Raw genomic sequence first — 960887 nt, forward strand, 5'->3', positions numbered from 1 at the left:
TGTATCCCCCATAGAACGGTCCCTCCCGATTTTCCGTAGTTTGAAGGCGGTGGCCTCAATATCAAACCGAAATGGCTGACATTTAGCATTGAGTCTTCGTAAGGGGTATAAAACTTTTCACCTGAAATATCCACGTTTTCATATTTTCGGTATTTTGCTACATTATCTTACCAAAATATCTGAAAATTTGGCATTTATTCTTCTTTGAGGCTACAAAACTTTCCCCCAAAAATTTGTCAGTTTAGATCCACGTTTTCATATAGACCTATAAAGCGATACCTCACGATTTCGGGTATTTTGATAGTTCGGTAAGATAATGTGGTTATCTTACCGAAATATCTGATATTTGGTATTTCGGATTCTCAGATTCGAAGGTACTAGGATACCTTTCGATGGGAAGTCTTTTAAAAGATTAGTCTACTGTAGTGACTGTAACTTGGTATTTCGGATTTTCAATGGATAGAAAATAATCAATATAGGTTCATACTTTCGTATATTTCCAGTATGAATGTACCTCCAGATTTTACGTATCTTGGAGGTTGTGCACGCATCGTCCAAATGGAATAACTGAACCTTGGTATTTCGGATTATGAATGTATAGAAACATCGATATCTCATTGGTATTAAACCTTGTTTAAAAGAATGTGATATTCTTCAGTTAGCGTGGCGGTACTTTCATACCAAAAAAGAAAACTTATTGTTTTATTTTACTTCAATAGAACTCGAGGTGGCGGGTATAAAAATGTCGGTCGCCCATTGTAGCACATTTGCCCTCAAGTACAGTACACATTGTCAGTTTTGAATGACGATTTTTTGCAATTATCGATAACTGTCCAACCGTCCAGCAACCACAAAATATTTTGTGATTGCATGATGAATGACAACAATGAACGGCCACACTAGCAAGCACCAACAAAGCTGTCATTCAAAACTGACAATGTGTACCCAGCTTCAGTCAAATTGAATGAGGAATCTTTTTGTATACCATTTGTAACTCTTTGATACCTTTCCTTGGTACAGCATTTATTACATTTTAGTAGTTATACCCTACACCACAACGTGGGGAGGGTATTTTAACTTGGCTTTGGCCAAAAAGTTTGTAAAATATCGAAATAATGGTCGTAGACTCACACTTATGTATACCAAAATGAACGTCGCGGCGAGTTGATCTGGCTATGTATGTCGGAATGGTCAAAAACTTATGTAAAGTATGTTGTCGACTTTAATTATAACACAGCTTTGGTTAGTAACCTTCAACAAGCCCAAATAACAGAGATATCGCAATAGACGGTATTACATCCCACTTTCCATTTTTATACCATCCACCATAATATGGAGGGTATAATTAAATTTGTCATTCCGTTTGTAACACATCGAAATATTCATCGGAGATCCTATAAAGTATATATATTCTTGATCATGGTAAAATTCTAAGTCGACATAACCATGTCCGTCTGTTGAAATCAAGATACAGCTCGCAGTTTTTAAGATAGAGCTTTGTAATTTGGTATAGAAGTTTCGGTTACTGCTAGGATGTTTGGCATTGCAAATGGGCTATATCGGTCCACGTTTTGATATAGCCCCCATAGAACGGTACAACCCGATTTTCGGTATTTTGGAGGTTTTAGCTTCATTATCACACCGAAATGACTGAAATTTGGCACTTACTCTTCGTTCTGGGTGTAAAACTTTCCCTCAGAATTTTGTTGGTATAAGTCCACGCCTTTTAGATAGCCCCATAGAATGGCACCTTCCGATTTTCGATATTTTGAAGGTTGTGGCCTCAATATTCCACCGAAATATCTGAAAGTAGGTACTTAGTCTTTGTTTGGGGTATTAAACTTTCCATATGAAATTTGTCGTTATACGTCCATGCCTTCATATAGCCCCCATAGAACGGTACCACCTGATTTTCGGTATTTTGAAGGTTGTGGCATCAATATTCAGCTGAAATTGTTGAAATTTGTTATCTAGTCTTCATTTTGGGTATAAAACTTTCCTCCAGAATTTTGTTGGTATAGCTCCATAGAACGATACCTCCCGATTTAAGCTATTTTGAAGGTTGTGGCCTCAATATTCCACCGAAATGGTTGAAATTTGGTACTTAGCCTTCATTTGGGGTATAAAACTTTCCATATAAAATTTGTCGGTATGGGTCCACGACTTTATATTTCCCCCATAGAACGATTTTCGGTATTTTGAAGGTTGTGGCCTTAATATTCCACCCAAATTGCTGCAATTTTATATTTAGTCTTCGTTGGGGGTATACAACTTTCCCCCAGAAAAATTTCGGTACAGCTCTACGCCTTAATATTGCCCCCATAGAACGGTACCTCCCGATTTTCGGGATTTTGAAGGTAATGGTCACAATAATCCATCGAAGTTGCTGAAATTTGGTATTTAGTGTTCGGTGGGGGTATTTAACTTTCCCCTCTAATTTTGTCGATCTTGAGTTTTGGTATTTTTTAGGTTTTTCCAACATTATCTTACCGAAATATCGAGAATTTGGTATTTAGTCTTCTTTGAGTCTAAAAACTTTCCGCAGGAATTTGTCGGTATAGATCGAAGAAATTGCTGAAATTTGGTATTTAGTATTTTTTCATAAACGAAAGGAAACTAACTGTTCAGTTTTACTTCAATACAACTTGTGGCGGCGAACTTAACACCGTTCTGACTTGTTTTTTTTTATTCACGCTACAGGGTCCAATTTTGATCGAAGAGGAAGAAACCTATTAAGTTTGGTAATGGTGGGATAATATTCATGGTCGAAATGGGCAAAAAACGTATGTTGAGAAAATACAACGATTTTTTCTTATGCGAATATCTCCGCTTCTAGTAGGATTATTCCAAAAGGAAACCGCGTTAATGGAAGAAGAAAAGATCTACTTTACATTTAAGCTTTAAATTGGCCCAAATTGCGTTACCAAAATTGGCCAAATACTTGCGATGTAGACAGAGAAGCTCGGATATTTATGCTTCTGTTGGACATATTCCAAGGGTAGAGCTTGATAATGAAGCTAGACCATCTAAGCCGTAAATTAATTCAAAATGTGGCATTGATGGTAATATATCAGAATTATTTATTGAAAAAGGCTCTAAGCTATCCAAATTTTAATATTTTGAACTTTTTATTTTACTGACAAATACCTCTGCTTTCATTTGGTGTATTAAAAACATATATAATGCTAATCAAGAAGACCAGCAAAGCTTTCAATCAGTACCAAGTAGATTGTCGGCAATAGTCAAAATAAAATTAATTATTAATTATTTTGCTTCAGTTCGTCCTTAGTCATTATATAAAAGCCAGATAGGTGACAACTTTGGTTTCTTCCTAAAAGAAATGTTTATCAAGAAACAGATTATACACAGTGGTGTAGGGTACCAAGTAGTCGGCCCCATCTATTGTACCAAGTAGTCGGCCCCGTCTATTGTCTTTGCTCACTTGTTTAATAATATTTTGGTACGAATTTTAAAACTACATAACTCCTAACGGACATAACTCCTTATAAAACAATGTCATGCACGGTGCGCCTTAACTAACTTTAAATGAAAACCGCTTAGATCTGGTAAGTTTTTGCGCATTCTGAAACAACAATGTTCATAGATGAGAGAGTTCACATTTTTAGGTTTTCAGGTTTTTGTTTGGCAACGGCAAGTCCTATCGAAATAGGAATAACGAAAATGTTGTAGAAAACTTTTACTGCTACAACATTTTCTTTAGTGCCATTTCGGTAGGGCTCGCCGCTTCCAAGAGGCGCTTTTACCGCGATTTATTTAAAAATTTCTCCAGCGATTTTTTTCTTGTTTTTGGATTTTTGTCATTCATGAACATTGCTGTTTCAGATTGCGCAAAAACGTTTCAGGTGTAAGCACATTTCATTTGAAGTTAGTTCAGACGCACCGTGTACGAAATGTCTTCGTCGAATACTATATTCTGGTAAAACTTCTCCAAACTAATACTGACATAATTTAATAAATTAAGGAAGTAAATAATTTTGAAATTAAAAAAATCGTTGAAAGTGACTTCTCTAAGTATGACAAACCTTTACTTACTATTTGTATGTAAGTCAAGCTTAATCTCATATTTGTTGTTTTCAAATTTAAAAACAACAAGTTTAAAGTGGGATGTAGTTAAAATTGATTACTTTAGGGGATGGCAGAGAAGACTAGTTTCGTCCAACGCCACTTGTACTCATCACTTCTCTTAGTTCTTTGTATTGAAACAGAGATCCCTTCCCCAATTTTATGACGACTCGAGCTCAAGAATAGGTGTGACTGATGAATTCGTTTAAATGCGAATTCAACCGAAACACATATGTAAACCAAATTAACCTTTCTGTTCATTTTTCTAAAAATTCAACAGTTTTTTCCTAGTTTCAGCGGTTTCGTCTGGGGATTGATAGGTCAGTCATTTTAAAATTAGGAAGCTAATAAAAATGTTCACTGATAACACTGTGCAACAACCAAAAAAGTGGAAAGGAAAACTGAGTAGATGATGAAAGTAGAGCTAAAAATATGAGACACGTGTATCGGCGTTCTTATTGTTTACGTAGGACAGTATCCAAAGTAGACGGGACAAGTTCCGCCCATTTCGAATTTTTTTGAAATGCTCGAGTTCAGATATCTTGGAATCCTCGCATTTTAGGTATATATTGTCTTTGGCAAAATTATTGAGGAGGATATGGGGAATATTTCCGTAAATGTCACCAAAGCAGCAGTTGCTCCCATCGTTGTATTATTTTGGACCACGCCAAATCGTGTATGTGAGAGCCCACATGACACGTATATTTTCACTTCACCATAGCCATAGACCTCTCACGTATTTTCACATACAATATAATCAACCAATGGCTTATCCTAACTAACGCACTTTTAAGTTAAAAGTACTAAAAATACGAAATTTTGCAAAGTCCGATCCTAGTTTTCTATATTTTTCAAATATATATTCACCACATATATTTAAAAAAATTTTTATATGGAGCCCACAACATCTTCTGTATGAGTTCACAGCGAAAAGCCATCAATAACATATTTATAGTGTCCAATCACAAGGACAATCTGGATAAAAATTTTAAAATATGGCCATAAACCCTATGTCAAAAATAAGGGCTAATAAGAATGTTATATGTTATGGTTACAGATTTCTTTTACTCAAAGATTCATAGTGAAATTTGATTTGGAACATTTTTATCCCCAAAAAGTGAAGGATTTTGTGAGATTTTGATCCAGCATGGAATTTTGTAAAATTAACAGTACAAAATTAAAACGAATAATTTCATCCTAAAATATACAAATTTATAATCTAATTTTCATATGGAAATAGTATACTCTGATATCATTGTGCAACAAGGTTTCTGTGCGGTGGAAAATTCCTTTTGGAGATGAAAGCCCTTAGTGAGTATATTAAGAACCTAAAAGGAAATTTTCCCCATAGGTCAGTTATGCCATAGGTCAAACTTCTGAGTTATGGCGTGATGCATACATTCTTGATGAACTTTAAGTGCACGAAAATAAACCCGTAACATAAATTCCATTTCGCTATAACTCAGAAGTTTGACCTATGGCATAACTGTCCTTACGGGTTAATAATATTAACTTCATCGACATTCATCGGCAAAAAGAATATTTCACCCACCAATCTTTGATCTTCATATTTACGCGCAGTGATATTTTTCCTTAAAAACGGTTCAAGAATACAGGTTTTTTTGTTTTAGCACCGAACTCAGGTAAGATGCTGTCAAAAAATTTATTTTCCCTGATTGGCAATCTTATTAGCTTTCTAATGGTATACATATAAGCTTAATCGGTTACTTAAAATCGGTACAAAATCCGGGTTTTATATCGCTATATCCGGTTCAAAATATTAGATAACCGGATCTATTCTCCAAGAAAATTTGTCATTAACGTGTTCAGCATATCGGGAGCTATATATTTCAGATACATCCCAAATGTCAATATAAGCGATAACCAATGGGTATGTCTACCTACCAATACATAACAAATAACGAATATACAGAAAAACAAAACATAGTTTTTTTTCTGAACAAAAACCGGGTAAATGTCAAAAAGGACAATGAAAACGTGACAATATCGATTAGTTGTCAATAAGAACCGTACCTAAAATTCTCTGAGCAATATTTTTGTGGAATATTTGGATGCTGTAAAATCTCATTTTGTGGTACTTTTACTACGGTTCAAGAAAGAAAGGACGAAAAGGACATGAAAGGAATTGAGTTAGAAGAATGAAATGTTCTACAAAAAGATTCGCCATTCGATTTGACTGAAGACATGTAATCTCAAAACGAAGCTACAATAACGGCAAACAGAGATATAAAGCTTTTTTCTCGAGCATCAAAGGCGAAAATTCTAAAAATTCATCGCGCGATATCTCAGAAACTTGACCTATGGGGAAAATTTCCTTTTAGGTTCTTAATATACTCACTAAAGGCTTTCATCTCCAGAAGGAATTTTCCACCGCACAGACCTTGAGTTCCAATTTGTGTCACAGTGTATATGGTTTATTCCAAAACTCATATTGGAATTTTGTGTTGAATTTTTCTTCTTTTGATACTTTTCATCTAGAACCAACTTTCATATTAGTTGCATGCATCAACTCGAAAAAAGACGGAAAAAAATTTTATAAAAAACGGAAATATTTTCATGTTTTTTTCTGTAAAATTTATACTGATATTTTCATGTTATATAATGTAAACTAGCTGAACCCGGCGCGCTTTGCTGCCCCGACTACGATAAAATATAATGGAATGCCATAATTATATTAACGTTTTTAATATCTTAACGAATAAATATAGGAGATATGAAGGAGTTATATACCTATTCACGGTTGTTATGGAGCTACTGTGGTATTTTTTTAAGTTTCAGGAGGTAACACTCCTTCGAAAGCCTTTCCGCCTATAAGTATTCCTAATGATTTAGATATATCATAATAAAACATAAATCTTAAGAAGTCTTTCAAAGGCTGTTGGTCAATTCCAACTATAAGTACTTCTGTAAATAATGATGACTTTTACTGACTGCTAAGTCTTCAAAATTTCATTGAAATTGAACATTCGTAACAAAAACATTAAATCGACCGAAAATATATATGGGTAGCTATATTCCTATATGAACCGCTCTCGATATAATTTGTCATATTTATTTTTAGACCAAATCCCGTCTTACATTCACATTTTGTGCATAAAATACGGAAAATCAGCCGAAAATATATATGGGAGCTATATTCTAATCTGAACCGATTTCAGTATAATTTGTCCCATTTATTTCTAGAACGAATTGCGTCACGCTTTCAGTGTGTCCAAATCTGAACCGGTCTCGATAGAATTTGGCACATTTATATTTAGAACAAATTCCGTCAGACATCCCAAATTTCAGCGACATTGGACACATATAGCGTGTTTAGAGCATCAAATACAGAAAATCGGCCTAAAATATAGATAGGAGCAATATCCAAATCTGAACCGATTGGCACATTTATGTCTAGACCAAATCCCGTTACGCATTCCAAATTTCGCAGAAATTGGACATAAATAGCGAGTTTGGTTCATAAAATACAGGAAATCGGCCGAAAATATATACAGGAGCTATATCCAAATCTGAACCGATTTCGATATAATTTGGCACATTTTTTTCTAGACCAAGTTCTGTAACACATTCCAAATTTCAGCGAAATTGGACATATATAGCGTGCTTGGTGCATAAACTACAGGAAATCGGCCGAAAATATATATGGGAGCTATATTCAAATCTGAACCGATCTCTATATAAGTTAGCACATTTATTTCTGGAACAAATTCCGTCAGACCCTCCAAATTTCAGCGAAATTCAACATATACAGCGTGTTTGGTGCATAAAATGTGGAAAATCGGCCGAAAATATATATTGGAGCTATATCCAAATCTGAACCGTTTTCGATATAATTCGGCACATTTATGCCTAGACCAAATTCCATTACACATTCCAAATTTCAGCGAATTTGGACGTATATAGCGTGTTTTGTGCATCAAATGCGGAAAATCGGCCGAAAATATATATGGGAGCTATATCCAAATCTGAACCGATTTCGATAAAATTCGGCACATTTATGTCTAGACCAAATTCCGTTACACATTTCAAATTTCAGCGAAATGGGACATATATAGCGTGCTTGGTGCATAAAATACAGGAAATCGGCGAAAATATATATGAACCGATATCTATATAATATAACACGTTTATTTCTAGAACAAATTCCGTCAGACCCTCCAAATTTCAGCGAAATTGGACATATATAGCGTGTTTGGTGCATAAAATAAGGAAATCGGCCGAAAATATATGTGTATGGGAGCTATATCCAAATCTGAATCAATCTCAATATAATTTGGCACATTTATTTCTAGAACAAATTCCGTGAGAAATTCAAAATTTCAGCGTAATTGGGCATTTATAGCGTGTTTGGTGCATAAAATAAGGAAGTCGGCCGAAAATATATGTGTATGGGAGCTATATCCACATCTGAACCGATTTTGATATAAATTGGCACGTTTATTTCCAGACCAAGTTCCGTCATACATTCCAAATTTCATCGAAATTGGACATAAATAGCATGTTTGGTACATAAAATAAAGAAATCGGCCGAAAATATATGTATGTGGGAGCTATATCCAAATCTGAACCGATTTGAATATAATTTGGTAAATTCATTTCTACATCAAATTCCGTCACACATACAACATTTGGAGATTGTATCTGTAATAGTTCTAAAGATATTTGCATACAAAATCTAATTTTTTTGGAGGTACATCCGGTTTTGATGCTATATCTGCAGATCAACGCGAAATTTCAAAAAATGATATAGCCTATTTTCATTTCAGGCCATGTAGCAATGTACCCTAAACATTTCAGTAAGATCTGTTCAGCGGTTTTCGAGTCTATAAGGCACAAACAAACAGACCAACAAATTTCAATTTTATATATATAGATGCCGTTAGTGTTGATTGCCAACAAATATTGTGCAAAAATTTGTATTAGGGTCTTGAAATTTGATGAAAATCGAGGCTTAGAGCTCCAAAAAATATTTTTATGAAGAAATCGGTAGAAACAATTTATAAAGACAATATTTTATACTGAATTATGTTCAAATTTCATTTTCTATACTACAATAAAATTACAAAAACAATCATATTTGATAGGTTTATGAGTCCGAAACAGAGGAAATATGGTGAAGATAATTCAAAATTCTACCTTTCCAATCCAAAATTTGATATTTTGTCTCAGGAAAGTGAATGCAAATCGATGGGTTCCACCCAGTTTCGTTGGCTGTGGACATCTACAGGCCCAAGCAATAAAGAAAATTCCACCAATTCAAAAAATGCTAATATTTTGGCATTTTTTCATAAAGCGAGTAAAAAGTACCGTTATAACGCATATGTGATACATGTTAGGTATTTAAACTTTACATGTCCACAAAATTATAATTTAAAATTCCTCTCCTTTCGTCAGATATAACGGTGTTTGTAGACAAATATTGGCTGGTTCTATTCAGATGAACCGCATGGTATGTTCTGAGGCCTATAGTAAATTTTTATGACGAATAATTTTGTAGAATATTTGAATTTCATATGATCACATTTTAAAGGAGTTTTTGAAAGATTTTCGAAAAAAGGACCAAAAAGACCCTTTTGATGATCCGCATGAGGGTTAAAACTTTTAACAAAAATACATATGCATTTAAACGAATTCATCAGTCACAGTTATTCTTGAGCTCGAGTGGTCATAAATTTAGGGAAGGGTTCTTTGTTTCAATACAAAGAACTAAGAGAACTGATGAGTCCAAGTGGCGTTGGGCGAAACTAGTCTTCTCTGCCATCCCCAAAAGTAATCAATTTTCAGTAAATCCCACTTTAAACTTGTTGTTTTTAAATTTGAAAACAACAAATATGAGATTAAGCTTAACTTACATACAAATAGTAAGTAAAACACACATCTCAACAAAACTGCCAAAGTGTATTCAAAAATATTCTCCATATCCTCTTCAGTAAAGTTGCCAAAGACACTATATACCTAAAATGTGAGGATTCCAAGATATCTTAACTCGAATATTTCGAAAAAAAAAAAACTAGAAATGGGCGAAGCTTGCTCCGCCTACTTTGGTTACTTTCCGATGTAAACTTTAAAAACGCCGATACACGTGTCTCATATTTTTAGCTCTACTTTCATAATGTACACGGCTTTTCCCATCATTTTGAAAATAATTTAATTTTGTTGCACAGTGAAAATAAAATTTAACCTGTTATCGATTTCTTGACCTATTATTAACAATAATTATCACTTTCCACGAAAGTATAGGGATCAGAGCCTGGAGGGTGGAAAACTTGTTTGTGGATTAAAGATCTCATTGATTTTGTAATGAATCCTAAAGGACATATTCATCTTTAGTTCGCTTCTGAATTATGGCGAACAACTTAAGATGGAAAAATCGATATTCATATGAGCTTACCTTTTAATACTTACCTTTTTTAACAATTCAGATTGTATTTCGCACAAAATGAGCTAAATAAGCTAAAGATATTATCAATTCTATATGACGGACTAGCAAAGCAATCATTTGTGGCTGTTATATCAAATAAGTTATTAAGCAGCTAGCCTACTTTATGATCCCATAATATAAATGTTTTATTCGGTATATTGTTAATTTTTATTAATAATTTCTTTATTTGTTATTTCTTTTAATTTAAAAAATAATAAAAAAACATGTTAATTTGTTATACCCATTGTTTTATACAAAATACAATTAACTACACTATGTCACAACATGTTAGAGACTACATTACAAATATTACATATGTATTTGTTGTCAATAAGGTATATGGATATTTGTAGATATTTACATTACTTTTACATACAAAAGGTCATACCTTCATTTTTTCATTTGTTGGATACGCATCATCACATTCAACCAAAATTAATTCAAGCCTAGCAATATTTTTTTTTAGATTTTATTATTTTTTTCTTTTCATTTTATATCAACAAAATATCATCCATGTGATTAACTACTTTTATTTCTTAAAAAATACAATTTGTTGTAATAGCAATTATTATTAAAAATATATAAACAAATTTGTTATATGTATATGATTAGATAGTGCTGGAAGTAAGTGTGTGGTATTTAGGGGCTAGGGAGAAGGGGAAATAGCTAAGAAGTGATCACAATTTTTGGAGCTTGGCTGTTTTTCTCATTTTTTTGTTTTCAATTAATTCAAAGGGAAGTTTGACTCAGGGGCAGCTTGGATAGGTAAATTTAAAGGTGTCCTCTAAGAGTTACAACAACAGTTTTCTTTGTTTTACTTGTTAAGGGGTTCTATGGCACAAGCTTTTTAAATCCCGCACCTTCTTGACCAAGTTTGAGCTCTTCATAGATTGTTGGATTCACTTCATTGCATTGGGTGTGCGAATCTACACCATCCACATTTGAGGTTTTATTGGCTGCTCCACTACCATTACTATGCCCAAGACCATTACCACCAACCACTCCACCGTTTGTCCCCACTCTGGTGGTCATAGTGGCAGGTGTTGTCGTATTTGTTGTTGTCAAATTCGTTGAGGCGGCTGGTGTCCGACTGAAGTTACCATTGCCATTAGTATGCGTCAGGGCGGATGTTACAGTTGGTAACTAAGCGTGAGTGTTTTTATTAAGTTGCAAGAAAAAGGAGGATTTGATTATTTTCTCAGTTTGCCATACACAGGGAAACATTTTACACACACACACCCACACAAACACAGTATTACACACACACACACACACACACCACACAATATGTGCCAGTTAGTAAGTTTATTGAGTTAGACGTTTAAAGTAAAGAATATAAAATAAGAAATAAAAAACGAAACAAAATAAGTGAATTGTAGAGCACATAAATTGATGACAAAAACACATATAACAACAACAGCAAATGTAAGCAACCATAAATTTTTATTTGAAGCATCTTCTAAGTATCAGTAGTGGGTTGAAACAACAACACTGAATGAGGCGATGGCAGCCCTGCCTTTGTCAAAAAATAATGCCAAGACACAATCAATTACTAAAATAGTAAGAACATCCCTAAACACAGTGGATCACAAAGTCTTTCAATTTAATAAATACATATGTATCTCATTGAATTTGTATAAATGTCTAGACACATGTCTGCGAATAAGCATGACGATAATGAAGTGCTTTCATATGATGACCTTGATAAGACGACCTACATCAAGTTCAAGTTCTTTGAATACACAAAATTGTGTTTTTTTTTTGCTTCATTCATATTCAAGAATAAATTTCTTCGGTTATTGATATTTCGAATGATAGTTGTTTTTGTTGCGTTTGTGAATAAATAAATATCTTTAGATATACAAATTGAATTTGTAACAGATAAACTTTGATAAATATTCCACTAAAGAAGTAGTTACACATATTTGCTTGAATATTTTGCGTTGAATAAAACAAAACAACTGTAAAACTTCACAGGGTAATGGTTAAAAACTCTTTTCGAGTTTAGTTTCAATCAACAATCTATGAAACCGGTATTTATGTTGTTGAAGTTCATAAAGAACAATAGTGTGCAAAATAAAAGCATGATTTTAGGCGCAAAGATAAATTGTTGAAATAATCAGAGGCTCAATTGTCGCGTTAACCCTTTTCAGGCCGAAACACAAACTTTCTTTTATATTTTGCTGTGGTGGCGCTTCTCATCAGCAAAACATTCTAGTAGGTTTTCAGATATTTTTGACTAAAGGTTCCAGAGGTATCGTGCCTTGAAAAAATCGAATTCTGTAAAAACTATATGCAAAGAAATACTCATAACTTCTTTAATATTCTTCCAAATAAAAAATTGTTTTCTTTTGTATTTTTTCTGCTTTATCAGCTTTCTAATTAAAAAAATTGCGCAGAGGGCTTGAATGCAAATTTTGCAATTTAATATTTAAAATCAATTTTATCAATGTCGTAAAGAGTTTTAATGACAACTTTTTATCGACTTTATGCTTGACAATTCAAAAACAGTTTTTTCTACCTCACTTCTTCGGTCCATTGTCAAACCGGGAAGGATTTTAAATTAATCAACAGATTTGATCTGTACCCTTTCTTTTCTACTACGGACTTTGTTGGATTTTTTCGCCAATTTATGCTTTTTAGGATTTATTATCGTCCATGTCCCTGTCTTTATCCTAAAGCGATAATTATAAAAGTTAAAAAAATATGTTTTAGCTTTTCATGGCTGATGGACCTCACAATTTAAAGAAATTTGTAAATATATAGTTTTTCTTGATCGGGGGCGTAACCACCGTTATCTCGAAAATTAATTGCAACCCGATGCAAATATAGCGATTATAAAATAATACGCCCCGAAATTCGTCTACAAATATATAACATTTTGGACCTGAACATTTTGTGAACATTAGGTTCAGTAGTTTTGGACAAATAATGTTTTGAAAAGAGTGGAGCGTGGTCATCAGTTTTCAAGATATAACATATTAAAAAATGTGGGCGTGGTCCGGTATTTTGGCTCCAAATGTGTACCTAGGGTGCACACAACTTCATTGCCTACCAAAATGTATGCTGAAACCGATATAATCATACGTTTGGCTTATACATAAAGCGTTTAAACGAAAGGCATGCGGAAGGTGCCCACCTCTTCCGAAATTCATAAAATACACATAACAACGGCAAACATTGTGCTTTTCCTGACAATTTTATGGAAATCCCTTCAGTTGTATTGGATCTATGACATATTTATAAAAACAGACGTGACCCTAAAGAAGTACCTAGATTGTATATAATCCGTAAATTTTTAAACCGATACATGCATAATTTTTGCAAATATAACGTTTTTTGCAGAAAAGATTTAAATTGAAAATTGGAAAAAGTGGGTGCGGTAAACTTTTCTTTCCATAAAAACCTAAGTTGGGTTATGACAGCTTTTGATTTTTATTTATAAAGATAAGGCGTTTTTTAAATATGCCTCCTTAAAAATTCAAGAAAATATGCATACTATTTTCACCTGGGGCCAACCCTGAAATTCCCTGAAACTTTCAGGAAAATCGGTTCAGTAGTTTTGTAGGTGTAAGATATTTTAAAAAGTGGGTGTGGTCAAGTCTTTGGGTCCTAAAAAGGTGGGTAAGATTGGAGACACAACCACAATTGTCTCGCAAATTAACATCCAAATAGACACATTCGTAATTATTGTAAATATAAGGTATTTAAAGAAATAGGGTATAGGGTAAGTACCCCGCCCCTTCACAAATTCAACCGAATTTGTAGCCTATTTTAACCGGGGGCCATCCCTGTACCTTGCAATTTCAGGTTCAGTAGTTTTTGTAGAAATTATAAAAATTGAAAAAAGTGGGCGTGGTCAAATTTGCATAAAAATCCAAGTCGGGTTATGGAGCACATTTTACAGAAAGAATTATCCAAATCGGTCCAGCCGTTTGACACTTAATGTTCCCAGAGGTCACATTAAAAATGTTCAACTTAGGTCCATCTATGGTTTGGTATAGTTCCCAAATAACGTTAGCACTCGATTTTAGGTATTTTGAGTTTTTTTTGGCTAAATTTTTTGAAAGAACTACCTGCTACATATTTGACTTTTGAGGTTCCCAGTGGTCGGAAAACATCTCCAAAGAGAATTTTCAACATAACGGTATTTTCGAAAATTTTAGGGTTTTAACTGAATTTTTACTTAACTATCCGCAATTAGACCCTTGAGATTCCCAGTGGTCACAAAACTTCTCCATTAAAAATTGTCAAACCAGGTCCGTGGTTTGGTATAGCTCCCAAATAACGATACCTCCCGATTTTAGGTATTTTGAGGGTTTGAACTAAATTTTTTACTAAACTACCCGTAACCAGGCATTTGAGGTTCCCTGCAGTCACGTAACTTCTCCACCTCCTGATTTTAGGTATATTGAGAATATTAGCTACTTATTTTGTCCGAACTATCTGTTATTCGACATTTGAGGTCCCAAACTTCTCCGTAAAATTTTTTCAACATCGGTACCTTCCGATTTTCGAATTTTGAGAATTTTAGCTATATTTTTAAACCGAACTGCCTGTTAATTGACATTAGTGTGCTGCGCCGAATAAGATCCTATCCGCTACGGAGGTGCCACCAAAATTTACGATGAACGATGTAGCAGATGCCATCCGAAACGTTAAATTGTCCAAAGCGTTCGGCCCACGCCGAATCTCTATGGTAACGCTTTAGCAACTGTATGGACTTGTTATTGAAATCCTCAATTTATCGTTAGTCGCTCATATTGCAGCAGAGGCCTGGAAAGATAGTAGAGAGATGCCGTTACTGAAACGAGGCAAGGATACCTGAAGAGGGAATCGGTAAATTTCCCTGCTGTCGCCAGTAGTGATGGTTTCCTGGATTCCGGAAAACACACATTCATTCAGCATTGCACATCATATCCACATATATTAGTCGAGGCTATTGGCCTTTCGAAGGCCTTCCATCAAACATGGCAAGTTGTTCGAGGATAATCAACTATATATGTAAGTCAATCGTTTGTGGAATTTAGAATTAAGAAGTCTAAGGGTCATAGAGTGAGACAGGGAATTCCGCAAGGCGAGATGATATCTCCGGAACTGTTCAATTTCCATATTTCTGAAATTCCGCACCCTCCCAACGACATAGAGATCGTCAGGGACGTACGCAGTGGGGGGGGGGGGGGGGGCACAGGGGGCCCGGGCCCCCCGAAATGGTTTGGTCGAACAAAATTTGTGAAGCTACTGTAACTACTTATTATATTTTTTCTCATAAAAATGTTTGTATGTTTGAAGATTTCAAATTAAAACTTATACTTTTCTTAAGTTTCTAAACAGAAAATGTTCATCATTAACAAGTTTTGTAAGAAAATATTTGAAAATTTTTTGTTTGTATACTGTTTTTGAGAGAAACTTCCAATGAAATCTGAATTACTTCTTCATGTCATATCATTCCACTATCAAATGCGAATTCCATAATGAATATACTCCAACTTTATGTCATATTCGAACTATATATAGCTCTCGAAGCTTAAAACTCATTCTGTAACAACAAAAATAACGAGTTCAGTATTGTGGGAATGGAAGTATATGAAAAAATGTCTATTGGATAAAATTTATGAAGAGTCGGTCCTTCGTGGACTACATCATGAAAGCCATTTACAAATTTGTTTTACTGGCATCGCTAAAACTTTGTTATCCTAGTTTAGACAAATTAGCTGCTAAACAGTATGAGAAAATAATGAAGACAAATGCATTTTTTGCGTCACTTTAGTTTTTTTCCCTATCATCACCGAAGTATAATTGTAGCCTCAGACTTTAAGGTTACGAGATTATATACACTAGGATACGAAACAAATAGGTCTCATCAAAATAATGATTTTAGACTCCACATATGTTTGGACGATATTCGTTTCAGACAAGATGGAAGTACTTACCACCGTCCGTCCGTCTGTATCTCTGTTTGTCGGGCAGGTTGGATAACTCTCGAACGGATCAACCGATTTGTTCCAAGATATGGATCTCGTAATGTTTTGTCCAAATTAAATGTAAGTTATATCGGTACCTCTGCCATAAAAGTTAAAAAAATGTTAACTAAAATGGTGGAAGGGACTAACCGATTCAGTCTAAAATCGAACATAGTATGGACTACTTGGTCCACTCGCAAATTTACCTCCAAAAGTACATCAAGTTCCAAGAGAATTTTTTTGGACAACATCTTCAGGTCCCTCATACAAGTCTAACATAACTGCAGTTTAAAGTCTGTTCGAGGATCCTTTGGACATTTTGTAGTCTTGTTTACAGCGATATCCTATTTTTCGTGGACAAGTTCATGCTTCCTGACAAAAATTTAAATACTACGGTGACCAACTAAAATAGCTTATGGGCGCGGTAACTATTGAGAGGAGTGTCTCTCAAAATAAGATCCGTTTCCAAAATTAATTATCTTATTATTAGTGAATAATTATGTGGGGTTCAATAAGGATCGATCGTTATTTGTCAAAACTATATAGAACTAAGTCCATCAAAGTATTTGTCATCGAGTCCAAAAACTTCTAATCGTACAATTAAGAAGAACACAAATTATAACGCTTATTTTGTAACATTATATAAAAAGTAAAAATAATCCTGGAATCAGACTCTATCTCCTCCGGTAAATAAGATTGTGCAACATTTTTAAGGTAATCTTGTGCAAACAATTTGAAGTGAGGATTTTGTGAAAGTACAGATCCAAAATACAGAAGCCCTAGTTGCGTTGTGTTGAGTCAGATCCAGCTCGGATTATCCAAACATTGTTAAATATTGACTTTTTAAAGCAACTCGGGGCTATATCTCTGAAACCAATGAAAATCTTCTTCTGACCTCTGAAGCCAATTTGTAGATAAGGGCCAGACCAAGGCAAATTTATATAAGGTATATGCATGAATTACAACAACTAACAAATTTACAAAAACAACATTGTTGTTATTGAAAATTAATTGTCAAAAATAAATATTGAATAATAGGGTCGTTCCAACATTTTTTTCAGGAAAGAAAATAGAACAAATTTGAATAAAAATGTAAATATAAAGCATACCGAACTGTCGTAATTCATTGTTATTACACGTTTGTGGTTGAAAAGAATAATTTTATGGTAGCGAATTTCGAAATTTCAAATTTCATGAGTAGACCTTATTACATTTTGAAAACTAAATTTAGAAAAAAAGTAAGAATACAGCAGGTTGTCACTTCTACCTTGTATAAATATGCCTTGGGCCAGACTAAAATATTTGGAGAAATAATGAACTGGAAAAAGTACATTTATTGCCTCAAATGTTATAATATATCTAAAAATTCCATAATTTGTATACATTTTGCACCATATCTCCAAAACTGTTAAATTTTTCTTAATGTTTTCATTTGGAAACATATCAACGACAGACGATATTCTTAAAAATTAAGCTAAGATCATCGAAATAGTGAAAATCTTGCTATAGCAGAGATAGCGGCAATTCTTTGTGTTTGTAAAATTCTGCGATAAACCATACGTGGACCTATAGATTATATTCTATTTTCAATTCTAACAGCCTGGTCATGTATGTCGACCGAAAGGTTTTTTTGCGCTTCGGAAGTGGAAAAAAATCATTTTCTGTTCATGTAAACGCCTTCGAAACGAAAATCTATGCTACCGACAAGCCATACGAAATAACACGTAAACGTACACTTTTCCATTAAATTTGTATTTAAATAAATAAATATGTATTTCGAAAGGACTGTCTCTTATATAAAGAGAATGTCAAAATCACTCACATGCTTTGTAGTTGCCGAGTAGAACGTAAACTCGCGAACAACACCGAAAATCTTAATACAAATTTATGTAACCCATTCTTGAAACAAAATAAAAATTGTATAGACTCGTTTTAATGGCGGTTTCATTCATTATTTTGAAGAAATCAATAAAATAAAATAATTCAAAATACTGACACATTTTATTTTTCAAACAAAACAGTCGCACGATAGTTTGCGAAATACATGAACGCATTTTTAGACGGAAGTGAGTGACTGCTTTCCCTTCGTACAGGTTTCCGTACGACATACATGAACAGGCGGTAAATATCCTACTCTGTAAATATTTAAAATTGTATCCTTAATATTATGAATTCTTTCTATTGAATTTATATGCTATGTATCAATATTTCATATAATATTCGAAAAATCTAATTTTTTTGGCTCATTTTAAAGTACATTTAGAATAGAATATGTGTCAAAATCTCCAGTCCATCGGACAAAAATTTACCGAGATATGAGCTTTCGAAGGGAAACATTTATTGTGTTTTATATGTAGCATAGAAAATAAAAACGTCTTTTCCTCGAAGAGACACTTTTGAAAGCGGTGCCCAATGTAGCTCGAAAACGGATGCTCCGGTCTTTATATGTAGTTTGATAGTTTGAACTATTATACACATAAAGCATGTGATTAACCGAGAGAGTCTTTAAAAAACTGCTGACGGAGTCCAACAAAAATATCAATTTTGTACAGTTTTTTATTTTTGTTAAAATCGAAATTTCGATTTTAACTTTTCAAAAATTTTAAAAATTATTTTCTTTTTTTAATTCCGTTTCGATAATGGACAAGATTATTAGGTTCGTAATGATCCCATAAAAATATATGCTGATCGGTTTATTCTTTTTCAAACTGCAGTGGGTACCGTAAACTGCTTTAGTAAAAACAGTGCAGAAAGTCAGAAAGATTTTCTCAAAAAAAAAAAAAAAAAAAAAAAAAAAAAAAAAAAAACATAGAAAGTAACTCAAGGTTTAATAGATTTCTTAAACAAATGCATGAAAATGGATTCTTATAAGTGGCCATAACCCATTAAAATAGCTTTACGTAACGCTATACAACATTTTTTAATTTCATGATTTTTAGTCAAGTTGGGCCCCCCTGAAATGAAATCCTGCGTACGTCCCTGAGATCGTATTGTATGCGGATGATTGTAGGATCTTGGCATTGGGTCCTACCGTCGATTTTCTTACTGAGGAAGGTGAAAATATGCCGCTAAATCACTGTTCACCACCTGGACGCCTGTAATGTGACACCCCCTGAGTATATTGGTCGATGGTGTCCTCATTCTAACCACTAACTCCCCAAGATATTGGGTATAACGTTTGATAGCATGTTTAACTCATCCGCGGGAGCCACAGCTATTTGCGAGAAGATTAGAAGTAGGAACAAGCTTCTCAAGCCGATGGCTGGCCACAAAGAAACCTTGTTGACTTCTTTTAAAGCAATAGGTCACCTGTGGTAAGCTATGCTGCGCAAGAGTGGTATGCAATTGCAAGCGCTACACAGTGGACGAATATTCAAACCTGCCAGGATGTCGCACTGACGACTGCAAAGGGGTACCTCCTCATGGCACCAGTGCACCATGCTGATTTTACCATTGCGTCAGTACAACTTATTCTTTTAAAGCAATTGGTCCGCCTGTGGTAAGCTATGCGGCGCAAGAGTGGTATGCAAATGTTAGCGCTACACAGTTGACGAATATTCAAACCTGCCAGGATGTCGAACTGATGGCTGCAACGGGATACCTCCTCATGGCACAAGTGCATCATGCAGATTTTACCAGTGCATCAGTACAACAGGATTTTGTCGATATAGTAACTAGTTCGGTGTTATCGCTGTGAGCATCCCTGTCACAATCTTGTTGGCAGGATTCTCCCACCCAGGTGCACCAGAAAAGATCTTCATTTTCGAGAGAGAGGTCCAGAGGTGCAAACGCGAACCTCTAGATCAACGAGCCTATCAGGCAAGCTGGTCTAGTGTTTCCACTGATGCAATTGCACATGCAGTTTAAAGGTATGCCGCCGCCTTAATTGGTATTGGTCCCGAATTGACAACACGATACTCAGCACATGCCCTGCATACTTTTTGGAACCAAAATACGCGACATCCGTTTTATTGCCCAGAATCAGGATCTTCATTTACGCAGCCATTCCAGGTTTCTGAATTTTTGGAATCTGAACACTGATTAACCAGAACCACATAACTGAAAATATATACGAAGCAACACATAAAGCTTCTTCCTAACATACATTAAGTTCCAAAAGATTTATACCGGACAAAACCTCCTTCACGAGAAATCAAAGGTGCAGTTTTGATATTTTCATCGAAAGTAGTCCTTGTGATTCCAAATTCAACGATATATAGTTTTTCGTGGCCAAGTCCATACTTTCTTCCCTAAAGCTATAACTAAAATGGATGGTCGGCAAGGTAACTATCGAAAGAATTGAATGATATAATTCAATTTTGATATTTTTTAGAGACATTTAAGAAATTATGATCTGAAGGAAGGTGAAAGAAGAACAGACCAATTAAATCTTGACAGACAATGACAAAAATTCAAAACCCCGGTACGGGCAGGTCAACTTAGAACTGGACGTAGTGCCCTGTATAAGTTGGGCTTGATCGCCATAATTATAACAACAAAACATTTTTGAGAATTATAACCTTTGGAAGCTACAAAAGATTGTCATATATTCTACAACTTGAGGTGCATTTTAGAGAATGAATCCTTCCGAGGCATCTCATGTTATATTTCTTTTTTAGATGTACGAAATGGTTTTCAATGCATACCGGGCTATCAGAAGGGATGGCATATTTTAAAATGCCATCCCTTTTGATAGTCCGGTATGCATTCGAAAGTAGAATTGGAACCAATTTATCCAACTTTCCTGGACATAAACTTATTGCAATATCATCATCTAATACGCCTATAACATTATGAAACCGCCTTCGCTCTAGCGTATAATAAATCCTTTACCTTTTTTCTACTCCTTAACATTCACATATGTCTTCTGACAATTAACTTCAGTATCTCTCACATTAACTCCAATTCTTTGCATTTAACCTCCAATTTAACACAAACATTTACCCTTTAGTGATCCACTGTTGAGCTGTTACGTTTCAAATTTCCCTGGGAGATTTTGCCACGGATTTCACTTTTTAAAAAACACAACACGTAGTGTGTGTACAACACAACAACAATCTACTTCGATACAATAAATTTAATTTTGTTGCTTTACTTAGCTTTGCTGATTTTCATGCACTTGGTGTGCGTGTGTGGCGCGCCCATGTTTCTGTGTGTGTGGGTGTAGTGGAAGCTACATTGAAGAAACATTTTCATAACTCTTACCTGTACTTGTTCTAAACCTCGAGTATATGTGGGATTCTCAAAAGCCACTCCCGTGGCTGCCTTACCATTTGCTCGATGTCGTCTATAGAAAATAATGGCGGCAGCAGCTAAAAGAACCGCCAAAATGCTGGCAACAATACCGCTTATCGTGCCCACAGCATTCGAGTATGATGTTGTCGCTGAGGTAACATGATGCTCGCCAAGTGTGAATTTTATCGGTTCCGTTAAAACACTAGCACCTGAAACAACCAAAAGAAACACAAACATAACAAGGTGAAAACAAAAATACACACACACACAAAATTAACGAGTATGTGCTGAGGTTGGATGGATGAAAGGTGGATGAAAGGAGAAAAACAAACAAACCTGGGCAAGTAAAGGATGTATGCTGGTGTGAGGTATGTGGGTTTTTTCATGTTTAGTTATAGTCTTATGAAATGGTAGGAATAAATTTGTGAGACAAATATTTTTTAAAGGGGTTGCATTTTATGGTGTCACGGTGGCTGACACAAGGGTTAATAATTTGTTCTGCCCAAAAATATGCTGTGGAAAATTCAATATATACATATCCAACTTTCCTGGACATAGACTTATTGCAATATCATCATCTAATACTCCTATAACATCAAGTAGTTTGACGACAGCTTGGCATAGCATCAGTCTGGTAGACCTCAATTAGTTTAACAGCAGTCCTACCCAGCCCGATAAACGTGTATTATGTACCCTACCAAGATAAGTAGCACCCCAATTAATATAACAGACAACAAAGGACTTCGCGATTAGAGCTAGAAGATCGTAACGTCTTCAACAGATGAGTTTACTGAGCATCGGCAAATGCGCCAATTTTATATGGAAGATTGGCTATAGGTTCGTTCTTAAGCATTTGGGTTTGTATCTCCTTGGAGTAATCGTCGTAGACCAGATAAATTATAATCATTTGTTCTAAATCGGCGCAATACTACGATATTCCAATCTCACGACGGCGGGTTCTTCTATAGCGGATTGACCCGGAACCACACAACAAGACGGAGGAAAACCTAGGACCAATATGGAAGCCCTTAGTTTGGCACCTCCGCATCCACCACAGTCAAACTTCGGTGAGATGCATTAGATACCGGGAGTAGGTGCATCTGAAGTGTCGCTCTGGTCTCATACATGTGAGAGATTACCACAGAAAATATGTTGCTGCATGCTGTGCGAATATTGACCACCAGTGAGGCGTCATCATCAGAATGCGAGACACCCCGCAGTGCCCCCACGGAACAGTCGTACACGCAGCACTTAACACCAGCCGTTGCTGTTGCAACCCCTGAAAATGCATTTTTTGCAATTTAATTGTAATGGACACCGAGGTATAATCGAAAAAATATTGGATTTTAATCTCGGTCCCGGCAGTGCAGGAAACCAAGATCAACAACTGCAGCTTACAGCGTTGTGATGATTACAACGTACTGAGGAAGGATAGCACCAGAAGTTGATGTGGGGATTAGCTTTCCTATTGCACATGTCTGTTCAATAAAGACCTATCTCGCTTGAGCATGGCTTTAATTTAATTGTGGAACTGCTGAGGTAAAGTTTCTTAATGTATACATCCAGTTAATAAATAGCTGTACTCCACGTTATAGGTCCACTATTTGCCCGCTTTTGGAAGGTCATAACCATCTGGTTTTGGGAGACTTCAATAATCATCATGAGTTGTGACATTCCGTCCTCGGCAACGACCAGAGGGGTATGATGCTGTCTGAGCATATTGATAGATCTACGTTATTCCATGAGGAAACATCTACAGTTCGCCAGATATAACTATAGTGCCAATGATCTGACAAATGACGTCACCTGGCAACCCTTCCTTTCTCATGGGTCAGAACATTTCCCCATCAGCATACCGCCCGATTACTGAAAGCCCCACATTCATCAACCATGGGCTTAGTTTCAGAGAGTTCATTAATCACTACTTCAGACATCTGCCCAGGATGCCAGCAAAGGTGAGCCGTATAGACCTGATTTCGCTTTTGACGCCGGAAGCAAACACTCTTGAGGCTTTACTTCTAAGCTTTACTCGCAGCGTCAGAAATAGCTATCCAGTTGCCGATTATCGGAAGAAGTTTCGTAAGCAGCACAGCACGACAACGGAGCTGCACCCAATCTCCACACATATTGGTCGAGTACTCAACCAGTCGTGCGAATTGATACTGCCAGGAACTCCACGATGTTTGAGGACATTGAGCAGACTACCCTCCGGTGAAGTTTGAAACTTTGGATAGTCAATTATGCATGTGGATGCCAGTCGTACGTGGAATTCTGGAACAAGAAGTTCACGCCGCGTTGCGTGAAGCAGAGAGTTCCCCAGGTAGGGGTTATATCTCTGGAACTGTTTAGCTTCTAACTCTCCTGTATACCGCCCCCATCCACAGGCGGCATTGAGATCGTGACGTATGCAGATTATTGCACGATCTTGGCGTCAGGTATCTTTCCTGATTCAATTTCTGAAAGGCTCAACTCCTATTTGACTGATCTTACAACCTTTTTCCACGCGAGAAATATGAAAATATCTTCCACCACATATACTGCAGAGGTGAGCACTGATGGTAGCAGAATTTCGACATCATGTTTACATCGTCCGAGGATGCCACAGTTATATACGACAGCCTGAGATGTAGGAACGAGGTCCTCAATTTCCTAGCCGGTAACACTTGGGGTGCAAATAAAGAAACCTTGTTGACGAAATATGACGCGATAAGTGGACCTGTGGTCGTCAGTATGGTCCGCGAATATAAGTCCAACGCTATGAAAAAATACTTAAACCTGTCAGAATGTTGCCCTGAGAACTGCAACAGGGTGCCTCTTCAGAGGACTATATATCTGAGGAGACAACGATTATTTCAGTACATCAACACAATGGGATGCTCTCGTTGCAACACTTGCCCGGGTGTTACTGTAAGAGTCATCCTCATCACCCGGCATGTCAGGAGGTATCTTCATGATGTAGAAAGATAGGTCCAACGTTACAAGAAGGAATACCTAGATCAACAAGCCTATCATGCTGGTTTAAATAACATTCACACAGATGCTTTCACTTAAGCCATACAGAACTATTGTGTGAAAGCGGTCCTAGGAGAACATTCCCCTTCTATTACAGCTGAGGAGCAGCAGCAGCAACGACAAACCGGAGTAGTTTTGGCTCAACTACTTGGAATGCTGCAGTCGGCGAAATTCCTAGAGGGCAAGGCAAACCTGCTTAACTACACAAACCTACTTAACTAACACATGTAGCTTTGTGGTTGCGACCTATCTATGCAGCCACATTCCTAGAACTGGAGATATCCAGATTAACCATAAAACCGAACTTACAAGCATGTTATATATTGTTACAACAACAAAAGCTTAGCGCTGTGGTTAAAGTTTGTTTTTGTCAATTCAAGGGTAGATTGTGGTTCATTGTTGTCGCGTCCAAATATAAACCAGTTTGGCAAGCTGTTGATGCTGTGGTTAAAGTCTTCGCTAAATTAGGGGTAGATGGCATTCCATCTTTGTGATGATAATAAAGCAGTTGATCTTGTGCTAGCAAACTGTTGATGCCGTGGTTAAAGTCTTCGCTAAATCAGCAATTAATGGTGATTCATCTTTATCACGACAAAATATAAAGCAGTTGGCAAGCTGTTGATGCTGTGGTGTAAATCTTCGTTAAATCAGCAGTAGATAGCCTCTCATCTTTGCAACGACAAAATATAAAATAGTTTTGGAAGCAGTTGATGCTGGGTCTAAAATCTTCGCCAAACAAGCGGTAAATGTTGTCCCATTTTTGTCACTCCAAAATGTAAAGCAGTTTGGCAAGAATTTGATTCTGTAGTTAAAGTCTTCGATAAATCAACGGTAGATGGCATTCCATCCATTTAATTTGTCACGACAAAATATAAAACAGTTTAGCAAGCAGTTGATGATGTGATTAAAGTATTCGGTAAATGCGCGATAGATGGCGTTCTATCTTTTCACTACAAAATGTGAAACAGTTTGTCAAGCAATTGATAGACTTCGGTAAATCAGCGGTAGATGGCGTTCCATCTTTGTCATCACAAAATATAAAATAGTTTAGCAAGTTAGAGTTTGGCAATCTGGTTCCTGGAGCGGATCGATCTTTCTAGTTCCTTTTCCCAAAAGGAACTAGTTCCTTAATATAGTTCCATAGTTCCAAATAGTTCCGAGGGCGATATAGTTCCATGAATCTTTCTCTTTCTCTTTCATCGTTCTTTCTGTTTCCTTCGTTCCAAATAGTTCCTAGACCTACATATTTCATGAATATTTCTCTTCCGTCGTTCTTTTTATTTCCTTCGTTCCAAATAGTTCCGAGAGTGAAGTAGTTTAACGAATCTTTCTCTTTCTTTTTGTTTCATCTTATGGTGGATGAATTGACATAGAAATAAATAAATTGCAGTGATGTATCGAGGATGTTATTTACGTTTATTTACAATGTGACCGCATCTTAATGTTGAACAAACCGAACGAGAAAGATCGAAGTGGGTGTGGAATTAAAGCAAGAAAAGGAACTATACGAACTAAAGGAACTATATAAATGCAAGAGCCGGATAGTGTTCCTTGTCCAGAATAGTTCCTTGGAACTAGTTCGTTCCGGAACTACACAACTCTATAGCAAATGGTTAAAATCTTCGCTAAATCTGCGGTAGATGTCATTCCATCATTTCCATTCGAGAATAACTGTCTCAAAACTTTGTGTTTGTAGATTTCCTTCAACATAGGAATTCGAAGCTGTCCGGTTCCTGACGAAAATCAACAAAAGATTCTTAGATGGGAATTTCTAAAATAAGTATGTAGATACAGGTATGCATAGCGCAATCAATATCTTGCTAATACGAGTATATATGTATGTACATAAAAAAAAAACATTGTTCCACAACATCCCATACGGGACAAGGGAGACTTCTCTCATATCAATGAGTGCACCCCGATTCATATTTAGCTCAATGATATGGGACCTACTGTTTATTGCCGAGTCCGAACGGCGTGTCCTAAGACACCACTTGTAGAGAAGTTTTTCAAGGCTTTAATACTCAGGAAATGTCGCCAACATTACTGAGGGGTATTTTGCCACCGTTGAAAAATGTTTGGTGTTGCCTGGCCGGGGAATCGAACCACCGACCTTCTGCGTGCAAGGCGGGCGTGCATACCATTGCACCACGGTGAGTTTGTTAATATCAATTTAAAATATCCATCCCGTTCGCATACACCTTCCCCATTATAAAACTCCTTCCAATCATAATTCATTTTATGAAATCTCCATGGCATTAAAGTGCCAACACCTCAGTTTACTCACGGTTTTGGTCATGGTTAGCCAAAATTTTCATTATTTTCTTCACACAAACACCCGAAAATTTTCCAATTTCTTAGACACATGCATATCTAACTCTTCACTTTATATCTCATCACATCGTCATCATCTACTTACCGTAGGTATTGCCAGCTTTCACAACCAATTCGTATAAGACATCCTTTTTGAGACCATCTATATTCACACTGGTTTCCTTGACGTCAATTCGTCTCACCTCGCTGCCAATTAGTAGTGGTGCTGTGATATTACCACCACCAATACCCATTTGCATGCTTGTTGCATTATTAAGCATTGTTGGTTCCAAAACTGCAGCAGCACCGCCAACACCATTCATTGTCTCACTCGCTGTCACATCGTTACCAATTATGGCCGCTTCATGGTAGAAAATGCGATAGCCATCAACAGCATTGGGATTTTTGCTTGGTGGATCCCATCTGAGTGTGTGTGCCGAAAAGAAAGAAGGAAAGGAAAATAAGTAACATAAAATATGTGCGGGGGTTTTGTTATAAAATTTTACACAAAAAGGTAGTAAAACTAGAATTTGTTGTACAAGATATACACATACACGACAGGTTTACACATACAAAACCATTTAACTTTGAAGTATGGAGGGTTATATGCGGCACCTTTGGAGCATAAGAATATATAAAGGGCCTTAGTTTGCAAAATTGAGTGCAGTCCAGAAATAAACTAGGCAATTTTCGTTGGAGCAATTGCAAGATTGAGGATGAGAGAGGTGAGGCATATGGGATTCCTTCCCCTCTTAACAACATCTGTCTGTCACCATCGAAGTGACAATTGTCCCAAGAAAAATTACCTAATCACAGAAATGACAAACTTCCGGATCGGAGGACCCTGTAATTGAACACGGCCTTACATATTGCCGCCCATTGGCAGAATGATTCCATTTTGTTATGCTGGGAGAGTGGTCGACTAGATATACGCAACATCGACTGCTGCCGAAGCAGTTCGGGAACGTCAAAGCGTAGGAGAAACAAGATCGAAGAAAGTATTCAACGCATTCCCGCCAGTACGAGCGTAATTCTGGCAAGTGGCTCGTAGAGATGGGTACAACAGGACGTCGAAACAATGATTGACTTCGGTGGTTGGTCATGTTAGACGCTACTGAAGACGTCATCCTAGGATTGGATTTCCTGGCAAAAATTGGTGCTTGAACTACGATGACGGGGCTACACTGTATCTTTCCCAGCACGATGCCTCAACGAGGGAGAAGCTACATTACGTTCTACCACACTTGCACATGCGTAAACTCGGAACGGCGATGTCGCCGTAAGACGCATGTGATCTAGGCCTCTGAAGGCTAGTACATGCACATGCGAAAACTAATCGACAGAGAATACAGACTTTTTTAGACATCGAGCTGCAGAAGTTCAAAGATATTCATGGACTGTCCAGCGCTGATGACCGAAATATGCCTTTCAAACTACGCTATGCAGCAAGAAATCTAGCCAAATCAGTGAGCTCCTGGCCAATGGGTTGGTTCATCTCACAGTCAAAATAGTTTGCCTATCACCTTGGCATGGACTTCTGTAATTTCAACAGCAAGTCGGATCTAGATGCCGACCCACTTCACCGTATCCAATCGAAGCGAAGTATGTTAGCAGCCTAGACTACAGCTATTGGCAGATAGCCTTGGAGGATGGGTGTAACAAGTTCACGGCCCTCAGAGTTGCTGGCAGAGGGACATTCCAGTGGCATGTTGTGCTGTTTGGTCTATATTCCGCCACCATCGACGATCCAGCGAGCACTGGACTGAAGACCAGCAAACCGTTTTCAAGATACTCAACACCAGGTTGACCCAAGCACCTGTATTGGCCAATACGGACATTTCTGCTTCAGACTGATGTCAGTGATTGTGCGCTCTGTGCTGTGCTTACTCAAGAGTTTTAGAAATGTGTCATCGCCGGTCGCTACATACCTGCTGGCCGAATACTCCAAATTAGACCAATTTCCTAGCAGAGGCGACGAGAACTTATTCGTCGTACGAATCCTGAAAACCCGAAAGTTAGGAAATTACTCTTGAAACCGCCGTGGCTTCTTCAATAGACAGTTTATCGAGCTCCCTAGAAGGGACAGGGTGAAGAGAAGAGTACTACGTCGCATTAGATATCTTCCTGCCTAGGAGAAACCATCACAATTCACAAGGGATAATGTTGCGAATATCATCAGGAATGCTAAATCGTCCAAAGCGTTGGGCCCTGATGGAATCTTTATTGTAATGCTGAAACAGCCGGATGATGAGCCCTCAATTAAGTATCTCACCAACGTTCTCAACCTGTCGCTAGCTACCAACATAATACCCGAAGTGTGAAAATTGGTCCCCCCGCTACTGAAGCCAGATCAGGGATGGCAGAAAAGTTAAATGGTACAGATCGATTTCCTTTTTCTGATAATCAGTTAATGCGTTCCGTAAGCAGAACAACACAACAACAGCGCTGCACACCATTCTCACACGTCAAACCTTGAAACAGTATTATTGGCTCTCGATTTATCAAAAGCCTTTGTCAACCAATCCACGCTGGTTGAAGAAATTCAGTAGACCTTGGTCTGTGTGGACCAAGAAGAAGAAAGAAACCCAATCCCCGTAGAATGAAACAGGGAGTTATCCATGGTGGGAATTATTTAACCTCCACCTCAACTGTATTGCACCCCTCCAGGTGTAGCATTGAGATCGTTACGTATGCAGATGATTGTACGACCTTGGCGTCGGTTATCTTCCCTGATGTCATGTGTGAAGGGCTGATCTTCTATTTGACTGATCTTATCACCTTTTCCAAGTGGGGAATATGGAAATATCCGCCACTAAATCTACGGCCACTCTGTTCAACACATGGACTGCGGAGCACTGGGCTGAATACCATGGACGATGGTAGCAGAATTCCAATCAGTAACTACCCGCTTCCACAGCCATTTATGGCAGGCTGAGATGTAGGAAAAAGGTCCAGTTAAAGGTGCAGTTAAAGAAACCTTGTTGACCATGTGTAACGCGGAGGCTTACCACAGAACGACCATGCAGAGCCAGTGTATGGTAAGTTATACGGCGTAAGTGCGATCTGCGAATGTAAGTGCATGGAAAAATATTTAAACCTAAACATCTGAATGTCGTCCTGGTGGTTCCTCTTCATGTTTTCAGTGGACCACCAACATGAAGAGAGAAAGATTCATTCAGTACAGCAACACAATGGCATGCTCGCGTTGCTGTACTTGCTCGGCGTTACCGTAAGAACCATCCAAATCACCCAGGAATGTAAGCAGGGATCTTCATGATCTTGATAGAGATCCAGCGTTACAAGAGACAACCCCTAGATAAACAAGCCTATCACGCAGGTTTGAATAGCATTCACACAGATGCAGTCGCAGTTACCATAAATAACTAGCATGTGAATGCGGTCCTCGGAGTACACCCCCACATATCGCAGCTGAGATGATTCGACTCCACGACAAACCGTAATAGTTTTTGGCTTAACTACGCTCGGGATGGTATAAACGTCTAAATTCCTATAGGACAAAACAACTGTCCAGCATGCGGCACAGGCCCACACGACACCGTGCATCTGTTCAACTGTCCTGCCAAACCTACTCAACTTACACCAGTAACTTTGTGGTTACAACCCATCAAAGCAGCCGAATTCCTAGAACTGAAAATAGATCCAGAGCCAGATAAGACAGCAGTAATGCTTAAGCAACTGGATGAACCCGGAGATGTGTATTTGACCAGTGCCCACTATTTTTCACTAGCCACTCTTATTGCACCAGAAGACTGGAAAGTTGGCAGCGTGATCCCGCTATGAACCTAGGTAAAGATGCCGAAGATTCTAGAGACACAACTCCTCCACATGATGAACGGCTGTTTCCCAGTTGCGCAACATCAGCATAGATTCCGGACTAAAGCAGAAGAAGCCGTGCGACCGAACAATCTTGGTGGCCTTGACCTATCGAAGGCCTTCGATACCGTCAACCATATAAAGCTGTTCCAGAACATATAGAAGACTTTCCAGAGGGGTTTTATCATCGCCAAAAAAATTTTCGCCTTGTCCGGGAATGGAATTGTGTGTGTATTCTATGTGTAAGGCAAGCGCGCAAACCACGTCATCGCTATGAATAAAAATTATGGAAGTCTTTTTTATCCATTCGTCGAACAAATTAAATTTTCTTCTTGTGTTTAGAAAATTACAATTCCTTTGAGGCCTTCTCCTAAGGGTTCGCTATTCTTCAAGAAATTTCCCACAAAAATGCAAAACCATAAAATGTCTATCATCCGCTAATGAAGCCTCGCATTCAGGCTTTTACTTGTGTTTCTAAATTCTCACCAGCAACGTGGTGGAAACTTGGTTGCATACTAACAAGATTTCGAAAAAGGATTTTCGCTTTTACAATGTGTTCATGCATGCATGAGCGCTTGTGGTTTCTGCTGTCTTGTCTAGGGGATGCTGTTGCTGCTGCCGCTGATGGAGACGATGATGATTTGGCCATTTCTTTATCTTTCACGGTTGTTGCCATTTCCATAGAAGTGTTTTTCGTTTTATGCACAACTCGTTGCTCGCTTTGGCCATTTAACAAGTTTCTCAAGGGATATACGTTGATGTTGGAGATATATTTTAATTTCTTTACCAAATTTCGACCATAGATTTTGGGATCATTTCAATTTGGTCGGTTAGTTTTTTTATGTACTTTATTTCCATGTTTGAGGATTTGAAGTAATTCTGGACTGGAAAATAAGTCTAAAATAGGAGGGATTTTTGTAAATCATGGGTTCTGAATTATTTGAACAGGTCATAGTTTACGACTTGTATATTCATCTCAATGAACTATGATAAAACTGAGGATGTATTTAAAACATCCGTTACTCAGTTTAAAAATAAGCTTTACGGATATAAGTTCTACAGTTAAAATTTAAAGGAATCTCCACCAAATGTTTAGCCTTGATTGTAATCCAATCAATATCCGGAAGGATGAAATAAAATCGACATCAATTATATCCAAAAAATGGCAACTCTAATCTCATAACCACTCTTTTCTTCTTTTCACTCTCTCTTCAACTTAGCTGTCATTGTTATTTTCAACATTTCGTTCCGCTACCCGTGGCAAAAGACCACTAAACTGTATAAGTGTTAACAGCTACATAGCTATACCATCTTGGAACAAAGGAAGGATACAGAAAGCCAACTTTAGTAAAATGGCAATTTCAAAGCCAACTAGCTAGGCAAATGGTGAGGAAAGGTAAACGAGAATGAAAACTAATATAAAGTAGATGAAGAGGAAGAAGAAAAATATAATGGAAACTTTTAACTTTTTTCCCAATAACATAGAATCCTGAGGAGAAGTGGTTTAGTTTAGTCAGTTCATGTGGTAAATGAGAGGGTATTGAAGTGGCCGGTCGGTTGGTTGGTCTATTAGAATCTTCATTGGCATAAAACACACATTGCCGTTAACATCCCATTGCACTGCTGCTCCAATTGGATTTTCATGAATATTCATAGCTATTTAATTATTTCTTATGTTCACACACACGCACACATATTCAACACAAAACTTCAATTGGATCTCTTTCTCGAGGAAATCTTTAAAAGCAAAATAGAAGAAGAAACATTAACAATTGCTAACCTCAATGCAAGGGCAATTTCCGTTATGTTATCATATCCGGCTTAATGCACTTTGCTCTTGTCATCTTCTCCCTTTTTTGGAAGGGGTTTGAAATCGACATGTGTATATGTGTGTGTTATTGGTGAAGTGCTATAATAAAACCATGAAATCGAAAAATAGAAAGTTTCCGTTTTTTTGTTTTTGTATGGGCATAGTTTTCTTGGCATCCTTGGTGTATCTTAAACGGATAAATGTTACATGCATATTAAGTAATGTCAGGCTAAATGCTATACGTATTTTTTTCGAGACATGACACAGTTCTAAGGGAAGTTATAGGATTGATGCGAGGCTGTAGTACAAGTAGATAATATCCTTAAATTTTTTCTAAAGAAGTCGGAGGACATCCTTTGTTGATGACGAACTTGATGATGTCTTATATCGTTCTGTACCATTTTCTATCATGTAAGCAGGATTTTTTGAAAGTAAATTAATGTATGACTGAACTCTGCCATTGCTGGTCCAAGTCCGCATGAGCAAGAAGGAGGATTTAGGCTATGGTTTGTTACACCGCCTTGTAAATAGCCTAATACCATGAAACAACAATGGAAAAGAAAAACAAGTAAGAAAGTATCAGCCAGCTGTACCGACAGAAGTGTACCCTTAGCCTCGGACCTAAAGAAAAGAAGCTAACACAATAGGTGTTTTTGGGCCAATTTCTCTGCAAGTATAGATTTTTCCCAAAAATAAAAAAAAACAAGTAAGAACGGCGTTATGTTCGGCCGCGCCGAACTTGTTATACCCTCCACCACAAGTTCTATTGCAGTAAAATGGAACAGTTAGTTTACTTTCATTTATGAAGAAGACTAAATACCAAATTTCCGATATTTCGGTAAGATAATGCGCCTAAAACCTTCAAAATACCGATAATTAAGAGGGGGAGAGAGGAAGGCTTACTGATCTTCTGGAATATTTTATAACCCCATGGAAAACTTAGTAAAAAATGTCAGCCATTTCGGTGGGGTATTGACGTCACAACCTAAAGAAATACAAAAATCGGCAGGTACCGTTCTATGGGGGCTATATCGAAACGAAGACCTATACCGACAAATTTCAGTCGGAAAGGTTTTTACCTCAAACGTAGACTTAACACCAAATTTCAGCCATTTCGAAAGGTTGTTGTGGTCACAACCTTCAAAATAGCGAAAATCGTGAGGTACCCTTCGATGGGGGCTATATGAACGCGTGGACCTGTGCCGACAAATTTTTGGGGGAAAGTTTTATGCCATCAACGAACACTAAATACCAAATTTCAGCCATTTCGGTAGGTTGTTGTGGCCACAACCTTAAAAATACCGAAAATAAGGAGGTACTGTTCTAGAGGGGCTATATGAAGTCGAGGGTTCCGCAAGCAGCAAACCACGCCATTTCCCTACATATTAGAGAGGGCTCAACCAAAGCAGGCCGTTCGATAAAACAGTGACAGTGCCGCTCGAGTTATCAAAAGACTTTGATACTGTCAAGAACCCTACCTACCCTACGACTACCCTCCGGCCAAGTTTGAAACGTTGCATAATGAATTATATGTATGAACCGCAGTCGCACGTGGAACTTAGAAACAAGAAGTGCAAGCCCCTTTGAATAAAACAGGAAGTTCCCCAAGGTAAGCTGATATCTCCGGAACTGTTTAACCTCTACCGTTCCTGTATTCCATACACTCCAGACGGCATTGAGATGGTAACATATGCGGTTGATTGTATGATCTTAGCGTCGGGTACCTTCCCTGATGTCATTTGTGACAGGCTCAACTCCTATTTCGCCGATCTTACCATCTTTTTCCACGCGAGGAAATCGGCCACTTTTTTAACCACAAGGACTGCAGAGGTGAGCACTGAGATGAATGTCATAGTAGATGGTACCAGAATTTCGACCACCAACTACGCCAGGATTTAGGGGTTAAATTCGATAGATGGTCAGGTCATCCGCGCATGCTAAAACTATCTGCGATAAGCTGAGGTGTAGGAACAAGGTCCTCAAGCGCTCTAGCCCATAGCACTTGGAGTCCAGATAGGGAAACCTTGTTGACCACATAAAACGCGATAGGTCGGTCTGTGGCAAGATATGTGACACCAGTGTGATCTGCGAATTTATGTCCACGGCGATGGAAAATATTCAACTCTGTCAGAATTCCGCACTCAGAACTACAAATGTGTGCCTTCTCATGTTTTCAGTGAACCATCTACACGAGGAGACACAGATTCCTCCAGTACACCAACACAATGACATGCTTTCGTTGCAGTGTTTGCTCGGGTGTTACCATGATAGCCATCCTAATCGCCATATGGTGAATGAAACCCCTCACCCAGGCATTTCAGGAGGGATTTTCATGATCCAAAAAGAGAGGTTCAAATGTCATTCACAATGCTGCAATTACACATGCCATAAACAACTATCTTTTGAATGCAGTCCTCGCGTAACATTCTCCATCTATCGTAGCTGAAGAGCGTCAGATGCCACGATAAACCAGAGTATTTTTAGCTCGAATACGTTCGTAATGGTGCAGCCGTCTAAATCCCTGTAGGGAAAATATAGGTGACACGATGATGGGTGCCACCCTGGTGCGATATTATGCACACCCGCCTTGCACTCAGAAGGTCTGCGGTTCGATTCCCAGGCAGGCAACATCAAATTTTTAACTGTGCTAATATACCCCTCAGTGTAATGTTGTCGACATTTGCTGAGCATTTCAGCCATGCAAAACTTCTCTACAAGTAGTGTCGTAAGATACGTCGACTCGGACTCGGATAAACACTAGGTCCCATATCATGCACTCATTGATATGAGTTGATATGAGTGAAGTCTACCTTGTCCCTTCTGGGATATTTGTGGAACAATTATATAAAGATCGATGACACCGTGCACGACATACTGCACCTTTTCAACTGCCTTGACAAACCTATTCATCTAACTCCAGAAACTTTGTTGTTACAATCCATTCCTAGAACTGGAGACAGACCCAGAGCCCGATTAAGCGGTTACAACAACATACAATGCCTACGTTATTCTATCATCCTTATTGAAAGTTTCACAAACATTTGCATACATGTTTGGTATAAAAATGAACTGTTTAAGGGTTATGTCCAGCATAACGTTTTTGTTTAGGTTGTCGCAGAGGGCATCTTTGGTTTCATTCGGGGCATGTGCGGATGCAAATGTATATTTTCTGATTAACATTTAATGGGTTTGTTCTACGACCTTCCAAAACATATATGACTTTGCAAAGGATACCGCGGTATATTGATAAGAAGTTAAATGAACTGTACTCTAGCCGTAAAAATCGCGATTCATCTACCCCCGCGATTAAAATCATTTTTGGCATAAAATATGTTTTTGTTTCAGTTTTCAATTTCCTACTCACCTTATTACCACCTCACTATCCGAAATCACACTGACAGCAATATTTTCCGGTGGTCCCGGCAAACGTTCGCGATTCGATTCAAAACATCCGACAATAGTTCTGGCATATTGGAGACTACAAATCTCCTTGGAACGTACCGGTTCACCGCGACACCAATTTAAACATTTACGTGGTACATTAGCATCGGCACAACAGCTACGATGATCAGAACCATCGGCGGCACAACGCATCATTTTATCAAATTCTGTAATGCATTCCGGTTTATCGGCTATAGCATCAATATCAACATAATAGCTGCAGGCACTGCGACACGCCATTGAGACATTCATTTGGGCACAACATTCGGTGACATTATGATTGAGTGCTGGTGTTGTGCGCATCCGTACCGAAACTGGTATTGTTTTTGAACCATAGGGGTTTTCAGCATGACAGAAATAATCACCAACATCAGTGGCTTGCAACTTATTAATGCGCAACACCATGGTATATAAATTCGGATGTGATTCATTGATGCGTTCCATAATGTGATAGTTACCACCCTCAATGACTGGTATGCGGCCATCATGATCACGCCAAAATATGGTTTTTGGTTTGGGCTTAGAATCGACCATACAACGCAGCTCGACCTCATTGCCAACTGAGGCCACGGTTATTCCGGCCGCCTGGATTTTGGGAGGATCTGAGGAATTAAACAAATGATAATGAGTTATATTATAAAGTATTTTTTTTCTTTTTCTCAATTAAACTTACAGCATATATTAACTTTTCTGGTGGCCTGCATCGGCACCCCATAACCATTGTCGGCATAACACGAAACATGTTCCATATCCGCCGTGACATTGTGTATAACCGTAACCATATGTCTTGAGGCATCTTGACGCACTAAATGCCCACCAACATAGAGGGAAATAGTGGGAGCAGGATTTCCCAGGGCTAAACAAAGAATGGTCATTGAACCACCTTCCGGTATATTGTCAGCAGGATGAACCGTTGGAGGCTGGAAAGGGTTGTTTGATTATTTTTTCCTCGTTATAGTTTTTTTGTTGCTTTATTATGTTTTCCTCGTTATATATTTTTTTGTTTGTTTGCTTTGCTTTTATACTTACATCCACAAAAGCTGGTAAAGCTGGATCCGTCCATGCCACGAGAGTTTCCGAGGGCATTGATGTGGCTTTCTCTCCCACAGCTTCAACATACAAAATATGCTGTGAACTTGGTTTCAAATTACCCATCCGCAGCCATGCAACTCTGGTTTCGATTTTGTTGAATTTTTCGGCCTTGGTTGGCTTGTGGTACACTCTGGAAGTAAAAGGGAGAATAATAGGGTGTCAAATATAACTTGTTATAGAAGAGAAAAAATAGAAAATAACACAAACTTAATATTTTTAAATAAAAAACAAATAAAACATCGTTAAGGGCCGAACTTTTTTACCGACCACCATAAAATATTCTGAGCCAATATGGAAAAATTAGTTTTACTTCCATTCCATAATCGGAAGGTACCATTATATGGGGGCTATGACAAAACGTGGATCTACATATGTCGACGTTTCTTACTGAAGAAGTTTAGTGACAACTAAGAACCTAAAATTTCAAATTACAGATAGTTCGGTTTAAAATTGTAGTTAAAATCTTTAAGGTAACGAAAATCGGGATGTACCGTTATATGGGGGCTATATCAAAACATGGAACTATGTTGACAATTCTTGGTGGAGAAGTTTTGTGACCACAGATCACCTCAAATGACAAATTACATCTAGTTCGGCTAAACATTGTAGCTGAACCCCTCAAAATACCGAATATCAGGAGGTACCGTTATATGGGGGCTACACCAAACCGTGAACCTATGTTGACGATTTTTATTAGATAGCTTTCGTAACCACTAAAAACCTCAAATGTCAAATTACAGCTAATTCGGTTAAAAATTTTTACTACAATCGTCAAAATACCGAAAATCGTGAGGTGCCGTTATATGGCGCGTATACCAAAACGTGGATCAATGTCGAAGTATTTTAGTGAAGTTGTTTCGTCACAACTGATAACCTCAAATTACAGATAGTTTGGTTAAAATTGTGGCTAAAATCCTCAAAATACCGAAAATCGGGAGGTACCGTTATATAGGGGCTATATCAAAACATGGACCTATATTGACGATAACTGGTGGAGAACTTTTGGGACCAATGAGAAACTTGAATGTCAAATTACAGCTAGTTTGATTGTGGTTAAAAATTTTAGCTAAAATACTCCAAATACCGGAAATCGGGAGCTACCGTTATATGGGGACTATACCAAAACATGAACCTATGTCATTAATTTTTGGAATATAAATTTTTTTGCCACTAGGAACTTAAAATGTCAGATTTTAGCTAATTCGGTCTGAATAAAAACATCAAAATACCTGAAATCGGGCGGTACCGTTATATGGGGGCTATAGTAAAACGTAGACCGATATAGCCAATAATCGAACTCGACCTGCAAGCAAATAAAAGACGCATAGTCCTAAAGTTTCAGCCTCCTAACTCCACTTTTGTGGGAGAAACTCGAATGTCAAATTACCGCTAGTTTGGTTTCGGTTAAAATTTGTTGCTAAAATACTCCAAATACCGAAAATCGGGAGGTTCTATTTATATGGGGGCTTCACCAAAACATGAACCTATGTCCATAACTTTTGGAATATATATTTTTTTTGCCACTAGGAACTATAAATGTCAGCTTTTGGCTAATTTGGTCTGATTAAAAGCATCCATATAGCTGAAATCGGGCGGTACCATTATATGGGGGCTATACCAAAACCTGGACCGATATAGCCAGTAATCGAACTCGACCTGCCAACAAATAAAAGACGCATCTTCCTAAAATTTCAGCGTCCTATCTCCATTTTTGTGGATGTTATAGTGATTACAACAGGCATTAAAAATTTACCCTGATCAAGAATATATATTCTATATATCAGGTCTAACCCCAAGGACTGGTTATATGCGGGCAATCAGCGTCCCTTGCACCGTAGTGCGGCACCAATTGTGTTCAAGTGTTTGACCCTGTTCACCACCTTGGTTTGGTGCGGAACTCATCTAAAATTCCTGTCTTTCTATGGCTCATGCAGCCGGTTGCAATGCAACTCCACATTCAAGCCAGAGACTCTATCTGCGATTTGGGTGGAACCACAACCACCACCATACTCCGACACCAACTACCAGAATAGCCAAACAGACCAAGGTACCCGTGGTCCCATAATAAAAACTCTGGTACGACCTCGAAAACAAAACGACTACAAACAGTTGGTCCCAAGACGGAGCAGGGACTGGTGGCCCACGTCCAGGGGTTTCAGCGCTGGCCGAGCAAATTGATAGCTCCACGTTTTGCATGGTGAATCAAGACGCTTCTACGAGGATAAGAGGAGATTGCCACAACTCGTCAGATATCGCCATAACCTCTGAACCATGGGAACGCTAATTGGCAAGGGTTCAGAGAATTTAACAATCAATCCTTCAAAGAGCAGCCCTTTCGATCAGAACCTCTGGTAGCTGAGAAAACTTTCCGGAACATCATCCGCTCGCTACATACCTGTTGGTCGTATACCCGAAATCAGACCAAATTTCCCAGCAGAGGCGATGGGACTAGCAAATAAGCGTAATGAGCTTTGTCGTACGAACCCTGAATACCCAAGAGCTACAGAACTTACTCTTGAAGTCAAAAGATTAGTAGGCGAACATAAGCGGAAAAAGTGGCTTGGGCACCTCCAGCAATGCAGCGTTGCTAAAGGATTAAATGCATTGTGGGCAAAGGTTAAAACACTCTCAAATACGGGAAAAAGGATGTTAGAACGGCTGTTGCTTTCAATGCACTATAGGTCATTTGCCCAGTTTTTGAGGCAAAAATCGATTTTGCAACTTGAAAAACACAGGAAAAAAGTGTTGTCACGGCGTGTTAGCGTTCAGAGCCAAACTCATAACTTTCAAAGGCAGCGCTAAGCGTTAGTCATGAAAGCACAACTAAATGGGAAAATCCTCATTGTTGTTGTAAAAAACAAAACAAAAATGCATTTGAAAGAAGAAAAGTTCGAGGACATCGAAGCCGCTCCACATCCGATATGTCTGAAGAGCCTTTACCGAAAGCGAAACATGCATGTCACATAATGGTGGGTGTGTGGGTTCGAATCGTCGGCTTTCCTTGTTCACTTGCATAATTGATCATAAAGCTCGAATAAAAAAAAAAAAATTAAAAAAAACAACACTAAAAATGATCTTCGCCTAAAACGTGGAGCTATATAATCCAACTTTGGTAGGAATGTTTTGTGGCCTCTGGAGACACAAAATACAAAGTTACAACCAATTCGGTGGTAAAATGGGACAAATATCTTAAACATTCCTTAAAACGACGACGCGTCACGCGTCATTTTGTATGGGGTCTATACAAAAGCGCCCGCTTTCAATACCAAAAGTCCTACGTACAAATAATAGATTTTCCCAAAATTTCATCCACCTACGTCAATCCGTTCGGACGCTAGAGTGATAATATACCCTTATCCTATAGTGGAGGGTACAAAATATCCAAAATTGTAATATAAATTCGTTTGAAAATCTATCCGCGGATGCAAAATGTTTGTTGCTTACTACCGTGATCGTTTTCAACACTTTGTTGTGTATAAGAAAGCGAATGAAAATGGCATTGAAGAAGTAGCTTTGTTCGTTATATACGTAGTTGCTTATAACCGTTGTTCGTTATATCCGAATGTATCTGTAGAAATCATTGTTTTATCTTACTTTAAAACATAAATAATTAAGTTAAAAAATCCTTTAATTCCGCCGTTATTAATTTTTGTCTCAAAAACAGGGCAAATTACCTATAGTGCAATGGCGTGACGGCAACTGACCCAAAGAAGCGCGCGTGTTATTTTAGTGTCCTACGCCGTATAAGTCGAGGAGCCACAATTTACGATGGGCCATGTTGCAGACCTCATCCGAAATGTGAAATCATCCAAAGCGTTGGGCCCACACGGAATACCAATAGTAAAGGTTAATAAAGTGGATTAATCAGAATTTGTATATTTAATAAGTGTCCTTAACCTATTGCAAGCTACCCACATCGTCCCATAAGTCTGCAATATGGACAGGATGGTCCCGCTACTGAAACCTGGCAAGGATGTCAGCAGAGGTGAATCGTTTAGGCAGACTTTCCTCCTGTCGCCTAAAGCAAAAATTCTAGAGACACTACTGCTCCCCGCAATGAAAAGCTGTTTTCGAAATGCCCAACATCAACATGGATTCCGGAAAAATGGCTAGTAGAGGATTGAATCAGAACAGGCCGTGCAACTGAAAAGTCATGGTGGCACTTGGCCAATCGAAGGTCATACGAACGTGTTCGAGGATATAGAAAAGATTTGCTATCAGCCGTGTTTGAAACGTTGGATAATCAAATATATGTACATATGTGCGGATACCAGTCGTTTGTGGAATTCAGAAACAAGTAGTCCAAAACCCGTTTAGTGAAACAGGGAGTTCCCCAAGGCGGGTGATATCTTCGGAACTGTTTAACCTCTACCCATCTGAAATTCCCCACCCTCGTAATGTATGAGGATGATTGTCGAATCTTGGGTCAGGTTCTATCGTATATGACATATATGATAGGGGAACTGTCTACATAGCTGACGTATTGCAGTTCTTCCATCTGAGGAATATGGAAATATCCTCCGCTAAATCCACTGCCAAACTCTTCACCACTTGGAAGACTGAATGAGGCTCCCACTGAACATATTGGTCTATGGTGTACTGATTCCGACCAATAACTGCCCGATAATATTGGTTGTAACGTCTGATAGCCTGTTTAAGTCGTCCGCACATGTCACAGTTATTTGCGATAAGATCAGAAGTAGGAATAAAGTCCTCAAGTCGCGTGCTGGCAGCAATTGGGGCTCTGGCAAAGAAACCTTGTTGATCTCTTACAAAGCAATACGCCGGTCTATGGTAAACTATGCGGCGTCAGCGTGTTATGCAAATGTTAGCGCTACGCAGTGGAAAAATATTCAAACCTGCCAGAATGCCGGCTTGAGAACTGCAACAGGGTTTTACCGGTACATCAACATAACAGTATGTTGTCGATGCAGTACATACTTGGGTGTTACCGCGGTGAGCATCCGCGTCACGATTTAATGCACAGGCTTCCTACACCCAGGCCAGTCAGGAGAGATCTTCATGACCTAGGGAGAGGGAGAGAGAGAGGTCCAAAGGTATAAATGGGAGCCTTTATACCAGAGAGCCTATCAGGCAGGCTTGAATAGCATTCTGATGCAGTGGCACAGGCTGTATATAACATGTTAATGCCGCAATTGGCAAAGGAAATACGAGTGGTTTTAGCCCGGACGATGCAGCCGCCTCAATTCATATTGGCCCGAATTGATATCACGATACCCAACTCATGCCCGGTGTGTGGATTGGGACACACGACACGCTGCATTTGTTTAGCTGCCCAGGCAACCCCGCCCATGGACGCAACCGGTCTAAGTTGCAGAATTTTTGGGTCTGAATACAGAGGAAGCAGAACCTGATAACAGACATAATATACGAAAGAACATATTTGCGGTGGCACCGTGGTGCAATGGTATGGCGGGTGTGCATATCTGCACGCTGAAGTTTGTGGGTTCGATTCCCCGGCCAGTTAACATCAAATTTTCAACGGTGACAAAATACCCCTCGGTAATTTTTTTCTGAGTATTTTAGCCATGTAAAACTTCTCTACAATTGGTGCCTTAGGACACGCCGTTCGAACTCGGAGATAAACTGTAGGTCCCATATTATTGAGCTAAATATGAATCGGGGTGCACTCATTGATGTGAGAGAAGTCTCCCTTGTCCATTCTGGGATGTTTGTGGAACAATCACAACAACAACAATTAATTTTTTAATACACCTTTTTCAGATGTAATTCAAAAAATTCCAGTTGTAATTCATTACATTTTATTTGTAATTCAATTTTTCCATTTGTAGTTCGAAACAATTCAATTGTTATTGGAGAATTACATTTGTAATTCGAATTATTGCATTTGTAATTCCAATTATTCCATTTGTAAATTGAATTATTCCATTTAAAACTTTTCCATTTGTAAGTCGAATTATTTCATTTGTAATTCGAATTATTTTATTGGTAATTCGAATTATTTCACATGTTAGTCGAATTACTCCATTTGAAATTCGAAACAAAAAATTAAAACATTTTTGGTTGCATTGTCTTTATATTTAGTTTTTCGAATTACAAATGAAATGTTTCGACTTACAAATGGAATAATGTGAATTACAAATGGAATAATTCGTATTACAAATAAAACAATTCGAACCACAAATAAAACAATTCGAATTATAAATGAAATAATTCGAATTACAAATGGATAAATACAAAAATAAAAATGGAATAATTCGAATTACAATTGAAAAGTTTCGAATTACAAATGGATTTCTCGAATTACAAATAAAGTGTAACGAATTATAAATGGAATTCTCAAATTACAATTTGCAATGATTCGAATTACATCTTCAAAAGGTGTAGTTTGAAATCCCCTACGAAAACCCTAAAGAAATCGGAACGAAATCTGAACGATTTTTCTTCCTAAATGTTCAGAAATGTCAGACATCTGATGTTTGGTTTGTTGGGATACGACTTAAAGTTGCATGGCAAAACATAAGATTACCGGCATCAAATGGTCATTGGGTGAAGCATTTAAAACGATAAGGCCACATACAGTTGTTACTGATGCCGTTGTTACGAAATGTTGTTGCTGCTCTATTTGCCTTTATTGCTACGAACCAATTGAACTTTGTGTAATTAACAACTTGACTTTTGCTTTGTACCAATATATCTGTGCATCGAGTCTACAGCACCCAGAACACTTACATAAATGGCAAAGGATCAAAGATATAGAGCAGAGCAATAATTTGTAATGTTGGTTTAAGTGTTATTAAAATCCCAGATTTATTACTGCAAAATGGTCAGTTACAAGGAAAGACAAAGCAATGACAACAGAAAAAAAAACAAACATAAAAATCAAAGTCTTCAGCAAATAAGCTATGACAGGATCTGCCATGTTAATAATCCATTACTATGGCAACAAAGCTTCTTTATCATGACAAGCAGTTTGAAGGACATTGTGGTGATTTCATGCCAAAAAGATTTATTACAAAAAAAAATCGTCACAGATTTCATTACACAGAAAAAAAACCACAATCACATTTATAATGAATAAAGATAATCTCTGTGACTTATCATAATTAAATAAAAGAAAAAGCAAAAACATTTTCATTTTTACCTTAAGGCATTTTATTTTTCCCTACTTTGGTCCGTTTTATTTGTTGTTGTTGTTGACTTTATCATATGATAATAATACTCAACATAGATACATACCTGTAAGTGATTTTCTCATGAGGATGTGAATACTCTGGTGGTTGCCATGTCAACTGCATCCATGTGGCACTGTGAGCAATTATGGCCAATGAGTGCGGTGGTGAGGGAGCAGCATAAATATGTTGTTGACCGTCTGTAAGAAAAAAGAGAGAATTGTTATTATATCATAAACGTATGGTAAGGTGACTGATGACGTAAGAATAATTGAAAGAAAATATAACAAGTAAAAAGTCGTTAAGTTCGGGCAAGGCAGATAATTAAAATTAAAATGATAGTTCGGTTAAAAATTGTAGCTAAAATCCTCAAAACATCGAAAATCGGGAGGTACCGAGTGGACCTATATTGACCTCGTTCGGTGGAGAAGCGTCGTGGTCACTGAGAACCTCAAATGTGAAATTACAGCTAGTTCGGTTAAACATTTTAGCTTAAATTCTCAATATACCGAAAATCGGGAAGTACCGTTATATAGGGGCTATACCAAAACATGAACCTACATATGTCCATAATTTTTGGAATATAAGTTTTTTGATCACTAGGAACCCTAAATGTCAAATTATAGCTAATTCATTTTGAAAATGTGACTAAAAAAGTAAAAATACCTGAAATCGACCGGTACCGTTATATGGGGGCTATACCAAAACGTGGACCGATATAGCCGATCATCCACCTGACCTGCCGGCAAACAAAAGGCGCAATTTTCCAAAATGGCAGCGTCCTATCTCCATTTTTGCGGATGCTAGATGCTAGAGTGATTACCACAGACGGATGGACGGACTTACATAGATCGACTCAGAATTTAACCCTGATCAAGAATACTTTATAGGGTCGCAAATGATTATTTCAATGCGTTACAAACGGAAAAACAAACGTAATATACACTACATACTATGGTAGAGGGTATAAAAACTTATATTTTAAACCAGTGCTGAAAGAAAGAATTCATTTTGCATTGGAACTACCGTTGACCACTCTGGGTAAACGATACCGAACATTGGGGGCTTCGAAGTGGTATTTTTGCAACACATTTCCCGTGGGGAATTGATGTTAAAAAGGAACCTCAACGTTGACCTTAAAACATAGTCAAATTTGCCATTGCCTTTGGGGAAGCTCCGTCGAAAATATATTGTTTAGATATTCAAAGGGCTATAATTGTAGATTTTTATATGGCGTTTTAATGCGGGGAGGTGAGTGATATGAATGGGGTTGTGTAGCGACTAAATAACAACTCCTGTCCTAACCTGTTTCTAATAGAGAAGACAATGTCGGTCGATAGACCCCAACAAAAGTACAAATTTCTTTCGCTGACATTTTTTCGCTAAAATATACCAGGTTTATATGGGTCCACTCCTTTGGGTACTTCCCACACAAAATATCAAACTTTTTCTCTAACGTGCGGTGAAGGGACATGTACCGGATCGTTTTGACTTTTTTTGTCATCACAGCAACGGTGCTTGTTCGGATCGTTTTGACTTTTTTTGTCTTCACAGCAACGGTGTTTGTTTTTTTTTTGTGACAAGCCAATTCTTCTTGAGATAATGGCTCAAAAGCTATAAAAGAAACCCTGCAGACACTAACTAATGCCTTGTTCAGACTGACGGTAATTCGTTCTCTATTCGTTGTTCGACCCCAAATTACGATGTAATTACTTCATTTCCCATACAAAATTTTGAGAACGAACAACGATTTCTGTACATTGTTCAATTTAAATTACTCTCAGAACGACGATAAAATATGTCCCATCTCTAACAAATGAGAGAATTTATCGAAATAAATTAATTATGACAGGAAAAATAAAAATTGATTAAATTCCCAAACATTTTTAGAAAAACTGCAAAACATGAATGAAAAGGAAACGGTTTAACGACTAGTATACATTCAAGCCATAGCAAAGTTTGTCTTCTCTTTCATTGCAGTTGCATTTCTTGTCCATCGTTTCAAATTCGCGTACAAATCTAGAAACAAAAATCAAATGCCTGCCGAAAGTCTGTATACCAAAAAGTTATTTTGGCAGGGTCTCTCTCGTTAATTTTGAAAATAGAAAAATTAAAAAATGTTCTGAAAACACCAAAATTGTGAGAAAAAATAGAAAAAATGAATGAAAATAATATAATTTAGTATTAAATAGATATCTGAAAGAAGGACAAATATTTTTTCAGTTCATATCAATTAATTTTACTCGTCTTTGGGCTGAAACTTTCTTTAAAATCAGTAAATAAAAATAAAGAAAATATGAATCATGTTGCTGTGAATTGTGTACCATGTCGTATGAACGGGTTAATTCGTGTACGTAATTGTGAGAACGAACAACGTAATTAAAGTGCTGGTCTGAACATGGCATAAAATGACTGATGAGCACGAAACTTTGCACGTAATAAATTTCTTTAAAACGAATTTCTTGTGGGTTTCGACCAGCAAACTAAGGTGGGGGCTTTTGCTGATTATAACCCTCCTCCGGACGGTCTGGCAATGTACGTATTTAACAAGTAGAAAAGTCAGTCGGCTTGGCCGACAGTTTGTATAAATTTGTACAAACTTTCGGGTTATCGAACAGACCCATTGTGAACTGTCAAATTCAAATGTTCGATTTAAACTAAAAAATGGATAGCGTTTTCGCCAAAAATCCGTCAACATTTTATTTAAAGTCTTATATCATATCATAATCCCACAAAAACATGTCGCTAATTTACTCAAAGAGTGAAACATCCAAAAAAACCGAGTTTCGAGAAAAACGCGTTTTAAGTTGGCGATTGAAATTTGACTTTCCAACTTAAAACGATTATTACACAACAAATAAAATAACCACTTGAATAACTCCGCCAAAGACGGTCCCAAGCCCGGTTGCAAAAGGAGGAGGGAATTGTCACGAGCCCAGGGGGTGGACTGAATACTCCAAAGTTCACCTTGGTACGAGCGACATATATAAACACTTTTAAGATCAAGGTAGTGGGAGTTGTGCTGAGGATCTGAATGGCCGACAAGTGTCTAAAGAAGTCTGGTCGCTAGCAATTCCCCCTCGACGCTAGGGCACGGGTCGAGTTGTACTTATTAATAGCCTAGTCTGCGCACGCCGTCACTGCGTACGATGGTCCATCCCCTTACGGCACACTCGTGGGAACAATATATGGAGAAAAATACAATAAAAACACACAAACCCAAAAACAAAACTCCTCGGTTGCAGTCTGGCAACTCTTCCGAGGATGAACTCTTAGCCTCCAGCCAGGAGCTGGTAGCCAGCCAACTAAGTGTTTTCAGCTCTGCAAACAGCTCTGACTCACTTCAGCAACAAAATACACAAAAATTAACGCCTCTTTCCGTCACGAAAGATGGACAATCCACTGACTCCAACCAAAGAAAGAAAAGTCCGTCCGACGTTCGGAAGGCCCTGTACCAAAAGGCAAAGTTTATTCTCGGCAAGATAGCCAAGAATGCTGCTAACGGTACAGTGCATGAATGGGATGAGGCGGACAAGCTCAAATACACAAAAATTGTTGAGGATTATGAGAAAGCCAAAATCTCACAAATCAGCGATCGCCCATCTTCTTCGAAGCGAGAGCGTTCTCGGACGGAGGGCACAAAGCCCGCAAAGCGAAAGAAGTTAAAACACAACACCACAGCCTCATCTACAACAAAACGACCCTTCAATGAAGTTGTTAAGGACAGCATGTTGGTTGACGTAGCCAACGAAAAGGAGGGTAAGCTGTCCCCTATCACCACTACGGAATGGGGTACTGTAGAAACCAAATTGTCGGAACTTGTTATGGAACACGTTCTAGCAAACGAGGATTCTCCTGTACCCCATTTCGACTCTAGCGAGGTACATCGTGGTTACAGGGTGATCAAATGTATGGATGAGTACTCGAAGGAATTTCTAGAAAAAAGCATAGCTAAGCTTAGCGATGCTTGGGACGGCATCGGCCTGAGGCTGTCCCGGCCCAAGAAATCCCGATGAGACCTCGTGCCAGAGTTTGGTTGCCCAAGATAGAGTGCGACGGAACCAAGCTGCTGAAATGTCTGGCGAAGATGAACAAAGATGTTCCGATGGACGAGTGGTCCGTAATCGCCACAGAGCCACCTAACAATAACAGCATGAGCTTAGTTCTCTCAATTACTGAGGCCGGAGTAGAGGCTCTCGAAAGATTGGGGAACAAGTTGTTCTTTGGCATAAGGGAAGCCAAAGTTAAAATACTACGCCCACATGGCCCGAATGGCGAAGACGATGAGGTTGACATTGACGATGCCGGTAAGCAGCTTGACAACATGCAGCTAGAGGGGCCATCCACATCTTCACCCAATAAAAATGATGTTTAAGGTCGTGCAGATCAATCTGAAGCACTCGAGAATCGCTTCAGATAACCTGCGGAGCCTTCTGGTTGAGAAGGATCTAGACATAGGCATCATCCAGGAGCCCTACGTTTACGATAACGTAGTAAAAGGCTTGGATAACAGAGGTTACAAGACCATATACATGAAGGATAATGGTAAGCCTAGATCATGTTTAATTGTTAAAAACACCATAAACGCTTTCTTATGTCCCCAGTTTAGCACAGCGGACTTCACCGTTGCAAGAGTGGAACTGGAAAACGGTAAGCAGTTCCTTATTGCCTCTTGCTACATGGCCCACTCAAGGGAAGCTCCACCAAGCGAGGTCTCGAGCTTCATGGGGGCCATTCTACCACACGACACTATAATCATTGGCTGCGACGCTAACGCAAGACATACCCTGTGGGGCAGCACTGAAACAAACGACAGAGGTGAGTCAGTTTTAGATTTCATAAATACTAACAACCTCACAATATGCAACAGAGGTACTAACCCAACTTTTGTATTTCCAAGCTCGGAGAACTTTAGGGGGTGGCAGGAGGTCATCGATCTCACGCCAGTATCAGACAGACGACAAATTGAAATAGATAACTGGATAGTATCCGATAAGAGGTCCTTCTCAGATCACAATTGGATACTATTCAACATATCAGAAAAGGCAACACCCACTAAATGTTTTCGCAATCCTAAAAGAACGAACTGGGAAAAGTTCAAAAGGGTTCTGAAAGACAAACTTCCAAATATTCCACATGCAGATGAAACCACAGCAGATATAGAAAAAGCTGTATCCATTCTAGAAAAATCGTTAGATACAGCTTTTAAAGTCTCATGCCCACTGACGCGCTCAAAGAAACATTATCCACCATGGTGGACGTCCGAGCTATCAAGGCTAAGAAAACAATCACGAAAAGCATTCAACGTCAGCTACCAAAGCGGATCCTGGCAGCCATATAAGGATAAGCTTAAGGAATACAAAAAAGCAATAGCCAAGGCAAAAAAGCAATCCTGGATTGAATTCTGTGGATCTCTAGATAGCACCAAAGATACAGCCAGACTAAGCAAAGTTATGGCAAAGGGTCACTCGAATCCCACATACATAAAGAGAAATAACGGTACCTGGTCAGAAAACTCGGCCGAATCTCTTGAAATCCTTCTTACGACGCACTTCCCCGGTTGCACGGATAGAACCATCGAAGAGCAACCCAATACAGCTATAAATAAAGACAACATTGAAGCCGAAAAGATAATAAGTCCGAGTAAAGTCACATGGGCTATTAATAGCTTCTCTCCCTACAAATCTCCGGGGCCAGATGGTATTATACCAAAAATGCTTCAAAGCGCGGAGAGCATAATTAACCCTTGGTTAGTACACATCTACAGTAGATGTCTATCCCTAAACTACGTCGCTACGAGTTGGAGACAGGTAAAGGTTGTTTTCATACCCAAAGCTGGAAAACGTAGTCACGAAAATGCTAAAGACTTTAGACCCATAAGTCTCTCATCATTTCTGCTTAAAACACTCGAAAGGCTCATCGACGTGTATATTCGAGAAAAGATGGAGAACTCAAATAACATATCTTCAAGTCAACACGCTTACCTTAAAGGACGCTCGACAGACACAGCCCTACATGAAGTCGTTAGGACTATTGAGATGTCCTTGGAGCACAAACAATACACCTTAGCCGCTTTCTTGGATATAGAAGGCGCTTTCAACAACGTTAGCACCTCAGCAATAGAACAAGCTCTATATAAATTCGGCGTGGAACCATTCATCAGTGGTTGGATTACCACCATGCTGCAGAGTAGAGTCATTAATGCCACACTGGGAAATAGCATGCTGTCGAAGCACGTAAATCGAGGAACCCCACAGGGAGGGGTGATCTCGCCACTGCTTTGGCTCCTTGTGATTAATGAAATTCTAAGCAAACTTGACAATATGGGGATTAAGGTGGTTGCTTATGCGGACGATGTGGTAATGCTCGTCTCTGGTTTATTTCCGTCCGTGCTGAGTGACATCATGAGCGGAGCCCTGAAATCACTGGATACTTGGGCTACAAGTAGTGGTTTGGGGGTGAATCCAGGGAAGACTGAGATGGTGCTATTTACTACAAAAACCAAATATGCAATCACCAATCTTCCTCGACTACGAGGTCAAGAAATACCACTATCAGATCACGCCAAATACCTAGGCGTTATCCTAGATTCAAAACTGTCATGGAAACGTAACATGGAACATCGTGCTCATAAAGCAACCGTTGCATACTACACATGTCGCAAAATGTTTGGGAGCCGCTGGGGTCTCAAACCCAAAATGGTGTTATGGATGTACACCAGCATAATAAGACCAATACTCACATATGGAGCACTAGTTTGGTGGCCAACAGTGGGAAAGAAAACAATTCAGAGAAAACTATACAGCATACAAAGATCGGCATGCATCGGGGTGACAGGGGCAATGAGAACTTGTCCGGCTGAAGCCCTCAATACAATGATGCATATACTGCCAATAGATCTACACATCAAAGCAACTGCGGCCTGCAATGCTGCAATGCTGCAAGGCTACGTGCTCTAGGAACGTGGAGAGACAGAGCTTACGGACATGCCTGTGTGCTTCTCAAACTACCAAGAAAAATAGCAACTAATGCTGATTACTGCACACCTGCAATAACTTTTGATCAGCCTTTTAAAGTTAAATTTCCAAGCAGGAAAGAATGGAAAAATAGAACTCCACTGACGGGGTACGACTTCAGTGTATACACGGACGGCTCTAAGATGAATTGTGGAGTCGGCTCTGGTGTCTACTCGAAAGAAGCAAACATATCTAAATCCACAAAGCTACCTGAAGATTGCAGTGTTTTTCAGGCGGAGATACTGGCTATAAAGGAAGCTTTTAATATACTTCTACAGCACCCCTCACCAAACTCAATAGGAATTTTTGTCGACAGTCAAGCGGCGCTCCTAGCATTGAAGTCAAACATTGTCTCATCAAAGCTGGTGAATGAATGTAAAGAAGAACTTGCTAAGCTAGGGCTTCTGACCAGAGTAGTTCTTACTTGGATCCCAGGTCATAAGGGTCTTGTTGGAAACGAAAAAGCAGACGAACTAGCTAGAGCGGGATCTGCCTCTAACGAACTTCCAAGGGCGTCAGTCGCAACACCAATGGGAGTAGTTAAAGGGGATGTCTTCAAATACTATCTTTCACAAGCAGAGATCAGATGGGACAAGACTGAAACCTGCAAAATATCAAAATCTACATGGCCACACTACAACATCAAACGTACAAAGTTCCTGATTAGCCAAAATCGACGGAACCTGGCAAGACTCGGTGCTAACCGGTCATTGGGCCATTGGTAACCATGCAAAGCGCTTACATATTCCACACAATGACTACAGTCGCAGCTGCGGAAACGAAGAAGAGGAAGAAACGGTTGAACACCTCCTCTGTTCCTGCCCTGCACAATTGCAAAGAAGATTAAAAACTCTTGGACGACCGTTCCTACACGATCTTGCTGAGACAACCGAACTAGGTCTGGGGGACCTTCTGAGGTTTCTCAATTTATCAGGCTGGATATAATTTACCAACATATAACGGAATAACAATCTCTACCCGAGTGGTGTGGTTTTCAAAACGGTATATTTTAACATACTAATTGAGGCTATGAAGATTATAGCCACCACGTAAACCAACCAACCACCAACCACTTGAACCATATTTTGCAAATAGCCAGCCAGATATCAATGCTAAATTTCTGTTCATTATCAATCATGATTTGAAGTGTTTTAGTGCTTCATAAACTCAAAAAATTGTTTTGTTGAATTATGCCAAACTCGTAGTAAATGAGCTGTAACTCTATGAGTTTTAGAGATATCAGCATGAAAATTTTATACAAGATAAAGTAGAAGTCTTAGAAAAAAATAGAAATGTGTTTTTTGAGTTATGCCACTCTTTGATATGAAGGTCGGATCATCCGTTTTCGAGCTCGAGTGAAATGACTTCAAGGTTGCGCTATCTATCGAAAAAATGACTCCAAAAATAAGATCCACTTCCAAAATGGACCATGTTGATGCATTCTTTCAGGTACCTACTCCGCAACACTTTGAGCTTTAATCCAAATATATACTTTTGTCGGCAAGTTGTACGTCCAATACGGGTCACAAAATCGAAAACCATCCTAAATACACAATTAATGGGGCAAATGATTTTGATTTAACCAGTAGTTGATCTGCCTTGTCGGGAAAGCCGACTGATACTTTTGTACTTGTCTTTAGGTCCATGACCTCCCTCGGCACAGTTGACTGATACTTTCTTACTTGTTTTTTACTACTTTCGGTTATTTTCGATATATAGCTGCCTTAACGGATTCAGGCCTTTTCTAGTCGAATGCCTGTATTTTCAAGTTTTTGCAAACTATAAAAGAAAGAACCAAACGTATCATTTACTAAAAACCTAACAAAAGATGTCTCGTGTTATTTAATTTTCGGCATTTAATTTCGTTGGGTATAACCCATTCGTTGTTCACAATACCGTTTTTAGACTAGTCATCACGTCAACTTGTCTGCTGTCTGCCCCTACAACCAATTTGATATCACTTATCATTGATTTGTAATTAACAATTTTTGTCATTTTGTCACAACAGCAATGTTTTGTTGCGTTTTGTCAACCATTTTGTTATTTGTCTTGTATTCGTTTCAGTATTTTGTTTTTGTTATTATTTGGTGAACTATTCATGTCCGCCGATTGTAATTAAAACTAAATTTACCTTTTTCATCACTGGTGGTGTTCTTCGGGGCAGTGGTGTTGATTAAGAGCATCGATGATGGCAACGATGTGCCATATTTACCGCGTGTCAATACCATGATGCGATACATGGCATGTGGTTCCAAATTTAACAAATCGATGGATGTTTCATTTGTTACAAGTTCCTGCAATAGACAAAAAGACGAAAAAGAGAGAGGGTGGTCAATTGAGGGTTGAATATTTCAAAGAAAAAAAAAAAACAAAATCACTCATACACACAAATGCATATATAAAAAGTCAACAAAAATCCAACAAAATCTCTATATTTATTCAATGTATTTAGCACTGTTTGAGTAATTGCCATGTAACAACAACGTTCAGTAATTTGTGGTATTTTCTATGGAGTCTTTTTTTTGCTTTTTTTTCGGCGACCCACCATCATTGTTGAGTTGTGGTGGCCAGCTTCGATGGACGTTTGGTTGCATCCAACATGTCCATTTGAAAAGTTTTTCCTCGTTTATTTGGTTATTTAAATAAATACCATTTAAAATATGTTTTTGGTTGGTGGTGGTCGTGACGTTGGTAACTCTTTAAGCCCTTTTTAAGAGCATTACATGCTGTTGGAACATACATTGTCAATATTTTATGGCGAACTAATGTGTCGAGAATGCGTAAAAGTTTTAGCGTGTGTTTCTGTTTAATGTTGGCGGTTTTAACTTTAGTGTAATATTGTAAAATATTATTGCGCTTAAAAGATTGGAGTTTTATTTTAATCAGGATAAATCAGGGTATTATTGGTATTGACTGAAATAATTAAAAGGACTTTTTTGTAGCCTCAATCATGAGGTGGGATAAGGGAGATTCAATTTCTCACTTGGCTTGTAACATTTCGAAATGTTCATTTGCGTTTTTAAAGCTGAAGTAGTGAGTGAAAGATGTCAAGCAACGGTTTTGACCGGCTTTAACATGGGTAAGTATGCGATATATCTTGGTTCTACTTTCATCTAAAGGCGGAAAATTAACTTTCCGTGGTGAATCTTGAGGAAATAATTTAGAAACATATGAACGATATCTTGTTTAAGAAGTTACATTTTTTCTTTAGCTCAAACATTCGACAACGTAATGAGGCTGACAGACATCGTGCCGACAAAAATCATCAGTGTTATGTGGAGCATAAGATGGATTTGAGAAACAGGTTTGCGAAAAAATCATATCAGAAAGACATTGCCAATCAACTTGTCCATATCAACACAATGATAAAGTATTGCCCACTTTATGCAAACAACCGGACAATCCATAGTTGGGTACCGGATGCCTTCACAAGACACCATAGTATAACCTGTACAGATAGGCCAATCTGCAATCGATGGCGACACGTTCCACACGGGTTAGATTTTAGGAAAAAAGGAGAGGTTAAGTGCATCAATCGGCATTACCGGCAGAGATACACCTTCTGCCTATGTATGGGCAGATCGAATACCAGGTTTCCATTTCCGAAAAAAAATATGTACCTAGGACGTTTTCAGAATTCGGTGACCGTTTTTATAACCTCCACCATAATATGAAGGGAATAATAAAATGTATCATTCCGTTTGTAACACCCTGAAATATTCATCGGAGGCCCTATAAAGTATATATATTCTTGATCAGGGTAAAAATCTAAGACGATATAACCATGCCCGTCTGTTGATATCAAGATACAGCTCGCAACTTTTAAGATAAGGCTTTGTAATTTGGTACAGAAGTTTCTATTACTCCTAGGATGTTTGGTATTGCAAATGGGCTATATCGGTCCACGTTTTTGATATATCCCCCTTAGAACGGTAACACCCGATTTTTGGTATTTTTAAGGATTTAGCTTCATTATCACCATTATTTGGTACTTCGTCTTCGTTAGGGATATACAACTTTTCCCCAGAATTTTGCCGGTATAGGCCCACGCCTTCATATAGCCCCAATAGAACCGTACCTCCCGATTTTCGGTATTTTGAAGGTTGTGGCATCAATATTCCACCGAAATGGCTGAAATGTTTTATTAAGTCTTCGTTGGTGGTACGAAACCTTTCCCCAGAAATGTGTCGGTACAGGCCCACGCCTTCATATAGCCCCCATAGAACGGTACCTCCCAATTTAGGGTATTTTGAAGGTTGTGGCCTTAGTATTCCACCGAAATGGCTGAAATTTGGTACTTCGTCTTCGTTGGGGGTTGCAGAACATTCCACCTGAAATTTGTATGTATAGATTTGGGCCTTCATATTGCCCCCATAGAACTGTATCTCCCGATTTTCGGTATTTTAAAGGTTGTGACTTCAATATTCTACCGAAAAGGCTGAAATGTGGTATGCAGTCTTCGTTGGTCGTATAAAAATTTCCCTTCAAAATTTGTCCGTACAGGTCCTTCATATAGCGCCTATGGAATAGCACATCGAATTTCGGTATTTTGAAAGTTAGCCACATTGTTGAAGTTTTGCGGAGTAAGTACCTGAAGGAATGGACCGACGTAGTCCGTTTTGGAAATGGATCTTAGTTTTGGAGGTGGTGGTATTTTCTCACCATAGTATTGAGAGCTTTTTTGTCCATTATCTCAGGAATTACAGACTTGCGTCCGAAAAAATTGTACCGTCGTTATAGAGGCAGCGAGGATAACATACTGGGACAAATTTCAAAACGATTCGAGACATTTCATTTGAAAAGGACTTTTAAATATTATTTAAGTCTGTTTGACAGTCCTGTTGATCTAGAGATTCACGTCTGCACCGTTAGACCCCTATATCTAGAGCTTCCATACCTGTAGCAGTACTAATGCAAGTTTACATAGCGTAGCTTTAACCTTTGCGTGTCACAGTGGTTACCACAGGCATGTCCATTGCATCTCTGACGTTGCTTTGGACTCGCCTATATGAAAAACTACGACAAGGACTATGTTTCTGCATGCTGCGAGCACACAGCCCCCAGTAAATCATTGTCATCATCAGAATACGAGACTCCCACTAACAGCAACCGCACTATTCCAATCCCTGTCGCTGCTATTCCAATCCCTGAAAATGCGTCCTTTTTGCAATATAACTTCAGTAGACTCCGAGGTAAGATCGATGAAATAGGGGATTTTATGGGTCGGAAGAATATCACGATCTCGGCGGTGCAGGAAACCAAGCTCAACAACAAATGCAGTTTACAGCGTTATGATGGTACTGAGAAAGTTTCGTACCAAAAATGGAGGTGGTGGATTAGCTTTCCTATTGTACCAGTCTCGCTTCAGTCTGACTCTAATCACTCGTTCATGGAATATATGGGTGTAGCAGCCAGGTGTGGAACTGTCGAGGAAGAATTGCTTAATAGCTGTACTACAGGTTATAGGACCAACATTAGCCCTCTTTTAGAAGGTCAGGGGACTTTAATATTCTCCATGAGTTGCGTGATTCTGTCCTAGGTAATGATCAGAAGGGTGTAGCGCTTGCTGAGCAAATTGATAGCTCTACGTTTTGCATGACCAATGAGGATGCCTCTACCAGAAGGCAGAGTGTCATAGTTCGGCATACATACTAGTCCTGCAACTTGGTCTGACAAAGTACGTCACTTTTCAACCCATCGTTTCCTTTGCGTCAAGCCATTTCCCAACCGACTTTATCACCTCTGAATGCCACACTTTTATCAACAATCAGAGAACCGTCCAATCCTTCTGATGTTCAGGTAGCAGAAAGGTTGTTCCGTATATCATCACAGCTGCAGACGGTCACTACATCCTTTCTGGTTGAATATCCGGTTGTACTATGAAATTAGCGTTATGAGCTTCGTCGACCCAACCCTAGGGAAAATGCTCTGGAAGTTAATATGTCGTTCGGTGTGCACGGGCGGACAAGTGGCTAGATCATCTGAAGAGTTGCAACCTTGGAGCCGGAATTAATGAATTGTGGGCAACGATTAATTCACTCTCGAACCCTGGAAAGAAGTAAGATAGGACCTCAGTCACGTTTGGCGATGTTACGCTGACTGATCCGAAGAGTTGAGCCGGTTATTTTACTCGACAGTTTCTCAAGCACCCCGGGAGTGACAGGACTAACAGAAAAGGCATTATATCTCTTTCTGTCAAGGAGGAACCACGACAATTTACATGGATTGTGTTGCGAATAACATTAGGAACGCAAAATCATCCAAAGCGTTGGGACCTGATGGAATCTCCATGGTAATGCCGAAACGGCTGTATAAACCCGGGGTCGTGTACTTTTGACAGCATGTTCGCATAGTTCGCGCATGCCACAGCTTTCGGCCCTAGCCGGCAGCAGCCCAAGTGACAATGAAGCCTTTTAGAATACATAGGTCGGTCTGAGGTCTGTGAGAACTGCAACAGTGTGCCTCCTCTTGTCATCAGTGGCCCATCACCATGAGGAGACGAAGAATCTTCCATTACGGCTACACAATGGCATGTTCTCGTTGCTCTAATAATTTGAGTGTTGCCGTAAGAGTCATCCTAATTAACATAGGATAATGGATAGGACTCCCCCTCCAAATGTATTCAGGGTCCGTACAACGAAGGTCATCACGCTCATTTGCTAGATCTGCCGTCTATGCTAGGAAATTTGGTCTAATTTCGGTAATTCGACCAGCAGGTATGTAGCGAACGACTGCAGTAGCTATGATGTCCCAGAAAATTCTCTCAGCTACCGTAGGATCTGAGAGAATGTGTAGCTTCCTGAAGCGGTTATTGGATAATTCTCCGAACCTTTGCCAATCCACTTTTCCGTGGTTCAGAAAAATTACGGGCGTCATTGGTTATGAAGTCGGGTAGTTTGTTTACGGAAGCGATGATCGGAAGATGGTCTGAGCCAAAGGAAGTAACGGGTTGTCAAGACATGTCATTTATCAGATCAATCTCCGCTTACACACAGAGAAGAGATATTGAAACAGCAATTATATTCTAAGAACAAACAGCTTTATTTTAAAAATCTGAAAATAAATATTGTTGCTCCAACTATATATTTTGTGTCTGGCACCATAAGAACACAAAATGTATTGTTGAATAAACAATATATATTTTCAGATTTTTAAAAGACATTATTTTGTTCTTAGAGTATGATTGCCTTTACAATATCTCTTCTCTGCGTGTATCCTTGTAAGAGCGTCTTCGTTCGCGTGCAAAATGTGGTCATTGCCTAGGTGGAATGACAAAGCCCAAAGAACTAATATCAGGCAATATTGACCGACGCTGTGTACACATTAATCACCTCTATCTAGGCATTTAAACACTAGAATCATGCTCAAGAGAGATAGGTCTGTTTTGTGCAGACTGGCGTATATCGAAGGCAAGTCCTACTCCTCTTAGTAGTTGACGATGAGCTTTGCTCGCGGCGACAATGATGTTCTTCCAAATCATAAAGCCTACAACACCCTAACTTTGTTGCGGAGACCATTGCAATTGAATTTCAGGAATGAGGTATTTCCGGGGAGCTGAATAAAAAATATACAAAAGCATTAGGGAAACTGCGGGGATGCCTCGAATTCTGTCGACTACGATGAATCCGATGACGACACACTGGGAGATGTTCTGGTGCAGCGACATTACTCCCATGATTAATAAAAATATACGAACACAAAAACACGGCAGCGGGTTCTTTCGTACCGGATTGACCCGAAACCATTGTGTTCTGGGCAGCGGCTGCCAACCCTGTATCAAACATATGATTCTGCGTAGGTTTCATGCTGCTACAAAAACAACACAAACACACAATTGATGAGGTGACGGCCCCTAATCGAAGATTCCTCCGAGTCAATCAGATGGATAAAACCGACCACGGTGGGATTGACGTTTAATTAGGTGATGACGAAGTTGGGAATATGCTGACCCGCATGGATGTTGTGTATGGAAGCAAACGTTTTGTAAATGGCAAACTAATTAAGTAAGCTGTTGACGAAGTACACAATAGATAAATTTTGAACTTTTGCGAACAAAACTCTACGTCTTTTCCTAGGGCCGATATACGAACTATTCTACAGATTGAATACAAATTAGGTCAGAAAATGCACATAAAAATATCTTCAATCGGGCGGTATCTTTATATGGGGCCCGTATCAAAGTGTGGACCTATGCTGGCAATTTTTTACGGAGAAGTGTTATTGCGAATCTAAAATGTCAAATTACAGATAATTCAGTTAACAAATGTAGCTAAACTCCTCAAAACAACTAAAATCCGATTGTATGGGGGCTTTACCAAAACATGGCTGTTTACAATTTTTAGTGGAGAAGTTTCGTGAACATCAAACGACAAACTACAGCTAGTTCGGCTAAAAATTGTAGCTAAAATCCTCAAAATACCGGAAATCGGGAGGTACCGTTATATGGGATCTATACCAAAACGTGGGCTGATGTAGACCATCTTAGAACTTGACATGCCTATGGAAAGAGACATTCGGGTGCAAAAATAAGAGTTCTAGCTCAATTATTGTGGGCCCTAGATTGATTACAACATACCGTCATGCCTAGATGGACTCAGAATTTTATCCTGATCAAGAATATATATACTCTATAAGCCCGCGAATGATTAGTTTATGCTTCCATACTATGGTGTAGGCTATAAATATAAACAGCCTCACATTTCTTTGTTTTGCCTAACCACACAACAAATGAGATGAATAAACATAAATTAGATATTTTTTCTGACAAATAATAACAACATACATCTCCTGCTAGTGAAAGCAATTTACGGGTAATTGCTCTTCACAAATGACATCAATTAATCCCATTTAGAGTAAAGTGAATTACTTCCCTACCCCCAACAATATCATTCATTCATCCATGTATGTACGTTGGTTACTACGCTATTTTACCATCCACAACTTCAGCTAAGCCAAATTGTTTTATGACCCACGACATGGTAATGTATCCGGTCATATGTTAATGGTGGACCATATTTATTCATTAGAAATGGCTTTGATTTTTGTACGCTAGCTAGCCATGACGATGGCGTTGTCCTGTGGCTGTTATTGGTTGGTTAGTTTATTTACGAAAATCCTGGCAATTTGTTGTTGTTGCATTAAACGTTGATATTAATATAAATCATGATCAGACCTTTAAACCATTTATTTAAGGTTTATGTAATATGTTGTTTTCCGATACTATATTGTATTGGCGGAATATAAGAGGATCTGGGAATGGTGTGGGATGTGTAGAAAACTCAAAACAACATGCATTGGTTTATATTTCTCGCTCTTTAGCCAGCACTCCCGCCCATCAGAGCATATGAAATCTTTTGTTGCAAACAAAAAAAAAAAAAAAAAAAACTATGCACGTTCATCCTGCTGGAACCATATGTCCTCTTAGTTTGTGTGTGCGCGTTCATGGCAACGGATTCATGGTTATAAAGTACATTAGTATGACAATTCACACACAATGTAAATCCAATAAAAATCCAGTGATTTACAAACTCAGCTAACCGTTGGGAATAGATTTAAGCGTTGTTGTGGTGTGTGTGAAAGAGAGGAGACAAATGCGAAACCTCGTACATCGATTATATCTTGTGTAAGAATAATAGGATTGGTAAGGAAAAAAATAATAGTAGCATCACAAATATTTACAAATTGTAGTGGGGAGGTTTTGGCAAGGATGGTTATAGTGGGAATTGTTACAAAGACAAGTAAAAAAGTAGCTGTTGGCTTTGCCGACAAAGGTATATCCTCAGCCGGTGTGAATTGAAACACCTTTTTCCCAAAAAAAAAACGTATATATTTAGGGGGTCTTCAGATTGCCGACAAAGATATGGATTAGGATAAAATCTCAAAAGTTTTGCGGGGTAGGTACCTAAATGAATGGACCGACATAGTCCATTTTGGAAGTGTGTCTCAAAATTTCCATAGGATTCCCGCACAGACCCTTAGCCGCTCTTAAACAAAAAATGTTAATCATTTTTGTGGGTGATACCCTAAGGAATGGGCCAATAGGACCCACTTTTGAACATAAATTAAGTTTGGACCAAATATGTCGATAACAAAAGTGTGGACCAAATCGGTTGATCCGTTTATGAGATATTGCGCTTATCATTTCAGCGAATATTTTCGAACTTTTGTGGGGGAGGTACCGGAAGGAGTGGAACTGTAAGCATCTTTGAATTTTATTTTAGCGAATATTTTCTAACTTTTGTGTGGGAGGTACCGGAAGGAGTGGACCAAATGGGTTTTAGCGAATATTTTCTAACTTTTGTGCGGGAGGTACCAGCAGCAGTGGACCTATAAGCACCATCTTCGAATTTCATCTAATATTCTAAGAAATATTACGATATGCAAAGTGTGGACCAACGAGATAGTCAATTTTGGAAGTGTGACTTAAAATTTCCATAGTATTCTCGCACAGACCCTTCACCGCTCTTAAACAAAAAATGTTGATCATTTTTGTGGGTGCTACCCTAAGGAATGGGCCAATAGGACCCACTTTTGAACATAAACTAAGTTTGGACCAAATATTTCGATAACAAAAGTGTGGACCAAATCGGTTGATCCGTTTATGAGATATTGCGCTTATCATTTCAGCGAATATTTTCGAACTTTTGTGGGGGAGGTACCGGAAGGAGTGGAACTGTAAGCATCTTTGAATTTTATTTTAGCGAATATTTTCTAACTTTTGTGTGGGAGGTACCGGAAGGAGTGGACCAAATGGGTTTTAGCGAATATTTTCTAACTTTTGTGCGGGAGGTACCAGCAGCAGTGGACCTATAAGCACCATCTTCGAATTTCATCTAATATTCTAAGAAATATTACGATATGCAAAGTGTCGGCCAACGCAGTATTCGGTTCGCGAGTTGTCTTGCGCACCAGCTACTACACATGCTGGCCGTAGGGTTTTCACAGTTTTCGTGTCATTATACCCTCCACCATATGGAGGGTATAATTAAATTTGTCATTCCGTTTGTAATCCATCGAAATATTCATCGGAGACCCTATAAAGTATATATATTATTGATCAGCATAAAATTCTATGTCGATTTAACCATGTCCGTCCGTCTGTCCGTTCGTCCGTCCGCCTGTCTGTTGAAATCAAGATACACCTCGCAATTTTAAAGATAGAGAGTCAATATTTGGTACAGAAGTTTTTATCACTTGCAGGATGGTTGGTATTGAACGGAACTTCCCGATTTTCGGTATTTTTAATGTTTTAGCTCATTATCCTACCAAAATGGCTGAAATTTGGTAGGTAGTGTTCTTTAGGGGCATAAAACTTTCCTCCAGAATTTTTTCGATATCGGTCCACGCCTTCATATAGCCCACATAGAACGGTACCTCCCGATTTTCGGTATTTTGAAGGTTTTAGCTTCATTATCACACTGAAATGGCTGAAATTTGGTACTTAGTCTACGTTGGTGGTAAAAAACTTTCCCCTAGAACTGTCGGTATCGGTCCATGCCTTCATATAGCCCCCATAGAACGGTACCTCCCGATTTTCGGTATTTTGAACGTTGTGGCCTCAATATTCCACCGAAATGGCTGTAATTTGGTATTTAGTCTTCAATATGATATAAAACTGTTGGCCAGAAATTTGTCTGTGCAGATCCACGCTTTCATATTGCCCCATTTCCGACTAAAATTCGACGGTATTCGACATGGAAAGGTACCTCCCGATTTTCGTAATACTGAAGATTGTGACGTCAATATCCCACCGAAATGGCTGAAATTCGTTATTTAGTCTTCCAAGAGTTATAAAATATTCCAGAAGAGTGTAATCAGTATAGGTCCACGTCTTCCTATATCCCCATAGAAGCGTACTTCATGATTTTCGGTATTTTTAAGTTTTAGCCACATTGTCTTACCGAAATATAGGAATTTTGGTATTTAGTCTTCTTTGAGTCTAAAAACTTTCCGTCAGAAATTTGTCGGTATAGATCGACGTTTTGAAATAGCCCCCATAGAACGGAGCCTCACATTGTTTTACCGAAATTGCTGACAACTTGTGGTGGAGGGTATAACAAGTTCGGCCTGGCCGAACTTAACTCCGTTCTTAGTTGTTTTATCAATAAGTATGCCAATAGTTTGTGCCATCGGAATAGGTGCCTCGAGTGGAACCTGGTGCAAGAAAAATCAAAACGATTCGATAGGAGGTTCTAACCTGCACTTTGGTGGGAGGTATCCGAAGGAGTTGATATATACAGTCCATATACTAACCTGATATTTGTCTCGTAGAAATATTACGATGTCTAAAGTACGGACCAAATCGGATACTGCATTCGGGAGTTATCGTGCGCATCATTTTAGCGAAAAGTTTTAAACTGTTGTGGGGCAGGTGCCCAATGGAGTGGACCGATAAAGCCCATATTATAACTTGACGTCTAAAACTATTTTTTTTGCCCGTATGAAAGTGTATATGAAGAAAAGACAAAATTTTTTAGTTTTCCATAAAAAAAAAATTAAAAATTTTTTTTTAAGCTACATGAAAGATTTTTGGTACATAGATTGGGAAAATAATGCCATTCTTAAATCTGTTCGTGATACTAATTTTGGTTGTTGCGCGCAAAAGTTATGGCGGTTTCAATTCTGATAAAAAGAAAAAAATCTTTAAAAGACTCTAATCATTATATTGAGAAAATCTCTTAATTAGGGGCTCCCTACATACTATATGTTTACTGAGGTCCAATAACTTTAGTGAAAAAGTTGTGCATTTTCGCGGAAATTAGGAAAGAATTCCAAACAATTGGTAGTTTGCAACTTGTTTTAATAAAATTCAACCTGCTTATGCCTCTGAAAAATATATAAAAAATATGTACGTAATCTATACATCGCGATAATTCAAATGAAACCAAAACTATACAAATCCGTTTAGTGGTTTTCATATTATAGCGAAAACAAAAAAATATATTGAGGAAATTTATAGAATTTTTGTAAGAGAAAATATTTATTAAAATTTATTTTGTGAGTTAGTTGAACAAAATGTAAGAAAAATAGGTCGGAGTTTTTCTTCTATTTTAGTTAAATTTCACGCAATAAATCACATTTTTTATTCTAATCACTTCTCGAAAACACGCTAACATCTAGCAGAAGATATGGATATCTTTCAAATAAATGTTGGGTTCCTTTAAATGGGGTATAATCTTGAAATAAAATTGTATCGGGTAATGTTCATTTTGAAATGCGTGTAAATCGCGAAATCCTCAAAATCACTTGATGCGCATGCGGTTTACCAATACAGCGAATTCTTCTCTTTTAATTTGTACACATTTGCCAGGATTTACTTTGGCCGCTAAGATGTAGCATCATCTGCAGTTTAGTGTGCAACAAACTATATAACGCTTATATTTTGCACAAAGTGCATACACTTTTTATGCGCATCCGATTTCACTATCAACCGTGAAAAAATACATCGATCTAAACATATTTCAATAAAATCCATCAAGAACCGTGGATGTAGCATCACACAGTATTTTTTGGATAAATCGGATACAGCTCCCACGCCACTAAATTTTTCAAACCGCTGTTTTCGCACAAACGCGAGTGATGATTCACTTTCTTCATTGAAATGGAAACGATCCACATAAAACGCGAATTAGTCAGCGATATTTTGAAAAACATTTTTCGCAAATTTTTCAATTTTTGCAGTAGCCATTTCCGCCGTTCTAGTAGATGGATTTTTATGATCTGTGATTCATATGATCCGGATCGTCGAAAAACTAAAATATCGTGGGGTACCAGCACACTCAAAACGATATTGTAAATACTGTACCCAAAAAATAGGTTTTTTAGAAAAAATATCACACTAAATTTTGGCCTTTGGCAGTAGATTACTCGGCTGCTGTGTGGGCTACATACTCAATATACATATCAGATTATGCGAAATCGCGAGTTATTTAATCCTATAATTGGTTTTTCGAAATATCCGAATGCGCGTCCCAGTTACATAAAAAATACAAAAAACACCTGAAATCCGGCTTCAAAATGTCAGCATCCATAAAAGGTGGATGCAGTGGAAATTTTGGAAAGTGATACATTAGAAGTGTTATCTTCATTTTGTATTCTCCTACTTTTACTTTGGACAGATGTCCGTCATTTGAATGGTTTAATCAGAAATCGAATAGCAATGTAAAAAACCTGTTTAGCTTCAACGTGTTTTTCCCTATGTTTTTTCCTTTACGCGGTCGTAACTACCACGTAAATTACATTTTTTTGCTAAATTTTTGAGCTTTGTACAAAAACATCTAAAATAATCCAGCAATAGTAATAGTTACTGGTAAACTACAATAGTTCGCGTATTATAACAGTGCAAACCTTGGCTTCATGGAAACTAAAAAATTTTGACTTTTCCTCATATACCCTCATTAGCATAAATGCTGAAGGTATAAAAACGTTGATCAATATTTATGTAGTTATGCATTAAGAATGGTCGAACTGTTTTAACTTACAGTCATCGAAGCATAGGTGACGGTACTATCAAACGAAGGCTAGGAACAACGTCATATTAACCTTGAAAATTCAAGGGTTAGGGAACTTATTCTTAAAGTTAACATAATAGTAGACGTGTCGAAGCGGCAGAGTAGCTAGAACATCTGAAGCCTATGGAACATTGGTCCAAGATTGAGTAAATCGTGGAAAACTCTCGAATCCGACAAAGAAGCAATATTGGACTGCTGTTATGGTCAACGGTGTGACAATGACAGATTTGAAGAGTTGCGCGCTTTTTTTAGCACCCGGAAAGTGGGAGAACAAAGAAGAGTATGCTTTGCCGATGACCCAAGTAGTACATTTAATAGAAAACGCGAATTAATCCAAAATTTTGGTTCCTCACGGACTGACTTGGATACAGTTGTTAACCATTATGATCGAGGATCTATAGGTTAGGTAGACTGAGGACACTTTTGAAGGATATTTCATAGATATTGTCCGACATCCTCTGAAAAAAATATTTCATAAAATATCTTTTGACTCTTCCATCCTCAATTTACTTCCAATTAGCTTAGTCAAAAAAAATCAATAAATAATACCCTATAGCGACACTTCACTACCGAGATGAGCGCCTACCTCAACACAGTTTGATGCTGTCCCAGAAACTACTTCGACCAAAAAAATTGTAAAACGTAGTAGCCACCATTTACGTCCATAAACCCACTGACCAAATGCCATTGACTTAGATACATTGGAATTTATTTTATGTGATTTTGTGTGTGTGCGTTTTTTATTCACATTTGGTTTGGCGTTTATTCGATTTGTTACGCGACATGGTTAACATAGTTGTTGTGGACACATCTCACGGCGTAAAACTAAAATCCATAACGAAGTTTGTATGGCGTTTTGTGTGTGTGCGGTTTGAATGTGTGTGTGTGTTTTTTTTTTAAATTTGGAAAATTGTTGTTCGTCTTTTTCTATTGACCATACATAGTCGGAAATACAAACAACCATCTAAAAAAGTAAACAAACTGAAGTGTAATAAATAAAGTTGCACTAGACGCAAGGGTACCTGAATATGGCAAAGACTGCATTTTTAAAAGAATTGTTCAAAAATCATCATAGAACTGCTATGAAATTTGCGTTTTCCTGCTTTATTTTCTTTTCTTTCTTCTGAAAATATAATAAAATTTCATTGTGGGCTGTAGCTAAACTTCTACTAACCCTCGTCTTCGAACATGGATGAACTTTATTCGTCTGAAAATAAGGATACGATCTAAGGGAAAGAAATTTTAATTTTTCTCCCCCTGAAATGGGATGAAAAAATCTAAATGAAAAAATCTAATTTCAGTAAAAGAGACTTCGTAATCATGAGGCTGGGCGTAGGACTAAATAAACCTTCGTCAGTCCGCGGTATATACGCTTTATAAAGTAGACTTCGACATTCTAAAATTCGACCAGATTACACATCATTTCCATTTCCGACACCAATGTAAGAGTTTAGTCCATATTCAATTTTGTTTAAAAAAATGTCTGATAAGTAATGGGGCATCATATTAACTTTTAAAAATATAATTAGGAAGGAAGTCGTTGATATAACCCTTACCAACAAGGAATACTCTAATGTTATAAACTAGAGTGTATTTTAAAGGTGTCCTTTCTTGCATTACAAAGCGATACTTTCCATAATGCTATATTTCCTATAGGAATTTCAAGGACTTTGGAAATTCAAAACACTGGCAACAATGGAACTGAGCTACCACCAAGATTTAGATACAGACGAAAAATTCGAAAGTGCTGTAGACCAAATTTCAAAAGGTACTTATTTTACCCTCCACCATGTAAATTTCTGAACTTATGTGGATTAATTAGTTTTATTCCTGTTACAATTTTAAGTGACGTTTTTCGACTACAAATAGTACCTAATTTTAGCTAATTCGGCTAGCTAAAGATATCTGAAATTTCTGAAATCGTGCTGTAGGGTCCTTAACCACTGGAAAACATAAATGCCAAACGTCATCCCATTTGCCCGAAAATGTAAATAAAAACTACAAAAAGAAACGGTGATAACTTTACCAAAACGTGGACATATACCTGCGATTTTTGGGGAGAGGTTTTTAACCACCTTGAATCCTAATTGCCAAATGGTATCCAAAACGTTGACCCATGTATATCAATAACTTTTGGCGGAGACGTTTAATGAGCAATGGGGAACCTAAATGTAACAAGTACAAAAGTATCAGCCGGCTTTGCCGACAGAGATATACCCTCAGCCTACGTGAATTGAAACTTTCATCTACGGACAGATCGAATGGATTCAGGGTCTTTTCAGAATTTTGTGGACCTTTTTTGACATTTGAACTTGCCGACAAGAATGTGGATTTATATTAAAGTTCACAAGTGTTGCAGAGGAGGTACTTGTAGTGGATCTTATTTTGGGAGTCATATCTTTTCGATAGATATCGCGCCCACTAGTCTTTTCTGTGGGTCATCGTATAACTTTCGTATCAGTATGCCAGGAAGCATGGACTTGTCTACGAAACCACAACGAAAAGCATAGGTATATATTTCCAAGGGATCTTCAAACCCCAAACTGCGCTTAAACACAAATGTGGAACTTTTGTGGGGGAGGTACCCTAAAGGGAGGACCGATATGTGTTATTTTATTGGGGGTAAGTACCGGAGGTTGTGGCCCGGTATTGCCCATCTTCGAACTGAAACTAAGTTTGGACAAATTATGACGAAGGCCAAATTTTGGACCAAATCGCCCAAATTTTGGACCAAATCAACCACTATAAATGGTGCCATAGGGGTTTTTTACGAAAGGGCTGTTATCTCATGAAGTATGGACTTGCTCCTGAAAAAACTTCTACCATCTTAATTGAGGCAGCGAATGCAAGTTGCTTCAACAAAAATCAAAATGATTCGATAGCAGGTCTTAAAGTGAACTTATCCGAATTTTGTGTGGGAGGTACTCGAAGGAGTGGATCGATATAGTCCATATTGGAACTTGAACTATGTCTGTTAGAAATCTCACGATGTGCAAAGTATGGACGAAATCGATTACGTATACATCTCGCCAGTAAATAGCTGTATCTCAGGGTAGGATCCTGACATAAGCCTAATTTTGGAAGGTCATAACTGTCTGGTTTTGGGGGACTTTAATACGCATCATGAGATGTGGCATGCGGAAACTGTCAGAGGGGTACAGCGCTGGCTGAGCAGATTGATAACTCTACGTTTTGCTCGGTCAATAGGAGAATTAGAGGAGAGTTTTACAGTTCACCAGACATAGCCATCGTGTCACCTTGTCTGGCAAATGACCTCACCTGGTAGCCCGTCATTTTTTGCGGAAAGGACGTTCCTAGACATCACCAATGCTGCAGCCGCTCGCCGTATATCTGCTGAGCGAATACCCGAAGTGAGACCAAACTTCCCAGAAGCGACAGGATTAGCAAATGAGCGTGATGAGCTTCGTCGAGTCAAGCCCAATGACCCCAGAGTCAGGGAGCCGACTCTGGAAGTTAACAGGCTGGTTGGCGAGTATAAGCTGAACAAATGGTTAAGTCATCTGAAGAGTTGCAACATTGGAGCCGATATATGTGAATTGGGGGCAACGGTTAAGTCCCTCTCGAACGGAAGGAGGGAAGATAGGATCTCAGTCACGTTTGACGACGTTACGTTGACTGAACCGAAGAGATGCGCAAATTATTTCTATCGACAGTTTGTCGAGCACTCCGGGAGTAACAGGGCGAAGAGAAGAGTACTACGTCGCATCAGATCTCTTCCTGACGAGAATGAACCACCACAGTTCACAATAGATGATGTTGCGAATGCCACCAAGAACGCAAAATCATCCAAAGCGTTGGGTCCTGATGGAATCTCCACGGTAATGCTGAAACAGCTGGATGAGCCAGGAGCGGAGTATCTCACTAAAGTTCTCAATTTTTCACTAACCACACTCATTGTTCCTGAGGTCTGGGAAATGGGCAGGGTGGTCCCGCTACTGAAGCCAGACGAAGATGCTAGCAAAGGTGAAGGTTAATCGTACAGGCCGATTTCGCTTTTGTCGCCCATATCAAAGTCCCTTGAGGCCTTTGTCCTCCCCAGCGTCAGAAATAGCTATCCAGTTGCGGATCATCAGAATAGATTCCATAATCAGCACAGCACGACAACAGCGCTGCACGCCATCTCCGCATACATTTGTAGAGGACTCTACCAGAGACCGCCGTGTGATAGAACGGTGATGGTGGCGCTTGACTTATCAAAAGCCTTTGATACTGTGAGGCACTCCACCCTGTTTGAGGACATTGAGCAGACAACCCTCCTAAAACGTTGGATAGTCAACTATATGTGTGGATGCCAGTCGTACGTGGAATTCAGGAACAAGAAGTCCAAACCGCGTAGAGTGGAACAGGGAGTTCCCCAAGATAGGGTGATATCTCCGGAACTGTTTAACCTCTACCTCTCCTGTATTACGCTCCCTCCAGACAGCATTGAGATCGTAACGTATGCGAATGATTGCAACATCCTTGCGTCAGGTACCCTCCCAGGTGACATCTGTGAGGGACTGAACTCCTATTTAAGCGATCTTACCAACTTTTTCCACGCGAAGAATATTCAGATATCCGCCACTAAATCTACGGTCACTCTGTTAACCACATGGACGGTGCAGCTTGGAAGAGAGTTGAATGTCGTGGCCGATGGTAGTATAATTCCGACCACAAACTGCCCTAAAATTCCAGGGGTCACATTTGAAAAGCAGGAACAAGGTCCTCAAGTCCCTAGCCGGCAGCACTGGGGGTGCGGATAAAGTAACCTTGTTGACCACATATAACGCGATAGGTCGGTTTGTGGTAAGCTATGCGGCGCTAGTTTGGTCCCCGAATTTATGTGATACGCATTAAAAAAAGATTCAAGCTTCTCTGAATGCCTCCCTGAGAACAGCAACAGGGTGCCTCCTCAAGTCTTCAGTGGACCATCGAGATGAGGAGCCTGACATAAGCCTAATTTTGGAAGGTCATAACTGTCTGGTTTTGGGGGACTTTAATACGCATCATGAGATGTGGCATGCGGAAACTGCCAGAGGGATACAGCGCTGGCTGAGCAGATTGATAGCTCTACGTTTTGCTCGGTCAATAGGAGAATTAGAAGAGAGTTTCACAGTTCGCCAGACATAGCCATCGTGTCACCTTGTCTGGCAAATGACCTCACCTGGTAACCCGTCATTTTTTGCGGAAAGGACGTTCCGAGACATCACGACTGCTGCAGCCGCTCGCCGTATACCTGCTGAACGAATACCCGAAGTGAGACCAAACCTCCCAAGAGCTACAGGATTAGCAAATGAGCGTGATGAGCTTCGCCGAACCCCGGAAGGAGGGAAGATAGGATCTCAGTCACGTTTGGCGACGTTACGTTGACTGAACCGAAGAGATGCGCAAATTATTTCTATCGACAGTTTGTCGAGCACTCCGGGAGTAGCAGGGCGGACGGTCACTCTGTTCACCACATGGACGGTGCAGCTTGGAAGAGAGTTGAATGTCGTGGCCGATGGTAGTATAATTCCGACCACAAACTGCCCTAAAATTCTAGGGGTCACATTTGACACTACGTTCAAGTGGTGCACGCATGCTACAACTAAATGCGACAAACTGAAAAGCAGGAACAAGGTCCTCAAGTCCCTAGTCGGCAGCACGGGGGGTGCGGATAAAGTAACCTTGTTGACCACATACATATAACGCAATAGGTCGGTTTGTGGTAAGCTATGCGGCGCTAGTTTGGTCCCCGAATTTATGTGATACGCATTAAAAAAAGATTCAAGCTTCCCTGAATGCCTCCCTGAGAACAGCAACAGGGTGCCTCCTCAAGTCTTCAGTGGACCATCTACATGAGGAGGCAAAGATTCTTCCAGTAAAGCAACACAATAAGATGGTGAGAGCCATCCCAATCACCATCTGGTGGGTAGAACCGACACACCCAGGCACATCAGGAAGGATATCCACGCTCTAGAGGAAGAGGTCCAACAATACAGGAGAGAACCCCTGGATCAGCAGGCATATCAAACATGCTTAAATAGCATTCACACGGACGTAGTTGCTAAGGCCATAAGCAGAGATGTGATGAGCATCAGCTGCCACGACAAACCAGAGTAGTTTTGGCTTAACTACGCTCGGGATGGTGCAAACGTCTGAATTCTTATAGGGCAAAGATCTATCGCACTGTACAAAACATCTGCCCATCATGCGGCACTTTTTCAACTGCCCTGCCAAACCTACTCATCTGACTCCAGTGGATCTGTTGTTACGTCTCAACGAAGCAGCCACTTTCCTGGAACTGGAGATAGACCCAGAGCCAAATTGAGCAGAAGAACGAACACACAAACATACAATAACAACATTGCTACAACAACAACAACGCCAGTAATGGATGGACGCATGATAAATTTTCGCTTTTAAATTCCGTCATCTGCTTTAAGCCTTATTTATTCCACTGCATAACTAATAGAACTACATGATGCTACGTTTCCGCAAAACCTCTGATAGGTAATACACAAATGTTTTATTGTGCAGAATTCCATCAAAAACGATTGCTGTTGTTTTTGTTTCAATTAAATTCGTGTACCGTTTCAATTTCAATCAAAAATGTTAAACATTTGAAATGTTCTTGAAACGGAGGCAAGGGTATTGTTATGCCGATATTATTGTTAGCACATGGTGGAGAAGCAGAGATGCCACCAGTCATGTTGTTGACACCGCTATGCGTATTATTGTATGTTGGTATGTATGCACGTAGACTTACATGTGTGTTAATGTGTTTGCTGTTCCCAAATAGTTTAACAATAATAGTACCCATTGGTGTCATACACAGTTGGCATTTTTATAGATGTCCTCATACAACGCGTCCTTGTTGGCCAAAATGTAGAGAATGTTTTGGTGTGCCGTTGAAGTGTAGTGAGGTTTTGTTGTTTTTGTTTTTCACTTCTCATCTGCTGCAACCGTGATATCAAAGCTTATGGGATTTTATATAAGAGTAAGCGTGCGTGTATGTATGTTGTAAACTGTGAAAAGGGGCATACACGCGTACTCGTGTCCACATTTAACATTTATTATAGTCACATCCATAGAAAATCCAGCTGCAACCATTGCACTGGTTGTTGGTTTCTCCTGCAGATGTGTATATACACATGTATGTATATCACACACATTTGGAGGATAGCTAGAATGCAATCTAAGCTATACAACATGACACCACGATCAGAATACAAACACATTGTCATGGCTATAACTCATATACATAAACAAGTTCTAGTACAATAGGCTGTATATAAACTTTTAAGAAGTGGGAAGGTTCTTGAGGCCACCCCAAACCCAATAATTTTGGAAACTTTTGTAAAAAAAAATATATTTAGTAATAAAAATATTGAAAAATCGCAAAGTATCTCTAGACAGGTCCTATATCTAAGGATGTATCTATTTGGGGGTGTTTGTGTCCACTACAACAGAAAATGCTAAAGTATACCAGAAACTGATATAACCGGCAACCACTTTGTGTCAGTCTACGTAACATAGTTACGTGCGTCGACTAAGCCGAAGTTTGTTCTAACTTCATGTGTTCGATCAGCAGGTGTATGGAGAGAGGCTATACGATGATGTTTAGGAAATTAGACAGTTTGTTAAAGCTGCTATTGGATATCGTGTTAGTCTAAATTACGGCATTACGTACACGGACTAACCCTTTGAATTATTTACTTAGTTCTCCGAGTTTCAGATTGCAATGGTCATTAACCTTATTTGATAGTTTCACTGCAGCTGCTAGGAGTTTTTTCCTAACATCGTTGTTGTTGTAGCAACGCAAATATGTTCGTTCGTGTATTGCTTCCTCCGTTGTAGACTCAAAAATTCTGCAACATGGACTGGTGCGTCCATAAACAATCAGGAGACAGGTGCGTGGGGTTAGCTGGGCAGCTAAACAAATGCAGCGTGTCGTATGGTCCTATCCTCAAATTAAGCCGGCTGCATCGTTCGAATCTTATGTTTGTCTTGGCAGCTGGCGTTCTCATGCTGCGATGGATGGAGTGGGTGGTAGGGTGGTTTGTGTTCCCCATTCACATCTGTAGTGCCTGCGCGACTGCATCAGTGTGAGTGCTATCCAAGCCAGTCTGATAGGCTAATTGGTCTAAATCTTCTCGTTTATACCTTTGGACCTTGTTGGTGGAAGCCTGTCTATTAAATCGTGACAGGGATGATCACTGCGATAACACCCAAGCAGGTACTGCATCGACATCGTCCTGTTGCATCCTGTACACCATCGACTAATATGTTCAGTGGAAATCTCATTTCAGCCTTACAAGTGGTGAACAGTGTGACAGTGGGTTTAGCGGCGAATATTTTCATATTCTTCAGATGGAAGAACTACACTGGGTCAGCCATGTAGACATTTAACATATCACATATGTCACCGACGACAGGACCCGACGCCAAGATCGTACAATCACACGCACACATTACTATCTCTATGCCGTCTGTAGGGTGTGGAATTTCAGAAGAGTAGAGCTTAAACAGTTCAGGAGATATCGACCCGCCTTGGGGAACTTCCTTCTTCACTCTACGGGTTTTGGACTTCTCCCCCTTTAGACGCCTTCTATTCTATAGAAGCTTCCCATGGAGCGTTTATATTCTTTAAAAGCTCCTTATGGAGGAAGCTTTCTAAGCAGGCCTTCTATATATGTCTCCTACGGAGGCCTTCTATTCTATAGAAGTCTTCTACGGAGGCCTTCTATTCTATAGAAGTCTTCTACGGAGGCCTTCTTCTATTCTATTGAAGTCTCCTACGGAGGCCTTCTTCTATTCTATAGAAGTCTCCTACGGAGGCCTTCTTCTATTCTATAGAAGTCTCCTACGGAGGCCTTCTTCTATTCTATAGAAGTCTCCTACGGAGGCCTTCTTCTATTCTATAGAAGTCTCCTACGGAGGCCTTCTTCTATTCTATAGAAGTCTCCTACGGAGGCCTTCTTCTATTCTATAGAAGTCTCCTACGGAGGCCTTCTTCTATTCTATAGAAGTCTCCTACGGAGGCCTTCTTCTATTCTATAGAAGTCTCCTACGGAGGCCTTCTTCTATTCTATAGAAGTCTCCTACGGAGGCCTTCTTCTATTCTATAGAAGTCTCCTACGGAGGCCTTCTTCTATTCTATAGAAGTCTCCTACGGAGGCCTTCTTCTATTCTATAGAAGTCTCCTACGGAGGCCTTTTATTCTATAGAAGTCTTCTACGGAGGCCTTTTATTCTATAGAAGTCTCCTACGGAGTCCTTCTATTCTACAGAAGGCCTTCTATTCTAAAGAAGTCTCCTACGGAGGTCTTCTATTCTATAAAAGTCTCCTGCGGAGGTCTTCTATTCTATAGAAGTCTCCTACGGAGGCCTTCTATTCTATAGAAGTCTCCTACGGAGGCCTTCTATTCTATAGAAGTCTCCTACGGAGGCCTTCTATTCTATAGAAGTCTGCTACGGAGGCCTTCTATTCTATAGAAGTCTCCTACGGAGGCCTTCTATTCTATAGAAGTCTCCTACGGAGGCCTTCTATTCTATAGAAGTCTCCTACGGAGGCCTTCTTCTATTCTATAGAAGTCTCCTACGGAGGCCTTCTTCTATTCTATAGAAGTCTCCTACGGAGGCCTTCTTCTATTCTATAGAAGTCTCCTACGGAGGCCTTCTTCTATTCTATAGAAGTCTCCTACGGAGGCCTTCTTCTATTCTATAGAAGTCTCCTACGGAGGCCTTCTTCTATTCTATAGAAGTCTCCTACGGAGGCCTTCTTCTATTCTATAGAAGTCTCCTACGGAGGCCTTCTTCTATTCTATAGAAGTCTCCTACGGAGGCCTTCTTCTATTCTATAGAAGTCTCCTACGGAGGCCTTCTTCTATTCTATAGAAGTCTCCTACGGAGGCCTTCTTCTATTCTATAGAAGTCTCCTACGGAGGCCTTCTATTCTATAGAAGTCTCCTACGGAGGCCTTCTATTCTATAGAAGTCTCCTACGGAGGCCTTCTATTCTATAGAAGTCTGCTACGGAGGCCTTCTATTCTATAGAAGTCTCCTAGGGAGAAGTTCCCTCTTATACGGCGTAGCATACTCTTCTTTGCCCTATTACTCTCGGAGTGCGGTTAAAATAACACGCGTACCTCTTCGGATCAGTTACTCTCACGCCGTTAAGAGTAACAGCAATTCTATCATCCTTCCTTCCCGGACTCGAGAGTGATTTAGCCGTTGCTCACAATGTTAAATTGTGTTCACCTACTACCCTGTTGACTTCAATAGTAGGTTCTCTACGAACCCGGCTATGTCGAATATCATCACGCTCATTTGCTAGTACTCGCCTCTGCTGGAAAATTTAGTCTGATTTCGGGTATTTAACCAGCAGCAATGAGGTGAGCGGCTGCTCCGTTGATGATGTCGAGGAAAATTCTCTCAGCTTTCCGGGGGTTTGAGGATTATGTGTTTGTGTCCGCATTACGTCGTTACGTTCGTTGATTAACCCGTTGAATTCGTTATTTAGCTCTTTATCTGTTACTACCTTCCTTATTTTTCTAAGTCCATCGCCTATCGCAGAAGTTTGGTCTAAATTCGTGTAAACGGTCATCAGTATATAACGAAAGGCTGGCTATATGGAGACAGTTCGCCAAAGCGTTTATTGGTTATCGGGTCAGTTTAAGTTAAGTCGTTATGTGCATCGTCTGACCGGTTGAATTCTATAATTAGCCCTTTGACCCTTATAACGCAACGGTGGTCACCCTTTTTTGCTAGCTTTACCGATTTTGTTAGAATTTTGACCTAACTTCGAGTATTTGATCAAATGTATACAGCGATCGGCAGGAGCAATGGTGATATACCAGGAATCAGACAGTTCATTGAAGCGATTATTGGTTGAAGTTTGTTCTATCTCATACCAACATGGGGGCTACAGATATATGGTCTGATATAGCTCATTTTTCCAACCTGAGCAAACAAAAGTCACATTCTATCCTAATGTCCTTTCCTGGAAAGCAGATTTCAAATAGCCGTTCCATGGTCTCATAACACAACGAAAAAAAAAACATCAAAATGCCACCAACTTGTACAGCACACATACAAACACATACATACACACATATGTATGTGAATGTGCGTTTATTCACCAAATCTGTTAGAATGCATTCTTATTGCTAACATGCCACATCTAGTGCAACACGACATCACGAAATGGTTTTAAATTCACTTGACATGTCGCATCTGTACGTGCAACAGAAGTTGATTGCAATTGTCATCTGTACAGCGTGCATGTCGTCTCATCATCAGCATCATCATGCAAACACCCGAATTCTTTCTGTGTGCGTTTTTTTGCGTATATTTTGGTACATGCTTCACCCTAAAATGCTTTAGGATTAGTTAGGATTGTCACTTTGTTGAAACGCAAAAAAAGTCGAGAAAACAAGCTAAGCATTCTTATGATAAGAATCAAAGATTACAGGTCACAAATAGAGATAAAGTATGGATAATGCGATCATAATGGTATTTATGGGTTCGAGGACAAAGGAGGACGATGATAAGAAGTAGGCGTTGTATGTGATTTCGAAAACAATAAATTGAAAATAAAATTTGAAAGGACGGTCAAACCGATCCTCTGTTGGTTGTAGTATAAATCAGCGTACACAGTTGATGGAAGAGGGTGAACTAAAATCTTGAATTTCCTCTATCCTAGTGGAATGGATTGCTGATAATGAATTTGTGTATAAAATAGAATTCCGTTAGGAAGACTGTTACACTCATACTCTGGCTTCAAGTAATAAACAAAACTCTTGTGAGCTTCGACCACTGATAAGTGGTAAATTTTTACCAACCCTGTCGGACCTGATGCAGGGTACTTCAGTTTTTTATTATGCTCAGTTCCAGAACATAATAAAATAAGGGAAACAAACTGACAAATGAACAAGCTTGGGATGGCTCTAAGTCAATCAATTTCCCAATTGATGATTCTGTTAAGGCAATCACAGGGATATGTCAGACCGAATGGCATAGCGGTTATGCCCGGTAAAAGGCTGGACAAAAACTAAAACTCGCCAAGTGACTGCATATAATTTCCAAATCGAAATATTGTCAGACTACGTGTCTCGATATTCACGCAATATTTTAGGTAGAGCTTTATTATATGGTATGGAAGTTTATATTTAGGTTTAAGGACTATAATTATGTGTGTGTTCATTGTGTTTCACAAGGCGGAATAATGTCTCCGAAACTGTTTGACTTCAACCTTTTTGAAATTCAACACCCTCCAGATGACATTGGGGTCGTAATAAATGCTAATGGTTGTACGATATCGGCGTCGAGTCCTACCGTCGATAACATTGACTAAATACGTTCCTTGTTTAAGTCATATACGCAAGCCATAGTTATTTGCGATAAGATCAGCAGTAGGAGCAAGATCCACAAGTCGCTGGATGGCAGCACTTGGGGCGTAGACAAAGTAACAGTCTGGTTTGTGGTTAACTATGCGGGACCAGTGTGGTATGCAAATGTTAGAGCTACGCAGTGGAGGAATATTCAAACCTACCACAATGTCGCCCTGAGAACTACAATAGGGTGCCTGCTCATGACACCAGTGGGCCATATTCATGAGGAGTTGGAGATTTTACCGGTACATCAGCACAATAAAATGTTGCTGATGCAGTGCCTGCATGGGTGTTACATCAAGTGGATAGACTCCCCGTGTGTCAGGCACCAGAGGAGAGATCTTCATGATCTGGTGAGAGAGATGGAGGGGTTCAAAGGTAGAAGCAATAACCTCTAGATCAACGAGCCTACAAGGCAGGCGATTCACACTGATACAGTTCCGTAGGCAGTACAACTGTACAATGTGAATGACCGACTCGGAGACACGCCTGATACGGTCATTCCGAGGAGCAAACAGGAGCACCTTGTTGCAGCAAAAGTACGTACCCGGTTAAACGTAGCGAAAGTACGAAGACTTTAGCTACAGCATATTAAACTCAACTTGCCCAGTTGCTTAATCAAAGCACTCCTCGTCCCTCATACTTGGATACCAGAGACCTCCACCGACGAACCCATGACAAGGAGTGTTGTGCTGCAACTGAAAGAAAATGCGACATATATGGCTACCCTACCATCAGTAGCACACGAGTGAGGTATCTGGGGAAAAGGAGGGAGGAGAAACGTCTCCGTAGAAAATAACGAAAGAAATGGAAGAAATTGAGATTAGAGGAGCCAGAATGACGTCCGAAAGTATTACCGAAGAGTGAAAGATCAAACTGAAGAGGCGATGGCCTACAAGTCGAGTTGTTCAAAACCGTAGGCCTCATCGCTAATTATACCCTACACCACTATGTGGGGAGGGTATTATAAGTTGGTTTTGGCCAAAAAGTTTGTAACGCATCGAAATAATGGTCGTAGACCCATACTTATATATACCAAAATGAATGTCTCGACGAGCTGAGTCGATCTGGCTATGTGTGTCCGTCCGTCCGTCCGTCTGTCCGTCTGTCCGTCTGTCCATCTAAACCTTGTAATCACGCTACAGGTCGCAATTTTGATCGGATCGTCACGAAATTTTGCATGTTGATGGGGGTCCCGGAGGGGAAGAAGCCTATTGATTTTGGTGATGGTCGGATAATATTTAGGGGTCGGAAAGGGCAAAAAACTTAGGTGGATAAAAAGACAACGTTTTTTTCCAAAGCGAATATCTCAGCTTCTATATGGGGTATACCAAAAGCAAAACCTGACAATTAAAGTAGAAAATATCACCTTTCTAATGATGTAAAGTAGGTGCTCGTAGGTGATCAAACAACGAAGATATCACAATAGTAACAAACAAAACCCCAATTTTCATTTTTGCGATTTTAATTATATTGACGAATATCACAGCTATAGTTGTAAAACTTCAAAAAGCAAAGCCTGACTATGAAAGTAGAAGATCCCGTCATTACAATGATGCAACCTAGGTCGGCGTAGGTAACCGAATGACGGAGATATCGCAATAGTCGGTAATACATCCCATCTTTCTATTTTTTTGGAAATCACGCTACAGTTCGCAATTTTGATCGGATCGTCACGAAAATTTGAGGGTTATTGGGGGTCTCACAGATGAAGAAGCCTATAGATTTTGATGATGGTCGGATAATATTCAGGGGTCGGAATGGGCAAAACACTTATTTGGAGAAAGGTCAACGTTTTATTTCAAAGCCAATATCTCTGTTTCTTTTCGAGGTATATCTAAAGCAAAACCTAGCAAGGAAAGTAGAAAATATCACCTTTACAACGATGTAAAGTAGGTTGTCGTAGGTGGTCAAATAGCAGAGATATCGCAATAGTCGGTAATGCATCCCATTTTCTGATTTGCTTGTAGTCACGCTACAGGTCGCAATTTTGATCGGATCGTCACGAATTGTTTGGGAGTGGATGCGGGTCCCACAGAGGAAGAAGCCTATTTAGTTTGGTGATGGTCGGATAATATTCAGGAGTCGGAATAAGCGAAAAGCTTATGTGGAGGAAAGTCAACGTTTTTTTTTCTTATGCGAATATCTCCGCTTCTGGTTGGAGTATTCCAACAGGAATACCCGTCAATGGAAGAAGAAAAGATCTCGTTTATATTGATGCAACGTATGTTGGCGTAAGTGAGCAAACCGAGATATTGCAAAATTCAGTAATAAACCCAATTTTTCCATTTTTTGTAATCACGCTACAAGTTGGAATTTTGATCGGATGGTGACGAAATTTTGGGGGTAGATGGGGGCCCCACAGAGAAAGAAGCTATTGATTTTGGTGATAGTCGGATAATATTTAGGGGTCGGAATGGGGAAAACTCATTTGGAGACAAATTCAAAGTTTTATTCTTTGTGAATATATCGGCTTCTAGTAGAGGTATTCCAAAGGCAAAGCCTGTAAATCGAAGAAGAAGAAAATATTACCTTTACATTGGTGTAAAGCAGGTTGGCGAAGGTGGTCAAACAAGGGAGATACCACAATAGTCGATAATGCATCGAATTCTTCCATTTTTTGCAATCAAGCTACAGGTCGTAATTTTGATCGGATTGTCACGAAGTTTTGGTTGCTTATGGGGGTCCCAGAGAGAAAGAGGCATATTATTTTTGGTGGTAGTCGGATTATATTCCCTAAAAGAAATGTTTAGCAGTGAAAAGCTTATACAAAGGGGTAGTGGTGTAGGGTATCACATGGTCGGCCCCATCCCGACTATAGCCTTTGCTCACTTGTTAGATGTATGTATCACCTAGTTACCACCATATGGCAGGAAGAACACGTACCCGACAGTTGGAACCTGAGTCCACAACAAGGAGATATATCTATGTACTGTGACTACAGGGCCATATCTTATATATAAACAAGTGAGAAAAGGCTATAGTCGGTACGGGGCTGACTATGTGATACCTTACACCACTACCCCTGTGCATAATCTTTTCACTTGAAAACATTTCTTTTACGGAGATACGAAAGTTTTCACCTATCTGGCTTTTTTACCAAATGACTTAAGGCGAACTGAACCAAAATAATTAATATTTAGTTTTATATTTGACTACACTCGACATCACCAACATCAATAGGCTTCTATCTCTGTGAGAAAATTTCGTGAAAAAGGAAGTGGAAAAAGCGATGCATTACCGACTATTGCGATATCTCTATTATTTGACCACCTACGCCAATCTAATTTGCATAATTTTAAAGATGGAATTTTCTACTTTGTTAGTCAGGCTTTGCTTTTAGAAGGTCCCCAACAAAAGGTGTGATATCCGTCATTATTAATAAAACCGAAAATATGAAAAGTTGGGTTCTATTAGCGACTATTGCGATATTTTCGTTGTGTGACCACCTACGACAACCTACGTTACATCTTTTCAAAGGTGATATTTTCTACTTTCATTGCCAAGTTTTGCTTTTTATATACCCTTATAGGCGCTGAGATATTAGTTTTGGAATAAAAAGTAGACTTTTTCTCAAAATAACTTTTTTGCTCATTCCGACCCTAATTATTATCCGACCATCACCAAAATCAGGCTTCTTCCCCTCCGGGACCCCCACCAACACCCAAAATTTCGTGACGATCCGATCAAAATTGCGATCTGTAGCGTGATGTCCAAAAAAAATGGAAAAATGGGAAGTATTACCGACTATTGCGATATCTCCGTTAGTTGGTCACCTACGCTGACTTGGTTGCATCATTGTGAAGATGGTATCTTCTACTTTCATAGTCAGGCTTTGCTTTTGGAAAGTCCCCAACCAAAGCTGTGATATTCGTCATTATAATTAAAATAATAATCGTAATATTCAGATGATGCACAGGGATGTCCCCTGGTGAAAATAAACTATATATTTTGTTGAATTTCGGCGGGTTTGAAAATTAATTTTAAAGATAATGGTGGTTGTGCCTCCGGCCCTAGGCACTTATTTGTGGCCTTAAAACCCAGCCACGCCCACTTTTTTAAATATGTTATATCTCCAAAGCTTCTGGGCCGATTTCAATGCCATTTTCAGATGATGTACAGGTATGACCCCTGGTGGAAATTAGCTATATATTTTGTTGAATTTCGGAGGAGAGGGTTACCCCTGTTCCCAATTTTTAAATAAGCTATATATGTACAACTTACGAAAGTGTCCGTTTCCCCGACCCTGGGTACATATTTTAGCCATTAGTCAGGAGTGGTCTCAATTATGTTACAAATCATCTGAAACGAATGTACGATGCCACATAAAAGTTCTCCAGAATTTGATCGATTCTTGAAGAATTTAAGAAGCAATTCACGTTTAGATTTCAGTAGTGGTATTCTGTAACACATTTTTGCTGTTATCGATAATTGTCGGTAAAATTAAAATGCTTATTTATATGTTTAAGACTTTGTCTTTTTGGGCTTATAGCCCATATAAATTAAAATGCTTATAATTTCGATAATTAACGACATTTTTCGGTGAGTTAACGATGAAACAGTGATGCCAACTTTTCTTTATGTTTTAGTTATAATTTTGCGATTTAATTTTACCGATTTTTGTCGGTAACAGCAAAAATGAGTTACAGAATCCCACTACAGACAAGCTCATCCGTTTATACTATTCCAGCAGACTGGGTCGGCTAGTTGAATATATAATAGTGTCAGGGATATTGTGCGAATGGGATATCAATGCGGCTTTAGTCCTGCCACATCCACCAGTAACCAGATATTTACCTTTGCGACAAGTCCTGGAGAAGACCCAAGAGATGCAGATCGACCCTAACCATCCCTTTTTCGATTATAAAGCAGCATCGACAGCCCCTACGTTCAAAGGTATTTCAAGCAATGTATGAATTTGGTATCCCCGCAATGCATGGTAGAACAAGAAAAGGTAGCAGCAATACCCAGCTGACTGAACTGGGTTGTAGTGTTAGTGTCAAATTTCATTCGACATTTTATGTATTTATTTCTATGTTCGATGTATATTAGGGATATATATTTTTGAAGAACAAATTTATTCATCAGAAAAAAAAAACTATTTCCCATAAAGACGGCTTCATATCATTGACATGTAACCTCCTCCAGGTCCGAACGACATGCCGCACACTAAAACATCGCTTATAGAGGCGGTACAATATTTGTTAATATGTGTGGTATTTTGTTAAACTTGAAAAGAATAAAGCCCTAATAAACATGTGCTTTTTTGTTTTCAAAAGCAAATGATTGAAACATCTTCTCTTTTTTCAATGAATTACCAGCGACCCGAAACATTTTTGCAAGTATTCTACTTTCTGCGAGAAATTATGCATTTAGTGGAATGATATGGAAACATTCAAATTGAAAATCTAACGAGTTTTCATTTATGTTTTCCAAAATATTCAATCAAATGTGAAAAAATATTAGTTTTTTAAATTCCAATAATTTATAGACATTTCCTTGTTTTGTTTACATTTACGTTGACACTAAGGTTTACAAACAAAAACAAATTCCTTTGTGGATGTTGTTCGAGTTGTATTTGTTGTAGTATTAACTTTACCTTGTATTTGTTCTACCATGCCCGCAATGCTGATTCGGCTTTGTGAGATGACATTAATTGATCCAAGGTCCTCAGTTAACATAGGAAAGAACCACTCCGAAGAGTTTAGTGCCAAAATAGGCTTCATACAAGGATATATTCGTATGAGATATTCAACAATCTGCTGGAAAATATTATATGAGATGCAGATGTTAAATGAAATGGCGTAATATACCCAAATAGCCACATGTTACTTGCTTATTGACATCATGAGACGACCAGTTATAGTTAGTAGCAGATACCTTTAAGAAAGTTGAAAGAGAATCTACTAAAGTGGGTCTGGCTGTAAACCGCGACAAGACCAAGGTGATGGTGTCGACGAAAACTCGGACCAACTGTGGAAGTTGGCACTTATAATTTTGAGGGTATTAAAGACTTCGTATACCTCGGCACCGCCGACATATAACATCAGTTGTGAAATAAGGAGAAGAATAGTACTGGTACGTGATAATAATGTATGGTTCCTAAGAATGGGTACTTGCGCAAGCAGATAAGGCAGTGCTTGGTGTGTGTTGAGAGAAACATTTTTCAAAAAATCTACAGGCCAATATGCATTGACGTGTCGGCTATACAACGACATAAGTCGAGATACATAATGAGCGATAATGATCGTATAAATACGAGCCGCATGGCTGTACACGCTGAACTGGAAGGTCAAGGCTTCGCTGGAGTAAACAAGTGAAAGACGAGATCGAAAAGCGCGGTATTCCAAATTGGAGAAATAGAGATGAATCTTTTCGTACTTCGTCTTATAGGCAAAATGTTCTGAAGGGGGCCAAATAAGTTGCTTACTTACTTAACAGATTAAGGTCTGATCGAGGTTTTTGTTTTTTTAATTTTCACCAAATGCAATCCTTCTGATTCTGATTAAAACGATATAATTCTGCTCGTTGGCAAGACATAATGACCCAAAACCTCTAAAAAAATCTACGCTGACCAAATAAAATGGCCGGTTGACACGAATAATTTCGAAAGTATTAGATTCAGTTCTAAGATGGACTGTGTTAGTTGATCCATTTCTTATATTACCTTCTCTGCAAAGGTTTAACACTTTTGAACCCACAAAACCAGGGATCCCCACAGCATGATGCATTATAGTCCCTACTGTTGCAGTACAGCGATTTTTATAGGATACGGCTTTTAATATCTTTTATAAAAAAATGAATACTTTTTAACCACTGTAAAATATTAATGTGTGACAGCTCGTTTTTTTCTTACAAGCATTACATATTAACCAAGTTAAGAACTGATTCCAACAGATTTGGTATAACCGTTTCAATTGTAAAGTGTTTCCGGTAAATATGTTATGATGGCAGTGGCGGAAATGCGTGCATTTGGATGTAACGTGAATAAAAGAGTGTGTGCGTGCTAATGCAAACAAGCACATACACATATATATGTATGTATGTAGGTATGAATGTGTGTATATATGTATGTGTTGTGGCATCATATGAATCAAGCTACAATTGTGCTGAGAGTTGTAAAAGTAGATGGTTCTCATGATGTGCTTTCATGCACATACAAATGTGAATATATTTGGGTGTTTATGCGTGTGTACGCGCTCAACAAAAATATAAGGTTTCATTGTTAAAATCACCAAGGATAATATTCGTTGGTATAAAATGTTGGTGTATTTGACATATGAACTATTATGCTCAAACATGCAGTTTTAATGTTTGTGTTTTTTCTTCAGTTCGGTTGAATTTGAAGAACGCACTCAACACACATACGCAGTCGAAGCCACCATTACCACTAGAATTCATTCACATTGGCGTCATTGAGAATGACGACAACAACGACGTTGGGTAAATTCAAACATTTTTCTTTCTTTTCCTGGAAGAAATGCAAGTTAAAATTCTTGACACACAGTTTTATTGCAGCAATCCTGCAAGGATATGATTTTTTTTCTTGGTATTTGGTGTGTAACAAATCACAGCTATCGCATGGTGCTAGTAAGAAAAGAAACTAACACCATGAAAACAAATAAAGGGAACGCCAAAAGGATACCATTGGCGTCATTTCACATTGAAGGAAGGTAGACTGGTATAACTCTTACGTTTACCCTCAAACGCCAGGGCATTTCATTGTTTTCGGCTTCATGTTGGTTATGCTACTTTCCTCTATTCTACTTCACATGATGGAGGATGACGATACCATCATATATTTCACCATTGTTCATACCTTGTAAGGAAAACAAATGTGAAAACATTCGTGGAACACACAGAAACTCAATGCCTTTGTGATGGAAGATGTGGTGAGTCTGTAAAGTACTACCTTGATATCGTGATGAACATGAGAGCACCACTTTTATGGCCAACATTATACAATAGCAAACATACAGTTATCAAATGATAAGTATATCATTGTGCTATTGAAATGTAGGAATACGTTGTTCACGACAGGGAAGAAATATAAGTATTTATAGAATCTCAAAACTTCTATGAACCATCGAAAATGCAATGGAATGTGAGCTTTAGTTTGCGAATTATCCCCATGTCTCTTCTGAGATGTTCGTGGAAAATAGTTGTCTTACAAATTCCTCTATTACTACAAAATTTGAGTATGGGATAAAACAATAATTTCCAGCGGAGATGCAATTTTTTAATGGTTGGGCGGGAGGCGTCTCTCCATTCTCTCAAAAGTTTCAAAGTTGGTAAACTTGGATATTTTATCATTCTGGAAAATATCAATTCCAATTTCCGGATTCCCATCTTTATACGCACGTAGTCTCTTGTCTCCCCGATTCACATTAGCTCAATGATATGGGACCTACTGCTTATCGCTAGTCCGAACGGCATGTAAATGAAATATTCAGGAAATGTCGCCAACATTACTGAGGGGTAGTTTGCCACCGTTGAAAAAAGTGTGATGTTGCCTGGCCAAGAAATCGAAGCCTTCAGCAGGCAAGGAGGGTGTGCATAGCATTGCACCACTGTGGTGACCGTCCTACTTAATAAGAACATAAAACGCCGAATTGCAACCAAATACATTGGAAAACAAATAAGAACGACGTCTTTTGATACCTTCTACTACGGGTTGTATTGAACAACAGTTTCCTTTTGTTTATGAGAGTACTAAGCTCTTCCGCCATGTTTACTGAAGAATATCTCTTTCTTTTAAACAAAGTTTTCTACCCATTCAGAATCCGGAATAACATGTTAGAGTCATTCAGGGAGGTTTTCTGACAATCGAGAATCCGATTAATAGTCACAACAATAGACTACCCATTACTAAATAGCAAATCTCAGTCATTTCAGTAGGATAATTTAGCTGAAACTGTAAAAATACCGAAAATCGGGAGGTATGTTCTTCGGGGCTATATCAAAACGTGGATCTGTATCTACATTCTTCCATACGAAGACTATATACCGAATTTTACCTATTTCTTTAGGATATTTATGGGGACTATAACAAAATGTGGACCTTTACTTACGAATTTCCATGGTAAAGTTTTGTAGCCCCAAATAATGTTGTACATCAAATTTCAGTCCTTTTGTAAGATAAAGTGGAGGTACCAGGAGGTACCTTTCTATGAGGGCAACAGGATATAAAAAGCAAATTAACAGTATTTGATATGGAAATTGTGATCACTGAAAATTTTGTTGTACTAATACCAATTTTAATTAATATTTATTTTTATGTTAGTAGTGTTCGTACCACTTTAGTACGATTTTCAAAAAACATTAGCCGTATCTCACCCTTACACATGAACAGTGAGCCATATTTTTTGGGACATTTTAATTAACAGCGTTCTGTTCCCAGAAGCTAAGACAATCTACTAAAAAAATATACCATTCCTTTTCAGCCCTCAGCGTCCCGCGACAGAACATTTGTTCCATAGACCGAACTAAGAAAAGATCTCCAATTCCTCCTGTTTTTCGCTTCGCTTTCTGGAATACCGCGCCTTTTCATTTCTTCATCCTTTTGTATGCTCCATCGAAGCTTAGGCCTGCCGATTCTGCGTGCACCGCCATGTGGCATGTACTCACACGCTTTTTTAGCGGGTTCATCATCGCTCATTCTTATGATATGGCCTAGCCAACGCAATCGTTGCACCTTGATACGTTTAACTATATTCATGTCTTTGTATAGCTGATATAGCTCGTGGTTCATACGACGTCGATATTCACCGTCAACGCAAATCGGCCCTTAGATCTTTCGAAGAATTTTCCTCTCAAACAGACCAAGCACTGTCTTATCTGCTTGCGCAAGTACCCATGTTTCGGAGCCATACATTAGCACGGGTAGTATAAGTAGTATACGAGATGTGGCGTTGTTTTTAATTTGCTTACTTAAACCATAGTAGCATCTGGTGGCCAATACAATTCTTCTTCTTATTTCACAACTAATGTTGTTTGTTGTGTTTATGGCAGTGCCGAGGTAGACGAAGTCTTTAACTACCTCAAAATTATAGGTACCAACTTCCACAGTTGGTCCGAACTCTATGGACGCTTTGCGCGTCGACACCATGAATTTGGTCTCTTTGCCGTTTACCGCCTGACCCACTTTCGCAGATTCTGCTTCGACCTTCCTAAAGGTATCAGTTACTTCCTTTACTGATCGTCCCATGATGTCTATGTCACCAGCATAAGCAAGTAACATCTGGCTATTGGTGTAAATTGTGCCATTTCTTTTGACGTTTGCATCTCGTATTACCTTTTCCAGCAAAATGTTGGATAGATCACACGAAAGGCTGTCTCCTTGTCTGAAACCTCTTTTGGTACTGAACTGCTCGGATAGGTTCTTTCCAATTTTAACTGAGGACCTAGTATCAGTTATGAAAGTCATCTTACAAGGCCGGATGAGCTTTGTGGGGATACCAAATTCAGACATTGCATGGAATACCTTTGATCGGAGGGAACTGTCGAATGCTGCTTTATAATCGACAAAAAGGTGATATGTGTCGATCTGCATCTCTTGGGTCTTCTCCAGGATTTGTCGCAGGGTAAATATCTGGTCAGTGGTGGACTTGCCAGGTCTAAAGCCACATTCGTTGACCATTGGCTTTAGTCGTTCGCACAATATCCCTGACACTATCTTATAGGCAATAGGGAGAAGACTTATGTCCCTATAGTTGGAGCATACAGTCTTATCTCCTTTCTTGTGGACGGGACACAGGATGCTCAGGTTCCAATCGTCGGGTACTCGTTCTTCCTGTCAGATGGTGCCAACTAGCTGATGCATACACCTTATCAGCGCGTCGCCTCCGGTTTTAAACAGCTCGGCTGGTAAGCCATCGGCTCCTGCTGCTTTATTATTCTTCAGCCGGTTGATTGCTGTTTTTATCTCATCTTGGCCGGGCGGTATACATTCTATACCATCTTCTGGGATTGGATCTGTGGTATCATCGTCTTCGCTACTATTGGATACCAGCAGAGTGGAAAAATGTTCCTTTCATATCATGAGCACGCTATCTGTATCTGTTACCAGATTACCTTGCTGGAGGAGGATGTGCCTGTACCAAATGTACCTGTACCAAAGCCATCTGTTTGATGTTTCACTCTTTGGTAGAATTTTCGGACTTCATTCTGGCTCGATTTTTTCACACTCCCGCTTTTTCATTTCTCTCTTTTTCTTGCGGAAAAGACGTTTTTCTTCTCTCCTTTTCTCCAGATATCTCTATCGTGCCCTACGCTTTGCTACTGATTGTAAAGTAGCTCTATATGCCGCATTTTTCTCTTCGGTAGCAGCACGACACTCCTGATCATACCATGAATTCCTTTGTGGAGGTCTCTGGTATCCAAGTATGGATTTTGCGGCTGTTTGCATGGAGTGGGCACTGTGCAACATATTCAAAGTAATTTTGTGCAAACAACTTCTACTGTGGATTTTATGACAGTACAGACCCAATCGACAAAAATGTTGGTTTGTTTTTGTGTTGTAAGACCGGGTTTAGATTTTATGACCATAATTCCAGAAATTATGTAAACTTCGATATATGTTATCGATTTTGATGCGCTAGATCCAGTTTTTCCTTGTTCATTCGTTTGACACGTAAGTTCTTCTACTTTCGGGCTATAATCTTGCTGAAGACCGCGAAGTAAAATTATTTGTAATTTCTGAGATAAAGCCACGATAAATGGAAAAAGTGTCGTTTTAGCCAGGTTTAGTTGAGGCTATAAAATCCAAACAACACGAAACCTAATTAGGGTTTTTGTAGCCTCAGTATGTACTTTCAGAAAATGCCCATGAGAAGTTGTTTGCATTTTCAGTGTTGCACAGTGATATTGTTCGTGTTTAGTACTTTCGTACACCTGGGTATAATCTTAAAAAAAATACCTTCATATATCAATCATATATACCAACCGGAATTCTCATTTCCAGCTCTATCTATTGTTATGGTTGTTCCTGGCCAATACCAATTATAGAACTTTACATATAAATACATAAGTACGAATTTCCGAATATTCGTCCTAATAATTCAAAATTTCTGCTAACATCTTTACACAATAACAAATTTTACCAAATTCGGTACCATTTAGTACTTTTAATATTATGCATTTCCAAAGCCAACTCCATATCTTAATCCCACATACCAAAAGTGACGCTAAGAACAAATTTTAGAATTCCACCTCTGTCCATACACCCGATACCAAATTTAGACCTATTTAGTATTTTTATACCCTCAGCCTTTAGGCTAAAGAGGGTATTTACACTTTGATACGACCAAAAATGTGCCTCATCGAAATAATGGTTTTAGACCCCAAGTATGTTTGTACGATATCCGTTTCAGACAATTTTGAGTAGATCTAGCAATGTCCGTCCGTCTGTCTGTCTGTCCGTCTGTCTGTCTGTCTGGCTGGCTGGTGCGCACGATAACTCTCGAACGGATCAATCGATTCGGTTCAAATTTTGGGTATCGAAATATTTTGTCCAGATTCGATTTAAGTTCGAAGATGGGCCATATAGGTCTACTCCTTCAGGTACCTCCCCCACAAATGTTCAAAAATTGTCGTAAAACTTGTGCGCACGATAACTCTTTTAGGGAATAACCGATTTGGTCCATACTTTGCACATCATGTAATTTCTACCAAACTTAGATGAGGTTTCAATATGGACACAATCGGTCCACTCCTTCGGGTACCTCCCACACAAAATTTCGGATAAGTTCAGATTAGGACCTGCTCTCGAATCGCTTTGATTTTTGTTTACGCAAGTTGTATTCGCTGTCCTCTATACGACGCTGTAATTTTCATTAGGGGCAAGTCCATACTTCCTGAAGAAATAGCCTGAAAGTTACAAAAAACCCTATTACACCGTGTGTAGTGGTTGGAGTGCATGATAACTCTCGAACGGATCTGCCGATTCGGTCCAAAATTTGGCTTTCGTAATATTTTGTCCAAACTTAGTTCAAGTTCAAAGATGGATTATATCGGTCCACTCCTTGCGGTACCTCCCACACAAAAGTTCGAAAATGTTCGGAAAATTTGTGCGTGCGATAACTCTTGAAGGAAGTAACCGATTTGGTCCATACATTGCACATTATGAAATTTCTACCAGACTTAGATGAGGTTCCAATATGGACTCAATCGGTAAACTCCTTCGAGTACCTCCCACACAAAATTTCGGAAAAGTTCAGTTTAGGATCTGCTCTCGAATCGCCTTGGTTTTTGTTGTAACATTTTGTATTCACTGTCCCCTATAGGAAGGTACAAGTTTCCTTAGGGGCAAGTCCATACTTCCTGAGTGGACAAAATATCCACTCCATCCCGTACCTCCCACACAAAATTTTTTGAGAAGTTCACTTTAAGACCTGCTATTAAATCACTTTGATTTTTGTTGAAGCAACTTACATTCGCTGCCTCAATTACGATGGTAAAAGTTGTTTCAGGGGCAAGTCCATATTTCTTGAGAAAACAGTCCGAAGGGTGTAAAAATCCCCTATGGCACCCCCATGGTCTATGTCGGTCCATTCCTTTAAGTACCTTTTCCGCAAAATTTTTGAACTTTAATCCTAACCAACATTTTTGTCGGTTCATACGACCAAAATTTTGAAATCCCCTAAATACATAAGTTTTTTTTGTGAAAAAAGTGTTTCAATTTGCACAGGCTGAGGGTATATCTCTGTCGGCAAAGCCGACTGATACTTTTTAACTTGTTTTTATACCCTCCACCATAGTATGGAGGGTATATTAAGTTTGTTTTTCCGTTTGTAACGCATTGAAATACTCATTTGCGACTCTATAAAGTATATATATTCTTGATCAGGGTAAAATTCTAAGTCGATCTGAGCACGTCCGTCCGTCCGTCCGTCCGTCCGTCCGTCTGTGGTAATCACTCTAGCATCCACAAAAATGGAGATAGGACGCTGAAATTTTGGGAAAATGCGTCTTTTGTTTGCAGGCAGGTCAAGTTCGATGATGGGCTATATCGGTCCACGTTTTGGTATAGCCCCCATATAACGGTACCCCCCGATTTACGGTATTTTGACGTTTTTAGCTACATTTTCAGACCGATTTGGCTATAATTTGACATTTAGGGTTCTTAAGTATCAATAAATATATATAACAAAACTTGTGGACATAGGTCCACATTTTGGTATAGCCCCCATATAACGGTACCCCCCGATTTACGGTATTTTGACGTTTTTAGCTACATTTTCAGACCGATTTGGCCATAATTTGACATTTAGGGTTCTTAAGTATCAATAAACATATATAACAAAACTTGTGGACATAGGTCCACGTTTTGGTATAGCCCCCATATAACGGTACCCCCGATTTGCGGTATTTTGACGTTTTTAGCTAAATTTTTAGACCGATTTAGCTATAATTTAACATTTAGGGTTCTTAAGTATCAATAAACTTATATAACAAAAGTTGTGGACATAGGTCCACGTTTTGGTATAGCCCCCATATAACGGTACCCCCCGATTTGCGGTATTTTGACGTTTGTAGCTACATTTTCAGACCGATTTAGCTATAATTTGACATTTAGGGTTCTTAAGTGTAACTAAATTTATATAACAAGAGTTGTTGACCTAGGTCCACGTGTTGGTATAGCCCCCATATTACGGTACCCCCGATTTACGACATTTTGACGTTTTTATCTACATTTTCAGACCGATTTATCTATCAATTGACATTTAGGGTTCTTAAATGTCAATAAACTTATATAACTAGTGGACATAGGTCCATGTTTTGGAATAGCCCCCATATAATGTTACCGCCCATTTTCAGGTATTTTGAGAATTTTACCAACAAGTTTTAACCGAATTATCTGTAATTTGAACATTTGGCATTTGAAATTCTTAGTGGTCACCACACCTCTCCACCAAAAATTGTCAAGAAAGCCCCCATATAACGGTACCTCCCGATTTTCAGTAATTTCATGATTTTAGCTACAATATTAAACCGAACTACACCATTTTCAACTGTAATTCAGAAAACACCAGTTGTAATTCAGACATTTTATTTGAAATTCAGATGTTTTATTTGTAATTCAGACATTATATTTGTAATTCAGATATTCCGCTTCAAATTCAGAATACTTCATTTGAATTTCAGATTTTCCATTTGAAATTCAGAAATTCCATTTGAAATTCAGAATATTGCAATTGATATTCAGATATTCCATTTGAAATTCGAAATTTCAATTTGATATTCAGAATTTTTCTATTGATATTCGGAATTTCCATTTGAAATTCAGGAATTCCATTTAAAAGTCAGATATTCCATTTTAAATTCAGAACACGTCAATTGAAATTCAGAAATTCCATTTGAAATTCAGAGTACATCAATTGAAATTCAGAAATATTCAATTGAAATTCAGCAAATAATCTATTAAACATATTTTTAATAATATATTGAGTTTTATTTAACAAGAAAAACAGCGAACGACTAAAGTGATGATAGGATTGTAAATAAAATGGTGGAAAATTAAGAATGCATAACAATGACAATACAACGCATATAATCAATATACTATGTAAATACATAGTATTAACAGTTAAAAACAAATGTAAAATAATCTATCGTCCCACCGGTATATCTTCCAGAGATAGGGCTTCTTCGCGGAATGTGGAGGAGTGTTGAGTGTTGGCTCGACTGCAGTCGCCGACACTAATAGTTAACAAAGCTTCGTCTATTACAGATTCCAAATATTGCAACCTCTGCTGACCGATGTTTGGTGGTGTCACGGTTGGAATGGCCAAATTCACTTTAACATAAGTTTATATTTACGCCATGTAATTTCGATTAGGTTTAATTGAGGAGAATAAGGCGCTAATCGTAAAAGAGACGCGGGGGATTGCAAAAATATTTCCTCCAATCTATTGTGACATGGAGCGTTAGCCATAACAAGAACGAGTTCCGACAATTGGTTCCCCATTTCCACCCACCTGGACAAAACCGACTGGACCCACTCTTTTGCATCGTTTCCTCTGAATGCTCCACGGCGTCGATCGATTTTTATTATGCCGCACGCGCCTATTGCTCCAATGAGATGAACATTTGGTCCTCTGGATGTTGGGAGAATTTGCACTGCCCTAGTACCAGTGCGAGACCATCCGTGGCTCCTTTTGCAAAAAAGGTTAAAATTGGTTTTGTCCATTGTACAAATCGGTTTCGAAATTGTAGAAATCGCGACTATCTTTTGAAAGGTATTGAATATTTTTTTCCTTTATTGATTTTAGGGTTATACACGGGTTATCTTCAACCCATTCCATTATTTCATCGACTTCTGCTCCTGATAGTATATGTGGTTTTTTACCACCACGTGGTTTTGGCTCTTCATACATTCGAAGGCTGAAAATCCTATGGACACTATGTTTTTAGGAATTATGTGAAGTTAATTTTAATTTGTTATTAATATTCTGAATTGTAAATGAAATTTTCTGAATTTCAATTGAAATATTCTGAATTTCAAATGGAATATCTGAATTTCAATTGACGTGTTCGGAATTTAAAATGGATATTCTGAATTTCAACTGATATTTTCTGAATTTAAACTGGATACTCCGAATATCAATTGATATTCTCTGAATTTAAAGTGGAAAATCTGAATTTCAAATGGAATTTATGAATTTCAATTGAAATTTTCTGAAATTTAAATGAATTATCTGAATTTAAAATGGAACTTCTGAATTTAAATTGACGAGTTCCGAATTTCAAATACAATTTCTGAATTTCAAATGGAATATCTGAATTCCAAATATAATGTCTGAATTACAAATAAAACATCTGAATTTCAAATAAAATGTCTGAATTACAACTGGTATTTTCTGAATAACAGTTGAAAATGGTGTAGAAGTAATTTGACATTTGAAGTTCTTAGTGGTCACAACACCTCTCTATCAAAAATTGTCAACATAGGTCCATGTTCGGATATAGCTCCTATGTAACGGTACCTCCCAATTTTCAGTAATTTGGCCATTTTAGCTACAATTTTTAACAGAACTAACTGTAATTTGACATTTGAAGGTTGTAGTGGTCACTACGCATCTGCATCAACAATTTTCAACATAGCCCCAATATAACGTTACTTCCCGATTTTCGGTACTTTGAGGATTCTACTTAAAATGTTTAACCGAACGTAGGTCCATGTTTTTGTATAGCCCCAAAACAAACCTCCCGATTTTCCGTACCTTAGCTTTATTTTTGGACGAACTTTCTGTAATTTGAAATTTAAAAGTCAACAAAAATTCTGCAACAAAAATTGTTCATTTAAGTTCATATTTTCGTATAGCCCAGATACCTCCGAACTAGCTGTTAATGACATTTGAAGTTCCCACGTTATGTACCGATTATCGATATTTTGAGGATTCTAGCTAAATGTTTTAACCGAATTAGGAGTTATTTGACATTAAAGGCTCCCATCAAAATCTCCCAACATAGACCCATATTTTATTATAACCCCTATATAACAGTACCTCCCAATTTCTAGCCAACCAAAAATTGTCAACAGCATTTTATGTATGAAGCATTTTATGTACATTATCTGACATTTTAACGTACTCACTTAAAGTTGGGGACAGGAATGAATATTTTATGGTGGAGGGTATGAAAAGTTCGGCCCGGCCGAACTTAATGCTTTTTTACTTGTTTAATTTATGGTACGTACATATATCTTAAAACACGTCCATATACCAACGCTACACACCAATAATAACTCTAACTCCAAAATTACAGATTCCAGCTCTGTCTCTACACCCAATAACAAATTGAGTACCATCGACAAACATATATTTTAACCCTATACTGACATTAACACAAACTAATAACAGTAATCTTATTTCCATATCTCCTAATTCCTGCTTTATCTGTTCACCCAAATCCAAATTTAACCAAACTTAGTACCATTTAGTACTTTTCGTACTAAATTTCCTCAATCCTACACTCCAACAGTAATCTTATTTCCAAATTTCGGGACTTTGATGCCCCGGATGGAGTATTTCTTATGTGGTCTATTCAAAAGATAAGTTCTACTAGTTTAGGGCTACAATATTGCCAAAGATAGCAAAGCCAAATTCCTAATCATTTCTGCGATAAGGGACCGATAAATGCAGAAAACTGTAGTTTTAGCCCGGTTTAGATGAGGTCACAAAATCTGAACTGGATCTGACAGGACAAAACCCTACTAGCGATTTTGTAGTCTCAATATGTAATTTCAAAAAATGTTTACTAGAAGTTGTTTGCATTTTCAGTGTAGCATAGTGTTTTTCGTACTCTTGAGTACACCAAGACCTCGTCTTGCGTCGTTAACACGTTCCAAAAAAACGAGACTCATAGTTTGCAGAAGGTTGTTTTCTCGAACTTTTTCGCATATTTCTTCCAAAATTAGTTTAAGGTAATCTAATAGAAGTTTCCTTATTTAAAATTTTTGTTACATATCAATGATTTGGTATAACCCCACATTACGGTAGTTACAGACTCCAAGTATCTTGAAGCAAGCTCGTGACACAAAATACCTTTATTTGTATAGGTACTTCTGTCCTTTTTTTAAATCGATTTGTGCGTGATCGTTTTTTTATATTTCTATAAAATAAACGTTACTTTAGTGATTAATAGGCAAATGTTCATTCATCTGTGCTACAGGAAATCATTTTTGAGAAAAAAGGTAGAAAAGTGATAACCCTAGTGGACGTAACATAAAGAAAACTGATTTTTGCATGTTCATATTTTTTCATTGTGAAGGGTATAAAAATTTATATGAATTTATATTTTTTGTTGAAAAATATTATGTGGTTTTGTGGAAAATGGCCGTCCACGAAACCCCATTTTTGTAAAAGCGTTTGCGGTGCCAACTCTAGCTCGAAAACAAATTAATCGATCGGCATTTATTTTTGTGAGTTTAGTTAGAACCTAAGGAACAAGTCATTCACCGATCGATTTTTTTTTTTTAAATATTAGATTTTACTGAAGTGGTAAACCAAAAAAGACAAAATTTCAATTTTTGGCTTAAAAACACTGAGTTTTTTTTTTTAAATAAAATCGATCGATGGGGGATTAGTTTTTGACGTCCTTGATAAGCCACATGTCATTTCAAGAAAAACACGTTTTTATACCCTCATTATTTATGCTAACTAGGGTAATGTGCCTCGTCGAAATAATGGTTTTAGACCCCAAGTATGTTTGGACGAAATGTGTTTCAGACAATTTGGAGTTGATTTAGCCATGTCCGTCCGTCTGTTTGGCTGGAGCGCACGATAACTCTCGAACGGATCAACCGATTCGGAAAAGTCCAGTTTAGGACCTGATCTCGAATCGCTTTGATTTTTGTTGTAGCAACTTGTATTCGCTGCCTCCATACGACGCTATAAGTTACATCAGGGGCAAGACCATACTTCATGAGAAAATAGAAGGAAAATAAAAGGTACAAAAAACCCCTATGACACCGTCTGTAGTGGTTGGCCTTCGTAATATCTTGTGCAAACTTAGTTTAAGTTCGAAGATAAGCCATATCGGTCCACTCCTTCAGGTATCTGCCCCAAAAAATCTCATTTGTGCGCACGATAACTATTGAGGGGAGTGACCGATTTGGTCCATACTTTACACATCCAAATATATCTACCAGATATAGATCAGGTTCGAATGTGGACTATATCTGTCCACTCTTTCGGGTACCTCCCTCACAAAATTTTGGATAAATTCATTTTAAGACGTGCTCTCGAATCACTTTGTTTTTTTGCTGAAGCAACTTGCATTCACTGCCTCAATTACTACAGTAAAAGTTTGTTCAGGGGTAAGTCCATACTCCTTGAGAAAACAGCCCGAAAGTTGTAAAAACCCCCATGGCACCATATGTAGTGACTGGAGTGCTCGAACCGAATACTGCGTTCGTCCACCCTTTGGATATTATAATATTTCTTCGAATATTAGATGAAATTCGAAGGTGGTGCTTATAGGTCCACTCCTTTCGATACCTCCCCCACAAAAGTTCGAAAATATTCGCTAAAATGGTACGCGCGATTTCTCATAGACGTAACAACTGATTTGGCCAAACTTTGAATCCCTAAATATTGTCGAAACTTAGTTTATGTTGAAATTTAGGCCATATCTGTCCAATTCTTGTGGTACCACCCACACAAATGTTCAACATTTTTGTTTGGTTAAGGGTCTGTTCGAGGATCCTTTGGACATTTTTACCGAAGGTTTTCCTAGTGGCCCTGTTTATAGCGATATTATATTTTTCGTAGGCTATCTATACCTATGAGGGTATATCTCTGTCGGCAGAGCCGACAGATACTTTTTTGCTTCTTTTGGTTTCTAAATTGCATACAAAACACAATAAATGTTTCTCTTCCAAAACTCATATCTCAGGCAATATTGCTCCGATTAACAACATGTTCTATGCTACTTTTATTTTAAAATAAGTCAATAACAAATATTAAGATTTTCTGAAATTTACAATTGGGGGTCACCTTTTAATGAATATTGTTTTAAATCGCAATATTTTTTTTTACTAAATAAGTCTCAATTTTAGACGCAAACTTGATTTACGATATCGTTGAGAAAAATTCTGGTTGATGTATAGGATCACTGTCCCACACTTTCATTATTCCTTTACTGCTTTACATAACAGTTTGTTTGTTCTAAATACAAATTTTAGTGCAATTTTATTGCAGTATTATAAAATCTGAACTCTTATAGGGGGTGTTAATAAAGGTTACACATCATTCCATCATTTGAACCCATTCAAACTGAAATGTCTATCTCTCAGTGGGTATGTTATTCTTCCTGACCATTATGTATTTCTTATTCGACGCCTTACACTTTATCACATATTGAGTTTTTATTCGACGACTTGTCATGTTTCAATATATCTTCATGTTGAGCGTTCGTGATGGCTGGCCACTGATGCCATTGCTTGAGTTAATGTTTTCAATGCAATGGTTCTCTGCCATTTCTTCTTTCTCTCTTCCATATATGTATATACATATGTACATTAGGGTTATAACATTTTTACAATGTTTGCAAATATAAAAAATATCAAAGTGTTGAATCACTCTTTCTCTATTTGGGAAACAAGTTTGTTCAAAAATTTATTATATCCCAGAAGGGAGAGTTTTCGGATATCAATGAGTGCACCTCGATTCATATTAGCCCAAAGATATGAGACCTACTTTTCTTATCTAAACCGTACTATAAAACATCAAAAGGTGCTCCAACTTTTTTACCGAATCTTCCAAAGAAGCGGGGTTTCATTATAAACACAATATTCCACACATGGTATTGTCGTGTTTTTTTCGGTTATAAACCTAATGTACGTACATATGACTGTGGTAGTTTGTTTTATTGTCAAAGTGCACTAGCCCAGGCTCATATCTCTAAAAGAAGGACATCCATTACAATTCTTCTTCTCCTCTTGTTTTTATTCCATGTGGCAGTGTGTTATTTATTTCCTTTCGTCTCGTTTGGCTTATTTTGGGTGAGTTTTTGTATTCGGGCATCTATAGAATTTGTTGTTGTTTGTTTATTCAACAGTTATTGTAATATTATTTTACTTTTTGTATCTGTCTTGCACTTCTTCTTCTTCAACTCCACCATCATCTGTTACTTTGTATTGTCTTCATGGTGTTGTTTATTTATTTGATTCTATTGTCCTGCTGACATGCTGTGTCACTTAAAAGCTTTTTAGCTTGTCTCGTGTTTTTGTTATTTGCGAAAGAAGTATAACATAAACATGAGTGAGTGTGTGTGGGTTTTGGGCAATAAACATACATATGTATGTATGTTTATCTTAAATACATTAGGTATTTAAATAATTTAATAATAATGTGAAACAAAAATGAAGGAAATGTTGTTATTTTGTTATGAGAGGCTTTGATGTTGAGTGTAAGGGTATGAGAGAAAATAAATAATGCAAATTCTTTCAGAAGAATAATTGAAAAATATTTTCAAATGACAGACACACAGGACATGGAAAATTGCCTTCACGCATAATTGGTTGGTGGTTAATTTTAACTTTATTCAAAGGGCAGACATATATTCGTATTTGAAGGAAAGACAAACTTCATGTGTCTTCGAGTTTAATTGTATTGCGTTTAATTTTTGACATTGAATTGTCCTTGAAGATGTGTATATAACTTCGCTTATATATCGACACCTCTAAATAATAGTATGCTAAGTCTAAAAATTGAGTTTTGCAGGAGAAGCTCTCAAAGTTTGGACATTTTTTGAACTTCAGTACTATGCTAAAACAATATTTGTTTATAACTTCTGTTCGGATTAACCGATCATTACCAAAATTAGACAGAATTTAAGTTAAAGGACGTTCGACACCTCCAAATAATAGTTTGCTAATTCTGAAAAGCGAGTTTTGCAGGACAAGCTCTAAAAGTTTGGAAATTTCGTTGACCTTCAGTACTATGCTAAGTAAATATTTGTTTATAACTTCTGTTCGGATTGTCCGATCATTACCAAAATTTGACAGAATTTAAGTTAAAGGACGTTAAATATAAAAATGTAAAGAACTTGAAAACATGTTAAGTCGACTTAGCATACTATTGTTTGGAGGCGTCGATATGTGCGTTTGTAAGTACTTGGCGTGAAAACGTTTGGTTATAAATGAAAAATAAATAAATAAACTGATGTCGTCGTAAGACGTCGATATTCACCGTCAACGCATATTGGTCCGTAGATCTTTCGAAGCAGATTTCTATCAAACACACCAAACACTGCTCAATCCGCTTGCGCAAGTAGCCATGCTTCGGAATCATATATTAGCAGGGGTATTATCGTTCGCACAACATACCTAACGCTATTTTATACGCAATAGGAAGCAGACTAATGTCCCTGTAATTGGAGCAGACAGTCTTATATTCTTTCTTGTGGACGGGACACAGGATGCTCAGATTTCAATCGTCGGGTACACGTTTTTCGTTTCAGATGGTGCTAACTACCTAATGCATACACCTTATCAACATATCGGTAGGCTGCTCTGTTAGTATTGGATACCAACAGTTTGGAAAAATGCTTATACGCAATAGGCTGCAGATTCATGCCGCTGTAGTTAAAGCACACAGTCTTATCTCCTTTTTAGTGGACGGGATACAGAATGCTCTGATTCCAATCGTCGGCTACGGGTTATTCGTGCCAGATGGTGCTAACTAGCTAATGCATACACCTTATCAACATATCGCTAGGCTGCTAATTCATCGGCACCTGATGCCTTATTATTCTTCAGCCTCTTTATTGCTGTCTTTACCTCATCTTGGTCGGGCGGTATACCTTTAATACCACCTTCTGGGATTGAATATGCGGTATCTTCGTCGTCTTCGCTAATATGGGATACCAACAGTTTGAAAACATTCTCTTTCCACATCCTGAACACACTATCTGTATCTGTTACCTAATTATCTTTTTGGACTCTATAGGAGGATGTGCCTGTACTAAAGCCATCAGTTTGATGTTTGACTCTTTGATAGAATTTTCGGACCTCATTCTGGCTCCTGTACATCTCATTTTTTTACACTCCCGCCTCTCCATTTCTCTCTTTTTCCTGTGGAAAAAAACATTTTTTATCTCTCCTTCTCTCCCGATAACTCTTTCGTGCGCTACTCGTTGCTACTGATTGTAGAGTAGCCCTATTTGCAGCTTTTTTTCTTTTCGGTAGCAGAACGACACTCTTGATCATACCTTGACTTCCTTGGTGGAGGTCTTTGGTATCCAAGTATATATATTGCGGCTGTTTGCATGTAGAGAAATATACTGCCGTTGTGCTTATATGTTAAGAGTGTTTTGATTAAGCAATCGTACCAGTTGAGTGGAATATGTTGGGGCTATCTGTTATGATTGCAGTTTACCGATGTCCAACTTCCGTGTTGTGTCTGTTCGTAATTTATTTGCTACGCGTAATCGGGTACGTAACTTCAACAAGGCGATGGTCCGAGTCTATGTTTGCTCCTCGAAACAATCGTACATCTAACACTTTCGATGGATGTCTTCCATCTATCACAACTTGATCAATTTGATTTCTTTTTATAAAGTTCACCATAATATGGAGGGTGTAATTAATTTTGTCATTCCGTTTGTAACACATCGAAATATTCATCGGAGACCTTATAGAGTATATATTCTTCATCAGGGTATAATACTAAGTCGATATAACCATGTCCGTCTGTTGAAATCAAGATACAGCTCGCAATTTTTAAGATAGAGCTTTGTAATTTGTTATAGAAGTTTCCATTACTCCTAGGATGATTGGTGTTGCAAATGGGCTATATCGGTCCACGTTTTGATATAGACCCCATATAACGGCACCACCCGATTTTCGGAAATTTTAAGGTGTTGGCTTCATTACCACACCAAAATGACTGAAAATTGGTACTTAGTCTTCGTAGGGGGTATACAAGTTTCCCTCAGAGCTTTGTCGGTATAGGTCAACGCCTTCACATAACCCCCATAGAACGGTACCTCCCGATTTTCGGTATTTTGAAGGTTGTGGCCTTAATATTCCTCCAAAATGGCTAAAGTTTGGTACTTAGTCTTCCCCCGAAATTTTTTCGGTAGTCCAAGCCCTCATATAGCTCCCATAGAACGGTACCTCCCGATTTTCGGTATTTTAAAGGTTGTGGCCTCAATATTCCTCTGACATGGCTGAAATTTGGTATTTAGTCTTCGTTTGGGTTATAAAACTTTTCATATCAAATTTGTCGGTATAGGTCCACGCCTTCTATAGCCCTCATAGAACGGTACCTCCCGATTTTCGGTATTTTGTAGGCGGTGGCCTCAATATTTCTCCGAAATGGCTAAAATTTGGTACTTTGTCTTCGTTAGTGGTATAAAACATTTTCCCAGAAACTTGTCGGTACAGGTCCACGCCTTAGTATAGCCCCCGTAGAACGGTACCTCCCTATTTCCGGTAGTTTGTAGGCTATAGTCTCAATATTCCACCGAAATGGCTGAAAATTGGTATTTGGTCTTCATTTGGGGTATTAAACGTTCCATATAAAATTTGTCGGTATAGGTCCACGCCCCCATGGAACCGATTTTCGGTATTTTGACGGTTTTAGCCTTCGTTATCACACTGAATTGGCTAAAATTTGGCACTCAATCTTCGTTAGAGGTGCAAAACTTCGCATATGAAATTTGGCATTTAGTCTTTGTTGGAGGTAAGAGCCTTTCCGACTGAAATTCGTCGGTATAGGTCCACGTTTAGATAAAGCCCCCATAGAACGGTACCTCACGATTTTCGTAATTCTGAAGGTTATGAAGTCAATATCCCACCGAAAGACTGAAATTTGTTACATAGTCTTCCATATTCCAGGAGAGAATTATCAGTGTAGGTCCGGGGGTTTCTACATTCCCCATAGAAGCGTACCCCTTGATTTTCGGTATTTAGAAGGTTTTACCCACAGTTTATACAGTTGGCCATTCAGAGTTCTGTTAACAACATTTGACAACAAACATAATAGATTGTTCATTATTGTGATTTGATTTCCTTTGTATTTTATGTATTTGACAGCAAACTAAATAGTCAGGGCTAACTAGTTTGGGCTGAATGGCCAACTGTATAAACTGTGGTTTTACCGAAATATCGGAAATTTGGTATTTAGTTTTCTTTGAGTCTAAAAACTTTCCGCCAGAAATTTGTAGGTATAGGTCGACGTTTTGATACAGCCCCAAGGAACGGTACCTCCCGAATTTCGGTATTTTGTTTCACCGAACTTGGTATTTAGTCGTCTTCATGAATTCAACACAACTCGTGGTGAAGAGTATAACAAGTTCCGCCACGCTTTTCTTACTTGTTTTTTTTAATCTGATGACAGTCAGGTGCACTTATGAATGTCGAGATGCTTAAATCTCTTACTCCTAACTACTACTTTTTGCCGCTACCGTTGAAGCTAATGTTGAACATTTTTGTTTTTATTCGCAAGTCTTTCATTCACTGGGGTGAAGCTGGAGACGAGATTTACTAATCTCCGACCAACTACAAATCCGCAACCAAACTCATGATATGTGTCATGGTAGCTTTAATGTAGTGCCTCACCCTTAGATGTTGTTGTGACGCCTTTCCCAATCCATCGTATTTTCTGTATGGCAATAATATCGGTCTTGTATTTTTTTAAGTACATCTGCCAGTGCGTAATCTGCACCTTCTCTAAAAAGAGTGCACATTTTCTAGGTGCAGATTCGAAGATCATGGTCTTTAAAACGTTTGCGGGGGTCATCAACTTTGTTTTTTCATAGTATGTTGCTTTTTGGAGGAATCGGTTACAAGCCCAACGCCCAACCCAAGGTTTTAACGTTCTTATGGGTGAACACGCGGCACACGTCAGCGCACTACCTTTAACGGGTGTTAAAGGCAGCTCCACTGGTGACACCACGGGGCGTTCAGTGTCTATTTGAGATGAAAGAGGGACCTAGATGAATGTTCGGTTTTCCATGATAAAGTCGGTCAGGACCGTTGCTTGGTATCATTCATACTTCACCCGGATATCAATCTTAATTCCTTAATTTACAACACACAATTTAAAATTATGTATTTAGTTTACCTTCACATTGTCAATTATACTGAATACCCCTTATTGTAACCTCCCATTTAAAAAAAAATTCCATACTGAACATTTAAAAACATCCAACATCCCATTAAACCAAGTTTAATTGTTTCAAAATGTTTTGCATATTTCTGGAGGGGTGGAAATTCCAAACAACTCGTCAAGAATGTGGTTTATTACTTCATACCACCGAACGAGCCAACTAACTATCTTTCGTAATATTGAAAGCAATGCAATATGGACGGCAAGAAATTAACCCTCACCCTCATTGAAGTGGAACAAGAAAATTCCTTGCTTTATTTTGTTTTACACAGCAACTCAAAGTCTCTCAAAGGAGTATAAGGATTCACAGCAGTACTGCATTTAATGAAATAACTCTGGACAAACGCCACACAAGGAAGAGGAAAAATTCCAACGTTACAAAATTTCCAGCAGCTGCTGCTGTTGCGTATTACTTATTGACATTACGTGCTGTGAAATGTAATCTTGTCTTGTCCTTTTTCTAATTTCGTTGTCCTTCTTATATCAATGGCCGGTAGAAGTAGAATTTTTTGTGCAATCATGACGCCCAGACATTTTGATGTTACTTACTTTGTCGCTGTGAAGCGAAGTGTTGATTGTAAGTACCATCAAAGGCATTATACTGCAGTACGGTTTAAGTTGCAAACAATATGGCAAAACATACTATTCTCTTTAAATTTGTCACAGAACTTCTTTTCCCTAAAACGGTGTGAAAGAGTTTGTCTGACATGCCGTTGAAGACTTCAACAATTAATACGGAAATTGAAAATTTGTGCTAACACAAAACCCAAGTTAGTGATAGAAAGTCAAACAACAATATCTTGTAGTTGAGAATGCTTACTAGCCATTTTGGTACTCTACAGCAAATGTGTTCTTCTTTGGCACGGCGGTGTCGATTATTTTCGGCAATTTGCACACACACGACCCGAATGCACAGAAAGAGCGTACAAAAGAGAACAAATGTTTTGATTTGTTATTGTTTTATAGCTTGCGTGAATACAAACTTACTAACACACTGTTATAAGTTGCCAATATTTTGAATTTTCTCCGTTCTCTTTTTGGTCATGTCTGCTCTACAGTCAGTGACACTTCAAAGAATTTGGCAATGCAACATAATGCCACTTTAGAAGGTGGGTGTATGTACTTTCAAAGCTATTACTCCCAAGTGTTTTCTTACCAGCCATCATTGATATAGGACTGAAACGGGAAATAAGTCAGTTACGATATTCAACCATTTGACATTTGGCACAGAGAATTGGGGAATCTCAATGCTCCATACTATCACAGATCTTTCCAATCTTGTCGGTGCCACTTTCATATACAAATAGGTGGCCGTTCGCCAGCTCCAGAGCGAAAGAGGTGAATAGGCCTCACTTTCAGCAATGAGAAATCTACGTCCATGAAAAGCAGAATATGTAAATAGACTTCGCTTCCAGCAGTGAGAAAGCTACGCCTATGTTCATTATTATAACTTTTATTTTGCAGTACTACCTGGTACTAGTGTCGACAATAAAATAAACCGCATACCTTCTTTAGCCCATACAATGTATCATTAAATTGGTATCTTCCAGATAGACCTGTAAACTTTGTGGAGGGCAAACACTCTCTTGGAGCTCTCTAAGTAATCACAAAGGAACGTTGGTCGACGCATGGTGTCACATACATAGATACATATGTTCCCACAACATCCCCGAAGGGACAAGGGACACTCCTCTCATATCAATGAGTGCACGCCGTTTCATATTGGCTCAATGATATGGGACCTACTTTTTATTGCCGAGTCCGAACGGCGTGTCTTACGACACCACTTGTAGAGAAGTTGTTCATGGCTTAAATACTCAGGAAATGTCGCCAGCATTACTGAGGGGGAATTTTGCCACCGTTGAAAATTTTGATGTTGCTTGACCGCAGACCTTATGAGTGCAAGGCGGACGTGCTAACCATTGCACCACAGTGGCCCGGTAGCATGGTATCACTACCCTCGAGCAGTACTGTATCCTGGTTATAGCCGTCAAGGCGAAAAGCATGTAAAACCTCTTGATGTCATTTCACGTCTGTCGCCGCAAACACCCTCGTCATAGTAACCGCCCTTTTCTTCGGAAGGGTATGATATAAATAAATCTAGAAGTGTCTGACCAACAATGGGCGGATTGCTTGTCTGCGACAGACTACAGGAGGCGCGGTAGCAACATACCTTACCCACCCTTATGGTCGCTGATATTAGACTCATTAGAATCTTACAAATATTTTTGTATTTATTCATTTCCTGGTCCGACGGTGGAAGAATTCTGAAACTTGAATAAATTTAGCGAAATCTTACGGAAATGGCTTCTAAGTTAATACTGCATACTAAAAAAAGAAGTGGATGTGAAAGTCCAGGCTTGTCCTGGCATTAACGGGACTAGCTCTTAGGAGAGTCGATGAAGTAGAATAATAAGTCTTCTATAGACAGAAAACCTTCAAAAGGTCTTCTATGGACAAAAGACCTTAAAAAGGTCTTCAGAGGAAAGAATTATTTCTAAAGGTCGTCATTGAAAGGAATTCTTCTAAAGGTGTTTTATGGACGAAAGCTCTTCTATGAACAGAAGACCTTAAAATGCCTTCATAGACTTAGATTCACAGGAGCAGTATAATTTTTTATGGACGGGAGACCTTCGAAATTTCTTCTATGGACAAAAAACTTTGAGAAAGTCTTTTGTGGACGAAAGTCCTTCTTCTATGGGCAGCAGATCTTCAAAAGTCATCTCTGAACAGAAGATTTTCTGAGACCAGAATACGTTATAACGGTCTTCTACGGAAGGCATAAATTGTAAAGGTATCCTCTTGAAACAAGGCCTTCAAAAGGTCTTCTGTGGAAAGAAGGAATTCGAAAAGCCGTCTGTGGTGAGAAGACCTTCAAAATATCTTCTGCGGAAAGAAGGCCTCCAAGAGTATTCTGTGAAGGCTTGAAAAGGACTTACTTAGAGAGATGACCGCAAGCAGTACTTTACGGACAGAACACCACCACTGAGTCTTCTGTGGCCGAAGACCTTTCAAGGTATTTTTTTCCGAGAAGACAGAAGACCTTCAAGAGTCTTCTATGGATAGAAGATCTTTTAAAGTCCTTTTGTGAACATAAGGTCTTCAATAGATCTTCTATTGACAGAAGACCTTTAAAAGGTCTTCCATAGACAGAAAATCTTTCGCAGGTCTTATATGGACAGAGCGCCTTTGAAAGGTCTTCTATTTATAAAAGACATTTCAGAAGCTTCGCTAGAACGAGAGAAGGCCTACTAAAGATTATCTAAGAGCAGAAGACCTTCAGAGGTCTTCTATGGACAGACGACTTTCAAAGGTCTTCTATGGACAGAATACTTTCAAATGTCGTCTAGGGACAAAAGATCTTCAAGAGTTCTTCTAGGGACAAAAGTCCTTCAAAAGGTTTTCTATGGACAAAAGGCGTTCAAATGGTCTTCTATGGACAGAAGACCTCCAAAAGGACTCTGGACAGAAGACCTTCCAAAGGCCTTCTATTGACAGAAATATCACTAAAAGTCGTCTATAGAGGTCTTCCATGGATAGAAGACCTTCAAATGATCTTGTACGGACAGGAAACCGTTAAAAGGTTTTCTATGGAGCGAACTATGGGCTGTGGACAGAAGACCTTCAACAGGTTCTTTAAATGGTATTATATGGACAGAAGACTTTCAAAAGGACTTTGTATGGACAAAAGACCTATGGACGGGAGACCTTCGAAATTTCTTCTATGGACAGAAAATTTTCAGATGGAGAAGACCTTCAAAGGTCTTCTATGAACAGAAAACCTTCCAGCGTCTTCTATGGACAGACTATTTTTAAGTGTTTTCTATGGATAAATGATCTTCAAATGGTCTTCTATGTACAGAAGACCTCCAAAGGGTCTCTGGACAGAAGACCTTCCAAAGACCTTCTGTTGACAGAAATATCACTAAAGGTCATCTATAGACGGAAGACCCTCAAAAGTTCTTCCATGGACAGAACACCTTCAAATGGTCATGTACGGACAGATACCCGTTAAAGGGTTTTCTATGGAGCGACTTATGGGCTGTGGACAGAAGACCTTCAACAGGTTCTTTAAATGGTATTATATAGACAGAAGACCTTCAAAAGATCTTCAATGGTCAGGAACCTTCTACAGGTCTTCTATGGAGAGAATATCTTCTTCATGGACATAAGTCCTTCAAAAGGTCTTCTATGGACAGAAAACCTTCAATGAGTCTTTTATGAGCAGAAGACCTCCTAAAGGTCTTTTATTGATAGAAATATCACTAAAGCTCCTGTATAGACAGAAGACCACCAAAAGGTTTTCTATGGACAGAAGACCTACAAATGGTCATCTATGGACAGAATAACTTTAAAAGGTCTTCTATGGACCGACTTGTGGTTTGTGGGCAGAGAACCTTTAAAAGGTCTTTCAGATAGTCTTCTATGGACAGAAGACCTTCAAAAGGTCTTCTATGAACAAAAGTCCTTCAAACCGTCTTCTATGGGCATAAGATCTTCTATGGAGCTTCTATAGGGGTTCTATTGACAGAAAATCTTCTGCAAAGGACTTTTATATACAGACGATTTTCAAACGGTCTTTGATTGGCAGAGAACCTTCTGGACAGAAGACCCTCTATAGGTCTTCTATTAACAGATACATCTCTAAAGCTCCTCTATAGACAGAAGACCCTCAAACGATTTTCTATGGACAGTAGACCTTAAAATGGTCTTCTATAGACAGATGACCTTCAAAAGAAGAAAGAAAATCTTTATAGCTCTTCTATGGACCGAAGCCTTTCGTTTGAAGATTTTTTGTTTGTAGAAGACCTCTAGAATGTCTTCTCTGTAAAAATAATGTTTAAGAGGTCTTCTGCGGGCAAAATACTTTCAAACGATCTTCGTTGGACAGATGACCTTTAAAAGTTCTTCTAGAAGATGTTCAGAAGGTCTTCTTATAAAGGATATTTTAAATTTCTTCTAATGACAGCAGACCGTACAAAGCTCTTCTGTGGACAGAAGAACTTCCAAAGAGAATTAAGACCTTTTTTCAGCATAAAGGGCTAAGGGTTTTTGTGGACTTAAGGCTTTCAAAAGATCTTCTATGGACAGAAGAACATCGGAAAATCTTCTATGGTCAGAAGTCGTTGAAACTGGATAAATTTCGTTCCTTGCGTTTCTCTTGTTAACAGAAAAGGACACATATTCCTTTAATTCTTGGTGCTATGTTGATTCCCGTTTTATCCCACCCACTCATGGAAAATGAATAACAAGAACCCTTCATATCACTTATGCTGTTGGACAATATACAACATATACTACTACTTCTACTAACACTTACACTACAACTACTTCAAAAAGTTCATGTTGAGTGGCGCCCCAAGAAAACAATTGACTCTTCCAACATTGCTACATGTCATCACTAAACTACTACCACTACTTGTCTCGAAATTTTCCATTTTACATTTCCACCAGAAAGGACATCGTGTTGTCCAGTGTTGGATGTTGGTAGCAAACAATCATGACATTGTTCGATTTCATTGCAATTGCTTGGTTTATGTTTGCGAGTGTGGATATGGGTGTGCGTTTGGGTGTATATATATTTTGTGGCATTGTGAACTTTTGCCATCCATGTTAAGGATCCTAATGCCGTTGCTGTTCTGTAGTCTGTTTCTTCTTTCTTACTTGCTTGTAAGCATGAGTATCATTAAAAGTGACTCTAGAAAACGCATACTCTTGTACACAATACATACATTTATACGTACCATATTGCAACTCATTAAATTGCTTGTTCAATGCCCCCTCCAATTCGAGAGTGCAATTGAACTAACTCTCGCTCTTTTGCAACATTTCTCAACAAGAATGACATTGCACAAAATTCCGGGTTAATTGGAAGAAATATTGAACAGCAAATGTTGTTTCATGGTCATGTAACAAGTGTGCAAAACGAAATTTATTGACTTTTCCACGGAGGTAGTAGTGAACTAGTTATTGAGGTATGAAGCATGAACTAAGCGAATTTTTAGCAACAAGAACAACAACAACAAGACGATTTGTTTATATTGTAAGAAAGCATAATGAAGGTGAAAATAATTATTTTTAAATAAGAGGACTTAGGACTTAGGGATGATATTCTATCAAAATAATAATTCTGGACAATTCGGTCGAACTAGAGTGGAATAGAGCAGGCGTTTAAATGCTTACAATTTTATTATATCAAATTTTTTATTTTAACTAAGCCAGTTGTTGTAGGGATAAGTCTGAGCGGTTTTGCAGTTGAATCATTCTGGAGATCAGGGTACTTGGGGTTAAAGTGAGAGCTCTCTATCGTTATATCCTTATATAGCGAGTTCTGTTCTACAGTCTTTTAGAGCCTTTCATGTGTCAGCTTTTGATTTTTTTTTTTTTTGTCAGTAGAGGTATGCTGCGTGAAGACGACCCCCAATGAATTGCCGTAATGAGAATACAAGGCTACCCCGCAGTCGCCTACAGCAACCGCACACGCAGCACATAACACCTGTCGTTGCTGCTCCAATCCACCTAACAATACAATATTTTTGCACCAGTCTGCTCAATACATGGAATGTGTGTGTTATACATCTTCTAAAGATCTTCTAGAGATCAAATACCTTCTAAAAATACTGTTTATACCCTACACCACTATGTGGGGAGGGTATTATAAGTTGGTTTTGGGCAAAAAGTTTGTAACGCATCGAAATAATGGTCGTAGACCCATACTTATATATATCAAAATGAATGTCTCGACGAGCTGAGTCGATCTGGCTATGTGTGTCCGTCCGTCTGTCCGTCCGTCCGTCCGTCTGTCCGTCTGTCCATCTTAACCTTGTAATCACGCTACAGGTCGCAATTTTGATCGGGTCGTCACGAAATTTTGGATGTTGATGGGGGTCCCAGAGGGGAAGAAGCCTATTGATTTTGGTGATGGTCGGATAATATTTAGGGGTCGGAAAGGGCAAAAAACTTAGGTGGATAAAAAGACAACGTTTTTTTCCAAAGCGAATATCTCAGCTTCTGTATGGGGAATACCAAAAGCAAAACATGACAATGAAAGAAGAAAATATCACCTTTCTAATTATGTAAAGTAGGTGCCCGTAGGTGATCAAACAACAAAGATATCACAATAGTCGCAAATAAAACACAACTTTTCATTTTTGCGATTTTAATTATAATGACAAATATCACAGCTTTAGTTAGTGACTTTCCAAAAGCAAAGCCTGACTATGAAAGTAGAAGATCCCATCTTTACAATGATGCAAACTAGGTCGGCGTAGGTAACCAACTAACGGAGATATCGCAATAGTCGGTAATACATCCCATTTTTCCATTTTTTTGGAAATCACGCTACAGGTCGCAATTTTGATCGGATCGTCACGAAATTTCGAGGGTTAATGGAGGTCACACAGAGGAAGAAGCCTATTGATTTTGGTGATGGTCGGATAATATTTAGGGGTCGGAATGAGCAAAAAAATTTTTTGGAGAAAAAGTCAACATTTTGTTCCAAAACAAATATCTCAGCGCCTATAAGGGCTATACAAAAAGCAAAACATGGCAATGAAAGAAGAAAATATCACCTTTACAACGTTGTAACGATGGTTGTCGTGTGTGGTCAAACAACGAAGATATCGCAATAGTCGCTAATAGAACCCAAAATTTCATTTTTGCGATTTTAATAATAATGACGGATATCACACCTTTGGTTGGGGACCTTCTAAAAGCGAAGCCTTGCTTAGAAAGTAGAAAATCCCATCTTTAAAATTATGCACAGTAGGTTGGCGTAGGTGGTCAAATAATAGATATATCGCAATAGTCGGTAATTCATCCATTTTTTCCACTTTTTCTGCAATCACACTACAGGTCAGAATTTTCATCGGGTCATCACGAAATTTTCTTACAGAGATAGAAGCATATTGATGTAGGTGTTGTCAATAGTAGTCAAATATAAAATTAAATATTAATTATTTTGATTCAGTTCGCCTTAAGTCATTTGGTATAAAAGCCAGATAGGTGAAAACTTTCGTATCTCCCTAAAATAAATTTTTTCAAGTGAAAAGATTATGCACAGATACAGTGGTGTAGGGTATCACATAGTCGGCTCCGTACCGACTATAGCCTTTTCTCACTTGTTTTCAAAATGGTTTGGATTAATCCCATTATTGTTGGTTTAATATTTTAAACACGAAACCACGAATTTATTTGTGGAGAAAATTTAGCACTGTTGAGGAAGGCGTAAGGCAGGGAAGATAATAGTTTCGATCCTCGCCACAGGATCTCATTAGTTGCCTACGTTTTGTTTGTAGATATTCTCCACCGAAGTTATTTTTCAATGATTTATTCAACAAAGAACTTTTTATACCCAAACATCAATCGTCGGCTCGAAATATGTATAAGAGTGACTAACGAAACAAACTCCATGAGAAGTTAAAATTTTCCATGGACACAAAGCCTTACAATGTTTTATGGTCTGCTATGGACAGAAGAACTTCTAAGCGACAACTATGAACAGAAGAACTTCAAAAGGTCCTAAGTGAACAGAATACCTTCTTCAGGTCTTCTATGGAGAGAAAACCTATAACGTACCAAAGAAAGATCGTTTAAGCAGTTGATGTGAGGACCAGTTTTCTTGTTGCATCAACACAGAACTACATCTCTGAGCCTGTCTCTAATGACCCGCACATGGTCCCTTGGCCACATAGGTCCACGTCTTCATATAGCCCCCATAGAACCGTACCTCAGGATTTCCGATAATTTGAAGGTTGTGGCCTCAACATCACACTGAAATTGCTGACATTGTCTTTGTTGGGAGTATACAACTTTCCACTTGAAATTTGTCCACGTCTTCATTTAGTCCCATAGAACGGTACCACCCGATTTTCGGTATTTTGAATGTTGTGGCCTCTGAAATTTGGCATTTAGTCTTCGTTGGGGGTATAAAACATTCCACCTAAAATTTGTCGGTATAGGTCCACATTTCCTATAGCCCCCATAGAACGGTACCTCCGACCCCAGAGCTGACACAAAGTGCTAAATCATAAATCATACTGTCGCAGTATCCGCTGTAATGCTGAAACATGGCTAACTTTCCGTCTAACCCCATGCTGTTCACACAACACTGGGCTGGTTACAGGTGACCAACGTCACTTACACCGTTCTGAATTATCAATTGTGTTCTTTCTGGTTTGATGCGGAGCACCATCTTGAACTTATGTCTTTCTGTGGCTCAGACAGCTGGTTGAGAATGCAACGCCACATTCGAGCAGAAGACTCTCCGATCGATGTAGGTACAACCGCAGTCCTCAAAAGGGATCGACGCCAATCACCAGTCTAGGTCCATGGACCAAGGTGCAACTGATGATTTTGTCACCTGTAGCAAAGGCTCTTGAGGATTTACTGTTTTCCAGCGTCAGAAAGAGTTAGATTCGATCAGCAGCGTGAGTTCTGTAAGCAGCATAGCACTGCATACTATATCCACACATCAGTACAAAACTGAACCTAGGAGGTTACTCTGTATTGCCATGCCTTTACGTTTGATATTTTGTTAGCGCAAGATATTTGCACGCTTTTGACATACGCTTTTGTATTACATACTGCAGTGATTCCAGATTTACGAAAGGTGATACGAAAATGCATTAGTTTCCGAGAGCCACTCCCGAGAACAAGCCGTGCGATAGAACAGTGATGATGGCGCTCAACTTATCCAAAGGTTTTGACACTGTCAAGCTCTTCACATTGTTTGAGGCCATTGAGCCTCGAACCTCTCATTCAACCTCTCATTCCTGAACTCTACGTGGAGTGATATATGCCGAACTGTTTAACCTCTACCTTTCCTTTCTTATCAGCTCGCAATAGTTCAGATAGAGTCTTAATTTCGCCCAATTTTCAGTATTTTCATGGTTTGAGACTATCACACCAAAATGGCTTAAATTTGGTATTTTGTCTTATTTGCGGCTACAAAACTTTCTCTCAGAAATTTGTCAGTACATGTCTATGTTTTAATATAGCGTCCACTAAACGGTTCCGCCGATTTTCGGTATTTTGAAGTTTTTAGCCTTATTATCACACCGAAATAGCTGAAATTTTGTACTCAATTTTTTATATCGCGTTCTCAGATTGGAACGTAATTAGTACCTTTCGATGTAAGGACTTTTAAAGGATATTGAATTGGCCGTAACTTGTTATTTCGGATTTTCAAGGGGAAGAAAACATCGATGTCCTTGTTTAAAGAAATTTATATTCTTTAGTTAGCATATTCTACTTATGTTGGGAATAACCCTTAACGTGGCGGAAGAGCTTAGTACTTTTTTAAACGATAAGAAACTAACTTTTAATTTAATACAAATCGTGGTGGAAGGTATAAAAAGTTCGGCCCGGGCGAACTTAATGCCGTTCTGATTTGCTTTAAATTTGCTTTCCCGTTTGCAATGCATTGAAATAATCATTTGCGACCCTATAAAGTATATATATTCTTGATCAGGGTAAAACTCTAAGTCGATCTATGCATGCCCGACTGTCCGTCCGTTCGTCCGTCTGTTGTAATCACTCTAGCATCCTCAAAAATGGAGATAGAACGCTGACATTTTTGGGAAGATGCGTCTTTTGTTTGCAGGTAGGTCAAGTTCGATGATGGGATCTATCGGTCCACGTTTTGGTGTGGCCCACATTTAACGGTACCGCCCGATTTCAGGCATTTTGACTTTTTAAGTCATATATTCCCACCGAATTAAAATATTCCGATTTTTTGGCTTTGCTAAAATTTTAACCGAGCTAGCAGTAATTTGACATTCTATGTTGTTACGAAACTTCTCTACCAAGGTAAATGTTTTAATATAGCCCCCATAAAACGGTACCTCCAGATTTTCGGTATTTTGAGGATTTTAGCTACAATTTTTAACCGAACTAGCTGCAATTTGACAAATTGAGGGTGTCTGTGGTCTCGAAACTTCTCTACCAAAAATCTTCGTCATAGGTACATGTTTTAATATAGCCCCCATATTACGGTACCTCCCGATTTTCGGTATTTTGAGGATTTTAGCTACAATTTTTAACCGAACTAGCTGCAATTTGACAAATTGAGGGTGTCTGTGGTCTCGAAACTTCTCTACCAAAAATCTTCGTCATAGGTACATGTTTTGATGTAGCCCCCATATCACGGTACCTCCCGATTTTCGGTATTTTGAGGATTTTAGCTACAATTTTTAACCGAACTAGCTGCAATTTGACAAATTGAGGGTGTCTGTGGTCTCGAAACTTCTCTACCAAAAATCTTCGTCATAGGTACATGTTTTGATGTAGGCCCCATATCCCGGTACCTCCCGATTTTCGGTATTTTGAGGATTTTAGCTACAATTTTTAACCGAACTAGCTGCAATTTGACAAATTGAGGGTGTCTGTGGTCTCGAAACTTCTCTACCAAAAATCTTCGTCATAGGTACATGTTTTGATGTAGCCCCCATATCACGGTACCTCCCGATTTTCGGTATTTTGAGGTTTTTAGCTACAATTTTTAACCGAACTAGCTGCAATTTGACAAATTGAGGGTGTCTGTGGCCTTGAAACTTCTCTACCAAAAATCTTCGTCATAGGTACATGTTTTGATGTAGCCCCCATATCACGGTACCTCCCGATTTTCGGTATTTTGAGGATTTTAGCTACAATTTTTAACCGAACTAGCTGCAATTTGACAAATTGAGGGTGTCTGTGGTCTCGAAACTTCTCTACCAAAAATCTTCGTCATAGGTACATGTTTTGATGTAGGCCCCATATCCCGGTACCTCCCGATTTTCGGTATTTTGAGGATTTTAGCTACAATTTTTAACCGAACTAGCTGCAATTTGACAAATTGAGGGTGTCTGTGGTCTCGAAACTTCTCTACCAAAAATCTTCGTCATAGGTACATGTTTTGATGTAGCCCCCATATCACGGTACCTCCCGATTTTCGGTATTTTGAGGATTTTAGCTACAATTTTTAACCGAACTAGCTGCAATTTGACAAATTGAGGGTGTCTGTGGTCTCCAAACTTCTCTACCAAAAATCTTCGTCATAGGTACATGTTTTGATGTAGGCCCCATATCCCGGTACCTCCCGATTTTCGGTATTTTGAGGATTTTAGCTACAATTTTTAACCGAACTAGCTGCAATTTGACAAATTGAGGGTGTCTGTGGTCTCGAAACTTCTCTACCAAAAATCTTCGTCATAGGTAAATGTTTTGATGTAGCCCCCATATCACGGTACCTCCCGATTTTCTGTATTTTGAGAGGTTTAGCCACAATTGTTAACCGAACTAGCTGTAATTTAACATTTGATGTTTTCAGTGGTCACGAGACTTCTTCACTAAAAATCGTCAACATAGGACCATGTTTTGGTATAGCCCCCATATAACCGTACCTCCAGATGTTCGGTATTTTGAGGATTTTAGCTTCAATTTCGAACCGAACTAGCTGTAGTCTGAGATTTGAGGTTCTCAGTGGTCACGAAACTTCTTCACTAAAAATCGTCAATATAGGTCCATGTTTTGGTATAGCCCCCATATAATGGTGCTTCCCGATTTTTGGTATTTTGAGGATTTTATCTAAACTTTTTAACCGAACTAGTCCATGTTTTGGTATAGCCCCTATATAACGGTTCCTCCCGATTTTTTGTATTTTGTGGACTTTAGCTATAATTTTTAACCGACCTAGCTGTTATTTGACATTTTATGGGTTTTGTGGTCACGAAAATTCTTCACTAAAAATCGTCAAAATAGGTCCATGTTTTGGTGTAGCCCCCGATATAACTGTACCTCCAAATGTGCGGTATTTTGTCGATTTTAGCTATAATTTTAACCAGACTTAGCTTTAATTTGACACTGGATGTTCTCAACATAGGTCCATGTTTTGGTATAGCCTCCATATAACAGTACCTCCCGATTTTCGGTATTTTAGGGGTTTTAGTTACAATTTTTAACCGACCTAGCTGTAATTTACATTTAAGGTGCTCAGTGGTCACGAAACTGCTTCACTTAAAATCGTCAGCATAGATCCATGTTTTGGTATAGTTCCCATATAACGGTTCCTTCCGATTTTCGGTATTTTAAGGGGTTTAGTTACAATTTTTTAACGAACTGGCTGTAATTTGACATATGTGGTTCTCTGTGGTCACGAAACCAGCCCACTATAAATCGTCGATATAAGTCCATGTCGTGATATCACATTACCTCCCAATTTTCGGTATTTTGAGGATTTTTGCCACTATTGTTAACCGAACTAGCTGTAATTTGACATTATAGTTCTCAGTAGTCACGAAACTGCTTCATTTAAAATCGTCAGCATAGATCCATGTTTTGATATATCCCCCATACAACTTTACCTTCCGATTTTCGGTATATTGAGGATTTTTTACACATTTTTAACTGAACTAGCTGTCATTTGACATTTCAAGGTCTCTGTGGTCACAAAATTTCTTCACTCAAAATCGTCAACATAGATCCATGTTTTGATATAGCCCCCATATAGCGGTACCTCCCGATTTTCGGTATTTTGAGGATTTTAGCTCAAATTTTTAACCGCACTAGCTGTCATTTGACGTTTGAGGTTCTTAGTGGTCACGAAACTTCTTCACTCAAAATCGTCAACATAGATCCATGTTTTGATATAGCCCCCATACGACTTTACCTCCGATTTTCGGTAGTTGAGGATTTTAGCTACAACTTTTACAATAACTAGCTGTAATTAAACATTTGAGGTTCTCTGTGGTCACGAAAATTCTCCACTAAAACTCGTCAAAATAGGTCCATGTTTTGATATAGCCCCCATATAACGATACTTCCCGATTTTCGGTATTTTGAAGATTTTAGTTACAATTTGTTATCGACCGTTGTAATTTAACATCGTTGTAATTTAACATATAAGGTTCTCAGCGGTCACGAAACTTCTTCACTAAAAATCGTCAATATAGGTTTGTGTTTTGGTATAGCATCCATATAACGGTACCTCCCGATTTTCGGTAGTTTGTGAATTTTAGCTACATTGTTTGGCGCAACTATCCGTAATTTGACCAGTGGCCATAAAACGATTTCACTAAAAATTGTCTATATAGTTCCACTTTTTGGTATAGCGTACCTCACGATTTTCGGTATATTGAGAATTTTAGCTGTATTTCGTGAACGAACTTCTATAATTTGATATTTGAAGCCCCTATATAGGTCCATGTTTTGGTATATAGGTAGTTCCATATTTTGGTATAGGCCCTATATAGCGATACCTCCCGATTTTTGGTATTTTGAGGATTTTTAACACATTTTTTTGGAGGACCTACCCGTAATGTGACATTTGAGTTTCCTGCAGTAAAAAACTTTTACACAAAAAATTGTCGACATTTGGGGTATCCGTGGCTTTGCACCTAAACCTTTGGTTAAAAAAGGAAACTAATTATTCCATTTTAGTTAAGAATATTATATGTTCCGACTTGTTTGTTTATAAATTTCCAACACAAAAGTTTAAGTTTTAAATATTATCAAAACATTAGGTAAATTACTATTTAAAACAGTTTCCAATTATACGTATCTTTTGTTTTCAACAGAATTTAGCTTCGTTTACAAATGGGAAAACAAAATTCGAGAACGAGAAAAAATTAATTCAACCAAATGATTAACAATCATTACCTGTAAAAAGAAGCAGTAACCTTGACAACTGGATGTAAACGTGGAGCAACATCATCATCATCTGCAATGTAAATTGGCAATTGGCTCGATAACATAAATGATTTACTTGTCTGACGTTCGAGCACAATGATGATGACTGCCAATAAGCGACTAACATATAAATACACATGTATGTACGTGTGATATGATAGAGAGATATACTGACTGACTGACTGACTACCTTAGTAAGTTGATGGCTTAAATGTAATGCGATACATTGAATTACAAGCACTTCCACGACCAGAATTATATACATACTATGTATGTATATATAGATGTTAACTGATGCGCACTGAATGATGTAATTGATAACTTCAACATGGGCATGTGAGCAAAGAACTCGAAATTGCAAAAACATCAGCAACAAGAAGAAAAAAGAACGAAGCTTAAAATACACCAGCCACACGCAACCAACGACTAGCAACATTTCCAATATTTACAAAGCAATTATCATTTATGATTTAACCCTCGCACCCCACTATCGCAACCATCGCTATCATCACTACCGCCATTAGCACCACAAATAATGCTGATGGCCAAAATCATAGATGGCTACGAACCATATGTTCGCAGAGAGTAACCACAATTAAACCAACAGTTAACTGTGGTTGCACTGCAGATAATTATGGTTGGAAAACCAGTCAGTCAGACCAAAAGTAACGACCAGCTAGCTACACAGAGTGTTAAGAAGTTAAATGTTTGAATGTCAAAAATATGCATAATGCCATCATGCATAAGCCGAACTCAAGTACATTCATTCAGACATGCGGATGATGCTGATGATGTAAATTATCAACTATGAGACATTTCGCGCATTAATCAACGATATAGGAACTTCTTGTCAATAAAAGATGAATTTTGTAATTTTGTATGGATTTTAGGGTCTACTTTTCTAAAATTTATGGAACTCTGAATCATTTGCTCCGTACACTCTTCAGGTTGGGAATATTATTTTTTTTAATTTAACACATTTTTTAAAGCGTTATGCAAAAAAAAAAATAAAATATGTGTACCAACCCCAATAAAGTTTGACATTCATGTGTTCCAACGTCAATGCCTTCCACTCCTACAAGATACCCTCTTCAGTAATTTGCCAAAGTGTGTCATGTTCCATGAAAACAAAAATCATCTTTACACCTTAGATTATTTCCTTTGACTTTTGCTGATGTGACTCTGGAGGCAATGTGATGCTCAGTATCATTTACGAAATGTTCTAACTCTCTACTCCACTCTATGCACCAACATAAGTTTACTGTGTAATAGGAGGATTCTTATATGTCGTAACGTAAATATGTTTGCAAAGTTATGTACATTTGATTTAAAGGTAACATCGAAAGGTACATAACCAGCTAAAATGTAAATGAACGATGCGTTTATGACGTTTGAATGATTTTGAGTTTTTTTCTTTCTTTCTTTCTGTCTGGATTGACATGGGTTTACAGGCCTCAAAGCTTCACGTGTTCATTATCTAATGTTTTTTGGGAAATGAAAAATATGAAATGAGAGAATGAGAAGGAAACTATACTACAACAATTGCCAACCAGCTCGACCGACCCGCGTGGATTTTTTAAAGCTTTTTAGCACCACCCATAGAAGCAGATTTTTTGTAGAAAATTTAATTTTAGCCAACTTTTTCTATAGAAAACCCAAGCCAAGTCAATTCCGACAACTTTTTCTATAGAAAAAGTAAATTCCGACAACTTTTTCTATAGAAAAAGTCAATTCAGACAACTTTTTCTATAGAAAGAGTCAATTCAGTCTATAGAAAAAGTCAATTCAGACAACTTTTTCTATAGAAAAACTCAATTCAGATAACTTTTTCTATAGCAAAAAAAAAAATAATTCAGACAACTTTTTCTATAGTAAAAGTCAATTCAGCCAACTTTTTCTATAGAAAAGTCAATTCAGACAACTTTTTCTATAGAAAAAGCCAATTCAGCCAACTTTTTCTATAGAAAAAGTCAATTCATCAATTCATACAAGTCAATTCATACAACTTGTTCTATAGAAAAAGTCAATTCATACAACTTTTTCTATAGAAAAAAAAAATAATTCAGACAACTTTTTCTATAGTAAAAGTCAATTCAACCAACTTTTTCTATAGTAAAAGTCAATTCAGCCAACTTTTTCTATAGAAAAAACTTTTTCTATAGAAAAAGTCAATTCATACAACTTTTTCTATAGAAAAAGTCAATTCATACAACTTTTTCTATAGAAAAAGTCAATTCATACAACTTTTTCTATAGAAAAAGTCAATTCATACAAATTTTCTATAGAAAAAGTCAATTCAGACAACTTTTTCTAGAGAAAAAGTGAATTCAGACAACTTTTTCTATAGAAAAAATCAATTCAGACAACTTTTTCTATAGAAAAAGTCAATTCAGACAACTTTTTCTATAGAAAAAGTCAATTCAGACAACTTTTTCTATAGAAAAAGTCAATTCAGACAACTTTTTCTATAAAGAAAGTCAATTCAGACAACTTTTTCTATAGAAAAAGTCAATTCAGATCACTTTTTCTATAGAAAAAGTCAATTCCGACAACTTTTTCTATAGAAAAAGTCAATTCCGACAACTTTTTCTATAGAAAAAGTCAATTCCGACAACTTTTTCTATAGAAAAAGTCAATTCAGACAATTTTTTCTATAGAAAATCAATTCAGCTATCTTTTTCTATAGAAGCACCCTTTCTTTCAAAAAGGGTCAAGAGGAGAACCCTTTCATTTAGAAAGGGCAGCAGAAGCACCCTTTCATTTAAAAAGGGTTAATAGAAACACTCTTTCTTTCAGAAAGAGTTTATAGAAGTACCGTTTCTTTCAGAAAGGGTTTACAGTAGTATCCTTTCATTCAGAAAGGGTTTATAGAATTACCCTTTCTTTTAGAAAGGGTTTATAGAAACACACTTTCTTTTAGAAAGGGACTATAGAAGTACCCTTTCTTTCAGAAATGGTACATAGTCAATAAATCACAATGGAAACACATTTTCTTTCAGAAGAGGTCTACACAGGAACCGTTTCTTTCAGAAAGGGTCTATAAAAGCGCCCGTTTTTCAGAAAGGGGACCAACCATTATTTTAGAAAGATTCTATAGAAACACCCTTTCTTTTAAAAAGGGAATATAGAAGCACATTTTCTTTCAGAAAGGGACTATAGAAGCACCCGTTATTTCAGAAAGCGGCCCACCCATTATTTTAGAAAGGGTACCACCCCTTCTTTTAGAAAGAGAAACATCCCTTCGTTTAGAAAGAGGAACACTCTTTCTTTTAGAAAGGGAAGCTCCCTTCTAACAGAAATGGTCTACGGAAGCAACCTTACTCTCAGAAAGGGTCTATAGAAGACTTCCATCTGGTCATCTATAAAGAGTGCTTGTCTTAAAAACTTTCTTCCGTTCGTCCATAATGACCTCCTTCCGCTTGTCTATGTATATGGGCTCCCTTCCCTCGTACAAAAAAAAAAACAGAATTCATTTCGTCAATAAAAAAATCCCTTCTGCTCGTTTACAAATTCTCCTATGCACATTTCTATAAAGTCTCCCCCCGCTCGCATTCAAAAACACCCTTCAGCCCATTCACAAGTAGTCCTCCTGCTGGTCTAAAAAGGCTCCCTTCCGCACGTCTATACATGTCGCTCTCCTATAAAGGACTGTCTTCCGCGGTCACGAAAGGTTCTTTCCTCTCTGAAAACCTCACTCCTCTCTTAAGACTATCTTTCGCTTGTTTATAAATTCTGCCGTCCATTCTTATATAAAGACTCCCTTCCGGTCGTCTATTAAAAGTTCCTTTAGACCATCCACAAGAACTCTCTTCCGGTAGTCTATAAAGACTCACTTCGCTGGACTATACAAACGCTCTCCCTCTCATTTTAAGCACTTCCTTCCATTCGTCTCTAAAGATTTAAAAACTCCCTTCGGCTTGTGGTTTACTTCGTATAGGGTACCCCATTCATAATTGCCAACAATGTTTGCAGCCTTATCAGTTTTTTGTCGGCGTTTCAGTATACCTCTACCTAACAAACCGAACCCATAACTAACGAACAAAATCAGTTCTGTGATTATGACTCTATCTCTGAACAGGCAGACATACATATGCACGATGATTCTCTTCTAGATTACAAACTGTCCATGTTCATTTATACTAAGCCCAGGCAACAGCACATAAGTACATCTCCTTGTATATGTGCGTCTAATTGTAAGTCAGTGTCGTAATGAAAAATGGGGTTGAGGTTGGGGTGTTACTACACAGCAGTCAGCATAACATAACAAACAAATATCAACACTGACATTATCGTCAGGTTTCTAAATCGTGAGCCAAAATGTGAACAGAGCTGCACAGCACATCTTCATCTTCATTGCCATCAATGTCAAATGATATTATTGTCGTCATCATCATCATCATCGTCATCACCAACACCATCCATCCATGGCAATGATGAAGATGAACAGCAGTATGGCACGCGGTTTCTAAGCGCGAAATAGACAAATGAATGAATGAATGGCAGACAGTCCCCAAAAACAAGGTGGGTTGCCATCTCATATTATGCCTCCGAGAGTCCCCAATCAGTAGTAAACGAATATTAACAGCAGTAGCAAGCAGTTTAAGGACAGACACATTGGCACTCAACCAAACAAACAATCCATGCAACAACCCCCCATCCCACCTACTAACCGATCAGTAGCCACCTCCCAGCCAGCCAACCAAACCAAGTCATCCATCTATCTAACCATCGTACATCGACTGGCATTGCATTCAGTCACACATTTACTGCTGTTGCAAATATTGCTAATGCAACCCGACATTGCAACAAACACCAAAAAACAGACAGACATTGCCAGCATTAACTGACAGCTACAACAAAAATTGCCAACTGCAGCCGAAGCACATTTTGTGGCGTTTATATTATTGCTGGAGTTGCTTGCTACTAATGTTGTTGTTGCGTGCCATAAAACTTGCATCCACATGCCACATAGTCTAAACCAAACCATAACATATATCTGAAAACGCGAACATCCATCGACTATTTGTCCATTGTCTGTTTGTTTGAATGACTGGCTGGTTGTCTCGTGGATTGTCGCTACCGGCTATCAGACTGCCAGTCTGTCTCTGTTTTTATGTCTATTCTTGATACTCATGTCCATATTAAATACACGCCATCAAGTGATGTGATGTACGAGTACACGCTCATATCTACAACAACGCATTCAACGTCAATTGTTATCTATTGTTATGGGGTATGACAATTGCACAGTGGGCATATTCTTCTGTCCAATCGCGAATAACAAATTATTACACATACTTAGGTCTCAATGACCACAGAAACCCAAATGCCTATATAAGGTTAGAAGAAACATACATATATCAATAAATTTCCTCAATCGGGCGCAACCTTTATATGGAGGCTATATCAAAGTGTGGAACTAAATTTCAGAGTGACCGCTAGGAACCTCAAATGCTAATTACGGCAGGTATGGTTAACAATTGTAGCTCGAAATAACTAAAATCGGCAGGTACCGATATTCCAAAAAGTAGACCTATGTTGATAATTTTTGGTGCAGAAGATTTGTAAGCACTGGGATCCTCAAATAAATATTTTATAGAGTAGTTTTGCGAGAACTGGAAGCCTCAAACGTCAAACTGCAGGTACCTTTGTCAATAAAGGCAACTAATATCCTCAAAATACCGTGTCAGAGATGTTTTGTGACCTCTGGGAACCTCAAACATAAATTTACTGGTAGTTCTAGCAAAAAAAAATGTTTCAAAATCCTTCAAAATACCGCAAATCGGGAAGTACCGTTATATGGGGGCTATATCAAAACATGGACCTATATTGAAAAATTTTCGTGGAGATATTTTGTGACCTTTGGGAACCTGAACGTCAAATTACATGTAGTTCGATCAAAAAATGTTGCTAAACCTCTCAGAATACCGAAAATCGGGAGGTATTTTTAATATGGGGGCTATACCGAAACATGGACCTACGTTAACAATTTTTCGTGGAGATATTTTGTGACCTTTGGGAACCTCAAACGTCAAATTATAGGTAGTTCGTTCCAAAAATTTAGCTAAAACTCTCAAAATACCGAAAATCGTGAGGTACCGTTATAACGATATAGCCCATCTACAAACTTGACTTGGCCTATGAAAAAAGACCCTCGGGTGCAAAAATATAGTATTCTAGCTCAATTATTGCTGACGCTAGAGTGATTACAACAGACGGACATGGTTATATCGACTCAGAATTTTACCCTAATCAAGAATATATATGTACAGTAGAACTTCGATAATTCGTAATCCGAGGGAATTATTAGCGGGGTTAAAATGCAAAGGAAATGATTTCAAGGGACCGGCAGTTTGTTACGAATTATCGAAGATTACGAATTATTGATGTACGAATTATCACGGTTCTACTGTATATACTTTTTATGGTCGCAAATGATTATTTCCGTACTATGGTTGAGGGTATAAAAAGGAAAGTTATAACCGAATCAAAGATTATCCAGGCACTGATCTATGCAAGAGCTCGTAGAAATCGGCGCCAAACCTCCATTTCTGCATCCACAACTATTTCGAATCTGGTCAGTTCATCCCCATGAGAGTATTTAGCACAGGGAGTGGCTACCACGGTTACTCAGTAATAAACGATAATCTGACTCGAAGAACGGGGCGCCCCTTAATATGATTGAGGGAAACGTCAGCGATAGATGTATAAAGGACGACGTCTGAGAAGAAGCTACGGATATCACGGTCATTAGTAGACGCTCCTATGTTACACAAAATACAGGTAAGTATCTCGGACGATATCTGGGAAGAAGCTACAAATTCCACAAACCTTAAATTTATGAGATTGTTCGAAACTATTCCACCTTAGCTACTGGGGAAATCCCCACTAATGAAATTCCCACACATGAGCAATTCTCGCCTAGACCCTACGGATGTGACGGCAAGAAGTCGTCCAATTGGAAAAGTGAAGCCGAAGGCGACGACACACTCACGGCTAGTCGACTTTCGATTAAGCGATAAATCGACTTTTCGCAGTCAACAGTCTAAAAATCGTAATCGATTTTGGGTGGAGGGAAAATCGCATAACCGATTATCTTGTGATCGATTTTCGAGTTTGCTCATAGATTGTTGACTTGGCGGTTTTATAGTTTCAAATGAAAACTCGAAAACCGATGAATAGTCGATTATAATCGATTTTCTGCGGTTGTGAAAAAGTCTAAAGTCGAGTTTTAAGACATTTGAAATAATCGGCAGACCGAAAAATCACATTTTTAATTTTAGACCAAAATCGAAAAATCGATTATTGCTTTCCATTACCTATCCCTACTCACGGCCTATTAAAGTTGAGATGGTGTCGAGAAACTTTGGTGAAAAAAGGGCAAAGGATAGAAGGAAAGTGACTCTATCATCAAAGCTAAATAAGCATACAAATCGTATCAAAGGGCAATAATGTATTGCAGTCGATACGAATGGTAATGATTGAAAAACAATTTCAGTTGATTAGGATAGAGTTTGTTTATGCGTTAGTTCGAACCTCTCACCATCCCTATCAATGAAATTCGAATATCGCACACATGAGCAACCCCTATCGAGACCGCCACAGAGATGACGACTGTGGGTAGTCCCCGCCCAACTGGAAAAGTCAACCTGACTGCGATGGCACATCAAGGTTTTAAAGGATGATAGAGAAGGTGTCGAAGCCCTCAGATGAAACTTCCATTTCAGAAAGCCAGCCTTTGGTTTATGTTTGTCATAAGCTGTGAGGACGGCAAAAAGTCAGGACCTTTGCCAAAAAATTTCAAATGCAGTTTGTCTGAGAACTTCTGCTGTTCCATCTCCCAAATCCTTCAGAATACACATGGTAAAATAACTAGTGGAAAGAGGGAAAATGATGATTGCAAACGCAAGCAAGAGGAATTACGATGCGCTTCTTACATCGTTCAATTTTTCTAAGACTATCCGACCAATACCTACAATGTCTTAATTACAACCTGCTGTGATGAAGACAATGAATTGTTCTAGGAAAGAATAGTCTGTTGCAAAGAAGCGGTCATTTAAACAGCCGGTACATCTAAGAGGAGTGGAGGGATTAGAATATCCCAAATTGGTTAAACTTCATTGAAACCGTATAGACAGAGAAGAACCTACTAGTGGGGCAGTGGAAAAACTAAAGTTTCGAAGCTGCTGGAACTTTGCAGATACCTTATGAGCCCGAAACAATGGGGAAGGATAGTGGCCCAAAGGCCAGCAGAGGGAAATCTACAGGTACAAAATCCAGCGGAAGGAAGGGCTGAACTGAACTGAATTAAGCGGTAGGAATTGCAACAAGGCTGAAGGAACCGGAAATTTCCCGGAAATTTCTTCGTTTTCATCCTCAATTCAACAAGCAATAACCAACTCATTGTTATCTTCAAAACATCAGGATAAACACCAGACTCTTCAGTGAAGCGGTCATTGCATTATTAGGTGGCTGTGTATCCCACATACCTAACATAAGACGGTAGAATTTTTTCGGGGCAAGCCCATACTTCCTGTGATAAAGTCCAAATTGCTAAAAACCCTGTCAGGATCAAATATAATAGCACGATAACTTAAGAACTGAGTATGCAATTTCGCCAAAACTTTGCACAACGTCAAATTTCTTCCAAAAGAATATCAACTTTTAGTAAGCTCTATATCGGATTTGATATAGCCCCCATAGAACGGTACCTCCCGATTTTCGGTATTTTGAAGATTTTAGATTCATTATCACACCGAAAATATTGAAATGTGGTATTCAGTTTTTGTAGGGGACATAAAACATTCCATGTGAAATTGTCGGTATAGGTCCACGCCTTTATTAAGCCCTCATAGAACGGTACCTCCCGATTCTCGGTATTTTGGAGGTTGTGACCTCAATATCCCACCAAAATGTCGGAAATTTGGTATTTATTCTTCGTTGGGGGGTTAAAACTTTTCACATGAAATTGGTCGGCATAGGTCCATATATAGCCCCCATAGACCGGTACCTCCCGATTTTCGGTATGTATTTTGAAGATTGTGGCCGAAATGGCAGAAATTTGGTATTTGATCTTCGTTGGATTCTTATACACCCAACGAACCAGAAATTTGTCGGTATAGGCCCACCTCTTTATATAGCCCTCACAGAACGGTACCTCCGAGTTTAGGTATTTTGAAAGTTGTAGCCACATTATTCAAACGGAATTACTAAAATTTGGTATTTGGCTAAAGGTACAAAACATTTGTACAGGTAAAAAACTTTCCGTGTCAAAAAATTAGACAGCATACATAGGTCAACCATTTAATTTTTTGAAAATTATAGTCACATATGGCCTACGTCTTGGAATTCGTCCCATATAACATTAGCGCCCGATGCCTTATGTTTTTAGCTACATTTTCTGACAAAATTAGTTATAATTAGGCATTTATGGTTCCTAGTGGTTAAAAATCTTCTATAGCAGATTTAAGGACTTAGACCCACATTTTGGATTTCAGGGATATTGAAGTCTTTAACGACATTTTCGTCGCAATTTAGATCCCAGTTTGCTTTTAGGATTCAAAGTGGTCAAAAAAACTTCTCCAGCAAAAATTGTTGACACTGTACCAACAGATTTCAGATATTTTAATGTTGCTGTCCAAATTTTCGGGTTCCCAGTAGCCAGAAAACTTTCCCACCACAAATTATAGACATATGTAGATATTTTCGTAACAGAAAGAAAACTTATTTTTATATTTTAGTTCAGAAAATAATTCATGGTGGAAGCTATAATAAAAAGTTCGGCCCGATCGATTTTAACGTTATTTATTTTTTAATTATATCCCACTGTCAGTGGTACATGAGGCGCACTAAACTTCCACACCAAATCATTGTCACATTTTCACCCCAGCTGAAGTAGTGTTTTTTCATTGAAAACGTGTTTTGGTTTCTGAAAAACATTTTTGGCGCGGAAATTTGCAATTTTAGTTTTTATTTTTTACTTCTTCATATTTTTGCAATTCCAAAGCTATGAACGAATTCATAGTTATTTTTAAGCGATTTTTCTTAAACCGGCGGAGTTTGTTTTATAACAAAAATTGTGGCTGTGAGAGATATTAAAATGAAAATAGAAATGAAACATAAAATGGGATTTTCTTGGAGTGTTTTTTGAACTTGTGTAGATTATTGTTCCGCCCTTGATACAACAACATACAAACATGTGCAAAAGTTAAAAAAAATGTAAAAGAGAGAGCTTATGAACCTTATTGCACTGGGTATTTTAAATTGTAGATTTTATAGCTCCACGGACGAGCATGGACAGTAACCACCATGCCGATTATGTTATGATTGGAATAACTGTGGCTTTTAATTACTTTTCAGCCGCATGCCAGACACATAAACATATGACATTGATGGTCACAATGTTATCACGACTTTTATTGCTAATAGAACTCAACGAATTAAGAGTTAGAAACATAACCTTTCTGGTATTGATAGAACAGATTATGGTAGCAATATCAATGCACATTCACTTAGTCATAACCAGGGTTTCGGAGTCGGAGCCGAAGCCTACGAGTCGGAGTCGAGCAATTTTGCTGGAGTCGGAGTCTGAGTCGAAAAAAATAGCTCGACCTTGACTCAGCGCAAATTTGTTTCTTACATTCTTTAATACACGGTTTATTTTACTCTTATATGAGAAATATTCGAACCAAAAATTTGTTCGTCCGTTTATTGATATTATAAGAAAACTATGCAAACGTGTGGGCAAGAACTCAATTAGAGCATGAGACAGAGGATATTTACTGTCATTTGAGGTCCACCATAATTATTTTCTATGTCTATTTTGCCATTTAAAACTCGTCACATATTTCTTATCAAGCCGAATTGTTTTAATTTCACATATTGTTTTTTATATAGGTCACTGTTTGACAATGTTCAAAGCTTAAAAATTTTCGCACGCGGAAGGGTGCCAGTAGAACTTAACTTCGGTTTTATTGAGTTTTTTAGTTGAGTATTATATTTGAACGAATGTTTTCTCAAGGAATATCTTATGAAAAAGCCAGCATATAAGACATTTTGAGTGGTATTGAAAATTACCCTCGGAGTCGACTCCGGAGTCTGGAGTCGTGAAAAAAGTAGACTCCAGAGTCGGAGTTGGAGTCGAACTAAAAATGTCTCGACTCCGACTAAAAATGTCTCGACCCTCAGTCTATGTGAATTGATATTTTCATTATTTTGTGGCCTTTCTTGAACATTTGGATTCGGATTAAAGTTCGAAAGTGTTACAGAAGAGGTACTTAAAGGAATGGACCGACATAGTCCATTATGGAAGTAGATCTTATTTTGGGATATATTACCCACTAGTCATTTCATTGGGAAGCATGGACTTGTGCACAGAAAACATAATACCATTGTAACCAGGGCAACGAGAGTTATCGTGCTCTCCAGCCACTACATACATATGGTGCCATAGGGGTTTTTACATCTTTCGGGCTGTTTTCTCAAGAAATATGGACTTGCCCCTGAAAAACTTTTACCGTCGTAATTGAGACAGCGCGTGAAAGTTGCTTCAAAAAAATCAAAGTGATTCGAGGGCAGGTCTTAAAGTGAACTTATTCGTAATTTTGTGTGATAGGTACCCACCCGAAGGAGTGGACAAGCATAGTCCATATTCGAACCTGAACCTATATCTGGTAGACATATTAGGATGTGTAAAGTATGGACTAAATCGGCCACTCCCTTCAGGAGTTATCGTGCGAACAATTTTTCCGAACATTTTTGAACTTTTGTGGGGGAGGTACCTGAAGGAGTGGACCGATATGGCTTATGATATAACTTAAACTATGTTTGGACAAAATATTACGAAGGCCAAATTTTGGACCAAATCGGTTGATCCGTTCGAGAGTTGTCTTGCACTCCAACCACAACACACGGTGTCATAGGGGTTTTGCATATTTCAGGCTATTTTCTCAGAAAGTATGGACTTGCCCTTAATGAGACATGTACCGTCGTAAGCGGGGCAGCGAATATAAGTTGCTACAAAAAATCAAAGAGATTCGAGAACAGGTCCTAAACTGAACTTTTCCGAAATTTTGTGTGGGAGGTACCCGAAAGAGTGGACCGACTGAGTCCATACTAGAAACTCATATAAGTCTGGTAGAAATTCCACGATGTGCAAAGTATGAACCTAATCAGTTACTCTCTTCAAGAGTTGTAGTGCGCACAAATTTTCCGAACATTTCCGAACTTTTGTGGGTGAGGTACCGGAAGGCGTGGGCCGATATAACCCATCTTCGAACTTAAACTAAGTTTGGACAAAATATTACGAAAGCCAAATTTTGGACCAAATCGGTTTACCCGTTCGAGAGTTATCGTGCGCACCAGCCAGACAGACAGACTGACGGACGGACATTGCTAAATCGACTCCAAATTGTATGAAACACATTTCGTCCAAACATACTTGGGGTCTAAAACCATTATTTCGATGAGACACATTTTACCCGTATGAAAGTGGATATCTCCTCGTTAGCATAAATGCTGAGGGTATAAAAAACGAAAAAATTGTCGGAGCGCTTTTTCAAAAAATTCATGTTGACATTTTTAGGGGTTTTTTAGGTTTTCACGATTTTGCTTGGAAGCTGTAAGTTCTATCGAAATGGGACAAAAAAATTTTGTAGCTCTGAAAATTCTGTAAAAGATTGAACTTAATTATATTTTCGTAGGTGTTACCGTTATTGAGATATAGAAACAATGTCAAACATGGAAAGTTTTTTGGGGATTTTGAAACAGCAATGTTTATAGTTGAAAAAAATCCAAAAACAAGAAGAAATCAATGGAGGGATTTTTAAATAAATCCCGGCCAAAGTTCATATTTGTAGGATTTTTTTATTTTCACGATTTTTCTTGAAAACCGCAAATCCTATTGAAATGACCAAAGAAAATGTTGTAGCTGTGAAAATTCAAGATTGACCTGCATAATATTTTTGTAGGTGTTACCGTTTTTGAGATATAGAAGTTCAGATCAATCATTCAGATTTTTTTTTTCTCAGGTCTTCAGGATTTTGCTTGAAAACCGCAAGTCCCATCGGAATGGGACTAAAGAAAATGTTGTAGCTGAGAAAATTCTGGCTTGCGAATTTTTTCCTAGGTTGTACCATTTTTGAGATATTTAAGTTTAAGTTGGGAAGTTGTAGTCATGACACTGTTTTATGAGGAGACGATACAATCAGTGCCTTGTCCTAATTTGAACTTCTATATCTCAACAATTGTAAAACCTACCAAAATACCATAAAGGTCTGTCTTGTAGAGAATTTTCATAGCTTCAGCATTTTCTTTAGTCTTATTGTTTTTTGTGTTTTGATTTTTTTCATCTACGAACATTATAGTTTCAGAATCCCCAAAAACTTCCCAGGTGTAAGCACTTTCCATTTAAAGTTGCTTCAAGAGCACCGTGGCCGACAAAAAATATACTCGTATTTGAATTGAAACTCAAAAGTGTTGCGGAGAATGCACCTTAAGTTATGTATCGACATAGTCCATTTTGGAAGTGGGTTTTATTTTGGGAGTAATTTCTTTTCGATAGATAGCGCGCCCTCCAGTCATTTCGTTTGGTCACCATATGACTTAAAGCATTTGGATTTTCCAGGAAGCATGGACTTTCCCACGAAAAGGATAATAGTACCATCGGTATGAATTTCCAAAGGAATTTCGAACAAAATGTTGAATTTTTGTGGAGGAAGTACCCTAAGGAGAATACCGACATGAACCATTTCGAAGTTAAGGACAAAATATTAGGGGATCGAAAGCTTGGACCAAATCGGCATGTCCGTTCAAGAGATGTAGCGCGTACCATTTCAGTGAAATTTTTTTAGCTTTTGTGGGGAAGGTACCCGAAGGAGTGGACCGATATGGCTCACCTTCGAACTTAAACTAAATTTGGACAAATTGTTACAAAGGCCAAACTTTGGACCGAATCGACTGATCCATTTCGAAAGTTACAATGCGCTCCAGACACTTTCGGGTCATTTTCTCAGGAACTAATGACTTTCCCCTGAAAAAAAATCTTTTCGGAAATTTTGTGTGGGATGTACCCGAAGGAGCTGACATATATGGTTCATATTCGAACCTAATCCATGTCTCGTAGAAATATTACTATTACAGTATGGACCAACTCGGTTACTGGCTTTGAGAGTTATCAGGCACACCATTTTAGCGAAAAGTTTGGAACTTTTGTGAGGGAGGTACCAGAAGGAGTAGACCGATATTGTTCATCTTCGAACTTAAACTAAGTATGAACAAAATATTACGAAGGCCAAATTTTGGACGAAATCGGTTGATCCGTTCGTGCGCTCCTGCCACTACACATTGTGCCGCGGGAATTTTTTACATCTTTCGGGACATTTTTGGAGGAAGTATGGGCCCTAAAAAAACTTGTACCACTCTAATAATGGCAGCGAATACAAGTTGTTGCAAAAAAATCAATCAATCAATTCGCGAGGAGACCTTAAACTGCACTTTAACCAAATTTTGTGTGAGATGTACCCAAAGGAATGGACCGATATAGTTCATATTCGAACCTGATCTATGTCTGGTAGAAATATTACGATCTACAAAGTATAGACAAAATGGGATACTGCCTTCGAGAAATACCGTTCACACCATTTTACAGAAAACAAATTTGAACTTCTGTGGGGGAGGTACCCGATTTGATTCATCGTCGAACTTAAACTAAGTTTGGGCAAAACATTAGGAAGTGCAAAATTTAGTTCGAATCGGTCTATCGGTTAGAGAGGTACCGTGCGCACCAGCCAGACAGACAGACGGAAATGGCTTAATCGACTCCAAATTATCTGAAAAGAATTTCGTCCAAACATACTTGGGGTCTAAAACCATTATTTCGATGAGGCACATTTTTGGTCGTACCAATGTGTATATACCCTCGTTAGCATAAATGCTGAGGTAAAAATGCCCTTTCTGACATTGGAAGAACAGATAATGACAGCAATATCAATGCATATTCACTTAGGCATAATACACAGAATAGACCTCAGAATACTCATAACTCTAGCATAAAATACATAGATTATCATTTTTTCTTCAGATGAACTATCTAATCCTTTCAACTTTGGATTTCTCTCACCTTTAGCTTTAGAAACAAAATCTCATTTATTTTCCACAAAATTTTTATTACACTCTTGTTCTAGCTTGAGAATATATTTCATGTAAATTTTATTACCTTAAGCATTAGGTATATGGTACAACGAAAAATATGACATTATTAAAGTTTTCCCCCTCTATCTCTACTCATCACATGAAAACAAAAATGTTTTCTATTTTCTTTTCATTTTTCTTTATCAAACATAATAAATTTAAAGTTGCTCCTTTCAACAGTCTCGTAATTTTCGGCCTGCAGAACGTTTAGAACAAGACTACATAAATTTGTTGTTGCTGTTGGAAAATGCAACATTATTAAGGGCAGCCGTCATAGAACAGTTCACTCTCTCTATAAACTTAAGGGCTGTGGGAGTTATGGTGATGTTACATGTGAATACCATGGCCTTAGCGCGCTGGTTCACTTTTTTGCCATTAGAAGTTTTAGTGGTTTTATTCTGACGTCAAATGATGCCATTATTAAAGTTTGTTTCTTTGCGTTTTGTGTTTTTTTGTTCTTTCTTTATTGCGGCGGCATAAAACGTAGAACTTTTAACTTTTCAAACATTAATGAGATGTCATTTTTTCCCAAAAGATATGTGGCCAAGTTTAAGTGGTTAGCAGGAACAGCAGTAGTAGTAGAATTGTCATTTTAGGCTTAAATTAATGTTTATAATGATGATAAGTTTCATTAAATAATTCGTTGTGGGAGACCACTTATACGTAGCTCCACATAAAAACAGGGACTCCCCGTGTATCCTTGTGGAGAGGAAATATCGTCAGAAAAACATCATATTAATGGCTAATCTACATTTTTCATGATGAGCCAAATTATTGTAACTAAACAATGTTGCGGCTGAAAGATGCTTGCCGTCTCAGTACAGAGTGAAATAGAGTATGAACAGAATATAAAGCAGGACCAAAGAGAGACTTCCGTCACATGAAAACAAGTGAGCAAGGGCTATAGTCGGACGGAGTCGATTATGCGACCACGTAGAAGCAGAGGTATTTGTCATTAAAGTAAAAACTTCAAAATATTTAAATTGTGATAGCTTAGCGCCTTTTGCAATAACTCAGATTTTTTACCATTAATGCCACCTTTTGTATTCATTTAAAGCTCAGATGGTTTAGTTTCATTACCAAGCTTTGTCCTTGGAATATGTCCAACAGAAGCAGAAATATCTGACATGAAAATAAAATTTCATAAATTGGAAATTGGGATAACCCAGCATTTCACCAAGTTTGCTACCGAAATTGCGAACATTTTAAAGATCAGAATGTCTTCATTGTTGAAACGCATCTAACAAAAGCTGAGATACTGGTCAGTACAATTCAAATAAAAAATGGGAAAGTGGGATGTGCGCCAACCTATTTTGCTTAATAATAAAGGTGATATTTTCCTCATTCATTTACGTGCTTTCTTTTTGGAATACGGTGATATTAGCAAAAGCCTAAAATTTTGAATTTTTGTCCACATAAGTCTTGTGCTCATTCCGACTCTTGAATATTATCCAACCATCACCAAACTCAATATGCTTTTTCTTCTCTGGGAGCCCTATTAACAACAAATTTCGTGACGATCCTATCAAAATTGCGACCTGTAGCGTAATTACAAAAAATGGAAAAATGGGATGCATTACCGACTCTTGCGATACCTCCATTGTTTGACCACTAACGCTAACCTACTTTGCAGCAATGTAAAAGAAATCATATCTTCTTCCATTGGCGGGAATTCGCCTACTAGAAGCAGAGATATTCGCATATGAATAAAACGTTTAATGTTCTCCACATAAGTTATTTGCCCATTCCGACCCCTAAATATTTTCCGACCATCGACAAAATTAATAGGCTTCTTCCTCTATGGCACCTCCATTAACCCTTAAAATTTCGACCACCAGCGTGATTAAATAAATGGAAAAATGAAAATTTGGCCAAATACGCCAATCAAGCCAGTCTTGTAGAGAATTTTGACAGCTATAATATTTTCTCAGGTCCCATGCCGATAAGACTTCCCGTATTCAAGCAAAATCGCGAAACCCTAACAAAAAACCTAAAAATGTAAACTGAGCTTCTTTATCTCAAAATGGTACAGCCTGAGAACAAATCATAAACGTAAATCCTGTAGAGAATTTTCACAGCTACTACATTTTTTTAACTCCATTTCGATTGGACTTGCGGTTTCCAAGCAAAATCGCCAAAACCTAAAAAACACATAAAAATGTGAATTTGACCGCGATTTATTTAAAAATCCCTACAGCGATTTTTTTCTTGTTTTTGGATTTTTCTCCACATAAGTTATTTGCCCATTCCGACCCCTAAATATTTTCCGACCATCGACAAAATTAATAGGCTTCTTCCTCTATGGCACCTCCATTAACCCTTAAAATTTCGACCACCAGCGTGATTAAATAAATGGAAAAATGAAAATTTGGCCAAATACGCCAATCAATTTGCATCATTTTAAAGATGGTATTTTCTACTTTCATATTCGGGCTCGGCTTGTGGAAAGTCTCCAACCAAAGCTGTGATATTCGTCATTGTAATTAAAATCGCAAAAATTAAAAGTTGGGTTTTATTTGCGACTAGTGTGATACCTTCTTTGTTTGACCACCTACGACAACCTTTACAGCGTTAGAAAGGTGATATTTTCTACTTTCATTGCCATGTTTTGCATTGGAAAAGAACGTTGACCTTTTCTCCTAATAAGTTTTTTTCCATTCTAATCCCTAAATGTTACACTGTACAAAAAAATTGAACTGTTTTTAAAATTACAAGAAACCCCGCACAGATTATGAAAGAGGACCGAAAAAAAGAAGACACGTGTATCGGCGTTTTGAAAGTTTACGTCGGGAAGTAACCTAAGTAGGCATGGCAAGTTCCCACATTTCTACAGCTTTTGAAATGTTCGACATCAGATTCCTTGGAATCGTTGCATTTTAGGTATAAAGTGTCTTTGGCAATATTACTGACAACAACGCGGGGTATCTTTTTATGAAAAAAATGTACGCTCATGCGAGTCACTAAACGGGTCTTTTTGGTCCCTTTTTCAAAAATCTTTAAAAATATTCTACAAAATTATTTGTCATAAAATTTTACTATAGGTCCGAATACACTAAAACTCTACATCGTACCTAAAAGCCAGGAATCTGGCAAACGTAAAATCACGTTTTAGGGTTAATGTTGTACTTTATCTGAGTTTATTAAGTTTTGTGACACAAATCTTCATTTTAGATAGAAGACGTCAAAGACAAAAATATTCTCCATCAAATTTCAATATAAGTAACCAAATAGATGAAATATGAAAATATATACATCAAGTTTGCTAACAAAACCCCCAAATATTTTTTGAATAAATGTGTTATGTTCTTTTTTCGAGTCGATGCATGAAAGTAACATAAAATTTTGTTTTAGACGAAAGGTGTTAAAAAAAGGAATATTCTACACAAAATTTCACTGTAAACTTTTAGACTCTTAATTAAAATTTATTCAATACTGAGTCAAAATCTCCTAAATACTTCACTTTTTGGGTATTGTGTCAAAAGAAGAAATATTTCATATCAAATTTCATTATGAGCCTCTGAACAAAAGAAATTTGTAACTATAGTATTTGACATCTCCAGAAGCTTTCGCATTTCACGGTGCTCTTGAATCAAATTTAAATGGAAGGTGCTTACACCTGGGAAGTTTTTGCGGATTCTAAAACTACAATGTTCATAGATGAGGAAAATCAAAAAACAAAAGAAAAATCGCCGGAGCGCTTTTTAAATAAATCGCGATTCAAGTTGACATTTCTAGGGGTTGTTTAGGATTTTGCAATTTTGCTTGGAAACCGCAAGTCCTATCAAAATGAGAATAAAGAAAATGTTGTAGCTATCAAAATTCTCTACAAGATTGACCTTAATGATATTTTCGTAGGTTTTAAAACTTTTGAGATATAGAAGTTGAAATTGGGACAATTCAAATTCAATTCAATTCTGTACCGTCCCCTTATAAAGCAATGTCATGACTGCAATTTCCCAACTTAAACTTATAGATCTAAAAACATGGCACAACCTAGGAAAAATTACATAAGCCAGTCTTGTAGAGAATTTTGACAGCTATAAGATTTTCTCAGGTCCCATGCCGATAAGACTTCCCGTATTCAAGCAAAATCGCGAAACCCTAACAAAAAACCTAAAAATGTAAACTGAGCTTCTTTATCTCAAAATGGTACAGCCTGAGAACAAATCATAAACGTAAATCCTGTAGAGAATTTTCACAGCTACTACATTTTTTTTAACTCCATTTCGATTGGACTTGCGGTTTCCAAGCAAAATCGCCAAAACCTAAAAAACACATAAAAATGTGAATTTGACCGCGATTTATTTAAAAATCCCTACAGCGATTTTTTTCTTGTTTTTGGATTTTTCTCATCTATGAACATTGCTGTTTCAGAATTCACAAAAACTTCCCCTGTGTAAGCGGTTTTCATTCAAAGTTAGTTAAGGGGCACCCTTCATGACATTGTTTTATAAGGGGGCGATACAGTCAGTGCATTGTCCCAATTTGAACTTCAATATCTCAAAAATGGTAAAACCTACGAAAATACCGTAAAGGTCAATCTTGTAGAGAATTTTCATAGCTACAACATTTGCTTCAGCCTTATTTTGATAGGACTTGCGGTTTCTAAGCAAAATCGTGAAAACCTAAACAACCCCTAAAAATGTCAACTTGAATCGCGATTTATTTAAAAAGCGCTCCGGCGATTTTTTTTGTTTTTTGATTTTTCTCATCTATGAACATTGTAGTTTCAGAAGCCGCAAAAACTTCCCAGGTGTAAGCACCTTCCATTTAAATTTGATTCAAGAGCACCGTGTAGCCATATCCTAACTAAATTTTTATAATCCTTCATGATACACACATGTATGTCGGTTTCTAGGGTTAATTCAGTCAATTTTATCAGAGCAGGAGTAGCTGCCATCATTATAGCATTTAGGACCATGCCAAGATCATGGATGTTAGGACTCGAATGTCAGATATGTATTAACTGGACAATAGCCGTAGACTATCCTCGCATTTTCACATACAATATTAGGAACCTATGAGTACTAAAATACGTAATTTTACAAAGTCCGATCTGGACACTATAATCATGTTGCCCATGGAGTATTCTGTCATTCTTTCTTTGGGCATAGGCCTATAAAATGTATGGTTAACCCAGATAAAGCCACTGGTCGCTTAAACGCCACAAAAAATGGTTGCAAAAATTGACGTAAAACTCTGAGTTTTTCAAATATTTTTGTGGGGTTTTTTGCATTTTGTTATAGTATTGTCTGTTATCTGTAATTTCACGCTGATAACGCTTCATTTGACCTAAGCATTTCCACGCAATTGGCCAAAAACCCAAGCTATTAAAAAAAACGACTTTTTTGTAATTTTCTACTTTTGATGAAAAATTTAAACATGCGATAAAAATTTAATCAAAAATATTAGAATCATATAAAGTCAGGGATTTGTTAGGAATATAGTAAGAGTATTTTCTCAATCAAAAACCAAGGGATTGGCATGCAAGGTTACACCTATATTACCCTCCAAAGTTTTTGGAACTTTTGAAAGAAGGCCCGATTGCAGGAAAACTATACGTTTTAGAGAAAAAAGTTATTTTTTAAAAAATGCTTAAAAAATCTCAAAATTATAATTTTCATAAAAAATTTTAAGTTTTCTCGCAAAAAAAATTCTCGGCGCTAAGTGGGTTAAGCCAGAAATCATAAGGGAACATAAAAAAAACGTGTTGGCATCAACCCATTTTTACCAATTTTTCTACATTGATGCCAACACAGCTTCCACGAAAATTAAAACGCTTAATTTTAAAAAATATCAGTCATACTATATAGAATAGGTTAACAGTTCGCGAATTCGGAATGAGTGAAACTCGGATTCATCGATTGTAAAACATTTTTGGTATTTACCATATAAACTTGATTTTAGTGCTTCTATTTTTATACCCTTCACCATAATATGGAAGGTATAATTAAATTTGTCACTCCGTTTGTAACACATCGAAATATTCATCGGAGACCTTATAAAGTCCCAGCAAAATCTGAAGGAAGGGGTTCTATGCGATGACGTGATTTCATGGCAAATTTTGCATTGGTTCAAAGCAAGTCGTGACAGATCCGATCTTTTTATTAGCATTTAAACCCATGCAAAGGAAGTCGTGAAAGATCCGATCTTTTCATCAGCATTTGAATCATTTTTACAGATCACTAGAAACAAACAAGACGAGATGTACATCCCTACATGTAGACATCAAAACAAAAGAGTATACATTTCCAAAATTTTGGTTATAAAATTACAAATTAAATGTAGGTTCACGAACTAGACATTCTTAAAAGAGGGCTGTTGGAGTCCATGTCGAAATCTGAACTGGCGATGAGAAGATAATAGAAAAGCTTTTGTAAGATGAAACAAAATCAGTGGCTGAGAGTGGACGAAGTAAACTCTGTTGCGGTGCAACGACATCAAAACAAAAGAGTATACATTTCCTGTTGGAGTCCATGTCGAAATCTGAACTGGTGATGAGAAGATAATAGAAAAGCTTTTGTAAGATGAAACAAAATCAGTGGCTGAGAGTGGACGAAGTAAACTCTGTTGCGGTGCAGCGGCGTCGATAAAATTTAAATTTTGGGTGTTTGCTGATAAACTAGTTCTAGTTATTTCATGAATTAGTTTGAATTAATAAAGAGTTTGGTTTGTCATGAAAATCATATTTCAATACAGAATTTTCCATTTTTCAACGAGACATGAAAATGTCATGCCAAAGGGTAGGTGAAAATGACATGTCACAGCATTGGTCAAAATGACATGCTTAGGATCCGACAATGAATGTCATCTTAAGATCCGAAAATGAATGTCATCTTATGGTGGTCACGCTCATATAAAATTCATGAGTGAAAATGCTAAAAAGATGACATGCCAGATCACTTGCACCCATGATTCACTAGCATCCTTGGCATCGAAGATTTTGCTGGGGTATATACATATTCTTGATCAGGGTAAAATTCTTAGTCGATATAATCATGTCTGTCGGTCCGTCCGTCCGTCTGTTGAATTCAAGATACAGGTCGCAATTTTTAAGATAGAGCTTTGTAATTTGGTATAGACGTTTTTATTACTACTAGGATGTTTGGTATTGCGCATGGGCTATATCGGTTCACGTTTTGATATAGCCCCAGCGTTGCCGACAGTTTTTGATCAGAAATCGTCAAAAAAATCGTCAAATCGTCAACAATATTTGAAAAATCCTCAACATGGTCCAAAACTCGGTTTGGTTACCGTTTAATGCGATTTTTCGCTGCTATTTTTGTGAATGAGACAGACAACATAAGATATACAATCCACAGCAATAAATCTAACCCAATATCACTTAAATACTGCTATAAAAACAGCTTTCAGAAGATGATAGTTTCCCTAGGGTTATCGAGTTTGAAGCAATGTAGTATAGTAAAGCTGGGTACACATTGTCATTTTAAATGGTAGCTTAGCTCAAATATCGCTTGCTTGACAGTGTGACTGTCCATATTTGCCCGCACACGTACATTTTGGTTGTTGGTCAGTCGAAAATCGATAAAAATTTTCTTTCAAAACTGGCTGACAGCTTAAAGAGGGCATTTGTAGGAAGTTAATAAAGCTGGACTCATATTTTTTATAACAAAATATATATAAGTAATATTTTAAGGAAGATTTTCATCCATTACCAAAACTAAACGAAAATTTTCAGCTCATGTAATTTGAATGTGGGGCAAAAACTATGAAATACCTGTGCCTAGATATGCCAGATATGTGCCTAAATATAGCCAATCCGTCTGGAAATTGCTATAAATCATTAAAAAGCTCAAAAATCGAGTTTGGAACATAGCTTTCCTTAAAATCTTTCGTGAAACTTTGGTCAAAATGTAGTTATCGTCTTTTATTTCATGTATTTCTGGCTTAGGTGAAAAATCGTCATTTTGGACCATAAAATCGTCAAATCGTCATTTTTCAATTTTGGGCCAAAAAATCGTCAAAATGACGATAAATCAGCAAATTCGGCAACACTGTATAGCCCCCATAGCCCGATTTTCGGTATTTTGAAGGTTTTTGCCTCATTACTACACTGTGCTGAAATTTGGTACTTAGTCGTTTTTGAGGATAAAAAACTTTCCCCCAGAAATGTTTTGGTATAGGTCCTTCATATAGCCCCCATAGAACGGTACCTCCCGATTTTCGCTATTTTGAAGGTTGTGGTCACAATAATCCGCCGAAATGGCTGAAATTTGGTATTTGGTGTATAAAACATTCCCCTAGAAATTTGTCGGTATAGGTCCACGCTTCATATAGCCCCCATAGAACGTTAGCTTCCTATTTTCGGTATTTTAAAGGTTATGGCCTCAATATTCCTCAGAAATGGCTGAAATTTGGTCATTTGTAGATACAGATCCACGCTTTAGTATAGCCCCCATAGAAAAGTACCTCCCTATTTCCGGTATTTTGAAGGTTGTGGCCTCAATATCGCACCGAAATTACTGACATTCGGTATTTGGTCTCCATTTGGGGTTTTAAACGTTCCATGTGAATTTTGTCGATATAAGTCCATGCCTTCATATAACCACATTAAACGAAACCACCCGATTTTTGGTATTTTAAAGGTTGTGGCCACAGCAACCCACCGAAATGGCAGAAATTCGCTATTTAGCCTTTGTTGGAAGAAATAAGTCCACGTTTCGATATTGCCCCCATAGAACGGTGCCTCCCGATTTTCATAATTCTGAAGTTTGTGATGTTAATATCCCACCGAAAGGCTGAATTTTGTTATTTAGTCTTCCATGGGTTATAAAATATTCCAGAAGAGTATAGGTCCGCGGGTTTCTATCTCCCCATAGAAGTGTACCTCTAGGTTGTCGGTATTTTGAAGGTTTTACCAAAATATCGAAAATTTGGTATTTAGTCTTCTTTGAGTCTAAAAACTTTCCGCCAGAAATTTTTAGGTATAGATCGACGTTTTGATATAGCCTCCATGAAACGGTACCTCCCGAATTTCGGTATTTAGAAGGTTAGCCACATTGTTTTACCAAACTTGCTAAAATTTAGTATTTAGTCTTCTTCATAAACGAAAGGAAAGTACTTGTTCCATTTTACTTCAATACAACACGAGGTGGAGGATATAACAAGTGCGGCCTGGCCGAATTCAACGCCGTTCTTATTTGTTTAACCAAAATTTTTCTACAACTGAACATACATACAAATGCATACTTTATAAATATTTCATTAAGTGTGATGCTACTTAATGAAACATTTATAAAGTAACCATTTCCTATTGCCAAAACCATTTGCTTGCCTTACACTTTAAAATGGTTTGAAATGTCCCTTATTCCCTATGTTAAACCATGTCACATTTTGATTGACAACATAGAATATTTGCTGACGTTTCATAAGCTCCCACATACTCACACATATATGTATGTAGTTCAGTGATAGTGTTCATTCCCTGTAGGAAAATAAATTGAAACAAGTAAAAGAGTACTAACCAGTAGGTTCCCCATACCGCCAGAGATATATCCTCAGCCTGTGATAAAAAGAAAATAAGCAAACCCAAATAGGCTGTTACCCCATACACAAATTTTTCTCTTTACGTCTATAAAATAAAATGTATTGATTTTAAATCAAGGATTTTCTGCTATTTATAATTCAGCCTAAATGTTTCTCAGCATACTTTGTCAAGATTTCAAGAAACGAGAACGGAGATTCATAAGTTATTTATTTCTACATTTCGTTGAAATTTGACCCTACAAACACAGTTTCCGTACGAGACAGACCTTCGCCAGAAATTGAGACTTTCATCTATGGGCAGATTGAATCTGGTATTCACACAACCGAAATCGTTTTTGGTAAAAAAAAATTTTGAAAAATATTAGAAATAGCTGAAAAATATGGGGCTGGTTCATAGAAATCTCGAAATGTCAAATTGCTTCGAAATGCCTTCAAGATGGTTAATTGTTCGACAAAAATATTCTTTAGAAGTTTGGTTAATCTGTAGATGATGCTTCTACTAATTTATACTTGCAAATCAACTGGATGATAAAATTACCACAGGGTATATTAACTCTTAGAAACTAGTGACGGACAAGTCCTATTCACTCACTTGGTTAGTTGTTATAAAATTCTGACGAATGGGAAATTGAAAAATTTTTAATGGATATTTTGTGTATAGTTTTTTTTTTATTTTTTTAGTTGTCATATATAGTCTAGAATTTGTATAAGTGGAAAATCTTCGTTTTATATGATTTTTTGTTTATTTGTTTTTGTATGAATGGGTGAATAGATGTTTTATATATTACCACAATGCAATAAAAACTTTATGAATATATAATAGTATCATATAATATATCCATATGAAAATAACATGTTAACTATAGAGTTGACAGGGACGTGTTGCGAAGGGGATAGACTAGAGTTATTTGGCTATTAGTTCCTAGAGAATGAGGAGCATATCGACGGCTCCAAACAATAGTATGCTAAGTCAACTTGGCATGTTTTCAAGTTCTTTACATTTTTATATTTAACGTCCTTTAACATAAATTCTGTCAAATTTTGGTAATAATCGGACAATCCAAACAGAAGTTATAAACAAATATTTACTTAGCATAGTACTGAAGGTCAAAGAAATTTCCAGACTTTTAGAGCTTGTCCTGCAAAACTTACTGTTCAGAATTAGCAAACTATTATTTGGAGGTGTCGATCGTCCTTTAACTTAAATTCTGTAAAATTTTGGTAATGATCGGTCAATCCGAACAGAAGTTATAAACAAATATTGACTTAGCATAGTACTGATGTTCAAAAAAATTTCCACACTTTATAATGAAATTCCAAAAATCTGATGCAAATGGAGATAGTTTTTAAGTCTTCTTTAAACGTCCAGTAGAATCGAAACAAATAACACTGTGACACAAAATGAGGTAAAAACCTGGGGTAGAGATAATTCCATTTGGGGCTGAAAGCCCTTGGTGAGTATATTAAGAATCCCGAAGGACAGATCCGCCGTTATGGAGTGATTGAGTTTCTGCTGAAGACCCTGTAAGGCGTCTGAAATTAGCGTTATATCTTTGTTAACTGTTGTTTTAGCTTATTTATGAGATGACATGTTTTCAGTCAAATCGAATAAGGATTGTTTTCTTAGAGCATTTCGACATTCAAACTCGCTTCCTTCAATGTCCTTTTCGTCCGTTATTTTAAGAACCCCTATAAAAGTACCACAAGATAACGTTTTTCAGCTTCGAAATGTTCTGCAAAAATGTCGCTCAGAAAATTTCCAAACTAAGTCATGGACCTATGACCATAATTTTTGGAATATAAGTTTTTTAGTCGGTTTTTAAAATGTGATTAACAACGGGGGCTACACCAAAAGGTGCACCGTTGAATTTGACCTGCCTGCAAACAAAAGCCGCACCATCCCAAAACTTCAACGACCTATCTCCATTTTCGTGTATGCTAGAATGATTACCACAGACGGACGTACGGACATGTATAGCTCGACTCAGAATTTTACCCTGATCAATAGACATCCCGGTGCCCTTGAAGCAATTTTAAATGAAAAGTGCTTACACCTGGAAAGTTTTTGCGGATTTTGAAACAGCAATGTTCATAGGTGAGAAATATCCAAAAACAAGAAAAAAATCGCCGGAGGGATTTTTAAATAAATCGCGGCCAAAATTCACAGATGATTGGCCATTATGATTAATTTTTCTTTTGTTTTACCATTTTTGAGAGATATAGATGCTCAGGTCACATTTTCAGTTTTTTTGTGAGGCTTTCACGATTTGCTTTAAAGCGGTAAGTCTTATCGAAATGGGACTAGAGAGAATCTTTTAGCTTGGCAAATTCTCTACGTAGGGGATGAATGATACCAAGCAACGGTATTGACCGGCTTTAACATGGCAAAGCCCAGGATTTATGGGTTTGGGCGTCGGGTTAGTAACCCTCCCCCAGAAAAAGCATCCTACTATGAAAAAACGAAAGAAAAGAAAAACAAACCCCTCTAAAGCTGACGAACCCCGCAAACGTTTTAAGGACCATGATCTGCGAATCTGCACCTGGAATGTTCGCACTCTTTATAGAGAAGGTGCAGTCTTCGCATTGGCAGACGTACTTGAAAAGTACAAGGCCTATATTACTGCCATACAGGAAATACGATGGATTGGGAAAGGCGTCACAACAACACCTAAAGGTGACGCACTGTATTATAGCTGCCATGACGTAAAGCATGAGTTTGGTTGCGGATTCGTAGTTAGTCGGAGACTAAAACATCTGGTATCCAGCTTCACCCCAGTGAATGAAAGACTTGCTGCAATTTGAATAAAAGTTAAATTCTTCAACATCAGCTTTATTTGTGCTCATGCTCCCACTGAAGAAAAGGACGAACAGACCAAAGATATATTTTACGAGCGCTTAGAAGAAACATATGACCGTTTCCCCGCCCATGACATTAAAATCATTCTAGGCGATTTTAATGCCAAAATTGGAAAGGAGAATATCTTTGGCCCAACAGTCGGGAAATTCAGTCTCCACAGTGAAACATCTGACAATGGTATGAGGCTGATAGACTTTGCAGCTGCAAAAACATGGTAGTTAGCAGTACCAGATTTAATCATCTCGATATTCATAAGGGCACCTGGCTGTCTCCAGATCAAAGAACAAGTAATCAAATTGATCATGTTGTAATAGATGGAAGACATTCATCCAGCGTGTTGGATGTACGATCGTTCCGAGGCGCAAACATTGATTCGGACCACTACCTTGTTGCAGCAAAGGTACGTACCCGTCTAAACGTTGCAAGTAAAGCACGAACAGACTCAACGCGGAAGTTGGACATCGATAGGCTTCAAACACAACAGATAGCCACGTATATTCCACTCAACTAGCCCAATTGCTTAACGCGAGCACTCCTTGTCCCGATAACATAACAACACAATGGGAACATATTGCCCACTCCATGCAAACAGCCGCAAAATCCATACTTGGATTCCAGAGACCTCCACAAAGGAATTCATGGTATGACCAGGAGTGTCGTGCTGCTACCGAAGAGAAAAATGCGGCATATAGAGCTACTTTACAATCAGTAGAAACGCGTAGCGCGCGAGAGAGATATCGGGAGAAAAGGAGAGAAGAGAAACGTCTTTTCCGCAAGAAAAAGAGAGAAATGGAAAAGCGAGAGTGTGAAAACATCGAGATGTACAGGAGCCAGAATGAGTGAAACAAAGAGTGAAACATCAAACAGATGGCTTTGGTACAGGCACATCCTCCTGTAGAGACCAGCAAGGTAATCTGGTAACAGATACAGATAGCGTGCTCAGGATATGGAAGGAACATTTCTCCAATCTGTTGGTATCCAATAGTAGCGAAGACGATGATACCACAGATCCAATCCCAGAAGATGGTATAGAATGTATACCGCCCGGCCAAGATGAGGTAAAAACAGCAATCAACCGGCTGAAGAATAATAAAGCAGCAGGAGCCGATGGCTTACCAGCCGAGCTGTTTAAAACCGGAGGCGACGCGCTGATAAGGTGTATGCATCAGCTAGTTAGCACCATCTGGCAGGAAGAACACGTACCCGACGATTGGAACCTGAGCATCCTATGTCCCGTCCACAAGAAAGGAGATAAGACTGTATGCTCAAACTATAGGGGCATAAGTCTCCTCCCTATTGCCTATAAGATAGTGTCAGGGATATTGTGCGAACGACTAAAGCCAATGGTCAACGAAATAATTGGACCATACCAATGTGGCTTTAGACCGGGCAAGTCCACCATTGACCAGATATTTACCCTGCGGCAAATCCTAGAGAAGACCCAAGAGATGCAGATCGACATATTTCACCTTTTTGTCGATTATAAAGCAGCATTCGACAGTCCCCTCCGCAAAAGGTATTCCACGCAATGTCTGAATTTGGTATCCCCGCAAAGCTCATCCGGCTTTGTAAGATGACTTTAACTGATACTAGGTCCTCAGTTAAAATTGGAAAGAACCTCTCCGAAGAATTTTGTACCAAAAGAGGTTTCAGACAAGGAGACAGCCTTTCGTGTGACTTACCCAACATTTTGCTGGAAAAGGTAATACGAGATGCAAACGTCAAAAGAAATGGCACAATTTACACCAATAGCCACATGTTACTTGCCTATGCTGATGACATAGACATCATGGGACGATCAGTAAAGGAAGTAACTGATACCTTTAGGAAGGTCGAAGCAGAATCTGCGAAAGTGGGTCTGGCGGTAAACGGCGAAAAGACCAAATTGATGGTGTCGACGCGCAAAGCGTCCATAGAGCTCGGACCAACTGTGGAAGTTGGTACCTACAATTTTGAGGTAGTTAAAGACTTCGTCTACCTCGGCACTGCCATAAACACAACAAACAACATCAGTTGTGAAATAAGAATAAGAGTTGTATTGGCCAACAGATGCTACTATGGTCTAAGTAAGCAATTTAAAAACAAAGCCACATCTCGTCAAACAAAAATAACACTATACAAAACGCTGATACTACCCGTGCTAATGTATGGCTCCGAAGCATGGGTACTTGCCCAAGCAGATAAGGCAGTGCTTGGTGTGTTTGGGAGGAAAATTCTTCGAAAGATCTACGGGCCGATTTGCGTTGACGGTGAATATCGACGTCGTATGAACCACGAGCTATATAAGCTATACAAAGACATGAATATAGTTAAACGTATCGAGATGCAGCGATTGCGATGGCTAGGCCATGTCATGAGAATGAACGATGATGAACCCGCTAAAAAGGCGTATGAATACATGACACATGGCGGTGCACGCAGAATCGGCAGGCCTAAGCTTCGATGGAGCAAACAAGTGGATGAAGAAATGGAAAGGCGCGGTATTCCAAAAAGTCAAGCGAAAAACAGAGAGGAATGGAGATCTTTTCTTAGTTCGGTCTATGGAACAAATGTTCTGTAATGGGCCAACTAAGTAAGTAAGTAACTAAATTCTCTACAAGATTGGCTTTCGTAATTTTTTCCTAGGGTGTACCATTTTCGAGATATATAGGTTTAAGTTGAGAAATTGCAGTCATGACATTGTTTTATAAGAAGGGGACACAGTCAATGCATTGTCCCAATTTGAACTTCTATATCTCAATAATGGTAGAAACTGCGAAAATATCACAAAGATCAATCTTGTAGAAAAATTTCATAGCTACAACATTTTGTTTGTCCCATTTCGATAGGGCATGCGGTTTCCAAGCAAAATCGTGAAAACCTAAAAACCCCAAAAATGTCGACTTGAATCGCGATTTATTTAAAAAGCGCTCCGGCTTTTTTTTATTTTTCTCATCTATGAACAACGTAGTTTCAGAATCCACAAAAATTTCCCAGGTGTAAGCACCTTCCATTTAAAGTTGCTTCAAGAGTACCGTGCATCAGATTTTGCATATTTTTCAAAATTTCAAGTAAAAAATTGTAATATTTTTCGGTGATTTTATATATAATTATGTCATACTTGCGTAAAATATAATAAAGTAGTTTAATAGGTGGCGAAATATAGTCAAAAACACATAAGAATATGAGAATTTTCTCATTATAATTTTTAAAAAATATGCTAAATCCTATGTCTACTGATCAAGAATATATATTATATATATATACTTTATAAGGTCGCAAATGATTATTTCAATGCGTTATAAACGGAAAACCAAACTTAATATACCTCTATACTATGGTGGAGGGTACAAAAACACAAAAACACTCATATTTTGATGCAACATATTACAAGTTTAAAATTGACTCCGAATTCCTCTGCAACTACTATACCAAATTTTATTGTCCTTGATTCACTAAGATGCTGATTGTGTTATTTGAAAATATATCCATCCGCAAAAACGTCTGCTTGGTAAAATAGTCTAACACGTGTCTTTACATTTTTTGTCTTCTGTCAAGCTGCGGTGTCAGAATATTGTTAATTTTCTATGATTTCGAAAATAAGTGCCACTTCATTCCGAAGAAGAGCTAAAAACCTCTAGCTATTGAAGTCATGTTAAATTTCGATGGAAGGTTTTGAAGCTGTGTTCATTTCATACCCCCAAATACAAATACGCCCTTTAATGCCACAACTCTGCTTGTTGTCCAATGTTAAAACTCTTCGCATAAAGTGAACATCACAACAAAGTACTTAGACAACGACAACAACAACAACAACAAATTGACTGGTCAAAAAAGTGATTCGATAATAAAGACTAGTCATTTCAACATTTGATGACATTGTGCCAGACTAGACAATATAAAATGTATACAAAATATCCATGACAAAAGTCATAGAGAGAATCATAAAAAAAGTACAACAACAAAAATAATCCATAGAAAAGTTATCACATTACCAAGGATAATATTGTATAAACTATTGAAGTTTTATAATAGCATAGCACAGTAAGCAGTTCACAAAATCCAAACATATCCTTTTTCTAACAATATAGAGTTATTGTTGCATGACAATCACATACCACATTGACTGACATGTGTAAATATATTTCAAAATTTAAACCATCTATGTATGTAGCAAGTATGTTGTCACAATGTTAAGTAGTACTTACATTTTCTAGTTTGGCCACAATTTCATACATGGTCATATCATTGACTTTACCATATTGAACAATAAAATCAATATCATCATCATCAGCATCGGCAGCATCATTTGTGGCGTTGGCTAAATCCGTTGTCTGGCGGTTGACTGCTTTAGCGGTTGCATCATCTGTTGCTTTGCCATTGGATTTGGAGGCATCTGCTGTTGTTGCATCACTTGTACTGTTGTTACCCTCGACATCTGGCTGTGACCATGCTAACGATATTGTTGTATTTGTTACTTTCGTTGCATGCAAATCAATTACGGGAGCCGGTATACTATCAGTACCTGTTCGTTAAATGGATAAGAAGATTAAAAGAGATGTGGGTCATTATTGTCATGTTATATCGGAATTATGGTGGAAATTCTGCAAATTGAATTCAATTCAATTTTTTAAAGTTCAATAGGTTTGTAAAATATGGATCATTAGGACTCTAATTGTCGAACAATTGTCTCGAGTCCAATCCATGACTACGTCAAAGTCAGAGGGTAGAAAACATCCCGCTAAAACACTGTTAATATAGGTCCAGATATATGAGGCTTCATACAGACGGTACCGTGTAACATATGTTGAAGTTGTATTCCTAATGTTAAAGGGTATTTAAAATTCGGCCCAACCTACTTATTTTAATACCTTCAGCATTTATGCTAACGAAGGCATTTACATATGTATGTAGTAGCTGGAGCGCACAATAACTCTCGTGCATATCAACTGATTCGGTCCATAATTGGACTTCGTACTACATATATTGTTCAAACTTAGTTTAAGTTCGAAGATGGGACATATGGGTCCACTTCTTCGGGTACAACCCACAAACTTTTCGCTAACATTGTGCGCCGTTAACTCTCGAGGCAGTAACGGAGCTGGTTCATACTTTGCATATCGTAAAATTTCTACCAGACAATTTGACTTTATCGGTCCACAAGTACCTCTCACACAAAATTTTGGAAAAGTGGCCTGTTCTCGAATCACTTTGATTCTTTTTCCAATAACTTCTATTCGCTGCCCCCTTAACGAAGATACAAGTTTTTTCAGGGGCAAGTCCATACTTCCTGAGAAGATGGGCCAAAAAATGGACACGATAACTGTCGAACGGATATAACGATTGGGTCCAAAATTTGTCATTCGTAATATTTTGTCCACACTTACATATTTATGTTTGAAGATGAGCCATATCGGTACACTCCTTCGGGTACCTCCCTCACAAAAGTTTAAAACTTTCGCTACAATTGTTGGCACTATAACTTTCCAAGGTAGTAAAAGACTTCGTATACTTCGGCACCGTCGTAAACACAACAAACGACATCAGTTGTGAAATAAAAAGAAGAATTGTATTGGCAAACAAATGCTACTTTTGCTTAAGTAAGCACTTTAAAAACAAAGCCACAACTCGTCAAACAAAAATAACGCATTACAAAACACTACTACCCGTGCTAATGTATGGTTCCGAAGCCTGGGTACTTGCGCAAACAGATACGGCAGTGATTGGCGTGTTTGAGAGAAACATTCTTTGAAAGATCTACGGACCAATCTGCGTTGACGGTGAATATTGACGTCGTATGAACCACGAGCTGTATCTGCTATACAACGACATCAATATGGTTAAAAGTATCGAGATGCAGCGATTGCGTTCGCTAGGCCCTATAATAAGAATGAGCGATGATGAATCCGCTAAAAAGGCGTATAAATTCGAGCCACATGGCGGTGCACGCAGAATTGGCAGGCCAAAAAATAGATGGCGCAAACAAGTGGGCGAAGAGATGACAAGGCGCTGTATTCCAGAGAAGCACTAAACAGAGAGAATTGGAGATCTTTTTTTAGTTCGGTCTATGGAACAAATGTTCTGTAATGGGCTAGCTAAGTAAGTAATAACTTTCCAAGGCAGAAACCGAGTTGGTCCATACTTTGCGTATCGTAAAATGCTTACCAGACATATATTAGACTCCAATATGGACTCCATCGTTCCAACCCCTCGATTACTTCCCACTCAAAATTTCGGAAAAGTGCAGTTTAAGAACTGCTCTCGAATCGCTTTATTCTTTTTGCAACCCCGCTGTAACGAAGGTACAATTTTTATTCAGGGGCAAGTCCACACTTCCTGAGAAAATGTCCTGAAATGTCCTTTACTTGTGGTTTATTGATTCAGCAGTGTTTCTAGCTCCAAATTCAGAAATGATGCCACCTGAATATTATTTTTCCATAATGAAACGGGACTTAGGTGAGTTGTTCTGGACAGTTGAGTAGATGCAGCGTATTCTGCTGTAGATGCAGCGTAAAATGCTGGTCAGATGTTCTGCATTACGGCATTCTTTCCCGAATTGATGACAGCACAAGATCTCCTACGATCGCGTATAGACAACAAAAACTTCTTGAGATCTTCAGCAGGCTGTATTAGACCTGTTTAGGCCTTCTTTAGACAACAAAAGACCTCTCGCGGTCTTCCATAGACAACATAAGGTCTCTTCAAGACTTCAGTAGACAGTAAAAAGACGACCTCCTGGGCTCTTCTATGGACAAGACAAGCGGTCTTCTATAGAGATCAGAAAATCTCCTCCGATCCAAAGACCTCTTAAAGCCTTTTGTACATAACAGGAAAACTCTTGAGAAAACTTTTGAGATATTTTAATACAGTCGAATACCTCCTGATGTCTTCTATAGACAACATAAGATCTCTTGCAGTCTTCTATAGACATCCGAAAACCTCTTCAGGACAGCCGAGGGTCTCTTGAGGTATTGTGTATACAACACCTCCTGAGGTCTTCTGTGGACAACATAAGACCTCTTGAAATCCTCTAGAAATAACAAAAGACCTCATGAGGTATTTTATAGAAAAATAGGAGACTTTTAGGGCCTTCTGTTGAGAACAGAAAAAGTCTTAAAATGTTCTTCAGGCGACAGAAACCCTCTTGAGGTCTTCTAAAGTCAACAGAATACGTCTTGAGATCTTCTACAGACAAATGAAGATCTTGTAAAGGTCTATATACAATTGGATACCTCTTGAGGATAGGAGATTTCTCGAGGTATTCTATAGCCCTTGAGGATCTTTATTGATAAAAGGAACCCACTTCATGACAGCCGTTAGATCAGACTCCGCGATTAAATGGAGGTCCCATCTCATTCAGCTAATACGAATCGGCAATTGATATGAGAGAAGTCCATCGATGGTTGACCTCGACCATTGACCCTACAGTATAAAGGTTTCTACTTAGTTTTGGATATTTGTTTCGTCCCCCCCAAACAATTGACCCTACAGTATAAAGGTTTCTTCTTAGTTTTGGATATTTGTTTCGTCTCCCTCAGAAGTGTGCTTTGAAGTTATGACGACTTCGCTCTTGACTTTCTCGTCCTTTTCGATTATTGTCTTGCCACTTCTAAGGAAAGAGAATTCGTTTTAAAGAACATTATGTTCGTTGTCTTTGCCAGACTGAGATCGTCAATGCCAAGTACGCCCTTAGTTTCTCGTAACGTCTTATATTTGAAAAGACTTTAAGCAAGAGTCCTATCTAAAGCTTGCAGCTTCATCCGGTAACACGGCGGCTTAGTCAGGAAAGATGATATCATCCTTCCTCAGCAGTTTAAGTTTTACCCTTTACCTGCGATGTTGTTGAAAACCTCTTTAGATGCAACAATGTTCACTCGTCAGATGAATTGGACCGTTAGCATTGTAGTTAATCATCTCTTTAATGACTTCTTAATTGCCCTTATTAAGTCACTAGAAATCCCCACTGGTGTCGACCATCCGTACCTTGACAGTTTTACAGAAGACAGCATTCGAAATAAAAAAAGTCATGCCCTTAGTTTTTGCAGGCTAACCATGGAGAGATCGTTTGTGGCATACGGACCTTAGTTCCGCCAAAAAAACTTTCGTTTGTCTATATTTTAATTCCGCTGCCACAGACGGTGGGTTACCTCCGAGAACGGTATTCAATGAATACTATTCACATAGTAGGCTCTTATAATCTTGGCGACTGCATCGATATGACTCAAACCACTCAAATCTGCTCGACATACTTATTGTCTAGATGTTCGTTGTTGTATCTTTGGACGTTCCTCCCTATATGATGTCCTTTTTTGACATTACTGATGAAGGGTACTGCAGCTGGCTACTGTATTGAGGACCTTACTCTTACTTCTCACGACTTCAGGGTTAATAGTGGTCGGAATTATTGACCTTATTCAACTTCAATTCCACAGTCCATGTGCTTAACAATGCGGCTGTTGACTAAGTGGCTGATATTTTCTCAATGCCGTCGGTATGAGGTGGTATTGCACAATGGTATAGGTTAAAAAGTTCCACATGTATCATCACTCCTTGGGGAACTCCCTGTTTAACACTACGGGGTTTGCACCTCCTGTTTCTGAATTGGACGTATGACTGGCGACCACAAAATTGTTGCTGGATCAACGTCTCAGACAAGACCGGAGGTTAGTATTCTCGACATCCTCGAACAGTTTAGCATGGCTGACCGTATCCAAAACTTTAGTCAGGTCCAATGTAATCATCACTGTGGCACGGTCTTTTCTGGTTGAGACTTCGACTAATATGTGTGGAAATGGCGTGAAGTGTTGTTGTGGTACTATGCCGGATCCTATGTTTATGATCCGCAACTAGATATTACGTTCTGATATAGGGAAAGAGTAAATCTTCAAGATTCACCTTTGCTTATTCTTTGAAAGATTCACGTTTGTTGGCATCATTGGGCTTTAGTGGCGGGTCAGACATCAGAAACTATTAGGTTGGCTAACGATAAATTGAGGTATGTATATGAGGTATCAGAACGATTTCGCCCTTGAATAACATCCACATTAAGATTCATAACGATTCATCTTTGCTGCTTCCTTCAATGAATCACATTTGAACCGTCCTTGCCTGGCTTCTGTAGCGGGATAACCCACGCCCCTTTTCAGGCTTCGAAATATTTAGGTTTGCTAACGATAAATTAAGAATATTTCTCAGTTACTCAACTTCTGGTTCATCCAGCTGCTTTGGCATCACCATTGAAATTCTATCAGGTCCATGCACATAGAATGATATCGGGCCTTAGATAACATCTACATCAAGATTCCTTACGATTCATCTTTTCTGATTCCTTCCTTTGTTGACACCTTTACCTGACTTCAGTAGCAGGACCACCCACCCACTTTTCAGGCTACGTGAACTATTAGGGTGTGTAACGCTAAGTTGAGAATTTTTATCAGCTACTCAAACCTTGGTCAATCCACGTGCTTTAACATTACCATTGAAATGTCATCAAGTCCAAACGCATTGGATGATTTCGCGATTCGTATAATATCATCATTCACCTTTGCTGGCACCCTGTACATTTTCTAGGCAACGGGAACTATTAGGGTGGATGGAGGACTTTGTTCAAATACTTGAATCCTGCTTCGTCCAGTTGATTTAGCATGACCATTGAAATTGCGTCAGGTCCAAGCGGTTTGCATGAATTTGCGCCTCGGATAACTTCCGCAACATAACCCACCCCATTTCAGCCATGTATAAGTTCTCTACAAGTGGTGTCTTAAGAAACGCCGTTCGGACTCGGCTATATGGATCGGGGTGCACTCATTAATATAAAAGAAGTCTCCCTTTTCAGCTTACTGACTCGCTAGATCGCTAGGATTCGTGCGATACAGCTCATGGTTTTATCATTTCAGGTATTCGACCAGCAGCAATATGGCAAGCGTCTGCAACAGTGATAATGATTCAGAAATTCCTCTTAGTTACACGTACATCACAGGGATTGGACAGTTCTCTGAATCGTTGGTAGGTGAAATTGGTTAAGCAAAGTACGGAGGTCAGAGGATATGAAGGCGGGTTTTAGGTAAACTGTGGCAGTTTCCTCTAATTCGGGTGGGTACTTGCAACAGCTCTGTTGCAGCACTTCAGATTCCCTAGCCACTTGTGTTTTCACCGACTAACCTTTTGACTTCCACTCTTAGCTCGCTATAGTTCGACGGCCCATTTCATCACGCTCATTCGCTAATTCCGTAACCTCTGTTGTAACATTAGGTCTTATATCAGTTATAGGGCCAGCGACTGAAATTCCTCTCTGATACCTGAAGATCAGAGTAATTGGACAATTCTTTTATGCTTTGGTTGATGAATTCTCTGATTCCTTGCCAATTAGCTTTCCCATGGTTAAGGGTAGTAAAGTCAGGTGGCCTATTGTTGAAGATGAGGATATGGAGATGGTTCCACCCAAGGGAAGTGATGGGTTGTCACGTCACGTCATTCATCACACCAGGTGTCAAGGAGGTTTTAACAGGCGAACTATTGCTGTGCGTCTTTAATCCTGATGAGGAAAAGGTACTTAAAGGAATGGACCGACATAGACCATCGGGGTGCCATAGGGGGTTTTTACACCCTTCGGGCTGTTTTCTCAAGAAGTATGAACTTGCCCCTGAAACAACTTTTACCATCGTAATTGAGGCAGCGAATGTAAGTTGCTTCAACAAAAATCAAAGTGATTCAATAGCAGGTCTTAAAGTGAACTTATCCAAAATTTTGGTTGGGAGGTACGAGATGGGGTGGACAAATATAGTCCATATTCGAACCTGATCTATATCTGGTAGATATTATGAGAATGTGTAAAGTATGGACCAAATCGGTCACTCCCATCAAGAGTTATCGTGCGAACAATTTTTCCGAATATTTTTGAACTTTTGTGGGGTAGGTACCTGAAAGAGTGGACCGATATTGCTTATCTACGAACTTAAACTAAGTTTGCAAACAATATTACGAAGACCAAATTTTGGCCGGAATCGGCATTTCCGTTCGAGAATTATCTTGCGCTTCCACCCATAAACATAGTGTCATAGGGTTTGTTTTTCAACTTTTACGCTTTTAATTCAGGAGGTATGGACTTGCCCCTGAGGAAACTTGTACCTTCTTATAGGGACAGTGAATACAAGATGTTACAACAAAAACCAAGGCGATTCGAGAGCAGGTCCTAAACTGAACTTTTCCCGAATTTTGTGTGGGAGGTACTCGAAGGAGTTTACCGATTGAGTCCATATTGGAACCTCATCTAAGTCTGGTAGAAATTTCATAATGTGCAAAGTATGGACCAAATCGGTTACTTCCTTCAAGAGTTATCGTACGCACAAATTTTCCGAACATTTTCGAACTTTTGAGGGGGAGGTACCGGAAGGAGTGGACCGATATAATCCATCTTTGAACCTGAACTTAGTTTGAAAATAATATTACAAAAGTTAAATTTTGGACCGAATCGGCACATCCGTTCGAGAGTTATCTTGCGCTGCAACCACTACACACGGTGTCATAGGGTTTTCTGTATCTTTCAGACTATTTTCTCAGGAAGTATGGACTTGCCCCTAATGAAACTTACAGCGTCGTATAGAGGACAGCCAATACAACTTGCGTAAACAAAAATCAAAGCGATTCGAGACCAGGTCCTAACCTGAACTTTTCCGAAATTTTGTGTGGGAGGTACCCGAAGGAGTGGACCGATTGAGTCCATATTGGAACCTCATCTAAGTTTGGTAGAAATTACACGATGTGCAAAGTATGGACCAAATCGGTTATTCCCTACAAGAGTTATCGTGCGCACAAGTTTTGCGACAATTTTTGAACATTTGTGGGGGAGGTACCTGAAGGAGTGGACCTTTATGGCCCATCTTCGAACTTAAATCGAATCTGGACAAAATATTTCGATACCCAAAATTTGAACCGAATCGATTGATCCGTTCGTGAGTTATCGTGCGCACCAGCCAGCCAGACAGACGGACGGACATTGCTAGATCTACTCCAAATTTTCTGAAACGGATATCGTACAAACATACTTGGGGTCTAAAACCATTATTTCGATGAGGCACATTTTTGGTCGTATCAAAGTGTAAATACCCTCTTTAGCCTAAAGGCTGAGGGTATAAAAAATTTGCATTATAGGCTCAAGTTTTGGTATAGCTCACCGAAGTAGCCAGAAATGCATCTCGACACCATGTCTAAGTTTCCGAGTTAGATATTATGAAAAATGTAGACCCATTTTTAACGGAATTGACCCTAATTTGTCCATCATCCGAGTGGTATCATGCGACATATGCTACAGTGGTATATATGCCTTGAAGGTGATGGGTATTAAAAGTAAGGCCAGACTGATTCTACTACCTGTTTTATTGTTTTTTTGTTATCACAGACTCTATGTCACTAAAACTGACGTTAATTTTTTTTACTTATTTTTTTTTGTAAAATAAATTCTTATTCTTGTATTTTCTTCTAACAACCAATATCTGAAATACTATTCCACATCCTTGGCATATTCCTCAATATTTCTTCTCCTCCTCGTCGTCAGACGAGGAAAAAGAAATGCTACAATTGTTATTTTGAATGCAAATTAATTAAATTTTTTCTTTGCTAAATGGAAAATTCAATTTGCACATTGTTTCCCCCTACCCCAAACAGCTTGATGGCTGTTAATATCTACCCAATACTTACCTTCCTCTAGACATTGCAGGATATTGCCTGCATAGGATAGACAATCTGTGGTGGCATTAGAATTGACACTCCCCGTTGCCAGTGAAGAGGTGTGAGCCACAGGTAAAACACCACGGCACAGTGACATACATGTTGAGGGTACACCACGGCGCACACAGCATGGTGTATGATCACGACCTCCAGCGGCACATTTGGCAATAATAGCTGGAAAGAAAGAAGGCAAAAAAAAAAAACAAACCATTAATTCAGCAAACAGCAGTGGCTGTGGACATTGAGAAAGTGGCAACTGATGGTGGTAAATCGAACAATGTCGTTGTGGTTGCAAAAGATTGGAGCAACGCCTAACCGCCGGATTCCATTGGATCCAAGTAGCAAAAAATAGGGAAGAAAGCGACACAAACAAAGCGACAAGCAATTGTAGGGACATAAGTAACAGAAAGAAAAGTAATTATTTTCAGTTTTTATGTTATCCTTTAGCCAACATAGCCAAGGACACACACCAACACACAAGCGTACAGTTTGGTTGGATGGCTATTGAATTTAAAGGTTCCACTTATAAGGCAAAACTATAATGCCAGCTGCAAACCAAAGAAGACAACAGCAGTAGTAGAGGAAACTGAAGAAAAAGTGGCAAAGTCCGAGGCAACAAAACGACGACAGGGTATAACTTAATTCGTATGCATATCATGTTGTATATAAATCTTATTTAATGTCTTTTATTTCTTTGCTAGCCCATTTCGAAGACGTAGCAAGGCTGAACCATTCATTTATGTTGTTGATATTGCCACAACTGCTGCTGCTGCTGTTCTTGTTGTTGGTCTTGTTATTTATTCTGTTGCTGTTGTCGCTCGCCTTCTCTCTTCCTCTCTATGGGTGTTTGCAACAACTGCAACTGGTACTACATTTTAACCCAAACAACACACCCCAGAACATCTGTTACGGGGGCATGTTCTAGGAGGATTGCAGGCTGGCTCATACTTACACATTTGTGCCCGACACGCTGGTCCCAGCTTCTCAATGTCGGACAATTTGATATTGTAACTGCATAATGGTACACATTGTGGCAATAGACCAGATCCCTGACAGCATTTAGACATATCATAGTTGGGCTCCTCAGTATCCTCAGTTTCTGGGGGTTTGGTGCGTGTGATTAGACGTGGTGAGGGTTCACTTTTGCCATATGAATTTACGGATACCACATAGAATTCATAGTAGACTTCTGGTTCTAAACCCTCCAATATAAGTGGTGGATTTTTCTGCAAAAGAAAAAGAGGAAAAAGGAAAATTATAACAAACAACAAAATATGCAACAAGATTAGATGTTAGCAGTTAGGTTCCCTTCACTGAGCACGGGCTTAAGTCAAGATGAAATAAGTGCTGCCCTGGGTAAGTTTATAAAGAAACATGTTGCGGTTATAAATTTTTTCTTTGCCATGCTTGACTAACTGAATTGCAAGTATGACAGCATACCAACGAAGCAACCAGTCAGCCAACCAGCCAGTCAACCCAGCTAGTAAGGCCAGCATAAGTAGTACGTGTTTAAATTGATGTTATAAATAATGTCAAAGGAAATGTGAAGAATATAATATATTTTAGAGAGATGGAGAGCGTTAGGAAAAATCTAATTTCGTTGATATCAATAAATTTGAATGCATTTTGAAATGTTGCCATTTTGGGGGAAATACATTTTTTGAATGCAAAGGAAATTTAACTTATGTATGTAAATTTTCGGAGAGGATGTACAAAATAACACAGAAGTTTGTAACTATTTTAACTGTTTGGTGTTACTAACGGGAACGATATGTATTTTACATTGAAAAAAGTAATTATTTACATTAGGGATGGCAACCAACAACAACTTTCCTATGCCCGCGGGCATACGAAGCACACGTACACTATAAACGCATTTGCTAGGTTCATGCATTGTTTACGTTTCCACTTACACAAGCGCAAGTTATAATCTGCAAATGTGTGTTTTTGGCCATCCCTGATTTACATACATAAGTATATGAATTGAATTATGTGTATAAAATGAATTATATTAGTGGATGAAAGCAAAGAAGACGTTTTGAACCATCTCAGCGGATGTGATTTGTTTTGTTAATTGGGGCAAAAAGGCTTCAGCAAGTTCAGCCAAACGTATCCACAGTTCAGCCAGCTATAGGAAAAATTGCAGTAAATATACTGGGCTTCTGGGATTTAAATAGTTACACCCATGTTGAAGTTTCAAGAAATCAAAAAAATATATGTATATAATGACACTAGCTATATAATATGGTATGTCCATTTATTAGTTTTTTGAGCTAGATTCAGCACTGCAAACTTAAACCAGTACGGAAAGGATCTAAGTCGGGCAGAGCCGACTATATGATACCCTACACCACTGTGAATATATAAATTATATATGGGAGGCATATACATATAAATCTGAAGTGATATCGATATAATATGGTACACTTATTACTAGACCAAATCCCGTCACATATTCCAAATTTCATCAAAATTGGACAGATATAGGGTGTTTGCTGCAGCAAATACGTGAAATCGGTGGAAAATATATATGGAGGCTATATCCAAGACTGAACTGATTTCAATAAAGTTTGCCACATTTAGAGAAAATGTACGAGTTCCTATAATCCCATTAAGAGTTATGTTCGCCTTATAATATCGGACATAAGGTGTCTTACATCGATGCACAATTTAATTTCCCTGGTCAAAACCCGAATTGAAATACGATAAAAACAAGTAAGAAAGTATCAGTCAGTTGTGCTGACGGAGATATACCCTCCCTCAGCCACTGACAAAAAAACAAGTAACAGCCTGTGTACATTGAAACAAATTTTTCCCCAAAAAACGTATGTATTTAGGGGGTTTTAAAAATGTTGGGCGTTTGAACCGATAAAAATGGTGATTAGGATTAAAGATCAAAAGTTTTGCGGAGGAGATATTAAAAGTAATGGATCCACATTGACCATTATGGAAGTGGATCTCCAGCCACTACATATGGCGCCTATGGGGTTTTTACACACTTCGGGCTGTTTTCTCAAGAAGTATGGACTTGTCCCTGAAAAAAACTTTTACCATCGTAATTGAGGCAGCGAATGCAAGTTGCTTCAACAAAAATCAAAGGGATCCGAGAGCAGGTCTTAATGTGAACTTATCCGAAATTTTGTGTGGGAGGTACCGGATGGAGTATACAAATATAGTCCATATTTGAACCTGATCTATATCAGGAAGATGGATGGATGTGTAAAGTATGGACCAATTCGGCCACTCCCTTCAAGAGTTATAGTACGAACAATTTTTCCGAACATTTTTGAACTTTTATGGGGGAGGTACCTGAAAGGGTGGACCTATATGGCTTATCTTCGAACTTAAACTATGTTTGGAAAAAATAATACTAATGCTAAATGTTGGACCGAATCGGCAGATCCGTTCTAGAGTTATCTTGCGCTCCAACCACCTCACACGGTGTCTTAGGGTTTTTTTTCAACTTTCATGCTATTTTCTCAGGAAGTATGGACTTGCCCCTAATGAAACTTGTACCGTCGTATTGGGGGCAGTGAATACAAGTTGCTAAAACAAAAATCAAAGCGATTCGAGAGATGACCCTAAACTGAACTTTTCCGAAATTTTGTGTGGGAGGTCCCCGAAGTAGTGGACCGATTGAGTCCATATTGAAACCTTTTCTAAGTCTAGTACACATTTCAGGATGTGCAAAGTATGGACCAAATCGGTTACTCCCTTCAAGAGTTATCGTGCTCACAAATTTTCCGAACATTTTCAAACTTTTGTGTGGGAGGCACCGGAAGGAGTGGACCGATATAGCCCATCTTCGAACTTAAAATAAGTTTGGGCAAAATATTACGAAAGCCAAAATTTGAACCGAATCGGTTCATCCATTCGAGAGTTATCGTGCGCCCCAGCCAGCCAGACAGACAGACGGACGGACATTGCTCAATCGACTCCAAATTGTCTGAAACACATTTCGTCCAAACATACTTGGGGTCTAAAACCATTATTTCGATGAGGCACATTTTGCCCGTATGAAAGTGTGTATACCCTCGTTAGCATAAATGCTGCGGGTATAAAAATACAAACACATCAATTATGCCGTATATAAATTTTGTATCAAGAGTTTGCTTTAAAATCTGTAGGTACCGTAATGTGGTGCTATACCACATTATTAAATTACGTTAAATAAATTTTGGAAGAACTTTTTGAAAAAGTTTTTGAGTTATCTTGCACAATAGCCATTTTAGTATTTGCTTGCAGGGCTTTGGAGCTTTTGGGCCAATATCTCAGGAAGTATAGAAACACTCCAGAAAAAAATTGTACCGGTGTAAATGAGACCGCTAGAACAGTCTACTGAAACAAAAAAAATCAAAACTATACGAGAGGAGCTCTCAAACTTCACTTTTTCCGAATTTTCTGTGGGTGATACCCGAAGGAGTGGACCGATATAGTCCATATTCCAGGCTGATACATAACTATATGAAATAATTATCTTGCGGAATTGTCATTTTGTTGGTGCCGTCGGGGTTTCTTGGAGCGCAAGAAAAAAATTGAACCCTCGTAAAGGGAGCCGCAAGGACAATTTACTGAAACAATTTCAAACGATCCGAGAGGAGCTCTTAAACTTCACTTATTCCGAATTTTGGGTGGCAGGTACCCGAAGGAGTGGACCGATATATTCCATATTCGAACCCGATCAATATATGCAAGAAATAATAATAAAATTAATTGTTCATTAGGGAGTTATTGTTCACACAGAAAAATTTTGAACTTTTGTGGGGAGGTACTCGAAGCAGTGGAACGATACCCAAAATTTGGTTCGAATCCCTTCGAGAGTTATCGTACGCACCAGCCAGCCAGATGGACACACAGAATGGCATACGGACGGACATGGCTAAATCGACTCCAAATTGTCTGAAACGAATTTCGTTCAAACATACATGGGGTTTAAAACCGTTTTTTCGATGAGGCAAATTTTTTGGTGGTATTATAGTGTAGGTTATATACAGCCTAAAGGCTGAGGGTATAAAAACATAAAAAAATAAACTTTGTTTTCAAATTTCGTGGATACGTATGTTCGATTTTCAACTTTTTATCCCCTTTACCATAACACAGTGAATGCGCTTAACGGCAAAAATAAAAATAATCATGTCATCATATTAACAATTTAAAGATGCAAATGGCTTCTGAACGTTCCAATGTTTTCGAAACTCAACTTTTATTGCCAATTTTTCACGGCTCTTAACGAGAAAAAGCCTAACAAATAAGACTAATTTTGAAGAAAAAATTTCTTAAAAATGAAAAAAAAAATATTATATTATAAGCGAGTTTCTTATACAATGGATTGTTATTTACGCCTTAGCTTAAGTTGAAAGATTTTGCTAATTAATTCAGCTTTAATTTGACCTTTACAGCAATTCCTCTTATTTGCAAGGGTTACCAAATATTTTAGTTATAATATTGGCCAAAATCAAAATATTTTTTTATACACGAGGGCTGCACGAAAACCACCTGGCCTAGGCAACACCGCGTATTGCCAGGTGCCATTTGAATTTTTTTGGAAAGTTTTGAGCCTAGACTCACTCAGGACAGTTTGTGGTACGACCAAGTTATGTGTTGTTTACAGTGACTTGAAAAAATCATTTTGCAAAAAAAAAATGGAATTTACTTCTGAAGATTTTCGTCCATGAATTTTTCACAACTTTCGACGTGGATAATCACTGCAAGGGTGTACTGATTAAATTAAATCTTTGTATGTCGATAAAGGACCATCCTATAGGACTATGAAAAACTGGTTTAATAAATTCAACCGTGGTTTATTAAATTCAAAGGTCGTTAGGGTCGACCAAAATCGGTCGTTGTGCCAGAAAAAAATATGCCGTGCATGAACGAATAATGCGAGATCGCCATGTTAAATAGCGTGAGATAGTGGCATCCTTGGGCATTTCTTCCACCAACTAACATTTGATATTGCCATGATAATGAAAGCAATAATGGCCCAACAGGCAATATGCAATCTTATGGAATTTTTGAGTTTAGATGTGTATCGCTGGATGAGGTCTTACAAAGTTTCATGTCCGTAAAGTCAAATGCTGTTGGTCTTGATAATATTGACCCAAAATTTATTAAATTAACTCTTCCTTACCTCCTTCCATATTTTACACATTTATTCAATGCAATCCTAACCTCCAGTACGTATCCAACTATTTGGAAACATTCTAAAATAATTCCAATTCCTAAATCTGCTCATGAATATCGTCCGATTTCAATTTTATGCTATCTGTCCAAAGTCTTCGAGAAAATTATACATAAACAAATATCCGAATACATTCACAATAATTCCTTGCTATCTGATAGGCAATCCGGTTTCCGAGCAGATCATAGTTGTGTGAGTGCTTTAGTTGAAGTTGCAGAATCAATTAGAACTGAAATCGATGTCAATAATGTTGGTCTGCTAGTTCTTCTTGATCATTCTAAGGCATTTGACTCCGTTGATCACACTAACCTATGTATGAAGCTCAAAACTTTTTTTAATTTCACAAACACAGCTATAGATCTAATAGCTTCCTATTTAAGAAATCGTTTACAGTCGGTGTATGTTGGAAATACAATATCAAATCCACTAATATTATCCAAAGGAGTTCCACAGGGATCTATTATTGGCCCACTCCTTTTTTCATTATACTCGAACGATCTTCCCAATCAAATATCTAACAGTCAAATTGCTATGTATGCGGATGATGTTCAATTATTTGTTAGCGGTCCGGTGGATAATATCAGTGAATGTGTTACCAAACTGAATCATGACCTCTCGTGTGTTTATAAGTGGGCAACTGCGAATGGTTTATTTCTAAATCCGAAAAAATCTAAATGTCTCGTTATTCACAAAAATAAAAAATTTAGTATTCGCGGTCTGGATGTCGTTATAAATGAACAAAAAATTGATATAGTTTCTCAAGCCAAAAATTTGGGCGTCATTTTTAATAGGTCATTGACATGGTCCGATCATGTAAACACAGCAGTCGGACAAACATATGCAAAGCTACGCGCATTATGGATAACACATTCCTATACTCCATTCTATATACGAATTATCTTAGCAAAAACATTTCTGATTCCCGGGCTTATGTATGGTTGTGAAATTTTTTCAAATTGCGACTCGATAACCCAACATAAATTAAACGTAGCATTTAATGACATCATTCGGTATGTTTACGGTATTAAACGAAATCAACATATTTCTCACTATGCAATTTCTCTATACGGTTGTAATTTTAATACCCTACTTAGAATTCGATCGTTGATATTGTTGCATAAAATCATTGTGAGGCGCACACCCAAATATCTCTATAATAGACTTAGTTTTTCCCGATCTAGAAGGGGTAGAAAGCTTGTTCCCCTCAGACGACGGAGTTTAGTTTCTGAATGGCAGTTTTTCACTAGTACAATACGCCTTTGGAATACTCTTCCGAACGCAATTCAAAACATCAGCAATCCGTTAGTTTTTAAAAATAGGCTTTTCACGCATTTTTCTTAACTAATTATTTTTGCAATACTTAATTGTTTAATTGTTTATTTTTTACATTTTTGTTCACTTAATCTTTTTATTATTTTTTTAACATATATATCTTGTTACTTTATTTTTTTTTCTTTTCTTTTTTAATCAAACAAATTGTTTTAAAACGGATATTTTTTATATTTATAAACCTGCACTGTAATTATAAGATGTATATCTTGTTGTGTAGGCATTCACTAAATAAATAAATAAATAAAAAATAAATAAATAAATGATTAAAAACATGACCGTAAAAATTGATTTTTCTCGTTAGATCCAGGGAAATTGGACAATCGCTCAAAAAAGGCTTTTGCGGATTGGTTCAAAGAAATTGTGCATAAAGTCGATCGCAGTGCTTCAAACGACGTTTATAAGATCGTCACAGACGACGAATCTAGCATCTATTCTTTGGAGGCTGAAACAAAGCAGGAATCGCCCGTTTGAGTCTTCGCAAGCGAGCCAAATCTAATGAAAGTTGTTCATGTAAGAAGCACTTCGAAGCAAAAGGTTGCCTGTTTCTTCAGAAAAACCGACTGTGTGGCGACTATACGGCTTGAGAAATATAGGACGGTTAATTCTGAGTGGTACACTATAATTTGTTTGCCTAAAGTCTCCTGAGAAATTCCAAAAACGAACAAGCGAAGACAAATCGTTCTGCATCACGACAATGTGGGCTCTCACACATCGATTCAAATCAGCGCCTGTTTGACCGGACAAAACGTGGAATTGATGGGTCATCCGCCGTACTGCTTTGACTGGGGATCCAATGACTTCATTTGATTCCAGAATATCAAGAAAAAAAGGCGTGGTCAACGATTTTCGATGCTCTAAAAGCGTTCAAAAACCATGTTTTGGAGCTGTCTCAATCGGGGTGGAAAAAGTGATTCAGCAATTGGTTTGAGCGCATGAAAAAGAGTATGCTGGAGACTACATAAGAAAACAATAAAACTATTTTTGATGGTAAATATTCGCGTTTTCATTGCTAGGCCATATAGTTATCGTTCGGCCCTCGTATATGTGAATTTTCTTAATGTTTTAGTTACTTTCCAAGCATTTGCAGGAATCGCTAATAGAACCAAATTTACGCCTGGAAGGTCTGCAGTTATGACCAAAAGTTTAACTAACGGTTATTAAGTGCTGAATTTATATTTTTGGAATATCTTTAAGTAATTACACCCTCAGCATTTATGCTAACGAGGGTATATAGACTTTCATACGGGCAAAATGTGCCTCATCGAAATAACAGTTTTAGACCCCAAGTATGTTTGGACGAAATGTGTTTCAGACAATTTGGAGTCGATTTAGCAATGTCCGTTCGTCTGTCTGTCTGTCTCGCTGGCTGGTGCGCACGATAACTCTCAAACGGATGAGCCGATTTGGTCCAAAATTTGGCTTTCGTAATATTTTGTCCAAACTTAGTTTAAGTTCGAAGATGGGTTATATCGGTCCACTCCTTCCGGTACCTCCGCCACAAAAGTTCGAAAATGTTCTGAAAATTTGTGCGTACGATAACTTTTGAGGGGAGAAACCGATTTGGTCCTTACTTTGCAAATCGTTAAACGTCTACGTCTACCAATATGGACTCAATCGTTCCACTCTTTCGGGTACCTCTAACACAAAATTTCGGATAAGTTCAGTTTAGGGCCTGATCTCGAATCGCTTTGATTTTTGTTGCAACAACTTGTATTCACTGCCCCCATACGACGGTACAAGTTTAATCAGGGGCAAGTCCATACTTCCTGAGAAAATAACCTGAAAGTTGCAAAAAATCCCTTTGACACCGTGCGTAATGGGTGGAGCGCAAGATAACTCTCGAACGGATATGTCGATTCGGTCCAAAATTTGGCCTTCGTAATATTTTGTCCAAACTTAGTTTAGGTTCGAAGATAAGTTATAGCGGTCCACTCTTTCCGGTACATCCCCCACAAAATTTCAAAAATGTTCGGAAAACTTGTGCGCACTATAACTCTGGAGGAGAGTATCCGATTTGGTCCGTACTTTGAACATCGTAATATTTCTACAAGACATAGATCAGGTTCGAACAAAATTTCAAAAAATGCAGCTTACGGCCTTCTCTCGAATCCCTTTGATCTTTGTTGTAATAAATTGCATTCGCTGCCGCCATTACGACGGTACAAGTTTTTTAGGGCGCAAATCCATTCGTCCTGAGAAAATAAAATAGCACTAAAGTTATAAACTCCCCTATGGAACCATGTAAAGTGGCTGAATTAAGCGCACGATAACTCTCGATCGGATCAGCCGATTTGGTCCAAAATTTGGCTTCCGTAATATTTGTCCAAGCTTTGTTTAATTTCGAAGATGGGCACTATCGATGCGCAACTTCCGGTTGGACCATGCCAAGACTTTGAGATTTTCCCCGCACTGAGAACCAAAAAACATTATTTCAGGTAATTCTGCAGAAAAAGATTATTAAATCTTATATAGTACCGAAAAATAGTCGGTAACCTTATACGGAGGCTGCGGTCAAAAGTGGATCGACATCACATTTCATTATAAGATGGTGTTAAGTTACTTAACTTTCTTCTAATTGACTTAAGTTTTTAATTTGTTGTCCCTTATGGGACATGTCGTAAATTGTTAACATTTTCCTTAAAATTACGTTGTTTCTATTTATTTATTTACTCGCATTAATTTTTACATGATTTCATTCATTATGCTTTCATATTCATGTTAAATATTTTGTCTAAGCTATTTGTTTATTTTAAACTATTTAATTTTTTGTAAGACAACAAGGGCCACCCTAATGCTATTTTCTTATTCTTCTTTCTATTGTGTACTTAATTTCGCCCAACAGAGAAAATCAAAATTAATATTTGAATTCGTCCAAAAAGAGATTAATAACAACACACTGCATTGTTGTAGAATTGGTTCAGCAGAGTGATCAAGCAGTAGGGCATGTACGTACATATGTATGTACAAACGTACAAACATAAATTTGAGTGTAAATTAGGTATTTTTTATGCGTTTGTTCTCTACCTCTGCTCATCGCTCTGCTGATGGCTGTTGCGAAAAGTACATACAAACATTTGTACCGCTAGCCCTTGGTTGGCAAACGAGAAATATTAGAACTAATAAACATTATAATTTGATACCTTTGGAAAGAACAGATGTGTTTGATTTTGGTGACGGGCAAAGTGGCAGAATATTAACATAAAATACCTACCCAGCGAACAAGTGGGGTAAAATTGTGGCAACAAGTGCTAAAAAATACTTGGAAGATAAAGTAGTTAAATTGTCTCACCCATTGGGACAATATTAGAAGAAATTAACAACTGTGGAGCAAATTTACTGATAAAACCTTATCCGTTGTGGCGTTTGAAAGGCATACTAGCTGGACATTAATTATTTGGAGGCAGCGAGAGGAGACTGTTCTAATCAAATCGCTTGGTCTGCGTGGAGATTATCAAGAAAGAAGAATATTTCCCTTGCTCTGAGGAAGGTTATTTGTTCCTGGGACAGACGCTGATAAACAAACATCAGTGGCCTTGAGTAAGTTTTATGCGATTTATTTCCTATGAGACATACGTGTGATTTCCCCTTGAGACAATATCAACATTTGCCTGCAGAGTAAGGCAGATTACATACTCAAGACGAACCCTTGAGTTGGGGATTGGTGTGGTTGCATATTACACGAATTCCGGGGTTGTCAAAATGGGCAATCCTTAAACAGATGGTTTTCTGAAGTCTGAGTTTATTATTAAAACCTATTCGGTTTGAATATTTGGTTAACATCTGCCTAAATAAATTAAGATATATGGTATACACCAAATCATGGACCAATACTGACAATTTTCCGCGGGGTAGTTTATTATGCAATAAGAACTGCTGGTACCGAATTACAGCAAATTCGGTTGAACAATAAGTTGGTAACATGGAAACCACACGAAATTTGGACCTAGGACTACAATTTATTTGTTAGAGTGTTTTTAGATCACTAGGACCCATTGATACAAATTTCAGTTCGATATATTATCTAGAAGTATTTTTGTCACACATTACCATGTAAGTGCCATCACTGTGCTATGTGGGGAGGGTATTATAAGTTGGTTTTTGCCAATAAGGTTGTAACGCATCGAAATAATGGTCGTGGAACCATATTTATATATACAAAATTGAATATTTCGACAAACTGAGTAGATCTATGTGCGCCCGTCCGTCCGCCTGTCCATCTAAACCTTGTAATCACTCTACAGATCGCAATTTTGATCGGATCGTTACCAAATTTTGGGTGTTGACGGGGGAACCAGATGAGAAAAAGCCTTTTGATTTTGGTGATGGTCGGATTATGTTTATTCGGAATTGACAAAAACCTTATTTGGAGAAAAAATCTAAGTTTTTTCCAAAGCAAATATCTCTGCTTCTATAAGGGGTATACCATAAGCAAAACCTGACAATGAAAGAAGAATATATCGCGTTGTGAAGTAGGTTGTCGTAGGTGTTCAAACAACGAAGATATCACAATAGTCGCAAATAAAATCCAACTTTTAACTTTTGCGAGTTTAATTACGATGTCGAATATCACAGCTTTGGTTGAGTCGATATAGCTGTGTCCGTCTGTTGTAATCACTCTAGCGTCCGCAATAATTGAGCTAGAACGCTATATTTTTGCACCCGGATGTAGTTTTTCCATAGGCAGGCCAAGTTCAAAGATGTACTATATCGGCCCATATTTTGGTATAGCTCCCATATAACGGTACCTATCGATAATCGGTATTTGGAGAATTTTAGCTATACTTTTGGACCGAACTACCTGTATTTTAACATTTGAGGTTTCTAGAGGTCACAAAACATCTCCACCAAAAATTGTCAACATAGGTCCATGTTTCGGTATAGTCCCCATATAACAGTATCCCCGATTTTCGGTAGTATGAGGATTTTAGCTACCTTTTTTGACAGAAGTACATGCAATATGACGTTTGAGGCTCGCTGTTGTCACAAAACTACTTTACCAAAAATTTTCAACATAGGTCTATGTCTCGATATAGCCCACATGTATTCACCAAATATTGTCAACATAGGTCCATGTTTCGGTATAGTCACCATATAACAGTACCTCCTAATTTTAAAGATTTTAGCCACTTTCTTTTGACAGAAGTACTTACAATAGTACATTTGTTGTTACAAAACTACTCTACCAAAAATGTACAACATATGTCTGTCTATGTTTTGGTATAGGCCCATTATAACGCTACTTCCCGATTTTCGGGTTTATTATTTTGAGGGTTTTGCTACATTTTTCACCAAACTACCTGTTATTTGACAATTGAGGTTAACACAGTCCATGATTTGGTATAGTCCCCATGTAACGGTACCACCCAATTATAGATATTTTGATAATTCGAACAACTCTTTGGCCGAACTACTTGTTATATGACATTATATGAGATTACCAGTGGTCACAAAACTTTTCCATCTAACATTGTCAGCATATCACTCATTTACTCAAAGAGTGGCATAACTCAAAAAAATGCGTTTTCTGAGTTGGCAATTTATATTTTTTCTACGACTTCTACGTTATCTTGTGTCAAATTTTCATGCTGATATCTATAATGGATGGCATCGTGGTGCAGTGGTATGCACACCCGCCTTGCACGCTGAAAGTCGTGGGTTCGATTTCCCGTTCAGGCAACATCAACAATTTTCAACGGTGGCAAAATACCACTCATGTCGGCGACATTTCCTATGTATTTCAGCCATGTAAAACTTCTCTACAAGTGGTGTTTTAAGACACGCCTTTCGGACTCGCCGTTAAACAGTAGGTCCCATATCATTGAGCTAATGTGAATCCGGGTGCACTCATTGATATAAGAGAAGTCTTCATTGTCCCATCTGGGATGTTTGTGAAACAATTATTATTAATATTATTATCTCTAAACCTAGTAGAGTTACAGCTTATTTACTACGAGTTTCGAATAACGAAACACAAAAATTTGTTGTGTTTATGAATCACTAACACACTTCAAATCATGCTTGATCTTGCACAGAAATTTAGCACTGATATATGGATAGGTGTTTGCAAAATATGGTCCAAGTAGTTATTTTATTTTTATGTAATAATCTTTTTAAGTTTATTAGTCCAATTTCAATCGGCAATTTAAAACGCGTTTTTCTCGAAACGAGATTTTTTGAGATGTGTCACTATTTGAGTAAATGAGCGATATGTCCATGTTTAGGTATAACGGTACCACCCAATTTGAAGATTTTAGCTACAATCTTTAACCAAACTTGCTGTAATCTGCAATTTGAGGTTCCTACCGTTCACAACATCTCATCACAATATTCATGTTTTGGTATAATCCCATATAACGATAACTCCCGTTTTTAGGTATTTTGAGAATTTTAACTACTTTTTGACCGAAAAAATGGCGAATATCTGTAATTTGACATTTGAGGTTCCCAATGGTTACAAAACTTCTCCACCCCAAAATTGTCAACAGCCTCCATTTAATGGTGTCGCCCGATTGAAGAAATTTTTTTGATACATTTTCTGACCTTAAATAGGCAGTTGGGTATCCGCCGTGGTCACAAAATATCTCCACTTACAATTGTGGACAGGAAGAAAACTAACTCATATGTATTTCATGGTGGAGAGTATAAAAAGTTCGGAAATTAACACTTGTTATACCCTCCACCATAGTATGGAGGGTATATTAAGTTTGTTTTTCCGTTTGTAACGTATTGAAATACTCATTTGCGACCCTATAAAGTATATATATTCTTGATCAGGGTAAAATTCTGAGTCGATATGTGCACGTCCGTCCGTCCGTACGTCCGTATGTGGTAATCACTCTAGCATCCACAAAAATGGAGATAGGACGCTGAAATTTTGGGAAAATGCGTCTTTTGTGTGCAGGCAGGTCAAGTTCGATGATGGGCTATATCCGTCCACGTTTTGGTATAGCCCCCATATAACGGTACCCCCCGATTTATTTTTATTTTGACGTTTTTAGCTACATTTTCAGGCCGATTTAGCTATAATTTGACATTTGGGGTTCTTAAGTGTCAACAAACTTATATAACAAAAGTTGTGGACATAGGTCTACGTTTTGGTATAACCCCCATATAACGGTACCCCCCGATTTACGGTATTTTGACGCTTTTAGCTACATTTTCAGACCGATGTAGCTATAATTTGACATCTAGGGTTCTTAAGTGTCAATAAACTTATATAACGAAAGTTGTGGACATAGGTCCACGTTTTGGTATAGCCCCCATATAACGGTACCCCCCGATTTACGGTATTTTGACGTTTTTAGCTACATTTTCAGACCGATGAAGCTATAATTTGACATTTGAAGTTCGTAAATGTCAATGAACTTATGTGACAAAACTTGTGGACATAGGTCCACGTTTTGGTATAGCCCCCATATAACGGTACCCCCCGATTTACGGTATTTTGACGTTTTTAGCTACATTTTCAGACCGATATAGCTATAATTTGACATTTAGGGTTCTTAAGTGTAACTAAACTTATATAACAAAAGTTGTGGACCTAGGTCCACGTTTTGGTATAGCCCCCATATAACGGTACCCCCGATTTACGGCATTTTGACATTTTTATCTACATTTTCAGACCGATTTAGCTATCAATTGACATTTAGGGTTCTTAAATGTCAATAAACTTATATAACTAGTGGACATAGGTCCATGTTTTGAAATAGCCCCCATATAAAGTTACAGCCCGATTTCAGGTATTTTGAGAATTTTACCAACAAGTTTTAACCGAATTATCTGTAATTTGAACATTTGACATTTGAAATTCTTAGTGGTCACCACACCTCTCCACCAAAAATTGTCAATAAAGCCCCCATATAACGGTACCTCCCAATTTTAAGTAATTTGATGATTTTAGCTACAATATTAAACCGAAGTAGCAGTAATTTGACATTTGAAGTTCTTAGTGGTCACAACACCTCTCCATCAAAAATTGTCAACATAGGTCCATGCTCGGATATAGCTCCCATGTAACGGTAACTCCCAATTTTCAGTAATTTGTCAATTTTAGCTACAATTTTCAACAGAACTAACTGTAATTTGACATTTGAAGGTTGTAGTGGGCACCACACATCTGCATCAACAATTTTCAACATAGCCCCAATATAACGATACTTCCCGATTTTCGGTACTTTGAGGATTTTACTTAAAATGTTTAACCGAACGTAGGTCCATGTTTTTGTATAGCCCCAAAACAAACCTCCCGATTTTCCGTACCTTAGCTTTATTTTTTGGACGAACTTTCTGTAATTTGAAATTTAAAAGTAAAAAAAAAAATTCTGCAACAAAAATTGTTCATTTAAGTTCATATTTTCGTATAGCCCAGATACCTCCGAACTAGCTGTTAATGACATTTGAAGTTCCCACGTTATGTACCGATTTTCGATATTTTGAGGATTTTTAACCGAATTAGGAGTTATTTGACATTAAAGGCTCCAAAAACTGTCAACATAGGCCCATGTTTTATTATAACCCCTATATAACAGTACCTCCCAATTTCTAGCCCACCAAAAATTGTCAACAGTTAGATATAGGCACCATAAAAAAGGGCCTCCCGAATGAAGCATTTTATGTACATTATCTGACATTTTAACGTACTCACTTAAAGTTGGGAACAGGAATGAACATTTTATGGTGGAGGGTATGAAAAGTTCGGCCCGGCCGAACTTAATGCTTTTTTACTTGTTAGATTGTCAGTTTGTTTTTTACAGATAAAAATGTTAGTAGTGTTTTGATCTACTCTTCCATTTCTTGGTCCAAACTTGTAAAATTTTGAGCAAAAACAACTTCGCATCGTCAATGCCGATCTACATTACTTCAAAAAGGTCAAAAGTGATGACGATGCCGGTGTATGGCTATAACATTGAAAACAAAGCCCAATAATCCCTGATGTGGTTGCGTCCATTAAGAATCAGGTGACAGGTGAGTGGGGTTAACTGAGAAGCTCTCGTGCTATCAATTTGGGCCCAATACAAATTGAGACGACTACATCTTCCGGATCTTAACTGGGCTAAAACCTCTAGTGATTGTCTTGGTAGCTGCCGTTTTTTCTGCTGCGATGGAGGGGATGGTCTCCAAGTACGCCGCTCACTCTGTACAATTGTGCAGCCTGGGCAAATGGATCTGTGTGAATGCTATTCAGGCCTGCCTGATAGGCTCGCTGATCTAGCGATTCTCGCTAGACCCACTAGACCACATACCTTTGACTTTTTGAAACCAAAATATTCGAAACGTGTATTAAAAATTGGGTTTAGGCTGCGGATATTTTAATATTCCCCATCTAAGTCAGCCCCGTATACTTTTAACATATCACATACATATGTTATCGAATGATTTTGATGATTTCGCGTTTCGGGTGACGTATGACTTCTTCTGCTGGGAGAAGAAAATATCATCAAACTTACCTTTTCAACAGTACTGTAATCATCACCAACTCCCAGACGTCGGAATTTAACATGATATGTGGTAATGGTATCCGCTAATCTTTTAGGTTTATTCCAGTCCAAAATAAGGAAGGTATCTTTTTTGGCAAGAGTGCGAAGTTTAGTGGGTGGATCAGCCAAGACACCGTAACCTTGGAACAGGCAACTGCTGAATTCTGACATGAAACGCAGGCATCTAAAGGAATAAACAAAAATAAAATAACAGATATATGAGTGTCATACGTACATTATAGCTTTCAAATACTCACTTAAACAAATTGAAATCCAATGTGGAAACCTTGCCCGAACATAGCGGAAAACAAGCACTTGGTATACCCCGTGATCTACAACAAGGTGTGTGATCAATTTTATTTGCCAAACAACTGAATGTGATATTCGACCATGGTGCACAGACCATAAAATCTGGCAATGTGGCCAAATCCGTTTTCTGTGGATCACACATTTTATCCAAACACATACGATGTGTCATACCCTTCGCCTCGCAACAGCTGCGAATATCAGGCAAATCAGGCATCTTTGCTTTATTTGTCGGTTCTATATCTTCATCGGTGGTCAGTGAACTTTTGTGTGTGAAAATACGCAGTCTTTCACTGGGTAAACTAGAACCAAATTCATTCTCTGCTGTCACCACAATGCTGTACATTCTTTGCGGCTTTAAATCTGTTACACGAATAGATGTTGTGTTGCCATTTACGGTGCGCATAATGACAGTTTCATCCTTCTTATTTTGGCGCGATTTAGGCCCATCATCATCATCGTCGACACCACCACCAGTAGCAGCATCATCATCTTCATCAAAGGAATGCAATTCCGTTATATTGACTTTGTATTCTTTCACCGTATCGGGTAGTTTTTCAGGTGGTGACCAACTAACCGTTACCGTTGTTTCACTAACCTCACTCAGTGTCACTTCCAGCGGAGTGCTGGGTATTTGTTGCACGCCCTGCAGAATACATTGCAAACCACTGAGCGTATGGTGGACACAGGACACTCGTGTTCGTAGCATATCGGTGAACGGTGTATACTCGCCACGACACATGTCTTGACACAAATCAGGTATTTGTTTCTCAACACAACAGGGCACATGATTACGACCATCCGCCATGCAGCGCACGATTCGTGGGAAATCCTTTTCACATGCCTCCGGCTCAATGCCGGTGGTGCCATCCAAAATATTGTGGACATTACAAAAGCCCATACAGCTTTGGCTTACGTTGTCACGTTCACAGCATTCGGTAAAGTCATGCGTCACCTGGGCTGGTATGGAGGTGGTGCGCCAAAATGAGCGATTGTCCGTTGAATCCAGGGGTGGTGGTACAAGAAAAACATCACTGTTTTCATCACCTAAATCCCGATTGTTGTTGTTGCTGTTGGTATTGTTTCTGTCTAAGGTTTTGTATGTTGTCTTAACTGTTGTAGCGTGACAACAAAACAAGACAGGCAGGTAGGTAGGTAGGTAGGTGTACATGGCATGGAAGAGAACATGAAAAGCAAATGAAATAATTAAAATTAATTGTTTGACATTAACAATGGGTTGGGGGTCATTTAAAGCGAAGGATTTTCGCGTTTTAGAATTCAAATGAGGGAGCAACTAAAATAAGAGAGATTTTAAATTTAAGACATATTTAAGTGAAAATAATTTATGGGATAAAATGGATTATGATTCTTTGTTTTGTAGAGTAAGGGCATTCATATTTTTAGGATCATTGGATGTTGATTAGTATTCTGAACTTATTTGGAGAATTCAGAATCTTTAAATTAAAATGAGTTATTGGATAAGGTGGGTAATAATGATGATGTTCAGTTTGTACCATCAGGTTTAGGTAGATAATATTTGTAGGGACATTGAATTAGTTAAATAGTATTTTGAACATGTTTGGAAAGTGGAGGTCAAAAATTGCTGTTATGTTTTGCTCTTAACAATACCTGTCATAAAGAACCTTGGCAGTTGGGTCAGTTTTAATAAAAAGGTATAGAGACTTTGAAATGCATAACCGTCATTAAGTCTAGACAAGGCTGAAAGTCTTAAATCCCGCCCGAAATTTAATTAAAGTCATTTGGATAAAGTGGATAGTGATTGAATATCAATGATTGGATGTTATTTGGATAATGTGAATAATATTGTATATAATAGTGTATAATTTGGATAATGTGATAATGAATGTATGTCATTTGTACAAAGTGGATAATGATTGAATGTAATTTGGAAAACATGCATAATGATTGTAAGTCTTTTGGATAACGTGGATAACTTTTCCATGCCTTTAAAAACCTGGATAAAATTGTATTTCATTTGAATATCGTGGACAATATTTCCATGTCAATCAATTAATGTGGAAAATGATTTTATGTCATTTGGATAGCTTGGATAATGATTACATGTCTTTCGATAATATGAATAATGATTGTATGTCATTGAGATAACTTCGATAATGTTTCCATGACATTTGGATAAATCGGATAATGATTTTATGTCATTTGCATGCCATGGATAATTTTTTCATGTCATTTAGATAACGGGGATAATGATTATATACGATTTGGAGAACGGATATAATGGTTGTATATCATTTGGATAACGTGGATAATGATTTTATGCCATTTGGATAACTTGGATAATGATTGAATGTCATTTGGATAATATGAATACTGATTGTATGTCATTGGGATAACTTGGCTAATGATTGTATGCCATTGGGATAACATGGATAATTATTTTATGTCATTTGAATAACGTGGATAATGATTGTATGTCATTGGGATAACTTGGATGATGATTGTATGTCATTTGGATAATGTGGATAATGATTTTATGCCATTTATATAATGGCATGGATAATGATTGCATGTAATATGGATAATGTGGATAATGATTGTATGTCATTTGGATAACGTGGATAATTCTTGAATGTCATTCTGACAACGTGGCTACTGGTTGTTTGTCGTTGGATAACGTGGATAATGATTGTACGTCATTTGGATAACTTGGATGATAATTGAATGCATTTTGGATAACGTAGATAGTAATAATATGTCATTTGAATAACTTGCATAACGATTGAATGTCGTTTGGATAACATGGATAATGATTGTATGTCATTTGGATAACGTGGATAACGTTTCCACGTTTTTTGCATAACAAGGATAATTTGTTTATATCGTTTTAATAACTTGGATAAAATTGTATTTCATTTGGATATCGTGGACAAAATTTCCATGTCATTCAGATAACGCGGATAATAACTTTATGTTATTTGGATAATGATTATATATCATTTGGATAAAATGGATACGGATTTTATGTTATTTGCATAACACGGATATTTTTTTCAAGTCATTTAGATGACATGGATAATGATTATATATGATTTGGAGAACGGATATGATGATTGTACATCATTTGGATAACGTGGATAATGATTTTATGCCATTTGGATAACTTGGATAATAATTAAATGTCATTTGGATAATACGCATAATGATTGTATGTCATTGGGATAACTTGGATAATGATTGTATGTCATTTGGATAACGTGGATAATGATTTTATGCCATTTGGATAACTTGGATAATAATTGAATGTCATTTGGATAATACGGATAGTGATTGTATGTCATTGGGATAACTTGGACAATGATTGTATGTCATTTGTATAACATGATAATGATTTTATGTCATATAGATATCGTGGATAATTTTACCATGTTATTCAGATAACGTGGAGAATGATTTTGTGTCATTTGAATGACTTGGATAATTATTGAGTGTTATTTGGATAACATGGATAATGACTTTATGTAATTTGGACAACGTGGATAACATTTCCATGTTGTTTGCCTAACATGAATAACATTTCGATGTCATTTGCATATCATGAATACCTTTTTCATGTCATTTGGATAACGTGGATAATGATTCTTGGCCCATGGGATAACGTAGATAACGTGAATAATAATTTTATGTCATTTGGATAATGTGGATAACGATTGCATGCCATTTGGGTAACGTGGATAATGATTGTATGCCATTGGGATAACTTCGCTAATTTTTCCATGATATTTGGATACCGTGGATAATAATTGTATATCATTTGTATAATGTGGATAATGATTGCATGTCAATTTGCATAAGGTGAATATTGATTGTGTCACTTGGATAATGTTATGTAGATAACATGGATAATGATTATATGTCATTGGGATAACTCGGATAATGATTTAATGTTATTTGGATAACATGGATAATGATTGTATGACATTTGGATAGCGTGGATAAATTTTCCATGTCATATGAATAACGTGGATAATGATTGTATACTATTTGAATAATGTGGATAATGTTCTACGTAATTTGGATAACTTGGATAATGATTTCATATTATTTTGAAAACGTGGATAATGAATTTAGGCGTTTTGGATAATGTGAATAATGAACATGCAACATTCTGAAAACGTGGATAGTAATTTTATATCATTTGGATAACGTGGATAATGATTGTATGTCATTTGGATAACGTGGATAATGAGAATATGTCATTTGGATAACTAATATAATGGTTTCATGTCATTTATAAAAAGTGGATAATGATTTTATGTCATTTGGATAACTCGGATAAAGATGGCATGCCGTTTGGATGGAGAGAGATGATATGTCATTTGGATAACGCGGATAATGATTTTATGTCATTTGGGTAACGTAGATAATGCTTTTATGCAATTTGGATAACTTGGATAACGATTGCATATAATTTGGATAACATGGATAATGATTGTATGTCATTTGAATAATGTGGATAACGATTGTATGCCATTTGTATAACGTGGATAATGATTGTATGCCATTGAGATAACTTGGATAATTTTTCCATAACATTTGGATAACGTGGATAACAATTGTATATCATTTGGATACCGTGGATAATAATTGTATATCATTTGGATAATGATTGCATGCCAATTGGGTAACGTGGATAATGATTGTATGCCATTGGGATAACTTGGATAATTTTTCCATAACATTTGGATAACGTGGATAACAATTGTATATCATTTGGATACCGTGGATAATAATTGTATATCATTTGGATAATGTGGATAATGATTGCATGCCAATTGGGAAACGTGGATAATGATTGGATGCTATTTGCATAAGGTAGGTATTGATTGTGTCACTTGGATAATGTTATGTGGATAACATGAATAATGATTATATTTCATTGGGATAACTCAGATAATGATTTAATGTTATTTGGATAACATGGATAATGATCGTATGTCATTTGAACAGCGTGGATAACTTTTCCATGTCATATGAATAACTTGTATTTGAATAATGCGGATAATGTTGTATGTCATTTGGATAATGATTTTATATCATTTGGAAAACGCGGATAATGATTCTAGGCCTTTTGGATAATGTGAATAATGAGCATGCAACATTCTGAAAACGTGGATAGTAACTTAATATCATTTGGATAAAATGGATAATGATTGTATGTCATTGGGATAACTTGGATAATTTTTTCATGACATTTAGGTAACGTGGATAATGATTGTATGTCGTGGATAACATTTCTATGTTATTTAAATAACATGGATAATTTTTTTATATCATTTAGAAAATCTTTCAAAATTCTTGGAATAATAGAAGTTAGAAAGATAATTTCTCCATGTCATTCGAAAAAAGTGGATAATGATTGTATATCATTTGAATAATGTGGATTAGAATTGTGTTTAATATTTGTTGGACGTGGCCTTTTCAATATCGGTGTAAGTTTCTACCTTATCGTGGATGGAAGTTGTCTTAATTAAATTTTTAGTTGCATGAGTTTAGATAATGCGGATAAATTGTCCCACTTACCATCTAATATATGTATACTACGTAATACTGGATCTGAGTTTAATTCACAGATGTAACTTCCCCTATCGGAAGGTTTGAGGCGTTTTATCAGCAGGACCCACACTTCGCCACCGGACTCCACTTTGCCACTGGGTTCTGAAAGATAAATTAAATACAAAATGTTCCAAAATGTCCAGCCTTCTACGGAAGGCTAACTAACTTACCTTCATCGTGTAATATACTAACGCGCGGATCACTTGTCACCCGGACCTTACCCGCGGTTAAAATTTCATCACCTTTCTTCCATATCACAGTATTATTACGACTATTCTGTGAGACGACACAGGTTAGCAGGGCGTCTTTCCCCGCGACAATATAGGCAGGACCGCCAGTTGCTGTGGTTGTAAAAAGAAAAACAACAATAAAAACAAACATAAGTAAATCATTACCAAGCAAATCCTGTGAGAATCACAAAAACCATCCCAGCAGAGAACTTTCTGTGGCATAATCTACTTATTCACTTACCAATGGGTTCGACGGATTTAACGGTTGACAGCAAACATGTTGATGTTGTCAATACCAACAACAATTTTAACATTATGACATCCGTCAAAGGCTACTGTATGGGCAGCACAGGAAAGTGATATTCACACAGATGGTGAGAGAGAGGGAGAAAGAAAGAGAAAACAAGAAAAAATATGGTTATTATTTTATTAATAAGGCCATAAATGTAATTATATAATAAATGAGAATACAACAGAAGCAGATGCACAATGTCCACATCCACTCATTCACTACAACGGTTACAAGGACAACAGCACACAAATGAATACATATGTACATATGTAGGTATGTACAAACCTACATACCCATGTATGTATGTATGATGGCCATTAATAGATTAATTCATTTTCATGCCACTACTGATGATGATGACAACAACAAAGCCCAGAGAGAAAAAAAACCCCAAACGGATACCAAGGGAATTGAGGCAAATTCAGCAACATTTTTGCAAATCCCTTTTGCCCGGATAAACACAGATGGCTTATTATGACACCACGACCGGAAAGGAAATGAATGGATGCTGAGATCTGCCAATTAATTGATGGTGTGTGTTTCCAAAAGCGCACACACATACTCCCCAACAGAAAAACAAAAACACCAGATGCATTAATTAATTCAAAAGTAAATATAAATCCAACAAAAATAATTTACGAATGTCACAGAAACAGCAGCAGTAGCGGCAACAGCAATATCACTATTGTTAAAATGAAATAATATTTATTAACATATTTAATGATGGTTGCTGTTTGTGTAATCTTGACCAAAAACGTTTTAAGGACAATGGTCTGCAAATATGTAACCGTAATCTTTTCGGAGAAGTTACAGTTTACGCACCAAAACTATTTGCAACTGCAGGGAGTGTGATGGAACCGGAAGGGCTTCATACATATACCAAAAGTGATGTACACCAATTATGAGTTTGGAGTTAATTTATGGTATGGATCGACATAACTCATCTTCGAAATTGATCATTAGAACTGTGGGGCCATTATCTGAGGAAGTATGTAGTTCCGGCTGTAGTGGGCCACGGACTACAGTAGTACACAAATTAAAATTATCAGAGAACAGCCCTTAAAATATATTTATTGGAAAACAAGAAAAAAGTATCAGTCGGCTTTGCCGACAGATATAAACCCTAAGCATATGAGGATAGATCGAATGTATTTAGGGTCTTTTTGGACATTTGAACTTGCCGACAAAAATGTGGATTAGAATTGGACAGATATAGTCAGTCCATTATTGAAGTGGATCTTATTTTCGTTGTCATATCTTTGCGATAGATATCGCGCCCACTTTTCATTTCAGTGGGTCATCGTATACATTTGGGACCAGTATGCCAGGAATAATGGACATGTCCACGGAAAATATAATATCGCTGTAAACACGACCACAACGAACAACATCGGTATACATTTCCAAAGGATCTTCGAACAGACCCTAAACTGCATTTAGACACAAATGGTGAACTTTTGTGGCGGAGGTACCTGAAAGAGCGGACAGATATGGCTTAGCTTCGAACTTAAACTAAGTTTTGACAAAATTTTCCAAAGGTCAAATTTTGGACCGATATAACCGTTCGAGAGTAATCCTGCGCTCCAACCACTACACACGGTGTCATAGGGGTTTTTTGTACCTTTAAGGCTATTTTCTTAGGACGTATGGACTTGTTCCTGATGAAATTTGTACCGTCGTTTGAGGGGTAGTGAATACAAGTTGTTATAACAAACATCAAAGGGATTCGAAAGCAGGTCCTAAACTGAACTTTTCGGAAATTTGGTGTTGGAGGTACCCGAAGGAGTGGAGTCCATATTGGGACCTCATCAAAGTCTGATAGAAATTTCACGATGTACATGTGATGAACCAAATCGGTTTATCCCTTCAAGACTTATCGTGCTGCCAAATTTTCCGAATATTTTCAAACTTTTCCGGGGGAGGTACCTAAAGGAGTGGACCGATATAACCCAACTTCGAACTTAAACTAAGTTTGGACAAAATATTACGAAAGACCGAATCGGTTGATCAGATATGGTTTAGCTTCGAACTTAAACTAAGTTTTAACAAAATATTCCGTTGGCCAAATTTTGGACCGAATCGGCAGATCCGTTCGAGAGTTATCCTGCTCTCCAACCACTACACACTGTGTCATAGGGGTTTTTTGCAACTTTCAGGATATTTTCTCTGGACGTATGGATGATGAAATTTGTACCGTCGTTTGGGGGGCAGGGAATACAAGTTGTTGTAACAAACATCAAAGGGATTCGAAAGCAGGTCCTAAACTGAACTTTTCCGAAATTTGGTGTTGGAGGTACCCGAAGGAGTGACCGATAGAGTCCATATTGGGACCTCATCTAAGTCTGATAGATAGAACCAAATCGGTTTATCCCTTCAAGAGTTTTCGTGCTCCCAAATTTTCCGAATATTCTCGATCTTTTGTGGGAGAGATACCTAAAGGAGTGGACCGATATAACCCATCTTCGAACTTAAACTACGTTTGGACAAAATATTACGAAAGCTAAATTTTGGACCCAATCGGTTGATCCGTTCAAGAATTATCGTTATCCAGCCAGCTAGACAGATGGACGAACGGAGGGACATGGTTAAATCAACTCCAAATTGTCTGAAACGGATTTCGTCCAAACATACTTGGGGTTTAAGACCATTATTTCGATGAGGCACATATTGCCCGAATGAAAGTGTATATACCCACGTTAGCATAAATGCTGAGGGTATAATTAGTGGATGTTTATGGGGGAAGTACCTGAAAAAGAGCGCCGATATAGACTTAAGATCTGTATACTCCTTCTGGATAACCTTTAAAAATTATCCTTGGTTTGCAGTTAAGGTACCTACTGTATTGTCACAATCTCACTGCGGCGGGATCTTTGATACCGGTTTGCCCGGAACTACACAACACCACCACCACCTCAGTGTACACATGCCTGCATTTGTATCGTATTTTCTGTGTTGGGAGCAGCATATCCCGGAACGTCTGCTCCGGATTCTTTTGGTCTGTTCCGAGGAAAACCCAGGACTAATACGGATATGCTCAATTTGTGACATCCCCATTCACCACACTCAAGCTTCGATGAGATGTAATAAATGCCGAGAGAGGGTGCATCTCAGGGGTTGTTCTGGGCTCGTTCATATGAGGAACTACGCCAGGGACTATGTTGCTGCACGCTACGTGAACACAGCCCAGAGAGTCGTCGTCATCAGAATACACGACTCCCCCGCAGTCCTCCTTATAGCAGTCATACACACAGTACTTAACACCATAACCATCTTTTCACCTGGTCTAACAAATGATGTTAGCTGGTAACCCGTCATTTCTCTTGGGCCAGATCATCTCCCCCATAATTGTGTCCACCAGCAGACCTCCCGCTATTATCAACTCTAAACGCCGCACTTTCACCAATAATGGGAAAGTTAATTGGCGTAGCTTCAAAGAATGCATACTAGAAGTTGTTTGCATTTTCAGTGTTGTATAGTGTAATATAGTATGAGAAGTACCGTGGTTGTAGCTACCGTGGTGCAGGTGTAAGTACGTCTGCTTTGCACTCAGAAATTCAAAATTCTCGGTGGTGGCAAATCCCATCAGAGTAGTTTGGCGACATTTCCTGAGCAATTCGGCTATGAAAAACTTCTCTAAAAGTGGTGTCGTAAGACACGCCATTCGGACTCGGCGATAAGAAGTAGGTTCCATATCATTGAGCCAAGATAAATCAGCGTGCACTCGATGATATGAGAGAAGTATTCCTTGTCCCTTCGGGAATGTATATGATCGGCAAAGTTTGGACCAAATCGGTTGACTCGTTCGAGAGTTATCGTGCGCGGGTATATAAATTATTTATTTAAGATCTTTATTTCATCACATTGGCCTTTTGGTCAATGCATAATAATAACACAACATTGTTATTGATTTCTGAATTACTTTATTATTAGTACGAGCTAACCGCTCCCATTAAAGGTATAAACGTAATTGAACTAAAACTAAAAGTATAGCTAGCCACCACCAAATTGTATAATAAGCATATTGTGGCAATTTGGGCATTGACACAAAGTCAGCACCTTATTGCCCTACTTAATATTCTTATTGTCGCAATCAGGGCGTTAACAGCTATGTCAGCACCTTATTGCAACTATTCAAATTTATTAATAATATTAATTTATATTTTTAACTACATATTTAATAGCATATTTGTTTCCTGATAACTGCTCTCCCTTTAAGAAGTGGGTGTCCCAGCCACGACATAGCTTTCAACAACTCGTTGAATTTTCTTAGAAGCACGTCTTGTCTTAAGATATTGGCAAAGGATGATAGCGCCACTAAAAGATAGACTTGCTGTCATTGCAACGGCAAACAACATTTTTGGGGAGCCATCTGATGCAACGTCATCCCTAAGTTCCTTTATGATTTTCAGGTTTTGCTCATTCATTCGGTGCAACATCGGCAGGCTTAAAACATCATTATGGCCAATGATGTCCAGTAACGGTGAAGAGGCTATTCCTGGTGCTTTCATTAGGTTTCCATTGTGGTTTATGTAATTGGTATCATTTATTGTAGCTGTGTTCTCAAAGGTGATGAGATAAGTACCGCTTATGGTCATTTCAGGGCTGTTATCTGTTCTAACCCTTGCGGATTGGTCGTTGATTACTATTACACCCTCGTCCACGATGGTTATAGGTCTTAAGTGACTTGGTTGTGTGTGGCAATGGGCAGAACCTCCTGAATGAATTGCACGCGCACAGGTATCGCTTTTCATTACTCTGCAGAATGTTGCTTGGTTGACCTTTGCACAATTGTTGACAGCTATGACCCTATCGTCGCATTCTGCAACTGTATTTTCTTCCAACTGCAATATGTTGGCAGCTGGACTCTACTCTAGGATATTCGGATTTCGTGAAAGCGAGTGGATCCAGGAGTGTGGGTGAAAACATGTCTTATGGTGACACTATCGGTACTTAGTAGTGCGCATGATGGAATAATAAGGTGGCGTAAAATAGCTTGGTGGTTGGTTTCAATCTGTCAAAACTGTCTGTCTGAAAACTTAAACAAACATTTTGATATTTTGAAGAATTTTCGGCCAAAGTTGGGTTGTTGTTGTGCTCTTTATGTAACCTGGTAAATATATCTTGACCATTATTTAGTCGCGCGTTTAGATCGTCGTCGCTCGATCATCGTGGTGTAGTATGCAAGGGGTTAAATTTGTAGAAATTTAGGTGGAAATGTTTGAAGATGAACCCTTTGGCCTGGCATGCATAATTCACCAGCCTTATTGCTCGTCGTAGGGGTGGGATCTTGCCGAGAATTCATACTTACGATATGCCAACTTACAGTTTATTTTCTTATGCATGTATAAAAAGTGATATGGAGGATAGAAAAGAAAGGGAAAAGCTAGAAAAAGAACCAAAGAGTAAGATACCTATAGACCAGAAGGAAAAAGAAGAAGGAAAGAATAGAGTCTATATCCATCATAGTTAGTTAACGCCATGCTAAGTTGACATGCATGGCTCGCCCTCCCATCCTGTTTACCGAAAACATCCAGATATCAATCGAAATCGACCAATATTTATGGTAAACCCACAGTTGCTTACCCTGCTTCACAATTCCGACCCCTGTCCAAATCAAACTTTAAGCTCTAAATTCAGCACATAGTTGAAAAACCTTTATTTATATTCAAAAACATCATTCTGGTATGAAAATATCTAAATTCAAAAAGGAAACCTAAATATTCAGAGAATAGATAAGATTTTACTAAGATTTAAGAAAATTATCTTAAACGCTAAAAATTTCATTATCAATATTCCTACAGTATGAAGATAACTCCTGACGGTAACAAAACCATAACTTTAACAAAGAGGCAGAAGGAAATGAAAAAAATATATATATTAAATATTATCCACAATACCCTATTTCAGCAAATCATATATAATGTATCTTTAAACAGGGCAATTTTGAGACGCAGTATAATTCAATGAAGTAAAAAAATCAGTATTATGACAAAAATAATTTCATGTGTAAATGCATAATAAGTTTAATTATAAGTAGGAAAAACATTAATCACAACATCCGGTTTGAAACAATAGATGATTATTAGCAAAATTCAACAATCGAGGTATCGCATTTAATCTGTATGTTATATGTGTTTGTGTGTTTAAAAGAAATTTGTTTCGACTCCTTATCGTTCGCGATCAGCTGTTCAGTACATTGACCCCTTTAAAATAAGTGGGGTTTCATCAGCCACACACACACACACACATTTGTGAATGGTGGCAGATTTTTTTTTCCGACAGTTCGCCGCAATTTAAATTGGAATTCTGACCCGATATCGACTTAATATATCATATCAAACATAAAATATAATGTTCCTTGTCATAAACGGTGTTGGATTTGTTGGTAAAATGAATAATATATTATATATATTTGAAAAGAAAAATTAACTTGATTGATCAACAGAAATAAGAAGCTAGCAGAACATTACATACATTGTTCTCCCATTATTGCAGTTTTAGTGCGTAACAGTGTGTGGTCTGTTAACTTAACACTTAGCATAACATATCCAACACTCGTATAGTTTAACATAGGAAATGAAAATAACAAACGAACACCAACATAGATATCCTTTAAATGAATTTAAAATGCAAAATAAGCCATTTTAAATGCATTTAAAATTATTTAGAAAGGGTTTTGAATAAAAAAATAAATAATTTTGAAAAATTTTAATTATTCAATGTTGGCGATCAGCAAATCCGGAGAGCAATAACGGTTAACCCGCTCACTCTCTGAACTTTTGATCTGTTTTTTTGGTGGTTGTTTGTTATTGGAGACTAGTATAAGAGTTCATGACTTACTTTGATATGGTTGGAGCTCCCACGATGAAAGGCCTTCCACTGGGGGTAATCGTTGTAAATAAATAGCAAACTCCAAACAACTATATTGCTTTTTTTCCAGCAACTTTTGCAAATCACTATGCAATTTTTTTTAGGAAACACAATTTCTATGTCCGATATGATTTTTTTCCGTGTCAGAAATTATTGTAACAGCCGATATTGATTTGATTTTTTTTATATTTTCTTAATGTTGATCAGCAAACACACAATCACACATACACTAGATATTTACTCTCAAATTTATGTTTAATAATGTTTCATTACCGAATGTTTCTGATTTTACAACATTTTTTTTTTTTTTGAAACAAAAACTATTTGGAAAATATCTCCTCAAAATTATTACTTGCAATTAAATAAATTAATTTATGTTTTATATTTTCCGAAACTGACTTCAATTACAGCACAAATTCCGTGTAAGTAAGGATTATTTAATGCTTTCACATAACGATCACTTGGTATTCCCGTTTCTGAGATGCAAAACACGACAAAATATACCACTTTCGGATGTTGTCATGACCGGCCAACACAAAACGCACAACACAACTGGGAATGGCAAAATGTAGGCTATACTTTGCAGACACAGCAACAGATGGGCATCAAGGGTATCGGTAGAAAAAGCCAGGGAAAAGGGAATTCTAGAAACACAATGGGAGAAGACCAAGGGAAATTGTAGTTTTGAGGCGGATAATAGTTTTCTGTAGAGTATGAACTCACCAAGTAAAAAAAAATCAGCAGATACGTAGTATCGGCAGGAAACAAAAACAGCAATACAAAAAGCTAGCAGACAGATCCAATTGAACCAAAATTTATGTTGGACAACAGCCACACAAGCATATTTTGAGGACGGTCGAATTAATCGATCAGGTAAATTCGTACAGCTCTTAAAAATCAAATCAGGAAGGATGCAAATTTTTTTTTTCAGCAATTTCACACTTTTTCAAAACAGTTGCGAAGGGATGAAACTATATCACTTTTGGAAAACTTTTATTCTAAAACTTTCTGATTTGAACTAAAGATCAAATTGGAGGATACGAACAGTTTCACGTCGGGAATAAAATGAAGGCCATGTGTCTTAATTTTCTGCCTTTTGTAGCCACGGCTAAAACACTGGCAAAACGGCTGAATAACCAATACAAAAATAAAATTTCCAAAATTAATATGGCTACCAAAAAAACTTTACGACATAAAATCACTCAAATCCGAAGGTTTCTAGGCAAATATAATAAGAAAAGGATAGAAATAAAGAAAGCTTCACCACATCCACAAAAGAAATTTATAGCAACTCTCTTCATAGAAAACCCGCGTTGAGAATGAGCAACCAAAGCTATCTCGTTTCTTTATCTCGCAACTCTAGAAAGTTAAAATGCATCAATTTAGCATAAACAAATAGGAAAATAAAAAAAATATAAAAAAGCAAACAAAAAAAAATTTTGCTCGTACTGGGGATTGAACCCAGGTCTCCAGATTCAGAATCTAAGACACTTCCTCTATGCTACCGACAGACTTGGTTCCGGACCAGCTAATCGCGAACCACCTCGGCTAATGGCCAACAACGTAAGACCGTTAGGATTTTGAGGTGCTCGTTACAACATTACAGAATTGTAACAACAGAGAGAGGTCGACTGCGGTTGCTATGCCAGAAATCATAATCTATAAATAGAATATAAGATGCGCCAAAAAAAATCTCACGAATTCAAGCTAAATCAAAGAGAGGCTTTGAACGTAGGTACTGGCATGTAACAACATAGCAATGTTATTCAAGCAATGAAATGATAAAATAATGTTAAGTGACATAACATTGTAAAACCTTGCAGAGGTGTCCAGTAATGTGGTATGAGGGTGCCAAAGTAAATTCAGAAATCAATCAGGCTAAATCTACATGCGCCACTACAGTGGTTGCTGTTTGTTTGGTGATTTATTATTCAATCCGATCGCAGGTGAGCTACATATATTATAAATAATACATGCACTACATAACTTATTCTAAATGGTTATTATAAATTCACATTAATTAATAATTTTACATTAACTAATAATTTTAATTAAATTGCAAAATTATAAACCTTTCAATAAATAGACTTCAATTTATTATTCCCTAAATTTGGGGAGTTTTTAACGTTATATTTAGCTATTGTGACAATAATTTTAAAATTCAGAATTTGAGCGAAACTGTGCAATTTTGGTCACTATTATTACTTATATCCAAGATTTGCCTATGAGTTGGTTTCATTTGCCTTTCCGTCCCATTTCGCTATTGATTTTTTAACTGGCATATAAAAAAGAAATTGATCTCTTGAATTATCTTTGTGGACCTAACGGCAATGCTATTGTAATATTGATTTATTAAACAGAAACAAAAATACAGCTTGGACAATGCAATAAAAGGAAAGAAAGCAAATAAATCTATCGCAAATTGACCTTTCGGGCCACTCCCCTTCTAAAAAATCGTCGAAAAATTGTTCGAATTATTATTAAGATACTAGTCATGGAGTATTTATATAAGTAAAAACTCAGATTGCTGACCTGTGCTGTAATATAAGTGTCCATTTCAAAACGAAATTTTGTGCTTTTATTTCTATTTTCGATGAGGTTAAAATACCATTAAAATCATTTCCCACGGAGGATGAATTCACTCATTTCCATGATAGAGTTTTCAGAGAATGCGGCAATCAGTTCTAAGGGTTTTAGCTACCCTGTAGGAAATGTCAATAGTGAATCTATACTGACTTACTACTGACATTGTCAACAGTGCTACTGACAAACTGTAGACAACTAATGTAATTTCCTATAGACATTTTATATGAACGTGTCATTCGAAAGTCAGTACTGACAATGGAACTAGTATGTCAATAGTAAGTCAGTAGTTCCTGAGGAACCATGTGTTGACATTGGAGGTAGTGAGTCAGTATAGACATTGGAAGTAGTAAGTCAGTATAGACAATGGAGGTAGTGAGTCAGTATAGACATTGGAGTCAATAGTACCAGATTTTCAATACTAAATTTTTTAGCTTATTTGGAACTTTTCATAGATAAAACAGCTATATAGTACGTTTAATAAGAAGATGAAGCTACACATTTATTTAAATACTATATTTCATTAAAGAATAAAACAAATAATATTGAAAATGCAAAAAATTTACAAATTGCGTATTAGAGTATTTTTATCTTTTTAAATGGCTAAGCCAAAGATTCCACATAAGTAAAAATTAGTAAATGAAGACAATGTTTTCAAGGCTTCTTAAACATTTAAACATATAAATAATAAAAAAACGTTTTCGATTTATTTTCTTGGCCAAGTCGCACCAATGACTTGTCTGCTTAATATAGTTCTTCTTCTGTTGCACTTAAAGTTTTATCAGGCGATTCGCTGAATGTTGATATAACATCTAGGAATTGAAAAGAATAAACATGTATAAATAAACATAAATAAAAAATATGTCCTTAAATTTGCTTGCCTATTACAGCTGTATAACATTGGAAAAATCTCACAATCGATTTTTGCCAAATAATTCTTCAACATTGTAATTCATTATTATGTTTAGTTGCATTCAGCATTTCCAACGAGACGGGACAATATATACATCAGGCTCCACAATCTTCTCTAAAGGTTCCACATAATGTCTAATTGTCAAAATTTCACCACAAATGTTGTTAATCACCTACTTTGCTACGTACGTACTTTGCTATAGAATTGTTTATTTTTTACATGTCTTTTATATTTTCTTTTGCTCATACTTGTTTTTGAAATTATATGCTTTAAGTTTTCACGATATTTTATTGATTTTTACAAAAACACTTTTTCACCAACCGCAAAAATTATTTTACGCCAAACAATTAAGAAAATTAAAAAAGGATGCTTCGTTGGGCTATCATCTGTCAATATACACAATGCTTCTTCTTATTAAGGTAAATGTATCAATAGTTGACAACCTGGTGACAAAGTGTTGACTTTGTCACCATATTAGTAGACAAAGTGGCGACATGTCAACACATGACCCCACACTTCCTACAGGGTATGGCTAAAGTAATGTCCAAGATTGTCTAAACATTATTATGCCCTTTTTCCTCACATGCAAAATTTAAGAGCTTTTGTGTATTCATTACAATAACAAACATGTCGATCTACTGAACATCTTTAGTGACCAATTTTTCACTAAAATTCATGTACATCCGATTTAGGAAATACCTAGTCTGTCAAGTTAAGGTAGCGGTGAGCGAAATTGCGATATGTAAATCATATTTTAAACATAAATGTAATCCAAATTAATAAATTTAATTAATAAAAAGTTGACACCAACTTTAAAGTTGCCTAATGCTCATGAAATAAGGTAAAGTTTGCAATAGACTCAACTCAGAACAAACAATACCTAAGTGGATACAATGCGAAAACCTTGTTAATATGTGCGGTATTTTGTTGAATTTGAAAAAATAAAGCCCTAATATGCATATGTACGTGTGAATTTTGATTTGCAAAACAAGGGTTTGAAAAGCGTCAATTAATTCTTAGCGATTTCGAGTATTTTGAAAGAGTTATATTTTCTGCGAGTTATTAGTGAAATGACATAGAAACGTTAAAAATGAAAATTATATTTAATCAAATGTTACATTTTTTAATTAAAATATTTTATTGACACTTCCTTTGTTTTGTTTACAAATGCCTATAGTTTAAACTCTACCTTCTACCTTCGCAGCTCTGAGAGGTTTCTTGTAGAAGATATCTGATGGTAATATGTGTTTTGTTTTAATGATACTAGAAATTGCTCTATTAATAGACCAACATTTGCCTTGGATCGTTTGTTTGCATTTGATTTACTATTATTCTGCCAATCTTAATGATGGACTAAGCAATTGGACAAATTGCGTATATTTATTGTAGTAAAGAAATTAGGGTAAATTTTGAATTTTGGTGGAGGTTCGTTTGTTAATTCAACTTGAATTTAATCCAGAGAAGGATTTAAGAAATTTCTAATTAATGGTAAAGTGAGATCTTTGCTAATAAATTCATTTAATAAAATTCAATTATGTTAAAAACAAATTTTTAACAGATCAAGAGTGTCCTTTAATCAAACTTCTAAGATCGTTAAACATTTTTTCTTCCATAAAACAATGTCCGAAGAAAGGAAAATTAAAAAGAACAAACATTTAGAGAAAAAATCTGAGTGCACCAATGATTTTTTTACTTTGGCTAAGAAAGAACAATCCCTTTCTTAAAGTGCGGAAAATCATGTAATCATTTGAATAAAAAATTGGAAAATAAATAAGTTATTCTCAACTAAGAGGTAGTATTGAGTTTCTAAAGATTAATATGCCAATGTTAGGTAGAAGCTAGAGTTAGGACAGATAGTAATATAATTGCTAGGACGAATCATGGAATCATGGCTTAAATAGAACGGTTTGCTAAAGCTGTCGTCAGTTTGCAATTTTTTCTTCGGTTGTCTTATAAAACTTCAACCTGTCTGCTTAATAATATGCTAAAAATGGGATTGTATGATATTTTAAATCGTTTTTAGAAAATTTGTATGAACAAATGTATCATTTGGTGTTGAAATAAACACTTAATCATATCTATAAACCAATTTTGTGGAAAAACCTTGGAACTTTTTAATTTTTCGCATTTTTCTAAAATACTCATAAAAAATCTTATAAAGGAGCTCACTTGATGCTTTGCTTGTATTTACTACTTTCGAAATTTTAAGAAACGAGGACTCTAATAGATTACAAAGGGAAAATATGAGATTAATGAATATTACTAATAATGCGAAATATTAAATGGATAAATTAATATTTTTTAAGAAAACAAACTTAAAAATCAACTAAATTGGATTAAATACAAATAAGATTAAATAAGATAAAAGATTGCAAAAAAAAAAATTAATAAAATGAGCAATAAGTATGAAATATGGATAGTAGGCTTTTTTGCCTTTGTCAAACACCCTATTTTGCCTGTGTGTATTACATCTGCTTAACGGGTTTTTATTGTTTATTAGCAAACGATGTAGTACTTTATATCGACTCTTCTTTTCTAAGAGCAAACCATGTGTCATAATTTTGTGTGAATTCTTTCTTACAAAATTTTTATTAATATATTTAACCCTCTTGTCATTTTTATCAGACTGTGTTACTTCTTTTGGCTGAAGTATTTCATTTTTTTTATTTTAAATTCACTTTTAAATTGACTTAATCTGATTTTGATATAGTCATGAAGATACATTTTATTATAATTTCTAAAATTTTTCTTGTAATCCATAATGGAAACTTCATTTATTTCATTTAAATTTTCAATTAACTTGTCGCTACTGTTATTTTCTTTTTGTTTGTCCTCCAAAAATAGGGGATATCTAAGTCCTTTATTTTTAAATTGAGATTTAACTTTAATAGGTATAATTTTATTATCAGACTTTAAGCAGACCAAAGACTTTTCGATTATTGCCTCGTTTGAGGTCAAAAATTCTTTCGGTTTATTTATATCCAATTGTTTATAAGTGCTCGACACTTTTTGTAACGTGTGATTAATTATCGGAGCAAAAGTGTTTAAGGTTATAGCCTCGTTAGAGGTCGAATATACCTTAGATTTCTTCAGGTCCGATTTCTTAAAGTTATTCCGTATTTTATTACGGCTTTTTGATTGTTCAATTATCTGAACTGAATTTGAATTATTTGTATTTATTGGAACTAAACTGTTTAAGGTTACTGCCTCGTTAGGGGTCAGTAATTCCTTGGGTTTATTTAGTTCAAAATTTTTTAATTGTTTCCTTTAATTTATTAGGGAATTCTATTTGTTCATCGGGTGTCCCGTAACCAATTTTAACTGAAGAGTTGACCATTTTCGCTTCGTTAGAATTCGAACATTTTCCGAAAAAACATTCATGTTTTTACATGAAGAACTATCGTCAATTTTCCGTCTATCCTCTTCCGTACCTAAGGCGTATCTATTGGCATAAATGTGGTCAAATCTTGATGTTATATCGTCAAATTGAAGTTGGAATTGTTTCTCTAATCGCTCCGTTCGTTCGCGGACGGCATTTTTCACCGCCGCTTCTATCACCTTCTGTAGCTCGATTATATCCATGTCTATTATGGACGAGCACTTCAGGCTGAAAATTTCACGAAAGAAAAATTTAGCCGAAAAAACTATTTTTAGTTACATGTTACGATATCACTTACATAGAATTATTAAATTCTTGTCACATTTTCTAAAACACATTTCCACATTATTTTTTTCATTCTTTTTTTTTTCTCAAAAAGTGCATAAAATTTTGAAGTCTATGTTTTATCAAAAAGTCTACTTACATGTCTTTATTTTTGATTAATTTAATATTTACAAATATAAACTAAATCTCCAGTTGCTTGTTGATCCAAATGTAGATGATGGTGTTGTTATAGTTGGGCGTGGATGATCTTACTTTGTTGGGCGCCAATTATTTATTTAAGATCTTTATTTCATCACATTGGCCTTTTGGTCAATGCATAATAATAACACAACATTGTTATTGATTTCTGAATTACTTTATTATTAGTACGAGCTAACCGCTCCCATTAAAGGTATAAACGTAATTGAACTAAAACTAAAAGTATAGCTAGCCACCACCAAATTGTATAATAAGCATATTGTGGCAATTTGGGGATTGACACAAAGTCAGCACCTTATTGCCCTACTTAATATTCTTATTGTCGCAATCAGGGCGTTAACAGCTATGTCAGCACCTTATTGCAACTATTCAAATTTATTAATAATATTAATTTATATTTTTAACTACATATTTAATAGCATATTTGTTTCCTGATAACTTATACAGTTTCTATTGAATACACTAATGTTGAATATTATTTTACCTATGTGAGTTCGTTGAGTTAAAAGTTACCAAGGGAGGGGCTTTTAAATATCATATGTCTTTATTAAAGGGTGCCATGTTGCGCATCACAAAGTTGCTTACTGGATTTAGCGGTTTTAAGATCGGCTCCCCATGTCATGGAGAACAAATGTCAATCATACCATCTCAAGTGGATTCTGTCGTTTACGTACTATAAGGAGCCAATTATAGCATCTGTGCAACACGCCACCTTCAATAAAATACCTTATTATGAAACCGTGAAGAAACGCCACTTTAAGAATAATAGCCCGCAAATTTGTACCCGAACTTATTACATAGAAATTTTGCGTGTGTTGGTGGGGATCTCAGAGAGGAAGAAGCCTATTAATTTGGGGATGTTTAGGTAATATTCAGTTGTCAGATTGGGCAAAAAACTTATGTGTGTATGTGTATTTTAATGACAAACACCTTTACTTCTATTTTGTGTAATAAATATAACCTGCTATTAAAGAAAACCATATAACCATAGTGGTTTATGGTATCATATTTTCAGCCTCGTTCCGACAATAGCATTTGCTTACTTGACTTATACTCCAAATTTGTGAAAAACACAAGAACTGAATTTTTGACCAAATTTTTTCAAAATAGTCCATAGCCATCCTTGGCGAAAATACAGATGTATTTAACCGTTTTTAATCAATTTCCCAATTTACTCATTGGGAATTTATACACTGTCTGTCTCGAATCGCTATCATCTATTAAATGCTAATTGAGCAGCAAACTGTATAAAGGCCTGGGTACATAAGCTGCCTTGCCTTGCTTTCCTGCTTCATTTCTGACATAACATAAAATAAAAGAATAAAGAAGGCCGAGCCAGTATCGTACTAGGTTGCCCTTTACTTCTTTATTCTTTTATGTTTGTTATGTCAGAAATGATAATTGTAGATAATAATGATTGTAGATAATCTGAAACATATGAGAGACTTATCTTCACAAGAGAATATTACGCCACATTTTCAATTTTACGCATCTAAACTTTATTAAATTTCTGATTTTCATGTTGTGGCTTCCAAAATACTTTAAAGGGTCTAAAGTTTACACATTGTGGGGAAATCAACGAATAATCATATCATGCACTTAATATCCAAACTAATAATATCAACACACTTTTCCACTACATCCCTCTACTACCACCCTCTAATGCTTAATACTCACATTTTATATTTCCGACTAATTCGACTGTTGGCTTCACACAAATATCAGTTTATCTCTAAACGTTCTCTAATTATGATAATAATGTCCACGTAATGAGTGGAAAATGTTTGGGGATAAAAGCTTTCAAGAAAATGAAATAAACTAAAAATTGCAATTTTCTGTTTTCAATTATGTTCATTTTTAACTTGAAACGAATACTGACATGCACACACACTTACACATATATTTACGCAAAATGCATTTGGTAATTGAGTGTGTGTGTGTGTGCTTGCATTTCAGTGCATTTCTGATCAAATATGCAAACACATAATAGGGATAACGGCGCAAACGATCTACTTATAGACACACATACATTCGTATCAAATGGAATATGTATGCCTGCGTAAAGCTTGTGTATGTTGTGTGAGTAATTTTGTCCATTTTTATTCATTTCAACACATTTACAATACAAATATAATTTATGTTGTTTAAGTACGCAAAATCGTTTAAAGTGTAGCCAGTCAAAACCTCAAATGGCATCGCTTTCATTGACACTTATATTCTGAAAGTTTTCAAAAGGATAAAGTATAATGTACGCACACACTGGGATATCCAACAGCAAATACTAGGTGTTGGTGATCAAACCGAGAAAACAAAAAATACAATAATAAAAGCCTCATCCATAAATCAAAAAACCATTAAATTTTTTGTTGTGTGTGTGTTTTTTTTAACACATTTGGACCATGGACGACACGGACTCGCAAGCATGAATTTATAAACAGGGTATGAATTTATAAATACCCAGGACGAAGAATATATATGGGCTTATAAAACACTTGGGTACCAACACACTCAGCTATAAATACACACATACATATCTACATCCATACATACATGTGTGGCATTTGCGGCTGCTTAAATTAAATGAGAAATAAAATACGAGGTACATTTAAAAGGTGGAACAAGAAAAAGAAGACCTTGAAAAAAATCAGAAAGTACTTACATTGCCAGAAGATCTTTATGGCTAGAAGAAAACTACTCTATGGGCAAAAAACCTTCAAGAGAAATTCTATATACAGAGGATCATTAAAAGGTCTTCTACGATCAGAAGACCCCAATTAGGTCACCAATGGCCCAAAAAAACATACAAAATGTCTTCTATGGTCAGAATACCCCCCAAGGATCAGAAGATCTTTGTAGGGTCTTTTATGTTCCGAAGACATGCATAACGTCTTCTATAATCTGAAGACCTTCATAAGGTCTTAAATGTTCTGAAGGCCTTCATAAGGCCTGCAATGTTCTGAAGACATTATAACGTCTTCAACGATCTGAAGACCTTCGTAAGGTCCTTTAAAGAACCGACGAAATACTAAAAAATCGAAAAGTACCGTTACATGGGGCTATAATAAATCGTTGATCTATACCGACAATATTTAGCAGGATTGCTTTATAACACTAACACTGATACTCGTAGTTTGGCTAAAACCTTGAAAATACCCAAACTCGGAAGGTACGGTTCAATGGGGGCTATATCAAAAATAAGACTCATAGTAACAATTTTCTGGTGGAAGTTTAATGCTCCCAACGAAGATTAAGTATGAAATTTCAGCCACTTCGGTGTGGCTAAAACCTTTAAAATACCAAAAACCGGGAGATACCGTACTGTGGAGGTTATATCAAAAAACGTTGAACAATAGCAACAAATGGAAATGGAAAGATCGTCTCTTCCTTCGCAGATTAAGTACGAAATTTCTGTCATTTCTGTGTGATAATGAGGCTAAAATCTTGAAAATACCCAAAAAAGGAAAGTCTAAATACGAAATTTAGAGTGACAATTGGGCAGTAAAAACAACAACAAATTTCTAGGGGAAAATTTAGTGCTCACAGCGAAGAATAAATACAAAATTTAAGCTATTTCGGTGTGATAATTTGGCTACACTCTGGAAAATTCAGAAACCGGAAGGTACTGCTTAATGGGGGCTATATCAGAGCGTGGACCTAGAGACGACCTAAAGCTCCTCTATATAGAGACGACCTAAAGCTAGTCTATATAGAGACGACCTAAAGCTCGTCTATATAGAGACGACCTAAAGCTCGTCTATATAGAGACGACCTAAAGCTCGTCTATATAGAGACGACCTAAAGCTCGTCTATACAGAGACGACCTAAAGCTCGTCTATATAGAGACGACCTAAAACTAGAGACGACCTAAAGCTCGTCTATATAGAGACGACCTAAAGCTCGTCTATATAGAGACGACCTAAAGCTCGTCTATATAGAGACGACCTAAAGCTCGTCTATATAGAGACGACCTATAGCTCGTCTATATAGAGACGACCTAAAGCTCGTCTATATAGAGACGACCTAAAGCTCGTCTATATAGAGACGACCTAAAGCTCGTCTATATAGAGACGACCTAAAGCTCGTCTATATAGAGACGACCTAAAGCTCGTCTATATAGAGACGACCTAAAGCTCGTCTATGTAGAGACGACCTAAAGCTCGTCTATATAGAGACGACCTAAAGCTCGTCTATATAGAGACGACCTAAAGCTCGTCTATATAGAGACGACCTAAAGCTCGTCTATATAGAGACGACCTAAAGCTCGTCTATATAGAGACGACCTAAAGCTCGTCTATATAGAGACGACCTAAAGCTCGTCTATATAGAGACGACCTAAAGCTCGTCTATATAGAGACGACCTAAAACTAGAGACGACCTAAAGCTCGTCTATATAGAGACGACCTAAAGCTCGTCTATATAGAGACGACCTAAAGCTCGTCTATATAGAGACGACCTAAAGCTCGTCTATATAGAGACGACCTAAAGCTCGTCTATATAGAGACGAACTAAAGCTCGTCTATATAGAGACGACCTAAAGCTCGTCTATATAGATGATAATTAACTCAAAACCTTGAAAATACCGAAAATCAGGAAGTTTCGTTTTATAAACTCGTCTATAAAGTCGACCTAAAGCTCGTCTATAAAGGCGACCTAAAGCTCGTCCATAAAGACGACCTAAAGCTCGTCCATTAAGACGACCTAAAGCTCGTCTATAAAGACGACCTAAAGCTCGTCCATAAAGACGACCTAAAGCTCGTCCATAAATACGACCTAAAGCTCGTCTATAGAGACGACCTAAAGCTCGTCCATAAAGACGACCTAAAGCTCGCCTTTAGAGACGACCTAAAGCTCGCCTTTAGAGACGACCTAAAGCTCCTCTATGTAGAGACGACCTAAAGCTCGTCTATATAGAGACGACCTAAAGCTCGTCTATATAGAAACGACCTAAAGCTCGTCAATATAGAAACGACCTAAAGCTCGTCTATATAGAGACGACCTAAAGCTCGTCTATAAAGACGACCTAAATCTCGTCTATAAAGACGACCGAAAGCTCGTCTATAAAGACGACCGAAAGCTCAGCTATAAGGACGACCTGAAGCTCGTCTATAAGGACGACCGAAAGCTCGTCTATAAGGACGACCGAAAGCTCGTCTATAAAGACGACCTAAATCTCGTCTATAAAGACGACCGAAAGCTCGTCTATAAAGACGACCTAAATCTCGTCTATATAGAGACGACCTAAAGCTCGTCAATATAGAGACGACCTAAAGCTCGTCAATATAGAGACGACCTAAAGCTCGTCTATATAGAGACGAACTAAAGTTCGTCTATATAGAGACGACCTAAAGCTCGTATATATAGAGACCTCCTAAAGCTCGTCTATTGGGACGACCTAAAGCTCGTCTATATAGGGACTACCTAAAGCTAGTCTATAGAGACGATCTAAAGCTCTTCTATAAAGCTCGTCTATAAAGACGACCTAAAGCTCGTCTATACAGACGACATAAAGCTCGTCTATAAAGACGACCTAAAGCTCGTCTGTAAAGACGACCTAAAGCTCGTCTGTAAAGACGACCTAAAGCTCGTCTGTAAAGACGACCTAAAGCTCGTCTGTAAAGACGACCTAAAGCTCGTCTATAGAGACGACCTAAAGCTCGTCTATAGAGACGACCTAAAGCTCGTCTATAGAGACGACCTAAAGCTCGTCTATAGAGACGACCTAAAGCTCGTCTATAGAGACGACCTAAAGCTCGTCTATAGAGACGACCTAAAGCTCGTCTATAGAGACGACCTAAAGCTCGTCTATAGAGACGACCTAAAGCTCGTCTATAGAGACGACCTAAAGCTCGTCTATAGAGACGACCTAAAGCTCGTCTATAGAGACGACCTAAAGCTCGTCTATAGAGACGACCTAAAGCTCGTCTATAGAGACGACCTAAAGCTCGTCTATAGAGACGACCTAAAGCTCGTCTATAGAGACGACTTAAAGCTCGTCTATAGAGACGACCTAAAGCTCGTCTATAGAGACGACTTAAAGCTCGTCTATAGAGACGACCTAAAGCTCGCCTATAGAGACGACCTAAAGCTCGCCTATAGAGACGACCTAAAGCTCGCCTATAGAGACGACCTTAAGCTCGCCTATAGAGACGACCTTAAGCTCGCCTATAGAGACGACCTTAAGCTCGCCTATAGAGACGACCTGAAGCTCGCCTATAGCGACGACCTGAAGCTCGCCTATAGCGACGACTTTAAGCTCGCCTATAGCGACGACTTTAAACTCGCCTGTAAGGAAGACCTTAAGGTCTACTATAAGGACGATTTTAAGCTCTATGTAAGGAAGACCTTAAGCTTGCCTATAAAAGCGACCTTAAGCTAGCCGTTTATACCTTTTATTCTTCTTTTATTCTTCTTCCGTCATTTCACCTCCCCACATATTTTCATACAAAGCCTATAGACAGATAGTTTTCAAGTGCATTTTGCAAATATGTGTAATTGTATATTTTATACGAACATCCTTGTTTATTTGCCTATCTCTATCTGTGTGCCGAACATATGAGGAGTATATTTGTCCTTTTTATGCAGCGCCCAGTTGCATACAAATAAAACACAGATTAAGTGCAATTAATTTTCTGTCAGCAACAATTGTATAAAAATTTCGCTAACAGATAAAACCCAGCCAGAGAATATTTTTCGTAGCAATTCATATCCACACCAAAACCAACAGACACAAATTGTGGCTGAGGATATTGTGTACAATACGAGTATCATGGATGTGTATATGTATGTGTGTGCGTATAAAACAGAGTTTAATTATTGCTACAACTGATTGTTGTTGTATTTGTTAGTTTATAACTAAAAGGATCCAATGACAGAATATTTTTGTGTGTCCTTAACTGGAATCGCTTGCTGCTCATGGTCTGCCTGGTTGACCGTCACAAATAAACCAAACTTTTCGCAAAAATAAACTTGCGAACTGTTGCTATATTATTTATTTACTAAAACTTTCGTTCAGGCGTTTGCTAGCCTAAAGCTGAAAACACACACACACACACTCATATACAATTAAGTTTTTGTTGACCTCCCTCGGAGGGACAGTCTGTGTTTATGAGAGCTCATATTTGTGTGCCTGGTGGGGGTCATTTGGAAAATACGTGTAGTTTATTTGGAGCCAAACTATATTAGCAACAACATTAAAAAGTTTTCATGTTGTTGTTGTTAGTTTATTAGTTGTGTTGCTATTTGTGTTATGGAATTATACTTTTTAATTGTAATTAAAAATGGAGATTTTAAGGCTTAACTAAATTGCATATTTTGGAATTGTGAATATTGATTTAGAGAGAACTTTCTGTTCAAATACGAAATTCTGTAATTTAGGATTTATATGAAACATTTTTGATTAGGAAACCATTAGGGATGCAGGAGGAGTTAAACTTTTTGCTTTAGATGGACAGAAGAACCAACCGAGTAGACATAGAGTTGTCTATTAAGGCGACCTAGAGTTTGTCTGTGAGGACATATAAAGAAGACTATAAGTGCGACTGTAAAAACGATCTTAAACTCATCTGTTATGACGAGCTTAACCTCGCCTAAAAGACGACAAAAAGCTCGTTTATGAAGACAATGTATAGCTCGTCTATATAGATGATATCAAGCACCTCTATACGACCTAAAGCACGTCTACAAATACCACCTAAACACGTCTATAAAAACTACCGTATGTTCTTGTATAAAGACGACCTTCTTCTGTAAATACGACGAAAAGCTTGCCTGTGAAGACGATCTAGAAGATCGAGTTCCTCCTTCATTATAGTTAAACATTTTTCAATAAGACTTATCCATATCCGTCTATTAATAGGAGGCGGTATCCGGCTATTAGTAGGAGATTGTAATGCGCATCATTCGCTATGAAATTCAAACCTAGGAAATGACTAGAGTGGCATAGCGCTGGCTGAGCAAATTGATTGCACCACATTTTTTCCCGGTGCACGAAGACGACCCCACAAGGAGTAGAAGAGTCTGCCATAGCTCGCCTGACATTTCCATTGCATCTTCTGGTCAAAGGAATGGCGTGACTTGGCAAGCCAGAAGTCCCGATCCGTATCTCCATCAGTAGGCCACCCGACTTCATAACCTCTGAATGTCGTACTTTCCTTTATCACAAAAAAGCCGATTGACACAAATTCAGAGAATTCACCAATTAATGCTTTGAAGAGCTTCCCAATCCCTCTGATGTTTGGGTAGCAGAGAGGGAATTACGAGTCATCATCACTGCTGCAGTCACTGGCCATTTTCTGCTGCGCGAAAGCTTAAAGTATGGCTTAATTTCTCAACAGAGGTGACAGAATTAGCAAATGGGAGGGCTTAGCCAGCCTAATAGTTCCCGAAGCCTGCAAAATGGGCAGGTTTGACCCGCTAATGACCCGCTACTGAAGGTTTGACCCGCTACTGAAGCCAGGCAAGGATGTTAGGTGAGCCATATAAGCCGATCTCACTTTTGTCACGCTCCTACCAGGATTAGAGGAGACTGTAATATTTCCCTGACATGCCCTGAATGCCGTTCGACATATAAAACAGCAGAGAGGGAATTACGAGTCATAATCACTGCTGCAGTCACTGGCCATTTTCTGCTGCGCGAAAGCTTGAAGTATGGCTTAATTTCTCAACAGAGGTGACAGAATTAGCAAATGGGAGGGCTAAGCCAGCCTAATAGTTCCCTGCAAAATGGGCAGGTTTGACCCGCTACTGAAGCCTAGCAAGGATGTTAGGTGAGCCATATAAGCCGGATTAGAGGAGACTGTAATATTATATAACACCTAATTTCCCAGCAGAGGCGACGGGATTATCGAATTAGCGTAATGGGGAGCTTCGCCGTAGGAACCCTACCGATCTCAGAGACAGAGACCAGACATCGAAAATCAATTTCTTAGTCTCTGAGCACAAACAGAAAAAGTGGCATCTGCAACATTGGAACCGCTAGTACAGACAACGTATAACGATAAAGCCGTCATCGAACGCTAGGAAAAATTATGATCGGACTTCTGTCACGTTTAAGATTGTAGTTGTGATAGATGGGTAGAGCAGCGCAGGTTTTTTAGCACTCTGACAGCTTCCAGCAGAGATGGGACCGCCACAGTCTATAATGGGTAATGCTACAGATGTTATCCGAGGAGCAAAATCACCCAAAACTCTTGGACCTAACAAAATCTCCGTGATGGTACTAAAACAGTAGAATGAAACATGTGTCGATTATCTCAGCAAAGTCCTAAATTTCCATTAGTAATACTTCCCGAAGCCTGGAAAGGGCTGACTGACCCCTCAAGATTTCACCAGTAGCAAAGCCTTTGGCATCTGTGGTCGAAAGTAGTGCTGCAAGCACAGAACCCAAAGGAAAAAAGGAAGGGGCGATTTAACTTGGGAGCAAGCCTGACACTCAACCCGACAGCAACAGCAAAATAAACACCACCGTTGTGAAACCCCCCAATAAAGTGGATGTCCACAAGATGGTAGAAGAAATAAGCGAGAGTACCGCAAAAATCACAACGAAAAGGAAGCAGTGGTCTCGGGCTCAACGACGGAGATTTAAGAAGAACCAAGCGCGAAAGAATAGAGCAGGGGGATGCTCCACAATATGTCAACAATACTCCCTCCAATTCATAAGGACATTAAAAAAATGATGATGATTTGCTGTTAAATCACATCAAATTAAAATTATTATCATGAGCTCAGAGGGGACCACTAATGTACCGCATGGGTCCACACGCAAACTATGCAGCTCTCGGGGAGATAGCCTGCTGTATAGTACATTTTTTAAGAAAGTGGTAAATTGAAGCTGGTGAGAAAGTATAAAATCCCTCAGCAGATCTAACTCGAGAAGGAACGCATGCTCAAAGCAAAATGAGACTTTGCTGGGATTTGATGACCTCTGACTGGCAAGCTCCACACAAACAAAAAAATTGCCTAATTCATCCCAAACGCAGTCCACTTCAACATTGGAGGAACACGGAACGGTGAGGAGTAATGCGAAGAAAAGCAGCCAGGAGGTCAAACCTTATAACGATACAAAGAAGAAGACCACTTACCGGAGGATCTACTATTGATTTCATCCAGATAAACCTCTAATTTAGCCCGCTTACGGGAGGAAACATTGAAACATTGGGTCACCAACAATATATATGGTCGCCGCTGGTACGTGGAATTCAGAAACCTGAAGAGTAAAACGGGGAGTTTCAATGGAAGGTTATATCTCTGGAACTGTTAAACATCTACGTTTCTGCAATTATTCGCTCTCCCGATGGCATTGAAATAATTAAGTACGCAGATGATTGTAAGCTCATGGGTGTCGGGTTAAATGCCTACCTCACTGTTCCAGCTGGGTCGCCGCGATTAATATGAAAATAATTACGATCAATAATTCCGACCTCTAAATAGCAAAAAGTGTTGGACGTCATATTCGAAAGATTGTATAAGCCGTTCACGCATGCCACAGCTACATATATGAGATAAGATGGGAAGTAGGAATAAGGTCCTTATATCCCTAGACGGCAGAACTTACGGAACACACAAAGAACCGCTGTTAATCTCATTCAGAGCAATAGGTCGGTCTGTGGTAAGTTATGCGTCGCCAGTGTTGTATGCGATTAGATGAGAAGTAGAAAAAAGGTCCTCAACTCCCTAGAAGGCAAAACTTTGGGAACACATAAACAAACCTGTTAGTCACATACAGAGCGATAGGTCGTGGTAAGCTATACGGCGCCAGTGTGGTTTGCCAACATAAATGATACCCTATGGAATGGACCTTCTGATCCTGCCAGTATGTAGCCCTGGCTTCGGGGGACCACTTACGTGAAGAGACCAAGATTTTGCCGATGTGCCGGCACAACAAGATGTTGTCGACGAAGTATCTACTCGGGATTTATGTGGAAAATCATAGAAATCATGTCTAGTGGGTAGGTACTCCTTGCCCAGGAAAGTCAGGAAAAACGTTCGTGATCTAACCTACAGAATCTATAGGGCAACAGGTATATCAAGCAGGTTTGAGGAGTATCCATACTGATGCAATCACGGATGCTGTAAGATCCTATCGTATGAATATCTTCCTCGGAGATCACCCACCATTCGTGACAGCGGAAGAACAACATCTACCTAAAAAACGAGAGTTTTTTGACGCTCCTATGATCCGGGTGGTACAGCCGTCTCAATTCCTACTATTTCAGAATTGAATTCGTAACGCAGAACATCTGAAAAGCATTCAATAAGGGTAAGCATGATAAGCTAACCCCTAACCCAGGTGTCGTCATCTCTGCGTTAGAAGCAAAGCCGAATCAATAAAATAAGAATGTGTAGATGTAAATAATCTGCTACAACAACGACTTATCTTGTTGTTGCAACCGTGTTTATTATTGTGTTTGCGTGTTCGTTCTTCTGCTCAACCTGGCTCTAGGTCTATCTCCAGTTCCAGGAAAGTGGCTGCTTCGGTGGGATGTAACCACAGGTCCACTGGAGTTAGATGAGTAGGTTTGGCAGGACAGTTGAAAAGGTGCAGTGTGTCATGCGGACCCATGCCGCATACTGAGCAGATGTTTTGCATGGTACTGTCAATACTTGCTCAATGGGAATTTATGCGACTGCAATATCCTGAGCTTAGGTGAGCCAAAACTACTCTGGTTTTTCGTGGCAGCTGACGCTCCTCAGCTGCGATAGATGTGTTATGTACTCCGAGGACTTTATTCACACTGTATTTGCTTATGGTCTTAGCAACTGCGTCCGTGTGAATGCTAGTTAGACCTGCCTGATATGCATGTTGATCTAGGGGTTCTCTCCTATATTGTTGGACCTCCCTCTCTAGATCATGAATATTCTTCCTGATATGCCTGGGTGTGTCGGGCCTAGCCAGCAGATGGTGATTGGGATGGATCTCACGGTAACACCCGAGCAAGTACTGCAACGAAAGCATCTCATTGTGTTGCTGTACTGGAAGAATCTTTGCCTCCTCATGTAGAAGGTCCACCATCGACCACGACATTCAACTCTATTCTATACTGCGCCGTCCAGGTGGTGAACAGAGTGGCCGTAGATTGAGTGGCGCATATCTGCATATTCCTCGCGTGGAAAAAGGTGGTAAGATCAGCTAAATAGGAGTTCAGTATCTCACAGATATCATCAGGGTAGGTACCTGACGCCAGGATCGTACAATCATCCCCATACGTTACGACCTCAATGCCGTCTGGAGAGGGCGGAATACAGGAAAGGGAACCTTGGGGAAGTCCCTGTTTCACTCTACGGGGTTTGGACTTCTTGTTCCTGAATTCCAAGTATGACTAGCGTCCAAATATATAATTGATTATCCAAAGTTTCAGACTTGGCTGAGGGTTGTCTGCCCAATGTCCTCAAACAGTGTAGAGTGCCTGACAGTATAAAAGGCTTTTGATAAGTGAAGCGCCACCATCACCGTTCTATCACACGGTCTTTCCTGGTTGAGTCCTCGACAAATATATGTGTAGATGGCGTACACGGCTATTGTCGTAGTGTGCTGCTTATGGAATCCATGCTGATGATCGGCAACTAGATAGCAATTTCTGACGCTGGGGATAACTAAGACCTCAAGAGTCTTTGCTACAGGCGACAAAAGCGAAATCGGCCTGTACGATCCACTCTTGCTGCCATCCTTGCCTGGCTTCAGTGAGATACTCCACTCCCGGCTCATCCAGCTGTTTCAGCATTACCATGGAGATTCCATCAGGGCCCAACGCTTTGGATGATTTACCGTTCCTGATGGCATTCGCAACATCATCCATTGTAAACTGTGGTGGTTCATCTTCGGCAGGAAGAGATCTGATGTGATGTAGTACTCTTCTCTTCGCCCTGTCCCTCCCGAGGTGCTCGATCAACTGTCGATTGAAATAACTTCTCTTCATCATAACATTCAATATTCAATATAACTTCACCAAACGTGACTGAGGTCCTATCTTCCCTCCTTCCGGGGTTCGAGAGTGACTTAACCGTTGCCCACAATTTACTTAAACCGGCACCAATGTTGCCACTCTTCAGATGATTTAACCATTTGGTCCGCCCTTATTCGCCGTCCAGGCTGTTAACTTCCAGTGTAAGCTCCCTGATTCTGGGGTCACTGGGATTGGCTCGACGAAGCTCATCACGCACATTCGCTAATCACGTCGCCTCAGCTGGAAAGTTTAGTCTTACTTCGGGTATTCGACCAGCAGATATATGGCGAGCGGCTGCAGCACTGATGATGTCTCGGAACGTACTTTCCGCTACCTGATGCGGGATTGGTGAACTCTCTGAAACCTGGCCAATTAGCTTTATTATGATTGACGAATGTGCGGCGTTCAGAGGTGATAAAATCGGGTGGTCTGCTTATGAAGACAATGACGGACTGCCAGGTAACGTCATTTGTCAGACCCGGTGAGACGATGGTTATGTCTGCCGAACTCTGATACTCTCCTCTAATTCTGGTAGGAGCGTCCTCATTGACCGTGCAAAAGGTAGAGCTAACAATCTGCTCAGCCAGCGCTGTACCCCTCTGGTGGTTTCCGAGGGCCGAATAGCACATCTCACGATGCGCATTAAAGTCCCCCAAGACCAGATGATTATGACCTTCCAAAAGCTTGATAATGATAGGCTTGTAATCTGAGATACAGCCATATCTGAAACCTGGCCAATTATCTTTCTTATGATTGACGAATGTGCGGCGTTCAGAGGTGATGAAATCGAGTGGTCTGCTTATGAAGACAAGTACGGGTAGATGGTCTGATTCAAGAGAAATGACGGGCTGCCAAGTAACGTCATTTGTTAGACCCGGTAACACGATGGTGTCCTCATTGACCGTGCAAAACGTAGAGCTAACAATCTGCTCAGCCAGCGCTCTGGTCGTTTCCGAGGGCCGAATGCCACATTTCACGATGCGCATTAAAGTCCCCCAGGACCAGACGATTATGATCTTGCTATTGTTAGGACTGTTATCTGTGATACAGCAATACAGCTCGGCGGAATGCGTACGTTCAGCAACTCTATCTCGGCAGTTTCACACCTGACTGCTACTCCCATACATTCCATGTACGGGTCATTAGAGTCAGGCTCAAGCGAGATATGTATGTATTGAACAGACTGGTGCAAAAGGAAAGCTAGTCCCCCACCTCCACTTCTTGTGCAATCCTTCCTTAATACGCTGTAAGCTGCAGTTCTTGCTGGGCTTGGTTTCCTGCACCGGCGCGACCTTGAGCTTCTTCCGATTCATAAATTCCACTATTTCTTCGATCTTACCTCGGAGTCCATTGTAATTAAATTGCAAAAAGGATGCATTTTCTGGGGTTCTAACAACAACAGCTGGTGTTAAATACATGCGCGTGCGGTTGCCAATGAGGGGGCTGCGGAGTTTCATAATATGGCTACGAAGAAGTTTCGTAATCTGACGACGACTCACCGATGGCTGTGTTCGCGCAGCATGCAGCAACATAGTCCCTGTCGTAGTCGCTCGCGTGGTCAAGTCTAGAGCAACCCCTTAGATGCACCCACTCCTGACATCTATTGCATCTCATCGAATTTTTGATATGGTTGAAGATCCGGATGTGGCAAACCGAGCACAAATATATTGGTTATGGGTTTTCCTCGGTCCCTGTACGGAATTCGAAGCAGGCATTCCAGGATATGCTGCTCCCAACACAGAAAACGAAAAATATACAAAGGTATGTACACTGAGGTGTCAGTCGCTGGCCGGAACACTGATGTTGTGAGGTTCCGGGTCAATCCGGTACGAAAGAACGACTTATTATAATGGTTAGCAAGAGTGGAAAAAATATTCAATTTAATAATTTGTATATCCATATATAAATTATTCAGAAAATATAAATGTATGTATTTCATTTCCACATGACTACATAAATATTCTATGAATTAATAAACAATATCAAAGTATTCAATTTTTACGGACAACAAGTCAATATTGATTGCCTGGCAAATCAACCTTGAAATTCGTTATTAAATACAAACAAAAATATTTACCATTCAAACAGAGCCCAAGTAAGAACAAAAGGTGGTGGTCATAATTTAATTAAAATTGTTTTCTTTTAATTTTTTGTTAAAGTTCTTGTTGTTGCTGTTTTTGTTTGTGGCTTGTATTTCAAAACTTTTGTTGCTATCACTTTAAGGTATTATGTTTGGCACTTTGGAAACAGGATGGTGATGATGATGAGGGGCTGTGGGTATTTCATAGAAGATAAATAAAAGTACAAACTCATAGTGGCGATGGTGGCGGCTTTCCAGCATTATAAAATCAATTAAGGTTGCTCGGTGGGAATAATGATTAGTTATCTTTCTACTAGGCTGGGTGGTTGTTTGTCTTTCCCCCCAACCCAACAAAAAGCCTAACCACATTATGCTTTTAATCATTTCATCGTCAAGTGTTTGGCAGCCTCTTGAGTATCTTTTCTTAATAGCTTGGATATTTATCCATAGACGAAATCAAAAGTTGCTGGCTTAGGCATTGATCTCACCATTACATGTAAAAGTTTTAAAATTTTAAAAGAAACCTTAACACCATAGCCAAAAAACAGACTAACATACATACACATTCACTTAATGAATCCATTTTAAGTGAAATAGGCCTAAGGCCCCTCTCATAAAAACAAAAACAAAAAAGTGAAAATCACTTTAAAATCAAAACGCTTTTGTATCAGTCATTTATTTCATTGAAATTTACGCCAAAAGTTGTTTTTCGTTGTTGTTGTAGCAGGCCTACTGCTGTTTTAAAAGTTGTTGTTGTTGTAGTTATTGGTATAACGGTAGATATTATGACGTAGACAAATTAAAACAACAACTGATGTCTTTAAGAGAATATTGCCTAATGACATGAATGATGATTATGATGACGATGCTGTTAATAAAAATGATTTTAATGTTGTTTATCTTTTGGTTATTGCTTTTGTTGTTTTAAATTATAAACACAACACACAAACAGCAACAACAAGAGTTGTTTGTGTCGACTTTTATATGGGCTATGAATAAATCATTTGAAATTATTTAAATAGCACGCGGAGCTTACTAATTAAATGATTGTTTTTTTTTTTTTTTTTTTTTTTTTTTTTTTTGTAACAAAATTTCACATAAAACCATAAAATAGATTTCTGTCTAACCAAAATTTATAACCGTGTGAAAGTTTGCTTATTATATGAATACACTTTCATAGACAATATTTGATACGAAAAATAACTAGATTAGATGGTCTTTCAACTTTTATGTTCTCTATCTATATATATATATATATATATATATATATATATATATATATATATATATATATATATTTGTAAATACATATTTGCAATTTTATTAATTATAACATTTCACATTTATATTGCTTAAATCAAACTCATTTACTACGGTCAAGCATGTAACCATCTTTTATGTAAACATTTTCAATACAAGTCCTACAAGATTTCGATATAGGCATATGGTAAAAACCAAATTTCCTTTACAATTCCATTTGAAAAAAATTAAAAAAATTGAGAGTACATCTACAATTTTTAGTATAGAGTTTAAGGAAAAAATTCTGGTTTCAAATCTGCATTTACAAAATTGGCCGATGCTCGCAAAAGTTATAGCGGTTTTTATTCTCTTATAAAGAAACAAATGTTTTAAAATGTCTTATTTGTTGTATTGAGAAAATGTACTCATATATCAGTAACAGCATTTGACTTCCATCCATAGATGCACCATAGTTTCTAAAATTTGTTTTTATTTTCGCGGAAAATAAAAAAAACGAAAAAAATCTAAATTATAGTACCTCAGAGTCCGTATAAACATCTGGGAAAAAATTCAAAATACGTACAGAATCTAGACAACGCGTAAAAAATGTGAAACAAAAATTATAAACATTGGCTTTATAAATTGCATATTATGGCAACAACAAAAGAGAAAAAAGCTTATTGCTAAAATATTATTCCAAACATATATGTTGGTTCGATTAGAAAATATAGAAGAACAATATTTGGGAATTCTTCAAGTATTTCGCTAAAATCCGATACAATAAATAATGTATACTGCTAAAACTTCATCAAAAAATATGGTTTACCATCGAGAGATTAACTGCTTACTGTGATAACTTATAAGGACAGAAAATTAAGAGTAATATTGTAATTTCAATAAATCATTCAAAAAATATTAAAATTAAAAAGCATATTATTCGCGAAATAGTTAAAGTCGGTTGATGCGCATACGATTTTGGATACAGCGAATCAATCTTTTTCAATATCTATGCATATTTCGATGTTTCACTCAGCGGCCATTGTGTGCCGTCCGTTGCATCTCACAATGCCAAAAACCTTAAATTGGGTAAAAGTCGGGCAATGTGCATACGATTTTGATACGCATCCGATTTCATTATCACCCATCAATAATACGTCAATATACACATATTTCAAATAGATTCTTCAAGAACCGCGGATGTGCCTCCACATTCTATTTTGCGCAAAAAACCCATATTACTCGCGTACCTCTGTAATTTATGAAACGCGTTTTCGCAAATATTATAATCGCGTATAAAGGATTTCATTTATGTACAAATTTTGAAAGAAAATCGCGGTTTAGTACGCGGATTTGTCAAAATATATTTTTGCTGATTTTCCAATTTCCAAGCTTTAAATGGATGGATTCGATCGCGGAAGGGCTTATTAGATCCGTAGCTTAAAAAACTAAATTCACGCGGGGTTCAAAGGAAACTGAATGACAGTTGTAAATTTTAAACGCAAAAAATTGGTTTTTTTAATAAAATTCACGCATCAAATGTTGGCCTTTAGACTACAATTACTAGGATGCTGTACGGAGCACACGAGATATGAGATATCCTTTAAACGACGTAAAATAACGAGTTCTATAATGCTATTATGAGTTTGGAATATTATCTTGTTGCGCGTCCGGATTATTAGAAAAATTCAAAAAACACCGAAATTCCGGCTTCAATTTTCAGTATCAATTTTAGGTGGATGCAGTGGATATATCGAAAAATCATACACCAGTATCATGTTGCCCATGGAGTATTCTGTCATTCTTTTCTTGGGCATAGGTCTATAAAATTTAAGGTTAAGCCAGAAATCGGAAGGGAGCATAAAAAATTTTGTTGGCTTCAATCCATTTTTACCCATTTTTCAACATTGATGCCAACACAGCTTCCACATAAATTAATTTGTTTGGTCGACATTATGGGATCCCACCTAAAACACTCCATTTTAAATAATTTCAGTCACACTATATAGAATATGTTAACAGTTCGAGAATTCTGAATGGGCAAAACTAGGATTCATCGATTGTAAAACATTTTTGGTTTTTTAGGTGCTCCTTGGTACATAAGAAACTGGAATATTCACAAGGATCTAAACATGCCAACCTTTGAAGATGAAATTAAGAGATACAGCCAAACTTACATAAACAAGCTAACCGCTCATCCTAATAACCTGGCTCGCCAACTACAAAGATTCGAAGGTCATATTCCCTTAAGCAGACGAGAAACTCTTAGCTTAAGTTAGCTATTGTAAAAAACCATATACAACCTGATAACAAACAACGTCACTTGAGAAATGATATGGGATGTTTGCATCGGCAAAATCTCATTAGTTACATTAGGTTAAGATTTGATCACATATTGTTATTTTCAATACATTGAATGATTCAATAATAAAACTAAAAGTAACAAGTAAAAAAGTATCAGTCGGCTTTGCCGACAGAGATATACCCTCAGCCTGTGTATATTGAAACAATTTTTTTTCCAAAATACGTATGTATTTAGGGAGTTTTAAAAATGTTGGGCTTTTGAACCGACAATAATGTTGATTAGGATTAAAGATCAAAAGTTTTGAGGAGGAGATACTAAAAGGAATGGATCGACATTGACCGTTATGGAAGTGGATCTCCAGCCACAACATATGGTGCCATAGGGGGTTTTTACACTCTTCGGGCTGTTTGCTCAAGAAGTATGGACTTGCCCCTAAAAAACTTTTGCCATCGTTATTGAAACAGCGAATGCAAGTTGCTTCAACAAAAATCAAAGTGATTCGATATTAGGTTTTAAAGTGAACTAATCTGAAATTTTGTGTGGGAGGTACTGGATGGAGTGGACAAATATAGTCCATATTTGAACCTGATCTTTATCTGGTAGACATATTAGGATGTGTAAAGTATAGACCAATTTGGCCACTCCCTTCAAGAGTTACCGTACGAACAATTTTTCCGAACTTTTTTGAACTTTTGTGTGGGAGGTACCTGAAGGAGTGGACCGATATGGCTTATCTTCAAACTTAAACTATGTTTCGACAAAATATTACTAAGGCCATATTTTGAACCGAATCGGCAGATCTATTCGAGAGTTATCTTGCGCTCCAACCACCTCACACGGTGTCATAGGATTTTTTTTGCAACTTTCATGCTATTTTCTCAGGAAGTATGGACTTGCCTCTGATGAAACTTGTACCGTCGTATGGAGGGCAGTGAATACAAGTTGCTGAAATAAAAATCAAAGCGATTCGAGAGATGGCCCTAAACTGAACATTTCCGAAATTTTGTGTGGAAGGTACCCAAAGGAGTGGACCTGTTGAGACCATATTGGAACCTCATATTACTCTGGTAGAAAGTTTACGCTGTACAAAGTATGGACCAAATCGGTCACTCCCTTCAAGAGTTATCGTGCGCACAAACTTTCCGAACATTTTCGAAATTTTGTGGGGGAGGTACAGGAAGGAGTGGACCGATCTTCGAACTTAAACTAAGTTTGGGCAAAATATTACGAAAGCCAAAATTTCAACCGAATCGGTTAATCCGTTTGAGAGTTATCGTGCGCTCCAGCCAGCAGGGCAGACAGACAGACGGAAGGACATGGCTAGATCGACTCCAAATTGTCTGAAACACATTTCGTCCAAACATACTTGGGGTCTAAAACCATTATTTCGATAAGGCACATTTTCATCGTATCAAAGTGTATATACACTCCTTAGCCTAAAGGCTGAGGGTATAAAAAAATTGGTTTTTACCATATACTCGCATGTCATTCGGCTCGATTAGAAACATTCAAAACGTAATCGTGGTGCGGTTTATATAAAATTCTGCATTCAAACTTTTCACCCATATCGTTTGACTTCTTCTTACACATTTTACCTTACTTGAATGCACATTTTCCCAAATCTGATTTTTCGACCATATTTACAGGTTTTCTTTGAACACTGAAATCTCCTAATCAACCGAATAATTACATCGGTATTTTTATACCTTATTATACAAATATTATAGCAGACATTTTGAGCTTTAAATTAATCCCGCTTGCGTTACCAAAAGTTGTCCAAAGACGCCAAAAGTGGACAAAGACGCTCGGGTATCCCAATTTCGAAATTCCGCCTCTTTTGGACGTATTCCAAGCGGTGAAACTCATAATGAGAGTAAACCATCTTAGTTTTGAATCAAAACAAAAAATAAATAAATTCGTTGTTTTAAAAAGTGGCCACCATTTGTAATTTTCAGAAAATTGAAAAATCTTTTCTCGAAATGAAATTTTGAAACCGGTGCCAACTCTAGCTCGAAAACTAATACATTGTCATGCAATTTTGTGGGATTATCAAGATCTTCAAAATCATGTCCTTCATCGATAAATTTTATTTTTAATATTTTTTCTTTGCCCGTCTTATTAGCAGAAAACGTCAATTTTTATACCCTGAGCTTTAGGCTAATGAGGGTATTTACACTTTGATACGACCAAAAATGTGCCTCATCGAAATAATGGTTTTAGACCCCAAGTATGTTTGTACGATATCCGTTTCAGACAATTTTGAGTAGATCTAGCAATGTCCGTCCGTCTGTCTGGCTGGCTGGTGCGCACGATAACTCTCGAGCGGATCAATCGATTCGGTTCAAATTTTGGGTATCGAAATATTTTGTCCAGATTCGATTTAAGTTCGAAGATGGGCCATATAGGTCTACTCCTTCAGGTACCTCCCCCACAAATGTTCAAAAATTGTCGCAAAACTTGTGCGAACGATAACTCTTGTAGGGAATAACCGATTTGGTCCATACTTTGTACATCGTGTAATTTCTACCAAACTTAGATTAGGTTCCAATATGAACTCAATCGGTCCACTTCTTCGGGTACCTCCCACACAAAATTTCGGAAAAGTTCAGTTTAGGACCTGGTCTCGAATCGCTTTGATTTTTATTTACGCAAGTTGTATTCGCTGTCCTCTATACGACGCTGTAAGTTTCATTAGGGGCAAGTCCATACTTCCTGAGAAAATAGCCTGAAAGTTACAAAAACTCCTATGACACCGTATGTAGTAGTTGGAGCGCAAGATAACTCTCGAACGGATCTGCCGATTCGGTCCAAAATTTGGCTTTCGTAATATTTTGTCCAAACTTAGTTCAAGTTCAAAGATGGATTATATCGGTCCACTCCTTCCGGTACCTCCCCCACAGAAGTTCGAAAATGTTCGGAAAATTTGTGCGTACGATAACTCTTGAAGGGAGTAACCGATTTGGTCCATACTTTTCACATTATGAAATTTCTACCAGACTTAGATGAGGTTGCAATATGGACTCAATCGGTAAACTCCTTCGAGTACCTCCCACACAAAATTTCGGAAAAGTTCAGTTTAGGACCTGCTCTCGAATCGCCTTGGTTTTTGTTGTACCATCTTGTATTCACTGTCCCCTATACGAAGGTACAAGTTTCCTCAGGGGCAAGTCCATACTTCCTGAAAAAATAGCCTGAAAGTTGAAAAACAAACCCTATGACACCATGTTTATGGGTGGAAGCACAAGATAATTCTCGAACGGAAATGCAGATTCCGACCAAAATTTGGCCTTCGTAATATTGTTTCCAAACTTACTTTAAGTTCGTAGATAAGCCATATCGATCCACTCCTTCAGGTACCTACCCCACAAAAGTTCAAAAATATTCGGAAAAATTGTGGGCACTATAACTCTTGATGGGAGTGACCGATTTGGTCCATACTTTACACATTCTCATAATATCTACCTGATATAGATCAGGTTCGAATATGGACTATATTTTTCCACTCCATCCCGTACCTCCCACACAAATAAGGATAAGTTCACTTTAAGACCTGCTATTGAATCACTTTGATTTTTGTTGAAGCAACTTACATTCGCTGCCTCAATTAGGATGGTAAAAGTTTTTTCAGGGGCAAGTCCCCTATGGCACCCCATGGTCTATGTCAGTCCATTCCTTTAAGTACCTTTTCAGCAAAATTTTTGAACTTTAATCCTAATCAACATTTTTGTCGGTTCATACGAGACCAACATTTTGAAACCCCCTAAATACATAAATTTTTTGTGAAAAAAAGTGTTTCAATTTGCACAGGCTGAGGGTATATCTCTGTCGGCAAAGCCGACTGAAACTTTTTTACTTGTTTTAAGCCAAAAATTGAAATTTTGTTTTCTTTGGTCCATCAGTTCAGTAAAATCTAATATATTTTTTTAAAAATCTATGGGGGATATAGAAAGACGTGGACCTGTACTGATAATTGTCTTCTGGAAGATTTTATAACCCCATGGAAGACTAAATAACAAATTTCAGTCATTTCGGTGGGATCATGAAGTCACAATCCTCAGAATTAAGAAAATCGGAAGGTACCGTTCTATGGGGGCTATAACGAAACATGGACCTATACCGACGAATTTCAGGCGGAAAGGTTTTTACTTCCAACGTAGACTAAATACCAAATTTCAGCCATTTCGGTCTATGATTTTCGGTGTTTTGAAGGTTTGTGGCCACAATCAGGATGTAACGTTATACTAAATTTCAGTCATTTCATTGGAATACTGAGGCCACTACCTTCAAAATATCGGAAATTGGGTTGTAGTTCTATGGGGCTATATGAAGGCGTGTACCTATACCGACAAATTTCATATGGAAATTTTTATACCCTCAACAAAGACATAATACCAAATTTTAACCATTTCGGTGGATTATTCCGGGCACAACTATCAAAATACCGAAAATCGGAAGGTAGCGTTCTATGGGGGCTATATGAAGGCGTGGACCTATACCGACAAATTTCATATGGAAACTTTTATACCCTCAACGAAGACTAAATACTAAACTTTAGCCATTTCTGTGTGATGAGGAAGCTAAAACCTTAAAAATACCGAAAATCGAGTGGTACCGTTCTATGGGGGTTATATGCAGGGGTGGACTTATACTGACAAATTTCAGGTGCAAATTTGCATACCCCTAACGAAGATTAAATACCAAATTTCAACAATTTCGGTGGAATATTGATACCACAAACTTCAAAATACCGAAAATCGGTTGGTACCGTTTTATGGGGGCTATATGAAGGCGTGCACTTATACGGAGACAATTCTGGGGGAAAGACTAAGTACCAAATTTTAGCCATTTCGGTGTGATAAGGAAGCCAAAACCTTAAAAATACCGAAAATCGGGTGGTACCGTTCTATAGGGGTTATATGCAGGCGTGGACCTATACTGACAAATTGCAGGTGCATAGTTGCATACCCATAACGAAGATTAAATACCAAATTTCAACAATTTCGGTGGAATATAGATGCCAAAAAACTTCAAAATACCGAAAATCGGGAGGTATTGTTCTATTAGGGCTATATGAAGGCGTGGTCCTATACCGACAATATTCTGGGGGAAGTTTTATACCCACAGCGAAAACTTAGTACCAAATTTCAGCCATTTCGGGGCATATGGGGGCTATATCAAAGGTGGACCGATATAGCCCATTGCACAGTGCAAAATTTGGGAAGTTTAGTGGAACTTTAAGGGATTTTGAAAGTACATAAAATTAATTAAGTTTTTATTGAATTCGTTAGCTAAGTACTCCACTGCAAACGGTCCATACTCAGTTTGCCGATTTACTCTGCGAAACGATTTCAAAATGCACTTAAAGTTGCACATTTCTTTCATAATTTTTTTCTCAAAAATATATTATCGATTCATTAAATATAAATGGAGTGGCGCGGACAAAGGGTAAGTCAGTATGCCATGATTTATTTTTCTTAATACTTTACAAAACAATTATGAAATTTTACTCTTTAATAAAATGCAAAAACTCCTTATTATTTTCGTGCAATTTTAATCGGAAATAAGTGCTTTTTTGAAGTTTTCAAATTAATTTTTTTATTTTCCGTGGACATTTCAAAAGTGACTCCCGTACATTCACGTGTTAAGATATAAAGATTAGGGTCTCCTCTGTTCGCAAAGCCATAAAACAGCGGTCTTCGGAGAAATTCAAGTTTTTTTTTAAATGACTTCGGAAATTTCATTTAATTGCATTTTTCAAAGTGGAAGGTAAAAGCGGCAATGAACGCCATTGTTGACTGTGTTTTAAAGAAATGGACTCACTAATTCTTACAAATGATGATTCCTGTTAAAATAAAAATCATATCGCAATTTTTCATAGTTTTGACTAAGTGTTGGTGATTTATATAGTGCAAAATTTTTGGATGTTGCGGAGCAAATACCAATATACGCTAAAAATTGAGATGCGGTTCCAGCCTGAACATGATCTGAGAGACATTATTAATAAAATTAATGGTACAGACCTGCTAAATAGACCAATAAACATTATAGCTACAAATGAAAACAAAAAATTATTGACATTTTATTCCTTAATGGATGTGTACGGTTGTGGTAATAAGCAGACCAACAAAATTTTGTTATGCTGTCTTCGTTGTAATTCAACGAGACATATGTAACAGTGGAGAAGGTTTTTGTTGTTTTGCAAACACTTTTGTTGGGGTTATATGGGGTGGCAAAGGAAAAACTTCTTATTGAGATTTGTTCTTTGGTCCCTCTTATATTTCGAGGCGACGATTTATGTTTGGGAATAAAAAGTGCTTTTGTTGAAGAAGTTATTGAAAAATAACTTCGGTAGAAAATATCCACAAAAAAAATGGAACTAGTCTTCTCCGCCTTACACCTTGGCGAACAATTCCAAATTTTCTCCACTAATAAATTGGTTGTTTTAAAGTATTAAAACAACAACAATGGGATTAAGCCAGACTATTAAAAAACAAAGAATTTTACGGTTGTATTCGATTATAAGAAACTACCTTTATAACGAACAAAGTTGTTTGTTCCCATAGAAATTTTCTCATTTCAAATTCAACTTTTTAAAAGGACCACGATTATAACGAACAAAAAATTACACCTCGCGAATAGAATTGCTTCAAATTGGTTAGAATTAACAGGCCTGCAGATAGCGGCAAATCTAAACACTGTTTAAAATATTTTAATAAATAATAATGCCCCGGTTAAAGTTTGAACCTGGATCCTCTCCAACAAACAGACAATGTTGTCGAGATCTTAGCGTTCTAAGCCATTGCCAACCTACATCCAAATGGAAGGCATTACAATTCATGAAGAAAACCAATTTTCGATTGTAAATGTGTATGTATTGAGAAAGGTTTGTAGACTAACCAGACACTAGGTTGACTTGATAAGTAAAAGACTGCGAAAATACTTCATATCTGCAAATTTGTAATAATGGTTGTATAAATAGAAGTTATCAAAATCAGCCTTTGTCTTCTAAATTCACATTCAAAATGTCTAATAAGCTGAATTAAACCAATAGCGAAACGATAGTAGCATATCGGTTGAGTGTGTGGTGACTTCGCTAGAATTCACTTTTTCAATACAAAAACTCCTTAGGTCATGTTAATCAATAAATTATTGACCTATTTATCGATACAGAGTCGGCGAAAAAGGGAACTGATGATTTTTTTTTGGTGACAACTATTCCCTACCCTTCGCCCGCAACTAATCAATTTCATATTCACTTTAAAATATTTTGTTGTTATACAAACAATAGAATTACAACAAAATATGGACTCAAGCTGAAACAAACATAAAGATGTTAATAAATAAAATTTAAAAGTATGCTGAAATATGATATAAGTCAACAATCGCAACTTGGTATTCTATGCAGTTAATTCTTCAGAAAAGGGTTCTAATTTCTGAAGAATCTGGTAGAATCTCAGACAAACTCAGTAAGATTTTTTAAAGCCTAAAAGATAAAATTTTGTTAAAATATATTTTGTTTAAATTCTTCTCTGAGTTTTAATCTTTTTGTACTATTTTGTTTGTCTTCTAAATGTACTTTCTAAAATTAAGTTAAAAAACTCGATTTTTGCCTCAAAACCTGTCAAAATTTACTGTTCATAGCTCAATTAATTCAATTGTAAAAATCGCAAAGGTAAATATTAAAAATGCATTTTAAAGATATTTATTTCCCATTAATCATTCAACAAACTAATGAAAAACTAATTTTAATCTTTGCTGCATAACTAATTTTCAATTTACTTCACCCCTAGTTGTCTGAGGTGTTTTCGCCCCTTTCTACCACTCGTTGACCGCAAGGAAAAAGTTTAAAAAATTGTATTTACCAAACTGACCAACATCATTTGATGGCGACTGCGGTCCACTAGGATCAGGTTAAGATGAGAAAAGTTTTGTGACACACAATGTTTTGCTGGGCCAACACGACGACACGACAACAACATCACATTGTGTTGTGGTGGAAAGTTTTTAATTGACTAGACACTGGTAACAATGGAGCCAGAATTCAAACTTTCAGTTGGTTATTGACTTACAACAATAGCGTATTGGTTAGTGGTTACACGGATAGGGTCAATATTTATTGAAGTTTTGTCCAAATGGCAAATTTAAAACTATGTTGGGAATTTATACAAGAACAAGAATATTTTTATACGACAATTTATTCGTTGTTAAAATAAAATACAAAATCAGATTTTGTTTCAACGAAAAACATTTTTAGTTTTCTTTGTTAAATATTTTCCATCAAATTGTCTGATGGAAGAAAATCCCATAGCAGAAAAAATAAGTATGCATCTTATTTATTTTACATCTTAATATTTCGTCTTTGGATTCTAATAAAAAACCCAATCAATTCAAATCCCTCTTGTATTTATTAAATGTTCTCCAAAGACTTTTAACGAACATCTTATGAGAAGCTTTTCGACTTTATAACATTTGAATGCTATTAAAAATATGTTTGTATGCCGATGGTACACTGAGAAAAACAATAAATTTAAATTATGTGAAAAACTGCGCCATGTATCTGTATCTTTTGAACGGTTATAAATATTTTCGTAATTTTTTGTTCGACAGATAATGCAATCTTTCAGCTTTCCGATACATCTAGGCGATCAAATTCGCGGTTTTCATATTTTGCATATGTTTTCATATGTTCCAATCATATAAAAGGGCCAAACACCAAAAACAAACCAAAAAATTCAAAAATTTCAAAAATATATAAAAAGTTCTGAAGGTTATAATCCACTAAAGTTTGAATTTCATTAAAATTCAGTACCTGAGGAACTATAAAATATCTCTTTTATGTTGTTTTTCTTATTTAGCTTACTGACCTATGTTGATGTTTTGCAAATAACGCTACGGTAATTTATTAAAACGGCTCTTAATGGCAACAGTCCTACCCACATAACGAAATAATAATGAACACAATATTTGGCGTCCGACAGCTCTGCGTATTGCCTAGACGAGAAATTTTTTACCCTCAGCCTCTAAACAAAAATATACAAAAAATTTTCTGTAGGCCTATTCTGTAACAGTTAACAACTGTCGATATTGTTTCAAATTTCTTTTGTTAATAACAAAAACAAAACAAACAAATAAAAATTGTGAAAAATAAACAATGAGTAAAGTTTTTATAAAGTTACAGAATAGAGGCCCCCTGATTCATAGGAAACTCGAAATATGAAATTACGTTTAACTAAAGCTGTAAACACATCCAACGTTTGAGTAAAGTTTTGAGTCATTTCTGGTAGATGAATAAAAGACAAAGTGATGCCAAATTTCAATTTTTCTTTATTCTTCTACCTGAAATGACACAAAAATGAAATGTTTGAGAATTATCTTGCACATTGTCATTTAAGTATGTGCCGGCAGGGTTTTTGGAGCTTTTGTGTCAATATCTTAGGAAGTATGAACTTCCTCCGGAAAAATTGTACCATTGTAATGGGAACCGTGAAAACAACCTTCTGCAACAAATTTCAAATTCCAATCTGATGTGCAAAGATTGGACCAATCAGAAAATCTCTGCGAGAGTTATATTCCGGATTTGCCATTTTAGTGGGTGCCTTTAGGGCTTTTGGTGCTTTTAGGCTATTATCTCAGGAATTAAAAAAATTGTTTCGTCGTAATAGGGGCTACAAGGACAACATGCTGAAATTTTTCAAAACGATCCGAGATGAGCTCTAAAACTTTATTTGCTCCGAATTTGCTGTGAGAGGTATCCCAGAAAAATGTTGAACTTTTGTGGGGGAGGTATCCGAAGGCTTTATGTTTAATTTATTGAGCCTTCTTTTTACAAACTTTATAATTTTTAAGAGTGGTAGTGGTAGGTAGTATACTTAAGATTATAAAGTATTATCTAAATTTACATTGGGTGTGGAGTGTGTACAGCACCATGCTTTTATATGAACTAGAAAATAGCAATAATTAATTGAAGATAATTTTATGAATTCCTTGCTCCCGAGAATACAATGTTCTCCAGTGTTAAAATCTCAATTGGGTATCAGAGGAAATGGTTCTAATCAGGGATGCCAACTGTTCCGAGACAAAAATCGCTACAGCCACATACGCACCATAGGTCTGTAGCGATTTTTACCTGAAAACAGTTGACATTCCTGCTTAAACAGTGGTTTTTGTACGTCAAAAAACACCACAAGTAGCGGAAAAACCACCAAGTTGGCACCCCTGGTTCGAATCATTCGTGCGCACTAGCCAGACAGAGAGACAGACGGGCATGACTAAATCGACTCCAAATTGTCTGAAACTAAGCACGGTGCTCTTGAAACAAATTTAAATGGAAGGTGCTTACACCTGGGAAGTTTCTGCAGATTCTGAAACTTAAATGTTCATAGATGAGAAAAATCGGAAAACAAAAAAATCGCCGGAGCGCTTTTTAAATAAATCGCGGTTCAAGTTGAAATTTTTAAGGGTTTTTTTAGGTTTTCACGATTTTGCTTGGAAACCGCAAGTCTTATCGAAATTGGACAAAGCATCTTGTAGCTATGAAAATTCTTTACAAGAGTGACATTTACGTTATTCTCGTAGGTTTTACCGTTTTTGAGATATAGAAGTTCATATTGGGACAATGCACTGACTGTATCGCCCTTTATAAAACAATATCATGAAGGGTGTGTCTTAACTAACTTTTAATCAGCGTACGTAGAAATACTTTAAATAACATTTCCAATCGTTTCGTGAGTGCAAACAAAACGAAAAGCGAAAAGTACTCAACTCCACAAGAGCAGATAGAAAACGGAATAGTACTAAACACATGTGAATAAATCAAAAACGTTTGGTGGTTGATAAAATTCACTGTGGTATGCTGATTGGTGGTTGATAAAATTCACTGTGGTATGCTGATGCTAACTTATAGGGTTGTTAAGCAATCACATGTGCGTGTGTCTGAGTGTGTCATTGACGATACGCACGGGAAACGTTTCCCAAAAATACTTTTTGTTTCGGTGGTAAATGAAACAACTCGACAAAGCATAGCCGAAGTTACAATTCAGCAATCGTACGGTTTATATCTTTTTACATTGAAAAGTTTGTGTTTTTGTTTTGGTTGTAAGAATGAAACGATTCAGAGAAGCTGAAAAGTTTGTGGCTTTGTGTGATTGGTACGGGAATCGTTTTGTTTGTTTCCGTTCATTGCTTTTAATTAAAAACGCTTATACAGGGGACGAATTCTGAAACAGCAATGTTCATAGATAAGAAAAATTCCAAAACAAGACAAAAATGCTGTAGGGATTTTTCAATAAATCGCGGTCAAAATTCACATTTTTATTTGTTTTTAAGGTTTTCACGATTTTGCTTGGAAACCGCAAGTCCTATCGGAATGGGACTAAAGAAAATGTTGTAGCCGTGAATATTCTCTAGAGGATTGATGTTTATGATTTGTTCAGGTTACATTTCAAGGTTTTTTTGTTAGGGTTTCGCGATTTTGTTTGAATGCGGCAAGTCTTATCAATAAGTTCTTCCAAACAAACTTGGGGTCTCAACATTTTTGGTATTGATAATTTTCTTCGCGGAGCTATTCTACTCATTGAGAATCCGAAACACCAAGTTACATTTAATACAATTAACTAATCCTTTAAAAGACTTTACATGGAGCGGTATCGTACTACCTTCTAAATTGAGAACCAATATACCGCAATACATCTCCTACGGCTGCAATATTAAAACGTGTATCCATACCCACAATTATCTGTAGACATCTTTTATACCCATATCGAAGACTTGATACCAAATTTCATTTATTTCGGTCGAGATAGTTGATGGTTTATATTTTGTAGGCACAAAGAAAACTAAGTACAAAATTAAAAACATTTTGGTAGGAGAGTGAGGCCACAACCTTTAAAATACTGAAAATCGGGAGGTACCGTTCTATGGGGCCTGTATGGAGGCGTGGATCTATACCGACATATATCAGGTGAAAATTTTAATTCTTGCAATTAGGACTAAATTCCAAATTTCAGCCATTTCGGTGGGATATTGAGGCCACAACCTTCAAAATATCGAAAATCTGGAGGAACCGTTTTATGGAGGCTATATGAAGACGTGGATCCATACCAATAAATTTCAGGTGAAAATTTGTATACCCCTAACCAAGACTAACAAGCAAATTTCAGTGGTTTCGGTGGGATATTGAGTCCACAACCTTCAAAATACTGAATGTTGGGAGGTCCCGTTCTATGGGGGCTATATGAAGACGTGGACCTATACCGACAAATTTCAGGTGAAAATTGTTATACCCACAACACTGACTAAGTACCAAATTTCAGCCATATCGGTGGTATATTGAGGCCACAACCTTCAAAATACCAAAAATCGGTCCACAACCTTCAAAATGCCGAAAATCAGGAGGTACCGTTCTGCTGGAAAGTTTAATACCTCAAAGAAAACTAAATACCAAATTTCATCCTTTTCAGTGGCATACAGAGGTCACAACTTTCAAAATACCAAAAATCGGGAGGTACCGTATTATGGGGGCTACATGAGGACGTGAACCTATACCTACAATTTTCAGGTGGAAAGTTTTTACCCCCAACGAAGACTAGCAGCCTGTTTTTGTAAAAGTTTTGCCCATTCGCTCGTCGATTTCATGAACGAAGACACAATTTGGTTTTCATAGCCCTTGACGTTTGTACTCGTGCGACAAATAAATGAAGGTTTTTCGTTTTCGTAATTTTTTTGGTTTTCGTAACAAAATAAGACGAACGAATACGTCAGAAATAAACGAATGGAAAAGACCCATCGTTTTGAATGAAAACTGAATTATTTGAGTAATAAATGACACAAAACGAATGAAAACTGGTGGGGAATGTCATTTTATTTATTTTGACTGAAGCACAGAAGAAGAAATACCACCGATTCTTCATATTATGTGAATTATTTTTTGACAAATTTGTTTACATTTTTGTTTGTCATCTGTTTATCGGGGTTACCATAAAGTAGCACATATTACGTACAGATGCAGATGCAAAATTCACAAAATCAGCATTATGGAAATCATGAAATATAAAAACTTTTCCGAAATAGACGAAAGCTTTTAGATAAAGACGAATGGTTCTTAAAATTTTACAAGAACCAAATTTTGAACGTATGCGTTTTAGTACGAACGGTTCGTGTGACAGGAAATCATGTTACATAAACAGGCTGTAAATAACAATTTTGGTGGGATATTAAGGCTAAATCCTTCAAAATACCGAAAATCGGGAGGTATCGTTCTATGTGGGCTGTATGAAGACATAAACCTATACCGACAAATTTCAGGTGGAATGTTTTATAACCTCAACGAAGACTAAATATTAAATTTCAGTCATTTCATATTGAGGCTAAAACCTTCAAAAAACGAAAATCGGGAGGTAACGTTCTGTGGGGGATATCGTATAGGGTCTTTCATAGACGTGAACCTATGTATACCGAAAATTTCGGCTGGAAAGTATTATACCCACAACGAAGTCTAAGTAGTATTTTAACTATTTCGGTGGGATAATGATACTAAAACCTTCAAAATAACGAAAATCTGGACCGGCTAAAACGTGGACCGATACAGGCCATCGACAGACGGACTTGGTTATACCGACATAGAATTTTTTGTTGATCAAGAATATATACTTTATAGGGTCTAAAAGGAATATTTCGAAATGGATGGTATAAAAAAGAGTTACAGAATTCCATTACTGATCGCTTTTAACTAGGCAAAGCTTAGGATTACTCATGATTCGTCTTTTATCTCAATTGGACATGGATCTCCCCATGGTGTCGCCAGGAGAGCAAACTTAGTATCTTCTAGAGGTAGTGAGCTAAAATATGCCAAGCATTGGATTCACACAAAACGAAAAAAAATTGTTTAGAAGCTAATGGTTCAAAAACATTGCATTGGAAAACATATCTTACAATTTATAATGTAGAACCATGATGTTTGAAGCTCTACCCGAAGTCTCCGCACTTTTTACACAGAAGTTAGTTAACAGACTAAAATAACCGCCTTACCAGAAGTTCGATGAAAAGTTTATTACTTTCTCGCCACTATTTCTCACTGTGCACTAAGCTGGATGTACAATAATGTCTTATTGGCAAAATATCCTTCAATCGTTGCATCACTTTTGTAAATGTTGTTACAGTTAGATATTGATTTGTGATTGTTGTTGTTATTGTTCCTTATAAAAACTTCTCGATGATTACTTTTTGAAGTTCGTTAGGATTTAACAAAAGCTTGTTCGCAATCAAGCGAATGAAATAAACTGCTACGAAATTTTACATGCTACCATCATTCGATAATGTTGTTACGTTATAAGAAGCAGATTTAAAGATGGAGGTTAACTAGAGTTACACTTTAGTGGGAATATACACTTTTTTAGGATAAACGAACTTTGTACCCCCATACTATGGTGGAGGGTATAAAAATGGGCTTAATTGAAATTATCATACTCCACCTTCTGACCACCTTACCTTACTTAAAAACTCTAAAGTGTTCGAGTTTACACAATACTCACTTAATACACACATTTAAGAGTAACTAACAGTTATCACGTTCTGCTTTTTAACTGTCTAAAGTGTTAAAACATGTGTTTCTTTGTGGTGGGTTGTCTACTATTCTTCTACGCACATGAATTGTTCTTTCAATCATTCTTTTGTTCCGTGACGAAATACCACCTTTGGCTTATTTCCAGTTTGTGATTTGTTATTGTTCGTTTATTTTATGGGTTCTTGTTCTTGTTGCTTTCTGGCGCTAATACCGGCGCTTGATTCTTGTTTTCTTTGTTTTCGCTTTTTTTATTCACATCAGCATAGCTATGCTGTCTGTGTTTCTTTCACCTTATTTATTCTACACAGTGTGAATGTTTACTTTTTCCTAACCTACCTCAACATAAACTTGTAACAGACAAATGCTATTGAAACATGTTGTTGATGACTTTTACTTTTTGTGCGTGTGTTAGGTCAGGCTTACTTTTAGTCTCTTCTTTTTATACCCTCCACCATATGGAGGGTATAATTAAATTTGTCATTCCGTTTGTAACACATCGAAATATTCGTCGGAGACCCTATAAAGTATATATATTATTGATCAGCATAAAATTCTATGTCGATTTGACCATGTCCGTCTGTCCGTCCGTCCGTCCGTCCGTCAGTCCGTCCATCTGTCTGTCTGTTGAAATCAAGATACAGCTCGCAATTTTAAAGATAGAGAGTCAAAATTTGGTACAAAAGCTTTTATTACTTGCAGGATGCTTGGTATTGAAAATGGGATATATCGGTCCACGTTTTGATATAGCCCCCATAGAACGTTACCTCCCGATTTTCGGTATTTTTAAGATTTTAGCTTCATTATTCTACAAAAATGGCTGAAATTTGGTACGTAGTCTTCTTTAGGGGTATAAAACTTTCCCCCAGAATGTTGTCGGTATCGGTCTACACCTTCATATAGCCCCCATAGAACGGTACCTCCCGATTTTCTGTATTTTTAAGGTTTTAGCTTCATTATCCCACCAAAACGGCTGAAATTTGTTACGTAGTCTTCTTTAGGGGTATAAAACTTTCCTCCAGAATGTTGTCGGTATCGGTCCACACCTTCATATAGCCCCCATAGAACGGTACCTCCTGATTTTCGGTATTTTGAAGGTTTTAGATTCATTATCACACCGAAATGGCTGAAATTTGGTACTTAGTCTACGTTGGTGGTATAAAACTTTCCCCCAGAACTTTGTCGGTATAGGTCCATGCCTTCATATAGCCCCCATAGAACGGTACCTCCCGATTTTCGGTATTTTGAACGTTGTGGCCTCAATATTCCACCGAAATTGCTGAAATTTGGTATTTAGACTTCGTTGGGGGTACTCAAACTTCCCCTATCAATTTGCCGGTATAGGTCCATGCCTTTATATAGCCCCCATAGAACGGTACCTCCCGATTTTCGGTATTTTGAACGTTGTGGCCTCAATATTCCACCGAAATGGCTGAAATTTGGTATTTAGACTTCGTTGGGGGTACTCAAACTTCCCCTTTAAATTTGTCGGTATAGGTCCACGCCTTCATATAGCCCACATTTTTCGTATTTTGAAGGTTGTGTCTTCAATATTCTACGAAAATGGCTGAAATTTGGTATTTAGTCTTCAATGTGATATAAAACTGTTCGCCAGAAATATGTCTGTACAGGACACGCTTTCTTGATTCTCGGTATTTTTTAAGTTTTAGCCACATTCAATTGCTGAAATATAGGAAATTTGGTATTTAGTCTTCTTTGAGCTTAAAAACTTTCCGTCAGAAATTTGTCGGTATAGATCGACCCATAGAATGGTGCCTCACATTGTTTTACGAAACTGCTGAAATTAAGTATTAAGTCTTTTTCATACACGAAAGGAAACTAATTATTCCATTTTACTTCAAAACAACTTGTGGTGGAGGGTATAACAAGTTCGGCCCGGCCGAACTTAACGCCGATCTTACTTGTTGATATTTTTTGTGGTTCTTTGAAAAAATAATAAAGTGTTTTCATTGAAATTTATTGAATGAATTTGTAAATTTTTTAGCGATTTCACTTAATTATTTAATTAAATAATCTTAAGAAGAATTAATCTTAGAATCTAATTATCCCTAGCAAAGAATTTTAGGCGAATTATGGCACTGTTTAGTTTCATGGCAAATTAAACACTACACAAAAAATGACTGGCAACATTTCTTCATTTTTGGAAATAGTCGAGTTAAAATAGTACGAACGAATTTGTTTGTATTCGAATCGTCTTAGTAAAACAGACCATAAATACCATATTTCATCCAGGTAATTCTTAATGACGCCACAACCTTCAAAATACCTAAAATCGGCAGACGTGGGCTTATAGCAAAGGCTAAATGCCAAATTTTAGTAATTTCGATGGAAGTCCCAACATTGAAAATCGGAAGGTACCCTTCTATGGGGCTATATAAAAACGTGACCTATACTGATAATTCTCTTTTTAATTTTTATACTCTCAGCATTTATGCTAACGTGGGTATACACACTTTCATACGGGCAAAATATGCCTCATCAAAATAACAATTTGGATTCGATTTAGAATGTCCGTCCGTCTGTCTGTCTGTTTGGCTGGTTGGTGCGCACGATAACTCTCGAACGGATGAACCGATTTGGTCCAAAATTGGCTATCGCAATATTTTGTCCAAACTTAGTTTAAGTTCGAAGATGGGTTATATCGGTCCACTACTTCTGGTACCTTCCCCACAAAGTTCGAAAATGTTCCGCAAATTTGTGCGCACGATAACTCTTGAAGGGAATAACCGACTTGGTCAATACTTTGCACATCGTGGTATTTCTACCAAACTTAGATGAGGTTCCAATATGGACTCAATCGGTCCACGCCTTCAGGTACCTCCCACACAAAATTTCGGAAAAGTTCAGTATAGGACCTGCTCTCGAATCGCTTTGATTTTTCTTGCAACAACTTGTATTCGCTGCCCCCCATACGACGGTCAGCAAGGGCAAGTTCATACTTTCTGAGAAAATAGCCTAAAAGTTGCAAAGAGTCCCTAAGACAACGTGTGTAGTGGTTGGAGCGCAAGATAACTCTCGAACGAATCTGCAGATACGGTCCAAAATTTGGCCTTCGTAATATTTTGTCAAAACATAGTTTAAATTCGAAGATAAGCTATATCGGTCCACTCCTTCAGGTACCTCCCCCACAAGAGTTGAAAAATTTGCGGAAAAATTGTGCGAGCGATAACTTTTGAACGGAGTGACCGATTTAATCCATACTTTGCACATCCTAATATATCTACCAGACACCGACGTAGCCAGGGGGGGGGGCCCGGGGGGCCCGGGCCCCCCCCCGAAATGATTTTCGATCCCATAGGATATTAGCTTATGCTACACATTTTTTTAATTTTTGAATAAAATTTTAATATGTTTTAAATGTTTTAAGAAATATGTAAAGTATTTGGAGGGTGTATTACAGAGAATTATTTAAATACATTGGTATACTTATTGTCCAACATATTTGAAAGTATAAAGACTAATGAACACGTTAGGCTTTTTGAGCAATTTTCCGCATAGTTTTTGTTAAATTTTAAGGTGTTTTTAAGCGTTTATTCGTAATTTTAGGCTGACTGCAAGTGTTACTGAGTTCAGAACAAGATGTTTATTTGTATTTGTTGAACGTTTGTTTCATATTATGTCCAATACTTTGGCTTATATACAACATCTAGAAAAAACATGCTTGCGATCTTTTGTTTTTGAAATTTTTGATAAGAGCAATTCAACAATAAACGATAAAATCGTTGCTTAATTTTGTGGTTTTAAATTTTTATATATAGTTTCTAACACGTTTTTGTAATGAACTATTTTGAACATCATTACAAATTCTTTATTATGTTTGAAATTTGCAAAAAAAAAAAAAACTACATATATCAACCATTTTTTATGATATAATTCTGTTCCACCGCAGTGTCGCCCGTTGAGATTATATGAAACTGGTCTCTTGCTACAAATTAGTAAATACCTATTGTACAAAAAAAGGATTTTTCTGTCGTATTTTTCAGGGTGATTATGAATGTAAACTCCCCGTGAGAAAACTCAGTTGATATTCATAATTCTGCTATTTATGTTCGGTTCGACCTTTCGAATGATAATAAAATCAAGATTATTGAGGCAAAAGTTTATATTTTATTTATTGCATATTATTTCCAATATTTCGAAATTACATTGAATTGAATTGTATTTTGGGACGTACTTTCAATGGATACACATTTCTAGAAATGTTCCTTTTTCCTTCTTCGGCAAAAGACTTTGTGGCGACAAACGAAATCAAACAAGTGAGCAAAGGCTATAGCCGGGACGGAGCCGACCATGTGATACACTACACCACTACCCCTGTGCATAAGCTTTTCACTGGTAAACATTTCTTTTAGGGAATATAATCCGACTACCATCAAACATAATACGCCTCTTTCTCTCTGGGACCCCCATCAGCAACCAAAATTTCGTGACTATCCGATCAAAATTACGACCTGTGGCGTGATTAAAAGGTTTAGATGGACAGACAGACAGACGGACGGATGGACACACATAGCCAGATCGACTCAGCTCTTCGAGACATTCATTTTGGTATATATAAGTATGGGTCTACAACCATTATTTCGATGCGTTACAAACTTTTTGGCCAAAACCAACTTATAATACCCTACACATATAGTGGTGTAGGGTATAAAAAAACTGGTCGGAAACAGATTCTTCTTCGTCAAAATCTCAACAAGTATCAGTAGGCTTTGCGGACAGGAATATACCCTGAGTCTGTGTGAACTGAAACTTTCATCTATGGAGAGATTGAATAGCGGCTTCATAACCAAAATCCTTAACCCGAAGCTATGTATTAGGAGATTTTCAGAATTGTGTAGCCATTTGCGGACGTATGAACTTGCCAACAAAATATAGATTTTATCATTGATCACAAGTGTTGCGAAGAAAGTACCTGAAGAAATGGACCGGACCAACATAATTTATATTGGAAGTAGATATTATTTTGGGGGTCATTCCTTTTAAAAGATGTTCCAAAGTTTGGTCCAAATCTGTTGCTCCATTCAAGAAAAATCGCACATACCGCTTTAGCTAAAATTCGTAAAATTTGAGGGGAAATACCAGAAGGAGTAGACCGAACTTTATATAAGGCTCGCATCTTCGAACTTTATATAAGGCTCGCAGAAATATGGCGATAAACAAAGTTTGGACCGACGTAGTATCCGGATCGAAAGCTGTTGTGCGCACATGGTTATAGCGAAATGGAATTTATGTTACGGGTTTATTGTCGTTCTCTTAAAGTTCATCAAGAATGTATGCATCACGCCATAACTCAGAAGTTTGACCTATGGCATAACTGTCCTTCCGGGTTCATAATATTAACTTCATCGACTTTCATCGGCAAAAAGAATATTTCACCCACCACGCTTTTATCTCCATATTTACGCGCAGTGATATTTTTCCCTAAAAACGGTTCAAGAATACGGGTTTTTTGTTTTAGCACCGAACTCAGGTAAGATGCTGTCAAAAAATTTATTTTCCCTGATTGGCAATTTTATTAGCTTTCTAATGGTATACATATAAGCTTAATCGGTTACTTAAAATCGGTACAAAATCCGGGTTTTATATCGCTATATCCGGTTCAAAATACTAGATAACCGGATCTATTTTCCAAGAAAATTTGTCATTAACGTGTTCAGCATATCGAGAGCTATATATGGTAAATATTTCAGATACATCCCAGATGTCAATGTAAGCGATAACCAATGGTTATGTCCACCTACCAATACATAACAAATAACGAATACACAGAAAAACAAAACATAGGTTTTTTTCTGAACAAAAACCGGGTAAATGTCAAAAAAGACAATGAAAACGTGACAATATCGATTAGTTGTCAATGAGAACCGTACCTAAAATTCTCTGAGCAACATTTTTGTGGAATATTTGGATGCTGTAAAATCTCATCTTGTGGTACTTTTACTACGGTTCAAGAAAGAAAGGACGAAAAGGACATGAAAGGAATTGAGTTAGAAGAATGAAATGTTCCACAAAAAGATTCGCCATTCGATTTGACTGAAGAAATGTAATCTCAAAACGAAGCTACAATAACGGCAAACAGAGATATAAAGCTATTTTCTCAAGCATCATAGGCGAAAATTCAAAAAATTCATCGCGCGATATCTCAGTAACTTGACCTATGGGGAAAATTTCCTTTTGGGTTCTTAATATACTCATCAAGGGCTTTCATCTCCAAAAGGAATTTTCCACCGCACAGAAACCTTGTTGCACAGTGTATTCGAAGTTGATCGCAATTTGGTCAAAATATGATGAAGGCCAAATTTTGGACAGAATCGGTTGTTCTGTTCGAGAATTATCGTGTTCTCCAGGCAGCCACCCAGATGGACTAACATATATATGTAAGTGGACTCCAAATTTTCTGAAACACATTTTTTCCAAACACTCTTTGCTCTTAAAACCATTATTTCGATGAGGCACATTTTGACTAAATGCTAAGAGTATAAAAAATGTAGATTGGGGAAAATTGTGTTTATGGATTTGTATACATGTATAGACCTTGGATTGGCGCCAGAATTTCATTTTAAAAGAATTCAAGACTAGTTGCCAGTTCATAGTTCCTGATCAACTTATGAGAAGATCCACGATAGGAAACCAGAATTTCTATAAGAGAAGCCCGACGACTGTCCCGCGATTGGGTGTTAAAATTTCATCAAAATATACTTAGGGAAATAACTACAATTGGTTTCTTTATGACAATAGCAAAGATTGAATTAACGAAATGGACCATATTCTGACACGGCAGCGTGATAAAAGATAAAAAAGAAGACCCGAGTGTCGGCGTTTTTCCTTTATTTATATAACTGCTAAATATAGATGTGAATATAAAAAATACTACTGGATAACGTCACGATATCCGAACGTTCCCTCTGCATAAATCGATTCTCTACTAATCTCATTTTCCTTCCATAAATTACTCAATAAAATTGGAGTGGAAAATTAAAGCCATGATTTTGAACTTTTGTGAAGTAGGAAACAAAGGAAAGGTCCTCAATATTCCATGTAAACAAAAAAGTTAAATTTTAAGATATTTCTAAGGGACATTGGCCAAGAAGTCTTACGTCATTTTATTTAAAATATAGTAATGAACATTATTTCATCAGTAATATAAGTCTAAAATAAGGTTTACGTCTTTGCTAAATAAGAAATTTTCGCTAACATGAACTTTCAAAATTTTGCTCAGGTGGGCCCCCCCCGAAATGAAATCCTGGCTACGTCCCTGCTACCAGATATAGAACAGGTTCGAATATGGACTATATTTGTCTACTCCTTCTGGTACCTATCACACAAAATTTCGGATAAGTTCACTTTAAGACCTGCTCTCGAATCACTTTGATTTTTGTTGAAGCGATTTGCATTCGCGACCTCCATTACGACGGTAAAAGTTTTTTCAGGGGCAAGCCCATATTTCTTAGGAAAACAGCCCGAAAGGTGTAAAAAATCCATATGTCACCATATGTAGCTGTCGGAGAGCACGATAACTCTCGAACTGTTCAACCGATTTGGTCCAACATTTGGTCTTCGTCATATTATATCCAATTTGGTCCAAACTTTGGATCTCCAAATATTTTTTCAAAATTTAGTTTAACTTTTAAAATGGCCCATATGGGTCCTCCCTAAGGGTACCTCCAACACAAAGGTTCAACATTTGTGCCTTAGTGCAGTTAATTCCTAATCCACATTTTTGTCGACAAGTTCAAATGTCCAAAACGGGCCACAAAATTCTGAAGAGACCTTAAATACATTCGATCTGTCCGTAGGTGGAAGTTTCACATCACATTGGCTGAGGGTATATATCTGTCCGCAAGGCAGACTGACACTTTTTTACTTGTTTAATACCAAAACACTTGTTTTAGTAAAAGAATTAATACCATATTTCATCCTTTTCGGTCGATAATGTTGTTGAAACCTTTAAATTTCCGAATATCGGGAGGGGCGTTCTATGGGGGCTATATGAAAACGTGGACCTATACCGGAACGTTTTATACTCCCGACGTGGAACGTTTTATACTCCCGACGAAGACTTAATACCAAATTTCAGTTATTTCGGTCTGAAAACGACGTTGAAACCTTCAAAATAGAGCAAATCGAGAGGGGCCGATCTATGGGACTATATGAATATGATTAAGCAAAAGCATGCTATGGCGACAAAAATTGGGGCCAAGTCAGGGCTTTTTGTCAGATGACCCATAAATTCACCTTGTCATGGTGCAAATACCTCTCAGTGATGTTGGCGACATTTCCTGAGTATTTCAGCTTTGTAAAACCTCTCTACAAGTGGTGTCTTAGGACACGCCGTTCGGACTCGACAATAAACAGTAGGTCCCATATCATTGAGCTAATATGAATCGGGGTGCACTCATTGATATGAGAGAAGTCTCCCTTGTCCCATGTGGGATGTTTGTGGAACAATTATATATATTACATGGTGCACCATGAATAAATAGTCTTTTCTTGTTCGTTTTTCGAAATTCACCGAAGACTTCATGTAAACAAATTGTCGTGTACCACTCAGAGTTGACCGATCAACGTTGATGAAGAGAAATATTCGTCACATGGCCAGTTTTGTCGAAGAAACACACGACCAAACGACACCAAACGACAAAAGCTTTTTTGAGCTATTATCAAATTGTGCTGGATCCAACAGGATCAAACCTTTTTTACGGTTCAGGCTTGTGAAAGAAATGTCCAAGGATACCTCTATCTCACGGTACGTCACATGACGATCTTACTAATTCAAGCATCAATAAATATTCTTAGATACAACGGCCGTCCTTCTCCTACTTCTTCCTTGAGCTAGGGTAGGCCACGACTGAATTCATTAAACCAGTTTTTTTACAGTGATTTAGGATGGTGTTTAATCGCCATACATAGATTTAATTTTATTGTTGCACTATTACCGTGATAATCTACGTCGAAAGTGGCTAAAAATAATCGGACGATAGTGGATAGTAACAAAACAGAAAACCTACTTACCAACAAATTTGTATTGTTAACTTTTATTGTTTCATCTTTTTCCTGACCGCGACGAACTTTTTATACCCTCCATCATAAAATATTACACTATGTTACACTGAAAATGCAAACAACTTCTAGTATGCATTTTTTGAAAGTACATATTTAGACTACAAAAACCCTAGTAGGGTTTTGTCCTGTCAGATCCAGTTTGGATTTTATGACCTCATCTAAACCGGGCTAAATCTACACCTTTTTGCATTAATCAGGCCTTTATCTCAGAAACGACTTGCTGTCTTCCGCAATATTGTAGCCCTAAACTAGTAGAACTTATCTTTTGAACAGACCATATAAGAAAAACTCCACCTAGGTCATCAAAATCTATAAAAATCTTCTAAATAAAGTTCTCAACAATTCTTTAGAACAATCTGAAACTCTAAAATGCTTACTTCATGCTGTTTCAGCGGTATTTTGCATCATATCTTTTACAACACGTATTTCAAACACAGTTCACACCAACAGTTTATCACCGCATTTCGAATTTCACTACATTATTGACATTTTTATTAAATCGTCGTTGAAAAATGTGCTGAAAACAACGGCACAGAGGCATTTTACAACAATGACATGTTCCGAAGAGATGTGTATTATATTCCAGGGAATATTTTTTCAAAAGAAAATATTCAGAAAAAATTAAAGGCTTTGGAGATACGGTGCCAAATGTATAAAAATTTGTGAAATTTTTGCATATATTTTGAAATTTGAGGCAATAAATGTAGTTTTTTGAGTTCATTATTTCTCCAAATATTTTATTCTTGTCCTTATCTAGAAATTTGCTTCAGAGGTCAGAAGAAGATTCGCATTGGTTTCAGAGATATAGTCCCGAATTTCTTTAAAAACTCAATATTTAACCATGTTTAGATGGGGCCATAAAATCCGAGCTGGATCTGACACAACAAAACCCAACTAGGGTTTCTTGTCGGTTGGGTCAGTACTTTCAAAAAATCCCCAGTTCGAATTGTTTGCACAAGATCACCTTAAAAATGTCGCACAGTGTTATTAACTAAAATGGAATAATGAGTTTCCTTTCCTGTCCACAATTCTGCATGCAAACATTCTTCGACCACAGATACCCAAAACGCCTTAACTATCTAATCTAATCTAAACAAGCAAAAAAGTATCAGTCGGCTTTGCCGACAGATATATTCCCTCAGCATGTGTGGTTTGAAATACTTTTTCCAAAAAAAACAAATATGTATTTAGGGGGGTTTTCAAAATTTTGGGCGTATGAACCGACAAAAGTATGGATAGGATTAAAGCAAAAAATTTGTGGGGATATCGAAAAACATAATATCGCTGTAAACAGGGCCACTAGGAAAACCTTCGGTAAAAATGTCCAAAGGATCCTCGAACATACCCTTAACCACACAAAAATGTTGAACATTTGTGTGGGTGGTACCACAAGGATTAGACAGATAGGGCCCAAATTTGATCAAAAACTAAGTTTCGACAATATTTTGAGATCCAAACTTTGGACCAAATCGGTTGCTACGTCTATGAGAAATCGAGCGAAACATGTTAGCGAATATTTTCGAACTTTTGTGGGGGAGGTACCGGAAGGAGCGGACCTATAAACACCACCTTCGAATATCATCTAATATTCGAAGAAATATTACAATATCCAAAGTGTTGGCGAACGCAGTATTCAGTTCGAGCTCTCCAGCCACAGCTGTTTTCTCAAGAAGTATGGAATTGCCCCTGGAAAAACTTTTACTGTCGTAGTTGAGGCAGTGAATGCAAGTTGATTCAACAAACATCAAATTGATTCGAGAGCAGGTCTTAAAGTGAATTTATCTAAAATTTTGTGTGGGAGGTACCCGAAGTAGTGGACAAATATAGTCCATATTCGAACCTGATCTATATCTGGTACATATATTAGGATGTGTAAAGTATGGACCAAATCGGTCACTCCCAACAAGAGTTATCGTGTGCACAATTTTTCCGAAAATGTTTGAAATTTTGTGGGGGTGGGGTACCTGAAGGGTGTACCTGAAGTTGTGGACTGATATCTTCGAACTTAAACTAAGTTTGCACAAAAAATACGAAGGCCATATTTTGGACCGAATTGGCAGATCCGTTCGAGAGTTATCTGGCGCTCCAACCCTACACACGGTGTCATAGGGATTTTTTGTATCTTTCAGGCTATTTCCTCAGGAAGTATGGACTTGCCCCTGATGAAACTTACAGCGTCGTATAGAGAACAGCGAATACAACTTGCGTAAACAAAAATCAAAGCGATTCGAGACCAGGTCCTAAACTGAACTTTTCCGAAATTTTGTGTGGGAGATACCCGAAGGAGTGGACCGATTAAGCCCATATTGGAACCTCATCTAAGTTTAGTAGAAATTACACAATGTGCAAAGTATGGACCAAATGGGTTATTCCGTACAAGAGTTATCGTGCGCACAAGTTTTGCGACAATTTTTGAACATTTGTGGGGTAGGTACCTGAAGGAGTGGACCTATATGGCCCATCTTCGAACTTAAATCGAATCTGGACAAAATATTTCTATACCCAACATTTGAACCGAATCGATTGATCCGTTCGAGAGTTATCGTGCGCACCAGCCTGCCAGACTGACAGACAGACAGGCAGACAGACGGACGGACATTGCTAGATCTACTCAAAATTGTCTGAAACGGATATCGTACAAACATACTTGGGGTCTAAAACCATTATTTTGATGAGGCACATTTTTGGTCGTATCAAAGTGTAAATACCCTCTTTAGCCTAAAGGCTGAGGGTATAAAAATAATATGAAAACAAGTAAAAAAGTATCAGTCGGCTTTGCCGACAGAGATATACCCTCAGCCTGTGTATATTAAAACAATTTTTTCCCAAAATACGTATGTGTACCGACAAAACTGTTGATTAGGATTAAAGATCAAAAGTTTTGCGGAGGAGATACTAAAAGGAATGGATCGACATTGACCGTTATGGAAGTGGATCTCCAGCCACAACATATGGTGCCATGAGGAGTTTTTACATTCTTCGGGCTGTTGGCTCAAGAAGTATGGACTTGCCCCTAAAAAACTTTTACCATCGTAATTGAGGCAGCGAATGCAAGTTGCTTCAACAAAAATTAAAGTGATTCGAGAGCATGTCTTAAAGTGAACTTATCCGAAATTTTGTGTGGGAAGTACCGGATGGAGTGGACAAATATAGTCCATATTTGAACCTGATCTATATCTGGTAGATATATTAGGATGTGTAAAGTATAGACCAATTCGGCCACTCCCATCCAGAGTTATCGTGCGCACAATTTTCGAACATTTTTGAACTTATATGGGGGAGGTACCTGAAGGAGTGGACCGATATGGCTTATCTTCAGACTTAAACTATGTTTGGACAAAATATTACTAAGGCCAAATTTTGGACCGAATCGGCAGATCCGTTCGAGAGTTATCTTGCGCTCCAACCACCGCACACGGTGTCATAGGGGTTTTTTTTTTGCAACTTCCAGGCTATTTTCTCAGGAAGTATGGACTTGCCCCTGATGAAACTTGTACCGTCGTATGGAGGGCAGTGAATACAAGTTGCTAAAACAAAAATCAAACCGATTCGAGAGATGGCTCTAAACTGAACTTTTCCGAAATTTTGTTTGGGAGGTACCCGAAAGAGTGGACCGATATAATCCATATTCGAACTTGATGTATGCCTAGAGGTAGTATTACCATATGCAAAGTTTGGTTCAATTCGGTTACTCCCTTCGAGAGTTATCGTGCGCACAAGTTTTGCGACAATTTTTGAACATTTGTGGGGGAGGTACCTGAAGGAGTGGACCTATATGGCCCATCTTCGAACTTAAATCAAATCTGGACAAAATATTTGGATACCCGAAATTTGAATCGATTGATCCGTTCGAGAGTTATCGTGCGCACCAGCCAGCCAGACAGACAGACAGACGGACGGACATTGCTAGATCTACTCAAAATTGTCTGAAATGGATATCGTACAAAAATACTTTGGGTCTAAAACCATTACTTCGATGAGGCACATTTTTGGTCGTATCAAAGTGTAAATACCATCTTTAGCCTAAAGGCTGAGGGTATAATCAATAAAAAAATATATTTTTTTAAAAAATCCAAAAGTTATGAATTGCGAATTATGCGAATTTCTCTAAAACCTTAAAATCCCATAACTTTCTTCTTCAAAAAATTGCATAATAGAAAATAAATTTATTTTGTGTTTGCGATCCCCAAGTGTCCATTATTTGGTTGGTAATATATTACCCTTTAAATGAAAAACAATCCCTAAAAATCCATTATGTCTCCATTAAGGTCATTTAAATAACAATTTCAATTTCTAATCTATGATTTGTATACTTTTTTGCTTTATTTATATAAAATCCTTTTTGTTGTTGTTGTCCTAGCTTTCAATTTGTTTCGTTGACAAACCCACAAAAATATGCAAACTTATATCCTTTAAATTTTGTTTCCTTTCTTAGTTGATATTTTTATTTGGTATTTTCTTTCCTGACCTGTCAAGAACAGATTTAATTTGTCAAAGTTTTTTTTTTTTTGTTTTGGGTTTGTCTAAATTCTGCTTGTCTTATCTTTAAATGGTCAAGAGAAAAACATTTGATGGGGTTTTTCTACGGAAGCAACAACAGCTGTTTACCCTTCAATAAAAATCCAAACAAGAAACATAACCGGACCATGTGATGAGTACAAAGAAACAGAAAAAAAAGAATTGGAATAACAAGAAAAAAGTTTGTTTCTCTTTTATTACAATTTTGCGCATCACAATAAAAATGGGCTATATTGTTAAAAACAACAATACGAACATCCAAGAACAGCAGCAATAATAGTAATAACAATAAGAACTGATATTTGGTTGTTTTGTTTTTATGTTTTTAAACTTTTTTTGTTTTGTTCAAACATGGCATTGAGGCTTTGTGCAATAATGAAATATTTTGCATGATTATGGCCACAAGGACGAATTGAGAATCTCATCATAGTAATTTGAATACAAAATTTTCATTATGTATGTAAATGAAAATATGAATCTTAATTTAAAATAGCACAAAAGTGCAGAAAATCTTTTAATATTTAAAGGCTGTAACACATAGAACACAAAACTAGGCATCGTATAAAGCATCGGTTGAATGGGTATGTAATATAATAAATGGGCAATGACATATAATTTGAATCAATAAATCTGGGAGTTAAGGTGGGCGCTCATAAGATGTACATATAGTAATTTCTCTCATGTCGGTGTTCACAAGAGATAAAAGTAATTCCAGCACCACTTTGACGGTTTTTTTGATTTGATCTTTATGTATTTATTAGAAACATTTTTCTAAAATAACTAACAACAAGTAAGAAAGTATCAGTCAGCTGAGCCGGCAGAGATATACCCTCAGCCACGTACCCGAAGAAAAAAAAGTTAACACAATACTTCTGTATGTTTTTTAGCTGTTTGGAAAATTTTCCAGGATGTAAAGGGCCGAAAAAAACTAGATGTTGCAACAAAATTCAGAATGATCCAAGAGGAGTGCATTTTTTCCAAACTTTGGGTAGGGTGTACCCGTAGGAGTGATCCGATGTAGTAGATATTCGGAGCTAATACAAATCTGTAGGAAATATTTTTTTCTTTAATAGTCTATGGATATTTTCCTTACAGACTATATAATTAAAAATGTTGTACTTAATTTTCTGAATTTAAATATATTACAATTTTACTTTTCAATTTACAAAGTTTGAGCTAAATCGATTTCTCTCTTAAAGGGTTATTTTACACATTAGCGAGTTTAGGTGGTGCCGGTAGGATTTTCTGGACCTTTTTGGGTCATTATCTCAGGAAGTATGGAATTGCCCACGAAAAAAAATTACAATGTCGTAACAGGGGCCGCAAGTGCAACCTGCTGCATCACAAATTAATAAGATCAGAGAGGAGTTGTTAAACTTTTTCCAAATTTTGTGTGGGAGGTACCCAAATGAGTGGACCGATATAGTCCATATTAGAACCCGATTTATGCTTGAAAGTAATATTACCAATAGCAAAGTTTGGCTCAATTCGGTTACTCCCTCCTAGAGTTATCATGCCCACAATCTTGGCGAAAAATTTTGAATCTTTGTGGGGGAGGTACCGGAAGGAGTGGACCGATATGGTTTATCTTCGAACTTAAACTAAGTTTGGACAAAATATTGAAAGACCCAAAATTTTAACCAAATATGTTGATCCGTTCGAGAGTTATCGTGCGCTCCAACTACGACATGGTATTATATGGATTGTTTGCAGTTTTTGTGCTGATTTCTGAGGAAGTATGGACTTGCTCCTGAAAAAAATTATATGGTCGTAATGGGGGTAGTGAATACAAGTGGCTGCAACAAAAATCAAAGCGATTCGAGAGCAGGCCTTAAACTGCACTTAAGAAAAATTTTGTGTGGGAGGTACCCGAAAGAGTGGACCAATAGGGTCCATATTGGAACCTGATCTATGTCTGGTAGAAATGTCACGATGTGCGTCACGATGTGCACGGTTACTCCCTTCAAGAGTTATCGTGCGGACAATTTTTCCGAACATTTTTGAAATTTTGTGGGGGAGATACCTGATGGAGTGAACCGATATGGCCCATTTTCTAACTTAAATCAAATCTGGACAAAATATTTCGATACCCAAAATTTGAACCTTATCGATTAATCCGTTTGATAGTTATCGTGCGCACCAGCCAGACAGGCAGACAGACAGACGGACGGACATTGCTAGATCGACTCAAAATTGTCTGAAACGGATATCGTACAAACATACTTGGGGTCTAAAACCATTATTTCGATGAGGCACATTTTTGGTCGTATCAAAGTGTAAATACCCTCTTTAGCCTAAAGGCTGAGGGTATAATAATACAGACCCTAAAATACAATTTGCCAATAAAATTGATAGGAATATTGCCTTTCCATAGGGACATTCTCTAAGAAAAAAATATTATACAACAAACCGCGAGATCTATCCAAAATTAATATTAACAAGTAAAAAAGTACCAGTCGGCTTTGCCGACAGACATATAACCTCAGCCTATATGATTTGAAACTTTCGAATGTATTTAGGTTCTTTCCTGAATTTTGTGGCCCTTTTTGGACATTTGAACTTGCCGCCAAAATATCTGGATTGGGGTTAAAGTTCAAAAGTGTTGCGAATGGAAGTGGATCATATCTTTTTGATAGATATCGGGCACACTATTCATTTCAGTGGGTCATCGTATAACCTTTGGACCAATATGGCATGAAAGATTGAATTTGACGAAAGCCACATTTTGGACTAAGTCCGTTGATCAAATTTTCCGAACATTTTTGAACTTTTGTGGAGGAGATACCTGAAAGAGTGGACCAATATGGCTTATCTTCAAACTTAAACTAAGTTTTGACAAAATATTACGAAGGCCAAATTTTGGACCGAATAGGCAGATCCGTTCGAGAGTTATCTTGCGCTCCAACCACAACACACGGCGTCATAGGGTTTTTTTACCTTTCAGGCTATTTTCTCAGGGGTATGCACCTGAACGAATGGACCGATTGAGTCCATATTGGAACATTATCTTAGCCTGGTAGAAATTTAACGATGTGCAAAGTATGGACCACATCGGTTACTCCCTCCAAGAGTTATCGTGCGCACAAATTTTGCGATCATTTCGAGTGTGCCGTTATCTTCGAACTTCAACTAAGTTTGGACAAAATATTACGAAAGCCAAATTTAGGACCGAATCGGTTGATCCGTTCGAGAGTTATAGTGCGCTCCAGACAGCCAGACGGACATGGTCAAATCAACTCCAATTTGTCTGAAACGGATTTCGTCCAAACATACTTACGTACCATTATTTCGATGAGGCACATTTTGCCCGTATTTAAGTGTATGTACCCTCGTTAGCACAAATGCTGAGGGTATACAAATGTTTCGTGAACAGGTCACAATATGTACATAAACCAAGATATTTGAGTTATTGTGTGGGAGGGACCGAAAAGAATGGACCGATATACTTCATTATCGAATTTAAGTTTAGGTTGGAAGAACTATTGCGACATGAAAAATTTGGACCAAATCGGGTTCTCGCTTCCAGAATAATCTTGCGCAGTAGCCATTTTAGTTGGTAGCAGGAAATATGGACTTGTCCAAATAAATTATACCATCGTAATAGGGGATGCTGTAACGATCCGAGATGTGCGCATTGTTATGGTGCAAAATGATTAGAGATGGACAGTGGGTAAATACCCAATGGGTAAGTACACATTTGTGTGTATTTATTTGGGTATTTGCTATATTGAATTAGGTTGTGAAATTGTTTCAAAATAGAGAGTTTAACAATACTTTAAACATGTGGGTAAATATTTGGGTAAATACGCGAGTAATTACCCAAATGCACAGTGGATCCACTTGTATGGAGAAAGTGGCCAAAAATATTTAGAGTGTAAAAATCAAGCCAATGCGCCGGTTATAGCTTTGTGCCGTTGCGAAGAGTGTTTAAAAAAACCACGAGCGTGACATTATCCCCCTTTCCCCTCTGTAGGGGGTATACGGTAAGAATTGTTTTATGCTGTTAATACAAAATGACATGAACAAAGGTCCGATTATCTTATTATGCAAAAAATAGGCTTGAGGAAACAAAACAATCTCCAAAACAACATAAAATCCAACCAATTAAAAAAATCAAAATTTTTGTCTGAAAATTGTTAAAATTTTAATATAGATCTTATAGCGTTCTTCCTGGAAGACACGTACCGCCAACGTAAGACTAATATGGAAGAAGATTTCTTTATCTTGCCACTGATGCCAATTATGTTAATGTACGTGGTCAGATAACAGAGTTATAAGCTAATATATCCATAGAAACCCTATTCTAAGGCAGCTTTAGTCAGCGACCCACCACTTATAGTCTGGCACTAGATGGCAGCTGACTTTAATACTGAGTAATCTTAAACCCATGACCAACTTTGGAAAATTATTCCCGATGTGGGCACATGACTAAAACCTTAGGTCAAATTTAAGTATATGATCGAATTGGCATTACAAAATACACTAAGAAAATATGCAGCTAACTAGAATTCCACAACACGCTAAAACATTATTTTTTAATGAAAATTAAGCTATTACTTCCTCCTTCAAAATCCACTATAATATTTTGCTATACGTATTAGTTTCGCGATATTTTGAATATATTTACTTGCACTTAAAATATATGTCGTACTCACAACAAACAAGTAAAAAAGTGTCAGTCGGCTTTGCCGACAGATATATACCCTCAGCCAAAGTGAAGCGAAACTTTTACCTCCGGACAGATTGAATGTATTTCAGGTCTCTTCAGAATTTGGCCCTTTTTGGACATTTGAACTTGCCGACAATAATGTGGAATAGGAATTAACTACGCTAAGACACAAATGTTGAACTTTTGTAGGGCAGGTACTCTTAGGGAGGACCTATATTGGCCATTTTAGAAGTTTAACTAAATTTTGATAAAATATTAGGAGATCCAAAGTGATATATTTTGTATATTGGGGAGAAATACCGAAAGTTGTGGACCGGTATTGCCCATGTGACTAAGTTTGGATATAATATGACGAAGACCAAATGTTGGACCAAATCGGTTGAACAGTTCGAGAGTTATCGTGTTCTTCGACCGCCACATATGGTGACATAGGGGTTTTTTACACCTTTCGGGCTGTTTTCGCAAGAAATATGGACTTACCCCTGAAAAAACTTTTACCGTCGTAATGGTGGTAGCGTATGCAAATAGCTTCAACAAAAATCCAAGTGATTCGATAGCAGGTCTTAAAGTGAACTTATCCGAAATTTTGTGTGAGAGGTACCAGAAGGTGTAGACAAATTTAGTCCATATTCGAACCTGATCTATATCCGGTAGATATATTAGGATGTGCAAGTATGGATTACATCGGTCACTCCCTTCAAGAGTTATCGTGCGCAAAATTTTTCCGAACATTTCTGACGTTCTGTGGGGGAGGTACCTGAAGGAGTGGACCGATATAGCCCATCTTCGAATTTAAACTATGTTTTGGTAAAATATTACGAAGGCCAAATTTTGGACCGAATCGACAGATCCGTTCGAGAGTTATCTTGCGCTCCTACCACTACACAAGGTGTCATAGGGGCTTTTTGCAACTTTCCGGCCATTTTCTCGGGAAGTATGGACTTGCCCCTGATGAAACTTGTACCATCGTATAGGGAACAGTGAATACAAGATGTTACAACAAAAAGCAAGGCGATTCGAGAGCAGGTCCTAAACTGAACTTTTCCGAAATTTTGTGTGGGAGGTACTCGAAGGAGTTTACCGATTGAGTCCATATTGGAACCTCATCTAAGTCTGGTAGAAATTTCATAATGTGCAAAGGATGGACCAAATCGGTAACTCCCTTCAAGAGTTTTCGTACGCACAAATTTTCCGAACATTTTCGAACTTTTGTGGGGGAGGTACCGGAAGGAGTGGACCGATATAATCCATCTTTGAACTTGAACTAAGTTTGGACAAAATATTACGAAAGCCAAATTTTGGACCGAATCGGCAGATCCGTTCGAAAGTTATTTTGCGCTCCAAACACTACACACGGTGTCAGAGGGTTTTTTGTAACTTTCAGGCTATTTTCTCAGGAAGTATGGACTTGCCCCTAATAAAACTTACAGCGTCGTATAGAGGACAGCGAATACAACTTGCGAATACAAAGCGATTCGAGACCAGGTCCTAAACTGAACTTTTCCGAAATTTTGTGTGGGAGGTACCCGAAGGAATGGACCGATTGAGTCCATATTGGAACCTCATCTAAGTTTGGTAGAAAGTACACGATGTGCAAAGTATGGACCAAATCGGTTATTCCCTACAAGAGTTATCGCGCGCACAAGTTTTGCGACAATTTGTGAACATTTGTGGGGGAGGTACCTGAAGGAGTGGACCTATATGGCCCATCTTCGAACTTAAATCGAATCTGGACAAAATATTTCGATACCCAAAATTTGAACCGAATCGATTGATCCGTTCGAGAGTTATCGTGCGCACCAGCCAGCCAGACAGACAGACGGACAGACAGACAGACGGACGGACATTGCTAGATCTACTCAAAATTGTCTGAAACGGATATCGTACAAACATACTTGGGGTCTAAAACCATTATTTCGGTGAGGCACATTTTTGGTCGTATCAAAGTGTAAATACCCTCTTTAGCCTAAAGGCTGAGGGTATAAAAATATTAGTCAAATGTTCCGACTCTTGAAGCTATTCTTAAGAAGTTCGCGTTCGAATGAAACAAAATTTAATATATTTTTAAAAAGGTCCATGTGATAGCTGTCAGAGTTGCCACATGTTGTACCAAAATTTTGACATCCTTTTTTATTTTTGGCCAATGGGAATGTTGGATCCACTGTGGAATGTTGGGTAAACACTCTTCAACTGCCGAACCAATTAACGTAGTGTGCCAAAATTTGGCTGAAATCATTTTTATATTAACTGAACTCCTGGCATTGAAAATGAGGTCTCTGGGTCCATGTTTTGACATAGCACCCATATAACCGTACCTCCCGATTTAAGGTGTTTTTTATCTATTAGCCCCATTTTACAATCTTATTGGCTGTAATTTGGCACTGTGAGTTCTCAATATGTATAAAATATCCATGCAAAAATATGTCAACGTAGGTCCGCGTTTTCTTGTAGCCCCCATATAAGGTACCCCGATTTCGAGTATTTACCCAAGTATTGGGTAAAAACTATGAATCTGCCAAACCAATTGACGTAAGGTGCCAAAATTTGGCTCAAATCTTTCTTATAAATTTTCTAAATTTCTGGTAACGAAAATTAGGTCTCTGGGTCCATGTTTTGATATAACCCCATATAACCGTACCTCCCGATTTAAGGTGTTTTTTTTATTTATTAGACTCATTTCACAATTTTTTTGTCGTAAGGTGCAAAAATTTGGCTCAAATCTTTCTTATAAATTTTCTAAATTTCTGGTAACGAAAGTGGAGTCTCTGGGTCCATGTTTTGATATAACCCCATATAACCGTACCTCCCGATTTAAGGTGTTTTTTTGTTTTATTTATTAGACTCATTTCACAATTTTTTTGTCTGTAATTTGGTACAGTGAGTTCTCAATATGTAAAAAAATATCCATGCAAAAATATGTCAACGTAGGTCCACGTTTTCTTGTAGCCCCCATATAAGGGTACCCAGATTTCGAGAATTTACTCAAGTATTAAGTAAAAACTATTTATCCGCCGAAATAATTGACATATTTTGTCAAAATTTTGCTTAAATTCTTTCTATATTAACATAACTTCTGGTACTGAAGATGGGGTCTCTGGGTCCATGTTTTGATATAATCCCCATATAACCGTACCTCCAGAAATGTTGAGGGTTTTAGCTACATTTTTTAATGAATTACCCTTAATTTGACATTTGTGGTTCGCCCACATAGTCCATATATACATTAGGCGATTTTCCTTGCGGCAATTGTCAGTTTGTAGGTGAGAGAGGGTGTTGAGAGGCAAAGGGTTACCATTAGGGTTATGACTTTTTGACATTTTTCCTCAAAAATGATTTCCTGAAGCAGGGATGAATGAACTTTTGCCTATTAATCACTATGCTATCGTTTATTCCATTGAAATATAAAAAAGTTCACGCACAAATCGATTTTAAAAAAATAATTTTTTGAAAAAATATATGAAATGAAAAAAAATTTTTTTTTTTAAAAAATTATTTTTGGTTGCACAAATTAATAAATATAAGCCTACTAATAACTATAATAACGTTTATTTCATTCAAATATGACAAAAGTCTCGAAAAAGTCACTTAGAAAAAATTTTAAATTTTTTGTTTTTGTTAAAAAATTATATTTTTGAATAAAAGCGTTTACGACATTTTTACGATTCTCAGAATTGAAGAAAAATAGTGAGAAATAAATTTTATGTCATTTTAATTATCTCATGTGGCTCTAAAGTTTATTTACAATTATATATCTGTTTTCAGTGACTTCAAAAAATTGTCCATAATTTTGATAAATTCAAATTTTAAAATCATTTTGTGCGTGAGGTTTTTTCACCTAATCACCTTATAATTAAGATTTTATGTAATCTTATGGCAAAACTCATCACGCTATGATACAGGGATATGAGGTTGTAAAAAAGTCATAACCCTAGTTACCATATGCCTCACCTCTCTCTCCATCAAACTGAAAATTGCCGCAAGGAAAATTGCCTACTGTAAATATGGGCTTATTGATATAGCCCCCATATAAAGGTACCTCCCGATTGAACCCATTATTGGGTACATTTAATTAAACCAATGCACAAAGTAAGTGTGATCAAGAAAGGAAACTAATTATTCCATTTTAGTTCAGAATATTTTATGGTTGAGGGTATAAAAAGCCGAACTTGGCATTTTTTTACAAGTGACAATTAGGGACGTGTTGTAGCGTTTTTCTATACCCTCAGTCTTTAGACTAACGAGGGTATATACACTTTCATATGGGCAGAATGTGCCTCATCGTAGTTATGCTTTTAGGCCCCAAGTATGTTTGGACGAAATCCGGACAAATAGCCATGTTCGTCCGTCTGGCTGGAATGCAGAATAAATCTCAAACGGAGCAACCGAATGTGTCCAAAAGTTGGCCTTCGTAATATTTCGTTCAAACTTATTTTTAGTTCGAAGATGGCTCATATCGATCTACTTATTCGGCTTCCTCCCCCACAAATGTTATTTTTTTAGAATTGTGCACATGATAACTTTCGAAGGCAGTAACCGAACTTTGGATCAAACTTTGCACATCATAAAATGTCTACCAGACATAGTTGAGGTTCCAGTATGGTCTCTATCGGTCCACTCCTTTGTATCCCTCCCACGCACAATTTCGGAAAAATGAAGTTTATGACCTGTTATCGAAACCCTTTGTTTTTGTAGCATCACCTTGTCGTCACTCCCCCAATTACGGCGGTACAAGTTTTTTCAGGGGCAAGTCCACACTTCCTGAGAAACTGGCGAAAAAGTTGTAAAAAACCCTTTTGCACAATGTGTAGAGGCTGGAGAGCACGATAACACTAGAACGGAACAGCCGATTCGGTCTAAAATTTGGCGTTCGTAATATTTTGTCCAAACTTAACTTAAGTTTGAAGATGGTCAAAATCGGTACCTTGCTCACAAAAGCTTAAAAATATTCGCTAAAATGGTGCGCGAAGGCCGTAACAGGATTGATCCATACTTTGCTCATCGAAATATTTCTTCAAGACATAGATCAGATTCGCTTATGGCTTATATCGGCCCACAACTTCGGGTACCTTCCACACAAAATTTCGGCCTGCTCTCAAATCGCATGGATTTGTATTGCAACAACTTGTATTAGCGGCGCCCATTAGATTACTACATAGTAGTCACAACAATTCTCCATCAAAAATGTTCAATATAGCTACATGTTTTGGTATAGCCCCATATAACGGTACCTCCAGACTTTCGGTATTTTAATGATTTTAGTCAGATTTTTAAAGGAAACCAGCTGTAATTTGACATTTGAGGTTCCTAGTGGTCAGAAAACTTCTCCATCAAAGCTGTTCAACATAGGTCCATGTCTTGGTATCGCCCCCACATGGCGGTAGTCCTGATTTTAAATATTTTGAGGATTTTAGCTACTTTTTTGAGTGAACTACCCGTTATTTGGCGTTTAATATACCCTCCAGTCACGAAACTTTTCCACCAAAAATTGCCAACGTAGATCACGATTTGGTATAGCCCACATACAACAATATCTCCCGATTTTGGGTATTTTGTGGATTTTGACGAAGAGCTTACCTACCTAAAATTGTGCACATAAAAGCAAGCTAAATATTCCAATCAGTTCAGAATATTTTATGAGGGAAGGCCGAACTTAGGGATTGTTTTTTTTTTTTCTACACTCATAGGCTGGCGTATTTAGCTATCGACAAAGTCTGTCGACTGACTCTTATTTGCTTGTGTTCCATTACATTTTACAATCTCCTCAGGTTTTTGAATTCTTCTTAATTTCTAAATTTACAAAAACTATTCTTCTCTCATAGATAAGCATCTTTAAATATCACTATGACATAACATGGAGTTGAAAATCTGGGGCATAGATAATTCCATTTGGGTATGAAAGCCCTTGGGGAGTATATTAAGAACCCCGAACAGATCCGTCGTGAGTCGAACTTCCATGTTATTGCGTGATGAAGTTTCTGCTGAAGACCCTGTAAGGCATCTGAAATTAACGCTATATCTTTGTTAACTGTTGTTTTAGTTTATTTATGAGATGACACGTCTTCAGTCAAATCGAATGAGGATTATTTTCGTAGAGCATTTCGACCTTCTAACTAGCTTCCGTCAATGTCCTTTCGTCCCTTGTTTTAAGAACCGATATAAAAGTACCACAAGAGGATGTTTTTTAGCTTCAAAATGTTCTGCAAAAATGTCGCTCAGAAAATTTTAGTTACGACTCATTTCTCAACTATCCAATAAATAACGAATATACAAAGTTCTACTAATGGCGGATCTGTCCTTCGGGGTTCTTAATATACTCACCGAGGGCTTTCATCCCCAAAAGGAATTATGTATATCTGCCCCAAAATTTCGGTCCACAGTGTATTTTTCCACAAAATTTCAAACTTTACAATAAATATTAAAACATTTTCTGTTCATGCATTTAGTAGATATTCTTTGTATATTTTCTTTATTTATTATAGTTTGTTTTTGTTACTTCCATTTTAATTAGAATTATTGTGTTTTTTGTTTTTACAAAATACAAAAGAACATTCCATCAATCGGGTATTGAAAAAAACTTAAATTCCCTACAATCCTGTTAAGCCATTTTATACATTTTTTATTTCTGGGATTTTGGGGCTGACAGTAACTAAAAAATACTTAAATAGATTTTCGATATAACAATAGAGCGACCTGGGGGTTTTTACTGAAAATTTTCAAAAGATTAACTAGTGATACGTAATGAGGGTAGGTAGTGACAGTTATGGATTTCAAATTACATGAATGTAAAATGTAGACAGTAGGACTTGGGCAATCTAGTTGGAGCGGATCGATCTTTCAGTTCCTTTACACAAAAGGAACTGGTTCCTTCAAATAGTTCCATAGTTCCAAATAGTTCCGAGATCGATATAGTTCAACGAATCTTTCTCTTTCATCGTTCATTTATTTCCAAATAGTTCCGCGACTGAAATAATTCAACGAATCTTTCTCTTTCATCGTTCTATTCGTCTGTTGAAATCAAGATACAGCTCGCAATTTGTAAGATAGAGCTTTGTAATTTGGTATAGAAGTTTCTATTACTCCTAGGATTTTTGGTATTACATATGGGATAAATCGGTCCACGTTTTGATATAGCCCCCAAAGAACGAAACCACCCGACATACACATAAATGACTGTCTTCTTTTGAACATTTTAGGTACGACTCATCTCTCAACTATCCAATAAATAACGAATATACAAAGTTCTACTAATGGCGGATCTGTCCTTCGGGGTTCTTAATATACTCACCGAGGGCTTTTATCCCCAAAAGAAATTATATCTGCCCCAAAATTTCGGTCCACAGTGTATTTTTCCACCCAATTTCAAACTTTACAATAAATATTAAAACATTTTCTGTTCATGCATTTAGTAGATATTCTTTGTATATTTTCTTTATTTATTATAGTTTGTTTTTGTTACTTCCATTTTAATTAGAATTATTGTGTTTTTTGTTTTTACTAAAGACAAAGGAACATTCCATCAATCGAGTATTGGAAAAAACTTAAATTCCCTACAATCCTGTTAAGCCATTTTATACATTTTTTATTTCTGGGATTTTGGGGCTGACAGTAACTAAAAAATACTTAAATGGATTTTTGATATAACAATAGAGCGGCTAGGGGGTTTTTACTGAAAAATTTCAAAAGGTTAACTAGTGATACGTAATGGGGGTAGGTAGTGACAGTTATGGATTTAAAATTACATGAATGAAAAATGAAATATTCTACTGTCTAGACTTGGGCAATATAGTTGGAGCGGATCGATCTTTTAGTTCCTTTACACAAAAGGAACTAGTTCCTTAAAATAGTTCCATAGCTCCAAATAGTTCCGAGATCGATATAGTTCAAAGAATCTTTCTCTTTCATCGTTCATTTATTTCCAAATAGTTCCGAGACCGAAATATTTCAACGAATCTTTCTCTTTCATCGTTCTATTCGTCTGTTGAAATCAAGATACAGCTCGCAATTTGTAAGATAGAGCTTTGTAATTTGGTATAGAAGTTTCTATTACTCCTAGGATTTTTGGTATTGCAAATGGGATATATCGGTCCACGTTTTGATATAGCCCCCAAAGAACGAAACCACACGACATACACATAAATGACTGTCTTCTTTTGGGGTAACAAAGCTTTCCATAAGAAATTTGTCGGTATAGGTCCGCGCCTTCATATATCCCCCATAGAAAGGTACCTCCCGATTTTCGGTATTTTGAAGGTTGTGGCTTCAATATTCCACCGAAATGGCTAAAATTTGGTATTTAGTCTTCATTGGGGGTGTAAAACTTTCCACTCTAAATTTGAGGGTATAGACCCACGCCTTCATATTGGCCCCATAGAACTGTACTTCCCGATTCTGTTTGGTATTGCAAATGGGATATATCGGTCCACGTTTTGATATAGCCCACAAAGAACGCCTTCAATATTCCACCGAAATGGCTAAAATCTGGTATTTAGTCTTCATTGGGGGTATAAAACTTCCCCCAGAAATATGTCGGTGCAGGTCCACGCCTTAACATAGCCCCCATAGAAAGGTACCTCCCGATTTTCGGTATTTTGAAGGTTGTGGCTTCAATATTACACCGAAATGGTTAAAATTTGGTATTTGGTCTTCTTTGGGGGTATAAAGCTTTCCCCTCTAAATTTGTTGGTAAAGTCCACGCCTTCATATAGCCCCCATAGAACGGAACATTCGAATTTTGGGTATTTTGAAGGTTTGGTCTCAATATGCCGCCGAAATGGCTGAAATTTTGTACAGGTCTTCGTTGGTCGTATAAAACTTTCCCCCCGAAATTTGTCCGTACAAGTCCACGCCTTCATATAGCGTCCATAGAACGGTACCTCCCGAATTACGGTATTTGGAAAGTTTGCCGCATCGTTTTTCCGAAATTGCTGGAATTTGGTATTTAGTCTTCTTCATAAACGAAAGAAAACTAAATGTTCAATTCTACTTCAATACAACTCGTGGTGGAGGGTATAACAAATTCGGCCAGTCCGAACTTATTACTTGTTGGTTATATAAGAAGGTGGTTGCACGATTTTTATTAGAGCTGAAGATTGTGGTGCTAGAAAACTTATCCTGAGTTCGGAATTTGGTTACAGTCGTCTATATGTGAAGAGGTTTCAGGGAATATTTTTTCAGTGATTATTTCAGTGATTATTTCACTGAAACAACATACATACATCTGCCTTTCCAAGCTAACCTCTTTGCATAATCCACAAAACAAAAATACATTTATCGGTGTTATTTTTAGCGCATATTCTCAGCTGTTGTTGATTTCAATGTTTTTGTTTTTTTTTTTTTTTATTTTAACTAAAACCGATTTTCGTTTTTGTTTCATCACTCTTCCCACCGATCTCCAATCTCTATTGTGTTATGCTTTTGTTGTATTTTGGCACTTGTTCGACATGGATTTAAAAGTTAAGCCTTAACCAAATCATTTGTTATTACTCGTTGTCCCCCAGCTGTGGCAACAAATGGCTCCCCTCCATGAATACATATTTCCGCACAGTAGTCAACCCTCCTTCTATATTACCGGTGAAATTGTAAAATGTTGCAAATGAATAAATATTGTTGGCTAAATGCATTTTTTCCCTGCTGCTCTGTGCGACCGAGTGGGCGGGTGTGTGTGTGAGTGAGGGAGTTGAAGCTGGGAATTTACATAAAAGCCTAATAAAAATAAAACAAGGATTTACCAATGCATTTAACAAAAACAAAAAAAAAATTGAAATTGTAGAGGCCAGCAGAATCCAGCGATTGTCATGTTGCTGCTGCAGAAATCGTATAAAACAATAAGGCTGATGGAGATTTTTTTCACTTCGCTTTTGGGGACATATTGAAATATCGGCACAACGCATTTAAATAGTGACGTAAAACGAATTTTTGTTTTGTTGTCAGCCAACAACTTAGTGACACAGATTCCGGGCATTTTTCAAATTATTTAAAGACCAGGGAAGTGTGGAGAGCACAACCCCTTGGGTTATTGCTTGATATTAATCAGTGTTCATTTCAAATTGTCCATATTGATTTAGTTCAAACTAAAAACGACAAAGCAACGAACTGAAAGGATATCACAAAATTGAACACAAATCCAAATAAAATGGAATTTATCCACAATGACTAAAAGCTTTTTGTTGATGTTTTTGGTTTTTCTCGGCAGTGTCAGCAACAATGAAATGACATGAACAGATTTTTGCGAGTATTAATTTAAATGTTTAATTTAACATTTGGTTAACATTATTTATTTATTTTTTTAAAACTCACGACTGTCAGATTTTCACCAGGACAAGCAACTAATGGACATGACAATTGAATATATAGATTTTTCTTGCAAGACCTTTGGCCTATATAAATTATCATGAACAATTTCCCTACAGACGTATTCACCTGCCGACCATTTCCAAACGTATTATTATATCACTCACCACTTCTGTGGATGCTATTATAATTCAGTTTTGTATCGAAACGAAGGTTGAAGATACCAACATAAGTTCCTCGATGAGCTGAGTAGAGCTGACGGTGTCTGTCCGTATGCCCAACTAAACCCTGCATTACGTTAACGGTCGTAATGGTGATAAAATCAACACAAATTCTTTGAGAAAATAGTGGTCAAACAAATCAAGATGGTGATCGAAAAACATTTACGAGTCGGAATTGCAAAAAAAAACTGATGTGTATGGAATAATAAAAACAAGTAAAAAGTCGTTGAGTTTGGTCGGGACGAACTTTTTATACCGTCCACCATAAAATATTCTTGAATGGAATAATTAGTTTCCTTTCTCAATTTTAGGTGGATACACCAAATGACTACATTATTTAATCTAATCTAAACAACTAAAAAAGTATCAGTCGGCTTTGCCGACAGAGATATACCCTCAGCCTGTGTAAATTGAAACACTTTTTTCACAAAAAACTTATGTATTTGGTCGCATTTTGGTCGTATGAACCGACAAAAATGTTGATTAGGATTAAAGTTCAAAAATTTTGCGGAAAAGGCACTTAAAGGAATGGACCGACATAGACCATGGGGTGCCATAGGGGGTTTTTTACACCCTTCGGGCTGTTCCCTCAAGAAGTATGGACTTGCCCATGAAACAACTTTTACCATCGTAATTTAGGCAGCGAATGTAAGTTGCTTCAACAAAAATCAAAGTGATTCAATAGCAGGTCTTAAAGTGAACTTATCCAAAATTTTGTGTGGGAGGTACAGGATGGTGGACAAATATAGTCCATATTCGAACCTGATCTATATCTGGTAGATATTATGAGAATGTGTAAAGTATGGACCAAATCGGTCATTCCCATCAAGAGTTATCGTTCGCAAAATTTTTCCGAATATTTTTGAACTTTTGTGGGATAGGTACCTGAAGGAGTGGACCGATATGTCTTATCTACGAACTTAAGGTAAGTATGGAAACAACATTACGAAGGCCAAATTTTGGCCGGAATCGGCATTTCCGTTCGAGAATTATATTGCGCTTCCACCCATAAACATGGTGTCATAGGGTTTGTTTTTCAACTTTCAGGCTATTTTTTCAGGAAGTATGGACTTGCCCCTGAGGAAAGTTGTACCTTCGTATAGGAGACAGCGAATACAAGAAACTTACAGCGTCGTATAGAGGACAGCGAATACAACTTGCGTAAACAAAAATTAAAGCGATTCGAGACCAGGCCCTAAACTGAACTTTTCCGAAATTTTGTGTGGGAGGTACCCGAAGGAGTAGACCGATTGAGTCCATATTGGAACCTCATCTAAGTTTGGTAGAAATTACACGATGTGTAAAGTATGGACCAAATCGGTTATTCCCTACAAGAGTTATCGTGCGCACAAGTTTTGCGACAATTTTTGAACATTTGTGGGGGAGATACCTGAAGGAGTGGACCTATATGGCCCATCTTCGAACTTAAATCGAATCTGAACAAAATATTTCGATACCCAAAATTTAAACCGAATCGATTGATCCGTTCGAGAGTTATCGTGCGCACCAGCCAGACAGACAGACGGACAGACAGACAGACAGACAGACAGACGGACGGACATTGCTAGATCTACTCAAAATTGTCTGAAACGGATATCGTACAAACATACTTGGGGTCTAAAACCATTATTTCGATGAGGCACATTTGTGGTCGTATCAAAGTGTAAATACCCTCTTTAGCCTAAAGGCTGAGGGTATAAAAATGTGTTCTACACGGTGAAAGTTACCACATATGGGGCTATCTTCAAAGTGTGGACCTATCTTGACAATTTTTGGTGGACTACCGACGAATTAGTCGTTCATCTTTTCTACTAATATATTTAGAACGGTTGCTTGACTTGGAGATTAGATGTACAGTAGATCGCGATCTTATAAGCAAGTCGCATGTAATAGGAAAATCTACAGAAGCAGCGTTACACGAGGTGTTGGGTTTTATAAAAAAGAACATGGGCGATTCGAATCACACCATGGCGGCCTTTGTAGATATAGAATGAGCATTCAATAATGTGAAGCTTAAAATCATCCATTCGGCTCTAGAGCTACTGAGCGTATCCTCTATTCTAACTAGATGGATACATAGAATGATGGAAAGCAGGCTAATTAATATAAGCATTGCAGTGAGTTCCGTTAAGAAGCCTGTCAGTAGAGGCTCTCCACAGGTAGGAGTATTATCCCCTTTGCTATGGCTCCTGGGTGAATGGAATACTCAAGAAATTTGATAAAATAGGGATTACCGAAAGGCCAATGTAGATGACGTAGTCATTCTAATCAGCGGAAGTTGTTGTATACGCTGTCTAAATTGATTGCAGGTGCACTTGTTAAACTCTCTCGCTGTGCTCATCACAATGGCCTTGGTGTGAATCCAGCAAATACAGGGTTAGTACTATTCACCAGGAAATGAAATATTGCTGACTTTGTGCCACCAACACTGGAGGGCGTACAATTGAACCTCTCTACAAAGGCGAAATACCCAGAGGTTGTCCTTAGCCATTGGCTAAGATCGAAGAGGAGCACGAGAAGCGCACTTTGTTCCTGTAGGACCCCATTGGCAAAAAATAAGGTCTCAGACCGCATGTAATACACTAGCTGTACAGGACAATAATGTGCCCTATCTTGACCAATGGCTGTATCGTCTGGGGTCAGGTCCTAAGTAATAATTATATCCTGTCCTCTTTAGCTACTGTATAACGAGTTTTGTCACTTGTCATTAGTAAAAAACACCCGTCAGGCAGCACTGAATTCTGAAACCCTTAGATATTCTAGTACGGTATCAAGCATCCCGATGTGCCTTGAGGGTCAAGGACCTCAATCTGTGACGTTGTTCACGGCTGGGACATGTAAGTTTTGTACAGCTTATAGGGGCTGAAACTGACTACATTTCGCCAATCCTGGAATTTGATCAATCCTGAATTCCGAATAGGAGTGAGTGGGAGCAGGCAGACTTCTTACCGATAGCCTATCCATTTGCAATTATGGCTAAGTGACTTGGGGGTTAAACTGACTACATTACGCCAATCCTGGAATTTGTCCTTGCGGAGGTAATAATCCTTGATAGGAGTGGGAGCAAGCCGACAACTTTGAAGAAGGCACGGGTCGGGACGCTCGTAAAACCTTAACGACAACTGCAATGTTTTTCATGCACAAGTCTTTGAAGTGCTGAATTACTTAGAATTTCTAGTAGGAATGGCAGACCTTGCTGTTCTAAAGGCGTAGGCTCCTTAATTATTAAATCTAAGCGGTTCAAAGTTGTAAGTCTATGTTAAACATTTTTAATATATCCATTAAATTGCTGAACTGACAAGACGAGACTCCAACTCCCCTGACTTGGGGTGGAAAACTATGTCAAGCCACCGCTTTACTTCTCCCTCAACAAACTCAGTAAGCTTTACACATAGAAAACCGTAAGGATTGGTTGGGAGGCATTAAAGTCAATCAGGCCGGCAAATTCTGAACGTAGAACTGCGTCCCATCTCTCACTAAGCAGAATCGTTGTAGGGATCACTACTGCTCACTGAGTCATTAGCTGTGTCTTTTTACGTGATAATTTGTAATAATTATTACCAATGTTGCAGATTTTGACAGTTGTATAAAGGAAAAGTTGCTGAAAAAAATATTTCAGCAACATTTAGTAAGTAAAAAGACACCTCTATTATATCAACAAGTAAAAAAGAATCAGTCGGCTTTGCCGACAGAGATATACCCTCAGCCTATGTGAATTGAAATATTAATCTACCGACAGATCGAATGTATTTCGGATCTTTTTAGAATTTGTTGGTCATTTTGTACCTTTGAACTTGCCGACGATAATGTGAATTAGGATTAAAGTTTTGCGGAGGGGCTACTTAAATGAATAGACGACATAGGAAGTGGATCTGAAGTTGAGAGTCACATCTTTTTGATACATATTGGTCACACATCCTATAACTTTTGGACCAGTATGCCTGCTTCCTGGCTTGTCCACGGAAAACGTAATATGACTGTAAACAGCAGGACCACAATGAACAGCATCGGCATTCATTTCCAAAGCATCTTCCAAGAGACCATAAACTGCATTTCGACACGAATGTTGAACTTTTGTGGGGGAGGTACCCTAAGGGAAAGAAGAAGTTTTCGTGCTCTCCAGCGACTACATACTCGTATAGAGGTTTTTACACCTTTCGGGCTGTATCCTCAAGAAGTACGGACTTGCCCCTGAAAAACATTTATCGTCGTAATTGAGGTAGCGAATGCAAGATGCTTCAACAGAAATCAAAGTGTCTCGAGAGCAGGTCTTAAAGTGAACCTATCCGAAATTTTGTGTGGGAGGTACCCGAGGGAGTGGACAAATATAGTCCATATTTAAACCTGATCTATATCTGGTAGATATAAAGATGTGTAAAGTATGGACCAAATCGTTCACTCACTTCAAGAGTTATCGTGAGCACAATTTTTCCGAACATTTTTGAACTTTTGTGGGGGAGGCACCTGAAGGAATGGACCGATTTGGATTATCTTCGAACATAAACTTTGGTTAAATAAAATATTAAGAACGCCAAATTTTGGACTGAATCGGCAGATCCGTTCGAGAGTTATTTGCGCTCAAACCATTACATACGGGGTCATAGAGGTTTTTTGCACCTTTCAGGCTATTTTCTCAGGAAATATGGACTTCCTCCAGATGAAATTTACACAGTCGTATAAAGGGCACTGAATATAAGTTGCTACAACCAAAATCAAAGCGATTCGAGACCAGGGCCTAAACCGAACTTTTCCAAAATTTTGTGTGGGAGGTACCCGAAGGAGTGGTGCTATTAAGACCATATTGGAACCTCATATTACTCTGGTAGAAAGTTTACGCTATACAAAGTATGGACCAAATCGGTCTCTCCATTCAAGAGTTATCGTGCGCACAAACTTTCCGAACATTTTCGAACTTTTGTGGGGGAGGTACCGGAAGGAGTGGACCGATATAGCTCATCTTCGAACTTAAACTAAGTTTGGGCAAAATGTTGCGAAAGCCAAAATATGAACCGAATCGGTGCATCCGTTCGAGAGTTATCGTGCGCTCCAGCCAGCAGGACAGACAGACAGACGGACGGACATGGCTAGATCGACTCCAAATTGTCTGAAACACATTTCGTCCAAACATACTTGGGGTCTAAAACCATTATTTCGATGAGGCACATTTTCATCGTATCAAAGTGTATATACCCTCCTTAGCCTAAAGGCTGAGGGTATAATGAAAAATAAGTGGGAGGACAACAGCATTGAGTATTGCACGCTATGTGAGGATGTGCATGACACTAAAACAATCGAGCGCCTTCTTTGCCAGTACCCTAGACTGTTAGTCGAACGAACAAGACTAAGCAGGTTCTTCTCTTAGCAACCTCTCTGTTACATCTACTCCCCTTCGAAATCTTTTCTGTCATTCCCTCTTCCTTTATTCCTCCTACCACTTTTGTATACCCTCCACCATAATATAGTGGGTATAATAAGGTTTGTCATTCCGTCTGTAACACATCGAAATATTGGTCGGATACCCTATAAAGTATATATGAAGAAAAGACAAAAATTTTTAGTTTTCCATAAAAAAAAATTAAAAAATTTTTTTTAAGCTACATGAAAGATTTTTGGTACATGATTGGGAAAAAAATCACATTCTTAAATCTGTTCGAGATACTAATTTTGGTTGTTGCGCGCAAAAGTTATGGCGGTTTCAATTCTGATAAAAAGAAAAAAATCTTCAAAAGACCCTAATCATTATATTGAGAAACTCTCTTAATTAGGGGCTCCCTACGTAATATATGATTACTGAGGCCCCATAACATTAGTGAAAAAGTTTTAAGTTTTCGCGGAAATTGAGAAAGAGTTAAAAAAATGGGTACTTTGCAACTTGTTTTAATAAAATTCAAGCTGTTTACGCATCCTAAAAATATTTAAAAAATATGTGCGTAATCTAAACATCGCGATGATTCAAATGAAACTATACAAATCCGTTTAATGGTTTGCATATTATAGCAAAAACAAAAAGATATATTGAGGAAATTTATAAAATTTTTGTAAAAGAAAATATTTATTAAAATTTATTTTGTGAGTTAGTTGAAAAAATGTAGGAAAAATTTGTCGGAGTTATTCTTCTATTTTAGAGAAATTTCACGCAAAAAATCAATTTTTTATTTTTCTAATCACTTCTCGAATACACCCTAACATCTAGCGGAAAATATGGGTATCGTTCAAATAAATGTTGGGTTCCTTTTAATGGGGTATACTCTTGAAATAAAACTGTATCGAGAAATGTTCTTTTTGAAATGCGTGTAAATCGCGAAATCCTCAAAATCACTTGATGCGCATGCGGTTTAACAACACAGCGAATTATTCTCTTTTAATTTGTACACATTTGCTAGGATATACTTTGGCCGCTAAGATGTAGCATCATCTGCAGTTTAGTGTGCAACAAACTGTATAACGCTTATAATTTGCACAAAGTGCATACACTTTTCATGCGCATCCGATTTCACTATCATCCATGAAAAAATACATCGATCTAAACCTATTTCGATAAAATCCATCAAGAACCGTGGATGTAGCATCACACACTATTTTTGGGATAAATCGGATAAAGCTCCCATGGCACTAAATTTTTTAAACCACTGTTTTCGCAAAAACTCGAGTGATGTGTCAGTTTCTTCATTGAAAAGGAAACGATCCACTGAAAACGCGATTTAATCCGCGATATTTTCAAAAACATTTTTCGCAAATTTTTCAATTTTTGCAGTAGCCATTTCCGCCGTTCTAGTAGATGGATTTTTACGATCTGTGATTCATATGATCCTGATCGTCGAAAAACTAAAATATCGCGGGGTAGCAACACACTCAAAACGATATTGTAAATACTGTACCCAAAAAAATAGGTTTTTTAGAAACAAGTAAAAACGGTGTTAAGTTCGGCCGGACCGAACTTGTTATACCCTCCACCACAAGTTGTATTGAAGTAAAATGGAATAATTAGTTTCCTTTCGTGTATGAAGAAGACTTAATACTAAATTTCAGCAATTTCGGTAAACCAATGTGTGGCACCATTCTATATGGGCTATTTCAAAACGTCAATCTATACCGACAAATTTCTGACGGAAAGTTTTTAGGCTCAAAGAAGACTTAATACCAAATTTCCTATATTTCGGTAAGAGAATGTGACTAAAACTTAAAAAATACCGAAAATCAAGAAGTACGTTTCTAATACTCTTCTGGAATATTTTATAACTCTTGGAACACGAAATAACGAATTTCAGCCATTTCGGTTGTATATTGACGTCACAATCTTCAGTATTACGAAAATCGGGAGGTACCGTTCTATGGGGGCTATATCGAAACGTGGACCTATATCGACGAATTTTAGTCAGAAATGGGGCAATATGAATGCGTGGACCTGTACAGACATATTTCTGACGCACAGTTTTATATCACATTGAAGACTAAATACCAAATTTCAGCCATTTTGGTGGAATATTGAAGACACAACCTTCAAAATATGAAAAATCGGGAGGTACCTTTCCATGGGGGCTATATGAAGGCGTGGACCTATACCGACAAATTTAAAGGGGAGTTTGAGTACCCCCAACGAAGTCTAAATACCAAATTTCAGCCATTTCGGTGTGATAATGAAGCTAAAACCTTCAAAATACCGAAAATCGGGAGGTACCGTTCTATGAGGACTATATGAAGGTGTAGACCGATACCGACAAATTTCTGGGGGAAATTGTTATACCCCTAAAGAAGACTACGTACCAAATTTCAGCCATTTTGGTAGGATAATTAAGCTAAAACCTTCAAAATACCGAAAATCGGGAGGTACCGTTCTATGGGGGCTATATGAAGGTGTGGACCGATACCAACAAATTTCTGGGGGAAAGTTGTATACCCCTAAAGAAGACTACGTACCAAATTTCAGCCATTTTGGTAGGATAATGAAGCAAAAACCTTCAAAATACCGAAAATCGGGAGGTACCGTTCTATGGGGGCTATATGAAGGTGTGGACCGATACCGACAAAATTCTGGGGGAAAGTTGTATACCCCTAAAAAATACTACGTACCAAATTTTAGCCAATTTGGTAGGATAATGAAGCTAAAACCTTAAAAATACCGAAAATCGGGAGGTACCGTTCTATGGGGGCTATATGAAGGTGTGGACCGATACCAACAAAATTCTGGGGGAAAGTTTAATACCCTTAAAGAAGACTACGTACCAAATTTCAGCCATTTTGGTAGGATAATGAAGCTAAAACCTTAAAAATACCGAAAATCGGGAGGTACCGTTCTATGGGGGCTATATCAAAACGTGGACCGATATATCCCATTTTCAATACCAACCATCCTGCAAGTAATAAAAACTTCTGTACCAAATTTTGACTCTCTATCTTTAAAATTGCGAGCTGTATCTTGATTTCAACAGACAGACGGACGGACTGACGGACGGACGGACAGACGGACATGGTCAAATCGACATAGAATTTTATGCTGATCAATAATATATATACTTTATAGGGTCTCCGACGAATATTTCGATGTGTTACAAACGGAATGACAAATTTAATTATACCCTCCATATGGTGGAGGGTATAAAAATATCGCACTAAATTTTGGCCTTTGGCAGTAGATTACTCTGCTGCTGTGTGGGCTACAAACTCAATATACATATCAGATTGTGAGAAATCGCGAGTTCTTTAATCCTATAATTGGTTTTTCGAAATATCCGATTGCGCGTCCCAGTTACATAAAAAATACAAACAACACCTGAAATCCGGCTTCAAAATGTCAGCATCCATAAATGGTGGATGCAGTGGAAATTTTGGAAAGTGATACATTAGAAGTGTAATCTTCATTTTGTATTCTCCTACTTTTACTTTGGACATATGTCCGTCATTTGAATCGTTTAATCAGAAATCGAATTGCAATGTAAAAAACCTGTTTGAGCTTTGTACAAAAACATTTAAATTAATCCAGCAATAGTCATAGTTACTGGCAAACTGCAATAGTTCGCGTATTATAATAGTGCAAACCTTGGCTTCATGGAAAGTAAAAAATTTTGACTTTTCCTCATATATATATATATATATATATATATATATATATATATATATATATTCTTGACCACCATAAAATTCTAAGTCGATATATATATATATGTCCGTCTGAGGTCCGCACGTCCGTCTGTTGAAATCAGCTCGCAATTTCTAAGACAGAGCTCTGTAATTTGGTACAGAAGTTTCTATCACTCCTATGATGTTTGGTATTAAAATGGGATATAACGGTCCACGTTTTGATATATCCCCCATAGAACGGTATCTCCCGATTTTCGGTATTTTGAAGGCTTTGGGCCCATTACAACACCTAAATGGCTGAAATTTGGTATTTAGTCTTCGTTGGGGGTACAAAACTTTCCACCTTAAAGTCCACATCTTCATATGGCACCCATAGAACAACGGTACCTCCCGATTTTCGGTATTTTGAAGGTTCAGTCCTCAATATCCTATCGAAATGGATGAAATTTGGTATTTGGTCCTAGTTAAGGGTGCGAAATTTTCCACCTGAAATTTATCGGTATTGGTCCACGTCATCATATAGCCCCCTTAGAACGGTACCTCCCGATTTTCCGTATTTTGAAGGTTCAGTGCTCAATATCCCACCAAAATGAATGAAATTTGGTAGTTAGTCTTCGTTAGGAGTAAAATTGCTAAATATTGCTTCTGAAATTTGTGGGTATAGATCCACACCTTAATATAGCCCCCATAAATCGGTACATCCTGATTTTCTGTATTTTGAAGGTTGTGGCATCAATATCCCACCGTAAGTGCTGAAATTTGGTATTTAGTCTTCGTTGAGGATATAAAACATTCCACCTACAATTTGTCGATCTAAGTCTACGTTTTCATATAGCCCCCCATAGAATGGTACCTTTCGATTTTAGGGATTTTGAAGGTTGAGGCCTCAATATCCAATATCGTTGGGAGTATAAATTTTTCCTCTTGATGTGTATCGATATAGTTAGGTCCTCATCTTCATATATCCCCCACAGAATGGTACCTCTCGACTTTCGGTATATATTTTGAAGATTATGGCCTCAACATCCCATCGAAAGGGCTAAAAGTCGGCCCTCATATAAGCCTAGCCTCCATTTAAGGTTTTTTGAAGATGTTAGTCACATTTTTTTTCTACCAAATTGGTCGTTAATTGGATTTTTGTGTTCCCAGAAGATAGAAATCTTACTCGCAAACAAACTGTCCATATATGTACATATATCCAGGTTTAAGTCGAGCCGATTTTGTGTATTTCAAGGGTTCTTTGTCAAATTTTCGAACCGTGATTGCTGTAATTTAATATTGTGTGTTCAAAATCTCAAATTCGGAAAATTGTAAATATTGATCTTTGTTTTGGTAGAACTACGATGATCCCACATATGAGCTCTTTTGAAGGGTGTATTATCAGTTGGCATATACTACTCCTGCAAGTAGGATAAAGGCTTAGTACTTTCATAAACGAAAGAAAACTGGTTGTTCTTATTCAGTACAATGCAGTTCGTGGTCGAGGGTATAAAAAGTTCGTCCCGGCCGTACTTAACGCCATTCTTAATTGTTTTTTTTTAAGGGTGAGCACAATGGACTGCTGGTCTCCGAATGGAGTGGCTGTCAACAATAAACGGCATCCTATAACCTAACCTCAATCCCACGGCAGCGGGTTCTTTCGTAAGGGATTGAGCCGAAACCATGGTGTTTCGGCCAGCGGCAGCCAAAACAGCATCAAACCTATGCTTCCACGTACGTTTGTATTCTGCTTCAACTACAACAACATAACCCAACCTAAGGGAACATTACAAAATTTTGTTTTTTTTTTTACTTCATATCCGTTTTCAAGTAATTTTACGTTGTTCAAAGTTTCGGCGAAATACTCAATAAATATATTTCGTCCTCATCAGTCATTTCAATTCGTGCCGATAGGGTTTGTCCCGTCTTGCCTCCTATGATGGGCCCTATTAGACTCCTATGAAAGTCTTTATGGTGTTCTATTAGTAATCGTACTGATCATCACTACAAAGACCAACATGTCTTCTATAAAGAAGCCAGCTAAATTTCTATGAAAAAACTACTGGTCTTCTAAACCCGTCAGTCTGTGCGCTGGTTGGAGTGCATGATAAATCTCGAATATTTTTTAATGTAATCTTTCACTTTACTCATTCTAGTAGATATCCACCAAAGTTCGCCTAAAAGAAATTGATTCTTTTCATCAAAGCCCACGCAATTATTTTATTATAATTATTATTATTTTATTATTATTAATAAGTTAACAATGCCTCAAAAGTGTATACTTGTTTATCTTTACATATGAATTCTATGGTCGGCCTCACCCCGACTATAGTTTTCGCTTACTTGTTAAAGGTAATTCCCTTGTTTGGCATTCTTTAGAGGTGTAAATCCATGGTGTTTGTAATTAAAATCCTCACCAAGCTCAGACGAATCGCATACATATGTTATCCTCTTTACAAAAAAAAAAAAAAAAAAAAATATTTACAAACCCAACCCAACCGTCTTAAATAAATATTTAAAACATTTACCTTTAGCGGCGTCATACGCACACAAAAAAACCAGCTGAATAAATATCACAAAAACATTTTGTGAAAACTTATGTTTTCTCATTTCTGTTCAACAAAAATTATTTACACAATGAACGGGAGAAAAAAGAACCAAAAATCAGGAGTAGGAAAACGCACTGCATATTTTTGCAGCATGCAAAAGAATTGTTCCCGTTTTTTGTTTATTTTCCACAGCTCTTAACTTTAAGCAGTTACCATTCATTCGCTGTAAGGTTGGTTGACTGTGCACCAGAAAAAAATGAGAACAAAAAAGGCCTTAACACTACCAAAACAACATAGTTTTCCGGTGAGCAACAACAAGAGGAAAAAAATGCAGGGAAATGAAAATAAAAATGCCATTACAATGAAAGAATTCATGGCGAAACCCCCCACCCCTTCATTTGATGACAAAAAAGGAGTACCATACCCCTGCATAACAGTTATAAATATATTAAATTTCTCGCTCTTGTTAAACGTGGCTGTAAAATATTGTAGTTGTGCAAGAAAGCACCAGCCAAAGGAAATAAAATAAAAATTTGCGTCCAGGAAAAAACAGGAAGGAACACCGAACCAAGCCAGGAAACCGCCACTGACACTAACTGGTGAAAAAATGCCTTTAACACTATTCTGTGCTGTGGGTCACAAAGCATCATAACGGCACTTTACGCACAATAATCCTGGCCAACAACGACCGACCACCCCTTCTCTTAATACAATTACCGTGGAAACTGAGTCAGGTGATTGCTAAAGCAAAACGGAAGCCATTATAGAAGTGGTCTATAAAATTATGATACTTTACTTTGGTACTAAAAATTTAATGAAAATCTTGTAAAAGATTTTAAAGCGCCATTCAGAAGTAGACAATTTATAGGATTGCATTGCGGTGAGAGTTTTATGGCACCTTTAAAGGGAAGTTCTGTTCAGCTATAAGGCATCATGTCTTGACTTACCTATATTTGTTTTAATTCAAATTTAAACAAATGGAACTTACCTGAAAAGAAAAACAGAATATTAGTTAATTCGGGTCGAGTCATTGATATAGCATTTATATGTATGTATTAGGGCTATTACTTTTTTATACCCTCCACCATAGTATGGAGGGTATATTAAGTTTGTCATTCAGTTTGTAACACATCGAACTAATCATTTGCGACCCTACAAAGTATTAATATTTTTGATCAGGATAAAATTCTAAGACGATCTAGCCATGTCCGTCTGTCCGTCTGTTGTAATCACTCTAGCGTCCGCAATAATTGAGATAGAGTGCTGAAATTTTGCACCCGAGGGTATTTTTTTCCATAGGCAGATCAAGTTCGAAGATGGGCTATATCGGTCCACTCTTTGGTATAGCTCCCATATAACGGTACCTCCGGATTTGAGGTATTTTGACGTTCTTCGCCACATTTACAGACCGAATTAGCTATAATTTGGCACTTAGGGTTCCTAGTGATCAATAAGTTTATATCCCAAAGGATATGGGCATAGGTCCATGTTTTGGTATAGTCCCCATATAACGGTACCTCCCGATTTTCGGTATTTTGAGAATTTTAGCCACAATTTGTAACCGAACTAGCTGTAATTTGCCATTTGAGGTTCTCAGTGGCCATGAAACGTCTCCACGAAACATCATCAACATAGGTCCATGTTTTGGTATAGCCCCCATATATCGGTACCTCTCGATTTTCGGTATTTTGAGAAGTTTAGCTACAATTTTTAACCGAACTAGCAGTAATTTGCCATTTGAGGTTCTCAGTGGCCATGAAACATCTCCACGAAACATCGTCAACATAGGTCCATGTTTTGGTATAGCCCCCATATAACGGTACCTCCCGATGTTCGGTATTTTGAGAATTTTAGCTACAGTTTTTAATCGAAATAGCTGTAATTTGACATTTGAAGTTCTCAGTGGTCATAAAACATCTCCAACGAAACATCGTCAACATAGGTCCATGTTTTGGTATAGCCCCCATATAACGGTATCTCCCGATTTTCGGTATTTTGAGAATTTAGCTGCAATTTTTAACCGAACTAGCTGTAATTATCGGTATTTTGAGAATTTTAGCTACAATTTTGTCTATTCAAAAATAACCGTCAATATACATAGGTCCATGTTTTGGTATATCCCCCCATATAACTGTACCTCCCAATTTTTGGTAATTTTCAGTGGTCACTAAATTTCTTCTCTAAAATTCGTCAACATGGGTCCATTTTTGAGGGTCTACATTGTTTTGATGAAACTACCCTCAATTTGACTCTTGAAGTTCCCTGCAGCTATAAAACTTTTCCACCAAAAAAATTAAAGATAGGTTGACTCTTTGATATAGACCCGTAGGTGGTACCTTTCACCTAGCTGAACACATATTTTTAGATTAGATTAGATAACACTGTGCAACAAAATGGAGGTGAAAGTCTGGGGCACGGAAAATTCCTCTTGGGGAAGAAAGGCCTTGGTGAGTATATTATGAACCCCGAAGAACAGATCCGCCGTGAGTCGAACTTCCGCGTTATGGTGTGATGACATTTTTGTTAGAGACCCTGTGGGCCATCAGGAATTAGCGTTATATCTTTGTTCACTGTTGCTTAAGTGCTCTACAAAAACAACAAACAAAGATATAATGCTAATTGATGATGGCTTACAGGGTCTCTTGCAAAAACTTAATCACGCCATAACGCGGAGGTTCGACTCACGACGCATCTGTCCTTCGGGGTTTTTAATATACACACACCAAGGGCTTTCATCTCCAAAAGGAATTATCTCTGCCCCAACATTTGTGTTCACAGTGTAATTTAGGCAATAGTGGGAGGCAGTAGGAGTCTATCCATTGTCGAAAAGTTGTTCCACCTAAAATTGTGAAAGGACCCTAATTATTCCATTTTAATTAAGACTATTTTATGGTGGAGGTTATAAAAAGAACTTAATGACTTTTTACTTGTTTAATATGGCAAAGGGAAGTAAACCGCCCCCTTCAAATTCAAGAAACTATGCATCCTATTTCCACCGGAGGCCATCCCTGAAAATTTCAGGAAAATCGGTTCAGTAGTTTTGTAGATGTAACATATTTTAAAAAGTGGGCGTGGTCAATTATGTGGGTTCTAAAAAAGTAAGTAATGTCGGAGACACAACCACAATTGTGCCGCAAATTAATTTCCAAGCCTATACATTTGTAATTATTTTAAACATAGCATTTTTAAAAAATAGCGTATATGTGAAGAGTCCCGCCTACTCCGAAACTAAATTGGTAGCCTATTTTCATGACAATTTCAGGAAAATCAGTTCAGTAGTTTTTGTAGAAAAGATTAAAATTGAAAATTGAAAGTGGGCGTAAAAGTGGGGGTGGTTAAATTTTGCATAAAACCCTAGGAACATATCAAAAAAAAAAAAAAGAATTATACAAATAAGTCCAGCATTTCTCTACGGATGCCAGTACCAACGAACGATATTTTATTTTTATTTATAAAGATTCGAAAGTTTGATATTAAGGCCACTGTTGGAGTAAGTTTAGGGGGGAAGTACAAAAGTGTTTTTTTTTTTAGAAATTTGGAAATTTGTACTAAAAATGTACCAAAAATAAAAATTTTGAATAAATTTAGTACTATAAGTATTTGTCGAACGAATATCCCTAGAATATGGAAATGTTGTATGGGAATCATTGGAGCCAAGGATCTGTTCGTTAGACTCCGACTCCAGCCAAATTTTTTTCACGACCCCGACTCTAACTCCGGATTCGATTCCGAAAAAATGCCATTCTATACGAATAAAATATATACTAATCAGTTGGATAATGCTTTCGTTAGAAATCATATTCATATAATGTCCAATGTACCTTTCAAATAGTTTCTGCTGTAACTTACATCGTAAATTAGGAGAAAAAAAACATGTCATAAATTGTCCTTTTCAAGGACGTTATTAGCCCATTAAGAAAACTTTCGGTTGGGAAAAAAATTCTGTGACAAATTTAAGAGTACTATGTTAAAGTTCTATATTGATTTCAACAGACAATTGGAAATGACTGAATCGACATAAAATTTATATATCCTCAACCTTATGGAGATTTGTTAAACAATTTTCTTATCAGTCATATCAGTTAAAACTCTTTAATAACTCATAAATTCTGCATCTTAAAACAAGTAAAAATCGTTAAGCTCGACGGGGCCGAAATTTTTATTCCTTCCATCGTAAAATATTCGGAACTAAAATAATATACAGTCGAAATCGCTTATAACGTCGGGCATAGGGCCGAAGTAATTGGTCGCTATAACCGATATGTCGTTATAAGCGATATTTGTTTTGTGTGGACTATAAAGGGAGCCAGAGATTTGGGACTTTTAGACGCAGTCGTTATAACCGATATGACGTTATAAACGACGACGTTATAAGCGATTTCGACTGTAATTGATTTCCTTTCCCTAATGCCTAAATAAGGTCAGAATATGTTTCAAAATATATATCTTCAATCTGGTGGTACATTTACATGGAAGCTACGTCAAATCGTGGTCCTATGTTGAAAAATGTCAAGAAATTTTGCGAACCTCAAATGTAAAATTACAGATAGTTCGCTCAAAACATGTAGCTAAATTGCTCAAAACTCTTAAAATCTGGAGGTATCCTAATATGGGGACTATACCAAAACATGGACCTATGTTGACAATTTTTGGTGAAGTAACCTTGTGACCACTGTGAACCTCAAACAACAAATTATAGGTTGTTCGGTCAGAAAATGTAGCTAACATTATAAAAATACCGAAAGTCGGGAGGTATCGCTGAATGTGGCCTTGCCAAAACATGGACCAATGTCGAAAATTGTTTGTGGATATGTTTTGTGACCACTGGGAACCTCAAAAGTCGAACTATAGGTAATTCGGTCAAAAAATTCAGCTATACCAAAAGATGGACCAATGTTAATAATTTTTGGTGGAAATGTTTTGTGACCGCTGGAGTTCGGTCAAAAATTTAGATAACATCTTCAAAATACCGAAAATCGGGACGTACCGTTATATGGGGTCCTATTTTAACAATTTTAGATGTAGAAAATCCGAAATTTGGAAATCATAAAGTCTTTCCATTTTTACGATGCGAGTACAACTTTAAAACAGTTAAAATCGGGAGGTACAATCTGTGGTATGGGATATATACCAAAATAGGAATCTACTTTGATGATATTCTGCGAGGAGGTTTTCTATCAATGAGAATCCGAAATAACAACAGAAATTCCTTCAAAAGTCCGATGTGAAGGACGGTATCTTTGTACCTTCCGCAAAATGAACAATTGTGGGAATTGAATTTTCAGTTATTTCAGTTGAATAGTAAGTAGCATTATTCAACCGAAATGGCTGAACATTTCCCGAACCGAACCGAAAATCAGGCTTTCACCGAAATAACACTGCGGTCAGCATATGGATTAGTTTTGACATATGTATGTCCACCATCAAAATTTTCAGGGGTGTTGACTTACATTTTGATTTCGATTATATAATATGGCTAACATTTTCAAACTACCAAAAATCGGGAGATACGTCAATGAAAATGTGGACCTGTACCGATTGTTCTCAGCGGGAATGTATCGTACCTCTAAGGAAGGCAATATTCTAAATTGCAGGTATTTCAGTTCAAAATTTTCAAAATAACTAAAATCGGGCGATGCCGTACTATGGGGCTATAAACAAAGTGGACCTATAACGAATGTTTTGCGCCCTCGAATAATCCTAAATTTCCTCCCTCCGATTTTCGATATTTTGAGGATTTTGACCGAGGTTCCCAGCTTTGAGATTCCCAGTGGCCACAAAACATCTCCACCAAAAACTGTCAACATAGGTCCATGATTTGGTATAGCCCCCACATAACGGTACCTCCCGATTTTCGGTATTTTGAGGATTTTAGCTACAATTTTTAACCGAACTACCTGTGATTTGACATTTGAGGTTTCCAGTGGTCACAAAACACCTCCACCAAAAACTGTCAACATAGGTCCACGTTTTGGTACAGTCCCCACATAACGGTACCCCCGATTTTCGGTATTTTGAGGATTTTAGTTAAATTTTTTAACCGAATTACCTGTGATTTGACATTTGAGGTTCCCAGTGGTCACAAAACACCTCCACAAAAAACTGTCAACATAGGTCCACGTTTTGGTACAGCCCCCACATAACGGTACCCCCGATTTTCGGTATTTTGAGGATTTTAGTTACAATTTTTAACCGAACTACCTGTAATTTAACATTTGAAATTCCCAGTAGTATCAAAATACCTCCACAAAAACTGTGAACATAGGTCTATTTTTGGCACATCCCCCATATAACGGTACCCCCGATTTTCGGTATTTTAGCTACATTATTTGACCGAACTACTTGTAATTTGAGCTTAGAGGTTTCCAGTGGTCACAAAATATCTCCACCAAAAACTGTGAGCATTGCTCCTGGTTTTGGTACAGTCCCCCATATAACGGCACACCCGATTTCCGGTATTTTGCGGATTTTAGCTATATTAATTTAACATTTGAGGTTCCCAGTGGTCACAAAATATCCCCACCAAAAACTGTCAACATAGGTCCATGGTTTGGTATAGCCCCCCATATAACGGTACTTCCCGATTTTCGGTATTTTGTTACATAATTTTTCTCTAAAATTGTATGCATGATAACTTTCTAGGGGAATATTTCTTCCAGATCGAATATGGACCATATCGGTCCACTCCTTCGGAAACTTCCCACATAAAATTTCAAAATTTTTTATAAAAGTGATGTTAAAGATTATGTCTCGAATTGTATTAAAATTGTTTGCAGGGGCTATGTTCACACACACTGTGATATTGACCCAAAAGCTAAGAGTCACTACTGACACCAATGAAAATGACAGACGAGCACGAAAACTTACGAATTCTTTATTCCATTTGGCTGAAACTTTGCACATTGTTAAATTTCTTCTAAACCTACATCAAGTTCCAAGTAGTTCTATATCGGAAACGGAAGTGAAAACTTTGAAAATATGTGTAGGAGGTACCCGAATCCTTCACAAAATTTTCGAAGTTTTCGTTTAAATGCAGTTTACAAGCCGTTTGAGGATCGTTTAGAAAAAAATTAACGAAAAAAGTCTTTGTGGTTCTAATTACAGCATGGGTAAGTCCACAATCCAATAGCTCTAAAAACCTACCGTGACGTAATAAAATGACTGGTGAACACCATAGCAATCGAAGGGAGTTACTGACATTGACCCAACTTTTTCTCGTCATAATATTTCTCTAAACATAAATCAAGTTCAAAGATTGACTATATCGAAAAACTCCTTCCGATATCTTCAACACAAAAGTTCAAAATCTTCGTTAAAGTGCAATTGGCTGTTCGAGGATTGTTTAAACATTTTCATAGAAGGTAAATATGATAACAACTTCCGAAAATAATAACTATCAACATTAGATCATATTCCATGATAAACAATGTCGGATCATTCCTATCACAGCTTCAAAGGGCTGCATCTGTATCAAGTCGCCTGCAAAAAAACCGTTTCCTGTGTAGATTTTTTGCTGCGTATAGCCAGCGTCAAACTATTTACACCATTCTTTCTTCTTATCCGCTTAACTCCTTGAGAATCTAAGGGCCTCACATCACACCATTCCTTACAATGCGCAAAATTGCCCAAAAATGTAATTTGCCAAATTTTACATGTATCGGAAATATCCAATCTAACATAACCACACTTTTCATGCACATTCATTTTGAGATTTTCCTCGAAAAAATTTGTCACGTATTAACCGTCATCACTTTTGAACTTTTTCCATTCCATTCGTTATCACATTTCCAATTGAATGCCATACAATCAATGATGATCTTGAATTCAGATTTCCTCCTTAGGGGTATAAGCAGTGCACAGGCAGTGAGCCAAATAACTGAAAGACCAAAAGAACCATGCAATCGGTCGGTTGAATACGCAACAAACCCAGCTTTTTCATTGATTGTGATCTCCTATAAAAGATTTGAATAAAAAGCCGTGCAGATAATTTAAAAGTGGTGATTGTGAATGTCAAAGGCAAACGGCAGGATATGTGAGAAAAAGAATGGCCAAACAAAAATGCTCCAAGTGAAAAATTAAAAAAAAAGAAAGCCTCATATTCGAGTGTTTATGAAAAAGGAAGGTTGCTGAAAAACAAAACGTTCTGTGCAAGAACTGGAAAATCAATCGTTGTAAAGAAATTGCCAATATTTTTCGCTTTCGATTTTTTTTACTTTGTTGCCCTTGGCCACTCAAGGCAATTTGAAACATAAGGTTGGATATGGGTTATGTTACTGGATTTTTTTGTTGGCTTTTCTGCTTTTGTTTTTGAATACCTCTGGGTTTGTTTATTTATTTTTTTGTCTGACCTACCCTACCAAAAAGCAATGAGACCCTTGGTAAAAACGCAATTTGGAAAACGTGGTTTCTTTTGCTCTGGCAAAAAAAAAAAAAACAGATGAGAAGCAAAAGTGTCCTTAAACCAAAAACAAAAAAGTGTTTTTAATAAAAAAAGTAAGCATGAGGGGCTCAAGAGGCATGACATGGCGTATACATTTCATTCGTTATCTCTTCCATATCTCTGAATGTGTCCATGGCAATGGGGGTCTGGTTGGTGGTGATGGCAATGACTATGGCTGTGATGACATTTGTTGTTACAAACAAACCTTGATGAAGGCACTTATAGGGTATCAAAAGAAATGTTGTTGCTACTGTTCAATGGTAGCAACAAATATCAGCACTTATGCAGTATAACGTGCACAACGACAACAACAACAAAATGCAATTTAAACATGCAAAAGTAACTGTCATTCAAAAATGCAGACATTGTACAATAAAATTACAACAACATGCAAAAATTCAAATTTCAATGCTGCGGCAAAACAATGGGGTTATGAAAAAAGTTTTTTCATAACGGGACAAGATCTCGAAATCAAAAAAAAAAAAAAAGGAAAATAAATGAATGAATGATGACGATTTTTCATGGAGAAATTTCGTGACCCCTAAGAACCTTAAATTTAAAACTACAGATCGTTTGGATAATAATTGTAGCTAAAAGCCTTAAAATACCGTAAATAGGGGGTGCCGTTGTATGGGGGCTATACCGAACCATGGATCAATGTTCACATTTTTTGGTGGAGTAGTATTGTGATCTCAAAGAACCTTAAATGTCGAATAACAACTTGTTCAGTTAAAAGTTGTAGCTAAACCCTTCAAAATACCGAAAATCGGGAGGTGCTGTTTTATGGAGGCTATATCTAAACATGAACCAATGTTGACAGTTTTTGGTGGAGGTGTGTTATGACCCCTAAGCATTTTAAATGTCAAATTACAGCTCGTGCGGCTAAAATCGCATCTAAAACTCTCAAAATACCGAAAATCGGAAGGTAGTGTTATATGGAGGCTATACCTAAACAGCTAGTTCGGTTAAAACTTGCAGCTAAAACCCTCATAATACCGAAAATCGGGAGGTACCCTTATATGGATCTGTACCAAAACATGGGCCTAAGTTGACAGTTTTTGGTGGAGTAGTGTTGTGATCCCTAAGAGCCTTAAATGTCAAGTTACAGCTAGTTCGGTTAGAAATTGTAGCAAAAACCTTAAAATTCTGAAAATCGGGAGGTACCGTTATATGGGAGCTATACCTGAACATGGGCCGATATAGCCCATCTTTGAATTTGACACGCTTATGGAAAAATGATACGCGGGTGCCAGGTCGACTCAGAATTTTATCCTGATCAAGAATATATGAGTAAAGGGCAAACAATTTAGTTTCCATGAAGCCAAGGTTTGTACTATTATAATACGCGAACTATTGTAGTTTACCAGTAACTATGACTATTACTGGATCAAATCAAGTGTTTTTGAACAAAGCTAAAAATTAAAAAAAAAACAATCATTTGCGTGGAAGTTAATGAGTAAACATAGGCAAAAACACGTTGAAGTTATCGAGGTTTTTTACATTGCTATTCGATTGCTGGTTAAATCATTTAAATGACGGACATCTGTCCTTGTCAAAATTTCCACTGCATCCACCTTTTATGGATGCTGACATTTTGAAGCCAGATTTTAGGTGTTTTTTGTATTTTTTATTTAACTGGGACGCGCACTCAGGTATTTCAATAAACCCATCATAGGATTACGCATAATTTGATATGTATATTGACTATGTAATCTAATAATCTACTGCCAAAGGCCAACATTTAGTGCGCTATTTTTTCTAAAAAAACCTATTTTTTGGGTACAGTATTTACAATATCCTTTTGAGTGTGCTGGTAACCCGCGATATTTTAGATTTTCGGGGGCCCAGATCATATAAATCATAGATCGTGAAAATCCATTCACTAGATCGGCGAAAAGGGCTACTGCAAAAATTGAAAAATTTGCGAAAAATGTTTTTGAAAATATCGCGGATTAATTCGCATTTTCTATGGATCGTTTCTTTTTCAATTAAGTAACCGACACATCACTCGTGGTTTTGCGGAAACAGAGGTTTAAAAAATTAAGCGGTATGGGAACTGCTACATCCATGATAATTGATGGATTTTATTGAAATAGGTTTAGATCCATGTATTTTTTTACGGTTGATAGTGAAATCGGATGCGCATAAGAAGCATGTGCACTTTGTGCAAATTATTAGCATTATACAATTTTTTGCTACATCGCCGCCGCCAAAGTAAATCTTGGTAAATGTGTGCAAATGAAAAGAAAACAATTTGTTGTATCGGGAAACCGCATCAAGTGATTTTGAGGATTTCGCGATTTACACGCATTTCAAAATATATATTACCCGATACAGTTTTCCTTCAAAATTATTCCGCATTGAAAGGTACCAAAAATGTATATGAATATCTTCCCTATCTTCCTCAAGATGTTAGCGTGTATTCGCGGAAGTGATTACAATGACAAATGTGCGTTTTCGCGTGAATTTTATCTAAAATAGATGAATAACTCCGACCTAGTTTTCCTACACTTTCTTTAACTAACTCACAAATTAAATTTGAAAAAATGTCCCAATTTACATTGGGCGAGTTTACTTGCGGCAATAGTCATTTTGTAGGAGAGAGAGGTGAGGCATATGGTAACCCTTTGCCTCTCAGCACGTTTTTTAAAATTGCTCAATATATTGTTTTGTTTTTGCTATAATATGCGAACCGCTAAACAGATTTGTAAAGTTTTGGTTTCATTTGAATCGCGATGTTTAGATTACGTACATATTTTCTGAATATATTAGGATGCATAAACAGCTTGAATTTTATTAAAACATGTTGCAAACTATCAATTTTTTTAATTCTTTCCCTATTTCCGCGAAAATGTACAACTTTTGCACTAAAGTTATGGGACCTCAGTAATCATATAGTATTTAGGAAGCCATTAATTTATAATATTTCTCAATATGATAAGTAGCACTTTTTTAAGATTTTTTCTTTTTATCAGAATCGAAACCGCTATAACTTTTACGCGCAATAACCGAAATTAGTATCTCGAACAGATTTGAGAATGGACATTTTTTCTTAATCCATGTACCAAAAATCTTTCGTGTAGCTTAAAAAACTTTCAATTTTTATACCCTACACCACTATGTGGTAAGGGGTATTATGTGTTAGTGCATTTGTATGTAACATACAAAAGGAAGCGAGATAGATTCATAGTTCCTTCTAGGGATATACATAGAATCACTTTCTGAGTCGATTTATGCATGTCCGTCCGTCCGTTCGCAACATACAGGTCGCATTTGTTGACCGATTTCGCTGAAAATTGGGGAATACCATTTTTTAGCCGTCGGAAGATCAAGTTCGAAGATGGGATATATCGGTCCACGTTTTGGTATAGCCCCATATAACGGTACCCGCCGATTTGCGGTATTTTGACGTTTTTAGCTACATTTTCAGACCGATTTAGCTATAACTTGACATTTAGGGTTCTTAAGTATCAATAAACTTATATAATAAAAGTTGTGGACATAGGTCCACGTTTTGGTATATCCGCCATATAACGGTACCCCCCAATTTACGGTATTTTGACGTTTTTAGCTACATTTTCAGACCGATGTAGCTATAATTTAACATTTAGGGTTCTTAAGTGTCAATAAACTTATATAACAAAAGTTGTGGACATAGGTCCCCTTTTTGGTATAGCCCCCATATAACGGTACCCCCAGATTTACGGTATTTTGACAGTTTTAGCTACATTTTCAGACCGATTTAGCTATATTTTGACACTTAGGGTTCTTAAGTGTCAATAAACTTATATAACAAAAGTTGTGGACATAGGTCCACGTTTTGGTATAGCCCCCATATAACGGTACCCTCCGATTTGAGGTATTTTGACGTTTTTAGCTACATTTTCAGACCGATGTAGCTATAATTTGACATTTAGGGTTCTTAAATGTCAATAAACTTATATAACAAAAGTTGTGGACATAGGTCCACGTTTCGGTATAGCCCCCATATAACGGTACCCCCCGATTTACGGTATTTTGACAGTTTTAGCTACATTTTCAGACCGATTTAGCTATATTTTGACACTTAGGGTTCTTAAGTGTCAATAAACTTATATAACAAAACTTGTGGACATAGGTCCACGTTTTGGTATAGCCCCCATATGACGGTACCCCCGATTTGCGGTGTTTTGACGTTTGTAGCTACATTTTCAGACCGATGTAGCTATAATTTGACATTTAAAGTTCTTAAATGTCAATAAACTTATATGACAAAACTTGTGGACATAGGTCCACGTTTTGGTATAGCCCCCATATAACGGTTCATTTAGGTTCATATTTTCGTATAGCCCAGATACCTCCGAACTAGCTGTTAATGACATTTGAAGTTCCCACGTTATGTACCGATTTTCGATATTTTGAAGATTCTAGCTAAATTTTTTAACCGAATTAGGAGTTATTTGACATTAAACGCTCCCATCAAAAACTGTCAACATAGGCCCATGTTTTATTATAACCCCTATATAACTGTACCTCCCAATTTCTAGCCCACCAAAAATTGTCAACATACATAGTTAGATATAGGCACCATAAAAAAGGGCCTCCCGAATGAAGCATAAATGTACATAAACATTATCTGACATTTTAACGTACGCACTTAAAGTTGGGGACAGGAATGAAAAGTAATTATTCCATTTTAGTTCAGAATATTTTATGGTGGAGGGTATGAAAAGTTCGGCCCGGCCGAACTTAATGCTTTTTTACTTGTTTTTAGTAGCAAAAATGTGTAGATTCCTGCAGGTTCTGGAACAGGCATTTAGAAAAAAGAGAAAACATTTTTATCAGGAGTCGGGCGATACCAACTACGACTCAAGGACTCCGAATTTTACTCGCAGTACTGTTTGAGACTACGAAATCCACATTCTGTCTCGGCAAAATTTTAGCTAAGTCCTGACAAAATAGTTTAAGTCGAAAAACTCCATCAGTAGTGCGATTGTCCAACACATTTTTTGAGTTACCGACAAAAATCGGTAAAATTTATACCCAAAATTATATATGAAAAGATTAATAAAAATTGACAACAGTCTTACTATCGGTATAACTTTACACTGCTCTTTATTCGTCGCTAACTTACCGAAAAATCGGTAATTAACGAAATTATAAGTATTTTAATTTTACCGACATTGTCGATTGCCCAATGGTTGTTGTTCCGCCTTATTTCTATCTTAATTGTACGATTAGATGTTTATGAACTCGATGACATTTAAAACCTTTCAAGGACTATGACTTCTGTCGGCACAGCGGAGGTAAACTTATGAAAATTCATAACTTTTGTTTTCTCGAAAACAAGTAAAAAATATCAGTCGGGTTTGCCGACAGCCTGTGTAAGTTGAGACTTTTATCTATAGACAGATCGAATACAGGCTTCATAACCAAAATCTTTGTCCTATAAATTGTGTAGTCAGGAAGTTTCAAAATTTCGTGGCCTTTTTTGGACGTATAAACTTTCCGACAAAAATATCGAAACATTTGTGTATAAAGCTTCAAGATTGTGGGTGTTGCGACAAAATGCTTATGCTGAGCTCATAAGTTTGACTTCGATAAGAGCGCAAAAGTTTCGCACTTTTGTGGAGAAGATACCTGAAAGAATGGTCCATTTTGGAAGTGGACCTAATTTTGGAAGTCATTTCTTTTGATAGTTATGGTGTCAAGCCGTTATTTTAGTAGATCATGGTAAGATTTAGAGCTTTTGAACCGTTATGTCAGGAAGCATGGGCTTACCACGAAAAATAGAATATCGCTGTAACCAAGACCGCATTGGTCAAAATGTCCAAAGGATTCTCGAACTTATGTTGAAATTTTGTGAGGGAGGTATCCGAAGATGTTGTCGCATATAGACCCTCTTGGTACTTGATATACATATCGCTCATTTACTCAAAGAGTGGCATAATTCAAAAAATGGATTTTCTGAGTTAACAATTTCTATTTTTTCTACGACATCTACTTTATCTTGCGTCAAATTTTCATGCTGATATCTCTAAGACTCGACGAGTTACAGCTTATTTACTACGAGTTTCGCATAGTTCAACACAAAAGTTTTTGGAGTTTATGGAGCAATAAAACACTTCAAATCATGCTTGATCTTGCACAGAAATTTAACACTGATATTTGGCTAGGTGTTAAAACGCATTTTTCGAAACTCGATTTTTTGAAATGTGTCACTCTTTGAGTAAATGAGCGATATGTACGTCCGGAAGTAATTTTAGGATGTTCAAAGTTTCGGTGAAATCGGATATTGAAATTTTGTGTGCGAGGTATCTGAAGGAGTGAACCGATATAATCCATATTCGAACCTAATCTATGTCTCGAAGAAATCGATTCGAGTTATTGTGCGCACCATTTTCGCGAAATATTTTGTAGACTTGTGGGAAAAAGGAATGGGCCAATATGATTTAAAGTTCGATTGATCCGTTCGAGAGTTCTCATGCGCTCGAGCCAGACAGAAGAACGAACTGGGCTAAATCGACGCCAAATTATTTGAAGCGGCTTTTGTCGAAAGATATGAGAAGTCAATGGTCATTATTTCGATGAGGTACATTTTTATCGTTAGCCAAAAGGCCAAAATTACAGCAGATTTTAATACCATTTAACCAATGTTTGAGCATTAATTTCGTTTACGGTTGTTTTCAGCTACAACTTTGTTAATGGTAGGAAAAAAATCTGGTGGGTATGCTACTAATAGCAGATATTAGCACTTTATGACGCACAACAATAAATCTTTCTCCATTAAATAAATAATAAAAACAATTAAGGTAGTAAAACAATTTTCTAATTGGTTTTAAAGATATACTCCACGGAAAACACTTGATAAACAATAATAAACTCGTCATTTTTTGAATACAGAATGAGTTTAAAGCCTCAAGACCTTTATATTCATTATGGAATTCCTCGACCCTTTATTATTTGATAATGAATGAGACAAAGAAGTAATTCTGATTTTACTGGAAGTTCTTCTCAAAAAGAGTATTCAAACAACTTGTTCATACAGTACATTTTTAGTACATAACCTTCAGAATAAACTAACTTTTCTTTTCAAAATTCCAAAAATAAAAATTATTTCAGAGGAAAAACGTAATAATTTGTTAAAGTAGCTCAGTGCCCCAGTGCCCCCCACCCCTGCGTACGTCCCTGCGCCTAGCAGTCAGAAGGTCTGCGGTTCAATTCGCAGGCCAGGGAACGTCAAATTTTGAACGGTGGCAAAATACCCTACAATGTAATGTTGGCGACATTTCCTGTGTATTACAGGCATGTAAAACTTCTCTAAAAAGCGATAAACAGTAGGTCTCACATCCTTGAGCTAGTATAAATCACGGTTCACTCATTCATATGAGAGAACCCTCCCTGGTTTCTTCTGGGATGTTTGTGGAACATTATTCGCCTAAAACCTTAAAAAACAGAAAAAGAGGAGGTACCGTACTATGTCGGTAATAACAAAAGTTCTACGGGCCTACAATAAATTCAAATATATTTTTATCCACCTACTTCAATCCGTTTGGAAGCTAGAGTGGTTTTCACAGGTGGATACAATTATACCCTCAGTCTTTAGACTAAAGAGGGCATATACACTTTCATAATTGGGGGGGAAAAATGTGCACCATCGAAATAATGGTTTCAGACCCCAAGTATGTTTGGACGAGCAATGTCCGTTCGAGAGTTATCGTGCCCTCCAGCCGTCTGTCTGGCTGGAGGGCACGATAACTCTCGAACGGATGTACCGATTTGGTCCAAAATTTGGCCTTCGTAATATTTTGTCCAAACATATTTTAATTCGAAAGATGGTCCCCCTCCCTCGGTTACCTCCCCCACAAAAGTTCAAAACTTTTCGCTAAAATTGTACTCACTATAACTCTCAAAGGCAATAACCAAGTTGGTCCATACTTTGCACATCGTAATATGGGTGCCACCGTGGTGCAATGGTATGCACGCAGAAGGTCGGGGGTTCGATTCCCCTGCCAGGCAACATCAAACATTTTTCAACGGTGGCAAAATACCACTCAGTAATGTTGGCGACATTCCCTGAGTGTTTCAGCCTTGAAAAACTTCTCCACAAGTGGTGTCTTAAGACACGCCGTTCGGACTCGGCGATAAACAGTAGGTCCCATATCATTGAGCTAAATATGAATCGGGGTGCACTAATTGATATGAGAGAAGTCTCCCTTGTCCCGTAAGGGATGTTGTGGAACAATGTTTTGTTTGTTTGTAATATCTGTTCAAGGCACAAATCAAGTTCGAATATGGAATAGATATGTGAACTCCTTCTGAACTCCTTTTTGCAACAACTTGTTTTCGCTGGCCCCATTACGACGGTACAAGTTTTTCAGGGGCAAGTCCATACTTCCTGAGAAAAGCACCATGTGTAGTGGCTGGAGCGCACGATAACTATCAAACTGGATACTACGCTGTTTAAAATTTTGCATATCATAATACTTCTGTGCACCCTATATAAAGTTCGAAGATGGTGGTTATCGACTCCTTACGGTATACCAAAAATGCAAAATTCGTATTGATTTCAGAAGTATAGCCCCGATTTGCTTTAAAAAGTCAATATATAACCATGTTTAGATGAGGTCATAATATTCTAAAACGATCTAAGAAAACAAAACCCAAATACGGATTTTGTTCATTGGATCTCTACATTCATAAAATGGCCGTTTTCAGTTGTTTGCACGCGATTAGCTCAAAAATGTTGCACAGTGTTTTAAAAACTTCTAAATCCCTTCAAAGCATGAAATGTTTTACATATTTCAAAACCCTTTTTCCTTGTTGCTATCATCAAATTTTCTTGTCATGGCACAAACTTGGCTCAGCAAAACAAAGAAGACAAAAACACAGAACACATAAGGGGCGATAAAAAGATGAATAAAAGCCCGCGAGAGACAAGCTGGAAATTCAATTTGCAAAAATACCACAACGCGTTAAAATCCAATGTTCCACTGATACCATGAATATGGCGATAAAAGCCAAATAAGAATAAATAACTAAAGTTCGGCCGGGACGAACAGGTTATACCCTTTGCTGTGTTGGAAACTGAAAAAAGTTTTGTTAGGGGAGAATCTTAAGACCCAAATAAAATCGGTGATATTTTGTGTGGGGCTACATGGAAATTTAAAAACATTTTATCAGTAGTTTTGAAGAATGTCGAATTGAAAATTGAAAAAAGAATGGCTAGATTGACATTGTTGCAAGCGGAAAGGGATTCTTAATATCTTAAGGTCCTGTATATAAAAAAGTAACGTTGAAATCACAATGCATAAAATAAAAGAATTACAAGAAATAACACGTAGTATGCCTGAAACGAAGATGGCGTGAAACGTATGCCCGAAATTCCTTCGTGACAATACATTTATTTGTTGTTCTTTGCAGAAGGAAAAGCAGAAATTTCAGCAGTGGTTGGCAATGTTATTTAAAGAAAATTTACATACATCCTCAGAAACTGTGAGTATATGTAGCCAAATGCCAAAGGAATATTTAATGTGAATCTAATAGGTATTCAGATCCAGATATCCAACTCTTCTGTTAAAACCCCAATATAATAAATTAGTTCATACTTGAAAAACTATTAATAAATACATATCTCGCCAATTTACTCAAAGAGTGACATAATTCAAAAGATGAGTTTTCTGAAAGATTTGAAATTCCACGAACCCACCAGCTGCTTTATTGAGAAGTTAGGCATTAGTTATATGTAATGTGTCGCCTAATACATCAGATTTATAGCATACGATTACAGCATAGTTTATCACCTGTGTGTATTACAATGTCTGTCCGAATTAAGTTACACATAAATAAAAGCTACTTTGTTAATTTTGCACACATTCTCTTGCCGCCTACCTTATTACCTATTTTACAGTTTACAATTGCTTCCAGGTCAGAGGAAGCTTGGAAAAGCAGCAGTCATTTCACATCATTCTATTTGTTTGCTACTTTTTGTAGCCTTTCCATTTTCGTTGTATTTGTTTTACTATTTTTTCTGTTTCGTACCTCAGAGCACTACGCAACCATTCATAAACAGTTAACAAATTCACTGACAACAAAATGACTTTGTAGTCGTTCTTGACTGTGTACTTTTGGGGGCATTCGTTTGGATGGATTTCCCGTCCCTCTTTTCACATCAACATCGTCAAGGGATTAACAACTTACACAGTTTTTGACCTTGTCTTACTTAGAAACAATGACAACAACAAAAAACAAAACAGACAACAGCCAGTACTAGAGCCAGAACACAGAAAATTGCATTTCCACGAAAGCGGAAACAAGCTGGGCTGAGTGCAAAAGATTGTTTACAAACCGAAAAATATAACAAGGAAAAAATGAAACAATTACCAATAAGCACTTTGTTTTACAGTGCCGTTGGCATTAAGAAAGGGTCATAGCAAGGCTGGCAATTGTCTAAAATTTTAAAGAGACTTCCAGGAAGGTCCACTGGTGCACCAACAAATGGTGTAGGAAGACCTTGTGGTTTTCTATAAGAAGAAATTAAAGTATTCTATAAGAAGACCATTTTGATCATCTATAACAAGTAAGAAAGTATCTGTCAGCTGTTCTGACGGAGATATCGGCCTTTTTGTAGAAAATTTACTTATGTTGAAACTGAGGTATGGGGTATTGTAACTCGCGAATTGTTGTAATATACCATAACTTTTGAACGCATTTAGGTAAAATAAACTGTTTTAGTCCGATTCACCGATGGGTTTCCGAAAATAGAAATTTGAGCGGAAGCTGTGGTCGTTTTAATGTAAAAAAATAGGAAAAAATCGTTGAGGGAAACGATTTTTTTTAAGTCAATTTTCAATTAGTGGCTTTACAATACAATGTAGAGTATAATGTTCAAAGAAAAAGTTAAAGAATACACTTCAGAGATGAAGTTTCTAATGTATGATTTTTTAATATAACCACCGCATCAATCTCAAACGGATGCTGACATTTTGAAGACTGAAAAATTGGGTTTTTTGAATTTTTGCTCTAATCGGAACGCGCAACTGTACTCGTTTAAAAACTGATTATGAGATTGTAGTACTCGCGATTACGCATTTTTTGATGTATAACTCGGGCGTGTAGCCTTCAAAGGTTCACAACAAGCTCAGCTTAAAGTCGAAATTTTTGTGCGTATTTTTTTTTTAAAACATGTTTTTTTGATTCAAAATTTGCAACTGCCATCAAATTGTCGGTGAGACCCGCGTGAACTTAGTTTTTTTACGTTCTGAATCTAATAAGCCATGATGCGTCCAAATCCGTCCACTAAATCGGCGGATATGATACCCCTCAAATTTCGAAAATATGCAAAAAATATTTTTGAAAATATCGCGTATTTAGACTCGTTTTAGATGTGTTATTCCTACTTAGATAAATAGAGCGAAACGCATATTTAAAATGTGCGAAAACAGATATTGAAAAACGTTCGCGAATCCGGAGATATAATAGATTTTTTCTAAAAACTGAGTGCGATGCTACATCCACGGTTCTTGATGGATCGCATTGAAATGACATAGGGTGATGTATTTTTTAATGGTGTTCATTGAAGTCGGATGCGCATAAAATGCAAATGTACTTCGTGGAAATTATGGGCATTTTACTGTTTTTTGCACCCTAACATGCAACTGATGCTACATCGTGGTCACCAGATAGAATTTCACAAAGTGTATATCAAATAAAAGGGATTGATTCGCTGTTTTCGAAAATCGGATGCGCATCTTGTGATTTCCACTATTACGCGGTTTCTATGCGTTTCAAATGTTGTAATATTCAATATAACATTATTTTAAGGTTATGCCACAATTGGAATTCCTTGTGATTTAATATAATGTTCTAAAAATATTCGCCAATAGGAAAACTATAAGTGAAAAAGTTGTTGCAACGGAATATCTTCATTATTGCGTGAAATTTGGACGAAAATGACGAAGAACTCAATCAGTTTTTCTTCAACATTTCCTATAAAACCATAAAAAAATAAAATTAGAATAACATAATTTTTATTTTTTTCGTCACATTTTCATTGTATTTTTGCAAATAACACGAAACTATAGCTCCAAACTTCACGACTTAGGTTTCATTTTATTCCTCACAATGTCCGGATGCTGCTATAATTTTTTTATATATTTTTTTGTAAGTATAAGCGCTATTGTTTCAATAATATGTTTGTAAATACGTGAAATTATTTAACAAATTTAATTTTTCGCGAATCCATTGAAACTTTTTGAATTTATTTTTGCATATTCTCAAAGGGTGTGAATTCAGTTAACGACAATTGGATATAACAGCTTACTATATTAAGCCGCGATTTTTTAAAATTTTTTTCTAATTAGCATAATTAAAACGGTCATATCTTTTGCGCGCAACAATCAAAGTTGGTAATGAAAACAGATTTGGAATGACGATTTTTTTCTTAATCTATGTACCAAAAATCATAGATGTAGTATCAAAATTTTTTTTTAATTTTTTTGAAATGGAAAAGACGATTTTAGAAATTTTTGTCGATATACCCTCAGTCTCACACAACACAATGTGGGGCTATACCAAATCATTGATAACATTTTTTACTTTATGATATCGAAGAACAAATAGTAAAAATTAGTAGATTCTCGCACTTCTGAAACAGACATATACTTATCTTATCTTGCACACTATCCACTTTAGTATTTCAGAAAGTTTGGACTTGGCCCTGAAATCGCTCCAGAATCCTGGTCAAAACTCTGTAACTTTTGAACGGATAGAGATATTTTCAAAACTGTTTTTCGAAATTGTTTTAGTAGTTGCAGAGGAATTCAAGGTCAAATAAAAAATTTGATTTTTTTTCATATTTTGCATCAAAATATGAGTCTTTTTAAGTTCTTCGTATGTTCTTGCTATTTAAGAGAAGGTCAAACGCTTATAAACAACCAAGCAAAAATAATCCTCCCAAAATAATGGGTTTTGTAAGGGATTTTTGGCAGCCGTAACTACTTACAAATCCCCCTACTAACCCATTATTTTAACAAGGGCATGTCGCAATGAATTTCTAGTTATTATATGACCACTAGAATAACTAGTTATTCTATGGTTACTGGAAGTTGAAAAATAAGCTATAAGCTAAAAATTTTTTTCTCTATTTTTAGAACAGTTTTTATTTTATGTTTTTATTTTACCACCTGCTGGATTTGATCTTGAGAACTTCTGATTTGTAGCCGAACACACTACACACTAGGCCACGCACACGAACATTAAGGGTTGCTTAAGCGCTTGTATGTGCACCACAAACTGGTCTTTGTTTTTTTTAACAAAAAGTATTCGGCCGGCGGTTAGCGTTAAACACACAATCCTCTGATTTGTAGTCGGACACATGCGCTGTGCCACCGCACAGTGTTACGACCGTGGCCATAAACGGTAAAAACTAAATACTTCGTTGAACAAATTTATTGATGGGGAGTGATAGAAAACATATTAATTAAGAAGAATCTGAATTTTGGTACTGATACGTGAAGTAGTTTTTACTATATGAGGATTTAAATCCGACAATTTTAGTTAATACGTATTTTTGTGTTTTTTTTTTTCTAAAATTAATAAATTATATAATGCGTTAATATTTTAAATTTAAAAGTAACGGTCGCTGCAAAAATGTTTCCTAAGTTCTCTTGGGATGTAATAAACTTGGCTATACTTTTGTTTGCATGTAAATATTAATCATGTGGTGTTTACATTTACCCAAACATGTATTACTAAGTTTATTAATTTTCTGAAGCAAATTTTAAATTGAGTGGAGTGGGAAAAAAATTGTATAAAAGTGTATATCGATATTTTTTGCTGTATGAGTAGTAAAAAGTGAGTACTTCAAATATATAAAGGTCCCAGCTGCAGAAGTTTGCAGACGAATGGCGCGAAAATGAATAAACCGATCATCATATATTTTTGTGTGCTTATTACGTACCTAATAATCTTGCTTTAAAACGAGAGAATTTTAAAAATATTAATTTAAAAAAATTGTGTTTTTACAAAAAATTAACCGTTTTTTTACCAGTAATCGCTCAAAAAAAATTTAAAGGAAATTTCTCATATATAAAGACAAGGGTTTATATATTCAATATGCTCACAAACAATATGAAGACTAAACACCAAATTTCAGTCATATCGGGTGGATATTGAGGCCACAACACTCAAAATACCGAAAATGAGGGGGCACGGTTCTAGGGGGGCTATAGGAAGAAGGTTATAAGTCCCCCAAAGGAGACTTAATACCAATTTTCAGCCATTTCGGTGTGTTAATCAGTCTAAAACCTCCGAAATACCGAAAATCGGGAGGTACCGTCCTATATGAAGGCGTGGACCTATGTAGACAAATTTCAAGGTGAAGGTATAATGCCACCTACGAAGACTAAATATTAAATTTCAGCAATTTCGGTGTAATAATGAGGCTAAAATCTTCAAAATACCGATAATCGGGAGGTACGGTTATATGGGGGCTATATCAAAACGTGGACCTAAGCCCACAATTCTCTGTTGGAATATTTAATACCTCTGCCGAAGACTAACCACAAAATTTAAATATTTTCGGTTGGTCATTGTGTCTAAAACATTCAAAATACCGAAAATGGGGAACTACGGTTCTATAAGGGCTATATCAAAACGTGGACCGACCAACCCAATTTATTGTCCTGAAGATTGTAAGTCAATATTAGGTACGTGTACCAAAATTGATGCACCTACGACTACTCCTTCTATTTTTGGCCACAGTTAATATGAACTCGCGACTTGTGCACCGTACTCATAACTTAGTAAAGGGTAATATAAGTAGTTATTTTTGTTTACATCACATTGTTATGGGTTACATTATGACTAACGGATCCGACTTTTTGCTGGGAAGCCATAAAAATATAAAAAAATTGGATTTTTTTTTAAATTTCAAAATTTTTTTCAAAAAATTAAATTTTGTTCTAGAATAAAAAATACCCCTTGGTTTTCATATAACTCTTATAAAAACTATTATATTAAACAACTAAAAAGTCGTTAAGTTCGGCCGGGCCGAACTTTTTATACCCTCCACCATAAAATAGTCTTAATTAAAATGTAATAATTGGGGTCCTTTCACAATTTTAGGTGGAACAACTTTTCGACAATGGATAGAATCTTACTGCCTTCCACTATTGCATAAATTACACTGTGAACACAAATGTTGGGGCAGAGATAATTCCTTTTGGAGATAAAAGCCCTTGGTGTGTGTATATTGAAAACCCAGAAGGACAGATGCGCCGTGAGTCGAACTTCCGCGTTATGGCGTGATGAAATTTTTGCAAGAGACCCTGTAAGCCATCATGAATTAGCATTATATCTTTGTTTGTTTTTGTAGAGGACTTAAGCAACAGTGTAGCTAAAAACGTCAAAATACCGTAAATCGGGGGGTACCGTTATATGGGGGCTATACCAAAGAGTGGACCGATATAGCCCATCTTCGAACTTGACCTGCCTATGGAAAAAATTTCAGCACTCTATCTCAATTATTGCGGGCGCTAGAGTGATTACAACAGACGGACGGACAGACGGACATGGCTAGATCGTCTTAGAATTTTATCCTGATCAAGAATATATATACTATATAGGGTCGCAAATGATTAGTTCGATGTGTTACAAACGGAATGACAAACTTAATATACCCTCCATACTATGGTGGAGGGTATAAAAATGACAATTTTTCTAAAAAAAAACAAGTAAGCAAAGGCTATAGTCGGACGGGGCCGACCATGTGATACCCTACACCACACCTGTATGAATTAGCTATGTGCAACCGGCTTGCACGCTGAATGTCCGGGTGCGATTCCCATCAAATTGTCAACGGTGGCAAAATACCCCTTAGTAATGTTAGCGATATTTCCTGAGTGTTTCAGTCATGAAAAACGTTTCTACAAGTGGCAACTTAGGACACGCCGTTCGGATAAAAACTAGTTCACATATAAATAACTTAATATGAATCCATTGATATAAGAGAAGCCTCCCTTGTTTTTACTGTGATGTTTGTAGAAAAATAATATATAAATTATACCTTTCTAAAAAATATTCGAAAATTGGAAAATTCACATTGATTTGAATATCAGGTTCCTTTTTGGAATACACCTTAAATAAATAAATATGTATACCATGCAATTTGGTATATTTGATAATTAGGAAAATTGCGAATTTATTGAAGATCTATCGTCCAAAAATTCTGCACTTGTACATCACATATGCTTCGAAAATAGTTCATTGTGGGCATATATTATGATATCAAAAATATATTTTATACCGGTAGAGATAACTAACAATGAATGCAAACAAATTTATAAATCAAAAAAATTATTCATATTCAATTACACGCCAAAGAAGACAGTATAAGTCAGCTGCGCTAACGGTGATATACCATCAGTCTCTGCTGTATAAAAATATATTTATTTTGTAACGCGAGTTTGCTTCAAAATATATGGAATCTGTAGGAATCGTAATATGGGGCTATACCAAATGAATTTTAGTAAGCTAACTTCTGCGTTTTGGAAAAGTTTGCGAATTATTTTTTTCAGATTTGTAGTTTTCGTTGGATCCAGCAGGGGTTTTTGGAACTTCTGGACTATTATCTCAGGAAGTATGTCTTACCCCGGAAAAGGGACCAGAATAGGGAACGTGAAAAGAACCTTCTTCAAAAAAAATCAAATAGATCTGATACGGGTCCCCAAACTGCACTTTTCCCAAAATTTGTGTGGGAAGTACTCGAAGGACGGACCAATATAGTCCATATTTCAATCTGATACATGACTGGATGAAATAAAACGATGTATTTGAAAATCCCCTTGAGAGTTATCTTGCGGATTTGCGGCGCAAGTACAATCTGTTGGAAAAAAAACGATATCCGATCTATATCTGGAAGGAATGATAATATATGGAAAGTGTAGAGCAATTCGATTGCTCACTTCGCCAGTTATCGTTCGCATAATGTTTCGAAAACAATTTTGAACTTTTTTGGGAGAGGTGAGATTCGAACTTACACAAAGTTTGGGCAAAATATTACGAAGTATAACATTGGGTTCTAATCGGTAGATCCGTTTGAGGGTTGTCGTGCGCACCAGCCAGCTAGACATTGAGAGTGACATATGAACGGACAGAGCTAAATAGACTCCAAATTGTCTGAAACGAATTTCGTCCAAACATATTTGGGGTCTAAAACCAATAGTTCGATGAGACACATCTTTGGTCGTATTTTACTTGTATTCATTTTACCCTAAATCCTGAGGAATAAAATAGGTGGCGAGGCGACCCCATGTTGCAATATTTGTATAAAAACTCCAATTTGATAACTGAACTGAAAATTTCTCTGTCATAGTAGAGACAATTTGTAGCATGGGAGGAAATTGTGGTTCTCTACACAAAACCCATTATATATAAGGCAGTACGCCCGTTATCTAGCAGACACATTATTGCAATTTGCATCAGGGGAAAGGTCAGTAGCTATTACTTCATTTGTAGGCTACTTTGCCGGTATATGCCCTCCAGGAATTAAAATATCGACCAAAAATAAAATTTCTATACTTTTCATCCAAAAGTAATGGTCTATGTCACCAGCTAAATAACATCAGATCATCATGCAAAATCATAGGCATTTTCTTCTACCTAAACTCTTAGCTCGGGCAAAACTTCGTGACTATTGAGATATAATTGCGACCTCTAGCGGGTTTATGATTACACTTCAAACAAAAAACAGGATATGTTAGGCAGTAACTCCGTTATCTGATCACGTACATCAACATAATTGACATCAATTGAATGGTCAAGAGATCGTCTTCCAAATATAACTCACGAGTGGGGAATGTGTCTTTCAGGAACAAAGATATAAGCTGTTTATTAAAAATATTCACAATTTTCACACAAAAGTTGTGGTCCATTTAACCCTCTAAATATTATCTGATCGTCATCTCAAATTGCAAGCTTCTTCTTTGTCATATAATCTTACCTTATTTAAAATTTCGAGGCGATCGGACTATTATTGCGACCTACAGAGCAGCTACAAAATCGGATAAAAATTATGTTTTTGGTCCATTTCACCCGCTAAATATTTCACGATCATTACCAATTAAAATAGCGATCTATTCTGATGCGAACCCGACTTCCATACCAAATTTCGTGACGATCGGTCCATAACTGCGGCCTGGAGTTTGATTACAATTTATAATGGACAGACGGACACACGGACGGACGGACGGACACACATCTCAAATTCGCTTTATCTCGCCGAGATATGAAGATTGGTGTATCACATTGGGGGTCTCCGACGAATATTTCGCGGTGTTACATGAATTTTTCCCAAAACAAACTTATAATACCCTTTCCACATAGTGGTGTAGGGTATAAATATAATTTATATGGGAAACGGTATGGAAAAAACACACAGTTTTACCCATGTAGTTTTAAAACATTTAAAAAAGTTTTAATCGGTCGGAATGGAATGGAAATTTGCTAAAATTACGTATTTTCCAAAATTGCGAAAAAAATGGTCGTCTTTAGGAGCACGCCCACACCGTCCAATATTTTGAACAAATCTTGTTGGTTTCCTTAGTTTCAATATGTCTACTTTCTAATCCCATATAGAAATTAACAATCGGCGATGACAAAAAATTGTGGTTTCGGCCAGGAAAATCGTTTCCTGAACCACTGTGCGCCGGAACGCATGTACAACCTGCTGAAAAAATTTCAAAACGATCCGAGAGGAGCTCTTAAACTTCACTTTTCCGAATTTTGTGAAGGATGTACCGAAGGTATTAGACCGCTATAGTCCATTCTTGCACCCGATCTATATCCAGAAGGACTAATGCGATGTGCAAAGGTTAGCCTAAAGGCTGAGGGTTTAAAAAAACTTTGTGGTCATCTAAACGAAGACCTTGGGGTCGTCCATAAGAAAACTTTGGATGGTCTATAAGGAGACCTTGGAGTCTTCCAAAAGAACACTATGTAGACTTCTATGGGGTGGTCATATAGTCTTTTATAAGAAGACCTTGTGGCATTCAACAAGAAGACTTTGGACAAAAAGACCGTGGAGTCGCCTACAAAACGACCTTTTACAATAAGACCTTGTGGTGTTCTACAGGAAGACCTTGTCGTGTTCTACAAGAAGTCCTTGTGGCCTCAAGGTCTTCACAATGAAGACCATATGTTCTTCTACGAGAAGACCATGTGGTCTTCTCTAAAAAGACTATAGGGTCTTCTGTAAGTTCTATAAGAAAACCTTATGGACTTTGATAAGAACACTTTGTGGTCTTCTATACGAATACCTTAGGGTCGTCCGTAAGACGGACTTGTTGCGGTCCATAAGAAGGACTTGTAAGACGAAGTGGTAAGTTTCTATAAGAAGACTGGTAGTCTTCTTAAGAAGACCTAGTGGACTTCTATAAGAAGACCAGGTGATCTGCTATAAGAATGCCTTGTGGTATTCTATGAAAAGACTGTGAGGTCTTCTATGTAAGAAGACCTTGTGGTCTTATATATATGAAGATCTTGTGGTCCTCTATAAGAAGTCCTGGCGGTCATTTATAAGAACACCTTATGGTCTTCTCCATGGATATTTTATGGTCTTCTAAAAGAAGTCTTCTATGTTAGAAGGCCTTGTGGTTTTCTGTGTAAGAAGGCCTTGGGGCTATTATACAAGAACAAAGCTTTGTGTCTTCTTTGTGGTCTTCTGTATGGAAATATGATCTTCTCTAAGGAGACCTTGTTGAAAATGTTGAAAATCGTTCGGTCTTCCATAATAAAACCTTATGGTCCTCTATAAGAAGACCATGTGGTACTCTATAAGAAAATCTTCTATAAGAAGGCCTTGTAGACTTCTATAAGAAGACTTTGTGGTCTTCTATAAGAAGACCCTGTGGTTTTCTATTAAAAGATTTTTTGATGTTCTGTAAGAAGAACTTGGGGTCTTACATAAGAAGACCTAGGTGTCCTATATAAGAAGACATGGTGGTCTTCTATAATAAAACCCTGTGGTATTCTATTAAACGTCCTTTTGATCTTCTATAGGATAAAGTTTTGGTCTTCTTCAAGAAGACCTTGAATTCTTCTATAAGAAAACTTTGTGGTCTTTTCAACGAGGACCTTGTGGTCTTCTCTAGGAAGATCTTGTTGTTTTATATGAGATGACTTTTGGTCTTCCATAAGAAGACCTAGTGGTGTTCTCTTAGAAGACCTTATGGTCTTCTATAACATGTCCTAGTGGTATTCTATAAGAATAACTTGTGTTGTTCTATAAGAAAACTTGTAGTCTTCTATATGAAACCCTCGTGGTCCTCTATAAAAATACCTTGTGTGTCTTCTCTAAAAACAGATTGTGTATTCTATAACAAATGCTAACAGTCTTCTGTATGAAGATCTTATAGTCTTCTAAAATAGACCTTGTGTTCTTCTAAAAAAGGGCTTGTGGTCTTCAAGAAGAAGACCTTGTGGTCTTCTATAAGTAGAAATTATGATATAGCCTTGTGGTCTTCTGTAAAAAGGACAAGTGGCCTTCTCTAAGAAAACTGTTGGTCTTCTTTAAGATGTCCTTTTGGCCTTGTGTTGTTCGAAGGACATATAAGAAGACCTTGTGGGTTTTTATTAGAAGACCCGAACTTGTGGTGTTTTTAGAAGACCTTGTGGTCTCGGCGAAATCTATCAGTCTCATTTCAGTGATAGATGTTTCATGGTGAAGGTTGAATTTCCCGACCTTTGGTTTAAAAATATTTTCCTTTCCAAATTTTGTTTATAATTACCCAGATTAATAGACACCGGCCAAACGTTTTTCTAAACGCTCATTAAATATGTCTTTGGTCTGCTCGTAGGAGCATGGGCGCAGATAAGACTAATATTGAAGAATGTAGATTTTCTTAGAATTGTAACAAATCTTTCATCCACCAAGGTGAAACTGGAGTCCAAACGTTTTAAATTCCGACTAAAGGCCTCGACACATAAGAAACATGGCATTCTTGCTTAAGTCATATCTGGTAAATGACTAAAGACCAAGTTCGACCTAATTCAAATTTGATTCTGAAATCTTTTTATTAGGTCGAACTTGGTCTTTAGTCTTTTAACAGATAGGACTTCAGCAAGAATGCCATGCTTCTTATGTGTCGAGGCCTTAACTACAAATCTGCAGGCATTTACTGCCTTCGACTCCACAACCTTCTGTGTACAGTGGGGCTATAACCAAAAAAAAATACCACGTCAGTACCATGTGCGTAATGTTTTCCTGATAGCAAAAACTCGTGTTTTACTTCGATTTGGTGGAAAAATGCTCCCGCACCGACAAGAATTTTTAAAGGCCTTTGGATATTTTTTTTTTTCATTTTTTGAACAAACATTTATATGCGTAGACATGATTTATTTAAATTAAATTAAATGCTTAATTATTGCGATTTCGCCAAAATTCTGTATTATACTTATGGTCGGATATTGAAGATTATATTAAATTTTAGTAAGGAATGGCTTATTTAAGAACGATTTTCTGTCTCAATGAAATAAATAAAAGAAATAACTGCAATTGAAAACTTGTATGCAATCAGTGTGGGAACTTTTTCAATGGTAGGAGAAAAGTGATAACGCATTTATTAATATTTTTCCATGATCTACACGGGTATGTGCAAAAAAGTTATAACCCCTTTCCTCATCCTTTAATCATAAGGGACGAATGGCGAATATAAAACCAAAATTTATAAAAATTCTTCTTAACTTAAAAAAAATTATAATTAACTTTTCTTTGTTTATTTTCCTTTCGAACAGGCTGCCTGTCCATTCAAATACCAACATGGAAAAAAAATAAATTCTTTGTAATTTAATAACTTTAGACCCGGAACATTCCAGTGAACATAAAAAAATTGTTGGCAACTGTTTGTTGTTTTTATTTTGTTCTACTTACAAGTAATTACAGCAACAGAGCAGCTATGGCTTGCAGCTTTAAAATACTCTGAGCAGTACTGACTGATGTTAACAGGAAGAAGGACAAAGAAAACAGCAACAACAATAAACAGCAGAACAAAATAAAAAAACAAACAACGACAACAACGCAAATAGTAATCAGTTGTAAAAGTTTCATTTATGTTTTTGTTATTTCCACTTGGCATTGTAATAATACTTTTATTTATTTATGCCACTGCAATGTTGTTGTTATTGTTGTCGATTGTGTGTTTTTCAGCAGGAGTCTACTGGTGTTGATTATTTCAATGGGTAGAAGAGGGGAATATTCGACAGGATAATATCGACAATATTATTGAGATAAAAGATTCCTCAAAAAGGTTTTGGTTAAGAAGGTGAGAACGATTATAAAGTCCACGCTTTACCCTTTTCCCATAACCTACCTTCTTTTATAATAACAATTGATGTCCTCGGATTCCCCCGAGAAAGTATGTTGGTAAAACGCCTGAGTAAGCTAAGTGCATTCATATGTATGTTTCCCACTGCCCACTCATTATGATTCTTTTCCTCCATCAACACAAATAAATAAACAACCAGAAATCATTATGTTCGAAAAACAAAAGATGAACAAAGAACCAGATGCAAGCTGAGAACGAATACAACCGACAAAAAAACGTTACAGAAAACTTTATAATTATGTTCTCTCTGGGATATGTGTGTAATATAGTTTTATTGTTGTGTATTTAACCACACACACACAGAAAATCACACAAAAAATATAAAAATTTTCAACCACAAGCGTGACTTTATTTGTTGGTAGCAATGCTCAGAAAAAAAACGAACCACACAACAATCGACCAAGGCAGGAGCAAAAGTTAAGCAACTATTACAACACAGCTTCTGCAGCTACTGTGGCTTGCAATCAAGATTTAATATCAGTCAAACTTTATATTTTACAGACACAAACGCTCACACACATACTCACTCACACAAAAAGCGAACCAATGGAACAATTGCTTTGGGTTGTTTTTGTTCAATATTCTGACTTAAATTGACATCGAAATCACTGCAAAGCAAAAAAAAAAACATGAAACAAAAAGCGTTTTTCAATTCACCCAACCACACCACTAGACCAGCCATAAGTTGTTAAGTGAAATTGTGTTTTCACAGTTTTTTTTGAGGGTTTTTGCTTTTTGCTGTTGTTTCTCTAGATTTCAAAGCATTATCATGCTTTTGGCCATTGGTGGAAGTTGGTGTGGTTTGCCACATTTTGAACTTGACTTGTTTTTGTGCGAATTTTAATCAAATTTGTCTGCATTAAGAATTTTTTGTCAACTAAGTTAGAAGTGTCCATTATTTTGGCAAACAACTGGCACTGCGGGGAAAAAAGTTTAATATTTTTGGACAATTATTTAATTATTTTATAGATTACCAAAGGAGACTGCTAGATCTATATATAAAGTACACCAAGATTTTCCTATGGAAAACGAAAAGGAGAATTATTTTGGAGAGTTATTCTTTTTATAGCTCTTTTAAAAAATTTCACGAGGTGTTCTTATTAAAAATGGTCTTCTTATAGAAGGCCCCAAAGGTCTTCTTATGAAAGTCTACTACACGCAGAAAAATATATGTTAGAAATATGTTTGGATCCAAACAAATATTTGTTTGGGACTGGTTGCAAACAAATATATGTTTGGATCCAAATATAATTTGTTTGTGTCCAAACAAATATATGTTTGCAACATTTTACATATCATATCTCAATTTTATTTGTTTGGGTACCAACATATTTGTTATGTTAGAACATATTTTTTATGGGTGGAGAGAGGATGTTTGTCAAAGAGAGTAACAACAGTGCTCTCGCGGCTGAGGAATGCTGTTTTATAATAAATGGCTGTGTGCATGTTATAGTAGAACACGTAAAAGCGAAGAAGGGGGCTTTGGTGGCGTGTATGCGTCAGTTTTTTATATACCATCGTAGAGTAAAGACGTAAAGTGAGTGAATAAATCAGTGTTTTGTGTTTTATTATAGAAATGGGGCTTTTTAGTAAATTAAATGCCCGATACATTTTATAATTGAATCGAAAAGGTAAATGGAATTATTTTATTGGACAAAGAACAAAACGCATTTAATATTGGTAATAACATACATACATATGTATATTTGAAATATTGTACATCCATATTTATTACATTACATAATCATTTGATTCCAGATGCCGATTCCCCGCTTATGATTTCAACTTTGAGGAAAATGTGTTTTATTTTACAACTAAGGAGAAGCGTTCAACGATGTTTCTATACATTTTTTTTCTTTTTAAAAGTGTGACTATTTACAACTTATTTCATTAAGTTTTTCTTTTATTAAAGTGTGTTATGTATTTCTTTGGAATTTTGTATGTACCTATGTGTCTGTTGTTGCTTTGCCTTTCAATAAACAACCACCATTTATAAATGTGTGTATATAATGGAAATAGCCAGTGAGCACATACTGAGAGGAAGTGAGAATACATTTCAATTGTTTTACATTGAAATTTACGCTCCCTTGCTCTCAGTAACCCAAACATATAATTTGTTTGCAACCAAACATATATTTGTTTGCAAAACCACTTCCGCGACTACAAGTTTTATACGGTCTTCTCGTCTCTTATCGTTTCAGGAGGAATTAATCAAAGAGATCCAACGAGGCGTTTGCAATAGATGAGTAACATAAACCCGATTACTACAAACAGAGTAGCATAAACCCGACTGATATAGCCGATTAACATAAAGCTGACTACTACAAACCGGGTACCTTCAACTCAACTACGCCATGCCGAGTGTTATTAACACGACTGCTACAGTCGAGTAACACCAAGCCGACAACAAGCCAAGCTCTTCAACCTGACTACACGAAGCCGAGTGTCATCAACTCGATTAGCATCCCCGACTACTAAAATCTAAGCTCTTCAACCCCTAGTGTGATCATCCTGACTTCACCGCCGAGTATCGTCATGGTCAATAGTCGCTCGTAGCAAAGACCCTTGAGGTCTTAGTCCTCCCCAGCGTCAGAAATAGCTATCCAGTTGCGGATCATCAGAATGGATTCCATAAGCAGCTAGCACGACAAACGCGCTACACGCCATCTCCACCCATATTTATCGAGGACTCAACCAGAGACCGCCGCACAGTGTTGCCGCTTCCTTGTAAACGTGGACAAAAATAGAAGGAGTTGACCTAGGTCGATGAATTTTTATACAAGTACTTATGCAGGCATAGGAATGAAAAATTCCCATTTTGGTCAATATCGGTTCAGATTTGGATATATCCCCCATATATATATTTCTCCGATTCTGCTATAACTCAGCCAATTTTAATTGAACCGCCTTCAAATTTAATATACGATATTTGCTTGGGCCTCTGATCAGTTTTACCGATTTTGTTAAAAATCGGATCAGATTTCGATATAGCCCCCACATATATATATTTCCCCGATTTTGCTATAACTCAGCCAATTTTAATTGAACCGCCTTCAAATTTAAAATGCGATATTTCCTGGGGCCTCTGATCATTTTTACCGATTTTGTTAAAAATTGGTTCAGATTTAGATATATATCCCCCATATATATTTCTCCGATTCTGCTATAACTCAGCCAATTTTAATTGAACCGCCTTCAAATTTCATATGCGAATTGTTTATGATGATATGGTTGTGGCTCCGAGAATCGGATTTTATAGGATGTAAACTTTGCATTTTTTAATTCGAAAAGGATGTCTGTTTCATGTACCAAATGGTCGAAACTGCAATTTGCTGCAATTTTTAGATACACTCCATGAAAGAAGCGAAATTCGTGAGTTTTGTATAACACATTACTGTTTCAATCAACATAACTGTACTTTATGTATTCACACTATATGTAAACTTTTTTTTCATAAATTGCAAGACTATCGACCACTCCTTAATTCCCTATTCACGAGATGTGGAATATGTCAATAACTTCTTTAAAAAATTTGCATGAACATGGGTTTCTTTTTTAAATACATTTTAGTAAATTTCACATACGAAAAATGTTCTATGTTTAACGAGCTATAACTTTATAGTAACACCAAATATCGACAACATCTTTGAGGTTTGTCCTATTTGAAGTGTTCTCAATAAAATAAAACCATAAAATTATAAAAAAGTCAAGAACACATTTTTCGATTTTTGTCCACTGAGGCAACACTGTGCGCCGTGTGATAGAACAATGATGGTGGCGCCTGACTTATCAAAAGTCTTTGATACTGTGAGGCACTCCACGCTGTTTGAGGATATTGAGTAGACAATCCTCGGGTCAGGCTTGAAATGTTGGATAATCAATTATATGTGTGGACACCAATCGTACGAGGAAATCAGGAACAAGAAGTCCAATACCCGTAGAGTGAAACAGAAAGTTTCCCAAAGTGGGGTGATATCTCCGGAACTGTTTCACCTCTACCTCTCCTGTATTTCGCCCCCTTCAGACGGCATCGAGATGGTAACGTATGCGAATGATTGTACGATCCTTGCGTCAGGTACCTTCTCCGCTGACATCTGTTAGAGACTGAACTCCTATTTAACCGATCTTACCACCTTTTTCCACGCGAAGAATATACAGATTTCCGCCACAAAATCTACAGCCACTCTGTTCACCACCAGTTGTTTTTCGTGGTCGACGGTCCGACCACAAACTGTCCCAAAATAGGGCTCACATTCGACACTACGTTCAAGCCGTGCGCGCATCCTACAGCTATCTGCGATAAGCTGAGATGTAGAATCAAGGTCCTCAATTCCCTAACAGCACTAGGGGTGCAGATAAAGAAACCTTTGCTGACCACATATAACGCGATAGGTCGGTCTGTGGCCAGTTTGGTCCCCGAATTTATGTGATACGCAATTACAAAAGATTCAAACTTGTCAGAATGTCGCGCTGAGAATAGTATCTTCTTCTAGTACAGCAACACAATGAGATGGTTGCGTTGCAGTACTTGCTCGGGTGTTACCGTGAGAACCATCCCAATCACACCCGACACACCCAGGCACATCAACATCCATGATATCCAGGTTCTAGAGGAAGAGGTCCAACGATACAGGAGAGAACCCCTAGATCAACAGGCATATCAAGCTGGTTTAAATAGCATTTACATGGACGTAGCTGCTAAGGCCATAAACAACTATCGTGTGAATGCTGTCCTCAGAGAACATCCCCCATCTACCGCAGCTGAGGAGCGTCAGCTGCCACGACAAGTCAGAGAGTAGTTTTGGTTGAACTACGTTCGGGATGGTGCAGCCGCTTGAATTCGTATAGGACAAGGATCGATGATACCGTGCAAAACATCTGCCCAGCATGCGGCACAGGTCCGCACGACACCCTGCAACTTTTCAACTGCCCTGCCAAGCCTATTGAACTAACTACAGAAGATCTGAGGCTACATCCCATCGAAAGAGTCACATTAATAGTACTGGAGATAGACCCAGAACCAGATTAAGCAGGAAAATGAGCATACAAATATATCGGATACTGTAACAACATCAAAACCCCTATACGATTTGAATAGCCGACGTTTTTCAGATTATATTGTATAATTTCCAAAAAGTCTTCATCGCACCTCACAAAAGTTTCAGGACTCTACGTGTGTAGTGATGCCGTGACATATCTCCCAACTGATATAACTCTCAGATGATGCCTCGATTGTTTCAGTCTCTTTCCCATCTTCACATAGCCTGCAGTACTCAATCTTGCTGTCATCCAACATGCTTGACATAGATCTTATGCAGCAATGGACAGTGATGATCCCTAAAGCAATTCTGATCTCTCATTTGCGAAGTGGGTTCTACGTCTTGAAATTGCTGGTCAGATTGATTTCGATACCGTGCAACCAAGTCCGTTCTGTCAGATCTCGAGGTAGTAGCAAAGTGGTTACTTTACACAGTCCTCCTCATCTTGCTAGTTCATCAACTGTCTAATGCCTTTAGATCAGCCTGGCAATCCACGTATACTGTGACTATCCTACCTACAAACCCTGTCAGTAGAAACACTAAGGCTTACAACACTGCAAAGACTTCTGCCTTAAAGACACTACAGTTGCCCTTAAGTTGATACCAGAGTCAGATGTTCAGTTCTTTACAATACACACCGGCTTACGTGTCTTCTTCCATCTTCGACCCATGTCTGAGATTATCGCGTATGCTGTGTCAATGTCCAAAATTTTGAAATAAAGTCCGTTTACCCACCAATATCAATGAGTGCATGCCGATTCATATTGGCACAATGATATGGAATCTACTTTTTACAGCCGTGTCCGAACGGCGTGTCTTACGACACCACTTGTAGACAAGTTTATCATGGCTGAAATTTTCAGGAAATGTAAACCAACATTACACTGTGGGGATTTTGCCACTGCCGAAAATGTTGATGTTCTGATTAGGGATTGAACCGCACAACTTGTGAGTGCAAGGCGAGCGTGCTTACAACTACAGAACCGTGACATGAGAGAGAGAAAATCACTTTTAATCAGTTCAAACAGCGTAATTAGGGATGAATTAATGAATGAATAATTAGGATAAATGTGTCATCTGAGTAGACAACTACCGCCAGTTTCTAGTCTATCAAATTCTGTTACCCGTTCCCTACCAAAAGCCACAGTAAAGGTGATAAGTCTCCATCCTCCAACTATTAGGATTGGTAGAATGGTTGACCACAGACTAATCAATTCAAATATTGGAAAGTGTTCTGTAAGGAACTCAGCCTCTTGAAGCACAGACTGACTTCCTTACAGAACTCTTTCCAATATTTGAATTGATTAGTCTGTGGTCCACCTTCTACCAATCCTAATAGATATAGTTTCACATTATTGAATGCTCCTGCTACGTCTTGAAAGGCAGCCCAGGTGTGACTCGCTCACAATTTATATAAGATATAATCCCCAATTCGAGAAACCGTCCCAAAATTTCTAGTATAAAGGAGGAAAGACTAATAGGTCTGTAGTCTAATATAAGTTATTGTTAATTCTTTTTACTGTACCGGTATGTGCGTCACCTTCAATGTGGTCATGAAGACAGGCGGTGCGTTCTGTAGCATCGCCGGAATGATACCATCCGGTCCAGGAGATGTATAGAGTTTAAAATATTGATCGCTCATGAAATACTTAGATTACTTATTAACCCATAAAAACCCACTCGTCAGTGGTGCAGATAAGATGTGTGGCATAGACCGCAGTCACTTGAACCGAATCTAACAACAATCGTCGGTCCTGCGAATCGTTCGCTCCTTGCGATTCATTCGTTCCTTGCGATCCGTTCGCTGCTTGCGATTCCTTCACTCCTTGCGACTCGTACGCTCCTTGAGATTCGTTCGCTCTTCGCCTAACCATTCCCGATTCTTCTCTTTACAGAGTGGTACAGCCGATCACCGAGAGCCGAGCGACACTCCCGACGATGGGTGATTGGCATCCGATTACCCAGAACCTAGCAACACACCCGACGATTGCCAACGAGCAACCAACAACCGAATGCCACGGAGCCAAACAACACAACCGACGATTGCCAACGAGCCGACAGCATCCGACTACATTGGATTCGAGCAACAAGACGGTTGCCATTGAGCCGACAGCAACGCGAATACCACAGAGCCAAGCCACACATCCGACAACTGTCGAGCCGTCAGCCACCGAGACTGATTACCACCAAACCGACAACAACAATACGATTGTCATCAATCCGATCCTAATAATCCGACCACCATCGAGCCGACAGCAACCACCAGATTATTATCGAGCCGACAGCATCCAACCCGAGACTGATCTTAACGTCAGCCAACCAACACACAATCCACACAACTCCAACTAAATCCTAACCGATTGAATACTCATATTTACGTAATTGTATCAATAAAGAATTGAAGCACAATTAACTGTTATTTCGTTGGTCCTTAAGTCGGCCCTTGATAAAACCACTCGTAATAGATTCTTTAAGATCGCCCTGCAAAATCTTGAAGCTGCATTAACTCTCTCATTGCCCAGCAAAAGTTTATCCAACAATTCCTCTTAGCTTTCTTGACTTCACCTATTGAAACTATCCTTAAATAGGTCCTAATCTGAATTATGTTTAGTCCTTCTAGCCTTGTTCTCTGCCCTCCTGCTGATATTCCTGAGTTTTGCCAGTTGTTTGCTCCACCAAACTGGTGTCCTACCAGGAGATGTTAAGAGGCAGCACTTCTCATAGGAATCACGGAGAACACTTGTGAGAATTTCAACATCACTTCCGTTGCTGTGTGAAGTTCTGGAATTTCTCTTAGTATTGAAGAAGTCAGACAGCTGAATTTCTCCCAGTGGCTCCTTCTGGGTTTCCTGTTAGGCGGTTGCCTTTTTCTTTATACGAGGCTTTAAAGTGTATCGCCCTGTGATACGAAAAGAAACACTCCTTCGATAACAGCCAGTTCGTTATAGAAGTATCCTCCATTTCTTATCTTACTCACGAAGGCTGTCGTATTTCACAGGTTATTCATTTAGATGAAATGGAAAGTGGACGCATATTGGAATCACCTCTTCCCTAGTGGAAGTGATGAGCATTTACATTACAGCAGTTGCACTACTGCAGTTGCCCGGGGTATCGTCCACTAGTTTGCTTAACAATTGACTTGGTGAGGTACTTCAGGTACTTCATACGGCTGACTGAGCCTAATATCAAGGCCCTTCTCGAGCTTACTTTCAGCCACATAGTTTAGTCCAGAAACTTTTATTTTATGTAAATAGACTTCCTGAGCCAATGCTATGTCTAATTTGGTCCCTGTAAGGGAGAGAAGGAGTTCGACAACCGCCGTTTTACAATGGCACAGGTTTAGTTATACTAAACATATACCATGCTGTATATAGTCCTTACTGCGACCGTGAGACGCCGAACCGTAGCCACCCTAACCCGCCTTGCCTTGATATAGTTCGTCGCACTCTTACTGTTCATTGTGAACTTCATTATAGTACTACCGCCATCCTGGAAGTAGTTGTTGTTGTTGTTGACCGTATTGATCCATTACTTAAATTCTGCACCGGTTTCAGTGTTTTCACTTACTTTAATAAGAATTAAAAAAAAGAATTAAATTTAAATGAAAATATCTTTAAATCCTTCAACTTATTCCATATTTTTAATGCAGACTCACTTGGAGGATTTATTTTCGAATGTATTAACCAATTCCTTCCGTCATGATTGAATATTTTAATATACATATGTATTCCACTTTCATAGCGCTGTAATTTATTACGTGCATGTCACGCCATTTTCAAGTGTCAATAATTTATAAAAACAAAAAAAATTTCTCCGCACACGGTCAATTAGTGGCAGCGTAGTTGATAAATTAATAACACAGCATGCCTGTCAACCACTCAAGTGTGGGATATTCTAGCAATGCACTCTGATAGAAAAATATATCATTAAGACCTTATATAAGCTGGAAAAACAATGAATATGCCATCAGTGAAAGTGTCCTTTGGGTAAACATGAAATGAATACAAAAGTACATTCATATATCTTTGGGATTTTTTTTATGATTATTAATTAATACCTTTAAAATATATATGTATTGATTTTTTTATAAACAAAAACACTGTAAAAAATGGATATGTTATTTTTAAAAGTTGTGGCACAATTAAAATTCCTTGGTAATTGAGATTCTTCCTAATGGGGAGAACCGACACAAATTTGGACACCGTGCACTTTGTTCCTGTCAGTAGTCAAAAATAGAACAATTTGTGGCAACAAATTTTATTTTGAATAAAAAAGAAGACACTCATTATAGAAACACATCAAACTTTCAATTTACAGAAATATTTGGATATAAGGGCATGGCCACTACGTTTCAAACGCTGTCCGCTTCAAAACGGGAAAAGCGAGCATCGGCGTAAACGAGGAAGTCAAAAATAACAGCGAGGAGGCTTCACCTCCAAGCAACAACATACAGGGAGCCAACATTGAAATCAGCGCTTCCCAAGAATCCCGTTTACTGGAGGACCAATGATCGGAGTCATCCAGATAAAACTCCATCGGAGCGAGACGGCAACCATGGCACTGATGGAGCAAATTAGCACAGGTAAAGTACACATCTGTTTGATCTAGGAACCATGGACTATTCAGAACAAGGTTTCTGGACTAAACCATATAAATTACCAATTTTTTTATGCTAATACAGGGTCTCGCCCTAGAACCTGTACAATATGCCACAAAAACTTAAGTGTTCTTTTTTCACCAGAGTTGTCAACATCGGACGCAACTGTACTGAAGCAGAGGAATGGCAACATATACCTGGCGTGAGTATATCTGCTGTATGATTCACCGACACTACCACCTACGTCGGAGCTGCAGCGGCTGGTGAGGGAAGCCAAACAAACAGGTAACGAAGTACTAGTAGGTAGCGTCGCTAACGCAAACCACGTCACGTGGGGACGTACTAATACTAACAAAAAGGGCCAAGCCCTTTAAGATTACTTGAATACTAACGACCTTATAACACTTAACACAGGGAATACACCCACCTTTGTTAACAAGATTAGGGAAGAGGTATTAGATATAACAATATGTTCTGAAAATCTTAAAAACGATGTTCAAAATTGGAGGGTCTCGGAAGAACACTTCTTCTCAGATCATCGGTATAAAAGATTTGAATTAACTCGGCCACCGCCGAAACCTATAAGTTTCCGAAACAAATCCAAAACCTACTGGATAAAATTTGGAAAACTAATAAAAGAAAGGCTAGGGCACGATAGCTGTGAATGCTTAAGCACGGAAGATATAGACAGAAATGTCAACATTATAACGGAGGTCTTAGTAAAGTCATTCGAAAAAAGTTGTGCCCTTTGAGAGATGAAATCTGCCTACGAAAAACCCTGTATGACAGGAGAAATTCGTAACAAAGGCAAAGAGGTCCGAAGACTTTACAACAGAGCTCGGCGTAAAAAATTAGCTGTATTCTGGGATAACTATCACACAAAACTTAAAGAATACAACAAAATGACTTGAACAGCAAAGCGCAATTCCTGGAAACTCTTTTGTAAACAGGTAGACAGCGTAAACGATGTATCAAAAATAAAAAAGCTTCTATCGAAAACCCAAACACAAACCGAGATTATGGTGAATGATATGGGAAATAAGATGGAAACAATCGACGACACTTTAGGGCTTTTGATGAAGACGCATTTTCCGCCGAGCACTACGACAAATGTAGGGATATCGGCAGATGGGGAAAATGCTACGGACGAAGCACCAAACATTGATGAAACAATGGTTAAAAATGCCATCAACAGTTTCAAACCTTTTAAAGCAGCGGGACCAGACAAGGTCTTTCCGACCTTACTCCAAAAGGAGGTGGACAATATTTCGTTTAAATTAGCTGGTATCTTCAACGCATGCTTGCGTATACCCCTAAAGCTTGGCAGGAGGCGAGGGTAGTGTTTATCCCCAAACCTGGAAAGGCTAGCTGCGCAATTCCTAAGTCTTATCGCCCGATAAGTCTATCTTCTTTCTTACTCAAAACAATGGAACATATAGTCGATACCATGATTAAGAGCAAGATCCCAAACGATATGCTTAAATATAAACAACATAAAGGCAACATAAACAACATAAAAGCATATCAGTGGAAACCGCTTTACATTAGTAGTACACAACATCGAAAACACCGTCGACAAGAAGATGTATACACTGGCAGTATGCATTGACATCGAGGTTGCTTTCAATAAAGTCAGTAATGAAACCCTTATCCAATCCTTAGATAATTTTTATGTGGACCGGTCCCTTAGGAACTGGATAAGCAATATGCTAAGGAATAGGTGGATAAGTTGCGGGCTACACGACGTAACAAAACGGGATAAAGTTGGTCACGGAACGCCACAAGGGGGGATTTTGTCACCTCTCCTGTGGGTTACAACCATAAATAGCCTACTGAGGACTTTAACCAAAGAGGGATTTGAACCAGTCTGTTATGCAGACGACGTTATAATACTTCTGAGGGAAAAGAACCCTAATTTGTTATGCAGAAGGGACGAATCGGCCCTAAAACTTGCGTATAAATGGGCTAGACCAAGAGGTTCTAAACGTAAACACGAAAAAACAGAAATATGTCTTTTCACTAGGAAAACAAAACTGAGTCACATCGAGGAACCTGTCTTCCTTAACAAGACTATTAAGGTTTCCAATAAGGTCAAATATCTGGGAGTAATCCTGGATAGGAAACTTAAATGGAAGGACCAAGAACGAGCCAACAAAGCATACATAGGCTCTAAATGGGGTCTCAATCCAAAGATGACACACTGGCTATACAAAATCGTAGTTACACCCATCCTAACATACGCATCAGTAGTCTGGTGGACAGCGATGAATAAAAAATGTAATATAAAAATTTTACAAAAAGTCTAAAGAATGTGCTGCTTAGACGTAAGTGGTGCTATGAGGACAACACCAACGAGGGCACTAGAAACTATTCTATACATACACCCAATGGAAATTCAAATAAGGCTGTCGTTGCAGCCATAAGGCTGAAGGCGACAGACGAGTGGATCAAAGAGGATCACGTAACATACCATCAAAAAATTCTTCAAGTAACAACGGGGAAGTCAATGGATAACGTTAATTCGGACCGTATACCTGAAACAATTGTAGTTGCCTCGTGTGAAACATTAATACCTGACCGAGACTCGTGGATCGGCGGGACTCTAGCTGAAAAGCCTCCTGAAAACTGCTGTTATGCAGACGGCTCGGTGTTAGGGGGAGGACGGGACTGGGACTTTCTATTGAAGAACCAGAGTCCGAAATCTCTCTTCTGTTGCCGGATAACAATACGGCCCTTCATGCGGAGATCAGGGCGATCACAGAGTGTCTGAACTGGTTTAATGCTAACTCGACACCAACTACCGTTAACGTCCTTACGTTACGGGCAAAACAGGCCCATACATCCCTATAGAATAGAGAGGAGATAGGGAAAACCACTAAGATTCTCTAGGGGGGCCCAAACGAGGATAAACCTAAAAACTTACTATTATTAGGTAAGGCAGACATTACTAGGCTAACTGGTATCCTTACTGGTCACTTGGGCCTACAGCTAAGATAACAGCTTAGGCAGGGAATGCGGAGAGGACGACGAAACGTTGGAGCACTTTCTTTGCCAATGCCCAGCTTTCGCAAATATTAGGTCCCAGTCTTTAGGGACCGACACTATACGGGGACTTAATCAGATAACGGTAAATGATGTTAAAAAGGTAAGGGATTTTGTTAAGGACACAGAATTCCTAAAATAATAAAGATACCAAATATGACCCTTTCTTCAATTAGTCTAGAGTGCACAACAGCCCTATTCTGGCTTAAGTGTATGTCCATTTGAACTGTGGCGTCGTGCGCCCCTCTTTTCAACCTAACCTAACCTAAACTAAAAAATTATGGCCATAGGTTTAGTTTTTGGTATAGCCCCCATATAACGGTACCTCCCCATTTTCGGTATTTTGAGGATTTTAGCTACAATTTTTAACCGAGCTCGCTGTAATTTTATACTTTAGATTCACAGTGGCCACGAAACATCTCCACCAAATATCGTCAACATAGGTTTTTGTTTTGGTATAGTCCCCATATAACGCTACCTATTCGGTATTGGGTTTTTTGAGGATATTAGCTAAAACTATCTGTAATTTGACATTTGAGTTTCTCTGTGATCACGAAAGTTCTCAACCAAAAATCGTCAACATTGATCCAGGTTTAGGTATAGCCACCAAATAACGGTACCTCCAGATTCTTGGGAGGTTGAAGGACTTTTGAGGCTCCCTGCAGTTAACAACTTTTCTACCAAAAATTGTAAAGATAAATCAATACTTTTTTATAGCCCCACAGGTGGGGGTACCTTTTACCTGGCTGAACACATTTTTTAGATTAGATTAGATAATTTAGGCATTTGGGAAAACATTTGCCACCTAAAATTGTGAAAGGAATTATCCATTCCATTTTAATTAAGACTATTTGATGGTGGAGGGTATTAAAAGTTCGGCTCGGCCAAACTTAACGATTTTTTTACTTGTTAATATTTATATTTTTTACTAATTTAATGTTATTGTAGTCCTATGTAAATTTTATTTAAAATTCCATTAAATAAATTACAAAATTTTGTTTCTATAGTTTTTTTTTATTATCCAAACACCTAAAGTTTTAGACATTAAGCCATCCGAAAAAAGAGCAGACAAAGAGTGTGAAATATTTTTATAATGTATTAGTTGTAAAAAGTTTACAATATATTTAAATTTACAAACTAACTAGGGAAAATAACAACAATACATGTACATACATACCGGTAGTATATATCAAAATGTTTTGTGTGTGTAGTCTATGTTAGAGTGGTCCGAGTTGAAAACATGTAAACATTTTTAAGTTAGGCCGTACTTTTTATAAATAAATATAAAATGTTTATAAATAAATATAAAAAATGGAACAATTAGTTTCTTTTCCACTCAATAATTTTAGGTGAAGAAGTTTTTCGACCATGGTTATCCTAATTGTCTAAATTAGGTTAGGAAATATATCTAATAATATCTTCTATCGGGCGTGCCTGAACTTGGGAGCTACATAAAAGTGTGGATTTATGATGACAATTTTGGTGGAGAAGATGGCCACTGGCAACCTCAAAATACATTCAGTCAACAAACGTACTATGTTACTTAAAACTCCTAAAATCCTGAGGTATCGTTCTATGCGGGCTATACCAAAGCATGGATTTATTGTATCAATTTATCGTGGAATTGCTCGACAATTTTTGGTGTAGAAGTTTCGCTAAAAATATAGCTAAAATTCTCAAGAAAAACACGAGTAAAGGTTATATGGGGACTATTCCGAAACATGGACCTATATTGACAACAATTCCTGGTAGAGAAGTTTCATGGCTGCAGGGCAGTTCAGTCAAAAAATGTGGCTAAATCCCTCAAACTACCGAAAATTGGGAGGTACCAATATGTAGGGTCTATCCCACAACATGGACCTCTGTCGACATTTTTTTATCGCCAAGTTTTTAGAACACTGGGAGACTCAAATGCCAAAAATCAGGTAGTTACGTCAACAAATTTGATAAAAATTCCGAAAATCGGGAGATATCGTTATATGGGGGCTATACCAAAACGTCGGCCGATATAGCCCATCATCAAACCTGCCTGCAAACAAAAGCCAAAATTTCAGCGCCTTATCTCCACTTTTGTGGATGCTGTAGAGATTACCATAGACGGAAGGACGGACTTGCGTAGATCGACTCTGAAATTTACCCTGATCTAGAATATACATACTTTATGGGATCGTAAATTATTATTTCAATGAGTTATAAACAGAAAAACAAATTTAATATACCTTCCATACTATGGTGGAGGGTATAAAAAAGCCAAATTAATAAGGGAAAACAAGTAAGAACGGCTTCAATTTCGACCGGGCTGAAATTTGTATACCCTCCACACGAGTTGTATTGAAGTAAAATGAAACAATTAGTTTCCCTTCGTTTATGAAGAAGACTACATACCGAATTCCAGCAAGTTCAGTAAGACAATGTGGCTAACTTTAAAAATACCGAAATTCGGGAAGTACGGTTCCATTGGGGGTATATAAGAACGTCGACCTATATCTACAACTTCTTAGCGGAAACTTTTTAAATTCAAATGAAGACTAAATACCAAATTTCGGCCATTTCGGTGGAAAATTGAGGCAACAACATTCAAAATGCCGGAAAAAGGGAGGTACCGTTCTATGGGGGTTATAATAAGGCATGGACCAGTACCGACAAGTTTCTGGAGGAATGTTTTATACTCCCAACGAAGAAAGGGTCTATCGAGCACCGTTTCTTTCAGAAAGGACCTTTCTAAAGCATCCTTTCTTTGATAAGTGATCTATAGAAGTATGCTTTCTTTGATAAGAGATCTACGAGTATAGAAGCACCATTTCTTTGAGAGTCTATAGAAGCACCATTTCAAATTGAAATGGTCTATAGAAGCACCATTTTAATTTAAAAGGGTCTATAGAAGCACAATTTCAATTTAAAAGGGTCTATAAAAGCACCCTTTTTTGAGAAAGGGTCTATAGAAGCACCCTTTAATTGAGAAAGGGTCTATAAAGGCACCCTTTAATTGAGAAAGGGTCTATAGAAGCACCCTTTATTTAAGAAAGGGTCTATAGAAGCATCCTTTCTTTGAGAAAGGGTCTATAGAAGCACCCTTTCTTTGAGAAAGGGTCTATAGAAGCACACTTTCTTTGAGAAAGGGTCTATAGAAGCACCCTTTCTTTGAGAAATGGTCTATAGAAGCACCCTTTCTTTGAGAAAGAGTCTATAGAAGCACCCTTTCTTTGAGAAAGGGTCTATAGAAGCACCCTTTCTTTGAGAAAGGGTCTATAGAAGCACCCTTTCTTTGAGAAAGGGTCTATAGAAGCACCCTTTCTTTGAGAAAGGGTCTATAGAAGCACCCTTTCTTTGAGAAACGGTCTATAGAAGCACCATTTCTTTTAGAAAGGGTCTTTATAAGGACCTTTTCTTTGATGAAATAGCACCATTTCTTTGAGAAAGGGTCTATGGAAGCACCCTTTCTTTGAGAAAGGGTCTATGGAAGCACCCTTTCTTTGAGAATGGGTCTATGGAAGCACCCTTTCATTGAGAAAGGGTCTATGGAAGCACCTTTTCTTTGAGAAAGGGTCTATGGAAACACCCTTTCCTTGAGAAAGGGTCTATAGAAGCACCCTTTCTTTGAGAAAGGGTCTATGGAAGCACCCTTTCTTTGAGAAAGGGTCTATAGAAGCACCCTTTCTTCAAGGAAGGGTCTATATAAGCACCCTTTCTTTGAGAAAGGGTCTATAGAAGCACCCTTTCTGAGGAATATTGTGGCCACAACATTCAAAATACCGAAAATCGGGAGGTACCGTTCTATGGGGGCTATATCTAAACGTGGACCGATATAAAACATTTGCAGTACTAAACATCCTTGGAGTAATAGAAACTTCCTTGCAAAATTACAAAATAAATAAAAATTGTGAGATGTATCTTGATTTCAAAAGACGGACGGACTAATGGACAGAAGGACAGTTATATTGACTTTGAATTTTACACTGATCAAAAAATATAATTCTTAATAGAGTCTCCGATGAATATTTCGATGTGTTATAAACGGAATGACAAATTTAATTATACCATCCATATTATGGTGGAGGGTATAAATAAAAACACACCTAAAGGGCCGACATGAGATATAGGAGCCATCTATATAAGTCTGACGTTGCTACATTAATTCAAATTAAAACTGTTGCTTCATATCGACTATCCCCTAATTCAACCATACATTTCTAATTCCCTTTAACGAAATAGCTTTCCGCCAAAGAATAAAAGTGAACTTCTATGTCCCAAAAAAAAGATGTGAGTAAATTCCCACTGCTGTTTTAAGATGTATGATAAATACATATTTACATCACCTTTAACCATTCAAACCTATAAAATTTCAAGAACATGCAAAAAATACTAATCCATTATATCCTAATATTCTCGTAACCCTTTTGACATAGTACCAAATTTCATTGTCCGTTTGTCATGTTGTAAATTTTTAAAAATACATTATGTATGCATGTGGATGAATATACATACCTTCATTACATTCATGAGTATATGTGTGTATATTTAGGTGTGTGTATATAAGTAACTTTATTAATATATCAAAATTTGGCTACCCAAAAGTGCTTACACACACACAAACTCATCTGATACATACATATGTAGCACCCGCAAAAACATCAACTCAATCCGCAACAGTTGTGTTAACCTCGAAACTTAGGTATTCGTTGGGCTTTATGTTTGATCCATAAACTAAAACCGTTTGAAAGGGTTTGAAATGTGTGTTTTTTTACCAAAGTGTTTTTTTTTATTATTTTATGTTTTTAGATTCTGCCTTTGGGATATTTTGATGTATTTTTTCCACACCATGTTGTGACACAAACATTGTGAATATTGATGGTTTTTGTTGGTTTGTGTGCGTTTTTTATTTATTTTTTGTGGGAAAATGATGAAAATGTAAAATCCTAAACAAAAACTAAACCTAAGGGATTATTTTTACTTCTTTACCTTCCTCTGGTTGAGTTTTGAAATCATGTGAAAAGCTTAGGTCAGGTGGACTCATCAGAATTGATGGCCTAAACAGTTTGAAGAGTCACATAAGAATAACCAATGCATATTAAACAGCGACAAAAGCGGAACAGAGATATAAATATTATTGCCTTATTAGAATGATAAAAACACTGATATTGGTCAAAAATAAGCAACTATTTTATACCTTAACATTTGGTCATACCTTCTACATTTCAACAGATATACATATAGCAATAATTGTTCTGATATATTCTTTGAAATAAGTTAGCTGTCATTATGCACTGATTCTGAGAAGATCCCCTTGTTATTTCTCCTTCCTGTCAATAGTAAAATATTTTACCCATTTAAAACCAATCCGAATGTCTGGTAATGTTGAATGATATTTTTACACAATTTTACTGATTTCTTTGAATAATAATATTAATATAAATTAAAAGCCAACATCAACATCCAGTAAATGAGATAACGTATACGTTCCTGGAAACCATTACAGGACGTAAACGTTGTACTATTATTTTCGCATACGATTTATATTATAATTAATTAAATTCTTAATAATTGAACACTGAGCATTGTAAATGGAAATGGATGAGAGAAACTATTTTCTGTCACAGAATGTAATGAATTTCTGTTGAAGACAGACCTTATAGCTATTCAATAAGTATACAGCTATGGACGCATAAATGGCACGTTATAAAACTCAAAAATACAATTAATTATTTTCGAATTAAAATCTAATAAAATATAATAAAATTGATAAGATTTAATCGAATCCTAAAGGTCTTGATCAAGAAAATTACAAAATGTTATAACGGTAAATAATAAGCGAAATATAACGGAACTTTTGAACGGGATTGGAACAAGTACCCTTGCTGCAATAACCTCAAATTATAAAACATTCAATTTTATTAGATTTTAGTTCGAAAATAATTAATTGTATTTTTATACCCTCAACCATAGTATGGAGGGTATATTAAGTTTGTTTTTCCGTTTGTAACGCATTGAAATACTCATTTGCGACCCTATAAAGTATATGAGGAAAAGTCAAAATATTTTAGTTTCCATGAAGCCAAGGTTTGCACTATTATAATACGCGAACTATTGTAGTTTACCAGTAACTATGACTATTGCTGGATTAATTTAGATGTTTTTGTACAAAGCTCAAAAATTTAGCAAAAAATGTTAATTTACGTGGCAGTTACGACCGCGTAAAGGAAAAAACATAGGTAAAAACACGTTGAAGCTAAACAGGTTTTTTACATTGCTATTCGATTTCTGATTAAACCATTCAAATGACGGACATCTGTCCAAAGTAAAAGTAGGAGAATACAAAATGAAGATTACACTTCTAATGTATCACTTTCCAAAATTTACACTGCATCCACCTTTTATGGATGCTGACATTTTGAAGCCGGATTTCAGGTGTTTTTTGTATTTTTTATGTAACAGGGACGCGCATTCGGATATTTCGAAAAACCAATTATAGGATTAAAGAACTCGCGATTTCGCATAATCTGATATGTATATTGAGTATGTAGCCCAAACAGCAGCAGAGTAATCTACTGCCAAAGCCCAAAATTTAGTGCGATATTTTTTCTAAAAAACCTATTTTTTGGGTACAGTATTTACAATATCGTTTTGAGTGTGCTGGTACCCCGCGATATTTTAGTTTTTCGACGATCCGGATCATATGAATTACAGATCGTAAAAATCCATCTACTAGAACGGCGGAAATGGCTACTGCAAAAATTGAAAAATTTGCGAAAAATGTTTTCAAAATATCGCTGACTAATTCGCGTTTTATGTGGATCGTTTCCATTTCAATGAAGAAAGTGAATCATCACTCACGTTTGTGCGAAAACAGCGGTTTGAAAAATTTAGTGGCATGGGAGCTGTATCCGATTTAACCAAAAAAATACTGTGTGATGCTACATCCACGGTTCTTGATGGATTTTATTGAAATATGTTTAGATCGATGTATTTTTTCACGTTTGATAGTGAAATCGGATGCACATAAAAAGTGTATGCACTTTGTGCAAAATATAAGTGTTATACAGTTTGTTGCACACTAAACTGCAGACGATGCTACATCTTTGCGGCCAAAGTAAATCCTGGCAAATGTGTACAAATTAAAAGAGAAGAATTCGCTGTATTGGTAAACCGCATGCGCATCAAGTGATTTTGAGAATTTCGCGATTCACACGCATTTCAAAATGAACATTACCCGATACAATTTTATTTCAAGATTATACCCCACTTAAAGGAACCCAACATTTATTTGAAAGATATCCATATCTTCTGCTAGATGTTAGCGTGTTTTCGAGAAGTGATTAGAATAAAAAATGTGACTTATTGCGTGAAATTTAACTAAAATAGAAGAAAAACTCCGATCTATTTTTCTTAAATTTTGTTCAACTAACTCACAAAATAAATTTTAATAAATGTTTTCTCTTACAAAAATTTTATAAATTTCCTCAATATATTTTTTGTTTTTTGCTATAATATGCAAACCGCTAAACGGATTTGTATAGCTTTGGTTTCATTTGAATCTTCGCGATGTTTAGATTACGTACACATTTTTTTTATATATTTTTCAGATGCATAAACAGCTTGAATTTTATTATAACAAGTTGTAAACTACCAATTGTTTTGAATGCTTTCCTAATTTCCGCGAAAATTTAAAACTTTTTCACTAAAGTTATGGGACCTCAGTAAACATATAGTATGTAGGGAGCCCCTAATTAAGAGAGTTTCTCAATGTAATGATTAGAGTCTTTTAAAGATTTTTTTCTTTTTATCAGAATTGAAACCGCCATAACTTTTGCGCGCAACAACCAAAATTAGTATCTCGAACAGATTTAAGAATGGGATTTTTTTCCCAATCTGTGTACCAAAAATCTTTCATGTAGCTTAAAAAAAAAAATTTAATTTTTTTTATGGAAAACTAAAAAATTTTGTCTTTTCTTCATATATATTCTTGATCAGGGTAAAATTCTAAGTCGATCTGAGCACGTCCGTCCGTCCGTCTGTGGTAATCACTCTAGCATCCACAAAAATGGAGATAGGACGCTGAAATTTTGGGAAAATGCGTCTTTTGTTTGCAGGCAGGTCAAGTTCGATGATGGGCTATATCGGTCCACGTTTTGGTATAGCCCCCATATAACGGTACCCCCCGATTTACGGTATTTTGACGTTTTTAGCTACATTTTAAGACCGAATTGGCTATAATTTGACAATTAGGGTTCTTAAGTGTCAACAAACATATATAACAAAACTTGTGGACATAGGTCCACGTTTTTGTATAGCCCCCATATAACGGTACCCCCCGATTTGCGGTATTTTGACGTTTTTAGCTACATTTTTAGACCGATTTAGCTATAATTTGACATTTAGGGTTTCTAAGTATCAATAAACTTATATAACAAAAGTTGTGGACATAGGTCCACGTTTTGGTATAGCCGCCATATAACGGTACCCCCCGATATACGGTATTTTGACGTTTTTAGCTACATTATCAAAACGATGTAGCTATAATTTGACATTTAGGGTTCTTAAGTGTTAATAAACTTAAATATTAGAAGTTGTGGACATAGGTCCACGTTTTGGTATAGCCTCCATATAACGGTACCCCCCGATTTGCGGTATTTTGACGTTTTTAGCTACATTTTCAGACCGATGTACCGATGGCTGCCTCATACCTTACCTGAATATCTATTGGGTGTACAAACAAAATTGTTTCTAGAGCCCTAGTAGGTGTGGTCCTCATTGCTCCGCTAATGCTTAGGCAGCATGTTCTTTGGAACTTTTGCAATATTTCCACATTGCATTTTTTGTCCATGGCTGTCCACCATACCACAGACGCGTACGTTAGAATTGGTCTAATTACGCTTCTGTATAGCCAGTGTATCATCCTAGGATTGAACCCCCATTTTGAGCCTATAGCCCCCATATAACAGTACCCCCCGATTTACGGTATTTTGACGTTTTTAGCTACATTTTCAGACCGATGAAGCTATAATTTGACATTTGAAGTTCTTAAATGTCAATAAACTTATGTGACAAAACTTGTGGACATAGGTCCACGTTTTCAGACCGATATAGATATAATTTGACATTTAGGGTTCTTAAGTGTAACTAAACTTATATAACAAAAGTTGTGGACTTAGGTCCACGTTTTGGTATAGCCCCATATAACGGTACCCCCGATTTACGGCATTTTGACGTTTTTATCTACATTTTCAGACCGATTTAGCTATCAATTGACATTTAGGGTTCTTAAATGTCAATAAACTTAAATAACTAGTGGACATAGGTCCATGTTTTGGAATAGCCCCCATATAACGTTAGCGCCCCATTTCAGGTATTTTGAAAAATTTACCAACAAGTTTTAACCGAATTATCTGTAATTTTAACATTTGACATTTGAAATTCTTAGTGGTCACCACACCTCACCACCAAAAATTGTCAAGAAAGCCCCCATATAACGGTACCTCCCGATTTTCAGTAATTTGATGATTTTAGCTACAATATTAAACCGAACAAGCAGTAATTTGACATTTGAAGTTCTTAGTGGTCACAACACCTCTCCATCAAAAATTGTCAACATAGGTCCATGTTCGGATATAGCTCCCATGTAACGGTACCTCCCAATTTTCAGTAATTTGGCAATTTTAACTAAAATTTTTAACAGAACTAACTGTAATTTGACATTTGAAGGTTGTAGTGGTCACCACACATCTGCATCAACAATTTTCAACATAGCCCCAATATAACGATACTTCCCGATTTTCGGTACTTTGAGGATTTTACTTAAAATGTTTAACCGAACGTAGGTCCATGTTTTTGTATAGCCCCAAAACAAACCTCCCGATTTTCCGTACCTTAGCTTTATTTTTTGGACGAACTTTCTGTAATTTGAAATTTAAAAGTCAACAAAAATTCTGCAACAAAAATTGTTCATGTAAGTTCATATTTTCGTATAGCCCAGATACCTCCGAACTAGCTGTTAATGACATTTGAAGTTCCCACGTTATGTACCGATTTTCGATATTTTGAGGATTCTAGCTACATTTTTTAACCGAATTAGGAGTTATTTGACATTAAAGGCTCATATCAAAAACTGTCAACATAGGCCCATGTTTTATTATAACCCCTATATAACAGTACCACCCAATTTCTAGCCCACCAAAAATTGTCAACAGTTAGATATAGGCACCATAAAAAAGGGCCTCCCGAATAAAGCATTTTATGTACATTATCTGACATTTTAACGTACTCAATTAAAGTTGGGGACAGGAATGAATATTTTATGGTGGAGGGTATGAAAAGTTCGGCCCGGCCGAACTTAATGTTTTTTTTACTTGTTTAATTTTATAATGTGCCATTTACGCGTCCATAGCTGTATATTTATACGTGTGAATTACAATTATTTATATTGTCATGCATAATTTCATAAGAACAATTTGGGTAGATGCATAAATGAATTTACATCAAAAGCATTCCATTTATTAAAATTATTTTCCTACGAATTCTTTTCCGCAGTTCTTAAATTCAATTATGCGAAAAGTGGTTTCGACTGAAAGCAAGATTTTATTCATAATATCAAGCAATGCGAAGTGGTCGTAGTTGTATGGAAACAACTTCGATCACTACATTGTAATGGGATAACAATAACCATATGTACATATGTGGTCGATCCATGTATTGGTAGCGCGGCATACAACATAAATAACTTGTACCCGATAAATTATACGTTTTCTTAAGATTTTAGGCTCGATGATTCTTAAATAATTGCCAATTCTTCGCATTACCTATTATCGCGATTCTAGTGTACCTCCATAATATCATTACAGAACATTTGTTCTATAGGCCGAACTAAGAAAAGGTCTCCATTTCTCTCTGTCTATTGCTTCTCTTTCTGGAATACCGCGCCTTGTCATCTCGTCGTCCACTTGTTTGCGCCATCTATTCTTTGGGCTGCCAATTCTGCGTGCACCGCCAAGCGGCTGATATTTATACGCCTTTTTAGCGGGTTCATCATCACTCATTCTTATGATATGGCCTAGCCAACGCAATCGTTGCATCTCAATACGTTTAACCATATTAATGTCGTTGTATAGCAGATACAGCTCGTGGTTCATGCGACGTCGATATACACCGTCAACGCAGATTGGTCCGTAGATCTTTCGAATAATTTTTCTCTCAAACGGGCTTCGGAGCCATACATCAGCACGGGTGGTATCAGTGTTTTGTAGAGCGCTATTTTTGTTTGACGAGATGTGGCTTTGTTTTTAAACTGCTTACTTAAACCAAAGTAGCATCTGTTGGCCAATACATTTCTTCTTGTTATTTCACAACTGATGTCGTTTGTTGTGTTTACGGAGGTGCTGAGATAGACGAAGTCTTTTACTACCTCAATATTATTGGAACCAACTTCCACAGTCGGTCCGAGCTCAATGGACGCATTGGGCGTCGACACCATCATCTTGGTCTTCTCGCCATTTACCGCCAGACCCACTTTAGCAGATTCTCTTTCGACCTTCATAAAGGTATTAGTTACTTCTTTTACTGATCGGACCATGATGTCTATATCGTCAGCATAAGCAAGTAACATGTGACTATTGGTGTAGATTGTGCCACTTCTTTTGACGTTTGCCTCTCGTATAACCTTTTCCAGCTGGATGTTGAAGAGATCACACGAAAGGCTGTCTCCTTGTCTGAAACCACTTTCGGTACCAAACTCTACGGAGAGGTTCTTTCCTATTTTAACTGAGGACCTCGTGTCAGTTAAAGTCATTTTACACAGCCAGATAAGCTTTGCGGGGATACCAAATTCAGACATAGCTTGGAATACCTTTGAACGCAGCGGGCTGCCGAAGGCTGCTTTATAATCGACAAAAAGGTGGTAGGTGTCGATCTGCATCTCTTGGGTCTTCTCCTGGATTTGCCGCAGGGTAAATATCTGGTCAATGGTGGCCTTGCCAGTTCTAAAGCCGCATTGGTATGGTCCAATTATCTCGTTGACCATAGGCTTTAGTCGTTTGCACAATATCCCTGGCACGATCTTGTAGGCAATCGGGAGTAGACTTATGCCCCTATAGTTAGAGCATACAGTCTTATGTCCCTTCTTGTGGACGGGGCACAGGATACTCAGGTTCCAATCGTCGGGTACTCGTTCTTCCTGCCAGATGGTGCTAACTAGCTGATAAATACACCTTATCAGAGTGTCGCCTCCGGTTTTGAACAGCTCTGCTGGTAAGCCATCGGCTCCTGCTGCTTTATTATTCTTCAGCCGATTTATTGCTGTCTTTACCTCATCTGAGCTGGGCGGTATACATTCAATACCATCTTCTGGGATTGGATCTGTGGTATCTTTGTCGTCTTCGCTGGATACGAACAGGTTTGAAAAATGCTCTTTTCATATCCTGAGCACACTATCTGTATCAGTTACCAAATTACCTTGCTGGTCTCTACAGGAGGAGGTTCCTGTACCAAAGCCATCAGTTTGATGCTTCACTCTTTGGTAGAATTTTCGGACTTCATTCTGGCTCATGTAAATCTCGATTTTTTCACACTCCCGCTTTTCCATCTCTCTCTTTTTCCTGCGGAAAAAACGTTTCTCCTCTCTCCTTTTCTACCCATATCTCTCTCGAGCGCTACGCGTTACTACGGATTGTAAAGTAGCCCTATATGCCGCATTTTTCTCTTCGGTAGCAGCACGACACTCCTGATCATACCATGGATTCCTTGGTGGAGGTCTCTGGTATCCAAGTACTGATTTTGCGGCTGTTTGCATGGAGTAGGCAATGTTTTGCCATTGTCCTGATATGTTATCGGGACGAGGAGTGCTTTGATTAAGCAATTGGGCTAGTTAAGTGGAGTATGCTGTGGCTATCTGTTGTGATTGCAGCTTACCGATGTCTAACTTTCGTGTTGTGTCTGTTCGTACTTTGTTTGCTACGTTTAAGCGGGTGCGTACCTTTGCTGCATCAAGGTAGTGGTCCGAATCTATGTTTGCGCCTCGGAACGATCGTACATCCAACACGCTCGATGAATGTCTTGCATCTATCACAACATGATCAATTTGATTTCTTGTTTTCTGATCTGGAGACAGCCAGGTGCCCTTATGAATATCGAGATGATTAAATCTGGTACCGCTAACTACCATGTTTTTTGCAGCTGCAAAGTCTATCAGCCTTATAGCATTGTCAGATGTTTCACTGTGGAGGCTGAATTTCCCGACTGTTGGACCAAAGATATTCTCCTTTCCAATTTTGGCATTAAAATCGCCTAGAATGATTTCAATGTCATGGGCAGGACAACGGTCATATGTTTCTTCTAAGCGCTCATAAAATATACCTTTGGTCTGTTCGTCCTTGTCTTCAGGGGAGCATGAGCGCAAATAAAGCTGATGTTGAAGAATTTTGCTTTTATTCGAATTGTAGCAAGTCTTTCATTCACGGTTGTGAAGCTGGAGACCAGTTGTTTTAGCCTCCGAACAACTACAAATCCGCAACCGAACTCATGCTTTATGTCATGACAGCTATAATACAGTGCGTCACCTTTAGGTGTTGTTGGGTGTTAAAGGCAGCTCCCCAGGTGACACCACGGGGAGGTCAGTGTCCACGTGGTGAAATGGCTATCGCCCGGTTTTCTGTACTTTTAAAGGTTTTAGCCTCATTATACAATTAAAATGGCTGTAATTTCTTATTTGATCTTCGTAAGGGTACAAAATGTTTCGGCAAAAGTCATAAGTTTGCTAGTATAGTCCCCGTAGTCCGGTACCGCCCACTCTCGGTGTATTGAAGGTTTTAGACCACCGAAATGGCTGAAATTTGTCTGTTAGTCTTCGCTGGGTCTATAAAATATTCTTCCAGATATTTGCCGCTGCAGGCCCACGTTTTGATATAGTCCCTTATAGAACGCTACTGCCCGATTCAAGCATTTTCAAGGTTTTAAACTCATTACACTACCGAAATAGCTTAACTATGGTATATACTCATCATTGGGAGTATAAAATATTCCCGCAGAGAATTGGATAAAATTCGGTACGCGGGCACGTAACAACTTCATTCTGTAATACCCGCTAATGCTGGTACAGCAATTTCTAAACCATTCTTAAAATCGCTAAATAAAGAAGTTTATAAGATTTTAAGATAAGTTCCTAAATAAATCAACAAAATAAATGTTAATAAATGCAACGTCTTATGTTTTTGGTAAAATAGCATATATTGCACAAACTTTATTAATAAATTTAAAAAAAAATAGCAAAAATAGTAATCATTCGAATCCCACTACTAAATAGGATTTAAAATCTTTCTATTTCATAGTAGTTTAATACGAGTACAAAAAATTTCAAGGAAATCGAAGGGGTCAATCATTGTTAAAAATTGACTTTATATAATAAATAGCGAAAATTGCATACAAGAGTGAAAATTGCATAAATAGCTGATAACACAACAAAATATCAAAAAAAAAGATTTTTTCAAATTTGACAAATTTTAATGAAGTTATGAGTATTTCTTTGCATATAGTTCTTATAGAATTTGACTTTTTCAAGGCGCTATATCTATAAAATTCTAAGAAGATCTAGCCCTGTCAGTCTCTCCGTCTGTTGCAATAACTCTACCGTTCGCAACAATTGAGCTAGAGTGATATATTGTGGAGTGTCTTTTTTCAATAGACAGGTCAAGTTCGAACGGTACCTCCCGATTTTCGGTATTTTGGACATTTTAGCTAAATTTGTTGACGAAACTACTTGTAATTTCACGTTTCTGGTTCCTAGTGATCACGAAACATCTCCACCAAAAATCGTCAACATAGATCTATTTTTTGCTATAGCCCCCATATAACGGTATCTCCCGATTTTCGGTATTTAGTGTATTTTAACTACAATTTTTAACCGAACTACCCGTAATTTGACGTTTGATATTCCCAGTGGTCACATAACATCTCCACCGAAAACAACATAGGTCCACGTTTTGGTATAGCCTTCGGTATTTTGAGGATTGCAGCTACATGTTGTGACCGAACTACCTTTAATTTGACACTTGAGGTTCCTAGTGATAACAAAACATCTCCGCCAAAAACTGTTAACATAGATCCATGTTTTTGTATAGCCGCCATATAACGGCACCTCCTGATTTTCGGTATTTTAAGGATTTTAGCAACAATTTTTAACCGAACTACAGCCCTAGAAATAATTATATGGTACAGCCATGATTATCTTTAAACTCATAGTTAAGGACTATTAACCAGATGTTATTTATTTACGATAGTAGTGGTTAGTGTGCTAGTTCATACCTATGACTGCCGACCTTGTGTGTCTTATATACATATCCGTAATATTATTCAAATTAATTTTTCTTTGGAAATAATTATATGGTACAGGGAAAAACTTTAAAGCTATAATTTCACTACAAAGGACCTGAACAAAATTATTGACATAAAATGTATTTAGGATTACGTACAATAAAGAAACATCCAATTTAGGAATAATTGGAATGGTTCCCATTGGGTTCTGTCCCTGGCTGCAGCCCTGGGAAACAATAAAATCGTGGAAACTGATTTATGGACAGAAATAATGCAATCTAAAAAATCTATATCATGATTTTTTTTACTTTTCTTACAATTTCAAATCAGATCTGTCCAATAGAACCAACTACTTTCAATATAAATGATGAAACTCATCCCCCACAAGGTGTCTGTAAACTGCCTGACGACTGCAATTTGGGTCTGGATCATATTTGTGACCAACAAAAACTTATGTAATCAAACGGTGCACTCTTTTTACAACTTTTTATTGTAGAAAATAAACAAATTATAAAATAAAAATTAAAAATGGCAAGTTATAGTAATGTTAAATACTAAAATAATAGAAGAATTCCCTGAAAACATCAATGAGCAAAACATTACAGTTGCCTACTCAGTTGTTCGAAATAGTACCCTATTGTACGTTCTCGAAATGATATTACACCGTTATATTGTGCATATGTACACATAGCCCAGAAAGTCTGCGTTCACCTTATTACTTTTCAAAAACGATGCTAAAACTTTAATAAATAGGTAAATGAGATCAGTTTTTCTTTCATAAATATGTTATTGGCACTCTTTACTACCAGAATAAAAAGAAAAATTCCTGAAAATATATTATTATTACGAAGATAACGGTAAAAAAGTGTTACAACTGCTAAATTAGAGCCCCAAAAAGTCTGCGTTCACTTTGTATGTTGCAATAATACCGTTAATTTTTTTGAATTTTTTTGCAGTTTTCTCCCATTTTTAATCAATATTGTCACAACTGGCCATTCTATGAGGTCGTTTACACACTTAACTTAAAAAAGTAAAATATTCCAAGAATGGAAAACAAGGACAAAGAAATTGGCATCGATAAAAGGAAAATTCTAGGCAAATAATGGAAAAAGCTATCGAAATATTGGCGAAACTGTAGGTAGAACATATTAGTCTATACATAGAGTGATAATTTACTATAAAAAAATCGGAATTTTGAAGTCAATGCCCAGATCTGGATGGTCAAAGCTCAGTTTTGGACGGTCAAAAATATTATCAAAACGGGAGGAGCGTAACATAACTAATATAGTTAAAACAAACAGTCCGATAATTACTTCAGAAATTGTTGAAAATGTGAAAATGGCATCCAAAAAAAGTATTTGTGCACAAACCGCCAGAAAAATACTGCATAAAGCTGGATATCATGGTATAGTCGCACGGCGAAAGCCGTACATATCACTAGTGAACAGGCAGAAGCATATTGAATCTGCTAATGAATACATAAACAAGCCTCCAAGTATTCCGGAATCAAGTCATATTTTCGGCGGAAAACATGTTCTATATGTTTGCAATGAAAGGACTTCAAACTGTTTGGAGAAAGCTCGAACAGCGCTTGAAAAAACAAAATCTTGTTTTACACTGTAAAAACTGGCGAGGGTGCTGTTTGGATTTGGGGTGCGTAGCAGCTTCTGGAGTGGGCCAACTTGTATTTATTGAATCGACAATGGCCAAGTATGGTTACCTAAACATCATGAAGCGCAATTTGAACCAAAATGCAGAAGAACTACGAAATTTTGGTTGCAACAACATAAAGTTTCAAAGCATACTGCTGAGACTGTAAGGTTTTGGCTCCTATATAATGCCAGATCTGGATTTTGACGTACAAATTCTGGTTTGTTTATAGTTAATTATCACTCTATGTATGGACTAATATGTTCTACCTACAGTTTCGCCAATATTTCGATAGCGTTTTCCATAATTTATCTAGAATTTTCCTTTTATCGATACCAATTTCTTTGCCCTTGTTTTCCATTCTTGAAATAACTTACTTTTTTAAGTTATGTATGCAAGCGACCTCACAGAATGACCAGTTGTGACAATATTGATTAAAAATGGGAGAAAACTTCAAAAAAATTCAAAAAAACTAACGGTATTATTGCAACATACAAAGTGAACGCAGACTTTTTGGGGCTTTAATTTAGCAGCTATAACACTTTTCTACCGTTATCTTCGCAATAATAATATATTTTCTGGAATTTGTCTTTTTATTCTGGTACTAAAGAGTGCCAATAACATAGTTATGAAAGAAAAACTGATCTCATTTACCTATTTATTAAAGTTTTAGCATCATTTTTGAAAAGTAGTAAGGTGAACGCAGACTTTCTGGGCTATGTGTATCTGTCTAACAGGAACATGTGTTTTATTATGCTTCGGCACAATAAAGGACAAGTTTGGTGTTAAATTTGGCCTTTCGAACAGTACGAAAACTTCCAATTTTTACATTTTTTTAAATCGTCTGTTAGTTATCTATCATTTAAAGTTGAAAAATCTGCATATTGTTTAATTACGTAACGTTTTGTAGGTCACTTATTTGGTCCTGACCCAAATTATAGCCGCCAGGCAGGTTATGAACTACTAATTTGGATGTATTACACAATTGATATTAAACATATTTATTTCTGTTATTTAGTTTCAATTTAAATGTTTGTAAAAATGTACAAAAATCTTGGTTAAACCTTCCAGTATAACAAAATTTCGGCCTATATGCCAATATGCAATTGTCATCTTGTTTCCAGGGTCATATTAAGAGACGGAATGATATACAAGCCATTCTGATTGTACTTAACGTTCATGCAACTGCGTTGCACATAATCCAAAATTAATTTTATGTCAATATCTGTACTTAATCTTATTGTATTAAAATAAGAACGTAAATATTTTACATTGTACCATATAAATATTTCTCACGAAAAGTCTTTAAAAAAATATTGTTATTAAAATAACGGTATATGTATAAATGCCACAAGGTGAACAGTTATAGGTTATAATAAGCACCTAATACACTAACAACATAAATTATAAAAATCCCGGTTATGTACATTTTTAAGAAAAATTTGGACATATTTATATTTGTACCATATAATTATTTCTAGGGCTGTATTTGGTTATAAAAATGTTTCGATTTTCTGAAATTTATAAGTGGTGGTCACCCCTTAAGTAGAAACGGCAGAAAGACAAACCATAGTTTTGATAATCCTCTATATAATGTTGTAAAAGGAACTGCTTGGACTCGGTAACATTCTTTTATCGAAAACATTTGTATAATGGTTCCAGAAGGAGTGAACTGATAGAGATCATTTTGGAATTTCATATAAGATTTTAAGAAATATTATTTGCAAAGTTTGGACAAATTTGGCAACCCAATACGAGGGTTATCGTGCTAATAAGTCATTTTAGTTGATGATGGGGGCTTAAGAGCTCTACTACAATTATCTTTTCTAAGACAAGTCTATAAATACTTGCCTCAGAAAATACTTAAATCATTGTAATTATTGCCACAGGGACTAGCTTCGGTAACACTGTGCAGCAGCATTTTTGGGGGGTGGAAAATTTCTTTTGGAGATGAAAGCCCTTGATGAGTATACTAAGAACCCAAAAGGAAATTTTCGCCATAGGTCAAGTTTCTGAGATATCGCGTGATGAAGTTTTTGATTTTTACCCTATAATACTTTGGAAAATAGCTCCATATCTCCGTTTGGCGTTGTTGTAGCTTCATTTTGAGGTGACATGTCTTCAGTCAAATCGATTGGCGAATCTTTTTGTAGAACATTTCATTCTTCTAACTCAATGCCTTTCATGTCCTTTTTGTCCTTTATTTCTTGAACCGTAGTGAAAGTACCACAAGATGAGATTTTTCAGCATCCAAATATTCTACAAAAATGTTGCTCAGAAGATTTTAGGTACGGTTCTCTTTGACAACTAATCGATTTTGTCCCGTTTTCATTGTTCTTTTTGACATTTAATCGGTTTTGGTTCAGAAATAAACTAAGTTTTGTTTTTCTGTATATTCGTCATTGGGTATTTATTGGTATGTACACATAACCATTGGTTATTGCTTATGTAGACATCTGGGGTGCTTCTGAAATATTTACCACAAATAGCTATTGTAATGATGAACACGTTAATAACAAATTTTCTTGGAGGATAAATCCGGTTATCTCAATTTTTGAACCGGATATTCCGACATTAAAACCGATTTTTGAACCGGTTTTAAGTAACCGATTAAACTTATATGTATACCGTTAAAAAGCTTATAGAGTTGTCAATCAAATTAAATTATTTCGCTTTTGAAAACGTTGTTAGTTGCAGTTCTAGAACAAAAAAAACCGTTTTCTTGAACCGTTTTTAAGGAAAAATATCAATACGCGCAAATATGGAGATCAAAGGCTGGGGGGCGAAAAATTTTTTTTGGCGATGAAAGTCGATGAAGGTAATATTACGAACCCGGAAGGACAGTTATGCCGTAGGTCAAACTTCTGAGTTATGACGCGATCAAATTTCGTTAGGTTTTTTTGTCATGTGGGTATGTATAGTTTGTCAATAAATTAATTTCGCTATAACTCAGAAGTTTGACCTACGTCATAACTGTCCTTCCGGGTTCGTAATATTACCTTCATCGACTTTCATCGCCAAAAAGAATTTTTCGCCCCCCAGCCTTTGATCTCCATATTTGCGCGTATTGATATTTTTCCTTAAAAACGGTTCAAGAAAACGGTTTTTTTGTTCTAGAACTGCAACTAACAACGTTTTCAGAAGCGAAATAATTTAATTTGATTGACAACTCTATAAGCTTTTTAACGGTATACATATAAGTTTAATCGGTTACTTAAAACCGGTTCAAAAATCGGTTTTAATGTCGGAATATCCGGTTCAAAAATTGAGATAACCGGATTTATCCTCAAAGAAAATTTGTTATTAACGTGTTCATCATTACAATAGCTATTTGTGGTAAATATTTCAGAAGCACCCCAGATGTCTACATAAGCAATAACCAATGGTTATGTGTACATACCAATAAATACCCAATGACGAATATACAGAAAAACAAAACTTAGTTTATTTCTGAACCAAAACCGATTAAATGTCAAAAAGAACAATGAAAACGGGACAAAATCGATTAGTTGTCAAAGAGAACCGTACCTAAAATCTTCTGAGCAACATTTTTGTAGAATATTTGGATGCTGAAAAATCTCATCTTGTGGTACTTTCACTACGGTTCAAGAAATAAAGGACAAAAAGGACATGAAAGGCATTGAGTTAGAAGAATGAAATGTTCTACAAAAAGATTCGCCAATCGATTTGACTGAAGACATGTCACCTCAAAATAAAGCTACAACAACGCCAAACGGAGATATGGAGCTATTTTCCAAAGTATTATAGGGAAAAAATCAAAAACTTCATCGCGCGATATCTCAGAAACTTGACCTATGGCGAAAATTTCCTTTTGGGTTCTTAATATACTCATCAAGGGCTTTCACATTCAAAAGAAATTTTCCACCCCCCAGACTTTGAGTTCCATTTTGTGTCACAGTGTAATAAGTTCAAAAAGTATCCTGGAACACATAATCAAAAATTGTTGAAGTTTCGTGAAAGAGGTATAGGGATACAAATATATATTTCATCCATGGACCAATATAATCCTTCTACTCAGTTTAAAAGATGTTGTGCAATGTACAAAGAATGGTCTAAACCGGTTACTCTCTCCCAAAACAAGTTAATTTGTCCTAGTGGAAATGTCTGCGTACGAAATTGTGTGAAGCTAATATGGCTACATATGAAGCACAGTTTATACCACAGTTTACAAGGAGGTTTTGGCTCGAATGTTTGAAACACATCGTAATAATCGTCGGATCGACACGACATTTTTGTTCGTAATTTCATAATAAATTCTTGTAATCTTGCTAAAGATCGCAATTTTAATCGGATAATCACGAAATTTGTGGTTCAGATATGGGTAGCAGAGAGGAAGATGTCTATTTATTTCGGAATGGACAAAAAACTTATCTGAGAAAATGGTAAACTTTTTATTTTTATGCGAATATCTCGGCTTCTATGAAGACAGGTAAGAAAGTATCAGTCAGCTGTGCCGACTGAGATATACCCTCAGCCTCGGCATACAGAACAGTTACTAAATACTTAAAAACGACCAGACGTGTCCTTAAATTTGACTCTTTTCAAACTTTGTTTGGGACGTACCCGAAAGAGCTGTCCTATGTAGTCAATAGTCGGACATAATTTGAGGTTGAAGGAAATTATACGATGTTCAACGTTTGGACAATATCGGTTTCTCCCTTCGAGGGTTATCTTACGTACTACCTAAACGTTTTGCAAAAAAATCAAAACGATCAGAGACGAGCTATTAAAGTGCACTTTTCCCAAAGTTTTTCTGGGAGGTACTCGAAGGACGGGACCAATATAGTCAATATTCCAACCTGTTACTGTTAGATGAAATAATAGGATGAAATAATACGATGTGCAAAATTTTGACCAATCAGAATCTCCCTGCGAGACTAATCTTGCGGATTTGCGATTTTAGTTGGTGCAGTCAAGGTTTCTTGCAGCTTTTAAACTTCACTTTATCCGAATTTTGTGTGGGAGGTACCCAAAGAAGTGGATCGTTATAGTACATATTCGAACCCGATCTATATGTTGAAGGTATAATAGGATGTGAAAAGTTTGGACCAAATTGATTGCTCTCTTCGAGAGTTATCGTTCACACCATCTTAGAGAAAAATTTTGAACTTTTGTTAGGGAGGAACCCGAAAGAGTGGACCGAACTTAAACAAAGTTTGGACAAAATATTACGATACCCAAAATTTGGTTCGAATCGTTTGATCCGTTAGAGAGTTATCGTGCGCACCAGCCAGACAGACGGAAGGACATGGCTAAATCGAATCCAAATTGTCTGAAACGAATTTCGTCCAAACATACTGGGGGTCTAAAACCGTTATTTCGATGAGGCACATTTTTGGTCGTATCAAAGTTTATATCGGCCTTTTTGTAGAAAATTTACTTCTGTTGAAACTGAGGTATGGGGTATTGTATCTCGCGAATTGTTGTAATATACCATAACTTTTGAACGCATTTAGGTAAAATAAACTGTTTTAGCACGATTCACCGATGGATTTCTTAAAATTATAATTTGAGCGGAAGCTGTGGTCATATTAATGTAAAAAAATAGAAAAAAATCGTTGAAGGAAACGAGTTTTTTAAGTCAATTTTCAATTAGTGGCTTTACAATACAATGTAGAGTATAATGTTCAAAGAAGAAGTTAAAGGATACACTTCACAGATGAAGTTTCTAATGTATGATTTTTTAATATAACCACCGCATCAATCTCAAACGGATGCTGACATTTTGAAGACTGAAAAATTGGGTTTTTTGAATTTTTGCTCTAATCGGAACGCGCAACTATACTCGTTTAAAAACTGATTATGAGATAGCACTACTCGCGATTACGCATTTTTTGATGTATAACTCGGGCGTGTAGCCTTCAAAGGTTCACAACAATCTCAGCTTGAAGTCGAAATTTTTGTGCGTATTTTTTTTTAAAAAACCAGTTTTTTGGTTTCAAAACTTACAAATGCCTTTCGATTTCAGTGGAAACCCGCGTGAATTTAGTTTTTTTACGGTATGAATCTAACAAGCCTTTGCGCGTCTAAATCCATCCACTAGATCGGCGGATATGATACCCCTCAAATTTCGAAAATATGCAAAAAATATTTTTGAAAATATCGCGTATTTAGACGCGTTTTAGATGTGTTATTCCTACTTAGATAAATAGAGCTGAACGCATATTTAAAATGTGCGAAAACAGATATTGAAAAACGTTCGCGAATCCGGAGATATAATAGATTTTTTCTAAAAACTGAGTGCGATGCTACATCCACGGTTCTTGATGGATCGCATTGAAATGACATAGGATGATGTATTTTTTAATGGTGATCATTGAAATCGGATGCGCATAAAATGCAAATGTACTTCGTGGAAATTATGGGCATTTTACTGTTTTTGCACCCTAACATGCAACTGATGCTACATCGTGGTCGTCAAATGGAATTTCACAAAGTGTATATCAAATAAGAGGGATTGATTCGCTGTTTTGGAAAATCGGATGCGCATCTTGTGATTTCCTCTATTACGCGGTTTCTATGCGTTTCAAATGTTGTAATATTCAATATAACATTATTTTAATGTAATGCCACAATTGGAATTCCTTGTGATTTAATATAATGTTCTAAAAATATTCGCCAATAGGAAAACTATAAGTGAACAAGTTGTTGCAACGGAATATCTTCATTATTGCGTGAAATTTTCACGAAAATGCCGAAGAACTCAAAAATTTTTTTCTCCAACTTTTCCTATTAAACCATAAAAAAATAAAATTAGAATAATATGATTTTAATTTTTTCCTAATATTTTCTTCGTATTTTTGCAAATAACATGAATACTATAGCTCCAAACTTCACGACTTAGGTTTCATTTCATTCCTGACAATGTCTGGATGCTGCTATAATTTTTTTATATATTTTTTGTAAGTATAAGCGCTATTGTTTCAAAAATATGTTTGTAAATACGTGAAATTATTTAACAAATTTAATTTTTCGCGAATCCATTGAAACTTTTTGAATTTTTTTTCCATATTCTCAAAGGGTGCGAATTGAGTTAACGACAATTGGATATAACAGCTTACTATATTAAGCCGCGATTTTTTTAGAATTTTTTCTAATTAGCATAATTAAAACGGTCATATCTTTTGCGCGCAACAATCAAAGTTGGTAACGAAAACAGATTTGGAATGACGATTTATTTCTTAATCTATGTACCAAAAATCATAGATGTAGTATCAAAAATTTTTTTTGATTTTTTTGAAATGGAAAAGACGATTTTAGACATTTTTGCTGATATACCCTTTCTAGCCTAAAGGCTGAGGGTATAAAAATGACAATGAAAGAGGAAAATCTCTTATCTACAACGATTCGACAACAACAATGCGAGATTCATCAATGACAACTAATGTCAATAATATCTTTTAATTTGTTACAAACAAAATGTTAACACGTAGTATAGACTTACCCAAAAATTAAAGGAATTGCCTGCAAAAAGAACAAATGAAGAAATTGAATTAAAAATAATTAAAACAATATAATAGTTGTTATAGACGATACAAGCACCACCATTCAATAAATAAAAATATTTATTTTTTATAAAAAATATAATTTCAATATCCCGCAAGTTTTAAAATATGTGATTCTAAATTCGCTAAAATACTTGACATACCCTTCTGAGGGCAAATAAGAAAAAAAAAAAACACCTATAAAAACATTGGCAATGCCAAAATCTATAAACATACGCTTTTTATTTGAAAAAATTTTGTTTTTCTTTGACAGTTTTATGGGAAAAGTTTTTAGCTTTTCTCGCATTCTCACGCTAAGTTGTGGCTGTTGCTGAACAAATCCGCAAAAATAGGAATTTGATTGAAGAGATGTTGATGACAACGATACGGTTGCAGTATGGTATCGTTTTGGTTTGTTGCCAAAACAGCCATTGAACCGACCAGCCAATATGAAATGTTTTTAATAAGTGGTATGGGATGGAAGTCGCACACAAATATATACACAAAAATTTCGAAATCGATAGCTATGATAACTATAGAATTTTTTCGATTAACAAATTTTAAATAGCCACGGGGAATATGTGAAAAAAATTGTTTAAATGCTTAATATTGGAAATTTTGCTTGAAGATTTAAGGACACGGGCATACAGGAAAATAAGCAACTTTTGGAATATAATAATATAATTTATAAAAAAGGATATTTATAGTTTCTTGTTATTAACATAGGTGGATATAATAGCACGTTAGTTCTCAAAGCGGAGCTAAAGATAAACCTAACATCGCCTTGTAATTTGGTCGATGTTTTAACCTTCCGTTAATTCTCGAAAGATTCCTACCTGTCACACGAACCACTACGCGAACAAAAACTCCACTTGAAAACTTTAAATTAAAAATAATTTTCCTCAAAGTTCCTTCTTAAATAAAATAAAAATTCGTAATATGTTCAGAGGTTCTTTAATTTGCAGGTAATGCAAAGTAAATAAAAATGAAAATTGTCATAGGCAAAAGAAGAAGAAGAATACCAGAAAGCACTCGAAACGTAAAAGGTTGAATGAAGTAAGCCAACATGGAAAAGTGTTGAAGTATTTACCAACTTGGCTGTGCACATTTTAATTTTAAATGAAATTCGTACTAAAATGTCAACACAGTCACAAAGAGGCTTATGAAGTAGCAAGAAGAAATGCATGCTAACAAACAAATAAACACATACACATGCTTATATTAACAACAACAAACAAAAGTAATAATGCACACAAGCAATGACAACAAATGACTTTTGTACCTTCCCAGCAAACTAATTGTACCGACATCCCATTCGGTTGCTACGTTCGATGTCGGATCCGAAATCGTAACGACTTCTTAACGAATGTTGTATGATGTGGTTGACAAAATTTCGGAACGAAATGTCGGAGAGAAATCTGATCGATTTCGGTCTGATTCCGCAACGAAATCGGAAGAAAATCCTTGGCAAATTCGGCAGGGAAATTAATTTCCGACATTCGCTCCGAAATTGAAACGAAATCAGTGCGATATCTAAACAATTACCCATCCGAAAAATCGTGTGGAAATCGAAACGAAATGTGAACGATTTTGCTTCCGAAATTATTCAGACGTGTCGGATATCCGAAAATTGGTTTGCTGGGTTACCATTGCAACTTGTGCATATGTATGTATGAATGTCTGTAAGACATATTAACATTCACGCTTACTTGTTATCAGACGAATACGTAAAAGTACGAATGTCCTTTCTCACTGCCACACTACAGTCATCCTCATCATCACCATCGTTGTTGTCGTCTTTTCAGACAACACAATGACAATGCCACTGTAGCCGTGGCATCAGAGTGTAAGCAATCAACAAACACTTTTAAACTTTTACACGTACACATTTATATGTTATGAGCCGCACAAAAGAGCTACGTGCACTCAACACATATCTGGCCACGAAGTAGTATGGAAGCATTGTGAACGGTGCAAATTGGTTAGACAGTGGAATTGAAATGTCTAATTAGTACGAAAATAAAGAACTATTGGAAAGGTCTCTAGTGGAAAAGCAATTCGTCTGCACACAGGGACCTCGAGATCTTCCTATGATGTACTAAGTGATCTTCTCACAGAAGTTCAAATAGCTTTCTGAAAGAAGTCTTTCGACAGCAGATCAAGTGAACATCCCAGAGAAGACCCAGTGGTCTTCTAACAAAACGCCAAGGGTTTTCTTACAGAATACGAAGTGATATTTTCCAGAAGATAAGGTGGTCTTCTCCCAGAAGACCAAGTGGTCTTCTTCTAAAAGACAAAGTGGTCTTCTCCTAGAAGACAAAGTGGTCTTCTCACCGAAGACAACGTAGTGTTCTGAAAAAGATGGTCTTCTCACAGAAGACCAAGTGGCCTTCTCACAGAAGAACAAGTGGTATTCTCATAGAAGACCAAGTTGTCTTTTCATAGAAGACCAAGTGGTCTTCTTACAAAAGACCAAGTGTCCTTCTTACAGAAGACCAAGTGGTGTTCTCAAAGACGACCAAGAGGTCTTCTCACTGAAGACCCAGTGGTATTCTCACAGAAGATCAAGTGGCGTTCTCACAGAAGACCAAGTGGACTTCTCACAAAAGACCAAGGGTTCTTCTCACAGCAGACCAAGTGGCGTTCTCCCAGAAGACCAAGTGGTCTTCTCACAGAAGACCAAGTGGCCTTCTCACAGAAGAACAAGTGGTATTCTCATAGAAGACCAAGTTGTCTTTTCATAGAAGACCAAGTGGTCTTCTTACAAAAGACCAAGTTGTCTTTTCATAGAAGACCAAGTGGTCTTCTTACAAAAGACCAAGTGTCCTTCTTACAGAAGACCAAGTGGTGTTCTCAAAGACGACCAAGAGGTCTTCTCACTGAAGACCCAGTGGTATTCTCACAGAAGATCAAGTGGCGTTCTCACAGAAGACCAAGTGGACTTCTCACAAAAGACCAAGGGTTCTTCTCACAGCAGACCAAGTGGCGTTCTCACAGAAGACCAAGTGGTTTTCTCACAGAAGACCAAAAGATCTTCTCACAGAAGAACAAGTGGTCTTCTCGTAGAAGACCAAGTGTTATTCTCACAGAAGCACAAGTGGTCATCTCATAGAAGACCATGTTGTCTTCTTATAGAAGACCAAATGGTAATCTCCCAGTAGATCAAGTGGTCTTTTCACAGAAGACCAAGTGGTCTTCTCACAGAAAACCAAGTGGTGTTCTCACAGAAAACCAAGTGGTGTTCTCACAGAAAACCAAGTGGTGTTCTCACAGAAGACCAAGTGGTCTTCTCACAGAAGATCAAGTGGTGTTCTCACAGAAAACCAAGTGGTGTTCTCACAGAAAACCAAGTGGTGTTCTCACAGAAGACCAAGTGGCCTTCTCACAGAAGAACAAGTGGTATTCTCATAGAAGACCAAGTTGTCTTTTCACAGAAAACCAAGTGGTCTTCTTACAACAGACCAAGTGTCCTTCTCACAGAAGACCAAGTGGTGTTCTCAAAGACGACCAAGAGGTCTTCTCACTGAAGACCCAGTGGTATTCTCACAGAAGATCAAGTGGCGTTCTCACAGAAGACCAAGTGGACTTCTCACAAAAGACCAAGGGTTCTTCTCACAGCAGACCAAGTGGCGTTCTCCCAGAAGACCAAGTGGTCTTCTCACAGAAGACCAAAAGGTCTTCTCACAGAAGAACAAGTGGTCTTCTCGCAGAAGACCAAGTGTTCTTCTCACAGAAGACCAAGTGGTCTACTCGCAGAAGACCTTCTCGTAGAAGACCAAGTGGTCTTCTTATAGAAGACCAAATGGTAATCTCCCAGAAGACCAAGTGGTCTTCTCACAGAAGATCAACTGGTGTTCTCACAGAAAACCAAGTGGTGTTCTCACAGAAAACCAAGTGGTGTTCTCACAGAAGACCAAGTGGTGTTCTCACAGAAGACCAAGTGGTCTTCTCACAGAAGATCAAGTGGTGTTCTCACAGAAAACCAAGTGGTGTTCTCACAGAAAACCAAGTGGTGTTCTCACAGAAAACCAAGTAGTGTTCTCACAGAAGACCAAGTGGTCTTCTCACAGAAGAACAAGTGGTCTTCCCATAGAAGACCATGTTGTCTTCTCAGAGAAGACCAAGTGCTCATCTCACAGAAGACCAAGTGGTCTTCTCACAGAAGACCAAGTGGTGTTCTCAAAGAAGAGCAAAAGGTCTTCTCACAGAAGACCAAGTGGTCTTCTCATAGAAGACCAAGTGGTCTTCTCATAGAAGACCAAGTGTTCTTCTCACAGAAGACCAAGTGGTCTACTCGCAGAAGACCAAGTGTTTTTCTCACTGTAGACCCAGTGGACTTCTCACAGAAGACCAAGTGGCCTTCTCACAGAAGAACAAGTGGTCTTCTCATAGAAGACCATGTTGTCTTCTCACAGAAGACCAAGTGGTCTTCTCACAGAAGGCCAAGTGTTCTTCTCACAGAAGACTAAGTGGTCTTCTCGTAGAAGACCAAGTGGTCTTCTTATAGACGACCAAATGGTAATCTCCCAGAAGATCTAGTGGTCTTCTCACAGAAGACCAAGTGGTCTTTTCACAGAAGACCAAGTGGTCTTCTCACAGAAGATCAAGTGGTGTTCTCACTGAAGATCAAGTGGTGTTCTCACAGAAGACCAAATGGTGTTCTCACAGAAGACCAAGTGGTCTTCTCACAGAAGATCAAGTGGTCTCCTCGCAAAGACCAAGAGGTCTTCCCATAGAAGACCAAGTTGTCTTCTCCCAGCAGACCAGGTGGTTTTCTCCCAGAAGACCAAGTTGTCTTCTCACCGAAGACCAAGTGGTGTTCTCAAAGAAGACTAAGTGGTGTTCTCACAAAAGACAAAGTGGTCTTCTCACAGATGACCAAGTGCACTTCTCAAAGAAGAGTAAGTGCTCTTCTCACAAAAGACCAAGTGGTATTCTCACAGATGACCAAGTGGTTTTCTCAAAGAAGGCCAAGTAGTCTTCTCACAGAAGGCCAAGTAGTCTTCTCACAGAAGACTAAGTAGTCTTCTCACAGAAGACTAAGTAGTCTTCTCACAGAAGACTAAGTAGTCTTCTCACAGAAGACTAAGTAGTCTTCTCACAGAAGACTAAGTAGTCTTCTCACAGAAGACTAAGTAGTCTTCTCACAGAAGACTAAGTGGTCTTCTAACAGAACAACAAGTTGTCTTCTCATAGAAGATCAAGTGATCTTCTCACCGAAGACCAAGTGGGCTTCTCACAGAAGCCAATTAGTGTCTTCAAAGAAGGCCAAGTGCAGTTCTCATAGAAGACCAAGTGGACTTCCCACGGAAGACAAAGTTGTGTTCTCGGAGAAGACCCACCAATCATTCTTCTCTTAGAAGATCATGTGGCCTTCTCACAGAAGGCTAAGTGGCCTTCTCACAGAAGAGCAAGTGGTCTTCTCATGAAAGACCATGTTGTCTTCTCACAGAAGACCAAGTGGTCTTCTCACAGAAGACCAAGTGGTCTTCTCACAGAAGACCAAGTGGTCTTCTCACAGAAGACCAAGTGGTCTTCCCATAGAAGACCAAGTGGTCTTCCCATAGAAGACCAAGTGGTCTTCCCATAGAAGACCAAGTGGTCTTCCCATAGAAGACCAAGTGGTCTTCCCATAGAAGACCAAGTGGTCTTCCCATAGAAGACCAAGTGGTCTTCCCATAGAAGACCAAGTGGTCTTCCCATAGAAGACCAAGCGATCTTCCCAATGAAGGTCGAGTGGTCTTCTTACAGAAGATCAAGTGGTCTTCCCATAGAATAACAAGTGGTCTTCCATTGAAAGACGAAATGGTTTTTCCATAGAAGACGAAACGGTCTTTCCAATGAACACCAAGTTGTCTTCGCGTAGAAGAACAAGAGGTCTTCCCATAGAAGACCAAGAGGTCTTCCCACAGAAGACCCAGTGTTCACCAAGTGGTCTTCGCGTAGAGGACCTAGTGCTCTTCCCATAGATGAGCAAGTGGTCTTAGCGTAGTTTAGAGTAGTAGACAAAGTGGTTTTCCAATATAAGACCAAATGGTCTTCTCATAGAAAACCACGGAGAACTACCATGGAAATGTACTTGGTATTCCTATAGAAAACCGAGTGGTCTTCTCGTAGAGTACCTAATAGTCCCCCCCCCCCCCCCCCTTTATGAATAAGTGACATTCTTATAGAAGACCAAATGATCTTCCAATAGGAGAACATGTGGTGTTCTCGTAGTAGACCAATTGATCTTCCTATAGCAGACCAAATGACCTTCCTTTAGAAGTCCAAATACTCTTCCGTTTTTGTAGAAGAAAGAATTCTTAGAAGAATTTGAAGAAAGAATTCTTAGAAAGAACCTCTGAAAAAAAAACTATTTCGAGGTTTTAAGTCATCAAATCTTGTTGATATATTGTTGTTATGGTATATTCAACAAAAAATTGTCTTGCTCTTTCTACTTCATTTTTTTCCCACCTTTTAACAGCTTGAAATTTCAATGAAAACTTAAAAACGTTTTAAAGACTTTTGTCTCTAAGCTGAAGAGACTAAAGAGAAGTGAGCAGCTAGCATTTGAAGAACATACACATTTGCATATACGCATGCAAGGGAGTGAGTCTATGTGTGTGTTTGAATGTGTCAACGCTTATGCTAAATTGAAAAACGTGTGTTGCAGAGAGAAAGAGAACTTCAACAACATGACGATAAATTTTTCCGCTTAAGGCCATTTTGCTTCTTTATATTCTTTGCCTTAAATAATGACAAGTATTTCTTTTAAAATGTCCTTCGCGCTTTTATGTTACAAGTCGAAGGCTTGTATTGTCATTTAGCGAAGGTGTGGTGGGGTGACAGGGGCGGTGGGCGTTGTGAAATGTATGGCACATAAAAGGGTCGTTTTTGAGAGCTTTGTTCTTGGCGGTTGTTGAGAAAATACAATAGATGTGTGCATTTAAAGCCAAAATGCAGCTGCAACATGATGTTTTAATTAAAACTTGTTTATAATGCAGTGGCAGGGGGGACAGGCACACACACATACCCACTCATTTATAGCCGCGTTGACAATGCCAACAACCGAGAAAGCACATCAACATTGAAAAGTTTTAATGGTAAACGAAGAAGAAGAACAAGAAGACAAACACAAAAACTGAACAAAATATAAAAGCCAGCATTTAGACGTAGAGCTTGGCCCTGATGATGGTGACGGTAATGGTGGCTGTCGTTCGGTTTAGCTGTGACGTTGACATACATACATACAGAATGAGAAGAGATGTGTTTATGATGCACCGCTTTTCATTCTGAAAAACCAGCAGGAAATCTTTTGTGTTTTAGAAGGCATTCTGTGGCAAGCATTTCACTCGATGTTTTTTTTAGGATTCGTCTATATCAACGAGAAAATGTCAGCCAACGAGGGTCTATGGCTAAAAGCATGCCTGCCTGATTGCATGCCTTGGCTTGGCTGAGATGGTTGGTTAGCATCAGCTAAAGCTTAGTCATTTGATAAACGTTAATGATTTTGTGACAAATTTTCTAAAAAGTTGCATATTTTCCATTGAAATTTTTTCAACTGTTCTCCAGCTGAAACCAAAGAATGTCAGATAAACTGACATTGTTTTGGGTTTTCAATGTGACAGCGGGCCATCGGGTAGCGTGATGGCGATGATCTGGCACATTGCTCTGAAGTGCAATACAATGTTATATACAGACAATGTTGGTTGTTGTTATTTTGGGGTTATGGTGTAGAAATTTGTGTAGTTGTAGCTTGGATGTTTTAAGAAGTGAAGTAAAAAGAGTATCAGAAGTGCTTATAGTAGACTTTTAATGAATGAATGCATGAATTCTAATGAATTAAGGATTTTGATTTAATGACAAAATTCTAGTTTCGAGATATGTACATATATTTGTAACTGAAACAAATTTGACATATGGGCAAAAAGATGTAAAATTGAATTTTCCTTTTTAAAAAAATAAAAAAAAAAATTTTTGATGCTACATCAATGATTTTTGGTACATAGATAAAGAAAAAAATCGTCATTCCAAATATATTTTTGTTAATAACCTTGACCGTTGCGCCCAAAAGATATAGCCGTTTTAATTTTAATATTTAGAAAAAATCCTAAAATAATCGTGGTTTGATATAATAAGCTGTTATATCTTATTACTGTTAACTGAATTTGTGCCCTTTACGATGATGTCAAATACTCCTAAGATGTTTCAATGGATTCGCGAAAAATCAAATTTATTACAAAATTGTACTTATTTGCAAATACATTTTTGAAATAAAAGCGCTTATGCTTACAAAAAATATGTAAAAAATACAACAGCATCAAGATCTATTTAACAGGTCACGTAAGTAGCACAACAACAACTCTATTTTGGCCGAAAATTCTTCAATATGTCAAAATGTTTGTTTACGTTTTCATACAATTTATTCACAATAACAAAATATTTGACAGATTGAAACCAATCAGCTGGCCGTTTTACGCCACCTTATAATTTCATCATGAACAGCATCCAGACATTGTGAGAAATAAAACCAGTAAGGAAAGGATCATAGTCGGGCGGGGCCGACTATACGATACCCTACACCATTGTGAATATGTAAAATATAGGAGATATGTATCAATTTGAAGTGATTTATATACATATATATACACATCCCAAATTTCATCAAAATTGGACAGAGCGGGCGAAAATATACATAGGAGCTATATCCAAATCTGAACCGATTTCGATATAAGTTGTTACACTTATTTCTAGACTAAATTCAGTCACACATTCCAAATTTCATCAAAATTGCACGTAAATAGCGTGTTTTCAGCAAATACGTCAAATCGGCCGAAAATATATTTGGGAGCTATATCCAAATATGAACCGATTTCGATGTAGTTTGGGACATTTATTTTGAGACCGAATTCAGTAACACAATCAAAATTTCATCAAAATCGGACGTATATAGCGTGTTTGGTGCAGCAAATACGCCAAATCGGCGGAAAAATATATGGGAGCTATATCCAAATCTGAACCGATTTGATATAATTTGGTACATTTATTTATAGACCTAATAAATTTAAATGTCAAATTATAGCTACATCGGTCTGAAAATGTAGCTACAAACGTCAAAACACCGCAAATCGGGGGTACCGTTATATGGGGGCTATACCAAAACGTGGACCTATGTCCACAAATTTGGTTATATAAGTTTATTGACACTTAAGAACCCTAAGTGTCAAAATATAGCTAAATTGGTCTGAAAATGTAGGCAAAACTGTCAAAGTACCGTAAATCGGGGGGTACCGTTATATGGGGGCTATACCGAAACGTGGACCTATGTCCACAACTTTTGTTATATAAGTTTATTGACATTTAAGAACCCTAAGTGTCAAATTATAGCTACATCGGTCTGAAAATGTAGCTAAAAACGTCAAAATACCGCAAATCGGAGGGTACCGTTATATGGGGGCTATACCAAAACGTGGACCTATGTCCACAACTTTTGTTATATAAGTTTATTGGCACTTAAGAACCCTAAATGTCAAATTATAGCTATATCGGTCTGAAAATGTAGCTAAAAACATCAAAACACCGTAAATCGGGGGGCACCGTTATATGGGGGCTATACCAAAACGGGGACCTATGTCCACAACTTTTGTTATATAAGTTTATTGAAACTTAAGAACCCTAAATGTTAAATTATAGCTACATCGGTCTGAAAATGTAGCTAAAAACGTCAAAATACCGTAAATTGGGGGGTACCGTTATATGGGGGCTATACCAAAACGTGGACCTATGTCCACAACTTTTGTTATATAAGTTTATTGATACTTAAAAACCCTAAATATCAAGTTATAGCTAAATCGGTCTGAAAATGTAGCCAAAAACGTCAAAATACCGCAAATCGGGGGGTACCGTTATATGGGGGCTATACCAAAACGTGGACCTATGTCCACAAGTTTTGTTGTATATGTTTATTGACACTTAAGAACCCTAAATGACAAATTATAGCCAAATCGGTCTGAAAATGTAGCTGAAAACGTCAAAATACCGTAAATCGGGGGGTACCGTTATATGGGGGCTATACCAAAACGTGGACCGATATATCCCATCTTCGAACTTGATCTTCCGACGGCTAAAAAAATGGTATTCCCCAATTTTCAGCGAAATCGGTCAACAAATGCGACCTGTATGTTGCGAACGGACGGACGGACGGACGGACGGACGGACATGCATAAATCGACTCAGAAAGTGATTCTATGTATATCCCTAGAAGGAACTATGGGTCTATCTCGCTTCCTTTTGTATGTTACATACAAATGCACTAACACATAATACCCCTTACCACATAGTGGTGTAGGGTATAATGAAGCCAATGCACAGTGGATCCACTTGTATGGAGCATGTGGCCAAAAATATTTAGAGTGTAAAAATCACGCCAATGCTCCGGTTACAGCTTTGTCCTGCTGCAAAGAGTGTTTTAAGAAACCACGAGCGTAACATTTTCCCTCTTTCCCCTCTGGAGGGGGCATACAGTTAGAATTATTTATGCTGTTAATACCAAATGACATGAACAAAGCTTCCGATTAATCTTATCATGCAAAAATAGGCTTGGGGTAACAAAACAATCTCCAAAACCACATAAAATCCAACCAATTTAGCGGATTAAAAAAATCAACATTTTTATCTGAAAATTTGTAAAATTTTTAATATAGATAAAAACAATATATAGTCTAGCACTAGATGGCAGCTGATTTTAATACTGAATAATCTAAAACCCATAACCTACTTTGGAAAATTATTCCCGAGGTGGGCACTAGTGGGCATCATGACTAAAACCTTAGGTCAAATATAAGTGTATGATCGAATTGGCATTACAAAATACACTAAGAAAATATGCAGCTAACTAGAATTCCAAACACGATAAAACACTATTTTTTAATGAAAATTAAGCTACTACCTCTTCCTTCAAAATCCACTATAACATTTTGCTATAGGTATTAGTTTCGCGATATTTTGAATATATTTACTTGCACTTAAAATATGGGTTGTACTCACAACAAAAAATATTAGTCAAATATTCCGACTTTTGACGCTATTCTTAAGAAGATCGCGTTCGAATGAAACAAAAACTAATATATTTTTTAAAAGGTCTATGTCATAGCTGTCAGAGTTGCCAGATGTTGTACTAAAATTTTGACATTCATTTTTTTATTTTTGGCCAATGGGTGGATCCACTTTGCAATGGCGTGAAGGTCGGAGCTATAATATGAGGAAAACAAGTAAGCAAAGGCTATAGTCGGACGGGGTCGACCATGTGCTACCCTACACCACAACCTCTAGGAATCAGCTATTTGCAACCGCCTTGCACTCTGAATCAAATTTCCAACGGTGGCAAAATACCCCTTAATAATGTTGGCGATATTTCCTGAGTATTTCAGCCATGAAAAACGTCGCTACAAGTGGCAACTTAGGACACGCCGTTCGGAGTCGGCGATAAAAACTTGGTCATACAGTGTAGTCTCGATAATCCGGACACTCGTTAATCCGGACAACGCGGTAATCCGGACACTAAGATTTTTTACATTGTAGACTCGGTAATCCGGACATCCCATATTTTTCTGACCTCCTTAATCCGGACATCAATATATTTTCTCTATTATGAACATTATATTTTTATTTATTTCATAGAATTTTTCATTCTTATCAATAGCAATTGGTGTATAAATAAGAAAAATTAAGTTTTTCAGAGTTTTAGGTCCAAATCTCGACTTTGTTGAATCGACATAGTTGAATCAGTTATACAACCAGGAATATGTCGATATGGAACTATCTGAATTTGTCAAATGAAATAACAGTATCTAAAACCTGTGTTGGGTAGCATAGTTCCCTGAAAAATCGGTCTTGCATGTCTTTCTTGGCTAAAATACATTCACCATAATGAGAGGAGTGCACATGGATTCTGAAGATCTATCGTGAGTCTTAATAGGCTCATGTCCCATGAACAAGGGAAATGGTTATATCGCAACTTTTCAAAAAAAGGGCATTAACACAAAATTTCTTTTTTTTTTAGAAAAGACAAAAATTCTTGATACATTTCTAGTAACTCTGAAGACATGAAGAGTGATATAATGGAATTTTTGACGAATGAGTAGACAAAATAATGGGAGGTTTTGATAGTGGGTGGAGTGGAGCATTTTGTATAGTTTTTTAAAAAAAAAGTTATAATTTCAAAAATGTTTGTAAATCGGCTACGAATTTAATTTATCGATAAAAAACTATGAATAAGTACTCGTAAACATCACTTGTAGAGAAGTTTTAAACGACAAACATACTCAGGATATGTCACCTATATTACTCCGGAGGAATAGAGGAAATAATTCCGTAGCCAGGAAAGCTGCTCCCAGTTTTAAAATGGTCACAACCCGTCACATTTGCTTAATATGAATTCGTTCACCTTATATGTCTAATTATTATCTATTAAATGTCCCTTATTAATGATTTAAGCTTACAAAATTATATGTTTTTGTTACTACTCGGTACTCCGGACAATTTGATAATCCGGACACCGCCGAAACATGTGGGGTCCGGATTATCGAGATTATACTGTATATCAATATTTTAATATGAATCCATTGATATAAGTGAAGTCTCCCTTGTCCCTACTAGGATGTTTGTGGAAAAAGTATTCAAAAATTGGAAAATTCACATTGATTAGCCCCTTCTGCTAAATCATCAAATTGTCTTTGAATATCAGGTTCTTTTTGGAATAACTTAAAATAAATAAATATACATATATACAATGCAATTTGCTACATTTCTGATATTTGATATTTCGGAAAATTGTGAGTTTATTGAAGATCTATCGTCCTCACGTAGTTTTGTGCTTTTCAGGGTATTTCGAAAATAGTTCATTGTGGGTATATATTGTGATATCAAAAATATCGTCTGCTCCGTCGGAAAAGGTCGTAAGTCCCTCTCAATAAATTTTTCAGGAGGAAGAAAAAACATTCCAGCGCTTTCTGTATTAAAGATTTTATTATGGTGGTAAAGGCAGTATTTTTCGTTTATTTATTCCGCTTCAATACCTCTACTTTGTTTGATAAAATTCCATCGCGTTTGGGAGACAATTGGATGTCTTTGGACTTACGACCTTTTCTTTGTACAGTTTTGTATTTTTGTAGGAACTTACGACCTTTTCCTACAATTTACGGACGTTTTTAAAATACAATATTTATACTTTACAAAACAATGTGGAAAGGGTATTATAAGTTTGTTTTGTCCAATATTCGTGTAACATCGCGAAGTATTCGTCGTAGACCCCCTCCCCTTGCCATTTTTTCATATCTTGACGAGATAAAGCGATCTAGCTATGTGTGTCCGTCCATCCATTAACAAATGTAATAAAACTCCAGGCCTCAATTTTGGACCGACATCACGAAATTTTGTGGAGAGGTCGGGTTCCGACCAGAAGTGACCCCATAGATGTTGGTTATGATCGAAAGGTGTGAAATGGACCAAACCCACAATTTTTACCCGACTTTGTAGCTGTCCTGTAGATCGCAGTAATATTCCGATCGGAGCGAAATTTTAAGAATGATTTGAGTTTAAGACAAAGAATAAGCTTGCAATTTAACATGGTGATGAGATAATTATCAGCGGGTTTAATGCAGACGTGACCAAAAAGAGAACAGCCCAAAATGTGAATGGATTCAACCTATTGGCAACTTATGACTGTGTGTTAGTGTGTTTTTATGCACGCACGCTACAAAACAAAAACAAATCAAAACATTATCTCTTTTTCGTACGCTCTTTCTATGCATTCGGGTCGTATGTGTGTAAATTGCCGAAAAACTTCGGCACCGCTGTGTCAAAGAAGAACACATTTGGTTTAATGGACCAAAACGTTTATGTGAAATCCTTTATATAAAATACAATGTGTGTATGTTTGTATGTTCCGCATAGACTCAAAAACGGCTGAACCGGTTTTTTTTTTGAAAATTTCAGAGAATATACAAGGAACAACGGAGGTGAAAATAGGCTTTATATTTTTTGAATTTCGGAGGGGGCGGCCCTATTTTTTAAAAAACGCTTTTTTTGGAAAAGTTATAAAAGTATCGGTCAGAAAATTAATTTGCGAGGCAACGGTTGTTGAATCTCCGACACTAAGTACTTATTTCATGCAATTTTCAGATTAGGCACAGGGATGTCCCTTGGTGGAAGTAGGCTATATATTTTGTTCAATTTCGTAGGAGCGGGTTACACCTGTGCCCTATATATAAAACTTACGAACGATTCCGTTTCCCTAATTCTGTGTACATATTTTAGCAATAAGACCCGACCAGAGTAAAATTCTAAGTCGGCATAACCATGACCGGCTGTCCGTCTTTTGAAATTAAGATACAGCTCGCAATTTTTAAGATAGATCTTCGTGATTTGGTATAGAAGTTTCTATTACTTGTAGGATGTTTGGTATTGACGTCAGAGCTTTCAGAATCACCCTTAAACCATAGGGAACTAGACCCATGACAACATTTTCTAATTCCATTCCAAATTCATACTGCAAAAATCATGATGCCGTTTAGTTTAATATCATTTCAATCAATTATTATTTTAGAATCATTTAATAATATAAACATTGCACTTACCCGTCCGTTAGAAGGTATTACTTTATTGAATTCAGAATACAAACTAATCTCGTTATGTGAATAAATGTCCCTCGATAAACCACTAATTACCATTTGATAAAGTTAAGTAAGATATACGACAGTAAAAACAGTAAAAATTTTGATTTTTTTTTTAATTTTTCAATATATGAGGTATTTCAACACATACAGCATCCCAATTTATATCAATGAAAAGGCCAGAAGTCCATCTTTCATAATCAGTTCGCTTATAGGGGAAATTAGATTTCAAATGTAAATTTTCGTTGCAATATAAACAGTATCACATTTTTGTTCAAAAGTTTGGTCCACAGGCTCCGCCAAATATCATCCGATTATAATCCAAAGGTGTAGGCTAGTTCTTTACATTGTACCCCAACCATGGATGACGTTAAACATTATATCTGAACTACATTAGCTGTAGTATTCTTTTAAAGTATACATTTCCCTGTGGACTTACGACCTTTTCGTACTCAAATTTGTACGTTTTGTGGACTTACGACCTTTTCCGACAAGGGCAAAACATATAGAAAAACGCCACATACTACCATTTTCTTTATATCATACGACGTGTTTTGACTTGTACTATCATCCTGTAACAAAAACGCGATTTCCAAAAAAAGTGGACTTACGACCTTTTCCGACGGAGCAGACGATATATTTTATACTGGTAGAAATAACTAACAATGAATAGAAATTAAAATAATTTGCATGCAAACAAATGTATAAATCCCAAAATTATTCATATTCAATTACACATCAAAGAAGATAGCATAAGTCAGCTGCGTTAACCGTGATATACCCTCTGCCTCAGGTTTCTTGCCTGTTTTTCAGGGTTTCGTGGAGCTTTTCGGCCACAATCTCAGTAAATATGGACATGCTAATGCAATTGTACCATCGAAAAGGGGACCGCAAGGACAATCTGCTGAAAAAATTCAAAACGATTCGAGAGGACTATTAAATTTCACTTTTCCGAATTTTGTATAAAGTCTTACCCAATCTATCGATCGATTGCTCACTTCGCCAGTTATAGTTCACACAATTTTTGGAAAAAATTTGATCATTTGTGGGGGAGGTGTGGGCCTATATAGCCTATATTCGAACTTAAACTAAGTTTAGGCAAATTATTTCGAAGTATAAAATTCTCGTGCCCACCAGCCAGGTAGACAGTAAGAGAGACAGATGAACGGACTGGGCTAAATAGACTCTAAAACAAATTTCGTCCAAACATACTTGGGGTCTAAAACCATTATTTCGATGAGACACATGTTTGGTCGTATTTTGTATGTATCCCCTTTACTGTAAATCCTGAGGTATAAAATAAGTGGCGAGGCGACCCAATGCTGCAATATTTGTATAAAACATCCAATTGGACAATTTAACTGAAAATGAAATTGATATCGACAATTTGTAGCATGGGAGGAAATTGTAATTCTCTACAGAAACCCCATTACGTGTTAGGCAGTAGGCCCGTTATCTAGCAGACACATTATTGCAATTTGGATCAAGGGAAAGGTCAGTAGTTCTTTTTCCATATGTAGGCTATTTTGCCGGTAATGCCCTCCAGGAATTAAAATATGGACCTAAAATAAAATTTTTAAATTTTTCATACAAAAGTAATGGTCTATGCCACCCGCTAAATAATATCAGATTATCATGCAAAATTATAGGCATTTTCTTCAACCTAAACTTTTACCTCGTGCGAAATATCTTGACTATTGAGCTATAAACCTCTAGCGTGTTTATGATTACACTACCAACAAAAAACTGGATGTATAAGGCTGTAACTCTGTTATCTGATTACGTACATAATTTACATCATTGGAAAGGTCAAGAGATCGTCTTCCAAATATATCTCACGAAGGAGGAATGTGTCTTTCAGGAACAAAGATATAAGCTGTATATTAAAAATTTTCATAATTTTCCCATAAAAGTTGTGGTCCATTTAACTCTCTAAATATCTCAAATTGCAAACTTCTTCTTTGTCACATACTCTTACCTTATTTAAAATTTCGAGGCGATCGGACTATTATTGCGACCTACAGAGCAGCTACAAAATCGGATGAAAATTATGTTTTTGGTCCATTTCACCCGCTAAATATTTCACAATCATCACCAATTAAAATAGCGATCTATTCTGATGTGAAACCGACCTCCATACCAAATTTCGTGACGATCGGTCCATAATTGCGGCCTGGAGTTTGATTACAATTTATAATGGACAGACGGACACACGGACGGGCGGACACACATCTCAAAATCGCATTATCTCGCCGAGATATGAAGATTGGTATACCACATTGGGGGTCTCCGACGAATATTTCCCGCTGTTACATGAATTTTTACCAAAACAAACTTATAATACCCTTTCCACATAGTGGTGTAGGGTATAAAAATAAAAATTATATTATTTTTATTTTCTTGTTTTATGATATTTAAGGATAAGTTGAAGAAAAAAATGTTAGAGTTCTTTCTCTTTTTCGTCAAAATTTCGTGCAATAATGAATATATTCCGTTGCAACCAATTTTTGCTTTATAGTTAACCTATTGGCGAAAATGCTTAGATCATTATATTAAATCACAAGGACTTCGAATTGTGGCATACAATTAAAATAAAGTTAAAGTAAATATCACAACTTTTGAATCGCATATAAACCGCGTAGTAGTGGAAATGACATGATGCGCATCCGATTTTCAAAAACAGCGAATCAATCCCTTTTATTTGATATACACTTTGTGAAATTCTATTTGGTGACCACGATGTAGCATCTGTTGCATATTAGGGGGTAAAAAACAGTAAAATGGCTATGATTTCCACGAAGTACATTTACCTTTTATGCGCACCCGATTTCAATGATCACCATTAAAAAAAATACATCATTCTATGCTGTTTCATTGCGATCCATCGAGAACCGTGGATGTAGCATCGCACTCAATTTTTAGGAAAAATCTGTTATATCTCTGGATTCGCGATAGTCTTTAAATATCTGTTTTCGCAAATTTTAAACACCCGTATCGATCTATTTATTTAAGTAGAACTGACACATCCAAAACTCGTTTTAATACGCGATATGTTAAAAAACATTTTTTTGCAAATTTTCGAAATTTGAGGGGTATCATATCCGCCGATCTAGTGCATGGATTTGTACGCGCCATGGCTTAGTAGATTCAGAACGCAAAAAAAATAATTTTACGTAAGAAAGTTGTAAAATTTGGACCAAAAAAATTTTTGAATTTGAGCGCGGATTGCTGCGATCCTATGAAGACTACACGCTCGACATCAAAAAATTCAAAATCGCGAGTACTACAATCATATAATAAGCTTTTAGACAAATTTAGTTGCGCGTCCGTATTAGAACAAAAATTCCAAAACCACCTGTTTTTTGCTTCAAAATGTCAGCATCCTTTTGACGCGGTTAAAGTGAAAATTCGAAAAAACTGATACGTAGGAAGCTTAATGTCTGAAGTGTATTCTTTAACTTTCTCTTTGAGCAGTACGCTGTGCATTGTATTCTCAAGCTATTAATTGGACAATAATAAACAAAAACGTGTTTGCTTCAACACATTTTCCCTACTTTTTTACATTAATGTGATCACAGCTTCCGCACACATAATTAGCTTAAAAATCCTTCAGTGAATCCTGCTAAAACAGTTCATTTTACCGATATACGTTCAGAGTTTGTGTTGATGTACAACAGTTCGCGTGCTACAATACTAGTCCGGTCAAAATAGACATGCGTATAAGGGGGAAATAGCAAAAATTCCCACAAAGCTGAATTTTGGTGGAGAGCTACGGTTAGCCATTAGAAGCAACGTCCTAAAAGTCCCCATCGATCCCATGTGTGCAAAACAAGTTATTCGGGGTCAAAGGTCATTTTTGGAGGCATTATTCAGTTTTTTTAATTTTTCTCAAAAACGGTAGGACTTAGCAAAAGCCGGCTAAAGTAAAAGTTGTATATTCAATAATTGTCTACAAGAGTGGTCTTTATGATACTTAAAAAATACTTACCATTTTCGAGATATCGCGATCTAAAAGTCAAATAAAAAATTAGCCGCGTAAGTACATTATGAGGCGAACCGGTTAAAGTAACGACACTATGTGGTAGATACTTCCGTAAGCTTTCAGACGATATCCACTTTGCAGGAATCGGTTCAGCAGATCCGGGTCTAACCCGGTTTTTAAATTTGGCCTTTCGGGTCGAATAACCGGCGAACCGGATCCGCAACCGTTGAAAATTATACATTTCCGTAATCAGCGCAACAAACCTTACCTTCGGACAAAACTTGAAAAAAATCGGAGAGTTTTCGTTGGGGTCGTTCCCTTTGGGCTTTCGATTACACATGTGGGTTAAATGGACTATTTTTGCATAAAATGACTCTAACATTGAATAACTCTACTAAACAAGCTCCGATTTTGTTGGAATTTTTTTTAGAAAATAGCTCTTCAAGAAAATATATATATTTTTGGGGGACAGACCCGATTACTTCGCTTATTTTAGCCGGTTCGTCTGAATATGTGCATATTTCCCTTATAAGTGCATAAAAATCATGTGTTTTTTAGAACAGCTATATCTCAAGAATGGTTCCTTCTAGGAAAAAAATTTTAAAGGTCAAACTTGTAGATAATTTTTCTGTCTACAATATTTACTTTAGTTACTTTTTGATTAGATCAACCGTTATCAAAAAATAAATGCGAAAACCAAAAAACCCTTAAATTTGACCTTTGACCCCGAATAATTTTTTTTGCACACATGGGATCGATGGGGACTTTTAGGACGTTGCTTCTAATGGCAAACTCTAGCTCTCCACCAAAATTAGGCTTTGTGGGAATTTTTGCTATTTCAATGTCTATTTTGACCGGACTATACACCAAAACATGCGCTTCATCATAAGTTAAATTTCTTCAAATATGCCCATATACACTGAACCAAGTCTTACACGATTTTCTGGATGACTGGAAATCCACAAGCTGGATCAAATACATGCTAAGGAATAGCTGGATAAGCAGCGGATTACATGTAGATAGCATAGGAGAGAAGGTTGGCCAAGGGTGACTACCTTAAAAAGTCTATTAAGAACCTTAACATACAAAACATGGGATTCAGTTTGCTATACAGATTTGCAGAAGGACGGAGACGGCTCTAAAAATCGCTACTATTTCGATAGAACAAGGAAAAGAAATATGTCTATTAAGGTGCAAAAACTAGCTTTTTAGCAAAATTATTGTGCACGATGGAGTGGAGAATGTTACTCTGATGAAGAACATATTCTCGTACTTTATGGGACCGCAAATTATTATTTCAATGCGTTACAAAAGAAATAACTTAGTATACCTTCCGTATGGTGGAGGGTATGAGCTTGGCGACTAAAATATATATTTGGATTAAAGCTTAAAAGTGTTGCCATAGAGTTACCTAAAGAAACGCATCGGCATAGTCCATTTTGTCAGAGGATCTTAATTCGGGAGTCATTTCTTTCGATGGATATCGCGCATTATCACTTCAGTTGGGCACCGGGTAACAGAAAGGTTTTAAAACACTATGTTAGGAAGCAAGGACTTGCCCACGAAAATCATAATATTTGCAGAAACATTATGATTATTATTCATTTCGAAAATTGTAGTGAGCACCTGCCACATTATATGGTGACCGTAGCACTTTCGGGTCATCTTCTCAGGAAGTATGGACTTATGCCTGAAAAAACATGTACCGTCGTAAGAAACCGGCGAATACAAGTTGTTGCAGAAAAAGTAAAAGCGGTTCGAGAGCAACTCTCAGCTGTTCTCTATTTTCTGAAATTTTGTGTGGTAGGTACCCATATTCGAACCCGATGTATGTCTGGTGGAAATATTACCATGTACAAAGTATGGACCAAATCGGTTACCGCCTTCGAAAGTTATAGCCCGCATATTTTTAGCGAAAAGTTTCGAAGTTTTCTTGGGGAGGTACTCGGTGAAGAGGACCGATATGGTTCACGTTCGACTTTAAACTAAGTTTGGACAAAATGTTGCGAACGACAAACTTTGAACCGAATCGCCAATCCGTTTGAGAATTATCGTGCGCTCCAACCACACATAGTGGTATAGCGATTTTTTACAGCTTTCGGGCCATTTTGTTCAGGAAGTATGCCTATGAAGTGATTCGAGAGCAGCTGTTTAACTTCAATTTTACGAAATTTTGTGTGGAAGGTACCGATATAGCCCATATTCGAACCAATGAACGGAAACAAAAAAAAACGTTCCCGTACCAATCACACAAAGCCACAAACTTTTCAGCTTCTCTGAATCGTTTCATTCTCACAACCAAAACAAAACCACAAACTTTTCAATGTAAAAAGATAGAAACTGTACGATTGCTGAAATGTTCTTCGGCTATGCTTTGTCGAGTTGTTTAATTCACCACCGAAACAAAAAGAATTTTTGGCAAACGTTTTCTGTGTGTTATGGCCAATGACACACTCAGACACACATGTTATTGCTTAACAACCCTATAAGCTAGCATCAGCATACCACAGTGAATTTTATCAACCACCAAACGTTTTTAATTTATTTACATGTGTTAAGTACTACTTCGTTTTCTATCTGCTCTTGTGGAGTTGAGTACTTTTCGCTTTTCGTTTTGTTCGTACTCGCGAATGTAAACAAAACGAAACTAAACAGCGAGCTCCGCCAACGTGGGTTATGTTTCGTTTTGTATTGTTCCTATGGAAAATACGAAACGAAACGATTGGAAATGTTATTTAAAGTATTTTTACGGAAGCTGATTCAAATCATATGGACCGAACCAGAGTGGACCGAATTGGTCCATCTTCGAACTTGATCTAAGTTCGGGTGATCCGTTTGAGAGTTATTGCGTGTTTCAGCCAGACAGACTGATTGACATTGCTCAACCAACTCCAAATTGTTTTACCCTTAAATACACATTCATACGACCGAAATGTGTCTCATTGAAATAATGGTTTTAGATCCCAAGTTAGTTTGGACGAAATCCGAATCTCGATTTTCGATTCGTTTGTCAATAATTGCCTCAGTCATACGCCAGAGAGAGGATATATAGGTGCCATTGGTACAATCAAAAATGTGCCTCATCGAAATAATAATTGTAACCGAATTGGTTCAAACTTTCGAAATCGTTATACGAGTATTGCTTCAAAACGAAGATCAATTTCGAGGATAAATAAATTTAACAAGTTTTTAGGCCAAATGTAGTTTTAGGGCTGGTGGAGGTTTATTTTTAAATGTTTTTTGAGTATTTTGGTGAGGTTGGTATCAAAACAGTGGGCCTTAATTATATCACTGCTAGGTCCAGTCAACTATGAAAACATATATAAGATCTATGCATATTCTTCTTCGTAGATGGCTTTTATACTAAACAGAATGTCTTGTTCCATAAGCCGAACTAAGAATAGATTTCCAAACGCACCGATCTACTGCCTTACTTCCCCAATCTTGGATGCCATGTTTTGTGATATCATATTTGACTTGGTTTTTCCATCGGAGTTTGGGCCTTTCTGGCGGAAGCAGCTTTATCCATCCTGCTGACATGACAGAACCAACGCAATCGTTGTAGCTCGATACGTTTTACTATATCGATGTCGGTCGGCTGGTACAGCTGGTGGTTCATACAACGTCGGTATTCACCGTTAACGGATATTTGTCCATAAAGAATTTTTCTCTCAAACACACCAAGTTCTGCCTCATCTGTTTTCGAAAGTACCCATGCTTCAGATCCATACATAAGTACGGGTAGTATCAACGTCTGGTTGAGTGTAAGTTTAGTCTGACGAGAGGTGGTTTTGCGTTTGAATTGCGTACTTAGACCGAAATTGCATCTGTTGGTCCTTATTATTCTTCTCTTGATTTCATAACTGATGTTGTTAGTTTTGTTTATGGCGGTGCCGAGGTAGATAAAGTCATTTACTACCTCAAAATTGTAATTTTGAACATCCACAAATGGTCCGAGTCTATCTTGTGTGTTGATATTATAAATTTTGTCTTATCGCTGTTAACTGCCAGACCCACTTTGGACTGCCAGACCCACTTTGGTCGGCCAGACCCACATTGGTCGAGTTGATCGACCTATTATGTCAATATCGTCTGCGCAGGACAGTCACATTATATCCTTATTGTATACAGTGCTATTTTTATCTATCTGCATATACATTCGCTGCTCGTTTAACCTTTTCCAATAGAATGTTGCATAGGTCACACGATAGACTGTCACTTTGTCTGAAAGCTCGTTTTGTTTCAAAAGGTTCGGTCCTATTTTAACAGCTGTTCCTGTATTAGCCAATGTCATCCTGCATAATCGTATAAGTTTTGCAGGGGTACAAAACTCAGACATGCCTTGAACACCGTTGCTCGAATTGGGCTGTCGAAGGAGGCCTTATAGTCGACAAACTAGTGGTATGTGTCGATCTGTCTTTCGTGGGTCTTCTCCAGTATTTGGCAGAGTGTGAAGATTTGGCCAATTGTCGATTTACCAGGCGTAAAACAGCATTGGTATGACCCGATTATTTTATTGACCATGGGTTTTAAACGTTCACACAGTACGATGGACAGCACTTTGTATAAGATTGGTAGCAGACTTATGCCTCTGTAGTTTGTACACACCGTCTTGTCTTCTTTCTTGTGTACGGGACATAGGAAGCTGAGGTTTCAATCGTTGGGTATGCTTTCTTTCTGCCAAATTTCGGAAATTAATTATGCATACTTCTTATCAGCATTTCGCCACCGGTTTTGAACCGTTCGGCGGGCAGACCATCAGCTCCTGCTGCTTTATTGTTTTTCCGCCGATGAATTGCTCTCATGACCACGCTTTGACTAGGTGGTAGACATTCAACGTCGTCATTTGCGATTAGTTCTGGTGTATCTTCATCGCTGCTCATATTCGATACTGTACAAGATTCCCTTCATGATCTTTGCAGGAGAATGTGCCTGCACCATACCCTTCAGTCTGGTGTTTAACCCTCTGGTAAAATTTTCGGACTTCATTCTGACTCCTGAACATCTCGAGTTTCTTACGCTCACGTTTTTCTTGCTCTCTCTTTTTTCTTCTGAAAATATGCTTCTCCTCTCTCATCCCTTCCCGATATTTTTCTTTCGCGCTTCGTGTTCTTTTCATCAGTAGTCTTACGACACTCCTGATCGTACCATAGATTTTTTGGTACCAAAGCACAGATTTTGCGGCAGTTTGAAGTGAGTGGGATATTCTTTGCCACTGCGCTTCCACATTATCGGGACAAGCAGTGCCGTCTTTCAGCATGTAGGTCAGTTGAGTGAAATAAGCTTGTGCTATCTGTTGTATTTGCAGCTTATCGACATCCAGCTTCCGCCCTGTATTAGATCGCACTTTTGCCGCAACATTAAGACGAGTGCGTACCTTTGCTGATACATGGAAATGATCCGAATCGATGTTCGCTCCTCGTATCGATCGTACATCTAACACACTGGACGAGTTTCTTCCGTCTAAAACGACATGATCAATGGTTTCCGATGTTAAAAAGCTTTGCTTTTATACGGATTGTTGCAATTCTCTCATCAACCTGAGTGAAGCTGGAGGCGAGATTTTTAAGCCTCTGAGTTACCATCCAACACCTTGCTCATGTTTCTATGTATATAATGTATATAATTCGTAAAGTCCTCGGACTTTACATCAGTTTAAATATTCTTAAAATACAAACAAATAGAAAAAAAAAACAAATAAACATCCATTAGGTGTGCCCTAACGCCAGACGTTTATATGCAATGTAAAAGTAATACACTTGGACATCTAGGGAAAAAACGGAGTACAAACAACTTCTAACAAAAAAAATGTAAATAAGTCTGCATATACATATGTACATACATATGTATGTGCTCTTGTACTAAGCTTTACTCTTTTATTTTTCTCGGAAAAATCCCCACAACAATTTCCTTCATCACAATGCAATGTTGCAAAACCATTGCTGAGAGTTCCTGAAGCCCTATGGTTCCTTCCATGAAGCAACAAGAGGAAAAAAAACACAACAAACTGAAAAAAAGAAAATAAATGAAATACTTCATCACTTCACTTCACACCCTATTACCAAACTAATCACTCACATGTCTTCAACATTTAACATCAAGTACTGGTGGTACTCTCGACAACGAGAAGACCAACACCAACTTCAATCATAGTTTCTCCTTTGGTGGTATCCTCAAAACAAAAATATATATGGAGGGCGACCACAGCAGTACCAAACGCCCTCAAGCACACACACACATACATATTACATACAAACAGATGCAATGCCTTGGTATTAGAATTTGTCATGCTTCACCTGTGGCATTTCGTGTGTAAAGAGAAAGAAATTATTAATCATTCAAATCAGAAGTGAAACATCACAGAGAAAAGGATAAAAGCACAAGCAACAACAACAACAAAGTATCACACATACGTTACTATGTCAGCAGGAAATTAAAGTGAAGTTGTTCTTAACATTGGACATTCAATGTGTAATTTAAAAAAAAGAACAAGAAAATTGTGGGAATTTTTATACCCTCAGTCTTTAGACAATCCTCATCAAAATAATGGTTAAAGACACCAAGTATGTTTGGACGAAATGCGTTTCAGACAATTTGGAGTCGATTTAGCAATGTCCGTACGATTGTCTGTGTGCCGGCTGGTTACTTGGAACGCACGATAACTCTCGAACGGATCAACCGATCGGGTCTGAAATTTGGGCTTCGTAATATTTTGTCCATATGTTGTTTCCAAGATGGCCCATAATACATAATAAAAATATAAAATAAATGAATAAAGAAGAAAAGGGCAACCTAGTTCGGAATTTGATTGGCCTTCTTTATTCTTTTATTTTTATTATGTCAGAAATGAAGCAAGACAATGGAGTCAGGCAACGAGGCTGCTCATGTACCCAGTCCTTTAGACCTTATCTGCCTCTGCAGTGCACCCATATGGTGGATGCGAATCTGTGAACTGAACAAATCCATGGCCCGAGGTTCTTCTCTATCCTGACACGGACCAAAAGATCTCGGAGCAAGCATTCCGGGATATATTGCCGCTCCCATGGCGAAAAAGTGTACGAACATGACCACATAATTGTTGAGGTGACGGCCCCTGGTCGGAGATATCTCCGAGTCAATCCGATGCATAAAACCGGACGCCGCACAGTTGTTCAGCAATCGATTTTTCTGGCCAAAACCCCATTTTTTGTCGTCACCGATTGTTAATTTTGGAAAATATGAAATTTTTGCCAATTTCGGTAAAAAGAAATAGCTATTTTTTTGGAATCTATAACAGATATTGTGTTTTTGTTAGGTAGGTAGGATTGTTATCTTTAAGAAACGTCTCATTAAATTACCGTAGCGTTTACACATTCTGAGTTATTTTATTTTTTCTCGGGTACTAAATTTTAGTGAAATTCCAAATTTAGTGGAGTAGAACTTTTAGGAAAATCCGTTTCAGACAATTTCGATTTAGCAATGTCCGTCCGTCTGTCCGTCCGTCTGGTCGTCTTAAAGGCAGTAACCGGTTTGGTCCATAATTTACACATCGAGAAATTTCTACCAGACGTATTCCAATACGGACTCTATCGGTCCTCTCCTTCGGGTACCTCCCACACAAAATTTCTGGAAAAGTTCACTTTAAGACCAGCTATCGAATCGCTTCAATTTCTGTTACAGGGACGTACGCAGGGGGGGGGGCACTCAAAAAACTTGTGTTTTGGTTTATGCGAAACTCGTAGTAAATTAGCTGTAACTCGTCGAAAAAACGCATTTTTTGAGTTATGTCACTCTTTGAGTAAATGTACAGAAAATGTACCTCAAGTCAAGTTATGTAAGATTTTTTTTTTCAAATTTTTTGTTTGGGAGAAACGTCCAATGAAATCTGAATTACGTCTTCATGCCACATCATTCCACTATTAAATACGAATTCCGTAATGAATATACTCCATATTTGATATGTCTTATTCAAGCTATATTGAGGTCTCGAGGCTTTACACCCATCCTGAATCCAAAATAATTCAGTATTGTGGGAATGGAAGTGCATGAAAAATGTTATTGGACAACATTTATGAAGCGTTCTTCGTGGACTATATACTGAAAGCCAATTAGAAATTTGTTTCGCTGCCTTCACCAACATTTTGTTTACTTGTTGCTAAACAAGAGGAGAAAATTATGAAGAAAAATGAATTTGTGTTCGTCAAAAACTGCTAAAATCTGCTATATGTAGCATACTCACTTGCATGTTTCCCTATAATTGCACATATCGCTCGTTTATATTTCAAAAATTAAGTTTCGAGAAAAACGCGTTTTAAGTTGCGGAATGAAATTTGACTTCCCAACTTAAAAAGGTTAGTACACAAAAAATAAAATAACGATTGGGATCATCTTTTGTACAGATCTTGCCAGATATTCGTGCTAAATTTCTGTGCAAGATCAAGCATGATTCGAATTGTTTTAGTGCTTTATAACCTCAATAAACCTTTTTGTTGATTTATGCCAAACTTCTAGAAAACAAGCTGTAACTCGTTGATTTTTAGAGATATCTACATGAAAATTTGGCACAAGATAAAATAGAAGTCGTAGAAATAGAAATTGTTAACTCAAAAAAACCCGTTTTTTGAGTTATGCCACTCTTTGAGTAAATGACCGAAATGTTTGGATGGACAGCCCGTCCGTCTGTATCTCAGTTGTCTGGCAGGCTGGAGCGCATGATAACTTTCGAACGGATCAACCGATTTGGTCAAAGTTTTGGATCTCGTAAAGAAAAAAATTTCGCTAAAATGGTAGTAATCGATTCGATCTGGACTTTGCACATCGCAGTATTTCTTCCAGAAATATATCGAACCCAAAATTGATTATATCGGTCCAGTTCTTCAAATAAAATTTTTTCCAAATGTACAACAAGTTCCAAGAGAATATGTGTGGCCAACATCTTCATGTACGTCCCTCTCAAAATTCAAATCCTTTGGACTTTTTTGGCATTTGTAGTCTTGTTTAGTGCGATATCAAATTTTGAGGGGAAAGTCCATGCTTCAAAGCTCTAAATACTAAGGAGACCAACTAAAATGGCTTGTGGTCAAATGGCTAAAGGTCAATCTTGTAGAGAATTTTTACAGCTACAACATTTTTTAGTCCCATTACGATAGGACTTGCAATTTCCAAGCCAAACCGTGAAAACCTAAAAGACACCTAAAGATGTGAACTTTGACCGCCATTTATTTAAAAATCCATCCAGCGATTTTTTTCTTGTTTTTGGATTTTTCTCATTTATGAACATTGTAGTTTCAGAAACTGCAAAAACTTCCCAAGTGTAAGCACCTTTCAATTAAAGTTAGTTAAGGCGTTCTTTAACATTATACCAAAAGTAAAGAATGCAGCCGGAACAACAATTATGAAAATTTTCGACTTATATTATTTTGTCACGACTTAGCTAGAGTTTGCTAATTGGTTTCTGAGATATTTGATCGACCATGCTGTGGCTTAGTCCAAACATGAGTTTTGTAGTCTCAAACAGTACTCTGAGAAGGATTTGGAGTCTATGAATCATAGTCTGTATCGTCCGTTTTTAAATTTCTTAAGTTTTTAATTAATCAAATTTGGCGTTTTTATGGCATTAAAGAATAGTTTATTCTTAGGTTATCGACACAATAGCTAGATATAGAAGTCCAATCTGTGCTTGCAGATTCGTGTTATTCTTCTTTTTAAAGGTATGGGTATTTCGATATGTAATTAAAACAAGTAAAAAAGTATCAGTCGGCTTTGCCGACAGAGGGTATATCTGTTATGTATATATTATGAGAATGTGTAAAGTATGGACCAAATCGGTCACTCCCATCAAGAGTTATCGTGCGCAAAATTTTTCCGAATATTTTTGAACTTTTGTGGGGTAGGTACCTGAAGGAGTGGACCGATATGGCTTATCTACGAACTTAAAGTAAGTTTGGAAACAATATTACGCAGGCCAAATTTTGGCCGGAATCAGCATTTCCTTTCGAGAATTATCTTGCGCTTCCACCCATAAACATGGTTTGTTTTTCAATGTTCAGGCTATTTTTTCAGGAAGTATGGACTTGCCCCTGAGGAAACTTGTACCTTCGTATAGTGGACATTGAATACAAGATGTTACAACAAAAACCTAAGCGATTCGATAGCAGGTCCTAAACTGAACTTTTCCGAAATTTTGTGTGGGGGGTACTCGAAGGAGTTTACCGATTGAGTCCATATTGGAACCTAATCTAAGTCTGGTAGAAATTTCATAATGTGTAAAGTATGGACCAAATCGGTTACTCCCTTCAAGAGTTATCGTACGCACAAATTGTGGGGGAGGTACCGGAAGGGGTGGACCGATATAATCCATCTTTGAACTTGAACTAAATTTGGACAAAACATTACGAAAGCCAAATTTTGGACCGAATCGGCGCTCTAACCACTACACACGGTGTCATAGGGTTTTTTGTAACTTTCAGGCTATTTTCTCAGGAATTATGGACTTGCCCCTATTGAAACTTACAGCATCGTGTAGAGGACAGCGAATACAACTTGTGTAAACAAAAATCAAAGCGATTCGAGACCAGGTCCTAAACTGAGCTTTTCCGAAATTTTGTGTGGGAGGTACCCGAAGGAGTAGACCGATTGAGTCCATATTGGAACCTCATCTAAGTTTAGAAGAAATTATACGATGTGCAAAGTATGGACCAAATCGGTTATTCCCTACAAGAGTTATCGTGCGCATAAGTTTTGCGACAATTTTTGAACATTTGTGGGGGAGGTACCTGAAGGAGTGGACCTATATGGCCCATCTTCGAACTTAAATCGAATCTGGACAAAATATTTCGATACCCAAAATTTGAATCGAATCGATTGATCCGTTCGAGAGTTATCGTGCGCACCAGCCTGCCAGACAGACAGACAGACGGACGGACATTGCTAGATCTACTCAAAATTGTCTGAAACGGATATCGTACAAACATACTTGGGGTCTAAAACCATTATTTCGATGAGGTACATTTTTGGTCGTATCAAAGTGTAAATACCCTCTTTAGCCTTAAGGCTGAGGGTATAAAAATGAGGCGTTATGTTCGGGTCGAACTATACCCCTATACCCTATAACTCCTGTATAACTCAATTCGTCCTACTCGCGAATATAGTTAAGTAGGGCTTGGATTAAAACGTGGATATATTTTAACCACTTTCTACATGGAGGCTCTTTTACAAAAAGGAATGCCAAAATCTGTATTACAGCTGATATTCTAAAAATTAGCTTAAGAGCTTTGAAATACTGAAAATCTTGCGATAACAGAAATAATGACAATTCTCTGTACTTTTAAAATTCTGGGATGTACCATAACGTTGACCTATATTTTTTAATCATATAGATCCAAAATACTGAAAACGGGGCGCAACTTTTATATGGCGACTATACCAAACGTGGTTTCAATTTGAATTCTAAATATCTTATATTTAACTTATATTTAATACTCTGTAAAAAGTTAAAATTGTATCCTAAATATTGTGATCTTTCTCTACTGAATTTTTATACTTTGTGTCAATATTTCATATAAAATCAACAGCAAAACCTTAAAAAAGCTTTACGTAACCCTACACACCATTTTAAATTTTCATGATTTTTGGTCAAGTTGGGCCCCCCCGAAATGAAATCCTGCGTACGTCCCTGTTCTGTTATATCAACTTGTATTCTCTGCCCCCATTACGACCGTTTTTTCAAGGGCAAGTCAATACTTTCTGTAAAAATGGCCTGATAGCTGTAAAAATCGGCTTCGGCACCATGCGTTGTGGATCGAGCGTGCAGGTTAACCGATGGCTATCTTAATATTTTGCCCATAGTTGATTCAAGTTCTAAGATAGGCCATATCGGTCCACTCATTTGGGTACTTCCCCCACAAAAGTTCGAAAATGTTCGGAAAAATTGTGCGATGATAACTCTTAAAGCTACCCAGCAAAATGTTCGATGCCAAAGATGCCATTCAATCATGGATGCATGTGATCTGGCATGTCATCTTTTTAGCATCTTCATCGATTAATTTTATAGAGCGTGGACCCCAAAAGATGCTATTCATTTTTGGATCCAATGCATGTCATTTTCACCAATGCTTTGGAATGTCATTTCCACCAATGCTTTGGCATGTCATTTTCACTGAGAGTTTTAACAACGTTGGTTGTGATTTCGAGTCTCTAACAACATCAAGCCTATTGTAAATAAATAATCTTATATGTATATTTCGACAAATTTGTATAAATAAAAACACACAATTTATCTCTATTGGATCAAATGCCGATGAAAAGATCGGATCTTTCACGACTTCCTTTGCATGGGTTCAAATGCTGATGAAAAGGTCGGATCTTTCACGACTTCCTTTGCATTAGTTCAAATGCTAATGAAAAGATTCGATCTTTCACGACTTCGTTTGAACCAATACAAAAGATGCCATGAAATCATGTCATCGCATGGAACCCCTTTCTTCAAATTTTGCTGGGTAGTAACCGATTTGGTCCATCGTAATATTTCTACCTCCCATACAAAATTTCGGAAAAGTGAAGGTTAGGACCTCCTCTCTAATCGTTTTGATTTTTTTGCAACATGTTGCACTCAAGTCCCCTATTACGATGGTAGAAGTTTTTAAGCAGCAAGTCCATACTTCTTGAGAAAATGAGCTGACAACTGTAAGAAAAAACCCCTGCGGCCAACATGTGTGTGGCTAGTGCGCACGACAACTCCCGAGCCGAATATTGCGTTTGTCCACACTTTGCATATCGTAATATTTCTTCGAATATTAGATGAAATTCGAAGATGGTGGTTATATGTCCACTCCCTCTGGTACCTACCAAAATAAGACACACTTCAAAATAGACTATGTCCACTCCTTTAGGTTCCTCCCCCGCAAAACTTTTGAGATATTATCCTAATCCATATCTTTGTCGGCAAGTTCATACGTCCAAAAATTCTAAAGACCCCCTAAATACATATGTTTTGTGGGAAAAAGGTGATTCAGTTCACACATGCTGAGGGTATACCTCTGTCGGCAAAGCCGGCTGATTCTTTTTTACTTGTTTTCGAACAAATATTAAATTTTTTTAAGAAAAAAATTAAAATTTATTTAAAAACAAAATTAAATTTTTTTTACATGTTTTGTAGCTTATTTATTGGAATTTGACCATTTTTATACCCTGCACCATATTATGGAGGGTATATTATGTTTGTTTTTCCGTTTGTAACGCCTTGAAATATTTATCTGCGACCCTATAAAGTATATATTTTCTTTATCAGGGTAAAATTCTAAGTCGATCTATGCATGTCCGACCAACCTACCGTCTGTGGTAATCACTCTAGCATCCACAAAAATGGATATAGGACGATGAAATATTGGAAAAATTCGTATTTTGTTTGCAGGCAGGTCAACGTTTTGGTATAGCCCCTATATAACGGTACCGCCCGATTTCAGGTATTTTGACGTTTTTAGTCACATTTTAAGACCGAATTAGTTGTAATTTGACATTTAGGGTTCTTAGTTCCCCACAAAACTTAAATTCAAAAAAAGGAAATATGTCCATGTTTTTGTATAGTCCCCATATAACGGTATCTTCCGATTTTCGGTATTTTGAGAATTTTTTTTACCTACGATTTTTAACCGAACTGTAATTTGACATTTGAAATGCTTGGTGGTCCACACACCTCTCCACCAAAAATTGTGTACATAGGTCTATATTTGGATATAGCCCCCATATAACGGAACATCCCGATTTTCAGTAATTTGAAGATTTTGGCTACAATTTTCAACCGAACTATCTGCAATTTGGCATTTAAAGTTCTCAGTGGACACCACACCTCTCCATCAAAAATTGTCAGCATAGGTCCATGTTTGGATATTGCCCCCATATAACAGTACCTCCCAATTTTCGGTATTTCGAAGATTTTACCTACATTTTTAACCAAACTTGCTGCAATTTGACATTTTAAGTACTCAGTCAACATAGGTCCATGTTTGGATATTTGTCCCATATAATCACACCTCCCGATTTTCGGTATTTTGAGGATTTTTAGCCAAAATTTTTACTAAACTAACTGAAGTTTGACATTTGAAGTTCTTAATGATCATCACACCTCTCCATCAGAAATTGTCAACATAGGTCCATGTTTGGATATATATATATATATATATATATATATATATATATATATATATATATATATATATATATATAACGGTACCACCCGATTTTCGGTAATTTTAGAAATTAAGCAAATTTTTTTGTCTGAACCACCCGTAATTTCAAATATGAGATTCCCTGCAGCCACGAAATTTCTCCATCAAAAAATGGTAAACAAAGGTCTATGTTTTGGTATAGCCCCCATATAACGGTACCTACCGATATTCGGTATTTAGAGGGTTTTGGCTACATTTTTGACTGAACTACCCTTTAAATGACATTTGAGGTTCCCTGCATATACGAAAAATGTTCGACATTGCTCCATGTTTTGGTATAGCCCCCACATAACGGTATCTCCCGCTGTTCGGTATTTTAAAGGTTTTACCTACATTTTTTGACTGAACTACACGTTAATGTTCCCTGCAGTCACGAAACTTCTCTACCAAAAATTGTCGACATAGGTCCATATATTGGTAGAGCACAAGTTTTAACCGAACAAGCTGTTATTTGACATTTGAAGTTCCCATTGATAACAATCCACTAGAAATATTGAACATAGGTCTAAGTTTTTGGTATAGCCTCCATATCTCTATCCGTACAAACGTTATAAAATTTTAACCAGGAAAAACGACATTCGTCAAAACTTTACATATCGTAATATTTTTCTCAAACGTAAAGCAAGTTACATAGGACAAAACCTTCTGGTATTTACCTTCCTCAAAAAAATTAAAACTTTGCTTACATGCAGCTTGAGGTTTGCTTTGAAATTTTCATCGAAGGTAGTCCATCTGATTCTTGTTACAACGATGCAATTTTTTTTCTTGGGACAGTTCATGCTTCCTGACATAATGATCCAAAGCTCAAAAAATCCTACTCTGGCCAAATAAAATCGGTGTGTGGCAGGATAACTATCGAACGGAATGACTTCAGTTCTATTTAATTTCTGAGGTATTGGCCTTATTTTGTTACTAATTTTTAAACTTAGGTATCTCTTCTTAGCACATATAGTTTCAAAACTCTTCTTATTGTTATTGTTACTGTTTTTTGTTTTGTTTTCTATCTTTTTTTGTACAATCACAAGTATATATCTGTGTATATTTATACCATAGTCATAAAATCTTGGGTATACCTGTTCAATACACATAATCGCGGCCCTTTAATTATAGTCATGGGGTTATCACCAAAATATCCTGGCCACATAAATTATTATTAATTATATTTTTATTTTTTCCACATATGGTTGATTATTATAAACCAAAGCCTAGCATTTTTTGACCATCATGTGAAAAATTCTAATAACCTCTGAGCCTGATGAACTAATCTAAAAACAAATCTCCCACAAAACCCCTTCTAGCTATAGACTATTGGAAAAATATTTGTTTGTTTTGACAATATTAGAAAATATATTGATTAAAATATGATGAGGATAGTCATCGCTTCTTCTTTTTTAACGCTAGTTTTGTTATTTTTCCGCAAGTAAATTCAACAAACCAAAGCGGGATAAAATAACAGCACATTGTTTTATTTTTCTATTTACGTGTGTGGCTGTGTGCGTTTTTTATGAGACTAGAAATTGATATGAACAATAAATGCCAAAGGGTCATTAAAATTGTTTAACAACTATAAAAGGATGCTCCGCGGTACCAGCTTGTCAGCTGTGTAGATGACAATATGCCTGGGTGGCTGGTTGGCTGACTTGCTGCTTTTTTGTTATTTGTTTTGTCTTTTTGTTTGTACAATGATAATGGGTGATGATGATTATGTCGCTGTTTTTACAATGGATGTTGCTCTGGGTGATACTCTTAGTTGTTTTGTTTTTTGTTCCTTTATTTTTTTGGGTGGAGTCCTTTATGTCCTTGGCGCTGTTAAAATGGTCTGAATTTGTTGCACGTCGCAGCAGTTTTACTGATAGACCAAAATCATGTTGAATCGAGTGGACAGTGGGGATATTTTGGCATTACTATGAGAGGTGGAATCTATACTTTTTTTAAAGTTTCTCTACTACTTACTTACTTAGCTGGACCATTACAGAACATTTTTTCCATAGACCGAACTAAGAAAAGATCTCCAATTCTCTCTGTTTCGTGTTTCGCTTTTTGGAATACCGCGCCTTGTCATCTCTTCATCCACTTGTTTGCGCCATCTATTCTTTGGCCTGCCAATTCTGCGTGCACCGCCATGTGGCTCGAATTTATACGCCTTTTTAGCGGGTTCATCATCGCTCATTCTTATTATATGGCCTAGCCAACGCAATCGCTGCATCTGATACGTTTAACTATATTGATGTCGTTGTATAGCAGATACAGCTTGTGGTTTATACGACGTCGATATTCACCGTCAACGCATATCGGTCCGTATATCTTTCGAAGAATTTTTCTCTCAAACACGCCAAGCACTGCCTTATCTGCTTGCGCAAGTACCCAGGCTTCGGAACCATACATCAGCACTGGTAGTATCAGTGTTTTGTAAAGCGTTATTTTTGTTTGACGAGTTGTGGCTATGTTTTAAAGTGCTTACTTAAGCCAAAGTAGCATCTGTTGGCCAACACAATTCTTCTTTTTATTTCACAACTGATGTCGTTTGTTGTGTTTACGGCGGTGCCGAGGTGTACGAAGTCTTTTACTACCTCAAAATTATAGGAACCAACTTCAAAAGTTGGTCCGATCTCAATGGACGCATTGCGAGTCGACACCATCAGCTTAGTCTTCTCGGCGTTTACCGCCAGACCCACTTTAATAGATTCTCCATCGACCTTCATAAAGGTATAGGTTACTTCTTTTACTGATCGTCCCATGATGTCTATATCATCAGCATAAGCAAGTAACATGTGGCTATTGGTGTAGATTGTGCAACTTCTTTTGACGTTTGCCTCTCGTATAACTTTTTCTAGCAGGATGTTGAAAAGATCACACGAAAGGTTGTCTCCTTGCCTGAAACCTCTTTTGGTACAAAACTCTTCGGAGAGGTTCTTTCCTATTTTAACTGAAGATCTTGTGTCAGTTAGAGTCATTTTACAAAGCCGAATGAGCTTTGCGGGGATACCAAATTCAGACATTGCTTGGAATGCCTTTGAACGTAGCGAGCTGTCGAAAGCTGCTTTATAATCGACAAAAAGGTGGTAGGTTTCGATCTGCATCTATTGGGTCTTCTCCAGGATTTGCCGCAGGGTAAATATCTGGTCAATGGTGGACTTGCCAGGTCTAAAGCCGCATTAGTATGGTCCAATTATTTCGTTGACCATGGGCTTTAGTCGTTCGCACAATATCCCTGACACTATCTTGTAGCCGATAGGGAAAAGACTTATGCCCCTATAGTTGGAGCATAAAGTCTTATCTCCTTTCTTATGGACGGGTCACAGGATGCTCAGGTTCCAATCGTCGGGTACGCGTTCTTCCTGCCAGATGGAGCTAACTAGCTGATGCAAACACCTTATCAGCATGTCGCCTCCGGTTTTAAACAGCTCGGCTGGTAGGTCATCAGCTCCTGCTGCCTTATTATTCTTCAGCCGGTTTATTGCTCTCTTTACCTCATCCGGGTGGTACACATTCAATACCATCTTCTGGGATTGGATCCGTGGTATCTTCGTCGACTTCGCTACTATTGGATACCAACAGTTTGGAAAAATGCTCTTTCCGTATCCTTAGCACACTATCTGCATCAGTTACCAGATTACCTTGCTGGTCTCTACAGGAGGATATGCCTGTACCAAAGCCATCAGTTTGATGTTTCACTCTTTGGAAGAATTTTCGGACTTCAATCTGTCTCCTGTACATCTCGATTTGTTCACACTCCCGCTTTTCCATCTCTCTCTTTTTCCTGCGGAAAAGACGTTTATCCTCTCTCCCATTCTCCCGATACCTCTCTCATGCGCTACGCGTTGCTACTGATTGTAAAGTAGCCCTATATGCCGCATTTTTCTCTTCGGTAGCAGCACGACACTTCTGGTCATACCATGAATTTCTTGGTGGAGGTCTCTGGTATCCAAGTACTGATTTTGCGGCTGTTTGCATGGAGTGGGCAATGTTTTGCCATTGCGCTGATATGTTATTGGGATGAGGAGGGCTTTGATTAAGCAATTGGGCTAGTTGAGTGGAATATGCTGTGGCTATCTGTTGTGATTGCAGCTTACCGATGTCCAACTTCCGTGTTGTGTCTGTTCGCACTTTGTTTGCTACGTTTAATCTGGTACGTACTTTTGCTGCAACAAGGTAGTGGTCCGAGTCTATGTTTGCACCTCGGAACGATCGTACATCCAACACGCTTGATGCATGTCTTCCATCTATCACAAAAGATGTTTCACTGTGGAAACTGAATTTCCTGACTGTTGGGCCAAAGATATTCTCCTTTCCAATTTTGGCATTAAAATCGCCAAGGATAATTTTAATGTCATGGGCAGAGCATCGGTCATAAGTTTCTTCTAAGCGCTCGTAAAATATACCTTTGGTCTGTTCGTCCTTGTATTCAGTGGGAGCATGAGCGTAAATAAAGGTGATGTTGAAAAATGTTGCTTTTAATCGAATTACAGCTAGTCTTTCATTTACTGGGATGATGCTGGAGACCAGATGTTTTAACCTCCGACCAACTACAAATCCGCAACCAAACTCATGCTTTGTGTCATGGCAGCTATAATACAGTGCGTCACCTTTAGGTGTTGTTGTGACGCCTTTCCCGTTCCATCGTATTTCCTGTATGGCAGTAATGTCGGCCTTGTACTCTTCAAATACATCTGTCAATGCGTAAACTGTACCTTCTCTATAAAGAGTTTCTCTAAGACGATTCCAACAAAAAAATCGTTCGAATTACGACAAAACTCCCTTTGTCGGATTTGTTTGTTTGATTGAAAACAAAATTGAATTAAATATTACAAAAAAAAAAAAAAAACAAAAGTTTGGTAGTCATTTGAACGAATTTGGTAACGAATCGTCTTAGTGAAACTAGCGGTAATATATTTTGAATCTTTGACTTTTCAATCGTTCAAGGACTATCCAGGTTATTATACCCTCCACCATAAATTAATTTGTCAGTCCGTTTGTAACACATCGAAATATTCATCGGAGACCCTATAAAGTATAAATGCGGGTATCTGAGTGAAATATGAGGTTTTTGATTTTCCTTATTTTTTGCTGTAGCGATGCTGCTCATCAGAAAAACATTTGAAAAAGTGTCCGATTTCACTCAGAAACCCAAATATATGTTCTTGCTCAGGGTAAAATTCTAAGTCGATATAAGTTATATCACATAACATGTCCGTCTGTTCCTCCGTCTGATGAAATCAAGATACAGATCGCATTGTTTAAGATAGAGCTTTGTAATTTGTTATAGAAGTTTCTTTTACTCCTAGGATGTTTGGTATTGCAAATGGGCTATATCGGACCACGTTTTGATATAGCACCCATAGACCGGTACCACCCGATTTTCGGTATTTTGAAGGTTTTATCACCGAAATGGCTGAAATTTGTAACTTAGCCTTCGCTGTGGGTATAAAACTTCCCCCCAAAAACTTGACAGTACAGGTCCACGCCTTAGTATAGCTCCCATAGAACGGTACCTCCCGATTTCCGGTATTTTGAAGGTTGTGGCCTCAATATTCCACCGAAATTGCTGAAATTTGGTATTTGATCTTAATTTTGGGTATTAAACGTTCCATATGAAATTTGTCGGTATAGGTCCACACCTTCATATAGCGCCCATAGAACGGTACCTCCCTAGCTTCTGTATTTTGAAGGTTGTGATCTCAATATATCTCCGAAATGGCTGAAATTTAGTATTTGGTCTGCATTTGGGGTACTAAACTTTTCATATGAAATTTGCCGGTATAAGTCCATGCCTTCCCCCATAGAACGGTACCTCCCGATTTCCGGTATTTTGAAGGTTGTGGCCTCAATATTCCACCGAAATGGCTGAAATTTTGTATTTGATCTTCATTTGGGGTATTAAACGTTCCATATGAAATTTGTCGGTATAGGTCCACGCCTTCATAACGTACCTCCCGATTTTCGATGTTTTGAAGGTTGTGGCCTGAATATCCCTCAGAAATGGTTGAAATTTGGTATTTAGTCTTCGTTGGTGTTACAAAACTTTCCCCCAGATACTTGTCGGTGCTGGTCCACGCCTTAGTACCTCCCGATACCAACGGTACCTCCCTAGCTTCTGTATTTTGAAGGTTGTGGCCTGAATATCCCTCAGAAATGGTTGAAATTTGGTATTTAGTCTTCCCCTAGATACTCCTTTTCGGTATTTTGAAGATTGTGACCACAGCAAACCACCGAAATGGCTGAAATTTGGTATGTAATCTTTGTTGGAGGTAAAAGCCATTCTGACTGAAATTCGTCGGTATAGATCCAGGTTTCGATATAGCCCCCATAGAACGGTACCTCCCGATTTTCGTAATTCTGTAGGTTGTGACGTCAATATCCGACCGAAAGACTGAAATTTATTATTTAGTCTTCCATGGGGTTATAAAATATTCCAGAAGAGAATTACCAGTATATGTCCGGCGGTTCCCATATCCCCCATAGCTCTTGACTTTCGGTATTTTGCAGGTTTTACAGAAATATTAGAAAACTTGTATTTAGTCTTCTTTGAATCTAAAAACTTTTCGCCAGAAATTTGCAGGTAAAGATCGACGTTTTAATATAGCCTCCATAAAACGGTACCTTCCGGATTTTGGTAGTTTTAAGTTTAGCCACATTGTTTTACCGAACTTGCTGAAATTTGGTATTTAGTCTTCTTCATAAACGAAAGGAAACTATCTGTTCCATTTTACTTCAATACAACTCGTGGTGGAGGGTATGACAAGTTCGGCCTGTAGGCCTATTCTGTAACTTTTTAACAACTTTACTCATTGTTTATTTTACAACAATTCCATTTGTTTGTTTTTAGTTATTACAAAAACAAAAGAAATTTTAACAACTTTTCAATCGATAAAAATTTCGAAATTCCTATTCTCGCCAAACTTAACCCCGTTCTTACTTGTTGTTTTTATAAATGGATGACGTAGTTGTTGAGAATTATTAAATGAAGGCCGTGATTTGTTTTTACGCCAATAATGTCTTGGAATTGTCTTTGTCCTTGAACTGCCTTTAACCCTTTAAAGTTAGTAAATTAAAACGTTTTTTTCTGTGAAAGCTCATGGAAGAGGGGGTTCTTATACTATAACTAGACAATTTTTACTCTAAGCCACTGTCCTTCATAGCTGAAGCATTTGATATTATTCTTGCCCATAACCATTTTATGCATTCCTAGACTATGAAGTACACTTTTAGGTTGTTTAGTTGTTATTGTTTATAAAAGAATAATGCTCCACAAAACAAAAACTACAAACTATAGAAAAACAACAACAACATTAAAAAGTAACAGTGACAAAAGCCACAGTGCCACCAGTATCACCAACAGCTATAATAAACACCAAACGAACAGACAGTGTGGCAGATGAGAACACGACCATACCGATGGCATTGGGTGATAACACCAAAAACCACTCAGGCAACACCACACAGACACTACCGAGCATAAAGCGAGAAAACATTATGTCACAACATTTAGCCATTTTCTCTTCAATGAAAAAAAAGAACGAATGAAGCGAAGTCCTGGTTATTCCGCTTGATCAACAAATCAACATAAAAAACAAATCCATGGTTGGGCGGTCACATGGAATTAAGTGAAAAACAAATCACAAATAAATGAAAATATACTCTCCGATTATCCCACTGCCATAGTCCCACTTTGTTTGTCGCTGTAATATAAGAAAATGGACAATAAAACATGGGCACTACAACAAATTATAGCAATTATTTCCAGTAAATATTTTCAAAGTTTTGTTAACAGGAGGATGGGTTAAAAGAAATTCCAAGCAAAATCATTTTCCCGGATTTAAAATCTTACTTAAATTCTTGCCATTTTTTGCCGAATCAAACACCTTAACACATTAACCTTCATTGTTGTTCTTCACCTGCTTAAATAACTAACATTATTATGTTACGGTCAGTTTATCAAACACATGGTAGCTGGCTGTGATGTTTTTCTGCCACTGCCAATGAACTCAACATTCCAGTCCATCATCATTCTCTATGGCTTCTTTATCTTAGGTATGTAGTCTTTAAGAATGTAAATACACATTTTTTTGTCTAAGAGATTATCTGTGCGGAATGTCAACATTCTTCTTTTTAAGCGCTATTAAATTCTATCAGCTAAACGTAGCATAAGACAAACATCACGAGAATGCGAAAAGCATTTCTTAGAATTTAACGTGAGCGTAGTAGTAACAAAATCCGAGAAAAACAAAAGTTGGAAAATAATTTTTATATGAGTGGTGCAGAGAGTCCTCACAAGTCGTAAAAATACGACATGTGAAACAAAAAACAATAAAAAAGTTTTTTTAATTAATTTCTCGTTAGAGACGAGCTTACTGACCAAGATGCTTTTTGAAAAAGGAAAGCCGACGATACGAACCCACACAATCACCACTGTGTGACATGCATGTTTCGCCTTTGGTTTAGGAAGGCTCCTCAGACACATCGACTGTGGGGCGGCTTCGCTATCCTCTAACTTATTTCCTCTTTCAAATGCAAGTTGTTTTTTTACAAAGTTGAATTTTTTGTTCAAATCTTTGTATTGGCTTTTATGACAAACGCTTAGCGTAGCCTTTGAAAGTTATAGAGGATAGCGAAGCCGCCCCACAGTCGATGTGTCTGAGGAGCCTTCCTAAACCAAAGGCGAAACATGAGGAGCCTTCCTAAACCAAAGGCGAAACATGCATGTCACACAGTGGTGATTGTGTGGGTTCGTATCGTCGGCTTTCCTTTTTCAAAAAGCATCTTGGTCAGTAAGCTCGTCTCTAACGAGAAATTAATTAAAAAAATTAATAAAAAATGACCTTCGCCTAATAGGCAAAATTTTCAAAAGTTCGTTATGATTTTCCATGAATAACTTGAACGCGTTAGATGTGATATTTTGGAATATATTCTAAGATTACACTGTGCAACACTAGAAATGCAAACAACTTCTAATTGCCATTTTCTGAAAGTACATATTGAGACTACAAAAACCTTAATTGGGTTTTGTGTTCTTAGATCGGGTTTAGATTTTATGGGCTCATCTAAACCGACCTAAAATGAGCCCTTTTTCCAGTGATCGGACCTTTATCTCCGAAACTAATAAGAATTTTGTTTTGCAGTCTTCAGCAATATTGTAGCCCTAAAGTAGTAGAACTTACGTGTCAAACAGATGAACTAGGAAAAGCTGCATCTACCGCATGAAACTCGTTAAAATACATAAAAGTTTACATAATTTCTGAAATTCTGGTCAGTAACAACTAAACTGTTGGGAGTTGCAACAAGTAACCATTCTAAAATGTGTCCAAATAATGTGACCATCAGTTCTTCAGAACATTCTGAAACTCTAAAATGGTTATTTCACGTTGTTTAAGGGGTATTTCATAACATACCTTTAACAAAACTTATTTCAAACAATGTTCACACAGGCTGTTTATTCTCATGTTGGGGATTTCAATGAATTATTGAAATATTTACCAAATTGTTGTTGAAAAATTTGGTATAAACAAGGCGATAGAGGCATTTTACAACAATATAATGTTCTGAAGAGTTGTGTATTACATTACCAAAAGGTAACATTAAGAAGAATTTGACATTTTGGGAGATACGCTGCGAAATATACACAAATTATAGAATTTATAGATATATTATAAAATTAGAGGCAATAAATGCAGTTTTGCTAGTTCACTATTCCACCAAATATTTTCTTCTTGCTCTTATCTACATGTTTGCTGCAGATGTCAAAACAAGATTCGTATTGGTTTCAGAGATACAGCCCCGATTTGTTTTAAAAATTCGATCTTTAACCATGTTTAGATGAGGCAATAAAAACCGAACCCGATCTAAGAATACAAAACCCAAATATGGTTTTTGCCTATTGGTCCTCTACTTTCATAAAATTCTGGACAGAAGTTGTTTGCACGCGATTGGCATAAAAATGTTGCACAGTGTTATATACTCACGGTTGATATATGGAACAAAACTTACCTGAAATGAGAAGAAAATAATTTTATTATTATAATTTTTTATTTTAAGAAATAGAGGCATACAATTAAAGGTGTAATCAGATATTCGGAAAGCGCATTCAGCTGTGTGAGGATCACTATGTTCCCTAAATGTATATATGTACTTGCACACGATACCACTATCTGGACTTTTCTCAATCCTTCCATTATTGATGTATGTACATTTGTTTTGCTACAATCACGGAATTATCTCTTAGTTTGCTATTGTTTTTTTGTACCCTTTCATGTTTGTTTTTATAGTTCAGTGACGTCATTTCTGTCAGAGTTCGAAAATAAACAGTACACTAACATAGTGTACCGCTCCGAGTACAGTATCACTAAAATATTTTTAGCGTTAGTGTTCCGGAACACATACACTAAAAAATATTTTAGCGTTAGTGTTCCGGAACACATACACTAAAAAATATTTTAGTGATACTGTTCCGGAGCACAACGATAAACGCAGTGTACCACATTTTGGTACACTAAAAACGTTGGGTACCGCAGTCGGAACACTAAAAATCGTAGTGTTCCGCAGTCGGAGCACTAAAAATCGTAGTGCTCCGCAGTCGGAACACTAAAAACCGTAGTGCTCCGCAGTCGGAGCGCTAAAAAGCACTAAAGCACTAAAAAATTTGAGAACGTTAGTAGAAAATATGACAAGATGTATTGTTTCGATTTTTAGAGATCCGGCAGTCGGAACACTAACATTTTTAGTGCTCCGCAGTCGGAACACTACGATTTTTAGTGCTCCGGCATGCGGTACACTACGATTATCGTTGTGTTCCGGTACAGTATCACTAAAATATTTTTTAGTGTTTGTGTTCCGAAGCGGTACACTATCGTAGTGTACCTATCCACCTTGGTACGTTACAGAACGGTACGGTACGATACCATAGTGTTTATTTTCGAACACTGATTTCTGTTCTCTCGATTCTCTTGTATTTGTCACCCTGTCGCCCTCTCGCCCGTGTATGCATGTGTTGTTGTTCGCTTGGTTCGAGTGTGCGTCAGTGTGTTTGCTGCACATTAGGTTTCGAGATGTTACCAGATCTTTTTCCTGGAAAAGTCGGCAACGAGAAGGTATTGCGTATAAAAACAAGGGAATTTGGTGGCAGATTTGTAGCGTGAACTAAACAGTCAGTAGAAGTAAAGGAACGCCGTGTGCTTACTAAAGTTAAGCTGTGTGCTTAGTAAATAAAGTTGGTTACGAATAGTTAATGCTAAGTAAACAAGTAAAAAAGTATCGGTCGGCTTTGGCGACAGAGATACACCCTCAGCCTGTGTGGATTAAAAAAATTGTTTTTCCAAAAAAAGAAATGTATGGGCGTATAAACCGACAGAAATATGGATTGGATTAAAGCTCAAAAATTTGCGGAGGATATCGATAGATAGGGCTTTTGTACCATACTAGCCTACGAAAAGCATAATATCGGGCCACTAGGGAAACCTTCAGTAAAAATGTCCAAAGGATCCTCGAACAGACCCTCAACTACAAAAATGTGTTGAACATTTGTATGAGTGGTACCCCCAAGTATTGGACCGATAGGGCCCAAATTTGAACATAAACTAAGATTGGACAAAAAATTTCGAGATCGAAAATTTGGACCATATCGGTTGCTACATTTGTGAGATATTGCGCTTATCATTTTAGCAAATATTTTCAAATATTTGTGGGAGAGGTACCGGAAGCAGTGTACCTATAAGCACTACCATCGAGTTTTATCTAATATTCGAAGAAATATTACGATATCCAAAGTGTGGACGAACGCAGTATTCGGTTCGAGGTCTACAGCCACTACATATGGTGCCATAGGGAGTTTTTTACAACTTTCGGGCTGTTTTCTCAAGAAGTATGGACTTGCCCCTGAAAAAGCGTTTACTGTCACTACAAAAATCAAAGTGATTCGAGAACAAGTCTTAAAGTGAATTTATCCAAAATTTTGTGTGGGAGGTACCCGATGGACTGAACAAAACAAATATAGTCCATATTCGAACCTGATCTATATCTGGTAAATATATTAGGATGTGTAAAGTATGGACCTAATCGCTCACTCCCATGTAGAGTTATCGTGCGCACAATTTTTCCGAACATTTTTGAACTTTTTTGGGGGAGACACCTAAAGGTGTGGACCGATATGGCTTATCTTCGAACTTAAACTAAGTTTGCACAAAATATTAGGAAGGCCACATTTTGGACCGACTCAGTAGATCCGTTCGAGAGCTATCTTGCGCTCCAACCACTACACACGGTGTCATAGGGATTTTTTCACCTTTAAGGCTAGTTTCTCAGTGTGGACTTGCCCCTGATGAAACTTGTACGGTCGTATGGGGGGCAGTGAATACAAGTTGCTACTACAAAAATCAAAGTGATTCGAGAGCAGGTCCTAAACTGAACTTTTTCGAAATTTTGTGTGGGAGGTGCCAGAAGGGTTGGACCGATTGAGTCCATATTTGAACCTCATATTACTCTGGTAGAAAGTTTACGCTGTACAAAGTAATGACCAAATCGGTCACTCCCTACAAGAGTTATCGTACGCAATAACTTTCCGAACATTTTCGAACTTTTGTGGGCGAAGTACCGGAAGGAGTGGACCGATGTAGCTCATCTTCGAACTTAAACTAAGTTTGGGCAAAATATTACGAAAGCCACAATTTGAACCGAATCGGTTCATCCGTTCGAGAGTTATCGTGCGCTCCAGGCAGCAGGACAGACAGACGGACGGACATGGCTAGATCGACTCCAAATTGTCTGAAACACATTTCATCCAAACATACTTGGGGTCTAAAACCGTTATTTCGATGAGGCACATTTTCATCGTATCAAAGTGCATATACCCTCTTTAGCCTAAAGGCTGAGGGTATAATAAAACATAATAAAACAAGTAAGAAAAGTCTATAGTCGGACGGAGCCGACCATGGGATACCCTATACCACTATCCCTGAACAATCGCTCTCCACGGAACTTCTTTTCAATTATTGTGAAAATGTAATTATCAAAAATCAGAGATGTAATGTGTAATACTTATGACCAAAACCAAAAAGTTATCTAGCTTCACAAAGACATTTTTGTAGCAGGAAAGGGAAATTTAGTTCACACAAACTAAAATGTAATGAAACCCACTTATGTAGTACTACTACTTCCGTTGTTTAACCGCTACGTTATTGAAATTTTTACCAATTTCACACAAAAGTTTCAGTCCATTTAACCCGCTAAGTATTATCTGGTATTCACGTTGGTTTGTACGCTTCTTCTTCATCATAAACTCAAACTTTGTTTAAAATTTTGCGGGTTATTATTTTGACCTACAGAGCCGCTACAAAATTGGTTAAAATTTTGTTTTTGGTCCATATCATCCCCTGAACATTTCACGATCATCACCAAAAACTAATCATTTCTATTCTGGCCCGAACACAACCTCCTTAAAAAATTCGTTAAAATCGGTCCATAATTGCGGCCTTAAGCATCGCTTAATCGCTTTATCTCGTCGAGATATGAATTTTGGCATACCAAATAAGGGAGTCTAGGACGAATATTTCGTGGTGTTACATAAACTTTTGGAGAGAAAATATGTAGCATGGGATAAAAATTTGGTTCCCCACACATAACCCATTATATGTTAGGCAGTAGGCCCGTTATCTAGCAAACAATTTACATCAGAGGAAAGGTCAGTAGTTTTTTCCATATGTAGGCTACTTTGCGAAATATATATGTCCTCAAGGAATTAAAATATCGACCAAAAATAAAATTGTTATATTTTTCATACAAAAGTAACGGTCCATTTCACCCGCTAAAGAATATCAGATCATCATTCAAAATTGTAGGCACCTTTTTCGACCTATACTCTTACCCGTTTCAAAATTTCGTAACTATTGATGTATAATTGCGACTTCTAGCGAGTTTATTTTTACACTACAAACAAATAAAGGAATATATAAGGCTGTAACTCTGTTATCTGATCGTGCACACCAACATAATTGGCATCAATTGAAAGGTCAAGTGTTCAACTTTAAACTATATCTCAATCGTCCGGAATGTCACTTCCAGGAATTAAGATATAAGCTGTATATTAAAATTTTTCACAATTTTCACACAAAAGTTTTGGTCCATTTAACCCTCTAAATATTATCCGATCGCCATCTCAAATTGCAAGCATCTTCTTTGTGATATACTCTTACCTTATTTAAAATTACGCGTTGATCGGACTATTATTGAGACCTACAGAGCCGCTAGAAAATTGGATAAATATTATGTTTTTGGTCCATTTCACCCGCTAAATATTTCACGATCATCACCAATAACAATAGGGATCTATTCTGATCTGAACCCGACCTCCGTACAAAATTTCGTGACAATCGGTCCATAATTGCGGCCTGGAGCGTGTTTACAATTTATAATGGACAGACGGACGGACGGACGGACGGACACACATCTCAAAATCGCTTTATCTCGTCGAGATATGAAGAATGGTATACCACATTGGGGGTCTCCGACGAATATTTCGCGGGGTTACATGAATTTTTACCAAAACAAACTTATAATACCCTTTTCCACATTGTGGTATAGGGTATAAATAGGGCTGCGAGCTAATTCGGACTGTAGAAAATGTTTGGAATTAAATAACTGACATTTAAATAAAAAAATATATAATTCTAATATACAATTTTCGAACGATTTGTGGTATAAATGTTAGTTTCCAAGCGTAGCCTTCGTCCACCCACTAAAATAACATTCTAATATGCCTGATGATGGGATTTAATCACCCGTGAAACATAGCACAATGGTTGAATGTGTGGGATTTCGGTGGATTTTTAATTTTTCAATGTACCTTTTATGTCATAAGAGCTCAACTCGGAACAACATTAATTCAACGAATCCTGTTTTATTTGGTGAAAGTATTGGGAAATAAAACTAAGTCTACACGGAGTTTAGTTAAACCTAATTCCGTAATAATATATTCCCACAAACATCCCCGAAGGGACAAGAGGTACTTCTCTCATATCAATGAGTACATCCAAATTCATATTAGCTCAACAATATTAGACTTCTTTTTTACCTCTGAGTCTAAACGGCGTTGTCTTTAGGCAGATTTCTTCGATACCGGTTTGAGCCGGAACCACACAACTCCCTAGTTTCGGCCAGCGGCTGGTACCTCAGTGTACATATGTTTGTATTTTAATCGTTTTTTCTTTTGGGCCGTGCCGGGACTGAGGAAAACCCAGGACCAACATGGCTGTTCTCGATATTTCACATCCGCATCCATCACACTCAAACTTCGGTGAGATGCAATAGATGACGAGCGTGTGTACATCTCAGTGATTGTTCTGGAGCTGTCCATGTGAGTGACTATGGCAGAGACTATATTGCTACATGCTACGTGAACAATGCCCCCAGTGAGTTGTCGACATAAGAATACGATATTCTCTACAGTTTTCCCAACAGCAGCCGCACGCAGCACTTAACACTAGGCATTGCTATTCCAATCCCTGAAAATACATAATTGTTGTAATTTACTTGTAATGCACCGTGGTCCCAACCTGCGACAAAAATCGACATCAACAAATTTCAATTTGTTTTGTGTTTTCATTGTTTTGTTTATTTTTTCGTTCAAGATTTAGATATTTTGGTTAAGGTATTCTCTATACAAAGTGAAAAACAAGTAAAAGTGTTAAGTTCGGCCGGACCGAAATTTATTATACTCCCAACATGAAATATTCTAACGTGAAATGGAATAATTAGTTTATTTTCTTGTCAGCAATATCATGCGGAGACGTTTTCTGACCACTAGGAACCCTACAACAAATTACAGTCAATTTAGGCTGAAAATGTTGATAAAAACTTCAAAGAACTTGAATTCTGATGGTACCGTTATATGGGGGTTATACCAAAACCTGGACTAATGTCCACACTTTTGTTGGGAAATCAATGAGGACTCCAAATACCAAATTGCAACAATTCCGGCCAAAAATATATATAGAAGCTCCAAAATATCTGAAACCGCCAGGTACCGTTATATAAGGGCTACATCAAAACTTGGACCTATTTCCACAATTTTTGTTGCAGAAGGTTTCTGACAAGTGGGAACCCTAAATATAAAATTACAGCCAATTCGGGCTGAAAATATAGATAAAAGCTTCAAAATACCTGAAATCGGGAGGTATCGTTATATGAGGACTATGGGCAAAACTGGACCCATAGTGATGATTTTTTCGCTAAAGTATTTTTTTATTATTTTAAGCATTTACTGAAAAAATAAGATGTATCTGACAATTAGAATTTTTTTGTCGAACGCTCCCATACATCCGGGACCACTGTGCAATGACGAGCTCTAGTTGAAGTACTTGCTCGGGTTATACCGTGAAAGCCATCCTAATCAACATATGGTGGACCCAAGCATGTAAGGAGGGATATTCCTGATCTAGCGTTACAAGAGATAATCCCTAGATCAACAAGCATATCAAGCAGGTATGAAAAGCAGTCGCAGATGCCATAAACAACTATCGAATAAATGTAGTCCTCGGAGAACATCCCCCATCCATTGCAGCTGGGGAGCGTCAGCTGCCTCGACAAACCAGAGTAGTTTTGGCTCAACTGCGATATGGATGGTGCATCCGTATAAATTCCTATAGGGCAAGGATCGATGACACCATGCAAAAATTCTACTCAATAAGCGGTACAGGCTCGCAAAACATACTGCAACACCATGGCATGCTCTCCTTGCAGTGCTTGGTCGGGTGTTGCCGCGAGAGCCATTGTTGCCAGAGGAATCTTCATGATCTAGAAAGAGAGGTCCAACGTTATGAGGGAGAACCCCTAGATCAGAAAGCCTATCAAGCAGGTCCTCTGAGAACATCCCCATATATAGCTACTGAGGAGCGTCAGCTGTTACGATAACCAAGAGTAGTTTTGGCTCAACTACATTCGGGATAGTGAAGCCGCCTAAATTTCTATAGGATAAGGGTTGATGACACCGTGCAAAACATATACCCAGCATGCTGTACAGGCCCGCACGACAAACTGCACCTTTTCAACTGTCTGCCAAACCTAATTAAATAACTCCAATAGCTTTGTGGTTACAACCCATGAAAGCAGCTACATTCCTAGAGCTTGAAATAGATACAGAGCCAGACCTTTTCATACTTACTTACTTAGCTGGCCTTTTACAGAACATTTGTTCCATAAGCCGAACTAAGAAAAAATCTCCAATCCTCTCTGTTTGCTGCTGTATTTTCCCAATCTGGGATATGTAGCTTTGTGATATCTCGTTTCACTTGTTCGCTCCAACGAAGCTTTGGCCTTCCAGATCTGCGAGAACCTCCATGCGGCCCGTATTTATACGCCTTTTTAGCGGGTTCATCATCACTCATTCTTATAACATGGCCTAGCCATCGCAATCGTTGTATCTCGATTTGTTCAACTACATTGATGTCATTGTATAGTTGATACAGCTCGATGTTCATACGACGCCGATATTCGCCGTCAACACAGATTGGCCCGTAGATCTTTCGAAGAATTTTTCTCTCAAACACACAAAGCACTGCCTTATCTGCTTGAGCAAGTACCCATGCTTCGGAACCATACATTAGCACGGGTAGTATCAGTGTTTTGTACAGTGTTATTTTTGTTTGACGAGAGGTGGCTTTATTCCTAAACTGCTTACTCAGCCCAAAGTAGCATCTGTTAGCCAACACTATTCTTCTTCTTATTTCACAACTGATGTTATTTGTTGTGTTTATGGCGGTGCCGAGGTAGACGAAGTCCTTACTACCTCAAAATTATAGGTACCAACATTCACAGATGGTGCGGTGTATATGGACATATTACGCGTCGATACCATCAACTTGGTTTTTACGCCGTTTACTGCCAGACCAACTTTAGCAGATTCTCTTTCGACTTTTGCAAAGGTGTCAGTTACTTCCTTTACCGATCGACCCATGATGTCAATGTCGTCGGCATAAGCCAGTAACATGTGGCTGTTCGTGTATATCGTTCCATTTCTTTTGACCTTCGCGTCTCGTATGACCTTTTCCAGCAGGATGTTGAATAGATCACACGACAGGCCGTCTCCTTGTCTGAAACCTCTTTTGGTAGTAAACTCTTCGGAGAGGTTCTTTCCAATTTTAACTGAGGATCTCGTCTCAGTTAATGTCATTCTACAAAGTCGAATGAGCTTTGCAGGAATACCAAAATCAGACATGGCTTGGAACACCTTTGACCGTATAGGGCTGTCGAATGCTGCTTTATAATCGACGAAAAGATGGAAGGTGTCGATCTGCATTTCTTGGGTCTTTTCCAGGATTTGTCTCAAGGTAAATATCTGGTCAATGGTGGATTTGCCAGGTCTAAAGCCGCACTGATAGGGTCCAATAATTTCATTGACCATAGGCTTTAGTCTCTCACACAATATGCCAGATACTATCTTATATGCAATAGGGAGCAGACTTATGCCCCCATAATTGGAGCACACAGTCTTATCACCCTTCTTGTGGACTGGACATAGGATGCTCACGTTCCAATCGTCGGGTACGCGTTCTTCCTGCCAGATGGTGCTAACTAGCTGATGCATACACCTTATCAGCGTGTCGCCTCCGGTTTTGAACAGCTCGGCTGGTAAGCCACCTGCTCCTGCCGCCTTATTATTCTTCAGCCGGTTTATTGCTGTCCTTACCTCATCTTGGCTGGGCGGTATACATTCAATACCATCATCTGGGATTGGATCTGTGGTATCTTCGCCGTCTTCACTGCTATCGGATACCAACTGTTTGGAAAAATGTTCTTTCCATATCCTGAGCACACTATCTGTATCAGTTACCAAATTACCTTGCTGGTCTCTACAGGAGGATGTGCCTGTACCAAAGCCATCAGTTTGATGCTTGACTCTTTGGTAGAATTTTCGGACTTCATTCTGGCTCCTGTACATCTCGATTTTTTCACACTCCCGCTTTTCCATCTCTCTCTTTTTCCTGCGGAAAAGACGTTTCTCCTCTCTCCTTTTCTCCCGATACCTCTCTCGTGCGCTACGCGTTGCTACTGATTGTAAAGTAGCCCTATATGCCGCATTTTTTTCTTCGGTAGCAGCACGGCACTCCTGGTCATACCACGGATTCTTTGGTGGAGGTCTCTGGTATCCAAGTACTGATTTTGCGGCTGTTTGCATGGAGTGGGCAATATTTTGCCATTGTGCTGATGTGTTATCGGGACGAGAAGCGCTATCATTAAGCAATTGGGTCAGTTGAGTGGAATATGCTGTGGCTATCTGTTGTGTTTGCAGCTTGGCGATGTCCAACTTTCGTGTTGTGTCTGTCCGTGCTTTATTTGCAACGTTTAGACGGGTACGTACCTTTGCTGCAACGAGGTAATGGTCCGAATCTATGTTTGCTCCTCGGAACGATCGTACATCCAACACGCTCGATGAATGTCTTCCATCTATCACAACGTGATCAATTTGATTTATTGTTCTTTGGTCTGGAGACAGCCAAGTGCCCTTATGAATATCGAGATGCTTAAATCTGGTACTGCTAACTACCATGTTTTTTGCCGCTGCGAAGTCTATCAGCCTCATTCCATTGTCTGATGTTTCACTATGTAGACTGAATTTCCCAACGGTTTGTCTAAAGATATTCTCCTTTCCAATTTTGGCATTAAAATCGCGTAGAACAATTTTAATGTCATGGGCAGGACAACGGTCATATGTTTCTTCAAAGCTCTCGTAGAATATATCTTTGGTCTGTTCGTCGTTGTCTTCGGTTGGGGCATGAGCGCAGATAAAGCTGATGTTGAAGAATTTTGCTTTAAATCGAATTGTAGCAAGTCTTTCATTCACTGGGGTGAAGCTGGAGACCAGATGTTTTAACCTCCGACCAACTACAAAACCGCAACCAAACTCATGCTTTGTGTCATGGCAGCTATAATACAGTGCGTCACCTTTAGGTGTTGTTGTGACATCTTTCCCAGTCCATCGTATTTCCTGTATGGCAGTAATATCGGCTTTGTACTTTCCAAGTACGTCTGCCAATGCGAAGACTGCACCTTCTCTATAAAGAGTGCGAACATTCCAGGTGCAGATTCGCAGATCATGGTCCTTAAAACGTTTGCGGGGTTCGTCAACTTTAGAGGGGTTTGTTTTTTTTTCTTTCGTTTTTTCATAGTAGGCTGTTTTTTCTAGGGGAGGGTTACTAACCCGACGCCCAAACCCAAGTTTTTAACGTTCTTATGGGTGAACGCGCGGCACATGTTAGCTCACTACCTTTAACGGGTGTTAAGGGCAGTTCTCAAGGTGACACCACGGGGAGGTCAGTGTCCACTTGAGATGAAAGAGGGACCAAGATAAATCCTGGGCTTTGCCATGTTAAAACCGGTCAGGACCGTTCCTTGGTATCTTCCATCCCCTACATCACCCAGACCTTATCATACCCTCCATAAAATATTCTGAACCAAACCGGATAAATTAGTTTCCTTTGCCGTATACAATTTAAAATTGGGCCGGAAAATGTATTCAATCAGGCGGATGTATTCAATCAGACGTGACTAGCGTTGATAAAACATCCATTTATATGGGCATGACATTGTTTATAAGGAGGCTATACAGTCAATTCATTGCCCCAATTTGAACTAATATATCTCAAAAATGGTAAAACCTAGGAAATAGTCGTAAAATCCAATCTTGTAGAGAATTTCCACTGCTACAACATTTTCTTTAGTCCCATTACGATAGGTCTTGCGGTTTCCAACAAAAATCGTGAAAACTTAGAAAACCCATAAACATGTGAACTTATACCGCGATTTATTTGAAAATCCCTTGGGCGGAATCCGCAAAAACTTCCCAGGTGTAAGCACCTTTCATTTAAAGTTAGTTAAGGTGCACCGTGTAGTTTTGTGACCACTGGGAACTTTAAATGTCAAATAACAGGTGCTTTGCGCAAACAATGCAGCAAAAATGCTCAAAATACCTAAAATCGGGCGGTACCGATAATTGTGGCTATGCCAAAACATGGACTTATGCTGACAATTTTTGTTGGAAAAGTTTCGTGTATGCAGGGAACTTCTAATGTCGCCACATGAGAAATAACAGGCAGTTCGTTTAAAAAAATTTGGTGAAATCTTCAAGATACTGAAAATCGGGTCTTCTACAAAAACATAGTCTGTATAAACAATTTTTGGTGGAGTAGTGTTGTGACCTCTAAGGACTTCAAATTTCCAATTACAGTTAGTTTAGTTAAAATTTTAGCTAAAATCTTCAAAATACTAAAAAATTGGAGACATCGTTGTACGGAGCCTATACGAAACCAATGAACTGTGTTGAAAATGGTTTGAGGAGAAGTTTCGTTTTTGCAAGGAGCCTCAAACGTCAAATAACAAGTAGTTCAGTCAAAAAATGTAGCTAAAGCTCTCAAAATACCGGAGATCGGTATTTGTGAGGACGTTTTATGATAACTGGGAATCTATAATGTCAACTACATTTTTGGCCGGACTAACTGTAGGACAAAAGAAGGCAGCGGTATATGGGGGCTATATCAAAACGTGTCCCGACATAGTCCATCATTGAACTTGATCTGCCTACGGAAAAAATTCACTCGTACGCAAATATATAGCGCTCTATCTTAATTACTGCAAACGCTAGAGTGTTTACAACAGACGGACGGAAGGACGTGACTATATGGGCTAAAAATTGTATCCTTATTTTTTCGGTGTCATTTTTTTTTTTTTTTTTTTTTTTTTGAGTGAAATTCTTGTATTGCCATATTCTGGAATTGGTCCTCTAGGATATTCGACATCAATATTACAGCTTGGAAGGGTGCTCTTTTCTTTGAACGCTATCAGTATCTGTTGTCAGATTACCTTCTTCGGTTCTATAGGAAAATGTGTCTGCATATTTTATAAAATTTACGGTTTTTTCTGACTACTGCACATCTCGGTTTTTGTACACTTTCACTTTTCCATTTCACTCTTTTTTCTGCCTCCATTTTCCTATATTCACCTTGTCAAAAGGTGGCAGTTATCCGATTTACTTAGATGCCGAAAAATTCGATCTTTTTTATCAGATAAATAAAAAATTCCCAGTGAAAATGTGTTAATCTCTCCAAAGAATATAACTGGTAGATGGAGAGTCACCATCGAAAATTCTGTTTTTATTTTTTTTTCTGTCATTAGTGGAATCATCTGCGCCCATACAATGGCTTATGTCAACACCATTTGACCCAACTGTTTTCTTTTACTATTTTCAAGAGGTCACGTATGTAAAACCCCAACAGACTACATACATGTTTAAAAATTAAGTCCTTTAATCCAATTCAAATGAATTTCTATAAAAAGTAAACTTAAAGTCACTTTTAAAAAATTCTCACACCCTAAGGCCGGTAACAATGTTTGCATAATAAAACAATTTTCAAACAGAATATTAAAACAAAAAAGGAAGAAAAAATTTAGGACACAAAGGCCAAAGATTATAAATCACAACTAAAAAAATAAACAAATAGAAAGTTGGAATAAATAAAGGTCAAATCAAAACATATCCCATTTCCCTGCAGACAAACCCATTTAATATTATTCCCATGGTCAGAGACAACAAAACAAACAAACAAAAATAAATAAACTATTACCCCCAAAGCCAAATTTAAGAAGTGTAAAGAAAAACATAACACACAAATGTGTACCATAACCCAGAGTGTGATGAGCCCTGGTATAGAAGGAGTGAAGAGTATTTTTTCAAGATATAAAATTTATGCACACAATATATTTTAAATGTTATTTCAACTGTTGTTTCCTTAATCCCCGCTGGGAAAAAACAATAAAACTAAATTGTCCATTTAGTTTCACAGATTTCAACTAAGCATAAACTTATTACTGGCAGTGAGCAATATTTTATATTGAGCAGCAATAATAGTTTGTTTGAGAGGAATGATAATATGCGAAATTGGAACGGAATTCAATATTGACATCCTAATTATTTGTCATAATGGAACGTTATATTTTTATGTATCATATATTTCTACATAACAATTGTCAATAAAAAATATGTACACAAAGAGCAAATGGAAATCGTAATAGTAATATTATGATTGGAATGAGATGTAGAGGTTCTGTGTTTGTTTGTTTGTTTGCGTTTACGAATGACACAATATTTACAGAACTCATAATGTATTTATAATCGAATGTCTGTCATAGATTTCACATTAAAGTTTGCTCGAAAACAATAAAAGGAATACACTCAAAGAAAAAGGTATTATTTAGTGGGGCATTTACAATAACATGTTACATTTGAGGTAAGAGCCCATCTCTATTCCGGTCACTCTTTGATTTGATGTCCACTTATATTACTCGTATTATATCCTTAAACATTCGCTTTCATATCGTCGGTGGCATGCTTAAGTGTTCCATACGCCATTATCCCGATTAGAGATAATCGCATTTTAATGTTTTGCATTACAACTACGTGGAGCTGATTAAAGAAAATATTTTTTGACTTGAAGATATTTGCAAAAATATAGAAGAATATCACGGTGCTCTTGAAACAATTTTAAATGGAAGGTGCTTACACCTCGGAAGTTTTCGCAGATTCTGAATCTACAATGTTCATAGATGAGAACAATCAAAAAACAAAAAAAATGGCCGGAGCGCTTTTTAAATAAATCGCGATTTAAGTTGACATTTTTAGGGGTGGTTTAGGTTTTCGCGATTTTGCTTAGAAACCGCATTTCCTATCAAAATGGGACTAAAGAAAATGTTGTACCTATGAAAATTTTCTACAAGATCGACCTTTACGGTATTTTCGAAGTTTTTACCATTTTTGAGATATAGAAGTTCAACTTGGGACAATGCACTGACTGTATCGCCCCCTTATAAAACAATGTCATGTAGGGTGCGCCTTAACTAACTTTTGATGAAAACCGCTTACACAGGGAAAGTTTTTGTGAATTCTGAATCAGCAGTGTTCATAGATGAGAAAAATCCAAAAACAAGAAAAAATCGCTGTAGGGATTTTTAAATAAATCGCGGTCAAAATTCACATTTTTAGGTGTTTTTTTAGGTTTTTACGATTTTGCTTGAAAACCGCAAGTCCAATCGAAATGGAGCTAAAGAAAATGTTGTAGCTATCAAAATTCTCTAGAGGATTGACTTTATCATTTGTTCCCAGCTTGTACCATTTTTGAGATAAGGAAGCTCAGTTTACATTTTTAGTTTTTTTTTGTTAGGGTTTCGCGAATTTGCTTGAATACGGTAAGTCGTATCGACATGTGACCTGAGAAAATCTTAAAGCTGTGAAAATTCTCTACAAGACTGGCTGAAGTAACTTATCCTTAGTTGTAACATTTTTTTAGATATATAAGTTTAAGTTGGGAATTTGCAGTCATGACATTGTTTTATAAGGGGGCGATAAAGAATTGAATTGAATTTGAATTGTCCCATTTGAACTTATATATCTCAAAAACGGTAAAACCGACGAGAATATCATAAAGGTCAATGTTGTAGAGAATTTTCATATCTACAACATTTGTTTTAGTCCCATTTTGATAGGAAAAGTGGTTTCTAAGCAAAATCGCGAAAACCTAAACAACCCCTAAAAATGTCAACTTAAATCGCGATTTATTTAAAAAGCGCTCCGGCGATTTTTTTTGTTTTTTGATTGTTCTCATCTATAAACATTGTAGTTTCAGAATCCGCAAAAATTTCCGAGGTGTAAGCACCTTCCATTTAAAATTGTTTCAAGAGCACCGTGATATGTATTGGAATATAAAAAAAGAATTTTTTAAACATAGAATTTGTGACGATTTGTTCCACAACCACACTTATGACATAAATGTGAAATATTGTACACTATATGGAACAAAGTAACAAAAAATTTTTCCAAAATTTGTTGCCTTATGCCTTGTTCATACTAAGGCTAATTCGCTCTCTATTCGTTGTTCGAACCCAAATTACGATATAATTACTCATTTCCCATACAAATTTTTGAGAACGAACAACGATTTTTGTACATTGTTCAATTTAAATTACTCTCAGAACGACGATAAAATATGTCCCATCTCTAACAAATGAGAGAATTTATCGAAAGAAATTAATTATGACAAGAAAAATACAAAATTTAAAAATTTGTTAAAAACCCAAATATTTTTTGAAAAACTGCAAAACATGAATGAAAAGTAAACGGTTAAACGATTAGTATACATTCAAATCGTAGCAAATTTTGTCTTCTCTTTCATTGCAGTTGCATTTCTTGTCCATCGTTTCAAATTCGTGTACAAATTTAGAAACAAAAATTAAATGCCTGCCAGAAAGTCTATATACCAAAAAGTTATTTTGGCAGGTCTCTTTCTCGTTAATTTTGAAAACAGAAAAATTAAAAAATTTACTGAAAACACCAAAATTATGAGAAAAAATAGAAAACATGAATGAAAATAATATAATTTAATATTAAATAGATATCTAAAAGAAGGACAAATATTTTTTCAGTTCAAATCAATTAATTTTACTCGTCTTTTGGCTGAAACTTTCTTTAAAATCAGTAAACAAAAACTATGAAAATATGAATCATGTTGCTATGAATTGTGTACCATGTCGTATGAACGGGTTAATTCGTGTACGTAATTATGAGAGGGAACGACGTGATTCAAATGCTGGTATGAACATGGCATTAATAAATTAAAAGTTTTTAAATCGAAAATCAAAGTTCTGATTTTTGAAATATGTTTATAAACTTGTAAGTTTTTAAAATATTAATTTCCTTGCTGAAAAAATTTATGCTTTCGCGTCGAAGGGTGTATATCTCGGACACTAAAGCAGATAGGAGAAGGCCGACCAAAATTCAGAAAGAGCATATCGGAAAACCGTAGAAACCATCTGTATCTCAAAAAGTCAAAAATTACGCATGGAGCACTTAAGAATGACACCGACGATATCTTACTATGAAACAAGAGAGGGAATGAACTCCGATTATATTAAGGAATTCCGCAATAGAGCTATTGGGCAATTATGTCTGGAAGTATAGACTTGCTAGTGAAAAATGAGGATTTTTTTGAATGCAAACTCTCCGTGTGTTTTGTAAGAAATTCGCAATATCTCCGCAAACGAGAACAAAAGCAGTATTTTCGGTAAACATATGCATCTACAGCATCCTCGAACTGTTGTTAAATTTTTGTGAGGGAGGTTCACAAGGATGTTGTCCTATATAGAATCTCTTGGAACTTCAACTTCGGCCAGTTTGTAAATTACGAGGGGCACTAGAAAACACGCAGTCTCGCCATGCGTCATTTAACATTTTTTTTGTGTTGTGTTGTTTACTAGAGTTGGGTAATCTGGTTCCTAGTTCCTTGTACTAGTTCCAAAACGTATGAGTAACATCATGAAATATAACGTGTAATATAAAGTATACGCAGTTTGTTCAAAGAAATAATGTGGGCCATTGGAACTGCGAAGTGAACGAGATAGTTCCATATAGTTCCTTTGGCACAACTCTATTGTTTACAGTGACTTGAAAAAATTACTTTGCACAAATGGAATTTACTTGTGAACATTTTCGTCTTATAATTTTTCACAACTTTAGACGTGGATAATCACGGCAAAAGCGCATCGATCAAAATAAGTCTTTGTGTGTCGATAAAGGGACATCCTATAAAACTGTGAAAAACTCTCTTTTTCGCGAGTGTCGGTCACGATTTAATTCATTAAACCAATCGTGGGCGACACTCGCTAAAAAACGAAGATCGTGAGAGTTGTGCCAGAAAAAATTAAGCCGTGCGTAAACGGATAATGCAAGATCGCCATGTTATATACCATGAGATAGATGCATCCTTGGGCATTTCTTCCACCAACTAACTTTTGATATTGCATGAACACCTGGCCGCAAAAATGGATTTTTCTCGCTAGATCCAGCAAAATTGGTCAATCGCTCAAAAAAGGCTCTTGTGGATTTGTGCAAGAAAGTTGGGAATAAATAAATGGATGTGCTTCAAACGACATTTATAAGATCGTCAGAGACGACGAATCTTGAATATATGCTTAAGAGCACGAAACAAAACAGGAATCGACCTTTTAGGTCTTCGAAAGCGAGCCAAATCCAACGAAGGTTGTTCTTGTTAGAAGCACTTCAAAACAAATGGCCGCCTGTTTCTTTGGCTTAACTGACGTGTGGCGACTACACGCCTTGAGAAATGTAGGACGGTTATTCTGAGTGGTACATAATAATTTGTTTGCATGAAGTCTCCTGAGGAATTCGAAAAACGAACAAGAAAAGACGAATCGTTCTGCATCATGACAATGCGAGCTCTCACACATCGATTCAAATTAGCGCCTCCTTGACCGGACAAAACGTGGAATTGATGGGTCATGCGCTGTGCAGAGTGGAGATCCAATGACTACATTTGATTACAGCACATAAAGAAAAAAATTCTTTTTCAACTATTTTCGTCGCCACCCAGCAAAAAAAGTCCTCCCAAAATCATGGGTTTTGTAAGGGATTTTTGGCAGCCGTAACTACTCGCAAACCCCCTTTCTTCCGCATTATTTTTACAAGGGCATGTCGCACTCAGTTTGTAATTATTTTATGACCACAAGAATAACTAGTTATACTGTGGCCACTAGAAGTTGAAAAGTAAGTTGAAAAAAATTATATTTTTAGAACAGTTGATGTAGAGATTTTTTTTAATTTCATCACACTTCTTACTTTTATTTTACTTTATTTTATTTCGCTCGCTGTGCGAGTTGAACACACGAACCCTCTGATTTCTAGCCAAAGACACTACATACTATGCCACGCACACGAACATTAAGGGTTGCTTAAGAACTTAAATGTGCAGTGCACATGTCACCACGAACTGTTATTTTTTAATTAAAAAAAACTCGCGTGCCGACAGTGAGCGTTGAACACACAACCCTAGGATTTATAGTCGGACACACACTCACTGTGCCACCGTCCTCATTACTTAGTGAGGAGCAAAGTAAGTAGGTTTGCCTTGTAATTTTTTTAAGAAGTATCCCATTACTTTCCCGATTACTTGTAATGTGAAAAAAAGCTTGTTTACATTACTTTGTAATGGGTTACGTAATGCTGGGCAGAAGATGCTGTAAGGCGTTCAAAAACCATGTTTTGGAGGTGTTTTGATCAAGCCACTGAAAACAACCCAACACATAGTCGCATGTCAAACTGTCAAACTTTCCAAAAAATAACTTTCAAGTGGTACCTGGCGACACTGCGTGTTGCGTAGCCATAAGATTTTCTAGTGTTCTTTGTACCCGTCATTATTTCCGAATGTTTTTTTTGCACCCCGAACAAAAATTTTAACTTCGCACAGTGGTGCAGAAATCGATTTTCCTGGCCAAAACCCCCATTTTTTGTCGTCACCGATTTATAATTTCTATTAGGGATTCAATAGTAAACATATTGAAACTAAGGAAAGCAAAAAATTAGATCAAAATATTGGAAGGTGTGGGAGTGGCGTGGTCCTAAAACGAAAAATGTTTACCAATTTTGGAAAAAAAGTATTTTTTGCGAATTTCTGGAGAAAGAAATAGCTATTTCTCGGAAACTATAACAGATATTATAGTAAATTAAATTATCGTAGAGTTTACACGAATGGAGTTATTATATTTTTCCTAAGGTACTAAATTTTATAGAAATTTCAAGTTTGGTGGACTACAACTTTTAGGGAACAGCTTGGAACAAAGTTCCGTTTTCACAATTCCGTCCGTTTAATACTTTTTTTAAATTTTTTGAAATTACATGGGTAAAAAAGTGTGTTTTTCCATACCGTTTCCCATATAAATTATAGCTTATTCTCACAAATGGACATTTTTTTAATATATGAGTTTTTATCACAGTTATACGAGTTTTATGAAAACCCAAGGAGTATATTTTAGTATTGGAAAAAAATTTAAAATTTTTGAAAAAAAAAAATAAATAATTGTTGAAAAAAAAATTACAACAAAAATTTTTCCATTTTTTTTTTAATTTTTGTATTTTTATGGTTTGTTCATTGGGGTTTGACCTTTTAGTAGTTAGAACATATGAAAAACTCAAAAACACTCATATTTTGATGCAAAATATGAAAAAACCCAAATTTTTAACGTTGACCTCTGCTACCGACCGCTAAACCGGATTTGGTGGATTTTAATGTGTCGAAAAGCTGATAGTGTTATCTGTCGAACAAAAAAAGAATTATGAAAATATCTCTATCCGTTCAAAAGTTACAAAGTTTTGACCAGAAAAAACGGTTCTGACCACTGTGCGTCATAAAGGCGGCCACGAAGACAACATACTGCGAACAATTTCTACACGATCCGAGGCATGTACCTAAACTGCACTTTTGCAAAAAAAAAACAAGTAAGCCAAGGCTATAGTCGGATGGGGCCGACCATGTGATAACCTACACCTTTACCACTGGTTATTAGCTTTTCAGAAATCAAAATTTCTTCATGGAACAAACAAACTTATTGTAAGAAATAACTTTGTGGACTTTGGTACCGTATCACACCAAGCATAAATGAGTAAGTGTACCCCCAGTCATACCCAGTCATAACGGAAGGAGTGGACCGACATAGACCATATTCGAACCCGATCTATATCTGGAAGGAAAAATACGATGTACAACATTTGAAGCAAATCGTTTGCTTCCTTCGAGAAAAATTCCGAAGTTTTCTGGGGTAGGTACCCGAAGGAGTAGACCGATATGACTTAAACTAAGTTCGGCCAAAACATTACGAAGTGCATAATTTGTTTAGAATCGTTCATCCGTTTGAGAGTTATCGTGTGCACCAGCCAGACAGACGCAGGGATATGGCTGAATCAACTCCAATTTGTCTGAAACGAACTTCGTACAAACATACTTGGGGTCTAAAACCATTATTTCGAGCAATCACATTTTTGGTGGTATCAAATGGTATATCTACGTTACGTGTCTCTACAAATATTATTACAAAATCCAAGTTACGTGGCTCGTAAAATATTCTAAAAAAAACAAGTTATGTGACTCTAAAAATATTCTTAAAAAATCCACGTTATGTGGCTCTAAAAATATTCTAAATAAAATCCGTTACGTGGCTATGAAAATATTCTAAATAAAATCCACGTTACGTGGCTCTAAAAATATTCTTAAAAAATCCACGTTATGTAGCTCCAAAAATATTCCGAAAAATCTACGATACGTGGTTCTAAATTAAATCATCTTTACGTGGCTCCAAAAATATTCTAAAAAATCCACGTTACCTGGCTCCAAAAATATGCTGAAAATCCACGTTACCTGGCTCTAAAAATATTCTAAATAAAATCTACGTTACGTGGCTCTAAAAATATTCTTTAAACATCCACGTTACGTGGCTCTAAAAATATTCGTGAAAAATCCACGTTACATGGCTCTGAAAATATTCTTAAAAATCCACGTTACGTGAATTTTGCATCCCAATTTTAGAATTCGGTGATGGCCAATTGGGTTTTTGACCATTAAATCGGATTCTGAATCACTGTACGGTGCCACCACCTAATACTTGTCAAATTCATTTAGTATTGGCATTAATTAACTAACATTTTATCCTGGCATATTATTTTACCAATGTCATGTGGACGAGTTATTTAAAAAATTATAAATATATTATGAATAGCTGAATAAACTGATATGGCCACTGATGCAATGATGTGAAATTATATTTTAGCAAATTTATTGAAATGGAAAATATAGTTTTGAAGTTTTTATAAAACCAGCAACAACAATGCCAACAACTCATTTAAAACACATTCCCACATTTATAAATACATATTTGAAATTCTCTAATCAATATTAATTGCACTCGACAAAATCGTATAATAAACTATTTTTGCTCGACAAAACCACTTATTTAAACAAACTTTTAAGTTAGCTCAAGGACCACTTAATTATGATTTGTTCATAATGCAATTTGCAAATGTTGAATGTTTTAATTTCTGGTTATTTTTGGTTGATGTTACAAATTATGGACGAAAAAATATATTAACATATTTATTTGTATGATTAGTTGTTGTCGTTGTTAACCACTAAACAAAATAATGAGTTAAACCAGATATTAGAGTTTAGATGGGAAAACCAAAAAGGTAATTGGACATGGCCACAATCTACATATGGATGGATGTGATATAAACCAATTAAATGAGTGGCTAATAATGTGACAAATAAATAATGCAGTATAGATTTGGGGAGACGAAAAGAGAGATGTATTTAGGGGACATTTAAATTAAGGGATGGATTTTATATTATATGTAAATTGTATGCCAATGGAATGCAATTCCATTGTTTAGTCATCTTTGTTTTTATTGTAGATTTTAGATTTAGATTTTAGCCATATCAGGAGTATTTGAACTAAGAATAATAAGTCGTAAATGCTCTAAAATGACTCATTTTTTCAATCAATAATCGGATAACAATTTCCAGGAATTTTAAGGGAAACAATAAGTTTGCAGCATCAGCAGAGGTCGTTCGATTAAATAGAAGGGAGCAGATCCTTGAAATCAACCAACAAACAATAGGTTGCATATGTATGTGTATCCCATCATGCTATGCAGAAAATAACTATTAAAAGAGACAGGAAAATATGTATAAAACAGCAATTTCCAGCCATGATAAACTATTAATGCAATTGGGGGAGGTTGGGAAATTATTAGGGACTGGAGTGCCTAAGACATCTACGAGTCATGTGCACACTTTATGCACACCACATTCATGTCTATGCATTTTAATAAAATTGATGTTTAAATGCAAATAACTTTACATTAAATAGGCATCATATTTAAGGAGAAGTGCGTGTGCGGGAACAGCTCATAAGACGCACTAGAGGGATATGGGTGTGTTCGAGGAAAATAAGACATTCAGTACCCACAACATACACATACATAAATTCACTACAATTTTACACAAATGTGCACAGATGTCTCATTGAACCTACAAGGATAATGTGGACGAAGCAACAGACGTAAAGAGGCCGCAGGGCACTGGATTACTTTGGGGAACACTACTGTGTGGGAAATTGAAGTATGTGCCAGGAATATTAAGCATTAGGCAACAATTCCTTGCATTTGCCTCTTTTCTTATTTCCTTCCATATGCCCCTTTGTTAAGAGTTGTACACTTTAAGGACACATCCTTGAAACGAAATCATTTAAGAATACATATGCACAACAACATCTTCTAAACTTTCTAATGCTCTTCCCGTTCTCTCGAGAACCAATGCAACATTTTAAGGATTCGCAACACCGTACAATTATCAATAGACAACTTATGTTGCTGTCACTCTATCAATCAATCGATTAAATGTTGAAATAAAACGAAAACATACTGAAATGTCATCAGTATAGTAGACACCTTTACTTTTTGTTAGAAGAACTTTTAAAAGAATAAGAAAGGATGAAGATTGAGATGAAAAATAAAATAAATAAATATCATGTAAAAAATCGCTAAGTTCGGCCTTGTGGAACTTTTTATAACCTCTAACGTAAAATATTCTGAACTAAGATGGAATAATTAGTTTCCTTTAGGTGAAGAAGTTTTTCAAACTCGGATATACCAAATGGCTCTAAAAATATTCTTACAAAATCCACGTTACGTGGCTCTAAAAATATTCTTACAAAATCCACGTTACGTAGCTCTAAAAATATTCTTACAAAATCCTCGTTACGTGGCTCTAAAAATATTCTTACAAAATCCACGTTACGTGGCTCTAAAAATATTCTTACAAAATCCACGTTACGTGGCTCTAAAAATATTCTTACAAAATCCACGTTACGTGGCTCTAAAAATATCCTTACAAAATCCACGTTACGTGGCTCTAAAAATATTCTTACAAAATCCACGTTACGTGGCTCTAAAAATATTCTTACAAAATCCACGTAACGTGGCTCTAAAAATATTCTTACAAAATCCACGTTACGTGGCTCTAAAAATATTCTTACAAAATCCACGTTACGTGGCTCTAAAAATATTTTTTAGAATAATTTTTAGAGCCACTTAACATAGGGTTTTTAAGAATATTTTTTGAGTCAAGTAACGTGGATTTTTACTTGACTCAAAAAATATTCTTAAAAAACCTACGTTAAGTGGCTCTAAAAATTATTCTAAAAAAATTCACGTTACTTGGCTCTAAAAATATTCTAAAAAATCCACGTTACTTGGCTCTAAAAATATTCTAAAAACTCCCCTTTACTTGGCAATAAATATTCTAAAAAAATCCACGTTACGTGGTTCTAAAAATATTCTAAAAAATCTACGCTACGTGGCTCTAATAATATTTTAAAACATCTACGTTACGTGGCTCTACAAATATTCTAAAGAAATCTACGTTACGTGGCTCTAAAAATATCCTAAAAACATCCGTTTTACTTGTTTCTAAAAATATTGTAAAATCCCATGTTATGTGGCTCTAAAAATATTCTAAAAAATTCACGTTACGTGGCTCTAAAACTACTCTATAAAATCGAAGCTACCTGGCTCCTACAATTTTCTAAAAATATCCACTTTGTGTGGATCTAAAACAATGTCTTGGGCCATTGCCTTGGGCCTCCCGTGAGCGTAAATTTACTCTCGCTCACAACCTGTGTGGACTCTATCTGGTGGTGAGAGAGAGTAAATTTACACTCGCTAGAGAACCATTGCCTTACCGTGCTATATTCGAAAAAATCCGCGTTACATGGCTCTAAAAATATTCTAAAAAAATCGAAAATTTTAGAGCCACTTCTAAAAATATTCTAAAAACCCCTCTTTACGTGGCAATAAACGTATTCTAAAAAACCACACTACGTGGCTCTAAAAATATTCTATAAAATCAACGTTACACGGCTCTAAAAAATATTCTAAAAAATCCGCTTTACTTGGCTCTAAAAATGTTCTATAAAATCCACGTTACGCGGCTGTAAAAATATTCTAAAAAACCACATTACATGGCTCTAAAAATATTCTAAAAAATCCACGCTATCTAGCTCTAAAACAATGTAAGGCAATGGGTGTCCCGTGAACTTTTAGAAATATTCAAAAAATCCACGATACGTGGTTCTAAACTTATTCTAAAAATATCCAGGTTGCGTGGCTCCAAACATATTATAAAAAAAAATCACGCTACGTGACTTTAATAATATTCTAAATCATCCACGTTACTTAGCTCTAAAAACATTCTAAAAAAATCTACGTTACGTGACTGCAGGAAACCTCAAATATCATATTACGGGTAGTTCAGTGAATAAATGTAAAATACCGAAAATCGGGAGATACCTTTATATGGGGGACTATACTAAAATATGGGCCTATGTAGCCTATCTTAGAACCCCATCTATACTCGAATGCAAAAATATAGCGTTCTTCTTCAATTATTGTTGAAGCTAGAGTGATTACAACATACGGACATTGCTAGATTGATTCAGAATTTTTAAAGATTCGAAGAGGATACAGATTGAGATGAAAAATAAAAATCGAAAAATTCGAAATCGGTGAATTAAGATCCTCTGAACAACACTGTTTCTTTGTAATAGAAATTAGATGTGGTTCGTATCAGATTTAAACGGATGAACTCAAGGATTTTTCGCCAGGCATCGCCATTGTGACTCTAGATCTGATAAATGAGGTGTCCTGGCAAACAGTCATTTCTGCCTCACTCTGATCACCATCCTATGCTCGTTTTCGTTAACATACCACCTGACTTCATAACCTGCGGGGTTTCTACATATCTGTTGGCCAAATTTCCCAGTCTGAAAACCCAAGTGGTGGGGAACTTACTCCCAAAGTCCACAGGCTAATAGACGAGCATATTCGGAAAAAGTGACCAGATCACCTGAAGCAATGCAAAGAATTAAGTAAATTGCAGGCAATGGTTTTATCACTCCTCCCATCGACACATTCCATTTTTTCGTCGATTAGAAAGCAGCATTCGACAGCCCTATACGTTCAAAGGTGTTCCAAGCCATGTCTGATTTTGGTATTAATGCAAAGCTCATTCAGCTTTGTAGAATGACATTAACTGAGACAAGATCCTCAGTTAAAATAGGAAAGAACCTCTCCGAAGAGTTTATTACCAAAAGAGGTTTCAGACAAGGAGACGGCCTGTCGTGTGATCTATTCAACATCCTGCTGGAAAAGGTCATACGAGACGCGAAGGTCAAAAGAAATGGAACGATATACACGAACAGCCATATGTTACTGGCTTATGCCGATGACATTGACATTGTGGGTCGATCGGTAAAGAAAGTAACAGACACCTTTGCAAAAGTCGAAAGAGAATCTGCTAAAGTTGGTCTGGCAGTAAACGGCGTAAAAACCAAGTTGATGGTATCGACGCGTAATATGTCCACAAACCCCGCACCATCTGTGAAGGTTGGTACCTACCATTTTGATGTAGTAAAGGACTTCGTCTACCTCGGCACCGCCATAAACACAGCAAATAACATCAGTTGTGAAATACGAAGAAGAATAGTGTTGGCTAACAGATGCTACTTTGGGCTGTGTAAGCAGTTTAGGAATAAAGCCACCTCTCGTCAAACAAAAATAAGACTTTACAAAACACTGATACTACCCGTGCTAATATATGGTTCCGAAGCATGGGTACTTGCTCAAGCAGATAAGGCAGTGCTTGGTGTGTTCGAGGGAAAAACTCTTCGAAAGATCTACGGGCCAATCTGTGTTGACGGCGAATATCGGCGTCGTATGAACAACGAACTGTATAAACTATACAATAACATCAATGTAGTTGAACGAATCGAGATACAACGATTGCGATGGCTAGGCCATGTTATAAGAATGAGTGATGATGAACCCGCTAAAAAGGCGTATAAATACGGGCCGCATGGAGGTTCTCGCAGATCTGGAAGGCTAAAGCTTCGTTGGAGCGAACAAGTGAAACGAGATATCAGAAAGCTACATATCCCAGATTGGGAAAATACAGCAGCAAACAGAGAGGATTGGAGATTTTTTCTTAGTTCGGCTTATGGAACAAATGTTCTGTATAAGGCCAGCTAAGTAGTAAGTTTATCACTCTCCAATCGGGGAGAGGAGGACAATAGAACGGCTGTTACTTTCAAGGGCGTGACAGTGACAGATCCAAAGAAGAGTGTGTGTTATTTTAAGCATCAATTTATAAAGCACCACGATCGTAGTAGGACGTAGGGGAACGTGCTGCGATATATAAGAGCCCTCTTATCCGAGGATGTACCACCACAATTTACGATCAGCGATGTTGCAGATGTCATTCGAAACGCGAAATCATCCTAAGCGTTGGGCACTTACAAAATATATGAACTAACGAATATATGAGAATTTGAAAAGTATCCTCAATTTATCGTTAACCACACTTATTTTACCAGAAGCCTGGAAAGTTGGCAGGTTGGTCCCGCTACTGAAGTCAGACAAGGCTGCCAATAACATACCATAACACCATAACAGCATTAAACGCTATATCATGCATATCAGTCGAGGACTAAAGCTCAACAGGGCGTGCGACGGAACAGTCATGGTGGCTCTTGACCTATTAAAGGTTTTCAATAACGTCAGTCATACCAAGCTGCTCAAAGACATAGAGAAGACTTCCCTCCAGCCATGGACGCCAGACGTTTGTGGAATTTGTGAAAAGTAAGAAGTCGAAGAGCCGTAGAGTGGAATAGGGAGTTCCCCAAAGAGGGGTGATATTTCTAAAACTATTTAACTTATACCTTTCTAAAATTCCACAGCTTTAAGATGACATAGAGGTCGTAATGTGTGCGGATGATTGTACGATTTTGGAGTCGGGTCCTATCGTCACCCGTGACACCCGTGGATCATCTTCATAAGGAGACAAGGATTTTACTGGTGCATAAGAACAACAAAATATTGTCGATACAGGTATCGTCCTGAGCATCCCTGCCACAGTATTGTAGACGGTCTACCCCCACCCAGGCACGTTAGGATAGATCTTTATAATCTAGAAACCCATATAAGTCACAGTTATTTGTAACAATACCAGAAGTAGAAAAAGGATCCGGAAGTCCCTAGCTGGCAGCACTTGGGATACTGGCAAAGACACCTTGTTAACTACTATCGCAAACCAATAGTTCTATCTATGGCAAAGAAATAGGTCTATCTATCGCAAAACAATAGGTCAAGATGTTGTCGATGCAGTATCTGCTTATTATCGCCGTGAGCATCCCTGCTGAACAGGCTTCCCCCATTCAAGCAGGAGAGATCTTCATGATCTAGCCTCTGGATTCTACAGAGAGAGATTATATCTACAGCGAGATTCTACATAGAAAGAGGCCAAAAATACAAATGAAAGCCTCTACATCAACAAGCCTATCATATGGTCTTGGATATCATTCACACTGATACAGCAATACAAACTTACAGTGTCAATATTGTACTCGGAGATCACACTCCATCCATCGCAGCAGAAGAACTCCAGTTATCAATCCAAACACAAGGGGTTTTATTTTTATGGCGCTCGACTTGACGGCAATATACCTAATTTATGTCCTGCATATGCATTGGGACCGCACGATCTGCTGCATTTGTTTTACTGACCAGGTTAAATCACTTACCTGGTTCCTGATTCTTTCTGGACACAGCCAGTCCGGATTGTAGATATCTTGAATCTGGACAGTGTCCAGTTGACGTAGAGAAGCCAGAACCAGATAACTGAAATGTTACATAAACGAACATATTTACGTTGCTACAATAACAACTGCTGAGCACAATTTGACCGACAATTTGCCTCTTTGTCACGAAACAATCGAATATTTCGAGTATCTCCTCCACAAAAGTGCCGTTTAAGGGCTATTCAATACGCTAACAAAGGTAGTTCTTATGGTCCTGTTTATAACGATATAATGTTTTTCGTTTTTCTCTGACATAATGGCCTGAAAACTCTAAAAATCTTAGGGTGACCAGATCTTTCGTCAGGAGAGATCACTATATTTTTTACAACATCCCGCATAAAGTCCAGTTAAGTCCAGGCTTTTATTTTTTATTTGTTTATTTTGCAACCTGGATAATGGCCTGAAAGCAACCCGGAAATGCCTCGAAAATGACCCTGGCAACTCTCTAAATTTCTTTTGTCACCTACCAAAATCCTATTTATTTTTAAAATAAGGGATTTCTGGAGAAAGGAAAGCCATTTCCTGGAAACTATCTTCAACGTAAAGTGAAATAAAATAGTTAATACATAGTTTTCGTTAAAAATTAAACATATGTAACTCATTTTCCATTTTGTTCGCTGACAATATATGCTGTAACTGCATTGCTATGGCACAATGTTAGCCGTCATTCTTGTTAACAATTCTGTGCAAAGCTCTACTCGGCAGGAAAGATAGATAGACGGATAGACAACAATGCGCGTACTTGATGGTAAACTATTAACACCATTAAAATGAAGAGAAATTTAAATAATTCCCACAAGAGGAAAAAAGAACTACAAATGTTTCCCCATCATAGTCAGTGCATATGTCTTAAATGTACACGTGTGTATGTGTGTCATTTATATCCTGGCAATTCATTTGTTTCCTCTTCGGACTCCCTACTATTCGAGCACTTACAATGGGATGTTCTATTTTTGTAACTTAATTCCTCTAAAGACATTGGCAAAAACAAAAAAAAAATCAACTCTCGCACATAAACACACACCAATACAACAAATGACAATTTGTTTTTAGAAACATACATACATACGTACATACTCGCATTGCTAAATATTTGAATATTCAGACATATGTCGACAACATATCCTGTGCACACAAGTATGCAGTATAGAATGACAGTAGGAAAGAATTGAAATAAAACACAAAAAGAAGGAAATGCAAAATGAGAAATACAATAAACGCCTGTTAAGGAAGATACTGATGGTTAGATTGTTTTAAAGCCTGAAGTGGATTGCCTCAGGGGAGAAATGTGTAAGAATTGCATTGCAAAAAGGCGTGGCTGGTATGGGAAGGGGGATTTTAATTAAAAACTATCTCCAAATAAATATAAAGTATATTAATGGAAAAAATGGTTTAAAATAATTACGTATAAAAAGTAGCAAAAAATGTCGCCAGATGTCCTTGTGGAAGTGTATATTTCATAGAGTAGAACTGTTGTGCAAACTAAACAGATTTTTGTTAACTTTGGGTGCCCGACCCGATACAAAAAGACCACAATAACCACATTACGGAAGTGTGATGGTGTGCATTTCAACCAACTTCCAATGTATTATAGGCGATATGAGAACTGGTTGTGAGTTTGTGTTTAACCGGTAACTAAAATAATTTATCTTATGAGGGAATTGACGCCCTGAGGCAATAACCATAACCATATTGACAGATAAAATAAAACCACTCGGGATAAATACAAAACAAGTAAAAAAGTATCAGTCAGCTGTGCTTCAGCTTCGGACCTAAAGAAAAGCAGTAAACATAAAACTTCTGACGTCTATAGGGATTTATTGACATTTTGGGCCAATTTCTTTTTAAATATAAACTTGCTCCCGAAAAAAATTGTACCGTCGCAGATAGGGCTGCATGCACAACAAGTTGCCGAAGACGAGTCCTTAAAGAGTACTCTTTGTAAGCTTTGTGTGGGAGGTAACCGAATGCGTGGTCCAATGTAGTCAATATTTGGACATAATCCGATTCTGTAAGAAATAATACGATGTACAACGTTTGAACTAAGTCGGTTTCTACCTTCGGGGAAATCTTGCGGCCTATCTTTATCCCATTTGTAGCACATCGAAATATTCGTAGTAGATCCTATAAAGTATATATTCATGGTCAACATAAAGTTCTAGGTAGATATACCATGTCCTTCCGTCTGTCTGTTGAAACCAAGATACAGCTCGCAATGCTTAAGATGGAGGTTTATAATTTGGTATAGAAGTTTCTATTACTATTCCTAGGATGTTTGGTATTGAAAAGGGTCTATATTGGTCCACGTTTTGAAAAAGTTTCCATAAAACGATACCTCCAGATTTCCGGTATTTTGAATATTTTGATCTTAATATCCCACCGAAGTGTTCAAAATTTTGTATTAAGTCTTCGTTAGGGTATAGCACTTTCCACCAGAAATTTGTCTGTATAGGTCCAAGTTCTCCTGTACCTTCCGACTTTCAGTATTTTGAAGGTTGTGGCATCAATACCTTATTCAAATTCGGCATTTAGTCTTAGTTGATGGTATAGCAATTTGTCAATATAAATCCATGATTTCATATAGCCCCCAAAGAACGGTACCTCCCCATTTTCAGTATTTTGAAGGTTGTGGCCTCAATATTCCACCGAAATGGCTGAAATTTATTAACTAGACTGTGTTGGGGGTATTTAATTTTATATTTAGTCTTCGTTGGAGTTACAAAACTTTCCTCCAGAATTTTTTTAGGTACGGGTCGACGTTTTGATAGAGCCCACAATGAACGGGTTTCCATATTTTCTGTATTTTGGAAGTTTTAGCAAAATTATAATAACTAGAGAAGGTGCAGTTTACGCATTGGCAGATGTACTTGAAAAGTACAAGGCCGACATTACTGCCATACAGGAAATACGATGGAACGGGAAAGGCGTCACAACAACACCTAAAGGTGACTCACTGTATTATAGCTGCCATGACATAAAGCATGAGTTTGGTTGCGGATTTGAAGTTGATCGGAGGTTAAAACACCTGGTCTCCAGCTTCACACCCGTGAATGAAAGACTTGCTACAATTCGAATAAATGCAAAATTTGTCAACATCAGCTTTATTTGCGCTCATCCTCCCACTGAAGACAAGGACGAACAGACCAAAGATATATTTTATGAGCGCTTAGAAGAAACATATGACCGTTGTCCTGTCCATGACATTAAAATTATCCTAGGCGATTTTAATGCCAAAATTGGAAAGGAAAATATCTTTGGCCCAACAGTCGGAAAATTCAGTCTCCACAATGAAACATCTGACAATGGCATGAGGATGATAGACTTCACAGCGGCAAAAAACATGGTAGTTAGCAGCACCAGATTTAAACATCTCGACATCCATAAGGGCGCCTGGTTGTCTCCAGATCAGAAAACAAGAAATCAAATTGATCACGTTTTGATAGGTGGAAGACATTCATCGAGCGTGTTGGATGTGCGCTCGTTCCGAGGAGCAAACATAGACTAGGACCACTACCTAGTTGCAGCAAAGGTACGCACCCGGTTAAACGTAGCAAAGTATTGCCCACTCCATGCAAACATCCGCAAAATCCATACTTGGGTACCAGAGACCTCCACCAAGGAATCCATGGTATGATCAGGAGTGTCGTGCTGCTACCGAAGAGAAAAATGCGGCATATAGGGCTACTTTACAATCCGTAGCAACGCGTAGCGCACGAGAGAGATATCGGGAAAAAAGGAGAGGGGAGAAACGACTTTTCCGCAGGAAAAAGAGAGAGATGTAAAAGCGGGAGTGTGAAAAATATCGAGATGTACAGGAGCCAAAATGAAGTGCGAAAATTATACCAAAGAGGGAAGCCTCAAACTGATGGCTTTGGTACAGGCACATCCTCCTGTAGAGACCAGCAAGGTAATTTGGTAATTGATACAGATAGTGTGCTCAGGATATGGAAAGAGCATTTTTCAAACCTGTAGGTATCCAGACGACGAAGATACCACAGATCCATCCCAAAAGATGGTATTGAATGTATACCGCCCAGCCAAGATGAGGTAAAGACAGCAATAAACCGCCTGAAGAATAATAAGACATCAGGAGCCGATGGCTTACCAGCCGAGCTGTTCAAAACCGGAGGCGACACGCTGATTAGGTGTATTCATCAGCTAATAAGCACCATCTGGCAGGAAGAACGAGTACCCGACGATTGGAACCTGAGTATCTTGTACCCCGTCCATAAGAAAGTATTTAGATAAGACTGTATGCTCTAACTATAGGGGCATAAGTCTACTCCCAATTGCTTACATGATCGTGTCAGGGATATTGTGCGAACGTTTAAAGCCTATTGTCAAGAAGATAATTTTGCCATACCAATGCAGCTTTAGACCTTGCAAGTCCACTATTGACCAGATATTTACCCTGAGGCAAATCCTGGAGAAGACCCAAGAGATGCAGATCGACACCTACCACCTTTTTGTCGATTATAAAGCAGCCTTCGACAGCCCACTACGTTCAAAGGTATTCCAGGCCATGTCTGAATTTGGTATCCCCGCAAAGCTCATTCGGCTTTGTAAAATAACTCACTGACACGAGATCCTCAGTTAAAATAGGAAAGAACCTCTCCGAAGAATTTTGTACCAAAAGAGGTTTCAGGCAAGGAGACAGCTTCCCGTGTGATCTCTTCAACATCCTGCTGGAAATGGTTATTCGAGAGGCAAACGTCAAAAGAAGTGGCAGAATCTACACCAATAGCAACATGTTACTTGCTTAAGCTGATGATATAGACATCATGGGACGATCAGTAAAAGAAGTAATAGATACCTTTATGAAGGTCGAAGGAGAATCTGCTAAAGTGGGTCTGGCGGTAAACGGCGGGAAGACTAAGTTGATGGTGATAGAGATTGGGCCAACTGTTGACGTTGGTTCGTATAATTTTGAGGTAGCAAAAGACTTTGTCTACCTCGGCACCGCCGTAAACACAACTAACGACATCAGTTGTGAAATAAAAAGAAGAATTGTATTGGCTAACAGATGCTACTTTGGCTTATTGAAGCAGTTTAAAAACAAAGCTCTCGTCAAACAAAAATAACGCTTTACAAAACACTGATACTACCCGTGCTGATGTATGGTTCCGAAGCCTGGGTACTTGATAAGGCAGTGCTTGGCGTGTTTGAGAGAAAAATTCTTCGAAAGCTCTGCGGACCAATCTGCGTTGACGGTGAATATCGACGTCGTATGAACCACGAGCTGTATCTGCTATACAACGACATCAATATAGTTAAAAGTATTGAGATGCAACGATTGCGTTGGCTAGGCCATATCATAAGAATGAGCGATGATGAACCCGCTAAAAAGTCGTATAAATATGAGCCGCTTGGCGGCGAACTCAGAATTGGCAGGCCAAAGAATAGATGGCGCAAACAAGTGGATGAAGAGATGACAAGGCGCGGTATTCCAGAAAGAAAAGCAATAGACAGAGAGAAATGGAGATCTTTTCTTAGTTCGGGCTATAGAACAAATGTTCTGTAATGGGTCAGCTACGTAAGTAAGTATAATAACTAGCGGTACAAAAAATTATAACAGAAAACACCCTTTTCAAAAATTCAGACAATATAGATGAACGTTTTGGTATAGCCCCCATTACCGATAAGTAAGATTTTTATACCCCCACCATTTATGCTGACGAGGCTATATACACTTTCATAAGGGCAAAATGTGTTTCATCGAAATAATGATTTAAAACCCCAAGTATGTTTGCACGAAATCCATTTCAGACAATTTGGAGTTGATTTAGCCACGTCCGTTCGTCTGTCTGTCTGTCTGGGTGGATCGCACGATAACTATCGAACGGATCAACCGATTCGGTCCAACATTTGGCTTTTGTAATAGTTTAAATTCGAAGATGAGCTATATCGCTCCACTCCTTCGAGTACCTCCCCCACAAAATTTCAAAAATGTTCGGAAAATTTGTGCGCACGATAACTCATGAAGGGACCAACCGACTTGGTCCATACTTTGCACAACGTGAAATTTCTACCAGACTTAGATGAGGCTCAAATATGGACTCAATCGATCCACTTCTTCGGATACCTCCCACACAAAATTTCGGAAAAGTTCAGTTTAGGACCTGCTCTCGAATCGCTTTGATTTTTGTTGTAGCAACTTGTATTCTCTGCCCCACATACGGCCGTAAAAGTTTCATCAGGGATAAGTCCATACTTCCCGAGAAATTAGCCTGAAAGTTCCAAAAAACCCATATGACACCGTGTGAAGTGGTGGGAGCGCAAGATAATTCTCGAATGCATCTGTCAATTCGGTCCAAAATTTCCGCTTCGTTTTAATTTATATAAACTTAGTTTAAGGTCGATGATAAGCCATATGGTAGCACTCCTTCAGGTACCTACCCTACCTACTTTGCACATTGTAATATATCTACGAGATATATGTATATATATCTATATATGTATATATCTACGAGAATATGGTATATATAGGCCCACTCCTTCGGGTACTTCCCACATTACATGTCGGAAAAGTGCAGTTTAAGACCTCCTATCGAAATACAATTTAATTTTTCTTGTAACATTTTGGGGCAGCGAACCCATTACGATGGTGCAAGTTTTTTAGGAGCAAGTCCATACCTTCTGAGAAATAATTCCGAAAGTTAGAAAACCCCCTATGACACTACGTGTAGTGGCTAGAGCGCACGATAACTCCCAAACTGATCAGCAGGTCCAAAATTTGCCTTCTTAATATTTTAGTTTAACTACGAAAATAGTCCATATCGGTCTTCTCCTTAGGGTACCTTCTCCACATAATTTCAACATGTTTAGACTCTGTTGAACGATCCGTTGGAAATGTATACCGGAGCTAATCCTTGTGGTCCCTTTAGAGCGACATTGTGTTATGCTCTAAATTATACGCTGACCAACTGAAATGACGGGTGGACGCGGTGTCTTTCGAAAAGATGTGATATGATATATTAGATCCACTTCCAAAATGTCACCTCCTCCGCAACACTTTTGACTTTAAATTAAAATCCATATTTGAGCCGCCCAGTGCACACATCGATTAACTCCATAAAACGAAAAGTTGAGAAAAACGATGATGAAAAGTATACTTGCCATTGTATGTCTGTATATTTGCCATTGTTTATTTGTAATTTAAACGTGATTATCTTTAGTTTTCAGGAAAGTTATTTATAATAGACAATGTCATGACTATATCAAGGGCACATTAATTTAAGATTTTTTCAACAAGTGTACGTCCAAAAAATGCCAGAAAATTCAGAAAACCCTTCAAATACATCATTCTTAGTGTAAAGAATTTTTGTTGTGAAGCTGCATTTCGATCTATTCGTAGATGAAGGTTTCAATTCACACACAGTTTGAGGCTATATCTCTGTCGACAAAGCCGACTGATACTTTTTTAATTGTTTTGCATTTATCCGTATTGTAGTAGTCTTTCATTCGCTGGGGTGAAGCTTGAGACCACATGTTTGAGCCTCCGACCAACTACAAATCCGCAACCTATCTCGTGCTTTATGTCATGGTAGCTATAATACAGAGAAGATTCGTAGACATTGGTCCTGAAAACGTTTGTGTGGGTCGTCAACTTTAGATGTGTTGTTTTTTTTTATACCCTCCACCATAGAATGGGGGTATATTAAGTTTGTCACTACGTTTGTAACTACTCGAAACAATCATTGTAGACCCCACAAACTATATATATTCTTGATCAGCGTGCAATTCTACATCGATATAGCCATGTCCGTCCGTCTGTCCGTCTGTGGAAATCACTATAGCGTCCGAACGGATTGACGTAGGTGGATGAAATTTTGGGAAAATCTATTATATGTACGTAGGGCTTTTGGTATTGAAAGCGGGCTATGTAGGTCCACGCTTTCGTGTATACAAAATGACGCGTGACTCGTCGTCGTTTTAAGGAATTTTTAAGATATTTGTCCCATTTTACCACCGAATTGGTTGTAAATTGGTATTTTGTGCATCCAGAGGCCAAAAAACATTCCTACCAAAGTTGGTTTATATAGGTCCACGTTTTGGTATAGCCCCCATATAACGCCCCATATAATGTACGCGTCATTTTAATATATTTTGAATGTATTAGTCCCATTTGACAACAGAATCGACTGTAACTTTGTATTTTGTGTTTCCAGAGGCTAAGAAACATTTCCACGGTAAAACAAAGGATATCTCGCGATTTTCGGTATTTTGAAGGTTTTGGCCTAATTATCACACCGAGATGGCTGAAATTTGGTATTAAGTCTTCGTTGGGGGTTTAAAACTTTCCCCCAGAAATTTTTAGGTATAGGTCCACGCCATCATATAGCCCCCATAGAACGGTACCTTCCGATTTTCGGTATTTTGAAGGTTGTGGCCACATTAATCCACCGAAATGGCTGAAATTTGTGGTGGAGGGTATAAAAAGTTCGGCCCGACCGAACTTAACGCTTTTCCTACTTGTTTTTTTTTTCTTTTTTATAGTATGTTGCTTTTTTACGTTTTATAGGTGAACGCGCGGCACTTGTTAGCTCACTACCATTTACGGATGTTAAAGACAGTTCGTTATGTCACGTGGAGGTCAGTTTCCACCTGAGATGAAAGAGGGACCAAGATAAGTCCTGGGCTTTGCCATGTTAAAGCCGGTCAGGGCCCTTCATCTCCATCGTTACACGCGTGGATAATTTTGATTTTATTACCGCATATATAGTTGAACATTCACATTGTTCAAACAACATCATGTTTTCATTGACGGTTTAGACCTGCCTATAGATACTTCATATTTTCTGACTAAGGCCAGTCAGAACTTCTTACGCAAAGGTTCAAATTTCGATAAAATGTAATGCCCATATTAGCCGTATACTAATAATTTGGCGATTGAATAATGCAGACGAATTTTGGGACCCCATGGTATCTACTTCTACATTGTTTAGTTTTTATCCCCATAATTCAGGAGTTATATAGGAGTTTCTAGTGAGATTTTCAGTGTTCACCTTACTAGAGTTGGGTAATCTAGTTCCTAGTTCCTTGTACTAGTTCCAAAACGTCATCATGAAATATAAAGTGTGATAGAAGTATACGCAGTTTGTTAAAGAAAAAATGTGGGCCATTGGAACTGCGAAGTGAACTAGATAGTTCCAAATAGTTCCTTTGGCACAACTCTACACCTTACGATGCTGCATATATTGATTTCCCTTCCGATGTACCTATGCCCGTCTGTCCCTATGTGTAAATTAACTTAAATAATTAAGGTCGGTGTTTGAAATTTGCCAGTGGCAAAAAAAAATATTTCAAATCTCCACTCCGAACCATAAATGGACCCCGCCTCTGATAGTTTATTGCCAAAATTATTTGCTAGTTAACTCATTCACTTTTAGTTAAACTATTTTTTGGGACGAACTCCATCCACAAAGAGTTGAGTGTAACCAGAGAGATAAAAACCCACCTCCTTATAGATGTTTAAGTAGATGACACAATGGTTGATGTGGCACGCACACTGATGATTCTCTTTGGAATCTTTGGTCGTGAATTTTAACAGAATTTGCACGTCTGTGGGTGACACTCGAACACAACACATACTTAGGCAAAATAAAAAACAACAATCAACAGTCAAATAGACAACAAATGTTTAACGAAAACTATATAGCAAAGTAAAACAACAACAACAATGGGGAAATAAACAAAAACAAAGAACAACAAAATAAAGTGCACAGACAATGACAATGAAGTTAAATTGTTATATGAGAATAGTTGGAAGAAGACATTATGTATGGGTATACATTAGGCCGGGGCGATTTGTATGGAAGGAAAAAAGTGTTATCGGGCGCCTGGAGTTTCTGATTCTTGGGATTATACTGAGCAAAAAAGTCAACTAGACCATATGTCTACGGTGAAAATCGAGCCCCCGGATTTTGACTTGAAGGTTTTTTCAAGGATTTTCGGATATTTTGGCATATAACAACCAAACCACTGATATTTTCGATCCAACACAAAGACAACAATTGTAGCCAAGACAATAATAAAGAACTCTCTAGTACATCGCAAAAGCATTGGAACGCTCCTTCAGGCAGTTATGGCCTAGAGAAGGTGCACATTTTTCGGCAAATATCGATAAATGACACTGTGCTACAAAATGGGACTCAAAGTTAGTGGGTGGAAAATCCCTTTTGGAGATGAAAGCCCTTGGTGAGTGTAGTAAGAATCCAAAAGGAAATTTTCACCATAGGTCAAGCTTCCGAGATATAGCGTGATTAATGGTTTAATTTTGGCCCCTTAATTTGCGAGAAAATAGCTTTATATCTCTGTTAAGCATTATTGTAGCTTCATTTTGAGATTACATGTCTTCAGTCAAATCGAATGGTGAATCTTTTCGTAGAATATTTCATCCCTCTAACTCAATTCCTTCCATGTCCTTTTCGTCCTTTATTTTTTGAACCGTAGTAAAAGTACCACAAGATGAGATTTTACAGCATCCAAATATTCTACAAAAATGTTGTTCAGAAGATTTTAGGTACGGTTCTGATTGATGACCAATCTATATTTCCCCGTTTTCATGGCCCTTTTTGACATTTACCCGTATTTTGTTGAGAAAACTATGTTTTGTTGTTATGTATATTCGTTATTGGTCTGTGGTGCATCTGAAATACTTACCATAAATAGCTCTTGTAATGACGAACACGTTAATAAAAAATTTTATTGAAGGATAGATCCGGGTATCTAAATTTTGGAACCGGATATTGTGATATCAAAACCGATTTTGGAACCGGTTTTAAGTAACCGATTAATCGTATATGTATATCATTGGAAAGCTAATAAAATGGTCAATGAATTCTTCTTCTTTATTTGCCGATCCGCATTCGGATTTTGGCGATCATACAATAACAAATTAAGTATGTTTAGCTGTATATATAGATATATGTTTATGAATATGTTGTGGTAAATTATTCAGCAATGGTGATCTCTCTATTCCTCGCAGCGTTGATAAGGCTTCTTTCATTTGGTTGATTTGTCCACTCCAAAATGTTTTTTATCCAGGATATTTCTCTTCTTCCTCTTGGCCTTTTTTCCTCAATTTGACATTTAATTATGCTCTGGATGACAGAATACTTTTCGTTTCTCATTATGTGTCCCATATAGGATATCTTCCTACTTTTTATGATATCAAGAAGTTGTCGTTTAGTGTTCATTCTTCTCAGGACTTCTTCATTTGATACTCGGTCAGTCCAAGGAATTTTCAGTGTTCTGCGATAAATCCACATTTCAAATGCGTTCAATTTTTGTTCGTCTATTGACTTTATTGTCCATGTCTCGGCAGCATATAGTAGAGTGGACCATACATAGCATTTTATGAAGCGCATTTTTGTTGTGATGTTGACGTCATGACTTGTTAATATTTTGCGATGGTTAAAAAAGGATTGCCTAGCTATTTCTATTCGGCATTTTATCTCTCTCGAGGCATCCCATTGGTCATTTATAAGGACCCCAAGATATTTAAAACTCCTTACCCGTTCTATTTCGTCACTTTTTATTTTCAATGATGTGTTGTTTTGGTAAGTTTTTCTACTTATTACCATATATTTCGTTTTCTTAATGTTAATCTTAAGACCGTACAATTCGCTTTTTTGAGTAAGCGAGTTAACCAGTTTCTGTAGACCATATAGGCTAGTGGCAATTAATGTTGTGTCGTCGGCGTATCGTATATTGTTTATTAATTCAGAGTAATTCACCCTTACGCCAATTTGCTCGTTTTCAACTGCTTCTTGAAATATTTTGTTGGAGTATAAATTAAATAATAGAGGTGATAGGATACACCCTTGTCTAACGCCTTTGGATATTGGGATATTGTCAGTGAGTTCTCCATCAACTTGAATGTTTGCAGTTTGTTGCCAATAAAGGTTTTTTATGCATCTTATTTCCTTTTCTGTTATTCCGGTATCCATCAAGATATCCATCATTTTTTCATGCCTGACCGTATCGAAAGCTTTTTCGTAGTCGACGAAACATAAGAATATATCTTTTTGAACATCTCTACATTTTTGAATAAGGACTTGGATACTTAGTAGTGCCTCTCGCGTTCCCATGCCTTCTTTGAAACCGAATTGTGTTCTCCCCATATTTGGCTCACACTTAGGGTAGATTCTTTTATGTAGTATTTTAATAAATATTTTTAGGGCATGACTCATTAGACTAATTAGTCTATAATCACCGCATTTTCGTGCATGTGCTTTTTTTGGTATAGCTATAAATGTAGATTTTAACCAGTCGTCGGGGTACTGTCCTGTATCGTAAACGTGATTGAAGAGTTTCAGCAGTAGTTGTATATTGTTTCCCTCTATTAATTTCAAAATTTCTGCGGGTATTTCATCAGGGCCGACGGTCTTCTTATCTTTCATTGACTGAATTGCCGATTTGACTTCATCTTCCGTGATCGGGTTTCCTGTTATGTCTGATTCAGTATTAGTGTTATTTTCTGGCCTTTCATCATCAGTGAATGTTGTTTTGATATATTTGTGCCAAACACTTTTTCTTTCTTTGGTCTCGAAGATAGCTTTACTGTTTTCGTCGACAAGTAGAGCCGGATGAGTTTTGCGGTATATTCCGGATGCTTCTTTTAATTTTTTGTGTAGGTTGAAATCGTCGTGTAGTCGGTGTAGCCTTTCGATTTCTTCACATTGTTTGTTAAGTTGAGCGTTCTTTGCAGCTCGTGTGGCATTTCTAATCTCTTGGTTTATTTCCCAATACATTTCATAGTTGGTATTTTTGTGTATTTTTCGCTTTTCGCGAAGTTCGAGGATTTCTGTTGTTATCCAAGGTTCTTCTTTTCGGGTGGTTTTTGTCCCTAATATAGTTGAGCTTGTTTTAAAGACAATTTTCATTTCATTCCACAACTCCTCAGTGCCTTGTCTGTTGACGTTATTAAGATTGGTGTTTATAAATTCTTTTACTCTTTCTTTTGTTGATGGGTCTTCTAGTTTTTCTAGATTAAGTTTAGTTTTTGGAGCCTTTTTTCTTGGCATTCCAAGTCTTATTCGCATTTTGCATAATAAAAGATTATGGTCGGAAGGGACGTCCGCTCCGGGATATGTGGAGCATGTTACAACACAAGAACAGTAGCGTCGATTTATTAGTATATAGTCAATTTGATTTCTAACTGGATTTTCTGTACTATCTTGTGGCGATCGCCATGTATACAGACGTCTTGGGTGATGGCAAAATAGAGTATTAACTATTTTCATGTTGTGTTCTTGGCAAAATTGTATGAGCCTGTCCCCTCTTTCATTTCTGGTGCCTAGTCCAAATTTTCCCGTGATATCCACAGTTTCTATATTTCCTACCTTAGCGTTGAAATCTCCTTGAACAATCGTGATTTCATGTGGTTTTGTCATTTTCATGAGTTGTTCAACATCGCTGTAAAATTTTTCTATTTCCTCGTTATTTGAGTCACACGTTGGTGCATAGACTTGGATAATATTCATATTAAGTGGTTTTGCACATATTTTTATCATCATTACTCTATCGGATAGTGGGACAAATCCATTTATGCAGTCTGCTATCTTATTTTCCACAATGATTGCAACACCTCTCCTGTGAACGTCAACGTAGTTTCCCGAGTGATATATTTTAGTATTCTGTGACCTAAATTCGCTACTTTCGGTCCACCATGTTTCACTGATTCCTAGTATATCTATATTCAGTCTTTTCATTTCATCTATGGTGTTGTTTAGTTTTCCAGGTTCGTACAGACTTCTTACATTCCATGTTCCGATATTTATTTTTGTTTTATTTTTACCTCCGGGGATTCTTAGCACCCTCGTTTTGCCGGAGACTGAATTAGCCGTATACTAATAATTTGGCGATTGAATAATGCAGACGAATTTTGGGACCCCATGGTATCTACTTCTACATTGTTTAGTTTTTATCCCCATAATTCAGGAGTTATATAGGAGTTTCTAGTGAGATTTTCAGTGTTCACCTTACTAGAGTTGGGTAATCTAGTTCCTAGTTCCTTGTACTAGTTCCAAAACGTCATCATGAAATATAAAGTGTGATAGAAGTATACGCAGTTTGTTAAAGAAAAAATGTGGGCCATTGGAACTGCGAAGTGAACTAGATAGTTCCAAATAGTTCCTTTGGCACAACTCTACACCTTACGATGCTGCATATATTGATTTCCCTTCCGATGTACCTATGCCCGTCTGTCCCTATGTGTAAATTAACTTAAATAATTAAGGTCGGTGTTTGAAATTTGCCAGTGGCAAAAAAAAATATTTCAAATCTCCACTCCGAACCATAAATGGACCCCGCCTCTGATAGTTTATTGCCAAAATTATTTGCTAGTTAACTCATTCACTTTTAGTTAAACTATTTTTTGGGACGAACTCCATCCACAAAGAGTTGAGTGTAACCAGAGAGATAAAAACCCACCTCCTTATAGATGTTTAGGTAGATGACACAATGGTTGATGTGGCACGCACACTGATGATTCTCTTTGGAATCTTTGGTCGTGAATTTTAACAGAATTTGCACGTCTGTGGGTGACACTCGAACACAACACATACTTAGGCAAAATAAAAAACAACAATCAACAGTCAAATAGACAACAAATGTTTAACGAAAACTATATAGCAAAGTAAAACAACAACAACAATGGGGAAATAAACAAAAACAAAGAATAACAAAATAAAGTGCACAGACAATGACAATGAAGTTAAATTGTTATATGAGAATAGTTGGAAGAAGACATTATGTATGGGTATACATTAGGCCGGGGCGATTTGTATGGAAGGAAAAAAGTGTTATCGGGCGCCTGGAGTTTCTGATTCTTGGGATTATACTGAGCAAAAAAGTCAACTAGACCATATGTCTACGGTGAAAATCGAGCCCCCGGATTTTGACTTGAAGGTTTTTTCAAGGATTTTCGGATATTTTGGCATATAACAACCAAACCACTGATATTTTCGATCCAACACAAAGACAACAATTGTAGCCAAGACAATAATAAAGAACTCTCTAGTACATCGCAAAAGCATTGGAACGCTCCTTCAGGCAGTTATGGCCTAGAGAAGGTGCACATTTTTCGGCAAATATCGATAAATGACACTGTGCTACAAAATGGGACTCAAAGTTAGTGGGTGGAAAATCCCTTTTGGAGATGAAAGCCCTTGGTGAGTGTAGTAAGAATCCAAAAGGAAATTTTCACCATAGGTCAAGCTTCCGAGATATAGCGTGATTAATGGTTTAATTTTGGCCCCTTAATTTGCGAGAAAATAGCTTTATATCTCTGTTAAGCATTATTGTAGCTTCATTTTGAGATTACATGTCTTCAGTCAAATCGAATGGTGAATCTTTTCGTAGAATATTTCATCCCTCTAACTCAATTCCTTCCATGTCCTTTTCGTCCTTTATTTTTTGAACCGTAGTAAAAGTACCACAAGATGAGATTTTACAGCATCCAAATATTCTACAAAAATGTTGTTCAGAAGATTTTAGGTACGGTTCTGATTGATGACCAATCTATATTTCCCCGTTTTCATGGCCCTTTTTGACATTTACCCGTATTTTGTTGAGAAAACTATGTTTTGTTGTTATGTATATTCGTTATTGGTCTGTGGTGCATCTGAAATACTTACCATAAATAGCTCTTGTAATGACGAACACGTTAATAAAAAATTTTATTGAAGGATAGATCCGGGTATCTAAATTTTGGAACCGGATATTGTGATATCAAAACCGATTTTGGAACCGGTTTTAAGTAACCGATTAATCGTATATGTATATCATTGGAAAGCTAATAAAATGGTCAATGAATTGACAGCAAGTAGCTGATTACAACTTTCTTGGTTCCGATGTTAGAACAAAAAAACCGCTTTCTTAAACCGATTTTGATGTAAAATATCACTGGGTTGACGTGGTTCAAACTTCTGAGTTATGGCGAAATTAATTCATTCTTGATGAACTTTAAGTGCATGATAACAAAACAACATAACACAAATTCATCTCACAATAACTCAGAAGTTTGACCTATGGCATAACTGTCTTTTCAGATTTATAAAATATCTTAATCGACTTTCATCGCCAAAAAGAGTTTTTCAACCCAGTGATATTTTATATCAAAATCGGTTTAAGAAAGCGGTTTTTTTTTTGTTCTAGCTTCGGAACCAACAATGTTGTAATCATGTAACCAGCTACTTGCTGTCATTTGATTGATCATTTTATTAGCTTTCCAATGATATACATATACGATTAATCGGTTACTTAAAACGGTTAAAAAATCGGTTTTGATATCAGATATATCCGGTTCAAAAATTTAGATACCCGGATCTATCCAAGAGCTATTTATGGTAAGTATTTCAGATGCACCACAGACCAATATCGAATATACATAACAACAAAACATAGTTTTCTCAACAAAATACGGGTAAATGTCAAAAAGGGCCATGAAAACGGGGAAATATCGATTGGTCATCAATGAGAACCGTACCTAAAATCTTCTGAACAACATTTTTGTAGAATATTTGGATGCTGTAAAATCTCATCTTGTGGTACTTTTACTACGGTTCAAAATAATAGGACGAAAAGGACATGGAAGGAATTGAGTTAGAGGGATGAAATATTCTACGAAAAGATTCACCATTCGATTTGACTGAAGACATGTAATCTCAAAATGATGCTACAATAATGCTTAACAGAGATATAAAGCTATTTTCTCGCAAATTGAGGGGCCAAAATTAAACCATTAATCACGCGATATCTCGGAAACTTGACCTATGGTGAAAATTTCCTTTTGGGTTTTTACTGCACTCACCAAGGGCTTTCATCTCCAAAAGGGATTTTCCACCCACTAAATTTGAGTCCCATTTTGTAGCACAGTGTCATTTATCGATATTTTCCGAAAAATGTGCACCTTCTCGAGGCCATAACTGCCTGAAGGAGCGTTCCAATGCTTTTGCGATGTACTAGAGAGTTCTTTATTATTGTCTTGGCTACAATTGTTGTCTTTGTGTTGGATCGAAAATATCAGTGGTTTGGTTGTTATATGCCAAAATATCCGAAAATCCTTGAAAAAAACTTCAAGTCAAAATCCGGGGGCTCGATTTTCACCGTAGACATATGGTCTAGTTGACTTTTTTGCTCAGTACAATCCCAAGAATCAGAAACTCCAGGCGCCCGTGATGGTGTTCAAATCGATCCACTCTAGTATACATATATATGTAAATTCCATGTGTATTAGGGTGGCACAAATGTGGTGGATTGGTGACTTTCCACAAAAGTCTACAGATGATCATATGAACCATCGAATACACCAATAATCTGAAGAAATGCTGCCCTATTTGATTTCAGTTCAATTATAAGGGACCTAAATCGCAGAATACCGACGAGGTGATCAATATTCCATACCAACTCAACCTATAAAGAAGTTTTGCATGACCCACATCCTGTAAATGGTGGCAGACTTGTAGTAAAGCGATTATTCAACATAGAAGTATGTGATGATCTTGACACTGATTACTCCATAGGCCTTATGGCTGAAACACAACCGTGGAGAATATTGCCATCGTTGGACCGTTAGTAATAAAACTATAACATAGATGATACCATAAAACGTTTTAACTCAACGCTCCCTAATAAACTTACTTAACATTATAGCGTTCGTAGAAATGTGCATATGTTTGAGAAATTTGCAAAATAACCATACACAAAGGCACAAACATTTCAACAAAGACGACAATGCAATAAACATGCGTAGCTCTTAACGCAAACATACTCAAACGCCCCCAAGGGACACATGGACAGCAACAGTTTCACAGAGAAAAGAAATGGCAAAGACATCAAACATGAAACACTTGAAAGTAAAACTCTTCATGTATATATGTATATGTGTGTATATATGTGATAAATTAAAACACACACAGAGGCGGGTATGATAAACAACGACAACTATAAATTCTTCACTTTTAAGGACATATGTTAGACATGCAACAGCAATAAGGAGGAGTGAAAGAACGAACGAGTGTTCAAAACCATAAATATGTCGACATTATTTAGTCTCATTCAATATTAAACTGGTCCTAACGATACAATAGCGCCCCCTCCTGCTTCGATTAATATGATTAAATGGAAACCAATTTAAAAGGGAATGCACACAAATTTTGAAAAAAAAAACTAAGCTAAAAGTAAATAGTTTTTAAAAGAGTAGTATGGTAAGGAGTTCCTAACCCTCTCAGGTCAAAAAATAAAAAATAAATAAAAGGATTAGTCAGGTGTTTTTAGTTTTCCTGTCTCATCAGGAAAGACGGAGTAATGACAAATCAATGACAATAAACTAATTTGTACCAAATCCAAGTCTCACAATTGTGTATGGTGGTCCTGAAAGCCATAAATGCATTGCCCCCTTATAGCAATGTCAGATGTGTGTATGCAAAACATTCACTTTACCATCGGGCTTGCATATAACCGCAAAACATCAATACAGCAATGTGTTGTGCTTTGACTAACACCAACACCTGCCATAACAATTGCACCACACCTAAACAACGACAACAATAGCCGTCAACACATACACCCACCCGGACAACTCCAATAATAACAGTATTCCATATGCATGACTGGAATTTTGGTGAAATGTTATGTGTGTTATGCCATCACACACATATGATATGTATTGACAGTAAGGGTTACCATTTATAATTTATGGAGGGAGATTTTATAAGTGAATCTCATTCAAAGTATTATCAATGAGAATTTTCACGCCTGATAAACTCATTCTGGAAATGTAGCATAAAAACAAATGGATATATTCTACTTAACAATATCTTCTTAACTTGGTAAATTTAAAATTTTGGCAAAAAATTGAAACAAAACAAAAAATGTCATCAACTGTTCGTAGCTGGCCAGTAATATTGGTTTGAGGCTCTGCAACTATCATCAGAAGTGTTTAGTGTTCGGGAAATTTGTAATTCTTGTTCTGTTTTCATCCAGGGGTTTGCGCCAGCCACCTGTCACAAATGTAGGAGTTTTGTCATTTGAAATCGAAATGATTGCGGTACATGAGCTATTAGTGGGACGAATAAACTGATGAACTATGGTGCAGATTTATCTGGAGATTGTAATAGTTATAGAAAAGTTTCCATCTGAAATCCAAGGATTACTAGTAGTAGTTGATTAAATCGAGTGCATTGCAAAGTTGACATGAAATAAGATGTTGATTACATGTGTCATTTTCCTTATGGGTGGCAACTCTACCTATCACAGGATGCGTAGGATTTTGTGCGTAAGCGTAGTCATGCTACAAGGATGCTGCTACATTCAGTAACAAATTACAAATACAATAGAAAATATGCATGCCACATGCAAAGGTGTGTGTGTATTAGGATTATGACTCTTATACAACCTAAGATTTTTTTACCTAAGATTAAATAAAACATTAATTATAAGGTAATTCGATAAAAAAAACTCACTCACAAAGTCATTTGAAAATGTTGCACATACAAAGCTTTTTTTAAAAGCATTTGAAGCCACTATGATCAGATATATAACTGAAAATAAGCTTTCGATCCAAGCAACGTAACCAAAATGGCATAACCCTTTGTTTCTCAATAAATTTATCATCATATAATTACATATACAGTCGAAATCGTTTATAACGTCGGTCAAGGGACCGACCAAATTCGGACGCTATAAGCGATAGTCGTTATAAACGATAATAATAACAGACACTTCGGTGGGATCGTGAGGATAAAACCTTGAAAACACCGAAAATCGGGAGGTACTGTTCTTTGGGGTCTATATCAAAACGTGGACCTGCACCGGCGAATTTCTGGCACAAGATTTTGTAGCCTCAACCTTTAAAATACCACAATTCCGTAGATATCTATCCATGGATCAAAACGTGGACCTGCATCTACAAAATGTTAAAACTATATTCATGACAACTCTTCTTTTATAATCCACTCAATTTTTCTAGTATTTGTTTTTGAATTCTACAGTGTTTTCTGTTCACTGTGTGAGTTTTACCCCCTCCTTGCTGTGATGTCTGCCATGGGATAATAATTTGAAAAATTTAATTCTATATGAATTTATTTTTTCCCTTGCTGGCATATAGAATTCAAAACTTTATACAATGATACTTATCGTGAGACAACTACACACACATACGTAGAGAGGAAGATATCCTAGTTTTTAATCTCCCCTCTTAAGTGAGGCTATGGCGTGAATGAAGGAAGCTTGTTGAATGAAATTATGTTGAACGTTGTGTCGTTGAATGATAGAGAGTTTCGAGATTTAATGGTGCATATCACTACGGTGGAGAACAGGAAAAAATGTCAGTCTGATGACTGCTATGTGTGTGTGTGTGTTTGCGTGTGAGTGGCATTTTGTAAATGTGATTGCACTTTAGTGTGTTTATGTCAAGTATTCACTTACAACCTGTTAAACACTCGATGTAAAAACAGTTTAGCAAACTGCAAAGCTTTAACAGCAACAAAATATAAAACATCAAGTTTTGCTGTTGTTGTTGCTGGTGTTCTTGTCATTGCATGGCATGATGTTGTGTTGTCGATGAAAATGACAGCATGAATGGATGGATATGTATTTTTGATGAGACGAAATATAAAATGTTGAATGCATATTTGGAAGTAAAAAATTGAGTAATGCTATGAAAGATTCCGGAAGATTTTGTGCATCATAGAGAAGGCTTTTCACTTAAAAGTTATTCCTTATTATGGGAATTTTGAGGAAGTATTTTTCCAATAGCGAAGGGAAATTGACACAACAACAAACAGTTATAAGGAGCAAAATGAAGTTTAATGTAATCAACAAAATACCTTTAGGAAGTCAATCTTGTTAAAGGGTGATGGTTAAAAATGAACGGCAAAATAAGAGCATAAAATCCGTCGGCGAAGTTGGTTTTACATGCTTTTTATGTTTCCCAAAGGGTCTACAGAAGCACCCTTTCTTTTAGAAAGGGTCTACAGAAGCACCCTTTCTTTTAGAAAGGGTCTACAGAAGCACCCTTTTTTTAGAAAGGGTCTACAGAAGCACCCTTTCTTTTAGAAAGGGTCTACAGAAGCACCCTTTCTTTTAGAAAGGCTCTACAGAATCACCCTTTCTTTTAGAAAGGGTCTACAGAAGCACCCTTTCTTTTAGAAAGGATCTACAGAAGCACCCTTTCTTTTAGAAAGGGTCTACAGAAGCACCGTTTCTTTTAAAAAGGGTCTACAAAAGCACCTTTTTTTAGAAAGGGTCTACAGAAGCACCGTTTCTTTTAGAAAGGGTCTACAGAAGCACCGTTTCTTTTAGAAAGGGTCTATAGAAGCAGCCTTTCTTTTAGAAATGGTCTACAGAAGCGCCCTTTCTTTTAGAAAGGGTATACAGAAGCACCATTTCTTTTAGAAAGGGTCTACAGAAGCACCCTTTCTTTTAGAAAGGGTCTACAGAAGCACCCTTTCTTTTAGAAAGGGTCTACAGAAGCTCCCTTTCTTTTAGAAAGGGTCTACAGAAGCACCCTTTCTTTTAGAAAGGGTCTACAGAAGCACCCTTTCTTTTAGAAAGGGTCTACAGAAGCACCCTTTCTTTTAGAAAGGGTCTACAGAAGCACCCTTTCTTTTAGAAAGGGTCTACAGAAGCACCATTTCTTTTAGAAAGGGTCTACAGAAGCACCCTTTCTTTTAGAAAGGGTCTACAGAAGCACCCTTTCTTTTAGAAAGGGTCTACAGAAGCACCCTTTCTTTTAGAAAGGGTCTACAGAAGCACCCTTTCTTTTAGAAAGGGTCTACAGAAGCACCCTTTCTTTTAGAAAGGGTCTACAGAAGTACCCTTTCTATTAGAAAGGGTCTACAGAAGCACCCTTTCTATTAGAAAGGTTCTACAGAAGCACCCATTCTTTTAGAAAGGGTCTACAAAAGCACCCTTTCTTTTAGGAAGGGTCTACAGAAGCACCCTTTCTTTTAGAAAGGATCTACAGAAGCACCCTTTCTTTTATAAAGGGTCTACAGAAGCACCCTTTCTTTTATAAAGGGTCTACAGAAGCACCCTTTCTTTTAGAAAGGGTCTACAGAAGCACCCTTTCTTTTAGAATAGGTCTACAGAAGCACCCTTTGTTTTAGAATAGGTCTACAGAAGCACCCTTTCTTTTAGAAAGTGTCTACAGAAGCAACCTTTCTTTTAGAATAGGTCTACAGAAGCACCCTTTCTTTTAGAAAGGGTCTACAGAAGCACCCTTTCTTTTAGAAAGGGTCTACAGAAGCACCCTTTCTTTTAGAAAGGGTCTACAGAAGCACCCTTTCTTTTAGAAAGGATCTACAGAAGCACCCTTTCTTTTAGAAAGGGTCTACAGAAGCACCCTTTCTTTTGGAAAGGGTCTACAGAAGCACCCTTTCTTTTAGAAAGGGTCTACAGAAGCACCCTTTCCGTTAGAAAGGGTCTACAGAAGCACCCTTTCTTTTAGAAAGGGTCTACAGAAGCACCCTTTCTTTTAGAAAGGGTATACAGAAGCACCATTTCTTTTAGAAAGGGTCTACAGAAGCACCCTTTCTTTTAGAAAGGGTATACAGAAGCACCATTTCTTTTAGAAAGGGTCTACAGAAGCACCCTTTCTTTTAGAAAGGGTCTACAGAAGCACCCTTTCCGTTAGAAAGGGTCTACAGAAGCACCCTTTCTTTTAGAAAGGGTCTACAGAAGCACCCTTTCTTTTAGAAAGGGTATACAGAAGCACCATTTCTTTTAGAAAGGGTCTACAGAAGCACCCTTTCTTTTAGAAAGGGTATACAGAAGCACCATTTCTTTTAGAAAGGGTCTACAGAAGCACCCTTTCTTTTAGAAAGGGTCTACAGAAGCACCCTTTCTTTTAGAAAGGGTCTACAGAAGCACCCTTTCTTTTAGAAAGGGTCTACAGAAGCACCCATTCTTTTAGAAAGGGTCTACAAAAGCACCCTTTCTTTTAGGAAGGGTCTACAGAAACACCCTTTCTTTTAGAAAGGATCTACAGAAGCACCCTTTCTTTTATAAAGGGTCTACAGAAGCACCCTTTCTTTTATAAAGGGTCTACAGAAGCACCCTTTCTTTTAGAAAGGGTCTACAGAAGCACCCTTTCTTTTAGAATAGGTCTACAGAAGCACCCTTTGTTTTAGAATAGGTCTACAGAAGCACCCTTTCTTTTAGAAAGTGTCTACAGAAGCAACCTTTCTTTTAGAATAGGTCTACAGAAGCACCCTTTCTTTTAGAAAGGGTCTACAGAAGCACCCTTTCTTTTAGAAAGGGTCTACAGAAGCACCCTTTCTTTTAGAAAGGGTCTACAGAAGCACCCTTTCTTTTAGAAAGGATCTACAGAAACACCCTTTCTTTTAGAAAGGGTCTACAGAAGCACCCTTTCTTTTGGAAAGGGTCTACAGAAGCACCCTTTCTTTTAGAAAGGGTCTACAGAAGCACCCTTTCCGTTAGAAAGGGTCTACAGAAGCACCCTTTCTTTTAGAAAGGGTCTACAGAAGCACCCTTTCTTTCAGAAAGGGTCTACAGAAGCAACCTTTCTTTTAGAAAGGGTCTACAGAAGCACCCTTTCTTTTAGAAAGGGTCTACAGAAGCACCCTTTCTTTTAGAAAGGGTCTACAGAAGCACCCATGCTTTTTATGTTTCCCAAAGGGTCTACAGAAGCACCCTTTCTTTCGAAAAGGATTTATTGAAGCACCTTTTCTTTCGAAAGGGGTCTATAGAAGCACCTTTTCTTTCAGAAAGGGTCTATAGAAGAACCCCTCCTTTCAGAAAGGGTCTACAGAAACACCCTTTCTTTCAGAAATGGTCTACAGAAACACCCTTTCTTTCAGAAATGGTCTATAGAAGCACCCTTTCATTCAGAAAGGGTCTATAGAAGCACAGTTTCTTTCGGAAAGTGTCTATAGAAGCACCCTTGCTTTCTGAAAGGTCCTATAGAAGCACCCTTTCTTTCAGAAAGGGTCTATAGAAGCACCCTTTCTTTTAGAAAGGGTCTACAGAAGCAACCTTTCTTTTAGAAAGGGTCTACAGAAGCACCCTTTCTTTTAGAAAGGGTCTACAGAAGCACCGTTTCTTTTAAAAAGGGTCTACAAAAGCACCTTTTTTAGAAAGGGTCTTCAGAAGCACCGTTTCTTTTAGAAAGGGTCTACAGAAGCACCGTTCCTTTTAGAAAGGGTCTATAGAGGCACCCTTTCTTTTAGAAATGGTCTACAGAAGCACCCTTTCTTTTAGAAAGGGTCTACAGAAGCACCCTTTCTTTTAGAAAGGGTCTACAGAAGCACCCTTTCTTTAAGAAAGGGTCTACAGAAGCACCCTTTCTTTTAGAAAGGGTCTACAGAAGCACCCTTTCTTTTAGAAAGGGTCTACAGAAGCACCCATGCTTTTTATGTTTCCCAAAGGGTCTACAGAAGCACCCTTTCTTTTAGAAAGGGTCTACAAGGGCACCCTTTCTTTTAGAAAGGGTCTACAGAAACACCCTTTCTTTTAGAAAGGGTCTACAGAAGCACCCTTTCTTTTAGAAAGGGTCTACAGAAGCACCCTTTCTTTTAGAAAGGGTCTACAGAAGCACCCTTTCTTTTAGAAAGGGTCTACAGAAGCAGCCTTTCTTTTAGAAAGGGTCTACAGAAGCACCCTTTCTTTTAGAAAGGGTCTACAGAAGCACCCTTTCTTTTAGAAAGGGTCTACAGAAGCACCCTTTCTTTTAGAAAGGGTCTACAGAAGCACCCTTTCTTTTAGAAAGGGTCTACAGAAGCACCCTTTCTTTTAGAAAGGGTCTACAGAAGCACCCTTTCTTTTAGAAAGGGTCTACAGAAGCACCCTTTCTTTTAGAAAGGGTCTACAGAAGCACCCTTTCTTTTAGAAAGGGTCTACAGAAGCACCATTTCTTTTAGAAAGGGTCTACAGAAGCACCCTTTCTTTTAGAAAGTGTCTACAGAAGCACCCTTTCTTTTAGAAAGGGTCTACAGAAGCACCCTTTCTTTTAGAAAGGGTCTACAGAAGCACCCTTTCTTTTAGAAAGGGTCTACAGAAGCACCCTTTCTTTTAGAAAGGGTCTACAGAAGCACCCTTTCTTTTAGAAAGGGTCTACAGAAGCACCCTTTCTTTTAGAAAGGGTCTACAGAAGCACCCTTTCTTTTAGAAAGGGTCTTCAGAAGCAGCCTTTTTGTAGAAAGGGTCTACAGAGGCACCCTTTCTTTTAGAAAGGGTCTACAGAAGCACCCTTTCTTTTAGGAAGGGTCTATAGAAGCACCCTTTCTTTCGAAAAGGATTTATTGAAGCACCTCTTCTTTCGAAAGGGGTCTATAGAAGCACCTTTTCTTTAAGAAAGGGTCTATAGAAGCACCCCTCCTTTCAGAAAGGGTCTACAGAAACACCCTTTCTTTCAGAAAGGGTCTATAGAAGTACCCATTCTGTAAGAAAGGGTCCATAGAAGGGTCTACAGAAGCACCCTTTCTTTTAGAAAGGGTCTATAGAAGCATGCTTTCGTTCAGAAAGGGTCTTTCTTTCAAAAAGGGTCTTTATTTTAGAAAGGGTCTATAGAAGCACCCTTTCGTTTAGAAACGGACTATAGAAGGGTGCTTCTTTCAAAAAGAGTATTTCTTTCAAAACGGGTCTTTCTTTCAGAAAGGGCCTATAGAGGCACCATTTTTTCAGAAAGGGCCTATAGAAGCATCCTCTCTTTCAGAAAGGGTCTATAGAAGTACCCTTTCTTTCAAAAAGGGTCTATAGAAGCACGCTGTCTTTCAGAAAGTGTCTATAGAAGCGCCCTTTCTTTCAGAAATTGTCTATAGAAGGATCTAACTGCAACTGTGCAACTGTGGCCATTACTGTTTGTCCTCTGTTTTTCGGATGCAGCATTCTGCAGAATTTGCAAAGCCGCAATAATTTCCATTTAAAACTAAAGTCTTAAATATGTATGTGTGTGTTTTTTTCATTTTATTTCAAAGGACATGTGAGAAAAAGTTTGACTATACCCAGGCAATTGTTGGTAAATTTTAATCCTTATTTGTATACGTGTCTGACTATCGTTTTTTTTTTGTCTAGCGCTGTGTTGATGCTGCTGTATTTGTTTGGCTTTTAAATGAGAATTTGTTTGTATGCATTGTGTTTACTTGTCCTGATATTGAGTGTGTGTTTGTTTGTATCTGTTTGTATTCCCTATGCATTTTTTGTTGCTGTTGTTACCGTTGTGTTATAGTGCACTTTATCCTTTTCAAAATTAGCTTTAAATTGAGATTATTTTTGTGGCTTTCACAAGTGATAAATATTCACCACATTTTGTGAATCACGAGAGGGGGAAATTCCTCTTTATCACCTAATCCCACAATCTCATTATTGTCAGTATTACCAGTGATTGTGCTACAGCAAATTGCAAAAATTCTCTGCATTTGTCTGTATTTGTAGTATTTTAGCTGCACCATCGTCACCACCACCATCATCATCACTAACACCAGCCAACATTACCCTGAAATCACTTTTACCGGGGTTAACCACAGAAAAGTAATTGCATTAATGAAATTCTAATTTAAGCGAGTTGTTGTTATTATTGTTGCTGTTTGGTTTCTCCACTTCGGGTTTGGTTAAATTTGAAAATTAGTAGTTGTCCCATTAGACTTGTTTAAAAATTAATGTAATTTAAGAGAAGTGAGGCAATACTAAGAAAAGGTGTTGGCTTGAATGGTGATTAATATGATAAATATGTCGAGAGACATTCATTCATTTGGGACGAAAGAGAAAATGGTTTGAAACTTATTGTGATCTACCTGTTGCCTATCAATGTCAAAGGTCATGTACAGTCATTTTAATGTAAAAATTATGAAAGGTATACGAATAAAGTAAAATAAAAAGAGTCTTCAAAATTTTTTCATTTCATTCATTTCATTTTTTTATTATTTGTATGTAACATACAAAAGGAAACGAGATAGACCCATAGTTCCTTCTAGGCATATACATAGAATCACTTTCTGATTCGATTTATGCATGTCCGTCCGTCCGCTCGCAACGTACAGGTCGCATTTATTGCCCGATTCAACTAAAAGTTGGGGAATATAATTTTTTAACCATATATATGTAGCTCCCATATATATTTTCGGCCGATTTCACGTATTTGCTGCTCCAAACACGCTATATTTGTCTGATTTAGATGAAACTTGGAATGTGTGACGGAATTTGGTCTAGTAATAAGGGCACCATATTATATCAAAATCAGTTCAAATTTTTATATATCTCCCGTATATATTTTACATATTTACAGTCGTGTAGTATATCGTATAGTCGGCCCCGCCGGTCTTTGATCATTTCCTTACTGGTTTTTATTTAAATAAAGGGTTCTCCCCCCGAACACTTATCTATGCCAAGAATATTTTGTGAAGGAGTTAATTGAATGAATCGACTTAATCCATCTTAAAACGTATGTCCTGCTTCACTAAGGCGAAGTTGGGAAGTAATTCGTACAAATTTTTATTTCAATCATCTTAGAAAAGCTGGTCTTTAATCTATTTTTGGGATTCACTCCCTTCAGGCATTTTAGATGGACATCGAAAGATTGTACCATTATGCCAGGCAGTATGGGCTGACCCACGTAAAACATTATACTCGTATCATTGTAAATAGGACCACAAGCATAACCTTCGGTGAAAATCTCAAAGCTCTCTTAAAACTGCCCTTAAACTCCATTTGAGTCAAGGTTTTGAACTTTTGTGAAGGAGGTACACAAATGAGTTGTCTGATATTTTCGGAATTTCAAAATTATATTTATTAAATTTGGTATTGAGCCTTTGTGGAGTTGAAAGACTTTCCGACAGTTGTCATACCTTACACCGCGAAATATTCGTCGGAGACCCCCAAGTGGTACACCAATCTTCATATCTCGACGAAATAAAGCGATTTTGAGATGTCTGTCCGTCCGTCTGTCCATTATAATTTGTAATCAAACTAAAGGCCGCAATTATGGACCGATCGTCACGAAATTTTGTATGGAGGTCGGGTTCATACCAGAATAGATCCCTATTTTTATGGGTGATGATCGTGAAATTTTTATCGGGTGAAATGGACCAAAAACATAATATTTATCCATTTTTGTAGCGGCTCTTTAGGGCGCAATAATACACCGATCAACGCGAAATTTTAAATAAGGTTTGAGATGGCGACCAGATAATATTTAGAGGGTTAAATGGACCACAACTTTTGTGTGAAAATTATGAAAATTTTTAATATACAGCTTATATCTTTATTTCTGGAAGAGACATTCCGGGTAAGTAGGCTATACTTGGAAGAGGAACGCTTGACCTTTCTATTGATGTCAATTGTGTGATTGGTGTGATACGGTGCCAGAATCCAGAAATGTATTTCTTACAATAAGTTAATTTGTTCCATAAAGAAATTTTGATTTGTGGAAAGCTAATTCCCAGGGGTAGTGGTGTAGGATAGCACGTGGTAGGGCCCGTCCGACTATAGCCTTGGCTTACTTGTTTTTTGTTGTGAGTTGTTTCGAAGAAAAAAGGAGCTATTTCCTACTGAAGTGTGTGTTACTTTGAATTCCCGATTTCAATGGCTAGAAAATGTTTACGCAGGAGAGATCAATTGGGTCCATGTTTTGCCACATAACACTTATGATCTCCCGATTTAATAATTTCGGATCATCATTGGGTAGAAATCATCGTCGTTTTATTGACATTAAATGCCGATCTTGAACGAATAATCCTTGATGTGGCGGAGAAGCTTAGTATTTTTATGAATTTTATTTTTATAATTATTAATTTTTACTTCAATACAATTCAGGAAGGAGGGTATTAAATATTCGGCACGGTCGAAGATAACGCCGTTTTCATACCCTCCACCACATTATGGAGGGTATAATTAAATTTGTCATTCCATTTGTAGCTCATTGAAATGTTCACCGGGGACCCCGTAATCAGGGTTTAAAAGCCATCATCTAAAAACATTAGCTCTACACTTCAACTGCTACACAATATTGACACACACGGCCAAATAAGCAACCGAACGCATATTTATTTTTTTAAATTTTTGCTTATGTTGTTTTTTACGCCTAATCTTTTTTTCGTTAGGCATAATCGACAACCACGCTACATATTTAGCAGTCGGCTGACCATTCGTCGCAGCGAATTAGCAACTGATGGTGTTTTTCTGATTAGAGTTGCCAACGCAGTAATAAAAAAGGTCAATGTCAAAATGCCTCCATGATATGGTAGAACGTAAAGAATACTAATTAATATTGTTTAAAAATAAAAAAAAAAATAAATAATGAACGGCTTCACCAAAAATTCACATGCCCTTTGAACGAAAAATTGGAATTAATTATATTGCGATTTTTAACCCTGATCTCAAAAACAATTGTATGCTGAAAACCTGGCTAAGCCGTTGAAACTTTGTTGCTTATCCTCTTTTCTGATATGTGTTGATCATGTTTGCTGCAAAATATGAGCATGCGTGTCCGATGCTATTTTATTATAGCGTTAATATCAAATAGTATCAGCATCGCTAGCAATATTTTTGTGAAATTTCGAAGAAATTTTAACAGGCAAAGCTGCAAATATTCGGTGCTTTTGCTAATATGGCGTTAGCATTTTAAACTCTGCTATAAAGTATATATGGTAAATTTCAAATTTCCTTTACAATTCCATAGAAAAAAATTAAAAAAACTTTTTTACAAGCACATTCACGATTTTTGGTACATGGGTTAAGAAAAAAATCGTGGTTTCAAATCTGTTCGCGTTCACAAAATTGGATGCTGCGCCCAAAAGTTATGTGGGGTTTTATTCCCTTATAAAGAAAAAATGTTTAAAAATTCCCTTTGTGTTGTAATACCAAAATGTATATATAAATCGGTAACAACATTTAATATCTATCCGTAGACGCGTAAATATTTGCCAAATTTATTTTCATTTTCGCGGAAAATCAAAAAATAATGAAGGAATCTTGGAGTAAATTTTATTTATTCTAACTCAGAGTCCATAAAAATCTCTAAAAAATTAATTAAAAATACGTACAAAATCTAGGCAATGTCCAGAAAAATGTGAGACCAACATTTTATAGATTAGTATTTTAAATTGCATATTGCAGCTACAACAAAAGACAAAAGTTTATTGTTGGAACATTATTTCAAGAATATATTTTTTGGTTTAATACGAAAAATTTGAGAACATTTTTTGGGAGTTATTCTACTATTTAGCTAAATTTCCAAACAAAACCTGAATTAGTTTGCTAAAACCTCTTCAAGGAAAATAGTTTAGCATCGTGAAAATATATTTGCTTAGTGTGATAAGCAATAGAATTAGGAAATAAAGAGTGATATTGATATTACAATCAAAGAAAAACCATAAAAGTTAAAAACCGTATAACGCGCGAAATAGTTAAAATCAGTTGAGGCGCATGTGCTTTTCGCATAGAGCGAGTGCATCTCTGTCAATATGTTTGCATTTTTCCATGTTTCATTCAGCGACCAAAGTGTGCCATCAGTTGCACCTAACTACACCAAAATGCTTCATGTGGGTAAAAATAACGCGATGTTCATATGATTATAAGGCGCATCCGATTTCAGTGACCCCCTGTTAAAAATACGTCAATAAGACAAATTTTATACAGATTCGTCAGGAACCGCGGATGTGCTACCTGTTTCTATTTTTGGTTAAATACGAGTACTACTCCCGAATCTCTCTAATTAGTGACACACCTTTTTGACAAATATTATAACCGCGTATAAAGGATTCCATTTATGTAAAAAAATGTAAGGGAAATCGCGGTTTAGTATGCGGATAAGTCAAAATAAAATTTTGCTTATTTTCCTATTTTCAGGGTATCTATATCAGCGGTTTTAGTGGATGGATTCGATCGCGGTAAGGCTCATTAAATCCGTCGCAAAAAAAAAACTAAAATCACGCGGGGTTCAAGGGTACCTGAGTCACTGTTGTAAATTTTGAAGCCAAAAAATAGGTTTTTAAAGAAAATTTACGCACCAAAAATTCGACTTTAGACTCCTATTACTAGTTACCTTTACGACGTGGAATCACGAGTTCTACAATCCAATAAATAGTTTAGGTCATTATCTGGTTGAGCCCTCCAATTATAAGAAAAATTCAAAAAACCCCGATTTCAAAACTTCAAAATGTCAGCAACGATTTAAGGGGGATGCACTGTATATATCGAGAAGTCATACATTAGAACCATGTTGCCCAAGGGGTATTCTTCAATTCTTTCTTTGAGCTCAGGTCTGAATTTTACCTGGTTTGACCAGAAATCAAGAAAAAACTCAAAAAAACTTGCTATCTTCAACACATTTTTAAGCATTTTTTTATATTACCACCAACACAGCGTCCACGAAAATTATTTATTATGGTCGATGTTATGAGATCCTGGCTAAAACACTTCAATTAATATAAATATATTCATATTATATAAAATCTATTGACAGTTCGCGATTTATTAAATGGTGAACCTCAACTTCAACGATTGTAAAACATTTTTGAATATTACCATATATTCTTGTTCAGGGTAAAATTCTTAATCGATATAACCGTCTGTCCGTCCGTCTGTTGAAATCAAGATACAGCTCGCAATTTTGAAGATAAAGCTTTGTAATTTGTTATAGAAGTTTTTTTTACTACTAGGACGCCACAGAACATAGAACAGTATCTCCCGATTTTGGGTATTTTGAAGATTGTGGCCTCAATACTCCTCCGAAATGGCTGAAGATCGGTATCTAGTTTTCGTTGGTGGTATAAAAATTTCTTCCAGAAAGTTCTCGGTACAGGTCCACGCCTTAATATACATCCCATGGAACAGAACCTCCCGATTTTCGGTATTTTGAAGGTTATTGCCACAATATTAAACCGTAATGGCTGACATTTGGTATTTGGTCTACATTAGGGGTATACAACTTTCCACCTGAAAATTGTAGGTAAAGGTCCACACCTTCATATTGCACCCATAGAAGATTTTCGGTACTTTTGAAATGGCTGACATTTTGTATTTAGTCTTCTCATGGAGGTTTAAAAACCTTTCCGATTGACATTCGTGGGTATAGGTGCACGTTTCGATATAGCCCCCCTGGAACAGTACCTCCCGATTTTGCTCTCAGTAAGCGCACACTGCCGGTCGCTAGAGCAAATATTTGCCTAGTGTGACCCTAGCTTTACTTGTTTTTATTTCTTTTTAGAGTTTTTGGGCTTTGTTCAGGAAGCATGGACGTGCAAACAAAAGATTTATATCGCTATAATTATGTGTTTAAGGGCTAGTCTCCTGTTGTTTTGAAAATTCTACCGCAGGTTGCCTATGCGGTCTTGTTTAATATTTACCGAAAATGTAGTGCGATTCTGTAACTGATTTTTTGAGTTTCGGTAACATTAAAATGTAAAATTTTGAATGAAAAGTTCAAATAAATTTTGGCAACACTATTGTTACCGATAGAACTTTTCGACTACTTTTTATTGGTCGCTAACTTACCGAATAATATTGTTAATTACCGAAATTATAAGAACTTTATTTTACCGACATTTCGTCATTGCTATGCTTAAGTGTTCCATACGCCATTTTTGACTTTTTTAGAATTTCTAGTCGGTTTTCTCCGATCTGCTCTATTTTCCGAGATATCCACGCATCGACGCGAAAGTTTAAACTTTTTTCAGATATGAAATAAATATTTTAAAAACTTACAAGTTTAATAAGACATTTCAAAATCAGAACTTTAATTTTCGATTTAGAAGTTTGTTGAGGCAAAGATGGAACATTTTTTGTCACTTTGTTCCATGTGATTAACAATATTTCACATTTGTGTCGTAAGAGTGGATATGGAACAATTCGACAAAAATTCTTTTTTTAAAAAATCTGACGCAAAACATTAAAATGCGATTATCTCAAAACGGGCAAATGGCGTATGGAACACTTAAGCATGACACCGACATTTGTCGTTAACTCAAAAAATGAGTAAAGCTAAAAACACATCCAACGTTTGAGTAATGTTTTGTGTCATTTCTTGTAGAAGAACAATGAAAAATTTAATCTTGGCAGCACTTTGTCTTTTAATCATCTAGCAGAAATGACACAAAACTTTTCTCAAACGTTGGATGTGTTTTCAGCTTTAGAGAGTCGAACTACTGGAAATCAATACCGAAACCGACTACTGGGAAATCCCAACAACCAACACAAAATGGTTGCAAAAGCATTTAAAAGCAGACAGAACCGATAAAAGCAAATAGATTGATAACATATGTATATGAGCAGCTTAGCACCAAAACGGTCTAACCCACATGTTTAAAAATAATCATACTGACTATACTGATCTCACCGGAACCTTTTGTAATAAATACAGTATAGTCCCGATGTTTCGGCGGCCATTATAAATCTTCCAAAGAAATATGATTTAACTATTTGCTATAACAGGAGAGGTACCACCCTATTAAACACCATTTAGAAAACAATGTCAGCCTTTTTAAATGATAGATCGCAAAGCATAGAGAGATCTCTGTGTGACCCACAAACAGGGTTTCGACCGCTATACCCCAATTTTCTTGTTTTCAAAAAAGCTTTTGAGTCTATAAACGATAATGCAGCAAGAAATAATAAAATCTTTGTATAAGAGTGCCACACTCCACGTTCGTCATAGCGCCCTCACCAGCTAATCATTCCATACCAGTGACCTGCAACCGGTGCCAATTTTATGATTTGCGGTAGACACAAGAAAAAGCGATACTAGTACGCACCACCACTCTCTTTTTTGAGTTAGAATGTAATCAATATTCTGTTGAAAGTCAAACACAAACATTGCTGATTCATATTTAACGCATTGTATGTAAAGACTTTACTGCTTCGTACAAATTACTACCTCTTGCTCGAATTGTTCGTGTTGACTTCGTTTCGAGTATACTTTATGCATACAACTAGCGAAAAGAAAAACAATCGAAAACACATAAAAAATCTAAACGCATCAAATGAATCACAGTTATGTCCGCCTATGTACGTTGTCGTAACACCAAAACAAACGCATTCTCTGTTTAGCTAACACAGCCTTTGTATAACACAACAACACACCTCTCTCATAAATTCCCCATATTTGTAGACAGCTATGTTTAGACCAAATGCGTTCTTCTTTGACACAGCGGTGCCGAAGTTTTTCGGCAATTTACACACATACGACCCGAATGCATAGAAAGAGCGTACGAAAAAGAGATAATGTTTTGATTTGTTTTTGTTTTGTAGCGTGCGTGCATAAAAACACACAGTCATAAGTTGCCAATAGTTTGAATACATTCACATTTTGGGCTGTTCTCTTTTTGGTCACGTCTGGTTTAGACAACTGTGTTGTTTTTGTTTTCAGTTCTCTCACACGTTATGCTATGTAGGATTATTACTCTCTATTAATGCGGTGGTTGTTTAATCATACAACGATCGCTCATTAGTAGTTCGTAGATCACACTCATTTATGAATGAATCAAACCGATTGTTTGAAATAAGAAATGCATTCTTGTGGTAGTCATTGGCGTATGCTGATTTTTGGTAAAAACAATGATTTGTTTACGAAATGATGCGATACACTACATAGTTGCGTTGATTCAACGCAGGCCTCTGTTCCATACAAACACGGGAGCTAGGAAATGTTGCCCCTTCTCCCCACTTATATTCGCAGAAGTTTCAAGATTCAGAAGCTGAATTTATGTTTCAAAACAGAAGGTATTATTTGGACTTTTGAAGATATCGAATATGTCGATGCTTAATATCGCACAATTTCAGTCTAATGCATACGATGACTTAGTAAAAATAGCCTGATACTAATTAATAATTCCATAAAATGCGTAAAAACCTTTCGTCATCTTGGTAGCATCATGTCAGAGGTGGAGTTGATAATCCGATCATCAAAGTAAGATTAGCATTGGAATTCATTGAAAGACCGTGGAAATCAGCACAAATAAATGAGTTCACATATCAATGAGTGCACCCCATGCATAATAGCTAAATGATATGGAACCTACTTTTTATAGCCGACGAGGGGCTTATTGTTTATGTCTTATTACATAATTTAATTGTCAACAAACAATTGGTTATTTTCAATTGTCAGCAATTTAATTACAAAATATAATTTTACTCTTTAATTATTGCCCTCAAATCCTTACCATTCAAATGCTTCTGACCCATTAAATTCGCCATCACATAGAATTGGCAACATTTTCACTTTACATAAAATAAGAATTCAAAGCATTTGTTCCATGCTATGAAAAGATGAAGCACATTTCAAATATTTAATTAATTTCATTATTATAATTATTTACTTTTGTTGGCAAGAAAACAGCAAAAAAAGAACAACTCAAACAGTAACATTTTAATAACTCAAAGTTTAGTAATGCTATTGTTGTTGCTGCTACTTCGGCTATTGTTGTTGTTCTCGATGTTTGCACACACCATTGCACAACATTATACCCTCCACGACTAGTAAGGATTTGCTTGCAAAACAAAAGTGACAGTCATTAAAGCCATTCTCAAATTGGCAGAAATAGTCTCTTTCTAGAGCTTCTGAAACTCGCCTCCCACCGTTCGACGACTAACCACAACAAATTAAACCACAAATAAAAACAGCAAAAGTTCGGTAAAAATACTAACTAACAAAGTTTACAAAAAGGCAGTCGCCGTAAGCTTCATTTCCGATATTCCATTCTGTGAACGAACTGAACTCTTGGCAGAATGCCAAGCAAAAAAGAACAAAATGGCAAAAAATCCAGAATTTTTGGCTTAAAGAGCCATCGTTTCTGATTCATTCGTTTCGGTGCTTGCCGGCTGTTGGTGGTGATAGTGTTGGCTTCAAACAAAAAATTTCTCAGTCCCGATAATTATGTATGAGGAAAAATGAGCCTGGTAAAGTTTGCAAATTAATTAACAAAACACAAACATAGTGACACTATTTAGCACTTAGTCATAAATGTAAACTGAGCACAATGTAATGAACGGCACAAAAGGCTTCAATGCCAGCCATCCTGCCAACGGTATGGAAAATAAAGTCGGAACTCACAAAAATTGGCATAGTCGTAATGTTGCTGAACTTTTATAGTTTATTTGTTGTAAATTAAAATAGATTTTTGGTTGTGGAGATTTTTTAATTTTTTCCATTTGCTGGAATTTGTTTAAAGTTGAGGGAAAATTTTAAAAACTTACCTTTCGATAAATGATGGCTGAAACGAAAAGCAAATAATTTCTTCAATTAGTAAAGGAAACTAATGTATTGAAAATTATTCAATATTAGGAGAACAGTCATTTTCTGACATAGAATCACAAAGGACGAATGCTATTTATTTAGGTGAGAATCGGTTCATCGTCCGACTTTAGGTATTTGATGCACTAGTGACGCTATGTACATCTCATTTTGAAATGTGTGACGGAATTTGGTCTCGAAATAAGTTTGCCAAAATATATAGATATTGGTTCGGATTTGGATATAGATCAAATTTGATTGATTCGAATTACATTCAAACAAGATATGGCTCTGATCTGGCTATGGTATTTGAAGTTCCAAATATAGCTCCCATATATATGTTCCGTAGATTTCATATATTTGATGTACCATACACGCTATATCTGCCCAATTTTGCTGAAATTTGGAACGTGCGATCTAAAACAATGCTTGCCTCATAAAGATAAGGCAGGTGTGTCCGTCCAGCGCAACGTGTACGTTCCACATCTAATTAGACAGCCAAATAAATAACTTAATTCAATTAGGTTGAATTCGGTTAAAATATATCTATAGCTCCCATGGGTACTATCTACAATTGTGTGGATGCGGGTTTGAATTAATCCCGTGTATACGTTGTTTTATTCCCCGATACGATATGTAACAAATAAAACGAAAGTTCGATTTAGATTACGATTTTACAATGGTTTATTGACGTTATTCACGCAAAACTTTATTTTCTAACAGCACACAGCTTATCTTTAGTAACTAGTAAGCACACAGCTTTACTCTACTTATGATTTATAACTACTCAAACGCCCACCCGTTATACGCCTGTATTTATACCCGATTGCATATGCATTGACCCTTCATCTGGGAGGTTATCCAATGTTCAAAAGAGACACATACACACATACTCATATACAACAGACGAATGAATGTAAACAACGCATCAATGCGCCAGCGGTAATAAATACGATGGGTTAGAACGACGTCACAACGTAAAAGCATAATTGAACAGTCAAAATGATTGAGAGAGTAGTACAAAAACAATTTAGCTAAGTAAAGATTGTAAGTTAAGACTAAGCAATAATTTCATGATTGCAGTTATAGTTGTTGTTGCAAAACTGATACGAATAAATTAAATCCTTAATAAAAATTTACGTTACAATTAAAATTCTTAAATTAACAGAAATTCGTTTAAATTAACTTACATCAATCAGTTACATTCGTAACAATATTAATGAACTTTTGCACAAAAAGAATCTAACGGTTCTTACAAAAGTAATTTTATGGGATTACGGCCACCACTTCTTTCAAAAAGGGTACATAGAAGCAACCTTTCTTTCGGAAAGGGTCTAAAAAAGCACCCGTCCTTTCAGAAATGTTCTAAAGAAGCCCTCTTCCTCTCAGAAAGGTTCTATAGAAGCTCCCTATAGAAGCATCTTTCTTTCAGAAAGGGTCTACAGAAGTTCCATTCCTTTCGGAAAGGGTCGATAGAAGCATCCTTTCTTTCGGAAGGGGTCTATAGAAACTCCCTCCCTTTCAGAAGGGGTCTATAGAAGCACCATTTCTTTCAAAAAGGGTCTATAGAACCACCCTTTATTTAAGAAAGGGTCTATAGTAGCACCGTTTCCTTCAAAAAGGGTTTATAGAAGCTTTCTTTCTTCCAGAAAGGGTCTATACAAACACCCTTTCCTTCAGAAAGGGTTTATAGATGCTTTCTTTCTTTTAGAAAGGGTCCATACAAGCACCCTATATTTCAGAAAGGGTCTATTCAAGCATCCATAGAAGAAAGTTCCGTGAGGAAATCTGTTAACAGAGGCACTCCGCAGGGAGGAGTTCTCTCACCTCTGCTATGGCTTCTGGTAATAAATGAAATACTTGTGTGCTTCGATCGGCTGAAGATCAAGGTGGTCGCCTACGCTGATGATGTGGTTGTGCTGATAAGTGGCAAATTCTTACCAACCCTGTCTGAGCTCATGCAAAGAGCATGAGTACAACTCGCCAACTGGGCCCAGAACAATGGTCTGGGAGTAAACCCGGAGAAAACCGAGCTTGTACTATTCACTAAGAAACGCAAAGTTCCCAATTTCGAGCCTCCAGTCCTGGACGGGGTGGCCCTGGAACTTTCTGCGGAAGCTAAATACCTCGGCACAATTCTTGACCATCGCTTGTCATGGAAAAGAAATGTAGAGGAGCGAACGAAGAAAGGACTCATGGCACTCTATTCCTGTAAGAGATCCATTGGGAAAAGCTGGGGATTGAGACCACAGATCATACACTGGCTGTATGTAACCGTGGTCCTGCCCATACTTACCTATGGTGGACTGGTCTGGTGGCAAGCTCTTGGGAACAAAGCGTTACTCTCCAAATTATCGAGTGTATGAAAAACCGCGTCGCTGCTGATTACCGGATCGATTAAAAGCACTCTTCAATCTGCTTTAAACGTCATCCTGGATCTCCAACCTCTAGATATCCTAATCCAGCTTCAGACGGCGAGAACTGCTTTTAGACTCCGGGAGTCAGGGTGTTGGCGTGGTTCACACTTTGGACACTCCAATGTCCTAAAACTAGTTGATAGTCGACTTGTGTTATGTGACAATGGCTGCGAAAGCGACTATATGCCTACCATATTCAAGTTTGGCTCCTCAACTGTTATCTTCCCAAGCAGAGACGCATGGGCTGAGTGCATATCTCCTCTGGCTGGTCTGGCAATTTACACAGACGGGTCCAAGATGGAAGAAGATACTGGCGCTGGCGTCTACTGCGAGAATCCACTAATAAAAAACTCATATAAGATTGACGATAATTGTAGTGTTTTTCAGGCGGAGATTCTTGCTATCAAGAAAGCTGCTAAATTGGTGAAATGGCAGTCTTACAGGACCGGTGACTATATATGTCGATAGTCAAGCGGCCCTCAAGGCTCTCAAGTCAAGGACCATAAATTCAAGAGCTATTCTTGATTGTAGGAGAGCTCTTTGCAGGATATACACGATATCGTAAAGCTATGTTGGGTTCCGGGTAATAGCAACATCATGGGAAACGAGGTAGCAGATGAATTGGCTCGAGGTGGCTCTAGGTCTATCGACTTATCAGTTGATGAAACCGTCCGGCCACCGATGTGCCATTACATCGGCAAACTTCGGGAGATCTTCAATGAGAAAGCACATCAAAGATGGCTATTGGAACCTGGTTGTAGGTTATCCAAGGCAATCTGGCCTGTGATTTCTCGTCGAAGAACAGCTTCCCTACTCTCACTTGATAAGTTAGGGATGAAAATCGCGGTGGGACTTATAACAGGTCACTGCAGAATGAGGTCCCTAACTTCAAAATGGGACGACAGTGATATTGACTACTGCAGACAATGTGAAGATGCGGAGGAGATAGAGACTGTCGAACATCTGTTTTGTAGGTGTCCCCTGTTGCAAACCAGGAGATACCGTAAACTAGGCAGATATGAGATGGACACTCTAACCTTCCTGTCTAAAATATATCCCATCGTCCTACTCAACTTTGCCAGACATCTAGCATGGCTGGGCAAAGGCCCTTAACAACCCTTAATAATCACACTCTTTTCACCTTTCCAGATAACTCCTTGGCGTCAATCTCTACATCTCCCACACTCATAATAATCTTATCATCCCTATCCTATCATCCTCATTTCATCACGCTGCATCAACATTCTATCATATCCTTCATCTTAAATCATCTCAACAACACACCTCCATCATCTTTAAATCATCATCTGCATCATCTTTAAATAGCCTACACAAGATTAACACAATGGACCAACGGTCTCCGAGTGAAGCAGTCACCTATTCTAATAGAGGGCTGCGCATCCTTTAACCTGACCTAACCTATACAAGCACCCATTCTTTCATAAATGGTCTATGGAAAATCTCTATCTTTCTGCTGATTAGTCTTATAGTCTTCCACTGTTCCACTCCTCCAATGACGTGCCAGTTAATTATTCCATAATATGGAGGGGATAATTAAATTTCTCATTCCATTTGTAATAGATCGAAATATTCATCGGAGACCCTATAAAGTACATATATTCTTGATCAGGGTAAAATTCTAAGTCCATATAACCATGTCCGTCTGTCCGCTCGCAATTTTGAAGATAGAGTTTTGTAATTTGGTATAGAAGTTCCTACTACTCCAAAGATGTTTGGTATTGAAAATGGGCTATATCGGTCCACGTTTTTATATATCTCCCATAGAACGGTACCGCCCGATTTTCGATATATTGAAGGTTTTAGCCTTATTATCACACCGAAATGTCTAAAATTTGGCATTTAGTCTTCGTTGGGGATATACAACTTTCTCATAGAAAATTGTCAGTACCGGTTGACGCCTTACTATAGCCCCATAGGACGGTACCTCCAGATTTTCCGTATATTGAAGGTTGTGACCACAATAATCCATCAAAATGGCTGAAACTGCGTATTTTGTCTTCGCTGGAGGTATTCAACTTTCCACTCTAAATTTGTCGGTATAGGTCCACGCCTTCATATAGCCCCATAGAACGGTATATCCCAATTTTTGAAAAATATTTTATCATGTACAAAATTCGACCAAATCGAATTATCAACTCGTACTTCGTGGGAATCATTAGTCATTTAAGAGTTTATAGGGAATTATCTCAGGAAGTGTGGACTTGTCCCCGAAATAAATGTTCCCGTCTTCAGGGTCCTGCTGCAAACAAAAAAATGCAAACCGATCAAAGAAATGTCATTAAGTTGCACTTTTTGCAAAAGTGTTTGAATTTTGTGTAGGAGATACAGTGGACCTGTATAGTCTATATGCGAACGCAATCTATGTGTGGAAAAAAATTATAATACGCAAAGTTTGGAGCAAATCCCAAAGAAAGGAGCGATATGGCCATTTTCGAGCAAAGTTTGATCAAAGTCGTTGGATCATGCTCACAACCATTATTTCGATGAGGCGCATTTTAGCCTAAAGTCCATGAAAGATCTCTAAAAATCTTCCATTTATAGAATACCTTTAAAATATCTTCTGGCTACCGAAGGCCTATATGACCATTAAAGAGTTTCGAAACTCCGTCTTTCCAAAGAATAACTTAAAGAAGACCTATCGAAGGTTGTCTGTCTGTAGAAGCCATTCAAAAAGTCTTCTGTTAATAGAAACACTTTGGAAAGCCTTCTGTCTACCATCATTAGGAGTAGGGTGTCCAAAAAACCGGTTTTTCCAAACAAAACGGTTTTCAGTTAACCGAAATTTTCAGTTTTCTCAAAAACCGGTTTTCGGTTTTCAAAAATTTTCAAAACCGGTTAACCGGTTTAAACCGGGTTTGTAAAATAGGTACAAAATTGCTCATAATTGATAAATATTTGATTAAAATGTGCGGCAAGGGGTAAATTAATTATAACTAATTCGTTATTATATAATTATCTGATAGTATCCCTGTTATTTAACATTCAACCTTAAAGTGGAGACAGCAAACATAAGTCAGAAATTGTGCCCTAAGAATAGTAAAAGCTCTTACTGTGTACCAAAGGAATTAAATTTACATTTCATTAAGTCTGGATTCTCCTTCTTGTGTTGAGAACCTCAAAGTATCGTGCCGGAATCAAAATGTACTTTTTATCTTTACCCTTTACAACCTTAAATCCGACAAGTTCTTAGTTTACTGTAATAATTCAAAAACGTATGAATAACGTCATTCAAACAACCGTGCGATATTACGTATACGCAGTTTTTTCATAGATCGTTCAAGTGAGCTATATTGGAGTTGTGCCATTGTACACAAAATATTTGCAAGTTTAAAGGTATCTGACATTTATAATTTAGCCGTACCTTTTGTTAGTTAAGTTTAGTTTACTTTCAAGAATACAACTGTAATGGAATATTAAAAATATTACTACTTTTTTTAAAACCGTTTTTGGTGAAAACCGGTTTCGGTTTTGTAACTCAAAACCGGTTAACCGGTTTCGGTTTTGGACACCCTAATTAGGAGACATTTAGAAGATCTTCCATCTTTAGAAGACTTTAAAATGTCCTCCGATTATAGAAAATCTTTTGCCTATAGAAGCCCTGAAAGGGACTTCCTTCTACAGAAGGCTTATTTCTAGAAAATAGTATTAAAAGGTCTTCGGTCTATAGAAGACCTGCTGTATATAAAATAAATTTGGAAAGTCTTCCGTCTACAGAATGTCTTCTCTCTTTAGAAGTATGTATTTATGAAATAGTTTCTAACAAAAATGTCCGTGCAAATGTGATACGTTTTATTATGTTCTTCTTTTATAATTTTTAGCAAAAAAAATATATAGTGTTGTGGGAAATAACAACAACAAAGATCCAAACTCTATTGCACATGTGAATCTAATTGGATATTTAATTATTTTATGCGCTGGCACAGACGACATCGAAACCCAATAAAATGCATTCCCAACAATTCCAATTGCAACACCAAAACGCATAGAAATTGTGGTAATGGTGTCTGTTGCTGTCCATTCTACAAAGCATAACACTCTTAGCTGTCATATGTTGTTATCGTTGTTGTTGCTGTTATTGTTTATTTGCCAAAGCAAAATGGCTATGACAGGAGAATAACATGGCCAAAATACAAATAGACACAACAGCACCTAGCCACAAAGATATTCATTTATAGAAAGCAAATAAAACTGTTTTAGACATACACACCCAATAGAATAATCATACATACATACATACGTTTGTACAAAGGATATGTATATCACATATGTACGTATGTATATGTATGGCTACACTCGCTCATTTTCCCCAAATACCAATTGTTTATCGTTAGTGTTGGAGTGGATCCAATAGCAGTACACTAGAGCCCAACCGCCGCACACCATCACCATAACTATGGATTCCATGTGGTCCAACGACACAACACAGGACCGTTTTCTGTGTCTAAATTACGAATTTGCATTATTATTATTACCGGTCTGTGTTATGCTAAATAATGAACTAAAGCATGTTGGACCGTTTTAAATGTGTACCCTAAAATGTCTCATGGGAAGAATTGGGGGGGATGGCAATACATAATAGCTGACATAACTAACACCAACAATAACAGCAGCATACACATGGCTTATTCATAGACAGGTATTCATGGTTTCCCTCATATCCAAACACATACACATACATAATTGTTGGCTAAAATACTCGAAATATTTTGGTGGCCATTTGAATTGGAATATTTTGTAAATTAAACATTTGTCTATGTTACAAGCAGTGTGGAAGGTGGGTGTGAAATTGAGAACAGCGAAGTTGTATTTCGAATGCAATGTGTAATTTTCAAAATTGTGGTAGCAGTAATTAAATAGCCAGGTAAATTATATCAAGTTGGCCGATTTGAGTGAATAGTAAATTATATAGGACATGATCGCTCATAAAGTATTTGATCATCTATTGCAGGTACTCCCACCTGCAATTGAGATCATAAGCTGCGAATCCAAAGTAAATCTACTTATATTTTACTTTGCCTCGCAGACAAATTTTGCCGCCCCTAAGGTCATTTTCAATATTAATACACCAAACTGGTGAACAATAATTTAAAGTAGAGTCTGCCTAAAGAACGAGACAATTATTAACTAATTGTAATTGTGCAGATTAGCCTTGCATCGAATATTTTCAATCAAAAATTTTCTACGGCTCCCTTTTTCAAAACTGTTTGTATATATGTATTTATCAGGAAAAATGTCTAAAATCGTCTTTTCCACTTAAAAAAAAAAAATAAAAAAAAATTTGATACTACATCAATGATTTTTGGTACATAGATTAAGAAAAAAATCGTCATTCCAAATATGTTTTCGTTACCAACTTTGATCGTTGTCCAATGGATCATTGAACAGTCGTAAGTTGCACTTATGTTGAGCTCTTGTGAGGGAGGTATCCGAAGATATTGTTTCATATAGGCCCTCTTTGTACTTGGTTTCGGTGAAATCGGATATTTGAAATTTTGTGTAGGAGATACCTGAGGGAGTGCACCGATAAAATCAATATTCGAACCTAATCTATATCTTGAAGAAATCAACCGGACCTTCTATAATTATTGTGCGCATCATTTTGAATCTTGTGTGGAAGTGTCCGAAGGAGTGGACCGATATGACTCAAGGTTTGGACAAAATATTGCGAGATCCAAAATTTGGACCATATCGGTTGATCCGTTCAAGAGTTATCATGCGCTCGAGTCAAACAGACGGACGAACAGGACCAAATCGACTCTAAATGGTCGAAGGAGATTTCGTCAAACATATGAGAAGTAGGCCGGGGGCGATTTGTGTGGAAGGAAAAAAACCTTAATGGGCCTTCGCTTTTCTGATTCCTGGGATTGAACTGAGCAAAAAAATCTACCGGAACATATGTCCACCGCGAAAATTGAGCCTCCCGATTTTGACTTTAAGTTTTTTATTGGCGTTTTGTGGATATTTTGTCATTGTGGTTTATGTCTGAAAAACCCCACAAAAAAACTATAACTGAATTTCTCATAATTTTCAAAAAAATAATGTTTTTTTGTTTTGTTAAATATTTATTTTGAAAATTGCAAGAAATTCAGCTATAGTTTTTTTGTGGGGGTTTTCAGACATAAACCACTATAACTTAGACATTTGTTAACCGATTTAAAAAAATAATAACTTGTTCGAAATATATTATTCACCGCTTTAAAAGAAAGAAGGATCAATAGAAATCCGTTGTGAAAAAAGAAGATATGTCCGTTTAAAATTGAAAATGTTAGATACCCAGATTTTCACTACTTTCACCGTTATAAAAAAATAAAACGAAGTGACCCAAACGAACTAATAGCATTTTCGTTGTCCATGGATCCCAACACGATAGAATTTTGTAACAGAACGCTTGAATATTTTGCTGGTCAACTTTTGTACCACAATGTCATTTATCGATATTTGCCGATAAATGTGCACTTTATCAAGGAAACAACTGCCTCAAGGAGCATTCCAATAATTTCGCGATGTACTAGAGAGTTCTTAACTATTGTTTTGGCTACAATTTTGACCTTTGTGTTGGGTCGCAAATCTCAATGGTTTGGCTGTTATATGCCAAAATATCCACAAAACGCCAACAAAAAAATTAAAGTCAAAATCGAGAGGCTCGATTTTCGCTATAGACATATGGTCCAGTGGACTTTTTTGCTCAGTTCAATCCGAGGAATCAGAAACGCGAATGGCCCATTAAGGTTTTCAAATCGTCCCGGCCTAATGAGAAGTGTAAGACCATAAGGAGGCGATACAGTCACTGCTATGTCCCAATTTGAACTTCTATATCTCAAAAATGGTAAAACCTACAAAAATATTATAAAGGCCAAGCTTGAAGAGAATGTTCACAGCTACAACATTTTTGGCGTATCCATTATAAAAGACTGGTACCTTGTGCGTAATTATTAAGTAGACAAGTTCAAATTACAATCATACGTACTAACGAAGTCACCCAAAGAAACCGAACGTGTTTTCGTCTTCCATGGACTCCCACAAAACTGAATATATGCATCAGAACCCCAGCAAACAAATTTTGTCAGCTTTTGTAGCACAGTGTAAATATGACAGAGACGGAGAGAGAGTACAACAGCAAACATAGTGAGTGAAATGCTATACAGTAGTTGTTGTTGCAAATCTGATTTGACTAGAGTAAATGCTCAATAAAAATAATTACAAAAACAAGTAAGAACGGCGTTTAGTTCGGCCGGGCCGAATTCGTTATACCCTCTACCACAAGATGGTGTAAGTAAAATGGAACAACTTGTTTCCTTTTGTTTATGAAGAATACTAAATAACAAATTTCGGCAATTTCGGTAAAAAGGGATAATCTTCAAAATAACGAAATTGGGAAGGTACCGTTCTATGGGGGCTATATCAAAACGTTAACCTATACCGACAAATTTCTGGCGGAAAGTTTTTACGCTCAAAGAATACTAAGTACCATATTTCTGATATTTCGGTTAGATAATGTGGCTAAATCCTTCAAAATACCGAAAATCGACAGGTGAGCTTCTATGGGGCATATGGGAACCCCTTGGAAGACTAAATGACAAATTTCAGTCATTTCGGTGGGATGTTGAAATCACAACTTTCAAAATACTGAAAATCGGGAGGTACCGTTCTATGGGGGCTATATGAAGGCGTGAACCTATACCGACAAATTAAGAGGGGAACGGTATAAAACAAGTAAAAAAGTATCAGTCGGCTTTGCCGACAGAGATATACCCTCAGCCCGTTCAAGAGATATCGTGCATAGTATTCTAGTGACATTTTTCAAATATTGGGGTGGAAGTACCGGAAGTTGTGAACCGATATTGCCTATCTCCGAACTGAAACTGGAAAAAATATGACGAAGGCCAAAATTTGGACCAAATCTGTTGATCAGTTGTGCTCTCCAGCCACTACATATGGTGCCATAAGGTTTTTTTACACCTTTCGGGCTGTTTTCTCAAGAAGTATGGATTTGCCCCTAAAAAACTTTTACTGTCATAATGGGGGTCTATCTATATCTGGTAGATATATTAGTACGTGTAAAGTATGGGCCAAATCGGTCAATCCCTTCAAGAGTTATCGTGCGCACAATGTTTCTGGACATTTTTGAACTTTTGTGGGGGAGGTACCTGAAGGAGTGGACCGATATAACCCATCTTCGAAATTGAACTAAGTTTGGTCAAAATATTGCGAAAGCCAAATTTTGGACCAAATCGGTTCATCCGTTCGAGACTTATCGTGCGCACCAGCCAGACAGACAGACGGACGGACATTGCTAAATCGACTCCATATTGTCTGAAACACATTTCGTCCAAACACACATGGGGTCTAAAACCATTATTTCGATGAGGCACATAAAAACCCAGCGAAGACTAAATACCAAATTTCAGCCATTTCGAAGGAATATGAGGCCACAACTTTAAATGTACCGAAAATCGGGAGGTACCGTTCTATGGGAGCTATATGTAAGCGTGGACCTTTACCGACAAATTTCATATGGAACTTTTAATTTCCCAAATAAGGACCAAATACCAAATTTCAGTCATTTCGGTGGACTATTGCGGCCACAAACTTCATAATACCGAAAATCGGGAGGTACCATTCTATGGGGGCTATACGAAGGCGTCGACCTATACTGACAAATTTCTGTTTATACAGCCAACGAAGACTATGTACCAAATTCCAGCCATTTCGGTGTGATAATGAGGCTAAAACCTTCAAAATACCGAAAATCGGGTGGTACCGTTCTATGGAGGCTACATCAAAACGTGGACCGATATAGCCCATTTGCAATGCCAAACATCCTGAGAGTATTGGAAACTTCTATACCAAATTACAAAGCTCTACCTTAAAAATTGCGAGCTGTATCTTGATTTCTACAGACGAACGGACAGACGGACGGATATGGTTATATCGACTTAGAATTTTACCCTGATCAAGAAAATATAATTTAAAGGTTCTCCAATGAATATCTCGAAGTGTTACAAACGGAATGACAAATTTAATTACAGTTACCTCCCGAATTCGGATATTTCGAGAAATGTGGCTATATTTTTACTGAACGAAACTTCTCCACCAAAATTTATTAACATAGGTCCATGTTTTAGTATAGCCCCCCATATAATGGTGCCACTCGATTTCAGGTAATTTGTCGTTCTCAGCTGCATTTACCGACCGAATTAGCTATAATTTTACACTTAGGGTTCTTAGTGGTCAAAAAACTACTCTACAAAAAGTTGAGATTTGGTTCCAAATTTTGGTGAAGCCCCCATATAACGACACCTTCCGATTTAATGTATTTTGAGGTCTTCGTCGACATGTTCGACATGTTCGGTCCAAATTCTACATTTAATTAATTTTTGACACTGAGAATTTAAAGTGACCTACAAAATTATCCACTAAAAATTGTGCAAATAGGCGCACATTTTCGAATAACCACCATATAACGTTACCGACTGATTTCAGGTATTTTTAAGTTTTCAGCTACATTTTCTGACCGAATTAGCTGTAATTTGACATTTGGGGCTTCTATTATTTTTTTACAAGCTGATTTCGGTTTTTTTGAAGTTTTTACCTATATTTTCTGGCCGAATTAGATATAAATTTACATTATGGTTCTTATTGATCGAAAAAATGTGGACATTGGTCTAGGGCTCTATTAGACAAATAACTTCTCCACCAAAAATTGTTTTAGAGTGGCCCTCTCATCACGGTATACCCCGATTGCAGATATTTTTTTAACGATTTTTTTTCGACCCACATTGGATGCAATTTGTTACTTAGGGTCCCTAGTGCCCAAACAACTTCTCCGCCCAAAATTGTGCACATAGATTCAAGTTTTGGAATAGGCCTATGTAACGGCCCCAAGCTATTTCAGATTTTTGAAGTTTTTATCGACATCTATGTCTCAACTTGGATGCAATGTGGCAACTTGGGTTCGAAGCGGTCGAAAAATGTCTCCACCAAAAATTTAGTACATAGGTCAACATTTACTATGGCCCCGACTAATGCCGCCAAGCAACATCAATAAATTTTCAACGGTGGCAAAATTCCCCCTCAGTAATGATGGCGACATTTCCTGAGTATTTCAGCCATGAAAAACTTCTCTACAAGTGGTGTCGTATGACACGCCGTTCGGACTCGGCGATAAAAAGTAGGTCCCATATCATTGAGCCAATATGAATCGGCGTGCACTCATTGATATGAGAGAAGTCTCCCTTGTCCCTTCCGGGATGTTATGGGAACATATGTATGTATGTATGTGATTCGGATTCCCAGTAGTATGCGGTGGAAATCGAATGAAGCTATCTATATATTTTTGTGGGTTTAGAACATTACTGACCAAGAAGAGAGAAGACAAAAATGTGAATGTAAGTCCACATTTACATTAGGCAATTTTATTTGCAATTGGCAATTGTCAGTTTTCTGGAGATCGAGGTGAGGCATATAGTAACCCTTTGCCTCTCAAAACCCTCTCTCACCAACAAACTAACAATTGACAAAGAAAATTTCCTAATATAAATATGGACTAGTAAAAACTTTGGCAATTTATGACAATGTGTTAGTAAGTTTGTATGCACGCTACCCATCAACCAAATGTCGGATGTCCGACACGTCTGAACAATTTCGGATTTCGTTCCGTATTCTAAACGATTTTTCGGAGGGGAAGTAGTTCAGATTTTGTACCGATTTCGTTCCGATGTTGGAGCGAATGTCGGAATAAAATTTCTCTTCCAAATTTCCCAAGGATTTTCTTCAGATTTCGTTCCGAAATCGATCCGATTTCGCTCCAACATTTCGTTTTAAAATAATGTCAACCACTTCATACAACTTTCGTTAAGATATCGTTACGTTATTAGGAGGGTTGGTGTTCACAGTCAAAATTTTAGTCGGCCCTTGGGTACATCGATGTGTAATACCATGTTTTCCAAATGGAATTTTGATTTTCGGAAAGCTCATGCACTGGAGTATTAGTGTTGGGTATCAAATTATCACATCCGAATAAATCTTTCTTTTACTTGATTCATATTAGCAACGGAATTGTATCAAAACTCTTTTCAAAATCAGAATTATAATAATAACCAAATCTGCGATTCCCTTTTCCGTTTTACCTTTACCGGCTAATACCTATGTATGAATATGTGGAATATATTCTACGAATAATGTTTGTATAGTTTCAATTACCCTAGAATAAAGAGAATAAAATATGCATTTCTGAATGAATTATTATTCAGAAATGCATATTTTATTCTTAGGCCAATTAACTTTTCTAATAAAATTGTGTACCGATTGCGAACAAATAATAAATCAATACTGAAATAATTAAGTAAATATGATGTGTATTGGGTAATACTGTGAAACTAAACTTAAGCAACCACTCAGTATAATTTAAAGTAAAATGAAATATTTTTTTAAGAAAACAAAGTTGTAATCAATATTTGTATTTTTTCTTTTTATTTATTTATATCTATATTATTGGAAAACACAAGTATAAGGAATTCAGAATGTAATAAACAAAAGTTAAAATTCAAAAAACATTTTAGGTCGCAAAGATGAGCGGACAAAACTAAACCACCGCCAAGTTTCAACTAAATTTTCTTTGGTTTTGCAATTTTTTCGGTTGGGTTTTGAGTTAACACAGGTCCCAATCGAGAGCTAAGATCACGGGATTGGGAAAGCCAATAGAGAACTTCTGTCGAATTGTTTTGGAATAACTCCTTAACCACTTCCGATAAATGTTTTGTTTCGTAATCTTCCTGGAATTCCCATTTAAGTGGCTCCTCGTCCTTAGCACAAAGCATCATCGCACCTTTTAAAATGTCACGATACTTAAAACGATCCTTAATTCCATTAATTGTATGAATTGGTCCAATTCCTTGATCCGAGAAAAAATGTCAGACCATTATGTTCCGCCTCAATGTTTTATTGTGCGTTTGCAATAATTAGGATTAAACCGTTGGACATTTGGTCCAATGGCCTTATGCTATCTGAATCCTTTAAATTAAACTAAGATTCATCAGAAAACAGCACAGTCCTCCATTTTTGGACACTAGAGTAGAGATGGGTCTGGCTTTTTTTATTTTTTGTCGATATGAAAGGTTTTTTTTTGTTGGTCGTCGACTCGTTCTTTTGCTAGTGTTTAAATCTAATCCAATCCATCAAAATATGAACAATATCGGTTAATGTTTTGGTATAGTCCCCTTATAGCGGTACCACCCGATTTTTAGTATTTTGGGGATTTAAGCCACATTTTCCTACTAAATTAACTGTAATTAGGTCACAAAAGTTTTCCACCAAAATTGTGTGTAATTTTAATTTGCTCATGGAGGCAAAGTTGTAGCTCTTGTCATAAAGAAGATCCATTATGGACAACTGAAATCCACCAAACCTTATTTTCATCATTTTCTATAACTTTTTCTAGGGGTTTGACCTTTACGATTTTGACCTTGAAAATAAGGTTTGGTGGATTTCATTTGTCCACAATTGATGTTCTTTCACAAACACAAAACATCTCCACCAAAAACTGTGAACATAGGTCCATGTTTTGGTATAACCCCCATATAACGGTACCTACCCATTTTCGGTAATTTGTGGATTTTAACTACATCTTTTGACCAAACTGCTTGCAATTGAACATTTGAGGTTGCCAGTGGTTAGAAAATATCTCCACCAAAAACCGTTAACATAGGCCCATGTTCTGGTATAGCCCCCATATAACGGTACCTCCAGATTTTCGGTATTTTGAGGATTTTCGCTAAAATTTTAACCGAACTACCTGTGATTTGACAGTTGAGATTCCTAGTGATCACAAAACATCTCCACCAAAAACTGTCAACATACTTCCATGTTTTGGTATAGCCCCCATAAAACGGTACCTGCCGATTTTCGGTATTTTGTGGATTTTAACTAAATTTTTTATTAAACTAACTGCAATGGAACATTTGAGGTTCCCAGTGGTCAGAAAATATCTCCAAGAAAAACCGTTAACATAGGTAAATTTTTTGGTATAACCCCCATATAACGGTACCTCCCGATTTTCGATATTTTGAGGATTTTAAATACATTTTTTGGCCAAACTACCTGCAATTGAACCTTTGAGGTTCCTAGTAATCACAAAACATCTCCACCAAAAACTGTCAACATAGGTCCATGTTTTGGTGTAGCCGCCATATAACGGTACCTCCCAATTTTCGGTATTTTGTGGATTTTAACTACATCTGTTGACCAAACTACTTGCAATTGAACATTTGAGCTTCCCAGTGGTCACAAAATATCTCCACCAAAAACCGTTACCATAGGTCCATTTTTTGGTATAGCCCCCATATAACGGTATCTCCCGATTTTCGGTATTTTGAGGATTTTAGCTAAAATTGTTGACCGAACTACCTGTAATGTGATAGTTAAGGTTCCTAGTGATCACAAAACATCTCCACTAAAAACTGCTAGCATAGGTTGGTATTTTGGTATACCGCCATATAACGGTACCTCCCGATTTTCGGTAGTTTGAGGATTTTAGATAAAATTTTTAACCCAACTACCGGTAATTTAACATTTGAGGTTCCCAGTAGTCACAAACTATCTCCTCCAAAAACTGTGAACATAGGTTCACGTTTTGGAACAGGCCCATATAACGGTACCTCCCGATTTTCGGTATTTTGAGGATTGTAGCTACATTTTGCGCCCGAACTACCTGTAATTTGGCGTTTGAGGTTCCCAGTTGACGCATGATATCTCCACGAAAACCTGTCAATATAGGTCCACCTACAACGGTACCTCCCGATTTTCGGTATTTTAAAGAGTTTAGCTACAATTTTTGACCCAATTATCTGAAATTCGACATTTGAGGTTCCCAGTGGTCACAAAACTTCTCCACCAAAAACATAGCTCTAGACTTTGATATAACCCGACGATTGAATACATTTTTTACGCTTTTTACCTTATTTAGGTATCAGTGGCCACAAAATATCTCCGCCTAAAATTATGGACAGGAAAGAAAATAGTTATTCCGTTTTAGTTCTGAATGTTTTATGGTGAAGGGTATAAAAAGTTCGGCCCGGCTTTTTTTACGTGTTTTTTTTAATTTTAACTTTGTCTGAATTCTTTATGTTTGTGTTTTCCAATAATATAGATATAAATAAATAAAAAGATAAATACAAATAAAAATTATTGTGAGACCGGGCACCGTCGAAATGTTGTCTATTGCTGTAGTATGCAATACCAACAAATTAGTTATGTGTTTTCGCTGAGAATCAACGAACGCATAGCAGTGGGAAAGATTTGGTTTTGTTTGCAAGTGAAGTTGCTCGAGTTTAGCTAGAGCCAAAAAAATTCTCGATCAGGGTGTTTCTTTGCACACGTATCTATTTGAGCGGGCAATTGACACTTGGGTATAAAAAGTTTCTTCTTGAAAAACAAAAAACAAGGGAACTGATGAAGATCTGTGGCGAGATCTGAAACTATAGTCTTCCCTCCTTACCCCTTGGTATAACTCGCCAATTTTTTCCCACTAATAAATTAAAGTTGTTTTAATAAAATATGAAAACAACGACTATGGGATTAAGCCTAACTATTTTGAAAAACAAAATTTGTTTTCTTAAAAAAAAATTTAAAACAAGTAAAAAAGTGTCAGTCGGCTTTGCCGACAGATATATACCCTCAGCCAATGTGAAGCGAAACCTCTTCCGAATTTTGTGGCCCTTTTTGGACAACTTGCCTACAAAAATGTGGATTAGGAATTAACTGCACTAAGACACAAATGTTGAACTTTTGTAGTGCAGGTACCCTTAGGGAGGACCGATATGGGCTATTTTTGAAGTTAAACTAACTTTTGGCAAAATATTAGGAGCTCCAAAGTTTGGACCAAATTGGTTGCCCCATTCAAGTGATATCGTCCTGGCATTTAAGTGACATTTTTAAATATTGGGGAGAAGTACCAAAAGTTGTGGACCGGTATTACCCATGAAACTAAGTTTGTATATAATATGACGAAGACCAAATGTTGGACCAAATGTTGGAACAGTTCGAGAGGTATCGTGCTCTCCAACCGCCACATATGGTCACATAGGGTTTTTTTACACCTTTCGGGCTTTTTGCCTAAGAAATATGGACTTGCCCCTGAAAAAACTTTTACCATCGCAATGGAGGTAGCGAATGCAAATCGCTTCAACAAAAATCAAAGTAATTCGAGAGCAGGTCTTAAAGTGAACTTATCCGAAATTTTGTGTGAGAGGTACCAGAAGGAGTAGACAAATATAGTCCATATTCGACCGTGATCTATTTCTGGTAGATATATTAGGATGTGCAAAGTATAGATTATCGTGCGCAAAATTTTTCCGAACATTTTGAAGTTTTGTGGGGGAGGTACCTGAAGGAGTGGACCGATATAGCCCATCTTCGAATTTAACCTATGTTTTGATAAAATAGTACGAAGGCCAAATTTTGGACCGATTCGACAGATCCGTTCGCGGGTTATCTTGCGCTTCAACCACTACACAAGGTGCCATGGTGGCTTTTTGCGCCTTTCCGGCCATTTTCTCAGGAAGTATGGACTTGCCCCTAATGAAACTTGTACCGTCGTATGGGGGAAGTGAATACAAGTTGCAACAAAAATCAAAGCTATTCGAGAGCAGGTCCTAAACTGAACTTATGCGAAATTTTGTGTGGGAGGTACCCGAAGGAGTGGGCCGATTGATTCGATATTGGAACCTCATCTAAGTCTGGTAGAAATTTCACGATGTGCAAATTATGGACCAAATCGGTTACTCCCTTCAAGAGTTATCATGCCCACAAATTTTCCGAACATTTTGGAACTTTTGTGGGGGAGGTACCGGAAGGAGTGGACCGATATAGCTCATCTTCGAACTTATACTAAGTTTGGACAAAATAATACGAAAGCCAAACTTTGGACCGAATCGGCATATCCGTTCCAGAGTTATCTTGCGCTCCAACCACTACACACGGTGTCATAGGGTTTTTTGTAACTTTCAGGCAATTTTCTCAGGAAGTATGGACTTGCCCCTAATGAAACTTACAGCGTCGAATAGAGGACAGCGAATACAACTTGCGTAAACAAAAATCAAAGCGATTCGAGACCAGTTCCTAAACTGAAATTTTCCGAAATTTTGTGTGGGAGGTACCCGAAAGAGTGGACCGATTGAGTCCATATTGGAACCTCATCTAAGTTTGGTAGAAATTACACGATGTGCAAAGTATGGACCAAATCGGTTATTCCCTACAAGAGTTATCGTGCGCACAAATTTTGCGACAATTTTTGAACATTTGTGGGGGAGGTACCTGAAGGAGTGGACCTATATGACCCATCTTCGAACTTAAATCGAATCTGGACAAAATATATATATACCCAAAATTTGAACCGAATCGATTGATCCGTTCGAGAGTTATCGTGCGCACCAGCCAGCCAGACAGACAGACGGACAGACGGACAGACAGACGCACGGACATTGCTAGATCTACTCAAAATTGTCTGAAACGGATATCGAACAAACATACTTGGGGTCTAAAACCATTATTTTGATGAGGCACATTTTTGGTCGTATCAAAGTGTAAATACCCTCTTTAGCCTAGAGGCTGAGGGTATAAAAATCTACTGAGGGGTTGCTTTAGTTTTGGCCGATACTTTAAATATTAGAATGTATACTAAAGAAATTGCATGGGGTTATAATAAACAGGTATGTACTCTTAACGTCTGTTAAATTAACATTTATTATCATCAAAAGCTATAATGAATGATTCGACGTCAATTGTTAAATATGTGTTTGTAAATCAAATCACAATACATCTTAATAATGAACGCTAATGTAAATGTATTATTATAGTCTGGCATCTGATGGAGTATTTATTACGTCATACATATTCCAAAAAAATCACATATCCAAAATATATAATAAAGTTGTTGATAATAACAAACACACTCTATACATATATCAACATTCAACTTGAATGTCTGCATTTGAGTTTTCAGTGACATCAAAATTTACTACCTCCTCCTGAAGGAGGAGCTGCACCGACAAATACCTCCTTTGTGTAAAACCCCACATTTTCATTGTTTTCATTCTTAAAACAAAATGAAATATCTTTGTTAAAATGTCACAGTGTCTTTACGTGTACGATGAAATACATATTCATTGTATGTATGTATGTATAAAGAAGAAATATGCTTTGAAGAAATGTATGTGTGTACGTACGTAAATTTGACTCCTCGGGGGGATGATGCTTTGAATATGTTCTGCTAAATTAGTTTCCTCTCAAAGGTGTCAAAAACAGTAAAGTGAATTTTATATGAAATTAAAATGACAAAAACACAATTTTTGTGAAACGGAGATAGTTAAATTCTCAAGAAATTTTATATAAATATTTCCACAGAAATTTAAGTAGGTCAATTTGTTGAAAAAAATTGCAACAATTTTTTTATATAAACTTCATTGTGACCACGTAAAAAGGCTATGCATTTGATGCAATCATTCTCTGTTTCCTATCAATAAAAAATTAAATTGCTCCGGTTTTTTTTGCACACATTTTTTCAATACTTACAAATCCCGAATGGCCCACAACAATTTAAAATGATATTAATTATCTGAACACTAACTATGCCATTTGTTAATCGAAAAAAACTACAATATTGTTAATCAGTTTTAAATAATTAATTCGTTTTAATTGATCCTTATACATCATGTTTATGACTTTTTTAGTATGTTTGGTTTTTTTTTATCAGGTGTTAATCCGATTCTGGAAATAAGTAACACTGTAAAACAAAGTAAATAGGAAAATGAGTTGTTTTGGCAGTCTCATTGCACTTCCAATTAGATTGATATTAGTGTCTCAAACGAGGAAAGGCCGGTGGATATGGATCATCCCTGTTTTTAATTTGTGAAAGTCTTCTAGGGCCACAAATAGTTCCGGCAGGCCTATGTGAATTGAAACATTTCTTTCCCAGAAAACTGATGTATTTAGGGGTGTTTCAGACTTTTGGGGTTTCAGAAACTTGCCGACAAAAATATGGATTTGGATTAAAGCTCAAAGGTTTTGCTGGGGAGGTACCCAAAGAAACGGACCGACATAGTCCGTTTCGGAAGTAGGTCTTATTTTGGGAGTCATTCCTCTCTATATCGCGCCCACCAGTCATTCCAGTTGGTCACCATATAATTTAGACCTTTTTGACAATTATATCAGGAAACATGGACTTACCCACGAAAAACATATTATTTCTGTAAACAGGGACACTAGGGGTATCTTCGGTAAAACTTTCCAAAGGATTACAGCTTTCGGGTCATTTTCTCAAAAAGTATAGACTTGCCATTCAAACAACCTGTACATCGTAATATGACCCTTGAATGCAAGCTGTTGCAAGAAAACTCAAAACTATTCGAGAGGAGGTCCTAAACTGCACTTTTCCGAAATTTTGTGTAGGAGATACCCGAAGTAGTTGATATATATAATCTATATTATAAACCAATATATGTCTCGTAGAAATATGACGATGTGCAAAGTGTGGACAAAATCGGTTACTGCCTTCGAGAGTTATAGTGCGTATCATTTTAGCGAAAAGTTTTGAACTGTTGTGGCGGAGGTACCCAAAGGAGTGGGCCAATATGGCCCACCGTAGAACTTCATTTAAGTTAGCCCAAAATATTACGACTGTTAAATTTTGGATCAATTTGGTTTATCCGTTGGTGCCTTGGCGGCTTATACAGCTTTTGGGACATTTTTTCAGGAAGTATGGAGTTACCCCAGAAAAAAACTTACACCGTAGTAATGGGTGCAGCGAATATATATTGTTACCAAAAAATTCAACACGATTCTATAGGAGATCATACCCCCTGTTTATGTATTTCGAAACGAAAATTTTCGAACCCACGTCCTTGAAAAACGCATGGAAAAAAGTGTTGTCACGGCGTGTTAGTGTTCAGAACCCAACTCATAACTTTCAAAGATTACGCTAAGCGTTTGTCATGAAAGCCATACAAAGATTTGAACAAAAAATGCAACTTTGTAAAAAAACAACTTGCATTTGAAAGAGGAAATAAGTTAGAGGATAGCGAAGCCGCCCCACAGTCGATGTGTCTGAGGAGCCTTCCTAAACCAAAGGCGAAACATGCATGTCACACAGTGGTGATTGTGTGGGTTCGTATCGTCGGCTTTCCTTTTTCAAAAAGCATCTTGGTCAGTAAGCTCGTCTCTAACGAGAAATTAATTAAAAAATTAATAAAAAAAAATGACCTTCGCCTAATAGGCAAAATTTTCAAATAAAAATAAAAATCAGCTTGAGCCAGGCTGGTGTTCGAACCCACGTCCTTGAAAAACACATGGAAAAAAGTGTTGTCACGGCGTGTTAGTGTTCAGAACCCAACTCATAACTTTCAAAGATTACGCTAAGCGTTTGTCATGAAAGCCATACAAAGAATTGAACAAAAAATTCAACTTTGTAAAAAAACAACTTGCATTTGAAAGAGGAAATAAGTTAGAGGATAGCGAAGCCGCCCCACAGTCGATGTGTCTGGGGAGCCTTCCTAAACCAAAGGCGAAACATGAATGTCACACAGTGGTGATTATGTGGGTTCGTATCGTCGGCTTTCCTTTTTCAAAAAGCATCTTGGTCAGTAAGCTCGTCTCTAACAAGAAATTAATTAAAAAATATTATTTCCTTTGCCTTTGCTTCAAAACAAAAAAACGATTTTGAAAAAACACACTCAAATTTTGTAGTTTTTCTAACGCATTCGTTTTCTTATCGACATACATAAACAGGCCCTTAAACAGCACTTTTTCCGATATTTTAGGTGGGAGCTACCCGAAGGAGTAGACCGATATAGTCCATATTCCAACTTGATCTATGTCTGGTAGAATATTAAGAAAGACCAAATCGGTTGGTCCCTTTGATAGTTATAGTGCGCATAATTTTTGGAAAAAAATTTAACTTTTGTGGGGGAGGTACCCGAGGGAGTGGACCGATATGGCCCATTTACTAACTTAAACTAAGTTTGGTCAAATATTAAAAAAATTTAGACCAAATCGGTTAATCCGTTCGAGATTTATCGTGCGCTCCAGCCAGTAAGGACGGACGACTCTAAATTGTCTGAAACGGATTTCGTCCAAACGTACTTGGGGGTTTGAAACCAAAAAAAAATTAATGTCGTAATATAAGCCGCCACTACCATCTGCGGTAAAAATTTCAAAACGGACCTAGACTTGTCCATAATCTGCACATTTGCGAAATATCTAGAAATTTTTTGTGGAAGGTGATCGAAGTAGTGGACAGACTATATCGACACCTCCAAATAATAGTATGCTAAGTCTAAAAAGTGAGTTTTGCAGAGAAGCTCTCAAAGTTTGGATATTTTGTTGAACTTCAGTACTATTCTAAGTCAATATTTGTATATAACTTCTGTTCGGATTGACCGATCATTACCAAAATTAGAAAGAAATTAAAAATAAGGGCGTTCGACACCTCCAAATAATAGTTTGCCAATTCCGAAAAGCGAGTTTTGCAGGACAAGCTCTAAAAGTTTGGAAATTTCTTTGACCTTCAGTACTATGCTAAGTAAATATTTGTTTATAACTTTTGTTCGGATTGTCCGATCATTACCAAAATTTGACAGGATTTAAGTTAAAAGACGTTAAATATAAAAATGTAAAGAACTTGAAAACATGCTAAGTCGACTTAGCATACTATTGTTTGGAGGCGTCGATATGTCTCTATTCAATCTTGATTTAAGCGTGAGAAAAATACTACAATGTGCAAAATTTGAGCCAATGTCAATCAACCGTTTCGATAGTTATTGTGTCCATCAGGCTTTTTAGTTGATTACCGTAGGATTTGGACCATTATGTCAGGAAGCAAAGACTTGCCCACAACAAAAGCAATATATAACAGTAAACAGAGTGCTTTTGCAAAATAAAATCCAAACGATTCTCGGACAGTCCTTAAACTGAAGTTAATCGGCGATTAATCGACTTTTTGCTGTCAAAAGTCTAAAAGTCGACTTTTGACCGGATGGAAAAAGTACAAATGTGTTCTTCTTTGGCACGGCGCACAGTGCAAAATATGATCACATTAGCGGAACTTTACTAATAAATTTTAAAGGAAAAGGTGTAGATTCCAAAAATTTTGCACAAATGTTTCTTATATTAGTGGACGGTGTGGGGCTCAAATTAGGCCACATAGACATGCGGTTTCATGTAGCGCTCATGTAACGGTGGCTGCCGTTATTACGTTTTACATTCATTTTTCAATCGATTCTGATGCAAATTGGTATATTGAGTTTTCAGCGGATAGAAAACTTATGTACAAAATATTTTCAATATATGTTCGCGTTTTGGAATAGACCCCACATGCCGGGTTCCATCATATTGGGTATTTTAAAGGTTAAAGACAAAAATTGCAGCCGATTTTGATGCAAATGTAAATTTTAAGCTTTAAGCCCCACAACCCTACACATCTATTAAGGAGTAAAATGTCAATATTTTTTGTTTTCATTTATATCTATAATGTTTATTGGTCCATTCAACAGGTCTGTACCATTAATTTTGTTAATAGTGTCTTTCAGATCAAGTTCAGGTCTGCACTGCATTACAATTTTTAACGTATTTTGGTATTTGCACCGCAGCATCTAAAAATGTTGCACTATATGTAAATCACCAACATTTAGAGGTCAAAACTATGAAAAATTGCGAGAGGTTTCTTAATTTTACAGAATTTATCATTGTTAGAATTAGTGAGTCCATTTCTTCAAAACACAGTCAACAATGGCGTTCATTGTCGCGTTTACCTTCCACTTTTGGAAAATGCAACTGAATGAAATTCTCGAAGTCTTTTTAGTAAATTTTGAATATCTCCAAAGACCGCGCGATACCGCAGCAGTTTTATAGCTTTGCGAACAGAGGGGAATCCAGTCTTCCAGATTATATATATCTTAACAGGTGAATGTACGGAACTCACTTTTGAAATGTCCACGGAAAATAAAAATTATAATTTTGAAAACTTCAAAAAATCACTTCTTTCAGACTAAAATTGCACGAAAACAATAAGAGATTTTTGCATTTTTTTAAAGTGTAAAGTATCATAATTATTTTGTAAAATATTAAGAAAAATAAATCACGGCATACTGACTTACCATTTGTCCGCGCTAGAGTTGGGTAATCTAGTTTCAAGTTCCTTGTACTAGTTCCAAAACGTATGAGTAACATCATGAAATATAACGTGTGTTGTTAAGTATACACAGTTAGTTCAAAGAAAAAATGTGGGAAATGCGAAGTGAACGAGATAGTTCCATATAGTTCCTTTGGCACAACTCTAGTCCGCGCCACTCCATTTTTATACCCTCAGCCTTTAGGCTAAAGAGGGTATTTACACTTTGATACGACCAAAAATGTGCCTCATCGAAATAATGGTTTTAGACCCCAAGTATGTTTGTACGATATCCGTTTCAGACAATTTTGAGTAGATCTAGCAATGTCCGTCCGTCTGTCTGGCTGGCTGATGCGCACGATAACTCTCGAACGGATCAATCGATTCGGTTCACATTTTGGGTATCCAAATGTTTTGCCCAGATTTGATTTAAGTTCGAAGATGGGCCATATAGGTCCACCCCTCAATTGTTCAAAAATTGTCGCAAAACTTGTGCGCAAGATAACTCTCGAAGGGAGTAACCGAATTGAACCAAATTTTGCATATGGTAATACTACCTCTAGACATACATCAAGTTCGAATATGGATTATAACGGTCCACTCTTTCGGGTACCTCAAACACAAAATTTCGGAAAAGTTCAGTTTAGAGCCATCTCTCGAATCGCTTTGATTTTTGTTTTAGTAACTTGTATTCACTGCCCTCCATACGAAGGTACAAGTTTCATCAGGGGTAAGTCCATACTTCCTGAGCAAATAGCCTGAAAGTTGCAAAAAACCCCTATGACACCGTGTGAGGTGGTTGAAGTGCAAGATAACCCTCGAACAGATCTGCCGATTCGGTCCAAAATTTGGCCTTAGTAATATCTTGTCCAAACATAGTTTAAGTCTGAAGATAAGCCATATCGGTCCACTCCTTCAGGGACCTCCCCCACATAAGTTCAAAAATGTTCGGAAAAATTGTGCGCTCGATAACTCTGGATGGGAGTGGCCGAATGAGTCTATACTTTACACATCCTAATACAGTGGAACCTCGATTATCCGTGAATCGATTATCCGGGAACCTCCATTATCCGGGATAGAAAAGAAATGTTGGTCTTTTTCCAATTTCCTCTATTTTTCGTTATAAACTTCATTATCCGGGAGTAAAAGCGCACCTTCCAATTAATTTGATTAAGCAAACAAAAGTTAAACCAAAGAAAACTGGAAATTCTCCCATATTACACAATTGGTATATTAATGGTATGACAAAAGCCATGGGACAAAGTCAATTCAGATGAATCTGATGATGATGATATCATGTATCCTTCACTTTAAGACATGCTCTCGAATCACTTTAATTTTTATTTGAAAATTTTGCCTATTAGGCGAAGGTCATTTTTTATTAATTTTTTAATTAATTTCTCGTTAGAGACGAGCTTACTGACCAAGATGCTTTTTGAAAAAGGAAAGCCGACGATACGAACCCACACAATCACCACTGTGTGACATGCATGTTTCGCCTTTGGTTTAGGAAGGCTCCTCAGACACATCGACTGTGGGGCGGCTTCGCTATCCTCTAACTTATTTCCTCTTTCAAATGCAAGTTGTTTTTTTACAAAGTTGAATTTTTTGTTCAAATCTTTGTATGGCTTTCATGACAAACGCTTAGCGTCGCCTTTGAAAGTTATGAGTTTGGTTCTGAACACTAACACGCCGTGACAACACTTTTTTCCATGTGTTTTTCAAGGACGTGGGTTCGAACCCCAGCCTGGCTCAAGCTGATTTTTATTTTTATTTGAAAATTTTGCCTATTAGGCGAAGGTCATTTTTTTTATTAATTTTTTAATTAATTTCTCGTTAGAGACGAGCTTACTGACCAAGATGCTTTTTGAAAAAGGAAAGCCGACGATACGAACCCACACAATCACCACTGTGTGACATGCATGTTTCGCCTTTGGTTTAGGAAGGCTCCTCAGACACATCGACTGTGGGGCGGCTTCGCTATCCTCTAACTTATTTCCTCTTTCAAATGCAAGTTGTTTTTTTACAAAGTTGAATTTTTTGTTCAATTCTTTGTATGGCTTTCATGACAAACGCTTAGCGTCGCCTTTGAAAGTTATGAGTTTGGTTCTGAACACTAACACGCCGTGACAACACTTTTTTCCATGTGTTTTTCAAGGACGTGGGTTCGAACCCCAGCCTGGCTCAAGCTGATTTTTATTTTTATTTGAAAATTTTGCCTATTAGGCGAAGGTTATTTTTTATTAATTTTTTAATTAATTTCTCGTTAGAGACGAGCTTACTGACCAAGATGCTTTTTGAAAAAGGAAAAGAAAAGAACCCACGTCCTTGAAAAACACATGGAAAAAAGTGTTGTCACGGCGTGTTAGTGTTCAGAACCAAACTCATAACTTTCAAAGGCGACGCTAAGCGTTTGTCATGAAAGCCATACAAAGAATTGAACAAAAAATTCAACTTTGTAAAAAAACAACTTGCATTTGAAAGAGGAAATAAGTTAGAGGATAGCGAAGCCGCCCCACAGTCGATGTGTCTGAGGAGCCTTCCTAAACCAAAGGCGAAACATGCATGTCACACAGTGGTGATTGTGTGGGTTCGTATCGTCGGCTTTCCTTTTTCAAAAAGCATCTTGGTCAGTAAGCTCGTCTCTAACGAGAAATTAATTAAAAAACTTTAATTTTTGTTGAAGCAACTTGCGTTCGCTGACTCAATTACGATGGTAAAAGTTTTTTAGGGGAAAGTCCATACTTCTTGAGCAAACAGCCCGAAGAGTGTAAAAACCCCCTATGGCACAATATGTTGTGGCTGGAGATCCACTTCCATAACGGTCAATGTCGATCCATTCCTTTTAGTATCTCCTCCGCAAAACTTTTGATCTTTAATCCTAATCAACAGTTTTGTCGGTTCAAACGCCAACAAATTTTAAAACCGCCTAAATACATACGTATTTTGGGGAAAAATTGTTTCAATATACACAGGCTGAGGGTATATGGTAAATTTCAAATTTCCTTTACAATTACATAGAAAAAAAATTAAAAATTTTTTTGGCGAGCACATCCGCCATTTTTGGTACATGGGTTACGAAAAAAATCGTGGTTTCAAATCTGTTCGCGTTCACAAAATTGGATGCTGCACTCAAAAGTTATATGCGGTTTTACTCTCTTGTAAAGAAAAAATATTTAAAAATTCCTATTGTGTTGTAATGATAACATGTATATATGAATCGTTAGCAGCATTTGAAATCTATCCGTAGATGCTAAAATAGTTGCTAATTTTTTTTTATTTTCGCGGAAAATCAAAAAATATTGAAGAAATCTTGGAATACATTTTATTTATTCTAAATCGGAGTCCAAAAAATCTCTCAAAAAATAATTTAAAAATACGAACAGAATCTAGACAACGCGTAGAAAACTGTGAGACCAAAATTATAAAGATCGCGTTTATAACTTGCATATTACAGCAACAACAAAGAACGGAAACTTATTGTTGGAAATTATTTCAAAAATATATTTTTGGTTAAATACGAAAAATTTGAAAAATAAATGTTGTGAGTTATTCTACTATTTCGCTAAATTTCCATACAAAACCTGAAGTATTTTGCTAAAACTTCTTCGAGGAAAATAGTTTGTCATCGTGAAAGTATATTTGCTTAGAATGATAAACAATAGAGTTAAGAAGTACAGAGTAATATTGAAATCACAACCAAAGAAAAAACACAAAAGTTAAAAAGCGTGTAATTCGCGAATCCGTTTAAATCAGTTGAGGTGCATGTGCTTTTCGGATACAGGGAGTCCATGTCTGTCAATATGCATGGATTTTCCCATGTTTCATTCAGCGGCCAAAGTGTGCCATCAGTTGCATCTTACTATTCAAAAAACCTTAAAGTAGTCAAAAATTATGCGATGTGCATATGATTATAAGGTGCATCCGATTTCAATGGCCGCCTATTAAAAATACGTCAATATAAATTATTTTGGACAGATTCGTTAAGAACTGCGGATGTGCCACGGCATTCTATTTTGGGATAAATAGGGATATACCTCCCGAATCTTTGTAATTTGTAACACTCCTTTTAGGCAAATATTATAATCGCGTATAAAGGATTACATATATGCAAAAATAATCAAAGAAAATCGCGGTTCAATTCGCGGAATTGTCAAAATATATTTTTGCAGATTTTCCTACTTTCAAGGTATCTATATCTGGCGTTTTAGTGGATGGATTCGACCGCGGAAGGGCTCATTAGATCCGGCACGTAAAAAAACTAAAATCACGCGGGGTTCAGGGGTACCTGTACGACAGTTGTAAATTTTAAAGCCAAAAAATTGGTTTTTTTCAGAAAATTTACGCACCAAATTTTCGTCTTTGGACTCCTACTACTAGGAAGCTGTACGGAGTAGAGATGGGCGCGTGCCTAAAAAATTAGGCACGAACATGCACGAACACGGACCAAAATTTTTATGCACATTCACGCACAAACACGGCGTTTTTCGAGAAGGCACGAACACGCACACTCACGCACGAAATTACAAAAAAGGGATATTGATATAGTTATACATTTATATGTTCAAAAACTATTCATATGTACTTCTAAAATATACATAATGCAAAATTACTTATAAACGAGTATTTACATATTCTTATTTAAAAACATTATTTTACCCAAGTTACAACTCAAAAGTCTAGTAAGTCTTTCGTTGGGAATATTTCCAGATGTGGAAAAAATCTCTGGAAAAAAGTCCCTATAAGATGTACCATTGTTGGTACAAAGCGTTCAAGAAATGATTGTTTAGTTTCAGCTTTTAAATATTTCATGAATTGAGAGTCAATGGTATTGTAGTGTACGTGTGTCATAAATGTCTATATTAAGTGTGTCTGCGTACTCGATAATTTGTAATAATTATTACAAATTATTACTGAATGTTGTTTTTTTACACAAATGTTCAGCAAAAGAGAATGAATTGAGAAACTTGTTTTGGAATTTTTATTACTGAGAACTTTAAATTTTTACTGAAGGAATTTTGTTCAGTAACATTTTGTAGCATTAGGCAGTTGTCAAAAGTTTAAAATATTCAAATACCATAAACGTAAATGTTAATCAAATTGAACATTTTTACTGAATGTTGTCTTTTTACTTTTTTAATTTTTTCCTTTGAAAGAGTAACAAAAGCTTTACTCTCTAAAAAGAAGTTACTGAGTAATATTTACTGAGAAAGTACAAGGACAAACCTATTATTTTTTACTTCATCCATTTTCAATATCAAAATATTAACAGCTCATAATACTTCAATATTATTCACCAACCAAGAGTCACTGACTTCATTCATTCATGTTGTCAGCGGTCAGTTACTCCAAATACCTCTTGGTTGACATATTTCGTTCACACGTCCAACGACAATTGTCGTTCTCTTCTTACATAGTTGCAATATGAGCCCGCACTCGTACGCTCACACAAATACAATTAATTGCTCTGTTCCAGAACCTGCAAGATGCTACTATTTTTTACTACGATAACATTTTTTCCTTTATGTTATCGAAAAAAATTGTAAAAATTAGTAGATTCTTGCAGTACTGGAACAGACCAAATGTAATATCTAGATATTATATTCTTATAAATGTAAATTATGATTTAATATAGACATACATAATAATTTCGAAATAAAATAAATCATTGTTCATCAACATAACCAAAACATTATTATTTCGTTCTACAGTATCAATTGAGTAAACTTTCAAAAGGTTTTCAGACCAAAGGGCAAAAATGTGCATAGTAGGGTATTTTTCCGAGCTTAATTATTCGGAACACTCTTTGAATACTTTGTGGAACCCCAATAGAGGTTCTAGCAATGAAAACTTTAAATCAGATATACGATCCAACTCATTCTTTTCTAGCAAAATGCTCTTAATCCTGCGTTGCCGACAGTTTTTGGTCGGAAATAGTCAAAAAAATCGTCAAATCGTCAACAAAATTTGAAAAATCTTCAAAAAATCGTCATCATGATCCAAAACTAGGTGTGGTTACCTTTTAATGCGATTTTTTAGCCGATAGGTTTGTCAATGAGACTGACAACATAAAATGTATAACCCACAGCAATAAATATAACACAATCTCACTTAAAGGGTTGTTCCTAGTTTGGCAGACCAAAAAAACTCATTTTCTTGAATTGCTTTCGAAGAAACTACCAAATTTTGTTTAAAAAGTTCTTTCATCAAGAATGAAAGAGCACATGTTATACTACTATTGGTAATTTTGTTGTTGAAAAATATTGCAAAGTCTTGTGGTAAATGGCTATCTGCGAAACCCTTTTTTGTAAATGCGTTTTGCAATGTCAACGATGACTCGAAAACGGATGGGTCGATTATCGTACATGTTTGTAAGCATTTTAAGAACCTTTTAATCTTGCCTTAAGGCGAAAAAGAATTTTAAACAAACTTTAAAAAAAAATTAAATTTGATTAAAATTGACTGTTTTTTTTTTTTGTAAAAAAAAATCGGGCAAAATTTTTTTAAAACTTGTCTTGCTTATGGTTAAACCTTTTATTTATTTAATAAGCTCACCAAACCATGTGGAGATCGGTCAATTCGGGTTCGAGCTATCGTTTGCATCGACTTCAAATATGCCATTTCGAGAAAAACGCGCTTAAAGTATTTATGCTACATACAGATCTCAAGAAATTGTTCCCTTCTTGATTTTTGTTGTAGCATACTCTACACTAGGTGTACTTCAAAATAAGCCATTTTTTTTTAAAGTGACAAGTAGAGTTATCCCCTTAGGTACCGCTAAGTACCAGCTTTCAGAAGATGATAGTTTTCCCCGTGGTTTTCTAGTTTGTACTAATGCAGCAAGGCAAAGCTGGGTACACATTGCCACACATTTTGAATGACAGATTAGCTCAAACATCGCTTGCTTGGCGGTACCCGTACATTTGGGTGATGGGCAGTCGAAAATCGACAAAAACTCTCATTAAAGAGGACATGGGTAGGAAGTATTATATGTATGTCGAAAAATTTTCAAGGAAGATTTTCATTCATTAACAATCCTACATGAAAATTTGCAGCTGATGTAAATCAAAGATGAGGCAAAAACTATGAAAATACCTCTATTCCAGATATGTGACTAAATAAAGCCAATCCGTCTCGAAATTGTTTAAAAACATTAAAATAGCTCATGAAACCGAGTTTGGAATATTGCTTTCCTTAAAGACTTTCGTAAAATTGTGGTCAAAATATACTTATCGTGTTTTATTTCATGCAATTCGGGATTACGTGAAAAATCGCCATTTTGGACCATAAAATCGTCATTTTTCAATTTTAGACCAAAAAATCGTCAAAATGACGATAAATCGTCAAATTCGGCAACACTGTCTTAATCTCATTCTGGACTTGGTATATGCTCTCGAGGATAATATATTTTGAATTCCAAAGTGTTCTTATATCTTGTTTTAACGTTTTCAAAAGTTTGTTGTTTAGCTCCGAGTGTTTAAAAGACCTTACAAGCTTTTTTGAGCAGCTAATCAGTTTTCCCAATTCGGGAAGAGGATGTTTTTCAATAACATAATCCATAACTAAGATCAAATTGTGGCAAGCGCAAGATTTACGTTTAAATCTTTTAAAAGCCGAAACAACGTTGGAACCATTGTCGGTTACAAATACAGGTTTCCAATATGTCTTCAATATCAAATTCTTTAAGAATGGTAGTTATGTTAGCAAGAATGTTTTCTCCCGTTTTCTTCTCGTCCAAAAATTCTTATACTCCTAAAAGTGCTACCTTTAGTTCAAAATTATCATTAATGTAGCGCGCACTTAAAGAAATAAAACTTCATTGAGTATAAACATCGGTCCACATGTCTGTTGTGAATGAAATTTCTTAGCCTTCGACATCAGCCATGATCTGATGCTTTAATTTGTCGTATTCCTCAGACATGAATTTGGTACTTAATACTTTTCTGGAAATTACTAGATCTTTGAAGTGTTGCTTCCCAAACTGTGCTCCTATATTTATGAGTGCAACAAACTTTTCTCCACCTACAGCTTTTTTAAATATTAACAAAAAAATAATTGTTGTTTAAATTCGTTTAATTTAATTTGCAGCACTTCTAACATGTTACGGCGAATATATTTTTTCGCCTTGTTAACAAATTTTGGTAGATTATATCCCTGCAAACATTTTCTATCGCCTGCTTGACGGAAAGGTCACATAAAATTGATTGTGGTGTCTGCTAAGGCAGTCGCATTTTTATCCGAAAATATAGAAATGACTAAAGAAACGGTTCAACTTTTGCGGCCCTAACTGGCTTGTCGCTTCCGTCACAACTGGAAGTTTTAAAAGCGATAAAATTGGCATTGACGAAACAAAGATATTTTATTTATTTTTTTATTTTTTATTGTTTTATTATAATTATAATTTTTCATATTTTTTACTTATTCACTTATATTTTATTACTACTTTACTTAGCAGAATTACTCAGAAATTGTCGTCAACATTAATTTTACCATTTTTAAAATCTGATGTCGCCTGGCACGGGTTATGCAGAATTCCAGCCGAACATGCTATCCATTACACAACCGTTCAATATAATACTCAGATGGACTAATGGCCTTTATATGTTCAACGTTGTACAAAATAAATAAATGTAAACCATCCCTTTTTTTGATCTAAAGTAAGGGGCGCAAGGGATTCTGCACAAGGAGTAAAAGAAGTTAAAAAGGGAATGACCATAGTTCAATAAATTTGTTTTTGTAAAATGACAACGGTCGCTTTTTAACGCTATTTCGGGCACTTTTAAGAGAAGCATTTGCTAAGAGAAGATATATTTAACTTCCAAATGTTTGGAGGGATTTTGTAAAACGTGGCATCTGTGCATCTGTAATTGTGTGTGCTGGCGTGAATGGTATACCTAGTGAATGTGCCTTGATACGGCTAGAGAGAAAAGTAAATGCACACAGAAAATACAGTCAGATAAACAACTGATTTGCAAAGAGAGTATGTTGCGTTAACAGGCTGAGTTGTTTTTGTATTTGTTTCTCTCTAATGAACAAACCAAATGGCAAACAAACATCATCTTTTTGTTTTTTTTTTTTTACTCATACTTTGTCCTCTCCATAACAAAACGGCAAAAAGTACCAGACTACAGAAAAGAAGCAAATAATCAAGGCCTATAGAAGGTCGGCCATTCAGAGTTCTGTTAACAACTTTTGACAACAAACATAATAGATTTTATATTATTGTGATTTGAGTTTCTTTGTATTTTAAATCACAATAATGTTTTTGACAACAAACATAACAATCAGGTGGGCTTATTGTCCAACTGTATAAACTGTGCAAATAATTTTATATTCTTGATAGATTTTCGTGTTTAGTATGGTCTCTTGCACGACTTCTAAAGGAAGCCCATAAATTTAGCACGATCGTGACACACAGTGCATATCGTGTTTTGTCGTGTCGTGCAAAATCGTGCCTTAAAAAAGAACACGATCACGCACGGCAAAAAATTTATTCCGGCACGACACGCACAAACACGGCGATTTTCGAGAAGGCACGAACACGCACTACTCACGGCACGACACGCGCCCACCTCTAAGTACGGAGCACACTCATGAGATATACATCGAACGACGTGGAATCGCGAGTTCTACAATCCTATAAACTAGTTTCGATTATTATCTAGTTGCACCATCTAATTATAAGAAAAATTCGAAAAACACTGAAATCAAAACTTCAAAATGTCAGCATCGATTTTAGGGGGATGCAGTGTATATATCGAAAAGTCATACACTAGAACCATATTGCCTAAGGGGTATTCTTTAGTTCTTTCTTTGAGCACAGATTTGAATTTTTCGTGGTTTGGCCAGAAATCAAGAAAGAACACAAAAAAACTTGTAAACTTTAACACATTTTTCCCATTTTTTTATATTACCACCCGAGCAGCTTCGACGAAAATTATTTGTTATGGTCCATATTATGAGATCGTAGCTAAAACACTTCAATATATATATAAATGTATTCATATTTTATAAAATATATTAACAGTTCGCGACTGGTGAACCTCAACTTCAACGATTGTAAAACTTTTTTGAATATTACCATATCTCTGTCGGCATCGCCGACTGATACTTTTTTACTTGTTTTTAATGAATCAAAAATATATTTCTTACAAAATAAAATTAAACAAAAGTGCAATTTTAGGTGCATTTTAAGTCGTTTCGTGGAGTAAATCGGCAAACTGAGTATTTACCATTTGCAGTGGAGTACTTAGGTAACGAATTCAATAAAAGTTTGATTAATTTCATGTACTACAAGATCGTGCCAGGGATATTGTGCGAACGTTTAAAGCCTATGGTCAACGAAATAATTGGACCATACCAATGTGGCTTTAGACCTGGCAAGTCCACCATTGACCAGATATTTACCCTGCGGCAAATCCTAGAGAAGACCCAAGAGATGCAGATCGACACATTTCACCTTTTTGTAGATTATAAAGCAGCATTCGACAGTCCCCTCCGATCAAAGGTATTCCACGCAATGCCTGAATTTGGTATCCCGGCAAAGCTCATCCGGCTTTGTAAGATGACTTTAACTGATACTAGGTCCTCAGTTAAAATTGGAAAGAACCTCTCCGAAGAATTTTGTACCAAAAGAGGTTTCAGACAAGGAGACAGCCTTTCGTGTGACCTATTCAACATTTTGCTGGAAAAGGTAATACGAGATGCAAATGTCAAAAGAAATGACACAATTTACACCAATAGCCACATGTTACTTGCCTATGCTGATGACATAGACATCATGGGACGATCAGTTGAGGAAGTAACTGATACCTTTAGGAAGGTCGAAGCAGAATCTGTAAAAGTGGGTCTGACGGTAAACGGCGGGAAGACCAAGTTGAGCTAGGACCAATTTTGAAGTTGGTTCCTATAATTTTAAGATAGTAAACGACTTCGTACACCTCGGCACCTCCGTAAACACAACAAACGACATCAGTTGTGAAATAAAAAAGAAGAATTGTATTGACCAACAGATGCTACTTTGGCTTAAGTAAGCAGTTTAAAAACAAAGCCACATCTCGTCAAACAAAAATAAGGCTTTACAAAACACTGATACAACCCGTGCTGATGTATGGTTCCGAAGCCTGGGTACTTGCGCAAGAAGACATGGCAGTGCTTGGTGTATTTGAGAGAAAAATTCTTCGAACGATCTATGGGCCAATCTGCTTTGACGGTGAATATCGACGTCGCATGAACCTGCTAGCTGTATCTGCTACATAGATAAAGATATCGAAATGCAACGATTGCATTGGCTAGGCCATATCATAAGAATGATCGATAATGAACCTAAGAAGGCGTATAAATACGGGCCGCTTGGTGGTGCACGCAGAATTGGCAGGCCAAAGAATAGATGGCGCAAACAAGTGGATGGAGAGATAAAAAGGCGCGGTGTTTCAGAAATCGAAGCCATAAACAGAGAGAAATGGGGATCGTTTTTTAGTTCGGCCTATGGAACAAATGTTCTGTAATGGGCCAGCTAAGTAAGTAAGTATGTATTGAGAAATGATTTCTAGAGAGGACACTAGAAAAAGGCTTCAAACATACTTCCCATCTACAAATTTGCAATAATGTTTGTACAAATAGAAGTTATGAAAAATCATCCTTTGTTGTCTAGCCATTCACATCCGATATGCGTGATGAACTGAATTAAACCACCAGCGAAACGACCGTAGCATATTGGTTGGACTTCGCTAAAATTCACTTTTTCAATTAAAAACTCCTCAGTCATGTTAGCTCGATTAATTCAATTAATGAAAATAACGCTTATTTCAACCAAATATTGAAAAGTTCATATACGAACCACTTTAAAAAATTAGATTTTTTCTTAAAAAATTCTATCTTTGAAAAAAAGCGTTTACGATATTTTTTTGGTTCTCAGAATTAAAGAAAATTAGTAAGAAACAAATGTTATGTCAGTTTGGTTATTTCGTGTGGCTCTAAAGTTGATTTTCAATTATATATTTGCTTACAGCGACTTCAAAAAATTGCCCATAATTCTGATAAATTTAAATATTAAAATTATTTTGTTCGTAAGGTTTTTTTCACATAATCACCTTATAAATAAAATTTTATGTTATCTTATGTACAAACTTATCAGGATATGATATAGGGATATGATGTTATAAAAAAGTCTTAACCCTAATTAACATATAAACGTATGTATGCAGCCATGGCATTTGATTGCAAATTATTTATTTTTGTAATACAATTAAAATTGATTTTAATTGAACTATTGATGAGCCTGAAAATTCAATAGAAAACAGCAAAAGCAAAAACGACACGAGCATTTATGATTGCAACGCTAATTTATGCAATTATTGTAGGGAAATGCAACATTTTTCCGATTGTTTTTCTGTGTTTCCTTCCATTCTGGGAGGCTAGGCAGAAGGCCATGAAGGAAGACAAGCAGACAGGCAACCAACCAGTCAGCCAGCCATCCAGCAAGCCAAACAACCAACAATACCAGGTCATGCCAGTCATTCTCATCATCATTGTTGCTGGTCAATTCATTTTATTTTGTTCATATTTATTTCGCACTGATTTACTTGCATTCTCTGGGGATGTGCGAAGGGAATGGCGACAAGAGGAATTGCATGCGAAAAATAATTTACTTTACAATTCAATTATAATAATAAATTTAATATATTAAGCGTAGAGTTGTAAAAACTATTGATTGTTTTTAATTTATTTGATTTACTAATGTGGCACAAAAATACCAACAACAACCAGCATCGGCAATAACTAACATAATAATTATAAGGGAGTAGGGGAAAAACTAGATTATCATTGATCGGGTGTTATTGCAGGCTGCTGTCAACCAGTTGGCTGAAAAAATATCCCTGCCATAATACAGATGATAGACTTAATGATGACTTTATTGAATTCAATTTCATGTTGAATATAAAAATCAGGGCAAAATTTTCAAATATTTATTATTGTAAAATTGTAATCAATGTCATAAATTACAGCATTGTAAATATGTTAAGTTTGATAATCATCGGTATGAGCAACATCGATGGAAGTGAAATTATATGGCTTGCAATAGCTTTGTCGGTTTAGGGTTATAGGGAAACATGGATTTGCAAATAGATGGTGAATAGAAGATTTGTACATACAATACTGGACTTTTTTTATTTATTATAGTCAATGGAAATTCAATAAACGGATTTTAGCTATTTTGAGAATTTTAGCTAAAATTTTTTAACGAACTACCTGTACTTCCATTTTTGAAATTCCCAATGGTCACAAAACTTCTCACCTAAAAATTGTCACATTCTAATCCCATATAACAGGAGCTCCTGATTTTAGATATTTTAAGGTTTTTAACTACATTTTTTGACTGACCTAGTCACGAAACTTCTCTGCCAAAAATTGTCAACATATGTCCCACGGTACCAGGGATAAGTAATGGAAAGCACTAATCGATTTTTCATCTTTTCGATTTTGGTCTAAAACTGAAAAATGCCCTTTTTCGTCTGGAGATTACTTCAATTGCACTAAAACTCGTCTTTCGACTTTTTGATAACACTGTGAACCGAAATTTTGAGGCAGAAATAATTCCTTTTGGGGATGAAAACCCTTAGTGAGTATATTAAGAATCCCGAAGGACAGATCCGGCGTAATTCGAACTTCCGAGTTATGGCGTGATGAAGTTTCTGCTGAAGACCCTGTAAAGCATCTGAAATTAGCGTTATATCTTTGTTAACTGTTATTTTAGCTTATTTATGAGATGACATATCTTCAGTCAAATCGAATGAGGATTATTTTTATACCCTCAGCCTTTAGGCTAAAGAGGGTATTTACACTTTGATACGACCAAAAATGTGCCTCATCGAAATAATGGTTTTAGACCCCAAGTATGTTTGTACGATATCCGTTTCAGACAATTTTGAGTAGATCTAGCAATGTCCGTCCGTCTGTCTGTCTGTCCGTCTGTCTGTCTGTCTGTCTGGCAGGCTGGTGCGCACGATAACTCTCGAACGGATCAATCGATTCGGTTCAAATTTTGGGTATCGAAATATTCTGCCCAGATTCGATTTAAGTTCGAAGATGGGCCATATAGGTCCACTCCTTCAGGTACCTCCCCCACAAATGTTCAAAAATTGTCGTAAAACTTGTGCGCACGATAACTCTTGTAGGGAATAACCGATTTGGTCCATACTTTGCGCATCGTGTGATTTCTACCAAACTTAGATGTGGTTCCAATATGGACTCAATCGTTCCACTCCTTCGGGTACCTCCCACACAAAATTTCGGATAAGTTCAGTTTAGGACCTGGTCTCGAATCGCTTTGATTTTTGTTTACGCAAGTTGTATTCGCTGTCCTCTATACGACGCTGTATGTTTTATTAGGGGCAAGTCCATACTTCTTGAGAAAATAGCCTGAAAGTTACAAAAAACCCTATGACACCATGTTTATGGGTGGAAGCGCAAGATAACTCTCCAACGGATCTTCCGATTCCGTCCAAAATTTGGCTTTCGTAATATTTTGACCAAAATTAGTTCAAGTTCAAAGATGGATTATATCGGTCCACTCCTTCCGGTATCTCCCCCACAAAAGTTCGAAAACGTTCGGAAAATTTGTGGGCATGATAACTCTTGAAGGGAGTAACCGATTTGGTCCATAATTTGCACATCGTGAAATTTCTACCAGACTTAGATGAGGTTCCAATATCGAATCAATCGGCCCACTCCTTCGAGTTCCTCCCACACAAAATTTCGGAAAAGTTCAGTTTAGGACCTGCTTTCGAATCGCCTTGGTTTTTGTTTTAGCATCTTGTGCCCCCTATACGAAGGTACAAGTTTCGTCAGGGGCAAGTCCATACTTCCTGAAAAATATCCTGAAAGTTGAAAAACAAACCCTATGACACCATGTTTATGGGTGGAAGCGCAAGATAATTCTCGAACAGAAATGCCGATTCCGGCCAAAATTTGGCCTTCGTTATATTGTTTCCCAACTTAGTTTAAGTTTGTAGATAAGCCAAATCGGTCCACTCCTTCAGGTACCTACCCCACAAAAGTTCAAAAATATTCGGAAAAATTGTGCGCACGATAACTTTTGATGGGAGTGACCGATTTGGTCCATACTTTACACATTTTCATAATATCTACCAGATATAGTTCAGGTTCGAACATGGACTATATTTGTCCTCTCATCCGGTACCTAACACACAAAAATTTGGATAGGTTCACTTTAAGACCTGCTATTAAATCACTTTGATTTTTGTTGAAGCAACTTACATTCGCTGCCTCAATTACGATGGTAAAAGTTGTTTCAGGGGCAAGTCCATACTTCTTGAGAAAACAGCCCGAAGGGTGTAATAACCCCCTATGGCACCCCCATGGTCCATGTCGGTCCATTCCTTTAAGTACCTTTTCCGCAAAATTGTTGAACTTTAATACTAATCAACATTTTTGTCGGTTCATGCGACTAAAATTTTGAAACCCCCTAAATACATAAGTTTTTTGTGAAAAAAGTGTTTCAATTTTCACAGGCTGAGGGTATATCTCTGTCGGCAAAGCCGACTGATACTTTTTTACTTGTTGTAGAGCATTTCGACCATCTAACTCACTTCCGTCCCTTATTTTAAGAACCGCTATAAAAGTACCACAATATGACGTTTTTCAGCTTCGAAATGTTCTGCAAAAATGTCGCTCATTATAAAGAGCTGTATGTATGGTACAATAGAAGACGAAGAAGCGACGATGGGAGAGTGAAACAGTTTGTTTTTGCTTTGGTGGTGTGTATCAGGGATGGAAAATTCAGTACAATAGTACTTTTTTCAGTACCATTTCACTATAAAAAGTACCGAAGTACCCCCGCGGCCAATTAAGTACCATTTCCATACTATAGTCTAGAAAAATTTTATGTGGAACTAAAAATGTTAAATTCAAGGTAAGTTTACTAGAAATTTTAAAAATCTGGATATATGTTGGGAACATACCAAAATATATTGATCATTTTCTTTGTGGAGTTCTTCCACTCTTTGAGAATCCGAAATATCAAGTTACAGTCACAACGGTATCAATCATTTAGAAGATTTCACATCGAGCGGTATCGAAGTACATTCCAATACATGGTAGAACAAGAAAAGGTAGCAGCAATACCCAGCTGACTGAACTGGGCTGTAGTGTTAGTGTCAAATTCAATACGACATTTTATATACGAGGGCGGTTCGGAAACTTCTTAGCCTATCAATGAAAGAGAATAGTTAGTTTTTTAAAAATATTTTTATTTTTCAATATAATCTCCTGAAACTTTAATACACTTAGTCCAACGCTTTTCTAGCAATTCTATCCCTTGATTAAAATAGTTTTCCTCAAGGTCTTCAAAATAGTGGTTTACAACTGTAATTGCATCTTCATTTGAGGTAAAACGCTTGCCAGCAAGGAATTTTTTTAGATTTGGGAACAAATAAAATTCACTGGGAGCTAAATCAGGTGAATAAGGTGGGTGGTCAAGCAACTCGTACTTTAATTCTTTGATTTTAGCCATTGTTAAAACACTCTTGTGCGCTGGTGCGTTGTCTTGATAAAAAATTATTTTTTTGTGTTGTAAGCCAGGACGTTTTTCTCGAATTTGTACAATTAATTGATCCAAAGGTTGCAATAGTACTCTGAATTTATTGTTTACCCTTTTGCAGATAGTCAATCAATAAAATAACTTTGAAGTCCCAAAAAACCGTTGCCATAACCTTACCAGCCGATTGAATTGTTTTTGCCTTCTTTGGGGCACTTCCACCAGCTTCAGTCCATTGTTTGGATTGTTCTTTTGTCTCTGGAGTATAGTGGTGGATCCACGTCTCATCAACAGTTATGAAACGACACTTAAAATCCATTTTATTTCGCTTAAAACGATCCAAACAAGTTTGAGAAATGTTCATTCTTATGCGTTTTTGATCGACTGTTAACAAATGCGGCACCCATCTTGCAGAAAGCTTTTTCATCTGTAGTTCTTCATGCAAAATTAAATGGACTGGATCATTTGAGATGCCCATGATATCAGCAATTCCACGCACTTTTATTCGTCGATCATTTAGAACCATATCATGCACTTGTCTACAATTTCTGTTGTTGTTGCTGTTTTTGGACGTCTACTATGTGGTTCATCTTCAATGCTTGTACGACCACGTTTAAATTCAGCAACCCAATTTTTTACTGTTGCATATGAAGGAGCACTTTCACCCAACACATTCACCATATCATTATGAATTTCTTGTCCCGATAAACCTTTTTTATGTAAATATTTAATGACAGCACGCATTTCTAACTTTTCCATTGTAAAAAAATTGCGGATGCGTTTTTTTTTTAACACCTGTTTCTATATGAAGGAGTTGCCAGATCGAAACAAAATTTAAAATGTGTTCATAGCAGAGATGGAAGTTTCCAAAACACTTAACTTTTCTGTTTATACCGCGCTTTTTGTGCTAGGCTAAGAAGTTTCCGAACTGCCCTCGTATTTATTTCTATGTTCGATGTATATTAGGGATATATATTTTTTTGAAGAACAAATTTATTCATCAGAAAAAAAACTATTTCCCATAAAGACTCCTTCATATAATTGACATGTAACCTCCTCCAGGTCCGAACGACATGCCATATACTAAAACACCGCTTATAGAGGCGGTACAATATTTGTTAATATGCGTGGTATTTTGTTAAACTTGAAAATAATAAAGCCCTAATAAACATGTGTCTTTTTGTTTTCAAAAGCAAACCATTGAAACAGCTTCTACTTTTTCAATGAATTACCAGCAACCCCAAACATTTTTGCAAGAATTCTACTTTCTGCGAGAAATTATGCATTTAGTGGAATGATATGGAAACATTAAAATTGAAAATCTAACGAGTTTCCATTCATGTTTTTCAAATATTCAATCAAATGTGAAAAATTATTAGTTTTTTAAGTTCCAATAATTTATAGACATTTCCTTATTTTGTTTACATGTACGTTGACACTAACGTTTACAAACAAAAACAAATTTCTATGTGGTTGTTGTTGAGTTGTATTTGTTGTAGTATTTACTTTACCTGGTTTGTTCTACCATGATTCCAATATGAGAATCTGCAATATCTCTTCTATGGGGGCCATATTGGTCCTACAAAACCAAGACAGTCTGACTATCGTTTTTATTACTGACGAAAAACAAAGTTTATATCGGCCACCAAAACTTTTTTGGACTATCTGTCACGAATTATTTAAAAAATAATTTGTTTAGAGTTCAATATAAACAAGGCTTTACGACAGCGATCAAAACGATAGTCGAACTAACGATAGTTTGCCAGCTCTAGGCTATTTAAAACATGCATCTATACCCACATTCTCTATAGGAGTGTTTTATATCCATATCGAATACAAAGTATCAATTTTCAGTTATTTTTATTTTTTTCCTAAAAAAATACCTTTTCAATGAAAAAAAGTACCATTTTAGTACTGTTTGAATTTTTTAATTTTCCATCCCTGGTGTGTATGCGGTATGCGAACAACAACTTGTGTTTCGTTCTTTGTTGTTGTTGCGATTTATTTATCCACAAGCAGTCATTTTTTTCTTTTCTGTAACTCACAGTTAACCAAACTAGCAAGCGAAGAGGAAAAGAAACAAGTAAAAAAGTATCAGTCGGCCTCGCCAACAGAGATATACCCTCAGCCGGTGTATATTGAAACAATTTTTTCCCAAAAAACATATGTTTTTAGGGGTTTTTAAAAATTTTTGGGCATTTGAGCCGGCAAAAATGTTCATTAAGATTAGAAATCCAAAGTTTTGCGGAGGAAATACTAAAAGGACTGGATCTACATTGACCATTATGGAAGTGGATCTCCAGCCACTACATATGGTGCCATAGGGGGTTTTTACACCCTTCGGGATGTTTGCTCAAGAAATATGAACTTGCCCCTGCAAAAAAACGTTTACCATCGTAATTGAGGCAGCGAATGCAAGTTGCTTCAACAAAAATCAAAGTGATTCGATAGCAGTTCTTAAAGTGAACTTATCCGAAATTTTGTGTGGGAGTTACCCGAAGGAGTGAACCAATTGAGACTATATTGAAACATTATCTAAGTCTGGTACACATTTTACGATGGGCAAAGTATGGACCAAATCGGTTACTCCCTTCAAGAGTTATCGTGCGCACAAATTTTTCGAACATTTTCGAACTTTTGTGGGGGAGGTACCGGAAGGAGTGGACCGATATAGCCCATCTTCGAACTTAAACTAAGTTTGGGCAAAATATTACGAAAGCCAAAATTTGAATCGAATTGGTTCATCCGTTCGAGAGTTATCGTGCGCACCAGCCAGCCAGACAGACGGACAGACAGACGGACGTACATTGCTCAATCGACTCTAAATTGTCTGAAACACATTTCGACCAAACTACTTGGGGTCTAAAACCATTATTTAGATGAGACACATTTTGCCCGTATGAAAGTGTATATACCATCGCTAGCATAAATGCTGAGGGTATAAAAATTTTTATATGAATTGCTTTTGTTCCTTTTACGAGAGACAGAGAGCATTTTTCCTCCAGTTTCCCCAAGGCAGTCGTTGAGTAAAGACGGTAAAGTGAGTGAATAAATCAGTGTTTTGTGTTTTCTTGAAGAAACGTTGCTTTTTAGTAAATTAAATGTCCAATAGATTTTAAAATTTGAAATTTTAAAATTGTATCAAACAGATGAATGGAGGTAATTTATTGCACAAAGAAGAAATCGCATTTAATATTGCTAATAACATTAATACATTCGTCATATACATGCATATATTTGAAATATGGATGTAGCAATTTATTACATTATATAATCATTTGATTCCACATACCGGTTTCCCGTTGATGATTTAAATTTTGAGGAGAATGTCTTTTATTTTGCAACTAACGAGAAACGTTAAACAATGTTTCTATAATTTATAATTAATAGTTTTTATTTGTTTTTTATACCCTCAGGCTTTAGGCTAGAAAGGGTATATCACAAATGTTGTCAAATATTTCATATTCCATTTCAAAAAAATTTTAAATTTTTTTCGCGCTACATCTAAGATTTTTGGTACATAGGTTAAGAAACAAATTCCCAGCACGAATCCGCTCGCGAGCCAGTTTTTTGTTGATGCGGACAAAAGTTATGGCGGTTTTATTTTCGTTTTAAAGAAAAAATTATTATAAAAACGCTAATTATTTTACCGCGAGCAATTGCTACCGAAAAGTTATCTGGAAGTGGCTTGAGTTAGTAGTTTGCATATTATTTGTTAAATGTTACTCAGTACTCGCGAAATGTATAATAAATTGATAAATTATTGAATGTAAGTCAACTTTTTTCAAAATAAAGTTCCATTTACCCGCTGTAAAATTACGAAAAAATTCGTATGGAAGCAAAACTTCACGGCGAATCAAATGAGACTAAAATCATACAGATTGGTATTATAGTTTCGACGTCACAGCCAAAATAAACACATATTCTGGTTAAAAAAATATTTTTTGTTTGATACAATATTTTTATACCCTTTAGGCTAAAGAGGGTATTTACACTTTGATACGACCAAAAATGCGCCTCATAGAAATAATGGTTTTAGACCCCAAGTATGTTTGTACGATATCCGTTTCAGACAATTTTGAGTAGATCTAGCAATGTCCGTCCGTCTGTCTGTCTGTCTGTCTGTCTGTCGGTCTGGCTGGCTGGTGCGCACGATAACTCTCGAACGGATCAATCGAATCGGTTCAAATTTTGGGTATCGAAATATTTTGTCCAGATTCGATTTAAGTTCGAAGATGGGCCATATAGGTCCACTCCTTCAGGTACCTCCCCCACAAATGTTCAAAAATTGTCGCAAAACTTGTGCGAACGATAACTCTTGTAGGGAATAACCGATTTGGTTCATACTTTGCACATCGTGTAATTTCTACCAAACTTAGATTAGGTTCCAATATGGACTCAATCGGTCCACTCCTTCGGGTACCTCCCACACAAAATTTCGGAAAAGTTCAGTTTAGGACCTGGTCTCGAATCGCTTTGATTTTTGTTTACGCAAGTTGTATTCGCTGTCCTCTATATGACGCTGTAAGTTTCATTAGGGGCAAGTACATACTTCCTGAGAAAATAGCCTGAAAGTTACAAAAAACCCTCTGACACCGTGTGTAATAGTTGGAGCGCAATATAACTCTCGAACGGATCTGCCGATTCGGTCCAAAATTTGGCTTTCGTAATATTTTGTCCAAACTTAGTTCAAGTTCAAAGATGGATTATATCGGTCCACTCCTTCTGGTACCTCCCCCACAAAAGTTCGAAAATGTTCGGAAAATTTGTGCGTACGATAACTCTTGAAGGAAGCAACCGATTTGGTCTATACTTTGCGCATTATGAAATTTCTACCAGACTTAGATGAGGTTCCAATATGGACTCAATCGGTAAACTCCTTCGAGTACCTCCTACACAAAATTTCGGAAAAGTTCAGTTTAGGACCTGCGCAAGATAATTCTCGAACGGAAATGCCGATTCCGGCCAAAATTTGGCCTTCGTAATATTGTTTCATACGACCAAAACTTTGAAACCCCCTAAATACATAAGTTTTTTGTGAAAAAAGTGTTTCAATTTGCACAGGCTGAGGGTATATCTCTGTCGGCAAAGCCGACTGATACTTTTTTACTTGTTTCATATTCGTTATGTAGTATACAATTTTGGAAAAATCTATAGGAATACTTCCTTCATTTTTCTTAAATCTCCCACTAAAATATACGGATTTTGCTTTATAGACATTCATATAAAAACTTCCCTATTGAGGAAGATAATTGGGTTGCTGAGGATATATCAAGGAAATAGAGGTCACATAACCCATTTTAATTTATATGCATTTTAAAATACGTGTAAATCGCGTAATTATCAAATTTATTTTGTCCGCATGTGATTTTCATGTACAGCAAGACCATATCTTTTAATTGTATATATTTTTCAAAATTTAATTTGGAGGCTAAGATGTAGCATCAGCTGCAAATGTTTTCCGCTAAAACGAAGACGCCGTACTAGTGTTTCATTGCAGTGGAAACGAACCGCAGAAAACGCGATAAAATACGTGATATTTTCAAAAACATTTTTAGGTGATTTTTCTACTTTGGAATTTCTCGTAACTCGCGTTTTAGTAGATGGATTTTCACGGGGAATGATTTATTGGATCCGGAAGGTAAAAAACTAAAATGTGTAATCAAGTACGAGGAATTCGAATGACAATTGTAGAAATTAGGCCCGAAAAATATGATTTTTAGAAAAATGTTCGCACAAAATTTCCTCATTTGGATGCAGATTTCTATGAAGCTGTGTAGACTACATTCACGACACATATATCAAATAACTCAGAATCGCGAGTTCTACAATCCTATATACTTGTTTGCGGAATGAAATTAGAAGAAAATGCCAAAAACACTCTAAATCTAGCTTCAAAATGTCAGCATCATTTAATATTAGAAGCAGATCAAATTTTGAAAAGTAATACATTAGTGAGATGATCCTTATTTAGTTTGCTTCTACTTTTACTTTGACAGGAAATTCGGGAAAAGTTTGGTTTATTCACAAATCAAAAGAAAACAAAAAAAGACACGTTGGCTTCATCCTATTTTTACCTATTTTTTAACATAAATATAGCCACAGCTTCCACGCAAATTAACTTTTGATGTCAATATTCTTTGCCACGTCCAAAAACATCTCATTTTAGCCAAAAACATTTAATTTCTATAATATACAATCACAAGTCGCGTGTTCTAAAAGGGTAAACCTTGACTTCAACTATGTTAAATTTTCAAAAATATTGGTGATATACACTTTCATACTGGCAAAATGTGCCTCATCGAAATAATGGTTTTAGACCCCAAAATGTTTTGACGAAATGTGTTTCACACAATTTGGAGTTGATTTAGCCATGTCCGTCCGTCTGTCTGTCTGTCTCGCTGGTGCGCACGATAACTCTCGAACGGATGAACCGATTCGGTTAAAATTTTGGCTTTCGTAATATTTTGTCCAAACTTAGTTTAAGTTCGAAGATGAGCTATATCGGTTCACTCCTTCCGGTACCTCCCCCAAAAAAGTTCCAAAATGTTCGGAAAATTTGTGGGCATGATAACTCTTGAAGGGAGTAACCGATTTGGTCCATACTTTGCACATCGGAAATTTCTACAAGACTTAGATGAGTTTCCAATATGAACTCAATCAACCCACTCCTTCGGGTAGCTCCCACACAAAATTTCGGATAAATTCAGTTTAGTACCTGCTCTCGACTCGCTTTGATTTTTGTTGCAACAACTTGTATTCACTGTCCGCCATACGACGGTACACGTTTTATCATGGACAAGTCCATACTTCCTGAGAAGATGACCGGAAAGGTGCAAAAAGCCCCTATGACACCTTGTGTAGTGGTTGGAGCGCAAGATAACTCTCGAACGGATCTGTCGATTCCGTCCAAAATTTGACCTTCGTAATAGTTTATAAAAACATAGTTCAAATTCAATGATGGGCTATATCGGTCCATTCCTTCAGGTACCTCCCCCACAAAACTTCAAAAATGTTCGGAAAATGTTTGCGCACGATAACTCTTAAAGGGAGTGCCGATGTAATCTATACTTTGCACATTCTAATATCTACCAGATATAGATTATATTACTTATTACTTGTCTATTCCTTCTGGTACCTCTCACACAAAATTTCGGATAAGTTCACTTTAAGACCTGCTCTCGAATGACTTTGATTTTTGTTGAAGCGATTGGCATTCGCTACCTGCATTACGATGGTAAAAGTTTTTGCAGGGGCAAGTCCATATTTCTTGGGAAAACAGCCCGAAAGGTGTAAAAAACCCCTATGTCACCATATGTGGCGGTCGGAGAACACGATAACTCTTGAACTGTTCAACCGATTTGGTCCGACATTTGGTCTCCGTCATATTATATCCAAACTTAGTTTCATGGACAATACCGGTCCACAACTTTCGGTACTTCTCCCCCATATTTAGAAAATGTCACTAAAATGCTAGGACGATATCACTTGAATTGAATATTGAATATTTTATCAAAATTTAGTTTAACTTCTAAAATGGCCCATATCGGTCCTCCCTAAGGGAACCTATCCTACAAAAGTTCAACATTTGTGTCTTAGTGCAATTAATTCCTAATCCACATGTTTGTCGGCAAGTTCAAATGTCCAAAAAGGGTCACAAAATTCTGAAGAGACCTTAAATACATTCGATCTGTCCGGAGGTGAAATTTTCGCTTCACATTGACTGAGGGTATATATCTGTCGGCAAAGCCGACTGACACTTTTTTTTACTTTCTTGTATTTGAAATTTTGTATGTACCTACCTGTGTATATGTGTATGTTTTTGTGGATGTTGGGTTTGTTTTGATATTTAAAGGCTGGCTAAAATTTGGTATTCCGTTTTCTTTGGTCCCACAAAATTTTCTCCCACAAATATGTATATAGCCCTTATAGAACGATTTATCCCAATTTTCGGTATTTTTAAGGTTTTAAATTGGCTGAAATTTCATATTTTCTCTACGTTGAGAGTATAAAACATTGGGAACAAGTGTCGTTTAGGGGCACCTCTCGGATCGGTCCGACCCCATATCTTGGGAAGTATGGACTTCCCCCGGAAAGTTATATATCGTTGTATTCAGGATGCCAAGGGCTGTCTACTGTTAAAATTTCAGCCCGATCCGAGAGGTGCCCCTAAATAACCTAAAGGTGTGAAAGTACGAAATTTCCGAAATGTCAAGACCCATGTCTCGGGAAGTATGGACTTCCTCCCGAAAAATTATATATCGTTGTATTCAGGATGCCAAGGGCTATCTACTGTAAAAATTTAAGCCAACGACATTTAAGCCAAACATTGTCCTAAAAATTTGGCGTTGTAGGTCCACACCATGGCGAAGGAGCATAATATTTTCATAAACTATCGTTATATGGCCTGGTGCTTTTGCATTCGATCTAGACGATCGAGTCATTCTCAAGGTAACATTTATTGGAATTTTGCCAATGCATATTCATGAAAAAGCTCTTAAAACGAGAAATCCCTGATTTGAGACCCTTGATCTTCTATGATCTGGTACTCCCATGGTCCATTTGGTAAGCATCTTAGTAGTGGTAATATTCTTGATAGTTCTTAGTAAATAATTAAGAATAAACTTCTAAATTTTTATTGTTGTAAAATATCAGGTAGTTTTGTGGCGCTTTTAATGCGCTTTGCAGTGCCAACTATAGCTCAAAGACTAATGAACCGATTGTCATCTATTTTTGTGACCTCATATAGATTTTTTTTTGGATTTTTGAATTAAAAATTTATATTTCTGGACAAAAAAAATTTAAAAATTAAAACAAATTGATGAAGAATTAATTTTTGATGTCCTTGATAAACCCATAAAGATATATGACAATATGTTCATTAGTTTTCGAGCTAGATTTGGCACCGATTTTATAATATCATTTCAAGAACAACACGAAATTTACAAGTGAGGGTCACCTCTTAAATAGGTCTTCCAACTATTTCTTGCAAAAAATCCGAAATTTTTATTACAATTGTCTATAATTTTGCATAAATTAATACAAAAAATTTTAATTTTTTTTGGGTTCGAAAACAATTACTTGACAAACTGTATATTGAGACTCCACTTATTTCCTTAATACTTACAGTTTCTATTATCTCGAAATTCGTTTGTTATTTAATCCTTTTAATTATAATCTGCAAAAATATAGAAAAAATCTTATAAGTATTTATTTATTTTTTTTTTTTTGTGAAAAATTAATTTTATAAAAGTTCTGGGTTCTTGAAAACACTTAACCCAGCCGTAACATCATCAAATATGGGACTAGATATCGCAAAAAATGTTTCCAAAATGAGTTTTTCATTGTGAAATTTTCGAAACAAGAGGTTATGAAAAGCTTCTTTAATTGAAATCTGTTTTAGTGCGCAAAAGATATAATTGTTTAAATTTTAATAACAAGAAAAAATCTTACATGCGGACGAATACCCTTGCAAACGAAGAAACTTCGTTCTCTCTGATTTTATGCAGATATTCATCTTTCCAACCGTTAGTATGTTATAAGGGTTAAAATCGCTTAATACGAATTCATTTGCATTTAAAATTGACTAAAGCATTAAAATCTCGTCCACCCAATATACATTTACTTTGGAAATTTCTCAACAATCAACAAACAAAAGAAATTGATATTGTCTATGGAAATGAGCAAATGTTAATATTTTTCAATTGTTTATTGTTGTTATTGTTTTTTTGCATTGCAAAAGAGTAAATAGAAAATTTATAACACAAAACAATTGCCATCAAAAGAAGAAGAAATATTTTTGAATTTGATTTATGACATGATTTTCTTTGCTGCGGTTTCCGAAATCAAATTAAATGCAATAGAAATTACGCAATGTTATTATTAGATATAACTTTAGAAAATTTAATTAATGAAAGTCAACAACAATAACAAATTATGACAATTTTATTTTCTTGAGATGACAAATGTCATCATAACATTTCAAATTCCTGTGTCATTTAATTAAATGTCGAGTTAAATTTAAAATTTTATCTTAAATTGGAATCAGACAAAAATTGTATTTTTAGAAATTTTTATTTTTATTATATTTTTTGTCTGTCTTAGGATTAGTAGGCACCTTGGTGCAATGGGTGAACTTGGACTGTCAATAAATACTATGCCATTACAACTTCTAAATTTGTTTAATCTCTGCTAATATTATTTGTCATTTCACATTTCAATTGTAACTTTTATTTTAAAACCAAATTTCGATTGTTTACGATTCTGTAAATGACCCTGTCACTGGCGTTGTTCACCTTGCCTTGGAACAAACCACCGCTTTAGTGAAATAGAAATAAACCACCACCACAGAAAAATAAGTGTAAGATCAAATTGAGAGACAATTGTATGAATTGCATTTTCGAGACGACAAGGTCAAGCCCAGTCAAGTGAAACTTAAACATTGACATGGTTAGTGCTGCTGCAGCTAAGAACCAAACAAACAAGTTATAACAAAAACAAAAACAATAATAAAGAACATTCATACAAATGTAAGTGGAAAATGAATATCCAAATATCTAAATGTTAAATGTTTTAAATTGTTTGAATGTGGACAGCTGTTCACACTATCAAGAAGTGAAAACTCAAGTGGCATGTGGTCAAGTGTGGTTGTCAATAGCAGGTATGTATTTAAGGGTAATTGTGTGTTAATTTGATTAACTTTAGAGGTGTTAAAGAAAACAGTTTCCAAGTGGACAAAGAGGCCGAAAATTTGAGCATATATATGACCTTAAAACGTCGATTTTTAGAATTAAACTCTTTTATTTAGATTATAACTTTACATGTAATACCTCCAGTTTTTATCCATGATTGCAATGACGGACTGAGTTACAGTGCTGGTTTGGTCATAATATGATAATGAAGCTATACCAAAGCGAACCAAATTAAGGTTCACGCTGTAGAGGAAAGCAATACTCAGCTAGAAATGCAAGTGGTAGTTTAGCATTTAACAAGTACAAAAGCATCAGTCGGCTTTGCCGACAGAGATATACCCTCAGCCTGTGTAAATTGAAACACTTTTTTCCAAAAAAAAAACAAACTTATGTATTTAGGGGGTTTTCAATATTTTAGGCGTATGAAGCGACCAAAATGTGGATTAAGATTAAAGTTCAAAAGTGTTGCGCATTAGGTACTTTAAGAATGGAGCGACATAGTCCATTATGGAAGTGGAACTTATTTTAGGAGTCATATCTTTTCGATAGATATCGTGCCCACTAGTCATTTCAGTTTCGACCAGAATGGACTTGTCCACGGAAAGCATAATAAGGCTGTACACTGGACCACAACGAACAACATCGGTATAAGTTTCCAAAGGATCTTCGAACAGACCCTAAACTACACTTAGACACAAATGTTGAACTTTTGTGGGTTAGGTACCATAGGGAGAGGACGGATATGGGCCATTTTAGAAGTTAAACTAATTTTGAACAAAATATTAGGAGATCCAAAGCTTGGTCCAAAATGGTTACCCCGTTCAAGAGATATCATGCATACGGGAAGTTGGGAACCGGTATTGCCCATCTTCGAACTGAAACTAAATTTGGACATAACATGACGAAGGCCAAATTTTGGACCAAATCGGTGGATCAATTCACTAGTCGTACATACGGTGCCATAGGCGACTTTTACACCTTTCGGACTGATTTTTCAAGATGTATGGACTTGCCCCTGAAAAAAATTTTACCGTCGTAATTGAGGCAGCAAATTCAAGTTGCTTCAACAAAAATCGAAGTGATTCGAGAGCAGGTCTTAAAGTGAACTTATCCGAAATTTTGTGTGGAAGTTACCCGAAGGAGTGGACAAATATAGTCCATATTCAAACTTGATCTATATCTGGTAAATATATAAGGATGTGTAAAGTATGGACCAAATCGGTCACTCCCTTCAAGAGTAATCGTGGCCACAATTTTTCCGAACATTTTTGAACATTTGTGGGGAAGGTACGTGCAGGCGTGGACCGAAATGGCATATCTTCGAAGTTAAACTAAGTTTGAACAAAATATTAGGTAGGCCAAATTTTGGACCGATTCGGCAAAACCGATCGAGAGTTATTTTGCGCTCCAACCACTACACACGGTGTCACAGGGGCTTTTTGTACCTTTCAGGCTATTTTCTCAGGAAGTATGCACTTGCCCCTGATGAGACTTGTACCGTCGTATGGGTGGCAGTGAATACAAGTTGCTACAGCAAAAATCAAAGCGATTAGAGAGCAGCTCCTAAACTGAACATTTCCGAAATTTTGTGTGGAATGCATCCGAAAGAGTGGACCGATTGAGCCTATGTTGGAACCTCATCTAAGTCTAGTTAAAATTTTACGATATGCTAAGTATGGAGCAAATCGGCTACTCCCTTCAAGAGTTACCGTGCGCACAAATTTCCCGAACATTTTCGAACTTTTGTGGGGACTGGACCGATACAGGTGGAAATCCGTTCTCATATGATTTATCACCCATTCCAACAACTATTAGCCTCACCACAGAATAGCATCACACAAAAGTAACTGCTCACAATAAAAATCAATGATTTAGCACTAAATACTGATTTAAGCGGCATGTTGAAATGTAAATGTTTTAAACACTTGAAATATATTATAGTTTTGTTTGTAGTGTATTTGTTTCTATTCTTTGAAGTATGTATGTTCAAGTTTGCCCAAAAACAACAACTACAGCTATTTAAATGCATACAAATCATATGAATTAGCAATAATATAACAGAACCGGTTCTTGTATACCCTACCACGGGACAGGTGATATAATTAGGTTTTCGTTCATATAAGTATATGGTAAATTTCAAATTTCTTTTGCAATTCCATTGGAAGAAATGTTAAAAAATTTTTTGCGAGCACATCCGCAATTTTTGGAACATAGATTAAGAAAACAGTCGTGGTTTCAAATCTGTTCGCGTTCACAAAATTGGATGCTGCGCTCCAAAGTTATGGGGGGTTTTATTCCCTTTTAAAGAACAAATATTTAAAAATTCCATTTTTGCTGTAATAAGAAAATGTATATATAAAGCGTTAACAGCATTTAATATCTATCCGTAGATGCCTAAATATTTACTAAATGTATTTCTATTTTCGCGGAAAATCAAGAAATACTGAAAAAATCTTGGAGTAAATTTAATTTATTCTAATTTAGAGTCCAAATAAAACTCGAAAAAATAAATTAAAAATACGTACAGATTCTAGACAACGCGTAGAAAAATATGAGACCAAAATTTTAATGATAGGATTTATAACTGCCATATTACAGCAACAACAAAAGACGAAAACTTATTGTTGGAATATTATTTCAAAAATATATTTTTTTGTTTAATACGAAAAATAGAAAAAACATTTTTGGGAGTTATTCTACTATTTCGCTAAATTTCGATGCAAGGACTGACGGACTTCCCTGAAACTTCTTCAAGAAAAATGCGATGACAAACAGGAAAGTGTATTTGCTTACTTTGATAAACAATAGGATTATGAAATAGAATGTAATATTGAAATTGCAACCAAAGAAAAAACATAAAAGTTAAAAAACGTATAATTCGCGAATTCGTTAAAATCAGTTAAGGCGCATGCGCTTTTCAGATACAGCGAGCGCATCTCTATCAATATGTAGCGATTATTCCACTTTTGATTCAGCGGCCAAAGTGTGCCGTCAGCTGCATCTTACTGTTCAAAAAACCTTTATGTGGGTAGAAATAGCGCGATGTACATAAGATTATAAGGCGCATCCGATTTCAGTGACCGCCTATAAAAAATACGTCATTATAACAAATTTTAAACAAATTCGTCAAGAACCGCGGATGTGCTACCAAATTCTATTTTATAAGAAATACGAATATTACTCCAGAATCTCGGTAATTTATGCCACACGGTTTTAGAAAATAATATAATCGCGTATGAAGAATTCCATTTATGTAAAAATAACCAAAGAAAATCGCGGTTCAATGCGCGGAATCATCAAAATATAATTTTGCAGAATTTCCTACTTTCAAGGTATCTATAACCGCCGTTTTAGTGGATGGATTTGAACGCGGAAGGGTTCATTAGATCCGGCGCGTAAAAAAACTAAAATCACGCGGGGTTCTAGGGTACCTGAGCCACAGTTGTAAATTTTGAAGCCAAAAAACAGGTTTTTATAGAAAATTTACGCACCAAAATTTCGACTTTGGACTCTTATTACTAGGGAGCTGTATGAAGCACACTCATGAGATATACATCAAACGGCGTGGAATCACGAGTTCTACAATCCAATAAATAGTTTGGGAAATTATCTGGTTGCGCCCTCCAATTATAAGAAAAATTCAAAAAACCCAGATTTCAAAACTTCAAAATGTCAGCATCGATTTTAGGGGGATGCAGTGTATATTTCGAAAAGTCATACATTTGAACCATGTTGCCCAAGGGGTACTCTTCAATTCTTTCTTTGAGCTCAGGTTTGAATTTTCCGTGGTTTGACCAGAAATCAAGAAAGAACACAAAAAAACTTGTAAACTTCAACACATTTTTACCCATTTTTTAATATTACCACCAACACAGCTTCCACATAAATTATTTGTTATGGTTAATTTTATGCGACCCCGGCTAAAACACTTCAATTAATATAAATATATTCATATTATATAAAATATATTGACAGTTCGCGACTTATTAAATGGTGAACCTCAACTTCAACGATTGTAAAACATTTTTGAATATTACCATATGTACATTTCAAAAGAACAATGGTAAAAATCGTAAGACTTATGAAAACGGATAGTAGGTAATCTACATCAGACCAGGGTTTTCGGAATCGGTTTGGACATTTTTACTGGAATCTTGTAATATATGGAAATAATTGTCGTAGATCCACTTTTATATATACCATCATGAATGTCTCGATCTGGTCGATCTGGCTATGTGTGTCTATCCGTCTAAAACTTGATATCAATGTTTTGTAGAGATGGGATCACAGAGAGGAACCAGCCTGTTAACGAAGGCAATGAGGAAGCTGGTCATATTATATTTAGGGATACGAGAGAGCAAACATTTCCTTTGGGGAACAGTGATTGCTTTATTATTTTGCTGCAATATCTCCGCTTCTATTGGAGGTAGTTCAAAGAAAAACTTCAAAATTAAAGTAGAAAATAATATAAAACGATGGTGGACAAGATAACTCTGGAACGGATCAACCGATTCGAACCAAATTTTGTACTTCGTTATAGTTTGCCCAAACTTAGTTTAAGTTCGAAGATGAGTCATATCGGTCCATTTTTTCAGATACCTCCCCCACAAAAGTTCGAAAATGTTCGGAAAAACTGTGCGCACAATAATTCTTGAAGGGAGTAACCAATTTTGTCCATACTATCTGTCCACTCCATCGGGTACCACCCACAAGATTTTGGAAAAGTTCAGTTAAGGACTGTTTTTTTTTTTTGTTCTAACAACTTGTATTCGCTACCCACATTACGATGGTACAAGTTTTTTAGACGCAAGTCCATACTTCCCGAGAAAATGGCCTGAAAGCTGTAAAAAACCTATAGCACCATGTATCGTGGCTAGAGAGCACGATTAATCTCGAACGGATCAGCCTATTCGTTCCAAAATTTGGCCTTTGTAATATTTTGTCCAATTTTAGTTTAAGTTCGGTCCCCCACAGAAGTTTAAAACTTTTCCCTAAAATGGAGCGGGCGATATCTCTCGAAGGCAGTAACCGAGTTGGTCCATACTATACACATGGTAACATCTCTGAGAAATATAGATCAGGTTCGAATATGATCTATATAGGCCAGCTCCTTCGGTACATTTCGGAATTGCTCTGATTGTTGTTGTAACAACTTCGCTGCCCCATTACGACGCTTAACTTTTTTCAGGAGTAAGTCCATACTTCCTGTAAATTACTACCCGAAATCTTAAAAAAAGACCCTGTGGCACCATTGCACCCTGGCCAATTTTACGAAAAACCTGGGCAAAACTCTATACATGAATGGATTTAGACCTTGTTCTTAAGTTTTCGGGTCGGTGGTTTCATTTTTAAAAATGTTTAAACCTCAGACGTCATTAAAGACGTCTTTTAGGTATATAAAATGTGATCGTATCAGATCAAAATATTCTATAAACTTGCTCGCTATCAATTTTTACTATGGGTCCTAGAATACACCAAACTCTATATCTTACCTAAACTCCAGAAATATGTAAAATTAAAAACACATTTTAGGGTTAAGGTCGTACTTCATGTGAGTTTTGGCAAAATTGTTATACAAAACATCATTTTAGAAAAATGGCGTCAAGGACAAAAATGTTCTCAACTAAATTGCACTATAAGTCACCAAAGAAATGAAATCTCTATTTGTCCTACATACCAAGAAAATATCGGTAACAATTTTGCCAAAAACCAAGAAACTAAATTTCTACAGTTTTGGAAATATTTATGATAAGATTACTTGGAATCCTTGCGCTTTAGGTATACGGTGTATTTGGCAACTTTACAGACAAGAATGTGATGATTATTTTTCTTAAAAAAATTAACCCTCGCGTGAGTCATAAAAGTGGTCTTTTTGGTCCCTTTTTCCACAAATCTGTATAATCTCCTATAAAATGTGATCGTAGCAGATCGAAATATTCTAGAAATTTGTTCGTCATAAAATTTTACCATAGGCCCTAGAATACATCAAAACTCTAAATTATACCCACACGCCAGGATGTGACCATATACTTTATTCTACTACATCTCGATTTTTTCACACTCCCGCTTTTCCATTTCTCTCTTTTTCTTGCGGAAAAGACGTTTCTCTTCTCTCCTTTTCTCCCGATATCTCTCTCGTGCGCTACGCGTTGCTACCAGTGTGGCCATTTTAGCATTTTCGCAGCTAAATTTAGCATTATTTTTTTGTATTTAGCCGCAAAATTTCCATTTAGCATTTAGCATTTTTCTTAGCATTATTCAATATTAATTTAGCATTATTCTGTCCACGAAATCAGAGATATTTTAGTACTTTTTATACCCTCAGCCTTTAGGCTACAGAGGGTATTTACACTTTGATACGACCAAAAATGTGCCTCATCGAAATAATGGTTTTGGACCCCAAGTATGTTTGTACGATATCCGTTTCAGACAATTATGAGTAGATCTAGCAATGTCCGTCCGTCTGTCTGACAGGCTAGTGCGCACGATAACTCTCGAACGGATCAATCGATTCGGTTCAAATTTTGGGTATCGAAATATTTTGTCCGGATTCGATTTAAGTTCGAAGATGGGCCATATAGGTCCACTCCTTCAGGTACCTCCCCCACAAATGTTCAAAAATTGTCGCAAGACTTGTGCGCACGATAACTCTTGTAGGAAATAACCGATTTGGTCCATACTTTGCACATCGTGTAATTTCTACCATACTTAGATGAGGTTCCAATATGGACTCAATCGGTCCACTCCTTCGGGTACCTCCCACACAAAATTTCGGAAAAGTTCAGTTCAGGAACTGGTCTCGAATCGCTTTGGTTTTTCTTTACGCAAGTTGTATTCGCTGTCCTCTATACGACGCTGTAAGTTTCATTAGGGGCAAGTCCATACTTCCTGAGAAAATAGCCTGAAAGTTACAAAAAACCCTATGACAACGTGTGTAGTGGTTGGAGCGCAAGATAACTCTCGAAAGGATCTGTCGATTCGGTCCACTCCTTCCGATACCTTCCCCACAAAAGTTCCAAAATGTTCGGAAATTTTGTGGGCACGATAACTCTTGAAGGGAGTAACCGATTTGGCTCATACTTTGCACATCGTGAAATTTCTTCCAGACTTAGATGAGGTTTCACTATGGACTCAATCGGCCCACTCCTTCGGGTACCTCCCACACAAAATTTCGGACAAGTTCAGTTTAGGACCTGCTCTCGAATCGCTTTGATTTTTGTTGAAACAACTTGTATTCACTTCCCCCCATACTACGGTACAAGTTTCATCTGGGGCAAGTCCATACTTCCTGAGAAAATGGCCGGAAAGTTACAAAAAACCCTATGACAACGTGTGTAGTGGTAGGAGCGCAAGATAACTCTCGAACGGATCTGTCGATTCGGTCCACAATTTGACCTTAGTAATATTTTATCAAAACATAGTTTAAATTCGAAGATAGGCTATATCGGTACACTCCCTCAGGTCCCTCCCTCACAAAACTTCAGAAATGTTCGGAAAAATTTTGCGCACGATAACTCTTGAAGGGAGTGACCGATGTAATCCATACTTTGCACATCCTAATATATCTACCAGATATAGATCAGGTTCGAATATGGACTAAATTTGTCCACTCCTTATGGTACCTCTCGCACAAAATTTCGGATAAGTTCACTTTAAGACCTGATCTCGAATCACTTAGATTTTTGTTGAAGCTATTTACATTCGCTACCTCCATTACAACGGTAAAAGTTTTTTCAGGGGCTAGTCCATATTTCTTGCTAAAACAGCCTGAAAGGTGTAAAAAACCACCCATGTCACCATTTGTAGCGGTCGGAGAACACGATAACTCTCGAACTGTTCAACTGATTTGGTCCAACATTTGGTCTTAGTCATATTATATCCAAACTTAGTCACATGGGCAATACCGGTCCATAACTTTCGGTACTTCTCCCCAATATTTAAAAAATATCACATTGGATCTCCTAATATTTTATCAAAATTTAGTTTAACTTCTAAAATGGCCCATATCGGTCCTCCCTAAGAGTACCCGCCCTATAAAAGTTCAACATTTGTGTCTTAGTGTAGTTAATTCCTATTCCACATTGTTGTCGGCAAGTTCAAATGTCCAAAAAGGGCCAAATTCTGAAGAGACCTGAATTGCATTCGATCTGTCCAGAGGTAAAATTTCGCTTCACATTGGCTGAGGGTATATATCTGTCGGCAAAGCCAACTGACACTTTTTTACTTGTTTTATAAAAAATCTGATAAATGTTGGTTGAATTGAGTAGAACAGCTCTTTTAACAGCTCAAACCAACGTAGTTTTTCGTTTAAAGGAATGGCAATTTTAATAAGCAAATACAAAAAACAAGTAAACAACGTTAAGTTTGCCGTGTCGAACTTGTTATACCCCCTACCATGAAATCTTCAGAACGGAATAGTTAGTTTTTCTCCTTGTTACGAACGTACCAATGCCACTATTTTAGGTGGAAAAGTTTTTTGACCACTGGCATCCCCAAATATTATTAATTCAGTCTTCTAAAAACTTGAAACTACATGAAATCGGGCGATACCGTTATATGGGGGCTCTAGCACAACATGGGAATATGTACTAAATTTTTGATGGGGAAGTTCTTACCTACTGCGAACTTTAAATACCAAATGACATCTAATTTTGCCCGAAAAACATGAACCTTTGTCCGAATTTTTTGTAGATAGGTTTTTAATACCAAACTATAACCAAATCGGTCTGTAGATGTAGCTAAAAAAATATTCCAAAGCGTGGACTCTGTGTCCATAACTTTTGGTGGAGAAGGTTTTTGGAACCTTAAATACCAAATCATTGTTCAGCCTGAAAATGTAGCCAACAACAGCATTCTACCTGAAATCGAGAAAGGAATGATATAGTCCATCTTCGAACTTGACCTGGCTGCAAACAAAAGACGGATCTTTCCAAAAATTCTGTGTCCTATCTCAATTTTTGTGGATGCCAGAATGATTACCACAGACGGACGGACATGCATAGATCGACTAAGAATTTTACTCTTATTATGAATATAGTGCCGCAAATAATTATTTCAGTGCGCTACAAACGTAAAAACAAACTTAATATATCCACTATACAATGGTGGAGGGTATATTTTATTAAAAAATAACGTTTTTAAATTTAGCATTATTTTTTAGCATTTTAATATTTATTTTAGCATTTTTTAGCATTATTTCAATGCTGATTTAGCTGCAACACTTTTTTAAATCTGGTCACACTGGTTGTTACTAATTGTAGAGTTTAACAGTTTTGATTAAATGCTGTTTAGGATCTGTGGAAGATCCTTTGGCAATTTATTCCGATGCTACTCTTTGTGGTCCTGCTGACAGCGACTGATACTTTTTACTTGTTTTTTTTTACGCGGATTGGAGTTTTTTATTTGGGATGACGACTTCTATTTTGCTTTTCAAAATAGTCAGGCTTAATACACAGTCGTTGTTTTAATATTTTATTAAAACAACTTTAATTTATTAGTAGGAAAAATTGGCCATGTTTACCAAGGGGTAAGGCAGGGAAGACTATAGTTTCAGATCTCTCCACAGATCTTCATAGTCCTACAGGATGGCGTTTCTTAGCCATACAAAGATATAAGTTCATCCTGACAATCCGCACCGAAAGTTGTGAAAAATTATCGAACGAAATATCCACAAATTAATTCCATTTGTTGGTTCGTCACAGCATAGTGTGTACGTTTATGATAAAAAAAATTCTAAATTTGCTCGTAAAATAAAGACCTGACATTAGAAAACTTTTAAAAGATCTTCCGCCTACTGAAAAACTTTCTTTATAAGGTAATTTTCATACCAAATATTCTTAAAGGGTCTTCTGCCCATTGAAGATATTTAAAATGTCTTCTTCTACTGAAGACCTTTCGAACTCCATAAAATACTTTCGAAAGATCGTCTACCCATTGAAAACTTTTCAATGGTCTTCTACCTTAAAGCATAATAATTGTTCCACAAACATCCCATAAGGTACAAGGGGGAGACTTCTACCTTAAAGCATATTAAAGTTATTTCACCTATCCTCACATGTATACGATCTATAAAGAGTCTGTTTATAGATTACCCTTTCTGCCAATCAGAGACTTTTAAAAATGTTCTGCCCATAGAACCCATCAAACGGTATTCTGTCTAAAGAAAACCTAAAACCAGGTACACTGTCTAACGAAGACCTCTAAAATGGCTTCTGCCCATACAATATCAAAGAAAGATAATTTCCCTCTAGAATACATTTTTAAGATCTTCTTTTAAGATATCTACTCCCTTTGAAAGATCCTTCAACTTTATTACGCCTTTAAAAGGTCTTCAGCCTTTATAAAATAAAAGACAAAGTGAAAAGTTATTTCTCAATAGTATGAGTAGGGGGTATAAAAAATTCGGCACGACAGAACTTGCAGCCGCTTTTTTGTCTTGTTATTAATATTCTATTTCAGAATTTTAATACCTGTGCAAATATGCATATAAAATCACAAATGACAAAAGAGGTAGGTAGGCACACATAATATCCAATAATAACAACAAACAAGACGCTAGAAACAAAGAACCACTCAAGACAAACCTGCTCAAATTTGTAAACAAAAAACAGCTGAGTAGTTTACGTGCAGTTTAAGCGGGACTGAATATACAATGGAGTATAAAACTGGTTGAACCACAAAATTTGTCATGAAATTAGATATTTGTATTCGACCAACTAACCTTGAATTGTTGTCAATTTGAATATTTTGGCAATAAAAATAACTGTAGATAGAGCCGATGATAAAGCAAACGACATGGGTTATTGAACCAGAGACTTTCTACTTGAAATTTATTGGTGATTGCGGAGATGGCAGATGCAAACCGTAACAGTAAAGTTTTGATTCAAATAATATTCATTTGATTCAAATAAAACCGGCGTAGGTAATTTGTGGATCACTAATGGTCGTTATACATATAATTAAAAAATAAACAAAAGTATAAATCGTTATTAATAGTCCAAAATTGTAACACAATATTTTCCATTTTCTGGCCCTTAATCAAGTCAAGGTCTTTGTAAGGAAATTATGTTTAATAAATTTATGCCTTAATTTTCTTACAAAGGCAAGCAATTTCTTTTACCTCTCTCTCTCTCTTTCACTTGAAATTTTAAATTTATAATTGCATTTTATTGAACGACCATTAATTTGCAACAAGAACTAATTTTATTGTTGGTCATAAATTTAATTTCTTTCACACGCACACACACTTGCCTCATAACAATTCTAATCACTCTTAAAATTCTCTGTGGGACAATGGACACAGCCATCCATACGCTAAACGAAACTAACTTGTTTACGCTGCCCAAGCATACAGAAATTGCTTGTATTACCATCATCTATAAATTAACTACTAAAGCCGTTGGGGGGAGCGTTAGCTGAATGTAAAATACTGCTTAAACGCAGCAGCAACAACCAAATCCCCAACAAACTCAACGAACATAATTTTTGTATTTTATTATGGGTAAAAACAACATTTTGTTGTTTTTGCTGTTGGCGCTCTCCAAGACAATGTGATTTGAAATTAATGTCTGAGAAAATATAAAAGGGAAATTACAAAGATAATAATAACCAGAATGGTGGTGAATGCATTAGCAACAGCAGCACAAAACGTTTATGATAGTACAAAACGCTTTGTAATAACAGGAACATGTACTTAAGACAAGACAATTTGAAATTTAAACTGGTTCTTATTGTTGGGAGTTTCAAATGAAGCATATGTTTTAAATGTTCACGTTATGATAAAAGAAGAATAAATAATACTTTCTACTTCTATTTTTGAAGTTAATGTGCAATAAGGTAACATTACCATTGTCAAAAAACCCTTACTACATAATAGGTTTTTATACCCTCAGCCTTTAGGCTATGAAGGGTATATCACCAATATTTTTGAAAATTTAACATAGCTGAAGCCAAGGTTTACCCTTTTAGAACACGCGACTTGTGATTGTATATTATACAAATTAAATATTTTTGGATAAAATGAAATGTTTTTGGACGTGGCGAAAAATATTGGCCTTAAAAGATAATTTGCGTGGAAGCTGTGGCTATGTTTATATTAAAAAATGGGTAAAAATGGGTTGAAGCCAACATGTCTTATTTTGTTTTCTCTCGATTTGTGAGTAAACCACACTTCTCTCGATTTTCCTGTCAAAGTAAAAGTAGAAGCAAACTAAATAAGGATCATCTCACTAATGTATTACTCTTCAAAATTTGAACTGCTTCTACCATTAAATGATGCTGACATTTTGAAGCCAGATTTACAGTGTTTTTTGAAATTTTCTTCTAATATCATTCCGCAAACAGGTTTTTCAAAAAATCATATATAGGATTGTAGTACTTGCGATTCTGAGTTATTTGATACGTACATTGTGAATGTAGTCTGCACAGCTTCATTGAAATCTGCATCCAAATGCGGAAATTTTGTGTGAACATTTTTCAAAAAATCATATTTTTCAGCCTAATTTTTACAATTGTCATTCGATTTCCTCGTACCGTATTGCACATTTTAGTTTTTTACGTTCCGGATCCAATAAATCATTCCTCGTGAAAATCCATCTACTAAAACGCGAGTTACGAGAAATTCCAAAGTAGAAAAATCACCTAAAATTGTTTTTGAAAATATCGCGTATTTTATCGCGTTTTCTGCGGATCGTTTCCACTGCAATGAAAAAACTAGTGCAGCATCTTCGTTTTAGCGGAAACAGAGATTTGCAAACTTCACTGATATGGAAGCTACATTCATTTTATCCCAAAAAATAGTGTGTGATGCTACATCCACGGTTCTTGATTGATCGTCTTCAAATAGATATATATCGATGTAGATTTTCATGGTGGACACTGAAATCGGATGCGGACAAAAATTGTATGCAGTTTGTGCAAATTAGCGATATTTTATAGGTTTTTTAATGCTAAGATGCAGCCGATGCTACATCTTAGAGTTCAAATTATATTTCGAAAAATATATACAACTTAATAGATATGGTCTTGCTGTACATGAAAATCACATGCGGACAAAATGATTTTGATAATTACGCGATTTACACTATTTTAAAATGCATATAAATTAAAATGGGTTATTTGACCTCTATTTCCATTTCAGAAGCTTTGAGATATATCCTCATCAACCCAATTACCTTCCCTAATGGGAAAGCTTTAATATGAATATCAATAAAGCAAAATCCGTCTTTTTTATTGGGAGATTTAAGCAAAATGAAGGAAGTATTCCTATAGATTTTTACAATATTTTCTACTACATAATGCATGTGAAAAAATATTTTTTTCAAACAAAAAATAATTTTTTTTGACCAAAATATGTGCTTATTTTGGCTGTAACATCGAAACTATAACAGCAATCTGTATGATTGTAGTCTCATTTGATTCGCCGTGAAGTTTTGATCCACAACAAATTTTTATGTAATTTTATGACCACTAAATGGGCCTTAAATTTGAAAAAAACTTTACTTATATTCAATAATTTATCAATTTTATGTACATTCCGCGAATTCTGTGTAACATTTTGCAGGTATTATGCAATGTACTCGCTTAAGTCACTTCGAGAGCATTTTTTTGTAACAATTGTGCTCATTAAAATAATTAGCGTTTTTATAATATTTTCTTTCTTAAAAAGAGAAATAAAAGCGCCATATCTTTATTTCGCAACAACCAAAAATTGGCTCGCGACCAGATTCTTACTGGGAATTTTTTTCTTAACCTACATATCAAAAATCGTTGATGTAGCGCGAAAAAAATTTATCCTTTTTTTCTGAAATGGAATATGAAATAATTGACAATATTCGTGATATACACTTTCATACGGGCAAAATGTGCCTCATCGAAATAATGGTTTTAGACCCCAAGTATGTTTGGACGAAATGTGTTTCAGAAAATTTGGAGTCGATTGAGCCATGTCCGTCCGTCTGTCTGTCTGCCTGTCTGGCTGGCTGGAGCGCACGATAACTCTCGAAGGGATGAACAGATTCGGTTCAAATTTTGGCTTTCGTAATATTTTGCCCAAACTTAGTTTAAGTTCGAAGATGGGCTATATCGGTCCACTCCTTCCGGTACCTCCCACACAAAAGTTCGAAAATGTTCCGAAAATTTTTACGCACGATAACTTTTAAAGGGAGTAACCGATTTGGTCCATACTTCGCTCTTCGTGAAACTTGTACCAGACTTAGATAAGGTTTCAATATGGACTCAATCAGTCTACTCTTTCTGGTACCTCCCACACAAAATTTCGGAAAAGTTCAGTTTAGGGTCATCTCTCGAATTGCTTTGATTTTTGTTTTAGCAACTTGTATTCACGGCCCTCTATACGGCGGTACAAGTTTCATTAGGGGCAAGTCCATACTTCCTGAGAAAATAGCCTGAAAGTTGCAAAAAACCCCTATGACACCACGTGTGTTGGTTGTTGCGCAAGATAACTCTAGAACGGATCTGCCGATTCGGTCCAAAATTTGGCCTTAGTAATATTTTGTCCAAACATAGTTTAAGTTTGAAGATAAGCCATATGGGTCCACTCCTTCAGGTACCTCCCCCACCAAAGTTCAAAAATGTTCGGAAATTTTGTTCATACGGTAACTCTTGAAGGGAGTGGCCGAATTGGTCCATACTTTACACATCCTAATATATCTAATAGATATAGATCAGGTTCAAATATGGACTATATTTGTCCACTCCATCCGGTAACTCCCACACAAAATTTCGGATAAGTTCACTTTAAGACCTGATATCGAATCACTTTGATTTTTGTTGAAGCAACTTGCATTCGCTGCCTCAATTACGATGATAAAAGTTTTTTTAAGGGCAAGTCCATACTTCTTGAGCAAACAGCCCGAAGAATGTAAAAACCCGCTATGGCACCATATGTTGTGGCTGGAGATCCACTTCCATAACGGTCAATGTCGATCCATTCCTTTTAGTATCTCCTCCGCAAAACTTTTGATCTTTAATCCTTATCAACATTTTAGTCGTTTCAAACGCCCAAAAATTTTAAACGTATTTTAGGAAAATTTTTTTCAATATACACATGCTGAGGGTATATCTCTGTCGGCAAAGCCGACTGATACTTTCTTACTTGTTATAGTACTTTTTGGTAGTCGTAACTACTTACAAAACAACCTACTAAGCTAATACACAAACACATAATTGTTGAGGTGACGGCCCCTGGTCGAAGATTCCTCCGAGTCAATCCGGGGCATACAACCGGCTGTCGCGGGTAGCTGAGAGAACTCTCCGAGACATCATCGCTAAAGCAGCCGCTCGCTACATACCTGCTGGTCGAATACCCGAAATAAGACCAAATTTCCCAGCAGAGGCGACGGGACTAGCCAATGAACGTGATGAGCTTCGTCGTCCGAACCACGAAGACCCAAGAGTTAGAGAACTTTTTCTTGAAGTAAACAGGCAAGTAGGCGAACACAAGCGGAAAAAGTGACTAGACGATCTGAAGAAATGCAACATTGGTACAGGAATAAGTAACTAGTGGGCAACGGTTAAATCACTCTCGAGTCCGGAAAAGAAGGATGACAGAACGGCTGTTACTTTCAACGGCGTGACAGTAACTGGCCCAAAGAGGTGCGCGTGTTATTTTAATCGGCAGTTCATAAAGCACCCCGAGTGTGATAGGGCGAAGAGAAGTTTGCTATGCCGTATAAGAAGAGCTCTTCTAGCCGATGTTCCAGATGCCATCCGAAACGCTAAATCATCCAAAGCGTTGGACCCGCACCGAATATCGATGGTAATGCGTAAGCAGCTGGATGAACCTGGAGTTGAGTGTTTAACAAGTGTTCTCAACCTATCGTTAGCCACCCATGTTGTACCAGATGCCTGGAAAGTTGGCAGGGTGGTCCCGCTACTGAAGCCTGGCAAGGATGCCAGCAGAGGTGAATCGTAAAGGCCGATTTCATTCCTGACGCCAGTAGCAAAGATCCTAGAGGCGCTACTCCTTCCCCACGATGAGGAGGTGTTTTCCAGTTGCCCAACATCAACATGGATTTCGGAAAATGTATAGTACTGCAACAGCATTAGACGCCATATCCACACATATCAGTAGAGGACTGAACCAGAAAAGGCCGTGCGACCGAACAGTAATGGTGGCTCTTGACCTATCGAAGGCCTTCGATACCGTCAACCACGCCAAGCTGTTCGAGGATATAGAGAAAACTAATCTCCAGTCATGTTTGAAACGTTGGTTAATCACCTATATGTGTGGACGCCAGTCGTTTGTAGAATTCAAAAACTAGAAGTCCAAAACCCGTAGAGTGAAACAGGGAGTTCCCCAAGGAGGGGTGATATCTCCGGAACTGTTTAACCTCTACCTTTCCCTCCAGACGGCATAGAGATCGTGATGTATGCGTATGATTGTACGATCTTGGCGTCGGGTGCTATCGTCGATGACATATGTGATAGGTTAAATGTCTACATAGCTGACCTAGTGCAGTCCTTTCATCTGAGGAATATGAAAATATCCGCCGCTAAATCCACAGCCACGCTGTTCACCACATGGACGGCTGAGATGAGGCTCCCACTGAACATATTGGTCGATGGTGCACTGATTCCGACCACAAACTACCCTAAAATACTGGGTGTAACGTTCGATAGCATGTTCAAGTCGTCCGCGCATGCCGCAGCTATTTGCAATAAGATCAGAAGTAGAAACAAGGTTCTCAAGTCGCTGGCCGGCAGCACTTGGGGTGCTGATAAAGAAACTTTGTTGACCACCTAGAATGAAATAGGCCGGTCTGTGATAAGCTATGCGGCGCCAGCGTGGTCTGCAAATATTAGCGCACTGCAACAGGGTGCCTCCTCATGACATCAGTGGACCATCTTCATGAGGAGGCGAAGGTTTTACCGGTGCGTCAGCACAATAAGATGTTGTCGATGCAGTACCTGCTTGGGTGTTACCGCAGTAAGCATCCCTGTCACGATTTAATGGACAGGCTCCCCCCACCCAGGCACGTCAGGAGAGACCTTCATGATCTAGAGAGAGAGGTCCAAAGGTATAAAAGAGAACCGCTAGATTAACGAGCCTATCAGGCAGGCTTGAATCGCATTCACACCAACATGGTTGCGCGAGCAGTACGAAGATACAGTGTGAATGCCGTACTTGGAGACCATCCCCCATCCATCGCTGCAGAAGAACGCCAGCTGCCAAGGCAAACACGATTGGTTTTAGCTCAGTTAAGATCCGGACGATGCAGCCGCCTCAATTTGTATTGGGCCAGAATTGACGCCACGATACCCAACATATGCCCAACATGTGGATTGGAACCACACGATACTCTGCATTTATTCAACTGCCCAGCTAACCCCACTCACCAGTCTCCTCATTCTTTATGGACGCAACAAGTCCAGGTTGCAGAATTCTTGAGTCTGGATACAGAGAAACTTGATAACTGAAATAATACACGAACGAACATATATGCGTTGCTACAACAACAACAACTAAGCTAATAAGCTACAAGCTAAAAAAATATTTTTTTTTTTTATTTTTAGAACAGTTGAGGTGGAATTTGTTTTCAAGTTCAACACACTTCATATTTTTATTTTATTTCGCTCTTTGTTGGATTTGAACACACGAACTGCTGCTTTGTAGCCGAACACACTATGCCACGCGTACGAACATTAAGGGTTGCTTAAACGCTTACATGTGCACCACCAACTGTTCTCTGTGTTGTTAACAAAAAGTACGCGGCCGACAGTGACCGTTGAACACACAACCCTAGGATTTGTAGTCAAAAGCTCACACTCTGTGCCCCCATACTCACTTCTTAAGAAGGAGTAATTTAAGTAGTTATTTTTGTTTGCATTACCTTGTAATGGGTGACATAACGACTAACGGTTCCGAATTTTTGTTGGGAGAGCATTAATTGCATAAACATAGTACTTATTATACACGGTGCGCCCTAACTAAATTTAAGTGACAGGTGCTTACACCTGAGAAGTTTCAACATTGCTGTTTTAGAATCCACAAAAACATCCCAGATGTGAGCTGTTTTCACTTAAAGTTAGTTAAGGCGCTCTGTGCATGACATTGTTTTATAGGGAGACGATACAGTCAGTCCATTGTCCCAATCTGAACTTCAATATCTCAAAAATGGTAAATCCTAGGAAAAAGTCATAAAAGTCAATCTTGTAGAGAAATTTCACTGCTACATTATTTTCTATAGTCCCATTACGATACGACTCGCGGTTTCTAAGCAAAAATCGTGAAAACCTAAAAAAGCCCTAAAAATGTGAACATTGCCCGCGATTTATTTGAAAATCCCTCCGGAGATTTTTTTGTTTTTTGATTTTTCTCATCTATGAACATTGTACATTCAGAATTCCCAAAAACTTCCCAGGTGTAAGCACCTTTCATTTAAATCTAGTTAAGGCGCACCGTGTATACCCTCAGCATTTATGATAACAAAGGTATATAGTATACTAGCAAAGTGCCCGCTACTTCGTATGCGTTAAATATACAAAACAAATAAACAATATATAATATAGAATGGTGGAAACATTTTGTGTACTAATACGTACCACTTTTGTTCACGCCTACACATCAAGAGCAATCCACATTTTTTGAAATAGTTTAATTGAGGTTCTCAGCGCAAATACGGCCTAACCCAACAACCGCCATCCTCATTTCCAGCACTATCTGTTCCCCCAGAACCAATTATAGAACTATTTAGTAGTTTACATGTAAATAGATAAATACGAACCTCCTCCTATTATTTCAAAATTCCCTTTACACAATAACAAATTGTACCAAATCCTTATTTACAACTTTTCGTATATTTATGGCACAAAACAAAAAAAACATTGTTCCACAACATCCCATACGGGACAAGGGAGACTTCTCTCATATCAATGAGTGCACCCCGATTCGTATTTAGCTCAATGATATGGGACCTACTGTTTATCGCCGAGTCCGAACGGCGTGTCTTAAGACACCACTTGTGGAGAAGTTTTTCAAGGCTGAAATACTCAGGAAATGTCGCCAACATTTCTGAGGGGAATTTTGCCACCGTTGAAAAATGTTTGATGTTGCTTGGCCGCGGAATCGAACCCCCGACCTTCTGCGTGCAAGGCGGGCGTGCATACCATTGCACCACGGTGGCACATATTTCTTAAATCGGACGTTATAAGCAAATGGTAACAGTAATCTTAATTCCAAATCTCATGAATCCAGATCTATCCGTTCATCCAATACAAAATTGTACCATACATGGAACCATTTCGTACCCCTAAGTGTACCTAATTCCACAAATTAGGATTCGAGCGCTATAATTTCACCCAAATCCTAATTGTACAAAATGTAGTACTTTTTGTAAGCATAAGTACGCATTTCCAAAACTAAGTACGCATTTCCAAAACTAACCCCAACAGTAATATTAACTCCAAAATTCAAGATTCTAGCTCTAATCGTTCGCTCAAATCCAAGTTGTACCAAATATAGTACCGTTTAGTACTTTTCGTACATATAAGTACGAATTACCAAAACTTTCTCAATCCTACACCCCAACAGTAATCTTAATTCCAAACTTCAAGATTCCAGCTCTAGCCGTTCGCTCAAATCCAAATTGAACCAAATTTAGTACTTTTCGTACTCATAAGTACGAATTTCCAAAACTACTTCCATATCTCAATCCTACACTCCAACAGTAATATTAATTCCAAATTTCTTGATTCTAGCTCTACCCGTTCGCTCAAATCCAAGTTGTACCAAATTTAGTACCGTTTAATAGTTTTCGTACATATAAGTACGAATTTCCAAAACTTCTTCAATCCTACACCCCAACAGTAATCTTAATTCCAAACGTCAAGATTCCAGCTCTAGCCTTTCGCTCTAATCCAAATTGTACCAAATTTAGTACTTTTCGTACTCATAAGTACGAATTTCAAAAACTACTTCCATACCTCAATCCTACACTCCAACAGTAATCTTAATTCCAAATTTCTTGATTCCAACTCTATCCGTTCGCTCAAATCCAAATTGTACCAAATTTAGTACTATTTAGTACTTTTCCTACCCATAACTAAAAATTTCCAAAATTTTATCAATCCTACAATTCAACAAGTATTTTAATTCCAATGGCATGGATGGCAGCTACATCAGATCACCGAAATCCAAATTGTACCAAATTTAGTACCATTTAGTACTTTTCGTACCCATAAGTACAAATTTTCAAAACTACCTCAGTGCTATGTTCAAACAATAAGCTTAATTCCGAATTTCAGGATTCCAGATATATCCGATAACTCAAATCCAAATTTGGTACCATTTGGTACTATTCGTATCCATAGTACGAATTTCTAAAACGACCTCTATCAACACTCCAACATCAATTTTAATTCCGAATTTCACGATTCCAAATGTATCCGTTCGCTCAAATCCAAATTGTACCAAATTTAGTACTATTTAGTACTTTTCCTACCAATAACTACAAATTTCCAAAACTTTATCAATCCTACACTCCAACAGTACTCCTTATTCCAAATCTCGGGTTTCCAGCTATATCCGTTCCAAATTTGTACCAAATTTGGTACCATTTAGTACTTTCGTACCCATGAGTACGAATTTCTAGAACTACCTCAATCCTACAAGCCAACAGTAATCTTAATTCCAAAATTAAGGATTACAGCTGCATCCAATCACCGTAATCCAAATTGTACCAAATTCGATACCATTTAGTACTTTTCGTATCCAAAGTACGAATTTCCAAACTTTCCTCTTTCAACACTCCAACAGTAATCGTAATTCCGAATTTCAGGATTCCAAATGTATCCGATCACATAAATTACAATTTGGTACCATTTAGTACTTATCGTACCCATAACTAAAAATTTCAAAAACTTCATCAATCCTACTTACCAACAGTAATCCTTATTCCGAATCTCGGGATTCCAGCTATATATGTTCACCCAAATCCAAATTGTACCAGATTTGGTACCATTTAGTACTTTTCGTACACATACATAAGTACAAATTTTCAAAGCTACCTCAGTGCTATGTTCAGACAATAAGCTTAATTCCGAATTTCAGAATTCCAGATACATCCGATAACTCAAATCCAAATTTGGTACCATTTAGTACTATTCGTATCCATAGTACGAATTTCTAAACCTACCTCTATCAACACTCCAATATCAATTTTAATTCCGAATTTCACGATTCCAAATGTATCCTATCACTGAAATCCAAATTGTACCAAATTTAGTACTATTTAGTACTTTTCCTACCCATAACTACAAATTTCCAAAACTTTATCAATCCTACACTCCAATAGTACTCCTTATTCCAAATCTCGGAATTTCAGCTATATATGTTCACCCAAATCCAAATTGTACCAAATTTGGTACTATTTAGTACTATTCGTACCCAAGAGTACGAATATCCACAACTACCTCAATCCTACACGCCAACAGTAATCTTAATTCCAAATTTCAGAATTACAGCTGCATCAGATTACCGTAATCCAAATTGTACCAAATTTAGTACCATTTAGTACTTTTTGTTCCCATAGGTCCAAATTTCCAAACCTACCTCTATCCAGCACTCCAAAAGCAATCTTAATTACGAATTTCAGGATTCCAAATGTATCTGATAACCCAAATCCAAATTGTACCACATTTGGTACCATTTAGTACTTTTCGTTGCCATAAGTACGAATTTCCAAAAGTATCCCAATCCCACACTCCAATAGTAATCTTAATTCCAAATTTCACTATTCCAGCTCTATCCGATCACTTAAATTCATATTGTACCAAATTTGGTACCATTTAATACTTTTCGTACCCAAAAGTACGAATTTCCAAAATACCTCTATCCTACACCCCGACTGTAATCCTTATTCCAAATTTCAGGATTCCAGCTCCATCCGTTCCCCCAAATCCAAATTGTACCTTATTTGGTACTATTTAGTACCTTTCGTACCCATATGTACGAATTTCGAAAACTACCTCCATATCTCAAACCTACGCTCCAACAGTAATAGTAATTCCAAATTTCAGAATTCCAACTTTGTCGGTTCGCCCAAATTCAAATTGTACCAAATTTAGTACCATTTAGTACTATTCGTACACATTTTCAAAACCACCTCCTTATATCAACTCATCTTCTAAACCTTGATTTTCATTCCAAATTTCAAGATTTTAGATCTATCCGTTCACGTAATACCAAATAGTACTAAATTTAGTAACTTTTAGTACTTTTCGTACACTTATAGTTCGAATTTCCAAAAACCATTTGGTACACCTTTCTAACTCTCCATCAGTGAACCTCATTCCAAATTTCAGAATTCTAGCTCTACGCGTTTGCCTAATACAAAGGGTACCATATTTAGTACCTTTTAGTACTTTTAGTACAGTTCTAGTTCCAAGACCAAGAGTGACCCTCACCCAAAATTTCAAGATTCTAGCTTTAGCCGTTTAGTCTGGGCGTTGATTATCAGTCAGTCAGTCAGTCAGTCAGTGAGTCAGTGAATCAGTGAGTCAGTGAGTCATCATTACTGAACTCTTTTATAAGTATAGATATACCCTTTCATACGGACAAAATGTTCCTCATCGAAATAATGGTTTTAGACACCAAGTATGTTTGGCGAAATCCTGTCAGACAATGTGGAGTCGATTACAAATGTCCGTCTATCCGTCTGTCTGGCTGGCTTGAGCACTCTTGTAATGAACATATTTTTGAGCGGCAGAATTTCTTGCGAAAGTTCTGTAGTGGATCTCTAAAGGAGACCAGATGTCTATAGATCGGAGTAGGACAATGGGAGTTATAATTAGCTAGCAAAAGCAGTCGGCTGGGGGGATTCCGTCCTTTCCTTTCTATACCTTGTTCACCATTACAATAATAAAAAACTCCCTTTTATTTAGTGATAATTATCATACCAGAAACTACGTTTAAATACAAAGTCGTTACCAGAAAAATTACAAAAAACAGCCCTTAATGTTAATAACGACAGATCATTAAATTTTAAGCCTTTCTTTGATTGCATTTTGGTCTAACACACTTGGCTTCTCCACGATGTTAGTTGGAGAGCCTCGCCTCATAACCCAGCCCAATCCAATGTCCTTATGGCGGTGGAAACTATTTTTAAGGACCCCATAACGTAACCTGTATTAACTTATCATTCCATTGTTGTTGTCATTTTAAAGAAACTCCCCAAGAATTATCTTAGCGAAACATATCCATTTCTATTCGATTTATTAAATTCATATTTTTGAGGCAACTAATTTTATATAATTAGCAATGGTATATAATCATAATATTAAATTCTATCTGTTTTGTTAATTTTCTCGTTTAGAGTTAAGCTTAATGATCTGAAATTATTTGCAAGTGAAAAAGGAAAGCCATGGACTCGAACCCACATAGTCACCAAATTACGTTACCTGGTTTCATTGGTGGTAAAGCAAATCTTCGGATGTATCGACTATGTAATGGCTTCTCTGTCCTAGAGCTTATCGTTTTTCAAATGCAAATGTGTTTTTATACATTAACGGATATTTGGCCGTTGAAATGTATTTTCTTCACAACAACCGCTTTTTGCGATGCCTTTGAAGTTATGAGTTTTGGCTTTGAACGCTAACACGCCGTGACAACATTTTTTTGATATGTTTTCAAGGACGTGGGTTCAAATCCCAGCCGGGCTCAGCCTATTTTTTATTTTTTGAAATTTTGCCTGTTAGGGCGAAGATCATTTTTTTAATGATTTTATTAATTTTCTCGTTTAGAGTTAAGCTTAATGATCTGAAATTATTTGCAAGTGAAAAAGGAAAGCCATGGACTCGAACCCACATAGTCACCAAATTACGTTACCTGTTTTGTTTTTTTTTTTTAATTCAATTGTCTTTGTGATTATCTATTTAAAATAGAAACTTATACAAATGCACGTACACTAGTACTGCCAGTAGGGTGTCGTACGCAAAAATACTTCATTAGATACATTCACGATTATGATGTAAAATAATAACAAACTGGGAAAAATAAATACAAAGTGGGAATGAGAGAACAATCAGATGAATGTCCACAAAAAAGATGAGTGGAAAAATATAATTGGTTTTGATCTGTTGTTTTCGAGTGATAATTGTTCTCCCATTTACTTATGAACTACAAAGCTACAGAATCAAGATCAATTGAGCAAGAATTTTACGTAAGGAGAACGAAAAGCAAATTAAAGAGCATCATTACAATCTCTTTATTGTATAATATTACTCTTGAAACTTTTCTTAGTGAATTTATGGCAATGACTTAAAATTACTAAAGGGTGGATTTAAAACTTACCAACCAGGGTGATGATTAAAAAGGCCTTTTTAGTCTCAGCGGTGTTGGTTGTCGATGCATGCTGGAATATCATTACAAATTCTTGGTACAGATGCTCATTCATTTATCATTGTTTGGGCTTAAGATTAAATCTTTGCCACTATTTTAATTCTAGCTTACTGTTAATAGCAGTTGTATACACGAAAATTTTCGTTTAGTTTACTCAGCACTAAAGGATGAATATGATCTAACGAAGGGATCAAGAATATGTAAAGGATTGGAAATCGCACTTTAACACTGCCACTTTATAAATGGATTGGCTATACTTCATTATAATATATAATTTATTGATTTTATTCAGAGTTAGAATTTCGAATGCTCGTTTGTTTAAACTATTTTATGGTTTTGGAAATTACCATTGGATTTAGAGATTTTAGAGCCGTTTTCCGATTCACATATTATTAATCACTTAGTTTTATCATATTCACTTTTTCAATTACTATTAAAATTATAAAAATAAATTTACTTTATGTATTATTGTGTGTGTATGATCGCAACCATCAAATGAACTGAATTTTGCTGTACTTTTTGGTGGCACTTCTTTTTTTACTAATTCTTGTCGTTGGCCCACGTTGTGGTGGTTTAACAGAAGTACCGTATTGTGCTGAGATTGATTCTCCTATCATACTCTATTAATTGATGCTGCTTTGTTGTTACTGTGCAGATTATGGTTTTGATTTGTTTCTTTGCCTTGTCGATTATGACGAATTGCAGAGACGTTGATTAAGAATTAAAAAGCAATTCTGACTACACTTAAGCGCCGCATTACACACACACACGTCATATATATGCTCAGATTAACATTGCCGTCATCCATTTACACCTTATCTCCTGAGCGCTGTTTTTTTTTTAAAGCTGATAGATTACCTCTAAGAAACTTGTCGGTCGAGAAAAGTTTATGGGCATTTATATCCTTCTTCGATGTTGGAATTTAACTGGATTAAAGGTATATTAACATCGATATTTAGTTGGCGTAACACAGATTAGTTGGCGTGACATCAATTTGAGATAACCATCCTGTGGAAATGGGGCTTCAAGTGATTGATTTAGAGGTTTTCCATGAACCACTAAGGAGAAAAGAGTTGATAGTCTGAATCTGATTAGGCCAATTCAAAATTAATGATTTTCCACGGGAAATTTGTGTAAATTTGAGGCAAAACGTTTTATTTTATTGCCGAGGAAGCAAATGCACTTCTAGATGGGTATAATATTACTCGGATTTATTCGATTTTATAGACTTTTATTTTAAAAATTTGTTCTTCGCAGATCGACTAGCAGAATAGAAAGAGGAAGTTTTCCAAACTTATAGCTCACAGGAAGTCTCTGCTTCATCAGTTCGTGTGAATAAGTCAGTTGAACAAACAGATGTTTACTTGACCGACTGACAGGCTAATTTTCGGCTATCAATCTGTTTAGTCAATAGCTAAGACACCTCATAGCAAAATATCGCATGCGATAAACAAACATTCAAAGTATCTCTGAGCCGTTGTAATTTAAATATTGTGTTTATTGTTTTGAAGGCAAAAAGTCCATTACACTCTCTATTTTGTTCAAACTTAGTTTAAGTTCGAAGATGGGTCATATCGGTCCACTGCCTTGGGTACGACCTCTACAGAAGTTCAAATTTTTTGATTTTTTCGATTTAGGTCGATTTAGGCCATGCTTTGCACATCGTAATATATATACCCGACATAGATTAACTTTCCACACAAAATTTCGAAAAAAGTGCAGTTCAATACCTCCTCCCGAATCGTTTTGATATTTGTTGTAACAACTCCTTCGGGTACCAACCATACAACATTTTGGAAGAGTGCATTTTTGGACCTCCTCTTGAATCATTTTGATTTTTTTGCAACAGGTTGCACTAAAGGCCCCTAATACGATGGTACACATTTTTTGAGTGGCAAGTCCATACTTCTTGAGAAAATTACCCGAAAGCTCTAAAAACCCCTATGGCCAGCAAGTGTAGTGGCTGATCCCCTCGAAATAGTGTTTCCAAACTTAGTTTATGTTCAAAAGTGGGCACTATCGGTCTACTTATTGGTGTACCACCCACACAAATGTTCAACGTTTTTGTTCATGTGCGGTTAAGGGTCCGTTCGAGGATTCATTGGAAATTGTTGCCGAAGTTATTTCTAGTGTCCCTGTTTACAGCGATAATATGTTTTTGGTGGGCATGTTCATGTTTCCTGATATAATGGTCCAAAGGTCTAAATTATATGGTGAATAAACTGAAATGTCTGGTGGGCGCGATATCTATCGAGAGAATTAACTCCCAAAATGAAACCCACTTCCAAAATTGACTATTTTGGTCCATTCCTTTAGTTATCTCCCCCGCAAAACTTTTGGGCCATAATCCAAATCCATATTTTTGTCGGCAAATTCATACGTGTAAAAATCCCGAAATCCCATAATTGCTTAAGTCTGGATTATTCCCCCATTGGCTTAACTTCATCATTACTTTCTATACAGAGAGTAATGTTAACAAAACGCAGTGACAGCCTGCTAAATTTACTGATCGCTACCAATATCATCCATACCTACTATTGATGCATCTATGGAACATCTGACTCAATTCAGACGCAGAGCAGGCAATTGCTCGATCACTTTGGGCAAATTGCATTTCAAGGTCTAATTCAGAAAAGTTCTCCTGTGGCATTCGTCTTCTTTAGCAGAAATCACGTCTGTCTCATCATCTGAGTGCTGTTGCTGATAGTTGCAACAGTTTCGCCGACCCAATACCCGTCTTCAGGCTTGGCTTGTATACATCTTCAAAATTGTTGACTCTTTTGCTAGCCGCATATTTCAGCCGCCAAACATCTGATTTTAATCTCTGTATCTTCATTGGCCGCTAGCTTTGCAACCAATACGTCACGCTCCGTTCCCGTTTAATGTCGCCCACTCTCTGTGCTAGCCAATTCTTCACTTAACTGCATCCTTTTTGCCTTCAATGCCTTGACCTCGCGTTCTGCCTCCAGATTAGCCGCATTATTTCTTCCTTGGCTACCACAGCATCACGCAGAGCAATCTTGACTTGCTCCTGCAGACTTCCGGCAAACTTGACTGCAAATTCCTGATTCCCTGTTTCGTCATTGTACGCTCCTTTTTTTCCTTCTCTTTGTACAATATTTCACTTTGCTGTACCATCCTAAGTTCTGTTTCCACCGATGTCCGCGAGAGAATAAAAAAATGTATCATCGTTCAGTATCCTTTGTAGCAATTGTCTCTTTCTTGTTAAACAATTGGATATATTTTTTGTTTACATTGCTATTTTCTGCTGCCAGCTTCTATGCTGCAGCCCGCTAATCCTCAAGGTAGCAAGAAATTTCTTTGTGGTAGTCTTCAGACTGGGCTTCATTAATATGTTCAATGGCGGAGTTGATGAGACAAAGAAGTCTCTCCACTTCAACATCAAATTGTGCCACCGCCTTCTGTCCTTCCCTTGTAGGACGCCTTGGTAAATGAGATGGACCACTCTCTCACATCCCCAACTAACTACAGTAGTAAGGCCCGGGAGAGAAATGACAAACACGGATATAGAAGAACTTTTAATTAATGCTCCAAATTTGTAGATAAATCCCCAGAAGAAATCTCACAGGTTGAATTCCTCATCTTGACTGTGTAGCAACAGCCCCAACGACACAGATATGCCGTGATTAACGTAGGTTTAACCCCACGGTGTTCTCATAACCAACAACCAACTCCTTGCACCGCAGAGAGGTACCGATTGTGTTCAAGAGTTTGGTCCTGTTCGCCTTCTTGGTTTGGTGCGGAACCTATCTAAAATTCCTGCCTATCTATGGCCCAGGCAACCGGTTGCAACGCAACTCCACATTCCAGAGACAACCACAACCACCATGATACTCAAACAATGGGGCCGACACCAACTACAAGAACACGTCAACCGATCCAGAGGCAACTGGGGTCCCAGACTTAAAAACACAGTGGGGCTCCACTATGGTGGCGTTTGCAAACTTGGTGTCAACGAACAAGTCCAGTTTCTTGGGGAAAAGTAGTTAGGATTCCAGGAGGAATTTTGGTGTTGTGGGAAGTTAGGTGACTGATACGTCTGACGGACCATCAACATAAAAGCAGGCTAGTGGCCCAAAGAAATCTACTTCACAACAGCCGTGTGTGGGGATCCGCAGCCAAGTTAGGTGGCTGATACGACTGACGGCCCATCAACTTAAAAGCAGGCTAGTGGCCCAAAGATATCTACTTCACAACAGCTGTGTGTGGGGATCCGCAGCCAAGTGCTTGGAGGATGGGCGAACACCCGTCGAGCAGTCATCCGGCTTCGTATGCAAAGGTGCCGCTTACCATACAGTTAAGAGTGTTCAGATAGCAAGGTGGGCCGGCACAAAAACCCTAAAAACATTCTGCTGAGAAGCCATATGCGCCATCCAGACCTGCGAGGATGATCGCTTTATATGGCCTTCTAGTATCAATCATTGATAAGTCTGATCCTGAAGGTACAATCAGTGCGGATCATTAGTTGCTGGTTGAAAGTCGTTCTAGCGAGATGGACTGTAAAAGTTTGAACATGGACTGTGATGCAAATGCTCTTCACTTCCACTGGAAAAGCGGTGATAACAATGTGAGAGGTGATTCTGTATTCGATTTTATTTTAACTAATAAACTGCGAGTATGCAATAGGCGAAATACGCTCGTACAGGCAGAAGTTTTCGCACTATCGAAAGCTTAGGAACTATTAGTGGCTATCACAGACTTTGCAGACACAATAGTCACGGTATGCGTGAATAGCCAGGTTGCTCTAAAGGCATTAAGAACTTTCACTACTAAATCAATCTGGCTGGCAATCTCAGAGCGTAGAACTGCTTCCCTTCTCCCACTACTCAAATCCCAAATCATAATCGCTGTAGGCGGTATCACTGCAGCATTAGAATTTTGACAAGTAAGGGGGAGGACAAGAACATTGAGTATTGCATGCTATGTGAGGATGGCTATCAGAAGACACAGGCAGTGCCAATCCCTTAAGTGCCTCTTAAGGGACTTTAAGTGGCTATGGGATGGTTCATCCTAGCCTCGTTAAGTTCGACTAATCCCCTTTCTCCCCAATATTCGTTGTGGTATTTTCATGAGAAATGACTTTCTTAAGTTTTCAATAAATCTCAAAAAAATTGTATAAGCAACCATGATGTCAGAACATTTCAAAGTATATGATTTAAAAGTGTAATATATATTTCTCCAATCATCATAAAATTACACGTACATGTACAAGAATGTTACTAAGCACTTAACAAATTGTAACATTCATTACATTGTATCCCAAAAATTATTTCTTCAATTTCTTTCAATTGAATTGTAACACTGAAAATACCCTGCATGACATCATTGACACAGACGTTTAGTTTTATTTTTTCACGGCGCTTGTTTGTGGTTTGATGTCGATACCCACATCAAGTCGATTTATCACCTACAGAAAAAATATGGGCTATAAATTTTGAAATCGAATCAATTTTCCCCGTCGCAAATTGCTACTAAACGGAAAAAGAAACAATGAAAGCGAACAAATTAAGGAATTAACATAAAAATTTAAAACCCAGACCATAGAAAATTCCAAATGATTTGAAATTTGCTTATACTTAAAACGGCACAAAATAAAGAAGTAAAATGTACTAAATAACTGGAAATGAAAGCAAAAGCAAGACATGAAGAATATTTATGGTTGAATTCAAGATAAATTCAATATTTATGCATTCGGTGTTTGTGTTGCTTGCTGCTGTTTTTATTGTTGGCTCACAAAACTTTGGTACTGAGAACTGGGAGATTTTTTTCCTCATGCTGCCTTCCTTCATTTCTATTCCATCAATTTTCATGTCAGCTATGTAGTAAAAAAACAGGCGAACACAGTGAAATGCAGCAGCAGACTTTATGCTCAGCCACATCTCTATACAAAAGTGATTTTTATTATCCTTTGAGCGTTATTTAGGAAGTATGCTTTGCATGATGTTGCGCTGGTCGCTGCTTCCTTTTCCCCAAAAAAAAAAATGAAGAAAAAAACGTTCTATGGTATCACCGCATCAGTTATGTGATGCGAGACGGTAGAAGACCCAACAACCAGCAACTCTTTCAAAAATGTTTCAATCAATGTTCCTACAACATCCGGGAAACACATCGACACATGTTTTTGATTGTATTTCAATGTGCATTTGTATATGTGTGCAGATGCCGTAGCATATTTACATCTGTTGTATGCAGAAGAAAGAAGAACCAAAAAAAAATCCCCACAACTTTATAACGCAAATAAAATACTCTGCTAGAGAAAAAAACACACCCTGATGGAGTAGTAATGTACTGATGCTTTAGTCCTTTTAAAGAAAACTCAACGATGATTGGCACAGCAAAAGAAGAGGTGATGAAAAGAATGTTTGTGCGATTAGCATACGAATTGAAGGTACAAAGTGTGACCTACTAAAGTGAATCATGCTGAGTTACTTTGACCCGAATCAGCCAAAGGAAGTGAATTGCAGTTGCGAAATAGAAATGGAAAGATATGGGATCGTTACTGTCGAAGTGGTGTAAACATTAAGGATCCCTACTGATTTCATTTCTGAGGAACTGTTAAACTTAATTGAAATAACATAATCCATAACCAGTGTGCTCCTTATAGAGAAGGAGATATTCAAATTTTAAACCCCCCCCCCCCCTAGAAAAAAGCAGCCTGCTATGACAAAACCAAAGAAAGAAAAGAAAAACAACCCCCTCTAAAGTTGACGACCCCCGCAAACGTTTTAAGGACCATGATCTGCGAATCTGTACCTGGAATGTTCGCACACTTTATAGAGAAGGTGCAGTTTACGCGCTGGCAGATGTACTTGAAAAGTACAAGGCCGACATTACTGCCATACAGGAAATACGCTGGACTGGGAAAGATGTCACAACAACACCTAAAGGTGACGCACTGTATTATAGCTGCCATGACACAAAGCATGAGTTTGGTTGCGGTTTTGTAGTTGGTCAGAGGTTAAAACATCTGGTCTCCAGCTTCACCCCAGTGAATGAAAGACTTGCTACAATTCGATTAAAAGCAAAATTTCTCAACATCAGCTTTATCTGCGCTCATGCTCCAACCGAAGACAAGGACGAACAGACCAAAGATATATTCTACGAGCGCTTAGAAGAAACATATGACCGTTGTCCTGCCCATGACATTAAAATTGTTCTAGGCGAATTTAATGCCAAAATTGGAAAGGAGAATATCTTTGGACAAACAGTCGGAAAATTCAGTCTACATAGTGAAACATCAGACAATGGAATGAGGCTGATAGACTTCGCAGCGGCAAAAAACATGGTAGTTAGCAGCACAAGATTTAAGCATCTCGATATTCATAAGGGCACTTGGCTGTCTCCAGACCAAAGAACAATAAATCAAATTGATCACGTTGTGATAGATGGAAGACATTCATCGAGCGTGTTGGATGTACGATCGTTCCGAGGAGCAAACATAGATTCGGACCATTACCTCGTTGCAGCAAAGGTACGTACCCGTCTTAACGTTGCAAATAAAGCACGGACAGACACAACACGAAAGCTGCAAACACACCAGATAGCCACAGCATATTCCACTCAACTGACGCAATTGCATAATGAAAGCGCTTCTCGTCCCGATAACATATCAGCACAATGGCAAAATATTGCCCACTCCATGCAAACTGCCGCAAAATCAGTACTTGGATACCAGAGACCTCCACCAAAGAATCCATGGTATGACCAGGAGAAGAAAAAAATGCGGCATATATGGCTACTTTACAATCAGTAGTAACGCGTAGCGCACGCGAGAGGTATCGGGAAAAAAGGAGAGAGGAGAAACGTCTTTTCCGCAGGAAAAAGAGAGAGATGGAAAAGAGGGAGTGTGAACAAATAGAGATGTACAGGAGACAGAACGAAGTCCGAAAATTCTACCAAAGAGTGATGCATCAAACTGATGGCTTTGGTACAGGCATATCCTCCTGTAGAGACCAACAAGGTAATTTGGTAACTGATACAGATAGTGTGCTCAGGATATGGAAAGAATATTTTTCCAAACTGTTGGATAGCAGTGAAGACGGCGAAGATACCACAGATCCAATCACAGAAGATGGTATTGAATGTATACAGCCCAGCCAAGATAAGGTAAGGGCAGCAATAAACCGGCTAAAGAATAATAAGGCGGCAGGAGCAGATGGCCTACCAGCCGAGCTGTTCAAAACCGGAGGCGACACGCTGATAAGGTGTATGCATCAGCTAGTTAGCACCATCTGGCAGGAAGAACGCGTACCCGACGATTGGAACGTGAGCATCCTATGTCCAGTCCACAAGAAGGGTGATAAGACTGTGTGCTCCAATTACAGGGGCATAAGTCTGCTCCCTATTGCATATAAGATAGTATCTGGCATATTGTGTGAGAGACTAAAGCCTATGGTCAATGAAATTATTGGACCCTATCAGTGCGGCTTTAGACCTGGCAAATCCACCGTTGACCAGATATTTACCTTGAGACAAATCCTGGAAAAGACCCAAGAAATGCAGATCGACACCTTCCATCTTTTCGTCGATTATAAAGCAGCATTCGACAGCCCTATACGTTCAAAGGTCTGATTTTGGTATTCCTGCAAAGCTCATTCGGCTTTGTAGAATGACATTAACTGAGACGAGATCCTCAGTTAAAATAGGAAAGAACCTCTCCGAAGAGTTTATTACCAAAAGAGGTTTCAGACAAGGAGACGGCCTGTCGTGTGATCTATTCAACATCCTGCTGGAAAAGGGCATACGAGACGCGAAGGTCAATAGAAATGGAACGATATACACGAACAGCCATATGTTACTGGCTTATGCCGACGACATTGACATCATGGGTCGATCGGTAAAGGAAGTAACTGACACCTTTACAAAAGTCGAAAGAGAATCTGCTAAAGTTGGTCTGGCAGTAAACGGCGAAAAAACCAAGTTGATGGTATCGACGCGTAATATTACCACAAACCCCGCACCATTTGTGAATGTTGGTACCTACAATTTTGAGGTAGTAAAGGATTTCGTCTACCTCGGCACCGCCATAAACACAACAAATAACATCAGTTATGAAATACGAAGAAGAATAGTGTTGGCTAACAGATGCTACTTTGGGCTGAGTAAGCAGTTTAGGAATAAAGCCACCTCTCGTCAAACAAAAGTAACACTTTACAAAACACTGATACTACCCGTGCTAATGTATGGTTCCGAAGCATGGGTACTTGCTCAAGCAGATTAGCCAGTGCTTGGTGTGTTCGAGAGAAAAATTCTTCGAAAGATCTACGGGCCAATCTGTGTTAACGGCGAATATCGGCGTCGTATGAACAACGAGCTGTACCAACTATACAATGACATCAATGTAGTTGAACAAATCGAGATACAACGATTGCGATGGCTAGGCCATGTTATAAGAATGAGTGATGATGAACCCGCTAAAAAGGCGTATAAATACGGGCCGCATGGAGGTTCTCGCAGATCTGGAAGGCCAAAGCTTCGTTGGAGCGAACAAGTGAAACGAGATATCAGTAAGCTACATATCCCAGATTGGGAAAATACAGCAGCAAACAGAGAGGATTGGAGATTTTTTCTTAGTTCGGCTTATGAAACAAATGTTCTGTAAACGGCCAGCTAAGTAAGTAAGTAAGGTTTCAGAATTGTTCAAGAGCTCCATAGAAGCTGGAGTATAAATGTACGCAAATCTGAATTGGGGCAGTACAGATGTCTGAAAACTAACGAAGATCCCTCTACACGCAGAAAAATATATGTCAGAAATATGTTTGGATCCAAACAAATATTTGTTTGGGACTGATTGCAAACAAATATATGTTTGGATCCAAACATAATTTGTTTGTGTTCAAATAAATGTATGTTTGCAACATTTTGTAACATATCTCAATCTTATTTGTTTGGGTACCAACATATTTTTTATGTTAGAACATATTTTTTATGGGTGGAGAGAGGATTTTTGTCAAAGAGAGTAACAACAGGGCTCTCGCGGCTGCGAAATGCTGTTTTATAATAAAGAGCTGTGTGTATGGTGTAATAGAGGACGCAGAAGCTTTGGTGGAGTGTATGCCATCAAACACATGTGTTTCGTGATTTATTATTGTTAACCAACATAGCAAGCGAAGAGAACAAGAAAAAAAAATTTATTAATTATGTTGTTATTTTTTCAGTTTTCTAAATACTATCGTTGAGTAAAGCAGACATGAACGCTTCTTTACGACAACGTTGAATACAGCTCACTCGAACACTTACGCTCAGTTGTTTAGTCGTTGTTGAGAATTTACACATGCGTGCGGAATTAATTAAAATTACAAATTTTAACAAATAGATCTTTATTCGAATTAACTTTTGAACTGCTCCGTATTGATTTAACAACGAAAAAACCGTACTATGGCGTCAATTTCATTTCGTTTGTTTTTTTATTCTCTTGGGCTCAGTCGTTGGGGATACATCAACGAATGCATACAAGCATGAACGTACGTACTGTTTTCTTTATGTTTTACTTAAATAGTGTTCGTACATTGGAATTAACACTTGTAGTTTATTGTTTGATATTTAAAATGACTTCTATAATCTGACTATACAAACAAATAAAGGAAATCTATTAAAAATAACATTTTTAAATTTTGTGCTCAGTCGGAGAGTAAATTTGGTACTCTTACCACAACAGTCATCATTGAGCTAATATGAATCGGGGTGCACTCATTGATATGAGAGAAGTCTCCCTTGTCCCTACCGGGATGTTTGTGGAACAATTATTATATTATTATATTACCATTATAGTCACATATATTGTTTTGTGCATCTCTGCAACCATTACTTAAAATATTGTTATTACTCTTTGAAATATTAATTTCTGTTTCCCATGCAATCACCCAAAATAGCATCCTCTTCGTGTGCACCTCTGGAGTAAAGGCGGTAAAGTAAGTGAATAAGTCAGTGTTTTGTGTTTTCTTAAAGAAATTGTGCATTTTAGTAAATTAAATGCCAAATACATTTTATAATTGTAAATTTTATAATTGAATCAAAAAGGTGAATGAAAATATTTTATTGGACAATGAAGAAATCGCATTCAATATTGATAATTACATCAATACATTTTTCATATACATACATATGTATATTTAAAATATGGATGTACCTATTTATTACATTATATAATCATTTGATTCCAGATTCCGATTTCCCGCTGATGATTTCAACTTTGAAGAAAATGTGTTTTATTTCAAAACTAAGCAGAAGCGTTCAACGATGTTTCTATATATTTTTTTTTTTCTTTTTAAAAGTGTGACTTTTTATAAATTATTTCATTCAGTTTTTCTTTTATTAAAGTCTGTTATGTATTTCTTTGGAATTTTTTATGTAACTATGTGTCTGTCTATGCCTTTCAATAAACCACCACTATTTATAAATGTGTGCATATGTTAGAGATAGCAAGTGAGCGCTTGCTCTCAGTAAGTGAGCATACATTTCAATGTGTTTTATATTGAAATTTACGCTCCCTTACTCTCAGTAAGCACCCACTAGTGCATGCGTTTGTTTTTTTTTTTTTTGGCTTTTGGGTTTGTATTTGTTTGCACGAAAAGCCCACTATATAGATATATTTTCGAATAATCGAATATAAGCTATACAGAGGGTTCAAAATGTATGGATATTTGCACAGAAAATCGAGTAGTAGATGAGTAGTTATATAAGCTCGGAATAGATAATGAGAACATCTATGAATGTCAGTAAATGATTACGTAAATACGAATAGGTACCCTGTAGTGGTCTGATATTTAACGAAGAGCCGTAGATTGATCAACAGGAGTTATAAAAAGATTAATCAGGACACATAAAACGGTCTAATAAGTGATGGAGATGTCCACAGAATCTCAAGTAAATAAAAACCTCTACAGGTATCCGCAAATATAAATAGGATCTCCATAGAGGTCTGATAACTAATAAAGATAATTGACGAGGAACTCTACAGAGGACCGATAACTGATGAAGAATTCTAGAGACACCTCATCGGTTCATGAGTAGCACTATAAGAATCTGATATTTGACAAAACGGTGTTCTATGGGACTATATTGAAGAGTTCAACAGAAGCCCCATAGTTGATGAATAATTTATTAGGCACATCATTTAAGTCTTATTTTGAATGAAAATTAATGGAAGGGCTTTATAGAGGTCTAATAATGTATGAAACGTCAATTAGGGGTTCTATTAAGGTTCGTGGCTTGTGAATCGAGGACAATTCAACAGATTTGGGGAAAGTCCCTTGAATCAAAGGAGTGAATCTTTGACAGAAAAGAATAAATCAACCGGAAAAGTTCATTAAGAGTCCTGAAATGGTGTATTTATCAACTCCGTATAGGCTCTTCAGAGCCTCATAGATACTCGATTAGTTGGTGAAGAGTTCTATAGGGTTGGATTAGTTGATAAAAACCTCTACGAATTTCCGCAAATATAAAGCGGACTAATAATTGATGAATAGACAGCGGAATCCTATGCAAATACATACATATATGGTTAGGATGGTCGTAGAGAAAATCTGATTAGACAGAAACTCTTTTTATTACAAAATAAAACGAATTAGGCTCAATATCCCACCGAAATGACTGAAAATTGGTATTTAGTCTTCGTTGGGGGTACAAAAACACTCCATTTGAAATTTGTAGGCATAGGTCCACATCTTCATATAGCCCCCATTTAATGGGACCTCCCGATTTTCGGTATTTTGAAGGTTGTGGCCTCAATATCCCGCCGAAATGTCTTAAATTTGGTATTTTATTTTCATTGGGGGTATAAAACTTCCCACCTGAAATTTCTCGGTATAGGTTCACTTCTTCATGTAGCCCCCATAGGACGGCACCTCCGGATATCTGGTATTTTTAAGGTTGTGGCCTCAATATCCCTCCGAAATGGCTGAAATTTGGTATTAAGTCTTCCTTGGGGGTATAAAACTTTCCACCTGAAATTTCTCGACATAGGTCCACGTCTTCATGTAGCCCCCATATAATGGTACCTCCCGATTTTTGGGTATTTTGAAGGTTGTGACCTCAATATCCCACCGAAATGACTGAAATTTGGCATTTTGTCTTCGTTGTGGGCATAAAATGTTCCACCTGAAATTTGTCGGTATAGGCCCACGTCTTCATATAGCCCCCTAGAACGGTACCTCCGGATTTCTGGTATTGTGTAGGTTGTGCCCTCAATATCCTTCCGAAATGGCTGAAATTTGGTATTAAGTCTTCGTTGGGGTTATAAAACTTTTCACTTGAAATTTATCGGTATAGGTCCACGTTTTCATATAGCCCTTATAGAATGGTACCTCCCGATTTTCGGTATTTTGAAGGTTGTGGCCTCAATGTCCCACCGATATAACTGAAATTTGGCATTTTGTCTTCGATGTGGGTATAAAAATTTCCACCTGGAATTTGTCGGTATAGGTCCACGTCATCATATAGCCCCCATAGAACGGTACTCCCGATTTTCGGTATTTTAAAGGTTGTGGCCTCAATATACCTCCGAAATGGCTTAAATTTGGTATTAAGTCTTCCTTGGGGGTAAAAAACTTTCCACCTAAAATTTGTCGATTTAGGTTCAGGCCTTCATATAGCCCCCACAGGCGATACCACCCGATTTTCGGTATTTTGAAGGTTGTGGCTGTGGTTATACATTTCTATATTTTATTGACTTGTCTGAAGAGCATTTTAAACAGAAAAATTGTACACACAAACATTTTTGTACCTATTATTAAAATATTTGTTGCATAAGAAAATATGTAAAATGCATAAATTTTGCATATGCAAAAATTTATGCATTTTGCATAATTTTGCATATGTCATATGTTTCGATTGCAATGTAATCAGAAGCCAAAAATATGCCCAGTCCCACAATTTGACATAAATCGGGCCAAAAATAGGGGTTGCATAAAATTCCGCTGTCTATTGATTAAGGTCCATGTAATTTTCGAATAGTAGAATATGAGCTTTGCAGAGGCTCGACAATTGATGAAATGAATATCCATCTTATAGAAATAAGTCTGATAGCTACTGAAGAGCCCTATAGGGGACTATAGAGGATGAATAGAGGTTGAATAGTTTTATAGACACCTGATTATTTTATGAGGAACACAATAGAAGTCTGATATTTGATGAAAAGTCGAAGAGGAGAACTAAACAGGTTAGGCTCTATAGCCCACATCCCTGGGGTCGCAATAGTTGTTTAGGAGACCTAAAGCCGTCTAATAATTGATGAAGATATATAAAAATGTTCGAATAGTCGAATATAAGCTCTGCACATGCTCGACAATTGATGGAGATCTCATATGAAGCTAGAGTATTTGGTGGATTCTTTGATGATAGCTAATGAAGTGCCCTAAAATAGTCTATAGAGGATCGACAGATGCTGAAGAATTTTACTGACCCCCGATTAGTTTATGAGGAACATTATGCACGTCTGATATTTAATGAAGAGTCGAACAAAACTTCTAAAGAGGTTAATTAGGCAACCTAAAGCGGTGTAATAACTGATTAAGGAAGTCGAATATGTGCTCTACATGGGCTCGGCAATTGGTGGAAATCTCCACAGAAACTCGAATAGTTGATGAGGATGTTTCATACAGTCTTAATAGTTGACTATAACCTCTGTAAATGTCCACATATTTATCTTAATAGGAACACTATAGAGGTCTGATAACTAATAAAAATCAGAATAGGGTTGGACCATTTACGAACAGCTCTATAGGGAACGATAGATGATATAGAGTTGTATAGATACTGCAGAAGAACTCTATATGGGTCTACAGAGGACAAAAAGATGATGAATAGTTTGTAGATACCTTATTAGTCACTAAGAAAAACTAAATCAAAGAGGAGTTCTAAATAGATTGATCAAAGGACCAAAGGGGTCCTAAATTGATTAAGGATCGTAATAGTTGATGAGAACCACTAAAAATGTCCATAAATCTGAATAGGGACTCTATGGAGGTCTGATAGAAAAAAGGAGATCTATTCAGATCCGAGAATGTATGAAATGTCAAGGAGGAGGTCCTTTAATTGGGGAATAGGCGATGAGGACCTCTATAAATGTGCAAACTACTCAGTAGGGTTGAAATAACAAACGAAAATACGACGTAGCCAGCCCCTTTCAAATTTTAAGGACCGTTAATTGATAAAGAATTCCTCAGAATGCCCATCGTTTATGAAATTTGTATAGAACCACGTGAAATAAATGAGGAACAATGTACAGGTATGACTTTCAATGGAAAGTCAAAAAGGAGCTCTATGGAGCTCAAATAATTAATAAAGAGCTCTACAGGAGCATCTGTTGTAGTAGTGCGGAGAGTTTTGGCATAGGTGTCAACATCAAAATAATAAGCGTTGGATTAGTAAGCCTTAGAAACAATACGCCACTATGAAAGAACCATCTCCCCATAATTGTCTCCATCAGCAGACCGCCCGATTTCATCAATCATGGAGAAAGCTAATTGGCCTATTTTCAGAGCCAACCACAGAGTACAGTAGCTGACACTGAAACTTAACAGGTTTGTCGGTAAGCATAAGCGGAACATGGGGTTAATTCATCAGAAGAGTTGCAACATTGGAGCCGGCATAACAGAATTGTGGGCTAATCTTTGCCTGGGAAGAAGGAGAGAAGAGTACTAACCCCCAGTTTTTGTAACTTATTTTTGTTCGTTCGTCTATATTCGTAATAATTTAGGCGTTCATAGCTCAGCCCCCAGATGACATACACATTTAATTTTTAGTATACCCGTTCCATATATCGTTAAGGATTCCTCATTTAAAAATCAGCGTTCTACATTTGCGCTAAAGCGAGTATCTCGATCTACAAAATTTGACAATTCGTGTGAGAAAAATAAAAATTTTTACAAAAACTGGGGGTAAGTCGCATTAGATATCTTCCTAGTTAATCGTACAGATCGAATTTGATTTTGTTGCATGTAGCAAGGGCTTTTTAGCATCAGAATTATAGCTATCCAGTTACCGATCATCACCATGGGTTCTGTAAGCAGCACTGCACGCCATGTCCATACATATTTGTCGAGGACTAAACCAGAAAACGCCGTACTATAGGATATTGTTGGTGACGCTGACTTTGATGCTGTTAAGCACTCCACACTGTTTGAGGACATTCAGCAGACTATCCTACGGCCAAGTTTCAAACGTTGGAAAATCAAGAAGTCCAAGTCCCGGGAGCTCCCCAAGGTGGAGTGATATCTCCTGAACTATTTATCCTCTACCTCTCCTGTTTTCCACCACCTCCAAACGACATTGAGATCGTAGCGTATGCGGACGATTGTACGATCTTGGGGACAGGTACCTTCCTTGATGTCATTTGATAAAAGCTAAACTCAAATTTGACTGATCTTAACACCTTTGTCCACGCGAGGGATAAGCAAATATCCGTCGCCAAACATATTAGCTGTGTTCCTTTACTTACCTGAGGTTACCATTTTTACCATTTGTTACCATTTTAACCTTAACCCCGAAAAGTGGCAAAACTGGAACCAATTTTTAAGAGAGTGAGAGGGGAAGAGAAGCGAAAATGGCTTTCTCTTCTACCACAGGATACCAGCAAAATTTCTGCAGGTAAAAAATGACAGAACTGATTTTTCGACTTTTGTTTGACGATTATTTCACAATGAAGAAGAAAACGGACGAAAAACAGAAGAAAAAGTCGTACACTGACAAAACTAAATTAAAAACTGTGAAATGAAAGACGAAAATGGATTTTTTATGTTTCTTTTTTACATTGCTGCCAGATCTACCATTTTTCCGTTCCTTTACTTTTCTGGTAAAAATGTTCATGAGAGAGCAATTTTCAGCAATTTTGACACTTTTCTCTTTTACCACGCTTACCATTAAAAAAGTAAAGGAACAAAGCTATTGCCACCCTGTTCACCACATGAACGGCAGTGTTGAGAACAGAGTTGAATGTCATGGTCGAGGGTAGCAGAACTTCTAAACTAATTTCTAAACTACCCAAAAATTCTAGGGGTCACATTCAACAACATGTCATGTCGTCCTCATATGCCACAGCTAGATGTAGGAACAAGGTCCTCAAGTCCATTGCCGGCAGCACTTGTGGTAAAGAAACATTGTTGAATGGATATAATGAGGTAGGTCGGTCTGTGATAAGATATGCGGCGCCAGTGTGGTCCTCGAATGCAATGCTATAGAATGCTGCCCTGAGAACTGCAACAGGGTGCTCCTCATGTCTTCAGTGGACCATCTACATGAAGAGACAAAGATTATTTCAGTACAGTGACATGTTCTCGTTGCAGTACTTGCTCGTGTGTTACACCACCCAGGTAAGTCAGCGAGAATTGTCGTGATGTAGATAGAAATGTCCAACGTATTTAATAGCAATTGCACTGATGCCATAAACAACTCGGTCCTCAGAGAATATCCCCCATCTACAAACTAGAGTAGTTTTGGTTCAACTACGCTGCGGTTGCTGCAGCCGTCTAAATTCCTACAGGACAAAAGTCGATGACACCGTGTAAAGCAACTTCCCAGCAAGCAGCATAGGCCTGCACGACGCACTGCACTTTTTCAACTGCCCTGCCAAACCTACTGGACTAACTCTAGAAGCTTTGTGCATACATCCCATCGAAGCAGCCACATTCCAAGAACTGCAGATAGACCCAGAGCCAGATTATGCAGAACAAATACAAAAGCTTTAAGTTAGGCCGGGCCGAATTGCTTTTCTGAGCATTGGCAACCTCAAATACCTAATTTTAGCAAATTCGACCGGCCAAAAACGAACGGTATCGTTATATGTTAGATAACTTTGACCTATGTTGACAATTTTTGTTTGCGAAATTTGGTGACCGGTCAAAAATGCATAAAATCAAACTTGACCTGCCGATAGAAAACAAGTGAGCCAACGCTATAGTTGGGTCGGGGCCGGCTATGTGATACCAGGTTTTGCAGGCTTTGCAGGCGGAGATATTCGCTTTGAAATAAAACGTTGACTTTCTCTCCAAATAAGTTTTTTGCCCATTCCGATCCTTGAATATTATTCGATCATCACCAAAATCAATAGGCTTCTTCATCTGTAGGACCCCAAAATTTCGTGATGACATTGCGACCTGTAGCGTGATTAAAAAAAATGGAAAAATGGGATGTATTATCGACTATTGCGATATCTCCGTTATTTGCATCATTGTAAAGATGGGATTTTCTACTTTCATAGTCAGACTTTGCTTTTGGAAAGTCGCCAACCAAAGCTGTGATAATTGTCACTATAACTAAAATCGCACAAATGAAAAGTTGGGTTTAATTTTCGGCTATTGCGATATCTTCGTTGTTTGACCACCTACGACAACCTCCTTTACATCGTTAGAAAGGTGATATTTTCTAGTTCTACTTTTCTTTTGGTATACCCCTTATGGATTCTGAGATATTTGCTTTGGAAAAAACGTTGACTTTTTCTCCAAATATGTGTTTTGCCCATTCCTACCCCTAAATATTATCCGACCATAACCAAAATCAACAGGCTTCTTCCCCTCCGGGACCCTCATCAACACCCAAAATTTGGTGACAATCCGCTTAAAATTGCGACCTGTAGCATGATTTAGATGGACAGACGGACGGACACACATAGCCAGATCACCTCAGCTCGCCGAGACAATCATTTTGGTATATATAAGTATAGGTCTACGACCATTATTTCGATGCGTTACAAACTTTTTGGGCAAAACCAACTTATAATACCCTCCCCACATAGTGGTGTAGGGTATACAAATGCTCGGGGGCAAAAATATAGCGCTATATGTAGTTCAATTTTTGTGAATGCTAGAATGATTACAACAGACAGTCACGGCTAGATCAGAATTTTATCCTGATGAAGAATATATGTAATTATTTCAGTGCGTTACAAATGAAAAAGCAGACTCAATATACTCTCCATATTTTGTATGGAGTTTGAGTTTATTTTTCCGTATTAAAAGTATCACTGTACTTTGCCGACAGAGATATACAATCAGCCTGTGTGAATTGAAACGTTCATCTATGGTCAGATCGAATAACGGCTACACAATCAAAATCATTTTCCTATAAGTTACTAACTTACTAACATATCATTAGACGTCGGATTTTTGAAATTTCAACCAACTGTAACTACTTTATTATATAGATTTATATCGTTCCAATGACATAAATTCTTTGTCATATTAAAAATAATCAATAATACCTACAAAGCTTGAACTTATATTGTTTAATAAAGGAATTAATTGCATTATAATTTTCAAAAATATGCAAAAAATCCAGTGTCTACATATCATATACTCTAACAACAACGGTCGTAATAGGGGTCGCGAGTCCATATTCGAACCAGATTTATATCTGGAAGAAATATTACGATGTGAAAAGTATGGACAAAGTAACCAAAACGTTGCACTTTTGTGGAAGAGATACTGGATGGAATGTTTCGAAATATTTCAGGTGCAAAGGGTGGACCAAATCGTTTAATTTGTTGGTATGCGCACTGGCCATCCAACCAGACAAACATACGGACAGAGCTGAATCGACTTCAAAGTCTCCGAAACCCATTTCGCATAAGCATATTAGGGGTTCAAACCTATTATTTCGATAAGCTAAAGGCTGTGGGCATAAAAATCTATTTGGGATAGATATACTGGTGCTTAGAAAATATTCTTAAAATTTACTATTATAGCTCATCTGGTGCTTAAGAAAGAGTTTTTCAATATATCAGCTTTTGCTTGAAAATACATCTTTAAAATGTACAGACTTAGCTCTACTTTGCTAAAAGAATCCACATTATTCCTACAAAATACACTCCCTGTGAATCACCCACCAAATCACAAAATGTACTCGTGAAAAGTGCTTTGCAATATTTTCTCCTATGTTGCATGCTAATAATATCCAGCAGATCCTCCTTGGCACTAGTTTATCCATATCTAACAAAGTCTTGGTGGCGTTGCTGGTAAGCAATTGCTGACTTTTTACCTTAGCAATTTGTGTTGATTTTTTGCCAAACCTTGTGATGGAGCTTAAGTGGTTGAAAAAGTGAAAGATGAGAGAGAATAACAAAAACGGGACATGCTGTTGCTTTTGTCTTTTTTCATTTCGGAGGTGATGGTTCTGGGTAGCTGGCAACAATATTAAGTTTTGCGCGTTGTATACATTATATTTTTTTCTCAGATTCTAGTAGATGGTTTACAAAGCCAAAGTACTTTGCGATACCGTTAAGCCAACGAAGAAGAAGTAGATGTTAAAACAAATGATGATGACGACGACGATGAACATAAACAAAACGACAACTCTATACACTTTGTAACAATGATGTAAAAGAAATCAAAATGGTAATATTTTCGCTTCATTTTGCTTTCGTTTGAGAAAGAACAGAAGTGAAAAAAAACAAAATGCAAATCAAGCAATCTGTGAATTCTGCTTTACTCAGTGGCAATATTGTTTGTTGGTTCAATGTTGATAGTAGGAGGTGGCTTCAACTCCTTGGGCCATAAAGAAAATGTGAAGTGGATTTTTTTTGGTAAAACCGAGCATGTGATATGATAATATTTTGCGGTACTTATATTCATCTCAACAAATTTGTGTGGCAACTTATACGTTTTTTCCTCAAGATTTTATTGGGAAAAGCATAATAGATATTTGTTTTCTAAAGAAAAAGGGTTCAACATAGTTGTGGCTTTATTGCTTCATCATCATTGCATGAAAATGCTCAAGAGAAACCTCGTAGGCGTATAAATTCTTGAGACCCCTTTATTAAGTATTTTAAGGGCATCCCTTTGGCATACCTTCTTTTCATCTTCATTGTAAAACATGTGCTTTTTATTAGCGGTTACCCTCATCCTGTTGTGATTATGGGGGACCCTATAAAGTTTAAAGGCCAACCATTAAATTGTGGCGAATTTAAATGTCTGCTGTCAGTCGCCTTTAGGCTGACTGACACAAATGGTAAGTGCTCTTCCAAGGACGACAACATCGTCATTATCAATAAAAACTAATAGGCCATAAAGAACAATTTAAGGGCATAATAAAGAAATTGGGCCGCAGTAAGCAAACAAATGAGATCTGGTAATTTCAATAAATGTTAATGAAATTTTGCGACCCCTACTCTCTCCTTCGCTTTGTGAAAATTCGATGAAACGTGCTTTAATTTACAATAGGCGAACTTGTAGCCATTATCTGCTAACCCACTACATAGGCAATCACTTTTATTGCTTATAGTTGCAAAATTTAATAGGAAGACAAGTTAGAGCAGATTATAGTTGGTGGGAGTAAAGATTTTGTAAATTTTAGCAATTTTTATGGTTGTGATTAGGATGTGATTTAGGAAAATACCTCGTGAAAAATAAATAGGTAACACGAAATTGCTAATTGATCGCGCAGAAGATAGAAGCACCTATTGAAAGCGAGTATGTAGAGTAATGGTGTCAGTTCGAGTAACACGGAATATCAAGGCAATTGGGTATCAAACCTGCGAAATTTTCTAATAACACTGTGCAACAAGGTTTTTGTGCGGTGGTAAATTCGTTTTACACTGTGCGAGCGATCTTTGCCCTATAAGAATTTAGACGATTGCAATATCCAGAGCGTAGGTGATCCAAACCTACTCTAGTTTGTTGTGGCAGCTGACGCTCCTCAGCTGCGATAGATGGGGGATGAACTCCAGGGACATTATTCACACTATATTTGCTTATGGCCTTAGGAACTGCGTCCCTGTGAATGCTATTTTAACCTGCTTAATATTCCTGTTGATCTAGGGGTTCTCTCCTGTATCGTTGGACATCTTCCTCTAGAACGTGGATATTCTACTTGATGTGCCTGGTGTGTCAGGCCTACCCACCAGGTGGTGATTGGGATGGCTTTCACGGTAACACCCGAACAATTATCATTGTGTTGCTGAAGACATGAGGTGGCACCCTGTTGCTGTTCTCAGGGCGGCAACTTGACAAGTTTGAATCTTTTTCCATTGCGTATCACATAAATTTGGGGACCAAACTGGCGCCACATAGCTTACCACAGACCGATCTATTGCGTTATATATGGTCAACAAGGTTTCTTTATCTGAACCCCAAGTGCTGCCGGCTAGGGACTTGAGGAATCTGTTCCTACATTTCAGATTGTCGCAAATAGCTGCGCAATGCGGGGACGAAGTGAACGTAGTGTCGAACGTAAACCCTAGAGTTTTGGGGCAGTTTGTGGTCGGAATTCTGCTACCGTCGACCACGACATTCATCTCTCTTCTCGCCTGCGCCGCTCATGTGGTGAACGGTGTGGCCCTAGATTTAGTGGCATACTCCTCGCGCGGAAGAAGGCGGTAAGATCGGTTAAATAGGAGTTCAGTCTTTCACAGATGTCATCGGGGAAGGCACCTGACACCAGGTTGGTGCAATCATCCGCATACGTTACAATCTCGATGCCGACTGGAGGGGGCAGAATACAGAGGTAGAGGTTAATCAGTTCTGGAGATATCACCCCACCTTGGGGAACTCCCTGTTCCACTCTACGTTTGGACATCTTGTTCCTGAATACCACGTACGACTGCCGTCCACACATATAATTGATTATCCAACGTTTCAGACTTGGCTGGAGGGTTGTCTGCTCAATGTCCTCAAACAGCATGAATGCTTTTGATAAGTCAGGCGGCACAATCACTGTTTTATCACATGACGATCTCTGGTTGAGTCCTCGACAAATATGTGTGGAGAAGGCGTGCAGCGCTGTTGTCGTGCTGTGCTGCTTACGGAATCCATGCTGATAATCGGCAACTGGATAACTATTCCTGAAGCTGGGGAGGACTAAGGCCTCAATGTTCTTTGCAGCAGGCGACAAAAGCGAAATCGGACTGTATTTTGCTGGCATCCTTGCCTGACTTCAGTTGCAGACCACCCTGCCCATTTTACAGACTTCCGGAAAACTGAGGGGGGCAAGTTGAGAACTTTAGTGAGATACTCCACTCCCGGCTCATCCAGCTGTTGCAGCATTACCAAGGAGATTCCATTAGGGCCTAACGCTTTGGATGATTTTTAGCGTTCCTAGTGGTGTTCGCAACACCATCCGTTGTCAACTGTAGTGGTTCATCCTCGGCAGGAAAAGAGGTGATCGAGAAATTGTCGATTGAAATAACTTGCGTTCCTCTTCAGGTCAGTCAACGTAACGTCGCCAAGAGGTCCTATCTTCCTTCTTTTCAGGGATCGAGAGTGATTTAACCGTTGCCCACAATTCACTTATACTGGCTCCGATGTTCCGCTTATGCTCCCTGACCAGCCTACTAACTTTAAGTATCAGCTCCCTGACTTTAGGGTCACTGAGGTCGGCTCGAATAAGCTCATCACGTTCATTTGCTAATGCCGTCGCCTCTGCTGGGAAGTTTGGTCTCAGCAGGTATATGGCTATATGACGAGTAGCTGCAGCAGTTATGATGTCTCGGAAAATGCTTCCCGCTACCCGAACATCAGAAGGTTTGGGCAGATCTCTCAATCGTTGATTGGTGAACTCTCTGAAAATCAGCCAATCAGCTTTCCCATGATTGACGAAAGTGCGGCGTTCAGAGGTGATGAAATCGGGAGGTCTCCTAATGGAGAAAATTATGGGGATATTGGAGCAAAAATTAAAAAACACATAAAATTTGGAAGAGCAGTTCTACGGGGGCTGTATGAAGACGGGGAGCATTACCGAAATATTTCGTTTGGAATCTTGCATATCCCCAACGAAGACTAAACACCAAATTTCAGCCGTTTCGGTAGGATATTGAGGCCACAATCTTCAAAATACATACCGGAAATCGGGAAGTACCGTTCTATGGGGGCTATATAAAGATGAGGACCTACACCGACAAATTTCAAGTGGAAAGTTTCATATCCCCAACAAAGAAATACCAAATTTTATCCATTTCGGTGGGATATTGAGGCCACAACCTTGAAAAAACAGAAAATCAGGATCTACTGTTCTATGAGTGCTACATAAAGACGTGTACCTACACCCACAAATTTCAGGTGGAAAGTTGTATACCCCCATAGAAGACTAAATACAAAATTTCGGTGGGATATTAGGGCCACAACTTCCAAAATACCGAAAATCGGGAGGTTCTGTTTTATGGGGGCTATATGAAAAAGTGGACCTATACCGAAAAACTTCAGGTGGAAAGTTTTACACCCCCAACGAAGAGTAAATACCAAATTTCAGCTATTTCGGTGTGTTAATAGGGCTAAAGCCTTCAAAATATTATATATTAAGACGTGGACCGTGGAAGGTGTTATAATGAGGCCAAAAACCTTAAAAATACCGAAAATCGGGAGGAGTCGTTCTATGGAGGCTATATGAAGACGTGGACCGATATTGCCCATTTTCAGACTTAAAGACGGACATGGTTATATCGACTTAAAATTTTATGCTGATCAGCAATATATACTTTATAGGGTCTCCGACGAATATTTCGATTTGATACAAACGAAATGACAAATTTAATTATACCCTCCATATTATGGTGGACGGTATACAAAAGTTTTGGAATACCCCTAATAGAATCGGAGATATTAGCACAAGGATAAAACCTTACATTTTTCTCCACATACGCTTATAGTTGATTCCGACCACAGTATACTAACTAACTATTACCAAAATCCTCTCTGGGAGTCGATACTTCGTGACGTCCCATCCAAATTGCAACCTGTAGCGTGATAACAAAGTTAAGAAGGACGTACATTCATTTTGGCGGATCCATTACCGTTATTTCGTTGTATTCCAAGCTTTTGAACCCTCTCCACAAAAACTATTCATTTCGAAATCGTATTGATATCTTGTCTCACTTATACGTACTTGCTAACATTAAAAATATGGAACAGTCAATATCGAACTTACCTAAAAAGAGAGAAAAAAAATGAGAAAATACGTCATTAGATGTCGATCAAATATTCTGAGAATACGACTATTGGCATGAGGTGTGAATGAGATAAATGCCGAACGAATATATCAAACAAACAGCACTCACATACATTTATGTATTTATACGATCAAAAAGTAAAAAGTATAAGTAGGCTTTGCCGACAGAGATATACCTTCAACATGTGTGAATTATGACATCTATGGACAGATCCAATACCGGTTACATAACCGATATCGTTTACCCCAAATTTTGGGACCTTGTTTGGTTACACTGTGCGACAACAACAAAATTACAAGAAAAACAGAGTAGATTAAGAAAGAAGAGCTAAAAATTAAAAAAATGTATCGGCGTTTTTAATGTTTACATCGGAAAGTTACCAAAATAGGCGGGGCAAATGGGCGGAACCATTTGTAGATTTTTCGAAATATTTTTTTTTTATCTTGGAATTCTTGCATTTAATGTATATAGTGTTTTTGGCAACTTTACTGAGGAGGATGTGGGTAATATTTTTGTTAAAGATTTTAACACTCATACGGTTTATCAAAGGTGTCTTTTTGTCTTTTTTTTTCGAAAACTGTTCGAAAACTCCTTTTAAATGTGATCATATCAAATCCAAATATTCTACAAAATTGTCCGTCATAAAATTTGTCCCAAAAACATAATTTTAGAGAGATGACGCCAAAGACAAAAATATTCTTTGTCAAATTTCACTATTTGTCACCAAAAAAATTAAATGTCTATTTACATTATATATCATGAAAATGTCAGTTTCAATTTTGCTGAAAAAAACAAGAATATATTTCCCAATTTTTTGATGAATTAAAAAAAAAACAAGTAAGAAAAGTCTATAGCCGGACGGAGCCGACCATGGGATACCCTAACCACTATCCCTGGACAATTGCTCGCCACGGAACTTCTTTTCAATGATTGTGAAAATTTAATTATGAAATATCAGAGAAGTAATGTATAATACTTATGACCAAAACCAAAAAGTCATCTAGCATGACAAAGACATTTTGTAGCAGGAAAGAAAAATTTAGTTCACACAAACTAAAATGTAATGAAACCCACTTATTTAGTACTAGTACTTCCGTTGTTTAACCGCTACGTTATTGAAATTTTTACCAATTTCACACAAAAGTTTCAGTCCATTTAACCCGCTAAGTATTATCTGATCTTCACGTTGGTTTGTACGCTTCTTCTTCATCATAAACTCAAACTTTGTTTAAATTTCTGCGGGTTATTATTTTGACCTACAGAGCCGCTACAAAAATGGTTAAGATTTTGTTTCTGGTCCATTTCATTCCCTGAACATTTCACGATCATCACCAAAAACTAATCATTTCTATTCTGGCCCGAACCCAACCTCCTTAAAAAATTCGTTACAATCGGTCCATAATTGCGGCCTTAAGCTTGTTTACAATTTTTAATGGACGCACACATATCGCTAAATCGCTTTATCTCGTCGGGATATGAATTTTGGCATACCAAATAAGGGGTCTAGACGAATATTTCGTGGTATTACATAAACTTTTGGAGAGACAATATGTAGCATGGCATAAAAATGTGATTCTCTACACTGAACTAATTATATATTAGGCAGTAGGCCCGTTATCTAGCAAACACTTTATTGCAATTTACATCAGAGGAAAGGTCAGTAGTTTTTCCCATATGTAGGCTACTTTGCGAAATATATGGCGAATAACAAAATTCCTTTACAATTCCATTTGAAAAAAATTAAAAATTTTTTTTACGAGCACATCTACGATTTTTGGTACAGAGGTAAAGGAAAAAAATCCGGTTTGAAATCTGCTCGCGTTCACGAAATTGGTCTATGCGCGAAAAAGTTATAGCGGTTTTTATTCTCATATAAAGAAAAAATATTTAAAAATATCTTTTTTGTTGTTATGAGAAAATGTATGCATAAATAGTTAACAGCAGTCCATATCTATTCGTAGATGTTTAAATAGTTATTAAATTTATTATTATTTTCGCGGAAAGTCAACAAATAATAAAACAATTTTGAAGTAAATCCAAATTATCCTGTCCCAGAATCCGTACAAACCCTCAAAAAATAAATTAAAGAATATATGCGGAATCTAGACAATGCGTAGAAAAATATGATACCAAATTTATAGATTGGGTACATAAATTGCATATTATAGCAACAACAAAAGAGAAAAACTTATTGTTGGAAAATATTGTTGCAAATATTTTTTTGGTTTGATTCTAAAAATTAGAAAAAAATATTTGGGAGTTCTCCAACTATTTTGCTAAAATCCCATAGAATAATGAATGTATACAGTTAAAACTTCATCAAAACATATGGTTTACCATCGCGAGAGTTTAACTGATTACTGTGATAACTTATAAGGGTAGGAAATTAAGAGTAATATTGAAATTACAATCATTCAATTAATATTATAATTAAAAAGCCTGTTATTCGCGAATTAGTTAAAGTCGGTTGATGCGCATCCGTTTTTGGATACAGCGAATCAATCTCTTTCAAAATTTATGCATATTTCGATGTTTCACTCAGGGGCCATTGTGTGCCACCAGTTGCATCATACACTGCAAAAAACCTTAAAGTTGGTAAAAGTCGCGCAATGTGCATACGATTTTGATGCGCATCCGGTTTCATCAGCGCCTATCAAAAATACGTCAAAATATACCAATTTTAATTAGATTCTTCAAGAACCGCGGATGTGCCTCCACATTCTATTTTTGGTGAAAAACCCATATTACACGCGAATCACTGTAATTTATGACACGCGTTTTCGCAAATATTATAATCGCGTATAAAGGATTCCATTTACGTAAAAAAATTTCAAGAAAATCGCGGTTTAGTACGCGGATTTGTCGAAATAATTTTTTGCTGCTTTTCCTATTTTCAGGGTATCTATATCCGAGGTTTTAGTGGATGGATTCGATCGCGGAAGGTCTCATTAGATCCGTCGCGTAAAAAAACTAAATTCACGCGGGGTACAAAGGAAATTGAATGGTAATTGTAAATTTTAAACGCAAAAAATAGGTTTTTTAAAAAAATCACACATCAAATATTGGCCTTTAGACTCCAATTACTAGGATGCTGTAAGGAGCACACTCATGAGATATGCATTAAACGACGTAGAATCACGAGTTTTATAATCCTAATGTGAGTTTTGAATATTATCTTGTTGCGCGTCCGAATTATTAAAACAATTCAAAAAACCCCGAAATTCCGGCTTCAAAATGTCAGCATCAATTTTAGGTCGATGCAGTGGATATATCGAAAAATGATACACTAGTATCATATTGCCCATGAAGTATTCTTTGAGTCTTTCTTTGGGCATATGTCTATAAAATGTAAGGTTAAGCCTAAAATCGGAAGGGAGCATAAAAAAACTTGTTGGCTTCAACCCATTTTTACCTATTTTTCTACATTGATGCCAACACAGCTTCCACGTAAATTAATTTTAATGGTCGACCTTATGGGATACCTCCTAAAACACTTCAGTTTAAAGAATGTATATCATACAATATAGAATATGTTAACAGTTCGCGAATTCTGAAAGGGTGAAACCGGATTCATCGATTGTAAAAAATTTTTGTTTTTCGCCATATATGTCCTCAACGAAGTAAAATATTGACCAAAAATAAAATTTTTATATTTTTCATAGAAAAGTAATGGTCTATTTCACCCGCTAAATAATATCAGATCATCATTCAAAATTGTAGGCATCTTTTTCGGCCTATACTCTTACCCGGTGCAAAATTTCGTGACTATTGATGTATAATTGCGACTTCTAGCGAGTTTATTATTACACTACAAACAAATAACCGAATATATTAGGCTATAACTCTGTTATCTGATCATGTACACCAACATAATTGGCATCAATTGAAAGGTCAAGCGTTCCACTTTCAAGTATATCTCACTTGTCCGGAATGTCACTTCCAGGAATTAAGATATAAGCTGTATATTAAAAATTTTCACAATTTTCACACAAAAGTTTTGGTCCATTTAACCCTCTAAATATTATCCGATCGCCATCTCAAATTGCAAGCTTCTCCTTTGTGATATACTCTTACCTTATTTAAAATTACGCGTTGATCGGACTATTATTGAGACCTACAGAGCCGCTAGAAAATTTGATAAATATTATGTTTTTGGTCCATTTCACCCGCTAAATATTTTACGATCATCAGCAATAAGAATAGGGATCTATTCTGATCTGAACCCGACCTCAATACAAAATTTCGTGACGATCGGTCCATAATTGCGGCGTGCGTGCGGAGCGTGTTTACAATTTATAATGGACAGACGGACGGACGGACGGACACACATCTCAAAATCGCTTTATCTCGTCGAGATATGAAGATTGATATACCACATTGGGGGTCTCCGACGAATATTTCGCAGTGTTACATGAATTTTTACCAAAACAAACTTATAATACCCTTTTCCACATTGTGGTATAGGGTATAAAAATCGGTAAAAATTTTAAAATATCTGTTGACAACCACTAAACTGCACTTAACTTTGGGAGGGAGATATCCGAAGATATTTTCCTATATAGATACGGTGGATGAAACTAGAGTACATATACACATTGATGAAAAGCTACAGGCTAAGAAAGAGGACGGGAATATTGTAATAATTTAACAAAAAAGTCAACTAATTTTAAGGGATTATAGCCACTTGAAAATTTTAAACAATAGATAATTTTATAATTTGAAGTATATAGAATAGAATAAGTTGCAAAAAATCCGGGTCGATCGAAAAAAATTGTCTGAGATATGAGTATTCAAAGGTAAGAACCCGTTGTGTTGCTTGTAGTAGTTATTATGATGATTTACCTTTTATCGTAGAAACAGGTATTTGCATTAACTGTATTGCGGCGAAGCTTTTTGAACTTTAGAGGGAGCGGTACCCGAAGGCACCAGAAATATTACTATATGCAATTTTTTGGCATAGAACTTCCGAACTGGTGGCCGCAGGTACTATGGACTTGCGCCATAAAAAAACTTGCACCGTCGTAATGAGGGTAGGGAATACAAGTTGTTACAAGATAATCAAAGCGGTTCGAGAGCTGGCCTTAAACTGCACTTTTCCGATAGTTATATTACGATGTGCAAAGTATGGACCAAATCGGTTTCTGGCATCGAGAATTTCCTTAGACTACTGTTTTAGAAATGAGTTTTCCAAAAAACAAGCTATTGTTTCGAATGAACAATTATTATTTTCTCAAAAAAGTTTTTACTTATTTCCCTTAATTTTGTACGATGTAACGTTTTCTTTACTTGCTGTTTGTTCTTGTATCTTCTGCTAAATAAAAATTAGTAAGATTTTCGCCAGTCATGTGGTTTCATTTCAACGCACACATTTCACGGAGAAAATATAATCCGTGACATAATGAAAAGAAAAAGAATTGTCCATTTTCCGACGTTTCTTAAAATGACTCATGCTAAATATAGCTTAGAAAAATATAGACGCAGCATATTCCACTACCACTTAGCTGGAAATGGTAGGGTAATAACTTGGTACTGAAGAAAAACGACTCAATCTTTTCTTTTTGTTGTTGTAGTCTTTTTTTACGCTATACAATTTATTTTTGTCTTTATTATATTTGTATTTTAGTCGCTTTCCTTGCCATCCTTTTGTTTATCTGGCTTCACTGCTTCGTGTCGTATCATTGTTGTCCTTTGTAGGCAAACGGCCGTTTCTTCCTTTGATGACTGGATTACAATATCATGGAGACAACACGTCAATGTAGCAACGGGAGCAGCAGACGGCCGCTAAACTTTGCCGGTAACCATGATCGAAGGATTTGTGTTTCAGCGAAAAGGGTCTGGTCTGGGAGCAGGCGAATTGTTCGCCAAAAAATGCCGCGTAATGTAAATTACGCACCACACCAACGAGAAAATGAAAAATTGCCAGCTTAACAATGAAAACGTTATACAAATCGGATTAAAGCTTAACAAATTTAAACCCATTGCTAAGTCTTTTTTTCGGTACGCTGGCTTTAAGCTTTTTGTTTTTGTTTCGAAGGCAATCATGTTGCGTTGCTTTGTTTTTTTTTTATAAAGGAAAATACCTTAAACGGCGTAATACTTTAATACGAACAGCCTCCGAAGGTCTTCGTTGGGAGAACAGAAGGACAAGGAGGCCAAGAAGAATTTATAACCCTCAAAGAAGATAATACAAGGACTTTTTGATGTCAACTTTAAGTACCAAAGTGGTGCAATGGTGTGCATGCGGAATGCCTGGGTTCATTTCGCCGGCCAGACCACAACACATTTTCACCGGTGGCAAAAATAACCCTCAACGTAATCAAGGCAACATTTCCTGAGTGTTGTTTCTCTGCAAGTAGTATCCTATAATCGGGTGCATTCATATGAAAGAAGTTTCCCTTGTCCCTTCTGGGATGTTTGTGGGAATGTGGAATCCGATATCAACTAAATACTTCGAAAGAGCCTTGAGATTACCCGAACGAGGAACAGAATAACATCTTTATAGACGAATAAAAAAAGATTGGAATCCAACTTTTGGTATTGTTTTCACAGCAGCGGAAGTCGGATTCAACGTTGGGCGCCATTTTTGCTAAGGCTTAGCCTTCCTTGTATCATGAGGGATTTTAACTGGAACATATTTATGTATGGATACGTAATTTAAATGCTACAGTATTAGTAGGTAAGCGCCGAACTTGGAATTCCATAAGAACAAAAAACTTCAGGAGAGCCTTCGGCTAACCCACATATGGAATAGGGTGAAGCATTTATAGGCGAATAAAGAGACTGGCGTCCAACTTTAGCGATGGATTCCACGTTGGGTGCCATTTTTATGATAGATGAGAAGAGCCTTTTTAGAGGATCTGAAGGGCGTCTCTTAAGACGATCAGAAGGTTTCTGCCGACGTAGAGAAGGGCGACCAGAAGGGCGTTCTTACAGAAGTCCTACAGGGTGTATTTTAGACGACCAGAAGGGCGTCCCTACAGACGACCTGAAGGGCGTCCCTATAGACGACCTGAAGGGCGTCCCTGTAGACGACCTGAAGGGCGTCCCTATAGATGACCTGAAGGGCGTCCCTGTAGACGACCTGAAGGGCGTCCCTATAGATGACCTGAAGGGCGTTCCTTTAGACGACCTGAAGGGCGTCCCTATAGACGACCTGAAGGGCGTCCCTATAGACGACCTGAAGGGCGTCCCTATAGACGTCCTGAAGGACGTCCCTATAGACGTCCTGAAGGGCGTCCCTATAGACGACCTGAAGGGCTTCGCTATAGACGACCTGAAGGCCGTCCCTATAGACGACCTGAATGGCGTCCCAATAGACGACCTGAAGGCCGTCCCTATAGACGACCTGAATGGCGTCCCTATAGACGACCTGAATGGCGTCCCTATAGACGACCTGAAGGGCGTCCCTTTAGACGACCTGAAGGGCGTCCCTATAGACGACCTGAAGGGCGTCCCTATAGACGACCTGAAGGGCTTCTCTATAGACGACCTGAAGGGCGTCCCTATAGACGACCTGAAGGGCGTCGCTATAGACGACCTGAAGGGCGTCCCTAGAGACTACCTGAAGGGCGTCCCTATAGACGACCTGAAGGGCGTCTCTATAGACGCGTCTGAAGGGCGTCTCTATAGACGCGTCTGAAGGGCGTCTCTATAGACGCGTCTGAAGGGCGTCTCTATAGACGCGTCTGAAGGGCGTCTCTACAGACGACCTGTAGGGCGTCTTTATAGACGACCTGTAGGGCGTCTTTATAGACGACCTGAAGGGCGTTTTTATAGACGACCTGAAGGGCGTTTTTATAGACGACCTGAAGGGCGTTTTTATAGACGACCTGTAGGGCGTCTTTATAGACGACCTGAAGGGCGTCTTTATGGACGACCTGAAGGGCGTCTTTATAGACGACCTGAAGGGCGTCTTTATAGACGACCTGAAGGGCGTCTTTATAGACGACCTGTAGGGCGTCTTTATAGATGACCTGTAGGGCGTCTTTATAGACGACCTGTAGGGCGTCTTTATAGACGACCTGTAGGGCGTCTTTATAGACGACCTGTAGGGCGTCTTTATAGACGACCTGTAGGGCGTCTTTATAAACGACCTGTAGGGCGTCTTTATAGACGACCCTTAGGGCCGTCTTTATAGGCGACCTGTAGGGCGTCTTTATAGACAACCTGTAGGGCGTCTTTATAGACGACCTGTAGGGCGTCTTTATAGACCACCTGTAGGGCGTCTTTATAGACAACCTGTAGGGCGTCTTTATAGACGATCTGCTGTAGAGCGTCTTTATAGATGACCTGCTGTAGGGCGTCTTTATAGACGACCTGCTGTAGACGACCTGAATGGCGTCTTTTTAGACAACCTGAAGGGAGTCTTAAAAGACGTCCTGAAGGGTGTATTTTAGACGACGTGAAGGGTGTCTTTTTAGACGAGCTAAAGGGTGTCTTAATAGACGACCAGAAGGGCGTCTTTATAGACGACCCGTAGGGCGTAGGGCTGTATACAGGCTGTATAGGCCACGCTTGTTGGGCGCCAATTTATATAAACTCCTTTCTATATTATTTGGCGCCCAACGTGGGGTCCTTTGGGAAAACTTTTTCCATTTTTGATATATCTGTCCCACTGTAGTAACTCAAATATCTTCCTTCTATAACCTTGCCCCCCAAAAGAGTGTGTCTCAACAAATTACTTCCAGCCGTTTGCTTTGTTGTGCTGCTGTTCATTTTGCTTGTCTGTTGTTGAACTTTGCCTTGATGTTGTATTTGTATGTGAGTTGCACTTGTGCACTTTTGTTGAACAAGAACCAAGTATCTGTCGGTTAAACCATTTGTCTGGCTAGATAACACATGCATTTCAATTCACACACATGCACTCACTCGCACAGGGAGTTTCAGAGACAAACAAAAACTTTGTCAAAATGTTGCAAATTGCAACACGACTTTATGTTGTTAATACCAACAACACATACATTGGCTCTGGTAATGCTGCAATTCCAGGCACATTGTTGCAAGTGGTTGGTGTTACTGTTATTAAAGTTGATGTTGTTGTTGCAATACGAGTGTGAGGGTGTGTTTTTTGTTTACGAAATGAATGCGGGTGAGTGTGTTGTTTTCAGAGCGATTTCATTTAACCAAAAAAGACAGACGAGCACTTTTCAACCTTGTAAAAAGACACCAACCACCAGCATCAGCTGAGTGAATGACGCGACATCATGAACACCACCAGGCAGGCACCCGCAATGCCATTCACTTATCTTGGAATAATGTCGTGAATAACAAATGTTTTTAAATTGTATTGGGGTGTAAATTTTATAGTGTTTTAAGAATATATTTTTTTCAAGAACAAACATATGAAGCTTAAGGTTTTTATGGGCCACTAGAAGGAAGTTTTTATGGGGCACTTTACAGTTGTCTTTATAGATGATAGATGATCAGATGGAAGTAGTAGAATGCTTTGAGTATATAGAGGGTCCAATGGAAGGAGTAGAAGGACTTCAAGAAGGAAGTATTTACAGACGACCACTACTAATCCTCCACAAACTAACAAAAGGGGGTTATTATAGAGATCAATACGAAATAATGTCAATTATACGAACTATAGATTCTTTATTGAGAAAAAGATGTAGGTTTTGATATGGCGCCCAACGTGATTTTCTCTGTACGCTACCAGAAAGGTACCACTATAGAGACAAATACAAAGTACGTTCTTTTTTGAAAATCAGTAGACGTTTTGGTATGGCGCCCAACGTGGTTTCAATAATAAATACATATTCCCCTAATTTTCTTACCGATATAACCGATTAAAAGGCTGTACAATAAAGGACCAGAGCTGAGAGTATTCATAGGAGTTCAAACATTTTACCTTCCCAATTCAACAGTTTAAATTAGTTTTCTATCCCACCTTATACATTCCTTTGTCTTTTGTCACAGTTTTTGTTTACCTCTTTGTCTGCCGGAGTCTGTCTGTATCTCTTTTTGTCTATATCTTTTGCACGTAATTTTTATGCAAATGTTTGAACAATGTACGTGAGATTGTGGAGGTTTTATTATTATTTCAAGTTTTTCTTTGCTGTTTTTTCTTCTTAAACAGATCAGCTATAGATTTATCGCATTAAATGACTTTGAACCACATTTACAAATAAAACATTATACACACATTTACATATACATAAATGTGTGCCAATACATCGCACCCACACACACAATGACACAAAGCAAATATTAATGATGATGATGACGATGACAACAAACTCTGCATGAACAGCTTTTAAAGAGTCCTTGGAAAGAAAGAAATGAAAAACATGAACATCAACAACAACAACTCTATTTAAATGAATTTCAATAAAATTGTTAATAGAAACAAACCTGTTAAAAAGTTTGTACATTACATCTTGAACTTATTTGTTTGCTGGTTGTAGTAGTTGTTGTTTACTTACTATTCGACAAGACTTCCCTTCGACATGAGAGTAAAAAGCCCTGAAAACGCTTATTGGAAACAACGATTACTTGAAAAAGTTGAAGGAAAAAAACTGATACAAGTATTTCTTTTTTCGATGTGCTACTTAAAGTGTGGAGAGGAAAGAGCAATTATGGAAATAAGGTAATTTTTGGCTTGGAATGGAAATGAACGTCAATATATATATATATATATAGCTCAAGAGAATCTTCGAAGACGAGCTCATACGAGTTTTTATAGACGAGCTCTGAAGTGAGTCGTTATAAATGGGCAAAAAGGAGACTTTATGATCCAGTTGAGAATATACTTTATGCAGACACTGAAGTTAGTCTTTATAGACGAGCTGAAGTGAGTCTGTATAGACGAACGGAAGTGAGTCTTTATAGACGAACGGAAGTGAGTCTTTATAGACAAACGGAAGTGAGTCTTTATAGACAAACGGAAGTAAGTCTTTATAGAAGTCTGAAGTGTGTCTTTATAGACGAGCTGAAGCAAGTCTTTATAGACGAGCTGAGTGAGTTTTTATAGACGAGCTGAAGTGAGTCTTTATAGACGAGCTGAGTGAGTTTTTATAGACGAGCTGTAGTGAGTCTTTATAGACGAGCTGAAACGAGCTGAAATGAGTCTTTATAGACGAGCTGAAGTGAGTCTTTATAGACGAGATGAAGTGAGTTTTTATAGACGAGCTGAAGTGAGTCTTTATAGACGAGCTAAAGTGAGTCTTTATAGACGAGCTGAAGTGAGTCTTTATAGACGAGCTGAAGTGAGTCTTTATAGACGAGCTGAAGTGAGTCTTTATAGACGAGCTGAAGTGAGTCTTTATAGACGAGCTGAAGTGAGTCTTTATAGACGAGCTGAAGTGAGTCTTTATAGACGAGCTGAAGTGAGTTTTTATGGACGAGCTGAAGTGAGTTTTTATGGACGAGCTGAAGTGAATCTTTATAGACAAGCTGAAGTGAGTCTTTATAGACGAGCTGAAGTGAGTCTTTATAGACAAGCTGAAGTGAGTCTTTATAGACGAGCTGAAGTGAGTCTTTATAGACGAGCTGAAGTGAGTCTTTATGGACGAGCTGAAGTGAATCTTTATAGACGAGCTGAAGTGAGTCTTTATAGACGAGCTGAAGTGAGTCTTTATACACGAGCTGAGGTGAGTCTTCATAGACGAGCTGAAGTGGGTATTTATAGACGAACGAAAGTGAGTCTTTATAGACGAGCTGAAGTGTGTCTTTATAGACGAGCTGAAGTGCGTCTTTATAGACGAGCTGAAGTGCGTCTTTATAGACGAGCTGAAGTGCGTCTTTATAGACGAGCTGAAGTGCGTCTTTATAGACGAGCTGAAGTGAGTCCTTATAGACGAGCTGAAGTGAGTCCTTATAGACGAGCTGAAGTGAGTCTTTATATACGACAAAGAGAGGGTTTTATAGACGACCAGAAGGGAGTTTTTATAGACCAGCTAGACGAGCTAAAAGTAGTTTTTATAGACGAGATGAGTATTTTAAGACGACCAGAAGTTAGTCTTTATAGATAATCAGAAAGGAGTCTTTATAGACGAGCTGAAAGAAGTCTTTATAGTCGACCAGTGGTACTCTTATAACCTTATGCCAAAGGATGACTAGAAGTCTGTAAAAATGATTTGAAGGAAGATTTGATATACGGCCAGAAGGAAGACTTTTTAGACGCGTTGAAGGGAATTTTTATGAAGTAATGACTCCAGCCTTCGTTGACAAGTGGAGAGGAACATTTACAGACATGTGGAAGGGAGTGGATAGAGAGTACCCAAAAGGAGCACAATGGCAAAATATTGCCACTCCATGCAAAAAGCCACAAAATCCATACATGGATACCACCAAGGAACCCATGGTATGACCAGGAGTGTTGTGCTGCTACCGAAGAAAAAATGCGGCATATAGGGCTACTTTACGCAACGCTTAGCGCTCCATAGAGGTATACGGAGGAAAGGAGAGAGGATAAACCTCTTTTCCGCAAGAAAAGAGAGAAAGAAGGTGGTATTGGATGCATTCCACCCGGCCAAGATGAGGTAAAGACAGCAATAAACTGACTGAAGAATAATAAGGCAGCAGGAGCCGATGTACTACCAGCCAAGCTGTTCAAAACTGGAGGCGACACGCTGATAAAATGTATGCCTAAGCTAGTTAGTACCATCTGGGAGGAAGAACGTGTACCCGACGATTGGAACGTGAGCATCCTATGTCCAGTCCACAAGAAGGGAGATAAGATAGTGTGCTCCAATTACAGGGGCATAAGTCTGCTCCCTATCGCATATAAGATAGTATCTCTCATATTGTGTGAGTGACTAAAGCCTATCGTAAATGAAATAATTGGACCCTATCAGTGCGGCTTTAGGCCGGGAAAATCCACCAATGAACAGATACATATGTACCTTGGACTAATCCAGGAAAAGACCCAAGAAATGCAGATTGACACCTACCATATTTTTGTCGATTATAAAGCAGCCATCTACAGCCCTATACGTTCAAATATATTCCAAGCCATATCTGATTTTGGTATCCCCGCAAAGCTGACTCGGCTTTTTAAGATGACATTAACTGATACTCGGTCCTCAGTTAAAACAGGAAAAAGCCTCTCCGAAGAGTTTATTACCAAAACAGGTTTCAGACACGGAGACAGTCTGTCGCCTTTTCCTGTTGGAAAAGGTTATACGAGATGTCGATGTCATTGACATCATGGGCCGATCGGTAAAGGAAGTAACTGATGCCTTTGCAAAGGTCGAAAGGGAATCTGCTGAAGTCGGTCGGGCGGTAAACGGCTATAGAACCAAGTTGTTGGTATCGACGCGTAATGCGTATAATTTTGAGGTAGTAAAAGACTTTGTCTACCTCTGCACCGTCATAAGCACAACAAACCACATCAGTTGTGAAATACGAAGAATAACGGTGTTGACCAACAGATGCTACTTTTGGCTAAGTAAGCACTTTAATAATAAAGCCACATCTCGTAAAACAAAAGTAACACATTACAGCACACTGATACTGCCAGTGCTAATGTATGGTTCCGAACAGTGCTTGGTGTGTTCGAGAGGAAAATTCTTCGGCAGCAGTAGCTCTTCAGCTGCGATGCATAGGGATGGCTTCCGTCTACAGAGCAAGTACTGCATCGACTACATCTTGTTGTGCTGATGAATCGCTAAAGTCACCGCATCTTAATGAAGATGCTTCATTAGAGTTATAAGAAGCCACCCTGTGTCCAAGGAGAGCCTCATTTTAGCAAACTAAGAGGTGAACCGTGTGACAGTACATACATATATCGGAGGATATTTTCTAGAGTTGTGCCAAAGGAACTATATGGAACTATCTCGTTCACTTAGCAGTTCCAATGGCCCACATTTTTTCTTTGAACAAACTGCGTATACTTAATATCACACGTTACATTTAATGATGTTAATCATACGTTTTGGAACTAGTACAAGGAACTAGGAACTAGATTACCCAACTCTAATATTTTCATATTCCTCACATGGAAGAGCTGCACTAAGCTGGCTGTTTAGGCAACCTATCCTATCACATGTGTCATCAAAGATAGGATCTGATGCATGAAGCATACAATCATCAGCATTCATTGCGATCTCTATGCACGGTGCTCTTGAAACAATTTTAAATGGAAGGTGCTTACACCTTGGAAGTTTTTGCGGATTCTGAAACTACAATGTTTATAGATGAGAAAAATCACAAACCAAAAAAAATCGCCGGAGCGCTTTTTAAATAAATCGCGATATAAATTGACATTTTTATGGGGTTGTTTAGGTTTTCACGATTTTGGTTAGAAACCGCAAGTCGAATCAAAATGGGACTAAAGAAAATGTTGTAGCTATGAAAATTCTCTACAAGATCGACGTTAATGGTATTTTCGTAGTTTTTACCATTTTTGAGATATATAAGTTCAAATTGGGACAATTCAAATTCAATTCAATTCTGAATCGCCCCCTTATAAAACAATGTCGTGAAGGGTGCGCCTTAACTAACTTTTGATGAAAACCGCTTACACAGGGGAAGTTTTTGTGAATTCTGAAACAGCAATGTTCATAGATGAGAAAAATCCAAAAACAAGAAAAAATCGCTGTAGGGATTTTTAAATAAATCGCGGTCAAAATGCACATTTTTAGGTGTTTTATAGGTTTTCACGATTTTGCTTGGAAACCGTAAGTCCAATCGGAATGGAGCTAAAGAAAATGTTGTAGCTGTGAAAATTCTCTAGAGGATTGACGATTATTATTAGTTCCCAGCCTGTACCATTTTTGAGATAAAGAAGCTCAGTTGAAATTTTTAGATTTTTTTGTTAGGGTTTCGCGATTTTGCTTGAAATCGGTAAGTCTTATCGATATGGGACCTGAGAAAATCTTAAAGCTATGAAAATTCTCTGCACGACTGGCTTTAGTAACTTATCCTAAGTTGTACCATTTTTTAGATATATGAGTTTAAGTTGGGAATTTGCAGTCATCACAATGTTTTATAAGGGGGCGATACAGAATTGAATTGAATTTGAATTGTCCCAATTTGAACATCTATATCTCAAAAACGGTAAAACGAAGAGAATACCATAAAGGTCAATCTTGTAGAGAATTTTCATAGCTACAACATTTTCTTTAGTCCCATTTTGATAGGACTTGCAATTTCTAAGCAAAACCGTGAAAACCTAAACAACACCTAAAAATGTCTACTTAAATCGCGATTTATTTAAAAAGCGCTCGGGCGATTTTTTTTGTTTTTTGATTTTTCTCATCTATAAACATTGTAGTTTCAGAATCAGCAAAAACTTCCAAGGTGTAAGCACCTTCCATTTAAAATTGTTTCAAGAGCACCGTGTATGCCGTCTGGAGGAAGTCTGGGGGTGTGGAATATCCGAAATGATTAGGAGATAGTTCCCCAATCCTTGGTTTTTTCGACTTCTTATTTATGAAATCCCCAAATTATTGGCGTCCGCAAATATATGTAGTTGATTATCCATCGTCGCATCATTATCTGGAAAGAAAATCTTCTATATTTCCTCAAACAGCTTGTTATGGTTGACGGTATCGAAAACCTTCGATAGATTAAAAGTCACCTTTACCAGACCTCGACTTATTTATATATGATAAATATATAAATAAGTCGATTTCCTTTCCAATACCATTGAAAAAATTTTAAAAATTTTTTGGCGAGCACATACTCGATTTTTGCTTTATGGGTTTTTTTTTAAAATCGCAGTTTCAAATCTTTTCGCGTTCACAAAATTGGATGCTGCGCTCAAAAATTGTATTCTCTTATATAGAAAAAATATTTTAAAAATCCCTTTGTGTTGTAATAAGAAAATGTATACATAAATCGTTAACAACATTTGATATCATCTATCCGTAGATGCTAAAATATTTGCTAAATTTATTTTTATTATCGCGGAAAATCAAAGAATTATGAAGAAATCTTGGAGTAAATTTGATTTACTCTAACTCAGAGTCCATAAAAATCTCTAAAAAATAAATTAAACATACGTACAGAATCTAGACAACGGATAGAAAAATTTGAGAGTTTCCGTCGTTCCCTACCTAATTTGGCATAAAATAACTCATTCATGGAATAACTCTGCTAAGCACCCTCCGAATTTATTGGTTTTTTAAAGCTAGGTATTATTGCGCCTTTTACGGGGACACATATTATTTTGGGGACAGACCCGGTTATTTTATCCGGTTCACTTGAATATATGCATACTCCCCTTATAAGCCCATATAAATTACGTGTCTTTTATATAATAATAATTGTTCCACAAACATCCCAGGCAGGACAAGGGAGACTTCTCTCATATCAATGAGTGCACCCCGATTCATATTAGCTCAATGATATGGGACCTACAGTTTATCGCCGAATCCGAATGGCGTGTCTTAAGACATCACTTGAAGAGAAGTTCTACATTGCTGAAATACTCAGGAAATGTCGCCAACATTACTGAGGGGTATTTTGCCACCGTTGAAAATCTGATGTTGCCTAGTCGGGGAATCGAACCCACGACCTTCTGCGTGCAAGGCGGGTGTGCATACCATTGCATCACGGTGGCACCCAGTGTGTCTTTTAGAGCAGCTAAATTTCAAGAATGGTTCGTTCTAGAAAAAAATCATAAAGACCAAACTTGTAGAGAATTTTTCCGTCCACAACATTTATTCTGATCACTTTTTGATTCGACTCAACGTTTTCAAGTAAAATTCCAAAAACCTTAAAAACACATAAAATTTGCCCTTTGACCCCGAATATCTTCTTTTGCACACAAAGGATCGGTGGGGACATTTAGGACATTGCTTCTAATGACAAATCCTAGACCTCCACCAAAATTCAGCCTTTTGGGAATTTTTGCTATTGCAAGGTATATTTTGACTGCGCTAAAAACTAAAAGCTAAAACCCTCGTCTCATGGCAGCTATAATACAATACGTCTCCTGAAGGTATGGATATTGCAAAACCCGCTCAACCTTTTTCATCCAGGCTTTGACCGGAAATGGCGGACCGACCATACACTATCTTAAAATCTTCCATCACAAGCATCACTAGAGACAAAGATATGTGCCAAGTTGATTAGTAAAATCCCCCCCTAAAAATTAAAATTCGACCTAAACTTCTATGATATAGGTTCGCTGCCGTAACTCCAGAAAACGTTAATTAAATCAATTGAAATATCGTACAACTGTAAATATAGGTTCGTCCTCGTTAATATTCCCCAATTCATGTAACAAGTGACTTTTCTTTAAATTCATCCTCTTGCCGAAAATTGCTATCCCGAGACCATGATGATATGGCGGCGATGCCTTCGAAAGAAATAAACAACGTAAAATAAGCAGCAATTCCCAAAAGCTGAAATGCAGGAAGAAATAATTTCGCTAATCTCAATGCACAGTTTTTACGGTATTTGATGTTGGTGATGTAAAGAGGTTCCTTCAGTTCAGAATTTTTTCTCCGTTGCCTTGGCTCATTGAACGCTATAAAAAATTAATTTGATACCAAAAAATTGGCAAACATATTTGATATATTGCTTATGGGAATATTGCCTTACTGCATACATGTATGTATGTATGTATGTACGAATGAAGGGGGAAGTGAGTGTGGCCTTTAAGTAATTTTCCAAATAGTTTCGGCGAAAAATCTTTTAGACTTGTTTACTTGCTTTACAAAACCAAACTGGCAAATGATAAGCTGGTAGTTACATTTTACATTTTTTGCTTGCTTGCTTACTCTTGTAATATCGGAGCTCGAGATGTAAGTGAAAACTTTTTTCCACTCTCTCAAGAAACACAAATTGGCAAATATGCATGTTGTTTTTTGGGTTGTTTTGTAGGTTATGTGCAAACTTGTTAACCCCTCAAAAAATGTTTACCTTGACGTTCAAAACTACAACAAGTCGTATCATCAAGAATGTTATGAAACTATTAAGTGCTCCGGGACGAAAAAAACACTACGAACTAATGGAAAGTTTAAGTACAACAAACACTGTTCAACCACACACAATGATAATGATGTTGTTTATTGGAAAAGTTCCTAAAGGAATTAAATTTTCGGAATTTTAAACAAGCAACTGGTTGTGTGAGATAGTGAAAAGTTTAAACTAAAGAAAACAAGTGAGAAAGTATCAGTTGGCTTTGCCGACAGAGATATTCCCTCAGCCTATGTGAAGTGAAACTTTCCTCTACTGACAAATAGAATGTATATAGGGTCTTTTCAGAATTTTGTGGCCCTTTTTGGACATTTAAACATGCCGAAAAAAATGTGGATTAGGATTAAAGTTTAAAAGAGTTGCGGAGGAGGTTCTTTAAGGAATTGTCCGAATTAGTCGATTATGGAAGTGGATCTTATTTTCTGAGTCATATCTTTTCGATAGATATCACGCCCACTAGTCATTTTAGTGGGCCATCGTATAATTTTGTACCAGTATGCCAGGAAACAAGGACTTGTCCACGGAAAATATAACAACGAACAGCATCGGTATACATTTCCAAAGGATCTTCGAACAGACCCTAAACTGCACTTAGGCACAAATGTTGAACTTTTGTGTAGGAGGTAACCTAAGGAGATGACCGATATGTAGACAGCGGAATCCTATGCAAATGCATATATGGTTAGGATGGTCGTAGAGAAAATCTGATTAAACAGAAACTCGTTTTGTTCGAAAATAAAACGAATTAGGCCCAGAAATTTTTGCATATTTTGCATATATTGACATATTTGTACATATCTGCATAAAATGAGCATATGCAAAAATATATTCAAGGATTTATGGTCTAAATATCCCACCGAAATGGCTGAAATTTTGTACTAAGTCTTTGTTAGGGATATGCAACTTTACAACTCAAATCTGTCTGCATAGATCCACGTCTTCATATAGCCCCCATAGAACGGTACCTACCGATATTCGATATTTTGAAAGTTGTAGCCTCAATATCCCACCGAAATGGCTTAAAGTTGGCATTAAGTCTTCGTTGGGCGTACAAAACATTCCACCTGAAATTTGTCGGCACAGGTCCACGTCTTCATATAGCCCCCATAGAACGGTACCTCCGGATTTCTGGTATTTTGAAGGTTGTGCCCTCAATATCCCACCGAAATGACTGAAAATTGGTATTTAGTCTTCGCTGGGGGTATAAAAAATTATTTCGAAAATTTGTCGGCACAGGTCCACGTCTTCATATAGCCCCCACAGAATGGTACCTCCCGATTTTCGATATTTTGAAGGCTGTGGCCACAATATCCCACCGAAATAACTGAAATTTGGCAATTTGTCTTCGTTGTGGGTATAAAACTTTCCACCTGAAATTGTTCGGTATAGGTTAACGCCTCCATATAGCCCCCATAGAACGTTACCTCCGGATTTCTGGTATTTTGAAGGTTGTGCCCTCAATATCCCTCCGAAATGGCCGAAATTTGGTAGTAAGTTTTCGTGGGGGGTATAAAACTTTCCAGCCGAAATTTATAGGTATATGTCCACGTCTTCATATAGACCCCACAGAATGTTACCTCCCGATTTTCTTTATTTTGAAGGTTGTGGCCTCAATATACCATCGAAATGACTGACATTTTGCATTTTGTCTTCGTTGTGGGTATAAAACATTCCACCTGCATAGGTCCACGTCTTCATATAGCCCCCATAGAACGGTACCTCCAGATTTCTGGTATTTTGAAAGTTTGTGCCCTCAATATGCCTCCGAAATGGCTGAAATTTGGTATTATGTCTTCCTTGGGGGTAAAAAACTTTCCATCTATAATTTGTCGGTTAAGGTTTAGGCCTTCATATAGCCCCCATAGAACGATACCTTCCGATTTTCGGTATTTTGAAGGTTGTGGCTGTGGTCATACATTTGTCTATTTTATTGACTTGTCTGAAGAGAATTCTAAACAGAAAAATTGTACACACAAACATTTTTGTACCTATTATTGAAATATTTGTTGCATACGAAAATATGTAAAATGCATAAATTTTGCATATGTTGGAGAGCATATTCAAAAATTTATGCATTTTGCATAATTTTGCATATGTCATATGTTTCGATTGCAATGTAATCAGAAGCCAAAAATATGCCCTGTCAAAAAAATTTGACATAAATCGGACCAAAAATAGGGGTTGCATAAAATTCCGCTGTCTACCGATATGGGTAATTTTAGAAGTTTAACTAAATTTGGACAAAATATTAAGAGATGTATTGTTTGGACCAAATTAGTTGCCTTGTTCAGTAAATATCGCGCATACTTTTTTAGTGGCATTTTTTACCGGAAGTAGTGGACCGGTATTGCCCATCTTCCAACCGAAACTAAGTTTGGACAAAATATGACAAAGCCCAAATTTTGGACCAAATCGGTCGATCAGTTCGAGAGTTATCGTGCTCTCCAACAACTACATACGGTGTCATAGGGGTTTTTTGCAACTTTCAGGCTATTTTCTTACGAAGTATGGACTTGCCCTAAATGAAACTTGTACCGTCGTATGGGGGCAGTGAATACAAGTTGCTACAAAAAATCAAAGCGATTCGATAGCAGGTCCTAACCTGAACTTCTCCGAAATCTTGTGTAAGAGGTACCCGAAGGAGTGGACCGATTAAGTCCATATTGGAACCTTGTCTAAATCTGGTAGAAATTTCACGATGCGTAAAGTATGGACCAGTTCTGTTACTCCCTTGAAGAGTTATCGTGCGCACACATTTTCCGAACATTTTCGAACTTTTGTGGGGGAGGTATCGGACGGAGTGGACCGATATAGCCCATCTTCGAACCTAAACTAAGTTTGGACAAAGTATTTTGAACTGATTCGCAAGATTCCTTCGGGAGTTATCGTGCGCTCCAGCCACACAGACGGACATGGCTAAACCAACTCCAAATTGTTTGAAACGGATTTCGTCCAAACATACTTGGGGTCTAAAACCATTATTTCGATGAAGCACATTTTGCCCGTATGAAAGTGTACATACCCTCCTTAGCATAAAAATTTAGGGTATAATTATTTATGTAAATTATGTTGAATGGTAAAGGACCTTTTTCCCATCGCAAAGTCCAAACGCCGTTCTGAACATAGTTCAACGTTACGTGTAGATAATATTTACATGACTGAAATATCCCTGAACTGTAAGCCATCATTACGATAAGGGGTAAAGGTGTTGCGATATTGCCTTGTCGGAGACTTGCAGTCAGCTTGCAAACACCGTAAAATAAAACTTGAATTAAATTTACTAAAAATTATTAATTAAATTGTTTATATTTAATATAATGTCGTGTATTAAACATACCACCTGCATACTTTTAGGGATACACGTACACAGAAACCTATGAACATGTGTGTCATTTAAGACGGGGGAAATATATTTAAATCCAATTCCCTGATCTGTGCCAATGTTTATATTTTTCAAATAAAAAACACTCTAAAGTCTCAATTTCATTTGATTGTCATTCAATAGACACATACCCCATGATTTCTGTTTGTTTTTTTCACCAATCACATATTAATAGCATTACCTTCAATCACAAATCAAATTTGATTGATGGCTGTCGAAGTCCACACATATAACACTTGCAACATTACTACATGCACATCGGTATGTTGAAATTTTAATAAGAACAGCAACAAAGAGGGATCGATAGAGAGTATAAATTAAATAGGTAACACTTTGTGACTGCACACAGCTGTTTCGACCCTAAAAGTATGCATAAGTTTTTGAATATTATTAAAGAGTGTCATGTTTTTTTGTTTTTTTTTTTTTTTTTTTGGAAAATTGGATGGATACTATAGGAGAGTTTTTCATGTCATAATGTGCAGCAAATTTGTCGGAAACTTGTGTTCCTATATAGGACACAAAACACCTAAAATCGGATAAGTATTTATAGAGGAGCTATATAAAAATCAGATCTGATTTTTAAAAATTTTTGTAGAATTCGTGCAAAACTGATGTTCTAAGATTCTGTTATCATAGCAGACAAGATTCTATAAATACAGTTTATTTTGCATCTCTTTTAGGTCTGGCATAAGGATAAATTGCGAATTTGCCAGACTAAGCCAATCATTTCACTGACCATCACTATTTGTTACCTACAACCCTACAGTTTAAGTACTAAATATGAAACATTAGGGAGAAACAATGTATGATAATTAATCCTACAACGGTATTCATGGGTCAAAATTCCCCAAAACCTCTATTCAGAGCTGTTCTAAATTTTTTTTTGGTGCATAGCCAACTGCATAGTCGAATCAAGTAAGCAGCCGCAGATATTACAGGAAACTTAGGAGAAAGGTTCGATGTAATTTTCAGACACTCTGGTCCATGGATCGACGAGACAAACCTAAAACATTCAGTACCATGGTTATCCTTGAGAACGAAAAATTGTTGCTTATAGGCTGCGTTGGTTCAGTAACACAACAACTCTCACCGCTAGAAAAGACGCCTTTAAGTTTGGCGAATTCCGTAAATTATTAAGGTCCATGTTTAGTCAATCAGCCTGTAGAATGACCGTGCTGTACATAAAAAAGCCTCATCATACACTGTAGTGGATATATCTGCAAAGTACATAACCGACTTTACGGCCTAAAAGACTGACAATAAATCGAATAAAAATTAACTTATTTTTAGCTTCCATGCTCCGATGCCACATAACAGCAAGCAGACCAAAGGATATCAGCATGAATCAGAATTGCTCACCTGCTCTGAATCGTTCACCCCCCATGAGACCACATGAGTACCAAATTTCAGGTATTTTGTAGTTTTTCGTAAAATTTGCAGACCGAATCTGGTATAATGTGGCATTTAAGATTCTAAGTGGGTAATAAACGTCTCCACCTACAATTATGCACAAAGGTCCACTTTTTGCGGCAGATAAATCTTGAACTTCGGCCTAATTACGACATTCGATTCGATCGAGTATTTGCTCGAGAATGAAAAAATCAAGCAATGAAAACCTATTCGCGCCACCAACCGTACATTTGCTAAGGTAGATACATTAGCAATTTGTTACAACAATGTCAACAAGTTTTACAACAAGTAAGAACGGTGTTAAGTTCGGCCGGGCCGAGCTTGTTATACCCTCCACCACAAGTTAGAGTTGCGTCGTTCATGAACGAACCGGCTCAAAGGAACGATTCCGTGAAAAGAACGAACGGATCCGTATCCAGCTCATTCTTTTATATCGTTCATTTAGATCCCCGATGGACGAGTCATTGCTGCTTACAAAATTAGCAGCATTGGTTTTGCAGTCAAACTCTAAACAAACGCTGCGCTAGCGCAAGCAGCACAAATTTCCACACAAAACAAACAATGATTCAGAGAGCTACTCTCGCTCAGTAACTCCCCAGCAAACCAAATGTCGGATGTCCGACATATCGGAACAATTTCGGAAACAAAATCGTTCAGATTTCGTATCGATTTCTATACGATTTTTCGTAGGGGAATTCGTTCAGATTTCGTTCCGATATGTCGGAAACAAATTTCCCTTCGCACAACAACCACCTTTTGTATATATCTAACAAGCAACATTTTAGTTTGTTGTCGAAAAACAAAATGGTTGTTTATAAAATTCGCATATACATTTTTTAAATATTTTAAATATAAATGCAACATATAATAATTCAAGCTAGTGCTGATAGACTCAACATATTCGTACACAAAGTTTGCATTGTTCTACTATAAGTACAAAATGATAACAACAGTGAAAATCATTACATATCTTTGAAATTATAATCTTCCAATAAAAAACATAATAAAGCAAATTTATCAATAAAAAAGAGGCATTAGAGAAAAAATTTTTCCTTCAATAATCATACGAAATTATCCCAAAATCGTTCAGAAATCTTTACGAAAGTTCTGAAGTTACCTCAGATTTTCATACGACATTATTCCAAAATCGTTCAGAAATCTGTACGAAAATTCGGAGGAAAAAATTCGAATTCCGAATTTCCCAAGGATTTTCTTCCGATTTCGTAGCGAATTCTGATCGAAATCGATCCGATTTCGCTCCGACATTTCGTTCCGAAATTATGTCAACCACTTCATACAACTTTCGTTAAGATATCGTTACGATTTCGGATCAGATATCGGACGTAACGTCCGAATTTTGTTCCGATTTCGTTACGATATCGGTACGATTGGTTTGCTGGGTCATCTCATTCAGTAGCACATCTCGGTCATATCATTCTTTTGCATCATTCGTTCATCTGGTTCTTTCATATCAAAACCACCACCACTACGTTCAGAAACAAAACCACCCCCATTAGCACACAAACAAGCAAGTAACACAACTGTTGTGTCATTCGTGACCGAACATTATCAAAAGAACGATTCGGTGAAAAGAACGACGGAGTCATATGCAGCAGAGAACGAACGACTTTCGACATTCAAATGTATTGTTGAACGAAAAAGAGCCAACGAACGAAGTAAACGACCCGGATCTTTTTGGTGAACGGAATGAAAAAGATCGATCCGCTCAATGAACGAGATTGCCCAACACTACCACAAGTTGTATTGAAGTAAAATGTAATAATTTGTTTTCTTTCGTGCATGAAGAAGATTTAATACTAAATTTCAGCAATTTCGGATAAACAATGTGAGGCACCATTCTATGGGGGCTATTTCAAAACGTCGATCTATACCGACAAATTTCTTACGGAAAGCGTGGACCTGTACAGATATATTTCTGGCGAACAGTTTTACATCACATTGAAGACTAAATACCAAATTTCAGCCATTTTGGTGGAATATTGAAGACACAACCTTCAAAATACGAAAAATCGGGAGGTACCTTTCCATGGGGCTATATGAAGGCGTGAACCTATACCGACAAATTTAAAGGAGAAGTTTTAGTACCCCCAACGAAGTCTAAATACCAAATTTCAGCCATTTCGGTGAAATATTGAGGCCACGACGTTCAAAATACCGAAAATCGGGAGGTACCGTTCTATGGGGGCTATATCAAAACGTGGGCCGATGTATCCCATTTTCAATACCAACCATCCTGCAAGTAATAAAAACTTCTGTACCAAATTTTGACTCTCTATCTTTAAAATTGCGAGCTGTATCTTGATTTCAACAGACGGACGGACGGACAGACGGACATGGTCAAATCGACATAGAATTTTATGCTGATCAATAATATATATACTTTATAGGGTCTCCGACGAATATTTCGATGTGTTACAAACGGAATGACAAATTTAATTATACCCTCCATATGGTGGAGGGCATAAAAAAAATTATTTCTTACAGTTTTCTAGCACAACTTCATTCCGAAATTATCATTCAACGATTTCAACGAATATTTAAATTTTTTCATTAATGAATTTGTTTTTTTTTTAGTTTTTGTTTCAAAATAAGATGTTAAAAAATATCTACCTTCTTAATCTTCTTTTAAAAACACAGGTTTTCATAGTTCGATTTTTTCATTCACTAGAAAATACTCGATCGAATCGAATCTCGTAATTAGGCACCTGTACAAGTTCCAATAAACTCGTCGAATGAACTTGGTTAGAACAGATGTAATGTATGGAAAGGAGGCCAGAAAAGAGCGGTCGTTGGGTAATGATCACCAAATAAATAATGGACGGATACAGTGATAAGTCGAGAATGTAACGCGACGTTGTCATTAAACGGACGTGTGAAGTGACATAGGTCCAGAGAAAGCGGGGTTGTAAAGAACCATCAATGAATTCCGATAAGTGGTCTGCCCTTTGTCTTCCCGTATCCCATATTCCCGTATTCCACGGCGGTGATTGTGCTACCGAAAGTGAATAAGGCGCAGAGAGTGCCGAACCGTCTCCTATATTGTTAACTTTGTTAAACTCCAAGGCGGGCCGAACGGTCTCTTGTATTAGTGATTTTCTAAAACTTCAGGGAGGATGTATGTCCTTTATTCCCAGGGAAGGCCGACAGGTCTCGTAAATCGCTCATTTTCCAGAGTGGGCCGAAAGGTATCGCCCTAGTTGTCAAGCTTGCATAGTTTATATGTGGGCCGAAATGTCTCGTTAATATTCCATTTCTGTGTGTCCGAGGGCCGAAATGTCTCATTAATATTCCCTTTTGTGTGTCACACGGCCGAGGTCTCACTTTGGTTATCAAGGTACGAGGGCCGAAAGGTCTCGTAAATCGGTCATTTTCCAGAGAGAGCCGAAAGGTCTCTCCTTAGTTGTCAAGTTTCCATAGTGGATGCGAGGCCGAAAGGTCTCGTTAATATTCCCTTTTGTGTGTCCGAGGGCAGAAAGGTCTCGTTAATATTCCTTTTTTTTGTGTCCAATAGCCGAAATGTCTCGCCCTAGTTGTCCAGCTTCCGTAGTACATACGAGGGTCGTAAGGTCTAGTAATATTCCATTTTTTGTTTTGTTTGTCCGAGAGGACTCGCTTTTTGTTGTCAAGGCTACATAGTACATACGAGGGTCGAAAGATCTCGTAATATTTCATTTTTGTGTGTCCGAGGACCGAGAGGACTCGCTTTTGCTGTCAAGCCTACATAGTACATACGAGGGAAAAGGTCTCGTTAATATCCCAGTTTTTTGTGTCCGAGGGGCAAAAGGTCTCGTTACCATTCCCTTTTGTGTGCCCGAGGCACGAACGTTCTCACTTTGGGTGTCTAGATTTACGTAGACGGAAATCTCTCAACAATATTCCATTTTTGTGTGTCAGAGAGACGAAATGCCTCATTATTCTCCGGTTTAACAAGAGGGCCACAGGTCTCTTGCATTAGAGTTGATTCAGCCTGTTCTAGGGCCGGCAGGTATCGTGCATTGAAGCTTAGTTAGCGTATGTGAGGGCCGACTACCGTCGGCTTCGGATTTCAGCACCTCTGGTGGCCCGATTGAATTTCTTTTGTTTTTGTAACAACTACAAAACAAACAAACAAATGAAATTGTTGTAAAATAAACAATGAGCAAAGTTGTTAAAAAATTACTGAATAGCTACCCAGTAAAATCTTCGATGCAAAATCATGAGTTGAATCATGGGTGCAAGTGATCTGGCATGTCATCTTTTTGTCATTTTCACTCATGAATTTTATATGAGCGTGACCCCCAAAAGATGACGTTCTTTTTTGGATCCTAAACATGTCATTTTAACCAATGCTTTGACATGTCATTTTCACCAACCCCTTGGCATGACATTTTCATGTCTTGTTTGGAAAATAGAAATGCTCTATTGAAATATGGACAAACAAAACTCTTTATAAATTCAAACGAATTCACGAAATAACGACAATTAATTGATCAGCAAAAAGTTTACATCCAAAATTGCAATGTAATCACCACCGCTGCAACGCAAAAGATTACTTCCTCCGTTCTCCGCAACTGATATTCTTTCATCTTACAAAAGGTTTTTTCTATTATCTTTCCATCCAGGTCAAATATCGACATGGACTCCAAATGTACTCCTTTAAGTATTTTTATTTCGTAAATTACTTTTATTTTATAATTTTCTTATTTTATAACAACATCTTGGAAATTTATACTCTTTTGTTTAGTGACGAAAATATGTAGGCATCTACAACCCGGCTTGCTTTAGGGATCTCTAAGAACAAAATGTAACGAACGGGGAGGAGAGACTTTTTCTGGAAAATACCATTTATGCTTAATTAATTTATTTTTAATTGTTTCTTTCCCAAAGTCGATTCTTTATTTTCAGATCCTTGTTCCTTTTCGTTTCGGACTTTTTTTCAAATTCCAAGAAGCGAGATTTGATTGATTTCGTTCTATGTATGTCAGATTTAGAACAGACAAGGGAACTTTTAAAATAGCAATGTGTGCAGTCCGATTCTATTTTTAGCTCGATGATTGGGACTTCATTTTTATTGCAGACATTTCGAGCTTCATACAATACCAACTGTTTAGAAGTTTTAGTTGTCTGATATGCAGGAAATGTAAGACAACATCACGACGACAGTTCTAACAACTTTGGTCTGTTCCAGAACCTGCAAGAATCTACTAATTTTTACTATGATAACCATTTTTCCTTTATGTCATCGGAGAAAAAATAGTAGAAATTAGTAGATTTTTGCATGGTTTAATAATAAAGGTTAGCTAAAGCTTCCTGTCAATTTAATTTTTTTTCTTTCGACTGTTCCTAAAACGTCAAAACAATATACACAATCTTTGTATGTGTGTGTGATGTTTGAATAATATGCCAACAATTTTAAAAACAATCGAATTCAATGATTTTCAAAATTGTTTTTAGAACATTTGTATGGAAGAAATCCTTCAGCTTATTATTGAAACAAACATTTTATCATATCCACAACTCGATTATGTGGAGAAACCTTGGCCCTTCATTCATTTTTTGCTTTTTTCATAAAATGCTCAAAATTGGTATTTTGTAAACAAACCCACTTGTTGCCTTTTTGTTTATTAATTTTGAAGTTTTATGAATTCAGGAAAACAAGGGTTCTATAGATTTTTTCATTTAAATCTACCTCTTTACTTATACCATGGATTTTTGCAGTACTGGAGCAAACCAAAATGAAAATAAACAGGTGTGTAAATAAAAACACAAACATCATCTCTATTGGAACGATGGAATAGGTACAAATGCTGATGAAAAGATCGGATATTTCACGACTTCCTTTGCATTGGTTCAAATCCTAATGAAAAGATCGGATCTTTCACGACTTCCTTTGAACCAATGCAAAAGATGACATGAAAGCACGTCATCGCAAAGAACCCCTTCCTTCAAATTTTGCTGGGTACCCAGCAAAATGTTCGATGCCAAGGATGCTATTGAATCATGGGTGCAAGTGATCTGGCATGTCATCTTTTTAGCATTTTCACTCATGAATTTTATATGAGCGTGACCACCATAAGATGACATTCATTTTCGGATTTTAAGATGACATTCATTGCCGGATCCTAAGCAATTCATTTTGACCAATGCTTTGACATGTCATTTTCACCAACCCTTTGGCATGACATTTTCATGTCTTGTTTGGAAAATGGAAAATTCTGTATTGAAATATGATTTTCATGACAAACCAAACTCTTTATTAATTCAAACTAATTCATGAAATAACTAGAACTAATTTATCAGCATAAAGTTTACACCGAAAATTTCAATTTAATCACCGCCGCTGCACCGCAACATAGTTTACTTCGTCCGCTCTCAGCCACTGATTTTGTCTCATCTTACAAAAGCTTTTCTATAATCTTCTCATCACCAGTTCAGATATCGACAAGGACTCCAACAGCACTCCTTTAAGAATTTCTAGTTTGTGAACCTACATTTAATTTGTAATTTTATAACACAAATTTTGGAAATGTATACACTTTTGTTTTGATGTCGCTACTTGTAGGGATGTACAAATCGACTTGTTTGTTTGTATAGTGATCTGTACAAATGATTCAAATGCTGATGAAAAGATCGGATCTTTCACGACTTCCTTTGCATGGGTTGAAATGCTAATGAAAAGATCGGATCGTTCACGACTTGCTTTGAACCAATGCAAAATATGCCATGAAATCACGTAATCGCATAGAATCCCTTCCTTCAAATTTTGCTGGGTAAATACTGTGTAGCCAACCAGATCTCTGCTGGTGTCGATAACACTGCTCGTTCCTGTAATGCTTTCAGACTATCTTGTCTCCACGGCCATTTTTCTATTCTGAAAAGTTCTAGATTTCATTTCAGAGTTTCCAGTAGTTCAAGAAGATTCTGTGGTCGAGCTCACCATCTTCATGTCCGAGTTTACTTTGTCGCCCTTGCCAAAAGAAACTCTGGACGGTTCCATCTGCTTGGGTCTTTTTGCTCGGGACATTTAAAGATGGGAAGCTCTTTTTCTTCTTGAAAGGTTTAGTGGTGTTCTGTTCTTCAGAAGAACTCATTCTCTTCGCCGCTTCTGAAACAATGGAGAGAGTTTTAGTAATTTCCTTGGGAGTATTCCGCTGTTCTTTATTTAGTGGCGCCTGGTTCTTCTAAAACTTTCGGCGTTGAGCCCCTGGCCGAGTTTACTTTGTCGCCCTTGCCAAAAGAAACTCTGGAAGGTTCCATCTGCATGGGTCTTTTTGCTCGGGACATTTAATGATGGGAAGCTCTTTTTCTTATTGAAAGGTTTAGAGGTGTTCTGTTCTTCAGAAGAACCCATTCTCTTCGCCGCTTCTGAAGCAGTAGAGAGAGTTTAGTAATCTCCTTTGGAGTATTCGGCGTTGACCCCCTGACCACTGCACCTTTTACTCTCGCTTACTTCATTTGCCATCTTTTGGACATCTCCTTTATATCCCAGTCAAAATATACATGCGTATAAGGGAGAAATAGAAAAACTGCCCACAAAGCTGAATTTTGGTGGAGAGCTAGGGTTTACCATTAGAAGTAATGTCCTAAAAGTCCCCATCGATCCCATGTGTGCAAACAAAAAGTTATTTGGGTCATTTCGGAGGCTTTATTCAGTATGGTTTTATTGTTTCTCTAAAAACATTAAGACTTTGCAAACACTGGCTAAAGTAAAAGTTGTAAATCTAACAATCGTCTTCAAGAATGGTTTTTATGATTTACTTTCCATTTTCGAGATATCGCGATCTAAAGATCAAATTAAAAATTAGCCGCGTGAGTACATTAAAATAACCAAACCTTTGCAGTAATCGGTTCAGTAGAACCGGGTCTAACCTAATTTTTAAATCTGGCCTTTCGGGTCGTATAACTGACGAACCGGATCCGCCGCCCATGAAAATGATACAATTCCGTAATCAGCGCAACAAACCCTACCTTCGGACAAAAATTCAAATAAATTAGAGAGATTTTGTTGTAGTCGTTTCCGTTGGGCTTACAATTAATTACATATGTGGCTTAAACGGGTCAATTTTATATAAAATTTATCTAACATAGAATAAATCAACTAAAGACTCTCCGATTTTATTGAATTTTTTTAAAGATAGGTATAATTGCGCTCTCCGAGGGAACACATATTTTTTGGGGGGACAGAACCGGTTACCACGGTTATTTAAGCCGATTCGCCTGAATATGTGCATGTTTTCCTTAGATGTGCATAAAAATGATGTGTTTTTTAGAACCGCTATATCAAAGAATGGTTCTTTCTAGGAAAAAATCATAAAGACCAAATTCATAGATAATTTTTCTGTCTACAATATTTACTGTAGTCACTTTTTGATTAGACCAACCAACCGTTTTCAAAAAATAAATCCGAAACCCTACAAAAGCTTTAAAATTCGATCTTTGACCGCGAATTACTTTTTTGGCACACATGGGAACGATGGGGACTTTTAGGACGTTGCTTTAAATGGCAAACCCTAGCTCTCTACCAAAATTCAGTTAGTGGGAATTAACAGACAAAAACCTTGTTATAAGTTTGGATAAACTATTACGAAGTTTAAAGCCAAATCGGTATTCCCTTCCAGAATTAGGTTTTTTATGTTTATTACCTCAGGATGTATGGACTTGCCGCAGAAAAAAACATTTGCGAATTTGAGCCAATGGGGGAATACTCCACTCAAACAATCATTTGCGAAAACTTTTATTAAAGAGATACACGGAGAAGTGAAGCGATATATTCCAAATTCGGAATATCTGAGTAATGCGTCTGGCGAGTCTTTGATGAGGAGAGATGATCTGACGAACGTAGTGCTTCCGATGTACGACCTATTTTGTACGCAGCGGCAACATGACGCAAAGTGAAGATAAGGCGGTGGGCAATAGCTTTGGTACAACAACGGCTCGATGGCCGGATGACTGGCGGTGAATGGTGACGCGTGTAGGTTGGTTGTAGCTTTGGCTCAGCAGCGACTCCATGAACTTTGGCGGCACCTACCCCGCTTGACTCAGACACAACCATCTGCGGCGATGGCGGCCTTGTATATGATGATATCTTGGCGTAAAGCCAAGGGCACGTTTTTCAACCCCACTTAACTCAGAAGACAACACAACCCGCTACAGCAGTGGCGGCCTGGTATACCCTCATATCTTGCCCTATGGCCAATGGTACATTTTTCAACCCAGTTGACTCAGACTACAACACAACCAGCTACAGTAGTGGCGGCCTTCTATACACTGTTGTCTTGCCGAAAGGCCAAGGGCACGTTTTTCAACCTCGCTTGACTCAGACAACATAATCAGTGTACCACTACGATGACCAAAACTAACTTCTGTAGAAGCCGAGACTTCGTTTTTCAACCCCACTCGACGAGACAGAAACTACTCCAAGTCTACTTCCACTGGCAGTCGGGGGCTCCTTTCCATCCTCCACTCGACTAAGTAGAAACTACAAATAAACTACTTCCAGGGTTCGTTTTCATCCCCACCTGACTCAACAACCGCCAACAGGTAACTTTTCCAATTAGTACCTTTACAACACCTCCTATTATACCTGCTCGTAAAACTAGCGTACAACTGGGCTAGACCAAGAGGTCTTAATGTAAACCCGGAAAAAACGGAAATATGTCTGTTTACTAGGAAAACAAAACTGGGACACTTTGAAGAACCAGTTTTCCTAAACAAGACAATCAATATTTCCAATAAAGTCAAATATCTGGGAGTAATTCTGGATAGGAAACTTAAATGGAAAGACCATATTCAAGAAAGAGCCAATAAAGCTCATAGATGTTGGTCAACCTGTAGAAGGGCCTTAATCCTAAGATGACACACTGGCTATACAAAAGCGTAGTTAGACCTATTCTAACATACGCTTCAGTAGTCTGGTGGACAGCTATGGATAAAAAGTGTAATATTAAAATACTACAGAAAGTCCAACGAATGTGCTGTCTAAGTGTAAGCCGCGCAATGAGGACAACATCAACGAGGGCATTAGAAGCTATTCTATATATACACCCAATAGAAATCCAGATAAGGTATGAAGCGGCTGTCGCAGCTATTCGACTTAAAGCGATGGACGAGTAGATCAGTAAGGACCACGTAACATACCATCAAAACATTCTACAGATAACAACGCACCGTATACCTGAAACATTTGTAGCTGCCTCATGCGAGGCATTAATTCCAGACAGAGACTCGTGGATCGGCGGAAATCTAGCACAAATGCCGACTGGAAACTTTTGTTATACAGACGGCTCAATGCTAGGTGGGAGAACGGGACTGGGTCTCTTTATTGAAGAACCAGAGACCGACATATCTCTTCGTTTGCCGGATCACAATACGGTCCATCAAGCGGAGATCCGAGCGATCACAGAGTGTCTGAACTGGCTTAATGCCAACACGAGACCAACTACTGTAAACGTCCTTACGGACAGTAAAACTGCAATGAAAGCAATAACATCATTGTATAAATTCGATCAACAGCTATACTCAGCATGGCACGGTGCGTATAATATGGGTACCGGGACATGCGGGGAATAGAGGTAATGAGATAGCAAATTCTCTGGCAAAAAAGGGAAGGGAATTAGCAACCGTAAACCTAGCGAACGCAAAGCCACTAAACGCGTCTCGGCTAGAGTTAAAAAATTGGGCAAAAAATGCCCACTTATCCCTATGGAATAGAGAGGAATTAGGGAAAACCACAAAAATCCTATGGGGAGACCCAAATGAGGAAAAAACTAAAAACCTATTACTGCTAGGTAAAGCAGAGTTGAGTAGACTTACAGGTGTTCTTACAGGTCACCTGGGTTTACAAGCAATCTGCAAAAAATTAATTGTGCAGACAACAGCGTATGCAGGGCATGCGGAGAGGATGATGAAACATTGGAGCATTTTCTCTGCAAATGCCCCGCTTTCGCAAACATCAGATCCCAGTTTTTAGGGAACGACACAATACCAGATCTTAATCAGGTAATTGTAGACGGCCTAAAACAATTACGGGATTTTGTTAAGGGAACAGAGTTCCTTAATTAATTTATAGTAGAGTCCCCTTCTTCAAAAAACTTAGACTAGAGCGCACAACAGGCCTACTTCATGGCTTATGTGTCCACCAGGACATGTGGCGAGTACTTGCCCCTCTTTTCAACCTAACCTATAAAATAAGTTCAATGTAATCAAAAACGAGTACCCCACAGCTTTTAAGCATTACAGTTCAAAAGTTGGGCCATCCTTCCAATAGTTATCGGGTGTACCAGTCATTTTAGTTGGTCATCGTAGGAGTTTTTGGGCTTTCGGACCATTTAGTCGGGTAGCATGGTCTTGAACACGAAAAATACTGCAACGCATCGACAGTGTCACAAGAAGTGCATTTGGTAAACATTTTAAAATGATGCTCGAACCTTTTAAATGATTTTGATACCTTTTTGGAGCTATGTACAAAGTTTTTGCCAAATCTGATAATCAATTCGTACGTTATTATTCTCATCAGTAATTTCAGTTGTGTGCCAGCAGGACTATTATGAGCTTTTGGTCCATTATCTGAGGATGTATGGAATTGCCCCGAAAAAATAGTACTGTCGTAATAGGACAACTATAAGTCCAGACTACATCGACTACAAATTTTCTGATACGCCAATAGTTCGAGAGCTCACTGGATTTCTATAACCATTGCTGTTTTTTTCTCAATATCCAGAAAACGAAACGAGAACAATCGGATATAAGTTAAGTGGATACAATATGGCGCAAGAGGCAGAGACGTTGCCAGAAAAAAAACATTTCGAAACCACCAGTCATAAAATTTAGAATTTCGGGAGGGATTTTTTAGGCCACAGCTCGTCTCAAACATGTCACTCTTTGGTCCTTTGCATTTAGCAAAACTATATATTTTACGGATGCGGTGTATTTGTTTTAACGTTTTAACCTATGCCACAGTGCAGGTTTTTTTTTATCAAATTAACCAGCACTCTTTTCTCCCCTTTCAACTTCTGAGCAGCTAATTATATTAAACTTCGATAACAGAAGTTATTTTGCACTTTCACCCGTTGCCTTGCACAGTTTTGAAATGCCTTCTCAATTAAATGAAAATTGCATTTAATTAAAAGCAATTTGTTGTAATGTAATTTATGCAAATATTCCTAGAAATATGCAACAGTATTGGCAGCGAATAAGAAGACAGACAATAGTATGCAATATAATTTGATGAAACTTTTTGTACAATAAAGCAATAAATAATGTAGCTAGGTGGAGGGGATATTAATTGACTTTTGCAAATAGAGAAGAAAGGCGAGCAAATTTTATTTGCAGAAATAATAAGAAAATTTAGCTCTAAAATTATTATCTTAAATTACAATACATGTTTCCATCTTCCTTTCTTTAATTTCCTTATTTCCATCTAATCAAATTGATTGACATTTAATGCAAGAGGAAAAACAAAAGAGAATTCCTATTAACTTTCGTTGTACTGCACTGCATAGCGCTTGCCTTTGGTCGAAGGAAACTTTTCCAACAATTTGGAATCAAGAATTTCTTTAAATTAGTTTTTTATTAAATTTTAATTTATTAGAAATGCCAAAAAGTATGCAAATTTAGTTTTGTAAACAAATAAAACTAAAGTAAATATGCCTTAATTTAAGCCAATTTAAATGGAATTTGAATAATTTATGGTAAAATTTTGTGAAATGCAGACAAATTCTAATTTAATGAGAAAAATGCGTCAGTGATTGTTTGTAAATTATTGCGATTTGATTTTCTCAATTTAAATCATACATTTGGGAGTTTTTTAAGTTTTTAAATTTAATATTCTTCAATTTTAATTGATTTTATTGACGACAAAAGAATTCAAGAAGAAGTTAAGTTTTATAACTTCCACAGAAAAATAATTTTACGATTTAGGTGATAACAAAAGGATGCATTTTATATATATAAAATAGAGAAGAAAGGCGAGCACATTTTATTTGCAGAAATAATAAGAAAATTTAGTTCTAAAATTATTATCTTAAATTACAATACATATTTCCATCTCCCTTTCTTTAATTTCCTTATTTCCATCTAATCAAATTGATTGACATTTAATGCAAGAGGAAAAACAAAAAAGAATTCCTATTAACTTTTGTTGTACTGCACTGCATAGCGCTTGCCTTTGGTCGAAGGAAACTTTCCAACAATTTGAAATCAAGAATTTCTTTAAATTAGTTTTTAATTAAATTTTAATTTATTAGAAATGCCTAAAAGTATGCAAATTTAGTTTTGTAAACAAATAAAACTAAAGTAAATATGCCTTAATTTAAGCCAATTTAAATGGAATTTGAATAATTTATGGTAAAATTTTGTGAAATGCAGACAAATTCTAATTTAATGAGAAAACTGCGTCAGCGATTGTTTGTAAATGATTGCAATTAAAATTTTTTTGGGGAGATATTAAAGTTAGAAATTTAATATTCTTTAATTCTAATTGATTTTGTTGACGACAAAAGAATTTAAGACGAAATTATGTTATGTAACGTCCATAGAAAAATTATTTTACGAGTTAGGTTATAACTGAAGGATGCATTTTCAAAATATATATATATATATATATATATATATATATATATATATATATATATATATATATTCCTTTAGCTGAAAGGACGAGGCAAGAAATCATTAAAAAAATATTCTTTAAAAATCCACGAGGCAAGTAATAATTTAAAAAAATATTCTTTAAAAATTCCACGAGGCAAGTAATCATTTAAAAAATATTCTTTAAAAAATCCACGAGGCATGTAATCATTAAAAAAAATATATTCCTAAAAAAATCCATAAGGAAAGTAATCATTTAAAAAATATTTTTTAAAAAATCCATGAGGTAAGTAATCATTAAAAAAATATTCTTTAAAAGATCCACGAGGTAAGTAATCATTAAAATATATTCTTTAAAAATTCCCGAGGCAAGTAATCATTTGAAAAAGTAGTCTTTAAAAATTCCTGAGGCAAAAACCATCGAGGAAAGTAATCATTTGAAAAATATTCTTAAAAAAATCCACGAGGTAATTTTTTTTTTCCTTGGGAACATAGGGCATCAACAATACATTTAAACAATGATCTATTATGTACAATTGTTTTTATATAATCCAATGATTTATCGATATTTGCCAATTCCTTGAGAACTGTTCTTCTCCAGGACATTTTTGGGCGACCCGGTCTTCTACTGCCCTGCGGATTCCAATCTAGGGCCATTCTCGAGATTGTATTATGCGTCTTCCTCAAAGTGTGGCCAATCCAGTTCCATTTATTTCATTTTATCTGCATTGCAATATGTGTTTCATCGGCTAATCTCCATAAGCTTTCATTAGAAATAGTATTTGGCCAAAATATACCACATATGATTCGGAGACATTTGTTGATGATAATTTGCTCGTTATAGAACCAAGTTTCGCTGCCATATAACAATGTAGATTTTACGCAAGCTTTGTTATCTGTGTGTTTTTCCACGTTTTCCTCAGCCGACCAAATGCGCTTCTTGCCTTATTAAGTCTGTTTGAGACATCTTCATCGATAATGCCAGCTATGTTCACAATGCTTCCTAAATAGCAGAATGATTCAACGTAAGGAATCGGTTGATTGGCAATTTTGATCGCATCGTCGTTGCGGTTGTTAATTCGCATTGCATACGTTTTGATTGTTTTTGTTGATTTCTAGTCCAACTTCTCTTGCTAGTCGAACTAGATCATTTATTTTGTCCTGCATGTCGCAGGCCTTGTGTGACAGTAGACAGATATCATCTGCATATGCTAGGTCCTCGAGCTGCCTATTCAGACCCCATGTTATGCCTCGCCTCTTCCGGCACACCTTTAACATTATGTCATCCAACACTATTGCAAAAAGTAGTGGTGATAATGGACAACCTTGACGTACACCAACGTTTGTTTTGAATGGGATACTAAGTGTCCCATTATGTAGTACTTGTAAGTCGGCGTTGGCGTACATAGCCTTTATTGTTGCTATTAATTTGTTCGGAATACCCCGTTTTTCTAGCGATCTCCATATAGCTGCTCTTTTGATAGTGTCGAAGGCCTTTTTAAAGTCGACGAAGAGCAAGTATAAGGTTGTCCGCCACTCCGCAGACTGTTCGATAATTACCCTTAACGTGTTTGATTGGTCTAGGCAGCTGCGGTGTGTACGAAACCCAGCCTGTTCATCTCTAAGCTTGTCTTCGACGTTAGCTAGTCTCGTCAGGATTACTGTTGCAAGCACTTTGTATACGCTGCTTAGCAGTGTGATTCCTCTCCAGTTTTCGCAAGTACGAAGGTCGTCTTTTTTCGGAATTTTGACAATTATTCCTTTTGCCCATGCAGCGTCCACGAATTCCTCGCTCCAAAATTTTGAGGTGTAGAAGTGGATGATGTTAGCGGTCACTTCAATGTCCGCTAAGAGTAGTTCTGGTGGTATGTTGTCCTCTCCGGCTGCTTTATTTTTCTTTAGTTTAGCAATAGCTATCATTACTTCCTCTTTGGTCGGGGCTTCAGCATTGACTTCCTCGCTTCTTTCTGTGTCATTAACATTTTCAAACGCAGTGGGTTCGTCAGCATCTTCGGTATTCGTAAGTCCTTCAAAATATTCCCTCCATCTGTTGAGTTGCGCTTCTGGAGTTGTCAGTAGAGTTCCATCTCTGTCCCGCACTGGTTGATGTGTATTTCGTTTTTTATTGTTGATTTTATTTATAAGTTGATGCAATTCTCCTGTGTTGTTTGCACCCGCAGCGGCTTCTGCTTCTTTTGCCAAATTTTCCATATACTTTCTCTAGTCTTTTCTTGCCGATCGCTTAACAGCTTTATCAATCGCGTTGTATTGAGGTTTTTGTGAACTGTCCTCGTTCACCCGCGCTTTCTGTTCATTTCTTTGTTTTATCAAAATCCAGGTTTCTTCGCTTATCCATGGTTTTCTGTTTGACTTTTGGATGAGTCCAAGTGTTTCCATTGCAATTTCGTTTACTAAAGCTCCGGTTTCTTCCCACGTTTCTGGTATGTTATTTAGGATACGTTCTTTCATCTTTGTGCTGAATTCCTTTGATTAGAGTTGTGCTTTTTAGCTCTTTTAGCTGATCGCTCTTTTTAGTTCAGCTCTTTTCAACGAACTAGGTCGTTCTTTTAGTTCAGTAGTTCAATCGTTCGTAGAAAAGCTCTGTCAGTCAGCTGTCTTTTCGTTCTACCGCTCACCTGCTCCGACTCGTTCACTTGAAAGTTCGTTCATTTGTATACAAGCACATGTATGATGTAATTTACCGTTCCCTCGTTGAGCGTCCTTTTATCTTTCGGTCAGTGCTCAGTGAACTACTGAACTATAATGAACTATATCGACTGATCTAGTTCGTACGCTCTTTTCAATGAATCGTTCAATTGAACTAGTTCGTTCGTGAACTATACAACTCTACCTTTGATGTTTCTGGCCGCTTGAGTTTGCCAGTGTCCCATCGTTTAGTTTTTTTGATTTTGTGCGAGTTCCTGTGGGCTCTTAGTTTAATTTGTATTTTCGCAGTGAGCAATTCGTGGTCGCTATCGATGTCCGCGCCTCTCTTTGTACGCACATCTAACAGACTTGTCCTCCATCTTTTACTTATGCAAATGTTATCTATTTGGTTTCTAGTCTTTCCATTAGGGGAGGTCCAGGTGTACTTGTGTACATTCTTATGTGGGAATATCGTTCCACCTATTATCAACTCAAATGTCTGGCACAGATTCAGTAAACGCTCGCCGTTGTTATTCCTGATGCCTAGCCCATGTGTACCCATGACGTGGTGCAGCCCCATGTTCGCGCACCCTACTTTCGCATTGAAGTCGCCCATTAATACCATTACGTCTTTTCTGGCTGTAGAGTTGCATATTTTTGTCAATTGCTCATAGAACACGTCCTTATCGGTATCATCGGCTTCCTCCGTAGGCGCATAGCATTGTATGATTGTGATGTAAGTTTTTTTTAATAGCACTACTTAATCGGGCAGTTATGATCCTGTCATTAACGGGACACCATGATATAAAGGCATTTTTCATTCGTTTGGCTATTATTATTCCCACACCTTTTTCGTGCCTATTCATGTGACCACTGTGGATGATTAAGTTGCCATTTGCAGTAGTTGTTTGGTTGCTGTCCGTCCATCTCGTCTCACTCACCCCAATGACGTCGATGTTAAATTTGTCTATTTGTTTCTCAAGTTGAGACAGCCGGGTACAATCGTTTAGGGTTCTAACGTTCCATTGTGCAAAGCATGTCCTTTTTCGTTTAGCAGGTTTCGTCATCAGATTTTGATCCGTAGTATTATTTGTATTTGTTTCTGTTTCGTAAATCATGAAGTTTTCAGATGAATAGGTGATTGGTCTATTGCATCCTATTCTGATGCTGGAGCTGCCAGCTTGTTGCCTCCAGACCGGCAATTGTAGTTCGAAAAGGCCGCCTCTGACATGAGGAACCGACGCCTTAGGTATAATACAGCCGTCCCTAACCTGGGAGTACAGACGTTGACCCTAGAGCCGCTCGCTCCGAAACAGACGCTCTAAGGACTCACATAGGGTCAGCGGGGTCGTTAAGCCCGTCATCCCTTTTTTAAGGGATGCCCCTGCAGTAAGTAATCAATTGAAAAAAAAAATCCACAAGGTAAGTAATCAATTGAAAAAAATCCACAAGGTAAGTAATCAATTGAAAAAAAAAATCCACAAGGTAAGTAATCGTTGGAAAAATATTCCTTAACAAATCCACGAGGCAAGTAATCATATGCAAAAATATTCTTTCAAAAATCCACGAGGTATATAATCATTTGAAAAAAAAAATATTGTTAACAAATCCACGAGGTAAGTAATCATTGGAAAAATATTCTTTAAAAAATCCACGAGTTAAGTAATTATTAACAAAATATTCTTTAAAAGATTACCTCGTGGATCTTGGAGTGGAGTAATCTTTAAAAATTATTCTTTACAAAATCTCCGAGGCAAGATTACTTAAAAAGTATTCTTTAAAAAATCATCGAGGAAAGTAATCATTGAAAAAATTCTTTAAAAAATCATCGAGGAAAGTAATCATTGAAAAAATTCTTTAAAAAATCCACGAGGTAAGTAGTCATTTGTGAAAATATTCTTTAAAAAATCCACGTGGCAAGCAATCATTTGAAAAAATATTCTTTAAGAAATCCACGAGGCAAGCAATCATTTGAAAAATATTCTTTAAAAAATCCACGAGTAATCATTTGAAAAAATATTCTTTAAAAAATCAACGAGGTAAATAATTTTTTGAAAAAAGACTTTCTTTTAAAAATCCCCGAGGTAAGAAATCATTTGAAAAAAAACTTTCTTTAAAAAATGTACGCGGTAAGTAATCATTTGAAAAAATATTCTTTAAAAAAACCAGGAGGTAAATAATCACTGAAATAATATTTTTTAAAATCCAGTAGGTAAGTAATCATATGAAAAAATATTCGTTAAAAATTCAAAATGTAAGAAATCATTGAAAAAAATCTTTAAAACTCCACGAAGTAAATAATCATTTAACAGAAACTTCTTTAAAAAATCCACGAGGTAAGTAACCATTTAAAAAAATATTCTTTAGAAAATCCATGAGGTAAGTAATCATTAAAAAAATATTCTTTAACAACTCCACAAGGTAAGTAACCATTGAAAAATATCATTTAAAAGCCCCACGAAGTAAGAAATCTTTAAAAAAAATATTCTTTGAAAAATCCACGAGGTAAGTAACCATTGAACAAAATATTCTTTAAAACCCCATGATGTAAGTATTCTTTGAAAAAATCCAGGCGTTGAAAAGATACTCTTTAAAAAAAATCACGACATATGTGGTCATGGAAAATATATTTTTAAATAATCCTTCAAAACTGAATATCCTTGAATAAGCAACTACCATTGCATGAGTTGGAACATGAAGATCGAAGAGCGGACAAAGAAAGGTCTTACGACCCAAGAACTATATGGGCAGAAGTTTTTTGTCGTAGTATTTTCTCCCAACACAAAAATGCCCAACCCACTCTAATATTTCGCATTTTGTCAATTGGTCAAACTATACATAATTGAAAATATTCTCTTATACTTCACGCTTCTATTATTTTCATCTCATCCTTTGGATGGAAAATGTTTGTTTCCCTCCCCTCATTGAATGATTTCAAATTTTATACTTTGGTATTACATGACCGAGGCTAATGGTTAAGGCAATGATGGTAATGGCTCTGTGGCATCTCATTGGATATAAAGCTTTTATTAGATTAAATACATCCAACACAATATCTTTGAGATATCCATCGTATTATGTTCTGCACATCTTTGGTTTATCCTGACGACGATGCTGGCTGGCGTCACTTTACAGAGTTTCTTTAATAGAGCTGGCAAATTTCTTTTAAGATTTGTTCCCTCCTTTTGTGATATTCTGCTTTTCTTTTCTTCTCGTTATTTGCTGTTCATGTCTATGCCATACTTATAATGTGAGTGACGTAGAGTAATACTGTGTAGTTAGTCAGTCCTTCAGTGTCCTTGTTATATTTCTGCTGAATATGTCACAACACTGAAGGGACATTGACACAGTCTGATGACAACATTTCACAAGAATTTAAAACTAGCTTATTATAAATAATAAGGATACAGACTAAATGGTTAGGAGGAAAAAAGTGAGGGAGAGCGATGGAGACCGACGATTCTATAATCAATGTAATGGACATTGATTAGTTAAATTTTATAAGTAATTGGTATTATTTAGTTAGAAATTCTTTGGAAGAGTACAAATTTAATTAAATTGGATTACGAGGGGTAATTTGAGAAAAGTTGCATAGGGGAGATTTATAACATAATTCAAACTTAGTATTCCGGTTAAATTAGATTGCTTTGAGGACAGCAATTAAAATTCCACGAGGTAGGTAAACACGGACAAATATTCTTTTAAAATTCACGAGATATGTAGACACTGAAAAATATTCTTTAAAAGTACACGGGAAAAATATCGTTTAAAAATCCACAAGGTAGGTAGGCACGGAAAAATATAAAAATCCACTAGTTACGTAGTCTTTGGAAAAATATTCTTTAAAAATCCACGAGTTAGGTAGTCTTTGGAAAAATATTCTTTAAAAATCCACGAGTTAGGTAGTCTTTGGAAAAATATTCTTTAAAAATCCACGAGTTAGGTAGTCTTTGGAAAAATATTCTTTAAAAATCCACGAGTTAGGTAGTCTTTGGAAAAATATTCTTTAAAAATCCACGAGTTAGGTAGTCTTTGGAAAAATATTCTTTAAAAATCCACGAGTTAGGTAGTCTTTGGAAAAATATTCTTTAAAAATCCACGAGTTAGGTAGTCTTTGGAAAAATATTCTTTAAAAATCCACGAGTTAGGTAGTCTTTGGAAAAATATCCTTTAAAAATCCACGAGTTAGGTAGTCTTTGGAAAAAATATTCTTTAAAAATCCACGAGTTAGGTAGTCTTTGGAAAAGATATTCTTTAAAAATCCACGAGTTAGGTAGTCTTTGGAAAAAATATTCTTTAAAAATCCACAAGATAGGTAGTCTTTGGAAAAATATTCTTTAAAAATCCACGAGTTAGGCAGTCTTTGGAAAAATATTCTTTAAAAATCCACGAGTTAGGTAGTCTTTGGAAAAATATTCTTTAAAAATCCACGAGTTAGGTAGTCTTTGGAAAAATATTCTTTAAAAATCCAAGAGTTGGTAGTTTTTGGAAAAATATTCTTTAAAAATCCACGGGTTAGTTAGTCTTTGGAAAAATATTCTTTGAAAATCCATGGGTTAGTTATTCTTTGGAAAACTATTATTTAAAAATCCACGAGTTAGGTAGTCTTTGGAAAAATATTCTTTAAAAATCCACGAGTTAGGTAGTCTTTGGAAAAATATTCTTTAAAAATCCACGAGTTAGGTAGTCTTTCGAAAAATATTCTTTAAAAATCCACGAGTTAGGTAGTCTTTGGAAAAATATTCTTTAAAAATCCACGAGTTAGGTAGTCTTTGGAAAAATATTCTTTAAAAATCCACGAGTTAGGTAGTCTTTGGGAAAATATTCTTTAAAAATCCACGAGTTAGGTAGTCTTTGGAAAAATATTCTTTAAAAATCCACGAGTTAGGTAGTCTTTGGAAAAATATTCTTTAAAAATCCACGAGCTAGTTAGGCTTTTGAAAAAATATTCTTTAAAAATCCACGAGCTAGGTAGGCTTAGGTAGGTAGGCTTTTGAAAAAATATTCTTTAAAAATCCACGAGCTAGATAGGCTTAGGTAGGTAGGCTTTTGAAAAAATATTCTTTAAAAATCCACGAGCTAGGTAGGCTTAGGTAGGCAGGCTTTCGAAAAAATATTCTTTAAAAATCCACGAGCTAGGTAGGCTTAGGTAGGCAGGCTTTCGAAAAATTATTCTTTAAAAATCCACGAGCTAGGTAGGCTTAGGTAGGTAGGCTTTTGAAAAAATATTCTTTAAAAATCCACGAGCTAGGTAGGCTTAGGTAGGTAGGCTTTTGAAAAAATATTCTTTAAAAATCCACGAGCTAGGTAGGCTTAGGTAGGTAGGCTTTTGAAAAAATATTCTTTAAAAATCCACGAGCTAAGTAGGCTTTTAAAAAATATTCTTTAAAAATCCACGAGCTAGGTAGGCTTTTAAAAAATATTCTTTAAAAATCCACGAGCTAGGTAGGCTTAGGTAGGTAAGCTTTTGAAAAAATATTCTTTAAAAATCCACGAGCTAGGTAGGCTTTTGAAAAAATATTCTTTAAAAATCCACGAGCTAGGTAGGCTTAGGTAGGTAGGCTTTTGAAAAAATATTCTTTAAAAATCCACGAGCTATTTAGGCTTAGGTAGGTAGGCTTTTGAAAAAAATATTCTTTAAAAATCCACGAGCTAGGTAGGCTTAGGTAGGTAGGCTTTTGAAAAATATTCTTTAAAAATCCACGAGCTAGGTAGGCTTAGGTAGGTAGGCTTTTGAAAAAATATTCTTTAAAAATCCACGAGCTAGGTAGGTTTTTGAGTTAGGTAGTCTTTTGAAAGATAATCTTTAGAAAATCCATGAGATAAGTAATTTTTGAAAAATTTTTTCTTTAAAAATCCACGAGTTATGTAGTCTTTGGAAAAATATCTTTGAACATCCACGAGTTAGGTAGTCTTTGGAAAAACTCTTTAAAAATCCACGAGTTAGGTAGTCTTTGGAAAAATATCTTTAAAAATCCACGAGTTAGGTAGCCATTGGAAAAAAAAAATTCTTTAAAAATTCACAAGTTAGGTAGTCCTTGGGAAAATATTCTTTAAAAATCACCGAGTTAGGTAGTATTCGGAAAAATATTCTTAAAAAATCCACGAGTTAGGTAGTCATAGGAAAAATATTCTTTAAAATCCACGACTTAGGTAGTCTTTGGAAAAATAATCTTCAAAATTCTACGAGTTAGGTAGTCTTTGTTAAAATATTCTTTAAAAATCCACGAGTTAGGTAGCCATTGGAAAAATACTCTTTAATTTATATTAAATGGAATCCACTGTATTTGTTCATTTCAAAACATCCTGGTATAGTATCATTAGTATGCGTTTGCAGGTCTGTGTGAAAACGCTTTGTTTGTTTATTTTGTAAATGTATTGGTAAAACAACAGTCAGCCACTGTTTGTTGGCTTGATATCGGCATCATTAGTGGCTTTTATGTTTACATGTTTAATTGCTATTGCCACAACAGCTGGAGTAAAGGAGATACTTACACATACATAGGTGAATTAAAAACACTCGACAACAATCCAAATAGCTCACTCTCAAACAATGTTCAATGTGTGTTCAACACACACACATAAAAGAACAAAACATTGAAGAGATTTTAATCTTGAAATATACCAGGAGATATGTAACAGCTTTGAAAGTCACTCAAACTCCTTTTGCCGCAAGGTGTTTTTTCTTTCTGGCAACTGCCATACTCCACCACAATTTGTGGCTACTATCACGGAAGGGCGACAAATTTATTACAATCACACACACACACCTACTTGAAATAACAAATTCCTCATCATCATTTTCATTCTTTTAATTTGCAAGAAAGCAAAGAAATTAGATGCAGCCTTGACAAAAGAATACACATGAAATGAGATAAAATTCAAACTCGGAGTTTTTTTCATTTTCCACAAAGATAAGAAATATTTTTATTTAATCACACACACACACAGATTAAAAGGACAAACAGTGAATTTAATTAATAGAATTCTATTGTTTGCCTCACAAATCAAATCAAACACAAATGCCACAAAAACGTCAAAGAGAATGGGCAATGAAAAGAAGTAGAAGAAGAAAAAAACCTAATTAAAACGGCATCGAAAATTACAATACAAATATGGTTTGATGCCAAGGCAACCAAGTGGAAGCCACAAGTCAAAAGAAAGTGAGAGAAAACAATCAAGTTGCGGCGAGAAACAAAGAGTGTGAAGAACAAAATACCTTCCTCCAAAGGCGAGCATATAATGAAATCAAATTAATTTGCCAACCATGTGAAACGTTTATAAATCTCATTAGCATTTTCAAAGGAACATTACATTACAGTACATGCATACTTATAAGGATACAGGATAATGTATGACAAAATAAAACAATCTGTTTGGTGGCCATTGGCAATATGTCAAGTGATACACTCTTATATACATTTGTATTTTTTCAATGGCCAGTAAAATTAAAGAAAAAGCATATTTATATTGGAGCTTTTTGCACGAATGGACAAGGGAGATTTCTCTCATATAAATTAGTGCACCCCGATTTATATTTGCTCGAAGATATATGACCGACTTTTTATATCTGTGTCCGAACGGCGTGTCTTAAGAATCCACTTGTAGAGAGCCATATCTCGGACAGAATTTGTTTCCCCTAGAACAAGAAACCTGATACCATTGTGGTAATAACAGGATCTAGGAGAAGCAATCTATGTTGGCTTTTTTTGTAGTTATCGCGCCTATTCGCTATTTTAGTTGGTCATCAGTACTGAGATTTGACGATATAGATGTCGTTACTCCTAGTAGAGACAACTGGAACCGCAGTAACCCCCCTCTGGACGGTCTGGCTTTTTATACAGACGGTTCCAAGATAAAAGAAGGTACTGGGACTGGCGTCTACTGTGAAAGGCTAGGCCTTGAGTACACTTTAGATTGCAACTGTAGTGTTTTCCAGGCTGAAATCTAGATCTAGCAAATCGCTGACTCCATCAAATAACTTATTTGACACTTTTTCCAAAATATTAAGACGTTCTCTGACTAAAGAGCCAGTGAACTATAGCATAATGAACCTAGGTGCATTGTGTCAAGATTCATCTGGCCAACTCTGTCAGACAAAAGAACGAACTCTCTGTTGAGCCTGAGTAAAGCTGAAGTTAGAGTTATGATGGGAGTTATTACTGGACACTGGTATATCAGGGCTTTCACCATCAAATGGGACGATGACGTCACTGACTACTGCAGACTCTGTGAGGTTGAGAAGGAGACGGAGACGATCGAGCACCTCCTGTGTCGATGTATAGCTCTGGCTTGAAGGCGGCATAGTTTATTGGGTGTTCACTTTCCACCATGTCTAACCTTCTATTCAACTGTGGTATCTGCTCTAATCTACAACATAATCAGAAATCTGAAGTGGCTGGGACAGCGCAACCTGAACACGTGAACAGTTTTTCCAAATTTCTTCCAACCATCACCACTATCCTCTACTTCCTTTTCTAGTTTTAGTGCATTCAAAAATAAAACACTGTAACTCAGTTTTTTTTATTTATTTATTTTTTTTTTTTTTGTGAGCGACTCAATTAATACATACAACCGACCGTCTGATTGACTTGAATCGATTTTTGGTACTAGTGTTCAGTCATACACAATCACACTCAAAGCCAATCTCTGGTACGTACCTTTGCTGCAACAAGTAAAAAGGTATCAATCGGCTTTGTCGACAGAAAAATACCTCCAGCTTGTGTAATTTGAAAAATGGATAATACCGGCTATGCAACCAAAATCATTTTTCCCAATAATTATTTTTCGGACCTTTTTGGAAGTATTAAATTTCCGACCGAAAAAAATGTAAGTGTTGTCCTTTCAGTTGGTCGACGTATAACTTAGAGCTTTTGGGACAATATGTCAGGAAGCATAGACTTGGACACGAAGAACATAATATCGCTGTAAACAGGATCAAAGGGAACAGCATCGGCAAAGATTTCCAAAGGGTCTTCAAACATGACCTAAACTGCAATTAAACAAAAATGTTGAACTTTTGTGGAGGAGATACTCTAAGGAGAAGACAGAACAAAATAGTATGAACCCAAATGTTTGGATCAAACCGGCCGATCCATTCAACAAATACACAGCGTACAATTTTAGTGATTTTTTTTAACTTTTGGGGGGTGGTAGCGGAGAGTGTGGACCGATATTGCCCATCTTCGAATTTAAACTAAGTTTGGACAAAATATTACCAAGGTCAAATTTGAAACCAAATCGGGTTATCTGTTCGAGAGTTATCGTTCGCTCCAGCCAGACAGACGGACGGGCATGGCTAAATCGCCTCCAAATTGTCTGAAACGGATTTCGTTCAAACAAACATGAGGTCGAAAACCATAATTTCTATGAGACACATTTTGCACATATGAAAGTGCATATACCCAGGTTTGTCTAAAGACCAAGGGTATAACAAGGTACTGATCCGAGTCAAAGCGTGTTCTCTATCACACATCCGGCACGCTTGATGAATGTCATCCATCTATCACAACGTGACCAACTTGTTTTCTCCTGTTTTTATCTAGTTGTCATCGGATATACTGTCATGGGCAGGACACTGGTCATTTGTAAAATATATGTCTGGGCTACCCGTCATTGTATTGCGGAAGTTCTTAAACTTTATAGGGGGTTTGTTTTGCTTCTTCTTTGCTTTGTGCACACGCTAACACTACCGAAGGCTGTTCATCAAGGTGACACAACAGGCAAGTCAGAGCTCTCTCTTGAAATGAAAGATGGAAAAAGTAAGTCCTGAGCATTGTCATGCTAATGCCTTTTGAGGTATTTTATAGACAGCAAACGCCTCTTGGTGCCACCGTGGTGCAATGGTATGCACACCCGCCTTGCACACAGAAGGGTTCGATTCCCCGGCCAGGCAGCATCAAAAATTTTAACGGTGGCAAAATACCCCTCAGTAATGTTGGCGACATTTCCTGAGTATTTCAGCCTTGTAAAACTTCTCTATAAAGTGGTGTCGTAAGACACGCCGTTCGGACTCGGCGATAAACAGTAGGTCCCATATCATTGAGCTAATATGTGTCGGGGTGCACTCATTGATATGAGAAAAGTCTGCCCAGTCCCGTCTGGGATGTTTGTGGAACAATTATATAAACGCCCCTTTGAGTCGTCAATAGACAATTGGAGTATAGACAGGAGACAACCTTTTGAGGCCTTGTATAGACAGAACCGTTCTTTGTTATCTTTCACACCCTACGTCACCCATAGACAGATGACCTCTTGAGGTCTTCTATTGACCTCTAGGTCTTCTGTAGACAACAGAAGACGTCTTGAACCTTTCTATAGACAACAGAAGACTTGTTGAGGGTTTCTATAGACAACAGAATACCTCTTGAAGACCTATTCAGATACTCTATAGACAACAGAAGACATCTTTAGGTCTTGTATAGACAGCAAAAGACATATTCTGGTCTTCTATAGACTATACACGGAAGGAAACCCTTTAAGATCTTCTATAACCAGAAAAAGACCTTTTATGGTATTTTACAAACAGAGAAGACCTTTTAAGGGTTTTCATAGCCAGCACAGACCCCTTGGGGTCCTCAATATACAACTGGAGGTCTTCTATAGGCAAGAGTATACCTTTTTAGGTCTTCTATAACAAAAAAAATTTATTTTAAAGTATTATATAGACGGCAGAAGATTTATTGGGGTCTTCAATAGACAACAGAGTAACTCTTGAGGTCTTCTATAGACAGGAGATTAACTCTGACGGTTTTCTATAGACAGAAGAACTTTTGAGGTCATCTATAACCAGGGTTTCGGAGTCGAGGTATTTTTGGCTCGACTCCGACTCCGACTCCAGACGAGTTTTTTTCACGACTCCGGCTCCGACTCCGACTCCGGGTCGACTCCGAGAGTAAATTCCTACTAAAAATGAATAAAATTTGCACAAATTGTTAACTTTTTCCTATATTTTGGCCTATATAGGCTAAAGTGTTAGTTTTTCCTTACATATCCGTTAGAAAGGACATTCGTTCACGCAAAAAAAAATCGGCCTCTCTAACATATGTCCCAAACATATTTTGCAGCAAACATATATATGTTTGCAACAGTCCCAAACGTAATATATGTTTGGGTCTGCAAACATATATATGTTTGGGTGGAAATAAATATATGTTTGGGTGCAAACATATATATGTTTGGGTGCAAAGATATTTATGTTTGGGTGCAAACAAAGATATGTTTGGGTGGAAACAATTTTATGTTTGGGTGCAAAAAAATACAAACCCAAAAGGCACAAAAAAAACAAACACATGCACCAGTGGGCGCTTACTGAGAGCAAGGGAGCGTAAAATTCAATGTAAAACACTTTAAAATGTGTGCTCACTTGCTCTCAGTAAGAGCTCACTGGCTATCTCTATAGTATACACACAAATGTTGTGGTTTTTTATTAAAAGGCAAAAGAACAACAAACACATAGGTACATACAAAATTCCAAAGAAATACATAACACACTTTAATAAAAGAAAAACTGATTGAAATAATTTGTAGTCACACTTTTAAAAAGGAAAAATACTATATAGAAACGTAGTTGAACGCTTCTCCTTAGTTGTGAAATAAAACAAATTGTCCTCTTAGTTGAAATCATCAGCGGGGAATCGGCATCTAGAATCAAATGATTATGTAATGTAATAAATAAATATGGATATGCCATATTCCAAATATACATAAGTATGTATGTAATTACCAATGTTAAATGCGATTTCTTCCTTGTCCAATAAAATAATTCCATTCAACTTTCCGATTCAATTATAAAATGTATTGGGCATTTAATTTACTAAAAACGCAATTTCTTTAAGAAAACACAAAACACTGATTTATTCACTCACTTTACCGTCTTGACTCTACAAAGGCAACTAAAACACTGAAGAAAGAAAAAAAATATAATTCATATCATTTTATCTTTTCTTCTTCGTTGGTTAACAACAACAAAACAAGAAACACACGAGTTTGACGCATACATGCCACCAAAGCCCCCTTCTTCGCCTCTACGTCTGCTATTATACAATACACACAACTCTTTATTATAAAGCAGCATTCCACAGCCGCGAGAGCACTGTTATTACTCTCGTTGACAAACATCCTCTCTCCACCCATGAAAAAAATGTTCTAACATAAAAAGTATGTTTTACCCAAACATATCAAATTGAGATATGTTACAAAATGTTGCAAACATATATTTGTTTGGACCCAAACATATTATGTTTGGATCCAAACATATATTTGTTTGCGACCGGTCCCAAAGATATATTTGTTTGGATCCAAACATATTTCTAACATAAATTTTTCTGCGTGTTCGAATACATCCGAACATATCAATATTGTTTCTGCCGAATCTTACGTTGAAAAATAGCAAAGTTAGAACGTTTTTGTCGGTTTACCTTTTTTGCATGAGTATATTCTGGAGGGAATTCTTCCGCGTGAGAAAATCGTTAAGCTTTCAATATATGGGAAGATAAAGGAGCAATACAAATCATAAGGACTACATGCAAAACAATTATAGGCAATTCATAACCAAACTGGATGTAAGCCAACTAGGGTGTCCAAAAACCCGGTTTTTCGAAACAAAACGGTTTTCGGTTAACCGAAATTTTCAGTTTTTTCAAAAACCGGTTTTCGGTTTTCAAAAATTTTCAAAACCGGTTAACCGGTTTAAACCGGTTTTGTAAAATAGGTACAAAACTGCTCATAATTGATAACTATTTGATTAAAAATGTGCGGCAAGGGGTAAATTAAGTATAACTAATTCTTTATTATATAATTATCTGATAATATCCTTGTTATTTAACATTCAACCTTAAAGTGGAGACAGCAAACATAAGTCAGAAATTGTGCTCTAAGAATAGTAAAAGCCCTTACAAATATACGATTGTGTAAGAAAGGAATTAAATTTACATTTTATTAAGTCTGGATTCTCCTTCTTGCAGTGAGAACCTCAAATTATCGTGCCGGAATCAAAATGTACTCTGTTATCGTTACCCTTTACAACCTTAAATTCGACAAGTCCTTAGTTTTGTAACTCAAAACCGGTTAACCGGTTAACCGGTTTCGGTTTTGAACACCCTAAAGCCAACATTTTAGTGTACTTAGCCTCAAAAGGAGACCCCCCAGTTGTAAAGCTCAATAAAAGCCATTTTTCTTGATTTTTTTTTTTCGAGAAAACTGCGTAACTTTTTGCCAGTTTTGTTTTCTTCATCTGAATGAGAAAAATATTACGAATTTTTGAGGACGTCTAGAAACCCTGTTTTTATTAAAGCATTGTGGGGTGCCAACTTTAGCTTGAAAACTAATAAACCAATTGTCACATATTTTTGTTGCCGATTTCGAGAAAAACATAGTTTATATGCTGCATACAAAATAAAATAAATTGTTCCCATCCAACGCTCACACAAAGGCAATATTGTTCCGATCGACTTAAACATTTGACTACCTATTCTATGATATTTATACATTCTAATTTTTTTCTGAAGTTTATAAGTAGGGATCACCCCTTAAACTAAAATTCAGCGCTCACATTTTGAACATTGGTGTGGAAATATTTGAGATATAGTGTGTATTCTACCCAGTACGTAGGCAAATGGAAGTTTTCTGGAACTGAAAAATTAGCACACGATGAGATTTCGTGCATGAAAATAATCTACAAAAATGTTGCTAAGAAAATTTTATGTAGGGTCGGACCACTAGGACAAGAAATCGATATTGCCATGTTTTCACTTCTTTATCATTTTACCCGATCCTTTCTGATGAAAACTATGATTATATATTTCATTGAATTACGTATGTGATTGTGTAGAAAACTTGGATACATATGAACTATATCTGTTACTGGCGGACAGATCCGGTTATTTGAATGTCTACATCTAAAGCCCTCATCGTCTATATAGAAAAAAGGTTCCTCACTGAAAACATGTCACCTAAAAATGATGAAACAATGTCTCCAAACAGAGATGTAAAGCTATTTTCTCAATGATGGATGGTGGTCAATTAAAAAAATTCATTATGTCATAACTCAGAAATTTCAGCTATGGGATCCTTTAGGGTTCTCAATTGGGGGCTTTCATTCCGAAAAAGAATTTATCCACCCCTAGATCTTAAATTCCATTTTGTGCCACAGAGTATTCAGTAAGATTTCCCATAGAGACCACACTGTCTTTAAGAGAAGACAAGGATGACTTCTCATAAAAACTGGATGAGAATACCAATAGACCTTTGTGAGAAGAGCAGTAAGACTTCTGACGAAAGAGGTTAAAGGTCATAGAACTTTACTTTTGTTTGCAAAAATGTAAAGAATCAATTGGATCAACAATCACCTAATCAATTTCATATCCACTTTAAAATATTTTGTTGTTATTCAAACAATTGAATTACAACAAAATATGGACTCAAGTTGAAATAAACTCAAAGATGTAAAATTCTGCAGTCCAACAATAAAAAACGCCAACAACAATAATAGGCATCAGCACGGCCTTGTTGACCAATGCGTAATGCAAAAACAACTTTATTGTTGTTTTTACCCCCGCTTATTGAAGCAACACTCCTATGTTCGTATTCTTTGCGAAGCAAAGACGACATAAAAACAGTGGTGGATATGAAATTCTTTAGTTCGACTCAAATTGTAGGGTAAACAGCTTTAGGGCCATACAGCAAATTTCTCATTTTATTTAATTTGCTAGATGGCTTTATTGACCTGTTTATCGATACAGAGTCGGCGAAAAAGGGAACTGATGAAGTTGTTTGGTGACAACTGAAACTATAGTATTCCCTTCCCTTCGCCCGCAACAATCAATTTCATATCCACTTTAAAATATTTTGTTGTTATTCAAACAATTGAATTACAACAAAATATGGACTCAAGCTGAAATAAACACAAAGATGTAAAATTCTGCAGTCCAACAATAAAAAAACGCCAACAACATAAAAATGATTTTTAAAAAAAATGTTCTTGTTCAAAATTTTATGTTATACTTGTATAACGTGGAAAAAATTTAGCCCGGAGTCGAGTTATTTTTTTCGACTCAGACTCCGACTCCAGCAAAATTGCTCGACTCCGACTCGTAGACTCCGACTCCGACTCCGAAACCCTGTCTATAACCCACAAATACATTTTAAAGTCTTCTACAGACTGCAGAAGGTTCCTTAGGGTCTTCAATAGACTACAGAATACCTCTTGAGGTCAGAAAAGAGGACTCTGGCGGTCTTCTATAGACAAAAAAATCAATTTTAGGATATTCTATAGACAGAGAAGACTTCTGAGGTTTTTATACCCTACACCACCCTGTGGTAAGGGTATTATGTGTTAGTGTATTTGTATGTAACATGCCTAAGGAAAAGAGATAGACCCATAGTTCCTTCTAGGGATATGCGTAGAATCACTTTTTGAGTCGATTTATGCATGTCCGTCCGTCCGTTCGCAACGTACAGGTCGCATTTATTGTTCGATTTGGCTGAAAATTGGGGAATATCATTTTTTTAGCCTAATGAAGAACGCTATTGTTGAAAATCGGTTCAGATTTGGATATAGCTCCCATATACACTAGCGGTCATCTGAATAGGTTTGAAATTTTTTCTTTTTATGTGTTAAGTTATCTTCTGATGTGTTCGTATTGCAGATCCATACTATTTAGTTTTTGAGAGTCCTATACTATGCCAACATTCCCAAGAAAAAACTTGACGGTGTTGCCATATTTTCGGAAAATATACCAATTATAATAAAAAATGTACAAAAAAGTGTCCAATTTTTGCGATCATCAGAATAGGTTTGAATCAAATAAAATTGAAAAATTGTACTACCCAAGCAAATATTGCGCAGATTTTTGGTTTAGTTTAGTAAAATGGAACATTCTGATAAATCCTAAAACAAATTTGACCCGCTTTATTTGGAACGTGGGTTCAATTCTCAACATGGAAAAATTACCAAGAACTTTCAGATAAAATCAAGAAATATTCAAACAAAAATGTTTTATAAACTTGCTTTAAATGACTTTTTGATTTCGTTAGATCTCTTCTGAGCTTCGATAATTGTCATAAAGCAAATACCAAGTGTAGCCACATTATTAGGATCGATAAAATAGAAAGGTCATTGAAAATAGTTGGTATTTTAGTTCAAGTTTCATTTTTTAACTATCCTTGCGGTACAAATTTAAGTATTATGATGCTCACAAATCCACCATAGTTGACCACATGTATCATAAATGTTCGAAAATTGGTCTGGAAGAATGTTTCTTCGACGACAATAAAGTACAAAATTGTAATTCAAATTTAAGTCAAAGGGGCATGATATCGCCGACTTTTATAGTGCTGTATAACCTCAGTAGTCCATTCTTTTGTATTTATTCGAGTTTGTTTTATGAATTGCGATCAGAAAAAAACTTTTTGACCTGACTATATAGGTATTACAGCACTATAAAAGTCGGCGATATCATGCCCCTTTGACTTAAATTTGAATTACAATTTTTTACTTTATTGTCGTCGAAGAAACATTCTTCCAGACCAATTTTCGAACATTTATGATACATGTGGTCAACTATGGTGGATTTGTGAGCATCATAATACTTAAATTTGTACCGCAAGGATAGTTAAAAAATGAAACTTGAACTAAAATACCAACTATTTTCAATGACATTTCTATTTTATCGATCCTAATAATGTGGCTACACTTGGTATTTGCTTTAAGACAATTTTCGAAGCTCAGAAGAGATCTAACGAACTCAAAAAGTAATTTAAAGCTAGTTTATAAAACGCTTTTGTTTGAATATTTCTTGATTTTATCTGAAAGTTCTTGGTAACTTTTCCATGTTGAGAATTGAACCCACGTTCCAAATAAAGCGGGTCAAATTTGTTGTAGGATTTATCAGAATGTTCCATTTTACTAAACCAAACCAAAAATCTGCGCAATATTTGCTTGGGTAGTACAATTTTTCAATTTTATTTGATTCAAACCTATTCTGATGATCGCAAAAATTGGACACTTTTTTGTACATTTTTTATTATAATTGGTATATTTTCTGAAAATATGGCAACACCGTCAAGTTTTTTCTTGAGAATGTTGGCATAGTATAGGACTCTCAAAAACTAAATAGTATGGATCTGCAATACGAACACGTCAGAAGATACCTTAACATATAAAAAGAAAAAAATTCAAACCTATTCAGATGACCGCTAGTGTATATTTTCGGCCGATTTGAGGTATTTGATGCACCAAACACGCTGTATCTGTATAATTTTGATGAAATTTGGAATGTGTGATGGAAGTACGTCTACAATGTGCCAAATTATATCAAAATCGGTTCAGATTTGGATATAGCTCCCATATTAATTTATCGGCCGATTTTAGATATTTGGTGCACGAAGGACGTTATATATGCCCGATCTCAATGAAATTTGGAATGTGTGATGGAATTTGGTCTAGAAATAAGTGTGCCAAATTATATCAAAATCGGTTCAGATTTGGATATAGCTCCCATATATATATTTGGCCGATTTTTGGTATTTGGTGCACGAAACACGTTATATATGTCCGATCTCAATGAAATATGGAATGTGTGACGGAATTTGGTCTAGAAATAAGAGTGCCAAATTTTATCGAAATCGGTTCAGATTTGGATATAGCTCCCATATATATTTTCGTCCGATTTAAGGTATTTGATGCACCCAAGACGCTATGTAGGTCTAATTTTGATGAAATTTGGAATGTGTGACGGTGTTTCGTAATGTGTGACGGTGTTTCGTAATCTGTTCACATTTGGATTTAGCTCCCATATATATTTTACCTATTCACAGTGGTGTAGGGTATCATATAGTCGGCCCCGCCCGACTTTGATCCTTTCCTTACTGGTTTATAGACTGCAGAAAACGTTTTGAGGTCATCTATAACCAAAAAATGCATTCTAAAGTCTTCTATAGACTGCAGAAGATTTCTTGGGGCCTTCATTAGACAACAGAATACCTCTTGAGGTCTTCTATAGACAGGAGAAGACCTTGAATATTCTATGGACAAAGACGACCTTTTGAGGTTTTCTATAGACAGCAGAAGATCCCTTGGGAGACAACTGGAGGTATTCTATAGACATGAGAATACCTTTTGAGGACTTCTATAGACAGAAAAAGACCTTTTGAGGTCTTCTATATACAGAAGAAGACCACAGATGCATTCGTATATTTGCTCTAAAAATTGTCCGTTTAGACTCCCTAAGTTATGTTTGATAACGCTGTATAACAGTTTGCAAGCATTTCTATCTCTTAAAACTTAAAAGTAATAAGGGAAAAAAACTTCCAATCAACTTTGGCTTTCAATTATGTTACAATGTTGAGTTTAATTAGCAAATTTCCTAACACTGAAATACGTATTTTTTCAACTTTAATTAACAGAAATTGAATAACGTACAAAAAGTTGGCATAATTTTCTTAACTTTTCATCATTCTGCTGATGACGAAACAAAAAAGAAAAAAAATCGTCATAAAAAATAATATTTGCAAAAAAACAGAACAAAGTAACACAAAGAAATCTCCCTGTAATACTTGTTATCCTTATTATCTTTGTCATAATAACACACCAGAAAAAACGGACCATTATTTCCCCTACTGACCCCCTATTGACAATACATTTTCAGACAAAAGATGATAAAGAAAAGGAAGAGAAGTTGCCACAAAATGACTACTTTACTTGCACACACAGCTTACTCAATATTAATTTGTTAAGTCAAAAAAAACGTATACTTGCAAATTACAAAGACCATGTCCCTTCATTAACGAGAGAAAAAAAACGAAAGAAAAAAAGGCGATCGCCTACAAAACAGAACAGCACCGTCCAGCAACCAATTGTCTATGCTTCCCTTAATCTTCGACGACGAATAGCCAAGCAGAGAAAAAGTAAAATCAATTAAAAAATTAATTAAACGTAACTTGCAAAAGTCCAGAAAAATGGGTGGACCGAGAAAAATCACAACAACATTATTTAAGGGACACATTTTTTGTGTTTCATGTCATGTATTTTTTCTCCTGTTCGTTTTTTTTTTTGCATTTATTTATTGACCAAGTGATGAAGGCACAAATGCCATTTTTAAGAGAAAACGATTTTTTTCTTCTTGAATTTTATTAACAACACTTGGAAATGCTGTCTGCTATTGTTGTTGTTGTTGCGTGCCTGTCATTATGTGGGCCTTAAAAATGTTAATTTAACTCAACAATTTGCAAGAAACAACAACAAAAAAGTGGTTGCTACGCTACGAAGGTCACAACAAAGAAAGGTTTAAATACGAAAGGTTAATTGTACCGAAAAGAAATGTTAAATTGTTGATTTCTCCATTAAAAATTTACATACCAATGTCGGCTCGAAATTAAGTCACTTGTCTTCGAAGTCAGCTGGCAAAAAACAGTTATCTGGAAATGGAAGAAGAAGTAGAAATAGCGTTAAGCGTTAGTAATTTTATTTAAAAAATAATTAAAAACAAGTACAAAAGTATCAGTTGGCTTTGCCGACAGAGATATACCCTCAGCCTGTGTATAATTTTTTTTTTCACAAAACGTGTGTATTTAGTGGGATTTAAAAATGTTGGGCGTTTGAACTGACAAAAATGTTGATTAGTAATTGAGGCAGCGAATGCAAGTTGCTTCAACAAAAATCAAAGTGATTCGATATCAGGTCTTAAAGTGAACTTATCGGAAATTTTGTGTGGGAGGTACCGGATGGAGTGGACAGATATAGTCCATGATCTATATCTGGTAGATATATTAGGATGTGTAAAGTATGGGCCAATTCGACAAGAGTTACCGTACGAACAATTTTTCCGAACATTTTTGAACTTTGTGGGGAGGTTCCTGAAGGAGTGGACCGATATGGCTTATCTTCAAACTTAAACTATGTTTGGACAAAATATTACTAAGGCCAAATTTTGGACCGAATTGGTAGATCCGTTTTAGAGTTATCTTGCGCTCCAACCACCTCACACGGTGTCATAGGGGTTTTTTGCAACTTTCATGCTATTTTCTCAGGAAGTATGGACTTGCCGTGCGCATAAATTTTCCCAACATTTTCGAACTTCTGTGTGCGAGGTACCGGAGGAAGTGGACCGATATAGCCCATCTTCGAACTTAAACTAAGTTTGGGCATCCCTTCGAGAGTTATCGTGCGGCCCAGCCAGCCAGACAGACAGACAGACGGACATTGCTCAATCGACTCCAATTTGTCTGAAACACATTTCGTCCAAACATACTTGGGGTCTAAAACCATTATTTCGATGAGGCACATTTTGCCCTATGAAAGTGTATATACCCTCGTTAGCATAAATGCTGAGGGTATAAATACTTAAATAAAATAAGGAGAATAAATAAAAGAGGAAATTTGGAAGAATAATTACCCAGTCAACAACACTAGTAGGGTGAAAGACTCTCGAGGTCTTCTATAAACGACAGAAGGCAACAACAAAATCATCAGATCTTCTATAGGCCAAAGAAGACCTCTAGAGGTCTTCTGTTATTTATGTGGGGTCTTTAATAGACAACTGAAGGCCTCTTCAGGCATTCTAAAGACAACGGAAAGGGGAAGAGATTTTGAGATTTTCTACAGACAACAGAAGATCTCTCGATGGACAACAGAAGACTTCGTGTAGTCAGATGACCTCTTCAGGTATTCATAAACCTGTTGAGGTTTTTTCTATACACAACAGAAGACCTTTTGAGGACAACCAAAGACTACTTGAGGGTTTCCATAGACAGCAAAATACTTCTTGAGGACTTTTGCACATATCAGAAAACCTATAGAGGCCTTCTACAGACCATAGAAGACCTCTTCACATATTCTATAGACAACATACGACTTCTTATGGTCTTCTATAAACCACAAATACATCTTAACGTCTTCTGTAGACAAACAGATAAATGAGGTTTTCTATAAACAAGATAAGACATTCTGAGGCATCCAGTGTAGTCTATAGAATGCAGAAGACCTCTTGAGGTCTTCTTTAATCACCAGAAGATCTCTTGAAGTCTTACATAAAAAAGAGGAGAACTCTTGAGAAAAAAAATCTTGATGTTTCATTCAGATAACTGGATACCTCTTGTGATTTTTCCAAAGACAACAGAATACCTCCTGAACAGAAAACCTCTTTAGATCGTCTACATGCAACAAAAGACCTCTTGTCATCTTCTGTAAGCAACAGAAGACCTCTTGATTCAACAAACCTCTGTATTCAACAAAAGACATCTTGACGTCTTCTGTAGGCGGCAGAAGATCTCTGGAGGTATTCTAGAGCAAAGGAAGACTTATAACTGAATACCTCTTTGGGTCTTATTTATGCAACAAAAGACCTCTTCACGTCTTCTGTAGTCAACAGAAGACCTATTAAGACTCTCTGCAGGCAACAGAAAAAATGTAGGTTTTCTATAGGCAACCTTGAACTCTTTAAGTCTTCTATAGGCAGCATAAGACTTCCTGAGGACTTCTACAGACAACAGAAAACCTCTTGAAGTCTTCTGAAGGCAACAGAAGACCACTTGAGGTCTTTTGTAGGCAAGAGAAGACCTATTAAGGTCTTCTATGGACAACAGGAAGCCTCTTTAGGTCTTCTATGGACAATAGAATACCTCTTTAGGTCTTCTATAGACGACGGAAAGCCCTTTAAGGAATTCTAGAGACAACCGATGACCTCTTGGGGTTTTCAATAGGCAACAGAGGACCTCTTGAGGTCCTCTACAGGAAGCAGAAAACCCCTTGAGGTCTTCTATTGGCAACTGAGGACCTCTTGAGGTCTTCTATAGGCAGTAGAAGACCTCCTGAGCCCTTATACAGGCAACAGCAGACCTCTTGAGGCCTGTAGGCAACAGCCAAATTCTTGAGGTCTAATTAAGACAATAGAAGCAATTTTAAAGTCAGATGACCTCTTAGTTCTTCCATTGACAACAAAAGGCATATTTAGACAACAGAGGATCCCTTGAGGTCCTCTTTGGACAAAAGAAGACCTCTTGAGGCTTTCTATGGACAACAGATGACTTCTTGAGATCTTCTATAAACAGGAGAAGATCTTCTATAGACAAGAGAAACCCTCTTTAGGTCTTCTATGGAGAATAGAAAGCCTCCTTAGGTCTTCAGGTCTTCTATGGACGACGGAAGGCCCCTTTAATGTCTTCTACAAACAACAAAAGACCCCTCGTGGTCTTCTATAGGCAACAGAAGACCTTCAACAGGCAACAGAAAACCCTTGTAGATTTTCTATAGAAGACTTCTTGAGGCCTTCTACAGGCAACAGAAAACCTCTTGAGGTCTTCTATAGGCAAAAAAGACCTATTGAGGTCTTCTTTATGCAACAGAAACCCACTTGAGGTCTTATAGGGACAATAGAAAACCTATTTAGATATTCTATAATGTCTTCTACAGACAACAAAAGACCCCTCGAGGTCTTCTATAGGCAACAGAAGACCTTCTACAGGCAACAGAAAACCCCTTGAGATTTTCTAAAGAAGACTTCTTGAGGCCTTTTACAGGCAACAGAAAACCTCTTGAGGTCTTATATAGGCAAAAAAGACCTACTGAGGTCTTCTTTATGCAACAGAAAACCACTTTAGGTCTTATAGGGACAATAGAAAACCTATTTAGATCTTCTATGGACAATAGAAGATCTCTTCTATAGACGATGGAAGGCCCTTAAAGGTCTTCTAGAGACAACAGAAGACCTCTCGAAGTCTTCTATAGGCAGCATAAGACCTCTTATGTTCTTCAGTAGGCAACATATGACCGCTTATGGTTTTCTATAGACAACAGAAGACATCTTGAGGTCTTCTATGGGTAGCAGAAGAACCCCTGAGGTCATCTACATGCAACAAAAGGCCTATTGAGGTCTTCTGTAGGCAACTGAATACCTCTTGAAGTTTTCTATATACAACAAAAAAATCTTGAGAAGACCTCTTGGGGCCTTCTATAAACAACAAAAGACCTCTTGAGATCTTCTATAGACAACAGGAGACCTCTTCCTTCTTCAATAGACACAAAAGACTGAGACCTTCTATAGACAACAAAAGACCTCTTGAGGCCTGCTATAGACAACAAAATGTCTTTAGGTCCTCTTAGGCAACAAAAGGCCTCTTGATGTTTCAATAGACAACATGAGATGTCTTTCCTTGGGTAAGAAACCTTCATTTATGGGAAAAAGTTGCCCATGATCGCTGGATGACCGCAGGATGCAGATGTTTTGTGTTGGTATCGGATTCACCTACATTTGTGGGAAAAAGTTGCCCATGATCTCTGGATGACCGCAGAATGCAGATGTGTTTGTGTTGGTATCGGTATTCCGTGAGGGTGATTTGGAATGCATCAAGTTATATGTATCTCCTATTTTCTGCACATAAGTGTGAGGTACACTTACATACCTTGTATGGGAAATGACATAATAATAATAATTGTTCCACAAACATCCCAGGGGGGACAAGGGAGACTTCTCTCATATCAATGAGTGCACGCCGATTCACATTAGGTCAATGATATGGGAGCTACTGTTTATTGCCGAGTCCGAACGGCGTGTCTTACGACACCACTTGTAGAGATGTTTTATATGGTTGAAATGTCGCCAACATTACTGAGGAGTATTTTTCCACCGTTGAAAATTTTGATTTTGCCTGGTCTGGGAATCGAACCGCAGACCTTCTGAGTGCAATCACATACTTCTGATAAATTAACCACTATTATATCATTTGGCTGGGTATAGCAAAGTGCAGCCAAAATATTTATTGATCAGTGGATCATATTAAATTTGCTCATTTAAGAAGTCAAAAAAAGGAAACGCTTCGAAAAGATTGTTCTTTTTTTAATTAAACGTTAATTATTGACATGAAAAAAACCCGTCTATCCACTAAAAGCCAATTTATCCAATAAGCAAACAAAGGTATACAAGAATACCACAAAATGAAATTGCTTAAAAAACCAATCTGTTCAATACTTGCTTTCAATAAAGTTAATGTAATTTGGATTTGTTTTTAAATCCCTCAAAAACCTCACATTTGAAAGGCAACAAAAAAAAACAGAAAGAGCTGAAAGCAGCTTTCAAACGAAACACAAAACTAAATTAACAGAAATATTTCAATGCGTTTCCGGTAATCAAAGTCAAAAGACAAGAATCCGTTTTTATTGATTCCTTTTTTATTCAATTTGATAAGAAAACAACAACAACAAGCAGGAAAGCCACAACACCGAGGAGAAATGTTACAAACGAGACAGCATTCTTCTGTTTCGGCGTGCTGTTTCTTTATCTTCATCCTAATAGCAAACAAGGTTTCTTAGACAATAAATCTTATTTAAACCACATATTCGTATAATGTCTGTCTACTACCACGAAGAATAAGGACAAATCGAATAAAAATTGAAAGGCAGCAACACACAACAGGAAACTGGGTGGGCGGACAAAAAGAAAAAAAAAACAACGAAATCACTTTTTAAATCACAAAATCAATAAGGCTTCTTATGTAGTAGTAGCCTCCTATCTTTCAACACGTATGCCAAGGACTGACAATACAAGCAATTGATAAGACTGATTTCAGCAAGATGTTCCTAGATGAACAGAGAGAGAGGATGACTTTCTAAGAATTCTCCAAGGACTATATAAAGAAAGCATCCAAAGTAAGATGAAATTAAATTAATTTGAAATTGATTTCATTACTTATTTTTAAACCCAACACAATTCTCATTCGTAAGCATAAAACTGCCCATTCAGCCCTCCTATGTTGAGAGGGATTGGCAATGATGGCAAGTCGAATAACACTACTCGCACTACTGGGCTAAGTGGTCAGCCAAAGCTGCGATCCGCTTCCCCCAGTGTCAAACGAACAAATTATGGGCGATTGAAAAGAGTCCAGGGAAGAAGAAAATACTGTGGTTTACACGGAGATAAATAAACACATAAATAATGTTATACATGTTGTTGTTATTGTTGTAACAGCATACTATATGATTGCATGCTAAATCCGCTTCTGGATCAATCCACAGGGATAGGAATCTTGCTGCATCATTGTAATCACTGTCCTATAAATCCTTTATAAAAGAAAATGTGCTGTTATATAGACCCTTTGTAAAAGAAAGGGTGCTTCCATAAAACCTTTTTTAAATAAAATATGCTTCTATAGGCCCTTTTCTATATACCATTTCTGAAAGAAGGACAACTTTTTTACTGAAAGAAAGGGTGTTTAAATAGACTTTTTCTGAAAGAAAGAGAGCTTCTACAGGCCCTTACTAAAAGAAAGGGTGCTTCTATAGACCCTTTCTGAAAGAAAGAGAGCTTCGACAGACCCTTACTGAAAGAAAGGGTGCTTTTAGAGACCGTTTCTGAAAGAAAGGGTGCTTTTAGAGACCGTTTCTGAAAGAAAGGGTGCTTTTAGAGACCGTTTCTGAAAAAAGGGTGCTTTTAGAGACCGTTTCTGAAAGAAAGGGTGCTTTTAGAGACCGTTTCTGAAAAAAGGGTGCTTTTAGAGACCGTTTCTGAAAGAAAGGGTGATTTTAGAGACCGTTGCTGAAAGAAAGGGTGCTTTTAGAGACCGTTTCTGAAAGAAAGGGTGCTTTTAGAGACCGTTTCTGAAAGAAAGGGTGCTTTTAGAGACCGTTTCTGAAAGAAAGGGTGCTTTTAGAGACCGTTTCTGAAAGAAAGGGTGTTTTTAGAGACCGTTTCTGAACGAAAGTGTGCTTTTAGAGACCGTTTCTGAAAGAGAGGGTGCTTTAAGAGACCCTTGCAAGGTGCTTTTAGAAACCCTTTGTGGAAGAAAGTGTGCTTTTAGAGACCCTTTCTAAAAGAAAGGGTCATTTAGACCCCTTCTCCCAGGACTGCTTTCACACAAAGAAAGGGTGATTTTAGAGACAAAGTAAGGATGCTTTAGAGACCCTTTCTGAAACAAAGTGTGCTTTAAGAGACCCTTTCTAAAAGAAGGGTGATTTAGACACCTTCTCCCAGGACTGCTTTCACACAAAGAAAGGGTGATTTTAGAGACAAAGAAATGGTGCTTTTAGAGACCCTTTCTGAAAGAAAATGTGCCTTTAAAGACCGTTTCTGAAAGAAAGAGTGCTTTTAGATACACTTTCTGAAAGAAAGATTGCTTTAAGAGACCCTTTCTAAAAGAAATGGTGCTTTAGGAGACCATTTCTCAAAGAAAGGGTGCTTTTAGAACCCTTTTCTAGAAGAAATGGTGCTTTTAGAGACCCTTTTCTGAAAGAAAGGGTGCTTTTAGAACCTCTTTCTTAAAGAAAGGGTGCTTTAGAAACCCTTTCTAGAAGAAATGGTGCTTTTAGAGACCCTTTTCTGAAAGAAAGGGTGCTTTTAGAGACCCTTTTCTTAAAGAAAGGGTGCTTTAGAAACCCTTTCTAGAAGAAATGGTGCTTTTAGAGACCCTTTTCTTAAAGAAAGGATGCTTTAGAAACCCTTTCTAATAGAAAGGGTGCTTTTAGAGACCCTTTCTAATAGAAAGGGTGCTTATAGAGACCTTTTCTAATAGAAAGGGTACTTTTAGAGACCCTTTTCTAATAGAAGAGGTACTTTTAGAGACCCTTTTCTAATAGAAAGGGTGCTTTTAGAGACCCTTTCTAACAGAAAGGGTGCTTTAAGAGACCCTTTCTAACAGAAAGGGTGCTTTTAGAGACCCTTTCTAACAAAAGGTTGCTTTTAGAGACCCTTTCTAACAGAAAGGGTGCTTTTACAGACACTTTCTAGCAGAAAGGGTGCTTTTAGAGACCCTTTCTAACAGAAAGGGTGATTTTAGAGACCCTTTCTAACAGAAAGGGTGCTTTTAGAGACCCTTTCTAACAGAAAGGGTGCTTTTAGAGACCCTTTCTAATAGAAAGGGTGCTTTTAGAGACCCTTTCTAATAGAAAGGGTGCTTTTAGAGACCCTTTCTAATAGAAAGGGTGCTTTTAGAGACCCTTTCTAATAGAAAGGGTGCTTTTAGAGACCCTTTCTAATAGAAAGGGTGCTTTTAGAGACCCTTTCTAATAGAAAGGGTGCTTTTAGAGACCCTTTCTAATAGAAAGGGTGCTTTTATAGAAAAATGGGGTGCTGTTAAAGAAAAATGGGGTGCTTTAAGAGACCTTCTCTGAAAGATAGGGTGCTTTTAAAGACCCTTTCAGAAAGAAAGGGTGCTTTTAAAGACCTTTCTGAAAGAAAGGGTGCTTTTATAGACCCTTTCTAAAATAAGGGTGATTTTAAAGACCCTTTCTTAAAGAAGGCATATTTCTTTAGGGTGCTTTTAGAGACCCTTTCTAACAGAAAGGGTGCTTTTATAGAAAAATGGGGTGCTGTTAGAGAAAAATGGGGTGCTTTTAGAGAAAAATGGGGTGCTTTAAGAGACCTTTTCTGAAAAATAGGGTGCTTTTAAAGATCCTTTCAGAAAGAAAGGGTGCTTTTAAAGACCTATCTGAAAGAAAGGGTGCTATTAAAGACCGTTTCTAAAAGAAAGGTGATTTTAAAGACCCTTTCTAAAAGAAGGCATGTTTCTTTAGACCCCTTCTCCGAGGACTGCTTTCACACGATAGTTGTATATGGCATCTGCAACTGCAGACTAGATCAACTCCTACTAAATTGTTACCTTGGACGTGTCTTTCTAGATCATGAAGATCCCTCTTGACATGCTTTGATTTGTAACACCCGACATGGTCAACTAATGACATGACACAGGTACCTACCCTGTTGCATTTCTCAGGGCGAACCACAGTAGCGCCACATAGGTTAGAGCCACCTGTGGCGTTATATGTGGTTAACAAGGTTTCTTTGTCTACGACTAGGCACTTCAGGACCTTGTTCCTACATTTCAACTTTATCGCAAATCGGATTAACATGAGCATACAATGTGAACATACTTTCGAACTAAACTCCTTAACTGTACCCCAAGTAGTTGGAGTGCAGTTATCATCGATCTGCACATTTAACTCAGTGCTCATCTCAGCAGTCCATGTATGAACAGAGTGACTGTAGACTTAATGTCAGATATTTGCATATTTCGCGCACGGAAAGATGTGGTAAGAACGATCGTTGATGGCTCAACTCTCTGAACCTACGCCAATTAGTTTTCCCATGATTGAAAAAAGTACGGCGTTCTGAGGTAACGAAGTCGGGAGGTCTGCTGATGTAGCCAATTAATCGGAGATATATGAGGTCTGATCAAAGAGAAACGACGGGTTGCCAGATGACGTAATTTGTCAGACCAGCTGATACGATGGTTATGTCTGGCGAATTATAGCACTCTCCGCTAATTCTGGTTGGGGCGTCCTCATTGACCGTACAAAATGTGGAGTTACCAATTTGCTCACCCAACACTACTCGTATAACCCTCTGGTCATTGCCGAGGAATTCAGCAATTTATTATGAATATTAAAGATCCATAACACCATTTTGTTATGACCATCCGAAAGCAGGCTAATGTGGGACCTATAAACTGGAGTGCAGCTAGCTTTTAATCGGCAGTATGATATGTTACACAGCTCTACCTAGGGTGTTCCACATCCGACTGATGCCCCATACATTCCATGTACGGGTCATTAGAGCAAGACTCCAGCAAGATAGGTCTGTATTGACCCTTGCGATAGCCCCAATATTGCACTTTACCGAAGTTTGGGTGTGTCGGATGTGACAAACCGAGCACATTTAAATTTGACCTGGATTTTGCTCCTTCCATGCACGAACCAAATGAATCTGGAGCTACTTCCAACACAAAAAACGACACAAATACAAACATTTGTAGACGAACGACTTGCTCTAGTTGCAGTACTTGCTCGGATACTGCCGTAGGATTATTTTAAATCGCCATATGGTGGATAGTACCCACAATTAAGGCATGACAGCGGGGATTTTCTTGACATAGATAGAGAGAGAGGTCAAGGGTTTTACATGATTCTCGCCTTGACGGCTCTAACCATGGTGCACCATTGCACCGGGGGTCGCGATGCAATGCGCCGGCCAGCGCTCCTTTGGAATTACCCAGAGTACTCTTAGAGAGTGGTAGCTCTCCACAGAGCCCCCAAGTCTATCCCGCAGGTACCAATTCGAAGATTCACAATTATGGGCTTCACTTCCCTCTTGGTAACGGGTTGAGGACTATCTTACACCTCAGCTGCTCTGTGGGTCGCAGCACCCGGTTGATAATGCAACTCCACATCGAGCCGAAGCTCTACCCGCGATTTGGGTCCAAACCACAACCACCGCGTTGCAACCAATAGGTGCCTCTGCACAGTCAGGCTAGATCAACAGATCTAGGGGCTCCTGACTGCCGCGGTACCAGAAAGTCTCCGGTCAGACTTCGTAGTCGAAACTACTACCAGTTTTTGTTCCGTACAACACGGGACTGGTCATCCAAAGTAAGAAGAGTTTAGGCACGATCGGGGAATGGGAAGAGGGAGAGACAGAGCAAGCCTATCAGGCCGGTTTAAACGGCATTAACATAGATGGAGTCGCCAATGACATAAGCAACTATATCATGGATGCGGTCCTATGAGATCATCGCAGCTGAAGAACGTCCGATGCCAGGACAAACCAAACTATTTTTGGCTCAACCACGTTCATGTTGGTGCAGCTGTCTCAAATCCTATAGAGCAAGGATTAATAACATAGGACAAAACATCTGGCGAAGACCCTCAACTACCCTGCCAAACATACTCAGCGAACTCCAGTGGATTTGTGAGTTGTAACCAGACCTAAACATAGAGCCAAAACCAGACCCATAATAAAACTATGTGCATTTGTGGCCAATGTTGAATATTTGTGCCCACCTCTACCACTGTCTTCTCTTCATTGCTTTTCTCAAAACGTTTGAATAAAGAACTAATAATTGGATGAATGATGGACATACTACTCTACTCTTCAGCCATATTTAAACGTCAATGGATATTTCACCAGATACCAGTACAGATGGTTGTATGTATGTATACGATTCGACAAGAATATTCATTGATAGCACTAGCAACCCACATTCACACACAAACGCAGCCCGGCAAACATTCATATAATCTTTCAATAATGTCCATCTCTATCTTCGCGCACACATATCAGTTTACATGGACTCCAAGTGGAAAGTGAGTGAATACTGGGGAACTGAAATAAGTCAGACGGACAATGATAATACAGAACATGGCATGGCAATGTCATGACAACTTTAAGCCATTGTCCACTGATTTCATGTTTAAACAGGATACGCAAAAAATAAGCACACAAACGTACGCAGAGAGAAAAAGGAGAAATGTGAAGCCAACAAGAAATGTCAGCGCCAAATAGCGAATGCTGTGGCTGCGGTATGGCTTGCGTTAAAGCGGGACAGTATGGAGCTTTTGGAAAGTGAAGCATATATAGTTTGAGTTAAATAGAAATATGGGATTAAGGTCAAATTTATCATATCCATATATATTTACTAGATGTGGCCTCACTAATTTCAAAAGTAGATAGATAACAAATTCTCAAAAATATTTCTCACTGCCTAACTATGGTTATTTATTGCACCTTTCCCTACCCCCTAGTAACCTTACTGTGCATATTATCCCAAAATATTTATATTGATCCTTCCAATGCCCATTTTTCAAACGAGATACCAATACGTCTCATTATGCCATCTGTTGAATAACATTTTCATATTATTTTTCAGTTCTTAATCTAAACGTTTTTAGGCTTTTGTTCGTACTTGAAATTTGCATTTTAAATTTATCTACAATGAGCAAAGTTTTATCGTTTCTTAGAAGCATCAAACTGAACTAATCTCAAGAAGAACCAAATCCAGAAAAAAACATTTGCCTCATTATGCAAATTTATTCATCATCTGTCATAATTATGCCATGGTAGACTGTTGCTACATAAAAAAGAAGAAGAACTCCAAAGTTCCCAATACAGAAGATGGATATAGAAGACATGCATACGATGATGCGAATGACGACGTAGATGGTGGTATTGATGGCTGGTGGTGCTGGTCATTCCCGGCTACTTCAATGTCCTGCATAATCCATGTAGCATTAACTCAATGCAGTATTTATGGCAAACTTGTACCCAGTCATCCTCTACTTGTGTGTCGCCATGAATAGGTTAGTTTCTTTAATGTACATATATATGCACGGACAATAAGGATACGGAAACGGATACAACGGAAATTGCACGCTTTCAAAGGCTGTTTTCCACATCCATCCCATTGCTTTATGTTTAGTTTTCCTACCACTAACATGTTTATCTCTCTTTCAGGCCGCCTTGCACAAAGAGTGAATGACACAGTAAATCCATTTTAATTCCTAAGAACATAAAGGACAACCAAGAATGTCATTAATGCCATAATCGAAAAAAGGCAAATTTTTCTTCGATGAAAAAAAGGTGTACACCTTGTTTGCTATAAATTAGGTTAATGCGAATGGCGGAGGATCTAATAGAGTTTTTCTTCGAGTTTTTTTACAAAGGGAATTCATCAATTTTTCAAATGGTCTCCTTTTCTAGAAGCCGCTTTTATTGACGAAAACAGCCAATGCCATAGCTTCAAAGCCTTAGATGCTTTAAATGGAATTGGTTTTTGTTGTCTATTGAATTTAACCTGGATAAGAGATACATAGAATAAAACAAGACCAGTAAAAACACTATTAAATTCGGCCACTCCGAACAGTTTATAAACTCAAAAATAATATGGAATCTCTCTTAATAACTTTTAATAGGTCACATGTTCTTTGATATCTAACAACCAGTCCATACTAAGAGAAATAAATCGCAGCATTATTAACAAGTAAAAAAGCATTAAGTTCGGCCGGGTCGAACTTTTCATACCCTCCACCATAAAATATTCATTCCTGTCCCCAACTTTAAGTGAGTACGTTAAAATGTCAGATAATGTACATAAAATGCTTCATTCGGGAGGCCCTTTTTTATGGTGCCTATATCTAACTGTTGACAATTTTTGGTGGGCTAGAAATTGGAAGGTACTGTTATATAGGGGTTATAATAAAACATGGGCCTATGTTGACAGTTTTTGATGGGAGCCTTTAATGTCAAATAACTCCTAATTCGGTTAAAAAATTTAGCTAGAATCCTCAAAATATCGAAAATCGGTACATAACGTGTGAACTTCAAATGTCATTAACAGCTAGTTCGGAGGTATCTGGGCTATACGAAAATATGAACTTAAATGAACAATGTTTATTGCAGATTTTTGTTGACTTTTAAATTTCAAATTACAGAAAGTTCGTCCAAAAAATAAAGCTAAGGTACGGAAAATCGGGAGGTTTGTTTTGGGGATTTACAAAAACATGGACCTACGTTCGGTTAAACATTTTAAGTAAAATCCTCAAAGTACCGAAAATAGGGAAGTATCGTTATATTGGGGCTATGTTGAAAATTGTTGATGCAGATGTGTGGTGACCACTACAACCTTCAAATGTCAAATTACAGTTAGTTCTGTTAAAAATTGTAGCTAAAATTGCCAAATTACTGAAAATTGGGAGGTACCGTTACATGGGAGCTATATCCGAACATGGACCTATGTTGACAATTTTTGGAGAGGTGTTGTGACCACTAAGAACTTCAAATGTCAAATTACTGCTTGTTCGGTTTAATATTGTAGCTAAAATCATCAAGTTACTGAAAATCGGGAGGTACCGTTATATGAGGGCTTTCTTGACAATTTTGGTGGAGAGGTGTGGTGACCACTAAGAATTTTAAATGTGAAATGTTCAAATTACAGATAATTCGGTTAAAACTTGTTGGTAAAATTCTCAAAATACCTGAAATCGGGCGGTAACGTTATATGGGGGCTATTCCAAAAAATGGACCTATGTCCACTAGTTATATAAGTTTATTGACATTTAAGAACCCTAAATGTCAATTGATAGCTACATCGGTCTGAAAATGTAGATAAAAACGTCAAAATGCCGTAAATCGGGGGTACCGTTATATGGGGGCTATACCAAAACTTGGACCTAGGTCCACAACTTTTATTATATAAGTTTAGTTACACTTAAGAACCCTAAATGTCAAATTATAGCTATATCGGTCTAAAAATGTAGCTAAAAACGTCAAAATACCGTAAATCGGGGGTGCCGTTAATAGGGGCTATACCAAAACGTGGACCTATGTCCACAAGTTTTGTCACACAAGTTTATTGACATTTAAGAACTTCAAATGTCAAATTATAGCTAAATCGGTCTGAAAATGTAGCTAAACCCGTCAAAATACCGTAAATCGGGGGGTACCGTTATATGGGGGCTATACCAATACGTGGACCTATGTTCACAACTTTTGTTATATAAGTTTATTGACTTTTAAGAACCCCAAATGTCAAATTATAGCTACATCGGTCTGAAAATGTAGCTAAAGACGTGAAAATACCGCAAATCGGGGGGTACCGTTATATGGGGGCTATACCAAAACGTGGACCTATGTCCACAACTTCTAATTTATAAGTTTATTAACACTTAAGAACCCTAAATGTCAAATTATAGCTACATCGGTCTGATAATGTAGCTAAAAACGTCAAAATACCGTATATCGGGGGGTACCGTTATATGGGGGCTATACCAAAACGTGGACCTATGTCCACAACTTTTGTTATATAAGTTTATTGATACTTAAAAACCCTAAATTTCAAATTATAGCTAAATCGGTCTAAAAATGTAGCTAAAAACGTCAAAATACCGCAAATCGGGGGTACCGTTATATGGGGGCTATACCAAAACGTGGACCGATATAGCCCATCATCGAACTTGACCTGCCTGCAAACAAAAGACGCATTTTCCCAAAATTTCAGCGTCCTATCTCTATTTTTGTGGATGCTAGAGTGATTACCACAGACGGACGGACGGACGGACGTACGGACGTGCTCAGATCGACTTAGAATTTTACCCTGATCAAGAATATATATACTTTATGGGGTCGCAAATGAGTATTTCAATGCGTTACAAACGGAAAAACAAACTTAATATACCCTCCATACTATGGTGGAGGGTATAAAAACATCCATGTTAATAAAATAATAAAAACTTATTAAAACCCTCGTGGAATTTTAGCAAATATTTGAAACTTTAATTTTATTCGTGAATATTATCTTGTCCACAATCTGTGATCACTAGACAGCGGAATTTTATGCAACCCCTTTTTTTGGTCCGATTCATGTCAAATTTTGAGACTGGACATAATTTTGGCTTCTGATTACATTGCAATCGAAACATATGACATATGCAAAACTATGCAAAATGCATAAATTTTTGCATATGCAAAATTTATGCATTTTACATATTTTCTTATGCAACAAATATTTCAATAATAGGTACTAACATGTTTGTGTGTACAATTTTTCTGTTTAAAATTCTCTTCAGACAAGTCAATAAAATAGAGAAATGTATAACCCTAGCCACAACCTTCAATATACCGAAATCGGGAGGTATCGCTCTATGGGGGCTATATGAAGACCTGAACCTAAACCGACAAATTATAGGTGGAAAGTTTTTTACCCCAAAGGAAGACTTAATACCAAATTTCAGCCATTTCAGAAGGATATCGAGGCCACAACCTTCAAAATACCGAAAATCCCGAGGTACCGTTCTATGGGGGCTATATGAAGACGTGGACCTATACCGACAAATTTCAGGTGGAAAGTTTTATACCCACAGCGAAGACAAAATGCCAAATTTCAGTCATTTCAGTGGGATATTGAGGCCACAACCTTCAAAATACCGAAAATCGGGAGGAACCGTTCTATGGGGGCTATATGAAGACGTGGACCTATACCGACAAATTTCAGGGGGAAAGTTTTATACCCACAGCGAAGACAAAAGGCCAAATTTCAGTAATTTCGGTGGGATATTGAGGCCACAACCTTCAATATACCGAAAATCGGAAGGTACCATTCTATGGGAGCTATATGAAGACGTGGTCCTATACCGATAAATTTCAGGTGGAAAATTGTATACCCCCAACGGAGACTTAGTACCAAATTTCAGCCATTTCGGAGGGATATTGAGGGCACAAACTTTGCATATGGTTTTGCATATGCTCATTTTATGCAGATATGTACAAATATGTCAAAATATGCACGATATGCAGAATATGCAAAATATGCAAAAATTTCTGGGCCTAACTCGTTTTATTTTGTAATAAAACGAATTTCTGTCTAATCAGATTTTCGCTACGACCATCCTAACCATATATGCATTTGCATAGGATTCCGCTGTCTAGTGATCACTGATGCCTAAATGACGTAAAACAAGTAAAAAAGTATCAATCGGCTATGCCGACAGAGATATACCCTCAGCCTGTCACGGTGCTCTTGAATCAAATTTAAATGGAAGGTGCTTTCACCTGGGAAGTTTTTGCAGCTATGAAAATACATACTCTACAAGATTGACCTTTACGGTATTTTCGTAGGTTTTACCATTTTTGAGATATTGATGTTCAAATTGGGACAATGCACACTGGTCGAAACCACTGATCTAGCGGCGCGAAAGTCAAAAAAATGAACTATAAAATTGCGAAATATTTTCCATTGTATCGATTACAGACACTTTGCAGACAAAGATTTTGTTTTTTCATTTTTGTTGTTGTAAATATTCAATCAGTTATTCTCTATCAAATACAAGAGTTTTTGTTGCATCAGATTTTAAAAAATTGTTGCAAAAAATTAACTTCATATTTGTTTAAATGTTAAATAAATTCGTAATGAAAATGGACAAGATAAATTTTTAATTAATAGCAGAGGGTGTGATTTAAATTATAAAAATTAGTTTTTGGTCTGGAGGTACTTAGTTATATGTATAGCAATAAATTTTCAAAAAATTCAATTTTTTAGTGTTTTTATGGGTTGTACGCGCTGGTTCCATAGAGTACATCTTGTAAACTTAGTCGAACTTAGGTCCGATTATTTTTTTGGGAATGGAATTGGACTCTCTGGATACTGAATAACCACATTCGGGCTGCAAATATTTGCAAATCTTTTGACGACTGCACTTTTAAAATAAGGGATTTTGCATGAAATTCATAGAAATTTAGCTGTGCGATTGTATGGGAGCTAAATCAAAATATGGACCTATATTGAGAAATGTTTGCAATGAAGAGTTCTACCCCCGGATACACTATAATACCATATTATAGCTAAATATGTTATTAAATATGGGATAACAAGTAAAAATTCAACGAATCGGGGGTACCATAAAAGGGGCTACATCGAAACATAAATCCGTGTCGAAAATGTTTTGTAAGAAGATTTTATACGCAGTGAGAAAACGGAATGCAAAATTACAGCCAAGTTGAATTACAAATGTGGTCATGATATTCAAAATACCTTAAATTGGGGGGTGCGGTTACATGGGGGCTATATCAAAACGTGGACCTATATTCATCATTTTTGGTGGAAATATTTTGTGACTACTAGGAACCCTAAGTACCAAATTACAGCTAATTTGCTACGAAATTGTGGCTTAAATCCTCAAAATACCGAAAATCGGAAGGTACCGTTATATGGGGGCTATACCAAAACATTAGCCGATATTGTTCATATTTCAGTGACGTATCTCAATTCGTTTGTAAGTTATGAATTTTGCGCCGCTAGATCAGTGCTTTCGACCACCGTGCAATGCACTGACTGTATCGCCCATTATAAAACAATGTCATGAAGGGTGCGCCTTAACTAACTTTTAATAAAAACCGCTTACACAGGGGAAGTTTTTGTGTATTCTAAAACAGCAATGTTCATAGATGAGAAAAATCCAAAAACAAGAAAAAATCGCTGTAGGGATTTTTAAATAAATCGCGGTCAAAATTCACATTTTTTGGTGTTTTTTAAGTTTTCACGATTTTGCTTGGAAACCGCAAGTCTAATCGAAATGGAGCTAAAGAAGATGTTGTAGCTGTGAAAATTCTCTACAGGATTGATGTTTATGATTTGTTCTCAGGCTGTACCAATTTTGAAATAAATAAGCTCAGTTTACATTTTTAGGTTTTTTTGTTAGGGTTTCGCGATTTTGCTTGAATACGGCAAGTATTATCGGCATGGGACCTGAGAAAATCTTATAGCTGTGAAAATTCTCTACAAGACTGGCTTATGTAATTTTTGTACCATTTTTTTAGAAATATAAGTTTAAGTTGAGAAATTGCAATAATGACATTGTTTTATAAGGAGACGATACAGAATTGAATTGAATTTGAATTGTCGCAATATCAACTTCTATATCTCAAAAGTTGTAAAACCTACGAAAATATCATTTAGGTCAATCTTATAGAGAATTTTGATAGCTACAACATTTTCTATATCCCCATTTTGATAGGTCTTGCGGACAAAATCGAGAAAACCTAAACAACCCCTAAAAATGTCAACTTGAATCGCGATTTATTTAAAAAGCGCTCCGGCGATTTTTTTTTTTTTTTTTTTGTTTTTTGATTTTTCTCATCTATGAACATTGTAGTTTCAGAATCCGCAGAAACTTCCCAGGTGTATGCACCTTCCATTTAAATTTGATTCAAGAGCACCGTGCTGTGTAAATTGAAATACTTTTTTTCCAAAAAAAACGTATGTATTCATGGGTGTTTTCAAACAATTTGCGGGGATATCGATAGCCTACGAAAAACATAATATCGCTGTAAACAGGGCCACTAGGAAAACCTTCGGTAAGAATGTCCAAAGGATCCTCGAAACACACAAAAATGTTGAACATTTGTGTGGGTGGTACCACACGGATTGGACAGATGGGGCCCAAATTTGAACATAAACTAAGTTTCCAAAGTTTGGATCAAATCTATGAGAATCCGCGCGTACCATTTTAGCGAATATTTTCGAAATTTCGTGGGGGAGGTACCGAAAGGAGTGAACCTATAAGCACCACCTTCGCATTTCATCTAATATTCGAAGAAATATTACATTATCCAAAGTGTGGACGAACGCAGTATTCGGTTCGAGCTCCCTAGTCACCACATATGGTGCCATAGAGTTTTTTTTAGAACTTTCGGGCTTTTTTCTCATGAAGTATGGACTCGCCCCTGAAAAAAAAATCAAAGTAATTCGAGAGCAGGTCTTAAAGTGAATTAATCCAAATTTGTGTGTGGGAGGTACCCGAAGGAGTGTATAAATATAGTCCACATTCGAACCTGATCTATGTCTGGTAGATGTATTGGGATGTGTAAAGTATGGACCAAATCGGTCACTCCCATCAAGAGTTATCGGCGCCCATTTTTTCCGAACATTTTTGAAGTTTTGTGGGGGGTTCCTTAAGAAGTGGACCGATATGGCTTATCTTCGAACTTAAACTAAGTTTGTACAAAACATTACGAAGGCCACATTTTGGACCGAATCGGTAGATCCGTTCGAGAGTTATCTTGCGCTCCAACCACTACACACGGTGTCATAGGGGTTTCTTGTACCTTTCAGGCTATTTTCTCAGGAAGTATGGACTTGCCCCTGATGGAACTTGTACCGTCGTATGGGGGACAGTGAATACAAGTTGCTACAGTAAAAATCTAAGCGATTCGAGAGCAGTTCCTATACTGAACTTTTCCAAAATTTTGTGTGGGAGGTACCCGAAGAAGTGGACCGATTGAACTTCATCAACGTCTAGTAGAAATTTTACGATGTGCAAAGTATGGACCAAATCGGTTACTTACTTCAACAGTTATAGTGCGCACAATTTTTCCGAACATTTCCGAACTTTTGTGGGGGAGGTACCGGATGGGGTGGACCGATATAGCCCATATTCGAACTTAAACTAAGTTTGAACAAAATATTACGAAAGCCAAATTTTGACTGAATCGGCTGATCCGTTCGAGAGTTATCGTGCGCCAGACAGACAGACGGACGGACATGGCTAAATCAACTCCAAATTGTCGGAAAAAATTTCGTCCAAACAAACTTGGGGTCTAAAACCATTATTTCGATGATGCACATTTTGCCCGTATGAAAGTGGATATACCCTCGTTAGCATAAATGCTGAGGGTATAAAAATGCATATAGAAATGCCTTCAATCGGATGGCAACCTTATATGGGGATAAATCAAAGTGTGGACCCACGTTGATAATTGTTGGTGGAGAAGTTTTGTGACCACTGTGTACCTCAAATGTCGAATTGCAGATACTTCGGTTAAAAATTGTAGCTAAAATCTTCAAAATGCCGAAAATCGGGAGGTACCGTTATATGGGGGATATACCAAAACATCGACCTATATTGAAAATTTTTAGTGGAGAAGTTTTATGACCACTGGGAACTTCAAGCGCCAAATTGCAGGTAGTGCGGTCATAACATGTAGCTAAAATCTTCAAAATATCGAAAATCGGGAAGTTATATGGGGTCTATAACAAAACGTGGACCTAAGTTGACAATTTCTGGAGGAGATATTCTGTGACCACCGGGAACCATAAATGTTAAATTACAGGTAGTTCGGTCAAAAATGTAGCTAAAATCCTCAAAGTACCGAAAATCGGAAGGTACCGTTATATGGGGGCTATACCAAAACATGGACCTGTGTTGATGATTTTAGTGGACATATTTTGTGACCAGTGGGAACCCCAAAAGTGAAATTACAGGTAGTTCGTTTGACAATTGTAGCTAAAATCCTCAAAATACCGAAAATCAGGAGGTGCCGTTATATGGGGGTTATACCAAAACATGGACCTATGTTGATAGTTTTTGGTGGAGATGTTCTGTGACCACCGGGAACCATAAATGTTAAATTACAGGTAGTTCGGTCAAAAAATAGCTACAATCCTCAAATACCGAAAATCGGGAGGTACCGTTATATGGGGGCTGCACCAAAACATGGACCTATGTTGACGGTTTTTGGTGGAGATGTTTTGTGACCACTGGAAATCCCAAACGTGCAATTACAAGTAGTTTGGTCGAAAAATGCAGCTAAAATCTTCAAACTCGGGAGGTACCGTTATATGGGGGCTATACCAACGTGGGTCGATATGACCCATCTTCGAACTTGACCTGCCTATGGAAAAAAGACACTCGGTTGCAAAAAATGTAGCGCTGTAGTCCAAGTATAGCAACCGCTAGAGTGATTACAACAGACGGACATTGCTAGATAGTCTTAGAATTTTATACTGATAAAGAATAAATCTACTTTATATAGTTGCAAATGATTAGTTCGATGTGTTACAAACAGAAAGACAAACTTAATATACCCTCCATACTATGGTGGAGGATATGATAAGAGAAGATTTAAAAAAATGATAAGGGATTTTAAAAATACCTATTTTGAATCACGATTTAAAAAGAATAGTTTTAATTATTTTTAAATCGTTTATAAACAAATCTTTAACAATTTGTTAATAAACAAATATTATCTAGTTGGTGATTTAAAAAAAATTTTTTTATTCGTAGCTTTAAAAAAATGTTTGTAAGCAGTTTGATTTTTTTAAGTTATGTTTTCAATTTATTTTAAACATTATTGTTGGTTTTAAAAAATATTTTAATTGTGTTTTTTAATATGTCTTAATCGTGGATTTTAAAATAAGTAATTTTTATTGTTAATCATGGGTTACTTCAATTTATTTTCAATCGTGATTTAAAAAAAAAAACATTTTTAATCTATTGTTTTTTTTTATTTTATTTAATTGTGGAGTTTTAAACAATTTATTTTTAAAAGTGAATTTTTTAATCTTGTTTTAGCCTTGTATTTAGTTTTACTTTTAATTTATGTAGGTTTTTCAAAAAATGTTTATAGTCTTCAATTTTTTAAATGTCATTCATTTTTAATCCTGTTTTTTATAATTTCACTTTTAATCTTGAGTTTTTTATAATTACATTTGTAATCGTGTTTTTTTTTTCTTTTTTTTTTTTTTTTTTTTTGAAGAAATTTTTTTAATCGTGGTTTTTTTAAAAAATATATGTTTAATCTTGGTTCAAAAAAAAATACTTTTAATCATAAATATTATTTTTGGTCGTGGGGTTTTTAAAAAAAATGTTTTATCGTTTGTTTTGTTTTAGTTGAAGATTCAATCATATGATTGCTTAAGTCTGGAGTATTCCCCCATTGGCTTAACTTCATCATTACTTTCTTTGCAGAGAGTAATGTTAAGTTAAGTTAAGCCAATGGGGAATACTCCAGACTTAAGCAATAAAATGTTTTATCGCAGTTTAAAAAAATCTAATCGTGGTTAAAAAAAATAATCGTGGTTTTCTAAAAAGGAATTTAAAGAAAATATATTTCTAATCGTTGATTTTTCAAAAATTTATTTACCTCCAACACCAAAATTTAAACATCTCCCACACCAAAGTTTAAACTTATCGCATAAGTTTTAGGGGTGTTCAAGGTTTGTTTTCAAATTTTTCAAATTCAAATTTCAATCGAAGACAGTCCTTATGATTTCGATTACAGACATATATTTTTATACGGGCAAGTCCTTTGATGGGCAAGATAAGCGCAAAAGACATAACTGCTATAATTAGATCCATAAATAGTTTCAAAATTGCTTTAGGTATCTACTCAGCATAAGCTCAACATTTTTTTTCTTCAAACCAGCTTAAGGTCACTTCTCGCATCGTGTTGAAATTCTAATAAATTTTGTGATCTGACTACAATAATATAATTTTTCGTGGGGAAGACATTATTTCCTGAGTTGTGAGCCCCAAAGTGTCCGAATATTTAGGGCCACCCCTTCATATATGTCTCGCACTACAGTTTTGTGGTCATTGTTACAATGCTATAATGTTATTCTCCATAATTCCGATATGGTCCGAACGCTGATATATAAAATGTAGGAATATTTCCAAATTATAGGCTATATCAAAATTTATATAGGCTATAGCAAAACGTGGAAATATATTGACACTTTTCAACAAGAATGTTTGCCACTCTCTAAGAACACAAAATACCAATTTACAGTCGATTTCATAAAAAAATGTGGCTAGAACTCTCAAACACCTAGACTTGAACCAGAGCTTTATTGGGGGCTGTACCAAAACTGAACTTACATTAAACAATATCGGCACGGATATTTACTAAAGTTTAAGCTTGCAAAATTATAATTTTTAGTCGATTTAGTTTACAAACTATGACCCGATCTCTCCAAATGCCTGAAATTGCTTTATAGGGGGGCTATATCAAAACGTGCACCTATACCGACATTTTTCGACAAATATGTTTTCTACCCTCTTGGAACACAAACACGTGCTCTTGAAGCAACTTCAAATGAAAGGTGCTTACACCTCGGAAGTTTCTGCGGATTATGAAACTACAATGTTCATAGAAAGGAAAAATCAAAAAACAAAAAAAAATCGCCCGAGCGCTTTTTAAATAAATCGCGATTCAATTTGACATTTTTAGGGATTTTTTAGATTTTCACGATTGCGGTTTCCAATTCTATCGAAATGTGACTAAAGAAAATGTTGTAGCTATGAAAATTCTCTACAAAATTGAATTCTATTATAATTTCGTAGGTCTTACCGTTATTAAGATATAGAAGTTCAAATTGGGACAATGCATTGACTGCATAGTTCCCTTATAAAACAAGTTCATACCCGTACATGGTGCACCTTAACTAACTTAAGTAAAAACCGCTTATAGCTGGGAAGTTTTTGCGGTTGGTGGATTTCATTTGTCCAGAATTGATGTTCTTTATGACAAGAGCTACATCTTTGCCTCCATGAACGAATTAAAATTCTTCGCGGTTTAGGAGATATGCGCCTGCCAAAATGCTCACTTTTGACTTAATTTTTCAAGAATTTATAATTATTATATAAAGCCTATACTCTCCTCTTTAATATGACACCAATACCAGCATCGTACGATGATTACAAGTATTTAAAATATTTTTTTTTTTTTTTTTGAAAAATGTTGACCTTTGAAGTTTGTTTGATCTCTAAAAGGTCAAAACGATGAGAAAACCAAAAATTAAAAATACCGTTATACTTTTGCCTATACTTTCAAACGTATATAGTCCGTCAACGATATCAATTGTTCCAATCTTTCCAGTACTCAGCTGTGGTTATTCATAACGAGGTCTCCGCAAAACGTTTTTTTAGAAATATGACCTCTCTTCCCTTTACATAAAATCTTGAAATTGAATAAATTAACAGAAAATCTAATTCACCATGACAACTAACCTCATTGCCTACAAATATAACTTGGCCATTTTATTAAAACGTATTTTATGTTCTTAGCAATTAGAGCAAATGTCCTGCAAATCTTTAGACCATAAAACTAAATGAAAATGGGCGGCTAGTCAACATTAATAAAGGCCAAACGGAGATAAGTAAGCATTCTTTGCAAGTAATCTAAGTAATCTCTTGTCAGAGAAGGCGGATATTCTTGGTATGAGCAAGAGAATAAAAATGGGAGGATTATTGCAAGCAGGGAAGCTTCGGGCAAGCAAGATTATTTTTATTAGCCTGAATGGATACAATGTGTAAATCAGAGGACAACAACAAATAGCTAATACAACAAATACATAGGTCTAATTAGAAAAGAAAACATATCAAATGCATTTTTCTCCCTATAAAGCAACAATTTCTTTGTTAAATAACAACAAAATACAATGAAATTGAAACTTCATTATAATTCCGTATCTTCGTTACTTTCATTGGCATTAAATTGGTTACTAATGAGTTTATAAATATCTATCAGTGTTCTGTTTACTAATCAATAGGAACTGTGTGTGTTCGTGCGCGCGAGCGAACATTGCCTGGAATATTAAAATATACTACGAATATAAAATGCTAGCCGCTCACACTCCATGTAGAACAGAACTCTCCAAATAGAATACGACCGCAACAACGCACGCCACGCATCCAAACGCAATCTTCTTCATTGATATTTGAACAGCATTTGTATTTATTAATTATTTATGCATAACACGCAGCATTATCATATCCAGAACATGCGTAGATTTAAGCGTAGTAGTAGCAGCATTCACATGAAATGCAATTGTGAAACAGTGGAGATTTTTGGGTGAAATTGTTCAAATAAAAGATTTTGTGGTGAGCGGATATACTAATTAAACAAAACCAAAATTGTATTAATGGAACAGAAAATCATGGTCAAAGAGGACAGAGAGAGAAGTAAAGCCATATTATAAATTACAATATTGCGGAATACTGCCGGCTTATCTAAGAAGAGAGTTTTGAAATAAATTGAACGAGTTTTAATTTTTTTGATTGCAAAAGGAACTGCTTATGTTGTGTAAATATGTAAACTTCAACAAACATGGATTACATTTTTTTCTCCAAAAGTCCTAGGCCTAACTATAATTTCCCATTTTTTCCTGAAATCCTCCTCCCACTGTAAAATCTGCGACCACATAATATTGCATTGACCATGGTGGACTCAACGCAGCACTTAATATTGGCTTTAGTTACTATGCCAAATGTGAATTTCATGTTCAATGTGACAGACAGTGCGTGTTCTTCTCAATGGTTGGCTTTTGCATTTGAATGCTTTTTCAGTTAATTGTATTGACATTTCCCATTCGCATTGCCAAGAGGTTTGGTTTGTGGTCAACTGGCGTACATTGGCGTATGTTGGATGGTGGGTGGTATTAATTAATCAATAATTATCTAGCAATTTTCAAACAATACCAAGCTAGGCACTCTCTTTAAATATTTTAAAGCAAGAGAATCCTTTTTTAATTTGTGACTATTAGAAGATATTTGCAAGCTACAACTTAGCATTAACACACCCATTATTTATTTATTTATGTGGTATTTTTTCTAATGTTTTTCCTTATTTAATGAAATTAAATTACATGGAATAAAAAAGGTATAAATGGGTAACGTTTTAAAATATGACCTCTCCTAATCAATAGCCAATCTACGGTTGCAAGTGATATATCCTGCTGTTAACAAAAACACCATTGAAATAGGCGAGGTCATCCATATGGGAAGTATGGAAACTAAGTTTATTAAAAAAATATTTTAAAAATCCACGTTCATTGAAAAAATATTTTTTAAATCCACGTTTATTGAACAAATATTTAAAAAAAAATCCACGTTTATTGAACAAATATTTAAAAAAAAATCCACGCTTTTTGAAAAAAATTTGTAAAAATTCCAAGCTTATTGAAAAAATATTTTATAAAAAATCCATGTTTATTGAATAAATATTTTTTTAATAAATCCACGTTTATTGAAAAAAAATGTTTTTTAGAAAAATCTACGTTTATTGAAAAAATAATTTTTCAATATTCCACGTTTATTAAAAAAAATATTTTTTCAATATTCCACGTTTATTGAAAAAATATTTTTTTAAAAAATCCACGTTTATTGAAAAAATATATTTTAAAAAATCCACGTTTATTGAAAAGATATATTTTAAAAAATCCACGTTTATTGAAAAAATATATTTTAAAAAATGGACGTTTATTGAAAAAATATATTTTAAAAAATGGACGTTTATTGAAAAAATATATTTTAAAAAATGGACGTTTATTGAAAAAATATATTTTAAAAAATCCACGTTTGTTGAAAAATATTATTTTAAAAAATCCACGTTTGTTGAAAAATATTATTTTAAAAAATTCATTATTATTGAAAAAATATTTGTTAAAAAATCCACGTTTATTGAAAAAATATATTTTAAAAAATCCACGTTTATTGAAAAAATATATTTTAAAAAATCCACGTTTATTGAAAAAATATATTTTAAAAAATCCACGTTTATTGAAAAAATATATTTTAAAAAATCCACGTTTATTGAAAAAATATATTTTAAAAAATCCACGTTTATTGAAAAAATATATTTTAAAAAATCCACGTTTATTGAAAAAATATATTTTAAAAAATCCACGTTTATTGAAAAAATATATTTTAAAAAATCCACGTTTATTGAAAAAATATATCTAAAAGAATCCACGTTTATTGAAAAAATATATCTAAAAGAATCCACGTTTATTGAAAAAATATATCTAAAAGAATCCACGTTTATTGGAAACATATTTTTTTATCCACATTTATTGGAAAAAAATATTTTTTTTAAATCCACGTTTGTTGAAAAAATATTTTTTTTTTAATTCCACGTTTGTTGAAAAAATATTTTTTTAAAAAATCCACGTTAATCGAAAAAATATTTTTTATAATTTTTATTTTAAAAAATCCAAGGTTATATAAATATATTTAAAAAAATTCACGTTTATTGAAAAAAAAAAATATAAAATTTAAAAAATCCACGTTTATTGAAGAAATATTTTTCTAAAAATCCACATTAATTGGAAAAAAATATTTTTTTTTAAAAATCCACGTTTGTTGAAAATATATTTTTTTAAAAAATCCACGTTTGTTGAAAAAATATTTTTTTACAAAATCCACGTTAATCTAAATAAATATTTTTTATAATTTTTATTTTAGACAATTCAGGTTATTTAAAAATATTAAAAAAAAAATTCACGTTTATTGAAAAAAATATAAAATTTAAACAATCCACGTTTATTAAAAAACATTTTTTTTAAATTCACGTTTATTAAAAAAAATTTTTTTAAATTCACGTTTATTAAAAAACATTTTTTTAAATTCACGTTTATTGAAAAAATATATTCAAAACAATCCACGTTTATTAAAAAAAAATTTTTCTAAAAAATCCACATGTACTGAAAAAAATATTTTCTTAAAAAATCCATGTTAATCGAAAAGATATTTTCTTAAAAAACCCAAGTTAATCAAAAAAATACTTTCTTTAAAATTCCACGTTTATTAAAAAAAATATTTTATAAAATTTAAAAAATCCACGTTTATTGAAAAAATATATCTAAATGAATCCACGTTTATTGAAAAAATATATCTAAAAGAATCCACGTTTATTGAAAAAATATATCTAAAAGAATCCACGTTTATTGAAAAAATATATCTAAAAGAATCCACGTTTATTGGAAACATATTTTTTTATCCACATTTATTGGAAAAAAATATTTTTTTTAAATCCACGTTTGTTGAAAAAATATTTTTTTTTAATTCCACGTTTGTTGAAAAAATATTTTTTTAAAAAATCCACGTTAATCGAAAAAATATTTTTTATAATTTTTATTTTAAAAAATCCAAGGTTATATAAAAATATTTAAAAAAATTCACGTTTATTGAAAAAAAAAATATAAAATTTAAACAATCCACGTTTATTGAAGAAATATTTTTCTAAAAATCCACATTAATTGGAAAAAAATATTTTTTTTAAAAAATCCACGTTTGTTGAAAAAATATTTTTTTATAAAATCCACGTTTGTTGAAAAAATATTTTTTTAAAAAATCCACGTTTGTTGAAAAAATATTTTTTTAAAATATCCACGTTTGTTGAAAAAATATTTTTTTTAAAAAATCCACGTTAATCTAAATAAATATTTTTTATAATTTTTATTTTAGACAATTCAGGTTATTTAAAAATATTAAAAAAAAAATTCACGTTTATTGAAAAAAATATAAAATTTAAACAATCCACGTTTATTAAAAAACATTTTTTTTAAATTCACGTTTATTAAAAAACATTTTTTTAAATTCACGTTTATTAAAAAACATTTTTTTAAATTCACGTTTATTAAAAAACATTTTTTTAAATTCACGTTTATTGAAAAAATATATTCAAAACAATCCACGTTTATTAAAAAAATATTTTTCTAAAAAATCCACATGTACTGAAAAAAATATTTTCTTAAAAAATCCATGTTAATCGAAAAGATATTTTCTTAAAAAACCCAAGTTAATCAAAAAAATACTTTCTTTAAAAATCCACGTTAATCGAAAAAATACCTTTTAAAAAAATCCACGTTTATTAAAAAAATATTTTCTAAAAAATCCACATTTACTGAAAAAAATATTTTTCTAAAAAATCCACATTTACTGAAAAAAATAGTTTTGTAAGAAAATCCACGTAAATCGAAAAAATATTTTTAAAAATCCACGTTTATTGAAAATATATTTGTTAAAAAATCCATGATTATTGAAAAAAAATTAAAAATTCCATGATAATTTAAAAATATTTTTTAAAAAATGCATGATTATTGAAAAACTTTTTTTAAAAAATTCATGACTATAGAAAACATTTTTTTTTTAAACAATCCAAGATTTTTGCAAAACAGTTTTTAAAAAATCCACGCCCAGCAAAATGTTATGGAAGTGGTTCCATGAGATGCCATGATTTCACTGGATCTTTTGCATTGGTTCAAATGAAGTCGTGAAAGATCCGATCTTTTCATCAGCATTTGAACCCATTCGAAGGAAGTCGTGAAAGATCCGATCGTTTCATCAGCATTTGAACCAATTCAAAGGAAGTCGTGATAGATCCGATCTTTTCCTTAGCATTTGAACCCATTCCATCGATCCAATAGAGATGAATTTTGGGTTTTTATTTTTACACATGTGTATATTCTTTTATAATTCTAAATATGTCACGGTGAGCCTTAACTAATTTTAAATGGAAGGTGCTTACACCTCGGAAGTTTTTGCTGATTCTGAAACTACAATGCTCATAGATGAGAAATATCATGAAACAAAAAAAATCGCCGGTGGGATTTTAAAATAAATCGCGATTTAAGTTCACATTTTTAGGGGTTCTTTAGGTTTTCACGATTTATCTTGGAAACCGCGAGTTCTATGTAAATAGTTCTAAAGAAAATGCTGTAGCAGAGAAAATTCTCCACAAGATTGTCCTTTATGATATTTTTATAGGTTTTACCGTTTTTGAGATATAGAAGTTCAAATTGAGACAATGCACCGACTGTATCGCCTCCTTATAAAACAATGTCATTACTGCAATTGGGGGCCACCGTGGTGCAATGGTTAGCACGTCCGCCTTGCACTCAGAAGGTCTGCGGTTCGAATCCCAGGCCAAGCAACATCAAATTTTCAACGGAGGCAAAATTCCCCCTCAGTAATGCTGGCGACATTTTCTGAGTATTTAAGCCATGAAAAAACTTCTCTACAAGTGGTGTCGTAAGACACGCCGTTCGGACTCGGCAATAAAAAGTAGGTCCCATATCATTGAGCCAATATGAATAGGCGTGCACTCATTGATATGAGAGAAGTCTCCCTTGTCCCGTCAGCAGGGACGTAGCCAGGATTTCATTTCGGGGGGGGCCCACCTGACCAAAATTTTGAAAGTTCATGCTAGCGAAAATTTCTTATTTAGCAATGATGTAAACCTTATTTTAGACTTATATTACTGATGAAATAATTTTCATTACTATTTTTAATTAAAATTACGTAAGACTTCTTGGCCAATTTCCCCTTGTTTTCAGAACTTTTTTGACAATATGTATATCAGAGTTAATATATGTTCAAAACAATGGATATATTAATAATCTCATGTATTTTTGGGTGTATCGTTTATCAAATAACTCACAACTACAGTGAATGTTATGTAATTCAGTGATATCACTTCGGTAAGACCAAAAGAAAGAGTATACAATCGGAAAACCTTAGAAATATCTTAACATTTAATTTTTTTGTTTACATGGAATGTTGAGGACCTTTCCTTTGTTTCCTACTTCACAAGTGTTCAAATCACGGCCTCAATTTTCCACTCCAATTTTATTGAGGAATTTTTGGAAGGAAAATGGGATTAGTAGAGAATTGATTTATGCAGAGGGAACGTTTGGATATCATGGCGTTATCCACTAGTATTTTTATATTTACAGGTAGAATTTAGGAGTTATATAAATAAAGAAAAAACGTCGATACGATTGTCTTCTTTTTTTGGTATTTTATCACGCAGCGGTGTCAGAATATGGTAAATTTTTCAATTTCGGAAATTCAGGTGTTCAATCGTTGTGATTGTCATAAAGAACCCAATTGTAGTTATTTCCGTAAAGATATTTTGGTGTCCAATCATAGATCTTATCACAAAAAAATTCTGAAGGCCGATAGTGATTTTCTTGATAGAGAACTAATTCTGAGCAATAGTGAGGATGTCCATCATGAAATTCTAGCACCCAATCGCGGGTATGTAAATGACAAATTCTGTCGCCCAATCGTGCATCTTGGTATAGCCTAATTTTGGCGTCCAATCGTTTGACTTCTCTTATAGAAATTCTGGTTTCCTATCGTGGTTCTTCTCATAAATGAATCAGGAGCAAGGAAAACTTTGGCAACCAGTCTTGAATTTTTTTAAAATGAAATTCTGGCGTTCAATCCAAGGTCTATACATGTATACATTCTTTTATACTCTCAGCATTAGTCTCATCGAAATCATGGTTTTAGGGCCAAAGTGTGTTTGGAAGTAATCTGTTTCAGAAAACCTGGAGACGACTTAGCTATGTTCGTCCGTCTGGGTGGCTGTCTGGAGAACACGATAATTCGAACAGATCAACCGATTCGGTCTGAAATTTGGCCTTCGTGATATTTTGTCCAAATTTTAATCAACTTCATATATGGACTATATCGATCTACTCTTTTGGCAACCTTCCACAGAGTATTTCAAAAATTTTCGGAGCTGTGCAGTGTAAGACCTCTCTGGATAATTAGTAAATATACCAGGGTAAGCTTAAGACCTCAGTAGTCATGGCTTCAATTCCTTTATGCTAATAATTTAGTTATAAGTAAAAATATGAAAAAAATAAATTAATAAATAAAATACCTCTATAGGAACGCTTTGCTTTTTTTGCAACAAGTGCTCTGGGAGCCCCTATTACTACAGTACAAGTTTTTTAAGGGGCAAGTCCATACTTCCAGAGTAAGTGGCCCGAAAGTTGTAAAGAACACTTACGGCCATCATGTGTAGTGGCTGGTGTGCACGACAACTTTTGAAGCGGATACTGCGTTGGTCCAAACTTTGTTTATCGCAATATTTCTGCGAGCCTTATAAAAAGTTCGAAGATTGTGATTTTCGGCTTGATCCCTCTGGTATTTTTCCCCCAAATTTCAAGAATTTCAGCTAAAGTGGTATGTACGATTTTTCTTGAACGGAGCAACAGATTTGGTCTAAATTTTGGATTTAGCAATATTTTGTCCAAACTTAGTTTTAGCTCGAAAATGGACCATACTGGGTACATCCTTCACAAACCTTCGAACTGGAATGACTGGTGGACGCAATATCTTTTGAAAGGAATGACTTCCAAAATAAGATCAACTTTCAAAATTAACTATGTGGGTCCGGTCCATTTCTTCAGATACCTCCTCCGCAACACTTGTGATCAATGATAAAATCCGAAAATGGCTACACAATTCTGAAAATCTCCTAATGCATAGCTTTGGCTTAAAGTATATTGGTTGTGTAGCCACTATTCGTTCTATCCGTAAATGAAAGTTTCAGTTCACACAGGCTCAGGGTATATTCCTGTCCGCAAAGCCGACTGATACTTGTTGAGATTTTGACGAAGAAGAAACTGTTTCCCATCAGTTTTTTTTATTTCGTTTGTCGTCACTTTGCCGAAGAAGGAAAAAGGAAAATTTCTAGAAATGTGCATCCATTGAAAGTACTTCCCAAAATACAAATCAAAGAGTAATCGACAGAAAAATCCTTTTTTGTACAATAGTCATTAACTAATAGTAGCAAGAGACCAGCTTCAAATAATCTCAACGGACGACACAGCGGTGGAACAGAAATCTATATTTATAAAGAAGAAAAATGTTTATACGTTTGTTTGTTTGTTTGAAGTTTATGAACTCAAAAACCGCTAAACATATCTTCCTGAAATTTTCAGAGTATATCACTACATGGCCTGAAAGTAATATAGGCTATACAAATTTCTGAAATTCCGTGTTGGTCCGGAGATATAGCATCAGAATCTGAGTTACCTCCAAAAAGTTTAGATTTTTTATGCAAATATCTATAGAACGGTAACAGATAATGTCTCCAAATTTTGGAATATGGTCTAAAAATAAATTTGCCAAATTATATTGAAATCGGTTCAGTTTTGGATATAGCTCCCATATATATTTTCTTCCGATTTCATGTATTTGATGCACCAAACACGCTGTACATACCCGATTTTAATGAAATTTGGAATGTGTAACGAAAATTGGCCTACAAATAAATTTGTCAAAATATATTTTACCTTATTCGGGGTAGCGAAGCGCACCGGGTTCAGCTAGTTATATTATAACAAATGGTTAATATAGTTTTTTTTGCAAAATTTCAAACATAATAAAGAATTTGTAATTGTTATGATGTTCAAAATAGTTCATTATAAAAACGTGTTAGAGACTATATACAAAAGTTTAAACCACAAAGATTGAAAAATATTATCTTTTATTGTTGAATTGCTCTTGTCAAAAATTTCAAAAAACAAAAACTAGCAAGAATGTTTTTTGTTTATAAGCCAAAGAATTGGACGTAATATGCTACCCTGTAACACTTACGGTCAGCCTAAAATTACGATTAAATGCTTCAACAACACCTTAAAACAACAACAAATATGCAGAATATTGTTTGTACAAATAACTTTTGTACATACTTTCGGCTCATTTCGAGGCGCTGGAAAATTTGATAATTAAAAATAAATCTTTCACTAGAATTTCCAGCAGCCTAAGTAAATCAATAAATATTCTTATGAGCACTAGTCATAAGTGGTAAATTATGTTCAGGGCACTTAGAAGATAGCGTTTAAGATACTACATGCAGCGGGAGCTGCTATCACTAGCATTGTGTGTGCATTACAAGCGGTCGCACTTAAGGGTTTATGACTCTTTTTATGACACACATGATGTTGGAAAATTCTTCATTGATCAACGGATTGTTTGGTTTGGTCAATGAAGGGTTTAGAGATAAGAATTAGTGATAGTCTAGGTTAAGAAATAATTTGTAGATTAGCTGCTAAGCTGAAATTTGAAAATAAAGAGATCAGTGTCTCATCAGCACCCAACCATACCGTTCTTATTTCTGTACATTTGGTCCTTCAAACCGTCACTTTTGTGAAAGTGGGTAAACCAGCGGCGGACAACGGAAAAACAATACGGAGGAGCGAAAAACGAACGATATACGAAGAAGAAGGAAGATTCTGCGACGATCGACGTCAAGGAAAAAATCAAACGAAGCGAAGGAGAACGAAGAAGAAGCGAAACGACGAAGAAGGCGAAGGAGACCGGTGGAGGAAACGAAAGAGTAAAAGAACGTACGGAGAAAGTGGAACGAGGAAGAAAAACAAAAACCTGCGACGATCGACGTCGAGAAAAAAACAATCAGGGGAAGCAACGAGACGAACATAAAATTCCTTGGATCGCTATAAGGAGAAACTTAAGGACACATATGACATAATTTTGAGTCAAGGAAGAGGAAACAGTTTTATGGAAAAGCAGTTGGAACAAGCACGAGCAAGTTGTTACTGGAAACAAAGATCGATAATGAGAAAGTTAGGTGCTTTAAAAGAATTCGATGCCGATTTCGAGAGGAAGTCAAACAACTGGAAACCAAGATACTCCTGGTCACTAGCACCGGAACATCATCCATGTGCAGTAATCAATCTAACGAAATAAGCACCGAAAGGTGCATGGTGAAAGAAAAAGTGCAGGAGAAACCAAAATACTCCTGGTCACAAGCAGCTGAAACATCATCTAAATCGTTTAGTTATGGGAACAGCAAGAAACAAAGATACTCCTGGTCACTAGCACCGGAAACATCATCCATGTGCAGTAATCAATCTAACGAAATAAGCAACGAAAGTTGCATGGTGGAAGAAAAAGTGCAGGAGTGGTCAGTAAACGAAGCACGAAAAATTTCATCAGAGAGCAAGAATCCCACACTTAATATGAACCTGAATTCTACGAACAACAGTCCAACAACGATGCAACAACATCTAAAACAACCCATGGGACAGCAAGCATCACAACATGAATCAGCGGCAGCAGCAACAATTGACCAGAATCTTTCAACTTTATCGCCTGAGGAAGATGATTCCATTAAATGTACGAACGCTTTAGTAAAGAAGGAGAATTGGAATAATGGAAAATGGCAAGAATCCATAGTGGCATATGCGATGTCGGACGCCTTCAACGATAATAAACCCGAAGATGAGTTCTTGAAAATTACCCAAATCGCACTTGAAAAAAAGTCGTTGAATAGTGACAACAACAAGGGAAGTAATATTGACAACGGTAACATGTTCGAGGCTATTTCCGATAAGATTTTCAATGAGACATCAAATAATCTAAATGGCAAGAAAGGAAAGCATGCATCATCAACAGCGGTAACAACAGCTTCCATTACTACCCTGACGAAGAATCAAGAACAATTTCAAGAAGACGATACCATCAAATCTAATTCTAAAAACGAGAGGATGCCGAGACGTGAAGTGAGCAGAGCGGATGTTGGTGAAAAAATGAGACGACAACGGGCGCTGAGCAACGAGACAGAGAGGTATGACGGTCTTAAATCTTGCAAAGAAAAAGGGCCGACAAATTTAGATGCCTGCAGAATAAGGTTGACCGATAGAAGTGAAGGGATACGCAGCAGAGATTCCTTGGAGAGCTGGTTGCAGCGATTGACAGGTGCTATCACGTAAATGCAGAGGCAGATTTTTTCACGTAGTTTATTATCCATATATATTTTTTTAATTTTTATATCATATCTTTTTATTCTACATCTGTTTCAACATTTTTTACTTTTAAGGCCCGCCCCAGAATATTTAACCCTTAAACATAAATTTCTTCTAATTGTTAAACTGTGCACAACTAATCTTTAATTTCTTAATTTCATGTATATATACAGACATATCTCAATACTAATAATTAAACTCCAAACTATTTTTTTAGCCGGCCGCGAGAATGTACAAATAACTTTTGTACATACTTTCGGCTCATTTCGAGGCGCTGGAAAATTTGATAATTAAAAATAAATCTTTCACTAGAATTTCCAGCAGCCTAAGTAAATCAATAAATATTCTTATGAGCACTAGTCATAAGTGGTAAATTATGTTCAGGGCACTTAGAAGATAGCGTTTAAGATACTACATGCAGCGGGAGCTGCTATCACTAGCATTGTGTGTGCATTACAAGCGGTCGCACTTAAGGGTTTATGACTCTTTTTATGACACACATGATGTTGGAAAATTCTTCATTGATCAACGGATTGTTTGGTTTGGTCAATGAAGGGTTTAAAGATAAGAATTAGTGATAGTCTAGGTTAAGAAATAATTTGTAGATTAGCTGCTAAGCTGAAATTTGAAAATAAAGAGATCAGTGTCTCATCAGCACCCAACCATACCGTTTTTATTTCTGTACATTGCTCAAAAAACCAAACTTGTTCATTATATTTATACTTAAAAATATGTTGGGCAATAATACCAATGTAGTATATATTTCTAATATTTCTCAGTAATACTTCTTGTAAATATTTTACATATTTCTTGAAAGTTTTAAAAGTTTAAAAATTTTACTTAAAAATTAAAAAAAATGTGTAACATAAGCTAATAGCAAATGTAAATGAAAATCATTTCGGGGGGGGCCCGGGCCCCCCGGGCCCCCCCCTGGCTACGTCGGTGCCCGTCAGGAATGTTGTGGGAACATATGTATGTATGTATGTATGTACTGCAATTTCCCAAATTAAACTTATATATCCTGAAAATGGCAAAACCTAGAAAAAAATAAATCATTCAATCTTGTAGAGAATTTTCACAGCTTCAACATTTTCTTTAGTCCCATTTTCATATGACTTGCGGTTTTCAAGCAAAATCGTGAAGATTTAAGATAAAAATCTAAAAATTTGAATTGAACCTCTATATCTCAAAAACGGTAAAACCTACGAAAATATCATAAAGGACAATCTTGTGGATAATTTTCACAGCTACAAAATTTTCTTTAGACTCATTTCGATACGACTTGCGGTTGCCAAGCAAAATCGTGAAAACCAAAAAAAACCCTAAAATTGTATTTTTGATCGCGATTTTTTTAAAAATCCCTCCGGCGATTTTGTCTCTTTTTTTATTTTTCTCATTTATGAACATTGCTGTTTCAGAATCCGCAAAAACATCCCATGTGTAAGCCGTTTTCATTAAAAGTTAGTTAAGGGACACTGTGCATGATATTGTTTTATATCTTAAAAACGGTAAAATATACGAAAATATCATAAAGGCCAATCTTGTGGAGAATTTTCTCTGCTACAACATTTGCTTTAGTGCCATTTAATAGAACTCGCGGTTTCCAAGCAAAATCGTGAAAACCTAAAGAACCCCTAAAAATGTGAACTTAAATCGCGATTTATTTTAAAATCCCTCCGGCGATTGTTTTTTTTTTTTGTTTCATGATATTTCTCATCTATGAGCATTGTAGTTTCAGAATCAGCAAAAACTTCCGAGGTGTAAGCACCTTCCATTTAAAATTAGTTAAGGCTCACCGTGATGTACGTTTAAAGCAATGTAAGATTTATTATGCTAGGAAGTCCCAATCATTGAGATAAAAGTAGAGTCGGACTGCACTCTTTGGTATTAGTCGTGTTCCTTTACGTGCCTGAGGTTACCAGTTTTTACACGCAAAGTTTTTCCTTACTTTTAAAAGCATAAAATTTATATGAGAGCAGTTCACCACTTTTACCATTTTTGCAACAATTACCATTTTTAAAAGTAAAGTGTGACGACGTGTTTTCACTTTGAAGCTGGGGTAGGTTCAGCGGGGGCCAGGGTCGTCACAAGAATTTATTTTTGATTTGGGAACAACAAGGGGAGAGAAGCACACTGTTTTCCTTAAAACGTTATAAACAGTTTATTTAATAAAAAACACTTAACACTACACTACACATAACACATAATCCAATCCTCATTATATTAGTCTATGACGAAGTTTTGTGTGACCGTTGTATTAGAATGATGAGAGCAGGAAGATCGATGAGGGATGATGATATATGATTTATGGGGTAATCGACGAACGTAGATGTGGTTGGTGAACGGTGAATAACTCGTAGCGGTGACGGTTTGACAATGCTGCGCTTCGAAGAATATCGACGAATATGGTGGCAGCGGCTTGACAATGCGGCGGCCCGATGAATATCGACGAATGATGTGGCAGCGGCTTGAAAATGCGGCGGCCCGATGAATATCGACGAATGATGGTGGCAGCTGCTTGACAATGCGGCAGCCCGATGAATATCGACGAATAATGTGGCAGCGGCTTGACCAGACGGCGCCCGGTTGAGTATCCACGTCCAGTGTAGTATTTCGTCCGCACAGCTAGAGAATAGTGTGTATTTCTACACACCCACCCGTCGCCGTAGTACAGTAGCGTCAACACAGCTAGAGAATAGTGTATATTGCTATACACCCACCCGTCGCCGTGGTTCAGTCGCGTCGCACAGCTAGAGAATAGTGTGTATTGCTACACACCCACCCGTCGCCGTGGTTCAGTCGCGTCGCACAGCTAGAGAATAGTGTGTATTGCTACACACCCACCCGTCGCCGTAGTTCAGTAGCGTCAACACAGCTAGAGAATAGTGTGTATTGCTACACACCCACCCGTCGCCGTGGTTCAGTCGTATCGCACAGCTAGAGAATAGTGTGTATTGCTACACACCCACCCGTCGCCGTAGTACCGTAGCGTCAACACAGCTAGAGAATAGTGTATATTGCTATACACCCACCCGTCGCCGTGGTTCAGTCGCGTCGCACAGCTAGAGAATAGTGTGTATTGCTACACACCCACCCGTCGCCGTAGTACAGTAGCGTCAACACAGCTAGAGAATAGTGTATATTGCTATACACCCACCCGTCGCCGTGGTTCAGTCCCCACTATGAGCCAAGGAATATTGCTTAGAATACTTCGACTCAATTCAACCAAGGTTGCGCGCCGTTTCTTCTAACCAACCACCTTATCTCAGCAATCATCAACAGACGACTGCCCCGAGTATGTGAAAGGCACCTCCTTTTATACGATTTCGCCAGGTCAACTGTCAATCGACGACGATCACCTGAACTGTCACCACATGACAGGAACATGCAAACATCACTCCAGTACCACAATGTACCGCTAGGGGCTCTGCTTAATTTACATCCATATTTAATTTATATCGTTCCCACTAGGGGGGTTTGTGCTGACCGTTAGATTTAAATAAATAATTTTATAATATGAATAACTTAAATTAATTTACATACGCGAACATAACAATTTAAGATTCATGATAATTCTATGTATGATAAACAGTGTAAATTATGATGAAGATTAAATAATGAACCCCAAAAACGAACTATGTGACTTTTGGGCGTTACATGGCCTCCCTTCGTCCCTCTGATTTCTTTCTGTTCCCCGTAGTGGTCTTACACGTTGTTATTGTCTTTCAATAGCAGGGAAGTCTAGAGGAATGACATCCAAATAGTTTTATTCTCCGACATTACTTCTTTGGTTCGACTACGTCGAATGTAAAGGAATATTAGGAACTGCTGCAGAGGTTCGTAGGAATACTTTCACGGCCCGTCGTTGGAAATAATGATGCGATAAGGTTGTCTGCCTTTATTTCAGAAAAGTTGTCGCTGGCGTGTGCTTCATCAAACACTGGGTTGGTTCTGTGGTTTGTTGTGTGTTGACATGGTTGGTGGTGGCGTCTGATTCAACGTTGGGTGCAAATATTTCTTCAAGGTAGTGTTGGCTGGTACACATTGGTTTTGACGGTGCAACGGTGTTTACACTCAAAGTCGATGATACGAATGACTGAACTCCGGGCTTGTTTGGGGTATGGTGAGATGACATCGATTCGCTTTTGTCGGTGTCGGCATCCGCACTTCTACTAGGATTGGGATGATTCACTTTGTTTCTCCTTGTATTAAGAACGATGCCCTCCTCGGAAAATATAGTTTGGCGCTTGCTCCATCGTTTCACTCAATTGTATTGTGGTCCTGAGTAGTACGCTTCTTTCTGCATGGAATTTTTACGAACTAATATTTTCTTCTATAACTGTTAGATCTACAAATAGAATAGGAAACATAAGTTCATATATGGGGTACAAGATACTTATCACAGAGTAAATTCAAATGAACCACGGTGAAGGGTCATCTCTTCTACGGATTGCAAAAGTAAATTCCTCATTCAAAATACTGCTTCATCCCACTCAAATGTACGGTGCGGATGTCATTATTCTTTCCTCGAACAACTGCGATGACTGGCGATTTGAATTGTTCCACTACAAACGGGCCTCCGTATTTTGGAGCCAGCTTTGCCGCGAAGTTGTCAATTGCCTTTGACTGGGGGTGAAGCCTAACAAGCACCTTCTCGCCAATTTTGGGCTTCCAGGCTCGACGTCGAAGGTTGTAGTGCCTCCTTTGGTCCTGCGAAGCTTTAGCAAGGTTGCGGCGTACTATGGAAAATATTTCTTTCAGCTCTTGTGCTCTCTCTTCCGGTTGAACTATTCGCGCACCAGTTCCAGTTGTGACCTGATCGTACAGGGCCTGTGGTAGTCGGGGTTCTCTACCTTGCGTCAAGTACGCTGGAGAATAGCCAGTGGACTCTGATGCACTAGTGTTGATGGCCAACATTATTTCGGGCAATGCGTCATCCCATTTATTATGCTGCTGCTGCGACACCTGTGCGATCATGGTCTTCACTGTTCTGTTTGTTCTCTCAGTCGGGTTCTCTTGAGGGGTGTACGGCGCGGTCAGCTGATGTAGTATTCCCATTTCTTTCAGGAACTTCTCGAAAATCCGACTGGTAAATTGTGTTCCGTTGTCCGTTATCAAAACTTTTGGAACTCCATACCTCCCGATGATTCTCTCTCGGCAACCCTTTACTAAACCCTCGGTCGTTGCTTTTCGAAGGGGTATCAACTCCGTCCACTTTGAAAAGCGATCCATTATTACAAGGAGCATTGTATTGCCATGCTTGGATCGAGGAAGGGGACCCACGAAGTCTGCGCAAATAGTCGCCCACGGTTCCTCTGGGATCCTTGTTAACATTTCTCCTGCTGGCTTCTGTTGGCTGGTCTTGTACTTTTGGCAAGATTCACATCGCCTTACGTACCGCTTAATATCCTGGAACATGCCAGGCCAACAATACCGACTTGCCACTCTGTTGCTGGTTTTTCGAATACCCAGGTGCCCTCCGGTGACACTATCGTGGTTTTCTTTTAAAACTTGTTCCCTTGACGAGGTGGGTACGCAGAGCTTCCACGGGGTGCAATCCTCGTCGTTCACTTGCCTTGGAAGATGACGATATACATGCCCCTCAACAATGGAATAATCGGGATATTTTTTCGGTTTTTTGTTGATGTCTTGTTTCAGTTTACGTATCCACGGGCATGAACTACTGTCTTCTTTGACAGTGGCCAGGTCCAGCATCTCCACCGGCTGTCTGGAGAGGGCATCAGCAACCACATTCTGCTTTCCCCGTCGATATCTCACTGTGAAATTATATTGCTGTAGCTCGAGGGCCCAGCGAGCAAGACGACCGGTGGGGCTTTCTATAGAATTGAGCCATTTTAGTGCAAGATGATCCGTGATAACTATGAATTGGTATCCTTCTAGATATGGCCTCATCTGTCTGATACCCCAAATTATAGCCAAGCATTCTTTTTCTGTGGCCGAGTAATTCCTTTCTGCCTGGTTCAAATGCCGGCTCGCATATGCAATAACACGCTCCTCACCTTCTAACTCCTGCGTTAGCACGACACCTAATCCGAAATCGCTGGCATCAGTTTGCAGTGAGAATGTTTTGGAAAAATCCGGACAGGCAAGCACAGGTGCCTGTGTCAATCGGCCCTTGAGAGTGACAAATGCAGTTTCTTGCTCCGGTCCCCATTTCCAGTGTTTTCCTTTTTTAAGAAGCGAAGTTAAGGGCTGTGCGACGGTTGCAAACTGCGGTACAAAGCGTCTGTACCAAGATGCCACGCCAAGGAATCTTCGGACCTCTTTCGCCGATGTAGGAGCTTTCATTTCGGCAATGGCAGCAATCTTATCTGGGTCTGTTTTGATCCCATCACTGCTGACGACGTGGCCCAAATATTTGGTTTCCTTACGAAAGAATTCGCATTTGTCCACATTGATCTTTAAATTCGCCGCTCGAAGTCTCCGGAATACTTCTCGTAAGTTGCGTAAATGTTCCTCGAAATTTCTACCAATTACGATGATATCATCGAGATAAGCAAATGCGTGGGGGTCCATTTCCGGCCCAATGACACTATCCAATGCCCTTTGAAAAGTTGCAGGGGCGGAGTGCAACCCGAATGGCATGACTTTCCATTGATAGAGGCCTTTTCCGGCTACCGCGAAGGCGGTGTATTTTCTGCTCTCTTTAGCCATTGGGATTTGCCAGTATCCGTCTTTGAGGTCCAGGCTACTCACGTATTTGGCATCTCGCAATCGATTCAGAATTGTGTCAACCCGGGGTAAGGGATATGCGTCCGGCACGGATCTTTTGTTCAATTGGCGAAAATCCATACATGTTCGCCACTCTCCATTTTTCTTTTTAACCAAAGTTATTGGAAAACTATATGGGCTCTTGGAAGGTTCTATACAGCCTCGGTCAATAAGCTTGTTTACCTCGGCATCGATAACGGCTTGCATTGCAGGATTACGAGGGGCGTACCTTAGCTTTATGGGACGGTCGTCGGTCATTACGATTCTATGTTCTGCTATCGATGACAGACCTTTTAGTTTCTGAAAGAGTGAAACTTCTTCGGCCAAGAACTCCTCGATAATCCTTTGTTGTTCCTTAGTCAGGTCATTAGTAAATACTTTAGGTTTGGGTAATATATTTTCTGCAGACACTACAGAGGCTCTTACCTCAATTTGTGTGTTGTCCGCTGCAGTGACCATAGTACACCGTTCAATTTGGTTGTTTGGCTTGCTTAATTTCACACTCAACCCTGCGCAATGAATGGTGGTGGGAAATAACTTGAGGAACTCCAGTCCCAAAATAATATCCTCCTTGAGCTGCGGCATTATCAGGAACGGACAATCGGAGCTTTGGATTCCAAATTGTACATGCAATACAACAGATTTGGTGATGCTTACAGCTGTTCCATTTGCCAGGATGACATTCGCTTGTTGTCGTTGGTAGATCAGATTCTTCTTTAAACCCTCTGCAAACTTTCGTTTTATAAGGCAGCTGGTAGCTCCCGTATCGACGGTTGCTGTTACCAAACGTCCTTCTATTAGAACAGTTGCTGTCAGGCGGTACCCTTCATACTTAAAAGTGGTAGTATTGGGAAGGCTCCGTTTCGGAAAGGGTTTACTTTTATTTGATTCTTCATGATTAGAATTTCTCTGGGGATGATCATACCGATCTGTGCGATAAAAATTATGCTTATAATGGTCACTCTGTTGATTAAAATTCTGTTGATGGCGGGGAGGGTCCTGCCGTCCAGAATTTGGAATGCACTCCAGGTCATCGGCCAAAGCAATTAACTCCGACAAAGATGTAAAATCCTTACGACGAATATACCATTGGTAACTCGATTGTGAGTTTCTGAAAATTCTTTCTAATTTTTGTTCCTCCGTCATACTGGTATGTTGCATTAAATTTTGAATGGCCAACACATATTCTTTAAATGGTTCTCTGGGTCGTTGGGTTCGTTTTCTGATTTCGTCATCCAGCTTTTCGAAGTACCGTGGTGGCAGGAAGAAGTTTAAAAAATCTTGTTTGAATTCCCTCCATGTTGTCCATTGGGCGTGATTATTTCTCACCCAGATTAAAGCTTTGTCTTGGAGCAATTCCGGCATAATTTTTGTTAACTGATTTAAATCCACTGCGTACATTTCAGCTAATTCTTCGACCCTTTCAACGAATCCAATGGGGTCTTTACCATTATCAAATCGAATATCCCATTTGTGTATTTGATCTAGGATAGGCAGTTGACGTGTATGATTGTTGGGTTCATGCAAATTACTTTGTGCATTATCCGTATTGACAGATGATGTTTCCATTTGTTTATTTATTCTTTCAGTCACAATGGTTGTTTTATTAGTTGGGCACACACTCAGCGAGTTTGTAGGATCGACCTTTTCCTCTTTAATGGGCGATGACACTATTGATTTCGAACTACACGGTGTCAGCGTTAAAACTGGTATCTGGGTAGTGGAAGGCGTTGTCGTGGATTTGCCTAGACTCGTACCCTCATGCTTTGTTTGTAATTCTAATAATCGGGCTACTAACTTTTTCTCATGGTCGCCGTGCAGAAATTTGGCCAATCTTTTACGTAGTTCGTCTACTTTTCCGGACGCATCAAGGTTAAACTCAGTTAAATACGAAATCAAATCTTCTTGCTTGAGCAAGTAAACCCATGACACTTTTAACCCTTTGTTTTCCATTTTTTTTTCATAGATTTCCACTATTATTGTATATATCGTACACTTTTAGTTTTCTTGTTGTTTTGCTTTTTTTTATTATTTGTTTTTAAGCACTCGATATTGGTATTTTTTTTTCTTACTTTCTCTCCTTTTATTGTCCCTGCTCGGGCGCCATTGTGACGACGTGTTTTCACTTTGAAGCTGGGGTAGGTTCAGCGGGGGCCAGGGTCGTCACAAGAATTTATTTTTGATTTGGGAACAACAAGGGGAGAGAAGCACACTGTTTTCCTTAAAACGTTATAAACAGTTTATTTAATAAAAAACACTTAACACTACACTACACATAACACATAATCCAATCCTCATTATATTAGTCTATGACGAAGTTTTGTGTGACCGTTGTATTAGAATGATGAGAGCAGGAAGATCGATGAGGGATGATGATATATGATTTATGGGGTAATCGACGAACGTAGATGTGGTTGGTGAACGGTGAATAACTCGTAGCGGTGACGGTTTGACAATGCTGCGCTTCGAAGAATATCGACGAATATGGTGGCAGCGGCTTGACAATGCGGCGGCCCGATGAATATCGACGAATGATGTGGCAGCGGCTTGAAAATGCGGCGGCCCGATGAATATCGACGAATGATGGTGGCAGCTGCTTGACAATGCGGCAGCCCGATGAATATCGACGAATAATGTGGCAGCGGCTTGACCAGACGGCGCCCGGTTGAGTATCCACGTCCAGTGTAGTATTTCGTCCGCACAGCTAGAGAATAGTGTGTATTTCTACACACCCACCCGTCGCCGTAGTACAGTAGCGTCAACACAGCTAGAGAATAGTGTATATTGCTATACACCCACCCGTCGCCGTGGTTCAGTCGCGTCGCACAGCTAGAGAATAGTGTGTATTGCTACACACCCACCCGTCGCCGTGGTTCAGTCGCGTCGCACAGCTAGAGAATAGTGTGTATTGCTACACACCCACCCGTCGCCGTAGTTCAGTAGCGTCAACACAGCTAGAGAATAGTGTGTATTGCTACACACCCACCCGTCGCCGTGGTTCAGTCGTATCGCACAGCTAGAGAATAGTGTGTATTGCTACACACCCACCCGTCGCCGTAGTACCGTAGCGTCAACACAGCTAGAGAATAGTGTATATTGCTATACACCCACCCGTCGCCGTGGTTCAGTCGCGTCGCACAGCTAGAGAATAGTGTGTATTGCTACACACCCACCCGTCGCCGTAGTACAGTAGCGTCAACACAGCTAGAGAATAGTGTATATTGCTATACACCCACCCGTCGCCGTGGTTCAGTCCCCACTATGAGCCAAGGAATATTGCTTAGAATACTTCGACTCAATTCAACCAAGGTTGCGCGCCGTTTCTTCTAACCAACCACCTTATCTCAGCAATCATCAACAGACGACTGCCCCGAGTATGTGAAAGGCACCTCCTTTTATACGATTTCGCCAGGTCAACTGTCAATCGACGACGATCACCTGAACTGTCACCACATGACAGGAACATGCAAACATCACTCCAGTACCACAATGTACCGCTAGGGGCTCTGCTTAATTTACATCCATATTTAATTTATATCGTTCCCACTAGGGGGGTTTGTGCTGACCGTTAGATTTAAATAAATAATTTTATAATATGAATAACTTAAATTAATTTACATACGCGAACATAACAATTTAAGATTCATGATAATTCTATGTATGATAAACAGTGTAAATTATGATGAAGATTAAATAATGAACCCCAAAAACGAACTATGTGACTTTTGGGCGTTACAAAAGGAACAGACCAATTATAAAAGTTTCCTTGCCTGGTCTAGAGAACCCTGCTCAACAAGTCGATTTGTAGATCCCTACAAAACAACAAACATTTCCAAAACGTTGTAAAATAAAATTCACAAAATAGTAATCTGCAGTTGGAGTCAATGTCGAAATCTGCACTGCACTGATGGGAAGTAAAATCCTTTTGTAAGATGAATCAAAACCTGTTGCGGAAGAAGTAAACTCTGTTGCGTGCAGCGGCGGTGTTTAGACTGCAACAGCTGGGACGGCCGGAAGTCATGTTTCTCTCTTAAATTTACAACCTGTCGCTTGCCAAACACATCGTTCCCGAAGTCTGAAAAATACTCGTAGGCCAGCTAGTGAAGCCCGAAAGGACGCCAGCAAAGGTGAATCTTACAAACCGATTTCGCTTTTCTCGCCCGTAGCAAGGACCCTTGTGGTTATAGTTCTTCCAGCATCAGAAATAACTTTCCAGTTGCCGATCAATAGCATAGGTTCCGTAAGCAGCACAACAACTGCGCTGAAGGCCATCTCCATGTTAGCAGAGGACTCACTCAGAGGAAACCGTGCTCATAATCTAGAAAGAGAAGTCCAACGTTACAAGAGAGAACCTCTAGATCACCAAGCCTTTCAACCAGGTTTAAGTAGCATTCACACGAATGCAGTCGCAGATGCAGTAAACAGTTATCGTGTGAATGCGGTCCTTGGAGAACATCCACCATCTATCGCAGCTGAGAAGCGTTAGCTGTCAGGACAAACCAGAGTAGTTTTGGGTCAATACGCTCGGGATGGTGCAGCCGTCAAAATTCCTATAGGGCAAGTACTGATGACACCGTAGAAAACATCTGCCCAGCATACAGCACAGGCCCCCACGACATATTGCTCCTTTTCAATTGCCCTACCAATCCTGTTAAGAAACTTAAGTCTGCAGCTTTGTGGTTACAAACCATATAAATAGCGAAATAGCCACATTCTTACGACTGATAGACCCAGAGTCAGATTAAGCAGAAAAATGAGAATACAAACATATTAGGCCTGTTCGACAACTTCGCAAGTAAACAGTATTTGCAAGTTCTTGCAACTACTTGCAAGTTCTTCTCAGTTCTCTTTTATTGAACAAGTTTGTTATCGAACAGCATTTTGTAAAAGTTTATACAAATTTGTACTTTTCAATACATCATTTTCCTAACAAGACGTGATAATTACATGCCAAAGTGTTGGTGAAAATGACATGCCAAAGATGAGTGAAAATTCTATTCATGGGAATTGGTTAAGATGGCATACCAAAGGATTGGTATTGATGCCATGCCAAAGAATTGTTGAAGATGCCATTCCATCGAGTTAGTAAAGATGACATGCTTAGGATCTGAAAATTAATTGCATCTTTTGGGGGTCACGCTCTTGTAAAAGGAATGAGTGAAGATGCTGAGAAAATGACATTCCATTTCACTTGCACCCATTCTTGAATAGCATCTTTGGCATCGAACATTTTGCTGGGCGATTATCGAAAAATATTTTTTCAAAAAATCCACGATTATTAAAAAATACTTTTTTTTAAATCCACGATTATTAAATTTTTTTTTTAAATTCACGTTTATTGAAAAAATACTTTTTAAAAATCAACGATTATTAAAAAAAAAAGTTTTAAAATCCACGATTATTGAAAAAATATTTTTTAAAAATCCACGATTATTAAAAAATATTTTTTAAAAAATAAACGTGGATTTTTGAATAATTTTTTTTTTTTAAGATACACGTTTATTTTTAATTTTTTTTAAATACACGATTATTGAAAATTTAAAAAAATCCACGATAATTGAAAAAATATTTTTTAAAAATCCGCAGTTATTGAAAAAATATTTTAGGAGGGTTGGCGTTTTTTGTTTGGGATGACGACTTCTATTTTGTTTGTCAAAATAGTCAGGCTTAATCCCATAGTTGTTGTTTTAATATTTTATTAAAACAACTTTAATTTATTAGTGGGAAAAAATTGGCGATGTTTACCAAGGGGTAAGGCAGGGAATACTATAGTTTCAGATCTCGCCACAGATCTTCATCAGATCCCTTATTTCTTGTTTTTCAACAAGAAACTTTTTATACCCAAGTGTCAATTGCTAGCTCAAATAGATACGTGCGAAAAGAAACACTCTGATCGAGAATTTCTTTGGCACTACCTAAACTCTAGCAACTTCACTTGCAAACAAATCCAAATTTTTCCCACTGCTATGCGTTCGTCGATTCTCGACGAAAAAGCACATAACTAATTTGTTGGTATTGCATACTACAGCAATAAACAACATTTTGACGGTGCCCGGTCTCACAATTAGGAGGGTTGGCGTTTTTTGTTTGGGATGACGACTTCTATTTTGTTTTTCAAAATAGTCAGGCTTAATCCCATAGTTGTTGTTTTAATATTTTATTAAAACAACTTTAATTTATTAGTGGGAAAAAATTGGCGATGTTTACCAAGGGGTAAGGCAGGGCAGGCGAGATCTGAAACTATAGTATTCCCTGCCTTACCCCTTGGTAAACATCGCCAATTTTTCCCCACTAATAAATTAAAGTTGTTTTAATAAAATATTAAAACAACAACTATGGGATTAAGCCTGACTATTTTGAAAAACGAAAAAATATTTTTTAAAAAATTTACGATTATTGAAAAAATATTTTTTTAAAAATCCACAATTTTTGAAAAAACTTTTTTTAAAAAATCCATATTCATTGAAAAAATATTTTTAAAAACTCCACGATTATTGAAAAAATATTTTTTAAAAAACCACGGTTTTGAACAAATATTTTTTAAAAAATTCACAACACACACCAGACTTCAGTAACATCAAGATATTGACTCAAGAGAAAAATTATTAGAAACGTTACACTCTAGAGATGTTACATATCATCAACACACCCAACGATATTAGATTAAATTATAAAACAGACACATATAATTGCGCTCAAATGTACAGACATACTGTGAACAAATACAAACGTGACAAGTTTAGTTAAAGGAAGAACTTGGTAGCAAACTTACCACAACTCTCTCAAGTAATATAAATTATTAAAAATATATTAATATAAAACTGATGATGATTGGAGAATCCAATCGAAATATTGGAAATAAAAACTCAATAATCAAAAAAGTTGATTTTTAATGAAAAAGCCTGCAGCCAAAAAATAATTAAACCCAAAAATTCACGTTTCTTGAAAAATATTTTGTAAAAAATGGGTGAATATTGAAAAAGTAATTTTTAAAAAATCCTCGTTTATTAAAAATATTTTTTAAAACGTTTGCGTTTTTTAAAAATAGAAGTTTATTGAAAGAATATTTTTTAAAAAATCCACTTTACTTAAAAAAAAAATTTTTAAAAAATCCACGTTTATTGAAAAAATATTTTGTAAAAAGTGGATGAACATTGAAATAATTATTTTCACAAAATCCACGTTTATTAAAAAATATTTTTTTAAAAAATGTGCGTTTATTGAAAAAATATCGACGATTTTTGAAAACTATATTTTAAAAAAAACTACGTTTATTGGAAAAAATATTTTTTAAAAAATCCACGTGCATTGAAAAAATATTTTTTTTTAAATCCACGTTAATTTAAGAAAAAAAATTGAAAAGAACACGTCTATTGAAAAAAAAAAAAAACAAATATATTTTTCTAAAAATCAACGTTTATTGAAAAAATGTTTGTTAAAAAATGCACGTTTATTGAAAAAATATTTAAAAAATCCAAGTTTATTGAAAAAATATTTAAAAAATCCACTTTTAAGTATTTTGGTTTGCTTGCAAAAAAATTCCTTAAAAATTTCTACGTTTTGCGTTTTGCAGGTCCTTGAAAGATCTTACCTGTGTATGCCAATTTTCACTATCGAAGACTTATAAACACTATGAATGCTAGAACTTGGTTACACTTCTAACAATATTCAGTTAAATTACATGAAATTTAACCATCATTCGAATCAATCAAATTCATACACAGGTCTGTGTGTACCTGCGTATCAATCACATGTTCCTATTTGTCACCTCCCCCCCATTTTTTCTATGTCACCTTGATTGACTTGCAATCTACGTAAAAGGCCACAACAACTATAAAGGTCAACATCGAATGTCATCTGCTGACATTTTTCTACCATATCAGCCGGCAAAAACGACCACTTATGGGTCTGGGTCTGGTGGTGTTTTAATGAGGTGTAGCTGCAAAATAGAAAAACCACACCACAGAACAGAAAAACAACAAAACTACAAATCGATGTATTAATTTACAAATAATGATTAAATAACAACATTGGCTTTACTGAAAAAGAAAAAAACAAACAAACATTGTCAATCTTGATATTGACCGAGATTCTGTTTCTCCTCTCGAATTTCATTTTAAGAATCAAACGCATAAAAACGAACAAACGAATAATTGAATTGAATAATGCAGCAACGGAGAAGGACGTTTATTGCCACGAACTAGGCCCAAAAAATTGTGTTCAATGTCTGATAGTTTGACAAACGTTTTGTTTGGTGATTTGTCGTCTAACTTCTTTTTTTCATCAGCGGCAGCGGAGTCCAACTGTGACGTCACACACAAGCCTATTAATCATGAAAAAATAAAATCAGTTGTTGCTTTTATGGCCAATAATTTAAACACTTGTTTCGCTAGCATGAAAGGCAACACGCTGGGCTCTTTCACAGCATCGTCATAATTAAAAGCAGTAGCTTGGAAAAAATCCCCCATCCCCAAAATAGATGAGAAAATAATTAATTGTTTCATTAAAACGCTTAACAAAGAAGACGCTAGCAACAAGTGAGAGTGTGTGGTGTTTCATCTTATGCCTTCAGATGTTTATAAGTGGAGTTAGGGGGTTTATTTTGTTTGGGCTTTAAAATCTTGTTCTATTCATCACAAAACTTGTTAGCTGACACAGCAGAAAGCCACAATAACAACCTGCTGCCTAAAATAACACTGGAAGACCTGTCGAATATTTATTGTGACTGACTGCTTTTTTGTCTAGTTTGTTAGCTGTTTGTCTTGCAATCTTTGAAATATTGGCCTTATAAGTGAATAGGCTATTTAATTGTTATTAAGTCATAGCCAAAAAAACCTGTTGCCATATTTTATTGAATGTTAATGATGCTGCATTTTGAAGTTGTGTGGTTTACAGTGGTTTAAAGGTGGGGAAATTTGTAAAGTTTAATTTCTCCATCAATCCCAAGAACGTTAAAGAAATACGAACAAATGGAGAACGGCATTAAAAACACCACGCTAGGGGTGAATATCAATAGTAGCAAATTGAATATCAGCAGTAGCAAATTCCATGAATGTACTGGAAAAGGAACATCGAAGTGAGTTGGCCTTATAAGTGAATAGGCTATTTAATTGTTATTAAGTCATAGCCAAAAAAACCTGTTGCCATGTTTTATTGAATGTTAATGATGCTGCATGTTGAAGTTGTGTGGTTCAGTGGTTTAGAGGTGGGAACATTTGTAAAGTTTAATGTAAAAATGTGGGCGCATGAAACACACCCAAACTTTAGTTTTGGAAATATTATTTCCTTTGCTTTTGCTTCAAAACAAATTTGAAAACACATTCGAGTTTGATAGTGTTTCTTACGCATTCATTTTCTTATCGACATACATAAACAGGCTGTTAGACTTAGGCAAATGTTGGGGACTAAGACCACACATAATAAACAGAAAAGTGGTTCTGCCTGGTCTGGTGAGAGGCACTTGGGAATAAGGGACATCTGTCAAAACTAAGCAGTGTGCAGAGACCTGCTTTAAATCTCATCACCTGAGCAATTAAAGAACCCCCAGAAAATCCCAGGAATATGGTGGACTTTTCTGATGTCACACACTTGGGAATAAGAAACTTCTGGCCAAACTATCAAGAATGCAAGGGCTTGCGGAGCAATCAAAAGCACCCCAGGCTGTTTTGAATATGGTGGATGAATTCAAGATGGAGAAAGACACTAGCGGTTCATATAAGCTCAATAATAACTGTTGCGTCTTACAAGCAGAGATTCTTGGTATCAGGAAAGCAGCAGATTTAGTTAGCATACTTCAACCCAGTCTCACAGGTCCCATGACTATATATGTTGTTAGTCAGGCGGCCCTTGAGGCTCTCAAGCCATGGAAAACAAACTCTCGAACAATACATGAAAGCTAAAGTGCTCGCTTGGACCTGGAATCTACGACATTGTAACATAATGGTGCTCGGTGTGCTACCACATCGGTAAACTTTATAAGGTTTTCTAGAGGTCACCGCAGACTACTTATTGAACATGTTTGCAGAATATCTCATAATCCACTGAGAAAACACTCATATAAGCTTAACGATAGCTGTGGCGTCTCTCAAGCTGAGATACTAGTTGTCAGGAAAGTAGCAAAGTTGGTACGAGGATTTGAACGGTATCTGATAACTATATGGGTTATATATGGGTCTCTTCTCTCATTTCTTTCCATTTACGTTTTTTTGCTCTCTTGTACAGCAGCTTGCAGCGCCTTTTTTTCTTCTTTGTACTCTGGATGTTTTATGTTTGCTGGCCCTCTACGCTTGGCTCTTGTGAATTTCCTCCTTTGCTTTAGACAGTTTGCTCTTAATTCGGCAACTTGGTTATTCCACCAATATACTGCGGGTTTTCCAATACCCATGTCTTTTAGTTTTGGCATTGATTTATTACATGCCTTAATAATATTTTCCATCGTTCTGTTTACCATCTCTGTAGCAGTTTCTTCTGGTGGTGTTACTCGGCTTTGTCTGTCTATTTGGGATATTAGAGTTGTTCTATTTAGCTTCTTGGTGTTCCATTTGCGGGTACCTTCTCGAATTTTCTTTGTGGTGGTAATTCCACTAGTTGGTTGTAGGGAGTAAGAGATATATTAGTGGTCGCTAGCCGTGTATATCTCTAGGACTTTCCAGTTGATTATTCGTCTGGCGATATTTTCCGATACTAGCGTAATATCTGGTATGGTACCATTGCAGCCTGGTCTCCTAAAATTTGGTACGCATACAATATTTGCAACTGTGAGTCCTAATCTTGCTATCATTCCCATAATTCTTCTTCCTCTTGTGTTTGTCTCCTGTGAGCCCCATTCAACTGCGCGGGAGTTAAAGTCTCCGGATATGATTATTTTACCGTCTATACTTCTAATTTGGGGGCCACCATGGTGCAATGGTTAGCACGTCCGCCTTGCACTCATAAGGTCTGCGGTTCGAATCCCAGGCCAAGCAACATCAAATTTACAACGGTGGCAAAATTCCCCCTCAGTAATGCTGGCGACATTTCCTGAGTATTTTAGCCATGAAAAATTTCTCTACAAGTGGTGTCGTAAGACACGCCGTTCGGACTCGGCGATAAAAAGTAGGTCCCATATCATTGAGCCAATATGAATCGGCGTGCACTCATTGATATGAGAGAAGTCTCCCTTGTCCCTTCAAGGATGTTGTGGGAACATATGTATGTATTTCTAATTTCATCCTCTATCGCATTGAGTTTTTACTGAAATTCATCCGCAGAATCACTGGGAGTGAGGTAGCAGCTCATGACTGCGACGTCGTCTACTTGTACCCACACGTAACCGTTTCCTTTTCTTTTTCTCTTAGGGTTTATACTTTTTCTGTCTGGAATCCATATTCCAGCAATTTTTGATTCATCTTCAAACCAGTGTCCACTTTTTTCTGATGGGTATTGTTCACTAATGATCATAATGTCAGCCTCTTGTTCGCGCACTATCTGTGTAGAAGTGCATCTGCAACTCTTCCTTTATGGATGTTAAGTTGTAGAATTTTCATGTTGTTCGTTTTTTATTAGAAATGCAGCTTTTAGAACCAGGAAAGCGGTTCACATGACGTTTCCCTTTACAAATTTCCTTAAATGGTGAAGTTCAACATATACGTCTCAATAAGAGGGAGAATTTGACTTAACCATTTTTTAACTTTTGTTATTAAATTGCTTTAGGGCGATAATAAATCCTAAACAGCACCAATGGGCGAAAAAATCCAACAAAGTCCGTAAGAGAAAAGAAAGGTGGCAGACAAAATCTGTTGATAAATTTAAAATCCTCTATGAATAAATCGGTTTGACAATGAGGTAGAAGATACGTATTTTTGAGTTGTAAAGCATAAACTCCATAAAAAGTTGTCATTAAAACGCAATACGACGGATCAGCAACGCGGACCTGTGTCTGCCAAAAATAATAGTAATAATCATAACAATTCGTTCGTTAAACCTACGTTGAGAAGGCGTACATGGCATATAAAACCATGATGCAGAATATCCAAGGCAATCTACAAACATAGAGCCATTTCCATTGTCTCACACGATAAATTAGGGTGGAAATCACTGTGAGACTTATTAAGGGACTCATTACTGGATGGTTAAATCTTTAAATTCTGGAAGGAGATGCAGAAGAGATAGGGACGTTGGAGCATCTACTTTCCAGATATACCTTGCTGCCCACAAGAAGACAACGATTATAAGGTAGATTTGATATAGGTACTTTCACCTTCTTATCAGGCATAGAAATACCTAATATGTTCCTATACTAACCAAAATCTTACAATCGAGGATCGGCTGGTTCTAAGCGCGTATTGACGCTGAGTAATATTCGAGTGGCTTCCATCACCTCAACAATTATGTGTTTGAGTTGCTGTATTTTTTCGCCATGAGAGCGACAATATATTTTTTAGTCCGTGCCAGTTATAGAAGAACCACGGGCCAGGGAATGGATGCACTTCCGAGTGTCTCCAAATTCGTAGTCGGAATACGACCCAACGGTTACAACGTTTGGCAAGCGGAAAAACATGATTAATTAAATTTGTTGGCAACGGTTAAATCACTCTCGGCTCCGGAAAATTAGGATGATAGAATGGCATTTACTTCCGACGGCGTGAAGAGCATTACACGCCTATCCAAACATATCAGTCGAAGACCTAACCAGAACTATCGAAGACCTTAGATATGTCTACCGTGCCAAGCTGTACGAAGACATAGAGATGAATCCCCTCCAGCCGTGTTGGAAACGTTAGACCAACAACTATATGTGTGGATGCCAGTAGTTTGTGGAAATCAGAAATAAAAAGTCGAAGACCCGTGGAATTAAACAGGGAATTCGTCAAGGCGCAGTGATATCTCCGGAACTATTTACACACTAACTTTGTGAAACTCCACACCCTCCAGATGAGATAGATAAGGTCCTCAAGTCGTTGACAGGCAGTACTTGTGGTACTGAAAATGAAACCTTGCTGACCTCATATAAAACGAGAGGCCGGTCTGTGGAAAGGCTTTCGGCGCCAGTGTGGTATGCAAATGTTGGGGTTACGCAATGGAAGCATGTTCAAACCTGCCACCAAGGGGCCATCTTCATGAGGGTGCCAATATCTTACCGGTTACCATTTCTATACGAAAAGTCCTCCTGGATGATCACTTCTATACGAAAGGTCATCCTGGTTGAAATTTTCTATAGGAAAAGTAATAAAATTTTTTAGAGGTAAACTCTGACAATTCGGATTCTGTTTTTCTGTCAGGTTGACTCTTGCGAACCATAATTCTCGAAGAGATCAATCGATTTGATCGAACTTTGCACATATAAATATTTTGTCCACACTATGAACAATTTTGAAGATGGTCCATATCGGTCTACACCTTCAGGTACCTTCCACTAAAATGAGGAAAAATCGATTTTGTTTTGTGTTTAACATCTTCCAGAATTTATCGGCCCACTTCTTCGGGTAACAAAAGTGCAGATTAAGGACATGTCTAAGATCGTTTCGACATTTTCCTAAATCGGACAACTCCTTCTGGTATTCCGGCAGATCAATTTCGAAGATGGGCTTTGTCGGTACAAGTTTCGAATAGTCAGGTAATTTGTTTAACCAAAAAATGTCAACATTGACTCATGTTAAGGTGTAGCCCAAATATAACGGTATCTTTCGATTTTCGGTATTTTGAGGTTTTTAGCTAAAGATTTTTAACCGAACTAGGTGTACTTTGACATTTAAAGTACTTAAGAGTCACAACACCAAAAATTGTCAACATAGGTCCATGTTCAAGTGTAGCCCCCATATAACGGCTCCTCTGATTTTCGTTATCTTAAGGGTTTTAGCTATATTTGTTAACTATATGGCGGTATCTTCCGATTATCGTTATTTTGAGGTTTTTAGACACAATTTTTACCCGAACTAGGTGTAATTTGACATTTGAGGTTCTTAAGCGTCACGACAACAAACATTTTCAACATAGGTCCATGTTAAGGTATAGCCACCATATAACTATACCTCCCGAATTTCGGTACTTTGAGGATTTTAGCTACAATTTTAACCGAACTGGCTGTAATTTGACATTTGAGGTTCCTACGTGCCCCAACACTTCTCCACCAAAAATTGTCACCACACGCAGAAAAATTTATGTTAGAAATATGTTTGGATCCAAACAAATATATGTTTGGGACCGGTTGCAAACAAATATATGTTTGCAACATTTTGTAACATATCTCAATTTGATATGTTTGGGTAAAACATATTTTTTATATTAGAACATTTTTTTCATGGGTGGAGAGAGGATGTTTGTCAACGAGAGTAATAACAGTACTCTCGCGGCTGTGGAATGCTGCTTTATAATAAAGAGTTGTGTGTATTGTATAATAGAAGACGTAGAAGCGAAGAAGGGGGCTTTGGTGGCATGTATGCGTCAAACTCGTGTGTTTCTTGTTTTGTTGTTGCTAACCAACGAAGAAGAAAAGAAGAACTGATATGAATTATATTTTTTTTCTTCAGTGTTTTAGTTGCCTTTGTAGAGTCAAGACGGTAAAGTGAGTGAATAAATCAGTGTTTTGTGTTTTCTTAAAGAAATTGTGTTTTTAGTAAATTAAATGCCCAATACATTTTATAATTGAATCGGAAAGTTGAATGGAATTATTTTATTGGACAAGGAAGAAATCGCATTTAATATTGGTAATTACATACATACTTATGTATATTTGAAATATGGCATATCCATATTTATTTATTACATTACATAATCATTTGATTCTAGATGCCGATTCCCCGCTGATGATTTCAACTAAGAGGACAATTTGTTTTATTTCACAACTAAGGAGAAGCGTTCAACTACGTTTCTATATATTTTTCCTTTTTAAAAGTGTGACTACAAATTATTTCAATCAGTTTTTCTTTTATTAAAGTGTGTTATGTATTTCTTTGGAATTTTGTATGTACCTATGTGTTTGTTGTTTTTTTAATAAAAAACCACAACATTTGTGTGTATACTATAGAGATAGCCAGTGAGCTCTTACTGAGAGCAAGTGAGCACACATTTTAAAGTGTTTTACATTGAATTTTACGCTCCCTTGTTCTCAGTAAGCGCCCACTGGTGCATGTGTTTGTTTTTTTTGTGCCTTTTGGGTTTGTATTTTTTTTTGCACCCAAACATATAAAATGTTTGCACCCAAACATATAAAATGTTTGCACCCAAACATAAAATTGTTTGCACCCAAACATATATATCTTTGCACCCAAACATAAATATCTTTGCACCCAAACATATATATGTTTGCACCCAAACATATATTTGTTTCCACCCAAACATATATTTGTTTGCAGACCCAAACATATATTATGTTTGGGACTGTTGCAAACATATATATGTTTGCTGCAAAATATGTTTGGGACATATGTTAGAGAGGCCGATTTTTTTTTTTTGCGTGCAGGGTTCCATGTTTATTACAACCCCCATATAACTGTACGTGCCCATTTTCGATATATTCGGTCATTTTTAACCGAAGTAGTTCCAATATTACATTTTAGGTTTTTAAGGGTCAAGGGTAGTTGTAATATGACATTTGAGGTTTTTAGGGGTCACAACGCTTCTCCACCAAAAATTTTCAACATTGGCCCATGTTCAGGTATAGCCACCATATAAGGGGTCCTCTGATTTTCGGTATATTGAGGGATTTGCTACATTTTTTGATTGAACTACCAGAAATTTGACATTTGAGGTTTCCTGTAGTCAGAAGTTTATCAACAAAAAATTGTCAACATAGGTCCATGTTTTGGTACAGGCCTAATATAAAGGTACCTTCCGATTTTGGTATTTTATGGTTTTTAGCTACAATTTTTAGCCGAACTTAAATTTTTAACTGAACTGGCTGTAATTTGACTTTTGAGGCTCTTAAGTGTCGCAACACTTCTCCACCAAAAATTGTTAACAGAGGTCCATGTTTAGGTATAGCCGCTACATTTTTTACTAAACTACATACTAGAAATTTGACACTTGAGGTTTCCTGTAGTCAAGAAAGTTATCAACCAAAAATTGTCAATATAGGTCCCTGTTTAGGTACTGGCTCCATATAACGGTACCTTCCGATTTTCGGTATTTTGAGGTTTTTAGCTACAATTTTTTAGCCGAACTAGGCGTACTTTGAGGTTCTTAAGCGTCACAAAACCAAAAACTGTCAAGATAGGCCCATTGTAACGTGACAAGTGTCACATACATACAACAACACCTACGGTCTTCCCTTACCACCATAGTAGCAATGAGTCGATATGCACTCAACAGCATCTCCATCTACGCCAGTCATGCATTGAAGTCATTTGCTTGCTGTACTCAATACACAATAATTCGCAATCACTCTGTACAACGTAAGCCGTTAGTATTTTGGTTTTCGCTGTTGGAGTCAGCTTGCTATGGGGGCTTGCTATCCACCAAGGCATTCCTGGGTGGCTTGTTGTGTTGGCAAATTTTGGAAGGGACTACCCATTGTGGCTGTCCCATTAATAAATTGCACACAGTGAATTCTGTTTACTGTCCCCCCACAGAGACTTCGGTTTCCTGTTCCACACAGAGACTTCGGTTTTCTGTTTCACACGGAGACTTCGGTTTCCCGTCCCACACGGAGACTTCGGTTTCCCGTCCCACCCGGAGACTTCGGTTTCCCGTCCCCCACGGAGACTTCGGTTTCCCGTCTCCCACAGAGACTTCGGTTTCCTGTTCCACACAGAGACTTCGGTTTTCTGTCCCACATGGAGACTTCGGTTTCCCGTACCACACTGAGACTTCGGTTTCCCGTCCCATACAGGGACCTTGGTTCTTTGTTCCTGGATATACGCAGTAGTCTGTATGAGTTCGTAGCTGTAATTAGTGTTGTATAGTAGTCGTTCCGAACAGAACTACAGATCGTCGTCAACCAGTCCGACATCAACCAACACGTTCCCGATCAATACTGAAACGAATCAGCAACCACGATCGTCGCTTCCTATCATCGATAACTATCGTTATCAGCCAGCATCGTCATCACCGATCCCCGCTAACCATCGGCGTTCCCGAACACCCCCGAAACGTCATCACCGAGCGTCGTCACCCGTCGCCGTTCCCGAAAAACTTCGGACGAGTTACCGAACATCACCGAATCGTCGTCACCGAGCTTCGTCAAGCGTCGTCGGGCTATAGGATTTTTAGGATTTTTTGTAGTGTTGTGACCCCTAAAAACCTCAATTTGTAATTGGCATTTGAGATCCTTAGAGGTCACAACGCTCCTTCTTTAAATTTTCAGTATACGTCAATGTTTTGGTATAGCCCCCAATATAATCGTACCTTCCGATTTTTAGTATTGTGAGAGTTTTATCTAAATATTTTGACTGAACTATTCGCAGTGTGACATTCGAGGTTACTTGCAGGCACGAAGTTTCTACACCAAAAACTGTAAACCTATGCCAATGTTTTGAAAAGGGTACCCGATTTTCGGTTTTTAGAGAATTTTGGCATTTGAGCTTCCCTGCTGTCAAAAAACTTCTCCATTCCAATTGCCAACATGGGTCCACACTTGGGTATAGGATATTGTACCTAATTTAAGTATTTGAGGTATCCGTGGTCATAAAATATTTCCACATAAAATTGTGATAAGAAAGAAAGCTAATTATTCCATTTCAGTTCAGAATATTTATTCAAAACTTAACAATATTTTTACTAGTTTTTTTCCTATGCAGCCACAAGCCGTGGTTATTTAGATGTCGGCCGACTGATTTTTTAACTTATTTATAAGGTAAATAATCCTTCTTGCTAAAAAATGCTACGTTTAGTTTTTGTCCGACCCACTGTCAGCAATAATCATCACTACAAATGATGCTACTTAGCCAAACTAAGACGCATATTATCATGACGTTTAATGTCATATCGTGTCGTCTTCTGCATGCACACTTAAAACTTATCTCAGTAAGGTCTCCTCTTCACACAACAACAACAACAAATTAATTTTCCCATTGCCATTTAGATGTTGGCTCAGCTCGCGCCAAAAATTACTTGCAATTATGCTTAAGGTGAAAATGAAATAAACTGCAACTAACTAATCGCCCCTACGCTCCGCTTAACACACAAATACAAAGGCTTGGTAATATCATTAACAATTTAGCTCAACCAAAAAGAAATAAAAACAAAAAGCAAAAGCCACTTTGTAAGACAACAAAACGCAATGAGATATTGTTGTTGTTGGTGATGATGATGTTCACACTTTTAATTAAAATCTTTGTTAGATTTTCAAACAAACAAATGCGTTTTATTGTGATGGCAATGGGGGTGGGGGTAGGGTTTAACTTTGTTCGATATGGCGTGCTGCAACAAAATTATTCTATCAATGGTCGTCTGTCTGGCCAGGCCCGGCCATCAATGCTAATGGGTCAATAGCAGTTAACAAGGTTTTCTTGTTTCTCGTAATTGCTCTCCAAATCTTGGCATAGAATTGAAATGGATATAAATTTCATTTTAAATGGCTGCAGAAGTAATTAGACAAAAACAAAAACAAATTGTTTGGTTAACAAAGAAACATTTTTGGGCTAATTGTTGAAATATTTTATGACAAATATGGTGAAATTAATTCCAATGAAATTTATTTTTAAAAACAAAGAACCTAGATGAGGAGGGTCATGGCTGTCAGAGCTACATACTACACACATATGTATGCACAATAACCCACTTCTCTCATCCAGTGGAATTGAAAAACAAATTTGATGTTTTGCCTATTTGGCCAAAAAACAATAACATTAAAGGGGCAATGTAATGATTTCAATATTCTCGTCCTCGGCATTATTTTCAACAATCATTTGGATATTGATTCGCAGCTATTTGTCCATGGATTTCCATTATTTACTGTTATTTTATTGTTATTCATTTTTATTTCTAGTTGTTGTTATTGCTTATAAAGCCTTTCATTGCCTTGCCCCGCCATGTTGTTAGCATGGCTAAGAAGAGAGATGATGACACTATTAGTCGAATAAAAGGCTCTTGAAATGTCTGTTTCTTGTTCTTATTTGTTCGCTACCGCTTTTATGGCAACGATGTTGATGCTGATGATGTTGATGATATTATTGTAAAGACTTTTGTAGACAAATTGTCTGTTGCTATGAATTTTTTGTTTTTGCTTTCTTGGATTATGGCCAAAAATATTTAGATTACACTAAGAGCATTACAGACAGTGGATACGAGAAGGGAAATAATTGTAAAATTTTGATTAGGTTTGACGTAGGTGAAATGGCGTATATTAACCAAGGGACAAGTTGGAGAAGTTTTTAACCACTGGGAGCCATACTAAAATCAGGAAGAACGTCTATATGGGGGTTATACCAAAACTTGGACCTATGATGACAATTATTGTTGGAGATGTTTTGTGACTACTGGGAACCTTAAATGTCAAAATAGAGCTAGTTTGAATAAATGTCCAATGACATGTAGTTCGATCAAAATAATAATAATAATAATAACAAAAATGTTAAAATACTAAAATCGGAAAATACTGTTATAAGGGGGCTATACCAAAACAACGCCCTATGTTGACAATTTTTGATGGATAAGATTTATGACCACTGGAAACCTCAAACTACAGATAAAGTTTGACATTAAAAGTTCTCTGTTTTGGTATATATTCGGGCAACAAATGCAGCTAAAAATACCAATCATCCGGAGATACCGTTATTTTCTGGGCTGTACCAAAACGTGGACCGATATAGCCCATATTTGAGCTTGAATATGGCATTGAAAAAAAAATCAATTACTGCGGACCCTAGAGTGATTACAACAAACGGACATGGCTAGATCGACTAAGAATTCCGCCCTGATCATAAATAGTAGACCTAATTATTTCACTATCAGACCTCATCAACACAATATACACGTCACCCCGGTTATTTACCTCTCTGCTTAACTGCCTTTCCCGTTTCATTGCCTCATAATCTAAATCCCCAAAAGTTTTTCATATAAATGAGTTCAAACTGTCCCGGTTAATTACTTTTCTATAAGTACCCAATTCGGATATTTACCTGTAAAATATTTTCCCAAAGAGAACATTTATTAATACTTTTCTCGGTTTATCACCCGCAATGGTATTTTTCTGAGACAATCGATTGCGATGACTACGTGACTTGTGATGAAGATGTCCAGTGTTATGTTATGGTGTTATGATCACAGATGAATAAATTTCTTATTGATTAAATAATATAACTTAAATTATACTCTTAGGCTTGGTTTTATTTTTTGACTTATTGTTTTCTAATTGTTTTCATTTTTTGTAAGGTTGAGATGAGATTTTTGTAACTACACACATGAGGTAGATATGCGAGATTTTCGTAACTGCCTTTCCCGCATAACTACCCCAATTTTTTGGAATTTTATGAAAGGTAGTTAACAAAAAACATTTGGGCCATTATCGAGGAAACTACTCGAAACTTTATTAGGAAAGCTGCATGAAGACGTTGTCCTAAATATTGGGATATTTCGAGGCCCATATCTACGGAATCGTATATGAAGTAAATAAGACTAACGTAATCATGATCAAAATTACCAGCCGATATTAAAATTTAAACACGATCCTAGAAGCGGCCTCATATTAAATTAAAGCGCAGAAGTGTTAAACTTTGGCGGAGGAGGAAGACAGTCCATCTTCAAATCCATCTTGGATCTTATTTGGCAGTAATTCCTTCCACTAGTTATCGTGCTAACTAGCCATTTTAGTTGGTCAGTGTAGAATTTTTTAGAGGAAGCTTGGACTTGCCCACGAAAAAATTTATTTTTGTAGTCAGAATCACGAGTAGCACTATCTTCGAAGAAAGCTTCAAAACGGCCCTTAACAAAAACTTATATCTTTTGTGATAGTGTCGAAGGAATTGTCCGATAATGTTCACCTTCGAACTTGATCGATATTTTGACGGAAATAGTACAAAGTTTAAATGTTAGACCAATTTCACAGGCCCCCCCCCTTTCTATAGTTATAGAAGGAAGAATAGACTTGCTCACGAAAAAGTTGATGCAAACAGGACCAGAAGGGAAACCTTTGGTAAAAATTTCATAACGGTAGTCGAACAGCCCTTAACATTTTTTTTTTCTTCCAGCGGGATGTCCAATATAGCACAACTCCGAACCTCAAGAGGTCTTCTGTGTCTAGTAGACCTCAAGAAGTGCTCTTTCTATAGAAGCCCTCAAGACATATTCTGTCTATAGATGTCCTCAAGATGTCTTCTGTCTATAGACGCCCTCAAGACGTCTTCTATCTATAGGAATCCTCTACTAACTATAGAAAACCTCGAGAGATATTCTGTCTAGAGAAGGACTCAAGAAGTATTCTATTGATGGAAGTCTTAAAAAACACATGTGCTAAAGCTGAACTGAAGTGGCCTCCTGTTTATGGAAGGCCTGAAGAGTTCTTCTATCTAAAGAATACTTGAATGAGACCGCAAGAGGTTCCCTTTCTCCAACGAACTTAAAGTGGTCTTCAGTCGAGAGGAGATCTCAACCATTCTTCTGCCTAAAGAAGATCTGAAAAGGAGCATTATATCGCTCTAAACAGAACCTCTAGGAATACCGCCGGTAAAAATTTCAAAACTATCCACGGACTGTCCTAAAATTGCAATTAAGTGAAAATTTTCGACTTTTGTGTGGGAGGTAAAAGAATGTGTTTTCCGATATAGACCCTCTTAGAACTTGAGGTAAATGCGTTTGGAAGAAATTGTACAATGTGCTAAGTTTCGGTACGAAGCACAGTGGCTCACAATCGTTTTTTTCTGGTCAAAACAATGAAACTTTTGAACGGATAGAGATATTTTCATAATTTTTTAGTTTCAACAGATAACATACACGGCGCGCCTTAACTAACTTTAAATAAAAGGTGCTTACACCTGGGAAGTTTTTGAGGATTTTGAAACTACAATATTCATTGATAAGAAAAATCAAAAGCAAAAAAATCGCCGGAGGGATTTTCAAATAAATCACGGTCAAAGTTCACAGAGTTTTTTTTATGGTTTTCACAGTTTTTCTTGGAAACCGCATGTTCTATAGTAATGGGATTAAAGAAAATATTGTAGCAGTGAAAATTCTCTATAAGATTGGCTTTTATGATTTTTTCCCAGGTTTTACCGGTTTTTAGATATAGAAGTTCAAATTGGGACAATGCACTGACTGTATCGCCTCCTTAGAAAACAATGTCAAGTACGGTGCCCCTTAACTAACTTTGTTTGAAAACAGCATACACCTGGGAAGTTTTTGAGGATTCTGAAACAGCAATGTTCATAGAAAAATCCAAAAACAAGAAAAAATCGCTAGAGGTATTTTCAAATAAATAGCGGTCAAAGTTCACATTTTTTGGTTTATTTTAGGTTTTCAGCGTTTTGCTTGGAAACGGCATGTCCTATCGGAATGGGACTAAAGAAACTTTCTTAGAGGATTTTCACTGCTAAAACATTTTCATTGGTTCCATTTCGATAGGACTTGCCGTTTCCAAGCAAAATCATGAAATCCTAAGATAAATCTAAAATTGTGAACTTTTTAACGCGATTTATTTGTTTTTGGATTATTCTCATCTATGAACATTGCTGTTTCAGAATCCTCAAAAACTTCCCAGGTGTATGCGGTTTTCAATCAAAGTTAGTTAAGGGGCACTGTACTTGACATTGTTTTCTAAGGAGGCGATACGGTCAGTGCATTGTCCCAATTTGAACTTCTATATATCAAAAATGGTGAAACCTACGACAATAACATTAAGTTCAATCTTGTAGAGAATTTTCATAGCTACAACATATTCGTTAGTCTGACTACGATAGGACTTTCCGTTTCCAAGGAAAATCGTGAAAACATAAAAAAACCTAAAAAATTGAACTTTGACAGCGATTTATTTGAAAATCCTTTCGCCGATTTTTTTTTTATTTTTTGATTTTTCTCATCTATGAACATTGTAGTTTCAAAATTCGCAAAAACTTCCCAGGTGTAAGCACCTTTCATTTAAAATTAGTTAAGGCGCACTGTGCATAATCAGCTTTCCGATACATTAAAAACGTTCGAATTCGGTCTAACAGTTGCAGAGGAATTCAAGGTCAAAGTCCAAGGTCCCATATTAAAACAAGTGAGCAAAGGCTATAGTCGGGGACGGGGCCGACTATGTGCTACCCTACACCACTACCACTGCACATAAGCTTTTCAATCGATATCTTCGTTGTTTGACCACCTGGTTTTTATACAAAATGACTTAAGGCGAACTGAAACAATACCTTTTGCAATAACTCCGATAGTATACCATAAATTCCACTTTTTGTATTGAGTTAAAGTTCAGATGGTTTAGTTTCATTAACAAGCTCTCTCCTTGGAATATGTCCAAGAGAAACAGAATTATCTGACATAGAAATAAAATTCCATAATTGGAAATTGTGATATCCCAGCATCATTTTCAACATCACAAGTATTTCACCAATATGGGTAACTCAATTGGAACATGTTAGAGCTCAGAATGTCTTCACTGTTGAAACGCATCCAACCAAAGCTGAGATACTCGTCAGTACAATTCATCTTATACTTTCCATTGACGGGCTTTTCTTTTTGAATACTGAAGCGGCGCTATTCGCATATGAATGCAACTTTGAATGTTTGCACATAAGTTTTTTGCCCATTCCGACCCCTGAATATTATCCGACCATTACCAAAATCAATAGGCTTCTTCCTATATGGGACCCCCATAAACCCTAAAAATTTCGTGACGATCCGATCAAAATTGAGAAATGAAAAAATGGGATGTACTATTGACTATTGCGATATCTCCGTTATTTGATCACTTGCGTCAGGCTTTGCTTTTGGAAGGTCCCCAACCAAAGCTGTGATATTCACCATTATAATTAAAATCGCAAAAATAAAAAGTTGAGTTTCATTAGCGACTACTGCGATATATTCGCTGTTTGACCACCTATGACAGCCTACTTTACACCGTTAGAAAGGTGATATTTTCTACTTTCATTTTGGTAAACCCCTTATAAACGATGACATACTTGCTTTTGCCCATTCCGACCCCTGAATATTATCCGACCATTACTTACTGAGCTGGCCCATTAAAGAACATTTGTTCTATAGGACAAACTAAGAAAAGATCTCCATTTCTCTCTGTCTATTGCTTCTCTTTCTGGAATACCGCGCCTTGTCATCTCTTCATCCACTTGTTTGCGCCATCTATTCTTTGGCCTGTCAATTCTGAATGCACCGCCAAGCGGCTCATATTTATACGCCTTTTTAGCGGGATCATGAACGCTCATTCTTATGATATGGCCTAGCCAACGCAATCGCTGCATCTCAATACGTTTAACTATATTGATGTAGTTGTATAGCAGATACAACTCGTGGTTCATGCGACCGTCAACGCAGATTGGACCGTAGATCTTTCGAAGAATTTTTCTCTCAAACACACCAAGCACTGCCATGTCTGCCTGCGCAAGTACCCAGGCTTCAGAGAAATACATCAGCACGGGTAGTATCAGTGTAGAGCGTTATTTTTGTTTGACGAGATGTGGCTTTGTTTTTAAACTGCTTACTTAAATCAAAGTAGCATCTGTTGGCCAACACAATTCTTCTTTTTATTTCACAACTGATGTCGTTTGTTGTGTTTACGGAGGTGCCGAGGTAGACGAAGTCTTTTACTACCTCAATATTATAGGAACCAACTTCCACAGTCGGTCCGAGCTCAATGGACGCATTGCGCGTCGACACCATCAACTTGGTCTTCTCACCGTTTACCGCCAGACCCACTTTAGCAGATTCTCCTTAGACCTTAATAAATGTATCAGTTACTTCTTTTACTGATCGGCCTATGATGTCTATATCATCAGCATAAGCAAGTAACAAGCGACTATTGGTGTAGATTGTGCCACTTCTTTTGACGTTTGCCTCTCGTATAACCTTTCCAGCAGGATGTTAAAGAGATCACACGAAAGGCTGTCTCCTTGTCTGAAACCTCTTTTGGTACCAAACTCTTCGGAGAGGTTCTTTCCTATTTTAACTGAGGACCTCGTGTCAGTTAAAGTCATTTTGCAAAGCTTTGCGGGGATACCAAATTCAGACATGGCTTGGAATATCTTTGTACGCAGCGGGTTGTCGAAGGCTGCTTTATAATCGACAAAAAGGTGGTAGGTGTCGATCTGCATCTCTTGGGTCTTCTCCAGGATTTGCCGCAGGGTAAATATCTGGTCAATGGTGGACTTGCCAGGTCTAAAGCCGCATTGGTATGGTAAAATTATCTCGTTGACCATAGGCTTTAGTCGTTCGCACAATATCCCTGACACGATCTTGTAGGCAATAGGGAGTAGACTTATGCCCCTATAGTTAGAGTATACAGTCTTATCTCCCTTCTTGTGGACGGGGCACAAGATACTCAGGATCCAATCGTCGGGTACTCGCTCTTCCTGCCAGATGGTGCTAACTAGCTGATGAATACACCTTATCAGCGTGTCGCCTCCGGTTTTGAACAGCTCGGCTGGTAAGCCATCGGCTCCTGCTGCCTTATTATTCTTCAGCCGATTTATTGCTGTCTTTACCTCATCTTGGCTGGGCGGTATACATTCTATACCATCTTCTGGGATTGGGACTGTGGTATCTTCGTCGTCTTCGCTGCTATTGGATTTGAAAAATGTTCTTTCCATATCCTGAGTACGCTATCTGTATCAGTTACCAAATTACCTTGCTGGTCTCTACAGGAGGATGTGCCTGTACCAAAGCCATCAGTTTGATGCTTGACTCTTTGGTAGAATTTTCGGGCTTCATTCTGGCTCCTGTACATCTCGATTTTTCACACTCCCGCTTTTCCATCTCTCTCTTTTTCCTGCGGAAAAGACGTTTCTCCTCTCTCCTTTTCTCCCTGTATCTCTCTCGTGCGCTACGCGTTGCTACGGATTGTAAAGTAGCCCTATATGCCGCATTTTTCTCTTCGGTGGCAGCACGACACTCCTGATCATACCATGGATTCCTTGGTGGAGGCCTCTGGTATCAAAGTATGGATGTTGCGGCTGTTTGTATGGAGTGGGCAATGCCTTTCCATTGCGCTGATATGTTATCGGGATGAGGAGTGCTTCGATTAAGCAATTGGGCTAGTTGAGTGGAATATGCTGTGGCTATCTGTTGTGATTGCAGCTTACCGATGTCTAACTCTCGTGTTGTGTCTGTTCGTACTTTGTTTGCCACGTTTAAGCGGGTGCGTACCTTTGCTGCAACAAGGTAGTGGTCCGAATCAATGTTTGCGCCTCGGAACGATCGTACATCCAACACGCTCGATGAATGCCTTCCATCTATCACAACATGATCAATTTCATTACTTGTTCTTTGATCTGGAGACAGCCTGGTGCCCTTATGAATATCGAGATGATTAAATCTGGTACTGCTAACTACCATGTTTTTTGCAGCTGCAAAGTCTATCAGCCTCATACCATTGTCAGATGTTTCACTGTGGAGACTGAATTTCCCGACTGTTGGGCCAAAGATATTCTCCATTCCAATTTTGGGATTAAAATCGCCTAGAATAATTTTAATGTCATGGGCAGGGCAACGGTCATAAGTTTCTTCAAAGCGCTCACAAAATATATCTTTGGTCTGTTCGTCCTTGTCTTCAGTGGGAGCATGAGCGCACATAAAGCTGATGTTGAAGAATTTTGCTTTTATTCGAATTGTAGCAAGTCTTTCATTCACGGTTGTGAACCTGGAAACCAGGTGTTTTACTAACCCGGCGCCCAAACCCAAGTTTTTAACGTACTTATGGGAGAACGCGCGGCACATTCCATTTCCATTTTCCCATTCCGACCCGTAAATATTATACTCTTCCCTTTTAATGATACCCTCCCTCTTTAGGCTAATGAGGGTTTATGTATATACTTTGATACGACCAAACTTATGAATCATAGAAATAATGTTTTTAGACCAGGGTTTCGGAGTCGAGCCATTTTTCCTTCGACTCCGACTCCAGGCCAGTTTTTTGTCACGACTCCGACTCCGGAGTCGACTCCGAGAGTAATTTCCTATACCACTAAAAATTAATAAAATTTGCTAAATTTTTCAACTTTTCCTATACTAGGACCCTATATGCTTATCTGTTCTTTTCTCTAAGACAATTTGTAATGCAATGCGATGTAAAATTGATGTTCCGTATTGAATTTGCTATATCTTATATCGAAAAGAACAACAACAACAGAAAGAATTTAGAAAGTTTGAGTAGATTTTGCCAAAATATATGTACGAGTATACCCTCAGATTACACTGTGACACAAAATGGAACTCAAAGTCTGGGGGGTGGAAAATTTCTTTTGGAGATGAAAGCCCTTGATGAGTATACTAAGAACCCAAAAGGAAATTTTCGCCATAGGTCAAGTTTCTGAGATATCGCGCGATGAAGTTTTTGATTTTTTCCCTATAATACTTGAGAAAATAGCTCTATATCTCTGTTTGGCGTTGTTGTAGCTTCATTTTGAGGTGACATGTCTTCAGTCAAATCTATTGGCGAATCTTTTTGTAAAACATTTTATTCTTCTAACTCAAAGCCTTTCATGTCCTTTTCGTCCTTTATTTCTTGAACCGTAGTGAAAGTACCACAAGATGAGATTTTTCAGCATCCAAAAATTCTACAAAAATGTTGCTCAGAAGATTTTAGGTACGGTTCTATTTGACAACTAATCGATTTTCTCCCGTTTTCATTGTCTTTTTTGACATTTAATCGGTTTTGGTTCAGAAATAAACTATGTTTTGTTTTTCTGTATATTCGTTATTGGTTATGTATAGGTATGTAGACATAACCATTGGTTATTGCTTATGTAGACATCTAGGATGCTTCTGAAATATTTACCACTAATAGCTATTGTAATGATGAACACGTTAATAACAAATTTTCTTGGAGGATAGATCCAGTTATCTCAATTTTGGAACCGGATATTCCGACATTAAAACCGATTTTAGAACCTGTTTTAAGTAACCGATTTAACTTATATGTATACCGTTAAAAAGCTTATAGAGTTGTCAATCAAATTAAATTAATTCGCTTCTGAAAACTTTGTTAGTTGCAGTTCTAGAACCGCAAATATGGAGATCAAATGCTGGGGGGCGAACAATTCTTTTTGGCGATGAAAGTCGATGAAGATAATATTACGAACCCGGAAGGACAGTAATGCCGTAGGTCAAACTTCTGAGTTATAGCGAAATGAATTCTTTCTTGACAAATTATATATACCTACATGACAAAAAACCTAACGAAATTTGATCACGCCATATTTCAGAAGTTTGACCTCCATATTTGCGCGTAGTGATATTTTTCCTTAAAAACGGTTCAGGAAAACGTTTTTTTTGTTCTAGAACTGCAACTAGCAAAATTTTCATAAGCGAAATAATTTAATTTGATTGATAACTCTATAAGTTTTTAATGGTATACATATAAGTTTAATCGTTTACTTAAAACCGGTTCAAAAATCGGTTTTAATGTCGGAATATCCGGTTCAAAATGTTAAAGTTAATCTCTCTATCATAAAAAAATAAAAACTCTTTTGATAAATGTAGAAAAAAACATTTTGCCCGGAGTCGGAGTCGAGCTTTTTTTCACGACTCCAGACTCCGACTCCGACTCCAGCAAAATTTGCTAGACTCCGACTCCAGACTCCGACTCCGACTCCGAAGCCCTGTTTTAGACTCCATGTATGATTGGACGAAATTCGTTTCCAACAAATTGGGGTATATTTAGCTCTGTCCGTCCGTATGTCTGTCTGTCTTGCTTGCTTGTAAGCACTCTCAAACCGATTCGAACCAGGTTTTGACATCTTAGTTTAGTTTAAGTTCGAAGATGGGCCATATCGCTCCATTTCTACGAATACCTCCCCCGCAGAAATTCAAAATTTCTCTGTAAAATGGTGTGAACGATAACGATAAATCGGTCCACTCCTTCGGGTACCTCCCACATAAAATTCGGAAAAAGTGAAGTTTAAGAGCACCTCTCGGATAGTTTTGAAAATTTTCCAACAAATTGTATTTACGGTCCCCTTAACGACGGTATAATTTCTTTCAGGGGCAAGTCCATACTTCCTGAGATAATGGTCTAAAAAATCCAAGAAACCTTGACGGCACCAACTAAAATGGCAAGTACGCAAGATAATTCTCGCAGAAAGTTGCTGATTGGTCCACACTTTGCAAATCGTATTATTTCATCTAGTCATGTATCAGGTTGAAATATGGACTATAGCGTTCCCGTCCTTCGGGTACTTCCCACACAAAGTTTGGAAATAGTACTGTTTAAGGATTCGTCTGGGATCGTTTTTAAATTTTTGGCAACATGTTCTCTGTCGGCAGAGTTGACTGATACTTTTTTATTTGTTTAGAATATTTCATTAGTGTACCGCTCGACAGCATTCATCTTACCAGTTTTAGTTCTTAATCTCATCCAACCCACTGTTCTTCTCATCCACTTATAGCAATATTAAGCCATATGATATTTACAAAACAAAAACCGTAAAACTTAGACAATCGAAATATCCAAAAAAAAAAAAAAAAAAAAAAAAACTGAAAAACTCTCCAAAAGTAGACAATTTTTGGTTGATGTTTTTGACAACATCTTTCAATTTCTAAGAGCTGCATCATGCAATGCAATCCCGAAGGCGGGCGATGAGGTGTAACAACATCAGATGAAAATGTTGACTATTATTTTGTTTCTTCGCTCTTTTTTTCTTGTTGTTTGTTCCCAACATTGAGTTTATCAGGCACAACAAAACAAACGACTAAAAATAGTCTATGAAACTAACTTTTCAATTGCCATAGAATAGTCAGTGGATGAATGGGGGGCGGGGGATAAACAAAAGAAAAACAGAACTTTTCAGTCACAATGAAAACAATCAGTCCAACTATTTTTCTAGTTTTTGTCATCGTTGTTGTTGATATTTTTCTTCTTTTCTCTGATTCGAAATAATATGCATATAAATGTTCGACAGATGCTACTGCCATCTACTGCGCTGCTAAAGTTACTGAGCTGCCATTTACACAAATTGTGTTTTTGTGGCATCGTTTGGGGAATATCCAACAAAGTTTTTGTCTTTCTTTCATTCTGATACATCTTTAGTTTTGAAAATTTGTCTAATTTTTGCACAGAGAGATTTAAATATGAATGAGATAATTGAGAACAATGACAGATTGTCGTTGTCAGTCAGCAAGCAGGCTTGTGAGATGTTATGTAAACCATGTAAAAGGAACCAGTTGAAATTTCCAAAGAAAAAAAGTTGTAATTACCAATGGCATTATGTTTGAATATTTAACACAAAATTAGGGTTTTTTTTGGTTTTGTGCACAGAAGGGAAATAAAACAATGGCAATTTAGGAAATTATAATGAAATTAGGATTACATACGTATATTATTATTACTTACATGACAAATGCCTATGTATCATAGGATTGAATTGGAACTTACCTAAAAAAAAAGAAGAAAAGAACAAATTATTAAAATGGATTATTTTTTATTTCTAACTAGAAATTAGAAGACATCACGGCAGGAGGGTTCATTCTTGCTGGTTATACCCCCTCCACCAAGAGTTGTATTGAAGTAAAATGGAACAATTAGTTTCCTTTCGTTTATGAAGAAGACTAACTACCAAATATCTGTAAGATGATGTGGCTAAAACCTAAAAATTACCAAAAATCAAGGGGAATATAGGAAGATGTGGACCTATACCAATAATTCTCTTCTGGAATATTTTATAACCCCATAGAAGACTAAATAACAAATTTCAGTCATTTCGATGGGATATTGACGTCACAACCTTCAGAATTACGAAAATCGGGAGGTTGTATGAAAAAGTGGACCTATACTTACTTACTTACTTACTTAGCTGGCCCATTACAGAACATTTGTTCTATAGGCCGAACTAAGAAGAGATCTCCATTCCTCTCTATTTGTTGCTTTGCACTCTGGAATACCGCGCCTTTTCATCTCATCATCCACTTGTTTGCGCCATCTATTCCTTGGCCTGCCAATTCTGCGTGCACCGCCATGTGGCATGTATTCATACGCCTTTTTAGCGGGTTCATCATCGCTCATTCTTATGATATGGCCTAGCCAACGCAATCGCTGCATCTCGATACGTTTAACTATATTGATGTCGTTGTATAGCAGATACAGCTCGTGGTTCATGCGACGTCGATACTCACCGTCAACGCAGATTGGTCCGTAGATCTTTCGAAGAATTTTTCTCTCAAACACACCAAGCACTGCCATGTCTGCTTGCGCAAGTACCCAGGCTTCGGAGCCATACATCAGCACGGGTAGTATCTGTGTTCTTATAGAGCGTTATTTTTGTTTGACGAGATGTGGCTTTGTTTTTAAACTGCTTACTTAAACCAAAGTAGCATCTGTTGGCCAATACAATTCTTCTTTTTATTTCACAACTGATGTCGTTTGTTGTGTTTACGGAGGTGCCGAGGTAGACGAAGTCTTTTACTACCTCAATATTATAGGAACCAACTTCCACAGTCGGTCCGAGCTCAATGGACGCATTGCGCGTCGACACCATAAACTTGGTCTTCTCACCGTTTACCGCCAGACCCACTTTAGCAGATTCTCCTTCGACCTTTATAAAGGTATAAGTTACTTCTTTTACTGATCGGCCCATGATGTCTATATCATCAGCATAAGCAAGAAACATGTGACTATTGGTGTAGATTGTGCCACTTCTTTTGACGTTTGCCTCTCGTATAACCTTTTCTAGCAGGATGTTGAAGAGGTCACACGAAAGGCTGTCTCCTTGTCTGAAACCTCTTTTGGTACAAAACTCTTCGGAGAGGTTCTTTCCTATTTTAACTGAGGACCTCGTGTCAGTTAAAGTCATTTTACAAAGCCGGATGAGCTTTGCGGGAATACCAAATTCAGACATGGCTTGGAATACCTTTGAACGTAGCGGGCTGTCGAAGGCTGCTTTATAATCGACAAAAAGGTGGTAGGTGTCGATCTGCATCTCTTGGGTCTTCTCCAGGATTTGCCGCAGGGTAAATATCTGGTCAATGGTTGACTTGCCAGGTCTAAAGCCGCATTGGTATGGTCCAATTATCTCGTTGACCATAGGCTTTAGTCGTTCGCACAATATCCCTGACACGATCTTGTAGGCAATAGGGAGTAGACTTATGCCCCTATAGTTAGAGCATACAGTCTTATCTCCCTTCTTGTGGACGGGGCACAGAATACTCAGGTTCCAATAGTCGGGTACTCGTTCTTCCTGCCAGATGGTGCTAACTAGCTGATGAATACACCTTATCAGCGTGTCGCCTCCGGTTTTGAACAGCTCGGCTGGTAAGCCATCGGCCCCTGCTGCCTTATTATTCTTCAGCTGATTTATTGCTGTCTTTACCTCATCTTGGCTGGGCGGTATGCATTCAATACCATCTTCTGGGATTGGGACTGTGGTATCTTCGTCGTCTTCGCTGCTATTGGATACCAACAGATTTGAAAAATGTTCTTTCCATATCCTGAGTACGCTATCTGTATCAGTTACCAAATTACCTTGCTGGTCTCTACAGGAGGATGTGCCTGTACCAAAGCCATCAGTTTGATGCTTGACTCTTTGGTAGAATTTTCGGACTTCATTCTGGTTCCTGTACATCTCGATTTTTTCACACTCCCGCTTTTCCTTCTCTCTCTTTTTCCTTCGGAAAAGACGTTTCTCCTCTCTCCTTTTCTCCCTGTATCTCTCTCGTGCGCTACGCGTTGCTACGGATTGTAAAGTAGCCTTATATGCCGCATTTTTCTCTTCGGTGGCAGCACGACACTCCTCATCATACCATGGATTCCTTGGTCGAGGTCTCTGGTATCCAAGTATGAATTTTGCGGCTGTTTGCATGGAGTGGGCAATGCTTTGCCATTGCGCTGATATGTTATCGGGATGAGGAGTGCTTTGATTAAGCAATTGGGCTAGTTGAGTGGAATATGCTGTTGCTATCTGTTGTGATTGCAGCTTACCGATGTCTAACTTTCGTGTTGTGTCTGTTCGTACTTTGTTTGCTACGTTTAAGCGGGTGCGTACCTTTGCTGCAGCAAGGTAGTGGTCCGAAACAATGTTTGCGCCTCGGAACGATCGTACATCCAACACGCTAGATGAATGTCTTCCATCTATTACAACATGATCAATTTGATTACTTGTTCTTTGATCTGGAGACAGCCAGGTGCCCGTATGAATATCGAGATGATTAAATCTGGTACTTCTAACTACTACTTTTTGCAGCTGCAAAGTCTATCAGCCTCATACCATTGTCAGATGTTTCACTGTGGAGACTGAATTTTCCGACTGATGGGCCAAAGATATTCTCCTTTCCAATTTTGACATTAAAATCTCCTAGAATGATTTTAATGACATGGGCAGGGCAACGGTCATATGTTTCTTCTAAGCGCTCGTAAAATATATCTTTGTCCTTTATCTATATATCTTTTTGTCCTTTTCTTCAGTGGGAGCATGAGCGCAAGTAAAGCTGATGTTGAAGAATTTAGCTTTTATTCGAATTGCAGCAAGTCTTTCATTCACTGGGGTGAAGCTGTATACCAGATGTTTTAGTCTCCGACTAACTACGAATCCATAACCAAACTCATGCTTTACGTCATGGCAGCTATAATACAGTGCGTCACCTTTAGGTGTTGTTGTGACGCCTTTCCCAATCCATCGTATTTCCTGTATGGCAGTAGTATCGGTCTTGTACTTTTCAAGTACGTCTGCCAATGCGAAGACTGCACCTTCTCTATAAAGAGTGCGAACATTCCAGGTGCAGATTCGCAGATCATGGTCCTTAAAACGTTTGCGGCGTTCGTCAACTTTAGAGGGGTTTGTTTTTCTTTTCTTTCGTTTTTTCATAGTAGGCTGTTTTTTCTAGGGGAGGGTTACTAACCCGACGCCCAAACCCAAGTTTTTAACGTTCTTATGGGTGAACGCGCGGCACATGTTAGCTCACTACCTTTAACGGGTGTTAAAGGCAGTTCCCCAGGTGACACCACGGGGAGGTCAGTGTCTACTTGGGATGAAAGAGGGACCAAGATAAATCATGGGCTTTGCCATGTTAAAACCGGTCAGGACCGTTGCTTGGTATCTTCCATCCCATACGTCACCCGATGCACCTACAACAACTGCTTATATTTTTGGCCACAGTTAATATAAACTCGCGACATAGTGGGACGTAACACACAACACGGTGCGCCTTAACTAATTTTAAATGGAAGGTGCTTACACCTGGAAAGTTTTTGCAAATTCTGAACCTACAATGCTCATAGATGAGAAATATCAAGAAACAAAAAAATCGCCGGAGGGATTTTCAAATAAATCGCGATTTAAGTTCACATTTTTGGGGGTTCTTTAGGTTTTCACGAGTTTGTTGGAAACCGCGAGTCCTATGTAAATGGGCATAAAGAAAATGTTGTAGCTGTGAATATTCTCCACAAGATTGGCCTTTATGGTATTTTCGTAGGTTTTACCGTTTTGGAGATATAGAAGTTTAAATTGAGACAATGCACTGACTGTATCTATGAGCATTGTAGTTTCAGAATCTGCAAAAACTTTCAAGGTGTAAGCACCTTCCATTTAAATTTGGTTAAGGCACACCATGACAAGTAACCTCTTATCCTGTCTTGAATAGTATTCACACTTCTGCAATTGTACTGGTAGTTTAAAGGTGTAGTGTGAATGGCGTACCCGGAAACACCCATCCCCCTCCATCGCCTTTGAAGCCTCATTTGCATTGGCTCCGAATTGACAACACATGCCCTAAATGTGAACTGAGGGCGCACTATACTTTGCAGCTGCCTAACTATCCAGCTACACGCACTCACCTGTCTAACGATTCCAGGTTTCAGAATTTGTGAATCTGAACACAAAGGAACCAGTACCAGTTAACTGAAAACGATACACGAACAAACATATTTGCGTTGAAACAATAACAACAGCACTACAATTAACAGAAACGGCCGTTACATCTTAAGGGACACTTGAAGGGCCTGTACTTTTTCTGACTTAATCGACACAAGGAGAACAATGCCCATGCCTATTCAAATGAGCGACAGTGTATTCCTGTCGGCAAAACCATCAATTAATTTCTTACTTGTTCTCTAGATGTACGACAAACGCATTTTGAAAAATATTTTATTTCAATATTTTTTTTTTTTTAAGTACAGACTTGACACACAAAACCACGTCTTGTGACCAATTAACCAATGTTATGGCCATATTAATGCGGTTTTAATGTTTTGTTAATTAATATTTCACATTTATATACGTTAATAATTATTATTGTTATTATTGCATTCATGTTTTTCTCTCTTTTAATGATAATTATCATAATTAAATTCAATATTCATTTGACTAAGCTTTGAGTGTAAAACTGCATTCTAATCATCAGAATCAGCAGCATCGATATGAGTGAGAATCTTTGTAAACCAAAAAAAAAAACAAAAATTTTGTAAAATAGACAGGCTTCAGTGCACTTTTGTGGTTGTGATGCACTTATTCTGTTTTGTATTTGTATGGAACTATAGAATTTAATTTAGCTTTTGTTATTGCACTTGGGAAATGTTCTCAGATAACAAAGGAAAAGAATGCCTTTAGAGGGGGATGAAGTGAATAAGACGATTTCTAAAGGCAAAGTAAAAAAATTCTAAGTTTTTGTAGGAGCATAGCCCAACACTAGAATCGTGCCAATTAACTATTTATTTGTAAGGCATCATCAATTTGTTGAATATTTCATGTTGTTGTTGGTTTTTTTCTCGACTTGTTAATATTTGTGTTGTTGTTTTGTTTGTATTACTTATTTTTCTTCTGCCTTGTTTGCTCCGACGCTTCAATCTTGGCAGTTATACAATTTTTTCAAGGTCAAGTGCAGTTGTTGCAATATCGTTCGTTTTCTCCATCTTTCTTTTGATGTTGTTGTTGTTGTTTTTTACTTTGACTAATTATTGACACAACGACTTACTTTGTGGCTTGCTTGGTTATCGTCTACCCTACTAACTAACTGACTTATTGTCTGGCTGACTCGGTGAGAGACTGACTGGCTATAAGACTTCATAATTGAATGCTTCGCTGCCTGGTTGTTATTTCTGTTGTTTGGTGTAGATTTACAATTACTGAACCAGTTTGTCGTCTTGTTGTTGTTGCTGGCAATTAAAACCCGATTTGAAAAATTATTAAAAATGCAAATCGAAATAAGTGTCTAATGATAATCCCTTGCCGAATTAGGAACATAGCATGGACGATTTAGAATCACAGATCAGGAGATTCTAATAGACTAGCTTTGTTGTTTACCAACTGTATCCTTTCCCAAACTTTAAATAAGATAAACGAAAAGCCCTAGGTACATAAAGGTGGTCATATAAACTTTACACTGAGCCTTACATCCCTTCACTTTGAATCTTTATAACCCTCTTCCTCTCTCCCTCCCTCCAACAATTTTTTATTTTTAATAATAATTATTGAACATTTTAAAAATATTGAAGTTCCATTTTTACAGCCTACCTCAAGGCATACATAAGTGTGGCTTTTAATGGTTATTGCGAATTCATTTGAGTATCAAAACGATTTTAAGAATTCATTAAATTTCCAATAACTGCAATTCATTTGCAAAAAGAATTACAAATATTGACACCGCCGTGCGCGCTGTGTAGCCTCTTTAATGCTCGAACATTACTTTCATTGATTCTGGAACACACACACACAAGCAAATGCATATTGTACAACACAACCAATACTTTCTTTGTCACAGAAATATAAAACAAAACAAAAATGCTTAAATAACTCATGTACTCTTCTGCTAGCAATTTATTAAAATGGCTGTAAATATTATATGTATGTATATGTGTGTGTGAATACTGATGTGTGTGTGTGCAACATATACATATACAAACAAAAAATGAAAATATATGAATAACCGAAACGATATGTATGTATAACCATTTATGTTGAAATAAAATGACAAATGAATAACAAGGCAGGAAATAACAGTGGAGCAAAAAGGGATCCTCTCATTATCCAAAATTCCCTCCTGGATGATCTTTTCCAATAAATTCATCACGGATGATTTTTCTCCTATATGGAAAAATTTATCCCAGATGAATTTGTTCCTATATGGAAAAAATGGTTCCGGATGAATTGTTTTTCGTATACGGATAACTTCATCAAATTAAAAAAAATATGGTTTAAAAAAGATTTTTATTGATAAAAAAAAACGTTGATTTTTTAAAAAATATTTTTCAAATAAACGTGGATTTTTGTAATAAACGTGGATTTTTAAAATAATATTTTTTTTTCAATAAACACGGATTTAAAAAAAATATTTTTTAAATAAAACGGTATTTTTTAAAAACTATTTTTCAATAAACTTGGATTAAAAAAAAAAAATATTTTCTCAATAGACCTGGATTTTTTGAAAAAAAAAACATTTTTTCACTAAACGGGGATATTTTGAAAAATATATTTTCAATAAACGTGGATTTTTTAACAAATATTTTTTTCAATAAACGCAGATTTTTTAAAAAGTATTTTTTCAATAAGCGTAGATTTTTTTTAAAAATATTTTCTCAATAAACGTAAATTTTTTTAAAAATTATTTTTATTATTTTCAACAAACATATTTTTAATAATTGTTGATTTTTTAAAAAATAATTTGTCAAAAACGTGGATTTTTTTAAAAAATATTTTTTTCAATAAACGGGTATTTTTAAATTATATTATTTCAATAAATGGAGCTTTTAAAAAAATATTATTTGAATAAACGGGTATTTTTAAATAATATTATTTCAATAAATGGAGCTTTTAAAAAATATTATTTGAATAAAACGGAATTTTACAATAATTTTAATAAACGTGGATTTTTAAAACAATATTCTTTGAACAAACTTGAATTTTTTTAAAAAATGTTTTCCACAAACATGATTTTTATACCCTCAGCCTTTAGGCTAAAGAGGGTATTTACACTTTGATACGACCAAAAATGTGCCTCATCGAAATAATGGTTTTAGACCCCAAGTATGTTTGTACGATATCCGTTTCAGACAATTTTGAGTAGATCTAGCAATGTCCGTCCGTCCGTCTGTCTGTCTGTCTGTCCGTCTGTCTGGCTGGTGCGCACGATAACTCTCGAACGGATCAATCGATTCGGTTCAAATTTTGGGTATCGAAATATTTTGTCCAGATTCGATTTAAGTTCGAAGATGGTCCATATAGGTCTACTCCTTCAGGTACCTCCCCCACAAATGTTCAAAAATTGTCGCAAAACTTGTGCGCACGATAACTCTTGTAGGGAATAACCGATTTGGTCCATACTTTACACATCGTGTAATTTTTACCAAACTTAGATGAGGTTCCAATATGGACTCAATCGGTCCACTCCTTAGGGTACCTCCCACACAAAATTTCGGAAAAGTTCAGTTTAAGACCTGGTCTCGAATCGCTTTGATTTTTGTTTACGCAAGTTGTATTTGCTGTCCTCTATATGACGCTGTAAGTTTCATTAGGGGCAAGTCCATACTTCCTGAGAAAATAGCCTGAAAGTTACAAAAAAACCGTATGACACCGTGTGTAGTGGTTGGAGCGCAAGATAACTCTCGAACGGATCTGCCGATTCGGTCCAAAATTTGGCTTTCGTAACATTTTGTCCAAACTTAGTTCAAGTTCAAAGATGGATTATATCGGTCCACTCCTTCCGGTACCTCCCCCACAAAAGTTCGAAAATGTTCGGAAAATTTGTGCGTACGATAACTCTTGAAGGGAGTAACCGATTTGGTCCATACTTTGCACATTATGAAATTTCTACCAGACTTAGATGAGGTTCCAATATGGTCTCAATCGGACCACTCCTTCGGGTACCTCCCACACAAAATTTGGGATAAGTTCAGTTTAGTACCTGCTCTCAAATCCCTTTGATTTTTGTTTCGGCAACTTGTATTCACTGCCCCCTATACGACGGTATACGTTTCATCGGGGGCAAGTCCACACTTCCTGAGGAAATAGCCTGAAAGTTGCAAAAAACCCCTATGACGCCGTGTGAGGTGGTTGGAGCGCAAGATAACTCTCGAACGGATCTGCCGATTCGATTCAAAATGTGGCCTTAGTAATATTTTGTCCAAACATAGTTTAAGTTCGAAGATAAGCCACATCGGTCCACTCCTTCAGGTACCTCCCCCAAAAAATTTAAAAAATGTTCGGAAAAATTGTTCGCACGGTAACTTTTGAAGGGAGTGGCCGAATTGGTCCATACTTTACACATCCTAATATATCTACCAGATATAGATCAAGTTCAAATATGGACTATATTTGTCCACTCCATCCGGTACCTCCCACACAAAATTTCGGATAAGTTCACTTTAAGACCTGCAATCGAATCACGTTGATTTTTGTTGAAGCAACTTGCATTCGCTGCATCAATTACGATGGTAAAATTTTTTCAGGGGCAAGTCCATACTTCTTGAGCAAACAGCGCGAAGGGTTTTAAAACCCCCTATGGCACCATATGTAGTGGCCGGAGATCCACTTCCATAATGGTCAATTTCGATCCATTCCTTTATGTAGCTCCTCCGCAAAACTTTTGATCTCTAATCCTAATGAACATTTTTGTCGGTTAAAATTCCCAATATTTTTAAAAACCCCTAAATACATACGTTTTTTGGGAAAAATTATTTCAATATATACAGGCTGAGGGTATATCTCTGTCGGCAAAGCCGACTGACACTTTTTTACTTGTTTTAAAATGTTTTTGTCAATACACGTATATTTTTTTATAAAAAATATTGGTGAAATAGACGTGGAGTTTAAAAAAAATATTTTTGAAATAAACGTTGATAAATATATAACTTTTTTCTTTAAACTTCGAGTTTTAAATTTTTTTTTCAATAAAGGTGATTTTTTTTATAAATATGTTTTTTTTAAATATATAGAAATATTTTTTTTTTTCAATAAACGTAAATTAAACATATCCAATGATCATGGATTTTACAAAAAATACTTTTTTCGTAATTTTTGTATTTACTAAACGTTTTTCTTTTTTTTAATTTTTCCATCAAGGTGGATTTCTTATTTTCTTAATAAATGGGGATTTTTTGAAAAATATTTTTTCAATAAACGTAGATTTAAAAAAAAAAATTCAATAAACTTGGGTTTCTAAAAATATTTTCTTCAATAAACGTGGATTTTTTAAAAAATATTTTTCATAGACGGAGTTTTTTTTTAAAAAAAAATCTTCTATTAATAAACGTGAATTTTTTTAAGAAATATTTTTCATAAACGGAGATTTTTTAAAAAAATCTTTAATAAACGTGAATTTTTAAAAAAAAAATTCTTAAAAAGATGTTGGTTTTTTAAAAAGATTTTCTTAAAAAACGTTGGTTTAAAAAAAAATATTTTTTTCAAAAAACGTGGAATTTTAAAAAAATTATTTTTTTTTATTACGTGGATCTTTTAATAAATATGTTTTTATAAACGTGGATCTATTAATTTTTTTTTTCAATAAACTGGGATGTCGTTAAAACTATTTCGTATTTCGGGGATTTTTTAAAAATATTTTTTTATATACGGGGATTTTTTAAAAAAATATTTTTACAATAAACTTGGATCTTTTCAAAAACATTTTTCAATAAACTTAAATTTAAAAAAATCAATAAACATGGATTTTTATAAAAATATTTTTTTTACAAAAGTGAGTTTTTTAAAAAAAAAAAATCACTATGAGGGGATTTTTTAGAAAATATTTTTTTAATAAACCAGGAGTTATAAAAAATATTTTTCAAATAAACATGGATTTTTTAGAAAATATTTATTCAATAAACGGGGAATTTTTAAAAGATATTTTTCAATACAAGGGGATTTTAAATGTTTTTTCAATAAACATGGATTTAAAATAAATAGCTTTGCAATATACGTGGATTTTTAAAAAATATTTTTGCATTTAACATGGATTTTTTTTTCAATGAACGTGAATTTTTTAAAAAATGTTTATATTTTTAAACAAACCATTCTCTGAATAAACGTGGATTTAAAAAAAATATTTCAGTAAACCATGATTAACAAAATAAAAAAAAAAAACTTTCCAGGATATGAAAATTTTTTATAAAACTAATTTTTCAGTAAACCTATTTTTTTTTTTAATTATTATTTTTTTTAATTTAATGTTGTCTTATTAGGACGAAGGTCATTATTAATGAAAGTTTTTAATTAATAAATTAATCGAGCTAACATGAACTAAAGAGTTTTGTATTGAAAAAGTGATTTTTTTTTAAATTATTTTTTTCAGTAAACGTATTTTTTTAAATATTTTTTTCTTTTTAATTTATTGTTGTCTTATTAGGAGTTTTTAATTTTTTTTTTTCAATAAACGCGAATTAGTTTCTTATAAATATTTTTTAAAATATATAAAAATGTTTTTTTTTTTTTTTTCAAAAAACGTTAATTAAAAAAATTCAATGATCATGGATTTTTCAAAAAATACTTTTTTCGTTAAACATGTATTTTTATAAAAAACGTGGATTTTTTTAAAAATATTTTTTTAATAAACGGGGATCTTTAAGAAAAGATATTTTTACAAAAAACTTGGATTTTTATAAAAATATTTTTCAATAAACTTGGATTTAAAAAAAATTTCAATAAACATGGATTTATATAAAAATATTTTTTCAATAAACGTGAGTTTTTAAAAAAAATCAATATGAGGAGATTTTTTACGTTTATTCAATAAACCAGGATTTTAAAAAAATATGTTTTCAATAAACATGGATTTAAAATAAAAAGTTTTGCAATAAACGTGGACTTTTTAAAAAATGTTTTTTGCAAATAACTAGGATTTTTAAAAAAATATTTTTCAATAAACGTCGATTTTTTTTAATATTTTTTTTTTTTTTTTTTTTTTTGAACGCGAATTTTTTAATATTTTTTTCAATGAACGCGAATTTTTTAATATTTTTTTTTTAATGAACGTGAATTTTTTTTAAAAAATGTTTATATTTTTAAACAAACCATTCTCTCAATAAACGTGGATTTAAAAAAAAATATTTCAGTAAACTTGGATTTACAAAATAAAAAAAATTTTCCAGGATATGAGAATTTTTTTATAAACATGGATTTAAAAAATATATATTTGAAATAAATGTGGACTTTTTAAAAAAAAATATTTTTGAAATAAATGTGGAACTTTTAAAAAATATCTATACAATAAATGGATTTTTTTTAAATCTTTTAAATAAATGTGGATTTTTTAAACAATATTTTTTTATTAAACGGGGATTTAAAAAAAAGTATTTTTTCAATAAACGTGTTTAAAAAAAATTGTTCAATAAACGGAGATTTTTTAAATTTTTCAATAAACTGTGGTTTAAAAAAATATTTTTGAAATAAACTTGGATTTTTTAAAATATTTTTTAAGAAACGTGGATTTTTAAAAAATAATTTTTTCTAATATTTTTTTTTTCAAAATACGTCAATTTTTTAAAAATATTTATTTTTTCAATAATTTTTTATTATTGTAACAATATTTTTCAATAAACTTAAATTTTTAAAAATTTTTCTTTTTGTAATAAACGTGTATTTTTTAAATTTTTTTTCAACAAAAGTAGATTTTTTAAAAAATATTTTTTTTCAATAAAAGTGGATTTGTATAAAATTATTTTTTCAGTAAAGGTAATTTTTTTTTAATTATTTTTTTTTTTTAATTTATTGTTGTCTTATTAGGACGAAGGTCGTTATTAATGAAAGTTTTTAATTAATAAATTAATCGAGCTAACATGACCTAAAGAGTTTTGTATTGAAAAAGTAATTTTTTTAAATTTTTTTTCAGTAAACGTGATTTTTTTAAAAAATATTTTTTTTTTTCTTTCTAATTTATTGTTGTCTTATTAGGATGAAGGTCATTATTTTTGAAAGTTTTTAATTAATTGAATTACTCGAGCTAACATGACCTAAGGGGTTTTGTATTGAAAAAGTGAATTCTGGCGAAGTCCCACACAGCTCCTTTTTTGTAAGTTTTTAATTAATTGAATTACTCGAGCTAACATGACCTAAAGAGTTTTGTATTGAAAAAGTGAATTCTAGCGAAGTCTCACACACCCAACCAATATGTGATTTTTTTTAATTATTTCTTCAATAAAAGTGAATTTTTTATAAAATATTTTTTTCAGTAAACGTGATTTTTTTAAATATTTTTTTTTTCTTTTTAATTTATTGTTGTGTTATTAGGACGAAGGTCATTATTTTTGAAAGTTTTTAATTAATTGTATTACTCGAGTTAACATGAGTTACTCGAGTTTGCCTGATGAGCTGAATTAAACCACCAGCGAAACGATCGTAGCATATTGGTTGGGTGTGTGGGACTTCGCTAGAATTCATTTTTTAATACAAAACTCCTTAGGTCATGTAAGCTCGATTAATTCAATTAATTAAAAATATTATTTCAATAAACGTCGACTAAAAAAAAATGTTTTCTCAATAAAAGGGCATTATTAAAAAATATTTTCTCAAAAAACGTGGACTTTTTAAAAAATAGTTTCTCAATAAAATATTTTTTTTAAAAATATTTTTTCAATAAATTGTGATTTTTTTAAAAATATTTCTAATGAACAAGGATTTTAAATTTTTAAATTTTTTTTTTCAACAAACGAGATTATTTTTAATATATATGTTTTCGATAAATGGGGATATTTTATAACATATTTTTTAATAAACTTGTTTTTATACCCTACACCACTATGTGGGGAGGGTATTATAAGTTGGTTTTGGCCAACAAGTTTGTAACGCATCGAAATAATGGTCGTAGACCCATACTTATATATACCAACATGAATGTCTCGACGAGCTGAGTCGATCTGGCTATGTGTGTCCGTCCGTCAGTCCGTCCGTCCGTCCGTCTGTCCATCTAAACCTTGTAATCACGCTACAGGTCGCAATTTTGATCGGATCGTCACCAAATTTTAGATGTTGATGAGGGTCCCGGGAGTAAGAAGCCTATTGATTTTGGTGATGGTCGGATAATATTCAGGGGTCGGAATGGGCATAAAACTTATTTGCGGAAAAAGTCAACGTTTTATTTCAAAGCGAATATCTCCGTATCTATAAGGGGTATATTAAAGGCAAAGCCTGCTAATAAAAGCAGAAAATATCACCTTTACAGCGATGTATGGTTGGTTGTCGTAGGTGATCAAACAACGAAAATATCGCAATAGTCGCTTATAGAACCCAACTTTTCACTTATTGGATTTTAATTATAATTACGAATAACAAAGCTTTTGTTGGATACTTTCCAAAAACAAAACCTGGCTATGAAAGTAGAAAATCCTTTCTTTACAATGATGTAAAGTAGGTTGGCGTAGGTGGCCAAATAACGGAGATATCGCTATAGTCGTTAATACATCCATTTTTCCATTTCTTTGTAATCACGCTACAGGTCGCAATTTTGATCGGATCGTCACGAAATTTTGGGGATTAATGGGAGTCCTACAGAGGAAGAAGCCTATTGATTTTGGTGATGGTCGGATAATATTCAGGGGTCGGAATGGACAAAAAACTTACTTACTTACTTACTTAGCTGGCCCATTACAGAACATTTGTTCTATAGGCCGAACTAAGAAGAGATCTCCATTCCTCTCTATTTGTTGCTTTGCACTCTGGAATACCGCGCCTTTTCATCTCAATATCCACTTGTTTGCGCCATCTATTCCTTGGCCTGCCAATTCTGCGTGCACCGCCAAGCGGTCCGTATTTATACGCCTTTTTAGCGGGTTCATCATCGCTCATTCTTATGATATGGCCTAGCCAACGCAATCGCTGCATCTCGATACGTTTAACAATATTGATGTCGTTGTATAGCAGATACAGCTCGTGGTTCATGCGACGTCGATATTCACCGTCAACGCAGATTGGTCCGTAGATCTTTCGAAGAATTTTTCTCTCAAACACACCAAGCACTGCCATGTCTGCTTGCGCAAGTACCCAGGCTTCGGAGCCATACATCAGCACGGGTAGTATCAGTGTTTTGTAGAGCGTTATTTTTGTTTGACGAGATGTGGCTTTGTTTTTAAACTGCTTACTTAATCCAAAGTAGCATCTGTTGGCCAATACGATTCTTCTTTTTATTTCACAACTGATGTCGTTTGTTGTGTTGACGGAGGTGCCGAGGTAGACGAAGTCTTTTACTACCTCAATATTATAGGAACCAACTTCCACAGTCAGTCCGAGCTCAATGGACGCATTGCGCGTCGACACCATCAACTTGGTCTTCTCACCGTTTACCGCCAGACCCACTTTAGCAGATTCTCCTTCGACCTTTATAAAGGTATCTGTTACTTCTTTTACTGATCGACCCATGATGTCTATATCATCAGCATATGCAAGTAACATGTGACTATTGGTGTAGATTGTGCCACTTCTTTTGACGTTTGCCTCTCGTATAACCTTTTCTAGCAGGATGTTGAAGAGGTCACACGAAAGGCTGTCTCCTTGTCTGAAACCTCTTTTGGTACCAAACTCTTCGGAGAGGTTCTTTCCTATTTTAACTGAGGACCTCGTGTCAGTTAAAGTCATTTTACAAAGCCGGATGAGCTTTGCGGGAATACCAAATTCAGACATGGCTTGGAATACCTTTGAGCGCAGCGGACTGTCGAAGGCTGCTTTATAATCGACAAAGAGGTGGTAGGTGTCGATCTGCATCTCTTGGGTCTTCTCCAGGATTTGCCGCAGGGTAAATATCTGGTCAATGGTGGACTTGCCAGGTCTAAAGCCGCATTGGTATGGTCCAATAATCTCGTTGACCATTGGCTTTAGTCGTTCGCACAATATCCCTGACACGATCTTGTAGGCAATAGGGAGTAGACTTATGCCCCTATAGTTAGAGCATACAGTCTTATCTCCCTTCTTGTGGACGGGGCACAGGATACTCAGGTTCCAATCGTCGGGTACTCGTTCTTCCTGCCAGATGGTGCTAACTAGCTGATGAATACACCTTATCAGCGTGTCGCCTCCGGTTTTGAACAGCTCGGCTGGTAAGCCATCGGCCCCTGCTGCCTTATTATTCTTCAGCCGATTTATTGCTGTCTCTACCTCATCTTGGCTGGGCGGTATACATTCAATACCATCTTCTGGGATTGGGACTGTGGTATCTTCGTCTTCTTCGCTGCTATTGGATACCAACAGATTTGAAAAATGTTCTTTCCATATCCTGAGTATACTATCTGTATCAGTTACCAAATTACCTTGCTGGTCTCTACAGGAGGATGTGCCTGTACCAAAGCCATCAGTTTGATGCTTGACTCTTTGGTAGAATTTTCGGACTTCATTCTGGCTCCTGTACATCTCGATTTTTTCACACTCCCGCTTTTCCATCTCTCTCTTTTTCCTGCGGAAAAGACGTTTCTCCTCTCTCCTTTTCTCCCTGTATCTCTCTCGTGCGCTACGCGTTGCTACGGATTGTAAAGTAGCCTTATATGCCGCATTTTTCTCTTCGGTGGCAGCACGACACTCCTCATCATACCATGGATTCCTTGGTGGAGGTCTCTGGTATCCAAGTATGGATTTTGCGGCTGTTTGCATGGAGTGGGCAATGCTTTGCCATTGCGCTGATATGTTATCGGGATGAGGAGGGCTTTGATTAAGCAATTGGGCTAGTTGAGTGGAATATGCTGTGGCTATCTGTTGTGATTGCAGCTTACCGATGTCTAACTTTCGTGTTGTGTCTGCTCGTACTTTGTTTGCTACGTTTAAGCGGGTGCGTACCTTTGCTGCAACAAGGTAGTGGTCCGAATCAATGTTTGCGCCTCGGAACGATCGTACATCCAACACGCTCGATGAATGTCTTCCATCTATCACAACATGATCAATTTGGTTTCTTGTTTTCTGATCTGGAGACAGCCAGGTGCCCTTATGAATATCGAGATGATTAAATCTGGTACTGCTAACTACCATGTTTTTTGCAGCTGCAAAGTCTATCAGTCTCATACCATTGTCAGATGTTTCACTGTGGAGACTGAATTTCCCGACTGTTGGGCCAAAGATATTCTCCTTTCCAATTTTGGCATTAAAATCGCCTAGAATGATTTTAATGTCATGGGCAGGGCAACGGTCATATGTTTCTTCTAAGCACTCGTAAAATATATCTTTGGTCTGTTCGTCCTTTTCTTCAGTGGGAGCATGAGCGCAAATAAAGCTGATGTTGAAGAATTTAGCTTTTATTCGAATTGCGGCAAGTCTTTCATTCACTGGAGTGAAGCTGGATACAAGATGTTTTAGTCTCCGACTAACTACGAATCCACAACCAAACTCATGCTTTACGTCATGGCAGCTATAATACAGTGCGTCACCTTTAGGTGTTGTTGTGACGCCTTTCCCAATCCATCGTATTTCCTGTATGGCAGTAATATCGGTCTTGTACTTTTCAAGTACGTCTGCCAATGCGAAGACTGCACCTTCTCTATAAAGAGTGCGAACATTCCAGGTGCAGATTCGCAGATCATGGTCCTTAAAACGTTTGCGGGGTTCGTCAACTTTAGAGGGGTTTGTTTTTCTTTTCTTTCGTTTTTTCATAGTAGGCTGTTTTTTCTAGGGGAGGGTTACTAACCCGACGCCCAAACCCAAGTTTTTAACGTTCTTATGGGTGAACGCGCGGCACATGTTAGCTCACTACCTTTAACGGGTGTTAAAGGCAGTTCCCCAGGTGACACCACGGGGAGGTCAGTGTCCACTTGGGATGAAAGAGGGACCAAGATAAATCCTGGGCTTTGCCATGTTAAAACCGGTCAGGACCGTTCCTTGGTATCTTCCATCCCCTACGTCACACAAAAAACTTATTTGGAGAAAAAGTCAACGTTTTATTTCAAAGCGAATATCTCCGCTTCTATAAGGGGTATATCAAAAGCAAAACCGGCTGATGAAAGTAGGGAATATCAACTTTGCAACGATGTGACGTAGGTTGTCGTAGGATATCGCAATAGCCGCTAAAACACAACTTCTCATTTTTGCGATTTTAATAATAATGACGAATAGCACAGCATTGGTTGGGGACCTTCCAAAAGCAAAGTCCGACTATGAAAGTAGGAAATCCCATCTTTACAATGATGTAAAGCATGTTGGCGTATGTGGCCAAATAACGGAGATATAGCAATAGTCGTTAATGCGTCCTATTTTATATTTTTTTATAATCACGCTACACGTCGTAATTTTTATTGGATCGTCACGAAATTTTGGGTGTTAATGGGGGCCCCACCTAAACCTATTGCTTTTGGTAATGGTCGGATATTATTCAGGGGTCGGAATGTGATGGTTGGCATACATCCCACTTTTCCATTTTTTTATTTGAGTTATTCTGACGATGCACTTAAACGCGTTTCAATAAAATTGACCTGTATTAATGAAGACATTCAGAGCAAAGGCGCTAAGCTATCCCAATTTTAATATTTTGAATTTTACCAGTCAAAAGCTAATGCACAAGGGAAGTGGTGTAGGGTATCACATAGTCGGCCCCGACCCGACTATAGCCTTGGCTCACTTGTTTTTTTTATATTTTTTCAACAAACGTGCATATTTTAAACGTGGATTTTTTTAAATATGCTTTTGAAGTAAACGTGCAGTTTAAAAAAAATATTTTTGAAGTAAACGGGGAGTTTAACAAAATATTTTTGAGTAAACGTGGAGTTTACAAAAAATATTTTTTTTTCAGTAAACGTGAATTTTTTAAAAAAAATATTTCTGCAATGATCATGGATTTTTATGAAAACTATTATTTTTTTAATAATGATTTGGATTTAAAAACAACTTTGCAATGATCATGGATTTAAAAAAATGTTTTTTTTTCAATAAAAGTGGATTTTTTATTAAAAATATTTTTTTTTCAAAAAGCGTGGATTTTTTAAATATTTAACAATCGCGAATTTTTTATAAAATATTTTTAACAAAGCTGGATTTTTTAAAAAACTTCGATTTTTTAAATATTTATTCAATAAACTTCGATTTCTGTAAAGATATTTTTTTAATTTTCGATTTTTTAAAACAATTTTTTCAAAAATATTTTTCAATTAACTTAGATGATGTAAAATATATTTGTTCAATAAACGAGGATTTTTTAAAAAATATTTTTCAATAAAAAATATTTTTCAATACATGGAGATTTTAGAAATAAACACGGATTTTTTAAAAAGTATTTTTTAAAATATACTTGGAGATTTTACAAAATATAATTGAAGCAAACGTGGCGTTTTTAAAAAATATTTTTTATATACATGAATTTTTTAATAAAAATTCAATCCGGATGATTTCTTTCCTATAAAAAAATCCACGTTTATAAAAAATATAAGAAATTACGTTTTTTTTTTTGTTCGCCCCACTGTACCTAATAGTTCATAAATATATCCTTCGAATCAAAATGCCTCTGTGTATATATCCTCCCTCACACCCATCGACATTTATACAACTGATTCAATAAATCGTCGTCATCGATTGCAATATTTTGTGTAAATTTTTGAGTTTGTGTCCTTAACAGTCATCATAACACCGGGTAACAAAAAATTTATGTTCTGCACAGAATGGATTTTATGCGAGTTGAATGAATTGCTTTATTGCAATTTGAAAAGATGCATAGATATTTATGTGACTTTTATTGTTTGATGGTCATGATGGTGATGATGGCTTTGTGGTTCAAAACTAAGGGAAGAATAGGACCACGAATACATAAAAGAAAAAAAACGATTAGAAAAAATGGGTCATGTTTTGTGGTCAAATGGTAATATAATACATGCTGGTTAATTAAATATATCGTTGACATTTTTTTCATGCGATTCAAATGGGTTTTAGGAAAAAAACTCTTTATGACCACAAATTAAAATTGTTACCTTGTGTAGTTTTTATTAATTTTTTTCCAAAGCCATTTATGTGCTTTGCCTGTTTTCGTTTCTATGGCGAAAAAAGGAAAATGTTGATTATTTGCCGCAATAATTATGAAATGTTGCTCTTGCGGTTGATTGCATTTATTACAACAATAACTGCGGCAACAAATACAACAATCACATAATGTTGCAATAACTGCCAGACCAGACCGGGCAAACTGCTGTTGCCTAGCAAAACATTTAACCAGCCAGTCAACCAACCAGCCATCATCCAATGCCATTTGCTGGCAACATATGATGGTCTAGGCAGCCAGTTGCCAATGCACTTGCCATTCAGGCTGCTGCAGTTACAGCTGTTACTCTGGGGGGCTGGTTCAACACTTTGTCACCAAACAACAACCCACATCAGCTGCACCCAACAACCAAACACCACTCGAGTGAAATGTATGGAGAAACACCAACTAAATAATCGAATAAATATTGAAAAAAAAAAAACGTACAACTGACTGACAATCTACACGACAAAGAGTCATTCATTCTTTTTGGATGAATGAATAAAGTTGTTAGATAAAAATTTACAATTTGCAATATTTTTTTCTGCTTCTTTTAACTTTTGAGAAAATTTGCATTTCAAATTACGTTTTGCTGATTCGATGGTTGCGGCGGTTGTTGTTGTTGTATTTCTAAAAATCTCGTTCAATTGCAACAATCACACAATTGTTATTGTCGCTAATAATTTCATCGCAAAATTGAAAAAAAAATCACAGAAATTGTTTTATAAGTCAAGGTTAACACTTGCTTGCCCAAGCAGTTTTGAGAACAAAGAATCGTTGACGATGTCGACATGATTTGAATCGATTATTGAGGAATTTCTTGACAGATCAAACCTTTTAAGACTAACTGGTATTGGGGGTATCAGAATGGTGGGTATGGCGAAGATGATGATTTCATCATTATCATCGCCATTACCATCAACCATAACAGCAGCAGCAGGTGCTAGCTTAAGGCCAAGGTAACCACACATCAGGGAGTTATTTTTTTGTTATTTTATTTCAAATGACAAGATCTTTGGAATCAATTACCTACCTTACCCATCATCTTTCAAACTAGTTTTTAAATCGTTCTAATAATAATAAATACCAATTGCAAACACGATTTTTTATAAATGTTATAATTATTGTAATTATTTAGAGAACAAAGAGTAATCAAAAAAATGTTTTAAAAACAGAGAATAATTAATATTTGTTTGTAAAAAATAAAGAACATTGAAGAAACCGATTTACTAGAAATTGGAAAAACAACGTTTTGAAAAAAAGTTTTTAAAAAATCCACGTTTTGAAAAAAAGTTTCTAAAAAATCTACGTTTTGAAAAAGAGTTTTTAAAAAATCTACGTTTTGAAAAAAGTTTTTAAAAAGTCCACGTTTTGAAAGTTTTTAAAAAATTCACGTTTTGAAAAAAATTTTTAAAAAATTCACGTTTTAAAGACAAGTTTTCTAAAAAAAGTCGACCTTTTGACAAAAGTTTTTAAAAAAACCACGTTTTGAAAAAAGTTTTTAAAAAATCCACGTATTGAAAAAAAGTTATTAAAAAATCCACGTATTGAAAAAAGTTTTTAAAAAATCCACGTTTTGAAAAAAAGTTTTTAAAAAAAACACGTTTTGAAAAAAGTTTTTAAAAAATCCACGTATTGAAAAAAAGTTATTAAAAAATCCACGTATTGAAAAAAGTTTTTAAAAAATCCACGTTTTGAAAAAAAGTTTTTAAAAAATCCATGTTTTGAAAAAAGTTTTTAAAAAATCCACGCTTTGAAAAAAGTTTTTAAAATCCACGTTTTGAAAAAAAGTTTTTAAAAAATCCACGTTTTGAAAAAATATTTTCTACAAAAAATGTTTTGAAAAAATATTTTCTAAAAAATAAATGTTTTAAAAAAATATTTTCTAAAAAAACAAGTAAAAAAGTATCAGTCGGCTTTGCCGACAGAGATATACCCTCAGCCTGTGCAAATTGAAACACTTTTTTTCACAAAAAACTTATGTATTTAGGGGGTTTCAAAATTTTGGTCTCGTATGAACCGACAAAAATGTTGATTAGGATTAAAGTTCAAAAATTTTGCTGAAAAGGTACTTAAAGGAATGGACCGACATAGACCATGGGGGTGCCATAGGGGGTTTTTACACCCTTCGGGCTGTTTTCTCAAGAAGTATGGACTTGCCCCTGAAACAACTTTTATCATCGTAATGGAGGCAGCGAATGTAAGTTGCTTCAACAAAAATCAAAGTGATTCAATAGCAGGTCTTAAAGTGAACTTATCCAAAATTTTGTGTGGGAGGTACGGGATGGAGTGGACAAATATAGTCCATATTCGAACCTGATCTATATCTGGTAGATATTATGAGAATGTGTAAAGTATGGACTAAATCGGTCACTCCCATCAAGAGTTATCGTGCCCACATTTTTTCCGAATATTTTTGAACTTTTGTGGGGTAGGTACCTGAAGGAGTGGACCGATATGGCTTATCTACGAACTTGAACTAAGTTTGGAAACAATATTACGAAGGCCAAATTTTGGCCGGAATGGGCATTTCCGTTCGAGAATTCCACCCATAAACATGGTGTCATAGGGTTTGTTTTCCAACGTTCAGGCTATTTTTTCAGGAAGTATGGACTTGCCCCTGAGGAAACTTGTACCTTCGTATAGGGGACAGTGAATACAAGATGTTACAACAAAAACCGAGGCGATTCGAGAGCAGGTCCTAAACTGAACTTTTCCGAAATTTTGTGTGGGAGGTACTCGAAGGAGTTTGCCGATTGAGTCCATATTGGAACCTCATCTAAGTCTGGTAGAAATTTCATAATGTGCAAAGTATGGACCAAATCGGTTACTCCCTTCAAGAGTTATCGCACGCACAAATGTTCCGAACATTTTCGACCTTTTGTGGGGGAGGTACCGGAAGGAGTGGACCGATATAGTCCATCTTTGAACTTCAACTAAGTTTGGACAAAATATTATGAAAGCCAAATTTTGGACCGAATCGGCAGATCCGTTCGAGAGTTATCTTGCGCTCCAACCACTACACACGGTGTCATAGGGTTTTTTGTAACTTCCAGGCTTTTTCTCAGGTAGTATGGACTTGCCCCTAATGAAACTTACAGCGTCGTATAGAGGACAGCGGATACAACTTGTGTAAACAAAAATCAAAACGATTCCATACCAGGTCCTAAACTAAACTTTTCCGAAATTTTGTGTGGGAGGTACCCGAAGGAGTGGACCGATTGAGTCCATATTGGAACCTCATCTAAGTTTGGTAGAAATTACACGATGTTCAAAGTATGGACCAAATCGGTTATTCCCTACAAGAGTTATCATGCGCACAAGTTTTGCGACAATTTTTGAACATTTGTGGGGGAGGTACCTGAAGGAGTGGACCTATACGGCCCATCTTCGAACTTAAATCGAATCTGGACAAAATATTTCGATACCCAAAATTTGAACCGAATCGATTGATCCGTTCGAGAGTTATCGTGCGCACCAGCCAGCCAGACAGACAGACAGACGGACAGACAGACAGACGGACGGACATTGCTAGATCTTCTCAAAATTGTCTGAAACGGATATCGTACAAACATACTTGGGGTCTAAAACCATTATTTCGATGAGGCACATTTTTGGTCGTATCAAAGTGTAAATACCCTCTTTAGCCTAAAGGCTGAGGGTATAAAAATGCTAATTAATTGCAAAGCACAAAACAACAGAAATATTTTTTTAAACATTCACAATTTATTGAAAAAATATATTTAAAAAAATCCCAACTTGTTGAAAAATATCTCAATTTATTGAAAACTATCTTTTAAAAATATCGCAATTTTTTGAAAAATATTTTGTCAAAAAATCCCAATATATTGAAAAAAATCATTAAAAAATATCCATTGCATCGAAACAATACTTTAAAAGATTCACGTGTATGACAAAATACTTTTAAATAAATTCAGGTATATTGAAAAAAATCCACGTTTATTTAAAAAATTATTTTTGTTTTTTAAATCGACGTTTATTGCAAAATATTTTATAAAAAATCAACTTTTATTGAAAAAATATTTTTGGAAAATCTACGTTTAATGAAAATATATTTTATAAAAATTCCGCTTTATTGAAAAAAAAATTAAAAAATCAACTTTTATTGATAAGTATTTTTAAAAAGTTATCTTTTATTGAAAAATTATTTTACAACAACATCCTCGTTTTTGAGAAAAAAATATTTTATAAAGAATCCATGTCTATAAAAAATATTTTTTAAAATCGATTTTTATTGAAAAAATTTTAAAAAATCGACGTTTATTGCAAAAATATTTTATAACAAATACATGTTTATTGACAAATCGAAGTTTATTAAAAAATATTTATTAAAAATCGGCGTTTATTGATTTTTTTTAAATCAGCGTTTATTGAAAAAATATTTGTTTAATAATCCAAGTTTATCGAAAAAATGTTTTGTATATATTTTTGCATATTGCATATATTTATACATATTTTTTTTTAAATCGAGGTTTATTGAAAAAATATATTTTTTAAAAAATTAACTTTTACTGAAAAAAATTATAAAAAATCGACTTTTATTGCAAAATTATTTTATCAAGAATCCACGTTTATTGCAAAAATATTTTATAAAGAACCCACGTTTATTGCAAAAATATTTTATAAAGAACCCACTTTTATTGAAAATTATTTTATAAAGAACCCATGTTTATTGAAAAAAATTATTTTACAACAACATCCTCGTTTTTGAGAAAAAAATATTTTATAAAGAATCCATGTCTATAAAAAATATTTTTTAAAATCGATTTTTATTGAAAAAATTTTAAAAAATCGACGTTTATTGCAAAAATATTTTATAACAAATACATGTTTATTGACAAATCGAAGTTTATTAAAAAATATTTATTAAAAATCGGCGTTTATTGATTTTTTTTAAATCAGCGTTTATTGAAAAAATATTTGTTTAATAATCCAAGTTTATCGAAAAAATGTTTTGTATATATTTTTGCATATTGCATATATTTATACATATTTTTTTTTAAATCGAGGTTTATTGAAAAAATATATTTTTTAAAAAATTAACTTTTACTGAAAAAAATTATAAAAAATCGACTTTTATTGCAAAATTATTTTATCAAGAATCCACGTTTATTGCAAAAATATTTTATAAAGAACCCACGTTTATTGCAAAAATATTTTATAAAGAACCCACTTTTATTGAAAATTATTTTATAAAGAACCCATGTTTATTGAAAAAAATTATTTTACAACAACATCCTCGTTTTTGAGAAAAAAATATTTTATAAAGAATCCATGTCTATAAAAAATATTTTTTAAAATCGATTTTTATTGAAAAAATTTTAAAAAATCGACGTTTATTGCAAAAATATTTTATAACAAATACATGTTTATTGACAAATCGAAGTTTATTAAAAAATATTTATTAAAAATCGGCGTTTATTGATTTTTTTTAAATCAGCGTTTATTGAAAAAATATTTGTTTAATAATCCAAGTTTATCGAAAAAATGTTTTGTATATATTTTTGCATATTGCATATATTTATACATATTTTTTTTAAATCGAGGTTTATTGAAAAAATATATTTTTTAAAAAATCAACTTTTACTGAAAAAAATTATAAAAAATCGACTTTTATTGCAAAATTATTTTATCAAGAATCCACGTTTATTGCAAAAATATTTTATAAAGAATCCACGTTTATTGCAAAAATATTTTATAAAGAACCCACTTTTATTGAAAATTATTTTATAAAGAACCCATGTTTATTTGTTGAAAAAAAATCCAGGTTTTTTGAAAAAAAAAAAAATAATAAATTCACGTTTAAAAAAAAAATATAAAAAATTCAGGTATATTGCAAAAATATTTCTGAAAAATCCTGCTTTTTGTAAAAAAAAATATAAAAAATGCCGGTTAATTGCAAAAATATTTTATAACAAATCTACGTTTATTGAAAAATATTTTTGAAAAATCAACGATTATTTGAAAAATACTTTTTAAAAAATAGACGTTTATTGAAAAAATATTTTTTTAAAACATCGAATTTTATTGAATTTTTTTTTTTTTTTTTGAAAAATCGACGTGTATTGCAAAAATATTTCATAAAGAATCCACGTTTATTGAAAAAAAATAAAAAATCCAGGTTTTTGAAAAAAAAAATAATAATAAAAAATCCACGTTTTTGAAAAAAAAATAAAAAAAATTCAAAAAAAAATTTTTAAAAAATCCTCGTTTTTGAAAAAAATATAAAAAATGCGAGTTAATTGACAAATATATATTATAACAAATCCACGTTTATTGAAAAATGTTTTGTGAAAAATCGACGTTTATTAAAAAACATTTTTTTTTAAAAAAAATCGGCGTTTATTGACTTTTTTTTAAATCGGCGCACACTGGTCCCAACCTGCGACAAAAATCGAAAAATCGATATCAGCAAATCTCTGCGACAATTCAGCAAATTATCTCTAAACATATTATATTTTAATATTCCAGCACTGTTTTTGTAATTTATAACGGTATTTAACAAGACAAAACAGAAGAAGTTGACATTTACATATGTTCTCTTAAAAACTTTAGAAACATCAGTAAGGTTGTGACATCTTACAATGCAAGTAACTCAAAATTGAAAGGATGAAATTATTTTTTTCGAAATGGAAGTTTGAGTACACGTTTTTCTAATTACTTTTGCATAAAATTTTGTACACATTATTCGCATAAAATGTGCTGGAAATCACATTTTTTATAATACTTTTTTGTGGATTTTTGTTTCCAAGTCCTAAAAATTGAAGTTGAGTTTTACTAACTTCGCCATCCTTCGCCACTCTCCAAATTTTTTGAAGAATGTTCGAAATAGTGTCAAGTTTACAAAAAATTTGGTTCCAGCTGCATATATTTGCGCTTCCGTGCGTGACATTAAAAATACTGACGATGCCTCTGGTCGTTTCAGTGAATATGCCGTATTACTGTATGCACAGTTTTTTCTTTGTTTTGTGTTTTAATTGTTTGTTTTGAGTTTTTTCTTTAATAATTTAGACATTTTTGTTTTGGGATCTACTTTTGAGTTTTTTTTTTACATTTGTATATTTTTGATATATGTATGATGCTACATATAAAATGAAAAACAAGTAAAAATGTAAAGTTCGGTCGCACCGAACTTTATTATATCCCCTACCATGAAATATTCTGACCTCAAATGGAATAATTTGTTTCCTTTCCTGTCCACGATACCAGTCGGAGACGTTTTTTGACCACTAAGAGCTCCAAATATCAAATTAAAACCAATTTGAACCGAAAATGTAGATACAAAACTTCAAAATAACTGAAATAGGGAGGTACCCTAATATGAGGGCTATACCGAAACCTGGACCTAAGACCACAATTTTTGGCGCAGAAGGTTTTTGATCATTGAGAACTCCAAATTGCAAATTACAACCAATTCGGGCCGAAAATGTAGATAAAAGCTTTAAAATACCTGAAATAGGGTGGTACCGCTACATGGGGGCTATAGGAAAAACTGGACCCATATTGATGATTTTTTGGCTAAAGTATTTTTTACTTATTTTTAGCATATACTGAAAAAATCAGATTGATCCGACGATTATAAATATTTTTGTCGCACCTTCCCATACAAGTGGGACCACTGTGCGGCGTTTATTGAAAATATATTTGTTTAATAATCCAAGTTTATTGAAAAATTGTTTTGTATGTATATATTTATACATTGTATATATTTATACATATTGTATATATTTATACATATTTTTTTTAATTATCGACCTTTATTGAAAAAATATTTTTTAAAAAATCGACGTTTTTTGAAATTTTTTTTTTTAAAAAATCAACTTTTATTGACAAAAATGTTAAAAAAAATCGAGGTTAATTGCAAAAATATTTTATAAAGAATCAACGTTTAATGAAAAATATTTTATAAAGAACACATGTTTATTGAAAAAAAAATTTTTAAAAAAATCCAGGTTTTTGAAAAAAAAAATCCACGTTTTTGAAAAAAAATATGAAAAATATAAAATGTTTTTTGAAAATTAAAAACGTCGAAAAATATTTTTTAAAAATCGGCGTTTATTGAAAAAATATTTGTTTAATAATTCAAGTTTATTGAAAAAATGTTATGTATTTATTTATATATATTATTAAAATTATATATTTTTTTATTATATATTATTCACATGTCCACATTTAGCCGTCTGCTCGAAAAATATGCTTTAAAAAAATCACGTTTACTGGTCCGCTATTCCATGAAAAATATCCTTAAAAATTCACGTTTACTGATCTGATATTTGTTAAAAATATTCTTTTTTATAATCCACTTTTATCGATCTGCTGTTCCATGAACACTATTCTTTACAACAAGTCACGTGTAGAGGTCCGCTTGAAATAATATTCATTAAAAAAAGGACGTCGCACAGTGCAAAATATGAGCACTTTAGCGGAACTTTACTAATAACTTTTAAAGGAAAAGGTGTAGATTCCTAAAATTTTGCACAAATGTTTCTTATATTAGTGGACAGTGTGGGACTGAAATTGGGCCATATAGACCCGCGGTTTCCTGTAGCGGACATGTAACGGTGGCTGCCGTTTTTACGTTTTACATTCATTTTTCAATCGATTTTGATGCAAATTGGTATATTGAGTTTTCAGCGGATAGAAAACTTATGTACAAAGTATTTTCAATATAGGTTCACGTTTTGGAATAGCCCCACATGCCGGGTTCCCTCATATTGGGTATTTTAAAGGTTAAAAACAAAAATTGCAGCCGATTTTGATGCAAATGTAAATTTTAAGATGTTAGCGAATAAAAAACCTCCGCACACAAAAGCTGTTAACATAGGTCCACTTCTGGGTGAAGCCCCACAACCCTACACATCTATTAAGGAGTAAAATGTCTATATTTTTTGTTTCCATTTGTGTCTATAATGTTTATTGGTCCATTCAGCAGGTCTGTACCATTAATTTTGTTAATAATGTCTTTCAGATCAGTTCAGGTCTGCACTGCATTACAATTTTTAACGTATTTTGGTATTTGTACCACAGCATCTAAAAATGTTGCACTATATGTAAATCACCAACATTTAGAGGTCAAAACTATCAAAAATTGCGAGAGGTTTCTTAATTTTACAGAAATTATCACTGTTAGAATTAGTGTGTCCATTTCTTCAAAACGCAGTCAACAATGGCGATCATTGTCGCGTTTACCTTTCACTTTTGGAAAATGCAACTGAATGAAATTCCCGAAGTCTCTTTAGAAAATCTTGAATATCTCCAAAGACCGCGCGATACCGCACCAGTTTTATAGCTTTGCGAAGAGAGGAGAATCCAATCTTTCAGATTATATATATCTTAACACGTGAATGTACGTAATTCACTTTTGAAATGACCACGGAAAATAAAAAATTACAATTTTGAAAACTTCAAAAAATCACTTCTTTCCGACTAAAATCGCACGAAAACAATAAGGGTTTTTTGCATTTTTTTAAAGTATAAAATATAATAATTATTTTGTAAAATAATAAGAAAAATAAATCATGGCATACTGACTTACCATTTGTCCGCGCCACTCCATTTTTTTAATGAATCAAAAATACATTTCTTACAAAAAAAATTATTAAACAAAAGTGCAACTTTAAGTGCATTTTTTAGTCGTTTCGTGGAGTAAATCGGTAAACTGAGTATGGACCATTTGCAGTGGAGTACTTCGCTAACGAATTCAATAAAAGTTTAATTAATTTAATTTCTTTGAAAATCCCTTAAAGTTCCACTAAACTTCCCAAATTTCGCACTGTGCGTCGGCTCGGAATAATATTTTGGCATTTTGATGTACACGCTGAGGTCCAGCTGTAGAAATAATTTTATTATTGCCTAAAATAATTGTTTTTCTACAGAAAGCTGTTGCCCATGGATATCGGTGTACACTTCAATGGTCGGCACCACAGCCACATGATAATGTTCATGTCCCGCTAACATTTACTTTCAGGGCTCTGACATGTTAAAAAATAATCTTTCTTGACAAACTAATTTAATCTCCTACTCAATCCACTTATTTCCATTTTATTTCTTCAATAGATGTCCAAACGCTCGTGTACGTAGGGTTTACAGTTTCACATACATTGTTTATAGGTATCGTCTTTTTTCTGTAGAGATTTGGAGTTGACCTTATCCTTCTGTGTGAAATCACAATTGGTCCTAATATGCACTTAAGAATTCTTAAAAATATATAAAATATTGGTGTCTATGTTGTATACGTGTTGACATTGTGTATAGGCTCCATTTTCAAAACAAGTTTGAAACACTTCAGGTGCATTTAACTTTAATTTTCTAGTTAACCAACATGGATAATTTAATTTAGTTAGGAGCTTTCATACCTTACTTTAAACAAGACATAGTTAGGCAATTGTCACGCCAGTGGTTAAAGACTATGGGTAATTTCGATGCAATCTAAAATTCTTCAACTCCAGTCTTACCTCATTAATTTTTAATGTATTTTGCGGCTACCAAGTCTGGCTTAATTTGAGACGATTCGAACTTTGTGTGGATTTTTTAAATGCTGTTTTTCCAAAGCCCACCGAAACATTTGTATTTTTAATTTAATTTACACCAATCGTTGTACTGTGTTTGGTGGACAAGAAATGCATATATGGCGTATATATTTTAAAAATATGTATACGCATAATATTGCCATCAAAATAATTAAAATACTTTTAACCCAAAATGATTATAACAGGATATAATATCGTCCACATATCTAAGGAAAACAACAACAAAATGTTACTTTCCCAAATGTTAAGCTACCTTAATCTCGAATACACTACAATTATTTCTATGTTATTTCTTCATTTTTTATTGTTTAAAGGAAAATAAATCCCACAATTAAAATGAACACAACAAAAGAAAACATAAATACATAATAACCCCTGTTTTATGAAAACACATAAGCCATTTAACATCAAAAAACAAAGAGCAAAAACTTCAACTTTTAAAGAGGATAATGTAAAATCTATCTGTTAAACAATTGTTGTTGTTCTTCATAAAACAAAAACACAAAGAACAATTATTTAAACCCTTCATAAAATGCAAGACTAATACGGCTACTACCCTAGTAGCGGTAGATGTTGCAGTTCTATTGTCATGGCAAAATGTTATCGTTCGTGTTGCATAGCAAAACCCCAGTATGGCCTCTAATGGTGAAACAATTAAAAAAACTAAGAAAATATCTTTGTTTATGTTTTCTAAAGAAGAAGAAGATAACTCTTTGAACTGAAATCTTTCTAAAGCATCTCTTATTCTCTGTACAGTGTTTTGTTGTAGAGAACATTTTTTATGGCCAAAGATTATCTAAATACATTTGGGGGAAGTTCCAAAGGCTTTGGGAAGAAGTTAAATATCTAACATAAATAAAAGAGGAAGAGCAAGAAAAAAAAAATAAAAATGCAAAACATACCGGTCAGGATAATGAAACTTTAAGAAATGATTCAACTATCTCTCTGTTTTATATGTTCGAATCCCATATTACTAGAAAACAATATCTATACCAGCAATAGCAAGGTATGCATGCAACATGTAGCACGGTGGTACAAAAGATACTCAGTTTGATGAGGAGTTTTCACTGAATTTAAATTAAATAAACTAAAAACAGACCCTTAGGTCGTATACGTGTTGACAACATGTATATGCTTCCACTTCTAATCATAAATTATTGATAATTCCCATTAATATTTGATTTCGTAACTCTAAGCGAATTGGAGTTTTTAAATATTTTTATGTAAAGTGGATTTTTTAAAATATTTTCATATACTTTGATTTTACAAATATTTTCACACAACAAGAATTTTCAAATATTTTTATACAACGTGGATATTTTAAATATATGTATACGCCAAGGATTTTTTTTTAAATTTTTTACAAAAAAGATTTTTTAAATATTTTTATACAACGTGGATTTTTTAAGTATTACCTTAATATCTTAATTTTTTTAAATATTTGTTTACAACGTTAATTTTTTAAAATAAAAAGGATTATTTTTCAAATATTTTTATATACGTCGATTTTTTAATATTTGTTTACAACGTGCATTCACCCATAAGAACGTTAAAAACTTGGGTTTGGGCGTGGGGTTAGTAACCCTCCCCTAGAAAAAACATCATACTATGAAAAAACGAAAGAAAAGAAAAGCAAACCCCTCTAAAGTTGACGAACCCCGCAAACGTTTTAAGGATCATGATCTGCGAATCTGCACCTGGAATGTTCGCAATCTTTATAGAGAAGGTGCAGTCTTCGCATTGGCAGACGTACTTGAAAAATACAAGGCCGATATTACTGCCATACAGGAAATACGATGGACTGGGAAAGGCGTCACAACAACACCTAAAGGTGACGCACTGTATTATAGCTGCCATGACGTAAAGCGTGAGTTTGGTTGCGGATTCGTAGTTAGTCGGAGACTAAAACATCTGGTATCCAGCTTCACTCCAGTGAATGAAAGACTTGCTGCAATTCGAATAAAAGCTAAATTCTTCAACATCAGCTTTATTTGCGCTCATGCTCCCACTGAAGAAAAGGACGAACAGACCAAAGATATATTTTACGAGCGTTTAGAAGAAACATATGACCGTTGCCCTGCCCATGTCATTAAAATCATTCTAGGCGATTTTAATGTCAAAATTGGAAAGGAGAATATCTTTGGCCCATCAGTCGGAAAATTCAGTCTCCACAGTGAAACATCTGACAATGGTATGAGGCTGATAGACTTTGCAGCTGCAAAAAACATGGTAGTTAGCAGTACCAGATTTAATCATCTCGATATTCATAAGGGCACCTGGCTGTCTCCAGATCAAAGAACAAGTATTCAAATTGATCATGTTGTAATAGATGGAAGACATTCATCGAGTGTGTTGGATGTACGACCGTTCCGAGGCGCAAACATTGATTCGGACCACTACCTTGTTGCAGCAAAGGTACGCACCCGCTTAAACGTAGCAAACAAAGTACGAACAGACACAACACGAAAGTTAGACATCGATAAGCTGCAATCACAACAGATAGCCACAGCATATTCCACTGAACTAGCCCAATTGCTTAATCAAAGCACTCCTCATCCCGATAACATATCAGCGCAATGGCAAAGCATTGCCCACTCCATGCAAACAGCCGCAAAATCCATACTTGGATACCAGAGACCTCCACCAAGGAATCCATGGTATGATGCGGAGTGTCGTGCTGCTACCGAAGAGAAAAATGCGGCATATGAGGCTACTTTACAATCCGTAGCAACGCGTAGCGCACGAGAGAAATACAGGGAGAAAAGGAGAGAGGAGAAACGTCTTTTCCGCAGGAAAAAGAGAGAGATGGAAAATCGGGAGTGTGAAAAAATCGAGATGTACAGGAGCCGGAATGAAGTCCGAAAATTCTACCAAAGAGTCAAGCATCAAACTGATGGCTTTGGTACAGGCACATCCTCCTGCAGAGACCAGCAAGGTAATTTGGTAACTGATACATATAGTGTACTCAGGATATGGAAAGAACTTTTTTCAAATCTGTTGGTATCCAATAGCAGCGAAGACGTCGAAGATACCACAGTCCCAATCCCAGAAGATGGTATTGAATGTATACCGCCCAGGCAAGATGAGGTAAAGACAGCAATAAATCGGCTGAAGAATAATAAGGCAGCAGGAGCCGATGGCTTACCAGCCGAGGTGTTTAAAACCGGAGGCGACACGCTGATAAGGTGTATTCATCAGCTAGTTAGCACCATCTGGCAGGAAGAACGAGTACCCGACGATTGGAACCTGAGTATTCTGTGCCCCGTCCACAAGAAGGAAGATAAGACTGTATGCTCTAACTATAGGGGCATAAGTCTAATCCCTATTGCCTACAAGATCGTGTCAGGGATATTGTACGAACGACTAAAGCCTATGGTCAACGAGATAATTGGACCATACCAATGCGGCTTTAGACCTGGCAAGTCCACCATTGACCAGATATTTACCCTGCGGCAAATCCTGGAGAAGACCCAAGAGATGCAGATCGACACCTACCACCTTTTTGTCGATTATAAAGCAGCCTTCGACAGCCCGCTGCGTTCAAAGGTATTCCAAGCCATGTCTGAATTTGGTATTCCCGCAAAGCTCATCCGGCTTTGTAAAATGACTTTAACTGACACGAGGTCCTCAGTTAAAATAGGAAAGAACTTCTCCGAAGAGTTTGGTACCAAAAGAGGTTTCAGACAAGGAGACAGCCTTTCGTGTGACCTCTTCAGCATCCTGCTAGAAAAGGTTATACGAGAGGCAAACGTCAAAGAAGTGGCACAATCTACACCAATAGTCACATGTTACTTGCTTATGCTGATGATATAGACATCATGGGCCGATCAGTAAAAGAAGTAACTGATACCTTTATGAAGGTCGAAGGAGAATCTGCTAAAGTGGGTCTGGCGGTAAACGGTGAGAAGACCAAGTTTATGGTGTCGACGCGCAATGCATCCATTGAGCTCGGACCGACTGTGGATGTTGGTTCCTATAATATTGAGGTAGTAAAAGACTTCGTCTACCTCGGCACCTCCGTAAACACAAAAACGACATCAGTTGTGAAATAAAAAGAAGAATTGTATTGGCCAACAGATGCTACTTTGGTTTAAGTAAGCAGTTTAAAAACAAAGCCACATCTCGTCAAACAAAAATAACGCTCTACAAAACACTGATACTACCCGTGCTGATGTATGGCTCCGGTACTTGCGCAAGCAGACATGGCAGTGCTTGGTGTGTTTGAGAGAAAAATTCTTCGAAAGATCTAAGGACCAATCTGCGTTGACGGTGAATATCGACGTCGCATGAACCACGAGCTGTATCTGCTATACAACGACATCAATATTGTTAAACGTATCGAGATGCAGCGATTGCGTTGGCTAGGCCATATCATAAGAATGAGCGATGATGAACCCGCTAAAAAAGGCGTATGAATACATGCCACATGGCGGTGCACGCAGAATTGGCAGGCCAAGGAATAGATGGCGCAAACAAGTGGATGATGAGATGAAAAGGCGCGGTATTCCAGAGTGCAAAGCAACAAATAGAGAGGAATGGAGATCTCTTCTTAGTTCGGCCTATAGAACAAATGTTCTGTAATGGGCCAGCTAAGTAAGTTTACAACGCACAGTGGATCCACTTGTATGGAGAAAGTGGCCAAAAATATTTAGAGTGTAAAAATCAATCCAATGCGCCGGTTACAGCTTTGTGCTGCTGCGAAGAGTGTTTTAAGAAACCACGAGCGTAGCATTCTCTCCCCTTTCCCCTCTGGAGAGGATATACCGTAAGAATTGTTTTATGCTGTTAATACAAAATGACATTAACAAAGGTCCCCATTATCTTATGGTGCAAAAATAGGCTTGGGGAAACAAAACAATCTCCAAAACAACATAAAATCGAACCAATTTAGTGGATTGAAAAATCAACATTTTTGTCTGAAAATTGGTAAAATTTTTAATATAGAGCTTATAGCGTTCTTCCTCGAAGGCACGTATCGCCAACGTAAGACAGATTTGGAAGAAGATTTCTTCATCTTGCCACTGATACCAATTATGTTAATGTACGTGGTCAGATAACAGAGTTGTACGCTAATATATCCATAGAAACCCTATTCTAGGGCAGCTTTAGTCAGCGGCCCACCATTTATAGTCTGGCACTAGATGGCAGCTGATTTTAATACTGAATGATCTCAAACCCATGACCTACTTTGGAAAATTATTCCCGAGGTGGGCACTGGTGGGCATCATGACTAAAACCTTAGGTCAAATTTAAGTATATGATCGAATTGGCATTTCAAAATACACTAAGAAAATGTGCAGCTAACTAGAATTCCACAACACGCTAAAGCACTATTTTTGAATGAGAACTAAGCTATTACCTCCTCCTTCAAAATCCACTATAATATTTGGCTATACGTATTGGTTTCGCGATATTTTTAATATATTTACTTGCACTTAAAATATAGGTTATTTTCACAACAAAACATATTAGTCAAATGTTCCGACTTTTGAAGCTATTCTTAAAAAGATCGCGTTCAAATGGAACAAAAACTAATATATTTTTAAAAAGGTCCATGTCATAGCTGTCAGTTTTGCCAGATGTTGTATCAAAATTTTGACATTTATTTTTTTTATTTTTGGCCAATGGGTGGATCCACTGTGCAACGTGGATTTTTTTAATATTTTTTTACAACCTGAATGTTTTAAAATTCTTTTATACAAGGTGGTCTTTTTAAAATATTAGTTTAGGTTAGGTTAGGTTGAAAAGAGGGGCGAGTAATCGCCACATTTCCTGGTGGACATACACAAGTTTTTTGAAGAAGGGCACTCTACAATAATTTAATTAAGGAACTCTGTTCCCTTAACAAAATCCCGTAATTGTTTTAGGTCGTCTACAATTACCTGATTAAGATCTGGTATTGTGTCGTTCCCTAAAAACTGGGATCTGATGTTTGCGAAAGCCGGGCATTGGCAGAGAAAATGCTCCAATGTTTCATCATCCTCTCCGCATGCCCTGCATACGCTGTTGTCTGCACAATTAATTTTTTGCAGATGAGCTTGTAAACCCAGGTGACCTGTAAGAACACCTGTAAGTCTACTCAACTCTGCTTTACCTAGCAGTAATAGGTTTTTAGTTTTTTCCTCATTTGGGTCTTCACATAGGATTTTTGTGGTTTTCCCTAATTCCTCTCTATTTCATAGGGATAAGTGGGCATTTTTTGACCAAATTTTTAACTCTAGCCGAGATGCATTTAGTGGCTTTGCATTCGCTAAGTTTACGGTTGCTAATTTCCTTCCCTTTTTGCCAGAGAATTTTCTATCTCAGTACCTCTATTCCCCGCATGTCCCGGTAGCCATATTATACGCACCGTGCCATGCTGAGTATAGCTGTTGATCGAATTTATACAATAGGATGTTATTGCTTTGATTGCAGTTTTACTGTCTGTAAAAACGTTTACAGTAGTTGGGCTCGTGTTGGCATTAAGATAGTTCAGACACTCTGGGATCGCTCGGATCTGCGCTTGATGGACCGTATTGTGATCCGGCAAACGAAGAGATATTTCGGTTTCTGGTTCTTCAATAAAGAGACCCAGTCCCGCTCTCCCACCTAGCATTGAGCCGTCTGTATAACAACAGTTTCCAGTCGGCATTTGCGCTAGATTTCCGCCGATCTATGACATGGATTTTTTATTTCTTCTGATTTTTTATGGGCCCCATATGCCGTATACGTATTGACAGTATGTATACGCCCCATTTCTAAAATGTATTTATTTTTCTTCTCATAACCGTGACAATGAAAAATTTGATTCTCCCAGGATTTTTATATTCTTTAAAGAAATATTCATTATTATCTCCTCTCAAAACACTGTTCCTTATTTTTCAGCTAGCACACTCGTACACACACTGCATAGCCAGAAACTCATTGTGAATCTCTAGAAGTTTTGTGGTGTCGATGGTCATGGTTATTTCAAGAGAACGACTAACAACAGATGTTGAGTGTTTGGGTTTGTTAGTTGTTTGCGGATTGGTATTGCTAACCAGGTTTGCAATTGCTGGCTGCAGCATACAAACTACGATTATACAACTACTACCAACTACGAGCATGGTTGGCCAAAGCCAAACATAGAATACCTAATGCCAGGGTGCACAATTAAACTGCAATAAACCATAAATTTGGCTATAAAACTGGAAACACGTTCAGCATACTAACTAACCAAATACAAACAGACAAAAGGAGTTATATAGAAATCCAAACGCACACACACACACAACAAGGAAGTAAGCTGGCAATGGATAGCGTATCATAGATGGATAGTTAAATGAAAAACATGTGAAAATGAGAGAATAGAGTTTTAAAACTGAAAACTTAAAACACACATACGAAGATAATGGTCAAATTACTGGCCAACAAGACAAGAATGGTAACTAGACGTGGTAAGGTAAACCAATAACACCCAAGGTAGTTATCATTAAATTGTTAGTGCGGGAAAAATATGCAATAGGGGAGCCATAATAAATCGTCTGATTCTCATTAAGTCATATTACAAAAACCTAGATACACATGGCCCTCCTATGAAAGATATTGACTTCAGCCACACCACCCTGAAGCCTTATGAACATACATATCCTTAACTGCTTGCTTGGTATGCCTTTAATGCATGGTATCCCTTCTACATGCGGTTTGCTATGTACTTTCTATAAAAAGACCATAAATGCCACATGGCTCACTCATCGTTTGTTTCACTGCAAACAAACAATGATTTCTGGAGAAAAAAAGAAAATCAACAAAGAGTTCACACAAAAGAAAACTGAATTTTGAATATCATTCGATGAGTCCATAAGAGTATGGACTACCATGGTAACTGATATCATTGTTTTTTGCTACTCTCAGAAACCACACAACCTACCTACAGTAGTAATTTGTGTGAATTAAAACTAGTCCATTGGAAAAAAATTTGCTTATTGCCAGTAGATGATGGGACTTAAACAAGAGGAAAAATTCAATAAAACGATGAAAAGAAAGAATGTTTGGGAAAGCATATGTTATTAAATTTGCTTGGACGCTCTTTACATGAGTTAAAGACTTATTGGGGCAACATTAAATATCCTTTATGGAACATTGTTTTGGCCTACCAAAACTTCCATGTGACATCTATGCGTACATTCAATTAATTTTGACAAATATCGGCTGCTTAATATCCATCTGCCATAGCTAAATCTCTTAAAATTGAGCAAGTCGTTGATACCTAGAGTTGCGTACGGCGTACCTATTCAATATAAAGACATAACGTATACTTAACGTCGCCACTTATACGCCACAACCATCTGTCTGCGTATTGGATCAACGTACTCATAATAACAGAATAGCCGAAGTTTTGGTTTTAAGGGTTGTATATTAAATCAAGGGGTAACACATCGACTTTCCAAAACCAAAAAAACTCTGAAATAAAGAAATGGAAAGTGTCTGAAAGTGTTCTTTCTCGAATAACAAGATAATACTTTTCCAAATCTCTGTACTTGAAGTTAACTGGAGACCCCTTAGAAATGCCAGGAGAATGGGTTGGAGTTATTCGGAGCACTGGAGACTGCAAAACTGTGTGAAGTGGAGAGAACTCTAGACGTCATTACCAAAACCCTTTTGAATTGCTATCCTCTATCCGGGAAGGAAATCCCAAACAGTTTGGCGGAATAAGTAGTAAGACACTGTACCTAATGCGGCTAGGAGATCATATAATAAAGCAGGTAAGATGAAAGTGAATACTGATTGGTATACCTACATAAGTGCAATAAGTACAAGAGTGAAGTAAAGGAAGCTAAGTGAAAGTTTATGTGAACTTTAGTGACTCTATTGGGGAGTAAATTAAGCGGTTAGGTTTCGCAAAATGTTATCCAAAGATTCTATCTCCATAGATAGTATTATGCAGAGCGGCTAAATATGGACTAGAGAAACTAGATCTACTTCCGGGGTTCGCTTTGCCGGTTGCATGCAGAATAGATGACGACTGTAGGGGTCTTCTATAGAACAGAAGGCCGCCGTAGGATTCCGTAGCGGTCTTCTGCAGAATAGAAGACCGCCAAAGGGGTCTTCTATAGAATATTAGAAACCCGATGGGGTCTTCTATAGAATATTATAAACCCGATGGGATCTTCTATAGAATAAGAGGGCAACGCATGTGTCTTCTGTAGACCAGAAGATCACCGTAGGGGTCATTTATTGAATGGAAGACCACCGTATTAATCTTTCTAGAATAGAAGATCACAGTAGGGGTCTTCTATAGAATTGAAGAGCACCGTATGTGTCATCTCTAGAATAGGAGACCACCGTAGGGGTCTTTTATAGAATAGAAACCACCGTCGGGGTCATCTATAGAGTAGAAGACCACTGTAGGGGTTTTCTATGGAATAGAAGACCACGGTAGGGGTCTTCTATAGAATAGAAGACCACCGTAGGGGTCTTCTATAGAATGGAAGATCACCGTAGGGGTCTTCTATAGAAAATACGACCACCGAAGGTGCCTTATATATAATGCAAGACCACCGTCAGTGTCTTCTTTAGAATAGAAAACCACCATCGGGGTCTTCTATAGACCACCGTAGGGGTCTTTTATAGGAAAGTAGGCCACCGGAGGGGTGTTCTATAGGATAGAAGACCACCGTAGGGGTCTATTATAGGATAGAAGACCACCGTAGGGGTCTTCCATAGGATAGAAGACCACCGTAGGGGTCTTCTATAGGATAGATGACCACCGTAGGGGTCTTCTATAGGATAGAAGACCACCGTAGGGGTCTTCTATAGAACAGAAGACCACCGTAGGGACCTTCTAAAAGAGAAGACCGCCGTAAGGGCCTTCTATAGAATAGAAGACCACCGTAGGGGTATTCTATAGAATATAAGTCCACCGTAGGTGTCTTCTATAGAATAGAAGACCACCGTCAGGGAATTATTTAGAATAGAAGACCACCGTCGAGGACTTCTTTAGAATAGAAGACCACCGTAGGGGTCTTCTATAGAATGGAAGATCACCGTAGGGGTCTTCTTTAGAAAATAAGACCACCGTAGGTGCCTTAGGGTCTTCTATAGAATAGAAAACCAACGTCGGGGACTTCTATAGAATATAAGTCAACCGTAGGTGTCTTTTATAGAATAGAAGACCACCGGAGGGGTCTTCTATAGGATAGAAGACCACCGTAGGGGTCTATTATAGGATAGAAGACCACCGTGGGGGTCTTCTATAGGATAGAAGATCATCGTAGGTGTCTTCTATAGAATAGAATACCGCCGTTAGGGTCTTCTATAGAATAGAAAACCAACGTCGGGGTCTTCTATTGAATATAAGTCAACCGTAGGGGTCTTCTATAGAATTGAATACCACCGTAGGTGTCTTCTATAGAATAGAAGACCACCGTCGAGGTCTAATTTATAACAGAAGACCACCGTCGAGGTCTTCTTTAGAATAGAAGACCACCGTTGGGAATTTTATAGAATAGAAGACCACCGTAGGGGTTTCTACAGAATAGAAGACCACCGTAAGGGTCTTCTATAGAATAGAAGACCACCGTAAGGGTCTTCTATAGAATAGAAGACCACCGTAGGGGTCTTTTATAGAATAGAAGACCACCGTAGGGGTCTTCTATAGAACAGAAGACTACCGTAAGGGTCTTCTATAGAATAGAAGACTACCGTAAGGGTCTTCTTTAGAATAGAAGACCACCGTTGGGTCTTTTATAGAATAGAAGACCACCGTAGGGGTCTTTTATAGAATAGAAGACCACCGTAAGGGTCTTCTATAGAATAGAAGACCACCGTAGGAGTCTTGTTTAGAATAGAAAACCACCGTAGGGGTCTTCTACAGAATAGAAGACCACCATAGGGGTCTTCTATAGAACAGAAGACCACCATAGGGGTCTTCTATAGAACAAAAGACCACCGTAGGGGTCTTCTGTACAACAGAAGAACACCGTAGGGGTGTTCTTTTGAATGGAAGACCACCGTAGGGGTCTTCTATAGAACAAAAGACCACCGTAAGGGTCTTCTATAGAATAGAAGACCACCTTAAGGGTCTTCTATAGAATAGAAGACCACCGTAAGGTTCTTCTATAGAATAGAAGACCACCGTAAGGGTCTTCTATAAAATAGAAGACCACTGTAAGGGTCTTCTATAGAATAGAAGACCACCGTAGGAGTCTTGTTTAGAATAGAAAACCACCGTAGCGGCATTTTCTAGAATAGAAGAAAACCACCATAGAAGTCTTCTATAGAATAAAGAACCATCGTATGGGTCCTCTATAGAATAGAAAACCACCGTAGGGGTTTCTATAGTGTGTAACACCACCGTAGGGGTCTTCTGTAGAATAGAAGACCAACGTAGAGTCTTCTATATTATGTAAGACACCACCGTATAAATAGAAGACCTCCATAGGTGTCTTCTATTAAACAGAAGGCTGCAGTATGGGTGTTATGTAGAATAAAAGATAAATTTTCAGCTTTCAGCCTTATAAATCGCCTGGACCGGTTGGTAAATTATAAGTAATGCTTTAGAATGTAGGAGAACCGGCGTTGTCAGCCCTGGAGGAAATTTTTAAGGCCAGTCTACGTTTCTCACATATACCTGTTCTATGGAAAGAGATAAAGGGGAACCACATTCTAAAATCGGTTAGTGGATCTTGAAATTAGGGCACAAGTAGACATCACAAAAAAGAGGTTAGTGGATCTTGAAATTAGGACACAAATAGACTTCGATGATCTAAAGGTTCTCGTTTGCACCCTTGTACGTCCCTTTCTAGGTCATTAAGATCTCTCCCGAGCTGCTGGGTGAGGAAAACTTGTCCACGAACATAATCCTCATTTGATTTGGCTGAAGAAATGTGATCTCAAAAATATGCTAAAACAACAGCGGACAAAGATATAACGCTAATATCTGAGGGCTTATAGGGTCTCCAGCAAAATATTCATCAAGCCATATCTCAAAAGTTCGACTCACGGCGGATCTGTCCTTCTGGTTTCTGTATATACTCACCAAGAGCTTTCATCCCCAAAAGGAATTTTCCACCCCCAGACATTGAGCTTCATTTTGTTGCACAGTGATATAAGTCCACCGTAGGTGTCTTCTATAGAATAGAAGACCACCGTCAGGGTCTTATTTAGAATAGAAGACCACCGTCGAGGTCTTCTTTAGAATAGAAGACCACCGTAAGGGTCTTTTATAGAATAGAAGACCACCGTAGGAGTCTTCTATAGAATAGAAGACCACCGTAGGGGTCTTCTATAGAATAGAAGACCACCGTAGAGGTCTTCTATAGAATAGAAGACCACCGTAGGGGTCTTCTATAGAATAGAAGACCACCGTAGGGGTCTTCTATAGAATAGAAGACCACCGTAGGGGTCTTTTATAGAACAAAAGACCAAAGTAGGGGTCTTCTGTAGAACAGAAGAACACCGTAGGGGTCTTCTTTTGAATGGAAGACCACCGTAGGGGTCTTCTATAGAACAGAAGACCACCATAGGGGTATTCTATAGAACAAAAGACCACCGTAAGGGTCTTCTATAGAATAGAAGACCACCGTAAGGGTCTTCTATAGAATAGATGACCACCGTAAGGTTCTTCTATAGAATAGAAGACCACCGTAAGGTTCTTCTATAGAATAGAAGACCACCGTAAGGTTCTTCTATAGAATAGAAGACCACCGTAAGGGTCTTCTATATAATAGAAGACCACGGTAGGAGTCTTGTTTAGAATAGAAAACCACCGTAGCGGCATTTTCTAGAATAGAAGAAAACCACCATAGAAGTCTTCTATAGAATAAAGAACCATCGTATGGGTCCTCTATAGAATAGAAAACCACCGTAGGGGCTTCCATAGTATGTAACACCACCGTAGGGGTCTTCTGTAGAATAGAAGACCACCGTAGAGTCTTTTATATTATGTAAGACACCACCGTATAAATAGAAGACCTCCATAGGTGTCTTCTATTAAACAGAAGGCTGCCGTATGGGTGTTATGGAGAATAAAAGATCAATTTTCAGCTTTCAGCCTTATAAATCGCCTGGACCGGTGGTAAATTATCAGTAATGCTTCAGAATGTAGGAGAACCGGCGTTGTCAGCCCTGGAGAAAATTGTTAAGCCCAGTCTACAGTTCTCACATATACCTGTTCTATGGAAAGAGATAAAGGCGAACCCCATTCTAAAATCGGTTAGTGGATCTTGAAATTAGGGGACAAGTAGACATCGCAAAAAAGAGGTTAGTGGATCTTGAAATTAGGACACAAATAGACTTCGATGATCTAAAGGTTCTCGTTTGCACCCTTGTACGTCCCTTTCTAGATCATTAAGATCTCTCCCGAGCTGCTGGGTGAGGAAAGCTTGTCCAATATATTGTGGCATGGATGCTCACGGCTACAACTTCCAAACATTTACTGCATCGACAACAATGTACTGTGCTGACGCACCGTTAAAATCTTCGCCTGCTTATAAAGATTGTCCACTGGTGTCATGAGAATTTATCCTCTTGCAGTCATCAGGTTGGCATTCTGGCAGGTTTAAATATTCGTCCACTGTGCAGCGATAAGATGCACATACCACACTGACCTTGCGTAGCTTAGCACAGACTGGTCTATTGCCTTGCAAAAGGTTTCTGTGTCAGCACCCCAAGTGCTTGCAGCGACTTTAGGACCTTGTTCCTACAACGTTATGCCCAATATCTGGTGGTATTTTGTGGTCGAATTCAGAACATCATCGACCAATCCGTATACATAACAATCTCTGTGGGACCACCCTCCCAGCTTTCCAGGCTTCTGGAATAATATAGTGGCTAATGACAAATTGAGGACATTTGTTAAATACACAACCCCGACTTCATCCAGTTGCTTACCGTTGACATTTCGTGTGTTTTCAAAGCTGATTATCAATTTCCTCACTACTGTATAAGACATTCTTCCTTCTTCCCAAAGGAATATTAAAGTAATTTAAAACACTCCACTCAGCCCCAATTACTTCCAATTGATGTCCTACAATAATTCTTCTACTTCTTCCTCTTCTTTGCAATGGCATTTCATAATTTATGTCAATTATCCACATATATTTTTATTTTCCATGAATTATTAATATTTCAATCATGTGCAACAAAACAATATTTCACAAAACACTATGGCAGAGAGACCTTCCTTCGTAGTAAGCATTCTAATGAAGAAGGATAGCAAGGATAGGAAAATAACTCATACGCAGTTGGCGTTCATATTTCCAAGTACGTGCATTGGCAATAAAAATGCGTTTGCTGTCATTTATTATTTGCAATATAAATCTTTATAAATGTTTTGTGGAGCATAAAGCAGCAAACAAACACACCAACACATCTCACAAATGCATATACAATAACAAGCAAAAGGCAGAGAATAGAAAAAGGAAAAAGACTTTACTTAAGAGTAACTATTACTAGTTGTAGTAGAGGTTATATATATATTAGGTTGGGTGATCCTGATAATACTAAAACAGATGATAAAGGGACAGATTTTAATAACGTATATGTATGTATCTGAAGATGATTTATGTGAAACATTTCATTAACATTGGAGCGTATACGTGTTGACAGTACTTATACGTCTAAAATACAAAATTTAACTTCTGTAATTATTTTATTATTTTAGCGTAAAGGTTATTTTTTATATTAAAAAAATATATTTTATTTCTTTATTTAAACATTTATTACAATTGAAAATTATTATAAACTTACAGCTAAAAGCACTAGCGACTACGGCTATCGGCTAAAATATATATAATATTGGTTTTACTTCCCTTCCAATTTTGTTTGAATCGACGGCAGTAGAATAAAAAATAATTTATTTTTTTCTATTTTGGTCGCATCGACGATCATCCGGGATTATACTTTAAATGAACATATAAGATTTATTTTATAATTACAAAAACAATTCAGAATATATTACAGTATGGTCTTTTCATAACACATTTGCTTTAAAAATTTTTCCTGAAACCGTCAATTGTTCCTTATTGCTAATTGGTTCTTTATTAAATTTTGATTGCCTTTCACTTCAGTAGCTCCTAATATTTTATGTTATTGGAACATAAACTTCCAGCAATATTTGTTGTTTAGCCATTTCACAGATCCATAATGAACAATGCTGTATGGATGCCATGTTTTTTCTTTGTAAGCTATTTGCAGAGTAGACCCTAATGGCAGCATATGGAAATATCCGATACTTGAGACACATGAACTTACCAACGAACAACTATTGCTACTGGGGGAAACTACGATGTTGATATAACGATTCTATGTGCGTACGTAATTTGTAATTAATAGCTTCACTTCGATAAAGCAGGAAAAAGAGAAAAAATACCCTATGCATCGTAAATTAAGTTTCTGTGTAAATTTAATTTCATAATTTCTCAGAAAAGGAAACTACTTCAAGGGTAATGATTCCGATTACACGGAATATTAATAGTTATTGGAATCATTATGACAATCTACAATCCAAATTATTGAAGTCCAATTCGATGAACACATACAACACGTACATACATACTTTTTTTCGGTGGGGGAAAAATCATCGAAAGACTTTGGCTACTTGATTTGCCAGGAGTGCGGGACCTTAACACACTAAAATAACCCCATTTCATCATTCCACAATCCCTACGGTACCGCCATTTGAAAGCATTTCTTCGTAGGGTGGGAATGGTACTAGTGACCCCAGCTAGTATTTACATTGTTCTTCTAATTTCATCTTGCCGCTTTAATTCCAAAATTATGTATTTAATACATTCACATACAAAATTCCAATTTTGCGGTGACTCCGCCATTAACTGGATTATGTTTTCTTCACTTACTATACATCCAATTTGCCACTCCAAGTTCATTCTTTTCTCATTACATCTAGGACACACAAATAAGACATGTTTGGGATCCTCTATATCTTCTGCACAGTTCGGGCAGAAGGGCGAGCTATCGAGTCCAAAGCGAAATAGATATGACCTGAAACATCTGTGGCCACTTAAGAATTGGGTTAAGTAGAAGTTTAAATCACCATATTGCCTGTTGTACCCAGTTTCAACATTTGAAATTAGTTGCGTTGATAATAAAAACATGTGGGAGCTCGTCGTATTCCGATATATTTAGACAGGTGAAAAGTGAACCAAAACTGGCTGTTGTTGGAAAAAACGTCAAGAACATATTTAATACTGGAACTAAATAAGCCATCGCATCATCAAACACATGAATTCAGAGATGCAATTAAGGAGATACTGGGAAGTGCGGCAAAAGTCCGATCTATGACACATTAAATACTCCCAGAAATTAAAGACATAGACGGGGTGTCTACAAAAGACAAGGCACTCAAACTGCCACAATTGCCTTGAATTCTGTTCTAGCAAAAATTATTCTGCAGGGACCGAAATTACGTATTGGATGGGCTGATTGTCGAATACGCGTAAAACTTGTTCCAAAAAGATGCTACAGGTGCCTGAACTACGGTCATCAGGCTGCAAAATGCGGAAGCGAACACGACAACTCAGGTTGCTGTTTCCGATGTGGGGAGTCTGGCCATAAGATGTCTACGTGTTCCAATACCCCATGCTGCATGTTGTGCAAAAACACAAAATCAAATCCGAAGCACGTAACAGGGTCAAAGGTATGTTCCCAATACCAGAAGGCTGTGCGTAAACTCAAATCTCAATATGAGACTGATTCAGTTAAATATGAATCACTGTGAAGCTGCACAAGACCTATAAAGGCAAACAGCCCAAGAACTAAGTGTAGACCTGGTAATAATTAGTGAGCAATATAGAAATATTGAGTCGGAATGCTAGCCAAGCGATATCACTGGAACATCTGAAATTTGGTCTTTAATGAATCCAATGCAAAATATACTAAGAGAGACAGGCTTTGTTCGTGCTAGGGCAGCAGGTGTGATAATATACAGCTGCTATATCACACCGAGGTATGATATAGAGCAGTATGGCAGAATATTGGATAAACTAACCAATGATGCTTCAAAATGGAATAAAATTCTTATAGCTGGCGACTTCAATGCGTGGGCAACGGAATGAGGGTGTCCTAGAACAAACGAAAGGAAGCGAATACTACTGGAATCATTTGCCCGACTAGATGTAATACTACTGAACTCAGGAAATATTGCTTTTGCCAGTACAAAAATATATAGTCGACTTTCTTGGCAAATCTCAGAAGCATACACACACAGCGACCACTGTGCAATACTAATGAGTCTAAGTGAATCTGCACCGAAAAGTACTCGCGAACAAAATCCAACGGGTTGGAAGAGAACCAACTTTAATAGAGAGATATTTAAACGGTCAATGGACAGTATCGAATTAAATGGCTCCCCAGAGGAAATGGCACAACAACTTATCTCGCAAGTAACCCAATCGTGCAATGCGTCGATGAAAAAGAGAAAACGAGGTTCAAATAAATCCCCAGTGTATTTGTGGAATGATGAAATAGCCGAGCTACGCAAAGACTGTATCCGAGCCAGAAGACGATTCGTAAGAACCCGCAATAGAGCTGAAAAGGAGTATAAAAAGAAACTCAAAGCTGCAATACGTCGTAGTAAACGGAACTATTTTCTGCGCATTTGTGACGAGCTTGAAAACCAACCATACGGTCTAGCTTATAAACTAGTGACAAAAAAGCTAAAAATTTTCAAAAACCACGCACCTACAGAACATATTGTAAGATATAGTAAATCATCTTTTTTCATGGCAAAATTTAACATCCTGGGAAACATTCGACCCCGGTGGATGCTTCACATACCCACCTGTTATACTAACGGAGATAAGGAAAGCCGTTTCAAAATTAGAGGACTCTAAGGCTCCTGGTTTAGACTGCATTCCTAACGCTGTAGTTAAAGAAGTTGTTGTATGCTGTGGTGATCAACCGCTACAGCCATTCAACTCTTGCCTGCGATATGGATACTTCCCATCAATATGGAAAAGGCAAATTACCTAAAGAAGGCAAGCCACTTGATACACCATCATCATATCGGCCCTTACGTATGATCGATACATTTGGAAAACTTTTGAAGAGCGTTATACGAAATAGACTACAAGACCATGTTGATGCTACGGATGGCTTATCAGAAAGACAATTTGGGTTCAGGAAGAAAAGATAAACGGTGGAGGCTATAAAAGCGGTCGTTGATATTGCAAGATCCGCAATATATGGTAAAAGTTGGAAAAAGGTTACAAAGGAATACTGTGTGGTTGTAACCTTCGAAAGTGGTTGTAACTGGGAAAACATTGTGAAGGCCCTTATTCGCCTCAATGTCCCTCCCTACCTAGTAGCTGTAATAAAAGACTATTTTCGAAAAAGGGCTTTAATACATACATACGGTTAACACTGAACATTTTGATGTACTAATAATACCTGTTTTAATTAATGGTATGCACACCCGCCTTGCACTCAGAAGGTCTGCGGATCGATTCCCAGGACACGCAACATCAAATTTTCAATGGTGGAATATACCCCTGAGTTATTTTGGCAACATTTCCTGAGTTTTTCACCCATGTAAAACTTCTCTACAAGAGGAGTCTTAAGACAAGCCGTTCCGATTCGGCGATAAACAGTAGGTCCCATATCACTGAGCTAATATGAGCCGTAGTGCACTCATTGATATGAGAGAAGTCTTCCTTGTCCTTCTGGGATGTTTGTGGAATAAATATACAAATTTCGTTCGAATTTCCAAAAAAAAAACTTTACAGTATCACATCAACAGCGGCAATCGTTCTTAATTTCAGTCTACATTTTCCAACCGAAGTTGCTCTAATTTCGGAATTTGTGATATCAACATGTAGAAAACCTTTATTCAAAAAATGTTACTTAATGCGCACGCTTTGATATGGCCCCTATATAAGTAGCAGTTAATTTGTTGAGACATTTTAATTTAGGCCTGTTTGTTCTCTTCTTGTATAGCGATAGCCGCATTGATCTATGTTTTCAAATTAACTTACTAAAACGCCCTGAATAAAAAATAATTTTGTTGAAAAGATACGTCTGACTTTTTGATTTCAGTGAATTATTTAGAAACCGCCTTCTCGTTAACATAAAACCAATAGTACACTATTTAGTAGAAAAGGCGGATTTTCATAACAGATTTCATTTGTCGGTTCACTCAATACAAGTGCTTCAATATTCAGTATCATTTAATACTTCTAGAATATTTATTGTACGACCACCTCTAACAGTGAACCTGACAAATAAATAATAAATCAGGATTCCACTTATATTCCTTAGCCCAATACCAAATTTATTGCACTTTAGAACTTTTCGCACACTACTTATATAACTCCAGCTACATTGCTAAACCCAACACCAAATTTAGTACCATTTTAAACTTTTCGTATTTCTAACACGACCTGAATAACTCAGCCCTCAGCAACCTCCATACCTTATTTCAGAATTTGTATGCATTTCCAAAACCCCTTATCTAAACACCAGCACAGATCCTAATACAAAAAATTCGAAATTCCAGTTATATCCCTTTATGCAACACCAAAACGATACCAAATTTAGTACTTGTAATAGGTAAAAGTTTCAAAAATTACTCCCCTATATCCAAAACTATATCCCAAACGTGATGCTCATTTACAGCTCTATATGTTCTGCCAAAACCATTTATAGTAGTATTTAGCACTTTTCGAATATGTAAGTACAAATTTCCAAAACGTCATCCATCCACCACTCTAAATTTCAACTGATATCCTTTTACCGAATTTCACAACTTCAACTCTACCCTTTACACAATAATAATTTGAACAAAATTCTGTGCCATTTAGTCATTTTGGTACACTTATGGTACGTATATCCACAACCACATCCATATCTCTACCCTGCTATAATACCAAATTTCCGAATTCCACCGCTATTTATATACCAAATTTAGTACCATTTATCTTAATTCCAAATGCCAGAATTCCAGCTCCATTCGTTCTCTAAAATCCAAATTGTACCAAATATAGTACCACTTAGAACTCTTCATGCACATTAGTACGAATTTCCAATACTCGAATTTCCCATACTCATACAATAACCACTATTCAAAATGTCACTTTTTAGCTCTCTCCAGAATCCAAATTGTATTAAATTTAGCAAAATTTACTATTTTTCGTACGAATTTCCTAAACCACCTCCATATCTCAATCCTAAACTTCACCAGTAATCTTTATTTCAAATTACAGGTTTCCAGCTTTATACTTTCACCCAAATCTAAATTGTGTAACGTGACCGTTTCATATATGTATTTCTACATGCATTCATTACCATCAACCACCACTACACAATCAGTATAGTGGACAAATTTAACTTCGGTGTAATTAACGATAACCACCGTTTATAATAATTCTCATTCACTTCGTGTAACTACCCGAATATGTATTCTGGGTTTATTCACCGAAGTCGTCGATCACCAGCCGACAAAGTACGACAAGACGTGTGGCTCGTCCGCAGTCTCGTTACTCGTTAGCTACGAATCGAACATGCTCTTAGCAAGCTCCAGTCTCTTAGCAAGCTCCAGTCTCTTAGCAAGCTCCATGCTCTTAGTAAGCTCCAAGTCTCTTAGCAAGCTCCAGACTCCTAGCAAGCTCCAAGCTCTTAGCAAGCTCCAAGTCTCTTAGCAAGCTCCAGTCTCTTAGCAAGTTCTAAGCTCTTAGCTAGCTCCAAGCTCTTAGCAAGCTCAACGCTCATAGCCAGCTCGACGTTCATAGCCAGCTCAACGCTCATAGTCAGCTCAATGCTCCCCACAGCAACCCGAATGCCATCGACTCGAGACATACACCCGACGACCGCCGAGCCGACAACCACCCGAAAGCACTACCGAACCACATCCGACAACTGCCGAGCCGAAAGCTACTGATTGCCCCGAGCCGACAGAAACCCGAGTCGTGTAGAACTGATTGCCCCTAGCCGACAGCAACCCGAGTCGTGTAGAGCCGAGTCCACCCGACAACTGCCGAGCCGAAAGCTACTGATTGCCCCAAGCCGACAGCAGCCCGAGTCGTGTAGAGGCGAGTCCACCCGACAACTGCCGAGCCGAAAGCTACCGATTGCACCGAGCCGACAGCAACTCGAGTCCTGTAGAGGCGAGCCACACACCACAGCTACCGAGCCGAAGCCACCCGACTTCCACGAGCCGACAGCAAACCGATTAGTGTGGAGCCGAGCCATACCAAACGATTACCGAGCCAGTGCCGATCCGACAGCCGCCGAATAACACAGACACGAAGTCTACTAATAACTAATATTGCATCCACTCTCCACACACATATATTACGACAGAAACCCGAGTCGTGTAGAACTGATTGCCCCTAGCCGACAGCAACCCGAGTCGTGTAGAGCCGAGTCCACCCGACAACTGCCGAGCCGAAAGCTACTGATTGCCCCAAGCCGACAGCAGCCCGAGTCGTGTAGAGGCGAGTCCACCCGACAACTGCCGAGCCGAAAGCTACCGATTGCACCGAGCCGACAGCAACTCGAGTCCTGTAGAGGCGAGCCACACACCACAGCTGCCGAGCCGAAGCCACCCGACTTCCACGAGCCAACAGCAAACCGATTAGTGTGGAGCCGAGCCATACCAAACGATTACCGAGCCAGTGCCGATCCGACAGCCGCCGAATAACACAGACACGAAGTCTACTAATAACTAATATTGCATCCACTCTCCACACACATATATTATTCGTTCATCAAACACCAAGAGGTGTTAAGGGTTGTGGGTCCTTAGAACGACCCTGGCAGCTACTGAGCCTACCTCAGCCCTAGATAAAACCACCCGTTATAATTGTACAAAATTTAGTAGAATTTAGTACTTTTCACGTCCATACCTCCATCCTCCACTCCAACAGTAATCTTAATTCCAAATTTCAGAATTCCACCTTCATCCATTCACCCAAATCCAAATTGTACCAGATTAAGTACCATTTAGTACTTTTCGTACACATAAATACGACATTCCAAAGCTGCCTCCATATCTAAATGCTGCACTTCAACTGTAATCCTAATTCCAAATTTCAGGATTCCACCTCTATCCGTTCACGCAAATCCAAATTGTACCAAATTTAAAAAATACAAAAAAAAGATATTTTCTATTTGGACCAATATTAAAGAAGTTATTAGTATTTGCATATAGTTTTTACAGAATTCGACTTTTTCAAGACGCGATGGAACCTTTTGTCAAAAAAAATCTGAAAATATACTAAAAACTGTTGCTGATGAGCAGCATCACCACAGCAAACTATAAAGGAAATCAAAAACCTCATTTTGTTCGACTTCGCTCAGAAATCCCCATATATAATAAAAATTCCTCAGGATCCATTCTAACAAAAAAACATATTTAACACACTACTAACAAAAACCTCTTCTCTCAAAGCCACTCTTTTTCTACACTTAAATCAACTTCACATTCACATAAAAATTCCTTTGCAATTTTCCCGATGTCTCTCTCTATCCCTTCTTTTTACTTTTTTTACCTCTATTCCCCCCAAAACATTTCATTCTTTCTTAACAGTATTTATCTTGTTGAATATTTCCCAGGTGTTATAACTTTAAGGACATAATGTTGTTTGTCTATGCAACCGCTTGTTTTGTCCATTCATTGGTCTGGTGTTTTTTTTTCCTGCTGGCCTGCTCGTTTCTGCACACAACTTTCCCTAAGGGCTAAGAGAATATTTCTTGTGGCAAGCAAATGCAAAAAAAGATGGTATACCGCAATCGGAAAGCATGCCACAAGTCGAAACTGCAAAACAAGTGAAAAAGTTTTTCAACTTTTAAAGCAACAACAGCAGCAACCACCCCCAAAGGGGAAAATGACGCTTAAGCAAAGATCTAAACTGAGGACAGACAACAAAAAGTGCAGAGGAGCCATTACAGTAATGCAAACCTTAAATAAAATGCAAAGTAGTGTGTTGTTTGTAGTTGTTGTGTTTTTAAAGCCAGAAGAAAAACATTTTTTTGTATAGAAAATCATATTAAGTAGAGGGACGAAAGCAAACCAACCAAAGAAAACTAAACAACAACAGCTAAACTCACAACATTAGCCAACCAACCAAACAACATAGAGAAAAGCAGCTTTTGGCACAGTAACCAAATGTTTGGCTTAAATTAATATGGCTAAAACGCATATTGTTAGTTTGGAAGATTATAGAAAATGTTTGGCCACTTTTCGAAATGCATATCAGCAGGCACAACAAAAATACACACACAAACACACTCAAACAACAATACAGGCAAACAATACCACCAATATCATAGCCAAACAGGACCAAAGCAAGCAAGCAAGCCAGCTGGCCGACCAAGCACACAAAACACGACTGCAACTGCCAAAGTGATGATAAGCAAAATGAATATCTACAGCCAACAGACCATAACTAGCCAAAAAGAAATAAAAGCACAGAGAAACACATTAGCTAAAGGTAGGGATGGTCTAAAATCTGGGCTGAAAACTTTGGGGTGTTAAAACACTGAAAGAAATGATTTTAGGAGGTCTATAAAAGGAAAGGAACTATTTGTATCAAAGAACATGCGTATATGTGTGGGCACATGCTTGGGGCTTATGTAAAGCAGGAGTCACAGTTTCCACACAATAGGATGCTCACGTTTTTAAGAAGTGTTCAGTAGTGAATTTACAAGAAATTTTAAATTGAAAGCCGCCCTACTGAAAATTTCTGTCCAAAGTTCGCCTAACCCATCAAGGTAGTCTTTGAATACCCTAAAGGGCTCAGCACCAATCGATTATCACTGATTATCCCATTAGGGTTAGCTCTATCGATGAAGGGCACACGAAGCTCTTCTGGCACCATCTCTTTTGCATTGCCACCAGTGAGATGAGATCCTGAGAATACCTTGTGGGTTTGCTTAGATTGGGAGGCCATCTGGCAGTTACATATTTCTGGCTCTTAGTTTCTTGACAGCAAACAGAGGAGTCCTGACTCTGACTAATTCTCTTCACTTTACTTTTTGGTGAAGAAGACTTGGCTTAAGTTGAATCAACAAGCCCAAAGATCGAGGCAGGCGCTATGTCAGTCTTCCCAGTGCTCTGCGTCCATGGTTGAAGTTGATTCTTCCACTTTGACGTTACATTCTCAATTTGCCCTCTGTGGACATCAAGTTTGTTGAGATCAGATTTTTTCTTAGGCAAATGAGAGTGTCTCGGCTCGGTCGAGGGAGAGAGAGAGATGAGTTTGTTGAGATCAGGATTTCTCTTACTTCTACTTTCGAATTTTCGAGTTTGAACTCGGTCAAATTCAAATGACCAGCACTCGAGGCCTGCGCTGAGTCGGTCATTCTAGCCATCTGAGTCCTTGGTTTATCTATAGGCTGGTTCTTCTCCTTTGACATTCTTTAACTTCACTAGGTGTCCTGGTGAAGAAACTTGGTTTAAGTCGAATCAACACGCCCAAAGATAGTTTTTGGTGGCCTCTGCATCCGTGGTTTATTTTGGGGCAGATTCTTCCCCTTTGACGTCACATACTTCAACTTCGAGTGGTGTTCTCTGGCGACAGAAGATCTCGTTGAGGAATATGTTAAGGTCACAAAGCTTGATGCCGAACACATTTGCCTTCTGTGGGCATCGGGATGAGAGAGAGTTTGTTGAGATCAGGATTTCTCTTGACAAATGAGAGCATCTACTTTCGAATTTTCGAGTAAGTTTGAACTCTTTCGAATTCGAATGACCAGCGGTCGAGCCCTGCGCTGAGCCGTGATTCTAGCCATCTGAGTCCTTGGGGTTTATCTTAGGCTGGTTCTTTTCCTTTGAAATCTATTAACTTCACGAGGTGTCCTGGTGAAGAAGACTTGGTTTAAGTCGAATCAACACGCCCAGAGATTGAGGCAGGAGACAAGTCAGTTTTTCCAGTCCTCTGCGTCCATGATTGAAGGTGATTGACGTCACATTCTTCAACTTGGAGTGGTGCCATGTTGCTGTGGCGGCGGTACCTCCTGTTGAAAAAGGTGTTGAGGTCTTAAAAGAAGAAACTAAACGGCTAAGTCAAATCAGCATCATTCCCGGTGTGGCCTTTAGATATTAGTGTTGATATTTACTCAATTTGCCCTCTGCGGATATCGGGTTTGTTGAGATCCGAGTTATTCTTGTGCAAATAAGGGTGCCTCCTTTCGAATTTTCGAAGACTTTTGGCCTCGGACGAATCCAAATAACCAGCGTGGTTGCCTGCTCGTATTCTGGAAGCATTGATCATTTGGTACTCCTTTTTTGTCATTGCTACTTGTGGTATGAGCTCTATGAACTACCTTGGCAGTGGTATTCTTCCTGTAGAGCTAGAGATTTCTAGGCCTTCACTTTGTTTTTTGGAGTTTTTTGGGGCTAATTCTTCCCCTTTGACGTCACATACTTCAACTTGGAGTGCTGTTCTCTGGTGACAGAGGCTCCCGTTGAAAAAGATGTTCAGGTCACAAAAGATGAATCACCTATGGGAGGCCGAGTCAAATCAACACCGCTCCATATGTGGCCTTTAAGGGATATTGAGCTTGATGCCGAGGGTATCTCCTTTCGAATTTTCGATTAGGTTTGAACTAGGTCCCATCGAACTGTCTACAGGTCGGCGAGCGAGAGATAAGTTTGTTGAGATCAGGATTTCTCTTACTTCTACTTTCGAATTTTCGAGTTTGAACTCGGTCAAATTCAAATGACCAGCGGTCGAGGCCGGCGCTGAGTCAATCATTCTAGCCAGCTGAGTCCTTGGTTTACCTATAGGCTGATTTTTCTCCTTTGACATCCTTTAACTTCAAACGGTGTCCTGATCGTGTGGTTACAGAGCGTCATGTTGAGGTAATGCATCGAGCAAAGATTAGCCCTACTTTCCTTAGTCATCTGATTTACGGCACTAATTGGACGGTGGGAACATTATCGACTAATCTGTTTATCAAAGAAATTTCACTGGCTGCGTCCATAAAGAATCAGAAGGCAGGTGAGTGGTTTTAGCTGGGCAGTTAAACAAATGCAGATGGGTGTGGTCCCCATCCACAAGCAGACCACGTGTTGGGGTATTGTGGCCTCAATTCGTGACCAATGCGAATTGAGTCGGCTGCATCATATGGATCTAAAACCACTAGTGTTTGCCCAGGCGGCTATCATTTTTTTGCGATTGATGGGTGTGGTCTCAGAGTACGGCATTACCTTTATACTGCCTGCGCAACTGCATCAATATGAATGATATTCAACCCTCCTTAGTATGCTCGTTGATCTAGAGAAGTTCTCGGTTGTGGCTTTGGACTTCTCCTCCTGACGTGCCTGGGAAGTGGGAAGCCTGTCCACAAGATCGTGGCGGGGATGCTCACGGCGATAACACTCAAGCTGGCACTGCATCGACAACAACTTGTTGTGCTGGTACACCTGTAAAATAATGAAGATGGTCCACAGGTGCCATGTGAAGGCACCCTGTTGCAGTTCTCCGGGCGTTATTTGGCAGGTTTTAGTATTTATCGACTGCGAATCACTAACATTTGCATACTACACTGGCGCCGGCCAATTGCTTTATAAGAGGCCAACAAGGTTTATTTCGCAGCACGCCAAGTGTTACCGCCCAGCGACTTGAGGACCTTGTTCCTTCAGATCTTGCACAAGCAACTAGTAGCTTGCGCGGACGGCTCAAACATGCAATCGAAGGTTATACACAATATGTTGGGCTATTGAGTGGTCGGAATCAGGACACCATCGACCAATTTTTTTTTTCAGTGGCATACTCATTATTTTTGCCTTTCAGATGGCGAATAGTGTGACATTAGATTATGGGGTCAATATTTTGCTATTCCTTAGATGGAAAAACTACACTAAATGTATGTCACGGACTCGAAGCCAACATCGTATAATCATCGCGTACGTTATGATTTCTATGCTGAATTTAAGACTTGTAAGAACTCTCTGCTTCACTTTACGGGTCTTAGGCTTCCTATTTTTGAATTCCACAAACGACTTGCGTCCACACATATAGTTGATTATGCAACGTTTTAAACGTGGCAGGTGGAAAGTCTTTTCTATGGCCTTGGAAAGCAAAGCGTGGTCGACGATATCGAAAGCCCTCAATAGGTCAAGAGCCACCATGACTTTCGGTAGCACGACCTGTTTTGGTTTAGTTCTCGACAGATATGGCGTGAAATGATGTTCTAATGGTGTTTTTTCGGTATCCATGCTGTTATTGGACCACTGGGAAACAATTCCATATCATACCTTCGCTATTGGCGACAGCAGGGAAATCGGCCTGCGCGCTTCTCCTCTTCCGGCATCAGAGTTAAAGTTACCCAAAATGTATCATTAAATGCCACTATGGATCTAACATGTCTACTGCATTTAACAAAAGATTCTCCACTACAAAACGTCTTATGTTGCAGTATGTAAAGAATGGGTGGACGCTAACAATAAATGGGAGCGTATACATGTTGTCACAACGTATACGCCACCAAGATTTGACTACGATTGCAATCTCAATGGTAATGATTAAGCAACCGGATAAACTCGGAGTTGAGTATTTCATAAGCTTCCTTGATTTATTGTTAGTCACCAATATTTTACCAGGAGCCTGCAATGTTGGCGGTGTGCTTCCGCTACTTAAGTTAAAAAACAGATTACAATCTCAATGTTAATGATTAAGCAACCGGATAAACTCGGAGTTGAGTATTTCATAAGCGTCCTTGATTTATTGTTAGTCACCAATATTTTACCAGGAGCCTGTAATGTTGGCGGTGTGCTTCCGCTACTTACGTTAAAAAAAAACTATACTTATTTAATTTAATTAATATTTACGTAGTCAAATCTTGGTGGCGTATACGTTGTGACAACATGTATACGCTCCTATTTAGTGCTAGCGTCCACCCATTCTTTACCATTGATTTTGCGTGTGGGCCCAACGCTTTCTTTCATAAGGTATATCCCCTTTTTCCGCTTATGCTCGTCTACCAGCCTCTTGCCTTCAAAAGTAAGTTCCCTAACTCTTGGGTCGTCAAGGTTCGTACGATGAGGCTCGTCAAGTCATTTGCTAGTCCCATCGCCTCTGCTAGTAAATTTGGAATAATTTCTGGTATACGACTAGCAGGCATTTAGCAAGCGACTACAACTGTGATGATGTCTCGGAAATTTCTCTCTAAGCGTATGGATTGCTCCGTGAAGCGGTATTTGGTAAATTCTCCAAAAGTTTGCCAATCAGCTTGTTAACGTTTCACATGGGTGGCGAGCTATGACAATCTCCTCTTATTCTCAGAGGAGCATCTTCATTTACCCTGCAAAATGTGAAGCTATCAAAATGCAGGATACCGCATTTATAACACCAGTTGCTATAACGGTGATGTCTGGCGAGCTGTGACAATTTCCTCTAATCCTCGCAACAGAGTCTACGTTCAACCGTGCAAAATATTGAGCTATCAACTTGCTCGGCCAGCGCTCATTGCCCAGGACGGAATGCCAAAGCTCATGGTGAGCATTGAAATCCTCTAGTACCAGCATATAAAACAGAGCACAACTATTCATCGGCGGTATGTACACATAAAGCATCCCTACCTAAGCAGTCCCACACTTTACTGCTACCACCATATATTCCGTGTATGGGCACTAGAGTCATGCTCAAGTGAGGTCTGTTCTGCACAGACTGCAGTAGTATAAAGGAAGGCAACTTCTCCTCCTTCTTGTACAATTCTCCCGCAAAACCGTTGTAGCCATCGCACTATAAGGTCTACAATTTCTTTGACTGTTGCAACTGATTTGCAGAAACTATGCATTTCCTGAACAACCTCGGAAGTGCACCCATGTCCTACTTCTATTACACCTCACCGATGTTGACATTTGATGGTTTCGAATCCTACAAACGAAACAGATTCATGGCCCAGGGTTCTTCTCTATCTCGTCACTGACCAAAAGACATCAGAGCAGGTATTCCAGGACATAGTGCCGTTCCCATCGTGAAAAAATATACGAACACAAGCACCATTTGTACAGTAAATACTATCAAACACCTTAAGAACACTAATAACAAATATTGAAACATTTACAGAGGTCCACGTTTTGGTTTAAAGAGAAATTATGATCAGAGGGTTGGAATGGATATGTGGATAGTGACTTTGGCCACACCATCAAACATTGTGAACTTCGAAAAATCGACATTAATCATTAAACGAAGCTATGGGTCTGTCACTTCTCCTGTTGCATTTAATACAAAAAATATTCCAACATATAATGTCCTCAGATGGTGTAAAGTGCAGTATATATGGGAGCGTATACATGCTGTCACAACGTATACGCCACTACTTTTTTAACCCAACATAACATAACATTAATTAATTAAAATAAATTAAATAATTCTAGCAACCGTTTATTTATTCTCCTCTCATTACTTACCTCACAAACAAAATTTCGACAGTGTAAAATTTAGACACTCAAAAAACCTCTAAAACAAAAGTTAAAAGTAAACATTTCAATATAGTCACACGGAAAAAAAATAAATGCTCCTCACAGGAAGAGGAATTGAATTACACCCTTCCCTTCACTTTCCATCCACACAAAAACGGAGAATACAAATAAAAACAAAGTTTGAAAAATAGCAACAATTGTCTAAATTGCTACGTTTAAATACTTTATAAATAAAGCACAAAACTAACAATACAATGACGCCATAGACAAAACAAAAAATGAACGAACGACAACAATAGAAAGAATGTAATGTGGAAATAGGTGGAAATGGGAAATGTCCAAAAAGAATAACAAAACAACAGGGAAACAAAAACTAAAAACTATCGACAACAAGTAGTAAGGTAAATAAGTGAACAGCAAAACAACCAAAAATACTTTTTGGTATCTTCAAAAAAAAACAAAAGAAAGACAGAATGAAAACACGAACACAAAAAAATCTGGCAAAATAACAAAAGTTTGATAAAAAGTTTTCATATGCGGCAGAGCATAGTTAAGGTAGCCAGGAAACTAGAAAAATTAAACGAGGGAGATATTGAAGAGAGAGGGAATAAAAAAATTACCTAGCCCATCCATTAAATTTCCCCCATCGACACTCAATATTATCAATAATAACACATCCAGGAACCAACTTTCAAATAACCGTTCTATTACATTTCCCTCCATTTATTTTCCCTCCCCCCATATAATATTACCTAAAGTAGCCAAAAAAACTTCTAAGCTCCTGTCTTTGTGACCATTTTATTAGCTGCAGCACGAAATGGGATAATGAATGGTAAGCGTATCACAGTTTATCACTCATAAAGTATTCCACAACAAAAATAAACAAACAAGAAACGAAACTTTTAGCATCTAAATCCAAAATAGTTATCTTTTTGCACTCCATAACTTTTTTATACGAAAAAAAAACAACACTCTTCAAAACTCATAAAAAGCTCAGGATAAAGTAATGTTTACACACACCCCCTCCCCTCCTACCGCACTTATAAATATTCATACATGTATGCATGCATGAGAATGAATAAATCTAAACTTCATCCTCTCTAAATGAATTCATGGTTTATTGGATTTGACATATTCTGCACAATCTCTATTTGTATTCGTATCCGAATCATCATCATTATCAATGTATTTAAATATTATTCAAGTATACAATAACAACAAAAAAAAACAAGTTCAAAGAATAGCATTAAAGGATATACATAGCATATAAGGCAAATGACATTTGCAAAGAATCATAGTTGTGATAAGGAATACACAAATGGGTTATTTTGAATTGAATGACAAAAAGACAATATTGAAAAGATAATATTGAAATTGAATAGAGAACTGTATTCATAGTTCAGTTCAATAGCCTGTGATGAAGTAGAAATTGTGATGGTATTTTACAATTCATATGTGTTTTTTACAAAACATTATTTTACAAAGCTTTTCAAAAGAGATTTAATAAGGAAGTTCTAGGGAGCGTATACATGTTGTCACAACGTATACGCAGGTGTGTTCATACAGTTTTACTTTGGAATTATTTAGAGAAACAACGTTTGAAGGTCTATAAAAGTCCGTATGAAAGCTCATAGTTGATTATTATTTCACTAGGTTTTATTGGAGAGCTATGGCCAATTATTGAATCAACATAAAATATATAGGCATTTCGTCTTATGAAGCATATATGTACATGTTGCCACAACGTATATGCAAGTGTGTTCATACATCGTTTCTTTGGAATTATTTACAGTTTATGGGGCCCTTCTGTAACGGCTTAATTGATTCTAACTACACTAGGCAATATTGTAATTGTTCCACAAACATACTATACGGGACAAGGGAGACTTCAAGGAAATATTACGAAGACCATTACCGAAGGCTAAAATAAATCGGTCTTAAAACCAAGTCTTAAGGAGTGTATGACTTTTCGACACTTTTTCTCAAAAATGATTTTCTTAGTACGGATAAATGAACTTTTGCCTAAATATCACTAAAATAATGTTTATAAAAAATAACCAATAAGGAAAGGATCAAAGTCGGGCGGGGCCGACTATATAATACCCTACTTACTTACTTACTTAGTTGGCCCATTACAGAACATTTGTTCCATAGACCGAACTAAGAAAAGGTCTCCATTCCTCTCTGTTTTTTACTTGACTTTTTGGAATACCGCGCCTTTTCATTTCTTCATCCACTTGTATGCTCCATCGAAGCTTAGGCCTGCCGATTCTGCGTGCACCGCCATGTGGCATGTATTTATACGCCTTTTTAGCGGGTTCATCATCGCTCATTCTCATGATATGGCCTAGCCAACGCAATCGTTGCATCTCGATACGTTTAACTATATGCATGTCTTTGTATAGCTTATATAGCTCGTGGTTCATCCGACGTCGATATTCACCGTCAACGCAAACCGGCCCGTAGATCTTTCAAAGAATTTTCCTCTCAAACACACCAAGCACTGCCTTGTCTGCTTGCGCAAGTACCCATGCTTCGGAACCATACATTAGCACGGGTAGTATCAGCGTTTTGTATAGTGTTATTTTTGTTTGACGAGATGTGGCTTTGTTTTTAAATTGCTTACTTAGACCATAGTAGCATCTGTTGGCCAATACAATTCTTCTTCTTATTTCACAACTGATGTTGTTTGTTGTGTCTATGGCAGTGCCGAGGTAGACGACGTCTTTAACTACCTCAAAATCATAGGTACCAACTTCCACAGTTGGTCCGAGCTCTATGGACGCTTTGCGCGTCGACACCATCAATTTGGTCTTTTCGCCGTTTACCGCCAGACCCACTTTCGCAGATTCTGCTTCGACCTTCCTAAAGGTATCAGTTACTTCCTTTACTGATCGTCCCATGATGTCTATGTCATCAGCATAGGCAAGTAACATGTGGCTATTGGTGTAAATTGTGCCATTTCTATTGACATTTGCATCTCGTATTACCTTTTCCAGCAAAATGTTGAATAGGTCACATGAAAGGCTGTCTCCTTGTCTGAAACCTTTTTTGGTACAAAATTCTTCGGAGAGGTTCTTTCCAATTTTAACTGAGGACCTAGTATCAGTTAAAGTCATCTTACAAAGCCGGATGAGCTTTGCGGGGATACCAAATTCAGACATTGCGTGGAATACCTTTGATCGGAGGGAACTGTCGAATGCTGCTTTATAATCGACAAAAAGGTGAAATGTGTCGATCTGCATCTCTTGGGTCTTCTCTAGGATTTGTCGCAGGGTAAATATCTGGTCAATGGTGGACTTACCAGGTCTAAAGCCTCATTGGTATGGTCCAATTATTTCGTTGACCATTGGCTTTAGTCGTTCGCACAATATCCCTGACACTATCTTATAGGCAATAGGGAGAAGACTTATGCCCCTATAGTTGGAGCATACAGTATTATCTCCTTTCTTGTGGACGGGACATAGGATGCTCAGATTCCAATCGTCGGGTACGCGTTCTTCCTGCCAGATGGTGCTAACTAGCTGATGCATACACCTTATCAGCGCGTCGCCTCCGGTTTTAAACAGCTCGGCTGGTAAGCCATCGGCTCCTGCTGCTTTATTATTCTTCAGCCGGTTGATTGCTGTTTTTACCTAATCTTGGCCGGGCGGTATACATTCTATACCATCTTCTGGGATTGGATCTGTGGTATCATCGTCTTCGCTACTATTGTATACCAGCAGATTGGAGAAATGTTCCTTCCATATCCTGAGCACGCTATCTGTATCTGTTTCCAGATTACCTTGCTGGTCTCTACAGGAGGATGTGCCTGTACCAAAGCCATCTGTTTGATGTTTGGTAGAATTTTCCGACTTCATTCTGGCTCCTGTACATCTCGATTTTTTCACACTCCCGCTTTTCCATTTCTCTCTTTTTCTTGCGGAAAAGACGTTTCTCTTCTCTCCTTTTCTCCCGATATCTCTCTCGTGCGCTACGCGTTGCTACTGATTGTAAAGTAGCTCTATATGCCGCATTTTTCTCTTCGGTAGCAGCACGACACTCCTGGTCATACCATCAATTCCTTTGTGGAGGTCTCTGGAATCCAAGTATGGATTTTGCGGCTGTTTGCATGGAGTGGGCAATATTTTGCCATTGTATTGATATGTTATCGGGGCAAGGAGTGCTCGCGTTAAGCAATTGGGCTAGTTGAGTGGAATATGCTTTGGCTATCTGTTGTGTGTTGCAGCCTATCGATGTCCAACTTCCGCGTTGTGTCTGTTCGTGCTTTATTTGCAACGTTTAGACAGGTACGTACCTTTGCTGCAACAAGGTAGTGGTCCGAATCAATGTTTGCGCCTCGGAACGATCGTACATCCAACACGCTGGATGAATGTCTTCCATCTATTACAACATGATCAATTTGATTACTTGTTCTTTGATCTGGAGACAGCCAGGTGCCCTTATGAATATCGAGATGATTAAATCTGGTACTGCTAACTACCATGTTTTTTGCAGCTGCAAAGTCTATCAGCCTCATACCATTGTCAGATGTTTCACTGTGGAGACTGAATTTCCCGACTGTTGGGCCAAAGATATTCTCCTTTCCAATTTTGCCATTAAAATCGCCTAGAATGATTTTAATGTCATGGGCAGGGCAACGGTCATATGTTTCTTCTAAGCGCTCGTAAAATATATCTTTGGTCTGTTCGTCCTTTTCTTCAGTGGGAGCATGAGCGCAAATAAAGCTGATGTTGAAGAATTTAGCTTTTATTCGAATTGCAGCAAGTCTTTCATTCACTGGGGTGAAGCTGGATACCAGATGTTTTAGTCTCCGACTAACTACGAATCCGCAACCAAACTCATGCTTTACGTTATGGCAGCTATAATACAGTGCGTCACCTTTAGGTGTTGTTGTGACGCCTTTCCCAATCCATCGTATTTCCTGTATGGCAGTAATATCGGCCTTGTACTTTTCAAGTACGTCTGCCAATGCGAAGACCCTACATCACTGTAAATATGTAAAATATATATGGGAGCTCAATCCAAATCAGAACAGATTTTGATATAAATTTTCACATTTATTTGTAGACTAAATTCCGTCACATAGTCAACATTTCATCAAAATTGGACATATATAGCGTGTTTTGTGCATCAAATACCTCAAATCGGTCGCAAATATATATGGGAGCCACAGTTATTTCTAGACTAACCACCGTCACACATTCCAAATTTCATTGAAATCGGACAAATATAGCGTGTTTCGTGCATTAAATACCTCAAATCTGCCTAAAATATATATGAGAGCTGTATCCAAATCTGTACCGATTTCGATATAATTTGGCACACTTATTTCTAAGCCAAATCCCGACAAACATTCCAAATTTTATTAAAATTGTACATATATAGCGTGTTTCGTGCACCAAATTCCTTAAATCGGCCGAGAATATATATAGGAGCTCTAGCCAAATTTGAACCGATTTCTAGGCTAAATACCGTCGCACATTCCAAATTTCATTGAAATCGGACAAATATAGCGTGTTTCGTGCACCAAATGCCTTAAATCGGGCGAAGATATATATGGGGGCTATATCCAAATCTGTACCGATTTTTCCCAAAATAAATAGCGTTCGTCCCTTGGCCAAAAAAAAACTATCTTCCCCAGTTTTCATGCGAATCGGACAATAAATGCGACCTGTACTTTGTTTACAAAAATACATGGACAGACGGACATGCGTAAATCGGACATGGGTCTTTCTCGTTTCCTTTTGCATGCTACAAACTAATGCACAACGTTTTATTTCAAAGCGAATATCTCTCCTCTGTAAGCAAAACCTGGCAAGGAATGTAGAAAATATCACCTTTACAACGATGTGAAGTAGGTTGTCATAGGTGGTCAAACAACAGAGATATAGCAATATTCGGTAATGCATCCCTTTTCCATTTTTTGTGCAATCACACTACAGCTCGGAATTTTAATCGGATCCTCACAAAATTTTGGGTGTTGATAGGGGCTCACAGAGAAAGACGCCTATTGATGGTTGACGTACATACCACATTTACATTTTTTTATTTGAGTTGTACTGACGATTAGAGTTGTGCAAATTGAACTATATTGAACTATCATTGAACAAAATGCGTATACTTATTATCTTACGTTAGTTTGGATGATGTTACTCATACGTTTTTGAACTAGGACAGTGAACTAGTCGTTCAATTACCCAACTCTACTGACGATGCACTTAAATGCGTTTCAACAAAATTGACCTGTATTAATGAAGACATTTAGAGCAAAGGCGCTAAGCTATCCCAATTTTAATATTTTGAATTTTACCAGTCAAAAGTTTATGCACAGGGGTAGTGTGTAGGGTATCACATATTCGGCCCCGATCCGACTATAGCCTTGGCTCACTTGTTTATTAATTGATTGAAGTAACTTGTTTCATTACTTTGTAATGGGCTACATAATTACTAACGGATCCGTATTTTTGCTTGGCAATGTTCATCATGAGCTTTGGCATTCTGGGCTAGGGTACAATGTTGGCCGAGCAAACTTCCCATTTTGCACGGTGAACGAAGACACATCAACGAGCTTAAAAGGAAATTGTCACAGCTCGGCAGACATCCCCAATGGAGAATCCGTTCTGTTAAATGACGTGTCCATGCTTAAGCAACTAGATGAACCCGGAGATAAGTATTCGACAAGTGTCTTTAATTTAATGTTAGACATCCATATTGTAGTAGAAACCTGAAAAGTCGATTTCCTTCATGTCGCCAATATTGTAGATTCTAGAGGCACTGTTTTTTCCCATGATGAGAAGCTGATTATCAGTTGTCCAACATCTGCTAAGTCCTTTGTAGAATTCAGAAATAGGAAATCTAAGGCTGTGTAGTGAAACAGGGAATAACCCAAGGTGTGTTGAAATGTATCTCCGAGACTGCTTCACATTTACGTTTCTGAAATTCCACACCCTCCAGACGGCATGTGTATGTATGTGGATGATTGTTCGATCTTGACGTCGAAGACATATCGCACCTGTTCAACAAAAGAGTAGTAACTCAAAATTGTTCTCTTTTTTAGTAGAGACAAAAACCTGTTGATACATAAGCAGTTACTCTGTAGTAGTAGTTTTATACCCTCAGCATTTATACTAAGGAGGGTATATGTATACACTTTCATACGGGTAAAATGTGCCTCATCGAAATAATGGTTTTAGACCTCAAGAATGTTTGGGCGAAATTAGTTTCCGACAATTCGGAGTCGTTTTAGCAATGTTCGTATGTATGTCTGGCTGGCTGGAGCGGTCCACCCTTTCGGATAGCTCCCACACAAAATTTCGAAATAGTTCAGTTTAAGACCTACTCTCGAATCTTTTTGTAATTGTTGTAACAACTTGTATTCACGACGGTACAAGTTTTCCTCAGAGGCACGTCCATACTTCCTAAGAACATGGTCCGATAGCTGTAAAATCCGCTAAGGCACCATGTGCAGTGGATGTAGGATTTGATAAATCTTCAACGGGTTAATTAATTCGATCCAAAATGTGGCATTTGTAATATTTTGCGCAAACTAAAATTGAGATGGTTTACTACCTCCCCAATAGTTTTGATTTTTCTTACAACAGGTTGCACTCGAGGCCCCTATTTCGATGGTACACATTTTTGAGTGGCAAGTCCATACTTCTTGAGAAAATGACCCGAAAGCTGTAAAAACCACCTACGGCCAGCAAGTGTAGTGACTGGTGCGCACGATAAATCTCGAACCGAATACTGCATTTGTCCACATTTTGTTATTAGATAAGATTCGAAGTTGGTGCTTATAGGTCCACTTCTTCCGGTAGTTCCACCACAAAAGCTCAAAAATATTTCCTAAAATGGCACACGCGATATCTCATAAACGGAACAACCGATTTGGTCCAAACATTGGATATGGAAATATTGTGTCCAAACTTAGTGGGCCCGATTGGTCCACTATTTGGGGTACAACCCAAAGATATGTTCAACATGTTTGTTTAAGTACAATTAAGGACCTGTTCGAATATCCTTCAGAAATATCTACCGAAGGTACTCCAAGTGTCCCTGTTTACAGCAATAATATGTTTTTCGTGGGCAAGTCCATGTTTTCTGATATAATGGTCCAAAGGTCTAAATTATTTGGTGACCAAATGAATTGACTGGTGGGCGCGATATCTGTCAATGACTCCCAACATAAGAACCACTTCCAAAATGGACTATGGCGGTCCATCCCTTTATACACATCCCCCGCAAAACTTTTGAGCTTTCATCCAAATCCATATTTTTGTCGGCAAGTTCATAGTCCCAAAATTTGCAAACCTCTTAAATACATAACTTTTTGGGAAAGGAAGATTTTTAATCCACACAGGCTGAGGGTATATACTTTTTTACTTTTTTTTGAACATGTGCTGTATGTGATCGGTTAAATACCCACAAATATCCATAGCTGACTTATTGTAGTTCATCAATCTGTGTTTACAGTGTTTACCACGTGAACAGCTGAAATGAGGCTCTCTTAAAGATATTGGTCGATGGTGTCTTGATTCCGACCACTACAAACCCCAAGATATTGGGTGTAACGTTCGACAGCCCAGTTAAGATGCGGACGATGTAGCCGCCTCTGTTCATATTGGACCATAATTGGTGGCACGAAATGCGAAATTCCCGAAATATGAACTTTTAAAGTTGATTTTTTCTCGTATTTTGACAACCGACCACGGTTAAATCTCCCTATACAAATTCTAATTTTTTTTTAGGTGGCCTGTCTTCAGGCGGGAATTTACAACCTTTACCAATGGACAAGGTCCACCATAGACTATCAACCCCATTAAACTTGTTTTACGATGGACGGCATTTGGCAGGGAATTTAGAACTTATACATGTGGACAGGGTCCAATACCGACTGGTTGGATTCAAAACCACCTTACAATGATACCCACATTGCTTTGGTTGGCTGTAAAATTTATGAAACGAAAAATAATGGGTGGTTACGGAACATTGAAGGCATTGGACAATTTTTGAAGAATTGTTAGGAGGATATTTCAAGGAACATGAGTGAGCATTTTTTTAAAGAATATTTGTGGGCTATTTTAAGGACCAGAGTTAGAAATTTGTTAAAAAAAATTAGTGGACCATTTTAAGGAATATGGACGAAAATTTCATTAAAGAATTTTATTGTACTTTTTCAAGAATCATAGGTCAGAATTTTTTAAAAATGCCAATGGCCTATTTTAAGGGCATTGGGTGGGTCGGCTGTCGAAATTCGTTATTTTTTTAATTCTTACCATTTAGAAAAAAATTCAATAGCTGTTTCTTTCTTGTTGTGGGCTCTTAATATTGTCCATGAAAAGGGTTTATTGATCCATGGCAATTCGAGTCCCTATGGAAAACAGAGAGAGAAAGCGGCACACTAAAAATCCAACACTTTTTTGCAGCAACCATTTATTCATTTTCATCATTGGAGTTTTAAGCAAATATAAATCTTTGCAAATTGTTTTAAAGCTATTATAGCTGCCTGCCACATACAGAGACAGACAAAGCAGCAGTAGTGGCAATTCGCATATAAATTTGCAAACATTCATACACTGATAGATGCAAATACAATTACAAATATAAATACTCTACTCGGTATAACTTGTAACTGCTGAATGGTGCTAGTGGTAGATAAATAAGGAAGTCATTGCAAGTGAATATTAAGGTGGGGTCTAGGAAATTTGTGGCGAGAATTTTAAAGGAAAATTAAATTCACATTTCAAAAAAAAAAAATACAAAAGATACACTTAAAATAATAATTATAAGATTAATATTTATTATTTTTAATCTTTATTTATTTTATTTATTCAATTTTTTTATTATATGTTTACCCATTCCATTGTTGCCTTCGAACATTGATATTACCGAATAAGTAAGCATATCCAATCAAAGCACTTTAAATTCGTTATATTCACATACCATGAATATGAATATCTACACAAACTCGTATGAAATGAAATGCGATGTTTTTTATATATTCATATGAGTCATTGTAGAATTAAACTCCAACCATAATATAAATCTTAATGTATTTTATAATTGAATACCTCCTAAAAAACTTAGAAAAGTCTTCTAAAGGAAAATGACTTCTAAAAGAAGAACATATAAACGTCTTCTACATATAGAAGACATCCTAAAGATCTCCAATAGATAGTAGATCTCTTAAAGACATTCTATAGATAGAAACACTACCATGTCTTCATGTAGAAGACCACCAGGTTTTTATAGACAATTTGTTTGTATAAGACCAAAACCTCTTCTTGTAGAATACCGCTAGCTGATTTTATCACAGAAGACCACCAACTGGTCTTCTTATCGAAGACCAAAATGCATTCTTAAAGAAAACCACCAGGTCTTATTATAGAAGAACATCAGATAATCTTATAGAAGATAACAAGGTTGTCTTATAGAAAACTACCAGGTTTCACGAGGTCTTCATAAAGAAGACTGACAGTTTTTCTATGGAAGAGCAACGACGAAAACCCACAGTTATTTTTATGGAAATCCACTAGGTATTTTCTTGAAAGACCACCAGGTTTTTATAGAAGAAGACCAAATGGTCTTAGTATAGAAGACCATCAGGTCTTCATCAAAAAGACAATCAGGTCTTCATATAGAAGACCATCAGGTCTTCATAAAAAAGACAATCAGGTCTTCATATAGAAGACCATCAGGCCTTCATACGAGGTCTTCTTATATATCAATCAACAGGTCCAGGTCCTCTTCTGGTCTTCTTACAGAAGACCACTGGGTCTTCGTATAGAATACTATCAAGTTTTCGTATAGAAGACCACCAGGTCTTCGTATAAAAGACCATCAGGTCTTCGTATAGAAGACCATCGTACAGAATACCAGGTCTTCGTATAGAAGACAGTGATCAAAACGATAGGTAGACTATCGATAGTTTGCCAGCTTTACTGGTGGTAATCTGCAAAAAAGACCCGGTGTCCTTCGTATAGAAGACCATCAGGTCTTCGCTTAGAAGACCATCAGGTCTTCGCTTAGAAGACCATCAGGTCTCCGCTTAGAAGACCATCAGGTCTTCGCTTAGAAGACCATCAGGTCTTCGCTTAGAAGACCATCAGGTCTTCGTATAGAAGACCATCAGGTCTTCATATAGAAGACCATCAGGTCTTCGTATAGAAGGCCATCAGGTCTTTGTATAGAAGGCCATCAGGTCTTTGTATAGAAGACCATCAGGTCTTCGTATAGAAGACCATAAAGTCTTCGTATAGAAGACCATAAAGTCTTCGTATAGAAGACCATAAATTCTTAGTATAGAAGAGCATTAGGTCTTCGTATAGAAGAGCATCAGGTCTTCGTATAGAAGAGCAGGAGGTCTTCGTATAGAAGAGCAGGAGGTCTTCGTATAGAAGAGCAGGAGGTCTTCGTATAGAAGAGCAGGAGGTCTTCGTATAGAAGAGCATCAGGTCTTCGTATAGAAGAGCATCAGGTCTTCGTATAGAAGAGAATTATAGAATACAACAAGGTTTTCTTATAGAAAACTACCAGGTTTCACGAGGTCTTCATAAAGAAGACCGACAGTTTTTCTATAGAAAAGCAACAAAGAAAACCCACAGTTTTCTTATGGAAGTCCACTAGGTATTTTCTTGAAAGTCCAACAGGTTTTTATAGAAGAAGACCATCAGGTCTTCATAAAAAAGACAATCAGGTCTTCATAAAAAAAGACAATCAGGTCTTCATATAGAAGACCATCAGGCCTTCATACAGGGTCTTCTTATATATCAATCAACAGGTCCAGGTCCTCTGATAGACAATCTGGTCTTCTTACAGAAGACCACTGGGTCTTCGTATAGAATACTATCAAGTTTTCGTATAGAAGACCATTAGGTCTTCGTATAGAAGACCATTAGGTTTTCGTATAGAAGACCATTAGGTCTTCGTATAGAAGACCATTAGGTCTTCGTATAGAAGACTATTAGGTCTTCGTATAGAAGACCATCAAGGCTTCGTATAGAAGACCATTAGGTCTTCGTATAGAAGACCATTAGGTTTTCGTATAGAAGACTATTAGGTTTTCGTATAGAAGACTATTAGGTCTTCGTATAGAAGACCAATAGGTATTCGTATAGAAGACCATTAGGTCTTCGTATAGAAGGCCAACAGGTCTTCGTATAGAAGGCCAACAGGTCTTCGTTAGAAGACCATCAGGTGTTCGTATAGAAGACCATCAGGTCTTCGTATAGAAGACCATCAGGTCTTCGTATAGAAGACCATCAGGTCTTCGTATAGAAGACCATCAGGTCTTCGTATAGAAGACCATCAGGTCTTCGTATAGAAGACCATCAGGTCTTCGTATAGAAGACCATCAGGTCTTCGTATAGAAGACCATCAGGTCTTCGTATAGAAGACCATCAGGTCTTCGTATAGAAGACCATCAGGTCTTCGTATAGAAGACCACCAGGTCTTCGTGTAGATGACCATCAGGTCTTCGTATAGATGACCATCAGGTCTTCGTATAGATGACCATCAGGTCTTCGTATAGAAGACCATCAGGTCTTCGTATAGAAGACCATCAGTCTTCGTATAGAAGACCATCAGTCTTCGTATAGAAGACCATCAGGTCTTCGTATAGAAGACCTCCAGGTCTTCGTATAGAAGACCTCCAGGTCTTCGTATAGAAGAACACCAGGTCCACCAGGTCTTCGTATAGAAGACCACCAGGTCTTCGTATAGAAGACCATCAGGTCTTCGTATAGAAGACTATCAGGTCTTCGTATAGAAGAGCATCAGGGCTTCATATAGAAGACCGTCAGGTCTTCATATAGAAGACCATCTGGTCTTCATATAGAAGACCACAAGGTCTTCGTAAAGAAGACCACTAGGTCTTCGTAAAGAAGACCACTAGGTCTTCGTAAAGAAGACCACTAGATCTTCGTATAGAAGACCATCAGGTCTTCGTATAGAAGACCATCAGGTCTTCGTATAGAAGACCTTCAGGTCTTCGTATAGAAGACCTTCAGGTCTTCGTATAGAAGACCTTCAGGTCTTCGTATAGAAGACCTTCAGGTCTTCGTATAGAAGACCTTCAGGTCTTCGTATAGAAAACCATCAGGTCTTCGTATAGAAAACCATCAGGTCTTCGTATAGAAGACCATCAGGTCTTCGTATAGAAGACCATCAGGTCTTTGTATAGAAGACCATCAGGTCTTCGTATAGAAGACCATCAGGTCTTCGTATAGAAGACCATCAGGTCTTCGTATAGAAAACCATCAGGTCTTCGTATAGAAAACCATCAGGTCTTCGTATAGAAAACCATCAGGTCTTCGTATAGAAGACCATCAGGTCTTTGTATAGAAGACCATCAGGTCTTCGTATAGAAGACCATCAGGTCTTCGTATAGAAGACCATCAGGTCTTCGTATAGAAGACATCAGGTCTTCGTATAGAAGACCATCAGGTCTTCGTATAGAAGACCTTCAGGTCTTCGTATAGAAAACCATCAGGTCTTCGTATAGAAAACCATCAGGTCTTCGTATAGAAGACCATCAGGTCTTCGTATAGAAGACCATCAGGTCTTTGTATAGAAGACCATCAGGTCTTCGTATAGAAGACCATCAGGTCTTCGTATAGAAGACCATCAGGTCTTCGTATAGAAGACCATCAGGTCTTCGTATAGAAGACCATCAGGTCTTCGTATAGAAGACCATCAGGTCTTCGTATAGAAGACCATCAGGTCTTCGTATAGAAGACCATCAGGTCTTCGTAGAGAAGACCATCAGGTCTTCATAGAGAAGACCATCAGGTCTTCATAGAGAAGACCATCAGGTCTTCGTATAGAAGACCATCAGGTCTTCGTATAGAAGACCATCAGGTCTTCGTATAGAAGACCATCAGGTCTTCGTATAGAAGACCATCAGGTCTTCGTATAGAAGACCATCAGGTCTTCGTATAGAAGACCATCAGGTCTTCGTATAGAAGACCATCAGGTCTTCGTATAGAAGACCATCAGGTCCCATCAGGTCTTCGTATAGAAGGCCATCAGGTCTTCATATAGAAGATGATCAGGTCTTCGTGTAGAAGACCATAAGGTCTTCGTATAGAAGACTGTCAGGTCTTCATATAGAAGACCATCAGGTCTTCGTATAGAAGACCATAAGGTCTTCGCATAGAAGACCATCAGGTCTTCATATAGAAGACCATCAGGTCTTCGTATAGAATACCATCAGGTCTTCGTATAGAAGACCATCAGGTCTTCGTATAGCAGACCATTAGGTCTACGTATAGAAGACCATTAGGTCTTCGTATAGAAGACCATCAGGTCTTCGTATAGAAGACCATCAGGTCTTCGTATAGAAGACCATCAGGTCTTCGTATAGAAGACCATCAGGTCTTCGTATAGAAGACCATCAGGTCTTCGTATAGAAGACCATCAGGTCTTCGTATAGAAAACCATCAGGTCTTCGTATAGAAGACCATCAGGTCTTCGTATAGAAGACCATCAGGTCTTCGTATAGAAGACCATCAGGTCTTCGTATTGAAGACCATCAGGTCTTCGTATTGAAAACCATCTGGTCTTCGTATAGAAGACCATCAGGTCTTCGTATAGAAGACCATCAAGTCTTAGTATAGAAGACCATCAGGTCTTCGTATAGAAGACAATCAGGTCTTCGTATAGAAGACAATCAGGTCTTCGTATAGAAGACCTTCAGGTCTTCGTATAGAAGACCATCAGGTCTTCGTATAGAAGACCATCAGGTCTTCGTATAGAAGACCATCAGGTCTTCGTATAGAAGACCATCAGGTCTTCGTATAGAAGACCACCAGGTCTTCGTATAGAAGACCATCTATCCTATCTTCGTATAGAAGACCATCAAGTCTTCGTATAGAAGACCATCAGGTCTTCGTATAGAAGACCATCTATCCTATCTTCGTATAGAAGACCATCAAGTCTTCGTATAGAAGACCACCAGGTCTTCGTATAGAAGACCAACATGTCTTTGTATGGAAGACCATCAGGTCTTCGTATAGAAGACAATCTCGTCTTCGTATAGAAGAGCATCAGGTCTTCGTATATAAGACCATCAGGTCTTCGTATAGAAGACCATCTATCCTATCTTCGTATAGAAGACCATCAAGTCTTCGTATAAAGACCATCAGGTCTTCGTATAGAAGACCATCAGGTCTTCGTATAGAAGACCATCAGGTCTTCGTATAGAAGACCATCAGGTCTTCGTATGGAAGACCAACAGGTCTTCGTATAGAAGACCAGCAGGCCTTCGTATAGAAGACCAGCAAGCCTTCGTATAGAAGACCATCAGGCCTTCGTATAGAACACCGTATAGAATACCATCAGACGTTCGTGTAGAAGACCATCAGATCTTCGTATAGAAGACCATCAGGTCTTCGTATAGAAGACCATCAGGTCTTCGTATAGAAGACCATCAGGTCTTCGTATAGAAGACCAACAGGTCTTCGTATAGAAGACTTTAAGGACTTCGTATAGAAGACCATCAGGTCTTCGTATAGAAGACCATCAGGTCTTCGTATAGAAGACCATCAGGTCTTCGTATAGAAGACCATCAGGTCTTCGTATAGAAGACCATCAGGTCTTCGTATAGAAGACCATCAGGTCTTCGTATAGAAGACCATCAGGTCTTCGTATAGAAGACCATCAGGTCTTCGTAAAAGACCATCAAGTCTTCGTATAGAAGACCATCAGGTCTTCATATAGAAGACCATCAGGTCTTCGTATAGAAGACCATTAGGTCTTCGTATAGAAGACCATTAGGTCTTCGTATAGAAGACCATCATGTCTTCGTATAGAAGGACACCGGGTTTTTTTACAGATTGCCACCACTGGTGGTCCACCAGGTCTTCTTATAGAAGACCAGAAGATCTTTTTGTAGAAGACTACCAAGTTTTCTTGGCCAAGACCCTCAGGCCTTTTTATAGAAGACCACCAGGTCTTATTATAGAAGACCACCAGGTCTTATTAAAGAAGGCCAGCAGGCCTTCCTATAGAAGGCCACTATGCCTTCATATAGAAGACCAACACTATTTCTTATCAAAGATCGAAGACCTCCTACAGCTCTTCGGTGGCTCGAATCATCTCATATATGCTTACATAATTCGAAGCAATTGTTCGTAATGTTGCTACTATTATCCCCACAACCTCTTTTACAAACTATATTTCCCCACAAACACTATTTTTCCACACATTGCTCTACATCCAAGAATGTGTCTTTATGCCGCTTCGCTCCACATGCATGAGTATCTCTGAAATATATATTTTTTCCATATAGAAAAAAATTTGTTCTGTTTTTGTAAGTTGGCTTTTTTTTTGTTAACAAGGACTCGTTAAACAGATCTGATTCTATAATCCCTTTCGTAACCAATCACACAGACAATTCGAGCACACACACACAAGCACATAAACAACAAAAATGGGTGCTACTGCGAAGAGACAAACCAGGCAGGAGGCAATAGTTTCAATGCAGTTTGTCGGATTTAAAAACAGTGGGGTATTATTAGGATGTAGGTTTAATAGAAAGTGCAGATTAACATGTCAAAATTGAGGATTTATTCGAGGACATTACTATCCTTGTGGAGATTGAAGGAGCTACCTGATCGATAAAACATATGCAGATCCAGTGGATTGTAAAAGGACTCCCAGTACAATATGTAATGTTTTGTAAAACTTCTCAACAATTGCTGTCTTAACACACGGCGACTGACCTCGGATATAAAAAGTTGGTACCATACCTGATATAAAAAAGGTCTCCCTTGTCCTCTCGGGAATATTTATGGGAACGTAGGTACATATTTCTGTAATATTTCATAGGGTATGGCTTTAAGTACATACCTCTGCTTGAAAATCGGATGAACAGCCCAGAAGAACACCTTAGACCTTGCTGTCAGTTGGAAAAGCGCCGAAAGCGAGATAAATAGAAATCTATCCTGAGTTCAGCTGCAAGAACGATGGTCCTGTTATAACCTTTGTGTACCCGGTATTTAAATTCTTGGAACCGGTTACTTAATCCAAAAGCATAGTAATCTTCTATATAATATTCGTATATCTAATAATGTCCTCATCCAGCAAAGGTTCCGCAACGTTCAGTCTCTCCTTTCATATATATTAAATATTGTGTCGCCATGATATACCTATAAATCAAATTTATTTTTTCGCAACCACAGTTCAATATTTTTGCACACTTCGAATAGTTTAAAAATTGGATATTTTTCTCGCAACCATAAACGAATGCATTTTACCATATCCGTTGAACTGACACATCTGAATAGACATGCATGCCTACGTTCGAATGTGTAGAGACTGTCACCAACACACACACAGGCAAACAGACTCTCTCAACACACACAGTTGCAGCAATTGTTAGATATTCATATGCAATTTTCATATGTTTTATGCTACCGCTTTTTTTTAATTCTTCTGATGTTCATCTTCCCCCAAAACAGAAGTGCTTTGCTCACCACTCATTTTTTGCTATGAACCTCCTCCAATTGCAATTTTTCAACATTCTTTGTTTTGCATATTTGTCGGGTATCCTCCTTTGTTGTATGTTTGTGAAATGTTGTTGCTGTTTTGTTACTTTTTTTCGTTCGTTCTCAACACTTGGGCTTCCATATTCTTTTGAGTCCCACAATTTTGTATAGAGTTTTTTTTTCATTCTCCCCCGTTTAACAATACCACGATGTTTTTATAACATAAAAAATATTTATTGTGGCATTTTGTGACTAACTGTTGGTAGCGACTGAGACCGGCTCACAGAGAGAGGTGTCTGCGTGTGTGTGTGAAAGAAACATAGGCACATCAGAGGCAAAGAATTTTTGTTAACGAAATATTTGCTTGCTATCAACAATGCAAAAAGAAACAACATTGTTTTTATATATTTCAAATTGTGTTTTTCTTCCTCGTTGAGCTGTTTTCTTTTTTTTTTTTTTTTTTGCAGAGTTGAATGCATATGCATGAGACCGATAGAGAGGGTGGGGAAGGATAAATACTGGCAAGTTATTCAAGTATGAATTTTATGTTTGACTGGTATATTCACAGGCTTGAAGGCAATATTTTTGTGTGTTAATTTTGTAGAGAGATTTATGCAAACGAGGAGAACAAAATCCTCTTAGGTTAAACAGCAAGAAGGCCACAAAGTCTTTTAGAAGAAGAACTGGCGGTCGTATATAAGAAGACCTACTGGTCTTCTATACAAAGAACTAGTGTTCTACTATAAGAAAACCCGAAGGCCTTCTATAAGAGGACTTGGTGGTCTTTCACACGACGACTTGGTGGTCTTCCATAAGAAGACCTGATGGTCTAATATAAAAAGACGACCTCTATAAGACGACCTTGTGGTATTATCTAGGAAGATTTCTGGTCCTCTGTATGAATACCTTGTGGTCTTCTATAATTTCTTCTTCTATACGAACACCTTGTGGTCTTTCATAAGAAGACCTGGTGGTCTTCTATAAGAAGACATGGTGGCCTCATATAAGAAAGCCGGGTCATCTTTGTAATAAGACTTTATGGTCTTCTATAAGAAGGCCAGGTGGTCTTCTATGGTGGTGGCTTCATATAAGGAAACCTGGTGATACTTTGTAATAAGACTTTATGGTCTTCAATAGGAAGACCTGGTGGTCTTCTATAAAAAGACCTGGTGGTCTTCTATAAGAAGACCTGGTGGTCTTCTACAAGAAGATCTGGTGGTCTTCTACAAGAAGATCTGGTGGTCTTCTATAAGAAGACTTCGTGGTCTTCTATAAGAACACCTGGTAGTCTTCTATAAGAAGACCTGGTGGTCTTCTATAAGAGGACCTGGTGGTCTTATATAAGAAGGCCTGGTGGTCTTCTATAAGAAGACCTGGTGGTCTTCTATAAGAAGGCCAGGTAATCTTCTATGGTGGTGGCATCATATAAGAAAACCTGGTAATACATTGTAAGAAGACTTTGTGGTCTTCAATAGGAAGACCTGGTGGTCTTCTATAAGAAGACCTGGTACTCTTCTATAGGAAGATCTTGCGGTCTTCTATAAGAAGACCTTGGGGCCTCCTATAAGAAGACCTGTAGTGCGATTCTCTAACTTTTACCGACAAATATCGGTAGAATTAAAATGCAATTTAATGAATGAAAAGTTCAAATAAAGGTTGACAACACTGTTGCTATCGGTAGAACTTTACGACTACTATTTTTCATTCGCAAACTTATCGAAAAACATCGTTAACTACCGAAATTAGAGAATCGCACAACTGGTGGTCTTCTATAAGAAGACCTGGTGGTCTTCTATAAGAAGACCTGGTGGACATCTATAAGATGGCCTGGTGGTCTTCTATAAGAAGACCTGGCTGGTAAACTTCTATAAAAAGGTTTGCTGATCTTCTGTAAGAAGACTTTGTGATCTTCTATAAGTAGACTTTGTGATGTTCTATAAGAAGGCCTGGTGGTCTTCTATAAGAAGACCTGGTGGTCTTCTATCTATAAGAAGACCTGGTTGTTTTCTATAAGAAGACCTGGCGGTCTTCTATAAGAAGACCTGGTGGTCTCCTATCTATAAGAAGACCTAGTGGTCTTCTATAAGAAGACCTGGTGGTCTCCTATAAGAAGACCTGGTGGTCTCCTATCTATAAGAAGACCTGGTGGTCTTCTATAAGAAGACCTAATGGTCTTCTATAAGAAAACCTAGTGGTCTTTTATAAGAAAACCTTGTGATCTTCTTTAAGAAGACCTGGTGTTATTCTATAAGAAGACCCGGTGTTCTTCTATAAGAAGACCTGGTTTTCTTCTATAAGAAGACCTGGGTTTCTTCTATAAAAAGACCCGGTGTTCTTCTATAAGAAGACCAGGTGGTCTTCTATAAGAAGACCTGGTGGTATTCTATAAGAAGACCTGGTGGTCTTCTATAAGAAGACCTGGTGGTCTTCCATAAGAATACCTGGTGGTCTTCCATAAGAAGACCTGGTGGTCTTCTATAAGAAGACCAGGTGGTCTTCTAAAAGAAGACCAGGTGGTCTTCTATAAGAAGACCTGGTGCCTTCTATAAGAAAAGACCTGGTGGTCTTCTATAAGAAGATCTGATGTCTTCTAAAGAAGACCTGGTGGTCTTCTATAAAAAGAACTAGTGTTCTACTATAAGAAAACCCGAAGGTCTTCTATAAGAAGACCTGATGGTCCTCTATAAGACGACATGATGATCTAATATAATAACACGGCCTCTATAAGATGACCTTGTGGTAATCTCTAAGAAGATTGCTGGTCCTCTGTATGAAGATCTTGTGGTCTTCTATTCGAAAACCTTTTGGTCTTCCAAAAGAGGACCTGGTGGTCTTCTATAAGAAGTCCTTAAGGTCTTCTATAAGAAGACCCAGTGGTCTTTTATAAGAAGACCCAGTGGTCTTTTATAAGAAGACCCAGTTGTCTTCTATAAGACGACCTGGTTGTTTTCTATAAGAAGACATCGTGGTCTTCTATAAGAAGACGTGGTGATCTTCTATAAGAAGACCTGGTGGTCCTCTATAAGAATACCTGGTGGTCTTCTATAAGAAGACCCAGTGGTCTTCTATAAGAAAACCCAGTTGTCTTCTATAAGACGACCTGGTGGTCCCCTATAAGAAGGCCTGGTGGTCTTTTATAAGAGGACCTGGTGGTCTTCTATAAGAAGACCTGGTGGTCCTCTATAAGAAGACCTGGTGGTCTTCTCTAAGTAGACTTGGTGGTCCTCTAGAAGAAGACCTGGTGTTTTTCTAAAAGAAGACCTGGTGGTCTTCTATAAGAAGACCTGGTGTCTTCTATAAGAAGACCTGATGGTCTTCTAAAAGGAGACCTGGTAGTCTTCTATAAGAAGATTTGGCGGTCTTCTGTAAGAATGCCTGGTGGTGTTCTATAAGAAGACCTGTTGGTCTTCTATAAAAAGACCTGTTGGTCTTCTATAAGAAGTCCTGTTGGTCTCAGGGACGTAGCCAGGATTTCATTTCGGAGGGGGGCCCACCTGACCAAAATTTTGAAAGTTCGTGTTAGCGAAAATGTCTTATTTAGCAAAGATGTAAACTTTATTTTAGACTTATTTTACTGATGAAATAATTTTCATTACTATTTTTTAATTCAAATGGCATAAGACTTCTTGGACAATTTTATCTTGTTTTTAGAACTTTTTTGACAATTTGTCACAGTTAATATATGGTCAAAACAATGAATATATTAATAATCCCATATATTTTTGGGCGTATCATTTATCAAATAATTCACAACTACAGTGAATGTTGTGAAATTCAGTGATATCACTTCGGTAAGACCAAAAGAAAGCGAATAAAATCGTAAAACCTTAAAAATATCATAACATCTCTTAACATTATAATTTTCAAATATATGCAAAGATCTGATGTCTACTTATCACAAAGAATTACTGAAGGCTGAGAACTAATGCTGAGCAATAGTTAGTCTATCTATCAAGCACATAATCGCGGTTATGTAAATGACAAATTCTGTCGCCAAAACATGCTAATTTTGGCGTCCAATCGTCGGACTTCACTTATAGTAATTCTGGTTTCCTATCATGGATCTTCTCATAAATTGATCAGGAACAAGGAAAACTCTGGCATCTAGTCTTAAATTCTTTTAAAATGAAATTATGTCGCCCAATCCAAGGTCTATACCTGTATACATTATTTTAGCAAAAATCCATAAACACAATTTTTCCCAATCTAAATTTTGTATACTCTCAGCCTTTAGCAAAAATGTGCATCATCGAAATAATGGCTTTAGGGCCAAAGTGTGTTTGGAAGAAATCTGTTTCAGAAAACTAGGAGTCGACTTAGCTATGTCCGTTCGTCTGGGTAGCTGCCTGGAGAGCACGATAATTCTCAAAACAGATCAACAGATTCTGTCCAAAATTTGGCCTTCTTGATATTTTGATCAACTTCGAAGATGGGCCATATGGATCTACTCTTTCGGCAAACTTCCGCAGAGTATTTCAAAAATGTTCAACGAAGTACAGTTTAGGACCTCCCTGGATAAGCTGTGTAAGCTTAAGACCTCAATGGTCATGGCTTCACTTCCTTAATGCTTTTAATTTAGTTATAAGTAAAAATATGAAATAAATAAAAAGAACTCTCTGGAAACGCAACAAGTATTCTCGGGGCCCCTATTACTACATACAAGTTTTTCAGAGGCAAGTCTATACTTCCCGAGAAAATGGCCCGGAAGCTATAAAGAATACCTAAGGCAATCATGTGTAGTGGCTAGTGCGCACGACAACTTTCGAACCGGATACTGCGTTGGTCCAAACTTTATTTATCACAATCATTCAGCGAGCCTTATATATACAAAATTCGAAGATGGTGCTTTTCGGTCTACTTCTTCTGGTACTTTCCCCCCAAATTTCAAGAATTTTAGCTAAAGTGGTATGTGCGAGTTTTCTTGAACGGAGCAACAGATTTGGTCCAAACTTTGGACTTAGTAATATTTTTTCCAAACATAGTTTTTGCTCGAAAATGGGCCATACTGGGGTATCTCCCTCACAAACCTTCAAAATAGTTGTCTAAGTGCAGTTTGGAGCGGTATTAAGTTTTTCGTGGGCAAGTCCATATTTTCTGACATAAGAGTCAAAAGGTGAAAATTATACTGTGGCGAACTGAAATGACTGTTGGGCGCAATATCTTTTAAAATGAATGACTCCCAAAATAAGATATACTCCAAAAATTAACTATGTCGGTCCGGTCCATTTCTCCATACCTCCTCCGCAACACTTGTGATAATGTTAATGATACAAATCCATATTTTGTTTGCAAGTTCATACGTACGAAAATGGCTAACAATTTCTGAAAATCTCCTAATACATAATTTTTGGGTTTAAGGATTCTTGCTGTGTAGCCGCTATTCGATCTGACTATAGATGAAAGTTTCAATTAACACTTGCTCAGTGTTTCCGATCAGTTTTTAGATTTCGTTTGTTGTCACAAAGTCCTTTACCGAAGAAGGAAAAATTAACATTTCTAGAAATGTGCATCCATTGAAAGTACTTCCCAAAATACAATTGCTGTGGGTTTCTATGACGTTTTCTTCTGGGTTTCTTCAAAGAGTAATCGACAGAAAAATCCCTGAAGATGAAATTCATTGTAATTTTGAAATATTGGAAATAATATGTAATAAATCTATATTAATAAAAGAGTAAAGTGATTGACTGACTGACTGACTGACTTAATGATTCATCAACGCCCAGACCAAACGGCTGAAGTTAGAATCTTGAAATTTTGGGTGTGGATCACCCTTGGTCCGAAGGGGTCAGATAAGGCTGGGTTTTTGGAAATTTGAACTGGAAGGGTACGAAAAGTACTAAAAGGTACTAAATATGGTACCGTTTGTATTTGGCGAACCGGTAGAGCTAGAACTTTGAAATTTGGAATGATGGTCACTGATGGATTATAGGAAAGATGTGCTAAAGGGTTTTTAGAAATTCGTACTATAAGTGTACGAAAAGTACTAAAGTGTACTAAATTTGGTACCAATTCGTATTTTGTGAACGGATAAAGGTTAAAGGCTGAAATTTGGTGTGAGAATCAAGGTTAAAAGGTACGGTTGACATATGGAGGTGGTTTAGGAAAAGTGTACACATGTGTACGAAAAGTACTAAATGGTACTAAATTTGGTACAATTATGATTTGGGCGAACGGATAGAGCTGGAATCCTGAAATTTTGAATTAAGGCTACTGTTGGAGAGTAGAATGGACGTAGTTTTAAAAAATCGTACTTATGGGTACGAAATGTACTAAATGGTACTTAATTTGGTACAATTTGGATTTAGGTTGAACGGATAGAGCTGGCATCCTGATATTTTGAATTAAGGCTACAGTTGGAGGGTAAAATGGTAGTAGTTTTGAAAATTCGTACTTATGGGTACGAAAAGTACTAAATGGTACTAAATTTGGTACAATTACGATTTGGGCGAACGGATAGAGTTAGAATCCTGAAATTTGAATTAAGGCTGCTGTTAGAGAGTAGAATGGAAGTAGTTTTGAAAATTCGTACTTATGGGTACGACAAGTACTAAATGGTACTAAATTTGGTACAATTACGATTTGGGTGAACGGATGGAGTTGGAATCCTGAAATTTTGAACTAAGGCTACTGTTGGAGAGTAGAACGGAATTAGTTTTGAAAATTCGTACTTATGGGTATGAAAAGTACTAAATGGTACTAAATTTGTTACAATTACGATTTGGGCGAACGGATAGATGTGGAATCCTGAAATTTTGAACTAAGGCTACTGTTGGAGAGTAAAATGGATTTAGTTTTGAAATTCGTTCTTATGGGTACGAAAAGTACTAAATTTGGTACAATTATGATTTGGGCGAACGGATAGAGCTGGAATCCTGAAATTTGGCATGAGGGTCGCTGGTGAAGAGTAGGAAAGATGAAACAAAGGGTTTTTGGAAATTCGAACTATAAATGTACAAAAAGTACTAAATGGTACTAAATTTAGTACATTTTGAAATTGGGTGTACGGATCGAGCTGGAAACTTGCAATATGGAATGAAGGTTACGGATGCATTTTTGGAAATTCGAACAAAAAGTGTACGAAAAGTACTAAAAGATTATAAATTTGGTACAATTTGCATTTGGGTGAACGGATAGTGGTGGAGTGCTATAATTTGGAATGAAAGTCACTAATGAAGAATAAGAAGGATGTACAGAAGGGTTTTTGAAAATTCGAGCTATAAATGTACGAAAAGTACTAAATGGTACTAAATTTAGTACAATTTGGACTTGGGTGAACGAATAGAGCTGGAATCATGAAATTTGGAATGAGGGTCACTGGAGAAGAGTAGGAAAGATGTAACAAAGGGTTTTTGGAAATTCGAACTGTAAATGTACGAAAAGTACTAAATGGTACTAAATTTAGTACAATTTGGATTTGGGTGAACGAATAGAGCTGGAATCCTGAAATTTGGAATGAGGGTCACTGGTGACGAGTAGGAAAGATGTAACAAAGGGTTTTTGGAAATGTACGAAAAGTACTGAATGGTACTAAGTTTAGTACAATTTGGATTAGGGTGAACGGATAGAGCTGGAATCCTGAAATTTAGAATGAAGAGTGGGAAAGATCTACCAAATGGTTTTTAGAAATTCGAACTATAAATGTACGAAAAGTACTAAATGGTACTAACTATAGTAAAATTTGGATTTGGGTGAACGGATCTCAAAGTGTGGAATGGGGGTCACTGATGGAGGATAAGAAAAATGTAGCAAAGGGTTTTGGACATTCGAACTATAAATGTATAATTTTGATTTGGGTGAACGGATAGAGCTGGAATCCTTAGGTTTGGAATTAAGATGACTGTTGTAGTGCAGATTTGAGATATGAAGGTAGTTTTGGAAAATCGTAGGTATGTGTAATATATGGAACTTAATTTAGTCCAATTCGGATTAGGGTGAATGGATGGAGCTAAAATTCTGAAATTTGCAACTAATATTAATTTTGGAGGTTAGGATTGGGATATGGAGATAGTTGTGGAAATTCGCACTTTGGTATACGAAATGTACTAATTGGTGCTAATATTGGTAGAATTTGGATTTGGGCGAACGTATAGTGAGGATTCCTGAAAATTCGAGTACGGTTGGAGTATAGGAATGAGACATGGAGGCAGTTTTTGAAATTCGTACTTATGGTCACGAAATATACTAAAAGATACAATTTTAATTTGAGTGCACCGATAGCGCTGGAATCCTGTTTTTGGAATTAAGATTACTGGTGAAGTGAAGGATTGAGGTAGTTTTGGAAAATCGTACTATTGGGACAGTGCTGGAAACTGTATTTTTTGGATTTAGTGTGAGTATTATTGTGCAATGTTGATCTCGCTGTTAATTTTCAGTGTTCACCATTTCCATATTATATATTGTTTATTTGTTTTTTATAACCTTTCCGCATACGAAGTAGCGGGCACTTTGCTAGTCAATATATATAAAGTAGAAAAATGTTTGTACGTTTGTTTGTTTGAAGTTTATGGACTCAAAACCCGCTGAACTGATCTTCCTGAAATTTTCATAGTATATCACTACATGGCCTGAAAGAAACATAGGCTATAAAAATTTCTGAAATTCCGAGTTGATGCGGAGATATAGCATCAGAATCGGAGGTACAAAAAATTTAGATGTATTTTTTTTAGCAATTATCTATAGAATGGTAACAGATAATGTCACCAAATTTTGGATGGGTGCAGGAATTTGGTCTAGAAATAAATTTACCAAATTATATTGAAATCGGTTTAGATTTGGATATAGCGTCCATATATATTTTCGGCTGATTTAATGTATTTTATGCATTAAAAACGCTATGTATGTCCAATTTCAATGAAATTTGGAATGTGTGGCGGAATTGGGTCTAGAAATAAATTTTCCAAATTATATTGAAATCGGTGCATGTATTTTATGCACCAAACACGCTTTATATACCCGATTTTAATGAAAGTTAGAATGAGTGACGAAAATTGACCTACAAATAAATTTTTCAAAATATATTTTACCTTATTCGGGGTAGCGAAGCGCATTGACCTCAAGCTCAATAATCTCGATTTTTGTCCAATAGACACGACACTGCGGTGGAACAGAAATTATATCATAAAAAATGGTTGATATAGTTTTTTATTGCAAATTTCAAACATAATAAAGAATTTGTAATTGTTATGAATTTCAAAATAGTTCATTATATAAACGTGTTAGAGAAAATATACAAACACTTAAAACCACAAAGATTAAGCAATGGTTTTACATATTATTATTGAATTGCTCTTATAAAAAATTTCAAAAACAAAATATCGCCAAAAATGTTTTTTCTGGATGTTGTTTATAAGCCAAAGTCATGGACGTAATATGTTACAAACTTTCAATAAATACAAATAAACGTTTTGTTCTGACCTCAGTAACACTTACAGTCAGCCTAAAATTCCGATTAAACGCTTAAACAACACCTTAAAACTTAACAAGAACTATGCATAAATTGGTCAAAAAGCCTAACTTGTTCATTATTTTCATATTTTCAAGTATGTTGGACAATAAGTATACCAATGTAGTTAAATAATTCTCTGCAATACGTCCAACTACTTTACATATTTCTTGAAAAATTTAAAACAGTCTAAAATTTTACTCAAAAATTAAAAAAGTGTGTAATATAAGCTAATATCCTATGGGAACTGAAATCATTTCGGGGGCCCGGGCCCCCCCCCCTGGCTACGTCGGTGGTTGGTCTTCTATAAGAAGACATGTTGGTCTTCCATAAGAAGACATGTTGGTCTTCCATAAGAAGACCTGGTATTCTTCTTTAAGAAAACTTGGTGGTCTTCCATAAGAAGGCCTGGTGGTCTACTATAAGAAGACCTGGTGGTCTTCTATAAGAAGACCCAGTGGTCTTCTATAAGAAGACCTGATGGTCTACTATAAGAAGACCTGGTGGTCTTCTATAAGAAGACCCAGTGGTCTTCTATAAGACGACCCAGTGGTCTTCTATAAGAAGACCTAGTGGTCTTCTATAAGAAGAACTAGTGGTCTATAAGATGACCTGGCGGTCTTCTATAAGCAGACCTAGTGTCTTCTATAAAAAGACCTGGTGGTCTTCTATAAGAAGATCTGATGTCTTCTATAAGAAGACCTGGTGGTGTTCTCTAGGAAAACCTGGTGTCTTCTTTAAAAAAGACCTGGTGGTCGCCGGCATCCTCGCCTGGTAGCTTGACCACACTGTCCATTTTCCAGACCTCGGGAACGATGGGTATGGCCAGGGACAGGTTGAGAACTTAAGTGAAATACTCTTCTCCCGGCACATCCAGTTGTTTCAGGATTACCATAGAGATTCCATCATGGCCCAATGCTTCGAATGATTACCGTTTCTGATGACATTCATCCATTGTAAATTGTGATGTGATTTTTGCCCTGTCTCTCCCGTAGTTTTCGACAAACTGTCTATTGAAATATTATGCACACTTCATCGGATCAGTTAGCGTAACGTCGCCAAACAGGACTGAGATTCGTGAGTGACATAACCGTTGTCCAAAATTCACTTATTCCGGCACTAATGTTGCAACTCTTCAGATGATTTAACCACTGTTCCAGTTATCCTCACCGGACAACCTGTAAACTTCCAATGTCAACTCCCTGAGCTCACTGGGGTTGGTAATACGACTTCTCGCCCGGCTCATTTGCTAATACCGTCGCCACAGCTGGGAAATTTGGTCTCGCTTCTGATATTCGACAAGCAGATATTTGCCGAGGACTGTCGAAGTGGTGATGTTTCCGAACGTCCTTTCTGAACATTCTGGTAGGGTCATTCTCATTGACCATGCAAAACGTAGAGCTATCAATCTGCTTAGCCAGATCACAAGGTCTTCTTATTGATGACCAATTGCTCTTGTTAGAGGAAACCTCCAATTCTTCTTACAGAAGACCACAAGATCTTTAGGCTAAACATTCACCCCATTCCTTTAGGTACCTCCCACTCAAAATTTCGGAAAAGTGCAGTTTAAGTCCTGCTTTCGAATCGCTTTATTTCTTTTACAATATTTTGTACGAGTTTTTTGGGGGCAACTTTATACTTCCTAGGAACATGGCCCAAAGGCTTAAAACAAACCCCTACTGTGTACTGGCTCGGTCACAACACAACTTTTGAATCGGATATAGCGTTGGTCCAAACTTTGCATATCAAAATATTTCTGCAAATCTTAGACAAAGTTCGATGAAGGTGCTTGTCGGTCCACTCTTTCCGATAATAACCCCACAAATGTCCAAAAATAGTTGCAAAAATATCGTGCGTAGCATTATCCTTAACGGAGCAACCGATTGGATCCACACTCTGGATCACATAATATTTTTTCCAAACTTAGCTTAGGGGCCATATCGGTCCAATTTTTATGGTACCTCCTTCTTAAAATTTCAACCTTTTAGTTTAAGAGTAGCTTAAAGTCTTTTTGAGGAACCTTTGGAAAAATTTGCCGACGGTACTCCGTGTGGTCCTGTTTATAGCGATATTATGGTTTTCTTGGACAAGTCCATGCTTCCAATACAATGGTCCGAAAGCTGTAAATTATACGGCGACGAACTGAAATGAGTGGTAGGCGTGATATCTATGGAAAGGAATTACTCATAAAATAAGATCCTCTCCAAAATAAATTATGTTGGTTAATTTCTTCGGGTACCTCCTCTGCAACGCTTTTGAACTTCAATCCAAATCCATATTTTTGTCTGCAAGTTCGTAGGTCCACAAAAAGGCCACAAAATTCTGAAACCCCCTGAATATGCTTAATTATTGGGCAAAATAATATTTTGTGTATCCGGTATTCGATCTGTCTCTTTTTTTTACTTGCTATAGAGGTCAACAATATCTTATCTTATATAAGCCAACCAGGCCTTCTCGTAGAACCGAAAAGATCTTTAGAAGACCATTAGGTATTCTTAAGAAGACCATTTAGTCTTCTGATAGATGGCCCTTAGGTCTTCCCATAAAAGGCCATTAGGTCTGCCTACAGAAGACCACTGGGTCTTCTTATAGATTATGTATTCCCCGCTTCTTGGCTCCGGTCATCTAAATAACCCCCTTTAAATGTGCTTTAAATTTCCTCTTTAAATTCAATTGTTTTCGCGATAACAATTTGAAATAACATATTCCGCCCTCCCTATGTGCCAACATTACCACTTCCATCTGTCACTTGACTTGGTGCAATTTTTATACCACAGTCAGACCACACACATTTAAACCTCAATGTCATTTCGCCTGACTGCATCGCATCTTAAGATACAATGTCGAAAAATTTGTACTCTTGTTGTTGCTGTTGGTGGTGGTTTGTTGTTGACATTGTTATTTGTTTCTGCTGCTTCTTCTTCTCCATTTGATTCTCTTGAGATTTTTTTTTCTTACAAATCGTTAACAATTTGGAAGCCATTAGTGGAAATTCTGTGACGGATGAAAATACGTTTTTTATGCCATGCGTCTAGAATGAGAATTGCTGGAGCCTCTAAGTTGATGAAGAGATGTGTGAGAATAAATGCCAAGAAAATATGTCGGAGAAAGGGGAAGAAAGAAAAAAAATTGGTTCCAGAAATTATTCTCATTCGTAGTTTGCTTGTTTTCAATAACAATGGGTAGTGGAAATTTTGTTACAGCAACAGAACAATATTTGCTGCTGCAGCAGCGGGAGCAGTAGAGCAAAATAGATTTAAAGCATAAAATTGTCAAAAAATGTGACATAATGAGCATAACAACTACGGAGAACTATTGTTGCACATAAAATTAAATGTTAGAAGAAAATTAGTTGTGTATTAAAGGGTAATGGGGAGTGGGGCAAAAGATATGGAAAGACATTTGGAGTTATTAAAAAAAAATATATGTCCCACAAACACCCCAATGGACCATACGAGACGTCTATTTACCTCCGATTCTATTTTTGTCCTTCTTATTGGTGAGTCCGAATGGTGTGCCGAACATAATGCGACACACTTACAGAAAAGAAACACTCGGAACACGCTGGTTAGATTTTGCTACCTCTGAAAATGTGATGGAGTTTTCGTGGAATGCCGAACAGGCAATATTTAGTGTGTAGGGTGGACTGGACACCAAAGTGCTACGCACTTACAGAGAAGAAACACTCGGAAAATTTGGTTAGATTTTGCTTAGGAGCTACCTCGTGGAATGTCGAACAGCCAATATTTAGTGTGTAGGGTGGACTGGGAGTATGTCCCCCGGCTTCACTTAAATAACCATAAATTTATACCTAAACTATAAACCTTTCTATGAGCCTCCTCTTAAATTTTTCCACTCTGTCACTGAACTATTTACCGTCAACAGGAAATTCTTACCGATTTTTCATTTCATTCATGAAAGGGTTTCCATAGCAGCAGCATCTTCAATTATGTGTCAAATCTTTTTCGACTGGGGTGTTTGTGCTCAAGCATGTAAAACATAAAGGCTCATCTATCTTAAGTTGTTGACAGAGGAAAAACTTTTCTTTTCTTCTTTCTCATTTTTTGATAATCAAAGTTTCGACGAAGCAAGTTTCCAAATGCAATAAAATTTATGCCAAAGCCAGCTCATTGTTTTAATGGCCCATAAAGTGGGGAAGAGGGGCAGCGGGAAGGCGTTTGTATGAAAACTATTTGAGAAGCCAACATTAAGTTGTGCCTAATGGCCTAACACGTCTTTACGCTTAAAGTAGAGAGGGAAAAGAATGTCTTTCGTATTGAAGCAAAAATAAATGAATGAATTACAATGCAAAGTCATTCATGTAGAAAAAAGAAAAGTGACAAAAGAATTGAAAATTTTATCTCAAATATTGTAAATGAAGTCAAAGTTTGGGTTAGTTAATTTCAGTTGCCAAACATAACTGGGGCACAGGGCACTAGAATTATACTCAAATATTAGGGAAACTAGTTGTGAACAAATATGTTTATACTCTCAGCTTATAGGCTTATGACAGCATATATACTTTGATATGATCGAAAACGGTTGTGGACCCCAAGTATGTTAGGACGAAATGTGTTAAGACAATTCGGAGCCGATTTAGCCCTGTCGACAAAACTGACTTATTATTTTTTTTAATATTTTTACAGATAATTACTTGAATTATCTTCATAACAAAACACATACAAATTCCAATTGCAAAGGGTGTCGTATACTTTGTGACAATAGTCATACGCAACGTGGCTTATAACGTCGCCAACATTACTGAGGGGTATATTGCCACCTTCAAAGTATCGAAAATCTGAAAGCACACTTCTTTGGGGGCCATATGAAAATGTGGACCTATACGGACAAATTTCAGATGGAATGTTTTATATCCCAAAAGAAGATTAAATACCAAATTTCCGCTATTTCGGTGGGATATTGAGGCCACAACCTAAAAAATACGGAAAATAGATCGGAGTGATCTATGGGGGCTATACGATGACGTGCACCTATACCGACAACTTTCAGGTGGAAAGTTGTATACCCCCAACGAAGACTAAATGACAACTTTAAGCGGAAGGTACAGTTCTATGGGGGGGCTATACCGACAAATTTCAGGTGGAAAGTTGTATAACCCTAAGAAGACTAAATACCAAATTTCAGCCAATCCGGTGTGATAATGAGGCTAAAAACTTCGAGAACCTATAGCGACAAATGTAAAGAGGAACTTTTTGTACTCTCAACGAAGACTAAATACCACATTTCAATCACTTCGGTAAGATGATATGAGAAAAACCGGCACAATATCGAAAATCGGGAGGTGCTTACTATGGAAGCTGTGTATACCAATACGTGGACCCATGCGGACAAATTTCTAGAGGAAAGTTTGGTAGCCCCATAGAGGACCAAATACTAAATTTCACCTATTATGGTAATATAAAGTGGCTAAAATCCTCCAAATATCTAAAATCGGAAGGTATAGTTCTATGGGGGCTATATAAATACGTAGACCTATTCTGACAAATTTTTAGGGAAACTTTTGAAGCCCCAAAGAATACGAAATACCACATTTCAGGCATTTTATTGAGATAATGTGGGTAAAACCTTCAAAATACAAAACATCGGAAGGTACCGCCTATGGCGCTTATGTCAACATGTGGACCTACACTGACATGTTTCAGTTAGAAAGTTGTACACCCTACAAAATACAACATTTCAGCCATTTGGTGCGATATTGAGGCAACAACCTTCAAAATACCGAAAATCGGGAGGACTGATGCAAGAGCGGACAGACGGATATTGTTACATCGACTTAGAATCGTGAAAACCTAAAAACAACCTAAAAATGTGAACTTTAACCGCGATTTATTTAGAAATGCCTCCAGCAAATGTTTCTTGTTTTTGGATTTTTTTATCTGAGTCCGCAAAAATTACCCAGGTGTAGGCGGTTTTCATTAAAAGTTAGTTAAGGCGCGCCCTGCATGACATTGTTTTATAAGGAGACGATACAATCAGTGCATTACCCCAATGTGAACTTCTATATCTCAAAAACGGTAAAACCTACGAAAATATCTTGAAGGTTAATCTTGTAGAAAATTTTCATTGCTACAACATTTTCTTTAGTCTCATTTCGATAGGACTTGTGGTTTCCAAGCAAAATCGTGAAAACTTAAACAAAAACCCTAAAAATGCGAACTTTGATTGGTATGCACGCCCGCCTTGCACGCAGAAGGTCGGGGGTTCGTTTCCCCGGCCAGGCAACATCAAACATTTTTCAACGGTGGCAAAATACCCCTCAGTTATGTTGGCGACATTTTCTGAGTATTTCAGCCTTGACAAACTTCTCCACAAGTGGTGTCTTAAGACACGCCGTTCGGACTCGGCGATATACAGTAGGTCCCATATCATTGAGCTAAATATGAATCGGTGTGCACTCATTGATATGAGAGAAGCCTCCCTTGTCCCGTATGGGATGTTCTGGAATAATGTTTTTTATGTTTTGGAATCTTCCATCTCTGTTATGAACACATGTTAAATTTTGTTTCGATCTGGCAACTCCTTCATATAGAAACAGGAGTTCAAAAAAGACGCATCCGCAATTTTTTACAATGGAAAAATTAGAAATGAGTGCTGTCATTAAATATTTACATAAAAAAGGTTTATCGGGACAAGAAATTCATAATGATATGGTGAATGTGTTAGGTGAAAGTGCTCCTTCATATGCAACAGTAAAAAATTGGGTTGCGGAATTTAAACGTGGTCCTACAAGCATTGAAGATGAACCACGTAGTGGACGTCCAAAAACAGCACCAACAACAGAAATTGTTGCCAAAGTGCATGATATGGTATTAAATGATCGACGAATAAAAGTGCGTGCAATTGCTAATATCATGGGCATCTCAAATGATCGAGTCCATTTAATTTTGCATGAAGAACTACAGATGAAAAAGCTTTCTGCAAGATGGGTGCCGCATTTGTTAATAGTCGATCAAAAACGCATAAGAATGAAAATTTCTCAAGCTTGTTTGGATCGTTTTAAGCGAAATAAAATGGATTTTAAGCGTCGTTTCATAACTGTTGATGAGACATGGATCCACCACTATACTCCAGAGACAAAAGAACAATCCAAACAGTGGACTGAAGCTGGAGGAAGTGCCCCAAAGAAGGCAAAAACAATACTATCGGCTGGTAAGGTTATGGCAACGGTTTTTTTGGGACTTCAAAGGTATTTTATTGATTGAATATCTGCAAAAGGGTAAAACAATAAATTCAGAGTACTATTGCAACCTTTTGGATCAATTAAATGTACAAATTCGAGAAAAACGTCCTGGCTTACAACACAAAAAAATAATTTTTCATCAAGACAACGCACCAGCGCACAAGAGTGTTTTAACAATGGCTAAAATCAACGAATTAAAGTACGAGTTGCTTGACCACCCACCTTATTCTCCTGATTTAGCCCCAGTGACTTTTACTTGTTCCCAAATCTAAAAAAAATCCTTGCTGGCAAGCGTTTTACCTCAAATGAAGATGCAATTACAGTTGTAAACCACTATTTTGAAGACCTTGAGGAAAACTATTTTAATCAAGGGATAGAATTGCTAGAAAAGCGTTGGACTAAGTGTATTGAAGTTTCAGGAGATTATATTGAAAAATAAAAATATTTTTGAAAAACTAACTATTCTCTTTCATTGATAGGCTAAGAAGTTTCCGAACCGCCCTCGTAAAAATCCCTACTGAGATTTTTTTCTGGTTTTTTGATTTTTCTCATCTATGCACATTGTAGTTTCAGAATCCGCCAAAACTTCCCAGGTGTAAGCACCTTCCATTTAAAGTTAGTTAAGGCGCACCTTGTTTACCGTCTAAATTTGACGACCCTCGCGAATGTTTTACGGATTACAAAAAACTCCGAAGTCAAGGCTCATTGCCCATTGGAAAGGAGAATATCTTTGGGCCAACAGCTGAGAAATTCAGTCTTCACAATGAAACAACAGACAACGGAATGAGAAAGGCTCCATAGCGCCTTAAAACATAGCAGTTTGCCGCAACAGATTAAATCATCTCCAGAAGCATCCAGCTAGAAATCCAAGATATGACCAAATGTATCGTGCTGTTAGCGAATTACAGCCCTACAGTCAGTAGCTCACGAGAAAAGTTGCGTGAGAACAGAGAAGGGGAGAAACGTATTTTCCCTCCAGATAACTGGAAAAAGGGAGTGTGAAAACCTCTAGAAGCCAGAAAGAAGTTTAAAATGTTGCCAAAGAGTTACACATCAAACTACTGGCTTTGGTGGGGTCACATCCACCTGTAAAGACGAGCAAGGTAATCTGGTAATAGATACAGATAGAGTGCTATGGTTATTGAAATAGAATTTTTCCAAATTTTTGGTATTTAATACTAACGAACACAACAAAGATACCACCGATCCAATCCCAGGAGATGGTATTGAGTTTATACCGCCAGGCCAGAATGAGATGAAGAGAGCAATAAATCGGCTGAAGAATAATATCGCCGCAAAAATCCATGGTTGTTCAAGACTGGAATCGGCAAGCTGATAAGGTGCATGCAACGGCTAGTTAGCACCATGTGACAGGAGGAGAAACGCATATCCAATGATAAGAATATGAGAATCATATATCTCGTACACACAAAAGAGGAGCTAAGATTGTGGCTAAGATACTCAGGAAATATCGCATATCGTTGAAACGTTAATGGTGCCTGACCTAGGAATCTGACCTAGGAATCAAGGCAAACGTTCATACCATTGCACCACTGTGGCTGACATATTGTGTGAATGCAAATCCACCATTTACCAGATATTTACTTTATGGCAAATCCTTGAAAAGACCTAAGAAATGACGATAGACACTTACCATATTTTTGTCGATTATAAAACTGCGTCAACAACCCTATACTTTCAAAGGAATGCTTGAAACCCCGCCTGAACTTGGTATTGCCGCAAAGCTTATTCGGCTCAAACAGCCCCATTTTAGTTGGTGCTTGCAGGAAATTTTGGAGCTTTTTCATCATTAGTGCGAAAAGAATGAGCATGCTTTCCTATGGACTTGTCCTCGAAAAACATATATCATTGCAATCAGGACAGCAAGGACTAGATACGGGATCATCGAACAGGTATTAAACTGCACTCAATCGACTTGTTTAACTTTTCTAGAGAATATATCGAAGGAGTGGGAAGATATAGCCTATCTTTAGCCTCCGACTTAGTGTGGGAAAATATTACGATGTACAAAATTTAAAACAAGTCGATTACTCCCTTCGAAAGATATTGAGTTGCAACTGCCTGATGGACGGAATGAAGGACGGATGGACATGACATGACTAAATCGACTCCGATTGTCTTCTGACAATGACGGTTTGGCCTTAACATATGTAGCATCTAAGGGTATAATGAAGCAATCAGGCTTCTCTAATCTCTCTAAAGAATCAAATTAATTTAATTTTAAAATCGGTATCTTAAAAAATATTTTACAAAAATATATTTTTTAATACAGCAACTACAACAGAATTGCTTATTCTTATTTATGGCTGGCGTATACATTATCTCAAGTGGGCTCTCACCTCCCCGTGGTGTCACCTGGGGAACTGCCTTTAACACCCGTTAAAGGTAACATGTGCCGTGCGTTCACCCATAAGAACATAAGGGTTTGGGCGTCGGGTTAATAACCCTCCCTTAGAAAAAGCAGCCAACTATGAAAAAACGAAAGAAAAGAAAAACAAACCCCTCTAAAATTGACGAACCCCGCAAACGTTTTAAGAGCCATGATCTGCGAATCTGCACCTGGAATGTTCGCACCCTTTATAGAGAAGGTGCAGTCTTCGCATAGGCAGACGTACTTGAAAAGTACAAGGCCGATATTACTGCCATACAGGAAATATGATGGATTGGGAAAGGCGTCACAACAACACCTAAAGGTGACGCACTGTTTTATAGCTGCCATGACGTAAAGCATGAGTTTGGTTGCGGATTTGTAGTTAGTCGGAGACTAAAACATTTGGTATCCAACTTCACCCCAGTGAATGAAAGACTTGCTGCAGTTCGAATAAAAGCTAAATTCTTCAACATCAGCTTTATTTCCGCTCATGCTCCCACTGAAGAAAAGGACGAACAGACCAAAGATATATTTTACGAGCGCTTAGAAGAAACATATGACTGTTGCCCTGCCCATGACATTAAAATTATTCTAGACGATTTTAATGCCAAAATTGGAAAGGAAAATATCATTGGCCCAACAGTCGGGAATTTCAGTCCTCACAGTGAAACATCTGACAATGATATGAGGCTGATAGACTTTGCAGCTGCAAAAAACATGGTAGCTAGCAGTACCAGATTTAATCATCTCGATATTCATAAGGGTACCTGGCTGTGTCCAGATCAACGAACAAGTAATCAAATTGATCATGTTGTGATAGATGGAAGGCATTCATCGGGCGTGTTGGATGTACGATCGTTCCGAGGCGCAAACATTGATTCGGACCACTACCTTGTTGCAGCAAAGGTACGTACCCGTCTAAACGTTGCAAATAAAGCACGAACAGACACAACGAGGAAGTTGGACATCGATAGGCTGCAAACACAACAGATAGCCACAACATATTCCACTCAACTGACCCAATTGCTTAATTGAGCACTCCTTGTCCCGATAACATAACAACACAATGGCAAAGCATTGCCCACTTCATGCAAACAGCCGCAAAATCCATACTTGGATACCAGAGACCTCCACCAAGGAATCCATGGTATGATCAGGAGTGTCGTGCTGCTACCGAAGAAAAAATGCGACATATAGGGCTACCTTAGAATCCGTAGCAACGCGAAGCGCACGAGAGAGATATCGGAAGAAAAGGAGAGAGGAGAAACGTCTTTTCCGCAGGAAAAAGAGAGAGATGGAAAAGCGGGAGTGTGAAAAAATCGAGATGTACAGGGGCCAGAATGAAGTCAGAGAATTCTACCAAGGAGTGAAGCATCAAACTGATGGCTTTGGTACAGGCACCTCCTCCTGTAGCGACCAGCAAGGTAATTTGGTAACTGATACAGATAGTGTGCTCAGGATATGGAAAGACCATTTTTCAAACCTGTTGGTACCCAATAGCAGCGAAGACGACGAAGATACCACAGATCCAATCCCAGAAGATGGTATTGAATGTATACCGCCCAGCCAAGATGATGTAAAGACAGCAATAAACCGGCTGAAGAATAATAATGCAGCTGCAGCCGATGGCACAACAGCCGAGCTGTTCAAAACCGGAGGCGACACGCTGATAAGGTGTATTCATTAGGAAAAAGAGAGAGATGGAAAAGCGGGAGAGTGAAAAAATTGAGATGTACAGGAGCCAGAATGAAGTCCGAAAATTCTACCAAAGAGTGAAGCATCAAACTGATGGCTTTGGTACAGGCACCTCCTCCTGTAGCGACCAGCAAGATAATTTGGTAACTGATACAGATAGTGTGCTCAGGATATGGAAAGACCATTTTTCAAACCTGTTGGTATCCAGCGAAGACGACGAAGATACCACAGATCCAATCCCAGAAGATGGTATTGAATGTATACCGCCCAGCCAAGATGAGGTAAAGACAGCAATAAACCGGTTAAAGAATAATAAGGCAGCCGAGCTTTTCAAAACCGGAGGCGACACGCTGATAAGGTGTATTCATCAGCTAGTTATCACCATCTGGCAGGAAGAACGAGTACCCGACGATTGGAACCAGAGTATCCTGTGCCCCGTCCACAAGAAATGAGATAAGACTGTATGCTCCAACTATAGGGGCATAAGTCTACTCCCGATTACCTGCAAGATCTTGTCAGGGATATTGTGCGAACGACTAAAGCCTATGTTCAACGAGATAATTGGGCCATACCAATGCGAATTTAGACCTGCCAAGTTCACAATTGACCAGATATTTACCGGCAAATCCTGGAGAAGACCTACCACCTTTTTGTCGATTATAAAGCAGCCTTCGAGAGCCCACTATGTTTAAAGGTATTACAAGCCATGTCTGAATTTAGTATCCCCGCAAAGCTCATTCGGTTTTGTAAAATGACATTAACTGACACGAAATCCTCATTTAAAATAGTAATGAACCTCTCCGAAGAGTTTTGTACCAAAGGAGGTTTCAGGCAAGGAGACAGCCTCTCGTGTGATCTCTTTAACATCCTGCTGGTATTGCTGATTTAAAATTAAATTTGGATATTTTTCCTATATAAGTTATGGTCAATTATAGACGCCAAATACCACCCGACCATTGTCAACAATTTTTATACCCTACACCACTATGTGGAGAGGGTATTATAAGTTGGTTTTGCCCAAAAAGTTTGTAACGCATCGAAATAATGGTCGTAGACCCATACTTATATATACCAAAATGAATGTCTCGACGAGCTGAGTCGATCTGGCTACGTGTGTCCGACCGTCCGTCCGTCTGTCCATCTAAACCTTGTAATCACGCTGCAGGTCCCAATTTTGATCGGATCGTCACGAAATTTTGGGTCTTGATGAGGGTCCCGGAGGGGAAGAAGCCTATTGATTTTGGTGGTGGTCGGATAATATTCAGGGGTCGGAATGGGCAAAAAACTCATGTGGATAAAAAGACAACGGTTTTTTCCAAAGCGAATATCTCAGCTTCTATATGGGGTATACCAAAAGCAAGACCTGACAATGAAAGCAGAAAATATTACCTTTCTAATGATGGGAAGTAGGTTTTCGTAGGTGATCAAACAACGAAGATATCACAATAGTAGCAAATAAAACCCAAATTTTCATTTTTGCGATTTTAATTATAATGACGAATATCACAGCTTTGGTTGGGGGCTTTCCAAAAGCAAAGCCTGGCTATGAAAGTAAAAAACCCCATCTTTACAATGATGCAAACTAGGTCGGCATAGGTGACCTACTAACGGAGATATTGCAATAGTCGGTAATACATCCCATTTTTCCATTTTTTTGGAAATCATGCTACAGGTTGCAATTTTGATCGGATCGTCACAAAATTTCGAGGGTTAGTGGGGGTTTCACAGGAGAAGAAGCCTATTGATTTTGGTCTGGTCGGATAATATTTAGGGGTCGGAATGAGCAAAAAATGTATTTGGAGAAAAAGTCAACATTTTATTCCAAAGCAAATACCTCAGAGTCTATAAGGGGTAAACAAAAAGCAAAACCTGGCGATGAAAGTACAAAATATCACCTTTACATCGATGTAACGTAGATCGTCGTAGGTGGTCAAACAACGAAGATATCACATTAGTCGCTAATAGAACCCAACTTTTCATTTTTGCGATTTTAATAATAATGACGGATACCACACCTTTAGTTGGGGACCTTCTAAAAGCAAAGCCTGACTAAGAAAGCAGAAAACCGCATATTTAAAATAATGCAAAGTAAGTTGGCGTAGGTGGTCAAATAATAGAGATATCGCAATAGTCGGCAATGTATCCCTTTTTTCCACTTTTTCTGCAATCACACTACAGGTCCCAATTTTGATCGTATCATCACGAAATTTTTTCACAGAGATAGAAGCCTATCGATGTTGGTGATGCCGATAGTAGTCAAATATAAAATTCAATATTATTTTGGTTCAGTTCGCCTTAAGTCATTTGGTATAAAAGCCAGATAGGTGAAAACTTTCGTATCTCCCTAAAAGAAATGTTTTCGAGTGAAAAGATTATGCACAGAGGTAGTGGTGTAGGGTATCACATAGTCGGCCCCGTACCGACTATAGCCTTTTCTCACTTGTTTATACTATCCTTTACCGAAACTATTACCTCGTGCAAACATTTGTCAGTATTGAACTACAACTGCGATCTCTAGCGTGATATAGGTTACACTACCCACAATTAAAACTGAGGGCATCAATGGAAACGTCAAGCGTGCCTCTTCTAACTATAACTTACATTGGTCATTTTACTAACGACTTTATCAATTTTCACACAAAAGTTCTGGTCAGTTTAACCCGCTAAATATTATCTGATCATCACGATGAATTGCAAGCTACTTCTCTGTTTTAAACCCAAACCTTATATAAAATTTCCCGCCGATAAGGCTGTCATTGCAACCTACAGAGCCGCTACAAAATTGGGTAAAACTTTTGTTTTTGGTCCATTTCTGGTCTGAACCCGACCTCCATACAACATTTCGTGAAGATTAGTCCATAATTGCGTCCTGTAGCGTGCGTACAATTTTTAATGGACGGACGTCGAAATATGAATTTTGGTAGACCACATGGGGGGTTACATGCATTTTTCGAAAAACAAACTTGTAATACCCTTTCCACATTGTGGTGTAGGGTATAATGAATCTTATAAAATAAATCTATGAAATTACAGACAATTTCAGAATATGATTTTCATAAATTTAATTTACAAATTATTTTTTTTTCTAATATAAAAAATCACTTAAATGTAATGTATTTTGTCCATAAATAAAATAAAAATACATATTGTTGGTTTTGTATTATTGTTGCTTGGTTTCATCTGAAACTATAGTCTTCTCGGCCTCTGCCCATAGTAATCAATTTCATTACCCACTGTTAAACATTTTTTTCTTCAAACTAAAAATTAATAAACACATAACATATACAAATATATACATACATATATATTTTGAAACAATAAGAAATAACCAAATTGCCTCAAAAAAATCTATTGTTTCATTTTTCCCTAAAAAAAAATCAAAAACTATCGTATAGTATAGAATTTTTATTTTCCTAAATTTATTTTAATAAATTCAATTTTTCCCCCTTAATGCTCACAATCATGAAAATTGTTTACTTTTCGTCTGATACATATAAAAATACATGAAAATATTTACAATAACAAATTACATCATATTTTAGATATAAAGCTTTTGCTCTCATCACTACCAAAGTGATTGTGTGCAATTGATTTTGTTATAGAATAAAATAAAGTAAATTATTTAATTTATTCTATATAAATCTATAAATTTGTGTAGGTGTGTGTATGTTTGAAAATTAACTCTTTCAAATTTATGCGTCTCACAAAATATTTGATTTCATAATATATTTACACCCAGAGACGACTTATGCTTTCTCATGCATATTGATTTTGTTTGCTAATAACTTAAGGAATGTTTTTGCCTAAAATCTAAGATGTGGAGACATTTTGAGTGAAAAAGAGTATTAGGGAGGAGAATAAATTGAAGCAATAACAGGTATGCTCGTTGACTTGGGAAAGAGAACAAAGGGTGGCGTATAACTAATGACTGCACTCATTCGCATCCGTGCAATACTTCCTTAGTAAATAGCCGTACAAGTAACGAAATGAGTGACTTTCAAATTTAGAAAAAGTTCCAATTAGAATCCGACTATGTTGCTACCATCTCCACATTAGTTCAACCCTTCTCGGCTTTATTCAACGCTTTAGTCAACTTTAAAATTGGGTAAAAAATTTAGTAGCTGTTCACTTGACGGCTCGTGTTACCATTTAAACAGCGGGTGGTCTTTGTAGTAATACAGAATTGTATTCGAAAATGGGAATTTTTTCATATGATATTTAGGACCACCACCGAAATCAGTCAATCCCACGGCAGCGCATTCTCTCGTGCCGGATTGACCCAGAACCACACAACATTCGTGTTCCGGCCAGCGGCTGCTACCTCAGTGTACATATGTTTGTATTTGTATGGTTTTTCTGTGTTGGGAGCAGCATATCCCGGAATGCCTGCTCTGGATTCTTTTGGTCCGTGCCGGGACGGAGGTAAACCCAGGACCAATCTATTTGTGCTCGGTTTGTCACATCCGCATCATCACCCACATCCAATTTTCGGTGAGATGCAATAGATGCCAGGAGTTCATCTAAGGGTTAGCTGCGGACTTGTCCACAAGAGAGACTACGGCAGGGACTATGTTGCGGCATGATGTGTGATGTGATGCGAGTCATCGTCGGTCTACAAAACTCCCCCAGTCCACCCAAGAACAACCGCACACGCAGTAATTAACACCAGCCGTTGTTGTTCCAATTCCAGAAAATTCATCTTTTTTGCAATTTAATTGCAATGGACTCCGAAGTAAGATCGAGAAAATAGTGGACTTCATGAATCGGAACAACAACTGCAGCTTACAACGTTGTGGTGGTTGAAACGTACTGAGGAAGGATTGCACCAGAAGTGGAGTTGGGGGATTAGCTTTCTTATAAATTCAGTCTGTTCAATACAGACCTATTTCGCTTGAGCCTAACTCTAATGAACCATACATGGAATGTATGCGCATCAAGAGATATGGCATTCGGTCCTCGGAAATGACCAGATGGTTCACCGCTGGCTGAGCAGATAGATAGCTCTACGTTTTGCTCGGTCAATGAGGATGTCCCTACCAGACTTACCTTCCATAACCTTCGTAACATCTAGTCTGACAAATGACGTCACCTGGCAACCCGTTATTTCCCTCGGATCAGACCATCTCCCGCCCGATTTCATCATCTCTGAACGCCGCACTTTCGTCAATCATGGGAAAGCGAATTGGCCGAGTTTCACAGAGTTCACCAATCACCGCTTCAGCGATCTGCCCAATCCTTCTGATGGACTCCGAAGTAAGATCTAGCAAATAGTGGACTTCATGAATCGGAACAACAACTGCAGCGTACTTAGGAAGGATCGCACCAGAAGTGGAGGTGGGGGATTGGCTTTCCTATTGCATCAGTCTGTTCAATACAGGCCTATCTCGCTTGAGCCTAACTCTAATAACCCGTACATGGAATGTATGCACTTCATGAGAAATGGCATTCGGTCCTCAGAATCAACCAGAGGGGTACAGCGCTGGCTGAGCAGATAAATAGCTCTAAGTTTTGCTAGATCTATAAGGATGCCCCTACCAGAATTACCTTCCATAACCTTCATCTGGTCTGGCAAATGACGTCCGCTGGCAACCCGTTATTTCTCTCGGATCAGACCATCTCCCGCCCGATTTCATCATATCTGAACGCCGCACTTTCGTCAATCATGGGAAAGCGGATTGGCCGAGTTTCACAGAGTTCACCAATCACCGCTTCAGAGATCTGCCCAATTCTTCTGATGTTCGGGTAGCGGAAAGAACGTTCCGATACATCACCACTGCTGCAGCCGCTTGCCATATACCTGCTGGACGAATGCCCGAAGTGAGACCAAACTTGCCAGCTAAAGCAACTGGATTAGCAAATGAGCGTGATGAGCTTCGTCGGGCCAACCCCAATGACCCCAGAGTCAGGGAGCAGACACTGGAAGTTAACAGGTTGGTCGGGAAGCATACGCGGAAAAAATGATTAAATCTTCTGAAAACTTGCAACACCAGCAACTGGATTAGCACATGAGCGTGATGAGCTTCGTCGAGCCAACCCCAGTGACCCCAGAGTCTGGGAGCTGCCAGTGGAAGTTAACAGGTTGGTCGGGAAGCATAAGCAGAAGAATTGCAACACCGGAACCGGTATAAAAGAAATGTGGGAAACGGTTAAGTCAATCTCAAACACTGGCAAGAGGGAAGATAGGATCTCAGTCACTTTTGGCGACATTTTGTTGACAGACCCGAGTACTACATCGCATAAGATGATCTCTACGGAGGATGCCGAGGACGAACAACCACAGTTCACATTATATGATGTTGGGAATGCCACCACTAGCGCTTAATCATCCAAAGCGTTGGGCCCTGATGGAATCGCCATGGTTATGCTGAAACAGTTGGAAGAGCCGTGAGTCAATTATGTCACTAAAGTTCTCAACTTATACCTAGCCACCCTCATTGTTCCCGAAGTCTGGAAAATGGGCAGGGTGGTCCCGCTACTAAAGCCAGGCAAAGATGACAGCAAATGTGAATCGTACAGACCGATTTCGCTTTTGTTGGAAAGAGCATTGAGGCCTTAGTCTTCCATCAGGAACGCTAAATCATCGACAGCGTTGGGCCCTGATGGAATCACCATGGTTATGCTGAAACAGTTGGGTGAGCCGGGAGTGGAGTATCGCACTAAAGTTCGCAACTTGTTGCTAGCCACCCTCATTGTTCCCAAAGTCTGGAAAATGGGCAGGGTGGTCCTGCTACTGAAGCCAGGCAAGGATGCCAGCAAAAGTAAATTGTACAGGCCAATTTCGCTTTTGTCGCCAGTTGCAAAGACCCTCAAGGCCTTAGTCCACTCCAGCGTCAGAAATAACTATCCACTTGCCGATCACCAGCATGGATTCCGTAAGCAGCACAGCACGACAACAGCGCTGCACACCATCTGCAAACATATTTGTCAAGGACTCAACCAGAGACTGCCGTGTAATAGAACCGCGATGGTGGCGCTTGACATATCTAAAGCCTTTGATACTGTCAGGCACTCCATGCTGTTTTAGAACATTGAGCATACAATCCACCGACCAAGCTTTAAACTTTGAATAGTAATTATATGTGTGGACACCAGTTGTAGGTGGAACTCAGGAACACGAAATCCAAACTCCGTAGAGTGAAATAGGGAGTTCCCCAAAGTATGGTGATATCTACGGAACTGTTTAATCTCTACCTCTCCTGTATTCCGCCCCACACCATCGAGATCGTAAGGTATGCGGATGATTGCACGATCCTGGCGTCAGGTACTCTCCCGGATGACATCTGTGAGAGACTGAACTCCTATTTAACCAATCTTACCACCTTTTTAGACGCGAGGAATATATAGATTTCCGAAATTAAATCGAAGGTGACTCTGTTCATCACATGGAATGCGCAGTTTGGAAGAGAGTTGAATGTAGTGGTCGATGGTAGCAGAATTCCGACCACAAACTGCGCGCGAGTTCTGGGGGTCACATTAGACACTACATTCAAGTCGTGCACGCATGCCACAGCTATCTGCGACAAACTGAGAAGTAGGAACAAGATACTAGCCGCCTGCGCTTGGGGTGCAGACAAAGAAACATTGTTGACCACATATAACGCGATAGGCCGGTCTGCGGTCCCCGAGATAATATGATACGAATTTGGGAAAGATTCAAACCTGTCAGAATGCCCCCTGCGAACAACCACAGGGTTCCTCCTCATGTCTTCAGTGGGCCATCTAAATGAGGAGGCAAAGATTCTTCCAGTACAGCAACCCAATGAGATGCTTTCGTTGCAGTACTTGCTCGGGAACCATCCCAATCACCATCTGGTGAGTAGGTCCGACACACCCAGGCACATCAGGAAGGATATCCACGCTCTAGCATATCAAGCAGGTGTAAATAGCATTCACACGGACGCAGTTGCAAAGGCCATAAGCAATTGTAGTGTGAATAAAGTCATCGGAGTACATCCCCCATCTATCGAAGCTGGAGACAAACCAGAGTAGTTTCGGCTCAACTACGCTCGGGACATTGCAGTTGTTTGAATTCTTTTAGGGCAAAGATCGATCGCACCGTACAAGACATCTGCCCAGCAGCGGCATGGGCACGCACGACACGCTGCACCAATTCAACTGCTCTGCCAAACCTACTCATCTAACTTCAGTGGATCTGTGGCTACATCCCATCGAAGCAGCCACTTCTCAGGAACTGGAGATATACCCAGAGCAAGATATAACCAGAGCAAGATGGAACAGAAGAACGAACACACAAACATACATTAATAAACATTGTTACAACAACAACTCAACCGATTCGAACCAAATTTTGGGCGTCGTAATATTTTGCCTATTTGAAAATTTGTGCGCACGATAACTCTTGAAGGGAATAAACGATTTAGTCCATATGTTGAACATCATGAAATTTCTATCAGACTTCGATGAGGTTCGAATATGGACTCAATCGACCCTTTCCTTCAGGTACCTCCCACACAAAATTTCGGAAAAGTTCAGTTTAGGACCAGCTCTCGAATCGCTTTGATTTTTGTTTTAACAACTTATATTCACTGCTCCCCATACGACGGTACCTGATTGGCAAGTCCATACTTCTTGAGAAAATATCCTGAAAGGTGAAAAAACCCGTTATGACACCGTGTGTAGTGGTTGGAGCGCAAGGTAATGGAATGGATCTGCCGAATCGGTCCACAATTTGGTCTTCGTAATATTTTGTACAAACTTAGTTTAAGTTCGAAGATAAGCCATATTGGTCCACTCCTTCAGGTAACTCCCCCACAAAAGTTTAAAACTATTCTGAAAAATTGTTCGTACGTTAACTCTTGAAGGGAGTGACCGATTTGGTCCATTCTTTACACATCAGGTTCGAATATGGACTATATTTGTCCACTCCTTCAGGTACCTCCCGCACACAATTTCGGATAAGTTCACTTTAAGACCTGCTCTCGAATCGCTCTGATTTTTGTTGAAGCAACTTGCATTCACTGACCCCCTTTACGATGGTACAAGTTTTTTCAGGGGCAAGTAAATACTTCCTGAGAAAATAGCCCGAAAGTTGTAAAAATCCCTATGACACCGTGTGTAGTGGCTGGAGCGCACTATAGCACTCGAACTGGTCAACCGATTTGGTCCGAAATTTGATCAAATTTAGTTTCAGTGCGAAGATGGGCAATACCGGTCGACAACTGCCAGTACTTTCCCCCAATACTTTCTTGAACGGGGCAACCAATTTGGTCCAAACTTTGGATCTTCTAATATTTTGTCCAAATTTGGTTTAACTTCTAAAATGGCCCATAATGGTCCTATCCTAAAGATACCTCCTCCGCAAATGTTCAACATTTTTGCTTATGTGCAGTTTAGGGTCTGTTCGAAGATCCTTTGGAAATGTATACCGATGCTATTCGTTGTGGTCCTGTTTACAGCGATATTATGTTTTCCGTGGACATGTTCATGCTTCCTGGCATACTGGTCCAAAAGTTATACGATGACCCACTGAAATGACTAGTGGGTGCGATATCTATCGAAAAGATATGACTCCCAAAATAAGAACCACTTTCATAATGGACTAAGTCGGTCCATTCCTTCAACTACAACCTCCGCAACACTTTCGAAATTTAATCCTAATTCACATTTTTTCGGTAAGTTAAATGTTAAAAAAGGGCCACAAAATTCTGAAAAGGCCCTAAATACATTCGATATGTCCGTAGATGAATGTTTTAATTCACATAGGCTGAGGGTATATCTTTCGGCAAAGCCGACTGATACTTTTTTACTTGTTTAATTTAAATTATCAATCCACGCTATGTTGCTCTTCTAAAACCACAATAAAAAGGAACTATTTTTCATAATCATAATAACTATTAAAATATGGATTTTTAAACTCTTTCTAAACATGAAAATCGTTCCCCTCCCCCCTACATGAAGTGGTGTCTGATTGAGTGTAGTTGGGAATAAATATGTTCAAGTAATCAGCCAATATATGAAATGTTTGTTCTAAGGATAGAGTTAAATGCAAAAAAGGATTTTCCACACACACACACTGAAAGGCCACATATTAATACCAATGTGCTGTTCTAAAAATGTTCATGCTCTTTCCCGCTCTGCCTGTGTTTGTGTAGAAGAAAATTTATGTATGTGTATAAAGCTTTAAGTATAGCCGTAGTATGTAGGCATGTGTCTTTACATATGTACATATAGATATTTATAACCTAGTAACTACATGTTTAAACATTGACATGTATAAGGTTGCCTTTGTGTGCGAATGAAAATATACAAGCTATTGGGTGTCGTCGGCGTGTCTATGTGAACTGGTTGGTGTCTGTGTATTTTAAAGGCAATCAACAAATATTTAACTTTCAATTAGGAGTGCAATTTAAGAGAGCAAAAGTAGCAGAGGATATAGATAAGGATTAATTAAAACATTTCAACATAAACGACAGACAGACAAACGAAACAGACAGATATATAGACAGCAACATATGGATAGACATAAGAAGATAATTTAACATACAAACATGCAATACGTGAATATATACATAAACTACTCGGTTCGTGTATATACAAACACATATTTATTATATTATGTTGTTGCAATCCGAAGATAAATATAGACATGAGATCAATAATGTTAAAAACTATTAGGAAAATCAACAAAGAAAGGATATCGTCAGTCGTATTGAGTAGATATCGCTCTATGATAATATTATGACAAATAAACATGATGAAGAGGAATATGACAATCAGGGATATAACATAAATTTGGACTACAACAAGTAAAACGAATCAGTCGGCTTTGCCAACAGCGAAGTACTCTCAGTTTCTATAAGGCTCGATCTCAACCATTAGTTCGATGTGTTACGAAACTTTTAGGCAAAACCAACTTAAATACCGTCCCTACATAGTAGTGATATAGGCTAAAATGACTATCTGCCTATCGGTTAACACAAATCTAAAAACATTCCAAGTGCTGTAGGGTACTATAACCTATTGAAAGCCAATTACGATAAATATATAAATAGATAAAAAAAATATAACCACCCTCAAAGGAAAATTGACAGAAAGCGGAACAGAACACAACATTCGAAATAATCGAAATACTCAAAAAAGAACATCCTTAATTTCAAGTGCATTTTCTGTTGTCATTCTCTCTTACATGCTACGTTCGAATGTGGTAGAAAAAAGAATGTGCAACAAAATTCAAATTGTTAGCTATCATGAAATGTTAATTAGCAATTTCTGTTTTACCAAAAGCTATCAGACAAGGAAATGAAATGAAGGGTTTCTCAATGACATGATTGATGATATCAAATTACGGAAAATTGGAAATAAAAAACAATACTAGAGAGCAATGAAAGAGGAATTTACTAATTAACTAAAAGCATATTACTAAGAAACTAAGCATATCTATTAATATTATTAGTCACAGGTGTATAGGTTATTACAATAATTATGCGCCCGAAAGTAGTTACATTTCTACTTATTAGAGGTTATAAATTCGGATATTACGTAAATATATGCACTGCAGTATGGTAAAGCCGTTTTGTGAACCTAACAAGGAAGATAATTTTTTGAGTTGATCTAGCACTCTTTATAAAGAGTGTTAACAAATAATTATCATTATTGACTTCAACCATGTGCAATTAAAAAAAAATATTGGGAAATAGATTGTAAAAAAGAGCACATGCCTGAGTTAATAATAACAAGTAAAAAATATTAGTCGGTTTTGTCGACACAGGCATACCCTGCGCCTGTGATATAATAGGAAGAAGCAAATTGTTATAATGTGTACTGCGAGAACTATTCGAAATAAAGTAGAAATTGTATCCGCGAACAGGTCTGAAGCTGTTCTTAAGAGTTAATGTTTGAAATTTGTGGGGCGGTAACGGAAGAAGTGAACCGATATAGTCTATCTTCGAATTTGACTTATGTTTGACAGAATGATTACAATTACAAAGATTGGACAACATCGAAGACTCATTTTAAGAGCCATAGTTGGTTGCCGTATGGGTGACTTAGGGGATGAATGATACCAAGGAACGGTCTTGACCGGCTTTAACATGGCAAAGCCCAGTACTTATCTTGGTCCCTCATTCATCTCAAGTGGACACTGACCTCCCCGTGGTGTCACCTGGGGAGCTGCCTTTAACACCCGTTAAAGGTAGTGAGCTAACCATAAGAACGATAAAAGCTTGGGTTAGGCGTTGAGCTAGTAACTCACCCCGTCAAAACAGCTTACTATGAAAAAACAAAGAAAAAAAGAAAAACAAACGCCTCTAAAGTTGACGACCCCCGCAAACGTATCAAGGACCATGATCTGCGAATCTGGAATGTCAGGACTCTTTACAGAGTAGGTGCAGTTTACGCATTGGCGGATGTACTTGACAAGTACAATGCTGATATTATCACCTTACAGGAAGTGCGATGGAATCGGGTTGACGTAAAGATCACAAACGATTACGCAATGTATTATAGCTGCCATGAAACGAAGCATGAGCTAGGTGTTTGATTCATGGTAAACCGGAGGCTTAAAAATCTTGTATCCAGTTTTACTCCGTTTGATGAGAGAATTGCCACAATCCGTGTAAAAGCAAAGTTTTTTAACATCAGTCTCATTTGCGCCCACCGAAGGGAAAGACGAACAGACCAAGGATATATTCTACGAGCGCCTAGAGAGAGTATATGACCGCTGCCCTGGCCATGACATTAAGATTGTTCTAGGAGATTTTAATGCTAAAATTGGAAGGGAAAATATATTCGGTCCCACGGTCGGCAAATTCAGCCTTCATGAGGTAACATCCGACAACGGAATGAGGCTGATTGATTTTGCAGCGGCAAAGAACATTATAGTGAGGAGCACCAGATTCCCACACCTCGACATACACAAGGCTACGTGGATATCCCCGGATGGGAAAACAAAAAATCAGATTGATCATGTTGTGATAGATGGAAGACACTCGTCCAGTGTGTTAGATGTCCGATCGATTCGAGGTGCGAACATCGATACGGACCATTTCCTTATAGCAGCCAAGGTACGCACTCGTCTTAATGTTGCGGCAAAAGTGCGATCTAACACAGGACGGAAGCTGGATGTCGAGAAGCTGCAAACACAACAGACAGCACAAGCCGCTCAACTGACTCGCATGATGGAAAACAGCACTCCTTGTCCCGATAATGTAGAAGCACGTTGGCAAAGAATAGCCCACTACTTTCAGACTGCCGCAAAAACCATACTTGGATACCAAAAACCTCCACCAAAAAATTTATGGTACGATCAGGAGTGTCGTAAAGCTACAAAAGAAAAGAACGTGGCATATAGAGCAACACTGCATTCAGTAGCAAAACGAAGAACTAAAGAAACTTATCGGGAGAAGAGGAGAGAGGAAAAGCGTATTTTCAGGAGAAAAAAGAAGGAGCAAGAAAAACGTGAGCGTGAGAAACTCGAGATGTTCAGGAGTCAGAATGAAGTCCGAAAATTTTACCAGAGTGAAAAAAACCAGAGTGAAAAAAACCAGACTGAAGGATATGGTGCAGGCACATTCTCTTGCAAAGATGAACGAGGGAATCTGCTAACTGGTGCAGATAGCGTACTGAGGATCTGGAAGGAGCACTTTTGAAGCTTTTGGTATCGAATATGGATGGCGATGAAGATACCCCAGAACCAATCGTAAATGACAATGTTGAATGTCTACCACCTAGCCAAAGCGAGGCCATGACAGCAATTAATCGGCTGAAAAACAATAAAGCAGCGGGAGCTGCCCGCCGAACTGTTCAAGACCGGTGGCGAAATGCTGGTAAGGAGTACGCATCAGCTAATTTGCGAAATTTGGCAGGAAGAAAGCATACCCAACGATTGGAACCTCAGCCTACTATGTCCCGTACATAAGAAAGGAGACAAAACGGTTTGTGCAAATTACCGAGGTATAAGTCTCCTTCCCATCGCATATAAAGTGTTGTCGAGCATACTGTGTGAACGGTTAAAACCCATGGTCAATGAAATAATCGGGTCATACCAATGCGGTTTTAGACCTGGTAAGTCCACGATTGACCAAATCCTCACACTGCGCCAAATATTGGAGAAGACCCACGAAGGACAGATCGACACATACCACCTATTCGTCGACTACAAGGCCGCGTTCGACAACAAATTAGAGCAAAGGTGTTTCAAGCCATGTCTGAGTTTGGCATCCCTGCAAAACTAATTCGACTACGTAGGATGACATTGGCTGACACAAGATCAGCGGTTAAAATAGGAAAGAACCTCTCCGAGCCTTTCAACACAAAACGAGGTTTCAGACAAGGTGACAGTCTATCGTGTGACCTATTTTATATCCTACTGGAAAAAGTCATACGAGATGCGAATATATATACGGCCATAGACAAAAACAGCACGATATACAATAAACATGTAATGTTGCTTGCATACGCAGATGACATAGACATAATAGGTAGATCAGCGCGAGCCGTAACAGCCACCTTTGCAAAAATTGAAACAAAGTCTGCCAAAGTGGGTCTGGCAGTCAACGGCCATAAGACGAAGTTTATGCTATCAACACGCAAGTCGTCCAATAGACTCGGACCAACTGTGGATGTTGATAATTATAAATTTGAGATAGTAAATGACTTTATCTACCTCGGCACCGCCGTAAATAAAACCAACAATATAAGCCTTGAAATAAAGAGAAGCAGGTAAGGCCAAAACTCCGATGGAAAGACCAAGTTGAAGAAGATATCACAAAACATGGCGTCCAAAATTGGAGAAGTAAGGCAAAAGATTGGTGCGTTTGGAAATCTATTCTTATTTCGGCTTATGGAACAAAACGTTCTTTTTAGTATAAAAGCCATCTAAGTAAGTTGGTTGCTCTCTACAGCTAATTATCTTATTCAGCATGTGCTAACCCCCTATAAATATACCACCGTAATATGAGCCACGAGGACTTACTGTCAATAGGTGTAAATACTTAAAACAATTTTGAAATTTTGTGTGGGGGGTACCCGAAGGATAAAGTCCATATTCGAACAGAACTTAAGTGTGAAAGAAATATTGGACCAATGACAATAAATCATGTCCATAGTTATCGTGCCTATCATGCATTCTAGTTGGTCACTGTGGATTTTTAGAGCTTTTGGAACATTATGTCAGGAAGCAAGGACTTGCTGGCGAAACACATTATATCGCTGTAAACAGGACCACAAGAAGTACATTCGATAAAAATTTGCAAACGATCTAAGGGTCTAAGATGTTTTCCAATATAGACCTTTTTGAACCTTGATATACGTTTGTAAGAAATTTTATGATGTGCAAAATTTCGACCAAATCATATACCCGATTCGCAGGATTTTAGTTGGTGCCGGTAGTTCTATTTAGAGCATTTGGGATATCATCTCATCAAATATGGACTTGCCCCCGAAAAAAGTTCCAGAAAAAAGTTTCCTTGTGTCAAAAATTTCGAAAAATTTGTGTGGAGTGTACCCGAAGGAATGTCTTTTCTTTGTAATTTATCTAAATTTGAAAAATATTATTAGAGCCAAATTTTTGAAAAAAATCGCTTTATCCGTACGAGATTCATCTTGTGCTCCAGCCAGCCAGTTGTCTTGTTATAATTAAATATCTCGGTACATGTTCGATTACATGACGGTTCAATTGTAACTCGACCCAGCATAACCAATTGCTTCATGAATGCACTCCAAGTTCAGATAATATGGCAGTGCAAAATCCTTACGAAATTCATGTAAACAGTCACAAAATTCATACTTCGTAAACTGAGATCCCAACTAGAAGTGTTCTGCTCCTACAAAAGCAACAAACAGTCGAAGGTCCGTAGATCGAGATAGGGAGTTCCGCAATGTGCGGTGATTTTTCGGAATTGTATATCTTTCTTCCAGACTGATTTTTGTACGATCTTGGCATCGGGTATCTTTGTGAAATGTTAGAGAGGAATATGAAAATGTGCTCTGGTTTATGGTAACGAATTCCGACTTGAAATTAGCACAAAATTCTGATAGTATTATCAGTTCATCCGAGCATGCCTCAGCCATCCGCAAAAAAGCTGAAATGTAGGATCTAGGTCCTTAAACCCTAGCCGGCAACCCTATGAGTGCTGGAATGAAACCACATACAACGCTATAGGTCGCTCTTTGGTAAACTATACGGCGCACAGTGGTTCAGAATCGTTTTTTTCCTGGTCAAAACTGTGGATCTTTAGAACGGATAGATTTATTTTCATAATTTTTTGTTCGACAGATAACATAATCAGCTTTTTATTTCTGTTGCTGAAAATGTTTGATGTTGTTTGGGAAATTCATTGACATATTTGCACGCCTGCAATCCGGCCTTCAGCTCGTCGATGTCCCACTACCACAGAGCTACTAGAAATAGACGTTTTCGTGTGCATAAAACCATGTAAAAAGAAAGGAAAGATATCGACGATAGTGTCTGTAGGAAACGATAAAGATGACACACACAATTAAATGTTTGTAGAGATTGAGTTTTTTTTTAATATTTTCCATAAAAATATGAGTGTTTTTGAGTTTTTCATATGTTCTAACGATTTAAAAAGGTCAAATACCAATAACAAACCATAAAAATACAAAAAATTAAAAAATGAACATTTTTGGAAACGTTTTTTTAAAAAATTTCTTCAAAAATTTTTTTTTTCAAAAATTAAAAAAAAAACTCTTTGGGTTGTTACAAAGCTCATATAACTCTTATAAAAACTCATATATTAAAAAAATCCATTCGTGTAAAAAAAGCTGTAATTTATATGGGAAACGGTATGGAAAACACACATTTTACCCATGCAATTTCAAAAAATGTAAAACAATGTTAAACGGACGGAACGGGACGGGTAAAAAAGTATATATGGGCTGAAAGAGGACAATCTTGTGCATCATTCTGTGAAAACGGAAAGCTGTTCCCTAAAAGTTCTAGTCCAATAAAGAAGGAATTTCACTAAAATTTAATACCTTAAGAAAAATAAAATAGCTAACTTCGTGTAAATGCTACGGTAATTTATTGAAACGGTTCTTAAAGACAACAATCCTACATACCTAACAAAAAAAATATATGAACTATTTCTTTTTACAGAAATTTGGAAAAATTGCCTATTTTCCAAAATTGTGAAAAAATTGTCGTCTTTAAGAGCACGGAACGTCCACACCTTCCAATATTTGACCTAATTCTTTGGTTTACTTAGTTTCAATATATCGAATTTCATATGAAATTAACAATCGGTGACGACATAAAATTGGGGTTTTGGCCAGGAAAATCGATTTCTGAACCATTGTGCGACGGCACCTAATCAGAAGACTCTGCCGAATCTCCTGAAATGTTTCCGCGGCTGCCATTGAAGCCGAAAAGATAATGAGTCCGGATAAAGCCACCTGTGCTATTAACAGCTTATCATCCTATAAATCCCGAGGGCCAGTTGGTATAGTACCAAAAATTATGCAAAGTGCGGAGAGCATAATTAATCATTGACTCGTTCACACCTTAACTACGTAGCAATGAGTTGGAGACAGGTTGAGGCTGTCTTCATACCCAAAGCAGGAACACGTAGTCAGAAAAACGCTAACGACTTCAGACCCATAAGCCGTTAATAAATGCCACACTAGGAAATAGCTTTAAAAGCACGTAAATCGAAGAACTGCAGAGGGTGGAGTGATTTCGCCATTGCTTTGTTTCCATGTTATAAGATGGTTGTGTAGGAGGGTAAGTGTGTGATTGACATGATGAACGGAACCCTGAAATCACTAGATATTTGGACAAGAAGCAGTGTCCTAGGGGCAAACCCAGGGAAAACTGAGATTGTGCTATTCACTGCAAAAATCAAATTTACAGTCCCCAGTCTACCATGGTTACGTGGTCAAGAAATGCCGCCATTAAACCAAGCCAAATACATAGCCGTTATCCTAGACTCAAAACTCTCTTGGAGACGTAACATGGAACATCGTGTTCTTAAGCAACGGATCAACGGAACTAATTGAGGCTATGAATGTACATAACCTTAGCGTAAATCAACCAATCATTAACTATTTCGGTCCATTCATTCGGAAACCTTCCGCACTAACTTTAACAAATTTTCACTCAAACGCAGTTTAAGGGCTGTGTAACGAATTGTTTTAACTAAGACTGAGGTAGTTGCTAAAATTGTGGCAGTCGGCTCGGCAATACTCGGATGACACGTGTCTTCCTGAACGACTCTGCTTGTTGTAGTCGGGTTGAAATGACTCGGTTTGGTGTAGTCGGGTTGATGATACTCGGCTTGGTGTTAGCCGTGTTGAATCGACTTGGCTTGTTGCAGTCGGGATGATGATACTCTGTTTGGTGTTAGTCGGGTTGATAATACTAGGCTCGGTGTTAGTCGTTTTGTAGTGGTTTAGCTTGTTGTAGTCGGGTTGAAACGACTCGTCTTGTTGTAGTCGAGTTGATAATACTCGGGTTGGTGTTAGTCTTGTTGAAGAGACGCGTCTTGTTGTAGTCGGATTCATGATACTCGGCTTGGTTTAGTCATGTTGAAGCGACTCAGCTTGTTGTGGTCCGGTTGATGATACTCGGCTGGGTGAAATAGATCCTAGGCTTGGTGAAGTCGGGTTAAGGCTACTCGGCTTGATGTACATAGTCGGGACGAAGCAACTAAACTCGATGTAGTCGGGTTTGATGATACTCGTCTTGCTGCATAAGAGACTCGGCTTGTTGTCGTCGGGTTGACGATACTCGGCTTGGTGTCGTCGGCTTAGTGTAATCAAGTTGAAGCGGCTTGACCGGTTGTAGTCTGGTTGATTATACTCGGCTTCTTTTAGTCGTGTTGAAGCGACTCGGAGAATTTTTCTCTCCAACACACCAAGCACTGCCATGTCTGCTTGCGCAAGTACCCAGGCTTCGGAGCCATACATCAGCACAGGTAGTATCAGTGTTTTGTAGAGCGTTATTTTCGTTTGACGAGATGTGGCTTTGTTTTTAAACTGCTTACTTAAACCAAAGTAGCATCTGTTGGCCAATACAATTCTTCTTTTTATTTCACAACTGGTGCCGTTTGTTGTGTTTACAGAGGTGCCGAAGTAGACGAAGTCTTTTACTACCTCAATATTATAGGAACCAACTTCCACTTGCGCGCCGACACCATCAATTTGGTCTTCTCACCGTTTACCGCCAGACCCACTTTAGCAGATTCTTCTTCGACTTTCTTTCAGTTAAGCAAGTAACATGTGGCTATTGGTGTAGATTCTGCCGCTTCTTTTTACGTTTGCCTCTCGTATAACCTTTTCCAGCAGGATGTTGAAGAGATCACGCGAAAGGCTGTCTCCTTGTCTGAAACCTCATTTGGTACAAAACTCTTCGGAGAGGTTCTTTCCTATTTTAACTGAGGATCTCGTGTCAGTAAATTTCATTTTAGCTTAGCTTTGCGGGGATACCAAATTCAGACATGGCTTGGAATACCTTTGAACGCAGCGGGCTGTCGAAGGCCGCTTTATAATCCACAAAAAGGTGGGTGGTAGGTGTCGATCTGCATCTCTTGGGTCTTCTCCAGGATTTGCCGCTGGGTAAATAGCTGGTCTATGGTGGACTTGCCAGGTCTAAAGGCGCATTGGTATGGTCCAATTATCTCGTTGACGATTGACTTTAGTCGTTCGCACAATATCTCTGACACGATTTTGTAGGCAATAGGGAGTAGACTTATGCCCCTATAGTTAGAGCATACAGTCTTATCTCCTTTCTTATGGACGGGACACAGGATACTCAGGTTGCAATCGTCGAGTACTCGTTCTTCCTGCCAGATGGTGCTAACATTCAATACCATCTTCTGGGTTTGGGTCTGTGGTATCTTCGTCGTCTCCGCTGCTATTGAATACCAACAGTTTTGAAAAATGTTCTTTCCATATCCTGAGCAAACTACCTGTATCAGTTACCAAATTATCTTGCTGGTCTTTACAGGAGGATGTGCCTGTACCAAAGCCATCAGTTTGGTGCTTGACTCTATGGTAGAATTTTCGGACTTCAATCTGGTTCCTGTACATCTCAATTTTTTCACACTCCCGCTTTTCCATCTCCCTCTTTTTCCTGCGGAAAAGACGTTTCTCCTCTCTCCTTTTCCCCCATATCTCTCTCGTGCGCTACGTGTTGCTACGGAGGAGGTCTCTGGTATCCAAGTATGGATTTTGCGGCTGTTTACATGGAGTGGGCAATACTTTGCCATTGCGCTGATATGTTATCGGGATGATGAGTGCTTTGTTTAAGCAATTGGGCTAGTTGAGTGGAATATGCTGTGGCTACCTGTTGTGATTGCAGCTTACCGATGTCTAACTTTCGTGTTGTGTCTGTTCGTACTTTGTTTGCTACGATTAACCAAGTGCGTACCTTTGCTGCAACAAGGTAGTGGTCCGAGTCTATGTTTGCTCCTCGGAACGAACGCAAATCCAACACGCTCGATGAATGTCTACCATCACAACGTGATCGATTTGATTTCTTGTTTTCTGATCTGGAGACAGCCAGGTGCCGTTATGGATGTCGAGTTGTTGAAATCTGGTGCTGCTAACTACCATGTATTTTGCCGCTGCGAAGTCTATCAGCCTCATACCATTGTCAGATGTTTCACTGTGGAGACTGAATTTTCCGCCAGTTGGACCAAAGATATTTTCATTTCCAATTTTGGCATTCAAATCGCCTAGAATAATTTTAATGTCATGGGCGTTGTCCTGCCCAAGACATTAAATTTTTCATATGTTTCTTCTAAGCGCTCATAAAATATATCTTTGGTCAGTTCGTCCTTTTCTTTAGTGGGAGCATGAGCGCAAATAAAGTTGATGTTAAGGAATTTTGCTTTTATTCGAATTGTAGCAAGTCTTTTATTCACTGGTGTGAAGCTGGAGACCAGGTGTTTTAACCTCCGACCAACTATAAATCCGCAACCAAACTCATGCTTTACGACATGGCAGCTATAATACAGTGCGTCACCTTTAGGTGTTGTTGTGACCCCTTTCCCAGTCCATCGTATTTCCTGTATGGCAGTAACGTCGGCCTTGTGCTTTTCAAGTACATCTGCCAATGCGTAAACTGCACCTTCTCTATAAAGAGTGCGAACATTCCAGGTGCAGATTCGCAGATCATGGTCCATAAAACGTTTGCGGGGGTGGTCAACTTTTGAGGGATTATGTTTATACCCTCCACCATAGTATGGAGGGTATATTAAGTTTGTCATTCCGTTTGTAACACTTCGAACTAATCATTTGCGACCCTATAAAGTATATATGAGGAAAAGTCAAAATTTTTTAGTTTCCATGAAGCCAAGGTTTGCACTATTATAATACGCGAACTATTGTAGTTTACCAGTAACTATGACTATTGCTGGATTATTTTAGATGTTTTTGTACAAAGCTCAAAAATTTAGCAAAAAAATTTAATTTACGTGGTAGTTACGACCGCGTAAAGGAAAAAACATAGGTAAAAACACGTTGAAGCTAAACAGGGTTTTTACATTGCTATTCGATTTCTGATTAAACCATTCAAATGACGGACATCTGTCCAAAGTAAAAGTAGGAGAATACAAAATGAAGATTACACTTCTAATGTATCACTTTCCAAAATTTCCACTGCATCCACCTTTTATGGATGCTGACATTTTGAAGCCGGATTTCAGGTGTTTTTTGTATTTTTTATGTAACTGGGACGCGCATTCGGATATTTCGAAAAACCAATTATAGGATTAAAGAACTCGCGATTTCGCATAATCTGATATGTATATTGAGTATGTAGCCCACACAGCAGCAGAGTAATCTACTGCCAAAGGCCAAAATTTAGTGTGATATTTTTTCTAAAAAACCTATTTTTTGGGTACAGTATTTACAATATCGTTTTGAGTGTGCTGGTACCCCGCGATATTTTAGTTTTTCGACGATCCGGATCATATGAATCACAGATCATAAAAATCCATCTACTAGAACGGCGGAAATGGCTACTGCAAAAATTGAAAAATTTGCGAAAAGTGTTTTTCAAAATATCGCTGACTAATTCGCGTTTTATGTAAATCGTTTCCATTTCAATGAAGAAAGTGAATCATCACTCGCGTTTGTGCGAAAACAGCGGTTTGAAAAATTTAGTGGCGTGGGAGCTGTATCCGATTTATCCAAAAAATACTGTGTGATGCTACATCCACGGTTCTTGATGGATTTTATTGAAATATGTTTAGATCGATGTATTTTTTCACGGTTGATAGTGAAATCGGATGCGCATAAAAAGTGTATGCACTTTGTGCAAAATATAAGCGTTATACAGTTTGTTGCACACTAAACTGCAGACGATGCTACATCTTAGCGGCCAAAGTAAATCCTGGCAAATGTGTACAAATTAAAAGAGAAGAATTCGCTGTATTGGTAAACCGCATGCGCATCAAGTGATTTTGAGGATTTCGCGATTTACACGCATTTCAAAATGAACATTACCCGATACAATTCTATTTCAAGAGTATTCCCCATTTAAAGGAACCCAACATTTATTTGAAAGATATCCATATCTTCTGCTAGATGTTAGCGTGTTTTCGACAAGTGATTAGAACAAAAAATGTGATTTATTGCGTGAAATTTAACTAAAATAGAAGAAAAACTCCGACCTATTTTTCTTACATTTTGTTCAACTAACTCACAAAATAAATTTTAATAAATATTTTCTCTTACAAAAATTTTATAAATTTCCTCAATATATTTTTTTGTTTTCGCTATAATATGAAAACCACTAAACGGATTTGTATAGTTTTAGTTTCATTTGAATCTTCGCGATGTATAGATTACGTACATATTTTTTATATATTTTTCAGAGGCATAAGCAGGTTGAATTTTATTAAAACAAGTTGCAAAATACCAATTGTTTGGAATTCTTTCCTAATTTCCGCGAAAATGCACAACTTTTTCACTAAAGTTATGGGACCTCAGTAAACATATAGTATGTAGGGAGCCCCTAATTAAGAGAGTTTCTCAATATAATGATTAGAGTCTTTTAAAGATTTTTTTCTTTTTATCAGAATTGAAACCGCCATAACTTTTGCGCGCAACAACCAAAATTAGTATCACGAACAGATTTAAGAATGACATTTTTTTCCCAATCTATGTACCAAAAATCTTTCATGTAGCTTAAAAAAAAAATTTTAATTTTTTTTTTATGGAAAACTAAAAAATTTTGTCTTTTCTTCATATATTCTTGATCAGGATAAAATTCTAAGACGATCTGGCCATGTCCGTCTGTCCGTCTGTTGTAATCACTCCAGCGTCCGCAATAATTGAGATAGAGTGCTGAAATTTTGCACCCGAGGGTCTTTTTTCCATAGGCAGGTCAAGTTCGAAGATGGGCTATATCGGTCCACTCTTTGGTATAGCCCCCATATAACGGTACCTCCGGATTTGAGGTATTTTGACGTTATTCGCCACATTTGCAGACCGAATTAGCTATAATTTGGCACTTAGGGTTCCTAGTGATCAACAAACTTATGTCCCAAAGGATATGGGCATAGGTCCATGTTTTGGTATAGCCCCCATATAACGGTACCTCCCGATTTTCGGTATTTTGAGAATTTTGAGCACAATTTGTAACCGAACTATCTGCAATTCGACATTGGAGGTTCTCAGTGGTCATGAAACATCTCCACCAAACATCGTCAACATAGGTCCATGTTTTGCTTTAGCCCCCATATAACGATACCTCCCGATTTTCGGTATTTTGAGAATTATACCCACAATTTGTAACCGAACTATCTGCAATTTGACATTTGAGGTCATGAAACATCTCCACCAAACATCGTCTACATAGATCCATGTTTTGGTATGGCCACCTTATAACCGTACCTCCCGATTTTCGGTATTTTGAGCATTTTACTTACAATTTTTAACCGAACTAGCTGTAATTTGACATTTGAAGTTCTCAGTGGTCATGAAACATCTCCAACGAAACATCGTCAACATAGGTCCATGTTTTGGTATAGCCCCCATATAACGGTATCTCCCGATTTTCGGGAATTTTCAGTGTTCACGAAATTTCTTCACTAAAATTCGTCAACGTGGGTCCATTTTTGAGGGTCTACATTGTTTTGACGAAACTACTCTCAATTTGACTCTTGAAGTTGCCTGCAGCTATAAAACTTTCCCGCCAAAAAATTTCAAGATTGGTTGACTCTTTGATATAGCCCCGTAGGTGGTACCTTCTGTCTTCATCTGTCCTTCAGGGGTTTTAATATACACACACCAAGGGCTTTCATCTCCAAAAGGAATTATCTCCGCCCCAACATTTGTGTTTACAGTGTAATTAAAGCAATAGTGGGAAAAGTTGTTACACCTAAAATTGTGAAAATTAATTCAGACTAAATTTTTAATTAAGACTATTTTATGGTGGAGGGTGTAAAAAGTCCGCCCGGCCGAACTTAACGACTTTTTACTTGTTTTCTTTTCTTTTGCTTAGTGTAGGAGAGGGTTATTAACCCTGCGCCCAAACCCAAGCTTTTAACGTTCTTATGGGTGAACGGCACATTTAAGCTCACTACCTTTAACGAGTGTTAAAGGTGACACCACGGGGATGTCAGTTTCCACTTGAGATGAAAGATGGACCAAGATAAATCCTGGACTTTGTCATGTTAAAGCCGGTCAGGACCGTTCCTTGGTATCTTTCATGCCCTAAGTCACCCTTTGGTAAATTTTAAGCAAGGAATTTCTCTCCACTTAATCTTTAAAATATACTATTTTTTTTCAAAATAGGTGAAACATCTGACTTATATGCCAATTAACTGAACAGTTTACCAATAAATAAAAATTCATTTTTCATAGATTGAGAATCCTATATCCATTCCAAATAAATTCTTAATTTTATTCCAGTGAATTAATAATATTTCGCCCAGTGCACTGCTGCGTATACGTGTTGACAACATTCATACGCACCCTACATTAAAGTGATAATTTTAAATGCTTATTTAAGTGAATTTCTTTATTACGAAAATGTATTTCTACAATAAAAATCTGTCACTATGTATTTTAAATTAATATGGTTTTAAGTTTTCTTATTATTTCCTCTTAAACAATTTGACAGGAAATTAAACTTAGATTTATTTTAGAAGAATTTTTCTTCCATATATAAATTACAATATATAAGCTTTCAATCAATTGTATTTATTTTAGGAAATTACTTTGGGATTTATAGCTCAAAATTGACAAAGACGACGACGATGACATTGTCATTATATTAAAGAATATTACGGCAAACGTATATACACACAAACACACAAAGCGATTTCCATCCAATTTAACCCCATAATGTTTAAAGAAAACTTTCACATAAACATCATCAATAATAGCCTTAAAATGAAAAATGTCATGGATAAGAGATGGTGCTGAAGATGGAGGGGGCGATATTGGAATGTCTGTCATGGTAGGTCAACCAGAACAAAGACATCATCATCATGATTCGTGTTCACACTCAATTTTCCTTGTTTTGTGTTGGAAGCATGAAAATCCTTTTGCTGCTAACACTTTTATTGTTGTTACAGTTTTTGTTGTTGCTTATTATTTCCTTTTTAAATTGTTCGTGTTGTTGGCACCATCATCACCATCGTCATCATCAATGTCTTTCAACAAGTAAAACAAAATTTTCGATGAATATTAAATTACATCTAAATCAACACCTTTACGCTTCAATGAATTTTTCAGAACTTCCTAAGAATAACTTTAGTTTCGTTTTTGGCAAACGGCAATAGGATATTTTAGAGAAATGTTCAAATCGATGTACAAAGAAGCAACTGTTGCCATTATTATTGTGTGATGAATGTACGAAGTTGTTGTTATTGGTTTGTTATTTTTTAAGGCGATTATGAAATGGGAAAAACGGATGTGCAAACTTTTTCCTTGTTTAAGCTTTTATTCCATCCCCAGAAAAAGAGACCAAAAAACAAAAAAAAAAAAACTTTATATTTGTTGTTACCGCAATCATTAAATATTTTTCTCTCTCCTCATAGAAGCAGATGAAGAAGACGATTTTTTGAATGATTGATTTATTTTATCGTTTAGAATGATTGGCAAGTTGCTGTGGTTGCCTGCCTCAACATGGGAAAATGTTCTCTTACTTTCCCTCGAAACAAGCACAGCATTTTATTCCATTTGATTTCAGGCGATTTGGGGGGTTGAAAGAGTTAAACGAAAATGTTAATGGTTTTGAAAATTTCCTTTATATCCTCAAACATAGTCCTCTGAGAAATTTAAGTAATGCATATAAATTCGATGGCTCACCATGGCACTCAAGCAAACAGACAATCGAACACGGAGTAAGACAGACACATATTTATCATGCATACAAAGATATATACTATAAGTTTGCATACATATGTAAATTAAAAAAAAAACAAATTCAACAACTACCACCAGACATGCTTAGTGGGAATTGGAAAATAAATGCAAAATATAAATGATAAAACGAGGGGATTATTCAAAAAACATTAATATGTAAGCTTAAAGTCAATTTGCTTAACATTTTATAATTTTTGACTAGTATAACAGTTTGCGATAACTGTTATACACACATAATATAACAAATATTGATAAAATTTAGGAACTTATATGATTTTAATACAAATTTAAAACATTATAACAGTTTTTTTCAGTATATAGCAGTGTATAATAATAACGTAACAACAACAACAACTAATACTGCACAACTGACTAACGTTATGAATTTTATACAAAATGAAATAATTATAACAGATATTTACTGTATAACAATAACTTAAAAAACTGTTATATTGTTCAAATTCTGTACAAATGTTCAGCATTCCTTTTCTAATAATAATAACAGCTATTTACTGTATAACAATAACTTAAAAAACAGTTATATTGTTCAAACAAATCACGAAAACTGTTATACACTGATGTTTCGTTAACAAACAACAACAGAACAACTTATAACTTTGCATACAATTAAATGATTATAACAGTTTGTTATTATATACCATAACATAAAGGGTATAAATAAGCATCCTTTTCTTTGGAAAAGGTCTTAGGAAGCACCCTTTCCTTTGGAAGAAGTCTTAGGAAGCACCTTTTCCTTTGGAGATGGTCATAGGAAGCACCCTTTCCTTTGGAAAAGGTCTTAGGAAGCACCCTTTTCTTTGGAAAAGGTCTTAGGAAGCACCCTTTTCTTTGGAAAAGGTCTTAGGAAGCACCCTTTCCTTTGGAAGAAGTCTTAGGAAGCACGTTTTCCTTTGGAAATGGTCATAGGAAGCACCCTTTCCTTTGGAAAAGGTCTTAGGAAGCACCCTTTCCTTTGAAAAGGTATTGGAAAGCACCATTTCCTTTGAAAAAAAGTCTTAGGAAGCACCCTTTCCTTTGAAGAAGGTCTTAGGAAGCACCTTTTCTTTTGGAAAAGGTAATGTGATGCAACCTCTTCCTTTGGAAATGGTCCTGGGAAGCACCATTTCCTTTGAAAAATGCCTTATGAAGCACCATTTCCTTTGAAAAGGGTCTTAGGAAGCACCCTTTCCTTCGGAAGAGGTCTCAGGAAGTACCTTTTCTTTTGGAAAAGGTATTAGGGAGCACCTTTTCTGTTGGAAAAGGTCTTAGGAAATACTTTTTCTTTTAGAAAAGGTTTTAGAAAGCACCTTTTCTGTTGGAATAGGTCTTAGGAAACACTTTTTCTTTTGGAAAAGGGCTTGGGAAGCATCCTTTCTTTTGGAAAAGGTAATGTGATGCAACCTTTTCCTTTGGAAAGGGTTTTGGAAGGCACCCTTTCATTTGGAAAAGGTCCTTGGAAGCACTCTTTCCTTTGGAAAAGGTCTTAGGAATCAACCTTTCCTTTGGAAAAGGTCTTAGGAAGCAACTTTTCTTTTGGAAAAGGTAATGTGATGCAACCTCTTCCTTTGGAAATGGTCCTGGGAAGCACCATTTCCTTTGAAATAGGCCTTAGGAAGCACCATTTCCTTTGAAAAAGGTCTTAGGAAGCACCCTTTCCTTCGGAAGAGGTCTCAGGAAGTACCTTTTCTTTTGGAAAAGGTATTAGGGAGCACCGTTTCTGTTGGAAAAGGTCTTAGGAAACACTTTTTCTTTTGGAAAAGGTTTTAGAAAGCACCTTTTCTGTTGGAAAAGGTCTTGGGAAACACTTTTTCCTTTAGAAAAGGGCTTGGGAAGCATCCTTTCTTTTGGAAAAGGTAATGTGATGCAACCTTTTCCTTTGGAAAAGGTTTTGGAAGGCACCCTTTCATTTGGAAAAAGTCCTGGGAAGCACCCATTCCTTTGGAAAAGCTCTTAGGAAGCACACTTTCTTTTGGCAAATGTCTTATGAAGCACCCTTTCCTTTGTAAAAGGTTTAAGGGAACACCCTTTCCTTTGCAAAAGGTCTTTCAAGGCTCTTAGGAGGCACACTATCTTTGGTAAAGGTCTTAGGAAGCACCCATTCCTTTGCAATAGGTCTTAGGAAGCACCCTTTCCTTTAGAAAAGGTCTTAGGAAGCATTCTTTCCTTTGAAAAGATTCTTAGGAAGCACCCTTTCCTTTGGAAAAGCTCTTAGGAGGCACCTTTTCTTTGGTAAAGGTCTTAGGAAGCACACTTTCCTTTGAAAAAGATCTTTTGAAGCGCACTTTCCTTTGGCAAAGGTCTTAGGAAGCACCCTTTCCTTTGGAAAAGGTCTTAGGAGGCACACTTTCCTTTGGAAATGGTCTTAGGAAGCACCCTTTATTTTGAAAAGGTCCATTACCTTTGGAAAAGGTCTTAGGAAGCACCATTTCCTTTGGAAAAGGTCTTAGGAAGCACCCTTTCCTTTGGAAGAGGTCTTAGGAAGCACCCTTTTCCTTGGAATGGGGCTTAGTAAGCACCCTTTCCTTTGGAAAAGGTCTAAGGAAGCACCCTTTCCTTTGGAAAGGTCTTAGGAAGCACCATTTCCTTTGGAAAAGGTCTTAGGAAGCACCATTTCCTTTGGAAAAGGTCTTAGGAAGCACCCTTTCCTTTGAAAAAGGTCTTAGGAAGCACCCTTTCCTTTGGAAAAGGTCTTAGGAAGCACCCTTTCCTTTGGAAAAGGTCTTAGGAAGCACCCTTTCCTTTGAAAAAGGTCTTAGAAGCACCCTTTCCTTTGGAAAAGTTCTTAGGAAGCACCCTTTCCTTTGGAAGAAGTCTTAGGAAGCACCTTTTCCTTTGGAGATGGTCATAGGAAGCACCCTTTCCTTTGGAAAAGGTCTTAGGAAGCACCCTTTTCTTTGGAAAAGGTCTTAGGAAGCACCCTTTCCTTTGGAAGAAGTCTTAGGAAGCACCTTTTCCTTTGGAAATGGTCATAGGAAGCACCCTCTCCTTTGGAAAAGGTCTTAGGAAGCACCCTTTCCTTTGAAAAAGGTTTTAGGAAGCACCTTTTCTTTTGGAAAAGGTAATGTGATGCAACCTCTTCCTTTGGAAATGGTCCAGGGAAGCACCATTTCCTTTGAAAAATGCCTTATGAAGCACCATTTCCTTTGAAAAGGGTCTTAGGAAGCACCCTTCCCTTCGGAAGAGGTCTCAGGAAGTACCTTTTCTTTTGGAAAAGGTATTAGGGAGCACCTTTTCTGTTGGAAAAGGTCTTAGGAAATACTTTTTCTTTTGGAAAAGGTTTTAGAAAGCACCTTTTCTGTTGGAATAGGTCTTAGGAAACACTTTTTCTTTTGGAAAAGGGCTTGGGAAGCATCCTTTCTTTTGGAAAAGGTAATGTGATGCAACCTTTTCCTTTGGAAAGGGTTTTGGAAGGCACCCTTTCATTTGGAAAAGGTCCTTGGAAGCACCCTTTCCTTTGGAAAAGGTCTTAGGAAGCAACTTTTCTTTTGGAAAAGGTAATGTGATGCAACCTCTTCCTTTGGAAATGGTCCTGGGAAGCACCATTTCCTTTGAAATAGGCCTTAGGAAGCACCATTTCCTTTGAAAAAGGTCTTAGGAAGCACCCTTTCCTTCGGAAGAGGTCTCAGGAAGTACCTTTTCTTTTGGAAAAGGTATTAGGGAGCACCGTTTCTGTTGGAAAAGGTCTTAGGAAACACTTTTTCTTTTGGAAAAGGTTTTAGAAAGCACCTTTTCTGTTGGAAAAGGTCTTGGGAAACACTTTTTCCTTTAGAAAAGGGCTTGGGAAGCATCCTTTCTTTTGGAAAAGGTAATGTGATGCAACCTTTTCCTTTGGAAAAGGTTTTGGAAGGCACCCTTTCATTTGGAAAAAGTCCTGGGAAGCACCCATTCCTTTGGAAAAGCTCTTAGGAAGCACACTTTCTTTTGGCAAATGTCTTATGAAGCACCCTTTCCTTTGTAAAAGGTTTAAGGGAACACCCTTTCCTTTGCAAAAGGTCTTTCAAGGCTCTTAGGAGGCACACTATCTTTCAAAGGTCCATTACCTTTGGAAAAGGTCTTAGGAAGCACCATTTCCTTTGGAAAAGGTCTTAGGAAGCACCCTTTCCTTTGGAAGAGGTCTTAGGAAGCACCCTTTTCCTTGGAATGGGGCTTAGTAAGCACCCTTTCCTTTGGAAAAGGTCTAAGGAAGCACCCTTTCCTTTGGAAAGGTCTTAGGAAGCACCATTTCCTTTGGAAAAGGTCTTAGGAAGCACCATTTCCTTTGGAAAAGGTCTTAGGAAGCACCCTTTCCTTTGAAAAAGGTCTTAGGAAGCACCCTTTCCTTTGGAAAAGGTCTTAGGAAGCACCCTTTCCTTTGGAAAAGGTCTTAGGAAGCACCCTTTCCTTTGAAAAAGGTCTTAGAAGCACCCTTTCCTTTGGAAAAGTTCTTAGGAAGCACCCTTTCCTTTGGAAGAAGTCTTAGGAAGCACCTTTTCCTTTGGAGATGGTCATAGGAAGCACCCTTTCCTTTGGAAAAGGTCTTAGGAAGCACCCTTTTCTTTGGAAAAGGTCTTAGGAAGCACCCTTTCCTTTGGAAGAAGTCTTAGGAAGCACCTTTTCCTTTGGAAATGGTCATAGGAAGCACCCTCTCCTTTGGAAAAGGTCTTAGGAAGCACCCTTTCCTTTGAAAAGGTATTGGAAAGCACCATTTCCTTTGAAAAAAAGTCTTAGGAAGCACCCTTTCCTTTGAAAAAGGTTTTAGGAAGCACCTTTTCTTTTGGAAAAGGTAATGTGATGCAACCTCTTCCTTTGGAAATGGTCCTGGGAAGCACCATTTCCTTTGAAAAATGCCTTATGAAGCACCATTTCCTTTGAAAAGGGTCTTAGGAAGCACCCTTTCCTTCGGAAGAGGTCTCAGGAAGTACCTTTTCTTTTGGAAAAGGTATTAGGGAGCACCTTTTCTGTTGGAAAAGGTCTTAGGAAATACTTTTTCTTTTGGAAAAGGTTTTAGAAAGCACCTTTTCTGTTGGAATAGGTCTTAGGAAACACTTTTTCTTTTGGAAAAGGGCTTGGGAAGCATCCTTTCTTTTGGAAAAGGTAATGTGATGCAACCTTTTCCTTTGGAAAAGGTCTTAGGAAGCAACTTTTCTTTTGGAAAAGGTAATGTGATGCAACCTCTTCCTTTGGAAATGGTCCTGGGAAGCACCATTTCCTTTGAAATAGGCCTTAGGAAGCACCATTTCCTTTGAAAAAGGTCTTAGGAAGCACCCTTTCCTTCGGAAGAGGTCTCAGGAAGTACCTTTTCTTTTGGAAAAGGTATTAGGGAGCACCGTTTCTGTTGGAAAAGGTCTTAGGAAACACTTTTTCTTTTGGAAAAGGTTTTAGAAAGCACCTTTTCTGTTGGAAAAGGTCTTGGGAAACACTTTTTCCTTTAGAAAAGGGCTTGGGAAGCATCCTTTCTTTTGGAAAAGGTAATGTGATGCAACCTTTTCCTTTGGAAAAGGTTTTGGAAGGCACCCTTTCATTTGGAAAAAGTCCTGGGAAGCACCCATTCCTTTGGAAAAGCTCTTAGGAAGCACACTTTCTTTTGGCAAATGTCTTATGAAGCACCCTTTCCTTTGTAAAAGGTTTAAGGGAACACCCTTTCCTTTGCAAAAGGTCTTTCAAGGCTCTTAGGAGGCACACTATCTTTGGTAAAGGTCTTAGGAAGCACCCATTCCTTTGCAATAGGTCTTAGGAAGCACCCTTTCCTTTAGAAAAGGTCTTAGGAAGCATTCTTTCCTTTGAAAAGATTCTTAGGAAGCACCCTTTCCTTTGGAAAAGCTCTTAGGAGGCACCTTTTCTTTGGTAAAGGTCTTAGGAAGCACACTTTCCTTTGGAAAAGCTCTTAGGAGGCACCTTTTCTTTGGTAAAGGTCTTAGGAAGCACACTTTCCTTTGAAAAAGATCTTTTGAAGCGCACTTTCCTTTGGCAAAGGTCTTAGGAAGCACCCTTTCCTTTGGAAAAGGTCTTAGGAGGCACACTTTCCTTTGGAAATGGTCTTAGGAAGCACCCTTTATTTTGAAAAGGTCCATTACCTTTGGAAAAGGTCTTAGGAAGCACCATTTCCTTTGGAAAAGGTCTTAGGAAGCACCCTTTCCTTTGGAAGAGGTCTTAGGAAGCACCCTTTTCCTTGGAATGGGGCTTAGTAAGCACCCTTTCCTTTGGAAAAGGTCTAAGGAAGCACCCTTTCCTTTGGAAAAGGTCTTAGGAAGCACCATTTCCTTTGGAAAAGGTCTTAGGAAGCACCATTTCCTTTGGAAAAGGTCTTAGGAAGCACCCTTTCTTTTGAAAAAGGTCTTAGGAAGCACCCTTTCCTTTGGAAAAGGTCTTAGGAAGCACCCTTTCCTTTGGAAAAGGTCTTAGGAAGCACCCTTTCCTTTGAAAAAGGTCTTAGAAGCACCCTTTCCTTTGGAAAAGTTCTTAGGAAGCACCCTTTCCTTTGGAAAGGACTTAGGAAGCACCCTTTCCTTTGGAAATGGTCTTAGGAAGCACCCTTTCCTTTGGAAAATGTCTTAGGAAGCACCCTTACCTTTGGAAAAGGTATTGGAAAGCACCATTTCCTTTCAAAAAGGTCTTAGGAAGCACCCTTTTCTTTGGAAAAGGTCTTAGGAAGCACCCTTTCCTGTGGAATAGGTCTTAGGAACCACCCTTTCCTTTGGAAAAGGTCTTAGGAAGCATCCTTTCCTTTGGAAAAGGTTTTAGAAAGAACCCTTTTCTTTGGAAAAGGTCTGAAGAAGCACCCTTTCCTTTGTAATGGTTTAAGGGGGATTCCTTTCCTTTGGAAAAGGTCTTAGGAAGAACCCTTTATTCTTGGAAAGCAACCTTTCCTTTGGAAAAGGTCTTAGGAAGAACCCTTTTCTTTGTAAAAGGTCTTAAGAAGGACCCTTGCCATTAGAAAAAGTTTTAGGATCCACCGCTTCGTTTGGCAATGGTCCTTGTAAGCTCCATTTACTCATTATAAATTTAAAAGTAAGAAAAATCGTATTTATCATTTTAGTTCGTAGTATAACAGTTATGCGAAGCTGCTATACTGAAGTTTTAACTCAAAATTGAATTTTTTTAATAAAAGGTGTTTTAGACGCTTTTTTGTACAGTATAACAGTTATATAACAGTTACACAAAACTGTTATACTAGCAAAATACATACGAAAAATTTAAAAAAAAATATGTATAGCAGCAGCAAAATATTTTTTTTCTTCATTTTAGCTATCAAGTCCATATTTACCCTAAACACCACACCCCACGTTCAATAGCCACCCATCTCTGGCAATCAATATGCTATGAAATCAACACAAATATTCATAAAATATATGCAAAACATCTATCTGAAAAATATAAATTTTCCCTGGAACACACAGGTACATACATACAATTCGTTCGATGATTGTATGTCATAGATCCCCAGAAGAGCAGAGAGTGTGATTTATGTTAGAAAGTTCAATTCTAATGGGAATCAAACAGAAAATACACACATCTATGAATAGAAATGAAATGAGATAGACGGAAAAAAAACTAAGGAACACAACAAAACATAACTCAAAATTTTCAAATGATTTGCAAATCAAATGAAATAAACGAAACGAATTCACTGCAATTCAAAGGATATTTTCCGAAAAAAAAACAAAATAACACAATTGTTTCCAGATGACATATAACACATATGGAATATTCCCAAAACACACAAAGAAAAACATGACACCAAAAACAACTTTTACTCATTATAAACTTGTATTTTAATAACAACATCAACAACAACACAATAAGCTTAAGGCCAGTTTAAATGAACTGTCATAAAAACATAGAAACCGAGAGAGAAGAAAAATAGAAACTAATTAATTAAAAGTAGGGATGGAGCGAGGGAAACATTGTGGTTTTGGGTAACAGTATCCTCTTTTTTTATTTTTAATATCCTCTAAAAAAGGATATTACTGGTTTTGAAAGAGGCAAAAATGGTTTTAATTTCACACACAAAAATGAGGACATTTTTTATTTGACATTTCTTGTTGTTGCTGTTTGTTAAGTAAAACTTAAAAATACAAACAAAAGGCACATTGTTTCTTTCTTCCTTTTTGGTTTGGGTTGTTGAGAACTGGACAAAGTATGACAAAAGTTTGTTTTAGATTCCTTTCATATTGATGTACTAAACTTATAAATCAAAATAAGTTTTTTATGTCAACAAACATTTGGATATTCAAACAATGGACCCAGAAAAATGCAATACTTTCAATCTTATTTCCTTTTAGTTTAGTTATTGTTACTTTTTGTCTAAACTCTTTCGAGTAATTTAAGTCTGGTGAAATAAATATTCACATTGTTTAGGAATATTCGCAATAAGATTGTGTTTAATTTAAATTATATGAAATTTCCACACTTAGATTTTCAACAATCCCCAACCATAATGTTATATATACACTCACCATATTTATTTATTAAACGGTATGTTTAACACGCCATGTAGAGAAATGAACATAGGAACTTACCTAAAAAATTAAATTAAAAATAATATGAATATTAAAAAATTATAAAAAAAAAACTAAATAAAAATTAAAAACGTTTTTATGAACTAATAGGGATGATGAATAATAATAGGGATGATGAAGTTAAAATAATCAAACATATCATATACACTATTTTATACAGAAACAAGTAAGAACAGAGTTAAGTTCGGCCGGGCCGAACTTGTTATACCCTCCACCACAAGTTGTATTGAAGTAAAATGGAATAATTTGTTTCCTTTCGTCTATGAAGAAGACTTAATACTAAATTTCAGCAATTTCGGTAAAACAATGTGAGGCACCATTCTATGAGGGCTATTTCAAAACGTCGATCTATACCGACAAATTTCTTACGGAAAGTTTTTAGGCTCAAAGAAGACTAAATACCAAATTTCATATATTTCGGTAAGATAATAGCCACATTATTAAACTTAACTTAAACTTAAAAAATACCGAAAATCAAGAAGTACCCTTTTATGGGGATATAGGAAGACGTGGACCTATACTGATAATACTCTCCTGGAATATTTTATTACTCATGGAAGACGAAATAACGAATTTCAGCCATTTCGGTTGGATATTGACGTCGCAATCTTCAGTATTACGAAAATCGGGAGGTACCGTTCTATGGGGGCTATATCGAAACGTGGACCTATATCGACGAATTTTAGTCAGAAATGGGGCAATATGAAAGCGTGGACATGTACAGACATATTTCTGGCGAACAGTTTTATATCACATTGAAGACTAAATACCAAATTTCAGCCATTTTGGTGGAATATTGAAGACACAACCTTCAAAACACGAAACATCGGGAAATACCTTTCCATGGGAGCTATATAAAGGCGTGAACCTATACCGAAAAATTTAAAGGGGAAGTTTGAGTACCCCCAACGAAGTCTAAATACCAAATTTCAGCCATTTCGGTGGAATATTAAGGCCACAACGTTCAAAATACCGAAAATCGGGAGGTACCGTCCTATGGGGGCTATATGAAGACATGGACCGACACCGACAAAATTCGGGGGAAAGTTTTAGTCCCCTAAAGAAGACTACGTACCAAATTTCAGCCATTTTGGTAGGATAATGAAGCTAAAACCTTAAAAATACCGAAAATCGGGAGGTACCGTTCTATGGGGGCTATATGAAGGTGTGGACCCATACCGACAAAATTCTGGAGGAAACTTTTATACCCCTAAAGAAGACTACGTACCAAATTTCAGCCATTTTGGTAGGATAATAAAGCTAAAACCTTAAAAATACCGAAAATCGGGAGGTACCGTTCTATGGGGGCTATATGAAGGTGTGGACCCATACCGACAAAATTCTGGGAGAAAGTTTTATACCCCTAAAGGAGACTACATACCAAATTTCAGCCATTTGGGTAGGATAATGAAGCTAAAACCCTAAAAATACCGAAAATCGGGAGGTACCGTTCTATGGGGGCTATATGAAAGTGTGGACCGATACCGGCAAAATTCTGGGGGAAAGTTTTATACCCCTAAAGAAGACTACGTACCAAATATCAGCCATTTTGGTAGGATAATGAAGCTAAAACCTTAAAAATACCGAAAATCGGGAGGTACCGTTCTATGGGGGCTATGTCAAAACGTGGACCGATATATCCCATTTTTAATACCAACCATCCTGCAAGTAATAAAAACTTCTGTACCAAATTTTGACTCTCTATCTTTAAAATTGCGAGCTGTATCTTGATTTCAACAGACAGACGGACGGACGAACAGACGGACATGGTCAAATCGACATAGAATTTTATGCTGATCAATAATATATATACTTTATAGGGTCTCCGACGAATATTTCGATGTGTTACAAACGGAATGACAAATTTAATTATACCCTCCATATGGTGGAGGGTATAAAAATCATAAAAAATGTGTTCAATCGGTCGGGAACCTTATATGGGGCTAAATCATAGTATGGATCTATGTTTTTGGTGGAGAAGTTTTGTGACCACTCAAATGTCGAATTGCAGATACTTGGATCAAAAATTGTAGCTAAAACCCAAAAAACCGAAAATCGGGATATGGGGGCTCTACCAACGTTGTATGGGGGCTCCACCAACGCATGTATCTATGTGGACAGTTTTTCGAATTACAGACAGTTGTGTCAAACATATCAAAAATGGGGAGGCACCGTTATATTGGGTCTATACCAAAACATGAACCTACGTTGACAATGTATATAGGGGGAGGGGGCTCCAAAAGCATTTACCTATGCTGACAGTTTTTGGTGGAGATGTTGTGTGACCACTGGGAACCTCAAATGCCGACTTACAAATAGTTCGGTCGAAATTTTTAGCTAAAATCTTCAAAATACCGAAAATTGAGAGGTACGGTTACATGGGGGCTGTACCAAAACATGGACCTATATTGACAGTTTTTGGTTGAGATGTTTTGTGACCACTGGGAACCTCAAACATCAAATTACAGGTAGTTCGGTCGCAAAACGTTGCTACAATCCTTAAGATGCCGAAAATCGGGAGGTAACGTTATATGGGGTCTATACCAAAACGTGGACCTCTATTTACAGTTTTTGAAGGTGATATTTTGTGATTACTAGGAACCTCAACTGTCAAATTACAGATAGTTCGGCAAAAATATTTGCTAAAATCCTCAAAATACTGAAAAACGAGAGGTGCCGTTATTATGGGGGCTATACCAAAACATGGACCCATGTTGACAGTTTTAGGTGGAGATGTTTTGTGGTCACTAGGAACCTCAACTGTCAAATTAAAGGTAGTTTGGTGAAAAATTTTAGCTAAAATCCTCAAAATACCAAAAATCAGCAGGTACCGTTATTTGGGGGCTATACCAAAACATGGACCTATGTTGACAGTTTTAGGTGTAGATCTTTTGTGACCACTGGGAACCCCAAACTTGAAATTGCAGTTGGTTCGGCCAAAAAAAAAAGCTAAAATCTTAAAATACCGAAAATCGGGAGATACCGTTATATGGGGGCTATACCAAAACATGGACCTATGTTGACAGTTTTCGGTGGGTATATTTTGTGATTACTAGGAACCTCAAATGTCAAATTACAGGTAGTTTGGTCAAAAATTTTGGCTAAAATCTTCAAAATACGAGAAATCGGGAGGTACCGTAATATGGGGGCTATACCAAAACATGGACCTAAGTGAAATTACAGGTAGTTCGGTGAAAAATTTTAGCTAAAATCCTCAGAATACCAAAAAAATCGGCAGGTACCGTTATATGGGGGCTATGGACCAATGTTGATGGTTTTTAGTGAAGATATTTTTCGATTACTAGGAACCTCAACTGTCAAATTACAGGTAGTTTGGTCAAAAATTGTAGCTAAAATCCTCAAAATACCGAAAATGGAGAGATACCGTTATATTGGGGCTATACCAAAACATGGACCTATGTTGACGGTTTTTAGTGGCGATATTGTGTGACGGACAGACGGACAAGGCTATATCGTTTTAGAATTTTATACTGATCAAGAATATATACTTTATATGGTCGCAAATGACTAGTTCGATGTGTTACGAACATAAAAACAAACTTAGTATACCCTCCATACTATGGCGGAGGGTATACAAAATAGGACAAACAATGAATAGAAGGAAAAGTGGAATTAATGTTCCAGATACCTAATTATACTCTTGGCCTTTAGACTACCGAGGGTATGTATATCAAATATGTGTTCTATCGAAGTAATAGTTTTAGTGTTTGGACCAAATCCGTTTCAACAATTTAGAGTCGATTTGGCCCCGCCATCGATCAACTCGTTCAGGTACCTACAATACAAAATTTCAAATTTTATCGCAAAAATGCAGTTTAAGAGCAGGCCTCTGATCGCCCCTATTATAAAACAAGTGAGAAAAGGCTATAGTCGGTACGGGGCCGACTATGTGATACCCTACACCACTACCTCTGTGCATTATCTTTTCACTCGAAAACAACGAAAGTTTTCACCTATCTGGCTTTTATACCAAATGACTTAAGGCGAACTGAACCAAAATAATTAATATTTAATTTTATATTTGACTACTATCGACATCACCAACATCAATATGCTTCTATCTCTGTGAGAAAATTTCGTGATGATCCGATCAAAATTCCGACCTGTAGTGTGATTGCAGAAAAAGTGGAAAAAGGGATACCAAAACATGGACCTATATTGACAGGACCATTTGACCACCTACGCCAACCTACTTTGCATCATTGTAAAGATGGGATCTTCTACTTTCATAGTCAGGCTTTGCTTTTGGAAAGTCCCCAACCAAAGCTGTGATATTCGTCATTATAATTAAAATCGCAAAAATGAAAAGTTGGGCTTTATTGCGACCTACTTAACATCGTTAGAAATGTGATATTTTCTACTTTCATTGTCAGGTTTTGCTTTTGGAAAGCCCCCAACCAAATTAAAATCGCAAAAATGAAAATTTGGGTTTTATTTGCGACTATTGTGATATCTTCGTTTTTTGATCACCTACGAGAACCTACTTTACATCATTAGAAAGTTGATATTTTCTACTTTCATTGTTAGGTTTTACTTTTGGTATACCCCATACAGAATCTGAGATATTCGCTTTGGAAAAAAACGTTGTCTTTTTATCCATATAAGTTTTTTGCCCATTCCGAGCCCTAAATATTATCCGACAATCACCAAAAGGCTTCTTCCCCTCCGGGACCCCCATCAACATCCAAAATTTCGTGACGATCCGATCAACATTGCGACCTGTAGCGTGATTACAAGGTTTAGATTTAGATACATGCCAGATCGACTCAGCTCGTCGAGACATTCATTTTGGTATATATAAGTATGGGTCTACGACCATTATTTCGATGCGTTACAAACTTTTTGGCAAAAACCAACTTATAATACCCTCCCCACATAGTGGTGTAGGGTATAAAAACATTTAATTTCGGGGGCAAATACATACTTTTTTAAGATAATGGCAGCAAAGCTCTAAAAAAACTTGCCCGACCAGGGGCCGTCACCTCAACAATTATGCGTGTGTGCTCGTGTATTTTTTTCAGCTGCGAGCTCTTTTGGTCCATGCCGCGATTGTGATAAACACCGGGCCATGTATCTGTTCCATTTGACAGATCCAAATCAACCATATGTCAACATCGGTGAGATATAATGGATGTAGAGAATGGGAACACTTCAGAGACTGGCCAGAACAGTCTTAGTTGCTCCATGATTACTGCGATAGGAATTATGTTGCTGATTGCTGTGAAAGAACGTCTCCCAGTGTTTCTCCAACTTTGTCGACAGAATGCCAGACCTTCTCGCAGTCACCAAACGCTGCTGTTCAGCGCCCCAGAAACGCATCGTTACTGCAATTCAATTGCAACGATCTGCGCAGCAACGTCAGCGACATTGTGGACTTTAAAAGTCCAAAAACATCTTGGTCGTCGCGATCCAGGAAACAAAGCTCGCCGTCACCTGTAGCTTGCAACGTTACGATGGTTACAACGTTTTGCGGAACTATCGTACAAGAAGCGGAGGAGAAGAACTTACCTTACTAATACAGCAGTTGGTCTAGTATAGACCTATTTCGCTTGAAATACTACGTTATTTGGTCTTGAAAAAAATTTTAGAAAATCCGCGTTATTTGGTCTTGAAAAAAATTTTAGAAAATCCGCGTTATTTGGTCTTGAAAAAAATTTTAAAAAATCCACGTTATTTGGTCTTGAAAATTGTTTTAAAAAATCCACGTTAATTGGTATTGAAAAAATATTTTAAAAATCCACGTTAAATGGTCATGAAAAAATATTTAAAAATCCACGTTAATTGCTCTTGCAAAATGTTTAAAAAATCCACGTTAATTAGTCTTGAAAAAATTTTTAAAAAATCCGCATTAATTAGTCTTGAAAAAATTTTTAAAAAATCCACGCTAATTAGTCTTGAAAAAATTTTTAAAAAATCCACGCTAATTAGTCTTGAAAAAATTTTTAAAAAATCCACGTTAATTAGTCTTGAAAAAATTTTAAAAGATCCACGTTAATTAGTCTTGAAAAAATTTTTAAAAGATCCACGTTAATTGGCCTAAGATAAATATTTAAAAAATCCACGTTAATTGGTCTTGAACAAATTTTTAAAAAATCCACGTAAATTGATCCTGATAAAATATTTTAAAAATCCATGTACATTGGTCTTGAAAAAATATTAAAAAACCACGTTAATTGGTCTTGAAAAATATTTAAAAAATCCACGTTAATTGGTCTTGAACAAATCTTTAAATATCCACGTTAATTGGTCTTGAAAAACTATTTAAAAAATCCACGTTAATTGGTCTAAGAAAAATCTTTAAAAAATCCACGTTAATTGGTCTAAGAAAAATCTTTAAAAAATCCACGTTAATTGGTTTAAGAAAAATCTTTAAAAAATCCACGTTAATTGGTCTAAGAAAAATCTTAAAAAAATCCACGTTAATTGGTCTAAGAAAAATCTTAAAAAAATCCACGTTAATTGGTCTAAGAAAAATCTTTAAAAAATCCACGTTAATTGGTCTAAGAAAAATCTTTAAAAAATCCACGTTAATTGGTCCAAGAAAAATCTTTAAAAAATCCACGTTAATTGGTCCAAGAAAAATCTTTAAAAAATCCACGTTAATTGGTCTAAGAAATATCTTTAAAAAATCCACGTTAATTGGTCTAAGAAAAAATCTTTAAAAAATCCACGTTAATTGGTCTAAGAAAAATCTTTAAAAAATCCACGTTAATTGGTCCAAGAAAAAACTTTAAAAAATCCACGTTAATTGGTCTAAGAAAAATCTTTAAAAAATCCACGTTAATTGGTCTAAGAAAAATTTTTAAAAAATCCACGTTAATTGGTCTAAGAAAAATTTTTAAAAAATCCACGTTAATTGGTCTAAGAAAAATCTTTAAAAAATCCACGTTAAGTGGTCTAAGAAAAATCTTTAAAATGTCCACGTTAATTGGTCTAAGAAAAAATCTTTAAAAAATCCACGTTAATTGGTCTAAGAAAAATCTTTAAAAAATCCACGTTAATTTGTCTAAGAAAAATCTTTAAAAAATCCACGTTAATTGGTCTAAGAGAAATCTTTAAAAAATCCACGAAAAATCTTTAAAAAATCCACGTTAATTGGTCTAAGAAAAATCTTTAAAAAATCCTCGTTAACTGGTCTAAGAGAAATCTTTAAAAAATCCACGAAAAATCTTTAAAAAATCCACTTTAATTGGTCCAAGAAAAATCTTTAAAAAATCCACGTTAATTGGACTAAGAAAAATCTTTAAAAAATCCACGTTAATTGGACTAAGAAAAATCTTTAAAAAATCCACGTTAATTGGTCTAAGAAAAATCTTTAAAAAAAATCCACGTTATTGGTCTAAGAAAAATCTTTAAAAAATCCACGTTAATTGGTCTAAGAGAAATCTTTAAAAAATCCACGAAAAATCTTTAAAAAATCCACGTTAATTGGTCTAAGAAAAATCTTTAAAAAATCCACGTTAATTGGTCTAAGAAAAATCTTTAAAAAATCCACGTTAATTGGTCTAAGAAAAATCTTTAAAAAATCCACGTTAATTGGTCTAAGAAAAATCTTTAAAAAATCCACGTTAATTGGTCTAAGAAAAATCTTTAAAAAATCCACGTTAATTGGTCTAAGAGAAATCTTTAAAAAATCCACGAAAAATCTTTAAAAAATCCACGTTAATTGGTCTAAGAGAAATCTTTAAAAAATCCACGAAAAATCTTTAAAAAATCCACGTTAATTGGTCTATGAAAAATCTTTAAAAAATCCACGTTAATTGGTCTATGAAAAATCTTTAAAAAATCCACGTTAATTGGTCTATGAAAAATCTTTAAAAAATCCACGTTAATTGGTCTAAGAGAAATCTTTAAAAAATCCACGAAAAATCTTTAAAAAATCCACGTTAATTGGTCTATGAAAAATCTTTAAAAAATCCACGTTAATTGGTCTAAGAGAAATCTTTAAAAAATCCACGAAAAATCTTTAAAAAATCCACGTTAATTGGTCTATGAAAAATCTTTAAAAAATCCACGTTAATTGGTCTATGAAAAATCTTTAAAAAATCCACGTTAATTGGTCTAAGAGAAATCTTTAAAAAATCCACGAAAAATCTTTAAAAAATCCACGTTAATTGGTCTATGAAAAATCTTTAAAAAATCCACGTTAATTGGTCTATGAAAAATCTTTAAAAAATCCACGTTAATTGGTCTAAGAGAAATCTTTAAAAAATCCACGAAAAATCTTTAAAAAATCCACGAAAAATCTTTAAAAAATCCACGTTAATTGGTCTAAGAAAAATCTTTAAAAAATCCACGTTAATTGGTCTAAGAGAAATCTTTAAAAAATCCACGAAAAATCTTTAAAAAATCCACGTTAATTGGTCTAAGAAAAATCTTTAAAAAATCCACGTTAATTGGTCTAAGAAAAATCTTTAAAAAATCCACGTTAATTGGTCTAAGAAAAATCTTTAAAAAATCCACGTTAATTGGTCTAAGAAAAATCTTTAAAAAATCCACGTTAATTGGTCTAAGAAAAATCTTTAAAAAATCCACGTTAATTGGTCTAAGAAAAATCTTTAAAAAATCCACGTTAATTGGTCTAAGAAAAATCTTTAAAAAATCCACGTTAATTGGTCTAAGAAAAATCTTTAAAAAATCCACGTTAATTGGTCTAAGAAAAATCTTTAAAAAATCCACGTTAATTGGTCTAAGAAAAATCTTTAAAAAATCCACGTTAATTGGTCTAAGAAAAATCTTTAAAAAATCCACGTTAATTGGTCTAAGAAAAATCTTTAAAAAATCCACGTTAATTGGTCTAAGAAAAATCTTTAAAAAATCCACGTTAATTGGTCTAAGAAAAATCTTTAAAAAATCCACGTTAATTGGTCTAAGAAAAATCTTTAAAAAATCCACGTTAATTGGTCTAAGAAAAATCTTTAAAAAATCCACGTTAATTGGTCTAAGAAAAATCTTTAAAAAATCCACGTTAATTGGTCTGAGAAAAATCTTTAAAAAATCCACGTTAATTGGTCTAAGAAAAATCTTTAAAAAATCCACGTTAATTGGTCTAAGAAAAATCTTTAAAAAATCCACGTTAATTGGTCTAAGAAAAATCTTTAAAAAATCCACGTTAATTGGTCTAAGAAAAATCTTTAAAAAATCCACGTTAATTGGTCTAAGAAAAATCTTTAAAAAATCCACGTTAATTGGTCTAAGAAAAATCTTTAAAAAATCCACGTTAATTGGTCTAAGAAAAATCTTTAAAAAATCCACGTTAATTGGTCTAAGAAAAATCTTTAAAAAATCCACGTTAATTGGTCTAAGAAAAATCTTTAAAAAATCCACGTTAATTGGTCTAAGAAAAATCTTTAAAAAATCCACGTTAATTGGTCTAAGAAAAATCTTTAAAAAATCCACGTTAATTGGTCTAAGAAAAATCTTTAAAAAATCCACGTTAATTGGTCTAAGAAAAATCTTTAAAAAATCCACGTTAATTGGTCTAAGAAAAATCTTTAAAAAATCCACGTTAATTGGTCTAAGAAAAATCTTTAAAAAATCCACGTTAATTGGTCTAAGAAAAATCTTTAAAAAATCCACGTTAATTGGTCTAAGAAAAATCTTTAAAAAATCCACGTTAATTGGTCTAAGAAAAATCTTTAAAAAATCCACGTTAATTGGTCTAAGAAAAATCTTTAAAAAATCCACGTTAATTGGTCTAAGAAAAATCTTTAAAAAATCCACGTTAATTGGTCTAAGAAAAATCTTTAAAAAATCCACGTTAATTGGTCTAAGAAAAATCTTTAAAAAATCCACGTTAATTGGTCTAAGAAAAATCTTTAAAAAAATCCACGTTAATTGGTCTAAGAAAAATCTTTAAAAAATCCACGTTAATTGGTCTAAGAAAAATCTTTAAAAAAATCCACGTTAATTGGTCTAAGAAAAATCTTTAAAAAATCCACGTTAATTGGTCTTGAAAAAATATTTTAAAAAATCCACGTTAATTGGTCTTGAAAAAATATTTAAAAAATCCACGTTAATTGGTCTTGAAAAAATATTTAAAAAATCCACGTTAATTGGTCTTGAAAAAATATTTAAAAAATCCACGTTAATTGGTCTTGAAAAAATATTTAAAAAATCCACGTTAATTGGTCTTGAAAAATTTTTTAAAAAATCCACGTTAATTGGTCTTGAAAAAATATTTTAAAAAATCCACGTTAATTGGTCTTGAAAAAATATTTAAAAAATCCACGTTAATTGGTCTTGAAAATATATTTAAAAAATCCACGTTAATTGGTCTCGAAAAATTCTTAAAAAAATCCAAGTTAATTGGTCTTGAAAAAATATTTTAAAAAATCCACGTTAATTGGTCTTGAAAAATTTTTTAAAAAATCCACGTTACTTGGTCTTGAACAAATCTTTAAAAAATCCTCGTTAAATGGTCTTGAAAAAATGTTTAAAAAATCCACGTTAGTTGGTCTTGAAAAAATTTTTAAAAAATCCACGTTAATTGGTCTTGAAAAAATTCTTAAAAAATCCACGTTAATTGGTCTCGAAAAATTCTTAAAAAATCCACGTTAATTGGTCTCGAAAAATTCTTAAAAAAATCCACGTTAATTGGTCTTGAAAAAATATTTTAAAAAATCCACGTTAATTGGTCTTGAAAAAATTTTTAAAAAATCCACGTTACTTGGTCTTGAACAAATCTTTAAAAAATCCTCGTTAAATGGTCTTGAAAAAATGTTTAAAAAATCCACGTTAGTTGGTCTACGAAAAGTCTTTAAAAAAACACGTTAATTGGTCTAAGAAAAATCTTTAAAAAATCCACGTTAATTGGTCTAAGAAAAATCTTTAAAAAATCCACGTTAATTGGTCTAAGAAAAATCTTTAAAAAATCCACGTTAATTGGTCTAAGAAAAATCTTTAAAAAATCCACGTTAATTGGTCTAAGAAAAATCTTTAAAAAATCCACGTTAATTGGTCTAAGAAAAAATCTTTAAAAAATCCACGTTAATTGGTCTAAGAAAAATCTTTAAAAAATCCACGTTAATTGGTCTAAGAAAAATCTTTAAAAAATCCACGTTAATTGGTCTAAGAAAAATCTTTAAAAAATCCACGTTAATTGGTCTAAGAAAAATCTTTAAAAAATCCACGTTAATTGGTCTAAGAGAAATCTTTAAAAAATCCACGAAAAATCTTTAAAAAATCCACGTTAATTGGTCTAAGAAAAATCTTTAAAAAATCCACGTTAATTGGTCTAAGAGAAATCTTTAAAAAATCCACGAAAAATCTTTAAAAAATCCACGTTAATTGGTTTATGAAAAATCTTTAAAAAATCCACGTTAATTGGTCTATGAAAAATCTTTAAAAAATCCACGTTAATTGGTCTAAGAGAAATCTTTAAAAAATCCACGAAAAATCTTTAAAAAATCCACGTTAATTGGTCTATGAAAAATCTTTAAAAAATCCACGTTAATTGGTCTATGAAAAATCTTTAAAAAATCTACGTTAATTGGTCTAAGAGAAATCTTTAAAAAATCCACGAAAAATCTTTAAAAAATCCACGAAAAATCTTTAAAAAATCCACGTTAATTGGTCTAAGAAAAATCTTTAAAAAATCCACGTTAATTGGTCTAAGAAAAATCTTTAAAAAATCCACGTTAATTGGTCTAAGAGAAATCTTTAAAAAATCCACGAAAAATCTTTAAAAAATCCACGTTAATTGGTCTAAGAAAAATCTTTAAAAAATCCACGTTAATTGGTCTAAGAAAAATCTTTAAAAAATCCACGTTAATTGGTCTAAGAAAAATCTTTAAAAAATCCACGTTAATTGGTCTAAGAAAAATCTTTAAAAAATCCACGTTAATTGGTCTAAGAAAAATCTTTAAAAAATCCACGTTAATTGGTCTAAGAAAAATCTTTAAAAAATCCACGTTAATTGGTCTAAGAAAAATCTTTAAAAAATCCACGTTAATTGGTCTAAGAAAAATCTTTAAAAAATCCACGTTAATTGGTCTAAGAAAAATCTTTAAAAAATCCACGTTAATTGGTCTAAGAAAAATCTTTAAAAAATCCACGTTAATTGGTCTAAGAAAAATCTTTAAAAAATCCACGTTAATTGGTCTAAGAAAAATCTTTAAAAAATCCACGTTAATTGGTCTAAGAAAAATCTTTAAAAAATCCACGTTAATTGGTCTAAGAAAAATCTTTAAAAAATCCACGTTAATTGGTCTAAGAAAAATCTTTAAAAAATCCACGTTAATTGGTCTTGAAAAAATATATAAAAAATCCACGTTTATTGGTCTTGAAAAAATATTTAAAAAATCCACGTTAATTGGTCTTGAAAAAATATTTAAAAAATCCACGTTTATTGGTCTTGAAAAAATATTTAAAAAATCCACGTTAATTGGTCTTGAAAAAATATTTAAAAAATCCACGTTAATTGGTCTTGAAAAAATATTTAAAAAATCCACGTTAATTGGTCTTGGAAAAATATTTAAAAAATCCACGTTAATTGGTCTTGAAAAAATATTTAAAAAATCCACGTTAATTGGTCTTGAAAAAATATTTAAAAAATCCACGTTAATTGGTCTTGAAAAAATATTTAAAAAATCCACGTTAATTGGTCTTGAAAAATTATTAAAAAAATCCACGTTAATTGGTCTTGAAAAAATATTTAAAAAATCCACGTTAATTGGTCTTGAAAAAATAATTAAAAAATCCACGTTAATTGGTCTTGAAAAAATATTTAAAAAATCCACGTTAATTGGTCTTGAAAAAATATTTAAAAAATCCACGTTAATTGGTCTTGAAAAAATATTTAAAAAATCCACGTTAATTAATCTTGAAAAAATATTTAAAAAATCCACGTTAATTGGTCTTGAAAAAATATTTAAAAAATCCACGTTAATTGGCCTTGAAAAAATATTTAAAAGATCCACGTTAATTGGCCTAAGAAAAATATATAAAAAATCCACGTTAATTGGCCTACGAAAAATCTTTTAAAAATCCACGTTAATTGGCCTAAGAAAAATCTTTAAAAAATCTATGAAAAATATTTAAAAAATCCACGTTAATTGGTCTTGAACAAATTTTTAAAAAATCCACGTAAATTGATCTTGAAAAAATATTTTAAAAATCCATATACATTGGTCTTGAAAAAATATTAAAAAACCCACATTAATTGGTCTTGAAAAAATATTAAAAAAAAAACACGTTACTTGGTCTTGAAAAAAATTTTAAAAAATCCACGTAGGTCTTGAAAAATTTTTTAAAAAATTCCACGTTAATTTGTCCTGAAAAATATTAAAAAATTTACGTGAATTGGTCTTGACAAATATTAAAAAATCCACGTTAATTGGTCTTGAAAAATATTAAAAAATCCACGTTAATTGGTCTTGAAAAAATATTTAAAAAATCTCTACAAAAATCAAAATGAATTAGTTTTAAAAAAAATTTTAAAAACTCATTGTAAATTGGTCTTGAAAGCATATATGGAAAATCTATATTCCAGCAAAGTATAATTTAAAAAGTCCTTTCAAACAATATCTCCTCCCTACAAAGTGTGTCAATGTCTTCTTCGCCACATGACATAATGGCCAATATCAATTTTCATTTATGAAAGTTTCCATTTCCCCGCGGCAGGCGAGCATTCAATGGAGATAATGCTGGAAATATCCTACCGCGAAGTTTTACAAGCCAAAAAAACAAAAACAGAAATCAAATTCATCATCATTAGACGATGATAATCATAAATGTTGGCTTTGTTCTACAGATACCTACCAACAACAAACCAGGGGTTAGTACAGGGGGGCTAAAATTTCCCTTTAAACAAAAAAGACGAGAGAAAATATTTAACATTGTTTTTAAATAGAAAGAAAACATGGAGCTTGCATTGGCGTCACGGCATAAAAAAAGAATAACAGCAACAAAATGCCAACAACATTAACAACAACAACGAAATGGAAGAATGTTAGCAATTCCTTGGATTGTTTATCCTGGCGTTGTTATTTTCTAATATAGAATAGCATATTAAAATATCACCAGAACAACAACAAAAACAACAGAAGCTGTAGGCAGGAGGCACAAGCAGGAAACAAAACGAGCTTAGGATGCTATAAAAATATTCCAACCATCCTGCAGCACACAATGACACTCGCACCCGCTCACCCGCTAGAAAACATGATTTTAAATGAAAACTGATAGGACATTTACATACACACTTGCCATGCTATCGGGCAAATAAACCTGCATGTAATGCATGAATGAACGAATAAATATGCCCACACACACAGGAGCACACATACGAATATATAAAATATTCCTCTCGCCGCCCCAGCTGGTTCTGTGTTCATTTAAAAAAAAAATCTAAAAAACACTCACCGGGTTCAACATGTTGTAACAAGGATATATGTCGTCTAAACATTGCACAACACAGCAGCGGAAAGGACCAAAAGGACGTAATATGAATATTATAAGAGAAATGACAACGACTCCAGGATGATGATGATGAGCACGATGACATCGAATAGAGCGACGCTTAGACTGACATGGGCTATTTTATGGCATGGCATGGTTTTGTACTAGGCTTAGTCTCGACAGTCTGCCACTGCTGTGATAATGAAGCAGCTGCTGCCGCTGCATTTGCAGCTGTGCAAATATAAACATGGAAGATTTTTCGCTATTTTATGGGCTTGTGCATCCTCCTCAACTATTTTACTATACCCAGACATACACACACACAGAGTGAAGACAACAAAAAATACCATAAATGACACAAATACACAAAAAATTTTTTCTGTGCTTTCCTTTACATCTCCTGATCCAGACAGAATGATAACAAAACAACGGGTGCCTGACCGTGTGGTTCCGCATTACACAGTGGGTGGATGCAATCATTCGATTGTTGTGACAAATATGCCAAACAAAACTCCACAGGTTGTCGTCATAACGCTTTAAAAGAGATTCCAGCAACAAATGAACTCCCACAAAGGAAGAGTTAATTCGAAGAAGCAGTAAGTACAAAAGTGACGACAAGAAAGCTAAGTGGATGTTTTGGGTAAGTTTTAATGATACATATATATGTTTCCACAACATTCCCGAAGGGACAAAAGGGACTTCTCACATATCAATGAGTGCACACCGATTCATATTGGCTCAATGATATGGGACCTACTTTTATCGCCAAGCCCGAGCGGCGTGTCTTACGACACTACTACTAGAGAAGTTTCTTATGACTGAAATACTCAGGAATTGCAAGACAACATTACTCTGAGGGGATTTGCCATCGCCGAAAATTATTATGTTCTGTTCAGGAATTGAAGAGCAGACCTTCTGAGTGCAAGGCGGACGAGCTTACCACTGCACCACGATTACTTCCTTAGTGAGTCTATAGAGGATGTTAATGAAGCGGCCAGAAATCGAAAGATGTGTGGTGGATTAACTCTGGGCTAGGAACTCTCAATTCACTATCATGATTTCACTTCGCCGGTTGCGCGGACTCTGAAGGTGTGCTGCCTACAGCAAGTCGCCGGATCTTGAAATTAGGGCACAATTATATTCTAGTAGATCTCAGCACAAAGGCAGTAGAAAAGGCCTTACATGAGGTGATTGGGCATGGTGGCCCCTCTCGATATAGAGAAATTGAAGACCCAATAATATAAAGCTTGATCCATAACGCTCTGAGAAACACCGGAATTCCCTCCATCCTATTGGTATGGATTGAAGAGATGCTGAAAAGCAGGATTATCAATTCAGTTATAGGAGAGAGTTTCGTGGGAAAAACTGCTAACAGATGTACACCGCAGTGAGTTTCTCTCACCACTACTCAGGCTTCAGGTTGTAAATGAAACTCTTGTGCATTTCGGAAACTAAGTTGGTGTCTTATGCTAATGATGTAGTAGTGTTAGTAAGTGACAAAATTTTCCCAACCCTGTCCGATCTTGAAGAAGGTGCTCCGGTATAACTGTCAAGCTGACAATGTATGGAATTGAAATCAATTCGGAGAAGACAGGTAACCAGAAAACGCAAAATTCCAAAACTACTGACAGCAATATTGAACGGAGTTGCATTGGAACTTCCTGTGGAAGCAAAAAAATACTTTGGTACAATTCTGGACTATCGTTTGGCATGAAAAAGAAATATTGAGGAGTGGGCGAAGAAAGGCCTTATTGCAAGAACAATGGGAAAAGTGGTGCACTTAGACCACAAATCCCACACAGCACTTGGAAAAAAAGCACTGCTGTCCAAAGTATCAAGCAATGGAGATCACTCCTCAGGCCGCTTTGAACGTGGTCCTGAATCTCCAACCTCTGTTTATCTCTGTTTAGACTGCGAGAACGGCAGCTTAATGCACTGGCAGGAATCACATAAGCGATTATATATGCCCACTTCCTTCAGGTGCCTCACCGGAATAATGATTTTAAGACCCCAAGTATATTTGCGCGAAATCCGTTGAAAAGAGATTGGAATCACATTAGCGATTCAGGTGCCTCATCGGAATAATGATTTTTAGACCCCAAGTATGTTTGCGCGAAATCCGTTCATGAGAGATTGGAGTCGATTAACCCATGGCAGTCCATTGTTGTTGTAGCAACGCAAATATGTTCATTCGTATATTTTAATCAGTTATCTGGTTCGGATTCCTCTGTATCCAGCTTTAAAAATTCTGCAATCTAGACTGGACACGTCCAAGAAAAATCAGGAGACAGGTAAGTAGGGTTAGCTGGGCAGCGAAGCAAATGCAGCGTGCAATTCGTCCGGATCTCAACTGGGCTAAAACCACTCACGTCTCCCTTAGCAGTTCTTCTGCTGCGATAGATTGGGAATGATCTCCGAGTACGGAAATCTCACTGTACTACCTTAGTACCCCCAGTATCAGTATGAATGCTATTCAAGCCTACCTCGATTATACCTTTGGACCTCCTTTTCTCTTTCTAGATTAAGAAATCTCTCCTGACCTGTCTACGTCGGACAATTCTGTACACAAGCTTGGGACCGGTCCAAGCAAGTACTGAATCGACAACATCATGTTGTGCTGATGCAACGGTAAAATCTTCGTATCTTCATAAAGTATGTCCCCTTTTGTCATGGGGAGTCATTCTGTTTTAGTCCTCCGGACGGCATTCTCACAGATTTTAATATTCTTTAACTGCGTAGCACTGACATTTGCATACCAACCTGGCGCCGCATAGCATACCATAGACCGGTTTATGATCTGCAAGAGGTCAAAGAGTTTTTTGTTTGTTTAGTCAACACCCCAAGTGGTGTTGAACAGAGACTTAAAGACCATATGCCATCTTGAGTGTTTGGAATTTCAGTCAGGTAGAGGTTAAACAGGTCGAGAAATGTCACCCCACCTTGGGAAACTCCCTATTTCACTTTACGGGTCTAGAAATTCTTCTAACGTCCACACATATAATTGATTACCCAACGTTTCCAACTTGGCCGTAGGGTAGACTGCACGATATCCTCAAAAATAGTGTAGTGTTTGGCAGTCTAAAAGGCCTTTGAAGGGTCAAGCACCACCAACACTGTCCTATCGAACGGCTTGTTCTGGTTGAGTTCTCGACTAACATGTGTGGAAATAGCGTGCAGCGCTGTAGTAGTGCTGGGCTACTTACGGAACCTATGCTGATTATGGGCAACTGGATACCTATTTCTGATACTGTTGAGGAGTAAAATCTCAAGAGTCATTGCTACCTGCGGCAAAGACGAAATCGACCTGTGCGATTCTACTTGGCTGGCACCTTGCCTGGCTGACGTGGCTGGACCATCCTGCCCATTTTCTAGACTTCAGGCACGATGGCTAGCTGCAAGCGTCGGCTTGAGACATTTAGTGAGGTAAAGGCCAAATGCTTTAGATGATTTCGTGTTCCTAATTGTATTCGCATTCGGTTCTTCCTCGACGGAAAGAGATCTAAAGCGAGGTACTACTCTTCTCTTCGCTCAGTCAAAACTATCGATTACAATAACTTGCACAGCCCATCAGATCAGTCAGTGTAACGTCGCCAATCATGACTGTGGTTTTATCTTCCTTCTTTCCAAGGTTCGAAAGTGACTTAACCGTTGCCCATAATTCACTAATTTCGACTCCAATGTTGCAACTCTTCAGATGATCTAGTACCTTGTTCCACTTCTGCTCACCAAACAATATATTAACTTCAAGTGTCAGCTCTCTAACTCTAGGATCACCACGGTTGGCTCGACGAAGCCAATGACGGAAAATTGCTAGTCCCGTCGACTGTGCTGGTCATACTTTGGCTATTCAACAAACAGATATGTATATAGCGAACGGCTGCAGCCGGGATGATGTCTCATCACATCTTTTCTGTTACCCAAACATTAGTTCTCTGTTCTCTGAGGAGGTGATTGGTGCGGCGTTCAGAGAAGTCCGCCGCCTGACTTGTAGAGTCCGCCGCCTGCCGTTGTAAACAATTATAGGGAGATGGTCTGACCCAAAAGTACGACGGGTTGCCAGGTGACGTTATTTGTTACACCTGTTGAATTTCAGTAGGGCACTTCGAGACAGCCGGAGCCTTAGTTGTTTCAAGAGGTTGTGTAAGTCGTGCCGGCTAACCGTAAGGTTAGCTTCGTTGATTATTTTTGTTGTGTTGTTATTGTCGCGGTCCCTGTAGGCCCTCGCACCCGAGTGTTTTTTCCATAGGCAGATCATGACCGAAGGTGGGCTACATCGGTCTATCCGCCTATATCGGCCGTTTTGGTATAGCTCCATATAACGGTACTTCCCGATGTTCGGTATTTTTAAGGTTTTATAAAACTTTCGCCCAGAAACTTGTTGGTATAAGTCGACGCCTTCATATAGCCCCCATAGAACCATACCTCATGAATTTCGGGTTTTTGAAGGCTGTCCTCAATATTCATCCGAAATGGCTGAAATTTGTTATTTAGTCTTCATTGGGGGTATTCAACTATCCCCCCCTAAATTTGTCTGTATAGGTCCACGCCTTCATATAGCTCCCATAGAATGATACCTCCCGATTTTCGTAATTCTGAAGGTTGTGACGTCAATATCCCACCGAAATAACTGAAACTTGTTATTAAGTCTTGCGTGGTGTTGTAAAATATTCCAGAAGATAATTATCAGTATAGGTCCACGTCTTCCTATATCCACCATAGAAGCTTACCTCTTGATTTACGGTATTTTGAAGGTTTTATTTTGTATTTAGTCTTCGTTGAGTCTCAAAACTTTCCTCCGAAAAACTTCGCAGTCTAAAATTGTGGACAGTAAAGGAAACTAATTATTCCGTTTTATTTCAGAATATATTATGGTGGAGGGTAAAATAAAGTTCGGCACAGCCCAACTTAACGAATTTTTATTATTATTGGTGGTTCCGAGTTTTGTGTTCTTCGCTGATTGATAATAGAAGTCACGCCTATTAGTGCGATGGTGGCGTGCTTACACGATGGTGTAAAAATACCCTCTGTAAAAATATTTTTTTTAAATCCACGCCTATTGGTGTTATGGCCACCCACTGTGTTTCCATTATATCCATATATACATGAATTATGTAAAAAAGGCATTACCGAACATAAGACGCTTTTAATAATATGTACTCAACTCTACTCAAGTCTCATGAATAAAGTAAGTGTAGGCTGTGAGTTTGGAGTGAACGGATAAAGTCTTAAGGAAGTTGAATGAATGCAACAAAGATGAGCCTACCAATTGTGTGACTGTCAACTCCGATGACACAGACAAAAACCAAGACTACAGGCTTCAGATGCAAACATAAGAATGGAAGCATAAGTATAAACAAGACTGTTGACATATATGGAACAATAAACGGTGGTGGTGGTCGATGGTTGTAAAGAACATACATATGTAGATTTTTGTTGTTGCTTCTTTGGCTTAAAACCCCCTTAAGAAGGATGTGCGAAATTAAAATACATGTAAATTTTCTGTAAACTGCATTTATGTATTCCTTTTAATTTGAAATGCATAAAACAGTGTCCTTTGGTAGACGCGAATAATGCAACAACAACAAAAATAAAACCATAAATGTTTCTTAAATTTATACAAAGGGTGTGACAATGTTGGCAAATGACTTTGGGTAACACACACCCTTCTCCTCTCTCGCCCTCTCGCCCTCTCTCCATCTACCCATTTCTTCCTGAATGCCTTGATGTCTTGCTTGAAAGAATATCCTTTGATATGTCTGTCCTCATATGCATAACTTAAAGGGAACTGTTATACATTCATCCTGCTTTTTTGGGATCCGTTTACACTTAACTCTGCTGCTTTTATGCTTTTTCTCCAGAATACCAACAAAGCCTGTAACTTCCTTCCTTCATCATTTGGGTTACTCGACTTTGGGCAGATACCATAAACCAGGCTACAATTATTATTTCCGTTTGCATTTTTTGTTGATTTTTTTTTCTTGTTACTTTGCCTCCATTCTGTTCTTTATGTATATGAAATTAAACTAAGAAAAACTCCATTCAAGTGTTCCATATTTTTCCGAGAAGCAGAAACAACAGCAAAAAACTAAATTCTCTTTGGGTTATAATTTTCTGTTACATACACCCAAAACAAACTTGAAGGGCTCTGATGCAGAAATCCTTCCTTTTTCTTTTCAACTCCAAGTTGTGCCCCTTTTTGTTCTTTTTTTCCTCGTACAATGTTAAAAGACAAACAAACAATGAAAAGAGAATCGCCGAACATGAGAAGACAAACAAACATTTAAGGACTGCATTACAAATGCATAGGCAAACATAACGTAGAAAAAATCAACAAAAACGATGGAGTGGAATGTGAGGAGAATGTGGTGGTGAGGAGGAAAATAGTTAGCCAACCCGTTAACGAATTTTTAGCACCAAGCGTAGAATCCTACTAAAATCCAAGCATCCAAAGAACAAACCAACCAACCGACCAGCCCTAGACAGGAAGGAAATGTGTACAGACATACTTCACTCACAACTACAAATCTGATAACACTTACACCGCACACACACGCACTCATATACAATTACAGTATTTTATTTCATAAAGAGAAAGGAGGGTTTTATGGAAAATCAAAAATCACAGCGATTTTTCTAGCCCTCCCGTGATTACTTAAAAAATTAAGTATAGGTTTCTAAGGATACATTACATTGTCGGGCAGAGAATTTTTGATTCATATCGAGAGAAGTATGGAAATTAAAACTATAGCGTTTTAAAAAAGACCACAAAAACGTCCGAGAAAATTTAGTGCAAGAGGTGTATGGGCCCAAAAAGTCTCAAAATTAAGGGCCACTCCAATTTTGAGACATTTCGGGGCCATTATCTCAGGAAAACTTGTACTGTAGTACCCATAATCACAACGACTACACGCTGATTTAAAGTATTGAACTTTTGCGGAGGAAGCAATGGACGATACAGTCCAACGAGGAACTAGCTCTAACTTTGGGATTTATTTCTTTCGATATTTATTACATATTATAGTTGACAACCGAAGGAGTTTTTAGAGCTTTTGGATCATTATGTAAAAAGTATATCGTTGTGATCGGAATCGCAAGCACTACCTGTGATGAACATATACAAAACAGAAAAAGAAGGTGCAGTCTTCGCATTGGCAGACCTACATGAAAAGTACAAGGCCGATATTACTGCCATACAGAAATACGATGGATTGGGAAAGGCGTCACAACAACACCTAAAGGTGACGCACTGTATTATAGCTGCCATGAAGTAAAGCATGAGTTTGGTTGCGGATTCGTAGTTAGTCGGAGACTAAAACATCTGGTATCCAGCTTCACCCCAGTGAATGAAAGACTTGCTGCAATTCGAATAAAAGCTAAATTCTTCAACATCAGCTTTATTTGCTCGCATGCTCCCACTGAAGAAAAGGACGAACAGACCAAAGATATATTTTACGAGCGCTTAGAAGAAACATATGACCGTTGCCCTGCCCATGTCATTAAATCATTCAAGGCGATTTTAATTCCAAAATTGGAAAGGAGAATATCTTTGGCCCAACAGTCGGGAAATTCAATCTCCACAGTGAAACATCTGACAATGGTATGAGGCTGATAGACTTCGCAGCGGCAAAAAACATGGTAGTTAGCAGTACCAGATTTCAACATCTCGGCATCCATAAGGGCACCTGGCTGTCTCCACATCAGAAAACAAGAAATCAAATTGATAATGTTGTGATAGATGGAAGACATTCATCGAGCGTGTTGGATGTACGATCTTTCCGAGGCGCAAACATTGATTCGGACCACTACCTTGTTGCAGCAAAGGTACGTAGCCGTCAAAACGTTTCAAATAAAGCACGAACAGACACAACACGGAAGTTGGACATCGATAGGCTGCATACACAACAGATAGCCACAGCATATTCCACTCAACTAGCCCAATTGCTTAATGAGAGCACTCCTTGTCCCGATAACATAACAACACAATGGCAAAATATTGCCCACTCCATGCAAACAGCCGCAAAATCCATACTTGGATACCAGAGACCTCCACAAACGAATTCATGGTATGACCAGGAGTGTCGTGCTGCTACCGAAGAGAAAAATGCGGCATATAGGGCTACCTTACAATCAGTAGCAACGCGTAGCGCACGAGAGAGAAAAGGAGAGATGGCTTTGGTACAGGCACATCCTCCTGTAGAGACCAGCAAGGTAATCTGGTAAATGATGCAGATAGCGTACTCAGGATATGGAAGTAACATTTCTCCAATCTGCTGGTATCCAATAGTAGCGAAGACGATGATACCACAGATCCAACCCCAGAAGATGGTATAGAATGTATACCGCCCGGCCAAGATGAGGTAAACACAGCAATCAACCGGCTGAAGAATAATAAAGCAGCAGAAGCCGATGGCTTACCAGCCGAGCTTTTTAAAACCGGAGGCGATAAGGTATATGCATCAGCTAGTTAGCACTCTTTGGCAGGAAGAACGTGTACCCGACGATTGGAACCTGAGCATCCTGTGTCCCGTCCTCTGTATGCTCCAACTATAGGGGCATAAGTCTTCTCCCTATTGGTTATAAGATAGTGTCAGGAATATTGTGCGAACGACTAAAGCCAATGGTTAATGCAATAATTGGACCATACCAATGTGGCTTTAGATCTGGCAAGTCCACCATTGACCAGATATTTACCCTGCGGCAAATCCTGGAGAAGACCCAAGAGATGCAGGTCGACACATATCACCTTTTTGTCGATTATAAAGCAGCCTTCGACAGCCCGCTGCGTTCAAAGGTATTCCAAGCCATGTCTGAATTTTGTATTCCCGCAAAGCTTATCCGGCTTTGTAAAATGACTTTAACTGACACGAGGTCCTCAGTTAAAATTGGAAAGAACCTCTCCGAAGAATTTTGTACCAAAAGAGCTTTCAGACAAGGAGACAGCCTTTCGTGTGACCTATTCAACATTTTGCTGGAAAAGGTAATACGAGATGCAAATGTCAAAAGAAATGGCACAATTTACACCAATAGCCACATGCTACTTGCCTATGCTGATGACATAGACATCATGGAACGATCAGTAAAGGAAGTAACTGATACCTTTAGGAAGGTCGAAGCAGAATCTGCGAAAGTGGGTATGGCGGTAAACGGCGAAAAGACCAAATTGATGGTGTCGACGCGCAAAGCGTCCATAGAGCTCGGACCAACTGTGGAAGTTGGTACCTATAATTTTGAGGTAGTTAAAGACTTCGTCTACCTCGGCACTGCCATAAACACAACAAACAACATCAGTTGTAAAATAAGTAGAAGAATTGTATTGGCCAACAGATGCTACTATGGTTTTAGTAAGCAATTTATAAACAAATCCACATCTCGTCAAACAAAAATAACACTATGCAAAACGCTGATACTACCCGTGCTAATATATGGCTCCGAAGCATGGGTACTTGCGCAAGCAGATAAGGCAGTGCTTGGTGTGTTTGAGAGGAAAATTCTTCGAAAGATCTACGGGCCGATTTGCGTTGACGGTGAATATCGACGTCGCATGAACCACGAGCTATATCAGCTATACAAAGACATGAATATAGTTAAACGTATCGAGATAGGCCATAACGATAACGTAACGATAGGCCATATCATAAGAATGAACGATGATGAACCCGCTAAAAAGGCGTATGAATACATGCCACATGGCGGTGCACGCAGAATCGGGAGGCCTAAGCTTCGATGGAGCATACAAGTGGATGAAGAAATGAAAATGCGCGGTATTCCAAAAAGCGAGGCGAAAAACAGAGAGGATTGGATTTCTTTTCTTAGTTCGGTCTATGGAACAAATGTTCTGTAATGGGCCAGCTAAGTAAGTAAGTACCCTAAGATGGTGTCCGACATAGACCTTTTTACAACTGTAGCACTTCAGAGGGCACTATTTTGGGACGTTTTCAGGATTAAACGAAATTAAATCTAGAAAGAAGAAAATTGTCAAGTACTACCCCAAATTTGTACTGGAGAATAAATAACTGGATATTTTTCGATGTGGACAACGGATGATCTTCTAGTAGAGATGGGAGATTTGGTAAATAGTTAAGAAGTACAATGGGGGACAGTAATCCGATTTGCCATACTCCATATTAATCTTGCGGAATTTGGTTCTATGGCCTCGAAATTCAACAAAGGCTTCTATTTAGGTAGGTAGTTAGCAATCCAACGTTTGACATCACTAGAAGAAGTAGAGTTCATGATGCCAGAAATTAGCACCCGATGGTAGACCCGTTCGAAGGTCTTGGAGAAATCAAAATCTGTTCGGGGTGTCGTCGCTGATCCAATAAATTAGCAAAATTTGTAATTATCTCTATTAAAGCTATGGTTGTGATATGAAACCCGAATTTAGCAAACGTGGTAATGCTGTTTTAGGGATGGAAACAAAAGGGATTCTAAAACCTTTGCTACAGGTGAAATGGTGTTGTCTAATGGTGTTGTCTGGCTTTAGAATGAATGCGAGCTACCTTTCAAATGTCCAATTGGCAACTGTATGCTTCCAAGACCTTTATCAAGTAACTCAAACCTACTGCTCCCAACCTCTTGAACATTACCATGGATACACCGTATGTACCAAGAGCTTTGGGTGATTTTGACTTGGAGATAATTGTTAAAACTTCACTAGATTTGAAGGAGATGACCTTGGCTGTACATGTTTGAGTGAATTCCATATCCGGAATACAACTCGCCTGGGCCTGTTCTGCAAGGATGGATGCTCAATAAATTGCTAGCAGAACTGTGTTTCACAATTTTTGGCATGTGAATGAAGAATGTAATTGAAGACTATAGCAGATAGATTTTTATTCTTATTGGAACCAGAACTACTGAGAATTAATTTTGCAGTGGTAGAGATAGTGTATTTACTTGGATTCTCTACTTTACCTAATTCTTTCGTCGGGTGTGTAGTTGACATGTTGTTGGCTGCGCTGTTGTGCCAACTGTGATGCTCTGGATAGATAATTTGGCCTCATGAGATGAATTCTGTCCACTGGAAAGTAGCCACTTGCCGCTTTGCGACAAATGAAGGCGAGGGCAAGTGACATAGGGAGTCGTCAACAAAATTCATGCAGCTTTATTATAATTCACGAATGTGATCTGTTCGGGGTTAACTGGATTATAATGTGATCAAAATTTAATGCGGCCTGTGTTTGCCGACGATGGAAAATTTCTCTCTGTAATTCTAGTGGAGTATTCCTCATTGATGGAAGCCAAGTCGGATTCATCTATCTGTTTACCAATAAAACACCGTATGAGGATTGAAATCGCCAAGGACAACTTAATTATCCCCTAATCAGGGTGATAGCTTTTCGCAATGCTTTTGACAGGCGGAATCTATACGTCAATAATCTCAATATTAGCAGCATCAGAACGAGAAGAGCTGGTTATAACTACACAGAAAGGTTCTAAATGTGAGAGAACACGTCTTGATGGAATGAGAGGTCTCGTCTATGAATGAGAGGTCTCGTCTATATCGTCTGATGATGTTGTAATTCCCTCAAGACGATGAATGATACATTTCTGGGTCCCTTAAGATCTGCATTGGATGTAAGGTTCTGCGTTTGTTGCAGTTGCAGGGTGTCACCTATTCCGAAGAAGATGATGAATCTAATGACGAAGTTGGAAACAGCTGGGACATGTTCTACTGCAGCAAGCAATAGTGCTGAAGGCGGCGTCGGAAGTGCACCCATTCCCTACATCCTTTACATCTCACCGATGTTGGCAAACGGAGCAGATCTTTGGCTTGGGGTTCTTCTGTATCCCAGAATGAACAATAAGAGCGAGTTCGGAGCAGGCATTCCGCGTATGTTTCGCTTCCATGTTGAACAAATACACGAACACAAACAAATACTTGGTGAGGTGGCGGCCCATGTCGAAGATTCTTCCAAGTCAATATGATGAATATAACCGGCTGCCGTGGGATTTGTACTAATCAGTCACTTCGCCATATTGTGGCCACAACCTACAAAATACCGAAAATCGAGAAGTATTGTTCTAAGGGGGCTTTATGAAGTCATGGACCTATATCGAAAAATTTCAGGTGGAAAGCTTTATAGCCCCGACCAAGACTAAATATGAAATTTTAGCTATTTCGGTGGGATATGAGGCCACAACCTTCAAAATACCGAAAATCGTGAAGTATCGTTCTAAGGGGGCTATATGAAGGCGTGGACCTATACTGATAATTCTCTTTTGAAATATTTTATATCCTATAGAAGAATAAATATCAATTTTCAGCAATATTGGTTTTATATTGAGGTCACAACCTACAAAATACTGAAAATTGGGAAGTACCGTTCTATGGGGGCTATATGAAGGCATGGGCGCATGGAAAACTAAAAATCAAATTTCAGCCATTTCGTTTTATATTGAGGCCAAAGTCTTCAAAATACCGAAAATCGGTATCAGTGCGATATTGAGGCCACAACCATCAAAGTATCGAAAATCGGGAGGTACCGTTCTATGGGGGCTATATCAAAACCGCGACCTCTATTGCCTATTTTCAATACCAAACATCCAAGGAGTAATACCCTTAGGCATGGATTTTTTTAATATTTTTTTATCGTCCATCAATAGGCCCTTAGGCGTATTTTTTTATGTTTTTTATCGCCCATCTAGAGGCTCTTAGGCGTGGATTTTTTTAATATTTCTTTATCGCCCATCTATAGGCCCTTAGGCGTGGATTTTTTAAATATTTATTATCGTCCATGTATAGGCCCTCAGGCGTGGATTTTTTTAATATTTTTTATCGTCCATCTATAGGCCCTCAGGTGTATTTTTTTTATATTTTTATCGCCCATCTAGAGGCCTTTAGGCGTATTTTTTTATATTTTTCATCGCCCATCTATAGGCCCTTAGGCGTGGATTTTTTAAATATTTTTTATAGTCCATCTAAAGGCCTTTAGGCGTGGATTTTTTAAACATTTTTATCGTCAATCTATAGGCCCTTAGGCGTGGATTTTTTTAAATATTTTTTATTGTCCATCTATAGGCTTTTAGATGTGGATTTTTCAATATTTTTTGTCGTCCATCTATAGGCCTTTAGGCGTGGACTTTTTTAATATTTCTTCATCGCCCATCTATAGGCCTTAGGCGTAGATTTTTTTAATATTTGTTATCGTCCATTTATAGGCCTTTAGGCGTAGATTTTTTTAATATTTGTTATCGTCCATCTATAGGCCTTTAGGCGTAGATTTTTTTAATATTTGTTATCGTCCATCTATAGGCCTTTAGGCGTAGATTTTTTTAATATTTGTTATCGTCCATCTATAGGCCTTTAGGCGTAGATTTTTTTAATATTTGTTATCGTCCATCTATAGGCCTTTAGGCGTGAATTTTTTTAATAATTTTTATCGTCCATCTATAGGCTTTAAGGTGTGGATTTTTTTAATATTTTTTATCGTCCATCTATAGGCTTTTAGGTTGTGGATTTTTTTAATATTTTTTGTCGTCCATCTATAGGCCCTTAAGCGTCGATTTTTTAATATTTTTTTTCGTCCATCTATGGGCCCTTAGGCGTGATTTTTTTAATAGTTTTTATCGTCCATCTGTAGGACCTTAGGCGTGGATTTTTTAATATTTTTATTGGATATTTTAATATTTTTATCGGATTTTTTAATATTTTTTATTTTTAATATTTTTTTTCGTCCGTGAGAATGCAAGGTGGAACATCTCTTCACATGGCACCAATGTTTGCATTGAACGGATGTTATATTTCTCCGCATTACACCTCAGCAAACTGAACACAATCATTGTCGTTCTTGATGTTGTTGACTGACAACGGCTGGCTATGAATTTCTCAATACATTCACATATACAACCGAAGGGGGGTTTCCTTCATGAATTGTAATGTCTACAGTTTCTGAAGTTTTTTGTTGATATCATGTCGACTAGTTTGTTGATATAATAGATTGGCATGATTGATGATTCCTAGACAAGACACTAGGGTGACTTGATAAAGCAAAACACTTCAATAAATACTTCATAATTACAAATTTGTAAAAATGTTTATATAAATATAAGTTATCAAAATCAGCCTTTGTTTTCTAGCCATAAACATTCAAATACGCCTTGTGAGCCTGGCTTAAACCACCAGGCGAAACGATCGTAGCGCAATGGTTGAGTGTGTGGTATTTCGCTAGAATTCATTTTTCAATACAAAACTCCTTAGGCCATGTTAGCTCAATCAATCCAATTAATAATTTAAAAACGTTCATAAATAATGGCCTTCGTCCTGAAAAGACAATAATAAAAAAAACTAAAACTTCACCGCAGAGCCCGGCTGCCCCGGCTGAGGTTTGAGCCTGGGTCCTCTCCAACAAACAGACAATGTTGTCGAGGTCTCAGCGTTATAATCCACTGCCAATCTATCATATCAACAAACTAGTCGACATGATATCAACAAAAAACCACTAACTAAACTAAATAAAATGTTGTAGCAGTGAAAGATTGACCCTCATGATATTTTCTTAGGTGTTACGATTTTTGAGATATAGAGTTTCAAATTGGGACAATGCACTAACTGTACCGCCTCCTTATAAAACAATGTTATATACGGTGCGTCTTAACTAACTTTAAATGAAAACCGCTTACACTTGGGAAGTTTTTGCGGATTCTGAAACAGCAATATTCATAGATGAGAAAAATTCAAATTTATTGGAAACCGCAAGTCCTATCGAAATGGGGCTAAAGAAAATGTTGTAGCTGTGAAAATTCTCTAGAAGATTGACCGTTATGATTTGTTCCTAGGTTTTACTATTTTTGAGATATAGAAGTTGAGGTCACATTTTTAGGTTTTTTATTAGGTTTTCACGATTTGCTTGAAAACGGTAAATCTTATCGAAATAGGGCTAGAGAAAATCTTATAGCTGTGAAAATTCTCTACAAAACTGGCTTTTGTAATTTTTTCCTAGGCTGTACCATTCTGACATATGCAAGTTTAAGTTGGGAAATTCCAGTCTTGACATTGTTTTATAAGGATACGATACAGTCAGTGAATTTTCCCAATTTGAACTTCTATATCTCAAAAATGGTAAAACCTACGAAAATATTATAACGGGCAATCTTGTAGGGAATTTTCACTGCTACTACATTTTCTTCAGCTCCGTTTTGATAGGTGTTGCGATTTCCCAGCAAAATGGTGAAAACCTAAAAAAATCCTAAAAATGTGAACATTGACCGCGATTTATTTAAAATGCGCTTTGGCTATTTTTTTTCGGATTTTTCTCATCTATGAACATTGTTGTTTCAGAATCCGCAAAAAGTTCCAAGGTGTAAGCTCCTTTCATTTAAAGTTGGTTCAAGAGCACCGTAATATCTTTAAAAATAAATGCTAATTTCTCATGAAACAAAACACTGACAAAAATTCTTGTTTTTCATTGCATCGAACAGAATAAAATAATAAGTATCTGATTATTGCACTGTTGTTTTAGGAGAAACGCAGGATCACTCTGCAAATAGAGATAATTTGGTACTTACCGATAATTGTCTTTCAGGCGTTATAGTCTTGACGCCAAAATACTTAAAGTTTCGTTCTGTTCTTTGCAATGATTTTAATAACTATTACATTCAAAATTTGGCGGAAAAGGATGATAAGGAGGACGTCCCCTGAATTCAATTATATCGAATGAATTAAAAATTAATTAAAAATTAAAAAATATCGAATAATTTTGACACCGTAGTGCAATTCTCTAACTAATTTTTTGAGTTACCGACAAAAATGGGTAAAATTAAAAAGCAAAATTATAAATGAAAAGCTCAAATAAAAGTTGGCAACACCCTAGCTATCGGTAGAACTTTACGATTGTTTTTTATTCGTCGCTAACTTACCGAAAAACATCGCTAATTACCGAAATTATAAGCATTTCAATTTTACCGACAATTTCTACAAATTGGGTTCTGATTTTTTTCTTTTTAAAAAATACCTAAGTAAAATTCTAAGAATATTCTCTTCGTCTTGCATATTGCCTTACTTGACGATATTTTTAAATACATGAAACGAAAGTATTTTCAATGTGAACTTGTTGGTTTTTTTTCAGGAGAAACACAAGTTCACTCGTTCATATGTAAGCATATTGTTGTTCGCATTGCAGATTGTTTTTCTTCTTAGGTAGCCAAGTACACAACTTTCCCTATAATTGTCTTATATCGCATTAAACACCAATGCAATCACTAAAAATGTATTTTTTAGGAGAAACACAAGTTCACTCATGAAAACTCAATGTATTCAATCTGGTGCTTTCATGTATCGTCTGGGCATATTCCATAGATTTATTTTTATAAAAGCTTCATAAAATATTCTTACAATGATCACACCACCCCCTATGTTCTCCACCTTAAAAAAAAATCCCTCCAACTGCTAAGCCAATTTTAAAGCACTAACTACTTGACTGACTGACAATCATCAACCGAGCTGGCAAGTAGACAGTAGCTTTAAACATATAAAGACACTGACTGTTTATGGTTTCTTTGACTTGCTTCTTCGAGCTGTTACACGGAAAACAAAGACAGAGAGAAAAGATATTCTATCCAAGGATATGGCTAACAATAGTTAAATGTATGACGGGATGGTGTTCCTCATATAGATAACATACTTGAGAATGTAACAAACAAAAAAACAATACAAAACTAGCAGGCTTGTTAAAAAATGAACAACTAAAGAAACAGAATAACAGGAACAATAAGAAGAATGCCTGGATTTTAAACTAAAATAGAAAACAACAAGACAAAATAAGTTTTTTGTGTTTCGCTTTTTGCTAAAAGACCTTTTTGTTGCTCTGGAGAATGCACATTTTTCCGTTAGTTTGTTGGTTTACATAGCTTCGCTGTGTGGCAGAAAATTCCCCAACTGATCTGGCTTTTTCATAAATTTTTTAACAAAATAAAATTTTGCAACACCACCTCCACCACCGCCGTTTTTGCCACTAACAACAAAAAAGTGAGACAAGATTGCAAACATGTCATACAAAAAATCCAACAACAAAATCATCAACACAAGTGTGATACCATAGTTTGTTGTTGTTATCGTTGTTAATAGAGGTTAAGGAATTTGGATAGGAACAATTTCTATGGAGCGAAATAGAATCTCTTAAAGCGGTAGTTTTTGTTGTTATTTTTTTTTTTTAATATTTCAAAGAACCCAGTATTAGTAAAAAATCTTTATTACAGACAAATTGGAACACTAAATCCCTTTGGGACATTAATGCCTAAAGGTGCCTCATCGAAATAATGGTTTTAGACCCCAAGTGTTTTTGCCCGAAATCTGTTTCAGACAAGCCACACGAAAATTTTTTTAACGTGCGGGTGTTTACGTTCATTTTTCGTATGCCCGCGAGCATAGGAAATTTGTTATTGGTGGCCATGACTTTACTAAACCTCTGGAGGGTCTGGCAATATAAACAACTGTCTTCTAAAAATCTTCTAAGTGTCCACCATTTGTACCAGATTACTTTTCTCAACATATATAGAACATCTTTATGAGAATGCTTAAAACTTTATCCTCGAAAAAATATTTGTCTTAAATTCACATTATTGGTTCCTGAAAATGTATTTTTTATAAGAACCATAATGTGGGTTCTCCATCGTGGGTGGTTGACTCCATCGAAAATACTTTTTTTTTAATTCCACATTTTATTGTCTTTCAAGAAATATTTTTTATTCTAAACGTGGCTTTCAAAAATATTTCAAAAAACCTTTTTTTTAAAAAACGGTATTTTTATACCCTCACCAGTTATGCTAACGAGGATATATACATACACTTTCATACGGGCAAAATGTGCCTCGTCGAAATAATCGTTTAAGGCCCCAAGTATGTTTGGACGAAATCCGTTTTAGACAATTTGGAGTTGATTTAGCCATGTCCGTCCGTCTGTCTGGCTGGTTGTAGCGCACGATAACTCTCGAACGGATTAACCGATTCGGTCCAAAATTTGGCTTTCGTAATATTTTGTCCAAACTCAGTTTAAGTTCGAAGATGGTTTATATCGGTCTACCCCTTCCGGTACATCCTCCGCAAAAGTTCAAAAAAGTTCGGAAAATTTGTGCGCACGATAACTCTTGAAGGGAGTAACCGAGGACCTGCTCTCGAATCGCTTTGATTTTTGTTGTAAAAACTTGTAACCTGAGAAAATAGCCTTAAAGGTGCAAAAAAACGCTATGACACCGAGTTTTGTGGTTGGATCGCAAGATGTTTGGCCTTCGTAATATTTTGTTCAAACTTGTTTTAAGTTTGGTCCACACCTTCAGGTACCTCCCCCACAAAAGTTCAAAAATGTTTGGAAAAATTGTGCGCACGATAACTCTTGAAGGGAGTGACCGATTTAGTCCATACTTTACACATCCCAATATATCTGCCATATGTATATCAGGTTTGAATATGGACTATATTTGTCCACTTATTCGGGTACCTACCACACAAAATTTTGGATAAATTCACTTTAAGACGTGCTTTCGGATCACTTTGATTTCTTTTGAAGAAACTTGCATTCGCCGCCTCAATTACGACGGTAAATGCCTTTTTAGGGGCAAGTCCATACTTCTTGAGAAAACAGCCCAAAAGGTGTCCAAACTTAGGTTCGGTTCGAAGATTGGCAACAACTTCCTGTACTTTTACTAAAATGGTATGCACGATATCCTTTGAACGGGGTAACCAAAATTATCCAAACGTTAGATCTCCCAATATTTTGTCTAAATTTAGTTTAACTTCTAAAATGACCGATATCGATCTTCTCTTTATGTTACCTCCCCCACAATAGTTCAACAATTGTGTCGATCTGTCCGTAGCTGAAAGTTTTAATTCAAATAGGCTGAGGGTATATCTCTGTCGGCAGAGCCGACTGATACTTTTTACTTGATTTTAATTCAAAATATCCAAGGACTAATATAACATACCCTGTACGAAATTTCAAACATGTATCTTAAATATTATGAACTCAATCTATTGAATTCATATACTTTTTGTCAAAATTTAATATAAAAACAATATTTAAAATAGCTTTATGTAATGATACACATTTTCAGATCTCATGATTTTCACATCTCACATTCCCAGGCTTTAGTCTAGCCCCCATAAACCAATATTGCTAAATTTTATATATTTCGAGGGTTTTTTGTCAGATTTTCGAACCGGGATTGCTGTATGTTGGTATTGTAGTTGTCACATTGGAAACAAATTGTCAATTCGAAAAATTTGGCCACGTTTTGATGTGGATGAAACTTGGCATGTTGGAATCTAAATGGGTAGAAAACATTAATTGAAAGTGATTATCATCAAAAAGTGCTTATCATCAGTTAAGATATTCTGCTCCCCCAAGGATAAAGGCATAACGTAAAGGAAAGCTTATCTCTCAAGCAAATATCTCTCAAGAACCCCAGCAAATACAGAACATCGAAAATGAACATATCTCTTTCCGTCCAAAACTCACAGAATTTTAAGACGGGAAATGCTATTGTGAATCACATTGCGACACCGATATTCAAAGTTTTGACTCCATTCTTGTACACGGTACATCATCTGAACAACATTATTGAAAATTTAGGCGTATAGTCATTCATTTCTGGCCCGGTGCTATAGGCTTGGAACTGATCTGGTATATGTTCAACGCCGCCAATATTTTTTACTGAAACTTAGTAGTCTTCTTTCAATTATTACCAAATTGTCTTTCTTATCTTTACAGGAAATAAACCTGCACCACTGGTAAAATCTTTCTAAACATTTTTAGATTCTGACGCTCATGAATAAAAATTCCGGTCAGAATTTGTTCCCTTTCCCCAATTTCACAATTTTATATGTCCATATTTATGCCCAGAAATGGAATATTTTGTCGATTCGGCGAGAATATTCCATAATTAAGTGACGCTAGTAGTTTTCAACTTTTCAATATATTGATTTTAAATGAATTTCACTTTTTAAAATTATTTTCCGTACGGAAAATGTCGAGAGAAATATTCATGATTGCCCTGATTGTTACGAATGTTACTGATACGTTTAATACCCTAGACAGTCGGCAGCGTTAATTTGCATTAACTGCCTTAATTCAAAATAATTCGTGCATTATCCACACAAAATCAAACTGAAATTAGGTATTTGAACATGGCAATACGAGGGCGGTTCGGAAACTTCTTAGCCTATCAATGAAAGAGAATAGTTAGTTTTTCAAAAATATTTTTATTTTTCAATATAATCTCCTGAAACTTCAATACACTTAGTCCAATGCTTTTCTAGCAATTCTATTCCTTGATTAAAATAGTTTTCCTCAAGGTCTCAAAATAGTGGTTTACAACTGTAATTGCATCTTCATTTGAGGTAAAACGCTTGCCAGCAAGGAATTTTTTTAGATTTGGGAACAAGTAAAAGTCACTGGGAGCTAAATCAGGAGAATAAGGTGGGTGGTCAAGCAACTCGTACTTTAATTCGTTGATTTTAGCCATTGTTAAAACACTCTTGTGCGCTGGTGCGTTGTCTTGATGAAAAATTATTTTTTTGTGTTGTAAGCTAGGACGTTTTTCTCGAATTTGTACATTTAATTGAAGTACCAAAAAACCGTTGCCATAACCTTACCAGCCGATTGAATTGTTTTTGCCTTCTTTGGGGCACTTCCTCCAGCTTCAGTCCATTGTTTGGATTGTTCTTTTGTCTCTGGAGTATAGTGGTGGATCCATGTCTCATCAACAGTTATGAAACGACGCTAAAAACCATTTTATTTCGCTTAAAACTATCCAAACAAGCTTGAGAAATGTTCATTCTTATGCGTTTTTGTACGACTGTTAACAAATGCGGCACCCATCTTGCAAAAAGCTTTTTCATCTGTAGTTCTTCATGCAAAATTAAATGGACTCGATCATTTGAGATGCCCATGATATTAGCAATTTCACGCACTTTTATTCGTCGATCATTTAATACCATATCATGCACTATGGCTACAATTTCTGTTGTTGTTGCTGTTTTTAGACGTCCACTACGTGGTTCATCTTCAATGCTTGTACGACCACGTTTAAATTCAGCAACCCAATTTTTTACTGTTGCATATGAAGGAGCACTTTCACCTAACACATTCACCATATCATTATGAATTTCTTGTCCCGATAAACCTTTTTTATGTAAATATTTAATGACAGCACGCATTTCTAATTTTTCCATTGTAAAAAAATTGCCGATGCGTCTTTTTTGAACACCTGTTTCTATATGAAGGATCGAAACAAAATTTTACATGCGTTCATAACAGAGATGGAAGTTTCCAAAACACTTAACTTTTTTCTGTTTATACCGCGCTTTTTGCGCTAGGCTAAGAAGTTTCCGAACTGCCCTCGTAGTCTTCATTCGGGGTATAAAACTTTCCATATGAAATTTGTTGGTATAGGTCAACGCCTTCATATAGCCCCCATGGAACCATACCTACCGATTTTCGGTACTTTGAAGGTTATGGACACAATAATCCATCGAAATGGCTGAAATTTGGTACTTAGTCTTTTTCGACTTCCCCCTCTTAATACGTCGGTATAGGACCACGCCTTCATATAGCCCCCATAAAACGGTATCTCCCGATTTGCGGTATTTTGAAGGTTGTGGCCCCAATAATCCATCGAAATGGCTGAAATTTAGTACTTAGTCTTTTTCAACTTCCCACTCTTAATATGTCGGTATAGGTCCACGCCTGCATATAGCCCCCATAGAACGGCACATCCCAGTTTTCGGTATTTTGAAGTTTGTGGCCTCAATATTCTTCCGCAATGGCTGAAATTTGGTATTTAGTTTTTGTTGGGGATGCAAAACTTTCCACAAGAAAATTGTAGGTATGGGTCCACGCATTCATATTGCCTTCCCATTTTCGGTATTTTGAAGTTTGTGGCCTCAATATTCCACGGAAATGGCTGAAATTTAGTATTTAGTCTTCAGTGGGAGTATTCAACTTCCCCCTCTAAATTTGTCGGTATAGTCCACGCCTTCATATAACCCCCATAGTACATCCCAATTTTCGGTAATGTGAAGGTTGTGGTTTCAATGTTCCACCGAAATGGCTGAAATTTGATGTTTAGACTTCGTAGGGATTTTTTCAAAAATATTTTTTCAATAGACATGGATTTTTCCAAAAATATTTGTTTTTTCAAAAAACGTGGATTTTTTCAAAAATATTTTTTCAATAAACGTGAATTGTTTTAAAATCATTTATTTTCAATTAACGTGGATTTTTTACAAAAATAGTTTTTCAATAGACGTGGACTTTTTCAAAAACACGATTTCAATGAAAATGGATTTTTTTCAAAAGTATTTTGCCATTAAACGGGGATTTTTCAAAACTATTTTTTTCAATGAAAATGGATTTTTTCAAAAATTTGTTGCCATTAAGCGTGGATTTTTCAAAAATATTTTGCCATTAAATGTAGATTTTTTCAGAAATATTGTTTTTTTTTCAATAAACTTAAAAAAAATCTATAAACATGGATTTTTTCAATGAACTTAGATTTTTGCAAAAATATTTTTTCAATAAACTTGAATTTTTTAAAAAATACTTTTCAATATTTTTCAAAAAATATATAAACATGGATTTTTTTCAATAAACTTAGATTTTTGCAAAAATATTTTTTCAATAAACTTGAATTTTTTAAAAAATACTTTTCAATATTTTTCAAAAAAAAAAAATCTATAAACATGGATTTTTTCAATAAACTTAGATTTTTGTAAAGGATTAAATAGGGATGTATTAAATATATTAATCGTCGGTCGCCAAGTGCTACGTTATACAGAAGTTCGACTGTATTTTAAAAAAATGTTAAAATAAATTTAGTGTACTTAATTAGTTTGTTAAAACTGTATACATATTATTTCCAACATTCCTGTAATTAAAGAAGACTTTGTTAAACTTCTCCGGGAGGTGGACAATTCACAATTTATCCTCAGTTGTTATGTGTGGGAGTAGTTCGACACCAAAACAACTGAGACGTATACGTGTCAGTCATTATTTCACTACATCTATTTTAATCACACTTTTCGATTTTAAATGTAAGCAATGATTCCCTGTAATGACAATGAATAACATTTTGCCTATCAATGTCTACAATAATTTTTATTTTACTTAAATATTTAAAAAGGTCACGCAGAAATCACGTTGGGTAGATTGATGAAAAAAATGGTGAGAAATAAAAGGTTATGTCGCCTGTCGCTAAAGCCTGTTTTCAGTTACATATGTAAGTTTATATTTGCTTACAGTGACGTCAAAAAATTGTCCAAAGTTCTGATTAATAAAATTTTAAAATCACTTTGTTCGGTAAGTTTTTTTATTGAATGACTTTATAATTAAGATTTTATGTAATCTCAGGTAAAAACTCAGGAAAATATAACACAGGGATACGAGGTTGTAAAAATCATAACCCTAATAAACAACTCATAATAGTGGAAACACCTCGCAATTGTCTTCTAAAATGTGGCCCACTGTGCTGAAAAATTACTTTTCTCAAACTTCATTGTTATTCCAATCACACACACACACACACGCGGGAACATCTTTATGAAAATGTTTAAAAATTCATACCACCACATAATTGCAATTTGCGTAATTGTAGCACTTGGGAGTTTACGTACTCAGAATAACCAGACGCTGTTGTTGTTGTTGCTATTTTAAACGTAAAGCCTGCCACAACAAACACATCACTTCACACGATACACTGATAGGATACATGGAGAGAAAAAATACTAAAGAAACAAACAGATAGATGGACTGGCAAAAAAGCTTTTAAAGGCACAAAACCTCGAATAAAGCTCATAAAAAAGAAGATGGAAAAATATTAAACTCATAGAAAAAAAAACGCAAGACCTTACTCAGTGATCATCAGGCTGAACACAACTCCAACTTGTTCTATTTTAACATTTACTTCTCTATACTGGGTATACTTTCTTTCTACCAGAGTTGTTCCATTGAAGTTTTTGTCGACCCTGTTTTTAGTGCGAAATGCAAAAAAACCCGGCTCATAAGTAGTGGATAACTTTTGGGTGTGTTTGTGAGCGAGCTTCCCTTGCTCCTCTTGTCAGACCTCTTAAGCCCCTTGTTTCCCTAATGTCCTTGCTGTTGTTACAACTTTATAAACAAATGAAAGGATGAATGAATCCTGCAGTTTGTTGCTTTTCTGTTTTACTTTGTTTTTTTCTGTTTTTGTTCTACACACAAAAATTACAGCAACAATTTACGATAAGTAGTTGGGTTAGTGGTTAAGGATATGGCTGATGCTGATGTTGATGCAGCTACTGATGTTATTGTATCCATCCTCAGCTGACTTTATTCGTTGGTCTGGTTAAAAGCACAGAAATAATTTTATAAAATTTTTTCTCATTCTTTCTTCGTTTTTTTTGTTGGGTTTTTCTTTTTTCTAACCACCACCACTACAAGATAATGCAAATCTATGAGGAGCAACATATTATTTTTTGTTGTAGTTGTTGTTATTGTATTCTCTTAACCATTCTGTTGTTGATTATTGTTATTATTGCCATGGTAACTACGTTTTTAAGAGGAGAAGAGAAAGATAAGAGGAAAACTTAATACCCTACATTCTTCAAAAAATATATTCTTAAAAAATCCATGTTTGATGCTTGTTGAAAAATATTATTTAAAAAATCCACGTTTGATGCTTGTTGAAAAATATTATTTAAAAAATCCACGTTTATTGTTGTGATGTTTGTTGAGAAATATTCTTTAAAAAATCCACGTTTATTGTTGTGATGTTTGTTGAAAAATATTCTTTAAAAAATCCACGTTTATTGCTGTGATGTTTGTTGAAAAATATTATTTAAAAAATCCACGTTTATTGCTGTGATGTTTGTTGAAAAATATTATTTAAAAAATCCACGTTTATTGTTGTGATGTTTGTTGAAAAATATTCTTTAAAAAATCCACGTTTATTGCTGTGATGTTTGTTGAAAAATATTATTTAAAAAATCCACGTTTATTGCTGTGATGTTTGTTGAAAAATATTATTTAAAAAATCCACGTTTATTGTTGTGATGTTTGTTGAAAAATATTATTTAAAAAATCCACGTTTATTGTTGTGATGTTTGTTGAAAAATATTCTTTAAAAAATCCACGTTTATTGTTGTGATGTTTGTTGAAAAATATTATTTAAAAAATCCACGTTTATTGTTGTGATGTTTGTTGAAAAATATTCTTTAAAAAATCCACGTTTATTGCTGTGATGTTTGTTGAAAAATATTATTTAAAAAATCCACGTTTATTGCTGTGATGTTTGTTGAAAAATATTATTTAAAAAATCCACGTTTATTGTTGTGATGTTTGTTGAAAAATATTTTTTAAAAAATCCACGTTTATTGCTGTGATGTTTGTTGAAAAATATTATTTAAAAAATCCACGTTTATTGTTGTGATGTTTGTTGAAAAATATTCTTTAAAAAATCCACGTTTATTGTTGTGATGTTTGTTGAAAAATATTCTTTAAAAAATCCACGTTTATTGCTGTGATGTTTGTTGAAAAATATTATTTAAAAAATCCACGTTTATTGCTGTGATGTTTGTTGAAAAATATTATTTAAAAAATCCACGTTTATTGCTGTGATGTTTGTTGAAAAATATTATTTAAAAAATCCACGTTTATTGTTGTGATGTTTGTTGAAAAATATTCTTTAAAAAATCCACGTTTATTGCTGTGATGTTTGTTGAAAAATATTATTAAAAAAACTCTGGTTTATTGCTGTGATGTTTGTTGAAAAATATTATTTAAAAAATCCAGGTATATTGTGGTGATATTTGTTGAAAAATATTATTTAAAAAATCCAGGTATATTGTGGTGATATTTGTTGAAAAATATTATTTAAAAAATCCACGTTTATTGCTGTGATGTTTGTTGAAAAATATTATTTAAAAAGTCCACGTTTATTGTTGTACGGTTTGATGAAAAATATTCTTTAAAAAATCCACGTTTATTGTTGTGATGTTTGTTGAAAAATATTCTTTAAAAAATCCACGTTTATTGTTGTGATATTTGTTGAAAAATATTCTTTAAAAAATCCACGTTTATTGTTGTGATGTTAAAATATCCACGTTTATTGTTGTAATGTTTGTTGAAAAATATTATTTAAAAAATCCACGTTTATTGTTGTGATGTTTGTTGAAAAATATTATTTAAAAAATCCACGTTTATTGTTGTGATGTTTGTTGAAAAATATTATTTAAAAAATCCACGTTTATTGTTGTGATGTTTGTTGAAAAATATTCTTTAAAAAATCCACGTTTATTGTTGTGATATTTGTTGAAAAATATTATTTAAAAAATCCACGTTTATTGTTGTGATGTTTGTTGAAAAATATTCTTTAAAAAATCCACGTTTATTGTTGTGATATTTGTTGAAAAATATTATTTAAAAAATCCACGTTTATTGTTTTGAGTTTTATTGAAAAATATTCTTTAAAAATCCACGTTTATTGTTGTAATGTTTGTTGAAAAATGTTATTAAAAAATCCACGTTCATTGTTGTGATGTTTGTTGAAAAATATTCTTTAAATCCACGTTTATTGTTGTGATGTTTGTTAAAAAATATTATTTAAAAAATCCAGGTTTATCGATGTAATGTTTGTTTAAAAATATTATTTAAAAACTCCACGTTTATTGCTGTGATGTTGTTGAAAAATATTTTTCAAAAAATCCACGTTTATTGTTGTGATGTTTGTTGAAAAATATTATTTAAAAAATCCACGTTAATTGTTGTGATGTTTGTTGAAAAATATTATTTAAAAAATCCACGTTTGTTGTTGTGATGTTTCTTGAAAAAGATTATTTAAAAAATCCACGCTTATTGCTGTGATTTTGTTGAAAAGTATTATTTAAAAAATCCACGTTTATTGCTGTGATGTTTGTTGAAAAATATTATTTAAAAAATCCACGTTTATTGCTGTGATGTTTGTTGAAAAATATTATTTAAAAAATCCACGTTTATTGCTGTGATGTTTGTTGAAAAATATTATTTAAAAAATCCACGTTAATTGTTGTGATGTTTGTTGAAAAATATTATTTAAAAAATCCACGTTTATTGCTGTGATGTTTGTTGAAAAATATTATTTAAAAAATCCACGTTTATTGCTGTGATGTTTGTTGAAAAATATTATTTAAAAAATCCACGTTTATTGTTGTCATGTTTGTTGAAAAATATTCTTTAAAAAATCCACGTTTATTGTTGCAATGCTTGTTAAAAAATATTATTTAAAAAATCCAAGTTTATGGTTGGTATGTTTGTTGAAAAATATTCTTTAAAAAACCCACGTTTATTGTTGTAATACTTGTTGAAAAATATTCTTTAAAAATTCCACGTTTATGGTTGGTATGTTTGTTGAAAAATATTTTTTAAAAAATCCACGTTTATTGCTGTGATGTTTGTTGAAAAATATTATTTAAAAAATCCACGTTTATTGCTGTGATGTTTGTTGAAAAATATTATTTAAAAAATCCACGTTTATTGCTGTGATGTTTGTTGAAAAATATTATTTAAAAAATCCACGTTTATTGCTGTGATGTTTGTTGAAAAATATTATTTAAAAAATCCACGTTTATTGCTGTGATGTTTGTTGAAAAATATTATTTAAAAAATCCACGTTTATTGTTGTGATGTTTGTTGAAAAATATTCTTAAAAAAATCCACGTTTATTGTTGTGATGTTTGTTGACAAATATTCTTTAAAAAAACCACGTTTATAGGTGTGATGTTTGTTGAAAAATATTCTTTAAAAAATCCACGTTTATAGGTCTGATGTTTGTTGAAAAAATATTCTTTAAAAAATCCACGTTTATAGGTCTGATGTTTGTTGAAAAAATATTCTTTACAAAATGCACGTTTATAGGTCTGATGTTTGTTGAAAAATATTCTTTAAAAAATCCACGTTTATTGTTGTGATGTTTGTTGAAAAATATTCTTTAAAAAATCCACGTTTATGGTTGTGATGTTTGTTGAAAAATATTATTTAAAAAAATCCACGTTTATTGTTGTGATGTTTGTTGAAAAATATTCTTTAAAAAATCCACGTTTATTGTTGTGATTTTTGTTGAAAATATTATTTAAAAAATCCACATTATTTGAAGTGATGATCCTTGACAAAATATTCTATAGAAGTGTTGAGTATCCGACATACGACTATGCCCATCATGAACCCTTCCTAACCACGCTGTTTCTTCTTCGCATCATCCTATTTTTTGTGCATGCATTTGCAAGCATGCACTTATAATCATAAATATAATTACAGGAATTGTACTTAAAAGGATAATAATGTTACCAACAACAACAAAAAACCAACGAGGAGATTTTAGTCATAGATTGAATAATAATAACCCAACTAACTATGGCAACAATGGAGTATTGTGCATAAAAATGCAAAACAAGAACAAACAACAACAACAACTACAAAAAATACCATACTCGGATTATATAACACTTATAGAATACAAAATTCTAGCAATTAATCATACTCCAACCATCCAGCATTTGGTATTTACCCCAAACAACAACAACAACACAATATGGTAATTAATTGCTTAAAGAAAGTAAAGTTGAAAAGACAACTAGAGATAGAGACAGAGAGAGAGGGAAAAAGTGGTATAACGAATAAACTATGATACAAATTATACCCAGACAACTGGACACTTCGTTGGTTGTTTTGCATTTTCTTTAAAGTTTAGCATTGTGAAGTTCTTTTACGGAAGTTAAAGAAAAATTAGTCAAATTTTCAGTACAAATAACTTCCGAAATTCACTTTCATAATTGTCGTTGTCGTCGTAGGAAGTAAAAGAAAATATAACAAAAATAAAAGTTTCTTTGACATTCTGTAGACTTACCCAAATTGTTGAGAAATGTTTTTCTCGTTCCAGAAAAATGCGGTATTTGATTTTGTAACTGTAAAGAGAAAAGAGGAAAAGGAATTTGTTAAAATATTTTCGTGAATTTAGGGAGCATTTTTAATTAATTGCTTAAATTGAATTTATTTTTTGAAAAAGAGGTATGCAGAAGTTGATATATCAAAGAAATTTAAACGTAATAAAATAGTTGTAATTGAATTCCATTGAAAAAACCTTGTGGGCTTCTATAAGAAGACGTTTTTCTAGCAGAAAAATATATGTGGATTTTTTAAAGAATAGTTTTTAACAAACATCGCCACAATAATCACCAAACATCACAACAATTAACGGGGATTTTTTTAAAGAATATTTTTTCAACAAACATCCCAGCAATAAACGTGGTTTTTTTAAAGATATTTTTCAACAAACATCACAGCAATAAACGTGGATTTTTTAAAGAATATTTTTGAACAAACATTACAATAATAAATGTGCATTTTTTAAGAATATTTTTCAACAAACATCACAACAATTAACGTCTATTTTTTAAAGAATATTTTTTCAACAAACATCCCAACAATAAACGTTGTTTTTATACCCTCAGCATTTATGCTAACGAGGGTATATGGCAAATAACAAAATTCCTTTGCAATTCCATTTGAAAAATATTAAAAAAATTTTTCGCGACCACATCTACGATTTTTGGCATAGAGTTAAAGGAAAAATATCTGGTTTCAAATCTGCTCGCGTTCACGAAATTGGCCGATGCGCGCAAAAGTTATAGCGGTTTTTATCCTCTTATAAAGAAAAAATATTTTAAAATTTCTTATTTTTTGTATTGAGAAAATGTAAGCATATATCAGTAACAGCATTTGATATCCATCCGTAGATCCGTAGCGGAAAATCAAAAAAAAAAATAAAAAATCTGGCAATAAATTCAAATTATACTAACTCAGAGTCCGTATAAACCTCTAAAAACTAAATTAAAAATACGTACAGAAACTAGACAACGCGTAAAAAATGTGAAACCAAAATTATAAATATTGGCTTTATAAATTGCATATTATAACAACAACAAAAGAGAAACAACTCATTGTTGGAAAATATTGTTACAAATATATTTTTTGGTTTGTTACGAAAAATTAGCAAAAAATATTTGAGAGTTATCCAACTATTTCGCTAAAATCTAATACGTAAATTAAAGTATTCTGCTAAAACTTTATCAAAATATATGGTTTACCATCGTGAAAGCTTAACTGCTTACTGTGATTACTTATAAGGATAGAAAATTAAGAGTAATATTGAAATTACTATCATTTAAAAGATATGAAAATTAAAAAGCCTGTAAATCGCGAATTAGTTAAAGTCGGTTGATGCTAGGGATACACAGTGAATTGCAATAATCGATTTTTCGATTATTCGGTTTTCGTGAAAAACTTAAAACTCGACTTTCGATTAATCGTTAACCGCCGAAAACCGATTATAATCGAATATAATCGACCATTTTCGTTGATGCGATCCGTGACGGTTATATGTTTAAAAAATACCGTCGATTATGCGGTTTTAGCACACCCAATAGTCAATTACGACTAATAGTCGACCACGATTAATAGACGACTACGAATAATAACAGACGACGACTTATGGTTGACTACGAATAATAGTTGACTCTGTCTTCCGAAAGTCGACTAAGAATAATCGATTATCCGGTTTTCGCACAGTCAATAGTCGACTACGACTTTTGGAAATTTTAGGTTAATAATCGATTAATCGATTAACCGAAATCGATTTTACGTATCCCTAGTTGATGCGCATCCGATTTGGGATAAAGCGAATCAATCTCTTTCAATATTTATGCATATTTCGATGTTTCACTCAGCGGCCATTGTGTGCCGCCAGTTGCATCATGCACTGCAAAAAACCTTAAAGTTGCTAAAAGTCGCGCAATGTGCATACGATTTTGATGCGCATCCGGTTTAATCAGCGCCCATCAAAAATACGTCAATATACACCTATTTCAAATAGATTCGTCAAAAACCGCGGATGTGCCTCCACATTCAATTTTTGGGGAAATACACATATTACTCGCGTATCTCTGTTTTTTTATGACACGTATATTCGCAAATATTATAATCGCGAGTAAAGGATTCCATTTATGTAAAAAATTTTAAAGAAAAGCGCGGTTTAGTACGCGGATTTGTAAAAATATAGTTTTGCTGATTTTCCGATTTTTAAGGTATTTATATCCGCGGTTTTAGTAGATGAATTCGATCGCGGAAGGCGTCATTAGAATTCGAATTCACGCGGGTTTCAAAGGAAATTGAATGACAGTTCTAAATTTTACACGCAAAAAATATGTTTTGTAAGAAAATTCACGCATGGAATTTTGGTCTTTCGACTTCAATTACTAGGATGCTGTAAGGAGCACACTCATGAGATATGCACCAAACGACGTAAAATCACGAGTTCTATAATTGTGTTATGAGTTTGGAATATTATCTTCTTGCGCGTCCGGATTATTAAAAAAATTCAAAAAACCCCGAAATTCCGGCTTCAAAATGTCAGCATCAATTTTAGGTGGATGCAGTGGATATATCGAAAAATCATACACTGCTATCTTATTGCCCATGGAGTATTCTGTGATTCATTCTTTGGGAATAGGTCTATAAAATGTAAGATTAAGCCAGAAATCGCATGGGAACATAAAAAACTTGTCGACTTCAACCCATTTTTACCCATTGTTCTACATTGATGCCAACACAGCTTCCACGAAAATTAATTTTAATGGTCGACATTATGGGATGGATCCCTCCTAAAACACTTCATTTTAAAGAATTGTAGTCATACTTTATAGAATATGTTAACAGTTCGCGAATTCTGAAAGGGTGAAACTCGGATTCATCGATTGCAAAACATTTTTGTTATTTACCATATACACTTTGATACGATGAAAATGTGCCTCATCGAAATAATGATTTTAGACCCCAAGTATGTTTGGACGAAATGTGTTTCAGACAATTTGGAGTCGATCTAGCCATGTCCGTCCGTCTGTCTGTCTGTCCTGCTGGCTGGAGCGCACGATAACTCTCGAACGGATGAACCGATTCGGTTCAAATTTTGGCTTTCGTAATATTTTGCCCAAACTTAGTTTAAGTTCGAAGATGAGCTACATCGGTCCACTCCTTCCGGTACCTCCCCCACAAAAGTTCGAAAATGTTCGGAAAGTTTGTGCGCACGATAACTCTTGTAGGGAGTGACCGATTTGGTCCATACTTTGTACAGCGTAAACATTCTACCAGGGTAATATGAGGTTCCAATATGGTCTCAATAGGTCCACTCCGTCGGGTACCTGCCACACAAAATTTCGGAGAAGTTCAGATAAGGGCCATCTCTCGAATCGCGTAGATTTTTCTTTTAGAAACTTGTATTCACTGCCGTCCATACGACGGTACAAATTTCATCAGGGGCAAGTCCATACTTCCTGAGAAAACAGCATAAAAGTTGCAAAAAACCCCTATGACACCGTGTGAGGTGGTTGGAGCCCAAGGTAACTCTCGAACGGATCTGCCGATTCGGTTCAAAATATGGCCTTAGTAATATTTTGTCCAAACATAGTTTAAGTTTGAAGATAAGCCATATCGGTCCACTCCTTCAAGTACCTCCCCCACAAAAGTTCAAAAATGTTCGGAAAAATTGTTCGTACGGTAACTCTTGAAAGGATTGGTCGAATTGGTCTATACTTTACACATCCTAATATATCTACCAGATATAGATCAGGTTCAAATATGGACTATATTTGTCCACTCCATCCGGTACCTCCCACACAAAATTTCGGATAAGTTCACTTTAAGACCTGATATCGAATCACTTTGATTTTTTTGAAGCAACTTGCATTCGCTGCCTCAATTACGATGGTAAAAGTTTTTTTTGGAGGGGCAAGTTTATACTAATTGAGCAAACAGCCCGAAGAGTGTAAAAACCCCCTACGGCACCATATGTAGTGGCTGGAGATCCACTTCCATAACGGTCAATGTCGATCCATTCCTTTTAATATCTCCTCCGCAAAACTTTTGATCTTTAATCCTAATCAACATTTTTGTCGGTTCAAACGCCCAAAATTTTTAAAATCCCCTAAATACATACGTATTTTGGGAAAAAATTGTTTCAATATACACAGGCTGAGGGTATATCTCTGTCGGCAAAGCCGACTGATACTTTTTTACTTGTTCTTTTAGAAACTTGTATTCACTGCCGTCCATACGACGGTACAAATTTCATCAGGGGCAAGTCCATACCTTCTGAGAAAACAGCATGAAAGTTGCAAAAAACCCCTATGACACCGTGTGAGGTGGTTGGAGCCCAAGGTAACTCTCGAACGGATCTGCCGATTCGGTCCAAAATATGGCCTTAGTAATATTTTGTCCAAACATTGTTTAAGTTTGAAGATAAGCCATATCGGTCCACTCCTTCAAGTACCTCCCCCACAAAATTTCAAAAATGTTCGGAAAAATTGTTCGTACGGTAACTCTTGAAAGGATTGACCGAATTGGTCTATACTTTACACATCCTAATATATCTACCAGATATAGATCAGGTTCAAATATGGACTATATTTGTACACTTCATCCGGTACCTCCGACACAAAATTTCGGATAAGTTCACTTTAAGACCTGTTATCGAATCACTTTGATTTTTGTTGAAGCAACTTGCATTCGCTGCCTCAATTACGATGGTAAAAGTTTTTTTTAAGGGGCAAGTCCATACTTCTTGAGCAAACAGCCCGAAGAGTGTAAAAACTCCCATGGCACTATATGTTGAGGCTGGAGTTCCACTTCCATAACGGTCAATGTCGATCCATTCCTTTTAGTATCTCCTCCGCAAAACTTTAATCCTAATCAACATTTTTGTCGGTTCAATCGCCCAAAAGTTTTAAACCCCCCTAAATACATACGTATTTTGGGAAAAAAAATTGTTTGAATATACACAGGCTGAGGGCATATCTTTGTCGGCAAAGCCGACTGATACTTTTTTACTTGTTTTCAACAAACGTCAGATTTATTAACGTGGTTTTTTAAAGAATATTTTTCAACAAACATCAGACCTATATACGTGGATTTTTTAAAGAAAAATTTTCAGAAATATAAACGTGGATTTTTTAAAGAAAATTTTTCAGAAATATAAACGTGGATTTTTTAAAGAAAATTTTTCAGAAATATAAACGTGGATTTTTTAAAGAAAATTTTTCAGAAATATAAACGTGGATTTTTTAAAGAAAATTTTTCAGAAATATAAACGTGGATTTTTTAAAGAAAATTTTTCAGAAATATAAACGTGGATTTTTTAAAGAAAATTTTTCAGAAATATAAACGTGGATTTTTTAAAGAAAATTTTTCAGAAATATAAACGTGGATTTTTTAAAGAAAATTTTTCAGAAATATAAACGTGGATTTTTTAAAGAAAATTTTTCAGAAATATAAACGTGGATTTTTTAAAGAAAATTTTTCAGAAATATAAACGTGGATTTTTTAAAGAAAATTTTTCAGAAATATAAACGTGGATTTTTTAAAGAAAATTTTTCAGAAATATAAACGTGGATTTTTTAAAGAAAATTTTTCAGAAATATAAACGTGGATTTTTTAAAGAAAATTTTTCAGAAATATAAACGTGGATTTTTTAAAGAAAATTTTTCAGAAATATAAACGTGGATTTTTTAAAGAAAATTTTTCAGAAATATAAACGTGGATTTTTTAAAGAAAATTTTTCAGAAATATAAACGTGGATTTTTTAAAGAAAATTTTTCAGAAATATAAACGTGGATTTTTTAAAGAAAATTTTTCAGAAATATAAACGTGGATTTTTTAAAGAAAATTTTTCAGAAATATAAACGTGGATTTTTTAAAGAAAATTTTTCAGAAATATAAACGTGGATTTTTTAAAGAAAATTTTTCAGAAATATAAACGTGGATTTTTTAAAGAAAATTTTTCAGAAATATAAACGTGGATTTTTTAAAGAAAATTTTTCAGAAATATAAACGTGGATTTTTTAAAGAAAATTTTTCAGAAATATAAACGTGGATTTTTTAAAGAAAATTTTTCAGAAATATAAACGTGGATTTTTTAAAGAAAATTTTTCAGAAATATAAACGTGGATTTTTTAAAGAAAATTTTTCAGAAATATAAACGTCGATTTTTTAAAGAAAATTTTTCAGAAATATAAACGTGGATTTTTTAAAGAAAATTTTTCAAACATCATAACAAAAAACGTGGATTTTTAAAGAATATTTTTCAACAAACATCGGACCTATAAACGTGAACTTTTAAAGAAAATGTTTCAATAAACATCAGATTTGGATTTTTTGAAGAATATTTTTCAACAAACATCAGAACAATAACCGTGGATTTTTTAAAGAATATTTTTCAACAAAAATCAGACCAGTAAATGTGAATTTTTTAAAGAATAATTTTCAACAAAAATCAGACCAGTAAATGTGGATTTTTTAAAGATTATTTTTTTCATTATTCTATTACCATCTTCTACTAATTCTTTTGCATTGGTAATCTTGAAATCCTGTTTTAAAATTTCTTAACATCAATTCTTAATTAAAATCGAATTTACCTTCAAATCATGAAGAAACAACAACAAGAAGAAATAAATATCGAGCAATAACAGACTTAACCAAATCCATTTACAAGTTGAATGACGAAACAAAAAGTTGTGTAAACTATCATCACCCGCAAACATCCTCCCCTGCCACCAATCTCAAAGAATAACAAATTCAAGAATAAGGTCTTTGTTAACCAATTAAATACGATTTTATTATGAAAATACGAATAAAAGAGAGCAGATAAAAACACGAAATAGACAGACTGCAGCAGCAGCAAAAAGCAAAAAAAAAAAACGATATCAAAACTAACAAGAATCATTGCCACCTAGCAGTATATGTACGAGTATGTGTAAATACATTCTTGGCTACAAAAAAATGCATAGAACGATGGGTGAAATGCAAAACAAACTAAGTCCATATTTACATTACGCAATTTTCCATGCGGCAATTGTCAGTTTATCGGTGAGAGAGGATGTTGAGAGGCAAAGGGTTACCATATGCCTAACCTCTCTCTCCTACAAACTGACAATTGTCGCAAGGAAAATTTCCTAATATAAATATTGACTTTATTAGTTAACCCAATTTCCACTTCATCTATCCTACCACCACCTACATGCATGATAGATGGTAGTTAAATAAAAAGATTAAGAAACAAAAGCACAAAAAAATCTTGTACTGCAAATAAAGAACTACTCAAAAGTGGAAGAAGAAGACGAAAAAGAAATAAATGCACTAAAACTTGCAGATAATTCACAAAGACATTAAAACACATAAACTGGTCAACCTTAAAACAAGTGACTTTTCTTTTATTTCATTCTGTCGTTTCGCTTTCGGTTCATTTCTTTGTTCTTAGATTAGTAGAAGTAGGAGGCGAGAGAGAAGGCAATTTATTGGATATTTGTCACAAACCACTTAAATCAAAGGCAAATACAGATACAGTCATTTGTGTGTGCTTAGCAAATTGAAAATGATATTGGAAGGAAGAAACGAAAAAAGGAAATTTTTTGAAAACTAAACAAAAAAAGAAAAACATGAAGTGATAATTAATTTACAAAACATAAATATCAAGGGCTTTGGAACAGTTTTTGCATTAGTTATAGACACTGCAAAATAGGAGAGGGTAGGATATGGAAAAGCTTACTCGTGGGATCAAATTAATAAAGGTTTTAATGAATAACAATTAAGAAATTATCAGTCAGCCGGAGATATACCCTTAGCCTCTGACAAGAGTAATTATGCCGTATATAAAATATATTAATTTTGTATCACGAGTTTCCTTCAAAATAATCTGTGGAATCTGTAGTTACCGTACGAAATATTTAAGTAAGCAAGCTTCTGATTCATAGAGAAGTCGAAACATTAATTTATGTTGAACTAGGTTAGGTTAAAAAGAGGGGTGATGCAAGATCACCACACGTCCGTGTGGACATACACTTAAGCCAATAATGACACCTGTTGTGCGCTATAATTTGGGGTCAGGATTAGGTTGTATATTAATTATATGAATTCATTAGTTAAATTCCTGATTATTTTATTGACGTTTGTCTAGGATTTTTGTCATATTGGCATAGTCTCTTAATTTTTTGAGCTCGATTGTTCTGATTTGGTCGAGTCCTTGTATTATGTCGCTACCTAGTAGCTGGGTTCTCGAGTTTGCGAAGGCCTGGCATATTCTGCATTCACTTTTATCTGCACAACCTATTTTTGCAGATGCGCTTGTAGCCCCAGGTGTCCTGTAAGGATACCCGTCAGTCTGCTAATGCCTTTTTTACTTAGTAAAAGTAGTCCCTTTATTTTGTCCTCGTCTGGGTTCCCCCATAGGGGGGGATATATGTGCATATTTTGCCCATGCATTTAGATCTATACGCGTCGCTTTTAAGGGCTGGGCGTTTTCTAGACTCACTGTAGGTTGCTCCCTGGCTTGTTTTGCCAAGTTGTTTGCTATTTCATTACTCCTAATCCCTATATGACCTGGTACCCATATAATGTTTACTGTGCCATGTTGTTTATAGACTGTATACATTCCAAGACAGTTCTAGATTTCACTGTCTTGGTTGTTATAGCCATCATCGCTGCTATGCTGTCCGTAAGGATGTTTGCAGTAGCTGGCTTTGTGTGAGTGTCAAACCAGTTCAGACACTCTGTTATCGCTCGGATTTCCGCCTGAAGAATCGTATTGTGATCCGGCAGTCGGAGGGAGATTTTCGTTTCCGGTTCCATGATATATAGACCCAGTCCGGTTCTCCCCTGTAGCACAGCCCCATCCGTATACTCGCAGCTTCCAGCGGGAATCTGTGCTAGAGATCCATCGATCCACATGTCTCTGTCTGGTATCAAAACTTCACACAAAGTTACTTCACTAGTTTCAGGAATGCGGTCTGATACTATTTGGTTTACCCGTTGTGACCCTTAGTATGTTTTGGTGGTATGTTTGGTGGTCTCTAGCAATCCACTCGCTCATCGACTTTAGCATTGTAGCTGCGATGGCTGCCTCATACCTTACCTGAATTTCTATTGGGTGTATAAACAAAATTGTTTCTAAAGCCCTAGTCGGTGTAGTCATCATTACCGCGCTAATGCTTAGGCAGCATGTTCATTGGACTTTTTGCAATATCTAACATTGCATTTTTTGTCCACCATACCACAGACGCGTATGTTAGGATTGGTCTAATTACGCCACTCTATAGCCAGTGTGTCTGTCATCCTAGGATTAAAACCCCATTTTGAGCCTATTGCCCGTCTACATGTAGACCAACACCTTTGGGCCTTATTAGCCTTTTCTTGAACATGGTCCTTCCATTTAAGTTTAAGATTCTTTCCCTTTAGAAGTATTATAACCTCGTATGCGTAACAGCCTGGGCCAAATTCTTCTTCGGTTCAGGTCTTTACTGTTTATGGTACTGTTTATGGTACTAACCCACAAAAAAGGTAATAGTATCCCTCCATGTGGCATTCCTTGTCCGACTGTGCCTCTTATTTTGACGTCATATAGCCCGCATCTTATTCATCTATTCCTTAGCATATGGTTAATCCAGTTCCTTAGGGCCCTGTTCCTTAGCGAAGCCCTTTTTTCTTACTGGGTTTAACGGTATTCTGCACCTCAGGAGACCTTATCCTTTTCGCCGCTTCCGAAGAACTGGAGGGAGTGTCTGTGGTAACCTTTGAAGCATCCCGCTGTTGCTCTCTCTTTAGTAGGGCCTGGTTCCTCTTGTATTTACGTCTTTGAGCCCCTGACCACTGTACTTACTTACTTCCTTCACCATCATGTGGACTTGCTCTTTTATGGGGTTTTCAACAACGGTGATGTTGGTTTTGCCGTAGCTGTCGGATTCGGATTCAGGGTCGCTGCCAGCCTCAGATTGTTGGATCATGTTAATTCTCTCTCTGTGATGCCCTTTATCCTCCTCCGTTGTAGCTCCAGGTTGTGTGCCTGTAGCATTACTTTAAACCCAGATGCCAAAGCACCCACATCTGTGGGAGACATTTGCTCACGATCGCATGATATCGACGAGGTGTGAGGTTTCCAGAGGTGGATTATCCCACCACTCTGCCCCAGACTCGCCAAGCAACAAGTATTGGACAGAGTGGTACGACCATCCACCTCCCGCTATCTGCCGGTGGGGACGCGTCCTATAGGAGAACTGACAAACACCCTCGGGTGTTTGGAAGAAATTTTTGAAAAAGTTTGGGAGTTATCATGCATTTATCTTGGTATATACAGGCAGAGTTTTTGGGGGTTTTGGGCCATTAGCTCAGGAAGTATAGACTTACTCTGGTGTCGTCACGGTTTCTTACAGCTTTTAGGCCATTATCTCAGGAAGTATGAATTTGTCCCCGAAAAAATTGTACCGTCGTAAAGGAGATCGCAGAGACAGCATGCTGAAACAAAATTTCGAAACGATCTGAGGGAGTACTTAAACTTCACTTTTTTCCAAATGTTGTGTGGTAGGCATCCCAAGATGTGGACCGATATTGTCCATATTCGAACCTGATCTATATATATATAATACTATGTATAATGTTTGGACCAAATCGATTGCTTCCTTCCAGAATTATCGTTAACACCATTTTTCAGAAAATTTTTTAACTTTTGTGCGGGAGGCACCCGAAGAAGTGGACCGAAATGGCCCATCTTCGAACTTTAACTAAGCTTGGGCAAAATATTAGGAAGTGCAAAATTTAATTCGAATCGGTAGACCCGTTCGACAGTTATCGTGCGCACCAGCCACCCAGACAGACGGATGGTCATGGCTAAATCGACTCCAAATTGTCTGAAACGAATTTCGTCCAAACATACTTGGGATCTAAAACTATTATTTCGATGAGACACATTTTTGGTGGTATCAAAGTGTATATACCCTCGTTAGCCTAAAGGCGGGTATAACAAGTGGCTAGATCATCTGAAGAGATTAGAGCCGAAACAAGTGAAATGTGGACAACGACAAAGTCTCTCTAGAACCCTGGGAAGAAGGAATATCGACAATTTGTAGAGAACTCCAGAAAATACAGAGCTAAGAGAAGAATATTACAACCCATTAGCTTTCTTCCTGCTAATGTTGAAACAACTGATTGAACCAAGAATTGAGTATCTCACCAAAGTTCTCAATCTGTCGCTAGCCACCCACGTCATTCCCTAAGACTGAAATATGAGCAGGGTTGTCTAGCTACTGAAGCCAGGATGCCACCAAAGGTGAATCGTACATACCGATTTTGCTTTTGTCGCCCGTAGTAAAGGACTTCAAGCAGACTATCATCCGACCAAGTTTGGATAATCAATTAGTCCATGTTTACATTAGGCAATATTCCTTGCGGCAAATGTCAGTTTGATGGAGAGAGAGGTGAGGCATATGGTAACCCTTTGCCTCTCAACTCCCTCCCTCACCTACAAACTGGCAATTGCCGCAAAGAAAATTGCCGAATTAAAATATGGACTTATATATATGTAGGCCCCAGTCGTGTGTTGAATTCCTAAAGGATGAGGGTACAAAAAGTCCGCAAGACTCTTTATAAGAAAGCACTTTGGTCAACTATAAGAAAACCTTGAGGTGTTCTATTAGAAGACAGTTAGGTTTTCTATAAGAAGACCTTGATTTCTTCAAGAGGTCTTCTCTCTAAAGACCATAGGGTCTTCTCTACGAAAACAATTAGATTTTTTATAAAAAGACCACGAGGCCTTCTATAAGAAGATCCTGAGGTCTTCTACAAGAAGACAGTGAGGTCTTTTATAAGAAGTCCCTGAGGTCTTCAATAAGAAGACCCTGTGGTCTCTATAAGAAGACCCTGAGGTCTCCTATAAGAAGAACCTGAGGTCTCCTACAAGAAGACACTGAGGTCTTCTATAAGAAGACCCTGATGTCTTCTATAATAATACTCCGACGTCTCCTATAAGAAAAACCTGAGATCTCCTACAAAAAGACTCTGAGGTCTTCTATAAGAAGACCCTAAAGTCTTCTATAAGAAGACCCTGAGTTCTTCTATAAGAAGACCCTGAGGTCCTCTATAAGAACACCCTGGGGTCCTCTATAAGAAGACCCTGAGGCCTTCTATAAGAAGGCCCTGAGGTCTTCTATAAGAAAAATCTGGGATCTTCTATAAAGGACCATGAGGTCTTTAATAAGAAGAGCATGAAGTCCTCTATAGAAAGACCATTAGGTCTTCTCTAAGAACACCAAGAGGTTTTCTATAAGAAGACCCTAAGGTCTTTTATAAGAAGACCCTGAGGACTTCTATTAGAAGACCCTGAGGTCTTCTATAAGAAGACCATGAAGTCTTCTATAAGAAGACCATGAGGTCTTCTATAAGAAGACCCTGAGGTCTTTTGTAAGAAGTCTATAAGGTCTTCTACAAGAAGACAGTGAGGTCTTCAATAAGAAGACCCTAAGGTCTTCCATAAGAAGAACCTGAGTTCCTCTATAAGAAGACCCTGAGGCCTTCTCCAAGATCTCCAAGAGGTCTTCTATAAGAACACCCTGAAGATTTTTATAAGAAGACCATGAGGACGTCTATTAAAGGACACTGAGGTCTTCTATAAGAAGACCGTGAGGTTTTCTCTAAGAATACCCTGAGGTCTTCTCTAAAAAGACCCTGAGGTCTTCCATAAGAAGACTCTAAGATCTTCTATAAGAAGACTCTGAGGTCTTCTATAAGAAGACCTGAAGTCTTTTATAAGAAGACCCTAAGGTCTTCCATAAGAAGAACCTGAGGCCTTCTCTTAGAACTCCAAGGGGTCTTCTATAAGAAGACCCTGAGGATTTCTATAAGAAGACCCTGAGGACGTCTATTAAAGGACACTGAGGTCTTCTATAAGAAGACCGTGAAGTTTTCTCTAAGAATACCCTGAGGTCTTCTCTAAAAAGACCCTGAGGTCTTCCATAAGAAGACTCTAAGATCTTCTATAAGAAGACTCTGAGGTCTTCTATAAGAAGACCTGAAGTCTTTTATAAGAAGACCCTTAGGTCTTCCATAAGAAGAACCTGAGGTCCTCTATAAGATGACTCTGGGGTCCTGTATAAGAAGACCCTGAGGCCTTCTCTAAGAACTCCAAGGGGTCTTCTATAAGAAGACCCTGAGGTCTTCTCTAAGAAGACCCTGAGGTCTTCCATAAGAAGACTCTAAGGTCTTCCATAAGAAGACTCTAAGACCTTCTATAAGAAGACTCTGAGGTCTTCTATAAGAAGACCTGAAGTCTTTTATAAGAAGAACCTGATGTCGTCTATAAGAAGACTCTGAGGTCTTCTATAAGAAGAACCTGAGGTATTCTACAAGAAGAACCTGAGGTCTTCTCTAAGAAGAGCCAGAGGTCTTCTATAAGAAGACCATGAGGTCTTCTATAAGAAGACCCTGAGGTCTTCTATAAGAAGAACCTGAGGTCTTTTATAAGAAGACCCTGAGGTCTTTTATAAGAAAACCCTGGGATCTTCTATAAAGGACCATGAGGTCTTTAATGAGAAGAGCATGAAGTCCTCTATAGAAAGACCATGAGGACTTCTCTAAGAACACAAAGAGGTTTTCTATAAGAAGACCCTAAAGTCTTTTATAAGATGACCCTGAGGTCTTCTATACAAAGACCCTGAGGTCTACTATAAGAAAACCCTAAGGTCTTCTATAAGAAAACCCTGAAGTCTTCTATAAGAAGAACCTGAGGTCTTCTATAAGAAGAACCTGAGGTCGTCTATAAGAAGAACCTGAGGTCGTCTATAAGAAGACCCTGAAGTCTTCTATAAGAAGGCCCTAAGGTCTCCTATAAGAAGGCCATGAGGACTTCTATTAAACGACACTGAGGACTTATATTAAAAGACCCTGAGGACTTCTATAAGAATACCCTGAAGTCTTCAATAAGGTCTTCTAAAAGAAGAACCTAAAGTACTCTATAAGAAGACCATGAGGTCTTCTATAAGAAGAAATCCCTGAGGTCTTTTTTCAGAAAAACCTTTGAACTTCTATAGAAGGCCATAACGTCTTTAATAAGAACAACCTGAACTCCTCTGTAGAAAGACCTTGAGGTCTTCTCCAAGAAGACCATGACCTTGAGGTCTTCTCCAAGAAGACCATGACCTTGAGGTCTTCTATGAGAAGACCCTGAGGTCTTCTATGAGAAGACCCTGAGGTCTTCTATAAGAAGACCCTGACGTCTTCTCTAGGAACAGCAAGAGATCTTCTATAAGAAGACCCTGAGGGTTTCAATAAGAAGACCCTGAGGCCTTATATAAGAAGACCCTGAGGTCTTCTATACGAAGACCCTGAGGTCCTCTATAAGAAGACCCTGAGGTCCTCTATAAGAAGACCCTGAGGTCCTCTATAAGAAGACCCTGAGGTCTTCTATAAGAGGGCCATGAGCCCTTTTATAAAAAGACTATGAGGTTTATAAGAAGGCCATGGGGTTTTCTATAAGAAGAAGATTTCTTCTGTAAGAAGACCGTGAAATCTTCTGTAAGAAGGCCATGAGATCTTCTATAAGAAGATACAGAAAGTTTTGAGGTCTTCTATAAGAAGACCATGAGGTTTTTTATATGAAGGTCGTGAGGCCTTCTATAAGAACACCATGAGGTCTTCCATGAGAAGGCCACGAAGTCTTCTATAAGAAGACCATGAAGTATCCTAAAACAATGTCATGGGATCACCTATAAGAAGACCATGAGGTCTTCCATAATCAGACCATGAGGTTTCTGTAAGAAGAACATGAGGTATTCTATAAGAAGACCATTCTAAAAGAAGGCCGTGAGATCCTCTATAAGAAGACCAAGATGTATTCTGTCAGATGGCCTTGTGATCCTCTATAAGAAGACCTTGAGGTCTGCTGTAAGAAAAGCTTGTGGTCCTCAATAAAAATGCCTTGTGGACGCTTTTGTGTTCTTCTATAAAAAGACCTCTTGGCATAATTTGAAAAGACCTTATGGTCTCTATGAGGAGGAAATTTTGTCTTCTATAAAAAACCATTATAGTCGTCTATAAAAGGCCACTTTATCGTCTATAAAACGATTTTGAACTTCTATAAAAAGACTTTATTTTCTTACCTCTCCCACTAATCCATCCTAAGAACAACAATATTCCCCCGCCCTGCGTCTCAAAATTCTAATCCACATCTCAAGTTGTGATGTAATATTGTCTTATTTTATTTGCGGTTCACAGTGTGAAACCTGATCATAATGACATTTGTCTGTCAGACAGTTTCTGTGACAAACCATGCAAAAGACTTAAATAATAACAATAAATGTTGCCATCTACAAGTTGACAAAAGCAATAAAAAATCAACAAAGTGTAACGAATTTAAGACAAGAAGCAGAAGAAAGACAGAAAACACACACACACAGCTCCAACATTGGTCACCACTTTAGGAAGCTTAAAATGAAGTCAGTAGGCAAACTGGCTGGCCTGGTAGTTGTTAAACCAGATCTTTAGGAAATCACTCAGGCAGGTATCACTTCAAGTACAGAGAAAAAAATAGGATGTTGTTGTTGCTGTTTTTCTTTTATTTTTGGAAAATCCCCCATTTGCTACGGCTGCAATAGTTACAACAACAATGTCAATGACAACAATAAACAAATGCAAAAAAACATACAATAACAAACAACATTTAATTGCTGTTGTTAGCATTGTTGTTGTTCTTCGTTCGTTTTATCTAAACACTACAATGCCAAACCAATGCTGCACTAAGAATAACAAAAAGCAGTAGAACAAACCCCATCCCCCTTGCAAAGAACCACAAAGACCAAGAAAACGCTTAAATAAATCTCAATAGAAAAAATAGACAAGAACAAGATAAACAAAATCAAATATGACAATATGAAGGTAGTTTGCAGCCATCAGGTCCACAGTGGTTTGAAAATGGAAAATTAAGACTGAGAAACGTGCTGGGAGGATTTTTTGTCATCAATCAGGGGCCAGCTGAAGTTCTTCTTCAGAGGTGACGTTGGACTTCTCTCTCTATAACTTGAAGGTCCGTCAGACATGCCTGCGTGGCGGGTACCGAGCAATTACTGCAAATGTAACATGCCATTGTGTTGCCGTACTGAAAGATCTTCGTCTCCTCATGCAGACGGCCCCCACATGAGGACTTACCCTGTTGCAGTTCATATGGTGGCGTTTTGATAGATTTGAATATTATTCCATTTCATCGAGCTTATATTCGCGGACTAGACCGGCACCGCTTACCTTCTTACAGACCGTCCTGTCCCGTTGTATGTTGTCCACAAGGTTTCGTTATAGGCACTCCTTATGGATTTCCTTGTTCCACTATGGGGGGCTTTGATTTATTGTTCCTGAATTCCACGTACGACTGACGTCCACAAATAGTCTGCTCCATGTCCTCAAACAGCGTGGTGTGCTTGACAGTATCGAATGATTTCGAGCGTAGACATCATTGTCCTACCACACGACTTGTTCTGGTTGTGTCGTCGACTAATATGTGTGGAGGTGGTGTGTAGTTCTGTTGTAGTGATGTGTTGCTTACGAAACCTATGCTGATGATTGGTAATCTATTTTTGAGAATTTTTTGAATATCTATTTTTGAGAAGTTAAGCATCAAGGGTCTTTGTTACGAGGGTAAAAAGCGAAATACGATTCACCTTTGGTAGCAGCCTTGTCCGGCATCAGAATTTTCCAGACTTCACGCACGTTCTGATTGGGTAGCGACAGGTTAAGATCCAATTGAAGATTCCGTCTGGGCCCAATATTAGTTAGCAAAAAATATTAGTTAGAAAAAAGCGTGAAAAAAGCTTTAAAAATCAAAACTTGAAAATGGTTTTAAAAAAATCAACGCTTTGAAAAATTTTTAAAAAATCCAATCTAAAAAAAAGATTTTAAAAATTCCGTGCATTGAAAATTTTTGAAAAATCCACGCTTGAAAAATTTTTAAAAAATCCAAGCTTAAAAATGTTTTAAAAAATCCATGCTTTGAAAATTTTTTTGAAAAATCCACGCTTGAAAAAGTTAAAAAAACCAAGCTTGAAAAAAAGTTTTAAAAAATTCACGCTTTAAACACTTTTTAGAAAAATTTAAGCTTGAAATTTTTTTTTTAAAAATCCAAGCTTGATATATGTTTTAAAAAATCCCTGCTTTGAAAAACTTTGAGAAAAATCCATGTTTAAAAAGGTTTTAAAAAAATCCACGCTTTGAAAAATTTTGAGAAAAATCCACGCTTGATAAAAGGTTTAAAAATCAAAACTTGAAAAAGGTTTTAAAAAAATCCACGCTTTGAAAAATTTGTAGAAAATCCAAGCTTTGAAAAATTTTTAGAAAATCCAAGCTTAAAAATGCTTTAAAAAATTTTTAGAAAAATCCACGCTTGAAAAAGTTTTAAAAAAACCAAGCCTGAAAAAACGTTGTAAGACTCCACGCTTGAAAAAAGTTTTAAAAAATCCACGCTTAAAAAGTTTTAAAAAACCCACGCTTGAAAAAACTTTTAAAAAAATCTGCGCTTAAAAAATCGTTTAAAAAAATATTTTTTTAAAAAAAACCGCTTAAAAAATATTTAAAAAAAAACACACTTGAAAAAGTATTTTTTTAAAAAAACACACTTAAAAAATATTTTTAAAAAAACACGCTTGAAAAAGTAATTTTTTAAAAAAACCACACTTGAAAAATATTTTTTAAAAAAATCCACGCTTGAAAAAGTATTTTTTTAAAAAAAAAACACACTTGAAAAATATTTTTTAAAAAAATCCACTCTTGAAAAAAAGTTTTAACAAATCCACGCATGAAAAAATGTTTTAAAAAATCCACGCCTTGAAAATTTTTTAGACAAATCCACGCTTGAAAACGTTTTAAAAAATCCAAGCTTGAAAACAAGTTTTAAAAAATTGACAAAAAAAATTATTGAAAATTGTTAGTAATTTAAAAAAAAAAAAATCCACGCTTGAAAAAATTTAAAAAAAAAAAATCACACTTAAAAAGTTTTAAAAAAATCCAGACTTGAAAAGGCTATAAAATCCACACTTGAAAAAAATTTTACAAACCCACCCCAGTAAAAAAAAGGTTTACAAAATCTACGCTTAAAAAAAGTTTAAAAAATTCACGCTTGACAAAAGTTTAAAAAAAAATTCAAGCTTGAAAAAAAGTTGTACAAAATCCACTGTTAAAAAAATTAAAAAATCCACGCTTGAAAAAAATTAAAAAAATCGACGCTTGAAAAAAGTTTAAAAAATCGACGCTTGAAAAAAAATTTAAAAAAAACCACGCTTGAAAAAAAGTTAAAAAATTAATCACGCATTAAAAAATGTTAAAAAATCCACACTTGAAAAAAGTTTTAAAAAAATACAGACTTGAAAAAAAATTTTAAAAAAATCCAGACTTGAAAAAAGTTTTAAAAAATCCAGACTTGAATAAGCTTTAAATAAACTACACTTGAAAAAAAGTTTTACAAACTCCACACTTAGAAAAAAGTTTTAAAAATTCAAATTTGAAAAAGGGTTTAAAAAATCAACGCTTTGAAAAAATTTTAGAAAAAATCCACGCTTTGAAAAATTTTTAGAAAAAATCCACGCTTTGAAAAATTTTTAGAAAAAATTCACGCTTGAAAAAGTTAAAAAAAAAACAATCTTGAAAAAGTTAACAAAAAACAATCTTGAAAAAATGTTTTAAAAAATCCACGCTTGAAAAAAGTTTTAAAAAATCAAAGCTTGAAAAAAATTTAAAAAATCCCCGCTTAAAAAATGATTAAAAAATCCACGCTTGAAAAAAGTTTTACAAAATCTACGCTTGAAAAAAAGTTTTACAAAATCCACGCTTGAAAACATTTTTACAAAATCCACGCTTGAAAAAAGTTTTAAAAAATCCATGCTTGAAAAAAAGTTTTACAAAATCCACGCTTGAAAACATTTTTACAAAATCCACGCTTGAAAAAAGTTTTAAAAAATGCATGCTTGAAAAAGTTTTCAAAAATCCAAACTTGAAAAAGGTTTTAAAAAATCCACGCCTTGAAAAAGTCAGAAAAATTCACGCTTGAAAAAGTTTTAAAAAATCGTGCTTTAAAGAAGTTTTAAAAAAATCCAAACTTGAAAAAACTTTTAAAAAAACCCACTTAGTAAAATAAGTTTTAAACATCTACGCTTTAAAAACTTTTTAGAAAACTCTACGCTTGAAAAAAACTTTACGCTTGAAAAAAACTTTTAGAAAAATCCACTCTAGTAAATAAATTTTAAAAAATCCACGCTTTGAAATTTATTTTTTTAAATCCATCCTTGAAAAATCGTTTTAAAAAAATCCACGCTTGAAAAAAATTTTTAGAAACATCCACGCTTGAAAGAAGTTTTAGAAAAATCCACGCTTTGAAAATTTTTAGAAAAATCCACGCTTGAAAAAGTTTTAAAAAATCCAAGCTTGAAAAAAGTTTTAAAAAATCCAAGCTTGAAAAAAGTTTTAAAAAGTCCACGCTTAAAAAAAGTTTTAAAAAATACACACTTGAAAAGTTTTAATAAAAATCGACGCTTTAAAAAATCCATGATTGAAACAAAGTATTAAAAAATCCACAATTGCAAAAAAAGTTTTAAAAAATCCACGCTTGGAAAAAAGTTATAAAAGATCCACATTGAAAAAAGTTAAAAAAACGCACACTTCAAAAAGAGTCGTAAAAAATCACACTTGAAAAAAATTTTAAAAAATATGTACACCTTTGAAAAAGTCTTAAAAAAATCCACGCTTGAAAAAAAAGTTTAAAAAATCACGCTTGAAAAAAGTTTAAAAAATCACGCTTGAAAAAAAGTTTAAAAAATCACTCTTGAAAAAAAGTTTAAAAAATCACGCTTGAAAAAAGTTTAAAAACTCCATGCTTGAAAAAAGTAAAAAAAAATCACGCTTGAAAAAAGTTTAAAAAATCCACGCTTGAAAAAAGTGTTTCTTTGGGCTCGTATCTATTTGAGCGAGCAATAGCCACAAGGGTATAAAAAGTGTATTGTTGAAAAACAAGAAAAAAGGAAACTGATGAAATCTTATACTATAGTTTTCCTTGCCTTGCCCCTTGGTATACATCGCCAATTTTGTCAAACAAATAAATTAAAGTAATTTTAATAAAATATTAAAACAACGACTATGGGATTAAGCCTGACTATTTTGAAAAGCAAAATAAAAAATTTAACTTTTAAATTTAAATTTTTAAACTCACACTGTGAAAATATATATTTTTAAATCAACGCATGAATAAATATATATTTTTTAATCGACGCATGAATAAATTGGAGATATGTTTTTTTTTTAATCCAAGCTTGAAAAAATAATTATTAAAATCCACGCTCGCCAATATGCACTAGCTCTGGATTCTTTTTCGTTCCCAGAAGTTCATATCTCTGTTCCCAGCGAACACTTATTTCGGCTTATTCCAAAGCCTCTGCTTATAGTAAAGACAAGTTATTCAGTGTAGAGGGACTCGAACCTGGATTAGCATTGCAGGTAGTTGTCTGATGCATAGAAGGGTAAATGTGTTAAGAGGCGAGGTCATACTCTAGTAACCGATTTCAAGAACACCAATACACCTAATGACAGTTGTGGCTCAAACTTATTTTACTTTAGAACCACTGTGCCACGGCTCTTAAGTTCCCAAATAGAAAACGACAACTTAAGAACTAAACCAGACAAGTGGAAGAATAACCTAAGAAGTATTAAAAACAACTGCAGACAATAAAAAAATAACAACAACTACTACCTGAGGAAGTGGTAAGCAAAACAGTGATTAGAAATAAGCATTCAAACAAAGGGGGGAAATATAGGAACTAAAACAACTACCATACGATGAAAATAGTTCGAATCAATGTAAAGGGAAAGCGTTCATTTTTTTCTGAAAATACCAGTAAAAGCAGGATCAGGGAGGGATAAGCATTAAAACCTAGAAGTTGATGCTATTAAAGAGAATCTTGTGGACCCTCAAGAGTGAGAGATGGGAAGGAACCATCGAAGTTGATACCAAATACCAGCAGATGTTATTCCATAGCTAAGCTTCTTGGTTGCTATAGTGCTCGGTGGCAAACCAATAAATATCAAATTATCAATTGAATTCTCTAAAGCTCCACTTTTGCAGCTTTAAGAGCATTTTAATTAGACTACAAACTCTTCTTAATATCATTTTCATACGTCCTCCTTCCATACCTTATTTACCTTGATTTAACCATTATCGTCATCACCATTTCATCATCGTTTTTGATTAAAACACGATACCCCAAACACTTAATACTTCCTCTAATTTCGCTATCCACCAATATCCCCTTAAAACCTCTGTGACATATTTGCTAAGCCTACAATTAAGTTGTTGTATTATGTAGTTGTTGGTGGTTGGTTGGTTGCTTGTTAAAGGACCTCTTAACTCAATACAATCTTGGGTTATTTTTAGTTTCTTGCTGGTGCTGTTGTCGTTATATCATTCAACAATTTCCAAGTTCTTGACTTAGTCAAGACAACTTCTTCTTACGCTCCAATAATCCAGTGAAGCCAGAAGAATGAAGAAAAATAAAAACAAAACACGAAGAACAAGAACCATATTGGATCAGAGATAATTGCATGAGAAAAATCCTTTAATTATCTAACTAATTACAAGAATTTCTCCTTCTCTTTTTTTTGGTCGAAGGATTATAATATTTAACAAAATTTCTTACTTTGCTAGAGATTCACTAAAGTAAAGAGTTTGACATGTACATGTACACAGATGTAGAGGATGTAGAGCTGAAGGGTTTTAGATTTGATAGTATGTATTGAAACCAATTCCCCGCAAGCAAAGTACATAGTAGGGTTACCATTTTAGGTAATAGGAACGAATAATGCCAATAAATACCAATTTATTGGATTTTGAATACAACATGATTGACTTTCCAAAAAAAAACTTCGGAGCTTGCCAGAAATAAAACAGGATTTTTTAAAGAATATTTTTTCAATCGACACAAAACAAAACTTGTTAACGAAGATTCTTCTTTAATATGGAAATTTACCGCTTAAAAACTACGTTTTTTTTAAATATTTCCTTAAAAACTAAAGAAATAATTTCTAAAATATCATAAAACGGATATTTTTTCAAATATTTTATTTTAAAAAATATTTTTTTAAATTTTTTATTATTAATTGTCAATGAACAATATTTAAAAATATGTTTTAAATAGAAATATTGTTATTGTATATTTCTTTTTAAAAAATAGTTTTTTAAAACGTTTTTTTTTAAATATAATTATTTAAAAAAATAATTTGTAAAAAAATGTTTTAATATTTTTAAATTTTTTTTTAAATTATTTTATTAAATAATTATTTTTTAAATATTATAAAGAAAGAAATATTATAAAGAAATATTGGTTTATATTTTTTTTAATATTGAAAATATTTTTGAAATATTGGAACAAATATTTTTCAAAAATATTATAAAAAAAAATATTGTTTTTTTAACATTTTTAAAAATTATTTCTTTTAAATCCTTGAAAATATTTTTTACAACTCTTCTAAAGCGTGGTTATATAGTTCTTCAAGCGAGAAATTTTAAAAAATATATTTATTAAGCGTGGATTTAAAAAAAAATTCATTTAATAGACTTGGCAATTAAAAATAAAAAAAATAATTAGACGTGTAGTTAAAAAAAATGTTTATTGTTAGTAGTCGTAGATGTTTAAAAAATATTTTTTAATAAACGTGGATTTAAAAAAATATTTTTTTGAGTGTGGATTTTTAAAAAAAATATTTTTTCAAGTGTGAATTTTTACAAAAAATGTTTTTGTAAACGAGGGTTTTTACAAAAAATATTTTTAAGCGTGGATTAAAAAAAGATATTTTTCAAAAGTGGATTTTTGAAAAAATATTTTTTAAGCTTGTATTAAAAAAAACAATTTTTCACTCGTGGATTTTTTAAAAAATATTATTTCAATCGTGGATTTTTTAAAAAATATTATTTCAATTGTGGATTTTTTAAAAAATATTATTTCAATCGTGGATTTTTTAAAAAATATTATTTCAAGCGTGGATTTTTTAAAAAATATTATTTCAAGCGTGGATTTTTTAAAAAATATTATTTCAATCGTGGATTTTTTAAAAAATATTATTTTAATCGTGGATTTTTTAAAAAATATTATTTCAATCGTGGATTTTTTAAAAAATATTATTTCAATCTTGGATTTTTTAAAAAAATATTATTTCAATTTTGGATTTTTTAAAAAAATATTATTTCAATCGTGGATTTTTTAAAAAATATTTTTTCTAGCTTGGATTTTTTAAAAAATATTTCAATCGTGGATTTTTTAAAAAATATTTTTTCTAGCATGGATTTTTTAAAAAATATTTCAATCGTGGATTTTTTAAAAAATATTATTTCAATCGTGGATTTTTTAAAAAATATTATTTCATCTTGGATTTAAAAAAAAAATATTATTTCAATCTTGGATTTTTTAAAAAAAATATTATTTCAATCGTGGATTTTTTAAAAAATATTTTTTCTAGCATGGATTTTTTAAAAAATATTTTTTCTGGCATGGATTTTTTAAAAAATATTTTTTCTAGCAGGGATTTTTTAAAAAATAGTTCTCCCTAACTTAGACTTAAACAAATTTTTTCAATATTGAAAAAAAATATTTTTCAATAACAGCGGATTTTTAAAAAATATTTTTCAATAAACGTGGATTTTTAAAAAAATATTTTTCAATAAACGTGGATTTTTAAAAATATTTTTAAATAAACGTGAATTTTTAAAAAATATTTTTCAATAAACTTGGATTTTTGAAAATTATTTTTCAATAAACGTGGATTTTTGAAAAATAGTTTTCAATAAACGTTGATTTTTGAAAAATATTTTTCAATAAACGTGGATTTTTGAAGAATATTTTTTTCAAGTGTGGATTAAACAAAATATTTTTTCAAGTGTACAATAAAAAATATATTTTAAAAGCTTGTATTAAAAAACAATTTTTCATGCGTGGATTTAAACAAATATTTTTTATAAATATCCACGCACCTTAAAAATATTTTAATAAATATCCACGTTACTTAAACATATTTTTTTTCCTTAGAAATATTTTTTATAAATAACCACCCACGCTTCATTAAATTTTTTTATAAATATCCACGCTTCCTTAAAAATATTTTTTATAAATATCCACGTCTCCTTAAAAATAATTTTATAAATATCCATTCCTCCTAAAAATGGCTTTCTTTAAATATCCACGCATCCTTAAAAATATTTTTTTATAAATATCCACGTCTCCTTAAAAATAATTTTATAAATATCAATTCCTCCTAAAAATGGCTTTTTCTAAATATCCACTCTTCCTTAAAAATGTTTTTGTAAATATCCACGCCTCCATAAAAATATTTTTCAAAATATCCTCGCTTCCTTAAAAATATTTTTCTAAATATGCACGGTTTCGTAAAAATAATTTTATAAATATCCACTCTTCTTTAAAAATATTTTTATAAATATCCACGTTTCCATAAAAATAATTTTATAAATTTCCACGCTTCCATAAAAATAATTTTATAAGTATCCACGGCTCCTTAAAATTATTTTTTTTTAATATGCACGCTACCTTAAAAATATCCATGCTCCTTGAAAATATTTTAACAAAATATCCACACTTCCTTACAAAATTTTATAAATATCCACGCTTCCATAAAAATAATTTTATAAATATCCACCCTTCCTTTAAAATATTTCTTTAATAATACACGCTTCCTAAAAAATATTTTATAAATATCTATAATTCCGATATCTATATCTATAATCCGATTCCTCAAAAATCCACTCTTAAAAATTATTATTTTTTTTAAATCCAAGCTTTCCTAAACATGTTTTATCCAAGGTTAAAAAAATTATAAACATTTTTTTAATTAAAACCGAGGAGCTTCAAAAATTAATTTTTAAGCATAAATTAAAAAAAAAATATTTTTTAAACTTGGATTTAAAAAAACATTTTATTAAAATTTATAAATAATTAATAATTTTAATTATTATTATTAAAACATTTAAACATTTTTTAAACATCTTTAAAAAATATTTTTTTAAACGTTAAAAAAATAATATGAAGCATATTATTAAAATTTCTTTTATTTATATTTTATTTATAAAATATTTGGTTAAAGGCGTTAAAAAATGATTTTTAAAAAATTTTAAAAAATATTTTTTTAAAAATTTAAAAAAAAATTTTAGAACATCATCGTGTATTTAAAAAAATATTTTTTTTTTAAATATTTCAATTATTTTTTTAAAAATATTTAAAAAAAAAAATTTTAATCTGCGTTGATTAGCAAAAAATATTTTTTTAGAAACATTAGACTTTCAGGGACCAGGCAACCAGTAGACTTGATGTTTACAGAAATATTATTTAATTTTAGTATTTTCTAATCGTTTTGCGGCAATACTGTCAAACACCAGTAATAATGAATATCCCACACACATAAGAAGCTAAACACATTCTCCTCCTAACCCACATAGTACCTACTCATAAAGATATGTGAATAAAACCATGTCCTTAGTTTTTCTTTTATATTGTTTAACTTCTACTAAAGACAAACTGATGATGATTACAGGGTAAAGTAGCGGTGGCAGGGAAGAAGACCACAACGTACATACGTGTACAAGACAATACTTGAATACTTAGCCTTATTTGATTTGGCAAACAAGCTGGTAAAACTAAATTGCATTGTTAACACATTTTTGTAAAGGCCAAAATGTCAAGATTACCAACTCATCTAAATGTTTGATGTTGTTAAATTACATAGTTAAAGTTCTTCATTTTCCTGAACACAAACACACAGACACACAGTTCCTCCTTCCACTTTACACTGCTATGATTATCTTCCGTCCCTCGCCCCTTCCCTGTTGGTATCTTTTTAACACCATAATAATAACCTCCCTATCCAAGGACATCTTTTCTTCTCAGCTCAGAGTTAACAGTTGAGCAACATCTATTGTTCTAGTTTTGTTCATTCGCATTATCCCCATTGTTATCGGCAAAACAGAGATGACGACGTTGTATTATCATACCGTTCTTGCTGAGTTTTCATAGGAGACAGGAGGTCCTTGTCGTCACCATCACCACCATTATCAGTGGTGTTGTTGTTCTAGCTAGAGTACAACTGTTGTAGTGAGTGGTCTGTGTCTAGTAAAGCAACTTTTAGATGTTATAATCTCTTATACGAATTGAAATGATGGATATGTTTGTGGTAGAGATTTAGGTTAGATTTGTGTGCAAAGAACAAGAAGAAGGGTTGCGAAAATTGTATAAATTGTGATTACTGGGTCAATTTCCTAACAATGTGCTGCAAATCTTTGGATAATGACTTGATATCTTCTATTTTTTTTTTTTTTTTGGGTAGAATTTTATTGTTGTTTAATATTTGATGAGCAAGTAATTAGTTTTGATAAGAGAAAGAAGACGGCTGGAAAGAGAGGAAGACAAGAGCGAGACCCTAAAGTAATAAAAAAAGAAAATCAGAATAACTCCCCTTAAAATATTTAATATTAAACAATTTATTCACTGATTTTTTTTAAACATTTAATATACCATATAATAAGTTATATGCTAGATGTAGATTAAAACCTAACAATCTACACAACAATAGCTTCGATAAAATTCATGTAGCGAAAAAATTGACTAATAAACGAATTGGCTAATAATTAACGTTTTCCACATGAATTAAGCGCTATTCGAATGCAACCAACAGAAAATGGCAGCAACTACAACAATTGTATCAAAAATCAAATCACAAAACAAAATTTGAAAAAAAGAAGCTTTACACATTTTTTTCATACCATCGATGGCTATTAAACTAAGATACACACTTACACAACCATATACTAACAATATATAATAACTAAAAACAAAAATCAATAATATATTCAATACAATTCTAATGAAATCGAGCTATTTATTTGCTGAGCAACAGAACAGTAGAACATGGGCAGTAGGTAACACAAATGGCTAATGTGGAACAAGTATTTCTTGAAGGAAAAACAGTGTGTTTTTTTAGAAAATATTCTATATTCCAAAAAAATATTTTTTCTAAGTGTAGGTTTTTTAAGAAAAAAATATGCAAGCGTAGATTTTTTAAAAAAGAAATCCAAGCCTGGATTTTGAAAACAAATTCCAAGCGTAAATTTAAAAAAAAAAATCAAGAGTGGATTTTTTAAAAATATTCCAAGTGTGGTTTTTTAAAAACATTTTTCCCAAGCGTGGTTTTTTAAAAACATTTTTCCCAAGCGTGGTTTTTTAAAAAAAATTCCAAGCGTGGTTTGTTGAAAAATATTTTCTTCCAAGATTGGTTTTTTAAAAAACATTTTTTTCAAGCGTGGTTTTTTAAAAAATATTTATTTCAAGCTTGGGTTTTTAGAAAATAATTTTTTTCAAGCTTGGGTTTTTAGAAAATAATTTTTTTCAAGCGTGTTTTTTTAATATTTTTTCAAGCTTGGTTTTTCAGAAAATATTTCTTTTCAAGCGTGGTTTAAAAAAAAAAAATATTTTTTAAAGCATGGTTTTTTAGAAAATATCTTTTTTCAAGCGTGGTTTTTTAGAAAACATATTTTTTCAAGATTGTTTTTTTTTTTAAATATATTTTCCAGGCGTGTTTTTTTTCAAAAACATTTTTTCCAAGCGTGTTTTTTAAAACAAAAATTTCCAAGCGTGGCTTGTTGAAAAATAATTTTTTTCCAAGCGTGGGTTTTTTAGAAAATATTTTTTTTCAAGCGTGATTTTTTAAAAATTATTTTTTTCAAGCTGAATTTTGTAAAAAATATTTTCTTTTTTTCAAGCGTGGTTTTTTAAAAAATAATATTTTTCAAGCTTGTTTTTTTAGAAAATATTATTTCCCAAGCGTGGTTTTTTAAAAAGTATTTTTTATTCAGGCTTGCTTTTTTAGAAAATATTATTTCCCAAGCGTGGTTTTTTAAAAAATATTTTTTTCAAGCTGAATTTTGTAAAAAATATTTTCTTTTTTTCAAGCGTGGTTTTTTAAAAAATAATATTTTTCAAGCTTGTTTTTTTAGAAAATATTGTTTCCCAAGCGTGGTTTTTTAAAAAGTATTTTTTATTCAGGCCTGCTTTTTTAAAAAATATTATTTCCCAAGCGTGGTTTCTTAAAAAAAAATTTCGAAATGAGGTTTTTTTCAAAAATTTTTTTCCAAGAGTGGTTTTTTAAAAAAAATGTTTTTTCCAAGCGTGTTTTTTAAAAGTTTTTTCCAAGCGTTGTTTTTTTTTTTTTAAAAATATTTTTTCGAAGCGTGGTTTTTTAGAAAATATTTTTTTCAAGGACCATTTAAAAAAAGTACTTTTTTCAAGGACTATTTGGCTTGTATTTTTTTAAAAAATATTTTTTAAGGGCCATTTGGCGTGGATTTAAAAAAAAAATATTTTTTAAGGACCATTTGGCGTGGATTTTTAAAAAATATTTTTCAAGGACCATAGGTTTGGATTTTTGGAAAATAGTTTTTAAGGACCATTTGGCGTCGGGGTGGATTTTTTACAAAAAATATTTTTTTTTTTTCAAAGGACATTTGACTTTGCACGTTGGTCCCAAATGCGAATTCTTTGGCCAAAAGTCAATTTTTTGACATTCTTCTTTTTTGTTTTTTTCTTCACAATATAGAAGTAAACACTCCAAAACAACAATAACATTGATTGTTTATTCCATATTTGCATATACCGTTAGACGAGAAACTGTCAAAATTGAAATTTGTATACTCTGTTATTTATCGAGTTGGGTGCAATATTTAGTCATCATTTGTGGGTTATAAAATCGAAGTAAGAAACATGTAAAGAGTAAAACTCAAATATGTAGAAGAAAGATGAAAGTAAGTAGATAAATTTTCCAAAAAGAACAGAAAACAAATTCGGTCTAGGAACAAAGTTATCAACATATTTCTGGAACCCTCTTAAATTATATTTTTTTTTTTCAATTTTAAAATTGTTCTGTTTAAAATTGTGGTGGTCGCTGCCAGAAAAAAAATCAAAACTACTTTGATATGTATACTTTAATAAAAAAAATCATTTCAAGGTGCGATTCGTTGCGATAAATGAAGTAGAATTTTCTCAGGCTACATCAAATTTCGAAATATTTCATATTCGGCTGGTACAAACTTAATTCTAAGAAACACAATTTTGAACCGATTTGCCTGAAATTTTGGTATTTTTATTTTGAATGTCCAGATAAAATTTCAACCAAAAATTGTTGACATAGGTCCACGTTGGAGTATAGCTCCCATATTAGGGTACCCTCAATTTAAGATAATTGAACAATTTTAGCCATATTTTCAAGCCGATTTCGCTGTAATTTTACATTTTGATTTCTCAGAAGATGTAAACGCTTCGTACCAAAAATTATAAACATCGGTTGAAGTTTTAGTTTAGACCCCATACAAAGGGGTCACCCTGTCTAATGTATTTTAACGGTCTGTGGAAATTTAGGGTGAAAATGATTCTGAATTAATATTTTTTGACAGTACTTAAAAATAAAACTAAATATCAACACAAAAAGGACGTACAAATACTATTGGCCAGAAAAATTGGATTTCGGACCAGTGTGCGTTGGCTTGATTTTTTTAATTTTGTTTCAAGGGCCATTTGGCGTTATCGTGATTTTTAAAAAAATATATATTTTTTCAAGAAACATTTGGCTTGGATTTCTTAATAGTATATATTTATTCAAGGACAATTTGGCGTTGGCGTGGGTTTTTAAAAATAAATATTTTTCAATGACCAATTGACATGGATTTTTTTAAAAAATGTTTTTTAAGGACCTTTAGGTATTTATAAGAAAATCAAGGAATAACTGCATGAATGCATGGACATTTTGGATATAATATTTTCAAAAAATATTTTTTTTCAAGGAACAAATATTTTAACTAGCGTGGATTTTTAAAAATGCTTTTCAAAAGACACCGGCGTGGATTTAAGAAAAAATGTTTTTCAAAAGACACCGGCGTGGATTTAAGAAAAAATGTTTACTTACGACACAAGCGTGGAGTTAAAAAAAAAATTCTTATGACACAAGCGTGGATTTTAAAAAATACTTTTTCAAAAGACACCAGCGTGGATTTAAAAAAAATCAAAAGAAACCATCGTGGATTTAAAAAAAAAATCAAAAGAAACCATCGTGGATTTAAAAAAAAATATTTTTTCAAAAGAAACCAGCGTGGATTTAACGAAAAATATTTTTTCAAAAGAAACCAGCGTGAATTTAACAAAATATATTTTTTTAAGGAAAGATAGCGCGATTTTTTTTAATATTTTTGCAAGGAACAACATCGTGGATTTAAAAAATACATACTTTATTCTAAAGACATCACCGCGAATTAAGTGACAATAGCGTGGATTTTTAAAAAAAATTTTTAAAAAGACACCAGAGCACATTGGATCCACTTGTATGGAGATAGTGGCCTAAAATATTTAGAGTGTAAAAAATCAAGCCGATGCGCCGGTTACAGCTTTGTGCTGCTGCGAAGAGTGTTTTAAGAAACCACGAGCGTAACATTATCCCCCCTTTCCCCTCTGGAGGGGGTATACGGTAAGAATTGTTTTATGCTGTTAATACAAAATGACATGAACAAAGGTCCCGATTATCTTATGGTGCAAGAATAGGCTTGGGGAACAAAACAATCTCCAAAATAATATAAAATGCAACCAATTTAGCGGATTTAAAAATCAACATTTTTGTCTGAAAATTGGTAAAATTTATAATATAGATCTTATAGCGTTCTTCCTGGAAGACAATTACCACCAACGTAAGACAAATTTGGTAGAAGATATCTTCATCTTGCCACTGATGCCAATTTTTTTAATGTACGTGGTCAGATAACAGAGTTATACGCTAATATATCCATAGAAACCCTATTCTAGGGCAGCTTTAGTCAGCAGCCCACCATTTATAGTCTGGCACTAGATGGCAGCTGATTTTAATACTGAATAATATTAAACCCATGACCTACTTTGGAAAATTATTCCCGAGGTGGGCATCATGACTAAAACCTTAGGTCAAATTTAAGTATATGATCGAATTGGCATTACAAAATACACTAAGAAAATATGCAGCTAACTAGAATTCCACAACACGCCAAAACACTATTTAGTAATGAAAATTAAGCTATTACCTTCTCTTTTAAAATCCACTATAATATTTTGCTATACGTAATACTTTCGCGTTATTTTGAATATATTTACTTGCACTTAAAATATAGGTTTTAATTTTGTTTTAAGACACAAGTGTTGATTTTAGAAAAAATCATAAGACACAAGCGTGGACTTTTAAAAAAATATTTTTGTCAAAAGACGCAAGCGTGGATTAAAAAAACAAATATTTTTTAAAGAGACACCAGCGTGGATGTAAAAAAAAATTTTTAGGAAGAACATCATATTTTTGCTAAGGAACAAAATTGTGGATTAAAAAAAATAAAAAAGGAAAACAAGCGTGATTTTTTTAATATTTCTAAAGGAAGATCAACGCGAATTTTTTTTATTTTTCTAAACTAAGATCAGCATAATTTTTTATTATTTCTAAAGGAATGCCAGCCTCGAATTTTAAGAAAATAATTCTAAAGAAAAACCAACGTGAATTTTGTTTTAAAAAAATATTTCTATAGAAAAGTAAAAAACAAGTGTGATTTTTTTTAAATATTTCAAAAGGTAAACTAAAGTGGATATTTAAATAAATATTTGTTTTCTGGGAACAACATAATTTAAGAAATGTTTTTTGAGCTGATGGCCCTTATAGCTAATGCTCCTGTAATTTTTGTAATTATCCTTATATTAACTATAAGTGTAATTGTAAATAAACAAATAAAACATGTCAAGGAATAAAACAAATATTTTTCAAGGATTTTAAATAATTTTGTTCAAGGAATTAAACAAATATTTTTTTCAACAACTAAAAATAAATTGTTCAAGAATTTTAAAAACAAAATCAAGGATTAAAAATTTTTTTTAGAATTTAAATAAAAATAATTTTTAAAAATTTTAATTAATTTAATTAATCGAGCTCTAAGACCTAAGGGGATTACATTGAAAAATTGATATCTAGCGAAGTCCTACACACACATCAACCGCTATGCGACGATCGTTTCGTTAGCTGGTTAGGCTAATATCCTCAGGCATATTAGATGTTGTTGTTACTAGACAATTTTCGCCATTTGGAGCCCCTATTTATGCATCCAAGATTGCAAATTTGCATGTGTGAATTTCAAATTTAAGCTTTTTATTTCCAAAGACGACTCATTTGTCCCCCTTATATTCCAGAAATCAATTTTTCAGTATTACATTCATATTACAGTCAATGGCTTTTTCCATCGTAGACTGTATATGTCTTTCACATCGAAAGATTTTTTTAAGTGGAATGGCCTCGCCGCTAAAAAGGCTAAAACTTAAAACATTTTTAATTAATTTCTCGTTAGAGACAAGCTTACTGACCAAGATGCTTTTTTGAAAAAGGAAAGCCGACGATACGAACACACACAACCACCACTGTGTGACATGACATGTTTCGCCTTTGGTTTAGGAAATATGTTTTTCAAGGATTTAAAAAATATATATTTTCAGTAATATGAAAAATAATATTTTTTAGGATTTGAAAAAAAAAATAGTTTTTCAATAAACACCAGCTTGTTTTACTTTGTTTCACTGTATTTATATAAAATATATATAATCCAACATTTCAATATTTATGTATATGTATGCAACAATTGAATGTTAACTTAATCATTATAATTCAATTGAAAAACTCAAAAAAAAACAACAACACCAACAATAGCAAAACATGTACCACTCAACAACGGCTAACAAAACAATCAAATAAACGAAACAGAATTTTTCACAGTTACGTACAAAATCGAATAACTGCAATGGTTATTACGTTAGAATATTTCGTTACGTGAATTGTGTGTGAAATAATATTCGGCTATAAGGTTGGTGATTATGCTGTCGATACCTATCGATAAACGGAAACGTAGAGACGAAGGGTTTTTTAGTCTCCATTGTCTCTACGGAGGGACCTTCTGTTAGGAATTACCGAAATCGGTTGCGATATGACTTGCTAGGATCGTATTAGTATGATCACTTGCCTCTGGAAACCTCTGGAAGAAGTCGAAAATAGAGTAACAAGTTATGATGCACAGCCTAATAAACCTAGTACCAGCGGGGATAGTTGTCACACCTCCACATGTGTGAATGACTTGGAGTCTGTGGTCGAAGGTACTGCACAAAAGCAGAGAACCCACGGGAAAACAATGGGGGGAGTAAAGAGACACGCTCAGAGGAAGTTCAATCTTGACCCAGGGACATGTGGCAACTATAGAAGAATTTCATAATAGGTCTTGTTTCTATAAAAAAGCAGAGATTCGGGAACAAAAGATTATCTTACTGAATAGGCAAAAGAGGTAAACAGGGTACCGTTGTAACGGCGACGATGGCCAGAGCGCCAGTGCAGCGTCAGCGGTGGATGCGGCGAATTACGTAGTGAGAGAGTGGTCGCCGGGGAGCAGCGGCCAATTCGCAGTGACAGAGAAGAAAGAGATGAAAGGGATGCGAACAGAACAAAGGGGAGTCTGTCGTGAAAGGTGATCAAGAACGGATCGGAAAAGTAGTACGCGTGCGTGTGTTACTGGTGACGGGAAAAAATACAGTGAGCGGAGACAATTGGAGTTTTGGTTGTGGCTGTGTTGGTCGAGGGTAAACGTGAGTATACTATCTTTTTTATTTGTGAACCCTATCCCCTCCTAAGTGATTTTCGGAAGTTAGAGTGAGTATAGACCGGAGTTATGAGATTTTCATGCGCGACGGAGGGCCGAGATTCTTGTGTTTAATAAAGGGCCGACAGGTCTCCCCTACTTCCAATAACGTGAAGGCCGACTGGTCTCACAGTTTTAAGGATTTTCGTGTTTAACGGAGGGCCGACTGGTCTCCGACAGTGCCAATAAAGTAGGGGCCGACTGGTCTCACATTTTCAAAGATTTTGGTGTTTTACCGAGGGGCCGACAGGTCTCACCTACTTCCAATAACGTGAGGGCCGACTGGTCTCACAGTTTTAAGGATTTTCTTGTTTAACGGAGGGCCGACTGGTCTACGACAGTGCCAATAAAGTGAGGGCCGACTGGTCTCACAGTTTCAAAGATTTCGGTGCTTTAACGAGAGGCCGACAGGTCTCCCCTACTTCCAATAACGTGAGGGCCGACTGGTCTCACAGTTTTAAGGATTTTCTTGTTTAACGGAGGGCCGACTGGTCTCCGACAGTGCCAATAAAGTGAGGGCCGACTGGTCTCGCAGTTTCAGAGATTTTGGTGTTTTACCGAGGGCCGACAGGTCTCTTCTACTTCCAACAACGTGAGACCAGTCGGCGGTCTCACACTTTTAGAGATTGTCGTGTTTTACAGAGGGCCGAACGGTCTCCGACAGTGGCAATAACGTGAGGGCCGACTGGTCTGACAGTTTCAGAGATTTTGGTGTTACACAGAGGGCCGACAGGTCTCCCCTACTTCTAATAACGTGAGGGCCGAAGGATCTCACAGTTTTAGAGATTGCCGTGCTTAGTAGAGTGCCGATTGATCTCGAGTGTAAAGGTGTTTTAAGTGGATACGAGGGCCGAAAGGTCTCGATGTAGGTACTGACTTTAGCTAGTGCGTTCGAGGACCGAGGGCCGATAGGTCTCGTGAATTAGGTGTTATTCCAGAGTATTTGAGGATTTACTGGTGACGAAAAAAACACAGTGAGCGGAGTCAATTGGAGTTTTGGTTGTGGCTGTGTTGGTCGAGGGTAAACGTGAGTACACGGAATTATACTATCTATTTTATTTGTGAATCCTACACCCTCCTAAGTGTTTTTCTGAAGTTAGAGTCAGTATAGACCGGAGTTACGAGATTTTCATGCGCGACGGAGGGCCGATAGGTCTCCAATTGTGCCGGGAACGTGCCGACTGGTCTCACAGTTTTAGAGATTCTTTTTTTAATAAAGAGCCGACAGGTCTCCCCTACTTCCAATAACGTGAAGGCCGACTGGTCTCACAGTTTTAAGGATTTTCGTGTTTAACGGATGGCCGACTGGTCTCCGACAGTGCCAATAAAGTGAGGGCCGACTGGTTTCTGGTCTCGCAGTTTCAGAGATTTTGGTGTTTTACCGAGGGCCGACACGTCTCTCCTACTTCCAACAAAGTGAGGGCCGACTGGTCTCACACTTTTAGAGATTTTCGTGTTTAACGGAGGGCCGACTGGTCTCCGACAGTGCCAATAAAGTGGGGGCCGACTGGTCTCACAGTTTCAAAGATTTTGGTGTTTTACCGAGGGGCCGACAGGTCACACCTACTTCCAATAACGTGAGGGCCGACTGGTCTCACAGTTTTAGGGATTTTCGTGTTTAACAGAGGGCCGAACGCTCTCCGACAGTGGCAATAGCGTGAGGGCCGACTGGTCTCACAGTTTCAGAGATTTTGGTGTTTCACAAAGGGCCGACAGGTCTCACCTACTTTCAATAACGTGAGGGCCGACGGGTCTCACAGTTTTAGAGATTTTCGTGTTTAACGGAGGGCCGAACGGTCTCCGACAGTGCCAATAAAGTGAGAGCCGACTGGTCTCGGAGTTTCAGAGATTTTGGTGTTTTACCGAGGGCCGACAGGTCTCTCCTACTTCCAATAAAGTGAGGGCCGACTGGTCTCACTGTTTTAGGGATTTTCGTGTTTAACGGAGGGCCGAACGGTCTCCGACAGTGCCAATAAAGTGAGGGCCGACTGGTCTCGCAGTTTCAGAGATTTTGGTGTTTTACCGAGGGCCGACAGGTCTCTCCTACTTCCTACAACGTGAGGGCTGACTGGTCTCACACTTTTAGAAATTTTCGTGTTTTACAGAGGGCCGAACGGTCTCCGACAGTGGCAATAGCGTGAGGGCCGACTGGTCTCGAGTGTAAAGGCGTTTTAAGTGGATACGAGGGCCGAAAGTGTGTTCGAAGACCGAGGGCCGATAGGTCTCGTGAATTAGGTGTTATTCCACAGTATTTGAGGATTTAAGGCTAGATAAGAGGAGGGCCGACTGGTCTCTTGCGTAGGATTTTAGCTTACCCGAGGGCCGAAAGGTCTCGATTTAGTGCAGAACGTATATAGTGCATTCGAGGCCGGAAGGTCTAAATTGAGTTGTTGAAATTAGTTAGCACACACGAGAGCCGAAAGGTCTCCATTAGTGCAGAACGTATCTAGTGCATCCGAGGGCCGGAAGGTCTCAGTTTAGTTGCTGGAGTTAGATAGCGCATCCGAGGGCCGAAAGGTCTCAATTTAGTGGCTTAATTCAGTCAGTGCGTTCGAAGGCCGATAGGCCTCTTGTCGTTCTAGGGTAGCTGAGGGCCGAAGGGTCTCGATTTAGGTATCTGTAACTAGGGGGCCGATCGGTCTCCTGCATATGGTTTTAGATTACCCGAGGGCCGAAAGGTATCGATTTAGTTGCAGAACGTATCTAGTGCATCCGAGGCCGTGAGTACTCCACTTTCCAGAGGGCCGACCGGTATTGCGAATTAAAGCCTATTTAGTGCACTCGAGGGCCAAAAGGTCTCGAATTTGCTCAGGACTTAGTGTAACTGACGGCCAAAAGGTCTCACAACTATTCTGTTCAAAGGGGGGCCGAAAAGACCGGCCGTGGTGCTAAGGTGACTGTGTTGTTAAAGCAAAGCGGTGGGTAAATCCGACATTCTAGAGGAGTATCCGGGAACGATAGAATGTGTTTTCGGGCGATGCCAGCGGTAGCAGTTGTTGAAGATAGTTGATAAAGACACAAATTGTAAACTAATACCAAAAGGCTTTTCCATCTCAGTCATTGCAAAATATAAATTTCTGTGACGAACTGCTCCCCTGAGTATACCCCAGCCGGAGGCGGAAACAGGTCGTTACATATCTCACCGAACAAACGCAAATTCCTATTCAACGGACACCGTGGCCACAGTTTGAGAAAATCGTTTCGTTAAAATTGCAATTATTATGTTTTTATTTTCTTTCAACATATCCATTTTCGTCTTCTAATTTCTTGGTCGGCGTTGGTCTAAATGCATCCTTAACCTAGAGGGTAACTGGTGGCGTATGAATAAAAATGTATTTCTGCTTGCCCGCTCCTATTGCGTATACGCCAACCTGGACTATATAATCATATAAATGTGAGTATGTATGTCAAGGATTTACTTGCAATGCCTATTATATTTAGGCAAGCCTGACATTCTGCGACCGATTGTCAACTAAGCTGTCATTAGTTGCTTTAAGGCAAATCCTGAAAACGCATTCTCCTCGCTTAAAGTTCCCACGGACTATGCTAAAATGTCCTGGCTACATTTCAATATACCGATGCAAAATTATGTCAAAAACTTTTCGTCATGGTCAGTTTGTCTGCCATAATTTCGACATAAATTGCCTGGGCTCTCCTCCTCAGGCTTCTTCATGATAAGTGTTGAAATAACAAATGTTTCCAGTTTTGCTGCCAAATTCATTGTAAATGTTAAGTGCCTCCCCACATCGACATCTACCAGCACCACCAACGATGACCTTGAGAAATGCAAAGACGTGCAAACAAACAGACGGACACACACACACTTGCCGCCAACCAAAAAATATTCATTTCCCCATTTAAGATAGCAAACGGAATGCAAAAAGGATATTGCAGTGCATTTTTTAGGTTAGTGAATGTATGGCCAAATGGATGGATGGATGTATGCGAATAGATAAATGTTTGCATGTCCTTCACAACAATACACAAAACGAAGATGAAGAAGAAGAAGACGGATATTATATAAAAACGAAAGATATAACCCCACAGCAAGTGAAGATAAAGAAACATTGAATGCCATTAGCGTGCTTCGGACCATATTTTATACAATGGCATTTTGAAATGATTCATTTACTTTCGCATAAATGGGGCAAGCAATTGCTGGCTGCTTGGGCCTTCTTCTTTAAGTGCTTAGTGCTGTGCATGTGAAGATGTCGGCAGAGTAGATTCAAGGTCATAATAAATTGTTCAAATCATTGTTATTTTGTTTTTGAAAGAAAGAGAAAAAGCAACCGAAAAATAACGAGGATTTAAAGGTTAATACTTTATGTGCCATTATAAAATTTTACCTTTTGTTGTGGCGCAGCTAACACGCTGTAGTCCTTTGCCAGACTAAAATATTAAGAAGCGCAAGGAGAATAAGTTATTACATATTATTTTATATTAATAAACTCCATAGTAACATAATAGGGAACAGCTTGACAAAATTTTTGAAACCTTGATTTTTAAAATAGTCGGGCTTAATCCCATTGTTGTTCACGGTGCTCTTGAAGGGAAGTTTTTGCCGATTCTGAAACTACAATGTTCATAGAAGAGAAAAATCAAAAAACAAGGAGGGATTTTTAAATAAATCGCGGTCAAAGTTCACATTTGTAGGTTTTTTTAGGGTTTTCACGATTTTTCTTTGAAACCGCAAGTCCTATTGAAATGGAACTAAAGAACACGTTGTAGCTGTGAAAATTCTGTACAAGATTCACCTTTATGATAATTTCGTAGGTTTTACCGTTATTGAGATATAGAAGTTCAAATTGAGACAATGCATTGACGGTATCGCTACCTTATAAAACAATGTCATACACGGTGCGCCTTAACTAACTTTAAGTGAAAACCGCTTGCACCAGGGAAGTTTTTTGCGGATTTTGAAACAGCAATGTTCATATGTGAGAAAAATCCAAAAAGAAGAAATAATCGCTGGAGAGCTTTTTAAATAAATCGCGCTAAAAGTTCACATTTGTAGGCTTTTTTAGGTTTTCACGATTTTGCTGCAAAACCGCAAGTCCTATCGAAATGACACTAAAGAAAATGTTGTAGCGTTTTTGAGATATAGAAGTTCAGATCAATCATTCAGATTTTTTTCTCAGTTCTTCATGATTTTGCTTAAAAATGCAAATTCTATCGGAATGGGACGAAAGAAAATGTTGAAAAGAAATTGTGAAAATTCTCTACAAGATTGCCTTTAGCATCTTTGTCCTAGGTTTTACCATTTTTGAGTTATATTAGTTTAAGTTGGGAAATTGTAGTCATGACACTGTTTTATAAGGAGACGATACAGTCAATGCATTGTCCTAATTTGAACTTCTATATCTCAACAAGTAAAGAAGTGTCAGTCGGCTTTGCCGACAGAGATATACCCTCAGCAAATGTGAATTGAAATGATCATCTAAGACAGATCGAATTTATTTAGTGTATTTTCAGAATTTTGTGGCCCCCTTTGAACATTTGAACTTGCCGAACAGAAACTAAGTTTGGACAAAATATGACAAAAGTTTTGGACCAAATCAGTTGAACAGTTCGAGAGTTATCATGCTTTACGGGTTTTTTACACTTCTCGGGCTGTTTTCTCAAGAAGTATGGACTTGTCCCTGAAAAAAAAAACGTTTACCGTCGTAATGGAGGTAACGACAGCAAGCTGCTCCAACCAAAATCAAAGTGATTCGAGAGCAAGTCCTAAAGTGAACTTATCCAAAAATTTTGTAGGGGAGTTACCCGAAGGAGTGGAAGAATATAGCCCATATTTGAACATAATCTATATATGGTAGATATATTAGGATGTGCAATGTAGTGACCACATCGGTCACTATCTTCAAGAGTTATCGTGCGCACAATTTTTCCGAACATTTCTGAACTTTTGCGGGGGAGGTACCTGAAGGAGTGGCTTATCTTCGAACTTAAACTAGGTGTGGGCCAAACATTACGAAGGCCAGAGGTATCGTGCGCACAAATCTTCCGAACATTTTCGAACTTTTGTGGGGGGGGTACCGGAAGGAGTGGACCGATATAACCCATCTTGGAACTTAAACTAAGTTTGGGCAAAATATTATGAAAGCCAATTTTGGACCGAATCGGTTGATCCGTTCGAGAGTTATCGTGCGCTCCAGCCAGCCAGCCAGACAGACGAACAGACATTGCCAAATCAACTCCAAATTGTCTGAAACACATTTCATCTAAAAAATACTCGATTTTTTGACTTTTCGATTTTAATCTAAAATTAAGCATTTGATTTTTCGGTCTGGCGATAATTTCAATTGTCTTCAAACCCGACTTTCTACGTTTTCATAACCGATCGTTTCATAATCGACTATTCGTCGATTTTCAAGTTTTCTTTTAAATCTTTAAATCGCCAAACTGTCAAACCGCCATGTCAACAATCTACGAGGGCAGTTCGGAAACTTCTTAGACTAGCACAAAAAGCGCGTTATAAACAGAAAAAAGGTGTAGAAACAGGTGTTCAAAAAAGACGCATCCGCAATTTTTTTACAATGGAAAAATTAGAAATGCCTGCTGTCATTAAATATTTACATAAAAAAGGTTTATCGGGACAAGAAATTCATAATTATATGGTGAATGTGTTAGGTGAAAGTGCTCCTTCATATGCAACAGTAAAAACTTGGGTTGCTGAATTTAAACGTGGTCGTACAAGCATTGAAGATGAACCACGTAGTGGACGTCCAAAAACAGCAACAGCAACAGAAATTGTAGCCAAAGTGCATGATATGGTATTAAATGATCGACGAATAAAAGTGCGTGAAATTGCTAATATCATGGGCATCTCAAATGATCGAGTCCATTTAATTTTGCATGAAGAACTACAGATGAAAAAGCTTTCTGCAAGATGGGTGCCGCATTTGCTAACAGTCGATCAAAAACGCATAAGAATGAACATTTATCAAGCTTGTTTGGATCGTTTTAAGCGAAATAAAATGCATTTTAAGCGTCGTTTCATAACTGTTGATAAGACATGGATCCACCACTATACTCCAAAGACAAAAGAACAATCCAAACAATGGACTGAAGTTGGAGGAAGTGCCCCAAAGAAGGCAAAAACAATTCAATCGGCTGGTAAGGTTATGGCAACGGTTTTTTTTGGGACTTCAAAGGTATTTTATTGATTGACTATCTGCAAAAGGGTAAAACAATAAATTCAGAGTACCATTGCAACCTTTTGGATCAATTAACTAGTACAAATTCGAGAAAAAAGTCCTGGCTTACAACACAAAAAATAATTTTTCATCAAGACAACGCACCAGCGCACAATAGTGTTTTAACAATGGCTAAAATCAACGAATTAAAGTACGAGTTGCTGGACCACCCACCTTATTCTCCTGATTTAGCTCCCAGCGACTTTTACTTGTTCCCACATCTAAAAAAAATCCTTGCTGGCAAGCGTTTTACCTCAAATGAAGATGCAATTACAGTTGTAAACCACTATTTTGAAGACCTTGAGAAAAACTATTTTAATCAAGGGATAGAATTGCTAGAAAAGCGTTGGACTAAGTGTATTGAAGTTTCAGGAGATTATATTGAAAAATAAAAATATTTTTGAAAAACTAACTATTCTCTTTCATTGATAGGCTAAGAAGTTTCCGAACCGCACGCGTATTGCGTCGCTGCATAAATATACATAAGTGAGACCGAAATTATTATGAATCGGGTAGCTGTTAATGAGTACTTTTATAATATTTACAAAAAGAACAATGAAATTTGTAAAATTAGCGTAATAAAATCAATGTTTATATATATATATTAAAAATTATTTTTTACAAATATTTTTTAAATATACTTAAACTTTAAAAAAAAATGTCCAAATATGACCACCTCCAAATCGAATTTGAAAGATAGCAGGGGGTCGGTACTAATAAATTCAGAAATAAAATAATCAACCCGTTTACATTGTTACAAAATTAAAATATCTGAAATACTAAGAATTTTAGCACCAATTAATATTTATTAATATAAATAATCCTTCTGCATATTTCTGGTTTCAGTTGAATTCTACAATCGATTTAGAATATTTTTGACCAGTTTTGTACAGCTGTAGTATGAAATATGTCGCCGCTAGCTTTGAAAATCTCTCCTATAAGGATGTATGGAAGTATAAGTCGTCTGGAGACATTTTCTATTTATAGAACCACTATACACGATTTATTGTTCAAGCTTGGACTACAGTCCAGCCAACCCATGTTATTGAAACAATTATTTAATACAATTATTTAATTATTTAATACCAGTCACAAATAATAAGCTTTTATGCTTGAAGTCAGAGATTCAGAGATTTTCAAAGCTAGCCACCAAAGTAGGAGTAAGTCCCATCATTGTAGTTTTTTGGACCACACCAAATTGTGCATGTGAGAGCCCATATGACACCTATATTTTCACTTGACCATAGCCGTAGACCTCTAATTTATTTTCAGTTACAATATAAGCAACCAACGGATTATCCAAACTATGGAATTTAAGTTGAAAGTACTAAAAATACGAAATTTGGCCAGGTCCAATGTGGGTTTTTTATATTCCAAATATATATGCACCACAAATATTTCAAAAGCATTACGAATGGAACGCACAACATCTTCTGTATGAATTCACAACGAAAAACCATCAATATGATATTTACAGTATCCTATCCCAACGACAATCTGTATGAAAATTGGGAAATATGGCCCTAAAACATATATATCAAAAACAAGTGCTGCTAAGAATGTTATATGCTATGGTTACAGATTTCTTTTATTCAGAAACCCATAATGAAATTTCATTTGGAACATTTCTTTCTTTAACAATATTCCCAAATAGTAACGGATTTTGCTAGATTTTGATCTAGTATGGAATTATGTAAAATGAACAGTCCAAAATTAAAACATATAATTTCATCCTAATATATATAAATTTGTAATCTATTTTTTTAAGAAAATAGTATACATAGATATATAGTTTATTTTGAAACTCATAATGAAATTTTGTGTAGAATTTTTCATCCTTTGACACTTTTCACCTATAACCAAGTTTCATATTACTTCCATGTACCAACTGAAAAAAAGAAGGAAAAATTTTTCATCAAAAGAATTGGAAAATATTTTCATGTTTTTCAGCAAAATTGATACTGATATTTTCATACTATAAAATGTAAATAGACATTTCGTTTCTTTGGTGACCCATAGTGAAATTTGACGAAGAATATTTTTGTCTCTGACATCATCTCTCTAAAATTATGTTTTGTGGGACAATTTTGAATAAACTCAGATGAAGTCCGACTTTAACCCTAAAACGTGTTTTTCATTTTTAGAGATTCCTGGCGAGTTACAGATTTGGTGTATTTTGAGACCTATAGTAAAATTATATGGCGAACAATTTTGTAGAATATTTGGATTTGATACAATCACATTTTTAAGGAGTTTTTGAAGGTTTTTTGAAAAACGGACAAAAAAGACCCCTTTGATGAACCGCATGAGGGTTAAAATTTTTAACTAAAATATTGCCCACATACTCCTCTGTAAAGTTGCCAAAGACACTATATAACTAAAATGCAAGGATTCAAAGATATCTTAACTCGAATATTTCGAAAAAATTAAAAATGGGCGGAACTTGTCCCGCCTATTTTGGTTACTTTCCGACGTAAACTTTTAAAACGCCGATACACGTGTCTCATATTTTTAGCTCTACTTTCATAATCTATTCGATTTTTCCCATCATTTTGAAAAAAATTTAATTTTGTTGCACAGTGTTATTCGCCAGGTAGTAAGAACTCATTTTAATTAAAAAATCTCAAAGGTCGATTCCCAATGACTTCAAAAAAATTATAAAACAAATATTCAAATCTGAAAGATAAGCCCCACACACTCACAAATACACTGTTGCGTTATGTTCTATTATTGTGTATTAGGCATGAAGCAATTTGTAGGATTTTTCACAATGTAATGTCAGGTTTCGCACAGAACTTGTTGCATCTATGAAAAATGCCCTCTTTTAAGAACATTTATGCACTCATCGCTATTGTTTTGATATTCTAAATATCGCTCTTTGATAAATTTATATATAGCTTTTTTACGCCTTTTGTATCACCAATTGATAAGGTATTTATGTTGTAAAAATTGGACTGCACATTGGAAAAATAAGCTTCCAAATATTTTTCTCAATCGATTAGAGTGTCGGGACACTAAAAATCAACTCATTTTGCACTTCATGTATTAAACTATCCACAAGAAAATATTATTTATTTAATGTTTGAGTTATTTTAAATATTTCATATGTGTTTTTTTCCTATTAGTATACATCAAAGTATTGAATAGCTTTGCAGTTTTAATTTTCGATGTCTGCTGAATCGAAAAAAATTGTTTTTGTAAAGTTTAATAAATCATTTTCTCATGTGGTTTCATAAAAATATTTTTTATTTAATTTTTACACTTCTTTCCCATTTAATCTGATACAAGTTTCCAGAATTGACCCTCTCAATTGTAAAGAAGCACTGATGTTACACTAAATCGATCGTAAGATTTAACGAAAAACAGGAACATGTACTAGAATTAATTATATTAAAAAATAATTTGTTTTTATAAATGCTGTACGACTTTCGCTTGGTGCTAAAATTCTTAGTATTTTAGCTAATTTAATTTATCAACAATGTAAACGGGTTGATTGTTTTATTATATCGTGTTTCTAAATTGTCGACTAAATGCACTAAAAGACTGCGTAAATACTTTCTTCATATCCCTTTTTGTGCCGGAGATACAAGTCAATTAAAAAAATTCCATTAGGTGTACGACTTTGAAAATATGTAATTTTTTTGTCATAGCCGCCATATAAAAGTGCCGTCCGATTTTAGATATTTTGTGGATTTTAGCGACACTTTATGACCGATTCGGCTGAAATTTGGTATTTTGACCTCTTGGAAGATATGAATCCTTCGTACCAAAAATTATTACCATAGGTCAATGTTTTGGTTTAGACCCCACACAACGGGACCACCCTGGTCAACAAATGTTGGCAGTTTTTGGTCGTTTTGGTCGATAAAACGTAAGAATTGCTGTTTGTACACATTTATTATAAATAATAATTAATTTCAACACAAAATGGACGTTGAAATAGTTTTGGCCAGAAAATTTGGATTTGGGACCATTGGTGTTAAAGTACGAAATTTTTGAAATGTCAAGACCCATATCTGGGGAAGTGTGTACTTCCCCTCGGAAAACTATATATCATTGCGTTCAGGGTCCCAAGGGCTACATATGGTAAAAATTTCAGCCCGATCCGAGAGGTGTCCATAAACAAACAACCTAATGGTGCTCAAGTAAGAAATTTCGGAAATGTCAGGGCCCATGTCTCGGGAAGTATGGACTTCCCCCCGAAAAATTATATAGCGTTGCATTCATGGTGCCAACGTCTATCTACTGTAAAATTTTCAGCCCGATCCCAGAGGTGCCCCTTATCGATATTTAAGCCAATGGCAACTAATTCTGTCAGTTGGCATTGTTTTGTGGAAGCTGCTCCGATTCCAATATATAACTATTAGTAATAGAATTTATATAATGTAATGTCCATTAAGCGGCGTGAAATTTCTTTGATTCACCCCCTGTGTAATAAGTTTCTATGTCGAAGAGATATTCTACCAGGTATATAATAAATATTTCCATTAATCAAATCGTAAATAAACATCATCGAAATAATCTTGGCCGGTTTCCGAGAGAAATCTTCCCAAGATTTAAGAATAAATCGCTCTTGTATTTTCTAAATTCGAAATACAGTCGAACTTCTGTATAAATTCGCACTTGTGGATCGGTGAATTGCTACGTTATAGAGAGATCATTTTGTGAGGATGTCATATTAAAGAACTGTATTGCAAAAATATGAATACAACGCATTTAGTGTATAAGGGCCGGATAAAGTCTTTAAAGTTACGTTTAAAGAAAGCAAGCATATATTGCAACTCAAAACCACACTCCATCAAAACTCCCTCCATTTCCGAGGATTTGTATAACAGCTTCTTCATTATTCATTTTTAACAAAATTAAAAAAAAAACAAGTAAAATAGCATTCTGAACTAAAATGGAATAATTACTTTTCATTCCTGTCCCCAACTTTAAGTGGGTACGTTAAAATGTCAGATAATGTTTATGTACATTTATGCTTCATTCGGGAGGCCCTTTTTTATGGTGCCTATATCTAACTATGTATGTTGACAATTTTTGGTGGGCTAGAAATTGGGAGGTACTGTTATATAGGGGTTATAATAAAACATGGGCCTATGTTGACAGTTTCTGATGGGAGCCTTTAATGTCAAATAACTCCTAATTCGGTTAAAAAATTTAGCTAGAATCTTCAAAATATCGAAAATCGGTACATAACGTGGGAACTTCAAATGTCATTAACAGCTAGTTTGGAGTTATCTGGGCTATACGAAAATATGAACTTAAATGAACCGTTATATGGGGGCTATACCAAAACGTGGACCTATGTCCACAAGTTTATTGACATTTAAGAACTTTAAATGTCAAATTATATCTACATCGGTCTGAAAATGTAGCTACAAACGTCAAAACACCGCAAATCGGGGGTACCGTTATATGGGGGCTATACCAAATCGTGGACCTATGTCCACAAGTTTTGTTATATAAGTTTATTGACACTTAAGAACCCTAAGTGTCAAAATATAGCTAAATCGGTCTGAAAATGTAGCTAAAACTGTCAAAATACCGTAAATCGGGGGTACCGTTATATGGGGGCTATACCGAAACTTGGACCTATGTCCACAACTTTTGTTATATAAGTTTATTGACATTTAAGAACCCTAAATGTCCAATTATAGCTACATCGGTCTGAAAATGTAGCTAAAAACGTCAAAATGCCGCAAATCGGAGGGCACCGTTATATGGGGGCTATACCAAAACGGGGACCTATGTCCACAACTTTTGTTATATAAGTTTACTGACACTTAAGAACCCTAAATGTTAAATTATAGCTACATCGGTCTGAAAATGTAGCTAAAAACGTCAAAATACCGCAAATCGGAGGGTACCGTTATATGGGGGCTATACCAAAACGTGGACCTATGTCCAAAAGTTTTGTTATATAAGTTTATTGACACTTAAGAACCCTAAATGTCAAATTATAGCCAAATCGGTCTGAAAATGTAGGTGAAAACGTCAAAATACCGTAAATCGGGGGGTACCGTTATATGGGGCTATACCAAAACGTGGACCGATATATCCCATGTTCGAACTTGATCTTCCGGTCAAAATTGGTATTCCCCAATTTTCAGCGAAATCGGTCAACAAATGCGACCTGTATGTTGCGAACGGACGGACGGACGGACGGACATGCATAAATCGACTCAGAAAGTGATTCTATGTATATCCCTAGAAGGAACTATGGGTCTATCTCGCTTCCTTTTGTATGTTACATACAAATGCACTAACACATAATACCCCTTACCACATAGTGGTGTAGGTTATAAAAACACAGAAACGGCTTTATGTCACACATCCTTGAACATTAAAAATTGGTCACATTTCAAGGTTCTTCAGGAAAGAATTGTTGGCATTGAAACTTTCATTGTTAAAGCGCAGATTTGGCAATGACCTTTTTTAAATATTCGAAACTAGTTACCGAAACTATTCTCTTCTTGTGTCACTTTGTCCATTGGCTTTGTCAAACTATTTTCCTTTGCTAAAGAATATGTGTAACATTTCCCAGTAGTGTCAAATATTTGAATAATATCTCCACGTGAAAGTATTTGTGAACATAAATACAAATGTTTTACATTAATATTAATGATATAGTTTCATTTAAATCACACCAATACACAGCAACACAATTTTGTTCCAAGGCCAGCTTAAATAGGATTTATTACTTGGCATGACATTGGAAACACACACATCTAACCCAGTAATCGGCTTATTGAGCACTTTACATATCCTTAGGACCGTACAAATTTTTAACCTTGCACGGATCTTAGAGCTTCTTCTCAATTTTCTTATGACCCTTATCCTATTTATATTTGGCCAAAAACTTGGTATTTATTCATTTGCAGAATGTGGTCCGGTTTACAGTCGCTATTCTAACCTTTTGGTTGAGTAAAATACATCATGATTGTAAATTTTTATTATCTTATATGTACGTGTGTCACTATGCACTTTATTTCGAATTAATAGATTATATCAATTATTATTGAAAATCCCGTTTTTTTGTCACTTCCCATCACACAAAAAGTCATCACCTGTTTTTATGCACCACTTACCAATGGATTTATGTTTTTTTTTCTACAGCTTTTTTCCAAAACCAGAAATTATCGTTATTATCGTGTTGTGTTGTCGTCGTTGACTATGAATTGTTGTAATTTATGTTTTGTTTTTCTTCTATTTTTGTTTAAACAGTAACCAAAAATAATTTGAAACTATTTTATTTTGTTAATTATCACCGAAAAAACCAAACCAACAAAAAACTAAATGCCAAACACCAATTATTATTGCTTTTTTAGCCTTTTTTATAAACCAAATTAACCGAGAATAATTAATAACCACAAAGATGCAACACACAAACACTTGTATTCAATTTTAATTCAATTTTTTTATTTTATTGCTTAGATGTTGTTTAATTAACAACTTAACGAAACCCGTCCTCGTTTTTTTTCGAAAATTATATTTTGTTGTTTTTCGTTTTGTTGTTTGTTTCGACTTTTTCAAAATTAATTCTTTATATGCGTTAATTTTTTCTTAAAAATTTGAAATTATTTTTCAATAAATTTTCAATGAAATTTCACAAAAAATTCGTTTCCGTTTCCGCTTTGAGACGTTTACACGACGAAGTTGTAACTGCGACTAAACGCAACAAGCTTTTGAAATGTTTATTTATTTACATTTCTAACGAACCTTTGCAGTGATGACAACTGTGTGGATGGATGAAAAACGCCCAAATGCCAACAGAAGGTAATGGAAATAGACAAGCGACTAGTAAACAGAAGGGACACGAACATGGCATATCAAACACCGTTAACATTTTGTTGTTGAGGAAATCTTAGCGGAATTCGGTGCAAAAAATATATGCTGTGTGGTAATGACTTTTTCCTTTTAGTCCTTGGCTTCCACAAAGCACCGCCATCTCTGAGATGAATTATTCAATAGAGAAAAGTTCGCTGAATTGACTTTTTCTATAGAAAAATTTCGCTGAGTTGATTGTTCTATAGACAAAGTTCGTTCCTGAGAAAAGTTCGCTGAATTGACATTTTCTGAAGAAAAAGCTCGCTGAATTGACTTTTTCTATAGAACAATTTTGCTGAATTGACTTTTTCTACATAAAAAGTTTGCTGAATTGACTTTTTCAATAGAAAAAATTAGCTGAATATACTTTTTCTATAGAAAAATTTTGCTTAATTGACTTTTTCTATAGAAAAAATTCGCTGAATTGAGTTTTTTTACAGAAAAAGTTCGCTGAATTGAATTTTTCTATAGAAAAAGTTCGTTCAATTGGCTTTTTCTATAAGAAAAGTTTGCTGAATTGACTTTTTCAATAGAAAAATTCGCTGATTTGATTTTTTATAGAAAAAGTTCGAAAAATTGATTTTTTTATAGCGAAAACTGAATTGACTTTTTCTATAGAAAAAGTTCGCTGAATAGACTTTTTCTATAGAAAAAATTAGCTGAATATACTTTTTCTATAGAAAAATTTCTTAATTGACTTTTTCTATAGAAAAAAATCGCTGAATTGAGTTTTTTTACAGAAAAAGTTCGCTGAATGGAATTTTTCTATAGAAAAGGTATATATATTTGACTTTTCTATAGAATTGACCTTTTCTATAGAAAAAGTTCGCTGAATAAATTGACTTTTTCTATATAAAAAGTTCGCTGAATAAACTTTTTCTATAGAAAAAATTTGCTGAATTTAGTTTTTTACAGAAAAAGTTCGCTGAATTGAATTTTTCTATAGAAAAAGTTCGTTCAATTGGCTTTTTCTATAAGAAAAGTTTGCTGAATTGACTTTTTCAATAGAAAAATTCGCTGATTTGACTTTTTATAGAAAAAGTTCGAAGAATTGATTTTTTTATAGCGAAAACTGAATTGACTTTTTCTATAGAAAAAATCGCTGAATTGCTGAATTTCTATAGAAAAAGTCAATTAAGCGAAATTTTTCTATAGAAAAAGTATATTCAACTAATTGACTTTTCTATAGAATTGACCTTTTCTATAGAAAAAGTTCGCTGAATTGACTTTTTAAACAGAAAAATTCGCTGAATTTATTTTTTTGTATAGAAAAGGTTCGCTGAATTGATTTTTTCTATAGAAAAAGTTCGCTGAATTGACTTTTTCTACAGAAAATTTTCGATGAATTCACATTTTCTATAGAAAAATTTAGATGAATTGACTTTTTCTATAGAATAAGATCGCTGAATGGATTTTTGTTTTAGAAAAAGTTCGGTGAATTGACTCTTTCTAAAGAAAAAGTTCGCTGAATTGAGTTTTCTATAGAAAAATTTCGCTGAGTTGACTTTTTCTATAGAAAAATTTGCTGAATTGACTTGAGTTTGCTGTTTTTCAATAGAAAAAGTTCGCTGAATTGACTGTAGAACAAATTTGCTGAATTTACTTTTTCTATCAAAAAAGTTTGGTGAATTAAGTTTTCTATATAAAAAAGTTTGCTGAATTAGTTTTTTCTATTGAAAAAATGTAATGAATTGACTTTTTCTATAGAAAAAGTTCTCTCAATTGACTTTTTTTTTTAAAAATGATCGCTATATTGACTTTTTCTATATAAAAAGCTCGCTGAATTGACTTTTTCTATAGAAAAAGTTCGCTGAATTGACTTTTTCTATAGAAAAAGTTCGCTGGATTGACTTTTTCTATAGAAAAAGTTCGCTGGATTGACTTTTTCTATAGAGAAAGTTCACTTAATTGACTTTATCTATAAAAAAAAGTTTGCTGAATTGACTTTTTTAACAGACAAATTAACTGAATTGATTTTTTCTATAAAAAAGTTAGCTGAATTGATTTTTTTTTCTATAGAAAAAGTACGTTGATTTGACTTTTTCTATAGAGAAAGTTCTATAGAAAAAGTTCGCTGGATTGACTTTTTCTATAGAAAAAGTTCGCTGAATTGACTTTTTCTATAGAAAAAGTTCGCTGGATTGACTTTTTCTATAGAAAAAGTTCGCTGAATTGACTTTTTCTATAGAAAAAGTTCGCTGGATTGACTTTTTCTATAGAAAAAGTTCGCTGAATTGACTTTTTCTATAGAACAAATTTGCTGAATTGACTTTTTCTATAGAACAAATTTGCTGAATTGACTTTTTCTATAGAAAAAGTTGGCTGAATTGATTTTTTCTACCGAAAAAGTTCGCTGAATTGACTTTTTCTATAGAAAAAGTTCGCTGAATTTACTTTTTCTATAGAGAAAGTTCACTTAATTGACTTTATCTTTAAAAAAAAGTTTGCTGAATTGACTTTTTTAACAGACAAATTAACTGAATTGATTTTTTCCTTAAAAAAGTTAGCTGAATTGATTTTTTTGTCTATAGACAAAGTACGCTGATTTGACTTTTTCTATAGAGAAAGTTCGCTTAATTGACTTTATCTATAAGAAAAGTTTACTGAATTGACTTTTTTAACAGACAAATTAGCTGAATTGATTTTTTCTATAAAAAAGTTAGCTGAATTGATTTTTTTATAGAAAAAGTACGCTGAATTGACTTTTTCTCTAGAAAATGTTCGCTGAATTCACATTTTCTATAGAAAAATTTATATGAATAGACTTTTTCTATAGAACAAGAACGCTGACTTTTACTATAGAAAAATTTCGTTGAATTGACTTTTTATGTAGAAAAAGTTAGCTGAATATACCTTTTCTATACAAAAAGTTTGCTGAAATCACATTTTCTATAGAAAAATTAAAATGAATTGATTTTTCTACAGAAAAAGTTCGCTCAATTGAATTTTTCTATTGAAAAAGTTCGGTAAATTGACTTTTTCTATAACAAAAGTTTGCTGAATTGACGTTTTCTATAGAAAAGTTGGCTGAATTGAGTTTTTTTTTATAAAAAAAGATCGCTGAATTTAGATGAATTGACTTTTTCTATAGGAAAAATTCGCAGAATTGTTTGCAGAATGTACTTTTTTTCTACAGAAAAAGTTTGAAAAATGAAATTTTTTATAGAAAATGTGTGGTGAATTGACTTTTTCAACAAAAAAATTCGCTGAATTGATTTTTTGTAGAAAAAGTTCGCTAAATTGACTTTTTCTATAGAAAAATTTAGATGAATTGACTAAAGGAAAAGTTTGCTGAATTGACTTTTTCTATAGAAAAAAGTTTGCTGAATTTACTTTTTCTACAGAAACAGTTTGCTAAATGAAATTTTTCTATAGAAAATGTTTGCTGAATTGACTTTTTTGTTCGCTGAATTGTTGAAAATTTGCTCTGAATTGACTTTTACAACAGAAAAATTCGCTGAATTGATTTTTTGTATAGAAAAGGTTCGCTGAATTGATTTTTTCTATAGAAAAAGTTCGCTGAATTGACTTTTTCTACAGAAAATTTTCGCTGAATTCACATTTTCTATAGAAAAATTTAGATGAATTGACCTTTTCTATATAATAAGCTCGCTGAATGGATTTTTATTATAGAAAAAGTTCGGTGAATTGACTCTTTCTAAAGAAAAAGTTCGCTGAATTGAGTTTTCTATAAAAAATGGAATTAAATTGAGTTTTTTTATAGAAAAAGTTCGCTGAATTTAGATGAATTGACTTTTTCTATAGGAAAAGTTCGCTGAATTGTTTGCAGAATTTACTTTTTCTACAGAAAAAGTTTTGCAAAATGAAATGTTGTTATAGAAAAAGTTTGCTGAATTGACTTTTTCAACAGAAAAATTCGCTGAATGGATTTTTTGTATAGAAAAATTCGCTAAATTGATTTTTTTATAGAAAAGGTTCGCTGAATTGACTTTTTCTATAGAAAAATTTAGATGAATTGACTAAAGGAAAAGTTTGCTGAATTGACTTTTTCTATAGAAAAAGTTTGCTGAATTTACTTTTTCTACAGAAAAAGTTTGCTAAATGAAATTTTTCTATAGAAAAAGATTGCTGGATTGACTATTTTTGTATAGAAAAAATTCGCTGAATTGTTGAAAATTTTCTCTGAATTGACTTTTTCTATAGAAAAAGTTCGCTGAATTGAGTTTTTTCTATAGAAAAAGTTCGCTGAATTTAGTTTTTCTATAGAAGATTTCGTTGAATTGGGGTTTTTCCATAGAAAACGTTCGCTGAATTGTCTTTTTCTATAGAAAAACTTCGCTGAATTGACTTTTTCTATAGAAAAACTTCGCTGAATTGACTTTTTCTATAGAACAAGTTTGCTGAAATGACTTTTTCTATTGAAAAAGTTTGCTGTTTTTCTATAGAAAAAGTTCCCTGGATTGACTTTTTCTACAGAAAACATTCGCTAAATTAACTTTTTTTACAGAAAAGTTTGCTGTGTTGACTTTTTCTATAGAAAAAGGTAGATGAATTGACTTTTTCTATCAATTAGTTGACATTTTCTATAAAAAGGTCGCTGAAATTTAATTTTATCGACTTTTGTCTGTAACTCGAAAAATTAGTTACATAATTCCAATACTGTTTTTTTAATTTTTGACTGCATATTGAATAGCTTGTGAACCGCATAATCTGAGTTTTCGAGAGTTGTCGTGAGAGACTCTATGTTATGGCTCGTCTATGAAAGCAGACTTCATTCATTATTTCATCCGGTATAATTGTGAACAATAGAATTGACATAGGGTATCCCAGCTTTACTCCCGCGTTGGTGAGAAACGGTTGGCTTATGTTACCATTGTGAAGAACTGAGAGTTCTGTATCCTCGTACATCGCTTGTATTACTCAAGTTAAATTTATTATTTTCTGGGGTACTCCGTTTGATCAACACTTCCCATATGACAGTTGGCCTGATGGTGTCGAAGGCTATCTTGAAATCAATTAATAAATAAAAAACTTTCTAAACTCTCCCCTCATCTCTCTCGCTCATCCTTTTGAGGCTCCTTTAATTCCAAAATTGTACACAAGAAATCTTCCAAATCTATTCACGGCACAATTATTAAAATCTCTGTTTCATAAACTTAAGCCACTGATATTGCCAACTCGTGAGTATAACTTCTGGGTTGCTGACCGCTATCGTGTTTGGTGCATCAAAAACATGAAATCGGCAGAAAATATGTATGGTAGCCAAATCTTAACCGATTTCAATATAGTTTTTTCTATACCAAATTCTGTCACACATTCCAAATTGCATCAGAATAGGACATACAAAGCGTGATTGGTGCACCAAATACCTCAAATATCTAAATCTGAACCGTTTTTTACCAAAAGCAATAGCGTCCCTATATGGCTAAAAAATTATGGACGTTGCTGAGATAGAGGCTGAAAACGGAAGTCCGGACATACAGAAATCGACTCAGAAAGTAATTCTAAGTGCATTAAACTCAACCAAATTTTTTTTTTTTTTTTGGTCCAAAAACTTTAAAAATTAAATTTTATGGCGATCGGCTAATTTTAATCCGTGCCAACCTACCGATCTATGCTTTTTCACGAAAATGTAAAACGTTATTGTAAAAATTTAACCAGTTCATTGTTGTGGCAAAAAAAATGATCCGACAAAAGTTGTGAAAATCATATCGGATTTTGATATAGCTCCAATATGCACATTTGGCCGATTTTTTAGCCTATACACGCAGAGAAAAAAATATGATTGATCCAACAATATTCGAAGAGCAAAATATGTATTGTAAAGATATTGTTTGATTCCGTATGTAGTATTGTGAATCCAAAAAACGTTTTTGTCAATTTCAACCATTGTTTTTGTTAAATCCAAACATAGTTTTTGTCAACTGGACAATATTTTTCTCTAATTGTTAATAATAACGCGATTCATAGAGATTTAAACATTAATAAAATTACAGATGAAATTAGTCAAATTAGTACTACGTATCTTAACAGATTAAGTAACCATTCGTAAGTAACCGAAATCTTAAAAATAACTGAAATCGGGAGGTACCATTTTATGGTGGCTATTTTATACCCACAAAATTTCTAGGGCAAAGTTTTGTACTCACAACGATGACTACCTACTAAATTTCAGCATTTCGGTGTGATAATGAGACAGACTAAAACTTAAAAAAAAACAAAAATCGGGAGGTACCGTTCTATGGGGGATATATCAAATCGTGGACCCATAGCGACAAATTTCTAGGGGAATAGCAAATTTTAGCCATTTCGTTTTAATAATGATGCTAAAAACTTAAAAAATACGAAATGTCAGCCACTTCGGTGTGATAACGAGGCTAAAACCTTGAAAGTATCGAAAATCAGTACTGCGGGGGGGTTATATAAAATCGTGTACCTATAATAACGAATTTCTGTCTGAAAAGAAGACAAAATACCAAATACAATGAGGCTAAAACTTTAAAAATACCGAAAATCGTGCGGTATGGTTCTATGGGGCTGTATTAAAACGTGGACTCGTGTAGACGTTTTCCAATACCAATATCCTAGGAGTAATACAAACTTCTGTACCAAATTATAAAACTCTATCATAAATATTGCAAGCTATATCATGATTTCAACAGGCGGACATGGTTATATCAACTTTATATTTGTCCTGGACAATACAAAGTCTAACCTCAAAATTCAAGGCACGATTTTGCACGACACGACCAAACACGATCATGCTAAATTTTTGGGCTCCCTTAGAAGTCGTGCAAGAGGTCATACTAAACACAAAAATCGAACAAGAATATAAAACCGACCAAAAAATTCACCAACTGTAGTTTTCCTAAAATTATTTGCTTCGTTTTTGTAGTCTGATACTTTTTGCCGTTTTGTTGTGGGAAGGCCAAAACAAAAATAATGATGTTGGTTTGCCATTTGTTTTGTTCATGAGAGAGAGAAGCAAATACAAAAACAACTCAGCGTTCAGTTGTTTATCTTGCTAAATATGATATTAAACACAAGTTTTGAAATTTTGTATTTGTAACCGACAATGGTTCCAACGTTGTTTCGGATTTTAAAAGATTTAAACTTATACCTTGCGCTTGTCACAATTTGAGCTTAGTTATGTATGATGTTGTTGAAAAACATCATCTTCCCGAATTGGAAAATTGACTGCTCAAAAAAGCTTGTAAGATATTTTGAACACACGGAGCTAAACAACAAATTGTCGAAAACGTTAAAACAAGATATAAGAACACGTTGAAATTCAACATATATGATGCTTGAGAGCATATACCAAGTCCAGAATGAGATTAAGAGTATTTTGCTAGAAAAGAATGAGTTGGATCGTATATCTGACTTAAAGCTAGAAAGATAAAATGAATGATTTGAAAGCAACGATTGTTTACATTGCTTAGACGCTTTGTACCAGCAATGGCACATATTATAGGGATGTTTTTATTTCCGCCATTTAAGGAGAAAAAAGAAATGACGTAATAGCTAATGTAATAGCAATGTTACTTTATATACAAAGTGAGAACATAGAGTGTTCTAAGTATGAGCAGGAAATTACAATGCCACATTTACACAAATTTTCAGAGTTTTTGGATACAAAATGGATAAGTCTCTAATTGATAAAGAAATTGATACATATTTAGCGAGTGCCGTATCTAGCCAGACTGATGTTTTAAACTTTTGGAAAGTGTCTAATCTAAAATTTTGAAAACAATTAGCCAGGAAAATTTTGACTATACCCGTCAGCTCAGCAACGAGCGATTGATTTCTTCCACATCTGGAAATAATGTTTTTAAATAAGAATATGTAAATATTAGTTTATAAGTAATTTTGCAATATGTAGCATATTTTAGAAGTATATATGAATATTTTTTTAACAAATAATTGTACAACTATATGAATATCTCTTTTTTTTGTAATCTCGTGCGTGAATGTGAGTGTTCGTGTGCCTAAAAATGTTGTTCGTGCCTAATTTTTAGGCACGCGCACATCTCTAATTTGGAGGCTTTACAAATGAAATGACGATACTATCTGACTGTATTTTAATCTGAATTCACTGAACAAATACCTGCTTTTGGCCCATAAATGCATGCAATTTAATGGCTATATCACACCATATGCTTTTTCACATGCATGACATCAGTTGGTCTGTATATTAGTATACCCAAAGTGACAAAATACATGTGAAAAGGCATATGGTGTGATATAGGCATAAGCTGGATATTTCGAAAAATGATTCAACAATGTTACTTATTGTGATAAAAAACGCTATTTTAGCAACACTTATTTTGCCTTCGACTTGCATTCATTGCCAATCTTCTAATCAAACACAACAAAACATGTCGTAACCCATTAGACAATTGATGTTGCATCATACCAACGCTGCTCGACGTATGAAATCGAACCTTAAAAACGAACACAATAAAGCAAGTTGGATCCAATAGGAGGACTGTTAAAAAATCTTACCGCCAGTGTCATCTGTGTGGTTTGTATGAGTCGGTGTGTGTGCGTGTTTTATAAAAGAAGAATCAAAACATATGCTCTACCGGCATTTTAATTCGTTTGTTTTGATGCTGACTTTTGGTGGGAGGTGGGGAGCAAACGTATTCCTCAATTTTTTTGGGGCTTCTTTGTTTCCCAATTTATTTTCGGTGATATTCTCTATTTTCTTCTTCATATTTTTCTTCAATTATTGTGAATTGATCGAATTGTAAGCAACATAGACACATTTTTTTTGTTTTTTATTAGCGATTATTTTATGAATAAGAAATTATTTTCATAAACACTTTTTCACAATCGGGTTAATAAATCTATATGTTTTTCTTTTTGATTAACAAAATCATGGAATGCTGGTTTTGTTTAGTATTTTTTTTAAAAAAAATATTGTTTATCGAGCTTCTTATTGAAATCACACTCGCAGCTTGAATTAACGTCAACAAATGTTATGTTAACATTTATGCTGACTGCCGTTAACATAAAATATGATGTTGCCATATGTAACAAACTATTTGCTGTTAAATGGGATTTATTCATTATTTGGTCGAAATCCACTAATTAGTAATTTCATCAAAACAGATAACATGATGTTTGTTGAAAAATATTCTTAAAAAAATCCACGTTTATTGGTCTAAAGTCTTTTGAAAAATATTCTTAAAAAAATCCACGTTTATTGGTCTAAAGTCTTTTGAAAAATATTCTTAAAAAAATCCACGTTTATTGGTCTAAAGTCTTTTGAAAAATATTCTTAAAAAAATCCACGTTTATTGGTCTAAAGTCTTTTGAAAAATATTCTTAAAAAAATCCACGTTTATTGGTCTAAAGTCTTTTGAAAAATATTCTTAAAAAAATCCACGTTTATTGGTCTAAAGTCTTTTGAAAAATATTCATTAAAAAATCCACGTTTATTGGTCTAAAGTCTTTTGAAAAATATTCTTAAAAAAATCCACGTTTATTGGTCTAAAGTCTTTTGAAAAATATTCATTAAAAAATCCACGTTTATTGGTCTAAAGTCTTTTGAAAAATATTCTTAAAAAAATCCACGTTTATTGGTCTGAAGTCTTTTGAAAAATATTCTTTAAAAAATCCACGTTTATTGGTCTAAAGTCTTTTGAAAAATATTCTTTAAAAAATCCACGTTTATTGGTCTAAAGTCTTTTGAAAAATATTTTTTAAAAAATCCACGTTTATTGGTCTAAAGTCTTTTGAAAAATATTCTTTAAAAAATCCACGTTTATTGGTCTAAAGCCATCTGAAAAATATTCTTTAAAAAATCCACGTTTATTGGTCCAAAGTCCTTTGAAAAATATTCTTTAAAAAATCCACGTTTATTGGTCCAAAGTCCTTTGAAAAATATTCTTTAAAAAATCCACGTTTATTGGTCTAAAATCTTTTGAAAAATATTCCTTAAAAATCCACGTTTATTGGTCTAAAGTCTTTTAAAAAATAGTCTTTAAAAATCCACGTTTATTTGTCTAAAGTCTTTTGAAAACTGTTCTTTATAAAATCCACGTTTATTGGTCTAAAGTCTTTTGAAAAATATTCTTTAAAAAATCCACGTTTATTGGTCTAAAGTCTTTTGAAAAATATTCTTTAAAAAATCCACGTTTATTGGTCTAAAGTCTTTTGAAAAATATTCTTTAAAAAATCCACGTTTATTGGTCTAAAGTCTTTTGAAAAATATTCTTTAAAAAATCCACGTTTATTGGTCTAAAGTCTTTTGAAAAATATTCTTTAAAAAATCCACGTTTATTGGTCTAAAGTCTTTTGAAAAATATTCTTTAAAAAATCCACGTTTATTGGTCTAAAGTCTTTTGAAAAATATTCTTTAAAAAATCCACGTTTATTGGTCTAAAGTCTTTTGAAAAATATTCTTTAAAAATCCACGTTTATTGGTCTAAAGTCTTTTGAAAAATATTCTTTAAAAAATCCACGTTTATTGGTCTAAAGTCTTTTGAAAAATATTCTTTAAAAAATCCAAGTTTATTGGTCTAAAGTCTTTTGAAAAATATTCTTTAAAAAATCCACGTTTATTGGTCTAAAGTCTTTTGAAAAATATTCTTTAAAAAATCCACGTTTATTGGTCTAAAGTCATTTGAAAAATATTCTTTAAAAAATCCACGTTTATTGGTCTAAAGTCATTTGAAAAATATTCTTTAAAAAATCCACGTTTATTGGTCTAAAGTCTTTTGAAAAATATTCTTTAAAAAATCCACGTTTATTGGTCTAAAGTCTTTTGAAAAATATTCTTTAAAAAATCCACGTTTATTGGTCTAAAGTCTTTTGAAAAATATTCTTTAAAAAATCCACGTTTATTGGTCTAAAGTCATTTGAAAAATATTCTTTAAAAAATCCACGTTTATTGGTCTTAAGTCTTTTGAAAAATATTCTTTAAAAAATCCACGTTTATTGGTCTAAAGCCTTTTGAAAAATATTCTTTAAAAAATCCACGTTTATTGGTCTAAAGTCTTTTGAAAAATATTCTTTAAAAAATCCACGTTTATTGGTCTAAAGTCTTTTGAAAAATATTCTTTAAAAAATCCACGTTTATTGTTCTAAAGTCTTTTGAAAAATATTCTTTAAAAAATCCACGTTTATTGGTCTAAAGTCTTTTAAAAAATATTCTTTAAAAAATCCACGTTTATTGGTCTAAAGTCTTTTGAAAAATATTCTTTAAAAAATCCACGTTTATTGGTCTAAAGTCTTTTGAAAAATATTCTTTAAAAATCCACGTTTATTGGTCTAAAGTCTTTTAAAAAATATTCTTTAAAAAATCCACGTTTATTGGTCTAAAGTCTTTTGAAAATATTCTTAAAAAATCCACGTTTATTGGTCTAAAGCCTTTTGAAAAATATTCATTAAAAAATCCACGTTTATTGGTCTAAAGTCTTTTGAAAAATATTCTTAAAAAAATCCACGTTTATTGGTCTAAAGTCTTTTGAAAAATATTCTTTAAAAAATCCACGTTTATTGGTCTAAAGTCTTTTGAAAAATATTCTTTAAAAAATCCACGTTTATTGGTCTAAAGTCTTTTGAAAAATATTCTTTAAAAAATCCACGTTTATTGGTCTAAAGTCTTTTGAAAAATATTCTTTAAAAAATCCACGTTTATTGGTCTAAAGTCTTTTGAAAAATATTCTTTAAAAAATCCACGTTTATTGGTCTAAAGTCTTTTGAAAAATATTCTTTAAAAAATCCACGTTTATTGGTCTAAAGTCTTTTGAAAAATATTCTTTAAAAAATCCACGTTTATTGGTCTAAAGTCTTTTGAAAAATATTCATTAAAAAATCCACGTTTATTGGTCTAAAGTCTTTTGAAAAATATTCTTAAAAAAATCCACGTTTATTGGTCTAAAGTCTTTTGAAAAATATTCTTTAAAAAATCTACGTTTATTGGTCTAAAGTCTTTTAAAAATATTCTTTAAAAATGCACGTTTATTGGTCTTAAGTCTTTTGAAAAATAATCTTTAAAAAATCCACGTTTATTGTTGTGATATTTGAAGAAAAATAATCTTTAAAAATCCAGGTTTATTGGTCTGGTGTTTGTTGAAAAACATTCTTTAAAAAATCCATGTTTATAGGTCTAGGGTTTGTTAAAAAATATTTTTAAAAAAATGCACAGTCGTTGAAAGCATATTCTTAAAAATTTGCGTTTATATTCTATGTCGTGAGAAAAAAAACGCAAAGTTGTCAATTCTGCTGTATTTAACATAGACACTGTCAATAACATAATCGTCGTAACATAAACGGATTCAACATGTTTGAACTGAAGCATATTAAACAAGGTAGATGCCGACTACCGATTTGCTACAATAAAAAGTTGTCAACGTAATTAGAATTTTTATAAATTTTATCTTCCCAAATATGCCAAATGTCTATGAACTCTTAAATAAAATAGCACAATCTTAAGGCCGTTGTAGAACGCATTTAATCCGGTTTTCGAAAACAATAACAATTAACTGTACTTTTAGATTGGTCTTTCTGCCTATATAAATTCATAAGGTGATAAAATGAAAGGCATCTGTTTGGTAATAAGATTAAGCAATTTATTAAAATCACAAATAGCGCTTAAGAATACAAATTGTTTTGAATGTCCAGCACACAAAAATTTCTGATAAAACTTACACTAACACAAAATAACAAACAAATACAATTGACAGAAATAATTTCATATAGTTAATAAAAATTTTCATAATAATTTTTTGATTGTCCTGCAAACAAATACATAGATTTTTTAATACAAAATGCAACACAATTACAAACATAACATAATTTCAAATACATAAAAAGTACTAAACTATAACTTAAGCTATGGTGTTTATGTGCTCCGTTTTAGCCTTATAGATTGCTTCCTTAATGATGCGTATCTCCTGTGGTCTCGTGATACCCATGGCATTTAAATCCAATTCTCGCATTTCTTTAAATTTATTCAAATCACAATTTTTAAAAAGATTAGCATATTTGCTCATATTAATTTGATTGAGTATACGCTCAACGCTTTGAGTTTTCTTTGCATTGCCGGCAGATTTATTAATTGCAATCTCTGCTCCAGTTTTCTTCGGAAGAACAGCCTTACGAGCAACAACCGGCTTTTTGGTACTAGAGGTTACAGGTTTTTTACTTTTGCTCGATTTTTTGGTTTCATTTATAACAATTTGATTGAAATTATAATTGTTAATAACAATGTTGGTATTGTTCTGGCTGATGGAAGTCTGAATACGCGTGGAATTGGCCAATGGCGATGCAATATGCATTGGACTATTTATGTGGCTATTGAGCAAAGTAAGTTCCGACATTTTTTTTATTAATTTAAATTTTTTAATTTTAAATCTACTGATATTTTCTTTTTCGTCGTAAAACTGTTTTTATTAAACCACGCTTTTTCTATCCATAAACAGTTATCTTTACTGCATGGCGCCGAGAGCATTACTTTTTTTAGGCATCTCTCTCTTATCAGATGCCTAATTTTACATCACTGTAACACCTAAACAATGGACTCATTAAAGGGGAGCGCTAGGCGCATTTGGTCCCGGTCCACACTAGAGCGATTTCATTGAAAAATTTCATGAGAATTCTCTACTATGTCCCGGTCCACACTAGCGTGAATTTCATTAAAAAGTTTCATGAGATTAGGCGTTTCTAGATCGAGTTCCATAGTAGGGTAAAATCATGAAATTGATGTAGTGGGGAAGTCGATCTAAGAACGCCTAATTTCATGAAATTATTTCATTAAAATCGCTCTAGTGTGGACCGGGACTATGGAACTCGATCTAGGGACGCATAATTTCATGACATTTTTTAATGAAATCACTCTAGTGTGGACCGGGACTTACTAGGCGTTTACACCAGACAGTTTGTCTTGAAATACAACTCTGATTTACTAACACATACATACATCTGTCGTTTGTCTCCTAGCTGCCCATCATTTTATCACAGACAGTATGGAAGACAAATTTTTGGCATTTTTGTAAAAATAAGTGAGATAATAAATGAAATGTGTTGAAAACAAAAGAACATGAACAATAACAAAATATGTGAACGGAAAACAAAAAGAAATCGATGATTTTCATTCATAATCTTAAGGTAAGGTCACATTAGGCAAATATTTGCTCCAGCGACCGGCAGTGGGCGCTTACTGAGAGCAAGTGAGCATAATTTTCAACGCATTATTTACGCTCACCTGCTCTCAGTAAGCGCACACTGCCGGTCGCTGGAGCAAATATTTGCCTAATGTGACCTTATCTTTACAACTGTTATTTCAGTTGTCTGGACGCCTACGTCACACTAGATCAGTCGATATAGTTCACTGAACTATAATCAGTCGGTGACCGTACGAACAACGAACGATTCACAATCTAGTTCAACATGTCGTTCACAAATAAATAAAGTGACGGCGTCGTCTACGTTAAGGGATGCCTTCGTAATGTGATCAGTTTGTTTATGTTTTGGATCAAGGTACATGGAATAGCTGTCCGAAAATAAAGATTTCTACAAAAACATATGGTCTGTTCCTTTACTTTTAAAAATGGTAACAGTGGCAGAAAATGGTAAAAGTGGTAAACTGCTATCATATAAATTGTATGCTATTAAAAGTAATGTCCAATTTACATTAGAAACTTTTTCGTCATTTGTCCCTGTTTATACAGGGAAAGTTAATGGGAAAGAAAATTGAGTTTATGGGCGAGGGAGTAGAGGGGAATAAGAGGGGGTACACACACCTCTGTACTGGCAAATTCTGTTTTGTTTCGTTTTTCTTCGTATACAACCTAAAGTTGGCTGCAGATTTGTTTTTGTATTTTCTTTCATTTTATTTTCTCTGTCGAGAAACAAACAACAGCAAAGACAATTGAAAAAAAAAAAACCTTTTGGAGGAAAAACTATTTTTTAAGCAAAAACAATTCGAAATAAGTGGAAATATCAAAAATAAAATGCAATTTAATGGTTCCCTTAATAATTAATAATTTATTATCGCTCACGTCCATTTTTACTTTTCATTACAATTTGCGTTGGCTTTGTTTTTGAACGGCGTAATGAGAAAATGAGTGTGAAGAAGAATAAGAAAAATTATAAAATTGACACAAACATGATTTCCGTGTCTAAACAACAAGGAAATTTTAAAAGAAATTGAGAAGAAAAATTTTCTTTCCAGTTTGAGTGTCTAAACACGGTCTTTAGAGCTGATTCGTCATTTATTTGCTAAAACAGGCAACATTTTGCGTCATTTACCATACAAAAATAAATGACGATAGCTGCGTCATTAGGTCTGTACGATAACCCAAAAGTTTGTACAAATTTGCACAAACTTTTACAAAATGCTGTTCGATAACAAACTTGTAAAGTAATGGGATTTCTACACGGTATGTTTTTTACATATTCATGCATAGCAACTGTCACTTTTTTCGCAAATTTGTAATTCCTTCTGTACGGCAAAATTTTATTTTTCATTCGTTTTCTGTTGTTTTCTTTATTTATATCGCGTACAAACAAAACAGCTGTTTACCTTTGGTTGTACAGACGAGAATAGAGCGCGTTCTATTCGAAAAATATGTATGGTAACATGGGGCGCCTTCGCCACGTTTTTTTCAAAATGTTCTCATATCGACATCTTTAAGGTTTTTCCAAATATTATTTTTGGTAAGAATATTAGCATGTCTTGACTATAAGTTTTGATATATAAATGATTATAATTTTGTTTTTAAAATATTATTTTTGAGAATTTACAAAATGTCTAAAAAGTGGCGAAGCCTCCCCACCCATGGGGTAGCATCGCCATCGACATTGGATATATATCAACGGACTCTTAAACTGGCATTTACCATACTTCCTTCCCAAATATCAACATAATGCATAAAAGGAACATGTTTTCTATTTAATAATCAAAAATGATTCTAAAATTTACAAAAAGAAACATATTCAAGCCGTTAATTGAAGTAGGTACCTTGAATTAAGTCATAAAAATGAACTTTTTGCCAAATTAGATAGGTTTAGCACAATATTTGATTTCAACTTCACAATATAGCGTGGAATATCAATAGCATAAACAATTTAAGTAAAACCTGACATATTTCTAACATTAACCCACAACACCCCTATCATGGCGAAGCCGCCCCACCCCCTACATAGTTCATAATATGAATATATTGACATTTATAATTACTTTTATCATGCAAATTATTTGGATTTATATTCTTCAGTAGTTGTCTATTAACGGTATAAAATATAATTTTGATATCACTAAAGGTATACGAGATATCACAAAATATACCTACCATGAATATTTTTCGCAATACCCCAAAAACATGAAACCGCGTCCATCAGCAATCATATATTTGATAGAAATGCCAATTTTTGGGAGATGAAAGATCTTCGTCAAACTCACAATTTTCCCTTTAACGGCATTTCTGTAGCAGTTATAATTATCAAGAAAATCGGTGCTGGCGAAGGCGCCCCAGTGGCGAAGCCGCCCCATGTTACCATATATATGTGACAGTTGGCATGCACAAATATGTAAAAAACATACCGTGTAGAAATGCTTTAAAAGAGAGCGAATTTGGAGACAATAGTGAGAGAATTTTGGAGAGCTTTGGAGAGTTTTGTTTACAAGTTTTTGCAAGGAACATTTTTCTTGTAAGAACTTGCAAGTTTGATCAGCTGATTTCAATTCGAATGTTTTGTGGCGGACTTCTTGGCAAAAACTTAAACAAACGTTTGGTTATTAAAATAAATAGAAATAAAAACGGAAAAATTATTAAATAAATTATGGAAAACAATAATGTAAATAAAATAACTTATTTTGTAGTTTGTGGTGATTAATTTTTTATTTTATTATTAACCCTTTCGGTTCTTCTTTTTTGTTTTTGATCTGAAAAATATACTTTCCCAATTTTATATGTACTTAAGCCCACTATATGAATAATCAAAACTAATTTTTTAACATTTTGTTTGGAAAAGTGGTTTTTGGACACTATGCCATATGGCATAGAATGTATTTAAAGGAAAAAAAAAACAAAACTAAAATATTCAAGTTTTTAATTAAATTTCATCTTATAGAAGACCAGGAGGCCTTATAGAAGAGGAAGAGGTCTTCTTATAGAAGAGCAGGACGTCTTCTCATAAAAGAGCAGAAGATCCTCTCATAGAAGGGCAGGATGTCTTCTCCTGGAAGAGCAAAAGGTCGACTCATAGAAGGACAGGATGTTTTCACATAGAAGAGCAGCAAGTTTGCATATAGAAGGGCAGGAGGTCTTCTTATAGTAGAGGAAGAGGTCTTATTATTGAAGAGCAGGAGGTCCTCTCCTTGAAGAGCAGGAGGTCCTCTTCTTGAAGAGCAGGACGTCTTTTCATAGAAGAGCAGGACGTTTGCATATAGAAGGGCAGGACGTCTTCTGATAGAAGAGCAGGACGTCTTTTCATATAAGAGCATGACGTTTGCATATAGAAGGGCAGGAGGTCTTCTTATAGAAGAGAAGGAGGACTTCTTATACAAGAGCAGGAGGTCTGCTCATAGAAGAGCAGGGCGTCTTCTCGTAGAAGAGAAGGACGTTTGCATATAGAAGGGCAGGAGGTATTCTTATAGAAGAGAAGGAAGTCTTCTTATACAAGAGCAGGAGGTCTGCTCATAGAAGAGCAGGACGTCTTTTCATAGAAGTGCAGGACGTTTGCATATAGAAGGCGGGAGGTATTCTTATAGAAGAGAAGGTGGTCTTCTTATACAAGAGCAGGAGGTCTGCTCATAGAAGAGCAAGACGTCTTCTCGTAGAAGAGAAGGACGTTAGAACATTTAAAGCCTCTTATAGAAGACCCAGGGTCTTCTAATAGAAAAGCTAGGATCTTCTTATAGAAAACCTAGGGTCTTCTTATGGAAGATGTGAGGCCTTCTTATAGAAAAACTGGAGGACTTCTTATAGAAGACCTGAATGTCTTCATATCGCAGATCTGAAGGACTTCTTATAGAACACCTGAATGTCATCCTATAGAAGGGCTGGAGGTCAGCTTGTAGAAGACGTGGGGGCCATCTTATATAATATCTGGAGGAGTTATTTTAGAAAATCTGCAAGAATTGTTATTCATCATCTGGAGGTTTTCCTATGGTGGATCTGGAGGTTTCCTTATAGAAGACCTGGAAGTCTTAGTATAGAAGACCTGGAGGTCTACTTATACAAGATCTGGAGGTCTTCTTATAGAAGATCTAGGGGTTTTACAATATAAGATCTGGGAGTCAAACAAAGTGAAACATTTCCGTTGGGAAAAATCTATGCCATATGGCATAGTATGAAATATAAAAAATCTGGCAGCTCCATTGAACTATATTTCGAATCTTTTTTTCGTTTTAATTATTAAGGCAATGATTATCTACTAAATTAAATACAAAAAGTTAACAAAAAAAAATATTTTTGTTAATAAAAGATGGTATTTTCATGTAAATTTTAAATCGAACGAGGAGCGCTTGCTCTTTCAGACATAACAATGTATAGGGTCCACCAATCAAAAATGTTTGTCGAATTATTTTTAGATAACACTTCAGGGAAAAATACAAAATTATTAAAAAAAAGAGTGCCCATAAGTATTTTGCCTTAAAACGGGCTTCAAAAACTGGTTATGCCATATGGCATAGAATCACCGAAAGGGTTAATTTATTCAATCTTTTCCGCCAACATCTTCTTCAAATCACCTGACTTCTTGCAAGTTTTTGCAAATTGCTGTTCGATAACAATCTGCAAATTTTTAGCTTCTAGAGAGTAAAATTGGTGGAGAAACGTTACTGAGAATTTCCCGAGTACTTGCAAGTACTTTTCACTTTCGAAGTTATCGTACAGACCTATTTATCCTAAACATCGCACGAAAACACCATACTATTATATGCAACCCTGCGTTTTCGTCATAAACTGCCAAAAAATATAACTGTTTTATGATGTCTTTGTTTGTTTGTGTGTGTTTGTAGAAAAACAAAAATACTCAAACGATGACAAAAGTGTAAATATATTTACACTTTTGTCATCGTTTGAGTATTTTTGCTTTTCTACAACACACACAACAAAGTCCCGGGCCACACTACAGTAATTTCACTGAAATTTTGATATGAAATTATAACTGTGTTCCAGAACTAAAAAGTTTTTACAATTTTTACCACTTTTACACATTTTGCGTTCCCGTACACAAAATTTATATGAAAATCGTTTACGACTTTTACAACTTTTACGACGTTTACAACTTTATAAAGTACGGGAACAGGCCATATGCGTCTCTAGATCGACGTCCATAGTAGAGTAAAATCATAAAATTGCTGTAGTGGGGAATTCGATTTAAGAACACCTAATTTCATGAAATTTTTTAATAAAATTCACGCTAGTGTGGACCGGGACAAACAAAGATATCATAAAACAGTTGCATTTTTTGGTAGTTTATGACGAAAAAGCAGGGTTGCGTATAAAAGTATGGTGTTTTCGTGCGTTGTTTAGAATAAATGACGTAGCTATCGTCATTTATTTTTGTATGGTAAATGACGCAAAATGTTGCCTGTTTTAGCAAATAAATGACGAAACAGCTCTAAATGACGAAAAAGTTGCTAATGTAAATTGGACATTAGCAAATAAATGACGAAACAGCTCTAATACCCCGGTTACACTATTGAAGGTTAACCCACCGGGTTTAATAGATCCAGTGGGTTAATCTTTGCTGGTTACACTTAGCTTTTCGAGGATATAAACTGTCAGCTGATGTTTGTTTACGTATACATACAAAATAACTAATAAAGTCGTGTTTTACACTTTTACAATTTCTCGTATGAGATATCGTCCCCTCTTTGCTCATATTGGTATATTTTACACCCAGGGATACATTTTTGTATCATGGTATTTTGTTAAAAAAGTGTCTAATGTAAAAAAATTAAATAATTTTATGATTTTCAAATAACTTTAGATTTATTAACTCCAAAAAATCTCATGCGACCAATCGTAAACGTGTAAAACACGACTAGCTCTGTTGCAAAAACAGTTGCAACTTTTGGTACTTTTTGAGTAGAGTTGAGTTTTTTTGCACAAATACCGAATACAAGACTGTATTTTTGGTGGATTTGTGCCGGATTTAAAATAAACCCAGTCGTGAGAGGATTTAATTTTTGTATGACAAATCTGGTCAGATTTGACCAGATTAAGCAATAAATCCGCATAAAGTGGGTTAACCCGGCAAAAAACTGTAGTGTAACCGCACTATAAATGACGAAAAAGTTGCTAATGTAAATTGGACATAAAGCTGGGTACACATTGTTAGTTTTGAATGACAGCTTTGTTGTTGCTTTCTAGTGTGGCCGTTCATTTTTGTCATTCATCATGCAACCACAAAATATTTTGTGGTTGCTGGACGGTTGGACAGTTATCGATAATTGCAAAACATCGTCATTTAAAACTGACAATGTGTACTGTACTTAACAAACCATGAAATTCAATTCATTGCAAAGGAAAATTATTTGTTTTACGAATGAAAACATTTAAGTAAGTTTCGGTCGCGGATTTTGTGTTTTAAATGTAATTTGCGACTCAACGTATCTGGGTAATACGGACGCTCAGAGATCGTTTTTTGGTAGATTGGTAAAATATTTGTGTACGTCCCGTCGATATTTAGGTTTAGCAGTAAAACGGCAAAATTAGTAAACACAAAAGCAACAAGTGGGTTTGTTTACAATATCATTTTTGAGCATTTTATAAAAAAACGCGAAAAATGAATGAAGTGTCAAGGTTTCTCCACATAATCGAGTTGTGTATATAAATAAAATGTTTGTTTCAATGCAAAGCTGACGAATTTCTTCTATACAAATGTTCTAAAAACAAATTTACAATTATTGAATTCGATTGTTTTTAAAATTGTTTGGCATATTATTCATTTTTTTTTTTTTTTTTTTTTTTTGCTCGGTAGTATTATTTTTCCGATTTTGTGCTAGACAATCATATCTGTGCTCCGAATACTAGCAAAACTTGCACTTGAACTAAAACAAGGGTTATTTTTTTTCCTTCAAATGACCTATAAATCGACTCGATTTCTAAATCCAACTTTCAAATCCTAGTTGTTTAGACTAGTCTAAAATGATATAAGATGCCAGTCAGCTGATCTTTGTTTACGTATACATACGCGAATTTGCAAAAAGAATTGCTTGAAAATTAAAAATGGAATGGAATACTGCAAAAAATAATCTGACAAATTGCTATTAAATATGTTGTTTACAATTTGTATTAAATTAAAGCTACATACCATGGCAGAACTACCAGGTAGTGGTATCACACCAGCTGATCGAATATGAAAAGTCAAATCCCTTTATAAAAAAATTATTTTTGTTGTAATTTCCCCAACAACATAAAGAAAGTTTTGACATAACATATTCAAAATTTTACGACGCCACTACCTGGTTAATTGTGCCATGCTACATACATTTTATTTTTATTTAATATTTTTTCTATTTTTCTGCTTCTGTTTGTTTTTGTGTGTTTGTGGTTACAGTTATTTGAAAAATGTATATAATAGGGTTATGACTTTTTTACAACCTCACATTTCCGTGTGTCATATTTTGATGAGCTTTTGCAAAAGATTAGATAAAATCTTAATTACAAGGTGATTCAATAGAAAAAAGCTCACGCACAAAAGGCTTTTAACGTTTTCATAGATGAGCTTTTTGGAAAAATTTTGGAGTCACTTTAAGCACATAAATAACTCAAAACAATTGTTAAAGCCACACGACATATCTTGAATGACACAAGCTTTTGTTTCTCACCTGTTTTATCGTCATATTATTACATACATATATATCATTTTATATCATATAGCTTTATTCCATGTATCACATGAATTGAAAGTGCTTTGTGCGGGACCTTTTTCAATATTTAAATGGAATAAAAATTATTTTAGTCATTAATAGGCAAAATGTCACTTTTCGTGCAACAGGAAAAAAATGTTGGTGTAAATTTTTAATAGGCAAAAGTTCATTCACTCTCGCTACAGGAAATCATTTTTGAGAAAAAAGGTCAAAAAGTCATAATCCTAGTAAATAAACGACACATGAACATAGTTGCCAATTTTGGTACAGACTGCAATAGTTGCATTTTTAGGAGCAAAAAGCAGTGTTGTATATCAAAATATTTCGATTTAACATTTGATTTAAAATAAATCCAAGTTTTGAGTTGATTTAAGATTGTATGGTAAATCAGGGTGGATTTGGGTGGATTAAGCATTTAAATCGAGATAATGCCCTTAATCATCGTATAAGGGTATAGTCTAAACGGGCTCCTAATTTTTCTTTTCCTTAAATGACCTAATTTGATGCGTTACCAAGTAGCTTCATACGCCAGCCAGAAAAATTGCCTGGTGTAAACATAGTTTAATTGCAACTACAAACTCAACACAGGATTGTATCAACAAAGTACTCAATAAAACATTACTAAATAACGGTCCTCTTTCTGGCGGATTAGTTTTTTTTAAGTTGTGTTTTTTACCATTAGTGTTTTTATCTCTGAATTTTTATTGTTAATTGTCTCTGTCTGTTGTCTATTTATTTACATTTTACTTTAAGTGTGCAATTTTATTATTTTAATTTATTTTATTTAAACTCATAATGGAGCGATATGCCTATTTGCAATCAAGTAAGTCTTGTTTTTTCCTCCAAGTTCCTCTTGATGCCAAACATAACCTTAAATTTGTATTCTTTCAGTGCCAAATTCACCGCTTAGTCCATTAACACCGCTTAGCGAAAATACAACATTTGATTTTAATTTCGGAGGTGATGGATCTTTAGATGAGTATATTGAGAGTATTCGGGAGAAACATCGGATGGAACAACAGCAACCACCAACAGCTCAAATTAAACCGAGAACTGATAGTCCGTTGAGGCCACGACCAAGATATTCTGAGCACTTTCGAAAAATTCGTGATATATTCGAAAAGCAGGAAGAGAAACAAAACGTCGTTCCGCTTAAACGTATCCATCTTAAAGATCCACCAAAAACGGCGGCGACCGCCCATTGCTGTCAACAAAAACAACAACATTCAGAATTACATAGCCAAAAACAACAAAAGGTACCTCCGACTTCCCAACTGCCGCATTCATTTCAGAAACGCCCGATTATTACAATTGTGAGTGCTGATCAAAAGAATACGCTACCCCAGGAATATGTTGCAACACCCACAAATGTTCGTACTCCCCTCAAGCAGAGGAATCATAATGTTATGTCAATTTTAACGCCAAAATTGGCATTACGACAACAAAACGAACATCATCAAAAGTTGAAAATATTACAAAATAAAGCAGCAACATTCCTGCAACCACAACAGCAGCAGCAACAACAACGCCAGCACCATCGAATGACAATGGCACCTTCACAACAAAAATTACATTTTCGTCAAGCCTCGCCGGTGGCCATAAAACCCCTTTGTCCACATATATCCAAAATTCTCCACCAAATTGGTCTTTCGATATATAATTGCATCTTTCAGAGGGAAGAAATTGATTTGTTTGCCTTTAAGATGTTAACGGCGCCCGATCTCCAGCAAATGGGCATAAAAAATACCAATCATTGTGATCTCATTATGGCTGAGGTATGTTATGCCCGCCAGTATTATTAAGAAACTTCAGTGATTTATGTGTTAAGCTATGTGTTTTTATTGTTTAAACATAAGTTATTTTACTTGTTTAACTTTTATTTTTATTACACAAAACTTTTAATGTTTGTTTAGCTTTTTTATCAATTAATTTATTGTGATTGTAGTTTTTAATAAATGTAACAGTATTATTTATAAAAAATTCTTTTTCAATATTTTGGATAAATGCATCACAGTTCTAAATGGGGATTTCTCAAAGAAAATGCTTTTAATAATGACCATACCGACAAATAAGCGTGGATTGAAAACGTAAACATAAACGTTTTTAAGATTTTTCAACAAAGATCAGACCAATAAACGTGGATTTTTTAACGAATATGTTTCATTCATCTTGAGACCAATAAACGTGGATTTTTTTAAAGAATATTTTTCGATCATCTTGAGACAAATAAACGTGGATTTTTGTAAAGAATAATTTTCGATCATCTTGAGACCAATAACGTGGATTTTTTAAAGAATATTTTTCGGTCATCTTGAGACCAATAACGTAGATTTTTTAAAGAATATATTTCGATCATCTTGAGACCAATAACGTGGATTTTTTAAAGAATATTTTTCAACAAACATCAACAAAATAAACGTGTATTTTTTAAAGAATATTTTTCAACAAACATCAGCAAAATAAACGTGGGTTTTTTAAAGAATATGTTTCAACAAACATCACCACAATAAACGTCGGTTTTTTGAAGAATATTTTTCAACGAACATCACAACAATAAACGAGGTTTTTTAAAGAATATTTTTCAACAAGAATCACAACAATAAACGTGGTTTTTTTAAAGCATATTTTTCAACAAACGTCACAACAATAATCGTGAATTTTTTAAAAAATGTTTTCAACAAACATCGGTTTTTTAAAAAAAAAATATTTTTCAACAAGCATCAAGCATCGCAAAAGAAACTATGGTACTGAACTAGTCCACTAGATATAACCCTGCGTTTACACATGACATGACAGTTGAGTTCTTGTATTGATTGTAAAAACCCAAAACTTGCCTGTGTGACGTAGGCATGCAGACAACTGAAAACAAGAAATTTTGTCCAATAATGTTTTTTTTTTAACTTCTGGGTATCAAATCTTGTCGTTTAAAGTCATTCGAAATTTTGGGTATGTTCCCAAAAACACCCCGAAGGGACAAGGGATACTTCTCTCATGTTAATGAGTGGACCCTGATTCATATTAGTATTTTTGTCACCGTTGAATATGTGATGTTTTCTCACCTGGAAATTGAACCCGGGCAAAAATTGTCCAAGACCTTACCATTATACCCCGGTTACACGGTGTTGAATTTTTCCTGCAAATAACGTTACATTTATTTCAAAAGGAAGATTTACACCTTATTGTCAGTAGAAATAAATGATTCAGATGATGTCTTTGGGGTAGGTGCATTTAAATCTGTTCTCAGACTAAAAGTAGTCAAAATCATAACATACAGTATATTTTTTTTAAATTCTTATTTATATACGGCTTCGTTTATGTAAAATAAAATGTTTATATTGATCAACTTTTCCATTATTTATAATTTAAGTACAAAATTGTGTGTTTATCGTAACTGCTCGGTGTCCGGATTATCGAGATTATACTGTAGTGTAATATAAACTGGGGTACATACGATTAGTTTTGACTGTCATTTTTGCCCAAATAATTGGTTGATTGCCAGTGTGGCCGTTCATTTTTGTCAGTCATCATGCAACCACAAAATATTTTGTGGTTGCTGGTAGAGTTGTACAATCTAGTTCATTTGAAAGATCTAGTTCAATAGCTCAGCTCTTTTAACTGAACTAGTTCAGTAATCTAGTTCATAGTTCACTATCCAGTTCAATCATTCGGATCAGAATCGTTCACGAGCTCTTAATCGTTCTCTTGATGAAAACACATACATACATCAAATAGGAACAAACATTAGAATAGTATAATTAAACTACAAAAATATTACATTTAGATATTTTATTCCATTCATAAAGAAAGATTAAGTTTAGAAAAAAACATCCTTCGAAAAAAATGTACATAATTGCGATTTAATTTAAGTGGCTGGCAAAAAAAATCTTACGTTGTGTGTTTGTAGAAATTATCACTGTATGTATGCTTCTTTTTATTTTTTCCTTTTTTTCTATCCAAAACAAGGCACATTGAATAGGTAATGGATTCGATATATTGGGATACGATGTGTTTAAAATGCTCTTAAAATTTATTTTTATTACAATGGGGGATGACTCTTCACATTGATCCAAAACATAAACAAAACTTATTACTTGTTTAATTTTTGGTTTTATTCGACCTTTTGAATTTAATTTAAGAAAAAGAGTTTTTTGAGCTTGAGGTCATACAGGTTCTTTATTTTTTATCCAATATTTCGCAATTTTTAAATTGCATCATCAGGGCAAATATTATACGTAAAACTAAAATTTGTCAAATATTTCTTACAAACTAACGTAGTTTCACTACGATTGTCGGCGGTAAATATTGCAATGGTAAATGATGAAATGATGCAATTTAAAAATTGCGAAATATTGGATAAAAAATAAAGAACCTGTATGACCTCAAGCTCAAAAAACTCTTTTTCTTAAAAAAAAAAAAAAAAAAAAAAAAAAAACTTATTACATTACGAAGGCGTCACTTAGCACAGAGGACGGCGTCACTTTATGTGAATGACATGCTGAACTAGATTGTGAATCGTTCGTTCGTTGATCGTTCTTTGTGGATCTTTTGGGTCGGCGCTCAGTGAGCTATTGAACTATAATGAACTATATCGACTGATCTAGTTCATTCGCTCTTTTCAATGAATCGTTCAATTGAACTAGTTCGTTCATGAACTATACAACTCTAGTTGCTGGACGGTTGGACAGTTATCGATAATTGCAAAAAATCGTCATTCAAAACTGACAATAGGTGTGTTCGTTTACTCAACAATTTCTACAAGTTCAGTAACTTCTTGTAATCTGCTAAGGTCTTTTGCATTGTACTGTAGAGTAAACGAACAACATCCAGTAACAATTTGTAAAAATTTTGAGTAAACGAACACACATAATGTGTACTGTACTTAACAAGCAACAACAAAGCTGTCAGTCAAAACTGATCGTGTGTACTAGAGCTGGCAAACCATCGATATTCCCAACATTAGAAATGTCAATGCTTCTCATGACATTTTGCACAAGTAGTTCACAGAAATGTAATGTCATGTTCACACGAGCGTTTCAATTACGTCTGTTGAACGACGAAAACGAATTAACCCGTTTCCACGACACCATTCGTAATTAACAGAAACATAAACAAAATTTCCTTCATTTTTGTTTCCTTGTTTTCACGAAAATTTGAACCGAATGAATATACCTAAAATATACATTAAATGAACAGGAAAGCAATGGACCAAGGCATATTCATATAAGGTAGAAGTGACAATCAGCTGTATTCTTACTTTTTTTGTAAATTTAGTTTTCAAAATGTAATAGGGTCTACTCATGAAATTTGAAACTTCAAAATCTGCTTCCATAAAATACTGCTTTTCATCCTAAACGTGTAATAAAAATGACCTACGAGAGTTATGAATGCTTTATATTTACATTTTACTTCAAATTTGTTCTATTCTAGAGGATTTTCAAAATGCTTTTATGTTTTTCCTGAAAAATATTTTGGAACGACCCTATTATTCAATATTTTCTTTGACAATTAGTTTCCAATAACAACAATGTTGTTTTTGTAAATTTGTTAGTTGTTGTAATTCATGCATATACCTTATAATAAATATACCTTGCAATGGACTTTCCTTCAAATGTATCTTTTATATATAACTACACACTTTTCATTCATTTTTCCATAAATTCTGTATAATTTTGTATTTTTAATATATTTTTATATGTTTCTATTTTCAAAATTAAAGAGAGAGACATGTCAAAACAATGTTTGTGTATACAGACTTTCAGTTTTTTGTTTCCTTTTTGTTTCTAATTTTTTACGCGATTTTGAACTAATGGACAAGAAATATGTGTGCAATCAAGAAGGAAACACAACCGTCTTCCTTCTGCATCTATATAAAATATTTAGTTCATTAACTTTCATTCACATTTTTCCTTTTTTCTAAAAATTTTTGTGTTTTCAACAAATTTTTCAATTTTGAATTTAGACATGTCATAATTATTTTTTTTGAAAAAATTCTCTCATTTGTTAGGGATGGGACATACTTATTCGTCGTTCTGAGAATATTTCTAATCGAACAACGTAGAAAAATCGTCGTTCTTTCATAGAATTTTGTGCGGGGAAATAAGTAATTTATTCGTAGTTATGGGTCGAACGACGAATAGAGAACGAACGACGTACCGTGGAAACGGGCTATAAAGGAGAGTAAAAAATTGATTTTATTTTATAAAAATAAAATAAATACATTTTGCTTTTCCGAAAAAAGTGTCCGCGTGACTACGGACTTACTTTCTCACACACACAAAACCGAAAACCAGGAAAATTTCTATTTATTTCAATGAATTTTATGTGCCGTTTCCTCGGTACGTCGTTCGTTCTCTATTCGTTGTTCGACCCATAACTACGAATAAATTACTTATTTCCCCACACAAAATTCTATGAACGAACGACGATTTTTCTACGTTGTTCGATTAGAAATACTCTCTGAACGACGAATAAATATGTCCCATCCCATGGTATAAGTAAAGAGGTAGATTTAAATGAAAAAAATCTATAGAACCCTTGTTTTTCTTGAATTCCTAAAACTTCAAAATAAAAGCAACAAGTGGGTTTGTTTACAATGCATTTTTTGGGCATTTTATAAAAAACGCGAAAAATGAATGAAGAGTTAAGTTTTCTCCACATAATCGAGTTGTGAATATGATAAACTGATTGTTTCAATGCAAATCTCACCGATTTCTTCCATACAAATGGTCTAAAAACAATTTTAAAAATCAATGAATTCGATTGTTTTTAAAATTGTTTGGCATATTATTCAAACATCACACACACATACACAGTTTGTTTATATTGTTTTGAAGTTTTAGGCATACTCCAATGAAAAAAATTAAATTGACATAAAGCTTTGGCTAACCTTTCTTATTAAACCATGTCCCATCCCTAACAAATGAGAGAATTTATCGAAAAAAATTATTATGACATGTCTAAATTCAAAATTGAAAAACTTGTTAAAAACACAAAAGTTTTTAGAAAAAAGGAAAAATATGAATGAAAATTAATGAACTAAACATTTTATATAGATGCAGAAGGAAGATGATTGTGTTTCCTTCTTAATTCCACACACATTTCTTGTCCATTAGTTCAAAATCGCGTAAAAAATCAGAAACAAAAAGGAAACAAATAACTGAAAGTCTGTTTACACAAACATTGTTTTGTAATGTCTCTCTCTCTCTCTCTCTCTTTAATTTTGAAAATAGAAACATATAAAAATATATTTATTTATTTATTATTAACAATGTAGTAAATACATATGGTTTGTTCCAGTACTGCAAGAAGCTACTACTTTTTACAATTTTTTCCGATAACATAAAGGAAAAATTGTTATCGTAGTAAAAATTAGTAGCTTCTTGCAGGTTCTGGAACAGAGCAATAGTTAGTAAAATATTTAAAATACAAAATTATTCAGAATTTGTGGAAAAAATGAATTAAATGTGTGTAGTTAAATATAGAAGATACATTTGAAGGAAAGTCTATTGCTTCAACAGTTCATTTAATGTATATTTTATGTGTTTTCGGTTAAAATTTTCGTGAAAACAAGGAAACAAAAATGAAGGAAATTTTGTTTATGTTTCTGTTAATTACGAATGGTGTCGTGGAAACGGGTTAATTCGTGTACATCGTTCGACAGGCGAACAACGTAATTGAAACGCTCGTGTGAACATGACATTAGGTTAAGTGCAGTACACATTGTCAGTTTTGAATGACGATTTTTTGCAATTATCTGGTCTGTTCCTTTACTTCTGAAAATGGTAAAACCGGCAAAAGTAGTAAAAGTTGAAAACTGCTCCCATATGAATTGTATTGTGTCTGAAGTAAAGGAACGCTTTTCGAGTAAAAAGTTGTAAAACTTGAAGATTCTTGAACGTAAAGGAACAGGGCTATCGATAACTGTACACCAACCACGAAATATTAGCTGTGTTCCTTTACTTACCTGAGGTTACCATTTTTACCATTTGTTACCATTTTAACCTGCAAAGCGTTCCTTAACCCCGAAAAATGGCAAAACTGGAAGCAATTTTTAAGAGAGTGAGAGTGGAGAGAGAGAGCGAAAATGGCTTTCTCTTCTACCACAGGCTACCAACAAAATTTCTGCAGGTAAAAAATGGCAGAACTGATTTTTCGACTTTTGTTTGACGATTTTTTCACAATGAAAAAGAAAATGGACGAAATACAGAAGAAAAAGTCGAACGCTGACAAAACTAAAAACTGTGAAATAAAAGACGAAAATTGATTTTTTATGTTTCTTTTTGACATTGCTGCCGATCTACCATTTTTCCGTTTCTTTACTTTTCTGGTAAAAATGTTCATGAGAGTGCAATCTTGAGCAATTTTGACACTTTTCTCTTTTACCACCCTTACCATTAAAAAAGTAAAGGAACAAAGCTATTTTGTGGTTGCCTGATGACTGACAAAAATGAACGGCCAGACCAAGGCAAATATAGAAGGTAGCCGATTCGGCGAATTGCTACAACAAAGCAACTTTTGCCGTAACATAATACGTCAAAATTTGTATAGAGAATCAATTCGCCTTGGCGCTTAAATTTGCAGCGATTTAGCTTCGGCCAATCAGAACAAGATGTTTGTTTACATTTCACAATTACAACAATTTTATTTGACATTTCATGTTCAATCAGCTGATACGAGTCGGCTACCTTCTTTAATGTGCCTTGGGCCAGACTAGCAAGCAACAACAAAGCTGTCGTTCAAAACTGACAATGTGTATCCAGCTTTAGGCGTTTTTATTCCGATAATATCGATAGGCAAAACTATCTATCGATATTGCATTTTTAAAAAATAATCGATATTATCGATAGTGCCATCGATTTTTTGCCAGCTCTAACAACAACCACATTTGGTTTGTTCCAGTTCTGCAAGAATCTACTAATTTTTACTATTTTTTCCGATAACATGAAGGAAAAAATGTTATCGTAGTAATAAATAGTAGCTTCTTGCAGGTTCTGGAACAGAGCAAATAAAACTTCAAGAACAATAGTCTGTTCCAGTACTGCAAGAATCTACTAATTTTTACTATTTTTTCGATAACATAAAGGAAAAAATGTTATCGTATTAAAAAGTAGTAGCTTCTTGCAGGTTCCGGAACAAAGCACAATTTGGCATCACTTACACATTTTTCATGTGGTTGTTGTTTTCAACGCGTCGCACAACGGACCGTATGTATTTGGCCCCTAAGAAAATTGTTTAAATTTTTGTGTGCATGGCATTACCTTGTAATAATTATGCCATGAATGAATCCCCCTAAATCACACAAAAAATTAAAGATGGTTGGAAAATCGAAAGTCGACCACGAAAAATCGACTTTTGGATTATCTCAAACATTAGGTCTGTACGATAACCCAAAAGTTTTTACAAATTTGCACAAACTTTTACAAAATGCTGTTCGATAACAAACTTGTAAAGTAAAAGAGAGCGAATTTGGAGACAATAGTGAGAGAATTTTGGAGAGCTTTGGAGAGTTTTGTTTACAAGTTTTTGCAAGGAAAATTTTTCTTGTAAGAACTTGCAAGTTTGATCAGCTTTAAATTTAAATTCGAATGTTTTGTGGCGGACTTCTTGCCAAAAACATAAACAAACCTTTGGTTATTAAAATAAATAGAAATAAAAAAGGAAAAAAAAAATAATAAATAAATTATGGAAAACAATAATGTAAATAAAATAACATATTTTGTAGTTTGTGGTAACTACTTTTTTATTTTATTATTTATTTATTTAATCTTTTCCGCCAAGATCTTCTTCAAATCACCCGACTTCTAGCAAGTTTTTGCAAATTGCTGTTCGATAACAATCTGCAAATTTTTAGCTTCGAGAGAGAAAAATTGGTGGAGACACGTTACTGAGAACTTGCTGAGTACTTGCAAGTACTTTTCACTTGTGAAGTTATCGTACAGACCTATTGAAATTCGACATCGACTTTTTGACTTTTAAGTACAGTACACATTTGATCTGTTCCAGTACTGCAAGAATCTACTATTTTCTTCGATAACATAAAGGAAAAAATGTTATCGAAGTAAAATGTAGTAACTTCTTGCAGGTTCTGGAACAGAGCAATTGTCAGTTTTGAATGACTATTTTTTGCAATTATCGATAACTGTCCAACCGTGCAGCAACCACAAAATATTTTGTGGTTGCCTGATGACTGACAAAAATGAACGGCCACACTAACAAGCAACAACAAAGCTGTCATTCAAAACTGACAATGTGTACCCAGCTTTAAGTGGGGTACACAAAAAACTGTCAGTTTTACTCAAATAATCGGTTGCTTCCCAGTGTGGCCGTTTACTTTTGTCAGTCATCACGCAACCACAAAATTGCTCTGTTCCAGAACCTGCTAGAAGTTACTACTTTTTACTACGATAACACTTTTTCCTTTATGTTATCGAAAAAAAAAAATAGTACAAATTAGTAAATCCTTGCAGTACTGGAACAGACCATATATTTTGTGGTTGTTGGGCTGTTTGACAGTTATCGATAATTCCGAAAAATCGACAGTCAAAACTGATCGTGTGTACCCCGCTTAAAAGTAAAGCTGGGTACACATTAGGTCTGTACGATAACCCAAAAGTTTGTACAAATTTTTAGCCCTGTTCCTTTACGTTCAAGAATCTTCAAGTTTTACAACTTTTTACTCGAAAAGCGTTCCTTTACTTCAGACACAATACAATTCATATGGGAGCAATTTTCAACTTTTACTACTTTTGCCGGTTTTACCATTTTCAGAAGTAAAGGAACAGACCATGTAAAAACTTTTACAAAATGCTGTTCGATAACAAACTTTTAAAGTACAAGAGAGCAAATTTGGAGAGAATTGTGAGAGAATTTTGGAGAGTTTTGGAGACTTTTGTTACTGAGAACTTACAAGTTTTTGCAAGCAAAATTTTCCTTGTAAGAATTTGCAAGTTTGATCTGCTGATTTAAATTCGAATGTTTTGTGGCGGACTTTCCAATTTTTGGCAAAAACTTAAACAAACATTTGGTTATTAAATGGTCTGTTCCTTTACTTTTTAAAATGGTAAAACCGGCAAAAGTAGTAAAAGTTGTAAACTGCTCCCATATGAATTGTATGGTGTCAAAAGTAAAGGAACGCTTTTCGAGTAAAAAGTGGTAAAACTTGAAGATTCTTGCACGTAAAGGAACAGAGCTAAAATAATTACAAGATAAAAAAGCGAAGAGATGATCAAAATAAATTTTGGAAAACGAGTTATTTTGTAAAATAACTTATTTTGTAGTTTGTGATGATTGTTTAATTTCTAAGGTGACAAATCCCAGAAAAAAGCGGCGCATTCATGGAATAGGAGGAGCACTATGTGGGCGGCCAGCCGTTAGTTTATGATATGGAAAGAGAATTATTTTTGTAGCAATGGATGATCAAACAATTTTCGTAAACAATCTTCGATTGTTAAAGTAAATCTTATCCGCCAAACTTCTTGTTTGTCAAATCAGCTGACTTCTTGCAAGTTTTTGCAAATTGTTGTTCGATAACATTCTGCAAATTTTTAGCTTCGAGAGAGTAAAATAAGTGGAGAGAAGTTACTGAGAACTTGCTGATTACTTGCAAGTACTTTTTACTTGCGAAGTTATCGTACAGACCTATTGTCAGTTCTGAATGACGCGCGTAACACAAATCGACCGTTCACAATGAATGCTGAAGGTAGACTGTGATAATATTATTTAATATTAAATACTAGATATCTGAAAGAAGGACAAATATTTTTTCAGTTTATATCAATTAATTTTACTCGTTTTTTGGCTGAAACTTTCTTTAAATTCAGTAAACAAAAAGTATGAAAATATGAATCATGTTGCTGTGAATTGTGTATCATGTCGTATGAACGGGTTAATTCGTGTACATAATTATGAGAGCGAACAACGTGATTCAAATGCTGGTATGAACGTGGCATAAAGAAGGTTGCAAAATCGAAAGTCGACCGTGAAAGATCGACTTTTGGATTATCTCAAAAATTGAAATTCGACATCGACTTTTTGACTTTTAAACACCAATATTCGACTAATCGATTAGTGGAGTAATCGAAAGTCGACTAACTATACTATGTAATGTAAAAATATAGTTTAAAAACATTAAATATAAACCAAAATTGTCATTTAAGGTGAGTTTAAAACGCATTAAAATGTAACACAACTAAATGACGTAATGTGCGTGCAATTTACAAAATGGATTTAATGTGAAAATGAAAGATTTTTCGAAGCGAAAAAAATGTGTGTGATTGTGTGAGAGAGAAAATACATACAGAAAAATGAAAACGGAGAGCTAACAACAGCTGCTGAATTTTATAGATGGCGAAGCAGAAAATAATGAGGAATAATTATGGAGTAGAAAATTGGTTGAAAAAAAATATATTAAGAAAAAGTTTAGAAACGTTGTAAATAATATTTACAGACTGCGATTATCAATAGAGTTCATTTATTTATGTGCAAAAAAAAAAAAAAACAACTTTACAAAACAAAGTGGCCATATTATTGGAGTGTTTTGAAGGGAATGTGATTGAAGCTGTGTAAATAATTATTTGTCTTTAAATAATTAGGAAAACTTAGTAACATTAATTATATATAAATGTTTTGCCTTTTTATAACAAAAATGCGAATTTTCTGTAATTTTCTTCTAAGGTAATATTGTTTTGCTTGTCATGTTGTTTTATCTGGCAACTATGTTTTTTGTTTTATTTATTTCTTTTTTCACTGTCGGTTCATTTTGACACGAGTATTTCTAGTGTTGTTGCATATTATAGAGTAATCGCAAGTCACTAAGATTTGAAGTAATCGAGTATTTTGCTATATCTACATACCGGAAAATTTTCAATAGTTGAATTTTGTAAGTCCCGGTCCACACTAGAGCGATTTCAATGAAACAATTTAATGAAATTAGACGTTCGTAGATCGAGTTCCATACTTAAGAAATTTTATGAAATTGCGGTAGTGGGGAACTCGATCTAAGAACGCCTAATTTAATTAAATTATTTCATTGAAATCGCTCTACACCTTTTTCAGATGTAATTCGAATCATTTTATTTGTAATTCGAGAATTCCATTTTTAATTCGAGAATTCCATTTGTAATTCGAAACATTTCGGCATATCTTTCCTTTATTGCCTTTGAAATTACAAACAAATGGAATAATTCGAATTTCAAATAGAATTATTCGAATTACAAATGGAGTAATTCGAATTACAATAGAAATGTTGGAGCAAATTTCCTTTACCGACCCTTCGCAGAAAAAATACAAACATTTCTTTTAAATCGCAAGTTTTCTTAAGTAGCCGGCCTTTGGCCGGTGATTTAAGACTTTCTCCTATGGACAGGAGCGAATTTCTGCTACGCGAACAAACTTTTTTTAATTTTCGAAATTTCGGAGGCCTATATCTCGATAAGTATACATTTCCCCAACAAAAGAAATACATCGTTGGAATCAGGACGAAAAACACTATCTGTGGTAAATTTTTCATAGTTTTATGGATACTGTCGGTAAAGGAAAGAAATGCCTAGGATAAAAGCCCATTATATTGGCACAACCCGACATTTTTTTGCAAATTCTTCTGAAATTTTTACCACAGGTATGTCTTTTTGTGTTGAACGCAAATATATATTTGTTAAGGAAAGTCCAAAATGTTGATCCGGTTCCCAAAATTTGCATCTGTCCATAGTAGATGATTGTAAATCCACGGCCGAAGGCCGGCTATTTAGAGACAGAATTATATTTTAAAAGAAAATGTTCCCGTTTCCGAGATGTGCACCTGTCCATAGGAGAAAGTCTTATATCCCGGGCCGAAGAGAGGCTATTTAGAGAGCAATTTAAAAGAAAAATGTGTTCCCGTTCCCGAGATTTTCACATGTCCATAATTGTAAAGTATGGACTTTCAGGACAACGAGACCTACCGGTGGTAAAAAAATCGGGAGGTCGGGTGTATACCCGTCTTGTCCCCTCCGCTTCCGAGACAAGCTAAGCTCGACTAATTACCAATTTTAATCCATATTAAACAAATTGTTAGGTATTTATCTGGCCGATATGAAATCCTTTACCGTAAAATACGTATATTCCAACCAGATTTCAGCCATTTCGGTTGCACTCTCTGTTGTTGTTGTAGCAGCATGTAACCTACGTAGAAGCAAAGGTTTGTTGGTGGGTTGGCAGCCAATCCGGTACGAAAGAACCCGCTGCCGTGGGATTGGACAACTCTCTGTAGGAATGTTTTATAACTCCAACGAAGATTGTACACTAAGTTTTCGCCATTTCTGTAGGATAAAGCGTTTTTTTTTCATGTTACTATCCTTGGGAGCATAGGGCTTCAACAAAGCATCGCTATCATACTCAATTAGTTGCTGTTGGTTTTTTTCTTATTGTTCTTGGGTATTATCTCGTCGCCAGGTTTTACGGAATGCTTGGGGATTCCATTCAAGCGCCATTCTGGTTATGCTATGAACATTTTTTTCTTAAGATGTGCCCAATCTATCTCTATATTCTACGTTTAATCTGCTTTTGTATGGGTTCCTGGTTCGTTAGGTTCCACAGTGTTGGACCAGAAATCGGGCATACCGTTCTATGGGGGGCTATATCTAAACATGTACCCGCATGGAAAAAGGTCTGAGGGAAAGATTTTTAGTCTTAACGAAGACCAAATTTCAAATTTCAGTCATTTCGATCGGGTAATGAGGCTAAAACTTTCAATTTTGATCTCAACAGACGGATCTCGTTATGGACTTTTTTATGCTGATCAAAAATACTTCTTAGGGTATCCGACGAATGTGTTACAAACGGAATGACTGAAGTTAACATACTGTCCACCCTTGGGTCTGGGTCTAATTGCATCAGTATAGATTCTTGGTATAATACATTTTTAATACATATTTAATTGTTTGGTTTCAGAACTACAAGAACCTAATTTTTTCAATTTTTTCGAAAACATAAAGGAAAAATTGTTATCATAGTTAAAAATTGTAGATTGTTGCAGGTTTTGGAGCAGAGCAGTCATGTCTTAAGTTTTTTCCGGCTTCAAAGTAAAATACTTTAACGGCCCATACCATTCCTTCCAATACATGTCCCACAATAATTGAAAATGTAGTCTGTTTGTTTCATACGAAAATTGTTAAAAAACTCAAAAATTCAGAGAAATTACCAGAGTATGGACAGGGACTTACAGTACGTTAATATATAATTGGATTTAACAAACCCACTGGGTTTTAAATGTCAATTCCATTGCTTATATTTCAAATAAATACTCAAAAAGAAGGTTAACCCTGCAAAAGGCTATAATATAAACATGGTCTTAGACCGGATTAATATCATACAAGAGAATTATCATGTAGTTGCTGTAGAGCGGAACTATATCTAATGCTAAGTTTACATTTACGAAATCCACTCGATTTCAACTGTCAATTCCATAGCTCAAACGTCAAATGAAATCTCATCTGGATTTCATTTGACGTTTAACCTATGGAATTGACAGTTGAAATCTAGTGGATTTCGTAAATGTAAACCAAGCATAAGAATTCATAAAGTTTGAATGAAACGACTCTAATGTGACCATCAACATAGGTAAATCATACCAATCATACCTCCAATGTTTTTAAATGTCTATAACCACACAGACACTTTAACTAATTAATCTAATTTTACATTCCAAATTTAGTACCGATTACTTCCTCATTTCTTTGCGTACTCATTATTTATTTTCCTCTCATCACTAAGCGGCCTCTTAGTCAACGAACCATTTACGACAGACCTAGTACACGGTATGGTTATTTTATTAAAATTATGCCGATTTTTTGGCGAAAACGTAGCAAATTAGTGTAATTAAGCTGTAAATATTCTCAAATTGTATGTTGCTACTTGCCCAAATGAAATTGACGGCCTTATTTATGGAAATTGATGAAAATAAGGTCGTCTTCTATGTGAAAAATGACTGTACACTACGAAATAAAAGACGACGAAACGAAAAAAAGTATATTGGGTGCAGAGAAGAAGAAATAAAGTGACAAAAATAACAAAAAAAAATGAAAGGCAGACTAAGTGCAAATAATTAATAATATCAAAAGCAAAATGGCACGAAGAAATCAACAAAATTATAATAAAAAATGAATTATTCTTTGATTTCTTTCTTTAGATATTGCCAAATTTGTATGGCGGAGGCAAAGGAAGAAACCGGGAAAAAGTCTAAAAGTGGTTACAAGACAACAAAAAGAATTACATAGTCTTCGTCGGGTTTTTCTTTGCTTTCTTTCTAATATTCTTTTTCTTCAAAGTGTTTGAAACGAGGTGGATGGATGTATAGTATGTGTCGTGCACCAACATCTCCCACTTTTCAAAGCCGGTCGATCTATTTTTACCCCTTTCTCTTTTATGTGTTCCCTTCCAAAGCACACACACACTCGGCCCATTCACCGCAAAACAACAACTTTTTATTGTTTACAAAATGTTGGTGTCCCTTATTGTGGTATAGCATGGATTATTTGATAAAAGTTTATTTTTGCAATAAATATTAAATGTGAAGTAAAATTAATTTATTTTTTTAGGACATGAATGTACATGTTTGCAGCGTTTTTGGATCAGATTGTATGTTGCGGTTGATAGCATTTCCCTAATCAGTCAAAATTATGAAACCCATAAAAAATGCTTGTTTGTACGTATTTTCCAGTCCAACAACTCATTATGTAGATACACCTATTACTTTGCAGGACATGTTTTCTAATGTTTCATACATAAATATGTGTGGTGTAGTCCCAAATAAAAAGAAGGAAAATGCTGCCGGCTCGGAGAAAATATAGCGCTTTACCTTTACTTCCGCAAATATTTGCTCCTCAGAAACATACTTTTGCAGGCTTTGCAGTTGTAAGCGAATCAGCAATACGGATAACGTTGTTCGCCTTATCAAGAGAAGAAGTCAAATTTAAGAAAATATATATTTCCCTTAATAGGGAAATATGTTCTTAATAGAACATTAAAATTGGTCAGCCGACACATCGGAATTTAAATCATTAGGCATATCAGAACCTTATGGAAACTTTAGTTTAAGGATACTTTTTCGAAATGTTTGTTCTAAACTTGATACAAATGCAAAAGGTATTCTCACAATACTTCAAATGTCAACAAAGATGAAACAGAAGGGATATTTTCATACTACGTATATAAATAATTTATTTATGATGGTAATAATGCGTCGGAAAAGCAGTTCCCGAATCCATGTTACGCTGTGAAAGCCATTTCAGACTCTTGATGTAATTGCTGATGATAACAGGTGAGACTTGGAGGAAAGTGAACCCATAAGATGCTGTGCCTTTTGTGGGTTTACATTGAGCATGTTATTCTCTCACACTCAACGCTGTCATCGGAAACCATTTTTAAGATTTCTCAAGGCTGGCTGTTCTTCACTTAAGAAAGGCTACAGGTTTGAAGAATTTATGACTTTCCGCTTGTATGTATGAGAAGTCAGCTCGTCCAGAGAAGTAGATACACTTTAATATATTCTTCTTACTTTCTTAGTATACAACCATGTTCACTGATTCAGTTTCCTAAGCTTCTGGAATTAATTGTGTAGGCTTGGCTGCGCTTAATTAGGAAGTTCATGTTGAACTAATCCCCACGATACGTATTTTGTTTATGGAATTTTTGCAAAACCGCGAAACGAATGGCAAATTCGTATGTATTTTGGATCCTGAATAATTTGGAATCGTTTTTCGCTAATCATATACAAATAATCAATTTCTCCTCCTAACTTCAGATTTAAAGAAGAGTCCACTTTTTTAAGAGTAAACTATATTTGGTGTGCCAGTAATGAAATTGGAGAAGAAGACGAGCTTGTTCCATCTTTTGCTGACGTGTCAGTAGCGATGATAATATAGTAAATATCGTGGTTGGCATGGCTCAATCTGTAGCACCCGATATAAGCGACAAAAATACCCATTATAGGCTTTTGAGCTTGTTGGCACTAGTATGGTGTCTCTGATCTGCGAGATGAGTGGCTGATGTTGAGACCGGGTTCTATACAGTTCGTGTTTCTCCCCGCTGGGTAGAATGGTTCGCCGTCTCAAGAATTATTTCCCAAAGGCGCTTTTCCCCTCTTTTGGGGTGGCAGTAATTGACTGATAGTCGATTCGATTATATGGTACCACGAAGTCGCTTAGCTTCCCTACGATGATCACTATAGGTATTTTTTCTGATCATAAGGCTTCATGAGTTTGCTAGGAAGTTTTGGACGTTACTTCCTAGCAAACTTGTTTATGACAGAAAGGTTAGGTTTAAGGATGCTCAGCTAATAATATACTGCTTCATTCTGAGACCTTTGGCCCATATTGTTTATTCTGTATATGTGTAAGGATGATAGGAATATTCCGGGATATTTAAAAGGGATGATGTCGTAGATTAAGGTGAGAGTATCTATCTCGTAACTATTGTTGTCGAAACCACTATCATCCCATCATGAAGTTAGAGATCTACTACAGTGACCCAAAATAAGTCCCACAGAGATTCTCATCCCTAACTTATCAAGTGAGAGAAAGCAAGTCTTAACGATCAGAAATCACAGGCCAGACTGCTTTGGATGCGTCCAATGGACAATGATGTAGCACACTGTTGGCCTAATAGATTCATCAATTTGTAAATCTATCGACTTAGAGCCATCCTGAGCTACTTTATTTGCTAATTCATTTCGCATTATATTACTGTGGCCTGGAACCTACCAAAGTTTAAAAATACTTCGTATATCTGTCAGAGTCTTTCTATAATCAAGAAGGTTAAAAGATGGTTACAAAAAGTCAACGTATGACCTGTAGTGAGTTCTCGAATTTTCCCAATGGAGTTCTTGCCGAAGTAGAGTGCAGTAAGATCTTTCTTCGTCCGCTCCTTTTCATTCCTTTTCCACGTCAATCGATGGTCCAGGATTATACCGAGGTATCAAGCTTCCCGAGAAAAATTCCAATGCAACTCCGTCCAAAATTGGTGGCGGAAATTCGAGAATATTCCGAACGAATTCCATGTTATCTCCAAAGCCTTTTTTATGGGACCAACTTGACTAAGGTCAGACAGGGTTTGTAAAATTTCCCATCGCCACCTTAGTTTTCAGTTGGTCGAAGAACACAAGAATTTCATTTATAGCCAGAATCCAGAGTAGTGGTGAGAGAAGTCCACCTTGTGGTGTACTTCTGTTAAAAGTTTTCCTTTCCGGAACTCTTGCGCATCAATCCATTCAACTAGAATGGATGCAATTCCTTTGTTGCTGAGAGCTTTATGGATGGATTCAAGCTTTATATTATTGAAAGGTCCCTCTGTACCGAGGTAATCGTTTAAATCTATATATCGTTGTGATCAGGGTACCTGGACGACTACCTACTTCAACTTGATCAGAGGTGCCCTAAACGACATTTAAGCCCGAAACAGATTATATTTTGAATATATAGATAGTTGGATTCTAAGAAGATGTTTTTAAAAATCAATTGGAAAAGTGACCGATATAGTCCATATTCGAACATAAAATATGTCTGGTAGAAATTTTACGATAAACAAAGAATGGACCAAATCGGATAATGACATCGAGAGTAATCGTGCGCACAATTTTAGCGAAAAGTTTTGAACACTTGGGAGGAGAGGGGTACGATGGAACTTTAATTAAGTTCGGACAACAATTTACGAGGACCACTAGATCAACTTATATTCCAGTATACCAATGGTATATACATTTAGTATGCTTAAATTATTTTAATGCCAAAGTCTTTTTCTTTAGGATTATTTTCGTTACTACTTTGCCTTTGCATTCGTAATATACATTAACCCAAATAACAGTTTCAAATCTACGTACATATTTTCAAATTCCAACAAACAATATCTGCCTACCTATAAAAGTGTTGTTATATTTCAATTAAAATACTCGAATTATTTAACAGCAGACATATTTAAATGATGATTTATTTTGTAATTGTCGTTTGTTTTTTCTTTATAGAAATCTTTCCATATTAAAAAAAACACATACAACAACTTAATTTATCAAAATGTCCTAATTAAGCATTAAAACTTTTAATTGCAACAATATTAAAAGTAATGTAAAATAGATTTGTAAATTAAGTCAAACAAAACATTTTAAAATTATCAAAAAGAACCTATCAATACGCAGGAGAAAAGGTTAGTCTTTGTACTTATCGCAAGTCAAGTCCTTTCTCTCCATCTCTCGCTCTAATGCTTAAATTCACAATACTATACATAAAAACACAATGAAAAACAATTCTACTACGGCAAATCTATTGGCTGTAATGACGGATAAGGAGAAGCAGGCTCACGATTTGGTGCGTTGTCGCAATTGGTTGCGGGCTGCCATATTGTATGATGAGATCTTGGCCTCAGCACCAACATGGAGTCGTGTACAAAAAGATCGTCATATTATCTGCCTGCTGGGACGTTGCGAGTGTCTGTATGAGCTAGGAAAATATGAACCATGTTTGGCTGATGCCCGTAAAGTTTTATCCATGATTAGTGAACAACCTGCAGATTGTTTAACCAGTGTATCACGAACGAGAAAATGGCAAATACATGCATTGTGTAAACTCAAAAAATATTTGGTAAGTAGATATGTTTAAAGGGATTAAAAAATGGTGGCGGATGTTTGGAATACATACTATTTTTAGAACATTTAATGTGGGCCTTTCGGATTGATACTATTTTCAATTGAGTCTTGGTGCCTATTAACAGAGAACCTATTAACTCTTAATAGATAATGCTGCAAATAAAATATACCAATATAGCGTCCATATTTTGAGTTTTGATTTTTACTTGTGGAATGTTAAGATTTAAGTCTGCAAAAGACATCCAAATTTATACACACGTCAGTGGCAAGTGTCCACATTTTGCGCAAAGAAACTAAAATTTTGAAAATTAAAATGGGCATACCGCAAATGGCCAAACATACAAATCCCTTGCACAGCATACTTAAAGCGGCAGCACTCGTTCCCTTAACCAGACAGACAGAAATATATGACAACCTGAAGCTTCCAAAATATACCATAACATTATAACCTGATGCTTCCAAAATATTTCATACTTACAAATACGCCAACTAATCTATTTCTCTTTCATACTTTCTTTGCAGGAAGCCGAAAAAATTCTTAAAGAATGGATTGCACAATTTCGTTTTCGTAAATTTAACGAAATTTGCAATGTGTTGGAGGGTTACCGGCTTGTTGTTAATATGTTGTACAGCTATGATAAATCTGAACAAAAGTTAATGGATTTAGCCTTTTTAGATGATAAAATGGCCAGTCTGGATAATAAACTTGATAATTGGGCAAGCAAAGGTCTGGCTCTGGACAAATACAGTAAACATTTATGTGGTGCTGGTGGAGGTGGCAATGCCAACTCGGGTGCCGGTAGTGCCGCCACAGGAAGTAATATCACCATAAAAGGTATTAAGAAACGTGAAAATCCAACACCCAATGGGGGTGGTCCTCTCAATAATATGTCTGGTCTCATGTTGGCATCGCTTGGTGTCAGTTCCGCCGCTGGCAGCAGTAATAAACAATCATCATCAGCAGATGATGCCGCCGCAGCAACATCGGAGGATGCCAGTAGCACTACCTGTTCGTATTGTGCAATTACATTTAGTAGCCGTAATGAATTGCGCCAACATTGCCAAACAGAAGCCCATCAAAATGTCATAATGTCCGATGAGGGCAGAGATTGGAAATGGAGACCACCGCCTAGAGGGTTTACCCTGGACTCTTATAGCCTTTGTGAATCATGGAGTGAATCACAACTTTGTCACTATGGCAATCAATGTGTGGAAGCCCATGGCCAGGATGAACTTAACGAATGGAAGGAGCGTTTTGAATATCGGCGTATGCGTCTCCAAAAAGCCTGCGAAAAAGAGCTATACGGCAAATCTTACACCGAACAAATCTTAGAGAAATGGATCCAATCCACAGCCCCTGAGAAAATTATGTGTGAAAAAGTTGAGGGAATAGAAGCAAAATGTGAACAAGATTTGGTAACCAGTATAAGCTCCAAAACATCCAAACGTGAATGGGTCTTTGTTTTGAAAACAACCGGCAAAACATTAAAGGCAGTAGCCTTGCTACAGGATGCTCATCGTAATCATTTCGCGTTGAAGAGTATAAAGACACCAGATGCAACCTATGAATTGGATGCCAAGACCAATCAAGAATGGATGCCACAAAAATTGTCCACATCCTCTTCTTCAACATCTACATCATCTTCTGAAAAGGAGGAAACAAAAAAGTCCACAACAACGACGACTTCGGTGGCGGATAGTACCACTGAGTCATCATCATCGTCATCATCCACCTCCACATCTACAACCACCACTACCACCAATAGTACTACACCAATAGAACATCATGTTACCGTGGAATTTCATACTGAAATCTATGGTACATTTCGCCAGGCTGTTTGTTTTGATTTTGGTTCGGAGCCAATTTTGGTGCGACACTTATGTGTGGATGTAGTCCCAGTAAGTGATGCAGAAAAAATTGAAGAAATCAAACGTGATATAATCAATAGTTCGGCCACCAGATGGGATGTATCCAACACTCGACTGGTGAAATTTGAAACAACCATTGGTACCCACATGAAGACTGAAGGCTATCTCAATGACTTAAAACATGAGAAGGAGATGCTCGAACGTTACCCGTGTCCCAGAGCCCAAACATTTACCCTGACTCAGTCAACAATACTGGATAAACGTTTGACGCAAAACAATTATCGTTCACGTATCCATGAGCTGCTTTATGTCGAAGAAATAGCCCGCTATGAACAAATTGCCCGATTCAACTTGCGTACAAAACTCAATGTTACATCTAATTATATCCTAACTCCAGCTGGCATGGCCACAAGTACGGCAAAGTATTCATTATCGGGTGAGCTATTTGCTCTAATGCATTTGGGCAAAGATGTTTCAGAGGATACGTCGGCGGGACGTTTAATTTTATCCAATTGTTCCAGTGTGTATATATCTGTTGTAGATGAAGCGAATCTCGGCGCTGATAAAAAGCGTCATGTATACGAGGCTGTTATTGAAGACAAGGGCAAAAATGTGATCTACTTAAAATTGTCGTCGAAATGTGTGGAGGCTTTGAAACTAAAAGCCGATACAGAACTACATGTGGACATACAATTTCAACTGAATCGTTTACCATACTGTGAATGGCATCATGCTGTTGATAAAATTACCGATTTTAAAATTATTTTCCCTGCCACTGAAGTAGAGCCTAATATACCATGGACACCGAAGAAGCAATGGTCGGAGACGTGTGAACCTAAATTGAATGCCAAACAACGGGAGGCAGTTAATGCCATAACTACATCGTTAAGTATTAAACTGCCTCCCATACTGTTGATTGGACCTTTTGGTACCGGGAAAACGTACACACTGGCCCAGGCCATTAAACAGCTCTTGACACAACCTGAAGCTAAAATACTCATCTGTACACATTCAAATTCGGCGGCTGATTTATACATTAAGGAATATCTACATCCATGGATTGAGGCGGGTCTGGAGGAGGCAACACCACTTAGGGTATACTATCACAAACGTTGGGTGGCTACCGTCAATAGTGTAGTGCAAAAGGTAAGATTATAAGAATGTCATTAGTTAATTCGTGCCATATTCTAACCACTTTTTTTTTAATTTTCCAGTATTGTATCACTGATGGTGCTGGTAATTTCCGTCGTCCCACGGTCGAGGATATTATGAAACATCGAATTGTCGTCGTCACACTTAGTATATCCATGGAGTTGGCCAATTTAGACCTACCCAAAGGTTACTTTACCCACATATTTCTCGATGAAGCCGCCCAGGCCATGGAATGCGAAGCAATAATGCCACTGGCCTTGGCCAATGATAGTACACGCATTGTTTTGGCTGGTGATCACATGCAAATGAGTCCCGAACTGTTCTCCGCCTTTGCCAAAGAACGTAAATTGCATATATCATTGTTGGAACGTTTGTACGATCATTATCCATCAAATTTCCCCTGTAAGATATTGCTGTGCGAAAATTATCGTGCCCACGAAGCAATAATCAAATTTACATCGGAGCTATTCTATGAACAAAAGCTCATAGCATCCGGCAAACAACCCAGACATGAAAAGTTTTATCCTCTTACCTTTTTTACCACACGAGGTGAAGATGTCCAGGATAAGAATTCAACGGCGTTCTATAACAACTCTGAGGTTTATGAAGTGGTGGAAAGAGTTTCAGAATTACGCAAAAAGTGGCCAAGTGCATGGGGTAAAATAAATGATGCTAGCATTGGTATTATGACTCCATATGCGGATCAAGTATTTAGAATTCGTTCGGAACTACGCAAAAGACGTATGGGTGGCATATCGGTAGAACGTGTTCTCAATGTCCAGGGTAAACAATTTCGTGCTATTTTTCTCTCAACAGTACGTACACGAAGAACATGTTTACCTCTCACTGGCGGTGGTAGTGGTGGTGCGGGCGGAAGTGGTGGATTTCCCGGACAATCGAGTAGTCCTTCAGAAGATGCTGACTATGGTTTCCTAAGCAATTCGAAACTGCTGAACACCGCCATTACAAGAGCCCAAAGTCTGGTGGCTGTGGTTGGAGATCCAGTGGCCTTGTGTTCAATAGGACGATGTCGCAAAGTCTGGGAACGATTCATTGAAATTTGTGATGAAAATAAATCTCTATTTGGTATTACCATGTGGCAGTTGCGGTCTCAGCTCGATGGCGTAGAACTAAAGCGGGGGTATGTACTTAACCCTCTGGCACCTGAATTTATACCACGCTCCTTGCAACCCGAAGCCTATTTACGTGATCAAGCCGCTATGTACTTGGCCATGGCAGCCAATAATCATCATCCAATGGGACCTCATCCCGGTCATCATGGTCATGGTCCCGGTGGTATGGGACCACATCCAAGTCTATTGCCTGGTGGAGGTTCAGGACAAATGCCACCACATCATGCCGCCATGGCAAATCAACAAATGCCCCACATGTATGGACCTCATTCGGCGGCAGCAGCGGCATATAATGCAGCGGCTGCAGCAGCAGCTGTTATGATGAATCAGGGCATGGTTGGTGGAGGTAAAAGTGGTCATCATTTTCATGGGCATCCCAATCACATGCCAATGCGAGCAATTGGTCCACCTCCCGCAGGTGGTCCTCAACAACCTCCCCAGTCTGCACCTCCCATGAGTGGGCAACAATTTAATCCTCGAGGGCCACCGCCACCACCTGTTCACTTGGGTCAACCGCCGCCGCCAAATGGTGCAGGTGGCAATCAATTTTCCCAGTACATGCCGTGGCAACATGCCCAACAACAACTTAGGCCACCTGGGAGTGGTGGAAATTTTGGTTCAGCTCCTGGTCAACAATCTGGTGGAGTCCCAACAGGACAAAATCCAAATGCCAGCCTTTGGGGTCCACCACCACAATCGAATCCTTGGACTGTGTTGCCAAAACAACAACAAATGCAGCAACCTCCCAATCCAAATGGAGCCAGTGGTCGTCAAATGGCATCGCAGCAAGCTGGACAAAACATGCGGGGTCAAAGTGTTCCCTTGCAACCACCACCGCCCCTGTCCAATCAACAACAGATGCGAAACAATCCCAATGATTTAGGCTACTTGGCTAACAAAGCCCTATACGCTGGCAAACAACATCCCGGGCAGGCTGGACAAGTGCCCCCATCTCAAGTGCACAGCAATTTTGGTGGTTTTGGACAGGGAAATGCACCTCCACCACCACCTCCCAATCAACTGCAAATGATGAACCAACGTAATATTAGTGGCATACCCAATGGTCCAATAAGTCCCATGGATCCATTTATGCCTAGGCCACCAGCAGCTGGTGGAGCGGCACCCAATCAAAATAACGCTTTCTTTGGACAAAACAATCTGCCCGGAGGACCAATGAAAGATAAAGATTTTCAATTCCTAAACAACGTCCATGTTCCACTGAATATTGGCGGAACAATGTTCCAAGCCCCACCTCCACCACCGAATGCCATGGTTGGTACGGCCAATAAGCAACAATCACCTACAGCACTAAGATTTCCCCAACCACACGAATATGCCTCACTTTTGCCGCCAAATATGAACATCTATGAAATGGCCTTTGAACCGAAGGAATCCCAATACAAGTGGTACTTAAAGCTCTTGGAGACACAGGGTCAAGATGCTGCCAACAAATTTACCGATGTGCTGAGACAAGTGAGTACAATGATGCAGCAGCAACAACAACAGCAACCTCAACAAGCGGTAAATAAACCTCCACAACACATGCAGCAGTCCTATATGAGTAACATGGGTGTTCAGCCACAACCTCCATCACAACAACAACAACAGCAGCAGCAACAACAATTAATGCCTAGAGGAGATGGTTCGTTTATGCAACCACTAATGAGCTACCAACAACCGCCACAGCAACAACAACAGCAGCAGCCTCAAAGGAATGTCAATCCATTTATGGGTCCACTGCAACCACCGCCAAATAATCCAATGCAATCGAATGTTGGTCTTAATGATGAGACTCCACCCTTGGATATTAATTTTAATCAACAAATCGATATGGTCTTCAATTCGATACTCAACGGCAATGAAATTTCTCAACCTATTTTAAGAGATTTATTTGGTGTTGCTGGCGGTGGTAATGGTGGTAGTAATGCAGTAATGAATGGTGGCGATATGATGCTAAACTCGAATACATCATCGTCAAACAATTTAATGGGTGGCAGTAAAATGTTTCCCAATATTGGCGCTGGTGGTTCAGCAAATGGTGTCGGTGGTGGCATGAATAACCATCAAGGTAATATGGCCAAGAATGCAATGGGACCAATGTTAGGCGGCGGTGGTGGTATGCCTCCTCAGCAGCAAAATGCCGCCAATCCACAAGGCGGTTTTATGGGAAATAGTAAGTATAAGTTCGCAAAATAAAAATGTCTAGATAATCCTTAAAAAATATATTAAAAAACAGTGCGAGGAGTCCCTCCCGTGTTTTCTAACTAATATGGAATCTAAATGAAATGAAATGACAATCACTTTAATTTCATATCTCGTTTCTTTTCCAGATTCCCTGCTGAGCAACAAAGAATTTATGCTGGGTGGTCCAAACATAGCTGGCGGTGGTACTGGTGGTGCATCAACATCTTCAAATTCATCATCGGTACCACTGTATAGACGTCAAGGCATAACAATGGGTAATGGTCACAATATGAACAGTGCAGGCAATTCAACGGCATCAACAGGTGGTCATTCCCTTTCATCGTCTACACCTGATAATATTCTTAACAGCAGTCCCAATGACATACTGGCCGGTTTGGGTACCGGTTCTAATACTTTAATCGAAGCACTATTTCAAGATCAACATCAGCAGCAAAATAATGCCACATTGCAAAAACTATTGTATAATAATTTTAATGCAAGTGGCCTTAAAGGAGCGGGTGGTGTTGGAGGTGGTGACATGGATTTATTTATGGGCAATAATAGTTTTGTTAATGCTTTGACTGATGGTGTGGCCAATAGTTTTCATGCGCCCAATTATCAACAGGCAACTGCAAATGCTGTCAACTCTAGTGGTGGCGGTGGTGGTCCTAGTGCTAATACGACTGCTAATCCAGGTGATAGCCGCAATACCACATATGCAGCCGTGTTGAGTCAAGGACCCCAGCCCCAAGAGGCTTTACAACATCAGCATCACAATTATGCCCATAATGCTGCCTTAACAACAGGCCCTGGAGCAGGTGCAGGATTGGGTAATGGTTTAGCTGGCCTTGGTTTAAATGTTGGCAATTCAGCAAATGGTGATGGTGGAGACAAAGATCCATTTGCAGCTATAAGAGAATTGGGTCAAGGTACGAATGGTTTTTATAATTATTTTCAATAAAATACTATTTTATTGAAGCTAAGTTAATATTTAACTATCAAAAGGCAAAATAGGCAAGGCTTTTGCATAATTATACGTTATAATTATTAAAAACAAATTATTTATTTTAAAGTTAAAGCAAACTCACACACACAAACTTTAGGCAAAAGGAACAAAACATCCCTAAGAGGGTAGAAGAACAGAATAGAACATGAAACGAAAACGTGATAGAAATTAGTATTTGTTTGGCAATTTACAAAAACAAAAAAGCAAGGATTTTGTTCTATAAGTTTAGCTTTAAATTATTATTGTTTAGTTTAGCGCGCTTAGCTCATTTGAAATTATTTAACAACATTTTTTTGTATATTTCATGTATTCATATTTATATTACAAAAACAAAAATTAATTTCTCTAGCTACTACCACACACACACACTCCTTTTAAAACTTTTTAAACTTTAAAATAATGGTTATTATGGTGCACACCTTGTATTTTTGGACGAGGTGTCACCGCAAAAAATACCACTTACCAAAAGACAAAAGCCTTACACCTTGAACCTTTTGTTTGTTGTTGTATGTCAAAGTCAACAGGACAATGACTTGATGATATTCTTCTATTTTGAATATTCTCTCCTTTCTTTATATACATATATAATTTTTTGATTATGAATTAATTTAAAACTTATTTAGCTATTTAATTAAAAATTAGTATAGAATTTAAAAAGAAAACAAAAATATCGAAAAAAAAACTAAAAAAAAAAAAACATTTAAAACGTTTTCAATAATTTAAGATAAAATTTTTAAAAACAAAACAAAAAAAGTATGCACATCTACAACAAGAACTAAAAAATCAATTTTGTTGAAGCAAAGTTAAGATGTTTTTTTTAGTATTTCAAAAAATATTTCCACATTTTATGCTTTTTTTAAAAGTAATTTTGCTTTGTTTGTACACTGCCAATAACAGTTGTTTGTATATTTGCATTCAATTAAATTTCTTATATTAAATAATTTTGAAAGTATGTAGGGGTTTGTAAAGACGAACATTTGCTGAACTTTAAAGAAATTTTACAAACAAATTTAGCAAATTTAGGTTACAATTTCATTTAAGAATATTTTTCCATCTAAAACAATTACACCTTTTCAGATGTTAACTTTAACATTTTAGTTGTAATTTGTAACATCTTTTTTGTAATTCGAGAATAACAATTATTATAATTCGATCAAATTTAATTTGTAATTCCAATTATTCATTTTGGAATTTGAAATTCAATTTATTAACATTTTTTCAATTCAAAATTCGAATTATTTCATTGGTTATTCGCGTTGTTTCAATTGTAATTATATTTGAAATTCGAAAAATCAAATATAAAAAGACATAACATTTTTGTCAATTTTAGTTTCGAGTTCTAATTACAATTGAAGCAATTCAAATAACCAATAAAATAATTCGAATTCGAATAATTTTAATTACTTATTAAATACTTCGAATTACAATTTAAAAAAAGTTAATTACAAACGAAAAAATTCGAACTACGAATGAAATAAATCTAATTTCAAATGGAATGTAACTAATTTCAAATTCGAATTATTCCATTTGAAACACGAATTCAAATTATAAAAAAGGCATACAATTTTTGTTTCGAATAAAAAATGGAATAACTCGAATTTCAAATGGAATAATTCGAATTACAAATGAAATATTTTAATTTTTTCATTTGTAATTCGAATTATTCCATTTGAAATTCGAGTTATTCCATTTATTCTAATTAAATAATTCGTATAACCAACGAAATAATTCGATTTTTTAATTGAATTATTCGAATTACAGATTGAAAAAAGTTAATTACAAAGTGAAAAATTCGAATTGCGATAAATAAAAATTAAAATGGAATTGCAAATTAAATTCTCGAATTACAATTAAAATATTTCGAATTGTATCTGAAAAGGGTTTAGTATCAACCTCAAAAAAATTATTTTTAAAAGTTCTTCTTCTATATCGGAGCCATTTTGTACGTCTTTCAAATTTCAATAAATATTATGGGCTATATTGATCCACTCTGTTTGGTATACTGCTTATAAATGTTCAAAAAAATATGTCTCCATATAATAAAAGTTCGAAAAAATTAGCAGTATTTAATTTTTTTGAACTTTTATTATATATATAGCCTATCCTCAAGAGGGTTTTTAATAATTACAGCAGCTAGTCCTTATGTCTTGTTCTATGTGAAGCTCATACAATTCAATTTTATTTAACTTGTAATTCAAAGCCAACCGGCCCATCAGTGTAAATTACAAAATGCATAAGAATTGCTTAACCAAATAAAAAGGAAAAACTACTCGAAAAAGGTTCAAAAAATATGTCTCCATATAATAAAAGTTCAAAAAAATTAAATACTGCTAATAGCCAATCCTCAAGAGGTTTTTTAATAATTACAGCAGCTAGTCCTTGTATCTTGTTCTTTGTGAAGCTCATACTTCTTAGATAAAGTGCGAAACCCATACAGCCACAAATAGTTTGAAAGGAAATATAAAAAATAATTTTATTAGGTTATACATTAAGTTGTTTAAAATTTCTGATCTCCAGGCAAATGTGTAATGTATACACTCATATTGTTTGTAAAAACATACATAGTTCCATATATCTATTCAAATCTTACGGAAATTCATTAATTTTCAATAAAGAAATATCTTTTACACTGTGTTATTAAGTACTTTTGGGATTTTTGGTAAATTATTGCTCTGTTTCAGAACCTGCAAGAATATACTATTTTTGAATTTTTTGACATATATATAAAGGAAAAAAATGTCAAAAATATTAGAATCTTACAGATTCTGAAACAGAGCATATAAAACTCTTAACTTTGCTTCTTTCAACGAAAAAACAAAAAAAAAAAAAAAATAAGTAAAAAATCAACACAAACAAAAAAACTCAAAAAGCTAATAAAAAACTCCCTTTAGAATTATAATAGATATAAATATTTTTGCTAACACAAAAAAAAAGAAAAACAAAAAACTCTCTAAAGCTATTTTGAGTTTTTTTATATACATAAATAAAACTATATTTAAAAATGTAATGGAAAAATTATATATATATAAATGTATAAAACGTATTTTATAGATAAAAAACCCCCCAACACAAATCATGTTATAAAAAATAGTAAACAAAAAAATTTTGCAAACTTTGTAAATTAATTATAAATGTATGAAAAAATGGAAGTAATATTTGAAAAAAAAAGTTATATAAAATTTATATATATTGTATGTATAAGATTTTTATTGTGAACTTAAATATAGGACTCTTTTTACATAACCTAAGCTATATAATTAACAAAGTAAAATAAATAACAACAAAAAAAAACTGAAAAAATAAAAACCTATGATAAAAGAAAAAAAGCAAAAAGTTTTTAATAAAACTATTTCAAACAAAAAATATACATATAGAGAAAATCATAATAAGTAAAATAATGAAAAACGGGAAATAAAAAATGTCCCCCAAAAAACTTCACACACACCCACACCCCCCTCCACACATAAGAATTTTTGGCAAAAACAAATTCAAAGAAAATTTTCTATGAATTGTAAATGTATTAAAATTTTTTTAATTCCTTAGTAACAGAAAATAGTTTCATGCAAATTAGTTAAATATTTATGTAATTTTGTTGTAGACAGGAATCGGTTTTAGCCAACGGTATGGCTAAAACCGATTCCTACAAAAATTCAATTTGCAGCAATTCAAACATTTTTGTAATCATTTTCAACTGATTTTTATAATTGTATTCATTCTGTGTTTGCGTAAGTGGCAATAAAAAACCATTATATGATAGACCAATATTTGAATCGATAAATCGAATGGGTTTCTGGAATCTGCATGCACTGCTTATTGAGTCGCAGAATTACTTTTCTTTTAGAAATTTTTTCGAGGAATGACTTTTTTTAAGAAAATTAGATTTGTTAAAAAAATTTCCCAAAGAAAAGTTGTGGATTATTGAATTTCTGATAGAAAGGTTGTTGATCAATGAAATTTTCTATAGAAAATATGTGGATCAAATCTTTCTAAGAAAAAATATACGCGTAACTACAATTTTGTTGATAAATTGTTTTCCTTCAAGAAAAGTTGTTGGTCAATAACTTTTTCTATTGAAAAGTGGTTCATCAATGATAGAAAATCAATGACTTTTCAAGCATATATAATGTTGTTAATATTTTATAATTTTGATCAACGACCTTTCTTAAGAAAAAATGTGGATCATCCCCTTTTCTATCAGAAAATTAGTTGATCAGTTGATCATTTATTTACGAATTTTCTAATAGAAAAGTTCATGATCAACGATTTTTTTCTTATAGAAAAGTTGTCGATCAATGGGTTTCCTTAAAGTAAAATTATTTATCAAAGAGTATCCTTTTGTTAAAAAAAGTTATTTAAATTACAACAAATTTATAACAAATTTTCTTTGAAAAATCTCATAAGTAAACTTTATTTTGGAAAAATTCATTGATAAATTTTTTTACAAAAAAGTTGTTAACGAAAATCAGCTCTGTTCTGAATGTAAACTCCCCGTGAGTTTTATCTCTCCGTCATTTCAACCTAAAGGAGGCAGTGAGAAAACTCGCGGGGAATTTAAGTTCAAAATAAGGCTGAATGTATTTCTTTGTTAAGTCCATCCCCAAAATGTCATTAAAGTCAAATATTGTCTAATGTCAAACGGTTTAATTTTCTTGCGAATGATGTCATTGTAAACACAGATAAACTATAGTTTTTTTTTAACAAAATATTATTTTCCTAAAAACAAAAAAAAAAAACAAAAAAAAACCATTTATAAAATAAACAAAAATAGAATTATATAAATATTATTTTTATTAGTTTTTAGGAGAACAATAATTATTATTATTATATACATAGTAAAGTAAACAAATTTAACACATTTATTGTAATAATTTAATTTATCAATATTTTCATACTTAATAACGCAAACAAAAAAAATAAAAAAAAAAACTTTTTATATGTATATGTATGCAAAAACAAAAACTAACAGAAACTAAACTATTATCTATATTTAGAACATTAACTATAAATATAAACAAAAAAAAAAAAAACAAATAATTTTTGAAAAACATAGAGTTTATAATTTACTACTTTTTTATCATTATTAAATATGTACTATTTTTATGATTACTATCTTTAATTATTATTATGATTAATTATTCTTTTTATTAATTCAAACAAAAGCTAATTTTAAATTTGTCATTTACTAAAAGTAAAATAAAAACAAACCCCAAACAACCGAATAAACAACCAACCAATCATTAAAACAATTTACTATTAAGCTTATGTAAAACAAAATAAAAACGAAAAAATATATAAAACTTAAAAAAAACATATATTAAAAATATATAAAAATATTACAAAAAAAAACATGAATTCATTTTTATATTTTCTGTTGAAAATAATCTGTAATGGCAATAGAAACAAATCATCCTTAGAATGTCACCATTTCACGTTGTTTTTATTTAATTTGATTTTAATTAATTATAAAAAATCTATTGCACTTTACGTTATTTTCCTCCCACACAGAGACCAGAGTTAGGAAACTAGTTTTGAGTAAAACGGAACAGTTATAGACACATGTGAAATGTTGACTTTCAACGCCAACACGAAATGGTTAAAGGAACACGTATAAGAAATGAAATGTTGTTGCTAGAAAATATTACGAAAAGTTTTTAGACGACAGCTTTTCTACACGAAAAATTTTCTATACAAAAAATTTTTACACAACTTTTCTATACAAAAATGTGTTATACGACAACTTTTCTATGCGAAACGCTGTTACACAACAACTTTTCTATACAAAAAGCTTTTATATAGCAAATTTATATAGAAAACTTTTTATATAGCAACTTTTCTATACAAAAAAATGTTATACGACGACTTTTCTGAATAAAAAGTTGGTACACCAACAACTTTTCTATACGAAAAACTGTTATACAACAATTTTTCTGTACGAAAAACTGTTATACAACATTTTTTCTGTACGAAAAGCTGTTATACAACAACTTTTCTACACGAAAAGCCATTATAAAACATGTTTTATATGCGAAAACTGTTATACAACAACTTTTCTATACGAAACTCTGTTATACCGCAGCTTTTCTACGCGAAAATCTGTTATACAACAACTTTTCTATACGAAGAGCTCCTATACCACAACTTTTTTATACAAAAAGCTGTTATACAACAACTTTTCTATACGAAAAGCTGTTATACGACAACTCTTCTGCACAAACAAATTTTGCACGACAACTTTTCTATACAAAAAGTTGTTATACGACAGCTTTTCTATACGGAAAGTTGTTATACGACAAATTTTCTATACGAAAACTTGTTATACAAACATTTTTCTGTATGAAAAGTTGTTACACCTTATCTATACAAAAAACTGTTATACAACAATTTTTCTATACGAAATGCTGTCTACAACAACTTTTCTGCACGAAAAGCCGTTATACAACAACTTTTATGTACGAAAAACCGTTATACAACAACTTTTTTATACGAAAAGCCGTTATACTACAACTTTTCTATACGAAAAGCTGTTATATGACAACTTTTCTATACGAAAATCGTTATACGGCAACTTTTCTATTCGAAAAATAGTTATACAACAATTTTTCTAAACGAAAATTAGTTATACAACAATTTTTCTAAACGAAAATAAGTTATACAACAATTTTTCTACACGAAAAATTGTTATACGAAAAATTGTTATATGAAAATTTTTCTATACGAAAAATTGTTATATGAAAATTTTTCTATGCGAAAAATTGTTATACGACAATTTTTCTATACGAAAATTGCTGTACTACAATTTTTCTATACGAAAAATTGCTATACTACAATTTTTCTATACGAAAAATTGATATATAACTGTTCAGTACGAAAAATTTTTATACGACAGTTTATCTATACAAAAAATTGTTATACAACTTTTCTATACGAAAATTATTGTACGCAACGGTTTTATATGAATGGTTGTTATAGGAAAAGCTGTTATATGACAACATTCCTACATGAAAAGTTGTTATACGAAAGGCAGATACATATGTCTATAAGAAAACTTATTTTACAATTATTATAAGCACATTCTCTTCACTTTGGTTAGTAGTAACAGAGTTTTCTGCGAATCGACCTTATATGGAAAAATTTTGGTTTTTTTTCACACTTATTTCAATTGATTTAACAACATTTTTATTGTACTATAAAAATAAAACAAAAGAATATAAATATTTAATAAAAAGTAAAGAAAAAAATAAAAATATGTATGTAATTACATTAATATAAACAAATGACAAAAAAATAATATATTATGTATGTATTTCAAAGTAATTTAGCAAAGAAAAAAGAAGATAAAAAGGAAGATTTTTAAAAATTATATAAAAAATAAAAGAAAAAAAGTTATAAAATAAAAAAAACAAAAAAGATCCCAAAGGGACAAACTAAAAAAACCTTGCAGTTTTCCTTGCCCTCGTTTCGGAAAAAAAGTAATAAAAATGCATATCATTTATTTTTTTAGATTTTGTTATATTTCTAAAATTTAATTTTTTATATATTTCTTATAAAAATCTCTTAACATATTGCTTAAAAAACTAATGAAACTATTTGGCGGGATTATGCTCAGCCTACAATGGAACATATAAGCTGTGTTCCTTTACTTACCTGAGGTTACCATTTTCCTTAACCCCGAAAAGTGGCAAAACTGGAAGCAATTTTTAAGAGAGTGAGAGGGGAGAGAGAGCGGAAATGGCTTTCTCTTCTACCACAGGCTACCAGCAAAATTTCTGCAGGTAGAAAATGGTAGAACAGATTTTTCGACTTTTGTTTGACGATTGACCGAAGAAAAAGACGAACACTGACAACACTAAATTAAAAACTGTGAAATAAAAGACGAAAATTGATTTTTTTATGTTTTTTTCTGACATTGCTGCCGGATCTACCATTTTTCCGTTCCTTTACTTTTCTGGTAAAAATGTTCATGAGAGAGCAATTTTGAACAATTTTGACACTTTTCTCTTTTACCACTCTTACCATTAAAAAAGTAAAGGAACAAAGTAGAAACATCTTGTTTAACTTCATACAAATCTTTGTACTCTTCATTTTCCCGTACCAACAATGCAACTGTACCTCGTCTAACACCCATTGCGGCTCCCAAATGCCCTTTTCTTCACATACAGCGGGCAAGTGTCACATGATATCAATTGGTGTCACATCACCAGCAAATATAACCAAACTAGAAAGGCAATGTCATCGTTAGAGATTTGTTTTCATTTTGGAACCAAACCATGTTTGTTTTAATACATACCCAGTTTCACCTATTCACAAACGAGTTTGTACATGTTTTAGACCTTTTCTCAAATAGGTTTTGTGTTTCATTGCCTTTTTAATAAGTTTATAACATTTCTTGGCTGTAAAAAATGTTATACTCACATTAGAAGGACCACTACTTTTAAACATCAGAAACTTACATTCTGTGGGGAAACATTTGGCCTGCATAGCCAGTTTCAGCATTGTCATTTCAGGTTCCGCCAGTATGTCCACAAGCGTAGCACCACTCAATGTTTGTTGAACTTCTTCAGCATTCAATTCTGCCAAACCATCAACATTGCCATGATACAAAGCATTGGTTACGGGTTTAGCTTGTTTTAAGCCCTTTTCTGAAATCCACCGTTTATGAGTTGTATTTAAGGGGGAAAGAATATACTTTCTTACCGCCATGAACCAACAAAATGACGTCTTTTTTTAACGGTTTTTGTTTTTAACGGCCAATATACTTTTTTTCAAATCAACCGTTTTAGTAAATCAACCGTTTAGTAAATGGTGATCTTTAATGAACTGTGGTGTACACATTAGCAGATCCTTTCTTCACTGCAGTAAAATTTCTTTCTGGTATTTTGAAATTATTCGAATTGCTTGTGTTCGATTGGCAATTGAACATAGGTTATCACCATTGCTGGCGAAAAGTTGTGTGGGTGGCAAATCGGTAATAGGTTCCAATTTATCTGGACGTATCATGTTCTCCTTATCTCCTTTGAATAATGGTTCATCCTCTTTGCCATCGAAAATATTTTTCTCGTTGTTTTTTTTTTGTCTTTTCCAAAAAATCGCCGCTGTTTTTCTTTGTGGAATGATTTGATTGTTTGTTGTATTAAATCCTAAGGAGGTACGGCGGCTGCTTCTGTTTTGCTGTTCACTTAATAAGTGATGCTGGTATAGGTGGCTTGTTTGGAAAGAGTTTTCGCTGATGAAATTATGGGTAAATCATCATTATTTTGTACAGCACAATTTTTGTGTTAAAATGGTTTATCTTATGTTTTGGTTCATTTTGTTTATCTCTAGTTCGAGAAACTCAGGTATTTGCTCAATTTTTTTCGGTCGACGCCGAATTTTGCACCCACAGATGTGTATGAGATGCCATATTTTCCGTAGTGGAATATAAAAAAATTCGCGGCATCTTCCAAGGATGTATCTTCGATGGCATCTTCTATGTCAGACATGTCATCCACAAGTTTTGTAGTACTTGTGGCACTAATATTGTCTAAATGAAATAAAATAAAAAATATTTAAATATATGAGTATAAAGGTTACTGTTGGAGTGTCAAAATAATACAAACATCTTACCGTCCATATAAACAATCATTTGGTTGACCGTCATTTGCAAATCCTGTACTGGGACATCATAGAGGTTGGCCATTTTGATTAAATTTT

General features: G+C 36.6%; 3 protein-coding genes across 6 annotated transcripts; 2 read left to right on the forward strand and 1 right to left on the reverse strand.

The window, feature by feature from the left end:
• Positions 1 to 10686: 10686 nt before the first annotated feature.
• On the reverse strand, positions 10687 to 901293 carry LOC141403914 (Ig-like and fibronectin type-III domain-containing protein 2). 2 transcript variants are annotated; one of them, XM_073987017.1, is made up of 22 exons: positions 900708 to 901293; positions 852659 to 852716; positions 604841 to 604899; positions 495771 to 495821; positions 445452 to 445468; positions 338856 to 338875; positions 183182 to 183272; positions 182881 to 183051; positions 182678 to 182812; positions 177067 to 178228; positions 176780 to 176993; positions 160773 to 161046; positions 159791 to 159994; positions 151303 to 151619; positions 53527 to 53689; positions 44447 to 44579; positions 37163 to 37355; positions 36807 to 37053; positions 36057 to 36735; positions 27155 to 27471; positions 21694 to 21932; positions 10687 to 11668 (listed from the first exon to the last, which is right to left on the reverse strand). In XM_073987017.1, the coding sequence occupies exons 7-22, from the start codon at positions 183252 to 183254 to the stop codon at positions 11357 to 11359; spliced, it is 4833 nt and encodes a 1610-aa protein (XP_073843118.1). In that variant the 5' UTR covers positions 183255 to 183272; positions 338856 to 338875; positions 445452 to 445468; positions 495771 to 495821; positions 604841 to 604899; positions 852659 to 852716; positions 900708 to 901293; the 3' UTR covers positions 10687 to 11356. The 2 variants fall into 2 exon arrangements, with proteins under 2 accessions (XP_073843118.1, XP_073843117.1); XM_073987016.1 differs by having other exon boundaries at positions 183182 to 183275.
• A 22552-nt stretch (positions 901294 to 923845) lies between these two features.
• Positions 923846 to 925225, forward strand: gnu (giant nuclei). The gene is made up of 2 exons (XM_073982561.1): positions 923846 to 924068; positions 924137 to 925225. The coding sequence occupies exons 1-2, from the start codon at positions 924041 to 924043 to the stop codon at positions 925045 to 925047; spliced, it is 939 nt and encodes a 312-aa protein (XP_073838662.1). The 5' UTR covers positions 923846 to 924040; the 3' UTR covers positions 925048 to 925225.
• Positions 925226 to 935298: 10073 nt separating this feature from the next.
• On the forward strand, positions 935299 to 955962 carry Helz (Helicase with zinc finger). Of its 3 annotated transcripts, none has more exons than XM_073987711.1 (5): positions 935299 to 935400; positions 943236 to 943848; positions 944376 to 946868; positions 946937 to 950180; positions 950338 to 955962. In XM_073987711.1, exons 2-5 carry the CDS (start codon positions 943504 to 943506, stop codon positions 951150 to 951152), a joined length of 6897 nt encoding a protein of 2298 aa, XP_073843812.1. In that variant the 5' UTR covers positions 935299 to 935400; positions 943236 to 943503; the 3' UTR covers positions 951153 to 955962. The 3 variants fall into 3 exon arrangements, with proteins under 3 accessions (XP_073843812.1, XP_073843814.1, XP_073843813.1); XM_073987712.1 differs by lacking the exon at positions 935299 to 935400 and adding an exon at positions 938931 to 939036; XM_073987713.1 differs by lacking the exon at positions 943236 to 943848.
• Positions 955963 to 960887: the final 4925 nt, after the last annotated feature.

The sequence above is a fragment of the Musca autumnalis genome, unplaced genomic scaffold (genome assembly GCF_047663935.1).
Source record: "Musca autumnalis isolate F117 unplaced genomic scaffold, ASM4766393v1 scaffold_4, whole genome shotgun sequence".
NCBI lineage: Eukaryota > Metazoa > Arthropoda > Insecta > Diptera > Muscidae > Musca > Musca autumnalis.

Coding starts and splice junctions, on each gene's coding strand:
- LOC141403914 (XM_073987017.1), bottom strand. CDS start 183,254: ATGTTAAAATTGTTGTTGGTATTGACAACATCAACATGTTTGCTGTCA. Junction 176,994..177,066: donor TTGGATTTCAATTTGTTTAA/GTGAGTATTTGA, acceptor TTATTCCTTTAG/ATGCCTGCGTTTCATGTCAG. Junction 37,054..37,162: donor CTTTACCAGCTTTTGTGGAT/GTAAGTATAAAA, acceptor AACCCTTTCCAG/CCTCCAACGGTTCATCCTGC.
- gnu (XM_073982561.1), top strand. CDS start 924,041: ATGGAGCGATATGCCTATTTGCAATCAA. Junction 924,069..924,136: donor ATATGCCTATTTGCAATCAA/GTAAGTCTTGTT, acceptor GTATTCTTTCAG/TGCCAAATTCACCGCTTAGT.
- Helz (XM_073987711.1), top strand. CDS start 943,504: ATGAAAAACAATTCTACTACGGCAAATCTATTGGCTGTAATGACGGAT. Junction 943,849..944,375: donor GTAAACTCAAAAAATATTTG/GTAAGTAGATAT, acceptor CTTTCTTTGCAG/GAAGCCGAAAAAATTCTTAA. Junction 950,181..950,337: donor AGGCGGTTTTATGGGAAATA/GTAAGTATAAGT, acceptor TTTCTTTTCCAG/ATTCCCTGCTGAGCAACAAA.